This window comes from Argiope bruennichi, chromosome X1, assembly GCF_947563725.1.
Source record: "Argiope bruennichi chromosome X1, qqArgBrue1.1, whole genome shotgun sequence".
Lineage (NCBI taxonomy): Eukaryota > Metazoa > Arthropoda > Arachnida > Araneae > Araneidae > Argiope > Argiope bruennichi.
This window is the reverse complement of record NC_079162.1, coordinates 23207546-24333417: the sequence shown is the minus strand read 5'-3', so window position 1 is coordinate 24333417 and position 1125872 is coordinate 23207546. Positions and strand designations below refer to the sequence as shown.

At 29.5% G+C, this 1125872-nt stretch overlaps 4 protein-coding genes across 9 annotated transcripts; 2 read left to right on the top strand and 2 right to left on the bottom strand.

Moving 5' to 3' along the window:
• Positions 1 to 19785: 19785 nt before the first annotated feature.
• On the bottom strand, positions 19786 to 48050 carry LOC129958678 (uncharacterized). Of its 2 annotated transcripts, none has more exons than XM_056071321.1 (6): positions 47944 to 48050; positions 45537 to 45717; positions 34956 to 35183; positions 32573 to 33480; positions 23672 to 23725; positions 19786 to 21724 (listed from the first exon to the last, which is right to left on the bottom strand). In XM_056071321.1, exons 2-5 carry the CDS (start codon positions 45710 to 45712, stop codon positions 23718 to 23720), a joined length of 1320 nt encoding a protein of 439 aa, XP_055927296.1. In that variant the 5' UTR covers positions 45713 to 45717; positions 47944 to 48050; the 3' UTR covers positions 19786 to 21724; positions 23672 to 23717. The 2 variants fall into 2 exon arrangements, with proteins under 2 accessions (XP_055927296.1, XP_055927295.1); XM_056071320.1 differs by having other exon boundaries at positions 47902 to 48049.
• Positions 48051 to 405878: 357828 nt separating this feature from the next.
• LOC129958043 (uncharacterized) lies at positions 405879 to 422627 on the bottom strand. Of its 2 annotated transcripts, none has more exons than XM_056070196.1 (3): positions 422496 to 422627; positions 415964 to 416090; positions 405879 to 406154 (listed from the first exon to the last, which is right to left on the bottom strand). In XM_056070196.1, the coding sequence occupies exons 1-3, from the start codon at positions 422559 to 422561 to the stop codon at positions 405904 to 405906; spliced, it is 444 nt and encodes a 147-aa protein (XP_055926171.1). In that variant the 5' UTR covers positions 422562 to 422627; the 3' UTR covers positions 405879 to 405903. The 2 variants fall into 2 exon arrangements, with proteins under 2 accessions (XP_055926171.1, XP_055926172.1); XM_056070197.1 differs by lacking the exon at positions 422496 to 422627 and adding an exon at positions 418788 to 419059.
• A 20134-nt stretch (positions 422628 to 442761) lies between these two features.
• On the top strand, positions 442762 to 451219 carry LOC129959036 (adipocyte plasma membrane-associated protein-like). Its single transcript, XM_056071811.1, has 9 exons — positions 442762 to 442989; positions 443877 to 443981; positions 446421 to 446533; positions 446647 to 446736; positions 447679 to 447795; positions 448712 to 448883; positions 448981 to 449115; positions 449780 to 450053; positions 450576 to 451219. Exons 2-9 carry the CDS (start codon positions 443878 to 443880, stop codon positions 450771 to 450773), a joined length of 1203 nt encoding a protein of 400 aa, XP_055927786.1. The 5' UTR covers positions 442762 to 442989; position 443877; the 3' UTR covers positions 450774 to 451219.
• A 60851-nt stretch (positions 451220 to 512070) lies between these two features.
• Positions 512071 to 1115613, top strand: LOC129958200 (small conductance calcium-activated potassium channel protein 1-like). 4 transcript variants are annotated; one of them, XM_056070471.1, is made up of 17 exons: positions 512071 to 512215; positions 573944 to 574024; positions 606014 to 606044; positions 646356 to 646426; positions 662965 to 663009; positions 696067 to 696126; positions 816571 to 816615; positions 868953 to 870878; positions 873478 to 873579; positions 895136 to 895731; positions 1025176 to 1025271; positions 1069178 to 1069599; positions 1094148 to 1094283; positions 1108715 to 1108825; positions 1109770 to 1109897; positions 1110849 to 1110918; positions 1113563 to 1115613. In XM_056070471.1, the coding sequence occupies exons 8-17, from the start codon at positions 870449 to 870451 to the stop codon at positions 1113929 to 1113931; spliced, it is 2460 nt and encodes an 819-aa protein (XP_055926446.1). In that variant the 5' UTR covers positions 512071 to 512215; positions 573944 to 574024; positions 606014 to 606044; positions 646356 to 646426; positions 662965 to 663009; positions 696067 to 696126; positions 816571 to 816615; positions 868953 to 870448; the 3' UTR covers positions 1113932 to 1115613. The 4 variants fall into 4 exon arrangements, with proteins under 4 accessions (XP_055926446.1, XP_055926448.1, XP_055926449.1 ...); XM_056070473.1 differs by lacking the exon at positions 662965 to 663009; XM_056070474.1 differs by lacking the exon at positions 873478 to 873579.
• The last annotated feature ends 10259 nt before the right edge of the window (positions 1115614 to 1125872 follow it).

Here is a 1125872-nt window from a genome sequence, read left to right as displayed (position 1 = left end):
TTTAAAATTAAATTAGTATAACTTTAAAAATATTATTATTGTCCTACATTTATCTTTTCTGCACTTAATATTATGGCCTGTATAGTATATAAATGAAAGTATTTCTGCTTCAACTGATGCATTTTCATTTGGCATCAGTGTTTTAATTTTCCAATTACATAAATTAATATCTCATTGGTAAAACATTAGATATATTTCATTTTTAGACATATTCATTCCCAGTTTAAAAATTTCTGTCGATTTGTATTTAATATCTTTTTTTCCCATTTGAAATTTAATTAATGATAAAAATTACTGATATTAAAGGTCATATTTAGAACTGTTAAATATATACAATGCAAGCAGGATTCCCTCTTTTAAACTGACGTACACTTATTGCTCATATATCCGATTTTTATAAATAAAAAAGAGCCCTCTTAACAATCAATGCGCAATTTATTGGGTAATACTTATATATTTTTAAATGGAAAGTATTGAATAGCTCTACAATACGCAGGATTTGTTGCATTTGTAGTATACCATCTGCAACTAACATAAAATTACACGCGTGAGATCAAGACTGCATAAAAATACATGCTAGAAGGGTTCATAATGATATCGAGATACACCAACATTGGAGGTACATCAACTGATTACAATGCCTTTCAAGCATTATTTATCAGAACTGTGATGCTGGATCGTTAGAGATCACAGATACCGATCAAATGCAAATTTTTCTGTTGTTTTCTGTAGATTAAAAAAAGTACAAAAAAAAAATATATATAATTCAAACACCGTTTTTCACGCCAAAGTGTCAGAATGCTTTATAATGTAGTAAATATGAAACGCACCTGGCAGTTCTCTTCAAAAAAGATCGCTAATGTGATATTTGCGATTTTCCAACATTTTTGGCTCTTATAACTTTAATTCTTTTTAATCTTTTTCTAACCTTGAATTATGTATGTAGAAAGTCCAGTCAAGAAGGTACATCAAGGACTGATGATCAATATTTACAGTTCCATGCAAAGAAGTAAAACACTAAGCAATTTAGACCTTGTTTTGCTAGAGAATGGCATAAATGTTTATTGCGTACAGAAAGCTTCATGAAAGTAATCTGCATATGAACTTGCTAGTTTGTATACTTTACATCTTACATCTCAAGAAGTAACATTTGAGTTGGCTTGTACAAATGTCCACTGGACTGTAGTTCAATCGGCTCATAGATAAGTCCAGTTTGAATTGAATGTCTAGTTTTTATGTCCAGTACGCCTTTTTTTTTTTTTTTTTTTTTTTTTTTTTTGTTCTGTTCAACCCATGTAACTCCTTTAATTGCTGAGATAGTAAAATTCCTGTGAAATGCTTTTACATGTTATACTTTTTTTTAATTATTTATTTAATTCCATTAACTATATGTTTTGCTTGAATTACATTTTATCATAAATCCATAAATTTTAACTATTGTTTACTTCCATTTTTGAACTGTTTTTTCTTCGCATATGTGGATCATGCATGATTTTAAACAATTTTGCAACAACTGTTTGTTTTTAACATATGTGTGGAGCAACAAGGCCAAAAATAGCTCTTGTGCAAAAAAAGGAGAAAAAAAATCAATGTTTGAATGGCTTTTTCTTTCTGTTCACCACTAAAACGCATAGTCAAAGTTAACATGTTTTATTAGAAAGGTTCTGTTCGTTACTTTAATTTTCCACAATTGCATTAGTTTTCAAAGTTCAATTAAAAAAAAATTATTTCTGGCAACATTATAATAGGATGTCTTTTGGAGCATTTGAAAGATTGCAATTGATTTTTGTACATTTTGGCAGTGTGACTAGTTCTCAGACAAATAAAGCATATCATCATGCCTTCCTAGTAAAAAAATTTCTTGCCTCGATTAAAATTTTCTCGAAAGACTTGCAATCTTCTACATTATGTTTATGTTCACAGAAAATAAATTAATTTTTCTTTTCTTCAAATTTTTCTATGATCATTTGAAAGCTCAACAGCCGGAGGAATAGTGCTCTTTATAAAATTTATTTTCTTTTGCTTCTCGAAGCCAAAACCCATTTTTAAAAATGGGAATTTTATGGGAACGATACGCTTATAAGGACTGTATATAAAATTTTGATTAATTTCTAAAATTTCAGCATTTATAATATCTTGACATGACTAAAGCTGCTACAGATAAACAGTGGTGGGTTTAGGCATTTTGTGGCCCTAGGCAGGGTGCATTATGAGGCGCATTTTTTTTAATATGCTGGTCAATTTAATTTCACATTTCAGCGCAATTTTAACATGTTAATTTTCTATTTTAGTTTAATCTTTTTATTTTATTAATTTAATGAAAAATGTATTTTTTATTTTATTTATCTACTATTCTATACTGCCGAGCTTCCACGTTTGTACTTTTAATATTATTGAGGTAGACGCTTGGTGTCTAAATATTTTAATACTAAGTGAACGAAATGAAACATAACAGAACCTGACCAATTACATTTCATAAACTGTTCACATTATTATAATATTTTATGATTTGTAGAATTTGTATTTTTACAAATTTATTTATTTTGCATTTAAGAAAATAAAATTCATTAACTGTTTGCTGCACCCATTCAGCTTTGCGACCCTAGACCTGGTAAGTTATATAACTTTTTTTTATTTTGTTATGCCTTTTATAAACTATGTTCTAATGGAATGGAAATTAATAAGAGAATATCTCACTGTTCTAACAAATATGCCCTTGAAAATGAGTAATGGCTGATTTTGCATAGATTTTTATTTGTAAGAACCAACTGTTATTTTCAAATTAAGCTTCCACTGAACTAACACTTTCTGCTAAAATATTTTAACGTTATAAGATATAAGAGAATTTTTCAACAGTATTCTTTTTTTTTTACCTATTCAATTAATCAATGTGAAAAATTTAAAAATAATAACACGACATTAATGAAAAGAGACAATTGTGGAACAAAGAAGATCCCATTTTTTATTTAATTAAAACACATATTTACACATACTTCCATTTATGTATTAACAAATCTCATCCAACTTACAACAAATCCATCCACAAGAATGCAATTTATTTGTTTCAAAACTTTTGCATGACTTGATGAGCAAGAGGAGAAAAAAAAAAATTTTATTTACAGATACACACATTTGAATAACACAGCACATTTTAACTCTGTTCCTTTACGGTTGAGTTTGAACATGACTTGACATAAATGATATTACATGATATATATATAGATAGATATATATTCATAACAACATGTTAACAATATTGAAGAATTGTAATATGAAGAAGTATACAGGAATCGATAATCATAATTAAATCATCAATATACAACAACTTTGTATTCAAGCATCTATAAGAAAGAATTGTGAACCTGATTCGATTTAAATACAAAACGGTTCCCATTTTAAATATTGTTGCATAATTTGAAAAATTTCCCATCTTTACAAGAAATTAAGAAAAGTATGAAGCATCTATTTAAAAAAATCGGGTTTTACAGAAAACTTCAGTATCAATTTTTATTTTACTTTACTAACAGATACAATAGATATGCAGGAAACGGGGGGGGGGGGATAAAACTTATTTGTAGATACTGTACTTAAGAATAAAATATTATCACAATTCATAATAATTATATTTTCTTTCTTTTAATCTAAAAAATACACTTTCTAAAGGAGAAAAATTCATATTACATTATTATTATAACTAAAATTATATAAATATGAGTCAGAAGACTTATACCGAGTTTCTTTTCGTAATTGAGATAATGGAATTTAAGATCATTTAGAAAGGTTTTCTTAATCTTACAGCTGACTTAATCTTTGGTTCCCATTCGCAGGGTGACCAGCCGATCGGGAAATAGAGAACTCCGAGAGATCGGGAAGTCAGGAAAAGGAAAATCTTATAACTTATAACTTTAAATCTTATAACAATTTTTGTATATACATTAATTTATTTCGTGCATCTCGGGAACGATTTGGATCAAATTTTATATTTAGATAAGGTTTTGCTTTTTAAGATTATCTATATAGGTGTCTTTCCAGGGAAAAAAAACACCCCTCGGTGTAACACACACACACACAAAGAAAAAAACATTTTTTTTTTATAACTAAATATTGACATGTGGCTATACATGACCAGCAAATGCGTATCAGAGATGGAGTAGTGGTTAGAGCTTCGGACTCCCATGCATTTTTCTTATGTACGATCCCGCGTTTGCAATTCAATTAATTTCGCGTATAAATTTAAACGAGCCATAGAATAGGATTTTATTTGCAATTTTACAAAAACTGCCGACCGAAGCTTGGTCTCCAGGTACTTTATTCTAAAATTGGAACTCTTTAAAAAAAAATGTTAATAATTGTTATCGTAGTCGACGGTTCGTTATGTCTTTTTTCATAAGTAAAACGAAACAACGTTGGCAATCGGTGAAAATCAGCCATTTATTGAAGTTAAAACGGTGTCCATCCGAGTTTCTGTGCACACATTAGGAGGCGGGATGACATTTACCGAAATGTTGGCTATGTAGGATCGTAAGCTCAGTAAGTGCCTGCAATTCTGAAGTACATGTATCTAGTTATGATAGTTTCTGCTGACTGTTGAAACAACTAACTTGTTCATTACTTGTTTCATTATATCCTATACATTTTACACATTTATTAATATATGTTGATAAGTGTGTGAAATGTCAATCAAATTGACTACTTTACCACGAGTTCTAGCATAATTTATGATATTACAATGATAACTGGATGGTATTATAATTTTTTAATTCATCGTATTTAGATCGAATAACGATTGAGGCTCCGAGCCATTCGTGCTCTTTGTCAAAATTTAGGAACAGTAAAATTGGTTACATTAACATTCGGAATGGCAGTGGAGACGAAAAACAAGAAAATTAGTTACTATAACTAATTCATTAAATATGTAATATTTTCTCTGAAAGATTTCATTTTTTCAGAATGTCAAGTTGCGAAATACATTATGATAATAGTATCAGTAAAGAATGTAGTCTTGCTTTTGTATACAATGGAAAATGCAACGTAACTAAGATCATATCACATTACTGTTATGATTTTTCAGTTTTCCTTTTTTATTCATTTTTTTTTAACTTTCTCGTATACAAAGAAACAATGAAAAATTTCAATTCAAGGTTTTGACAAAACTATGTTTTAGACATACGTGAGTTCGAAAAACTCAATTTTGGAATTATGTCTGTCTGTGAACACGTTAATATTAAAAAAAAAAAAAAAAAAAGCTTTGCTCTGAATGGATGACATGTGGTCTTTACGCTACATCTGTAAATTTCTATCAAATTTTGAACAAAACACATTCTTAGAAAGGCTGCCTGAGAATATGTGAACACGATAACTAAACAAAGGAAAAGGCTAGGTGGATAGAATCTGATAAGGTGATTTAGCATTGAAAGGGTAGATAAGTATCAAATTTTGAATCTAATCCGTCAAGGGATTGACCGTTAGTCGGTACTTTCGCATGCATGCAAACATAACTCAAAAACACAGCGACTTATATAAATGAAATTTTGGACCTAGCTTCAGCAGCAACCAAAGCGAAAATATGCATCAAATTTTTAAATTAAATCCATTAAAAGGCTGACCGTTCTGTTGTTGTGTACATTCTCATGCATGTAAATATTATAACTGAAAAATGCAACGACTTAGATAAATGAAATTGGGTATATCATCTTGTTACTAAAATCGTAGTTATGTATCAAATTGTAGTTTCATTAGCCGTAAAAAGGATTCAAAAATGCAGATTTTTTCCCTCCACTATACTATAAAGCCCAGAAAACTTATGCGTGGGACTCAGAAACTAAAAATTTGAACACTCGTTACCATCACGTGGGTGGAGGGATTACACCTCTTTTTTAAGAAATAAGCGAGAAAGTTTTGGGAGACCCCTGCCGCTAATTTCGCCTTCGAAATCGAATCTATTGTACTACGTGTTTCGAAAGTATGAATTTTCTGTTATTAATAATTCAAGTTATTTTAAACTAAATCTAATATGTTATCTAGCCAAATAATTTAGGGCAAATTTATTGTAAATAAATATTTGATACAAGAATTAATTTACTTTTTTATTTCTCGAAGATCTTTTTGTTGAAGTAGAAGCATCGGACATTATTGCTTATATCTTCTCTGTAATAGATTCGCTGCCATGATTCATTCCTATGATTCGGATCACTATCTAATAAGTTCTGACTCCTTTGCTTCTTGTAAAGAAGCAGAGCTTGTATTAGAGACGATAGTATCTAATTAGATAATAAATGTGAATCACAGGCGATTCACAAAGCGAACAATGTGTTAGAACAAGGATATATAAACTCAGCATAGGCATGTTCTACTCGCATCAAATTCTATACGGAATAACTTTTGCTGTCATCAGAATTTGAGTAACACAGCAGTCAACAAGTTTTTTTTTTTTTTTTTTGTGTGTGTGTGTGTGTGTGTGTGTGTGTTCTTATTTTTTTTCCCCCGAGTATACTGCGTTTGGTTAGACCTTGGCTTTTGTTCTATCAGATGTGTTTTCTGCACTTCTTTTCTCCATCTTGTCTTTCTGATCGTACAATTTTGTATATTGTTCGTTTAGCTACTTCAATTTTGCAGTTGTTATGCTTCCTAATTCCGCTAACAATCAGGGTTTACTGTGTTCTTAATTAAAATGTAAACATCTCTTCCATCTTTCACCTCATTCCTGTTTTGAAAAAATCAACAGCTCCAGGCATTTGCGCGATGGGTTTCCTTAGAATAGAGAGTATACTATTGGCAACAACGTATTTAGACCTATGTTCCTCTAAACATAGGCTGTATTTTGAATGGGTAAATGTTGCTGATATTCTGAATTCTTTTAGCAATGTTTATTGCTTTATTTCTATTTTTGAAGCTTTCAACCATTCATAATATTCATTTTTGAAAGCTCATTTTGAATTAAATAAATTTTCCCAGCATATTGCACAAAAATAACTTAAAGTTAAAACAAATAATTTACTAATAATAATGCTAAATACAATAAACAAATGCTCTATAAAGAAATAACTACAAACAGAAAAGCAACAACAAGCTGAAGTCACTTAAAACGCCATTTCCGAGAATATATAAAATTAATCCTGAAAAGAAACGATTGTTTTTTCTTTTACTAGATAAGGAAAAGAATATGAAAGAAGAGTTAATTCAATGAAAGAAATATATTTCTCCCACGCGATTAGTGTTTTCCTTAACCAAGGGAAAGTCTTATGTTAACCTGAACTCACTGGCATTACGCCAGAATTGAACGATCAGACATTGCAAAGAAAATTCATTCATACAATTCGGCAGAATCTAGTGCGGAGAAAATTCCTTTCTTTTAATTTTTTTTTTATGATTATTATCTTCAGAAAGAAAAGTAAATATCTAGATTGAAAAAAAAATGTAATTTTAAGACTCTTTATAAAAGGATCACAATATATATATATATATATATATATATATATATATATATATATATATATATATATATATATATATATATATATATATATATTAATTGATATAAAAGGTGCTTTTGACAATGCATGGTGGCCTTGCATTCAGAATCTCCTTAAAAAAGCGGATATTCCGATTAACATTTTTTCACTTGTTGCTGACTTTTTAAATGCCAGAACGGCCAAAATGCAACTGGGTTCAACTTCAGCAATCCGTCGTCTTGAAAGGGGTTGCCCTCAGGGATCAGTATCTGGACCTATTTTTTGGAATATTATTATCAATGATCTCCTATCTAAACTTAAAAATCTGGCCTGCTGTGACATCATAGCTTTTGCTGATGACATCCTAATTTGTTTTCAAGGTAGGGATCTTCCAGCGACTTTCCTACACGCACAGGAAACTTTGAACCTCGCTTCCGAATGGTCAAAAGGTTTTAAATTAGAATTTAATCCTGAAAAAACCAGAGTCATGGCTATTGAAAAACGAAACGTTTGCTATGATGCATTTCAGCTTTATCTCGACGGAGCTCCCTTGGTTATGGTAAAGCAAATTAAATATCTTGGGGTTCTTGATAGTAAATTTTCGTGGAAGCAACACTTAATTTACGTATCAGAGAAATGAGACAAACTGCAGCGTGGATTAAATCGGATTGCACGCAACACGTTTGGTATTAATTCCAACGTATATTCGCTCATTTATAAACAAGGAATCGAATCCTTCATAATGTATGGTTCTAGAGTTTGGGGTGCAGCGCTTAAAAGGAAGGTGAATTCTAAATATCTGCGACGCATACAAAGAAGGATACTTTTGCGGGTCATACGCGGATATCGTACCATAAGTTACGAGTCTGTTTATGCAATTTCTGGCTTCCCTCTAATTGATATTGTTATTCTTCATAATATTGCCTATGAGGAAAATCTCTCTGCTTCTTACATCTCTAATTATGATTATATTTTGTCTCCATCTTTTCACCCTCAGCCCTCAGAGAGAACCGCTATCAATATTGTTCAATTTAGTGATAAAACCAAGGATGTTTTTCCTGTTATTTGCTATACTGATGGCAGTAAAATTGATGGTAGAGTTGGTTTCGCATTTTTTGTTTTCAGGGGTGGTATTGAATCCGAGCACTTTCAATTCAGAATTCGTGATGAATGCACAGTTTTTGTAGCTGAACTCTTATGCTTAAACTTCGCCATCAAATGGATCGCTGAACAAAATAGTGTAATCTCAGAATATCTTATTTGTACCGATTCTCTATCATCCTTGGATTCTCTGAAGTGTATTTATTCGTCTAATCGTTGAAATCCAAAAGCAAATTAAAAGCCTGAAAATAAAATATCTCAATTGTCTGAAAGATAAAAATATCTCAATTGTTTTTGCATTTGTCCGTGGACACACGGGCATTTATGGAAATGAGCGGGTCGATTGGCTTGCAAAAGCTGCCACTAAGAACAAAATCGACATTGACGTTAATATTCCTAAATCCTTTTACAAGAAGATTACGAGAGCAAAAATGGTGGAGTCTTGGAATCAAGAATACCTCCTTTCAAATAAAGGGAGCTTAACAAAGAAATTTTTTCCATCCATTAATAAGAGACTATCATGCCATCATTTTTATACTAATTACAAAATAACCCAATTTCTAACGGGTCATGGTAACTTTAAAAGTTATTTGTACAAATTTAATTTGTTTCCGTCATCTTCCTGCGATTGTAATATTGGTGGGGAGGAAAATGTTGAACATGTGCTCCTTCTATGTTCCAAGTTTGTCAAAGAAAGACAGATCCTAAGACTGGCTCTCAAGCATATGAATATAAATTGGCCTACAGAGTTTCACCAACTTATTTCCACTAGAAGTACTTATCAAAATTTCTGTAAATTTATTGTTGACATCTGTAATCCTTCATAACTGTTAAATTTTCTTCTTTTTCTTTTTGTTATGTGTTATATACTTACTTCTGTAAGCCCCGTGTGATACTTTGTGGTGCACGGGGTTTTTATAAATGTTCAATAAAAAAAAATATCTTTATTGTTAATGACAACTATCAATCTTGATTTATGTTCAGTTACATGAATGTAGAAACGGTTGTGACAGTCTCAACGAGATGGCGCAGGCGGCGCCAGAGAGAACGCTAACTCAAGTGAATATTGAATAAGACTTGAGGGCGGGTGCTGGACTGTTCGGGTTGAATGGCTGTGAACTGCGGTAGCACGATGAGGTGCCTACATTGTAATATGTATCAAAATTGTAAATATGTACAACAGAACCTATATTCAACCCTAGACACCGTTTTGTAGTGAGTTCTTTCAGAGGATGGACACATTCGCTCCCACAACTTGGGGATTCGGCCGGGATTGAAACCGCAACTAATCGGTGAGCCGAAAAAACAAACAAACAAACAAAAAAAACAAAACAACGGTGAGTTAAAATTTATTTTTGTGGGCTTAAAAACGCCGAAGATTTAATTGGAACAAACGGCAATGGGTGCCGCAGCTCGAAGAAAATCATCTTCCAAAACTAGACTACCTGTTTAGAAGGATTGTGCTAGAGGCAAGCGGATAATACAAAGGTAGGAACTTTTCAATTATAAGCATAGTTAGTTTAAACAAAGCAAAGAAAGACCTTTTTAATTTGGCCCAGGAATTAAACTTTGAGGTGCCGGAATCTGTCACTATATGAACATTTAAAGCGCTAATAGAAAACTGTGACATTCATAAAAATGATTCCGAGTACGTGAAAGATTTACTAAATACTGTAATAGAGGAGAAAATTGAGGAAGAAAAACGGAGCGAAAGTAATTTGATTGAGTTACAGAAGATTAAACCTAGTAGAATTCAAGCCGAATTGGAATTTCAAAACGCGTGAAATGCTAACACTAGTAATGGAAAGTCGGAGTCAGAGTCAAGTGGGCTCCCAGACCTGGAAAGCTTAATAAAATCAGTTAAAACTTTAGCACTAGCAGTTCCTTCAAGGCCAGAGAATTCTGCATTATTTTTCAAATTGCTCGAACGAGCATTTAAAACAAAAAAATGTGCCGGAAAATTTGAAGTACTAAATATTGATTGCAATTCTTGAAGAAAAAGCCAATAATGCGCTGCCGTATATAGGCGAAGAGGAGTTACAGGATTATGAGAAATTAAAATCTCTGATTTTGCGTGAATTCCAACTTCCTCCAAAGGAATGTTTGCAAAATTTCCGACATGCAAAACGAAAGTCCGATGCAACACATGTCCAATTTCAAACAAGAATAAGATCTAATTTTGAGTATTATCTAAAACCGCGAAATGTCAGCGAGTTTAAATCGCTTTGTGATTTGATTATTTCTGATAAAATATTCGAATCCCTAGATAAAGAAAGATACTGCCGCTCATATTGTTATTCGTCAATCAGATTCGTGGTTTGAGCCATTAAAGCTCGCAAAAGAGTGCGACCTATATTTTTCTTCTAAAGAAAAATCGTTGCATGAAACGAAAGTGCCATATTCAGGCCCTACAAGTTCGCAAAATTGGCAAATAAATCGTCAGTCAAAATCGAACTATCGTGAACCTAATCATAATGATAACTCTCGGCATTCCGAAAAAAAAAGTCCGGATGTTTCATTTGCGGACAGACTTCCCATTTCGCAAAGTTTTGCGATAAACGCTTTAAATCAAACGAAGTCAAACGGCGAGAAAACGTTACGGAAGAGACTGCTTTCCATTGCCAATTGTTGATGATGTATTAGATCTATTGCAAAGAGTTACCGTTTTTTCAACCACACACCTAAGAAATGGGTTTTTCCATGTAAAAGTCCATCTGGGCAGTAGGAAGTACACAGCCTTTGTCACAAGCACAGGACCAGGGCCGGCCATTTGGGGGGGGGGGGTGTGCGGTGGATGCTATGCACCGATTGAGGGGCCCCAACATGATCAAGAACAAAAAGTTCTGAACGGTAATATCAAGATGGAAAGAAGAAAGGAAGACATTATTTAACTTGAACAATAGGTGGATTTTGAAACATACAAAGTTTACAGATACATCACAGTTTAGTATAAGTGTGCAACATATTATAGACAAAAAGTACGGTCGTTTGCCTCTTCTACTAGGTTAAATTACATATACTACTTTGATAATTCATAATATAAAATGTTTTATGTTGTTAGATCTAATCATGTCTATGCAAAGGAAGTATTCCTCTTGGTGTCAAGATTCAATTTCAAAAAAGAAACTTAGCTGAAAAGAAAAAAAAGAAAAAGCGAAATTTCAAGAAATCATGAGTATATCTGTTTTATTATTAACGAATTAATTCTGGCAATGAAATTGCTTCGACGTCAAAAGTTATAATTCAAGCTTCAACTGGCAAAGAAAGTTCCGCACAAATTGCACAATCTTGCAATAAAAGTGTAGAAACTGTGAAAATCTTTGAAGAACCACACATGTATACAAATATGATTGAATCAGAAAATAACGACCAAAATGATAATAACAAATGTGATCAAGTGCATATAAGTGATTCAGGTTAATGATCAAGCAGCATTATATAACAGATTAGTTTTAAATGTTTTGTGTTAAAAACAAACTTGCACAACACAAAGGAGTTTTTGCTAAGAATGCTGAAGGTAGATCATTTTCCACTACTTACTACATTTTTTTCTTCTTTAAAGTGCTAAATGGTGAAATTTCGCAGCTGGTTGATTTATTCAAAAACGCAAGACTCGATGTTTTGTTTGTGCTGTACATTATTTTCTAGAGAAATGAAAACTCTACACGATTTATAGGTGTCTATAATAACTGGAGAAAGTTATCAGCTGTAATTCAAGATAACGAGTGTTCCATTTGTCATTTAATTCATTTACTGCTTGGAAAGAATATGAATTATAACGGAAAGAATTTATGTTTGATTATTGATTAAACAAATCAAGTTAACATAAATAAGGAAACGAAAAGACTTAAATTACTATTTCATAGAATTGTAAATATGATTCTATTTTTAGCATCTAATAATCTTCCACTTTGAGGAAACCATGAAATAATAGGAACACCTAATAATGGAAATTTTTGAAGTTTAATCGAATTATTAAGTAAATACGACTCTGAACTTATGAATCATATAAACATAATTAAAAAAAATTCCAAAAATGGAATTGTGCAGGATTTAGCACATATATCACAAGAACAAATTATTCTTAACAAAATTAAAGCTGATACAGAAGTAGCCACGTATTACAGTATCTAAATGGATTCTACTTCTAATATTTCCCATGAAAAATAAACTTAAGTTATCATTAGCTTTGTAAATTTTGAATAGAAAAGATTAAGTATAAATAAGTCATTTATAGGGTTTATTGAAGTAATTAATGGGGCTGGAGAAGGACTAGCAAAATCTCTATTGGAAATATTAAGTGACTTTGATTTAGACATTATGGAATGTAGTGGACAGGCGTACGACAATAGTTGCAACTTGAGAGGGTAATATAAACGTGTAATATATAGAAAAATTGCTCTAAACTCTCATGCAATTTATGTGCCTTGCCTTTGACACTCTTTTAATTTATTAATCTGTGATGCTGCTTTCACAGTACATACAATATTTTTTTTTTTGGATATTGCAACGTTTATATTGCTTATTTTCTGCACCTACAAAAAGATGGGAAATTCTACAAAAGCATTAAATATTACTCTTAAATCATTATGCGATACTCGTTGGGAAGCTAAAATTGATATGGTGAAAGCAGTGAATATACAGTTTGAACAACTTTGTAATGTCTTAGAAGAATTTATTGATGCAAATAACAATAATACAAAGGTATACGAAGCTAAAATTCTATTAGATTCGATACAAGAAACGACATTTATTTTATATTTAATACCATGGTTTACATTATTGTCCAAAATTAGCACTATCAATAAACTATTTCAAATGAAAAACAGTTATTCGAACAGACGAAGCAAAAGCGATAGCATACTATTGAATCGGAACATTTTTCTGAAAAACGAATTCTAAAAAAAGAGAAAAATTATATTTCGAAACAGCAGAGAATGAAATAGGAAACACGGTTGAGGAATTTAGATGTTATGTTTTTTAACTCTGTAACTGGTACTGTTATTGCACAGATAGAAGATACATTAAAAAATATTTCAAATTAATAACTGATATAAAAACTTTAGAAAAACAACAATTAGAAAAATGTTCCAAAAACTTTGTAACGTTTTATAATAACGATGTAGATGAAAACCTAATCCAAATAATTGTTTTCCTGCGGGATTTTATTTTGAACGAAAGGGATGCAAATAACGCTCAACACATATTACAACATACTTATACTAATTAATAGTTAAAATGATTTATTTCCAAATGCATTAACTCTGTTAAAACTTTTCTTTATATTGCCAGATACTTAAATAAATGCTGAGCGCTCTTTCAGCGAATTAAAATTAATAAAGAATTGTCATCAGTCAAGCATGTGTACATAACGCTTAAATGCACTTGCTATACTAAGCATCAAAAAGGAAATTGCTAAAGGCCGTACTTTTCCTGTAGTAATTAATAGCAAAAACAAAATCACGCATTAAATAAACATGCAATAGTAATATGTGTTCGTATATATATATATATATATATATATATATATATATATATATTGAAGTAGAATACAGGTTCGAAACAGTGAAGAGACTTATTTTTAATTTCGTTTTATTCTATTCCGAGTGGCAGGCATGATTATATACAAGAAAACGCAGCGTGGCACAAAGCAGAAGTAAGAAGAGCGAAAAAAGGGACGAACAGATGATGACTAGCCTTATATAACATAGGATTTCCGGCCACACGCCGAGGGAATGACCTCTGACACCTTTTCAAGGGTACCGAAGTATCACTCTCATTTGAAACTAGTTCTGATGGCACATTATTTTTACAAAGGGATTAATTAAACCGAAAGTGGAATAGGATCACGAAATAAGAGAATATTTTAGAATAAAGTTAGGAAGGGCTAAATTAAGGTAAAGTTTTGTAAATTATTTTGGATTAAATTAAGAGTTTAAAATATCATTACATATAACATATTCTGATTGTAGTAGAAAGCAGGTTCGAAACAGTGAACAGACTTGGTATTTTTAATTTTCCACAAATCAGTTGTTATTTTCTTGACAAATTTTATTGAAATATCCCAACCATAAATCCATTTTCATCCCGATTTCGGAATCAAAAGGGATTATAGAGGGTTCTATTTATCATTTTCTTCTTTATCAATTTTATTTTCTGAATTTTGAGGCTCAGACACAATTGTTTTATCTTGGTCAGTCATTTTTCTAGATCTTAACAACATTAAAATACTTTTCACATAAAAAGCATTATTAATTTATGCATACAATTTTAAAAATAGACTCGATAAAAGACTAAAAATTCAATATTTTAAATAATACTATAAAATAATTTGCAATAATAATAAAATCAAAATATGAAAATTAAAAGAAAATCAAACAATAAAAATCTTCATCTTCACCCATTGACCCATGAAGCACGAATCGCCTTTTTAAGAAATCCCAAAAGGTAATTTTGAACACTGATTAACTGGAACTTTCCCATGATGACAAGGAGCACAAAGACACCATGGTATTGAGCCGAAGTGTCGGTTGATGTCACAGGTTAATGCGGCAGGAGTAACGATGATGCGGTAACAGCAACGGAAGTAGAATTTCACTTCGTGGTCGGATCTGAAGACGCTATGCCACGGGAGGCAACTCAGCAAGCGCCAGCACGGAACTATCTTCAGATTACCGGCGAATCAAGGAGCCGTACCGTAACATCAAACTGCCTCTCATTCCGGGGATTTAATTCTTTTCATTCATTTGAACATTTTTTTCACAGGAAACTATCCTGTCGACTCAATAATATGTAATATATTTTGACTGTAGTAGAAAGCAGGTTCGAAACAGTAAAGAGACTTGGTATTTTTAATTACGTTTTATTCTATTCCGAGTGGCAGGCATGATTATATACAAGAAAACGCAGCGCGGCACACACAGAAGCAAGAAAAGGGAAAAAAGGCATGAACAGATGATGACTTGCCTTATATAACATAGGATTTCCGGCCACGCGCCGCTGGAGTGACCTTAGACAAGGGCAAAAGTATCACTTTCATTTGATACGTAGTACTGATGGCGCATTATTTTTACAAAGGGATTAACTAAACCGAAAGTGGAATTGGATCACGAAATAAGAGAATATTTTAGAATGAAGTTACTATGGGCTAAATTAAGATAGAATCTTGGAAATTAATTAAATTGAAATTAGAATTAAAATATCATTACATATATATAATAATTTAGGGCCCCAAATAGTTTTTTGCACCCGGGCCCCTTCTTAGAGAAGGCCAGCTCTGTACAGGACAATACGAATTTTTAAAAGTCCCGTTTGGCTTAGCTAACAGTCCATGTGTATTTCAGAAATTTATTTAAACTGTATTCCGTGATTTAATTAATGAAGATATATTAGTGAGATACATGGATGACATAATCATCCCAGCAAACAGTAAATTTGAAGGCATACAACGTTTTGAAAAAGTGCTAAAGACTGCCTCAGAGTATGGGTTAGACATTAATTTCAAAAAATGTCAATTTCTTAAAACTACAGTTGAATTTTAGGCCATGTCACTCACAACAGAACTATAACCCCCTCACTAGAGAAAACTAAGGCTGTATAATAATTTACAGAACCTAAAAATATCAAACAAGTTCAAAGTTTCTTGGGGCTTACAGATTATTTCAGAAAATTTATTCAGGGCTATACTAGTATAGCAAAACCCTTGAGTGACTCGCTGCGCAATAATAATAACTTTAAATTTGGCGAGGAACAAAAACAAGCTTTTAAAAACCTCAAGGACATTCTCTCCACTAAACCAGTCCTTCATATTTTTAAACAGGGAGCAAAAACGGAATTGCACACTGATGCATCCAAATTTGGATATGGTGCAATTTTATTGCAGGAATCGGATGACAGGAAGCTTCCCCCTGTACACTTTATGAGCCGCAAAACATCGATTCAAGAGGAAAAGTATTCCAGCTATGAATTGGAGGTCCTGGCAATAATTCAGGCATTAAAAAAATAAAAAAAATCGCGGTTATCTATTAGGGAACAAACTCAAAATTATCACAGACTGTTCGGTATTTCAAAAAACCATGGGTAAAAAAAGAAATAACTCCCAAAATTACTAGATGGGCTCTTGCTCTTGAGGAATTCGAGTATGAAATCATTCATTGTTCAGGGACTCAAATGCATCATGTCGATGCATTAAGTCATGACCCAGTAACCATGCTCGACTGTGATGAAGTAACACCAAAAATTGTGGCTGCTTAATTAAAAGATGAATATATCAAAACTATTAAGGAACTCCTTGAATCTGGTAAAGCTGAAAATTACTCACTTAAAAATAATGTACTCTATAAAATCGAAGAGGATAGAGAAAAATTAGTAGTCCCTAGAGCTATGTAAGTAGAAATTGTCAAACAATGTGATGAATTAGGGCATTATGTTATAGGAAAAACTGAAAATTTAGTAAAAAAGGCTTACTTCTTCCCTAAAATTAGAAAATGTGTCGAGGAAGTCGTGTCTAATTGTGTTAAATGTCTTTTAATAAACAGAAAAAAGGGAAAAGGAGAAGGGTTTTTAAATCCCATTCCTAAAGAGAATGTTCCGCTTGCAACAAATCATATATATTTTATCAGACCATTACCTTCCACTAATAAGAATTACAAGCATATTTTCACTGTGGTAGATGCATTCACTAAATTTGTGTGGTTTTACCCGGTTAAGTCTACATCAGCTATAGAAGCAATACAAAAATTGAATCAACAGCAAATTTGTTTTGGGAACCTGTCTCGGATCTTTACAGATAAAAGTTCGGCATTTACGCCTAGTGAATTCGAAGAATATTGTAAAAATGAGAAAATCGAACATTTAGGCATTACAACGGGTATACCCAGAGAAAATGGACAAATAGAAAGGATGCACGAAACCTTGATCAGTATTCTCTCCAAACTATCAATCGAAGATCCAACCAAGTGGTTTAAATGGATAGGTGTTATGCAAAAGAGTATGAACTCTATGACTTCAAGAAGCACAAAATTTTCTCCGTTCAATCGGCTGACTGGTGTGGAAATGACCAAGGATGAGCAACGAATCCTCGAAATTCTGGAAGTGGTGTACACCAACAACCTCATGAACTGTCGTGAAATGCTTCGAGATGAAGCGAAGGGCAACATCTGGCAAATCCAAGAAGAGAACAAAAGGGTGTATAATAAGAAAAGAAAAAAAAGCTCATACATACAAGAAAGGTGACCTGGTGGCTATTCAGACGACACAGTATGGAACTGATATGAAACTGAGAGCCAAATTCTACGGTCCAAATCTCACTTCAACCTCATCTGATCACATGAAGAGATGGAGCAGTAACTCCTAAACATAATCTGTAGGCTGCATATTCAAAACTGTAAACTAGAAACTGTATATAACTTATATTGTGTAAAGTACTGTTTTGTGTTTCCCCCCCTCTCTTTTTCAGAATTCTTCTATTCCATGTATGGTGATGTCTCTGTGGACCACCAAGGATGGCCGAGCTATAGAAGCGGTTGTGATAGTCTTCATGAGATGGTGCTGGCGGCGCCAGGGAGAACGCTAACTCGAGTGAATATTGAATGAGACTAAAGGGCGGGTGCTGCACTGTTCGGGTTGGATGGCTGTGAACCGTGGTAGCACGATGAGGTGCCTACACTTTAATAAGTACCAAAATTGTAAATATATACAACAGAACCTATATTGAATCCTAGACGCCGTTTTGTAGTAAATTCTTTCCGAGGATGGACACAGTCGCTCCCACATGAATTATGCATAATTTTTTAATCTTAAGCATTTCTATTAGGACTAAATTTTTTTTAATGGGTTTGTCTGTAAAAAAACCTGGGGGGGGGAGGTTATATTTTAATGAAAAATTGAATTATTAATGTTCGTTTATTCAGAAAAGGACAGAGCAGAACAATCGGTATCTGAAGCTGTTAAGAATAAATACCACAATCAACGTAGATTTTATTTGGACAAATCAAATGAAATATCTACATGCACAGCTCTTGAATGAAATTTATAAAAGCTATGAATAAGATGTGAGTAGAGTGCATGTCAACAGTTTAAACTCAGTAATAATTTTGAAATGAAACCATAAATATTCAGTTTATATTAACATTATATAAAGATGCATTTTTAAAATTATATGAAATACTTCTATCATATTAAACCATAACAATAGTTGCAGTGTTAAAAGTTGAAGCACAGAGCTGCCTACTGAAATTGGGCTAGCAGATGCGTACACGTATGCCATCTAAGCGTATCAATAAAATTTGACAACTGATTTGACACAAGTTCAAAATGGGCAGATATACAGAACTTTCATAGAAGAAGTATCAAAAATTTGATATATGATAGTAAAACATATTCTTTTCTGAAGTTGAATTAAAAAAGATCTAAATGTGATATTTATCAAACTTTGATTGGGTGAAGACATTAAAATGAAAATTTTGTTAAGGAAGGCCACGAATTGGTGGCCTCCGCAACAATAATTTCAGAAGCTTGGCTACAACTGGGAATTGTTTTCTTTCTTAAATTAAAATTGCTGTTCGAAGACAAATGTATAACATTTTAGAATCAGGACATCTGAAAAAACTGTTTTTCCACGTTTAAAACTCACTATACAGAAGCTCGATTGCAGTGAAACAAAAAGTACAAAACGTTTTGTAATAAGTGGCTTAATGTAAAATTTAGCGGGGGTGGGTGGAAGTGTTATAGATTTTGGACGGTCCTAATCGGTCTTCACGTTATTGACATGAGCTTTGGAAAGGGTCAAGGAACATGTTTAGTAGCTAAGATAGGGGTGACCATTGATAGGGAAAGACTTTTTCAATGGTCAGACATACCTAGTCTATCTCAGTAGTCGACAAAAATCAGAAAATGACTCGCCGATTACTTTCCAACATTTGCTTCCTTTCGGTGAAAGTTTGGGTGGAAAAGATTGGACTTTTCAACAAAACAAACTTCAGTTCACGTCTCCAAATAAACGTCACAGAGGTCCAGTATGATGTTAAGTTTTCACAAACCAACTGTAAGTATTGATTAGATCCATATATAAAAATGAATTGAAATCGGATAGTGAGGATGCCTGGTTTAAACTAAAGCCAGAAATTAGTATTTTCATGGAAAACTGTTTTAACTAATTAAATCTAAAGGTTTTTATGTTATTTTTACTTGAATGTAAAATAAATAAATAAATAAAAAACATGTCTTGTGGGTTTGAATTTTTGACATACTCATTTTTATATTTTTTATAAATTGGATAATTAAAAATAAAATTTGCGATGGAATGAAGATCATTATGATCCGTGTAGTGGAAGCAATAGGGCGTATGTTTTCGAGAGCAATTCTTTAATAATCACATTTCACGCTAAACAAACACAAAGAAAAGACGACATTCACGCGCACAGCTTAAAAGAACAGCATATCATCTCATTTTCATTACAATCGCATTGCATTATGGGATGCGTAGGAGGATGTGTAGGAGGGACACATATAGCTCTGCTTATCTGCTTATTTCATGATTATATTGCACGATCAACAGCACTTGCTTTAGTTTTGATTAAATTAATAAGCTGTTGTTGCTTTTACAAAGCAAAATTTATTTATATTCTTAATGTTAACCTACGCCGCAATATATATATTTTCTTACTTATTGCTAATGGCAATAAATGATAAATAAATTTCTTCAAAGAATAATTATAAAGAAGTTATAATGTATATAAGAATTCTTGATAACATTCGAAAAACTTTCTAGCTGAAATCTCTTTTTGTTCCAAGGTGAAAAATTTGCAAATAGATAAAAATACAACCTGCACAGCTCATTACTTAATCTCTACAAACATTCTTCACAATAATCATATGCAAATAATTACCCAGAGCATTACCCATTACTCATATCACCATATTTTTCCCTAAAAATGGACTGTCAAAGAAATAAACTGAACTTAAGAGAAAAAAAAATCATTTCGAGAGACTTATGGTACAAATATTTAACTTAATCACAGTACAGTACTTTCAAATAACCTCATCCTTAAATTAATTTATTACAACTTTTATGCATTACATTTTCTTGAGGAAGATAGCAATAAAGACATCAACATTTGGCCAGTCTCAAAATCCCGTAGTGACACAAGAGATAAATCTTTAAAAGCTGAATATTACTCTTCCACAAATGTATTGTCAGCTATTATTTTTTACAAAATTTCTTGCATTTGATGGCAGATACTTGATTTTTTAAATATTTGAATGGTACTAAATAAGCATCACTTAATATCTGTATAATCATTAACAAGCGCAATTGATTTACATGCGCCTGTTAAAGAATCTTTACAAGATTCTTTAACAAGTGCATGTAAATCAATGGATTAATTTGCAATTATATCGGAGGTCCGATTATTATAAACAACCTAAAATAGGCATTTCATTTGACTATTCGGTTAAAAAAAGAAATTATCCATCTTAATAACACATATTAAACTGAAAATATTTCCCTTTCCTCAAATATTATAGCTAGATGATAAAAATGTACTAGGAAGAAAATTATTTTTGATAGGGAAACAAAAAATAAGCAAAAACTGCACCAAATGCAGAATTTCTTTATGATTCAAGCTAGTGTTGTAGGCTCCATGGCTCTCTAACTAACCCTTTCCCTACTTAATGGATATGCACTGTGTGAATTTTAAGTGCACAATCAAGACGTTTATTAGTAGCCCAAGATTTTAATTTTCCCCTACAATGTACTTGATAAAGAGACATGTTTCCACTATCTCAACTGCGATTGTAGGATATGACTAAAAAGCAACTTCAAATATTTGTATAAGATTGTTAACTCTCAATGAAGAATATTCGATAAATATAGCGAAATGTACAAATAAACTTTTTAATTTAAGATCGGGATGGGAGAGAACTGTAACACTTAATTTGCCATTGACATATCTATTTCAATTGTAATACTTTTCATCATATAATGGAATAAAAGATTAAAGTATGAAATTTAAGGGAAGTTGAAAATCTGTGATTAATGAATTGATAACGTAAAGTGGGCATTTTCAGAGTATTTTTGTCGCAATTCAGCTTTCAAAAACTTGAGAGTATCATATTCATGCTTCAAAACATGTGACAAAGACAAACTGTAGCTAGTAGTTAGTCCACAAGATCTGTAAAAGAATTCGAAAATTAAGAGGTCCTCTTTTTCAGTGTCTATTATTACATTTCTCCATTCTAAGAAATAAAAGTAAGCATATACTAAATCGCATATAAGAAGCATATACTAATCTACAGATAGACAATAACAAATCAGGTATATACAGTTTTGGATCACCAGCCTGAAATACATTGTTTGAAATCCTTTCTTAAGTGAAACACATCTTTATTAAACAGAAAAAGTTTTTATCGTTATATCTAAGGGATAATTGTTTTTAATGTAAAGGTAGTTTTACTCTTTTGAGAAAATATTCTTTTTCACTCACCCCCCACCCTCTAAAAAAATATATTAAAAAAAAAAAGGTAAATAAGAAAACAATATGTGATATTTGTATAGTATGATATCAATTGCAAACGAGAATGATAACATCAGGTTTTATTTCTGATAATTTATGGATTGATTACACTAACACTTGATATATAAACTCACTTGAGAAAATGTCCAACAGGTTGAAGACTAGAAACATAGAGTTCCATGAAACAGAACTATATATCAGTTGCTTAACCCTTTAAAAGGCCATTTTTTTCTAGTCATGGTATATTAAAATATTTTTAGGATTGAGATTGACTTAAGAAAAGTGATTCGTTTAGCTTATTAGATAAATTTAATTTGATTAATTAATTAATTTGGTTAATTAATAACTAATTAACAAATAAAGGCAGATAATTTTGTGTGAGATAAGAAACTGAAGCATCTAGGACTTTGTCTTTTTGAAAAAATTGTGAGAACTTATGTCAACCTACATAACTTCATTCAAAGGTTGATAAATTTGGTGGGAAGCATACATCCCACGGCTCTAGAAAGGGTTAAATCAGACAACAGAAAAGAATGCTGAACATTTGTCGATCAACTGACATTCAGTTTCATACATCTCTGGAATTATATTTTGCATATGCATCTTCACAGACTAACCAAGATTTATGGCAATACAATCCATTTCCACTTTTGTTTATGTTTTGTTCTCATGACGTCTGCTAATAACCCTACGAGTTTTGAATTACATGTAAGATAATACTCTGCGTCAGTTAAACAGACTACTACAATGCTGACCCCAGATTAGCAGAATATCCACTGAAATACATGTCACAGGCTCGGATCTTATGTATTGAAGATTAAATTCCATTACATTACCACTTGTTACCTGCACTAGAAAGCTGCATAATAGTTATCTAAGCAATAGCATATATTGAAGTTTCTCACCAGATTTCAGATAATATGCTAACACGGAAGGGGGGGGATGGATAAAATATCAAATCAAAATAAATGGTTAACATTTATTTTCACAACAAAGTATCATGGCAGTAGGCTTTGATTTCATTTATCAGTTTAATGTCTTATTTTCGAGAAAGACTTAACTATTTACAATGGACCTCAGTATACTTGAATCAATATTGGGTAAAAAAAATGTCTGGTAGAAAAAAAGTTTATTCACTGATATCTTGTGTAACTAACTAGTTTATTTTTTATTGTTCGCAAAAGACTTATTTATTAAAATATCTTATGTTTGAAAGTATCTCTCTTTTTTTTTTGTCAGGACTAATAGCATTAAACATTAATAAGGGAACTTTCACTCACTCTGTTTAAAAAGAAAAAAATCTCAAAATATTATGGATTCCATAATGATTACGATACCAATCATGTAATGCTTTCATGTTCATGTTCTGGCTAGAGTTGCAGACGGAAAATACTGCCTTAAAATTAACATACCAAAAGGTAGGTAGGTACTAATGCCATCTACAGTCACTTCAAAAATACCACGGCAGAAGCAATTATATAAAAAAAAGTGTCAATTTGCAATTTTGTGAAGTATTTCAATACATTATCTTCACAATTACAATTTTTTAATTGGTTAATAATTAAATGATAAAAAATAAATAAAAATAAAATACTATATACTTACATTTATAGGAACTTTAAAATTCTCTTTCATTAAATGAAATGAGAGTTCATTTTCCTGAAAGAAAAAAAAAGACAAAAAATTAAAAATATGATTTCAGAATGTGACATCTGTGTAACTCAACAATTAAAAGAGCAAATTAAATATTTGATTATTAGCGAGTTTCACCTACTATTTTCATTTCATTAGAACCACTTATAAGAAAAGTTTTAAAAACTGAACATTTTAAATCAAAGATTTAGTCTAGAGATATTGGGTACATTAAGAGGATTATGCTTCTCTAATACAATCACAACAAAGGAAATATTTTTAGCAATCTTCTTAACGAAGTTTAATGCATTACAATAACAAATAACTTTTTAGCATCATTTAATGTTATGACATATGGAATCGCACCAATAGCACCGATTCATAATGAAACTAAAGCTTTGTATGCTTTTCCTTTATCAAGGGATAAGAAAATGAATATTTTCATGTTACAAAATAATGATTCAAAAGTAGTTTCCGAGCATCGCGAAAACCGTTTTCAAAATATGATGATCATCATTCAAGCAATTTCTAAGTTTTGTTTTTGGAACTGAGCTCACAATGTCTTTTTCTCGAGGCGGATCGGGCTGTCAAAAGAAATGGACTACGACGGGGGGGGGATAACGTGCATACCTTTCCATGAGCCTTAGAATTCTGAACAACAATTTTGCGAGTGCTAAAGTTTCAAAATATTGTTTCTGCTTAGAGAATGAAAAATTGATCCATTAAGTTCAACCAATCAAAGAAATACGTTTAACTTCAAAACTTAATGTTAAAGTCTCCGCATCAACTAATCTAATTATTACTGATGTGACATCTACGCAAAAAATTGCTGAACGGAAAAAAAAGGGGGGGGGGGGAATCTATAGAAGAGAATACGAACACTAAAGAACTTCAGAGTTAGAAACGAAAACGAACGCTAATTTTTTTTAATTGCATCTAAAAAGCAAAACTCATTGAAGTTATGTCTTTTTGTGATGAGCGACATAAATGTTTATCCATCATTATTTGAAAAACAGATCATTCGAGTTGATATTCCAAAAGAAGATTAGGTAACGCATTTATTCCAATTACTCCCATTAGTACACTCATGTCCATAAATTAAGAATATTTCAGTATCACACTGAAATGAACTCTAAAGTGAAAACTTCATCTGTAGAATTATCATACACATCTTCAAGAATAATATGCAAATTACAAGGTGCCACCAGATAACCCCGATAGTAGGTCACAATGACGAGAGCACAAGAAAGGGGTATATAAGAAATGGTGGCAAAGAAGTAAAATTGTTCACAAGCATTCTGTAAGCCGCTCAGTGCCATAACCGAAAAGTTAAGACAGAGAGGAAGCATGTGGATGAATTTTTTTACGTGTTAGAATTATCAGTCATCTGAAATGAGTATTCAGATGGATGTATCTGAGGAACTTGGAATCGCCCAAAAGTGGCATCTCTAGGCTTTGGCAACGATTCCAAGATGATAGAAATGTCAGTAGACAATACAGTTCAGGTCATCCCGAGTTACAACGCCGAATGACGACAGGTATTCGACAGTAATTGCTAATAGAAGCAGACAGAACACAGCATCAAACCTCTCTCGTCGGCTATCTTTAGCCACGGATACGACAGTTTCAAGGCAAACAGTGTACAGACGTTTGGGACATTGGGTCTATATACTCGCAGATCTGTTCAGATATGTTCCGCTAGCGGTCAGCCTGGAGTAGAGGACTTACATCGTCACAGTGATAATGCGCCGTAATTTGTGTGATGTTAGAAGGAACACTTCCCCGCGAACCTCTTAAGAGCCAACAAGATTATTTCTACAAATCAAAGAGAATTTAATTTTGTGCCAATTGATTTTTCTTCCACTGTTTTCTATTAAATTATGCAGATATTAATTAATAGAAATACTGCACATTCAACACCTATTTCGTTTCCAACGAAGAATAATAATATTATATATAAGATAAGTTTTATACAATCCATTTGTAACTGTTATTCAACTGTGTTTTATACATATAACTATCCGCCTTAGGCGATTAACTTATTAACTAGGAATATTGATCTTACTGGCTCTTGAATTATTGATTGGAATGCATAAATATTTAAAATTTCATCTTTGTTGTTTGATATAATTGAAAAATATGAAATATAAACTGAAATTTATATGACAGAGAATTGCTTTTTTATACCTGCTTTCGAAATAAGACACTTTAATATTAAAAGTTACGTTTTAAATATTAGTACATGGACTAATTTAACAGCAAAAAATAACAAACGAGAAAATAATCAAAATACTTACATCATTAAATATATTGAATGAAAAAATAAGATGATGAATTTAAAACTGAACGAAATAATGTAAAAAAAGAGACTCACTTTCTAAAAATAACATTATGAAAACTATTAAAAATATCATTTAAAACGAAATGACGGTCAGAATTTTTTAAGTAATGCATTTTGTGAAGATTAAAAGGTTCTTTTTATTTTCTCTCAGTCAAAATGTCTAAAATAAAAGAAATTTGAATTATATCTATTATGAAATTAAAATGAAAATGAAAATTTTTTTAAAAAATTATCTCAGTAGAAAAACATATTTTAAAACGCGTAAGCGGATATCAAACCGCAGGCAAGTAAAAGTTTACTTTGAAATTAATGTTTCAAAGAATGCAATATTTAAAAACCATGGATTTAACAATGGGAAATGATTATGTGATTAGATGAAACAATAAAATTAGTTTAATTTTTTTAAAGGATTTGCAAAAATATTTTTCATGATTTTATAAAAATCAAAAATTAAAAATATGGAAAATTTTTTAAGATAAATAAATTGATGTTATAAAAGGATAATTTTTACAATTTTAAAATGGTTTATAAATAATATTTTTTGTTCAATAATAGTAATATTATCAGAAGAATTTATGGAATCAAATAATTTTCTTGCGTATAGCCACTATTGCATGTACCGACGACTGACATGCGATGAATGATAGTTTATTATTAAAATGAAATGGATTGATGCTGAAAATAATTTCTCCGAATCGGGAAACGTTTGATTCCTAATTAAAAGGAGACGGTGGGAATGTTGCTGCTTCATTTTCAGTTAATGATACTCAGTGATGAATTTTCAACTAAAAAAATTGGCAGTAGCTTAGGGCCGCTATGCTGATGGGGGCAACAGGCCAGTTGATAATATGATACTATTAGCCAAGTTGTTAAATAAATAAATTTAAAATTCTACGCATTCTCAAATATTAACATTTTGTCAAGTATAATTAGTCCGGTTCCTATAGGTTTCATGGCATTCATTCAGTTATTACAATAAACATCATATTGTGCATAATAATCACATTGTGTACAAACGTGGATGCCAGGTAGTCCTGCATCTCAAATAAATTTTTAAAAAATTACATTATTCATAAAACCTTTAAAATTAAAACAACAACAAAAACCTAAAATGAATCATGTTAAAAATGTGTTGAAATGCCAAATGTGTTTGAAATGTTTAAGTACTATTACTAAATTTATCAATGCATCAAGTAAGGGTCTTCATAATATGAACTGCTTAGGGTAGCAAAATATCAAAATCTATCACTGCAAATACTAAAGGTTATTTAAGAGAGTGATACTGTCTGTTTACACAGCACTATCTCCCTCTCTATTTTTGTGGAAAGGGTTTTCTAGCAAAATTTAAAATAGGTTTAAATAAAATTTAAAAAAAAAATCATTTTTACAATTTTCAGACATTTTGATTATACTTTATGCACAAAACATTTTTTATGCATGTTAAAATGAAAATAATATTTAGTTTATATATATTTAGTCATGTTTCAAATTATATATAACGAGCTTATCTTTCAACAAATTCGATTAGAATATCGCCAATAGAACGGAACAGATAATAGAACATTAAATAGCTTTTTACCCATTTCAATGTTAGATTTTATAAATATATAAACACTTTCTGATTGCCCATGATTATATTTTAAATAACGTCTAACAGTTAGTATTAAGAGATTATTGAAGTTTTATATTTAAAAAATCATTCCTTCCATTTTATGAAATTTTAACTTGCAATTAACTTAATTAAAATGCATTTTAAAATTACTTCAATAATGTAGTAAGAAATTCAAACCAATATTTAATAATTAGTAGCTAATAATTCTGGACTTTCTTGAACTGTAAATAACTAATTCATTTACATTCTAGAAAGTCAGCATATATATATATATAATTCTGTCAACATCAGATTCGATTTACAAGCAAATTTTGAATTAATGATTTACGTCATTTTAGACGAATCTGCATTTCATTTTTGATTATGGAACTAATTATTTCATCGCAAAAATTTAACTAAAGATTCTTTATTTTTTTCAAAATATTTTATTAAGTTTACGACATTCATTCATTTGACTCTCAGTTTTATCTACCACCTTTCTCAAAAATACTGTTAATTATGATCAGAAATTACTTTTTTGGGGGGGATAGCTTTAATTTCAAATTAATAATATGAAATACAACAATAAAAACAACTACTTTAAACAAATTGGACAGTTAAAATTCTTTTGATATAATTGGAACATTGGAAGAAATAACATAGAAGCAACATCTAATTGCAGAATTAAAATGCTAAATATTAAAAAAATTATATGTATTAACCATAAATTTAGTCATTAGAAAATATAGAATTACAGAAGGCAAATATGTAAGGAATGACAATAACAGCTTTTTAAGGTTTTAAATAGATTTTTATATGTGAAAGTATAAAAGAAATATAAACAAGAAACTACCCAAACTTATTTTGAGACAAAGCAGCAAATAATTCATTAGCTAACAACAATTTTGGAAAGAAGGCACAACAAGGCTTCCTGGGAGATGGAAGAAGGTAATAGAGCAAAAGGGTTCTAATATAACAAAATAAATAATACCTTAAACAGTAAATATGTATTCATTTCATATTAGAAATAGAGAAGACACTTTAATATTTCAAGAAAAATTCAAAATAAAGATGTTTATATAATATTCCATTTTTCAGCAAACCTAAGTGCTATTTCTCGGCAGGCCTTATATTTTAAATTATGGGAAGATAATATGAATTATATTTAATTTAGAAATCCTCTCTAGATTTCTGCATCATACCAGAAAAAGGATATTTGACCCTCAATGTCAGATTTAACATCACAAAATCCACATACATGATGAATCCTTAGTGAAAACTAGTTCCTCCAATCCCAAAATCCCTTGTGGCAAACACCTTTGAATGCTTTGTTTTTATATTTGTGTTTAAACGATGGCAAAGTTTCTTGACAGCAGAATGGAAAAAAAAAATGTAATTAAAATGAATCTAGTTATTGTCTCTTCCACACTGCAAAACTACATAATGTAATTTATTCTTCTGCTATTATTATATGTTTATTTTTTTTCACGACTACTGAGAAGTCACTAAAAGATATCTCTTAATTAAAATTAATATGCATTTTACACCAGTAACCTAGATGTGATCAGTACACTGCATGTTCATATCTGGGTTTCTGTAGTAAATCACTTGACCATTTGTTGCTCCTTTTCACTGTTATTATTTTTTTTCTTTTCTCTCTCTCTGCCTATTGGAGATATTCCTCCACGAGCTAATTTAGGCATCCAGCTTTATTTTTGTACACTTCGGACTACTTTACCACTAGAATGATCAACATCCTCAAAAATATGAAAGAATCATGTAATAAAAGTATAATATTTAATTGCAGATGGCAATTCTTTTATACTAGTAATCTAACTTGTATATATTATTGTGATTTTTTCATCCAGTATAAAACAACAAAACCTCCAAAACAAATAACATACCTTACGAGTTTCAAATAAGAGTGGTCCAAACTGGACTTTTTGAACTAAGCTGTCTATCAACATTGTGCGTATAACTTATCCATCTCATTATCCTTTAAAAAATGTGCCATTTATAATTTCTGTACTTTATATAATTACACAGTATTAGATTTCACTAAAATTTTGTAAGATAAAACTGCCACTAATGCTCAGTGAAAGCTCGAATCCATCACTGCGATTCATTCTCAGAACAAAAAAAAAAAAAAATAAAGTTGCTGTGTGGGTAAATTCTTCTTTTTTCATGTTGCAATTAAGTACAGATTTTATTCATCAGCTTCAGAAGTACCACTTTAAATAGAAACATAACGCAGTATTTAAAATTATATATGGCTAAAAAATTTATGGGAAGCAAAATTATCTGAAAAAATAAACTAGCAATTCTTTCAAAATATTATAATGAGATAGAGGTACATTAAAAATTTCAATAACTAAAAAAATTAATTTTAAAAAATGTAAAGATTTACATTTAGTGATAAAAATTAAATTATAATATAGAAATGTAACAAATTTTAATTTACATACAAAATAAATATCTCCCCCCCACACATGATATACAATTGTCAGGAATTTTTTGAAATTATTACAATATGCACATTAAATATTTTATTATGTGGAACATTTAGACGTTTCATATCCTATGTAAATATTTTCCATAGAATAATTATTGCCTCTACAGACATACTTTTGCCTCTATTAAACCATTAAATCTTGAATTTGATATATTTTATATTCTTCTGTCTCGGAAAGAAAAATTTATAGTTAGTGCACACATTCGGAACTATGTAGTTCTAACAAAGAAACTGGACACAAAAGCTTGCAAATGAACTTAAAGCATATCTAATAAAAATTTATACAAATTTTTGAATGAAAAAATGCTGTTCAAATGGCAATAAATCTAAAAAGCGTTTTTGAATATATATTATTAACTCATTTTTATATTTTATTGTTGCTTACAATGCTTTTTATTAGTATACTCAGATTAGGTTTAAGTGATGATTAATGCAAATGGTTTCCCATATTACTTATTATTTATTCATTTGCAAGCTTTTGTGTCCAATTTCTTTTCAATAGCTTACACCATTTTTCCTTTGGTAAATTTAAGAAATCCTATTTTGTTTTAATTCTATTAATTGATTTAAAAAGAGCTTCTTTGCAGCAATTATTTACTATGCTTTCATTTTTTTTCTCTAAAAAGCAAAAAGAATTTCGGCATCAAAGAAGTCAAAATTTTAAAATTGCTCTTAAGATTTATTACTTAAATTTCAACTGTTCTGACATTTAAAATATAGAAACATTCAGCTATTTATAAACAATTTTCTGCAATAATAAAACAAAAGCAAGTTTACAAAAAAAAAAAAAGCATTGAAAGTAGGATAGAATTTTGCATCAAAGGTAAATGCCTTCCAGCATATAGAATTATTTTTTTTTACACTTTCAACATATTTGATATTAAAAAGTGGCAATAAACATACTAATGTTTTATCACCATCACACCCTACAAGATTGGCACCTGGGACATTTATATGCACCCATGCCCCTTGATCATTATAGCACTGATCGAATTATATTAAATGTCATACAAAATGGATCAATCAGAACACTCTTCCTATTTTTTTTTTTTTTTTTCAAAATGGTATAATTTCACAGCTAACAGCAACAGAATCTTAAATTAAACAAATGCTTACATTTTGAAACTGATGAAATGATACAATTTTAGTAAGAATCATGAGTTCTGGTAAAATAAAAAACTTATTTAAGAATCTTCTTTAATGTTGAAAAAATTCTTTAAATTTTGAATGCAGTTCATTAATTCAGTCTTTTGATTTTCCTCCCCCCTTTTGATATTTGGCATTTTGTCTAATTCAAACTCTTTTTACTTTAATTCCATTACCTGGATGTTCTTTTCATTCCAAATTTTGTTTAGTTTTAATTTGCTGTGTGAGGTTACATATGTATAAAAATAATGATACAAAAGACTCATAAAAAAAGAAACCTTATTAATAAATAATTTTAGAAGCTGAGGAATACAGGAAGTTGCTATGATATAAAAAAGAATGGAAAGAAAAATATAAGCCTAACTACATGTTCTGAATTAACTAAAATAATGATTAGCACTAAAAGCGATGCATTTCCAAACTTCTCACAAAGGAAGAACCAAATGCTTTTAATCAAGGAATGCTCAAAGGTCAATTCTCAATTAGTATTATCTCAGACAGAAAGCGAAGGGAAAAACTATATGAAATTTAGTAATTTTTGGTTTGAAAATAGATTTCTATTGTGGAGAATGTTGAATATTCATATTCAAAATAAAATTTTATTCAAACTACCTTTAAAATACAGTAAGATTTTTTCAGAACTATTTAGCTGAGAAGAATGATACATTTTGTAGCATTTACTGCATTGACAAGCTAAGCTATCTTAAATCATAGACTTCATGTATTTTTAAAAAATCGCATGAAACAAATATGATAGTACATATGTGCTTGAAGTTAACATGCAATGAATTAAATATTTGTTTTATGACTTCCAAGAAAAAAATATGGCATATGGTACAGATTGAATTTATTGGTGCATCGCACATTATGTAAAAATAGATGTCTCAATTCAAAAACTGCAATTGATTTGGCAATTTGCACTTACATCAAGCAAGCGCATAACAAGAATTGGCTGCCAAATACGCAGAGTTCATGGATTTAAGCAGGCAACAGGGAGATCTTCTTCTATCAGATCCTTTTTAGACAATATTTTTCAGAAAATTTTCAGTCTCTATTTTTTCCTTCTATTAAGTCACTTCTTCACAATGATTTAGAAATGTCTCAGAATAGTATGCTTTGGCAAAAACAAACATACTGACCATGTCTCATTGAATAGTTTAATAGCTAGCTTTAAATATTAATATATTGTACTTTAAATTTAAATTTTTAAAAAACCACCCTTTTTAAAACATACTAAAAACTTTAAACCATTTTTCAAAATCTCACAAATGTCAACTTACTTACCAGTACATAATGGCAAAGAATATCCAAGAACAACTGCAGAATCCTCATCAGAATTTTTTTGCTCTTGTGGTTCTAATCCAGACAATTCTTCTGATTTGATATTTATTATGTTTTCAGATTGGACTTCTTCCTTAACAGTTAATTTTTTTGAAATAGTAGAAATATCTCCTTGTAAAACATTGATTGCATCACCCTCAACAGGCTCCTGTTTGTGTGTTTCAGTTTCATGACTAACATTAAAATCTGCAATAGTTTTAGAACACAATTCATCATGAGAAGCCCATTGTTCTTTAGTACTGTTATAGAAATTAAAATTCAAAATTTGCTGTTTTTTGAAATGAAATGATTCTAGAACTGACTCTTTAGGTTTGAGGGACAGTAATTTAGAATTGATGTTTTCAGGAAATACAGCTTGAGTGTTTCGCATTTCAACGGGATTATCAACGTCAACAGGATCCAAACTATGTTTTGATGCTTGGTTTTCTGCGACTAAACTAATATTAGGATTTGTTTTATTTTTATCAACATCAACTGTGGAATAAGAGCCGTTATTTTGACGTTTAATACAAAGCCGTATTTGATCATCTTTTGTTTTAAATGAAGGATCTAATCTTTTCACATGCAGTCTTGACTTCTGTTGTTCCCTTTCTCTTTCTCGGAATCCTGGATCACTTCTTTTCAATTTCATTCGTTCACGCTGTCGCTCTCTTTCTTGAGAACGAAAAACGGGGTCTAATCGTTTTAAGCGCATTCGATAACGTCCTTTCTCACGCTCTGCCGCCCTAAACCTTGGATCTTGACGTTTAAGACGCATAACTGTTCTTTGACGGACTCTTTCTTGAGATCTATAATATGGATCCATTCGTCTTTGTTTAGTTTTTAATTTGTTCCGTGTCTTGTAATCAAATCTGAAAAAAAAAAAAAAAAAAAAAAAAAAAAAACGTGTTGGATATTTTGAACTAAAATCAAGCAATGAAGATTTTTCTACAACTAAACCCAACTTTTAATACCAGAAATGATAAAAAAAAAAAAAAAAAAAATCAACAGAATATCTATATATACGATTTTGAATACGCACCATCAAAGATGAAAAAAAAAAAAAAATTAATATCAAATACATATTAAAAAAATTTAATCACAAATTTATTACTGATTGAGCATTACTTCTCACAGAAAACTCTGTTTTATAAAAATGTTGCATCAAGAATTTTAAAAATACGATCATGAGAAGGGTATTTTCGTATATCAAAAACTTAACACAGCAAAATGTCTCATTATTCAATAAAAAATTGCTAAGATACTTGTTGCACATGCCAAAGAAAGCAGTCAACAGAGTGATTTTTTTTACTTAGAGAACAGAATATTTGCTATGATTTTATAAATGCCTTAAATGATGTCACTTAACTATAAATGCTGAGGTATATGAACCTTTGTAAATAGTGCCCTTACTACCTAAGTTGCAAGATTTTTTTTACTATTGCAAAGATTTCACATAGAATTAATGGTCAAGGGAAAAGCCTCCAAGAATTTTTGGACAAAATAAATTCTCAGTAAATGTAAAGTTTAAAAGAAATATTAAATTACATATTTAGTTTTTTTTTTTTAGTTAAAACCCGTCATTTGAATACACTGATCTCTCATTATTCCCATACAACACGAATTCGTATAAGGCAAGAAAGATTACTTGATTAATTAATTCTAGTATTAAAAAGTTTCATAATATGAGAAAGATAAATTTAATTTTTTTGTAGGCTTAAAAAAAAATCGTTTAGAAAAATAAATGTGTACTCTGATTTGTTGTTTATATATGAACAATGATGCTGACAGTTTAAAAAAAGTAATATCTCACCAGTAAAATGTTCTCAGACTCACTAGTACAATTTAGATATATAATTGAACTTGTATAAAATTATTCCAATAACGCATATTCCTTAATGTTGTGCCAAAGTTCACAGTAATTGTCTCTAACAAGTACGCTTTGCATATAATTTAACATATATGTGCTAGGTTCCTTCATTTAAACTAAGGAGTAGATGAATTATTATCCATTAATTATATATTATTTCCCATTTTTAAGCATATTCTTCCGCAGACAAGAATCAGGAGCATATGGAAATATGTTTATTGAATTTCGATAAAATCAAGACCTCCTGATGACAAAATTTACACTGAAAGTTGGATTTTATTAATAATATGCAGCAAGAGATATTTTTTGGAGATAGTCCGACATTTTGATACATGCAGTTGTAAGGTGGAGATAAATACTTTCTGGTTTCCATTTAAAAATATCCGATGTTTTCTTTTGATATATATACAAATCAATATTCTAAATATAAGTTTTTTTTTTTTTTTTTTTTTTTTTAACAAAATGCTTTTAACTTACTGCAGAAAAAACTTTTCATCAATAGGCAATGGTTGTATATTACAAGAAAACTGCTGAGAAAAATGCGTAGGAAGTAACATTTTCGGGTCTGGAGATTGATTTGATTCTGAGTGGGATGGCCATCCTTTCATTACCATAGCTACTTCATTAGCATTTTTTTCACCAAGCAGAATGTTATCTGAACTAACTACTGCCATTCCTGCATCATTTTTGTCATTCAGAGGTGGGCTGAAAATAAGAAAATTAATTTAATTTTCATGATTCTTCTTTTTCAATAAGTAAAATGTACTACATTAATATAGACATCTCGAAGTTTAGAAATATAAATTTGAAAATAATACAATACTTAAAGACAAATAAAAGTATTTAAAATAATAAGAACAATGGTAACAAAACATCAGTTCATCAAATCGTTAATATAAAATATTTCAAAAATATTTAAGAGAATCAAAAACATGCATAATTTAAAATTTTCGTTTCAACAAAAATGATGACATTAGGTAAATCAGAATTTTCATTGCATATACTATCTATTAGAGAGCATGAAATTTTAATTTCGCAAAGAAGTGAATTCCCTTTAACAGTACTTTTTTTCTTTCCCCCCTTCAACAACAACAACAACAACAACAACAACAAAAAAAAAAAAAAAAAAAAAAAAAAACCAAGCGTTTTTAGTAAGTTTATAAATTTTTCAAAAATATCATCAGGTTTAAATTTATGTTAGCAAAAAAATTTTTAACTATCAATTTTTTAAAGTTGTTCAGTTACACATAAATACATTTAAAATAACATGGAAGATTGAAGTTAGTTCTTAATATTTGCCAGATTATTTATTAAACTCTTATGAAAGAACAGAATACACATCTTTAAAATATTTTACTTATTGTACTAAAATTCTAAGTATCTGTACAGGGACAGTTTCAGAATTGTCCAACCTGTTCTATGGCCCAAGGGAGCGAGCATGTAAAGGTGTCAATTCCTAATCATTAATTTAGAAATTCGCACGTTAACTGTAGAATCAGATATCGATGGGAATGAATTGTTTTGAATTAATCAGCATCGAATATTTTTTACAAAACATGACAAGAGGAGTGTTCTTGAAATGTTGTGCATTATATATATACAGATTTTACTGAAAATTCTTCTAACCAAGCCAGTTTCTGTTTCCAATGGCAAAAGAAATTTTTCCAAATTAAAACTCATCGAAACATTTTCAGATCATTTATAGGACAAGGCAATTTAAGTGCATTAATCACTGTCTCAATAAAAAAACGAAGTAGCTCATGACCCAGATTTTTCAGAATGCCTGAAAAAATCTCCAAATGAAAAAGCAAAAAGAGTATACATCGCTTAAATTAGGGCTGCACTACGACTGAATAGTGGTAAATATAATTGTTTCAAATATGTTTCCTAATACATAAAACCATTGAGAAAAAAATGAAGTAGTATTGTTTATTGCTTTCATAGCACAGTTAAATCTTTTATTCATCTTAGGCAACTGTAAGAAAATTAAAACAAATTATATTTGTGCAGATATATTCCATACAGTGTTTAGCTGAAAATATGTATGGCATTTAATTTTAAATATTCCAAAAATGGTTCTAAACCTTAAAAAGAAACATGGATTTCACAGATTTCTTATTTTTAATTTAGGCATTTTATTTCTTAAAATCTGACAAACTCAAGTGATATGAAACTGCATTATGCTATCGCCACTTTTATTTTCTATTGCGTTATAAATTAAGCACAAGTACTAATGGAAATTCATATAAAGAGAATGGGGAACAATTTCATATTAGGTGCCGGATATTCCGGAACCAGTCCCGTGTATATATTAAGTTTTTTTTTTTTTTTTTTTTTTTTTTTTTTTTTTTTAAGACCAAGTTAAGTTCTCATATATCTTAAAGAAAAATGAAAGTTAGTAAAAGAAATATATGAAAAGAAAGAAAAGTCTCATGGCAGTTTCATAAAAACTATTTCTTGATTATTATATAGAACAAAACAATTCACTGATAGGCTAAAAGTCTTATCTATGTGTAGCTGAATATTTCTGAATGATGCAAGCAGTAGTGTTTAGGAGTGATGCCTAATCAGAGGCAAATTTGGTAATTTTATTTCATTTGGATATTGCAAGTTAATTCTCATGCCAAATTATTCATTCTTATAAAGCTAAACAGAATCATTACTTTTAAGTTGATGGAATTCAGTTGGGTTTTACACAGATTTCAGAATAATAAGTCTGTGCTAATTTTACCATGTAAAAAATTTGCTTTTCATTATCCTGGCTACATGTGGCAATATTGTTTAATAGAATCAAACCACGTTTTTAAATATTGATTGATAATAAAAATAACATTTCTAATTTATCAATATATTTACAAACTGTTTATTAATATATTTACAAACTGTTGCCCTGATGTCCCACCCCTAAAGGGGGAAACAAAAGATGGAAAACTAAGATGGAACATTTATTGTCATGTCAAAATTGATTTTAGATAAATATGCTTTAAAAAGTCACTTAAGAATTTTTCGTTTAAATAAATAGAACAGAAACGTAGCTTAAAAATCGCCTGAAGTACCGATAAAGTTATACCTAAAATTTATTAGAACATTTCTGACTCATACAAATTACTTCATTATTTTCATTTATTATTATTATTTTGCAATAATCCATGCATGGAGAAACCGAATCTCAGTACCAAGTCTAAAATTATACAACAGCGACACATTTTGCACTGACATTCAATTAATATCGTCCCATCTTAAAAAGGATTATTCTTAAAATTCTATTTCATTTTCTGAAAACAAAATAACTTTTCTAAACTGGCATTAAGATACCAGCCATAGCAAACAGAAACCAGTAATTGAAATACCTGAAAGACGAGATATCTCGTCTGTAGCATTGAATGTGTTAAGCAGAAAATGTGCATGCGCCAGACTAATGAAATTTAATATGATGTTAAATTTATATACAATATGCAATTGTCAAAATTTGAGTTCTTAATTTGAATTTTTATACCTAATATATTTAATAGAGAAGCTACAGGTTTCATTAGGAAATGTAAAGTAATTTTGACTTTAAAAGAAAATAAACTAATAGTGATTTGTAAAATATACGATTCATTTTACATACGCAAATGAAATTATTATAAGCATTTTTAGGAAAACGATTAAACAACGAAAGAGCTAATACATGGTGGTCAGGATTTTTACTGTTTGATTTTCTCTTACTTTTCCCTGTTATTTCCAGGTTTAAAAAAATTCCCTGACTTTTTTTCAGACACATCTAAAATCCTTAGAATAATTCTGTTTTATTTTCGTTCGGTTATGTATTGCGTAGTTTGATAACATGCGAGAAGTAGTGTTCTACTCTCTTTTACAAAAATCAATGTATAATAAAAAATTTAATATTTATAAAGCAAAAATTTATATATATATATTCGATCACAAGGTTTCAGATAAGCATATTTTGTAAACATTTTTCCAATTTTTACAAACATATTAATCAACATATACAATATACTAGAATATGTGTGCTCTTTCAGACGGGCTCTTCTCAGAGCTGATTATCTAAATTTATTCATGAAAGATGCAATACAAAATCACATGCAAATTAGCAGAGTACTTAAGAATGAAATAATCTATTTCCCTTCAGAGTAATCTTCCCTATTTATATTGTTTACTAACACCCAAATGAAGACTTAATAATAATACACCACTAACAGAAAAGTTATCACTTACGAGCACAAAATAAAAAAAGAGCTAAAGAAAATATTGGCAACAATAGTATTCATACTTTTATATTTAGATACGCATACTTTTAAACTGAAAGGAGGTGGTATTGCATCACAATAAAATTATTCAGTGACAAGTAGAGTAAAATAATCACCAAATCGCCAAACATAGTAAAAAAAATCACCTGCACATAGGCAGAATAATTAACCAATTTATATTATAATAAGGAAAGTGGAAATTTGGTTCTTATCACTAAAGTTTTTTTTATTAAATAAAAGAATTATTTCCATTAAAAAGTTTTAAAAAATGGAATGAATAAATTCTATAAATTTTTATCAGTTTCATATATTCTCTATTTTCAAATACAGAAAACCTTCGCGCTAATATCCATGCGACATTAGGCATTCATTTTACTTAAATAGGGAAGAAATGAAAGATGGGAAAGAAGATACTTACATTCTATTTAACAATATAGTATATTTCGATTATCAATGGTATTAGGAAGAGTAGCAACCGCGGATAAAGCGCAAAAATGAACTAGCCAAACTAAGAATAAATACTCAGGTTTCAAACTAAAACAGTGCGGATCAAAACGACAAAGGATAAAAAAAAAAAAAAAAAAAAAAAAAACAATCAAAAAGTGATAGTTTTAAAATCTCTCAAGTCTCTTCATCAAAAAGTGATAGTCTCGGGTTTCTGAAACGACCAATATATCAAACCGTATTAGAAAAATGTTAATGTCTCTTCTATAATTTTGAAAAAATGAGAAATATTGAAGAAATATATTTGTATAATAAATCAAATAAGAAACTTAAATTAATGTGTTTAGTATTATTTTAATTTCAGAACAGTTTTACTTAATGAAGGAAGCCTTTTAGATACGCATAATAATAATAATAATAATAATAAATAAGAAAATGGAAGAAAACATCAGCATAACTTTGAAGATCCCTTATTTAACAAATGATTTGTATTGATTTCCAATACTCAGAGAAACAAAGCACAAACAAACAAAGATGATTAAAGAAAATATAAGCAATACCTCCGATACTTCCTAATAAATTGGCTGAGAAATGGAAAAATAAATCGATTGTTGTATCAAATATATTTATTTACAACAATTTAGTCCTAGATTATAATAAAGGGCAATATTTTATATCAAGTTAAAAATAACTTTGGATATTATCAACACAAAAATTCATATTTTCACTGCGCATAGTACAATCGACATCACAATGGAAGAAACTAGCTGGTCCAATCTCTAGAAACTTACTAATATACTCCTTAAAAAAGTGTCCCTCCTCCATGAATGCCACGAATGGTCAAAGTCCTGGCTGCATATAAGCATTCTGTGTGTCGTAGTACAGAGGAGAAAACGGATATGTGTTTTAGGCACGTTTTTTCGACCGAATAAAATCAAAATATGATGCATAACTGCTTTCTCGATTATGCCTCGAAAACGTATATAACTGTGATTGTAACAGAAGGTTTTCCCCACAATATTTTGATGAATGACATTTTTTGAAAGCTTCAAAACAAAGTTGACCACTAGCTTTTTATCAGAAAAATCAGCCCTTTCTCCTTGTTCCCTTTTTTAAAGAATTTTATAAAGATTCGAAATAGGATTTTTTTTATCGGTAAATGAACAATTCAGTTCAAACAAAGAAATTAGATTAAAATTCTTGCTAAAGATAGAATTTAGATAAAAGCATTATTTTTAAAAAAAGCTCCCTAGTCATAAATTATCCTATGAAGAAAAGTTATGTAGACTTTCATCCTTGAATACATTTAGTAACTGAAATACATTATACACAACAGGGCATGGCTTGGGAAATAGGGAGCAAAGCAATAAGAAATGATAAATTGAATGGGAAACTAAGAAAAATTCCAAATAAATGTAAGGCATTTAATTGACAAAGAAAAGAACGAAAAGCTAATTACTTGGTTTTGCATGAGGATTAGTTATAATATATATATTGTATCAGTAGCTCTGTTTAAAATAAATTCTGATAAGGCATTTTTTTAAAATATGCCAGTGCTTTTAAAGAATTATTTCTTTTTCTAGTTAAATATTTTTGCTTTACTATGCTATGAAACACACATACTATTTTCAATGTACAAGTATAATTATAAAAAAAATAATTCTACTAATTATAGTATCTCAAATAAAGTTATTAATACTGGTAATTTATATGAAAATTATAAAAATTAGCTTGTATAAATAGTTACCTAAACTAATAATAACAGTACAAAACTAAAAGAAACGGATCCACAACTTTCTGTTATGGCCCCTACTGAACAACAAACCTTAGATGCTTAGTAGAAGCTTTATCCCCAAACTTTCAATTGTAATAATTGACAAGGAAATTACAAATTTGATAACTGAGTTGGTTTTCATTATATTAAAGGAATTTTAAAAATATATCTTTCGCATTGAGCTTTTACTGCAAAATTCCTTTTCTTGAGTTTCAAATAAAAAATAATTTCACCAACAGAAAAGGCACATATTAAAATTTTTAGACAATATAATAAATTTTTAATGGTACTGGAATTTTTTTAATTATAAAACATTCAAATGATTTTTGGTGAACTGATTAGAAAAAAATAAAATAGAAAAGAATAAAAAATATTAAAAAAAATTCTACGAAAGGTCGGACAGATGCACTCCCACTGCCCCTCAAAGGGTTAAATAATTATAAAGACAACTTTAATAGTGATAAGTAACAACTTTAATTACTATTATTTGAATTATTATTACTACAGTTATTAAAAATTTTAAATTAATGGATTAAAATGGTTAAAACATTTTATTTTAAAAAGTTGCAAGTTTTGACAATATGAGGCAACAGGCACTAAATTACTTTGAGGTCCTTTCTAAATAAAATCTATTCATTACATGAGAGAAACTTATTTGCACTTTTAGCTTCACATTTAAGCTTATTTTCTAATATTCATTATTTCATTTAAAAGCAATTCTTATATCGTAATTTGCTGCCGCTAAATTATTTATTTTCAATTATTTGTACAGAGAATATATTTTATTATGGACAAAGTTTATATATAGTGCCCTTTTGTAAAAATGATTACCTTATATTTTATAAATTTGGGGGGGGGAGGGGGAATTTACTCTTATGACAAATGCTTCTCAAAAAAATGTTTGTGGGCATAACGGATCCTGAGATCTTGAAAAATGCCTTTTCACCACTTTCTTACAAAAAAAAAAAAAAATCTAAAAGAAACTATTTGAAATTTTAAAACAGCAACACTAAAATATGATTCTATGATATGAATAGAAAAATCTGAGTCACTTTTCAACAAGCCCTTTTATTCCCCTGAAATAGTTGAATTTTTCATAAAATATTGAGGATATTGATATGAAATTAAAAAAAATATTCCCTTCTGTTTATCGTGTGCCAAATTTCATACTTCCAACTCTTCGTGTTCACAAACATGTGTTACTGGACACAGTATGATCTAAAATGCAAGTTAAAATTGCAGGAAGAATTTCTTGAGATGTTAAGTTTCAACAGCTTATATATTCAAGACACACAACAAGGAGTGAGCATGCTTTGTGGTTAAATGTTGTTTGACTATATCTTTGAAGGAGAACTCAAATATTGAGAAGCAAATGTAAAAACAATTTTGAATGAGATTATGATTGTTATTTTTTAATTTGTGGTGGATTTAAGTAATTAGACTCTAGGTAGTACACATTATGTGATTTTTCTTTAATAAACTGGTCAAGCTAATTTAACAAAGTAACAAGCACATTTTAAACTTTTATCATCATGTTAAGATTTATTTCAGGTTAATTTTTTATTTCTGGATTTTTGTGAAAATGCATGTTTCTATTTATTATGGTTCATGGCAGTGTGGAATCCACATCTAAACAAAGTTTTATTTAAGCATACTCGTGTCTCAAAATACTATAGTAAGAAAATGAACACAATAAAATAGAGAGAAACCTACCGTTGTGAAGAAAAATGCTTTTTGTAAGTGAGTGGCACTGCATGCCACCAAGTTTGTATAAATGTAATTGAGACGTTGCTGTGTGACATCCGTATGTACTTGTAAATAGAGTGAAGCGATCACGAGTGTAGGCTCGATGGTTGCTCTGAATAAATATGTTTTACTTCATTATTTGAAGATTGAATTTCTTCCAACAGTACCCAGCATCTTGTAGAATTTATATTTGATTTTTTTCCTTAAACCTAATAAATTATTGAGATTATGCTAATATTTTATAAATCACAGAATTTGTATTGTAAAAAAATTATTTATCTGGAATATAACATTATTTTTAATTGACCTATCCATCCTCCCCAGACCAACAGTGCTAGGTACCCAATAGCAGAAAATGCCCAACTGCAAAGATATAAAATCTTCAAGATATTGTCCAGCATTCAGAATACTCGACAATACTTTGTACAACATTTTGTACTACTAAGGTAATTGTTTAGTTGGAAATCCATCATTGTTTTGATTCAGAATAGCTTCATGAAATCATAAAAGAAATTTCAAATATCCTTTTAAGATGTGCATCTGACTCAAGAACCAGGAAGGTCAGGGAATGATCCTCATTTTCTAAGTCATTAAAAGAACAAGTTTGTAATTGCTTTTATTAAATCATAAGATGTATTTTCCTTTTGTTTGCAGTAATAATGTATTATAATTGGTAGAACAAACAGTGAATTTCAATGTAATATAAACAGAAGTATACCATAACATAAGCTGGTAACTTAAATTTAGTCTATTTACATACTTTCTGAGAAAGAAAGTAAAATTATATAAACATTTTTTTAACAATAACGATAGATAGTATTGAGCTAAATAATGAAAAAAGAATATTTGAAATCTCAGAGGGGCACAAAAGTAAATATTAGGTAGCATTAAAATGATAATAAACAGAATATAAACAAAAATGAAAGAGGACTAGGATAAAAAGAGATATTAAAAGACTGACAGAAAAAATAACTTTTCTTACTTTTAACTGGGAGAACTTGCCTACAATATTTTCATAGTCTAATTTTCGCATTACATTATTTTCAATAAGTAAGAGTACAATTATGCTATACACATAACATTCAACCATAGTTCTTAATTGTTTTAGAGCAGAAAATGACTATCTTCACTTGCAATACAAATTGACATGGATTTCTGCAAGATATCAGTTTTAAGGAAACTAAACAAAATATGATTAAAAATATTTTATTTATATATTAAAATACCATTTGTAATTTACTGTATTTAAGATATTTCACTGATTTAGAAAAAATGTACAAACTTAAATGATCTTACATTATTAAAAAGTAAATGATTTGCATGGCAATGGCAGCTTTAAAGCAAAAAAGATTCCCTCTAAAATATGGCAATGCTGTTTTATGGGAAAAAAAAAATCCCCCTATGATTGTTGTATGTTGTTGAGTTTGATTTCACCCAAATTTATCCCTTTCATAAAATAAGCAAGAGACTAATTGTAATTGTTTATAAGCTTTTAGAGAAAGGATACAGTTGATTTAACAATATTCTTATATATATTTTTAATCATTTTCATATCTGAAAAATTCTTTATGGTTGCTTAAAAAAATAATTATTCTACCACTCTTTTGAAATTATTTATTGATTTGATCTTTTCTCTCCATTACTTATCCCCACCACCTTTCTTTGGCTCTTTTCATTTATTAATTTTTTTAAAGCTCTAACTGCAAGGGGAAAAAATTTCAATGAGCAGGGTAACAATGAAGAAAATTCATCATTAGCCTAGCACTGTGATAAACATCAAACAGCTTTTGAGGCTCCCTTATTCTCAAGGCAATCACCTAAAACACCTGTATGAAATCTGCCACTGATTCTAAATACATGGAAAAGTTGGAATAGCATATGGAATTGAGAGCAATCTTACTTGAATATAAAGGTAGGTGGTTCAAAATTCAAAGCTTTTTCCCAACAGAGCTCTTAAAGGAAAGTACTCTCATGAACAAATATGGAATATACCAAAATTTATTTTTGCTTCCAACATTTTTATGATAATTATGATTTTTGCTCCTGTATGTTAAGAAAAATTGGCCAATGCAATGTATTTTTTCTAAAATTTACAAAGTAAAAAGCAAATTTTTTTCATCTTGAGAATAACTACACTTTATCATTAAATTTAAAAATAATTACTCTATTTAAAAATTAAATTTTACCTCTGATTCAAATATCATATGAATAAGCAGTTATTTTGTGGGTTAAGAATGGTTAAAATTTCACTGAAAATTTTTAAAATTGTTATTAATTAAAATTATCCATGCAGGATTGAAGCTGGATCACTGCTGACCAAATGGAAAAATTTCCTAGAATATGAACTATATCAAAATTTTGAATGCTATTTTCTGTTAATTAGCTGATTATTGCACTTAATATACCATATCTCATAATAAACTGAGTCTCCCCACCTATGACTTCCCCTTGTAAACTCTAGAAAATAAACATTTTACATACATATATAAATTAAGTGATGTAAACTTTAATTTTACTTTATTATTAAAATTCTATACTATGTGATGATATTTAAATAATTTATTGAGGGTGTAGAGAAGAAGGGCTTGGTTGCAAAAATGTGGAATAGATAAAAGGAAAGAGAAAAGAAAGAACTACAGGCTTTTTTTGTTAAATAAAAGAGCAAAGAGAGATTTGCTGCTTTAAGTTCAGTTTTATAGCTTGATCTATTTACTGATCAGGCTGTAAAGCTACACTGACAAAATAATCCTTCATAAAAAATAATATAAATGTAATAAATATTATAATCAATTTCTTTATACTTTGTTTAATTACAAATAAATCTTATAAATAAAAGATACTTACAGATCATAAGATTTAGAATCAGGCGATTCAATTTCCCAATCGCACTGAGTGCCTATGGAGACATAATTAGTAGAAGGTAAAGGAATTGGCTGTTCAAGTTTTACATTTTCTGCAAGTAACAATTCACTTTCATCCACCTTTAAAATTGTTTCAACCGGCAAGTATGCAGAAGCCATACTACCTATATTTGTATATTATATACATATAAGTGAAGAGAATTAATAAATGACAACATACTAAAATAAGAGACAATATAATACATTTTTCCCAGTAAAAAATTTAGATAAAAATCTGAAGTTAGGTTTTACAAAAATTTTAATTTTTGAAATTACTTTACCTTGGGATTTATTTTGACAAAGTAAACCATAATAATATTATTTGTAGATAAAATTGTTCTTCTAATTGCACATAATTATTAAAAAGAAAAATGATTCAATAGGTAGAATAAATCATTTTATTCAATAAAACTGGACATTTTATAATTGGTTCAATTAATTTGGAAGTCTTAATTTCTGAAGTAAAGAAATTAATAATTAAACAGAGCATATATTTGAAATGATGCATTATTTATAAGAAAATATACTTTAAAACCAAAGTTAAAACTGCATTTTAAACTGGAAAATAAATTATATGATAAGCAGATAGTTTTCCCACAATTTTATATGATCTTTTATTTATTGGAAAAGAGATACAGAAAGGAAATGTGAAGAATATTCCAAGTTTATTATATATACTTCAATTTTTTCCTTACATGACCAAAACCACAAATTTTGAGATTTTTATTTTCTATAAATTTAAGCTTTTTGTTGAATTGAAAAAGTTAATTTTCTCATAAAAAAATTGTAAAACCTACTGAAAAAAGTGTAAACCTTATTGAGTATTAATACTGCATTTAACTTGCTTCTTTCCACACCTGGATAATTTATAAATGGAGCAATCTACACTGTTGTACTGGATGATATTCATTTAAGATAAATCATACCATGCATCCTATATTTCGGGATGTCATGGATAATTCAAATGAATCCCGGTATATCACTTGTCCCCTGCTTTATTTATAAGTCAAAACTCAAATTTAAGAGAGATACACATCCAAATTAAAAAATTTACCTTTGAATAAGTCTTTTATTTAATTTTTATAATATTCAGAATATAGCCAACCTAACAGGACAAATATGATGAATTAATCTGAAGGAGAGAAAATAAAACTAATAGAAAAATATTATGTAAACATCTATATCTCTTCCATCTGAAAGAAATTTATTAATTCCTTATTTCTCAACTTCAATTCAAACATTATTTCCTGATTTTATCAAACTCCTTACTAAACTACAAATATCCCAAATTGTGCAATGAGCAGAAGTTCAAGAATTTAGCCATTTTAGCTATCCAGAAAAATCCTGGCTGATATTTAGGTTTTAAGTCATAAACAGTATTCATTATTAAAAAGCTATATTTGAATAAAACTGTTTCAGAAATAAAATTAATATTTTTCAATTAATATGTTTTTATTTCAAATAATGAATTATCAAATTATATTTTGGCAACAAAATAAATTTACTACTTCATGAGCTTACTTCAAAAACCTGTAGGATTATCAATGTTTAGAAGAAAATATTTTAGTTGGTTATTTATATTAGTCCCAGTCTTCACAATATTACTATGGCACCTTCATAATAATAATTTACATTTAATATATCAATACTTTGAATATCATAACATATAAAAACATTTAGAATATCAATAATATTTTTTTAAAAAAACATCATATAATTTGACTAATATTTGTATATACTGTTGCTCAATAATCAACAGGTTAAAACTTAAAAAGATATAAATAAACAATAATAAGGGGAAAAAAATTGTTCAGTACTATTATGGATACACATACATAATAATAACAGTGACACAATTAACATAAACCTAATTTGTGTAAGGATATCTAAATATTATGATTATATAGAAATATTATGTAAATATTAAAATAATTAACATAGCAATTAAAATACTTCTACACTCAAATAATTACAAATAAGAGAAGACATGAAAGAAAATAATTACTCGACATGAATTATTCAGTGAAGTTTAAGTTAAAATAAATTAATCTAGTTTAAAAGATAACTATTTATAAAATTTGAAACAGTGGACTGAAAATTTGAAGTGAACTTTAAAACGAAGTTTAATTTCCCTTCAAAACCATACGCTAGCTTAACTATTAAAGTATATTTGACATATATATATAAACAGGACAAATAATTTTTTAAAGAAATGATTTTGAATTTCAGAAAAGAAATTGATTGAAATTTAGTTCTTGGTTGGAAAAGAAAACAATAATAAGTAATGAATTTCGTGTAAACTGACTTACGTAATACGACCAAAAAATACAGAAAAACACATTCATACTAACTGCAATTGGTTCATCTATGTTCCGTCACATACATCGAATATACAGTATGAATATTCACATTAATTTCAACACCGAAACTATTCTGCTATTTGTATACAAATACATTCAATCAGTTGTCACCGTGTATTGCCAACTGCTTTTTTCTAAAAATGGAAACCGTTTACATATCGCATTGATGTAAGCTGAATCATACGAGAGCTCTGAAATTATTCATGGAGTTGATTTGATTCAGACTTAAAGGTTCTGGAAATAATAATAAAAAATTATCTAAATCGGAGACACTGAATTGCATAGTCTGCTACATTTTTACGCTTCTATGATAATTATATCTGATTTAAGTAAGCAGGGGTGACGTGACCCATATGCAATGCACATCTAGAAGGAGCTATTCTCTTCCAAACTTTTAAAACCAAATATATTTTCATTTTTTTCGATTTAATCAATATATTTTTAAGTAAAAAAATTTCATAAGACGAAATAATAAAACGTTTAGTTGCAAATCAATTTTTAAGAAGCTGGTTGCAGTATATCATGCATAAAATATGTACATCTGAAACTTAAACAAAATAGCAAAAAGAAAGAATGAAAAAAAAAAAAAAAGATAAAAACTTTTTATAACAGAATTTGAATAATATTTAATAACAGGAACGGGATTTTATAAAATGATAAAGCGTCTCATTTCTTTTAGAATTATAAAATTACATAATATAAAGCTTGCAAATAATATTTAATATTAACATAACAACATATTTAATAATAACATAACAACATATTTAATAATAACATAATATAAAACTTGAAAATGATAATAGAGTAATGATATTATTAGAATAATGTTTTGAACTTAAAAAAGCAATATTTTATTTTAATTTGAATAAATTCGATTGCATATGGTCTTAACTACTGAATAACAGCACAATATTAAATAACTTTCAAAATACCACGAAAAAAAATCTCGAGGCCCCTAGGCAAGTACTTAATTTGCCTAGTCATAGTTCAGTCTTAGATCTAATATAGTCATTTAATATTTTGTTATCAATTTCTGGCTATTAATAATTTTTTATGCCATCTAAATTAGTTTCAAATATTTTTTCCTCCCATGAACCTAAAACAATGTTTTCTCATTTCGAAACTTTTTGGAACTCGCTTTTTTTATTGCAGGCACATGAGAATGGTTCATTTCACAAGCTATGGTTTGATGAGTGTAATTTGGTTTAATGCAGTGACAATACTATGGAATTCTTTTCATACTGTCATTATTATTGTTAATTTATTTACTAGCGTCTCAACTGTCACTCTTAATTAGTATTTACAAAAAAAAAAAAAAAAACCCTGCTATTATGTGCAATTGTTATCTCTCTACTGTCGACCCGCAATTGTCCTATGTAGGACAACGTTGAGGGAAACTGGGAAACTGTAAATAATTGACAGTAGAGACAATGTTATAGGGACAATGGAAAATAGGTGTCCTGACTCGACAGTTATTTGCCACTATCTCTTTATTATCACATAATCATCAAGAGGTAGGCATGTCCTTGTATTCCGCACAATAGTTAGCCTCGTCTAAAAGCTTTTTAACTGTTATTCTGACTGCCTCTTTCTCACAAACGGTCTTATGTGCAAAAAGTGTTGCTTCCGAAAGACTCGCCCATCCAGTGGGGATAAGCGTGACAGTCAAACAGCTAGTATTTTAGTCAAATTAATCTGCAGGTGTGTAAATGGTCCATGTTACAAGTATCATTAATGAAATTTGTTGGTTATTTTAAGAAATATAAATACTTATATATCTTCATTTTTCATCGTTATGGCATTATACCTGTGATTTCTCAGCAGCAAATAAATAATAACTGCATTTAGGACATTCCCATTAGTACAAAACGTCCAACAATAATACTTCCTGCGATATGTTTACGATATTGTACGGTATTTGGAATATAAAAAAGCATCGTAAACTCCTATCTTGTATTAATAGGTATTGAATGTTTTCATTTCCATTCTATGCATATGATCGATTCAAGCGACCAAGTTACACCAAAGCTATTCGTAATGGGTCTCCCTCTGATTATGATGAAGACTTTGAGGTATTATTATCGTTAATTATTATCTCTGAAGAAAATCACTAAAACTAAGAAAGGCATTTAGTATGTTAAATAAATTAGCCGTATAAAAATTCCTAAGCCTTATCTAATTCTAAAGTGCGTTAATCCTGAACTGGGGACGTGCGGTCTGTGAGACCGCTAGCGATGGATTTTCTGTCACCCCTATTCTATTTTTAGCTCAATTGAATGGATTGTCCCTGTTTCTTCATGTTTTATGACCTTGAATACACGTACACTTTTTCAATCGATTTCAGCAGATGCTTTTAAAAATAATTCAGCTATTTTTTCGAGCGCAGTCTCTAAGACCCCATCTCCCTGTTAGTGTCCCAGTGATAAACTTAGCAGATGGCGCTGAAACTTGGGCCCCGAAATATCATCCAATTTACTGATCCTATTATGAAGCAGTGCTCCAGACACTTTTAAATGAAAAATAAAGGGATTTTAGTGATAAGGATAATTGAACAAAAGAGTTTTTTGATGAAAGTTCGCATTCAACTGATTTTGATATGTATGTTCAAACATAATTAATTTTTATAGTGATAATGTATTTTGAAAAATTTATAAAATATATTAATATACCAAGAGATATATATACAGAATTTATAGGTTGATTTTTATACTAGTTCTTAACCTGTATATTTAAAATGCTCTAGAAAACAGTGCTATGAAAGTCACACAATCCGATAAAAATAGGGCCAATTTTACCTAATGTCATTTTTTTTTTCATATAATCGTTGTATTTTACATTATGTCTTCTATGTACTTTCATATACTGTAAAAATAAATACGATTTAAAAAGTAAAAAGTAATATGCTTTTTTAAGAATATTATTTATTGTAACACGTAATTTGAGAAGAAAATGTATGTTCCAACGCATTTACTTTTTTCAATGATAATATATTTTGGAAAATTTCTAAAACATATCTATATATCAAGAAAAATATCTGCAAAATATATTGGCAGTTTTTCATACTAATACATTCATTAGAAAATTTAATTTGAGTGTAAACGAAATGCGGTCTCGTAGACCGCACCTCCCCAGTTAAGTCCTAAAATTTCACCTCCCCAGTTAGGGGTTAAAGTACGATGTTAAAAGTAAAGTACAATGTTAAAGTGAATTCAATATCGTAATACAGAGATAGATTATTTTAAAGCTCGAATCATAATTTCTGAATTTCCTAACGTTTCATCATATAGCAATGTTTCCGTTTCATTTCTTTTCAATTTGAATAAATTAAAAAGTTGAGAGCCTGAATATGTATTACCTTTCAGACCCGAAGCTTAATTATTAAATAGCTCTAATGGATTCTTTCGGTTTGAACAATGTATTTATATTTATATAGATGCTTGCATTTGATTTTATGTTAAAATTAAGAATAATAAAAGTGTGGCATTAATTCTCTTATTATTGAAAATTATGTATGGCCAGTTATTTAGATTATTAAACACTTTCGAAAGATAATTAAATCATCTAATATATTGCATGAAACCTTATCCTTTTAGTTAGTAATCATGGCTGTCAATGTTAGCAAAATTAACTATCATGTTTTTATCCTAAATAAGTATGTACCACTGTTAATAAATTGAATTAAGCTTTGTGAAATACGTTTAATACAAATTATGATATTATATTGTTAGAAGTTGAATGAAAAAAAAATATTTCTGAAAAATTTGCCTTTGTCATTTTTATTTATTTATGATTAGTAAGCTTATCATTTCTTTTTATGGTTTCCTTAATAATACTTTTATTTTTGTTCTTCTTGCTCAAATTCAAATCAAGGCCTGACGCGCTATTCACTGTAGGAGCATTTAAGAATCGACAGTGCATTTATAAATATACTTTGTGAAATAACAATCATGTAAAAGAAAATGCAACTGATATTTGATTTCATTTGGACATGAGAGTATAGATGTACGCGTTCTGAGTATTTCGGCCAGTTGCTAGACCCAAACCATGTCCCAAGTGTTATTACATGGCAAGTTATCACTTGAAAAAAAATTAAGTTTGGTGCACGCATTTGGTTCTCAAATACAAATCTTGTTTCCTTCAGTGACACACCATGCTGACCTAGTCACCAAGCACCGTAAACCGAAGGCATCTCAATGGTCAAAAATTCTTTTAACGACTATCTAATCCAATTTTTAAATACGGTGAGAAACTGGTAAAAAAAGCACAATGCTAAGAATATAAATGAATTCTGCGCTTGTGCGTGAACTTGACTCTGAAAATTTGTATTAAATATAGGAATATTTTGGAATTAAATTTTATTTTTTAAGTACATGATGTAGAGTAATTCATAGTAACAATAGGAATAATTTAGAAAAATCTTCTTAAATAAAATTAAAAAATAAAGAATAAAATATATAAATGTTAGTCGTTTTCCAGACTCGAACTGAAGACCTGCAAAAAACAGTGGCACACCCTGCCGACATAGCCACCAAGCACCGTACACGGAGAGCATCTGAATGGTCTAAAATTCTTATTACGACTACCTAATTCAATGTATAAATACGTTGACAATCTGGTCTAAAATGCACAATGCTAAGAATAGGAATGAATTGTGCGCATGTGCGTGAACTTGACTCTCAAAATTTCGATTAAATATAGGAATATTTTGGAATTAAATTTTATTTTTGAAGTACATGATTTAGAATAATTCATAGTAACTATAGGAATAATTTAGGAAAAACTTCTTAAATAAAATTAGAAAATAAAGAATAAAATATATAAATGTTAGTCGTTTTCCAGACTCGAACTAAAGACCTGCAAAAATCAGTGACACACCATGCCGACCTAGCCACCAAGCACCGTACACGGAGAGCATCTGAATGGTCGAAAATTCTTATTACGACTACCTAATTCAATTTATAAATACGGTGACAATCTGGTCTAAAATGCACAATGCTAAAAATAGGAATGAATTCTGCGGACTCTCAAAATTTCGATTAAATATAGGAATATTTAGGAATTAAATTTTATTTTTGAAGTACATGATTTAGAATAATTCATAGTAACTATAGGAATAATTTAGAAAAAACTTCTTAAATAAAATTAAAAAATAAAGAATAAAATATATAAATGTTAGTCGTTTTTCAGACTCGAACTGAGTACCTGCAAAAATCAGTGACACACCCTGCCGACCTAGCCACCAAGCACCGTACACGGAGAGCATCTGAATGGTCTAAAATTCTTATTACGACTACCTAATTCAATTTATAAATACGGTGACAATCTGGTCTAAAAGGCACAATGCTAAGAATAGGAACGAATTGTGCGCATGTGCGTGAACTTGACTCTCAAAATTTCGATTAAATATAGGAATATTTTGGAATTAAATTTTATTTTTGAAGTACATGATTTAGAATAATTCATAGTAACTATAGGAATAATTTAGAAAAAACTTCTTAAATAAAATTAGAAAATAAAGAATAAAATATATAAATGTTAGTCGTTTTCCAGACTCGAACTGAAGACCTGCAAAAATCAGTGACACACCCTGCCGACCTAGCCACCAAGCACCGTACACGGAGAGCATCTGAATGGTCGAAAATTCTTATTACGACTACCTAATTCAATTTATAAATACGGTGACAATCTGGTCTAAAAGGCACAATGCTAAGAATAGGAACGAATTCTGTGCATGTGCGTGAACTTGACTCTCAAAATTTCGATTAAGTATAGGAATATTTTGGAATTAAATTTTATTTTTGAAGTACATGATTTAGAATAATCCATAGTAACTATAGGAATAATTTAGAAAAAACTTCTTAAATAAAATTAAAAAATAAAGAATAAAATATATAAATGTTAGTCGTTTTTCTGACTCGAACTGAAGACCTGTGAAAATCAGTGACACACCCTGCCGACCTAGCCACCAAGCACCGTACACGGAGAGCATCTGAATGGTCTAAAATTCTTATTACGACTACCTAATTCAATGTATAAATACGTTGACAATCTGGTCTAAAATGCACAATGCTAAGAATAGGAATGAATTGTGCGCATGTGCGTGAACTTGACTCTCCAAATTTCGATTAAATATAGGAATATTTTGGAATTAAATTTTATTTTTGAAGTACATGATTTAGAATAATTCATAGTAACTATAGGAATAATTTAGGAAAAACTTCTTAAATAAAATTAGAAAATAAAGAATAAAATATATAAATGTTAGTCGTTTTCCAGACTCGAACTGAAGACCTGCAAAAATCAGTGACACTCCCTGCCGACCTAGCCACCAAGCACCGTACACGGAGAGCATCTGAATGGTCGAAAATTCTTATTACGACTACCTAATTCAATTTATAAATACGGTGAAAATCTGGTCTAAAATGCACAATGCTAAGAATAGGAATGAATTCTGCGCATGTGCGGGAACTTGACTCTCAAAATTTCGATTAAATATAGGAATATTTTGGAATTAAATTTTATTTTTGAAGTGCATGATTTAGAATAATTCATAGTAACTATAGGAATAATTTAGGAAAAACTTCTTAAATAAAATTAGAAAATAAAGAATAAAATATATAAATGTTAATCGTTTTCGAGACTCGAACTGAAGACCTGCAAAAATCAGTGACACACCCTGCCGACCTAGCCACCAAGCACCGTACACGGAGAGCATCTGAATGGTCGAAAATTCTTATTACGACTACCTAATTCAATGTATAAATATGTTGACAATCTGGTCTAAAATGCACAATGCTAAGAATAGGAATGAATTGTGCGCATGTGCGTGAACTTGACTCTCAAAATTTCGATTAAATATAGGAATATTTAGGAATTAAATTTTATTTTTGAAGTACATGATTTAGAATAATTCATAGTAACTATAGGAATAATTTAGGAAAAACTTCTTAAATAAAATTAGAAAATAAAGAATAAAATATATAAATGTTAGTCGTTTTCCAGACTCGAACTGAAGACCTGCAAAAATCAGTGACACACCATGCCGACCTAGCCACCAAGCACCGTACACAGAGAGCATCTGAATGGTCGAAAATTCTTATTACGACTACCTAATTCAATTTATAAATACGGTGACAATCTGGTCTAAAATGCACAATGCTAAGAATAGGAACGAATTCTGTGCATGTGCGTGAACTTGACTCTCAAAATTTCGATTAAATATAGGAATATTTTGGAATTAAATTTTATTTTTGAAGTACATGATTTAGAATAATCCATAGTAACTATAGGAATAATTTAGAAAAAACTTCTTAAATAAAATTAAAAAATAAAGAATAAAATATATAAATGTTAGTCGTTTTTCTGACTCGAACTGAAGACCTGCGAAAATCAGTGACACACCCTGCCAACCTAGCCACCAAGCACCGGACACGGAGAGCATCTGAATGGTCTAAAATTCTAATTACGACTACCTAATTCAATGTATAAATACGTTGACAATCTGGTCTAAAATGCACAATGCTAAGAATAGGAATGAATTGTGCGCATGTGCGTGAATTTGACTCTCAAAATTTCGATTAAATATAGGAATATTTTGGAATTAAATTTTATTTTTGAAGTACATGATTTAGAATAATTCATAGTAACTATAGGAATAATTTAGGAAAAACTTCTTAAATAAAATTAGAAAATAAAGAATAAAATATATAAATGTTAGTCGTTTTCCAGACTCAAACTGAAGACCTGCAAAAATCAGTGACACACCCTGCCGACCTAGCCACCAAGCACCGTACACGGAGAGCATCTGAATGGTGGAAAATTCTTATTACGACTACCTAATTCAATTTATAAATACGGTGACAATCTGGTCTAAAATGCACAATGCTAAAAATAGGAATGAATTGTGCGCATGTGCGTGAACTTGACTCTCAAAATTTCGATTAAATATAGGAATATTTTGGAATTAAATTTTATTTATGAAGTACATGATTTAGAATAATTCATAGTAACTATAGGAATAATTTAGGAAAAACTTCTTAAATAAAATTAGAAAATAAAGAATAAAATATATAAATGTTAGTCGTTTTCCAGACTCGAACTGAAGACCTGCAAAAATCAGTGACACACCCTGCCGACCTAGCCACCAAGCACCGTACACGGAGAGCATCTGAATGGTGGAAAATTCTTATTACGACTACCTAATTCAATTTATAAATACGGTGACAATCTGGTCTAAAATGCACAATGCTAAAAATAGGAATGAATTGTGCGCATGTGCGTGAACTTGACTCTCAAAATTTCGATTAAATATAGGAATATTTTGGAATTAAATTTTATTTATGAAGTACATGATTTAGAATAATTCATAGTAACTATAGGAATAATTTAGGAAAAACTTCTTAAATAAAATTAGAAAATAAAGAATAAAATATATAAATGTTAGTCGTTTTCCAGACTCGAACTGAAGACCTGCAAAAATCAGTGACACTCCCTGCCGACCTAGCCACCAAGCACCGTACACGGAGAGCATCTGAATGGTCTAAAATTCTTATTACGACTACCTAATTCAATTAATAAATACGGTGACAATCTGGTCTAAAATGCACAATGCTAAGAATAGGAATGAATTCTGCGCATGTGCGGGAACTTGACTCTCAAAATTTCGATTAAATATAGGAATATTTTGGAATTAAATTTTATTTTTGAAGTACAGGATTTAGAATAATTCATAGTAACTATAGGAATAATTTAGGAAAAACTTCTTAAATAAAATTAGAAAATAAAGAATAAAATATATAAATGTTAATCGTTTTCGAGACTCGAACTGAAGACCTGCAAAAATCAGTGACACACCCTGCCGACCTAGCCACCAAGCACCGTACACGGTGAGCATCTGAATGGTCGAAAATTCTTATTACGACTACCTGATTCAATGTATAAATATGTTGACAATCTGGTCTAAAATGCACAATGCTAAGAATAGGAATGAATTGTGCGCATGTGCGTGAACTTGACTCTCAAAATTTCGATTAAATATAGGAATATTTTGGAATTAAATTTTATTTTTGAAGTACATGATTTAGAATAATTCATAGTAACTATAGGAATAATTTAGGAAAAACTTCTTAAATAAAATTAGAAAATAAAGAATAAAATATATAAATGTTAGTCGTTTTCCAGACTCGAACTGAAGACCTGCAAAAATCAGTGACACACCATGCCGACCTAGCCACCAAGCACCGTACACAGAGAGCATCTGAATGGTCGAAAATTCTTATTACGACTATCTAATTCAATTTATAAATACGGTGACAATCTGGTCTAAAATGCACAATGCTAAAAATAGGAATGAATTCTGCGCATGTGCGTGAACTTGACTCTCAAAATTTCGATTAAATATAGGAATATTTAGGAATTAAATTTTATTTTTGAAGTACATGATTTAGAATAATTCATAGTAACTATAGGAATAATTTAGAAAAAACTTCTTAAATAAAATTAAAAAATAAAGAATAAAATATATAAATGTTAGTCGTTTTTCAGACTCGAACTGAAGACCTGCAAAAATCAGTGACACACCCTGCCGACCTAGCCACCAAGCACCGTACACGGAGAGCATCTGAATGGTCGAAAATTCTTATTACGACTACCTAATTCAATTTATAAATACGGTGACAATCTGGTCTAAAAGGCACAATGCTAAGAATAGGAACGAATTCTGTGCATGTGCGTGAACTTGACTCTCAAAATTTCGATTAAATATAGGAATATTTTGGAATTAAATTTTATTTTTGAAGTACATGATTTAGAATAATCCATAGTAACTATAGGAATAATTTAGAAAAAACTTCTTAAATAAAATTAGAAAATAAAGAATAAAATATATAAATGTTAGTCGTTTTCCAGACTCGAACTGAAGACCTGCAAAAATCAGTGACACACCCTGCCGACCTAGCCACCAAGCACCGTACACGGAGAGCATCTGAATGGTGGAAAATTCTTATTACGACTACCTAATTCAATTTATAAATACGGTGACAATCTGGTCTAAAATGCACAATGCTAAAAATAGGAATGAATTGTGCGCATGTGCGTGAACTTGACTCTCAAAATTTCGATTAAATATAGGAATATTTTGGAATTAAATTTTATTTATGAAGTACATGATTTAGAATAATTCATAGTAACTATAGGAATAATTTAGGAAAAACTTCTTAAATAAAATTAGAAAATAAAGAATAAAATATATAAATGTTAGTCGTTTTCCAGACTCGAACTGAAGACCTGCAAAAATCAGTGACACTCCCTGCCGACCTAGCCACCAAGCACCGTACACGGAGAGCATCTGAATGGTCGAAAATTCTTATTACGACTACCTAATTCAATTAATAAATACGGTGACAATCTGGTCTAAAATGCACAATGCTAAGAATAGGAACGAATTGTGCGCATGTGCGTGAACTTGACTCTCAAAATTTCGATTAAATATAGGAATATTTTGGAATTAAATTTTATTTTTGAAGTACATGATTTAGAATAATTCATAGTAATTATAGGAATAATTTAGAAAAAACTTCTTAAATAAAATCAGAAAATAAAGAATAAAATATATAAATGTTAGTCGTTTTCCAGACTCGAACTGAAAACCTGCAAAAATCAGTGACACACCCTGCCGACCTAGCCACCAAGCACCGTACACGGAGAGCATCTGAATGGTCGAAAATTCTTATTACGACTACCTAATTCAATTTATAAATACGGTGACAATCTGGTCTAAAAGGCACAATGCTAAGAATAGGAACGAATTCTGTGCATGTGCGTGAACTTGACTCTCAAAATTTCGATTAAATATAGGAATATTTTGGAATTAAATTTTATTTTTGAAGTACATGATTTAGAATAATCCATAGTAACTATAGGAATAATTTAGAAAAAACTTCTTAAATAAAATTAAAAAATAAAGAATAAAATATATAAATGTTAGTCGTTTTCCAGACTCGAACTGAAGACCTGCAAAAATCAGTGACACACCCTGCCGACCTAGCCACCAAGCACCGTACACGGAGAGCATCTGAATGGTCTAAAATTCTTATTACGACTACCTAATTCAATGTATAAATACGTTGACAATCTGGTCTAAAATGCACAATGCTAAGAATAGGAATGAATTGTGCGCATGTGCGTGAATTTGACTCTCCAAATTTCGATTAAATATAGGAATATTTTGGAATTAAATTTTATTTTTGAAGTACATGATTTAGAATAATTCATAGTAACTATAGGAATAATTTAGGAAAAACTTCTTAAATAAAATTAGAAAATAAAGAATAAAATATATAAATGTTAGTCGTTTTCCAGACTCGAACTGAAGACCTGCAAAAATCAGTGACACACCCTGCCGACCTAGCCACCAAGCACCGTACACGGAGAGCATCTGAATGGTGGAAAATTCTTATTACGACTACCTAATTCAATTTATAAATACGGTGACAATCTGGTCTAAAATGCACAATGCTAAAATTAGGAATGAATTGTGCGCATGTGCGTGAACTTGACTCTCAAAATTTCGATTAAATATAGGAATATTTTGGAATTAAATTTTATTTTTGAAGTACATGATTTAGAATAATTCATAGTAACTATAGGAATAATTTAGGAAAACTTCTTAAATAAAATTAGAAAATAAAGAATAAAATATATAAATGTTAGTCGTTTTCCAGACTCGAACTGAAGACCTGCAAAAATCAGTGACACTCCCTGCCGACCTAGCCACCAAGCACCGTACACGGAGAGCATCTGAATGGTCGAAAATTCTTATTACGACTACCTAATTCAATTTATAAATACGGTGACAATCTGGTCTAAAATGCACAATGCTAAGAATAGGAATGAATTCTGCGCATGTGCGGGAACTTGACTCTCAAAATTTCGATTAAATATAGGAATATTTTGGAATTAAATTTTATTTTTGAAGTACATGATTTAGAATAATTCATAGTAACTATAGGAATAATTTAGGAAAAACTTCTTAAATAAAATTAGAAAATAAAGAATAAAATATATAAATGTTAATCGTTTTCGAGACTCGAACTGAAGACCTGCAAAAATCAGTGACACACCCTGCCGACCTAGCCACCAAGCACCGTACACGGAGAGCATCTGAATGGTCGAAAATTCTTATTACGACTACCTAATTCAATGTATAAATATGTTGACAATCTGGTCTAAAATGCACAATGCTAAGAATAGGAATGAATTGTGCGCATGTGCGTGAACTTGACTCTCAAAATTTCGATTAAATATAGGAATATTTTGGAATTAAATTTTATTTTTGAAGTACATGATTTAGAATAATTCAATGTAACTATAGGAATAATTTAGGAAAAACTTCTTAAATAAAATTAGAAAATAAAGAATAAAATATATAAATGTTAGTCGTTTTCCAGACTCGAACTGAAGACCTGCAAAAATCAGTGACACACCCTGCCGACCTAGCCACCAAGCACCGTACACGGAGAGCATCTGAATGGTCGAAAATTCTTATTACGACTACCTATTCAATTTATAAATACGGTGACAATCTGGTCTAAAATGCACAATGATAAGAATAGGAATGAATTCTGCGCATGTGCGGGAACGTGACTCTCAAAATTTCGATTAAATATAGGAATATTTTGGAATTAAATTTTATTTTTTAAGTACATGATTTAGAATAATTCATAGTAACTATAGGAATAATTTAGGAAAAACTTCTTAAATAAAATTAGAAAATAAAGAATAAAATATATAAATGCTAGTCGTTTTCCAGACTCGAACTGAAGACCTGCAAAAATCAGTGACACACCCTGCCGACCTAGCCACCAAGCACCGTACACGGAGAGCATCTGAATGGTCGAAAATTCTTATTACGACTACCTAATTCAATTTATAAATACGGTGACAATCTGGTCTAAAATGCACAATGCTAAAAATAGGAATGAATTCTGCGCATGTGCGTGAACTTGACTCTCAAAATTTCGATTAAATATAGGAATATTTAGGAATTAAATTTTATTTTTGAAGTACATGATTTAGAATAATTCATAGTAACTATAGGAATAATTTAGAAAAAACTTCTTAAATAAAATTAAAAAATAAAGAATAAAATATATAAATGTTAGTCGTTTTTCAGACTCGAACTGAATACCTGCAAAAATCAGTGACACACCCTGCCGACCTAGCCACCAAGCACCGTACACGGAGAGCATCTGAATGGTCTAAAATTCTTATTACGACTACCTAATTCAATTTATAAATACGGTGACAATCTAGTCTAAAAGGCACAATGCTAAGAATAGGAACGAATTGTGCGCATGTGCGTGAACTTGACTCTCAAAATTTCGATTAAATATAGGAATATTTTGGAATTAAATTTTATTTTTGAAGTACATGATTTAGAATAATTCATAGTAACTATAGGAATAATTTAGAAAAAACTTCTTAAATAAAATTAGAAAATAAAGAATAAAATATATAAATGTTAGTCGTTTTCCAGACTCGAACTGAAGACCTGCAAAAATCAGTGACACACCCTGCCGACCTAGCCACCAAGCACCGTACACGGAGAGCATCTGAATGGTCGAAAATTCTTATTACGACTACCTAATTCAATTTATAAATACGGTGACAATCTGGTCTAAAAGGCACAATGCTAAGAATAGGAACGAATTCTGTGCATGTGCGTGAACTTGACTCTCAAAATTTCGATTAAATATAGGAATATTTTGGAATTAAATTTTATTTTTGAAGTACATGATTTAGAATAATCCATAGTAACTATAGGAATAATTTAGAAAAAACTTCTTAAATAAAATTAAAAAATAAAGAATAAAATATATAAATGTTAGTCGTTTTTCTGACTCGAACTGAAGACCTGCGAAAATCAGTGACACACCCTGCCGACCTAGCCACCAAGCACCGTACACGGAGAGCATCTGAATGGTCGAAAATTCTTATTACGACTACCTAATTCAATTTATAAATACGGTGACAATCTGGTCTAAAATGCACAATGCTAAAAATAGGAATGAATTGTGCGCATGTGCGTGAACTTGACTCTCAAAATTTCGATTAAATATAGGAATATTTTGGAATTAAATTTTATTTTTGAAGTACATGATTTAGAATAATTCATAGTAACTATAGGAATAATTTAGGAAAAACTTCTTAAATAAAATTAGAAAATAAAGAATAAAATATATAAATGTTAGTCGTTTTCCAGACTCGAACTGAAGACCTGCAAAATTCAGTGACACACCCTGTCGACCTAGCCACCAAGCACCGTACACGGAGAGCATCTGAATGGTCTAAAATTCTTATTACGACTACCTAATTCAATTTATAAATACGGTGACAATCTGGTCTAAAAGGCACAATGCTAAGAATAGGAACGAATTCTGTGCATGTGCGTGAACTTGACTCTCAAAATTTCGATTAAATATAGGAATATTTTGGAATTAAATTTTATTTTTGAAGTACATGATTTAGAATAATTCATAGTAACTATAGGAATAATTTATGAAAAACTTCTTAAATAAAATTAAAAAATAAAGAATAAAATAAATACATGTAAGTCGTTTTCCAGACTCGAACTGAAGACCTGCAAAAATCAGTGACACACCCTGCCGACCTAGCCACCAGGCACCGTACCCGGAGAGCATCTGAATGGTCTAAAATTCTTATTACGACTACCTAATTCAATTTATAAATACGGTGACAATCTGGTCTAAAAGGCACAATGCTAAGAATAGGAACGAATTCTGTGCATGTGCGTGAACTTGACTCTCAAAATTTCGATTAAATATAGGAATATTTTGGAATTAAATTTTATTCTTGAAGTACATGATTTAGAATAATTCATAGTAACTATAGGAATAATTTAGGAAAAACTTCTTAAATAAAATTAGAAAATAAAGAATAAAATATATAAATGTTAGTCGTTTTCCAGACTCGAACTGAAGACCTGCAAAAATCAGTGACACACCCTGCCCACTTAGCCACCAAGCACCGTACACGGAGAGCATCTGAATGGTCGAAAATTCTTATTACGACTACCTAATTCAATTTGTAAAAACGGTGACAATCTGGTCTAAAAGGCACAATGCTAAGAATAGGAACGAATTCTGTGCATGTGCGTGAACTTGACTCTCAAAATTTCGATTAAATATAGGAATATTTAGGAATTAAATTTTATTTTTGAAGTACATGATTTAGAATAATTCATAGTAACTATAGGAATAATTTAGAAAAAACTTCTTAAATAAAATTAAAAAATAAAGAATAAAATATATAAATGTTAGTCGTTTTTCAGACTCGAACTGAATACCTGCAAAAATCAGTGACACACCCTGCCGACCTAGACACCAAGCACCGTACACGGAGAGCATCTGAATGGTCTAAAATTCTTATTACGACTACCTAATTCAATTTATAAATACGGTGACAATCTGGTCTAAAAGGCACAATGCTAAGAATAGGAACGAATTGTGCGCATGTGCGTGAACTTGACTCTCAAAATTTCGATTAAATATAGGAATATTTTGGAATTAAATTTTATTTTTGAAGTACATGATTTAGAATAATTCATAGTAATTATAGGAATAATTTAGAAAAAACTTCTTAAATAAAATTAGAAAATAAAGAATAAAATATATAAATGTTAGTCGTTTTCCAGACTCGAACTGAAAACCTGCAAAAATCAGTGACACACCCTGCCGACCTAGCCACCAAGCACCGTACACGGAGAGCATCTGAATGGTCGAAAATTCTTATTACGACTACCTAATTCAATTTATAAATACGGTGACAATCTGGTCTAAAAGGCACAATGCTAAGAATAGGAACGAATTCTGTGCATGTGCGTGAACTTGACTCTCAAAATTTCGATTAAATATAGGAATATTTTGGAATTAAATTTTATTTTTGAAGTACATGATTTAGAATAATCCATAGTAACTATAGGAATAATTTAGAAAAAACTTCTTAAATAAAATTAAAAAATAAAGAATAAAATATATAAATGTTAGTCGTTTTCCAGACTCGAACTGAAGACCTGCAAAAATCAGTGACACACCCTGCCGACCTAGCCACCAAGCACCGTACACGGAGAGCATCTGAATGGTCTAAAATTCTTATTACGACTACCTAATTCAATGTATAAATACGTTGACAATCTGGTCTTAAAAACACAATGCTAAGAATAGGAATGAATTGTGCGCATGTGCGTGAATTTGACTCTCCAAATTTCGATTAAATATAGGAATATTTTGGAATTAAATTTTATTTTTGAAGTACATGATTTAGAATAATTCATAGTAACTATAGGAATAATTTAGGAAAACTTCTTAAATAAAATTAGAAAATAAAGAATAAAATATATAAATGTTAGTCGTTTTCCAGACTCGAACTGAAGACCTGCAAAAATCAGTGACACTCCCTGCCGACCTAGCCACCAAGCACCGTACACGGAGAGCATCTGAATGGTCGAAAATTCTTATTACGACTACCTAATTCAATTTATAAATACGGTGACAATCTGGTCTAAAATGCACAATGCTAAGAATAGGAATGAATTCTGCGCATGTGCGGGAACTTGACTCTCAAAATTTCGATTAAATATAGGAATATTTTGGAATTAAATTTTATTTTTGAAGTACATGATTTAGAATAATTCATAGTAACTATAGGAATAATTTAGGAAAAACTTCTTAAATAAAATTAGAAAATAAAGAATAAAATATATAAATGTTAATCGTTTTCGAGACTCGAACTGAAGACCTGCAAAAATCAGTGACACACCCTGCCGACCTAGCCACCAAGCACCGTACACGGAGAGCATCTGAATGGTCGAAAATTCTTATTACGACTACCTAATTCAATGTATAAATATGTTGACAATCTGGTCTAAAATGCACAATGCTAAGAATAGGAATGAATTGTGCGCATGTGCGTGAACTTGACTCTCAAAATTTCGATTAAATATAGGAATATTTTGGAATTAAATTTTATTTTTGAAGTACATGATTTAGAATAATTCAATGTAACTATAGGAATAATTTAGGAAAAACTTCTTAAATAAAATTAGAAAATAAAGAATAAAATATATAAATGTTAGTCGTTTTCCAGACTCGAACTGAAGACCTGCAAAAATCAGTGACACACCCTGCCGACCTAGCCACCAAGCACCGTACACGGAGAGCATCTGAATGGTCGAAAATTCTTATTACGACTACCTATTCAATTTATAAATACGGTGACAATCTGGTCTAAAATGCACAATGATAAGAATAGGAATGAATTCTGCGCATGTGCGGGAACGTGACTCTCAAAATTTCGATTAAATATAGGAATATTTTGGAATTAAATTTTATTTTTGAAGTACATGATTTAGAATAATTCATAGTAACTATAGGAATAATTTAGGAAAAACTTCTTAAATAAAATTAGAAAATAAAGAATAAAATATATAAATGCTAGTCGTTTTCCAGACTCGAACTGAAGACCTGCAAAAATCAGTGACACACCCTGCCGACCTAGCCACCAAGCACCGTACACGGAGAGCATCTGAATGGTCGAAAATTCTTATTACGACTACCTAATTCAATTTATAAATACGGTGACAATCTGGTCTAAAATGCACAATGCTAAAAATAGGAATGAATTCTGCGCATGTGCGTGAACTTGACTCTCAAAATTTCGATTAAATATAGGAATATTTAGGAATTAAATTTTATTTTTGAAGTACATGATTTAGAATAATTCATAGTAACTATAGGAATAATTTAGAAAAAACTTCTTAAATAAAATTAAAAAATAAAGAATAAAATATATAAATGTTAGTCGTTTTTCAGACTCGAACTGAATACCTGCAAAAATCAGTGACACACCCTGCCGACCTAGCCACCAAGCACCGTACACGGAGAGCATCTGAATGGTCTAAAATTCTTATTACGACTACCTAATTCAATTTATAAATACGGTGACAATCTAGTCTAAAAGGCACAATGCTAAGAATAGGAACGAATTGTGCGCATGTGCGTGAACTTGACTCTCAAAATTTCGATTAAATATAGGAATATTTTGGAATTAAATTTTATTTTTGAAGTACATGATTTAGAATAATCCATAGTAACTATAGGAATAATTTAGAAAAAACTTCTTAAATAAAATTAAAAAATAAAGAATAAAATATATAAATGTTAGTCGTTTTTCTGACTCGAACTGAAGACCTGCGAAAATCAGTGACACACCCTGCCGACCTAGCCACCAAGCACCGTACACGGAGAGCATCTGAATGGTCGAAAATTCTTATTACGACTACCTAATTCAATTTATAAATACGGTGACAATCTGGTCTAAAATGCACAATGCTAAAAATAGGAATGAATTGTGCGCATGTGCGTGAACTTGACTCTCAAAATTTCGATTAAATATAGGAATATTTTGGAATAAAATTTTATTTTTGAAGTACATGATTTAGAATAATTCATAGTAACTATAGGAATAATTTAGGAAAAACTTCTTAAATAAAATTAGAAAATAAAGAATAAAATATATAAATGTTAGTCGTTTTCCAGACTCGAACTGAAGACCTGCAAAATTCAGTGACACACCCTGTCGACCTAGCCACCAAGCACCGTACACGGAGAGCATCTGAATGGTCTAAAATTCTTATTACGACTACCTAATTCAATTTATAAATACGGTGACAATCTGGTCTAAAAGGCACAATGCTAAGAATAGGAACGAATTCTGTGCATGTGCGTGAACTTGACTCTCAAAATTTCGATTAAATAAAGGAATATTTTGGAATTAAATTTTATTTTTGAAGTACATGATTTAGAATAATTCATAGTAACTATAGGAATAATTTAGGAAAAACTTCTTAAATAAAATTAGAAAATAAAGAATAAAATAAATACATGTAAGTCGTTTTCCAGACTCGAACTGAAGACCTGCAAAAATCAGTGACACACCCTGCCCACTTAGCCACCAAGCACCGTACACGGAGAGCATCTGAATGGTCGAAAATTCTTATTACGACTACCTAATTCAATTTGTAAAAACGGTGACAATCTGGTCTAAAAGGTACAATGCTAAGAATAGGAACGAATTCTGTGCATGTGCGTGAACTTGACTCTCAAAATTTCGATTAAATTTAGGAATATTTAGGAATTAAATTTTATTTTTGAAGTACATGATTTAGAATAATTCATAGTAACTATAGGAATAATTTAGGAAAAACTTCTTAAATAAAATTAGAAAATAAAGAATAAAATATGTAAATGTTAGTCGTTTTCCAGACTCGAACTGAAGACCTGCAAAAATCAGTGACACACCCTGCCGACCTAGCCACCAAGCACCGTACACGAAGAGCATCTGAATGGTCGAAAATTCTTATTACGACTACCTAATTCAATTTATAAATACGGTGACAATCTGGTCTAAAATGCACAATGCTAAGAATAGGAATGAATTCTGCGCATGTGCGGGAACTTGACTCTCAAAATTTCGATTAAATATAGGAATATTTTGGAATTAAATTTTATTTTCGAAGTACATTATTTAGAATAATTCATAGTAACTATAGGAATAATTTAGGAAAAACTTCTTAAATACAATTAAAAAATAAAGAATAAAATAAATAAATGTAAGTCGTTTTCCAGACTCGAACTGAAGACCTGCAAAAATCAGTGACACACCCTGCCGACCTAGCCACCAAGCACCGTACCCGAAGAGCATCTGAATGGTGGAAAATTCTTATTACGACTACCTAATTCAATTTATAAATACGGTGACAATCTGGTCTAAAAGGCACAATGCTAAGAATAGGAACGAATTCTGTGCATGTGCGTGAACTTGACTCTCAAAATTTCGATTAAATATAGGAATATTTTGGAATTAAATTTTATTTTTGAAGTACATGATTTAGAATAATCCATAGTAACTATAGGAATAATTTAGAAAAAACTTCTTAAATAAAATTAGAAAATAAAGAATAAAATATATAAATGTTAGTCGTTTTCCAGACTCGAACTGAAGACCTGCAAAAATCAGTGACACACCCTGCCCACTTAGCCACCAAGCACCGTACACGGAGAGCATCTGAATGGTCGAAAATTCTTATTACGACTACCTAATTCAATTTGTAAAAACGGTGACAATCTGGTCTAAAAGGTACAATGCTAAGAATAGGAACGAATTCTGTGCATGTGCGTGAACTTGACTCTCAAAATTTCGATTAAATTTAGGAATATTTAGGAATTAAATTTTATTTTTGAAGTACATGATTTAGAATAATTCATAGTAACTATAGGAATAATTTAGGAAAAACTTCTTAAATAAAATTAGAAAATAAAGAATAAAATATGTAAATGTTAGTCGTTTTCCAGACTCGAACTGAAGACCTGCAAAAATCAGTGACACACCCTGCCGACCTAGCCACCAAGCACCGTACACGAAGAGCATCTGAATGGTCGAAAATTCTTATTACGACTACCTAATTCAATTTATAAATACGGTGACAATCTGGTCTAAAATGCACAATGCTAAGAATAGGAATGAATTCTGCGCATGTGCGGGAACTTGACTCTCAAAATTTCGATTAAATATAGGAATATTTTGGAATTAAATTTTATTTTCGAAGTACATTATTTAGAATAATTCATAGTAACTATAGGAATAATTTAGGAAAAACTTCTTAAATACAATTAAAAAATAAAGAATAAAATAAATAAATGTAAGTCGTTTTCCAGACTCGAACTGAAGACCTGCAAAAATCAGTGACACACCCTGCCGACCTAGCCACCAAGCACCGTACCCGAAGAGCATCTGAATGGTGGAAAATTCTTATTACGACTACCTAATTCAATTTATAAATACGGTGACAATCTGGTCTAAAAGGCACAATGCTAAGAATAGGAACGAATTCTGTGCATGTGCGTGAACTTGACTCTCAAAATTTCGATTAAATATAGGAATATTTTGGAATTAAATTTTATTTTTGAAGTACATGATTTAGAATAATCCATAGTAACTATAGGAATAATTTAGAAAAAACTTCTTAAATAAAATTAAAAAATAAAGAATAAAATATATAAATGTTAGTCGTTTTTCTGACTCGAACTGAAGACCTGCGAAAATCAGTGACACACCCTGCCGACCTAGCCACCAAGCACCGTACACGGAGAGCATCTGAATGGTCTAAAATTCTTATTAAGACTACCTAATTCAATGTATAAATACGTTGACAATCTGGTCTAAAATGCACAATGCTAAGAATAGGAATGAATTCTGCGCATGTGCGTGAACTTGACTCTCAAAATTTCGATTAAATATAGGAATATTTTGGAATTAAATTTTATTTTTGAAGTACATGGTTTAGAATAATTCATAGTAACTATAGGAATAATTTAGGAAAAACTTCTTAAATAAAATTAGAAAATAAAGAATAAAATATATAAATGTTAGTCGTTTTCCAGACTCGAACTGAAGACCTGCAAAAATCAGTGACACACCCTGCCGACCTAGCCACCAAGCACCGTACACGGAGAGCATCTGAATGGTCGAAAATTCTTATTACGACTACCTAATTCAATTTATAAATACGGTGACAATCTGGTCTAAAATGCACAATGATAAGAATAGGAATGAATTCTGCGCATGTGCGGGAACGTGACTCTCAAAATTTCGATTAAATATCGGAATATTTTGGAATTAAATTTTATTTTTGAAGTACATGATTTAGAATAATTCATAGTAACTATAGGAATAATTTAGGAAAAACTTCTTAAATAAAATTAGAAAATAAAGAATAAAATAAATAAATGTTAGTCGTTTTCCAGACTCGAACTGAAGACCTGCAAAAATCAGTGACACACCCTGCCCACTTAGCCACCAAGCACCGTACACGGAGAGCATCTGAATGGTCGAAAATTCTTATTACGACTACCTAATTCAATTTATAAATACGGTGACAATCTGGTCTAAAAGGCACAATGCTAAGAATAGGAACGAATTCTGTGCATGTGCGTGAACTTGACTCTCAAAATTTCGATTAAATATAGGAATATTTAGGAATTAAATTTTATTTTTGAAGTACATGATTTAGAATAATTCATAGTAACTATAGGAATAATTTAGGAAAAACTTCTTAAATAAAATTAGAAAATAAAGAATAAATATATAAATTTTAGTCGTTTTCCAGACTCGAACTGAAGACCTGCAAAAATCAGTGACACACCCTGCCGACCTAGCCACCAAGCACCGTACACGAAGAGCATCTGAATGGTCGAAAATTCTTATTACGACTACCTAATTCAATTTATAAATACGGTGACAATCTGGTCTAAAATGCACAATGCTAAGAATAGGAATGAATTCTGCGCATGTGCGGGAACTTGACTCTCAAAATTTCGATTAAGTATAGGAATATTTTGGAATTAAATTTTATTTTCGAAGTACATTATTTAGAATAATTCATAGTAACTATAGGAATAATTTAGGAAAAACTTCTTAAATACAATTAAAAAATGAAGAATAAAATAAATAAATGTAAGTTGTTTTCCAGACTCGAACTGAAGACCTGCAAAAATCAGTGACACACCCTGCCGACCTAGCCACCAAGCACCGTACCCGAAGAGCATCTGAATGGTGGAAAATTCTTATTACGACTACCTAATTCAATTTATAAATACGGTGACAATCTGGTCTAAAAGGCACAATGCTAAGAATAGGAACGAATTCTGTGCATGTGCGTGAACTTGACTCTCAAAATTTCGATTAAATATAGGAATATTTTGGAATTAAATTTTATTTTTGAAGTACATGATTTAGAATAATCCATAGTAACTATAGGAATAATTTAGAAAAAACTTCTTAAATAAAATTAAAAAATAAAGAATAAAATATATAAATGTTAGTCGTTTTTCTGACTCGAACTGAAGACCTGCGAAAATCAGTGACACACCCTGCCGACCTAGCCACCAAGCACCGTACACGGAGAGCATCTGAATGGTCTAAAATTCTTATTAAGACTACCTAATTCAATGTATAAATACGTTGACAATCTGGTCTAAAATGCACAATGCTAAGAATAGGAATGAATTCTGCGCATGTGCGTGAACTTGACTCTCAAAATTTCGATTAAATATAGGAATATTTTGGAATTAAATTTTATTTTTGAAGTACATGGTTTAGAATAATTCATAGTAACTATAGGAATAATTTAGGAAAAACTTCTTAAATAATATTATAAAATAAAGAATAAAATATATAAATGTTAGTCGTTTTCCAGACTCGAACTGAAGACCTGCAAAAATCAGTGACACACCCTGCCGACCTAGCCACCAAGCACCGTACACGGAGAGCATCTGAATGGTCGAAAATTCTTATTACGACTACCTAATTCAATTTATAAATACGGTGACAATCTGGTCTAAAATGCACAATGATAAGAATAGGAATGAATTCTGCGCATGTGCGGGAACGTGACTCTCAAAATTTCGATTAAATATAGGAATATTTTGGAATTAAATTTTATTTTTGAAGTACATGATTTAGAATAATTCATAGTAACTATAGGAATAATTTAGGAAAAACTTCTTAAATAAAATTAGAAAATAAAGAATAAAATATATAAATGTTAGTCGTTTTCCAGACTCGAACTGAAGACCTGCAAAATTCAGTAACACACCCTGTCGACCTAGCCACCAAGCACCGTACACGGAGAGCATCTGAATGGTCTAAAATTCTTATTACGACTACCTCATTCAATTTATAAATACGGTGACAATCTGGTCTAAAAGGCACAATGCTAAGAATAGGAACGAATTCTGTGCATGTGCGTGAACTTGACTCTCAAAATTTCGATTAAATATAGGGATATTTTGGAATTAAATTTTATTCTTGAAGTACATGATTTAGAATAATTCATAGTAACTATAGGAATAATTTAGGAAAAACTTCTTAAATAAAATTAGAAAATAAAGAATAAAATATATAAATGTTAGTCGTTTTCCAGACTCGAACTGAAGACCTGCAAAAATCAGTGACACACCCTGCCCACTTAGCCACCAAGCACCGTACACGGAGAGCATCTGAATGGTCGAAAATTCTTATTACGACTACCTAATTCAATTTATAAATACGGTGACAATCTGGTCTAAAAGGCACAATGCTAAGAATAGGAACGAATTCTGTGCATGTGCGTGAACTTGACTCTCAAAATTTCGATTAAATATAGGAATATTTAGGAATTAAATTTTATTTTTGAAGTACATGATTTAGAATAATTCATAGTAACTATAGGAATAATTTATTAAAAACTTCTTAAATACAATTAAAAAATAAAGAATGAAATAAATAAATGTAAGTCGTTTTCCAGACTCGAACTGAAGACCTGCAAAAATCAGTGACACACCCTGCCGACCTAGCCACCAAGCACCGTACCCGAAGAGCATCTGAATGGTGGAAAATTCTTATTACGACTACCTAATTCAATTTATAAATACGGTGACAATCTGGTCTAAAAGGCACAATGCTAAGAATAGGAACGAATTCTGTGCATGTGCGTGAACTTGACTCTCAAAATTTCTATTAAATATAGGAATATTTTGGAATTAAATTTTATTTTTGAAGTACATGATTTAGAATAATCCATAGTAACTATAGGAATAATTTAGAAAAAACTTCTTAAATAAAATTAAAAAATAAAGAATAAAATATATAAATGTTAGTCGTTTTTCTGACTCGAACTGAAGACCTGCGAAAATCAGTGACACACCCTGCCGACCTAGCCACCAAGCACCGTACACGGAGAGCATCTGAATGGTCTAAAATTCTTATTACGACTACCTAATTCAATGTATAAATACGTTGACAATCTGGTCTAAAATGCACAATGCTAAGAATAGGAATGAATTGTGCGCATGTGCGTGAACTTGACTCTAAAAATTTCGATTAAATATAGGAATATTTTGGAATTAAATTTTATTTTTGAAGTACATGATTTAGAATAATTCATAGTAACTATAGGAATAATTTAGGAAAAACTTCTTAAATAAAATTAGAAAATAAAGAATAAAATATATAAATGTTAGTCGTTTTCCAGACTCGAACTGAAGACCTGCGAAAATCAGTGACACACCCTGCCGACCTAGCCACCAAGCACCGTACACGGAGAGCAACTGAATGGTCGAAAATTCTTATTACGACTACCTAATTCAATTTATAAATACGGTGACAATCTGGTCTAAAATGCACAATGCTAAAAATAGGAATGAATTCTGCGCATGTGCGTGAACTTGACTCTCAAAACTTCGATTAAATATAGGAATATTTTGGAATTAAATTTTATTTTTGAAGTACATGATTTAGAATAATTCATAGTAACTATAGGAATAATTTAGGAAAAACTTCTTAAATAAAATTAGAAAATAAAGAATAAAATATATAAATGTTAGTCGTTTTCCAGACTCGAACTGAAGACCTGCAAAAATCAGTGACACACCCTGCCGACCTAGCCACCAAGCACCGTACACGACGAGCATCTGAATGGTCGAAAATTCTTATTACGACTACCTAATTCAATTTATAAATACGGTGACAATCTGGTCTAAAATGCACAATGCTAAGAATAGGAATGAATTCTGCGCATGTGCGGGAACTTGACTCTCAAAATTTCGATTAAATATAGGAATATTTTGGAATTAAATTTTATTTTCGAAGTACATTATTTAGAATAATTCATAGTAACTATAGGAATAATTTAGAAAAAACTTCTTAAATAAAATTAAAAAATAAAGAATAAAATATATAAATGTTAGTCGTTTTTCTGACTCGAACTGAAGACCTGCGAAAATCAGTGACACACCCTGCCCACTTAGCCACCAAGCACCGTACAAGGAGAGCATCTGAATGGTCGAAAATTCTTATTACGACTACCTAATTCAATTTATAAATACGGTGACAATCTGGTCTAAAAGGCACAATGCTAAGAATAGGAACGAATTCTGTGCATGTGCGTGAACTTGACTCTCAAAATTTCGATTAAATATAGGAATATTTAGGAATTAAATTTTATTTTTGAAGTACATGATTTAGAATAATTCATAGTAACTATAGGAATAATTTATTAAAAACTTCTTAAATACAATTAAAAAATAAAGAATAAAATAAATAAATGTAAGTCGTTTTCCAGACTCGAACTGAAGACCTGCAAAAATCAGTGACACACCCTGCCGACCTAGCCACCAAGCACCGTACCCGAAGAGCATCTGAATGGTGGAAAATTCTTATTACGACTACCTAATTCAATTTATAAATACGGTGACAATCTGGTCTAAAAGGCACAATGCTAAGAATAGGAACGAATTCTGTGCATGTGCGTGAACTTGACTCTCAAAATTTCTATTAAATATAGGAATATTTTGGAATTAAATTTTATTTTTGAAGTACATGATTTAGAATAATCCATAGTAACTATAGGAATAATTTAGAAAAAACTTCTTAAATAAAATTAAAAAATAAAGAATAAAATATATAAATGTTAGTCGTTTTTCTGACTCGAACTGAAGACCGGCGAAAATCAGTGACACACCCTGCCGACCTAGCCACCAAGCACCGTACACGGAGAGCATCTGAATGGTCTAAAATTCTTATTACGACTACCTAATTCAATGTATAAATACGTTGACAATCTGGTCTAAAATGCACAATGCTAAGAATAGGAATGAATTGTGCGCATGTGCGTGAACTTGACTCTCAAAATTTCGATTAAATATAGGAATATTTTGGAATTAAATTTTATTTTTGAAGTACATGATTTAGAATAATTCATAGTAACTATAGGAATAATTTAGGAAAAACTTCTTAAATAAAATTAGAAAATAAAGAATAAAATATATAAATGTTAGTCGTTTTCCAGACTCGAACTGAAGACCTGCAAAAATCAGTGACACACCCTGCCGACCTAGCCACCAAGCACCGTACACGACGAGCATCTGAATGGTCGAAAATTCTTATTACGACTACCTAATTCAATTTATAAATACGGTGACAATCTGGTCTAAAATGCACAATGCTAAGAATAGGAATGAATTCTGCGCATGTGCGGGAACTTGACTCTCAAAATTTCGATTAAATATAGGAATATTTAGGAATTAAATTTTATTTTTGAAGTACATGATTTAGAATAATTCATAGTAACTATAGGAATAATTTAGAAAAAACTTCTTAAATAAAATTAAAAAATAAAGAATAAAATATATAAATGTTAGTCGTTTTTCTGACTCGAACTGAAGACCTGCGAAAATCAGTGACACACCCTGCCGACCTAGCCACCAAGCACCGTACACGGAGAGCATCTGAATGGTCTAAAATTCTTATTAAGACTACCTAATTCAATGTATAAATACGTTGACAATCTGGTCTAAAATGCACAATGCTAAGAATAGGAATGAATTGTGCGCATGTGCGTGAACTTGACTCTCAAAACTTCGATTAAATATAGGAATATTTTGGAATTAAATTTTATTTTTGAAGTACATGATTTAGAATAATTCATAGTAACTATAGGAATAATTTAGGAAAAACTTCTTAAATAAAATTAGAAAATAAAGAATAAAATATATAAATGTTAGTCGTTTTCCAGACTCGAACTGAAGACCTGCAAAAATCAGTGACACACCCTGCCCACTTAGCCACCAAGCACCGTACAAGGAGAGCATCTGAATGGTCGAAAATTCTTATTACGACTACCTAATTCAATTTATAAATACGGTGACAATCTGGTCTAAAAGGCACAATGCTAAGAATAGGAACGAATTCTGTGCATGTGCGTGAACTTGACTCTCAAAATTTCGATTAAATATAGGAATATTTAGGAATTAAATTTTATTTTTGAAGTACATGATTTAGAATAATTCATAGTAACTATAGGAATAATTTATTAAAAACTTCTTAAATACAATTAAAAAATAAAGAATAAAATAAATAAATGTAAGTCGTTTTCCAGACTCGAACTGAAGACCTGCAAAAATCAGTGACACACCCTGCCGACCTAGCCACCAAGCACCGTACCCGAAGAGCATCTGAATGGTGGAAAATTCTTATTACGACTACCTAATTCAATTTATAAATACGGTGACAATCTGGTCTAAAAGGCACAATGCTAAGAATAGGAACGAATTCTGTGCATGTGCGTGAACTTGACTCTCAAAATTTCTATTAAATATAGGAATATTTTGGAATTAAATTTTATTTTTGAAGTACATGATTTAGAATAATCCATAGTAACTATAGGAATAATTTAGAAAAAACTTCTTAAATAAAATTAAAAAATAAAGAATAAAATATATAAATGTTAGTCGTTTTTCTGACTCGAACTGAAGACCTGCGAAAATCAGTGACACACCCTGCCGACCTAGCCACCAAGCACCGTACACGGAGAGCATCTGAATGGTCTAAAATTCTTATTACGACTACCTAATTCAATGTATAAATACGTTGACAATCTGGTCTAAAATGCACAATGCTAAGAATAGGAATGAATTGTGCGCATGTGCGTGAACTTGAATCTCAAAATTTCGATTAAATATAGGAATATTTTGGAATTAAATTTTATTTTTGAAGTACATGATTTAGAATAATTCATAGTAACTATAGGAATAATTTAGGAAAAACTTCTTAAATAAAATTAGAAAATAAAGAATAAAATATATAAATGTTAGTCGTTTTCCAGACTCGAACTGAAGACCCGCAAAAATCAGTGACACACCCTGCCGACCTAGCCACCAAGCACCGTACACGACGAGCATCTGAATAGTCGAAAATTCTTATTACGACTACCTAATTCAATTTATAAATACGGTGACAATCTGGTCTAAAATGCACAATGCTAAGAATAGGAATGAATTCTGCGCATGTGCGGGAACTTGACTCTCAAAATTTCGATTAAATATAGGAATATTTTGGAATTAAATTTTATTTTCGAAGTACATTATTTAGAATAATTCATAGTAACTATAGGAATAATTTAGAAAAAACTTCTTAAATAAAATTAAAAAATAAAGAATAAAATATATAAATGTTAGTCGTTTTTCTGACTCGAACTGAAGACCTGCGAAAATCAGTGACACACCCTGCCGACCTAGCCACCAAGCACCGTACACGGAGAGCATCTGAATGGTCTAAAATTCTTATTAAGACTACCTAATTCAATGTATAAATACGTTGACAATCTGGTCTAAAATGCACAATGCTAAGAATAGGAATGAATTGTGCGCATGTGCGTGAACTTGACTCTCAAAACTTCGATTAAATATAGGAATATTTTGGAATTAAATTTTATTTTTGAAGTACATGATTTAGAATAATTCATAGTAACTATAGGAATAATTTAGGAAAAACTTCTTAAATAAAATTAGAAAATAAAGAATAAAATATATAAATGTTAGTCGTTTTCCAGACTCGAACTGAAGACCTGCAAAAATCAGTGACACACCCTGCCCACTTAGCCGCCAAGCACCGTACAAGGAGAGCATCTGAATGGTCGAAAATTCTTATTACGACTACCTAATTCAATTTATAAATACGGTGACAATCTGGTCTAAAAGGCACAATGCTAAGAATAGGAACGAATTCTGTGCATGTGCGTGAACTTGACTCTCAAAATTTCGATTAAATATAGGAATATTTAGGAATTAAATTTTATTTTTGAAGTACATGATTTAGAATAATTCATAGTAACTATAGGAATAATTTATTAAAAACTTCTTAAATACAATTAAAAAATAAAGAATAAAATAAATAAATGTAAGTCGTTTTCCAGACTCGAACTGAAGACCTGCAAAAATCAGTGACACACCCTGCCGACCTAGCCACCAAGCACCGTACCCGAAGAGCATCTGAATGGTGGAAAATTCTTATTACGACTACCTAATTCAATTTATAAATACGGTGACAATCTGGTCTAAAAGGCACAATGCTAAGAATAGGAACGAATTCTGTGCATGTGCGTGAACTTGACTCTCAAAATTTCTATTAAATATAGGAATATTTTGGAATTAAATTTTATTTTTGAAGTACATGATTTAGAATAATCCATAGTAACTATAGGAATAATTTAGAAAAAACTTCTTAAATAAAATTAAAAAATAAAGAATAAAATATATAAATGTTAGTCGTTTTTCTGACTCGAACTGAAGACCTGCGAAAATCAGTGACACACCCTGCCGACCTAGCCACCAAGCACCGTACACGGAGAGCATCTGAATGGTCTAAAATTCTTATTACGACTACCTAATTCAATGTATAAATACGTTGACAATCTGGTCTAAAATGCACAATGCTAAGAATAGGAATGAATTGTGCGCATGTGCGTGAACTTGAATCTCAAAATTTCGATTAAATATAGGAATATTTTGGAATTAAATTTTATTTTTGAAGTACATGATTTAGAATAATTCATAGTAACTATAGGAATAATTTAGGAAAAACTTCTTAAATAAAATTAGAAAATAAAGAATAAAATATATAAATGTTAGTCGTTTTCCAGACTCGAACTGAAGACCTGCAAAAATCAGTGACACACCCTGCCGACCTAGCCACCAAGCACCGTACACGACGAGCATCTGAATGGTCGAAAATTCTTATTACGACTACCTAATTCAATTTATAAATACGGTGACAATCTGGTCTAAAATGCACAATGCTAAGAATAGGAATGAATTCTGCGCATGTGCGGGAACTTGACTCTCAAAATTTCGATTAAATATAGGAATATTTTGGAATTAAATTTTATTTTCGAAGTACATTATTTAGAATAATTCATAGTAACTATAGGAATAATTTAGAAAAAACTTCTTAAATAAAATTAAAAAATAAAGAATAAAATATATAAATGTTAGTCGTTTTTCTGACTCGAACTGAAGACCTGCGAAAATCAGTGACACACCCTGCCGACCTAGCCACCAAGCACCGTACACGGAGAGCATCTGAATGGTCTAAAATTCTTATTAAGACTACCTAATTCAATGTATAAATACGTTGACAATCTGGTCTAAAATGCACAATGCTAAGAATAGGAATGAATTCTGCGCATGTGCGTGAACTTGACTCTCAAAACTTCGATTAAATATAGGAATATTTTGGAATTAAATTTTATTTTTGAAGTACATGATTTAGAATAATTCATAGTAACTATAGGAATAATTTAGGAAAAACTTCTTAAATAAAATTAGAAAATAAAGAATAAAATATATAAATGTTAGTCGTTTTCCAGACTCGAACTGAAGACCTGCAAAAATCAGTGACACACCCTGCCCACTTAGCCACCAAGCACCGTACAAGGAGAGCATCTGAATGGTCGAAAATTCTTATTACGACTACCTAATTCAGTTTATAAATACGGTGACAATCTGGTCTAAAAGGCACAATGCTAAGAATAGGAACGAATTCTGTGCATGTGCGTGAACTTGACTCTCAAAATTTCGATTAAATATAGGAATATTTAGGAATTAAATTTTATTTTTGAAGTACATGATTTAGAATAATTCATAGTAACTATAGGAATAATTTATTAAAAACTTCTTAAATACAATTAAAAAATAAAGAATAAAATAAATAAATGTAAGTCGTTTTCCAGACTCGAACTGAAGACCTGCAAAAATCAGTGACACACCCTGCCGACCTAGCCACCAAGCACCGTACCCGAAGAGCATCTGAATGGTGGAAAATTCTTATTACGACTACCTAATTCAATTTATAAATACGGTGACAATCTGGTCTAAAAGGCACAATGCTAAGAATAGGAACGAATTCTGTGCATGTGCGTGAACTTGACTCTCAAAATTTCTATTAAATATAGGAATATTTTGGAATTAAATTTTATTTTTGAAGTACATGATTTAGAATAATCCATAGTAACTATAGGAATAATTTAGAAAAAACTTCTTAAATAAAATTAAAAAATAAAGAATAAAATATATAAATGTTAGTCGTTTTTCTGACTCGAACTGAAGACCTGCGAAAATCAGTGACACACCCTGCCGACCTAGCCACCAAGCACCGTACACGGAGAGCATCTGAATGGTCTAAAATTCTTATTACGACTACCTAATTCAATGTATAAATACGTTGACAATCTGGTCTAAAATGCACAATGCTAAGAATAGGAATGAATTGTGCGCATGTGCGTGAACTTGACTCTCAAAATTTCGATTAAATATAGGAATATTTTGGAATTAAATTTTATTTTTGAAGTACATGATTTAGAATAATTCATAGTAACTATAGGAATAATTTAGGAAAAACTTCTTAAATAAAATTAGAAAATAAAGAATAAAATATATAAATGTTAGTCGTTTTCCAGACTCGAACTGAAGACCTGCAAAAATCAGTGACACACCCTGCCGACCTAGCCACCAAGCACCGTACACGAAGAGCATCTGAATGGTCGAAAATTCTTATTACGACTACCTAATTCAATTTATAAATACGGTGACAATCTGGTCTAAAATGCACAATGCTAAGAATAGGAATGAATTCTGCGCATGTGCGGGAACTTGACTCTCAAAATTTCGATTAAATATAGGAATATTTTGGAATTAAATTTTATTTTCGAAGTACATTATTTAGAATAATTCATAGTAACTATAGGAATAATTTAGAAAAAACTTCTTAAATAAAATTAAAAAATAAAGAATAAAATATATAAATGTTAGTCGTTTTCCAGACTCGAACTGAAGACCTGCAAAAATCAGTGACACACCCTGCCCACTTAGCCACCAAGCACCGTACAAGGAGAGCATCTGAATGGTCGAAAATTCTTATTACGACTACCTAATTCAATGTATAAATACGTTGACAATCTGGTCTAAAATGCACAATGCTAAGAATAGGAATGAATTGTGCGCATGTGCGTGAACTTGACTCTCAAAACTTCGATTAAATATAGGAATATTTTGGAATTAAATTTTATTTTTGAAGTACATGATTTAGAATAATTCATAGTAACTATAGGAATAATTTAGGAAAAACTTCTTAAATAAAATTAGAAAATAAAGAATAAAATATATAAATGTTAGTCGTTTTCCAGACTCGAACTGAAGACCTGCAAAAATCAGTGACACACCCTGCCCACTTAGCCGCCAAGCACCGTACAAGGAGAGCATCTGAATGGTCGAAAATTCTTATTACGACTACCTAATTCAATTTATAAATACGGTGACAATCTGGTCTAAAAGGCACAATGCTAAGAATAGGAACGAATTCTGTGCATGTGCGTGAACTTGACTCTCAAAATTTCGATTAAATATAGGAATATTTAGGAATTAAATTTTATTTTTGAAGTACATGATTTAGAATAATTCATAGTAACTATAGGAATAATTTATTAAAAACTTCTTAAATACAATTAAAAAATAAAGAATAAAATAAATAAATGTAAGTCGTTTTCCAGACTCGAACTGAAGACCTGCAAAAATCAGTGACACACCCTGCCGACCTAGCCACCAAGCACCGTACCCGAAGAGCATCTGAATGGTGGAAAATTCTTATTACGACTACCTAATTCAATTTATAAATACGGTGACAATCTGGTCTAAAAGGCACAATGCTAAGAATAGGAACGAATTCTGTGCATGTGCGTGAACTTGACTCTCAAAATTTCTATTAAATATAGGAATATTTTGGAATTAAATTTTATTTTTGAAGTACATGATTTAGAATAATCCATAGTAACTATAGGAATAATTTAGAAAAAACTTCTTAAATAAAATTAAAAAATAAAGAATAAAATATATAAATGTTAGTCGTTTTTCTGACTCGAACTGAAGACCTGCGAAAATCAGTGACACACCCTGCCGACCTAGCCACCAAGCACCGTACACGGAGAGCATCTGAATGGTCTAAAATTCTTATTACGACTACCTAATTCAATGTATAAATACGTTGACAATCTGGTCTAAAATGCACAATGCTAAGAATAGGAATGAATTGTGCGCATGTGCGTGAACTTGAATCTCAAAATTTCGATTAAATATAGGAATATTTTGGAATTAAATTTTATTTTTGAAGTACATGATTTAGAATAATTCATAGTAACTATAGGAATAATTTAGGAAAAACTTCTTAAATAAAATTAGAAAATAAAGAATAAAATATATAAATGTTAGTCGTTTTCCAGACTCGAACTGAAGACCTGCAAAAATCAGTGACACACCCTGCCGACCTAGCCACCAAGCACCGTACACGACGAGCATCTGAATGGTCGAAAATTCTTATTACGACTACCTAATTCAATTTATAAATACGGTGACAATCTGGTCTAAAATGCACAATGCTAAGAATAGGAATGAATTCTGCGCATGTGCGGGAACTTGACTCTCAAAATTTCGATTAAATATAGGAATATTTTGGAATTAAATTTTATTTTCGAAGTACATTATTTAGAATAATTCATAGTAACTATAGGAATAATTTAGAAAAAACTTCTTAAATAAAATTAAAAAATAAAGAATAAAATATATAAATGTTAGTCGTTTTTCTGACTCGAACTGAAGACCTGCGAAAATCAGTGACACACCCTGCCGACCTAGCCACCAAGCACCGTACACGGAGAGCATCTGAATGGTCTAAAATTCTTATTAAGACTACCTAATTCAATGTATAAATACGTTGACAATCTGGTCTAAAATGCACAATGCTAAGAATAGGAATGAATTCTGCGCATGTGCGTGAACTTGACTCTCAAAACTTCGATTAAATATAGGAATATTTTGGAATTAAATTTTATTTTTGAAGTACATGATTTAGAATAATTCATAGTAACTATAGGAATAATTTAGGAAAAACTTCTTAAATAAAATTAGAAAATAAAGAATAAAATATATAAATGTTAGTCGTTTTCCAGACTCGAACTGAAGACCTGCAAAAATCAGTGACACACCCTGCCCACTTAGCCACCAAGCACCGTACAAGGAGAGCATCTGAATGGTCGAAAATTCTTATTACGACTACCTAATTCAATTTATAAATACGGTGACAATCTGGTCTAAAAGGCACAATGCTAAGAATAGGAACGAATTCTGTGCATGTGCGTGAACTTGACTCTCAAAATTTCGATTAAATATAGGAATATTTAGGAATTAAATTTTATTTTTGAAGTACATGATTTAGAATAATTCATAGTAACTATAGGAATAATTTATTAAAAACTTCTTAAATACAATTAAAAAATAAAGAATAAAATAAATAAATGTAAGTCGTTTTCCAGACTCGAACTGAAGACCTGCAAAAATCAGTGACACACCCTGCCGACCTAGCCACCAAGCACCGTACCCGAAGAGCATCTGAATGGTGGAAAATTCTTATTACGACTACCTAATTCAATTTATAAATACGGTGACAATCTGGTCTAAAAGGCACAATGCTAAGAATAGGAACGAATTCTGTGCATGTGCGTGAACTTGACTCTCAAAATTTCTATTAAATATAGGAATATTTTGGAATTAAATTTTATTTTTGAAGTACATGATTTAGAATAATCCATAGTAACTATAGGAATAATTTAGAAAAAACTTCTTAAATAAAATTAAAAAATAAAGAATAAAATATATAAATGTTAGTCGTTTTTCTGACTCGAACTGAAGACCTGCGAAAATCAGTGACACACCCTGCCGACCTAGCCACCAAGCACCGTACACGGAGAGCATCTGAATGGTCTAAAATTCTTATTACGACTACCTAATTCAATGTATAAATACGTTGACAATCTGGTCTAAAATGCACAATGCTAAGAATAGGAATGAATTGTGCGCATGTGCGTGAACTTGACTCTCAAAATTTCGATTAAATATAGGAATATTTTGGAATTAAATTTTATTTTTGAAGTACATGATTTAGAATAATTCATAGTAACTATAGGAATAATTTAGGAAAAACTTCTTAAATAAAATTAGAAAATAAAGAATAAAATATATAAATGTTAGTCGTTTTCCAGACTCGAACTGAAGACCTGCAAAAATCAGTGACACACCCTGCCGACCTAGCCACCAAGCACCGTACACGAAGAGCATCTGAATGGTCGAAAATTCTTATTACGACTACCTAATTCAATTTATAAATACGGTGACAATCTGGTCTAAAATGCACAATGCTAGGAATGAATTCTGCGCATGTGCGGGAACTTGACTCTCAAAATTTCGATTAAATATAGGAATATTTTGGAATTAAATTTTATTTTCGAAGTACATTATTTAGAATAATTCATAGTAACTATAGGAATAATTTAGAAAAAACTTCTTAAATAAAATTAAAAAATAAAGAATAAAATATATAAATGTTAGTCGTTTTCCAGACTCGAACTGAAGACCTGCAAAAATCAGTGACACACCCTGCCCACTTAGCCACCAAGCACCGTACAAGGAGAGCATCTGAATGGTCGAAAATTCTTATTACGACTACCTAATTCAATTTATAAATACGGTGACAATCTGGTCTAAAAGGCACAATGCTAAGAATAGGAACGAATTCTGTGCATGTGCGTGAACTTGACTCTCAAAATTTCGATTAAATATAGGAATATTTAGGAATTAAATTTTATTTTTGAAGTACATGATTTAGAATAATTCATAGTAACTATAGGAATAATTTATTAAAAACTTCTTAAATACAATTAAAAAATAAAGAATAAAATAAATAAATGTAAGTCGTTTTCCAGACTCGAACTGAAGACCTGCAAAAATCAGTGACACACCCTGCCGACCTAGCCACCAAGCACCGTACCCGAAGAGCATCTGAATGGTGGAAAATTCTTATTACGACTACCTAATTCAATTTATAAATACGGTGATAATCTGGTCTAAAAGGCACAATGCTAAGAATAGGAACGAATTCTGTGCATGTGCGTGAACTTGACTCTCAAAATTTCTATTAAATATAGGAATATTTTGGAATTAAATTTTATTTTTGAAGTACATGATTTAGAATAATCCATAGTAACTATAGGAATAATTTAGAAAAAACTTCTTAAATAAAATTAAAAAATAAAGAATAAAATATATAAATGTTAGTCGTTTTTCTGACTCGAACTGAAGACCTGCGAAAATCAGTGACACACCCTGCCGACCTAGCCACCAAGCACCGTACACGGAGAGCATCTGAATGGTCTAAAATTCTTATTACGACTACCTAATTCAATGTATAAATACGTTGACAATCTGGTCTAAAATGCACAATGCTAAGAATAGGAATGAATTGTGCGCATGTGCGTGAACTTGACTCTCAAAATTTCGATTAAATATAGGAATATTTTGGAATTAAATTTTATTTTTGAAGTACATGATTTAGAATAATTCATAGTAACTATAGGAATAATTTAGGAAAAACTTCTTAAATAAAATTAGAAAATAAAGAATAAAATATATAAATGTTAGTCGTTTTCCAGACTCGAACTGAAGACCTGCAAAAATCAGTGACACACCCTGCCGACCTAGCCACCAAGCACCGTACACGAAGAGCATCTGAATGGTCGAAAATTCTTATTACGACTACCTAATTCAATTTATAAATACGGTGACAATCTGGTCTAAAATGCACAATGCTAAGAATAGGAATGAATTCTGCGCATGTGCGGGAACTTGACTCTCAAAATTTCGATTAAATATAGGAATATTTTGGAATTAAATTTTATTTTCGAAGTACATTATTTAGAATAATTCATAGTAACTATAGGAATAATTTAGAAAAAACTTCTTAAATAAAATTAAAAAATAAAGAATAAAATATATAAATGTTAGTCGTTTTCCAGACTCGAACTGAAGACCTGCAAAAATCAACGACACACCCTGCCCACTTAGCCACCAAGCACCGTACAAGGAGAGCATCTGAATGGTCGAAAATTCTTATTACGACTACCTAATTCAATTTATAAATACGGTGACAATCTGGTCTAAAAGGCACAATGCTAAGAATAGGAACGAATTCTGTGCATGTGCGTGAACTTGACTCTCAAAATTTCGATTAAATATAGGAATATTTAGGAATTAAATTTTATTTTTGAAGTACATGATTTAGAATAATTCATAGTAACTATAGGAATAATTTATTAAAAACTTCTTAAATACAATTAAAAAATAAAGAATAAAATAAATAAATGTAAGTCGTTTTCCAGACTCGAACTGAAGACCTGCAAAAATCAGTGACACACCCTGCCGACCTAGCCACCAAGCACCGTACCCGAAGAGCATCTGAATGGTGGAAAATTCTTATTACGACTACCTAATTCAATTTATAAATACGGTGACAATCTGGTCTAAAAGGCACAATGCTAAGAATAGGAACGAATTCTGTGCATGTGCGTGAACTTGACTCTCAAAATTTCTATTAAATATAGGAATATTTTGGAATTAAATTTTATTTTTGAAGTACATGATTTAGAATAATCCATAGTAACTATAGGAATAATTTAGAAAAAACTTCTTAAATAAAATTAAAAAATAAAGAATAAAATATATAAATGTTAGTCGTTTTTCTGACTCGAACTGAAGACCTGCGAAAATCAGTGACACACCCTGCCGACCTAGCCACCAAGCACCGTACACGGAGAGCATCTGAATGGTCTAAAATTCTTATTACGACTACCTAATTCAATGTATAAATACGTTGACAATCTGGTCTAAAATGCACAATGCTAAGAATAGGAATGAATTGTGCGCATGTGCGTGAACTTGACTCTCAAAATTTCGATTAAATATAGGAATATTTTGGAATTAAATTTTATTTTTGAAGTACATGATTTAGAATAATTCATAGTAACTATAGGAATAATTTAGGAAAAACTTCTTAAATAAAATGAGAAAATAAAGAATAAAATATATAAATGTTAGTCGTTTTCCAGACTCGAACTGAAGACCTGCAAAAATCAGTGACACACCCTGCCGACCTAGCCACCAAGCACCGTACACGGAGAGCATCTGAATGGTCGAAAATTCTTATTACGACTACCTAATTCAATTTATAAATACGGTGACAATCTGGTCTAAAATGCACAATGCTGAAAATAGGAATGAATTCTGCGCATGTGCGTGAACTTGACTCTCAAAACTTCGATTAAATATAGGAATATTTTGGAATTAAATTTTATTTTTGAAGTACATGATTTAGAATAATTCATAGTAACTATAGGAATAATTTAGGAAAAACTTCTTAAATAAAATTAGAAAATAAAGAATAAAATATATAAATGTTAGTCGTTTTCCAGACTCGAACTGAAGACCTGCAAAAATCAGTGACACACCCTGCCGACCTAGCCACCAAGCACCGTACACGAAGAGCATCTGAATGGTCGAAAATTCTTATTACGACTACCTAATTCAATTTATAAATACGGTGACAATCTGGTCTAAAATGCACAATGCTAAGAATAGGAATGAATTCTGCGCATGTGCGGGAACTTGACTCTCAAAATTTCGATTAAATATAGGAATATTTTGGAATTAAATTTTATTTTCGAAGTACATTATTTAGAATAATTCATAGTAACTATAGGAATAATTTAGAAAAAACTTCTTAAATAAAATTAAAAAATAAAGAATAGAATATATAAATGTTAGTCGTTTTTCTGACTCGAACTGAAGACCTGCGAAAATCAGTGACACACCCTGCCGACCTAGCCACCAAGCACCGTACACGGAGAGCATCTGAATGGTCTAAAATTCTTATTAAGACTACCTAATTCAATGTATAAATACGTTGACAATCTGGTCTAAAATGCACAATGCTAAGAATAGGAATGAATTCTGCGCATGTGCGTGAACTTGACTCTCAAAACTTCGATTAAATATAGGAATATTTTGGAATTAAATTTTATTTTTGAAGTACATGATTTAGAATAATTCATAGTAACTATAGGAATAATTTAGGAAAAACTTCTTAAATAAAATTAGAAAATAAAGAATAAAATATATAAATGTTAGTCGTTTTCCAGTCTCGAACTGAAGACCTGCAAAAATCAGTGACACACCTTGCCGACCTAGCCACCAAGCACCGTACACGGAGAGCATCTGAATGGTCGAAAATTCTTATTACGACTACCTAATTCAATGTATAAATACGTTGACAATCTGGTCTAAAATGCACAATGCTAAGAATAGGAATGAATTCTGCGCATGTGCGTGAACTTGACTCTCAAAACTTCGATTAAATATAGGAATATTTTGGAATTAAATTTTATTTTCGAAGTACATTATTTAGAATAATTCATAGTAACTATAGGAATAATTTAGGAAAAACTTCTTAAATAAAATTAGAAAATAAAGAATAAAATATATAAATGTTAGTCGTTTTCCAGTCTCGAACTGAAGACCTGCAAAAATCAGTGACACACCTTGCAGACCTAGCCACCAAGCACCGTACACGGAGAGCATCTGAATGGTCGAAAATTCTTATTACGACTACCTAATTCAATTTATAAATACGGTGACAATCTGGTCTAAAAGGCACAACGCTAAGAATAGGAACGAATTCTGTGCATGTGCGTGAACTTGACTCTCAAAATTTCGATTAAATATAGGAATATTTTGGAATTAAATTTTATTTTCGAAGTACATTATTTAGAATAATTCATAGTAACTATAGGAATAATTTAGGAAAAACTTCTTAAATACAATTAAAAAATAAAGAATAAAATAAATAAATGTAAGTCGTTTTCCAGACTCGAACTGAAGACCTGCAAAAATCAGTGACACACCCTGCCGACCTAGCCACCAAGCACCGTACCCGAAGAGCATCTGAATGGTGGAAAATTCTTATTACGACTACCTAATTCAATTTATAAATACGGTGACAATCTGGTCTAAAATGCACAATGCTAAAAATAGGAATGAATTCTGCGCATGTGCGTGAACTTGACTCTCAAAATTTCGATTAAATATAGGAATATTTTGGAATTAAATTTTATTTTTGAAGTACATGATTTAGAATAATCCATAGTAACTATAGGAATAATTTAGAAAAAACTTCTTAAATAAAATTAAAAAATAAAGAATAAAATATATAAATGTTAGTCGTTTTTCTGACTCGAACTGAAGACCTGCGAAAATCAGTGACACACCCTGGCGACCTAGCCACCAAGCACCGTACACGGAGAGCATCTGAATGGTCTAAAATTCTTATTACGACTACCTAATTCAATGTATAAATACGTTGACAATCTGGTCTAAAATGCACAATGCTAAGAATAGGAATGAATTCTGCGCATGTGCGTGAACTTGACTCTCAAAATTTCGATTAAATATAGGAATATTTTGGAATTAAATTTTAGCTTTGAAGTACATTATTTAGAATAATTCATAGTAACTATAGGAATAATTTAGGAAAAACTTCTTAAATACAATTAAAAAATAAAGAATAAAATAAATAAATGTAAGTCGTTTTCCAGACTCGAACTGAAGACCTGCAAAAATCAGTGACACACCCTGCCGACCTAGCCACCAAGCACCGTACCCGAAGAGCATCTGAATGGTGGAAAATTCTTATTACGACTACCTAATTCAATTTATAAATACGGTGACAATCTGGTCTAAAATGCACAATGCTAAAAATAGGAATGAATTCTGCGCATGTGCGTGAACTTGACTCTCAAAATTTCGATTAAATATAGGAATATTTTGGAATTAAATTTTATTTTTGAAGTACATGATTTAGAATAATCCATAGTAACTATAGGAATAATTTAGAAAAAACTTCTTAAATAAAATTAAAAAATAAAGAATAAAATATATAAATGTTAGTCGTTTTTCTGACTCGAACTGAAGACCTGCGAAAATCAGTGACACACCCTGGCGACCTAGCCACCAAGCACCGTACACGGAGAGCATCTGAATGGTCTAAAATTCTTATTACGACTACCTAATTCAATGTATAAATACGTTGACAATCTGGTCTAAAATGCACAATGCTAAGAATAGGAATGAATTCTGCGCATGTGCGTGAACTTGACTCTCAAAATTTCGATTAAATATAGGAATATTTTGGAATTAAATTTTATTTTTGAAGTACATTATTTAGAATAATTCATAGTAACTATAGGAATAATTTAGGAAAAACTTCTTAAATACAATTAAAAAATAATTAATAAAATAAATAAATGTAAGTCGTTTTCCAGACTCGAACTGAAGACCTGCAAAAATCAGTGACACACCCTGCCGACCTAGCCACCAAGCACCGTACCCGAAGAGCATCTGAATGGTGGAAAATTCTTATTACGACTACCTTATTCAATTTATAAATACGGTGACAATCTGGTCTAAAAGGCACAATGCTAAGAATAGGAACGAATTCTGTGCATGTGCGTGAACTTGACTCTCAAAATTTCGATTAAATATAGGAATATTTTGGAATTAAATTTTATTTTTGAAGTACATGATTTAGAATAATCCATAGTGTCTATAGGAATAATTTAGAAAAAACTTCTTAAATAAAATTAAAAAATAAAGAATAAAATATATAAATGTTAGTCGTTTTTCTGACTCGAACTGAAGACCTGCGAAAATCAGTGACACACCCTGCGGACCTAGCCACCAAGCACCGTACACGGAGAGCATCTGAATGGTCTAAAATTCTTATTACGACTACCTAATTCAATGTATAAATACGTTGACAATCTGGTCTAAAATGCACAATGCTAAGAATAGGAATGAATTGTGCGCATGTGCGTGAACTTGACTCTCAAAATTTCGATTAAATATAGGAATATTTTGGAATTAAATTTTATTTTTGAAGTACATTATTTAGAATAATTCATAGTAACTATAGGAATAATTTAGGAAAAACTTCTTAAATAAAATTAGAAAATAAAGAATAAAATATATAAATGTTAATCGTTTTCCAGACTCGAACTGAAGACCTGCAAAAATCAGTGACACACCCTTTCGACCTAGCCACCAAGCACCGTACACGGAGAGCATCTGAATGGTCGAAAATTCTTATTACGACTACCTAATTCAATTTATAAATACGGTGACAATCTGGTCTAAAATGCACAATGGTAAGAATAGGAATGAATTCTGCGCATGTGCGGGAACTTGACTCTCAAAATTTCGATTAAATATAGGAATATTTTGGAATTAAATTTTATTTTTGAAGTACATGATTTAGAATAATTCATAGTAACTATAGGAATAATTTAGGAAAAACTTCTTAAATAAAATTAGAAAATAAAGAATAAAATATATAAATGTTAGTCGTTTTCCAGACTCGAACTGAAGACCTGCAAAAACCAGTGACACACCCTGCCGACCTAGCCACCAAGCACCGTACACGGAGAGCATCTGAATGGTCGAAAATTCTTATTACGACTACCTAATTCAATTTATAAATACGGTGACAATCTGGTCTAAAATGCACAATGCTAAGAATAGGAATGAATTCTGCGCATGTGCGCGAACTTTACTCTCAAAATTTCGATTAAATATAGGAATATTTTGGAATTAAATTTTATTTTTGAAGTACATGATTTAGAATAATTTATATTAACTATAGGAATAATTTAGGAAAAACTTCTTAAATAAAATTGGAAAATAAAGAATAAAATATATAAATGTTAGTCGTTTTCCAGACTCGAACTGATGACCTGCAAAATTCAGTGACACACCCTGTCGACCTAGCCACCAAGCACCGTACACGGAGAGCATCTGAATGGTCGAAAATTCTTATTACGACTACCTAATTCAATGTATAAATACGTTGACAATGTGGTCTAAAATGCACAATGCTAAGAATAGGAACGAATTCTGTGCATGTGCGTGAACTTGACTCTCAAAATTTCGATTAAATATAGGAATATTTTGGAATTAAATTTTATTTTTGAAGTACATAATTTAGAATAATCCATAGTAACTATAGGAATAATTTAGAAAAAACTTCTTAAATAAAATTAAAAAATAAAGAATAAAATATATAAATGTTAGTCGTTTTTCTGACTCGAACTGAAGACCTGCGAAAATCAGTGACACACCCTGCGGACCTAGCCACCAAGCACCGTACACGGACAGCATCTGAATGGTCTAAAAGTCTTATTACGACTACCTAATTCAATGTATAAATACGTTGACAATCTGGTCTAAAATGCACAATGCTAAGAATAGGAATGAATTGTGCGCATGTGCGTGAACTTGACTCTCAAAATTTCGATTAAATATAGGAATATTTTGGAATTAAATTTTATTTTTGAAGTACATTATTTAGAATAATTCATAGTAACTATAGGAATTATTTAGGAAAAACTTCTTAAATACAATTAAAAAATAAAGAATAAAATAAATAAATGTAAGTCGTTTTCCAGACTCGAACTGAAGACCTGCAAAAATCAGTGACACACCCTGCCGACCTAGCCACCAAGCACCGCACCCGAAGAGCATCTGAATGGTGGAAAATTCTTATTACGACTACCTAATTCAATTTATAAATACGTTGACAATCTGGTCTAAAATGCACAATGCTAAGAATAGGAACGAATTCTGTGCATGTGCGTGAACTTGACTCTCAAAATTTCGATTAAATATAGGAATATTTTGGAATTAAATTTTATTTTTGAAGTACATGATTTAGAATAATCCATAGTAACTATAGGAATAATTTAGAAAAAACTTCTTAAATAAAAGTAAAAAATAAAGAATAAAATATATAAATGTTAGTCGTTTTTCTGACTCGAACTGAAGACCTGCGAAAATCAGTGACACACCCTGCCGACCTAGCCACCAAGCACCGTACACGGAGAGCATCTGAATGGTCGAAAATTCTTATTACGATTACCTAATTCAATTTATAAATACGGTGACAATCTGGTCTAAAATGCACAATGCTAAGAATAGGAAGCAATTCTGCGCATGTGCGGGAACTTGACTCTCAAAATTTCGATTAAATATAGGAATATTTTGGAATTAAATTTTATTTTCGAAGTAAATTATTTAGAATAATTCATAGTAACTATAGGAATAATTTAGGAAAAACTTCTTAAATACAATTAAAAAATAAAGAATAAAATAAATAAATGTTAGTCGTTTTTCTGACTCGAACTGAAGACCTGCAAAAATCAGTGACACACCCTGCCGACCTAGCCACCAAGCACCGTACACGGAGAGCATCTGAATGGTCGAAAATTCTTATTACGACTACCTAATTCAATTTATAAATACGGTGACAATCTGGTCTAAAATGCACAATGCTAAAAATAGGAATGAATTCTGCGCATGTGCGTGAACTTGACTCTCAAAATTTCGATTAAATATAGGAATATTTTGGATTTAAATTTTATTTTTGAAGTACATGATTTAGAATAATCCATAGTAACTATAGGAATAATTTAGAAAAAACTTCTTAAATAAAATTAAAAAATAAAGAATAAAATATATAAATGTTAGTCGTTTTTCTGACTCGAACTGAAGACCTGCGAAAATCAGTGACACACCCTGGCGACCTAGCCACCAAGCACCGTACACGGAGAGCATCTGAATGGTCTAAAATTCTTATTACGACTACCTAATTCAATTTATAAATACGGTGACAATCTGGTCTAAAAGGCACAATGCTAAGAATAGGAACGAATTCTGTGCATGTGCGTGAACTTGACTCTCAAAATTTCGATTAAATATAGGAATATTTTGGAATTAAATTTTATTTTTGAAGTACATGATTTAGAATAATCCATAGTAACTATAGGAATAATTTAGAAAAAACTTCTTAAATAAAAGTAAAAAATAAAGAATAAAATATATAAATGTTAGTCGTTTTTCTGACTCGAACTGAAGACCTGCGAAAATCAGTGACACACCCTGCCGACCTAGCCACCAAGCACCGTACACGGAGAGCATCTGAATGGTGTAAAATTCTTATTACGACTAGCTAATTCAATGTATAAATACGTTGACAATCTGGTCTAAAATGCACAATGCTAAGAATAGGAATGAATTGTGCGCATGTGCGTGAACTTGACTCTCAAAATTTCGATTAAATATAGGAATATTTTGGAATTAAATTTTATTTTTGAAGTACATTATTTAGAATAATTCATAGTAACTATAGGAATAATTTAGGAAAAACTTCTTAAATACAATTAAAAAATAATTAATAAAATAAATAAATGTAAGTCGTTTTCCAGACTCGAACTGAAGACCTGCAAAAATCAGTGACACACCCTGCCGACCTAGCCACCAAGCACCGTACCCGAAGAGCATCTGAATGGTGGAAAATTCTTATTACGACTACCTAATTCAATTTATAAATACGGTGACAATCTGGTCTAAAAGGCACAATGCTAAGAATAGGAACGAATTCTGTGCATGTGCGTGAACTTGACTCTCAAAATTTCGATTAAATATAGGAATATTTTGGAATTAAATTTTATTTTTGAAGTACATGATTTAGAATAATCCATAGTGTCTATAGGAATAATTTAGAAAAAACTTCTTAAATAAAATTAAAAAATAAAGAATAAAATATATAAATGTTAGTCGTTTTTCTGACTCGAACTGAAGACCTGCGAAAATCAGTGACACACCCTGCGGACCTAGCCACCAAGCACCGTACACGGAGAGCTTCTGAATGGTCGAAAATTCTTATTACGACTACCTAATTCAATTTATAAATACGGTGACAATCTGGTCTAAAATGCACAATGCTAAGAATAGGAATGAATTCTGCGCATGTGCGCGAACTTTACTCTCAAAATTTCGATTAAATATAGGAATATTTTGGAATTAAATTTTATTTTTGAAGTACATGATTTAGAATAATTTATATTAACTATAGGAATAATTTAGGAAAAACTTCTTAAATAAAATTGGAAAATAAAGAATAAAATATATAAATGTTAGTCGTTTTCCAGACTCGAACTGATGACCTGCAAAAATCAGTGACACACCCTGTCGACCTAGCCATCAAGCACCGTACACGGAGAGCATCTGAATGGTCGAAAATTCTTATTACGACTACCTAATTCAATGTATAAATACGTTGACAATGTGGTCTAAAATGCACAATGCTGAGAATAGGAATGAATTGTGCGCATGTGCGTGAACTTGACTCTCAAAATTTCGATTAAATATAGGAATATTTTGGAATTAAATTTTATTTTTGAAGTACATTATTTAGAATAATTCATAGTAACTATAGGAATAATTTAGGAAAAACTTCTTAAATACAATTAAAAAATAAAGAATAAAATAAATAAATGTAAATCGTTTTCCAGACTCGAACTGAAGACCTGCAAAAATCAGTGACACACCCTGCCGACCTAGCCACCAAGCACCGTACCCGAAGAGCATCTGAATGGTGGAAAATTCTTATTACGACTACCTAATTCAATTTATAAATACGGTGACAATCTGGTCTAAAAGGCACAATGCTAAGAATAGGAACGAATTCTGTGCATGTGCGTGAACTTGACTCTCAAAATTTCGATTAAATATAGGAATATTTTGGAATTAAATTTTATTTTTGAAGTACATAATTTAGAATAATCCATAGTAACTATAGGAATAATTTAGAAAAAACTTCTTAAATAAAATTAAAAAATAAAGAATAAAATATATAAATGTTAGTCGTTTTTCTGACTCGAACTGAAGACCTGCGAAAATCAGTGACACACCCTGCGGACCTAGCCACCAAGCACCGTACACGGAGAGCATCTGAATGGTCTAAAAGTCTTATTACGACTACCTAATTCAATGTATAAATACGTTGACAATCTGGTCTAAAATGCACAATGCTAAGAATAGGAATGAATTGTGCGCATGTGCGTGAACTTGACTCTCAAAATTTCGATTAAATATAGGAATATTTTGGAATTAAATTTTATTTTTGAAGTACATTATTTAGAATAATTCATAGTAACTATAGGAATAATTTAGGAAAAACTTCTTAAATACAATTAAAAAATAAAGAATAAAATAAATAAATGTAAGTCGTTTTCCAGACTCGAACTGAAGAAATGCAAAAATCAGTGACACACCCTGCCGACCTAGCCACCAAGCACCGTACCCGAAGAGCATCTGAATGGTGGAAAATTCTTATTACGACTACCTAATTCAATTTATAAATACGGTGACAATCTGGTCTAAAAGGCACAATGCTAAGAATAGGAACGAATTCTGTGCATGTGCGTGAACTTGACTCTCAAAATTTCGATTAAATATAGGAATATTTTGGAATTAAATTTTATTTTTGAAGTACATGATTTAGAATAATTCATAGTAACTATAGGAATAATTTAGGAAAAACTTCTTAAATAAAATTAGAAAATAAAGAATAAAATATATAAATGTTAGTCGTTTTCCAGACTCGAACTGAAGACCTGCAAAAACCAGTGACACACCCTGCCGACCTAGCCACTAAGCACCGTACACGGAGAGCATCTGAATGGTCGAAAATTCTTATTACGACTACCTAATTCAATTTATAAATACGGTGACAATCTGGTCTAAAATGCACAATGCTAAGAATAGGAATGAATTCTGCGCATGTGCGCGAACTTTACTCTCAAAATTTCGATTAAATATAGGAATATTTTGGAATTAAATTTTATTTTTGAAGTACATTATTTAGAATAATTTATATTAACTATAGGAATAATTTAGGAAAAACTTCTTAAATAAAATTGGAAAATAAAGAATAAAATATATAAATGTTAGTCGTTTTCCAGACTCGAACTGATGACCTGCAAAAATCAGTGACACACCCTGTCGACCTAGCCATCAAGCACCGTACACGGAGAGCATCTGAATGGTCGAAAATTCTTATTACGACTACCTAATTCAATGTATAAATACGTTGACAATGTGGTCTAAAATGCACAATGCTGAGAATAGGAATGAATTGTGCGCATGTGCGTGAACTTGACTCTCAAAATTTCGATTAAATATAGGAATATTTTGGAATTAAATTTTATTTTTGAAGTACATTATTTAGAATAATTCATAGTAACTATAGGAATAATTTAGGAAAAACTTCTTAAATACAATTAAAAAATAAAGAATAAAATAAATAAATGTAAATCGTTTTCCAGACTCGAACTGAAGACCTGCAAAAATCAGTGACACACCCTGCCGACCTAGCCACCAAGCACCGTACCCGAAGAGCATCTGAATGGTGGAAAATTCTTATTACGACTACCTAATTCAATTTATAAATACGGTGACAATCTGGTCTAAAAGGCACAATGCTAAGAATAGGAACGAATTCTGTGCATGTGCGTGAACTTGACTCTCAAAATTTCGATTAAATATAGGAATATTTTGGAATTAAATTTTATTTTTGAAGTACATAATTTAGAATAATCCATAGTAACTATAGGAATAATTTAGAAAAAACTTCTTAAATAAAATTAAAAAATAAAGAATAAAATATATAAATGTTAGTCGTTTTTCTGACTCGAACTGAAGACCTGCGAAAATCAGTGACACACCCTGCGGACCTAGCCACCAAGCACCGTACACGGAGAGCATCTGAATGGTCTAAAAGTCTTATTACGACTACCTAATTCAATGTATAAATACGTTGACAATCTGGTCTAAAATGCACAATGCTAAGAATAGGAATGAATTGTGCGCATGTGCGTGAACTTGACTCTCAAAATTTCGATTAAATATAGGAATATTTTGGAATTAAATTTTATTTTTGAAGTACATTATTTAGAATAATTCATAGTAACTATAGGAATAATTTAGGAAAAACTTCTTAAATACAATTAAAAAATAAAGAATAAAATAAATAAATGTAAGTCGTTTTCCAGACTCGAACTGAAGACCTGCAAAAATCAGTGACACACCCTGCCGACCTAGCCACCAAGCACCGTACCCGAAGAGCATCTGAATGGTGGAAAATTCTTATTACGACTACCTAATTCAATTTATAAATACGGTGACAATCTGGTCTAAAAGGCACAATGCTAAGAATAGGAACGAATTCTGTGCATGTGCGTGAACTTGACTCTCAAAATTTCGATTAAATATAGGAATATTTTGGAATTAAATTTTATTTTTGAAGTACATGATTTAGAATAATTCATAGTAACTATAGGAATAATTTAGGAAAAACTTCTTAAATAAAATTAGAAAATAAAGAATAAAATATATAAATGTTAGTCGTTTTCCAGACTCGAACTGAAGACCTGCAAAAACCAGTGACACACCCTGCCGACCTAGCCACTAAGCACCGTACACGGAGAGCATCTGAATGGTCGAAAATTCTTATTACGACTACCTAATTCAATTTATAAATACGGTGACAATCTGGTCTAAAATGCACAATGCTAAGAATAGGAATGAATTCTGCGCATGTGCGCGAACTTTACTCTAAAAATTTCGATTAAATATAGGAATATTTTGGAATTAAATTTTATTTTTGAAGTACATGATTTAGAATAATTTATATTAACTATAGGAATAATTTAGGAAAAACTTCTTAAATAAAATTGGAAAATAAAGAATAAAATATATAAATGTTAGTCGTTTTCCAGACTCGAACTGATGACCTGCAAAAATCAGTGACACACCCTGTCGACCTAGCCACCAAGCACCGTACACGGAGAGCATCTGAATGGTCGAAAATTCTTATTACGACTACCTAATTCAATGTATAAATACGTTGACAATGTGGTCTAAAATGCACAATGCTGAGAATAGGAATGAATTGTGCGCATGTGCGTGAACTTGACTCTCAAAATTTCGATTAAATATAGGAATATTTTGGAATTAAATTTTATTTTTGAAGTACATTATTTAGAATAATTCATAGTAACTATAGGAATAATTTAGGAAAAACTTCTTAAATACAATTAAAAAATAAAGAATAAAATAAATAAATGTAAATCGTTTTCCAGACTCGAACTGAAGACCTGCAAAAATCAGTGACACACCCTGCCGACCTAGCCACCAAGCACCGTACCCGAAGAGCATCTGAATGGTGGAAAATTCTTATTACGACTACCTAATTCAATTTATAAATACGGTGACAATCTGGTCTAAAAGGCACAATGCTAAGAATAGGAACGAATTCTGTGCATGTGCGTGAATTTGACTCTCAAAATTTCGATTAAATATAGGAATATTTTGGAATTAAATTTTATTTTTGAAGTACATGATTTAGAATAATTCATAGTAACTATAGGAATAATTTAGGAAAAACTTCTTAAATAAAATTAGAAAATAAAGAATAAAATATATAAATGTTAGTCGTTTTCCAGACTCGAACTGAAGACCTGCAAAAACCAGTGACACACCCTGCGGACCTAGCCACCAAGCACCGTACACGGAGAGCATCTGAATGGTCTAAAATTCTTATTACGACTACCTAATTCAATGTATAAATACGTTGACAATCTGGTCTAAAATGCACAATGCTAAGAATAGGAATGAATTGTGCGCATGTGCGTGAACTTGACTCTCAAAATTTCGATTAAATATAGGAATATTTTGGAATTAAATTTTATTTTTGAAGTACATTATTTAGAATAATTCATAGTAACTATAGGAATAATTTAGGAAAAACTTCTTAAATACAATTAAAAAATAAAGAATAAAATAAATAAATGTAAGTCGTTTTCCAGACTCGAACTGAAGACCTGCAAAAATCAGTGACACACCCTGCCGACCTAGCCACCAAGCACCGTACCCGAAGAGCATCTGAATGGTGGAAAATTCTTATTACGACTACCTAATTCAATTTATAAATACGGTGACAATCTGGTCTAAAAGGCACAATGCTAAGAATAGGAACGAATTCTGTGCATGTGCGTGAACTTGACTCTCAAAATTTCGATTAAATATAGGAATATTTTGGAATTAAATTTTATTTTTGAAGTACATGATTTAGAATAATCCATAGTAACTATAGGAATAATTTAGAAAAAACTTCTTAAATAAAATTAAAAAATAAAGAATAAAATATATAAATGTTAGTCGTTTTTCTGACTCGAACTGAAGACCTGCGAAAATCAGTGACACACCCTGCGGACCTAGCCACCAAGCACCGTACACGGAGAGCATCTGAATGGTCTAAAATTCTTATTACGACTACCTAATTCAATGTATAAATACGTTGACAATCTGGTCTAAAATGCACAATGCTAAGAATAGGAATGAATTGTGCGCATGTGCGTGAACTTGACTCTCAAAATTTCGATTAAATATAGGAATATTTTGGAATTAAATTTTATTTTTGAAGTACATTATTTAGAATAATTCATAGTAACTATAGGAAAAATTTAGGAAAACCTTCTTAAATACAATTAAAAAATAAAGAATAAAATAAATAAATGTAAGTCGTTTTCCAGACTCGAACTGAAGACCTGCAAAAATCAGTGACACACCCTGCCGACCTAGCCACCAAGCACCGTACCCGAAGAGCATCTGAATGGTGGAAAATTCTTATTACGACTACCTAATTCAATTTATAAATACGGTGACAATCTGGTCTAAAAGGCACAATGCTAAGAATAGGAACGAATTCTGTTCATGTGCGTGAACTTGACTCTCAAAATTTCGATTAAATATAGGAATATTTTGGAATTAAATTTTATTTTTGAAGTACATGATTTAGAATAATCCATAGTAACTATAGGAATAATTTAGAAAAAACTTCTTAAATAAAATTAAAAAATAAAGAATAAAATATATAAATGTTAGTCGTTTTTCTGACTCGAACTGAAGACCTGCGAAAATCAGTGACACACCCTGCGGACCTAGCCACCAAGCACCGTACACGGAGAGCATCTGAATGGTCTAAAATTCTTATTACGACTACCTAATTCAATGTATAAATACGTTGACAATCTGGTCTAAAATGCACAATGCTAAGAATAGGAATGAATTGTGAGCATGTGCGTGAACTTGACTCTCAAAATTTCGATTAAATATAGGAATATTTTGGAATTAAATTTTATTTTTGAAGTACATTATTTAGAATAATTCATAGTAACTATAGGAATAATTTAGGAAAAACTTCTTAAATAAAATTAGAAAATAAAGAATAAAATATATAAATGTTAATCGTTTTCCAGACTCGAACTGAAGACCTGCAAAAATCAGTGACACACCCTGCCGACCTAGCCACCAAGCACCGTACACGGAGAGCATCTGAATGGTCGAAAATTCTTATTACGACTACCTAATTCAATTTATAAATACGGTGACAATCTGGTCTAAAATGCACAATGCTAAGAATAGGAATGAATTCTGCGCATGTGCGGGAACTTGACTCTCAAAATTTCGATTAAATATAGGAATATTTTGGAATTAAATTTTATTTTCGAAGTACATGATTTAGAATAATTCATAGTATATATAGGAATAATTTAGGAAAAACTTCTTAAATAAAATTAGAAAATAAAGAATAAAATATATAAATGTTAGTCGTTTTCCAGACTCGAACTGAAGACCTGCAAAAACCAGTGACACACCCTGCCGACCTAGCCACCAAGCACCGTACACGGAGAGCATCTGAATGGTCGAAAATTCTTATTACGACTACCTAATTCAATTTATAAATACGGTGACAATCTGGTCTAAAAGGCACAACGCTAAGAATAGGAACGAATACTGTGCATGTGCGTGAACTTGACTCTCAAAATTTCGATTAAATATAGGAATATTTTGGAATTAAATTTTATTTTTAAGTACATTATTTAGAATAATTCATAGTAACTATAGGAATAATTTAGGAAAAACTTCTTAAATACAATTAAAAAATAAGGAATAAAATAAATAAATGTAAGTCGTTTTCCAGACTCGAACTGAAGACTTGCAAAAATCAGTGACACACCCTGCCGACCTAGCCACCAAGCACCGTACCCGAAGAGCATCTGAATGGTGGAAAATTCTTATTACGACTACCTAATTCGATTTATAAATACGGTGACAATCTGGTCTAAAAGGCACAATGCTAAGAATAGGAACGAATTCTATGCATGTGCGTGAACTTGACTCTCAAAATTTCGATTAAATATAGGAATATTTTGGAATTAAATTTTATTTTTGAAGTACATGATTTAGAATAATCCATAGTAACTATAGGAATAATTTAGAAAAAACTTCTTAAATAAAATTAAAAAATAAAGAATAAAATATATAAATGTTAGTCGTTTTTCTGACTCGAACTGAAGACCTGCGAAAATCAGTGACACACCCTGCGGACCTAGCCACCAAGCACCGTACACGGAGAGCATCTGAATGGTCTAAAATTCTTATTACGACTACCTAATTCAATGTATAAATACGTTGACAATCTGGTCTAAAATGCACAATGCTAAGAATAGGAATGAATTGTGAGCATGTGCGTGAACTTGACTCTCAAAATTTCGATTAAATATAGGAATATTTTGGAATTAAATTTTATTTTTGAAGTACATTATTTAGAATAATTCATAGTAACTATAGGAATAATTTAGGAAAAACTTCTTAAATAAAATTAGAAAATAAAGAATAAAATATATAAATGTTAATCGTTTTCCAGACTCGAACTGAAGACCTGCAAAAATCAGTGACACACCCTGCCGACCTAGCCACCAAGCACCGTACACGGAGAGCATCTGAATGGTCGAAAATTCTTATTACGACTACCTAATTCAATTTATAAATACGGTGACAATCTGGTCTAAAATGCACAATGCTAAGAATAGGAATGAATTCTGCGCATGTGCGGGAACTTGACTCTCAAAATTTCGATTAAATATAGGAATATTTTGGAATTAAATTTTATTTTCGAAGTACATGATTTAGAATAATTCATAGTATATATAGGAATAATTTAGGAAAAACTTCTTAAATAAAATTAGAAAATAAAGAATAAAATATATAAATGTTAGTCGTTTTCCAGACTCGAACTGAAGACCTGCAAAAACCAGTGACACACCCTGCCGACCTAGCCACCAAGCACCGTACACGGAGAGCATCTGAATGGTCGAAAATTCTTATTACGACTACCTAATTCAATTTATAAATACGGTGACAATCTGGTCTAAAAGGCACAACGCTAAGAATAGGAACGAATACTGTGCATGTGCGTGAACTTGACTCTCAAAATTTCGATTAAATATAGGAATATTTTGGAATTAAATTTTATTTTTAAGTACATTATTTAGAATAATTCATAGTAACTATAGGAATAATTTAGGAAAAACTTCTTAAATACAATTAAAAAATAAGGAATAAAATAAATAAATGTAAGTCGTTTTCCAGACTCGAACTGAAGACTTGCAAAAATCAGTGACACACCCTGCCGACCTAGCCACCAAGCACCGTACCCGAAGAGCATCTGAATGGTGGAAAATTCTTATTACGACTACCTAATTCGATTTATAAATACGGTGACAATCTGGTCTAAAAGGCACAATGCTAAGAATAGGAACGAATTCTATGCATGTGCGTGAACTTGACTCTCAAAATTTCGATTAAATATAGGAATATTTTGGAATTAAATTTTATTTTTGAAGTACATGATTTAGAATAATCCATAGTAACTATAGGAATAATTTAGAAAAAACTTCTTAAATAAAATTCAAAAATAAAGAATAAAATATATAAATGTTAGTCGTTTTTCTGATTCGAACTGAAGACCTGCGAAAATCAGTGACACAACCTGCCGACCTAGCCACCAAGCACCGTACACGGAGAGCATCTGAATGGTCTAAAATTCTTATTACGACTACCTAAATCAATGTATAAATACGTTGACAATCTGGTCTAAAATGCACAATGCTAAGAATAGGAATGAATTGTGCGCATGTGCGTGAACTTGACTCTCAAAATTTCGATTAAATATAGGAATATTTTGGAATTAAATTTTATTTTTGAAGTACATGATTTAGAATAATTCATAGTAACTATAGGAATAATTTAGGAAAAACTTCTTAAATAAAATTAGAAAATAAAGAATAAAATATATAAATGTTAGTCGTTTTCCAGACTCGAACTGAAGACCTGCAAAAATCAGTGACACACCCTGCCGACCTAGCCACCAAGCACCGTACACGGAGAGCATCTGAATGGTCGAAAATTCTTATTACGACTACCTAATTCAATTTATAAATACGGTGACAATCTGGTCTAAAATGCACAATGCTAAGAATAGGAATGAATTCTGCGCATGTGCGCGAACTTTACTCTCAAAATTTCGATTAAATATAGGAATATTTTGGAATTAAATTTTATTTTTGAAGTACATGATTTAGAATAATTTATATTAACTATAGGAATAATTTAGGAAAAACTTCTTAAATAAAATTGGAAAATAAAGAATAAAATATATAAATGTTAGTCGTTTTTCTGATTCGAACTGAAGACCTGCGAAAATCAGTGACACAACCTGCCGACCTAGCCACCAAGCACCGTACACGGAGAGCATCTGAATGGTCTAAAATTCTTATTACGACTACCTAAATCAATGTATAAATACGTTGACAATCTGGTCTAAAATGCACAATGCTAAGAATAGGAATGAATTGTGCGCATGTGCGTGAACTTGACTCTCAAAATTTCGATTAAATATAGGAATATTTTGGAATTAAATTTTATTTTTGAAGTACATGATTTAGAATAATTCATAGTAACTATAGGAATAATTTAGGAAAAACTTCTTAAATAAAATTAGAAAATAAAGAATAAAATATATAAATGTTAGTCGTTTTCCAGACTCGAACTGAAGACCTGCAAAAATCAGTGACACACCCTGCCGACCTAGCCACCAAGCACCGTACACGGAGAGCATCTGAATGGTCGAAAATTCTTATTACGACTACCTAATTCAATTTATAAATACGGTGACAATCTGGTCTAAAATGCACAATGCTAAGAATAGGAATGAATTCTGCGCATGTGCGCGAACTTTACTCTCAAAATTTCGATTAAATATAGGAATATTTTGGAATTAAATTTTATTTTTGAAGTACATGATTTAGAATAATTTATATTAACTATAGGAATAATTTAGGAAAAACTTCTTAAATAAAATTGGAAAATAAAGAATAAAATATATAAATGTTAGTCGTTTTCCAGACTCGAACTGATTACCTGCAAAAATCAGTGACACACCCTGCCGACCTAGCCACCAAGCACCGTACACGGAGAGCATCTGAATGGTCGAAAATTCTTATTACGACTACCTAATTCAATGTATAAATACGTTGACAATGTGGTCTAAAATGCACAATGCTGAGAATAGGAATGAATTGTGCGCATGTGCGTGAACTTTACTCTCAAAATTTCGATTAAATATAGGAATATTTTGGAATTAAATTTTATTTTTGAATACATGATTTAGAATAATTCATAGTAACTATAGGAATAATTTAGAAAACACTTCTTAAATAAAATTAGAAAATAAAGAATAAAATATATAAATGTTAGTCGTTTTCCAGACTCGAACTGAAGACCTGCAAAAATCAGTGACACACCCTGCCGACCTAGCCACCAAGCACCGTACACGGAGAGCATCTGAATGGTCGAAAATTCTTATTACGACTACCTAATTCAATTTATAAATACGGTGACAATCTGGTCTAAAAGGCACAACGCTAAGAATAGGAACGAATTCTGTGCATGTGCGTGAACTTGACTCTCAAAATTTCGATTAAATATAGGAATATTTTGGAATTAAATTTTATTTTTAAGTACATTATTTAGAATAATTCATAGTAACTATAGGAATAATTTAGGAAAAACTTCTTAAATACAATTAAAAAATAAGGAATAAAATAAATAAATGTAAGTCGTTTTCCAGACTCGAACTGAAGACTTGCAAAAATCAGTGACACACCCTGCCGACCTAGCCACCAAGCACCGTACCCGAAGAGCATCTGAATGGTGGAAAATTCTTATTACGACTACCTAATTCGATTTATAAATACGGTGACAATCTGGTCTAAAAGGCACAATGCTAAGAATAGGAACGAATTCTATGCATGTGCGTGAACTTGACTCTCAAAATTTCGATTAAATATAGGAATATTTTGGAATTAAATTTTATTTTTGAAGTACATGATTTAGAATAATCCATAGTAACTATAGGAATAATTTAGGAAAAACTTCTTAAATAAAATTAGAAAATAAAGAATAAAATATATAAATGTTAGTCGTTTTCCAGACTCGAACTGAAGACCTGCGAAAATCAGTGACACACCCTGCCGACCTAGCCACCAAGCACCGTACACGGAGAGCATCTGAATGGTCGAAAATTCTTATTACGACTACCTAATTCAATTTATAAATACGGTGACAATCTGGTCTAAAATGCACAATGCTAAAAATAGGAATGAATTGTGCGCATGTGCGTGAACTTGACTCTCAAAATTTCGATTAAATATAGGAATATTTTGGAATTAAATTTTATTTTTGAAGTACATGATTTAGAATAATTCATAGTAACTATAGGAATAATTTAGAAAAAACTTCTTAAATAAAATTAAAAAATAAAGAATAAAATATATAAATGTAAGTCGTTTTCCAGACTCGAACTGAAGACCTGCAAAAATCAGTGACACACCCTGCCGACCTAGCCACCAAGCACCGTACCCGAAGAGCATCTGAATGGTGGAAAATTCTTATTACGACTACCTAATTCAATTTATAAATACGGTGACAATCTGGTCTAAAAGGCACAATGCTAAGAATAGGAACGAATTCTGTTCATGTGCGTGAACTTGACTCTCAAAATTTCGATTAAATATAGGAATATTTTGGAATTAAATTTTATTTTTGAAGTACATGATTTAGAATAATCCATAGTAACTATAGGAATAATTTAGAAAAAACTTCTTAAATAAAATTAAAAAATAAAGAATAAAATATATAAATGTTAGTCGTTTTTCTGACTCGAACTGAAGACCTGCGAAAATCAGTGACACACCCTGCGGACCTAGCCACCAAGCACCGTACACGGAGAGCATCTGAATGGTCTAAAATTCTTATTACGACTACCTAATTCAATGTATAAATACGTTGACAATCTGGTCTAAAATGCACAATGCTAAGAATAGGAATGAATTGTGAGCATGTGCGTGAACTTGACTCTCAAAATTTCGATTAAATATAGGAATATTTTGGAATTAAATTTTATTTTTGAAGTACATTATTTAGAATAATTCATAGTAACTATAGGAATAATTTAGGAAAAACTTCTTAAATAAAATTAGAAAATAAAGAATAAAATATATAAATGTTAATCGTTTTCCAGACTCGAACTGAAGACCTGCAAAAATCAGTGACACACCCTGCCGACCTAGCCACCAAGCACCGTACACGGAGAGCATCTGAATGGTCGAAAATTCTTATTACGACTACCTAATTCAATTTATAAATACGGTGACAATCTGGTCTAAAATGCACAATGCTAAGAATAGGAATGAATTCTGCGCATGTGCGGGAACTTGACTCTCAAAATTTCGATTAAATATAGGAATATTTTGGAATTAAATTTTATTTTCGAAGTACATGATTTAGAATAATTCATAGTATATATAGGAATAATTTAGGAAAAACTTCTTAAATAAAATTAGAAAATAAAGAATAAAATATATAAATGTTAGTCGTTTTCCAGACTCGAACTGAAGACCTGCAAAAACCAGTGACACACCCTGCCGACCTAGCCACCAAGCACCGTACACGGAGAGCATCTGAATGGTCGAAAATACTTATTACGACTACCTAATTCAATTTATAAATACGGTGACAATCTGGTCTAAAAGGCACAACGCTAAGAATAGGAACGAATTCTGTGCATGTGCGTGAACTTGACTCTCAAAATTTCGATTAAATATAGGAATATTTTGGAAATAAATTTTATTTTTAAGTACATTATTTAGAATAATTCATAGTAACTATAGGAATAATTTAGGAAAAACTTCTTAAATACAATTAAAAAATAAGGAATAAAATAAATAAATGTAAGTCGTTTTCCAGACTCGAACTGAAGACTTGCAAAAATCAGTGACACACCCTGCCGACCTAGCCACCAAGCGCCGTACCCGAAGAGCATCTGAATGGTGGAAAATTCTTATTACGACTACCTAATTCGATTTATAAATACGGTGACAATCTGGTCTAAAAGGCACAATGCTAAGAATAGGAACGAATTCTATGCATGTGCGTGAACTTGACTCTCAAAATTTCGATTAAATATAGGAATATTTTGGAATTAAATTTTATTTTTGAAGTACATGATTTAGAATAATTTATATTAACTATAGGAATAATTTAGGAAAAACTTCTTAAATAAAATTGGAAAATAAAGAATAAAATATATAAATGTTAGTCGTTTTCCAGACTCGAACTGATTACCTGCAAAAATCAGTGACACACCCTGCCGACCTAGCCACCAAGCACCGTACACGGAGAGCATCTGAATGGTCGAAAATTCTTATTACGACTACCTAATTCAATGTATAAATACGTTGACAATGTGGTCTAAAATGCACAATGCTGAGAATAGGAATGAATTGTGCGCATGTGCGTGAACTTTACTCTCAAAATTTCGATTAAATATAGGAATATTTTGGAATTAAATTTTATTTTTGAATACATGATTTAGAATAATTCATAGTAACTATAGGAATAATTTAGAAAACACTTCTTAAATAAAATTAGAAAATAAAGAATAAAATATATAAATGTTAGTCGTTTTCCAGACTCGAACTGAAGACCTGCAAAAATCAGTGACACACCCTGCCGACCTAGCCACCAAGCACCGTACACGGAGAGCATCTGAATGGTCGAAAATTCTTATTACGCCTACCTAATTCAATTTATAAATACGGTGACAATCTGGTCTAAAAGGCACAACGCTAAGAATAGGAACGAATTCTGTGCATGTGCGTGAACTTGACTCTCAAAATTTCGATTAAATATAGGAATATTTTGGAATTAAATTTTATTTTTAAGTACATTATTTAGAATAATTCATAGTAACTATAGGAATAATTTAGGAAAAACTTCTTAAATACAATTAAAAAATAAGGAATAAAATAAATAAATGTAAGTCGTTTTCCAGACTCGAACTGAAGACTTGCAAAAATCAGTGACACACCCTGCCGACCTAGCCACCAAGCACCGTACCCGAAGAGCATCTGAATGGTGGAAAATTCTTATTACGACTACCTAATTCGATTTATAAATACGGTGACAATCTGGTCTAAAAGGCACAATGCTAAGAATAGGAACGAATTCTATGCATGTGCGTGAACTTGACTCTCAAAATTTCGATTAAATATAGGAATATTTTGGAATTAAATTTTATTTTTGAAGTACATGATTTAGAATAATCCATAGTAACTATAGGAATAATTTAGGAAAAACTTCTTAAATAAAATTAGAAAATAAAGAATAAAATATATAAATGTTAGTCGTTTTCCAGACTCGAACTGAAGACCTGCGAAAATCAGTGACACACCCTGCCGACCTAGCCACCAAGCACCGTACACGGAGAGCATCTGAATGGTCGAAAATTCTTATTACGACTACCTAATTCAATTTATAAATACGGTGAATATCTGGTCTAAAATGCACAATGCTAAAAATAGGAATGAATTGTGCGCATGTGCGTGAACTTGACTCTCAAAATTTCGATTAAATATAGGAATATTTTGGAATTAAATTTTATTTTTGAAGTACATGATTTAGAATAATTCATAGTAACTATAGGAATAATTTAGAAAAAACTTCTTAAATAAAATTAAAAAATAAAGAATAAAATATATAAATGTAAGTCGTTTTCCAGACTCGAACTGAAGACCTGCAAAAATCAGTGACACACCCTGCCGACCTAGCCACCAAGCACCGTACACGGAGAGCATCTGAATGGTCTAAAATTCTTATTACGACTACCTAATTCAATGTATAAATACGTTGACAATCTGGTCTAAAATGCACAATGCTGAGAATAGGAATGAATTGTGCGCATGTGCGTGAACTTGACTCTCAAAATTTCGATTAAATATAGGAATATTTTGGAATTAAATTTTATTTTTGAAGTACATGATTTAGAATAATCCATAGTAACTATAGGAATAATTTAGAAAAAACTTCTTAAATAAAATTAAAAAATAAAGAATAAAATATATAAATGTTAGTCGTTTTTTTGACTCGAACTGAAGACCTGCAAAAATCAGTGACACACCCTGCCGACCTAGCCACCAAGCACCGTACACGGAGAGCATCTGAATGGTCGAAAATTCTTATTACGACTACCTAATTCAATGTATAAATACGTTGACAATGTGGTCTAAAATGCACAATGCTGAGAATAGGAATGAATTGTGCGCATGTGCGTGAACTTTACTCTCAAAATTTCGATTAAATATAGGAATATTTTGGAATTAAATTTTATTTTTGAAGTACATGATTTAGAATAATTCATAGTAACTATAGGAATAATTTAGAAAACACTTCTTAAATAAAATTAGAAAATAAAGAATAAAATATATAAATGTTAGTCGTTTTCCAGACTCGAACTGAAGACCTGCAAAAATCATTGACACACCCTGCCGACCTAGCCACCAAGCACCGTACACGGAGAGCATCTGAATGGTCGAAAATTCTTATTACGACTACCTAATTCAATTTATAAATACGGTGACAATCTGGTCTAAAAGGCACAACGCTAAGAATAGGAACGAATTCTGTGCATGTGCGTGAACTTGACTCTCAAAATTTCGATTAAATATAGGAATATTTTGGAATTAAATTTTATTTTTAAGTACATTATTTAGAATAATTCATAGTAACTATAGGAATAATTTAGGAAAAACTTCTTAAATACAATTAAAAAATAAGGAATAAAATAAATAAATGTAAGTCGTTTTCCAGACTCGAACTGAAGACTTGCAAAAATCAGTGACACACCCTGCCGACCTAGCCACCAAGCACCGTACCCGAAGAGCATCTGAATGGTGGAAAATTCTTATTACGACTACCTAATTCGATTTATAAATACGGTGACAATCTGGTCTAAAAGGCACAATGCTAAGAATAGGAACGAATTCTATGCATGTGCGTGAACTTGACTCTCAAAATTTCGATTAAATATAGGAATATTTTGGAATTAAATTTTATTTTTGAAGTACATGATTTAGAATAATCCATAGTAACTATAGGAATAATTTAGGAAAAACTTCTTAAATAAAATTAGAAAATAAAGAATAAAATATATAAATGTTAGTCGTTTTCCAGACTCGAACTGAAGACCTGCAAAAATCAGTGACACACCCTGCCGACCTAGCCACCAAGCACCGTACACGGAGAGCATCTGAATGGTCGAAAATTCTTATTACGACTACCTAATTCAATTTATAAATACGGTGACAATCTGGTCTAAAATGCACAATGCTAAAAATAGGAATGAATTGTGCGCATGTGCGTGAACTTGACTCTCAAAATTTCGATTAAATATAGGAATATTTTGGAATTAAATTTTATTTTTGAAGTACATGATTTAGAATAATTCATAGTAACTATAGGAATAATTTAGAAAAAACTTCTTAAATAAAATTAAAAAATAAAGAATAAAATATATAAATGTAAGTCGTTTTCCAGACTCGAACTGAAGACCTGCAAAAATCAGTGACACACCCTGCCGACCTAGCCACCAAGCACCGTACACGGAGAGCATCTGAATGGTCTAAAATTCTTATTACGACTACCTAATTCAATGTATAAATACGTTGACAATCTGGTCTAAAATGCACAATGCTGAGAATAGGAATGAATTGTGCGCATGTGCGTGAACTTGACTCTCAAAATTTCGATTAAATATAGGAATATTTTGGAATTAAATTTTATTTTTGAAGTACATGATTTAGAATAATCCATAGTAACTATAGGAATAATTTAGAAAAAACTTCTTAAATAAAATTAAAAAATAAAGAATAAAATATATAAATGTTAGTCGTTTTTTTGACTCGAACTGAAGACCTGCAAAAATCAGTGACACACCCTGCCGACCTAGCCACCAAGCACCGTACACGGAGAGCATCTGAATGGTCGAAAATTCTTATTACGACTACCTAATTCAATGTATAAATACGTTGACAATGTGGTCTAAAATGCACAATGCTGAGAATAGGAATGAATTGTGCGCATGAGCGTGAACTTTACTCTCAAAATTTCGATTAAATATAGGAATATTTTGGAATTAAATTTTATTTTTGAAGTACATGATTTAGAATAATTCATAGTAACTATAGGAATAATTTAGAAAACACTTCTTAAATAAAATTAGAAAATAAAGAATAAAATATATAAATGTTAGTCGTTTTCCAGACTCGAACTGAAGACCTGCAAAAATCAGTGACACACCCTGCCGACCTAGCCACCAAGCACCGTACACGGAGAGCATCTGAATGGTCGAAAATTCTTATTACGACTACCTAATTCAATTTATAAATACGGTGACAATCTGGTCTAAAAGGCACAACGCTAAGAATAGGAACGAATTCTGTGCATGTGCGTGAACTTGACTCTCAAAATTTCGATTAAATATAGGAATATTTTGGAATTAAATTTTATTTTTAAGTACATTATTTAGAATAATTCATAGTAACTATAGGAATAATTTAGGAAAAACTTCTTAAATACAATTAAAAAATAAGGAATAAAATAAATAAATGTAAGTCGTTTTCCAGACTCGAACTGAAGACTTGCAAAAATCAGTGACACACCCTGCCGACCTAGCCACCAAGCACCGTACCCGAAGAGCATCTGAATGGTGGAAAATTCTTATTACGACTACCTAATTCGATTTATAAATACGGTGACAATCTGGTCTAAAAGGCACAATGCTAAGAATAGGAACGAATTCTATGCATGTGCGTGAACTTGACTCTCAAAATTTCGATTAAATATAGGAATATTTTGGAATTAAATTTTATTTTTGAAGTACATGATTTAGAATAATCCATAGTAACTATAGGAATAATTTAGGAAAAACTTCTTAAATAAAATTAGAAAATAAAGAATAAAATATATAAATGTTAGTCGTTTTCCAGACTCGAACTGAAGACCTGCAAAAATCAGTGACACACCCTACCGACCTAGCAACCAAGCACCGTACACGGAGAGCATCTGAATGGTGGAAAATTCTTATTACGACTACCTAATTCAATTTATAAATACGGTGACAATCTGGTCTAAAATGCACAATGCTAAAAATAGGAATGATTTGTGCGCATGTGCGTGAACTTGACTCTCAAAATTTCGATTAAATATAGGAATATTTTGGAATTAAATTTTATTTTTGAAGTACATGATTTAGAATAATTCATAGTAACTATAGGAATAATTTAGAAAACACTTCTTAAATAAAATTAGAAAATAAAGAATAAAATATATAAATGTTAGTCGTTTTCCAGACTCGAACTGAAGACCTGCAAAAATCATTGACACAAACTGCCGACCTAGCCACCAAGCACCGTACACGGAGAGCATCTGAATGGTCGAAAATTCTTATTACGACTACCTAATTCAATTTATAAATACGGTGACAATCTGGTCTAAAAGGCACAACGCTAAGAATAGGAACGAATTCTGTGCATGTGCGTGAACTTGACTCTCAAAATTTCGATTAAATATAGGAATATTTTGGAATTAAATTTTATTTTTAAGTACATTATTTAGAATAATTCATAGTAACTATAGGAATAATTTAGGAAAAACTTCTTAAATACAATTAAAAAATAAGGAATAAAATAAATAAATGTAAGTCGTTTTCCAGACTCGAACTGAAGACTTGCAAAAATCAGTGACACACCCTGCCGACCTAGCCACCAAGCACCGTACCCGAAGAGCATCTGAATGGTGGAAAATTCTTATTACGACTACCTAATTCGATTTATAAATACGGTGACAATCTGGTCTAAAAGGCACAATGCTAAGAATAGGAACGAATTCTATGCATGTGCGTGAACTTGACTCTCAAAATTTCGATTAAATATAGGAATATTTTGGAATTAAATTTTATTTTTGAAGTACATGATTTAGAATAATCCATAGTAACTATAGGAATAATTTAGGAAAAACTTCTTAAATAAAATTAGAAAATAAAGAATAAAATATATAAATGTTAGTCGTTTTTCTGACTCGAACTGAAGACCTGCGAAAATCAGTGACACACCCTGCCGACCTAGCCACCAAGCACCGTACACGGAGAGCATCTGAATGGTCGAAAATTCTTATTACGATTACCTAATTCAATTTATAAATACGGTGACAATCTGGTCTAAAATGCACAATGCTAAGAATAGGAAGCAATTCTGCGCATGTGCGGGAACTTGACTCTCAAAATTTCGATTAAATATAGGAATATTTTGGAATTAAATTTTATTTTCGAAGTAAATTATTTAGAATAATTCATAGTAACTATAGGAATAATTTAGGAAAAACTTCTTAAATACAATTAAAAAATAAAGAATAAAATAAATAAATGTTAGTCGTTTTTCTGACTCGAACTGAAGACCTGCAAAAATCAGTGACACACCCTGCCGACCTAGCCACCAAGCACCGTACACGGAGAGCATCTGAATGGTCGAAAATTCTTATTACGACTACCTAATTCAATTTATAAATACGGTGACAATCTGGTCTAAAATGCACAATGCTAAAAATAGGAATGAATTCTGCGCATGTGCGTGAACTTGACTCTCAAAATTTCGATTAAATATAGGAATATTTTGGAATTAAATTTTATTTTTGAAGTACATGATTTAGAATAATTCATAGTAACTATAGGAATAATTTAGAAAACACTTCTTAAATAAAATTAGAAAATAAAGAATAAAATATATAAATGTTAGTCGTTTTCCAGACTCGAACTGAAGACCTGCAAAAATCAGTGACACACCCTGCCGACCTAGCCACCAAGCACCGTACACGGAGAGCATCTGAATGGTCGAAAATTCTTATTACGACTACCTAATTCAATTTATAAATACGGTGACAATCTGGTCTAAAAGGCACAACGCTAAAAATAGGAACGAATTCTGTGCATGTGCGTGAACTTGACTCTCAAAATTTCGATTAAATATAGGAATATTTTGGAATTAAATTTTATTTTTAAGTACATTATTTAGAATAATTCATAGTAACTATAGGAATAATTTAGGAAAAACTTCTTAAATACAATTAAAAAATAAGGAATAAAATAAATAAATGTAAGTCGTTTTCCAGACTCGAACTGAAGACTTGCAAAAATCAGTGACACACCCTGCCGACCTAGCCACCAAGCACCGTACCCGAAGAGCATCTGAATGGTGGAAAATTCTTATTACGACTACCTAATTCGATTTATAAATACGGTGACAATCTGGTCTAAAAGGCACAATGCTAAGAATAGGAACGAATTCTATGCATGTGCGTGAACTTGACTCTCAAAATTTCGATTAAATATAGGAATATTTTGGAATTAAATTTTATTTTTGAAGTACATGATTTAGAATAATCCATAGTAACTATAGGAATAATTTAGGAAAAACTTCTTAAATAAAATTAGAAAATAAAGAATAAAATATATAAATGTTAGTCGTTTTCCAGACTCGAACTGAAGACCTGCAAAAATCAGTGACACACCCTACCGACCTAGCAACCAAGCACCGTACACGGAGAGCATCTGAATGGTCGAAAATTCTTATTACGACTACCTAATTCAATTTATAAATACGGTGACAATCTGGTCTAAAATGCACAATGCTAAAAATAGGAATGAATTGTGCGCATGTGCGTGAACTTGACTCTCAAAATTTCGATTAAATATAGGAATATTTTGGAATTAAATTTTATTTTTGAAGTACATGATTTAGAATAATTCATAGTAACTATAGGAATAATTTAGAAAACACTTCTTAAATAAAATTAGAAAATAAAGAATAAAATATATAAATGTTAGTCGTTTTCCAGACTCGAACTGAAGACCTGCAAAAATCATTGACACACCCTGCCGACCTAGCCACCAAGCACCGTACACGGAGAGCATCTGAATGGTCGAAAATTCTTATTACGACTACCTAATTCAATTTATAAATACGGTGACAATCTGGTCTAAAAGGCACAACGCTAAGAATAGGAACGAATTCTGTGCATGTGCGTGAACTTGACTCTCAAAATTTCGATTAAATATAGGAATATTTTGGAATTAAATTTTATTTTTAAGTACATTATTTAGAATAATTCATAGTAACTATAGGAATAATTTAGGAAAAACTTCTTAAATACAATTAAAAAATAAGGAATAAAATAAATAAATGTAAGTCGTTTTCCAGACTCGAACTGAAGACTTGCAAAAATCAGTGACACACCCTGCCGACCTAGCCACCAAGCACCGTACCCGAAGAGCATCTGAATGGTGGAAAATTCTTATTACGACTACCTAATTCGATTTATAAATACGGTGACAATCTGGTCTAAAAGGCACAATGCTAAGAATAGGAACGAATTCTATGCATGTGCGTGAACTTGACTCTCAAAATTTCGATTAAATATAGGAATATTTTGGAATTAAATTTTATTTTTGAAGTACATGATTTAGAATAATCCATAGTAACTATAGGAATAATTTAGGAAAAACTTCTTAAATAAAATTAGAAAATAAAGAATAAAATATATAAATGTTAGTCGTTTTCCAGACTCGAACTGAAGACCTGCAAAAATCAGTGACACACCCTGCCGACCTAGCCACCAAGCACCGTACACGGAGAGCATCTGAATGGTCGAAAATTCTTATTACGCCTACCTAATTCAATTTATAAATACGGTGACAATCTGGTCTAAAAGGCACAACGCTAAGAATAGGAACGAATTCTGTGCATGTGCGTGAACTTGACTCTCAAAATTTCGATTAAATATAGGAATATTTTGGAATTAAATTTTATTTTTAAGTACATTATTTAGAATAATTCATAGTAACTATAGGAATAATTTAGGAAAAACTTCTTAAATACAATTAAAAAATAAGGAATAAAATAAATAAATGTAAGTCGTTTTCCAGACTCGAACTGAAGACTTGCAAAAATCAGTGACACACCCTGCCGACCTAGCCACCAAGCACCGTACCCGAAGAGCATCTGAATGGTGGAAAATTCTTATTACGACTACCTAATTCGATTTATAAATACGGTGACAATCTGGTCTAAAAGGCACAATGCTAAGAATAGGAACGAATTCTATGCATGTGCGTGAACTTGACTCTCAAAATTTCGATTAAATATAGGAATATTTTGGAATTAAATTTTATTTTTGAAGTACATGATTTAGAATAATCCATAGTAACTATAGGAATAATTTAGGAAAAACTTCTTAAATAAAATTAGAAAATAAAGAATAAAATATATAAATGTTAGTCGTTTTCCAGACTCGAACTGAAGACCTGCAAAAATCAGTGACACACCCTGCCGACCTAGCCACCAAGCACCGTACACGGAGAGCATCTGAATGGTCGAAAATTCTTATTACGACTACCTAATTCAATTTATAAATACGGTGACAATCTGGTCTAAAATGCACAATGCTAAAAATAGGAATGAATTGTGCGCATGTGCGTGAACTTGACTCTCAAAATTTCGATTAAATATAGGAATATTTTGGAATTAAATTTTATTTTTGAAGTACATGATTTAGAATAATTCATAGTAACTATAGGAATAATTTAGGAAAAACTTCTTAAATAAAATTAAAAAATAAAGAATAAAATATATAAATGTTAGTCGTTTTTTTGACTCGAACTGAAGACCTGCAAAAATCAGTGACACACCCTGCCGACCTAGCCACCAAGCACCGTACACGGAGAGCATCTGAATGGTCGAAAATTCTTATTACGACTACCTAATTCAATGTATAAATACGTTGACAATGTGGTCTAAAATGCACAATGCTGAGAATAGGAATGAATTGTGCGCATGAGCGTGAACTTTACTCTCAAAATTTCGATTAAATATAGGAATATTTTGGAATTAAATTTTATTTTTGAAGTACATGATTTAGAATAATTCATAGTAACTATAGGAATAATTTAGAAAACACTTCTTAAATAAAATTAGAAAATAAAGAATAAAATATATAAATGTTAGTCGTTTTCCAGACTCGAACTGAAGACCTGCAAAAATCAGTGACACACCCTGCCGACCTAGCCACCAAGCACCGTACACGGAGAGCATCTGAATGGTCGAAAATTCTTATTACGACTACCTAATTCAATTTATAAATACGGTGACAATCTGGTCTAAAAGGCACAACGCTAAGAATAGGAACGAATTCTGTGCATGTGCGTGAACTTGACTCTCAAAATTTCGATTAAATATAGGAATATTTTGGAATTAAATTTTATTTTTAAGTACATTATTTAGAATAATTCATAGTAACTATAGGAATAATTTAGGAAAAACTTCTTAAATACAATTAAAAAATAAGGAATAAAATAAATAAATGTAAGTCGTTTTCCAGACTCGAACTGAAGACTTGCAAAAATCAGTGACACACCCTGCCGACCTAGCCACCAAGCACCGTACCCGAAGAGCATCTGAATGGTGGAAAATTCTTATTACGACTACCTAATTCGATTTATAAATACGGTGACAATCTGGTCTAAAAGGCACAATGCTAAGAATAGGAACGAATTCTATGCATGTGCGTGAACTTGACTCTCAAAATTTCGATTAAATATAGGAATATTTTGGAATTAAATTTTATTTTTGAAGTACATGATTTAGAATAATCCATAGTAACTATAGGAATAATTTAGGAAAAACTTCTTAAATAAAATTAGAAAATAAAGAATAAAATATATAAATGTTAGTCGTTTTCCAGACTCGAACTGAAGACCTGCAAAAATCAGTGACACACCCTACCGACCTAGCAACCAAGCACCGTACACGGAGAGCATCTGAATGGTCGAAAATTCTTATTACGACTACCTAATTCAATTTATAAATACGGTGACAATCTGGTCTAAAATGCACAATGCTAAAAATAGGAATGAATTGTGCGCATGTGCGTGAACTTGACTCTCAAAATTTCGATTAAATATAGGAATATTTTGGAATTAAATTTTATTTTTGAAGTACATGATTTAGAATAATTCATAGTAACTATAGGAATAATTTAGAAAAAACTTCTTAAATAAAATTAAAAAATAAAGAATAAAATATATAAATGTAAGTCGTTTTCCAGACTCGAACTGAAGACCTGCAAAAATCAGTGACACACCCTGCCGACCTAGCCACCAAGCACCGTACACGGAGAGCATCTGAATGGTCTAAAATTCTTATTACGACTACCTAATTCAATGTATAAATACGTTGACAATCTGGTCTAAAATGCACAATGCTGAGAATAGGAATGAATTGTGCGCATGTGCGTGAACTTGACTCTCAAAATTTCGATTAAATATAGGAATATTTTGGAATTAAATTTTATTTTTGAAGTACATGATTTAGAATAATCCATAGTAACTATAGGAATAATTTAGAAAAAAATTCTTAAATAAAATTAAAAAATAAAGAATAAAATATATAAATGTTAGTCGTTTTTTTGACTCGAACTGAAGACCTGCAAAAATCAGTGACACACCCTGCCGACCTAGCCACCAAGCACCGTACACGGAGAGCATCTGAATGGTCGAAAATTCTTATTACGACTACCTAATTCAATTTATAAATACGGTGACAATCTGGTCTAAAATGCACAATGCTAAAAATAGGAATGAATTCTGCGCATGTGCGTGAACTTGACTCTCAAAATTTCGATTAAATATAGGAATATTTTGGAATTAAATTTTATTTTTGAAGTACATTATTTAGAATAATTCATAGTAACTATAGGAATAATTTAGGAAAACCTTCTTAAATACAATTAAAAAATAAAGAATAAAATAAATAAATGTAAGTCGTTTTCCAGACTCGAACTGAAGACCTGCAAAAATAAGTGACACACCCTGCCGACATAGCCACCAAGCACCGTACCCGAAGAGCATCTGAATGGTGGAAAATTCTTATTACGACTACCTAATTCAATTTATAAATACGGTGACAATCTGGTCTAAAAGGCACAATGCTAAGAATAGGAACGAATTCTGTGCATGTGCGTGAACTTGACTCTCAAAATTTCGATTAAATATAGGAATATTTTGGAATTAAATTTTATTTTTGAAGTACATGATTTAGAATAATCCATAGTAACTATAGGAATAATTTAGAAAAAACTTCTTAAATAAAATTAGAAAATAAAGAATAAAATATATAAATGTTAGTCGTTTTCCAGACTCGAACTGAAGACCTGCAAAAATCAGTGACACACCCTGCCGACCTAGCCACCAAGCACCGTACACGGAGAGCATCTGAATGGTCGAAAATTCTTATTACGACTACCTAATTCAATTTATAAATACGGTGACAATCTGGTCTAAAATGCACAATGCTAAAAATAGGAATGAATTCTGCGCATGTGCGTGAACTTGACTCTCAAAATTTCGATTAAATATAGGAATATTTTGGAATTAAATTTTATTTTTGAAGTACATTATTTAGAATAATTCATAGTAACTAAAGGAATAATTTAGGAAAAACTTCTTAAATAAAATTAAAAAATAAAGAATAAAATATATAAATGTAAGTCGTTTCCAAGACTCGAACTGAAGACCTGCAAAAATCAGTGACACACCCTGCCGACCTACCCACCAAGCACCGTACACGGAGAGCATATGAATGGTCTAAAATTCTTATTACGACTACCTAATTCAATTTATAAATACGGTGACAATCTGGTCTAAAAGGCACAATGCTAAGAATAGGAACGAATTCTGTGCATGTGCGTGAACTTGACTCTCAAAATTTCGATTAAATATAGGAATATTTTGGAATTAAATTTTAGCTTTGAAGTACATGATTTAGAATAATTCATAGTAACTATAGGAATAATTTAGAAAAAACTTCTTAAATAAAATTAAAAAATAAAGAATAAAATATATAAATGTTAGTCGTTTTCCAGACTCGAACTGAAGACCTGCAAAAATCAGTGACACACCCTGTCGACCTAGCCACCAAGCGTCGTACACGAAGAGCATCTGAATGGTCTAAAATTCTTATTACGACTACCTAATTCAATGTATAAATACGTTGACAATCTGGTCTAAAATGCACAATGCTGAGAATAGGAATGAATTGTGCGCATGTGCGTGAACTTGACTCTCAAAATTTCGATTAAATATAGGAATATTTTGGAATTAAATTTTAGTTTTGAAGTACATGATTTAGAATAATTCATAGTAACTATAGGAATAATTTAGAAAAAACTTCTTAAATAAAATTAAAAAATAAAGAATAAAATATATAAATGTTAGTCGTTTTTCAGACTCGAACTGAAGACCTGCAAAAATCAGTGACACACCCTGCCGACCTAGCCACCAAGCACCGTACACGGAGAGCATCTGAATGGTCTAAAATTCTTATTACGACTACCTAATTCAATTTATAAATACGGTGACAATCTGGTCTAAAAGGCACAATGCTAAGAATAGGAACGAATTCTGTGCATGTGCGTGAACTTGACTCTCAAAATTTCGATTAAATATAGGAATATTTTGGAATTAAATTTTATTTTTGAAGTACATTATTTAGAATAATTCATAGTAACTATAGGAATAATTTAGGAAAAACTTCTTAAATAAAATTAAAAAATAAAGAATAAAATATATAAATGTAAGTCGTCTTCCAGACCCGAACTGAAGACCTGCAAAAATCAGTGACACACCCTGCCGACCTAGCCACCAAGCACCGTACACGGTGAGCATATGAATGGTCTAAAATTTTTATTACGACTACCTAATTCAATTTATAAATACGGTGACAATCTGGTCTAAAAGGCACAATGCTAAGAATAGGAACGAATTCTGTGCATGTGCGTGAACTTGACTCTCAAAATTTCGATTAAATATAGGAATATTTTGGAATTAAATTTTAGTTTTGAAGTACATGATTTAGAATAATTCATAGTAACTATAGGAATAATTTAGAAAAAACTTCTTAAATAAAATTAAAAAATAAAGAATAAAATATATAAATGTTAGTCGTTTTTCAGACTCGAACTGAAGACCTGCAAAAATCAGTGACACACCCTGCCGACCTAGCCACCATGCACCGTACACGGAGAGCATCAGAATGGTTTAAAATTTTTATTACGACTACCTAATTCATTATAAATACGTTGATAATCTGGTCTAAAATGCACAATGCTAAGAATAGGAATGAATTGTGCGCATGTGCGTGAACTTGACTCTCAAAATTTCGATTAAATATAGGAATATTTTGGAATTAAATTTTATTTTTGAAGTACATGATTTAGAATAATTCATAGTAACTATAGGAATAATTTAGGAAAAACTTCTTTAATAAAATTAGAAAATAAAGAATAAAATATATAAATGTTAGTCGTTTTCCAGACTCGAACTGAAGACCTGCAAAAATCAGTGACACACCCTGTCGACCTAGCCACCAAGCGTCGTACACGAAGAGCATCTGAATGGTCTAAAATTCTTATTACGACTACGTAATTCAATGTATAAATACGTTGACAATCTGGTCTAAAATGCACAATGCTGAGAATAGGAATGAATTGTGCGCATGTGCGTGAACTTGACTCTCAAAATTTCGATTAAATATAGGAATATTTTGGAATTAAATTTTAGTTTTGAAGTACATGATTTAGAATAATTCATAGTAACTATAGGAATAATTTAGAAAAAACTTCTTAAATAAAATTAAAAAATAAAGAATAAAATATATAAATGTTAGTCGTTTTTCAGACTCGAACTGAAGACCTGCAAAAATCAGTGACACACCCTGCCGACCTAGCCACCAAGCACCGTTCACGGAGAGCATCTGAATGGTCTAAAATTTTTATTACGACTACCTAATTCATTATAAATACGTTGATAATCTGGTCTAAAATGCACAATGCTAAGAATAGGAATGAATTGTGCGCATGTGCGTGAACTTGACTCTCAAAATTTCGATTAAATATAGGAATATTTTGGAATTAAATTTTATTTTGGAAGTACATGATTTAGAATAATTCATAGTAACTATAGGAATAATTTAGGAAAAACTTCTTTAATAAAATTAGAAAATAAAGAATAAAATATATAAATGTTAGTCGTTTTCCAGACTCGAACTGAAGACCTGCAAAAATCAGTGACACACCCTGCCGACCTAGCCACCAAGCGCCGTACACGAAGAGCATCTGAATGGTCTAAAATTCTTATTACGACTACCTAATTCAAAGTATAAATACGTTGACAATCTGGTCTAAAATGCACAATGCTGAGAATAGGAATGAATTGTGCGCATGTGCGTGAACTTGACTCTCAAAATTTCGATTAAATATAGGATTATTTTGGAATTAAATTTTATTTTTGAAGTACATGATTTAGAATAATTCATAGTAACTATAGGAATAATTTAGAAAAAACTTCTTAAATAAAATTAGAAAATAAAGAATAAAATATATAAATGTTAGTCGTTTTCCAGACTCGAACTGAAGACCTGCAAAAATCAGTGACACACCCTGCCGACCTAGCCACCAAGCACCGTACCCGAAGAGCATCTGAATGGTGGAAAATTCTTATTACGACTACCTAATTCAAAGTATAAATACGTTGACAATCTGGTCTAAAAGGCACAATGCTAAGAATAGGAACGAATTCTGTGCATGTGCGTGAACTTGACTCTCAAAATTTCGATTAAATATAGGAATATTTTGGAATTAAATTTTATTTTTGAAGTACATGATTTAGAATAATCCATAGTAACTATAGGAATAATTTAGAAAAAACTTCTTAAATAAAATTAGAAAATAAAGAATAAAATATATAAATGTTAGTCGTTTTCCAGACTCGAACTGAAGACCTGCAAAAATCAGTGACACACCCTGCCGACCTAGCCACCAAGCACCGTACACGGAGAGCATCTGAATGGTCGAAAATTCTTATTACGACTACCTAATTCAATTTATAAATACGGTGACAATCTGGTCTAAAATGCACAATGCTAAAAATAGGAATGAATTCTGCGCATGTGCGTGAACTTGACTCTCAAAATTTCGATTAAATATAGGAATATTTTGGAATTAAATTTTATTTTTGAAGTACATTATTTAGAATAATTCATAGTAACTAAAGGAATAATTTAGGAAAAACTTCTTAAATAAAATTAAAAAATAAAGAATAAAATATATAAATGTAAGTCGTTTCCAAGACTCGAACTGAAGACCTGCAAAAATCAGTGACACACCCTGCCGACCTACCCACCAAGCACCGTACACGGAGAGCATATGAATGGTCTAAAATTCTTATTACGACTACCTAATTCAATTTATAAATACGGTGACAATCTGGTCTAAAAGGCACAATGCTAAGAATAGGAACGAATTCTGTGCATGTGCGTGAACTTGACTCTCAAAATTTCGATTAAATATAGGAATATTTTGGAATTAAATTTTAGCTTTGAAGTACATGATTTAGAATAATTCATAGTAACTATAGGAATAATTTAGAAAAAACTTCTTAAATAAAATTAAAAAATAAAGAATAAAATATATAAATGTTAGTCGTTTTCCAGACTCGAACTGAAGACCTGCAAAAATCAGTGACACACCCTGTCGACCTAGCCACCAAGCGTCGTACACGAAGAGCATCTGAATGGTCTAAAATTCTTATTACGACTACCTAATTCAATGTATAAATACGTTGACAATCTGGTCTAAAATGCACAATGCTGAGAATAGGAATGAATTGTGCGCATGTGCGTGAACTTGACTCTCAAAATTTCGATTAAATATAGGAATATTTTGGAATTAAATTTTAGTTTTGAAGTACATGATTTAGAATAATTCATAGTAACTATAGGAATAATTTAGAAAAAACTTCTTAAATAAAATTAAAAAATAAAGAATAAAATATATAAATGTTAGTCGTTTTTCAGACTCGAACTGAAGACCTGCAAAAATCAGTGACACACCCTGCCGACCTAGCCACCAAGCACCGTACACGGAGAGCATCTGAATGGTCTAAAATTCTTATTACGACTACCTAATTCAATTTATAAATACGGTGACAATCTGGTCTAAAAGGCACAATGCTAAGAATAGGAACGAATTCTGTGCATGTGCGTGAACTTGACTCTCAAAATTTCGATTAAATATAGGAATATTTTGGAATTAAATTTTATTTTTGAAGTACATTATTTAGAATAATTCATAGTAACTATAGGAATAATTTAGGAAAAACTTCTTAAATAAAATTAAAAAATAAAGAATAAAATATATAAATGTAAGTCGTCTTCCAGACCCGAACTGAAGACCTGCAAAAATCAGTGACACACCCTGCCGACCTAGCCACCAAGCACCGTACACGGTGAGCATATGAATGGTCTAAAATTTTTATTACGACTACCTAATTCAATTTATAAATACGGTGACAATCTGGTCTAAAAGGCACAATGCTAAGAATAGGAACGAATTCTGTGCATGTGCGTGAACTTGACTCTCAAAATTTCGATTAAATATAGGAATATTTTGGAATTAAATTTTAGTTTTGAAGTACATGATTTAGAATAATTCATAGTAACTATAGGAATAATTTAGAAAAAACTTCTTAAATAAAATTAAAAAATAAAGAATAAAATATATAAATGTTAGTCGTTTTTCAGACTCGAACTGAAGACCTGCAAAAATCAGTGACACACCCTGCCGACCTAGCCACCATGCACCGTACACGGAGAGCATCAGAATGGTTTAAAATTTTTATTACGACTACCTAATTCATTATAAATACGTTGATAATCTGGTCTAAAATGCACAATGCTAAGAATAGGAATGAATTGTGCGCATGTGCGTGAACTTGACTCTCAAAATTTCGATTAAATATAGGAATATTTTGGAATTAAATTTTATTTTTGAAGTACATGATTTAGAATAATTCATAGTAACTATAGGAATAATTTAGGAAAAACTTCTTTAATAAAATTAGAAAATAAAGAATAAAATATATAAATGTTAGTCGTTTTCCAGACTCGAACTGAAGACCTGCAAAAATCAGTGACACACCCTGTCGACCTAGCCACCAAGCGTCGTACACGAAGAGCATCTGAATGGTCTAAAATTCTTATTACGACTACGTAATTCAATGTATAAATACGTTGACAATCTGGTCTAAAATGCACAATGCTGAGAATAGGAATGAATTGTGCGCATGTGCGTGAACTTGACTCTCAAAATTTCGATTAAATATAGGAATATTTTGGAATTAAATTTTAGTTTTGAAGTACATGATTTAGAATAATTCATAGTAACTATAGGAATAATTTAGAAAAAACTTCTTAAATAAAATTAAAAAATAAAGAATAAAATATATAAATGTTAGTCGTTTTTCAGACTCGAACTGAAGACCTGCAAAAATCAGTGACACACCCTGCCGACCTAGCCACCAAGCACCGTTCACGGAGAGCATCTGAATGGTCTAAAATTTTTATTACGACTACCTAATTCATTATAAATACGTTGATAATCTGGTCTAAAATGCACAATGCTAAGAATAGGAATGAATTGTGCGCATGTGCGTGAACTTGACTCTCAAAATTTCGATTAAATATAGGAATATTTTGGAATTAAATTTTATTTTGGAAGTACATGATTTAGAATAATTCATAGTAACTATAGGAATAATTTAGGAAAAACTTCTTTAATAAAATTAGAAAATAAAGAATAAAATATATAAATGTTAGTCGTTTTCCAGACTCGAACTGAAGACCTGCAAAAATCAGTGACACACCCTGCCGACCTAGCCACCAAGCGCCGTACACGAAGAGCATCTGAATGGTCTAAAATTCTTATTACGACTACCTAATTCAAAGTATAAATACGTTGACAATCTGGTCTAAAATGCACAATGCTGAGAATAGGAATGAATTGTGCGCATGTGCGTGAACTTGACTCTCAAAATTTCGATTAAATATAGGATTATTTTGGAATTAAATTTTATTTTTGAAGTACATGATTTAGAATAATTCATAGTAACTATAGGAATAATTTAGAAAAAACTTCTTAAATAAAATTAGAAAATAAAGAATAAAATATATAAATGTTAGTCGTTTTCCAGACTCGAACTGAAGACCTGCAAAAATCAGTGACACACCCTGCCGACCTAGCCACCAAGCACCGTACACGGAGAGCATCTGAATGGTCGAAAATTCTTATTACGACTACCTAATTCAATTTATAAATACGGTGACAATCTGGTCTAAAAGGCACAACGCTAAGAATAGGAACGAATTCTGTGCATGTGCGTGAACTTGACTCTCAAAATTTCGATTAAATATAGGAATATTTTGGAATTAAATTTTATTTTTGAAGTACATTATTTAGAATAATTCATAGTAACTATAGGAATAATTTAGAAAAAACTTCTTAAATAAAATTAAAAAATAAAGAATAAAATATATAAATGTTAGTCGTTTTCCAGACTCGAACTGAAGACCTGCAAAAATTAGTGACACACGCCGCCGACCTAGCCACCAAGCACCGTACACGGAGAGCATCTGAATGGCCTAAAAGTCTTATTACGACTGTCTAATTGAATTTTTAAATACGGTGTCAATCTGGTCAAAAAAGCACAATGCTAAGAATATAAATGAATTCTGCGCATGTGCGTGAACTTGACTCTCCAAATTTCGAATAAATGTATTAATATTTTGGAATTAAATTTTATTTTTGAAGTGCATGATTTAGAATAATTCACAGTAACTAGAGGAATAATTTAGAAAAAACTTCTTCAATAAAATTAAAAAATAAAGAATAAAATATATAAATGTTAGTCGTTTTCCAGACCCGAACTCAAGACCTGCAAAAATCAGTGACAAACCCTGCCGACCTAGCCAACAAGCACGGTACACGGAGAGCATCTGAATGGCCTAAAATTCTTATTACGACTACCTAATTCAATTTATAAACACAGTGACAATCTGGTCTAAAATGCACAATGCTAAAAATAGGAATGAATTCTGCGCATGTGCGTGAACTCTCAAAATTTCTATTAAATATAGGAATATTTTGGAATTAAATTTTATTTTTGAAGTACATGATTTAGAATAATTCATAGTAATTATAGGAATAATTTAGAAAAAACTTCTTAAATAAAATTAAAAAATAAAGAATAAAATATATAGATGTTAGTCTTTTTCCAGACTCGAACAGAAGACCTGCAAAAATCAGTGACACACCCTGCCGACCTAGCCACCAAGCACCGTACACGGAGAGCATCTGAATGACCTAAAATTCTTATTACGACTACCTAATTCAATTTATAAACACGGTGACAATCTGGTCTAAAATGCACAATGCTAAGAATAGGAATGAATTCTGCGCATGTGCGTGAACATGACTCTCCAAATTTCGAATAAATATAGGAATATTTTGGAATTAAATTTTATTTTTGAAGTACATGATTTAGTAACTATAGAAATAATTTAGAAAAAGCTTGTTAAATAAAATTAAAAAATAAAGAAAAAAATATATAAATGTTAGTCGTTTTCCAGACTCGAACTGAAGACCTGCAAAAATCAGAGACACACCCTGCCGACCTACCCACCGTGCACCGTACACGGAGAGCATCTGAATGGTCTAAAATTCTTATTACGACTACCTAATTCAATTTATAAATACGGTGAAAATCTGGTCTAAAAAGCACAATGCTAAGAATATAAATGAATTCTGCGCATGTTCGTGAACTTGACTCTCAAAATTTCGATTAAATATAGGAATATTTTGGAATTAAATTTTATTTTTCAAGTACATGATTTAGAATAATTCATAGTAACTATAGGAATAATTTAGAAAAAAATGGTTAAATAAAATTAAAAAATAAAGAATAAAATATATAAATGTTAGTCGTTTTCCAGACTCGAACTGAAGACCTGCAAGAATCAGCGACACACCCTGCCGACCTAGCCACCAAGCACCGTACACGGAGAGCATCTGAATGGCCTAAAAGTCTTATTACGACTGTCAAATTGAATTTTTAAATACGGTGTCTATCTGGTCAAAAAAGCACAATGCTAAGAATATAAATGAATTCTGCGCATTAGCGTGAATTTGACTCTCAAAATTTCGATTAAATATAGGAATATTTTGGAATTAAATTTTATTTTTCAAGTACATGATTTAGAATAATTCATAGTGACTATAGGAATAATTTAGAAAAAACTTCTTAAATAAAATTAAAAAATAAAGAATAAAATATATAAATGTTAGTCGTTTTCCAGACTCGAACTGAAGACCTGCAAAAATCAGTGACACACCCGTCCGACATAGCCACCGTACACCGTACACGGAGAGAATCTGAATGGTCTAAAATTCTTATTACGAGTACCTAATTCAATTTATAAATACGGTGACAATCTAGTCTAAAATGCACAATGCTAAAAATATAAATGAATTCTGCGCATGTGCGTGAACTTGACTCTCCAAATTTCGAATAAATGTATTAATATTTTGGAATTAAATTTTATTTTTGAAGTACATGATTTAGAATAATTCATAGTAACTATAGGAATAATTTAGAAAAATGGTTAAATAAAATTAAAAAATAAAGAATAAAATATATAAATGTTAGTCGTTTTCCAGACTCGAACTCAAGACCTGCAAAAATCAGTGACAAACCCTGCCGACCTAGCCACCAAGCACGGTACACGGAGAGCATCTGAATGGCCTAAAATTCTTATTACGACTACCTAATTCGATTTATAAACACAGTGACAATCTGGTCTAAAATGCACAATGCTAAGAATAGGAATGAATTCTGTTCATGTGCGTGAACTCTCAAAATTTCTATTAAATATAGGAATATTTTGGAATTAAATTTTATTTTTGAAGTACATGATTTAGAATAATTCATAGTAATTATAGGAATAATTTAGAAAAAACTTCTTAAATAAAATTAAAAAATAAAGAATAAAATATATAGATGTTAGTCTTTTTCCAGACTCGAACAGAAGACCTGCAAAAATCAGTGACACACCCTGCCGACCTAGCCACCAAGCACCGTACACGGAGAGCATCTGAATGGCCTAAAATTCTTATTACGACTACCTAATTCAATTTATAAACACGGTGACAATCTGGTCTAAAATGCACAATGCTAAGAATAGGAATGAATTCTGCGCATGTGCGTGAACATGACTCTCCAAATTTCGAATAAATATAGGAATATTTTGGAATTAAATTTTATTTTTGAAGTACATGATTTAGAATAATTCATAGTAACTATAGAAATAATTTAGAAAAAGCTTGTTAAATAAAATTAAAAAATAAAGAAAAAAATATATAAATGTTAGTCGTTTTCCAGACTCGAACTGAAGACCTGCAAAAATCAGAGACACACCCTGCCGACCTACCCACCGTGCACCGTACACGGAGAGCATCTGAATGGTCTAAAATTCTTATTACGACTACCTAATTCAATTTATAAATACGGTGAAAATCTGGTCTAAAAAGCACAATGCTAAGAATATAAATGAATTCTGCGCATGTTCGTGAACTTGACTCTCAAAATTTCGATTAAATATAGGAATATTTTGGAATTAAATTTTATTTTTCAAGTACATGATTTAGAATAATTCATAGTAACTATAGGAATAATTTAGAAAAAAATGGTTAAATAAAATTAAAAAATAAAGAATAAAATATATAAATGTTAGTCGTTTTCCAGACTCGAACTGAAGACCTGCAAGAATCAGCGACACACCCTGCCGACCTAGCCACCAAGCACCGTACACGGAGAGCATCTGAATGGCCTAAAAGTCTTATTACGACTGTCAAATTGAATTTTTAAATACGGTGTCTATCTGGTCAAAAAAGCACAATGCTAAGAATATAAATGAATTCTGCGCATTAGCGTGAATTTGACTCTCAAAATTTCGATTAAATATAGGAATATTTTGGAATTAAATTTTATTTTTCAAGTACATGATTTAGAATAATTCATAGTGACTATAGGAATAATTTAGAAAAAACTTCTTAAATAAAATTAAAAAATAAAGAATAAAATATATAAATGTTAGTCGTTTTCCAGACTCGAACTGAAGACCTGCAAAAATCAGTGACACACCCGTCCGACATAGCCACCGTACACCGTACACGGAGAGCATCTGAATGGTCTAAAATTCTTATTACGAGTACCTAATTCAATTTATAAATACGGTGACAATCTGGTCTAAAATGCACAATGCTAAAAATATAAATGAATTCTGCGCATGTGCGTGAACTTGACTCTCCAAATTTCGAATAAATGTATTAATATTTTGGAATTAAATTTTATTTTTGAAGTACATGATTTAGAATAATTCATAGTAACTATAGGAATAATTTAGAAAAATGGTTAAATAAAATTAAAAAATAAAGAATAAAATATATAAATGTTAGTCGTTTTCCAGACTCGAACTCAAGACCTGCAAAAATCAGTGACAAACCCTGCCGACCTAGCCACCAAGCACGGTACACGGAGAGCATCTGAATGGCCTAAAATTCTTATTACGACTACCTAATTCGATTTATAAACACAGTGACAATCTGGTCTAAAATGCACAATGCTAAGAATAGGAATGAATTCTGCGCATGTGCGTGAACTCTCAAAATTTCTATTAAATATAGGAATATTTTGGAATTAAATTTTATTTTTGAAGTACATGATTTAGAATAATTCATAGTAATTATAGGAATAATTTAGAAAAAACTTCTTAAATAAAATTAAAAAATAAAGAATAAAATATATAGATGTTAGTCTTTTTCCAGACTCGAACAGAAGACCTGCAAAAATCAGTGACACACCCTGCCGACCTAGCCACCAAGCACCGTACACGGAGAGCATCTGAAAGGTCTAAAATTCTTATTACGACTACCTAATTCAATTTATAAATACGGTGAAAATCTGGTCTAAAAAGCACAATGCTAAGAATATAAATGAATTCTGCGCATGTTCGTGAACTTGACTCTCAAAATTTCGATTAAATATAGGAATATTTTGGAATTAAATTTTATTTTTCAAGTACATGATTTAGAATAATTCATAGTAACTATAGGAATAATTTAGAAAAAAATGGTTAAATAAAATTAAAAAATAAAGAATAAAATATATAAATGTTAGTCGTTTTCCAGACTCGAACTGAAGACCTGCAAGAATCAGCGACACACCCTGCCGACCTGGCCACCAAGCACCGTACACGGAGAGCATCTGAATGGCCTAAAAGTCTTATTACGACTGTCAAATTGAATTTTTAAATACGGTGTCTATCTGGTCAAAAAAGCACAATGCTAAGAATATAAATGAATTCTGCGCATTAGCGTGAATTTGACTCTCAAAATTTCGATTAAATATAGGAATATTTTGGAATTAAATTTTATTTTTCAAGTACATGATTTAGAATAATTCATAGTGACTATAGGAATAATTTAGAAAAAACTTCTTAAATAAAATTAAAAAATAAAGAATAAAATATATAAATGTTAGTCGTTTTCCAGACTCGAACTGAAGACCTGCAAAAATCAGTGACACACCCGTCCGACATAGACACCGTACACCGTACACGGAGAGCATCTGAATGGTCTAAAATTCTTATTACGAGTACCTAATTCAATTTATAAATACGGTGACAATCTGGTCTAAAATGCACAATGCTAAAAATATAAATGAATTCTGCGCATGTGCGTGAACTTGACTCTCCAAATTTCGAATAAATGTATTAATATTTTGGAATTAAATTTTATTTTTGAAGTACATGATTTAGAATAATTCATAGTAACTATAGGAATAATTTAGAAAAATGGTTAAATAAAATTAAAAAATAAAGAATAAAATATATAAATGTTAGTCGTTTTCCAGACTCGAACTCAAGACCTGCAAAAATCAGTGACAAACCCTGCCGACCTAGCCACCAAGCACGGTACACGGAGAGCATCTGAATGGCCTAAAATTCTTATTACGACTACCTAATTCGATTTATAAACACAGTGACAATCTGGTCTAAAATGCACAATGCTAAGAATAGGAATGAATTCTGCGCATGTGCGTGAACTTGACTCTCCAAATTTCGAATAAATGTATTAATATTTTGGAATTAAATTTTATTTTTGAAGTACATGATTTAGAATAATTCATAGTAACTAGAGGAATAATTTAGAAAAAACTTCTTAAATAAAATTAAAAAATAAAGAATAAAATATATAAATGTTAGTCGTTTTCCAGACTCGAACTCAAGACCTGCAAAAATCAGTGACACACCCTGCCGACCTACCCACCGTGCACCGTACACGGAGAGCATCTGAATGGTCTAAAATTCTTATTACGACTACCTAATTCAATTTAGAAATACGGTGAAAATCTGGTCTAAAAAGCACAATGCTAAGAATATAAATGAATTCTGCGCATGTTCGTGAACTTGACTCTCAAAATTTCGATTAAATATAGGAATATTTTGGAATTAAATTTTATTTTTCAAGTACATGATTTAGAATAATTCATAGTAACTATAGGAATAATTTAGAAAAATGGTTAAATAAAATTAAAAAATAAAGAATAAAATATATAAATGTTAGTCGTTTTCCAGACTCGAACTGAAGACCCGCAAAAATTAGTGACACACCCTGCCGACCTAGCCACCAAGCACCGTACACGGAGAGCATCTGAATGCTCTAAAATTCTTATTAAGACTACCTAATTCAATTTATAAATACGGTAAAAATCTGGTCTAAAAAGCACAATGCTAAGAATATAAATGAATTCTGCGCATGTTCGTGAACTTGACTCTCAAAATTTCGATTAAATATAGGAATATTTTGGAATTAAATTTTATTTTTCAAGTACATGATTTAGAATAATTCATAGTAACTATAGGAATAATTTAGAAAAAACTTGTTAAATAAAATTAAAAAATAAAGAATAAAATATATAAATGTTAGTCGTTTTCCAGACTCGAACTGAAGACCTGCAAAAATCAGTGACACACCCGTCCGACATAGCCACCGTACACCGTACACGGAGAGCATCTGAATGGTCTAAAATTCTTATTACGAGTACCTAATTCAATTTATAAATACGGAGACAATCTGGTCTAAAATGCACAATGCTAAGAATATAAATGAATTCTGCGCATGTGCGTGAACTTGACTCTCCAAATTTCGAATAAATGTATTAATATTTTGGAATTAAATTTTATTTTTGAAGTACATGATTTAGAATAATTCATAATAACTAGAGGAATAATTTAGAAAAAACTTCTTAAATAAAATTAAAAAATAAAGAATAAAATATATAAATGTTAGTCGTTTTCCAGACTCGAACTCAAGACTTGCAAAAATCAGTGACAAACCCTGCCGACCTAGCCACCAAGCACGGTACACGGAGAGCATCTGAATGGCCTAAAATTCTTATTACGACTACCTAATTCAATTTATAAACACAGTGACAATCTGGTCTAAAATGCACAATGCTAAGAATAGGAATGAATTCTGCGCATGTGCGTGAACTTGACTCTTCAAATTTCGACTAAATGTATTAATATTTTGGAATTAAATTTTATTTTTGAATTACATGATTTAGAATAATTCATAGTAACTAGAGGAATAATTTAGAAAAAACTTCTTACATAAAATTAAAAAATAAAGAATAAAATATATAAATGTTAGTCGTTTTCCAGACTCGAACTCAAGACCTGCAAAAATCAGTGACACACCCTGCCGACCTACCCAGCGTGCACCGTACACGGAGAGCATCTGAATGGTCTAAAATTCTTATTACGACTACCTAATTCAATTTATAAATACGGTGAAAATCTGGTCTAAAAAGCACAACGCTAAGAATATAAATGAATTCTGCGCATGTTCGTGAACTTGACTCTCAAAATTTCGATTAAATATAGGAATATTTTGGAATTAAATTTTATTTTTCAAGTACATGATTTAGAATAATTCATAGTAACTATAGGAATAATTTAGAAAAAACTTGTTAAATAAAATTAAAAAATAAAAAATAAAATATATAAATGTTAGTCGTTTTCCAGACTCGAACTAAAGACCTGCAAGAATCAGCGACACACCTTGCCGACCTAGCCACCAAGCACCGTACACGGAGAGCATCTGAATGGCCTAAAATTCTTATTACGACTACCTAATTCAATTTATAAACACAGTGACAATCTGGTCTAAAATGCACAATGCTAAGAATAGGAATGAATTCTGCGCATGTACGTGAACTTGACTCTTCAAATTTCGACTAAATGTATTAATATTTTGGAATTAAATTTTATTTTTGAATTACATGATTTAGAATAATTCATAGTAACTAGAGGAATAATTTAGAAAAAACTTCTTACATAAAATTAAAAAATAAAGAATAAAATATATAAATGTTAGTCGTTTTCCAGACTCGAACTCAAGACCTGCAAAAATCAGTGACACACCCTGCCGACCTACCCAGCGTGCACCGTACACGGAGAGCATCTGAATGGTCTAAAATTCTTATTACGACTACCTAATTCAATTTATAAATACGGTGAAAATCTGGTCTAAAAAGCACAATGCTAAGAATATAAATGAATTCTGCGCATGTTCGTGAACTTGACTCTCAAAATTTCGATTAAATATAGGAATATTTTGGAATTAAATTTTATTTTTCAAGTACATGATTTAGAATAATTCATAGTAACTATAGGAATAATTTAGAAAAATGGTTAAATAAAATTAAAAAATAAAGAATAAAATATATAAATGTTAGTCGTTTTCCAGACTCGAACTGAAGACCCGCAAAAATTAGTGACACACCCTGCCGACCTAGCCAACAAGCACCGTACACGGAGAGCATCTGAATGCTCTAAAATTCTTATTACGACTACCTAATTCAATTTATAAATACGGTAAAAATCTGGTCTAAAAAGCACAATGCTAAGAATATAAATGAATTCAGCGCATGTTCGTGAACTTGACTCTCAAAATTTCGATTAAATATAGGAATATTTTGGAATTAAATTTTATTTTTCAAGTACATGATTTAGAATAATTCATAGTAACTATAGGAATAATTTAGAAAAAACTTGTTAAATAAAATTAAAAAATAAAAAATAAAATATATAAATGTTAGTCGTTTTCCAGACTCGAACTGAAGACCTGCAAGAATCAGCGACACACCTTGCCGACCTAGCCACCAAGCACCGTACACGGAGAGCATCTGAATGGCCTAAAAGTCTTATTACGACTGTCTAATTGAATTTTTAAATACGTGTCAATCTGGTCAAAAAAGCACAATGCTAAGAATATAAATGAATTCTGCGCATTAGCGTGAATTTGACTCTCAAAATTTCGATTAAATATAGGAATATTTTGGAATTAAATTTTATTTTTGAAGTACATGATTTAGAATAATTCATAGTGACTAGAGGAATAATTTAGAAAAAACTTCTTAAATAAAATTAAAAAATAAAGAATAAAATATATAAATGTTAGTCGTTTTCCAGACTCGAACTGAAGACCCGCAAAAATTAGTGACACACCCTGCCGACCTAGCCACCAAGCACCGTACACGGAGAGCATCTGAATGCTCTAAAATTCTTATTACGACTACCTAATTCAATTTATAAACACGGTGACAATCTGGTCTAAAATGCACAATGCTAAGAATAGGAATGAATTCTTCGCATGTGCGTGAACATGACTCTCCAAATTTCGAATAAATATAGGAATATTTTGGAATTAAATTTTATTTTTGAAGTACATGATTTAGAATAATTCATAGTAACTATAGGAATAATTTAGAAAAAACTTGTTAAATAAAATTAAAAAATAAAGAATAAAATATATAAATGTTAGTGGTTTTTCAGACTCGAACTGAAGACCTGCAAAAATCAGTGACACACCCGTCCGACATAGCCACCGTGCACCGTACACGGAGAGCATCTGAATGCTCTAAAATTCTTATTACGACTACCTAATTCAATTTATAAATACGGTGAAAATCTGGTCTAAAAAGCACAATGCTAAGAATATAAATGAATTCTGCGCATGTTCGTGAACTAGACTCTCAAAATTTCGATTAAATATAGGAATATTTTGGAATTAAATTTTATTTTTCAAGTACATGATTTAGAATAATTCATAGTAACTATAGGAATAATTTAGACAAAACTTGTTAAATAAAATTAAAAAATAATAAATAAAATATATAAATGTTAGTCGTTTTCCAGACTCGAACTGAAGACCTGCAAGTATCAGCGACACACCCTGCCGACCTAGCCACCAAGCACCGTACACGGAGAGCATCTGAATGGCCTAAAAGTCTTATTACGACTACCTAATTCAATTTATAAACACAGTGACAATCTGGTCTAAAATGCACAATGCTAAGAATAGGAATGAATTCTTCGCATGTGCGTGAACTTGACTCTTCAAATTTCGAATAAATGTATTAATATTTTGGAATTAAATTTTATTTTTGAAGTACATGATTTAGAATAATTCATAGTAACTAGAGGAATAATTTAGAAAAAACTTCTTACATAAAATTAAAAAATAAAGAATAAAATATATAAATGTTAGTCGTTTCCAGACTCGAACTCAAGACCTGCAAAAATCAGTGACACACCCTGCCGACCTACCCAGCGTGCACCGTACACGGAGAGCATCTGAATGGTCTAAAATTCTTATTACGACTACCTAATTCAATTTATAAATACGGTGAAAATCTGGTCTAAAAAGCACAATGCTAAGAATATAAATGAATTCTGCGCATGTTCGTGAACTTGACTCTCAAAATTTCGATTAAATATAGGAATATTTTGGAATTAAATTTTATTTTTCAAGTACATGATTTAGAATAATTCATAGTAACTATAGGAATAATTTAGAAAAATGGTTAAATAAAATTAAAAAATAAAGAATAAAATATATAAATGTTAGTCGTTTTCCAGACTCGAACTGAAGACCCGCAAAAATTAGTGACACACCCTGCCGACCTAGCCACCAAGCACCGTACACGGAGAGCATCTGAATGCTCTAAAATTCTTATTACGACTACCTAATTCAATTTATAAACACGGTGACAATCTGGTCTAAAATGCACAATGCTAAGAATAGGAATGAATTCTTCGCATGTGCGTGAACATGACTCTCCAAATTTCGAATAAATATAGGAATATTTTGGAATTAAATTTTATTTTTGAAGTACATGATTTAGAATAATTCATAGTAACTATAGGAATAATTTAGAAAAAACTTCTTACATAAAATTAAAAAATAAAGAATAAAATATATAAATGTTAGTCGTTTTCCAGACTCGAACTCAAGACCTGCAAAAATCAGTGACACACCCTGCCGACCTACCCACCGTGCACCGTGCACGGAGAGCATCTGAATGGTCTAAAATTCTTATTACGACTACCTAATTCAATTTATAAATACGGTGAAAATCTGGTCTAAAAAGCACAATGCTAAGAATATAAATGAATTCTGCGCATGTTCGTGAACTTGACTCTCAAAATTTCGATTAAATATAGGAATATTTTGGAATTAAATTTTATTTTTCAAGTACATGATTTAGAATAATTCATAGTAACTATAGGGATAATTTAGAAAAATGGTTAAATAAAATTAAAAAATAAAGAATAAAATATATAAATGTTAGTCTTTTTCCAGACTCGAACTGAAGACCCGCAAAAATTAGTGACACACCCTGCCGACCTAGCCACCAAGCACCGTACACGGAGAGCATCTGAATGCTCTAAAATTCTTATTACGACTACCTAATTCAATTTATAAATACGGTGAAAATCTGGTCTAAAAAGCACAATGCTAAGAATATAAATGAATTCTGCGCATGTTCGTGAACTTGACTCTGAAAATTTCGATTAAATATAGGAATATTTTGGAATTAAATTTTATTTTTCAAGTACATGATTTAGAATAATTCATAGTAATTATAGGAATAATTTAGAAAAAACTTGTTAAATAAAATTAAAAAATAATAAATAAAATATATAAATGTTAGTCGTTTTCCAGACTCGAACTGAAGACCTGCAAGAATCAGCGACACACCCTGCCGACCTAGCCACCAAGCACCGTACACGGAGAGCATCTGAATGGCCTAAAAGTCTTATTACGACTGTCTAATTGAATTTTTAAATACGGTGTCAATCTGGTCAAAAAAGCACAATGCTAAGAATATAAATGAATTCTGCGCATGTGCGTGAACATGACTCTCCAAATTTCGAATAAATATAGGAATATTTTGGAATTAAATTTTATTTTTGAAGTACATGATTTAGAATAATTCATAGTAACTATAGGAATAATTTAGAAAAAACTTGTTAAATAAAATTAAAAAAAATAAAGAATAAAATATATAAATGTTAGTCGTTTTCCAGACTCGAACTGAAGACCCGCAAAAATTAGTGACACACCCTGCCGACCTAGCCAAGAAGCACCGTACACGGAGAGCATCTGAATGGAATAAAATTCTTATTACGACTACCTAATTCAATTTATAAACACGGTGACAATCTGGTCTAAAATGCACAATGCTAAGAATAGGAATGAATTCTTCGCATGTGCGTGAACATGACTCTCCAAATTTCGAATAAATATAGGAATATTTTGGAATTAAATTTTATTTTTGAAGTACATGATTTAGAATAATTCATAGTAACTATAGGAATAATTTAGAAAAAACTTGTTAAATAAAATTAAAAAATAAAGAATAAAATATATAAATGTTAGTGGTTTTTCAGACTCGAACTGAAGACCTGCAAAAATCAGTGACACACCCGTCCGACATAGCCACCGTGCACCGTACACGGAGAGCATCTGAATGGTCTAAAATTCTTATTACGACTACCTAATTCAATTTATAAATACGGTGAAAATCTGGTCTAAAAAGCACAATGCTAAGAATATAAATGAATTCTGCGCATGTTCGTGAACTTGACTCTCAAAATTTCGATTAAATATAGGAATATTTTGGAATTAAATTTTATTTTTCAAGTACATGATTTAGAATAATTCATAGTAACTATAGGAATAATTTAGAAAAAACTTGTTAAATAAAATTAAAAAATAAAGAATAAAATATATAAATGTTAGTCGTTTTCCAGACTCGAACTGAAGACCTGCAAAAATCAGTGACACACCCGTCCGACATAGATACCGTACACCGTACACGGAGAGCATCTGAATGGTCTAAAATTCTTATTACGAGTACCTAATTCAATTTATAAATACGGTGACAATCTGGTCTAAAATGCACAATGCTAAGAATATAAATGAATTCTGCGCATGTGCGTGAACTTGACTCTCCAAATTTCGAATAAATGTATTAATATTTTGGAATTAAATTTTATTTTTGAAGTACATGATTTAGAATAATTCATAGTAACTAGAGGAATAATTTAGAAAAAACTTCTTACATAAAATTAAAAAATAAAGAATAAAATATATAAATGTTAGTCGTTTTCCAGACTCGAACTCAAGACCTGCAAAAATCAGTGACACACCCTGCCGACCTACCCACCGTGCACCGTACACGGAGAGCATCTGAATGGTCTAAAATTCTTATTACGACTACCTAATTCAATTTATAAATACGGTGAAAATCTGGTCTAAAAAGCACAATGCTAAAAAAATAAATGAATTCTGCGCATGTTCGTGAACTTGACTCTCAAAATTTCGATTAAATATAGGAATATTTTGGAATTAAATTTTATTTTTCAAGTACATGATTTAGAATAATTCATAGTAACTATAGGGATAATTTAGAAAAATGGTTAAATAAAATTAAAAAATAAAGAATAAAATATATAAATGTTAGTCGTTTTCCAGACTCGAACTCAAGACCTGCAAAAATCAGTGACAAACCCTGCCGACCTAGCCACCAAGCATGGTACACGGAGAGCATCTGAATGGCCTAAAATTCTTATTACGACTACCTAATTCAATTTATAAACACAGTGACAATCTGGTCTAAAATGCACAATGCTAAGAATAGGAATGAATTCTGCGCATGTGCGTGAACATGACTCTCCTAATTTCGAATAAATATAGGAATATTTTGGAATTAAATTTTATTTTTGAAGTACATGATTTAGAATAATTCATAGTAACTATAGGAATAATTTAGAAAAAACTTGTTAAATAAAATTAAAAAAATAAAGAATAAAATATATAAATGTTAGTCGTTTTCCAGACTCGAACTGAAGACCCGCAAAAATTAGTGACACACCCTGCCGACCTAGCCAAGAAGCACCGTACACGGAGAGCATCTGAATGGAATAAAATTCTTATTACGACTACCTAATTCAATTTATAAACACGGTGACAATCTGGTCTAAAATGCACAATGCTAAGAATAGGAATGAATTCTTCGCATGTGCGTGAACATGACTCTCCAAATTTCGAATAAATGTATTAATATTTTGGAATTAAATTTTATTTTTAAAGTACATGATTTAGAATAATTCATAGTAACTAGAGGAATAATTTAGAAAAAACTTCTTAAATAAAATTAAAAAATAAAGAATAAAATATATAAATGTTAGTCGTTTTCCAGACTCGAACTCAAGACCTGCAAAAATCAGTGACACACCCTGCCGACCTACCCACCGTGCACCGTACACGGAGAGCATCTGAATGGTCTAAAATTCTTATTACGACTACCTAATTCAATTTATAAATACGGTGAAAATCTGGCCTAAAAAGCACAATGCTAAGAATATAAATGAATTCTGCGCATGTTCGTGAACTTGACTCTCAAAATTTCGATTAAATATAGGAATATTTTGGAATTAAATTTTATTTTTCAAGTACATGATTTAGAATAATTCATAGTAACTATAGGAATAATTTAGAAAAAACTTGTTAAATAAAATTAAAAAATAAAAAATAAAATATATAAATGTTAGTTGTTTTCCAGACTCGAACTGAAGACCTGCAAAAATCAGTGACACACCCTGCCGACCTAGCCACAAAGCGCCGTACACGGAGAGCATCTGAATGGCCTAAAAGTCTTATTACGACTGTCTAATTGAATTTTTAAATACGGTGTCAATCTGGTCAAAAAAGCACAATGCTAAGAATATAAATGAATTCTGCGCATTAGCGTGAATTTGACTCTCAAAATTTCGATTAAATATAGGAATATTTTGGAATTAAATTTTATTTTTCAAGTACATGATTTAGAATAATTCATAGTGACTATAGGAATAATTTAGAAAAAAATTCTTAAATAAAATTAAAAAATAAAGAATAAAATATATAAATGTTAGTCGTTTTCCAGACTCGAACTGAAGACCTGCAAAAATCAGTGACACACCCGTCCGACATAGCCACCGTACACCGTACACGGAGAGCATCTGAATGGCCTAAAATTCTTATTACGACTACCTAATTCAATTTATAAACACAGTGACAATCTGGTCTAAAATGCACAATGCTAAGAATAGGAATGAATTCTGCGCATGTGCGTGAACTTGACTCTCCAAATTTCGAATAAATGTATTAATATTTTGGAATTAAATTTTATTTTTGAAGTACATGATTTAGAATAATTCATAGTAACTAGAGGAATAATTTAGAAAAAACTTCTTAAATAAAATTAAAAAATAAAGAATAAAATATATAAATGTTAGTCGTTTTCCAGACTCGAACTGAAGACCCGCAAAAATTAGTGACACACCCTGCCGTTCTAGCCACCAAGCACCGTACACGGAGAGCATCTGAATGGCCTAGAATTCTTATTACGACTACCTAATTCAATTTATAAACACGGTGACAATCTGGTCTAAAATGTACAATGCTAAGAATAGGAATGAATTTTGCGCATGTGCGTGAACTTGACTCTCAAAATTTCTATTAAATATAGGAATATTTTGGAATTAAATTTTATTTTTGAAGTACATGATATAGAATAATTCATATTAACTATAGGAATAATTTAGAGAAATGGTTAAATAAAATTAAAAAATAAAGAATAAAATATATAAATGTTAGTCGTTTTCCAGACTCGAACTGAAGACCCGCAAAAATTAGTGACACACCCTGCCGTTCTAGCCACCAAGCACCGTACACGGAGAGCATCTGAATGGCCTAAAATTCTTATTACGACTACCTAATTCAATTTATAAACACGGTGACAATCTGGTCTAAAATGTACAATGCTAAGAATAGGAATGAATTTTGCGCATGTGCGTGAACTTGACTCTCAAAATTTCTATTAAATATAGGAATATTTTGGAATTAAATTTTATTTTTGAAGTACATGATATAGAATAATTCAGAGTAACTATAGGAATAATTTAGAAAAAACTTGTTAAATAAAATTAAAAAATAAAAAATAAAATATATAAATGTTAGTCGTTTTCCAGACTTGAACTGAAGACCTGCAAAAATCAGTAACACACCATGCCGACCTAGCCACCAAGCACCGTACACGGAGAGCATCTGAATGGTCTAAAATTCTTATTACGACAACCTAATTCAATTTATAAATACGGTGAAAATCTGGTCTAAAAAGCACAATGCTAAGAATATAAATGAATTCTGCGCATGTTCGTGAACTTGACTCTCAAAATTTCTATTAAATATAGGAATATTTTGGAATTAAATTTTATTTTTGAAGTACATGATTTAGAATAATTCATAATAATTATAGGAATAATTTAGAAAAAACTTCTTAAATAAAATTAAAAAATAAAGAATAAAATACCTAGATGTTAGTCGTTTTCCAGACTCGAACAGAAGACCTGCAAAAATCAGTGACACACCCTGCCGACCTAGCCACCAAGCACCTTACACTTAGAGCATCTGAATGGCCTAAAATTCTTATTACGACTACCTAATTCAATTTATAAACACGGTGACAATCTGGTCTAAAATGCACAATGCTAAGAATAGGAATGAATTCTGCGCATGTGCGTGAACATGACTCTCCAAATTTCGAATAAATATAGGAATATTTTGGAATTAAATTTTATTTTTGAAGTACATGATTTAGAATAATTCATAGGAACTATAGGAATAATTTAGAAAAAACTTGTTAAATAAAATTAAAAAATAAAGAATAAAATATATAAATGTTAGTCGTTTTCCAGACTCGAACTGAAGACCCGCAAAAATTAGTGACGCACCCTGCCGACCTAGCCAAGAAGCACCGTACACGGAGAGCATCTGAATGGCCTAAAATTCTTATTACGACTACCTAATTCAATTTATAAACACGGTGACAATCTGGTCTAAAATGCACAATTCTAAGAATAGGAATGAATTTTGCGCATGTGCGTGAACTTGACTCTCCAAATTTCGAATAAATATAGGAATATTTTGGAATTACATTTTATTTTTGAAGTACATGATTTAAAATAATTCATAGTAACTATAGGAATAATTTAGAAAAAACTTGTTAAATAAAATTAAAAAATAAAGAATAAAATATATAAATGTTAGTCGTTTTTCAGACTCGAACTGAAGACCCGCAAAAATTAGTGACACACCCTACCGACCTAGCCACCAAGCACCGTTCACGGAGAGCATCTGAATAGCCTAAAATTCTTATTACGACTACATAATTCAATTTATAAACACGGTGACAATCTGGTCTAAAATGCACAATGCTAAGAATAGGAATGAATTCTGCGCATGTGCGTGAACTTGACTCTCAAAATTTCGATTAAATATAGGAATATTTTGGAATTAAATTTTATTTTTCAAGTACATGATTTAGAATAATTCATAGTAACTATAGGAATAATTTAGAAAAAAACTTGTTAAATAAAATTAAAAAATAAAAAATAAAATATATAAATGTTAGTCGTTTTCCAGACTCGAACTGAAGACCTGCAAGAATCAGCGACACACCCTGCCGACCTCGCCACCAAGCACCGTACACGGAGAGCATCTGAATGGCCTAAAAGTCTTATTACGACTGTCTAATTGAATTTTTAAATACGGTGTCAATCTGGTCAAAAAAGCACAATGCTAAGAATATAAATGAATTCTGCGCATTAGCGTGAATTTGACTCTCAAAATTTCGATTAAATATAGGAATATTTTGGAATTAAATTTTATTTTTCAAGTACATGATTTAGAATAATTCATAGTGACTATAGGAATAATTTAGAAAAAACTTCTTAAATAAAATTAAAAAATAAAGAATAAAATATATAAATGTTAGTCGTTTTCCAGACTCGAACTCAAGACCTGCAAAAATCAGTGACAAACCCTGCCGACCTAGCCACCAAGCACCGTACGCGGAGAGCATCTGAATGGCCTAAAATTCTTATTACGACTACCTAATTCAATTTATAAACACAGTGACAATCTGGTCTAAAATGCACAATGCTAAGAATAGGAATGAATTCTGCGCATGTGCGTGAACTTGACTCTCCAAATTTCGAATAAATATAGGAATATTTTGGAATTACATTTTATTTTTGAAGTACATGATTTAAAATAATTCATAGTAACTATAGGAATAATTTAGAAAAAACTTGTTAAATAAAATTAAAAAATAAAGAATAAAATATATAAATGTTAGTCGTTTTCCAGACTCGAACTGAAGACCCGCAAAAACTAGTGACACACCCTGCCGACCTAGCCAAGAAGCACCGTACACGGAGAGCATCTGAATGGCCTAAAATTCTTATTACGACTACCTAATTCAATTTATAAACACGGTGACAATCTGGTCTAAAATGCACAATGCTCAGAATAGGAATGAATTCTGCGCATGTGCGTGAACTTGACTCTCCAAATTTCGAATAAATATAGGAATATTTTGGAATTACATTTTATTTTTGAAGTACATGATTTAAAATAATTCATAGTAACTATAGGAATAATTTAGAAAAAACTTGTTAAATAAAATTAAAAAATAAAGAATAAAATATATAAATGTTAGTCGTTTTCCAGACTCGAACTGAAGACCCGCAAAAATTAGTGACACACCCTGCCGACCTAGCCACCAAGCACCGTACACGGAGAGCATCTGAATGGCCTAAAATTCTTATTACGACTACCGAATTCGATTTATAAACACGGTGACAATCTGGTCTAAAATGCACAATGCTAAGAATAGGAATGAATTCTGCGCATGTGCGTGAACTTGACTCTCCAAATTTCGAATAAATATAGGAATATTTTGGAATTACATTTTATTTTTGAAGTACATGATTTAAAATAATTCATAGTAACTATAGGAATAATTTAGAAAAAACTTGTTAAATAAAATTAAAAAATAAAGAATAAAATATATAAATGTTAGTCGTTTTCCAGACTCGAACTGAAGACCCGCAAAAATTATTGACACACCCTGCCGACCTAGCCACCAAGCACCGTACACGGAGAGCATCTGAATGGCCTAAAATTCTTATTACGACTACCTAATTCGATTTATAAACACGGTGACAATCTGGTCTAAAATGCACAATGCTAAGAATAGGAATGAATTCTGCGCATGTGCGTGAACTTGACTTTCCAAATTTCGAATAAATATAGGAATATTTTGGAATTACATTTTATTTTTGAAGTACATGATTTAAAATAATTCATAGTAACTATAGGAATAATTTAGAAAAAACTTGTTAAATAAAATTAAAAAATAAAGAATAAAATATATAAATGTTAGTCGTTTTTCAGACTCGAACTGAAGACCCGCAAAAATTAGTGACACACCCTGCCGACATAGCCACCAAGCACCGTACACGGAGAGCATCTGAATGGCCTAAAATTCTTATTACGACTACATAATTCAATTTATAAACACGGTGACAATCTGGTCTAAAATGCACAATGCTAAGAATAGGAATGAATTCTGCGCATGTGCGTGAACTTGACTCTCAAAATTTCGATTAAATATAGGAATATTTTGGAATTAAATTTTATTTTTGAAGTACATGATTTAGAATAATTCATAGTAACTATAGGAATAATTTAGAAAAAACTTGTTAAATAAAATTAAAAAATAAAGAATAAAATATATAAATGTTAGTCGTTTTTCAGACTCGAACTGAAGACCCGCAAAAATTAGTGACACACCCTGCCGACCTAGCCACCAAGCACCGTACACGGAGAGCATCTGAATGGTCTAAAATTCTTATTACCACTACCTAATTCAATTTATAAACACGGTGACAATCTGGTCTAAAATGCACAATGCTAAGAATAGGAATGAATTCTGCGCATGTGCGTGAACTTGACTCTCAAAATTTCGATTAAATATAGGAATATTTTGGAATTAAATTTTATTTTTGAAGTACATGATTTAGAATAATTCATAGTAACTATAGGAATAATTTAGAAAAAACTTGTTAAATAAAATTAAAAAATAAAGAATAAAATATATAAATGTTAGTCGTTTTCCAGACTCGAACTGAAGACCCGCAAAAATTAGTGACACACCCTGCCGACCTAGCCACCAAGCACCGTACACGGAGAGCATCTGAATGGCCTAAAATTCTTATTACGACTACCTAATTCGATTTATAAACACGGTGACAATCTGGTCTAAAATGCACAATGCTAAGAATAGGAATGAATTCTGCGCATGTGCGTGAACTTGACTCTCCAAATTTCGAATAAATATAGGAATATTTTGGAATTACATTTTATTTTTGAAGTACATGATTTAAAATAATTCATAGTAACTATAGGAATAATTTAGAAAAAACTTGTTAAATAAAATTAAAAAATAAAGAATAAAATATATAAATGTTAGTCGTTTTCCAGACTCGAACTGAAGACCCGCAAAAATTATTGACACACCCTGCCGACCTAGCCACCAAGCACCGTACACGGAGAGCATCTGAATGGCCTAAAATTCTTATTACGACTACCTAATTCGATTTATAAACACGGTGACAATCTGGTCTAAAATGCACAATGCTAAGAATAGGAATGAATTCTGCGCATGTGCGTGAACTTGACTCTCCAAATTTCGAATAAATATAGGAATATTTTGGAATTACATTTTATTTTTGAAGTACATGATTTAAAATAATTCATAGTAACTATAGGAATAATTTAGAAAAAACTTGTTAAATAAAATTAAAAAATAAAGAATAAAATATATAAATGTTAGTCGTTTTTCAGAGTCGAACTGAAGACCCGCAAAAATTAGTGACACACCCTGCCGACCTAGCCACCAAGCACCGTACACGGAGAGCATCTGAATGGCCTAAAATTCTTATTACGACTACATAATTCAATTTATAAACACGGTGACAATCTGGTCTAAAATGCACAATGCTAAGAATAGGAATGAATTCTGCGCATGTGCGTGAACTTGACTCTCCAAATTTCGAATAAATATAGGAATATTTTGGAATTACATTTTATTTTTGAAGTACATGATTTAGAATAATTCATAGTAACTATAGGAATAATTTAGAAAAAACTTGTTAAATAAAATTAAAAAATAAAGAATAAAATATATAAATGTTAGTCGTTTTCCAGACTCGAACTGAAGACCCGCAAAAATTAGTGACACACCCTGCCGACCTAGCCACCAAGCACCGTACACGGAGAGCATCTGAATGGAATAAAATTCTTATTACGACTACCTAGTTCGATTTATAAACACGGTGACAATCTGGTCTAAAATGCACAATGCTAAGAATAGGAATGAATTCTGCGCATGTGCGTGAACTTGACTCTCAAAATTTCGATTAAATATAGGAATATTTTGGAATTAAATTTTATTTTTGAAGTACATGATTTAGAATAATTCATAGTAACTATAGGAATAATTTAGAAAAAACTTGTTAAATAAAATTAAAAAATAAAGAATAAAATATATAAATGTTAGTCGTTTTTCAGACTCGAACTGAAGACCCGCAAAAATTAGTGACACACCCTGCCGACCTAGCCACCAAGCACCGTACACGGAGAGCATCTGAATGGTCTAAAATTCTTATTACCACTACCTAATTCAATTTATAAACACGGTGACAATCTGGTCTAAAATGCACAATGCTAAGAATAGGAATGAATTCTGCGCATGTGCGTGAACTTGACTCTCAAAATTTCGATTAAATATAGGAATATTTTGGAATTAAATTTTATTTTTGAAGTACATGATTTAGAATAATTCATAGTAACTATAGGAATAATTTAGAAAAAACTTGTTAAATAAAATTAAAAAATAAAGAATAAAATATATAAATGTTAGTCGTTTTCCAGACTCGAACTGAAGACCCGCAAAAATTAGTGACACACCCTGCCGACCTAGCCACCAAGCACCGTACACGGAGAGCATCTGAATGGCCTAAAATTCTTATTACGACTACCTAATTCGTTTTATAAACACGGTGACAATCTGGTCTAAAATGCACAATGCTAAGAATAGGAATGAATTCTGCGCATGTGCGTGAACTTGACTCTCCAAATTTCGAATAAATATAGGAATATTTTGGAATTACATTTTATTTTTGAAGTACATGATTTAAAATAATTCATAGTAACTATAGGAATAATTTAGAAAAAACTTGTTAAATAAAATTAAAAAATAAAGAATAAAATATATAAATGTTAGTCGTTTTTCAGACTCGAACTGAAGACCCGCAAAAATTAGTGACACACCCTGCCGACCTAGCCAAGTAGCACCGTACACGGAGAGCATCTGAATGGCCTAAAATTCTTATTACGACTACCAAATTCATTTATAAACACGGTGACAATCTGGTCTAAAATGCACAATGCTAAGAATAGGAATGAATTCTGCGCATGTGCGTGAACTTGACTCTCCAAATTTCAAATAAATATAGGAATATTTTGGAATTACATTTTATTTTTGAAGTACATGATTTAAAATAATTCATAGTAACTATAGGAATAATTTAGAAAAAACTTGTTAAATAAAATTAAAAAATAAAGAATAAAATATATAAATGTTAGTCGTTTTTCAGACTCGAACTGAAGACCCGCAAAAGTTAGTGACACACCCTGCCGACCTAGCCACCAAGCACCGTACACAGAGAGCATCTGAATGGCCTAAAATTCTTATTACGACTACATAATTCAATTTATAAACACGGTGACAATCTGGTCTAAAATGCACAATGCTAAGAATAGGAATGAATTCTGCGCATGTGCGTGAACTTGACTCTCAAAATTTCGATTAAATATAGGAATATTTTGGAATTAAATTTTATTTTTGAAGTACATGATTTAGAATAATTCATAGTAACTATAGGAATAATTTAGAAAAAACTTGTTAAATAAAATTAAAAAATAAAAAATAAAATATATAAATGTTAGTCGTTTTCCAGACTCGAACTGAAGACCTGCAAGAATCAGCGACACACCCTGCCGACCTCGCCACCAAGCACCGTACACGGAGAGCATCTGAATGGCCTAAAAGTCTTATTACGACTGTCTAATTGAATTTTTAAATACGGTGTCAATCTGGTCAAAAAAGCGCAATGCTAAGAATATAAATGAATTCTGCGCATTAGCGTGAATTTGACTCTCAAAATTTCGATTAAATATAGGAATATTTTGGAATTAAATTTTATTTTTCAAGTACATGATTTAGAATAATTCATAGTGACTATAGGAATAATTTAGAAAAAACTTCTTAAATAAAATTAAAAAATAAAGAATAAAATATATAAATGTTAGTCGTTTTCCAGACTCGAACTCAAGACCTGCAAAAATCAGTGACAAACCCTGCCGACCTAGCCACCAAGCACCGTACGCGGAGAGCATCTGAATGGCCTAAAATTCTTATTACGACTACCTAATTCAATTTATAAACACAGTGACAATCTGGTCTAAAATGCACAATGCTAAGAATAGGAATGAATTCTGCGCATGTGCGTGAACTCTCACAATTTCTATTAAATATAGGAATATTTTGGAATTAAATTTTATTTTTGAAGTACATGATTTAGAATAATTCATAATAATTATAGGAATAATTTAGAAAAAACTTCTTAAATAAAATTAAAAAATAAAGAATAAAATACCTAGATGTTAGTCGTTTTCCAGACTCGAACAGAAGACCTGCAAAAATCAGTGACATACCCTGCCGACCTAGCCACCAAGCACCGTACACTGAGAGCATCTGAATGGCCTAAAATTCTTATTACGACTACATAATTCAATTTATAAACACGGTGACAATCTGGTCTAAAATGCACAATGCTAAGAATAGGAATGAATTCTGCGCATGTGCGTGAACTTGACTCTCAAAATTTCGATTAAATATAGGAATATTTTGGAATTAAATTTTATTTTTGAAGTACATGATTTAGAATAATTCATAGTAACTATAGGAATAATTTAGAAAAAACTTGTTAAATAAAATTAAAAAATAAAGAATAAAATATATAAATGTTAGTCGTTTTCCAGACTCGAACTGAAGACCCGCAAAAATTAGTGACACACCCTGCCGACCTAGCCACCAAGCACCGTACACGAAGAGCATCTGAATGGTCTAAAATTCTTATTACCACTACCTAATTCAATTTATAAACACGGTGACAATCTGGTCTAAAATGCACAATGCTAAGAATAGGAATGAATTCTGCGCATGTGCGTGAACTTGACTCTCAAAATTTCGATTAAATATAGGAATATTTTGGAATTAAATTTTATTTTTCAAGTACATGATTTAGAATAATTCATAGTAACTATAGGAATAATTTAGAAAAAACTTGTTAAATAAAATTAAAAAATAAAGAATAAAATACCTAGATGTTAGTCGTTTTCCAGACTCGAACAGAAGACCTGCAAGAATCAGCGACACACCCTGCCGACCTCGCCACCAAGCACCGTACACGGAGAGCATCTGAATGGCCTAAAAGTCTTATTACGACTGTCTAATTGAATTTTTAAATACGGTGTCAATCTGGTCAAAAAAGCACAATGCTAAGAATATAAATGAATTCTGCGCATTAGCGTGAATTTGACTCTCAAAATTTCGATTAAATATAGGAATATTTTGGAATTAAATTTTATTTTTCAAGTACATGATTTAGAATAATTCATAGTGACTATAGGAATAATTTAGAAAAAACTTCTTAAATAAAATTAAAAAATAAAGAATAAAATATATAAATGTTAGTCGTTTTCCAGACTCGAACTCAAGACCTGCAAAAATCAGTGACAAACCCTGCCGACCTAGCCACCAAGCACCGTACGCGGAGAGCATCTGAATGGCCTAAAATTCTTATTACGACTACCTAATTCAATTTATAAACACAGTGACAATCTGGTCTAAAATGCACAATGCTAAGAATAGGAATGAATTCTGCGCATGTGCGTGAACTCTCACAATTTCTATTAAATATAGGAATATTTTGGAATTAAATTTTATTTTTGAAGTACATGATTTAGAATAATTCATAATAATTATAGGAATAATTTAGAAAAAACTTCTTAAATAAAATTAAAAAATAAAGAATAAAATACCTAGATGTTAGTCGTTTTCCAGACTCGAACAGAAGACCTGCAAAAATCAGTGACATACCCTGCCGACCTAGCCACCAAGCACCGTACACTGAGAGCATCTGAATGGCCTAAAATTCTTATTACGACTACCTAATTCAATTTATAAACACGGTGACAATCTGGTCTAAAATGCACAATGCTAAGAATAGGAATGAATTCTGCGCATGTGCGTGAACTTGACTCTCCAAATTTCGAATAAATATAGGAATATTTTGGAATTACATTTTATTTTTGAAGTACATGATTTAAAATAATTCATAGTAACTATAGGAATAATTTAGAAAAAACTTGTTAAATGAAATTAAAAAATAAAGAATAAAATATATAAATGTTAGTCGTTTTCCAGACTCGAACTGAAGACCCGCAAAAATTAGTGACACACCCTGCCGACCTAGCCACCAAGCACCGTACACGGAGAGCATCTGAATGGCCTAAAATTCTTATTACGACTACCTAATTCGATTTATAAACACGGTGACAATCTGGTCTAAAATGCACAATGCTAAGAATAGGAATGAATTCTGCGCATGTGCGTGAACTTGACTCTCCAAATTTCGAATAAATATAGGAATATTTTGGTATTACATTTTATTTTTGAAGTACATGATTTAAAATAATTCATAGTAACTATAGGAATAATTTAGAAAAAACTTGTTAAATAAAATTAAAAAATAAAGAATAAAATATATAAATGTTAGTCGTTTTTCAGACTCGAACTGAAGACCCGCAAAAATTAGTGACACACCCTGCCGACCTAGCCACCAAGCACCGTACACGGAGAGCATCTGAATGGCCTAAAATTCTTATTACGACTACCTAATTCGATTTATAAACACGGTGACAATCTGGTCTAAAATGCACAATGCTAAGAATAGGAATGAATTCTGCGCATGTGCGTGAACTTGACTCTCCAAATTTCGAATAAATATAGGAATATTTTGGAATTACATTTTATTTTTGAAGTACATGATTTAAAATAATTCATAGTAACTATAGGAATAATTTAGAAAAAACTTGTTAAATAAAATTAAAAAATAAAGAATAAAATATATAAATGTTAGTCGTTTTCCAGACTCGAACTGAAGACCCGCAAAAATTAGTGACACACCCTGCCGACCTAGCCACCAAGCACCGTACATTGAGAGCATCTGAATGGCCTAAAATTCTTATTACGACTACATAATTCAATTTATAAACACGGTGACAATCTGGTCTAAAATGCACAATGCTAAGAATAGGAATGAATTCTGCGCATGTGCGTGAACTTGACTCTCCAAATTTCGAATAAATATAGGAATATTTTGGAATTACATTTTATTTTTGAAGTACATGATTTAGAATAATTCATAGTAACTATAGGAATAATTTAGAAAAAACTTGTTAAATAAAATTAAAAAATAAAGAATAAAATATATAAATGTTAGTCGTTTTCCAGACTCGAACTGAAGACCCGCAAAAATTAGTAACACACCCTGCCGACCTAGCCACCAAGCACCGTACACGGAGAGCATCTGAATGGCCTAAAATTCTTATTACGACTACCTAATTCAATTTATAAACACGGTGACAATCTGGTGTAAAATGCACAATGCTAAGAATAGGAATGAATTCTGCGCATGTGCGTGAACTTGACTCTCCAAATTTCGAATAAATATAGGAATATTTTGGAATTACTTTTTATTTTTGAAGTACATGATTTAAAATAATTCATAGTAACTATAGGAATAATTTAGAAAAAACTTGTTAAATAAAATTAAAAAATAAAGAATAAAATATATAAATGTTAGTCGTTTTCCAGACTCGAACTGAAGACCCGCAAAAATTAGTGACAAACCCTGCCGACCTAGCCACCAAGCACCGTACACGGAGAGCATCTTAATGGCCTAAAATTCTTATTACGACTACCTAATTCGATTTATAAACACGGTGACAATCTGGTCTAAAATGCACAATGCTAAGAATAGGAATGAATTCTGCGCATGTGCGTGAACTTGACTCTCCAAATTTCGAATAAATATAGGAATATTTTGGAATTACATTTTATTTTTGAAGTACATGATTTAAAATAATTCATAGTAACTATAGGAATAATTTAGAAAAAACTTGTTAAATAAAATTAAAAAATAAAGAATAAAATATATAAATGTTAGTCGTTTTCCAGACTCGAACTGAAGACCCGCAAAAATTAGTGACACACCCTGCCGACCTAGCCACCAAGCACCGTACACGGACAGCATCTGAATGAACTAAAATTCTTATTACGACTACCTAATTCGATTTATAAACACGGTGACAATCTGGTCTAAAATGCACAATGCTAAGAATAGGAATGAATTCTGCGCATGTGCGTGAACTTGACTCTCCAAATTTCGAATAAATATAGGAATATTTTGGAATTACATTTTATTTTTGAAGTACATGATTTAAAATAATTCATAGTAACTATAGGAATAATTTAGAAAAAACTTGTTAAATAAAATTAAAAAATAAAGAATAAAATACATAAATGTTAGTCGTTTTCCAGACTCGAACTGAAGACCCGCAAAAATTAGTGACACACCCTGCCGACCTAGCCACCAAGCACCGTACACGGAGAGCATCTGAATGGCCTAAAATTCTTATTACGACTACCTAATTCAATTTATAAACACGGTGACAATCTGGTCTAAAATGCACAATGCTAAGAATAGGAATGAATTCTGCGCATGTGCGTGAACTTGACTCTCCAAATTTCGAATAAATATAGGAATATTTTGGAATTACTTTTTATTTTTGAAGTACATGATTTAAAATAATTCATAGTAACTATAGGAATAATTTAGAAAAAACTTGTTAAATAAAACTAAAAAATAAAGAATAAAATATATAAATGTTAGTCGTTTTCCAGACTCGAACTAAAGACCCGCAAAAATTAGTGACACACCCTGCCGACCTAGCCACCAAGCACCGTACACGGAGAGCATCTGAATGGCCTAAAATTCTTATTACGACTACCTAATTCAATTTATAAACACGGTGACAATCTGGTCTAAAATGCACAATGCTAAGAATAGGAATGAATTCTGCGCATGTGCGTGAACTTGACTCTCCAAATTTCGAATAAATATAGGAATATTTTGGAATTACATTTTATTTTTGAAGTACATGATTTAAAATAATTCATAGTAACTATAGGAATAATTTAGAAAAAACTTGTTAAATAAAATTAAAAAATAAAGAATAAAATATATAAATGTTAGTCGTTTTCCAGACTCGAACTGAAGACCCGCAAAAATTAGGGACACACCCTGCCGACCTAGCCACCAAGCACCGTACACGGAGAGCATCTGAATGGCCTAAAATTCTTATTACGACTACCTAATTCGATTTATAAACACGGTGACAATCTGGTCTAAAAGGCACAATGCTAAGAATAGGAATGAATTCTGCGCATGTGCGTGAACTTGACTCTCAAAATTTCGATTAAATATAGGAATATTTTGGAATTAAATTTTATTTTTGAAGTACATGATTTAGAATAATTCATAGTAACTATAGGAATAATTTAGAAAAAACTTGTTAAATAAAATTAAAAAATAAAGAATAAAATATATAAATGTTAGTCGTTTTCCAGACTCGAACTGAAGACCCGCAAAAATTAGCGACACACCCTGCCGACCTAGCCACCAAGCACCGTACACGGAGAGCATCTGAATGGTCTAAAATTCTTATTACCACTACCTAATTCAATTTATAAATACGGTGACAATCTGGTCTAAAATGCACAATGCTAAGAATAGGAATGAATTCTGCGCATGTGCATGAACTTGACTCTCAAAATTTCGATTAAATATAGGAATATTTTGGAATTAAATTTTATTTTTGAAGTACATGATTTAGAATAATTCATAGTAACTATAGGAATAATTTAGAAAAAACTTGTTAAATAAAATTAAAAAATAAAGAATAAAATATATAAATGTTAGTCGTTTTCCAGACTCGAACTGAAGACCCGCAAAAATTAGTGACACACCCTGCCGACCTAGCCACCAAGCACCGTACACGGAGAGCATCTGAATGGCCTAAAATTCTTATTACGACTACCTAATTCGATTTATAAACACGGTGACAATCTGGTCTAAAATGCACAATGCTAAGAATAGGAATGAATTCTGCGCATGTGCGTGAACTTGACTCTCCAAATTTCGAATAAATATAGGAATATTTTGGAATTACATTTTATTTTTGAAGTACATGATTTAAAATAATTCATAGTAACTATAGGAATAATTTAGAAAAAACTTGTTAAATAAAATTAAAAAATAAAGAATAAAATATATAAATGTTAGTCGTTTTTCAGACTCGAACTGAAGACCCGCAAAAATTAGTGACACACCCTGCCGACCTAGCCACCAAGCACTGTACACGGAGAGCATCTGAATGGCCTAAAATTCTTATTACGACTACCTAATTCAATTTATAAACACGGTGACAATCTGGTCTAAAATGCACAATGCTCAGAATAGGAATGAATTCTGCGCATGTGCGTGAACTTGACTCTCCAAATTTCGAATAAATATAGGAATATTTTGGAATTACATTTTATTTTTGAAGTACATGATTTAAAATAATTCATAGTAACTATAGGAATAATTTAGAAAAAACTTGTTAAATAAAATTAAAAAATAAAGAATAAAATATATAAATGTTAGTCGTTTTCCAGACTCGAACTGAAGACCCGCAAAAATTAGTGACACACCCTGCCGACCTAGCCACCAAGCACCGTACACGGAGAGCATCTGAATGGCCTAAAATTCTTATTACGACTACCTAATTCGATTTATAAACACGGTGACAATCTGGTCTAAAATGCACAATGCTAAGAATAGGAATGAATTCTGCGCATGTGCGTGAACTTGACTCTCCAAATTTCGAATAAATATAGGAATATTTTGGAATTACATTTTATTTTTGAAGTACATGATTTAGAATAATTCATAGTAACTATAGGAATAATTTAGAAAAAACTTGTTAAATAAAATTAAAAAATAAAGAATAAAATATATAAATGTTAGTCGTTTTCCAGACTCGAACTGAAGACCCGCAAAAATTAGTGACACACCCTGCCGACCTAGCCACCAAGCACCGTACACGGAGAGCATCTGAATGGCCTAAAATTCTTATTACGACTACCTAGTTCGATTTATAAACACGGTGACAATCTGGTCTAAAATGCACAATGCTAAGAATAGGAATGAATTCTGCGCATGTGCGTGAACTTGACTCTCAAAATTTCGATTAAATATAGGAATATTTTGGAATTAAATTTTATTTTTGAAGTACATGATTTAGAATAATTCATAGTAACTATAGGAATAATTTAGAAAAAACTTGTTAAATAAAATTAAAAAATAAAGAATAAAATATATAAATGTTAGTCGTTTTTCAGACTCGAACTGAAGACCCGCAAAAATTAGTGACACACCCTGCCGACCTAGCCACCAAGCACGGTACACGGAGAGCATCTGAATGGTCTAAAATTCTTATTACCACTACCTAATTCAATTTATAAACACGGTGACAATCTGGTCTAAAATGCACAATGCTAAGAATAGGAATGAATTCTGCGCATGTGCGTGAACTTGACTCTCCAAATTTCGAATAAATATAGGAATATTTTGGAATTACTTTTTATTTTTGAAGTACATGATTTAAAATAATTCATAGTAACTATAGGAATAATTTAGAAAAAACTTGTTAAATAAAATTAAAAAATAAAGAATAAAATATATAAATGTTAGTCGTTTTCCAGACTCGAACTGAAGACCCGCAAAAATTAGTGACACACCCTGCCGACCTAGCCACCAAGCACCGTACACGGAGAGCATCTGAATGGCCTAAAATTCTTATTACGACTACCTAATTCGATTTATAAACACGGTGACAATCTGGTCTAAAATGCACAATGCTAAGAATAGGAATGAATTCTGCGCATGTGCGTGAACTTGACTCTCAAAATTTCGATTAAATATAGGAATATTTTGGAATTAAATTTTATTTTTGAAGTACATGATTTAGAATAATTCATAGTAACTATAGGAATAATTTAGAAAAAACTTGTTTAATAAAATTAAAAAATAAAGAATAAAATATATAAATGTTAGTCGTTTTTCAGACTCGAACTGAAGACCCGCAAAAATTAGTGACACACCCTGCCGACCTAGCCACCAAGCACCGTACACGGAGAGCATCTGAATGGTCTAAAATTCTTATTACCACTACCTAATTCAATTTATAAACACGGTGACAATCTGGTCTAAAATGCACAATGCTAAGAATAGGAATGAATTCTGCGCATGTGCGTGAACTTGACTCTCCAAATTTCGAATAAATATAGGAATATTTTGGAATTACATTTTATTTTTGAAGTACATGATTTAAAATAATTCATAGTAACTATAGGAATAATTTAGAAAAAACTTGTTAAATAAAATTAAAAAATAAAGAATAAAATATATAAATGTTAGTCGTTTTCCAGACTCGAACTGAAGACCCGCAAAAATTAGTGACACACCCTGCCGACCTAGCCACCAAGCACCGTACACGGAGAGCATCTGAATGAACTAAAATTCTTATTACGACTACCTAATTCGATTTATAAACACGGTGACAATCTGGTCTAAAATGCACAATGCTAAGAATAGGAATGAATTCTGCGCATGTGCGTGAACTTGACTCTCCAAATTTCGAATAAATATAGGAATATTTTGGAATTACTTTTTATTTTTGAAGTACATGATTTAAAATAATTCATAGTAACTATAGGAATAATTTAGAAAAAACTTGTTAAATAAAACTAAAAAATAAAGAATAAAATATATAAATGTTAGTCGTTTTCCAGACTCGAACTAAAGACCCGCAAAAATTAGTGACACACCCTGCCGACCTAGCCACCAAGCACCGTACACGGAGAGCATCTGAATGGCCTAAAATTCTTATTACGACTACCTAATTCAATTTATAAACACGGTGACAATCTGGTCTAAAATGCACAATGCTAAGAATAGGAATGAATTCTGCGCATGTGCGTGAACTTGACTCTCCAAATTTCGAATAAATATAGGAATATTTTGGAATTACATTTTATTTTTGAAGTACATGATTTAAAATAATTCATAGTAACTATAGGAATAATTTAGAAAAAACTTGTTAAATAAAATTAAAAAATAAAGAATAAAATATATAAATGTTAGTCGTTTTCCAGACTCGAACTGAAGACCCGCAAAAATTAGTGACACACCCTGCCGACCTAGCCACCAAGCACCGTACACGGAGAGCATCTGAATGGCCTAAAATTCTTATTACGACTACCTAATTCGATTTATAAACACGGTGACAATCTGGTCTAAAATGCACAATGCTAAGAATAGGAATGAATTCTGCGCATGTGCGTGAACTTGACTCTCAAAATTTCGATTAAATATAGGAATATTTTGGAATTAAATTTTATTTTTGAAGTACATGATTTAGAATAATTCATAGTAACTATAGGAATAATTTAGAAAAAACTTGTTTAATAAAATTAAAAAATAAAGAATAAAATATATAAATGTTAGTCGTTTTTCAGACTCGAACTGAAGACCCGCAAAAATTAGTGACACACCCTGCCGACCTAGCCACCAAGCACCGTACACGGAGAGCATCTGAATGGTCTAAAATTCTTATTACCACTACCTAATTCAATTTATAAACACGGTGACAATCTGGTCTAAAATGCACAATGCTAAGAATAGGAATGAATTCTGCGCATGTGCGTGAACTTGACTCTCCAAATTTCGAATAAATATAGGAATATTTTGGAATTACATTTTATTTTTGAAGTACATGATTTAAAATAATTCATAGTAACTATAGGAATAATTTAGAAAAAACTTGTTAAATAAAATTAAAAAATAAAGAATAAAATATATAAATGTTAGTCGTTTTCCAGACTCGAACTGAAGACCCGCAAAAATTAGTGACACACCCTGCCGACCTAGCCACCAAGCACCGTACACGGAGAGCATCTGAATGAACTAAAATTCTTATTACGACTACCTAATTCGATTTATAAACACGGTGACAATCTGGTCTAAAATGCACAATGCTAAGAATAGGAATGAATTCTGCGCATGTGCGTGAACTTGACTCTCCAAATTTCGAATAAATATAGGAATATTTTGGAATTACTTTTTATTTTTGAAGTACATGATTTAAAATAATTCATAGTAACTATAGGAATAATTTAGAAAAAACTTGTTAAATAAAACTAAAAAATAAAGAATAAAATATATAAATGTTAGTCGTTTTCCAGACTCGAACTAAAGACCCGCAAAAATTAGTGACACACCCTGCCGACCTAGCCACCAAGCACCGTACACGGAGAGCATCTGAATGGCCTAAAATTCTTATTACGACTACCTAATTCAATTTATAAACACGGTGACAATCTGGTCTAAAATGCACAATGCTAAGAATAGGAATGAATTCTGCGCATGTGCGTGAACTTGACTCTCCAAATTTCGAATAAATATAGGAATATTTTGGAATTACATTTTATTTTTGAAGTACATGATTTAAAATAATTCATAGTAACTATAGGAATAATTTAGAAAAAACTTGTTAAATAAAATTAAAAAATAAAGAATAAAATATATAAATGTTAGTCGTTTTCCAGACTCGAACTGAAGACCCGCAAAAATTAGGGACACACCCTGCCGACCTAGCCACCAAGCACCGTACACGGAGAGCATCTGAATGGCCTAAAATTCTTATTACGACTACCTAATTCGATTTATAAACACGGTGACAATCTGGTCTAAAAGGCACAATGCTAAGAATAGGAATGAATTCTGCGCATGTGCGTGAACTTGACTCTCAAAATTTCGATTAAATATAGGAATATTTTGGAATTAAATTTTATTTTTGAAGTACATGATTTAGAATAATTCATAGTAACTATAGGAATAATTTAGAAAAAACTTGTTAAATAAAATTAAAAAATAAAGAATAAAATATATAAATGTTAGTCGTTTTCCAGACTCGAACTGAAGACCCGCAAAAATTAGCGACACACCCTGCCGACCTAGCCACCAAGCACCGTACACGGAGAGCATCTGAATGGTCTAAAATTCTTATTACCACTACCTAATTCAATTTATAAATACGGTGACAATCTGGTCTAAAATGCACAATGCTAAGAATAGGAATGAATTCTGCGCATGTGCATGAACTTGACTCTCAAAATTTCGATTAAATATAGGAATATTTTGGAATTAAATTTTATTTTTGAAGTACATGATTTAGAATAATTCATAGTAACTATAGGAATAATTTAGAAAAAACTTGTTAAATAAAATTAAAAAATAAAGAATAAAATATATAAATGTTAGTCGTTTTCCAGACTCGAACTGAAGACCCGCAAAAATTAGTGACACACCCTGCCGACCTAGCCACCAAGCACCGTACACGGAGAGCATCTGAATGGCCTAAAATTCTTATTACGACTACCTAATTCGATTTATAAACACGGTGACAATCTGGTCTAAAATGCACAATGCTAAGAATAGGAATGAATTCTGCGCATGTGCGTGAACTTGACTCTCCAAATTTCGAATAAATATAGGAATATTTTGGAATTACATTTTATTTTTGAAGTACAAGATTTAAAATAATTCATAGTAACTATAGGAATAATTTAGAAAAAACTTGTTAAATAAAATTAAAAAATAAAGAATAAAATATATAAATGTTAGTCGTTTTTCAGACTCGAACTGAAGACCCGCAAAAATTAGTGACACACCCTGCCGACCTAGCCACCAAGCACTGTACACGGAGAGCATCTGAATGGCCTAAAATTCTTATTACGACTACCTAATTCAATTTATAAACACGGTGACAATCTGGTCTAAAATGCACAATGCTCAGAATAGGAATGAATTCTGCGCATGTGCGTGAACTTGACTCTCCAAATTTCGAATAAATATAGGAATATTTTGGAATTACATTTTATTTTTGAAGTACATGATTTAAAATAATTCATAGTAACTATAGGAATAATTTAGAAAAAACTTGTTAAATAAAATTAAAAAATAAAGAATAAAATATATAAATGTTAGTCGTTTTCCAGACTCGAACTGAAGACCCGCAAAAATTAGTGACACACCCTGCCGACCTAGCCACCAAGCACCGTACACGGAGAGCATCTGAATGGCCTAAAATTCTTATTACGACTACCTAATTCGATTTATAAACACGGTGACAATCTGGTCTAAAATGCACAATGCTAAGAATAGGAATGAATTCTGCGCATGTGTGTGAACTTGACTCTCCAAATTTCGAATAAATATAGGAATATTTTGGAATTACATTTTATTTTTGAAGTACATGATTTAAAATAATTCATAGTAACTATAGGAATAATTTAGAAAAAACTTGTTAAATAAAATTAAAAAATAAAGAATAAAATATATAAATGTTAGTCGTTTTCCAGACTCGAACTGAAGACCCGCAAAAATTAGTGACACACCCTGCCGACCTAGCCACCAAGCACCGTACACGGAGAGCATCTGAATGGCCTAAAATTCTTATTACGACTACCGAATTCGATTTATAAACACGGTGACAATCTGGTCTAAAATGCACAATGCTAAGAATAGGAATGAATTCTGCGCATGTGCGTGAACTTGACTCTCCAAATTTCGAATAAATATAGGAATATTTTGGAATTACATTTTATTTTTGAAGTACATGATTTAAAATAATTCATAGTAACTATAGGAATAATTTAGAAAAAACTTGTTAAATAAAATTAAAAAATAAAGAATAAAATATATAAATGTTAGTCGTTTTCCAGACTCGAACTGAAGACCCGCAAAAATTATTGACACACCCTGCCGACCTAGCCACCAAGCACCGTACACGGAGAGCATCTGAATGGCCTAAAATTCTTATTACGACTACCTAATTCGATTTATAAACACGGTGACAATCTGGTCTAAAATGCACAATGCTAAGAATAGGAATGAATTCTGCGCATGTGCGTGAACTTGACTCTCCAAATTTCGAATAAATATAGGAATATTTTGGAATTACATTTTATTTTTGAAGTACATGATTTAAAATAATTCATAGTAACTATAGGAATAATTTAGAAAAAACTTGTTAAATAAAATTAAAAAATAAAGAATAAAATATATAAATGTTAGTCGTTTTTCAGACTCGAACTGAAGACCCGCAAAAATTAGGGACACACCCTGCCGACCTAGCCACCAAGCACCGTACACGGAGAGCATCTGAATGGCCTAAAATTCTTATTACGACTACATAATTCAATTTATAAACACGGTGACAATCTGGTCTAAAATGCACAATGCTAAGAATAGGAATGAATTCTGCGCATGTGCGTGAACTTGACTCTCCAAATTTCGAATAAATATAGGAATATTTTGGAATTACATTTTATTTTTGAAGTACATGATTTAGAATAATTCATAGTAACTATAGGAATAATTTAGAAAAAACTTGTTAAATAAAATTAAAAAATAAAGAATAAAATATATAAATGTTAGTCGTTTTCCAGACTCGAACTGAAGACCCGCAAAAATTAGTGACACACCCTGCCGACCTAGCCACCAAGCACCGTACACGGAGAGCATCTGAATGGCCTAAAATTCTTATTACGACTACCTAGTTCGATTTATAAACACGGTGACAATCTGGTCTAAAATGCACAATGCTAAGAATAGGAATGAATTCTGCGCATGTGCGTGAACTTGACTCTCAAAATTTCGATTAAATATAGGAATATTTTGGAATTAAATTTTATTTTTGAAGTACATGATTTAGAATAATTCATAGTAACTATAGGAATAATTTAGAAAAAACTTGTTAAATAAAATTAAAAAATAAAGAATAAAATATATAAATGTTAGTCGTTTTTCAGACTCGAACTGAAGACCCGCAAAAATTAGTGACACACCCTGCCGACCTAGCCACCAAGCACGGTACACGGAGAGCATCTGAATGGTCTAAAATTCTTATTACCACTACCTAATTCAATTTATAAACACGGTGACAATCTGGTCTAAAATGCACAATGCTAAGAATAGGAATGAATTCTGCGCATGTGCGTGAACTTGACTCTCAAAATTTCGATTAAATATAGGAATATTTTGGAATTAAATTTTATTTTTGAAGTACATGATTTAGAATAATTCATAGTAACTATAGGAATAATTTAGAAAAAACTTGTTAAATAAAATTAAAAAATAAAGAATAAAATATATAAATGTTAGTCGTTTTCCAGACTCGAACTGAAGACCCGCAAAAATTAGTAACACACCCTGCCGACCTAGCCACCAAGCACCGTACACGGAGAGCATCTGAATGGCCTAAAATTCTTATTACGACTACCTAATTCAATTTATAAACAGGGTGACAATCTGGTCTAAAATGCACAATGCTAAGAATAGGAATGAATTCTGCGCATGTGCGTGAACTTGACTCTCCAAATTTCGAATAAATATAGGAATATTTTGGAATTACATTTTATTTTTGAAGTACATGATTTAGAATAATTCATAGTAACTATAGGAATAATTTAGAAAAAACTTGTTAAATAAAATTAAAAAATAAAGAATAAAATATATAAATGTTAGTCGTTTTCCAGACTCGAACTGAAGACCCGCAAAAATTAGTGACACACCCTGCCGACCTAGCCACCAAGCACCGTACACGGAGAGCATCTGAATGGCCTAAAATTCTTATTACGACTACCTAGTTCGATTTATAAACACGGTGACAATCTGGTCTAAAATGCACAATGCTAAGAATAGGAATGAATTCTGCGCATGTGCGTGAACTTGACTCTCAAAATTTCGATTAAATATAGGAATATTTTGGAATTAAATTTTATTTTTGAAGTACATGATTTAGAATAATTCATAGTAACTATAGGAATAATTTAGAAAAAACTTGTTAAATAAAATTAAAAAATAAAGAATAAAATATATAAATGTTAGTCGTTTTTCAGACTCGAACTGAAGACCCGCAAAAATTAGTGACACACCCTGCCGACCTAGCCACCAAGCACGGTACACGGAGAGCATCTGAATGGTCTAAAATTCTTATTACCACTACCTAATTCAATTTATAAACACGGTGACAATCTGGTCTAAAATGCACAATGCTAAGAATAGGAATGAATTCTGCGCATGTGCGTGAACTTGACTCTCAAAATTTCGATTAAATATAGGAATATTTTGGAATTAAATTTTATTTTTGAAGTACATGATTTAGAATAATTCATAGTAACTATAGGAATAATTTAGAAAAAACTTGTTAAATAAAATTAAAAAATAAAGAATAAAATATATAAATGTTAGTCGTTTTCCAGACTCGAACTGAAGACCCGCAAAAATTAGTAACACACCCTGCCGACCTAGCCACCAAGCACCGTACACGGAGAGCATCTGAATGGCCTAAAATTCTTATTACGACTACCTAATTCAATTTATAAACAGGGTGACAATCTGGTGTAAAATGCACAATGCTAAGAATAGGAATGAATTCTGCGCATGTGCGTGAACTTGACTCTCCAAATTTCGAATAAATATAGGAATATTTTGGAATTACTTTTTATTTTTGAAGTACATGATTTAAAATAATTCATAGTAACTATAGGAATAATTTAGAAAAAACTTGTTAAATAAAATTAAAAAATAAAGAATAAAATATATAAATGTTAGTCGTTTTCCAGACTCGAACTGAAGACCCGCAAAAATTAGTGACACACCCTGCCGACCTAGCCACCAAGCACCGTACACGGAGAGCATCTGAATGGCCTAAAATTCTTATTACGACTACCTAATTCGATTTATAAACACGGTGACAATCTGGTCTAAAATGCACAATGCTAAGAATAGGAATGAATTCTGCGCATGTGCGTGAACTTGACTCTCAAAATTTCGATTAAATATAGGAATATTTTGGAATTAAATTTTATTTTTGAAGTACATGATTTAGAATAATTCATAGTAACTATAGGAATAATTTAGAAAAAACTTGTTAAATAAAATTAAAAAATAAAGAATAAAATATATAAATGTTAGTCGTTTTTCAGACTCGAACTGAAGACCCGCAAAAATTAGTGACACACCCTGCCGACCTAGCCACCAAGCACGGTACACGGAGAGCATCTGAATGGTCTAAAATTCTTATTACCACTACCTAATTCAATTTATAAACACGGTGACAATCTGGTCTAAAATGCACAATGCTAAGAATAGGAATGAATTCTGCGCATGTGCGTGAACTTGACTCTCAAAATTTCGATTAAATATAGGAATATTTTGGAATTAAATTTTATTTTTGAAGTACATGATTTAGAATAATTCATAGTAACTATAGGAATAATTTAGAAAAAACTTGTTAAATAAAATTAAAAAATAAAGAATAAAATATATAAATGTTAGTCGTTTTCCAGACTCGAACTGAAGACCCGCAAAAATTAGTAACACACCCTGCCGACCTAGCCACCAAGCACCGTACACGGAGAGCATCTGAATGGCCTAAAATTCTTATTACGACTACCTAATTCAATTTATAAACAGGGTGACAATCTGGTCTAAAATGCACAATGCTAAGAATAGGAATGAATTCTGCGCATGTGCGTGAACTTGACTCTCCAAATTTCGAATAAATATAGGAATATTTTGGAATTACATTTTATTTTTGAAGTACATGATTTAGAATAATTCATAGTAACTATAGGAATAATTTAGAAAAAACTTGTTAAATAAAATTAAAAAATAAAGAATAAAATATATAAATGTTAGTCGTTTTCCAGACTCGAACTGAAGACCCGCAAAAATTAGTGACACACCCTGCCGACCTAGCCACCAAGCACCGTACACGGAGAGCATCTGAATGGCCTAAAATTCTTATTACGACTACCTAGTTCGATTTATAAACACGGTGACAATCTGGTCTAAAATGCACAATGCTAAGAATAGGAATGAATTCTGCGCATGTGCGTGAACTTGACTCTCAAAATTTCGATTAAATATAGGAATATTTTGGAATTAAATTTTATTTTTGAAGTACATGATTTAGAATAATTCATAGTAACTATAGGAATAATTTAGAAAAAACTTGTTAAATAAAATTAAAAAATAAAGAATAAAATATATAAATGTTAGTCGTTTTTCAGACTCGAACTGAAGACCCGCAAAAATTAGTGACACACCCTGCCGACCTAGCCACCAAGCACGGTACACGGAGAGCATCTGAATGGTCTAAAATTCTTATTACCACTACCTAATTCAATTTATAAACACGGTGACAATCTGGTCTAAAATGCACAATGCTAAGAATAGGAATGAATTCTGCGCATGTGCGTGAACTTGACTCTCAAAATTTCGATTAAATATAGGAATATTTTGGAATTAAATTTTATTTTTGAAGTACATGATTTAGAATAATTCATAGTAACTATAGGAATAATTTAGAAAAAACTTGTTAAATAAAATTAAAAAATAAAGAATAAAATATATAAATGTTAGTCGTTTTCCAGACTCGAACTGAAGACCCGCAAAAATTAGTGACACACCCTGCCGACCTAGCCACCAAGCACCGTACACGGAGAGCATCTGAATGGCCTAAAATTCTTATTACGACTACCTAATTCGATTTATAAACACGGTGACAATCTGGTCTAAAATGCACAATGCTAAGAATAGGAATGAATTCTGCGCATGTGCGTGAACTTGACTCTCAAAATTTCGATTAAATATAGGAATATTTTGGAATTAAATTTTATTTTTGAAGTACATGATTTAGAATAATTCATAGTAACTATAGGAATAATTTAGAAAAAACTTGTTAAATAAAATTAAAAAATAAAGAATAAAATATATAAATGTTAGTCGTTTTTCAGACTCGAACTGAAGACCCGCAAAAATTAGTGACACACCCTGCCGACCTAGCCACCAAGCACGGTACACGGAGAGCATCTGAATGGTCTAAAATTCTTATTACCACTACCTAATTCAATTTATAAACACGGTGACAATCTGGTCTAAAATGCACAATGCTAAGAATAGGAATGAATTCTGCGCATGTGCGTGAACTTGACTCTCAAAATTTCGATTAAATATAGGAATATTTTGGAATTAAATTTTATTTTTGAAGTACATGATTTAGAATAATTCATAGTAACTATAGGAATAATTTAGAAAAAACTTGTTAAATAAAATTAAAAAATAAAGAATAAAATATATAAATGTTAGTCGTTTTCCAGACTCGAACTGAAGACCCGCAAAAATTAGTAACACACCCTGCCGACCTAGCCACCAAGCACCGTACACGGAGAGCATCTGAATGGCCTAAAATTCTTATTACGACTACCTAATTCAATTTATAAACAGGGTGACAATCTGGTCTAAAATGCACAATGCTAAGAATAGGAATGAATTCTGCGCATGTGCGTGAACTTGACTCTCCAAATTTCGAATAAATATAGGAATATTTTGGAATTACATTTTATTTTTGAAGTACATGATTTAGAATAATTCATAGTAACTATAGGAATAATTTAGAAAAAACTTGTTAAATAAAATTAAAAAATAAAGAATAAAATATATAAATGTTAGTCGTTTTCCAGACTCGAACTGAAGACCCGCAAAAATTAGTGACACACCCTGCCGACCTAGCCACCAAGCACCGTACACGGAGAGCATCTGAATGGCCTAAAATTCTTATTACGACTACCTAGTTCGATTTATAAACACGGTGACAATCTGGTCTAAAATGCACAATGCTAAGAATAGGAATGAATTCTGCGCATGTGCGTGAACTTGACTCTCAAAATTTCGATTAAATATAGGAATATTTTGGAATTAAATTTTATTTTTGAAGTACATGATTTAGAATAATTCATAGTAACTATAGGAATAATTTAGAAAAAACTTGTTAAATAAAATTAAAAAATAAAGAATAAAATATATAAATGTTAGTCGTTTTTCAGACTCGAACTGAAGACCCGCAAAAATTAGTGACACACCCTGCCGACCTAGCCACCAAGCACGGTACACGGAGAGCATCTGAATGGTCTAAAATTCTTATTACCACTACCTAATTCAATTTATAAACACGGTGACAATCTGGTCTAAAATGCACAATGCTAAGAATAGGAATGAATTCTGCGCATGTGCGTGAACTTGACTCTCAAAATTTCGATTAAATATAGGAATATTTTGGAATTAAATTTTATTTTTGAAGTACATGATTTAGAATAATTCATAGTAACTATAGGAATAATTTAGAAAAAACTTGTTAAATAAAATTAAAAAATAAAGAATAAAATATATAAATGTTAGTCGTTTTCCAGACTCGAACTGAAGACCCGCAAAAATTAGTAACACACCCTGCCGACCTAGCCACCAAGCACCGTACACGGAGAGCATCTGAATGGCCTAAAATTCTTATTACGACTACCTAATTCAATTTATAAACACGGTGACAATCTGGTGTAAAATGCACAATGCTAAGAATAGGAATGAATTCTGCGCATGTGCGTGAACTTGACTCTCCAAATTTCGAATAAATATAGGAATATTTTGGAATTACTTTTTATTTTTGAAGTACATGATTTAAAATAATTCATAGTAACTATAGGAATAATTTAGAAAAAACTTGTTAAATAAAATTAAAAAATAAAGAATAAAATATATAAATGTTAGTCGTTTTCCAGACTCGAACTGAAGACCCGCAAAAATTAGTGACACACCCTGCCGACCTAGCCACCAAGCACCGTACACGGAGAGCATCTGAATGGCCTAAAATTCTTATTACGACTACCTAATTCGATTTATAAACACGGTGACAATCTGGTCTAAAATGCACAATGCTAAGAATAGGAATGAATTCTGCGCATGTGCGTGAACTTGACTCTCAAAATTTCGATTAAATATAGGAATATTTTGGAATTAAATTTTATTTTTGAAGTACATGATTTAGAATAATTCATAGTAACTATAGGAATAATTTAGAAAAAACTTGTTAAATAAAATTAAAAAATAAAGAATAAAATATATAAATGTTAGTCGTTTTTCAGACTCGAACTGAAGACCCGCAAAAATTAGTGACACACCCTGCCGACCTAGCCACCAAGCACCGTACACGGAGAGCATCTGAATGGTCTAAAATTCTTATTACCACTACCTAATTCAATTTATAAACACGGTGACAATCTGGTCTAAAATGCACAATGCTAAGAATAGGAATGAATTCTGCGCATGTGCGTGAACTTGACTCTCAAAATTTCGATTAAATATAGGAATATTTTGGAATTAAATTTTATTTTTGAAGTACATGATTTAGAATAATTCATAGTAACTATAGGAATAATTTAGAAAAACTTGTTAAATAAAATTAAAAAATAAAGAATAAAATATATAAATGTTAGTCGTTTTCCAGACTCGAACTGAAGACCCGCAAAAATTAGTAACACACCCTGCCGACCTAGCCACCAAGCACCGTACACGGAGAGCATCTGAATGGCCTAAAATTCTTATTACGACTACCTAATTCAATTTATAAACACGGTGACAATCTGGTGTAAAATGCACAATGCTAAGAATAGGAATGAATTCTGCGCATGTGCGTGAACTTGACTCTCCAAATTTCGAATAAATATAGGAATATTTTGGAATTACTTTTTATTTTTGAAGTACATGATTTAAAATAATTCATAGTAACTATAGGAATAATTTAGAAAAAACTTGTTAAATAAAATTAAAAAATAAAGAATAAAATATATAAATGTTAGTCGTTTTCCAGACTCGAACTGAAGACCCGCAAAAATTAGTGACACACCCTGCCGACCTAGCCACCAAGCACCGTACACGGAGAGCATCTGAATGGCCTAAAATTCTTATTACGACTACCTAATTCGATTTATAAACACGGTGACAATCTGGTCTAAAATGCACAATGCTAAGAATAGGAATGAATTCTGCGCATGTGCGTGAACTTGACTCTCAAAATTTCGATTAAATATAGGAATATTTTGGAATTAAATTTTATTTTTGAAGTACATGATTTAGAATAATTCATAGTAACTATAGGAATAATTTAGAAAAAACTTGTTAAATAAAATTAAAAAATAAAGAATAAAATATATAAATGTTAGTCGTTTTCCAGACTCGAACTGAAGACCCGCAAAAATTAGCGACACACCCTGCCGACCTAGCCACCAAGCACCGTACACGGAGAGCATCTGAATGGTCTAAAATTCTTATTACCACTACCTAATTCAATTTATAAATACGGTGACAATCTGGTCTAAAATGCACAATGCTAAGAATAGGAATGAATTCTGCGCATGTGCATGAACTTGACTCTCAAAATTTCGATTAAATATAGGAATATTTTGGAATTAAATTTTATTTTTGAAGTACATGATTTAGAATAATTCATAGTAACTATAGGAATAATTTAGAAAAAACTTGTTAAATAAATTTAAAAAATAAAGAATAAAATATATAAATGTTAGTCGTTTTCCAGACTCGAACTGAAGACCCGCAAAAATTAGTGACACACCCTGCCGACCTAGCCACCAAGCACCGTACACGGAGAGCATCTGAATGGCCTAAAATTCATATTACGACTACCTAATTCGATTTATAAACACGGTGACAATCTGGTCTAAAATGCACAATGCTAAGAATAGGAATGAATTCTGCGCATGTGCGTGAACTTGACTCTCCAAATTTCGAATAAATATAGGAATATTTTGGAATTACATTTTATTTTTGAAGTACATGATTTAAAATAATTCATAGTAACTATAGGAATAATTTAGAAAAAACTTGTTAAATAAAATTAAAAAATAAAGAATAAAATATATAAATGTTAGTCGTTTTCCAGACTCGAACTGAAGACCCGCAAAAATTAGTGACACACCCTGCCGACCTAGCCACCAAGCACCGTACACGGAGAGCATCTGAATGGCCTAAAATTCTTATTACGACTACCTAATTCGATTTATAAACACGGTGACAATCTGGTCTAAAATGCACAATGCTAAGAATAGGAATGAATTCTGCGCATGTGCGTGAACTTGACTCTCCAAATTTCGAATAAATATAGGAATATTTTGGAATTACATTTTATTTTTGAAGTACATGATTTAAAATAATTCATAGTAACTATAGGAATAATTTAGAAAAAACTTGTTAAATAAAATTAAAAAATAAAGAATAAAATATATAAATGTTAGTCGTTTTCCAGACTCGAACTGAAGACCCGCAAAAATTAGTGACACACCCTGCCGACCTAGCCACCAAGCACCGTACACGGAGAGCATCTGAATGGCCTAAAATTCATATTACGACTACCTAATTCGATTTATAAACACGGTGACAATCTGGTCTAAAATGCACAATGCTAAGAATAGGAATGAATTCTGCGCATGTGCGTGAACTTGACTCTCCAAATTTCGAATAAATATAGGAATATTTTGGAATTACATTTTATTTTTGAAGTACATGATTTAAAATAATTCATAGTAACTATAGGAATAATTTAGAAAAAACTTGTTAAATAAAATTAAAAAATAAAGAATAAAATATATAAATGTTAGTCGTTTTCCAGACTCGAACTGAAGACCCGCAAAAATTAGTGACACACCCTGCCGACCTAGCCACCAAGCACCGTACACGGAGAGCATCTGAATGGCCTAAAATTCTTATTACGACTACCTAATTCGATTTATAAACACGGTGACAATCTGGTCTAAAATGCACAATGCTAAGAATAGGAATGAATTCTGCGCATGTGCGTGAACTTGACTCTCCAAATTTCGAATAAATATAGGAATATTTTGGAATTACTTTTTATTTTTGAAGTACATGATTTAAAATAATTCATAGTAACTATAGGAATAATTTAGAAAAAACTTGTTAAATAAAACTAAAAAATAAAGAATAAAATATACAAATGTTAGTCGTTTTCCAGACTCGAACTGAAGACCCGCAAAAATTAGTGACACACCCTGCCGACCTAGCCACCAAGCACCGTACACGGAGAGCATCTGAATGGTCTAAAATTCTTATTACCACTACCTAATTCAATTTATAAACACGGTGACAATCTGGTCTAAAATGCACAATGCTAAGAATAGGAATGAATTCTGCGCATGTGCGTGAACTTGACTCTCAAAATTTCGATTAAATATAGGAATATTTTGGAATTAAATTTTATTTTTGAAGTACATGATTTAGAATAATTCATAGTAACTATAGGAATAATTTAGAAAAAACTTGTTAAATAAAATTAAAAAATAAAGAATAAAATATATAAATGTTAGTCGTTTTCCAGACTCGAACTGAAGACCCGCAAAAATTAGTGACACACCCTGCCGACCTAGCCAACAAGCACCGTACACGGAGAGCATCTGAATGGCCTAAAATTCTTATTACGACTACCTAATTCGATTTATAAACACGGTGACAATCTGGTCTAAAATGCACAATGCTAAGAATAGGAATGAATTCTGCGCATGTGCGTGAACTTGACTCTCAAAATTTCGATTAAATATAGGAATATTTTGGAATTAAATTTTATTTTTGAAGTACATGATTTAGAATAATTCATAGTAACTATAGGAATAATTTAGAAAAAACTTGTTAAATAAAATTAAAAAATAAAGAATAAAATATATAAATGTTAGTCGTTTTACAGACTCGAACTGAAGACCCGCAAAAATTAGTGACACACCCTGCCGACCTAGCCACCAAGCACCGTACACGGAGAGCATCTGAATGGCCTAAAATTCATATTACGACTACCTAATTCGATTTATAAACACGGTGACAATCTGGTCTAAAATGCACAATGCTAAGAATAGGAATGAATTCTGCGCATGTGCGTGAACTTGACTCTCCAAATTTCGAATAAATATAGGAATATTTTGGAATTACATTTTATTTTTGAAGTACATGATTTAAAATAATTCATAGTAACTATAGGAATAATTTAGAAAAAACTTGTTAAATAAAATTAAAAAATAAAGAATAAAATATATAAATGTTAGTCGTTTTCCAGACTCGAACTGAAGACCCGCAAAAATTAGTGACACACCCTGCCGACCTAGCCACCAAGCACCGTACACGGAGAGCATCTGAATGGCCTAAAATTCTTATTACGACTACCTAATTCGATTTATAAACACGGTGACAATCTGGTCTAAAATGCACAATGCTAAGAATAGGAATGAATTCTGCGCATGTGCGTGAACTTGACTCTCCAAATTTCGAATAAATATAGGAATATTTTGGAATTAAATTTTATTTTTGAAGTACATGATTTAGAATAATTCATAGTAACTATAGGAATAATTTAGAAAAAACTTGTTAAATAAAATTAAAAAATAAAGAATAAAATATATAAATGTTAGTCGTTTTACAGACTCGAACTGAAGACCCGCAAAAATTAGTAACACACCCTGCCGACCTAGCCACCAAGCACCGTACACGGAGAGCATCTGAATGGCCTAAAATTCTTATTACGACTACCTAATTCAATTTATAAACACGGTGACAATCTGGTCTAAAATGCACAATGCTAAGAATAGGAATGAATTCTGCGCATGTGCGTGAACTTGACTCTCAAAATTTCGATTAAATATAGGAATATTTTGGAATTAAATTTTATTTTTGAAGTACATGATTTAGAATAATTCATAGTAACTATAGGAATAATTTAGAAAAAACTTGTTAAATAAAATTAAAAAATAAAGAATAAAATATATAAATGTTAGTCGTTTTACAGACTCGAACTGAAGACCCGCAAAAATTAGTAACACACCCTGCCGACCTAGCCACCAAGCACCGTACACGGAGAGCATCTGAATGGCCTAAAATTCTTATTACGACTACCTAATTCAATTTATAAACACGGTGACAATCTGGTCTAAAATGCACAATGCTAAGAATAGGAATGAATTCTGCGCATGTGCGTGAACTTGACTCTCCAAATTTCGAATAAATATAGGAATATTTTGGAATTACTTTTTATTTTTGAAGTACATGATTTAAAATAATTCATAGTAACTATAGGAATAATTTAGAAAAAACTTGTTAAATAAATTTAAAAAATAAAGAATAAAATATATAAATGTTAGTCGTTTTCCAGACTCGAACTGAAGACCCGCAAAAATTAGTGACACACCCTGCCGACCTAGCCACCAAGCACCGTACACGGAGAGCATCTGAATGGCCTAAAATTCATATTACGACTACCTAATTCGATTTATAAACACGGTGACAATCTGGTCTAAAATGCACAATGCTAAGAATAGGAATGAATTCTGCGCATGTGCGTGAACTTGACTCTCCAAATTTCGAATAAATATAGGAATATTTTGGAATTACATTTTATTTTTGAAGTACATGATTTAAAATAATTCATAGTAACTATAGGAATAATTTAGAAAAAACTTGTTAAATAAATTTAAAAAATAAAGAATAAAATATATAAATGTTAGTCGTTTTCCAGACTCGAACTGAAGACCCGCAAAAATTAGTGACACACCCTGCCGACCTAGCCACCAAGCACCGTACACGGAGAGCATCTGAATGGCCTAAAATTCATATTACGACTACCTAATTCGATTTATAAACACGGTGACAATCTGGTCTAAAATGCACAATGCTAAGAATAGGAATGAATTCTGCGCATGTGCGTGAACTTGACTCTCCAAATTTCGAATAAATATAGGAATATTTTGGAATTACATTTTATTTTTGAAGTACATGATTTAAAATAATTCATAGTAACTATAGGAATAATTTAGAAAAAACTTGTTAAATAAAATTAAAAAATAAAGAATAAAATATATAAATGTTAGTCGTTTTCCAGACTCGAACTGAAGACCCGCAAAAATTAGTGACACACCCTGCCGACCTAGCCACCAAGCACCGTACACGGAGAGCATCTGAATGGCCTAAAATTCTTATTACGACTACCTAATTCGATTTATAAACACGGTGACAATCTGGTCTAAAATGCACAATGCTAAGAATAGGAATGAATTCTGCGCATGTGCGTGAACTTGACTCTCCAAATTTCGAATAAATATAGGAATATTTTGGAATTACTTTTTATTTTTGAAGTACATGATTTAAAATAATTCATAGTAACTATAGGAATAATTTAGAAAAAACTTGTTAAATAAATTTAAAAAATAAAGAATAAAATATATAAATGTTAGTCGTTTTCCAGACTCGAACTGAAGACCCGCAAAAATTAGTGACACACCCTGCCGACCTAGCCACCAAGCACCGTACACGGAGAGCATCTGAATGGCCTAAAATTCATATTACGACTACCTAATTCGATTTATAAACACGGTGACAATCTGGTCTAAAATGCACAATGCTAAGAATAGGAATGAATTCTGCGCATGTGCGTGAACTTGACTCTCCAAATTTCGAATAAATATAGGAATATTTTGGAACTACATTTTATTTTTGAAGTACATGATTTAAAATAATTCATAGTAACTATAGGAATAATTTAGAAAAAACTTGTTAAATAAAATTAAAAAATAAAGAATAAAATATATAAATGTTAGTCGTTTTCCAGACTCGAACTGAAGACCCGCAAAAATTAGTGACACACCCTGCCGACCTAGCCACCAAGCACCGTACACGGAGAGCATCTGAATGGCCTAAAATTCTTATTACGACTACCTAATTCGATTTATAAACACGGTGACAATCTGGTCTAAAATGCACAATGCTAAGAATAGGAATGAATTCTGCGCATGTGCGTGAACTTGACTCTCCAAATTTCGAATAAATATAGGAATATTTTGGAATTACTTTTTATTTTTGAAGTACATGATTTAAAATAATTCATAGTAACTATAGGAATAATTTAGAAAAAACTTGTTAAATAAAACTAAAAAATAAAGAATAAAATATATAAATGTTAGTCGTTTTCCAGACTCGAACTGAAGACCCGCAAAAATTAGTGACACACCCTGCCGACCTAGCCACCAAGCACCGTACACGGAGAGCATCTGAATGGTCTAAAATTCTTATTACCACTACCTAATTCAATTTATAAACACGGTGACAATCTGGTCTAAAATGCACAATGCTAAGAATAGGAATGAATTCTGCGCATGTGCGTGAACTTGACTCTCAAAATTTCGATTAAATATAGGAATATTTTGGAATTAAATTTTATTTTTGAAGTACATGATTTAGAATAATTCATAGTAACTATAGGAATAATTTAGAAAAAACTTGTTAAATAAAATTAAAAAATAAAGAATAAAATATATAAATGTTAGTCGTTTTACAGACTCGAACTGAAGACCCGCAAAAATTAGTAACACACCCTGCCGACCTAGCCACCAAGCACCGTACACGGAGAGCATCTGAATGGCCTAAAATTCTTATTACGACTACCTAATTCAATTTATAAACACGGTGACAATCTGGTCTAAAATGCACAATGCTAAGAATAGGAATGAATTCTGCGCATGTGCGTGAACTTGACTCTCCAAATTTCGAATAAATATAGGAATATTTTGGAATTACTTTTTATTTTTGAAGTACATGATTTAAAATAATTCATAGTAACTATAGGAATAATTTAGAAAAAACTTGTTAAATAAATTTAAAAAATAAAGAATAAAATATATAAATGTTAGTCGTTTTCCAGACTCGAACTGAAGACCCGCAAAAATTAGTGACACACCCTGCCGACCTAGCCACCAAGCACCGTACACGGAGAGCATCTGAATGGCCTAAAATTCATATTACGACTACCTAATTCGATTTATAAACACGGTGACAATCTGGTCTAAAATGCACAATGCTAAGAATAGGAATGAATTCTGCGCATGTGCGTGAACTTGACTCTCCAAATTTCGAATAAATATAGGAATATTTTGGAATTACATTTTATTTTTGAAGTACATGATTTAAAATAATTCATAGTAACTATAGGAATAATTTAGAAAAAACTTGTTAAATAAAATTAAAAAATAAAGAATAAAATATATAAATGTTAGTCGTTTTCCAGACTCGAACTGAAGACCCGCAAAAATTAGTGACACACCCTGCCGACCTAGCCACCAAGCACCGTACACGGAGAGCATCTGAATGGCCTAAAATTCTTATTACGACTACCTAATTCGATTTATAAACACGGTGACAATCTGGTCTAAAATGCACAATGCTAAGAATAGGAATGAATTCTGCGCATGTGCGTGAACTTGACTCTCCAAATTTCGAATAAATATAGGAATATTTTGGAATTAAATTTTATTTTTGAAGTACATGATTTAGAATAATTCATAGTAACTATAGGAATAATTTAGAAAAAACTTGTTAAATAAAATTAAAAAATAAAGAATAAAATATATAAATGTTAGTCGTTTTACAGACTCGAACTGAAGACCCGCAAAAATTAGTAACACACCCTGCCGACCTAGCCACCAAGCACCGTACACGGAGAGCATCTGAATGGCCTAAAATTCTTATTACGACTACCTAATTCAATTTATAAACACGGTGACAATCTGGTCTAAAATGCACAATGCTAAGAATAGGAATGAATTCTGCGCATGTGCGTGAACTTGACTCTCCAAATTTCGAATAAATATAGGAATATTTTGGAATTACTTTTTATTTTTGAAGTACATGATTTAAAATAATTCATAGTAACTATAGGAATAATTTAGAAAAAACTTGTTAAATAAATTTAAAAAATAAAGAATAAAATATATAAATGTTAGTCGTTTTCCAGACTCGAACTGAAGACCCGCAAAAATTAGTGACACACCCTGCCGACCTAGCCACCAAGCACCGTACACGGAGAGCATCTGAATGGCCTAAAATTCATATTACGACTACCTAATTCGATTTATAAACACGGTGACAATCTGGTCTAAAATGCACAATGCTAAGAATAGGAATGAATTCTGCGCATGTGCGTGAACTTGACTCTCCAAATTTCGAATAAATATAGGAATATTTTGGAATTACATTTTATTTTTGAAGTACATGATTTAAAATAATTCATAGTAACTATAGGAATAATTTAGAAAAAACTTGTTAAATAAAATTAAAAAATAAAGAATAAAATATATAAATGTTAGTCGTTTTCCAGACTCGAACTGAAGACCCGCAAAAATTAGTGACACACCCTGCCGACCTAGCCACCAAGCACCGTACACGGAGAGCATCTGAATGGCCTAAAATTCTTATTACGACTACCTAATTCGATTTATAAACACGGTGACAATCTGGTCTAAAATGCACAATGCTAAGAATAGGAATGAATTCTGCGCATGTGCGTGAACTTGACTCTCCAAATTTCGAATAAATATAGGAATATTTTGGAATTACTTTTTATTTTTGAAGTACATGATTTAAAATAATTCATAGTAACTATAGGAATAATTTAGAAAAAACTTGTTAAATAAAACTAAAAAATAAAGAATAAAATATATAAATGTTAGTCGTTTTCCAGACTCGAACTGAAGACCCGCAAAAATTAGTGACACACCCTGCCGACCTAGCCACCAAGCACCGTACACGGAGAGCATCTGAATGGTCTAAAATTCTTATTACCACTACCTAATTCAATTTATAAACACGGTGACAATCTGGTCTAAAATGCACAATGCTAAGAATAGGAATGAATTCTGCGCATGTGCGTGAACTTGACTCTCAAAATTTCGATTAAATATAGGAATATTTTGGAATTAAATTTTATTTTTGAAGTACATGATTTAGAATAATTCATAGTAACTATAGGAATAATTTAGAAAAAACTTGTTAAATAAAATTAAAAAATAAAGAATAAAATATATAAATGTTAGTCGTTTTCCAGACTCGAACTGAAGACCCGCAAAAATTAGTGACACACCCTGCCGACCTAGCCAACAAGCACCGTACACGGAGAGCATCTGAATGGCCTAAAATTCTTATTACGACTACCTAATTCGATTTATAAACACGGTGACAATCTGGTCTAAAATGCACAATGCTAAGAATAGGAATGAATTCTGCGCATGTGCGTGAACTTGACTCTCAAAATTTCGATTAAATATAGGAATATTTTGGAATTAAATTTTATTTTTGAAGTACATGATTTAGAATAATTCATAGTAACTATAGGAATAATTTAGAAAAAACTTGTTAAATAAAATTAAAAAATAAAGAATAAAATATATAAATGTTAGTCGTTTTACAGACTCGAACTGAAGACCCGCAAAAATTAGTAACACACCCTGCCGACCTAGCCACCAAGCACCGTACACGGAGAGCATCTGAATGGCCTAAAATTCTTATTACGACTACCTAATTCAATTTATAAACACGGTGACAATCTGGTCTAAAATGCACAATGCTAAGAATAGGAATGAATTCTGCGCATGTGCGTGAACTTGACTCTCCAAATTTCGAATAAATATAGGAATATTTTGGAATTACTTTTTATTTTTGAAGTACATGATTTAAAATAATTCATAGTAACTATAGGAATAATTTAGAAAAAACTTGTTAAATAAATTTAAAAAATAAAGAATAAAATATATAAATGTTAGTCGTTTTCCAGACTCGAACTGAAGACCCGCAAAAATTAGTGACACACCCTGCCGACCTAGCCACCAAGCACCGTACACGGAGAGCATCTGAATGGCCTAAAATTCATATTACGACTACCTAATTCGATTTATAAACACGGTGACAATCTGGTCTAAAATGCACAATGCTAAGAATAGGAATGAATTCTGCGCATGTGCGTGAACTTGACTCTCCAAATTTCGAATAAATATAGGAATATTTTGGAATTACATTTTATTTTTGAAGTACATGATTTAAAATAATTCATAGTAACTATAGGAATAATTTAGAAAAAACTTGTTAAATAAAATTAAAAAATAAAGAATAAAATATATAAATGTTAGTCGTTTTCCAGACTCGAACTGAAGACCCGCAAAAATTAGTGACACACCCTGCCGACCTAGCCACCAAGCACCGTACACGGAGAGCATCTGAATGGCCTAAAATTCTTATTACGACTACCTAATTCGATTTATAAACACGGTGACAATCTGGTCTAAAATGCACAATGCTAAGAATAGGAATGAATTCTGCGCATGTGCGTGAACTTGACTCTCCAAATTTCGAATAAATATAGGAATATTTTGGAATTAAATTTTATTTTTGAAGTACATGATTTAGAATAATTCATAGTAACTATAGGAATAATTTAGAAAAAACTTGTTAAATAAAATTAAAAAATAAAGAATAAAATATATAAATGTTAGTCGTTTTACAGACTCGAACTGAAGACCCGCAAAAATTAGTGACACACCCTGCCGACCTAGCCACCAAGCACCGTACACGGAGAGCATCTGAATGGCCTAAAATTCATATTACGACTACCTAATTCGATTTATAAACACGGTGACAATCTGGTCTAAAATGCACAATGCTAAGAATAGGAATGAATTCTGCGCATGTGCGTGAACTTGACTCTCCAAATTTCGAATAAATATAGGAATATTTTGGAATTACATTTTATTTTTGAAGTACATGATTTAAAATAATTCATAGTAACTATAGGAATAATTTAGAAAAAACTTGTTAAATAAAATTAAAAAATAAAGAATAAAATATATAAATGTTAGTCGTTTTCCAGACTCGAACTGAAGACCCGCAAAAATTAGTGACACACCCTGCCGACCTAGCCACCAAGCACCGTACACGGAGAGCATCTGAATGGTCTAAAATTCTTATTACCACTACCTAATTCAATTTATAAACACGGTGACAATCTGGTCTAAAATGCACAATGCTAAGAATAGGAATGAATTCTGCGCATGTGCGTGAACTTGACTCTCAAAATTTCGATTAAATATAGGAATATTTTGGAATTAAATTTTATTTTTGAAGTACATGATTTAGAATAATTCATAGTAACTATAGGAATAATTTAGAAAAAACTTGTTAAATAAAATTAAAAAATAAATAATAAAATATATAAATGTTAGTCGTTTTCCAGACTCGAACTGAAGACCCGCAAAAATTAGTGACACACCCTGCCGACCTAGCCAACAAGCACCGTACACGGAGAGCATCTGAATGGCCTAAAATTCTTATTACGACTACCTAATTCGATTTATAAACACGGTGACAATCTGGTCTAAAATGCACAATGCTAAGAATAGGAATGAATTCTGCGCATGTGCGTGAACTTGACTCTCCAAATTTCGAATAAATATAGGAATATTTTGGAATTACTTTTTATTTTTGAAGTACATGATTTAAAATAATTCATAGTAACTATAGGAATAATTTAGAAAAAACTTGTTAAATAAATTTAAAAAATAAAGAATAAAATATATAAATGTTAGTCGTTTTCCAGACTCGAACTGAAGACCCGCAAAAATTAGTGACACACCCTGCCGACCTAGCCACCAAGCACCGTACACGGAGAGCATCTGAATGGCCTAAAATTCTTATTACGACTACCTAATTCGATTTATAAACACGGTGACAATCTGGTCTAAAATGCACAATGCTAAGAATAGGAATGAATTCTGCGCATGTGCGTGAAATTGACTCTCCAAATTTCGAATAAATATAGGAATATTTTGGAATTACATTTTATTTTTGAAGTACATGATTTAAAATAATTCATAGTAACTATAGGAATAATTTAGAAAAAACTTGTTAAATAAAATTAAAAAATAAAGAATAAAATATATAAATGTTAGTCGTTTTCCAGACTCGAACTGAAGACCCGCAAAAATTAGTGACACACCCTGCCGACCTAGCCACCAAGCACCGTACACGGAGAGCATCTGAATGGCCTAAAATTCTTATTACGACTACCTAATTCGATTTATAAACACGGTGACAATCTGGTCTAAAATGCACAATGCTAAGAATAGGAATGAATTCTGCGCATGTGCGTGAACTTGACTCTCCAAATTTCGAATAAATATAGGAATATTTTGGAATTACTTTTTATTTTTGAAGTACATGATTTAAAATAATTCATAGTAACTATAGGAATAATTTAGAAAAAACTTGTTAAATAAAACTAAAAAATAAAGAATAAAATATATAAATGTTAGTCGTTTTCCAGACTCGAACTGAAGACCCGCAAAAATTAGTGACACACCCTGCCGACCTAGCCACCAAGCACCGTACACGGAGAGCATCTGAATGGCCTAAAATTCTTATTACGACTACCTAATTCGATTTATAAACACGGTGACAATCTGGTCTAAAATGCACAATGCTAAGAATAGGAATGAATTCTGCGCATGTGCGTGAACTTGACTCTCCAAATTTCGAATAAATATAGGAATATTTTGGAATTACATTTTATTTTTGAAGTACATGATTTAAAATAATTCATAGTAACTATAGGAATAATTTAGAAAAAACTTGTTAAATAAAATTAAAAAATAAAGAATAAAAGATATAAATGTTAGTCGTTTTCCAGACTCGAACTGAAGACCCGCAAAAATTAGTGACACACCCTGCCGACCTAGCCACCAAGCACCGTACACGGAGAGCATCTGAATGGCCTAAAATTCTTATTACGACTACCTAATTCGATTTATAAACACGGTGACAATCTGGTCTAAAATGCACAATGCTAAGAATAGGAATGAATTCTGCGCATGTGCGTGAACTCTCAAAATTTCTATTAAATATAGGAATATTTTGGAATTACATTTTATTTTTGAAGTACATGATTTAAAATAATTCATAGTAACTATAGGAATAATTTAGAAAAAACTTGTTAAATAAAATTAAAAAATAAAGAATAAAATATATAAATGTTAGTCGTTTTCCAGACTCGAACTGAAGAACCGCAAAAATTAGTGACACACCCTGCCGACCTAGCCACCAAGCACCGTACACGGAGAGCATCTGAATGGCCTAAAATTCTTATTACGACTACCTAATTCAATTTATAAACACGGTGACAATCTGGTCTAAAATGCACAATGCTAAGAATAGGAATGAATTCTGCGCATGTGCGTGAACTTGACTCTCAAAATTTCGATTAAATATAGGAATATTTTGGAATTAAATTTTATTTTTGAAGTACATGATTTAGAATAATTCATAGTAACTATAGGAATAATTTAGAAAAAACTTGTTAAATAAAATTAAAAAATAAAGAATAAAATATATAAATGTTAGTCGTTTTCCAGACTCGAACTGAAGACCCGCAAAAAGTAGTGACACACCCTGCCGACCTAGCCACCAAGCACCGTACACGGAGAGCATCTGAATGGCCTAAAATTCTTATTACGACTACCTAATTCAATTTATAAACACAGTGACAATCTGGTCTAAAATGCACAATGCTAAGAATAGGAATGAATTCTGCGCATGTGCGTGAACTTGACTCTCAAAATTTCGATTAAATATAGGAATATTTTGGAATTAAATTTTATTTTTGAAGTACATGATTTAGAATAATTCATAGTAACTATAGGAATAATTTAGAAAAAACTTGTTAAATAAAATTAAAAAATAAAGAATAAAATATATAAATGTTAGTCGTTTTCCAGACTCGAACTGAAGACCCGCAAAAATTAGTGACACACCCTGCCGACCTAGCCACCAAGCACCGTACACGGAGAGCATCTGAATGGCCTAAAATTCTTATTACGACTACCTAATTCAATTTATAAACACGGTGACAATCTGGTCTAAAATGCACAATGCTAAGAATAGGAATGAATTCTGCGCATGTGCGTGAACTTGACTCTCCAAATTTCGAATAAATATAGGAATATTTTGGAATTAAATTTTATTTTTGAAGTACATGATTTAGAATAATTCATAGTAACTATAGGAATAATTTAGAAAAAACTTGTTAAATAAAATTAAAAAATAAAGAAAAAAATATATAAATGTTAGTCGTTTTCCAGACACGAACTGAAGACCCGCAAAAACTAGCGACACACCCTGCCGACCTAGCCACCGAGCACGGTACACGGAGAGCATCTGAATGGACTAAAATTCTTTTTAAGACTACCTAATTCAATTTATAAACACGGTGACAATCTGGTCTAAAATGCACAATGCTAAGAATAGGAATGAATTCTGCGCATGTGCGTGAACTTGACTCTCAAAATTTCGATTAAATATAGGAATATTTTGGAATTAAATTTTATTTTTGAAGTACATGATTTAGAATAATTCATAGTAACTATAGGAATAATTTAGAAAAAACTTGTTAAATAAAATTAAAAAATAAAGAATAAAATATATAAATGTTAGTCGTTTTCCAGACTCGAACTGAAGACCCGCAAAAAGTAGTGACACACCCTGCCGACCTAGCCACCAAGCACCGTACACGGAGAGCATCTGAATGGCCTAAAATTCTTATTACGACTACCTAATTCAATTTATAAACACAGTGACAATCTGGTCTAAAATGCACAATGCTAAGAATAGGAATGAATTCTGCGCATGTGCGTGAACTTGACTCTCAAAATTTCGATTAAATATAGGAATATTTTGGAATTAAATTTTATTTTTGAAGTACATGATTTAGAATAATTCATAGTAACTATAGGAATAATTTAGAAAAAACTTGTTAAATAAAATTAAAAAATAAAGAATAAAATATATAAATGTTAGTCGTTTTCCAGACTCGAACTGAAGACCCGCAAAAATTAGTGACACACCCTGCCGACCTAGCCACCAAGCACCGTACACGGAGAGCATCTGAATGGCCTAAAATTCTTATTATGACTACCTAATTCAATTTATAAACACGGTGACAATCTGGTCTAAAATGCACAATGCTAAGAATAGGAATGAATTCTGCGCATGTGCGTGAACTTGACTCTCCAAATTTCGAATAAATATAGGAATATTTTGGAATTAAATTTTATTTTTGAAGTACATGATTTAGAATAATTCATAGTAACTATAGGAATAATTTAGAAAAAACTTGTTAAATAAAATTAAAAAATAAAGAAAAAAATATATAAATGTTAGTCGTTTTCCAGACACGAACTGAAGACCCGCAAAAACTAGCGACACACCCTGCCGACCTAGCCACCAAGCACGGTACACGGAGAGCATCTGAATGGACTAAAATTCTTTTTAAGACTACCTAATTCAATTTATAAACACGGTGACAATCTGGTCTAAAATGCACAATGCTAAGAATAGGAATGAATTCTGCGCATGTGCGTGAACTTGACTCTCAAAATTTCGATTAAATATAGGAATATTTTGGAATTAAATTTTATTTTTGAAGTACATGATTTAGAATAATTCATAGTAACTATAGGAATAATTTAGAAAAAACTTGTTAAATAAAATTAAAAAATAAAGAATAAAATATATAAATGTTAGTCGTTTTCCAGACTCGAACTGAAGACCCGCAAAAATTAGTGACACACCCTGCCGACCTAGCCACCAAGCACCGTACACGGAGAGCATCTGAATGGACTAAAATTCTTATTACGACTACCAAATTCAATTTATAAACACGGTGACAATCTGGTCTAAAATGCACAATGCTAAGAATAGGAATGAATTCTGCGCATGTGCGTGAACTTGACTCTCAAAATTTCGATTAAATATAGGAATATTTTGGAATTAAATTTTATTTTTGAAGTACATGATTTAGAATAATTCATAGTAACTATAGGAATAATTTAGAAAAAACTTGTTAAATAAAATTAAAAATAAAGAATAAAATATATAAATGTTAGTCGTTTTCCAGACTCGAACTGAAGACCCGCAAAAAGTAGTGACACACCCTGCCGACCTAGCCACCAAGCACCGTACACGGAGAGCATCTGAATGGCCTAAAATTCTTATTACGACTACCTAATTCAATTTATAAACACAGTGACAATCTGGTCTAAAATGCACAATGCTAAGAATAGGAATGAATTCTGCGCATGTGCGTGAACTTGACTCTCAAAATTTCGATTAAATATAGGAATATTTTGGAATTAAATTTTATTTTTGAAGTACATGATTTAGAATAATTCATAGTAACTATAGGAATAATTTAGAAAAAACTTGTTAAATAAAATTAAAAAATAAAGAATAAAATATATAAATGTTAGTCGTTTTCCAGACTCGAACTGAAGACCCGCAAAAATTAGTGACACACCCTGCCGACCTAGCCACCAAGCACCGTACACGGAGAGCATCTGAATGGCCTAAAATTCTTATTATGACTACCTAATTCAATTTATAAACACGGTGACAATCTGGTCTAAAATGCACAATGCTAAGAATAGGAATGAATTCTGCGCATGTGCGTGAACTTGACTCTCCAAATTTCGAATAAATATAGGAATATTTTGGAATTAAATTTTATTTTTGAAGTACATGATTTAGAATAATTCATAGTAACTATAGGAATAATTTAGAAAAAACTTGTTAAATAAAATTAAAAAATAAAGAAAAAAATATATAAATGTTAGTCGTTTTCCAGACACGAACTGAAGACCCGCAAAAACTAGCGACACACCCTGCCGACCTAGCCACCAAGCACGGTACACGGAGAGCATCTGAATGGACTAAAATTCTTTTTAAGACTACCTAATTCAATTTATAAACACGGTGACAATCTGGTCTAAAATGCACAATGCTAAGAATAGGAATGAATTCTGCGCATGTGCGTGAACTTGACTCTCAAAATTTCGATTAAATATAGGAATATTTTGGAATTAAATTTTATTTTTGAAGTACATGATTTAGAATAATTCATAGTAACTATAGGAATAATTTAGAAAAAACTTGTTAAATAAAATTAAAAAATAAAGAATAAAATATATAAATGTTAGTCGTTTTCCAGACTCGAACTGAAGACCCGCAAAAATTAGTGACACACCCTGCCGACCTAGCCACCAAGCACCGTACACGGAGAGCATCTGAATGGACTAAAATTCTTATTACGACTACCAAATTCAATTTATAAACACGGTGACAATCTGGTCTAAAATGCACAATGCTAAGAATAGGAATGAATTCTGCGCATGTGCGTGAACTTGACCTTCCAAATTTCGAATAAATATAGGAATATTTTGGAATTACATTTTATTTTTGAAGTACATGATTTAAAATAATTCATAGTAACTATAGGAATAATTTAGAAAAAACTTGTTAAATAAAATTAAAAAATAAAGAATAAAATATATAAATGTTAGTCGTTTTCCAGACTCGAACTGAAGACCCGCAAAAATTAGTGACACACCCTGCCGACCTAGCCACCAAGAACCGTACACGGAGAGCATCTGAATGGCCTAAAATTCTTATTACGACTACCTAATTCAATTTATAAACACGGTGACAATCTGGTCTAAAATGCACAATGCTAAGAATAGGAATGAATTCTGCGCATGTGCGTGAACTTGACTCTCAAAATTTCGATTAAATATAGGAATATTTTGGAATTACATTTTATTTTTGAAGTACATGATTTAAAATAATTCATAGTAACTATAGGAATAATTTAGAAAAAACTTGTTAAATAAAATTAAAAAATAAAGAATAAAATATATAAATGTTAGTCGTTTTCCAGACTCGAACTGAAGACCCGCAAAAATTAGTGACACACCCTGCCGACCTAGAAAACAAGCACCGTACACGGACAGCATCTGAATGGTCTAAAATTCTTATTACCACTACCTAATTCAATTTATAAACACGGTGACAATCTGGTCTAAAATGCACAATGCTAAGAATAGGAATGAATTCTGCGCATGTGCCTGAACTTGACTCTCCAAATTTCGAATAAATATAGGAATATTTTGGAATTACATTTTATTTTTGAAGTACATGATTTAAAATAATTCATAGTAACTATAGGAATAATTTAGAAAAAACTTGTTAAATAAAATTAAAAAATAAAGAATAAAATATATAAATGTTAGTCGTTTTCCAGACTCGAACTGAAGAACCGCAAAAATTAGTGACACACCCTGCCGACCTAGCCACCAAGCACCGTACACGGAGAGCATCTGAATGGCCTAAAATTCTTATTACGACTACCTAATTCAATTTATAAACACGGTGACAATCTGGTCTAAAATGCACAATGCTAAGAATAGGAATGAATTCTGCGCATGTGCGTGAACTTGACTCTCAAAATTTCGATTAAATATAGGAATATTTTGGAATTAAATTTTATTTTTGAAGTACATGATTTAGAATAATTCATAGTAACTATAGGAATAATTTAGAAAAAACTTGTTAAATAAAATTAAAAAATAAAGAATAAAATATATAAATGTTAGTCGTTTTCCAGACTCGAACTGAAGACCCGCAAAAAGTACTGACACACCCTGCCGACCTAGCCACCAAGCACCGTACACGGAGAGCATCTGAATGGCCTAAAATTCTTATTACGACTACCTAATTCAATTTATAAACACAGTGACAATCTGGTCTAAAATGCACAATGCTAAGAATAGGAATGAATTCTGCGCATGTGCGTGAACTTGACTCTCAAAATTTCGATTAAATATAGGAATATTTTGGAATTAAATTTTATTTTTGAAGTACATGATTTAGAATAATTCATAGTAACTATAGGAATAATTTAGAAAAAACTTGTTAAATAAAATTAAAAAATAAAGAATAAAATATATAAATGTTAGTCGTTTTCCAGACTCGAACTGAAGACCCGCAAAAATTAGTGACACACCCTGCCGACCTAGCCACCAAGCACCGTACACGGAGAGCATCTGAATGGCCTAAAATTCTTATTACGACTACCTAATTCAATTTATAAACACGGTGACAATCTGGTCTAAAATGCACAATGCTAAGAATAGGAATGAATTCTGCGCATGTGCGTGAACTTGACTCTCCAAATTTCGAATAAATATAGGAATATTTTGGAATTAAATTTTATTTTTGAAGTACATGATTTAGAATAATTCATAGTAACTATAGGAATAATTTAGAAAAAACTTGTTAAATAAAATTAAAAAATAAAGAAAAAAATATATAAATGTTAGTCGTTTTCCAGACACGAACTGAAGACCCGCAAAAACTAGCGACACACCCTGCCGACCTAGCCACCAAGCACGGTACACGGAGAGCATCTGAATGGACTAAAATTCTTTTTACGACTACCTAATTCAATTTATAAACACGGTGACAATCTGGTCTAAAATGCACAATGCTAAGAATAGGAATGAATTCTGCGCATGTGCGTGAACTTGACTCTCCAAATTTCGAATAAATATAGGAATATTTTGGAATTATATTTTATTTTTGAAGTACATGATTTAAAATAATTCATAGTAACTATAGGAATAATTTAGAAAAAACTTGTTAAATAAAATTAAAAAAATAAAGAATAAAATATATAAATGTTAGTCGATTTCCAGACTCGAACTGAAGACCCGCAAAAATTAGTGACACACACTGCCGACCTAGCCACCAAGCACCGTACACGGAGAGCATCTGAATGGCCTAAAATTCTTATTACGACTACCTAATTCAATTTATAAACACGGTGACAATCTAGTCTAAAATGCACAATGCTAAGAATAGGAATGAATTCTGCGCATGTGCGTGAACTTGACTCTCGAAATTTCGAATAAATATAGGAATATTTTGGAATTACATTTTACTTTTGAAGTACATGATTTAAAATAATTCATAGTAACTATAGGAATAATTTAGAAAAAACTTGTTAAATAAAATTAAAAAATAAAGAATAAAATATATAAATGTTAGTCGTTTTCCAGACTCGAACTGAAGAACCGAAAAAATTAGTGACACACCCTGCCGACCTAGCCACCAAGCACCGTACACGGAGAGCATCTGAATGGCCTAAAATTCTTATTACGACTACCTAATTCAATTTATAAACACGGTGACAATCTGGTCTAAAATGCACAATGCTAAGAATAGGAATGAATTCTGCGCATGTGCGTGAACTTGACTCTCCAAATTTCGAATAAATATAGGAATATTTTGGAATTAAATTTTATTTTTGAAGTACATGATTTAGAATAATTCATAGTAACTATAGGAATAATTTAGAAAAAACTTGTTAAATAAAATTAAAAAATAAAGAAAAAAATATATAAATGTTAGTCGTTTTCCAGACACGAACTGAAGACCCGCAAAAACTAGCGACACACCCTGCCGACCTAGCCACCAAGCACGGTACACGGAGAGCATCTGAATGGACTAAAATTCTTTTTAAGACTACCTAATTCAATTTATAAACACGGTGACAATCTGGTCTAAAATGCACAATGCTAAGAATAGGAATGAATTCTGCGCATGTGCGTGAACTTGACTCTCAAAATTTCGATTAAATATAGGAATATTTTGGAATTAAATTTTATTTTTGAAGTACATGATTTAGAATAATTCATAGTAACTATAGGAATAATTTAGAAAAAACTTGTTAAATAAAATTAAAAAATAAAGAATAAAATATATAAATGTTAGTCGTTTTCCAGACTCGAACTGAAGACCCGCAAAAATTAGTGACACACCCTGCCGACCTAGCCACCAAGCACCGTACACGGAGAGCATCTGAATGGACTAAAATTCTTATTACGACTACCAAATTCAATTTATAAACACGGTGACAATCTGGTCTAAAATGCACAATGCTAAGAATAGGAATGAATTCTGCGCATGTGCGTGAACTTGACCTTCCAAATTTCGAATAAATATAGGAATATTTTGGAATTACATTTTATTTTTGAAGTACATGATTTAAAATAATTCATAGTAACTATAGGAATAATTTAGAAAAAACTTGTTAAATAAAATTAAAAAATAAAGAATAAAATATATAAATGTTAGTCGTTTTCCAGACTCGAACTGAAGAACCGCAAAAATTAGTGACACACCCTGCCGACCTAGCCACCAAGCACCGTACACGGAGAGCATCTGAATGGCCTAAAATTCTTATTACGACTACCTAATTCAATTTATAAACACGGTGACAATCTGGTCTAAAATGCACAATGCTAAGAATAGGAATGAATTCTGCGCATGTGCGTGAACTTGACTCTCAAAATTTCGATTAAATATAGGAATATTTTGGAATTAAATTTTATTTTTGAAGTACATGATTTAGAATAATTCATAGTAACTATAGGAATAATTTAGAAAAAACTTGTTAAATAAAATTAAAAAATAAAGAATAAAATATATAAATGTTAGTCGTTTTCCAGACTCGAACTGAAGACCCGCAAAAAGTAGTGACACACCCTGCCGACCTAGCCACCAAGCACCGTACACGGAGAGCATCTGAATGGCCTAAAATTCTTATTACGACTACCTAATTCAATTTATAAACACAGTGACAATCTGGTCTAAAATGCACAATGCTAAGAATAGGAATGAATTCTGCGCATGTGCGTGAACTTGACTCTCAAAATTTCGATTAAATATAGGAATATTTTGGAATTAAATTTTATTTTTGAAGTACATGATTTAGAATAATTCATAGTAAGTATAGGAATAATTTAGAAAAAACTTGTTAAATAAAATTAAAAAATAAAGAATAAAATATATAAATGTTAGTCGTTTTCCAGACTCGAACTGAAGACCCGCAAAAATTAGTGACACACCTGCCGACCTAGCCACCAAGCACCGTACACGGAGAGCATCTGAATGGCCTAAAATTCTTATTACGACTACCTAATTCAATTTATAAACACGGTGACAATCTGGTCTAAAATGCACAATGCTAAGAATAGGAATGAATTCTGCGCATGTGCGTGAACTTGACTCTCAAAATTTCGATTAAATATAGGAATATTTTGGAATTAAATTTTATTTTTGAAGTACATGATTTAGAATAATTCATAGTAACTATAGGAATAATTTAGAAAAAACTTGTTAAATAAAATTAAAAAATAAAGAATAAAATATATAAATGTTAGTCGTTTTCCAGACTCGAACTGAAGACCCGCAAAAAGTAGTGACACACCCTGCCGACCTAGCCACCAAGCACCGTACACGGAGAGCATCTGAATGGCCTAAAATTCTTATTACGACTACCTAATTCAATTTATAAACACAGTGACAATCTGGTCTAAAATGCACAATGCTAAGAATAGGAATGAATTCTGCGCATGTGCGTGAACTTGACTCTCAAAATTTCGATTAAATATAGGAATATTTTGGAATTAAATTTTATTTTTGAAGTACATGATTTAGAATAATTCATAGTAACTATAGGAATAATTTAGAAAAAACTTGTTAAATAAAATTAAAAAATAAAGAATAAAATATATAAATGTTAGTCGTTTTCCAGACTCGAACTGAAGACCCGCAAAAATTAGTGACACACCCTGCCGACCTAGCCACCAAGCACCGTACACGGAGAGCATCTGAATGGCCTAAAATTCTTATTACGACTACCTAATTCAATTTATAAACACGGTGACAATCTGGTCTAAAATGCACAATGCTAAGAATAGGAATGAATTCTGCGCATGTGCGTGAACTTGACTCTCCAAATTTCGAATAAATATAGGAATATTTTGGAATTAAATTTTATTTTTGAAGTACATGATTTAGAATAATTCATAGTAACTATAGGAATAATTTAGAAAAAACTTGTTAAATAAAATTAAAAAATAAAGAAAAAAATATATAAATGTTAGTCGTTTTCCAGACACGAACTGAAGACCCGCAAAAACTAGCGACACACCCTGCCGACCTAGCCACCAAGCACGGTACACGGAGAGCATCTGAATGGACTAAAATTCTTTTTACGACTACCTAATTCAATTTATAAACACGGTGACAATCTGGTCTAAAATGCACAATGCTAAGAATAGGAATGAATTCTGCGCATGTGCGTGAACTTGACTCTCCAAATTTCGAATAAATATAGGAATATTTTGGAATTACATTTTATTTTTGAAGTACATGATTTAAAATAATTCATAGTAACTATAGGAATAATTTAGAAAAAACTTGTTAAATAAAATTAAAAAAATAAAGAATAAAATATATAAATGTTAGTCGATTTCCAGACTCGAACTGAAGACCCGCAAAAATTAGTGACACACACTGCCGACCTAGCCACCAAGCACCGTACACGGAGAGCATCTGAATGGCCTAAAATTCTTATTACGACTACCTAATTCAATTTATAAACACGGTGACAATCTAGTCTAAAATGCACAATGCTAAGAATAGGAATGAATTCTGCGCATGTGCGTGAACTTGACTCTCCAAATTTCGAATAAATATAGGAATATTTTGGAATTACATTTTACTTTTGAAGTACATGATTTAAAATAATTCATAGTAACTATAGGAATAATTTAGAAAAAACTTGTTAAATAAAATTAAAAAATAAAGAATAAAATATATAAATGTTAGTCGTTTTCCAGACTCGAACTGAAGACCCGCAAAAATTAGTGACACACCCTGCCGACCTAGCCACCAAGAACCGTACACGGAGAGCATCTGAATGGCCTAAAATTCTTATTACGACTACCTAATTCAATTTATAAACACGGTGACAATCTGGTCTAAAATGCACAATGCTAAGAATAGGAATGAATTCTGCGCATGTGCGTGAACTTGACTCTCAAAATTTCGATTAAATATAGGAATATTTTGGAATTAAATTTTATTTTTGAAGTACATGATTTAGAATAATTCATAGTAACTATAGGAATAATTTAGAAAAAACTTGTTAAATAAAATTAAAAAATAAAGAATAAAATATATAAATGTTAGTCGTTTTCCAGACTCGAACTGAAGACCCGCAAAAATTAGTGACACACCCTGCCGACCTAGCCACCAAGCACCGTACACGGAGAGCATCTGAATGGACTAAAATTCTTATTACGACTACCAAATTCAATTTATAAACACGGTGACAATCTGGTCTAAAATGCACAATGCTAAGAATAGGAATGAATTCTGCGCATGTGCGTGAACTTGACTCTCCAAATTTCGAATAAATATAGGAATATTTTGGAATTACATTTTATTTTTGAAGTACATGATTTAAAATAATTCATAGTAACTATAGGAATAATTTAGAAAAAACTTGTTAAATAAAATTAAAAAAATAAAGAATAAAATATATAAATGTTAGTCGATTTCCAGACACGAACTGAAGACCCGCAAAAATTAGTGACACACACTGCCGACCTAGCCACCAAGCACCGTACACGGAGAGCATCTGAATGGAGTAAAATTCTTATTACGACTACCTAATTCAATTTATAAACACGGTGACAATCTAGTCTAAAATGCACAATGCTAAGAATAGGAATGAATTCTGCGCATGTGCGTGAACTTGACTCTCCAAATTTCGAATAAATATAGGAATATTTTGGAATTACATTTTACTTTTGAAGTACATGATTTAAAATAATTCATAGTAACTATAGGAATAATTTAGAAAAAACTTGTTAAATAAAATTAAAAAATAAAGAATAAAATATATAAATGTTAGTCGTTTTCCAGACTCGAACTGAAGACCCGCAAAAATTAGTGACACACCCTGCCGACCTAGCCACCAAGAACCGTACACGGCGAGCATCTGAATGGCCTAAAATTCTTATTACGACTACCTAATTCAATTTATAAACACGGTGACAATCTGGTCTAAAATGCACAATGCTAAGAATAGGAATGAATTCTGCGCATGTGCGTGAACTTGACTCTCAAAATTTCGATTAAATATAGGAATATTTTGGAATTAAATTTTATTTTTGAAGTACATGATTTAGAATAATTCATAGTAACTATAGGAATAATTTAGAAAAAACTTGTTAAATAAAATTAAAAAATAAAGAATAAAATATATAAATGTTAGTCGTTTTCCAGACACGAACTGAAGACCCGCAAAAACTAGCGACACACCCTGCCGACCTAGCCACCAAGCACGGTACACGGAGAGCATCTGAATGGACTAAAATTCTTTTTACGACTACCTAATTCAATTTATAAACACGGTGACAATCTGGTCTAAAATGCACAATGCTAAGAATAGGAATGAATTCTGCGCATGTGCGTGAACTTGACTCTCCAAATTTCGAATAAATATAGGAATATTTTGGAATTACATTTTATTTTTGAAGTACATGATTTAAAATAATTCATAGTAACTATAGGAATAATTTAGAAAAAACTTGTTAAATAAAATTAAAAAAATAAAGAATAAAATATATAAATGTTAGTCGATTTCCAGACTCGAACTGAAGACCCGCAAAAATTAGTGACACACACTGCCGACCTAGCCACCAAGCACCGTACACGGAGAGCATCTGAATGGCCTAAAATTCTTATTACGACTACCTAATTCAATTTATAAACACGGTGACAATCTAGTCTAAAATGCACAATGCTAAGAATAGGAATGAATTCTGCGCATGTGCGTGAACTTGACTCTCCAAATTTCGAATAAATATAGGAATATTTTGGAATTACATTTTACTTTTGAAGTACATGATTTAAAATAATTCATAGTAACTATAGGAATAATTTAGAAAAAACTTGTTAAATAAAATTAAAAAATAAAGAATAAAATATATAAATGTTAGTCGTTTTCCAGACTCGAACTGAAGACCCGCAAAAATTAGTGACACACCCTGCCGACCTAGCCACCAAGAACCGTACACGGAGAGCATCTGAATGGCCTAAAATTCTTATTACGACTACCTAATTCAATTTATAAACACGGTGACAATCTGGTCTAAAATGCACAATGCTAAGAATAGGAATGAATTCTGCGCATGTGCGTGAACTTGACTCTCAAAATTTCGATTAAATATAGGAATATTTTGGAATTAAATTTTATTTTTGAAGTACATGATTTAGAATAATTCATAGTAACTATAGGAATAATTTAGAAAAAACTTGTTAAATAAAATTAAAAAATAAAGAATAAAATATATAAATGTTAGTCGTTTTCCAGACTCGAACTGAAGACCCGCAAAAATTAGTGACACACCCTGCCGACCTAGCCACCAAGCACCGTACACGGAGAGCATCTGAATGGACTAAAATTCTTATTACGACTACCAAATTCAATTTATAAACACGGTGACAATCTGGTCTAAAATGCACAATGCTAAGAATAGGAATGAATTCTGCGCATGTGCGTGAACTTGACTCTCCAAATTTCGAATAAATATAGGAATATTTTGGAATTACATTTTATTTTTGAAGTACATGATTTAAAATAATTCATAGTAACTATAGGAATAATTTAGAAAAAACTTGTTAAATAAAATTAAAAAAATAAAGAATAAAATATATAAATGTTAGTCGATTTCCAGACTCGAACTGAAGACCCGCAAAAATTAGTGACACACACTGCCGACCTAGCCACCAAGCACCGTACACGGAGAGCATCTGAATGGAGTAAAATTCTTATTACGACTACCTAATTCAATTTATAAACACGGTGACAATCTAGTCTAAAATGCACAATGCTAAGAATAGGAATGAATTCTGCGCATGTGCGTGAACTTGACTCTCCAAATTTCGAATAAATATAGGAATATTTTGGAATTACATTTTACTTTTGAAGTACATGATTTAAAATAATTCATAGTAACTATAGGAATAATTTAGAAAAAACTTGTTAAATAAAATTAAAAAATAAAGAATAAAATATATAAATGTTAGTCGTTTTCCAGACTCGAACTGAAGACCCGCAAAAATTAGTGACACACCCTGCCGACCTAGCCACCAAGAACCGTACACGGAGAGCATCTGAATGGCCTAAAATTCTTATTACGACTACCTAATTCAATTTATAAACACGGTGACAATCTGGTCTAAAATGCACAATGCTAAGAATAGGAATGAATTCTGCGCATGTGCGTGAACTTGACTCTCAAAATTTCGATTAAATATAGGAATATTTTGGAATTACATTTTATTTTTGAAGTACATGATTTAAAATAATTCATAGTAACTATAGGAATAATTTAGAAAAAACTTGTTAAATAAAATTAAAAAATAAAGAATAAAATATATAAATGTTAGTCGTTTTCCAGACTCGAACTGAAGACCCGCAAAAATTAGTGACACACCCTGCCGACCTAGAAAACAAGCACCGTACACGGACAGCATCTGAATGGTCTAAAATTCTTATTACCACTACCTAATTCAATTTATAAACACGGTGACAATCTGGTCTAAAATGCACAATGCTAAGAATAGGAATGAATTCTGCGCATGTGCCTGAACTTGACTCTCCAAATTTCGAATAAATATAGGAATATTTTGGAATTACATTTTATTTTTGAAGTACATGATTTAAAATAATTCATAGTAACTATAGGAATAATTTAGAAAAAACTTGTTAAATAAAATTAAAAAATAAAGAATAAAATATATAAATGTTAGTCGTTTTCCAGACTCGAACTGAAGACCCGCAAAAATTAGTGACACACCCTGCCGACCTAGCCACCAAGCACCGTACACGGAGAACATCTGAATGGCCTAAAATTCTTATTACGACTACCTAATTCAATTTATAAACACGGTGACAATCTAGTCTAAAATGCACAATGCTAAGAATAGGAATGAATTCTGCGCATGTGCGTGAACTTGACTCTCCAAATTTCGAATAAATATAGGAATATTTTGGAATTACATTTTATTTTTGAAGTACATGATTTAAAATAATTATAGTAACTATAGGAATAATTTAGAAAAAACTTGTTAAATAAAATTAAAAAATAAAGAATAAAATATATAAATGTTAGTCGTTTTCCAGACTCGAACTGAAGACCCGCAAAAATTAGTGACACACCCTGCCGACCTAGCCACCAAGCACCGTACACGGAGAGAATCTGAATGGCCTAAAATTCTTATTACGACTACCTAATTCAATTTATAAACACGGTGACAATCTGGTCTAAAATGCACAATGCTAAGAATAGGAATGAATTCTGCGCATGTGCGTGAACTTGACTCTCCAAATTTCGAATAAATATAGGAATATTTTGGAATTAAATTTTATTTTTGAAGTACATGATTTAGAATAATTCATAGTAACTATAGGAATAATTTAGAAAAAACTTGTTAAATAAAATTAAAGAATAAAGAATAAAATATATAAATGTTAGTCGTTTTCCAGACTCGAACTGAAGACCCGCAAAAATTAGTGACACACCCTGCCGACCTAGCCACCAAGCACCGTACACGGAGAACATCTGAATGGCCTAAAATTCTTATTACGACTACCTAATTCAATTTATAAACACGGTGACAATCTAGTCTAAAATGCACAATGCTAAGAATAGGAATGAATTCTGCGCATGTGCGTGAACTTGACTCTCCAAATTTCGAATAAATATAGGAATATTTTGGAATTACATTTTATTTTTGAAGTACATGATTTAAAATAATTATAGTAACTATAGGAATAATTTAGAAAAAACTTGTTAAATAAAATTAAAAAATAAAGAATAAAATATATAAATGTTAGTCGTTTTCCAGACTCGAACTGAAGACCCGCAAAAGTTAGTGACACACCCTGCCGACCTAGCCACCAAGCACCGTACACGGAGAGAATCTGAATGGCTTAAAATTCTTATTACGACTACCTAATTCAATTTATAAACACGGTGACAATCTGGTCTAAAATGCACAATGCTAAGAATAGGAATGAATTCTGCGCATGTGCGTGAACTTGACTCTCCAAATTTCGAATAAATATAGGAATATTTTGGAATTAAATTTTATTTTTGAAGTACATGATTTAGAATAATTCATAGTAACTATAGGAATAATTTAGAAAAAACTTGTTAAATAAAATTAAAGAATAAAGAATAAAATATATAAATGTTAGTCGTTTTCCAGACTCGAACTGAAGACCCGCAAAAATTAGTGACACACCCTGCCGACCTAGCCACCAAGCACCGTACACGGAGAGCATCTGAATGGCCTAAAATTCTTATTACGACTACCTAATTCAATTTATAAACACGGTGACAATCTGGTCTAAAATGCACAATGCTAAGAATAGGAATGAATTCTGCGCATGTGCGTGAACTTGACTCTCCAAATTTCGAATAAATATAGGAATATTTTGGAATTACTTTTTATTTTTGAAGTACATGATTTAAAATAATTCATAGTAACTATAGGAATAATTTAGAAAAAACTTGTTAAATAAAATTAAAAAATAAAGAATAAAATATATAAATGTTAGTCGTTTTCCAGAATCGAACTGAAGACCCGCAAAAATTAGTGACACACCCTGCCGACCTAGCCACCACGCACCGTACACGGAGAGCATCTGAATGGCCTAAAATTCTTATTACGACTACCTAATTCAATTTATAAACACGGTGACAATCTGGTCTAAAATGCACAATGCTAAGAATAGGAATGAATTCTGCGCATGTGCGTGAACTTGACTCTCAAAATTTCGATTAAATATAGGAATATTTTGGAATTAAATTTTATTTTTGAAGTACATGATTTAGAATAATTCATAGTAACTATAGGAATAATTTAGAAAAAACTTGTTAAATAAAATTAAAAAATAAAGAATAAAATATATAAATGTTAGTCGATTTCCAGACTCGAACTGAAGACCCGCAAAAATTAGTGACACACACTGCCGACCTAGCCACCAAGCACCGTACACGGAGAGCATCTGAATGGCCTAAAATTCTTATTACGACTACCTAATTCAATTTATAAACACGGTGACAATCTAGTCTAAAATGCACAATGCTAAGAATAGGAATGAATTCTGCGCATGTGCGTGAACTTGACTCTCCAAATTTCGAATAAATATAGGAATATTTTGGAATTACATTTTACTTTTGAAGTACATGATTTAAAATAATTCATAGTAACTATAGGAATAATTTAGAAAAAACTTGTTAAATAAAATTAAAAAATAAAGAATAAAATATATAAATGTTAGTCGTTTTCCAGACTCGAACTGAAGACCCGCAAAAATTAGTGACACACCCTGCCGACCTAGCCACCAAGAACCGTACACGGAGAGCATCTGAATGGCCTAAAATTCTTATTACGACTACCTAATTCAATTTATAAACACGGTGACAATCTGGTCTAAAATGCACAATGCTAAGAATAGGAATGAATTCTGCGCATGTGCGTGAACTTGACTCTCAAAATTTCGATTAAATATAGGAATATTTTGGAATTACATTTTATTTTTGAAGTACATGATTTAAAATAATTCATAGTAACTATAGGAATAATTTAGAAAAAACTTGTTAAATAAAATTAAAAAATAAAGAATAAAATATATAAATGTTAGTCGTTTTCCAGACTCGAACTGAAGACCCGCAAAAATTAGTGACACACCCTGCCGACCTAGAAAACAAGCACCGTACACGGACAGCATCTGAATGGTCTAAAATTCTTATTACCACTACCTAATTCAATTTATAAACACGGTGACAATCTGGTCTAAAATGCACAATGCTAAGAATAGGAATGAATTCTGCGCATGTGCCTGAACTTGACTCTCCAAATTTCGAATAAATATAGGAATATTTTGGAATTACATTTTATTTTTGAAGTACATGATTTAAAATAATTCATAGTAACTATAGGAATAATTTAGAAAAAACTTGTTAAATAAAATTAAAAAATAAAGAATAAAATATATAAATGTTAGTCGTTTTCCAGACTCGAACTGAAGACCCGCAAAAATTAGTGACACACCCTGCCGACCTAGCCACCAAGCACCGTACACGGAGAACATCTGAATGGCCTAAAATTCTTATTACGACTACCTAATTCAATTTATAAACACGGTGACAATCTAGTCTAAAATGCACAATGCTAAGAATAGGAATGAATGCTGCGCATGTGCGTGAACTTGACTCTCCAAATTTCGAATAAATATAGGAATATTTTGGAATTACATTTTATTTTTGAAGTACATGATTTAAAATAATTATAGTAACTATAGGAATAATTTAGAAAAAACTTGTTAAATAAAATTAAAAAATAAAGAATAAAATATATAAATGTTAGTCGTTTTCCAGACTCGAACTGAAGACCCGCAAAAATTAGTGACACACCCTGCCGACCTAGCCACCAAGCACTGTACACGGAGAACATCTGAATGGCCTAAAATTCTTATCACGACTACCTAATTCAATTTATAAACACGGTGACAATCTGGTCTAAAATGCACAATGCTAAGAATAGGAATGAATTCTGCGCATGTGCGTGAACTTGACTCTCCAAATTTCGAATAAATATAGGAATATTTTGGAATTAAATTTTATTTTTGAAGTACATGATTTAGAATAATTCATAGTAACTATAGGAATAATTTAGAAAAAACTTGTTAAATAAAATTAAAGAATAAAGAATAAAATATATAAATGTTAGTCGTTTTCCAGACTCGAACTGAAGACCCGCAAAAATTAGTGACACACCCTGCCGACCTAGCCACCAAGCACCGTACACGGAGAGCATCTGAATGGCCTAAAATTCTTATTACGACTACCTAATTCAATTTATAAACACGGTGACAATCTGGTCTAAAATGCACAATGCTAAGAATAGGAATGAATTCTGCGCATGTGCGTGAACTTGACTCTCCAAATTTCGAATAAATATAGGAATATTTTGGAATTACTTTTTATTTTTGAAGTACATGATTTAAAATAATTCATAGTAACTATAGGAATAATTTAGCAAAAAACTTGTTAAATAAAATTAAAAAATAAAGAATAAAATATATAAATGTTAGTCGTTTTCCAGAATCGAACTGAAGACCCGCAAAAATTAGTGACACACCCTGCTGACCTAGCCACCAAGCACCGTACACGGAGAGCATCTGAATGGCCTAAAATTCTTATTACGACTACCTAATTCAATTTATAAACACGGTGACAATCTGGTCTAAAATGCACAATGCTAAGAATAGGAATGAATTCTGCGCATGTGCCTGAACTTGACTCTCCAAATTTCGAATAAATATAGGAATATTTTGGAATTACATTTTATTTTTGAAGTACATGATTTAAAATAATTCATAGTAACTATAGGAATAATTTAGAAAAAACTTGTTAAATAAAATTAAAAAATAAAGAATAAAATATATAAATGTTAGTCGTTTTCCAGACTCGAACTGAAGACCCGCAAAAATTAGTGACACACCCTGCCGACCTAGCCACCAAGCACCGTACACGGAGAACATCTGAATGGCCTAAAATTCTTATTACGACTACCTAATTCAATTTATAAACACGGTGACAATCTAGTCTAAAATGCACAATGCTAAGAATAGGAATGAATGCTGCGCATGTGCGTGAACTTGACTCTCCAAATTTCGAATAAATATAGGAATATTTTGGAATTACATTTTATTTTTGAAGTACATGATTTAAAATAATTATAGTAACTATAGGAATAATTTAGAAAAAACTTGTTAAATAAAATTAAAAAATAAAGAATAAAATATATAAATGTTAGTCGTTTTCCAGACTCGAACTGAAGACCCGCAAAAATTAGTGACACACCCTGCCGACCTAGCCACCAAGCACTGTACACGGAGAACATCTGAATGGCCTAAAATTCTTATCACGACTACCTAATTCAATTTATAAACACGGTGACAATCTGGTCTAAAATGCACAATGCTAAGAATAGGAATGAATTCTGCGCATGTGCGTGAACTTGACTCTCCAAATTTCGAATAAATATAGGAATATTTTGGAATTAAATTTTATTTTTGAAGTACATGATTTAGAATAATTCATAGTAACTATAGGAATAATTTAGAAAAAACTTGTTAAATAAAATTAAAGAATAAAGAATAAAATATATAAATGTTAGTCGTTTTCCAGACTCGAACTGAAGACCCGCAAAAATTAGTGACACACCCTGCCGACCTAGCCACCAAGCACCGTACACGGAGAGCATCTGAATGGCCTAAAATTCTTATTACGACTACCTAATTCAATTTATAAACACGGTGACAATCTGGTCTAAAATGCACAATGCTAAGAATAGGAATGAATTCTGCGCATGTGCGTGAACTTGACTCTCCAAATTTCGAATAAATATAGGAATATTTTGGAATTACTTTTTATTTTTGAAGTACATGATTTAAAATAATTCATAGTAACTATAGGAATAATTTAGCAAAAAACTTGTTAAATAAAATTAAAAAATAAAGAATAAAATATATAAATGTTAGTCGTTTTCCAGAATCGAACTGAAGACCCGCAAAAATTAGTGACACACCCTGCTGACCTAGCCACCAAGCACCGTACACGGAGAGCATCTGAATGGCCTAAAATTCTTATTACGACTACCTAATTCAATTTATAAACACGGTGACAATCTGGTCTAAAATGCACAATGCTAAGAATAGGAATGAATTCTGCGCATGTGCGTGAACTTGACTCTCAAAATTTCGATTAAATATAGGAATATTTTGGAATTAAATTTTATTTTTGAAGTACATGATTTAGAATAATTCATAGTAACTATAGGAATAATTTAGAAAAAACTTGTTAAATAAAATTAAAAAATAAAGAATAAAATATATAAATGTTAGTCGTTTTCCAGACTCGAACTGAAGACCCGCAAAAATTAGTGACACACCCTGCCGACCTAGCCACCAAGCACCGTACACGGAGAGCATCTGAATGGCCTAAAATTTTTATTACGACTACCTAATTCAATTTATAAACACGGTGACAATCTGGTCTAAAATGCACAATGCTAAGAATAGGAATGAATTCTGCGCATGTGCGTGAACTTGACTCTCCAAATTTCGAATAAATATAGGAATATTTTGGAATTACATTTTATTTTTGAAGTACATGATTTAAAATAATTCATAGTAACTATAGGAATAATTTAGAAAAAACTTGTTAAATAAAATTAAAAAATAAAGAATAAAATATATAAATGTTAGTCGTTTTCCAGACTCGAACTGAAGACCCGCAAAAATTAGTGACACACCCTGCCGACCTAGCCACCAAGCACCGTACACGGAGAACATCTGAATGGCCTAAAATTCTTATTACGACTACCTAATTCAATTTATAAACACGGTGAGAATCTAGTCTAAAATGCACAATGCTAAGAATAGGAATGAATTCTGCGCATGTGCGTGAACTTGACTCTCCAAATTTCGAATAAATATAGGAATATTTTGGAATTACATTTTATTTTTGAAGTACATGATTTAAAATAATTATAGTAACTATAGGAATAATTTAGAAAAAACTTGTTAAATAAAATTAAAAAATAAAGAATAAAATATATAAATGTTAGTCGTTTTCCAGACTCGAACTGAAGACCCGCAAAAATTAGTGACACACCCTGCCGACCTAGCCACCAAGCACCGTACACGGAGAGAATCTGAATGGCCTAAAATTCTTATTACGACTACCTAATTCAATTTATAAACACGGTGACAATCTGGTCTAAAATGCACAATGCTAAGAATAGGAATGAATTCTGCGCATGTGCGTGAACTTGACTCTCCAAATTTCGAATAAATATAGGAATATTTTGGAATTAAATTTTATTTTTGAAGTACATGATTTAGAATAATTCATAGTAACTATAGGAATAATTTAGAAAAAACTTGTTAAATAAAATTAAAAAATAAAGAATAAAATATATAAATGTTAGTCGTTTTCCAGACTCGAACTGAAGACCCGCAAAAATTAGTGACACACCCTGCCGACCTAGCCACCAAGCACCGTACACGGAGAGCATCTGAATGGTCTAAAATTCTTATTACCACTACCTAATTCAATTTATAAACACGGTGACAATCTGGTCTAAAATGCACAATGCTAAGAATAGGAATGAATTCTGCGCATGTGCGTGAACTTGACTCTCCAAATTTCGAATAAATATAGGAATATTTTGGAATTAAATTTTATTTTTGAAGTACATGATTTAGAATAATTCATAGTAACTATAGGAATAATTTAGAAAAAACTTGTTAAATAAAATTAAAGAATAAAGAATAAAATATATAAATGTTAGTCGTTTTCCAGACTCCAACTGAAGACCCGCAAAAATTAGTGACACACCCTGCCGACCTAGCCACCAAGCACCGTACACGGAGAGCAACTGAATGGCCTAAAATTCTTATTACGACTACCTAATTCAATTTATAAACACGGTGACAATCTGGTCTAAAATGCACAATGCTAAGAATAGGAATGAATTCTGCGCATGTGCGTGAACTTGACTCTCCAAATTTCGAATAAATATAGGAATATTTTGGAATTACATTTTATTTTTGAAGTACATGATTTAAAATAATTATAGTAACTATAGGAATAATTTAGAAAAAACTTGTTAAATAAAATTAAAAAATAAAGAATATAATATATAAATGTTAGTCGTTTTTCAGACTCGAACTGAAGACCCGCAAAAATTAGTGACACACCCTGCCGACCTAGCCACCAAGCACCGTACACGGAGAGAATCTGAATGGCCTAAAATTCTTATTACGACTACCTAATTCAATTTATAAACACGGTGACAATCTGGTCTAAAATGCACAATGCTAAGAATAGGAATGAATTCTGCGCATGTGCGTGAACTTGACTCTCCAAATTTCGAATAAATATAGGAATATTTTGGAATTAAATTTTATTTTTGAAGTACATGATTTAGAATAATTCATAGTAACTATAGGAATAATTTAGAAAAAACTTGTTAAATAAAATTAAAAAATAAAGAATAAAATATATAAATGTTAGTCGTTTTCCAGACTCGAACTGAAGACCCGCAAAAATTAGTGACACACCCTGCCGACCTAGCCACCAAGCACCGTACACGGAGAGCATCTGAATGGCCTAAAATTCTTATTACGACTACCTAATTCAATTTATAAACACGGTGACAATCTGGTCTAAAATGCACAATGCTAAGAATAGGAATGAATTCTGCGCATGTGCGTGAACTTGACTCTCCAAATTTCGAATAAATATAGGAATATTTTGGAATTACTTTTTATTTTTGAAGTACATGATTTAAAATAATTCATAGTAACTATAGGAATAATTTAGAAAAAACTTGTTAAATAAAATTAAAAAATAAAGAATAAAATATATAAATGTTAGTCGTTTTCCAGAATCGAACTGAAGACCCGCAAAAATTAGTGACACACCCTGCCGACCTAGCCACCAAGCACCGTACACGGAGAGCATCTGAATGGCCTAAAATTCTTATTACGACTACCTAATTCAATTTATAAACACGGTGACAATCTGGTCTAAAATGCACAATGCTAAGAATAGGAATGAATTCTGCGCATGTGCGTGAACTTGACTCTCCAAATTTCGAATAAATATAGGAATATTTTGGAATTACATTTTATTTTTGAAGTACATGATTTAAAATAATTCATAGTAACTATAGGAATAATTTAGAAAAAACTTGTTAAATAAAATTAAAAAATAAAGAATAAAATATATAAATGTTAGTCGTTTTCCAGACTCGAACTGAAGACCCGCAAAAATTAGTGACACACCCTGCCGACCTAGCCACCAAGCACCGTACACGGAGAACATCTGAATGGCCTAAAATTCTTATTACGACTACCTAATTCAATTTATAAACACGGTGAGAATCTAGTCTAAAATGCACAATGCTAAGAATAGGAATGAATTCTGCGCATGTGCGTGAACTTGACTCTCCAAATTTCGAATAAATATAGGAATATTTTGGAATTACATTTTATTTTTGAAGTACATGATTTAAAATAATTATAGTAACTATAGGAATAATTTAGAAAAAACTTGTTAAATAAAATTAAAAAATAAAGAATAAAATATATAAATGTTAGTCGTTTTCCAGACTCGAACTGAAGACCCGCAAAAATTAGTGACACACCCTGCCGACCTAGCCACCAAGCACCGTACACGGAGAGAATCTGAATGGCCTAAAATTCTTATTACGACTACCTAATTCAATTTATAAACACGGTGACAATCTGGTCTAAAATGCACAATGCTAAGAATAGGAATGAATTCTGCGCATGTGCGTGAACTTGACTCTCCAAATTTCGAATAAATATAGGAATATTTTGGAATTAAATTTTATTTTTGAAGTACATGATTTAGAATAATTCATAGTAACTATAGGAATAATTTAGAAAAAACTTGTTAAATAAAATTAAAGAATAAAGAATAAAATATATAAATGTTAGTCGTTTTCCAGACTCGAACTGAAGACCCGCAAAAATTAGTGACACACCCTGCCGACCTAGCCACCAAGCACCGTACACGGAGAGCATCTGAATGGTCTAAAATTCTTATTACCACTACCTAATTCAATTTATAAACACGGTGACAATCTGGTCTAAAATGCACAATGCTAAGAATAGGAATGAATTCTGCGCATGTGCGTGAACTTGACTCTCCAAATTTCGAATAAATATAGGAATATTTTGGAATTAAATTTTATTTTTGAAGTACATGATTTAGAATAATTCATAGTAACTATAGGAATAATTTAGAAAAAACTTGTTAAATAAAATTAAAGAATAAAGAATAAAATATATAAATGTTAGTCGTTTTCCAGACTCCAACTGAAGACCCGCAAAAATTAGTGACACACCCTGCCGACCTAGCCACCAAGCACCGTACACGGAGAGCAACTGAATGGCCTAAAATTCTTATTACGACTACCTAATTCAATTTATAAACACGGTGACAATCTGGTCTAAAATGCACAATGCTAAGAATAGGAATGAATTCTGCGCATGTGCGTGAACTTGACTCTCCAAATTTCGAATAAATATAGGAATATTTTGGAATTACGTTTTATTTTTGAAGTACATGATTTAAAATAATTATAGTAACTATAGGAATAATTTAGAAAAAACTTGTTAAATAAAATTAAAAAATAAAGAATATAATATATAAATGTTAGTCGTTTTTCAGACTCGAACTGAAGACCCGCAAAAATTAGTGACACACCCTGCCGACCTAGCCACCAAGCACCGTACACGGAGAGAATCTGAATGGCCTAAAATTCTTATTACGACTACCTAATTCAATTTATAAACACGGTGACAATCTGGTCTAAAATGCACAATGCTAAGAATAGGAATGAATTCTGCGCATGTGCGTGAACTTGACTCTCCAAATTTCGAATAAATATAGGAATATTTTGGAATTAAATTTTATTTTTGAAGTACATGATTTAGAATAATTCATAGTAACTATAGGAATAATTTAGAAAAAACTTGTTAAATAAAATTAAAAAATAAAGAATAAAATATATAAATGTTAGTCGTTTTCCAGACTCGAACTGAAGACCCGCAAAAATTAGTGACACACCCTGCCGACCTAGCCACCAAGCACCGTACACGGAGAGCATCTGAATGGCCTAAAATTCTTATTACGACTACCTAATTCAATTTATAAACACGGTGACAATCTGGTCTAAAATGCACAATGCTAAGAATAGGAATGAATTCTGCGCATGTGCGTGAACTTGACTCTCCAAATTTCGAATAAATATAGGAATATTTTGGAATTACTTTTTATTTTTGAAGTACATGATTTAAAATAATTCATAGTAACTATAGGAATAATTTAGAAAAAACTTGTTAAATAAAATTAAAAAATAAAGAATAAAATATATAAATGTTAGTCGTTTTCCAGAATCGAACTGAAGACCCGCAAAAATTAGTGACACACCCTGCCGACCTAGCCACCAAGCACCGTACACGGAGAGCATCTGAATGGCCTAAAATTCTTATTACGACTACCTAATTCAATTTATAAACACGGTGACAATCTGGTCTAAAATGCACAATGCTAAGAATAGGAATGAATTCTGCGCATGTGCGTGAACTTGACTCTCAAAATTTCAATTAAATATAGGAATATTTTGGAATTAAATTTTATTTTTGAAGTACATGATTTAGAATAATTCATAGTAACTATAGGAATAATTTAGAAAAAACTTGTTAAATAAAATTAAAAAATAAAGAATAAAATATATAAATGTTAGTCGTTTTCCAGACTCGAACTGAAGACCCGCAAAAATTAGTGACACACCCTGCAGACCTAGCCACCAAGCACCGTACACGGAGAGCATCTGAATGGCCTAAAATTTTTATTACGACTACCTAATTCAATTTATAAACACGGTGACAATCTGGTCTAAAATGCACAATGCTAAGAATAGGAATGAATTCTGCGCATGTGCGTGAACTTGACTCTCCAAATTTCGAATAAATATAGGAATATTTTGGAATTACATTTTATTTTTGAAGTACATGATTTAAAATAATTCATAGTAACTATAGGAATAATTTAGAAAAAACTTGTTAAATAAAATTAAAAAATAAAGAATAAAATATATAAATGTTAGTCGTTTTCCAGACTCGAACTGAAGACCCGCAAAAATTAGTGGCACACCCTGCCGACCTATCCACCAAGCACCGTACACGGAGAGCATCTGAATGGCCTAAAATTCTTATTACGACTACCTAATTCAATTTATAAACACAGTGACAATCTGGTATAAAATGCACAATGCTAAGAATAGGAATGAATTCTGCGCATGTGCGTGAACTCTCAAAATTTCTATGAAATATAGGAATATTTTGGAATTAAATTTTATTTTTGAAGTACATGATTTAGAATAATTCATAGTAACTATAGGAATAATTTAGAAAAAACTTGTTAAATAAAATTAAAAAATAAAAAATAAAATATATAAATGTTAGTCGTTTTCCAGACTCGAACTGAAGACCTGCAAAAATCAGTGACACACCCTTCCGACCTAGCCACTAAGCACCGTACACGCAGAGCATCTGAATGGCCTAAAATTCTTATTACGACTACCTAATTCAATTTATAAACACGGTGACAATCTGGTCTAAAATGCACAATGCTAAGAATAGGAATGAATTCTGCGCATGTGCGTGAACTCTCAAAATTTCTATTAAATATAGGAATATTTTGGAATTAAATTTTATTTTTCAAGTACATGATTTAGAATAATTCATAGTAACTATAGAAATAATTTAGAAAAAACTTGTTAAATAAAATTAAAAAATAAAGAATAAAATATATAAATGTTAGTCGTTTTCCAGACTCGAACTGAAGACCCGCAAAAATTAGTGGCACACCCTGCCGACCTAGCCACCAAGCACCGTACACGGAGAGCATCTGAATGGCCTAAAATTCTTATTACGACTACCTAATTCAATTTATAAACACAGTGACAATCTGGTTTAAAATGCACAATGCTAAGAATAGGAATGAATTCTGCGCATGTGCGTGAACTTGACTCTCCAAATTTCGAATAAATATAGGAATATTTTGGAATTACATTTTATTTTTGAAGTACATGATTTAAAATAATTCATAGTAACTATAGGAATAATTTAGAAAAAACTTGTTAAATAAAATTAAAAAATAAAGAATAAAATATATAAATGTTAGTCGTTTTTCAGACTCGAACTGAAGACCCGCAAAAATTAGTGGCACACCCTGCCGACCTAGCCACCAAGCACCGTACACGGAGAGCATCTGAATGGCCTAAAATTCTTATTACGACTACCTAATTCAATTTATAAACACAGTGACAATCTGGTATAAAATGCACAATGCTAAGAATAGGAATGAATTCTGCGCATGTGCGTGAACTCTCAAAATTTCTATGAAATATAGGAATATTTTGGAATTAAATTTTATTTTTGAAGTACATGATTTAGAATAATTCATAGTAACTATAGGAATAATTTAGAAAAAACTTGTTAAATAAAATTAAAAAATAAAAAATAAAATATATAAATGTTAGTCGTTTTCCAGACTCGAACTGAAGACCTGCCAAAATCAGTGACACACCCTTCCGACCTAGCCACCAAGCACCGTACACGCAGAGCATCTGAATGGCCTAAAATTCTTATTACGACTACCTAATTCAATTTATAAACACGGTGACAATCTGGTCTAAAATGCACAATGCTAAGAATAGGAATGAATTCTGCGCATGTGCGTGAACTCTCAAAATTTCTATTAAATATAGGAATATTTTGGAATTAAATTTTATTTTTCAAGTACATGATTTAGAATAATTCATAGTAACTATAGAAATAATTTAGAAAAAACTTGTTAAATAAAATTAAAAAATAAAGAATAAAATATATAAATGTTAGTCGTTTTCCAGACTCGAACTGAAGACCCGCAAAAATTAGTGGCACACCCTGCCGACCTAGCCACCAAGCACCGTACACGGAGAGCATCTGAATGGCCTAAAATTCTTATTACGACTACCTAATTCAATTTATAAACACAGTGACAATCTGGTCTAAAATGCACAATGCTAAGAATAGGAATGAATTCTGCGCATGTGCGTGAACTTGACTCTCCAAATTTCGAATAATTATAGGAATATTTTGGAATTAAATTTTATTTTTGAAGTACATGATTTAGAATAATTCATAGTAACTATAGGAATAATTTAGAAAAAACTTGTTAAATAAAATTAAAAAATAAAGAATAAAATATATAAATGTTAGTCGTTTTCCAGACTCGAACTGAAGACCCGCAAAAATTAGTGACACACCCTGCCGACCTAGCCACCAAGCACCGTACACGGAGAGCATCTGAATGGCCTAAAATTTTTATTACGACTACCTAATTCAATTTATAAACACGGTGACAATCTGGTCTAAAATGCACAATGCTAAGAATAGGAATGAATTCTGCGCATGTGCGTGAACTTGACTCTCCAAATTTCGAATAAATATAGGAATATTTTGGAATTACATTTTATTTTTGAAGTACATGATTTAAAATAATTCATAGTAACTATAGGAATAATTTAGAAAAAACTTGTTAAATAAAATTAAAAAATAAAGAATAAAATATATAAATGTTAGTCGTTTTCCAGACTCGAACTGAAGACCCGCAAAAATTAGTGGCACACCCTGCCGACCTAGCCACCAAGCACCGTACACGGAGAGCATCTGAATGGCCTAAAATTCTTATTACGACTACCTAATTCAATTTATAAACACAGTGACAATCTGGTATAAAATGCACAATGCTAAGAATAGGAATGAATTCTGCGCATGTGCGTGAACTCTCAAAATTTCTATGAAATATAGGAATATTTTGGAATTAAATTTTATTTTTGAAGTACATGATTTAGAATAATTCATAGTAACTATAGGAATAATTTAGAAAAAACTTGTTAAATAAAATTAAAAAATAAAAAATAAAATATATAAATGTTAGTCGTTTTCCAGACTCGAACTGAAGACCTGCAAAAATCAGTGACACACCCTTCCGACCTAGCCACCAAGCACCGTACACGCAGAGCATCTGAATGGCCTAAAATTCTTATTACGACTACCTAATTCAATTTATAAACACGGTGACAATCTGGTCTAAAATGCACAATGCTAAGAATAGGAATGAATTCTGCGCATGTGCGTGAACTCTCGAAATTTCTATTAAATATAGGAATATTTTGGAATTAAATTTTATTTTTCAAGTACATGATTTAGAATAATTCATAGTAACTATAGGAATAATTTAGAAAAAAACTTGTTAAATAAAATTAAAAAATAAAGAATAAAATATATAAATGTTAGTCGTTTTCCAGACTCGAACTGAAGACCCGCAAAAATTAGTGGCACACCCTGCCGACCTAGCCACCAAGCACCGTACACGGAGAGCATCTGAATGGCCTAAAATTCTTATTACGACTACCTAATTCAATTTATAAACACAGTGACAATCTGGTCTAAAATGCACAATGCTAAGAATAGGAATGAATTCTGCGCATGTGCGTGAACTTGACTCTCCAAATTTCGAATAATTATAGGAATATTTTGGAATTAAATTTTATTTTTGAAGTACATGATTTAGAATAATTCATAGTAACCAGAGGAATAATTTAGAAAAAACTTGTTAAATAAAATTAAAAAATAAAGAATAAAATATATAAATGTTAGTCGTTTTCCAGACTCGAACTGAAGACCCGCAAAAATTAGTGACACACCCTGCAGACCTAGCCACCAAGCACCGTACACGGAGGGCATCTGAATGGCCTAAAATTCTTATTACGACTACCTAATTCAACTTATAAACACAGTGACAATCTGGTCTAAAATGCACAATGCTAAGAATAGGAATGAATTCTGCGCATGTGCGTGAACTCTCAAAATTTCTATGAAATATAGGAATATTTTGGAATTAAATTTTATTTTTGAAGTACATGATTTAGAATAATTCATAGTAACTATAGGAATAATTTAGAAAAAACTTGTTAAATAAAATTAAAAAATAAAAAATAAAATATATAAATGTTAGTCGTTTTCCAGACTCGAACTGAAGACCCGCAAAAATTAGTGGCACACCCTGCCGACCTAGCCACCAAGCACCGTACACGGAGAGCATCTGAATGGCCTAAAATTCTTATTACGACTACCTAATTCAATTTATAAACACGGTGACAATCTGGTCTAAAATGCACAATGCTAAGAATAGGAATGAATTCTGCGCATGTGCGTGAACTTGACTCTCCAAATTTCGAATAAATATAGGAATATTTTGGAATTACTTTTTATTTTTGAAGTACATGATTTAAAATAATTCATAGTAACTATAGGAATAATTTAGAAAAAACTTGTTAAATAAAATTAAAAAATAAAAAATAAAATATATAAATGTTAGTCGTTTTCCAGACTCGAACTGAAGACCTGCAAAAATCAGTGACACACCCTTCCGACCTAGCCACCAAGCACCGTACACGCAGAGCATCTGAATGGCCTAAAATTCTTATTACGACTACCTAATTCAATTTATAAACACGGTGACAATCTGGTCTAAAATGCACAATGCTAAGAATAGGAATGAATTCTGCGCATGTGCGTGAACTCTCGAAATTTCTATTAAATATAGGAATATTTTGGAATTAAATTTTATTTTTCAAGTACATGATTTAGAATAATTCATAGTAACTATAGGAATAATTTAGAAAAAAACTTGTTAAATAAAATTAAAAAATAAAGAATAAAATATATAAATGTTAGTCGTTTTCCAGACTCGAACTGAAGACCCGCAAAAATTAGTGGCACACCCTGCCGACCTAGCCACCAAGCACCGTACACGGAGAGCATCTGAATGGCCTAAAATTCTTATTACGACTACCTAATTCAATTTATAAACACAGTGACAATCTGGTCTAAAATGCACAATGCAAGAATGGGAATGAATTCTGCGCATGTGCGTGAACTTGACTCTCCAAATTTCGAATAATTATAGGAATATTTTGGAATTAAATTTTATTTTTGAAGTACATGATTTAGAATAATTCATAGTAACTATAGGAATAATTTAGAAAAAACTTGTTAAATAAAATTAAAAAATAAAGAATAAAATATATAAATGTTAGTCGTTTTCCAGACTCGAACTGAAGACCCGCAAAAATTAGTGACACACCCTGCAGACCTAGCCACCAAGCACCGTACACGGAGGGCATCTGAATGGCCTAAAATTCTTATTACGACTACCTAATTCAATTTATAAACACAGTGACAATCTGGTCTAAAATGCACAATGCTAAGAATAGGAATGAATTCTGCGCATGTGCGTGAACTCTCAAAATTTCTATGAAATATAGGAATATTTTGGAATTAAATTTTATTTTTGAAGTACATGATTTAGAATAATTCATAGTAACTATAGGAATAATTTAGAAAAAACTTGTTAAATAAAATTAAAAAATAAAAAATAAAATATATAAATGTTAGTCGTTTTCCAGACTCGAACTGAAGACCCGCAAAAATTAGTGGCACACCCTGCCGACCTAGCCACCAAGCACCGTACACGGAGAGCATCTGAATGGCCTAAAATTCTTATTACGACTACCTAATTCAATTTATAAACACGGTGACAATCTGGTCTAAAATGCACAATGCTAAGAATAGGAATGAATTCTGCGCATGTGCGTGAACTTGACTCTCCAAATTTCGAATAAATATAGGAATATTTTGGAATTACTTTTTATTTTTGAAGTACATGATTTAAAATAATTCATAGTAACTATAGGAATAATTTAGAAAAAACTTGTTAAATAAAATTAAAAAATAAAAAATAAAATATATAAATGTTAGTCGTTTTCCAGAATCGAACTGAAGACCTGCAAAAATCAGTGACACACCTTTCCGACCTAGCCACCAAGCACCGTACACGCAGAGCATCTGAATGGCCTAAAATTCTTATTACGACTACCTAATTCAATTTATAAACACGGTGACAATCTGGTCTAAAATGCACAATGCTAAGAATAGGAATGAATTCTGCGCATGTGCGTGAACTTGACTCTCCAAATTTCGAATAAATATAGGAATATTTTGGAATTACTTTTTATTTTTGAAGTACATGATTTAAAATAATTCATAGTAACTATAGGAATAATTTAGAAAAAACTTGTTAAATAAAATTAAAAAATAAAAAATAAAATATATAAATGTTAGTCGTTTTCCAGACTCGAACTGAAGACCTGCAAAAATCAGTGACACACCCTTCCGACTTAGCCACCAAGCACCGTACACGCAGAGCATCTGAATGGCCTAAAATTCTTATTACGACTACCTAATTCAATTTATAAACACGGTGACAATCTGGTCTAAAATGCACAATGCTAAGAATAGGAATGAATTCTGCGCATGTGCGTGAACTCTCGAAATTTCTATTAAATATAGGAATATTTTGGAATTAAATTTGATTTTTCAAGTACATGATTTAGAATAATTCATAGTAACTATAGGAATAATTTAGAAAAAAACTTGTTAAATAAAATTAAAAAATAAAGAATAAAATATATAAATGTTAGTCGTTTTCCAGACTCGAACTGAAGACCCGCAAAAATTAGTGGCACACCCTGCCGACCTAGCCACCAAGCACCGTACACGGAGAGCATCTGAATGGCCTAAAATTCTTATTACGACTACCTAATTCAATTTATAAACACAGTGACAATCTGGTCTAAAATGCACAATGCTAAGAATAGGAATGAATTCTGCGCATGTGCGTGAACTTGACTCTCCAAATTTCGAATAATTATAGGAATATTTTGGAATTAAATTTTATTTTTGAAGTACATGATTTAGAATAATTCATAGTAACCAGAGGAATAATTTAGAAAAAACTTGTTAGATAAAATTAAAAAATAAAGAATAAAATATATAAATGTTAGTCGTTTTCCAGACTCGAACTGAAGACCCGCAAAAATTAGTGACACACCCTGCAGACCTAGCCACCAAGCACCGTACACGGAGGGCATCTGAATGGCCTAAAATTCTTATTACGACTACCTAATTCAATTTATAAACACAGTGACAATCTGGTCTAAAATGCACAATGCTAAGAATAGGAATGAATTCTGCGCATGTGCGTGAACTCTCAAAATTTCTATGAAATATAGGAATATTTTGGAATTAAATTTTATTTTTGAAGTACATGATTTAGAATAATTCATAGTAACTATAGGAATAATTTAGAAAAAACTTGTTAAATAAAATTAAAAAATAAAAAATAAAATATATAAATGTTAGTCGTTTTCCAGACTCGAACTGAAGACCCGCAAAAATTAGTGGCACACCCTGCCGACCTAGCCACCAAGCACCGTACACGGAGAGCATCTGAATGGCCTAAAATTCTTATTACGACTACCTAATTCAATTTATAAACACGGTGACAATCTGGTCTAAAATGCACAATGCTAAGAATAGGAATGAATTCTGCGCATGTGCGTGAACTTGACTCTCCAAATTTCGAATAAATATAGGAATATTTTGGAATTACTTTTTATTTTTGAAGTACATGATTTAAAATAATTCATAGTAACTATAGGAATAATTTAGAAAAAACTTGTTAAATAAAATTAAAAAATAAAAAATAAAATATATAAATGTTAGTCGTTTTCCAGACTCGAACTGAAGACCTGCAAAAATCAGTGACACACCTTTCCGACCTAGCCACCAAGCACCGTACACGGCGAGCATCTGAATGGCCTAAAATTCTTATTACGACTACCTAATTCAATTTATAAACACGGTGACAATCTGGTCTAAAATGCACAATGCTAAGAATAGGAATGAATTCTGCGCATGTGCGTGAACTTGACTCTCCAAATTTCGAATAAATATAGGAATATTTTGGAATTACTTTTTATTTTTGAAGTACATGATTTAAAATAATTCATAGTAACTATAGGAATAATTTAGAAAAAACTTGTTAAATAAAATTAAAAAATAAAAAATAAAATATATAAATGTTAGTCGTTTTCCAGACTCGAACTGAAGACCTGCAAAAATCAGTGACACACCCTTCCGACCTAGCCACCAAGCACCGTACACGCAGAGCATCTGAATGGCCTAAAATTCTTATTACGACTACCTAATTCAATTTATAAACACGGTGACAATCTGGTCTAAAATGCACAATGCTAAGAATAGGAATGAATTCTGCGCATGTGCGTGAACTCTCGAAATTTCTATTAAATATAGGAATATTTTGGAATTAAATTTTATTTTTCAAGTACATGATTTAGAATAATTCATAGTAACTATAGGAATAATTTAGAAAAAAACTTGTTAAATAAAATTAAAAAATAAAGAATAAAATATATAAATGTTAGTCGTTTTCCAGACTCGAACTGAAGACCCGCAAAAATTAGTGGCACACCCTGCCGACCTAGCCACCAAGCACCGTACACGGAGAGCATCTGAATGGCCTAAAATTCTTATTACGACTACCTAATTCAATTTATAAACACAGTGACAATCTGGTCTAAAATGCACAATGCTAAGAATAGGAATGAATTCTGCGCATGTGCGTGAACTTGACTCTCCAAATTTCGAATAATTATAGGAATATTTTGGAATTAAATTTTATTTTTGAAGTACATGATTTAGAATAATTCATAGTAACCAGAGGAATAATTTAGAAAAAACTTGTTAAATAAAATTAAAAAATAAAGAATAAAATATATAAATGTTAGTCGTTTTCCAGACTCGAACTGAAGACCCGCAAAAATTAGTGACACACCCTGCCGACCTAGCCACCAAGCACCGTACACGGAGAGCATCTGAATGGTCTAAAATTCTTAATACGACTACCTAATTCAATTTATAAACACGGTGGCAATCTGGTCTAAAATGCACAATGCTAAGAATAGGAATGAATTGTGCGCATGTGCGTGAACTTGACTCTCCAAATTTCGAATAAATATAGAAATATTTTGGAATTACATTTTATTTTTGAAGTACATGATTTAAAATAATTCATAGTAACTATAGGAATAATTTAGAAAAAACTTGTTAAATAAAATTAAAAAATAAAAAATAAAATATATAAATGTTAGTCGTTTTCCAGACTCGAACTGAAGACCCGCAAAAATTAGTGACACACCCTGCCGACCTAGCCACCAAGCACCGTACATGAAGAGCATCTGAATGGCCTAAAATTCTTATTACGACTACCTAATCCAATTTATAAACACGGTGACAATCTGGTCTAAAATGCACAATGCTAAGAATAGGAATGAATTCTGCGCATGTGCGTAAACTTGACTCTCAAAATTTCGATTAAATATAGGAATATTTTGGAATTAAATTTTATTTTTCTTGTACATGATTTAGAATAATTCATAGTAACTATAGGAATAATTTAGAAAAAACTTGTTAAATAAAATTAAAAAATAAAGAATAAAATATATAAATGTTAGTCGTTTTCCAGACTCGAACTGAAGACCCGCAAAAATTAGTGACACACCCTGCCGACCTAGCCACCAAGCACCGTACACGGAGAGCATCTGAATGGCCTAAAATTCTTATTACGACTACCTAATTCAATTTATAAACACGGTGACAATCTGGTCTAAAATGCACAATGCTAAGAATAGGAATGAATTCTGCGCATGTGCCTGAACTCTCAAAATTTCTATTAAATATAGGAATATTTTGGAATTAAATTTTCTTTTTGAAGTACATGATTTAGAATAATTCATAGTAACTATAGGAATAATTTAGAAAAAACTTGTAAGGAAAATTAAAAAATAAAGAATAAAATATATAAATGTTAGTCGTTTTCCAGACTCGAACTGAAGACCCGCAAAAATTAGTGACACACCCTGCCGACCTAGCCACCAAGCACCGTACACGGAGAGCATCTGAATGGTCTAAAATTCTTATTACGACTACCTAATTCAATTTATAAACACGGTGACAATCTGGTCTAAAATGCGCAATGCTAAGAATAGGAATGAATTCTGCGCATGTGCGTGAACTTGACTCTCCGAATTTCGAATAAATATAGGAATATTTTGGAATTAAATTTTATTTTTGAAGTACATGATTTAGAATAATTCATAGTAATTATAGGAATAATTTAGAAAAAGCTTGTTAAATAAAATTAAAAAATAAAGAAAAAAATATATAAATGTTAGTCGTTTTCCAGACTCGAAGTTAAGACCCGCAAAAATCAGTGACACACCCTGCCGACCTAGCCACCAAGCACCGTACACGTAGAGCCTCTGAATGGTCTAAAATTCTTATTACGACTACCTAATTCAATTTATAAACACGGTGACAATCTGGTCTAAAATGCACAATGCTAAGAATAGGAATGAATTCTGCGCATGTGCGTTAACTTGAGTCTCCAAATTTCGAATAAATATAGGAATATTTTGGAATTAAATTTTATTTTTGAAGTACATGATTTAGAATAATTCATAGTAACTATAGGAATAATTTAGAAAAAGCTTGTTAAATAAAATTAAAAAATAAAGAAAAAAATATATAAATGTTAGTCATTTTCCAGACTCGAACTGAAGACCTGCAAAAATCAGTGACACACCCTGCCGACCTAGCCACCAAGCACCGTACACGGAGAGCATCTGAATGGTCTAAAATTCTTAATACGACTACCTAATTCAATTTATAAACACGGTGGCAATCTGGTCTAAAATGCACAATGCTAAGAATAGGAATGAATTCTGCGCATGTGCGTGAACTTGACTCTCCAAATTTCGAATAAATATAGAAATATTTTGGAATTACATTTTATTTTTGAAGTACATGATTTAAAATAATTCATAGTAACTATAGGAATAATTTAGAAAAAACTTGTTAAATAAAATTAAAAAATAAAAAATAAAATATATAAATGTTAGTCGTTTTCCAGACTCGAACTGAAGACCCGCAAAAATTAGTGACACACCCTGCCGACCTAGCCACCAAGCACCGTACATGAAGAGCATCTGAATGGCCTAAAATTCTTATTACGACTACCTAATCCAATTTATAAACACGGTGACAATCTGGTCTAAAATGCACAATGCTAAGAATAGGAATGAATTCTGCGCATGTGCGTAAACTTGACTCTCAAAATTTCGATTAAATATAGGAATATTTTGGAATTAAATTTTATTTTTCTTGTACATGATTTAGAATAATTCATAGTAACTATAGGAATAATTTAGAAAAAACTTGTTAAATAAAATTAAAAAATAAAGAATAAAATATATAAATGTTAGTCGTTTTCCAGACTCGAACTGAAGACCCGCAAAAATTAGTGACACACCCTGCCGACCTAGCCACCAAGCACCGTACACGGAGAGCATCTGAATGGCCTAAAATTCTTATTACGACTACCTAATTCAATTTATAAACACGGTGACAATCTGGTCTAAAATGCACAATGCTAAGAATAGGAATGAATTCTGCGCATGTGCCTGAACTCTCAAAATTTCTATTAAATATAGGAATATTTTAGAATTAAATTTTCTTTTTGAAGTACATGATTTAGAATAATTCATAGTAACTATAGGAATAATTTAGAAAAAACTTGTAAGGAAAATTAAAAAATAAAGAATAAAATATATAAATGTTAGTCGTTTTCCAGACTCGAACTGAAGACCCGCAAAAATTAGTGACACACCCTGCCGACCTAGCCACCAAGCACCGTACACGGAGAGCATCTGAATGGTCTAAAATTCTTATTACGACTACCTAATTCAATTTATAAACACGGTGACAATCTGGTCTAAAATGCGCAATGCTAAGAATAGGAATGAATTCTGCGCATGTGCGTGAACTTGACTCTCCGAATTTCGAATAAATATAGGAATATTTTGGAATTAAATTTTATTTTTGAAGTACATGATTTAGAATAATTCATAGTAATTATAGGAATAATTTAGAAAAAGCTTGTTAAATAAAATTAAAAAATAAAGAAAAAAATATATAAATGTTAGTCGTTTTCCAGACTCGAAGTTAAGACCTGCAAAAATCAGTGACACACCCTGCCGACCTAGCCACCAAGCACCGTACACGTAGAGCCTCTGAATGGTCTAAAATTCTTATTACGACTACCTAATTCAATTTATAAACACGGTGACAATCTGGTCTAAAATGCACAATGCTAAGAATAGGAATGAATTCTGCGCATGTGCGTTAACTTGAGTCTCCAAATTTCGAATAAATATAGGAATATTTTGGAATTAAATTTTATTTTTGAAGTACATGATTTAAAATAATTCATAGTAACTATAGGAATAATTTAGAAAAAACTTGTTAAATAAAATTAAAAAATAAAAAATAAAATATATAAATGTTAGTCGTTTTCCAGACTCGAACTGAAGACCCGCAAAAATTAGTGACACACCCTGCCGACCTAGCCACCAAGCACCGTACATGAAGAGCATCTGAATGGCCTAAAATTCTTATTACGACTACCTAATTCAATTTATAAATACGGTGAAAATCTGGTTTAAAAAGCACAATGCTAAGAATATAAATGAATTCTGCGCATGTTCGTGAACTTGACTCTCAAAATTTCGATTAAATATAGGAATATTTTGGAATTAAATTTTATTTTTCTTGTACATGATTTAGAATAATTCATAGTAACTATAGGAATAATTTAGAAAAAGCTTGTTAAATAAAATTAAAAAATAAAGAAAAAAATATATAAATGTTAGTCATTTTCCAGACTCGAACTGAAGACCTGCAAAAATCAGTGACACACCCTGCCGACCTAGCCACCAAGCACCGTACACGGAGAGCATCTGAATGGTCTAAAATTCTTATTACGACTACCTAATCCAATTTATAAACACGGTGACAATCTGGTCTAAAATGCACAATGCTAAGAATAGGAATGAATTCTGCGCATGTGCGTGAACTTGACTCTCAAAATTTCGATTAAATATAGGAATATTTTGGAATTAAATTTTATTTTTCTTGTACATGATTTAGAATAATTCATAGTAACTATAGGAATAATTTAGAAAAAGCTTGTTAAATAAAATTAAAAAATAAAGAAAAAATTATATAAATGTTAGTCGTTTTCCAGACTCGAACTGAAGACCTGCAAAAATTAGTGACACACCCTGCCGACCTAGCCACCAAGCACCGAACACGGAGAGCATCTGAATGGTATAAAATTCTTATTACGACTACCTAATTCAATTTATAAATACGGTGAAAATCTGGTTTAAAAAGCACAATGCTAAGAATATAAATGAATTCTGCGCATGTTCGTGAACTTGACTCTCAAAATTTCGATTAAATATAGGAATATTTTGGAATTAAATTTTATTTTTCTTGTACATGATTTAGAATAATTCATAGTAACTATAGGAATAATTTAGAAAAAACTTGTTAAATAAAATTAAAAAATAAAGAATAAAATATATAAATGTTAGTCGTTTTCCAGACTCGAACTGAAGACCCGCAAAAATTAGTGACACACCCTGCCGACCTAGCCACCAAGCACCGTACACGGAGAGCATCTGAATGGCCTAAAATTCTTATTACGACTACCTAATTCAATTTATAAACACGGTGACAATCTGGTCTAAAATGCACAATGCTAAGAATAGGAATGAATTCTGCGCATGTGCCTGAACTCTCAAAATTTCTATTAAATATAGGAATATTTTGGAATTAAATTTTTTTTTGAAGTACATGATTTAGAATAATTCATAGTAACTATAGGAATAATTTAGAAAAAACTTGTTAAATAAAATTAAAAAATAAAGAATAAAATATATAAATGTTAGTCGTTTTCCAGACTCGAACTGAAGACCCGCAAAAATTAGTGACACACCCTGCCGACCTAGCCACCAAGCACCGAACACGGAGAGCATCTGAATGGTCTAAAATTCTTATTACGACTACCTAATTCAATTTATAAACACGGTGACAATCTGGTCTAAAATGCGCAATGCTAAGAATAGGAATGAATTCTGCGCATGTGCGTGAACTTGACTCTCCAAATTTCGAATAAATATAGGAATATTTTGGAATTAAATTTTATTTTTGAAGTACATGATTTAGAATAATTCATAGTAACTATAGGAATAATTTAGAAAAAGCTTGTTAAATAAAATTAAAAAATAAAGAAAAAAATATATAAATGTTAGTCGTTTTCCAGACTCGAAGTTAAGACCTGCAAAAATCAGTGACACACCCTGCCGACCTAGCCACCAAGCACCGTACACGTAGAGCATCTGAATGGTCTAAAATTCTTATTACGACTACCTAATTCAATTTATAAACACGGTGACAATCTGGTCTAAAATGCACAATGCTAAGAATAGGAATGAATTCTGCGCATGTGCGTTAACTTGAGTCTCCAAATTTCGAATAAATATAGGAATATTTTGGAATTAAATTTTATTTTTGAAGTACATGATTTAGAATAATTCATAGTAACTATAGGAATAATTTAGAAAAAGCTTGTTAAATAAAATTAAAAAATAAAGAATAAAATATATAAATGTTAGTCATTTTCCAGACTCGAACTGAAGACCTGCAAAAATCAGTGACACACCCTGCCGACCTAGCCACCAAGCACCGTACACGGAGAGCATCTGAATGGTATAAAATTCTTATTACGACTACCTAATTCAATTTATAAATACGGTGAAAATCTGGTTTAAAAAGCACAATGCTAAGAATATAAATGAATTCTGCGCATGTTCGTGAACTTGACTCTCAAAATTTCGATTAAATATAGGAATATTTTGGAATTAAATTTTATTTTTCTTGTACATGATTTAGAATAATTCATAGTAACTATAGGAATAATTTAGAAAAAACTTGTTAAATAAAATTAAAAAATAAAGAATAAAATATATAAATGTTAGTCGTTTTCCAGACTCGAACTGAAGACCCGCAAAAATTAGTGACACACCCTGCCGACCTAGCCACCAAGCACCGTACACGGAGAGCATCTGAATGGCCTAAAATTCTTATTACGACTACCTAATTCAATTTATAAACACGGTGACAATCTGGTCTAAAATGCACAATGCTAAGAATAGGAATGAATTCTGCGCATGTGCCTGAACTCTCAAAATTTCTATTAAATATAGGAATATTTTGGAATTAAATTTTCTTTTTGAAGTACATGATTTAGAATAATTCATAGTAACTATAGGAATAATTTAGAAAAAACTTGTTAAATAAAATTAAAAAATAAAGAATAAAATATAAAAATGTTAGTCGTTTTCCAGACTCGAACTGAAGACCTGCAAAAATTAGTGACACACCCTGCCGACCTAGCCACCAAGCACCGTACACGGAGAGCATGTGAATGGTATAAAATTCTTATTACGACTACCTAATTCAATTTATAAATACGGTGAAAATCTGGTTTAAAAAGCACAATGCTAAGAATATAAATGAATTCTGCGCATGTTCGTGAACTTGACTCTCAAAATTTCGATTAAATATAGGAATATTTTGGAATTAAATTTTATTTTTCTTGTACATGATTTAGAATAATTCATAATTACTATAGGAATAATTTAGAAAAAACTTGTTAAATAAAATTAAAAAATAAAGAATAAAATATATAAATGTTAGTCGTTTTCCAGACTCGAACTGAAGACCCGCAAAAATTAGTGACACACCCTGCCGACCTAGCCACCAAGCACCGTACACGGAGAGCATCTGAATGGCCTAAAATTCTTATTACGACTACCTAATTCAATTTATAAACACGGTGACAATCTGGTCTAAAATGCGCAATGCTAAGAATAGGAATGAATTCTGCGCATGTTCGTGAACTTGACTCTCAAAATTTCGATTAAATATAGGAATATTTTGGAATTAAATTTTATTTTTCAAGTACATGATTTAGAATAATTCATAGTAACTATAGGAATAATTTAGAAAAAACTTGTTAAATAAAATTAAAAAATAAAGAATAAAAAATATAAATGTTAGTCGTTTTCCAGACTCGAACTGAAGACCCGCAAAAATTAGTGACACACCCTGCCGACCTAGCCACCAAGCACCGTACACGGAGAGCATCTGAATGGCCTAAAATTCTTATTACAACTACATAATTCAATTTATAAACACGGTGAAAATCTGGTCTAAAATGCACAATGCTAAGAATAGGAATGAATTCTGCGCATGTGCGTGAACTTGACTCTCAAAATTTCGATTAAATATAGGAATATTTTGGAATTAAATTTTATTTTTGAAGTACATGATTTAGAATAATTCATAGTAACTATAGGAATAATTTAGAAAAAGCTTGTTAAATAAAATTAAAAAATAAAGAAAAAATTATATAAATGTTAGTCGTTTTCCAGACTCGAACTGAAGACCCTCAAAAATTAGTGACACACCCTACCGACCTAGCCACCAAGCACCGTACACGGAGAGCATCTGAATGGCCTAAAATTCTTATTACGACTACCTAATTCAATTTATAAACACGGTGACAATCTGGTCTAAAATGCGCAATGCTAAGAATAGGAATGAATTCTGCGCATGTTCGTGAACTTGACTCTCAAAATTTCGATTAAATATAGGAATATTTTGGAATTAAATTTTATTTTTCAAGTACATGATTTAGAATAATTCATAGTAACTATAGGAATAATTTAGAAAAAACTTGTTAAATAAAATTAAAAAATAAAGAATAAAATATATAAATGTTAGTCGTTTTCCAGACTCGAACTGAAGACCCGCAAAAATTAGTGACACACCCTGCCGACCTAGCCACCAAGCACCGTACACGGAGAGCATCTGAATGGCCTAAAATTCTTATTACAACTACATAATTCAATTTATAAACACGGTGACAATCTGGTCTAAAATGCGCAATGCTAAGAATAGGAATGAATTCTGCGCATGTTCGTGAACTTGACTCTCAAAATTTCGATTAAATATAGGAATATTTTGGAATTAAATTTTATTTTTCAAGTACATGATTTAGAATAATTCATAGTAACTATAGGAATAATTTAGAAAAAACTTGTTAAATAAAATTAAAAAATAAAGAATAAAATATATAAATGTTAGTCGTTTTCCAGACTCGAACTGAAGACCCGCGAAAATTAGTGACACACCCTGCCGACCTAGCCACCAAGCACCGTACACGGAGAGCATCTGAATGGCCTAAAATTCTTATTACAACTACATAATTCAATTTATAAACACGGTGAAAATCTGGTCTAAAATGCACAATGCTAAGAATAGGAATGAATTCTGCGCATGTGCGTGAACTTGACTCTCAAAATTTCGATTAAATATAGGAATATTTTGGAATTAAATTTTATTTTTGAAGTACATGATTTAGAATAATTCATAGTAACTATAGGAATAATTTAGAAAAAGCTTGTTAAATAAAATTAAAAAATAAAGAAAAAATTATATAAATGTTAGTCGTTTTCCAGACTCGAACTGAAGACCTGCAAAAATTAGTGACACACCCTGCCGACCTAGCCACCAAGCACCGTACACGGAGAGCATCTGAATGGTATAAAATTCTTATTACGACTACCTAATTCAATTTATAAATACGGTGAAAATCTGGTTTAAAAAGCACAATGCTAAGAATATAAATGAATTCTGCGCATGTTCGTGAACTTGACTCTCAAAATTTCGATTAAATATAGGAATATTTTGGAATTAAATTTTATTTTTCTTGTACATGATTTAGAATAATTCATAGTTACTATAGGAATAATTTAGAAAAAACTTGTTAAATAAAATTAAAAAATAAAGAATAAAATATATAAATGTTAGTCGTTTTCCAGACTCGAACTGAAGACCCGCAAAAATTAGTGACACACCCTGCCGACCTAGCCACCAAGCACCGTACACGGAGAGCATCTGAATGGCCTAAAATTCTTATTACGACTACCTAATTCAATTTATAAACACGGTGACAATCTGGTCTAAAATGCGCAATGCTAAGAATAGGAATGAATTCTGCGCATGTTCGTGAACTTGACTCTCAAAATTTCGATTAAATATAGGAATATTTTGGAATTAAATTTTATTTTTCAAGTACATGATTTAGAATAATTCATAGTAACTATAGGAATAATTTAGAAAAAACTTGTTAAATAAAATTAAAAAATAAAGAATAAAATATATAAATGTTAGTCGTTTTCCAGACTCGAACTGAAGACCCGCAAAAATTAGTGACACACCCTGCCGACCTAGCCACCAAGCACCGTACACGGAGAGCATCTGAATGGCCTAAAATTCTTATTACAACTACATAATTCAATTTATAAACACGGTGAAACTCTGGTCTAAAATGCACAATGCTAAGAATAGGAATGAATTCTGCGCATGTGCGTGAACTTGACTCTCAAAATTTCGATTAAATATAGGTATAATTTGGAATTAAATTTTATTTTTCAAGTACATGATTTAGAATAATTCATAGTAACTATAGGAATAATTTAGAAAAAACTTTTTAAATAAAATTAAAAAATAAAGAATAAAATATATAAATGTTAGTCGTTTTCCAGACTCGAACTGAAGACCCGCAAAAATTAGTGACACACCCTGCCGAACTAGCCACCAAGCACCGTACACGGAGAGCATCTGAATGGTCTAAAATTCTTATTACGACTACCTAATTCAATTTATAAACACGGTGACAATCTGGTCTAAAATGCACAATGCTAAGAATAGGAATGAATTCTGCGCATGTGCGTGAACTTGACTCTCCAAATTTCGAATAAATATAGGAATATTTTGGAATTAAATTTTATTTTTGAAGTACATGATTTAGAATAATTCATAGTAACTATAGGAATAATTTAGAAAAAGCTTGTTAAATAAAATTAAAAAATAAAGAAAAAAAATATATAAATGTTAGTCATTTTCCAGACTCTAACTGAAGACCTGCAAAAATCAGTGACACACCCTGCCGACCTAGCCACCAAGCACCGTACACGGAGAGCATCTGAATGGTCTAAAATTCTTAATACGACTACCTAATTCAATTTATAAATACGGTGAAAATCTGGTTTAAACGCACAATGCTAAGAATATAAATGAATTCTGCGCATGTTCGTGAACTTGACTCTCAAAATTTCGATTAAATATAGGAATATTTTGGAATTAAATTTTATTTTTCTTGTACATGATTTAGAATAATTCATAGTAACTATAGGAATAATTTAGAAAAAGCTTATTAAATAAAATTAAAAAATAAAGAAAAAAATATATAAATGTTAGTCGTTTTCCAGACTCGAACTGAAGACCTGCAAAAATCAGTGACACACCCTGCCGACCTAGCCACCAAGCACCGTACACGTAGAGCATCTGAATGGTCTAAAATTCTTATTACGACTACCTAATTCAATTAATAAATACGGTGAAAATCTGGTTTAAAAAGCACAATGCTAAGAATATAAATGAATTCTGCGCATGTTCGTGAACTTGACTCTCAAAATTTCGATTAAATATAGGAATATTTTGGAATTAAATTTTATTTTTCTTGTACATGATTTAGAATAATTCATAGTAACTATAGGAATAATTTAGAAAAAACTTGGTTAATAAAATTAAAAAATAAAAAATAAAATATATAAATGTTATTCGTTTTCCAGACTCGAACTGAAGACCCGCAAAAATTAGTGGCACACCCTGCCGACCTAGCCACCAAGCACCGTACACGGAGAGCATCTGAATGGCCTAAAATTCTTATTACGACTACCTAATTCAATTTATAAACACGGTGACAATCTGGTCTAAAATGCACAATGCTAAGAATAGGAATGAATTCTGCGCATGTGCGTGAACTCTCAAAATTTCTATTAAATATAGGAATATTTTGGAATTAAATTTTATTTTTGAAGTACATGATTTAGAATAATTCATAGTAACTATAGGAATAATTTAGAAAAAACTTGTTAAATAAAATTAAAAAATAAAGAATAAAATATATAAATGTTAGTCGTTTTCCAGACTCGAACTGTAGACCCGCAAAAATTAGTGACACACCCTGCCGACCTAGCCACCAAGCACCGTACACGGAGAGCATCTGAATGGCCTATAATTCTTATTACGAATACCTAATTCAATTTATAAACACGGTGACAATCTGGTCTAAAATGCACAATGCTAAGAATAGGAATGATTCTGCGCATGTGCGTGAACTTGACTCTCAAAATTTCGATTAAATATAGGAATATTTTGGAATTAAATTTTATTTTTCAAGTACATGATTTAGAATAATTCATAGTAACTATAGGAATAATTTAGAAAAAACTTGTTAAATAAAATTAAAAAATAAAGAATAAAATATATAAATGTTAGTCGTTTTCCAGACTCGAACTGAAGACCCGCAAAAATTAGCGACACACCCTGCCGACCTAGCCACCAAGCACCGTACACGGAGAGCATCTGAATGGCCTAAAATTCTTATTACAACTACATAATTCAATTTATAAACACGGTGAAAATCTGGTCTAAAATGCACAATGCTAAGAATAGGAATGAATTCTGCGCATGTGCGTGAACTTGACTCTCCAAATTTCGAATAAATATAGGAATATTTTGGAATTAAATTTTATTTTTGAAGTACATGATTTAGAATAATTCATAGTAACTATAGGAATAATTTAGAAAAAACTTGTTAAATAAAATTAAAAAATAAAGAATAAAATATATAAATGTTAGTCGTTTTCCAGACTCGAACTGCAGACCCGCAAAAATTAGTGACACACCCTGCCGACCTAGCCACCAAGCACCGTACACGGAGAACATCTGAATGGCCTATAATTCTTATTACGAATACCTAATTCAATTTATAAACACGGTGACAATCTGGTCTAAAATGCACAATGCTAAGAATAGGAATGATTCTGCGCATGTGCGTGAACTTGACTCTCAAAATTTCGATTAAATATAGGAATATTTTGGAATTAAATTTTATTTTTCAAGTACATGATTTAGAATAATTCATAGTAACTATAGGAATAATTTAGAAAAAACTTGTTAAATAAAATTAAAAAATAAAGAATAAAATATATAAATGTTAGTCGTTTTCCAGACTCGAACTGAAGACCCGCAAAAATTAGCGACACACCCTGCCGACCTAGCCACCAAGCACCGTACACGGAGAGCATCTGAATGGCCTAAAATTCTTATTACAACTACATAATTCAATTTATAAACACGGTGAAAATCTGGTCTAAAATGCACAATGCTAAGAATAGGAATGAATTCTGCGCATGTGCGTGAACTTGACTCTCCAAATTTCGAATAAATATAGGAATATTTTGGAATTAAATTTTATTTTTGAAGTACATGATTTAGAATAATTCATAGTAACTATAGGAATAATTTAGAAAAAACTTGTTAAATAAAATTAAAAAATAAAGAATAAAATATATAAATGTTAGTCGTTTTCCAGACTCGAACTGCAGACCCGCAAAAATTAGTGACACACCCTGCCGACCTAGCCACCAAACACCGTACACGGAGAGCATCTGAATGGCCTAAAATTCTTATTACGACTACCTAATTCAATTTATAAACACGGTGACAATCTGGTCTAAAATGCACAATGCTAAGAATAGGAATGATTCTGCGCATGTGCGTGAACTTGACTCTCAAAATTTCGATTAAATATAGGAATATTTTGGAATTAAATTTTATTTTTCAAGTACATGATTTAGAATAATTCATAGTAACTATAGGAATAATTTAGAAAAAATTTGTTAAATAATATTAAAAAATAAAGAATAAAATATATAAATGTTAGTCGTTTTCCAGACTCGAAATTCAGACCCGCAAAAATTAGTGACACACCCTGCCGACCTAGCCACCAAGCACCGTACACGGAGAGCATCTGAATGGCCTAAAATTCTTATTACAACTACATAATTCAATTTATAAACACGGTGAAAATCTGGTCTAAAATGCACAATGCTAAGAATAGGAATGATTCTGCGCATGTGCGTGAACTTGACTCTCAAAATTTCGATTAAATATAGGAATATTTTGGAATTAAATTTTATTTTTCAAGTACATGATTTAGAATAATTCATAGTAACTATAGGAATAATTTAGAAAAAATTTGTTAAATAATATTAAAAAATAAAGAATAAAATATATAAATGTTAGTCGTTTTCCAGACTCGAACTTCAGACCCGCAAAAATTAGTGACACACTCTGCCGACCTAGCCACCAAGCACCGTACACGGAGAGCATCTGAATGGCCTAAAATTCTTATTACAACTACATAATTCAATTTATAAACACGGTGAAAATCTGGTCTAAAATGCACAATGCTAAGAATAGGAATGAATTCTGCGCATGTGTGTGAACTTGACTCTCCAAATTTCGAATAAATATAGGAATATTTTGGAATTAAATTTTATTTTTGAAGTACATGATTTAGAATAATTCATATTAACTATAGGAATAATTTAGAAAAAGCTTGTTAAATAAAATTAAAAAATAAAGAAAAAAATATATAAATGTTAGTCATTTTCCAGACTCGAACTGAAGACCTGCAAAAATCAGTGACACACCCTGCCGACCTAGCCACCAAGCACCGTACACGGAGAGCATCTGAATGGTCTAAAATTCTTAATACGACTACCTAATTCAATTTATAAATACGGTGAAAATCTGGTTTAAACGCACAATGCTAAGAATATAAATGAATTCTGCGCATGTTCGTGAACTTGACTCTCAAAATTTCTATTAAATATAGGAATATTTTGGAATTAAATTTTATTTTTGAAGTACATGATTTAGAATAATTCATAGTAACTATAGGAATAATTTAGAAAAAACTTGTTAAATAAAATTAAAAAATAAAGAATAAAATATATAAATGTTAGTCGTTTTCCAGACTCGAACTGCAGACCCGCAAAAATTAGTGACACACCCTGCCGACCTAGCCACCAAACACCGTACACGGAGAGCATCTGAATAGCCTAAAATTCTTATTACGACTACCTAATTCAATTTATAAACACGGTGACAATCTGGTCTAAAATGCACAATGCTAAGAATAGGAATGATTCTGCGCATGTGCGTGAACTTGACTCTCAAAATTTCGATTAAATATAGGAATATTTTGGAATTAAATTTTATTTTTCAAGTACATGATTTAGAATAATTCATAGTAACTATAGGAATAATTTAGAAAAAATTTGTTAAATAATATTAAAAAATAAAGAATGAAATATATAAATGTTAGTCGTTTTCCAGACTCGAACTTCAGACCCGCAAAAATTAGTGACACACCCTGCCGACCTAGCCACCAAGCACCGTACACGGAGAGCATCTGAATGGCCTAAAATTCTTATTACAACTACATAATTCAATTTATAAACACGGTGAAAATCTGGTCTAAAATGCACAATGCTAAGAATAGGAATGATTCTGCGCATGTGCGTGAACTTGACTCTCAAAATTTCTATTAAATATAGGAATATTTTGGAATTAAATTTTATTTTTCAAGTACATGATTTAGAATAATTCATAGTAACTATAGGAATAATTTAGAAAAAATTTGTTAAATAATATTAAAAAATAAAGAATAAAATATATAAATGTTAGTCGTTTTCCAGACTCGAACTTCAGACCCGCAAAAATTAGTGACACACTCTGCCGACCTAGCCACCAAGCACCGTACACGGAGAGCATCTGAATGGCCTAAAATTCTTATTACAACTACATAATTCAATTTATAAACACGGTGACAATCTGGTCTAAAATGCACAATGCTAAGAATAGGAATGAATTCTGCGCATGTGCGTGAACTCTCAAAATTTCTATTAAATATAGGAATATTTTGGAATTAAATTTTATTTTTGAAGTACATGATTTAGAATAATTCATAGTAACTATAGGAATAATTTAGAAAAAACTTGTTAAATAAAATTAAAAAATAAAGAATAAAATATATAAATGTTAGTCGTTTTCCAGACTCGAACTGTAGACCCGCAAAAATTAGTGACACACCCTGCCGACCTAGCCACCAAGCACCGTACACGGAGAGCATCTGAATGGCCTATAATTCTTATTACGACTACCTAATTCAATTTATAAACACGGTGACAATCTGGTCTAAAATGCACAATGCTAAGAATATGAATGATTCTGCGCATGTGCGTGAACTTGACTCTCAAAATTTCGATTAAATATAGGAATATTTTGGAATTAAATTTTATTTTTCAAGTACATGATTTAGAATAATTCATAGTAACTATAGGAATAATTTAGAAAAAACTTGTTAAATAAAATTAAAAAATAAAGAATAAAATATATAAATGTTAGTCGTTTTCCAGACTCGAACTGAAGACCCGCAAAAATTAGCGACACACCCTGCCGACCTAGCCACCAAGCACCGTACACGGAGAGCATCTGAATGGCCTAAAATTCTTATTACAACTACATAATTCAATTTATAAACACGGTGAAAATCTGGTCTAAAATGCACAATGCTAAGAATAGGAATGAATTCTGCGCATGTGCGTGAACTTGACTCTCCAAATTTCGAATAAATATAGGAATATTTTGGAATTAAATTTTATTTTTGAAGTACATGATTTAGAATAATTCATAGTAACTATAGGAATAATTTAGAAAAAACTTGTTAAATAAAATTAAAAAATAAAGAATAAAATATATAAATGTTAGTCGTTTTCCAGACTCGAACTGAAGACCCGCAAAAATTAGCGGCACACCCTGCCGACCTAGCCACCAAGCACCGTACGCGGAGAGCATCTGAATGGCCTAAAATTCTTATTACGACTACCTAATTCAATTTATAAACACGGTGACAATCTGGTCTAAAATGCACAATGCTAAGAATAGGAATGAATTCTGCGCATGTGCGTGAACTCTCAAAATTTCTATTAAATATAGGAATATTTTGGAATTAAATTTTATTTTTGAAGTACATGATTTAGAATAATTCATAGTAACTATAGGAATAATTTAGAAAAAACTTGTTAAATAAAATTAAAAAATAAAGAATAAAATATATAAATGTTAGTCGTTTTCCAGACTCGAACTGCAGACCCGCAAAAATTAGTGACACACCCTGCCGACCTAGCCACCAAACACCGTACACGGAGAGCATCTGAATGGCCTAAAATTCTTATTACGACTACCTAATTCAATTTATAAACACGGTGACAATCTGGTCTAAAATGCACAATGCTAAGAATAGGAATGATTCTGCGCATGTGCGTGAACTTGACTCTCAAAATTTCGATTAAATATAGGAATATTTTGGAATTAAATTTTATTTTTCAAGTACATGATTTAGAATAATTCATAGTAACTATAGGAATAATTTAGAAAAAATTTGTTAAATAATATTAAAAAATAAAGAATAAAATATATAAATGTTAGTCGTTTTCCAGACTCGAACTTCAGACCCGCAAAAATTAGTGACACACCCTGCCGACCTAGCCACCAAGCACCGTACACGGAGAGCATCTGAATGGCCTAAAATTCTTATTACAACTACATAATTCAATTTATAAACACGGTGAAAATCTGGTCTAAAATGCACAATGCTAAGAATAGGAATGATTCTGCGCATGTGCGTGAACTTGACTCTCAAAATTTCGATTAAATATAGGAATATTTTGGAATTAAATTTTATTTTTCAAGTACATGATTTAGAATAATTCATAGTAACTATAGGAATAATTTAGAAAAAATTTGTTAAATAATATTAAAAAATAAAGAATAAAATATATAAATGTTAGTCGTTTTCCAGACTCGAACTTCAGACCCGCAAAAATTAGTGACACACTCTGCCGACCTAGCCACCAAGCACCGTACACGGAGAGCATCTGAATGGCCTAAAATTCTTATTACAACTACATAATTCAATTTATAAACACGGTTAAAATCTGGTCTAAAATGCATAATGCTAAGAATAGGAATGAATTCTGCGCATGTGCGTGAACTTGACTCTCAAAATTTCGATTAAATATAGGAATATTTTGGAATTAAATTTTATTTTTCAAGTACATGATTTAGAATAATTCATAGTAACTATAGGAATAATTTAGAAAAAACTTTTTAAATAAAATTAAAAAATAAAGAATAAAATATATAAATGTTAGTCGTTTTCCAGACTCGAACTGAAGACCCGCAAAAATTAGTGACACACCCTGCCGACCTAGCCACCAAGCACCGTACACGGAGAGCATCTGAATGGTCTAAAATTCTTAATACGACTACCTAATTCAATTTATAAATACGGTGAAAATCTGGTTTAAACGCACAATGCTAAGAATATAAATGAATTCTGCGCATGTTCGTGAACTTGACTCTCAAAATTTCGATTAAATATAGGAATATTTTGGAATTAAATTTTATTTTTCTTGTACATGATTTAGAATAATTCATAGTAACTATAGGAATAATTTAGAAAAAGCTTATTAAATAAAATTAAAAAATAAAGAAAAAAATATATAAATGTTAGTCGTTTTCCAGACTCGAACTGAAGACCTGCAAAAATCAGTGGCACACCCTGCCGACCTAGCCACCAAGCACCGTACACGTAGAGCATCTGAATGGTCTAAAATTCTTATTACGACTACCTAATTCAATTAATAAATACGGTGAAAATCTGGTTTAAAAAGCACAATGCTAAGAATATAAATGAATTCTGCGCATGTTCGTGAACTTGACTCTCAAAATTTCGATTAAATATAGGAATATTTTGGAATTAAATTTTATTTTTCTTGTACATGATTTAGAATAATTCATAGTAACTATAGGAATAATTTTGAAAAAACTTGTTAAATAAAATTAAAAAATAAAAAATAAAATATATAAATGTTAGTCGTTTTCCAGACTCGAACTGAAGACCCGCAAAAATTAGTGGCACACCCTGCCGACCTAGCCACCAAGCACCGTACACGGAGAGCATCTGAATGGCCTAAAATTCTTATTACGACTACCTAATTCAATTTATAAACACGGTGACAATCTGGTCTAAAATGCACAATGCTAAGAATAGGAATGAATTCTGCGCATGTGCATGAACTCTCAAAATTTCTATTAAATATAGGAATATTTTGGAATTAAATTTTATTTTTGAAGTACATGATTTAGAATAATTCATAGTAACTATAGGAATAATTTAGAAAAAACTTGTTAAATAAAATTAAAAAATAAAGAATAAAATATATAAATGTTAGTCGTTTTCCAGACTCGAACTGAAGACCCGCAAAAATTAGCGACACACCCTGCCGACCTAGCCACCAAGCACCGTACACGGAGAGCATCTGAATGGCCTAAAATTCTTATTACAACTACATAATTCAATTTATAAACACGGTGAAAATCTGGTCTAAAATGCACAATGCTAAGAATAGGAATGAATTCTGCGCATGTGCGTGAACTTGACTCTCCAAATTTCGAAAAAATATAGGAATATTTTGGAATTAAATTTTATTTTTGAAGTACATGATTTAGAATAATTCATAGTAACTATAGGAATAATTTAGAAAAAACTTGTTAAATAAAATTAAAAAATAAAGAATAAAATATATAAATGTTAGTCGTTTTCCAGACTCGAACTGAAGACCCGCAAAAATTAGTGGCACACCCTGCCGACCTAGCCACCAAACACCGTACACGGAGAGCATCTGAATGGCCTAAAATTCTTATTACGACTACCTAATTCAATTTATAAACACGGTGACAATCTGGTCTAAAATGCACAATGCTAAGAATAGGAATGATTCTGCGCATGTGCGTGAACTTGACTCTCAAAATTTCGATTAAATATAGGAATATTTTGGAATTAAATTTTATTTTTCAAGTACATGATTTAGAATAATTCATAGTAACTATAGGAATAATTTAGAAAAAATTTGTTAAATAATATTAAAAAATAAAGAATAAAATATATAAATGTTAGTCGTTTTCCAGACTCGAACTTCAGACCCGCAAAAATTAGTGACACACCCTGCCGACCTAGCCACCAAGCACCGTACACGGAGAGCATCTGAATGGCCTAAAATTCTTATTACGACTACCTAATTCAATTTATAAACACGGTGACAATCTGGTCTAAAATGCACAATGCTAAGAATAGGAATGAATTCTGCGCATGTGCATGAACTCTCAAAATTTCTATTAAATATAGGAATATTTTGGAATTAAATTTTATTTTTGAAGTACATGATTTAGAATAATTCATAGTAACTATAGGAATAATTTAGAAAAAACTTGTTAAATAAAATTAAAAAATAAAGAATAAAATATATAAATGTTAGTCGTTTTCCAGACTCGAACTGAAGACCCGCAAAAATTAGCGACACACCCTGCCGACCTAGCCACCAAGCACCGTACACGGAGAGCATCTGAATGGCCTAAAATTCTTATTACAACTACATAATTCAATTTATAAACACGGTGAAAATCTGGTCTAAAATGCACAATGCTAAGAATAGGAATGAATTCTGCGCATGTGCGTGAACTTGACTCTCCAAATTTCGAAAAAATATAGGAATATTTTGGAATTAAATTTTATTTTTGAAGTACATGATTTAGAATAATTCATAGTAACTATAGGAATAATTTAGAAAAAACTTGTTAAATAAAATTAAAAAATAAAGAATAAAATATATAAATGTTAGTCGTTTTCCAGACTCGAACTGAAGACCCGCAAAAATTAGTGGCACACCCTGCCGACCTAGCCACCAAACACCGTACACGGAGAGCATCTGAATGGCCTAAAATTCTTATTACGACTACCTAATTCAATTTATAAACACGGTGACAATCTGGTCTAAAATGCACAATGCTAAGAATAGGAATGATTCTGCGCATGTGCGTGAACTTGACTCTCAAAATTTCGATTAAATATAGGAATATTTTGGAATTAAATTTTATTTTTCAAGTACATGATTTAGAATAATTCATAGTAACTATAGGAATAATTTAGAAAAAATTTGTTAAATAATATTAAAAAATAAAGAATAAAATATATAAATGTTAGTCGTTTTCCAGACTCGAACTTCAGACCCGCAAAAATTAGTGACACACTCTGCCGACCTAGCCACCAAGCACCGTACACGGAGAGCATCTGAATGGCCTAAAATTCTTATTACAACTACATAATTCAATTTATAAACACGGTTAAAATCTGGTCTAAAATGCATAATGCTAAGAATAGGAATGAATTCTGCGCATGTGCGTGAACTTGACTCTCAAAATTTCGATTAAATATAGGAATATTTTGGAATTAAATTTTATTTTTCAAGTACATGATTTAGAATAATTCATAGTAACTATAGGAATAATTTAGAAAAAACTTTTTAAATAAAATTAAAAAATAAAGAATAAAATATATAAATGTTAGTCGTTTTCCAGACTCGAACTGAAGACCCGCAAAAATTAGTGACACACCCTGCCGACCTAGCCACCAAGCACCGTACACGGAGAGCATCTGAATGGTCTAAAATTCTTAATACGACTACCTAATTCAATTTATAAATACGGTGAAAATCTGGTTTAAACGCACAATGCTAAGAATATAAATGAATTCTGCGCATGTTCGTGAACTTGACTCTCAAAATTTCGATTAAATATAGGAATATTTTGGAATTAAATTTTATTTTTCTTGTACATGATTTAGAATAATTCATAGTAACTATAGGAATAATTTAGAAAAAGCTTATTAAATAAAATTAAAAAATAAAGAAAAAAATATATAAATGTTAGTCGTTTTCCAGACTCGAACTGAAGACCTGCAAAAATCAGTGGCACACCCTGCCGACCTAGCCACCAAGCACCGTACACGTAGAGCATCTGAATGGTCTAAAATTCTTATTACGACTACCTAATTCAATTAATAAATACGGTGAAAATCTGGTTTAAAAAGCACAATGCTAAGAATATAAATGAATTCTGCGCATGTTCGTGAACTTGACTCTCAAAATTTCGATTAAATATAGGAATATTTTGGAATTAAATTTTATTTTTCTTGTACATGATTTAGAATAATTCATAGTAACTATAGGAATAATTTTGAAAAAACTTGTTAAATAAAATTAAAAAATAAAAAATAAAATATATAAATGTTAGTCGTTTTCCAGACTCGAACTGAAGACCCGCAAAAATTAGTGGCACACCCTGCCGACCTAGCCACCAAGCACCGTACACGGAGAGCATCTGAATGGCCTAAAATTCTTATTACGACTACCTAATTCAATTTATAAACACGGTGACAATCTGGTCTAAAATGCACAATGCTAAGAATAGGAATGAATTCTGCGCATGTGCATGAACTCTCAAAATTTCTATTAAATATAGGAATATTTTGGAATTAAATTTTATTTTTGAAGTACATGATTTAGAATAATTCATAGTAACTATAGGAATAATTTAGAAAAAACTTGTTAAATAAAATTAAAAAATAAAGAATAAAATATATAAATGTTAGTCGTTTTCCAGACTCGAACTGAAGACCCGCAAAAATTAGCGACACACCCTGCCGACCTAGCCACCAAGCACCGTACACGGAGAGCATCTGAATGGCCTAAAATTCTTATTACAACTACATAATTCAATTTATAAACACGGTGAAAATCTGGTCTAAAATGCACAATGCTAAGAATAGGAATGAATTCTGCGCATGTGCGTGAACTTGACTCTCCAAATTTCGAAAAAATATAGGAATATTTTGGAATTAAATTTTATTTTTGAAGTACATGATTTAGAATAATTCATAGTAACTATAGGAATAATTTAGAAAAAACTTGTTAAATAAAATTAAAAAATAAAGAATAAAATATATAAATGTTAGTCGTTTTCCAGACTCGAACTGAAGACCCGCAAAAATTAGTGGCACACCCTGCCGACCTAGCCACCAAACACCGTACACGGAGAGCATCTGAATGGCCTAAAATTCTTATTACGACTACCTAATTCAATTTATAAACACGGTGACAATCTGGTCTAAAATGCACAATGCTAAGAATAGGAATGATTCTGCGCATGTGCGTGAACTTGACTCTCAAAATTTCGATTAAATATAGGAATATTTTGGAATTAAATTTTATTTTTCAAGTACATGATTTAGAATAATTCATAGTAACTATAGGAATAATTTAGAAAAAATTTGTTAAATAATATTAAAAAATAAAGAATAAAATATATAAATGTTAGTCGTTTTCCAGACTCGAACTTCAGACCCGCAAAAATTAGTGACACACCCTGCCGACCTAGCCACCAAGCACCGTACACGGAGAGCATCTGAATGGCCTAAAATTCTTATTACAACTACATAATTCAATTTATAAACACGGTGAAAATCTGGTCTAAAATGCACAATGCTAAGAATAGGAATGATTCTGCGCATGTGCGTGAACTTGACTCTCAAAATTTCGATTAAATATAGGAATATTTTGGAATTAAATTTTATTTTTCAAGTACATGATTTAGAATAATTCATAGTAACTATAGGAATAATTTAGAAAAAATTTGTTAAATAATATTAAAAAATAAAGAATAAAATATATAAATGTTAGTCGTTTTCCAGACTCGAACTTCAGACCCGCAAAAATTAGTGACACACTCTGCCGACCTAGCCACCAAACACCGTACACGGAGAGCATCTGAATGGCCTAAAATTCTTATTACAACTACATAATTCAATTTATAAACACGGTGAAAATCTGGTCTAAAATGCACAATGCTAAGAATAGGAATGAATTCTGCGCATGTGCGTGAACTTGACTCTCAAAATTTCGATTAAATATAGGAATATTTTGGAATTAAATTTTATTTTTCAAGTACATGATTTAGAATAATTCATAGTAACTATAGGAATAATTTAGAAAAAACTTTTTAAATAAAATTAAAAAATAAAGAATAAAATATATAAATGTTAGTCGTTTTCCAGACTCGAACTGCAGACCCGCAAAAATTAGTGACACACCCTGCCGACCTAGCCACCAAACACCGTACACGGAGAGCATCTGAATGGCCTAAAATTCTTATTACGACTACCTAATTCAATTTATAAACACGGTGACAATCTGGTCTAAAATGCACAATGCTAGGAATAGGAATGATTCTGCGCATGTGCGTGAACTTGACTCTCAAAATTTCGATTAAATATAGGAATATTTTGGAATTAAATTTTATTTTTCAAGTACATGATTTTGAATAATTCATAGTAACTATAGGAATAATTTAGAAAAAATTTGTTAAATAATATTAAAAAATAAAGAATAAAATATATAAATGTTAGTCGTTTTCCAGACTCGAACTTCAGACCCGCAAAAATTAGTGACACACCCTGCCGACCTAGCCACCAAGCACCGTACACGGAGAGCATCTGAATGGCCTAAAATTCTTATTACAACTACATAATTCAATTTATAAACACGGTGAAAATCTGGTCTAAAATGCACAATGCTAAGAATAGGAATGATTCTGCGCATGTGCGTGAACTTGACTCTCAAAATTTCGATTAAATATAGGAATATTTTGGAATTAAATTTTATTTTTCAAGTACATGATTTAGAATAATTCATAGTAACTATAGGAATAATTTAGAAAAAATTTGTTAAATAATATTAAAAAATAAAGAATAAAATATATAAATGTTAGTCGTTTTCCAGACTCGAACTTCAGACCCGCAAAAATTAGTGACACACTCTGCCGACCTAGCCACCAAACACCGTACACGGAGAGCATCTGAATGGCCTAAAATTCTTATTACAACTACATAATTCAATTTATAAACACGGTGAAAATCTGGTCTAAAATGCACAATGCTAAGAATAGGAATGAATTCTGCGCATGTGCGTGAACTTGACTCTCAAAATTTCGATTAAATATAGGAATATTTTGGAATTAAATTTTATTTTTCAAGTACATGATTTAGAATAATTCATAGTAACTATAGGAATAATTTAGAAAAAACTTTTTAAATAAAATTAAAAAATAAAGAATAAAATATATAAATGTTAGTCGTTTTCCAGACTCGAACTGAAGACCCGCAAAAATTAGTGACACACCCTGCCGACCTAGCCACCAAGCACCGTACACGGAGAGCATCTGAATGGTCTAAAATTCTTATTACGACTACCTAATTCAATTTATAAACACGGTGACAATCTGGTCTAAAATGCACAATGCTAAGAATAGGAATGAATTCTGCGCATGTGTGTGAACTTCACTCTCCAAATTTCGAATAAATATAGGAATATTTTGGAATTAAATTTTATTTTTGAAGTACATGATTTATAATAATTCATAGTAACTATAGGAATAATTTAGAAAAAACTTTTTAAATAAAATTAAAAAATAAAGAATAAAATATATAAATATTAGTCGTTTTCCAGACTCGAACTGAAGACCCGCAAAAATTAGTGACACACCCTGCCGACCTAGCCACCAAGCACCGTACACGGAGAGCATCTGAATGGCCTAAAATTCTTATTACGACTACCTTATTCAATTTATAAACACGGTGACAATCTGGTCTAAAATACACAATGCTATGAATAGGAATGAATTCTGCGCATGTGCTTGAACTTGACTCTCCAAATTTCGAATAAATATAGGAATATTTTGGAATTAAATTTTATTTTTGAAGTACATGATTTAGAATAATTCATAGTAACTATAGGAATAATTTAGAAAAAACTTTTTAAATAAAATTAAAAAATAAAGAATAAAATATATAAATATTAGTCGTTTTCCAGACTCGAACTGAAGACCCGCAAAAATTAGTGACACACCCTGCCGACCTAGCCACCAAGCACCGTACACGGAGAGCATCTGAATGGCCTAAAATTCTTATTACGACTACCTAATTCAATTTATAAACACGGTGACAATCTGGTCTAAAATGCACAATGCTAAGAATAGGAATGAATTCTGCGCATGTGTGTGAACTTGACTCTCCAAATTTCGAATAAATATAGGAATATTTTGGAATTAAATTTTATTTTTGAAGTACATGATTTAGAATAATTCATAGTAACTATAGGAATAATTTAGAAAAAACTTGTTAAATAAAATTAAAAAATAAAGAATAAAATATATAAATGTTAGTCGTTTTCCAGACTCGAACTGTAGACCCGCAAAAATTAGTGACACACCCTGCCGACCTAGCCACCAAGCACCGTACACGGAGAGCATCTGAATGGCCTATAATTCTTATTACGACTACCTAATTCAATTTATAAACACGGTGACAATCTGGTCTAAAATGCACAATGCTAAGAATAGGAATGATTCTGCGCATGTGCGTGAACTTGACTCTCAAAATTTCGATTAAATATAGGAATATTTTGGAATTAAATTTTATTTTTCAAGTACATGATTTAGAATAATTCATAGTAACTATAGGAATAATTTAGAAAAAACTTGTTAAATAAAATTAAAAAATAAAGAATAAAATATATAAATGTTAGTCGTTTTCCAGACTCGAACTGAAGACCCGCAAAAATTAGCGACACACCCTGCCGACCTAGCCACCAAGCACCGTACACGGAGAGCATCTGAATGGCCTAAAATTCTTATTACAACTACATAATTCAATTTATAAACACGGTGAAAATCTGGTCTAAAATGCACAATGCTAAGAATAGGAATGAATTCTGCGCATGTGCGTGAACTTGACTCTCCAAATTTCGAATAAATATAGGAATATTTTGGAATTAAATTTTATTTTTGAAGTACATGATTTAGAATAATTCATAGTAACTATAGGAATAATTTAGAAAAAACTTGTTAAATAAAATTAAAAAATAAAGAATAAAATATATAAATGTTAGTCGTTTTCCAGACTCGAACTGAAGACCCGCAAAAATTAGTGGCACACCCTGCCGACCTAGCCACCAAGCACCGTACGCGGAGAGCATCTGAATGGCCTAAAATTCTTATTACGACTACCTAATTCAATTTATAAACACGGTGACAATCTGGTCTAAAATGCACAATGCTAAGAATAGGAATGAATTCTGCGCATGTGCGTGAACTCTCAAAATTTCTATTAAATATAGGAATATTTTGGAATTAAATTTTATTTTTGAAGTACATGATTTAGAATAATTCATAGTAACTATAGGAATAATTTAGAAAAAACTTGTTAAATAAAATTAAAAAATAAAGAATAAAATATATAAATGTTAGTCGTTTTCCAGACTCGAACTGCAGACCCGCAAAAATTAGTGACACACCCTGCCGACCTAGCCACCAAACACCGTACACGGAGAGCATCTGAATGGCCTAAAATTCTTATTACGACTACCTAATTCAATTTATAAACACGGTGACAATCTGGTCTAAAATGCACAATGCTAAGAATAGGAATGATTCTGCGCATGTGCGTGAACTTGACTCTCAAAATTTCGATTAAATATAGGAATATTTTGGAATTAAATTTTATTTTTCAAGTACATGATTTAGAATAATTCATAGTAACTATAGGAATAATTTAGAAAAAATTTGTTAAATAATATTAAAAAATAAAGAATAAAATATATAAATGTTAGTCGTTTTCCAGACTCGAACTTCAGACCCGCAAAAATTAGTGACACACCCTGCCGACCTAGCCACCAAGCACCGTACACGGAGAGCATCTGAATGGCCTAAAATTCTTATTACAACTACATAATTCAATTTATAAACACGGTGAAAATCTGGTCTAAAATGCACAATGCTAAGAATAGGAATGATTCTGCGCATGTGCGTGAACTTGACTCTCAAAATTTCGATTAAATATAGGAATATTTTGGAATTAAATTTTATTTTTCAAGTACATGATTTAGAATAATTCATAGTAACTATAGGAATAATTTAGAAAAAATTTGTTAAATAATATTAAAAAATAAAGAATAAAATATATAAATGTTAGTCGTTTTCCAGACTCGAACTTCAGACCCGCAAAAATTAGTGACACACTCTGCCGACCTAGCCACCAAGCACCGTACACGGAGAGCATCTGAATGGCCTAAAATTCTTATTACAACTACATAATTCAATTTATAAACACGGTTAAAATCTGGTCTAAAATGCATAATGCTAAAAATAGGAATGAATTCTGCGCATGTGCGTGAACTTGACTCTCAAAATTTCGATTAAATATAGGAATATTTTGGAATTAAATTTTATTTTTCAAGTACATGATTTAGAATAATTCATAGTAACTATAGGAATAATTTAGAAAAAACTTTTTAAATAAAATTAAAAAATAAAGAATAAAATATATAAATGTTAGTCGTTTTCCAGACTCGAACTGAAGACCCGCAAAAATTAGTGACACACCCTGCCGACCTAGCCACCAAGCACCGTACACGGAGAGCATCTGAATGGTCTAAAATTCTTATTACGACTACCTAATTCAATTTATAAACACGGTGACAATCTGGTCTAAAATGCACAATGCTAAGAATAGGAATGAATTCTGCGCATGTGTGTGAACTTGACTCTCCAAATTTCGAATAAATATAGGAATATTTTGGAATTAAATTTTATTTTTGAAGTACATGATTTAGAATAATTCATAGTAACTATAGGAATAATTTAGAAAAAATTTGTTAAATAATATTAAAAAATAAAGAATAAAATATATAAATGTTAGTCGTTTTCCAGACTCGAACTTCAGACCCGCAAAAATTAGTGACACACTCTGCCGACCTAGCCACCAAACACCGTACACGGAGAGCATCTGAATGGCCTAAAATTCTTATTACAACTACATAATTCAATTTATAAACACGGTGAAAATCTGGTCTAAAATGCACAATGCTAAGAATAGGAATGAATTCTGCGCATGTGCGTGAACTTGACTCTCAAAATTTCGATTAAATATAGGAATATTTTGGAATTAAATTTTATTTTTCAAGTACATGATTTAGAATAATTCATAGTAACTATAGGAATAATTTAGAAAAAACTTTTTAAATAAAATTAAAAAATAAAGAATAAAATATATAAATGTTAGTCGTTTTCCAGACTCGAACTGAAGACCCGCAAAAATTAGTGACACACCCTGCCGACCTAGCCACCAAGCACCGTACACGGAGAGCATCTGAATGGTCTAAAATTCTTATTACGACTACCTAATTCAATTTATAAACACGGTGACAATCTGGTCTAAAATGCACAATGCTAAGAATAGGAATGAATTCTGCGCATGTGTGTGAACTTCACTCTCCAAATTTCGAATAAATATAGGAATATTTTGGAATTAAATTTTATTTTTGAAGTACATGATTTATAATAATTCATAGTAACTATAGGAATAATTTAGAAAAAACTTTTTAAATAAAATTAAAAAATAAAGAATAAAATATATAAATATTAGTCGTTTTCCAGACTCGAACTGAAGACCCGCAAAAATTAGTGACACACCCTGCCGACCTAGCCACCAAGCACCGTACACGGAGAGCATCTGAATGGCCTAAAATTCTTATTACGACTACCTTATTCAATTTATAAACACGGTGACAATCTGGTCTAAAATACACAATGCTATGAATAGGAATGAATTCTGCGCATGTGCTTGAACTTGACTCTCCAAATTTCGAATAAATATAGGAATATTTTGGAATTAAATTTTATTTTTGAAGTACATGATTTAGAATAATTCATAGTAACTATAGGAATAATTTAGAAAAAACTTTTTAAATAAAATTAAAAAATAAAGAATAAAATATATAAATATTAGTCGTTTTCCAGACTCGAACTGAAGACCCGCAAAAATTAGTGACACACCCTGCCGACCTAGCCACCAAGCACCGTACACGGAGAGCATCTGAATGGCCTAAAATTCTTATTACGACTACCTAATTCAATTTATAAACACGGTGACAATCTGGTCTAAAATGCACAATGCTAAGAATAGGAATGAATTCTGCGCATGTGTGTGAACTTGACTCTCCAAATTTCGAATAAATATAGGAATATTTTGGAATTAAATTTTATTTTTGAAGTACATGATTTAGAATAATTCATAGTAACTATAGGAATAATTTAGAAAAAACTTGTTAAATAAAATTAAAAAATAAAGAATAAAATATATAAATGTTAGTCGTTTTCCAGACTCGAACTGTAGACCCGCAAAAATTAGTGACACACCCTGCCGACCTAGCCACCAAGCACCGTACACGGAGAGCATCTGAATGGCCTATAATTCTTATTACGACTACCTAATTCAATTTATAAACACGGTGACAATCTGGTCTAAAATGCACAATGCTAAGAATAGGAATGATTCTGCGCATGTGCGTGAACTTGACTCTCAAAATTTCGATTAAATATAGGAATATTTTGGAATTAAATTTTATTTTTCAAGTACATGATTTAGAATAATTCATAGTAACTATAGGAATAATTTAGAAAAAACTTGTTAAATAAAATTAAAAAATAAAGAATAAAATATATAAATGTTAGTCGTTTTCCAGACTCGAACTGAAGACCCGCAAAAATTAGCGACACACCCTGCCGACCTAGCCACCAAGCACCGTACACGGAGAGCATCTGAATGGCCTAAAATTCTTATTACAACTACATAATTCAATTTATAAACACGGTGAAAATCTGGTCTAAAATGCACAATGCTAAGAATAGGAATGAATTCTGCGCATGTGCGTGAACTTGACTCTCCAAATTTCGAATAAATATAGGAATATTTTGGAATTAAATTTTATTTTTGAAGTACATGATTTAGAATAATTCATAGTAACTATAGGAATAATTTAGAAAAAACTTGTTAAATAAAATTAAAAAATAAAGAATAAAATATATAAATGTTAGTCGTTTTCCAGACTCGAACTGAAGACCCGCAAAAATTAGTGGCACACCCTGCCGACCTAGCCACCAAGCACCGTACGCGGAGAGCATCTGAATGGCCTAAAATTCTTATTACGACTACCTAATTCAATTTATAAACACGGTGACAATCTGGTCTAAAATGCACAATGCTAAGAATAGGAATGAATTCTGCGCATGTGCGTGAACTCTCAAAATTTCTATTAAATATAGGAATATTTTGGAATTAAATTTTATTTTTGAAGTACATGATTTAGAATAATTCATAGTAACTATAGGAATAATTTAGAAAAAACTTGTTAAATAAAATTAAAAAATAAAGAATAAAATATATAAATGTTAGTCGTTTTCCAGACTCGAACTGCAGACCCGCAAAAATTAGTGACACACCCTGCCGACCTAGCCACCAAACACCGTACACGGAGAGCATCTGAATGGCCTAAAATTCTTATTACGACTACCTAATTCAATTTATAAACACGGTGACAATCTGGTCTAAAATGCACAATGCTAAGAATAGGAATGATTCTGCGCATGTGCGTGAACTTGACTCTCAAAATTTCGATTAAATATAGGAATATTTTGGAATTAAATTTTATTTTTCAAGTACATGATTTAGAATAATTCATAGTAACTATAGGAATAATTTAGAAAAAATTTGTTAAATAATATTAAAAAATAAAGAATAAAATATATAAATGTTAGTCGTTTTCCAGACTCGAACTTCAGACCCGCAAAAATTAGTGACACACCCTGCCGACCTAGCCACCAAGCACCGTACACGGAGAGCATCTGAATGGCCTAAAATTCTTATTACAACTACATAATTCAATTTATAAACACGGTGAAAATCTGGTCTAAAATGCACAATGCTAAGAATAGGAATGATTCTGCGCATGTGCGTGAACTTGACTCTCAAAATTTCGATTAAATATAGGAATATTTTGGAATTAAATTTTATTTTTCAAGTACATGATTTAGAATAATTCATAGTAACTATAGGAATAATTTAGAAAAAATTTGTTAAATAATATTAAAAAATAAAGAATAAAATATATAAATGTTAGTCGTTTTCCAGACTCGAACTTCAGACCCGCAAAAATTAGTGACACACTCTGCCGACCTAGCCACCAAGCACCGTACACGGAGAGCATCTGAATGGCCTAAAATTCTTATTACAACTACATAATTCAATTTATAAACACGGTTAAAATCTGGTCTAAAATGCATAATGCTAAGAATAGGAATGAATTCTGCGCATGTGCGTGAACTTGACTCTCAAAATTTCGATTAAATATAGGAATATTTTGGAATTAAATTTTATTTTTCAAGTACATGATTTAGAATAATTCATAGTAACTATAGGAATAATTTAGAAAAAACTTTTTAAATAAAATTAAAAAATAAAGAATAAAATATATAAATGTTAGTCGTTTTCCAGACTCGAACTGAAGACCCGCAAAAATTAGTGACACACCCTGCCGACCTAGCCACCAAGCACCGTACACGGAGAGCATCTGAATGGTCTAAAATTCTTATTACGACTACCTAATTCAATTTATAAACACGGTGACAATCTGGTCTAAAATGCACAATGCTAAGAATAGGAATGAATTCTGCGCATGTGTGTGAACTTGACTCTCCAAATTTCGAATAAATATAGGAATATTTTGGAATTAAATTTTATTTTTGAAGTACATGATTTAGAATAATTCATAGTAACTATAGGAATAATTTAGAAAAAATTTGTTAAATAATATTAAAAAATAAAGAATAAAATATATAAATGTTAGTCGTTTTCCAGACTCGAACTTCAGACCCGCAAAAATTAGTGACACACTCTGCCGACCTAGCCACCAAGCACCGTACACGGAGAGCATCTGAATGGCCTAAAATTCTTATTACAACTACATAATTCAATTTATAAACATGGTGAAAATCTGGTCTAAAATGCATAATGCTAAGAATAGGAATGAATTCTGCGCATGTGCGTGAACTTGACTCTCAAAATTTCGATTAAATATAGGAATATTTTGGAATTAAATTTTATTTTTCAAGTACATGATTTAGAATAATTCATAGTAACTATAGGAATAATTTAGAAAAAACTTTTTAAATAAAATTAAAAAATAAAGAATAAAATATATAAATGTTAGTCGTTTTCCAGACTCGAACTGAAGACCCGCAAAAATTAGTGACACACCCTGCCGACCTAGCCACCAAGCACCGTACACGGAGAGCATCTGAATGGTCTAAAATTCTTAATACGACTACCTAATTCAATTTATAAATACGGTGAAAATCTGGTTTAAACGCACAATGCTAAGAATATAAATGAATTCTGCGCATGTTCGTGAACTTGACTCTCAAAATTTCGATTAAATATAGGAATATTTTGGAATTAAATTTTATTTTTCTTGTACATGATTTAGAATAATTCATAGTAACTATAGGAATAATTTAGAAAAAGCTTATTAAATAAAATTAAAAAATAAAGAAAAAAATATATAAATGTTAGTCGTTTTCCAGACTCGAACTGAAGACCTGCAAAAATCAGTGGCACACCCTGCCGACCTAGCCACCAAGCACCGTACACGTAGAGCATCTGAATGGTCTAAAATTCTTATTACGACTACCTAATTCAATTAATAAATACGGTGAAAATCTGGTTTAAAAAGCACAATGCTAAGAATATAAATGAATTCTGCGCATGTTCGTGAACTTGACTCTCAAAATTTCGATTAAATATAGGAATATTTTGGAATTAAATTTTATTTTTCTTGTACATGATTTAGAATAATTCATATTAACTATAGGAATAATTTAGAAAAAACTTGTTAAATAAAATTAAAAAATAAAAAATAAAATATATAAATGTTAGTCGTTTTCCAGACTCGAACTGAAGACCCGCAAAAATTAGTGGCACACCCTGCCGACCTAGCCACCAAGCACCGTACACGGAGAGCATCTGAATGGCCTAAAATTCTTATTACGACTACCTAATTCAATTTATAAACACGGTGACAATCTGGTCTAAAATGCACAATGCTAAGAATAGGAATGAATTCTGCGCATGTGCATGAACTCTCAAAATTTCTATTAAATATAGGAATATTTTGGAATTAAATTTTATTTTTGAAGTACATGATTTAGAATAATTCATAGTAACTATAGGAATAATTTAGAAAAAACTTGTTAAATAAAATTAAAAAATAAAGAATAAAATATATAAATGTTAGTCGTTTTCCAGACTCGAACTGAAGACCCGCAAAAATTAGCGACACACCCTGCCGACCTAGCCACCAAGCACCGTACACGGAGAGCATCTGAATGGCCTAAAATTCTTATTACAACTACATAATTCAATTTATAAACACGGTGAAAATCTGGTCTAAAATGCACAATGCTAAGAATAGGAATGAATTCTGCGCATGTGCGTGAACTTGACTCTCCAAATTTCGAAAAAATATAGGAATATTTTGGAATTAAATTTTATTTTTGAAGTACATGATTTAGAATAATTCATAGTAACTATAGGAATAATTTAGAAAAAACTTGTTAAATAAAATTAAAAAATAAAGAATAAAATATATAAATGTTAGTCGTTTTCCAGACTCGAACTGCAGACCCGCAAAAATTAGTGACACACCCTGCCGACCTAGCCACCAAACACCGTACACGGAGAGCATCTGAATGGCCTAAAATTCTTATTACGACTACCTAATTCAATTTATAAACACGGTGACAATCTGGTCTAAAATGCACAATGCTAAGAATAGGAATGATTCTGCGCATGTGCGTGAACTTGACTCTCAAAATTTCGATTAAATATAGGAATATTTTGGAATTAAATTTTATTTTTCAAGTACATGATTTAGAATAATTCATAGTAACTATAGGAATAATTTAGAAAAAACTTTTTAAATAAAATTAAAAAATAAAGAATAAAATATATAAATGTTAGTCGTTTTCCAGACTCGAACTGAAGACCCGCAAAAATTAGTGACACACCCTGCCGACCTAGCCACCAAGCACCGTACACGGAGAGCATCTGAATGGTCTAAAATTCTTATTACGACTACCTAATTCAATTTATAAACACGGTGACAATCTGGTCTAAAATGCACAATGCTAAGAATAGGAATGAATTCTGCGCATGTGTGTGAACTTGACTCTCCAAATTTCGAATAAATATAGGAATATTTTGGAATTAAATTTTATTTTTGAAGTACATGATTTAGAATAATTCATAGTAACTATAGGAATAATTTAGAAAAAATTTGTTAAATAATATTAAAAAATAAAGAATAAAATATATAAATGTTAGTCGTTTTCCAGACTCGAACTTCAGACCCGCAAAAATTAGTGACACACTCTGCCGACCTAGCCACCAAGCACCGTACACGGAGAGCATCTGAATGGCCTAAAATTCTTATTACAACTACATAATTCAATTTATAAACATGGTGAAAATCTGGTCTAAAATGCATAATGCTAAGAATAGGAATGAATTCTGCGCATGTGCGTGAACTTGACTCTCAAAATTTCGATTAAATATAGGAATATTTTGGAATTAAATTTTATTTTTCAAGTACATGATTTAGAATAATTCATAGTAACTATAGGAATAATTTAGAAAAAACTTTTTAAATAAAATTAAAAAATAAAGAATAAAATATATAAATGTTAGTCGTTTTCCAGACTCGAACTGAAGACCCGCAAAAATTAGTGACACACCCTGCCGACCTAGCCACCAAGCACCGTACACGGAGAGCATCTGAATGGTCTAAAATTCTTAATACGACTACCTAATTCAATTTATAAATACGGTGAAAATCTGGTTTAAACGCACAATGCTAAGAATATAAATGAATTCTGCGCATGTTCGTGAACTTGACTCTCAAAATTTCGATTAAATATAGGAATATTTTGGAATTAAATTTTATTTTTCTTGTACATGATTTAGAATAATTCATAGTAACTATAGGAATAATTTAGAAAAAGCTTATTAAATAAAATTAAAAAATAAAGAAAAAAATATATAAATGTTAGTCGTTTTCCAGACTCGAACTGAAGACCTGCAAAAATCAGTGGCACACCCTGCCGACCTAGCCACCAAGCACCGTACACGTAGAGCATCTGAATGGTCTAAAATTCTTATTACGACTACCTAATTCAATTAATAAATACGGTGAAAATCTGGTTTAAAAAGCACAATGCTAAGAATATAAATGAATTCTGCGCATGTTCGTGAACTTGACTCTCAAAATTTCGATTAAATATAGGAATATTTTGGAATTAAATTTTATTTTTCTTGTACATGATTTAGAATAATTCATATTAACTATAGGAATAATTTAGAAAAAACTTGTTAAATAAAATTAAAAAATAAAAAATAAAATATATAAATGTTAGTCGTTTTCCAGACTCGAACTGAAGACCCGCAAAAATTAGTGGCACACCCTGCCGACCTAGCCACCAAGCACCGTACACGGAGAGCATCTGAATGGCCTAAAATTCTTATTACGACTACCTAATTCAATTTATAAACACGGTGACAATCTGGTCTAAAATGCACAATGCTAAGAATAGGAATGAATTCTGCGCATGTGCATGAACTCTCAAAATTTCTATTAAATATAGGAATATTTTGGAATTAAATTTTATTTTTGAAGTACATGATTTAGAATAATTCATAGTAACTATAGGAATAATTTAGAAAAAACTTGTTAAATAAAATTAAAAAATAAAGAATAAAATATATAAATGTTAGTCGTTTTCCAGACTCGAACTGAAGACCCGCAAAAATTAGCGACACACCCTGCCGACCTAGCCACCAAGCACCGTACACGGAGAGCATCTGAATGGCCTAAAATTCTTATTACAACTACATAATTCAATTTATAAACACGGTGAAAATCTGGTCTAAAATGCACAATGCTAAGAATAGGAATGAATTCTGCGCATGTGCGTGAACTTGACTCTCCAAATTTCGAAAAAATATAGGAATATTTTGGAATTAAATTTTATTTTTGAAGTACATGATTTAGAATAATTCATAGTAACTATAGGAATAATTTAGAAAAAACTTGTTAAATAAAATTAAAAAATAAAGAATAAAATATATAAATGTTAGTCGTTTTCCAGACTCGAACTGCAGACCCGCAAAAATTAGTGACACACCCTGCCGACCTAGCCACCAAACACCGTACACGGAGAGCATCTGAATGGCCTAAAATTCTTATTACGACTACCTAATTCAATTTATAAACACGGTGACAATCTGGTCTAAAATGCACAATGCTAAGAATAGGAATGATTCTGCGCATGTGCGTGAACTTGACTCTCAAAATTTCGATTAAATATAGGAATATTTTGGAATTAAATTTTATTTTTCAAGTACATGATTTAGAATAATTCATAGTAACTATAGGAATAATTTAGAAAAAATTTGTTAAATAATATTAAAAAATAAAGAATAAAATATATAAATGTTAGTCGTTTTCCAGACTCGAACTTCAGACCCGCAAAAATTAGTGACACACTCTGCCGACCTAGCCACCAAACACCGTACACGGAGAGCATCTGAATGGCCTAAAATTCTTATTACAACTACATAATTCAATTTATAAACACGGTGAAAATCTGGTCTAAAATGCACAATGCTAAGAATAGGAATGAATTCTGCGCATGTGCGTGAACTTGACTCTCAAAATTTCGATTAAATATAGGAATATTTTGGAATTAAATTTTATTTTTCAAGTACATGATTTAGAATAATTCATAGTAACTATAGGAATAATTTAGAAAAAACTTTTTAAATAAAATTAAAAAATAAAAAATAAAATATATAAATGTTAGTCGTTTTCCAGACTCGAACTGCAGACCCGCAAAAATTAGTGACACACCCTGCCGACCTAGCCACCAAACACCGTACACGGAGAGCATCTGAATGGCCTAAAATTCTTATTACGACTACCTAATTCAATTTATAAACACGATGACAATCTGGTCTAAAATGCACAATGCTAGGAATAGGAATGATTCTGCGCATGTGCGTGAACTTGACTCTCAAAATTTCGATTAAATATAGGAATATTTTGGAATTAAATTTTATTTTTCAAGTACATGATTTTGAATAATTCATAGTAACTATAGGAATAATTTAGAAAAAATTTGTTAAATAATATTAAAAAATAAAGAATAAAATATATAAATGTTAGTCGTTTTCCAGACTCGAACTTCAGACCCGCAAAAATTAGTGACACACCCTGCCGACCTAGCCACCAAGCACCGTACACGGAGAGCATCTGAATGGCCTAAAATTCTTATTACAACTACATAATTCAATTTATAAACACGGTGAAAATCTGGTCTAAAATGCACAATGCTAAGAATAGGAATGATTCTGCGCATGTGCGTGAACTTGACTCTCAAAATTTCGATTAAATATAGGAATATTTTGGAATTAAATTTTATTTTTCAAGTACATGATTTAGAATAATTCATAGTAACTATAGGAATAATTTAGAAAAAATTTGTTAAATAATATTAAAAAATAAAGAATAAAATATATAAATGTTAGTCGTTTTCCAGACTCGAACTTCAGACCCGCAAAAATTAGTGACACACTCTGCCGACCTAGCCACCAAACACCGTACACGGAGAGCATCTGAATGGCCTAAAATTCTTATTACAACTACATAATTCAATTTATAAACACGGTGAAAATCTGGTCTAAAATGCACAATGCTAAGAATAGGAATGAATTCTGCGCATGTGCGTGAACTTGACTCTCAAAATTTCGATTAAATATAGGAATATTTTGGAATTAAATTTTATTTTTCAAGTACATGATTTAGAATAATTCATAGTAACTATAGGAATAATTTAGAAAAAACTTTTTAAATAAAATTAAAAAATAAAGAATAAAATATATAAATGTTAGTCGTTTTCCAGACTCGAACTGAAGACCCGCAAAAATTAGTGACACACCCTGCCGACCTAGCCACCAAGCACCGTACACGGAGAGCATCTGAATGGTCTAAAATTCTTATTACGACTACCTAATTCAATTTATAAACACGGTGACAATCTGGTCTAAAATGCACAATGCTAAGAATAGGAATGAATTCTGCGCATGTGTGTGAACTTCACTCTCCAAATTTCGAATAAATATAGGAATATTTTGGAATTAAATTTTATTTTTGAAGTACATGATTTATAATAATTCATAGTAACTATAGGAATAATTTAGAAAAAACTTTTTAAATAAAATTAAAAAATAAAGAATAAAATATATAAATATTAGTCGTTTTCCAGACTCGAACTGAAGACCCGCAAAAATTAGTGACACACCCTGCCGACCTAGCCACCAAGCACCGTACACGGAGAGCATCTGAATGGCCTAAAATTCTTATTACGACTACCTTATTCAATTTATAAACACGGTGACAATCTGGTCTAAAATACACAATGCTATGAATAGGAATGAATTCTGCGCATGTGCTTGAACTTGACTCTCCAAATTTCGAATAAATATAGGAATATTTTGGAATTAAATTTTATTTTTGAAGTACATGATTTAGAATAATTCATAGTAACTATAGGAATAATTTAGAAAAAACTTTTTAAATAAAATTAAAAAATAAAGAATAAAATATATAAATATTAGTCGTTTTCCAGACTCGAACTGAAGACCCGCAAAAATTAGTGACACACCCTGCCGACCTAGCCACCAAGCACCGTACACGGAGAGCATCTGAATGGCCTAAAATTCTTATTACGACTACCTAATTCAATTTATAAACACGGTGACAATCTGGTCTAAAATGCACATACTAAGAATAGGAATGAATTCTGCGCATGTGTGTGAACTTGACTCTCCAAATTTCGAATAAATATAGGAATATTTTTTAATTACTTTTTATTTTTGAAGTACATGATTTAAAATAATTCATAGTAACTATAGGAATAATTTAGAAAAACTTGTTAAATAAAATTAAAAAATAAAGAATAAAATATATAAATGTTAGTCGTTTTCCAGACTCGAACTGAAGACCCGCAAAAATTAGTGACACACCCTGCCGACCTAGCCACCAAGCACCGTACACGGAGAGCATCTGAATGGCCTAAAATTCTTATTACGACTACCTAATTCAATTTATAAACACGGTGACAATCTGGTCTAAAATGCACAATGCTAAGAATAGGAATGAATTCTGCGCATGTGCGTGAACTTGACTCTCCAAATTTCGAATAAATATAGGAATATTTTGGAATTAAATTTTATTTTTCAAGTACATGATTTAGAATAATTCATAGTAACTATAGGAATTTTTTTGGAAAAAACTTGTTAAATAAAATTAAAAAATAAAGAATAAAATATATAAATGTTAGTCGTTTTCCAGACTCGAACTGAAGACCCGAAAAATCAGTGACACACCCTGCCGACCTAGCCACCAAGCACCGTACACGGATAACATCTGAATGGCCTAAAATTCTTATTACGACTACCTAATTCAATTTATAAACACCGTGACAATCAGGTCTAAAATGCACAATGCTAAGAATAGGAATGAATTCTGCACATAAGCGTGAACTTGACTCTCAAAATTTCGAATAAATATAGGAATATTTTGGAATTACATTTTATTTTTGAAGTACATGATTTAAAATAATTCATAGTAACTATAGGAATAATTTAGAAAAAACTTGTTAAATAAAATTAAAAAATAAAGAATAAAATATATAAATGTTAGTCGTTTTCCAGACTCGAACTGAAGACCCGCAAAAATTAGTGACACACCCTGCCGACCTAGCCACCAAGCACCGTACACGAAGAGCATCTGAATGGCCAAAAATTCTTATTACGACTACCTAATTCAATTTATAAACACCGTGACAATCTGGTCTAAAATGCACAATGCTAAGAATAGAAATGAATTCTGCGCATGTGCGTGAACTTGACTCTCCAAATTTCTATTAAATATAGGAATATTTTGGAATTAAATTTTATTTTTGAATTACATGATTTAGAATAATTCATAGTAATTATAGGATTAATTTAGAAAAAACTTCTTAAATAAAATTAAAAAATAAAGAATAAAATATATAGATGTTAGTCGTTTTCCAGACTCGAACTGAAGACCTGCAAAAATCAGTGACACACCCTGCCGACCTTGCCACCAAGCACCGTACACGAAGAGCATCTGAATGGCCAAAAATTCTTATTACGACTACCTAATTCAATTTATAAACACCGTGACAATCTGGTCTAAAATGCACAATGCTAAGAATAGGAATGAATTCTGCACATGTACGTGAAATTGACTCTCAAAATTTCGAATAAATATAGGAATATTTTGGAATTACATTTTATTTTTGAAGTACATGATTTAAAATAATTCATAGTAACTATAGGAATAATTTAGAAAAAAACTTTTTAAATAATATTAAAAAATAAAGAATAAAATATATAAATGTTAGTCGTTTTCCAGACTCGAACTGAAGACCCGCAAAAATTAGTGACACACCCTGCCGACCTAGCCACCAAGCACCGTACACGGAGAGCATCTGAATGGCCTAAAATTCTTATTACGACTACCTAATTCAATTTATAAACACGGTGACAATCTGGTCTAAAATGCACAATGCTAAGAATAGGAATGAATTCTGCGCATGTGCGTGAACTTGACTCTCCAAATTTCGAATAAATATAGGAATATTTTGGAATTAAATTTTATTTTTGAAGTACATGATTTAGAATAATTCATAGTAACTATAGGAATAATTTAGAAAAAGCTTGTTAAATAAAATTAAAAAATAAAGAAAAAAATATATAAATGTTAGTCGTTTTCCAGACTCGAACTGAAGACCCGCAAAAATTAGTGACACACCCTGCCGACCTAGCCACCAAGCACCGTACACGGAGAGCATCTGAATGGCCTAAAATTCTTATTACGACTACCTAATTCAATTTATAAACACAGTGACAATCTGGTCTAAAATGCACAATGCTAAGAATAGGAATGAATTCTGCGCATGTGCGTGAACTCTCAAAATTTCTATTAAATATAGGAATATTTTGGAATTAAATTTTATTTTTGAATTACATGATTTAGAATAAGTCATAGTAATTATAGGATTAATTTAGAAAAAACTTCTTAAATAAAATTAAAAAATAAAGAATAAAATATATAGATGTTAGTCGTTTTCCAGACTCGAACTGAAGACCTGCAAAAATCAGTGACACACCCTGCCGACCTAGCCACCAAGCACCGTACACGACGAGCATCTGAATGGCCTAAAATTCTTATTACGACTACCTAATTCAATTTATAAACACGGTGACAATCTGGTCTAAAAGGCACAATGCTAAGAATAGGAATGAATTCTGCGCATGTGCGTGAACTCTCAAAATTTCTATTAAATATAGGAATATTTTGGAATTAAATTTTATTTTTGAATTACATGATTTAGAATAAGTCATAGTAATTATAGGATTAATTTAGAAAAAACTTCTTAAATAAAATTAAAAAATAAAGAATAAAATATATAGATGTTAGTCGTTTTCCAGACTCGAACTGAAGACCTGCAAAAATCAGTGACACACCCTGCCGACCTAGCCACCAAGCACCGTACACGACGAGCATCTGAATGGCCTAAAATTCTTATTACGACTACCTAATTCAATTTATAAACACCGTGACAATCTGGTCTAAAATGCACAATGCTAAGAATAGGAATGAATTCTGCGCATGTGCGTGAACTTGACTCTCAAAATTTCGAATAAATATAGGAATATTTTTGAATTACATTTTATTTTTGAAGTACATGATTTAAAATAATTCATAGTAACTATAGGAATAATTTAGAAAAAGCTTGTTAAATAAAATTAAAAAATAAAGAAAAAAATATATAAATGTTAGTCGTTTTCCAGACTCGAACTGAAGACCTGCAAAAAACAGTGACACATCCTGCCAACCTAGCCACCAAGCACCGTACACGGAGAGCATCTGAATGGCCTAAAATTCTTATTACGACTACCTAATTCAATTTATAAACACGGTGACAATCTGGTCTAAAAGGCACAATGCTAAGAATAGGAATGAATTCAGCGCATGTGCGTGAACTCTCAAAATTTCTATTAAATATAGGAATATTTTGGAATTAAATTTTATTTTTCAAGTACATGATTTAGAATAATTCATAGTAACTATAGGAATAATTTAGAAAAAACTTGTTAAATAAAATTAAAAAATAAAGAATAAAATATATAAATGTTAGTCGTTTTCCAGACTCGAACTGAAGACCCGCAAAAATTAGTGACACACCCTGCCGACCTAGCCACCAAGCACCGTACACGGTTAACATCTGAATGGCCTAAAATTCTTATTACGACTACCTAATTCAATTTATAAACACGGTGACAATCTGGTCTAAAAAGCACAATGCTAAGAATATAAATGAATTCTGCGCATTTTCGTGAACTTGACTCTCCAAATTTCCAATAAATATAGGAATATTTTGGAATTAAATTTTATTTTTGAAGTACATGATTTAGAATAATTCATAGTAACTATAGGAATAATTTAGAAAAAGCTTGTTAAATAAAATTAAAAAATAAAGAAAAAAATATATAAATGTTAGTCGTTTTCTAGACTCGAACTGAAGACCTGCAAAAATCAGTGACACATCCTGCCAACCTAGCCACCAAGCACCGTACACGGAGAGCATCTGAATGGCCTAAAATTCTTATTACGACTACCTAATTCAATTTATAAACACGGTGACAATCTGGTCTAAAAGGCACAATGCTAAGAATAGGAATGAATTCTGCGCATGTGCGTGAACTCGCAAAATTTCTATTAAATATAGGAATATTTTGGAATTAAATTTTATTTTTCAAGTACATGATTTAGAATAATTCATAGTAACTATAGGAATAATTTAGAAAAAACTTGTTAAATAAAATTAAAAAATAAAGAATAAAATATATAAATGTTAGTCGTTTTCCAGACTCGAACTGAAGCCCCGCAAAAATTAGTGACGCACCCTGCCGACCTAGCCACCAAGCACCGTACACGGATAACATCTGAATGGCCTAAAATTCTTATTACGACTACCTAATTCAATTTATAAACACGGTGAAAATCTGGTCTAAAAAGCACAATGCTAAGAATATAAATGAATTCTGCGCATTTTCGTGAACTTGACTCTCAAAATTTCGATTTAATATAGGAATATTTTGGATCTAAATTTTATTTTTCAAGTACATGATTTAGAATTATTCATAGTAACTATAGGAATAATTTAGAAAAAACTTGTTAAATAAAATTAAAAAATAAAGAATAAAATATATAAATGTTAGTCGTTTTCCAGACTCGAACTGAAGACCCGCAAAAATTAGTGACACACCCTGCCGACCTAGCCACCAAGCACCGTACACTGAGAGCATCTGAATGGCATAAAATTCTTATTACGACTACCTAATTCAATTTATAAACACAGTGACAATCTGGTCTAAAAGGCACAATGCTAAGAATAGGAATGAATTCTGCGCATGTGCGTGAACTCTCAAAATTTCTATTAAATATAGGAATATTTTGGAATTAAATTTTATTTTTGAATTACATGATTTAGAATAAGTCATAGTAATTATAGGATTAATTTAGAAAAAACTTCTTAAATAAAATTAAAAAATAAAGAATAAAATATATAGATGTTAGTCGTTTTCCAGACTCGAACTGAAGACCTGCAAAAATCAGTGACACACCCTGCCGACCTAGCCACCAAGCACCGTACACGGAGAGCATCTGAATGGCCTAAAATTCTTATTACGACTACCTAATTCAATTTATAAACACGGTGACAATCTGGTCTAAAAGGCACAATGCTAAGAATAGGAATGAATTCTGCGCATGTGCGTGAACTTGACTCAACAAATTTCGAATAAATATAGAAATATTTTGGAATTAAATTTTATTTTTGAAGTACATGATTTAGAATAATTCATAGTAACTATAGGAATAATTTAGAAAAAGCTTGTTAAATAAAATTAAAAAATAAAGAAAAAAATATATAAATGTGAGTCGTTTTCCAGACTCGAACTGAAGACCTGCAAAAATCAGTGACACACCCTGCCAACCTAGCCACCAAGCACCGTACACGGAGAGCATCTGAATGGCGTAAAATTCTTATTACTGCTACCTAATTCAATTTATAAACACGGTGACAATCTGGTCTAAAAGGCACAATGCTAAGAATAGGAATGAATTCTGCGCATGTGCGTGAACTCTCAAAATTTCTATTAAATATAGGAATATTTTGGAATTAAATTTTATTTTTCAAGTACATGATTTAGAATAATTCATAGTAACTATAGGAATAATTTAGAAAAAACTTGTTAAATAAAAATAAAAAATAAAATATATAAATGTTAGTCGTTTTCCAGACTCGAACTGAAGACCTGCAAAAATCAGTGACACACCCTGCCGACCTAGCCACCAAGCACCGTACACGAAGAGCATCTGAATGGCCTAAAATTCTTATTACGACTACCTAATTCAATTTATAAACACCGTGACAATCTGGTCTAAAATGCACAATGCTAAGAATAGGAATGAATTCTGCGCATGTGCGTGAACTTGACTCAACAAATTTCGAATAAATATAGGAATATTTTGGAATTAAATTTTATTTTTGAAGTACATGATTTAGAATAATTCATAGTAACTATAGGAATAATTTAGAATAAACTTGTTAAATAAAATTAAAAAATAAAGAATAAAATATATAGATGTTAGTCGTTTTCCAGACTCGAACTGAAGACCTGCAAAAATCAGTGACACACCCTGCCGACCTAGCCACCAAGCACCGTACACTGAGAGCATCTGAATGGCCTAAAATTCTTATTACGACTACCTAATTCAATTTATAAACACAGTGACAATCTGGTCTAAAATGCACAATGCTAAGAATAGGAATGAATTCTGCGCATGTGCGTGAACTCTCAAAATTTCTATTAAATATAGGAATATTTTGGAATTAAATTTTATTTTTGAATTACATGATTTAGAATAATTCATAGTAATTATAGGATTAATTTAGAAAAAACTTCTTAAATAAAATTAAAAAATAAAGAATAAAATATATAGATGTTAGTCGTTTTCCAGACTCGAACTGAAGACCTGCAAAAATCAGTGACACACCCTGCCGACCTAGCCACCAAGCACCGTACACGAAGAGCATCTGAATGGCCTAAAATTCTTATTACGACTACCTAATTCAATTTATAAACACGGTTACAATCTGGTCTAAAATGCACAATGCTAAGAATAGGAATGAATTCTGCGCATGTGCGTGAACTTGACTCTCCAAATTTCAAATAAATATAGGAATATTTTGGAATTAAATTTTAATTTTCTTGTACATGATTTAGAATAATTCATAGTAACTATAGGAATAATTTAGAAAAAACTTGTTAAATAAATTTAAAAAATAAAGAATAAAATATATAAATGTTAGTCGTTTTCCAGACTCGAACTGAAGACCCGCAAAAATTAGTGAAACACCCTGCCGACCTAGCCACCAAGCACCGTACACGGAGAGCATCTGAATGGTCTAAAATTCTTATTACGACTACCTAATTCAATTTATAAACACGGTGACAATCTGGTCTAAAATGCACAATGCTAAGAATAGGAATGAATTCTGCGCATGTGCGTGAACTTGACTCTCAAAATTTCGATTAAATTTAGGAATATTTTGGAATTAAATTTTATTTTTGAAGTACATGATTTAGAATAATTCATAGTAACTATAGGAATAATTTAGAAAAAACTTGTTAAATAAAATTAAAAAATAAAGAATAAAATATATAAATGTTCGTCGTTTTCCAGACTCGAACTGAAGACCGGCAAAAATTATTGACACGCCCTGCCGACCTAGCCACCAAGCACCGTACACTGAGAGCATCTGAATGGCCTAAAATTCTTATTACGACTACCTAATTCAATTTATAAACACAGTGACAATCTGGTCTAAAATGCACAATGCTAAGAATAGGAATGAATTCTGCGCATGTGCGTGAACTCTCAAAATTTCTATTAAATATAGGAATATTTTGGAATTAAATTTTATTTTTGAATTACATGATTTAGAATAATTCATAGTAATTATAGGATTAATTTAGAAAAAACTTCTTAAATAAAATTAAAAAATAAAGAATAAAATATATAGATGTTAGTCGTTTTCCAGACTCGAACTGAAGACCTGCAAAAATCAGTGACACACCCTGCCGACCTAGCCACCAAGCACCGTACACGAAGAGCAGCTGAATGGCCTAAAATTCTTATTACGACTACCTAATTCAATTTATAAATACGGTGAAAATCTGGTTTAAAAAGCACAATGCTAAGAATATAAATGAATTCTGCGCATGTTCGTGAACTTGACTCTCAAAATTTCGATAAAATATAGGAATATTTTGGAATTAAATTTTATTTTTCTTGTACATGATATAGAATAATTCATAGTAACTATAGGAATAATTTAGAAAAAGCTTTTTAAATAAAATTAAAAAATAAAGAATAAAATATATAAATGTTAGTCGTTTTCCAGACTCGAACTGACGACCTGCAAAAATCAGTGACACACCAAGCCGACCTAGCCACCAAGCACCGTACACGTAGAGCATCTGAATGGTCTAAAATTTTTATTACGACTACCTAATTCAATTTATAAATACGGTGAAAATCTGGTTTAAAAAGCACAATGCTAAGAATATAAATGAATTCTGCGCATGTTCGTGAACTTGACTCTCAAAATTTCGATAAAATATAGGAATATTTTGGAATTAAATTTTATTTTTCTTGTACATGATTTAGAATAATTCATAGTAACTATAGGAATAATTTAGAAAAAACTTGTTAAATAAATTTAAAAAATAAAGAATAAAATATATAAATGTTAGTCGTTTTCCAGACTCGAACTGAAGACCCGCAAAAATTAGTGAAACACCCTGCCGACCTACCAACCAAGCACCGTACACGGAGAGCATCTGAATGGTCTAAAATTCTTATTACGACTACCTAATTCAATTTATAAACACGGTGACAATCTGGTCTAAAATGCACAATGCTAAGAATAGGAATGAATTCTGCGCATGTGCGTGAACTTGACTCTCAAAATTTCGATTAAATTTAGGAATATTTTGGAATTAAATTTTATTTTTGAAGTACATGATTTAGAATAATTCATAGTAACTATAGGAATAATTTAGAAAAAACTTGTTAAATAAATTTAAAAAATAAAGAATAAAATATATAAATGTTAGTCGTTTTCCAGACTCGAACTGAAGACCCGCAAAAATTAGTGAAACACCCTGCCGACCTAGCCACCAAGCACCGTACACGTAGAGCATCTGAATGGTCTAAAATTTTTATTACGACTACCTAATTCAATTTATAAATACGGTGAAAATCTGGTTTAAAAAGCACAATGCTAAGAATATAAATGAATTCTGCGCATGTTCGTGAACTTGACTCTCAAAATTTCGATAAAATATAGGAATATTTTGGAATTAAATTTTATTTTTCTTGTACATGATTTAGAATAATTCATAGTAACTATAGGAATAATTTAGAAAAAACTTGTTAAATAAATTTAAAAAATAAAGAATAAAATATATAAATGTTAGTCGTTTTCCAGACTCGAACTGAAGACCCGCAAAAATTAGTGAAACACCCTGCCGACCTAGCCACCAAGCACCGTACACGGAGAGCATCTGAATGGTCTAAAATTCTTATTACGACTACCTAATTCAATTTATAAACACGGTGACAATCTGGTCTAAAATGCACAATGCTAAGAATAGGAATGAATTCTGCGCATGTGCGTGAACTTGACTCTCAAAATTTCGATTAAATTTAGGAATATTTTGGAATTAAATTTTATTTTTGAAGTACATGATTTAGAATAATTCATAGTAACTATAGGAATAATTTAGAAAAAACTTGTTAAATAAATTTAAAAAATAAAGAATAAAATATATAAATGTTAGTCGTTTTCCAGACTCGAACTGAAGACCCGCAAAAATTAGTGAAACACCCTGCCGACCTAGCCACCAAGCACCGTACGCGGAGAGCATCTGAATGGTCTAAAATTCTTATTACGACTACCTAATTCAATTTATAAACACGGTGACAATCTGGTCTAAAATGCACAATGCTAAGAATAGGAATGAATTCTGCGCATGTGCCTGAACTTGACTCTCAAAATTTCGATTAAATTTAGGAATATTTTGGAATTAAATTTTATTTTTGAAGTACATGATTTAGAATAATTCATAGTAACTATAGGAATAATTTAGAAAAAGCTTTTTAAATAAAATTAAAAAATAAAGAATAAAATATATAAATGTTAGTCGTTTTCCAGACTCGAACTGAAGACCTGCAAAAATCAGTGACACACCAAGCCGACCTAGCCACCAAACACCGTACACGGAGAGCATCTGAATGGTCTAAAATTCTTATTACGACTACCTAATTCAATTTATAAATACGGTGAAAATCTGGTTTAAAAAGCACAATGCTAAGAATATAAATGAATTTTGCGCATGTTCGTGAACTTGACTCTCAAAATTTCGATAAAATATAGGAATATTTTGGAATTAAATTTTATTTTTCAAGTACATGATTTAGAATTATTCATAGTAACTATAGGAATAATTTAGAAAAAGCTGGTTAAATAAAATTAAAAAATAAAGAAAAAAATATATAAATGTTAGTCGTTTTCCAGACTCGAACTGAAGACCCGCAAAAATTAGTGAAACACCCTGCCGACCTAGCCACCAAGCACCGTACACAGAGAGCATCTGAATGGTCTAAAATTCTTATTACGACTACCTAATTCAATTTATAAACACGGTGACAATCTGGTCTAAAATGCACAATGCTAAGAATAGGAATGAATTCTGCGCATGTGCGTGAACTTGACTCTCAAAATTTCGATTAAATTTAGGAATATTTTGGAATTAAATTTTATTTTTGAAGTACATGATTTAGAATAATTCATAGTAACTATAGGATTAATTTAGAAAAAACTTCTTAAATAAAATTAAAAAATAAAGAATAAAATATATAGATGTTAGTCGTTTTCCAGACTCGAACTGAAGACCTGCAAAAATCAGTGACACACCCTGCCGACCTAGCCACCAAGCAGCGTACACGAAGAGCATCTGAATGGCCTAAAATTCTTATTACGACTACCTATTTCAATTTATAAACACGGTGACAATCTGGTCTAAAATGCACAATGCTAAGAATAGGAATGAATTCTGCGCATGTGCGTGAACTTGACTCTCCAAATTTCAAATAAATATAGGAATATTTTGGAATTAAATTTTAATTTTCTTGTACATGATTTAGAATAATTCATAGTAACTATAGGAATAATTTAGAAAAAACTTGTTAAATAAAATTAAAAAATAAAGAATAAAATATATAAATGTTAGTCGTTTTCCAGACTCGAACTGAAGACCGGCAAAAATTATTGACACGCCCTGCCGACCTAGCCACCAAGCACCGTACACTGAGAGCATCTGAATGGCCTAAAATTCTTATTACGACTACCTAATTCAATTTATAAACACAGTGACAATCTGGTCTAAAATGCACAATGCTAAGAATAGGAATGAATTCTGCGCATGTGCGTGAACTCTCAAAATTTCTATTAAATATAGGAATATTTTGGAATTAAATTTTATTTTTGAATTACATGATTTAGAATAATTCATAGTAATTATAGGATTAATTTAGAAAAAACTTCTTAAATAAAATTAAAAAATAAAGAATAAAATATATAGATGTTAGTCGTTTTCCAGACTCGAACTGAAGACCTGCAAAAATCAGTGACACACCCTGCCGACCTAGCCACCAAGCACCGTACACGAAGAGCATCTGAATGGCCTAAAATTCTTATTACGACTACCTAATTCAATTTATAAATACGGTGAAAATCTGGTTTAAAAAGCACAATGCTAAGAATATAAATGAATTCTGCGCATGTTCGTGAACTTGACTCTCAAAATTTCGATAAAATTTAGGAATATTTTGGAATTAAATTTTATTTTTGAAGTACATGATTTAGAATAATTCATAGTAACTATAGGATTAATTTAAAAAAACTTCTTAAATAAAATTAAAAAATAAAGAATAAAATATATAGATGTTAGTCGTTTTCCAGACTCGAACTGAAGACCTGCAAAAATCAGGGACACACCCTGCCGACCTACCCACCAAGCAGCGTACACGAAGAGCATCTGAATGGCCTAAAATTCTTATTACGACTACCTATTTCAATTTATAAACACGGTGACAATCTGGTCTAAAATGCACAATGCTAAGAATAGGAATGAATTCTGCGCATGTGCGTGAACTTGACTCTCCAAATTTCAAATAAATATAGGAATATTTTGGAATAAAATTTTAATTTTCTTGTACATGATTTAGAATAATTCATAGTAACTATAGGAATAATTTAGAAAAAACTTGTTAAATAAAATTAAAAAATAAAGAATAAAATATATAAATGTTAGTCGTTTTCCAGACTCGAACTGAAGACCGGCAAAAATTATTGACACGCCCTGCCGACCTAGCCACCAAGCACCGTACACTGAGAGCATCTGAATGGCCTAAAATTCTTATTACGACTACCTAATTCAATTTATAAACACAGTGACAATCTGGTCTAAAATGCACAATGCTAAGAATAGGAATGAATTCTGCGCATGTGCGTGAACTCTCAAAATTTCTATTAAATATAGGAATATTTTGGAATTAAATTTTATTTTTGAATTACATGATTTAGAATAATTCATAGTAATTATAGGATTAATTTAGAAAAAACTTCTTAAATAAAATTAAAAAATAAAGAATAAAATATATAGATGTTAGTCGTTTTCCAGACTCGAACTGAAGACCTGCAAAAATCAGTGACACACCCTGCCGACCTAGCCACCAAGCACCGTACACGAAGAGCATCTGAATGGCCTAAAATTCTTATTACGACTACCTAATTCAATTTATAAATACGGTGAAAATCTGGTTTAAAAAGCACAATGCTAAGAATATAAATGAATTCTGCGCATGTTCGTGAACTTGACTCTCAAAATTTCGATAAAATATAGGAATATTTTGGAATTAAATTTTATTTTTCTTGTACATGATTTAGAATAATTCATAGTAACTATAGGAATAATTTAGAAAAAACTTGTTAAATAAATTTAAAAAATAAAGAATAAAATATATAAATGTTAGTCGTTTTCCAGACTCGAACTGAAGACCCGCAAAAATTAGTGAAACACCCTGCCGACCTAGCCACCAAGCACCGTACACGGAGAGCATCTGAATGGTCTAAAATTCTTATTACGACTACCTAATTCAATTTATAAACACGGTGACAATCTGGTCTAAAATGCACAATGCTAAGAATAGGAATGAATTCTGCGCATGTGCCTGAACTTGACTCTCAAAATTTCGATTAAATTTAGGAATATTTTGGAATTAAATTTTATTTTTGAAGTACATGATTTAGAATAATTCATAGTAACTATAGGAATAATTTAGAAAAAGCTTTTTAAATAAAATTAAAAAATAAAGAATAAAATATATAAATGTTAGTCGTTTTCCAGACTCGAACTGAAGACCTGCAAAAATCAGTGACACACCAAGCCGACCTAGCCACCAAGCACCGTACACGGAGAGCATCTGAATGGTCTAAAATTCTTATTACGACTACCTAATTCAATTTATAAATACGGTGAAAATCTGGTTTAAAAAGCACAATGCTAAGAATATAAATGAATTCTGCGCATGTGCCTGAACTTGACTCTCAAAATTTCGATTAAATTTAGGAATATTTTGGAATTACATTTTATTTTTGAAGTACATGATTTAAAATAATTCATAGTAACTATAGGAATAATTTAGAAAAAACTTGTTAAATAAAATTAAAAAATAAAAAATAAAATATATAAATGTTAGTCGTTTTCCAGACTCGAACTGAAGACCCGCAAAAAATTAGTGAAACACCCTGCCGACCTAGCCACCAAGCACCGTACACGGAGAGCATCTGAATGGTTTAAAATTCTTATTACGACTACCTAATTCAATTTATAAACACGGTGACAATCTGGTCTAAAATGCACAATGCTAAGAATAGGAATGAATTCTGCGCATGTGCGTGAACTTGACTCTCAAAATTTCGATTAAATTTAGGAATATTTTGGAATTAAATTTTATTTTTGAAGTACATGATTTAGAATAATTCATAGTAACTATAGGAATAATTTAGAAAAAACTTGTTAAATAAAATTAAAAAATAAAGAATAAAATATATAAATGTTAGTCGTTTTCCAGACTCGAACTGAAGACCGGCAAAAATTATTGACACGCCCTGCCGACCTAGCCACCAAGCACCGAACACGAAGAGCATCTGAATGGCCTAAAATTCTTATTACGACTACCTAATTCAATTTATAAATACGGTGAAAATCTGGTTTAAAAAGCACAATGCTAAGAATATAAATGAATTCTGCGCATGTTCGTGAACTTGACTCTCAAAATTTCGATAAAATATAGGAATATTTTGGAATTAAATTTTATTTTTCTTGTACATGATTTAGAATAATTCATAGTAACTATAGGAATAATTTAGAAAAAACTTGTTAAATAAATTTAAAAAATAAAGAATAAAATATATAAATGTTAGTCGTTTTCCAGACTCGAACTGAAGACCCGCAAAAATTAGTGAAACACCCTGCCGACCTAGCCACCAAGCACCGTACACGGAGAGCATCTGAATGGTCTAAAATTCTTATTACGACTACCTAATTCAATTTATAAACACGGTGACAATCTGGTCTAAAATGCACAATGCTAAGAATAGGAATGAATTCTGCGCATGTGCCTGAACTTGACTCTCAAAATTTCGATTAAATTTAGGAATATTTTGGAATTAAATTTTATTTTTGAAGTACATGATTTAGAATAATTCATAGTAACTATAGGAATAATTTAGAAAAAGCTTTTTAAATAAAATTAAAAAATAAAGAATAAAATATATAAATGTTAGTCGTTTTCCAGACTCGAACTGAAGACCTGCAAAAATCAGTGACACACCAAGCCGACCTAGCCACCAAGCACCGTACACGGAGAGCATCTGAATGGTCTAAAATTCTTATTACGACTACCTAATTCAATTTATAAATACGGTGAAAATCTGGTTTAAAAAGCACAATGCTAAGAATATAAATGAATTCTGCGCATGTGCCTGAACTTGACTCTCAAAATTTCGATTAAATTTAGGAATATTTTGGAATTACATTTTATTTTTGAAGTACATGATTTAAAATAATTCATAGTAACTATAGGAATAATTTAGAAAAAACTTGTTAAATAAAATTAAAAAATAAAAAATAAAATATATAAATGTTAGTCGTTTTCCAGACTCGAACTGAAGACCCGCAAAAAATTAGTGAAACACCCTGCCGACCTAGCCACCAAGCACCGTACACGGAGAGCATCTGAATGGTCTAAAATTCTTATTACGACTACCTAATTCAATTTATAAACACGGTGACAATCTGGTCTAAAATGCACAATGCTAAGAATAGGAATGAATTCTGCGCATGTGCGTGAACTTGACTCTCAAAATTTCGATTAAATTTAGGAATATTTTGGAATTAAATTTTATTTTTGAAGTACATGATTTAGAATAATTCATAGTAACTATAGGAATAATTTAGAAAAAACTTGTTAAATAAAATTAAAAAATAAAGAATAAAATATATAAATGTTAGTCGTTTTCCAGACTCGAACTGAAGACCGGCAAAAATTATTGACACGCCCTGCCGACCTAGCCACCAAGCACCGAACACGAAGAGCATCTGAATGGCCTAAAATTCTTATTACGACTACCTAATTCAATTTATAAATACGGTGAAAATCTGGTTTAAAAAGCACAATGCTAAGAATATAAATGAATTCTGCGCATGTTCGTGAACTTGACTCTCAAAATTTCGATAAAATATAGGAATATTTTGGAATTAAATTTTATTTTTCTTGTACATGATTTAGAATAATTCATAGTAACTATAGGAATAATTTAGAAAAAACTTGTTAAATAAATTTAAAAAATAAAGAATAAAATATATAAATGTTAGTCGTTTTCCAGACTCGAACTGAAGACCCGCAAAAATTAGTGAAACACCCTGCCGACCTAGCCACCAAGCACCGTACACGGAGAGCATCTGAATGGTCTAAAATTCTTATTACGACTACCTAATTCAATTTATAAACACGGTGACAATCTGGTCTAAAATGCACAATGCTAAGAATAGGAATGAATTCTGCGCATGTGCCTGAACTTGACTCTCAAAATTTCGATTAAATTTAGGAATATTTTGGAATTAAATTTTATTTTTGAAGTACATGATTTAGAATAATTCATAGTAACTATAGGAATAATTTAGAAAAAGCTTTTTAAATAAAATTAAAAAATAAAGAATAAAATATATAAATGTTAGTCGTTTTCCAGACTCGAACTGAAGACCTGCAAAAATCAGTGACACACCAAGCCGACCTAGCCACCAAGCACCGTACACGGAGAGCATCTGAATGGTCTAAAATTCTTATTACGACTACCTAATTCAATTTATAAATACGGTGAAAATCTGGTTTAAAAAGCACAATGCTAAGAATATAAATGAATTCTGCGCATGTTCGTGAACTTGACTCTCAAAATTTCGATAAAATATAGGAATATTTTGGAATTAAATTTTATTTTTCTTGTACATGATTTAGAATAATTCATAGTAACTATAGGAATAATTTAGAAAAAACTTGTTAAATAAATTTAAAAAATAAAGAATAAAATATATAAATGTTAGTCGTTTTCCAGACTCGAACTGAAGACCCGCAAAAATTAGTGAAACACCCTGCCGACCTAGCCACCAAGCACCGTACACGGAGAGCATCTGAATGGTCTAAAATTCTTATTACGACTACCTAATTCAATTTATAAACACGGTGACAATCTGGTCTAAAATGCACAATGCTAAGAATAGGAATGAATTCTGCGCATGTGCGTGAACTTGACTCTCAAAATTTCGATTAAATTTAGGAATATTTTGGAATTAAATTTTATTTTTGAAGTACATGATTTAGAATAATTCATAGTAACTATAGGAATAATTTAGAAAAAACTTGTTAAATAAAATTAAAAAATAAAGAATAAAATATATAAATGTTAGTCGTTTTCCAGACTCGAACTGAAGACCGGCAAAAATTATTGACACGCCCTGCCGACCTAGCCACCAAGCACCGTACACTGAGAGCATCTGAATGGCCTAAAATTCTTATTACGACTACCTAATTCAATTTATAAACACAGTGACAATCTGGTCTAAATTGCACAATGCTAAGAATAGGAATGAATTCTGCGCATGTGCGTGAACTCTCAAAATTTCTATTAAATATAGGAATATTTTGGAATTAAATTTTATTTTTGAATTACATGATTTAGAATAATTCATAGTAATTATAGGATTAATTTAGAAAAAACTTCTTAAATAAAATTAAAAAATAAAGAATAAAATATATAGATGTTAGTCGTTTTCCAGACTCGAACTGAAGACCTGCAAAAATCAGTGACACACCCTGCCGACCTAGCCACCAAGCACCGCACACGAAGAGCATCTGAATGGCCTAAAATTCTTATTACGACTACCTAATTCAATTTATAAATACGGTGAAAATCTGGTTTAAAAAGCACAATGCTAAGAATATAAATGAATTCTGCGCATGTTCGTGAACTTGACTCTCAAAATTTCGATAAAATATAGGAATATTTTGGAATTAAATTTTATTTTTCTTGTACATGATTTAGAATAATTCATAGTAACTATAGGAATAATTTAGAAAAAACTTGTTAAATAAATTTAAAAAATAAAGAATAAAATATATAAATGTTAGTCGTTTTCCAGACTCGAACTGAAGACCCGCAAAAATTAGTGAAACACCCTGCCGACCTAGCCACCAAGCACCGTACACGGAGAGCATCTGAATGGTCTAAAATTCTTATTACGACTACCTAATTCAATTTATAAATACGGTGAAAATCTGGTTTAAAAAGCACAATGCTAAGAATATAAATGAATTCTGCGCATGTTCGTGAACTTGACTCTCAAAATTTCGATAAAATATAGGAATATTTTGGAATTAAATTTTATTTTTCTTGTACATGATTTAGAATAATTCATAGTAACTATAGGAATAATTTAGAAAAAACTTGTTAAATAAATTTAAAAAATAAAGAATAAAATATATAAATGTTAGTCGTTTTCCAGACTCGAACTGAAGACCCGCAAAAATTAGTGAAACACCCTGCCGACCTAGCCACCAAGCACCGTACACGGAGAGCATCTGAATGGTCTAAAATTCTTATTACGACTACCTAATTCAATTTATAAACACGGTGACAATCTGGTCTAAAATGCACAATGCTAAGAATAGGAATGAATTCTGCGCATGTGCGTGAACTTGACTCTCAAAATTTCGATTAAATTTAGGAATATTTTGGAATTAAATTTTATTTTTGAAGTACATTTAGAATAATTCATAGTAACTATAGGAATAATTTAGAAAAAACTTGTTAAATAAATTTAAAAAATAAAGAATAAAATATATAAATGTTAGTCGTTTTCCAGACTCGAACTGAAGACCCGCAAAAATAAGTGAAACACCCTGCCGACCTAGCCACCAAGCACCGTACACGTAGAGCATCTGAATGGTCTAAAATTCTTATTACGACTACCTAATTCAATTTATAAACACGGTGACAATCTGGTCTAAAATGCACAATGCTAAGAATAGGAATGAATTCTGCGCATGTGCCTGAACTTGACTCTAAAAATTTCGATTAAATTTAGGAATATTTTGGAATTAAATTTTATTTTTGAAGTACATGATTTAGAATAATTCATAGTAACTATAGGAATAATTTAGAAAAAACTTGTTAAATAAATTTAAAAAATAAAGAATAAAATATATAAATGTTAGTCGTTTTCCAGACTCGAACTGAAGACCCGCAAAAATTAGTGAAACACCCTGCCGACCTAGCCACCAAGCACCGTACACGGAGAGCATCTGAATGGTCTAAAATTCTTATTACGACTACCTAATTCAATTTATAAACACGGTGACAATCTGGTCTAAAATGCACAATGCTAAGAATAGGAATGAATTCTGCGCATGTGCGTGAACTTGACTCTCAAAATTTCGATTAAATTTAGGAATATTTTGGAATTAAATTTTATTTTTGAAGTACATGATTTAGAATAATTCATAGTAACTATAGGAATAATTTAGAAAAAACTTGTTAAATAAATTTAAAAAATAAAGAATAAAATATATAAATGTTAGTCGTTTTCCAGACTCGAACTGAAGACCGGCAAAAATTATTGACACGGCCTGCCGACCTAGCCACCAAGCACCGTACACGGAGAGCATCTGAATGGTCTAAAATTCTTATTACGACTACCTAATTCAATTTATAAACACGGTGACAATCTGGTCTAAAATGCACAATGCTAAGAATAGGAATGAATTCTGCGCATGTGCCTGAACTTGACTCTCAAAATTTCGATTAAATTTAGGAATATTTTGGAATTAAATTTTATTTTTGAAGTACATGATTTAGAATAATTCATAGTAACTATAGGAATAATTTAGAAAAAGCTTTTTAAATAAAATTAAAAAATAAAGAATAAAATATATAAATGTTAGTCGTTTTCCAGACTCGAACTGAAGACCTGCAAAAATCAGTGACACACCAAGCGGACCTAGCCACCAAGCACCGTACACGGAGAGCATCTGAATGGTCTAAAATTCTTATTACGACTACCTAATTCAATTTATAAATACGGTGAAAATCTGGTTTAAAAAGCACAATGCTAAGAATATAAATGAATTCTGCGCATGTTCGTGAACTTGACTCTCAAAATTTCGATAAAATATAGGAATATTTTGGAATTAAATTTTATTTTTCTTGTACATGATTTAGAATAATTCATAGTAACTATAGGAATAATTTAGAAAAAACTTGTTAAATAAATTTAAAAAATAAAGAATAAAATATATAAATGTTAGTCGTTTTCCAGACTCGAACTGAAGACCCGCAAAAATTAGTGAAACACCCTGCCGACCTAGCCACCAAGCACCGTACACGGAGAGCATCTGAATGGTCTAAAATTCTTATTACGACTACCTAATTCAATTTATAAACACGGTGACAATCTGGTCTAAAATGCACAATGCTAAGAATAGGAATGAATTCTGCGCATGTGCGTGAACTTGACTCTCAAAATTTCGATTAAATTTAGGAATATTTTGGAATTAAATTTTATTTTTGAAGTACATGATTTAGAATAATTCATAGTAACTATAGGAATAATTTAGAAAAAACTTGTTAAATAAAATTAAAAAATAAAGAATAAAATATATAAATGTTAGTCGTTTTCCAGACTCGAACCGAAGACCCGCTAAAATTAGTGACACACCCTGCCGACCTAGCCACCAAGCACCGTACACGGATAACATCTGAATGGCCTAAAATTTTTATTACGACTACCTAATTCAATTTATAAACACGGTGACAATCTGGTCTAAAATGCACAATGCTAAGAATAGGAATGAATTCTGCGCATGTGCGTGAACTTGACTCTCAAAATTTCGAATAAATATAGGAATATTTTGGAATTACATTTTATTTTTGAAGTACATGATTTAGAATAATTCATAGTAACTATAGGAATAATTTAGAAAAAGCTTGTTAAATAAAATTAAAAAATAAAGAATAAAATATATAAATGTTAGTCGTTTTCCAGACTCGAACTGAAGACCGGCAAAAATTATTGACACGGCCTGCCGACCTAGCCACCAAGCACCGTACACTGAGAGCATCTGAATGGCCTAAAATTCTTATTACGACTACCTAATTCAATTTATAAACACAGTGACAATCTGGTCTAAAATGCACAATGCTAAGAATAGGAATGAATTCTGCGCATGTGCGTGAACTTGACTCTCAAAATTTCGATTAAATTTAGGAATATTTTGGAATTAAATTTTATTTTTGAAGTACATGATTTAGAATAATTCATAGTAACTATAGGAATAATTTAGAAAAAGCTTTTTAAATAAAATTAAAAAATAAAGAATAAAATATATAAATGTTAGTCGTTTTCCAGACTCGAACTGAAGACCTGCAAAAATCAGTGACACACCAAGCCGACCTAGCCACCAAGCACCGTACACGGAGAGCATCTGAATGGTCTAAAATTCTTATTACGACTACCTAATACAATTTATAAATACGGTGAAAATCTGGTTTAAAAAGCACAATGCTAAGAATATAAATGAATTCTGCGCATGTGCGTGAACTTGACTCTCAAAATTTCGATTAAATTTAGGAATATTTTGGAATTAAATTTTATTTTTGAAGTACATGATTTAGAATAATTCATAGTAACTATAGGAATAATTTAGAAAAAACTTGTTAAATAAAATTAAAAAATAAAGAATAAAATATATAAATGTTAGTCGTTTTCCAGACTCGAACTGAAGACCGGCAAAAATTATTGACACGCCCTGCCGACCTAGCCACCAAGCACCGTACACGGAGAGCATCTGAATGGCCTAAAATTCTTATTACGACTACCTAATTCAATTTATAAACACGGTGACAATCTGGTCTAAAATGCACAATGCTAAGAATAGGAATGAATTCTGCGCATGGGCGTGAACTTGACTCTCCAAATTTCGAATAAATATAGGAATATTTTTTAATTACATTTTATTTTTGAAGTCCATGATTTAAAATAATTCATATTAACTATAGGAATAATTTAGAAAAAACTTGTTAAATAAAATTAAAAAATAAAGAATAAAATATATAAATGTTAGTCGTTTTCCAGACTCGAACCGAAGACCCGCAAAAATTAGTGACACACCCTGCCGACCTAGCCACCAAGCACCGTACACGGATAACATCTGAATGGCCTAAAATTTTTATTACGACTACCTAATTCAATTTATAAACACGGTGACAATCTGGTCTAAAAAGCACAATGCTAAGAATACGAATAAATTCTGCGCATTTTCGTGAACTTGACTCTCAAAATTTCGATTAAATATAGGAATATTTCGGAATTAAATTTTATTTTTCAAGTACATGATTTAGAATAATTCATAGTAACTATAGGAATAATTTAGAATAAACTTGTTAAATAAAATTAAAAAATAAAGAATAAAATATATAAATGTTAGTCGTTTTCCAGACTCGAACTGAAGACCGGCAAAAATTATTGACACGGCCTGCCGACCTAGCCACCAAGCACCGTACACTGAGAGCATCTGAATGGCCTAAAATTTTTATTACGACTACCTAATTCAATTTATAAACACGGTGACAATCTGGTCTAAAATGCACAATGCTAAGAATAGGAATGAATTCTGCGCATGTGCGTGAACTTGACTCTCAAAATTTCGAATAAATATAGGAATATTTTGGAATTACATTTTATTTTTGAAGTACATGATTTAGAATAATTCATAGTAACTATAGGAATAATTTAGAAAAAGCTTGTTAAATAAAATTAAAAAATAAAGAATAAAATATATAAATGTTAGTCGTTTTCCAGACTCGAACTGAAGACCGGCAAAAATTATTGACACGGCCTGCCGACCTAGCCACCAAGCACCGTACACTGAGAGCATCTGAATGGCCTAAAATTCTTATTACGACTACCTAATTCAATTTATAAACACAGTGACAATCTGGTCTAAAATGCACAATGCTAAGAATAGGAATGAATTCTGCGCATGTGCGTGAACTTGACTCTCAAAATTTCGATTAAATTTAGGAATATTTTGGAATTAAATTTTATTTTTGAAGTACATGATTTAGAATAATTCATAGTAACTATAGGAATAATTTAGAAAAAGCTTTTTAAATAAAATTAAAAAATAAAGAATAAAATATATAAATGTTAGTCGTTTTCCAGACTCGAACTGAAGACCTGCAAAAATCAGTGACACACCAAGCCGACCTAGCCACCAAGCACCGTACACGGAGAGCATCTGAATGGTCTAAAATTCTTATTACGACTACCTAATACAATTTATAAATACGGTGAAAATCTGGTTTAAAAAGCACAATGCTAAGAATATAAATGAATTCTGCGCATGTGCGTGAACTTGACTCTCAAAATTTCGATTAAATTTAGGAATATTTTGGAATTAAATTTTATTTTTGAAGTACATGATTTAGAATAATTCATAGTAACTATAGGAATAATTTAGAAAAAACTTGTTAAATAAAATTAAAAAATAAAGAATAAAATATATAAATGTTAGTCGTTTTCCAGACTCGAACTGAAGACCGGCAAAAATTATTGACACGCCCTGCCGACCTAGCCACCAAGCACCGTACACGGAGAGCATCTGAATGGCCTAAAATTCTTATTACGACTACCTAATTCAATTTATAAACACGGTGACAATCTGGTCTAAAATGCACAATGCTAAGAATAGGAATGAATTCTGCGCATGGGCGTGAACTTGACTCTCCAAATTTCGAATAAATATAGGAATATTTTTTAATTACATTTTATTTTTGAAGTCCATGATTTAAAATAATTCATATTAACTATAGGAATAATTTAGAAAAAACTTGTTAAATAAAATTAAAAAATAAAGAATAAAATATATAAATGTTAGTCGTTTTCCAGACTCGAACCGAAGACCCGCAAAAATTAGTGACACACCCTGCCGACCTAGCCACCAAGCACCGTACACGGATAACATCTGAATGGCCTAAAATTTTTATTACGACTACCTAATTCAATTTATAAACACGGTGACAATCTGGTCTAAAAAGCACAATGCTAAGAATACGAATAAATTCTGCGCATTTTCGTGAACTTGACTCTCAAAATTTCGATTAAATATAGGAATATTTCGGAATTAAATTTTATTTTTCAAGTACATGATTTAGAATAATTCATAGTAACTATAGGAATAATTTAGAATAAACTTGTTAAATAAAATTAAAAAATAAAGAATAAAATATATAAATGTTAGTCGTTTTCCAGACTCGAACTGAAGACCCGCAAAAATCAGTGACACACCCTGCCGACCTAGCCACCAAGCACCGTACACTGAGAGCATCTGAATGGCCTAAAATTCTTATTACAAATACCTAATTCAATTTATAAACACCGTGACAATCTGGTCTAAAATGCACAATGCTAAGAATAGGAATGAATTCTGCGCATGTGCGTGAACTTGACTCTCAAAATTTCGAATAAATATAGGAATATTTTGGAATTACATTTTATTTTTGAAGTACATGATTTAGAATAATTCATAGTAACTATAGGAATAATTTAAAAAAGCTTGTTAAATAAAATTAAAAAATAAAGAATAAAATATATAAATGTTAGTCGTTTTCCAGACTCGAACTGAAGACCTGCAAAAATCAGTGACACACCCTGCCGACCTAGCCACCAAGCACCGCACACGAAGAGCATCTGAATGGCCTAAAATTCTTATTACGACTACCTAATTCAATTTATAAACACAGTGACAATCTGGTCTAAAATTCACAATGCTAAGAATAGGAATGAATTCTGCGCATGTGCGTGAACTTGACTCTCCAAATTTCAAATAAATATAGGAATATTTTGGAATTAAATTTTATTTTTGAAGTACATGATTTAGAATAATTCATAGTAACTATAGGAATAATTTAGAAAAAGCTTTTTAAATAAAATTAAAAAATAAAGAATAAAATATATAAATGTTAGTCGTTTTCCAGACTCGAACTGAAGACCTGCAAAAATCAGTGACACACCAAGCCGACCTAGCCACCAAGCACCGTACACGGAGAGCATCTGAATGGTCTAAAATTCTTATTACGACTACCTAATTCAATTTATAAATACGGTGAAAATCTGGTTTAAAAAGCACAATGCTAAGAATATAAATGAATTCTGCGCATGTTCGTGAACTTGACTCTCAAAATTTCGATAAAATATAGGAATATTTTGGAATTAAATTTTATTTTTCTTGTACATGATTTAGAATAATTCATAGTAACTATAGGAATAATTTAGAAAAAACTTGTTAAATAAATTTAAAAAATAAAGAATAAAATATATAAATGTTAGTTGTTTTCCAGACTCGAACTGAAGACCCGCAAAAATTAGTGAAACACCCTGCCGACCTAGCCACCAAGCACCGTACACGGAGAGCATCTGAATGGTCTAAAATTCTTATTACGATTACCTAATTCAATTTATAAACACGGTGACAATCTGGTCTAAAATGCACAATGCTAAGAATAGGAATGAATTCTGCGCATGTGCGTGAACTTCACTCTCAAAATTTCGATTAAATTTAGGAATATTTTGGAATTAAATTTTATTTTTGAAGTACATGATTTAGAATAATTCATAGTAACTATAGGAATAATTTAGAAAAAACTTGTTAAATAAAATTAAAAAATAAAGAATAAAATATATAAATGTTAGTCGTTTTCCAGACTCGAACTGAAGACCGGCAAAAATTATTGACACGCCCTGCCGACCTAGCCACCAAGCACCGTACACGGAGAGCATCTGAATGGCCTAAAATTCTTATTACGACTACCTAATTCAATTTATAAACACGGTGACAATCTGGTCTAAAATGCACAATGCTAAGAATAGGAATGAATTCTGCGCATGGGCGTGAACTTGAATCTCCAAATTTCGAATAAATATAGGAATATTTTTTAATTACATTTTATTTTTGAAGTCCATGATTTAAAATAATTCATATTAACTATAGGAATAATTTAGAAAAAACTTGTTAAATAAAATTAAAAAATAAAGAATAAAATATATAAATGTTAGTCGTTTTCCAGACTCGAACCGAAGACCCGCAAAAATTAGTGACACACCCTGCCGACCTAGCCACCAAGCACCGTACACGGATAACATCTGAATGGCCTAAAATTTTTATTACGACTACCTAATTCAATTTATAAACACGGTGACAATCTGGTCTAAAAGGCACAATGCTAAGAATACGAATGAATTCTGCGCATTTTCGTGAACTTGACTCTCAAAATTTCGATTAAATATAGGAATATTTCGGAATTAAATTTTATTTTTCAAGTACATGATTTAGAATAATTCATAGTAACTATAGGAATAATTTAGAATAAACTTGTTAAATAAAATTAAAAAATAAAGAAAAAAATATATAAATGTTAGTCGTTTTCCAGACTCGAACTGAAGACCTGCAAAAATCAGTGACACACCCTGCCAACCTAGCCACCAAGCACCGTACACGGAGAGCACCTGAATGGCCTAAAATTCTTATTACGACTACCTAATTCAATTTATAAACACCGTGACAATCTGGTCTAAAAGGCACAATGCTAAGAATAGGAATGAATTCTGCGCATGTGCGTGAACTTGACTCAACAAATTTGGAATAAATATAGGAATATTTTGGAATTAAATTTTATTTTTGAAGTACATGATTTAGAATAATTCATAGTAACTATAGGAATAATTTAGAAAAAGCTTGTTAAATAAAATTAAAAAATAAAGAAAAAAATATATAAATGTGAGTCGTTTTCCAGACTGGAACTGAAGACCTGCAAAAATCAGTGACACACCCTGCCAACCTAGCCACCAAGCACCGTACACGGAGAGCATCTGAATGGCGTAAAATTCTTATTACGACTACCTATTTCAATTTATAAACACGGTGACAATCTGGTCTAAAAGGCACAATGCTAAGAATAGGAATGAATTCTGCGCATGTGCGTGAACTTGACTCTCAAAATTTCGATTAAATATAGGAATATTTCGGAATTAAATTTTATTTTTCAAGTACATGATTTAGAATAATTCATAGTAACTATAGGAATAATTTAGAAAAAGCGTGTGTAAATAAAATTAAAAAATAAAGAATAAAATATATAAATGTTAGTCGTTTTCCAGACTCGAACTGAAGACCTGCAAAAATCAGTGACACACCCTGCCGACCTAGCCACCAAGCACCGCACACGAAGAGCATCTGAATGGCCTAAAATTCTTATTACGACTACCTAATTCAATTTATAAACACAGTGACAATCTGGTCTAAAATGCACAATGCTAAGAATAGGAATGAATTCTGCGCATGTGCGTGAACTTGACTCTCCAAATTTCAAATAAATATAGGAATATTTTGGAATTAAATTTTATTTTTGAAGTACATGATTTAGAATAATTCATAGTAACTATAGGAATAATTTAGAAAAAGCTTTTTAAATAAAATTAAAAAATAAAGAATAAAATATATAAATGTTAGTCGTTTTCCAGACTCGAACTGAAGACCTGCAAAAATCAGTGACACACCAAGCCGACCTAGCCACCAAGCACCGTACACGGAGAGCATCTGAATGGTCTAAAATTCTTATTACGACTACCTAATTCAATTTATAAATACGGTGAAAATCTGGTTTAAAAAGCACAATGCTAAGAATATAAATGAATTCTGCGCATGTTCGTGAACTTGACTCTCAAAATTTCGATAAAATATAGGAATATTTTGGAATTAAATTTTATTTTTCTTGTACATGATTTAGAATAATTCATAGTAACTATAGGAATAATTTAGAAAAAACTTGTTAAATAAATTTAAAAAATAAAGAATAAAATATATAAATGTTAGTTGTTTTCCAGACTCGAACTGAAGACCCGCAAAAATTAGTGAAACACCCTGCCGACCTAGCCACCAAGCACCGTACACGGAGAGCATCTGAATGGTCTAAAATTCTTATTACGATTACCTAATTCAATTTATAAACACGGTGACAATCTGGTCTAAAATGCACAATGCTAAGAATAGGAATGAATTCTGCGCATGTGCGTGAACTTCACTCTCAAAATTTCGATTAAATTTAGGAATATTTTGGAATTAAATTTTATTTTTGAAGTACATGATTTAGAATAATTCATAGTAACTATAGGAATAATTTAGAAAAAACTTGTTAAATAAAATTAAAAAATAAAGAATAAAATATATAAATGTTAGTCGTTTTCCAGACTCGAACTGAAGACCGGCAAAAATTATTGACATGCCCTGCCGACCTAGCCACCAAGCACCGTACACGGAGAGCATCTGAATGGCCTAAAATTCTTATTACGACTACCTAATTCAATTTATAAACACGGTGACAATCTGGTCTAAAATGCAAAATGCTAAGAATAGGAATGAATTCTGCGCATGGGCGTGAACTTGAATCTCCAAATTTCGAATAAATATAGGAATATTTTTTAATTACATTTTATTTTTGAAGTCCATGATTTAAAATAATTCATATTAACTATAGGAATAATTTAGAAAAAACTTGTTAAATAAAATTAAAAAATAAAGAAAAAAATATATAAATGTTAGTCGTTTTCCAGACTCGAACTGAAGACCTGCAAAAATCAGTGACACACCCAGCCGACCTAGCCACCAAGCACCGTACACGGAGAGCATCTGAATGGTCTAAAATTCTTATTACGACTACCTAATTCAATTTATAAATACGGTGAAAATCTGGTTTAAAAAGCACAATGCTAAGAATATAAATGAATTCTGCGCATGTTCGTGAACTTGACTCTCAAAATTTCGATAAAATATAGGAATATTTTGGAATTAAATTTTATTTTTCTTGTACATGATTTAGAATAATTCATTGTAACTATAGGAATAATTTAGAAAAAACTTGTTAAATAAATTTAAAAAATAAAGAATAAAATATATAAATGTTAGTCGTTTTCCAGACTCGAACTGAAGACAAGCAAAAATTAGTGACACACCCTGCCGACCTAGCCACCAAGCACCGTACACGGATAACATCTGAATGGCCTAAAATTCTTATTACGACTACCTAATTCAATTTATAAACACGGTGACAATCTGGTCTAAAAAGCACAATGCTAAGAATATAAATGAATTCTGCGCATTTTCGTGAACTTGACTCTCAAAATTTCGATTAAATATAGGAATATTTTGGAATTAAATTTTATTTTTGAATTACATGATTTAGAATAATTCATAGTAATTATAGGATTAATTTAGAAAAAACTTCTTAAATAAAATTAAAAAATAAAAAATAAAATATATAGATGTTAGTCGTTTTCCAGACTCGAACTGAAGACCTGCAAAAATCAGTGACACACCCTTCCGACCTAGCCACCAAGCACCGTACACGAAGAGCATCTGAATGGCCTAAAATTCTTATTACGACTACCTAATTCAATTTATAAACACGGTGACAATCTGGTCTAAAATGCACAATGCTAAGAATAGGAATGAATTCTGCGCATGTGCGTGAACTTGACTCTCCAAATTTCAAATAAATATAGGAATATTTTGGAATTAAATTTTATTTTTGAAGTACATGATTTAGAATAATTCATAGTAACTATAGGAATAATTTAGAAAAAGCTTTTTAAATAAAATTAAAAAATAAAGAAAAAAATATATAAATGTTAGTCGTTTTCCAGACTCGAACTGAAGACCTGCAAAAATCAGTGACACACCCAGCCGACCTAGCCACCAAGCACCGTACACGGAGAGCATCTGAATGGTCTAAAATTCTTATTACGACTACCTAATTCAATTTATAAATACGGTGAAAATCTGGTTTAAAAAGCACAATGCTAAGAATATAAATGAATTCTGTGCATGTTCGTGAACTTGACTCTCAAAATTTCGATAAAATATAGGAATATTTTGGAATTAAATTTTATTTTTCTTGTACATGATTTAGAATAATTCATAGTAACTATAGGAATAATTTAGAAAAAAACTTGTTAAATAAATTTAAAAAATAAAGAATAAAATATATAAATGTTAGTCCTTTTCCAGACTCGAACTGAAGACCCGCAAAAATTAGTGAAACACCCTGCCGACCTAGCCACCAAGCACCGTACACGGAGAGCATCTGAATGGTCTAAAATTCTTATTACGACTACCTAATTCAATTTATAAACACGGTGACAATCTGGTCTAAAATGCACAATGCTAAGAATAGGAATGAATTCTGCGCATGTGCGTGAACTTGACTCTCAAAATTTCGATTAAATTTAGGAATATTTTGGAATTAAATTTTATTTTTGAAGTACATGATTTAGAATAATTCATAGTAACTATAGGAATAATTTAGAAAACACTTGTTAAATAAAATTAAAAAATAAAGAATAAAATATATAAATGTTAGTCGTTTTCCAGACTCGAACTGAAGACCGGCAAAAATTATTGACACGCCCTGCCGACCTAGCCACCAAGCACCGTACACTGAGAGCATCTGAATGGCCTAAAATTCTTATTACGACTACCTAATTCAATTTATAAACACGGTGACAATCTGGTCTAAAATGCACAATGCTAAGAATAGGAATGAATTCTGCGCATGTGCGTGAACTCTCAAAATTTCTATTAAATATAGGAATATTTTGGAATTAAATTTTATTTTTGAAGTACATGATTTAGAATAATTCATAGTAACTATAGGAATAATTTAGAAAAAACTTCTTAAATAAAATTAAAAAATAAAGAATAAAATATATAAATGTTAGTCGTTTTCCAGACTCGAACTGAAGACCCGCAAAAATTAGTGACACACCCTGCCGACCTAGCCACCAAGCACCGTACACGGAGAGCATCTGAATGGCCTAAAATTCTTATTACGACTACATAATTCAATTTATAAACACGGTGACAATCTGGTCTAAAATGCACAATGCTAAGAATAGGAATGAATTCTGCGCATGTGCGTGAACTTGACTCTCAAAATTTCGATTAAATATAGGAATATTTTGGAATTAAATTTTATTTTTCAAGTACATGATTTAGAATAATTCATAGTAACTATAGGAATAATTTAGAAAAAACTTGTTAAATAAAATTAAAAAATAAAGAATAAAATATATAAATGTTAGTCGTTTTCCAGACTCGAACTGAAGACCCGCAAAAATTAGTGACACACCCTGCCGACCTAGCCACCAAGCACCGTACACGGAGAGCATCTGAATGGTCTAAAATTCTTATTACGACTACCTAATTCAATTTATAAACACGGTGACAATCTGGTCTAAAATGCACAATGCTAAGAATAGGAATGAATTCCGCGCATGTGCGTGAACTTGACTCTCAAAATTTCAATTAAATATAGGAATATTTTGGAATTAAATTTTATTTTTGAAGTACATGATTTAGAATAATTCATAGTAACTATAGGAATAATTTAGAAAAAACTTGTTAAATAAAATTAAAAAATAAAGAATAAAATATATAAATGTTAGTCGTTTTCCAGACTCGAACTGAAGACCGGCAAAAATTATTGACACACCCTGCCGACCTAGCCACCAAGCACCGTACACGGAGAGCATCTGAATGGCCTAAAATTCTTATTACGACTACCTAATTCAATTTATAAACACGGTGACAATCTGGTCTAAAATGCACAATGCTAAGAATAGGAATGAATTCTGCGCATGTGCGTGAACTTGACTCTCCAAATTTCGAATAAATATAGGAATATTTTTTAATTACATTTTATTTTTGAAGTACATGATTTAAAATAATTCATAGTAACTATAGGAATAAGTTAGAAAAAACTTGTTAAATAAAATTAAAAAATAAAGAATAAAATATATAAATGTTAGTCGTTTTCCAGACTCGAACTGAAGACCCGCAAAAGTTAGTGACACACTCTGCCGACCTAGCCAAGAAGCACCGTACACGGAGAGCATCTGAATGGCATAAAATTCTTATTACGACTACATAATTCAATTTATAAACACGGTGACAATTTGGTCTAAAATGCACAATGCTAATAATAGGAATGAATTCTGCGCATGTGCGTGAACTTGACTCTCAAAATTTCGATTAAATATAGGAATATTTTGGAATTAAATTTTATTTTTCAAGTACATGATTTAGAATAATTCATAGTAACTATAGGAATAATTTAGAAAAAACTTGTTAAATAAAATTAAAAAATAAAGAATAAAATATATAAATGTTAGTCGTTTTCCAGACTCGAACTGAAGACCCGCAAAAATTAGTGACACACCCTGCCGACCTAGCCACCAAGCACCGTACACGGAGAGCATCTGAATGGTCTAAAATTCTTATTACGACTACCTAATTCAATTTATAAACACGGTGACAATCTGGTCTAAAATGCACAATGCTAAGAATAGGAATGAATTCTGCGCATGTGCGTGAACTTGACTCTCAAAATTTCGATTAAATATAGGAATATTTTGGAATTAAATTTTATTTTTGAAGTACATGATTTAGAATAATTCATAGTAACTATAGGAATAATTTAGAAAAAACTTGTTAAATAAAATTAAAAAATAAAGAATAAAATATATAAATGTTAGTCGTTTTCCAGACTCGAACTGAAGACCGGCAAAAATTATTGACACACCCTGCCGACCTAGCCACCAAGCACCGTACACGGAGAGCATCTGAATGGCCTAAAATTCTTATTACGACTACCTAATTCAATTTATAAACACGGTGACAATCTGGTCTAAAATGCACAATGCTAAGAATAGGAATGAATTCTGCGCATGTGCGTGAACTTGACTCTCCAAATTTCGAATAAATATAGGAATATTTTGGAATTAAATTTTATTTTTCAAGTACATGATTTAGAATAATTCATAGTAACTATAGGAATAATTTAGAAAAAACTTGTTAAATAAAATTAAAAAATAAAGAATAAAATATATAAATGTTAGTCGTTTTCCAGACTCGAACTGAAGACCCGCAAAAATTAGTGACACACCCTGCCGACCTAGCCACCAAGCACCGTACACGGAGAGCATCTGAATGGTCTAAAATTCTTATTACGACTACCTAATTCAATTTATAAACACGGTGACAATCTGGTCTAAAATGCACAATGCTAAGAATAGGAATGAATTCTGCGCATGTGCGTGAACTTGACTCTCCAAATTTCGAATAAATATAGGAATATTTTGGAATTAAATTTTATTTTTCAAGTACATGATTTAGAATAATTCATAGTAACTATAGGAATAATTTAGAAAAAACTTGTTAAATAAAATTAAAAAATAAAGAATAAAATATATAAATGTTAGTCGTTTTCCAGACTCGAACTGAAGACCCGCAAAAATTAGTGACACACCCTGCCGACCTAGCCACCAAGCACCGTACACGGAGAGCATCTGAATGGTCTAAAATTCTTATTACGACTACCTAATTCAATTTATAAACACGGTGACAATCTGGTCTAAAATGCACAATGCTAAGAATAGGAATGAATTCTGCGCATGTGCGTGAACTTGACTCTCCAAATTTCGAATAAATATAGGAATATTTTTTAATTACATTTTATTTTTGAAGTACATGATTTAAAATAATTCATAGTAACTATAGGAATAAGTTAGAAAAAACTTGTTAAATAAAATTAAAAAATAAAGAATAAAATATATAAATGTTAGTCGTTTTCCAGACTCGAACTGAAGACCCGCAAAAGTTAGTGACACACTCTGCCGACCTAGCCAAGAAGCACCGTACACGGAGAGCATCTGAATGGCATAAAATTCTTATTACGACTACATAATTCAATTTATAAACACGGTGACAATTTGGTCTAAAATGCACAATGCTAATAATAGGAATGAATTCTGCGCATGTGCGTGAACTTGACTCTCAAAATTTCGATTAAATATAGGAATATTTTGGAATTAAATTTTATTTTTCAAGTACATGATTTAGAATAATTCATAGTAACTATAGGAATAATTTAGAAAAAACTTGTTAAATAAAATTAAAAAATAAAGAATAAAATATATAAATGTTAGTCGTTTTCCAGACTCGAACTGAAGACCCGCAAAAATTAGTGACACACCCTGCCGACCTAGCCACCAAGCACCGTACACGGAGAGCATCTGAATGGTCTAAAATTCTTATTACGACTACCTAATTCAATTTATAAACACGGTGACAATCTGGTCTAAAATGCACAATGCTAAGAATAGGAATGAATTCTGCGCATGTGCGTGAACTTGACTCTCAAAATTTCGATTAAATATAGGAATATTTTGGAATTAAATTTTATTTTTGAAGTACATGATTTAGAATAATTCATAGTAACTATAGGAATAATTTAGAAAAAACTTGTTAAATAAAATTAAAAAATAAAGAATAAAATATATAAATGTTAGTCGTTTTCCAGACTCGAACTGAAGACCGGCAAAAATTATTGACACACCCTGCCGACCTAGCCACCAAGCACCGTACACGGAGAGCATCTGAATGGCCTAAAATTCTTATTACGACTACCTAATTCAATTTATAAACACGGTGACAATCTGGTCTAAAATGCACAATGCTAAGAATAGGAATGAATTCTGCGCATGTGCGTGAACTTGACTCTCCAAATTTCGAATAAATATAGGAATATTTTGGAATTAAATTTTATTTTTCAAGTACATGATTTAGAATAATTCATAGTAACTATAGGAATAATTTAGAAAAAACTTGTTAAATAAAATTAAAAAATAAAGAATAAAATATATAAATGTTAGTCGTTTTCCAGACTCGAACTGAAGACCCGCAAAAATTAGTGACACACCCTGCCGACCTAGCCACCAAGCACCGTACACGGAGAGCATCTGAATGGTCTAAAATTCTTATTACGACTACCTAATTCAATTTATAAACACGGTGACAATCTGGTCTAAAATGCACAATGCTAAGAATAGGAATGAATTCTGCGCATGTGCGTGAACTTGACTCTCCAAATTTCGATTAAATATAGGAATATTTTGGAATTAAATTTTATTTTTGAAGTACATGATTTAGAATAATTCATAGTAACTATAGGAATAATTTAGAAAAAACTTGTTAAATAAAATTAAAAAATAAAGAATAAAATATATAAATGTTAGTCGTTTTCCAGACTCGAACTGAAGACCGGCAAAAATTATTGACACACCCTGCCGACCTAGCCACCAAGCACCGTACACGGAGAGCATCTGAATGGCATAAAATTCTTATTACGACTACATAATTTAATTTATAAACACGGTGACAATTTGGTCTAAAATGCACAATGCTAATAATAGGAATGAATTCTGCGCATGTGCGTGAACTTGACTCTCAAAATTTCGATTAAATATAGGAATATTTTGGAATTAAATTTTATTTTTCAATTACATGATTTAGAATAATTCATAGTAACTATAGGAATAATTTAGAAAAAAACTTGTTAAATAAAATTAAAAAATAAAGAATAAAATATATAAATGTTAGTCGTTTTCCAGACTCGAACTCAAGACCTGCAAATATCAGTGACACACCCTGCCGACCTAGCCACCAAGCACCGTACACGGAGAGCATCTGAATGGCCTAAAATTCTTATTACGACTACCTAATTCAATTTATAAACACGGTGACAATCTGGTCTAAAATGCACAATGCTAAGAATAGGAATGAATTCTGCGCATGTGCGTGAACTTGACTCTCCAAATTTCGAATAAATATAGGAATATTTTGGAATTAAATTTTATTTTTCAAGTACATGATTTAGAATAATTCATAGTAACTATAGGAATAATTTAGAAAAAACTTGTTAAATAAAATTAAAAAATAAAGAATAAAATATATAAATGTTAGTCGTTTTCCAGACTCGAACTGAAGACCCGCAAAAATTAGTGACACACCCTGCCGACCTAGCCACCAAGCACCGTACACGGAGAGCAACTGAATGGTCTAAAATTCTTATTACGATTACCTAATTCAATTTATAAACACGGTGACAATCTGGTCTAAAATGCACAATGCTAAGAATAGGAATGAATTCTGCGCATGTGCGTGAACTTGACTCTCCAAATTTCGATTAAATATAGGAATATTTTGGAATTAAATTTTATTTTTGAAGTACATGATTTAGAATAATTCATAGTAACTATAGGAATAATTTAGAAAAAACTTGTTAAATAAAATTAAAAAATAAAGAATAAAATATATAAATGTTAGTCGTTTTCCAGACTCGAACTGAAGACCGGCAAAAATTATTGACACACCCTGCCGACCTAGCCACCAAGCACCGTACACGGAGAGCATCTGAATGGCATAAAATTCTTATTACGACTACATAATTTAATTTATAAACACGGTGACAATTTGGTCTAAAATGCACAATGCTAATAATAGGAATGAATTCTGCGCATGTGCGTGAACTTGACTCTCAAAATTTCGATTAAATATAGGAATATTTTGGAATTAAATTTTATTTTTCAAGTACATGATTTAGAATAATTCATAGTAACTATAGGAATAATTTAGAAAAAACTTCTTAAATAAAATTAAAAAATAAAGAATAAAATATATAGATGTTAGTCGTTTTCCAGACTCGAACTCAAGACCTGCAAATATCAGTGACACACCCTGCCGACCTAGCCACCAAGCACCGTACACTGAGAGCATCTGAATGGCCTAAAATTCTTATTACGACTACATAATTCAATTTATAAACACGGTGACAATCTGGTCTAAAATGCACAATGCTAAGAATAGGAATGAATTCTGCGCATGTGCGTGAACTTGACTCTCAAAATTTCGATTAAATATAGGAATATTTTGGAATTAAATTTTATTTTTCAAGTACATGATTTAGAATAATTCATAGTAACTATAGGAATAATTTAGAAAAAACTTCTTAAATAAAATTTAAAAATAAAGAATAAAATATATAGATGTTAGTCGTTTTCCAGACTCGAACTCAAGACCTGCAAAAATCAGTGACACACCCTGCCGACCTAGCCACCAAGCACCGCACACGGAGAGCATCTGAATGGCCTAAAATTCTTATTACGACTACCTAATTCAATTTATAAACACGGTGACAATCTGGTCTAAAAGGCACAATGCTAAGAATAGGAATGAATTCTGCGCATGTGCGTGAACTCTCAAAATTTCTATTAAATATAGGAATATTTTGGAATTAAAATTTATTTTTCAAGTACATGATTTAGAATAATTCATAGTAACTATAGGAATAATTTAGAAAAAACTTGTTAAATAAAATTAAAAAATAAAGAAAAAAGTATATAAATGTTAGTCGTTTTCCAGACTCGAACTGAAGACCCGCATAAATTAGTGACACACCCTGCCGACCTAGCCACCAAGCACCGTACACTGAGAGCATCTGAATGGCCTAAAATTCTTATTACGACTACATAATTCAATTTATAAACACGGTGACAATCTGGTCTAAAATGCACAATGCTAAGAATAGGAATGAATTCTGCGCATGTGCGTGAACTTGACTCTCAAAATTTCGATTAAATATAGGAATATTTTGGAATTAAATTTTATTTTTCAAGTACATGATTTAGAATAATTCATAGTAACTATAGGAATAATTTAGAAAAAACTTCTTAAATAAAATTAAAAAATAAAGAATAAAATATATAGATGTTATTCGTTTTAAAGACTCGAACACAAGACCTACAAAAATCAGTGACACACCCTGCCGACCTAGCCACCAAGCACCGTACACGGAGAGCATCTGAATGGCCTAAAATTCTTATTACGACTACCTAATTCAATTTATAAACACGGTGACAATCTGGTCTAAAAGGCACAATGCTACGAATAGGAATGAATTCTGCGCATGTGCGTGAACTTGACTCTCCAAATTTCGAATGAATATAGGAATATTTTGGAATTAAATTTTATTTTTGAAGTACATGATTTAGAATAATTCATAGTAACTATAGGAATAATTTAGAAAAAACTTGTTAAATAAAATTAAAAAATAAAGAATAAAATATATAAATGTTAGTCGTTTTCCAGACTCGAACTGAAGACCCGCAAAAATTAGTGACACACCCTGCCGACCTAGCCACCAAGCACCGTACATTGAGAGCATCTGAATGGCCTAAAATTCTTATTACGACTACCTAATTCAATTTATAAACACAGTGACAATCTGGTCTAATATGCACAATGCTAAGAATAGGAATGAATTCCGCGCATGTGCGTGAACTCTCAAAATTTCTATTAAACATAGGAATATTTTGGAATTAAATTTTATTTTTGAATTACATGATTTAGAATAATTCATAATAATTATAGGATTAATTTAGAAAAAACTTCTTAAATAAAATTGAAAAATAAAGAATAAAATATATAGATGTTAGTCGTTTTCCAGACTCGAACTGAAGACCTGCAAAAATCAGTGACACACCCTGCCGACCTAGCCACCAAGCACCGTACACGAAGAGCATCTGAATGGCCTAAAATTCTTATTACGACTACCTAATTCAATTTATAAACACGGTGACAATCTGGTCTAAAATGCACAATGCTAAGAATAGGAATGAATTCTGCGCATGTGCGTGAACTTGACTCTCCAAATTTCAAATAAATATAGGAATATTTTGGAATTAAATTTTATTTTTGAAGTACATGATTTAGAATAATTCATAGTAACTATAGGAATAATTTAGAAAAAACTTGTTAAATAAAATTAAAAAATAAAGAAAAAAATATATAAATGTTAGTCGTTTTCCAGACTCGAACTGATAGACCCGCAAAAAGTAGTGACACACCCTGCCGACCTAGCCACTAAGCACCGTACACTGAGAGCATCTGAATGGCCTAAAATTCTTATTACGACTACATAATTCAATTTATAAACACGGTGACAATCTGGTCTAAAATGCACAATGCTAAGAATAGGAATGAATTCTGCGCATGTGCGTGAACTTGACTCTCAAAATTTCGATTAAATATAGGAATATTTTGGAATTAAATTTTATTTTTCAAGTACATGATTTAGAATAATTCATAGTAACTATAGGAATAATTTAGAAAAAACTTCTTAAATAAAATTAAAAAATAAAGAATAAAATATATAGATGTTAGTCGTTTTCCAGACTCGAACTCAAGACCTGCAAAAATCAGTGACACACCCTGCCAACCTAGCCACCAAGCACCGTACACGGATAACATCTGAATGGCCTAAAATTCTTATTACGACTACCTAATTCAATTTATAAACACGGTGACAATCTGGTCTAAAAAGCACAATGCTAAGAATATAAATGAATTCTGCGCATTTTCGTGAACTTAACTCTCAAAATTTCGATTAAATATAGGAATATTTTGGAATTAAATTTTATTTTTCAAGTACATGATTTAGAATAATTCATAGTAACTATAGGAATAATTTAGAAAAAACTTGTTAAATAAAATTAAAAAATAAAGAATAAAATATATAAATGTTAGTCGTTTTCCAGACTCGAACTGAAGACCCGCAAAATTTAGTGACACACCCTGCCGACCTAGCCACCAAGCACCGTACATTGAGAGCATCTGAATGGCCTAAAATTCTTATTACGACTACCTAATTCAATTTATAAACACAGTGACAATCTGGTCTAAAATGCACAATGCTAAGAATAGGAATGAATTCTGCGCATGTGCGTGAACTCTCAAAATTTCTATTAAATATAGGAATATTTTGGAATTAAATTTTGTTTTTGAATTACATGATTTAGAATAATTCATAGTAATTATAGGATTAATTTAGAAAAAACTTCTTAAATAAAATTAAAAAATAAAGAATAAAATATATAGATGTTAGTCGTTTTCCAGACTCGAACTGAAGACCTGCAAAAATCAGTGACACACCCTGCCGACCTAGCCACCAAGCAACGTACACGAAGAGCATCTGAATGGCCTAAAATTCTTATTACGACTACCTAATTCAATTTATAAAAACGGTGACAATCTGGTCTAAAATGCACAATGCTAAGAATAGGAATGAATTCTGCGCATGTGCGTGAACTCTCAAAATTTCTATTAAATATAGGAATATTTTGGAATTAAATTTTATTTTTGAAGTACATGATTTAGAATAATTCATAGTAACTATAGGAATAATTTAGAAAAAACTTCTTAAATAAAATTAAAAAATAAAGTATAAAATATATAAATGTTAGTCGTTTTCCAGACTCGAACTGAAGACCCGCAAAAATTAGTGACACACCCTGCCGACCTAGCCACCAAGCACCGTACACGGAGAGCATCTGAATGGTCTAAAATTCTTATTACGACTACCTAATTCAATTTATAAACACGGTGACAATCTGGTCTAAAATGCACAATGCTAAGAATAGGAATGAATTCTGCGCATGTGCGTGAACTTGACTCTCAAAATTTCGATTAAATATAGGAATATTTTGGAATTAAATTTTATTTTTGAAGTACATGATTTAGAATAATTCATAGTAACTATAGGAATAATTTAGAAAAAACTTGTTAAATAAAATTAAAAAATAAAGAATAAAATATATAAATGTTAGTCGTTTTCCAGACTCGAACTGAAGACCCGCAAAAGTTAGTGACACACTCTGCCGACCTAGCCACCAAGCACCGTACACGGAGAGCATCTGAATGGCATAAAATTCTTATTACGACTACATAATTCAATTTATAAACACGGTGACAATTTGGTCTAAAATGCACAATGCTAATAATAGGAATGAATTCTGCGCATGTGCGTGAACTTGACTCTCAAAATTTCGATTAAATGTAGGAATATTTTGGAATTAAATTTTATTTTTCAAGTACATGATTTAGAATAATTCATAGTAACTATAGGAATAATTTAGAAAAAACTTCTTAAATAAAATTAAAAAATAAAGAATAAAATATATAGATGTTAGTCGTTTTCCTGACGGGAACTCAAGACCTGCAAAAATCAGTGACACACCCTGCCGACCTAGCCACCAAGCACCGTACACGGAGAGCATCTGAATGGCCTAAAATTCTTATTACGACTACCTAATTCAATTTATAAACACGGTGACAATCTGGTCTAAAATGCACAATGCTAAGAATAGGAATGAATTCTGCGCATGTGCGTGAACTTGACTCTCCAAATTTCGAATAAATATAGGAATATTTTGGAATTAAATTTTATTTTTCAAGTACATGATTTAGAATAATTCATAGTAACTATAGGAATAATTTAGAAAAAACTTGTTAAATAAAATTAAAAAATAAAGAATAAAATATATAAATGTTAGTCGTTTTCCAGACTCGAACTGAAGACCCGCAAAAATTAGTGACACACCCTGCCGACCTAGCCACCAAGCACCGTACACGGAGAGCATCTGAATGGTCTAAAATTCTTATTACGACTACCTAATTCAATTTATAAACACGGTGACAATCTGGTCTAAAATGCACAATGCTAAGAATAGGAATGAATTCTGCGCATGTGCGTGAACTTGACTCTCAAAATTTCGATTAAATATAGGAATATTTTGGAATTAAATTTTATTTTTGAAGTACATGATTTAGAATAATTCATAGTAACTATAGGAATAATTTAGAAAAAACTTGTTAAATAAAATTAAAAAATAAAGAATAAAATATATAAATGTTAGTCGTTTTCCAGACTCGAACTGAAGACCGGCAAAAATTATTGACACACCCTGCCGACCTAGCCACCAAGCACCGTACACGGAGAGCATCTGAATGGCCTAAAATTCTTATTACGACTACCTAATTCAATTTATAAACACGGTGACAATCTGGTCTAAAATGCACAATGCTAAGAATAGGAATGAATTCTGCGCATGTGCGTGAACTTGACTCTCCAAATTTCGAATAAATATAGGAATATTTTTTAATTACATTTTATTTTTGAAGTACATGATTTAAAATAATTCATAGTAACTATAGGAATAATTTAGAAAAAACTTGTTAAATAAAATTAAAAAATAAAGAATAAAATATATAAATGTTAGTCGTTTTCCAGACTCGAACTGAAGACCCGCAAAAGTTAGTGACACACTCTGCCGACCTAGCCAAGAAGCACCGTACACGGAGAGCATCTGAATGGCATAAAATTCTTATTACGACTACATAATTCAATTTATAAACACGGTGACAATTTGGTCTAAAATGCACAATGCTAATAATAGGAATGAATTCTGCGCATGTGCGTGAACTTGACTCTCAAAATTTCGATTAAATATAGGAATATTTTGGAATTAAATTTTCTTTTTCAAGTACATGATTTAGAATAATTCATAGTAACTATAGGAATAATTTAGAAAAAACTTCTTAAATAAAATTAAAAAATAAAGAATAAAATATATAGATGTTAGTCGTTTTCCAGACTCGAACTCAAGACCTGCAAAAATCAGTGACACACCCTGCCGACCTAGCCACCAAGCACCGTACACGGAGAGCATCTGAATGGCCTAAAATTCTTATTACGACTACCTAATTCAATTTATAAACACGGTGACAATCTGGTCTAAAATGCACAATGCTAAGAATAGGAATGAATTCTGCGCATGTGCGTGAACTTGACTCTCCAAATTTCGAATAAATATAGGAATATTTTGGAATTAAATTTTATTTTTGAAGTACATGATTTAGAATAATTCATAGTAACTATAGGAATAATTTAGAAAAAGCTTGTTAAATAAAATTAAAAAATAAAGAAAAAAATATATAAATGTTAGTCGTTTTCCAGACTCGAACTGAAGACCTGCAAAAATCAGTGACACACCCTGCCAACCTAGCTACCAAGCACCGTACACGGTGAGCATCTGAATGGCCTAAAATTCTTATTACGACTACCTAATTCAATTTATAAACACGGTGACAATCTGGTCTAAAAGGCACAATGCTAAGAATAGGAATGAATTCTGCGCATGTGCGTGAACTCTCAAAATTTCTATTAAATATAGGAATATTTTGGAATTAAAATTTATTTTTCAAGTACATGATTTAGAATAATTCATAGTAACTATAGGAATAATTTAGAAAAAACTTGTTAAATAAAATTAAAAAATAAAGAAAAAAGTATATAAATGTTAGTCGTTTTCCAGACTCGAACTGAAGACCCGCAAAAATTAGTGACACACCCTGCCGACCTAGCCACCAAGCACCGTACACTGAGAGCATCTGAATGGCCTAAAATTCTTATTACGACTACATAATTCAATTTATAAACACGGTGACAATCTGGTCTAAAATGCACAATGCTAAGAATAGGAATGAATTCTGCGCATGTGCGTGAACTTGACTCTCCAAATTTCGAATAAATATAGGAATATTTTTTAATTACATTTTATTTTTGAAGTACATGATTTAAAATAATTCATAGTAACTATAGGAATAATTTAGAAAAAACTTGTTAAATAAAATTAAAAAATAAAGAATAAAATATATAAATGTTAGTCGTTTTCCAGACTCGAACTGAAGACCCGCAAAAGTTAGTGACACACTCTGCCGACCTAGCCAAGAAGCACCGTACACGGAGAGCATCTGAATGGCATAAAATTCTTATTACGACTACATAATTCAATTTATAAACACGGTGACAATTTGGTCTAAAATGCACAATGCTAATAATAGGAATGAATTCTGCGCATGTGCGTGAACTTGACTCTCAAAATTTCGATTAAATATAGGAATATTTTGGAATTAAATTTTCTTTTTCAAGTACATGATTTAGAATAATTCATAGTAACTATAGGAATAATTTAGAAAAAACTTCTTAAATAAAATTAAAAAATAAAGAATAAAATATATAGATGTTAGTCGTTTTCCAGACTCGAACTCAAGACCTGCAAAAATCAGTGACACACCCTGCCGACCTAGCCACCAAGCACCGTACACGGAGAGCATCTGAATGGCCTAAAATTCTTATTACGACTACCTAATTCAATTTATAAACACGGTGACAATCTGGTCTAAAATGCACAATGCTAAGAATAGGAATGAATTCTGCGCATGTGCGTGAACTTGACTCTCCAAATTTTGAATAAATATAGGAATATTTTGGAATTAAATTTTATTTTTGAAGTACATGATTTAGAATAATTCATAGTAACTATAGGAATAATTTAGAAAAAGCTTGTTAAATAAAATTAAAAAATAAAGAAAAAAATATATAAATGTTAGTCGTTTTCCAGACTCGAACTGAAGACCTGCAAAAATCAGTGACACACCCTGCCAACCTAGCCACCAAGCACCGTACACGGTGAGCATCTGAATGGCCTAAAATTCTTATTACGACTACCTAATTCAATTTATAAACACGGTGACAATCTGGTCTAAAAGGCACAATGCTAAGAATAGGAATGAATTCTGCGCATGTGCGTGAACTCTCAAAATTTCTATTAAATATAGGAATATTTTGGAATTAAAATTTATTTTTCAAGTACATGATTTAGAATAATTCATAGTAACTATAGGAATAATTTAGAAAAAACTTGTTAAATAAAATTAAAAAATAAAGAAAAAAGTATATAAATGTTAGTCGTTTTCCAGACTCGAACTGAAGACCCGCAAAAATTAGTGACACACCCTGCCGACCTAGCCACCAAGCACCGTACACTGAGAGCATCTGAATGGCCTAAAATTCTTATTACGACTACATAATTCAATTTATAAACACGGTGACAATCTGGTCTAAAATGCACAATGCTAAGAATAGGAATGAATTCTGCGCATGTGCGTGAACTTGACTCTCCAAATTTCGAATAAATATAGGAATATTTTTTAATTACATTTTATTTTTGAAGTACATGATTTAAAATAATTCATAGTAACTATAGGAATAATTTAGAAAAAACTTGTTAAATAAAATTAAAAAATAAAGAATAAAATATATAAATGTTAGTCGTTTTCCAGACTCGAACTGAAGACCCGCAAAAGTTAGTGACACACTCTGCCGACCTAGCCAAGAAGCACCGTACACGGAGAGCATCTGAATGGCATAAAATTCTTATTACGACTACATAATTCAATTTATAAACACGGTGACAATTTGGTCTAAAATGCACAATGCTAATAATAGGAATGAATTCTGCGCATGTGCGTGAACTTGACTCTCAAAATTTCGATTAAATATAGGAATATTTTGGAATTAAATTTTCTTTTTCAAGTACATGATTTAGAATAATTCATAGTAACTATAGGAATAATTTAGAAAAAACTTCTTAAATAAAATTAAAAAATAAAGAATAAAATATATAGATGTTAGTCGTTTTCCAGACTCGAACTCAAGACCTGCAAAAATCAGTGACACACCCTGCCGACCTAGCCACCAAGCACCGTACACGGAGAGCATCTGAATGGCCTAAAATTCTTATTACGACTACCTAATTCAATTTATAAACACGGTGACAATCTGGTCTAAAATGCACAATGCTAAGAATAGGAATGAATTCTGCGCATGTGCGTGAACTTGACTCTCCAAATTTCGAATAAATATAGGAATATTTTGGAATTAAATTTTATTTTTGAAGTACATGATTTAGAATAATTCATAGTAACTATAGGAATAATTTAGAAAAAGCTTGTTAAATAAAATTAAAAAATAAAGAAAAAAATATATAAATGTTAGTCGTTTTCCAGACTCGAACTGAAGACCTGCAAAAATCAGTGACACACCCTGCCAACCTAGCCACCAAGCACCGTACACGGTGAGCATCTGAATGGCCTAAAATTCTTATTACGACTACCTAATTCAATTTATAAACACGGTGACAATCTGGTCTAAAAGGCACAATGCTAAGAATAGGAATGAATTCTGCGCATGTGCGTGAACTCTCAAAATTTCTATTAAATATAGGAATATTTTGGAATTAAAATTTATTTTTCAAGTACATGATTTAGAATAATTCATAGTAACTATAGGAATAATTTAGAAAAAACTTGTTAAATAAAATTAAAAAATAAAGAAAAAAGTATATAAATGTTAGTCGTTTTCCAGACTCGAACTGAAGACCCGCAAAAATTAGTGACACACCCTGCCGACCTAGCCACCAAGCACCGTACACTGAGAGCATCTGAATGGCCTAAAATTCTTATTACGACTACATAATTCAATTTATAAACACGGTGACAATCTGGTCTAAAATGCACAATGCTAAGAATAGGAATGAATTCTGCGCATGTGCGTGAACTTGACTCTCAAAATTTCGATTAAATATAGGAATATTTTGGAATTAAATTTTATTTTTCAAGTACATGATTTAGAATAATTCATAGTAACTATAGGAATAATTTAGAAAAAACTTCTTAAATAAAATTAAAAAATAAAGAATAAAATATATAGATGTTAGTCGTTTTCCAGACTCGAACTCAAGACCTGCAAAAATCAGTGACACACCCTGCCGACCTAGCCACCAAGCACCGTACACGGAGAGCATCTGAATGGCCTAAAATTCTTATTACGACTACCTAATTCAATTTATAAACACGGTGACAATCTGGTCTAAAAGGCACAATGCTAAGAATAGGAATGAATTCTGCGCATGTGCGTGAACTTGACTCTCCAAATTTCGAATGAATATAGGAATATTTTGGAATTAAATTTTATTTTTGAAGTACATGATTTAGAATAATTCATAGTAACTATAGGAATAATTTAGAAAAAACTTGTTAAATAAAATTAAAAAATAAAGAATAAAATATATAAATGTTAGTCGTTTTCCAGACTCGAACTGAAGACCCGCAAAAATTAGTGACACACCCTGCCGACCTAACCACCAAGCACCGTACATTGAGAGCATCTGAATGGCCTAAAATTCTTATTACGACTACCTAATTCAATTTATAAACACAGTGACAATCTGGTCTAAAATGCACAATGCTAAGAATAGGAATGAATTCTGCGCATGTGCGTGAACTCTCAAAATTTCTATTAAACATAGGAATATTTTGGAATTAAATTTTATTTTTGAATTACATGATTTAGAATAATTCATAATAATTATAGGATTAATTTAGAAAAAACTTCTTAAATAAAATTGAAAAATAAAGAATAAAATATATAGATGTTAGTCGTTTTCCAGACTCGAACTGAAGACCCGCAAAAATTAGTGACACACCCTGCCGACCTAGCCACCAAGCACCGTACACGGAGAGCATCTGAATGGTCTAAAATTCTTATTACGACTACCTAATTCAATTTATAAACACGGTGACAATCTGGTCTAAAATGCACAATGCTAAGAATAGGAATGAATTCTGCGCATGTGCGTGAACTTGACTCTCCAAATTTCGAATGAATATAGGAATATTTTGGAATTAAATTTTATTTTTGAAGTACATGATTTAGAATAATTCATAGTAACTATAGGAATAATTTAGAAAAAACTTGTTAAATAAAATTAAAAAATAAAGAATAAAATATATAAATGTTAGTCGTTTTCCAGACTCGAACTGAAGACCCGCAAAAATTAGTGACACACCCTGCCGACCTAGCCACCAAGCACCGTACATTGAGAGCATCTGAATGGCCTAAAATTCTTATTACGACTACCTAATTCAATTTATAAACACAGTGACAATCTGGTCTAAAATGCACAATGCTAAGAATAGGAATGAATTCTGCGCATGTGCGTGAACTCTCAAAATTTCTATTAAACATAGGAATATTTTGGAATTAAATTTTATTTTTGAATTACATGATTTAGAATAATTCATAATAATTATAGGATTAATTTAGAAAAAACTTCTTAAATAAAATTGAAAAATAAAGAATAAAATATATAGATGTTAGTCGTTTTCCAGACTCGAACTGAAGACCCGCAAAAATTAGTGACACACCCTGCCGACCTAGCCACCAAGCACCGTACACGGAGAGCATCTGAATGGTCTAAAATTCTTATTACGACTACCTAATTCAATTTATAAACACGGTGACAATCTGGTCTAAAATGCACAATGCTAAGAATAGGAATGAATTCTGCGCATGTGCGTGAACTTCACTCTCAAAATTTCGATTAAATATAGGAATATTTTGGAATTAAATTTTATTTTTGAAGTACATGATTTAGAATAATTCATAGTAACTATAGGAATAATTTAGAAAAAACTTGTTAAATAAAATTAAAAAATAAAGAATAAAATATATAAATGTTAGTCGTTTTCCAGACTCGAACTGAAGACCGGCAAAAATAATTGGCACACCCTGCCGACCTAGCCACCAAGCACCGTACACGGAGAGCATCTGAATGGCCTAAAATTCTTATTACGACTACCTAATTCAATTTATAAACACGGTGACAATCTGGTCTAAAATGCACAATGCTAAGAATAGGAATGAATTCTGCGCATGTGCGTGAACTTGACTCTCCAAATTTCGAATAAATATAGGAATATTTTTTAATTACATTTTATTTTTGAAGTACATGATTTAAAATAATTCATAGTAACTATAGGAATAATTTAGAAAAAACTTGTTAAATAAAATTAAAAAATAAAGAATAAAATATATAAATGTTAGTCGTTTTCCAGACTCGAACTGAAGACCCGCAAAAGTTAGTGACACACTCTGCCGACCTAGCCAAGAAGCACCGTACACGGAGAGCATCTGAATGGCATAAAATTCTTATTACGACTACATAATTCAATTTATAAACACGGTGACAATTTGGTCTAAAATGCACAATGCTAATAATAGGAATGAATTCTGCGCATGTGCGTGAACTTGACTCTCAAAATTTCGATTAAATATAGGAATATTTTGGAATTAAATTTTCTTTTTCAAGTACATGATTTAGAATAATTCTTAGTAACTATAGGAATAATTTAGAAAAAACTTCTTAAATAAAATTAAAAAATAAAGAATAAAATATATAGATGTTAGTCGTTTTCCAGACTCGAACTCAAGACCTGCAAAAATCAGTGACACACCCTGCCGACCTAGCCACCAAGCACCGTACACGGAGAGCATCTGAATGGCCTAAAATTCTTATTACGACTACCTAATTCAAATTATAAACACGGTGACAATCTGGTCTAAAATGCACAATGCTAAGAATAGGAATGAATTCTGCGCATGTGCGTGAACTTGACTCTCCAAATTTCGAATAAATATAGGAATATTTTGGAATTAAAATTTATTTTTCAAGTACATGATTTAGAATAATTCATAGTAACTATAGGAATAATTTAGAAAAAACTTGTTAAATAAAATTAAAAAATAAAGAAAAAAGTATATAAATGTTAGTCGTTTTCCAGACTCGAACTGAAGACCCGCAAAAATTAGTGACACACCCTGCCGACCTAGCCACCAAGCACCGTACACTGAGAGCATCTGAATGGCCTAAAATTCTTATTACGACTACATAATTCAATTTATAAACACGGTGACAATCTGGTCTAAAATGCACAATGCTAAGAATAGGAATGAATTCTGCGCATGTGCGTGAACTTGACTCTCCAAATTTCGAATGAATATAGGAATATTTTGGAATTAAATTTTATTTTTGAAGTACATGATTTAGAATAATTCATAGTAACTATAGGAATAATTTAGAAAAAGCTTGTTAAATAAAATTAAAAAATAAAGAAAAAAATATATAAATGTTAGTCGTTTTCCAGACTCGAACTGAAGACCTGCAAAAATCAGTGACACACCCTGCCAACCTAGCCACCAAGCACCGTTCACGGTGAGCATCTGAATGGCCTAAAATTCTTATTACGACTACCTAATTCAATTTATAAACACGGTGACAATCTGGTCTAAAAGGCACAATGCTAAGAATAGGAATGAATTCTGCGCATGTGCGTGAACTCTCCAAATTTCGAATAAATATAGGAATATTTTGGAATTAAATTTTATTTTTCAAGTACATGATTTAGAATAATTCATAGTAACTATAGGAATAATTTAGAAAAAACTTGTTAAATAAAATTAAAAAATAAAGAATAAAATATATAAATGTTAGTCGTTTTCCAGACTCGAACTGAAGACCCGCAAAAATTAGTGACACACCCTGCCGACCTAGCCACCAAGCACCGTACACGGAGAACATCTGAATGGTCTAAAATTCTTATTACGACTACCTAATTCAATTTATAAACACGGTGACAATCTGGTCTAAAATGCACAATGCTAAGAATAGGAATGAATTCTGCGCATGTGCGTGAACTTGACTCTCAAAATTTCGATTAAATATAGGAATATTTTGGAATTAAATTTTATTTTTGAAGTACATGATTTAGAATAATTCATAGTAACTATAGGAATAATTTAGAAAAAACTTGTTAAATAAAATTAAAAAATAAAGAATAAAATATATAAATGTTAGTCGTTTTCCAGACTCGAACTGAAGACCCTCAAAAATTAGTGACACACCCTGCCGACCTAGCCACCAAGCACCGTACACGGAGAGCATCTGAATGGTCTAAAATTCTTATTACGACTACCTAATTCAATTTATAAACACGGTGACAATCTGGTCTAAAATGCACAATGCTAAGAATAGGAATGAATTCTGCGCATGTGCGTGAACTTGACTCTCAAAATTTCGATTAAATATAGGAATATTTTGGAATTAAATTTTATTTTTGAAGTACATGATTTAGAATAATTCATAGTAACTATAGGAATAATTTAGAAAAAACTTGTTAAATAAAATTAAAAAATAAAGAATAAAATATATAAATGTTAGTCGTTTTCCAGACTCGAACTGAAGACCGTCAAAAATTATTGACACACCCTGCCGACCTAGCCACCAAGCACCGTACACGGAGAGCATCTGAATGGCCTAAAATTCTTATTACGACTACCTAATTCAATTTATAAACACGGTGACAATCTGGTCTAAAATGCACAATGCTAAGAATAGGAATGAATTCTGCGCATGTGCGTGAACTTGACTCTCCAAATTTCGAATAAATATAGGAATATTTTTTAATTACATTTTATTTTTGAAGTACATGATTTAAAATAATTCATAGTAACTATAGGAATAATTTAGAAAAAACTTGTTAAATAAAATTAAAAAATAAAGAATAAAATATATAAATGTTAGTCGTTTTCCAGACTCGAACTGAAGACCCGCAAAAGTTAGTGACACACTCTGCCGACCTAGCCAAGAAGCACCGTACACGGAGAGCATCTGAATGGCATAAAATTCTTATTACGACTACATAATTCAATTTATAAACACGGTGACAATTTGGTCTAAAATGCACAATGCTAATAATAGGAATGAATTCTGCGCATGTGCGTGAACTTGACTCTCAAAATTTCGATTAAATATAGGAATATTTTGGAATTAAATTTTCTTTTTCAAGTACATGATTTAGAATAATTCTTAGTAACTATAGGAATAATTTAGAAAAAACTTCTTAAATAAAATTAAAAAATAAAGAATAAAATATATAGATGTTAGTCGTTTTCCAGACTCGAACTCAAGACCTGCAAAAATCAGTGACACACCCTGCCGACCTAGCCACCAAGCACCGTACACGGAGAGCATCTGAATGGCCTAAAATTCTTATTACGACTACCTAATTCAAATTATAAACACGGTGACAATCTGGTCTAAAATGCACAATGCTAAGAATAGGAATGAATTCTGCGCATGTGCGTGAACTTGACTCTCCAAATTTCGAATAAATATAGGAATATTTTGGAATTAAATTTTATTTTTGAAGTACATGATTTAGAATAATTCATAGTAACTATAGGAATAATTTAGAAAAAGCTTGTTAAATAAAATTAAAAAATAAAGAAAAAAATATATAAATGTTAGTCGTTTTCCAGACTCGAACTGAAGACCTGCAAAAATCAGTGACACACCCTGCCAACCTAGCCACCAAGCACCGTACACGGTGAGCATCTGAATGGCCTAAAATTCTTATTACGACTACCTAATTCAATTTATAAACACGGTGACAATCTGGTCTAAAAGGCACAAAGCTAAGAATAGGAATGAATTCTGCGCATGTGCGTGAACTCTCAAAATTTCTATTAAGTATAGGAATATTTTGGAATTAAAATTTATTTTTCAAGTACATGATTTAGAATAATTCATAGTAACTATAGGAATAATTTAGAAAAAACTTGTTAAATAAAATTAAAAAATAAAGAAAAAAGTATATAAATGTTAGTCGTTTTCCAGACTCGAACTGAAGACCCGCAAAAATTAGTGACACACCCTGCCGACCTAGCCACCAAGCACCGTACACTGAGAGCATCTGAATGGCCTAAAATTCTTATTACGACTACATAATTCAATTTATAAACACGGTGACAATCTGGTCTAAAATGCACAATGCTAAGAATAGGAATGAATTCTGCGCATGTGCGTGAACTTGACTCTCAAAATTTCGATTAAATATAGGAATATTTTGGAATTAAATTTTATTTTTCAAGTACATGATTTAGAATAATTCATAGTAACTATAGGAATAATTTAGAAAAAACTTCTTAAATAAAATTAAAAAATGAAGAATAAAATATATAGATGTTAGTCGTTTTCCAGACTCGAACTCAAGACCTGCAAAAATCAGTGACACACCCTGCCGACCTAGCCACCAAGCACCGTACACGGAGAGCATCTGAATGGCCTAAAATTCTTATTACGACTACCTAATTCAATTTATAAACACGGTGACAATCTGGTCTAAAAGGCACAATGCTAAGAATAGGAATGAATTCTGCGCATGTGCGTGAACTTGACTCTCCAAATTTCGAATGAATATAGGAATATTTTGGAATTAAATTTTATTTTTGAATTACATGATTTAGAATAATTCATAATAATTATAGGATTAATTTAAAAAAAACTTCTTAAATAAAATTGAAAAATAAAGAATAAAATATATAGATGTTAGTCGTTTTCCAGACTCGAACTGAAGACCCGCAAAAATTAGTGACACACCCTGCCGACCTAGCCACCAAGCACCGTACACGGAGAGCATCTGAATGGTCTAAAATTCTTATTACGACTACCTAATTCAATTTATAAACACGGTGACAATCTGGTCTAAAATGCACAATGCTAAGAATAGGAATGAATTCTGCGCATGTGCGTGAACTTCACTCTCAAAATTTCGATTAAATATAGGAATATTTTGGAATTAAATTTTATTTTTGAAGTACATGATTTAGAATAATTCATAGTAACTATAGGAATAATTTAGAAAAAACTTGTTAAATAAAATTAAAAAATAAAGAATAAAATATATAAATGTTAGTCGTTTTCCAGACTCGAACTGAAGACCGGCAAAAATTATTGACACACCCTGCCGACCTAGCCACCAAGCACCGTACACGGAGAGCATCTGAATGGCCTAAAATTCTTATTACGACTACCTAATTCAATTTATAAACACGGTGACAATCTGGTCTAAAATGCACAATGCTAAGAATAGGAATGAATTCTGCGCATGTGCGTGAACTTGACTCTCCAAATTTCGAATAAATATAGGAATATTTTTTAATTACATTTTATTTTTGAAGTACATGATTTAGAATAATTCTTAGTAACTATAGGAATGATTTAGAAAAAACTTCTTAAATAAAATTAAAAAATAAAGAATAAAATATATAGATGTTAGTCGTTTTCCAGACTCGAACTCAAGACCTGCAAAAATCAGTGACACACCCTGCCGACCTAGCCACCAAGCACCGTACACGGAGAGCATCTGAATGGCCTAAAATTCTTATTACGACTACCTAATTCAAATTATAAACACGGTGACAATCTGGTCTAAAATGCACAATGCTAAGAATAGGAATGAATTCTGCGCATGTGCGTGAACTTGACTCTCAAAATTTCGATTAAATATAGGAATATTTTGGAATTAAATTTTATTTTTGAAGTACATGATTTAGAATAATTCAATGTAACTATAGGAATAATTTAGGAAAAACTTCTTAAATAAAATTAGAAAATAAAGAATAAAATATATAAATGTTAGTCGTTTTCCAGACTCGAACTGAAGACCGGCAAAAATTATTGACACACCCTGCCGACCTAGCCACCAAGCACCGTACACGGAGAGCATCTGAATGGCCTAAAATTCTTATTACGACTACCTAATTCAATTTATAAACACGGTGACAATCTGGTCTAAAATGCACAATGCTAAGAATAGGAATGAATTCTGCGCATGTGCGTGAACTTGACTCTCCAAATTTCGAATAAATATAGGAATATTTTTTAATTACATTTTATTTTTGAAGTACATGATTTAGAATAATTCTTAGTAACTATAGGAATAATTTAGAAAAAACTTCTTAAATAAAATTAAAAAATAAAGAATAAAATATATAGATGTTAGTCGTTTTCCAGACTCGAACTCAAGACCTGCAAAAATCAGTGACACACCCTGCCGACCTAGCCACCAAGCACCGTACACGGAGAGCATCTGAATGGCCTAAAATTCTTATTACGACTACCTAATTCAAATTATAAACACGGTGACAATCTGGTCTAAAATGCACAATGCTAAGAATAGGAATGAATTCTGCGCATGTGCGTGAACTTGACTCTCCAAATTTCGAATAAATATAGGAATATTTTGGAATTAAATTTTATTTTTGAAGTACATGATTTAGAATAATTCATAGTAACTATAGGAATAATTTAGAAAAAGCTTGTTAAATAAAATTAAAAAATAAAGAAAAAAATATATAAATGTTAGTCGTTTTCCAGACTCGAACTGAAGACCTGCAAAAATCAGTGACACACCCTGCCAACCTAGCCACCAAGCACCGTACACGGTGAGCATCTGAATGGCCTAAAATTCTTATTACGACTACCTAATTCAATTTATAAACACGGTGACAATCTGGTCTAAAAGGCACAATGCTAAGAATAGGAATGAATTCTGCGCATGTGCGTGAACTCTCAAAATTTCTATTAAACATAGGAATATTTTGGAATTAAATTTTATTTTTGAATTACATGATTTAGAATAATTCATAATAATTATAGGATTAATTTAGAAAAAACTTCTTAAATAAAATTGAAAAATAAAGAATAAAATATATAGATGTTAGTCGTTTTCCAGACTCGAACTGAAGACCCGCAAAAATTAGTGACACACCCTGCCGACCTAGCCACCAAGCACCGTACACGGAGAGCATCTGAATGGTCTAAAATTCTTATTACGACTACCTAATTCAATTTATAAACACGGTGACAATCTGGTCTAAAATGCACAATGCTAAGAATAGGAATGAATTCTGCGCATGTGCGTGAACTTCACTCTCAAAATTTCGATTAAATATAGGAATATTTTGGAATTAAATTTTATTTTTGAAGTACATGATTTAGAATAATTCATAGTAACTATAGGAATAATTTAGAAAAAACTTGTTAAATAAAATTAAAAAATAAAGAATAAAATATATAAATGTTAGTCGTTTTCCAGACTCGAACTGAAGACCCGCAAAAGTTAGTGACACACTCTGCCGACCTAGCCAAGAAGCACCGTACACGGAGAGCATCTGAATGGCATAAAATTCTTATTACGACTACATAATTCAATTTATAAACACGGTGACAATTTGGTCTAAAATGCACAATGCTAATAATAGGAATGAATTCTGCGCATGTGCGTGAACTTGACTCTCAAAATTTCGATTAAATATAGGAATATTTTGGAATTAAATTTTCTTTTTCAAGTACATGATTTAGAATAATTCTTAGTAACTATAGGAATAATTTAGAAAAAACTTCTTAAATAAAATTAAAAAATAAAGAATAAAATATATAGATGTTAGTCGTTTTCCAGACTCGAACTCAAGACCTGCAAAAATCAGTGACACACCCTGCCGACCTAGCCACCAAGCACCGTACACGGAGAGCATCTGAATGGCCTAAAATTCTTATTACGACTACCTAATTCAAATTATAAACACGGTGACAATCTGGTCTAAAATGCACAATGCTAAGAATAGGAATGAATTCTGCGCATGTGCGTGAACTTGACTCTCCAAATTTCGAATAAATATAGGAATATTTTGGAATTAAATTTTATTTTTGAAGTACATGATTTAGAATAATTCATAGTAACTATAGGAATAATTTAGAAAAAGCTTGTTAAATAAAATTAAAAAATAAAGAAAAAAATATATAAATGTTAGTCGTTTTCCAGACTCGAACTGAAGACCTGCAAAAATCAGTGACACACCCTGCCAACCTAGCCACCAAGCACCGTACACGGTGAGCATCTGAATGGCCTAAAATTCTTATTACGACTACCTAATTCAATTTATAAACACGGTGACAATCTGGTCTAAAAGGCACAAAGCTAAGAATAGGAATGAATTCTGCGCATGTGCGTGAACTCTCAAAATTTCTATTAAATATAGGAATATTTTGGAATTAAAATTTATTTTTCAAGTACATGATTTAGAATAATTCATAGTAACTATAGGAATAATTTAGAAAAAACTTGTTAAATAAAATTAAAAAATAAAGAAAAAAGTATATAAATGTTAGTCGTTTTCCAGACTCGAACTGAAGACCCGCAAAAATTAGTGACACACCCTGCCGACCTAGCCACCAAGCACCGTACACTGAGAGCATCTGAATGGCCTAAAATTCTTATTACGACTACATAATTCAATTTATAAACACGGTGACAATCTGGTCTAAAATGCACAATGCTAAGAATAGGAATGAATTCTGCGCATGTGCGTGAACTTGACTCTCAAAATTTCGATTAAATATAGGAATATTTTGGAATTAAATTTTATTTTTCAAGTACATGATTTAGAATAATTCATAGTAACTATAGGAATAATTTAGAAAAAACTTGTTAAATAAAATTAAAAAATAAAGAAAAAAGTATATAAATGTTAGTCGTTTTCCAGACTCGAACTGAAGACCCGCAAAAATTAGTGACACACCCTGCCGACCTAGCCACCAAGCACCGTACACTGAGAGCATCTGAATGGCCTAAAATTCTTATTACGACTACATAATTCAATTTATAAACACGGTGACAATCTGGTCTAAAATGCACAATGCTAAGAATAGGAATGAATTCTGCGCATGTGCGTGAACTTGACTCTCAAAATTTCGATTAAATATAGGAATATTTTGGAATTAAATTTTATTTTTCAAGTACATGATTTAGAATAATTCATAGTAACTATAGGAATAATTTAGAAAAAACTTCTTAAATAAAATTAAAAAATGAAGAATAAAATATATAGATGTTAGTCGTTTTCCAGACTCGAACTCAAGACCTGCAAAAATCAGTGACACACCCTGCCGACCTAGCCACCAAGCACCGTACACGGAGAGCATCTGAATGGCCTAAAATTCTTATTACGACTACCTAATTCAATTTATAAACACGGTGACAATCTGGTCTAAAAGGCACAATGCTAAGAATAGGAATGAATTCTGCGCATGTGCGTGAACTTGACTCTCCAAATTTCGAATGAATATAGGAATATTTTGGAATTAAATTTTATTTTTGAAGTACATGATTTAGAATAATTCATAGTAACTATAGGAATAATTTAGAAAAAGCTTGTTAAATAAAATTAAAAAATAAAGAAAAAAATATATAAATGTTAGTCGTTTTCCAGACTCGAACTGAAGACCTGCAAAAATCAGTGACACACCCTGCCAACCTAGCCACCAAGCACCGTACACGGTGAGCATCTGAATGGCCTAAAATTCTTATTACGACTACCTAATTCAATTTATAAACACGGTGACAATCTGGTCTAAAAGGCACAATGCTAAGAATAGGAATGAATTCTGCGCATGTGCGTGAACTCTCAAAATTTCTATTAAATATAGGAATATTTTGGAATTAAAATTTATTTTTCAAGTACATGATTTAGAATAATTCATAGTAACTATAGGAATAATTTAGAAAAAACTTGTTAAATAAAATTAAAAAATAAAGAAAAAAGTATATAAATGTTAGTCGTTTTCCAGACTCGAACTGAAGACCCGCAAAAATTAGTGACACACCCTGCCGACCTAGCCACCAAGCACCGTACACTGAGAGCATCTGAATGGCCTAAAATTCTTATTACGACTACCTAATTCAAATTATAAACACGGTGACAATCTGGTCTAAAATGCACAATGCTAAGAATAGGAATGAATTCTGCGCATGTGCGTGAACTTGACTCTCCAAATTTCGAATAAATATAGGAATATTTTGGAATTAAATTTTATTTTTGAAGTACATGATTTAGAATAATTCATAGTAACTATAGGAATAATTTAGAAAAAGCTTGTTAAATAAAATTAAAAAATAAAGAAAAAAATATATAAATGTTAGTCGTTTTCCAGACTCGAACTGAAGACCTGCAAAAATCAGTGACACACCCTGCCAACCTAGCCACCAAGCACCGTACACGGTGAGCATCTGAATGGCCTAAAATTCTTATTACGACTACCTAATTCAATTTATAAACACGGTGACAATCTGGTCTAAAAGGCACAATGCTAAGAATAGGAATGAATTCTGCGCATGTGCGTGAACTCTCAAAATTTCTATTAAACATAGGAATATTTTGGAATTAAATTTTATTTTTGAATTACATGATTTAGAATAATTCATAATAATTATAGGATTAATTTAGAAAAAACTTCTTAAATAAAATTGAAAAATAAAGAATAAAATATATAGATGTTAGTCGTTTTCCAGACTCGAACTGAAGACCCGCAAAAATTAGTGACACACCCTGCCGACCTAGCCACCAAGCACCGTACACGGAGAGCATCTGAATGGTCTAAAATTCTTATTACGACTACCTAATTCAATTTATAAACACGGTGACAATCTGGTCTAAAATGCACAATGCTAAGAATAGGAATGAATTCTGCGCATGTGCGTGAACTTCACTCTCAAAATTTCGATTAAATATAGGAATATTTTGGAATTAAATTTTATTTTTGAAGTACATGATTTAGAATAATTCATAGTAACTATAGGAATAATTTAGAAAAAACTTGTTAAATAAAATTAAAAAATAAAGAATAAAATATATAAATGTTAGTCGTTTTCCAGACTCGAACTGAAGACCCGCAAAAGTTAGTGACACACTCTGCCGACCTAGCCAAGAAGCACCGTACACGGAGAGCATCTGAATGGCATAAAATTCTTATTACGACTACATAATTCAATTTATAAACACGGTGACAATTTGGTCTAAAATGCACAATGCTAATAATAGGAATGAATTCTGCGCATGTGCGTGAACTTGACTCTCAAAATTTCGATTAAATATAGGAATATTTTGGAATTAAATTTTCTTTTTCAAGTACATGATTTAGAATAATTCTTAGTAACTATAGGAATAATTTAGAAAAAACTTCTTAAATAAAATTAAAAAATAAAGAATAAAATATATAGATGTTAGTCGTTTTCCAGACTCGAACTCAAGACCTGCAAAAATCAGTGACACACCCTGCCGACCTAGCCACCAAGCACCGTACACGGAGAGCATCTGAATGGCCTAAAATTCTTATTACGACTACCTAATTCAAATTATAAACACGGTGACAATCTGGTCTAAAATGCACAATGCTAAGAATAGGAATGAATTCTGCGCATGTGCGTGAACTTGACTCTCCAAATTTCGAATAAATATAGGAATATTTTGGAATTAAATTTTATTTTTGAAGTACATGATTTAGAATAATTCATAGTAACTATAGGAATAATTTAGAAAAAGCTTGTTAAATAAAATTAAAAAATAAAGAAAAAAATATATAAATGTTAGTCGTTTTCCAGACTCGAACTGAAGACCTGCAAAAATCAGTGACACACCCTGCCAACCTAGCCACCAAGCACCGTACACGGTGAGCATCTGAATGGCCTAAAATTCTTATTACGACTACCTAATTCAATTTATAAACACGGTGACAATCTGGTCTAAAAGGCACAAAGCTAAGAATAGGAATGAATTCTGCGCATGTGCGTGAACTCTCAAAATTTCTATTAAATATAGGAATATTTTGGAATTAAAATTTATTTTTCAAGTACATGATTTAGAATAATTCATAGTAACTATAGGAATAATTTAGAAAAAACTTGTTAAATAAAATTAAAAAATAAAGAAAAAAGTATATAAATGTTAGTCGTTTTCCAGACTCGAACTGAAGACCCGCAAAAATTAGTGACACACCCTGCCGACCTAGCCACCAAGCACCGTACACTGAGAGCATCTGAATGGCCTAAAATTCTTATTACGACTACATAATTCAATTTATAAACACGGTGACAATCTGGTCTAAAATGCACAATGCTAAGAATAGGAATGAATTCTGCGCATGTGCGTGAACTTGACTCTCAAAATTTCGATTAAATATAGGAATATTTTGGAATTAAATTTTATTTTTCAAGTACATGATTTAGAATAATTCATAGTAACTATAGGAATAATTTAGAAAAAACTTGTTAAATAAAATTAAAAAATAAAGAAAAAAGTATATAAATGTTAGTCGTTTTCCAGACTCGAACTGAAGACCCGCAAAAATTAGTGACACACCCTGCCGACCTAGCCACCAAGCACCGTACACTGAGAGCATCTGAATGGCCTAAAATTCTTATTACGACTACATAATTCAATTTATAAACACGGTGACAATCTGGTCTAAAATGCACAATGCTAAGAATAGGAATGAATTCTGCGCATGTGCGTGAACTTGACTCTCAAAATTTCGATTAAATATAGGAATATTTTGGAATTAAATTTTATTTTTCAAGTACATGATTTAGAATAATTCATAGTAACTATAGGAATAATTTAGAAAAAACTTCTTAAATAAAATTAAAAAATGAAGAATAAAATATATAGATGTTAGTCGTTTTCCAGACTCGAACTCAAGACCTGCAAAAATCAGTGACACACCCTGCCGACCTAGCCACCAAGCACCGTACACGGAGAGCATCTGAATGGCCTAAAATTCTTATTACGACTACCTAATTCAATTTATAAACACGGTGACAATCTGGTCTAAAAGGCACAATGCTAAGAATAGGAATGAATTCTGCGCATGTGCGTGAACTTGACTCTCCAAATTTCGAATGAATATAGGAATATTTTGGAATTAAATTTTATTTTTGAAGTACATGATTTAGAATAATTCATAGTAACTATAGGAATAATTTAGAAAAAGCTTGTTAAATAAAATTAAAAAATAAAGAAAAAAATATATAAATGTTAGTCGTTTTCCAGACTCGAACTGAAGACCTGCAAAAATCAGTGACACACCCTGCCAACCTAGCCACCAAGCACCGTACACGGTGAGCATCTGAATGGCCTAAAATTCTTATTACGACTACCTAATTCAATTTATAAACACGGTGACAATCTGGTCTAAAAGGCACAATGCTAAGAATAGGAATGAATTCTGCGCATGTGCGTGAACTCTCAAAATTTCTATTAAATATAGGAATATTTTGGAATTAAAATTTATTTTTCAAGTACATGATTTAGAATAATTCATAGTAACTATAGGAATAATTTAGAAAAAACTTGTTAAATAAAATTAAAAAATAAAGAAAAAAGTATATAAATGTTAGTCGTTTTCCAGACTCGAACTGAAGACCCGCAAAAATTAGTGACACACCCTGCCGACCTAGCCACCAAGCACCGTACACTGAGAGCATCTGAATGGCCTAAAATTCTTATTACGACTACCTAATTCAATTTATAAACACGGTGACAATCTGGTCTAAAAGGCACAATGCTAAGAATAGGAATGAATTCTGCGCATGTGCGTGAACTTGACTCTCCAAATTTCGAATGAATATAGGAATATTTTGGAATTAAATTTTATTTTTGAAGTACATGATTTAGAATAATTCATAGTAACTATAGGAATAATTTAGAAAAAACTTGTTAAATAAAATTAAAAAATAAAGAATAAAATATATAAATGTTAGTCGTTTTCCAGACTCGAACTGAAGACCCGCAAAAATTAGTGACACACCCTGCCGACCAAGCCACCAAGCACCGTACATTGAGAGCATCTGAATGGCCTAAAATTCTTATTACGACTACCTAATTCAATTTATAAACACAGTGACAATCTGGTCTAAAATGCACAATGCTAAGAATAGGAATGAATTCTGCGCATGTGCGTGAAATCTCAAAATTTCTATTAAATTTAGGAATATTTTGGAATTAAATTTTATTTTTGAATTACATGATTTAGAATAATTCATAATAATTATAGGATTAATTTAGAAAAAACTTCTTAAATAAAATTGAAAAATAAAGAATAAAATTTATAGATGTTTGTCGTTTTCCAGACTCGAACTGAAGACCTGCAAAAATCAGTGACACACCCTGCCGACCTAGCCACCAAGCACCGTACACGGAGAGCATCTGAATGGCCTAAAATTCTTATTACGACTACCTAATTCAATTTATAAACACGGTGACAATCTGGTCTAAAAGGCACAATGCTAAGAATAGGAATGAATTCTGCGCATGTGCGTGAACTTGACTCTCCAAATTTCGAATGAATATAGGAATATTTTGGAATTAAATTTTATTTTTGAAGTACATGATTTAGAATAATTCATAGTAACTATAGGAATAATTTAGAAAAAACTTGTTAAATAAAATTAAAAAATAAAGAATAAAATATATAAATGTTAGTCGTTTTCCAGACTCGAACTGAAGACCCGCAAAAATTAGTGACACACCCTGCCGACCAAGCCACCAAGCACCGTACATTGAGAGCATCTGAATGGCCTAAAATTCTTATTACGACTACCTAATTCAATTTATAAACACAGTGACAATCTGGTCTAAAATGCACAATGCTAAGAATAGGAATGAATTCTGCGCATGTGCGTGAACTCTCAAAATTTCTATTAAATTTAGGAATATTTTGGAATTAAATTTTATTTTTGAATTACATGATTTAGAATAATTCATAATAATTATAGGATTAATTTAGAAAAAACTTCTTAAATAAAATTGAAAAATAAAGAATAAAATATATAGATGTTTGTCGTTTTCCAGACTCGAACTGAAGACCTGCAAAAATCAGTGACACACCCTGCCGACCTAGCCACCAAGCACCGCACACGAAGAGCATCTGAATGGCCTAAAATTCTTATTACGACTACCTAATTCAATTTATAAACACGGTGACAATCTGGTCTAAAATGCACAATGCTAAGAATAGGAATGAATTCTGCGCATGTGCGTGAACTTGACTCTCCAAATTTCAAAAAAATATAGGAATATTTTGGAATTAAATTTTATTTTTGAAGTACATGATTTAGAATAATTCATAGTAACTATAGGAATAATTTAGAAAAAACTTGTTAAATAAAATTAAAAAATAAAGAAAAAAATATATAAATGTTAGTCGTTTTCCAGACTCGAACTGATAGACCCGCAAAAATTAGTGACACACCCTGCCGACCTAGCCACTAAGCACCGTACACTGAGAGCATCTGAATGGCCTAAAATTCTTATTACGACTACATAATTCAATTTATAAACACGGTGACAATCTGGTCTAAAATGCACAATGCTAAGAATAGGAATGAATTCTGCGCATGTGCGTGAACTTGACTCTCAAAATTTCGATTAAATATAGGAATATTTTGGAATTAAATTTTATTTTTCAAGTACATGATTTAGAATAATTCATAGTAACTATAGGAATAATTTAGAAAAAACTTCTTAAATAAAATTAAAAAATAAAGAATAAAATATATAGATGTTAGTCGTTTTCCAGACTCGAACTCAAGACCTGCAAAAATCAGTGACACACCCTGCCGACCTAGCCACCAAGCACCGTACACGGAGAGCATCTGAATGGCCTAAAATTCTTATTACGACTACCTAATTCAAATTATAAACACGGTGACAATCTGGTCTAAAATGCACAATGCTAAGAATAGGAATGAATTCTGCGCATGTGCGTGAACTTGACTCTCCAAATTTCGAATAAATATAGGAATATTTTGGAATTAAATTTTATTTTTGAAGTACATGATTTAGAATAATTCATAGTAACTATAGGAATAATTTAGAAAAAGCTTGTTAAATAAAATTAAAAAATAAAGAAAAAAATATATAAATGTTAGTCGTTTTCCAGACTCGAACTGAAGACCTGCAAAAATCAGTGACACACCCTGCCAACCTAGCCACCAAGCACCGTACACGGTGAGCATCTGAATGGCCTAAAATTCTTATTACGACTACCTAATTCAATTTATAAACACGGTGACAATCTGGTCTAAAAGGCACAAAGCTAAGAATAGGAATGAATTCTGCGCATGTGCGTGAACTCTCAAAATTTCTATTAAATATAGGAATATTTTGGAATTAAAATTTATTTTTCAAGTACATGATTTAGAATAATTCATAGTAACTATAGGAATAATTTAGAAAAAACTTGTTAAATAAAATTAAAAAATAAAGAAAAAAGTATATATATGTTAGTCGTTTTCCAGACTCGAACTGAAGACCCGCAAAAATTAGTGACACACCCTGCCGACCTAGCCACCAAGCACCGTACACTGAGAGCATCTGAATGGCCTAAAATTCTTATTACGACTACATAATTCAATTTATAAACACGGTGACAATCTGGTCTAAAATGCACAATGCTAAGAATAGGAATGAATTCTGCGCATGTGCGTGAACTTGACTCTCAAAATTTCGATTAAATATAGGAATATTTTGGAATTAAATTTTATTTTTCAAGTACATGATTTAGAATAATTCATAGTAACTATAGGAATAATTTAGAAAAAACTTCTTAAATAAAATTAAAAAATGAAGAATAAAATATATAGATGTTAGTCGTTTTCCAGACTCGAACTCAAGACCTGCAAAAATCAGTGACACACCCTGCCGACCTAGCCACCAAGCACCGTACACGGAGAGCATCTGAATGGCCTAAAATTCTTATTACGACTACCTAATTCAATTTATAAACACGGTGACAATCTGGTCTAAAAGGCACAATGCTAAGAATAGGAATGAATTCTGCGCATGTGCGTGAACTTGACTCTCCAAATTTCGAATGAATATAGGAATATTTTGGAATTAAATTTTATTTTTGAAGTACATGATTTAGAATAATTCATAGTAACTATAGGAATAATTTAGAAAAAGCTTGTTAAATAAAATTAAAAAATAAAGAAAAAAATATATAAATGTTAGTCGTTTTCCAGACTCGAACTGAAGACCTGCAAAAATCAGTGACACACCCTGCCAACCTAGCCACCAAGCACCGTACACGGTGAGCATCTGAATGGCCTAAAATTCTTATTACGACTACCTAATTCAATTTATAAACACGGTGACAATCTGGTCTAAAAGGCACAATGCTAAGAATAGGAATGAATTCTGCGCATGTGCGTGAACTCTCAAAATTTCTATTAAATATAGGAATATTTTGGAATTAAAATTTATTTTTCAAGTACATGATTTAGAATAATTCATAGTAACTATAGGAATAATTTAGAAAAAACTTGTTAAATAAAATTAAAAAATAAAGAAAAAAGTATATAAATGTTAGTCGTTTTCCAGACTCGAACTGAAGACCCGCAAAAATTAGTGACACACCCTGCCGACCTAGCCACCAAGCACCGTACACTGAGAGCATCTGAATGGCCTAAAATTCTTATTACGACTACCTAATTCAATTTATAAACACGGTGACAATCTGGTCTAAAAGGCACAATGCTAAGAATAGGAATGAATTCTGCGCATGTGCGTGAACTTGACTCTCCAAATTTCGAATGAATATAGGAATATTTTGGAATTAAATTTTATTTTTGAAGTACATGATTTAGAATAATTCATAGTAACTATAGGAATAATTTAGAAAAAACTTGTTAAATAAAATTAAAAAATAAAGAATAAAATATATAAATGTTAGTCGTTTTCCAGACTCGAACTGAAGACCCGCAAAAATTAGTGACACACCCTGCCGACCAAGCCACCAAGCACCGTACATTGAGAGCATCTGAATGGCCTAAAATTCTTATTACGACTACCTAATTCAATTTATAAACACAGTGACAATCTGGTCTAAAATGCACAATGCTAAGAATAGGAATGAATTCTGCGCATGTGCGTGAAATCTCAAAATTTCTATTAAATTTAGGAATATTTTGGAATTAAATTTTATTTTTGAATTACATGATTTAGAATAATTCATAATAATTATAGGATTAATTTAGAAAAAACTTCTTAAATAAAATTGAAAAATAAAGAATAAAATTTATAGATGTTTGTCGTTTTCCAGACTCGAACTGAAGACCTGCAAAAATCAGTGACACACCCTGCCGACCTAGCCACCAAGCACCGTACACGGAGAGCATCTGAATGGCCTAAAATTCTTATTACGACTACCTAATTCAATTTATAAACACGGTGACAATCTGGTCTAAAAGGCACAATGCTAAGAATAGGAATGAATTCTGCGCATGTGCGTGAACTTGACTCTCCAAATTTCGAATGAATATAGGAATATTTTGGAATTAAATTTTATTTTTGAAGTACATGATTTAGAATAATTCATAGTAACTATAGGAATAATTTAGAAAAAACTTGTTAAATAAAATTAAAAAATAAAGAATAAAATATATAAATGTTAGTCGTTTTCCAGACTCGAACTGAAGACCCGCAAAAATTAGTGACACACCCTGCCGACCAAGCCACCAAGCACCGTACATTGAGAGCATCTGAATGGCCTAAAATTCTTATTACGACTACCTAATTCAATTTATAAACACAGTGACAATCTGGTCTAAAATGCACAATGCTAAGAATAGGAATGAATTCTGCGCATGTGCGTGAACTCTCAAAATTTCTATTAAATTTAGGAATATTTTGGAATTAAATTTTATTTTTGAATTACATGATTTAGAATAATTCATAATAATTATAGGATTAATTTAGAAAAAACTTCTTAAATAAAATTGAAAAATAAAGAATAAAATATATAGATGTTTGTCGTTTTCCAGACTCGAACTGAAGACCTGCAAAAATCAGTGACACACCCTGCCGACCTAGCCACCAAGCACCGCACACGAAGAGCATCTGAATGGCCTAAAATTCTTATTACGACTACCTAATTCAATTTATAAACACGGTGACAATCTGGTCTAAAATGCACAATGCTAAGAATAGGAATGAATTCTGCGCATGTGCGTGAACTTGACTCTCCAAATTTCAAAAAAATATAGGAATATTTTGGAATTAAATTTTATTTTTGAAGTACATGATTTAGAATAATTCATAGTAACTATAGGAATAATTTAGAAAAAACTTGTTAAATAAAATTAAAAAATAAAGAAAAAAATATATAAATGTTAGTCGTTTTCCAGACTCGAACTGATAGACCCGCAAAAATTAGTGACACACCCTGCCGACCTAGCCACTAAGCACCGTACACTGAGAGCATCTGAATGGCCTAAAATTCTTATTACGACTACATAATTCAATTTATAAACACGGTGACAATCTGGTCTAAAATGCACAATGCTAAGAATAGGAATGAATTCTGCGCATGTGCGTGAACTTGACTCTCAAAATTTCGATTAAATATAGGAATATTTTGGAATTAAATTTTATTTTTCAAGTACATGATTTAGAATAATTCATAGTAACTATAGGAATAATTTAGAAAAAACTTCTTAAATAAAATTAAAAAATAAAGAATAAAATATATAGATGTTAGTCGTTTTCCAGACTCGAACTCAAGACCTGCAAAAATCAGTGACACACACTGCCGACCTAGCCACCAAGCACCGTACACGGAGAGCATCTGAATGGCCTAAAATTCTTATTACGACTACCTAATTCAATTTATAAACACGGTGACAATCTGGTCTAAAATGCACAATGCTAAGAATAGGAATGAATTCTGCGCATGTGCGTGAACTTGACTCTCCAAATTTCAAATAAATATAGGAATATTTTGGAATTAAATTTTATTTTTGAAGTACATGATTTAGAATAATTCATAGTAACTATAGGAATAATTTAGAAAAAACTTGTTAAATAAAATTAAAAAATAAAGAAAAAAATATATAAATGTTAGTCGTTTTCCAGACTCGAACTGATAGACCCGCAAAAATTAGTGACACACCCTGCCGACCTAGCCACTAAGCACCGTACACTGAGAGCATCTGAATGGCCTAAAATTCTTATTACGACTACATAATTCAATTTATAAACACGGTGACAATCTGGTCTAAAATGCACAATGCTAAGAATAGGAATGAATTCTGCGCATGTGCGTGAACTTGACTCTCAAAATTTCGATTAAATATAGGAATATTTTGGAATTAAATTTTATTTTTCAAGTACATGATTTAGAATAATTCATAGTAACTATAGGAATAATTTAGAAAAAACTTCTTAAATAAAATTAAAAAATGAAGAATAAAATATATAGATGTTAGTCGTTTTCCAGACTCGAACTCAAGACCTGCAAAAATCAGTGACACACCCTGCCGACCTAGCCACCAAGCACCGTACACGGAGAGCATCTGAATGGCCTAAAATTCTTATTACGACTACCTAATTCAATTTATAAACACGGTGACAATCTGGTCTAAAATGCACAATGCTAAGAATAGGAATGAATTCTGCGCATGTGCGTGAACTTGACTCTCCAAATTTCAAATAAATATAGGAATATTTTGGAATTAAATTTTATTTTTGAAGTACATGATTTAGAATAATTCATAGTAACTATAGGAATAATTTAGAAAAAACTTGTTAAATAAAATTAAAAAATAAAGAAAAAAATATATAAATGTTAGTCGTTTTCCAGACTCGAACTGATAGACCCGCAAAAATTAGTGACACACCCTGCCGACCTAGCCACTAACCACCGTACACTGAGAGCATCTGAATGGCCTAAAATTCTTATTACGACTACATAATTCAATTTATAAACACGGTGACAATCTGGTCTAAAATGCACAATGCTAAGAATAGGAATGAATTCTGCGCATGTGCGTGAACTTGACTCTCCAAATTATGAATAAATATAGGAATATTTTGGAATTAAATTTTATTTTTGAAGTACATGATTTAGAATAATTCATAGTAACTATAGGAATAATTTAGAAAAAGCTTGTTAAATAAAATTAAAAAATAAAGAAAAAAATATATAAATGTTAGTCGTTTTCCAGACTCGAACTGAAGACCTGCAAAAATCAGTGACACACCCTGCCAACCTAGCCACCAAGCACCGTACACGGAGAGCATCTGAATGGCCTAAAATTCTTATTACGACTACCTAATTCAATTTATAAACACGGTGACAATCTGGTCTAAAAGGCACAATGCTAAGAATAGGAATGAATTCTGCGCATGTGCGTGAACTCTCAAAATTTCTATTAAATATAGGAATATTTTGGAATTAAATTTTATTTTTCAAGTACATGATTTAGAATAATTCATAGTAACTATAGGAATAATTTAGAAAAAACTTGTTAAATAAAATTAAAAATTAAAGAATAAAATATATAAATGTTAGTCGTTTTCCAGACTCGAACTGAAGACCCGCAAAAATTAGTGACACACCCTGACGATCTAGCCACCAAGCACCGTACACGGATAACATCTGAATGGCCTAAAATTCTTATTACGACTACCTAATTCAATTTATAAACACGGTGACAATCTGGTCTAAAAAGCACAATGCTAAGAATATAAATGAATTCTGCGCATTTTCGTGAACTTAACTCTCAAAATTTCGATTAAATATAGGAATATTTTGGAATTAAATTTTATTTTTCAAGTACATGATTTAGAATAATTCATAGTAACTATAGGAATAATTTAGAAAAAACTTGTTAAATAAAATTAAAAAATAAAGAATAAAATATATAAATGTTAGTCGTTTTCCAGACTCGAACTGAAGACCCGCAAAATTTAGTGACACACCCTGCCGACCTAGCCACCAAGCACCGTACATTGAGAGCATCTGAATGGCCTAAAATTCTTATTACGACTACCTAATTCAATTTATAAACACAGTGACAATCTGGTCTAAAATTGCACAATGCTAAGAATAGGAATGAATTCTGCGCATGTGCGTGAACTCTCAAAATTTCTATTAAATATAGGAATATTTTGGAATTAAATTTTGTTTTTGAATTACATGATTTAGAATAATTCATAGTAATTATAGGATTAATTTAGAAAAAACTTCTTAAATAAAATTAAAAAATAAAGAATAAAATATATAGATGTTAGTCGTTTTCCAGACTCGAACTGAAGACCTGCAAAAATCAGTAACACACCCTGCCGACCTAGCCAACAAGCACCGTACACGAAGAGCATCTGAATGGCCTAAAATTCTTATTACGACTACCTAATTCAATTTATAAACACGGTGACAATCTGGTCTAAAATGCACAATGCTAAGAATAGGAATGAATTCTGCGCATGTGCGTGAACTTGACTCTACAAATTTCAAATAAATATAGGAATATTTTGGAATTAAATTTTATTTTTGAAGTACATGATTTAGAATAATTCATAGTAACTATAGGAATAATTTAGAAAAACCTTTTTAAATAAAATTAAAAAATAAAGAAAAAATATATAAATGTTAATCGTTTTCCAGACTCGAACTGAAGACCTGCAAAAATCAGTGACACACCCTGCCGACCAAGCCACCAAGCACCGTACACGGAGAGCATCTGAATGGTCTAAAATTCTTATTACGACTACCTAATTCAATTTATAAATACGGTGAAAATCTGGTTTAAAAAGCACAATGCTAAGAATATAAATGAATTCTGCGCATTTTCGTGAACTTGACTCTCAAAATTTCGATTAAATATAGGAATATTTTGGAATTAAATTTTATTTTTCTTGTACATGATTTAGAATAATTCATAGTAACTATAGGAATAATTTAGAAAAAGCTTTTTAAATAAAATTAAAAAATAAAGAATAAAATATATAGATGTTAGTCGTTTTCCAGACTCGAACTGAAGACCTGCAAAAATCAGTGACACACCCTGCCGACCTAGCCACCAAGCACCGTACACGAAGAGCATCTGAATGGCCTAAAATTCTTATTACGACTACCTAATTCAATTTATAAACACGGTGACATTCTGGTCTAAAATGCACAATGCTAAGAATAGGAATGAATTCTGCGCATGTGCGTGAACTTGACTCTACAAATTTCAAATAAATATAGGAATATTTTGGAATTAAATTTTATTTTTGAAGTACATGATTTAGAATAATTCATAGTAACTATAGGAATAATTTAGAAAAAGCTTTTTAAATAAAATTAAAAAATAAAGAAAAAAATATATAAATGTTAATCGTTTTCCAGACTCGAACTGAAGACCTGCAAAAATCAGTGACACACCCTGCCGACCTAGCCACCAATCACCGTACACGGAGAGCATCTGAATGGTCTAAAATTCTTATTACGACTACCTAATTCAATTTATAAATACGGTGACAATCTGGTTTAAAAAGCACAATGCTAAGAATATAAATGAACTCTGCGCATTTTCGTGAACTTGACTCTCAAAATTTCGATTAAATATAGGAATATTTTGGAATTAAATTTTATTTTTCTTGTACATGATTTAGAATAATTCATAGTAACTATAGGAATAATTTAGAAAAAACTTGTTAAATAAAATTAAAAAATAAAGAATAAAATATATAAATGTTAGTCGTTTTCCAGACTCGAACTGAAGACCCGCAAAAATTAGTGACACACCCTGCCGACCTAGCCACCAAGCACCGTACACGGAGAGCATCTGAATGGTCTAAAATTCTTATTACGACTACCTAATTCAATTTATAAACACGGTGACAATCTGGTCTAAAATGCACAATGCTAAGAATAGGAATGAATTCTGCGCATGTGCGTGAACTTGACTCTCAAAATTTCGATTAAATATAGGAATATTTTGGAATTAAATTTTATTTTTGAAGTACATGATTTAGAATAATTCATAGTAACTATAGGAATAATTTAGAAAAAACTTGTTAAATAAAATTAAAAAATAAAGAATAAAATATATAAATGTTAGTCGTTTTCAAGACTTGAACTGCAGACCCGCAAAAATTAGTGACACACCCTGCCGACCTAGCCACCAAGCACCGTACACGGAGAGCATCTGAATGGCCTAAAATTCTTATTACGACTACCTAATTCAATTTATAAACACGGTGACAATCTGGTCTAAAATGCACAATGCTAAGAATAGGAATGAATTCTGCGCATGTGCGTGAACTTGACTCTCCAAATTTCGAATAAATATAGGAATATTTTTTAATTACATTTTATTTTTGAAGTACATGATTTAAAATAATTCATAGTAACTATAGGAATAATTTAGAAAAAACTTGTTAAATAAAATTAAAAAATAAAGAAAAAAATATATAAATGTTAATCGTTTTCCAGACTTGAACTGAAGACCTGCAAAAATCAGTGACACACCCTGCCGACCTAGCCACCAAGCACCGCACACGGAGAGCATCTGAATGGTCTAAAATTCTTATTACGACTACCTAATTCAATTTATAAATACGGTGAAAATCTGGTTTAAAAAGCACAATGCTAAGAATATAAATGAATTCTGCGCATGTTCGTGAACTTGACTCTCAAAATTTCGATTAAATATAGGAATATTTTGGAATTAAATTTTATTTTTGAATTACATGATTTAGAATAATTCATAGTAATTATAGGATTAATTTAGAAAAAACTTCTTAAATAAAATTAAAAAATAAAGAATAAAATATATAGATGTTAGTCGTTTTCCAGACTCGAACTGAAGACCTGCAAAAATCAGTGACACACCCTGCCGACCTAGCCACCAAGCACCGTACACGAAGAGCATCTGAATGGCCTAAAATTCTTATTACGACTACCTAATTCAATTTATAAACACGGTGACAATCTGGTCTAAAATGCACAATGCTAAGAATAGGAATGAATTCTGCGCATGTGCGTGAACTTGACTCTCCAAATTTCAAATAAATATAGGAATATTTTGGAATTAAATTTTATTTTTGAAGTACATGATTTAGAATAATTCATAGTAACTATAGGAATAATTTAGAAAAAGCTTTTTAAATAAAATTAAAAAATAAAGAAAAAAATATATAAATGTTAATCGTTTTCCAGACTCGAACTGAAGACCTGCAAAAAACAGTGACACACCCTGCCGACCTAGCCACCAAGCACCGTACACGGAGAGCATCTGAATGGTCTAAAATTCTTATTACGACTACCTAATTCAATTTATAAATACGGTGAAAATCTGGTTTAAAAAGCACAATGCTAAGAATATAAATGAATTCTGCGCATGTTCGTGAACTTGACTCTCAAAATTTCGATTAAATATAGGAATATTTTGGAATTAAATTTTATTTTTCTTGTACATGATTTAGAATAATTCATAGTAACTATAGGAATAATCTAGAAAAAACTTGTTAAATAAAATTAAAAAATAAAGAATAAAATATATAAATGTTAGTCGTTTTCCAGACTCGAACTGAAGACCCGCAAAAATTAGTGACACACCCTGCCGACCTAGCCACCAAGCACCGTACACGGAGAGCATCTGAAAGGCCTAAAATTCTTATTACGACTACATAATTCAATTTATAAACACGGTGACAATCTGGTCTAAAATGCACAATACTAAGAATAGGAATGAATTCTGCGCATGTGCGTGAACTTGACTCTCAAAATTTCGATTAAATATAGGAATATTTTGGAATTAAATTTTATTTTTCAAGTACATGATTTAGAATAATTCAGAGTAACTATAGGAATAATTTAGAAAAAACTTTTTAAATAAAATTAAAAAATAAAGAATAAAATATATAAATGTTAGTCGTTTTCCAGACTCGAACTGAACACCCGCAAAAATTAGTGACACACCCTGCCGACCTAGCCACCAAGCACCGTACAGGGCGAGCATCTGAATGGTCTAAAATTCTTATTACGACTACCTAATTCAATTTATAAACACGGCGACAATCTGGTCTAAAATGCACAATGCTAAGAATAGGAATGAATTCTGCGCATGTGCGTGAACTTGACTCTCAAAATTTCGAATAAATATAGGAATATTTTGGAATTAAATTTTATTTTTGAAGTACATGATTTAGAATAATTCATAGTAACTATAGGAATAATTTAGAAAAAGCTTGTTAAATAAAATAAAAAAATAAAGAAAAAAATATATAAATGTTAGTCGTTTTCCAGACTCGAACTGAAGACCTGCAAAAATCAGTGACACACCCTGCCAACCTAGCCACCAAGCACCGTACACGGAGAGCATCTGAATGGTCTAAAATTCTTATTACGACTAAATAATTCAATTTATAAATACGGTGAAAATCTGGCTTAAAAACCACAATGCTAAGAATATAAATGAATTCTGCGCATGTTCGTGAACTTGACTCTCAAAATTTCGATTAAATATAGGAATATTTTGGAATTAAATTTTATTTTTCTTGTTCATGATTTAGAATAATTCATAGTAACTATAGGAATAATTTAGAAAAAACTTCTTAAATAAAATTAAAAAATAAAGAATAAAATATATAAATGTTAGTCGTTTTCCAGACTCGAACTGCAGACCCGCAACAATTAGTGACACACCCTGCCGACCTAGCCACCAAGCACCGTACACGGAGAGCATCTGAATGGCCTAAAATTCTTATTACAACTTCCTAATTCAATTTATAAACACGGTGACAATCTGGTCTAAAATGCACAATGCTAAGAATAGGAATGAATTCTGCGCATGTGCGTGAACTTGACTCTCCAAATTTCGAATAAATATAGGAATATTTTGGAATTAAATTTTATTTTTGAATTACATGATTTAGAATAATTCATAGTAACTATAGGAATAATTTAGAAAAAGCTTGTTAAATAAAATTAAAAAATAAAGAAAAAATATATAAATGTTAGTCGTTTTCCAGACTCGAACTGAAGACCTGCAAAAATCAGTGACACACCCTGCCGACCTAGCCAAGAAGCACCGTACACGGAGAGCATCTGAATGGCCTAAAATTCTTATTACGACTGTCTAATTGAATTTTTAAACACGGTGACAATCTGGTCTAAAATGCACAATGCTAAGAATAGGAATGATTCTGCGCATGTGCGTGAACTTGACTCTCAAAATTTCGATTAAATATAGGAATATTTTGGAATTAAATTTTATTTTTCAAGTACATGATTTAGAATAATTCTTAGTAACTATAGGAATAATTTAGAAAAAACTTGTTAAATAAAATTAAAAAATAAAGAATAAAATATATAAATGTTAGTCGTTTTCCAGACTCGAACTGAAGACCCGCAAAAATTAGTGACACACCCTGCCGACCTAGCCACCAAGCACCGTACAGGGCGAGCATCTGAATGGCCTAAAATTCTTATTACGACTACCTAATTCAATTTATAAACACGGTGACAATCTGGTCTAAAATGCACAATGCTAAGAATAGGAATGAATTCTGCGCATGTGCGTGAACTTGACTCTCCAAATTTCGAATGAATATAGGAATATTTTGGAATTAAATTTTATTTTTGAAGTACATGATTTAGAATAATTCATAGTAACTATAGGAATAATTTAGAAAAAGCTTGTTAAATAAAATTAAAAAATAAAGAAAAAAATATATAAATGTTAGTCGTTTTCCAGACTCGAACTGAAGACCTGCAAAAATCAGTGACACACCCTGCCAACCTAGCCACCAAGCACCGTACACGGAGAGCATCTGAATGGTCTAAAATTCTTATTACGACTAAATAATTCAATTTATAAATACGGTGAAAATCTGGTTTAAAAACCACAATGCTAAGAATATAAATGAATTCTGCGCATGTTCGTGAACTTGACTCTCAAAATTTCGATTAAATATAGGAATATTTTGGAATTAAATTTTATTTTTCTTGTTCATGATTTAGAATAATTCATAGTAACTATAGGAATAATTTAGAAAAAACTTCTTAAATAAAATTAAAAAATAAAGAATAAAATATATAAATGTTAGTCGTTTTCCAGACTCGAACTGCAGACCCGCAACAATTAGTGACACACCCTGCCGACCTAGCCACCAAGCACCGTACACGGAGAGCATCTGAATGGCCTAAAATTCTTATTACAACTTCCTAATTCAATTTATAAACACGGTGACAATCTGGTCTAAAATGCACAATGCTAAGAATAGGAATGAATTCTGCGCATGTGCGTGAACTTGACTCTCCAAATTTCGAATAAATATAGGAATATTTTGGAATTAAATTTTATTTTTGAATTACATGATTTAGAATAATTCATAGTAACTATAGGAATAATTTAGAAAAAGCTTGTTAAATAAAATTAAAAAATAAAGAAAAAATATATAAATGTTAGTCGTTTTCCAGACTCGAACTGAAGACCTGCAAAAATCAGTGACACACCCTGCCGACCTAGCCAAGAAGCACCGTACACGGAGAGCATCTGAATGGCCTAAAATTCTTATTACGACTGTCTAATTGAATTTTTAAACACGGTGACAATCTGGTCTAAAATGCACAATGCTAAGAATAGGAATGATTCTGCGCATGTGCGTGAACTTGACTCTCAAAATTTCGATTAAATATAGGAATATTTTGGAATTAAATTTTATTTTTCAAGTACATGATTTAGAATAATTCTTAGTAACTATAGGAATAATTTAGAAAAAACTTGTTAAATAAAATTAAAAAATAAAGAATAAAATATATAAATGTTAGTCGTTTTCCAGACTCGAACTGAAGACCCGCAAAAATTAGTGACACACCCTGCCGACCTAGCCACCAAGCACCGTACACGGATAACATCTGAATGGCCTAAAATTCTTATTACGACTACCTAATTCAATTTATAAACACTCTGACAATCTGGTCTAAAAAGCACAATGCTAAGAATATAAATGAATTCTGCGCAATTTCGTGAACTTGACTCTCAAAATTTTGATTAAATATAATAATATTTTGGAATTAAATTTTATTTTTGAATTACATGATTTAGAATAATTCATAGTAATTATAGGAATAATTTAGAAAAAGCTTGTTAAATAAAATTAAAAAATAAAGAATAAAATATATAGATGTTAGTCGTTTTCCAGACTCGAACTGAAGACCTGCAAAAATCAGTGACACACCCTGCCGACCTAGCCACCAAGCACCGTACACGGAGAGCATCTGAATGGCCTAAAATTCTTATTACGACTACCTAATTCAATTTATAAACACGGTGACAATCTGGTCTAAAATGCACAATGCTAAAAATAGGAATGAATTCTGTGCATGTGCGTGAACTTGACTCTCCAAATTTCGAATAAATATAGGAATATTTTTTAATTACATTTTATTTTTGAAGTACATGATTTAAAATAATTCATAATAACTATAGGAATAATTTAGAAAAAACTTGTTAAATAAAATTAAAAAATAAAGAATAAAATATATAAATGTTAGCCGTTTTCCAGACTCGAACTGCAGACCCGCAAAAATTAGTGACACACCCTGCCGACCTAGCCAAGAAGCACCGTACACGGAGAGCATCTGAATGGCCTAAAATTCTTATTACGCCTGTATAATTGAATTTTTAAACACGGTGACAATCTGGTCTAAAATGCACAATGCTAAGAATAGGAATGATTCTGCGCATGTGCGTGAACTTGACTCTCAAAATTTCGATTAAATATAGGAATATTTTGGAATTAAATTTTATTTTTCAAGTACATGATTTAGAATAATTCATAGTAATTATAGGAATAATTTAGAAAAAACTTGTTAAATAAAATTAAAAAAATAAAGAATAAAATATATAGATGTTAGTCGTTTTCCAGACTCGAACTGAAGACCTGCAAAAATCAGTGACACACCCTGCCGACCTAGCCACCAAGCACCGTACACGGAGAGCATCTGAATGGCCTAAAATTCTTATTACGACTACCTAATTCAATTTATAAACACTCTGACAATCTGGTCTAAAAAGCACAATGCTAAGAATATAAATGAATTCTGCGCAATTTCGTGAACTTGACTTTCAAAATTTCGATTAAATATAGGAATATTTTGGAATTAAATTTTATTTTTGAATTACATGATTTAGAATAATTCATAGTAATTATAGGAATAATTTAGAAAAAACTTCTTAAATAAAATTAAAAGATAAAGAATAAAATATATAGATGTTAGTCGTTTTCCAGACTCGAATTGAAGACCTGCAAAAATCAGTGACACACCCTGCCGACCTAGCCAACAAGCACCGTACACGGAGAGCATCTGAATGGCCTAAAATTCTTATTACGACTACCTAATTCAATTTATAAACACGGTGACAATCTGGTCTAAAATGCACAATGCTAAAAATAGGAATGAATTCTGCGCATGTGCGTGAACTTGACTCTCCAAATTTCTATTAAATATAGGAATATTTTGGAATTAAATTTTATTTTTGAAGTACATGATTTAGAATAATTCATAGTAACTATAGGAATAATTTAGAAAAAACTTGTTAAATAAAATTAAAAAATAAAGAATAAAATATATAAATGTTAGTCGTTTTCCAAACTCGAACTGCAGACCCGCAAAAATCAGTGACACACCCTGCCGACCTAGCCACCAAGCACCGTACACGAAGAGCATCTGAATGGCCTAAAATTCTTATTACGACTACCTAATTCAATTTATAAACACGGTGACAATCTGGTCTAAAATGCACAATGCTAAGAATAGGAATGAATTCTGCGCATGTGCGTGAACTTGACTCTCAAAATTTCGATTAAATATAGGAATATTTTGGAATTAAATTTTATTTTTCAAGTACATGATTTAGAATAATTCTTAGTAACTATAGGAATAATTTAGAAAAAACTTGTTAAATAAAATTAAAAAATAAAGAATAAAATATATAAATGTTAGTCGTTTTCCAGACTCGAACTGAAGACCTGCAAAAATCAGTGACACACCCTGCCGACCTAGCCACCAAGCACCGTACACGGAGAGCATCTGAATGGTCTAAAATTCTTATTACGACTACCTAATTCAATTAATAAATACGGTGAAAATCTGGTTTAAAAAGCACAATGCTAAGAATAGGAATGAATTCTGCGCATGTGCGTGAACTTGACTCTCAAAATTTCGATTAAATATAGGAATATTTTGGAATTAAATTTTATTTTTGAATTACATGATTTAGAATAATTCATAGTAATTATAGGAATAATTTAGAAAAAACTTGTTAAATAAAATTAAAAAAATAAAGAATAAAATATATAGATGTTAGTCGTTTTCCAGACTCGAACTGAAGACCCGCAAAAATTAGTGACACACCCTGCCGACCTAGCCACCAAGCACCGTACATGGAGAGCATCTGAATGGTCTAAAATTCTTATTACGACTACCTAATTCAATTTATAAACACGGTGACAATCTGGTCTAAAATGCACAGTGCTAAGAATAGGAATGAATTCTGCGCATGTGCGTGAACTTGACTCTCCAAATTTCGAATAAATATAGGAATATTTTGGAATTAAATTTTATTTTTGAAGTACATGATTTAGAATAATTCATAGTAACTATAGGAATAATTTAGAAAAAGCTTGTTAAATAAAATTAAAAAATAAAGAAAAAAATATATAAATGTTAGTCATTTTCCAGAATCGAACTGAAGACCTGCAAAAATCAGTGACACACACTGCCGACCTAGCCAGCAAGCACCGTACACGGAGAGCATCTGAATGGTCTAAAATTCTTAATACGACTACCTAATTCAATTTATAAATACGGTGAAAATCTGGTTTAAACGCACAATGCTAAGAATATAAATGAATTCTGCGCATGTTCGTGAACTTGACTCTCAAAATTTCGATTAAATATAGGAATATTTTGGAATTAAATTTTATTTTTCTTGTGCATGATTTAGAATAATTCATAGTAACTACAGGAATAAATTAGAAAAAGCTTGTTAAATAAAATTAAAAAATAAAGAATAATATATATAAATGTTAATCGTTTTCCAGACTCGAACTGAAGACTCGCAAAAATTAGTGACACACCCTGCCGACCTAGCCACCAAGCACCGTACACGGATAACATCTGAATGGCCTAAAATTCTTATTACGACTACCTAATTCAATTTATAAACACGGTGACAATCTGGTCTAAAATGCCCAATGCTAAGAATAGGAATGAATTCTGCGCATTTTCGTGAACTTGACTCTCAAAATTTCGATTAAATATAGGAATATTTAGGAATTAAATTTTATTTTTGAAGTACATGATTTAGAATAATTCATAGTAACTATAGGAATAATTTAGAAAAAGCTTGTTAAATAAAATTAAAAAATAAAGAAAAAAATAAATAAATGTTAGTCGTTTTCCAGACTCGTACTGAAGACCTGCAAAAATCAGTGACACACCCTGCCGACCTAGCCACCAAGCACCGTACACGGAGAGCATCTGAATGGTCTAAAATTCTTAATTACGACTACCTAATTCAATTTATAAATACGGTGAGAATCTGGTTTAAAAAGCACAATGCTAAGAATATAAATGAATTCTGCGCATGTTCGTGAACTTGACTCTCAAAATTTCGATTAAATATAGGAATATTTTGGAATTAAATTTTATTTTTCTTGTACATGATTTAGAATAATTCATAGTAACTATAGGAATAATTTAGAAAAAACTTGTTAAATAAAATTAAAAAATAAAGAATAAAATATATAAATGTTAGTCGTTTTCCAGACTCGAACTGAAGACCCGCAAAAATTAGTGACACACCCTGCCGACCTAGCCACCAAGCACCGTACACGGAGAGCATCTGAATGGCCTAAAATTCTTATTACGATTACCTAATTCAATTTATAAACACAGTGACAATCTGGTCTAAAAGGCACAATGCTAAGAATAGGAATGAATTCTGCGCATGTGCGTGAACTTGACTCTCCAAATTTCGAATAAATATAGGAATATTTTGGAATTACATTTTATTTTTGAAGTACATGATTTAAAATAATTCATAGTAACTATAGAAATAATTTAGAAAAAACTTGTTAATAAAATTAAAAAATAAAGAATAAAATATATAAATGTTAGTCGTTTTTCAGACTCGAACTGAAGACCCGCAAAAATTAGTGACACACCCTGCCGACCTAGCCACCAAGCACCGTACACGGAGAGCATCTGAATGGCCTAAAATTCTTATTACGACTACCTAATTCAATTTATAAACACGGTGACAATCTGGTCTAAAAGGCACAATGCTAAGAATAGGAATGAATTCTGCGCATGTGCGTGAACTCTCAAAATTTCTATTAAATATAGGAATATTTTGGAATTAAATTTTATTTTTCAAGTACATGATTTAGAATAATTTATAGTAACTATAGGAATAATTTAGAAAAAACTTGTTAAATAAAATTAAAAAATAAAGAATAAAATATATAAATGTTAGTCGTTTTCCAGACTCGAACTGAAGACTCGCAAAAATTAGTGACACACCCTGCCGACCTAGCCACCAAGCACCGTACACGGATAACATCTGAATGGCCTAAAATTCTTATTACGACTACCTAATTCAATTTATAAACACGGTGACAATCTGATCTAAAAAGCACAATGCTAAGAATAGGAATGAATTCTGCGCATGTGCGTGAACTCTCAAAATTTCTATTAAATATAGGAATATTTTGGAATTAAATTTTATTTTTGAATTACATGATTTAGAATAATTCATAGTAATTATAGGAATAATTTAGAAAAAACTTCTTAAATAAAATTAAAAAATAAAGAATAAAATATATAGATGTTAGTCGTTTTCCAGACTCGAACTGAAGACCTGCAAAAATCAGTGACACACCCTGCCGACCTAGCCACCAAGCACCGTACACGAAGAGCATCTGAATGGCCTGAAATTCTTATTACGACTACCTAATTCAATTTATAAACACGGTGACAATCTGGTCTAAAATGCACAATGCTAAGAATAGGAATGAATTCTGCGCATGTGCGTGAACTTGACTCTCCAAATTTCAAATAAATATAGGAATATTTTGGAATTAAATTTTATTTTTGAAGTACATGATTTAGAATAATTCATAGTAACTATAGGAATAATTTAGAAAAAGCTTGTTAAATAAAATTAAAAAATAAAGAAAAAAATATATAAATGTTAGTCGTTTTCCAGACTCGAAATGAAGACCTGCAAAAATCAGTGACACACCCTGCCGACCTAGCCACCAAGCACCATACACGGAGAGCATCTGAATGGTCTAAAATTCTTATTACGACTACCTAATTCAATTTATAAATACGGTGAAAATCTGGTTTAAAAAGCACAATGCTAAGAATATAAATGAATTCTGAGCATGTTCGTGAACTTGACTCTCAAAATTTCGATTAAATATAGGAATATTTTGGAATTAAATTTTATTTTTCTTGTACATGATTTAGAATAATTCATAGTAACTATAGGAATAATTTAGAAAAAACTTGTTAAATAAAATTAAAAAATAAAGAATAAAATATATAAATGTTAGTCGTTTTCCAGACTCGAACTGAAGACCCGCAAAAATTAGTGACACACCCTGCCGACCTAGCCACCAAGCACCGTACACGGAGAGCATCTGAATGGCATAAAATTCTTATTACGACTACCTAATTCAATTTATAAACACGGTGACAATCTGGTCTAAAAAGCACAATGCTAAGAATATAAATGAATTCTGCGCATGTTCGTGAACTTGACTCTCAAAATTTCGATTAAATATAGGAATATTTTGGAATTAAATTTTATTTTTGAAGTACATGATTTAGAATAATTCATAGTAATTATAGGAATAATTTAGAAAAAACTTCTTAAATAAAATTAAAAAATAAAGAATAAAATATATAGATGTTAGTCGTTTTCCAGACTCGAACTGAAGACCTGCAAAAATCAGTGACACACACTGCCGACCTAGCCACCAAGCACCGTACACGAAGAGCATCTGAATGACCAGAAATTCTTATTACGACTACCTAATTCAATTTATAAACACGGTGACAATCTGGTCTAAAATGCACAATGCTAAGAATAGGAATGAATTCTGCGCATGTGCGTGAACTCTCAAAATTTCTATTATATATAGGAATATTTTGGAATTAAATTTTATTTTTCAAGTACATGATTTAGAATAATTCATAGTAACTATAGGAATAATTTAGAAGAAACTTGTTAAATAAAATTAAAAAATAAAGAATAAAATATATAAATGTTAGTCGTTTTCCAGACTCGAACTAAAGACCCGCAAAAATTAGTGACACACCCTGCCGACCTAGCCACCAAGCACCGTGCACGGATAACATCTGAATGGCCTAAAATTCTTATTACGACTACCTAATTCAATTTATAAACACGGTGACAATCTGGTCTAAAAAGCACAATGCTAAGAATATAAATGAATTCTGCGCATTTTCGTGAACTTGACTCTCAAAATTTCGATTAAATATAGGAATATTTTGGAATTAAATTTTATTTTTCTTGTACATGATTTAGAATAATACATAGTAACTATAGGAATAATTTAGAAAAAACTTGTTAAATAAAATTAAAAAATAAAGAATAAAATATATAAATGTTAGTCGTTTTCCAGACTCGAACTGAAGACCCGCAAAAATTAGTGACACACCCTGCCGACCTAGCCACCATGCACCGTACACGGAGAGCATCTGAATGGCCTAAAATTCTTATTACGACTACCTAATTCAATTTATAAACACAGTGACAATCTGGTCTAAAATGCACAATGCTAAGAATAGGAATTAATTCTGCGCATGTGCGTGAACTCTCAAAATTTCTATTAAATATAGGAATATTTTGGAATTAAATTTTATTTTTGAATTACATGATTTAGAATAATTCATAGTAATTATAGGATTAATTTAGAAAAAACTTCTTAAATAAAATTAAAAAATAAAGAATAAAATATATAGATGTTAGTCGTTTTCCAGACTCGAACTGAAGACCTGCAAAAATCAGTGACACACCCTGCCGACCTAGCCACCAAGCACCGTACACGAAGAGCATCTGAATGGCCTGAAATTCTTATTACGACTACCTAATTCAATTTATAAACACGGTGACAATCTGGTCTAAAATGCACAATGCTAAGAATAGGAATGAATTCTGCGCATGTGCGTGAACTTGACTCTCCAAATTTCAAATAAATATAGGAATATTTTGGAATTAAATTTTATTTTTGAAGTACATGATTTAGAATAATTCATAGTAACTATAGGAATAATTTAGAAAAAGCTTGTTAAATAAAATTAAAAAATAAAGAAAAAAATATATAAATGTTAGTCGTTTTCCAGACTCGAACTGAAGACCTGCAAAAATCAGTGACACACCCTGCCGACCTAGCCACCAAGCACCATACACGGAGAGCATCTGAATGGTCTAAAATTCTTATTACGACTACCTAATTCAATTTATAAATACGGTGAAAATCTGGTTTAAAAAGCACAATGCTAAGAATATAAATGAATTCTGCGCATGTTCGTGAACTTGACTCTCAATATTTCGATTAAATATAGGAATATTTTGGAATTAAATTTTATTTTTGAAGTACATGATTTAGAATAATTCATAGTAACTATAGGAATAATTTAGAAAAAACTTGTTAAATAAAATTAAAAAATAAAGAATAAAATATATAAATGTTAGTCGTTTTCCAGACTCGAACTGAAGACCCGCAAAAATTAGTGACACACCCTGCCGACCGAGCCACCAAGCACCGTACACGGAGAGCATCTGAATGGCCTAAAATTCTTATTACGACTACCTAATTCAATTTATAAACACGGTGACAATCTGGTCTAAAATGCACAATGCTAAGAATAGGAATGAATTCTGCGCATGTGCGTGAACTCTCAAAATTTCTATTAAATATAGGAATATTTTGGAATTAAATTTTATTTTTGAAGTACATGATTTAGAATAATTCATGGTAACTATAGGAATAATTTAGAAAAAACTTGTTAAATAAAATTAAAAAATAATGAATAAAATATATAAATGTTAGTCGTTTCCCAGACTCGAACTGAAGACCCGCAAAAATTAGTGACACACCCTGCCGATCTAGCCACCAAGCACCGTACACGGAGAGCATCTGAATGGCCTAAAATTCTTATTACGACTACCTAATTCAATTTATAAACACGGTGACAATCTGGTCTAAAATGCACAATGCTAAGAATATAAATGAATTCTGCGCGTGTTCGTGAACTTGACTCTCAAAATTTCGATTAAATATAGGAATATTTTGGAATTAAATTTTATTTTTCAAGTACATGATTTAGAATAATTCATAGTAACTATAGGAATAATTTAGAAAAAGCTTGTTAAATAAAATTAAAAAATAAAGAAAAAAATATATAAATGTTAGTCGTTTTCCAGACTCGAACTGAAGACCTGCAAAAATCAGTGACACACCCTGCGGACCTAGCCACCAAGCACCGTACACGGAGAGCATCTGAATGGATCTAAAATTCTTATTACGACTACCTAATTCATTTTATAAATACGGTGAAAATCTGGTTTAAAAAGCACAATGCTAAGAATATAAATGAATTCTGCGCATGTTCGTGAACTTGACTCTCCAAATTTCGATTAAATATAGGAATATTTTGGAATTAAATTTTATTTTTCTTGTACATGATTTAGAATAATTCATAGTAACTATAGGAATAATTTAGAAAAAACTTGTTAAATAAAATTAAAAAATAAAGAATAAAATATATAAATGTTAGTCGTTTTCCAGACTCGAACTGAAGACCCGCAAAAATTAGTGACACACCCTGCCGACCTAGCCACCAAGCACCGTACACGGAGAGCATCTGAATGGCCTAAAATTCTTATTACGACTACCTAATTGAATTTATAAACACGGTGACAATCTGGTCTAAAAAGCACAATGCTAAGAATATAAATGAATTCTGCGCATGTTCGTGAACTTGACTCTCAAAATTTCAATTAAATATAGGAATATTTTGGAATTAAATTTTATTTTTCAAGTACATGATTTAGAATAATTCATAGTAACTATAGGAATAATTTAGAAAAAACTTCTTAAATAAAATTAAACAATAAAAAATAAAATATATAGATGTTAGTCGTTTTCCAGACTCGAACTGAAGACCCGCAAAAATTAGTGACACACCCTGCCGACCTAGCCACCAAGCACCGTACACGGAGAGCATCTGAATGGCCTAAAATTCTTATTACGACTACCTAATTGAATTTATAAACACGGTGACAATCTGGTCTAAAAAGCACAATGCTAAGAATATAAATGAATTCTGCGCATGTTCGTGAACTTGACTCTCAAAATTTCAATTAAATATAGGAATATTTTGGAATTAAATTTTATTTTTCAAGTACATGATTTAGAATAATTCATAGTAACTATAGGAATAATTTAGAAAAAACTTCTTAAATAAAATTAAACAATAAAAAATAAAATATATAGATGTTAGTCGTTTTCCAGACTCGAACTGAAGACCCGCAAAAATTAGTGACACACCCTGCCGACAAAGCCAGCAAGCACCGTACACGGAGAGCATCTGAATGGCCTAAAATTCTTATTACGACTACCTAATTAAATTTATAAACACGGTGACAATCTGGTCTAAAAAGCACAATGCTAAGAATATAAATGAATTCTGCGCATGTTCGTGAACTTGACTCTCAAAATTTCGATTAAATATAGGAATATTTTGGAATTAAATTTTATTTTTGAAGTACATGATTTAGAATAATTCATAGTAACTATAGGAATAATTTAGAAAAAACTTGTTAAATAAAATTAAAAAATAAAAAATAAAATATATAAATGTTAGTCGTTTCCCAGACTCGAACTGAAGACCCGCAAAAATTAGTGACACACCCTGCCGACCGAGCCACCTAGCACCGTACACGGAGAGCATCTGAATGGCCTAAAATTCTTATTACGACTACCTAATTCAATTTATAAACACAGTGACAATCTGGTCTAAAATGCACAATGCTAAGAATAGGAATGAATTCTGCGCATGTGCGTGAACTCTCAAAATTTCTATTAAATATAGGAATATTTTGGAATTAAATTTTATTTTTGAAGTACATGATTTAGAATAATTCATAGTAACTATAGGAATAATTTAGAAAAATCTTGTTAAATAAAATTAAAAAATAAAGAATAAAATACATAAATGTTAGTCGTTTTCCAGACTCGAACTGAAGACCTGCAAAAATCAGTGACACACCCTGCCGACCTAGCCACCAAGCACCGTACACGGAGAGCATCTGAATGGCCTAAAATTCTTATTACGACTACCTAATTAAATTTATAAACACGGTGACAATCTGGTCTAAAATGCACAATGCTAAGAATATAAATGAATTCTGCGCATGTTCGTGAACTTGACTCTCAAAATTTCGATTAAATATAGGAATATTTTGGAATTAAATTTTATTTTTCAAGTACATGATTTAGAATAATTCATAGTAACTATAGGAATAATTTAGAAAAATCTTGTTAAATAAAATTAAAAAATAAAGAATAAAATACATAAATGTTAGTCGTTTTCCAGACTCGAACTGAAGACCTGCAAAAATCAGTGACACACCCTGCCGACCTAGCCACCAAGCACCGTACACGGAGAGCATCTGAATGGCCTAAAATTCTTATTACGACTACCTAATTAAATTTATAAACACGGTGACAATCTGGTCTAAAATGCACAATGCTAAGAATATAAATGAATTCTGCGCATGTTCGTGAACTTGACTCTCAAAATTTCGATTAAATATAGGAATATTTTGGAATTAAATTTTATTTTTCAAGTACATGATTTAGAATAATTCATAGTAACTATAGGAATAATTTAGAAAAAACTTGTTTAATAAAATTAAAAAATAAAGAATAAAATATATAAATGTTTGTCGTTTTCCAGACTCGAACTGAAGACCCGCAAAAATTAGTGACACACCCTGCCGACAAAGCCACCAAGCACCGTACACGGAGAGCATCTGAATGGCCTAAAATTCTTATTACGACTACCTAATTAAATTTATAAACACGGTGACAATCTGGTCTAAAATGCACAATGCTAAGAATATAAATGAATTCTGCGCATGTTCGTGAACTTGACTCTCAAAATTTCGATTAAATATAGGAATATTTTGGAATTAAATTTTATTTTTCAAGTACATGATTTAGAATAATTCATAGTAACTATAGGAATAATTTAGAAAAAGCTTGTTAAATAAAATTAAAAAATAAAGAAAAAAATATATAAATGTTAGTCGTTTTCCAGACTCGAACTGAAGACCTGCAAAAATCAGTGACACACCCTGCGGACCTAGCCACCAAGCACCGTACACGGAGAGCATCTGAATGGTCTAAAATTCTTATTACGACTACCTAATTCATTTTATAAATACGGTGAAAATCTGGTTTAAAAAGCACAATGCTAAGAATATAAATGAATTCTGCGCATGTTCGTGAACTTGACTCTCCAAATTTCGATTAAATATAGGAATATTTTGGAATTAAATTTTATTTTTCTTGTACATGATTTAGAATAATTCATAGTAACTATAGGAATAATTTAGAAAAAACTTGTTAAATAAAATTAAAAAATAAAGAATAAAATATATAAATGTTAGTCGTTTTCCAGACTCGAACTGAAGACCCGCAAAAATTAGTGACACACCCTGCCGACCTAGCCACCAAGCACCGTACACGGAGAGCATCTGAATGGCCTAAAATTCTTATTACGACTACCTAATTGAATTTATAAACACGGTGACAATCTGGTCTAAAAAGCACAATGCTAAGAATATAAATGAATTCTGCGCATGTTCGTGAACTTGACTCTCAAAATTTCAATTAAATATAGGAATATTTTGGAATTAAATTTTATTTTTCAAGTACATGATTTAGAATAATTCATAGTAACTATAGGAATAATTTAGAAAAAACTTCTTAAATAAAATTAAACAATAAAAAATAAAATATATAGATGTTAGTCGTTTTCCAGACTCGAACTGAAGACCCGCAAAAATTAGTGACACACCCTGCCGACAAAGCCACCAAGCACCGTACACGGAGAGCATCTGAATGGCCTAAAATTCTTATTACGACTACCTAATTAAATTTATAAACACGGTGACAATCTGGTCTAACATGCACAATGCTAAGAATATAAATGAATTCTGCGCATGTTCGTGAACTTGACTCTCAAAATTTCGATTAAATATAGGAATATTTTGGAATTAAATTTTATTTTTCAAGTACATGATTTAGAATAATTCATAGTAACTATAGGAATAATTTAGAAAAAACTTGTTAAATAAAATTAAAAAATAAAGAATAAAATATATAAAGGTTTGTCGTTTTCCAGACTCGAACTGAAGACCCGCAAAAATTAGTGACACACCCTGCCGACCTAGCCACCAAGCACCGTACACGGAGAGCATCTGAATGGCCTAAAATTCTTATTACGACTACCTAATTCAATTTATAAACACGGTGACAATCTGGTCTAAAATGCACAATGCTAAGAATAGGAATGAATTCTGCGCATGTGCGTGAACTTTCAAAATTTCGATTAAATATAGGAATATTTTGGAATTAAATTTTATTTTTGAAGTACATGATTTAGAATAATTGATAGTAACTATAGGAATAATTTAGAAAAAACTTGTTAAATAAAATTAAAAAATAATGAATAAAATATATAAATGTTAGTCGTTTCCCAGACTCGAACTGAAGACCCGCAAAAATTAGTGACACACCCTGCCGACCGAGCCACCAAGCACCGTACACGGAGAGCATCTGAATGGCCTAAAATTCTTATTACGACTACCTAATTCAATTTATAAACACAGTGACAATCTGGTCTAAAATGCACAATGCTAAGAATAGGAATGAATTCTGCGCATGTGCGTGAACTCTCAAAATTTCTATTAAATATAGGAATATTTTGGAATTAAATTTTATTTTTGAAGTACATGATTTAGAATAATTCATAGTAACTATAGGAATAATTTAGAAAAATCTTGTTAAATAAAATTAAAAAATAAAGAATAAAATACATAAATGTTAGTCGTTTTCCAGACTCGAACTGAAGACCTGCAAAAATCAGTGACACACCCTGCCGACCTAGCCACCAAGCACCGTACACGGAGAGCATCTGAATGGCCTAAAATTCTTATTACGACTACCTAATTAAATTTATAAACACGGTGACAATCTGGTCTAAAATGCACAATGCTAAGAATATAAATGAATTCTGCGCATGTTCGTGAACTTGACTCTCAAAATTTCGATTAAATATAGGAATATTTTGGAATTAAATTTTATTTTTCAAGTACATGATTTAGAATAATTCATAGTAACTATAGGAATAATTTAGAAAAAACTTGTTAAATAAAATTAAAAAATAATGAATAAAATATATAAATGTTAGTCGTTTCCCAGACTCGAACTGAAGACCCGCAAAACTTAGTGACACACCCTGCCGACCGAGCCACCAAGCACCGTACACGGAGAGCATCTGAATGGCCTAAAATTCTTATTACGACTACCTAATTCAATTTATAAACACAGTGACAATCTGGTCTAAAATGCACAATGCTAAGAATAGGAATGAATTCTGCGCATGTGCGTGAACTCTCAAAATTTCTATTAAATATAGGAATATTTTGGAATTAAATTTTATTTTTGAAGTACATGATTTAGAATAATTCATAGTAACTATAGGAATAATTTAGAAAAAACTTGTTAAATAAAATTAAAAAATAAAGAATAAAATACATAAATGTTAGTCGTTTTCCAGACTCGAACTGAAGACCCACAAAAATTAGTGACACACCCTGCCGATCTAGCCACCAAGCACCGTACACGGACAGCGTCTGAATGGCCTAAAATTCTTATTACGACTACCTAATTCAATTTATAAACACGGTGACAATCTGGTCTAAAAAGCACAATGCTAAGAATATAAATGAATTCTGCGCATGTTCGTGAACTTGACTCTCAAAATTTCGATTAAATATAGGAATATTTTGGAATTAAATTTTATTTTTGAAGTACATGATTTAGAATAATTCATAGTAACTATAGGAATAATTTAGAAAAAACTTATTAAATAAAATTAAAAAATAAAGAATAAAATACATAAATGTTAATCGTTTTCCAGACTCGAACTGAAGACCCGCAAAAATTAGTGACACACCCTGCCGATCTAGCCACCAAGCACCGTACACGGAGAGCATCTGAATGGCCTAAAATTCTTATTACGACTACCTAATTAAATTTATAAACACGGTGACAATCTGGTCTAAAATGCACAATGCTAAGAATATAAATGAATTCTGCGCATGTTCGTGAACTTGACTCTCAAAATTTCGATTAAATATAGGAATATTTTGGAATTAAATTTTATTTTTCAAGTACATGATTTAGAATAATTCATAGTAACTATAGGAATAATTTAGAAAAAACTTGTTAAATAAAATTAAAAAATAAAGAATAAAATATATAAATGTTTGTCGTTTTCCAGACTCGAACTGAAGACCCGCAAAAATTAGTGACACACCCTGCCGACAAAGCCACCAAGCACCGTACACGGAGAGCATCTGAATGGCCTAAAATTCTTATTACGACTACCTAATTAAATTTATAAACACGGTGACAATCTGGTCTAAAATGCACAATGCTAAGAATATAAATGAATTCTGCGCATGTTCGTGAACTTGACTCTCAAAATTTCGATTAAAAATAGGAATATTTTGGAATTAAATTTTATTTTTCAAGTACATGATTTAGAATAATTCATAGTAACTATAGGAATAATTTAGAAAAAGCTTGTTAAATAAAATTAAAAAATTAAGAAAAAAATATATAAATGTTAGTCGTTTTCCAGACTCGAACTGAAGACCTGCAAAAATCAGTGACACACCCTGCGGACCTAGCCACCAAGCACCGTACACGGAGAGCATCTGAATGGTCTAAAATTCTTATTACGACTACCTAATTCATTTTATAAATACGGTGAAAATCTGGTTTAAAAAGCACAATGCTAAGAATATAAATGAATTCTGCGCATGTTCGTGAACTTGACTCTCAAAATTTCAATTAAATATAGGAATATTTTGGAATTAAATTTTATTTTTCAAGTACATGATTTAGAATAATTCATAGTAACTATAGGAATAATTTAGAAAAAACTTCTTAAATAAAATTAAACAATAAAAAATAAAATATATAGATGTTAGTCGTTTTCCAGACTCGAACTGAAGACCCGCAAAAATTAGTGACACACCCTGCCGACAAAGCCACCAAGCACCGTACACGGAGAGCATCTGAATGGCCTAAAATTCTTATTACGACTACCTAATTAAATTTATAAACACGGTGACAATCTGGTCTAACATGCACAATGCTAAGAATATAAATGAATTCTGCGCATGTTCGTGAACTTGACTCTCAAAATTTCGATTAAATATAGGAATATTTTGGAATTAAATTTTATTTTTCAAGTACATGATTTAGAATAATTCATAGTAATTATAGGAATAATTTAGAAAAAACTTGTTAAATAAAATTAAAAAATAAAGAATAAAATATATAAAGGTTTGTCGTTTTCCAGACTCGAACTGAAGACCCGCAAAAATTAGTGACACACCCTGCCGACCTAGCCACCAAGCACCGTACACGGAGAGCATCTGAATGGCCTAAAATTCTTATTACGACTACCTAATTCAATTTATAAACACGGTGACAATCTGGTCTAAAATGCACAATGCTAAGAATAGGAATGAATTCTGCGCATGTGCGTGAACTTTCAAAATTTCGATTAAATATAGGAATATTTTGGAATTAAATTTTATTTTTGAAGTACATGATTTAGAATAATTCATAGTAACTATAGGAATAATTTAGAAAAAACTTGTTAAATAAAATTAAAAAATAATGAATAAAATATATAAATGTTAGTCGTTTCCCAGACTCGAACTGAAGACCCGCAAAAATTAGTGACACACCCTGCCGACCGAGCCACCAAGCACCGTACACGGAGAGCATCTGAATGGCCTAAAATTCTTATTACGACTACCTAATTCAATTTATAAACACAGTGACAATCTGGTCTAAAATGCACAATGCTAAGAATAGGAATGAATTCTGCGCATGTGCGTGAACTCTCAAAATTTCTATTAAATATAGGAATATTTTGGAATTAAATTTTATTTTTGAAGTACATGATTTAGAATAATTCATAGTAACTATAGGAATAATTTAGAAAAATCTTGTTAAATAAAATTAAAAAATAAAGAATAAAATACATAAATGTTAGTCGTTTTCCAGACTCGAACTGAAGACCTGCAAAAATCAGTGACACACCCTGCCGACCTAGCCACCAAGCACCGTACACGGAGAGCATCTGAATGGCCTAAAATTCTTATTACGACTACCTAATTAAATTTATAAACACGGTGACAATCTGGTCTAAAATGCACAATGCTAAGAATATAAATGAATTCTGCGCATGTTCGTGAACTTGACTCTCAAAATTTCGATTAAATATAGGAATATTTTGGAATTAAATTTTATTTTTCAAGTACATGATTTAGAATAATTCATAGTAACTATAGGAATAATTTAGAAAAAACTTGTTAAATAAAATTAAAAAATAATGAATAAAATATATAAATGTTAGTCGTTTCCCAGACTCGAACTGAAGACCCGCAAAACTTAGTGACACACCCTGCCGACCGAGCCACCAAGCACCGTACACGGAGAGCATCTGAATGGCCTAAAATTCTTATTACGACTACCTAATTCAATTTATAAACACAGTGACAATCTGGTCTAAAATGCACAATGCTAAGAATAGGAATGAATTCTGCGCATGTGCGTGAACTCTCAAAATTTCTATTAAATATAGGAATATTTTGGAATTAAATTTTATTTTTGAAGTACATGATTTAGAATAATTCATAGTAACTATAGGAATAATTTAGAAAAAACTTGTTAAATAAAATTAAAAAATAAAGAATAAAATACATAAATGTTAGTCGTTTTCCAGACTCGAACTGAAGACCCACAAAAATTAGTGACACACCCTGCCGATCTAGCCACCAAGCACCGTACACGGACAGCGTCTGAATGGCCTAAAATTCTTATTACGACTACCTAATTCAATTTATAAACACGGTGACAATCTGGTCTAAAAAGCACAATGCTAAGAATATAAATGAATTCTGCGCATGTTCGTGAACTTGACTCTCAAAATTTCGATTAAATATAGGAATATTTTGGAATTAAATTTTATTTTTGAAGTACATGATTTAGAATAATTCATAGTAACTATAGGAATAATTTAGAAAAAACTTGTTAAATAAAATTAAAAAATAAAAAATAAAATATATAAATGTTAGTCGTTTTCCAGACTCGAACTGAAGATCCGCAAAAATTAGTGACACACCCTGCCGACCTAGCCACCAAGCACCGTACACGGAGAGCATCTGAATGGCCTAAAATTCTTATTACGACTACTTAATTCAATTTATATACACGGTGACAATCTGGTCTAAAATGCACAATGCTAAGAATAGGAATGAATTCTGCGCATGTGCGTGAACTCTCAAAATTTCTATTAAATATAGGAATATTTTGGAATTAAATTTTATTTTTGAAGTACATGATTTAGAATAATTCATAGTAACTATAGGAATAATTTAGAAAAAACTTGTTAAATAAAATTAAAAAATAAAGAATAAAATACATAAATGTTAGTCGTTTTCCAGACTCGAACTGAAGACCCGCAAAAATTAGTGACACACCCTGCCGATCTAGCCACCAAGCACCGTACACGGAGAGCATCTGAATGGCCTAAAATTCTTATTACGACTACCTAATTCAATTTATAAACACGGTGACAATCTGGTCTAAAATGCACAATGCTAAGAATATAAATGAATTCTGCGCATGTTCGTGAACTTGACTCTCAAAATTTCGATTAAATATAGGAATATTTTGGAATTAAATTTTATTTTTCAAGTACATGATTTAGAATAATTCATAGTAACTATAGGAATAATTTAGAAAAAGCTTGTTAAATAAAATTAAAAAATAAAGAAAAAAATATATAAATGTTAGTCGTTTTCCAGACTCGAACTGAAGACCTGCAAAAATCAGTGACACACCCTGCGGACCTAGCCACCAAGCACCGTACACGGAGAGCATCTGAATGGTCTAAAATTCTTATTACGACTACCTAATTCATTTTATAAATACGGTGAAAATCTGGTTTAAAAAGCACAATGCTAAGAATATAAATGAATTCTGCGCATGTTCGTGAACTTGACTCTCCAAATTTCGATTAAATATAGGAATATTTTGGAATTAAATTTTATTTTTCAAGTACATGATTTAGAATAATTCATAGTAACTATAGGAATAATTTAGAAAAAACTTGTTAAATAAAATTAAAAAATAAAAAATAAAATATATAAATGTTAGTCTTTTTCCAGACTCGAACTGAAGACCCGCAAAAATTAGTGACACACCCTGCCGACAAAGCCACCAAGCACCGTACACGGAGAGCATCTGAATGGCCTAAAATTCTTATTACGACTACCTAATTAAATTTATAAACACGGTGACAATCTGGTCTAAAATGCACAATGCTAAGAATAGGAATGAATTCTGCGCATGTGCGTGAACTTGACTCTCAAAATTTCGATTAAATATAGGAATATTTTGGAATTAAATTTTATTTTTGAAGTACATGATTTAGAATAATTCATAGTAACTATAGGAATAATTTGGAAACGACTTGTTAAATAAAATTAAAAAATAAAGAATAAAATATATAAATGTTAGTCGTTTTCCAGACTCGAACTGAAGACCCGCAAAAATTAGTGACACACCCTGCCGACCTAGCCACCAAACACCGTACACGGAGAGCATCTGAATGGCCTAAAATTCTTATTACGACTACCTAATTCAATTTATAAACATGGTAACAATCTGGTCTAAAATGCACAATGCTAAGAATATAAATGAATTCTGCGCATGTTCGTGAACTTGACTCTCAAAATTTCGATTAAATATAGGAATATTTTGGAATTAAATTTTATTTTTCTTGTACATGATTTAGAATAATTCATAGTAACTATAGGAATAATTTAGAAAAAACTTGTAAAATAAAATTAAAAAATAAAGAATAAAATATATAAATGTTAGTCGATTTCCAGACTCGAACTGAAGACCCGCAAAAATTAGTGACACACCCTGCCGACCTAGCCACCAAGCACCGTACACGGAGAGCATCTGAATGGCCTAAAATTCTTATTACGACTACCTAATTGAATTTATAAACACGGTGACAATCTGGTCTAAAAAGCACAATGCTAAGAATATAAATGAATTCTGCGCATGTTCGTGAACTTGACTCTCAAAATTTAAATTAAATATAGGAATATTTTGGAATTAAATTTTATTTTTCAAGTACATGATTTAGAATAATTCATAGTAACTATAGGAATAATTTAGAAAAAACTTGTTAAATAAAATTAAAAAATAAAAAATAAAATATATAAATGTTAGTCTTTTTCCAGACTCGAACTGAAGACCCGCAAAAATTAGTGACACACCCTGCCGACAAAGCCACCAAGCACCGTACACGGAGAGCATCTGAATGGCCTAAAATTCTTATTACGACTACCTAATTAAATTTATAAACACGGTGACAATCTGGTCTAAAATGCACAATGCTAAGAATAGGAATGAATTCTGCGCATGTGCGTGAACTTGACTCTCAAAATTTCGATTAAATATAGGAATATTTTGGAATTAAATTTTATTTTTGAAGTACATGATTTAGAATAATTCATAGTAACTATAGGAATAATTTGGAAACGACTTGTTAAATAAAATTAAAAAATAAAGAATAAAATATATAAATGTTAGTCGTTTTCCAGACTCGAACTGAAGACCCGCAAAAATTAGTGACACACCCTGCCGACCTAGCCACCAAACACCGTACACGGAGAGCATCTGAATGGCCTAAAATTCTTATTACGACTACCTAATTCAATTTATAAACATGGTAACAATCTGGTCTAAAATGCACAATGCTAAGAATATAAATGAATTCTGCGCATGTTCGTGAACTTGACTCTCAAAATTTCGATTAAATATAGGAATATTTTGGAATTAAATTTTATTTTTCAAGTACATGATTTAGAATAATTCATAGTAACTATAGGAATAATTTAGAAAAAACTTGTTAAATAAAATTAAAAAATAAAAAATAAAATATATAAATGTTAGTCGTTTTCCAGACTCGAACTGAAGACCCGCAAATTTAGTGACACACCCTGCCGACCTAGCCACCAAGCACAGTACACGGAGAGCGTCTGAATGGCCTAAAATTCTTATTACGACTACCTAATTAAATTTATAAACACGGTGACAATCTGGTCTAAAATGCACAATGCTAAGAATAGGAATGAATTCTGCGCATGTGCGTGGACTCTCAAAATTTCTATTAAATATAGGAATATTTTGGAATTAAATTTTATTTTTGAATTACATGATTTAGAATAATTCATTGTAATTATAGGAATAATTTAGAAAAAACTTCTTAAATAAAATTAAAAAATAAAGAATAAAATATATAGATGTTAGTCGTTTTCCAGACTCGAACTGAAGACCTGCAAAAATCAGTGACACACCCTGCCGACCTAGCCACCAAGCACCGTACACGGAGAGCATCTGAATGGCCCAAAATTCTTATTACGACTACCTAATTCAATTTATAAACACGGTGACAATCTGGTCTAAAATGCACAATGCTAAGAATAGGAATGAATTCTGCGCATGTTCGTGAACTTGACTCTCAAAATTTCGATTAAATATAGGAATATTTTGGAATTAAATTTTATTTTTCAAGTACATGATTTAGAATAATTCATAGTAACTATAGGAATAATTTAGAAAAAACTTGTTAAATAAAATTAAAAAATAAAAAATAAAATATATAAATGTTAGTCTTTTTCCAGACTCGAACTGAAGACCCGCAAAAATTAGTGACACACCCTGCCGACAAAGCCACCAAGCACCGTACACGGAGAGCATCTGAATGGCCTAAAATTCTTATTACGACTACCTAATTAAATTTATAAACACGGTGACAATCTGGTCTAAAATGCACAATGCTAAGAATAGGAATGAATTCTGCGCATGTGCGTGAACTTGACTCTCAAAATTTCGATTAAATATAGGAATATTTTGGAATTAAATTTTATTTTTGAAGTACATGATTTAGAATAATTCATGGTAACTATAGGAATAATTTAGAAAAAACTTGTTAAATAAAATTAAAAAATAATGAATAAAATATATAAATGTTAGTCGTTTTCCAGACTCGAACTGAAGACCCGCAAAAATTAGTGACACACCCTGCCGACCTAGCCACCAAACACCGTACACGGAGAGCATCTGAATGGCCTAAAATTCTTATTACGACTACCTAATTCAATTTATAAACATGGTAACAATCTGGTCTAAAATGCACAATGCTAAGAATATAAATGAATTCTGCGCATGTTCGTGAACTTGACTCTCAAAATTTCGATTAAATATAGGAATATTTTGGAATTAAATTTTATTTTTCAAGTACATGATTTAGAATAATTCATAGTAACTATAGGAATAATTTAGAAAAAACTTGTTAAATAAAATTAAAAAATAAAAAATAAAATATATAAATGTTAGTCGTTTTCCAGACTCGAACTGAAGACCCGCAAATTTAGTGACACACCCTGCCGACCTAGCCACCAAGCACAGTACACGGAGAGCGTCTGAATGGCCTAAAATTCTTATTACGACTACCTAATTAAATTTATAAACACGGTGACAATCTGGTCTAAAATGCACAATGCTAAGAATAGGAATGAATTCTGCGCATGTGCGTGGACTCTCAAAATTTCTATTAAATATAGGAATATTTTGGAATTAAATTTTATTTTTGAATTACATGATTTAGAATAATTCATTGTAATTATAGGAATAATTTAGAAAAAACTTCTTAAATAAAATTAAAAAATAAAGAATAAAATATATAGATGTTAGTCGTTTTCCAGACTCGAACTGAAGACCTGCAAAAATCAGTGACACACCCTGCCGACCTAGCCACCAAGCACCGTACACGGAGAGCATCTGAATGGCCCAAAATTCTTATTACGACTACCTAATTCAATTTATAAACACGGTGACAATCTGGTCTAAAATGCACAATGCTAAGAATAGGAATGAATTCTGCGCATGTTCGTGAACTTGACTCTCAAAATTTCGATTAAATATAGGAATATTTTGGAATTAAATTTTATTTTTCAAGTACATGATTTAGAATAATTCATAGTAACTATAGGAATAATTTAGAAAAAACTTGTTAAATAAAATTAAAAAATAAAAAATAAAATATATAAATGTTAGTCTTTTTCCAGACTCGAACTGAAGACCCGCAAAAATTAGTGACACACCCTGCCGACAAAGCCACCAAGCACCGTACACGGAGAGCATCTGAATGGCCTAAAATTCTTATTACGACTACCTAATTAAATTTATAAACACGGTGACAATCTGGTCTAAAATGCACAATGCTAAGAATAGGAATGAATTCTGCGCATGTGCGTGAACTTGACTCTCAAAATTTCGATTAAATATAGGAATATTTTGGAATTAAATTTTATTTTTGAAGTACATGATTTAGAATAATTCATGGTAACTATAGGAATAATTTAGAAAAAACTTGTTAAATAAAATTAAAAAATAATGAATAAAATATATAAATGTTAGTCGTTTTCCAGACTCGAACTGAAGACCCGCAAAAATTAGTGACACACCCTGCCGACCTAGCCACCAAACACCGTACACGGAGAGCATCTGAATGGCCTAAAATTCTTATTACGACTACCTAATTCAATTTATAAACATGGTAACAATCTGGTCTAAAATGCACAATGCTAAGAATATAAATGAATTCTGCGCATGTTCGTGAACTTGACTCTCAAAATTTCGATTAAATATAGGAATATTTTGGAATTAAATTTTATTTTTCAAGTACATGATTTAGAATAATTCATAGTAACTATAGGAATAATTTAGAAAAAACTTGTTAAATAAAATTAAAAAATAAAAAATAAAATATATAAATGTTAGTCGTTTTCCAGACTCGAACTGAAGACCCGCAAAAATTAGTGACACACCCTGCCGACCTAGCCACCAAGCACAGTACACGGAGAGCGTCTGAATGGCCTAAAATTCTTATTACGACTACCTAATTAAATTTATAAACACGGTGACAATCTGGTCTAAAATGCACAATGCTAAGAATAGGAATGAATTCTGCGCATGTGCGTGGACTCTCAAAATTTCTATTAAATATAGGAATATTTTGGAATTAAATTTTATTTTTGAATTACATGATTTAGAATAATTCATTGTAATTATAGGAATAATTTAGAAAAAACTTCTTAAATAAAATTAAAAAATAAAGAATAAAATATATAGATGTTAGTCGTTTTCCAGACTCGAACTGAAGACCTGCAAAAATCAGTGACACACCCTGCCGACCTAGCCACCAAGCACCGTACACGGAGAGCATCTGAATGGCCCAAAATTCTTATTACGACTACCTAATTCAATTTATAAACACGGTGACAATCTGGTCTAAAATGCACAATGCTAAGAATAGGAATGAATTCTGCGCATGTTCGTGAACTTGACTCTCAAAATTTCGATTAAATATAGGAATATTTTGGAATTAAATTTTATTTTTCAAGTACATGATTTAGAATAATTCATAGTAACTATAGGAATAATTTAGAAAAAACTTGTTAAATAAAATTAAAAAATAAAAAATAAAATATATAAATGTTAGTCGTTTTCCAGACTCGAACTGAAGACCCGCAAAAATTAGTGACACACCCTGCCGACCTAGCCACCAAGCACAGTACACGGAGAGCGTCTGAATGGCCTAAAATTCTTATTACGACTACCTAATTAAATTTATAAACACGGTGACAATCTGGTCTAAAATGCACAATGCTAAGAATAGGAATGAATTCTGCGCATGTGCGTGAACTCTCAAAATTTCTATTAAATATAGGAATATTTTGGAATTAAATTTTATTTTTGAATTACATGATTTAGAATAATTCATTGTAATTATAGGAAAAATTTAGAAAAAACTTCTTAAATAAAATTAAAAAATAAAGAATAAAATATATAGATGTTAGTCGTTTTCCAGACTCGAACTGAAGACCTGCAAAAATCAGTGACACACCCTGCCGACCTAGCCACCAAGCACCGTACACGGAGAGCATCTGAATGGCTCAAAATTCTTATTACGACTACCTAATTCAATTTATAAACACGGTGACAATCTGGTCTAAAATGCACAATGCTAAGAATAGGAATGGATTCTGCGCATGTGCGTGAACTTGACTCTCAAAATTTCGAATAAATATAGGAATATTTAGGAATTAAATTTTATTTTTGAAGTACATGATTTAGAATAATTCATAGTAACTATAGGAATAATTTAGAAAAAGCTTGTTAAATAAAATTAAAAAATAAAGAAAAAAATACATAAATGTTAGTCGTTTTCCAGACTCGAACTGAAGACCTGCAAAAATCAGGGACAAACCCTGCCGACCTAGCCACCAAGCACCGTACACGGAGAGCATCTGAATGGTCTAAAATTCTTATTACGACTACCTAATTCAATTTATAAATACGGTGAAAGTCTGGTTTAAAAAGCACAATGCTAAGAATATAAATGAATTCTGCGCATGTTCGTGAACTTGACTCTCAAAATTTCTATTAAATATAGGAATATTTTGGAATTAAATTTTATTTTTGAATTACATGATTTAGAATAATTCATTGTAATTATAGGAATAATTTAGAAAAAAACTTCTTAAATAAAATTAAAAAATAAAGAATAAAATATATAGATGTTAGTCGTTTTCCAGACTCGAACTGAAGACCTGCAAAAATCAGTGACACACCCTGCCGACCTAGCCACCAAGCACCGTACACGGAGAGCATCTGAATGGCCCAAAATTCTTATTACGACTACCTAATTCAATTTATAAACACGGTGACAATCTGGTCTAAAATGCACAATGCTAAGAATAGGAATGAATTCTGCGCATGTGCGTGAACTTGACTCTCAAAATTTCGAATAAATATAGGAATATTTTGGAATTAAATTTTATTTTTGAATTACATGATTTAGAATAATTCATTGTAATTATAGGAATAATTTAGAAAAAAACTTCTTAAATAAAATTAAAAAATAAAGAATAAAATATATAGATGTTAGTCGTTTTCCAGACTCGAACTGAAGACCTGCAAAAATCAGTGACACACCCTGCCGACCTAGCCACCAAGCACCGTACACGGAGAGCATCTGAATGGCCCAAAATTCTTATTACGACTACCTAATTCAATTTATAAACACGGTGACAATCTGGTCTAAAATGCACAATGCTAAGAATAGGAATGAATTCTGCGCATGTGCGTGAACTTGACTCTCAAAATTTCGAATAAATATAGGAATATTTTGGAATTAAATTTTATTTTTGAAGTGCATGATTTAGAATAATTCATAGTAACTATAGGAATAATTTAGAAAAAGCTTGTTAAATAAAATTAAAAAATAAAGAAAAAAATACATAAATGTTAGTCGTTTTCCAGACTCGAACTGAAGACCTGCAAAAATCAGGGACAAACCCTGCCGACCTAGCCACCAAGCACCGTACACGGAGAGCATCTGAATGGTCTAAAATTCTTATTACGACTACCTAATTCAATTTATAAATACGGTGAAAGTCTGGTTTAAAAAGCACAATGCTAAGAATATAAATGAATTCTGCGCATGTTCGTGAACTTGACTCTCAAAATTTCTATTAAATATAGGAATATTTTGGAATTAAATTTTATTTTTGAATTACATGATTTAGAATAATTCATTGTAATTATAGGAATAATTTAGAAAAAACTTCTTAAACAAAATTAAAAAATAAAGAATAAAATATATAGATGTTAGTCGTTTTCCAGACTCGAACTGAAGACCTGCAAAAATCAGTGACACACCCTGCCGACCTAGCCACCAAGCACCGTACACGGAGAGCATCTGAATGGCCCAAAATTCTTATTACGACTACCTAATTCAATTTATAAATACGGTGAAAGTCTGGTTTAAAAAGCACAATGCTAAGAATATAAATGAATTCTGCGCATGTTCGTGAACTTGACTCTCAAAATTTCTATTAAATATAGGAATATTTTGGAATTAAATTTTATTTTTGAATTACATGATTTAGAATAATTCATTGTAATTATAGGAATAATTTAGAAAAAAACTTCTTAAATAAAATTAAAAAATAAAGAATAAAATATATAGATGTTAGTCGTTTTCCAGACTCGAACTGAAGACCTGCAAAAATCAGTGACACACCCTGCCGACCTCGCCACCAAGCACCGTACACGGAGTGCATCTGAATGGCCCAAAATTCTTATTACGACTACCTAATTCAATTTATAAACACGGTGACAATCTGGTCTAAAATGCACAATGCTAAGAATAGGAATGAATTCTGCGCATGTGCGTGAACTTGACTCTCAAAATTTCGAATAAATATAGGAATATTTTGGAATTAAATTTTATTTTTCAAGTACATGATTTAGAATAATTCATAGTAACTATAGGAATAATTTAGAAAAAACTTGTTAAATAAAATTAAAAAATAAAAAATAAAATATATAAATGTTAGTCGTTTTCCAGACTCGAACTGAAGACCCGCAAAAATTAGTGACACACCCTGCCGACCTAGCCACCAAGCACAGTACACGGAGAGCGTCTGAATGGCCTAAAATTCTTATTACGACTACCTAATTAAATTTATAAACACGGTGACAATCTGGTCTAAAATGCACAATGCTAAGAATAGGAATGAATTCTGCGCATGTGCGTGAACTCTCAAAATTTCTATTAAATATAGGAATATTTTGGAATTAAATTTTATTTTTGAATTACATGATTTAGAATAATTCATTGTAATTATAGGAAAAATTTAGAAAAAACTTCTTAAATAAAATTAAAAAATAAAGAATAAAATATATAGATGTTAGTCGTTTTCCAGACTCGAACTGAAGACCTGCAAAAATCAGTGACACACCCTGCCGACCTAGCCACCAAGCACCGTACACGGAGAGCATCTGAATGGCCCAAAATTCTTATTACGACTACCTAATTCAATTTATAAACACGGTGACAATCTGGTCTAAAATGCACAATGCTAAGAATAGGAATGAATTCTGCGCATGTGCGTGAACTTGACTCTCAAAATTTCGAATAAATATAGGAATATTTAGGAATTAAATTTTATTTTTGAAGTACATGATTTAGAATAATTCATAGTAACTATAGGAATAATTTAGAAAAAGCTTGTTAAATAAAATTAAAAAATAAAGAAAAAAATACATAAATGTTAGTCGTTTTCCAGACTCGAACTGAAGACCTGCAAAAATCAGGGACAAACCCTGCCGACCTAGCCACCAAGCACCGTACACGGAGAGCATCTGAATGGTCTAAAATTCTTATTACGACTACCTAATTCAATTTATAAATACGGTGAAAGTCTGGTTTAAAAAGCACAATGCTAAGAATATAAATGAATTCTGCGCATGTTCGTGAACTTGACTCTCAAAATTTCTATTAAATATAGGAATATTTTGGAATTAAATTTTATTTTTGAATTACATGATTTAGAATAATTCATTGTAATTATAGGAATAATTTAGAAAAAAACTTCTTAAATAAAATTAAAAAATAAAGAATAAAATATATAGATGTTAGTCGTTTTCCAGACTCGAACTGAAGACCTGCAAAAATCAGTGACACACCCTGCCGACCTAGCCACCAAGCACCGTACACGGAGAGCATCTGAATGGCCCAAAATTCTTATTACGACTACCTAATTCAATTTATAAACACGGTGACAATCTGGTCTAAAATGCACAATGCTAAGAATAGGAATGAATTCTGCGCATGTGCGTGAACTTGACTCTCAAAATTTCGAATAAATATAGGAATATTTTGGAATTAAATTTTATTTTTGAATTACATGATTTAGAATAATTCATTGTAATTATAGGAATAATTTAGAAAAAAACTTCTTAAATAAAATTAAAAAATAAAGAATAAAATATATAGATGTTAGTCGTTTTCCAGACTCGAACTGAAGACCTGCAAAAATCAGTGACACACCCTGCCGACCTAGCCACCAAGCACCGTACACGGAGAGCATCTGAATGGCCCAAAATTCTTATTACGACTACCTAATTCAATTTATAAACACGGTGACAATCTGGTCTAAAATGCACAATGCTAAGAATAGGAATGAATTCTGCGCATGTGCGTGAACTTGACTCTCAAAATTTCGAATAAATATAGGAATATTTTGGAATTAAATTTTATTTTTGAAGTGCATGATTTAGAATAATTCATAGTAACTATAGGAATAATTTAGAAAAAGCTTGTTAAATAAAATTAAAAAATAAAGAAAAAAATACATAAATGTTAGTCGTTTTCCAGACTCGAACTGAAGACCTGCAAAAATCAGGGACAAACCCTGCCGACCTAGCCACCAAGCACCGTACACGGAGAGCATCTGAATGGTCTAAAATTCTTATTACGACTACCTAATTCAATTTATAAATACGGTGAAAGTCTGGTTTAAAAAGCACAATGCTAAGAATATAAATGAATTCTGCGCATGTTCGTGAACTTGACTCTCAAAATTTCTATTAAATATAGGAATATTTTGGAATTAAATTTTATTTTTGAATTACATGATTTAGAATAATTCATTGTAATTATAGGAATAATTTAGAAAAAACTTCTTAAATAAAATTAAAAAATAAAGAATAAAATATATAGATGTTAGTCGTTTTCCAGACTCGAACTGAAGACCTGCAAAAATCAGTGACACACCCTGCCGACCTAGCCACCAAGCACCGTACACGGAGAGCATCTGAATGGCCCAAAATTCTTATTACGACTACCTAATTCAATTTATAAATACGGTGAAAGTCTGGTTTAAAAAGCACAATGCTAAGAATATAAATGAATTCTGCGCATGTTCGTGAACTTGACTCTCAAAATTTCTATTAAATATAGGAATATTTTGGAATTAAATTTTATTTTTGAATTACATGATTTAGAATAATTCATTGTAATTATAGGAATAATTTAGAAAAAAACTTCTTAAATAAAATTAAAAAATAAAGAATAAAATATATAGATGTTAGTCGTTTTCCAGACTCGAACTGAAGACCTGCAAAAATCAGTGACACACCCTGCCGACCTAGCCACCAAGCACCGTACACGGAGAGCATCTGAATGGCCCAAAATTCTTATTACGACTACCTAATTCAATTTATAAACACGGTGACAATCTGGTCTAAAATGCACAATGCTAAGAATAGGAATGAATTCTGCGCATGTGCGTGAACTTGACTCTCAAAATTTCGAATAAATATAGGAATATTTTGGAATTAAATTTTATTTTTGAAGTGCATGATTTAGAATAATTCATAGTAACTATAGGAATAATTTAGAAAAAGCTTGTTAAATAAAATTAAAAAATAAAGAAAAAAATACATAAATGTTAGTCGTTTTCCAGACTCGAACTGAAGACCTGCAAAAATCAGGGACAAACCCTGCCGACCTAGCCACCAAGCACCGTACACGGAGAGCATCTGAATGGTCTAAAATTCTTATTACGACTACCTAATTCAATTTATAAATACGGTGAAAGTCTGGTTTAAAAAGCACAATGCTAAGAATATAAATGAATTCTGCGCATGTTCGTGAACTTGACTCTCAAAATTTCTATTAAATATAGGAATATTTTGGAATTAAATTTTATTTTTGAATTACATGATTTAGAATAATTCATTGTAATTATAGGAATAATTTAGAAAAAACTTCTTAAATAAAATTAAAAAATAAAGAATAAAATATATAGATGTTAGTCGTTTTCCAGACTCGAACTGAAGACCTGCAAAAATCAGTGACACACCCTGCCGACCTAGCCACCAAGCACCGTACACGGAGAGCATCTGAATGGCCCAAAATTCTTATTACGACTACCTAATTCAATTTATAAACACGGTGACAATCTGGTCTAAAATGCACAATGCTAAGAATAGGAATGAATTCTGCGCATGTGCGTGAACTTGACTCTCAAAATTTCGAATAAATATAGGAATATTTAGGAATTAAATTTTATTTTTGAAGTACATGATTTAGAATAATTCATAGTAACTATAGGAATAATTTAGAAAAAGCTTGTTAAATAAAATTAAAAAATAAAGAAAAAAATACATAAATGTTAGTCGTTTTCCAGACTCGAACTGAAGACCTGCAAAAATCAGGGACAAACCCTGCCGACCTAGCCACCAAGCACCGTACACGGAGAGCATCTGAATGGTCTAAAATTCTTATTACGACTACCTAATTCAATTTATAAATACGGTGAAAGTCTGGTTTAAAAAGCACAATGCTAAGAATATAAATGAATTCTGCGCATGTTCGTGAACTTGACTCTCAAAATTTCTATTAAATATAGGAATATTTTGGAATTAAATTTTATTTTTGAATTACATGATTTAGAATAATTCATTGTAATTATAGGAATAATTTAGAAAAAAACTTCTTAAATAAAATTAAAAAATAAAGAATAAAATATATAGATGTTAGTCGTTTTCCAGACTCGAACTGAAGACCTGCAAAAATCAGTGACACACCCTGCCGACCTAGCCACCAAGCACCGTACACGGAGAGCATCTGAATGGCCCAAAATTCTTATTACGACTACCTAATTCAATTTATAAACACGGTGACAATCTGGTCTAAAATGCACAATGCTAAGAATAGGAATGAATTCTGCGCATGTGCGTGAACTTGACTCTCAAAATTTCGAATAAATATAGGAATATTTTGGAATTAAATTTTATTTTTGAAGTGCATGATTTAGAATAATTCATAGTAACTATAGGAATAATTTAGAAAAAGCTTGTTAAATAAAATTAAAAAATAAAGAAAAAAATACATAAATGTTAGTCGTTTTCCAGACTCGAACTGAAGACCTGCAAAAATCAGTTACAAACCCTGCCGACCTAGCCACCAAGCACCGTACACGGAGAGCATCTGAATGGTCTAAAATTCTTATTACGACTACCTAATTCAATTTATAAATACGGTGAAAGTCTGGTTTAAAAAGCACAATGCTAAGAATATAAATGAATTCTGCGCATGTTCGTGAACTTGACTCTCAAAATTTCTATTAAATATAGGAATATTTTGGAATTAAATTTTATTTTTGAATTACATGATTTAGAATAATTCATTGTAATTATAGGAATAATTTAGAAAAAAACTTCTTAAATAAAATTAAAAAATAAAGAATAAAATATATAGATGTTAGTCGTTTTCCAGACTCGAACTGAAGACCTGCAAAAATCAGTGACACACCCTGCCGACCTAGCCACCAAGCACCGTACACGGAGAGCATCTGAATGGCCCAAAATTCTTATTACGACTACCTAATTCAATTTATAAACACGGTGACAATCTGGTCTAAAATGCACAATGCTAAGAATAGGAATGAATTCTGCGCATGTGCGTGAACTTGACTCTCAAAATTTCGAATAAATATAGGAATATTTTGGAATTAAATTTTATTTTTGAAGTACATGATTTAGAATAATTCATAGTAACTATAGGAATAATTTAGAAAAAGCTTGTTAAATAAAATTAAAAAATAAAGAAAAAAATACATAAATGTTAGTCGTTTTCCAGACTCGAACTGAAGACCTGCAAAAATCAGGGACAAACCCTGCCGACCTAGCCACCAAGCACCGTACACGGAGAGCATCTGAATGGTCTAAAATTCTTATTACGACTACCTAATTCAATTTATAAATACGGTGAAAGTCTGGTTTAAAAAGCACAATGCTAAGAATATAAATGAATTCTGCGCATGTTCGTGAACTTGACTCTCAAAATTTCTATTAAATATAGGAATATTTTGGAATTAAATTTTATTTTTGAATTACATGATTTAGAATAATTCATTGTAATTATAGGAATAATTTAGAAAAAACTTCTTAAATAAAATTAAAAAATAAAGAATAAAATATATAGATGTTAGTCGTTTTCCAGACTCGAACTGAAGACCTGCAAAAATCAGTGACACACCCTGCCGACCTAGCCACCAAGCACCGTACACGGAGAGCATCTGAATGGCCCAAAATTCTTATTACGACTACCTAATTCAATTTATAAATACGGTGAAAGTCTGGTTTAAAAAGCACAATGCTAAGAATATAAATGAATTCTGCGCATGTTCGTGAACTTGACTCTCAAAATTTCTATTAAATATAGGAATATTTTGGAATTAAATTTTATTTTTGAATTACATGATTTAGAATAATTCATTGTAATTATAGGAATAATTTAGAAAAAAACTTCTTAAATAAAATTAAAAAATAAAGAATAAAATATATAGATGTTAGTCGTTTTCCAGACTCGAACTGAAGACCTGCAAAAATCAGTGACACACCCTGCCGACCTAGCCACCAAGCACCGTACACGGAGAGCATCTGAATGGCCCAAAATTCTTATTACGACTACCTAATTCAATTTATAAATACGGTGAAAGTCTGGTTTAAAAAGCACAATGCTAAGAATATAAATGAATTCTGCGCATGTTCGTGAACTTGACTCTCAAAATTTCTATTAAATATAGGAATATTTTGGAATTAAATTTTATTTTTGAATTACATGATTTAGAATAATTCATTGTAATTATAGGAATAATTTAGAAAAAAACTTCTTAAATAAAATTAAAAAATAAAGAATAAAATATATAGATGTTAGTCGTTTTCCAGACTCGAACTGAAGACCTGCAAAAATCAGTGACACACCCTGCCGACCTAGCCACCAAGCACCGTACACGGAGAGCATCTGAATGGCCCAAAATTCTTATTACGACTACCTAATTCAATTTATAAACACGGTGACAATCTGGTCTAAAATGCACAATGCTAAGAATAGGAATGAATTCTGCGCATGTGCGTGAACTTGACTCTCAAAATTTCGAATAAATATAGGAATATTTTGGAATTAAATTTTATTTTTGAAGTGCATGATTTAGAATAATTCATAGTAACTATAGGAATAATTTAGAAAAAGCTTGTTAAATAAAATTAAAAAATAAAGAAAAAAATACATAAATGTTAGTCGTTTTCCAGACTCGAACTGAAGACCTGCAAAAATCAGGGACAAACCCTGCCGACCTAGCCACCAAGCACCGTACACGGAGAGCATCTGAATGGTCTAAAATTCTTATTACGACTACCTAATTCAATTTATAAATACGGTGAAAGTCTGGTTTAAAAAGCACAATGCTAAGAATATAAATGAATTCTGCGCATGTTCGTGAACTTGACTCTCAAAATTTCTATTAAATATAGGAATATTTTGGAATTAAATTTTATTTTTGAATTACATGATTTAGAATAATTCATTGTAATTATAGGAATAATTTAGAAAAAACTTCTTAAATAAAATTAAAAAATAAAGAATAAAATATATAGATGTTAGTCGTTTTCCAGACTCGAACTGAAGACCTGCAAAAATCAGTGACACACCCTGCCGACCTAGCCACCAAGCACCGTACACGGAGAGCATCTGAATGGCCCAAAATTCTTATTACGACTACCTAATTCAATTTATAAACACGGTGACAATCTGGTCTAAAATGCACAATGCTAAGAATAGGAATGAATTCTGCGCATGTGCGTGAACTTGACTCTCAAAATTTCGAATAAATATAGGAATATTTAGGAATTAAATTTTATTTTTGAAGTACATGATTTAGAATAATTCATAGTAACTATAGGAATAATTTAGAAAAAGCTTGTTAAATAAAATTAAAAAATAAAGAAAAAAATACATAAATGTTAGTCGTTTTCCAGACTCGAACTGAAGACCTGCAAAAATCAGGGACAAACCCTGCCGACCTAGCCACCAAGCACCGTACACGGAGAGCATCTGAATGGTCTAAAATTCTTATTACGACTACCTAATTCAATTTATAAATACGGTGAAAGTCTGGTTTAAAAAGCACAATGCTAAGAATATAAATGAATTCTGCGCATGTTCGTGAACTTGACTCTCAAAATTTCTATTAAATATAGGAATATTTTGGAATTAAATTTTATTTTTGAATTACATGATTTAGAATAATTCATTGTAATTATAGGAATAATTTAGAAAAAAACTTCTTAAATAAAATTAAAAAATAAAGAATAAAATATATAGATGTTAGTCGTTTTCCAGACTCGAACTGAAGACCTGCAAAAATCAGTGACACACCCTGCCGACCTAGCCACCAAGCACCGTACACGGAGAGCATCTGAATGGCCCAAAATTCTTATTACGACTACCTAATTCAATTTATAAACACGGTGACAATCTGGTCTAAAATGCACAATGCTAAGAATAGGAATGAATTCTGCGCATGTGCGTGAACTTGACTCTCAAAATTTCGAATAAATATAGGAATATTTTGGAATTAAATTTTATTTTTGAAGTACATGATTTAGAATAATTCATAGTAACTATAGGAATAATTTAGAAAAAGCTTGTTAAATAAAATTAAAAAATAAAGAAAAAAATACATAAATGTTAGTCGTTTTCCAGACTCGAACTGAAGACCTGCAAAAATCAGTGACACACCCTGCCGACCTAGCCACCAAGCACCGTACACGGAGAGCATCTGAATGGTCTAAAATTCTTATTACGACTACCTAATTCAATTTATAAATACGGTGAAAGTCTGGTTTAAAAAGCACAATGCTAAGAATATAAATGAATTCTGCGCATGTTCGTGAACTTGACTCTCAAAATTTCTATTAAATATAGGAATATTTTGGAATTAAATTTTATTTTTGAAGTACATGATTTAGAATAATTCATAGTAACTATAGGAATAATTTAGAAAAAACTTGTTAAATAAAATTAAAAAATAAAGAATAAAATATATAAATGTTAGTCGTTTTCCAGAATCGAACTGAAGACCCGCAAAAATTAGTGACACACCCTGCCGACCTAGCCACCAAGAACCGTACACGGAGAGCATCTGAATGGCCTAAAATTCTTATTACGACTACCTAATTCAATTTATAAACACGGTGACAATCTGGTCTAAAATGCACAATGCTAAGAATAGGAATGAATTCTGCGCATGTGCGTGAACTTGACTCTCAAAATTTCGATTAAATATAGGAATATTTTGGAATTAAATTTTATTTTTGAAGTACATGATTTAGAATAATTCATAGTAATTATACGAATAATTTAGAAAAAACCTGTTAAATAAAATTAAAAAATAAAGAATAAAATATATAGATGTTAGTCGTTTTCCAGACTCGAACTGAAGACCTGCAAAAATCAGTGACACACCCTGCCGACCTAGCCACCAAGCACCGTACACGGAGAGCATCTGAATGGCCTAAAATTCTTATTACGACTACCTAATTCAATTTATAAACACGGTGACAATCTGGTCTAAAAAGCACAATGCTAAGAATATAAATGAATTCTGCGCATGTTCGTGAACTTGACTCTCAAAATTTCGATTAAATATAGGAATATTTTGAAATTAAATTTTATTTTTCAAGTACATGATTTAGAATAATTCATAGTAACTATAGGAATAATTTAGAAAAAACTTGTTAAATAAAATTAAAAAATAAAGAATAAAATATAAAAATGTTAGTCGTTTTCCAGACTCGAACTGAAGACCCGCAAAATTTAGTGACACACCCTGCCGACGTAGCCACCAAGCACCGTACACGGAGAGCATCTGAATGGCCTAAAATTCTTATTACGACTACCTAATTCAATTTATAAACACTGTGACAATCTGGTCTAAAATGCACAATGCTAAGAATAGGAATGAATTTTGCGCATGTGCGTGAACTCTCAAAATTTCTATTAAATATAGGAATATTTTGGAATTAAATTTTATTTTTGAAGTACATGATTTAGAATAATTCATAGTAATTATAGGAATAATTTAGAAAAAACTTCTTAAATAAAATTAAAAAATAAAGAATAAAATATATAGATGTTAGTCGTTTTCCAGACTCGAACTGAAGACCTGCAAAAATCAGTGACACACCCTGCCGACCTAGCCACCAAGCACCGTACACGAAGAGCATCTGAATGGCCTAAAATTCTTATAACGACTACCTAATTCAATTTATAAACACGGTGACAATCTGGTCTAAAATGCACAATGCTAAGAATAGAAATGAATTCTGCGCATGTGCGTGAACTTGACTCTACCAAATTTCTATTAAATATAGGAATATTTTGGAATTAAATTTTATTTTTGAAGTACATGATTTAGAATAATTCATAGTAACTATAGGAATAATTTAGAAAAAACTTGTTAAATAAAATTAAAAAATAAAGAATAAAATACATAAATGTTAGTCGTTTTCCAGACTCGAACTGAAGACCCGCAAAAATTATTGACACACCCTGCCGACCTAGCCACAAAGCACCGTACACGGAGAGCATCTGAATGGCCTAAAATTCTTATTACGACTACCTAATTCAATTTATAAACACGGTGACAATCTGGTCTAAAATGCACAATGCTAAGAATAGGAATGAATTCTGCGCATGTGCGTGAACTTGACTCTCAAAATTTCGATTAAATATAGGAATATTTTGGAATTAAATTTTATTTTTGAAGTACATGATTTAGAATAATTCATAGTAATTATAGGAATAATTTAGAAAAAACTTCTTAAATAAAATTAAAAAATAAAGAATAAAATATATAGATGTTAGTCGTTTTCCAGACTCGAACTGAAGACCCGCAAAAATTAGTGACACACCCTGCCGACCTAGCCACCAAACACCGTACACGTAGAGCATCTGAATGGCCTAAAATTCTTATTACGACTACCTAATTCAATTTATAAACACGGTGAAAGTCTGGTTTAAAAAGCACAATGCTAAGAATATAAATGAATTCTGCGCATGTGCGTGAACTTGACTCTCAAAATTTCGAATAAATATAGGAATATTTTGGAATTAAATTTTATTTTTGAAGTACATGATTTAGAATAATTCATAGTAACTATAGGAATAATTTAGAAAAAGCTTGTTAAATAAAATTAAAAAATAAAGAAAAAATACATAAATGTTAGTCGTTTTCCAGACTCGAACTGAAGACCTGCAAAAATCAGTGACACACCCTGCCGACCTAGCCACCAAGCACCGTACACGGAGAGCATCTGAATGGTCTAAAATTCTTATTACGACTACCTAATTCAATTTATAAATACGGTGAAAGTCTGGTTTAAAAAGCACAATGCTAAGAATATAAATGAATTCTGCGCATGTTCGTGAACTTGACTCTCAAAATTTCTATTAAATATAGGAATATTTTGGAATTAAATTTTATTTTTGAAGTACATGATTTAGAATAATTCATAGTAACTATAGGAATAATTTAGAAAAAACTTGTTAAATAAAATTAAAAAATAAAGAAAAAAAATATATAAATGTTAGTCGTTTTCCAGACTCGAACTGAAGACCTGCAAAAATCACTGACACACCCTGCCGACCTAGCCTCCAAGCAGCGTACACGGAGAGCATCTGAATGGTCTAAAATTCTTATTACGACTACCTAATTCAATTTATAAACACGGTGACAATCTGGTCTAAAATGCACAATGCTAAGAATAGGAATGAATTCTGCGCATGTGCGTGAACTTGACTCTCAAAATTTCGATTAAATATAGGAATATTTTGGAATTAAATTTTATTTTTGAAGTACATGATTTAGAATAATTCATAGTAACTATAGGAATAATTTAGAAAAAACTTGTTAAATAAAATTAAAAAATAAAAAATAAAATATATAAATGTTAGTCGTTTTCCAGACTCGAACTGAAGACCTGCAAAAATCAGTGACACACCCTGCCGACTTAGCCACCAAGCACCGTACACGGAGAGCATCTGAATGGCCTAAAATTCTTATTACGACTACCTAATTCAATTTATAAACACGGTGACAATCTGGTCTAAAAAGCACAATGCTAAGAATAGAAATGAATTCTGCGCATGTTCGTGAACTTGACTCTCAAAATTTCTATTAAATATAGGAATATTTTGGAATTAAATTTTATTTTTGAAGTACATGACTTAGAATAATTCATAGTAACTATAGGAATAGTTTAGAAAAGACTTGTTAAATAAAATTAAAAAATAAAGAATAAAATATATAAATGTTAGTCGTTTTCCAGACTCGAACTGAAGACCCGCAAAAATTAGTGACACACCCTGCCGACCTAGCCACCAAGCACCGTACACGGAGAGCATCTGAATGGCCTAAAATTCTTATTACGACTACCTAATTCAATTTATAAACACGGTGACAATCTGGTCTAAAATGCACAATGCTAAGAATAGGAATGAATTCTGCGCAAGTGCGTGAACTTGACTCTCAAAATTTCGATTAAATATAGGAATATTTTGGAATTAAATTTTATTTTTGAAGTACAAGATTTAGAATAATTCATAGTAACTATAGGAATAATTTAGAAAAGACTTGTGAAATAAAATTAAAAAATAAAGAATAAAATATATAAATGTTAGTCGTTTTCCAGACTCGAACTGAAGACCCGCAAAAATTAGTGATACACCCTGCCGACCTAGCCACCAAGCACCGTAGACGGAGAGCATCTGAATGGCCTAAAATTCTTATTACGACTACCTAATTCAATTTATAAACACAGTGACAATCTGGTCTAAAATGCACAATGCTAAGAATAGGAATGAATTCTGCGCATGTACGTGAACTCTCAAAATTTCTATTAAATATAGGAATATTTTGGAATTAAATTTTATTTTTGAAGTACATGATTTAGAATAATTCATAGTAATTATAGGAATAATTTAGAAAAAACTTCTTAAATAAAATTAAAAAATAAAGAATAAAATATATAGATGTTAGTCGTTTTCCAGACTCGAACTGAAGACCTGCAAAAATCAGTGACACACCCTGGCGACCTAGCAACCAAGCACCGTACACGGAGAGCATCTGAATGGCCTAAAATTCTTATAACGACTACCTAATTCAATTTATAAACACAGTGACAATCTGGTCTAAAATGCACAATGCTAAGAATAGAAATGAATTCTGCGCATGTGCGTGAACTTGACTCTACCAAATTTCGAATAAATATAGGAATATTTTGGAATTAAATTTTATTTTTGAAGTACATGATTTAGAATAATTCATAGTAACTATAGGAATAATTTAGAAAAAGCTTGTTAAATAAAATTAAAAAATAAAGAAAAAAAATATATAAATGTTAGTCGTTTTCCAGACTCGAACTGAAGACCTGCAAAAATCACTGACACACCCTGCCGACCTAGCCTCCAAGCAGCGTACACGGAGAGCATCTGAATGGTCTAAAATTCTTATTACGACTACCTAATTCAATTTATAAACACGGTGACAATCTGGTCTAAAATGCACAATGCTAAGAATAGGAATGAATTCTGCGCATGTGCGTGAACTTGACTCTCAAAATTTCGATTAAATATAGGAATATTTTGGAATTAAATTTTATTTTTGAAGTACATGATTTAGAATAATTCATAGTAACTATAGGAATAATTTAGAAAAAACTTGTTAAATAAAATTAAAAAATAAAAAATAAAATATATAAATGTTAGTCGTTTTCCAGACTCGAACTGAAGACCTGCAAAAATCAGTGACACACCCTGCCGACTTAGCCACCAAGCACCGTACACGGAGAGCATCTGAATGGCCTAAAATTCTTATTACGACTACCTAATTCAATTTATAAACACGGTGACAATCTGGTCTAAAAAGCACAATGCTAAGAATAGAAATGAATTCTGCGCATGTTCGTGAACTTGACTCTCAAAATTTCTATTAAATATAGGAATATTTTGGAATTAAATTTTATTTTTGAAGTACATGACTTAGAATAATTCATAGTAACTATAGGAATAGTTTAGAAAAGACTTGTTAAATAAAATTAAAAAATAAAGAATAAAATATATAAATGTTAGTCGTTTTCCAGACTCGAACTGAAGACCCGCAAAAATTAGTGACACACCCTGCCGACCTAGCCACCAAGCACCGTACACGGAGAGCATCTGAATGGCCTAAAATTCTTATTACGACTACCTAATTCAATTTATAAACACGGTGACAATCTGGTCTAAAATGCACAATGCTAAGAATAGGAATGAATTCTGCGCAAGTGCGTGAACTTGACTCTCAAAATTTCGATTAAATATAGGAATATTTTGGAATTAAATTTTATTTTTGAAGTACAAGATTTAGAATAATTCATAGTAACTATAGGAATAATTTAGAAAAGACTTGTGAAATAAAATTAAAAAATAAAGAATAAAATATATAAATGTTAGTCGTTTTCCAGACTCGAACTGAAGACCCGCAAAAATTAGTGATACACCCTGCCGACCTAGCCACCAAGCACCGTAGACGGAGAGCATCTGAATGGCCTAAAATTCTTATTACGACTACCTAATTCAATTTATAAACACAGTGACAATCTGGTCTAAAATGCACAATGCTAAGAATAGGAATGAATTCTGCGCATGTACGTGAACTCTCAAAATTTCTATTAAATATAGGAATATTTTGGAATTAAATTTTATTTTTGAAGTACATGATTTAGAATAATTCATAGTAATTATAGGAATAATTTAGAAAAAACTTCTTAAATAAAATTAAAAAATAAAGAATAAAATATATAGATGTTAGTCGTTTTCCAGACTCGAACTGAAGACCTGCAAAAATCAGTGACACACCCTGGCGACCTAGCAACCAAGCACCGTACACGGAGAGCATCTGAATGGCCTAAAATTCTTATAACGACTACCTAATTCAATTTATAAACACAGTGACAATCTGGTCTAAAATGCACAATGCTAAGAATAGAAATGAATTCTGCGCATGTGCGTGAACTTGACTCTACCAAATTTCGAATAAATATAGGAATATTTTGGAATTAAATTTTATTTTTGAAGTACATGATTTAGAATAATTCATAGTAACTATAGGAATAATTTAGAAAAAGCTTGTTAAATAAAATTAAAAAATAAAGAAAAAAATATATAAATGTTAGTCGTTTTCCAGACTCGACCTGAAGACCTGCAAAAATCAGTGACACACCCTGCCGACCTAGCCACCAAGCACCGCAGACGGAGGGCATCTGAATGGTCTAAAATTCTTATTACGACTACCTAATTCAATTTATAAATACGGTGAAAATCTGGTTTGAAATGCACAATGCTAAGAATAGGAATGAATTCTGCGCATGTGCGTGAACTTTCAAAATTTCTATTAAATATAGGATAATTTTGGAATTAAATTTTATTTTTGAATTACATGATTTAGAATAATTCATAGTAATTATAGGAATAATTTAGAAAAAACTTCTTAAATAAAATTAAAAAATAAAGAATAAAATATATAGATGTTAGTCGTTTTCCAGACTCGAACTGAAGACCTGCAAAAATCAGTGACACACCCTGCCGACCTAGCCACCAAGCACCGTACACGGAGGGCATCTGAATGGCCTAAAATTCTTATTACGACTACCTAATTCAATTTATAAACACGGTGACAATCTGGTCTAAAAAGCACAATGCTAAGAATAGGAATGAATTCTGCGCATGTGCGTGAACTTGACTCTCAAAATTTCGATTAAATATAGGAATATTTTGGAATTAAATTTTATTTTTGAAGTACATGATTTAGAATAATTCATAGTAACTATAGGAATAATTTAGAAAAGACTTGTTAAATAAAATTAAAAAATAAAGAATAAAATATATAAATGTTAGTCGTTTTCCACACTCGAACTGAAGACCCCCAAAAATTAGTGACACACCCTGCCGACCTAGCCACCAAGCACCGTACACGGAGAGCATCTGAATGGCCTAAAATTCTTATTACGACTACCTAATTCAATTTATAAACACGGTGACAATCTGGTCTAAAATGCACAATGCTAAGAATAGGAATGAATTCTGCGCATGTGCGTGAACTTGACTCTACCAAATTTCGAATAAATATAGGAATATTTTGGAATTAAATTTTATTTTTGAAGTACATGATTTAGAATAATTCATAGTAACTATAGGAATAATTTAGAAAAAGCTTGTTAAATAAAATTAAAAAATAAAGAAAAAAATATATAAATGTTAGTCGTTTTCCAGACTCGACCTGAAGACCTGCAAAAATCAGTGACACACCCTGCCGACCTAGCCACCAAGCACCGCAGACGGAGGGCATCTGAATGGTCTAAAATTCTTATTACGACTACCTAATTCAATTTATAAATACGGTGAAAATCTGGTTTGAAATGCACAATGCTAAGAATAGGAATGAATTCGGCGCATGTGCGTGAACTTTCAAAATTTCTATTAAATATAGGATAATTTTGGAATTAAATTTTATTTTTGAAGTACATGATTTAGAATAATTCATAGTAACTATAGGAATAATTTAGAAAAAACTTGTTAAATAAAATTAAAAAATAAAGAATAAAATACATAAATGTTAGTCGTTTTCCAGACTCGAACTGAAGACCCGCAAAAGTTAGTGACACACCCTGCCGACCTAGCCACCAAGCACCGTACACGGAGAGCATCTGAATGGCCTAAAATTCTTATTACGACTACCTAATTCATTTTATAAACACGGTGACAATCTGGTCTAAAATGCACAATGCTAAGAATAGGAATGAATTCTGCGCATGTGCGTGAACTTGACTCTCAAAATTTCGATTAAATATAGGAATATTTTGGAATTAAATTTTATTTTTCTTGTACATGATTTAGAATAATTCATAGTAACTATAGGAATAATTTAGAAAAAACTTGTTAAATAAAATTAAAAAATAAAGAATAAAATATATAAATGTTAGTCGTTTTCCAGACTCGAACTGAAGACCCGCAAAAATTAGTGACACACCCTGCCGACCTAGCCACCAAGCACCGTACACGGAGAGCATCTGAATGGCCTAAAATTCTTATTACGACTACCTAATTCAATTTATAAACACGGTGACAATCTGGTCTAAAATGCACAATGCTAAGAATAGGAATGAATTCTGCGCATGTGCGTGAACTTGACTCTCAAAATTTCGAATAAATATAGGAATATTTTGGAATTAAATTTTATTTTTGAAGTACATGATTTAGAATAATTCATAGTAACTATAGGAATAATTTAGAAAAAACTTGTTAAATAAAATTAAAAAATAAAAAATAAAATATATAAATGTTAGTCGTTTTCCAGACTCGAACTGAAGACCCGCGAAAATTAGTCACACACCTTGCCGACCTAGCCACCAAGCACCGTACACGGAGAGCATCTGAATGGCCTAAAATTCTTATTACGACTACCTAATTCGATTTATAAACACGGTGACAATCTGGTCTAAAATGCACAATGCTAAGAATAGGAATGAATTCTGCGCATGTGCGTGAACTTGACTCTCAAAATTTCGATTAAATATAGGAATATTTTGGAATTAAATTTTATTTTTCTTGTACATGATTTAGAATAATTCATAGTAACTATAGGAATAATTTAGAAAAAAACTTGTTAAATAAAATTAAAAAATAAAGAATAAAATATATAAATGTTAGTCGTTTTCCAGACTCGAACTGAAGACCCGCAAAAATTAGTGACACACCCTGCCGACCTAGCCACCAAGCACCGTACACGGAGAGCATCTGAATGGCCTAAAATTCTTATTACGACTACCTAATTCAATTTATAAACACGTTGACAATCTGGTCAAAAAACACAATGCTAAGAATATAAATGAATTCTGCGCATGTTCGTGAACTTGACTCTCAAAATTTCGATTAAATATACGAATATTTTGGAATTAAATTTTATTTTTGAAGTACATGATTTAGAATAATTCATAGTAACTATAGGAATAATTTAGAAAAAACTTGTTAAATAAAATTAAAAAATAAAAAATAAAATATATAAATGTTAGTCGTTTTCCAGACTCGAACTGAAGACCCGCAAAAATTAGTGACACACCCTGCCGACCTAGCCACCAAGCACCGTACACGGAGAGCATCTGAATGGCCCAAAATTCTTATTACGACTACCTAATTCAATTTATAAACACGGTGACAATCTGGTCTAAAATGCACAATGCTAAGAATAGGAATGAATTCTGCGCATGTGCGTGAACTTGACTCTCAAAATTTCGAATAAATATAGGAATATTTTGGAATTAAATTTTATTTTTGAAGTACATGATTTAGAATAATTCATAGTAACTATAGGAATAATTTAGAAAAAACTTGTTAAATAAAATTAAAAAATAAAAAATAAAATATATAAATGTTAGTCGTTTTCCAGACTCGAACTGAAGACCCGCGAAAATTAGTGACACACCTTGCCGACCTAGCCACCAAGCACCGTACACGGAGAGCATCTGAATGGCCTAAAATTCTTATTACGACTACCTAATTCAATTTATAAACACGGTGACAATCTGGTCTAAAATGCACAATGCTAAGAATAGGAATGAATTCTGCGCATGTGCGTGAACTCTCAAAATTTCTATTAAATATAAGAATATTTTGGAATTAAATTTTATTTTTGAATTACATGATTTAGAATAATTCATAGTAATTATAGGAATAATTTAGAAAAAACTTCTTAAATAAAATTAAAAAATAAAGAATAAAATATATAGATGTTAGTCGTTTTCCAGACTCGAACTGAAGACCTGCAAAAATCAGTGACACACCCTGCCGACCTAGCCACCAAGCACCGTACACGGAGGGCATCTGAATGGCCTAAAATTCTTATTACGACTACCTAATTCAATTTATAAACACGGTGACAATCTGGTCTAAAAAGCACAATGCTAAGAATAGGAATGAATTCTGCGCATGTGCGTGAACTTGACTCTCAAAATTTCGATTAAATATAGGAATATTTTGGAATTAAATTTTATTTTTCTTGTACATGATTTAGAATAATTCATAGTAACTATAGGAATAATTTAGAAAAAACTTGTTAAATAAAATTAAAAAATAAAGAATAAAATATATAGATGTTAGTCGTTTTCCAGACTAGAACTGAAGAACTGCAAGAATCAGTGACACACCCTGTCGACCTAGCCACCAAGCACCGTACACGGAGAGCATCTGAATGGCCTAAAATTCTTATAACGACTGCCTAATTCAATTTATAAACACGGTGACAATCTGGTCTAAAATGCACAATGCTAAGAATAGAAATGAATTCTGCGCATGTGCGTGAACTTGACTCTCCAAATTTCGAATAAATATAGGAATATTTTGGAATTAAATTTTATTTTTGATGTACATGATTTAGAATAATTCATAGTAACTATAAGAATAATTTAGAAAAAGCTTGTTAAATAAAATTAAAAAATAAAGAAAAAAATATATAAATGTTAGTCGTTTTCCAGACTCGACCTGAAGACCTGCAAAAATCAGTGACACACCCTGCCGACCTAGCCACCAAGCACCGTACGCGGAGAGCATCTGAATGGTCTAAAATTCTTATTACGACTACCTAATTCAATTTATAAATACGGTGAAAATCTGGTTTAAAATGCACAATGCTAAGAATAGGAATGAATTCTGCGCATGTGCGTGAACTCTCAAAATTTCTATTAAATATAGGAATATTTTGGAATTAAATTTTATTTTTGAAGTACATGATTTAGAATAATTCATAGTAACTATAGGAATAATTTAGAAAAGACTTGTTAAATAAAATTAAAAAATAAAGAATAAAATATATAAATGTTAGTCGTTTTCCAGACTCGAACTGAAGACCCGCAAAAATTAGTGACACACCCTGCCGACCTAGCCAAAAAGCACCGTACACGGAGAGCATCTGAATGGCCTAAAATTCTTATTACGACTACCTAATTCAATTTATAAACACGTTGACAATCTGGTCTAAAAAGCACAATGCTAAGAATATAAATGAATTCTGCGCATGTTCGTGAACTTGACTCTCAAAATTTCGATTAAATATAGGAATATTTTGGAATTAAATTTTATTTTTGAAGTACATGATTTAGAATAATTCATAGTAACTATAGGAATAATTTAGAAAAAACTTCTTAAATAAAATTAAAAAATAAAGAATAAAATATATAGATGTTAGTCGTTTTCCAGACTCGAACTGAAGACCCGCAAAAATTAGTGACAAACCCTGCCGACCTAGCCACCAAGCACCGTACACGGAGAGCATCTGAATGGCCCAAAATTCTTATTACGACTACCTAATTAAATTTATAAACACGGTGACAATCTGGTCTAAAATGCACAATGCTAAGAATAGGAATGAATTCTGCGCATGTGCGTGAACTCTCAAAATTTCTATTAAATATAAGAATATTTTGGAATTAAATTTTATTTTTGAATTACATGATTTAGAATAATTCATAGTAATTATAGGAATAATTTAGAAAAAACTTCTTAAATAAAATTAAAAAATAAAGAATAGAATATATAGATGTTAGTCGTTTTCCAGACTCGAACTGAAGACCTGCAAAAATCAGTGACACACCCTGCCGACCTAGCCACCAAGCACCGTACACGGAGGGCATCTGAATGGCCTAAAATTCTTATTACGACTACCTAATTCAATTTATAAACACGGTGACAATCTGGTCTAAAAAGCACAATGCTAAGAATAGGAATGAATTCTGCGCATGTGCGTGAACTTGACTCTCAAAATTTCGATTAAATATAGGAATATTTTGGAATTAAATTTTATTTTTCTTGTACATGATTTAGAATAATTCATAGTAACTATAGGAATAATTTAGAAAAAACTTGTTAAATAAAATTAAAAAATAAAGAATAAAATATATAGATGTTAGTCGTTTTCCAGACTCGAACTGAAGAACTGCAAGAATCAGTGACACACCCTGTCGACCTAGCCACCAAGCACCGTACACGGAGAGCATCTGAATGGCCTAAAATTCTTATAACGACTGCCTAATTCAATTTATAAACACGGTGACAATCTGGTCTAAAATGCACAATGCTAAGAATAGAAATGAATTCTGCGCATGTGCGTGAACTCTCAAAATTTCTATTAAATATAAGAATATTTTGGAATTAAATTTTATTTTTGAAGTACATGATTTAGAATAATTCATAGTAACTATAGGAATAATTTAGAAAAGACTTGTTAAATAAAATTAAAAAATAAAGAATAAAATATATAAATGTTAGTCGTTTTCCAGACTCGAACTGAAGACCCGCAAAAATTAGTGACACACCCTGCCGACCTAGCCAAAAAGCACCGTACACGGAGAGCATCTGAATGGCCTAAAATTCTTATTACGACTACCTAATTCAATTTATAAACACGTTGACAATCTGGTATAAAAAGCACAATGCTAAGAATATAAATGAATTCTGCGCATGTTCGTGAACTTGACTCTCAAAATTTCGATTAAATATAGGAATATTTTGGAATTAAATTTTATTTTTGAAGTACATGATTTAGAATAATTCATAGTAACTATAGGAATAATTTAGAAAAAACTTCTTAAATAAAATTAAAAAATAAAGAATAAAATATATAGATGTTAGTCGTTTTCCAGACTCGAACTGAAGACCCGCAAAAATTAGTGACACACCCTGCCGACCTAGCCACCAAGCACCGTACACGGAGAGCATCTGAATGGCCCAAAATTCTTATTACGACTACCTAATTAAATTTATAAACACGGTGACAATCTGGTCTAAAATGCACAATGCTAAGAATAGGAATGAATTCTGCGCATGTGCGTGAACTTGACTCTCAAAATTTCGATTAAATATAGGAATATTTTGGAATTAAATTTTATTTTTGAAGTACATGATTTAGAATAATTCATAGTAACTATAGGAATAATTTAGAAAAGACTTGCTAAATAAAATTAAAAAATAAAGAATAAAATATATAAATGTTAGTCGTTTTCCAGACTCGAACTGAAGACCCGCAAAAATTTGTGACACGCCCTGCCGACCTAGCCACCAAGCACCGTACACGGAGAGCATCTGAATGGCCTAAAATTCTTATTACGACTACCTAATTCAATTTATAAACACGGTGACAATCTGGTCTAAAATGCACAATGCTGAGAATAGGAATGAATTCTGCGCATGTGCGTGAACTTGACTCTCAAAATTTCGATTAAATATAGGAATATTTTGGAATTAAATTTTATTTTTCTTGTACATGATTTAGAATAATTCATAGTAACTATAGGAATAATTTAGAAAAAACTTGTTAAATAAAATTAAAAAATAAAGAATAAAATATATAGATGTTAGTCGTTTTCCAGACTCGAACTGAAGAACTGCAAGAATCAGTGACACACCCTGTCGACCTAGCCACCAAGCACCGTACACGGAGAGCATCTGAATGGCCTAAAATTCTTATAACGACTGCCTAATTCAATTTATAAACACGGTGACAATCTGGTCTAAAATGCACAATGCTAAGAATATAAATGAATTCTGCGCATGTTCGTGAACTTGACTCTCAAAATTTCGATTAAATATAGGAATATTTTGGAATTAAATTTTATTTTTGAAGTACATGATTTAGAATAATTCATAGTAACTATAGGAATAATTTAGAAAAAACTTCTTAAATAAAATTAAAAAATAAAGAATAAAATATATAGATGTTAGTCGTTTTCCAGACTCGAACTGAAGACCTGCAAAAATCAGTGACACACCCTGCCGACCTAGCCACCAAGCACCGTACACGGAGAGCATCTGAATGGCCTAAAATTCTTATAACGACTACCTAATTCAATTTATAAACACGGTGACAATCTGGTCTAAAATGCACAATGCTAAGAATAGGAATGAATTCTGCGCATGTGCGTGAACTTGACTCTCAAAATTTCGATTAAATATAGGAATATTTTGGAATTAAATTTTATTTTTGAAGTACATGATTTAGAATAATTCATAGTAACTATAGGAATAATTTAGAAAAGACTTGTTAAATAAAATTAAAAAATAAAGAATAAAATATATAAATGTTAGTCGTTTTCCAGACTCGAACTGAAGACCCGCAAAAATTAGTGACACACCCTGCCGACCTAGCCACCAAGCACCGTACACGGAGAGCATCTGAATGGCCTAAAATTCTTATTACGACTACCTAATTCAATTTATAAACACGGTGACAATCTGGTCTAAAATGCACAATGCTGAGAATAGGAATGAATTCTGCGCATGTGCGTGAACTTGACTCTCAAAATTTCGATTAAATATAGGAATATTTTGGAATTAAATTTTATTTTTCTTGTACATGATTTAGAATAATTCATAGTAACTATAGGAATAATTTAGAAAAAACTTGTTAAATAAAATTAAAAAAATAAAGAATAAAATATATAAATGTTAGTCGTTTTCCAGACTCGAACTGAAGACCCGCAAAAATTAGTGACACACCCTGCCGACCTAGCCAAAAAGCACCGTACACGGAGAGCATCTGAATGGCCTAAAATTCTTATTACGACTACCTAATTCAATTTATAAACACGTTGACAATCTGGTCTAAAAAGCACAATGCTAAGAATATAAATGAATTCTGCGCATGTTCGTGAACTTGACTCTCAAAATTTCGATTAAATATAGGAATATTTTGGAATTAAATTTTATTTTTGAAGTACATGATTTAGAATGATTCATAGTAACTATAGGAATAATTTAGAAAAAACTTGTTAAATAAAATTAAAAAATAAAAAATAAAATATATAAATGTTAGTCGTTTTCCAGACTCGAACTGAAGACCCGCAAAAATTAGTGACACACCCTGCCGACCTAGCCACCAAGCACCGTACACGGAGAGCATCTGAATGGCCCAAAATTCTTATTACGACTACCTAATTCAATTTATAAACACGGTGACAATCTGGTCTAAAATGCACAATGCTAAGAATAGGAATGAATTCTGCGCATGTGCGTGAACTTGACTCTCCAAATTTCGAATAAATATAGGAATATTTTGGAATTAAATTTTATTTTTGAAGTACATGATATAGAATAATTCATAGTAACTATAGGAATAATTTAGAAAAAACTTGTTAAATAAAATTAAAAAATAAAAAATAAAATACATAAATGTTAGTCGTTTTCCAGACTCGAACTGAAGACCCGCGAAAATTAGTGACACACCTTGCCGACCTAGCCTCCAAGCACCGTACACGGAGAGCATCTGAATGGCCTAAAATTCTTATTACGACTACCTAATTCAATTTATAAACACGGTGACAATCTGGTCTAAAATGCACAATGCTAAGAATAAGAATGAATTCTGCGCATGTGCGTGAACTCTCAAAATTTCTATTAAATATAAGAATATTTTGGAATTAAATTTTATTTTTGAATTACATGATTTAGAATAATTCATAGTAATTATAGGAATAATTTAGGAAAAACTTCTTAAATAAAATTAAAAAATAAAGAATAAAATATATAGATGTTAGTCGTTTTCCAGACTCGAACTGAAGACCTGCAAAAATCAGTGACACACCCTGCCGACCTAGCCACCAAGCACCGTACACGGAGGGCATCTGAATGGCCTAAAATTCTTATTACGACTACCTAATTCAATTTATAAACACGGTGACAATCTGGTCTAAAAGGCACAATGCTAAGAATAGGAATGAATTCTGCGCATGTTCGTGAACTTGACTCTCAAAATTTCGATTAAATATAGGAATATTTTGGAATTAAATTTTATTTTTCTTGTACATGATTTAGAATAATTCATAGTAACTATAGGAATAATTTAGAAAAAACTTGTTAAATAAAATTAAAAAATAAAGAATAAAATATATAAATGTTAGTCGTTTTCCAGACTCGAACTGAAGACCCGCAAAAATTAGTGACACACCCTGCCGACCTAGCCAAAAAGCACCGTACACGGAGAGCATCTGAATGGCCTAAAATTCTTATTACGACTACCTAATTCAATTTATAAACACGTTGACAATCTGGTCTAAAAAGCACAATGCTAAGAATATAAATGAATTCTGCGCATGTTCGTGAACTTGACTCTCAAAATTTCGATTAAATATAGGAATATTTTGGAATTAAATTTTATTTTTGAAGTACATGATTTAGAATGATTCATAGTAACTATAGGAATAATTTAGAAAAAACTTGTTAAATAAAATTAAAAAATAAAAAATAAAATATATAAATGTTAGTCGTTTTCCAGACTCGAACTGAAGACCCGCAAAAATTAGTGACACACCCTGCCGACCTAGCCACCAAGCACCGTACACGGAGAGCATCTGAATGGCCCAAAATTCTTATTACGACTACCTAATTCAATTTATAAACACGGTGACAATCTGGTCTAAAATGCACAATGCTAAGAATAGGAATGAATTCTGCGCATGTGCGTGAACTTGACTCTCAAAATTTCGAATAAATATAGGAATATTTTGGAATTAAATTTTATTTTTGAAGTACATGATATAGAATAATTCATAGTAACTATAGGAATAATTTAGAAAAAACTTGTTAAATAAAATTAAAAAATAAAAAATAAAATACATAAATGTTAGTCGTTTTCCAGACTCGAACTGAAGACCCGCGAAAATTAGTGACACACCTTGCCGACCTAGCCACCAAGCACCGTACACGGAGAGCATCTGAATGGCCTAAAATTCTTATAACGACTACCTAATTCAATTTATAAACACGGTGACAATCTGGTCTAAAAAGCACAATGCTAAGAATAGGAATGAATTCTGCGCATGTGCGTGAACTTGACTCTCAAAATTTCGATTAAATATAGGAATATTTTGGAATTAAATTTTATTTTTGAATTACATGATTTAGAATAATTCATAGTAATTATAGGAATAATTTAGAAAAAACTTCTTAAATAAAATTAAAAAATAAAGAATGAAATATATAGATGTTAGTCGTTTTCCAGACTCGAACTGAAGAACTGCAAAAATCAGTGACACACCCTGCCGACCTAGCCACCAAACACCGTACACGGAGAGCATCTGAATGGCCCAAAATTCTTATTACGACTACCTAATTCAATTTATAAACACGGTGACAATCTGGTCTAAAATGCACAATGCAAAGAATAGGAATGAATTCTGCGCATGTGCGTGAACTTGACTCTCAAAATTTCGAATAAATATAGGAATATTTTGGAATTAAATTTTATTTTTGAAGTACATGATTTAGAATAATTCATAGTAACTATAGGAATAATTTAGAAAAAACTTGTTAAATAAAATTAAAAAATAAAGAATAAAATATATAAATGTTAGTCGTTTTCCAGACTCGAACTGAAGACCCGCAAAAATTAGTGACACACCCTGCCGACCTAGCCACCAAGCACCGTACACGGAGAGCATCTGAATGGCCTAAAATTCTTATTACGACTACCTAATTCAATTTATAAACACGGTGACAATCTAAAAAGCACAATGCTAAGAATATAAATGAATTCTGCGCATGTTCGTGAACTTGACTCTCAAAATTTCTATTAAATATAGGAATATTTTGGAATTAAATTTTATTTTTGAATTACATGATTTAGAATAATTCATAGTAATTATAGGAATAATTTAGAAAAAACTTCTTAAATAAAATTAAAAAATAAAGAATAAAATATATAGATGTTAGTCGTTTTCCAGACTCGAACTGAAGACCTGCAAAAATCAGTGACACACCCTGCCGACCTAGCCACCAAGCACCGTACACGGAGGGCATCTGAATGGCCTGAAATTCTTATTACGACTACCTAATTCAATTTATTAACACGGTGACAATCTGGTCTAAAAAGCACAATGCTAAGAATATAAATGAATTCTGCGCATGTTCGTAAACTTGACTCTCAAAATTTCGATTAAATATAGGAATATTTTGAAATTAAATTTTATTTTTCAATACATGATTTAGAATAATTCATAGTAACTATAGGAATAATTTAGAAAAAACTTCTTAAATAAAATTAAAAAATAAAGAATGAAATATATAGATGTTAGTCGTTTTCCAGACTCGAACTGAAGAACTGCAAAAATCAGTGACACACCCTTCCGACCTAGCCACCAAACACCGTACACGGAGAGCATCTGAATGGCCCAAAATTCTTATTACGACTACCTAATTCAATTTATAAACACGGTGACAATCTGGTCTAAAATGCACAATGCAAAGAATAGGAATGAATTCTGCGCATGTGCGTGAACTTGACTCTCAAAATTTCGAATAAATATAGGAATATTTTGGAATTAAATTTTATTTTTGAAGTACATGATTTAGAATAATTCATAGTAACTATAGGAATAATTTAGAAAAAACTTGTTAAATAAAATTAAAAAATAAAGAATAAAATATATAAATGTTAGTCGTTTTCCAGACTCGAACTGAAGACCCGCAAAAATTAGTGACACACCCTGCCGACCTAGCCACCAAGCACCGTACACGGAGAGCATCTGAATGGCCTAAAATTCTTATTACGACTACCTAATTCAATTTATAAACACGGTGACAATCTAAAAAGCACAATGCTAAGAATATAAATGAATTCTGCGCATGTTCGTGAACTTGACTCTCAAAATTTCTATTAAATATAGGAATATTTTGGAATTAAATTTTATTTTTGAATTACATGATTTAGAATAATTCATAGTAATTATAGGAATAATTTAGAAAAAACTTCTTAAATAAAATTAAAAAATAAAGAATAAAATATATAGATGTTAGTCGTTTTCCAGACTCGAACTGAAGACCTGCAAAAATCAGTGACACACCCTGCCGACCCAGCCACCAAGCACCGTACACGGAGGGCATCTGAATGGCTTGAAATTCTTATTACGACTACCTAATTCAATTTATTAACACGGTGACAATCTGGTCTAAAAAGCACAATGCTAAGAATATAAATGAATTCTGCGCATGTTCGTAAACTTGACTCTCAAAATTTCGATTAAATATAGGAATATTTTGAAATTAAATTTTATTTTTCAATACATGATTTAGAATAATTCATAGTAACTATAGGAATAATTTAGAAAAAACTTGTTAAATAAAATTAAAAAATAAAAAATAAAATATATAAATGTTAGTCGTTTTCCAGACTCGAACTGAAGACCCGCAAAAATTAGTGATACACACTGCCGACCTAGCCTCCAAGCACCGTAGACGGAGAGCATCTGAATGGCCTAAAATTCTTATTACGACTACCTAATTCAATTTATAAACACGGTGACAATCTGGTCTACCATGCACAATGCTAAGAATAGGAATGAATTCTGCGCATGTGCGTGAACTTGACTCTCAAAATTTCGATTAAATATAGGAATATTTTGGAATTAAATTTTATTTTTCTTGTACATGATTTAGAATAATTCATAGTAACTATAGGAATAATTTAGAAAAGACTTGTTAAATAAAATTAAAAAATAAAGAATAAAATATATAAATGTTAGTCGTTTTCCAGACTCGAACTGAAGACCCGCAAAAATTAGTGACACACCCTGCCGACATAGCCACCAAGCACCGTACACGGAGAGCATCTGAATGGCCTAAAATTCTTATTACGACTACCTAATTCAATTTATAAACACAGTGACAATCTGGTCTAAAATGCACAATGCTAAGAATAATAATGAATTCTGCGCATGTGCGTGAACTCTCAAAATTTCTATTAAATATAGGAATATTTTGGAATTAAATTTTATTTTTGAAGTACATGATTTAGAATAATTCATAGTAATTATAGGAATAATTTAGAAAAAACTTCTTAAATATAATTAAAAAATAAAGAATAAAATATATAGATGTTAGTCGTTTTCCAGACTCGAACTGAAGACCTGCAAAAATCAGTGACACACCCTGCCGACCTAGCCACCAAGCACCGTACACGGAGAGCATCTGAATGGCCTAAAATTCTTATAACGACTACCTAATTCAATTTATAAACACGGTGACAATCTGGTCTAAAATGCACAATGCTAAGAATAGAAATGAATTCTGCGCATGTGCGTGAACTCTCAAAATTTCTATTAAATATAGGAATATTTTGGAATTAAATTTTATTTTTGAATTACATGATTTAGAATAATTCATAGTAATTATAGGAATAATTTAGAAAAAACTTCTTAAATAAAATTAAAAAATAAAGAATAAAATATATAGATGTTAGTCGTTTTCCAGACTCGAACTGAAGAACTGCAAAAATCAGTGACACACCCTGCCGACCTAGCCACCAAGCACCGTACACGGAGAGCATCTGAATGGCCCAAAATTCTTATTACGACTACCTAATTCAATTTATAAACACGGTGACAATCTGGTCTAAAATGCACAATGCTAAGAATAGGAATGAATTCTGCGCATGTGCGTGAACTTGACTCTCAAAATTTCGATTAAATATAGGAATATTTTGGAATTAAATTTTATTTTTCTTGTACATGATTTAGAATAATTCATAGTAACTATAGGAATAATTTAGAAAAAACTTGTTAAATAAAATTAAAAAATAAAGAATAAAATATATAGATGTTAGTCGTTTTCCAGACTCGAACTGAAGAACTGCAAAAATCAGTGACACACCCTGTCGACCTAGCCACCAAGCACCGTACACGGAGAGCATCTGAATGGCCTAAAATTCTTATAACGACTACCTAATTCAATTTATAAACACGGTGACAATCTGGTCTAAAATGCACAATGCTAAGAATAGAAATGAATTCTGCGCATGTGCGTGAACTTGACTCTCCAAATTTCGAATAAATATAGGAATATTTTGGAATTAAATTTTATTTTTGAATTACATGATTTAGAATAATTCATAGTAATTATAGGAATAATTTATAAAAAACTTCTTAAATAAAATTAAAAAATAAAGAATAAAATATATAGATGTTAGTCGTTTTCCAGACTCGAACTGAAGAACTGCAAAAATCAGTGACACACCCTGCCGACCTAGCCACCAAGCACCGTACACGGAGAGCATCTTAATGGCCCAAAATTCTTATTACGACTACCTAATTCAATTTATAAACACGGTGACAATCTGGTCTAAAATGCACAATGCAAAGAATAGGAATGAATTCTGCGCATGTGCGTGAACTTGACTCTCAAAATTTCGAATAAATATAGGAATATTTTGGAATTAAATTTTATTTTTGAAGTACATGATTTAGAATAATTCATAGTAATTATAGGAATAATTTAGAAAAAACTTCTTAAATATAATTAAAAAATAAAGAATAAAATATATAGATGTTAGTCGTTTTCCAGACTCGAACTGAAGACCTGCAAAAATCAGTGACACACCCTGCCGACCTAGCCACCAAGCACCGTACACGGAGAGCATCTGAATGGCCTAAAATTCTTATAACGACTACCTAATTCAATTTATAAACACGGTGACAATCTGGTCTAAAATGCACAATGCTAAGAATAGAAATGAATTCTGCGCATGTGCGTGAACTCTCAAAATTTCTATTAAATATAGGAATATTTTGGAATTAAATTTTATTTTTGAATTACATGATTTAGAATAATTCATAGTAATTATAGGAATAATTTAGAAAAAACTTCTTAAATAAAATTAAAAAATAAAGAATAAAATATATAGATGTTAGTCGTTTTCCAGACTCGAACTGAAGAACTGCAAAAATCAGTGACACACCCTGCCGACCTAGCCACCAAGCACCGTACACGGAGAGCATCTGAATGGCCCAAAATTCTTATTACGACTACCTAATTCAATTTATAAACACGGTGACAATCTGGTCTAAACTGCACAATGCTAAGAATAGGAATGAATTCTGCGCATGTGCGTGAACTTGACTCTCAAAATTTCGATTAAATATAGGAATATTTTGGAATTAAATTTTATTTTTCTTGTACATGATTTAGAATAATTCATAGTAACTATAGGAATAATTTAGAAAAAACTTGTTAAATAAAATTAAAAAATAAAGAATAAAATATATAGATGTTAGTCGTTTTCCAGACTCGAACTGAAGAACTGCAAAAATCAGTGACACACCCTGTCGACCTAGCCACCAAGCAACGTACACGGAGAGCATCTGAATGGCCTAAAATTCTTATAACGACTACCTAATTCAATTTATAAACACGGTGACAATCTGGTCTAAAATGCACAATGCTAAGAATAGAAATGAATTCTGCGCATGTGCGTGAACTTGACTCTCCAAATTTCGAATAAATATAGGAATATTTTGGAATTAAATTTTATTTTTGAATTACATGATTTAGAATAATTCATAGTAATTATAGGAATAATTTATAAAAAACTTCTTAAATAAAATTAAAAAATAAAGAATAAAATATATAGATGTTAGTCGTTTTCCAGACTCGAAATGAAGAACTGCAAAAATCAGTGACACACCCTGCCGACCTAGCCACCAAGCACCGTACACGGAGAGCATCTTAATGGCCCAAAATTCTTATTACGACTACCTAATTCAATTTATAAACACGGTGACAATCTGGTCTAAAATGCACAATGCAAAGAATAGGAATGAATTCTGCGCATGTGCGTGAACTTGACTCTCAAAATTTCGAATAAATATAGGAATATTTTGGAATTAAATTTTATTTTTGAAGTACATGATTTAGAATAATTCATAGTAACTATAGGAATAATTTAGAAAAAACTTGTTAAATAAAATTAAAAAATAAAGAATAAAATATATAGATGTTAGTCGTTTTCCAGACTCGAACTGAAGAACTGCAAAAATCAGTGACACACCCTGCCGACCTAGCCACCAAACACCGTACACGGAGAGCATCTGAATGGCCCAAAATTCTTATTACGACTACCTAATTCAATTTATAAACACGGTGACAATCTGGTCTAAAATGCACAATGCAAAGAATAGGAATGAATTCTGCGCATGTGCGTGAACTTGACTCTCAAAATTTCGAATAAATATAGGAATATTTTGGAATTAAATTTTATTTTTGAAGTACATGATTTAGAATAATTCATAGTAACTATAGGAATAATTTAGAAAAAACTTGTTAAATAAAATTAAAAAATAAAGAATAAAATATATAAATGTTAGTCGTTTTCCAGACTCGAACTGAAGACCCGCAAAAATTAGTGACACACCCTGCCGACCTAGCCACCAAGCACCGTACACGGAGAGCATCTGAATGGCCTAAAATTCTTATTACGACTACCTAATTCAATTTATAAACACGGTGACAATCTAAAAAGCACAATGCTAAGAATATAAATGAATTCTGCGCATGTTCGTGAACTTGACTCTCAAAATTTCTATTAAATATAGGAATATTTTGGAATTAAATTTTATTTTTGAATTACATGATTTAGAATAATTCATAGTAATTATAGGAATAATTTAGAAAAAACTTCTTAAAAAAAATTAAAAAATAAAGAATAAAATATATAGATGTTAGTCGTTTTCCAGACTCGAACTGAAGACCTGCAAAAATCAGTGACACACCCTGCCGACCTAGCCACCAAGCACCGTACACGGAGGGCATCTGAATGGCCTGAAATTCTTATTACGACTACCTAATTCAATTTATTAACACGGTGACAATCTGGTCTAAAAAGCACAATGCTAAGAATATAAATGAATTCTGCGCATGTTCGTAAACTTGACTCTCAAAATTTCGATTAAATATAGGAATATTTTGAAATTAAATTTTATTTTTCAATACATGATTTAGAATAATTCATAGTAACTATAGGAATAATTTAGAAAAAACTTCTTAAATAAAATTAAAAAATAAAGAATGAAATATATAGATGTTAGTCGTTTTCCAGTCTCGAACTGAAGAACTGCAAAAATCAGTGACACACCCTGCCGACCTAGCCACCAAACACCGTACACGGAGAGCATCTGAATGGCCCAAAATTCTTATTACGACTACCTAATTCAATTTATAAACACGGTGACAATCTGGTCTAAAATGCACAATGCAAAGAATAGGAATGAATTCTGCGCATGTGCGTGAACTTGACTCTCAAAATTTCGAATAAATATAGGAATATTTTGGAATTAAATTTTATTTTTGAAGTACATGATTTAGAATAATTCATAGTAACTATAGGAATAATTTAGAAAAAGCTTGTTAAATAAAATTAAAAAATAAAGAAAAAAATATATAAATGTTAGTCGTTTTCCAAACTCGAACTGAAGACCTGCAAAAATCAGTGACACACCCTGCCGACCTAGCCACCAAGCACCGTACACGGACAGCATCTGAATGGCCTAAAAGTCTTATTACAACTGTCTAATTGAATTTTTAAATACGGTGTTAATCTGGTCAAAAAAGCACAATGCTAAGAATATAAATGAATTCTGCGCATGTGCGTGAACTGGACTCTCAAAATTTCGATTAAATATAGGAATATTTTGGAATTAAATTTTATTTTTCAAGTACATGATTTAGAATAATTCATAGTAACTATAGGAATAATTTAGAAAAAGCTTGTTAAATAAAATTAAAAAATAAAGAAAAAAATATATAAATGTTAGTCGTTTTCCAAACTCGAACTGAAGACCTGCAAAAATCAGTGACACACCCTGCCGACCTAGCCACCAAGCACCGTACACGGACAGCATCTGAATGGCCTAAAAGTCTTATTACAACTGTCTAATTGAATTTTTAAATACGGTGTCAATCTGGTCAAAAAAGCACAATGCTAAGAATAGGAATGAATTCTGCGCATGTGCGTGAATTTGACTCTCAAAATTTTTATTAAATATAGGAATAGACTGGAATTCAATTTTATTTTTGAATTACATGATTTAGAATAATTCATAGTAACTATAGGAATAATTTAGAAAAAGCTTGTTAAATAAAATTAAAAAATAAAGAAAAAAATATATAAATGTTAGTCGTTTTCGAGACCAGAACTGAAGACCCGCAAAAATCAGTGACACACCCTGCCGACCTAGCCACCAAGCACCGTACACGGAGAGCATCTGAATGGCCTAAAATTATTATTACGACTACCTAATTCAATTTATAAACACGGTGACAATCTGGTCTAAAATGCACAATGCTAAGAATAGGAATGAATTCTGCGCATGTGCGTGAACTTGACTCTCAAAATTTCGATTAAATATAGGAATATTTTGGAATTAAATTTTATTTTTGAAGTACATGATTTAGAATAATTCATAGTAACTATAGGAATAATTTAGAAAAAACTTGTTGAATAAAAATAAAAAATAAAGAATAAAATATATAAATGTTAGTCGTTTTCCAGACTCGAACTGAAGACCTGCAAAAATCAGGGACACACCCTGCCGACCTAGCCACCAAGCACCGTACACGGAGAGCATCTGAATGGCCTAAAAGTCTTATTACAACTGTCTAATTGAATTTTTAAATACGGTGTCAATCTGGTCAAAAAAGCACAATGCTAAGAATATAAATGAATTCTGCGCATGTGCGTGAATTTGACTCTCAAAATTTTTATTAAATATAGGAATATACTGGAATTCAATTTTATTTTTGAATTACATGATTTAGAATAATTCATAGTAACTATAGGAATAATTTAGAAAAAGCTTGTTAAATAAAATTAAAAAATAAAGAAAAAAATATATAAATGTTAGTCGTTTTCCAGACCAGAACTGAAGACCCGCAAAAATCAGTGACACACCCTGCCGACCTAGCCACCAAGCACCGTACACGGAGAGCATCTGAATGGCCTAAAATTATTATTACGACTACCTAATTCAATTTATAAACACGGTGACAATCTGGTCTAAAATGCACAATGCTAAGAATAGGAATGAATTCTGCGCATGTGCGTGAACTTGACTCTCAAAATTTCGATTAAATATAGGAATATTTTGGAATTAAATTTTATTTTTGAAGTACATGATTTAGAATAATTCATAGTAACTATAGGAATAATTTAGAAAAAACTCGTTGAATAAAATTAAAAAATAAAGAATAAAATATATAAATGTTAGTCGTTTTCCAGACTCGAACTGAAGACCCGCAAAAATTAGTGACACACCCTTCCGACCTAGCCACCAAGCACCGTACACGGAGAGCATCTGAATGGTCTAAAATTCTTATTACGACTACCTAATTCAATTTATAAATACGGTGAAAATCTGGTCTAAAAAGCACAATGCTAAGAATATAAATGAATTCTGCGCATGTTCGTGAACTTGACTCTCAAAATTTCGATTACATATAGGAATATTTTGGAATTAAATTTTATTTTTGAAGTACATGACTTAGAATAATTCATAGTAACTATAGGAATAATTTAGAAAAAACTTGTTCAATAAAATTAAAAAATAAAGAATAAAATATATAAATGTTAGTCGTTTTCCAGACTCGAACTGAAGACCCGCAAAAATTAGTGACTCACCCTGCCGACCTAGCCACTAAGCACCGTACACGGAGAGCATCTGAATGGCCTAAAATTCTTATTACGACTACCTAATTCAATTTATAAACACGGTGACAATCTGGTCTAAAATGCACAATGCTAAGAATAGGAATGAATTCTGCGCATGTGCGTGAACTTGACTCTCAAAATTTCGATTAAATATAGGAATATTTTGGAATTAAATTTTATTTTTGAAGTACATGATTTAGAATAATTCATAGTAACTATAGGAATAATTTAGAAAAAGCTTGTTAAATAAAATTAAAAAATAAAGAAAAAAATATATAAATGTTAGTCTTTTTCCAGACTCGAACTGAAGACATGAAAAAAATCAATGACACACCCGTTTGACCTAGCCACCCAGCACCGTAAACGGAGAGCATCTGAATAGTCTAAAATTCTTATTACGACTACCTAATTCAATTTATAAATACGGTGTCAATCTGGTCCAAAATGCACAATGCTAAGAATAGGAATGAATTCTGCGCATGTGCGTGAATTTGACTCTCAAAATTTTTATTAAATATAGGAATATACTGGAATTCAATTTTATTTTTGAAGTACATGATTTAGAATAATTCATAGTAACTATAGGAATAATTTAGAAAAAGCTTGTTAAATAAAATTAAAAAATAAAGAAAAAAATATATAAATGTTAGTCGTTTTCCAGACCAGAACTGAAGACCCGCAAAAATCAGTGACACACCCTGCCGACCTAGCCACCAAGCACCGTACACGGAGAGCATCTGAATGGCCTAAAATTATTATTACGACTACCTAATTCAATTTATAAACACGGTGACAATCTGGTCTAAAATGCACAATGCTAAGAATAGGAATGAATTCTGCGCATGTGCGTGAACATGACTCTCAAAATTTCGATTAAATATAGGAATATTTTGGAATTAAATTTTATTTTTGAAGTACATGATTTAGAATAATTCATAGTAACTATAGGAATAATTTAGAAAAAACTTGTTAAATAAAATTAAAAAATAAAGAATAAAATATATAAATGTTAGTCGTTTTCCAGACTCGAACTGAAGACCCGCAAAAATTAGTGACACACCCTGCCGACCTAGCCACCAAGCACCGTACACGGAGAGCATCTGAATGGCCTAAAATTCTTATTACGACTACCTAATTCTATTTATAAATACGGTGAAAATCTGGTCTAAAAAGCACAATGCTAAGAATATAAATGAATTCTGCGCATGTTCGTGAACTGGACTCTCAAAATTTCGATTAAATATAGGAATATTTTGGAATTAAATTTTATTTTTGAAGTACATGATTTAGAATAATTCATAGTAACTATAGGAATATTTTAGAAAAAACTTGTTAAATAAATTTAAAAAATAAAGAAAAAAATATATAAATGTTAGTCGTTTTCCAGACTCGAAATGAAGACCTGCAAAAATCAGTGACCCACCCTGCCGACCTAGCCACCAAGCACCGTACACGGAGAGCACCTGAATGGTCTAAAATTCTTATTACGACTACCTAATTCAATTTATAAATACGATGAAAATCTGGTCTAAAAAGCACAATGCTAAGAATATAAATGAATTCTGCGCATGTTCGTGAACTTGACTCTCAAAATTTCGATTAAATATAGGAATATTTTGGAATTAAATTTTATTTTTGAAGTACATGATTTAGAATAATTCATAGTAACTATAGGAATAATTTAGAAAAAACTTGTTAAATAAAAATAAAAAATAAAGAATAAAATATATAAATGTTAGTCGTTTTCCAGACTCGAACTGAAGACCTGCAAAAATCAGGGACACACCCTGCCGACCTAGCCACCAAGCACCGTACACGGAGAGCATCTGAATGGCCTAAAATTCTTATTACGACTACCTAATTTAATTTATAAACACGGTGACAATTTGGTCTAAAAAGCACAATGCTAAGAATATAAATGAATTCTGCGCATGTGCGTGAACTGGACTCTCAAAATTTCGATTAAATATAGGAATATTTTGGAATTAAATTTTATTTTTGAAGTACATGATTTAGAATAATTCATAGTAACTATAGGAATAATTTAGAAAAAACTTGTTAAATAAATTTAAAAAATAAAGAAAAAAAAATATATAAATGTTAGTCGTTTTCCAGACTCGAAATGAAGACCTGCAAAAATCAGTGACCCACAATGCCGACCTAGCCACCAAGCACCGTACACGGATAGCATCTGAATGGTCTAAAATTCTTATTACGACTACCTAATTCAATTTATAAATACGGTGAAATTCTGGTCTAAAACGCACAATGCTAAGATAATAAATGAATTCTACGCATGTTCGTGAACTTGACTCTCAAAATTTCGATTAAATATAGGAATATTTTGGAATTAAATTTTATTTTTGAAGTACATGATTTAGAATAATTCATAGTAACTATAGGAATAATTTAGAAAAAACTTGTTAAATAAAAATAAAAAATAAAGAATAAAATATATAAATGTTAGTCGTTTTCCAGACTCGAACTGAAGACCTGCAAAAATCAGGGACACACCCTGCCGACCTAGCCACCAAGCACCGTACACGGAGAGCATCTGAATGGCCTAAAATTCTTATTACGACTACCTAATTCAATTTATAAACACGGTGACAATTTGGTCTAAAATGCACAATGCTAAGAATATAAATGAATTCTGCGCTTGTGCGTGAACTTGACTCTCAAAATTTCGAATAAATATAGGAATATTTTGGAATTAAATTTTATTTTTGAAGTACATGATTTAGAATAATTCATAGTAACTATGGGAATAATTTAGAAAAAGCTTGTTAAATAAAATTAAAAAAAAAAGAATAAAATATTTAAATGTTAGACGTTTTCCAAACTCGAACTGAAGACCTGCAAAAATCAGTGACACATCCTGCCGACCTAGCCACCAAGCACCGTACACGGAGAGCATCTGAATGGTCTAAAATTCTTATTACGACTACCTAATTCAATTTATAAATACGGTGAAAATCTGGTCTAAAAAGCACAATGCTAAGAATATAAATGAATTCTGCGCATGTTCGTGAACTTGACTCTCAAAATTTCGATTAAATATAGGAATATTTTGGAATTAAATTTTATTTTTGAAGTACATGATTTAGAATAATTCATAGTAACTATAGGAATAATTTAGAAAAAGCTTGTTAAATAAAATTAAAAAAAAAAAGAAAAAAATATTTAAATGTTAGTCGTTTTCCAAACTCGAACTGAAGACCTGCGAAAATCAGTGACACATCCTGCCGACCTAGCCACCAAGCACCGTACACGGAGAGCATCTGAATGGTCTAAAATTCTTATTACGAGTACCTAATTCAATTTATAAATACGGTGACAATCTGGTCAAAAATGCACAATGCTAAGAATATAAATGAATTCTGCGCATGAGCGTGAACTTGACTCTCCAAATTTCGAATAAATATAGGAATATTTTGGAATTAAATTTTATTTTTGAAGTACATGATTTAGAATAATTCATAGTAACTAGAGGAATAATTTAGAAAAAACTTCTTAAATAAAATTAAAAAATAAAGAATAAAATATATAAATGTTAGTCGTTTTCCAGACTCGAACCGAAGACCTGCAAAAATCAGTGACACACCCTGGCCACCTAGCCACCAAGCACCTTACACGGAGAGCATCTGAATGGTCTAAAATTCTTATTACGACTACCTAATTCAATTTATAAACACGGTGACAATCTGGTCTAAAAAGCACAATGCTAAGATTATAAATGAATTCTGCGCATGTGCGTGAACTTCACTCTCAAAATTTCGATTAAATATAGGAATATTTTAGAATTAAATTTTATTTTTGAAGTACATGATTTAGAATAATTCATATTAACTATAGGAATAATTTAGAAAAAATTTCTTAAATAAAAATAAAAAATAAAGAATAAAATATATAAATGTTAGTCCTTTTCCAGACTCGAACTGAAGACCTGCTAAAAACAGTGACACACCCTGCCGACCTAGCCACCAAGCACCGTACACAGAGAGCATCTGAATGTTCTAAAATTCTTATTAGGACTACCTAATTCAATTTATAAATACGGTGACAATCTGGTCTAAAAAGCACAATGCTAAGAATATAAATGAATTCTGCGCATGTTCGTGAACTTGACTCTCAAAATTTCGATTAAATATAGGAATATTTTGGAATTAAATTTTATTTTTCAAGTACATGATTTAGAATAATTCATAGTAACTATAGGAATAATTTAGAAAAAACTTGTTAAATAAAATTAAAAAATAAAGAATAAAATATATAAATGTTAGTCGTTTTCCAGACTCGAACTGAAGACCCGCAAAAATCAGTGACACACCCTGCCGACCTAGCCACCAAGCTCCGTACACGGAGAGCATCTGAATAGTCTAAAATTCTTATTACGACTACCTAATTCAATTTATAAACACGGTGACAATCTGGTCTAAAATGTACAATGCTAAGAATAGGAATGAATTCTGCGCATGTGCGTGAACTTGACTCTCAAAATTTCGATTAAATATAGGAATATTTTGGAATTAAATTTAATTTTTGAAGTACATGATTTAGAATAATTCATAGTAACTATAGGAATAATTTAGAAAAAACTTGTTAAATAAAGTTAAAAAATAAAGAATAAAATATATAAAATTTAGTCGTTTTCGAGACTCGAACTGAAGACCTGCAAAAATCAGTGACACACCCTGCCGACCTAGCCACCAAGCATCGTACACAGAGAGCATCTGAATGTTCTAAAATTCTTATTAGGACTACCTAATTCAATTTATAAATACGGTGACAATCTGGTCTAAAAAGCACAATGCTAAGAATATAAATGAATTCTGCGCATGTTCGTGAACTGGACTCTCAAAATTTCGATTAAATATAGGAATATTTTGGAATTAAATTTTATTTTTCAAGTACATGATTTAGAATAATTCATAGTAACTATAGGAATAATTTAGAAAAAGCTGCTCAAATAAAATTAAAAATAAATAAATAAAAAATAAATATAAATGTTTGTCGTTTTCCAGACTCGAACTGAAGACCTGCAAATATCAGTGACACACCCTGCCAACGTAGCCACCAAGCACAGTTCACGGAGTGCATCTGAATGGCCTAAAATTCTTATTACGACTGTCTAACTGAATTTTTAAATACGGTGTCAATCTGGTCAAAAAAGCACAATGCTAAGAATAGGAATGAATTCTTCGCATGTGCCTGAACTTGACTCTGTACACAGCGATAATAAACTATGCACAGTTATGAGAAAATTTTAAACTCTGTACGCAGTTATAATAAAATTTTAAAAAAAATCTTAAAAATCTTTACTGTCGTTATCGAGAATCGAAGTGGAGACCTGCGAAAAGCAGGCATACGTCTTGCTGGCCTAGCCACCAAGCGTCTTATTCCGAGAGCATCTGAAATGTCTAAGATTCTCCTTAGGACTATTCAATTCAAGTTTTAAATATGGTATCAATCTGCTCTGAAGGCACAATGCTATGAGTAGGAATGAATTCTGCGCATGTGCTTGAACTAGACTCTGTGCACAGCGATAAAATTTAGAACTATTTTGAAATTGAATTTTTTTTTGAAGTATATAATTTGAAATAATTCATAGTAACTATAGGAATAGCGGAGAAATATAATAAAAATAAAATTTAAAAAAAAATCTATAAAACTATTTATCTTTATCGAGATTCGAAGCGAAGACCTGCGATCTTAGGCATACGTCCTGCCGGCCTAGCCACCAAGCGCATTATTCCGAGAGCGTCTGAAATGTCTAAGATTCTTCTTTGGACAACCCAATTAAAGCTTTAAATACGGTGTCATTCTGGTGTAAAAGCACAATGTTAAGAATATGAATGAATTGTGCGCATGTGCGTGAATTTGACTCGTAGAATTTCGATTAAATAAAGAAATATTTTGGAATCAAATTTTATTTTTGAAGTATATAATTTTTAATAATTCATAGTAACTATAGGAATAATTGATAAAAATTGCAAACATATATATATATATATTAAAAAAACATTTGTCGTTTTCGAGACTCAAACTGAAGACCTGCTAAAATCACCGACACACCCCGCGAGCTAGCCACTGAGCGCCGTGACCCGTAGGGTCTAATATTTTCCTTAAGACTATGCAATTCATGTTTTAAATACGGTATCAATCTCGTATGGTGTAAATACGGTGTTAATCTCTCAATACTTCAGTAGCTTTTTTGAATGCAGGGGTTGTGTTTCAGTTTTCAGATATAATACATTTCTCGGATGTAGCTGCTTTGATGTTTATTGTCTTCCAAAAGAAAAAAATATTTCACATAACTCCTCAAGATGTTTTAGCACAATTTAGCATCAGCTGTACAGTTTAAGGAAGACTCATGGGTATCTCTATCAAAAATTCTTCAAGTTTGCTGACTTGAGGTTTACTACGGTTAGCTTTCTAAAATCTGACAAGTTCAGCATTTTGAAATATTGGATATAGGAAGCTCAGTTGGATAGGTCATTTCTGTTTGAGTCATATTGTTCTGAACAATAATGTTGTAACCTCTACCAAGGTTGTTGCCCTCATCTTGGTCGAAGTGAAATGATTTCAGTATCCCTGAAGTGTTTAACTTTTATCTGTTAGCCGCATGTTGTCTGAAGATATTACGCAACTGTTTCAAGTGTATGCCTTTAAAAATCAAATTTAGTTTAAAGGGTTAAGTCCCGAGATAAATCAATTCCGCCAAATTGCCGGAGATCTTCCGGAAGCCCACACTCAGATAGATAGGTAATTATCAATCATAATAAATCACTCAAAATAGGGATGGCATATTCAACATATAAAATGCACTTGCTCAGCCAGTCAACAGCGAAGATGTTATCGCATTTGCTTGTGAAAGGTGGCAACGTTTTCATTATTCTTATAAAATAGCTTTGAATACCCAGCATAATTCATGCAATGCATGTTTCTCAGTGACAGTCAAATGTTTCCACAAAATTTTAAATCGTTTTTATGGAAAACTGTATTGAAATAATTTACGTAAAGCAGCATATTCCTTTACTGATGCTCTATAAGGCATTTGCAAAACGCATAAAAAAAACTCATCTTTATTATGGTACATGATGGTCGCTAATATTACTTGTGATTTGTAATAAACATGTGTCAAGTTTCTGAGCCTAGTTGATTTAGTAATATTTTTGATATTAAATGTTTGTAGCATCCCGTTAAAATTTAGATTATTTTTATATTATTCGTTTTCTCTTAATGACACGAGGTTAGGTGTGCTTTCAACCATTGTTTTTGTTTACGATGCTCCGAACAAAAATATTTTAATTCTTACATCCCAATACATCTAATAGATTCTTCAATTTCATTATTTTTATACTTTTATAAGTATTTTCTATAAGATACATTCTGACAACATTTCTGTTTTTCAAAAATTGCGCAGAATGTAAAAATCTGTTAAAGTATAAAGAAAATGTAAAGCGATTTAACGTAAATCATATTCGAGTACTGAATATCTACTCCATGGTTGAGGTAAAAAAATAAATAAATAAATTACGAATGTTTTATTTATTTTTGTAGCATCAAGTCCTTCTGATAATCATACACTCATTTCAACAACTAGAATCATTTCATTTATGGATATGCTGACAAATATTGCCCTTATCTGTTTTGAAGAGATTAGGAGCTGTTTATGTCTAACCTCTTTTGTGACAGCATATCTTTTTATCTTAAATTTTTTTATTTTTGTGGAAAAGTGACTAATTATTTTTACCAAGTCACAGTTTTCGCAAATTAGATGCTTCCAATATTCCTAAATGTGTTGTCTAATGTTGTTTCAGTCATTTTTATTTTTAAGGAATTCAAGTATTTTATTTCTTTCTGATTATTTAATATATTTAAAGATACTGGTCGTTTTAAGCGCCACTTTCGTTCTGCCAAATGTCAAAAAGTTCACATTTTCGATTTTTAAAAGGCTAATTAAAAATATGAGGTGAATTGTAGCATGAAAATTAAATAATTATATGGGAAAATTCGTGAATTAAAATTTTGTTTTATGGATTTTTTTCTCGACATTTTTCATTGAAAAATGCACCCTTCTTTCAAAACTTAACGCAATGATTCATAGAAACTCTATGTCTTATAAATTTGAAAATATATCTAAAACAAAACCATAAGTTGATATCTGCTGCTTACATTTACTACAGTTTCAAATTGAAATGAAGAAAAAATAAGGCTTCCTCATATCAAGATTTTAAAAGTCTTTGTTGGCCAATCTGAAAGAACAATTTTTTTTTCTCTTAAAACAGAAGTTTTTCATTTTTATTGACCTGAATGTGGTAATAGACTATGAAAAGACATAAATATATATTTCGTTACGTTTCATAAAAGAGGCTGATGCAAACACTTAGAGGATGACACGAAAGCAAATACAAAATACAATCATGATTCCTATTTCAGAAGGATCAAAACTACCACCTTTTCACCATTATTAAACGCCTAATTTAAATTTATATTACTTTATTCATAAAAATTATAACATGTGTTTTTATTAGCCATTAATTTGCCATACATAAACTGGATTGGCATGCATAGTTATCAGAAACGAGATTACAAATTACATAGAAAGTGTTTTTGTTTCGGAAGGCAAATTTTGCAATACTCGATACTGTAACACATATGCAAAAAATTCGATAGTATTAGTGATGTGTTATGCAAACGATAAGATTATTTATTAGTAATTTGAAAGTAACAAATCAGCAAATTTGTTGACTGATTGATTAGAGTTTATTCTTGCAATAGCCAGGTTTATTCGTGCTGCTCCAAATACTTGGTAGCCGCAACATGACCATCAGAAAGATCTCGATATTTAAAGATAAGAAAAGATCGTAACTAAGTCAATTTTCAGCTGAACTAGATTACAACTTTTATTTATACGTTTGATGATTAAAATGAAAATCAAACAAATATAGCCATGGCAAAAAATAAAAAGCATCTTTAACTTTTTTAGTTACAAATATCAGAATGGTGTCTTTACATTTATAAGAACTCTAAAATCTTTACCCTTTCAAATACAATGAATTCATTTAAACTGATTTTTAGCAAAGAAATTTTTCATTCATTTCTTCAGATTTCCTTAAGTATGAATATAGTACAATAAAATTGAATGTAATTTACATTAATGCTAATGATTCAAATGTGCAGTCATTCTAATTCAATAATTTTCTATGACAATATTATTTCAAATTAGAATTAATGAATTCTTCACATATCAAATTATCTAATAGTAATTTTTACCTTACTGTCCTCAAAAGGAAGTATATATTTTACGATTATATTTTAAAACTATTAATCTATTTTCCATTAAGATGTTTAAAATGAATGTCTTTATAAAATAAAGAATTATTTTCTTTATTACCATGAAAAACAAACGCTAATTTAATTATTAAATTAGAGAATACAGTTTGAAGTATTTTTTTTTTTTACTACATAAGTAGATCTTCCTTTATGTAACTGTGATCAAGTTGGTCTTTCTTTGTGTGAAATTATATTAGAATAAATCAAGCATCACAAGTGCAGTTGAAGAAAAGGTATGCTACTCCAGGGTACCATTTGTCGCAATCCATTGTGAGGGGTTCTTCGTCACCTGTGACAGAATTCAGCCAGCACGCCCCTTGGCTGTTAATATAATCTGCGGATCTGCATCCTTGTGTGTCCCAACAGAAAGACATACATTCTTGTTGACTTGCTACCTTCTGATATCCTGCGTTGAATAGATAGATGCATGCATTTTCTACTTGTCCGAAGTGTACTGAAATGAAATGGGAATTAATAAATGTAAATTCAAAATAGAAGAATTTTCAAAATGTATTATTTTTCAGAAAGTAATGGAATTTAGAGAATACTTTGAAAGTGAAACTGTAGCTGGGAGTGTGTATTTAAGCCAAGGAAAGATGCTTTCTTGTCTTTTTCTTATTTATTTTTGCACACACACACATATAACAACACACATGGGCGATGATCACATATATATAAGGAAACGCATAATACTATATACATTTAAAGTAGAAAATGCCGCTAACAAAGAGTGAACGAATACTTCTTTTTACCGCTAACAAAAGAGCGAACGGTGCCTTTTTTCACCAGTTTTACCCCAACTCTCAGGGAGAAGTGTTTACAAAAAACAAGCGCTTCCCCCACATTCAAAACATACATATGGTTTAGCACATACTGCGCCATCTATGTTCAGTATTAATCTTTACTGTATGAATAAATATACAAAGAATAAAAAATATTAATAAAATAATTAAATAAAAACGAAATATTATAAATAATAAAATCACATAAACAGAAACCTTTTGAGAATAATAAAATTGAAATTGCTAATATTAGCATGAGATTAAATGAGTCAGTCGAATTAATGTAAAAATGTATTGGATATATAAAGAGAAATATGTGATAAAACGCTGAAAAACAAAACTCCAAAATTTCATAAACCAACTATTTTTTGAAAAGAATTATTGGATGCTAGCTGAAATGAAACATATGAAGCATATTTATAATAAAAGGTACCCATTTTTCTTTACGTCAAAATTTATCAGTTAAAATGAAACGCATCCCTTAGAAATAACTAAGAAATAGAACCGGCAAAAGGTTTCGGCATGGTAAATGTCGATACGACATATCATAGAATCATAAAAAAATGTTTTGAACTGAAAAAACTGAATTTGGATGCAGACGATTTATTTAGAATTATCAGAACAAGATTAAATCAAGGATTGAATATTAAATGAATTTTATGGCATATCAAAGTAATATATGAGGAAGAGATTTGTCCCATCCCTCACAACAAGCCATTTGGACAACTAGTGCTTCAACTATTTGACTATTTATTTCGTTTTCAGATTACTTTGAAAAAGTAAACAATTAAAATTGCTGAATGGATATTGGGGAGCTGGCTAGAATTCCTGTATTTCTGTTAATTTAATCCTTTTTTATATTATTCCACTTTAATTGATATAGAAGTCTATCTTTGAAAGTGTCTTCCAGTGAGCGTTTTAGCTCATTTCGAATTTTATCCGGAATTATGGATAGACTAAAAATTGTAACATGTTATAAACTTGTAATAATAAAAGAGAGGAATTCTTCCCAACTCTAACTCGAATTTAGTAGCACTTTTTAAATATTTCTTTAAGATCGTCAAGCAGAAAATTAAAAATTCATATTTACCATTATTTGCACTTGATATACTTAAATTTTTTTTCTAGAGAATTAAACAGACAGATTACGGTTTTGAATCCTGCCGATAGGAGATTAATCTATATCTCTATAATTTTATATCTATATCTCTAGAATTTGTGTTTCGTCTGGTTCTTCTTTTATATGAATGTGGTTTGAACCAACAAAGCTTATTTCGTAACACAGGCGAACAGACACATTTCACCCTTAACATACTTACATTTTAGGTTTTTAAAAAATTCATTTTATGTGCTCATTGCGTGTGCTGAAAGTAGATCTAACTTTCCTTTTTGATCACCACCTCTTGTTTGTAACATATTACATTAGCATTATTCATGTTAACATATTAAATTAGGATCATGGTACAGGCGTTAAATTAATAACGGAAAAATGGTTATTAAACCATTTTTCTTAATAATTTTATGAGACATTTTTAGTACTGAAGAAACACAACAGCACCCCTGTTAATCGTGAACAACTTAATTAAAAATTGGAAATGAGAGGAATCAAATCAAAAAAGAAGTAAAAGTTATTTTGTTCCAAACCGAAAATTTCTTTTGTCTGGTATTCAAGAATGAATTTCGTTTACACAGTGTCTTTGCAGATTCCAGCAAAAATCTGCCATGATATGAGTACACCATCTCTCTTAATATGAGTCTATCATTGACTTTATGACTTGCTAAGTTTGTTGAACTTGTTCATCACTAGAATTGTTTAGATTTTCAGAAAAATTGTTGAAATGGCTGTGGAGGTAATGAGCTTTTATGTTCATATTTTTTGCTTTTATGTTCAATTCTCAGATTTATGATTGCTTTAAATGCATCGATGCAATCTGCCTGATCTTTTACCTTATACTATTCAGCATACTCATTCTGAGCAGAAGTACATCGTTGTGCTGATGTTCTAAAAGTAATGTAATATCTGTGTGGTTGCCAGGAAAGCAAATGAGATCACGGATTTCGCTTTGTTTTATTCTTGGAATCCACGAAATGAGGATTGTTGTATGGGAATAATGAGCAATTCCATCTTTGAGTTTTCCTGTACTTATTCCAGATTATTTTACTTTCTCATATATGAAGGGAATAACAAAGATAAAGTATGGTAATCGTAAAAAAAAAAAAAAAAAATCGTACTGGAGTTTATTCCGAATCTTCACATTTCAGGCCTCCTTGAGTATAAAAAACACATTTTTGGTTATATCTATCGGTGGACATAATAACACATGGAATTAGACGGATAAAATTTGGTATGTAATGTTTACACCAAATTAGTAAATTTCTTTCAAATTGTGAACGAAATATATTATGAGAAAACAGGCTGTCCGAGAGAACAATTACTATAAAACGGAAAGGGTTAGAACAATAAAATTTGATTCACAGATTTAGCATCCGAAGTGTAGATTTGTATCGAATTTTGAATCAAATCAAGTCAAGAGGGTAACCGTTGATAATCTGTACCTTTGAATGTCTGTAAATACGATAACTCAAAAGTAGAGATAAGGGGGTAACTCAGATTTAGATACATAAAATTTAACACATGATCGTGTTATTAAAGTTATAGAAAAAAAATTAATACTTGATATTTATTAACACCTACTCAAATACTTGAGAATTGCTCTCATTTACTATCATTTAAAAAATATTTTTTAGAATTTCAATGTATGAAGTGAAGTGTTTCCAAAGACCAATAATTTGTCAGGTTTTACTGAAAGGGGTGGACTAGGTACTAGAAGCAATAAAAAGGAATAAAATCAAAGTTATTTAATCGATTTCCAAATGACAAAGAATATTTATTTTATTTTCAATTTTTAATCAACTAAATTTCGCAATCATCTAGAAATTTAAAGCTTTTTATTCATTGCCAGATATAAAGTTGATTAATTGATATATCAACTGAAACCTTCTTATAAAAATGCACTGAACATTTACATTCGTTAAACTGGCACAGAATGCACTAATTAATACCGCATTACTACGATAAAAGGCACTGAAGGAAAACAACAAATTGGTACGGCAGTTACTGAAACTGTCTCTTTTAGTTTCGGAGGACCTAAAAGGGGATTGTTGATTAAGATAAAAAACTAGTTTTATACGATTAATCATTCCACTGTTTCCGTCATTAAGCTTGTTCTTTTTTAGAGAGAATATTTTCCATTATATACCGTTGTATGCGGAAGTGTATTTTAAAATTTTGCAAATCTGTATTTTAATTGTGTTATTTGCTAGTCTAGTCAAATTTATACTTCGATTACCTTAATATGATTAATATGTTGTATTTGATTTACACGCGGGTACTTCTGGTGATTAATTTTTTATTAGAAGTATTTCCTGAATAATAATCGTTAATGTAACCTATTTTAAGTCTATGACTATCTCTGATTATCTATCATAAAGAATAAATATGCATGGTTTAATTTACGTCCACATTTGGAATTACTAACGTATGAAAAATTTGCCATATGCTTGAATTTTTACAAAATTTAATGTGTGACACTTTGATCATAAAGCATTACAAATGAAGTAGAGCTTTAAAAAAATAAAAATCAGAATTAACAGCTTGGAAATGAATAATTTAATAATTTTTACAATAAGGAAGCAATTTTCACGATACATTCATTTGAAAACCCAAGTAATAAAAGATGCTTTACAATAAGGCAATGATACTGCATATTATAGCGAATACTAGACACATACGTTAACATGCTGTACAATAATACGTTTGTGCTATTAGGAAATTAGAAAAATATATGGAAAATGCTCAGTATGTAATAGTTTAAAATGATCATCTGACTTCCTTTTAACGTTAATGCTTTTTATAGTTTTTCTCTTTTTTACGTGAAAATCATTTATTTCTAGTTTTTCATTTATTTTCTTTTATTTCTTTTCGTGATGGCTCCGATCTCCTGGCAAATTTTTTAAAAAGCAACATCATCTTTCAAAGTTTAACTTTTGCTGATACACAAATATTCAATTTTATACAAGGAAAGTTTTAGCAGCGTTGTTTTTCGTTTTTGAAATGATAATGTTTGAAGAACCTTTTGTTTATATATCTCCCCCAGCCCCCGAAAAAAGTTTACTGAGAAGTAAAACAAAGATTTTATTTCTTGTTTTGTAGATGGCGCCACTACTTAAAAAAGTAGTATGGGTATCTTCAGTAAAATAAAATGACTGATCATTTGCTAGCTAACGAACACAACTGATTTGCATTTCCTTCTCTAAATTCTATCGCTCACCAATATGAGGACATAAATTTCTGTTCTGTAAGGTAAACATAGAAACATCAGTCTACTTATTTACTAATATATGTTATTAATAATTTTAAAACTAGCAAATTTAATAAATTTTATAGCTAAGGTCCGGATGATTACGTTTAGTTTGTTTAATTGTTCTCTGTAATTATATTGTATTACTTTCTTGTTATGAGACCAACCGAGAACTGTTTTGGGGCGGAAATCGATTTTTGAATATTGGCCATATAACGACATACAAGTTACCACATGATTCTCTATATACAGATTTGTATTTAATTATTTTTGTATTTAATCCGCATGATAAATATCATTCTTATGTGCAAGTATATGAGAATATTAAACGTAAAACCTACTTCTTATAAACTAACATTAAACTTGATATTTTTTCTAAATTGTTTTAAGCATCATTATCAGCATTATTGTGAACTTTAGTTCATACTTAACTGATAAGCATAAGATGTCCTTAATAACTGAAATCTTTTTGTGTATCAGCAGTACTTCTTTTTTAACAAGAAGTGATTTCTTAGAAATGAACATATATAATAATGTCTGAAAGCCACTCCTTTAAAAAATAAAAATTTCTATTTCATACTTCTTATTTCAAAATAGCATTTTATTATTTTTTTAAAGAATATTGTCTTAGTGTATAAAATAATTAAGAGCTGGCTGTACACGTCTATGCTGATTTTCTCACTATTACTAAAATTTCCAATGATTTGTTCCTGAAACAAATATCTAAGTTACCACGATGAGAACTACAATCTTTCAAAGTGACTGCTACGATTACACTTCAGTTATTAGAAGATATGCCCATCTGGATGGACTATTAACTTGTTACAATCCATCAATATCTCAAATCTGATCGTCACAGATTAACTAACGAAAGTTGTAGCAGAACATTTCATACACATTGGCAGTGTTTAAGAAAAAATATATTATTTCCAGAATACTTTAGATGTAAATATATAATAACATTCAAAGTGACAAAGAGATTTTTTCTATCCATAATGTTTGCGAACATCGAAATCAAAACAAATTAATAAAATTGGTTTGAAACAAAGAGTTTTTCACTAGCAGAAAGAAGTCAGACATGACACAGGCTTGTAACAAAAACTGAACTTCACAAAATGATGATTTCTGCCAAACATAAACACAGAGCGGTGAAATAAGTATGATCCAATGAATAATAAAATGAATAAACTTATACAAGCAATGCTTGAGATATTAAAAATATTGCATAATTATCACATAAAGAAAAATTATTCTATTTCAATAATGATAAAATTCGATTCCGAAAAGCTTCAACTTCTCGTTTCTCCGAAGTGCAATGCAAAATACAAAACAAAAATAATGTTGAAAGATAATATTAGCAGACCCCAGCTCATTAACCCTTTCTGCAATCCAGCATGCAAAATTAAATAAAATGTGAAGTTTGGGCTACCAAAACTACATGTTACATATGTTCAGGAACCATCAAATTTAAAATAATCACTAAAATCGGATTGAAACAAACATCGAAATGCCTTGCCAAATACAAAAGTTAAAAAAAAAAAAAAAAAAAATTCTTGAATAAAAAAAAAAGAACTCGGAGGTTTATTCGCGTTCACGAATACTTCTGGGTTCTAAATGTGTATTTAACATTTTATTATGTTCAAGTTAACATAATAAAAACTAATTATTATTCACGCTAGCATTCATTATTCGCTCACATTAAGAAAAAAAAAAAAAAAAAAAAAAAAAAAAAAAAAAAACAGTCGTCGAAACAGAAATTGATTAGATCTCTAAACAGCGTTACTGTGTCCTGTGAGAGAATGTATTACAAATAGATAATGCAGATACGCTTGCTTATTCGTTGCGACTTATATAGGCAAATGCCGAGAGATCTAAATAAAGCAATGCTCATTAAACAACAATTAGGATTTTTTAAGGGAAAAGTATGAATTTCAAAAATTAGATCCTTAGCTCTCTTAAGAATATTTTAGTTCAATATTTGTAATTTTCTGTTTAATGATTTTAATTTACTTTTTTTCATTTCAACTTAAAGAAGATGTTTTCACCTTATTGAATCTGTTATAGTTTAGACAATCAGTATGCTGTTGGAAAATTGTAATATTTTAAGAAAGCTTGCCAAAGGAAACATCTTCTAATGTTCATTGAAAATGACTCATATTGTTGAGTTCTATGGATTAAAGAGATAATATTTGATTTCTTAATGGCATTACCACTCCTATAATAATTGTAACGAAATTGTGATTAGGACTAATATTTGAAGGAAGAAAATTATGAAACGCTGTTCGAGCAAGTAATAAAGTCTACAAATAAACAAGAATATAGAAAAAAAAAGTTAGAAAAATACATTGCAGTTCTTTAGGTCTTAATCATCTGTTCATGATTCCAAAGTATAATGCACTTTTTAAAGGTCGTTAAGGTTAATTTAATCCAATAATTTACTGTAGCTTTACTCTTACCGCACCTAGGAAAAAATTGTTTTATTCATAGTAATAAAAAAAATTAACTGTACATTAGATGAATTATTATCTCAATATATAATTGTTATTGCAGTCATCATGAAATTAATTAAGTAGCATTAAATTTCTAAAGTTAAAATGTTCAAATTATGTACTCATTTTTGATTCAGACAATTCAGTTTTTTCTTGGTTTTAAACTTATTTTATTTGCCATAAATTCGCCATTGATTTTCAATATAATATGCTGGATTCATTCATTCATTTTAACATTCTTGTATGAGACAGCATCGCAGTCGCCCAAAATTTCGATTGCTGAAGTTTGAAATATAACATCACCCGGTAAGAAAAAAGCTTTTGAATTTATTTTTTGTGCGTCTGATCGTGTGAATGCGAACTTTATTACTCAATGGAGCGAGTTAGATAAATAAAATTTGCCATATGGTTACTACGCAATCACCTATTATTCTAAACATATGTGAACAGAATAACTAAAAATTCACGAGCTAAAGAATTGATATATGGCATATACAAATGTAAAGGTTTGAATCAAATTTTAGACCAAGAAGAGAAAGATTGTCTATCCTCCAGTGTATGTACATGTGAATACGAAATATATTAAAAAAAAAATTAGATGGATGAAATTTTGTATATTTTTTGTATTATAATTGAGAATTGTAACAAATTTTGTACCCACTTCGACATGTAGACTGTATATACATATGTATACGAACATAGCAACTTAGAATGCAATATTGAAATTTGTGCATGGTTTTTGTAGCGAAAAAAGTCTCTATCTAATTTTTATTCAAACAGTTAAAGGCGCAATAATTTTTAGTCACACACTAACCTTATGTATTTGGAAATGTACCACGAGAAAATCAAGGAGAAAGCACTCGTGCAATAGCTAAATGGATTGAAACACTAATAAAGGACAGTGAATTATTTTTTAATGACAACCTGTATAAAAATTTTAATAGATCTTCCTAACTACAAATTATTTTGATTGAAATCATGTTCAAATCATTGCAAACGCTTAAAATATAAAATTACCTGTAGTGACATAATATCTCACCTTCAAATTTTTGTGACTAACCTATGATAAAAATAAAAGAAAGTTAAAACGTGGTTTAAATATATAAATATTGCACAATCGCTTTAATATTTCATTCAAGGGGCCGCTCCAAACAACGTATGTAATCTTGTTTCAAAATGCGAGGAAAACTACTTACTTAAGCTATAAAATATAATGGTATAGATGTAATGTTTAATAAGATTAAGTGATAATTTTAGATAATAAATTGGCTTATAATGCCAAACAGTATTATTAAGTGTTGAAATAAGATTAAATTTTCAAAAATTCAAGTTTACAAATAATTCAGCGACACGTAACGATAATTGCAGCATTTTGATTGCAATAAACCTTTTTGCGCAAACCATATATAGGAATTTCTCCAAGAATTTTAACTACAAAATATAATTCTTATTGGATTTATTGAGACAATTTTGATTAGTTTATTACAATAAACAGATATTAAAGCGTTTATCTTCATTGTAATATTTTTTTCTGATTTTTAGAAAAATTCACAAGTCTATGTGTACATCACAATTACATTAAAAAGTTCTGTTAATTTTGACAGACAGTTTTCAGCCAGTAGGAAGATGACAAAAAATTATACAATGTTTCGATGTCTTTTGATATGTAGTTCTGAGGAAAAGATAGAAGAGTCCTCATAGTGATTTTGAGCTTAGAAAGAGTTCTTTCCAAAACTCCGAGCCACAATAATCCATAGGTGAAGCGTCTGGAGACTTTATTTGTCTTGCCCAATCCTTGTTTGATTTGTTCTATCTTTGTTTGATTAATGTCAACTAAGAAAAGTTTAAATAAGAGTAATTCAAAGTCAGATTATACGATTTAAAGGATTTAACCTATAGGATATATTACGATGTTTAATTTTTTTATCACCCATTTCTACAACTGATTAAAGAAAGAAAGGAATAGATAACCCTATCAGTGGTTTGAAAGTACTAACGACCTTATCATCAAATAAGTTGGAAAGAGAAAAACCTCCTCCCTTTTTCTCTGCTAAAATCTCCGGTTTAAGAGAAATGCTCAACGTTATTTTAATTTCTAATTTTTTCACTTGGCATTTGCTTGATTAATATTTTCGCATGGCATGAAAAGCTATTGTTTTTGTAATATTCGTCACTCGCTGAAAAAAAAAGATTTACGAAAAAAAAAAAGTTTTTATTCATTTATTTCAAAGATAGGAGAAGTCAACTTTACATGATTTGCTCTATCGTTGTTTGATTAGCGTCAACGAGGATAAGTTTAAATAAGAATAATTCAAAGTTAAATAATGCGATTAGAATGATTTAACTTATAGGATATATTACGATGTTAATTTTTTTAACACCCATTTCTATAGTTGATTAAAGAGCGTATTAAGAAAAGAAAGGAATAGATAATACTATCAGTGGTCAAAAAGTACCAAAATCTTCTCATCAAATGAGTTGGAAAGAGAAAAACCTCTTCCCTTTTTCTCTGCTAAAATAACCGTTTTAAGAGAGGCTCTTAAATTCTGCAAAGCCGTCGTTTAAAAATTAAAATGTAAGAAAAAAAATGTTGCAAAATGTTTGGCCCAGAGATGTGCCATGAAAACTTACACTTCTCACAATTCGGTCCACAACGTCCGCAAGGACAAGTACATCTGTAACCTCTTATATCATATACAGATGTAGGTTCATCCTGGCAGGTCCCTCCATGCAAGCACGGCTGGTCAATACATGTAATCTGTTAAATGAGTAGGAAAAAACATGTGCTATTAGAAATTCTGAATATATAATAAGAGAAAAACAGAAATAATTAAAGCAAGAAGAAGCTATCTGTAAGTTTGGGCAATTGAAAATTTGAATAAGTCTTCTTAATGCACACTTCTTTAATTTAATATTATGATATGAACTTGTGAAAGGTTTCTTAAATATAATTTAATTAGATAAACTTATTGTTTTGAATCTTTTAAAAGTCTATATGTTTAGTAATTTTTAAATTGATGTTAGGAGGAGAGGGCAATACCTGAGACCACATCTCTTTAAGCCTTCACGCCAAAACAACGTGGATACGTTTGAGCTTACAGCAGACTAAATTGCAACAAAATTACGCACACATAGAATCTTTAGTGGAATCGAGTTTTCATTAATCCCGAATACGAGACTATTAATATGCCATTGTGGCTCCTACACAATATCGTCAAACTTTTTGCTTTTTATAAATTGTTAAAATATAATGATAATTTAATCATAAATTTTGTAAAAATTAGTATAATTCATTTATTATTTTTATGCTTCATCACCTTGCCGTTCCCGATAGGAAGAAACAGAATTCAGAAAAATGTAGAAGTCTGATCATTCAGAATTACCATAATTACTCATTATCGCTATTTTGGTGTCATTGAATTTCTGGTCATTCTTGAAGTAAGGAACTCCACAAAAAACTGAAGATGGCCGTGATTACTAAGAAAGGGCCTGTCATTAAATATGTGTCATAAATTGGATTGCTCTGAACTTATGACACATCGTCGTATCTTTTCTTGCCATTTGGTAAAGATGGTCATCTTACATCCCTCCATGTAAGTAAGTAGATGCATCGAGAAGGTAAGAAATGTAATAAAAAATCGAGAATTCAGTATTTTTTTTAACTTTCCTTTTTTTTTTAACTAACTGCCTGGTTGCCTGTTCTATCTTTTTAAACTAAAAGGAAATATACGTCTACGTCGAAATCTAGTTGCCAAATGGTATTTATTGTTCGAAAATAACACGCGTTGCAGACCGCTCTTTTGGGATACACTATGTTTTCAAAAGTTTAGTTCATTTTCCTCAAAAAATATTCACAACAGTTAAAGAAATATTATACGTTGTTTGAAATAACTGTATGAAAATGTTAGATGTGTTCTTTGAATAAAATTAAAACAATGCATTTTAACCTACAGATATTTTGCTTGGTCGAATCCTTTGAATAAGTACATTTCAAAAAATGACTTAATGGGTGCTCTGAAATCTCTATCCGACAATTCTTTTAAGCACAAGTTACACTGAAGACTGACAGTGCCATTAAAAACATTTTATGGTATGCATATATGTTATTTATCCGAAATAAGTTGGCTGATTTATTAAATTAGAATTCCTCTTTAAAATGAAACAGGAGAGTTTAGAAGAAACGAATCTCACTGCATTGAACCTAAATTTGATCGGGAGGATGGCACTTCAGCAAACATTTTCCTGTCATAATTTCCACACCACACCAACGGAAAGGCACAATCTAAGTAGGAAACTCAATATCAATTTCTCTTAGTACTATTCATATAAGATCAAAGACAACAGTTTCATGATGGCAACATTTGTTTATTTCCCATGTAATTTTTTTCTTTGGATTCTAAATGTGCATAAATAGGAAAGAAATTTTTTATAAAGTTTATGGTCTGTTAATTTATTTAGGAAGAAATTTAAAAAAGGGTACTAATTTCAGGCTTTTGTTACTCAGTTTTTAAAAGTATTTAGAACTGTTTATATTCGATTAAAATTAAAACTTCCAGATATTGGTAAATCCAAAACGTTCCTTTTGAAAAAATATTTCTTTTTTGTTTTTTTATGTTTTTTTAACTCATATTACTATTTATAATGCTATCAAGGGACTTTTCGGAATAATTCTGTAATTAGTTGCAAAACTTAGCAACTAATATCTCGTTACAAAATGAAAAAATGCGATTTGGAAAAAAAAAATTAGTAAATTTTTAGTAACATTTTTGACACTTGAATGTTAAAATCTCAATGAAGTATTGACTTGTGCTACTCAAAGCGAAAGTTGCATTTTCTTTTCACTTCAAAACATTCCTCTTGTAGATAATATTGAAGAAAATACAAAATAAAATTTTGGATTCTTCATGATCAATTTTTAACAGACTTAATTCGTTGGATTCTTGATTTTGACTCCATATGGGAAGAGCCAGATTTTGCCATTCTTCATTAAATGAAAGATGGAAATGGAAACTAGATTTTAAGAAGTTTCGTGACAGAATAAGACGAAAAATTAAAAATTTCAAATAATAGCTAGTTTAATAAAAGGTCGAATAATTTGAAATTGCTATTATTAATCTGATTATTTTGATTAAAGTTTTTACATTCAGATCTTAATTTGATTCCAATATTAGATATCTAGAGAGATCACAGCCTTTGATTCAATATCAAATTTTTAAGGAATATTTCAAAAGATAAAATTCTGACATGCATTTTCACTTGAAAATAAATCATCAAAAAATTGAGTATTTAACAAAAAAAAAATGTCTTAATTAAATCAGTTTCCGACTATTTAATCAGTTCGAAATAGTTAATTTTAGAAAATGAAATTAAAGTTTATCTATTATTTCATTTAATAATTAAGTTATTTCAGCTTAGATAGGATTCAAGTATAATTGGCAGAGTTTTTGCACTTTACCTTTTTTCTTATTATTTGGAAGTCATCATCTGGTTCGGCTGTAGATAGATCAGATGTTGCCATTAGTTGGCATGTGCCATTTTCATGCTTGTAATTATAAGCTAAGCACTCATTTAGCCTTACACACTCATTAGCGCAAAAGAACGTCGATTGTGTGTATTTAGTTCTCAGTTCAGCACCAGTCAAACGAAAGCCAACTGTTGGTAAAGTGAAAGCATCTTGCTTTACAGTTATTGGCACAACATGAAATAGACGGACCAGAATCAAAAAAGCCAGAAACAACATATTGCTTTCGATGTCTTTGAGTGAATATGAGCCAAATTGTCCTGCGCTCTTAATCGCGTGCTGTGGAAGTAATTAAATCCCTTAATGGCTACGATTTTCTTTTGGGAGACATCGCTCAATTTGGTCTCATAAGGACATGCATAATGGGACCAAATAACTCAATTTCGCAGTCTAAAGCAGGTTTACATTATGGAAGGAAATAAATATCTAATCGTATTTTGATTAATTAATTTAGTGACGAGAACTAACTCTTTCATAAGCTTTATTTATTTAAATGGGCAACTATTTACGAGTTAATTGGAACAATTTCATCATTCGTTGAGCACACTTTGCAATGAGAAAGAGAATGCAAATTAGAAATGGGGCTGAGAATAAAGTACATAAATTTAGGATTTGATGCATGAAGATTAATAATAGACGATACGCTCATCGACTAAAATATTAGAAGATATATCATTAAAAATGATTAGCATATTTCTGAATAATTTCTATGAAGTTAAACACTTACACAGAAAACACGAGAATCAGATTTTATCAAACAACTGGAAATAATTTATAAATATCGAAGACTGTGATTTCTCAGCATTTTGGTATTAAAATTTTTTTTATTATTATTATTCTGCCCTTTTATTTATCTGGACTTGTTTATTATTTGTAATAAAGGAATTTTGTAATATATCTTTGCCTTGCATCTTGATGTCTGAAATTTTTAAATTTACGTGTGACCGATGATAATATGATATTTTAATATTTTCAGTATTTAATTATCATGTAACCCATTAAATTTTATCAAATTTTGATTCCGTATGATTAGCGCTATGTGGTAAAGAATTTGAAAAAAAAAATGATTTTAAAATTTTGTAATACTTATTATAATGGACTATGAAAAATATATGACTAAAAAGAAGAAAACTATAAGAGTGGAAAGAATTTGAAAAATACATTTTTAAATTTTTATTAACGTAAAAGTTAAAAATTTTTTAAATAAAAAAAAACTGAGCATGAAAATAACACCATTACAGACTACACTACAGTTACAGCTACAGACTACAGTTTTGAAAACTAAACTACAAAGAAACTAAGCCTCAAGGAATAGCATAGGGAAAAAACTCTTAATATTTTATATAAATTAAAATATAAAAAGTTTTAAATTCCAACTTATATACAGTATTTTCATCAACACCTCACGTTTCCATATCTATGTTTTTGATAAAAAAAAAATATTTTCCTCATCTTAAAGTACACTAACAAAAACAAGCTTTTAGAATAAAATATTTTATTTTGGAGATATATTTAGCAATTTTAAACGCAAAATTTTGCGCAGGAAAACTAATTTCTTTTTAAATATTGGGTATTTTGATTCAAGAAATGTTGGTTCATGTAGACTGAATTGCAATGCATTTTCTTAAAAGTAAACCTTTCTTTGTTTAGCAACACATGAAATCAAAATATCCTGCATAGACAACTAAATTCAGAAAGTCTTGTATCATCAATATTACACTACAATTCATTTCACTAAAAAAAGGTAAGCAAATACTTTTCATAGAATGTTAAATACATAAACATTTCTACTATTAGTTGCAGCTGCTCGTATACCACGTCGGAATTACTCCCTCCCTGTCTAAGCATTCGGAGTAAACTGAATGAATAACGTCACGAAAGCGGTAACAATGGTTAATTTCTAAAGACCACCCCCGACTACGATTCAGCCCCTCGTAGGAAATATGTACTGTCATTGGATCAGAAATAGACTTAACACCTCGATATTACTTTACCCATCAAGGAAATAACTTGTCTATTTATGTAACAGCTTCTTATTCATCTACTCATGATGCCACCCATTGTGGAAAAGGGTCTGAAAATATATGGAATTACTCTGAAAAACTTCTTGGAGTGATCATAAACTTCATGATAAAACATTTTCCAGCAGAACACATAGTCGCAGATGCAATGGTTGATCGCTGCAGAGGCTTCTTTGACAATGAACTAAATAAAAGAAAAGGACATGATGGAATAAAATTTACAATTACACAAAAATAAAGTTGTTTGAATAACAGCAAGCGAAGCGGATATGACTTCCAATGACAAGCTTTTCAAACTCTTAATTGCACTTCATTTTTCTTTTATTATTTATAGGGCGTCCTCTTTCTATCGTATAACTTTTGATGTTATTACTCATACAACGGCTGTGGTGTCTCGTAATTTCAAAATACAATAGAGCTGCAGTTAGAATAGAGTTACATATTCAGATCTTAAGACACATTTTGTATTTAAAACTTCACTGCATATTGAAAAGAAATGAGTATGCATTTTAAACTTCTTCCCCTAAACACATCCGGTCCAGAATTTACAGTTCATATCAAATTTCATTCATCCTGTTTCTAGTGTTTGGAATTACCTTGTACGTATTGAACGTATTACATGAAGGTATTGCATTATTTACATTATAATAGAATTAAATAAGCAATATTTTACACATAGGCAATCTATCTATATAGGAAAGTAGTTTAAAATTAGAATGACATATAAAATTTTGGTGTAAAGATGGTATACTAAAATTCACTCATCCAGCGTCTTGTGAGTTTGAATTATCGCTTTCACTTATAAATGAAAAGATAGATTGACAGACAATGAACCGTCTGTCTATACAAATGTAAAAGTCTAGTATTAAAATTTTAAGCTGAATTTCATCGATCTAGCTCATTGCGTTTTGAGAGTTATCGTGCTCTTATGGATGCTTATGGACAAACAGACAGATAGACTTTTCACAAATTTCGGTTAAAATTACTTAGAAACCTATATTTTTTGCATCCATAAGAGCACGATTAAAGGAGTAAAAGCCGCATACTGACTTTAACCCCTTTACTTTTTAACGTTTCTGAGTTATCGTGCCCATGGGCAGAGATAATTCCAAAATGTTTGTTGAGACCCAGTAAGGTGAATGATCACTGAAACTTCGAGGTCGAACTTTTTGACGATTCAAAAATGTCCTCTTTATGAGCAATTAAGTAAAAATCCATGCTAAGTTTCATTCAATAAACATTTTAAAATTCCGTGAAAGGTATTGCATTTTTTACATTTTCATAGAATTAAATAAGCAATATTTAATGTTTTTTACAATGTAGTTAAAATAGAAAATTGTATTTAACCGAGGGCGTCAAAAAGACAATTTCAAAAGTATATATAAATCGTTATCCTTATTTTCAATTAAGAATACCCCCCCCCCTCCAAAATGCAATTATGTTCCTCTCATAAATAAAACATTGTTAAATGTGCAATTATTGATTGCAGAGGAATAAAGAAAAACATTTTATTGCAACACGCGCTAAGCCAAAAGTATTTCCTTCTCTCAAATATTAAAGTGAGTTAATAAAATATCTGGAGAAATAAGGTAGGTAGGAAAAAAGAATGAAAATAAGAAACCTCGTTTGTGATTTTTCCCCATGATGAAGAATGTTTCCCCACTACTCCAAGAGCAAATAACACCATTTCCTCCTAGTTTTTCATCGCTTTTGCAGCGAGGAGCTTTGTAGAATAAAGACCCATTATTCGCACGTCTGCAGGACTGATGAAGTAAAGGTAGAGGAATGGAATACAAATTTGGCTAAATCAAAACTTGTTTTGATGGGGAATGACCAGCTTGAGATTTCAGAGTGTGATAAAATCCATACTCCCAGATCTGATTGTAAAAGTAAACAGTAGGAAGGAAGTACAAATGTGACTTCAGGCATGTAAATGTTCAAGGAAAAATGAACTAAATAGTAAACAAAAGATTTTATTTGAAGTGGAAGTTCTACTTTCTTCTATTAAATTAAATTAATAATTTTTATTAATGTTGATACGCATTTCTAAATCCTAAAATATTTTTTCAGTGTTTCATAATGTTCAGCAGTTTCCCTTCCCTTTCATTTAACAGCTGAGTAATTATAATTTACTCTAAATTATATGAATTAAATAATTATGATAATTTATATGCAATATTTTATGAAAGAGAATTTTTTTCTCCTTCTGAAAAATATTAAAAAGCTGGGAACAGGCAGTAAAGTCGAAACCGTATACAATTTAATCATTTCTATTATATCGACTGTTATATCGATATTATTTCTATTATATCGATATTTCTATTATATCGTTGTTTCTATTCTGTTATTTCTATTATATCGTTATTTCTATTCTGTTATTTCTATTATATCATTATTTCTATTCTGTTATTTCTATTATATCGTTATTTCTATTCTGTTATTTCTATTATATCGTTATTTCTATTCTGTTATTTCTATTATATCGTTATTTCTATTCTGTTATTTCTATTATATCGATATATATTATTCGTTACTGTTACCAAAATCCGAACACACGTTCTCAATTACTCCATAGTTTCTGAAGAAATTGGAAGTACACCGGGGTAAATGGAAACGTTTTAAAAAGCTGTGTAGATAATTAATGTGTAGATAATTTATTAATAAATTATTTTGAAAAAAAAAGGCTTTGCTTAGCCCCTTAATGTTCTTACACATGAATATCAGAATAGCTGAAATTATGCCATTCAGCGACACATTAAATGGTTATTATTTTTGAAAATCTTATTTCTAAAATGTTTAGCCCAATAATTAATCTATGCAGGTTCTGAGGGAAATGAAGCGAGCAAAGTCCCCGGTTTTGGAAATTATTTTATTCTGTTATTTGATATATACCAAATCTGAAACGCTCTATCAATATTTTGCCAAACAGATAGTGCATTATCTTTTGCCTACCATCCATAAACGTTTTTAAAAAGATTTTTTAGTAAAAAGATTGATTTAAAATTAACAAAAATGTTTTTTTCAAATCAGCTTTAAAGATTAAAGAAAATTCAAGAATAACATACAAGGAAAACATTTCAGCATATTATTTTTTAATGAAGTGTGGCCGTCCGTCGTTCAACATCACAGCAAACGTTTATTACTAGAAATGGACTTCAATCAAATCAAACGCATATACCTGTTATGTCCTTCTCCAGGATGCGAATTGGAATGAATAATCGTTTTTGCAATATGAATTCATTCGCATTTACATTCTTTTAGCTCACGAACAAATTTTAATTCAATTATTTATTGTGTTTTTCAAAATTATTTCAACATTCAAAATATGCTGTCAAGTAACAACATTTTTGGAAATTGCATCTCTCTATTTTATTTGTTTATTTATCCTTAAAAGATTTACAGGGTTTCCCCAAAAAGTGGGACAAGCTTTTATTTCTATTGCAATTAGACACGCATTTCTATTTTCATTTCTAAAATAAATACTTTCATCTGACTATCTGATTAATCTCTCTAAAATTAAAAATAAGCACGTATCTGCAAATTCTGCAGACACTTTATTTATGATTAGATGAATGTTAGATATATTTTACTAATTGTTACTTTTGCAGACGTATAAAAATTTTATTTGTTTAACTTTTTACTATCAACATCCATAGAACTCAAAGTGTTTTATTAAACTGCCCAGTTTATTTAATGAAACTTCGCAATCGGAAATATATATATATTTGCAATATTTAGGGCAGTAAAAGCTTGAACTACTTTTTGGAGATACTGCCTGTATATTCATTGTTGAACAGTATCCTGTTGAAACATGATAAAAGAAAATTATTATTCCTAAAAGGGAATTATTTTATTTAAGCTCTTTTTGTTTCTTTATAATCTCATTCTAAGTAAATCATTGCTCTATGTTGAATTAGCCTCATACTTGATTCAAATTAATCGAACATCCCTTTTAAAAATTAAATTTTCTATGGCAATAGGATATTTTTTCAATTGTTAACATCAACGAACAAATTAATTAGTGGTTTTCCTCTCATCCATTACATATTCTTGATAATTTCTTCTGATAAATTTACTGAATTTATTCACTAAAATAAAAGTCATTATGACTATGTATGTAATGTTTATACGGAGTGTCATTGCAAACACAAGCGCTGGAGCAAATGCTTATTTCCTTAAATATTGTACATAGACGTATACTTCTAGCTACAAAATTTCATTCACTAAGGTTGGAAATTGTATGATGACACTTTGGCTTCTGTGGAGTTTGATAATAAAGAGTTTAAAAAATTGATATTTTATACATTTCTCATGATGTAGAAAAAGCAATTCGTAAAACGTTTCTCTTTATTAATCTATGCACACATACAAGGTGTCTACTTTTTATCTATAAAATTTTCAGAGATATTTAAAAAAAAAACATTATTGACTTTAACCCTTTTTTCATATCTCAAACTAGTGTTTCAACGAGTTTTTCGTACTACGTTTTAAGCATAATTTACATGCTACAAAAACTGTTATCAAAAGGGCCAAGTTATACATTGTTTGCAAAACTTCTTCAAAATAAATATCTTCGATATATACGTAAAGTTGCATTTTTCTGACAATGCATGCATGCACGAGCAGCTGCATTATGATTATTTATAACATAAATCATGAGCTTTCCAAAACGTTCCTCATTACTGAAATACGCAATTTTTAAGGAAAGCTTAATATCACAAACAGAACAATGAGCAATGAAAATTCATTTTCTTGATAGGAATTGCACTACTTTTCTGAAGTACGTTAAATGCTAACTTATTTCAAGTTCCTTTTCCCTTTACTGAATTTAAGTTGCAATTGTTGACCAAACACGCGATTAGCAAATTTTTTGAAAGTCGTGATGATTGGATGATAGTCTAGTTGACAAATATTTGCATATAACAAATTTTTCTATATTGAATAAGTCTACATTTCTACAGAAATTGCTTTTCATCTAAATTTGTGGCAAGTTCCTCTAAATTTTTAACTAAGCATATTTTTGTAACTTTTTGCATATCTCTGTGTATTCACTACCTAAACATATCTTTGTATAAACATCGATGAATGTAAGAAAAAACATTTGATTGATTGACAGGTTTACATTATGAGGGCCATATAAATATTTTTTTTTAACTTCTTATTAGTAGCCTTCATAGAAACTACAGTATTTTCATGCAATTGCCGATCTAATTTAAGGAAGCTTCATAACTGGAAGTACACATTTAGGAACAATGTTTAGGAAAATAAAGGCTATTCCCATCTGTATATGTGTGTGTGTATGTCACACATTTCCTAAATTGAATTCAACCAAATTTTCCACACTTATTAATTAAAACAAAAGAAAGAGTTCTGTTAACTTTTAAAAGTATACATATTAATTAAATATTCAATTAATTAAAAATTAACCAAAATTTTACATTCTCTCCAACAGTAGCTCACACAGTATATTATTCTAATAAAGTATTTTACACTATCTTAAAAAATAACTTTTTCACTTTTTTCAATTTTATTTCCGTACAGTTTTTCCTTCAATTATTATTAGTTCCTTAAAATTTAACTGACACTATTCTGAAATAAAGAAATATATATGTACTTCTATACTAGACAACCGAAAGATTTTGAACGAGTTTGCCATTGTTGTTTTAAATTTCTCTTTTATTTTAATACGTATCTTTTGAAATGTTTTATTGGTCTTAAACCAAACCTCAAAGCAAGCCATTGCTCAAAGGAAGGTAAGGAAAATAAAGCTTCTGAGAGCAGATGAAGTATTTATTATTGATGAAGAATCTGAATACACACAAAGATCAATTGTTAGAACACATCAGCAGAGTTATAAATGGAAGCTTTAAAAGCAAGGGTTTAACAATTTGTATCAAAAGTTATTTTTTAAGTTACTAATTGATGAAAAATTAATTATTCAATTAATTGTTTCAAAATGTTCTTTAAAACCTTTCTTATCTTTCAACATTTGTGAACAAAATGTTCAGAATTGATATAACACATGTTAATAACCTATGGAGAAAATTAGATATTGAGGTTTTTAAAAAACGCCTGGTTCAAAAGCTGTTCTCATTTTAGTTTAAATGGGTTTCAGGCCAGAATTGGATTTTATATATACAAATGTAGTTTATGATTATACGAATGATAATAATGCGAAATGTATAGTGATACGAAAGATCTTTTACGGTAAAAATATTAAACATGAAAGGCCAGCAGGAGAATTCTCTTGCGAATTAGGAGCATTAAGAATGACTCTCTTACGATAACTGATGCACTTCACACAAATGTATACAACAAAAGAAAATAATTACGAAACCAATACCATTCTTTTGCGTCGAATTCTTTAAATTATATTTCAATTTTAAAAAATAATTTAACAAATTAATTGTAAGAAATTTAATACACCAATAAAAAAATTCGAATTAAAAGGGGTTCAATAAGTTAAGTTACATTTATACATTTATTTGAAAGCTACAACACATTCCAACTCAGTTAGATGAAGAAGATACTTGGAATGCAATTCACTATCCAAATTGCAGTAAAATCTAATTTCAGATCCACAATTTACAGATTTTGAAGGCAAAGTTCTGACACATTCAATTATAAAAATGATTGAATTCATTATAAGATGCAAAGATTTTACAGGAATATATAGCTTGAGTATCTGACTTATGACATGCGTACCGACTTAGAATTTATTGCAATAACAGTATAGCTAGAAACTGAAACCATATATAATAATTCCTGATTTCGTCTGATATTTATTTGTTAATAAAAATTTCCAGAATATTTTAATCCTAAACTATGGAACCTTTCAGCTTAATAGAAATTTTACTATCTTTTCGTTTTCTATTTAGATGCCAAACGATAATAATTATTTTCTGAGTTAGGCGAAGAAAACCGCTTTAATATGTTTTCCCTTGTTACTGTAGTAACAAGATTCTTTAGTACCAGCTGTGAAATAAGTATAAAAAAGAGAATCTAATCTTGAAAATTACCCTGGCCCGATATCGTAAAGTTTCAAAGACCATCTTAAATACTGAATGATCTTAAGACTGTTTTTATTGCACTCGAAACGGAAATAAAACTTTCTTTTGCCACAAATAAATTCAATATTAATTATTTGAGATTAATTACGTCATCTTTTTAAATTTCTGAAATTAAGAACGTAAAAGAAATTATTTTTATTAATTTATTTTTAGATTTTTAAGAGTGAATTGTAAAATGGGTTAAATTCATATTTATGGGATGCTTCGCACTTTTAACTTAATTCAGAAATTCACTGAAGTTCATCCTTGCTGAAGGAAAAAGGATGTCACTGCGAATGATGGCACGTCTTATGAATTCTGGGAGAAAAATATTACTTTCAGGATCAATTTTTTCTCACTTGCATGAAATTAAAGTTATATATTAAATCACAAATAAGCATTTTTTTTCAATTCACGTTTGATATACGCCACAAAATGGTACACAAGTCATTATGAAATACATTTATAGTGTCCTGAACTAGCGATAACTTAAGGAAACAGAGCATTTTATTGCATGAAACAAACATTTTTCATTGTAATGAGAGTGGGATTCTTTTACCACTGGTAATCGTATTAAAAGGGATGTGATCCAGAATCATCCAAGTAATAATTTGTTGTTCATATTATTAGTTTAAGGGTTGAATATCATTATTCTTCAAGATTTTCGCTCTTCACCAACATGAGGAAACTTGATGTAGATGAGGAAGTAGGTATAGCTATATAGCCTCTAAGCATCTGGACTTGTTCTTCGATCAAATCGGAACTATGGAACTCGGATTCTTCGAAAACCGGACTCAACCACTAGGTCAAAGAGGCCCTATTTTCAGGGAAAGGGTAAGTGGGGGTAATTCCGTGAGAAAATAAAACAAAAATCTTGACATAAGGTTTTATAGATGATTCTTCAGAGAATTTAAGAAGACTTTTTTTCTATTTTCATAATTATGAATGGTTCAAATAATTTCAGAATTGATTCATCAGGTGTAACATTTGGGTACTTATACATTTAATAATTGTTATTATTATTTAATAATATTTTATCATTATTATTTTACATTTACTTTAAACCTCTACACGATTATCGATACCTTGAACAGTTGATGAATGATAGGACTACAAAACAACAAAGGATGGAACAGAAAAGATCTGTTACTGGACAATTAGGAAAAGCATTTCGTTGATGTGATAAGTTAAAGAAATATTCATATAATAGGATGTGAACATATTATGATTAAAAGGTAAATTTTAGTTACCAGTCGAATTTGTTTTCTTACTCATGAGCGAAATCTATTCAAAAGTTTTAATCTATGCATAATTCTGTTTTATTAGTTGAGAATATCCAAATCTCTCACGCATTTCAGGTATGCAGTTCGATTTATCAATAAAAAATTATTCTTAATTACTTTAGGAGTAATCTTTTGTTTCATGATTTGCAGTTAGTATTTCGAATATTTTACAAAACCTTGATTCTAATATAAAAGGTGAAATAATTAATGCGTTTTATCCATAAAGGAAAAGAATAAATGGAATTGAAACCTTTCCAATTCCCTGGATGCTCGAAATAAGCAGGAGTACGTCTTCGTATCGCGGCAAGGTTAGCAATTTAATTCAATTTCCTCCCTGATGCTTGAACTTGCGCATTAGCTATTCTATTTTTATTAGAAAGACGGGTGCCTTGCACATCTATTTTGAATTAGATTTTGACTGGGAGTTGACACTTAAATGGCCAAGCACTGAAGCTTGAAACATTTTCTAGTAGACAGTATAGAAGATATATAAAAATTCGATTTCCACTCTAACGAAATGCCCTGTAGGGATTTGAACTCTTTTACTACAATTTGTTCTACTTAACTGTTAGCAGAAAAGAAATGTGATGATCAGTTTTTACTTGATTTCTGATAATATTATATCACAATGAAAATAATGATATATTAATTTTAAAATTCCTCTAGGTGACTCTTTTGAGATCTTTAAAGCATAAGTGAATGTGCTAAATGAATTCTGCAGAGAACCTCTGGCTTCTAGATTTACTATCGGTACCAATTCATTAAAAAGGTATTCACATATATAACTGGATATAACAATGTCCTGATACCAAAATACTCATATGCTTTGTGAGCCAAGAAAATAGGTACAGAGGATATATGTTGTTGAGGGTACAGCAGCACAAATTACAAAGCACAATAATAATTATACAATTCCTAATCGTCATTTCAGATAATATATGTTATTGCAGGTACAACGAATACAGCACATTATTTCAAATTCGGGTAATACGGCAAAAGTGGTGGTTTATTTTTGTTTAGGGTAGAATTTACATATATTCGAAGTATACTCGATGTGCACCCCGGTGAAACCACATCTTCATTTTGGGGCAGTCGATGTATTATTTTTTGTCTAATAAAAATGAAATCTTATCAGTTTTATTAAGATATTTCGCAAAATTTGCTATGCAACCATTTATATTGCGTTAAACGTGTACGTGTGTCTTGACTATAAAAAGAAGGACTTTAAAAATAAATTCCGCAGTTAATTGGTTAATTCTGCATAGCACCAACGCAAAAAGGGTAAAAATTGGCAACAAAAAAAGAATATCACTCCATACTCCTGCTCCCGGAATCAAGGTTATTGATTCCTAAGTGGTTGGTTAAGAATGGAGCGTCTTTTTTACTTTCTCGTGTACGAATATAGAGGAAGTATTGTAGTCGTCAAAAAATTTGAACTCAAGATTTTGACGAATCTGCACGTTTTAGATCTCCCTGAAACCGAAAAGCTCATTTTTAGCATTATGTCTATTTGTCCATCTGTAACAAAGATAAATCAAAAACTCTTTGCCTGAATACAGTATTAACAACAAATTTGTAGATTTTTGAGCAAATTCCGTTCAGTGGAAGTCTGCCTGTCCGGCTGTTCGAATATAAGATAACACGATAATTATAAACCGAAGACAGCTAGATGGGTAAAATATAGAATACAGATTTAACATCTGTATTGTAGATATCTATAAAATGCTGAATCAAATCTAACAAAGGGGTTGGCAATCGGTCGGTCTGTGCTTTCAGAAGCTTGTAAACGCCATTAATCAAAAAATGATGTAAATATATCAAATTTGGCATGTCATTTTATGACTACAAGTGTAGTTCTGGGACAAATTTGGGTTTCAATCGGATGGGAAAAATGCATCTAAAATACAAATTCAATTTTTGGATACTGTTAACCTCGTGTGAGGGATTAATTGCTAAAAGTCCCCCCCCCCGAGAAGGATTACATAACATATTTAGCAAAGAATCTTAATTCACGTCAAACTTTAATATTTGGTAGCTGTTGCACGCCAATGCCGTGCAAACCGTTGTCTGGGATAACACCTTTATTAGAGAGTATACGAAAAAGTTGTGGGCAGACTTTCATTAATTAATTCTTTTTGCATTAAAGAGCATTGCAAATATAGTATGAGAAAAAAGGACACCACTAAATAAAATTTGTACTAGACAGATGAACGGGCATGAAAATGATATTCGAGGTAACCATAAATATTATCTGCCATTCATTCAAATTTTGGGTTAATTTAAAAAATTTCAGTTCAAAAAAAGTTCATTGATGCGTGGCGCTCACCCAAGAGTTCATGTTTCGTAAGTAGACATTGAAACTCAATTTCGTGTGTCCAAAGCTGAGTGTAATTTAACGCACTGCTTATTAAGCGTTAGGGTTAGATAATCTGGTGATAAGTAGGATTTTTTTTTTTGTGGTTGATTAGATGGAGAATCGTTAAGTCGTTGACATAATGAAATTAGCATTTTGATGAGTAAACTTACGCACTAACAGGGAAATAACGATCCAGAACAGAATTTTGATTATAGAATTTTTGATATTTTAATCTGTATTTAAGTTAAAACAAAAATTAATCTAAAAGACGAAAATCTTTTTGAAAGCTTTTCATTTTTATATGAATGAAAAAAATAATAAATGTGCAAAATAAAATATTTCATTTAAGTAGGGAGTTTAATAGAGTAAGTACGATTTAGGAGATTAGTTAATGATGAACAAGCAAACCAAGTCATAAATTGCGGAGTAATTAAGCGAAGCCATTATATTAAAATACTGATTTAATTATCTACAAATTATTATTGCTTGATTTTCTTTTCTTTAAATTTCGTATGGATTCTATTTAGAACTCTGTTTTCCTGACTATAGTATTTGTTTTCGAGAGCATAGTTAAAAGGTGAGTATTTTGTTTGTTTCATTCATTTCTATTAATGTTATACTCTTTATATTAATATATATTAATAAGTAATATATTAAATACGTACTTTCTGTATGAAACAGACGAGAATTTTGCAAATAATCTTAAGATAGAATACACTTTTACTGATGACACCTAAACATAGGAAAATAACTAGTTTCACAAATTATATTACGTGTTGGTAAACCAGCTGGAATGGTCTCTTCAAAACTTTCTCGATACTCCCTAATAAAGGTGTTTTCCCCCATCCCCCCACAAAAATTTGTGGACGTTGGATAAGACAAAGAACACCTTGCACGGCATTGGCATACAATAGTAATAAAATATTAATCTTTGGCTGAAATTAGAATTTTTACTGAATCTATTATGTAATCCTCGGGACGTTTTTTTAGATTAATTCCTGGCATATGGTTAGCAGTATCCGATAATCAAATTTGTCTTTTAGATGCCTTGCCAATTTGTCTTTTGAAGCCAAAATTTGATACAAAATACAATTGTTGGCAAAAAAAAATCACATGCCAGACTTAATATATTTAAGTTATTGCATTTTTGAGATATCGTGATTACATGCTTCTGAAATTATAGACTAACAGATGGTCAACCTCTTGTTGGATGTGGATCAAAATTTGATACTTGTATTTACTACAGATGTTAAATCTATGTTCTGAATTTTAACAATCTTGCTCTCTTCGTTTTATATATTTCTTATTAACTTAGATTAAAACAGTGGGAGAGATAGACATAACACCAAAAATCTGTCTTTCGAACTCAGGGTGCTCTAAAACTTGGATATACGTCAAAATCTCGAGTTTGAATTTTTTGATGATTATAATAATTTCTCTGCACTTCGTATATGAGGAAGTAAAAAAGTAATCACATATATTTTCTGTAAAAGGTGTATGTTTTTTAAAGAATTAATTTACTTGATCTACTGATGTTAATATAAAAACGATTGCTGATAACCAGATTGTCAACGTGAGCTAAAGTGAAATCGAGAATAGGAAGCCACCAGTCCAGTGTCATTGCTTGTTTCTCTAATTTTTGGAATTTATATTTATGTCAAATATTTATATTTATACCAAAAATTTTCTTGCAGACATCACAAGAGAAAGTTTAATATTTTCTAAAATATAATTGATACAACAACCGTTGGCCTTCCTTCTTTTAGAGTCACCTAATGCTTTTAAAAATGTGTCCTTGCTTTTTCAAGTGGAAATGAAACTAATTGGAATATTGGAAGCGGATCCAAAGAATTCAAGAAAGTTTTCTCAGTCATTAAATTCAATTTAAATTCAGTTGTTAAATTAGAGCAAAATTTAATATTTGCCATTTCGTCGACTGAAAGTAAGAGGACGAATTTGATACTGTTTTCTAAAACATTGCTTGAGATTACTCTTCAGAACTTAACTAACATTGTTGACTTATAAGATAATTTCGTGTTACATCCCAATTTGTAGCCCCTAGGGGGTTATTTTATGACAGATCTTGTAATTTTAAACTGTAGTTAAGAGAGAAAAGCGACATCTGAAGCGTTAATTCTCTCACCATACTTCTATATACCTCAAGTGAAAGGATGTTTGACCCTAAAATTTGAACGTGCAAATGCTCACAGTAAATCATTGACGGAAGCAGAATTTTAAACCTCTGCGCACTTTGTATCAATAGTAACAATTAGATTGTGTTTGAGGAAAGCTGACTTCTCAATCCATGGCCGTTTCCACCTATATTTTTAAGTGTTTTCTTTCGTTAAACATCAATGGAGAGAAAATGATAGTAGATGACTTTTTAAAAATGTTTCGCATGACTGATAGGCTCATTTCCAAATGATTTGTTATTTTTGAATTTAGAAATCTTTTGTTAATGTGGAATGATGGTAACTAATTGCATAATGTACATAATCAGTAATTTTACCTGTTTTATAATTAGTATACTCATGAAAAAAGAAATAACTTACACTTTGATATTTTATTGTGCAAAATTTCCCTTTTTTTTGCATCTGATGTGCAGTTGCTTTCTGAATAATAATAATAATTTTTATTTTTTAATTTATGTTCCTTATAACTTTATACTATATATATTTGATTTCTGCTTTAAATTTTATTCTTTTATGAGAAGAAGGTATAGCATAAGACTATTTGGGTAGCTTTATGCTATTTCTGCTTATTTATCCCCTTTAGGACTAGAGAGCTGAAGGTGACGCGAAGTGACGGGACCGAATGCTCCGAAATTGAGTCACCACGGGCCGAAATTTTCACGGTTAAATCTAATTGCACAAAAGAAAAAAATAATATTAAATCAGTATTTTAATATAACGGCTTCGCTTAAGTAAGTATTTAATAGATTACTTATTAATATATATTAATATAAAGAGTATAACATTAATAGAAATGAAAGAAACAAACAAAATACTCACCTTTTAACTATGCTCTCGAAAACAAATACTATAGTCAGGAAAACAAAGTTCTAAATAGAATCCATACGAAATTTAAAGAAAAGAAAATCAAGCAATAATAATTTGTAGATAATTAAATTCCAATTTAAAGATTCCCAGTCTCACCAGTTCTCAATGAATATTCATCTTCGGTTTTATATTTTATTTCAAAAGAGCAACCAGCTGCAGGCTCAGATAAAGTATTTAATGGATGTTATAATTATAATCTTTTATGTCTGAGGAAAATGAAACATTCATTTTCCTCAGTCCTCATGTCCATAAATTAAGGATAATTCAGAGTCACGCGGAAATCTAACTCTAACATTCATATATGACCCATAAAATGGCTACACACATCTTCAAAAATCATATGCAAATTGCAGGAAGCCACCAGATGACACCGATAATACGTCACAATGACAAAAGTGTAAGAAAGTGATGTATAAGGAATACAGGCAAAGAAGTAAAATTGTTCGCAAGTGCTTTATAAGCCTTTCAGTGCATAGTTATGACACGAAGGACGCATTTGGATGATTTTTTACGTGATAGAATTATTGGACTTCTGGAATGTGGGCGTACCCAGCTGGAAGTATCCGAGGAACTTGGAATCTCCCAGAGTGTCATCTCCAGGCTTTGGCAACGATTTCAAGATGATAGTAATGTGAGTAGACGTTACAGCACAGGTCGCCCCCGAGTTACAACGCCGAATGAGGACCAGTATTTAGCAGTTACTACCAAAAGAAACATACGGAGCACAGCATCAGACCTGTCTCGTCAGCTCTCTTCAACCACTGGTACGACAGTTTATAGGGCAGACCGTGTACAGACACTTAGGGCAGATTGGTCTATATGCTCGTAGGCCTGTCAGATGTGTTTCACTTACTGCAACTCACTGTCGTCTGCCTTTAGCCTGGAGTAGAGAGCATGCGTTGTGGACACTCAACAGTAGGCTTGTGTGATGTTTTCCGACGAGTCCAGGTTTAGCTTATAGTCTGATTCTCGCCGGACTTTCATATGGAGAGCGCCAGGTACCCGTTACCAGGATTGCTCGTTTGGAGAGGAATTATTCTGGGTTTCAGAACTGGCCTGCATGTTCAAATTGGAACTATGACAGGCCAAATATATCGGGACATCATTCTAGAACAACATGTACGTTTGTTTCGGGGCGCCATGGGCGCAGAATTCGTGTTTATGGATGACAACGCCCGTCTTCACCGTGCAAACATCGTAAACGAATGTCTTCGAACGGATGATATCACTCGTATGGACTGGCCAGCATTCTCACCCGACTTGAATCCAGTAGAGCATGTGTGGGACATGCTTGGCCGACGAGTTGCAACCTGTCAACCACCTCCTGCATGTTCTACCGGAACTTCGGAGAGCATTGCTTGATGAGTTGTGTAATATTCTCCAAGATTAGATCGATTATTTGATACTCAGTATGCCTAGGCGTTGTACGGACTGTATTACATCGTCTGGGAGACATACCATGTATTAACCATCATACCAACCATGTAATATTGGTTTTGTAAATAAGTTTTTTTTTTTTTTTGTAATTTGCTCCAGGGAGAAAAAAATCGCTATTTTTATTAATGATATCAAACATATAGCATCTTTTTTGCTCTTTACCTTTTGTTTAATAAATAGGCTTTACAAATAAGTAGCATTTGTTTTGCTTCTGACTCTTTCTTTTCCTGAACTTGCATTATTCTTAATTTATGGACATGAGTGTATTTGCTGGTATTATTAAATTCCCTATCATTTCATTTATCTTAATCTTATGACTAACAAATTGCAGCTTAATATAATTTCAAGACTTTTACTAAACACATCTAGAAACATTTCACTCCAACTCTCTGCAACAGTCTGCTGAAAGCACGTCCCCGTATTCTTCTAACTAAAAAACCAAAGCAATCAACAAGAAGGCCAAAGTCCCTTAAAACCACACATACACTTTTGAAGAACCGTATGTACCAATAAATCTATCAAATTTAGAAGCGCAGAACAGAAACTAATGCCCATACATGAAGGACAAATATCATACGATTCGATTATTAAATATTTCATTTTTTTCGTCATGGTGACTAAAATAAATCTGATTCAAAGCATACAAAATACTGTATTTCAAACCCTAAACTGTAAACGACAAATATGCCCCACATAAACCAATAAGAATTCCACCCTTTTCTCACTCTGTCAAAATATAAGCATAAGCCTAGAGTGAAGTAAATCACTGCTCTTTCAATGCCCAATCCTATGCAAAAAGCAGAATACGTGCACGTATTTACATGTTTAAATACTCCGAATCAATAAAAAAAAAATACAAACTCGGACCCTAAAGCGCATATTGAAGTTCATCGCTCTATGAGACATTATTTGAACTTATAACGGACTTCAATCGTCATCTAATGTCGTTAAAAAAATTAAATAAAACGTTTCAAATTGAAATCAAGTCCGTGTGATTATGAGTCGTCTCGCATATATATGATATCGTGGGCCGTGAAGGGAGAATTGCATCATCACGGTCTTGAACGGTCTTATTACCACCCTAAACTATATTTTTAAATTGTTTCTTTTTTCTATTAGCTATATTTCATTTTTCTATTATTTATTCTTTTTTCTTGTATTATTTCTGTTATTATTATTGTTTTAAGACGATTGTTTATTTTCCTCATTTTAATAAATATTTTTCTGCCATATAATTTTACTTCATAATTAAAATTAAAATCTAAAGCAGTGTGAAAATCACCGAAAAAAATTACAGAACAAAAGAAGTGATTTTACAAAATGGATATTTTTTAACTTTCAAGTTTCATAAAAAACATTTTCTTTGGATAGGAGTTTCCGTATTTAACGATTGAAAATATCAAAATTACGAAATTGATTAAAAACAATAATACGCTACTAGCGGAAAGGCAATTTTGTACAGATTTTAAAAGATTTTTATTGAAACCAGTTTAGAACATTTGATTGCGTAACATGTGGAGATAACAAGTTTTGACAGCCCATTTTAAATGGTTTTTTGATGTAGAAGTACAGAGAAGGAAGGTCAAGAGGAAAAGATTTCATTTTTTTTCACTCATCATTTTAATCTTACATATTTTTACATTCTAACGTACCGCATATTTATTTCGCGGATAACTTTTCCTTTTAGAAGCTACTGATGTTTATCGTTAATTGTTATTTTATAAAAGAATCCGAGCTTATACAAGTTATAAGAAACCTTCAAAAGTTTAATATTCAAATAAATTCATTTATCCCCAAGTGATTTTAAGTTTTTCATTTGACAAATTGACAACTTTGAAAAACAACTGATGTATCTTTATTGTTAAAATGAAATATTTCATAGAGACTGTAAAGACAACAGTAAAAAGGTGTTACAAAATATAGACATGTATAAAATGTTTCTTTGAAATTTGGAAAAAATTCTATCTTTGATAATTGTCACCTTACGGAAGTAGAAAACTGGAGTACCTTAACTTATCTCTACGAATTTGCAGTGTTTTCTTTTTTATCTTTCTGTTATTAGTCTTCGACTTTCTTATTCATGCTACACATATCTCGCTTAAAGATGAAGATTTTAAGTGCAGAATAAAACCACACAATTTTGCCATTAATTATCTAGATTTTGTGATAAGAAGAGTTTTATCAAACGTACTCCTTTTTATCTATTTAGGACAATCAAAAGATATTTCATTGCCCGTAAAGAACATTCAAAGGCAAAAATAATTCAGCTTTTTAATTGTTATTAAAAAGATTTCGTTTCTAATTTGAAAAAAAAAAAAAAAAACTTGCTTCAGTTTTCTGTGTGATGATATTTTAGATAGTTTCACTCAAAACTGTCATCTTAAATTTGTTTTAATGTCTGTAAATTGTTGAGAAAAAGTATTTTTTATCATTTTTAAGATAATAATAACTGTTTTATATGCATAAAGAATGCTTTTATTATTGGCTCGATTTATTCATTAAATAAGCTACCTACATTTCCTCGAACGTGAGCGTACAGATAATGGTGACTAAGTAAATGGGTAGAGGGAGGGGCCGCAATTAAAAAGACGTTAATAAACAATTTGCTAAAGACGTAAATTTGTAAAAAAATGCAAATGCTTCGAATAAAAATAATATTAGGATAATATCAACGATGAGTTGGGATAAATGAATAAATAAAAAATTTTACATTATCCCAAAGTTATTGAAATAAAACATTAACCAAAAATAGATCATTAACACATTAAGTTAAAAAATGTATTGATATATGAGTCAAAATTGGATAGTTTGTTAAACGAGGAGCTTTATAATGTGAGCACTGCCTAGGATATAACGCTACCTGCAGGGTGATCTTAAAATCATGGTATAAACTTTAAGGGTATGTCAGGTATGCAGACATAAGTAATTTTTTGCTATAGAACATGGAGTACCAAACCTAAATTGCAAGTGATATACTTCAGAAGATTTTTTTTCCAGTGAATTAAGTAAAAGATATATAAAAAAGATGATAACGCAAGTGAATCTAAATTGTAAGATAACCTTTTAAGAGTGGCACAGGTTATCACAACAAGCATTTTTTTGCATAGGTATTAAGGGGGGGGGGTTATTTTAGCTACATTAATGTCACGTTTTAAAACAACACTAGATCTCTTTAAGGAAGGACTTCTTAATTTTGAACCACGTTCAGATGACGAGAGCGACACTGAATTGGTACTCCGACATTGGTATTCTAAACTTTCAGACGAATTCATTAAACTTCAGCAGTTGAACGAATGAGATAAATTTCAAAATTTTTACCATATTTAAAATTATATATTAAACTGTGTCATACTTCAGAAATGTGAAAACACATGCAAAAGTCTTAAATATATAAAGAAAATTATACTTCAAGTATTTTATTGGTTAAATTCAAACTTACTGTGTTTATTTATTAAAAAGACTGCTTTCGCAAAATAAAAGGAATAAAGATTATCCAAATTTCGAAATGCTTCAACTTTTTTTAAAAGTCTTTTAAATTTTAAGTAAGTACATATAAACTTACGAAGAAGAGATTTTGACACACATTTAAAAGTTATTTTGATATTAAGGTATATATATATATATATATATATTCTGATCAAATATTGAATAATTCCCATAATCAATATGTGTTCATTTTGATGTTCGCTTCTGAAACACAAAATATAGCCCCAATATTTGTTTGAAAAGAGTTAGAATAATTAATGAAATATTTGAATGATTTCGAGTTATTTTAGACTACATGGAACATTTATCACGTAACTTATTAATTGTTATTAAATATTATTTTTATATCCATACCTTAAAAATATATAAACATATTATAATAAAATTTTGCATTCTATTTTTTATGATGTTCTACCTAATGACTGAAAATTTTCAAAATGGTAAACTGAAAATTTAAAAAAAATTATTTTAAAGAACCTTTCTTGCCTTAAAAAAGCAAAAATGTGGAATTAAAAATTGTTGACATTTTTTCTGCTATGCGATTCCCCTACTCAATCCTCCTATTATTGAAAAGAAGAATTGTCACCCCATAATTCAACAATCCATAATTATCATTCTTTTACCATAACTATCATTCTTTTATTGGAAAAAATAAAGTAGAAATATATTTCTTTTCTTTCCTGCTTAAAATTAAAAGAAAATTAATAACTTACCTACATTCTACCCGAATTTTAAAAAAATGGAGCCCATTTAATCTTATACGAAAATTGGCAATTTCATTAAATTTTGGTGTCTATTGTGGTGCCTATAGAAGAAAGTTAAAGGATATAACCTCATAATATAACTTTTGTTGAGTCGATTATTTAATATTTTTTAGAGTTAATAGAAGAGGTTCCTTTGCTTCTTTGATATAGATTACAACACAAGTTAATTTACGAGACTGTTGAGAATCATTAAAAATGCTATGATTAATATAAAAAAAAGAGCATCATTGTCTCCCTGAATCGAGCATTAACATATTTCTTTCCTTCTAAAAATAAGCTACATAGATTTAAAAAAATGAATAAATGAACTTTCTATAAATTCCTGATGTATTATTATCAAAAAATGAAATGTCTAAAATATCCATATTAAAAATTCAAATCCCATGCAGGTATTGAATCTTAAATTCTAGTCAAAATCATGCTCTTTTCGTTCGAATATAAAGACCTTAAAATCTCACTAATGAAGCACAGCCGGTTTCTTGAATATCAGGAAGTTGAACGACAACTTCCCCGAGGAAATGTTTCACCGTAGATGAATCGTTCTTCTTGAATCGCCATCATGACCTCATGACCCATATTTACATGGCTTTTCACAATTCTGTTACATCGTCTCCCAGTTCTGACTATTTCGTTCACTTTCTTACATCGTAGTTTGACATTGCTCTCCTTACTGTTGTTATATGGGATTTAACTTTATGTATTATATATCAATCACAAATTCAATAGGAAAAGAAATATTAGCAGAGAGGAGGAAAAATATAGATTAATAAAATGCATTTGTAAAATTTTTTTTATTTAGTTTTATGTTCGAGATTGTATTGATATAAAAAAAGAGATTGATTAGCTCAGATAAAGGTGAAAGCTATTTTTAATTGCTATTTATAAGCAAATTCTTAAGAGCACAATATTTTGTAATTCAGTGCTATAATAGTAAAGATTCTGCAAGTGCCAAATATTCTGTCTTTTAAAGATAAAATGGAAGTAAATTTTATTTTATCTGTTAAAGAAAAACTGATAAACAAAAAACCTCAAAAGAAACTTTAAGGGCTCTAAAATCATTTATGGGCCGCTATTAAAACGAAACACTAACCCCAATTATGGAAAGCTTGAGAATCATTAACTTCATTAAAAATATTCCACAAAAGTAGCTCCCACTCTACTCTAGAAATTTTCATACCACGCCAACGTGAGGACATTTTACTCAACACGTATTTAGTGTATAGACATAAATGCAAGGACATCTTGGTTGGGATTGAATGTCAAATCCTATCGATCGAGACAATATGCTGTTGCATATCACTGTCATGAGCTCTACAAGTAATTTCATACCTATATAAGATATAGACATCATTTTGATAATTTGGTATATACAAGAAAAGTTTCGAGGAGAAGTGAGTAATTTAATTCATTAAATTGATGCTCTGTAAGTTAAAAATCGGCTATTATTATCTGATTGATTGCTTTTATCAAATAAAGTCTCATTTTGGATCTTCACATGGATTATATTAAAGGTCGAACAAATATTTTTAAAAAATGATTAAATAACAAGAATAAAGTCCAAGCCCAGGCTGTAATCTCTTAACTTTCGAGCCACGCCAACGATAGAACATTAGATTTAATATGCATGGAAATCATAGGTTAGAACTTAAAGCGGCGATCCTCCTTTCCCGAAATCGAGATTCTGCTGCCATGGAAGAGGGAAACTACGCAGTAATTTACAAGATTCGAATGGATGCCTTTAGATAGGAATTTTCCTAAGTGAGCGATTGAATGTCGTGAAACAATCAATTTGCAAATCGTCAGTCAGTTCATTTTTGATTGGGTTCGAATATAGGATGTAATCTTTGTTCTATGGAAAACACGAGAACTTAATAAAATAATTTTAAACGTTCCTACTCTCCCTTTCAGCTAAGGATCCATACCTACGTAGAAACTAAACGCCTATTCCATACAGTTATATTTTATTATTAATAAAAGAAGGGACTTTCCAAAAAAACTAACAAATTTTTAATTTAAAGTGACTTTTAAATTATGCTAAAATGTACAAAATACTATTTCTAATTTTCGTCAGAATATTAATCAAGATTAATTTGTTAAACCTCAGAATAAAAAGTTCATAAAATAAACAAAATTATTGCTTGAGATGAATTAAAGGGAAAAAAATTAATGAAACGATAAGAATTAAAAAAAGAAAAAAAAACATTAAGTGAGAAGAACTACGCTGTACAAAGCCATTAAAATTGAACAAAAGGAAATCAAAATATGATTTTTAAATAGATAAAATGAATTATCTTTGGAGCACAAGATTTGTGATATGCAAAACTAGAGATAATTATTTATTTTAATCATAATACTCTCAGATTTTATATTCGTTTGAGTTAAATGTAATAAAATAGCGAGATGATTTTCATGTGAATTTTTGAGAGGAAATAAATTATCGATCGCTTTTCTCCAGGGGTTCATAGGGAAAACAGCTTCGCAGCTTCGTAGGCCTCTTACATCATGCTCAGTAGCGCTGCGCAGAAGTTACCTGGGGTATCTCGGCGATAGCGAGCAGCTCTCGCTCACCTTTATAATGTCGCATCAGCGACTACCAGTCAGTCGTAAGCGTTCTAATTCGCTTGTTTAAATTCATTCTTTTATTTCCTATTGTTTTGACGAGGAAGAAAGTGTATTTTAATGTGAGTATGCATTGCTATTTCTATGTTCTAGCTATTTATTATTCTGAATATTGACTTGTTTTTATAGAGATTATTTTTAGGATTATGTTTACTGCCGGTATGTCTGTTGTTTACCTTTTTGTTTTTCATCTGGATAACTCTTGTTTAGTTATCTAAGTTTATTCCTTTCGCGGCTTCGATACAACTTCTCTATGAATTCCTTCAGAACGCATAAGCTTCCGTAGATTAAATTTAAAAAAAAAATCCGAACTTCCATTTAATTTTAAGTTGCTGAACCCCTTCCTATCTTAATCATCATAAATCTAAGGGCTACCTATTTCCAATTTAAAATATGTAACGACGAAAGATTTTATTTTCCGTACTAAACTCATTATTTATTGTTTCTTATTACTGAATTTTTAATAAACGATCTGAAAACTAACACTAATCCTTCGTGTATGATTCTTACTACATGTATCGGACTAGTGGGGGCTTGTGAGGCAACGTTTGATGGGTTGAGTGAGCCAGGTGGTGGCGGGGAAACTTCATTCCATGTTGGTGTAATCGGAGTTCTTTAAACTCCTTAAATCGTTAAGTGGAATAAGAACCAGTCCTTGATTAATGGCGGCAATTACTAGTTCCATACGCTTGCGTAAAATGACTGGCTAGGGATGCTCGCTTGGTTTCGAAAACTCCTATTCTGGAATTTTTCCGTACGTCTAAATAAGGAGTCGTATGTTGGAAAAATGTTCACATCATTTATGGAACTTTACACTAAGGTCGGAACTACTTGAATAACATTGTCCTCTTTCACCCCACCCCACCCAATCTTGAACAATACGATGCTATCATTGCAGTGAACAAGTCTCTTGTTCAATCCAGGTGCATAATTTTATTTTCTTTTTCAGCATGATGAAGACTTGGATTAGAGCAACATTCCTCTCCATAGGTCTCTTCTACTTGTTTTTTATGCATTCCCCATTTCTCCTGGATGTGCGGGTCAATCCTTACAGGTAACTTCTTTTCTAACCCCCTGAAAATGTATTAAACTAGTTTAGCAGTATCTTTACTCTCCGCATTCTTCCCTTTAGAGACAATCTCCTTTTCGAGCTTTTTTTTTTTTTTTTCCTTTAAACTAGAGTTGAGAAATTCTATCGTCTGCTTTTTACAATAATGGTTATTATATAACCCTCTTCAGTTTGGTGTAAACAATGACTTTGTGTTCCGGATGAAACGATCAAAACGGAAGGCCTAGTAAAACTTTTAATTGTACTGGTTAAAGAGTTGATTGTAACAACTAAACACAATGGAGTAGCAAGGTCGGGATTTATCGGGCTTATGCAAGTGGGTCCGTAGTCGAGAAGTGGGAAAGTTAAGGCATTGGTGGCATTTTGAAAGCGGAATTTTCCTTAGTAGTACAAACGAACCTTGTTCCAATGAAGGAAAATGTCGTATAGAATATAATTCATCCCCCATTTCTTTTTTTTTTCTTTTATTGTCACTTGGAAACTGATTTAATTTGGGTTTTCTAGAGCTCTTTCTGAAACACTGAAGCCTCTTTCCTGCAATGCAGTTACGGGTGATAAATTGCATACCCTTAAAAAAAAAATGCTAGATTTCTCTGTGTATATGGGGCTGAGGCCTTATACTTGCCATATTAATACCGGTTACATATCCTCTTCTGAAATTCATTCCCTTGACAATCCAAGTGTGGCGCAGGTTAGCTAAAGATGGCTATTTTCCCCCGTAAAACTCTTCTAAAAAAATTTTACGGCAAATTGGAATGAAATATCACTTATTTACAATGAACGCGGAGTATTAGGGTTTCATGAAGAGTTTAAAGAATGTCGGTGTGAAGTTACTAATAGTTTTCAAACTCATTTTTCTATCGAACGGATGTTTCTGGTGTTTTAGCGGAATCGACTCGTTAGATTTCCAATTCTTCCTAAGTGAAAATATTATCGAAGTGAGTCTAAATCTTCCAAATTTTATACGGTCTACTGTTTGAGCAAAGTTGACAGTTTCAAATGTAAACGAGTGCAATAGAAGCCGAATTATTTGAATACAAACACAACAATACATTTACACACCTGCTCTAGCTGGTGGATGTTAAGTCAAAGCGATTACGTCTGAACTTTAAATTTGAATTTCTGTAGACATTTCAATTACGAGTTTCCAATTACCTTAATGATTCGATTCCCCCACCCCTTCAGTTAAATTTTAAGCTCCAGTTGACACTGTCGAAATCTTCAAATCCTCGGTTTAGATTTTCTCCCTCTAGTATTCAAATCTTAAATTAAATGTTTGTTTACTTCAAACAATTTTACACCCCCCCAAAGCTGTTAAATCGGGTGTTTAATTGGATGGTACACTTTCTGAAAGGGTCTGCAGTTGTTAATTTTACGTATGCGATGTAACAAGATCTCTGCTTCAATTGACGCACGCTACTTCTGTGTCTGAAATTCATCCGTTAAAACTGATACTCCATTGCCAATGTAATCTCTCTAGCCTATTCTTCAGCTTTATCAATGCAATTATGAACATATGACGGTATAGCTCGGTGTAGCATCTTCTATATAAAATTGGTGCTGTAATCTTCTAAATACATGTAGTTTTACATTTCGCAAATTTTCTCAATTAGAAAAAATGTCTGGGAAATTTTTGTTCCTTATTTCTGTGTATCTTAAGTTGGGTTACAATTTGTTGGATTGGTATTCAAATATTCCGTAAATGGAAATTATTCCCGTCTTATTAGAAGCATCTAGATCGTTATCGCTGATTTTAGAATATTTTCGTACATCGAAATTTCGTTCAAATGGTTCCGTTGTGTTCCAACTTTTTGTTCTTTGCCGCAATTAATGCTATAAATTAACTCATTCGGTTTAAGACGACGAAACTGTCTTATCTGTAAAATACTAATAAAATTGGTTCGGAAAATATTTAGGAATCTTGGGTTTCATTGTAGCTCTATTCCTCGATCTTCCTTGTTACTCGCCCTTTCTGTAATTATACATGTGGATTAAAAAGGGGACATTGTCTTTATCAGCTCTGGACACCATTCACTACGACCCTGTAGTTATTTGCGAAGATAGTGTTCACCATAAGTCGTACAGTTTCGGTGTTCTCGAATGTCTACATCAGTACCGCAATATATCACGATATGACTTTTGTTTCATAAATTTAATCTGCGTTCTCCATATTACAGTTGTATTTTATTCTCTATATAGCTATGAAGTCTTGACTTGTTTACAAAACTTCATTCTTTGACTTTTTAACGAGATTTTGCAGTAAATTGGACCTCCTGCAATGGACTACATGACTTTTAGTCCAAACCATAACTTCTGAAAAAAGTGATAGTACAGATACATCCTGCAAGTGTACATTTTGTCACTAGGGTAGAATCTAAATGTAAAAAAAAGATCGAAGCAATCTGATTTACTTCTCCTTTCTAGTAATCCGTTCCGGAACTTCACTGGACCTCTCGCAGTGAATAATGAACTCGGCGAAGCCGAAAAACTCTTTGAAGACGTACTTTCAGGTCCGGAATCTATCGTGTTTCATGAAGGTAAGAACTTGAATAATTTTATATTGGATTTAATCTTGGTGGGGCTCGTGAATAAATGTCATGTAGTATGATGTATAAAATCTATCCAAATATCGTACGATTCGTTATTTTAGGTTTCCTGTACACTGGACTAGAGGATGGACGGATTGTGAAAATCAAAGATGAAAAAATAACTACTGTTGCTCGCACGGGAAAAGCCTGTGGTATGTGGTTCTTTTTCTAAGTATCTTTAAATATACTTGATGTAAGACCTGGTCGAATCGTGAAATTGAAAACTCTGGCAATTCAGTTGACTCTGTATCGACTTTCAGGCGAAACGCTTTAGTTGGAATTGGTATGTCCATTTTAAGCATCGATGACATGCGGATCTTTTATACCTCAACAGCCTTAAATTTATTGAAAATGAACATCGTATTCCGCGTACTTCATACTTGAGTAGGTTGAAAGGTGAAACTCCTGTTTGGTGAAGCTTTAAATAACATTTTCTTTTGCGGGAAAAAATGCTGCTTTTGAACATGCCCAACACGTATCGATGTCATTCAGAATCAACTGAAGATTTCTTAATCATCAGCTCTCGAGAGCTATGGAAAAACTTTATCGAACTTTTTCTTCCACGTACGATAGCTTATTTTTCCTAATCGAAAGGGTGTGTGTGGGGGGGGGGAGGAGGGTCTCGCGGAATACTTTTAAATTGCATCTTTCCTTGGCATTTGCGTAAAAATTAATTTCCTCCCTTGAGTGAATCTTGTATCGAATCTGTTTTAAATGTTTAACCTTTAAGGGCTCAATCGTCGTGAAAACTTCCCACCTTTTAAGGGAAGTCTAACTATTCAATGATAACTTTGCTGTTGTAACGTAGTCTGATTCGGGGGAGGGGGATCCATTAAAATAGCGATTGAAAATGATCTATAGACTGGCTTGTGTTTTTATTGTATCGTGTGTTAACTATTTCTCTATCGCTATTCTCGGTAGAGCATAGTGTCATAATGGCAAGGATCTGAAAATTGGTGAAAGGGGACATCTGCCATTTGAAACGTTAGACTGTAGCTCTCGGTTGCATTACGGGGGCCAACTATAAGCGTATGATTGAAGTTAAACAATTCCCGACACGAAGTGTTCATATGTTTCCTGTTCTCTATTTTCAGAAATGCCATATGAAGAACGCGAGTGTGGAAGGCCACTAGGCATGAGGAAAGGAAAAGATGGTCTCCTGTACTTCTGCGATGCCTATTATGGGATATTTACAATGAACTTCACAACAAGTAAGCATTTTCGGTAGTTCACTTGCTTAGGTCAAAACTTCATGGCAGTTTTCAATATTGTATTTTCGTATGTAGCATTTAAAATTAACTAATGATGAAACGTGGAAGGAAACTATCTATTAAGAGCAAATCATGGCTTTAATATCCATGACTACTTTCAACATCGGATGTAGTATTGAGCTTCGTATAATGCGCAATTTTGCTAAGCAAAATTGTTTCCGTCTCGGGTGCAGGTATCTGTTCACTGGAAACTTGGATTTCAACCATTCAAACTGCAAGTTTAACATGCATTTATTGCCAAGTCTCGCTCGTGTCATCGGACAATGCGAAACGAATGACAACGTATAAATGCGGAAAAGATTGTTTTAAATGCGTTAGTTTTTCGATGACTGTGACGCGATTTCTAAAAGTCTTATCTCGAATGCTTGAACCGTATTCAAAGTGTTAGATCTGAATTCTTAGTGCCGCATAAATTTTAGTTTACAAATTGTAACGTATTTCTAAATGTCGACTGGAAAATGAGTCTTAATATCTAAAGACGAGTCTGCTAGAAGAGACTTGTTCAACTTCTGTTTCCCTAACTTCATAGAAATCTGACGAATGGCAAATTTTTGGCTTCTTGGCTAACCCTTTCTAAGGCCGTGGGAAGTATGCTTCCCACCAAACTTATCAATCTTTGTATGAAATTATGTAGGTTGGCATAAGTTCTGATTTTTTTTTTTTTTAAAGCAAGTCAGAAACTTAAATGCTTCAGTTCTTTATCTCGGACAAAATGATGTTTTTAATTTACCAAATTAAATTTATCTAAGCTAAATGAATCCCTTTTCTTATGTTAATTTCAAGCCTAAAAATATTAACATAATACGACTAGAGAAAAAATGGCTCTTTTTAAAGGGTTAATGTTTCTGTTTTGCAGATGCTTTGACTAATATACTTCCTAGCAGCAAGTATATCGATGGCCAACCACTTAAATTTCCCGACGATTTGGATATTGATGATGAAGGGAATATTTACTTCACCGACGCTTCGTCAAAATGGGACCTGTCGCAAATTTTGTACCTAATGTTCGAAAACGAAGCTGGCGGACGGTAAGTAGTATTAATTTAACCCCCTATTTAATGCGTGTAATATTCAAACACTGTAGAACTTAAATTAATTTGGTTTTTTTTTTTTTTTTTTTTTTAGTGTAATTCGCTACAATATACATTCGGGCGAGACTGAAATTTTGGCTAAAGGACTGCATTTCCCGAATGGTGTGCAGCTGTCGAACGACGGAAGTTTTCTACTTGTTTGCGAAATCATGAACCGTAGAATTTTAAGGCAAGTATAGTCGTAATCTTAAGGGCATTTACTTGTTTTTTTTCAGATACTTTCAGCAATCAATCGTTCATTGGTCGAAATGGATGCTCCTAAACTGTGATTTTGCCTCGATTCCGACGAAACGAACGGAAGCCAGAATTTTAACGAATACAATTCAAGGCAACTGAACTTTCTATTGAATTCTTGCATTTGATTAGTGGTAAACGAGTACTTTAAATTTTATTAATCTATAGCATATTTCAAATCGGTGGCAACAACGACCATCGGGTACATTTGACATATCGGAAAGTTCCGAATTTGTTTAAATGTATCCTCTTGAATTCTAACTGGCTCAAGTTATTTCGGTATCAGACAGCATGTTCCGAAGAATAACAAACGAAATCTTACGTAAAGGATATTGCCTTCGTATGTTCAAGAATTAAATGTATAGTCAAAATATTAATCGAATTACAGTGTTTGGTGGAGGGGAGGCTACACGCATGTGAATACCTTGCTTCTCCGAGAACGAATAGATGCCATTGGTACTACTGCCACAAAGTTTCCATAGTACAGATACTGTTAAAAACAACTCGCTTTCCTCACGTTAATGTGTTTTTCGTCCTCAAGCAAATGAAAAGCGAAACGTGTTAGCTGTTGAATATAACTATTGTCACTTTATTTTCAGGCTCTTTATAAAGGGTGAAAAGAAAGGTAAAATAGAAATCTTTGCTGATGCTCTACCAGCTGAACCCGATAATATTAGAAAGAGCTCGGGTGGAGGTTATTGGGTTGGATTTACTTCAGCTAGGAATTCTACCAACCCTCTGCTACCAGATCGTCTCTCCCTGTATCCGAACCTGAAGAGATTTTATGGACGAATTCACACATTCTTCTGTAGTCTGCTGGTCAAGCTTTCGGAGATCATCGACAATTGTTCTTTCAGATCCGTGGCCTACAAGGTAATCAACATTTTTGATATATCAACTGAATTTCAATCTTGCTTTGAATAAACGTTACTGCATTCGACGGCTATAACAATCAAACTAATAGCAGCAAATGAACCGCATGGCATCCTGCACAATTTCTGGAATGAGTGCATTTCGGGCCAAGATTTTAAAAACGGTAGGAGGTCCCGTATTAACGAAAGGGATCACTAATTTGCATCTTGACCTACTTTATTGGTCAAGATGCAAACTTTATTGGACCTACTCATTTCTTTCATGTTTATAAATAGCATTTAGAGATGCATTTTTACCCAATTCTTGATGTACTTGAGAATTTCTCTAGCTTGCGTGCCCTCGATGAATAACCGTTTATAGCCCAACTGCTCATTAAAAGTTTGCTCCGGTGCAAGTTGTCTTGTGAATTCTGGCATTTATTACAAGTTACTTGCATAAATTTAAATTGTGTGTTGGAGGAAATGGGCTTCTTAAACAGTCTCTGAGTGCTAAATTTTTAATTTTTTTTTTTTCTTTCTCTAGCTAAACAGAGGAGACTACATCCTTTCAATGTTCCCTCGTCACGGTATTGTCATAGAGTTTAGCGAAAATGGCCAGATCCTGCGTAGTTTCCATTCCCCTGATGGAAGGATTTCTGATCTGTCGGAAGTTCAAGAGCACGAAGGATATCTTTATCTTGGTTCCTTTGTGAATCGTTATTTGGGACGTTTACGACTGTAAATGACGTCAATCTGATACATTTGTTGCAGGACGAGGACGAAAGTCCAAGCGGAAATTTTGACATGGCAAGATCGTAGCAGTTCATTTAAAATGGTGCATACGACCTTGTTAACTTTCTTCCTGGAGAAGAAATGACTTATTTTTAACGATATTTATTCATTGACGTTAAAGAGCTTGATGTTCTTTCTAAATCATTTTAGTATTCACTATTGTATGCAAAAAGGCAACGAAGCTTGTACATAAAAATGTGTCTTGCCTCTCCTTGACCGTGGAAACCCTGCATGAAATGTTACTTTCCATTGAATATTTTATCTCCCCTTTATTGTGAAACCTCACCATGGAATATTTTACTTCTTAACTGTGAAACGTTTAGAGTTAAGTCGCAAGCACTGATTGCAGCATCAATTGTATATCAATGTAAATGATCAATAAACTTTTAAAACTTATACCGTCTCCTATTTTTGTGTCGAATTTATGTAACGCTTTAAAGTCTCAAACGAGGCTAAAAGTAAATTGCAGTTTAATTTCATTTTTCTGAAACTTTGGGAGGAGTATTACTTTAGCTTATTTAGTTTTCTATAGTGAACTACTGGTATTAATCTACACGTAGCTACCTTTTACGCCACTTCTAAGCAGCGAAGTTGACTTATAGTCTTGCAATTAACCGTATGTATTCAACGACTGAATGCACGCCACTACAGAAGTAGAAATGTCAGAACTCGAACTTTATCTGCCTGCCTCTAGTAGTTCTCCAGCCTACGTAAACTGGCATCTGCATGAAGTAATTTTAGAAAGATGTTTTAGTCGAAATATATGACAGTTAAGATGGAGAAGGAAAATCAGTTCGTACCTTTTTGTATACAGTTTTAATAGGGATGAAGTACTTTCCATAAAGCATTGGGAAAATCTTTAATTTGGTCAACACTTTACTCGTGAGTAGCTAATTGCTGGCCGTCCTTGAATTTCTCGGATTATCGCCTCCAATATGTACTTGGAAGGAGAGAGTTCTGGATCTTGATTTGGGAATTATCTGTGAGCTTCATTTGATTAATGCTTCGAACCACTTTTGCGGCCATAGCGAATAATAAGATGTACAGTATTCGGCTATGAAGCGGCTACAGCAGTTCAAATAAGATTGGCATTCTAATTGATTTTTTTTTTTTTAACAATTTCGGTGAAGGAATGCAATTTCCACTTGCATATCGTAAAGCTGTGTCTATTCTTGTCACTTAATCTGGTAAGTATTTACAGATGGCTATAGGCCAACTGCCTTAAAGAGTTGGCTATGAAACCTTATGGGGGGAAAAATGGTTAATTCTCTTTTATGAAAGGGGGCGGGATTTTATCAGTTTTAAAGTGAGGTAAATAGATGTGGCAGGACTGACTGTAAATTTAAGTTAGAAAAGGCTATTAAAGATTCTTTTGTGGCAATGAATTTTTTTTCCTATAAGGACGAAGTTCATGATAAGCAGCCACAGGATCAAACCCTTCAATAACTAATTTAACTGAACAATTTACTCCATCCTCGCTGTGATAATCTTATGAGCAAATCGTAATTGAACTTCCTAATGATCCAGATAAGATCGAAGGAGCTTTTTTTCTCTCTGATCGCACCTTTTTAAAGCACGTGACTTCAAATCTTCCACCGTTATTACCACATAAGGGGGAAATATTAAGAGGTATAGATGGAAATTTCTTCCTTACACTTTGTGGTATTTAAGTGAAAAATACGCTTTTTATGTTAAAAAGAGGAAAGGGGGGAAAAATAAAATAAGATGACGAAAACGACAGATGGAACAGACTGAAGTTATCAAGATTAAATGGTTAAAAAAAAAACTATTTACTATCTCGACTTCTAATATTTTGAGTCTGAAGGAGCAATTCATTCATCTTAAGTTTCTGGTGTTGTGATGACGGTCTGATCTGGATCAAAGAACATGAATAGTAAAAAAAAAAAAAAAATACATTATCTGTTGTGGGGAAGGGAAAACAGAATTGCGGTTCTTAAGTTCTTCGCACAGTCTATGGATCCATTCCACTTATACAACCTGGGTTGAAGTCCAAGTACATATCGGCCACGATGAAGCAATTTTTGTAAGTGATTTCGCTTCTTAATATTTTAATATAAAATTTCGACTTCATTTGTTTGATGCAGTATCATCTTTAATTTCATTTCATTAGTTTTTTGTTAGGTGCCATTTCTTATCAAGTTATCTGAAAGTATTAAATAGTTATTTGATAATATGATATTGAATGAAACTTTTGTCTCGGTTCATCTTTCACGTAAATTTGGGTAATATGAGGAAAACCATTTCACTTTCTGAAATAAAATTTTTGAGCCTCAAACTTGAACAATTTAAAAAAAATATATCATTTTAGCCCTATCACTGCCAATGACACATACATGTCACGCTCATATTTTATACCCATTCATTGAAAATCCGTAGTCAAAAGGTTCAACTAAAGTGTGCTAAGATTTTACCTGAATAGCAGTCATCTTGTATTGAATATTAAGGTAAGGAAAATTCGCCATAATTTAAATTCAAACAACTTACCCAACACGACATTTCCTTATTTTCGTAGTGTTGAACTGTGCTCTTATTCTGAACCCTTTTCAATACACAAGCTCCATTTTCGTATAAAAGTAAAATTTTTCTGACGGAAATGGCGTAGCAAAAAATATTTCTGTTCAAAAAGAGGCCACGAAAGGGAAGAAACAAGTTCTGATCTTAACTAAAACTATTCAAATGAAATAACAATGAGAAGATAATAGAAAAATATAATATAAAAAAGCATAAAAAATAAACGGTAATCTATTTTCGGCTATAAATACATAAATGTAGATTTTTTTTTTCTTCAAGAAAGGTAATTTTTTTTATTAAAAAAAATGTGACTTACAAATAATATTCTTAAATTTTATTCATTCATATTTAGACAGTTTTCTGAGGTTAGCTTCGTTGGTACCTCAAACAATTAAGGACACACTTCGCTTTTTTGCGTAAAATAACACTTTGCATGCCAAATAATGCTCAAAAATTATAATTATAACCAAACATTTTGCAGAGACATTTTATTATGGACATTTTAATTTGTATATACATACACAAAAAATAATTCATTACAAATCATATTATTTATATGGCTTGGAAACTTTATTAGGAAAATTTTACAGTAAAAAAAAATTGAAAATAGACTTATGAAAAATATGTTTTGCTACCCATACATACTTTCTATTTGGCTGCTATCTTAATCTAATTTTGCGTAGTTTGGTAGAGGAACTTTAAGTCAAAGATGACTTCTTCAAGAGAGGGAAAAGAACCCAGAATAGATGAAAGGAGATTGGTAATAAGATTATTTAAAAACAGAAAATCTTATCGTGATTGATAAAATTGTTCAAATAAACCACCTATGTGACCAGAAAAACATTGGAACATTTAAAAGTGATGAATTGATTGAAAATAAAAGTGTAAGAAGAAGGAATGGTATTCTGAGTCACGTCTGAAAAAAGAAAATTATGAAAGAAATCAAGATTGATCCTAAATTAAGTACAGTCAAATTTGCTGCACAAACTTCTCAGAACATTCTCAGAAGTGCTGAAACTGTGTGAAATGTAATCAGGCAAGCTGAATATAAAAGTCGAATTGAAAGAAACCTTTCATAAGCTTTCAAAATTAAAAATAAAAGCATTTGGAGTTGAAGACTAAAAACATTAGAAGAAAGTTATATTTAGTGATGAAAGTAAATTCAACATTTTCGGCAGTGGCGGCCATCGCACTTTATTGAGTAAACTCAATACCGCATTGGATTAAAAAAATCTGCATCCTACAGTTAAACATGATAGTAGCTCCCTCATGGTTTGGGATTGTATGACTTCAATTGGAGTAGGAAATCAAGTTTTTATAGATTGCATTATGAATCATATGGTTAGCTTTGATATTCGCAGCAATCTAAAAGAAAGTGCAAAAACTTGAGTTTAGATAGAAATTTCATATTCCAACGACCCGAAATACATGGCACGTAACGTCAAAATGTGGTGTCTTTCTCAATGTAAAAAGCAGTTTCACACACCACCACAGTCCCCTGACAGCGTGTCATAGAAAATATACCGACTACACTCGAAACAGCGGTCCAAAAACACAAAATTATATACAAAGCCCATTTAAAACAAGTATTTAAGAATAATAGGAGAAAAATCTCTTCAGATACCACCAAAAATTTGTCCAAATTGATGCCACGATGTTTAGAGGACAATATTAAAGCCCATTGATATGTAACTATTGACATTCTGTATGGCAGATATTACAAAAATTTCATTAGTGTATTTTAAAATTTTTTTTATATAAAAATATGTATATATTTATTTAAAATGCTTTTGAATCATTTTTAAGGTTTTCTATTGATTATTCTTTATTTTTAGTTTAAATGAAACCATTTGTTATGAGTAAAAAAACATGTTCACATTTTTTGAAATTTGTTATTTATATTAAAAATTGGATTTATCAAGTAAAAGTAAATTGTATTCTGAATTGTTTGAGCCCCTATATCTACTTAAATTTGAGAATAGTTAATCTTTTCCTGAGAAAAGACAAAATCTTTTCAATTTTTCTTGGACATTTATGTATTTTTTTATTGTTTGTTCTGAAGAAAGTAATAGAATTGCATTCAATTCTGACGTAATTAGCCTGGTAAACGTCCTTGGCCTAACATTATAAGCTAATTTGAACTTTATTAGATAAATTTCTAAATACAAGATAGCAATTTTGGTGCGGGTTCATAATTTTAAAATATAGTCATATGACGAGGATAACAAAGACAGAACTTTTCCAAATTACCATATGGCATTGGCTCTAACATAAAAGATGTGATAAATATAACATGCGTCAATATTGCGTATACAAAGGATCTTTGAAGGAATAATATTTCAAATTCTTGAATTTTTAGTCTCTAAATCGATACTTAGTGCTGTATGAATTATCGTTGAATTTTGTGCCATTAAATCTAAACTAAAGACTTTACCACCAGGAATATCCACAGAGTAATGTTTAAAGCCAGTTATATTGACATTGAGTCAAACATCATTATATATGAGATAGTTTGATTTTGTAAACAGCATGAGATATAGCGACAAAAGTTATCCTCAAGAAACAGTTTCTTTACAGTAATAATACTGTCACCTAGAAAGGAAATGGAGAACAACATTTAACTACTAGTACCTATTAGAATAGTTATTCCCAACGGATGGTTAGAATTGATAGTTGCGAAATCTCATTGAAATGATCATTTAAAAAAGTTTCATTTGATATACCCAACGAATTATATTCCCCTATAATTTAAAGAAGTTCATTTTCTCGATATTTCTGATTTTAAGTTTCCAATTTATTTTTGTTATATTATTTATTTTTAGCTGTTATTTATATGCAGTTCCTCCGAATAAGGCCGAATAAAATTGTTGCAGCCAAATAAATTCCTGGAAGTGAATTTCAATCTCAATAAAAAATTGTAATAGTATAATGGGATGGAGTGCAATAATACTGTGATTAAATTCATTTAAAACAATGAATATTTTCATAGCCTTCAAAATTGTATTAACTAACTAAATTCAGATTTTTATACAGCCCGACACAAGGAGATGAAGAAATGAATTATAAAGTCAATACTGAAAATTCTGATTTCTAATTTGTGGTAAGAAAAATTTGCCGTGATTTTCTCACAAACGAGCACAAATCCTACAACAACAATCAAATGAGAAATGTCAGAAAGTCCGTGTTTCTTAAGTTAGTAGAAATGCTTTTAAATTTTTAAAAATAATTTGCTAATTTAGCTTGTTAATGTGAGGTTTTATAATTGATTGATAGATAAGCAAACTTCCGATATATATTTTTAATACAAATAAAAATTATTCTGATAATCAAAGTGGGGCGACTTAAAAAAATATTGCATTCTGATCCATTTATAATTTTTTATTGAAAGCGAATATCGGGCTCACTTTTTCAATAAAAAATCAATTATTCCTTGTTTTATTGGCATGATTTAATTTGCATTAAAGAAACTCAATAAAATGGTACTTAATATAGCTAGAAGTTTTATAACTTTTCATTTGGGTCTTCTTTAAATTCAGCAAGTATAACATATAATGTCAAATAACTGAATTTTAATCCCAGATTATGCCAAAAATTTCAAGAAGAATTCGTGTTTCTCTTCAAAGTTCCTCAAAATTGAAAACAATTTAATGGAAGAGAACAGTTTAGAAAAAGTTCGATTGTGAAGAATACACGAGAGTAAGAATATTCACATCGCATGAATGTAAGATGAAGTACACAAATAATTTTTTGTATAAGATTTTTTTTGTAAATTTCACCAAGAGAAAATAAAGAAAATTAACAGGACAAAACTGTTAAAAGCAAAGTGAAAAAAGTTCAAGAGTTATCACTGTCTGTTCAAAGTTCCTCACACACACACACACACACACACACACACACACACACACACACACACACACACACACACACACACACACACACACACACACACACACACACACAGACACACACACACACACACACACACAGACACACACACACACACACACACACACACACACACACACACACACACACACACACACACACACACACACACACCAAGCTGTAACATGTCATTTTCAACACCTTAGTTTTTCTTGTCACTGATTATGGAATGGATATTTAAAGAACTATGTTCCTAAACTCGAAAGAACTCGAAATCCTAAGAAGAAATTGAAAAAACTTATCATTCAGATTCAATAATGATTTTTGTAGAAGAGTACCTGAAATAAGAATAATATATTAATGTTTGAGTAGAATAAAACATTCTGTAATATTTTCAAATACAATAAACAATTAGAAGAAATTCCCATATAGTATTTTCTGTATCTGAAACGCTTCTATTTTCCCATAATAATATATTAATCGTTAATAAATATTGCTGCTTCTCTCTCCCATAGGTTTAACATTGTTTTTTGGACAATGACTAATAATTTTTTTAATTATCACCGAGTAACAAACAAGAACCACAGGTCTCGAGTGTAAAAGACGGAAAAAAAAAGATTCTGACAAAAATGATTCTGATATAAAGTTTATAAGTTCACTTTTCAGTTAAAGGTCTTTCAATCACAATGTAAATAAAACACTCAGATATTTCCGATGCTCTCTTTTTTGCTTCCATATTAGATGTTAATACACGCATTCTTTTTTCTCTAAGTTTCTCATATTCACTTCGCTGAAGATGGCGAATTTTACCCAGAGCAAAGTATTTTCTTGCTTAAAATGCTTATTGTTCTAAATAATCTTTTAGGTCAAAAGGATAAAATAGGGCGATACTGATAATTTTTCTACTCCTTCCGCTGAAATTTATGCTCCTTATAAAAAATCCCCAAATTTCAAATATTTAAGAAAATTAATTTTTCTTGTTTACTAGAAAAAGTTTAGGATGTAAAGGGATGAAATTAAGTAAGAAATAAAGTATCAAGGCAGTACCCTCATATATTCGTTGCTATGTTTTATGCATATGATTCGGATAATATATTTGATGATTCATTCTTTGTTGTCTTGTAACTGTATTAGAGGAGGCTCCATCTAATTAAATAGTAGATATGAACAAACTGGATAGCAGATGTCAATCACAAAAAGACTTAGGCAGCAGCGAACTTGTTAAATAAAAAGAACTTATATTTCTTTAACAAAGGTATCCGTCAGAACACGAAATGTGGTTATTTACAAGGATTTGTCAAGTGTTTTTAGAAAATCAGAAAAAATTTATCTGCTGGAAGCTGATAAATCTGTTATTTTATAATTGAGACTCAATTAACAAAAAACAAAGAAAAAAGTATTTATCAGTAAATAAAAAGAAAACGCACTTTTAATTAGGATTAATATTTTTCTTCTGTTGTTTAAAATTGCGTGGGCTGGATGGAATACTAAAAATACTTTTTGAAGTGGGCGGGCAATAACATAGAAAAGCATCTTTGTTTGGAGACTCAAGAATCTAAGTTTCAATTAAAAAATGGATTGGTGACGACTTAAATTTTAATAACGCAATTAAATTAATCGAAGTCAAATTTGCACGTAACATCCGGATTCTCTTACGCTTTTTCATAACGAAAATATTCGTATATAAATCTACAAATATTCATTACTTTTTATACATAAAACATTATTGATAGTTTGTAATAGATTCGCTTTACACTTAATCAAGCAAATGGAGTATTTTTTGAAAACAGAATTAACATTTTATCTCCTACATTTTTCGCAAACTTCATTCGATATGCAATCTGTATGAATATGGAGGTTATGACATTATATTCACCAGAGGGCACCTCAAAAATGTCAAATAGAAGCAAATAGAAGGTTGATTTTCGCCAGCTTGGTGAGTACAGGAATGGAGTAAAGTTGGCCTTCTACCGATGACGGGAAGTGCCTTCTACGGGAGAGGTTGTATTGTGTCCGGTGATGACCCTTAGGATTCAGCCATAGTTCTCACCAATGCGGTCACCGTTATACGATCGTTCAGATTTATACGAATGCCTTCAGTCGGGGCTGAGTAACGACTTGTGATTATCCCCATGGTGGGAACTATGGCCCTGTGAACTTTGAGACACCCTGTGGAATTAGTCGATATATTATCTTCCTTTTTCTAAAAAAAAAAACAAAACAAACATATGAGGATGAGGAAGTATACTTTTCATCAGTGAGATACGCATCTTTGAAAGAACTTTGACGAAATGTTTCTCTCACAAAGGAGGCTTTTGACCATCCAGTTCTTGTAACATAAGATTATTTGTAATTAGAAGTCTAGATTGAACTGTTTCCCAAGTAGTTAAAATGATTGCATCCGATTTGTTTCCCCATTCTTGGTTGGATTCATTTGTATTTTTTAGAATCTGGAGGATTAGATAAAAAAAGTGCTTTTTTCTTCTTCACTTTTCTTCACTTTTGCGCTTCCTGGTGATGGCATCCAAGGTACTTGCCCTGTTTGCCCCAACATTGTAACGCCGCTTAAGCAGAGTGAGAAATTTCATCAGAATATAAAATGCATGACACAAGGAAAAGTAAAATAAATTTGCCTAATTTTTAGAATCTAATTTCTTTTTAGATATATGTATAATATTATTATTATTCATTTGATTTTTCTGTACGTGTCTTTTGTACGTGAGTTTTATTAAAGTAATGAATATTTTGTAAACTGTATATACGAATATTTAAAAAAAAAATCTCCATTTCAAAATTTTGAGATTCAGAGGCGTAAAAAAAAATCTTTATGCGATACAGAAAGTTTGAATATTATTTTTGAAGCCGTCGTGACAGTAATAAATGCAGCTTTCTTATACCAGCAACAAAATTTTTTTAAAAAAATGAAAATCCTGGTTATATATTAAAATGTGCAGTTCTTCAAAAATTCCTTTTTTTAGAGATGATGTTAGGTTATCTTATGAGTCATTATATAAAAAAAAACAGCAAAATGTTACGCGATATTAACATGACATAACGCGATATTAATTATATACATTTTTGAATATAGCTTCGTCTTACATAGGAACGAATTTATTATACATTTTAAACATCTTTCCTTTTACCGAATGAATTTAAAATTTGATATAGATGTATAATTGTATCGTCAAGACGATAAACCGAATTTTATTAACCCAGATGTTTGGTTTATTGCGTAATCGTACTCTTATATACACGAATAGGTTGAGATACTGGTTGAGATAGACACTCAACCAGCTGACTGATTTTGTCCAACGTTTGATATAGATCTACAATTTAGATGTGGAGATCATATACAATACTTCATTTTCCTACATCCTTCCGTTTGTGAATTAATTTGTTCGCAGTCCACAGCCCATCCACCTGTTCCTTTTTATTCACAGATTAACAGTATGACATATTCCAAAATTTATTTTTTCGATCTTAGGGACAGACATTCAATAAAACCTCCCATGATTTCTTGAATTTCTTGACATTACAAATCTTTTTGTTAGGAAGTTCCGTACTAAAAGAATATCTAAATTGTGCTGCCATCTAGGGAGCATTCTAAAAAGTTTCTTCTATAACTCATTATAGATAGTATAATTTGAAATAGATGAACGCTGCCCTTGCACCCGTTTCATTTAATTCTCAGATAAACAACCTGGAATATTGAAAAATTTATTTTTTTATATTCCAGGAACAACAATTCTCCCTCCCCTTAATACAAATTCTTTGACAATTACAAAACTTTCTATTTTCACATTACAAACAAGAAAAAATATGCTTGAATCGTGCTGCCATCTAGGTAGCAATTTAAGAAATTTTTTCTATAACTCATTATATGCAATATAGTTATAGTCAGTTAGTTTTGCACACAGACAGACAAAATAATTCAAACAATATTTTTCCATCTCATTTTTTCTATCTAGCTATATATCTTTTATTTATTATTTCTATTTAGAGAAATCTAACTGTTATAGTTTAATCGAAATCTAAAAATCAAATTTTTGAAGGAATGAAAAACTTTTTCTTAGTATAATCTTTATATAAAGTAGTTAAACAAATTACTAAGAATTTCTTGAAATCTTAAATTCAAATTTATCACTATCTGTTAAAAACCTTTTTTAGTCCTATCCGAAACATTTATAGCATTATAATGTTTTAGACTTGATTTGTTTGGCTTCATTGCGCCAACCATTGCATCTTATGCGTAGATTTTTACATCACGCAATTTACAGAAAGATGGTCTGTGCACATTTGTTTCACCGTCAGTCCTTCCGTTCTTATAGAAACTCTTTGTAGTATTGGTTTTTTAGAATAGTTTTATAAGACAAATTACAGATTATATTCCAATCTTAAAATATTATCCTTTGAAAGCGCATTAACATATTTTAATCAAAACTTTCATTACTTACATTTTACCTTACTTCACTTTCATAAGCATTACATTTATTAATTATTGAAGCCGGGGTCCTTGCATAGGGGTAGCGCATTCTCCCCGTGATCTGGTTCGGGCATGGTTGTTCTTCGTCTGTGTTCTATCTGTGAGGTGTGTGAATGTGCCCCCCTGTAAAAAGGGGTTGTGCAAGCGAATGTATGTTTCACCTTCATATGAGCTAGAAGTCATACTTCTGCCCTCGGGTGGCAGGGGTCTTTACCCTAAGAAGCTACTGCACCCCCTTTCCGTGGTAACGCGGGCACGACCTCATCATTAATTATTGAAAATGATGTTTAATTTTAAATAATTAACAAATACTGTTGTTGTCATTTAAATAAAGAATCAGTTCAGTCAATAAAACTAATCTATTTCGGAATAGCTATCATTTATTTAGAAGCTATTTCGAACTATTAGAAATAGAAATCAATAATTTCCGATTTCTATTTATTTCCTGTTCCCATCGAATGTATTGAAATGTATCGAATTTTTAGTTAATTTTTCCAATTGAATTGTTAAATTACTAAAATTTTAATTTGTTTCTCAAAGAAATCAACCTTTTTTCTTCTAATTTTCAAGAGTCAGAATCTCCCATTAAAATAGGTTTATTTAAAATTACCATTACAACAATCCGTTTCATTATCTTATTTGATTTTAGACGCTTGCCAAGCCATAAATGGATGTCTTAGTTTAAATTCTGTTGAAACTTTTAAATAGCTTTTATTTATATTGGCTATTTCATTTTTTACGAAGATTAAATTTTATGATTAATTTTTTAATCGCTTCCTGGTTGCTAGGGATTTGAAACTTGAGCAGTTGTGTTTTCTCGTTGATACTACACAATTTTAATGTTTTCATATCTTAATTATCAGTTAATAAATAAATTAAATTTTGATTCTACGTCAATAGCGCCCCTGATAGTATATTTCAGGAAAAAAAATTGATTTCAAAATATAATATTGTTTCGAATCCGTAATACCGTTTCCCCTCTTTCTTTGTGAATTATTATTTATCTCTGTAGTTGGAAAGATAGATTTACAGGCATTCTTAATTGTTGCATAATGAATGATTCATTGATCCCCAATCTTGGCGATCATTTGAGTCACGAATTCTGCGGCTTTGGAAACAAAAATGACGATTTTAGAAAACGCAAGAATTATGGTCTTATCTATATTAATAACCTACGTCTGTAGATTTTTCTGGAGAATTCCACGTGACTTCGAGCCGTATTGGGAGACGATAAAACGCGAGGCCTCACACGGAAAATAAATATTTCTCTGGAATTGAGTTTGCAGAGCGGTTGCTGTGCTGTATCGATGTTTTATAATTAGAGATTTTTTTCTGATTTTGCTATTAGTGTCTAAACTGCTCTTTGTACACAACTTGGTAGCGTTTTTGTTATCATAATCTGAAATATTCATGGAATAAAACGCCATTTTCCATTACTCAGCTTAATTCACCGAACACTCGTCGAATGATTTTTGTAACACAATTCATGAAAATGAATTATATAAATAAATAAAATAAACAATTTCAATAAAAATAATTTAAATAATTAAAAAAAAATTTTTTAGTACATATATAAGTGTTCTTTAATTTTTTTTAAAAAAATTCGTAAATAAAATAACAAATGTTGATTTTGTTTACATTTTGCTATTGGTTTTGAATCTCTTTTTACAATAAATGTCCACTTCACTTTTAAAGTTATTTTTAATTGCCTTTGTACCTTGAAATTATAAATATAGTTTTTTTATGACGCATTTCAATTGTATTTACTTATCTTTTTCTCCATATATCGTGATGTAAGTTAACAATACAATTGCCACAAATTACTAATTATAATTGTTTATATGTAAAGAAATGCGTAAAACTTCTTTTGAGAAAATGGTGAATCTGTTCACACATTTTTTGAATGATTCTTATATATTAATCAGAAATCAGGAATTTACATAGAATTCTTGCTTTTTACTTGCCTTAGTACAATACAATAACATTTCTCTAATCCTCTTCCAAATTATACATTAAAAATTTTAGGTCTATGATTGTTAAATGTTTCGAACAGCATGACCAGGGCTCACTTACGAGGTGCGAGGCCCAAGGGGAAAAATTTTGGATATCCCCAAATCCCAAGGAATGTACGCGAAGGTTTGCAGAATAGTAAGAACATTAAATTAAATTAAAACGGGTTTTAACAACCACCTTTTATTAATATGCTATAACCTTTTATTAATAAGCTTACTTTTTTCTATTATAATAATGATGCTACTGAAATGAGTTAAATCATATTTTTTAGGCTGTCGAAATTCCAGAATGAAACCAAATAGATTGATTTCGATATTCAGAAAAATTGCTCCGGAATTCAACTCGAACTGAATTTCCATTCATTATTATGCTCACTAGGGTTTATACAAAACCCGACTTTTTGAAAAACCGGTTTTCAAATGCAATATTTCCCAAAAAACGGTTTTAGCCGGTTTTCGAATTTCTGTCAAAAAAAATTAGAATAGGAAAAAATATTTAATTTAATTGCATAAAATTACGAAAACCGAAATCAATATCAAAGTCAAAATATATATATAAAATATTACGGATTACATATACATATTTTTTACACAAAATAATGAAAACTAAAACAAAAATTTCAAATAATACTTATATTATTTTCATTAATTTTAATTTCCCCTAAGAAAATAGGATTTAAAAAAACATAAAATATCACTTGAACAATGACTAAGTCTTGTTCTTATTTTGGACACAATATTGCCAGCAATTAAAAATACTCGTTCACTAGCTACTGAGCTTGGTTTTATAATTTTCATGCCATCAAATAACAAATCTAAGTTTTTAGTTTTTTTTATTCGTTACCTCAAATAATGAAAATTCAGCTTTCATTGCCTTTGGATTTGTAAGTTTTTCTTCAGGGTCTTCAAGAAATTTATGAATTGATTTTTCCATGCCTTCTTTTAAAAAAGCATTACTCTGATGAGTAATTTCTTCGATTTGCTCTTCATCAGAATCGGTTTCCACATAAGAATTTGGAAATCTTCTAGACAATATATTTCCAGATAACTTAATAATTTCGGTTTTTGAAGCTAAAGAAAGTACACTCTAGATTTCTTCGTTGAACTAGAAATGTTTTGTGGATTTTGCAAATAGAACAAAAGAGTTGCTAATTCTACTTGTCTTCTTTCTTGAATTCGTTCTTCTAAAGCATATAAAAATTTCAAATTTATTTCAGTGTATAAATATTTTATTTCATTTAACAGAAATTCAAATATACTTTCACTAGCTAATAAATTGGCATCTAGTCACCCTAACCCTTCAGCTGCTAGACAAATAGGTCCCAAGACCGGTTTTCTTAATTTAAAAACCAGTTTTCAAATGTGACAAATTTACTTTAAAAAATCGTTTCTTTAAAATCGGGTTTTAAAAACTGTCAAACCCTAATGCTCAGAACATTAAAAAGGAACAAATATTCTTATTCGTAATCTAAATCGTTAAAACAATATTTTTTATTTTATCGAGAACATCCCTTGGGTAAATTTACATGTGCATACTTTCCAGAACATTTTTGGATGTTTTTAAAAATAAATCATGTTTTGGTAAGCAAAGGCAGGAGCTTGGCTAGTTCTAAACAGATGGCGCCGCTAGAGAGTTCGATTTATCCAAAAATTTGAGTAACGAAAACTCTCATTTTCGGTTAATGCGCTTATTTAACAATATTTTTTAAAATGAAGATGGCATTGCATGATTTATTCTTATCATTTAACAGTTTTAATAAATTATACATAATGAATAAATACGAAAAGTATTGAATTTTAATAATTATCAGAACTTTTAATATAAAAATATTTATCTACTTTAGACATAAATTTAGAAAACTAAAGCATTTTTATCGTTTTTTTAGAGTGCATTGTAGAAAAGTTATCAAATGAATGAAGATCTGAAAAGTTATTTCTACATGTGCACTGAGGTCATAAAGTACGAATTAATTAACTAATGAAAGCAATTTAGAAATATGAACGAAAATGGCAATTTTTATTTGTGATTTCGAACTAAGGAAAAAAAAAGAAGTACAGACGATATTTTAAAGTTATGTTTATAGGAAATTAAAGGGGCCACATATAATTTCGAATTAAAAAACGTCCAAATTAGTCAGGATCCACTGTAATAATGATTTAAATCAGATTTCCCAAAGCAGGTTTTGTGTAGAAATTATAAAATAAATTCCAGTATTCTTTTTCAAAGTCACATCACTGTCTACATTGAAAAAAAAAATTCTTACCTTTTACTAGTTTTTGTTTTTGACCTAGGTGAGCAGTTCGAGATATTCGTCCCTCGGAAATTAGGGGTTTCTTTCATAATCATTGCATCGAAATCTATTATATTCTTTCTACTTTCAGTCCCCTTTCTCACAGATATTGCAATCCAAAGGCATAATCAAATTACATGATTTCTGCAGGTAAATGTTTCTAGCTGGAATTACGTAAGAATTACCAAATTACGAATAATTTCCCTATAAAGAGAAAAACGCTATTTTTTTGTTGCTTTAGTTACTTAGTTCCAATGTTTTTAAACATAATTACGCTAATTTTATAAGAGGAATGTTCAGATTTTACTTAGAAAAGAAATTATCCCCAAAGCTAGATATAGATATATTTTTCTAGCATTTAACACAGCAAAGAATAAACAAATAAATAAAAATAAAACGATACAATGAAATGAAACAAAACTATGTTAAATAAAATAAAACGATGTTACAGTAGATAAATACTATAAAAAATAAATAAAAATAAAAAATAAAACGATGTTACAGTAGAAATAGAAGAAATACATTTCCTCAAAATTGTTTTACCTTCCTGCTTAAAGATACTTTTTTTCAATAAATTTTATTAGTATCTTTTCTAAACATCAAATATTTATGAAAATCAAAAATTACGCCATCTTTAAAGATAAAAAAAATCGTCAAAAATTTTATCTCAAGGAATCTATTATGAATTGAGCGGCATAAAATTTGGATAGCTCATAAAATTCCTTAAATAATTCATGCTTCGAATAATGTAATTATTAACATTTAATAATTTACGCATTTAAAATTAAAAAGAATTGATTCATTCAAATGAATACAACAGACAAAAAAATAATAAAATAAAATGTGCAGCTTTCAAATGTTATTAATCTGTTTATAATATATTTGGGTAACAGCATAATTAAGTAAATGTTCAGTTGATATAAATGTAAGAAACTCCTCTTTCTTTCTATGTATATAAGCTCTTCTGTTGTGTAATATATTGAATAATGTATCCTCGTAGTTTTGCTGTCAAATAAATAAAATATTTATATAAAAAAAAACGAATTGTTTTCAGAATGTATATCACGATGAAAATTTATAGACGAAACGTTTCTTGTATCTCCAGAGGTATATTTTATATATGCATTTTTATAATTTCCATTCTAATAGATTCCATTATTAGAGAAATATTCCATTTTAAGAGTGGAAAATAATTCCGGTATGATTCATAAAATTTGCCTTCTGTTTTAAAATACAAAAACGATATACAAAATAAGCCAAAAATCATTGGTGTAGTAAAAAATTAGTGTTGTATCAGTAACAGAATGATTTGACCTGAATGGTATTGTTGAATAAAGGAGTAAAGGACAAATGGAGCGGGTAATATTAAGGATAAGCAAGGCAAAAAATAAAAACGCTAGCTTTAAATGTTTATCGCCCAATTGCAGCGTTAAAAAAATTTCGTACAGGAACTATTGCTGTAGCAATGCTCACAATAAATTAATTCACTCTCTGAAAGAAGCAAAAAATGCTTTGTCTACGAATGTAGAAACCGCAGAAATAAATAATTCGCAATCGGGGAGGGGGAAATTCGGATCAAGGCTGTTTTCCCCAATGAGTGAAGACTATCTTTCGTTGGAACTATTCCGATCGAAAATAAAAATATAGTTTTGTCTACTGTAAAATGTTTAATAAAAGATACATGTTCGCAATGACAAGAAGCGAGGTGACTCTTTGATAACGGTTCACAGTGTTCTCTCATGAGTCAGAATTGTATGCAGAGGCTACAACTCAAAAGTGAAAAAATAAGTCAATCTATTTCGTGCATCAATAATGCCTCGCTAGTAGTTAATAGAAGACTTACAACAGCTGTGGCTAATAAAAATAAAGAGTTTAGAAAGATGATGTTAGTGATTTCGATGTTAGTGATATCAAAAATAACGGGTTTAATACCAAATAAGATGATCGATACGCTAGTACGATAAGATAAGATCGATATGATAAGATTTCAGAATCAGATGACCTCGTGGATCCTAATTTTAATATTCTGGGGAAAATAGATATTTTAATTAGTACTGAATACTTTTATGGCATAATAAAGCTGGGAAAATTAAATACAAAAAATGAGAATCTGACGTTGCTGGACTCTGTATGTCATTATATTGTAGGAAGTAGCGTTTCGAGTTCAGATAAATTAAATTCTAACTATTGCGGTTTAATATGTGGGACAGAAGAATTAAATTCAAACCTAAGAAAATTTTGGGAGATTGAGGAAATAGGTAACGAATTACCTAAAAGTAAAGAGAATTCTATTTGTGAGGAACATTATGCGCGAACACACAGAAGAGATGAGGGGGGAAACTATACTGTGCCGATGCCATTTAATAAGCACTGGTCATGTCTAGGGGATTCAAGGAACATTTCTCTAAAACGACTGAAATCGCTGTCTAAAGTCCCAAAATATCTAAATTTGTATTCTGACTTTCTGAATGAGTATGAGGAGTTAGGACACATGAGAGAGATACAAGAAGAAAACGTTGAACCTGAAGTAACATATTATATGCCTCAACATAGCATCTGTAGGCCTAAAAAAACTCAACTATATTACGTACCGTGTTTAATGCGTCCACCTTGATTACTAGTGGAAAATAGCTTAACTCAATTCAGTAAAACGGTGGAGTGATAGAAGATGGTCTATTTACATTGTTAGTTAGATTCAGAAAGCATATATTTGCATTTACTGCAGATATTCGTCAGATACACCATATGATTAATATAGATGAGAGTCAAAGAAATATCCAAAGAATTTTATGGAAAGAAGGAGTTAATGAACCCGTTAAAATGTATCAGCTAAATATCGTTATCTACAGAAAGGTCAATGCTCCTTATCTAGCCGTGAGAACACAGACAAATTTCCACTGACCAGGGAAAAAAACTTTCTAAGTGCTGCATCAGTCTTGTGTCATGACTTTTATATGGACGACGTTTTAAATGGAGCGAGTACATTGGAAGAGGAAAAGACTTTGCAACATCAACTTGTTGACATTCTAAAAACCATCCAGATATCATTACACAAATGATGTGGGAATGCTTCTGAGCTTATCCCAACCACGGAGAAAGAGTATGAATTCTCATCTACGGATGAAGTTAAGACTTTAGGAATTACCTGAAAGGCTAAAACTGACTGCCTTAGCTTTAAAGTAGATGTAGAGCAAAATGCCCATTCTACCAAAAGGTCGGTCTTATCCATTATCGCCAGACTTTTTGATCCACTTGGGTTACTTGACCCAGTGTTCCCTAAGGCAAAAATCTTCATGCATCAATTGTGGTTGCTCAAGATTGATTGGGGTGAGATGCTTCCCGAGAAAGGAGCTGATGAATGGCAAAAGTTTGTGACATCTTGAACAAACTCACCCGATTAAGAATTGGTCAAAGATACAGCTGTTCTAAAGAGGTATCTTGCAATTTTTCTTATTTGTTTCGTGGTGAAAAAGAAACGATACCGGAAAATTGTTTCATCGCATTCAGTCTCCCCTACACCCCTGTCAACAGTGGGTATGAAATGGTGATAATAGCATTGTGAAGCAAATATTTATCTCTAATAAATTTAAAGGAGCTCTTCCAATCTGAGTCAATATTTGCTTTTGTGTTGTGTAATGAATAGCATCCTTGTGGTTTTTATATCAAACTAATACATTTTTCATTAAAAATTTGTTTTTGAATTATGCATTTTGCCGAAAACTAATAAGTGAAATGATTTTTTTTGTATAAAATTATTCATATCTTCTTAAATGTAGGTTTTGATGAGTAACACGTTAAGAGAAACAAATAATTATACGGATGTTCTTTTTTAAGTATAGAAAATAATTTTAAAACAATTGATAAATTTCTTCGCAGTATAAAAGTATAAAAACTATATATAGAATAAATTGACGGTAAAAATCAAAAGTGGAACAGATATATATTTTTTTTAATTATTACTATTTTTCAAAAGTTCTGAATATGTAAACACAGTATTACTGAGTTTTCTCTATATAATCTGAAATAAAAATATAATAGAGACATGTTAGATGAGAATTACATTTTGCGCCTCAGCAACTCACTCTCCAGAAGCTGGGCATCCTCAGACATTCAATATAAAAACAAAAAGCTGTCAAATTTTAAGAGAGTCAAGAGTAGTCACGATTACTTGACTTGCTTTCTATATGCTTCTACTTTTAAGCAGGAAACGAAAATACTCGGAGATTCCACAAAACAATATGATGTCCTTGATATAAGGTTAGCGAGTGATTATCAGGTCCATGCCTTTTTTTACGTGTAAAAAAGATAAATCTTAGTAATTCAAGCCTAGTTTGTCTCATTTTACTGTTTTTTTTTTTTTTTTTTTTTTTTTTTTTGGCAGAAGGGTAAGTTTGTTGAAGAACAATGGTTTGAAATTAAAATGATACTTTATTTTAAGTTGCATAAGTACGATTATATTCATTGCAATACCTTAGCACAAGGTCCCTTAGATGCGTGGCGCTATTGGGAGCAATTAGCCTAATCGTCTTGAGTACGGCCCTAGTTTATTGAGTTCATTAATAAATAATATACAAAACTATATAATAAATCATAATTTATATATTTGTAGATCTTTTTATATAGATAAAATGTAGTATTTTGATTGATCGATCAAATGTTTCCAAATTTAAAGGAAATTAGTTTTTGAAGACAATAGTTTGAAAATTTCGAGTGATACCGAGCTTGCAATTATCGTGCAATTACTTTTTCTTTTAGGCATCCCTAAAGAAAGAAATTCAGTATATTCGAGAACCTAATGCTGAAAGTAAAAGTTTGAGGTATTTTTTTTTTTTTTAATTAAAAGGTCAAAATGGACTATCGAAATGCTAAAGATAACTCTTGCGATACTGATTAAAACCCCTTCACTCATAAAGTTACTTTGATATTTTCTTCTTTTTAGGTATATCTTAAGAATTAAAATCGGTACAAACAAAGGCGTAGTTACAAGAAGGAATGGGAAGGTGTATAGATGGCTCAGATGCCAGCCTAGCGGGGGCACTGCTCAAACAAAACATTAGATCCCTTCTTTCCCCTTCTGACGTCGTATATGCCGGGGGGTGGGGGATTTTATGGCCTGGATCTCCCTCAACCTTGTTATAACTTTGAATATAATCGAATCGGAGGATTGTTGTAGAATTACCAGCAAATCACAAAAAAATTAACAAAAATGCCATTTTTTTCTTTAAAAATGTTGAGATTTTGACAAAAATAAATTTGAAAACTATATTTAAATAAAACTTTTCAATCCACAATTAATTAGTTCTGAATTTGAAAAATTGGATATGCACGTATAAAAGATAAAGATTATTGCAAATGCTGTTTGCTGCTGTTTTCAGATATTTTTACTTTTACTTGTAGTTTTTTCTGGAATTGCCTTATATTTCGATCTTTTTCTCAAGAGTTAATCATTTTTGCCATTCTGATTAGTGCTGAAGATCCCTACCTCTTAATCGAGCTTTGAAGCATTCAACTTTTTGAATTCTAAACTGATAAGAATCATTTTCAGATTGATGTCTGCTTGGTTTGAGTAAACTCACTTCTATATAACAAACTGTAAGCAATCTACTGACTTCAGGAGGATTATATATATCAGGAGGAATCGAAAAGAAAGTATGAAATAATATGCAACGGAACTGAAACAATATATTAAAGTAATTAAAATGTTATTAACATCTTATGATTACGATGATTATAGAGTAATAGTAACTTTCGTAGCATACAAGAGCAAGAATTAATGTAAAAAACTGCAGATTTCTTTACAAATCAAATTGTACAAAATAAGTCTTTTTTGGGGGCAGTCATTGAAATGGTTAAAAATCGTCTAAAACTGTGATATTCAAAATTTAATATCCCAGTCACTTTTCATTTCATAAATTTCTCAGAAGGTTTTTTTTTTTTTTTTTTTTTTTCTATTGACAATTTAATTCTTCGGGTCATTAGAACATTTTTTTCAGCTGAATTTACATTTCTATCACTAATTGGTTAGAAATTATGGAACATCTCAGATATCATGCCTTTATATCCGAAAAATTCCAAATGAAAAGTGCAAAAATGTTGTTATAAAGTAAATTGGTTAAACATATAATTATTGGAGTGTTAAATATTAAAAAAAAATATAGAGATAATGTTAATTACAGCCATGACTTTATTTGATTAATTCAATTTTTTAAGAAACTTTTGCTTTTAGCTACTTTTTACATAAATAAAAATTAGAAAGTGATTTGTTATAGAAAACTACAAAACATCAATTGGAAAAATTCAGAATTTCCCTATGAATATCTGAGAGGTTAGTATTATAGTTGACTGCAATAACCCTATACAAATTAATCATAGCAATTTCTATTCAAATCAATCATAAAAAAATCCTATAGTCCTGGAAATTCGTCAGCTAAAATCTTTTTTTCCAAATGATGACTATCGCTATCTCCTCAAATTCTATTTCTAATTTAAATGCATAGGTTAGACCATTTAGAGACATTCTGCTTGATATCTGAAAAACTTGAAATCAAATAGCATTTTTATTTTTTGAAATTACCCTATTCTATCTTGTATTTCCCAAATGAGAATATTTTTTTTATTCAAATAAATTTTCCAAGCCCATAATTTAGTTAATTTTTATTTAATACTGAACTTTTATAGGAAAGAAATCTATATTATTTATATCAAAAAGGTGTTAGGAATTTTTAAAAATTCCTTAGACCCAAATTTTATTTAAGAATTCAAATCTCTTGCATGAATATTTTAAATTCCAGGCGTTATTTTTTGAGAGAGTTGTTTCGAAAACTGAACTCCATCATTTTACTCCATGTATGATTTTGAAATTGCCCTATACAGTTTCTTTCATTGCTAAGTTTCTGTGGATGTTTATGCCCAAATATTTTCAATATTTATATAAACAACAAACTTTTATATTAAGGAAATAAATTCTTGATACGCCAAAAGAGAGCACAAAGAAAATACAGCTTTTTTAGCCTTCACGGTATGAAAGAATATTTTCTTTTATTTTTGTAAAGCAGTTATGCTTCGCTGGGGCTAGTGAAATATTCGAAACAAATAAATAGATATTTTCTCTATTATATCGGTAAGAAATATAACCGGTTTATGGCTGATTTTTTTAAATAAAGCTTTTATAAAAGCACTGTATCTTTATAACCACATTGTTTCCCCTTAATTTGTCGCTATAAAATACTAATAAAAAAAACCCAAATTTTTTGCATTTAAAAAAAAAGGTTAAAAAAAGCAGAAAAGAAATGCTCCATGCAATCAATAAGCAAAGGTAATAAAAATTATTTAAAAAAAATTATGATCCATTTGTATCTGCTTATTAAATTTATGCAACAAATTTAATTTAAACAATTTTTCAGTTTTTAGTTCCAGTTTTATTTCCGAAATGGGGCATCCCTTTTCTGAGCTATTAAAATGCAGCTAACTTCCTCTTTCATCTTCTGAACCTAAAGTAGTCATTGCACAGATTAATTATAAGAAATATCTTCATCTTATATCGAAAGATGTTTTTTTATTGAAAAATATATGCTAATTTATAAATTTTTTAGAAGGATACTAAGTGAATAACTGAAGAGGAAACTTTTCATATAAATGAACATGCTCAATTTACAGTATGTTTTCCTAAGCTGTAAATCGCAACTATATATGGAATGGTGGAAAATAGGTAAAAGTCTCAAAAATTTTCATAGCCTTTTTATTTCAGATTTTTTATGTCTGTAAGCAAACGAAGTGAAAAGAATCGTCTAAAAATATTACCGTGTAGAATTTCGAGGAGCAGTTATATTAAATTGAATTACTTTTAATAAATGGTAATTAATTTTCAATTTTCTTTCTGACAACAATAATAAATGATAAATATAACCATAAAATAAGAACAGCCATCTAATGTTATTGTTAATAACAATAAGGATTTTTTTTTCCAATACTAGTATTTAAATTGGCATTTAGATCATTCACTTAAGAATACGCATCTTACATTGAGGAGCACAATTTAAAGGTACTTTCTCCCTAATTCAGTACATGTCGTAGTTTTAAAATGAATGTTTGTCTGAAAGTATTCTGTAAATTTAATGGTATTTTGACTGCTACTATTTCAAAATGTTACGTTAACGATTGAATTATATTATTATCATTGCAGGGTTTTTGTATACTGAATTTGGAATGAAAAATAAAACTGATCTTACAATTTTATCACTGGGGACATAAAAGTGTAAGAAAATCAAACGTATAACGACTAGAGACTGAATATTTTCCTATTGAAACCGGGAGGACTCTGAAAAAGGAGAAATCACCTAGTATAAAAGTTTAGACAAATCGGTTGAAAACAACTGGAGATACACAAGAAAAATTACTGAGGAATTGTTTCAATATATGAAAACGTAGAAAATATGTTTCTCCACAAATACATCCCTTCTTTCAAAGTTTCACTTCAGTCATTAATACAGTAACGTTGCTCTAAAAAATGTAATATATATTTTTTTGAAGTTCACAGATTTGAAGGATAAAACATGACAATGAAAAATCGAAATTCATTCTTTTATTTATTTATTCTTAGTTATAAATAAATAAACAAATGATAATTAATTAGTATTCTCAAGGCATATCGTTTAAAATAATCAAAATTTCTGAATCAGTTCAACAATAAAAATTAATGGAATAGGCCTAAATTAAAAAAAAGTTTTTAGAATAGATAAAGAAATAAAAGATAGATGCTTAATAGATGAAGTATTCCTTTATATTTGAAACAGAAACAGCGAAATGCTGTAGTTTCGCATGCTCCACAAAATGATATTTTAAATAATTTTTTTTAGAATCTTTTATACTTAATCCCTTTTTTTCCATCAGAAAAATATTAAATAGGAATAATTAATTTACCAAAACATTTCTAAGCTGTTGTTTCATTTTTTTAAAAAAGGTATTTTGCCAAATTATGGTAACGGTGAATTATCTACACAGAATTAATTGCTTTAGTATTTTATTAAATGATGTTTTATTCATTCATACACTTAACACTATATAGATTCGTACTTAATACGTAATTATGAGTTTGTAAATTTTCTATAATCATAGATCTTGCAGTTCTATAGCTGTAATCAGTTCCCATTTATCCCAAACAAACTTTCGCTTAAAATGTAAGAGGAGTAGAAACTGTTACAGGTATCGATTTTTTTTTATTTTTTTTGTCTCACCATCATATTTATTTCAAAATAATACATATCTTAATCTGAAGCAACGTTGAAAGGCATGCTTTGTTTTCAATTCCATTTTAGGGATTTTTTTATCCATGCCAAAGAATCCTTTTGTTAAGTTGAGATGCCCCCCCCCCCTAAAAAAAAGAAAGCGAAAATTGTGCTGTTCTGAGAACTTTCATTTGCTACATAATTGAAAAACTATTTGACGGAAATGAATAAAATTTAGAGCAGAGAACTTTCAAAACTTGCTCCTTTGATTGGCGCTAACATTTTTTAGTGTTTTTATTCAAAACATTTTTAGTTGTAAATTTAAAAATTATTAAAAAATATAAAATATAAATTTACAATTTTAAAAATGAGTAACTTTTGTCTTTTTTATGAAGCATTTTCAGTACAAAAAAGAATTATTGTGAAAGATCCCTCGTCTTGAAATATGTTGAAAAAACGATGATTTTCATTTAATATTCAGAGTTGAAATGTTTAATTGCTTATAGCTCATCAACAGTTTATTCAAAATTACAAAATGTTATATGTATTCAAGTTATTCCGATCTGTAAAATTAGAACGTGCATTTGAAATTGGGTTAGAAAAAATTTGAGGTTAGAAAAAATTGTGCAAATCTAGATATGAATATGAAAAAATATTTCATACACTTATAGAAAACATAATTCTACAGTAAAACAGTAACAAGGTATTACTGTTTTACTGTTCGATAATTAGTTTTGGAATAATAAGCAATGCCGTTATATTGTTTTGACGAACTATATTAAGCCGATAACTCTCTACAACTTTATGACTGACTTTTTCCTCCCTCTACCATGCTGCTTTCGAGACGGGAAAGCTAATTGCAGAAAGTTTTCCACTACCTGATACTACAAGTAATGTTATTGCACAGCGCAGAGCTATTTTATTCCATCTAGATACTACTTTAATGATTATAACTGTTGTCGTTCTGAAGTTAAAGAGGATGTAAGGGATTGAAATGGGCACCCTGTATATAACGAAGTTTATCAATATAATCCAGAAGACAAATTCAAACCGGTGTTCTGAAATATTAATCATAAGATCAAACATTATGCAGCATCTGGTGTTAATTTATTGTTACTCATTTTTTATTCTGTGCAAATGACATTATTAAAGTAAAAGCCTGTTTCAAAGCATTGTGTAATTTCAAAGGAGTTTTAACTGGAAATGGCCGGAAAGAATTCTACCGAATATACATATAATTTGATTAATCATAGTTTTCTATATTGAACTCGAAATAAAGTAAGCAAAATAGCACTGATCTTACAGTCATGCTTATGGATAAAAAGTGCAGCAAAAACTATAACACAAATTGACACTTTCTATTAAACAAGGACTGGATATTAAAACTGGCATTCAAAGCATGAACGCTTTCAGCCCTAATTGAAGAAGACTGCATATGACACATTTAATTGCGCAATTTCAAGTTTGTTGTTTCGTAGTCATTCACTGAAACTTTCTCTGAAAGTATTGTGTAATTTCATATAACACACACACACACACACACACACACACACACACACACACACACACACACACACACACACACACACACACACACACACACACACACACACACACACGCACAATAAAGTGATAAAGTGTTATACATATAAAAATACATTATAAATTATTTAATTATTATAATATATTATGCATACTAATAAAGCGCTTGGAAGCAGGGCTTTAGTCTGTCAAATTTAACCGACGAAGTTGCTTGCATGAAATAATAAAATGCGGTTATAATGAAAAAGATGGTTAATTTTCATTATGAAAAAGATCACTTTTAAGTCATAATAAGTAGTCGCAGCAATCGTCATGTGACTTTCTCTCCCCCGTGTTACGACGATTGAAGCATAATCGAATAACATACGAAAAAATAGCCTTTAAAATGTTTTTATATAGACAATGAATGAAAAAAAAATTATTGAAAAAATTATTCTCACCAATAGTCTAATAGGTTAAAGCAAGACTGTTAAATTTGAATTGGAGGAAAAAAATTTAGATTCATTGATTATGTCCTGTCTATATGGTTAATAAGCGTTGCTGTTAGCCTGTTCGATAGGTCAAGAGAACTCTCTGAAGGGCTTCCTGATTGACAGTTGTGGGCCAGTTTCTCCAAAAAGTCCTCCGAGAAAACAACCAAACTCCATACAATGTAGCATAAGTCAGACTTCTACCTCAAGAAATATCTAGATACACCAATGTCGCTTTGATAAACAGAAGGAGTCGTACTTCCCATTTATCTTGATATATGGACTTAATTGTTTGCGCTGTATCAAGCGGAATTAGGCAATAGAATCAGACGAATTTCAGAAACTAACGTATTTAGAATTTGTCTTGATCATTTTGAATAATACAGAATTATTGTCCTTATATTTGAAATAATAATTTGATGAAAAGCGATTGATTAGCTTTTAACTATAATATAAGGATGGTAATAAGCGATTCAAACCATTTCTGTGATGTAACAATGTTATCATCTTCTCAGTTTGTTCTGGCTTTAAGTATTAAAAATTACAGCATTAAAGAATAAATAGAAACTCGCATATATATTTTAGTTGCAAAAATTTAGAATATTTTAGAATGTAAAATGGGTCTAATTTAAATACGGAACGGTGTTGGGTGCTAAATAAATTCCAACGTATCCTAGAAACGATTTTGTAATAGCGCCTTAGCTAAAAACATGCAATGAAAACTACTTTGTTTAAGTGCTATTAATTTAATATCAAGGTAGGCAAATTTTATTGCTTTTTTTCAGAAGAAATAGGGTACAGCTTTTTACCTTCATCACATTCTTTTTTCTTTTGTTGGTTCAATTTATGAGTATTCGCATTTAAAAAATTGCTTTTCACTAATGAGGTTTTAAGTCACGATTGTTATTTTTAACTTTACTTTCATTTAGCAAAATCTTCCAAAAGAAATTAGGAAGAGGAAGACTACATGGGAAATGACTTTTCAACTTCACTCAGTTGTGGTGAAAATTCTTTGGCAATAAAAAAAAGTATCACGAATAACATATTTCTGCAAGTTTTCGGAAAATGTTCAGTTTTATTTCTTCTGCATTAATTATAGAAGCTACTATATAAATTAATTTCATAAACTTTGAAGACAATTCTTATCAGACAAAAAAAAGAAAAAAAGAAAGGAATTGATTTTTTGATATACAGGCACTTGTAAATAAAACAAGTCTTTGAAGTTATTATTTAAAGTCAACTGTTAATGCATTAATCATAAAAGTTTGAAACATAAAGTAACATAAGATCGCATTCAGGACATTAGTTTTTTAATGTTTTAAAAATATTGTTAAGTCGGGTTTATATGCTACTGTTTTGTGAATTCATGAAATTTTTGGAAGAGACTTACAAATTTTGATCTCTTTCTAAGTGATTAGGATACCTGAAAAGGCTCTTCATCCTCTAAGTATTTATGTAACAATCATGTTACGAAGATAAGTCCAAGGAGATAAATTTAATGCGTATCAAGCCTGTATACATGATGAAATTATGGTGGAATTTTATCTTGAATTTTTACTTCTATTATCCTCCAAGACTTAACTTTACCACAAAGCCAGCGTAGACTAAAGGATAATGTTCTTTCCTCTAAGATGTATATTCCCCCAAAAATTAAGAAATATCCTGTTTAATGACTCTCTTTAATAAAAAATGAAAAAAAAAAACCCGCAATAAATTCGAATTATATGAAGAACTGTCATATTTATTATATTATTTGTAAGAAATATAAAGTCATCAATTTTTCTGTAAGAAATAAATCCGTCACATCTTCAGTTATATATTTTTTTGGTCTTCAATATTGCTATGAAATCGCTTTTTCTTATTCCAGGAGAAATCGTTTACCCGATTCGGAAAAGTTGAGGGCTGTCGGGAAAATGGAAATGAACTTATTAGAAGCTAATATTGTCAATATAAAGGTGTCAATACGTCTCTCGCAGTGCATGCCACAAATTTTGGAATGGGTCTAAAAAGAAAATTAAATTACGAGGAAACTTTTCTCAGGTCATTTGTGCATAGCATCTCCATCTGAAGATCGTTACCTGTTTCTTTTAATCCAAGGAACAAGAAACACGACTATTACTCACATCGTGTTTGATCATTCTTCATCAACAGGGACAAGAATATCGTCTTCGTGGTACAAAGACATTTTCATGACGGAAAAATATATGTATGAAGACAATTTCTGTGTGTTTCTTATAACCGACTGAAGAGATGTGGCCTATTATGTTGTAGAGAGCACCCCACTCAGGCTAAGGGGTAGTACTCTTCATAAGGGATGAGTGTGGCCATACTACGATTTCGGAAGATTAGAGGATTAAGTACAATCAATCTCCAGTTCGAAATAGAAACAATTATAGATTAAGAGTATCTTTTTGGGTGCCACATAGAACTTTATGGGCTTGATGAAAGAATTCTGACTTGATGGAAATGTCGAGATGAGAGTTTTGATCCATACGTAAGATCGTATGATGGTTCTAACGCTAATGGCTTCATATAATGGATGATAATACTCCTTGTGCTATTTTTTCAACGATTATCTAGAGAGACAGGACTGGAAAGAATATATTGTCCAGCTCCATCTCCTTCTCTATCAAGTGCATTTGAGCCTACTTAACGTGGCAGCTGGCTGCTCAAAGTCCTCAATTTGGAATTGTAAATCAATTTGAAGAAGGCTTACAACTGGTATTGTTTTCTCTTCCCATTCAGCTGACACACAAATTAATTCTAAGCATAGGAAGGCGATGCCAAGAGTGTATTTTAGCCTGTGGAAAGCGTATTTCTTAAAAGAATATCTTTTATACAATCCTTCGTTCAGAAAATTTTTCTTTTCTTTCTTTTATTTATTGATGGACTTTTGTGGAGCACTGAAGTTAAGAATTTATTATCTATACCTTATTTAAAAGGTTGTACATTTTGGTCATAAATTATTCATAAGTAATTCAACCAATAGAAATTTGGTTTGAAGTTAGATCTAAAAACAAGATAGGCAGAAAATAATTCCGTAGATTTTGGTTGAGCTTGTATTATATTATTCTATTAAAGGATCCCAGTAAGTAATTTTACTATCCTGTATGATATTACCTGCTCTATAAAATGTTTCTTATTAGATGTTATAATATTTTTCAGAAGTGAGGGTCTGTAAAACGTTATTATTTTGCCCTGTAGATAATCTTCTACATCTACTCAACGTTTTGAAGACTTACGAATTCGATAATTTTCTCTTATATGATCTTTTCTTAAATAAAAATTAATGAACAAATCACATTTTTCAGTGCATAATATGACTCTTTGATGATTATTTCTAAGTATTAGTGAAATATTACTTGAACTGTTTCAGGGCATTTTTGAAACATATGTTTATTCAAAATATTTTAAATGGAATATTAATCTACTTTGATTGCAAGCTGCAGATTCTGTATTTCAAAGGGAGCTTTCAAATATCGCATACATTTTCCTCAGAAAACAACATCACGGTTACAAGATATTTTTTGCTCAGATATTTAAAAATACTCTGTTTGAGATTAGTGCAAATTCAGGTTCTTTTTAGAAGCTCATTGGCCATTTTCTGACTTCAGCGCAAATTCTGCGCAGCATTTTTTTTTCTTTTTGCACACTAATTAATACAATGATAATTGTCATATCATTGGGTTGTAAGAGTTTCAGTTTGCTGGCGTATTTTATAAGCCTATAGGCAACTTTATTCCTTTTCCTTATACTTTATTCACTTTCTTTTCTTAACTTCAGAAGTGAGGTTTATTTCTGATATTGATGGAAGACAAGAATAGATGACACCACGGTCAGTCGAAAGAGAATTTCAAATGATTTCAAAGGAGATTTTTCATTTTTCGGCATTAAAATCTGTCTTTTTTTTAAAGATGATATAAGAGTGTCTGTTTATCTCATCATTAATGTTAAAATTTATACATTTTCTTCCCTTTTGTGACCATTATTCTGCAAAAGAAGTATGCCTTAAAATGCGCATAAATTTTACAATACAATTAATTAACATGCACATAAGTTGCATCTAAAAGACAAGTTTAAATTTTAGTAAATTTGCCAAACCATTACGCATTTAAAAGAACCAACTTAAACATATTCTGATAACGACAAAATGAGATTGATTCTCTTATTAAATTTTTTGCATGAATTTCGAAGCCAAAATATAATTTTGAATTCGATTCATTCTATAGATTTACTTTTTAGAATTTACTAAGTTATTTAGTTTCAGAATACAACAAAGACAATTTAACTTTGTGAAGCTTTTAAAAGAAAATGCTTACATTTTATTGAATTCAAAATCATTCAAGTTATTTTTAACCCTATTCTATGAAATAAGCCTTCTTAACAATATAGAAAACTTGAATTCCCCACAAAATTGAAGTGCTTTCAAACAATAATCGCAACTTCTTTGAGTCGGATTTAAAAAGATATTTATTCTAAAGGAATCTATGAATATATCCTTTTTTATCAGAAAATATAATAGAATATCTGGTCCCCTTTTAAAAGGATTTCAATTCGTTTGATTCAACATTATGAATCCTTCTATTGTATGTTGCTGAAAGAGAAGCGAAGCGTCATGGGGATTCGTCTTTCAGGAAACGATTTAGATGCGTCAGCATTAGATGTCAGGTCTCTGCGTAGCTGTAGTTTCAAATTACAGGTTATTGGATATTTCATTGCATGGACAGATGGTAATGTCATCCATTGGGAATCAATTTAATAACATATTGTAAAACTTACCAAACTTTACTGATTAGTATGATTTGAATGCACTGATATATCGCTTGCAGACTAAGCGTGACAAACTTTTCATTTGATATACAGGGTTGCCACCTCTAATTGTATCCGAATAACTAATTTCGTAATATTAGAGATAGATAGATATTCTAATTGGAAGAATGCTTTAAATAATGTAAAAAATCATATTTTATATGTTTGGAGTCATTAAATGTACTGATTAAAAATTAAAAAAAATAATTATTTAAAAAAAGCATTATCTCGCTCCATATTTCCTTCATAATTTCCAAAAATTCAATGCTAAAAATATTAAAACTGGTAGGACAAAAGTGCAATGTTCATCTTACGTAGAAATGTATTAATGCATAAATTTTGCCTTTTACTATTCAAGTTAAGGAAATTAAAAAGAAAAATATGCAATTATTTCAAAACTTTATCTAACCTTTTATTATGAAAATATAAATATAGCGTGAAATGAATAATAATTCTATAAATCTAGCATAAACCAGTTCAAAGAAATGAAGTATAAGAGTAACTATTACTAGATTCCGTTGGTTATTTTACTAAATGACTCTAAATGATAAAATCCGAATTCAAGAACTATCACAATGAGGGTATTAAATAATAAGATAATTTTTCCAAAAATAATATTGAAATCTTTTTGTATTCCAAAAAACCTTCTATTTTGTATGTAACGCGGTATCGAATAATAAGTAACAATTTTTTAGTTTATTCTTTTATTTTAATTTTTTAAAATAAAAGAATTTTTTACTTTGATTGGCAGAAAACAGAAAAAAAAATGGAAATGAATGAATGAATGAAATGGAATGAATGGAATGAATTTACATGATGGGGTTTATATGCGACTGTGATGTGGTTTATATCGCCATTCATGTTATCAATTTGTATGTTGACGTACTCTGTGGTTTGATGCTATAGAGTAACTAATAAATATAAGATAAACGATGAATTCAATTGAGAAAGAAGGTTTTCCATGTATCATGTGAGCATACATTGTCCTGATTTAGCACCAACGATGAAATTGTTTACCAATTTTCTATAACAAAGTTCAGTATCTGTAAAATAATCGAACTGTTTATAATACTAATCCTGTTGAATTGTTAAAAAAAGTGTCAAAATTTGGAAAAAATCATGACAATAATTTGATTGGTGTAAATTATTAGGTTGATAATCTGAAACAGGCTATAAGTTTTCCTACTGTCGGATAAGGGAGGGAGGAAATGGGAAAGCTGCAATATTGGTTTTCGAGTTTAAGTAAAAGACTATTCATCTGAGAGGAAAATTTTAAATACGAAAGCTGCAGGTATTAAAAAGATGTACACTTGTGAAGCGTCTAACGTTAATACAGGTTAACTAGGCCATGAGTATTTTTTAAAGCAATAATTTGGCAAAATATTAATTTTTTTTCTATTTGAGCGAAGTTTTTATAATTCCATCTAAGTATGTGCAACATAGCAAAAAATATCTTTTAAAAAACCAGGCCGATATCTGCTTCAGTTTTTAAAAACCACTTTGTCAAAAAAAAAAAGAAAAAAAAAGGGAATATTTGAAAAATGATTGTAAATACTTTATTATCTGACCGAATCCGCAGATAAAAAAAAAATTCGATTCTGAAAATGTTGTTTTATGATTTCAAATGATATTACAATGGGCAAATTTCAAATATAGAGATTTGTCTTGGATAGCCAAAACAGCAACTTAAACCAATAAATTGATGTTATGTATTTTTCAATGTCAAAGTACAATTTGACTGGTAACGCGATATTACTATTCAAATTTGGGAAATTCAGGGCAAAATTTCTTCGCTGATGTAACAAGAGTATAAAATGAAATCTTAGCTTGAAGACAAGTTTAGGGAGGGCCCGAAAGATTTATAGAGGGTCAACTAATTTTAATGAAGTCCATGCCGTAGTTGTTCAATTTCTCCCAGTGATTTGGCATCAGATGTATTACGTTCTTGAAAGCCAAACAATCAATTAACCACTATCACAGGTGTCCTTATTACTCTATGTAAATGGGTGCGGAGAAAGTGGCATGACCTGATGAAAAATGAAAGCAGGCTTCTTCCCCAGGGGAATTCAGCGTGATCAAAGGTGTTTTTGGTCAAGCAGAGGATTTTCATCTTAAAACATCAAAGATATTCCCTGCTTTCTCTCCGCGTAATTTTCTTTTATTCCTATGTGAAAATCAGCTCTACAAGAAAGTAAACGCAGTGAAACAAAGGCTACTACACACATGATGACGCTTTCAGAAAATAAGCAAAAAACATGCACTCCTTCAAACAGTGAAAAGTCCTTTCATTGGTGTGGTGAGGAAATTTGGAAAGGGGGGTGCCAGCTCAGGCGTCACCCTCATCATTTGACCGGATACAAAATTACGCTCCAAAAAACCCAAACAACCTAGTGCTACTTTGAAATAGGACGTTAATATAATTAAACTAAACTCAAACAGCGAAAAATTCGCATTAGTGATGTAGCAATGGTGGTGAAGTGTATAGTGAAGGTGATAAAATTTAAATTATAAAAAATAAAAATAAAAATGTATTTTCTAGTTACATTTTGTATTTTGCTGAATTTTTATTTTGATTATTTAACTACTAAAATATATATTGATACGAAATACTAATTTTTCCAACTTTTATAAAAAAAGTAAAAAATAAAAAAAATTTTAAAAATTCGAAGCAAATGCCAGAGTCAGTGTAATTGATGTTTCTGCTATGCGATTTTTTTGAATATTTTTTCCATCTTGGCAGATACTTTTCAGATAAATTCTTAATTGCAGATAAATCTCTGAAATTGCATGAAAAAATTGTTTGAACTATGAAGAAAGCATTGCTATTAGTAATCTAAGACATTTTGGAGACAGAACTGAACAAGAGACTTAACTGAATAACGCTGAAATTTTCTAATCAGAATGCGATTTTTAAAATTTGACAATCAAATTTATAAAAAGAAACTTCGTATCACATTGAATTACCTCTTAAGGTGCTAAGCGATCGCACAAAGTTATTTATTTGTGTTATAAGTTATATTACTTCCAAAGTGATTGCAATTTTCCTCTAATTTTTAGAGTAACATATTTATTTAAACACTTTGTGTCATTGTAGATTTCACATTTTATTCTTTTTAATTTATTTTAATGATTTTCACGATATTTCTGAATGTGTAAGTACTAAATAAAATAACTGGTCAGACTCCATTCATTTGGCCCTATTGAAATAGATATGTAAAAGCAGTCATTCTCTACAATTTTTGCATAATCTGACTCTATTTTTATTGAACTAGCAAAAAATATAATATAATTTTTTTACTTCCTTCAAATATTTAAGTTCTACATCCATATGTAATGTAAAATGAAAACCCATCTCTTTCAAAATATCATCATATTTCGATATATGTTTGTCAGGACATTTCAGAAAAATGATCTGCAAGGCTATCAAAATCAAGTGATCACAAAAGGAAATAAAATGTAAGAAAACTAAGTTAAATTGTCAAAACTATAACTAAACATGTTCCTAAAATAAAGTTACATATAACGGCAGAATAAAATAAGAAAATTCGCTTAATTCTAGAGCTAGACTTTCAATTTACGAAAAAGAGTAATTTCTAGAAAACTAGTTTTGTTTAAATTAATATTAAATGTATTCTGTTTTTATTGTCACTGATTATTTAGAAGCAAAATCATAAGAAATGCTTAAATAAAAAATTGGAACATATTTGGCAAAATATGAACATACTGAACCCAAATATAAGAATTATATTTGAGTTAAACAGATAACAAATAAAGAAACTAAGTGATTCAACAGAATAACTCTTTTATATAGAAATACCTGTCATATAGAAGCTATAAAATCTATCCATAATTCCTGGACAGTATCTGTAGAATTTCTTATCTATAATTAAAACTGTATACTTTTATAAAATTGTACAAATTTTTTATATAATGAACACTCATGCTTAAAAGAGGAAGTCGAAAAATTTAAATATATTTTAATTAAAATCTGATGTTCGTCAAATGCATTATCATAAAGACGTTTTTTATCCATATTATAAAGAAATCTTTTAGAGTATATATATATATATATATATATATATATATATATATATATATCTTGGTATATCTCTTGGGCCTAATTTCAGGGGATTTTCGCATCACGAGGAATCATTATTTGACTTTTTAGTCCGCATTTCTTCACAGAAAAATCCCTTCTTTTGAATCCCTGCCTGAGGGTGATCCTTGAACAAGTCTTCAGGCCGGATTCTTTTTTTATTTGGTTTAATTTGAATTTCCTATTAACTTGATTTTTATTACTTTTGTCTCAATTCATCAGTGTTTTTTTCAGATATAGCTGCATTTGCGCTCTCTAAATACTATGTTTTTCTTGTTCCATTTTTGGTTTTAGTTTGAATAAGAAATAATATATATATATATATATATATATATATATATATATATATATATATATATATATATATATATATATATATATATATATATAATTTTATCTAACGCTTGCCTACTTGCCTATATTGTCTTATGAACAGGATAACTAGAGTAATTTTGTTTGGATTTTAACTGTCTTGGAATATGTTGTTAGAAATGTAAAAATTTCAAAAGTGCCCCATCTAGTTCAAAGGGGGTGGAAATGGTGGAGGATTGAAATTTTCATTTTGCTATAGCTTTTTCAATATTGAATATAGAAAAATAAATCCATTAACCAAATTAGCGCCTTACTAAGACGAACAACTTTTGTATTTAAAGTTAACTGCGATAACTGCAATAACTTAGAAGTTAGGAGCTGAAAAGTGATTTTCATGCTCTAATTTTAACATCAACAATTGTAAGGATGTAAAGGAATGTACATTTGCTGAGCTGGCAGAGATGATTTTTTAATTTCTTTGTAAATGAGCCATTTATAATATTTTAGTAATCAGAAAGTCATATATTTTGAAGTCTTTGTTAGCATATGTAAATGGCATTTATTTCCCTCTATTTATTTTAATTGAAAACTTAAAGGTAAGATCAAATCTTCAGAGGCAAATGGAAAATCGAATGTAATTTTTGTATAAAAATTGATTGGTACTGTGATCAAATACGGAACATATAAGCTTTCGTTGAAAAAGGCGCCATATTTATTGCCAATTGCAATATCGGTAATAACCATAACAAATGCCATTCACTAAAAGCAATGCCAAAAGGATACGAAATATCAAATGTTGATTTTGAGAAAAAACGTATCACAATAAAGGTGAGCTTTGCTAATATTTAGTTTAAATTAATTGTTATTGTTTGGTATTTTTAAGCTGTAAAAAAGTTCAAATAAAGTAGTTGCTTGTTGAAATCCTCACGGCTTTAAAAAAATGTTCCCATATTTATCATGTTCAAAAGAGAGAGAAATTTTCATCAATTTTTAATCAGTGGATCTAACTCTATAAATTTTAAATTTGCTTCATTTGAGATTTTAAATCTTTAAATATTTTTAAACAATTTATTTATTTATCCGAATATGCTCATGTAAAAGTCTTTTTTTAAATTTTACATGTCATGGCTCACCAAATTTATTAAAAATCCGTAGTAATCAGAAGTTATTATAATATTGCCATTCAATAGTTGGATGCATGTATACTATTGAAAGGATGATAAAAATACTAGAAGTGTTGATGTTTTCATTTGTTAGTTTAGTTTAAAAACACTGTGTGATTTTAATTGATATTTTCTGATACGAAGGAAAAAAAACCCCAATTGAGTCTTAAAATGTTTTCAATGCATGGTTAAATGGTTTACTTTCGAAAAGCTTAAAATTTGAATGACATCAATCGAAGTGTTTTTAATGCTAAATTTGAATTTAATTCTGAAAACTTTTAATAGTTTTTTTCATTTTAAAGCAAACTTTTTAAGAATTTAGATGTCAAATTTTTGAAAATACTAGCTTTTTATTTGAATATCTAAACCTAATAGCTGAGTAAATTTGAGTCCAAATCAGGTCGATATAATAAAAATTCATAATTAAATGCAGTTTTCAGGAGGGATTTTGTTATTTGTAGAGCGAATTCTAAAAATTTCTTAAATTTTTCATAAAGGCTTCCATCCAAACTGACGGCCGCCAGCTAATTTTTGTATTAAATGATGTTTTCTCCCAAATTCCAATGGAAAATCGTCATATTTCAATTCTGGAAAAACTTACGTACGTTACAAGGATGAATCTTCCGATTCATGTCTAGGTTTCAACAGTAAAAAATTTCAGATGAATTGTTAAATGATATTTTAGACACGAAAATGCGAACTCTTCCTCGTCGAAAATTCAAGGTTAATCTGTTTTGCCTCATAAATTTGAAACTATTGACAAATTTTAAAACTGTTTGGAAAGTTTCTTAAAATCCCAAATGGAAGGATCGTTTAGAAACTTTTTTTTGTGAATTCGTTGATAAACCTTTAAGATATTTTATTTTGACAGAATAGATTGTTGTGATCTCAAAGTTGAAAGAGCCTGATAAGTAACTATGATTGCTTTTAAACTATGCTTTCATATGGTAGTTTTGATTGAGGAAGCTTTTTACACTATAAAAATGAAACGAAATTCTAAAAATATTCCATCCACCCACACCTATTTTATCCCATGGAACGCTCCCCATCTTCAAGTTCCTACCGAAGAAATACTCATCTCTTCACAAAAACTTCCTCTTTTTATCGTATCTTATATTTATTGAGGATCTTCCTTCAAAAAGACAGAAAGCAAGGGGAAGAAAGATATAGTTATGACGATACATAAAAAAAGTATTGAAGATCTTCCAGGAAATAAAAGGCATTAAAAAACCTATCGACATTGTTGAAATAGGCTAGAAAATGGAAGGTTTTCGAGAACTGTCATGTTGTGGTTGCAGTACGTGGAGTAGATCAGAATTATCCTACATTTAAAGATACATTTGTTATATATTTAAGAATATCAAATTGGGGTTTGAAAAGTAATTTGATATTGTATTGCATCAAACTAAACTGATAGAAATCAATGATGTCTTGTTTTTAAGCAGTAGATCTTATTTTTTAGACCGAACGTGGCCATTTATATGCTCAGCAATTGGAAGAATTGAAAAGAAAAATGGTCACGAGTAAATTTAAATAATTTATTGAAGATTATCATACTGTTAGCTGGAAAGACATTGGATTGTAGTGGCATTTATCATGATAATATAATAATGTTTTGTGGGAGGAGGCGTAACCCAAAGCTGAAGAACAGCATATTTTTTAAAATCAAATTGTGTTTCTTCCTACTCTATAAAGATGAGTGTATCAGGAGCCTTGGAAAACTTTTTTGTAAAAAGTTTTATATCCTCATCAAGCATGTTGAATTTTTTTCTTAAAAATTCACACGAGATAATTCTGAGTTATCAGATATCCAATTGGCTACTGCATCGTGATCTTTTTAATGACAGTTCTTCTAAGCACTTAATTAATAATATAGCTAGTGAAGTGGTTAAAGAGGAAAAAAAAAACAAATTATGACAATGGAAAAGATGATGGAAAAATTATTGTCCTCGATTACAAAAGGTTATTTTGGAGAAGTTTAATTTCAATGAAATAAAAAGTTATATCAATATCTTCCACAAACAATACATTGATAATGAGGCATGAAAATGTGATAATCAATTACCTGCACTTGTTTAACAAGATTGCTGCTATGCTCAAAACAAAACAAAAATATTTACGAAATTATTTTAATTGCGCATAAGCCTCTAAAATGCCTCGTTGTTTGATGAAGGTGTAGAAAGAATGCAAAATGAATTTCAACTGCACTCATTGCATTTCCTTAGTCTTGTGCTAAACTACTATCAATCTACTCGCCTAATGTAGATAGAGAAATTCACGCATTGACCTGGGTTAGGTTTATACCGAAACGCGTCTCACCACCTAACATAAAGGATTTTAGTAGATGCATGCACGCTTTATCAACTAAAAGTGTGGAGAGACAAACAAGGGCAAGTGCTTGCAACAATTGCCTTCGACAAAAATGTGATTAAAATAATTTAACTAGCTATTTTTTTGAGGAACTACGAGGACAAAATATGATTAATCTAACTCATAATGGACTCCTTCTAATATGAATAAATAATTGTTATTAAAACGAATGGGGGTCTAAATACACTAATCTACTCAATAATAATAAATGCATGCCAGACCATTGTTTGATCAATTGCAGTAATAGATAGTGATACAGACCTGACTACAATTCAAACTGTGCGGGACATCTTAGGAATATCATTACTTTATACGCATTTTAAAAGCTGTGTTTTAAATCTGTCTTTTAAAGAAGATGCTGCAAAATACCAAGCACCAATTAAAGAAGTTATTGGACCAATAAAAAATGCCTTCCTCGCAGTCACCGAATGTGCAAGACATCTGCAATATTTCAGAAAGGGGAAATCTGCAATTTTCAAATTGATAACACAAAATTTCGAACTGCGGTCTTTGAGTTCACAGTTCAGCAGTCTTCAATTTGACCTTCAAAAATTCATTCAAATCTTAGAAGTATTTTTAAAGCATATTTTTTGAGCAAAATTAATTAATTCTTTAGATGACCTGCGTTACATTCACTAAGGTTCAGGAGTTACCAAATTCCTCTCTATAAAATTGAACTTGCTACTCTCCCAGCAATATGTGAAAACTTTTCACTTTGAGTTTGTCTTCAAGTCCAGAAGTGGCTGGGGAACAGCTACAGTTTATTGAATGGAATTAGTTAATGATTGAAGGTAGATTGAGCGTAATATATTTAATGCTTTCCGCAACTAATGTGACTATAAAATAATCACAACAATAGACAGTCAATCAATGCCTATGCGAGAAATCAGATCTCCATTCTTTGAAGATATGTATGTACTTCTAACTTTGGAATGGCGTGTAAAAATTAATCTCCCCTTGTTAATGATGATGATGTTGAATGACATGCCAATATTTTGTTTCTTTATTAACTGCAGAATAAGTTTTGTTTTAATCCTTACGAATATTAACACTATCATTATAGTATATTTGTTACATCTCAGTTTTTTTTTATAATAATAAACGTAATAAGGTGCTGTTAAATTTGTTTGTGTTTTTGTTATTTCATTTCAATTTTTTTACAAACACTCCTCACTTTCTTTCTTACTCAATTTAAAAAAAAACAGCTATTAAAAAAAGTTGATAAGTTTTTGTGTTTTTGATGAGGTTTAACAAGTACAAGAACAAAGAACTTACACTCCAAAGCAAAAAGTTGGATTGCTCAAGAAAAATAGAATGTTAAGAATTATTCTTTTTCTGAAAGAGGGCGCTGCGACGCCTCCCATACAAACGCGATTTTTAAGAATTTATTATTGAGTATGTGTGTGTGCGTCAGTGATGACTCAAATAAAATCGTTTGTGGAATTGCTGTTTCCTGTCCTTCCTTCAGTAGCTGTTGGGGTGAGTTTTGATTTCGTATAACTTAATTGCAAACATTTATTTTGGTGTCAGAGGTGGGATGTTGAGTGTGGCGTTTTTTCGATTGTTTGCATTTGAGTTTTGAGCTTATTGTGGTATAATTTGTTGTTTTAGTTTGTGAATTTTAATTGTTTTTAGAGGGTTTGCTGGTCAAAATTATGTGGTGATATTTTGATTGTCTAGATGTCGGGTAAATCTTAGCGATTTTATTGATAATATGTTTGTGTAATAAGTGTAGAAAATGTTTGGTAATTTGAGGAAGGACGAGTTGAGGTTAGTTGCGGACAAGATGGGTTTGGATGTTACGGACGACCTAAAATTAATTGATTTGAAAAAATTAATCGAAAAGAGCGAGATATTTAAGAAAGAACCAGATTTTGTACAGGGCGTAATTGATAATATAATCGAGGATAAAAAATGAATGAAGGAAAAGGAGATAAAAGAAAATGAGGTAAGACGGTTGGAAATGGAACGGGTAAAATTGGCACAATTGGAAGGACAGTTGGAGTTGCAAAATGGATTGAATGGTTCAGGCCAAGTGATTAGGATGCATCAAATCAAAGTGTTGAGAATTTTGACAAAATGTATCAAAACGTTGACCATTCCTGTACCTATTAGAACAGAGTCCTCTAATTTGTTCTTCCAGTCGTTGGGAAAAAGCATTTACGAGCCAGACTGTTTGAAAGCGGAGAACTTGTTAAATAAGTTAGGAGAAAGGATTTCAAATTTAATGGTTTATGTAACTGAGGAAGACATCACGAATTATGATAAATTTAAAGCTATCGTTTTGATTGTATTTCGCCCCCCCCCCCAGGAATGTTTGGATCAGTTTCGCAACTCGAAAAAATTTTGAATATTACTGCAGTTTGAGAGCAGTTGGGGATTTTAAATCATTATGCTAATTGAGTTTCTGATAAACTATATAGTGAACTATTCGCGAGTTAAGAAATCATATGGCAGTAAAGCGGAGAGGGACATGGTTTAGAACTCGGGTTTTAGGCAGGGAATGTGATATATTTATTTGGCTTCAAAAGGTAGACAAAAAGTAGTCTACGTCTACGAGACCATATTTAGGTGTTGGATTTGGGGGAAGTGAAGTGTCTTTGGCTAATAAACACCGTAATTCTAACAACAAAACTGTACCTAATGTGTATCTATCTAGTGCGAGGAATATGAAATGTGGAATTCGTAACACTAGGACCCATTTGTTATCTAATTGCATCGGGTTTAAAAGACTCTCATTGAACGATAAAGTAAGCTTTGTGTAAAGTAATAATTTGTGCTTCAAGTGTTTTTCTTCGAAATGTTGTGCGAGAACTTGCAAATCGAGAAATTGTTTTTGTGGTGGTCCGCATTTCATGCTTATTCATTGTAAAAGAGATGGTAATGAGGGTAAAAGTATGCAGCCTGATACTGCAACAAGTACGCAGTGCAATTCATCTGTAACTAGTACAGGTATACCTACAGTTTTTTTGCTTACATGCAGTGTTTATGCTAGTAATTAGGAATTAATTTGAGTAAAAGGATAAGAATTTTGTGTGATAATGGCAGGGAAAGAAGTTCTTGTACGAGATCATTGGCTAATAGCTTAAAATTGAAATCGATTCGGAAAGAAAGACTGTCTGTTTTTTTCCTTTGGTTCTGTTGAGCCTGTGGAGAGAACATATGACGTCGGGGTAATAACCCTCATCAGCCGATACGACCCTGATCAGCTAATTTCTGTAGAAGTACCAATAGCCGATGCAATCACTACAGCTCCTGTGGCTATTCCCAACACAGATATCCGGAAAGGTATGCAGTCGCGAGGCTTAAATTTTGCCGACACGTGTGAAAGCAAGGCAAAATTGAGATTTTGATTGGAGATGTCTTTTGGCGGATAATAGATGCATCTCATGTTGAGAAATGAAACAATAATTACCTGTGTTCCTACTATTTTTGGGTTCGCATTACAGGATACTCAGAGGAAGCAGTGGCCCTTGTTCAGCATATTTCTGATATTTTCCTGTGAATAATATTTCGGAATTTTTTGAATTTCGGATATTGAATAATGTTTTGGAAATTCCCAACGAGAAACCCACTTCTTTATAAAACCTTTTTCCTCGATGTATTAATGTTCTAATTTATAAGTTCTGCTACAAACTTAGCTGATGAAAAAATGCGGTTTAGACATCAAACAGAAAATTAATATGAACTGATTTGAAATCTTTAATTAGTTATTTTTTTTGGAATACATCGAAACAGTAATTTTTGTTGAATACACAAGATTTTTGAGAATTGAAAAATGTTCATTTTTAACTTAAATATGAAGAAAAATGCCGATCAAAGCAAAAAGCACTTTAAAAACATTTTTGTTCTACCATTTTCGATTGAAGTTTACGTTAAATTTTACGGGGCTTTTCAGAATACATTCCACCAACAAAGATAAGCTAATCCTGAATTTTACAGCTAATTGGGAGCAACTAATCTAATTAAGCATTATCATTAGATAATTAAGAATTTTATGTTAACATTTCTGCTTAAAATGAGGTATGGTAATAATGAAAAATTTTAAATTATAATTATGAAATATATATTGTTTAATTTAACAATTTGCAAAATGGGACTCAAAGTATCAAAATTTCTCATAAATGTCCAATAACTGTCAGTCAATTTTCCCCAGAGTATTTGCAATTTTAAATTTTTAATCTACTACCTTCTGATCAAAAATATTAATGAAAGCATATATTCAAAGTCCGCACATTTCGTTCGTTTACCAAAAATCATATCAATATTTTTGAATAAAATTTTTTTAATGTATTATAAGATTTCCAGAAATTGTTCTAATGCCAAGTATTTGTCTTTCTTATTTAAAATTTTGCTAGCATGTTGACTTAAAATGTGAAGCAAGCATTTTGAACTTAACTAATTAATTAGCAAAGTATTATAAGCTCTTAATACTGTCCAAGTGCGTCAACCGATTCAAATTCTTTTTAAAAAGAAGCCTAACTTTAAATTGCTTAATGGAACATTAAGTTCACCGTCTAAATGCTTTGATGAGAAATGCATTAAGCACAAAAATTTTCTCCTAATTTCTTTTAAGATTCTTTGAAATGTGAGGTGTTTAAAGAATTAACTGCATTTTTCGACTCTTAATGAATTAATTTAAAAGAGTAAATCTCCATACTTCTTATTCTACCTGGAGTTATAGAATAATGAAGTGTTTTCTTAGATATTGTGCCGATACAAAAAAAAATCTTTATAACTCTGAGAATATCCCTATTGTTACATTTATCAAGTAAAAAAAGAATTTTTTTGAGATAAAAAAATTAATAGCATTTTAAAGTGTTTTTTCTTCCCATTAAATCTAAAAATAGGAATAAACTCAGGAAAAATAGAAAACTGAGATACTCTAATTTCTATTTTTTATCTATGTATTTAACCATATTATCTAAAAAAAGTTTAAAGCTTCAAAATTTTAATTGAAATGAGCTCCTTTCTTAAATTGTTTCCCTAATTCATAAAATTTGAAATTTTGAATGATTTAGGAATTATATTTTTCATATATTATTGATTAAAGTTTGTCATAAAATAGAAAACAGTATAAATGTCTTGAAAATTTAAAAAAAGCGTCGATTTTTGCTTGAACGATATATAAAAAAAAATGTGATTTTGTTTCATGTGAAGTTAACAGCAGTGCTCTTTTAATCCTTAAATGAAAGTATTTTCAATAAATAACTGAAAGTGAGAAATTTATTTTGAAATAAAATTAAGCTCAAAGCGCCAAAACACTATATATTCAATATTCAAATTAAAAACCCATTCTCAGGATACGTGTACATGCTCTGATAAAATGTGTTTTTAAGTGACTTAATTCAAACATTAATTACTTTTTTTATGACTTCTAAAATATGCACAGATGAAAGCGTATCGCAATGCATGTTATACACAGCAATTCCGATGTTTATTGCATGTTATGTCCGAGCAATGCATGTTATGTACGATAATTCAAGATATAAAAGAAACAAACTACCTTTATTATTTCCTTGTGTATGAAATATACAAAGAGAAAATATTGTAACTATCAAGAAATTCGAACTTGAGATTTTCACGAATCTCTAAGATTTCTTTGAGTAACGGATAACATATTTTTGGTATTATGACTGCGTGTTTGTCTGTGAACATAACTCGAAGTCCCTTTGAGTTGTCACGTTTGAGTTACGCGGATGGAATTTGATATGTTGTCTCCACGCCAAGTTTGTACCTTTTTATTAAATTTTGAGTCGTTTTCTATTAAGTTTGAATTGAATTCTGCCTCTTTGTCTGTCCGAATACAAGCGAACATGACAGCTGCAAGGATTTAAATAAACATATTGTTTATTTAAATCCTTGCAGCTGTCATGCAGCGCAGGATTAGGCTTGCACAGTTTTAGGCATTTGAGGTATATATCTGTATCAAATCTGAATTGAATCTTTCAAAAAGCAGTCTGTCTGTCGTTTTGTACTTTTGTATGCATGTAAATGCGATAATTCAAAAACAAAATGGCTTAGATAAATAAAATTTGGTATGTGATCTTGTTAGTAAAATTGTAGTTCTGTGTTAAATTGTCATTTCAGTATATCTTCAGAAAGGCACCAAAATGCATTCTAGGTTTTTCCCCACTATACTATGAAATACAAAACGCTCATTACGGGATTCTGAAAGTAAAATTCTTTAACACTTGTGGTTTTCACGTGGGAGAAGGGATAAAACCTTTGTTAAAGAGCATCGCAAAAAATCTTCAGGGAAACCACTCCTACTAATTATTTTTATTTATTTAACAAAAAGTTAAATGAAAGATTATGTGAAATTACATTTTCGTCCAAAAAATTTTTAAATGTTAATGATATATTGGTGATTAAAGAAAAATTAGTGTTCTTCCATCATAATAAAAGAATGGTAGTGGTGACCAGACGGGAATCCGAATCACGATTTCATGGAAGTTTTACGTGTACAAAGTTTAGCGCATATTAAATCAAAGTTTTGAATGTTCTCTCGATTGTGTGCAGCCGAACATATCGGTTCGGGTGTCAAGCATAGAGGAATGGAACTAAGTATTTAATGGTAAGACTAAGAGTACTGCTTGTAAATCGTCAGTACAACACATAAGAAAAAAAAGGTAAAGCAAGCCTTCTTTCTTCTTCTAATCTCCTGAATTAGCATTCAGAAAAATCTTACGAAAAGGACAAATGCTACCCACAATCGAAGTCTGCTTGAATTGTCTGATGTGACAAAATTTTGACATCTTGTCAAATGATCTTCAAATTTGCAACTAGCTTTTGAATAATAAGACTGTAATAAACTAAGTACATCAGTAACGAGGAATACATTCATTCTGGAAAGTCAATGATACAATTTTACTGAATGAAGAGCATTAGTGGATGAATTTTAATCGGGGTTGAGAACATCAAATTTGTGTTTAGTAACAAAGGGGGCCTTATCGGCGATGACACAGCATTCAGTTTGATGCCCGAAGGCGCCTAGAGTTATGCGTTTGAGAAGGCCAGGTGCCAAGAATTTTCAATTAATATTATGGCGTATGACCATTCCAGTGACAGGGATTATTCTGAAGATTGGAAGGCAGGATAATCAATAGATAAAATTCCGTGTGTAGGTTCGATTGATACCATGTGAAGGACCAGATATATTCAAATGTTTATTATTTATATCGATATTTTATTTTTGTCTTATTAAAAGCTTTTACATTTATTCTCAGGTTTCACGTCTGCAGGGTTGTAATATCGATTATTTATACATTTCTACATATACTTAAGCTCGGAAATTTTTTTCGAGTTATTAGATCCTGATCCTTAGTTATTGGATGATTGATCCTAATTTTACGAATTTAAATTTATTATTATTATTTTTTTTTTGCATTTTGTCTCTTTTTATTATTTCTCCCGCTCATTTATCTTCAAAGAAAAATACAAGGGTGAAAAGATCCTTTAATTTGATTCATTGATTTTAATTTACCAACATTTTTTATACACTGTTGGCAAATTCTGCATTTAGATATAGAAACTTATTGGAAAATCGCAGAGAAAAATCTTTAAGCATAAATTTAAGCCAATTGTATTTGAAGTGCAAGGAATCATTTTATAAAATATCTTATTTATTTTCTTTGAACAACTTAATATTTTTACATGCAATTTTCTTTATGTAAAAATTCAGTTCGTTTTGAAAAGTTATATTAAACTTAATAATATTTAACTTTACGTTTTCTGCGTGGTTATGTTGCTATGTGCTCCTATTATTTAAAGTAACTGAGTTATATTGAATAATCTTGGAAAAAAATCAATCTATTTGTTTGTGCGATGATAACATTTGATTTTTACATTTGATTGTCTTTGGAGTTTATTATCCTCGTTTAACTTTTCACGCCATATTTCTTTATCGTGATTTCTGAAAAAAATAGTATTTTCTATTTTTTTTTTGATTACATTGATCAAAGTAATTATAAGCCTTCGTTATTAAATATATTTTTGAAGTGTTTTCTGTCCAATTAACATAGCGATTTCGAAAAAAAAATATATACGTTCAAGATATATATAATATACACATTTGGACAAAAACATGCATATGAAATCCACTGAAAATGCTTAAAAATGTACGCCATATTTATCTTCAAATGGGTTGTTTTCCTCCAAATAAACATTTTCCATTTACATGAATAATGACATTGCATGACAAGATATGAAAACTATCACGAATAGAATTCTTGGTTAAAAAATAATGATGTCGCCGGACAACCTTGCAGTTTTCATTCTCTTAATGAAGTTGCCATTAATAAATAATTTTGCGAAAACACGATGTTTACTTGATATGATAGAACACATGGACGAATTTTCGACTTCAATTTGTGAGCCTTGGATAACATAAATATTTATAAGGAGACGTAAAGGTGTCGTTAAAATATTTAGAATAAACTAGTTAATAGAATAAATTGTATTACGGTAGAATTAGACTTATTTATGCTTTTATAAGCACAAGTTTTTCAGATGGCAGGTAGCAACTAATAATATAGTAATAAATAATTTCGACGATAAAAAAATACCCGAGTTTCAGTTTATTCAAAAGAAACTTTTTAAAAGAAATAAATTGGGAGTCATTCTTTCTCTCTATAAGACAATATTTATATAATTCAACTTTTATGAGAACCATATCAAAATAAGAAAATTTCTAAAAATAAGTTTTAATTAGTGGGATATGAAGCATGAATATTTTTTTTTATAAAAAAAAAATCCGGAGATCAAAGCGAAAATTGTGAAAAACACGAGGCGCTGATAGAAATATTCAAAATAAATTGGAATTTTAATCGTATTCAAAATATGTAAATTTTTCGTGGAGTCTAAGAAATAACGGTATTTTTATTTTCTTGCATATTTTTTTGTTGCACAGTGTGGAATTATTCCCTAATCGTACTGTTATTGACTTTCATATTTTAAAGAATTTTCTTTGATCTCCAGAATGGCGATAAAAATGAACTTATTTTCCGCTTTATAGTTCACTAACTTGTGTCTTTTTGAAAACTTTTTCTATTTTTATTGTTTACTATTTTTTGGCCTTTAATATAGTTCTTAATTATTATGGAATCTTGTTATCGTTTTTTTTTCTCTATTCATCAAAAGATGGCTTATCTCATGCGAAATAAAATGTAAATTATTATTTGGAGATTAAATGATAATCGAGCTCTGGAAATATTAATTTTTTTTTGTCATCGTCAAGATCAAACATGACCTTGTCATCAGTTTCTTTCTCATCGTCAGAATATCTCATTTCGAGCACACAACGAAGTGAATGGAAAATAAATTTTAAAATCTCATTTTGAAACATGGAGCAAGTGAAATGAAATGTAAATTCACGAAAAGAAAATATATTTAAAATTAAACACAATCAATGCAATGAAGACCAATCGCTGAATTGTTTTTGATTTATCAGACAGAATTATTATGACTCTAGTAGATCGATCTCGAAAGTAGAACAGCTATAGTCTCAGTTATGATAATAGTTGTAGTCTAGAGAGTTGTGAGTTTGAAACGCGTCTCTACCCCAGTTGCGATAGATAAGTTTGGTTTGAGGTATAGTTTTCAGTATCTCCCGAAGGTAAGATAAGAAAATTTAGAGGACATGTATCGGCACAGATGTCATCCTCAGCATCTGAACATGGTTCAAAATGACCAGGTCGATCCTATCGTGTAACTTCAAAACGGGATGTAGATCTAAAAAATTGCTTCAAATGAAACAAAGCTAAAATTAAATTAAGCTTGATTAAATATTGGTTTTACCATCAATGGTCTAGTGAGTTAAGACATGGTATAGCAAGGAAATAGAAACTGGAGGAAGAATATTTCAGATTCTATGCATTGAACCAGAATCATTAAAAAACTGTAGATTGACGCGCCTATTAACAATGAATTGCTCCCTGCAATCAGGCAGGCTGCTGGATTAACTCCCGATTTTCCTCTAAGCGGAACACAAATTTGAGCTATTTTCTCTGATCACTAGATAACTTAATTCTATATATGGGAAGTCAGATTTCTACCGAAAGTGCTCTAAGGTCGCTTTGATGAATAGAAACTACCACACTTCCTTTCTTCAGGACTCTTGACTCATGAATTTGCCTAGATATCCTGAATTAAATTAGTAAAAATCAAAGAGATACAAGACTTTAATTAAATATTATGTATTCAAAATGAAATGGTTAATCGTTATCGGACATAAATTAGACATCGTTATAAATTTAGACAAATTTTGCAATTAAGTACAATTTAGTTAACTACATCGATATGATTTAAAAAATATATCCTTATCTGATTATGGTTTGAAATAATGAGTTCTGTTCCGAAACAGTCTTCGTTTAGGTTCAAATTGAGTCAAAGTATACTACGAAGGAATTATATGCTATTTCTACACTAAAACAATGGTTAAGGATAAATCACACAGACTATAACAATCGGTTAGCAGAGGAGAAAATTTCTAATAAGAAATCTATTCAAGAAGCAATATGGGGCATAAAAACCGATTAGATTTTGAACTTAGTTCAGGTTTATTTAGTTTTTAAAATTATTTAATCTAGTTTCAAATACATCTGGATATTGTTATTATTTAATGTTTTAAATTAATAAAAAGATAAAGGACCTTTTGATATATCGCTTTAACTGAGTCTCCGAAGAAATAATATGCTTTTTCTGCAGTATAAAAAACGGTTAAGGTTATATCAAATGGATAGCAAACAGCAAAAAGCTATGAAAATTTCAACTTAAAATCAATTTTGAAACAAATATCTTTTCTACTTTGTCACGAATTATTTGATGTTTCAAAACATAATTTAGTTTTCAACCTATTTTTTATTGTATTTATTTTAGCATTAAATGTATTAAATGATAAACAACTTTTCGATATATCGTTTGAACTAAATCTTCAAAGGAATAGGATGGTATTTCTAAAATAAGATGGTTATTGATAAATCTCATAGATGAAAACAAGTCAGACTAAAATCGAAGAAAATCCAATCTCCAATCAAATAACAATATAAAAACAAGCAACTTTTATTTCTTTTTTAGCTATTATTTAATGTTTTAAATTCTTTATTGTAATGTTTGTGGTTTCATTGCCTTTATTCTTCCTATTTAAGTATTAAATGATCAACTATTTTTCATTAGAATTTTCCCTCGCTTTCATTAAAGTTTCAAACAGATTTCGATTAAAATTAATGAAAATTGTAAACGAATATTAGAATTAAAAAGCAATATAGAAAAAAACCTTTTTGTACTTAGTCAGATGCTATTTTAATTTTTAAATTCCATTATGTAACATCAGTCAATTTTGCAGACAATTTTTCCTGTTCTTGTTTACGCAATAAAAGCACTAAAAGATTCATCGTTTTCCGTTGTATTACTCTTCTTTCCAGTCTCAAAAACGTCATAAAAAAAAAAGCAGTTTTATTATCTGAATCACCCCATCTATGAATATCTTACGAACGGACTTAAGTGTTCATTTAAATTTTCACAGTTCTAAAAATAACTTTTATAAGCTAAAGTAAAGAAAAACATGGAGATATGAGTATAAATGTAAGAAAATAACAAAGTAACTGAAGAAGGGGATGAAGGGACATTGATTTTTCTTTCCTCCAAGTCAGGAAGCAAATCCTTGTAAAAGTTAAGAGATAGCAACAAAGAAAAGCAATACAGCGAAGAGAAACCTTTCGCTATAACTTCCAAGTCGTGATTTGAAGAGGTATTGCACCGAAACTATGAAAGAGCTAAAATATCTTTCCCGCAACAGAAAGACAAAGTTTTTACGTCCCATGTAGAGAAAAAAGTGAATAATGGATCAAACAAATGTGCGCGAAAACTCACAAAGTCGTTTTTATCCTCGTGCAAAAAGAAAGAAGGCAGGAGTTCTATTTAGAAGAAAGGGTTTTGCTATTAGAAGCACGGATCCATGTTTGATTCTTGGCGAGAAAGATCTCAAATCGCCGTTTATATACTTCAATGAAATTCGCTACTGCATCCGGAGTTGTTTCTTCCAACACATTATAGCAAATATTGGATCCTACTTTATTCAATAAACTAAAACATTTTTTTCAAATTCTTCTTTTAAAATACAAAGAAAAGCAAGCGTATTTTTCATTAATATTACCCTGGACCTATTTACTCTATTTTATACGAAGTATAAAGAAAATTTTGCAATCGTCAAAAAATTCAAACTTGTGATTTCAACGGATTTCCAAATTTCGGATTCAGGTTCGTGTCCCGATTCCAGCGAAGAACCGTCGTGTAAGGGAGTCTGTTGCACATTAAATTCGTCATTACCAAACGTCCTCCCGCTGGTGTGGCGTGGTGTGGAGAGGGGGTGCCAGCTCAGGTGTCGTCCTCGTCATCTGGCCGAGGTTCAAAATTACGAAGTCCGTCCCAAAACAGCCCTAGTGTTGCTTTAAAACGGGACGTTAATATAACTAAACTAAACCAAGTTTCAGACCTCGATGAGTTCGAAAACAAATTTTTCTGTCCGACCGTCTGTGAACATAAGAACTCAAAAAGGCTTTGAACTAGGCAGATGAAATTTGGTATATGGACTTTTTTGGTATTTGGATTTTTATAACATTTTGGACTGGGAGAAGAGGTCTGCCTTATTGTTCTAGTCCAAATGTACTCGATAACTACAAAATGGAAAGAACTAGATAGATAAAATTTGGCACACATGTTTAGAATCTAAAATGTAGATTTTTATTATTGAATTCTGAACCAAGTTTGTCCAGGACCTGACCATCTGTGAGTATATACTTTCTCAAATGAATGAAATTCGGAATGTGATCTTCTGATTATCATTGTAGTTCCATGTCAAATTTTTACTTGAATTGTTCGGAAGAAAGATGCCCAAATTACATATTCGCTCGACAGACAGTAAAAATGTAAGATTCGCGCCAAAATCTTTATTTCGTAATTACTATTCGCCAATGTATTGTAAGATGCTCGTGGATCTTTAGTGGAGAATGTACGAGAAAGTTTTGGGAAGATCACTCCAGCTGGTTTATAAATGCATTTTTCCCTTACAGGCATCACAGATGCCATTCAAGAAGATTTTTTACTTTGAGTATGGATCGGCTCAACCGTCATACTAATAATTCATTAGGGGACGTAATCCTTGTGACAATCGAATCACATCGTAGATCATGCTACTTCCCCCATCCTATCTAACACCATTTCACCAATGGATCGATTTATTGCTAGTGATGAAAGGCAAGAATGAGTGCCACAATTCTTGTCGGTAGAAGAACCAGAGCATGTCTTGCAAAGACTTAAAAAGAGAGGAAGCGATTCCGATTAAAAAATATATCTTTTAAGAATCTACTTTTCTGAATTCTTTAGGTTAATCAGAAAGGAAATTGCCCCTCATACGTATTGAATGTATATTAGAAAATTAAGTTTACACAGAAAAAAAAGTATACGTCTTAAAATGAAAGCCTCAAAAATACGTATGTATTGTGAAGATTTAATGTTAATCACTTTCTGATTTGAAAACTTTGTAGTTGATAAATATTTGATTGAATTCCTTTTAAATAAATTTGAAAAAAAGTATTAAGAGATATTTCTTAATTGCAATAGTTTTTAAATTTAAATTGGATAATTTTCAACAGTAAAATTTTGTGATTGAATTAAAAAAAATTCGAGTTTGGATATTAAGCAGACAATGTTTGAAGTATTAGCTGTTTCCCTTTTCATTCTTAGCTTTTTTCCATTCTCATTTTGTAAATTCTGTATTAGGTGGTTAAGTGCTTTTTTTTAATTTCTTTGTACTTGAGAAACTATTATCATTGTAAAAAAATATCCAGCAAAGGAAATTCTATGCCGTTTCTTTTTCATTTCTCAATAATGAAAAACAATGGGTAGTAATTGAATTGCAGTGATTTAGCAAATATTTAATCAGCTGATACGAAAGAAGTATCCGACATTTCTGTTAAAAATCAATAAATTGAAAACCATTGCTTAAAAGATGATTAAAAAAACGTAAAGTTAATTCATGAAAACCGCATTATAATTCGTATGCACCTCAATGGCGATTACGTTTTTTCTTAACTCAAATTATTCAAGCAAATAAAGTATCTGATCGCAAAAATAATGAATAAAATTGACAAAAAGTGCAAACGATTCTTATCTAACGTTATAAAATTTTATTGAAATCTTTTTCGTTTTGTACCAAATTTACATTACGCCACATTTAACCCTATAACGACAGTTCGGGCAGTTTAAAGCAGTTGTGTTCTTATTATTTAATGGGGGCGAAATCCATTTCGTGGTGAAGGATTGAATGATGCTGGGTAAAAAAGTCAAAAGTTTTGCATTCTTCATTTTTTGTTATAAAATTTTCGATCAACTAATAATTTAGCAAACAATCTAGGCGTGATTGAACAAAACAGCACAAGCGGTAGAGATGGTTAACGTAAATGCAACGCTCAATTTATTTAATGTAAATATAATCGAGAAACTTTTGCATATATGCCTCTGACTATTTTGCCTGAGGTAGTTTTATGGGAAATCTACAATCCCAAAGCTATCTTTCAACAAATCTATCTTTAATATTTCAAAAAGTCTATATATTTACCTCTTTCCACGAATATTTATGCAATTCAGTATTCACAAATTAAAAATTCATTCGTATGACCTATTACATCAGGCAAATGTATTTTCGCAAACTTATTAATAGTAATTTTATTAAGAAATAAAAATATCTCTATATTATTATATGGACTTATAGAAAATACTTTGTATACAATAACTTAAAATTAAATAAATCTTACATTTTATTACATTTCAAAAAGTATGAAAGCTTATACAATGATAGATTTTTAAACACCTCCTAATAAAGCACACAAAAAATATTGACTTCTCAAAAGTTGTTAAGATTTGATTTATCGAAATGCATGGTAATATAAATAAAAAAAAAGACTGTTAGGTTGAATTTCATGAATTCAATTGAAGTTTGAAATACATTTCCAAATTCAGTTGAGTTTTTGAACAAAGAAATTAAAAAAAATATATATTTTTTTTCTAAAATCAAGTCTTAATTAGTTCACTAAAAAGAAGAAAATAATTTTATATCAGATATCTGAAGTTCAAAATAAAAGCCATTGAAACATTAGAGGTCGATAAAAAATATTCTAAACAAATGGAAATTTCAGACACACCCATAGAATATTTTTTTTTATTTTTAATGAATGTTTGTGAATTTTTATAGTAGTTAGATTTTATTACCGTATTGTTTTCAACGGCCTACATTTTTTTAAGGTTTTTGTTTTGATCTCCAGATTTTCATTTATATTGAATATCCCGATAAATTTTTAGACATTTGAAGGATTGAGAAAATATCACGTATGACTATCTGAACGCCTTTCCAAGAAACCCATTAAGATTAATTCGTAATCCAAGTCCGATAAATTGTTACTTAGTTGCTGTATATGAGCTGTTCTTTCTCTCTCTAATACTTCATCAAGATTCCTATTAAATAGCGTCAATTAACTGGGGTATTTCACTTTATTTCTTTTCTGAAATCGGCAACATTAGGTTTGTTTTGATAATGGATTTCGCATAATAGCCTTATGGAGAATCTTTATTACAAGTGTTATTTTAAGATACGATTCTTGGAACTTCTTAAAAAAAATCAGATATCGATTCTATGGAAATCTACTGAATCCTACCATTGCTATCATTATTTCTATATTGTTTATCCAACCTACTTATGTTTATTTCATTAATTAAAACATTCATCATTTCATCTCATTAATTAAAAAATGTAAAATTTAAAACTGCTCAATAAGGCCATAATAAACCACGTGCTTTCATTACCAAACAAAGCAATTTAAACTTTTATTGGGTAAAATGAATTTTAATATTTTCTTTCATATAGTATATGAATATCTTTTTGTTAGTCATTTTTAATGAGAATCGATTCGTTAAAATAATTGATTCTTGTCTTTTAGAAATTTAAGTAATAAAAACATTTAACTGCATGTCATGCCATTGTGGCATCACGATCTCCAATAAGGGCAAAGGACTTCGAATCTAGTCTTCGAGTCACGCGAATTATCACCAAGAAAAAAATTAGATGCATCTATAGTTATTTATTTTAATAATTATAAGTAGAAATACATGTTCTGATAATTATTTAATCATATTATAATTTTCAAAAAACGTGCAGTGTTTTTAAAAATATTTAGTTTTATTACATTTAGGTCTCTTCTTGAAATTACACAAGGACTATTTTAGAATTAATCTATTAATTTTTAGCTCTGATCAACAATGAGATCAAAACCTATGCCGACTCTACTTTTCTAAGCTGTTTACCACAGCAGGATAAGAATATTTCGCCCAAGACGGCAAATTTATCATGCATTAGATTTATATGCAAGGAAGATCTTCAATACTTAAACAGAACTTGTTTTCTAAAGAACTTGTTTTATCACTTTTTTTAATGAAAAAATAGCTTTAAAATAGATTAAATATAAGCTTTTTAATAAGAGAAATATATGAATGATGAAAAAATTAAGAAATGAAAACTTATATCAAAGAAGTTTTGTTTTTTTTAAAGCCAAGAGCAAAATGCATCAGGTATGCAAATTGTTCTATTTAAAATCTATCGCATATTGGAATAATTGTATTTTTTTATGAATTAAAAAAAAGAAGTACCAGTTTATTACACGCATGAAAGCATACTCCCCCTTCTAATTTCATGAAAAAAGGAATAAATTAAATTGAAAATGTATCAATAATTCACTTCTTTCGAAACATGATACAAACTAATTGAAAATTAATAATTGAGAAAATGCGATTTTTTTTATTGCCGAAATCGTATAAGCAATAAAAATTTTACATATTTTAATGTTTTGCAATTCTATTACAGTTATAACAAATACGAAAGATTTAGAACTTGATTGTCTATCTAAAGGCGTTCGTGCAAGCAAATTTGACAATTTTTTGGTCCTGAAACGTTTAGCTTATAAAGCATACTTATTTATCAGAAGAAACATGTAGGTAACATGCATTTTTTATTTCATTAAAACAATTATCTCTTTCATATCTTATTTAGAGAAACTGAACGGATTATACCCTCTTCCCGCCAAGAAGAACTTAGAAAATGATTCGGTTATTATTATGTTTATGAAATATTAAATATTTACGAACGTGATTTTTACGTCCAGGCAAAAAGTTCTTCGAGAAAAAATGATTGGTTATACAACAAACTTATTCAGTTGCTTGTTGCGTGTTAGGAATACTTTTACCAAATATATTTAGCAGTTACGCAATTGTACAAAAAGTTTTCAGCGTCTTCGTGCACATTTATCAGTAGGGAATAAAATAAAATTAAAAAAAAAAAGTAAATTGTTAAAAATAAAATTCTAGGGAAAAACAGTTTTGTTCAAAACAATTAATGCGATTTTCTGTTTCAAAAAGGGAAACTTCGTTATTTTTTGGTATCTTATAATAATGCTAATTAGCTGTATTTGTGCGCATTTTACATCATATTAAGGAGAGGGGAAAAAAAGGGATAAAAGAAAGAAAACGCAGTATTATTGACATATTTGACTTATCTACACAGTAATTTTTATTTATTGGAAATGCTCTTCTAATGCTTTCAGTGAGATGCGAATTTTTATTTATAGCATATGAAAAAAGGGTGTCAAACCTGGCGATCCGCCATGTTTAACACCCTTGATCAAAATTTTTTTAATAAAAATTTCTAATTATTAATAACAAGCTACAGCATTTACTAATGACCAATTACTGGTAATGTTACATTAACGCACCATTTTTCTCTCCAACAGCATGAAATATTTTAAAGCCGATATTAAATTAATAATAATTGCGCAATTAGTATGCAGCTATCATCATTACGTTATTAGTATTCAGAAACTAGAATTTTACAAATATTTTGCTGTCAAGTTTTACAAATATTTTACTAAAAACTTTCAAAAACTGAAATAGAAAATTTTTTGCATGTTTCAAAGTACTTATTAAGTAGATAATTATTTTCGCTTAACTAACGAAACTAATTTTATAGTCTCTGTGAATTATATCATCAAGTGGCAGAGAAGAGATGACAAGCGTGAGGAAAAACATTTAAATTTTCCATTGTCCTGGTTCTTTATAATTTTATATTTTTGAAACTTGCGTTTCTGTAAAATAATATTTTTTGCGGTTCGCAGAATTCGTTTATTTGGTCATTTGAATTCGATATCTTTGATACCGCATAAACAAAATTCGGATACTTCCATTCCTTCGTATCATAAAAAAAAGGAAAAATTAAAAGAATACAAATCATTAAATCAGATCACAATAAATAGATCAAGAAACCACTTTCCATCGAATAACAACTGGGAAAATAACAGCCCTTTGAAAAATGAGTAAATAACTATCTTTTTTTAAAAAAAGAGTTGAATGCATTAATTATATCAAATCTTTTTAAGGGTTTTCACAACAATCATGAGCTTTAAACAAAGAACGTGTTTGCTCTTTTAAGGAAAAACAAAAGCATTCTTTAGTAATGCCCATTAAGATCACCACCCAGAGTACCTACTTAATCAACGCATTGATAGCTTTATGTTTATTCGAATACATCGCCACTAAACTTGACAAGTAAACTCAAAGATTACGAAAGGAATCCCGTGATTGATTGCACCGCGTGTGTGAATGCTTTATAGGGATGCGTGGCTGTTTGTAGTGCCAACTACCTGTAGTTCAGATGAGTTGTTAATAGATATGATTAAATAACTTCCCTGCAACATAATGGCTTATTTGAACCACTCATCTTCGAAGAAAAACATCAACGTCAGGTGCTTTCTTTAATTCATTGAAGTTCGATACTTATCAAAATGATTCGGAATTTTAGAAATAAATTTAAAATATATCGGTAGAAACCTAGTTAAATAAATATGAATTACACGCGAACACTTCTGTGATTGGTTGTACCTCATGCATGATGATTGAAGAAATAGAAGGAATCCACGTTTAATACAGCATAAACGTTAGTATTTATTGAAGTTGCTAAATATAATTAAAAAGCATGTCGCTGTAGAGCGAAATGGATGAAAATATTTATACATATGGCAGTACTAACTGATTTTAATGGTACCAACGTTTTAAGGAAATTTCAGTACGAGATGACACAAAATTCAATATAAAAACAGTCAAGGCAGAGAAAGAAAGATAAAAATAAGCTAAAATCACTAAAGAAAGTTTTGGCATTTTATTAAGAATATATATATATATATATATATATATATATTATATATATATATATTTTATATATTCCTAATTTGACAAGATTTTCTTTCATCTTTGAAGAAGCATCTTTAAATCGAACTGACTAAAACAAGTAGAAATTTGTCATATTTTTTTCGAAATATATGCTGTTTCTTAAGCAGTTCGAGTACTGTATTGAAATGAAAGTATTACGTGGCTGAAAGAATATATTATATCCATTAAGTTACTGTTCAAAAGTTAATTAAGCGCTTATACGTTTAAAATATTAACTATTAGCAATCATATTAACTTTCTATAGAAAGGACGTAGAATTATGCGATTGTTCGAGGTCATAAAAAAACTATAAATATAACATGGGTCTTATAATATTTTTTACATATTTGATGTTAACAACGTGGTATATGTTTCATTAACTTTCAACGGCTTGAATTTTTTGCTTTGTTTATAAAACATTCAAAATTTATTTAAATGAACAATATATTTGAGAAATCAGAAGAAAAAATAATAAATTATATTCACATCAAGTGAATTAATTCGCACAATATTACACTCACGTGATATATATTACATCTAAAATATAACTGCACTTTGTTCGCTGTGATGTAATATTACAAGCAGCATATGCAATATGTGCAATGGATTTCAAAATTCCATTTATCTGATATTTTAAAGTAATTTACTCTCTCGGGTAATAATTATTAAATTAGAATTACAACAATTTAAAAAAAAATTATGAGCGAATTCATTCATTTATATGTTTAAAAATTTCTCCATGATATGATTAAAATCTGAGTAATTTTTCCTGTAATTAGTATATTCATCATGATTTTTTTTTACAAACTTATTATCAAATGAAAATTTAAAAACCACCAGAAAAAGTAAGATAAATTTATCTTAAAAATATTTTTTTAAAATGATTTTCGAAATTTGAAAATAATATATACTTATTTAATTAACTGTTTTATACAATAACTTGTTTTCTGTGCATAAATGTATTTATCTCAAAGCTTTTAAAGACAAAGTTTTAGTATAAAATAATTTTGTTTGATAGGTAATTCTAATTCTTAAATATGCATGCAATATTAATTGCCTATATTATTCATTAATTAAAAATATAAAATGCATTTTTCATTCTATTCTACTTTTTGTACACTTTTTTTAATCAAATATTTTTTAACAATCTTCGTAAAAAAAGTCACAATGTTACACATCGTTTGTTCTACGATCGTTTTAAGCCCTACCCTCTGGGTATGGCAGTGGAATTTATTTGCATTGTAAAAAACAATCTACATACTTGATCACAGCTCATTTCTTTTTGGACATAAAATATTAAAATGCTGAAGAAATGAGCAAAGAAAAATCGTAAATATCTGATCAACCCGGGGCTTTTCTTTAATAAAATATTAAGTTACTGAAAAAAATGAAAAATTTCGAAGTTTTATCTTTTTATTTAAATGAAATTAATTTAAATATATTTATCAAGCTTTATTAAGAGAAAAACGTACACTTGTAACAAGTTACTGGCTGTAAAAATCAATTAAAAAAAACATGCTCAGAATGTACAAGCCAAAGACATTTTCTTGTTTTATTTTAATAAAAAAACACCTTTTGAAAACACGCTTTTATTAGTATACTGATAATAGAAATGATATTATTTATAAAAAAGCTGGGAATCAAGGTGAATTCACAAAAGCGCAAAGTATTGTTAGGAAATTCATATTTTTTTAATTCGTAATAAATGTTTAGGAATTTTCTTTCGTTTAGCTTAATTTCTTTATTATATTGCATTGATACTGTACTGTATTCGACTATATTTTCGTTTTGTATTCAACTCATCATGCGTTTATGAATTTTAATAAAAATATTATGTTCTATATTTAAATATATTAATAAAATTGTGCTTTAAAAATATTTTTCATTTTTTTTTCTCATTTTCTACTATTTAATCTTCAACATATTTCGCCATTCATAAATTCTATTTAAGATTCCATATTAATATTATGGAATCTTTATTTTTTTTAAAAAAATTAACTATCAATTGGCACCACTTATATGGAATGAAAATTTAATTAAAATCAATCAACTAACATTTAATTTCAGAAAGTATTAAAATATTGTATTGTAGCCAGGAACATACAATATTTACAAATTACGGAGCTCCAGCACTTTAGGAAACGAGTTAAAAAATAATCTATAATTAAATTACGTCTGTGCAAGCATGAAACACGTTAAAAATGCATATAAAAATTATCTGCATGTTTTATAAATATTAAATGAAATTATGTTACTTGAAACATGACAATTATCGTAATCGCACATAAATAACTTTTCAACACTAGATTTTATTTCAACAATTATTTATGTGTAACATCTGCTCTAAATTTTTTCTTCAGCAAGTGTATTACTATTTATAATTAATGCTTTATTATTATAATGTAATTCAGTTCTGTTATAGTAAAACAATAGCCAATGTAATGAATCTGTAATAATGTACTCCCTCACCTCAAAAATAACTTCTACCTGATATTTACTTCCCCTGACTCAAGAGGATTCATTTGACTCTTTTCAGAAACTAACATTAAAAGTATGCAGTTTTGTTATTTCGCCATTTTTCTTTGGTTCAAACAACATAATGGTAACTTTTTGAATTAAAACACGCTAAGTTTGGAAGTTCTGCCCACTTCGACAAGTTTGCTTGGCGACATGCGCTGGCGAAAGAATTGCTCGCCAACCGCTGTTTGAGAGGAAAACGTCGGATCCCGAAAACATTGGGTGATTTAGCAGAGATGGAAGCGCAAGCTGATTTTTCGGGCTGACAACCTTTAGTTTATTGGGTAGTAGCCAAATATCCACATGGTTAAAACGCTTCTTATTTATTTCTTTAAATCTAATTTGCAAATTTAAACAACTGTTGTCTTCAGCATTTCTATGGTAAGTAAATTTCAAGTGCAAACTTTGAAAACATTTAAAAATTATTATAATTGCCCTTAGCCACTTAGCTCACAAGTTTAAAATAGATTTGTTTCGAAAGAAAAACTTAGGAAGAGACTTAAATGAAAGTTATTTCCCATGTACTGAGTTTTAAAATGTTTTCTTAGTTTTTTTTTTTTTCTTTTAAAATGATTTTAGAAGGATGCACAATACAATGTATTGTGAGACTTTTAGTTGCCAACTCTTTGTGCGTAATACGTGCTGATTTGCAGGTGCGCTCTGTAAGTTTTGACAGATATTACTTACACATGCACAGTTTAGATTAAAAAAAAGAATCATGTCAAAAGAAAAGTAATGTTGCGTAATATGAGGTGATTTCAGGTGCGTTACAAAAGTTTTAGCAGATATTTATACATACATGGTTTAAAAAATCTAAGGTGCAATAAAAAATTAAAATAAAAAAAAACTGTTATTTTTTTTCTATTTATATGAATATATGCGAACACTACTAATTTGAAGTATTTTGCTTAATATATTAACTATCGGCAAACATAAGTACATGAAATGATCGTGTTTTAAACTTGTGAGTTATAATTGTCTTGTATAGACGTAATAATATGTTGAAAGGATTGGATAGAAGCTATTAACACTTCGAGTGCTTCACGAACTTTAGTTGAATAAATACAACAGTTTTCTAAAACAGAAAATATCAATTGCATCTAAATATTGAAGGGTTAAAACCATTAGAAAAGTCGTTTCTTTGAATAATATAATGAAACTATACGAAATATATGGGCATTTGCTTTGAATATACACTTCTTCAGAGTTTTATTTAAAAGTCATAAATAAAATAAAGTGAGAAAATATTTATTTAGCAAGATTCCAAAGATGTTACTTAGATTATCGCCACAGTATTATTTTATATCGAACTGATTAGAGATTAAAATCGCCTTATGATATAAAATATGTGTAATTATTTACAAAAAAACTAGCATCCTGAAATAGTTCTACTCATATTTTTTAAATAATGTAAAAACAAATATTGCTTGCATGTCTGCACTTATAAAATATTTTTACTCAAGTAAAACTTGAATTTATCGCATTTCAGTCAAAAAAATCTGAGATTTTCGTATCATCAACAGAATTTTGTTCAAATTATATAAAGAAAGATAAAGCGAATCCAAAAAGAGTTATTAAAGTATTGACATTTAGGCAGCTTTAAAACTATGAAACTGTAGAAGTGTGATAAAATGTTGATGTGAAAAAGTAATGAGATGCAGTTAAAAGAACTGATAAATGTTTATTCGTCAATAATAATTGAATCAAGCGGTTTAAACGCATTTATTAATAAACTGAATAAAAAGTTGCTAAGAATACGATTTTGTTATGCATAATTCATTACATTGTGAAAATCTATGAAAATGACATTTATTTGAACCAACTTTTCTTATTTACGATATGTTATCCAATTTTTGCTCTGAATATTTCTTAAAGTATAATATGCCATTAAAAGTAATTAAGTTTTCAACATTAAATTTTCCGACGTTATATTTATTCTTCTGAAAGAAATTTGCAATTTCGTTGAAAAAAAACAATTTTGGTTAAGTCACTAATCAGTAGGTCCCTATATTTTATTGCTATTAAGTGTTTTTCTGGCAGTAATGGCTGTTTTTATATTAGAATTTTAAAAACTCCTTCATATTAAAAGCAATTCTATACCTAAAATTGTTTATTATCTTTATAATCATCTCTTCGCTGTTCTTGTACTTTTTTTCTAATAACATTTACTATTTTATTTGTTCACAATTTTGAAAAGTGTCATTTTTATATATTTTAGTTGTTTATAACTTGAGATTTATGTAATTGAAAAATTGCTTTGGTTTTGATATTAAAGCTTCTTTTCTCTGCATTAAATATCCTAATCGGTAGCATTATAAAAAAACCACAATTTCTTTAAAATAAAAAAGTAGCTTGGATAATGTTGATTAATGTGTTTTGAAATAAGAAACAAAATCGATAACGAGAATAATTAATGAAAGAAATTCATTAGGTGAGAAAAATAATTAACACGAATAATTTGAGTTTATTATCAGAGCAAATAATAAATTCTCTTTTGTATCCCTACTCATACCAAATGCGACTTCCGGAAGCAATTCAAGATTTTTTAAAAACAGTTCTTTCTTCATAAACATCAAACTAGGTTAGTCGGAAGGATTGTAAAATAAGCCCCCATTCCTTGGCAGTAATGAGGTGACTCGAATAAAGTTAATTCCTTCATTAAATCGCCCGTAGTCTTTTATCGCTGAATGACTCACGCTGTGAGCATGATGGTCAAATACTGATTTTGGATAGAAAATACTAGTAGAAAAAGTAATCTTTTTATAAACAAACATGTTTTGTATATTATGTCCAGACGTGCTAATTAATTTGCGCCATTTTGATGTTGTGTTGGTAGAAAGTGCTCAGCACCATGAATGAGTAACAAATGGTTCTCTCGTTATTTCCCCCCTCTTGTAAACCTAGTATTGAAAGCATTGCAATAGTCAAAAAAATTCAACGAACCTGAACATTTCAGCCATTTTCATTCAAGGAAAAAATTCATTTTTGAAAGTGTATATCTAAATTTAGTATCGCAAAAAAAATTAAAAAAAAAAAATTTAAAAAAATCGGCATTAGTTTAGCAGACCGAAATTCTCTATGATCGTAGCATCGAGATTGTCGATATCTATCTAATCTTGAATGTAATCCTTTAGAAAAGAAACCTATCTATTTATGTGCATGTAAGAATTATAACTTAATGCAATAGATTAGGTATATAAAATGTAACATATGGCACCAACATCCGAATTGTGAATATTTAGGAACCGTTGTTCTAAATTCATGATGGAATAACTATCTATATTTACATGTATGTTGATGTTAAAAAAAAAAGTAGGCAAGTAGTATGTCATTTTTGCACCAAAATTGGTGACTTAATAAATTTTTGAGAAAGCAAAAAACATACTTTATTATTTTCTTTCTTTGAAGAAGGGAAGCAGAAATGTACGCCGTATTCTAGTCATATACGAGAGAGAGAACACTTTCGCTGCTTTGAAAATTCTCTTTTACGTTAAAATAATTATTGGCGTTAAAAACGTTAAGTGCATATTTATTTGAAATTGAGAAAATAATAAATCGACGAAAGGGATATTTAATTTGAAAGAGTATGATAATTTTGTATTAAAAGAACATTTGTATGATAATGATTTAGTCATTCTTCTGTTGAGATCAAAATCGAGATTAATACTGATTGACAGCATATTTTTCCGATATTTTTTTTCTCCTATATTCGGCAGATTATTGGAGCTGGACAGACCATCAAGAGTTAATGAACGAAATTAGATTATATTATCGATATTGCTATTCTATAAGTAGAATTTCTTATAGAATTAGATGCAGAATTCAATAGTTTAGAATGTGCGCCTTGCATTTCTCATTGTATTACGTTTTAACACAGCATGCGTAATGCTATGAAGTTAACTGATTTAATTGTGATGCAATGTGAATTCAAAACCATTAACATTTTATGCTAACATTTCCTACAAACAAAAAAAAACTATTTTTAGAGTCAATTGTATTCAAATTTAATTGGAAAAAAATGGAATAAAGCGTAATTCACGGTGCAATGTAGGGTTAATTAAAAACTTATATAACTATTCCCATGACACTGAATTTTATATCGAAATCTCTCGTATTCCAGACATTTAGTTTAATTTACGGTTAATTACTAATGGTAATGATTAATTAAATTGACAAAGAAGCATAACAAAGAACAGTTAGCTAGGAATGCCGAAAGATTCGACTTGTTACCAGCTGTAACCAATATACTGTCTAAATCAACTTTACAAAAAAAAATCAGAGGAAAACTTCAGCTAATATTTAGAGGTATTCTGATTTTGGCATTGTTAAAAATAAATGACTTTTAACATAGCGTCAGTAAAAGCGAGAGCAATTTTAAGAGTAGCTCATTAACATTTGATTAATAAGTCTTTTTAAGTCTTTTTTCCGACTGTGGATGTAACAGAAAGGGCAAGGACTTTTAAGACTCTGCTTGCAAGAAGTAACTAAGCATAAAGCGTGTAGTTGATACACTGATTAGTAAAGAAAGTTATGGAATATCATATGCTGAGATGAAAAGAATTTGTAGAATTTTTACATGTCCGCTATAATGACTCCTTCCTGTGATTCCTCCTGTCTATCTAATTAGATGGCCCTTTCTTTGCTCTTTTAACAGTCGTAGAGAAGTAACTATTTACTTAGATATGTGTGAATCCCAGGTGAGTCACGCTGCAGCCAATATGTTAAGATTGCATCAATTTAAAATTCAAGTGGTTATTTCGATTGTTGTTCAATTGTTTTGTTAGGAACTTATCTTTAAAATTTGATCATACTTCCTTTTTCAAAATTAATTTTTAAAAAATTTGAAAAAGGCAGTGTGATCATAAACACAAGAATTTTAAATAATAATCAAAGCATTTGCAAAGCAAGTTTTATTTACAAGTTGCTTTATTTACAAGTTGCAAAAATATTACTCTCAGGAGTAATATTTTTGAAATAACAAAATACAATTTATTTAGGTATTACTACAAGTTTTTCAAACTTTTTCCTTTCTTGCTTATCTTTCTCTTACATAGAAGGCGTAAGTTAAAACAATGATGAAAAATGCTATATAATATGTAATGCAAAGTTTAGTTATATATAAATTTGCCGTTTAAGTCATCGGCTTATGAAACACTGGATATTACTAGACAATAGATTGAGAAATATAAATTAAAAATCTCAATAAAAACTTTAGTAATCACTCAATATATTAATAAGTAGACTAATCAATGATCAAATCAGAATTAGATAGATGGATCAAACATTCAAAAGGTCATCTTTCAAATATTTCGGAGCATTAAACTGGGCAGATCATTTTTCAAATCTGAAAACCAAACTATTAGAACATACCGGAAATAGCTAATGTTAATTGTGAAATCAAAGAACTTAGGAAACTCCTCTACAGAACGCAAGATCCTGCACGGAACAGTGTGTAAAGTAAGTTTATCCACTTTCTTGCAGACAATCTTTGCAACTGGACTCGATTCAAAGACTGCGCGAACTAAACATTTCAGAAGCCGACTCAACTATTCCAACTGTAGTTCTCTAGAACACAGGACTCCTCTCCTGTATAAGCAATGTAAGAGTAGAAGTTATGACTAGTCTGGGTCGGGAAAGCCAGACATCTAAACTATCAGGATTTCGACCCCGTTGAATATAAAGAAGAGATTTCGTCAACAATTCATCTTGACTATTTCAATTTTGAGGACCAATTCTTATTTTTATCCCAATTTTACCTCTGAAATCATTATCTACAGAGCCGATTCGAAACAGGAAAAGCAGATAGTTAATTCTACGTCTGTAAAAATTACCCCACGGCTTAATGAAGGACATGACCAAGATACTAAACATTTTTTCAAGGAGAGTTATTTGTTATCAAGGAAGCATGCACCAATGTAAACCAATACCGTTAATTACAATTTTGGTAGATACTTAAGCCTCCTTTCCATCTCTTCCCTCAAACTAAATAGCCCATTTGCCCAGACATCTAAAATATCTTTCACCTCCCAAATATCATAGTAGGTTGTATAAAACTCCCGTGGGATACAAAGCAGATATTCTTGCCTAGAAATCACAGTGAAAGGTATTCCCACTCAACATCTAGCACCCAGAAGTATTCTCAAAAAGAAATTTTATAATGTCTCATTCTTTCTGCCAGAGTTGAACGAGTATAACTTTGACACTGAGAAGAATATCAGTCTCATCTTCCTTAAAATGAAATTTCTCCTCTACCGGGGCAAAAACCAGGAATCAAATTTGCCATAAGGCACCCCCAATTCCTAAATTATTTTAGGAAACTTAACTGCAGAACAAGTGACCCCTGAGGCTGTGGTAAGATGGGGAAGCTCCCTGCACTTCGAGATCAGTTACTCTCTAACAAGGTCAATTCATTTAACGAAATCCTCAAGCAAATTAGAAAAACTTTGGTGGGAAAGAGTCCTCTCAAACAAAACCTCAAGGGCCAAGATCAGAAAATTGATAAAAGTTTTTCTGAAAAACTAAGACTTTTTTTCTCACTAAATTAACATCCAAGTTTAAAGGATTGAAACCATAATTTCCTCCGTAACAATGGATTCCATTATTTTTTATTACTTTTTTAGTCTTTTTTTAATATCCATTCTTTTTTATGCTAGTTTTGAGTTTAGTTTAAAATTATCAATTCTCCCCCTACCTCTATTTGTTTTCATTAGTAAGTGTTACTATTTGTATTTTCTTCTTATTAAATGTTTTGTGGTGTATTGTTTTTATAATACTGTCAATCATATCTCCAATTCTTGCAACCATCAATACTTCCCTTAAGTCTTATAAATTCAAAAGGTCTTGCACGTATTCAATCCTCATCCAAGAAAGGTCTTCAAGGTCCTCTGTGCGCGCGCACGCACGCCACGCGCACACACACACACACACACACACACACACACACACACACACACACACACACACACACACACACACACACACACACACACACACACACACACGCGCGCGCGCGCGCGCGACCATCTGTTCACTGGTTGACGACTCAATAGCACTTAGGAAACATCATGCACAAATCATGTCTTCTTTTGGGGGTATGGTCTGCAGCTGTTTATATATATGCCTACCTAAACTAACAGAGAACCCTTAGAAATCTGAGCTCGGGGGTATATAGTAAAGTTAATGTTTGTGAAGCTCTTTTACAAAACGAAATCTTTACGCATGATTCATATGAATTTTATTTATTCCGACTGATTTCAAAAACATTGAGAAATGCCTTCAAAGTTATTAAACTTTTTTTCACATATCTCTATTAATTATGAAAGCAGATGCATGTCTGTTGGAACTCTATAGGTCAAACTATTAGACTTAGTGAACCGTACTTGGCACATACATATTTTATATGCAAAAGTATGTATGTAAAAATATCTTTAATTTCAGTAATTTTAATTAAAAAATTTTGAAACATTTTGGCAGTTTACGACTTTCGGAAATACCACACAAAATTGATTTTTCATCCATTATAAAATACTAAAAGCTGTCTTTTTGATAATTTCAATTTAGTTACCCTCGAAAGGTTTAGAAAATTTTCAAAAATGTTTTGTGCATATTTTATGAAGTTTCAATAAAATTCATATAGCTTTCATTATTCATAAATATATTTAACTGCGCAATTCGCTTCTATTGTTGAAATCTAAGATAATATCCTAATGGATTTTACTTTTATTTCAACCATTTTTCTGAGAAATATGTAGACAAAGGCTTCTAATATTAAACTTGAGTTATAATATTTATTAAGCGTAATTAATATGGTTGACAACCTTTCAATTTTTTTTATATATCTTATTCACTTCAAGCTTCTGAATGTTGAAATAAAATGCTTTCTTTAAAGAGGAGTAAGAAAGAGAACCTGAAACCGAGAACGCGGAATTAGATAACATGGGCAAAGACTTCATTTTTTAAAGACGTTCACGTAGACAAAGAACAAAACGGGTAAAATACTATTAAAAACATCTACTACAATTCGGCGCTTAAAATTACTTTGAAAAAGCCCTGAACATCAAATCATAAGAGAACAAATTGGAATCAAACAAAATCGGTAATATTCCACAAACAAGCAGAATAAACAGATTTTGATACAGCTGGTCTCCAAAGGTGGTTATAATTGAATAACTTGAAAATAACAAGACGTTTTAATATTAAGAGCTTGTTGAAATCTATTTTACAAATCCTTCTAAATAATTTAAGTGAATTTTATTTCTGCACAATTACTGAACGAATTTTTATTTGTGTATAAGTTGTGAATAAATATCCATTCTAAATACTGAGCTGATTAAAAAAAAACATACTTTAATTTAGCTTTTCATAACAATGACAATCTCGAAAAGATAAATCGGCTGTATGATGTGAGTTTTGTGATTTAAATGCATATCCTTATTAATAACATTAATGCAATGCGTATGCAATGAACAATTCTTTATATAAAGCAAATTATTAATAATATGAACATTTTGTGAAAAAATAAGCAGTAATTTGAACAGGGTGAAAGCAATATAAAAGTTCTTTTTTCAAAAAATTCATTAATATACGTATAATAATTCAAGTCCAGATTATATAAGAAATATTCCTAAATAAATATTCTTTTTATTAACCATGCTACTCAAAAACAACACTGTTGTAACTTGGTGCGAATATCTTATTAAAGGGGTTCTTTCTTTTGAAAAAGATTGCTTGTCTTGTGGCATTAAGTAGAAAATTTAAGTGAAAAAACTTCAAGAAGTAACAATTGCTATTATTCCATATTCTTATTTAAGATGGTCAAAATATACTTGTACTGTCATTTTTTAAGGGAATTCCCTTTTATTCTTTGAACGTACTTAAAAATAAAATGTTTGGAGAAAGGAATTATTATTTTCTAAAGCGGCCTTTTTAATTCTTTTCTGAGCTATATCTGAAACCTTTCTAGACTAACTTTTTTTAGGTAAATTAAACTACACTTATAAGTATAGCATAGTTTCTGAATTAATGTATATCTTTGTATGGAACAATTTTGTGAACATTTTAAACGGTTCTTCCAGAATTATTCGATAGTGATAAACACAGAATAAGCACTGATAAAATATCATAGATTTTAAGTAGACTCGAAAGAAAATAAATAATAATAATAATAAAAAAAGTTGATTTTAGAAAATTAGTGTTATCGCCGATTGTTAAAATCGGACGCTCTCCAGTTCTTAAAAACACATTAATGTAAGGATGTTTGTGTTGCGAAGATGTATTAGCAGAACAAACATGTCGCTCTTCAGCAGGATGGAATGATTCCAGTCATTCGATTAGTCTGTGCTACCAAGCCATCATGCTCCATACTGATGCCAATTGCTATTGCTGGTACATAGTTTGGTAATTTTTACTTGTATAGTCATGCCACTGATAGTTTAACGACAGTCTCAGCTTTAAAGGTAGAGAGGCTCGAATTCGAAATTCATATTCCAGCCAGTTTTGAAATCAATAATGCTCATCAACAGTCAGGCGAGCCAGTTCAGGTGTTATCCGTATCTAATCTGCCCTGTCAGGTGTTGCAATGTGGCCGAAAAAGAAAAGGCCAATCCCAAAATAACCAACATATAAGTTCAAATAGGAACATTAATCTATTGGAATAACTATATTGCTTCCCGGCTATACCATATTGTTGGAAACAGGAAGATGAAAGTACTGCATGGCAGTGTTCTTGATAATTTTCTTGGAATTTGCTGAGCTAAAATATGAAATCAACTTTTCATTTATTATCTATTTCAATGTAGTGTATTTATACTTAAAAGCTATAAATAAATAAATGAAATGCAAATAAAATGTTTTGCCTAAGTACTTCTTGTACAGTTTGCAAAAGATTTTGGTTTCACTTTTTAAGAGGTTCCAGACATTAAATCATTTTATTCATCGTAACTTTCAATACCTTGACGTAATTCGTAGTGTTTAAATAACTAACGATTTTCAGCAAAGTTTTATGACTTTTCTTACCTTTTTAAAATAAAAAGACATTAGAGGTATCATTTTTGGAGTTTTTAGTTTTGTTCATAAGTCGTTAAGCCCTTTTTTCTTTTGCGAAGATCTCTCTTCTTTTAAAATGATTGATTTTAGCTTTGACGCCATGCTTCATTTGACTACTATTTTGTCCGACATTTATTTTTGAAATGCCTTTTTTAATGATAGAACATGTTGTAATATATAGTATAGAAGTTTAATTGCAACTGAAAGCAAAACTGTAGTCTCGGTAATTTTTATGAGCGAATATTTGACTCGTTTGTTATAAAATTTTTTTGTAAAATATATTTGAATATTGAATCGTAAAAGCCTCTCCTTAACTATTGTTTTTTTCACAATCTAATTAGATGATGCCTCCCATTCTGGAATTGGCTTTCTTACTGACTCAAGAACGCATAGAAATACTTGTTTGTAGATTATGTATATTTTTCATTAAATTATTTCATTTGAATGATTTAAATTTGGTTCACAATTTTGAGAAGCGATAAATCGATTTCCGATTCGACATTTCTTGAGTGGTATTTTGAATAGATAAATTAAATGGTCTTGGTTAGATGTCAAGATTTCCATTTAGAAGGCACTCTCTCTTAACTTCCAAGCCACATCAATGTGAGGAAATCTGATTCACAGCGATGTATCTAACATTAAAAAAAAACCCATGTGCACGGCATGTCTGTTGAAAGTTTTATGAAGCCCTTTATGTATTTAAATTCACTCAAACTCAGAATACTGACTGTAGTATTAAAATACCATTTAACAAACATTAAAATGTCAGTTATCTTTTAGTATGCGGTACTTTTTTTTTTACTTTATTATTTTTTAGTGTTATTTTCTTAAAATGTTCTTCCATTTTTGAAATTTTTTTTTTGTTTGAAATCGTAATTGAATAAATGATATATTTGTCATAACATGGTTAAAATTATTTGATTGGATATTTTTGAATCAGTAGAAGAAATAAGTAGGGCAATTCATCTTATTTTAAATCGCTATTAGGTTTTTCTAATATCGCAATTTATTCTGATCTGCAGTCAGTCATTTGAAGATAGTTTGGTTCTGGCTTCAAACCAATCAGTATATGAATTAAAACATAAATTCAATGTTGACGTAAAAAGTTAAATATATTAACGTTGAGAAATTAAATCTGTGACAAATTTCAGAAAAAAATTTTAAATATTTTTATACACTATATAATGAATAGATTAATATCAACTGTTTTTTTCCTATCTAAATAGATGATATCTCCATTTCATTAATAGGCAGTCCTATTGATTCAATTAATATCCGTCGAATATTTGAGGTATTCGTAGATATATGTAATTTCTGTATTGTATTGTAACATATTTAATTGGTTTAATATTAGCTTATTAATTTAAAAGGCTGTAATTCGATGCTAGTATAGTGCATGGGCACGACGTTTAAGAGTTTGAAAAATAAGGTAAATAAAAAGGTGTTCTTTTATAATATTTGTTCCCAGTTTCATGAATAAATATTGCGGCCGTTTGCAAAGACATAATTGTAAACTGATTAACAGTGGAAATTGGCTAATTAACAAATCTGGATATAGAAATGATAACAGCGAGAGAAAATTTTAGACTAAAAGTGGCAGTAAATATTGAAAAGTTAAGTTTTAATAAATAGCACATACTAATAAAGAGTAACATAAATAAAATTATTACAATTAAGTTCCAATAATTTTGAAAACAACTTCAATAAACGGGCATTTATGAACTTTTACGTTCTACGACTATTGAATACAATAATCGTAGAACCTCTCCCCCTCTTCTAAATAACATTACAATTCGCATTTAATATTTTCAAAGTTTATGAAGTGAATTTTTTATTGCTTGTTTCACTGAATACATTTTAATGCAGTGAGGTCTTCAACTAAAGACCTTAACGATTCTTCTTTAAATATAAAAAGTGCACAAAAGAATTAAGAAATACACTTTTTTGTTTTGACTTTGAATAAACCGAATAATTTAATTATAAGCAAAATTTAAAGGCCATGTTAATAGGGAAACTCAAGGGACATGAGAAAATCTAATTATCCAAGAATTCGAATTAAGAAACGTACGAATTAGCCTTGTGCACCTGTATTTTAAGAATTTTTTAACTGAATGAATGACTATCGAATTTAGAATAAAAACATTTTAAAACTTTAATGAAGGCATTGATGGAAAATGAATATATTCAACACCAAGCATCACTATTGATGATATTCAATAGTTTATTTACCAAAATTTGCCAAATATTGAAAGAAAAGATTTTAGAAAAGATAAAACTCGTATATCAGTTTCGTATGCTCCTTACAAGTTACGTTAAACAAAATAGATTAAAACTAACTTTAAAAAAAGTTTTTGAATAAATGGATAATAAAGCGTTCTGAAATTTATTTTAGAGAATTACTAATTTATTTACAAACATTTTAACAGAAGTTTAGACAATTGCATGTAAAGTAATTAGTAATTATATGAGTATAAATATGCAAAGTAAATGGTACATTAACGAATAATTTTCTTACGAAATTCTATAATATAACATTGACTAGTACAGAATTTTTCAAATGTTATTGAGAATATTATACTTCTTAAATATTGCAAAATATTAAGAGTTTATTTTATTATTAACAACATAAAATCTAATTTTTCCCTCTATGATAAGCTGATAAAATTGTTTACGCGGAATCTATTTACCTCTCAAAGTATTTGGTGAATAAGATGTTAAAGGTTTCAAAAGCTAAGAAAGGATGAGAATTGGAAACCAATTATTGCATACAAAGAATTTTAATCTTTTATGATCTTTCAGAAATCAACTTTTGTTTTCAAGCCATTTCAAATATATTGCAAAACATACCAAATATATACCGAATTAAAATCAATATCTGATCTTATGGATTGAATAAGATAATTTAATAAAAAGTAAAAAATATAGGCATTCTTTTTGTATTGTATACTTCGAAGATAAAGACGTCAAATATTTATTCATCATTATCTACCTGTTGATAATTGAAATTAGTATTTAAATTAATTTAATTATTGACAAAACCTCATGATTATTACAAGATTATTGAAGTATACTTAATCCCTTAAATATTACCTTTTGAATTAGAAAAGAGCAATAATTTAGTAGTTTCTTCTTTCAACAGAAAATAATTTATATTTTGAGAAATAAATAAAATTGCATGTGTTGATTTCAGAATACTAAAATTTTTAAAAGAATGAAATAAAACATATTTTAAATCGATTTGCAAAATGCATTTACAAATATCTTTTTTCACGTGTTTCAATTCAGATCATTAAAGGAAATATTAACCAAATATTGGAAAAACAATATACAGAATATTTCCAAATCTTATTCCATAATTTAAGATAAAGAATTTCTATTAAATAAAAACAGATTAAGTATGTTGATTAAAAACAAATGAAGAGAAAGACACAAATGTCTTTGATAGTGTTTCCAAATTTCATTGTAATTATTTTAAATTCAATCATTTCATGTTCTAAAAATCTAACGAGATTTTTGTTTTAAGAGTTTTGTTTTATTGCCGTTGTTTATAAACTTTTAAAAAATATATTTGGGAAAGTAAGTTGTATATATGTAATATAACTTGCACTGGTGGAATATTGAAAACTGTACCTAACTTTAAAAAATTGCTAGTAAATAATTTAATAAAATTTATTTCCAAAATGCTAGTTTTGCTGATTTAGGAAACGGGGAGTTAAATTCATTACTTTGATGTGTAGTTTTTCCGCTGCTGCATTAGTACGAAATATGAGAACTGCTGGTTAGAAAGTTTGTTAAAATACTTATCTGGAAAATTATGCTCTGTAGTGCTTATCTTTTAATGCACTATAATGCCAAATTATCGCTTAAACTATGTTTTGTGTTATGCTTAATTGTATTAAATATAACATTCATTCCAACTTTTGTTATAACTTAATTTCAATCGAAATGATTAAAGCAATTTATATTCAGGCTCCCTTTCCAAACTGTACGAGTTAAAACCCTGTACTGCCAAATAATTTATATTTTTCTTTTAAATAAAAATTAGCAATAAAAATTTTAAAAAATAATAAAATTAGTTAGTATTCTTTTGATTTGAAAAAGTTTTTGAAGAATAAAAAACAATGAATTTTTAATGGAAAATTGAAATATTTAGTTTCTCTTTCTCATTAAAAAATCTACTTCATTTTTTCGTAACATAATTTCTGCAATATAGATCTAAAATTCATCTGAAGATTTCCACATCATTTTGTATAACATATAACGATATTTAAGGTTATCTATATTAAAAATCCTAAGGTATTTTTCTAGATATTTTTTTACTAACTAAGCCCCCAAATGTCTAATTTCTTAGCCTGTAAATGTGCATAATCATTTTATTGTAATCGTTGCAATCTTTATCATTCTCAGATGAACTATTGTATTAGAATTATTCAATTTTGTATTGATGAATAAATCCGGGTGCTTTTGTTATAAAAAATGAAAAATAGGCTTTCGAATGTCTTTTTTTCTTCGGTATGAACATTTAAATTTAAATAATTTTGAAAATAAGTTAAAGAATTCAGTAACATAAAAATTAAATTGTTTTTTAAAATTAATTTAATTTACGTAGAAACCAAGTTTAAAACTGATATAATAAAATTTATGCTGCGAATATTGGTTGCAAAAGCAAATAAATGAATTAGAAGTAAAAAATTGAACCTTCTTCAGTCACATTTTTTCTACCACAAAACTTTGAAAAATTATAATCATTATATATAAATGGGCATAGTTTAGTTTTACTAAGGTATATGAAGCCCTCAATTATAGAGAATTATTAAAGCATAAATTCATTTATATATATATGTGTGTGTGTGTGTGTGTGTGTGTGTGTGTGTGTGTGTGTGTGTGTGTGTGTGTGTGTGTGTGTGTGTGTGTGTGTGTGTGTGTGTGTGTGTGTGTGTGTGTGTGTGTGTGTGTGTGTGGTTAAAGGATATGCTCAGCATACATTATTTTTTAGTAGTCTTAACTTACGAGTATTGTAATAGGCGATATTTTAAACCCTTTTAATAGACTTTAAAGAAAGAAAGGATTATATTTCCCTTATTTCTTAAGAGTAAAAATATCCCTATTATTGAATGCAAAACAAGAAATTTCTATAGTCAAATAATTCTTTTATTCGACTTTTTAGAAATTAGAGGATTCAATATAGGTTAACAAACGCGAACCAATTTAAACTCCAGCGATAAATTTTTTGATTTCTATACAGGGTGGTTATAATTAAACTTCCCCTATAAACGGTGGTAAGGTCTCGGTTTCAGAACCAAAAGATTTCAGGTTCGAGGCTCGATTCCACCGAAGAACTGTCGCATAAGCGGACCTGGTGCACGCTAAATCCGTGAGACCAAACATCTTCCCGCTGGTGCGAAGCTTGGAGGGTGGTGTGCCAGTTGAAGTGTCATCTTCGTCATTTGACAGCGGCTAATAATTACGAGGTCCATCCCAAAATAGCCCTAAAGTTGCTGTAAAACGGGACGTTAATAAACTTATATGAATGAATATTATTATACTAAATTAAACTCGGAGTTAGTGTTTAAAAGGTTTTATATATCGTGCTTGCATGAAAAAAAAAGCATACCATCACAGCATAATTTCAGAAATCATGCAGTTAAATTATAAGTATAGTGCAGAATAATGTTTTTAGGCCGCAGTGGCCTGGTGGTAAGGTCTCGGCTTGTGAGCCGTAGTTTCAGGTTCGAGACCTGATTCCACCTAAGAACCGTCGTGTAAGGGGGTCTGTTGCACGTTAAATCCGTCATGCCAAACGTCCTCCCGCTGGTGTGGTGTGGTGTGGAGAGGGGAGTGCCAGCTCAGGGGTCGACGTCGTCATCTGACTGTGGTTCAAAATTGCGAAGAACGGCCCAAAATAGCCCTAGTGTTGCTTTACAACGGGACGTTAATATAACTAAACAAACAAAAAAAATACCCTATAAACAGCATCCTAAAACGCAAATGGATGATCGGATTGCAGCGAAATTTGGTATATAGACTATACACGAGATGCGCTTACGAAATTATGAAAAAAGAAATAGTTCCAAAATACATACATTCCAAATTAGAAACAATATTAACATTTATTGACTAGTTTCTGATCACCTTGTCATCGAACCACATTAAGTAAAGGAAAGGAAAAAATAACAGTACGCTGTTTCAGGGAGGGAAAAAAAACAGTTCAGTTTGCAGAAACAAGAACAGATTAAGACGATCGTGTTGTTCATCGTGTCCAGGATGATGAAGGGAAAAGTGCTCCATGTGACCACTCTCATTCACCCACAAAATTTCAAGTTGATGGACAGTATGTTAACAGCAAATCGTAACTGATCAGTAGTGAGCTTCACACATGAAGCGTTATGGAATTCTTTGTCATTCAGTGTTGCAATACCGTCATCATTACAGCTGGAAACATCGACATAAAACATGACAACGACTGCAAACGTTTCTTACCCTATCCTGTTTTGCATAAAGGCTTCCTCTTCTTCGCAAACATGCAAATCTCGACATTTTTTCCCTAGAATTGGCAGCTTTTCCCGGTTTTACATTTTATTACTCATAATTCTTGTTTTGGATTATTAATGTTGTTTCTGTATTCCGTTTTGGAAGTTTATTGTGTTAAATTTAATGTTTCCTCGGAAAAGGCGCCTTTTGGTGAACATTTTGGAATTAAATCTTTTTTTCGAAATTCCGTGAGCGCATCTCGTGTATAGTTTATATACCAAATTACGTAGCAATACGTTCATCCGTTTACGTTGTATAATGCTGTTTATATAGGGGAAGTTTAATCATAACCACCCTGTATATCACTTAAAAACGTTAAATTACAGTTGGGCGAAATCTGAAATTCTTAAAATGAAGATTTTGGAATAGAAACAGAAAACTAGTTTATCTTTAAATATCTGTATCCCCATCTTATGCCTTCAACTTTGCAGATGATATAAACTTACATGTATATAGATAGAGGTAAAAAAGCAGTTAAAGAAATCGCTTTCAGATTTAATTGTACTCCCTATTGAAATGAAAGACACAATAGAGTTTTAGTGATGATTGCAATCTGGCATTGAAATTATCTTTTGCTAAAAGTGTTTGATGAAATTAATTATTTGAAAATTGGACTTGTATTGCAGAATACATTGCATACTAATTAGTGCATTGAAAACTCCATTAAAAATTGAACACGTATTCAAAATACACGATCAACACTTAAATAAGAGAGAAAGATAAAAGAAAATGTCATTTCATATCCAGTCATATTCTACTTCAGAACTTTTACGTAGGAAAATGAATCCTCCAGCCACTCTCCATCTCTAGCTTTACTGAAGTGTTTTGCTTTTCTGAATAGCTTCATTAAAAGCGTAATGATCCACATTTAATAGAGAGAATTTCTCTAATAAGGAACTAATTACAAGCGTAATTACTTGTTTATGAACACAAGGTGAGCTGTACCTAGGTAATTTTTAGATATCACCATGGTAACAATAGATAAACTTTAAACTGTGCAGGCTTATATATATATATATATATATATATATATATATATATAATATATCATTGAATTAAACTATTAGAATATATGTTTAGTTAGAACTGACTTTTTTTCATAAGAATTTTAACACCTGTATTAATTTTCGTCCCAAAACCTGCAAAACTTTGATGTACTTGAAAATTAGCTCATATGCTGTTGAATGTATTTTGGTGGAGTTGAGTGAGTTTTGAGTCTTTCCTTCCACCTAACAAACTGTTTCAAAAACGTTTTTTAACGTTTAGTTTATACTTTTAAATAACTATTATTCTTTATCAAAAACAAATCTTATTTCCATTTTGAATAAGTGAAAATATTTTTATTTAGAACGGATAACCATTAAAAATAAAAATTCTGTTTTATAAAATATGCAAATATGATAATGGGCTTTGGGAATCAACGAACTAAAATAAACTTTATGAATTACAATAACATTATTAATATTGTTATTAAAATGGGAGGTAAGTATAAGAAATGATTGCCAATGAACATCATCCGTAACTATAGAAATCTGCAATTGGCACCGATATGACTTGTATGAAATAATTTCCTATTGCTTGTAAATATATAATAAAAAATATATTGTCTTGGACACTGTATCTAAAAAATATTTCATCTTTGTCATGTTTCTAATTCTATGTTGCGCCAAGTTTAACACCTACGGTCAACTATTTAAACCAACGTTTAGTATCTACGAATGCCTCAGTTTTTTTCCCTTCCAAACTAAGTTTAAATCTTACTTGAAGTAAGATCATGGAGTAGGATCATTTAAAGACAAACATTGCTGATTCAGCTCAATACATAAATATATTAGAAATATACTTGTTCTATGAGTTTATTATTTTTTTGCAACTTAATCTCTTAGCCTTTCCCTCCCCAACAAGAACGTTTGTACAAAATCACTTTTTGTTAAGGAATATTTATGTAAGGCTCATTCTTGATTCGGAAACAGATCATTTTTAAGAATGAAATAAAAATGTCTTTTGGATTTTGTAAACATTCGGATTGTTCTTTATGAAAAATCATAATCAATTTTCTTGTAATGCTTTGACTATAATGAAATCACAACATTCCTTTTCTCTACAATTTTAAATGTCTTATATATTTTATTTACTATAAATATTGCCTTAGAATTATAAAATTTTATTTGAAAATCCTGTCATAAGCATTTTTAAAGCTTTTACCGTACTAAGTACAGATCTTATAACACGCATGTTGATTTCATAAATTATACTTTACGATATTCGGTATGATACGAAGAACAGGCAAGAAAAATTCGAAAAATTAAAAAAATAAATAAATAAAATCATTCAAGCAATTTTCATTAAAAGAATTTTAGCGGTTATTAAATATTTTCTTCGCAAGGAAATACTTTTAACTTCTTTCCTGTCACAAATGGATTTTTCCCTCATTTTCTTATGTTTTAAAGGTTTGAAGTTTTGCAGTATTTTGCATTTTGGGCAAAAATACGTTTTAATATTTTTGGAACTTAATTACTTATCAATCATTAACAGAATTTTGATTCCACACCAGTGCCGCCACCTTCTAGCGAACTTGAGAAACAAAGAATTGAAGGTTTAAAAAGCAAGCAAACAAACAAATAAATAAATAAAATAAAAATAAATGAAAGTACAAAAATAGAAATATCCGCTTTATTATATTGATAACTTTATAGTAAAATTTATTTGAAATTGCACTTACTATAACTATGTACTATTTACCGTCTTCAATATTATCCGAGCTTCTATTCTGTACTTTTTGGAAAGAAAGCGTAAGTTATTTAAGTTACTCTTAGCTTGCTCTTGTAAAGATTTTATTATAGGTTGTTAAATTCCTGTATAGTTCTCTTAAACTCAATGCTGTTTAGAATGGAAGAATCCACTTTCAAAAAATAGTTCTCTAAGCGGATAACTCTTAAACCTTCTTAGTTTTACGCCTTTCTAAGTCAAAAATTCAAATTCTTTCACTTGTGCTATTTTCCCCTGATTTGCATTACTGCTTTCCAGAGGTCATCTCTATCAAATTTGTTTCAAATTTGGCATTACATCTGTTTATGGCATAAATAACTCAAGAACACTTGTAGCTAGAAGAATGAAATTTGTTATATGATCTTTATACCAAATTTAACGATTTCTATCAAATTTTGAACAAACTCCATTCAGAAGAAATCTATCTTCTCGGCTGTTCGATTTTTAATTCACACGGTAACAAAGTAGAGCTAGATCGATAAAATTTCGTACACAAATTAAGCACACACAGTGTAAACATCTATCAAAGTTTGAGCTACATTTATCCATGGATTGACTGTCTGTCGGTCTATATTTTCAGAAGCAAGCAAACGCGATTACTCAATGCCATGTCTTAAATACATCAGATTTGGTATGTGATATTGTGACTATAATTGGAGTCACGCATCAAATTTTGGTCTCAATCGGTTAGGAAAAACGCGTCTAAAACAAAAATTCAGCTTTATACGAGAAAGTTTTGGGGAAACTACTCCTGCTTTGTAAATAAAATGATTGCAAGTTTTCCAGCATTTAATCCCGCACCTGATAAACGTTGAAATGATGCCACTCTTCAATAAAGGAATTATTTTTGTCAATTACAAAAAAAAAAAAAAAATGTAGGTTTTAAATTTCTAATAAAGTACTGGTTCAATGAAACTCTCTATAATCATTGCTTTTGAGCATAAAATTCAAGAAATCTCTATTTGTATCAATAATAGTTTAAATGAATTTTTAAACATCAGAAACATATTAAACTTATGTGCTGAAAAGAGTTTTGGAAACATTTTTTTTTGTTTCCTTAATAAAAATTACATCTTGATTAAAAAGAGACTAATACAGTTCGCAATCTTTTCCTTTTCTAAAAATTATTTAAAAATGAACTTTCTCGGGCAATTGAAACAGACGTCCTTATAATCAAGAACGAATAAATAAGAAAGTAATCAACTTCATTTCAACAGTAAAGATAAATGTATAATTCAAGTAGTATATCCGCTTCAATAAAGACTTTCATTTTCATCCAAATATCTTTTATGGATTTAAAATTTTCTTCTAAACAGAAATGGATATTTTTCAGTTTGTGTGCAATGAAAAATATTCTGTTTGTTCAAATTACCAAAGGGTTTTAGTCCACTGAAATCTTTGATAACTCAGATGCTTTTAATTATTTTTGATATTTTCTTGAGCGAGTTAAAATAAATGAAACAGACATTTACAAATTAATAAAAATATTTTATGAAGTATTCTTTAATTAGAATTAATATATGTTTACCATTGTATAAAAATTGATCTTAAGAATATTTCTTGTACTAATTGAGTCAGTCAATTTCAAAATCCATCGAACAAGTATTGATATGGATATCAGCGTTTTAAATCAGTATAAATTATAAAAGCTCTCTTTAACTTGGATACGCTCTAGAATTAATCTTAATTTTTTTTATAAAAATTTTAATATAGCGAGAAATGATGTAGTGCTACTGGAAATGGAGATGATACAAATCTGAACTTGTGACAATCTTTCTTAACAAAAACAGTATATCCATTTTAAAAAGTTTGAAATAAGCATCAACGAATTTATTTCTAAGAAAGAAAAAGCTACAAAACCTAAAATGATGTAGAAATATAAATTTTGTTTATGCCAAATTTTAGTTAGTCTCTTAAAATCTGGTATTTCGATGGAAAACATCATAAAAGATTTCACTTTTTTGAACATTGAGTTCCAAAGAATAGTTTAAAAAGAACAACTGAAGATGTAATTTTTGGGAGAAGGCGAAACTTTGACCTTTATAGGATAAATGTAGCTATAAAGTTTATAAATAAATCATTTGAAACAGCTTATCTTGCTGTCTAGGAAAAAGAAACACTGGAAAGCCATATCAACTAACATGGAAGAAAAAAATATATATAAATTAGAAAGGGATTCTTTTAATTGATCTCTCGTTACTAGTTTCAAAGGCTTTTTAAATTAAGTATTTCTTACCAATAAGAAAGGTAAAATATAACAAGAAAAGAACTTTGGCTTTTATGGGGCTCATAATGCTCTTCAAGATAAAAATAGCTTGTATCGGTTTACCTTGCTGATGAGGAAAATATAGAAATTTTGGATCAAAGTAATATCAGAGTAAATGAATTAAATTAGCTTGGGTTTCATTTCTACGTTTCGTTTTAATAAATTTTCGAAAAATGATAATTTAGCGCACGAAAAAAAATCTCGTGCAAACTAAGCAAAACCTAAATTTTTGTGGGAAAGAACAATCGGTTTCTAAGTAAGGTTTAAGAATTATATCTGTTCTCTAAATTTTCCCTTTTTATAAGAAAAGTTGGAAAATATCACATTTCTTTGATTCTAAGGAGTTTAAGTCAATGGGAAGGATAATTCTGCAAATATAAACAAACATTGACCTTTATGAATACGAAGAGAATTTTGGTGCGTTAAAACAGATTTTAGAATCATTATTGTTTTATAATAATAGAATTGAATAAGAATTATAGAATAATAGCTACCTTAATACCAAAATAAAATATCTTTCATTCCTTGATATATAGTACAAACAAAATTTAGAACTTCCAACTGGCATTTTGTTTTTGCATTTTTCACTTTATGAAAATTAATTAGTCATATATATTTTGGACATTAATAAGCCATATAAATCGAATACTGTCGATGATACTACATCGAAATATCAAGCGTCTTATATCATTTTTATGACAAATATGAGATTATAAATGTGACATTATGAACATGTATTACGTTGTTTAAGCCTATAATTTTGCGAGTATCTGCTTAAAAATGGAACAATTTGCTTCACCTCCATTTTAAATATAAATAGTTGAATATTAACGAAAATCGATTTTATTTTAACTGAACTAATGTTTGAAATTGCGCAGCATTTTAAATTCCAATTTTATCTCTGCTAAATTTTCTATCAATAATAAGGTTTCAAAAAAATTTTTTTTATAAGAAAGTTATATTTCCTCTACAACGCATTTTCAGGATGTAAAGTCATATCTTATTAGAAAATTAAATACTGCTAAGGCATTTGATTGAGGTATCTGATGTTATCTTGATCCTTTTTGGATTTAGAAACGATAAATTGTTAATAGTAATTTTTTACTTCTACTTGAATTAGCAGATGAATTCAGTTCTTATATTTCAAATTACAAAATCATTTGTGATATTTTTTAATGCACTATCAAATGATAATGATGTTAGAGATCTTAAATATATGAATTACTTGAATATTTGTTTTTTTTTTTCGCTTATCGTTCTATTATAAAAAAAAAATACTGATTTAACCTTAAAAGTAATTTTAACCGCATTTTTTATATCACACTATATATCCATAATATGAACAAATAGTTTAATCTGTTTTCTTAATTAGTTAAATTAACGAATTTTATTGAATTTTTCTAGTATTTTGTATAAAATGGAATGTTTAGTTACAAAAATTTTGAGAATTTAATGATCTTTAGAAGTTATTTTGAGTTATTTTAAAAAGTATAAACTATTTATAAAATCATCGTTTTATAAACTTTATTTAGCCATTATGTCAGTCAGCTAAAATAATTTTTTAAAAATACGCAAATAAATTTTTTAAATAGATTGCATTTAAAACCCCTTTAATAAATCGAATATTTAAAAAAAAATTTCTACAGTGTTTTACTACGATATTTTAAGCAGTAAAACTTTTGTTCATTTTTTATTATGAGAATTAGTTATAATAAATGCAGGTCTGCTCATTTATCGCTTGCATACCTTTAGGAATTACATTTTTTATGGAATAATATTTTAAAATAGTTTCAATTAACTTTGTCACTCCTTTTTTATGCCGCGTCCTAAGAAAGTGTTTTATAAAAATACAAATTACAAGTTTGCTATGTTCTATTATGTCCATCTCGTTAAAAACAGTAAGATACTATCTTTGTTCAACAAATCTAGCTTGTCAATAACAGTAGACTGCCTCCAGATTATAAGGCAACCACTAAATGTTACTTGCGTGATTGGTTTCATTAGCAGCTGCTAATTTTACGGAACGTTTTATAATGAGGTTTATCTTCTTTACTAAGAAATGGCCCTAAGGTAGTGTTGGGAAAAATTTATGCCACTTGTGGTATAGAATGAATCTGTGTAATATGTTTAAATAATCAAAAATAAACTTTTTAATATGTTAATTGTATTCATACGTCACTGTGTCTATTATAAAAATAAGAATCTGTATGGGTTCTGTATTATTGTATTACTATAAATTGAATATATTTGTTTTTCTCTTAAATTTCACACCTTTCCTAAGATTTAATTTTCATCATAATTTTGTCCACAAATGAATTTTAAATGAGTGTTAATTTTCTTTTGTTGATTGAGAAAATTTGCGATTACATAAGCCTTTGGTGAAAGCGAAGACAAGATGTATAATAAAATAAATCTTTTCACTTTGAATTACAAATTCTAAAACAATAGGAGTAAATAAAAGAAATAATTTTGCAATCCATTTTTCAGCTATGAAATGCTAGCTTTTAAACAAGAATTCTTGTTAAAATAGCAACAAAGTCTTCTTGGAACCACTGGAATCTTTCTGCACCTCTTAGAAAAGATACTCTAATTATAACCAGCAGCTGCTTCTTAAACTTTATTAATTTAAAATTCTTTTCCAAATAGACTGGAAACCCTTGAAGAAATACGCTTGCCTAAAATATAAAATGATTCTTTAAGACTTATTGAGAAAGGTTTTTCAAATATTTCTACTAGATGACAGATGCAATACTTTTTTTAGGACCAAGGTAAGCCTCGAGCATCATTTTCGATGGATCAATCTCTCGCTCTTCACTTTAGTATGTTTCTCTAGAAAAGACAGGTGATTTAAGACAGGTCAGCTTGTTCGATTTTTGTCTGGGTTTCTACTTCTCACGGGCGATTTTTTTTTTCTCCTTCGTTTTGTTACGAATCGATGCTCTTTCAAAATCGTGTCTCCTTCGAGCATTTTAGGTGTCAGAGCTCGGAAAAATGATGGGTGAGATCCATTTCCCCCGCAGAAGAAAATGTTGAATGAAAATTAGTTGTAATTATTTAAATTTTAATAGTACAGTATCTATGAATAAAATATAACTCGGTATCTTATAATACAGCGTGGCTATAATTAATGTGACCCTAATCAGAATTAAATAAAAGACCATTCTGCTTGAGAATTTTGTTGAAATTCGGTAGATGCGTAATTTGGACAATGGGAGAAGTAAATATACAATAAAAATTAATTTAATTCGACCACCAGGTAAAAAATAGTACGGCTCATAAAGAACTGTATAAAAATTTGAAACGCATCATTGGTTCAATGTGCATTCCATTTTCGTCAGTCACGTGTTCAAAACTTTTCATAATCATGATCATAATCATGATCAACAGCAGTGTAAATGTTTTGTGAAGAATTTCAGCAACATAGCATGGTAGTCTTGCATTCATTTCAGAGTCTGTATCATTTTTACATAGACGGGTCTTTCAGGAATTCATAGAAATAGAAATCATAGAAATTCAAGTCTGCAGAAAGAGGGGGGGGGTAGGAAATCAGAAAATATCTCAAAATTACCCAGTGGTCTCCAAATTGGGCACCGTGCACATCCTTCCTTTTTCAGCTGAATGGAGCATTGCTTCATCTTGCATGAAGACAGAAGTAGCCATAAAATTGTCGTTATTGTAAGGCAGGAATGTCTTAATGTTGTAGAAGTTTGCAATAATGGGCACACGTGACGGCACATCTTTTTAATCCACGAGAAATGTTTTTCTAGAAGATAAAGAAACCAAAAAGGAAACCAGCAGTGAATCCACACCAAACAGTGAAGTAATCAAGATGAAGTGGCTGTTCATGCACAGCGTTTGGACCTGCAGCCCTCCATATATGCTAGTTCTGGGTCTCACTGCTCCATCTAGGGTAAAATGCGCCTAATCTGATAACAAAATGTTCCAAAGTCATGTACTATCAACGGCAATTTTGTGCAGAAATCAAGAAATCAAAATCAACTCTCTGTTCCAGGTTTTCAGATGCAGCTTAATCACCACGTGAGTATGGTATTGATATAATTTTAAAATAAATCGGAATTCCCTTCATAAGGGAGAACCAAGTCACATGACATCGTTCGAGCTCTTGTCGAAGAATACAAGAAATTGGATGCTCTTTCAATCACAGCAATATCAATTTCTTCCACGCTTTCTTTTGGAATCCGTTTCCATCTTTCCAAAACAGCCCTTTAAATTTAGTAGCAATCGTCCTTTTCAACCTGTTCTTTGATATACGTTCTTTTCGCAAACCTTTCAAGTGTTCTATATACACGCTGTTAGCTAAATGCATGGTAAACGGAATGTAAAGGTCAATATTTAAACTACTATAATAATAATTTTTTTTGTCGTTTTCTTCTCCCCATGGCATATAAAAGGCATAAACCAAGTTTCAATCAGATTTTAACCAGGGCGGGCTCTACACTAGGATACGCAGGGTTACTCTAATCACCCTCAATATTTCCTCATTAATATGGATGCTATAGGTGTTTCTTTTATGTCAAAGAATTGAAGAAATAAATGATTGTAAATGAACAATAAAACAGAATAAGAAAAGTGATATTTCTTGGACTTACATTTAGCAAACTCGTTCTATAAAATATAGCATTGCTTGCATTTCTTCAGATTAGGACTTAGGCATTTTGAGGCCCTAAGTAGTATGCATTATGAGGTCTTTCTTTTAATAAATTGGTCAATTTACTCTAAAATTTAAATGCATTTTAACTTAATATTATGTTATGGATATACTCGAGGTTATTTTTTGTTCTTGTAGTTAAATGAAAATTCATATGCTATTATTTCTTTTGTTTTAAATCATTTTGTGTGCTATCCATGTTCCCAGATTACTATGTAAGTAGGCACCCTGTGTTTATAAATGCGTCATAGAACTTGATGAAACTGAAAGAGCCAAACCAATTATACTTGATAAAATGTTAATATTACCGTAATATCTTGTAATAAACACAAATGCAATGAATTATAAGTCCATCTGGCAACCAAGCTAATATATAAATTTAAATCGAGCTGCCTGCTTCCCCACTTCCAATTCTGCGGTTCTAGGCAGCTGCTCAGATGGATATACATCAATGTGTTTTTTCAAGAAAAAGGTCTTTACATTTTTTTTAAATGTGAGTTTAGTGTTAAATTCGATTAAGCTGAATTTGAGCAAATGTTTCAAATATTTTACTTGCTTTAGAACGCGTCGAAAGCATTCTCAATTGGCCAATACATTTGTTTAGAGCTATGAAACTTTCCATAAAACACTTTTTAAACACTTTTGAACACAACGAAACGCAAATGCATTCTTTTGATTAAATGTAAAAAATTATCATTTTTAAATATTACTAATAGTTAAAATATATATTATAAAATATGATGCATCGGGCTTTGAATGGATAAATTTTTTTTCTATTTAGTCGCATTATATAGGCGGATAAATTTAATTAAAAAAACCGATGATTTAAAAAAAAGTTTTGATCAGCTTTTTGTAAGAACATTAATAAAACTGCAATATCTAAGAAGTGTTCTTTGATCAGATAAGAAGTGTATCGGAAATATTTGAACCTAATATATTTGAGGTAAAAAAAAAGCTACTTCCCTTTTTTTTATATCCTACCACTAAAGATTATTTTTTGCTCGTAGTTATGAATTCGCGAGTTTTTTTTTCTGAATTCTATTAGCATTCTGAGGGTAGCTAATGACTAATAATAATCGATCAATGTAATAACCATAATTTTGTTCGATAATCTTCCACTTCAAGGTTTCCAATATTTAGGGCTCACTTCTTTGGGAATTCTATAAAAAAAAATGCTTTAGGACATATACCTAACATATCTTCATAAGAGCAGTATTGTTGAAAGAAATTTTAGTCAATAATTGTTAACGAGTCAAATTTCAAGAGGCTGAGTTAATCCAATTTTCTGCAAGTGGATTTCAAGGCTTTCATATGTAATATAAATGCTAGTAAAATAAACACACACACGCGCGCTTCTTTTAACTTTTACCGATAACCTATTCTTATTATCACTGTTTGAGGTTTTTAATTTAATAGCTTTCTTTGGTATTGCAATAATTTACTTTAATTGATAAACTTCGAACATAGAAGTAAAATGTGTTTCCTTAATAAAAGGAAAGGGAAGCTTATTTGCTTGGAATTGAATGCTTAATAGTTATTTTTATAAAACTGAGAATCCCACTAAAATAGGGAATTAAAATTGCATTGCTCGTATTTAGTTTGTAAATGAATGCCTCGAATTATATGGCCTTAGTTACTGAAGTAATATATCATTTAAATCTGTTGCTCTGTTTGAATTTGCTATACGAATGTAACATCCAGATTAATATGGCCCTGCTTTTAGGAAAATGTTTTGAAATAAATAAGGACTGTTTCAATGGAATAAATAAGATATAAATGAAAATTAATACAAAAATATCTAAATATAAGGTTTATTTATCTAAAAGAAAGAAATAATAATTTTTACCTAATTTTTATTTTATAATTGGCTAAAAATATGATTCATGGATCTTGATGTTTATTATTCTTGCACAGTTTATTTCATTTATTATCATTTTTTGATGGATACTACCCGAAGGCGCACGTTTATTATTCAGTAATAAATTAATAATGGAAATCGATTATAAATAATTTTGTCTTTTCCCTTGTAATCTCTCTAATATATTACACAGTGTTTCATTTCTGGGGTGAAATTGTCTTATACGAATTTTGATTCGCCTAATTTTTCTAGAAGCTGCTTTCTTGGTCAGTTTTTCTTTTTACAAGTGTATGTGTTCAAAAGTGGTAATATACAACTCCTTTACCTGGTGTTTTAATCTAATATCATATTTTGGATTTAGTATGTATTGTAACTATTTGATTCATAATGATATATTGTATTCGTAGGGCTGTCATTCTTAGTTTTTTTGGACTGTAATTCACAACAGTTGTATCATTTATAAAGTAAACATCTTAAGCTATGTATTTTTGTGTGTCATTCAAGAAGTTCTGGTTTATTTTGCCTTATAGTACCAGACATATTGGTATTTTGTTTTAGAAATTAACACATTTTGTAGGAAGTGGCGTTATCGCATGATTTATAGTGATTTCTAAGCGAATATGTAGATCACTTACAGTTCGTATGTCATGATTTATTTCTTGTTTTGACTTAGAATCTTTTTCAGCATAAATAAGTACCTTTAGAAGAAATGAAGTTTGAATATTACATAAAGAAACTATTTTAATGTTTTATGAAGTATGTTCTGTTCACCACCCATGAAAATAATTAATTGTTCTTCTTTTGCGAAGTCTTCATACAGATAAAAAAAAGACATTTCCCAAATAGGAGAAAATTCAACCGTGACACTTGATTCCTGAGGAATGGTTTTATTATCGGAGCGAATACTTTGCAAAAATTTATTTGTATTCTTTCTATTAGAATGAGTAATGTACATGCAAATTTTTAAGTATAGTTAAGAGAAAACACTGTAGGGTTGCATTGATCCGAACGGTATATTAATGCAATTGTTTAAAATTTATAGATATATCAATATATTTTATTATAATATATCAATAAAAATGAATCCTTTTCAAAGAAATAACATAACATCTTCACAAGTCACGAAATACCTTTAAAATAACTTCATACCGTCATTTTTCATAAGCAGCTCGAATAGAACAGCAGGCAATCTTCGAAATCTTTTTTTTCTTACGTTAAAGAAAATATGCAAGATTGTTCATTACTTGCCAAAAGAAATGAAAAAGAGACGTATGATATTTTTTCCCGTTTGGGATATCGATCTGCTGATCAGGACTGATGTATCGTGTCTTATAACTTATGGTTAGGTAATCCGCTGAAAATCAGTTAGGGTTAACTTCATCGCTTAGACTTATTTAAGCGCAAAGAAGTATTGTGCATTATAGCATAACAAAGATGATAGATACCCTTCTAAACATTGCGTGTTCTTTCTCACGCAACGTGATTGCCATGAAAAAGAAAATGCTTAGTTAAGAATTTTTTTGTAGTTGGAATATGCGTTTCACCTTAGTGAAACATTTGAAACTGTTTATTGATTACTGTTGTTTAATTTATAGGGTATGTGAACTCGATTCATGGGGCAATAACTAATTTTTAAGCTGTTAGAGATAGGTCTACACTTGTAGCTGGAAGCAAAATGTTTTAAATCTTAATATATAATGAAATTATATATTAAGATTTGACTAATGTACTGACATTGTAGTAATATATTGACAAGATGTAATATCGAACACAAAAAATTACGAAATCCAAATTTTTCTATTTCCGGTCTTATTGGTCATACTTGGTAAAAGCATTTTAAAGCTCTAATACATGTGACAAAAGCAGTTATATTCTTTTATAATCAAAACTGACCAAGAAACCACTATTTAAAATAAATGGCGATGGTATACAAAATTATTTTAAGGAACAATGATCACATTTGAAAAAACCTTTGATGAACCTTTGAAAAAAATAAAATGTTTGGGTGAAATAAAAATATCATCGCAACGTTTTTATGGGGTTAAATATTCGTGAAAAATAGAAAATTCAGCTCGTTCGCAAAAAATAAGTGAAGAATGATATAACTTGTGCAGCAAACATGATAAAAAGAACTAAATAATTTCAATACAGAATGAAATATTCCAAATTCATAAAAAATATTTCTCATAATAAGTCACTTAACCGTTATATTTGCTCGTAATGACTTCATCTGAATTGTAAAAGCTCACTACCAAAAAGAATTCTTGTACTTCATGGGAGATTGTTATAATTTTATGTCATTATAATTCGTTTATCAAATATTCTATATTCGTGAATTCTCTTTCTTAACTTTATATTTTAAGTAACCCCTAAAGTTATGGCCGTAAATCTGGTGATGTGATATACAAGATTCCTCGCATCCAATGCTATTATTTCCTTGTGTATTGTTAAGAAAAGTACGTGAATGAAAAGATTTGTAAGAGCCTCCATGATGCTGAGACCACATAGGACAGACTCTTTCAAATAATAATGGTTTAGATAAAATGGTAGTATTTTCAGCAGATCAGAAAACATCATGAAAGAAGAGTGGCCCAATTAAAGTGTTATTCAAAATTTCCTATCCGAGATTCACAGATCAACGAATTGACCTTTACGAGAATCTTCTGACTACCAAAAGTGACATTGTCGGCCATTAAATTGCAATTCACGAATATTTTCTCTGTAAAAAGATTTGTTTTGGATTTCTCTTACTTGAATTACTTTTAGATTTACTTTTCCGAGTAGATTATCTGCAGTTTTAATTTAAGATATCCTCCTTAGTTGAAAATCCATTTTTGATCGAAAATCACATCTAAAAAAAAATACTTTATCAGTAAACCTGTTCGTTTATCTTCTCAAAGCCATTTTATTTTATGTCTACTTTAATTAGAAATGAATTTAAAAATTAAAAATTGAACTATAAACAATACCATAAATAACCGCTTTACATTATTTTTGAGATTATTTACATATTTTTTTTTATGAATTCAAACTTCTACCACATACTGGATATTATTTTGGAATATTTTCAGTATGAAGTTCTTTATTTTTGATTATATTGTTGCTCTATCCTCTAATTTCTGACAATAAACGATGGGCAAGTATCCAAATATACTTACGACAATGAATTTATTAATTTAAAATTTCAAACTAAAAATTGAAGTATCAAAATCTGTAGATTCCAAAGTAAATTGAAATAAATATTAAAATGAGCGGAGAAAATTGCAAAGCTTGAAAATTTAAAGAAATGAATTGCTTTCAAGGAAAAGGAGGAATAATCTATCAATCCGGGAAGTTAAAAAAAAAAATGCTTTTCTCATCTCATTGAAAATTAAGAATAAATTTTAAAAGCATTTTTTTTTCAAATATATTTTTTTTCAGAAGTTTCATTTTTTAAACATGGTTACTAAAATATTATTAAAAATATCAGTTTGATATTTGACATACATTTATTTTGTGATAATGTCTAGAGATTGAACTAAAATGTAAGGGCAATAATGAACCACCGTAAAATGATGCACCTTTTAAACTTTGAAAAACTATTAAAATTTAACAATTTATGATTTTACACTAAAATTGTAAGTTGTAAGAATTTTGAGTTTAGAAATAACTTTTGCTTCAGTTCTTAGCCAATTTAGCAATGAATATAAACACCGAAGTTTATACCATTCTGGTCATTTGCTTTTAATTGAGAGTTTGAAATAAAAGCGAAATTAGTAGGAAAAAATTCTACTTTCTCAAATATTAAAAAAAAAATTAAATTATAAGATACTTTCCTACGATATTTGAAGTGTTTTTACATAAATGCCATTTCAAGATAGAAAAATATTACTTCAAATATCATTATTTAAAAAATGTGCCTTCGAACGTAATCAAATTCTTTAATTTTATTAACTGGAATCCGACAAATATTGCTGGTGCAATAAGAACTTTCTGAAATTCAAGATCATCCGATTAATAATTTTGTTCAATTTTCGACTTCATTTTCAGCATTTGCAATCTTTAATTTTTCAGTTTGATTTGTTTCTCAAATAGAGATATGAGAATTTATTTAACTTAAAATTGGTTACATCTTTTCTTTTGTAATGTAATGATTCGTGTAGCTTTTACCATTAAATGTAAAAGGGAATGCAAAATTAAGTTTAATTAAACATTTACTTTTTTACAATTCCTTACGGTTACATTGTTTTGTGCTCAAAAATGCCAAATTGTTCTGACTTTCCTAAAATTGAAAAAGTATTCTGACTATTGAATATATTTCATCCTTAATCCTTTGTAATATACTTACCATTTCCGGTTTGTTCTGAATGATAGATGGTTAGCACATTTATCCCTTCTAATTTCTAACTATAGATGATTAATAAAATTTTGCTGTTTTCGATTTGACAAGTTTGTCAAAATGAAACTTCAAAAGATTTTTGAAGATACGAGAGGTGAGAACATTATAAAGAGTCAAATAAGCAGATGAAAAATAAGGCATTAAATTAAATCTCTTTTAAGCAAATAATTAAATACTAAAGTCTTTCTGAAGCATGCAGTTGTCGCAAAACTTATTTATTTTCTTTAGACTTATTATTTCAGAATAGCCTGATTTACCAATTTTTCTTGCCCCTGGTTATACTTTTTCTGAAGAGTTTACAGTTTTGACCAGAATACGGCTATTCAGATTGCATTTTATATGGTTTAAAGTCAGTTACTTATCTTTCCGAGCTTAAAATGGATAAAACATTTTTAATTAAAAATGAACAAAATCGTTTTAATATACATTTGGAAAATGGCCCTAGTTCGCTATCATTTGTACAAGTTTTCTTAAGTTAAAAATTTCTGCTCTTTCCATGTTTTGTTATTACTTTGCCATCCTCTTTTTCATATTTTTACGAATCATACAAAATTCACTAAGAGGATTCGCTTTAGAGAAGAATGTAAAATTTGGACAATTGAAGGCACTGAATCGTTCTTTGCAAGGAGAGCAGAGCATTGTCGGAAGCTTTAACTAAAATGATTCTTTAACTTTTATATTGCACTGGAATGAAATCTGGTATTATCCTTTATAATATATATTCTGTCGGAGAAACTAGAAAGACCTTTTCCCTTTTATAAACCAAGCAAAGATACATAATCCATTTGATGATCGGTGGGGCAACCTACTCTTGCCTTGCTTTGTCTTATTCGTAATAAATCTAAGAAGCTTACATGAGTGATAGAGAGGGATATGGGAAAGAAACTAGCTACAGGACCATTAATAGATAAATAGACTAATTCCATTGGTGGGATAAAATCTTTGATTTATCACCAATGTATTAGTACCAGTTAGCATTATTTAAATCACTTTTAAATAGTTAATTGGTTCAATCGCTTCTCAAAATTCTTTCAGCACGAAATTATCTATACAGGATATCATAAATATTTCCTTTTGTATAAAAACTGGAGCATTAGATTCTCAATTGTTTGTGATCTAGACTTTATAATCTTTAAGTAATATCTCGTGTCAAAAGTTTGATTCTGAAAACTAAATTAGAAAATTCAGACATTCCATCAATAGAAAAAGACCATCCTTCACTTGAGAGTTTACTCCTAATTGTCTCGGAGAATTTTGTTTTCCTAATTTAAGCAATGATCTTGGAAAGCTCAATTGAATTGGAATTTTACAATACTCGAAGAATAAATAAACATGTTTAGAGCTAAGTTTTAAAGTTTTAATTCAAAGAGAAAACTATTAAAAAAAATTCCTGTTGTGATAAGAATGAAAGTTAGATACAAAAATTCTGAGAAGGTACTAAGAAAGGTGAAGGTTCCCAGTCAGTGAGGATGATAAAAGTGTGAGAAAAAGTGAGTCGTACTTGTTTGAGAAGGCATTCAAAACAAAGAACAAACAAAAAAATATTAAAAAACGCATGATTGATTCTTTCTATAAAAAGATACTGGGCCTTCAGGCAATTCTTGGTTACAATAAGAACTCAAACGTATAACAGGTACTAGAATAATAATAAAACTGAAACACAACAAAAAGTGTGAACAAAAGACTGAATATAAATAATACAAGGAACGGAAGAAACAAAGAAGCAAAATAACTACCAAAGACAACATGCTAGCAAAAATGGGTGACAGGATGAAAAATGAAAATATTTTGTGAATTTAGCCTCCGAAAAATTCGAGGAAATGTCGGAATGAAAGTGCAAAATGTAAGATGGCATGGTTTTTTAATATTGGAATATAAATACAAAACAGTCGCGCATAAAGCCAAGAGTCCCAGAGAAATGTCAGGGAGATTTTTTTGTATTCCCTTTTAATGAAGTTATATGTGAATATGTTGAATGTTGCTGTGTTGTATTGCTGAATGTGTTGTTGTTGCTATATGTTGAATTCATGCTGAGAAGCTTTTCATTCTTATAGATAAATCTCCTGAGTATTTGGAAATTAATCTCAGCAATGTTCTTAGCAAAATATCTCTTCCACTAAGTAGTTTCACAGTTTTTAACTGAGTATTAATATGTTTCCCGAGAATAAAAGGGTAAATGTCTGTAAGAATATCCATAAAACTGCCGAGAAGTAATTAAATATTTGACCCAGAGCGGATGTAAAGTAATCACCTAGCAAGAAAGATTTGAGAAAAAATAGTAACACTTCTTTACCTGGGAACAAGAAAATAAGTTAATTTAAATTTTGAAACAGACATAGAAGAATTGGAATTAATGCACAACATAATTTTCTTTGAAAAATTTAAAAGCAAAAAAGCATTAATGAGCCATATTTTTAAAAATTTTCTTTACAAATACAAGTTTTATTTTTTGTATTTTTGTAACTACTTTTCATTTTTCTATTTCAAAAGTAATTTATTCTTTATATGCTTTATATGCAATTCGAATGCAGCTTTTCTTTAGAATTTTTTCGGGGATTTATATTTGCGAAGAACAACATACATCTGGATTGGGTTTAATTCGTGAAGGTTTTTTCAATGGAAGTGAAGGATTTCAAATTGTCTTTCTAGTGCGATTTCTTCATTTTTTGAAAAACGATACAAGTTCAGCTCAAAAGAGTAAAATATATGGATAATTTGTTTTCTTCCGAATGAGAGCGTTATTTTTGTACAGTTCTTTTCGAGTAAGACAATTTACCAGCTACTATAAATATTTTTTTGATTTTAAATTTAAAGAATTTTTCAGTACTCAATAAAAACCACTGACAGCGGAAAGGTTCATAAAAATCTTACAAATAAGGGCTATCCCCAGGAGAATATTATTCATAAAAATCTGACAAATAAGGGCTATCCTCAGGAGAATATTATTCATAAAAATCTGGATATGTAAGAAATTAGTATGTAATGTTCTAAGTAATGCACATTAAAGTAAACGTAATTCTGGAAACAAATCTTATGTCTAGTGCCGAGTCAAAAAGATGGTTATATTTACAACTTTTTTTCGTTTAACTTTGAATAAATTAGTGTTTTTCCAGTAATTTGCCATGGTGAATAACTTAGTAACAATGACTTTGATGAACTGTGTTTGAAAAATATGTGAGCAAGTGAAGCAAGTGTTTCATGTTGGACTACCTGGACTAAAACATTTAAGCAGATCGAGCGAAATGTACGTGATTCAACCACGAATGAACCTGTTTTTGTTATTTATTTGAATTCGTATTCTATAATCACAGTAAAGAGCAAAGTAATACAGCATGAACTTGTTTATACCATAAATTTTAATACATAATTTTATATATTTTTAAAGAAATATAGTAAGTGACGAGAATAAATATTAAAGTTTCTACAAATTATTGATCGTTTTATCATCCAATGAAGACGATGGTCAATTCGAAACTTCCAAGGATGAATACGAGCTCGAATTGGACGATTCGTCTTCAAATAACTCAGCAGGTAGCAATGAGCTGTCATTAAAAAGGCAGAAAATGTGTCATAAACATGACGCGAACCAGCTTATTTTGTTCGGTAGGCAAAGCTTTATCAGTTATGCATTAATATGACCAGTGTAAATCATCCCCGAGCAAAGAATGGAAAAGATTTTGAACTAAGTATATATGATTCATGCGGTATGGATAAATACATTAATTACCAGTCGGTTACATTTGCTTCACGTAGCGATTAACGAGTCAAATAATATAATTTGAAGACATTACGAAATAATTGCAAAAAAAGCAAATATTATTTATAAGTGAAAAGAAATAAATATTTTCACTTTTATTTTTATTTCAAAATTAATATTAAGGTCATAAATTTTATGAATGATTGTCTTATTTATTTTTACCCTAATCGCCATTATAATCGCTTGCCTTAGGAATAAAATCTTCTCTAAATATGTTTATTTTAAACACTATGCATTCCAATATTTTTCTTTTCTCGCTAAATTTTCTTAGTCTTCGAAATTAAGAAAAACTACTGACAAATTTCAAAATTTCGATAAGAGCATATAATAACTTTAGACTAAAATCAATATTCTTTTGTTCACCAGTTTTTTTATTTAAATGATCTATCCAAATATGTACAGAAGACTCACTATTAATTTTCATGCTCGTTATACAAACTTTGAATTATTGTAGATTAATGTATTTAAAAGAAAAAGTTTCAAATTTTAAAGGAGAAAAAAAAGGGAAATACGTTAATGGTAAGTTAGATATCTATAAAAAAAGTTTCTTTGATAAATACACTAATGGCTAGTTAAATATCCGCAAATCATGTATGTTGGCCAATTTTGGAAAGGCAGTCAGGTGTCTAAATTGTACAGATCTAGCAATAAATTGGATTTTAACTTTTTTTTTTTAAATTCAAGATTTTGAGCAAGTCATTCTTTGATATAGCGGCATGTTTTTATTTTCCAGTCTTTCAACACTTTGTTATAATTACAGAAATGAACAAAAAAAAATATTCAATATTCTGAATGTGAATAATATTTAAGAGTATGTTATGAATATACGAATGTCAGCGTCTGAATACTCAATAGAAAGTTGCATTTAAAATAATACAAATTGTAAGTCTTAATGAAATATTTGGATATTAAACAGATCAACTACTGTAACCATCTTTTTCATGTATGGTGGCTTAATGAAAATTATTTGCATTATAAAATTAATGTATAGAAATAATTTAAACAAAACTATAAAATACGTTTTTTATAGAATACAAACATGTCGTATATTTTTATTAAGCGCTCAAATAAATTTCTAGGATAAAAATGATTCCAAATGAGATCAAATGCCGTCAGCTTATTTCTATCTGCTATAGAAAAAAATTCTTGAATTTATTTTTTTTCCCCAAAAATTTTGTGACATCGTTTTCGTTCATCTCTTTAAAGCATAAAAAAAGAAAAAAAAATTACAGAAGCGTAATCTAGTTATTAAAAATTTTCCAAGTAGTAAAAAAAGAAACAAAGGTATTTTTCAGATGTTATTTCTTTTAAAAAAAAGCAATCACTCTCTGGCAATAATTTCAAAACCTTCTGTAATTTCCCTCTTTTATTCCCATTAAATTCAGGTGCTTAAATATAAATCCATTATCATAATTCTGGCTTTTTCTTTCGAGATATCCGCGTTCCTCTACGAAGCACTCAGTATAATTTAAGTAAGCACTTTATAGCAGTTGAAGACTTATTGCTAGTGAGACGAAAGATGCTTAAATGTATTATGTGCTGGATTTTGTTGAAAAATATCTGTTCAATTTTTCGGAAAATGACTAGAGGAATGAAATTGTCTATTGTTTTTGGGTAAATGTTTTAAAATAACTACCCGCGTGAAAGCTATGCAAGGAAACGCTTGTGGTGATATTCGCTTGGTTTCGAGATTCAAAAGGTAACTTGACAATTAGGGAAAGTAATTGTTGTTTGTAATAATGGAATAGAATTGTGAATCGTTCGTGTTATTTTTGTTTGATCCATTATGGAGAGAAAATGTATGAAACATCATTTTCGTAAGTGCTACTGTAAGTTGATGACCTTTCAGCTTAAAATTGGCACTTATCATAATTTTTTCTGGTCGCCTATTATGATATTTTAAGAACTATATTTTTGTCAACTGCCATATTAAACGGCAGAAAAAGACTAGCCCTATTATAATTGAATTAGAATAAGCCTATAAATGGAATGGCTTCTGAATATTAAGATAACAGGAAAGCAACTGTGTCGACAAGAAACCCTTTATTTTGAAGGGAAACTGTTCTATTTGGTACTTTTGTTCTCAATTTTCTGTTCAAGACTCACATTAGCTGAAAAACTAAATTGAAAACTTATATTTTCGGCACAAATTAAGAATTAAATGGTATTTTGTTTTGAAATCTAGATTCATTTTTTTGGTTATAAAATTTGAAGTAAGAAAGTGTAAATTGGATTCGTACTATAATATATAAAATTCTGAATTTATACCAGAAAATCTTCCTAAAATAGAGCCATACCACCATGGCTGAGAGCTTATACTACATTTACACTATTCAAAGTATAGCACACTATTTAAAGAAACTACAAACATTATTTTAGTTCCTTTGAATAGTTTATATTATGCAATAAAGAGCGGGTTTTTATATGGTAATTTTTTGGCAGAATAAATCTGTCAACATACTTGGTGCTACAAAACAAGATTATAGCGTAGTTAAATTCGGCAAATGGAAAACTTAAGGACTATTATGGGCATAATAATACTAAAATGTGATGAACAGTCAGAAGCTAATTAAACAATAAAACAGATAACACTCAATGATTTAAAAACTGAGATGAAATTTAAAAAAAAAAAGATTGCGGATCTGTTTCATAAATTTTGGAATAGCCATTTCTTTTCTAAATCATGCTGATGTGAAATGGGTTTTCTAACAGAGTTTAAAAGGAAGGAAAATTAAAGAATAAAAAAAAGTCTTCTAAATAAGAATTTTAATTTTGGCAAATAATCATTCATATATAACGCAGCTTACATAATCAGGTAAATTATATATAAAAATGAACAAAAAAAAAATTATCTAAAATTTTAATAATCATCGACTATCAAAAATAATTCTCATTACATTACATACTTTCCAATAACGGACCAGTTACTTACTCCACGATATAGTTTAATCAGTAATCATGTGACGGCAACGTTTTTTTTTCTCATTAATGAGACGGGGGAGATGTTTTGCATCTTTCAGATGTAATTTTATTATATTTAATTTTTTAAAATGCCTTAAAAATTTAAAATATAATTTTTATGTAGTGGTTTCGATAAAGAAACCACACAGTCTTTTCTCCTTCGCAAGTCACAATACAATAGATAAATATTCGCAGTAGATAAATATTCCATTTTTAGCAATTATTCTAACTATTATTCATGAAGTCATACAACAGATCTGGGTATAAAAAAAGAGCTTACAGTGTGACTAGAGATCGTGTAAGTTAAACACATGGAAAGTGAAATTCATGTTTTGTTATAATAATTATGTCAATTTGCACATTAAAGGGCAAAATATACTGATACAGCATTTGTTTTCCCCCAATAATAAGATGTTAGATACAAACTAGTAATAAAACTTTTACAAAATGTAAATGTTGACTAACAAAAAGAAAAAAATTTTTTTTTAATTTTTTGTGTATCGCAAGGTTCATAAAAAGATTCTCATATATATATATTTTTTTTTTTACATCCCTTTTGGTCATATTAAAGTATGTCGTTTCATTTTTATTTTTTATATTTCAAGCTGAATTGGAAAATTGTCTTGGCAAACATATGCATTTCGATAAATAAGGAAACCAAAATCTTCTAAGCATGTAAAATGATCCTAATCAATGTATTATATTGTTAAATTTAATCAAGATCGTATTTTCGTTCCATGATCATACGATATTAAATTTAAAATATAGCCTAGAATGATCAAGAGCGCCACTCGCAATACTTAAAACGTCGTATGTGCTTCTTAATTTTAAGTTGCAAGTTTAAACCAGTTTTTAAATTTTGATTTATTTTCAGCCATTGAAAATAATTTGTATTAGAAAATCAAAATGAATCATCAATTTAGAATGAAATTTTCTGTTTGCACTGAGAAGTACAATGACTGCTATTTTCATTTAAAGATATGAAATTTTCATTTAAAATGTGACAGGACAACAAATAAGGATAACGAATTTCTTTTGAATTCCTTTGTAAGAGAAAGTTCATGACATTTGAAGGAAATGTTTGGAAATTCCACAATTTCAAAAGGCCGAATGGAAAGTGCATTTTTTAATATGTATTCAAATACAGAAGTGCATATATATATAATATATATTTCAATTGAAATATTTTTAGACATTATCGAGTAAGCAATAAATATTTAATAATAAAATTTCAATTCAAATATTTCTGCATTGTAAAATAAAATGGGAAGCTATGGTGTTAGTATATCATCATATGTAGATAGTTCAAAAAAAGTTACTAGATTAACACGGGCTTATTTGTACTTGGATTTAATTTCTTTAATTTTTTTCATGTTTATAATTTGCAAAAAACAAACTGGAGCATGATTTCACCCCTCCCCCCCCCAAAAAAAAATCTGTCAAAAAATAGAAGCTAAGTGAAGCAAAGTTCTAGTCAATTTTTTTCTTCTGACTTTATAAAATCAATCAATTATATTAAATGCATAAAAAAAAGTTAAAGTAATGCTCTTATCCTTTACTCTGATAATAAATATTTCTTTAAATACTGAGGAGCTATTAATTTAAAGCCGTAAATTGATATAGTTCGAATAGAAAAAAAAATTGCATAATCTGTTCTTCGAAAAATAATCCAAGGTTTTTTCTACACTTTTACTGTGTGTTAAAGTTTTAAATAAAAAGAAGTAACTAAATTTTCTTCAGGGTGATAGAAAGAGTTCCTAAGCCTTTTTTTAATTAAAGCAAAAGATCAATGTTGTCAAATAAAACTGATGAAGCTTTTGTCAAAATAATCCTTTCGGAGTATAAAACATTTTTTCCAAGGTATTTAAAAATGTTCTGGTACGCTGTTCTAGTATGTAACGATGGAAACTTCATTAAATCCTTCTACCTGTACTATTCATTGATCGTTAACCTTTAAATTCATTATTATATTGCAATATATTTAAGCATAAATCAGTACATAAAAGAAAAGAAACTTTGTTTTAGAAGTATATTAATATTTTTAACAAAGTTTACATTTTTATGGTTTAAAGCGAATAAAGTTTTAATAAAAAATTAATGAGTTAAAAATATTCATAATTTTTTTAGAAATGCATCTCTGTTGTGGCATAACTCAGTATAAAAAAATATCGAATTTTCATTCTACAATCAAAGACATTCCTCCATGCTTACTTAAGTTCAGTGCAACGTTTTGAGTTTAGAATTCATTGCACATTTCTAAGAAGTAAAAACGTGTAGTCACAGAGCAGAGTAAGACAACATGTAAGTTATATGCCAGATAATAAACATAGTTACGTTTGCCATTTTTTTTTTTTTTTGCAATGAACTCGAGAGAGCACATTCCATCAGTTTCGTGTATTATAATAGCGCACGTTAAATGCAAGGCTATTTAAAACATTTGCACCGATAGCAAATGGTTGTAACTTCCCTGTAAACAATGAAAAGAATGACAAATTTCCACACAGATTATAAAAGGGGAAGTTAAAAATCTTTTTTCTTGAATACTTAAGGACGTTGCAAAGAGCAGTTATTTGGTCACATGGGCAATATCCATACGGTAATCCTATTTCACTACAATTCAAGACATTGTCTACATTCAATTCCTTCATTGTTGCGTATAAAAGAGTGTTAAGACAGAGTCTACGTCAAATTCCAATGAAAAGAGACAAAAGAAATAACTTCAGTATATTTAGTTGACAATAAGAAGATCGTACATGTGGCTGTCGTATACTCACCAATGATTTCGCATTGAAAAGGATTATCGCATGCATGTTGGCCGTGTGTTCAATATAAGTCACATAGGAAATTATTTCAAATTAATCAAGACTTAAACCTTCCTTCAGTATCGTATTCACTCCCACTTCATATTGTTGCTTACAAGGATTGCTGTAGACATCTGTAACTAATTTAAATTACCCCATATTAACACGAGACAAGAGCGTAATTGCACTTGATTTTCATAGTTTCTGAGAGAAGGATGGGAAAAATGTTAAAATACGATGATCTAAGGTTATAAAATAGTTTCCCTTGTTTTTAGGTAACTGTAGCTAAAACTAATAAAATTGCTTATGCAGACTGGAAAAAATTTGGAGGTGAATTTCGGAAAAAAAATGTACCAAAAGTCATTGGTGTAATATCTTCTACACAGAGAAATTCAGCTTATTGAAAATATTGTTCTAGGGAGGCACTTATGTGAAAAAGGAAATATTATTTTCAGTGAATTTCATACTATAAGTCACTCATTTCCACAAGTGCATTATTTACCATATAAACATTACTGAAATTTTACACAATCCAATGTCTTTGAATTCATTGAGGTCCTTTTCCATTCCAACAGCTCCGAAATCTTCCTATCTATGACTTATGTCATTAAATGCTCTTAGCAGAATGCATTTTCTCACGCTGTACACATTCTATACGGGAAATTTGATTTCATTTCCTTAATTAGTTTTTGCTGCAAGTGCCTCCAAACGGGGAAAATAATTTTATGGCCATCCTGTATTTTAGCCTAATTTTAATGCTGCTTAATTACAAAATAATGTAGTTGCGAGTAAATATAAATCCATTAAATCGAAAGAGCTAGTGCAACATCGCAGAATATCAGAGTATTAAGAAAAACAGCTTGCTGTGCAAAATTAATTTCTTGTTTACATTCAGTTATTTTTATGTATGTATTTACAGATGAAGTAATTATGCTTTTGTAGTTAATAGATTACTTTATAGTGTGCTATTGACATCATTTCTCGATAGCTTTTTGCGTTGAATAATGCATTGCTACTTTTATTTCTGATTACATTACTAGTAAATGAATGTTAACGAACATCACCTTTCTGGGAATTAGATGTTTAAGCTTATTTGATGCAATGTTGTTATTCTGCATGGGAGGTGTATCCTATTAACACCTTTTCATTCCGTTCTATGCATTAATCACATTAATTTTTAATATTTCAGACACTTAGGATAATGTGAAAAGAGAAATGAGGGCATAGTTGTTTTAGTATTTAGTGAAATAACAAGAAGTTATGATATAATTATTTGACGTGCTTGGATAGTTTTATTATGATGAAGTAAAATACATTTCAAGTGACAAATTCCATACTTCTATTTGGTTCCCTTACTTTTTAAATTACAATATTTAAATTATCTATTTAACCTCATATAAATATTCATTAACTTTTACGATATAAAGCCTTTGTACCAATACATTATAATGGTATAAATATCGCAAAATTCTACTGCTAATTGAAAAAAAATTTCTTTTAGTTTGTTGACAAATCACTTTTTTTATAAGACTATTAATCAATTATGACTTCAAGTGTTAGAATAAGCAGTATTTAAAAAGAAATAAACATTATAACACGGTAAACATTTTTGTTTTTAATAATGAATAGCATATGAACTTAATTTTATAAGCAACTGGCTTAGTATATTTGAGATAGCAAATTGTTTTCTGAAATTTGATGGCATGAATTTGGCATAATGTATTTTTACTTTCATTAAATTCACTAAAATTACTAACTATTCTTTATTTAACATGATATATATTTCTAAATGCTTATTCTGTTTGCTGCTAATCATGCGCAAGTGGGTAATCTGAGACTCTTGTTCATACAACCACTTGGATCAGCAACAAATAATTATTATTAAGCATTAAAATTAATGCAGTCGATATCTAATATCGACAGAGTAGTTTTGAAAGAACATTGAAAATGGGCATTCAAACTGTCCTCGGTATTCATTTTCATACTGTGTCTGAGACATTATGATTCCATAAATGTAGAGTTCTCATATTATCACTTTAAAATATAGACGAAACCACGGTTTGTCTCTAGTAAAAAAGTTTTCTACTACAGATTTTCAGCATAAGTTTATTTTATGAGTATTGGATGAGATTTAAATTTTAAATCATTTATTATAACTGATGACAACGAAAAAAAAAGCTTTTAAAATCAGGCTTTTATTATTGGTTTTAAATGTAGAAAACATTTGACAAAAAAAAGCAAGGGAATACCAAAACCATTAAAAGATGAAATAAATACTCTAATTCGAATTTTAAACACATTTGTAAAGTATTTCAAATTCAAAACAGTGCTTTTTCTTTTGGTATTCATTGTGATTTAATTAATTAATTTTATTTTCAGGACTTCGCGCTTTTATTCCTTTTGCTTTGCCAACCTAGCTTTTATAAATATTTTCTTCTTTAATTAAAGATATAACTACAACAAAAATGTGTTTCAGAAACCTTTTTAATCTTATTGTTTTCTACACTTTAATCTTTAATATATTTATAATTTTTTACTAAAAGATGCCGTAATAATGATAATAATCTTCTTAAATCATCTTGATTATTATTTTGGAATCATTTAATAATCTTTTTAACTCGTATGTATCAGGAAGTGAGCCAAACATCAGCTACAAAATTCCATATTTACGAATAGTAAATAAATCAAATTAAATTGTGAAAATTAAAATACTTATTGGGGAAAAAAAACAATGATTTCTTAAAATATTGAAAATGCAATTAATGCTAGTTCAGTTATTCATTTAGAATTTTTAAAAGCAAAACTGAATGCATTCGGGGTATTTTTGCGTGAAATTCTTTTAAATATCGTTTAGGAAACGCATTATTATACTTGTCATAAACATCACATAATATAATTTTTGCTTCTTAAACATTATGAAGGTATCCGTTAGAGTTGCATTCTTTTGTTCAAGTTAAAATTTTTAAATTTAATTAATCTTTTAAGATAAAAATATGCAGTGTCTTGTAATAGTGAAATCATTAAAGTTTTGGTGAAAAACAATGTCTTGGGATTTTAAATGAATTTCTGAATTTTAAGTTTAGACTATAAATGTAAATGAAGACCAAAAATAACAAAGCTATTTTATAAATTTTTTTTAAACACTAAACTTTGCTAATTTTTCTTTAACTACGATTGCAAAACTGTACAAATAAGTAGGCATTGTAGCAAAAAGAATTTTAAGAAATTTGAAAAGCTTTTAATTAAATATAATTTCTCCGTTAATCGTAATATCAAATATATAAGAATGCAACTTATATCTATTATGTTTTACGCATAACAATTTGAATTTCTTTTTAACAAAATACTCATGTGTAATATTTTAAGAGCAATTATAATTGTATGCTCATCACTATTTAATTATTTTTATTATAGATTTCATAACAAAAAGATACATTACGAGTATGGTGGAATGAAGCTGACTGCTACTAACAAACAATTAAAATAAATTATTACTGTTTACTTGAAATTTAAAAAAACTGCCTGCTTGTAGATGAAAATATAATATATATGAAAAATTATTCAAAATAAATAATTAAAACTATAAAAATGTAAACGAAGCAAATATTTATCACTGTGCAATGACGTGTTATGTGCGATTATGATAAGATATTGTTTCGGAACTAAAAGCAAATGAATATACAGTATTATAAAGAAACATGAAAACTTTACACATACACAATAAACAGCTGAAATAGACAAAGGATATTATATTTAGTAGTTGCCTCACTCTTTAATAAAAGCTAAACCTTATATTCCGAACAATTATATTTTCATTTGCAGCTCTTATTGAGTTAGGAAAGAGGATCTTTTTACAGCAAGTAGAAAGAATATGGGTTCAGCTCCGTATAAAATTTTTATTGCATTTATAGTCAGACATATGAGAAGATTATCAGTAAATTTGATTTCAAAGGAACAAGGATACTTCTAAGATTTCTGGCGAGTAAGGGGATTAGATAAGCGGTTGAGTTTTATATTGGATTGCCATTTGTCAAGTTTAAATCTTGGGTAAGTAATATTCCCGATATTGCGCCATAGAATTCACGTGCTAACGAAACAAAGTGATATTTGGCCTTACTTTTTAATCTGCAATAAGAAATGTTATGATTTTTAATCAAAACTGAGTTGATTTTAATGAGGAGCGAATGAAGTTATAATGTAATGCGGCAAACAATTTCTGGAAAGAATCAGTTATAAACTATTACATGAAATTCCGAGTGAAACTCATTTTGAACAGCACAAATTAAAAAAAAAATTATATTAAATATAAATTAAAATTAAAATATAATTTTATAGTAATTTCATTTGAAGGGGGGAAAACTTCACAATTTACAGCTGAAAATTTCAGACATCCAGTATATTATATATTCTACAATTATTGACAAAATATCTGCGTTTAATGTGCATTATGGCAAAAAAGGGGGGAATGATTGATAAAACTGATGCATACGTAAATTTAGCTCACTTAATATCTGGGAATCCGAGTTCACTCGGCAGTGTTTTGTAAAATCTTGTTTTTTTCATAAAAATATTAAAATATGAATCGCATACTGATTATATATGAATATTTTTCAAACTTACCTCATCTCGTATCCATCGGTCCCATCTTACAATCCTTATCATCCTATGGTAACAATGCAAGTACCACAAAAATTTACGAGATGGCACAATATGACACTCAGCATGACAGCAGATAAAAAGGACTCTAATAGTTATAAAAAGTTTTTTCAGGAAAGACACCTATATTGATAAACTTAAAAAGCATTATCTAAATATAAAATTTGATCCAAATCGTTAGAGCCGTTTAGGAATATATATATATATATATATATATATATATATATATAATATACGTACAAGAGTTACTCCTTTAAAGTTTTTAAAGTTATGAAAAGTAATAAAAGAAGTAAATTGATATACATTTTTCGCATTCATGTGGAACAAATGTAATTTTGGATTAAAAATTTTTCTTGTGTAAGATAGATTCTTAAAAGAAAGTATTAAATTTAATTTCTTTTAATTTACTCTCTTAAGCGATTTTATATTTATTTAGATCAATAATTCTTAATTTTTGCATAATAATCTTTACTATTAATTTACTACAATTTGATATATTCAATTCGTTATTTAAAATTGCAAAATATCGCATTATATTATGTATGTTTAAAAACAAATGTTTATTTATCCTAAACTGAATGATACTTTGATTTCAGTATTTTTTCAGTTGTAAAATTGGCTATTAATTGAAAATAACTTTAAAATTTTACGATGACCGCAATGTTAAAGCATATTTTCATAAATTACGCGTATATTAGAAATATTACATTTTATTTCAAGAGAAATAAGGCATCAACAGTTTCTTTTAAGATCAAAAGAAATAAATATTTAGCCTTGCAGAAGGACAATGGTATATGAAGCATCAAATGTGCTACATTCCTCTGCAAAATATATTTTTAAGTCGATGTCAGGATTTGCCGTTTCGGTATCAAATTTGAAATGTTTTTGTGAGGCCTATAAAATATATTGTACATAGAAAAGAACAACTGACCATGAACAAATTGTAGGTTTTTCTTTTGTAGATTTGTTACAGATAAAGTTAAAAAGATAGATAAAATCTGTTGGAAAATGTGTAAAAAATAGATTGTATTTTATGGAACCGAGAGTTATTGGGTTTATAATTATTTGGTTTAAATAATGAATGAATTCTAAAATCTATTACGTGCAATTTTTAACATGTGAGCACGATTTGACATTCACAAAAATTCGAGAAAGAATATTTTTTGATTTTGGAATAAAAAATAAACGCTAGGTTAAAAAAACCGTAATAAATATAAATTATAATAAAATAAATAAATATCAAGTCTGGAAAAACTATCTAAATAAATGTAAAATTTATCATATTAAAGCTAATGAAGTACAAAAAAAAAAGAATTTGAAATTTAATATAAAAAATTTAACTGAATTTCTTTTTTGTTTCTTGTGCTTCATTATTTTTGTTAATACTTTAATTGCACCGCATTTTTCAAAATGTAATGTATAAATAAAATAAAAATTGGTTTACTTATATAAGTTAATAACATTCTTGATTTAATTTTGCTTTAGAGAAACAACCCATTGTTTCAGACCTAATGGATGTTGTACTTGCATAACTTAAAATATTTCTAATATAATCGTGCTAGATTTATAAAGCTGAAACACTTGTTTTAATTCAAATTTTCTGTTTTAAGAAGAATAACTTAGTCATTGAGTTCTTTTCTGCCTACAAGATGATTAGTATTGCCCATTATAGAAAAAAAATGATTCAATGCAAAAAGAAAAATAAATTGCTGGACTTTTTAATCGAAAATTGTTGTACGATGTTCACTTATAAAAGGACTTATTTTTAATAATATATCATCATTTGTGTTTGACACGATGAATGAGTTATACTTATCAGTTTTAATCCGGATTCAAAAGATTATGCCGTGCATTGCGTTAATGTCGAACAGCTCTAAAACTAAAAAATGAATTAATAATAAAAAAAAAGGTTTTTTGAAAGTTTAGAAGTTGCAAGTTATTTCGATTACTTTGCATTTTGTGGCCTATCTCTAGCTATTATAAAAGGAGTCTTGCATTTTAATTACCAGAATAAAAGTTATTAAATATTGTATCTACTAAACCAAATCCGTCTACAACATACGGTTTTAAGATAATAATATTCCCATATGCTGGCAGAAGGAAATAAAAAAAATTCTCCAATCGTTAGTAGTAAAGGAATATTTTTGACGTACCGTCCCCTTTGCACGCGGATTCTTCACTCAAGAAAAAAAATGGTCGAGAAATTTTATCTTGAAAGTTTGATTTAATTTCCGGATCAGAAAGATAAAAATTCTTTGATGTGGTCAAGAAAATGAATTTTCAGCATTTTATCTTTACCCTACAGGCTTTAAGAATGAGTAATCAGCCATTTCGGCAGAGATCATAAGAGGTCGGACAAAAGTAACGAGTTCGTTTGATCTGAAGATAATCTCGGAACCATGCTTCGTACTTTCTAATGGTATTCAAATAAAGTTCAAGGACAAAATCGAAAAATTGCTTTATTTTTAAGTTGCAATTTTTTAAATCCTTCATTTTGTATATTTCATTTGTTCTAATTGAAAACTGAAAATTTTAATCTGAATTAGTGATATTATATTACTTTCTTATAACATTATTCAGCCTACTTTTTATTCGTGATGAGCAATCCTATGTTTCTAATTCTGCTGGTAAAGCTCAAGATTTCTATGAAATTTGATTTCATATCATAGGTCTCAGATTTGATTCAAAAAGCTCTATGAAGTTTCAAAACGGATTTCCATAGGCACAGACGTATGCAAACGAATAACAAAGTTGAAAGCTTTTATTTGGATACATCTTAATGTAACCGAAAAATAAACTCGCTGAAAACTAATGTCAATGTCACAAATAACCCTTCAGTCTTTTTCCATAAAGTGCCATCATTTTAACTCGAAAATTATATATTTATTTAAATATAAATTAATTAATAATGAAAGCAAAACATAACTGAATCCAAAATTGTAATCTACAGACTACTATAGTGTAAATATAATTTTTCAACATAAATTTGTACTGAAATCATAATATTTAATTCTCACCTTCTTAACATATGAAAAAATATTATGTAATAAAACATAAAACATACAAGATATATGTAAACATTTAGAAAAATTAAGAAAATAATCACAAAATAAAGCAAACAAGCACAACAAGAAACTAAACTAGTCACTAAAACTAAAATATAAGAGATTTACAATAAAAACGACAACAATTACCAAATAAGAATATTAAAATATTAAGTATAATATAAATATGTATGAAAAAGATAAATAAAACAATCACACTCTAAAATTCCAGAGTTACAAGATCGTAAAGAACTATCTTCAAAAAGTTTTGAAAACTAGATACAAAAAAAATTTCAACGGAACCTTTCAATCCAATCGAAGGGCAATTTTTTCCAATTTTTTTCCCTGTTTGATTGTTGAACAAATAAAAATTCTTTATAAAAGAATCTCTTCTGTTATGTTTTAAAGTTTCTATATCCAGTTATAATAAAATCCTGTTCAAGGAAAAGTCGTCTTTTAATGTCTTTAGATCACTGTATAAACAAATTCTACTAACTTTACCTTTTATAAATCGCAGCGTTATATGAAGTAGAACTTGAACAAAGGAGTGTTTCACGTATATTAAAGCAAACGAAGTTTGAATTATTATGTTCATAAATATAGATGTCTATTAAGGATTCTTGATTTCTCATTCCATTCCATTCCATTTCTTTTTCTTCACATTCCACAACTTGATATTTTACATCGCAAATTCTTTCCTATCATGTAAAGTTTAAGCTACCATTAAAATTTAATAATAGTTTAATTGTTGAAGATATTTATTAAAAGACTATTCTTCTAAATATACAATGTGAATAGTATAATGAGTAATATATTTTCTTTGTTCACATTACAAGCGTTGAAATAAAAATTCCATGTCATAATATTGCTTAAAAAGCCAAGATTAAACTTATTATATTATTTTAGAAGCACAAGAAAATATTTCCAATATAATTTTTTTAATGTAAACTTATTGCAGATCCTTATAATTTGTTTATTTCTGAATCTGACGTGTCCAAACAAAAATAAGAACTTATTTATTTTTCTCTTCAAGAGATTTTTACCTATTGGCTGAAAATTTCTTTGGTGTACTTTCAAGAATGGATGACACTTATTTGATGTGGATCATCTTTCATCTGCAATTTCAACAAAATATGAACAGATATAATCGATAAAACCCTAAAGATTCTTATTTATTCGGATTTATGAAAATTTTCAGCAAATTTAATTCCGATTATATAGTTATTTTACTCTGGTGTGATGTGAGAAGGTTGGCGTTGTTTGACTTTCCTCATGCTGAGCCTAGCTGCTGAAAGAAGTTTAAATTCAAAAAGGTACACAGAAATCGGACAAACTTTGAAACCTTTCTGAAGATGCTGGGGGCTGGCTATTTTATGCCATTGCCTTGAAATAGGACTATTCTTCATTGTATTTGTAGCTGAGTATTACAGAAGGATTAAATTACTCGTAATGTGAAAGATTAAGTTTCACTTTAAGTGTATGATGCATATATATTCATGAGAAGAAGAATTTTACACGCGCAGCTAATATATAAAAATTGGCATCAACAAATACATAAAAATTATGCGCATAACAAAGCTTGAATTTTATGCTAAGGATGATAAATATTTATTAATCAGTGTTGAATTTCAAGAAAAATATTTTAAAATTTTGATGGCCATTTTTTTTATGAACATTATTTTTACCAATATATAAAATAAATGTGTATTTAATTCAGAAGTTATTACACAAAACACTAATAATTCGCAAATTTTACTCTTTAGGGATTCTTACTAACAAATGTAACGAAAGCTAACATTCAATACTTTCATTAATGCATCAAAACGATTGAATTAATATCTCATCTTTAGTTAGTATCGTAATTATTTTAATCATCAAATAATAGTGTAATTGTGGATGATGTGTTCAATACTGAAACAGTTATGTAACATCTTTTAATCCGTTTTCCCCGCATCTACGTTTAAAAAAAATGCACTGAAGTTTGTACTTATTTTCTGAACTTGACCTTGTTTCTAAATAAAACTTGAAAATTGACAATGACATTGTTTGTTTGAGAACCCCATGTATCTTATTATATCTTGTTAAAGAACAAGACCCTGTTATATAAATTCACAGAATTTACGCTTTTCTTTCATCAGACTTGAGTTATTTCAGAATGGAATCGAAAATGATACCAGTTGCGCAATTGAAATTAATCTGAAATTCAAGGTCAGACTTTAAATTATATCTGTTTTTACATTGTATTCAATTTTGACAGTTTTAGAGAATATTTTGTCTTATCATATGCCGGATAAATCGACTCACTAGAAACGCCAAGCTCATAAAAAAACTCTTTTAAAATATGAGTACTTGAATTTAACATTATTACAATTAATAGGCGCACTTGGATTAAGCGAATACTTGTTTTAAAATTTCAGCTAATACGTTACATTAAGTTGTTCCCAATAGATTTAAATTAAAGAGTTCAAAAAAGAAATATCTAATAACAGCATATGTAGTGCAAAATTTTTTTCTATACATTATTGCTTTTAATCTAATCTATTTCTTGCTTATATAATTAAATCCAAGCGCATTTTAGAAAATATTCTCACTTTCTATGTCTTCACTTGCTATAAATTATTCTATATATACTTTAAGGATTCGAAAAAGAAACAAAAATGGAAAAATCAATCCTTTGCTGAAATTTCAAATAATGAATAAAAATAAAGTGGTTCATTTAATGAATAAATAAGAAAATATTTTCAGCTTTTCCTCATAGGTAGTTGAGAAATTTTCAAATTAGATAAATCTTATCGTTTTTAACTTCAAAGAAACTATTGTAATTATTCAACTTCATATCCCTGTAGGCAGTTTCAAAATCGTAATCTAAGAAAACGTGAAAAAAAAAATCAAATCGATGTGCATTCATTATGCTTAGTTTTAAGAATGTTAAGAATGATTCTCTTTGATCGAATTTAATTAAAGTAAAATAACAGATCCCAGTGATTTAATTGGAGTGTTTAAGTATTCTATATCAAAATAGCAAATAACATCTTAAATTTCTTTTGTTTTCATCAGATCCAAATATGCCTATAAAATTTATTTATCGTAAAAGGAATTGATATGTAAATGGGACACAGTAAGATGAAAAGGTAAAATAACAATGTACACTTTAAAATCGAATTTACTAACAGAAATTTAAGTAAAGAAATTTCTCACCATTATGCATCATTAATAATCAAATAATTGTGAAACACGAACTTCTATTAGGACTTCTTATATTTACTGGACAATTGATACTCAATAAAATTTTGCCAAAAAGATATAACATTTAATAACTTTCACATTCATGTTAATCCAATTTTAGAAGTGTATGACCTATTAATAAAATCAAAAGTTTATTAAAATTAATAGTTTTTTACAAATTCTGTCTTAAGGAATTTTATTACAATTTAGCGTAACTTTCATTGTTAAATAAAACTTCCACCAATTATGATTTTTCTGTTTCCAATTTATTCTTAAAATTCATTAAAAAAACCAGAAAATAAACTCTTTTAAATTTTTGATACTGACATACAAATTTGGGCAAACATCAGATGTTTGCTTTTGATGACAAACAACTTTTTTGTAATGTTTAGAGCTTAGTTTATCTGCCATATTAACCCTCCAGCTGCGTATCCCGCGACTTCTGCAGGTTGGCAATCAATCCATTTTCTGTTGCATTCCGCGTTTTCAGCAGTTTAGAGTGTATTTTTACGATTACAGATTTTTATTTTATTATTATCGTGTAACATATAGTATCATTTCACTTTCTTTGAAAGATATTTGAACTTATTTGTAAACATCGCATCTAAATAATGATTTTAAAGAATTACGCAGCCAGAGAGTTAATCATCCATAATAAACATCTAGCATTCAATTTGCAATTTTACTTTTGCCTTTATAACAAATTATTTCCAAATTTCTGATTCAAGATTAGGAACGATAATAACCATTTTTGTCTCAAATAAATCTTGAGACTATAGAACTTTAAAGTAGAAATGAAATGTATTGTTATCACAAATAAACTAGGAACTCAGTACGTATTTTTCCATGAGAAATCAGATATCCTCTTAATATACAAGAATTTTTTTTTTAAATTTATGTTTATAACTTCAAGGAACAATAATTTCTATTGTTATTCAAAATCGTACGTTGTTCAACAAAGACGGTCTAGAAAATAACAGAAAAGACAAAACGAAAATCCATTCCAATATTGCTTCTCGTATAGATAAATATTTGCGGTTATTTTTAATATATGGAGAAGCAACGAAACTCCTGCAGTTTTATATTTTAATTCTCAATTCACAATTTATTTTCATTTTTTTTTCTACAAGAAAGTAAACATGTTTTTGAAAAAGGCAGAGAGGCATTTTTTCCCCTTGAAAAATGTTCCCTTATTTCTCGTTCTTTATTCGAATCCATTTTTACATGACAAAGCATTCTGCCAGAATAAGTTAGAGGTTGAAGGAGAGAACAAATTTTCATCTGTTCGAAAGAGAAATTAATTTTTATTTGTTGAAAGGAGACAGATTTGGTTCTTGGAAGATTTCTATCTAGCTTTGGGGAGGCAGGTGTTTTCTCAACGAATGTTTTCCGCAAATTCGAATTTCCTTTGTTATGCAGGTGAATTCTCTCTAGTTATTCAGTTTTCTTTCTAATTTTTTGTTTTGAATATTTTGAGTCCAGTTATTCCATTCCAGTTTTTCTGCGTTTGAAATAGATATATTTTTATTATGTCTTTCTTTAGCATGTAAAATAGTCATATAAGATCTGATTTCAGGAAATTTGCTGTTTACAATCTTCTTAAAAATAAAATGCCAAGAATATTGTTGAAAACATAACTTGAAATAACCCAAAGATCAGTGATTTAAAATGACAAAGGATGAATTTTCATGTTAAATTCGCCTATGAATATTGTTTTAAAAAGCGCAGTTGTGTTTAACCGATACACATTTCAATTTAATCAATTAAGCATAATTTTTCAATAGAATTTGAGGGATTATTATATAAAATCCAGATTTTGGAATTCATTATATATCAATATTTTTCAAATGAATGTTTCAAATAGTTTTGAATAAGTAATAGCCAGACTTTTCATAAAAATATTGATGATTCAGCTTCTGAAATTAAATGCTTTTTAACTTTTTTCCACTTGTTGACTTCAATATTTATTAATAAATATCATGGCTAGATTTTGATTCCCTGATTTCTAATGAAACTCTAGAAATTAAAAATGTTAGGAGTTGGTTTGATTTTTTTTGACAGTACCTATTGAAGTTGTGAAGTGTAAATGTTTAATTTTAAGCATTTGTTATATAGTTCTTAGTAAACGGTCAAATTGAATATTTTTCTAATTATTTAAATTGAATCGAAATTCATCTACGAAATCTAAAATATATTAAAACTTTTTTCAAAATGTATATATTTAATTTAAATTTTCTCTTCTCGAAAGTATTTTGGTACCTATTGAAAAATGTTTCAGTTCCGGGACATTTTGATTTTATTGATTACCAACACTTCTCTTTTTCATGTCAGTACCAACAGCAAAAGTTTTTACCCGATATTTATAATGTAATTTACAGAACAGAAGGTATTAATTTTCTGACTATTTCAATATTAATAGCAGTAATATTATGCTTATATACTTCAAACCATTCAGTTTTTTAAAGTCTGAAAATTTATAATACAGCCAATTCACATGGCATCCTAATAGCGCATTGAAAGCAACAAAACATTAATATTCGAATTGTGCATTTTGTCACTCAGTAGTAATATGATGTCGTACTCTTGCTAAATATCGCTACTAAAGCGAATTTAATGCGTTTAATTTGCGCAAAATTTTTTATCCTAATCCAGTGTTGATTTAAGTTTATTCTTAAAAATATTGCAGTAGTTAATAGCTTCTTAAGTTAAATATAGCTCTTAATGAAATTTAAAAGAGAATATGTACTTAATGTATATGAATATGTATTTAATGTATAAGAGAATATGTATTTGATGTATTTAATTAATGTTTTTATTTTGTGATTGATGCAAAACAAACTCCTTAATAAGGATAAGTTTGCTAAAAGCTTAGTTAGTTTAATACATACAATAGTTATAATTTAATACATAGAGTATCTTCTCAAGTATAAATGAAATATTGAAGCAAAACAGTACGACGATTGTGAACTTTTAAAATACGTTTTTAAAATGAAAATCTCCCTTATTCTTATCTCTTATTTCACATATAAATAAAATAAGCCTCTCTAATGGTCTGTTTATATTATTAAGACTGCCCAGTTCGAGATGTGTTAATTTCAGATTAGCTCTTTAGAAGTATTATTGCCTAAGCATATAATACTGGCTTATATAATGCGCTGTAATAGATATTGGATAAGATAGAATGAAAGTCGTGTGAAGTAGTCGTAGATATCACCTAAGAAATTTCATTAAAACTACCTTGGCTGCAATTCGATTGTTAATTCTTGTAGGAAAGGTTTATGTGTAACGTTCACCTTTAATCAAGTTAATTGAGAGCACCTGAGAGTGCTTCGATTCCTTTGGTGACAGTAAGTTGAAACTGTTGATGAAATTAAAACACTTTGTTATTAGAAAGTTAAGAGAAGAATGGAGGGATTTGTTGTTTCTTGAAAGAAAATTCAAATTTTGTTGAAAAAAAAATTAAATTATAACTGATCTCATTAGTGAAATAATGTCAAATTTCGTAGTCTTTTCTCATATATATCTCGGATAAATAAATTTATCAGAATTTTAAAAATTTCAAATTGAAGAGTATCTTAGTTTTTGTATTTAACAGTGCGCCGTCATAGATTGTCTAATGTTTGAATAAAAACTTTGTTCTTGTTTATGAATTTCTACTTATTAATTAAAGTGATTAATTTAAATTTCAAAATGACAAGTAATGGGCTGTTTATATTTTCCCACTACATACTTTAGTTCTGAGATATACCAGTATGAAAAACTGCAGAAATGTCTTGATTCGAAATATGCATGCATAAAGAAAAGATTTAAAGATTTTGGAGGCAATATATTTTTCATTTATATTTATTTATCTTTGAACCGTACCAAAATAAATGAATCTAAAAATGAATTTTCAGAAATACATTGCAATGGAATTAAGAAAATGATTTTGTAACCTGGAATTTACAAGTGTAGAAATTTAATAAAAAAAAAAGAACCGTTTTTTGATTAAAACGGGGTTAAATTAAAACAAACGTGAAATAAAAATTAAAAATTTTCATCTAAAAGAAAATAAGAATTCGAAAAACTGAAACACTACACTATAAAACGATATAAAAAAAACACTTTATAAAATCTTCTCTACATCCCCCCCTACCTTTATTTACTCTATACTGAAACATATTTTTAAAAATGAAATCAAGATGAATCAAATACCAAATAAACACGTCATACTAAATTAAAAATAACACGAATAAAATTATTTAAATGAAAGAAAAACATATTTTATCCATTTGTTCTCCTTCAAGGAAATCGAATTTATTTAATGTTATCTACAATTTTTCATTTCCACTGTTTTATTTTGTATAGAAAACCAAAAGCAGTGAAGGGAAAAAATTTTTTCATCTGATGGCTTTTGAAGCTATTGTTTTCTTTTTAAAAGGATTCTTTCAGCAAAATAAGTTAACGGAAATGAAAGTATTCGCAAAAAGAAAGAGCTATTTAAATTTAATAATCGAATCGCATGAAGCGTTTTCTTCTCGTAAACTGTCGCTTTTGAGTGTTGAATTTAAACACACGATAAAGACCATCACTGTATTCTCTATAATACACTTTTTATCCGTCTAAAACTTGCTTTCATGATGATTTTTCTCCCAAAATGCTTTGGGGATTTTTATTTTCAAGTTTTTGCTGCAAGGAAAGACATGCATAGTTAAAGGATGATACATTCTTACTTTTTGGCTTAAATTTTCATATCACTTTAAAACACTCTTGTTGATATTATTTCTGTATTTTTCATTTTGTTTTAATTATGTGGCATTTTCAGTAAAAAAAATGCTGCATTGTTTTTATGAAATTTAATTAAACATTTGCGTTAGTCAATGATTTTTTGATTCTGGTTTCAGTTAATTTCTTGAATAGAGCTGCTATTTTGATTATTATAGCAGCGAAAAAGTATTGGAACGATATTAATTTTCATATAAAGAATTAAATCCATAATTGTTACAGTATTTAAACATTGATCAATCGAAAAAAAAAATGTATAGTTTTATGCTGCTTTTATAAGCATTTAACTCTGCTGAAAGCAAATGTTTCAGTTATTACACATAAGATACTCATAAAAATTGGCATCTGTTTGCGGTTACTTGCAATTTTAAGTTTTCCTGTAGACAAATTTTGCTAAGAAAAGTTAGGCAAATGATTACCAGAAGGAATACTTATAGAAAATGATTAAAATAGTGAGAGCTTTTCGTATGTAAACCAATGAGGCTAATTGAGACCATTAGGTTCCCTTTTAGTACACATAAAACAGCAGTATATAGCCTTATAGAAGAAGTTTACAGATACATTAAGTGCTCTTGGCAATTTCAAGTCAGTTCATGCTGTAGGCAGTAATAAATGAAATGAAGTAGAGGAATCGTTTTGTTTTTGTTAATAATAGAGTTAAAATAAAGTGCACTGTAGAAAGTTGTTCGTATTTGCTCTTGTTCTACTTTTTATGGTAAAAATCAGTGTATTTCAAGTAAATTCCTTTTAAAAAATATTTTTTTATTTCTACTGGCGCATAAACAAAAGCTGAACTGTAAAGTACCTGTTTAAAGCATTTAGATTTAAAATACGATTGATGCTTTCTCTGTTCTTGCTCCAATATATGTATGCATTTTTCCCATTTTTGATTTACAAATCAAAATTTAAGTAACTTTAGTAAGTTTCCATGCGCAAACATGTTTCTATCACTGGAGTACGTTTGAATTGAAAACGGTGCCATTTTAAAAGGTACTGCATTGCAATTTTTCCATACATGCGTCTTGTGATGTAGTTTTGTTTAATTTTAGAATGCAAAACAGCAGTATAAAAGATCTGAATAATTTTTAGTTTATATGCTTGTCTTTATAATATGGCATAATTATGCAAACAATTTTAATATTTGCAATGCCATAAATTTTAAAATTTTTTTTGAAAATACACATATATATACACCGTGAATTAATGTTCATATATATGATTTGATATTTAAGATTAAATATTTGAATTGTGTGAGATTAAAGAAATCTTCGATTTTTATTTAAGTCAAATATCATTCAAATTGATTACACTTGGAATGTAAAGAGATTGTCTAAGGTTTCTAGGACTTAAAGATAATTTTGGAAGTTGTTACAGCATGTATGGTGAATAAATGAGGTTTCTAGGAAAAACTTCATTTATTTTAATACTCAACAACACTATTAATATTTAAAAATCATTTTTAGAAACCAGTAGGGCCATCTTTTCAAAGAATTAGAATATTAATTGAAATAGTTATTTTTATTAGCGTGCAAATGAAAAGAAACATTACAAAAGTGCAGTACTTATATTGGTTTTAGCTAGCATTTGACATGAAAAATATTTGTATTTTGCGCATAATGTAACGTTTTTTTTCTATTACATTTACTCTAATAAGCCAGGCTTCCTTTTTTAAGTTATTTTTACTGTATATAAGATGGTTTCTAATATTCACTGAAACTATATTTCGGAAGGGAATTAGACGCAATCTGTAATCTATAAATTACACCTGTAAGCTTTAATGTCTGGAAATAGAAATTTTATTAAAAGGCTGTCACAGTTATGATTCATTAATTTATACCTATTTTCTATATTTGATATGTATGTTTAAACATTAGATGGCAAATCTTTATGAGAAAATGTTATCTATCTGTCTATCCAGTAGGATTTAAAAGAAAACATTTGTTGTGAAGATTTTGTATTCTGTCAATTTTATTTATAGCGCTATTTTTGTTCAAAAAATATAAATAGCTTAGAGACAAATAATAATTTCCGGTTTACAAATGAATTTTTTGAAATAAATTATTTCAGAAAAATTAATTTTGTTAGAAAATTTACTCAGAAAATATCCTGCACACTGGTTTTTCGGAAGCAAAGTTTAATTTTGTGACTTAAAATTCTTTTAACTGCAGGAAATTGTAAACAGAATTCTTTTATTCATCTATTTTTGTTAGGGTTTTGCAAGTTCTCTGTAGGTCACAACAACTAGTACGTTTCATCTAAGCAAATATGAATGAAGCCATGAAAATATTACCAGTATCTGACAGAAATTCTGCATATTTTTACAATTAATTTTTCGAATATTTTCATTTACAAGCATTCATTGTAAGATTAGATAAGTATTTTCATTCGGATGTAATTATTTCTATTTACATGGAAGAAAAACAATTTAAAGTTTCAAGTGAAATGCATTTCTATTAATCTCATCTTTTTCTCTTGAAACAAGCAAAATTCTTAATTTTCTTTCGTAAAATCTTTAATTTTTACGTGTATTTGTAGAGATTTCTTTTGTACCTCTGCATGACATTTATTTGATGACTTTCTTTATATATAAAACTTCTCTAATTCACGGTTAGTACTTTCATTACTCCCTACATTCCCTTTTGTTTGATAGCCGATGATTTCTCTCTAGATAATCCAACTTTTATAATAAACTCTTTTGCTCTTTATAGTTAAGATAAAGGATTACAGATAGTTTAGATGAAATGTATTAAGCTATTAATTGGCTCAGATTACATGGTAAGATAACAGCTGAAATGCCCTCCGATATTTTAGTGTTTCTTAACAGAAGAAAGGCAATTATAGGAAAAAAAGATTTCTCATAAAGCTCTCATTTCATCTCAGTTGTACAAGCTCGAACGGTACAAATATTTTGAAATATAAAAATCATTGTTCCTTATTACTTTTATTCAAAGATTTATTACAAGAACTAGTTGCCATTGGTGAGTAGTTCATTTGCTGGAAATATGGGTTGATTTAATTTCAATTAAATATTTTTATAGATCTTCTTCATGTTCTTAATTCCCTCAAAATAAATTTAAGCATCAAATTTTGACAAATATTAAAGCCGTTAATTTTCACAGCTTTAAATCTGTTAATCTTAAATCCATTTCTAGAGAGTCTTTTCTTTCTTTTGCGGTAATTTTATTTCAATTTTTGTTTCCTCGTGTAATTAGGTAATTAGGAGAATCTTTCTTTCTTAGCTTTCAACAATGGACGAAAATCACTCATTTAAATTAATAATGAAAATGGTTTGAATTTCATTCGAACAATAATATCTATTATAGAGAATTATGTAATTTTTTAAAAAAAAATCGGAAGTTAGAAAAAAGCCGAATAGGAACTAAATCTGTATCATTAAAGAGATAAAATTTCAAATTGTGACATGGTGTAAAAATTTCTGTCAAAATATTTTTACAAGTTATAAAGGGGAAAACTTTAAAAATTTCGCTAAATTTACAATAGAAATTTGAATTGAAATTTCGAAAATCGCTTCGATTTGCACATTCCCATTCTCTAAAACATATTTCTGCCAAACTCCGAAGCTCTTGGTAAAGCACGTATGCATGCATGCTCTCTTTTATAGTTAGAAGATATTTGGATTAAATTTGTTATTGATTGTAATCTAGACTGAAGATCCTGTTTTATTCAGGCATAGTTCTTGAATATTTAAGATAATTAATGGAAAAGGTGCATTTTATTATGATAAATATTTTGCAGTTAAATCTATAGAGTATACGTAAATATATAAAGATTTCGACATTATATTATTAGGCGATCCTGCATTTTAAAGGCATGCAACTAAAAATTAGTGAGAAAAAAAAATAAGACCCAAATAGTGAAATTGCATTGCCGGATACACAAATTCTCCCAAGCATGAAAACAACATACATATTTCCAACTAAATCTGGGAGGCTTAACACAAAAATGATTGCAAAATTTCGTTCTTGCTTGGGAGATACATAAATAGTCGGAAGTTTGTTTGTACAGAAGTAGTTTCAGCAGCTTATGGTTCTCTCAGTTGGAGGAAAAAAACTGAACTTTGAAGAAGAACTTTGAACTGATGAAAACGTAAACATTAGAAATAGGGTTCTCAAGACTTTAAATTTTTACTCCTAATATAGAGTAAAAAACCTTAAGTGTCAGTCTATAGCAGACAATACTATTATAAAAAAAGTTGTGTTAACTATTAATTGTAAATGGGATTTGAAAAAGAAGTGCTTGTAGGAATTCGGATTATATTTCTTAGAGATGTGAAGACTCGTAAGTGCATTAATTATGGCAATAACTTTCATTATAGATATAGAAATGTAAGTTCATAAATCATAACACATTCTGTCTCTCCTTTAGTGAAAGAGGCGAGGCAAATCATCAGCTTGAAATTGGGGGACGGCCCTGTCCATCCATGGTCAAGTCCTGGGACATACACATGTAAGTAATTCTTCTAAGAAACTTTTTATGTTACTGCGGGGCAAAAAGAAAATGGTAATCCGTTTGCTTCTCCAATGATTTGGAGGGAACAAAGTGATCACATAAATGACTATTACTTCCTCATGGTCTATGCTCTTCAAGGATTAATCTGAAGGAAAAAAAATGTGGACAGAGTATTATTCGAATATACCATCTGCTAAGCAATCAATTCCCTATGGCGTAGGGTTTTCTATTCCGAAAACTCCAAATGAATTTTTTATTGATCCAAAGGAAGATCAAGAATCAATTCCGTACAATGCTTCAGTCCTCTACGTCTACTGATGAATGTAATGATGATTTATACCTACATCGCACATTCTATCTCAATAAAAACTGAATAACTTTTTGGAAATCTATAGCTGCCCAAAACTAAATCAGAGTTATTTGCATCGAGACTCAGAAAATTATTCCTGGACAATATTCAAATAATTTCATTTTGCAGTTTTGAAAATTTCTACTTTATCTGCCTTTGTATTCTAACAACATTGGCAAATGATGGATCACCAAATATAATATGACCTTTCACATTGACTAATATGTATCAATTCATCCAAAACAAATTCCAAGGTGTCATGGAAACTGCTTTCATGCATTCCATTTGGACACACTATATGAAAGGAACCTAAAAGAATTTGAATGCGAATGCGAGAATTTTTGTTGCGATTTGATGACTCATTTCATGGATCTTCAATTAGGACATACGAAGTAGAACCTGTGATAATGTGAATAGGAAAGTAGAGCTAAAACTTTGCAATATTAAAAAATGATTTGCTAGAAAAACATATAATATTAGAGAGAAGAATGCACAAAATCCTATATTAGAAGAAGCAAATAATTTTGATGGAAATATAAAACTTGGCCTAATGAAAAATTATGTAAAGCCATAGACAAGAGTGAACCAACTTTCAAGATTGAAATAATAAATTCCCTACAATTAATGAAGCTAAATAGAATGGGAATTTTCTGTAATCTACAGATTCATCAACTCTTTAAAGATTAAAATTTTGATGGGGGCTCTAATGATTATAAGAAATTAGTATCATTTCAATGTTTTCAAATTTCACGCATGAAGGACAGAATGAAATGGGTGATCAATTTATGGAAAAAGGAAATATCAGGCCACTTGAATAAATAGATCGTAAGAAAGCGCAATTCGCCTTTTCGCTTGTTGTTTGCCACGTAATGAGCAAAATAGCAACTTTAGGTAAATATTGCTTGCGCTGCATCTAATAATGTATTTTCTATGATATAATTTGAACTTCTTTCCTAAACATTGTAACCAGATTAGCAATAAGCAGGACGAGCATTTTCACAAGACAACGAAACTAGAAAAAGATAAGACGGAAGCTGGTACACGACTTTGTTGCACAATTTTTAAATATTTCTCGCAGTAAACGTATTATTGACTTCATATCTTGGAGCTTGCCATTGATAATACATTGCTTCTTATTAAAAATATCAATTTAAAAATTTTAGGAATGAAAACCGATTATAAATTTTCATATTTGTGTTCACCAATACAAATAGTAAAATATTATTTCAGTCACAGAGAAGGCTTTCACTGAAATGTTTTGCTCTGTGTTTATAATGACACTAATTATACGTTTTCGTAAGAGCTCAGTACAATTGGCAAAGAAAATGTTCTTTCAATTAAGGTATTTTTTTCCAGAAAGGTTTTCTAACCTTGGATTTGATACTATACTTAAAGTCTGATTGTTGATTTTATTTGAAAAATATTTATAAAATTTAGCTACATTGTGCTCAGCATTTTCAAAGTTCTTATATCTTGTACCTCATTTCAAAGATAAATTTATGTATAAGAAATATTAAACCAATTGTCCAGATAAGTCCAAGCCTTTCGCATTTTAAAGTCAATTACCTAATTTCCTTGAATTATGTTTGTTGTTTCCAATTAAATGTATTTTGCTCTAAAAGTTTTATTACGTTCCTTTTTATACGGTGATTTCTAATTCTTAAATCATCTTGGAGTGAAATCATGATGTTTGAAGATTTTATTGAATTTATTAGAGCCAGATCATGCTGACTTATTTTTTGCGCATATGTCATGATGAATATTTAATCTCTGTAAACGTTTTTCTGTTTTTCTGATGGAATTGAACGGAGTTACACTTGTTTCCATTATAGAATTTTATAAAAGAAAAAACAAAAGTGGATTAATCCTAACTAAGAAAATAATACATGTTCATCTTGTGTCCTTAATTTTTTCACTAAAAGACATATTAAATTTTTAACTGAAAAACATAATGTAGCTAAGATAGGAAGGACAGATATAAATCAGGCTTGAACTGAGAAAATTTAATAGAACGCAGCACTTGAGTGAGAACGTAAGTTTTAATATACTTGTTATTCAGTAAAATGCCAGTTTGTATTGATAATTCTAATAATAATTCCCTCAATTACGACTAATTATTTTAACCAATGCACTGGACACCAGAAATTAGGGATAACCTAGATTAGCATTCCGGTTTAAAGTTACACTTTGTAATACAAGAGACAAATGCTCAATTTCCTGTAGAAATTGAATGATGAACGTTATTCTCAAAATTAGATACTAATCTTCTTGATATTATACTTAAAACTACTATATTCTCTTGAACTTAGAATAAAAGTTATGAATCAAAAGCTGTGTATATTGCATGATATTCGATTCTCAAGATCACAGTAATTCGACAATAGCGGTGAATCAATCCGAAAATAGGATTATAATCTAATATCGGAAATTTTATTTAAAAAACTATTTCTTAATACGATTTCTACCCATAGATCAGACAATTTACATTTTAATGATTTCGTATACAATAAAAAAATCACTTATGAAAAAGAGAAGTATTCTCAACATACAGAAATAGGAATGCTGTTAAAATAGCCAGACCTTGTCGCATGAAAATCAAATTTAAGATTAAACTCCAAGTTCTTTTCAAAACCAATTCCTTCCAAAATTTTTATCATCTAAATAAATCACTCTTTTCATGTGGTTTTGGTATTGAGTGGCCCAAATGCCAGGAAAATCTATAATACAAATTGCAATTTTATTGGAGAATTTATAATACCATTCAGCTCCAAATATTTCATTGTGTAGATTTATACAATTTCATTTCAAAGCCCACAATAGCACAAAGCACATAATATAACAATATATGAATGTTTTGAAAGAATTTTAAATGACATTTGTCATAAAAATGATATTCAATAGAACATTTTAAAAGTTCATGATATTAAAAATGTCATCAGCATTCAATAAAGTTCTTTTATTTTGACCTCAAATCATGGAAAAAGCAATTAAATTACATAAATGTAGCTTACTCAAGTTGAATAAATTTATATAATTTAATAGGAAACGCATAACTTTATTTGATGCTTTACCTAATTCATTAAACTATTTAAAAGACTTGAGAGACTTCAAAAAGCGTTTCGACGTGTAAGCGTCTAAACCGGAAACGTGTTTTTAAAGCGAACTTGCATTTTTTTCAAATTACTCGAATTATACAAAATTTAATTTCAAGTTATTTAATATACTTTCAACATGAAGATGTGGAGTGAATTTCGCAACATACGATAACAAGAATACAAAACATGTTTGATTTGAATTTTTCGGATGTATAACAAAACTTATAAGAAAAAAAAAAGCACAATCTGTTCATTTTTTAAAAAACTTCCGCATGTGTTCGCCATTTTTAAAATTCTTCACAGAAGTATCACCGAAAACGAATTATTTGACGAATTCTACACAGATCATCTACTGTCTTGAAAAAGAAATTTAAATTATTGGCGCTTCAAAATTATCAGTGCAGAAGCATGCAATTGAGAAACATGCAATCATGCGTAGAATGTAGAGGAAGGAAATCTACAAATGGCACTATCTGAATTCCCTCTTCACTTGAACTTCCTCTTCTCTTTCTTCTTAAAACTTCAAAAATCTTCTTCGATCTTATTTAAGTGATATTTCCAGATATATGGTATTTAGATATACATTCCCAGATATATGGTACATATTTCCCAGATATATGGTATTCAGAAATGTCGGTTATTTTTTATTTGGGGAATTCTTTATTCAATAATATTTATTTGAATAATTCCTTAGATTTTTTTTGCTGAATTTTTTATAGTTACATATTTTTTTTTTTTTTTTGTAGAGGCGCTTGTTGTTAAACTATTACCAAGACGTAATATTTTCTTGGAACATCACAGCGATCTTTTTGTCCGCTGATGTGAATGAAACACGCCCCTCATGATGCTAAAGCTTCATCACGAATTTAATATCTTCTGGGTATTTTTAAGTATCAAATTTAATTAAAGAAAATTTAATCAAAATATTTTAACACCAAAGAAATATGGCGAAGAACCGTATGTTATGTGCATTAAAAATTCTTGTCATTTCAAGAAACCGTAGGCTTTAAAAGAGAATCGGTTTTGGAAATGTTGACATAGGAAGATATCATCAAATCTCCTTCCCCCAAACGCCACTTGAGCTTTGTTTTAACAAAACAATTTCATATTTGCAAATCAAAATAATGACGACATTATTCTTTATTTATTAACTGAAACTCTCAACTATAAGCCATAAAATAATTAATAGTATCATTTTGTAAATTGGAGTACTCTATGTAACATCCACAAAAATGTAAATAGTTCCCGAGTTTAATTTAGGAATTGAGTTATGATATATATTTAAAAGTTTGAGACATGATTATTTCTACTACCATTTCAGATCATCGGAGCATTAAAGTGATAATTTCACGAAATGAACGCAAAGATGAAACTTTATTTTGTTTCTGAGAATTAGAGTGTAATACATGAATAAAAGAAAATAATTTAGTAGCTGTCTGTCCTGAAAATGCATATTATTATAGAGAAGCTGAAATATTTATTAAGGGATTTTACTGTTAAATGTTTAAAATTTCAAAATCAAAATAATGTAATATAATAAATTGCATAGGGTAATTCAGGTAATGCGCGGACTTTCAGGAAAGTAACTAAATTTATTCAGTGAATATTTTAGATTATTTGTGATATCTTCTGATAAAATTCCGCTTCAAATTCTGTGAATCTTTTCCGGTGCGAATATTTTGTGTTTGAAAATTCCATTAGTTTATTTGCTTTCCTAGAAGATGAAACTGATAGCAACGGGATTTCTCAAATCGATTTTCGACTTAATACATTTGAATAGCGGATTCGACTTAAGATGGAAGTTGAATTATAACTGAGACAATTGATTAACGATCGCAAAACTGGTTATTTACTCTTTTATTGAAGAAATATTCGTTGTTTATTGCTGTTATGAATCAATAAAGAATAAAATTCTCTTGTTTTACTTACTTTGTATGTTTCTAGTAGCTTTATTCTTAGTTCTCTATTCTCTAGTTTCTTTATTCTCTAGTTTCTAGTAACTTGTAGTAGCTTATTTCTGAATTATCAAGACGAAAATAGAATCCAATAGATATTGATTTTTTCAGGTACAATTTGCTGATTAAATCTCGTTGTAATTAATATCCTCGGATAATTTTTTGAATCTTTTTAAATATTACTTATATTCCGAACCTTGTGAATAAGATATTATCTAAAATACATTTGTGTTAAGTTATTTGATATTCCTTCTATCACACTTAAGAGGAAGCCATTTTGATATAATATCCGTATTGAAAGCGTAAGATTAACTGTTTAAGGTAGTGTCCTCGTATAATACATTTATTTCGTTTAATGCTAAATCGAAACTTTATTCTAGCAGATGTACCAGAATTCTATATTATACGAAAGCAGTCTCTATTTTTGCATCGATTTGCATGGATACGTGTTGTTGGAATAGCCTGTTGCGAAAAGGCTTGAAGCAAATTCATACCGTTTCCCGCAAAAATCGCGCTATCAGAATGCTCTTTTGCAAAAAAAAGTCCATTTAACTTTTAGTATAAACATCAAGAATAAAAATTTCCTGTCCTGTACTTTATCCCTTATATCTTGAACAATGTGTAAACTTTCCTCTTCGTTAAATGATATGCATCTGATGGCTTTTATATTGTTAAACTATTAGACGTAGTTAAGTTTCATTTATTTTTTCTTCAGTTATTTTAAAACATAATATATATATATATTCTTTATTATTATTTTTTAAAACTTCCTTATATTATCCCTTTACTCATAATATAAACACTGCATTTATTATCATACTAGTATTTGCTATGTAAGTATACAAACCTAAGAATAGTTATGGGAATCTTACAGCCTCTTGCAAAATTTGTGATGTGTAAGGTACAAGAGAAAACGAACTAGAGAACTTATCTTTTTAAGAATTAGTTTGTCATATCTCTAAAGCATTGTTTCATGTCGCCACTCACTGCACTTTTTTTATGTAATTAAAACTTCATTTACGCGCAGCATGTATGTAGGACTTGAAAATATGAGCGAGTGCTATTATGCATGCAGAAAAAATTAAATTCTGAATGTATATATAATTTTTGTTCAGTATTTAAAGATAAAATGATGGTAATTTTTAAAATAAAAGAAAATTAGTTCCAATTTTAATTTTAAAAAAATTAAGTTTTTCCCTCTATTCTTATTCTTGAAGCATGTACGTATATTTTTGAATCTATATATAATCAAGATTTTGTGCAATGGAAATGTTCCTTAAACGACTTTGTTTATTTTTTATGAAGCAGTTTATCTACCTTTATTAAGATCGACAAATATCATAAAAGGAAAAATATTTGCTCACCATTCCCCTACGGATTCTATCTTGTGTTTATAGTCTTTTTGATATAAAAAAGAAAATATACCCTTCCGCATAAATCAAGGATCTTAAATGAAATAGAATAACACTTTATAGCATCTCCTTTATCACTTTCGTACAAATACAATCATTGACCTGAAGGTATAACTGGACCCCTTTTATTTCAAGTTCCCTGATTTATTATAGATTTTCTTAATAAAAGAAATATCCTTTACTTTAGCACATTAGTTTACTTTATTAACATTTAGAGTAGATAGATAAGCATTAAATCTTGTTAAATTATACTGTTTCTTTGCACATGAAGTGTTTTTTGCATTAAAATACTTCTAAAACAATATTGAAGAAGTTTATCTTAAAGTACAAAATCAAATTTATAAGTAACCCTGTTTTTAATGGATCAGATAATTTGTTACTAGTGTGCAAACATTCAAGGTTTTCTTGTTGCATGTTTACCATGCTTTGGGAGGGATATATTAATTTCTAATTAGAAAATAAAATAAAAATCTACGAATTATTTTCAGTAATTTAACATCGTTTTCGATAATTTTTAAATAGTTTCAAAATTCTTGCAAATGAATTAGAAAAAGAAAGTTACTAATTTCACTGAGGATGATTTAGAAACTAATGGGAGTAAGCCTTGTACAATGCGAAAATTCATACTGTTGTACATCTTCCTGGAGAATAGAAAATTTGACAATTTAGACACAATCAAATTTTATAATCCTGTTTGATGCAGATTCAGTCTACTTTATTCTACACATTACAATTAAAAAAAAAAAAATTAAAGCTTATTATCGAAGATGACATCCTGATGCCGCTAAAAGTACTAAATAAGAATATGAAAGGTAATTTCTTTGAGGTACATAGGCAGGGCAAACTTAAGATTCAAAACAATACCCTTTGATTGTAGTCTACAAAGTAAAAAATCATAATTTAACAGCAAAAATAATTATTTCACTGATTTTGAATGTTAAAGTCACGTGAAAAAATATTTGATGAAATAAAATATTTCATCGAACATCACTTTTATTAATTAAATAATCTGACTAGCGCAATTTTAGATAATTTTTTTAAAAATTCATTAAATCATATGAAATCTCTATATTGAAACTTCTTGTTCTCTGAAAAAGTCATCAAAAATGAAATAAACTTTTTTATGATAGAGGAAATTCTAACAAAAAAATAATTAAAATTTCGGTAAAGAATCTTTATTTTTTTTCTGAGGAAATACGTCATAACTCTTTAAAAGGTAAAGTAGAAAAAATTCCCATGTGTTTTGGAAAACAGCTTGTCTCAGCATATGAAAAAATGTTGGAAAGAATTTTTCTATATTGAAATGATTGTGATGGATGGCTCTTCTATCCCGAATAAAATTTGTTTTCAACAGTAAAGCTCATTTTTTCTATTTTTAGATGTTTTCGTCATGCAATTTTCCCATGAATCTACTTTCCATAAAAATATTGAAGCAAATAGTATTTTTATGAGAAATAACTTTTTCTGATATTCGTTTTTTATAAACTGAATTTTTCGCGTATTTTTATATTTATATGTATATCAATAGTCATATATCTCCCCAAAAGTAATCGAAAACATCTTATTTTATTATCGCCTCTGTCCGGGAAAATGTAGAATTATTGTCTGCCGTATTTAATTCCTTGTTCTAGTTAAATATTATTAGGAATGAAATGCTAATGCCTTCAGATAGAGAATGAAGTTCTTATCTCACCGTGGTTAATAAAACAATGTCAGCTTTTGTTAATTGTCATGTATCTTTAAAACAAACAGTAAATTAATCTATCAAACGACAAATCCTCGCATTATCTTCAACCAAATATGCAAAATTTTCTTCAGGATAGGTGGTTCAAGACTAGATTAAAAGTAATTTATTCTTGTATGTGGACTTGTGGCATTTAATTCTTTTTTAATTAGCTTGTCCTTAAAGAGATACTAATCTCAGCAATTAGTAATTCTGAAGACCGCCTGAATATGAATGCAGATTGATGATGATTTTCTAAGATGCAGATTGATTTAAATTAAAAAGAAAAAAAAATACTATGATTGGTGAAGGACCTACACTAAACCTGGAATATACCACCAACTGTTAAAAGGAGTCAGCTTTGTTTAAGAAAAGGAAAACGGCTTTTTCAAAATCAAGGTTCATGCATATGTTTAAATTGCACAATCTTAATTACAAACTTATGCGAAACTTCATAAGTTTGTAATTAATATTCACACTATTTCTTGATTAATAAAAACACATTAAAATATCAATAATATTAAGATACATCAATAATATAATGAATATTATTAGGAATGAATGCACATTCAAAAAGAGGTTGATGTTCTTACTATGGTTAAAAAAAGGCTAGGTCTTGTTAATTGTCATGCAGCTTAATTGTCATTTCTTGCTTAATAAAAATGCATAAAAATATCAATAATAGTAAAAGAAAATGAAAAGCTAGAAAATAGCACAGAGTAATATAATAAAACAGATATAAAAATTGAAGCTAGCATACAAGAACTAATGACATAAGTGAAAATATAGCAAGAAATGATAGCAATATAAGAAATCAGCAGTAAGCATTCATGAACAAAGATAGAATGCCAATTCGTTTCATTTAAATATCCTTACTTTGCCATGAGAAAGAAACCGAGGAATCAGTTTAGCTTTATTTATATCAGATGTTCAAAATACGTCTCAGTAATGCCCTTTTAAAATTAACCCTGACTTATTATCGAATGACTTTTTTATTTTCGTTCGAAAATTCAATTTTTAAGCGTTATTTTCATTTCAAATTAGTTTTATGGAAGGTTTTATCAAAACAGAAAATATTAGCCAATCATTACCTCTTCCAAATCCCTCTTATCTCCTTGCATTGTTGAAGCCTTTATGAAAGTGACGAAATGTGTATTCTTAAACTAAAGGTTTATGTTTTAAAATGAATTGGAGTTAATAAAATCAGTTTTAATGGTATTAAATCAGATTTCTGTCATCTGAATTGCCCGCATGTGTCTGCTTTATGCAGTATGAAAAAAATTATTGAAGTTTGCTTCTTTCCTGTAATTTTCTTTTGATATTTAAAACACATTTTTCTGTTGTCCTTTCATGCCAACATTAGATTACGTCATTACTTTTCTTTCATTTTTTCCATCTTGTTTGTTATTCTTATATCTTCCATGAGTATTTATTTTACTATTTATTGATATTTGTGCAACATGCAAAGCGACAGGTACATTTTAGAAAACAATTGATTGTGATTTATAAACTAAAATAAAATAGAAAGCAGTATATATATATACATATGTTTTTTGACTGAACTCCTAAAAAATAAGCAAAAAGGCGGATTTACTTATCAAATGATAAATCTGTAATTAAAAACTTTGAATGTGCTTGTCAGGTACGATTTCTTAAGAAAATCTCGCTAAACTGCACAATTGTTTTTATTAAATTCACAAATATTCCTTAATATATCAAAACAACTAAGCCCAAATTTCCATTTTTAGTCTTAATTGTTTTATTCTTTAGTAAGTTAAAATTCCTATTCATTGAACAATATAAATCGATTTTAAAATATGCACGTCATAAGTGCATTCATTTCTACGTACAATCTGCAGATTTATGGGCTTTACTCAAGCAGTCAGAAAAAACGCTTTTACAGTCTAGGATATAAAAAGAGTGTGTGTTAGTTGTTAACATAATATTCTCCATGATTTACTTCCTCAAAAGTAATTAGTATATAAAAAGTTTTTTTCTCCTAAATTGTAAATTTAAAAAAAAAACAAAAAAAAACATATAACAATAAAATTGCGTATATTGTGAAATAAGAAACAATTTAGAAATATTCAAGTATTTATTTTCTTAAATTAATTTTAGGGTAAAATTTATGAAGAGATAAATTCAACAGGACGATTGAAATGGTATGAATTCAATAACTGAGATTCAACATTGCAGAAATCTGCAGGCTATTAAAAGTAATAGAAGCTAATTAAAATGGTACATAATTATAATACAAAGTTTAAAGTTTCATATTTAGTTTGCAGTGCGTTTACTAAGAAAAATTAAGATAAAGCTTAGCTTAATTATTTAAAAATTGTGTATTTAAATAAGGCTCAATTCTAGTCGTGAAGCCACTCTCGCAATCTCTAATACATAGGTTCTCAAACGTTTAAAATTTTAGGCCTCATAATATTGTATGTACTCTCTCCAAAACGGTTTTTGATTAAAATTTAATGCGTTCTAAATAGTGTTTGCAATCAAAAAATAAAACTCTTTTTAAAATTTATTATTCAATTACATTCGTAAATGAAATTTTTATCTGAGAATAAAATATAAATATCCTATATATTGCGATAAATGATGGCTAGTAATACATAATAGCTAATATTATTATTGAGTATTATTTCATCAAATAAACTGTTGTATTGTATTCATCTTCAGTGTGTCCAGTTTTATCTTTATTCATTCAAGCAATAAGTCTAGTTCAAGTCGAAAATGCGTCGCATATTTATTTTAACTAGCCAACTGCAAATTTAGCAGTTAGACTTAACAGTTACAAATGTTGAGATAGCAGGCAAGCTGATCTCATATCAGCAGTTTCTGCCACCGCTACAAATTTCCACGGAATGCCAGATATTTTAGAAAAGTTTGCTTTCCCTGTATAGCTACAGTGAAATGTGCATAATTCTCCGTGGTAAGGGCTTTGAACACATGTTGTAAAACAGAAGTATGCATTCTATTATTTAAATGTAAATTTTCACTAATTTTAGTCATTACTGGTTTGTAATTTCTATACTGTCCACTGTATTCTAACTTGTAGGGATGGCGTTTTCGATCCTACCTTTCTGTGCTATTCTAAAAAGATTTTGCTCTTTCAATCTCCTCTAAAACTTATTATTACAAATTTCAATAAAAACTTAAATATTAAGACAACCAACTGAATATATAAATGCATTGTCTGTATTGATGTAGCTAAAACTCACATCTCCCAGAAACGGCACTTGAAGCTAGATATGTAGATAATTCGTTTGTATTACTGACAAGTAACAGCAGAGAGCTAGAACAAGTTTAGACGAGGTTCTGGTTGACTGATTTAAGGTAGCATGGACTAGAGAATATAAGCTTTGTTATTAAATTCCTTGAAGAAAGTTTTCTTGATAAAGCATTGCAAGTTGTTTATGAATTCATGACGACTATATAAAACAAATGTTCCGTAGTCAACAGCTATTATACACGTTTGGTTTCAACTCTGTTAGAATAGTGAAATATAATAGGAATGCGATGTGTACATTTATTTCTACTTAAACATGAGAAAAGAAAAAAAATTTATACACCAAACAAAATGAATTTCTTAAAAGTGAAACACACTAAAAAATAACAATACGCTTCACATTTTATTTTTCTCGTTATGAATTTGAACGACGATTGTTGAACTGAAGACATTTTTTTAACTTCATATAGGAGTTTTCTCTCTTTTTGGAATTGATTTTCCACATTTCTTTGGAAAGGTCTTTGAAAATAAAATCTTTGCAGCTATTCTGTTTTTATGATTCCGACTGCAATCGGACTTCTTTCTATGCAATTTTAAATATTATTTCCGATAAACAGAGTAAATTTCGTTTCCTCGGTATGACGAAATATACTTTGGATCTGTATCTTCCTCTGTATTTTTAGTGTGCGAATAGGATTGAGTTGTCTTGGCAATGGGTCTTGGAAGGAAGATAGGTCTTGAATATGAACGAGTTCTATCACTCAGGTTCGATCTGTGTGCTAGGAATTCATCAATTCTCAACACGTAATCTTTATCTACATTGATGGAATGGATGTTTTCGAAATAGAATCGTTTCTTCGGAAGTTTCTGCGTTATGCAAAGTGAAAGGAGAAAAACTCTTGGTAAACCAAGATGGATATTTCAAGATTACTTTAATATTTTAAAGGGAGTAAAGGACTCTGATTTAAAGCGACAACTTTTCGTTTCGTCTTGTAGCTCTGAGTATTCGGTCATTTTTATTTCAAGAATAACGTGCAAAGGTTGAAAATCCTGATAAATGTGAATGTTTGTTTTCGAAGAATATTTTAATATTGGAAATACTGCTGATGAACATAGTATTTTTTTATGCAAAAACTTTTTCAGAAATTTAAAGTTCGTGTAAAATAAAGAATAAATAATGGATGCAGGTTTTATATTTTTCTATCTGTTCTATCTGTTTTTCTGCTGAGCAAAGGAATAATAAATCAGGATTCTAAACCCTGGTTTGCATATTATTTCATAGGTGCTAGTTACGTCATACTTTGTGATTTCTCTTATTCCACTTTATTTTTATTTCTGTTTATCTAGTTCGATATATTGGTTGGTATGTATAATATATGTATGTGCGCTAGTTTCATTTTTTGCATTTTGTGCAATTAAAACTTTTGCGTTCCACTTCATTTTAATCACATATATAATGTATAAAATTCTACTTCTGCTATTAGCTTCCAAACTCGATAATTCCAGTTAAGAAAAGTTTTTTTTTTTTGACGATCTGCTTGTCATTCGATAAAGATTGCGGCTAACGATTATCATAATTTTCTAAAAATAGCTGCAAATGGATCTTATTTGTTGGCAAAAGGATTGGTAAATAGAAAAGGAAATCATATAATTGGAAATAGATACTAAATTGACGAGTTGTTCTTTTCTGAAATATTTTATTGTTAGGTTAGAGTGGATCTTAGATGGAAAAATTAGAGTCATCGTCAAATCAGATAAACCTATTGTTAAAACTGACAAATTTCGTATCATTTGCGATAGTTACCTATAGTCGTGACTTTAGAAGCACTTAAACTCCAGGCAGCAAAAGAGGCATTTTTTTCAGGTATTTTGTTATATATAGTGAGAATTTAGTATATTGTTTATATAGAGAGGAAAGGAATATAGGCTTAAGATTTTTCTTCTTGAATAGATATTTTACCAAGAATAGTCGGTATTTAAATTTTAATAAAAGTCATTTTAAAATTCCAACTATGCATTATGTATATATACATAGATAATTTTATATTCGCTGTAATTTATAGATAAAAGGCTATTTATAAATTTTGCTGCAATAAGAAACTTTATTATGCATGTTCATTTTTAAATTTCACGAAATGGATGTAAATTTTTGAATAAATGTTAGATAAAGCAGTGTTTTCTCTTTTTGCAATGCATATCATTTAACAAAAATTGAAATTAATGTCACTGAACTTTGGTAGATTCTTCTGTTTTAAGAAATTAAAAAAAAGTAATGGCGTGCGCTTTTGATAAATATGATATATTAATTTCCTGTAGGCTATTATTACAACTACGAAAATGCTTTCAATCTAGAAACAAAAGCTTAGTCACGACAATAATAAAAAACGTCCTTTCTTCCTTTAATGAAAATGTTAGTAATATTTCAGAACTTCGTTCATGTTTTATCTTTAATTAATTGCTCCAAAACCCATTAATTTATGTAAGAAACTATAATTACTTGGAAATTTAGGACGAGAATCCTACAGGGATTCCTTCAAACCTTTCACTTTTGTGATATATCGCGAACAATCTACTTTTTTAGGTAGCTTAATGGGGTTTTTTTCAGTGGGAAGGAGAACTACAGCTAAAATGTTTTAGAAAATAAAACTATCAATTTTATTTTGTGATCGTGAATTCTCCTCATTTTGTCTTTAGCTTTATGTAAGCAAATGGATTTTTTGATGCTGTTTAATTGGCTTGTCTTTAAAATGAATGTGTGATAAAAATAGAAAAGATTAAAAAATGCTTGTAATATATTAAAATTTGCCTTTGGCATAAACAGGTGGAATGAAATTAACTCTTCAATTTATACTTATTAAAATAATGAGATCTTTTATTCCACGATATTGAAAGCTCAAAATGTGTTCTAACCAGTTTTCTCTTTATCAACACTGCTTAAAGCTACAGTGCTGTGTCAGAATAATTTTGAAATAGCTTATGATTATTTCCAAGATTTGTAGTGTTTTTCTCTTGGCGATTGCCGTCAAACTTTTTGTACGTATGACTTTTTCTTCTCTCGCCTCTCCCACCATGTAATCGCGTTCCTCCGTTGGCTAAATCAAATATTTTTTTGAAAGTTTAAACAAATGGTGTTTTTCTAAGTCGTTGATTCTTGCATGCATGTTAAATAATTTGTATTTTTAAACCTAAATAATTTTTATTTGATCTATTACAAATATATTGAAAAAATATGCATAAATAAAAATGATTGTATATACCTAAATATAAAATAAAAATAATCAGAATTTTTACAATGAAGTATATTAAAATTTTCTTATTTATATTCTTTCAAGGAAATTATTTTTTTCATTGAAGTATATTCTTTCTAGGAAATTATTTATAAATTTATAATTCTAGTCATGGTGTTCATGATCTAATTGTGAACATTTATATCCGGAACACCATGATAACAATAACAAAAAATGGCTAGTCAGTAATGTGTAATTCCAGTTGAGAAATGATTACAGTTTTAAGATTTATAGGGAAAAATCGTCTATATTTTTATAACAAATGCGTTGGAATATCGGAAAAAGCTGTTTAGAACTACATTACTGCCTTTCGTTAATTATATTAATAATTATTCCGCGAATTTATCTTCATCTATATATGATATTTGTTGCGAAAAGAATGCCGAAGAAGAATTATATGACACAAAAATGTAAAGTAATTAAACAAATAACATAAATGAGATCTCTTGTGTGAAGAGCGCTCACGTACAACAAATAAATGAAACAGACCCTATTTGAAAATCAAAAGTAATAGTTCCGTACCCCATTCATTTTGGGAAATTGTTAAAATATAAAAATCATAATAAAACCGCATGTAAGTGATAAAAATATTTATTTAACGCAGTTTGTTCAATATTGAATCAGCTTTGTACTTTTCACTTCAAGTTTCATTTTTAAATTCACCAGATCTTGCTGTTTTGAATATTTTTTCTGTAAGGTTTACAAAGTTGTATTGTCCAGATTGTGGTGGTCCCTACCGTCGAGGAATCTTTATTTTTTTCCATTTTCCTCTACTGAGATCTAGAGGGTGTTGTTTAACTTAAAATAAATTGAACAATCTTGTCATTTTTTTATTTAAAGATTTTATTTAAAGATATAACTAAAACTAGAGCGAATTGTGCAATAAGGTTGAGAAAATAGATGCAATCTTCACCTTTTTGTATTCTAGATAAAAATTGATTTATCTCGCCTGATATACTCTTAAAGCTTGTTGGAACGCTTTCAAACAAAATATAAATAATGTATCTAAGAGTTTCAAATTCGGCTTTCATTCATTAAATCATTATTTTTCTTCAATGGGGATAAATTTCTGTTTAGAGATATTTTTATGCGATAAGTAAAAACGGGTAAAAGCGAACTTTGTTATATCTGGCGAAGCGATTAATTGTAGTAAAGCGAATCCCATGTTTTATTGTCGTGTACCACTTCCGTTATTAAATATTTACTTTTGGGTTGGAAGAAAATTACATTTCGCTCATAGGCATCTTTTTATACACAAATTACGTGTTCATCCAGATATTCCAACTGCAGCTTTTAGCGAAAATATGTCATTAACTACTACAGTACACAAATAATCAATTAAGCACCCAGAAGGATGGTTGAAAGCAAAACATTATGCATTTCCTGCTCTAATTTTATCTTAATAAACGTTTAATATGTTTCCTTATGCTATTTGCTTTCGAAGGTTATTTTATTTGGTGAGCAGATTACTTCAACTCTTCAGTTTTTGAAACAAGCATAAATATGTGAAGTAAAGAGTTTCCAGGGATTAATTGAGAAAATAAATAACGGATATAATTTTATTAAGTTCACGTTTAAATACTATTTTTATCCTTAAAGTATATTATATATAATGTAATTCCAAACTTAATAAATTAAAATCGACATTTGAAAGGAAATATGCAATGAATAATATCTCAAATATCGTTTCAGATGCTTTCTACTTCAAACTAAACAATTTTGTCAACTGCTCTCAAATAAAGCAATAAAAATGAGTGTAAGGAATCTTATTAAAATAATCAAGCTCATATTTCAATAGATCTTTAATAAAAATAACTTTTAGAAATTGAAATTGTGCTTACATTTTTGCATTAAGACCTTTCTGGCTGTAAACCAAAATCCTAAGTAATATTATATTTACATATTAAAAAGTGAAATTTCAAATAATGTAGTTTACGAAATTAAACTAAATGCTTTCAATAAAGCAAAAATAGAAGCTACATTTAATTAAAATTCAGATTAATTTAAAATTTTAAACCTTAGATAAAAACACTCAATATAGGCAAATTGAAATATTTGAAATTCTCCAATTAAAATGTAGATACTAATTTTGCTGCAGCATAATTTTTTTTCATCTAGCAAATAAAGTTTGAAAGGAAATTTAAATTGACTGACATATAAAATAAAAAAGTAAGAAATTATTTTATACCTAGATTACTGGAAACTGCCTGACCTGAAAATGATGGAGTCAAGGGTATGAAATTGTTATAATAAATTGCATTTGTATTTTAATACAAATTAATACCAGTGAATATAGCTGACAGATTTCAATATTGAGTTATATCGTGAACAGTATATCGAAATACATTTTTAAACAAGGGATTTTTTGAGGAAACGGGAATTTCTCAATAATAATAAATGATGCATGTTGCATGAAAATATTACAAGAAATAACTATTTATACACTTTTTAGAATTTCCCGCAAATTAAATTTTTGGAGATAAGATATCTTAATGAGCTATGAGGAAGAAACTTTTGCCATTGTCCATGTGAAGGGAGAGCATTCTGCAAGATTATCTGCTCTTGAAGCAAATATTAAAGCAATGCGTTTCCAAATTTCATTCTTCTTGTACAATTGTCTTCACTTGAAGTGATTTTTTTTCATTATATACTATTAGTTTAAAGGAAATATTTAATATTTTTAGATTTTAAAAAATATTCACCTTTTATTGGATTTATATTTAATTTCTTTAAATTTCCATTAGACGTTAAAAATTTGTCATTTGGTTTGATAAATAAATTATCACTCGTGTTTTTGAAAGGTATACTTAAGGTAATATATTTCGAAACAAATTCACCGAAATAAGTCTTGAATAAATCATAACATTAAAAATAATTATAAGGATCATAAAAATTTATTTCAAATTGCATATATTCTTTAACAGACAGTACAAAGAGAATTTTTTTAAGTATTTGGTTTAGACTCGTTTTTTACGAAGAAACTGGAGCTTATTGAACACATGGTTTTAAAGAAGTCTTCCGCTTTGTTTTTAATTTTTTTTCCGGAAATTCATTTGGAAGATGGCTATTGTGAATTCGTTCAAAAAATTTTAATTTATGATTGGTTTTTGAAAAACAGTGAAATGTAAAACGCCTACAAACTTAGCTTATAATTCCCTTACTTGAATAAGTTGTTAGTGTGCGTCACATCTCATTGGAGCTCAAATGTTAGTATTTAAAAAAAGATGGAACAATTTTTTAAATGCCTAGCTATTGTAAAAATGCTCATTTACATTAAATAAAGTCTTGTGCCTTAGAGCTATGAAAATCTGAACAATGATGAGAATATCCGAAAATTATTCTTCGACAAATTTCGTAAAATATTAATTGGTGTCTTTTGTTTCTTAAAAGTACATTAGGAGGGGAAAGTATTTTAATACAATGAAAAAGGCGGAATTTTTCTTCTTTTTTTCCGGAAGAAACGAATTGTATAGTCTTATATAAGATATTTTTAATAATTTTAGCCATTCAGTTTTTAATTAGTCAAATTTTAGCTTTGGCATTTTGTCAAGTTATAAATAAGTTTAATGTTCCTTAGCCAAAATGTAAGAAAAAAAATGGTTAGCAACATTTTTTTTTCCGGATAATTTGAGTATTCATCCGAGATTTTTAAGATTGATTTTTCTTATTTTAGTGAATCTATTCTCTTCCCCATTGATTTTTTAAAAAACTCGGATACTTAAATTTACACCAAAAATTAATCAAACGAACATTAACTATTTTTGATTAATAAAATTCTTTTTAAGCATGGCTATGGTTAAAATTAAGAATAGTTCTGGATTCTTTCGCTTTTATGAAAAAAATATTTCACATGCATATTTTCATGGGGTTGCTTTTATAGAGAAGCTAAAAATTTGCTTTTATTGCAAACTTTTAAATCCCAATAAACGTGTGGAAAAAAAAGGTCAAAGCAAAAATATATTTTTGAAAAACTTCGAATCCTTCGAACTATAAATATTAAATCGTATCCGATTACTATCTTCACTTTTGCTGCGGCATAAAATTGTTTATTTAATGTAAGATATTTATTTCTATAAAAAATATTTATTAACCTTTTAGCTATAAAAAGTTTTTATTCTAAAAAAAACAGTATCTAAATAACAGAATACTCTGAAAATTCTATATGTAATGTTATTAAGATTCATGCTGAAATATAATCTAATAGAATATTTCAATAACAAAAGAGATTTTTGAATGTGGCGTATTTTAAAATTTATTTTTAAATGGGATATTATTAGACACTGAGAAATTCTAACCGCCACCATTGTATGATTGGGTTACTGTTTTGATTATATATTTTTTCCAAATACATTTGAAATATTTTGTGCATTTTATGAGCAACATGAGCTTGAAAATGTGCATATCAGAAAAATTAAGTATAAAATTTGCATAGATAAAAGAAACTTTATGCCTTTTTGGGTTTTATTTATTTATATAGAATATGTATATAAATTCAATGCATTTACATAAATTTTATTATTGTTATATAATTATTTAAAAACATATTAAAAGCCTTTTTCAGTTTGTATAAGTGATAAATATTTTATGAGAATTCATTTATGCGAAGGGAAAAGGGAAATCTGCATAAAAATATAGATATCTGGTATGTATTCATTTTTAATTTGTGGAATAAGCTAAGTTAGTTTTCTCTTATATACTGGCAGAGAAAGAATTGAAAGAACTGATTGAAAGTATAATAGCACGGCTTTGATGATTCTGTTTGGTTAATGCTTACTGAATTTACGATATACTAGATTGGAGCAACAGACGGAAATTTACAAATTTCTTAACCTTACATTTTAAGCATAAATTATCAGTGATAACCTAAAAGAAAAATAATACACAAAATTCATTTCAACTCTTATAATAAGAATTAATGTCTGTATCTAACTGAAGATTGCTTGTAAAGTTTAAAAGGAAAAATTTAAATTTATTAGGTTAATATTCCGCAGTCTGTGTTCTTTATTCTCTACAGAGTTTTGCTCGTATTTTCCATTTCTAAATCAACTATCATATATATGTATATATAACGTATATGTATGATAGTTTAAAATATAATTTAAACTTAATTAATTTCCTAATTTTTAGGTTAATTTAGCCCATATTAACTTCATTTTAAAGTGTTCTCTTATTTCCTGATCCCATTCCACCATTTTTATTTAATTAATTCAACAGAAGCGCTATAAAATGCCTAAATCAGCAGTTCACACGCTCCGAGTGAAGAAATAAAAAGCTGTCCAGCCAAGCACATTTTTTAAAAGATCCCTATAATTCCTTTACTTAATTCGACACGCGTAAAGAAATCCCTATCAAAATCTCATAGTATATAAAACTGGGAAAAATATTTTCTCTCCTTTGCCTCTTTTAATACTTCCTCTGCTCTTGTATCGCTGGTGAACGGACGCTAGAACGGAACTATCCCTGGTGAACAGAATCTCACGCCAATGCTGTTTTGATATCCAGGTTTTTTATAGAAGAAAATTAAAGTAAAAAATTAGGAACATTATAAAAAGAGGAACGCATTGTTCTAACAACATAGTTAAAAAATAACACTAATGCAAAATACAATATTTACTATTCCAATAAAATTTTAAAGGGATATAGTCTTCTTATGTTAAATTTAGAATACTTAGAATTAATTGGAAGTAATTTTGTCACCGATGAAATTTTTTTGACTTTTTAAATGTAAACTTCATAAAAGTCGACCGATATAGTATAGAGGTTTCCGTATGTGGCGTTCAATTACCGAATAAAACTTAAGGTTTTACTCCTTTAAAAAAATGCGTTTCTGATTTCAGTTTGTTTAACAATACTATTTCCCGTCATACTTTTATGTTTTATGTTTGATCTCCAGATTTTTAATTTTTAAAAGAATTGATGAGAAAAAATATTTAAAAAATTTTACGTTAATTCAGTGTCTGGCTTTTATCTTTATTGAATTCATTGTATTTAGTAATTTAAAAATATTATATAATGTCAAAACATGTTAAAGACAAATAATATGAAGGAATTATTCTTTGTAGATACATTCTGCAACTCATTTTGCGAATGTAATCAAATAGACGCAGAAGTCTCTTTCCTGACGCTCGTCCAGAAAATATATATTTACTTTTATAACATATTTATAATTATTTATATGTTTATACTGTTAATAATGTTAATTTATATGCTTTAGTGATTAAATTGTATTATCTTAAAATATGTGACTACATTGAGGGGGGAATTGTATGAAAAATGTTATATTTTTATTTTTAAATAGATTAGATTTAAAAAGCCACTATGAAAAAAAGCAAATACAGATCGCGTTTTGTAAATTGGGAGAAATATGATTTTTTAATGGTTCCCAGTAGTTACTAAGCAAAATTATTTGATCAACATTTTGGATATGACTTTAAAAATGTTAACTGGTTTCTGAACTAAAAAATAAACTTTATTTCTATCTCTAATACTAAGCTTCGATTGATAAATTGCATGGAACTTATAATTTTCCCCATTTTGAAACTTTAAAATGATTGTAAAGTCTTTTTAAATGGAACAGATAGCTATTCTGCAGCTCAAGAATTTCTGAATATACTTAAGTGTTATTATTCTAAATATGAACAAAAGGCAAGAATTAGATTTTTATTTTTGAGATTTTTCGTAAGTTCATAAATTTTTTATATTACAAATTTTACCAAAATTTTAATTTCATAATATAGCATTAAAACGTAAATTATGTAGCTATACATTTAAATGTAATTTCTGGAAGAATGAACGTAGAAATAAAATTCAAAAGGTTCTATAAAGAAGATTACCCTAGAATTAGAATATTGACAATTTCGATATTTCCCCAAAGAATCGTTTTTCCTACTTAGTTCTTAAAAGATCATATAACAATCTAAATTAAGAAAAAATAACTAATTTGCGAGTCCGAGCTGGGAAAAATGTATAGATTCCAGGTAAGTTATAGACTAAAAATTTGAGAAGAAAATTTAAAATATATGGTATATACATAACGTATTTCTTTAAGTCTACCGAACCATCGAGAATCATCCATCATCCTTACTTTATTGTTTCCTACAAGCAGCGCACAAAATACTTCCCAACTTCGTCTAAAAAGGTATAATACTTTCCCATCTTCTGAGTAGAAACTTACATTATAGTTATGAAATATAAAGAAATTTCAAATTTATTCATTATTCAGTTTCTTTATATGCCTGGATTTTTAGTGCTCGAAAACAAGATTGAATGTATTAAATTAGTAACGTTTCGTTAAGATTGGAGGATATTAGATGTGAAATTGTTGAATATTATTCACGAATATTCTGAATAAATGTTAAGCATTTTGAATATGAATAACTATTAAGATAGATACAAAAAGCATATTTTGTAAATGGTATAGACGTATATAGATGTAGAATTAATAGAGAAATATATTTTGTTAAAGATATCGCATACTCTTCTGTTTTCTCAAATGTCGCATATTAAAATTATACTTTTCAATACTAATGATCCTAAAGATAAAAATGCGAACGAAATAATTTGATATGAAGCTACATGTGCATTATTTCTCTATACATTTTTTCCATTCATTTATATTACATCTCAATAATTGTACTTTAATGACTGAAGGAAATTTGGAAGCGAATCTTTTGCATATGAACCTGCATTCCTGATATTTTTATGTAAATTTAGTTTATCTCATTATGCTTTTTTAAACTCATTATGCTTATTTTATAAAACTCATTATGCTTTTTTAAAGGACTGTATTCATGATTGTGAAAGCAAATAACAAGATGCTAAATGAGATTTTTAATTTTAGATTGTTTAGTCAGATTACAATGAGATTTTGAGAAATAAAGTGAAAGCGGTCATTATACCTAAAAGAATCCCAGATTCTCAAAAGGAAAGTGAATTTAGCGATGGTTTTTATTGTTAAAATTTCCTCATTAAGGAACCTAAAACTTGTTTACAAAATTTACTGAATTTAAAAGTAAAGCATGCTGTTATTAAAGGTAAAAGGAAAAAAAAATTCTTCCCATTATTATTTATTAATCGTTATTTACTTCAAGCTTACCTTTTTAGAATATTCTGAATCAAATTAACTTAATATTTGGTTGAAATACAACTCCAAAATAATTTGATTTCTATTCACTTTTTAAAACTGTTACGTTTATCTCATGCATATTTGAATGTTTTCAGAGAAAGTTAAAAAAAATATTTGTAATTTAATGCTTAAATCAAGCTACTTTACTGTTATCTTTATCATAACTTTAAAGTGCAAAAACCATTGTATTGTTTATTTGTAAGCCATAATAGCCATAATTTAATTTGAAAAATAAAAATATTAGAAAGTAATAATTCAATAATTATGATTAAAACTCAGGTACAACTTTATATTTATCCTTGTAAGATTAACTATTTAAAATAATGTTTTGAGAATATGTTGCACAAACAATCTTAATGAAATGAAAGAAAACTTAACATCTAGTTATCTAAAAGGTATTTAAATAAAATATTCTTAAAAGAAAGATAATATCGGTACATAGGAGTAATAATTCCTATTGAATTATTACTCCGATATTCATTACTATCCTTCCTCAAGCACAATATTAATTCGTTCAGAAAGGAATTAATTCATGCTTACAGGATAACAGTCGTGACAGTTTGATTCAGGAATGTTTTTATCTTGCAGGAGCGTAAAACAACGTGACATCATAGCATAAAGCGCAATTAACTGTTAAGATGCCATGTTCTGTTATACTTGTCATGTTATTAAGTTGTTGTATTGATTATTTTTTCCATTTAAACTTGCTGCCTTATTTCATAAATATTATGTAACTAAAAGTGGAAAACAAGTAGCTTTATTTGATTACTGTTCATATGCGAAATTCTTATCTTCCTTTTTTGATGATTTTACTCTGCAAAGATGTGACGAGCAGTGAATCATAAGGGTGCTTTTTGTTCCTTGCTGGGCGCGTTTTACTTTCAGCTATTCTTTCAACGACTTCAATTTCTATATCAAATCATACTGGCATGTTTCAATTCGAAACTTATGAAGTATTTTAATATAATACTTTTATAAAAAATGAACTTAACTTCATTATCTTTCATCTCCCCCCTATTTTGATGAAATCAAATCCAGATGGTGTATGTGCAAAAGCGAAAACAGGATCTAAAATTTCAATCGTATTTAATATTCGCTTGTTTCCATGTGAAATGCCATGCAGATGCAATTGGAACTTTTCCTTATTTTATAGAAATACCCCTATCTACAAAGTTTGCTTTTTATGCTACCAAAAAAGGAGAAAATTTTACATATATATGATAATTAGAAATTATTATTTTAAGGAACTTTTCTTTTTAACTCGTTCTATTAAGGCATTTTTTTCCCTTTATGAATTTCTTTTAGGATATATAAAATAATCTTAACGAAATTTCTTTGCACTTTTTTGTGGGAGACTGATCTGAACCGTCTGTTTTGTTTTGTTCATTGAAATAATGAAATTCTGAAAAGAAATATCTTGTATGTGAAAAAATGTCGCGGGTACTTCTAAATCTGGATTAGATTCTTGATACTTAAGAGGAAGGTGGGAAATAAAGTAAGATTCGTTGTCTTATATTTCGCTCAGATTATAGTCATATTTTATGTAATCATTTCTCCAATGCTTCTTAAGTGCCTTTCTCTGTTTATTTGTCAAATAAGTCAGATTTTGTCTTGAGATATCAGGATGCTTTTATTTCGTTAGCTTCATTGTTTATTCTTTCATCGCATTCATTCATTTCAAGACATTTTGACTCAAAATTAATTAAAAACGTCTGTTTGAAAATTGTATTTCAGATTTTGTACTGAGGAATTCAAATCTTTTAATTATCATTAAGTTTTAGTTTATTCATGAGAAAATTGAGAAATTGAGAAATTTATATTAGATCAATCACGAAAATTAATGTAAAATTTAAATAAAAATGATTTTGAAAAAAGTTGTTAGTTTGTTAGGTTTTTGCATTGATATCGCACATAAAATATAGATATAAAAGACATTTTATTCGACTTATGGAATTAAAAGCTATACTAAAAGCAATAAAAATTCTAAAAATTTGAATTGAACTATGAGGAATTTCATTCAAAATTAATCTTTTCCCCACTATAAGCATACCATCATAATGCTCATTGTCTATTTAAAATTAAAGTTTCTAAGAGTTCTATGTGAATTTATTGAATTTGGAATTTTCTCTAAATTCTGTTTTCGTAGAAGTTGATTATATAGTTTTTTTTATATCAATGATTTTAAATCTGAAAGTTAATCCGTTATTTTAATTTACTGTAATTTTTGAATTTGATAAAATGTATACATTAGAAAAATGTTAACATGCATTTAACTTTATTACGAATTCTTACAACTAAGAACATGTTAATCAATTTTTGAATAGAAAATAACTATAATATAAAAAGATTGCTGCTTTTCTTTTTGATTATTCAATATAAAATAAGATGTTTAAAGTGGCAGGTTCCTCCTTATATCTGAAAAAGATATTTGCCTGTTTTGAAGCTTGTGAGAATTGAAGTATTCCATAATTTAAAGGAACAAAACTGATTTGGACTCTTAAGTCAACTATACTTTAAACTATACTAACTTAACTTAATAATACTAACTTAACTTTAAAATGGATTACATCACAGCTGAATAATGCATCTTTTTCTGTACGTTTTGACGCTATTTTAAAAAAATCCATATAAAAAAAGGCGCTCATTAGACATATTATCGATTACAGTTGTTGAAAATCTGAATTCTGTGAAAGTATATTGAATACTTTTAACATTTTGAATTATTTACGTGCTGGTCATGATATACTAATTAAATGCCACTGTACAGTGAAACTGAATTATGAGGGCTATAACTGAAACAAGATATGTCAACAATTCCATAATATTGAGAAAAAGGAATAAATATAAAGGCTTATCACTGCTTAAAAAATAGCTGAAAATATTGTATTTAGAATAATAGTTCTAAAACGTTTATTAAAGATACAGATTTTAATCAATAGATTATAATTTGTCAATAAATCCAAAATATGAATTGGAAGTAAAAATATAACTTTAAAAAGGGAATCTCGCATATCATATTCGTTTTTGAAAGCCAATGACAACTAATACTAAATTGTTTCAAAAATCGAAAGTGTGGCTTACCCTAAAGATTTTTTACAGAAATTTAGATATTGAATAAACTTTTAAATCTTAATTTTTTCAGTGCCATGAAACTTTTTTTAATTTGTTCTATAATTAGGCATTTATATAACTTATCTTGAATGTAAAGATGGAATTTCGTCATAGATTTTTCCACTAATTTTTTAATCTACGAGAATTTTGAGATTTTTTCACTTCACTGTTCTCGAAGACAGCTCAATATTTTATTTGAGTTTTCAGGTGTCTCAGTTAATTTTAAATAGATCTGATTGCACATGAGTGACGTTATCTGCCAACCATTTCCTGAAAATCGATTTTAAAATTTCATTACATAAGCAATTATAAATAAGGAACTACAAAAAAGAATAAAGATTTTTTTTTAATTAAAATGGGCATAAAAAGTGCAATACATCTATATCAATATGAAAAGAAATCCAGAGAATTAATCCACAGAGGAAATCAAAGAAAAGAATATTCCTTAAAAACTAAATTATTTTATGAATGTGATTAAAATTACTATTTACTTAAGAGTTCTATCAACTCTTTTCATTTTCCCAATTTGGTTTTGATATCTATATTTTTGATAAAATATTTATATTTAAATTTTTACAATATTTAAAAAAATGTTTTGGCTTATTTTATTATTCTTCGTAATGTGTTTGTATACAGGAGATGAAAAGTGCTTGACTGTAAAGCAAAAATAGACGAATGAGATTTGAGCAAATACTAATCAGTAGAACACAAAAATATAAGCTAAAGTATTTCCAGAGCTACATGAAACTTTTGCACTAAAACGGAAAGATTGCATGGCATCGTAATTAGAGAACTTGCTGGTTTATTAGTACATATTTTCTATCTTTAGTCTTCAATATAGATCAGTCAAGGGCTCATACAATCTGTGGAAGTCTCAAGTGGGAAATCTGCTGTTATTTTTCTTCAATATAACTGATATATATTTGGAAAGAGCATGATTGGTTGGAGACTTTCTTTCAAAGATGAAATTGATCTAAAACTTTCTCCGGAATTATATAAAAAGAATAAAAATTCCAAATAAAGCAATGTTATTTCAGAATCCAAAACTCATCGAGCCTTTATGGTATAAATTCTTGAGAAAATCGAAGAAAAACAAAATTTTATGGGAAATACAAACTTACAAAAATACAAACTTACAAAAATGTTATGGGAAAGTTGTTTGTGAGATAAGTATGTACATTTCATGACTTAAAGTGTCTCGGAACGCAATAATACTCATTTTTATACATCTTTCAATATATTTTCTTGAATTGGTTTTGGATATTCTTTACTTTTAACTGGTTTCAAAGCTTGAATAGTAAAATGTGAACTTTGTAACATTCTTATGACCAAAATAATGTTATTCATCAAATATATTCCCTTAAGTTTCTTCATATTTTATTTCACACATTTTAATATATAGTTGTCTTTCCAATTTTGATTTTTCAATGATTTTGTTGTTTAAAAATGCGCGAAGGTGTTGACCCTTTTTTTATTATTTGCAGCACCATTAGAGAGAGCTTATTTCAGAAAATAAAAATAATTCATGTTTTATAGCATCGCGTTTTGAAGTTGCATACATACTTAGTTTTCAAAAGTAGTTTAGTTTCTTTTAATTTCTTTAAACAATTGAAGTCAGTTTTTTATCATAGCGGTGAAGAGTTAAGTTTTTATTTGATAAAAATAGGGCTTTATAGGGGACAGGGTATTTTTATTTAGATAGCAACTTCTCATTTGAACCTTCACAAACTTAAATTAGAATCTGAAATAGTGATGGAGACGAGAAACTGCTAAAAGGAGGATAGTAATTCAAGGAACATAAAAAGTTTAGATTAATTATCCAAATATATAATAAAATTTCCCTAAAATATATACAATAGGTTGTTAAAAGGATTCTCTGATTTCCAAAGTCTTATATATTTTGTTTAACATTTTTTATTTCATACTTCTATGTAATCAATGATATTGATAACTAGAGAATGTTTTAGGTTCTATCTTAATATACAAGTCATGAATCTTTGAAAGTTGTCTAAAACGATGTTGAGTATATATTTCACAAATCTGGGAAGTCTCAGTTTGAGAAATCAAGAAATCCTCTGGAATTATGCCTAGATTGGGACCACAAACACCTTTGAAGCAGATTGCTATTGTTGGTAGGATTTTATTATACACATTTTTTAACTTGGCACATGATAATGTATCTAAGCTGAGACTCGGACTTGATACAGAAATGTTAGAGCAATAAGAATAATTGTCATTCTTTTCTCTGAATATCTTCATGTTTAACTTTCTGTGAATTTTCTTCCTTTTTTTAAGAATCTTCTTATTTCTGCTGAGTTCTTTTGTTTTGAAATAATTTCAGGTCTTTGAACATCTTCGAAAAAACATGTCTTTGGAATTTCTGAAACCTTATCCAAGAAAACTATTAATAACAAATTTGATATTTTAAAACACCATTAAATATAAGTTATTCGTCAACTGCATTTTATGCAACTGTTTCTCAAGGCCGCAGTGGCTTGGTGGAAATGTCTCGGGCTCGGAACTGGAGAGCTCCAGGTTCGATATCCGATTCCACCGAAGAACCGTCGTTTAAGTGAGTCTGGTGCACATTAAATCCGTCGGGGCCAAACGTCCGGCAGCTGGTGTGGTGTGGTGTGGTGTGGAAGTCTGGAGAGAGGATGCCAATTCAGATGTCGTCCTTGTCATTTGACCGTGGTTCAAAATACTAGGTCCGTCCTAAAATAGCCCTAGTGTTGCTTTAAAAACAGGACGTTAATATATCTAAACTAAATTAAGCAACTCTTTCTCAAATGCTTCTTCAAAATTCCACATATCTGTATTCAATATACTGAGAAATTTCTATTTATTCCTCCTGAAATAGGTTACAACATTTTTTATTCTCGTTTATTTTCCATTTGTTTTCATGTTGAAGATTTAATTTTGTAATTAATCTTTCACTCACTTACTTATATGCTAGAATTTTGAATTTTTGTGTACTTGCATTTTATCGTATACTTGCATTTTTTATATATACTTTTTATACATTTATATACTTTTCTATACTTGCATTGCATTTTTTTAATACATTACTAATCTCCGATGGGGTACATTGTTAAATTCATTACAATAAAACATGAGAAATATATTTATCTAATTTGTCGAAACCGACACATCTAATTGATTAGTTAATATTATTATTTCTATTACCATGAGCAATAAGTATGCTTAATTATTAAAGGAAATAGTGCACAATATATTCAAAATGTTGTATGCTAAATTAAAGTTCAATGAATAGTTTTATCATCGATAAGAATTAAGGCTTTTATAATCATTTCTATTTATATATATATATTAGAAAAATATAAATAATGAAATTGTTGAATGTTGTGCTTGTTTTATCTTCTACTTAGATCAAATTCGACATGTATTTGTTTTTTAACTATGAAATTTTAAGTAACATATATATTAAGAGAGTTAAAATATTTTGTTTAAAGATTTTGAAAGTTGGATATGTTGTGATAAACTCAAGTCTAAAATTTTAAATTCTTAAAACGATATTTTATTTCTGCCCTGGCTAATAAATATACGCTTAATATACTAAAGTTGAAATACCATCATCACGTATAACAAAAATAATTTTTTATTAACTTCTGAAAAAGAATTTTCGTTAATATAAATTTCAAAATTAAAACCTTGTCCCTTTTTTTATTATCATATCATTTTTTCATAAAAAATATTATCGTAAGTTTTACATGTTTTCTTTCTTAGCAATCAGGTTACTTTGTTTAAAAGTTAAGTTTCTTAATTATACAGGTAACACCTGTTCAAAAATTCTTTGCCGTTTTAAAACTGTTTACCACTAACACAAAACAGTTTGTGAAAGTAAAGCAGTGTTTTTATTAAAGTTTTAAACTCGAGCATAAAGTTTTATGGAAGATGTTCTTAATATTTTGGCATCCCGAGTTTTATATGGATATAATTATAATGCTAATGTAATTTAAAAGTTAGAATAAGTTTATAATATGCCATGAAACGCAGTTTATGTACAAATTTAATTAAGCTATTGTTATTTCTGTGGGTTTTACTTGTGTTCATTATTTATACAAGCGGGCCCCTAAATATTATACACTAGTTTTAAAATCTCTATCCATAAATTTCTTAGTATGTAATTGTTTTTGTATCAAAAGTATTGCATTGTTTACTTGCTATGAATATTGTTAAACATGATTTCCGAAAGTTGAATTTCCCCTTAATCAGTGATATAGAAATGTCTTATTAGCACCAAGGCAATTAGTTTCGGAAAGAGAAAACGAATCTTTTCTCCCATCGTGAAAGGATGTTTTGGCTATCGAAGCTTAATGACTATGACTTATAAAGCTTTCCAGGGTTGTTTATTCTTCATAATTGAAATCATAGGATTAACATTTGATGACACAACCGTATTGCTAATGAATAATCACAATAGAGAGTGAAGGATCGTTTATTTCCTGTGCTATTCTCTTTCCCTATTCAATGTTGAGGTATTGCCTTGAAAAGAACGTAATGAAAATCGATGATATAGAGTATTTTGATATAGGAGAATTTGAGGTATAATTCATGTCATTATGGGATACAAGGCTCAGGTTGCTACTATTAGCATTACATACAATATAACTTTTGTAGATAGTTAATAATTTACTTCAGAAAGGATGAGAAGTACTATTATTCATTGGATAGTTATTTACTCTTGTAGTAACCATGTTTTTTATAAAAACATATTAATGTATATATGTCTAAAACTTTTCAGATTCTACAATATGTAGGTAATTACTTCTAATATCTCTTTGGATTAGTCAGATGAAGTTAGCTAATATATCCTAAATATTGGATGTCAAAATTGTGGGTGTGTTTCGAAATATTCCTTTTCTGCAAAATTATTCTTTTTTAAAAAATTATTTTGAAGAAATGTTAGCCTTATTTAATATTTTTGCATGAAGCATTCGACATGGTTGATAATATAATTTTTAAAAGCCCGATATTTACTTTACCTTGTAAAGTTTCAAGTAAAAATGATCCCAATCGCAATTTATTTCACCATGAAAATTCGTGATAATATCTCCCACTGAATAAATGAAACCATTATACCACTTTTACACAATATAATTGTAATTACTCTCTGATTTAATTTCTACAAAGCTATACCCAGAGAGGCGTTTACATAAACGCATTGACAAGTATTGTCTATACAATTTTTGATGTAATTTGTTTTTTATTTAATCCTTCCATGTCATTTAACGCGGAACTCTAATCGTCCAGAGATAGAGGGTTTACAGCGGATAAAAGAAAAGTAATATCCCATTTAAGAGAAAGATTTGCTTTCCAATTTACCCAATTGTAAAGAATTTTTAATATTAATTGCTAACGCAAAAAAAAAAAAAAAATCTATGTTTCTGAAAGAAAAAAAAATATCACAAAGCATAAATTAAGACCCTAGTTTCCTGTCATGGTTTGAACTTTTACCATGATAGTGTTGGTAATCAGTATTAAAATGAAGTATTTTTATTTTTTGTCAGTCAGTGACATTGGCATATAATCAAGAACTAATTTTTAACAGGAATGTTAACAGCATTTTTATCATTAGCTAATGATATTTTTAGTCAGCATACAGAAGTATTCATTTAAATTTTTCAAAGCAATTCAACTGAAGCTACATTACTAATTTCTTTCTCTTTATTGCAGGTTTCTGAACACGATCAAGAATCAGATACCGGTAAGTCAAACATATATTGCATCATTGATAGTAAATATCTTATATTAGTATTAATAAGTATTACAATTTTTATAGAACTGAGAAAGTCAATAATTTGCGCATCGTACAATTGTTTCATTTTTTTAGATGACAAAAAGTTAGCATTTAATTAATTTCTTTAAAAACATATGTTTGTTTGGAAATTAGCAGAAAATGTTTAAACATGCTACGATTATAATTTTTAATAAGTTACATATAGTCTATAAAGATCAGTTAATTTAGATATTTAAAAACATATCTAGTTGAAGAATAGATTTAAATTCATTTGCACAGTAATATCAAATGAAAATCTTACAACAAAGAAAAATGGAAATATGCCGGAAAAAAACAACGAATGGATGTGGTGTCCCAAATACATTATAGTATAAATTAGTTTTCTAGAAACATTGTTTTTTTTTTTCAAAAATACTTAACTATTATTCTAAGAATTCCCTTTTTACTGGCACATTCAAAGCATAACATCGATATGCAAAGTACTGAAAATATTAAACCTATCATATTCAGTTTTTCTTTGTTCATATATACTCAGCGTATCAACAACATATAAAATGAATTTTTTACCTCTCCAGAATAAAGCTTAAATCTTGAGCACTCGAAATTTTTGTTGAATAAAGAATAAAATATCATTCGAGATTCCGGTTTTGATCATAATCATTAGTAATTCATGTCTAACGACAAAATATGCGATCGTGATTACACCCAGGAGTTGAAAATCGCCCAAGCCGTGATTCTCGCACCATACTTTTGCCAGTTTCGCTGAAGTTACTTTCATTTCCGCCTCAGAGGAGGGAAATAGTCGGTGAGAGACGCATATGTGTCCTGCGAAAATATTTATGTTGGCTAAGTTAACCATAGTTTCAGTGGGTACATCATGCTGTCAGAAGCACGGAATACACGTATTGCTTTTTTAGTTGAAAGCTTTTTCGTTTTGCATAGCTCTTTGTGATACGTGAGGGGAATTTAAAGTTCGAAGGTACCGTAGAATGCAAAACGAGGACTTTCGGTTCTTAGTATAAAATAGCTGATTTTAGCGAACACGTAATGATATATTTCATTTATTTATAATGATTAATGTATTTTAATATTAACTTTTTAATAATTTTAGCGATTTAGAAATAAATAAATCTTGTTTGAAAGTTTCATGGTAAGTATAATTGACAAAATTTCTTTTGAAACATCTTTATTAGAGTTATGATAATTTTAAATTTTTGATAGATAAGATACAGAGGATAGTAAAGTTTGACGATATTGTAGGATGCAAGATGAGAGTATTAGGTTTAAACGTGGCCAATGTGAATTAAATTTTATTTCTGGGCCTTTATGATTTTTCAGTATTGGTCAGAATAAGTGATTTAAATTTATATTCACTTTATACTTAAATATCCACTTTATATCCAGAATATAGGAAAATAAAAAAAATCTAATCTTAATATTATGGAATTTTCAAAAGAAAGATAATAAAGGTAAATCTAATAATAAAATTTGCTAACCTATAAGTGCTATGTTTGCTTTAATACTATCTTTTATAACGCATTTATCATTAATAGCTCCTAAATGGAAACATAACTAATAATGCACAGTGTTAATAATAAATTCATGCAATTTATTTCCTTTTTCATTATCTAAATATTGTGGCCATAAAATTAATTGCCCTGTACCTATTGAATAAAATATCACTGAAATTAACCATTCAAAGACCATTTATAAAATTATATTTATCAACAGCTAGTCATATTTTAAGTAGTTAAGTCATTTAGATTATATAAATTATCAAGTGAGAAGTCAAATTTCAAGTTTGTTTTGTATCAGATGCTCCTCAGCCATTTGGAACTTAATAAACTAAGTGAAATTTACGACTCGTAATAACTTCTTAATTCTCTTATTTGAAAGAAGTATTTTATCAAATGAAATTTAATTTCTAAATAGGAACACAGGAAAGCAAGTCGTTATATTTTTAAAATATTGGCAATATATCCACTAAATTTGATCAAATGCATCATCAATTATTTAATTTTTTCCATAAATTTATTAAAGTTCCATATAATATACATACTAATATAGGAAACATAAAAAAAAACTTTTATTCAAAAAATGCGGCTTAAATTGAAATCGAAAGATTTGTTAATTTTTGCAAAATGCATATGAATTAAACCCTGTTCGCAATTAAAGAATTTATAAAAAGATTTACTCTATCATAATTTTCTTTCTTTTTTTATTTATTTTAAAAAGTATGTATTCAATAAATGTCGATACATAAAATGATAAATTATTTTTGCCATTAAATTTTATATTAGCTGCGAATAATGAGCTTTTTATACTTTTGAAAACATAAAATGTATTTTCAAATTAACTAAGATAAATTTGTTCTCTATCTGTGATGATTACTGATCTAAATTAAATATTATTAATATTTATCTAAAAGGATTATTTCAGTGTAAGTTAGACTTGGACTTTAAGAATTTTGAATCAAATATAAATATTTCTATATATACATGCAAGTTTGTGATTATTGCTCTTTCAAAATTTATATTTGTGGTCAGAATTGTTTTTTCAAAATAATTTTCCCGATGCTTTATCAACTCTGATATATGTTAAAATGAAATAAAAACATTATCTTCAAAATTTTAGAAATAACTGTGAAAGAAAAGTATAGATTATTAGTTAGTAAAGCATTGCAATATATATATATATATATATATATATATATATATATATATATATATATATATATATATATATATATATATATATATATATATAATATACCTGTATTATTTCTAATATGTTATTAACTGTATTGAACAAAATTAATAAAAATTCACTCAATATTTGTTATCAATATATTATGTAAACATCAGACTAGTATATTATATTTACAAGAACATAACTTTTCATCATATATTTTTCATAAGCTAGATATTGCCATTACAAGATTTTAAATCATTATAATTGCTGTAAGAATTTCGATAAGAATGAAAAGAAAACTCGATCACAATGCTATTGTTGTGACTGTATTGTAACATTCCTTGCTTTGCAAAGAAAGAAAAATTGGTTTAAATAAATCGCTACTACCACGAATTGCGGAAAACGTAAAATACCAAGTTGAGTAAATGAATTTTTACTCTGGATGTAGTGGTAATATATTTAATTCATGAATCATTCTCGGTGCTTCAAGTATTGTAACTGTGCAAATGATTATCCAATAAATCAACCTGATAGGGAAGATTTAATTGAGTACTGTGGATCTAGCATTACTTGGGAAGCACGTTTTTTTTTTCATCGATCGAATTTTCATTCATTATACAAAAATCCTATTCGAGTTCATTGCTATGTTCATAAAAGATACATCCATAGGGATTGTACTCAAATTGAATATATATTTTTACGACAGCAAAGGAGTTTAATTAAAACGATTTCTGCATAAAATAAAAAAAGGAAATAATATTTGAAATAGTTATGGTGAGAGACAACTGAAATTCCAAAAATGCTTATGAAAACAATATGTATCATAATTAATTTTGATGTTCGTAATGTTTTTTTTTAAATTTAATTTTTAAGAATAAAATAATTAAAATTTTCGAAATAAGATTCACTAATCTCATTTAGGATTTCACTAATTTCTTTCTAATTTAGTAATGTATTAATTGACGTGTCTTCTTTTTTGGAATTTAATGTCCAGAATTAATTTAATATTCGGAACGTCCATTAACTTTGTATGTAGGCATTTGAAATTTATTTTTCCCTAGTAAGGAACATACTATCATGTTTTTAATTTTTAACAACTTTTATTTGTAATAGAAGCATAATTATTCATAAATAAGGCTTCTTAAACTTACAGGCAAATTTTATCGTAAATGTAAAAAATACGTTCGAAACTAAGATTTTCTTTTAGTTATCACATGTAAAATATATCAAATTTACATTATCTCACCTTACTTTATTTAACCTGTCTAATTATCTTTATCTGGTAAATGGATGAAATACAAAACCAAAGGAAAATAAAAGAAATATTAACGTATTTTTAACCCATTAAACGCCAAAACTCAAAATCATTATTTGTTTTCGATGCAAACAATACAAGTTATTATATTGACCACTTATAAGAGTAATTTAATGTAAAAATAAGGAATTTGCATTTACCTTTAAAAATATAGGGTGTTGTGTTGGCGCAACGTCAGCGGAAAAGAAGTGCGAATGTTGATCGTTATCACCGAGCACAACGCAGCATTATCTTCAGATTTTAAAAACTAGAAATTTTTGTGAGCTTATTAAATGGTGTAAAATAGTCAAAACACTTCTTTGAAAACTTTAATTTATTAAAAACTAACAAATAAATGTAGTTGACAAGCTTTTTATGTAAGAATAAGGTGATATAAATTTCAAGTATGATATTCTTCACTGCAATTGTGGTGTAAAGCAACTTCACAAATATTGCAGCGATAAATAGTTTGGCTGTGGCAATACGGTGCAATACTTGCAACGTAATCGTCTACTGTCTGTAGACTTAACAATAAAATGTCCTTCGGATATTGGTTTTGTAAGGCTGAATTTGCTCGGACGTCCTGTAGCTGATCTTTTCTTATTTATCTCACTATCCAAGGGCGTCTGTAACAGATGAATCCCACCATCTCGTCTAAAATTCAACAATGACTTTTTACTTCCTCCTTCAGAAAATCTTGATATTCTCCAAGCATTTGTTAGTGCAACATCGATTAAATTTGAAAATATCGGCCACCACCATCTTTTGCCACGGACCCTAATTGTGTAATTGGAAACAAAATTGCCACACAAAACTGCACCACCTATTTTCTGATTATATTAAAAATGCAGTGAGTTTGGGCTACTAATATTTTCTTCTGATTTTTAGAGTATCGTAAAACTTTTTTTAGTGGTTCAATTTTTCCAAACGTTGACCCTATTGTCACAACAGAGTTGTTGTTCCATAGAACAGCAAGTGTCTTTTTGTTTTTTTCATATAGAAAAAATTAAAAAAATGGAAAATATCTGCACTAGTTTTATCTTCTATGATTTGTTTGATACGATCAATTGAAGCTTTTTCTTCATTTTTTGGTTGAGGCCTATCAATTGTTTCCTTTCTTGTCCATTGTAATTCTTCCTTTTTCCGTTTTTTTGTTTTTTTAGCAGAACTTTTGGGAGGATCTAACTACTTCTTTACATGAACTTCAACTTCCACTGTAGTATCTCTTGGTAAAACTTCATTATCGTTATTTAAAATATTTTCATTACCTTCATCACTAGCATCTGCTGTTTCTGGAGGTATGACAACAATATCGGTCTCATTTGCATCTTCGTCATTGGGAGTTTGTTCGAAAATTTTTTCCAATCTTCTTTAAACGTAAGATACCTTGTTCTACGCATATTAAACCACAGAATATAAAAAAGTTGCCACCAATAAGACGCACAGTACTGAAATGAAATCTTTCAAGAAGGATAACAGTCTACCCCCTTTCCGCTGATGTTGCGCGAACGCAACACCTTTTTTTACTTTCCCCTCCTCCCCCACAGAAACGCCTGTTTTGTGGAATGTACTGATCTTGGCTAATGTATTTCACAACCAAACCCCAATTTGTTTTTAATTTTTATTTTTTCTAAGAAAAAATGAGTTTGCAAATTTGAACAAAAAAAATGCTTAAAGTAAAACATCAATTATTAGGTGTAAAATAATTTATTTAAGTTAATTTTTTCACGGATTTGTTAGTAGTGCTATTCTTTAACATAAAACTGTAATTTATTCAAAAATTTGTTTAATCGTTATTTTTTTATATTTATTTATATTGACCGTTTCGTCAACGCAACACCAGCGGTTAATGGGTTAAGAAAGTTAAATTTATCAAAATAATGAATCCGATATACAATTTAAAGAATGCTAAGAATAAATATGTAATAACGGTGATCATAGAAATAGCTTTTTATTTTTTTAAGAAGACAATACAATTTTTTGAAGTAGAAAACTGGAGAGATTTCAATGATTTAGAGTATCATTGAAAAAGCTTTTAGAATAAAACACAATACAGTCAGTTTACATGATGCTGATAACCTGATAAATGCCAATAACGGGTATGTAATCATGCCCGCCATGCTATAATTGCAATCATTTTATCTAATGATTGCCTTTTTACTCTCTATCATTATATCACCTCGTGTAAAATGTGCAAAAATTCCGAAATTTAATTGATTAAATGTATTCAACGTGCGTCATGTGATAATGAATCGATTTCGTTAAGATTTAGATAAATGAAAAAGTAAATGTATAAAAATAAATATAATGCCGATGAAATAAATTATTAGAAGCATTCTAAATATTAAATGATGTTGTATTTTCTTTAGATATATTGATTTTAGTTCAATATCTTAAATAGAAGTTCAAAATGAAATAAATGTTCAAAAAGCAATCAATAAGTTTCGCTTGCATCCAGCTTTAGTTGTGTGCTGTTTCTTTGGTCATAAAATCTCACACAAGGATGAAACTGCTTACAATTCAAATAAATTCTTCGGATTCTCTTCTCTAGATTAATTGGAAAAATTATTGTATTTCTTCGAGTAAGATATAAATAATCGAAGTTCGAAACTTAGCAAATAAAATATTCATGATTTACTTCAAATACTGATCGAAATGGTTGAAACATGTACGTTGTAAACACACTGGTTTATAAATGAGGTTCAATTGTATCTTTTCTAACTTAAAATGCATCTCTTTTTATGTATGCCCTGTTGATGAAGTGTTAAATAGCAACCAATAAGATTTCTCTTACTATTCAAGGAAATTTCTCTAAATGGCTTGAATGGGTTTTTTCATTGGAGCTTTCATACGCTCTCGAAAACAATAAAATGAACTCGGTTCTTAGGACACCGAAGAAAAGATCGAACAAAGCATCCATGATTCCTTTCTTCCTAATTTTTTGAATAAAAGCATGTCGAAAATGCTCCTTTCCCGAAGGACTTTAGGTCAAGTGAAAAAAATTGGGAAAAAAGTGCTTTTTTTTTTACTGTAGCCTCATAAAGTATATGCTAAAATAAGACATGGTATATTAAGTGTGAAACTATTTAAATTTAGAGTTAATATTAATTCTCGAATACAGCGTTTCTTAATTATAAATGAACAAATTAACATTATATGGGGGGAAGAAAATACATATTACAATGAAACAAAATCATAAAACATAATCATATTTTTATCGAGAAAATTAGTTAAAACAATGAAACACATGAAACTATACAAAAATGAATAAAAATATTTAACAATCAAATAAATGACTATCCATATATAATGTAAAGAAGCAGCTCTTTCTTTTATTTCAAAAAATGAATTTCTGGATTTCGACAGTAGAATCTTATTTTTTAGTGAAGAGCGTGAATTAGTTCCAATTATTTTTTCAAATAATCTTGAAGTACTTCTGTATTGAGTACATTTTTCTCAACGGAATTTGTTTACAGAAATATATTGCCATCTGAGCATGATAAATAAATGTATGATCTTATGATACTATTTAAATTATTTCACAGTATTAGGATATAAGGACAAGCTAATATTTTAATATTCGATGTTAAACTAAGGGCTAATATGTGTAGAAAACAATTAAAAACATAAAATTCATTTAATCTGATTCACCCTCAAACGAATTTTAATTGAATTAATTTAGGCATTTGCTTTGAACTCTAGTTGGATAATGAAATACATTGTCTATAGAATTTTTAATTTGATTTTTTGCCTGTAAAGATTGGAATTGTATAAAAAATATTTTACTCCTTTCAAGATGTACTATTGTGTGTTCATACATTATCTTAATATGTTCAGAATCTAAATATGAATTAATTGATTTATTTAATAAAATCTTCATTACGTACAAGTGGCAGCACCTGGTATTGTATCTGAGGAAAAAAACAGATTCGAAGATATCTTAATTATTATAATATGAATTGTAAATTAGATTTATTAGACGAAAGCACTTAAATTAAAAGAAATAATCTATTTTTAGTGCACTTAAAGTATGTATTTATAAGCTTTTTTTTTTAATGATCTATATCTGAAGAAAAGAGTTCTTCTAATTCCATGCAAATTTTACTTCTTTTTGTATGATGGAATTGCTTTTCTATGCTTCTGTATGAAGATATTTATTACAGGAGAGTATAATTTCGAGGAAAAAAATTCTTCCATTTGACCAACGTTTACCAAAGAGAAATTTTTCCACCCTGTGGTAGAAAAGAGGCGGACTTCATCCTTAAAAGCATGTTTGGTGTATTTTGCACCCTTTAGAGTTTATTCCAGCTATTATCTAAATTCCGAGTACGCGTTGGCATGTAATAGTGCTATTATTTTACTCTTGTGACGTGCATTCGTTGAACTAGCTCTATGCCAAATACAGTCCAGTGTTATTCTAAAATAAGTTGTTTCCTCTATTAAGAGGCTATGTTTGTTTGAAGAGCGTATGCTTTAGTTAACATCATTCGTGAAGTATTCGACGAATGCGATAAAGCAATTTGTTTTTCAATATAATAACGTTTTTCTTTATTGTATGTCATAATATACAATGACGATAATATTTACATTTAAATAATTTAGAAATGCAGCATGTTTGAGTTATACTTAACGAAACTGTTCATATTCTTTAATGCAGAAGACAAACTTGCAAAATAGACGTTTGAGTAAAGATCTTTTAGCTTTTGGACCAGCCAGGTTGATAGCGGTTTGTAACTAACAGATATTATAGTAAGATGTGATTCATAATAAAATGAGATTTTAAAATTATAGTAGTAAATTTAGTTCATGGTTGTGAAATAGAAATTTTTTTTCTGAAAGTAGATGAGAATTTTTGTTTCATAACTTATTACATCGGTTCTGATTATAAATGTAATCTAGCCTTCTTGAAATGTGACACTTTTGACGTTCAGTTACTATAAATGTTTTGTTCAATCATATTCATTACTAAACAAAAGAATATTTCTAAAAACTTAGTTTTTTTCAGTGAAAAAGTAATGTGATAATAATTTCAAGACATAATAATTTATTGTCGTCTTTAATTCTTAATATATAATTTTAACACCAACAGCAAGCCTTATTTCTCAAAGGTGCTTTTTTATATTTATTGTATAATATGTCATAAACCTTTATATGTAATCGGCGCATTCAGATTATTATGTTATTCAGATAAGATTTTGAGTTTATATTAGAAAATTAAAAATACATTTAATAAGAAATATTCTGAAATATTATAATATTAAATCAAATAAGAAATATTCATTTCGCAGAATTCTCTGTCAATTGCACTTTGTGAAAATAGTAATGAAAAAACTGTAATAAGCAATGAAATACATTAATTTAATCAAATCTTATTTTATAAATATATATGGAAAAAAACTATTTTTTTATTTGCATATTTTATTAACTTTAAATTCTTAGAATTATTGATTGTCTAATACTAAAATTAAATTAAAGCCCAATTTTTACAGAGAAAAACGAGTGTATTCATTTTAATAATGCATATTGATTTTGTGTAAATGATAATTAGAAGATGGTTTATTAAATTACTCCTATTTAAGGTTGGATTCAAGCCTGTTAAAAGGTTGTAAATTTTTTTTCTGTTTATCGATCATACTCAAAAAAGATGAAAGTAATTACTTATAACGATGCTAACGTAATAGAAATGAAGCTCTGGACTTATAAAAAAATTGTGATTTATTGCCTAGTTAATGATGCGAACTGCATTCGAATGTTTTACACTGATTGGCATTATCATTAAGATGAGCTGGAGAGACTGAGAAAGTAATTTAAAGATGTTTGGTGAACACTTAATGCCTCATTTTGGGTTTATTTTTCTTTGTTTGAAGACACTAAAAAAAGAGAACGTTGTTTTACGTTTATCGTCAATCAAGATTCTTTAAACTGTCTCCTTCCACTATTTTGGATAAAACAAACACTTTACGTCACTTATCTCTGTGAATTGTGATTGTGCTACCTTCAGAAATGAGTTTTATTGTAATTTGAAATTGTTTGTTTTAATTTTCCTACGAAATGACACGAAATAAATTACTTTGTTAGCTTAAAAGCTGAAGATGTAGATAAGGATCATAATGCATATTTTGCAGCGATTGATGTTTCATTTATTTGAAAAAGGTTGGCAGAAGCAGCACAGATTTAAAAATGGCACTCTCATTTAGGGGATAAAAAAGACAAGAGAACTTGGAAAATATTTATGGTAGGAACTTTATTTATTTATCAGAAGAGAATATGTAATTATAAGGGCATTCAATTTTTACTGACTGTAAATTAAGACGCACGTGCTGCAAAAAATTATTCAAAACGCTCTACAGAGCAGATTACAAAACTGTAAATGTAGTTTCTTCCTGGGAGTAGATACTCACTAAAAAGTTTTTCTGAATTTTTTAATTAAGATAATCGAAATGTTAATAAATTTGTATACCTTTAATAAGGGTTTACATGAAGAATTTACCTTTTTGTTAGGAAAATGATCGTATTCTGTATAATGAAACTTGATGTTTAAAACTAACGTTGTTTTGTTTCATGCAGTTTTATATAAATTCCTAGGATGCATCGAAATACGAATGAATTATTTAATGTTTTTTCCTAGCAATTTTCTATTTTGAGTTAGCTTGAGTTTTATTTGAATCTATAACATGGCTGTCTGTTCCAGGGAGAGGATGGCTAATTAGCCCTTCATTTTCTCGAGGACGAATTATAACCACTTCGAGATTACTTTTATGGTTACTATTATATTTAATATTAATACCTAAGATATTTCTCGAAGGAAGAATAAAAAGAATAGGAAGTAATTAAGAATGGAAATTTATTCTTTATAACTATAAGCAGTCAGGAGTTTTCGTTTTTTTTAAATAAAACGGTTTTTTGTCTAGATGCTTCTAGATGGGAAAAGACATAGAGTAAGAGATAAAAAGTCATAATTTTATTTTAATTGTTTCATTGCAAAAGCCTTGTTTCATCGGTACATTAACCTTGAGGTTTCTTTGACTATTAAATGTGCTCTATATAACGTGAACAAAGTAATCACTCCTAAATACGTTTTTAAAAAATTAAAGCTATTCTTCACATACCTGTATTTCTATAGAGATGTTTGAGACTCGGTAGTTGTCTGCTATATAAACCAAGGAGAAGTAGTAAAGAAATAAATGGTAAAAACATTGTGATACCATCACTCATAATTTAGGCAATACATGATCAGTAGATTATTAATCCTTTTTATTCGTATCAACTTATGCAGTAGTTGTTATGTAGTGTAGAATGTTTTATATTTTAAATCCTCACAATTTTTCTAATTCTTGAAGAGAATAGATTCGATTTTTTTTTCATTCATATAAAAAGACGCCGTGTGACCTTTGAAAATAAAAAGAAGACTTTTTGGTAAAAAATGCCCCTTTATAAGTCCAGATTACTATAGACTTTGGAATTAAGATTGCATTCGAAAAGAAAGACACGGCTTTCAAAAATTTCTTGACTGGTCGGAAGGGGTGACTAGTTCTTAGTAAAGATCCAGTCATGCATATAACTTACTTCGGACGGTGAAAATACAGGCTCGAACGAAGATTTTCTTTTCTGCATTTTTTTAAAAAGTACCTTCCTTTCTTACTGATCATAGTGATGTGGATGAATATTTAAAAAGGCTTCATTGAAAGACCGGTGGTATGTGTAACTGTTTTTTAAATGAAATTCTGCAGGTGGAGCATATTTTTTTTGTAAGTGCCTGAATGTACAGGATTACCAGAAGATTTTAAACTATAACTTGGCATATCAGGGAAAGACTATTTTGTTTCTCTTATTTCTTTGGCTAATACACAGTAATCTTTTTCTTATCTTCAGTAGAAATTGCTCAAACCTGTAAAAATAAACGGGTCTTTAATTATACAGTAATATTAATTATACATTAATACTAATAATTATTATATCTATTCATTTAATGTAAATCAGTATTGTTCAGTATTATTACTTTTGCTTTGTCTTTGTTTTTTACTAACTCGTTGATTTTTCCTCCTCTTTTATTTTCTTTCTAAATACACGCACATTATTCATTTCTTCTGACAATTTTACTTTAAAACTATATTTGCTTTTGTAAAATGTTGACAAAAATTTTGTCAATTCCTGTTGGAATTTTGCAATCAATAGTATATGTATATGTTTGCGAATATATATATAATATTATAATGATTTGTGTGTATATTTGTAAACATGTCGATTTGTTTTGTTATTTTTGTCCAATTCTTTAATTATTTAACTTTTAATTATCCTTTAATTTTTTTAAGTAATTGTTTTGAACTTTGTTTGAATTATGCGGTTTAATTTACTTCTGTAAGCTTCGTATTGTATATTTTCAATACGCAGCTTTCAGCTTATTTTCACGCAGAATGAAGAATATTTAATTTTCACTTAATAGTTGGTTCTACATATAATAGATTTTCATAGTTTATAAATGAATTAAAATTTCGTTTTCACATCTTAACTCGTCGATTCCTTTGCTGACTTCGGTACATGAGATATATTCTGCAACTAACGTGAATATTAAATATCTGTATACACTCCTTCCAATTTTCTCAATTTGAATTTTTTTAAAATTTGGATTAGTTTATATTAAACTTGAATGTGAAGCAAAGAATTTCATACTGTGCATCTGAGAAATTTCAAGTTTAACACAAAACTGAGAGCAGCACATACAACTTAATAAGAGAAGGCACTGGGTGGGAAATTTAGTTCGGGATGAGACTTGGTTTTTATGGTTTACTCATTAAAATATCAAAGCGCAATAACCAGCCAATTTCTAAGGAATTACCTTACAATTTTTGATATAGCTGATGTACTAGTAGGTTGTTACTGTTTTATAGCTGCCAGTCAGTGTAGCTGACTGTGTTCTCGACTTCTAACCGCGAGGTTAGGATTCGATCCTACATGCGTCTTAAAAATTCTTTTAAAGAATTATTTTCAAACTAAGTAAACAATTTAGATATATTTTAATTAATATCTTGCTCCTTCTTCACGCAGAAAATAAAGTTCACTCGTATGATACTTGAATTATAGATAAAGGTTTTTAATTAAAAATTCAAATAATACTTAATATAATTGTAATGATGATAAATAACATCATTTATTATTATCTTTAAGTCATCAAAGGTTTTCAAATATCGGATTTCTATAGATATAAATTATTCCTTCCAACAATGTAAAACACTTTTTATCCCAGAATAATAGAAAACAGATGATAATTTATTAAATACTGAGGAAGATGGCTCCGATTTTATAGATCAAAAAGAAATAAAGAGAGCAGATGTTACGTTACTGAGCTTGTCCAAACTCGTAATGTTACTTTTATAGACAGGTAAGAAACCTTGATCGCGTTCAGAATTCTGCTTATTTTATCAAACCGATTGAGAAACTTCTGCGAAAAATGTAATACAGTCAATTGTCATCGACATTTTTTATAAAATGATGCGATATGTTTGACACGCTACCCGAATTTCTCATGAAAGAGCTATTTCTGACAATAAATGAATATATTTCCCAATAGATCTGCTAAAGAGATGTTGCTCTTGCGAACAATCCTCCTTTATGCATTATGCGCATGATGTCAAAATACTTTGATTCCAATTATTTTATGATAGTTATCATTCTGGTTCTTGCTTATTATTAAACGTTAATAAATATAGAATAAATTTTTAGAATTAATAAGAAAATTTTTTCTGATGCGCGTAAACTTAATTAATATTCTCATAATTAAAGTTGCATTTTTAATTATTTCACAGTTTAAAAATTAAATTTTAATTAATTCAAGAACTAAATGAATGGACATTTATCTTTTACACAAAAATGAGTAATATATTAATTAAAAAAAATTGAAAGTTGTTAATTTAATTTGAAATATTTTTTTAAAAAAAAGAATCGAACCGAATTAATAGCATCGAACCCTGACCTCTTGACTCGTAACTGTGTAAACTACTATCCGTGCTATTTCATTGTAAATCAACACTGACAAGTTACGAATATAAAAATATGCCGTTTTTTGGTGTGTTTTTCTCTTGGGCTGTAATATTTTGATTAATGGACATCATAAAGATATATTATTAAATCTAGAGATCTGAATTCCTAATCCGTAACCTCGCCTGAAAGTATTAAAAAATTTATTGATCCGAAATGTAAGTCAATTCTTTTTCGTCAAAAATTAACAGACCGCTTTCGAAATATATAAAAAAAATAGATTAAAAAGTTAGACTTTCTAAAAGTTCAAAAACAGAAAAGCAAAATATTCTATAATAGCAAAATATAGCCGATTTTCATATCAAAAATTAAAAGTGCAACATAATTGTACAGAAGACTTATAGAAAAATTAAGACATCTATATGTTTACTTAAAAAATACTGATACCGGAATTTACTAATCTTTATAATTTGAATTTATTATTTTACTTTACATTAACCCTTATGTTCATTTTGTATAGTATACCACACATACAATTTTATAAAAATATACTTCCACTATAAAATAAAAGTATATATAAAATATAAAAATATATATATATATAAAATATAAAAATATATATATATATAAAATATAAAAATATATATATATATAAAATATAAAATAAGCTACCTATATATTTTTTTTGCTTTTCTTCAAAAAAGCAATCTTGCCACGATAAGGGTTAACAGGTAATCTTCAGATTGATTCTTTAAAATTTGTGATGTGAAATATATTTGGAATATTTTCTTTTTATTTGTGATATTGTACTCATGACAAATTTTGGAAAAAAATTTAAAAATAATTACAATTACATTTTTTATACAGAATTTTCTTCTTTCAAAATTTTCTATTGAATTATTTATTAATTAATCAAAGTAATACATAAATAGATATAAATAAATAATAATAAATTCTTTTTAATCAAATTTTCTGTTTCACTCTTCTTTTGGATCAACATATTTTCCAGAAACCTACTTGCTTTCAATAACCTACTTACAACATCAAAACAGAATGGTATGAATTATATATTTATCCAAACAAAAGTAATTATCAATTCCTCTCGATGATTTTAAGTCGGTTAAGCAAATAACTTGCATTTCATGAGAATTTTTAAGTGTCCACTTTGTAATAAGTCGTCTTCTGATTAATTTCACATCAAGTTGATATAAATTTGGATTTTGAATCTACAAAGATTTGATGTTATGTCACAAAACATTTCTTGATATAAATATGTTAATCCGAAGAATCCCAACTAAATTGATTTTACTTCTAATTCAACTGATTCAACTAATTTTACTTCTGCGCAGTTCGAGATGCATTTCATTTGAGTTCTTTTTACTACGACTTTCAGAATCGGCTTTGCTGTCTTGGAATTCCTTAAAGTGAATGGAGTTTTTAAACATTTATACGGAAAAAATACTTTCGAAAAAGTAAAGTAAAAAAAAACAAACATTGTTACCTTTGGAAACAACTTATGGATAATCATACATTAACTTATTTTTCTTATAAGAAACCTTGTGGGGACATAAAACGAAGCAATACTATATTTCATCACTTAACGAATTATCAATTGATGACAACATATGATAGCTTCTGATGATTAACATAATTTATTGGGTATAATATAATTTAATTGGGATAAAGCAATATTTGAATTGTGTTTCGCGGATTTCACTGATAATTATCGTGTCATTTTTTTTAAATGACACATCGCGAATTTTTTAATGAGGGAAAACTACTCGTTGAAATTTATGATGACAGTTTGACTGTCTAAACCATATCTGTTCTGTTATTCAAGTGATAATTTTTCTGAATATAATTCTGATTTAGATGATATGAATATGAAACAGACAAAACGATAGAAAATTTTGGTGATGCGTTATGACTCTGAAAACAAAGGCAATGCTAAAAAGGGCATAGAAAATTCTTTTTTCAAAGAAAAGTGGATTGAAAACAAAATTTTACAAAACTTTGAAAACTTTACATTTCAAAGTTACCCCAGGCAGGTTTGTAATAATCCGCAAAGTGTTAATGAGGTAGCAAAATTAATTTTTAGAAGCGATCGTACTCATAATTATACCAATATTTTTTTCTTTGTCAATTTTAGGAAAAATTGCCTGCTTCGCGCATCAGTTTCTACAAAAAAGGTTTTAATCATTAAGCCTTTATTTACCGAATTATTTAACTATCCATTTTTCAATTTTATTTTTGCATCATTAGACAAGTTTTGGTACTGAATAACCACAGGAAAAATCTTTTAAAATTAAAATAACTTAATTAATTAAAGATTTTTAATTTCTACCTTTAGTTGATATCTATTTCTTGCTCTCGGAGCTATGCTTTTCTTATTCTTTTGAATACCTTAAAAATAATAATATTAACAAAATATCAGCATAATTTAGATTCCTTTTTTAAATAACGTTGATATATTAAGGGGTTAATATGTCGTATTTTCGACATTCTTTTCTTATCGGATATGAAAATGTAGTTTCAGGTTTATATCAGAGGTGAAGAAAAAGAACTATTTGAAACTAACTTACTGTGATTTTTTTTCTATTGTAAAATTTGGACTTGTAAATAACTAATGAAATCATTCTGCTGGATAATGGTGTTTAAAGAAAAAAAAAATCCATTAAGTTCCAAAAGGATAAACATAGTTAAGTATCGTGTCTTATTTTAGTTAAAACTCCATTGAGTCATGAAATTTAAATATGAAATGAGAGATTTTATTCTAGCATATTTACTTAAGACTAATAAAGATATTTAAAAATAATTTAATAAATTACTAAAAATATAATAATTAAGCTTTTTTTTTCTGTGTATGACTACATCATCTGTAAAGATCAACATAAATTCATTCGATGAAATCAAGATTTCAATATTCATTTATATTTCATTCTTTGTTTTTTTTTTCTGAATCCTTTTCACAATAATCACGTTTAAGAAAAATTTCATCATTAAACAATTTATATTTAGAAGTAATTCTTCTGAATCCAAAATTTTCCATTCCATTATAAACTAATATATAATGGATTCCCGTACAAAGTTCTTCATATCGTAATTCATGTCATACAGAAAAGGCATTATCAGACAAATTTATGTATGTTCAATACTCATTATATTTTAAGTAGAATATTACTTTTTAAAACTGCCAGCTTTATTGTTTATATAAAAACAGTTTAGTATGCATTTGTCTTTTTTTAATCAAAAAAAGCAAAATTCATGAAAAAGCTAAATTTACTTTATGCATAATGCGAGACCTTTTGCCGTCGTCCTCCATGAGAAGTAGCCACTTTTCGTTGGATTCGCATAATGTATTAAAGTTTTCATTTTTTATTGTATATATATTCCCACAGTATTTTGGATGCATATAAATTATTTTATGCGGTAATGAAAAGCCGTTTTTAAAATTTCATTTTTTCCTTTTTTCGTAAAGTGAAATTAATTTTTATAATATTTAAATCAGTAAAAGAGTGAAATTTGTGATAATATCAAAATTATGAATTAGATTCATTTTCAAAATTTTTTGATACGATGAAATATCAACCCTTGCCGTTCGAAAAGTACAAATTTGGAAAGCGAAAAGATTTTCCACATTTTTTTCCCATCTAAATTCAACTTATTTATCACAAACTCATACTGATGTGATTATTTAAAAAAAGAAAGTCAGAATCTGAGAAAGCAATTTAATTTGTTTTTGCCTATGCTTCAACTATTTCTTTCAAGTTCATGACTTCTAGCATTACGGATAAATACATTCGATGTTGAAAAATGGTTGCATCTAAATACATCAAGCTCTAAAATCAATTTTTCAGGGTACCAGTTTTGGAAAAATTGCTTTAAGCGATGAAAATGTAGTTTTCTCTAGAATACATTAGCACATCGTAAAAGAATGCTAAAATAATGGCAGATATTTTTTTTGTGCGTGTGTGAATGAAAACAGAAAATCTAAAGAAATAAAAGTATATTCAAAGAATCGAGTTTAAGCGCTTGAACAACTCTTGAAAGCATTAACTGATTATTGCAACTGTTTTAATTTATAAAGCTAAGGATGTTATGGGATTCTATATTCTTACTACTTGAGTGTGATAATTTTAGAGAAGAATTCCGGAATAGATTCTAATTATTGCCAGGAAATTCTTAATGAATATTATATAGTGTATAAAACGATCGCAACCCAAAAACAAGTCTCACAAAAAATCCAGTAGATTACGAATTTAAGAAAATTTGAACTCTAAAATCTTAAAAAATACGATGCTTTTAAAATCACTTTAAAATACCAGAAAAATGGTATAAAAATCGTGACTATTTTTATTGATTCTTGTCAAAATAATCGAGTTATCATTAGGAAATGAAAAAATTTCGACACTGAGCTAATTTTTGGAAATTTAACTGAAATATTAATTTTTATCACGAACCGACTGCTCTTCTTAAAAAATGAAGAAATATTTCTTGCAACTATGTGGATGATTTTGGTTTTCGAATCTATCGCTAAATCAACTCATCTATGATTATTACAATGATATTATTGATGGTTCAAATATTTTTTTAAAAAAAATGAATTCTATTTCAGGCTTTTTTTATGTATCTGTGTGTGTTGTAAAAATTTATCGCATATTGATCAGGAAAAATGTTTTCGAGTTAAGATTTTACAAAAGTTTCTTTAAGGGAAGTTTTAACTCTGAAATAATAAATTTTATTTTTTCATACTTGTATCAATCAAAAATTCATATAATTATTCATATTCATTCGTATTATTCATATAATTTTTACGAATAATCTTAGATTTGAACTGCCGTGCAATATACAATAGATAAAACTGGTACCAATACAAAGATAAAACTGCTCCGTACAACTCATAGGGAGTAGAAATGGTTGGGGATTGATATTTATTATAACTAATAAATAATTGACGATAGAAAGATTATTCAAATCATGCGCATTATAGCCTAAATTGACCATTATTAGATAACTCATTTTACCATTATTGCCTTTTGATAATCGACAACTTTTATCTTGAAAATTGTTCTTTAGTTTTAATTGTTTTGCAATTAAGGGTTAAAAATCACATTTTAGTCTCTATCTTTGACAGCATCATCAAGAGAATGGAATAGAAACAACCTTTAAAGAGCTTTATTATAATATATATTTAATTACCATTTTACAAAAGAATATTAAGGCTTACATCAGAGTAGAAAAATATGAAATAACTGTAATATAAAACATAAATTCGATGGTTGAAATATATTGATTCTGAAATTGTCAACAACCGATTGATATAATAAATTATATTTGTTGAAAGTTATATGAATGTCTCTTAATTCTGAAACCTAGTCAGATGGCTTCGATGGCATCTAAGACATTATTTCTTTCTTTGAATATTTACACCAATAAATTTAATTCTCGTTATTAACCTGTACAGGAATGTATATATGCCTCAGAATCAAAGAAGCCTGAAGTCTTTTAAGTTTCTTTAAAGTCTATCATAGAGATTACGTAAGTTTTGACTAATTGCATAATGCACATGAAAAGCTTAGTCAATCTCATACGCTTTCAAAATACTTCAGTGAAGCATCCAATTATTTGCACCCACTTATTTCTTTTAATCCATAATTACGAATCATCCGCAGAGACATACCTTCTATAAGCGAGACGAGACATAGTCTCGTCACAAGAGCAACATCAGAAGTGGCATGAAGACCTATTATGCAATTCAACCTTCACTAAACCCCTACAAATTGACTATTACTTGTTTACCCCTAAACCCCTATACTTGTTTTGCTCATTCTGGCGAAAGTTATCGGTAGAGAGTTGGCTTATTGGATGTATATAGTGCTTTATGAACATTACTTGTTAGCTCTCAAATACTTACATTTCTGAAAGCTATGTATGGTTAAATTCTCTTAAATTGATCATTCTCATCCAAAATTTTCACATATTTTTAAGGTACAAAAAGGTACTTATGTGATGCTAATATTTTCGATATTTCTCATAAAATAGAAAAAAGAAACTTAGAATAATATATGCAGCAGTTTTATATCACCATATATTTCAGAATTATTGGATAATATTTATTCAAATTAAAGGGGAGCAACATTATTTTAATATACTTCCCATCGATATTGCTAATGAACGAAGCCCTTAAATCTATTTTTAAGGGCTATTCAAATTATCTATATTGAATTAATAAAATATTTTAAAAAAATATTTATTTTGCGAATATGCTTCTGTCGAATTTCTTCCTATTAATATTTATGTATTTATGTTATTCTCTTTTCTTATAAGATTTTTCGTCTCTATTTACTTCCGGAAAATATAGATTTGAAATTGAAATTTTGACTTTTCATTTCTAGCCGGGAATTCGAAAACATATGATATGTATTTAGTTCTTTGACTTTTATCCACTAAAAATTTCGTCGTTTTCGTTATATATTTAACTTTTAATTAAGGAATTGTTTTTTTTACGTATTAATTTCTTTTTATACTTACTACTGAAATCCTTAAATTATACATTTATAGTGTACAATAAATAGCTAATTTTCAATTATAATATATGTTTCTGATATTAATTTTATGAAGTAATTTTTTCAACTAATATAGAATATATTGCTTTAATACACATAGTATGGTATTTATAAGAATAAATGTTAATTAATTACTGGAAAGAAATTCATTTTATAATGGCACATTGTCTGATTAGAGGAAGCATTCGAAAATTCTATAACCAAACCATTAAGTAGATACTTTTAGTATAACGCGTTAAGCCAAGTGAAACGTTAAAGAGACTTCCAGTAACAGTCAGATAGCAAAGCCCATGAATGTATAAATTTTGTTTAGAAATTACCTCTTCTATAAAAAGTAGCTTGACGATAAATATTTGCAAAGAGATGTACCTTTCTTCAAAGGAATTATGTGTTCTGAAATAATTACATTTAAAGAAAAAAATGGCGAAACTTTCTATTCTAACCAGCTCTATTTTTTTAAATCAATTGATATGCATTGCTGCATATATTTTAAGTCGAGCGAAGTTTTGTTGGATTAAAAAATGTTATCAAAATTTAATTTTCTTATACATTACTCACTAGCTTTCAGTCTTTTTAATTTAACTGCCTTTAATTTGATAATGAGTAGCGTTTTAATTTAAAATTCATATTCACCCTTTCAAAAAATATAGAATTTTGAAATACAAAAATTTTTATTTCGAAATTAATTTATTTCTCGAAAAAAATCATACTTAAAAATATAACATATCTTTTTTATATTTTTCTTGTAAGATGAGAATATTTGAATACATAAAATTGCATCTTGCTAATTACTTGAAAGAAATTAATATATTAGTCTGTTCTTTATGGCACTGCAAACCATTTGAATAGTATAGTAGTATATTTCAGATGTATTGTAATCGGCAAACTTAGAAAAGAAGAAGATATATTTCAGTTCTGTATGTGATGAATATGTATCATTTTCTGACTTTCGAACAATCGAGTAAAGGATTAAGTTTTAGAGAGAGGTCCCTTTTACAGGTATGGCATTATTAACATCATCATTCTGAAGGAAATTTAAAATGTTAAATTGCAGTATTTTTTATGCGTGACTTATTTATATTTTTTAATACATGGATTGTTAGTATCTACATTAATATTAATAAGATTTATTATTATGCGGTGACAAACACGGGCATAAATACGAGTAAATTACTATACCATGTTCTTGCATTCGATATCAATACATTTCTGTTTAACTAGATTAAAATAAATTATCATAATATTAATATCATCAAACAAACCTATAATTATAGAAAACTTCTTTATAAAAAATAAAACTATATATTTTTTATAAATTTAGAGGAAAAATTCTGAATGCATTTCGCAACAAATATAATAAATTTTTAGAAAAGCAAGTTATTCAAAAAATAATAGCACTTCACTTACTTTTACCATAATATGTAAAATTCTTAGTTAAATGTTTATTTCGGAATGCTGATCCTTACTAGAGTATAACGAGATAATCTGAAATGGTTTATGCCATTTGCATTTTGAACACTGCGTTTTGTTGCTTACTCGTATCAATTTTTCACATTTTTTTTCATGCATGTGAACTGTAGTTCATGTAGGGAGGTATCCATCATCAGATTTTTTCCCATTCCCATGTTTCCATTAATGGAAGTTCAGAATGTTTTTGGAAATGGTGCTTTTAGGTTAATGCTTGCAATGTTCAGAAACAACGCATTTTCAGTTAGTTGTATGTGCTTAATGGTTCTATTTTTCTTGGCAAATAAAAAAAAGTTGACAGTTATTGACAGCATTTAATTGTAATGTTGTGTCATAAAGAACAACAACTACTTTCTGGACACTTAGTATTAGCGAATCTTCTGGAGAGTTGCCAGTCAATTTCGCAACAAAACTGTTGTTTATGTCAGGAAAGTTCATAATAGTTTTTTTTTTACATATACTACAAAATATCGAGACAATATCATATCTTGTAATTGAAAGAAATATTAGCAGATTATCGTATATTTTACGTGATAACTGAAAGACATATATCATAAACAACAGTTGATTTTCAGTATTTTCCCTTGCTCAAGTCAATCCAAAGTTCTTAAATACGAAATATTTCAGAAAATAATTACCCAAATAACATATTTGAATTTCTGTGCATACGCTCATATTGTCATGACCGACTGTATTTGCATTCTTTAAGTTAAAGAGAATGTGGGCATTTGCTTCTTTATGTAATGCCAAAAATTATGAATGTACGTCTTAAAATTATTATAGTAATTTAGAAATGGTATATATAAATTGAATGCTACTGCGCCTTCCTGTACAGCTTTAGTAATGTTTTGGTGCCTGTACTTATTCAATTACTTTTATTCCTTTTTAAGATACTTTTCTAAACTGTTGAATAGATAAGTTTTGACTAAAAAGCATTTTCATCTTTCGTTATCAGATTTGGATGGTTGGAAACACAATTAATTTTCATGCGCAAAAAATGCTTCGATATCTTTCATTCGATTTTGAGCCTAAAAAAGATTAAGACTGAAATCTTTATGCAGTGCTCTTATTTTTTTTCATTTTCTTTCACATCTTTTTTTACTGAAACATGGAAGATATCTAAAATAACTTTTTCCCTGAAAATGGCACCTAAATAATACTAAATTCGAAAACAACTTATCATCTGACCATTTTGATGAGTCTTAACTGAACAACGCTATTAAAAATAAAGTACGAATTCCCTATTGTATTCTAAATTGCTCAATCCAACATCTTGGATCAGATAATAATTGTATCGGAATATAGTAATAATAATTATAGTAGGTTTCAATATAGATAATAATTATATTAGATTTTGATTATTTATCCATAATAGAATATAGGGCAAATAATTGAAAACAAAAATAAAATTTTGAAGGGAAAAGTCATAATTTTGATGACGTCATTACTAGCCAACGAGATCTTTAAAACTTGGGATCTCGAGTGCTTTACATGCAGTAAGTGCTATAATAATTATATTTCAAAAATATGTTTTCTATCAGAAATGAATTTTTTCTCTTTTCCAACCATATTAATGTCATCTCTTAATGCACTGTTTCTGATGCAGAATATTGATAAAGAAACATAAAAGAGCAAGTTTATGAAGTAACATTGAGCAATGCGATGCACCTAATAGTTATTTTTTATAATGAAAATAAGCCTTCAGAAAATATTTGTATTCTTTCCAAATCAGCATTCTAAAGTAAATTATTTAGCAGTAACGTACTGAAAATAAAACTATTCTAATTTATCAAAAAAAAATCTAAATTGTAAAACAAAATAGACTTAAAAAGTAGAATGTTTCGTTTGTCATTGGCTCAAATTGTAATTTAAAAGTGTTTTTAAAAGTTTGTATAAAAAAATGTAGAAGCAAAGTCGCGTAAAAATCTGCAAAGAGTTTTTTAATTAAAGTGACGACCGAAATTGAATATGAGTAAAAAGGTAAATGAGACACGCAACGATATCAAATAACAAAAATCTCAAATAAACAAGGAAAAATTTAATTAGATTGTTGTTCCTTATGGAGTAAATTTAAATTAAAACTAAAATAAAAGGTCATTCCAAATATCATTGCATCTACTGAGAGAATCCAATTGCAGTAAATTTTAGCAAAAAAGATCTAGCTTATCTGAGGAATAATACATAACGCAACTCGCATAATACCACAATGCAGAATAAAATGCTTCAAAATGTTTTGGTTCCAAAATGAAAAAAAAAAGTTACAAACATTATTTCCATTTTCTTTGTAAAGAAGTTAAATACGGCTTTGTATTAAATAAAGTTTCCATTTTAATGGAAAGCATCTTTTCTTCTATTCTAACTAAGAACGCTAGAAGTTATGAGCTCGTTTATTGTTATTTTTTAAACCCATCAATATTCATTCTCTTCTGTATATTAGCTTGTATGAAATTTAACTAGAATTAAAAAAATAAGGATATAGCTGCAACAACATCTAGTACTAACTGTTTTACTAACTAGATTCGGAAGAAATAAATTACGTATATGAAAAGGGTTTTTTTTGTATTATTTCTGTTAATTTTTAAAAGCAGTATTTGATGTAACATTTTTTATAACAATGAAACAAGGTGGCAGTACTTGCTGAAATCATGTTAAACATATAAAATGTGTGTTTCAGAAAAATCGAATGTTTTGTAATGCCACGGACATATTTTTGAAAAATTCATATCCTGTTTTTTTGTCTAAAATACCTGCTGTTATGATATTATTAATTTGCCATAACAATCAATTTCGAAACTTGGATTTTTTTGGGTATTATAGTATTTTTAATGACAGGAATATTTTACCATTGATAGACTCTTTGAATTAAAGATAAATAATCGCATAATGATCAAGAAAAGAGTCTAGCTATTTTGGGGGAAGTGGAAAACCTCCTGATTAAACGTGAAAGCTGACTTGATTCGAAATTGTTCTAAGGTTTAGAAGACTGATGAATTCTCGTTCGATCTTTCAGATATTATAGAATTTATAATAATATGGAGGCCTTCCTTTTCCAATTTTAGGCAACATTAAATTTTATACAAGTTATATAACTGAAATGAAAATGATCTAGATTAAGAAAATTCCGAGGAATAAATGCTTTGGTAATAGTTTTCTTTTGAAGATGGTTAGTGATTCTTCATATCACCTTATGAATTCATTTTTGCAAATATTTGAAAGTCAATTGTGTGAATTATTAAAATAGAATTATAAACTTTCGAACTGGAGTTTGACTTCAGTTTCCTACAATAATGCGCCAGGGTACTGCACAACATTTCTTCTTGCAAAATTATTTCTTAACAGTTGTTTTGAGTGAACTAAAATGATTTATTATTCAAGTTAGCATTAGTTTCAAAAGAACAAGCAACCCTACTTAAATATCAATCATGGACAAAAGTAGTAATCCTCCTTTTTTTATAGCTAATTACCATCGGTTTACTGAACAGTTTGTCATAACAACGTTATGTGTGTGCCTTTGATGATATACTGAGCAAATGATTGGTCCGGTATATCATCTAGGGTTAGGAAAAAATGTGTCACTCAAGTACAGTAGTAAAAGACTTATTATTGCAAACAATTATTTATATTTTTATACTTGAATAATTCAGCCTTGAAATAATTGTCTTCATTCAATATGTCATTTGCAGCCTTGATATTTTTCTTGCTTAGGCGGATGGTAGAAAGATATATAATGATGGAGGACAGAAACAACAAAATGATTCTTCATTTGGGAATATTATTCCCGACAAAATATCTTTTGTTGGTTTTCAGAATTCAGAATCCTAATGAAGCTGATTCGTACTTCATTCGGAAACACTTATTATGTCCATTTAATTAGGCGTTAAAACGCTGGTTTTGAATCCAACGCGTACTTCACAAAAGGCAGAAGAATCTGATATCACATCTTAATGTAAAACAGCGTGCAGTTATGTTTGTCATCATGTCAATTAACTCCATTTGCGGAACTAAAAAGAAAAATATTAAAATAGTTTTTATGTTGATTATTTGTATTCACTTGTTTATAATAGTGACATTTTATATTTGTAATTTTGGAATAGATCTCTTGTTATATAATATCAATAAAGACAACAAGAATTTTTTTAGCATTATTTGATTTTTATTCGTATCTTGGCATATTTCTCCTTTTGTTTAAGACATCCATCCATAAAAGATTTGAGGTCATTTTTTAAGCATTCTAAATGAGAAAAATCATAGATTTTTCTATTAATTTGGATTTATAATTGAAAAGGTGCGAATAGAATCTGGAAGCTTCAAAAAGATTCAGTAATGACTTACATTTTTGGAATAATAGCTCATTAATTCTTTTTCTTTTTGTCCAAGTAATATTTAAAATATCCTGTTCTTGGAGTAATAAAAAATTAAATTATAATTTCTTTCTATTAATTCCCAAAGGAACTTGACTGTAATAATATCTCCCAAACACTGATCAGAAAAAAAATCATATTATAAAATATTACTTGTTATTAGAGAGATTTCGATTTTTATGAATATTATAATATTACTCTTGAATTTTTAATATTTAAAAATTGAAACATTTGCAATTTTTTCGATATGAAATCTATAGCCTGAAAAACTGTTATAACATCTAATTTCAACTCCCAAAATTAAAGATGATTTATAAAAATTCTCCATATATATATATATATATATATAATATTGCTTTATTTGACCACTTTAATCTATGATATTCGTAGATCCAAAATTCGACGAAACACCGGACATATTGTGTTAGGAACTGCAGCTAAAATTGACATAAAAATATAACCAGGAAATAAAGAATTGTTAGAAATCTTGATTTCATAATCTGAAAGCACAAGTGTATTTCTCAATTATTCTAGTATTTATTTCCGAGGCCGGAAAGCAACTAAAGGACGCTCACATTAATCATTTCAAAGCTAACTGATGAACACTCGTGTATACCTTGGGTATGGATATGTATTATGGAAATTGTTAACCCCGTATCATTAATTCTGGTCTAGAGGGAGAGTAGGTAATAATATTCTTGTCAAAACACTACAGTACAGCAATATTTCCTGGCACAAAATTGAGAACATAGCTTGTTTATTTGCTGATAGAGTTGGGAATTCATATTCGCTGAAATCTTAAGCACTGTCGGGCTTGTCTGATGTATTCACAATTTCTCACATCAATGAAATGAAGCTTATAATATTATTTCCTTACAGTTATTTTACAGGGATTTTTAACTAATCCGATTTAAATGCACAATCTATTAAAGTTCGAAATAAATGAGAAAAGATCTGTTTTCCTAAAATTATTTTTCAACGAAAATGTGATTAGTTTTAAGTATATATAACTGAGTTATTCTGTAATCATTTCATAAGAGAAAATCTTGCGTAATTAAAACATTGTAACTGATTTAAGTTAAATCAGCGCTTCTTTCCGAAATAACACTATTATTTCACACACAAAAATTTCCCGCTCTTGACTCTTTTGATTGATAAAAGTTCTTGACTCAGAGGATGGAAAATAAGATTTACAAGAAGACAATAAAATAAAAATGTGAGTTTAGATGATTTTAGAAATATCGTTATTTATTGTATTTTTATAGAATTTTTAGAGTCAAGGTGGGTGGTATACATGAAACTCAATTAGATCATGCATCTATTGTCATTTAGTAATTTATGAAATTAATAAGTAATTTAAGTAGTGAAAATACTATCAATTTCTTTACAATTCCAGTGATTCAAATAAAGTTATTTTACTATTTATACATAACTTATTGTATTTGGTTTGAATGATCTAAAAATATGGTACATGTAAAAAAATAGATTGAAATTTTGAAATTATAAATAAGCCAATTTTTATGAAATTAATATGTTTAAAGAAAGCAAATGTTTTTTACGTTATCAATGAACTCGTACTATTTTAATGAAAACTAACTGAAAGAGTGTATTTTCAAAGTAAAAACTAACTAAGTAATTATAGCATAAATATTGAAAGTAATATAAGGGTGAATATTTTTAGGTAAGAAAGATTTTAGAAATAAAAGAAAAGGCAACAACTAGAAAAGTGTAGTAGTTATAGCTTACAGTAAAATATTCACAAGAGAAATGATTCATACATGACGGCTGTCAATTATCACTAACCGCTGTCGTCGTTTGCGGATTATTCAGTTATACGGAAGCAGGAGAGCTCCTACATTGCTAAAGCGAATGTGTTATAGTAGCAATGCAATATTTGTAATAAATATTTATATGATTAATTTTAATAATTTTTTCATAGGCCCTCAATTAATACTACATGTTTACTATACGTATAAAGAAACTATTTCAACACTCAAACGGTTAAGACAAGAGTAAAACTCTACAAAATCATTTGGAGTGATCACTAAATGAATGCTAAAAGAAAAATGTATATGAATAGATATTTTTGCAAGATACATTAATTTTGCATAATAAATCTGTTTATTTTAAACGTTTTATAAACTCGAGTAGTTTAACGATTATTAAACATTTGTAAGAAATCGTGAACAAAGCATAATTTTCCGCTTGCAAGAAAGATAATATTTTTATGAAATATTGGGAAACATGAATCTTTTCTTCAGTCAAACAATTGATAAACATTATCATTCATAGATTTCAGTCACTATATCTTCTAAAAGCAGTGTTAATGAACTCAGAACTGATTTAACACTGTAATACTTAAGGTTTCTGACTTCTCACAAATTATAAATCATTCCAACGCTAGTATTATATGGGAGAATAATCATGTAACAAGACAAAAAAATTTTGCTGTTAATTCTGTAATCTCACTTAAAAAAATTTTGTATACTTATATTGGAGCAATTATTTTTACTTATATTTTGATTTTAAACATTCGTAAAATTTCATTTGAATTATATTGTGTGGCCAGTTATTTACAACTATTTAGTTGTGATTCAAGTACTCTCAATCAGAGATTCGTGAAAGTTTTTTAAACTTATATTAAAATTTTGTATATGGGGCATTTTAAAAGTCAGTTAATACACATTCTAGTCGAAACTTACACCAGCTAACATTATAGAAATCAATTAGTTCATTTTCTTTTACTATATCCTGCACATTAGGAAGCGAAACTACGAAACTACTTAATGTTTTATTTGAGATTGCTTTTTCCTCCGAACTGTAATTAGTTCAATGTTAATCGGAAAAATTCTGAAAATCAACCATGCTTTGGTTGATAAATATTATTAGATTTTATCCAACAGCAGCACTTTCTTGTTGTATTATTAGAAAGATTATGGTAACTTGGGCAGTCTTTTGTCGTGACCACTCCTTCAAATCTTAAATAATCTTCATATATCGTTATAATTGTGATTATAATTTTAAAAAATAGCTTGGACTAACTTATTTTAGTTGGTTTATTGGTCTCTATTTATTCTACGAAATTGATCTTAAACTTGGTTTTGAAAAATAACTTGGACTTGGATACCATTACAGAATTATGTAAAGTATGTTAATTTCGAAACTCTAGATATTTGACTAATGCCTTATGTTTCAGTGGGTGTTCTCAAAAAGAGAAATTATGGTCAAAGATAGCTTTTATAAATTTAACAAAAGGGAAATGCACATATAATGAATACGAATAATCCTATTATTCGACTCTCCTGGAAAACAGGTTACGCACGTAACAGGCATTGTTTTCTTTGAAGTGAAAGCGATTATCTTGTGTTTCAAGTAGGGTGACCTTTCTAAAGAATCCTTTCTTAAGACATTTAATTCTTGAATATTGTTCTTTATGTATCACTTTTGCAAAGGAGGAGATAATCAGTTCCTGTAATAACAGGATCTAGAATCCATGCTAACTTTCGTGATGAAGAGAATAATATCTAGATTTGCAAATCAGTGGTAATCAATAAGAAATTTAACCTGTTTAAGCACTTACGTTAGCTAAAGATTCATGGATGCACGTGCCAAAACAGTCCATTATAACTCGCAGTGAGGCCACACAAATTATCCGATACCTTAAGGAAATTTAAAAAAAAGATTTATATCTCCTAAATGAAATAATTTTCAATATAAAACTGCGCTGCTGTAAACTTTTCTCCAGCTAGTAATCTCAGTCGACGGGTCGCGAACATCATTTTTACTTTCTTCTGTGATAATTTCCTGCCTACGTTAACAACACAATGGCGAATTTGTGACAAAAGCATTTCAACTTGTGTGGCGCGTCTTTTCAGTGTAAATGGTAAAAGGCTCTATGGTAATGCAGTCTTACTTAACTACTTAATAATTTTTTAAATTACTAATTGCACAAACGATAGCAAATTTCTAGAATGAAACATGCACCACACATTTTCAGCCAAAAGCGTGAATAACATTAAGAAGAAAGTTAATGTTTTATCTCATGAAGGGAAATAATTCAAGTATTTCAATTAAATATTTCATAAGGGTAATTTTTGCTCGTATTTCCCACAGCATGGCCAAACACTGCAATCGATAGAAGATTAGAGGTCAGTAACTCTCTCTCATTAATAAAACATTTTTGAAAGTAGACTTAGTTCGTTAATTATGGTTCACGTCACGCGTCCATAGTTCAGTCTTGCAGTATTCTCTGAGGTCAAGATTCTGCGTTAGGCGAAACAAATGAGTTTTCGTGTTCCTTGTAAAATGACATTAGCATGAACGCCGTTCATCGATTGATCTAGATAATAAGCTCTTAAAGCTCCGGAAGAGTCGAAACCATCGGAAAAGAAATAAAGTGAACTTGAGACAAATAATTAGGGAATCGCGTGATAATGTGAAAAAAAGATGACTCACTAGAGAGCTAAGGTGAGGCAAGAACACTTTTAACTTCACTTTCGGCTATTGAAAGAGGTTGTTTCCAATTATTTCTCGCTGCTTTGCCCTATGTACGTAGCAACTGAACAAATTTGTTCACAATTGTGCCATTTAGAAAACTCTTTATTGCTTGCTCGTCAGCACATTAAGAGGTTTATCAGTATTTAATATATTTCGAAGGAAGAACTGAACAACAAATGTATTAAAACTTTCAGCATGTATTTTTCTCACGGAAGTCTTAACTTAAACAAAAAACAAGTTATGAGAAACGAGCACGCCTTTTCGAAGTGCTAAAGGTAATGAAAATTACCTGATTTCAGTGGAAAAATATATTATTTTCGTCTGGAAATTAACACAATACTGAAGAGGAATGCACAAACCTAGGCAAAAGTATCCAAGACAAATCTCTCTAAAACTACAAGAACTCATTGTCACTTTTCTTGAGTGAAAAAGTGTTGAACAATAAAATCTAGGAAATCTTATCATACACATGATAGTAATAATTATTTTAAGGGATGGGATGTACTGTGATCTGATGGTCATTTGAACTCAACCTTAAATACCGCCTCCGTGATGTCACAAGCCGATTATTTAAATTATCCCAGATACTTAAGCAAGCCAGCGATAACTCTGATGTGATATCAAGTCTGGAACATGTTACAAAATTGCAGACTAAGGAAATAATTGTATTATATATTTTTTCAAACTGTATCTTTGCATATCATATTTACTTTTACATTAAATTCCTACGATTAAATTCTAAAGATATTTTTGGCTGATTGGAATTTACCATTCTAACGTTATAAGCAAAAGCACCTATCTAGTGATATGTTTTGTTGAGTTGCAAGGAGATAGCTATTTTTTTATTGATTCTTTAATGAGGTTATTCTGAAAGTAGGAGTAGTTATGCCAATTTGCATTTGTGTAAAAGTAAATTTATTTTTATGTAATTTTTCTAAAACATAAGTAGTGTGGATTTGCAATGCGTTTTCTTTCACATTTAAACTTAATACCTGATAGAATTTCTTTTATTTTAAATTCTTAAGAAAATTTAGTTACTCTTAAACTGTATCTTCTTTTTTTATTACCATAACAACGTTACTTTGCTTCATGAAATGGATCATTAAAATCGTTTTGTAGAAAATAAGCACATAGAACATCTAATTCGTTTTGTTACTGTTTGCTTTCAGATCCAATTGTTCCATTCATTTTAATAGCTTTTTAAGCTAACCTATCTTAAAAATCAAATTTAAAATATTTTGGTGGTAGCTATTTAAAAGTTAGGTGTTATAAAAAGTATTCAGTTGGAAACTTAGTTGTACAAAATTTATCAACTACACATAATGAAATTTCTGCGCAAACGTTTGAGAAGATGCATTTAACGTATGACTGATATACTGAAATATAACAATAATTCTCAAATATTCCTTTTGTTTTATTCGCTTTGAATGAACCTTTGAGAAAGCATTACCGGATAAGGTAATTTTTATAAGTGTTTAGAATTTTCAGGAAGCTATTGAAGATATTGTGACTGCCCTTTTGTCTATGTAACTGTATGTATCTAAAAAAATTTACAGTATTCTTTTGAATAATTATGGACTTTGTATAAAATGAAATAATGGAGACTTCACGATACAAGACGTTGTGGAAAAGCTATAAAGAACATTTCAGTTAAAACACGTACTATTCAATTGGCTCTTGAAGATTCTATGATGTGTGCATGAAAGTAATTGTAAATTCTTGACCTAATTAACAGATTGTTTATAAAAGACTACCTATATTATTCTGATTTATTTTAAGATGGAATATCTAAATTCCTTATAAGAAGAAATAGATAAACTTTTTTTTGACTTAATAGATTGAAGTTGGGAAATGAAAGAAAAAGGTGTCTTTTTTTTCCAGAATAAAAAGCAAGATTTCTCCCGCAACATTGCAGTTCACCAGATAATCTCTGCACAAACCTTTGTTGAAATAGCCGTGCTACTCACATATGAAAACTTATTTCCGAATCCGTTGTAGAGCACTACATTCGACTTCTCTACCAGTTTGAATATTTTATTGAAACCTACAGCATCCCGCTGACATCTACGGAATCTCGAGTTAGGCCTAAAATACGTGCTGACTTTCAAGAAAGTAGTCGCACTCTATTCAATTTTTAACCTGATGTCGAAAAACGAGATAGAGAATCCCAAACAAATAAAATGGTGCACAACCAAGTTTGAGGAAGAGAAGAAGATAGCAGAGGTTTATTTTTTTTGTGTGTATGTGAGTGGTAAAAAAAGAGTTTCTTATATATCGGATTATATGGATGCAACTGCTGGTTTCAAGTTCTATTCACTTATAACGGCTTCAAGCATTTTTGTTAGCAACACGTTTGGTTATTACTTAATTCAAATATATGCACTGTCGGAAAATATTTATCTTCTACTATCTTCTCAAGAATAATTATACTTATGTGTGCGTCAAATATAAAAATATAGGAGTAATTTAGAGTAACTACGATTCTGCCATTACCCTACTGATGGGCTTAGGAAGATTTTCAATTTTACTATCAAACAAGAATATCTAAAGTGTGGGAAAATACATGCTAATATTTTAGAGTATATGAAAAATAGGTAGTTCAAATTATAATGCCTTCACTTGTAATTTTAGTGAAATCCAAATATATTTTTGTAATTTTAGTGAAATATTAAAGAATAATTTTTCAAAAATTTAAAATTTGAAGTAATTTGCTGAGATTTAAAAGATATAGCTCAATTTCTTAAAAAAACACTTATGGTTTGTATTGGCATTTTTTATAATCGGAGTTAGTGATAGCTGTTTATAAGTAAATTTCTTTAAAAAAAATAAGATTTTCTTTTAAAAAAAACCTAAAAAATCCTAATTAATTTTTGTAATTCATGTCTAAACAAGTTACATCGATTTGAATGATTTATGGAATAATATAATGGTATGAAGAATTGTAAAAGTTTTCAAAAATTACTTACAATTATTTATTTATAACCAATCCTTTCGTTTCTCATCTATCTTATATAAATTTTGGGCGTTACTTATTATATAGCCGTAAAGAAAACTCTCGCCCTGCCATTGTATCCGGGTTGACTCAAAGACCAGACATCATGACGAATGAGATCTTGCACTGTGGTCGACCCATACTAGTCCCAATTTCAGGCAGCACATGAAATTCAACCCCTCATAGAGAGGTATGATCCGTCATCAGTGATGTTGCCAGGAAGTATTCATTACCATCTCTAAACTCACCAGAGAATCCAGAACTGCTTACTTATATGGCAACTTCTCATAACCATATCTCAAGAGTCTCTCGGTGGGATATTAATTGTTTTACCATTATAGAGCTACCCCAGCTCTCTCTTAGATTATGGAATGATCGGAACGATGCTGTTATAAAGGGTGCTGTGATGAATAGTCTTTCATTACGACATGGCCCATGCGTCCATTTCTCACTTAAGAGATACAGCCCGTCATCAAAGTGGAGGCAAATTAACCTTACATTATTATTGTATAATTACCCTCACATTACAAGGAAGTCGGAACCTGCTAACTTATATAGCAAGCAGGTTTTCATCCCCATATCTGAGATATTATCAGATAGGAATATTAATTGAGTAACGAGATTTCGGTTTTTAAACAAACTTGTTTCACTGGCATAAAAAAAAAAGATTAAGTGCAATTCATTTTTTTTAAAGCAAAGCCATTTACCTAATAAATAAACGCAAACTAGTAATAAATAGGACTTGCTATTTCCATTCAACCTACGGTAGGGTTGTATCATGGCTAATGAGGGCCATTAATACTTAACCGTAGTTGCCGCTAGAATGCTGTTGTAACTATGGTTTTCATTCAGTAAACCACAGAGGCAGGAGTAGCTCTTTTGTAGTCACCTAGCAAGACGTATAATGTGTAAGAACGGGAATTATCATTTTCATTAAGAGCTATAATATTTTAACCAGCAATGGAAATAATTTTAATCAACAATCCAATTATATTTCTTCATGCGTAATTAATACGTTTCTTATTATTGTAGAAGAGCGAGCAGATAACCCACGGACAATACATATGATTCATTCATAGTTGCTTATATTTTCAAGGAAAATAAACCTTTGTTTATTTTTAATTCCATGATTTTTTTTCTTGAAGCATTTATGAAGTATACGAAGTTTTACTTTTCAACTAGCATTGAAAATAATCCTGCTTTCATATTCAATTTCTATTAAATGGTATTTCAGATGTACATTGAAAGGAATTAAAAATCTTGAAGGGCAATTTCACTCCTATTGGAAGTTTTCAATACAAAATGTTGACAGTCGTTTTATCCAACAGAGCAAATGTGCTGTATTTTAAAGATGCTGCAGCTTCAACACGAATTAAATTTTATCGAGAATGACAAATACGTAAAGGGATCTTTAATATGCTGAGTAATCAAACGACGTCGGTATTCATGATCCTTAGCATCTTAGGAATTTGCCAGGTGATTGAATTTGAGAATTTTAAGCATATAAACTCCGCATCACACCTACATCATTCTATCCGACAGGATTTTTGGAAATGTTTAGGCAGCGTTTATTTCGATTGCATGAAAAAGGTCTGAAAGGGAAAGACTTAAGTGATTATTATTTTTTAGTAACATTCTTCTATGGTTTTCCTGCGAGTTTGTGATGAAATGACTTAATGTTTTGAATCTGAAATATAAATATATTTATCACGCAGCTAATTTATCTGCAGTTGAAATCATTTGAAACATTTTCTTGTTCACAAGTCTTGTTTAGATGCCTGTGGAAATGGCAACTGCCGCAAACGTTGTTTTTTTTTAAAGAACAGTCGTTTACTTAATTTCAATAAATCAGCTTTTGGAGGGAAAAAAATAAAAAATGAAGCGCAAAGTGGTAAAGTTCATAATAATGCCCGAAAAAATGTTTCTTCATAAAATTCCGGTGAAATTCATCTCAGTTTCAGTTGAACTGAGAACTCAGTTAAAAATTAGGGTAAATATTTCTTTACTTTTTCGATTAGAAGAAGAAATAGCAAGAACACTTATTTTTAAAACAGGATTTTGGTAAAAGACCTTTCTTTCCTCTCCAAGTCATTAGAACATAAAATATGAGTCCCTTTTTATCATTTTTAGGGTAATCTAGTTTTTGTTTAGCAATAAAATTGGATATAATACATATTGTAATAGGATAAGAGGATTCATATGCAATAAGAGTAACTTACAATCGTCTCAATGATACTTCGGTTAGTTGCACCTGGGAAGCGAAATCCTGATATTTTGGAGATAAGTTTGACTCTCTATATGAAGATAGGGGACCCCAATATGTTATTACTAATGTTAATTTGTTTAGCGAAGCGTTTAAGAGTACGACTAGTCAAAATTCAAAGATTGTTCACATATTTCCTCGATAGAGAAAAATTAATTTTACTTCTGCAAGTAGTATGGTATACATTTATTATTTGTGCTTGGAATTTTTACGCTTCTAAAGCTTGGCAAGAGAAGGACACGTAAAAAGTGCAAAATCTTACAAATTCCGAGAAAATGACATCCAAATTATCGTCATGGATTTTATATTAGTAAGTTGCTGAGTTTGTCCAGAGTTAAAGCAGCTTGATAATGTCGTAAGTGCCTAAACACCTTGAAGTCAGGTTTCGATTGGCGAAGCAAGTTTTTTCTATATTTTTCAAAATTATTTCAAATTAAGAAGCTGCAAATACTTTCAATAAAAATATTAGTAATTTCTGTGAATAGAATAACTATTAAAATATAATGCTTTAATTATAGCTAAAAGTTAATTTTTGATTAAATTTGCTAAATGATGTTAAATAATTCTTTGACAGTAGTAAATAATAATTTATATTACCATGTTCATCCTAATTTCATTAAAAGGCTTTTAATAGCTATGTATTCTTCTTTCTAAATCTAAAAAACTGTTTTCCTCATGGAAATTACATAGAGTAGCTGATTACTTATTAAACATGTAAGCAGATGGTCCTATGTTTAACGATCGAAAGAAAATAATAGAGAGCAGGTGTTCAGTTTTTTTTTTCTTGTTTAACCTTGTGATACTTTTATAGGCAAGTAAAAAATTGTATAAAGCGTTATGTATGATTCTGCTAGTTTCATTGAACATGACAAATTACCGTTAAGATCGTATTAAAATACAATCAATAGTTCATCACTGTGTATTATCAATTTTTAATTAGATTAATTGATATGCTTGGTATACTTCCGAACTTCTTGATGAAAGAAAAATATATTGAATGTAAATGGAATTAGTTTCCCAACAGATCTAAACAGACTTTGATCTTAGGAACAATACACTTATTAATAGTACAAAATGTGAAAACCTATTTTGTTTCTAATATTTTTATCACGATTATTTTTCTCTTTCTTGTAAGCATCTAAGAATTAATAAATGAAGAATACTTTTCTAAAATTCACGAATAAGAGTTCTTTGTAATACGAATAATTACTGTTAAGACTTATTTTTATTTAAGTTATTTTTATAATTACGTTACTGTTAAAAATTGTAATTATAACTCAGGTATCAGATGAATAAAAATTTAATTTTGCATAAAAACAATATATTAGTTAAAATATTTGAAAATTGTTGATTAAATTTGAAATTAAAAAAAAAAAAAATTGCACCCAATACTTACCACTACGATTTGCTCAACAATTGCGTACGCTGCATTAAGTTTCTTTTGTTCTGGAAAATAGTGAGAATTTACTGGTTGATAAGCTAGGTTGGAAGTTTAGAGGTTTTCTAGGAACTGTCCACCCATTGCCTTTTAATATTTTAATGAATGAACGCTTTAATGGTATATTAGCTATATTCCAAATCTCATTTCGAACTCAATTTCCCAATTTGTGCATTTTCCTTATGAGATTTATTTCAATTGTTAATATTTAGAAAAAAATTATATATCATTTTAATTTTACTTTTTATTATAATTGCATTCACATAACAAAATACTTTATTACATTTAAAGATAGAAATAAATTTTGTCCACAAATATTTCGGAGGAGATAAACAAATGCACAACTAAAGAGAATACATGCAAAGGAAAAACAAGGTATACATTCTGAAAATACATATTAATATTCTAGTTCTATACTCGACTCAAATAATTTAATCCCACTATTTCTCGCAATAATTCACCCCGAGTTCAATGCGTAACAAACGCAATTATCTAAGTCAATGATGTAGCAGATTTTCTGATTAATTCAGCAGTTTTCGTAATTGCAGCTCGAATTTCTAACTTCTCATCATGATTTCTCTCACGATTCATGTCCCCTGACGATTGAAAAGTCGTAAAATTATATAAGAAATAAATGGATAAAACTTGAGCTTAATTTGTCTTCGCATTTGCGGATGATTTTACATAAAAATGAATAAAATAAATAAAGCAATGATATAATTGTATGAAGGTAAAAATTCAGCGGTAATAATGAAGGGTTTTGGTTCTTAAAATGTGTTCACATACAAAATATGCGGATAACTCATGGTATGTATTGGCTAAGTATTTTTTCAGTATTATCTAGATAAAATTAAACAGACATATTTCCTATATTAAAAAAAATAGTATTCAAAAAAAATGGAATAAATTTCACTTAAAACATTATGAACGACTCGAATTTTCATTGTGCACTTAGATGGAGGTAACTGGAAAATATAGTAAAAGTTTTGTAAAAGTTTATTTTCCCACAATGAATTTTGGCCTAATAATCTTTAATATTCATCTAATAATCCCTACAATTAATAAATTATTTCGCACCTAAATATTATTTCATAAATTTTTAATAATGCATAATTATTAATTCGAATTAAATGAAACACGTAAAAAAGAATTATAAGCTGTTAAATTAAGTTCGAATCATGGTTTTCAAATTTTAAATTTCTGAAGTATGGGGGGGGGTCTTGTTTTTCTAAATTAATGTATAAAGTGGAAACTAAAGCGCTTGCAAGAAATTTATTGCTTGGAATGAAGGATAGATCAAGAGTAAGAAATGTATTCATTGAAATAATTCCCATCTTCATCTGACAATCTCAATTCTAGTCTCTTCAGAAGAATTTAAATTGTTCTTATTCTCAAACCATTAATGAAAGTCAGTGTAAGGAAGATTAGGAAAATATGAAAGGCAAGTTTAGTAGAAGCCCAGAAGTTTACTCGTAAATATTATTTACTCTTAGAATAAATTATAAGAATTATGTTCAAAATTAATAGCTTGTGAATGTATGGGGAATTAAAAAAAATATTTCATTTCCAAAATTATTTAACATTTTTTTAAATTTTATTTTACCTTAATATTGATTCAAATTTAAATTTAATAAAGTTGTCTGCAAAAAAAAGAGTTGTTTATCAAAGTTCTTGACAGTTTGCCTGAACATGATATTTCTGGTATGTGTTATTTATAATAAAAGTTAATCAAAGAATTTTTTTAAAGCAAAATTGTTTATATCTATACATCATAATTTTTATTTTACTTCTTTTAATTTCCTTTATTTACTTTTCATTGTCTGCAATTAATTTATTTTGCTTTAAATAAATAAAGGGTAAACTTAGAGATCTTACTAATAATAGGATTATTTTTAAGTCAGTAAGAAAAACCGGAACCAGTATATATAATATAGAAAATGCATCCAGGATCACTTCGGGTAAAACACATAAAAATGAATTACCTTTGTAGTGTAATATTAAATACGTAATTTACAGTAGTATCTTCACAGCGCTAAAAAATGTAGAATTACATTAATTTTCAAAATATTAAATTACATCGCTCTTGTATTACAAATTAAATACAAGTGCAATATAATTAATTTTCAAAATATCGTTCAATGTAAAATTTTCAATATTGTTTTCACAATTTTGTATAATATTTGGCTTTTAATGAAAAACTGACCCTTTTGCTTTTTTGGAATAAAATCTCAAATGACTTGTTAAGCTACAGCTAATATTTTTGAGCCAGAATTTTACTGTATCGCTGCTTTTAGATATATCAATGCCTTTCAAATATTGTCTTTTATCGTACAATAATGGTATGCGGGATTCCTCTGGATTCTGAATGTTGTACAATATTGTGGTACTGTTGAAGATTTGAACACCTTTTTAAATTTTTAAAATGATTGCGATTATGTAAATTTGGTTATAAATAAGACATCTGCTGCTTTTCTGGCGTCATCTAACATTTCTGGCAAAAGCTTTGTTCTCCATCTTAAGGATTGGAATGTAATGCAATTGAAAATAATCCGTAGTTAGTGTGCTCTCAAGCTCAAATTCAGTACTTTTAAAACATTGGAATTCTACTTACATTCACCAAATGTGCCCGCAATTTTTTTAGTAAAATTTTCATCTTCGGTAAAACTTCTAGAATTGATTACTATTAGTTGCTATAATTATTCAATTCTAATCTATTTCTATTTTCCTCTTTCAGAGAAATGATGCCAGATGTCCGGAAAAACAATTTTATTGCAACATATTTTAAGTACTGGTTGACTTTTTAAAGTAAGTTTATATTAAAATATGTTCAATATGTTCCTTTTCTTCGATGGCGAAAAAACTCTTAGATTTTGCTTATATAGTTCATACTAGTCTTTAACATATTTCTTTTATATGAACTGCATAGTTCTATTATCCATTGTAATCAGATTTTCAATGTAGTTTTAAAATTGTTTTGAAATATATAATTTTTTCATATATTTGTTAATCAAAAGAGCATAATTTAGATATTTTTCCCAATACATAATTCTACCTTACGATATAATTTTTAGTTCAATTAAGATTATTTTACATAAATATGCTAATTAAGAAATCAGACAAGTATCTCAAATTTTACTGCAAAATGAACATTTTGAATTGGCTCTCTCAGCTTGGAGCATAATCAATTGAAAAGGGTAAATAATTAAAAAAATTAGTAGAAATTAATTCAAATTAGAGAAACTATATGCACTAAACAAAGCAATGTTTGTTATAATTTTCTCTTACTAGTTGAGCAATTCGCAAATTTCCGAGATTAGTAAACTAAAATCGGCGAGATTCATCCTTCTGATGTTAAATAAGCGTTAATATAATCTTGGTTCATTTGTATAGCTATTCTAAGTAAACGATTATAAAGCTTTCCATTGTCGGAAATCCCATGGTAGTTTCAGCATTATAGATAAAGAACAAGCATGACATAAATGTCTTACACTTAAAAGTCTAAGAAATTTCTTAGTACTTTTAAAGAAATGAACTTTTTCATTCTAATTAAAGAATTTATTTGAAATGACTCAAGTGAATAATAATAAATTATTTTTATATTAAACTTTCCTTTAAATGTTTATTATAAATTTCAAATAGCTAATCTTGTACATGCCCAAAAAAAATATAAATTTTTATTTTCTAAACTGCGTTTTTTTAGAATGAAATTGCAACAAAATGCGTGATGAATAAAAATTATTTTAAGAAAAAGCAAAGGGAAAAAATGTAAATGTTTTAGCTGGCATCAAAATCAATCTTATTCCAAAATATTTAATTACATAACTTCAAACCTTTCTCTTTTCTCTATACTACAGATTAAATTGTATACGAAATATATTGTTTTTAGACATTAAATTTATTTTCTAATCTTTTATGTGCTTTAAAAATTGCAAAATAGGGAGAAAATAAGTAATTTCAAATAAATAATCGCATTTTCTAATAATAATAAACAAATATCCTAATTCTACTTTGGTATTTAGAGTGAGATGTAGATGGAAATGTTAATTTCAGCTCAAAATTAAAAGATACATGCTCAGAAGCGCTACAACAGTATAAAAAAAATGGAACATACATTTAACGAAAATGAATGTATAAATATCTGAAGCGAGAAGAGCGTAAAAAAAATAGCGAGCATTTTCAATAAACATAATAATAATGCAAGAAAGAAATATAATGTAATATTATAATCTTTAACACAATTAATTTACTAAATCGGAGTTTTCCGATTCCATTTAAATTGCCATTAATAAACATAGTTATCACAAAATGTAAGCAATAAATATTTCAATAACATAGCTATAAAAGATAAGACAGTAATCTTACAAACCTTCAATTTTTTTTTCCTTGATCGAATTCCTCAAAATCATTTACAACAGATTTACGGCGTTAATTTTTTTCATAATTTGATTCATTTTAACCAGCATATCAATAAATCTCTTCTTTCAATTCAAACTGTTATCTGAATAAAAGATTTCATCGCCTTCATTGTAAGAAATCTTCCGTTAGCTCGGACAATACTAGGAGCCTAAATCAATGACGCAGACATTAAACATCGACTATAAAACTTAACAATAACTTTATTTTTGATAGCAAAAAGACCATAAACAAGCAAAAACTTATGAAACGTAAACAATGAGAATTTCTGTGATAAACCCGTGTCCCGGCAGTTAAAAAGCGGATATCCGGAGAAAAACGGGAAGCGACTGAAACGGGAGTTCACTTCGAATAGACTTCCGGATAATCCAGAGAAGTTGGATGTTATGTTGGAGGGTTATGGTTATCTTCAGTTTTCCACAAGCGTAACCATCATTTCTATGCCCTCAGGTGCACATATAATATGCGGGTCATGTTTCATCGGAAACGACGCAAGTTTCGATATTTTTCTTGTATACTAGGGTCGAAATTGGGAAGAAAGTTCGAGATATCCAATAGTTAGTTTTAGTTTTTTTTTCTTTTGAAGGATTGTAAAACTGCATTGAAAAATAATATCCCGAAGAACTTTTGAGCTTTATAACAAAACTATAGATGGAGGCTTAGGGTTACTCTAGTGATTAAGAAATATCAAGAGAAAAATCAATCAGTTAATTTGAATATTTTATACATGACTGAAGGTGATAAATGGAAGCTATATAGAATGGAAGCTATATAGTGACGGATAAAGGTATTTAAATGTAATAACATAAAGTGTTAAAGTTGAAATTAAATTTTATAAGATGGAATTTTCATATGTAAAACATTTCAGCGTATAATAATTTATTATGAAATTTAGAATAAAATTTCAAATTTGGAGGGGGCAATAATCTGAACATTAAGAAAGTCTTCAAAATGAGTTTATAGATTGGAATAAAAATGCAAACATGTGATGAAAAATGGCTTCTTTTCTGAAAGAGTAAAAGCAAAGTAGTCAAAATTATGATGTGACATCATATAAAAACAGGGAGAAATTTTATCTAACATTTATTGATTTTTACCCGATTTAGAAATATAGTTTTAAATATTTCGTCTTCAACATTACGTAACAAAATGGTGTAAAAATGCAATTGCTCAATAAAAAAGATTTTTTAGCATTTAATATATTATAAGGGCTTTTAACATATTCTAAAATCAGAAAATGAATCAGGGAAATAGGAATCTCTCCCTCAAACCTCGAATCGTTTCATTGATATTTTTAAAGATCCTATTTACCTCTACGTTTGCACTGCAGTATTGTCGTTCAAATTATGAGTGGATTTCACATCAGACGATTAGACAGGTGTTTTAAGGTTGGGCGATGACCAGATTTCCTAATCAAATTATATCGTTTAAAATAAATAAATATTTTTGGGTTTCGATGAATCGATGTTTTGAGGAAGATTGGAATATTTCTGATATTCATACCTTCCCAATATAAAAACTATAAAGACTGTCTTCTTCTGTCATTAGTTTCCATTAGACCTCTCGCAGTACATTTGACATTGAAATCATCATCATTGATCATTAGTTTACTTTTTTAATACTTTTCAAGAATTTTTTTCAGTAATCTCAGCAATTAATCCAATAGTGCCTTTTAGGATACAGTATATGCGAATTAGAATTATTTGAAGACTTTTTTATCTAATATTGAGGGCGATTGTAATCTCGGTTAACCATTATTGGCATTAATTTCAGTTTACTCAATTTCAGATTTGGGATTACCTTCTTTAAGTATAAGCAAAATGTGGAATGGAATTTCGGCAGAGTGATTCTTCAGCAAAGAAAATATTGTCCAATTTGTTGCAAATTGCTTTTTGCGGAAGTGAGGATACACATGCATGATTAATATTACTGCACTTTTCTGTCGATTTAATATCACAGATTTTTATTTTTGGTGTCCTTCTACTCATTTCTTTTTCTTAAGGAATCGGCCTTTCTTCGATATGTCTCATACCATGATTAGAATCGATGTTAGAAGTAAATTTCTATTTAAAATGTGTGCAAATGAGGCGGCATTTGTTTTGCCGCAGTCAAGAACCTCATGTTTATCCTCTCCACAACATATTCATTTTATGATGCAGGATTTAGGACAATTTTTGACTTTTTGCTTGAATTTATAATATTGAAAACCCAGTTGTGACTTAATTCACTTCCTGATTTTGAGTCGAAACCAGATCGTGTTTATTTTATCTTCTTTAAACATCTTTTTAAAGGATGATGGGCCCATTGAAACAAATAATTTTTTTCTTCTATAGGTGGTCTATAAGAAATGATATTATGCGTTCTCTTCTTTAATTTCTTTGTTTTATTTTTGTATTTGATCATGGAATTCTTAATTTTTGCATCATTCTCAACCCCACCGACAATTTTCAGTTTGTTTCGCCAGTCATTGAAATTCCATGTTTTCTGGCAGGAGAACATCTGTTTCTTTCCGTGTAACTAACTACCCGAGGTTTAATCGCAAAGAATTAACCCCGCTTTCCAAGATTCTCGGGGTGAGCTGAATGCCCGAGCTTCCCCCAAACATATAATCAAGCATAATAAGTCCCAGTACGAGCAGCACACACTCATCATCGGCAATAGTCCCAAAGACCAATACTACCGAAAAAGCGGGAACCAACTACCGTGCAGAAAATTTCCCTTCCCCCATTTCAGACGTGTCCTCCGGATGTGATTAATAAAGGGTCATTAAATATTTTGACTTTTCAGTTTAAAAAAATGAGTTTTAGTATTGTACATTTGAGGTATGCATTTATAAATAAATTTCCTATTAGCGTTTGCACCAAAAATATTTGAAAATGTATTTATGAAAGGGTGTCGCTAATGTATTCAATTTTTAATCTATAGCTACAAAATGTCTCCCCATATGTCATTTTTTTATTTATTGACAATAAATTGTTAATACACCGTTTCTTCAGTTGCTGCATATCTTAATAATTCAAATCTTTATGCGAATACAAAATTTATTAAATGCAAACTATATGTTTAAATATTTAGTAAGATATATCTTTCTTTACATGGTTCATATAAATATATGTAAGATTTTTTAATTATCTCAAACTTCTAAAAATATTATCAAATTAATAGTTGTGATAAAGAATGTTTGAGAGAAATAATTTCAAAGAATTTTGCATATCATAAAATATTAAACCTTTAGAATGAAATTTATATGACAGGAAATATGCTATAAAGTAAAACGTTTAGCTGTAAAATATGCGTTTTAGATATAAATATTTCAAAAGACATATAACTTTTTTATATGGCTCATATATATATAACAAAAAAAAAATAATACGAAAAAAAGATTCATTTTCGTCGAAAATTTAATAAAGCATTTTAAACTTCCTGAAATATTAATTTTAATTTTCAAATTTCGAAAACAGATTTAGCTCAGTTAAATATGCAATTGAAATCTATATTATTAAAATCTAATTATTATTCATGTTGACTATGTATATTTGCTTCGAGATTCAATCTCATTCAATTATCTTAGTAAATCATTTTACGCGGATAAATTATTTTATTAAAAAAATTGATACCATTCCCACCTGAAGTGAAAATAAATTCTATTAAAATAATTTTAAAAATAAAGTAATTTTAATAACTATTAATCAAGTGAAAATGTTATTGTATAGAAAATTAGCCTCTTTCGATTTTCATGTGGAAAATTGAAAAGAGCAATTCATTTTTGTTAAGCATTTGATCGCACGATATTTTTAATGAAATTTTATGAACTAATACAAGAATACATTTTCTTTTCATAGTTAGAAAATTTTCAGTCAGAAGTAAATTGTTTTTAATTCACATTATATAAAATAAATAGGAGACATCTGTTTTATTTACATGAATTTTAAGTAAATGCACATCAAGTATTCTTCCGAAATTAATGGCAATCAAAATTTTTTCCGCAACTGATATTCACTTTAAAAGGGAGACAGCGACGAGCGTTTATTCGAAATTTTATCATATTAGGTTTCTGTCTTAGGGTATTACCAGAAAATAATTTCTCCGCACTGGATTTCCATTAGTATTTTATTTCAAAAAATTGCTATGATGAAATGTGACAATATATTTCTAATTTTAACGCATAATTCAAGACTTTATATTCCGATATTGTAGCAGTGGGGAAAAACCTGAGAAGATAAATTCTGCATTAAATTAAACAGCAGGGAGTAATCTAATTTTGAAGAAATGTAAAATTAGCATCTTTAACTTAAAAAAAACTACGTGGTTTATTTTTTATTTATTTATTTATTTATTATTATTATTATTATCATTTTGCTTTTTAATAAATAAAGATATTGATTAAAAAAATAACGAAAAAAAAAATAGAAAAGCTTCTCAAAATTGTATTGATTTCATTGAAGGAAGTAAATGCATTTTATAAAATATCAGTAATTGTATTTGCAATTCCTTTACGGCTAATGATGTTTTAATTTGCCATTATCTTTCGCAATAGATATTATAAAATTTTAGTTTTTTCACATGAGCGCGATTCCTCCATTAAGGTTACAAAGCTGAGCACCTCCCAATAATTTTTGAAAAGCATGTTTTTACGTTTTTGGTTGTGTTTGGTTATTTATTCCTCATTTAGAGCTCGATGAATAAAAAAAAAATAAGTAATATAAAAAAGACAGAAAATGAATGAAGATACACAAGTTCGGACTGATCAATCATTAATTCAAGAAAACAATAAAATTTACATACTGCGTACTAGCGGAAGGCAAAAACCAAAGATTCCTTCCATTGAGTTTGGCACACGATTGGCTAAACAATGCTTCTTTTTTTTTATCCCTGTCACGATAAATTTGCCTTTATCTCCTGATTGGTTAATCTTTTGTTAGTTATTGGTTAAACGCTATTTTGTTAGTTATCACACGAAACTGGTTTCTCTTTCACTTTGCCTAGACCGAAACTCATCTGCTTTAACACTGTTTTGTTTTCTTTCTTTAAAACTTGTTGTCTATAATTTTTTTAAACAAAATTCAGATAAATAGAATTACAAACTTGCGTAGAAACAAATCTGCTTTTTAAAAATCTGCATTTCAGTTATATTTTGTTATAAAATTTTTTTCGGACCATTGCTTGTTTCTGAACTGACGAATCACTACTATTTCTCATGCTACAGCGTTACCCGAAACAGCTTAGAGAAGTCAGTATTTTAACAAGTTAATGCTGAACTAAATTTAAAGCATTGATTTAAAAATTATCCTTGCCTTAAATCATTTTAAAGTATGTTAAATGCATAGTGATTTAGATAATTGTGAAATAAAATTGAATGCTGATTTTTTTAATTATCTAGGTATTTATAAAAAGTAATTTTAAAAACTTTTTTTAAGATATATAGTAAAATTTTTAAATTGTTGTGAAATATTAAAAAAAGATTTTTTAAAAGTACTATTGATTATCCTGAAAATAAAGTGAAAGAAAAATTGACACTTAGACTTCAGAATAAAGTTAATAGGTGACGTTTGATTTAGAATTGAAAGTGAAATATAGTTGCCGTACAAGAGGAAGGTCGGCCTTAACAAATTAGAAGAATCCTTTCAAAATTTTTAGTAATTTAAATTCGTTATTTACAAAAAGATTCGTTTTCATCTCTCTGTAAAGTGAAAAAAAACTTTTATTGCATCTTTGTTTTTATCATTTTTGTATTTATTTCTGCTTTTGAATGCAAGGAAAATATGTAAATAAATTTTTATTCGCATGAAAGCTTTTATACAAATATTTATTTATCAATTTACTGTTTCATTCTTTTCATATTAAATTCGGTATACGATGGGTAAAAAAGGAAATTCAATAAAAAAAAAACTATATAAACCCGTACTTTAAATGCATTGAGCCTTAATTTTCAACATTCGAAGAATATTGTAGTAAAAACCAGTGTTTAGTTATTGCAATTTTAATGAAAATAGTTGGCTGTTCTAAATTCCCTAACTGTTACCAATACTGCTATGTTTTTAAACTACACATTATTGTGAAATAATTATTAATCTTTCTTTCAGAATGTTCATTCTCGAATTTAATCAGGTTCCGGTAAAATCTGAAACACTTAAGATTCAAATCCCTTACACTCAAATTGTTATATAACTGATTATATAAAATTAGAAATTATTCGAGGCGGAGAAAAGAGCGCAAGCATTTACAATTTTATTCCATGATTACGAAAGTATGTAAATATTTTTACACTTGAGAATTAAATTTAAATTTATTCATAAATGCATAAATTTATGGACATCGTTAAAATTTAACTATTTCTTTAGTCAAATCTTTAAATATAATAATATTGATTTTTAAAATTATTACATAGTATTTTAAACACTGGGGAAGACATCCGAAGATCAAAATAAATGATTTTAAAAATTGTTCTTCAAAACGCATTCAATACAATTTTTAGTTATTTTATCTTGTATTTAAATATCAATTTTGTTAAAACAATAGACATTTTCATCATACTTATTTGTAACAGAATAGTGAATTTCGGTATAATTAATCATTTTATTTACATAGTATCGACAAGAAAGTCAACTGCTTTAATATATCTTTACTTTCAAAAGAATTTCGAATGCAAATAATAAAGCAACACGAAAGGTTAATGAATTGCCTGAATCGAAGTGTATTTGAATAAAACTGGTTTCTGTTCACTTCTAAATATACCTATTTCATGATCAATGCCATCCGATACTGTTTTCTTTGCAAATAATTTTTATCTTGTATTTAATTCATTTACCTGGATGAATGGATTAAGATTATTTACATGTTTCGTTGGCGAATTTTATTTGTCGATTTTTTTTGTTTGCTTTTTCCCACTAAACAAATATTTAGAAGAAAACGAATATCTCTAAGATCTTTCGCCTACATTACTTTGCGCATGTGTCTATTTGAAAAACTACTGTTAATGATAAGTTTGTGTATACATTTAACTGTAGAGCCTCCAGACGGTTTTAATGGGTCTTTTGGAAGAAATAAGTATTTTCTCTAACTCTATGGCGCCTAAGATTAAATGCGTCTCTGTTTATGCAGTTATTATTTATTCTGGTCTTTTTATCATTCAGTTTACCTTTATTAGCTAAAATATTGACCTACATTTCAAAGCTAACCTTGTAATTCATCTTAAATAAGAACATGCTATATGCTTTTGTAATTGTTATATACATTTAAATAAATTACTTCAACAGTTATTTGTATATAACCATAAAAAAAACTTTCTTTTGTACATTTATCTTAATAATTTTTTTCCAATGATAAAATTAGTGCCTGATTTTCTAACAATATCTTGAAATAAATTCAAAACTGAGTTTCTTAATCTATTTTTGAAAATTTGTATTTCAACAAACAAATTAAAATCTAAATGGTTGCTTAAAATATTTTTTAAATGGATCTTTTAAATGTTTTTAAGGATCTTCATGTTATTATGAAAAAGCAAATTTCAACTGTCCTTCTGCGTTGAAACGAATGTAAATCCTCTGAGAAAATATTCTATTAACGTTATTCTCTTTTGAAGTGAATTTAATAATTTATGTGCATATTCAAGGATGCTTAAATTTGTTTCGCACTTTCTTGGTTCAGCATATATTTGAATAGCAAAGTTGTACAAAAGAAGAGCATGAATTTGAAATTTTAGAACCTAATTAACTTTTTAATAATTATTAGAAACACGATCATATGAACCGGTGTTATACTCATTACTGTATATGTTTTGAACTTAAATTTTGTCTTCCGTTGGAGAAGAGAATGCTGATTCAGATGTGATATTCTTTATTTCATTGTAGTACAAAATGAATAGTATCCTCTTAAAATATACATATATATTTTGAAATCGGGATAGTGTTAAAAAAAAAGAAACCAATTTCAAGTTATTCTTATTATCCATAGCACTATTTTTGCGACATGGAAGTAAGTTTCGAAAAAATGCAAACATTGGATATTATGAATCTCGATTTTAATGTGAATTTGGTTAGTCATATGAACGATGTAATGAACGATAATGACTTGCGAATGTCCGAGTTGCATCATTCATGTAGTTGCTTCGAATAATATGCCTTTATTTTCCTATCTGGTTAATACTTCTTAGCATTTAAGAGACAAAGATGTAATACCATATTTTTATAATATATATAGTTTTTATATAATTGTAAATTTGGTAGAATGCCTCGGAAAAAAAGAAATATCCCTAGGTATGAATGGTAATTTTTTTTAAAAAGCCGACATCTAAATCGAGCCGGGTTTTTTTAAGAAACTATAACGATGATTGTTGTCGTCACTTTCTGAAAATAAGTATATTTTTAATTATCTAACTATTAATTGTTTTTATAGATAATAATGAAGACCATTTATAAGTTTTGTTCAAAACAAAGAAATAGACATTTCTTCTACTTTGTCCACTAAACGTATATGTCCATAAAACCATGAGACTGCACCATAGATCTGATTTTAAAGGTTTTGAGAAGATGTATTTTTCAATTAATAATTATGATAATGTCTTTTTATTTTTCGTCAATATATGAAAAATCCGAAAGTTTGTTTAAAAAATCACGAAAAGACACTATACAAACTTATAACACTTAAATTATAAAAAGACTTAACACAAAATCATGTAAAAGAGAAGCAAAGTCCAAAAATTTTTTCTAAAGATATGTGGAAGATGGCATAAAATGTTTTTTGATACAATTATAACCAAATAGAATTGATCCTTCTTAGAACATGCATATAAACATTAATAATAATAATAATATACATTGCTTGTCAGAATTTTAAAAAATATATTGAAAGAAATTGATTTTTAAAAAAATACATCTTTAAGTATATGAAATGACACTCCCCCTAAGCTTCCAGATTGCTATTTTATTAATCTGAAAATGATCTCGCTACTTTTGCTTAAATCCTTCTTTAATGAGGTGTCTAACCCCTTTCCATAGAAATACAGACCTCACATCTTGATTTCAGTGAATTTTTAAAGTCATAGAGCAGGTTTATTGAATTCCATCCCCCTCTCCTTTTTATTCTGAAAATGCACATCTCAGCTGCTGGAGCATTCGAGAGAACATTTGATGAACATCATTTCTACTGATGAAGTGCATTTCGCACATTCTCATACGATTCAAATTTGATGAATAAGAGAGCTAATTCATTCGAATGATATCTTACATTTTTATATAATCCAACCTTAGAGACTTGACGAGGAAGAGCATTATTGTCTATGAGCAAAAATATTGGCCTGTGTGTTAACTAAAGAATTTCCTTTATTTGCAGTGTTCATAAGTAATTGATTCTATCATATGATTTCAGCTTTGTAGGTAGCGTTTTACTGTCTTTGAAAAAAACATGATTATAAATAATTTATTTGATCAATTATATAATTGCTGTATAATCTGACTCTAGGATACGATTCATAGCACCTTGACAATGAATGTATCGGAATGAAAATGTCACAGATCCAAACAATCCAAATCCTGACTTGGGATCATTAGGCCATTATTGAACTTTTACACCTTCCAAATCCAGATATTGAAAGCACATGACATTAGTATTACTGAGACTTCCATACCCAATTTTTTATTCATATATATTGTTTAATGTCATCGTTCTTTTTACGGACTCCTTGATATTTTGAAATCTAAAGATATCAATATTATCTCTTTCAAAAATTAAGAATTTATGAATCTAATTTTGGGAGGCAATATAATAAAAAACATTGTATTTTATGATATGAAATCATCATTTAAAAAATACTGGCCCATCTAGTAACAATCAAATTGAGTTTGAAGTCCCGGAATAAAATATAAAATAATACCAAAAAATCATCAGTTTTTATAAATATTTTCAAATAATAAAGGTTTCTAATATTTTCAAACGTCTTTCATGTTTTAATATATTACGCTTCATGTGCTGGGTGGAAATATTTGTTGAATAAAAGAAGAAAAAAAATTCTAACCTGCATTATAAGCACGTACTGATCGTTACTTCCATGAATTATTACTTAATATCCTTAAGAATTTTTTATGATGTTATTTGATTATGATTAGTCACGGAATCCTGATTTCATACGGGAGCGAAATCAGAATTCTTCTACTCCGAATTATGCAGTAAATCAGATTTGTTTTAACGCTTAAATGCTTTGAGAATCAGTTGTAATTATAGAAATATGTTTTATGCCACTCTCTGAAAAATGAATAGAAGATGAATTAAACTAATCAAAGTTTGAAAATATTTGCTTTTAATTAGGAATTTGATTTAGGAATTTCATGACAGAAATTGAAAAAAGTCATTTTTTGCCAGTTGAATGGGTCACAACCTATTCAACCACAACATATAAATTTAGTTTAAGAGATGATAATGAAGGGATGGTATCATGAGTGTTTGCAATTGAAATGGGAAATTTATTATGTAATTGGAGGGAAGAGCCCAGTTAATAGATTCTCTGATAACACCCTGAAGCTAAATAGCCTATCTGAAGAAACATTGAATGTGAATACTGTTTCTCTCTTGTACCAAAACTAAATTAAGGAAAAAATCAGTGCTGTCTCATCAGCTGTTCGTTGAAATACCAACTTACTTGATCGACAGTGACTCAGAACAATATATTCAGCTAAACAGTTTATCTTATTGCATTCCATAAACTCGCTTCGGCAGTGGAATCATGAAGCATAGAAAGCCCAAAATCTCATGGCAGTTGAGTAATGTCGGTTGTCTTTGAATTAGATGTTATTTCTTTTTTAGAATATGGAAAATATTGAAATTTTTACGAATGCATTTTTCTTTCTTATCGCTCTGAACATTTTCGTAATCCTTATCAGCAACACTTACTCAGCACGTCCATCATCACGCAATTTAAATTTTTTGTCGCAGAAATGAGATACTTCACTTGATTTCGATATGCAACGATGCATTTGGTGTATTTGTTTACTTTTTTTAAGTCAAAAACAAATTTTCGCCTTATTGCACAGTTTATAATCAATTTTTTGAGTCTGCAATATTATGAAACAAAGATTTTGAAAAATGTAATCACATCTCTTAGTGATTTTCAATGTATATAAAACAAGTAGCATAATACTGCTTTATACCTCACTACAATACTTTACAAATACCTCTTGGAATTCGGGGTCATTAATCTCGGATCATTTAGATTTATAAGCGATTGCTTTTGAATTACTAGAAAAACTAGAATAATAATAAAAGAAGTAACGAGGATGGGTAAAGCTATTTGTATATTGCATAATGCAATCTCATACATAAAATTATATATCTGTTAAATTATTTTTTGCAAGATAATCAACTTTTCAGCCGCGATAGATTTATTAAAAGTTTCTTTCCATTCGTCTGGCAATCTTCCTACATGATTTTTTTGCAGTTTATTTCACTTATAACTTTTGCTTCATAAAAATGTTTTTAAGTGCAGGGAGTATGTAAAATATCATCGCAAATTAAGCATTTAAAGAGAAATGTGTCAAAATAAATACTCTTAATATAGCTAAATTCTCAGTTTCAGGAATAAAGTAATTCGAGTTGAAAGGCAATTCTTCATATCTGGATGCATTAGATTTCAACTGGAGATTGGAGGCTCTATTTAAATTCTAAGATAAATCTTAGGATTACATATTGTAAACATTTAACTTGATGAGAATTGTTCAGACAATGCTTCACGGTTCAGATATTTAATGCATTAACCAATCATTAATTAGTTAAGTTACAAACTTATTCCCCAACTTATTAATATGCATTCTATTTATTTGCTACGATAAATTCGGAGATAATTATTCAAATGCTTATTAATTCCTCAATCAGATTTTAAATTATTAGCTTTCTGCATGTTTCATTCATTTTGACAAAACTTTTTATCTAATAAAAATACACTATTCGAATTTCGAAAATTCAAAAATTAATAAATATTTTTTATTTCATTGCTTCAGTGCAGTTCTAATCAAATGCCACACGTAATTAACGTTTGTTGCATGTATTATTTTGAGAAGAAGAGTGTTTTAATATTAATTAACTACTATGTAAAGGCTTTTCATACAAATAAACTGTTTTTTAAGTTTAATATCTCTTGCAATAATGCGTTAAAATTATGGTTATAGGAAAACTATTTAGATCTGTTAAAGAAACGTATGAAGAAATTAATACTATCAAATATTTGCATTTTCAAAGTTCTAGTAACAGTTATTGAATTTTCAGAAGTTTAGCGAAAAAAAATCAAATGCTGAAAATCTGCTGTTTTCTGTTTTGTTCATACGCTAAAAAAACGCGTTTCTATTGGATTAAGTGATGATTTAATATTGTAATTTATTTTTCATGTAATATCTAAAATATTTGAGGTAACACATCATTGCAATATGAAATACTCCCCTCCCCCTTGAGAATACACTATACAATTGCCAAAATCATGGAAAAATGTTGCAAATAATACCATTTTAAGGTTTAAAGACCCTCATTACCACGTTTTATCAAAAACTACTAAAAGATTATTTAGAGCAACAATGAATAATTTAATAATCATTCTAAATATTTATCATCCTATCATCGATAAAAAGTTGCAGCTAATAAGCCAGAATATTCTGAGAAAATTGATTTGATCTAGTTTTTGTTCATTCGAATTCAATCAATGTGCATTAGTATTTAGTTAGTCTATCTTGACTAGCTAGATTATCAGTCTTTTTAGAGAATTAATTCATTAATGCTCTAAATTGGAGTAGCAAAAATTACATTTCTCAAAATTTATATTCCTATGAGACTGCTATTAAGATTTTTTAAAAGTTTCGTTTTTTTTTTTTTTTTTTTTTTTTTTTTTTTTACAGTTATATTTCCTTCTGAATATTTTTAAATACTTTAACACCTAGTAAGCTAGCAATGTAAATTGCTTACATTTCGCAAGAAAAGGCTTCAATGATTAATATATTTAAAATAATATTTGGTTGGAAATTTATCGTTAGATAGCATTTCTGATATTTTTAAAATTGTTTTGTATAGATTCAATTTGTATAAACTCAGGTCACAGAGAATTTCTGTAATTCAATTATTTGTTTTAAAAATTACCCAATTAAAAAATACTAATGCGGGAGTACTGTGAATCTTGATTTGAGTGTTTGATTTCTTCGTTATAACTGCCTTTGTAGTTAAACTCACCGAACATGTATTGAATTGCATATATTTTCCATTAATACAAACTCTTATACGTTAAAAGACAAGATCTCTAAAATTCAGAATCATTACTTTTCCAAATGACAGCAAAATTTCAACTATATTGCTTACTAGTCTAGGCAGGTTTTTATACTATATTACTTCATTGTATTATCCTCGTCAATAAGATATTTCTAACAGTTTTAAATTAAAAATTCATTAAATTTAACACCAATAATATATTTTAACATAATGAATGAAAGAAACAAGCTTCCTGCTGAGCATGAATCTTTTATAAAAATATTTAAAAAAAATTGTATTTGCTTCCTCACAAAAGAAGTTTTTAAAAATACAGCTTTTAGAAATTAAGATATATAATTTCAATTTTAGATATATATTTTTAAATACATTGAAAACAATATGATTTAAATAGGGCCGCATTTTCATACATTCTATAAAATAATGTCAAAGAATGCGCCTTATATGTCAAAAAATAGCAAACTGAATAAGGTATTTTGAGATTGAATGAATGACTAAAATCTTTGAATGAACGAAATATTTATGCTTTTATTAGAATTGGGTCAATTATTTTTATTTAATAAAATAACAAAGACTATAAAAACACTATGAATTTATCAAATGGCTTAAAAATGCTAAAAATTAGATTACTTCTAAGAAAGTTGCAAGTTACAACTTCTCTAAAAGTTATTAAATCAACAAAAATCAAGCATTAAATATTTAGCCTTTAAACTCGAATTTTTTGTTGCCACATGATTATTTTGTGCTGCTTGAAATCCTATTCTACCTTTACGCATTTTGAAACTCTGAAAAAACGACAATCTAAGATTAGATAAGCTAACAATTTTTAGCATATGTTGAATTCTGATAAGCATTAGCGTGGCTCCAGCTATTAAACAAATATTGCTGTACTTGATTCAAAAGAGGGTGTATAGGAAAAACTTGTTTTCGTAGCAGAAAAGAAACACAGCAAACGTATCCCATTCACCTCTAGAATGGAGCTTTTATGGAGTAGAGCTCCTCTAAAAACGTCTCTACATGCTCTACAAGCAACGAGACTACCTTTCTAAATGCAGGCTATTTGTTACCTTTACGGTGTGTTGTGCAGCTCTTTACTGCGTTCCTACCGACAGATAATTCGTTATTTGCTTTCGGTATAGACTTTCATTCCCATTCTTTCTTTCTCTTAGTGCTCGGTTTCAGCGCTCTGTCTCATTCTGCTTGCAACTTGCCGGCAAAACAAAAATAACTTACAATCAAACCTCGATCGATGTCAATTTTAGGATTAAAAAATAATCTATTTCGGTTTTATTTCTAAATGTGAAAATTGAGAAATAACTTTGCAGGAAAGATTTTAAATATAATATTCTCTCTGTGGTATTATAATTATTAAATTACAACATGCTAATTAAAAACATAAATTAAATTTAACTAAGAAATTTCTTTTGCATCGAATTATATATCATAATGATTAATAACTAAGCTATAAATTCACTATAGATTGTATTAGTGTTTAGAATCGTGTGGTTAGCCTCTCCCATTAGTTTCTTAATAGAAACATAGAATAAAAATTGAACAAACTTTCTATAACTGCTGAAATTTTAAAGTTGGTTAAGAAAAATTCGTAGTGTGATATAACATAAATTGAGTTATTTTTGTGTAAATAACTTAAACCTAAAATTGCTTATTAAAAATTTCATTCATACTTATTATTTTAGATGCTGTTATTTATATGGAAAGCATCCATCCCAAATGGCAGTAAGGTTAGTACAAACTATAATCTTAATGTAAAATTGATGGATTGGCTAGGGTGAAATGATACAATATTTTCATTAGACTGAGTTAAGGATTCAGAGGCATTTAAATATCATGAACTTATTTCGCCATGTTTTGTAATCATGTAAATTTTTTATTAATTCTGTAAAAACACTCTCATGATTAATTAATTATCGTAATTTAGTTTTAAGAAAAGCAAGAATACGATAAAATAATTATAATTAATTTTTCAAAAGATAAACACTCTTATATTCGTCTTGCCTTGAGCAGTAGCTATTGATATTTGGCTGAGGGAATGTGAAGAAAATTTCGTCAGTATTTTTATAGCTCATTTTTAAATATGACAGATGCAAATATTTCTCATTATTCAAATTCTTTATTTAAAACATTACAATAAAAAAACAAATTTAACGAAGAAAAATTAAAAAAAGGAATTTGCATAAAATATGAAATTTTATTGTTCCCATTTGAAGATGCGTTTGAGATATTAAAAATTGTGAAACATTTTAAACAGCTATAACAGTCATCTCAAACAATTAAGAACGAACAAACAGACATTAAACAATAACTAACGTAGTCTTTAAAAAATTGTTCTTGAAAAGTTAACTACAAATTGCTTTCAAATGAGCTCCATAATTGTAATGACGTTCTTTAATTTCTAACAAAATAATTTTTTGAAAATTATCATAAACGAGTGTATTATAGGGTGTTTACGTTCGAAACTTATCTTTTAATCGCAAATCATAATGTATTTTTTGTACTGCGCAATCTGAAAATTTCTTTACGTTTCAAAATTGTTTTTAATTTACTTTTACGAGTTCAGAAGGATGATTAGAATCTTCATAATTGAAACTGAAATTGTAAACCATATGACAGACAGATAATTCTTAATGTTTTAGTAAGAAAATCAATATTGATTGTTTATTTTTTATTTAATATTATTTAACATTTACGAAATATCATTTTGGAGTATTTCCCTACTGGATTAATATTTTGTTTGTGCCTTTATTACAAATTTTGTTAATATTTGATCATCGCTATGTACTGATTTTCCATTGTCAATTATGGACAATAAACTCAAGAACAGTTTTAATCATCTCTCCATTTGTCCCTTTATATATGACATCGGGCCAGTTAACATATGTAAAAGTTAAAAGAAGATATATTCAAATCACTCGATGATTATTGAACGGTGGATCAAAAACACTAAAATCAAGAAATCATAGAAGAAAATTTTTTCTTGTAATTAATATTTAAAATATTTAAATTATATTAAACAAAAAGAATTGCGCACAAAACAGAGATTTGTGTGAGAGAGAAAATTTACCCTTTTTTGGGCTTAGTGTAAACCGTGAGGGAAAACTTCATTTTCGCTTTTCTCGAAATGCAATATTTCAACAATTTTCTTTTCCAAAATATAATAACTAAAATTCTTTTCAAAATATTATGCTAATAGATGAAGCTGATTACTTATATGATCGGTATTGTCATGGTCGATCTGTTGTCCCTGTTGAGGTTGTTGAAGAAGTATACGAAGTGACAGACAAAATTCGCATTGCATATGCGCGTGGAATTTCAGACATGCTGAGTATGCCGAATTTTGTGGTCTGGAAAATTCTGTTCTATACTCTTCAGAAGTTCCCAGATAGGATTCAGTGTATTCAGAGGTTTCTAAAGATAATCACCAGTTATGGTTGGATTTTGATAAAAAATTAGTGATCCCGTATACTTTCTGATAACAGATGACCAATGGATAGACGAGGCCTATTCGATTCGTAACGTTGATTCAAAGAACTGTATACCCTGGGCAGATTTAAATCTCCATGACACGGTCACACTTTCATTACACGATGCAAAAATCACAATGTAAAGCTCGATAATAAGCAACTTCATGCTTGGTCTTTATTTTTTGAAGATTACTGCCCAAAGTCTACAAATGCGTTTGGTAACTGACACTCAGTATGAATCTATATTGCAATGGCGTAGTCAATCAGCAGAGAAATTTTCTATATAACATCTTGTGTATATCAGTTGCTTCTGCCCGACATAAGGTATTCTAGACAACATTTGTCGACGCAACATTTGATGACAGAATCTACCGCCATTTGATATTATATTCACCGTCAAGTGAAGGGAATTCATTCACCTCTACCATTTCACTCCAATAGATTTCTGAGAATACCTGAACTTCAAAGTGTATGCTATAGATCCACAAACTTTCTCTGATTTAAAAAAACGCCGATCAGTATGAGATTGACCACATTTTAATTTACTTGATGCAGAATGCCGTAGCACATACCATCTCCCGCACTTGAAGTATCATTGTATGTGAAGGTGGACACCCCGAAGATTTGTAAAATATGAAAATTCTCGTTTTACTATTCTTCTCTGCCTTTTAGTGATCATTATAGCTTTTTTTTTCTTCGTTTATTCAAAATTTTATTTCTTTCCTGCGCTTGGCATAATCGGTAGAGAATCATGTAACCACCCTATTCAAAAAGAATATATGATTCTGGTTTTACAATTCATTTGAAAAAATTTTAATCGAAGAAATGATTTATCGGTTTTAATATAAATTAGATTTAAGAACAAAATATTTGGTTCAAATATGATTTTTATAAAAAAATATTTTTGAAAGTAGAAAAATGCAACATTGGGATTTCATTCATTTTATACAGGAATAAATTTGACGGCAGAAGTCACTCGACAAAAATATACAGGACTTTTAAAATGCCCTAAGTAAGTCAGTATTTCGAAGAGAAAAATAATGTTCTTACCTTAGACAAACTATTTGCTCGATGCATACAACTTTCTTATAACATGCTATTTCAAAAAGCAAACCTTCACTTTAACATAGTTTGAATGAAGGATAATTTGATACAATACGTTTTCTTAAATTATGATTTTATTTTAATAGTATAGCAATGCAAATCTTCGAACTACATGGTGACTAAAAAGACCAATAAATATGCCATTTGAAAATTGGAAATTCCTAGATAACATGTGATTAAAAGTTTCAAGAACATAAGACATTCTACTTTTGCTGCGGCAGCCATCAGATTGAGATTTATACCTGGCACACTGAATTTTACATTTCTTTATCCATATTAATACATCTTATTTCAGTTTTTACATATTTTTGTATAAATTCTAATTATATATATATAAATTTAATAATGGGTTTGTTACAAATTGAAAGAAATTTTAGCAAAATTTTAAAAATTACAAAGAATAAATAGTTATCAGGAAATAAAAAAACATCTACACAATGCTTAAATTTTATATAAAATAGGTTATTGTGCTTTAAATTTCAACTTTATCAAAAAACTTTTATCTAAAAAGTAGTATCACATCTTTAATTACCTTCTCCAGTTTTATCTGAAATTAATTTTTTTCCCGAAAATTTTATGTTCAAAAGATCGCATTTATAAGAAAACATTTTAAATAAATTAACTCGCTTTAAGAAATTCTCTTGTATACATTTTTTCTGTTTTAGAAACAACCCTATGTATCATAAACAAATGTAGCATTTAAAATCTCATTAAAAATTCTATTTTTCTGCCAGCGTAATTTGCAAATGTGTTTACACCTTGTGAAAAATAAAAATAAAAATTTAATAAATTACTCTCCCAATTCTTTATGATGTATCATAAAAACAAAGATTGCAGAAAACCGAGAAGAAAATTGCTTTTTTGTTGAATAAAACTATTTAATAACTGTGCAGGTTCAGTCATTACTTGATATACATCTCGATAAATATCTCTGAATCATTTTTAAATTACCAAAACGAATAAATACTGTATTTCAGAACTATGCATTATGTAATTAGAAGCAATTTACGCGTATTCTTTTCAGGAGATTAATTTAATCAAAAATATTTTTTCATCTTTTTTCGAAGAAACGTTCTCGCTCCTCATGCAATTTAAGTCCAACTTTTAGTCGATTTATTTTTAAAGGAGAAATTTTTTGAATTGTTATGGATTGCACTATAAAAATGCTAAAATATTTAAATATTAGAATTTTGTTAATAAAATAATTTTTAAAGTGAGAAACTCAGTATAAATTCTTATAAACATTTGCTCTTATAATCCCATTACATAAAAAAAACATTTTGCTGTAGATTTCCAACAAATATTGTAGAAAGCTCCAAAGTTTCAAAATAAATAAGAAAATGTTTAGTGAAGGACTTAAAATTTGAAATAGTTTTACTAAGAAATTTTAAAGATTTTTTTGATGTGATATATAGATATGATATATTTTTTGATATGATATGATAACACAAATGCACATATTCCGGAATAATACATATTAAATACAGGTATAAAGAAAGTATAATTATTCAAAAACGAATTATCGATTATTCAATTATTTGACAAAAAAATAAAGCTAATGTTTATTTATCTCTATTTTACGTTACGCGAGTTTAAAGAAAACGATTCTATAGCAGATTGCATTGTAATTAGTTTTAAAAACTATCGGAAATGTATAAAGATAAAAACACGATTTCTGCGCTTATAATTTTCTTTATATAATTACCTGAGAACCTATACTCAAACCATAGAATAAGAAGAATTTTGTGCAATTTATAACATTACAAATAATCCAATAGTCAGAATTCAGCTCTAATTTGCATTTTCTTGTTAAATTTTAAGAATGCAGAATTCTCGGGACATAAATGTCACAAGGAAGACATAACGGTGCATATTGTTAAATATCTACCTGCATGTTTTCCCCCGTTGTGCATCAACAGCCGCGTACTTTAGGTAAATTTAATTTGAAGTCTAATTATTGAAGTGGTTCTTATGACATGACTAACAGAACATTTCTGCTTAACTTCTCAGACCATCTCATACTCATTTAAAAACTATATGTGCATAACACTTCTCCATGTTATCGAGTAAAAATGATAAATAAAATAATTTTGATTATATCTAAACCGGTGAAGGATTTGTTGTAGGAAAGGTGCAAGTTTGGAGAGATCGTAGATTTGTGAAACAGTTAAAATAGGAAGGAAATGGTAGCCGGTTTGAAATTATTTCCCTGTGATTGCTTAACTATTGAAGATGGAAAGGTTATTCAAATTAAAGGAATAATTGCCACAACATAATAAATGATTTTTGAACTAAAAGTTTTTTTGTAGCTACTATGTTTAAAAAATTTACAATCGGCAATTTTATTCGTAGATAAGAGAGCCAAATTAGATCTGCGTATAAGTTTTCCAATTCATTATTCCCCGTAGACATAGTAATCTCGTGGTACAGTCCCGGTTTATGAGAATCGACTGCATGGACGAAATGTCGTATATACGAGAAATATACTTACATTTAACCGAGACATAGCGCCAGACATTAATATTTTACTTTTGCGAAATCCATAAAAGTTTCCATATATTATGCTAACACATCTCATTTGACATTTTATAAATTAACTCCTGTAATTTTTCAGGAGTGTTTAATTTATTAGTCATAGATACCTTAATAAATTTTTGTTCAGATTCATGAAATAAACTGTATAAAAATTTAAAAATTTCAAGAAAAACAATTAAAAAATAACGAAATAATACAGAATAATTCATTATTTTGATCTAAACGCATAAATGCAACTATTTGCTCGCAGTTTCACATGAAATTGCTATTAAATAAAAAAATTATGATAGTTCAGTCGAAAAAATTCTATAGATGTAAGGTAAAGGCACGCAAGAATGAAGAAAAGCTGTTTTAATAAATGGCATACGGCTACTATAAATGTCACCGTTAAGAACACATGTAAGAAAAGAGCAGAAAAATGACTTGGTTCCTCCTAATATCTCGATTCCCGTAGAAAGAATACCATTACCAGAGAAGTCGGGCAGACCGCCTGAGTAGTCAATAGTCTATTTATCAGTGCCAAATACCGGATCCTCCTAAAAAGATCTTTACCCATTTATCATAACTCAAAAATAGGCTAATCCTAAATGGGTTCTATCCCAGGACACTTGAACTGACATTTGTTATCCTTCATAGGAGGTTTTTGATGCTATTGTGTCTGATGATTAAGTTTCCTTCATGAAAAGAGACATTGAAATGGATTCAAGTGTTTGAGAATGGAAGCAAAATGTTCAAAGTATTTCTGACTAAAATAAATGAAATTCAGGGCTGAAAAGGCAGCACACTTTCAGTTAAATAGATGGTTGGAATTTTTGAAATTACAGAATTGGCCATGCATAAGATGTATATGGAAACTGAAAATGAGCAAGCGGGAGTATGGTCTCCTGAACTTCTTTGTATATGCACTTATAATCGCCGAATCCTTTTTCTTGTACAGAAAGGAAAATGGAGTATGTATTTGGGAATCTAAAATTTGATGAATTGGATTTAAAATTTGATACTCGTCTACATTTATGATGCCAAGGTTGTTATCATAGAATTATAACTGTCATTTATCTAGAATTTCCGAATTTCAGTCATCTAAACTGTTTTGAGCAATCACATTAACATATCAACGAATAGGCTGACACAGTCAACATACGGATAAATTTGTTTCAAAATTTAATACAAATTTACAATTTTGATGATTAAACTATATACTAAAAATCATTAATCTAACTCGACACGTTTTAGATTTAGCAAGTTTATATGCATTCGGATGGTCAGTTTTTCTATGGACGGATTTTGTCTGATACATAATAAAAAATTATGTTTTGAGGATCATATACCAAATTTTATTGTTTTAGCTTGTTGTGTTTTTGAATTATCGTTTTCACAGGCAGACAGATATTATATCAAAAACACATTTTGTAGTTTCGGGAAAATCTAAAATGTGTGCGCTCATTAAAATATCGAGGTCAAATGTTTTTGCAGAAAACAAATATTTCTCTGTTTCGTATACCAAAAAGTAAAAGATACTATGCGAGAATAATGCGCGATGATAAATTCTATGTTAAAAATTCCATGCTAGAGTTAAAATCAATGACCTGAAATTTGAATTAAAATTTTAAAACATAAAAGCACCGGTAAAATCCAAATAAAGAAGTAAGATCAGGTATAAAAAGAAAGATGCAAGTAAAATGTGCAAGATACTCAAACCGACGCTGAAAAAGATCATAAATTGTTTGACAAATACTCCAAATTAATAATGAATCGCATAAAACATCAAAATCTGCAAAAGACTACTCAACAGCAATATTACATTCTTTCATATGTAATTGTGCAATAAATGGCCTTTTCTCGTATAAGGAATTGTTTTGATCAATTTTATATTTTGCTAAAATGAATTGCGGTTTCAATAATATATATCTAACATAATTTTGCAGACGAGAGGCCGAAAAGGAGACAAATTGGGAATTTTAATTTCAATTTGTTTTTCCAAGAATGGCATACTTTATGCACAGGAAGAAGCGATGAAATGCTTCTGTTTACATCGAGACAGAAGAGTGAAATTGTGAAATATTTTCCCCTTACCGCTTTTACTAAGAGATTCTTATAGGGACTTTTTTAACATATTTTGATTTAGGAAAAGAAAACTTGGGTATCTTTGTAAATTATATCACGTGCATTAGGGATTTGTATCCCTTCTCTCGAAGCTTGAGAATTCTAGACCCAGTAATATTTTTAGAGCCCGCATTAGAAATAATTAATAAAAAAATAGGACTTGTTTCAGGAAATAAAAGATAATTTTAGAATAAAGTAACACGAGCTAATTTACGATAAATTAGCTAGGATATAAATTAAGAAGCATCATGACATATATATCTATTTCATATTACAATATCTTCAATAAGAAATTAGGCATTTTAAAATTAATTTCGTTTTGGTTATTACTGCAAATTATTAGCACAACCTAATAGCACAAAATACCCAACAATACTGTTAAGATATCATCACAATATTTTATGAAATTCAAAATATTGAATATACTGTGGAAATATCGTCCATTATCATCTGCCAATGAGGGTGACTAACTCAAAATATGTTTTGCTGTCACTGATATATATATAGCAAAAGAGACTGAAATGACGCTCAAAAATCATGTGAAACTCTAGCTGAAAATGCATCATTTGGTATAATTTTCTTCATCAACACATTTTTGAAATGAAGGCCACAAAAATATATTAAATGCTTTCTTTCCGTAAGGAAGATCAAAACTAAAAGGCTAAAGCTAAAATTGAATCGCATTTAATTTTAAAACTTAACAGATGGGAAAATGAAAAATCTATCTTAATACGTCGCCATCGTTTTAAATCAAAATGCATTCCATTATTTCACGAGATTTCATGAATGCGATGAAAATATTTTGAAATAAAATGAGGTGTATCGACATAAATATCTGCCGAGACAATGGGATTTTTTCTATGAAATGTTGATGCGCTTCAATAAACTCTTTCTCTAGGCAAACTCTCTTCTGCGAATGTATATCAGCAACAATTGCGAGGAAGATCGACATTGCTTACTTATTTTTCGTATCGGAAATAATCTCTCAGGAAATATCTTGATGCATCTATCTCATTTGATAAGTAAGTGAATGTTCAGATCACTGAGTGAACGAATATCACAAATAAATTGTTGAAATAAAAGGCATAAATATTTCTTACCGGATCAGAATTTATTAGGGCTGTTTCATGATAAGACTAGCATTAAGGAACGATTGTGCGATACATTAATTTAAAAGATTGTGAAGCGTCATGGAAATTAAATTTAGCCCTCAAATTTGATTTGTCCAATGTGCAGATTTTTAAATTCACATTTCATTAAGAGGAATAGATTTACTGTATTCTGATGAAAATGCGGAAGACTTATTTAAATTTATTATAAACGCTTAATATTCCAAATTTTAATTATTTTTTTTAATTTGAGAGTTTTGCACATTTTAAATTGTTACTACCATGATACTTCCAAATGCTCTATATTGTCATTAACCTTCATAAAATTAATAAATGAAATAGAAATGCAAAACTATTTATTATAAACTGGATTAAATTTATTCATATATATTATGAAATTTAGAATCCATTGAGTCTGTAATTTCCAGTTTACATTATAAGCAAATAATAATAATGAACTTCCAATGAAATTTCATAATTTCTGTTTTTAATGACTTTTAACTTTTAAGATGAACAGATTCAACGATGTTTTAAATGAAGATGAATTAATCTATTTAAGTGTGAATAAGCTAACTGTTGAAGTATATACATACCTGAAGTATTCAGTATATATTTTCCATTAGCGACATTTCATACTAAATGTCATATATTAACTTACTTTAAAAGGGAATATAACATTTCTTGTTTCATAAAGCATTAGCAACATATAATAACCATTAACATTACAATTTTCTTTAAAGCATTAAATTTTTAAAAAGTTATCGAAAAGTATTCAGCATTTGGAGTCCTTTCAAAAACACCCATTCGTGTTATTCTGTAGTTGCATAAAAATATTTTTAAAAAATTTTAATATGTTCTCGTTACAAGACAATTCTAAATATTAATGTATTGTAATTTCTCTAAAATCAAGTCTTCAAACAAAATTAGTTTTAATTCAATATATTTTGGTAATTAGTGCGTTTAATTATTCAGCTTAACACCATAGGTAGATTATTATTTTTCACTTGCAGCTCTGTAAATTAATGCAAATAAAGGTCGCGTTATAGGGAAATGTTTTTAAATTAAATTTTTTTTATTGGATCTGTTAATTTAAAAATATTATCATTGAGTCAAACTTTTAAATAAAAAAAAATTATCTTTCAGAAATGAAAAATGAAAGAATCAAATTATTCTATTTATTTATGATTAAATTATTCACGACGAATTAATAACTTCCAAATATATAAGCAATGCTTATATGAATTAATATTAATTGTAAGCTTAAATACAGCTTCCTTAATCAAAACGAAATAAATCAGACGCATAATAATTTGATAAATAAAAATACATTTTTACTTTGCTCCACTGAATTAAATTGATGGGAACCGATTTTCACTAAATGAATGAAAACATTGTTAAAATTTTATTTTTGCTAATAAGGCATTTAAAAGAAACATTATGGAAAATCCAAAGCCGAATCGATGAGTGCATAATATTTTTATATTGGATACGATGATAACATTCATGTCTTATTCGAGTTTCTGTAAAGTTCCATCAAATATTTCCTCCAAACTTCTAAATTAAGATAACAGATTGTTTCCAAATTCAAGAATTGATATGAATGATAATTTAATGGTATGAACTGTTTCTGGAGAATTTTGTGTGTTGCATTCAGTTCTATTAGATATTTGGATATGAAGTTGAATTACTCTTGCAATAAAATTCATTCATAATAGTATAAACTGATAGTTTCATGGCTAACTTTAAAATTAATTCATGTTGTAAAGTATTTGTCATTTTAAACTTTAAGCATATTAACAAAGACTTTTAATGCCTGCAGTGGTATCAATTTATTTAATATTATCAAATAATTAAAAATATAAAGGTATTTTATGATTCTAAATTTTAATTTGTGGATTCTGTTTCAAAGCGATTTATCAAAATATATGTTTGAATGCTGAATGTTAGCTAATCTAATATCTAAAATTACTGTCATTTTTTTTAAAAAAATGAAATACAGTTTTATACTTTAGAACTAATTTACTATTCAATTAATAACGATTTTTAAATTGTTTTATATTTTCTCTGCTTGAAAGCTACAAAATATTTTTCTCGTAATGGAGTTAATTCCAGTGATGTAACAGTTTCATGAAAAACAATTGCGCTTAAAATCTAACTTCATGCAGAGTTACATTTACCGATGGTATCACATCGTTTTCCCCTAGTAGTAATGGATTCCAAAATTAAAGCAGCGTACTTTATTTATATCATGTGAATATGAATTATGTACGTTATGAATTTAGTCAAAAACAATTGCATCTTTTAAATTTTTACAACACAACTATGCGAATGTATTTGATCCCCGAGAGATTATACCATTAATTCTATTTGCATACATGGGAAAAATGGGTTACATTACATACATTGCAATTTGAACTAAGTACAAGCCATTCAAAGCTGTCTTATCACCAAGAGCAAATTTCACCCAAAATAAAATTGATTTTTTTTAAAAAAAAATTACCTTTAGTTCTTTTAAATCATTTTTTTAAAATCGTTATTTCGTAGTTTCAAGTTTTCTAAACTATTTCAAGAAGTTCATTATATACATAGAATAACTCATGACAACATGGCATACATTCTTATGAGTCTAATGAATTTTATCTTATTCTAATTCCTTCATTTCTTGAAAAAATGTGTATTCTATTATTAAAATAATACCTTTGGGCTGAATTTGGTATGATATTTTTCGGTTGATGTACTGCTATGATTAAAATTCAATTGAGATCAGATGAGTATAAATTTTGAATTCATAAAACTAAATAATTATAAAATATATTTCGGTAATTTCTCAAAAACAGGCCGATAGTATATTATCTATTTTGACATTTTTTTAATATTAAAATACAGCAACATGAATATACATTTTCTTTGTAAAACCATCAAGATAAATTTTAATTTTGTGATCGAAATTAAATAATGCATTAAAGCAATTGGAATATTTTAAATTATTATTCTGAAATATTCTTTTGCACTGAAAGCACAATTTTTATTTAGAAACTGATGAGTATAGGAAGAACTCAGTTTATAATAGAATAATTCTGGGGATGTGTTGAAAAATGTCCAACAATTATTCTTAAACCAACAAATTTTTCGGAATGAAACGTGCACAGCTTGAATCTCTCAGCTTTTATGATCTTGTGTAATTAAATTGTTTGTTTAAATGTTAGTTGTTAGTGTAATCAAGTCAGGGCAGAAGAGTTAAGAAGAATTCTTACCTTCTTCGCCTTGAGCCGAGAAATACATAAGCAATTTCTCTTTTTACAGAGCCTATTTATTCCAAAGATTCCTTGTAATGGAGTTTCTTGAGAAAATTTAACACCTGGAAGAACTGTTTCTTTTCATTACTAAGGTCGTTTTAGATTGATAATTTTATTCAGCTCTTTTGTACCACATAACAAGAATGAATTTTGTTTATTTTTGTTTCAATTAATTTTTGAAACTATTAAATTAAAGTATATTAAGAAAAGCTTAGAAAGTGATATGATTTGCATGCATATAAAGATAAACAATAATGCTATCAGTAAAATTTGACATTTGTATTTAGAGGATACTGAATACAACCAAATGGGAAAAAATAACAAATTACAAGGAAACATAAAAGAACGGCAATAACAGTTGAAAAATTGTCTTTTTACAGTTATTTAAATTTGATTCTTTAATGAATAAGTACTTTTCGAATATTTGTACAAAATGTTGAATAGCATATGATGAATCACACATTACCATGCGATGTGCTACCAAATATAATCACATACATTTTGAGCCCGGAGATTCTGCCATAGAGAAAAATATCTTCTATTTCGAGCAAACCATTAACATGATATGTCTTGCTTTTATAGATATTAGTGTTTATGAATACGATCGCTCAGCGCAATTTCTGTATCTAGCAATGCACAACCTCATTTGTGCACCGTATACTATCAAAGATATTACCATATAATATATGTAGGGGGTTGTTGTCATTTATCATGATACCCTTCTCATACTGGTAGAATATTCTCTGCAAAGGTGTCTCAAGACATTTGATTCGTTGGATTGTGTTCTCGATCATTCCTAGATGAACTAGAGATGACTTTCATATTACAGGATGAACACTGGCCTATTTATTTGTAATTTTATCAGTTACAACAATTTTTTATGACGCATTGTTTTAATGATTTCAAACATTAATATAGTATAACCTGTTTAATATAGTTGATATAGTGTAACCTGTAAAGTGCTTCAAAAAGTATGCGTAACAGAATAAAAATTGACATTTCTTATAAAATTCTAAAAGAAAAAGAGTTTAAAACCTTTTTTTTCCATCTATGGGTGCTAATCAAAGAATGGTTTCATAAGAATTTTGATAATTTTCCTCTATTGAATTTCGAGGTCGAAAATAAATATTTCTTTGTTTTGCATTTCAAGGTATAATTACGTAAAATTAAATTCACTTCACGAAAGTTTAAAAGAAACATGGAAAAAATCATTAGAATATGGGAAAATATGTCATAATTATGGAATATTCTTTAAAATATTTTCCTCTTTAAAAGCTTATAAAGAAAGTATGTTTTGATAAATGAGCAAAAGCTACATTTCCTTTTTTAGTTTATCATAAACTAAAGATTAAATTTCTTTCTTGGCTTTTATCATTGTATGGTGGATACTAGTTAAAAATTGTCAGTTTTTAGTAAAGGGCAATCTAATTCGAGATTTTTCAACGAAGACATACAATGTACATCATTCGCTTGTTTAGATTTCAAATGTATAGTTTTCCTGTATATTTCTGCATTCTAGAGTTAATTTCGAAATAAGAAGTTCCGATTGTCTTCTTTTTTTTAAACCCCCAAACTTGTTTTAAAAATTTAACACTTTTCACAAATGTCAAATTTCATGCAAAGTATTTTAGGTTTGAAGTTTTAAGATTTCCTTACACGAAACGTCAAATCCATCTTCCTTCCAATTTCTGGCACGGGAAATGCCTTCATTTCCGTAGAATTTCTCTAAAATATTCCCAGGTGTTTGATGGATGAGGACGCATTCGCTAATTTCTCTTCACGAATTGGAACTCGGATAGAGAACAGATTTGTAGTAAATTTCCCCGTGTAAACTTTGCGTTTATTAGGTTACAGTAGATTTATTGCTAATTTAAATTGTCGTATGCATGAATAACAATGAGGAAGGCAGAGCAGAGAAGGAACTCAGACTGTTTATACGCATTAGCAATACTGCATGTCCTTGCGAGCAGAATGAAAAAGAATATGACGATGCGTTGGAGGAATCGCAAGATGTGGCCATTACCCGTCTGAAGGTAAATGAGAAAAATGAACCCAAATTAAAAACTATATTATGTTAGCTATATAGGAAATTGGAATAAATATCATCAGGAACAAAGGGGAGTTCTCTGCAATATAAACCATGAATTTCTACGAAATTCATCTTAATGAAATATGGCATACCAAAAAAAAAAAAAAAAAAAAAAAAAAAGGTATCTTATTTATCTCAAAATTAAAACTACACAATTTTTATCCAGAAAATGCACCAGGCAGACACTTTTTTTTGCCTGGAAACTCTTTAATACGTATAAACCTTTTTGAAAAGGAAATACATCAGTTGATATGACAATAGTATGCTCAAGAATCGGAATTGATTGTTTAAATGGAACTTTATATACTTCTAAGAGAAAAATCAAAATTGTAAATGGTATACTTGGCTGAATAGAGGAAGATAAATTAAAAAAATAAATAGGACAAAAATATTTAAAATTTTTTATATGTAAGATTTTAATATATTTTATGAGAACATTTGATGAGAGAAATTATACAAAATAGCTTTAGATCTGTGAAACAAAATTAATATAGTTATACTATTTAATTATTCAATTGATTCCGTATTCTTAATTCTTCGTTAATACATATTTTTTGATTAAAATAATCTAAAAATAAATTGTATTAAGAAATATGTAATTTTTCAAAAAGTATGTAAATAGTTTATGTCCTCATGTAATGACCAGATGAAGTTTCTTTTTTAAAAAACTACGCTTGAAGATATTATCAAAATATTTTCAAGAAAGATATTTATTTCTTTGTTTTATTCGTGTTCTGGGGAAGAAAGTTTGGATTAGTCTGCTTAATTTTTCACTTGTATGTAAAGATACTTGTAAATTTCATTCCTGATAGTTTGATCTGATGTAAATCGACTTCGTTTTTCTTTTTTTACAAAGGGCCTCTGTGGCCTGGAGGTAAGGTCTTGGCTTCGGAACCGGAGGGTTTCAGGTTCGTGACAAGATTCCACCGAAGAACCATCGTGTAAGCTGCTTTGGTGCACGTTAAATCCGTCCGGGCCAAACGTCCTCCCGCTGGTGTGGCGTAGTGTGGAGAGGGGGTGCCAGCTCAGGTGCCATCCTGGTCATCTGACCGCGGCTCAAAATTACGAGGTCCGTCCCAAAATATCCCTAGTGTTGCTTTAAAACGGGACGTTAATATAGAAAATACTAATATATATTAAATTAGTGTTCTTTTACAAAGTCAATTTCGTACACATTTCGAATACAAATTGATGAAAGTAATCTCATCTCCACAGCTAATTTGAGTACAAAAATGGCGACAGAAAAATAATTATATAATTCTATTCTTTTATTTGTTTTCTTTTCATGTGTTTAACGTTCATATTGAATATTATCAGAAATTTAAGAATTTAGAGAATAAATTTTAATTAAGTCTTGATTCCAAGTGGGAAGCTCTATTTGTCAAGAAATTTGAGAAAAAAAAATTAATAGAAGATTCCAAGGTCCAGATGCCTTTTCAACGAATAAATAGGAATTCCGATTTCAGCACGCATCATTCACGCCAATTCCGGTTTAATTATGGAACCAGGAAAGTTGCAGCAAAGTAAAATAGAGCAAGAAAACATACAATTGGTTGTTGGATGGCAGGTTTAGTTTAGTTATATTAACGTTCCATTTTAACGTAACGCTTGGCAGTTGGATGGCAGGGGGAGTTACTTTTGTTATACTAATGTGACGTGATTTGAGGCCATTGCAGTTTATATGCAATACTCTATTAAAATCAACCTCCAAATTATACGAATTCATTCAAATACAATTTTTACGATGTTAAAAGTAAGTAGGCTAATTTATATTAATAAATAGGCTTGATAAATTACCGATATTTATTTTACATTCAACTTGTTATTGCACTTATATTTTAATATATTGTGCATTGGGTTCTATCTTATTACAATATTACTTCAGATTTCATAATTTGGTCCTGTACGGACGAATCAAACTCATAACAAATATGTCTCGGTAGAAAATTAATTCATTTTCTGAATTCAAGAATCATTGCATTTAATATCATCAATATCTTTAAGTCAAAATGTTTTGCATCTCTCAACAAAGTCGTAAATGTAATGAAGCAACAGCGCATCAAAAGCGAATTCCTCAATAATCAAACAATGCACTAATATTAAATAAATTCCTCTACATTTTGGCATCGTTTTCTACTTAACTTTGATTCGATTATCTATAGAATTTTCAAAACCTGGCTTAATGCGTTTCGAACCATAATGTGATACACTTGCGCTTTTCTTATGGTAATTGAATTTCTACATATTCGTTTTGAACTTAGTCAAATAATTAGATTTTCTCTACGCAAAGGTGCTAAAAATTTCAAGGGAAAGAGATTCAATGGCTTTAATGGCAAGGTTTAGGTAATTGTGCTTCTCGATTGACTAAAATCGATGTCCTTGAAGCTCCAAAAAGAATCTCCTCGACACTGCTAAGTGTCTCGAGCAATTGTCTTGTTTTCACTGTTCTGGCCTCCTTTCAAGAATTTCCCCATTGTTTCTACCATTAAGGCTTCCCCTGAGTTTAAAAAAGCAATATTTAAAGCCGAGAAAATATTTGTTTAAGCTGTTAAGGCTGAATTGCCAAACGAACCATGTCATTTCGCTCTTCTTTTAGGAATTGAAGTTGTCGCATTTAGAAACCGAATAGCTACGAATTGCTTAAAGATTCGATAATACTGATTTTAGCTAGAATAATCAATTATGAGGCTGCCTATTTTAAATGATGCTGAGTTAGATTGATGGATAAATAATGAAAATGCGCAGTGTTTTGGTTTGAATGAAATTTAAATTGATAAAATAAAATAAAAAATTTTTAACATCCTTGAAGTTATAATTTAATTTCTTTTTCGTAGTTTTATGTTCTATGAAAGGAGTTAGGGAAAAATGAATTATCTTTTGTATTTATTTTTAGGATTTTTTTTCAATTCTGTAACATATTTGATTCGTAATGACAAATATTATCTGAATATATGTAAATGCAATTGTGGCTATGTGTGCTATGTGTGCCATGTGTGGCTATGTGTGCTATGTGTGCCATGTGTGGCTATGTGTGCCATGTGTGGCTATGTGTGCCATTGTGGCTTTCTAAACAAATTGGGCTGAATTCAACCAAATTTTGCGCATTTATTTAAGAAAAGAAATTACAGTCAAATTATCAAGGTACAATAATTAAATATTCAATTAATTTGAAATTTTTAAAAAGTCGCTTTTTCATCAATGTAATTTCATAGACAGTTATTCTAAAGAAATATTTTTACACCATCTTAAAATTCAAAATTTTGCATTGTCAATGTTATCGATTTCATTTCTGTGCAATATTTTTCTTTACTTGGTATGAATTGTAAAAAATCAACTCAGATTATTTTGAAATAAGGAAATATATAGGTACTTCTTTTTTAGGCAGAGGCAAGACTTTGAAATACTCTACAACTATTTTTCTCAATTTCTCCTTTAATTTAATTCACATCATTTGATAACATCCGTGAGTGGTTTTAAATTAATGGTTTAATCGTCTAAAAATGTTCTTAAAATTTATTCTTAAATTCAGTATTTATGAGGAAAATTTGCAATACTAATCTAATAATTTATGGAGAAAATTAATTACCTTATTTGTGTCCCTTTAAATTCGCCGAGAGATATTCTGATTTTCACTAAAAACATTTCAAATGATGAAAGGAATTTGTGTATAATAATATTTAATACAGTAGATTTTAGCGTAAAAATATGATGTGTGAAATGTTTATAATTAACAGCAACGTAGGGTATATAAACTAGTAGAATAGGATAATACTATAGAATAATTTGTGTATCTGAAGATTAACAAATTCAAATAACGTTTAACAATGTTAAGCTGAAATGCATTTCTTTATATGCATACTATAAAAAATATATATTCCTTAGTATAATTTTCCAAGTTTTTGCGAAATGTCATAATAGTTACGCTTTAAAGCAAATTTGTATTAAATGAGATCCTGCGGGTTTGTAGGAAATGTTATGTTTTTTATCATTTTTCCCCATTTTTTTTAATTAGTAGTTTTTGCATAGTCACAAAAGAAAAACAGAAATGCCACCCCTTGAGGTAACTTGTCATTGTAGTTTATGCTCGTTTTAAAATCAGTATCCTATATGTCTAAAACCGGAGCATTTTATAAATTTCTGAATTTCCGTCGGATTATTTTCTTTTATGAAAACATTGTTAAAAAAACGTTTTTAATTTCATTGACTTTACTTTACTTTTGTTATAAATTTGGATGAGGAACCACTCTTTTCTAATTTATCATTTCATTTTATCTTTTATCTATAAAATATTTACTTTATCTGGAATATAAATATTTTAATACTATTATTTTCCTTCCTGATTTCAATTTCTTCATCACATTCTTGGCACATAATGGCCAAAACTGGTTTATGTGCCATTAAACATAACTACCGCCAACAAAGGCTTTTGATATTATAGATCTGCATCAAAATGAATAAAAACACAATAGTTTTCATTTAAATACAGCAATAAATATAGAAAGGAATATAGTAATCTCTACTCTGCATATATATACCGATAGATTTTATTTTTGGTTATTGTTCAGATAATACATGTTTCACTATTAATCATGTGTTTCCAACTGCGCAAAATTCCTTTAATCTAAATTATAATCAGCGTTTCTCAGATGTTCTATTATAGAAACGTTGCCTTGATTCTAAACACAATATCCAGACTCATCTCAGACTGTATAATAATTTATTAACTCCACGAACAATTTTTTAGCAATGTGCCTATTGTCTGCAATCACGCTAAAATTTCGCCAGTGGGAAAATCTGAGTTCTAAACCATTCGTTTGATTAACATTCCTTAGAGTAAAAAAATAAATAAATTTTGATTTGTAAAGGTGTCAATATATAACACTTTTTTATTAATTCTGCCAACTTCTGTTTAGTAAAAACTGGAAGTTCATCTCCAAGATATGGAAAAGGACAGAAAACAGAAAGAATCGCTGTTTTTTTTTTCTTTTTTTTTTTTTCTTTCCTAGACAGACGGTTTTCCTTAGAAAAGGTTGGACCAAAATAGTCACAATTTATTTTCTCCCCATCATAACCTACTTTCCCTCTTGATTATGGCCATGCCTATTTTCACTATAATAAATGGTGTTGATTGAATTACTTCCGTGTATGAATCTGTGTTATAGAACTTCGATTACAATTTCTCTGGTACGAGTTATAAGTCTTCATTCCATTTATTTTTGTCTTAATGTTCAGAAATAATTTTCTTCATTAACTTTCATTTATTTCCATAACCTTTTCGGATATTTTTTCCACGTGTGTAAAGTTGATATGGTAGATTATGTTCCTGGATTTGTTAATAATGAATCTTTCATTTATTGTTGTCCTTATACTCTTGGCTGTTCTATATACATCTTATTCAATTATATCTGTTAAAGCCGTCATTTGTGAAAATTTTAAATTTGGAATTAGAAATATCTAGAAGAAACCAACAATGATTTACGATACTCTCCATCATATGTTATTCGACTAATATTTTCGCATGAGCAGAATGACATAATTTGTATTAGCTGTTTTATTAATTAAGTGGGTAAATGTACTATTTTGGTGCCGCATAGCAAGTATATTCTTGCATAATCTTTACATTACGGGTGGATGAAAACTCTACATAACCTTTTAAATTGGATAAAAGCTAATGCTTTATCGGACTGATACCTTTCAACAGCACATGGCCCTTACTTATTCACGATTTTCCTCTACAGAAATAAATATAAAAATAAAATGTGGTCTGAAACTACAAGGAGGTCTCTGGAGAAAATGAAAACTTAGTGTTTTAATTACTACACTTATTGAAGGGTAAAAGTTACACTGCTTCTTCTCTTCCTTTTGCATTCATTTTTTTAATATTTTGAAATTTTACTTTTTCAAAGATATCATTTGAAATAAACTTGAAAAATGAAAATTTTTGTGCTTGTAATAGAATGATCTGTATCACGTCTAAAATAGATTTAACTCAATGTACAACGCTGCTGGTTACATTAAAACATGGGTTCCAAAGAATATAATTAAACTGAAATATAAGTTTTAGGGGATTGACAACTCAATATCCCTTAAATGTTTTAAAGTCATTGCTAAAGTTTTCATAAACCATGTTACAATTAGGAAATTGTAAATTGCAAAAGAAAAAGCATTCCTATGTGTAACCTTTTTAAAATATTTAAAAGCTGACAAAAATAATAGAGAATTCCAATTTATTTCCTTGTTTCTTCCAACTGTTGAATAAATAGGGTAGTTCCAAAAGATAGGTCAATTCAGGCTATAAATATCTCATTTTAGAAAATAAAATCTAGAGTCATCAGTTGTAGCGAATAAGAGGAAAATGCGCATAATTTGTTGTTTCTTGCTACTAGAATCAAAAATTAATATTTTGCTGATAGACAATTAAAAGATTTCTAAACAAATAACCGTATCTCGAATCATTTGTAGCAGGAAAAAAAAGCAACTATATTTGCTTTTGTATTCTGCTAGAATCAAAATAATAATAATTTTGATGATCAGTATTCTCTAAAGGTACTAAACAAATAAACATTAAATAGGTAACGAATGCTTCTTGTAGATGAAAAATGGGGGGGGGAGGGTTGAAAAATTTAGTCAATATATAATAACATTAATATGAAGTCCAAAATTTTTTTCCCATTTCTTTCCTGAATGGTAAAAAGCTTAATATCATTATCCAAAATATCAAATGGGATGCCGTATTCAATTGTTTATGGGTGTGGACGTCTAATCAAAATAATCTGTTACCCCAAAAATTGCTTTCATTTTTAAATTATCACCGTGTTTGCGGATTTATTGTAGAATCCTAAATTAATGTTTGATTGTTTATTTTCTTACGTGAAGGAACCAGAATATTGATTGGAGAACTTTTAAGTTGCTTTCTTTTACATTATTTTATGATTTAAAGCAAATAACGAAAATAGCTAATCAGACTTATAAACAGCTCAACTTAAGCCGCCACAATTAGATAAAAAAAATGCACATTATCCATAACCGCCTCAAATATTCAAAGGATACAGTTAAATTAGTAAGACAGCACATTTCCTTAACTAATGGTATCATATAAAAAGATAGTTGAAAAAATAGTTAAGGGTTTAGATGATACTAACAGAATTAAAAAAAAACATTTGTTTTTAAAAGAAATACATTTTTCCCCAAACTGTATGAAAAATATATTAATACAAATATAAATAATAAAAGAGAATATGTGTGCGTGTCTAATGATACTCTACAATTGGACCAAGCAAAGAAATTTAGCTGAAATATTCTGGAAGCTAAGAATACAATTCTTGGAGCATTGCTTTGAAATTTTAATTAAAATTTTTATCCATTAAAAATAAGGCTAATTATATTTTACTTTGAAAATTTATAAAACTCCAATCTTACAAAAATGAATTTTCCAACTATCTATTCTTTAAATCACAAATTGCCACTAGAAAAATACCATTTCACCTGGCGCAGTCTGAATAGGATTTAAATTCTCTTTTTACTTATACCAATATCATTGAAATACAATTTTTTCTCTAACTGTAACATATATTTAGAATTATTTTCCATGTAATTTGCAATAATACTTTGCATTGCCGTAGCTGTAAATCATATGCAGCAAGTCAAACACGGCAAAGAAAAAAAGGGTGCAGTAACAATAATAAAACTTTTGCAGTATTTAATAAATGTTAAAAGGACTTGTCACCGGAAGCGGTACACGCTTTTCAGGCTATTGCTCATTGAACAGGGCTGCTGTAGTATTGTAAAGTCATATTCCATTAAACCTGCATTGTACTCTTTATCTGGTGTATTCTTTTCCTTTGTTTACTCAGAAATAGCCACTTAGAACCCCCCCCCCCATTACGTTCCAGTTTCATATTGTATTGAAAAAATTACTTGATTTGGTATGTTTGCCCTACCTTTAAAGCTTATAAATGACTTTTTAGAATATATAATTAATAAAAGGCTTTATGTTTCTTACCCAAGAAAATTGTTTTCAAACATATACAAACCTAAAGGGAGAAATAAAAGTCGTTTTAAGAGAAAAAAACAATTTAAATCTAATGAGCTTTATAGTAAATTCTATTGCTTTCCACGACAATTTTCTTTTGTTCACTGAAGCATTTTTCTTCATACAAGAAAGAAAAAACACATTTAGAGCATTTGAAAAATGAAAATTTGTTTCTTTATCTGATAAAAAATTTATAGAAAAGCTTATTGGAAGGAGCATAAGACATTCTCGTATTTATTTTCCTCTAAAAGGAGTTTAGTAGAAAAGACAAAGGTCTTTCAGTCTAGTGATACATAGAATAGACTTAAATTCCTCCTTTTGTCAGATGATACGTGATGCACAAACAGAAACAACTGAGGCTGTTATTTAGTTTCTAGATAATTGTGAAATTTTGCTGTACAAAAAGATAAAATCAACTTCGGGAAAAAACCTGACAGAGACATTTCGATTCTATGTCATAATTTTTATAGCTGTATTTATTATATAAAAATTATTTTTATTTCCTTTTGGTCCTCCAAACACACACATTTACCATCCTTAAATATCAATAAGTTTTTCTTTTAAGAAATAGAATTATGAATTGAATTTTCTCTCTCTCTCTCTCTCTCTCTCTCTCTCTGTGTGTGTTTCATATATAATATCGTTTCGCTGTGCAAAAGGAATAACATTTTCTAACAAGATATGACTGATGCTCATCAAAAGAACCATTTCGATTTCATATTATTTATCTGAGCAGCTATATTTGTTATATAAAATATTTTGCTTGTTGCTTCGCAACACTCATTTTTCCTCTGTTACAGGAGATTGCTTTTGATAAAGAAATAATGAAAGGTATTATTTTTTATTCTTCGGAAAATGTGAATTCGTGCAGTAAAAGGAAACCATAAAAAATATGAACACATCATATGACAAAAGAACACAGACGGAAACATTTCGACTCTGCACTAAGCAACAGAATAAGGACTTTTCATAGATAAAATTTTAACATTTTTTTGTTACTCCAAAACAGATGTTCTCTCTAAAAGTATCCTCAATTTATCTTGATAAAGGTATGATGAGCTGTATTTTTAATATTTATTCTTGTAAGTATATATAATCAGATACGGGATATATATATATATATAATATATATATAAACGAGATCCCATAGAACCTTTTGGAAACATTTTCCTCTCTTGCCATTTGTTTGACATATCATGAGCAAATACGGCTTCTAATCTAATACGTGAAATTCAACGTATTAGATTAGTATAATTTTTTTGTTGTTGTTAATCTTTGTTGATCTTCTGGCGACATTTTCTTCCTTGTGAAAAATTCTAAAGCCTCTATGAAATAAAGGAGGCCTATTATGTAACATCAATGTGTATTTATTTGTGAATGCAAAGATTTACTTTCTATTTTCATCAGAATAGCAGGCAAAATATATAGGCCATTTTTCTACATTATTGTCATGCATATTCGAATATCATGAATATCAAAGGAAGGTTACCTTTCTGCATTGCATTGTCATTCAGAGAACTTGAATTTTCTTTGCTTTAAATATTTAGTTGCGATAGTTTCTGTAATTCATTAGATGGAATCGAAGCTAGAATCAATATCACTCAACACACCGCTTAGGATAAATACACATTAATTTCTAAACAATCAATGTTACGGCACATATTACTGGAGAGAACGCCATGGAAGAAGGAAAAAAATCCGTATCAAAAAAAGTTTAGTTTAAATCTCTTATTTTAGTTCGTTACATTATGCTAGCTTATAACCTGAAATTTATAAAATACTGTAGCATAGATTGATTATGTCGAAGAAGTCATGTCATAGTTGTAAGCTCATTCAGTTCTGAACATAGGGGCCGAATTCAAACGAGTTATTTTACGGAAGAATGTCAATGTCTTATAAATACATACATAGAGTGTCCGAAATCTTGACAGTTTTAAATGATTATTAAAAAAGAAAATATATTCACCTGCAGTGCTTTTTGTATCCAATAAAATATAATTCATTTTACAATGTTCAAAACATTTCAAAATGCACGAAAAATTCAAAGCAGCCTGAGCTTTTGCAACAGCCGCCAGATTTAGGTTTTGGCTACCTGTCGACATCAATCTGCTACTCTATTCATAAACTGTCGACTTCATGATTTTGATTGAATGTAGTTCGAAATTTAGGCGATTCTGTATTGCAGAGTGAATTTCTATAAATCGCACAAAAGTGTTGTCCAAAACGAGAATGACAATATCAATGGTCTGTTCCCATTCTGTATACACGTCAAAGAAAAATTTTGATTTAATAATTGAATTGAAAAATCATGAGTATTCATATTTTCTAGTTTTTTTTTGTGATATTTTTTAAAGTGAAAAGATACTTTTCTTCCACCCTATATATCTTTGTACTTGGGTTTAAAAAATTTTTAGTTCAAAAATTAATTTTTCAATTATGTTTTGAATATATACTGCGATTGTAAAATATGAAAATTATTTGAATTAATATTTTATTTTTTGAATAAAAATCTGTTTTTGCGGATGGTCATTTTCTTTCTTTCTCCTTCTGCTTTTGTATTTCCAAAAGAATTTGAAAGCATATTTTCCAGATGCGTTTCTCTTTTTTTCATTTACGAGAGAGAAAAAAACCGTGTATTGATCAAATCAAACCGCATTGCCGCTCATTACATACGAAAAGACACTTTTGAAAAATTAAATGATCAAGAATTTCTATGAAAAAAATTACTAAAAATTGAATCTCGAAATCATTAATTCATATGAAACGGTAGGAAATTCCAAAGACTTTTAAGGAAGATTGTACTGCGACTTTAAATTTTTTCATACATGAGAAGCATATAATTAGTAGATATTTACAATTATCGTAAAATTCAACCCTTTTTAGATTCTGAACCCGTCCCTCAATATAAGGATTTTTGAAATGTGCTTTTGTTTGTTCGTATCTGAAAACGATATATAACCAGTTGGAGTGACCTCCGCGATACTCACTTTGGTTCTTTCTCATAAAATTGGAAACCTCGGGCAAGGTCGCGAATACCTTGTATGGCATTAATGAACGATAATTATGAAATAACGATCTTCGGCCTCAATCTAGTAATTTTACTGAATCTATCGTGAGAATATGCGTTTTGAATTCTTTTTGCTGGACGATTGACAACAAAATTTGACAAGAAATTACAATTGTAATCACAAGTTGACATACCGAATTTCATTGATTTAGTCGTGTGTTTATAAGTTATTGCATTTATATGCATGCGAAAGTAAAGACTGACTGACGGTCAATTGTTTGATGTATTTGGTTCAAAATATAATAACTATCTACATTTTAGATGCATGTTAAACCTATGTACCAAATCTTATCGACATAGCTCTTTATGTGTTGCAGTTATCAATTTCACTTGTGCACGAATAGCTAGACAGACTTCCTACAAATTAATTTTGTTCAAAATTTGTCAGATATTTAAGAATTTGGCCGCAACGATATATACCAAATTTTAGCCGTCTAGCTCTATGCTTTTCCCAGATATCCTACTCACAGACAGACAGAGAGACAGACAGATATATATACATACATACGTACATAATACCAAAAAAGCGTTTTTCAACGGAAGAATTTTTCTGAGGGAAGTCTGAAATATAGATTCGCCAAAATCTTGAGTATGAATTTAAATTTACTTAATATAGAGCCCCCCCCCACCTTTTTTTTCCGGAAAAATATTTCTTTGCTTCACATGATTCATATAATTTTTTTATTATCTATTTAATTGATAAAGGGACGTGATATTCTTTCTTTGCATGATTTTTCATAAATTTGAATAGACGTGTTTTAAATATATTTTCTGTGTTCTGATATCGAAAACTTTGAAAATTCCATTTTTTATGTGGAAAAAAGGCCAAATAAGTAAATTACACAGCTGATGATCTAACTTTTTTCTTAAAATGAAATAAATTTTGAAAACAGTACAGCTTAAATAACCTTTTATGGGAAAATCAAAATTTTGAGAGGTGTTTTGGCATCGTAATTAAAACAAAAATCATTTTGAATTGAAAGATGATATTGTTAAAAATGAACAGAGCCTTTATAAAAAAATGTCACTCAAGTGATCAAATTAAATTAATAAATAAAACATAATTAGAAATTAAATTCCATGAATGGATTTAACAATAATACTGTTTTTCGAATCTGATAAAATTTGGAGTTTAATTTACCTCTTCCAAGGCACAACGAAATATACGTACCAACAAATTAAATAGTAAATGTCCATTGTCGGCTATTTTATCATCCCTTCTAAAAGCTCCCTGCTATCTCTTCATAATTAAAAAAAAAAAAAAAAAAAAAAAAACTTCAGAAATTAGCAATAAATTGTTTCACAACATATCGCCTTCGCATTTAAATGACGCTGATAATTTTGAGATAGTTACGTGTTAAAATCTTAAGTTAAAAAGAAAGTTGGTATAAATTTTTAGCAAATGTTTGATGAAGCAATTATTTATCAATTTCTTATTTCAAACAAGTACGAAGTATTATAATTGGTTAATTAAAAATTCACTAATCTATTTAATAATTCATTAATTTGATCTAATACGCTGTTTTCCTAAATTATTTTCTTAAATCAATCTCTTTTCCAACAGTTTCGTAATATCCCATTACTAAGAAAGAATGGCTATTTTAAAGCAAGTTACTTTTAGATAGAAATCAGAGAAAGACGTGGTAACGTCATTAAGAAAATGAACTCATATAATTGGTATTATATTACGCTAACTTTTATTCAATATAGTTTCATGAAGTTGGTCGATAATGATGTGTTTCATGGTATTAAATTTGAAACCCTGTTCTCTATTTTGGATGAAAATTAATATCTTGTTTTTGAAGAAATAATGATCTGCATCTACTGTTACTTTACGAGCTCATTTCTTGGAAGAGTTTCTTATAAGATACAAAATATATTTATAAGTATAAAATGAGCTTATAACCTACTTTGTATCATTATAATGATACAAAGTATCTTTTTACAAAGATAATTTGTATCATTAATTGCTTTCCAGCTAAGTTTTGTATTTCTGTATTTGACGTCAATTTTCAGTTGCCTAATCTCATTTACTCATAACAACATCGATATATAAAACGAGTTCAAATTTCTGAAGAAAAAACAGAAATTTTGTTAAGTTGCATAGGCTTAGTAACAACACAGGGTGAAAATTTTGTTGGCTTCAGAATGTACTTAAGTTGATTTAATATTTTTTTTCAAAGAGAGGCTGGTCCACATCTATGTTGCATGAATTTAAATACTCCATACGTCCAACTTTAGCAACAATGCGAAGTTTTCTTTCCTTTTCCTTTTTTTTACAATAAAAAATAAAGTCCAGGTCGACACTCTTTTAAAGTCCGTAGTCTGCTGGTGTCCTCGGTAGTAGCTATATGGGGGAGACTTGATCATCAGGCAAAGGCGAGGTTCACAGGTTAAAAACTGTGTTTTTCCTAAATGGTGTCATTTACAACGGCCAGGTGCAAAATAAATTCATTGGGAGTCGACATCATCCTGTTGGTGAGGAGTTATTTTAAAAAGGGATTTTTGCGTCAAGAGCAATGCATTAATCACAGCCTAGAAGGTTTAAAAGGACGTAATGAAGCTTCCTACCGGGATCTATATTCGTAGCATTTATGAATATGTATGCAGTTCTTTTAAGCAAGATTCGTAATTGTTGATATGCAGACTAGAATGAAGATTGAACATTGAGTCTAGGGTAAAATATTATTTCAGAGACGAAGAGAATAACCCACTGAAGTACTGCCACCAATATTTTAACGATCTATTTGTCTGTGTTATATCACATTGCAATTAAGTATTGATAAGTATCGAATCTTATCTAACTTTATTTCTTAGTCAAATCTGAAATATATATTTTAATAAAATCATTTAGATATAAATTTGATTATCTATATCGGAGATAATATTATATTGGTTTTTACTTATTATAAAACAACCAGAAGTGGTTTCCCCAAAACTTCTTCGCGTGCTTTCTAATAACAGTATTAGCCGCGATAGCGCCTTGCATGGCATTGGCGTACAATAGTTATGAAATACTAGTCTTTGACGTGAATTTAGCAATTTTACTGAATCTATCATGTGACCCTAGGTGAGGATTTTGGTGATTCATCCCTGGCATGCGATTAATAGTTTTCGAAAATCGAATCTGTATGTTGTATTGATTTTTCCCAATCGATTGCAATTAAAAATTAACACAGAATTACACTTGTAGACATCAAATCACATGCTAAATTTTATATATTTAAGTCATCGCAATTACGAGTAATCGCGTTTGCATGTTTCTGAAAGTACAGAAAGACAGATAGACGATCCAAATCCTTGGCACAAAATTTGACAGCTGTCTACAATAATAGATGTTAAATCTGTGTTATGAATTTTATCCATTTCTTCGTTTTGTAATTATCGTGTCAATTTATATTCCAACAGCCGGATTGACAGACTTCATCTGAACGCAATTTGCACAGAATTTGATAGAAATCTTCACATTTCGTGTAAAATCCGTATACAAAATTTCACCTGTCTGGCACAAAACGTTTCTGAGTTATCTGTCACAGACTGACGGACAAAATGCTAAAAATGTGTGTTTCGAACTCAAGGAGATATAAAACATGGGGATTCACCAAAATTTCGAGTTCGGATTTTTTGACGATTCCAATACTTTCTCTATATTTCGTTTGAGAAAGTCAAAATTGTGAAGTCAATGCAGATGAAGTTTCATATGTAACCCTTTTAATTGAAAAAAAGCTTGAAATATTCGAATAAATTTGTCAATGAGGGAAAGCAAATGGGGTGAATAAAATCTGGCATAGGGATTTTATTTTTTGGATACATTCCATGAATGAGAAGAGGTACTTTACCAAATGCGTAATTAATACTCTTCATTTTACAACGAAGCTAGACGGAAACGCAACCCTATTAATGATGTTTCTACCTGTCGTATGAAACTTGTGTCTTTAGAAAAAGCTCCATATAACTTTAATTAATTTGCCTTCGGGTCTCGTCCCTATTCATTAAAAATATTATTCAAATTTTCATTTATTTTCACACTCCAAATTATTACATCTTGTGGATATATTAAATAGATTTATTTGTCTGAACATAAATGTCGCAAAAATTAGAAAATAATTTTCAGAAATAGTAAATCCACGCAAATGAAATAATTATTGAAAGCTTGATTTTTTAAATTTTTAAATGGTTTAAACATCATGTCTTGAGTATGAAGATTATGTTTAAACAATAAACCACATTGAACTTACCAACTAAATCGCAAAACCATAGAAAATCCCGTGCCAGAAATGTATCTGGCACGGCATATTTACTGGCATATTTACTGAAGTCAGTCTAGATCATTTCGTCGCAAAACTCATGTTCCCAAACATTTCTTATAAGTGACTTTTAGACGTACATTATAAGTGTTTTCTTATGAGGAAAAATATACAAGAAAGACGAGTGCAGTAGATTGAATATTTTTTCTTTTGGAATTCTTAATAATTCTGCCATCACTTTTTAAATGTAGGTGACAAGAAAATATTATATTTGATCATGTTTGTAAGACAGATAGAGAAATTGTAAACAATCTTAATTATGAAATATGGTTTTGAAATTATACGTTTTATTGTAATGGACCCTATTTGGGCTTTGATAAAATCTAATTTTTTATAATTTTCTCACCTAACCCCAAGAAAAGTAGATGTTTGAAATCTTTTTGAAAGAATATAGAAAGAGAACTCTGCTCGACATTCCCATTGGCTGATTCCGAGCAAACTATTCGTCTTAAGACAATTGCAGAAATAAATGTGTCATACACATTTGGAATGTTTTTTTAAATCCATGAAAAGATAATGTGAACCTTGTTACGTTGGTGCTGAATTGTTATGCTGAAATATTGGATGGGTTCGTTAGAAAACACATTATGAATTGTCATATTGTCAGTTGGAGAAGTTCAACAAATACGCATGTCCAGAAATGTGAAAAGACGGAGTAGCAAAAGGACGTTATCCAATTTGCATTTCTATGCTCATTATCCCATAAGATTATGTAACTGTGTGTCCTTAATATTAGCTTTTAACTTTATTTCTTTTTTACGATTGATGTCAGTTATTGGTCAAGTATAAGCACAGCTGTAATATCATTCGCTTGAATATCTGATGAGAAAACACTATTATTATTATGCTCTTATTACTATTACGGCTCTTATTACTCTTATTATTATTATGCTTAATTTCTCCTTATTTTAATTTCGCTACTTCAGTCATTACTTGTCACTAGAAGCTTGAATGTTGTATTTCCAAGCACATGTTCGACGACAAAATTTCTTTTGATTTTCTTTCTCGCTTTTTCCATTTGGGCTATAAATGTTCTGGGTATCTTGTACAATATAGATATTAGAAAAAATTATGAATTGCTGATATATTTGTGAATAACACAATGTTTCCCGAAATGTAAATATTTTAATTCACAAAGTTTTTAATTTTCTAAACAAAAATTGAAATGTTTTGACGAAACACAATCTATTTTGGTATATTTCTTTAAATGGACAAAACTTGTTATTTGGGCTACATTAATGTTACATTTAATTTTAAAAAAAATGAAACAAAATGAAAAGTAAAAAAAGCCATGAATTACTTTTTTAAATATACAACTATTAAAATTATCGATTTAATTAAAAACACAATTCTTTGCTTCAAAATATTATATTTCTTTACATTAGCGACAGCACATATTAAACCCAGAACATATCTTTCTTTTTATTAAAATTCTTAACTCACTGCCTTTAGTTTCCATGATAATAATTTGCAATATTCTAATAAAGAGGAAACCTTGAATCTTTATGCTCCCATTTTATTCTAAATCTTCTTTTATTAAAGTGAGACATGTCGATTAGCTTTCCTCGGAAGGTATAGATACGCTAATGAATAATTGGTGTTGTCACAAGTGAGGATCTATCATTTTTCAAAAAGGCTTATTGTCGTTCCTATTTATAATGAAGTGATGCGTCTTAAAAGATTTTAAAATATTCAAAAGCCCCATAAGAAAATTAGTTGGGTTTAAAGGTCGTATTCAAGCGCATTTCTAAAGAATTCGGTTTCCAAAGCAGATTACATTATCTTAATGGATTGAAAATTTAAAGCTGTGTTTCAAAATGGTCTATTTGATTATTGAAGATTTTTACCTGATAAAATAATTCATTTTTGACAGCAAAATGAGTATTATGCATAGGTGACTCAAAAAGAAACGTTTGAAGTACTCTAAGAGAAAAGGTTTATTTGGTAAATTCAAAGAGATTGGCAATGGTAGAAAGGGTACTGGTATATATGGTCACCCTGATTTTTGAAACTTTTTTGTTATTGTTAAACCAAAGTATGGAAGAAATCAGGGTTCAGGTTGTGGAGTCACATAAAGACTGCTCTCTGAACTTCACCGTCGGTTCCAAAATAATGACAAATCAGATGTTTCTTCAACTATCCCAAGACAGGAAAATCACTTGGTGCGAGGTAAGGGCTGAAGAGAGGGTGTTCCTAGTACAAACCACCGGAAACGCTGTTCAAATTACTTCTAACCGAAGCCCTGTGTGGTAAGCATTACCATAAAATAACACGCCACCTTTCGATAGTCGCCACCACCATCTAACAGAAATTCGGAGTACTATGGCAGAACTATCTTGATCTACCGGTGGCTTTGAATGTAGAAATCATTTATTCTATATACGCATACATTTTAATTCTCTCGTGGAAATTATGCACTATTCAAAGCTTTAGTAATTATTTTTTGTAACTAAACTTTCTTTTTGAACTACCTAGGTAGATATCACTGCTCATTTAGGAGTTTCTGAAATACATGTTAATTTTCTCAGAATTTTAAATGTTAACTTTACGATTATTACAAATGCTGCTAGTAGGCAGCTGTCATGTATTAGGATTTCCGCCACCGGTGAAATATTATAATCACCATAATGCCGCTTTCTGTTGTTTATAACATGAATAATGAGTTGTTTTAGAGCTTGTAACGCATGCAAAAATAGGTAAATTTCCGAGAGGAAAAATACAGATCTTATTTTCCAAGAACTTGAAAAAGGATACTTCTTCTTTTTATAAAAATACTCTTAAGTTTATATGCTTAATCGCGTTGCAAGATTTATTTTGATGTTTTGCTTACTTGTAATGCGCAGATGAATTATATACCTCGGTTTTACTTACATCCTTACTTGAAAATTAAGTCTTAATGTATTCTTTTATGCATGTTTAACTTTCCTGGCCATTGACTTAAAAATTTAATCATTATCTAATTATTGATTATAAGTAAAGTTAATTACCAAACTACGTTTATCTGTATCCTGTGAATTTATCTATGATGACAGAAGTTTCACCGGTCAATCAGATGCACTTGATTGCCAAGTGTTTGAAAGGGATTATTTATTTACAGATTATACTTAAAGCTCAAGTTTTAGTTTACACTGCCAGTTTAGTTTGGCTATATTTTTCTCGTTTAGTAAAACTTGAAAAATGTAGCCAAACACCATTTTAAGATGGGTAAATTCATGCCGAGCACAAATGAAAAGGCTGGCTTCACTAAGCTTTTACACCACATCAAAGCGATTACGTTTACTCCTCGACATATGTAACAATCAGCAGGCTCAAACGAATGGCGGTTCTTAATTGCAAGCGTGCCTTGAATCTGGTACCTTCAAATTTCGAAGTCGGAAGACTGTCGCCTGATCACTGCTGTCAGTATTTAGAACAAATAACCTTTCGTTGGCACTAATTCCGCTATTGAAAAACTAGTGCGAAGCAGACACTTAGATATATTTATTAGGAACGTGACTATATTTGTCTTTCCATCTTTAATTTACGCTTCCAATTATTGGAACTAAAAAGAAGAGAGATTACTAATCGGAGAACATTGTCCAAAATAGGAGATACTTTTTCCATGTCTACTTAGTTGTGAATATTTGATGCACAGAGCGTAAGTTGTGTTACTCTAACGGCTTTCTTTTCTTTCAGGTTCTTTGGGCGAGGAAACAGATTTCTTTCATTGCCTTCAATGCAACCGAATTCCTACATGTAAGTACAACTGACTCTTCTAATAGGAAGCTGTAATTTCCTTTCCAAAAAATGTGGAACGTGTTGAGAAAACATTTCGTGTAAAGGAAAGAGGAGAAAGAAACACAAAGGTTATTTTAATCATAAAATAGCCAAGCCTTTCAACTAAATAAACGAAAGAAACTTCTCTTATTACTGACAGGATTCCGAGAATAGGTTGAACCTTAATTTGACAATAATAAAGTTCCCTTATGGTTAATTGTATCGAAAGAATGTGCAAAATCGTCCAATGAAGAGCACAATATTAAGGAAAACTGATTAAGATAAGCATTCGGAATGGCCTCAAGGGATGCAAAACAGGAAATTATAATAAGTTATGTGTTTGTAGAATCGGTGAATTGAGATAGTTTCTTATGAACGTATCTTAGAAATTACTTATTAGTTCTTTAATATTAAGAAATTCTAATGCTGTTATTTTTGATGCAGAAAATCTTATCTTTATACTGCTGTGAATTTAAGGAGAGTTAAAAATTATTCTGTCATAAAACCAGCTCCTATTTAAAAATTTACAGTGATTTATAGTTTATGAGAAATTTATTTTCATTTACCGCACATGGTTTATATACTTTATAAGGAAGTTTGCTTGTTTAGTATGCCTTGAATATTTTTTCTACAACAGTGTCTCAGCGATATAATTAGAATACATGATTCTAATGTCTGGACATTTTATTGTATAGACTGATTGAAACAAATTCTTTATCCATTCTATCGTTTAGTTTTTACGATAATTTGTTTTTGTTTTCAGTGGAATTTCTTAGCATGTTTCTTTTAGATATTCAGGACTCATACTTAAATTAGAGAATAAGAATTACAACTGAGTCATGTATCTATATAAACTCTGAATACAGCTGGAAGCCACAGTGAAAAACAAACTACTACTACACAACAGACAAAAAACTACACTATTTATTACAAACTAACATTTATATAAAAGTAAAACTTTCTGTGGTGTAACTGGTTTTATTTTTACTGTCTTGATGTTATATAAATTACTGTAAAAATCATTTATCTTACTTTCAAGTTTACAGTGAAATTTATTTTTATTTCAAATGTTCAAGCCTCAAGATTTGGTAGTTTTCTTAAACGTGATGGATGACATACATGGTGAAGAAATATTCAAGATTTTGCTTATCTTATTTTGCTTTATATACGAGACATTTGCTAAAATATAACATTACAGAATTTTTCTTTGTTATACAATTTATTTTTGTAATATTTTGTTAGTGCATAATCTTTAATTACTTTAAGAAATCATTATATTTTACATATTTAATTTATATATGCTTATGTTCCTTATATGTTTAAGAAAGTTTAGTCAATCCGGCTTTGTTTACGGACTTGAATTTCGGACGAATTTGCTGCTTTTTATTTCATAATCTATTTTGTCCACCTTAAGTTTGCTCTTTATTATAATTCTTTTTAAAAATGCGAAAACTTAACTGAAAGGAAGTGAATTTAAATTGATCTGAAAATAATTATATCTTTATTGACTTCTGTCAATGGCAATTCATGTTGAAAGAGATAGGAAAGGATAACTATAACAAAAACAGATTTTAAAATATACTTTTATTTGTGTTTTGAAAAGCAGATTTTATTTTAAATATTTCCTGTTTTTAGTATTATTTTCCTGTTTTTAGTCTTTTGTAACTGTCTCAGATGTAAACACGACTACTTAACCCTGGAACAAGATAGACATATGAAACTAAAAGTTTGATATATGTAGCAAAATTACAAATCAGTATCGCATTTTGGATAAAATCCCTTTAGTGGGTGGCTATCTATTAGTGTGAACCAGAACATAACTCAAGCTTGCAACAAGCTAAATAAACTTAATTAGATTCATGAATATCTCAATTAATTTAATTTGATGAATTGATATGATGTTTTAAACAAAAGATGTATTGTATTTTACCCTAAAAAAATGTAAATCTGTATAAAATTTTGATCTAAATCGGTCAATGAGAAGAAGATTTCTTTCAAAATGCATTTTTTAATCGACGAAACTAAGCACGAAATGCGTTGTATTGTGGAAATATAAAAGAAAGACGAGGGGACAGTACAAACCGTTTTTCACATCCTCGTTTTCCAAGTTTTGTATTCCTCTCACAATAGTCGTGCGATTGTTTCATTTCCTAAAGTGAAAGAACTCATCCGAGTAATGAGATATCTTTGTTCGTCGGTACACCGACATAAATTGACCGAAAGGAAGCCGAACTGCAGAAAGTATGCAGCGATTCACCTATAGTGCTTAATAAAAGGTAATAAACATAATATATATCATATTAATGTGTTTCGTCTCAGAAAAGAACCATTTGTTCATCTGTATATTTTTTTGCATAAGTGTAGGGTGTCCACTGTAATGGTGGACCAACATTTGATATCAGAACCGTTACAGATAAGCATATATTTCCAATTGGGAAGATGCTTTAAATGAAGCAAAGAATTTTATTTTATAATAGATGAATGAATAAATGTTAAACTGAAGAAATTACGAAATCTAAATATTTATACAAGCAACGAGCTCTATTAGTCATTTATATATATAAAAAAAAAATCTTGATACCCTAATAAATGCAATAAAAAATTTATCATTTTTTAAAAGACAGAGTAATAGTTTTTTTAATATAATTAATGGATATTATATAAAAAATATTTTGCAGATTTATCAGATTTAAGATAATGAAATATTAGGACAAAATTTAAAATACTGCAATTTTTTAATTTGCTTAATTATTGAACAGAAAGGCTTAAAACAGATACTTAAATGGTATGTAAAAAATAATGATAAAATGATAAAGTTTGTGCAGTAAAAGATATGTAAAAAAGATAAAATCATTTTATTACAAAATGATAATCTTTAAAATATTATTATAATAAACATTTTTTATAAATTTGAAATGAAAATCATTTTACCGTGGTCTTTGCTTTTCCTTTGACTGAAATACAGAAGCACATCCATGAAGCAATTTCTTGTATTATGCAGCATTGTTTGCGCAACCGATAATCATGCCATGATAATAAGGTTTATTAACTATGTTCTCATAATTTCTCTTATTGACAAATTTTTTTAGACGTTCCGGAGTTATGCCCCAAATGCGGTTCAATGAAATGCAAATAAGACATATTAAATGTATTTTCAATTATTAAAGCCTGAGTGCCTTTTTAAGCAGAAATAATACCTTCTCCTATCAGATAATTGAAAGAAATATAAATTTAATGAAAAGTGAATGCTTAATTTCCATTTGAATATGACACTTAAAAGTGGTTACAGTAATTTTCACACACTGGCATTTTAAAGTATTAACAAGCTTATTTTATTTAATGATTCAAATAACATAAAAATATATTCATTTAGAACATTTTTTCGATTAGAAATATGTGCTAGTTCAGTTTAGTTACATTAACGCTCCGTTTGAAAGCAACACTTGGGCTATTTTAGGACGGATCTTTTAATTCTGAATCGCAATCTCATGACGAGGACGACATCTGTGCTGGCACTCTCTCCAAAATTCTACACTATACCAACGCGTGGATATCTGGTCCACGGCGTTCGATTTAACGTGCATCAGGCCGGCATACACAGAGTATCTTTAGTAGAATCGGATTTTTCGAACTAGGAATCCTCCGGAATTGAAGCCGAGATCTTACCACAAGGCATCTGCAGCCCGTGTAATAAGCCCATATCTTAGTTTAGAAATCAGCTATTGGGTCCTGATTAGAGTGGATACCCAGTGTAAAAATCACATACAGAAAAAAGAAAAGAAAGCACGTGTGTTTCTAAGATTATTTTTCATTTTAATAAATTTTCGGAATGACATTCATTTTTTAAACATTTATAAAGCATTTTGGTAGTACTAATGTATCACGAGTTCAGGGATGTGATGCAGCAAATGCAGGCAAAATCATATTTTCATGTATCACGGAATTGTGGTATTTTTGGATAGCTGTTACGTAAACTTCTTAGTAATATTCTGTTCACTATTTTTTCTTTTTCTTTTCTTTTCTTTCTTTCTTTTCTTTTTTTGCAATGATTCTTTCTCTCAACGTCTATTGGAAACCTCATGCTCATATGTATATTTTTTTTAAATTACGTGAAATGTGCTTAATTGCTGAAATTACGTATTCTTCTTAGATTCTAGACATTTGGAAAATACAAATAGTTCATTCTATTACTTTTTAAAGTTACAATTTTTATTGTATCAAAATAATCGATATATTAGAGAGTAGAACACTTGCTAACTGTACTGTTATTTGCACAATTTTCTTTCCCTTCTATTTTTTTTTTTTTTTTCTTTACGATGATTCCACTCAAACATATTTTCATAAAGCAACATTTTCATTGAGATAGGAAAAGTCGGTCCTTAAACACAACTACACAGCAATGTCAGCAACTTTGATTAGATGAATATCGTGTTAAAAGTACTGAACATCGAATAAGTGAAGTAAAAAAAGATAACTTGTTATCTTCTGTGACCGTTTGTTCATTCCATCAATCTAATCACGTGAACCAACTTTGATGAACCGATACTATCAAAAAAAATAATTATTTTAAATTATAGTTGCTTAATAATCAGAGTTCATTCTGAGTGGTTAACTATGCTTGCGAAGTAATTAGCGAAATCGGTCCAGTTGTTGAGTTTGGGGCTTTGTTAAAGTTTTATTTTATGATATTTCTCGAAAATGGAGTGCACAAGCAGATTATGTATCGAACTGGTGATGCATCTAAACGGTCTTGAAAATCATATAAAATAAAAATTGACAAGATCAGATAAATGCATTGCGCTGGAGACTAATTATTTGGCTTTTACGATTATTTTAAACATATAAATAACAAAAAAAAATATTTTATGTCATCCAACATATATGGAAAAAATATGTGAACAGGTTCACATATGTAGACGCGACTATATGATTAATGCACATAATTCTAATAAACTATAGTTAATGTGTTTCCGAAATTAATGAAAGCTGATTAGTAGTAAGAGAAGGTGTAGTGCTTCCGTAATACGTGCTGCAAAACTCTCTTGCCGTAACTTCATATTTAGCATTCTAATGGCGTCGGTAGCTACCAGGATATTGAGTTGGATGCATACTTTAAGCTTAAAATACATATGATGTATTTTTTTTATTTAAACAACATAGACTTTTACTAAGATCGCAAATGCTAATTTTGGTTGATAATCAATGTAATTGCATTGTCTTTCAAGGAATTTAATCGGCGAATGCAATCAGCAAAGTTAGTCTAATTACTTTTTGAATGGCAAAGGAGCGTTAAAGCTTAATTAATGAAGAACGAATCAATACACATATTTAAAGAAAGTTTGTTGTGCTTTCGTATTAAATTTCTTTTGTCAATCATACTGCGCATATAAATCACTCATTTATAAAGTTTTATAAAGGGTCTGTGTACTCGTATTTCTATAAGAAAAGATCAGAAAAATAAAAACAATACGGCTGAAATTAATACCTCATCTTTAGCTTTCAGTCAGTCATGATCAAAATGTAAATATAGGCACTTAGGAAAAATAATTCATAAATGTAAAAAATGATTTTTGGAAGAAAATATTCAATTTTTAAAAATTATTCTTCAGCCATTTAATTGTTCTTAAAATTTAAATATCTGTAATATTATGTTGTACATAGTTGAAAAGGAGACAGAAGTGCATATTCAAAGATTGCTCATATAATAATATAATAAATTAATATAAACTTAATTTAGATTTAGCAGGTTTTGTTTAATTTCTAGCTTTTAATTCGAATTAATTCCTTTAACTTGTGGTTGCCACTGAAACATTTGAAGTTATGATCAAACCTCTTACAATTTTTCAAATAAAATTTCTTCTCTCTTATACCAATAAGGACCTGAGGCATCCAGTGTGAGGTTGGTGAAATTTAGTAAACTTTTTCTCATTATTCTAATAAAATAATACAACGGCAAATAAATCCTAACTCTATCCCATATGCGATGAACAGGAGCAAGTCATTATAAAACATTCAACAAATTGATAGATTCAACAGAATTTTGTTGATGTATTTTATACTGAGCTATTTCAATGAATGCGGGACTGTTCCTTAATGAGTTACTAAAAATATTGTAGGATCAACTTATAAATTATTTTATGAATATTTTAACAATATTCAGTCCATAAAATAATACGAGTGACACGTTATATTATTTATATAATAATATTGCAATTTCTTGATTCCATAAGAGGTTTTAATTAGTAAAAAGGTATAGCTAAGTACTTCGATGGTAGCAAACTAAATTATTAAAATCATCAGATACCAAAAAATTATAATCGCTCACATAAAAAAAATTATTATTGATTCGTCTAAAAGGAATGATTTAATAAATCGTATCTTTCGCTTTCTTCATTTCGCAGCAATTTCGAATTCACCGACCTTTCGTGTCTTTCATATCTTTACACGAGGAATGAAGCAACATCAATCAAAATGTCAAGTGTGCCTTATCACTGTGCCCACAGATTCATTGAATTCGTTATTATAGGCGTTATACGCAGAGGTATAAGTGCTTTAAATTTCCAAACATTTTTCATGCAATTTAGCATATTTTTTCTACCTCTGATATTAAATTCTCATTTTAAATTTAATATTTCGTGCAAAATTGATGAATGTAAATGAAGAACATCCACAGATTTCAGTGGTTAATACATTTTATCAACAGAACAGATTGACTTTAAGAATGTAACCTATTCTAAAAATAGAAGCATTTAAATAATGTCTCCATTATCTATTACATAAGAAAAGTTATTTCCTAGTTAAAATCATTTTATAATTTTAACTAGTATTTTATATGTTACTTATTTTCTTCATCTAATTGCTAACACTACATTCAGGAACGCGTCATTATCATTATTTCTTGATGAATTATCATATCCCTTGTAAGAAAAAATTAATCCCTGTTTTTGTTACTAGCAGTATCTTAAAAAGAAACAGAAAATACTTATCCATTATTTTTTTCCCTCGATTAATTCTTACATTATGTAAATGCAGTGCATGTAATATGCTCAGAATTGAATTACTGTGAATTTAATTGAACGTGCCGAAGCAATTTAGTTGTTAACCACTTTCAATCATTTACACCTTAGAGGCAGAAGGGCCACTTAGAAAAAATGAGTCATAATTATCACAAGGGAGTTTTGGAATAAAAAAAGATATTTCAGCAACCCATGATTAAATAAGAATTAATTGGAAAATTACAACCCAGAGAGTGATTAAAAAATACCGTTATTAATGGAAGTTTTAGACTAAATGTAAGCTGAAGATAAATTAATTTATCTTCCCATTTTAAGTTCGTGACAGGAATTAGAAGCAAAAAAGAATTATAATAATTTCCCTAAACTACGATGTGCATTTACCAGACTACGTATCTATTAAAAGTATTATTGGCGAAAATAAATTATTTTGACAATAACCTTTTATTACAATATTCGTTTAATTTTTTTTTCTAAAATTTAATTTACCAATATATTTAATTACTATTACTATATACTTAACTACTATAACTAATACTATTAACTTTCTATATACTTAAAATTTTGCCTGCATAACATTTCATATTGTTTAATTCGATAAGGAAAAATAAGTTAAACATTTTTACTGTTCTTAGAACTCTTTAAAGTGATCCCTGTTTACAGATGTGAATTTTTAAAATTTATGGAAAACATAAATCTTTATCAATTGCTACTTTAATGTACTGTAAATTATAATAACTTAAAATGTCAGTGAATTTCAAGACGTCATAAAATTAATATATATTTAATATTTATCAAAATTTTATATCCATAACTCATTTGACTTGAAATATTTTTATGACTCATATCTGAAAGTCTAGTGTTGATTTGCCTAAACACAAAATTATTTTGTACCATTTAACCGCAACCAATCAGGAATCAGTTCTAAACTGTACTAGAAATATATTTTAAAGTGAAATTAAAAAAAAAAATATGGAGACAGGGTCCATTAATGATCAAAGGAATTGGCAATCGTACCGACCATCAGTCTCTTAGGGCTCACTGGAATATGAGAATTAACTCTGACCGATTGTGTCTTTTTACTTTCCGCGGAAGGACGTGAAGCTCCAATGCCCACAACCCTGAATAATCTTCAGGGACGCACCGTACTTCAGCAACTGTCGACTCCATCACATCGGATACGCTTCACAAGCTGGGGTTGGAGTTGGATTTCCGTCTCGATATTTTTCGAGTAACAAGTGGAGCGCAAATTGAGTTTCTGTAATACAATTCAAGTCAAAAACAAGAGTTTATGCAATTGCTGTGAACTTTTGAAAATAGTAGCATTTTTGTACTAAAAATATACCTTTTCGAAAATATGGTATTTTTTGTGCTCTCCCTTATATATAATAGTTTAAAATAAATTAGTTTTGAAAAGTCATGAAATGAGGAATTTAGGACCGCCTGAATGGCCGTTCTTTGGTTTTAACATCAATTTAAGCTTTTATCCAAAAAAGGTTCGATTGTCTTGAAAAAGTATCTAAAAGGATACTGCAGCAATTTATCAAGCAGAATAAGTTTGGTAATCGGTCCTGTAGATGAAGAAATCAGTGATTTGCTTCAGGACTAGTCATTTTTATTTTGATTTCCAAAGTTTGCCCTTTTTCACCTAGTATTGAATTGAAGAAATGTAATGACCTATGGAATCGAACAAGCTTTTTAATGCCTTTTTTAATATGTGTTGAATTTTCTCGAAATAGTTATGTTCTTGCGTAAATCGCAAGAGATTTCATACACTTAGCCGAAGTGAAATAAGACCATTAATATCCATAGTACTGGCATACCGTTATTACTTTTTAATTCAATAACTTTTTATTTAAATCCTTATTCTTTCCTATTTTATATATTTCCTGATGATGGTTGCAATCATTTTCACAGTTTGAAATTTTTGACAACATTTTGGAGTTATTTTTTCATAAAATAATGAATCTTAACGATGCTTATTTCATTAAATGAAATCAATACTTTGAAATGAAACGTTATTTATTACGCAAAAATAGAAAAATGTCCGAAATTATCTTCACTGATCATATTACCTTCAAAGAAAAATATGACGGAAATAAAATTCAAAAGTGTAAACAAAAAATTCTTTTTAAAACTTACAGGATAGATAGCATTAATACCCACCTGTTTTTCCATTTTCACATTATTATTATAACCATCAAAATTTTAATTTGAAATAAAAGTGGTTGAAATAACTTCAGGTACCTTACATTATTAATTCGTTATTTCATTTATGTGAATAGCGTTAGTGTTTTAGTGAGAAGAATATCATTACTAAAGCTGATGTGATTATATCGACATTGAATTACTTTAAAATATTAAAAGAACATTAAAAGGGTATCCAACAGAGAATTGCTTAAATTATTCCAGTATAAAGGAAAAATAAATTAGTTCATGCTATTGGTGACAACTTGAGATAAACGTGAACAAATATCTATTAGCACATCTAAAATAAATTATTAGGCTTGTTTACTATTACTTTCATTCAACACGTAAAGATAACACATGATTATTATAATTGATTAATTTAACTAAGTATTATGTAACTTTTTCCTCAGGTTTTTTCAGTAATCAGTTCCATGAACTCCAGAAATAAATTTTAAAAGAAAGGTAGGTTCAGGTAAGGTAATTGAGAGCAAAGAGTAATCGGAAACGATGATTGCGCAGCACACTAGAGAAGCTTTAATGAACCTGAAAGCTTATATTACATGAACACACTTTATGGGAAGAAAACACTTTCCTCTTTTAGCAGTGTTATCTGATAACGTTTGTGGATTTGAGCTGCAATTATGTTCAGAAGAAATGAAACCAAAGTTTTCTTTGTAGGTTTCCTCATTTTTTCTCTACTTCAATTATAATTATGATAAATTGCTAAATTATATATTTATTGAATCTATTGGATATAACGGTTACAAGAAGCGTTCTCAGTTACCTCTTATAATTATTATCAAGAGGTAATTTTTTTTTTATGTATATGGAATCAACTATATATTAGGAAATAATTTTAAACATAGAAAAGTTGCAGCTTTCCGTCCCACCCTCAATGTTTGTTTTATATGGCAAATTAACAAGTGACATTTAAAAACATATAACCGTTAGTCTATATAAATTAACACATGTGATAGTTTGTTATTAATAATTCAAAACTTTTTGTAGTCAAAAGTGAAAGAAAACAAGTAAACCGATGAAAGAAGATTTTGCCTTTTTTCAGCAAGAAATAAAGTTTCAAAGATAGAGGAAGTAACTTAGCTTTTGTAATCCATGTCTGACTTTTCAACAAATTTTTTAATTGAAAACGTTTGTCATTGTTCATACACGAATAGAAATAAATAAGTAAAGGGTTGTGAACTCGACATGGCAGGTTTATGGAGCATCACTTTTTATAGATTCGATTTGTTTTGGCGATCAGTTTCCTATTTCCTCGAATCAGAAGAAAGCTATAGCATTGAAGTAGATATAATTAAAGAATTATATTTTTTTCAGGTAGAATAAATGATGTAGAGAATCTGGATTTATTTTATCGAGTAGCTAGAAAGCTCTATAAAATGAATTTTTATATATCACTTTAAAGAGGCTCAAACATTTTTTCAGCTCATAATTAATTCATGAACATCACACAAGATGAAAATTCTAATTAGTTTGTCTGAAAATAGATTTTGAATTATCAGTCAAGTTCTACACAATATTTTTGTCATTCAATTTGTAAAGATTTAATCATTCATACTATGAGTTAATAATTGAAATATTTTACTCATCGTATGCTTCTCTCTTGTTAAAGCTAGCTAGATAGCTTTTTAATTTGGCGTTATATCTGAAAGTTAAAATGCAATTTTATTTTGTTTCGTATTTCCTATACAATAGAAAATAAATTTCAAGGTATAAAGATTTTTTTGATCATCCAACTTTTTTACAATTTTGAATCAGAACTTTTATTTTATCCCACCATTCTTTTCGGCTACTTATTACGATTTCTTTGTTGGTGATAAGGATAGATACTTGTAGATATGTACATTTGGCACGATTAAGTATCTTTTAAATGGACGGTATTTGTCTCTGCAAAGCTTTTTAGATTCCTATCCTGTTTTGACCAATACAAATGCTGTATACACCATCACTTTCATTTATCTGCAAATTAGTACAATTTTTGTACCCTAAAGCAGTGTCGATTTATATACCAAATAGTGTTACTTAAGTACCCTTTCACGGGCATTACCTTCAGACGCTTTCTTTATCACATAGCATATAATTTCTATTTATCAACCAAGTTCTCGGAGTAAATCTTTTTATCAATGAGTAAATTTAAAATAAATGTGGCGTCTTAGAATAATTTAAAGAAGAAAAAAAAACATTTTTCTATTTCTCCGTCTAAACAGCACTGTAAAAGAATTACTGTATGAGATGCAATAATATTTTGAAAAAGGTTATGAGTGACTGACATTGCTATTTGTTAATTGTTCGGTGAAATCGGAGCTTTTAGTGGTATTAAAGGAAAAGAGAGATGTTAATGCATTTCTCGATGTAAACTCAATTTTAAATAATGATTTAATTAAGGTACTGTATTAACCCTTAGTATTCGGAAAAGTAATTCGATGCATTATTAATCACTTAATACCAGGGCTTATTTATTGCTCCAAAAATAAATATATAATTGTTTTAAGTTGAATTTTCAAAAAAATTAATCTACTTCTTTTTACCATTCTGTAGGCATTTTTAACAATCAAAATTGAAGAATAAATAAATAAAGGGTCAAAATGATGCACCATCTTGATTGATGCCTGAGAGGAACCATTCGATTGCAAGGGGTTAAATGTTAAATGTTAATATGGCATCTTAATTCCGTGTTACAACATGTTAAATATTAATTACAAATAAGTTTTTATCTTTGTAACAGTTAATTTTTGGATATAAAAAGTGGTATGATTTTTTTGACATGAATTTTAAAAAAACTCATAATTTAATTAATTTTGAAAATAAATACGATACCACAATCTATAGATATATTTTATCTTCAATATTTAAAGCACTAAACTTCGAAATTCCATTGTTGATCCGTTCGCTTTTGTCACGCGATTTCAAAAATAAAATTTCCAATATTTCCCCAGACATGCATTTCATTAAATGAATGACAAAAATTATTATTCACTGTGTTTGGCGAAATATTTCAACATAAGGCTGAAACAAACGCACGGTGCATGACACGTTAAAGCTTTTAAATTTGCCGTTACAAATTCTGTTTTAACGAAATAAATTTTCCCATTTGGTTTGGTGCAGATGTTGTACCAGAAGGATATTAGAACATTTTTTCTCCAACGGTCTATTCTCTATTTCTCTAGTATGAATTGAAACTACTGATGATAAAGGTTACTCCTTATGATTTTGAAGATGACAACAAATCTTGTCTTCTAATGATTTTAAAAGGTAGGAAAAGATATTGAATACTATTATCAAATTTTCATTTTTAAAAATCATCTTGAGTTAAATTAAATTTGTACGAAACTTTTTACCCCCAAAAAACTGTTTTCATAATGCATGAAACATCTGTATCAGAATTAAATCTTAGATTCAAGCAATGAATATATTTCAACTTTTTAATGGAATATTTAGGAGTAAATTTAATATATTAATATAATTTTTCTCTCTTATGCTAGAAACTATTTGTCCTGATTTTTCATTAATTTGGACGGAAACAACTGAATCAAAATCATCCTTTCAAAAAAGCATGGTTTTCAAATCCTTTCAAGAGCCTAATAAACGTTGAAAGAGTCTAAATTTCTTTCACTTTTTTGCCACTTGAATTTTTAACAAATGGAATTCAAGCAGAATATTCTGATATTTCACCCAGGGTAGTGGGAACGTTACTTTTGCCCCCGTTTCTTAAAATTATTTTAAGTGTAAACTCAAGTTTTTTCGAAATTCTCGCATGACAACGATTGTTTTGTTATTATCTTTCAAAGGAATCAGTTCATTTGGTGTCACATGATAAGGGTAGTTGTATATCATCTGACATTAACAATACTCTAATCAGAACTGTGGCGTTTTAAAGATGCGTTGTGTAGTCCACAGCGACATAGAATTAGCACAACTCAGATTTAATACATGAGAGCGAAATAAATGAATAAATCTCAAAATATAGTTCAATACCTTCTTGAATAAACAACACTGTATATAATTTCAATGATGTATGATTAATTTCCAATGCTTATAGTTTAATGAAAATGCTATTGAAGAATAAAATGTATAAAACGGCATGTTTAAATTAACTGAACTTATGCTTAAATATTATTAACTTAATTGAAAAATTAATTGTATCAATACTTTCTTGATTTTTAGTTGAAGAATTTACATCTAAGTGAAAATTTTATTTTCTATAAAGCTTTGGCTTTCTTTTCAAAATTATTCACTTTCTATTCCAGTTTGGTTCAAAGAATTTTTTTCGCCATCTCGAGAATGGAAAGCAAAGAAATGAAACAGTAATGAATTCAAATGAATTAAAATTAATTGTAAAATGCTATTAAGATTTTTAAAGTCATGTTTTTTCTAGTTCAGAAGACTTTTTGGTTATGTTTGAAAAGAAGCACTGAAAAAATTTGGTAAAAAAACAGGTAACAGCACTATGGATCATGGTCATACTTTAAAAAATTATTCTGAAGTATCTGGAAGGAGATTTTATTTCTTCCCTTGAAATAAGTAATATTTTTCTTAGTCTATTCAGGATATGTATTATGTGTTGTCTTTTTCATTCATTATCACCTGTTCTGATTGAAACGGTCTAAGTACTTCATTAAACAATGATAGATCTCTGAACTGAATATGTTATTAGCAATCAGCAGCAGAGATCGGAATTGCCAATATTTGTGTACAGAGCATTACTGGCAAGCTACCGAAAATTATTTATCTAAACAATTTTTCTCTGAGAAATCTCCTAAGGCTTCATTGGTGTATTTCTGATAATAAGGAGATTTATTTCTTTAGGCAAGAGTATATATATATATATATATATATATATATATATATATATATGCTAACACAAACGAGAAAGTCTGCCTATTTTGGAAGAATATAGGAATAATTATGATAACTGTGAAAAGAATTTGCAGAAGCGCATTTTTTCAAGTTAAATTAATAAAATGTGATTAGGAAGATTTTTTTCAGAAAAATTATCATGTTCTATATTAGGTTCATTGCTCAATGCCCTTCTTTCTTAAATAATTTATTAATTAATCAGCTTCCTTTCAAGGAGATATCCAAATTGCCGTATATTCGAAGGTTATTGGAAGTATATGCTTTGGCTCTTTATTACTGAAACGAATTTATTTAATGAGAATATGTTTGAACTGATGAGAAATACTGTACATTCATTCAGTTTGCATTTAACGACTTATGCCCAATTTCTCCAATGTTTTTTTTTTTTATTTTTTACCATTTTTTATCAATGGTATATTCTATTTCATGGAATATGAAATATAAACTATCGTAACTATTTAATACTTTCAATTTGGAGTATTTTATAATCCTAACATCTAACATTTCATCTGGAAAAGTTCGAAGATGAAACTTTAAAAGAAATGACTGAATATTATGACACATGAAGAGAAAATATTTAAGATTTGGAAATATCCATTAAAATTTGTGAAAAGAGTAGTAGTTCAATTAGCAGTAAAATGCACAGCTTGCATTTCAAGTAGAAGGCCGACTTGAAATGCAATCCTCTCTTCAGCTAAGTTTTCTTTGACATTTACTGTACTATAAAAATAAAAAATCTCAGGTTCTTAAAACAGATTGGCGATTTCTCTAATTTAAGAATTTCACTGACTTTTCTGATTTAATTGGAGGTCAATTAAAGAGAATTGGATGCTAAGTTAATATATTTCCAAAACGTATATATTTTCTCTTTATTAAATTCTGCTTTATAAACTCGTTTAAGTGGCCTGTTTTTTCAACTCATGTAAATGAATGAAAGATAACATGCAAAAAGAAACTAGAAAAGTAACATGTACTATAAAGCATGCTTTAAATGATTTGCCAAATGAAAAACAATTTTCAACGAAATTTTGTACTTATTTGCAATGACGTGAATTCTTGGCTTTCATAACTTTCAATAATTTTTTTAATGTCTTTGGAATGTTTCAGCTGCAATATTATTTTGAAAAAACTATCTAAGAGAGCATTGTATATTGAACATTAATTTTTCGCTTTACAAATAATTAAAAATATAGTATAATAATGCTTTATGATAATTAGTACTAGGGCCAGATAATAAATAAATTAGGCGTGAGATTCTTGTTTCTTACAATAAAACTCAAAGCATAAATATGGTTCCAAAATCATTGATAGGTGACGCTTGCGGACGCCTATCTGTTATAATTTGTCAATAATATATTAATACCAGCATTCTAACTAGCTTTTGCAATAGAAATGAATTTCTTTCAAAATTTTAAATCAATATAATTAAAAGTTAGTAAGATTTATGTTTGGTGCCTCAAAAATGGATATCAAATTTAAAGATGAAATAGTTTAAAGATACAAATGTATTAAATTCCGCCATACTTTCAACTAAAAAATTTTATTCAGCTATATAATTTAAAGAACCGATTTCCTTGCATTATGAATTGATTGAGTATATACTAATTACCATGCTTATATAAACTTTACTAAAGACTAGAGATGAAAATTTTTTATTAAGGCTAGAGATGAAATTGCATGATTTGATATATATTTATTTAAATTAAAATAAATATGTTCGAGATTGAATCAATTTTATTATAGCTAGGTGAGAAACTCATGTAATATTTGATTACCTCTTAAAATTTAAAAACAATTTCCATATTTTAAAATAATATTAAACAACTAACAAAAAATAGATATAGATGTTTTCAATGTTTTTTCAAATGTACTACTAGCATAAAATTGCCTCAAATGCAACTGGGAATTACAAGCTTAAATGGATAGAAGCTCTTTTTATAAAATTATTTTTAAATGAAGAGAATATTTGGCTATTTATAGGAGCCTTATTTAAACATTGTGTTGACATTGATAAAATAATTCTAGATTACAACGTACCTTTTGCATAAAGTATTCATATATACCTTTTGGGACTCAACCATATTATTAAATAGAATTTAGATGGAAGAAATCGGAATAAATATGAAACAAATTCGAATTTCAGTGACTTGATTTATAATCAAGTCACTGAAATTCAAGTGATTTGATTTATAATCTTAAATAAATGTTAGCCGAAAATTCTTAATTTCTGTTTTATATTATATCACACTATGGAAGATGATTCGAGACACACATCTTCACAAAAGAAAAAGATGCATGTATAAAACAATATTTGAAACTGGCTGCGATGTGAAATGGATGGAATTATTTATATTAAATGTGTTGTAGAAATTTAATCGTATTACCGGACTAGACAACACAAGATAGTTTAAGAATTCGAGCAGTATGAATTTAGATAGTATGACAGTTACATCCGTCATGCAACTGTGGTATGGCATGAATTGATGCCATTAGAACTGCAAATATATATGCTTAATGAGATTCAAAATTAAAGTGAAAGTTCTCTAATGAGTTCTAACAATTTACAATTAATTGTGTGAGATGTAATTCATATTAAATGAGCCGTCTAACTTAGGGGTAATTTTAATCACTATTCACATACCGGCCTCTCGAAAAAGCATTTTACCAAAAACTATCAAAAATTTAAATAAAAAAGCGAATAGTTATTATAGGATAATAATACATTATAAAAGGATTGCATACCTCATTTATATAACAATGCTTTCACTCTTGAAACCGCACAGAAAAATCGAGATCCGATATCTATTTTCCGACTCAAGAAAGTTAAAACGTTAGTATGACGTAATCAGTACCTCAGACGAGTTTAATTTTGCTCATATTGAGTTTGCATCTTAAAGTATTTTGAGTTTATTTATATAATAAAAGAGCATTCATGGGAATTTAATGTATTATATTAATCTATTTTCGCCTGATTTTTAAAACGAAAGAAAAAGAAAGCGAATGAATCCCATTATTTTTATATCAACACAGATGTTAATTTTTTCTAGATGCTCAGGCATATGAGATTAAAATAGGGGGAAATCGAGACTATCAAAAATTCTGAAGGAGATATATTAAACAACTTTTAAAGTACAAAAAAAAACCCATCTGATGTTAGTTGTTAGTTTCTCTTTGTCTATCTCTCCTTCCCTCTCTCTCTTTCTCTAAAAAAATTAAAAAAAAAAAAAAAACATAATATTTTTCCAACACTCACGAAACGCAACTGCATGTTCCAAGTAAACGGAGCCATTTATGTTGTTTTTAGTGAGTATAATTTCCTTTTTCTAAGCTTGTCAAAAATATGTCCGCCTTTCAACGAGATGGGAAAAAAAAAACTTGCTTACAAGAGACATCATGTTGGGTTCTGTTTCTTAAAGAACGCGCCTTGGGGTCTTAGCAAAGCCTTTCCGATGAAGTGAGGTAACCATAGCAACGGGACTCATTGTGTGTAGTTGTCTTCTTTCTTCAGAAAAGGAAGTGGTCGGCGTAGCGAATATTGGCGTGCGTGTGTTATTACTTGCGGGTTATAAGAGGAAATGAAAGTAATTGAACAATAAATTGTTCACTCTAAATTTGCATTTCTATATATTGGTAATTATACGTTTGTTTATAAGGATCAAACTATATTTGTCATTTACGGGGTGCGTCGGCAAAATAGGTGGATTTGTATTCAGGAACATATGCTTTAAAAAAATAATAAGGAATAAATATAACAATAGGGTTTCAGTTTGAAAGGCGAGTAGATCTGTTTTATGAGCCTTTCATCCAGAATCTTTTACAACCTTCCTTGTGATTTTGTTAGGATTATTTCCAAGAAAGTTGCGCGAGAGATTCTTTTGGCACTTATGGTATAAGTATTTAAACAACATTTTGTTTTATGCCTTATGGTTTGATCTTATATAATTTTGCAAGTGTCCCAAGAAATTTAGGGTCCCCTGTATGTTTAGCAAAATATCCAATTGTGATCTTTTAATAACGAAATTCTTTTAAATGTACTACTCAGATCGCACTTTATATGAGCATGTGTGCAGTCAGTGTTGACTTTAACATCATGTAGAATTGCGTTTAAATTTCAGTTCATGCTGAATAACAATTTGAGCTTCTAAACCCCTGGTAGTTTCATTGGTGAAAACATTTCGTCTATTTTATGTAGTTCTGAAGTACATGTGCACATAATTAAATAAAATGAAAGAAAAAAAATCTTTACTGACAAATAGTATTTTGTTTAAAATGCATTTAATCTAATTTTGAAAAAAAAAAATATAGCAAGAGAGCATTTACGTTTTTCCCCGCAGACACAAGTCCATTCTAAACGTTTTATGCAAATATAAAAGTTTATATGACTCCTAATATAATAATTTTCAAGGTGAAATCAAGATTTTTTGGAACTTAAAAATTATCTAAAATTCTTGTATTGTGAACAATAATAATTTTATTCATTAAAAATAAGAAATTATTTTTCTCTCGATAATCCAGTAACTTAGTATATCTGGTACTCTTGCTTCTTTTATCACAATTAAAAAAAAAAAAAAAACTGCAAAAATCATTTTCAGAAAGCTGGGATGGCAGATGAAACATCATTAATCAATTTTTAAAGAAATGGTAGAATTATTTACACTAATCCAGGTAAAGATTGACATTCTATCCACAAAATTATTCTTAGCTCCTTCTCTATTCATTCATAACACAATAGAGTGGTTTCTTAAAGGTCATAGCTTCACTCAAGTTACAGCTCATTTAATGATCCTGAAGGAGGATACTGCCTAACTATTTATCTTCCTTAGTATCCCCAGATATTCTAATTAGTTTTACAGTTGGCTGGTTTGCTCGTTCATGCAGCGTCATAATTTTCAAGATTGTTTTCTACAGAAAGGCATACATTTTATGTTTCGTATTGAAAAATTCTTGGATTTGTTTATTGTAATCAATACTTATTTTGTTAATAATTATTCAAAGTGCTTTGAAATCTATGGGCATATACATGAAAGTTGCACTCCAAAATTATCAACTCCAGATAGCTTCGTTGGTTCTCAAAAATAAAATGTCCAAGAAGTCTCAGACACATTAGGAAATTGTTTTCCTTTTATATATTTTTTAAAAATACAATTTCACTAATTTACAATAAAACGACTTAAGTTGATAAAGATTTATCACCCTTAGTTGCGCTTAGTATGTCCAAGTGATACTCGATTTCTAGCCATGTATTTGCAAGCACCTGAGGATTTATAGATTGAAATAAGTTATGATATATTATTTCGGTGCCTGAAAGTTGGTACAAGGGCAGTTGTGCATATAATCTTTCACACAACTTACATGAAAAAAATCCAAGGGGATTAAATCAAGAAACTGAATGGCACGCCTACTAATTGAAAATAACAATACACATCAATCAACTGGCCACAGTTAGCGTCCTCTATTGGATTTTGGGAATAAATAACGCTTTCAAACAAAACTTGAGCCGAGTAATACGTGACATAGGAAAAAAAACCCTTTTTAATAGGTTTTTTTTTCCTTCTTATAATTTTGTCATGCGTCCAAGACATTTCGAAAACACGCGGTTTCACAAGACTGCCTTCCTATAGATTATAAATCTCGAATATGGTACTTGCAGTTAGAATCAAATGGAATCTAGTTGTCCAACAGGAATGAAAATGAGGGATCAGGTGTAGTGAAATTTACTTTTGTGAGAGAGCAGCTATGATTGCCAAAACTCTTGCCATTCTTGTTTACCTAATGGATTTGATTAACTGAAACCCATTAGGGGAAATACTTATGGCGGAAGCCGGTTATTTCGTGAGAGTTGCTGAGTTCTAAATAGGCCATTTCGAACTGCTCCCTTTTCGCAAGTATCCTATTAAGAGTGGCGACATTTACCTCCCGATTCATGAATGATTAGTGAATTACTCTTTGTAAGTATTTTACCGTGTTTTATTATCTCCCAATAAGTGCATAAGGTACTGGTTAGATTACAAATGCAAAAATATAAAATAAGCACAATTTTTTTCAAAAGTAATCAGTGAGTGATGTTTTAGCACAATGTTAATGAAATGAAATAAGGATAGAAATATGCAACGTATAATTATATGTAAATTTCTATTTTTATGAAATGAAGAATACTTCAATACGAATAACTTATTTAAAACAAACATGTGCAGTAAATTTAATATATTAGTTCAAGTGCTGAAAAATGTAATTGTGAAATTATCATCTTTATACGAGCTTTATAAAAAATTGTGTTTCGATGTTCCCGAGCTGTAAAAGAAATGAAACAATCCAAGCAGTATTTATAAAGACTTCCAAAACATAAAACTGATGGCTACTCATTTGCTTAAATGAAGCAGCTCAGATTTCATTACTGTAAGTCAAGAACGTATTATTTTTAAATTATTTATAAATGTATTAAGTAATCAGGCCTCTTTTATAAGTTTCGATTTTCAGTTTTGTTTAAGTATATCTCTTTATTATGCTTAAGCTGATTTCACGATAATATGTGGACAAACAAATTACGTGTTTTTTAGGAAGATGGTACATGCATTCGTAAAATATATCTTACTTTTAATTCAAAGATAAATGCATAAAATTATATAAGTGCCTTTTCATTGTTTGGAAAAATCTTGCACTATTTTAATCTTCTACTAATTACTTTTTACTACTACTACTACTATTACTAATTACTTTTTTAATTTTATCATTACAGAATCTATAAGAATTTATTCAAAGATTTTTTAGGAGATTTCAATTTCACTATAAGAAAACCTTTTTCACTTCTTGCCCAGGATTTAATTTTCTTACCTCCAAAGTACTTTTCTTCTTCCTTTTATTATATCCTTATAAAGAAACTCCACCCTGATGTTGTCAGAATTCTTTCCTATTAGAATAATGCGAGTTTTATGTTGATTGCAAATAACTGCAATTAGCAAAGATGTCCTCTTGAGGAAAGAACCCAGGTCTCTTTAGAAATGAAAGTAGAGTTTCATCCTCGAAAACACTGATTTGAGTCCTATCAATTTTACGGCATTGTACATGGATTGAATTATTGCGTTATACACTCCCGGTATAACGCAATGATGAGGCTTTCGGTTAGAAGCTGTAAAGAATTCAAGTCATTGAATGGATATGTGAATGACAGTTTCCCTTAATAAATTGGAAGGACTTAAAGGAATGAAAGAAACGACTTTCTCGGTTAAGTCACATTTACTATTAAGTAATTGGAAGTCATATTCACTCAGCAGATATTACATGATTTATTTTTGATATCATTAACATTTTTCTCTTTTTTAAATTAATCTTGTATACTTTATTAATTAAATTTTTTCGCTATATTTTTACCATGTAGTAAGGAAGTTATTTACAAATAAAATTTTAATCAAGCAATAATGCTTTAAAAAATGAATTTTTAATTAAAATTCAAATTAAAGTCAGATTATTTAGAAAATAAAAAAACTTATTTAAATATATTAGCGTAAAACTCCTTGAAATATGAAAAATAATAAAGTGTATTTAGACTTAAATAGGAATATAATCTATTAAATTTCAATTAAATTGGATTCAATCAAATTTGACCTCAATTCAATTAACCTCAATTCAATTAAACCTCTATTGTTGAACCTCAATTCAATTGAATTTGAGTCAGAAATTTTTTTTAAATATACTGCTTCCAATTTCATTTATATAATATTTAAGAAATGTTTAAAACGTCTGATAGCTTTAATATTCTTATAAATTAGAAGTGGCAAGATCACTATACAAAGTGTGATTCAAACTTGAATTTATAAAATAATTTGTTTCAATATTTTTTACAAATACCTTTTTCAATAATATTAGTTGTAGAATAGTATTAACTTAACATTCTACTATAAAAACTTAATACTTTACTCTATACTTTCATGATTCCCAAATATATTTTTAAACAGCTATGTCAAAAACTATTTTACGGTCGAAAATCCCTGAAAGTTTGTCTCCAAGACTGAAGGTCATTGACTTGATATCCTTTAAGATTCTTTGTATATCTCTCTTTCCAACCATAAAACTAACTGGGCAGGGAAATGGTATTATATATCCGCTCTATTATATTCCTGTATACCGACTTCGAATATTTTCGGCATAAAATTGAGGATTTACTAATTTCTAAAGGGTTGAAGTTGCAACAGCCTTAATAAGGCTTTTAAAAGCTATATGTAAGCTTCAAAGAAGCTTACATATTTGGAGTTCTTCAAGTGGCGTTTCACGATCTTGAAAAATATTTCAAGCAAGAGTTGCAATTCGAATTTTTCTATTATTCGATAAATAAAAGTCGAAGCGATATTATACAATCAATGTTAAATTCTTAAAAAATTATTTTTGATTCTATTCAACATCACTGTAGCTTTCTAACTATTTTATAAAAATTTTCAGCCTTTCAAAATCATATTTTTATCTATGCAAGACGTGCATTGAATTAGCCACTTTAATCGATTTATAAAATTCGTTTAACTTCAGGATCTATGTTTGAATGATGTCATTTTTTTTTATTATTAATCTTACATTTTCTTATGAAATGTTCAGCTGCCTGTTATGTTTTATTTATAATTTTAAACGTAATTCAAGTAAAAAAAATGTTTTTATTAGACAATTATTATCATACAATAAGGGAGATAATCAAAAATCCTTTGGAAATGCTATTATTTTATAGTCTAGAATTGCAGATTGCATTAATTAAAAGCACTGCATCGATACTGTATTTCAAGTTGAAAGAATCTTTTAATATCAGATAGTTGGTGAATAGTATTAGCAACAATGCAATCCAACTAATGCAAGTTTGGATGACGAAAGATGCACAAAACAAAAGAAAGAATGTGACAGAAAAGAATATGATGGAACAGAATTAGTGATAATTTTTGAATTTGATCTTACTTCCATCTTTTGCGATGTCGGAAGTGTAATGAAGGGGGAATGTGAAAGGCTACAAGAATCGGTAGCGATTTCTCCAGACGAATATGAGAACCGAAATTGAAAACGAGAAATATTTTAATTTAAAATTAATTACTTATTATATTAAACTTAAGATTTAAATTTATCACCAGCTGTCTAAAGCAGTTTTTTCAAAAGTGTTTAATATTAAGCAACTATTAATCTTAATATATTGTTTGATGAAGGAAAAATAACAGAGTCTTTATTTTATTACCAGATTACTTTGCTGGAATTACGACGCGCAGAAATATTTTCTCTTCAGGCATTGCAAAAACATATTCTGCTTTTTTTTCCTTCTCTACAGGCAATGTTAATTGAAGGGGATGGCACTGTCAACCGTAAAGTTTCTCCTTTGGGATTTCTCTGTTGCCAGAACTTTATCCGCTCCTGACTTCTTTTCGGGAGAAAATATTTGTTACTATTAAGGATAAATAAGAGAAATAAAGGTTAATAGGTGCCAAATAACAGCTCACTCAATTAATAGGACCACTAACAATTTCAAATTCTAGAGTATACTATTGTGAAAAGAATATGGAAGGGAGGATTTTATTTTTTATACTACTGTGACAAATATTAAATAATATGCAACAAATAATTTTCGATTTTGATAATTTGTAAGGGGATTTGGTACCCTAAAATTGATAAAAAGGCCGAAAAATGTTTAAAATTATCTCTGTACCTGTGTTTATATTCTCTGATAATTTCAAAAGTATCGACAAATATTTTGCGAGATATGAAGTCATTTTGATGGATGCAATATCAAGAATCACGCCTTATTCCACTTTCTATTGTTTCATTGGTAAGCCGTCAAATTTTTTACTTTGAAGTAAAGTAAACAACTTCTCTGAAAACATTTATTCAATATTTGTTTGTTAAATTTGATGCTTTCATTAGTCTTTCTGTGTTAATATCTGCCCATCAAGTTTAGATCATTTTTGAAAAAAAAAAAAAAAAATCAGCTTTTTCAAAATTGCAACATAACTTATTACTTACTTTTTTCTGATAGATTTAGAAATGCCACGAGTTAACAGAAATAAGCATTATATTATTATAAGTGGAAAGAAGTAAAGATCATGTAAATCAGATTTCTCCAATAAAACAGTTTCGTTATTTGTCTATCAAATTCATTTGTGACATCGAAATTAAAAACTGTGTGTGCTACTAAACCATTTTAATTTCAACAAGGTCAAATTTACAACTGTTTTTTATGTAAAAAATAGTGATTATAAAAATTTGTATAGATTTATTTAAACCCACTCATATTTAATTCGTCTTTCTAAAAGATTTACTTGTTTCAAATGCTTTTTTAGAAATTTATAATTTATTTAAATGGTTTACTATTATTATTAAGAACTAATAAGCAATTGCGAGATAAATATTAAGAAGGATTTCCTAAATAAACTGATTATAAAACATTAAAATAAATTATTTTAAAAAAATTTCAAATGTTTTTTTCTAATTATAACTAAGTTAAACCAGAGCAATTATTAACTATGAAATCAATAACATCTTATAAAATCGATACTTTCTTGATTAAAAATGTTTGGTTATTGTTCAGAAAAATAACTGGTTTAATGTAAACTGGTTAAGTTATAATATTACTATAATGAATTGTTAAACCCGTTTTTATCAGTTTACTTTTTCTGAAATCATATCTACTTTAAAATGCTAAATTTAAATATATTTCATTCAAGCTATTTGAAACTGTTTCTATGTATTCAAAAGTATCAACTCAATAGAATTAGACATTGATTTTTTTAAATATTGATTTGAAATTTTTTCTAAATAGTGGAAGTGAAAAAATCTGATTTAAAAAAATTAGAGTAAACATTTTTTTTCTTCAAAAGTAATTTAGGTATCCTAAATCAGATTCTCCAAAAAATTGTTCACAAACAAGGAAAACTGAATGAATAGATTCATTTAAAAAAGTGGTAAAGAAAATTTAAAAAAAATTAAACTATTCAGGAAAAATATTTTAAAAATTTAAATTTTGGAACAGTTTGATTTTAATTAAAACAAAAGAAAGCAGATTTTTTTGGAAACTATAGCAAAACGTTTTATTTTTAAATTTAATTTAAAATTATATATCTGATTCATGCTTCAATGCATTTTATCAGATTGCATTTGCTGATTTTATTGACAATGATATTCTAGAGATTTTATGGAAACTTCGTAATGTTTTCTTTAATCTGGTATCCTTTTTTAAAGATTATCTAAAGTTTTTGATATATTGACATTTCTGTACTAATATACAAATAGCACTAAGACTATCCTACGTGCAAATTAAGATTAAAATTAAATCAATTCTGCTTAATCCTAAAGAGTGATTAATATATAAATCAATGCCGAAATCTCTGAAATGTAAATCGAAGAATAAAATTTGAAATAACATTAATAAATGATCTAAATTTGACAGGTCAAGTTTTGGTATAAAATCGTTTTCTTCTTCAGAAAGCAGCTGTGATGTTGAATAGCTTACTTCATATTCATTTCCACAATTAAATTTAGAGGTCAATGTATTTTCAACTCAAGAAGAAATATTGGGCAATGATAATGAAATGAATAAAATAGATAATGGTATATCGATAAAAATTGAAATTAGCCGCATATAAAAACTATTGAAACGTTGAGAATACACATTATTTAAAAAGAAACTAAGATCTATTTCTCAAAAATAACCTCAATTTTGAAATCAGCAGTCTTAAGATACCTCGAAACAATTGAACCTTCACAAATAATATATATATATTTATTATAATTTGTGGTTTTATGCTGTAAATCATGCGAGATGTGTCACCAAATTTCAGTCACGTATTTAATTAAATAATTTGAAAATGCTTTGCAAATACGATCATAAAACCAGATTTAATTTAATGCAAACACCGATGCTTTTCACATCTTTAAGGATCCTTAATATGTGCTTGGAATTTTTTATATTGAAAGTAAGTTTCTTAAGTTTCTTCGTTATTTATTGAAATAGTAATTATCAATACACATAACCATACTAATAGGAATCGTAGTTAGCAAAGCTTGAACTAACTTTGATTTACTGGCAGCTATTAATTCTGAAATTCTTGAATTTGCTAGTAAGCTATCTCATGCTTTTATCGTAACTTCTCTTTCGAATAATCAAATTATTCTCACATCTTTAATAAAGACGTTTTCTAATTTTCCAGTATTCCTTAAAAGACTGATTCGTATGAATAGAATAAACCCTTAAGATGTTTAAAATGAAGAATTATGGTTAATAGTAAAAATTCATGAATTAGCAAAATCGTTAAAAGACTGAAAACTTCGCCTATATTTTTAGACGCCGGAATATCGGAAAACGTATTTAGACTAATGGATGTTTTAAAATGTTTCATTAACGTTGCTTTAAATGGAGATAAGGTTCGATTTATTAGGATTTTCTTCTGCGACATAAAATATTTTATCACATTTCATTTATTTCGAATATCTGGCAAAGTATTTTGTATGAATTATTAAAGTAAATTGAGCGTTTCGTTCAAAACAAGAAGCGAATGAATATAGATGATAATGATACTTTTTTAATTTCTTTAATTAATTTATTAATAATTAATAATAAAATATAAAATTGTGAAGAATTTTAATGAAGTATATAAAAAAAGTAATGCATATAAGTTTTCAAAGCATATATTATCCTGAAAATCGTTTTCATCTATATTTATTACAAGAAATTTACCTTCCCGTGCACAAGTTTTCAAAAACAACAATATGCAATTAAATAAATGAATGAAAATAAACAATGTAACTATTTCATATAATTTGCTGGATTAATTCCCTATTTTTTGACTTCAAAGATGCAGGGAACATATGTCATTTTCATTCGTCGTTAAATTCCGAGGACGGCATCTGTGCAGAAGCTTTATCTTCCACACTTTTGAATAACAAAAATAGGACGACAAGTCAGCTACAACATCAGATCTAACCAGCGCCAATTCAACTCACTTGGCGGAATTTTAATAAATTCAGGCTTCGGGACGCGATTTTTCTTTTCTGAAGCCTAAATTCTGTCGCCGTTACGCTGCATATGAATAACTAACAGGGATTTCCTACAGGTCTTCGTATTTTTTACGAGAATTTAAAATAAAGATTGAATAACTTCTTCAGATTCTTATTTATGGTAATTCCAGCCTCGTATATTTTATTTGATATAATGTTAAAAACTTCTCATTTTCTACTCATTAAATTAAAAGAATAAATAAAATAAATCGCTTTTTTATTTTCCCTTTCCACTCACATCCATCCCAAACTGATTAAGAGCGATCCACGGTCTAGGAAAGGGGATGTGATGTGGATTTGAATTAGTAGTAGTCCTTGCTTCTTTCTTGAAAAATATCAACTGCATATTATTGTGCTCTTTTGTAATAAAACCCATAAGTATTTTATAAAATTATTAGTTCTTTTAACAGTACTCATTAAAATGTTTCTAATAATCTGCCTTTAAGTTTTTAATTTTCTATATAAATAATAAGGAATTGAAAACAGAACAACAGAAACTGTGTCGAATTCGAATGTGAGACGAATAAATTTTTATTCTTTAAAATGAGAATTAAACTATAGAAATATGTCTAAAATATAGGAAACAATCAATCCATAAATAAACAATGTGCAAAAACACCTATATAATTTTTCTGAATCTATATAATAATATATAAAATATACATTGTATTTAGAGAGCGCTAATGCTGCTACAACTAAAACACAAATGAACTTAACCAAACTTAGAAATAAATATAAAGTTAATAGCCAAAGAATCAAAAAGAAAGATTAACTGAATCCGGCCCGAAGACTTTCTGAAGGGTCACCCTCAGGCACGGATTCAAACCAGGGATTTTTTCTGTGAGGGGTCTGACTTTCGTCCAACAAACTGACCCCTAGTGACCCGAAAATCCCAGAAAATTGAGGTTTTAGAGATAAATTAGTATCACAAGATTAAAACAAGTAAAAACACTAGCAAAAAACAATCCAAATAATACCACAGCAAATCAAACCACAAAATACATGAAAATAGAACCAAAAAAGTAATATAAACACAAGGCAAAATACTTACAAATTGAAAGCACAATTCTGAAGAAAACTACTTGAGGTTAAAACGTGCTATTGTAGATGCATTTCGTTAAACTAAACTAAAATTTAATTTTTCCACGTTTACAGCTATATCCGCCTCCCACGTTTCGTCATAATGCATCGTCATCAAACTTGAAGCGCCATCTATTGAATTAAACTCAAAGCTAACAAACCGGAGGAAGTCAGAAATTAAACAGACCTTCTCTTATCAAAACTTCTATATTGCAAAAGTTTTTGGGAAATTCGTTAATAGTTAAATTTTTAATGAGATTGTTTGTTGCTAAGATATAAGAGCTTTTATTATTGCAAATTTTTTTAATCCTGTTAAATTGTGAAAATATCAAATTTTTGAAAATTTTACAGTTTAAATTAGAATTGTAGTTACTAAGTTTAATTATTTTAAAGTTAAATTCATCCCTTTTATCATAAATACCTATCAAAGTTTTTCCATTATCAATTTCTATATTTAAATCTAAATAATTAGCTTTAAGTTGATTTTTGTTTGTTTGAGTTAAAACTAATTCTTTTGGGTAACAATTAATAATATCATTAGGATTATCCACATTTAACAAAATTAAGTCATCAATATATCTCCAGCCTATTATTAAGTTAAGTTTAATTATTTCTTTTTCATAATAATGTAGGAAAATATTGGCTAACGCACTTGAAAAAGCTGTTCAAATTGGAATTCCTTTTTCTTGTTTATAAAAATTTATTCCGTTAAAAACATAGTTTTCTTTAATATTAAATTTACATAACTCTAACCAATTAGTTTTTGTAATAATATCTCTGTTTAAATATTCTTCATATATATTAGTACAAACATCTATTAACTTTTCATGAGGTAGATTAGTGTATAAATTTTCAAAATCATAAGTATTAAGCTTATTAATATTGTTATTTTTTAGGAAGTCCAAAATATCTTTGTTACTATTGATAATAAAATTATCTTCCTCTTTAATTTTATTCAGTACAATTTTTAAGTATTTAAAGAAATGTTTTCCCGTATAGTAATTGTAACTGCCGGTGCTACAAGTTACGAATCTAAAATTTATTGGTTTTTTATGAAATTTTATTGTTGGGAAGAGGTAAGGATAGTTTAAAGAGCAAGTTTTGATTTTAATTTCTTTAGCAAAAGCTAGCATCCTTTTATCCAATTCTTTTTTCCCGGTGTTAATTAATTTGTAAGTTGAATTAGAGTTATATTCATTAGTTAGAAGTTCTTTATAATAATATTTACAAATTAAACCGAAATTATTTGCCGATTTATCTATTACTGTAATAACAAACCTCTCTTTTAAATTTTTTATTTCTTTTTTCAAAGCTTTGTTGAAATAAATTCCTCGTTCTTTAGTTCTAACGTTGTCTGCATTAAATTTTGTTTTAATGTCTTCTAAGATCCTTACTTTCCATTCTCTGAAACCTTCTGGAGGCCAATGGTATTTCCTAGATAATTTGGAAATAAAAATATCCAAATCTTGTCCGATAGAAATTAAGATTTTTTTAATGTTAACTTTTTCTCTTAATCTAAATTTCGTACCCCTTTCCATCAAATCTCTTAAAGAGTTAGAATCTATAATTTTCAAATCCCCTTTATAATATGTCCTTTGTCAGCATCTATATAATCTTTATAAATATCTTTGTTACAGTTACAGTCTGTCTTGTCTATTTTATTTAAATTTTTGCTATAGTAATTATAGTTACAGATTCTTTTTCTTAAAGTTGCTAGAAAAAATCCCTGGTTTGAATCCTTGCCTGAGGGTGACCCTTGAGAAAGTCTTCGGGCCGGATTCAGTTAATCTTTCTTTTTGATTCTTTGGCTATTAACTTAATATTTATTTCTAAAATATAGGTGTTTTTTCTTAGTCGACATGACAGAATAGATGAATGCAGCAATAGTGAATAAATTCTGCTTGCTTAATAGCTTTTATTACGATATCAATAAAGTATCTGATGTATGAAGCTATAAATCTATTAAAAATATCACATTTGCATTTCGAATTCTGGTGCTTTGTATCTTTCATCATTCTAGCCTGCGATTTAAGTCCTCTTTATCGGCCATTCAAAATCTCAATTATATTCTTTAAATTGATTTTATTTTTCAGGTATGAATTATATTTCGAAACAGAGTTCTCTTATGAAATTCATTTATACAATAAGATTAATCGACATGCTTTCAGGGTTTTTAATACAACGTGAGCGCTAGAATGATTTAGAAAAGTGAATAAAGGATTAAAAAATTAAACAAAATAATGTAGGTACATAAGATCAGAAACGGGATTATTACGAAAAGAAATGATCATACACAACTAAGCAATTATATGTTCTATTAATGTCCTTGATATACAGGCGAAATGCACAGACATCATAAAAGCAATTGCTAGGTGAGTCTACAAACTAATAATGCTTCATTATCATCTTCAGATAGAATAGCGAACATACTTAAAGGATCCCGGCGTTAACTGAACGGCCCTTACAGCTAAGGAAATATATACAAAAGTATCTCCAGCATTGATCACAGTGCCAACTACCAACAGCAGTCGGCCGCAACAAATCATGTCGATACTGCTACGTTCAGTGGTGGTGGGGTGGTAGGCAGTACACAAGAAGTGCCAACTACCAAAACGGTGATGTGACGTCAAAAAAAATAACAATGGCAGGAAAATTTTTTGATTATGCATAAATGCAGGATTCCAATTTGACCTCAAGCCTACTATCTCCTCAAGAGGTATCCAAAAGATGCAATAAAACAGTTTGGGCATATATTCTACTTTGTATAAATAAATAAAAAATATTTAACAGACGACGCTGTAACGGATAAAAAAAAACTTCGGGTAAATAAATTTTGACGCTAGATTTCTACTGTGACATAATGCCACTAAAGGAACCCAACTGCAATTTTGTGATTGCGTAAACTAATTAGAATACCATTGCAAAAATTTCTCCTTTCCTTTTTTTCTTCGTTTTTTCACTCTGCATGAAGAACTTTTAGACCAGAACACTTGCTTTCATAATTATTAAAAATTTGAACATATTATTAATTTTTGATTTACTCCAATTATTGTGAAAACTCTAAAATCAACTTCCAAATTGAATTGTTCTCGAAGTTTTTATAAGAGCCTTCAGGTTCTTTGCGATTCTGTCAAAAGTTCTCAGCAGTAAGGCGATAGTGGAAGAAAACCAAAATTTATTTGCGAAAGTTTTTTTCTAAGTGAAACAAAAATCCTTGTCTGGCATCATTAAAGGAAGGCAGCAAAGCAATCTCTGAAGCTGACAATCAATATTTTCTTCAAGTAAAACACTGCTTCCGGGTCTTTCTGTGGGAAAAATTCTTTTGAAGTGAATTTTATTCTTTAAGTTTCATTGTGATATCTTGACTGAAATGCTTTTTATTATGCTTTGTTTATTCGAACTTTCAATCAAAATAAAGTGAAAGCAAACAATGAATAGTAAATCTATAAAAATGATATTTAATTTTGGAAAGATTTAATTTAACAAATTGTTAGATATTGTTTTTAGATTTACTGGGCTTTATATATTTGAATATTCAAACAAAATAAAGGGTATTCTCGAATGATTGAGGCATTGGAATATCGATTCCAAAACGGGTCTGATACAACTTTTTGGTAAATGTGGTGTAAAAGGTAAGAAATAACTTAATAACGGAAAGAATAAAACACACTTGCAACATATTTCTATATATATGGTGGTAAAGCGAACATGGCATTGGTTTTATTCACAAAATAATGGCGACATTATTTTTATGGCTATATGATTTTTATTAGTAATAAAACTGTTTTATCCGTTTTATTTATTTGTACCAAAAAAAAAATTATTTTTAAGTTCAATTTTTTTGAAGAAACGCAACATCATATTTCAACATAGAGGCATCGTTGCCTTAATGATAACCTTTACCGTATATTAACAGAACTGTAATCTCTGTTTAACCCAAGATATATTTTTTTAAAAAGATTTTGAATTTGTGTGATTGATAGTAAAATAAATGTGAAGTCATAAGATATTTTTTGATGTTATCCAAGCTTCCTACATTGACACGAAACAGCTAAATCAATCGCAGTTGCAAATTTTTTGAAAGTAATCGTACCATATGTAAGCTATGAATGCAACAATATTAAATATATTTATCACATATCTCATTTCTTTGTTTTGCTGTATTACAGCTTTCTGATCGTAACTCATAAGGATCGTTGTGACCTTGTAGCTGAGTCTTGGATCTATGCATTTGAGACTCAATTGCAAGGGATATCTGTAATTTGTTCGGCTGTGACGCATGTTAATTCTTTGACTAAACGTCCCCTTGTTGATTTAGCCTAAAAATTTGAGGAGAGGGCACAGATTCGTCTGTGTTTATCGCGGTATAAAATAACATTGCCAGTTAGTTCCAAAATATCCCTGACGTAAACTACTAAAATGGTGCGTTAATCTAACTAAAACTAATTCTCCATAGCACATGTGCAATCAAACTGAAGTATATAATACAACTTTTTCTCAGCAGTGAAAAATTAGGCAAAAGTAATGCAATGATTTTTAAAATTTCCGATTCTTATTAAATGTATAAAGGATTTAATTAGAATAGAAATGTTTTCAGCAAAAACTTATTTAAGATAATGTGCTAGAATAAAATATGTAGCATTATTCCTAAAAAGCATTAAAAAATGTATGTAAAAGAAACAATTGATTTCTGAAAAATGATTGTTCCATGTTTCAAAATAATAACAAATTCTCTGATGACAAAACGCTTCCCATGGCTTTCTTTGAAAATGTTAAAAGTACATATAAAATTTTATAAATTGCTTAACTAAATCTGTATCGACATTCCTAAAAACATACTACGCCAATATATTTGAGTTCTTTATTTATTCATTTAACCATTTCTCATTTTTTTTGTTTAAATTCAATCACTTCAAATGATTCGTAGCATGGAGATTAAAATATCAATCGTACTGTGCTGAAAACTATCAACTTGATCATTACAAGGCGCTAACATTAAAAGTGGATATTCACAACAAAAAAAATGAGTCGGAGCTGAATTCTTCATCTGTGAAAAATTCGATAAAAAATGACCTAATGGGTTGAGTCAAAGAGCGGTAATCATAGAATTAAGTCACGACTGGCTGATTAATTGATCGCCTGGCTTAGGAAAGGTTTGAAGTACAAAAATAGCCATGACATGCGACAAAAATATCCCAACCGGAAATTCAGATATATAATTTAGAAATAAGGACAAAATACAAGCACGTGTCGGGAACAAATGTTCTGTTGGATAATAAAATACTGCATTCAAATTCATTTTATTCAGAGTAAATTTGTAACTCGACTTTTTTCTGTATTGTTAAAAATTAGAGCGAGAAAATAGTATCAAATGTCATAATTGTTTTGCTAAATAATCTAATTATATAATAAATAATAACTAGCGGTTTATTAATTATATATAAAATAGACAAAGTAGAATATTTAAGCTTAAATCAAATTTAATTAGATAATTATCACGTTCGCTCCACTAAAAAATTTCATAGAATACCCAAGCTGTGACGGTCTAGTGATAAGGTCTCAGTTTCAGAGATGAAGGGTTCCAGGTTCGAAACACGATTCTACTTAAAATCTGTCGTGCCTGTGTGATTAGAGTATATCAAATCCGACGCTGTTGGTAATATGCCATCTTGTTGGTACGTGCGGAATCTAGGAGAGAGTGTTGCAATTAAGTGTCGTCCTCTTAATCTGATCAGGATTCAAAATTAGCAGGTCCGTCTTAAAATAACCATGGTGTTGTTTCCAGACATCCAGGGCATTAATATAACTAAATTCTATTCCATACTCGAGATTAGTCTTTCTACCCTGACAGTTTTAATTTCCGCATACACGGCTGATCTTAGGAATTGAATTACTTGGGCATCAATCTCCGCCGATCTAAAATTTCCACTCTTTTAATAATTCAAATAATTCTTATCGTCAGTTAGCTATCAGATTTGTGGTTTAAATGTTTTGAAGATTCATTCAAATCTTTCGGTAATTCGTTCAGTTACAGTTTTTTTATGCAGCTAGCTATGAAAGAATGTGGTGAGAATCAAAAATACGCTTCTTAAAATCCTCTGAAGAATTTTAAATCATTTTTTTTCGCAAATTAAAAAAGTGTGTTTTGTGGGAATATTTCGGATGTCAACAAGTAATCAATTGAATCTCTTGAAGCATGTTACTTCTTTAGAAAACAACTGTTTCGCTATAGATAGTTGAAATAAAGCTAAATGGAGTCAACACATATAACGCCACCATCGCATGGCACATGAAGTTTGGACACGTCCTTATCAAATGCATCCAGATCATTTAGTCCGAATGAGTCTGGTATTATCATCTTATGCTATTTTTGACTCCAATAATGTGAAAGAGAAAACCAGTTGCCGTATGAAAACTTTTTACATTTGCCACTTCAAGTCCTAAGTTACTACAGACTGTGAAATCTCGAAGAGGAGTTCATAAACCTACAATTGAGTGAATCGGGCTATTTTGGGATTTAAATAATAAACTTGACGGGTACACAAATACACATGGTTATTTATGAGCTTGTAAAAATAAAAACTAGTCGGTTAATTTATGTGAACTAATTAATTATAATAAAACAATTAATATTGTTTAAATTAGACTGCTATAATAATGAGCAGGGAATAAATCAGTAAAACTTGAACGGAAAGTTATCACGAAAATAAGAAAATGTTTGAAGACTAATAAATGATCGTATTATTTAAATTTGAATGATAGTCTGTCATTTTAAATAGTCTGTCAAACGAAATAAACTGTTTTCTTTATATTTAAAAGAAAATTTTGATTTTAATTCCACCTTTAAGAACTCAACTGGGAGAATTTGTGATCCAAATTTGTGCAACCCAAATGCAAACATGCGGCTTATTTTTTAATTAAGAAATATTAAGACATGCCATGAAAGTACAGAAAATTCATTAATGCATTGTCAATGCAGAATTCGAAAGTCTTTTTCTTATTTTTTGACTTTGTTTCCAATTCTTGATATATCAATTTCTAATTTAATATATGATTTCCTATAATTTTTAATAATAATCTGGCTATTCTAAAAATAGAGGTATGCAATATTTTTTATGTAGTTTCAGTAAAAGAAAAAAATAATAATTGACCAATTTTGTCTACGAAGATGGTGTAGATTTTGTCTAAGTATTTATTCTTATAACCAACGAGGCTGGAACACTGAAAATGCTTCTCAGTCTCATGTGATGTGTTCGCGTGCACGAAGTGAAATTCTGTTAAGTCATATTTTAAGAGTATGCGTGTGGTAGGTAATATGTGTTAAAAAGAGATAGGGTATTTCCAAAACATATCACAATATGATGGTTATAAAATGGCTTGATGTAAATTTATGTAAATATAAAATTATTTTTATTTTTAAAGACTAAATTTTTTAAATCTTTAGAAAGTTAGAAGAAAGATAGTTTTTTTTCTTCGCTGTACAATTTTCTGTAACAGTTTAGAACATTTATGTAGATTTATCGAAATTCTATCGATTAGGCAATGGGAAATTCGTATAGTGTGGGAATGCCATCGTCAGCACGCTCAATCCAAGATTAGAACCAATAGACCGATTGCTTTTTTAAATTCATATTCGAAAGAAATCATCAATAATAAATATAAAAAATTGACAGCAATCAGATTTCTTATAATAAATATTTTTTAAAAAAATTCAAATTTTATCATAAAAAGAAAAAAATATATCAAAAATCTGGAGTCCAAAACAAAAATCATAAACGTATGACGTGCAGATATAGTTTTACAATTAATTTCGTTAGGAGGAGGAAAAAAAACGCCTTCTATAAAATTTTCAATTTCCAGCAGTTCCAATTTAAACTTTTTCAATCCGCTCCTGACGCTTTTACAATTTTATTTTTTTACTCTAGATTTTATATATTTTTTTCTTTTAATATATTGATTTAAAAAAAGATAATTAAAGAAAAGATTTTAAATACTTATTTTCGAAAATTTCTTTCGAATATCCAATTAAAAATCCATTGGTAGATGTACAGAACAAAATTTCAACGACTGCCTTTGCTGCATAGAGGGTTCACATGTTGTATCTTTTCGTTTCTAGAGTATAGCAAATAAAAAAAAAAAGAAAGAAAGAAAAAGACATTGTGCCGAGCTTAAAGCAGGTTCAAATGCTCCAAGCGTGACTAGGATCTCTCTTTATTCGATGTGGTGCGAGGAAACACTACAAAGTGGGTGTCCGCCAACATAAGTTACAGATGATATCATTCAATATATTCCTTGTTACGGATACTCCTTCCTTCAGGGTAAGGGATTTAGGCGACAATCCACCATTTCCGTTATCGCCTAATCTAATGCATAACGGAATGCTTAAAGAGATGGTTTTCGCTTTTATTTTAAATTAAAAATGGAAAAAAGTGTTTTCAATTGCAAAAGAAAAAAAATGTAAAAACGTAAGCACATAAGCAATCCTGTTGTTTTGATGGCCGTGTGATTAGATTGCAACAATTTTCAGGAATTAATCCAGGGGAGGGAAAGTCATAATTTCCTTAGCAAAACTACATTTTTCTCCCAGCATTTATAAATGCATCGTAGTTACTTATTAAAATGTAATTAGTTACATCTGTCCTTCAAAATTTATCTGAAATACTGGATTATGCGAAACAAGAAAGACAGCACAAGTAGTGTTATCAGAAGCTTACTTTTCAGTTAAAAAGCATTGCTATTTCAATGATGGAATTTGCAGTAAAATGCTGCTTTTATACAGTAATGTTCTGCTTTTATACTTGAAGACAAATTTCAGATATATTATTTTTGACTCTTTTTTTTTATATTTCTTCATTTAACAACTTTTTCTTTTGTAATTCTGCTTTAATAGATTGTTAATATTAAAAGAATTCACTTTTCCTGCTGTTTTTGAATTCCAATATATGTGTTATTAGTAATTATTTTAGACTTTTCATATAAAAGAATTTTATATTATCGAACGACATTTTTATGCTTCACATACCACATTTATCATCATAAAAATATTATTTAATTTGAGTTTTTTATTAATTTTGGAAATAGCATATTGAAATTGTTTGAATAAATTATAAAATATGTAAATATTTATTGAATCAAATGCACCAAACTGGAATCATCAATAAATTGTGAAAAAGAAATTTTTTTTTAATGCTGATCTCTTTTTAGTCGTATTTCTACGATCATATATCATGCGTATATGGAGAAATATGGAAGGAGGAGTTCAGTTTTTCTATTTATTTTACAGTTAAATGTAATATTAAATTCAATTTTCGTTTTCAAGTTATAGTTAAAGCGATTTTGGATATTATTATTTAATTTTAGTATGGTACTATTCCTATGCTATTAAATATTTAACGCGGAGTCAAATTAAAACACCTTGGGGGCTCTTGAGAATCTCGAGACCCTCTGTTCCCCCTCTCTTTCACACATCAGTACATTTTTAATTGCTTTAAATAAATTGCTTGCTGATAAACTGACAAAACATTTAATTATGGATCCTATTATCCTAAACATCTCTCTATTAGAGAGAGATGTTTTCAGTATTTCGCATAAATATAAAAAAAATTAGTTTTAAAATAAACAGTAAAGAAAAAAACTTTTCAATTGAACATAAATGCTAATTAATTATAGAATTTGACATTTCTTTTAAAATGTAAAGTAATAATATAAAATTTGTTAATGGGAATTAATTAGTATTACTACAATATTATTATAATATTTAAACCATTGTTCCTGGATTTTAATTTGAATAAGTTGGAGTGCAATCCCCTTGTAAACTAAATGAAAGCATACAATTAATATATTTAGAAAATACCGCAAATTTATCGAAACTTTTGAGTATCAAGTGTTGTGGGCGCCTTAAGCATTTGCCTATTTCATAACCCGGCCCTATATGCCATACTTATGAAAAACCTTTCAAACAGTCAGAATGTTATAAAGATACGCATGAATTTTTTACCATATGAATATTTCATGTTGTTCGATTTAAAAGAATTTAATTTTTAGAAGATTTTAAGAAACGTAATTTTAAAGAAAAATAGTTTTAATTTGACAATACAAACAATTACTTCTGTGTACAAATGGTTAATTTGACGCAAAATTTGATTTTAAATATGTCTTCAATATTTGTTTTGATTGATTTCATTATATATGCTATCCATCACATTAGAGTACGTTTCATTCATATAGAGTAAAATATCATTCAATAACCAAGATTAATAAAAATTTAATAATCATTTTATCTCGTTTTGATTAGTATTTCATTTTGTTGGAGAATTTAAATAATATGGAAATTTGTTTCCAATACCAGTACGATAAGTGTTATTTTCTATAGATTAATGCTCTAATTCTTCATTTTCTAAAATTGATTGTTCCTTTATTTTCACTGCCCCAGAATCATATAACTACTTCATTATCCCAAATAATTATTATAATTGATTCAACCTATTAATAATTATCTTTAATTAATAGTATTTTTGCAATTAGAAGACGATCCTCTGCACTTTACTCATTCCAATGTATATAAAAAATCGATCCACCGAGATTTAAAGTTTTAGAAAATTTTGAAAACGTTCTAGGGTTAGAAAGTTAAACTTTTCATTTTAAATTATTGCTTTCATTTACTTTGGTCGAGTTCACCACATTCAACTTGTTCATACGAAGCAAAAGTTGCTCCATTATCGAATATACAAGTTCGGAATACATAACTTAATATGCCATCCTGAAAGCTTTTTGCGCTTTTCGATTTTACAATAAACCTGTTTTCTCTCTCCTAGGTATTGAAGTGGATCATCATTTAAAAAACTATCGTTTTTTTCTTCTTATATTCGATTTTCTTCGAAAAAATTGAATTTATTTTGAAAATTTCAAGAGCATTTTCATTATGCTTTCGCTAAATGGAAAATTTAATCAGGAAAGAAAAATTTATTCTAGATGAAAGAATCTTCTATTTTTATTTGTCTGGTGTTTTCGAAAATATCGGTTTCCACTAATGTAGGAAATAAACAGTGACTGAATATAAAGAGACTGACTGAAGTGTTTTTTCTCGAATTTCTAGTTTGCAAACCGTTCGCACTTTTAGTGCAAATTTTAATTAAATCTTTGTTTGATGTTGGAAGTTGGATGAGTTGATAATACTTTACTAGTTAGTTTCCTTTTAATGTGTTTCATTATAACAGAGTATTGAAATCCTTGAGATTGGAGCTGATGCATCAGCTAATTAATATGTTTAGATCAATATATTGGCCAATTTATCTGTTTGGATTTGCTGTATATGATTTGGATCACGAAATAAAATTGAATAAGTTGATTTCAGATAACCAGTTGCACTGCAAACTCTGTTCCATTAACCCTTATTATTATTTGTTAGCAATAAATAAATTTAAAAAAATAAAGTGAAATAAAAATAGGAAAAGCAATTTTATATTTAAAATGATTCATTATTAAAATATTTTAAATATAAAATGTATGCCTTCAATTATTCCTTATTACTGTTTAAATAAAAAAAAATATGTTCATTTTATTCCTCATCAAAGAATAATGACCTGGAGATTATGTTGCTTGATATTGCTGCCATGAAGATGGTCCTGAATTGTATTATAATGTTTCAAATATGCTAAATTAGATATTTTAAAAAATTTTTGAGAGTGATATATTTTAGAGATGAACGTTACCATATAACCCCATATTTAAATTCAAGAAAGAAGTTGCTTTTTGTGCGAATAACTGAATGTTTTTCAAAAATTAAAACATACTTTATTTTGTGTGATTTTCATGTGAAACATGATTAATTGATAATTACAATCTGTGGTTTGAAATTTAATCATTAATAATAAAAATTTAATCTTTTGGGAACAGCTTTCCGTGTACATTATTATGAATGCAACGTTCTTGTCTAATAAATCGGAAGTTATTCATTTATTTACAACTTCCTCTTAATTTTGAAAACAATGAATGTTATTACAAAATGAAGTTAAAATATTATATAAGAAGAAAATCAGTAACACTGATTAAATTTTCATTATATACTGCAAACAATTTTCTCTAAAATTATAGTTTTAATAAAAGTTGCCCGGAGATATTTTCATAAACCTAGGGGGAAAACATTTTGAGAATATTGTTTAACATTTATAAAATTTAGGATTGGAAATTAAGTATTCATCTTTCAATTACTGCATTTTGCATAATTGAATAATTTTAAGATAGAATTTTATTCATAAATATTTATTTTAAAAATTCATTACTCAGATATGGCTCGTGTTCGCTCTTTCCAAAAGGTGCTTCGGAAAATAGGATTTCGTCAAATTTGGGTTGAAAGTCTGTTGAGATGATATCAAATAAAAATGTGAATTATAAAAATAATAAAATATTTCCTTTTTTTTAATGAAGCTATAGGGGACTAGTATTAGAATTAAAGGATCGAAATAAATTCCAATGAGGGTCTGCCGCTATTGTGTGAATTCTGCAAATTCAATGTATTATCCTGTATCGAAAGGCTGAACGTTGATGTTGCGTGGAAATTTAAAGCTCAAATGCTAACTTAGCATCTTAGTTCCCTGACCACGACTTACAATTAAAAGGTTTGATGGATTTAACACTGACTACATTTGCCCACTTGTAGTCAGTTTTAGTTTCTTTATTTGAACCGTATGAGCAACGATGAACATTTCGCATCTGTTTTTTAGAGCTGTGTGCTCGCGTTTTATATGGTTTTTGGGTATGCTAGCCGATTATTCACCCCCAGGGCCTTTCATATCATTATATAGACTAAGCGGATGAAAAAAAAATTATTGTTGTCATTTTTTTTTTTTTTTTTTGCAAAACTTTAGGCGGGAAAAAAAAAGATGATTCATGCAGTAAAATTACTTTATTTATTTAACAAAATACGAAAGGAAGTGTGAATTAAAAGAAATTATTTTACTCTAACTTTAATGAACTAATTACAAAAAAATAAAAATAAAAATGATTTCATATATTGAGTTTCAATAAAAGTAAAATATTACTGAGAACCAATACTCAATGCCCAAGATTGTTATTTTATCTTTTGTAAAAATACATCTCACAATATAAAAAATATTTTCTATAACTCTAAAAACAGGATTTCATATTCTGATATAATATGAAATAATTCTGAATCAAATGGACATAACTATCTAGTTCGATTCTTGCTTATAGAATCATGAAGTTAATGGTGGTAATTTACCTGTCTGATAAAACGTGTTAGCTTTTTTGGGGGGGGGGGGATTTTGAGCAAATACAATATTTAAAAAAAAACTTTCCAATAAACACTAGAATATGAAAGTGTGAAAGCAAATGTGTTTCTTTTACCAATCACAAGTTACCATTTTCTAACAAGACTTACCATTTATCAACTCTTATAACCTTTTACCATTTACCAACAAGATTGATCAGTGAAACATTTGTCGTCACTAAAATAATTTGACTTTATCTTACGAACCTGCATTCGAATTATCAGTGTTCGATAAAACGTCTGTCATTGATGAAGTCGTCTGAAAATCCTATATTGAATGAATTCAATCGATTATTTAAATTCTTATACAAGATTATCTCTTAAAATCTTCAGTAATTAGTATTTCCATAAGTATAATTTTCTTTATATAAAATATTTTTGAAATGTATCTCTGGATAAAAGACATTAGATACGTTAAAATATTCATAAGTTTAAGGCAGGCATATCTTTATATCTTTACAAAAAAATTTATGGAAATAATTTTATTTCCTCTTCTGCATATTTGCGTACTTTAATATTTCATAAAGTCTTTACTATTATATTTTTTACAAGATATAAAATTCAAAAATATCTGAAGTTTCGTTTAAATTTTTACATCAAAATTCCACGTAATAAAAATGTTATTGAATAACTCACAAAATATAAGTAATTGCTCTTCTTCATATAGCAAAAAAGAAAAAAAGAAACTACGTAAGCATATAAATTACAAAAACGTAGATTTCTTCATTTCTCTTATGCTAAATGCCACTCACTATTTCGCGGGTTTGTCACGTTTTAGTGGTATTTCATAACCCCCCGAAATGAAAACTTACAGCCTCATTTATCTAACCCATTCACTCCAACACGGTCTGTTTGGCAGTATCGGTTGTGAAGTGCATGTAGAAATCGTTCTTACGCTGATTAGTGGTTGTGTTACCATGGCAACAGATGGCGTTCCTCACGGCTAGAAGGATATCAGCTGCCTTAGCCGATACTGCTGAGTGTAGTGACGGAGAATCCTTTTAAAAGTGCGTTGTTTCTCCGCAGAAACTGATGGAAACTCCACTGAAATGAATCATTCTGCTGCATTACATAAAAGAGAATTACATTAAAAAGTCCAGATACATTTTTATAATCGCTTTAATTAGAAAACGAATTTCTTAACTCGAATATCGAAGAATTATTTGAAAGAAGAATGCAAAGTTCTAAAAATTTGGTATCATTCCAAAAGTGGAATGAGTTATTTTAGAGGGTTTTTTTTTTTTCGTACCCATTTGACCAAGTAAAGGTACAATCTTTAGTTTTATGGGTGAGAAAATATAAGTTCGAAAGGTTTAATTTTTTGCCTGAAAATATTTTATAGCTGAATCTAAAATTGATATGGACGAGATGAATGCCGAGATAAATGTCTGCAAAAGAATGTAATAAAATTTGCCTTTTTAATCAACTAAACTGATTGATTGAATTTTGCATAAATCTCCGAATCCGTAAACATGAATTTACCATTAGTTAGTTTTAATTCTTTTAGTTCATAAAGTTTTTGTAATATCTCTTAAGTTTACTAAATTTTTTAAACTTTATTTTCTTCTTAGTTCAGGAATTTTTTTAACTTCTTTTCAGCAAATTCATATAAATTCCTACATCAAAGATACAGCCTATTTGGGACGCATATTATCATGACATTTGAAATACATAATTCAAGTAATTTTTGTCTTTTAAATTATTTGCCACTTCGATTTATAGATGAGGACTTAAATATCCGCAATTCGATTCGTGATTAAAACATTTCCTTGCCTGGTAAGGGGTTAAGTGGGATTTAAAGTATTTTTCATAATGTTATGCTTATGACATTAATTTTTAGTTTTGAAAACTTAAATAAAATTTATTTTTAGAAGGAAGCTTAGACCAAATAAAAAATTGTAAATATTGAATAAACAATAAAAAATAGATTGAAAATTAGATAAAATAAAAAAATGCGTCTAAAATTTCTCAATTGCATATTCCATTTATCAATGAAATAGAAAATTTTGCCATTACTGTTCTGCTTCATAGATTATTTTAAGTATATATCAATTCAAAATTTACTGGGATGTTTGAACTATCATCACAAGCTGTCTAATTTTTCGGTAAAATTAAAAATCATAGACGCGATCTCTGTTTACCCTTGTGGAACTGTTGAAATTCTCCATTGGTTCCGTATAGTCAGCTGAAAGGCAGAAAATATAACAGCATCCATCCATATTTTCCATCCCCAATTCAAAATTATGAGCCTGGCAGTAGAAAATACAGGATGATTATAATTAAAGAGTGCACATTCAAAAGGTTTAACAAAAAGGACTGGTCAGAATGATCTGATATTACATTTCAATATTTATCAAGCAATGGAAATTTGCTTTTGAGCGAGAAAATTTTCAAAAGTTGACTGATAGATGGCTTTGTGCCTGTCATAAGAGGCTAATTAAAAGACATGTTGTTGTGACCCTCTTTGTTTAAAGCATATCTACCACGAAAAATTGATGCCACTGAGGATAGGGAAAAAATTGGTTTTCGGCTCTCCCTTGTCAAAAACCATAGAAAAGGCAAATACTGAATTAGTTTTTTTTTTATTTTTATTGTCCCTAGGCCAAAAACCTCAGAAAAACAAAAATGTATCTATTTTTAATTTTCCCTATATCATAAAATGTAGAAAAAGCTAAAGCTGATGGAAACGTCAAGAAAAGGAAGTCTCCGATGACTTGCTTACGAAATGTTTAACATGCTATTCACTATTTTCTTCTGAAGATGAAAGTGCAAAAAATCCTGTTCTATGGTAGGTCATAGTGTTTCAGTGGTGATATTGTTAATGGGTTGGGTAATGAATGCTTTTAATTTACATAAGTTCGCAATTTACTTAAGTTTTAATTTACCTGATTTCGAAAGGATTCAAGTTAGGTGATCGCGGCGGCCAGGCCTTTCAGAAATGGGAATTGACAATTATGTCATTTCCAAACTGCATATTTAATAATTATTCCATTGGCATTGCTATGTGTGAAGAAGCGCCATCGTGCATAAAAATTGTGCTATCTACTCATCTGCGTTGTTGCCATGCTAGAATAAGCTGGTTGTGCAAAAGAAATTCGTATTGAGTTCCAGTGACGGCACAGTTTACGAATTTCTCTTCGAATAAGAAAGGGCCAACGATAAATTCTGTCCTAATCTCTCATACACAGTGCCCTTTTGATAATGAGGATTCCATTCATGTTTCGCCAGGCTTTTATGGTTTTTTTAGAAGATTCAAACGTGCGGTATGTGCAAATGTTTACTTTGAAAATGAGACACTTATATAACTTGAGTATTTAATATTGCATCTTCACAAAACTGGTGGAAATTACTCGAGGCGACAGTTTTGCTCAAATCTATAATACTGATTAACCGAACTAATTAAAATAGTCTATTGCTGTTTTCATTAAATCGGTCCAGCACGCATTTTATATATTCATCAAATTTTCGTTACACAATTCACACTAATTCTTGTGATAAAATCAGTTTTGTTTCCTAAAACCTCCTTCTAAATAGAGTCAACCCATTAGAAATACTATATTTAATAAATCTCAGACTTTTAATTCCAAAAAAGGCTTTTCTTTCTTTTTTTCACAGAAATTACTAATTAAGCGTGGACAGAAAGCATTAATAACCGCGTACTTTTCCTTTTTCAACAATACTACAAACCATTTACAATTATTATTTGAAATTAGAGTGGCAGTATTGCCTTCAGGTTCTCTCAATCCCATGAAAATGATATCATAAACCAAAGGCGATTTCAATTTTAAATAAAAGAACTGCCATCTGAAAGAGATTGATGTTGTTTTCTCCAACTCTGCCGATATCCTTTCTTCTCGAAACACCTGGTAGGTGTACAGGACTTCAAACGATAGAAGAGAACTTGAATGTTTTTTTTTCTTTTGTATTGGAAGAAAAATCGATGCATCAGAATAGATTTGTTTGCACAAGGATATTTCAAGAAGTCATCTCACATTTAAATAAATAATGAGATCTTTTAATACCACCTACTGAATAGCTTAAGGAGCATTGAGCTTCAAGATCTGTGGAAATTTTCGAATGAACGTTTATATTGGGTGTAATTTTGGTTGGTTTAAAAATTGCGTTTTTTAACAAAGCTATTTAATAAAATGTGTCACTGCTTACTGAACAGATGCTAAAATGGATGTCTTGTTATTACCTCTATAAAAAGAAGCGTTCTTATGGCCTTGCTTTTGCCTGATGGCAGGATCTCATTTTCGAGAACATAGGGTTCTAGATTGTTTCAAACTTGATCTGACGAAAGATCCACCGTGTCTGTTTGACTGATGACGTTATGCATCAAATGTCTTTTCACAAAATTTTGAAATGCCGGTATGGCAAGGAAATTTTTATGAAGGATTGCTCAACTATCCTTTCATTCCTGCTAACATGATTCAAAATCGCAACAACTGTTCTCAAAAGCTTTCGTTTTGTAAAATGGGATAACTAAAACTTTAATTAGCAAAGCAATTTCAGGTATTTGAATTTTTTATATTATGAGCAAAGTTTTAAGGATGGAGGTAGCCTTGCGGAGGAGTCACGGATTCGATATAGAATACCTTTGATTAAAAATTTATTTCCACTGAAAATTCTCTCCTCATCGGGTGTCAACTCAAAAGGTGTCCTTATCATCTGACCAAAACGAGTAGATTTTTCTCCCAAAAGTTCCTGTGCGATTTCAAACCTGCACGAAATTCTAGTCCAATTAATCTGTCTATATTAATGCGTCAAACAGTTGTTAATATGGCGAAACTGACAAAATTTGTATAATCTGTCAATTTTTCTGATCTGTATTCTTAATATAATATTACAGGAATTCACCTAATTTACGGATAAATTTTTATTATAAATATTAAAAATTAATATTGATTATTTTATTTTAAATAATAATGTAACTAGTAAAAGTTATTTTCAGTATATGTATAAAGCAAATGTTTTACACAGTTTTTATTTTGTTAAATTAATTCCTTGCTCAACAATGACGAAACGGACTTTTTATGAGCTTTTAATGACGAATTGCGGATTGATGAACTATACTCGTCATATAATTAAAAACATAACTTGTACATATAAACATGAACCTAATTTTACAATATCGAAAATTTTCGATATAAGTTGTCCAGTGGGCGTAATGCAAATTAAATGGTGCTTTATTGCAAACACTTTTTTATGTCAAATCGAAGCGCAAGGGTTTAATCTGTCCGCTTTCTTTCTCTCTGTCTCTTTGGCATTCTATAAAAAGAGATACATAATTTAATTAATGAATGTTAACTATAATATATTTAAAACGAAGTATATAAGTTTATTATGTAAAAAAATATTACTTTAAAATTTTAAAATTATCTTAGATTCCATTCAGTCCTACAGAAGAGAAACGAAAAATGAACATAAATTACACTGTTGCGCATTTTATATGTAATCGACACATTATGTAAAAATGCAATATTCATGAATTCTTTTATCTCGGTGGTATTAAACAAAAGCATTATAAAGAAATACCGCTTTATAAAAGTATTTATAATTTTTATGTTATTCAAATTGTTTCCTGAATTTTAAAAAGCTATGTTCTTGAAACTATGGGGCAATTTTCATAATTGTTTTTAGATGGATTATGGAGAAACTCAATATTTAAGAAAGAAGCCTTCATTTTAAGGCATGAGATGTAAATTGAATAAGCATTCAACGAAATGCAAATATGATGCAAATTTTTCCTTTGGTGAATTGAACTAGGAGTGATGCAGTGCTCGTTTTATTAATGGACATTAGCGTTCAAAAAATAAGTTACAAACTAATTTTTCGCAATTATTCAAAAATGCTATTCCGTATATTTTAAAAATGGATGTCATTTATAATTTGAAAAACTGTCAATGCAATGTAAATATTTACATAATATTTTGCATATTTTAAGTGTTTAATAGGTTATGTGTTTTTTAAGAAAACGTGAAACTAACAGATATCTTATTTGCGAGTTTGATTTTGATTGTTTGATGAGCATTTGCGGCAGAAGTGTGGTTTTTAGCAGAAAATTCTCAACTGAATAATAACACTAAAAAGGCGTTCCCAAAATCATTTAGGGGATGGATTCAGACGGAGAATACCATTAGCTTAAAGCTGATTAGTTTTAAGCTGATGTTTCTCGATGCCGCTGCTGTGACTTCGGAAAAATATAAAGTTGAGATTTTTGAAAGTTATGTGAGGCTTTCCGGGAAGATGTTTAAGGCGATTTTATTTTAATAGACGATAACGGGAAACCCCAGAGAGCTCTATCTGATGGAGATTTTGTGGTGAGAAAAATGTTTCGAACGAATGGTGTAGCCAATCAAATCACTGGGTGACAGTCCCACGCATGTTTTAAATGATCTAGGGAAAGCCATTACACAAGCAACAACCTCATTCAGGATTTAAAATTCTTGATATCCGAAGAATGAGATTTGTTGCTGCAAGTTATGAGTAACAACCTCATTTCAAGCATGAAGGTTCGCTATTATGACTTGTAAAGATTTGAGGGGAAGCCACACTCTTTAACATAGAATCATAATCTCATAACTCTGAATAGTTATGAGACTATCGGATCTCACGTTTTGTCCAAGATTAGTCGCATATGCGAAACATTTTTAAGCCATTTTATTATTTATTTTACTATTAGATGTTTCGGAGTATTCGACATGTATATGAAACATTTCATTTAATAGACCAATTAATATTCGAGGTATTGCATGTTCCATGTTTGTAACCTACCTGTTGGACACTGGGGTATTTAGGGTATTTTCATTTTTATTCGAACACATTGATTATAATATTGTAATGAAAAGACATTTAAGAAAGGTTAATCAAATATTTAGGATGAGTAAGCAACTAAGAGATAATCTTTTCATCACACCGCCATTTCCGAATAGCTTAAACAGTCTAAGCACGAAAATTCTTAAAATTACTTATTTCTTATTTAGTTATTGTGACATTATTTGGCTTTCTAGACTGACTTCCTGTTTATAAGTAATATTTTGACAAATGAGAATTAATATCTTAATTTTTTAACATAATTGGATGGCGAGAATATTAAATGAAGGCAACCCACTAGCCAAACTTTTACGATAAATCATTATAAAGAATTTTGCCTTCAAATCTTAGGTTCCACTTGTACTTTGTCAGCAGGTGTTCTTGACTCTTGACTATTGTGATGTTATTAACTAGGAAAATTAAAACTATTTTTTTTAAATACGAGTATCTATGAAATGTGCTTGAATAGAAATGGGCTATATCAAGGCTCGTTTCTTTTCAAGTATAATACAAACATGAATCATGTTTCTTTTAACAGTTCTCATAACTTTCATCTATTGTAGTTCCCAAAAATCTACTACCGATGATTAATCTAAGTGATAAATTTAAAAATGATAGACCATAAAATTATATTTAAATGTAGCAGGTCAAAAATTATAATAAATAGGAATTTGATATAACCTATTTTTCAAAAGCAAGTTTATACGATGAATTAATCCTTTTTGATAAGATTTAATAATAGTAAATTGGGCATGTAGTAACTATTTCACTTTTATTTAAAAAACTAGTTTTATTCTATAATTCTTACATACTTTTAATTAAAATTATATTATTGCTATGGATATAATTTTAATTCTTAAGTTCACATTCAACACTTTTTGAAAAGCCTCTAATGACTTCGGATTAGTCCGTAGTTTTCGCAAAATCAGAGAGTTTATTTCAGGTACTCCGGTAAGTTTCTTTTTTTCAGGCACATTACTTATTTCCTTCTAAATACATTCTTCTGATGAAATGTCTACGGCTCCAGAGCATTTATTATAATCACTTATAAGTAGCCTAGCACGATTCCGTCTTCTTTGTAATATTTCATTATCGTTAGTTTCATTATCAGTAAATGTATGTCTTTTCTTCCGATTCTTCAAAATCACTCCAATCATCTTGATCTTCCTCATCTGCATTACTCTTATCCATTCAGGTGTTTTTTTCACAACTTGTTTTTCCTTTAGTAAAAATATATAATGACCAGACTGATTCACACAATATGAATGAAATCGATGTATGATATCAGCATAATAAAGATGATGCCGGATTTAGTACACTAGAAATGTAGTACATGTCACGCCAGATTTAGTACATGTTAAAACAAATTTATCATCATATTTAACATTTAATCGCTTGACGAGTATAACTAGTCATTGTGCTGTATGCTATGAAAAACTAATGATCCGGTAAAATGACGAGCTATATTAGTTATTTTACCGGAAGGGGTTAAATAGAATATAGGAAAGTCTTCTGGAAAAATAGAACACAGCAATGAACATTTTCAAACCACAATTCATTCTAACTTGATCATTTCAGTCATTCATTGTATTTTATTTTAATCAAAGACAGATTTTTATCACAAATAAGTCAGATAGGGTTTTTCTTTAGATTAATCATGAAACTTAACATTTAGTTTAAATGGACAGTTCTTGAATAATGTACTACTGAAAGTGAAGTTGTTTGGTTTCTTGAAATTAAATTTAAAGTGTCTGCACGTAATGGCTTTCAATCTCAATTTCAGGAAGCCTTCATATTTAATATTTCATGTCCCTAAAATAATTAATTTTTAATGAAGAAGCGAATTAAATTTAAGGTCGCTGGTAAAGAAGTTGTAATGAATTTTGACAAGAACTGTGAAAGAAGCAGGAAAACGTTATGTAGAAAGTCGGAACCGCTGAAATATGCGAGCATGAATTTTCGTAATTAAATTTGGTTTTGAATAATATATATAAAACTCTCTTAGGTAAATACAAAATGTTGATAAATTGGTTTATAATCTACTATATAATATTATTTTTAATAATACGTTGTTCTTAATAATTTATTTATGTTGTTTTTAATAATATGGATTCAAGAACAAAAAATACTTTAATCGACCTCCATTATTAAAACAGCAAAAACCAATGCATGTTTGAAGTTATTAAAAAATGAATAATAATTTTTTGTATGTTTTAAATTTTTTTTTAACAAAGGGCGAAATATATATTAATTCTGAAATGAAATTCATAGGCGTTTGTATTAAAGTAAAAAGCTATGAAACTGTGAAAATTGACAAAAAAAGTTGTAAAAGAATAATATTTATGGCTACAATTGCAACTTCGAGAGCTATTCCTTCAGCCCCTTTTTCTTGATACTGCAAAATCAAATTCGATACATAAAGTACTTCTATATTCTTTAGCTCAGCTGTAAAAAAGAAGTAAAATTTATTACGAAATCTTGACATTAAACAGTGGCCACGTGACTTCCTGGTTCCCATAGTTACTCTGAAACTTCTTTTTGCATCACGTTTCTTTTTCTGAAAGATAAGAAATCTTTCACATTTTACCCGAATGATTTTGTATATTACTTTTTTTTTATTGCTTATATTTCTCTAAATCTCTTCGAATGTTTGGACTCATATTTGTAGATTTGCGTATGATGAGACATAATGGTAAGCTGTGATGAAAATACTCAGCTGTGAACCCATATCTTAAAATTTTCATATGACTCTGGAGAGATGAATGTGGTACATCGGGGTTTTATACCAGGACCGCGTACACAATAAGCCTCAGGAAAATTTGGGTAATTGCATCCTTAATGGAGATTATCATTGCCATGGCATTAGAGCTTCAATCTTTTTGTCTCGAAAACTATATTCAAGTAAAAATTTTAATAACAATGTACCTATTTATATGAATATATATACCACTTAAATTTTAGATATTAGATAAGGTTTAATATACTCTATTCAACAGTGGAAGTAAGAAATATGTTTTAAAAATTATCGTTGCAAATAAAGCTCGAACAAGAAAGAGAAAAAGATTTAGTGCTATTCTTCCCAACTCTTATCATTTACGAATCGCCATCGTAAGCTCATCGATCGCTGTACGCAGCACAAATACGTTTTTTGTGCTTATTCAACCATAATTAAAAGAGCGAGAGTATCAGGTTCAGAGTACTGTGAGCTGAAACTTGCTGAATCGGGTATATCATTAGTTTCCTTGTTTAGCTTCAAGCGTCGTTTTACTCATTACTCATCTTTATATGATTTTCCAAGAACTCAACTTACAATCATTTAATTGGATTTTTGATAACGAAGGTAATAACAGAATTTGTAATGCTAGATGGATTCAAGCCAAAACCGATAAATTACATATGATGCTTCTTTAGCCTTTCAGGAAAAGTCGTATGTTCCGATCTTATTTATTATTAAGAATTGCCATTAGTTCATAAGCAATATGAAACTCAAAGATAGTTTTTCCTTACCTTATTATTGCGACAGTTTCCCATCTCAGTAAATTGGTATGAAACTCGAAGATAGTTTTTTCTTACCTTATTATTGCGACAGTTTCCCATTTCAATAAATTAGAAGGCTTTTTCTTAACTTAGCGATAAAACTCGTTAATACACAGTTTTATTTCGAATTCATCAGCATATGCGTTATACGCAAATTTGTAGAACAATTTAATAACGTAACGTATTTCTCACAGCGGTTACTATAATCATATTTTGAAATTTATAAACTAAAATTTGTTAAATCAGAAACGTTATGATTCGATACAAAAATTACATAAATTTCATGAAAATCTTTAATTTCTTTCAAAATTTATTTCTTTGAATTCTCTAATTTCTTTTCAAATGAAACAAAAGAACTCACTTCCAAAACGATGCGCCATTAATTAATTATATAGAGTTTGGATAAAGCATTTGTAATTCATATATGTTTGCAGGATGTACGGACGAATGTTTGTAAGTATGTTACAGAAAACAAAACAAAACAAAATCTTGTTAGACTGAAGTGAATAGTCACAATCTTTAATTGCGGGTAATATTTATATATTTGGTGCATGCCTTTCACAACTCCTTTTACTCCTGTGATAAAATTTGGTGTAAAGTGAAAAAAATATGTGACTTTTTAACTTTAATTATTTTAGCCAATGGTAACTCTGCATAGGAACTGCAACATCCTACTCATTACATTTATTAAATTTTATTTCTTCTTTATTATTTCTTAATGTTTCCATATTGAGAGTTCGCTGACCAAAGGAGATAAAAATAGAGAAAGAAAAAAAATTGAAAATAAAATAACGTAAAAGTAAAAGTAACGTATCAGTAAAAAAAATTGAGTGGAAATGGAGTGCAAGAAAACTGGCACCAGCAAGCATCAAAAGTTGCTTTATGCCCATGGGAAAATTATGTATTATTGGATCGAAAGTGACATTTACAACCTCAAAATTTGCGCTGAAAAAGATGGAATTGGAGCAGTTCAGTGTTGCGGCATGGCTAACTGACACGCTTGTTTGTTTTCATATTCTCCCTCACCTTTTATTTATTTTTCGGAATAATTTTCTTTAATTTTTTTTTTATTTTTATTATTTTGAAGGGCGCATTTATGATTTAATGTAGACTGCTTCCTTCATTTTTCTTCAATTGTTTAGCAACAAAATGTGAGACGATAATTCTTATAAAATTAATTCAGATAAGGATTATCTTACATAAAAATAAATCATATTTAATTGTAAATGCATCGAAGGAAGAAAATATGTAAAATTTAATATATTTTAGTAAATTATTAGAAATTTCTTTATATGAATCATATATTTTTTCGACTAGCTGTATCGGATTTTATTCAAGAGTTGTGAAATTTATGTTTGAATAATGACCATATCAATTATCCTCCAGAGTAAATTTTTAATGCATCTAGCTACTGGTGATTCAAAATATCTCAAAATTTCTCGCATAGAATTTTGAATGTAAGAGAAGTTGAGGTACCATTTCTTAATGTATACTTTAACCCTTGAGAAATACTCTTTACAGTACTATCTAAGGAGGTTTTTATCTCTTTGGAGATTACTGAATGCAGCAATAATTGCATGGCTAGACTTATTTGATAAGGTAGAATGAAATTTAATTTATGTTATAGTAATTTTGATTTCATTATAAAGCTCAATATTTATTAAATTTAAAAAATGTATTACTCATTGAATATTTGCTTCTTAAATAAAAGAAACAGCGTTTTTTGTTGGACCTTTTAGTTCTGGACTTATTTAAACATTCTAAAATGAATATTGGTAAATTGTAAAGCATGAAACTTTCCCACTTTTTAAATATAATACACAATTTTGTTATATAGAATTTGTGTATGAGAAAGCTGTTGATGCAGATTTTGGTAAATTTTAGATTTATTTTAAGTTGCAAGTTTATATTCTAGTAAATCAAAGCGTGCTATCTATGAACAAGGTAGGTCTGTAACATTTGTAATAATATTTCAGAGTAATAATTTTAGTTGATAAATAAGATTTGAGGATAAATGGAGAATAACTATTTCGGTTTTAATTTGAATTAAAATTTATTATTTTTGTTAAAATAAATCGATATAAAGAGGCATTTTTCATGATTTTTTGTGCTTCTCAAATGTTAATACTTCCGTGTTGTAATACCATTCTCGCCTTTTGAGAAAATTATTATTTTTATTTTATGAAATTGCAAGCGAATTGAAACAATTTCATCTTCTCATAATTGTTAAAGAAATTTAGAATAGGTTAACATTTCTTGTTTCGTTTTTAATTTAAAATTTAGTACTCATATTGTATGTAATTTAAAATTTCTTGTTTATTTACCTTTTCTTTCCATTTAAGATAATTTTTATTTTATATTAAATGTGATATATTTCATCTGAAGCGTTATGTATTGAATGCATTATAGATGCGTGAAAGCGTTTTATAGAATTTTTTTTTACGAAGGAAATAAATTCATGCTTATAATTCTTAAAAATAAATATAATAAAATATTAAAAATAATAATATAATAAAGGACTATAAGAAATATTGATATAATTGCTGCATGAACCATGTAACATACGACATTTTGTGATAATATGCACCAATCGCATATCGCATGCAACAGTTTGAGAGCATACTGGGATGAAATTCTATGCAGCAGATGTTCAAGACGCAATTTATTCCCTCCCCCCTTTATTCTCCATCGATTTATTTTTGTGAGGTCATTAGAAACATAATGGCTTTTGCTTATGAACAAAGACATTATACGAAATGGGAACAGATATTGAAAATGCATGCACCCTTATAAAAACTGATATTCTGAGAGACTTTTGTGTTTTTTCTGTAGGAGTCATCAGCATTGGCTAAAAAATAACTGTCAAAAATTTGCGTACTTCCATGATCAACAAGATTTTACTTATATATTGATAAATTTGTGTTATGAGACTTAGATGCATTTTATTAATTGTTTGAGCCATATTTACTACGCAACAAAATTTTTCGTATATATTTGGAGACTGTATTAACTAATAAATACTGAACAAAAATTTAAAGACTGATGGGATCATAGAAAAATCTCTCCTCCCTCACACACTCAAATACTTGAGAAAATTGAAATCATCTCATCTTTATTCACGCAACAGCAGCCAAGGAAAACATCTTAATGCCTTATAAATTTTAAAGCAGCTTTTGAAATACCCTAGGGAATTCTTGTTCAATCTGCAACTTCTCAATTGTTTATGCAAAGGAAGTGGCTTGGAAAGCCTCCTTCCAAGAGAAAAAAAGATTAAAGTGTTGAACCAAAAATAATGCACAAGGAAAAGAAATTTATGATATGATAAAGAGCATTAGTCAAGCTATTAAACAATTATGTTTGTGATGAAAATATGGAAATGAAGTGCAAAATATGATTCCTGGGAAGAAAAGGGAATCATTAGTTTAAAAAAAATTAATTAAGAGAAGAATAAGAATAATTATATTCGATTCTAAAAGATTTTTAGAGGCTTTAACAGAATCAGTAACGAAATAAATCGATGCAATAATTTTCTTTCAAGCGAGGCATTTACCATCAGATTATGTATACTATTTAAAAAATAATAGAATACTTATTTATTGAAAACTTAAAAAAAAAAAAATTCTGGAGACTTCTTTATTCATCCTTCTCTTCAAATTCATCTTTTTGTTTTTCTCCTTCTGTTCGGGTTTTCTTTCTTATTCTCATCTTCTATATCCAAGAATGATTCAGCTTTGCTTTATCTGTATAAATAACTGCACTAACTTTTAGTGTTTTGCATTGCTTACCAAATGTTCAAACAATGTGTAGAGTTTACTGCTATTATTTTGAATGCTGAAGTTTTCTTAAAGTTATCAATAGCCATTATATAAGAATAATTTCCTTATAAGTAAAGAAGAATTTGAATTTAAATTGTTTAGTTAGTTAAAACGTGGGCTTGATTTCTACATTTTTGCACAGCTTCCCTTAAGTAGAAAATGACACTTAGTAGTTTTATTAGAAAGAACCAAATATCTCCTGTTTCTTTTACATTTCAATAAAATTGTAGGCAGATTCGTTTTTCGATTGCCACAATAGTTTTTTTTACATAAACTGACAGGATGGTTTGGTAAGTCACTCGAAATTTTCGACCTCGCTGATTTCTTAGAAACACGATATCACTTCGCTACTGTACTCGTAATGCTATGCAAATATCTGAGTAAAACTCTTATTGTGTTTAGAATGATCCGTGTAATTAATAAAGACATTTAAACTCTTTCGCTCATTTCCTTCCTCATTTTCTATAGAACTTTGCATTTAATCAGTATTCTATTTTCATGCAAGGATAACTTTAAAGAAACTTCGCTCATCAATCATTAATGGGTGTTATACTTGTCAAGGACCCATATGAAGTAAACAGTCCCTGCTCCCTTACTTAACGATCCGTATGATATTGCACCTTAAAATATGTAAAGATTTTCATTCAAAATATGTGATTTTATTGTATTTTAAATAAAACTAACCTTTATATAAATGTGTTTAAATTATAATATACTTAAAATCTCCTGAACTTTTCGCATAATAAAATAAATTTTAACATGTTTTATTTCGTCCTCCAAATAATTTGCTGTTTCATTACATTTCCTTTTTCAATCTACATTAAGGCTATTTAAAGAATGATTTCATAATTTTCCTCAATGATTAGATGCTGAAAATAGTACTTTAGCTAGTATTCTTTTTCTGAGCTTCTATACAACACCACTAGAAAGACATTTCCAGCCAATGCATCTGACGAACAACAGAATTACATACGAGCCCGAATTTTCGTTAATTTGATTTTATTTCATTCATTTACATGAACGGCTTATGAAGTGTTATTCCATTCTGAAGGCTTCAGAAGAAAAAGAACAGAAAACGATGAAAGAATTTAGTTCATGTCCTAGAATGCTGAGGCTTGTTCAAAGATTTGTAGAAATATATCGTTTTGAAGGAACGTCCACGAAGTTGCAGATCTTACTTTACTGAGGGAATGTTACTGCCGTTTTGTATTAAGGAGGATATGACATTTGAGTCATGTTTAAAACGTTACAATGCTCATAAGTGTGATTGCATTTCTTGAATCATCGGCTCGCTGTATCTGTCATAGGATTTGCATGTACACCCGAGACTCATTTGCAGTTTGAGCTCTGCTAAAAAGTGACCAAATATCACAGTGGTTATTTAACATCTTGTGATCTGAGAAGGCCTAGTTTGCGCAGCATGTAAATGGCAAAACCTAAAACACTTGCATTTGATGAATATGATATCTTATGTACAAGACCAGATTGTTGTATTAATCTCCATTTAATTGTTTACGAGCAATTTCGTTGCGTATTTCATTTTCTTCCCTTTCCTTTTTGTAAAGCGTTAGCCTGATCCTGGCTGTAAAATTTGTAGAATGATTGTAGAATTATATCTCACTATTTTATGTTAATACCGAGTAAATTTTGTAAATTTGTTTGCGTGCTGCTTTCCAGGATTGAGGCTAGAGGTGCCTAGTCCCATTTTTCAAAATCCGGGAGAACATACTTTTTTTTGTATACTTTTGGTGTTGATATGATAAGTCAAGAATGTGCAAGAACAAATGGTTACCACAATTACCAGACTTCACTCCAGCAGTTTTAGCTGTGTCATAATTTGCATGACAGAATAAATAATTTTTCAACTTTTTACTTTCTGGCGACCTCTTACTATTTGAAATTTAAAATATTTTGTGTTATTAAAAAAGGATCTGATTATTTTCTGTACCTATCCAAGAGAATCGTTAGTATTTAGGAGAATATATTTTAACGAATGTTTAAAGTCTTAGTGAATTCATAATGTGCACTTTTTTTTTATTTTACACACCGACTTACCTTGCCCATAGAATGTAAATTTGGCAGGATCCGCTGGGTAGAAAAATCAGCAGATACAAACTATACCCATCAAAAGTGGAAGAAAATGTGGAATAATATATAATATGCAATGAAAAGGGAATAATTCAAATAAAAAGAGAACAAAAATATTTATATACTAGGAAGGAAGGAAAGTATGTTCTTTGGCGTATGCTCCAGAATCATTGTTCTTAGGTTTTGCCGGGTTAACAATAATCAAAATTCATGAATACCACAAGATTTATATACTAGGAATGAATAAACTTGCATGCAGGTAAATAAAGTAACAAATAAAGTTTTTAAATACATGAAGAGTTTATAAGCACATATAATAAGAAATCAGCCCTTTGCACTCCGATGTCTCTTCTCAGGTACCAATCAAGACGGTGCGCAATTTTGATGTTTTATTTATTATTATTTTTTAGAATTTCGGTTGTTAAAACTCCCTACTGAAGATGACGTAGATTAATTTTTTAGATCAATTCAATTAAAAGTAATTATGTTTTTTTTCGGAGTAATAAACAAGTCCCTGTATTAAGTGATTAATTAGGCATCAAATTACTTTACGTAATACAAAGACTTAACAAACCTAACTGAGCAAGGGCAATGACAAATCAGGTACGAAGTATTCCCAGATAAACATCCGAAGTGTATACATATTATGATATTTCTTTTAATTTTGAGTTTGATAGTAAACCGAGATGTCAATTTCTTCTCTTCTCGTCAATTCGGCCTACAGCAAATATCTCGTCACAGTTCTGAGCAAAATTAATTGATACCAAATCGATTGTGAAAACTAAATTGAAATAATCAAATAAATAAATTATGATATGTCTTGTATCATTTCCCCTGATTGTGAGATTCGAACAGTAAATACACTTGGGGGAACAGATAATTCAACATTAAGGAAAGATCCGCGATCGCGCTATAAACATTCCGAAACAATTTATTCTCCCTTAATCAGCCTCTTAAGCTTTTTAAAAAAATTACTAGCTAATTTGCTTTCATGTTTCTGACACCTCATATGAACTTTTGAAGCAACTGGAAAGAGATTACCATTTTGGATTTATTGCTTCGTGATAAAAGGATTTTTCTGGACTGAAAAATTCACACAAGTTTTATTCAGTTTCGTGAGCCTCAAGAGGGAACAATGGGAGAAGAGATGTGCTTACCAGCTGATGAATAATTTATAAGGGGGGGGGAGGTTCTATTCAAATAAGAATTCTTGAAATCAGTTGAAATTATTATTCTCCTAGGAAATAGCTTGTATTTGTGATGTGAATTGTAGAGACTGAAAAAGGATTTATGTTTTTTAAGAAAAAATGAAGTTATTTAAAATTAATTCTTTTACATGAAGCTTATACGTTCTATATTTTATTCAAGTGTTATTTAATGTCATTACCAACTGTTTCTTATATTGTGATTGAATTAACATGTTTTTTAAATATTACGTCTACCTGTGCAATTTTTTTTTATTAATACCTTGGCAAAATTGAATCCAGAGAGATGCACTTAACTAATTGATTTTATTCGATAATGCGACAAAATTCTTCTTCGTCATTTTTTCCCCTCAGCTGTTGTTTTCTTAAAAGATTATGCGTTTTGTAAGATTCGCAAAATCTTGAAGGGAAAAGACATGAAATTCACCTGAGGCCAATAATTAAATTATACTTTAAATTAAGATGTCACAAAGGAAAATGTGAAGATTAATTTTTCTGCATAACATTTTAATAAAACATTTTTTATAATTTATTTGCATAGTGGGATTATTCGTAAAAGGATTATTTTATAATGTAATCAGGATTTTGGAGAGATAGAATATTACGAATCTTGATAAAATTAAAATTTCATTTTATTGTCAAGTAATGGTTTAAAGATATCAACATAATATTTGGTTTTCACATTTAATTATTTTAAATCTTTGTTGTCTTATAATTTCAATTTTATTTTAATACTTAAGTTGATGGATAAGATTAATGCTTAAATAGGCAGTATATTATTAAATTGTATAAATTTTATAAAAAATGTCATGTATGAGTAATGAATTAATTATTATATAATATACTAATTCATTATTCATTAACTTTTATTTCGAAAGTAAATAATGATGAAATTGTCGAAGTTTATTGGTTGTGAATGCAAGGGAACATTCTACCAGAATTATTTCAGTATCTGCTCATAATCTCGCCTGTTTCAATGGAAGTTTTATCTTACATCGCGAAATGAAGGTAAGGTTTATCATTTAACATTGATTTATTGCCTTAAGAATATTATTTACAGGCTTATCGTTGCACAGGCAGATGAAAATGTCATTTCTACTGGCATTCTAACTTATGTGACATGCCTTATAAAAAAACTCAGGGAAAAAGTTAAGAAGCACAGAAAACATTAATGCAACAATCAGGGATTTGAGTTGAAATAAACTATAAACTATTAAGGCTATTAATTATTTTGCCCATATACTTCTCCTTCAATTTTTTGCCAAGAAATGTATTGTTTCTTAAAAGTAAAGTGCGTTGTTACCCAATTCTTTGAAACTCAACAATATCTTTCACTTACAAATGAAATCGGAAATTTCATTTATTTTGAAAAATTTTGCAAAAGGTATTAATTACAGTTTGGAAAACATATCCAGCTTTGGTCAGTTAATAAAATAAAAATGTGTTTCGAATTTATAATGTAATCCTATTTACCAGAAAATTTTTATTTTTATGAAGAATGAGTATATTTGTAGCCATTTTACAGTCTACCGCGTTCTATTATCTGTGGTGTCTTATTATTTCATCTTTTGAGTGAAATGTAAGGAATTCTTAGATTGAACAGTAGAAAAGTTTATGAGACTTACTAGCTATTGAATTTTTTTATTAACATTTTTTTTTTTTTACTATTTTGCAAGAATACCATTCTCATTGGATCAGCTTAGTATTTTTGTACTTTCCAAAATAGCTTTAAATCATTCGGAGTAATCATTGCCAAGAGTCTTAAATTCATTTAATGAACTCATACAAGAATCTTATTAAAGTATGTATAGTTTCCATCGAAAATATTATAAAACAAGTCTAATTTATGTTAATTCTGTAGACCTGAATTCTTTATATTGTTCTGTAGTGAAAGTCTGTAAAAGTTGAATACTGTGGGAGTCATCTTTTATTGAAAATAACTGAAGATGATAAAAAAATGACTTATATTAACTGTTAGGGTCTGCCACTTAACAGCTAAAATGAATTTAAATGTAGGAGACTTCTCTTAAAGTTTTATACATCTTTATATATATTTAAGTCTATTTTTTAAGTTAAAAAATATTTGTGGCTACGTCATCGATACAAATATAAACTAGTGAAAATGAAATATATATATATATATATATATATATATATATATATATTTCTTAAGGATTGATGCGTATGGTGGTAATATCATGAATCTTATTTACCTTTACAAGCTACAGAAATAGCCGTTGGAAATTATCGAAAGCATGTAGCTTATTATTGACGTTATATGGTAAAATTTCGAAAAATTGCATGTATTTAACAGTTTCTATTATATATTCGGTGCAGTTACGCCATAATGTCATTAAAAGTATTAGTATCATTTTCAACGATGTGTAACTAGCTTACTGATACTTTAAATTAAATAATTTTATTACTATTCTTAAAGTATCGTTTTTTAATAACTTAAGAAAGCCCTATTGATTCTTGAATCTTTTATTACCGTACATTATAGGTTTATACTAAAGCAGTTTACTATTTTTTGTTTTATTTTATGTTTTGATTAAAGTTGGATTTCCTTCATGAAATGTACTATTATTATTTTCAAAATCAATCAGTTATTGTGTCTTTCAGATTTCACGTTCGTATACTGGATTTTTTTTTTCTCTGGTAAAATTTAGTAGCTGTTTATTTTATGTACTTTATCAAAATAAAAATGACATTAAGAATTATTTCATTTACAATATTCCAATTAAGTCTTTCAGAATTCGCAACCTGTTAAAAACACAAGAGGACAAATGTTACATTCCCTCCCTCCCAAGTAATTTTAAACTCGTCTTCACAGATATTGTAAAAAATGAACTACTTCAATTTTTCCACTTAGATCCATACCAAATTGACCAAGTATAAAATACAGCCTAAGAAGGATATGACTAGGCGTAGTTGCCGGCATGTATTAATCATTTCTGATTTATGTCTACTCATCCAGCACATAAAAAAACCATACTGATCTTATACTAACATCCACAAGCTTCAGAGATGCATAGAATTTGAAATAACCTTTTTAAAATTTTATTATTATTATCTTATTAAAAAAAGGAAAATGGCTTTAGTTACGTATTTTCACTTCTTAAAATATTTTTTAAAGTAATACTCTAAAATGGTAAAAAGAAGTGTACTGTAAAATATAAAGTAACGATGTTGAATTTGATTTTGACTCTTTGGACACTGGCTTTGATACAGAAAGTGATAGTGGTTGTTTTGAAAACATTTATATCAGTGATTCTGAAATTGCCGTAGTTCCCATAAACGAGAGTAAAGCCATTAACTGTTAGAAAATTTTGCTAATTAAAGTAAGATCTGTGGAAAGCAATTTTTGAAATAGAATGAACTTTGTGAAATAATTTATACTGATGTATATCAGTTAATAAAAAAAACAATGGTGAATTTCCTTACACGCACACGCATGCGCTCTGAAAAATCTTGGCGTTACAAATGAAACCCATTCTTAAAGCACTTCTCTATAGCTCCCACTTGAGATTCTATTCTACACAAAGCAAAAAACGTAAATCGATGCAGAGTCGAATAAAATCGATATTTTTTTAAAGTATCGAAACTTCGTAAGAATTAATAATACTTTAAAAATGAAAGCCGGAAACTGAACAGGGCTTTAAAAATGTGCTTCAACTTCACCTTCTTTTCACTGTGAGGAGTTGAAGAGAGAAAGATAGAGAACTGAAGATCAGTTCTTTAGTTTTTTAACCAAAGCAAAATTGCTTTTGTCGAATTCTTCCTTACTGAAGCACTTCATTTATTTTTAGATAAATACCCACTTAGAAATGTGTCAAGGAAAGTTTTTTTCCTGTATGAAACCGAAAGAAGTTTTCTCGAAGTCATTCGGTATTTTTTTCTGATTTCTGATAAATGATTCCTCACCTTTCCCTAATTAGGAATCGGAGAAGGAAAGATTTCATGAAATGTGAAGAGGTAGAGTGTTTAAAATTCCTTTTAAAAAGTTCGCTCGGAATGTGGATAATGAAGAATACGTTTAATTAAATTATCAGTTCTCATCTGTTTTGATCCACTTCAAGATATCTTTTATTTTTCGTCATTGGTATTGATAATATATGCAATTCTCCAAATGAGATTTTTAAAAAGCATTCAATTAAATTCGGTACTGACGGAAAAGAATTGTTTAAATTTAGTTTCGTATTCTTATTTTGACATGACTTCATGATTTAGCATGTGAGTTAAACACATCTAGATACTTCAAATTTATATCTTTTATTTGTCATGTGATGCTTTTATAATTGAAAAACAGTATTTCGAAATAATATTATTTAAAATACAGCATTATCTCTTGTTTTTCAGTCAATGTTTCAATATTCAGTTAATTTAGGTACCTAAATTGTACCACTTAAGGCTTGCTAAACAATAATCTGACAAACTTGTTACTGTTGTCGCAGATGCTTACATTATTTGGGAAAGATTATTATTTCGAGATTAGCCCTCCAAAGCTTCAAAACAAGAGAGTAATGAATTAAACTAAACTGAAAATTAAGTATATTTTTTTTTCTTTTTAAAAAGCCATAGTAAAGATGATTTCTCAACTGCAAATGAGAATATTAGACAATAAGTTTAGTGTTAATTTTATATTCACAGAATACTGAATTTGAAAAACGATTTCTTTAAATGTTTTGCAGAAATCCTAGAAATTTCTGAAAGGTCAATCTGCAGTCACTAATTAAACATTTTCACGATCAGATAATTAATAGATAAGTAATGCGGCTCTTGTTCTTCGTCGTCATTTATGCATAATCTAGTTGCAAAAGCATCTTCAACGTCATCATATCTTAAAAAATTTCTAGCATTATGTAGCTTCTATACATGGAGTTAGTACTATTGGATAGAATTTATGACAAAGCAGTTAAATGTTTGACAAACTTAAGAGCAAATGCATGCAAATAAAATGTAAAATAAATAAGTCTTCAGAAATGTATATATAGTTGTATTTATAATCATTTCTTGTATTTAAATATGATGCTAGAATATTTATAAGTTAACCATAATATTGAATTTCAGACAACTATATATGTGAGTAACATCTCAATTTTTTCGAGATGCAAAAATGGTTCTAATTTCACTCACGAACAATTTGAAGAAAATTATTGCAATTATAAGTTATGCTTTCACTATTTGAATGATCAGTGAAAAGGAATCTAAATTAGTTTCTTTGTTGATTCCATTGGAAAACCTCTAGAACTGAAAAAGAATAATTAAGGTCCTAAAATAGTATTCCTTTATCTATTAAAATATATTGTTTATCTATTAAAATATATTGTGAAAGCTGTTATTAAATGAAATTATTATTGGAAAGAAAGCTGAGATGAAATGGAAACACATGAACTAAAATTAATTTGTTATAAATTAAATAGAAAATTTAGTAAATTGAAAAGAATGAGCATCAATTTTTTCACCTCGACATATATGGCTTCGTGAAAAGAACTGAGAATGCATTTGAATTTCTCTCCAATGACAAGTTCAGACCGGTGGGGGGAGGGCAAAACTTCTGGTATTGTGGTTGGTTCTCTTTCCCATTTTGAATAAAATGCTAGTTTAAGGCCAAGTTACCACCACTTCAATGACGAAACGTACCTAAGTGTAAGGAGTGAGCCACGCCGTAATGGGGTATGCATTTAGCAGTTCAATTAAATTTTCGTGTTGGCTCTGTCGTTCAGATTACACCGGATGCTAAAGCAGAGCCAGAGCACTTCCGTTGTGGTTGTGGTTTGAGTTGGAACACTGGATCCCTAATTTTATATATTTTTTTTTTAGTACAGTACATAACAAATTTTATTCATCTATCTCATTTCGATCTTGAAATATGATATTTTTATCCTCACGAATAAGCATACCAATACATATTAGCTAGTAAATTGATTTGATCCAAAATATGATAATATCTAAAGTGTTGGCCATTCAATTGTAAATCTTATTTCCACTATCTAATTTTCAAATTTTTGTCTTTGCATAATAACAATTTGATGGACAAACAAGTAACCCAGTGGACGAATTTTTACTAAAAAATTTACAGAAAGATACAAGTTTAGTATATAGATAGCGTTGCAGTTTTTCGTCTTATAGCTCATTGCGTTTTGTAACCATCATGTTAACAGACATAATTTTGATAATGGTTTCTTCGGACATGCAGATGTCTGAAATGCAAAGAATCTCTTCTTACTATTCTTTTTCTGTTCTTTTAATTGGATGTAGAAATTTCTCCGAAAAGACAACATGTTAAATAATTTATCATATTATCCGCAAAATCTTATTTCAAACAAAAGAAAATATCAGAATTATAAAAAACATTTTTTTATATGTTATCAAATTATTTAAATAAGAGTAGAAAAATCATGACTTTCCAAATGATTTTGTGATCTATTTCAATTCATTGAGATAAATCGTTTCTTTTTTATGATTTTTATTTAATAATTTTTAAACAAATTTTGGTTTCTTTAACTTGTGTATTAATTAACTGAAACGTATATATTACTCTTATTTTATGCGTTGCACCATGGTACAAGACTGGGAGTCATATTTCACATTTTCAAGTGTGTCATATTTATTTTAATCATGTATTATGTTTTTAAGTACTATGTTCACTCTTATGCTTATGTTCATTCTCCTTATTAGAAATGCAGAGTATTAAACTTTTCGCTTCTTGTTTGAGACAAAAAAGTGCTTGCAATTATACGATAAAGTAGTTTGAAATTCGAAATATTTTCGTTCCAAGAATTGTTGACCAAGACAAGTTCTATTTTTTGTTAAATTCTCAGTGTTTTTAGTGGAATTTTTAAAATATGCAACAGCTAAAGCTTTTACTAGACGATAAGTGGGGCATTTTTGTTTTAAAAATACTTCATATTTAGATATATGGATGGGTTTTAGATGTTTTTAATGAAATATCATGTCTGCAATATAAATTTGAGAATTGCAAAGATTTCAATTGTATGCATGTCGCCCTCATTTTCTATGAACTTATAAATTGAAACATAAAAAGTAAGTTGTTTTTTGCACTCTTTTTTCCCCATTATCTTATTCCTTTTTTGTCTGTATTATAGTTAAAAAAAATATGATCCGAGTGATGTAAAAAAAAAGATGCTCAAATGCATTCAAACACGTTTTCCTCATACAAAAAGTAATGTCTGTATTTCATTCGAAGTTAAAAAAAAAAGTTAAACATTATGATTCAGAATTTTTATGTCCCATAAAAGAAAACTCTAATCAGAAGAAAGGAAATCATGAAAGCTCATACGCTGACAATATAAATATAAGCAAGGTGGTACTGTCTCTTATTGAATGAAATTGGTTTGCAAGAGTATACTTCAAATAAAAAAAAGATGTTAACGATTCTGTCTTCTTTCTTTTATAACTCTAAAAGTCTCTAGATAAATGTTCTTAAGACGTTTTGTTTTCGGATGATTTTTTTTTCTATCTCTTTTCACTTCTAAGCCCTCTTTAACAGAAAAAAGAAACTTCATTCTTGTGCAACTTCTGCATCCTTAAGCACGTTCTGCAAAGGACGCTTGTTTTTTCATAGATAATTTAGATTTTGTTCATAGTTTGAATGACTGTAATTTCAACACTGATTGATTGATTGAACATTTCTGGCTTAAGAACCAGCTCTGGTCAATCTGCCCCAAACAGAAGTTATTTTCTTTGAAGCATGTATCTCATTTTTTATTACTTTAATGTCAAGGGAAAGGTAAAGAAATAATAATAAAGAGGATTAACATAATAATATTTAATCAAATAAAATAACCAAATCTAGTTCCAGCTATAAAATGAAATTATTTTTACTTTCTCGTATAAGAAATATAGAGAAATTTAAAGTACGAAGAATTCAAAGAAAATGTATTGTTATCGTCAAAAAATTCGCACTCGAGATTTTGACGAATCTCCATGATTCCGGCCTCCCCGAATTCGGCAAACACATTTTTGACACTATACCTGTCCATTTGTTTGTAAACATTATGATTCAAAAGACCTTTGAGCTAGACGAATGTTATTTGGTATATGGGCTTTAGACCAAATTTGTAATTTTCTATCAAATTTTGGATAAAATCCAATAAGAGGAATCTTTCTGTCTGGCTCTTTGAGTGCAAGTAAACTAGATAAGTGCAAAACGTAATGGGCTAAATAGATAAAATTTTGTACATAGGTTTAGCATAAAAATTGTAGATTATTATAAATTTTGAAATAAATCTACCAAAGGGCCTGATCATCAATCGATCTGCATTTTCGCATGCATGTAAACGTAAAAACTCATAAACAAAATGACTTATATAAATGAAATTCGGTATGCGATCTTGTACTAAAACTGAAATGTCGTGTCAAAATTTAGATTCAATCTGTATAGAAAAAAGGCACCCAGTGTACATATTTATATATATATCTGCACGATAGATTCAGTAAAAATGCTAGATTCGCACCAAATATTTATATTCTACTATCCGCCAATATCATACAAGGGATTTGCGACCTTACACAAATTTATGCTGGTGGAGAGGGGATAACTCCTTTATTGGAGAGCATGAGAGAAAGAATCATGGAGATCATTCCCGCTAATTTTTTCGAAATATGGTTCACTCTATTAAGCTAATATCCGCTCTGTTGATATATTTCCTTCTTAAAATTAGCGTATTCTGCTAAACTATGTCTTAGAGATAAAAACTTTTTATTTGATATGTATATCGGTGGCTGTTCGAACTTCAGTAATTATTGACATATTAAATGTATGTAATTAATTTCATATCAATTTTACAATCGCTTTACGATTTAAAAAAATTCTGGAAAACAACTAATTGTTGTAAACTGAGATTTACTGATAATAATGCTTTTTAAATGCTATTTGCGTACTGTATTGATGTGTATGGCAAAAGAATAATGTAAAATAAACTGAGATGAGTGTTGAAGATTTCTATAAAAAATCAGTTACATTAATAGTATTTATTGTCCTAGGAGGAGTTTCGTTCTTTTTGTAAAATTTTCTGAAGGTGATCCTTAAATATATTGAAATATTGTAATAAGGATTACATTCTTTGTGCGTTTGAGAGAGTATATGAAGATTTAATTTCATAAAATAACACCCCCTTCCCAAAAAGAGATGAGAATCTTGTCGTATATTAGTAATTCACTGTTGTGAGTTGTCTAAATATTTAAACATATTTCAGAGAATATTTTCTTATTATTATTTGTACACATTTTGTTTTGTAAATGACATACAATAAAATATAGAGAAGAGACATTTAGAAACTCTAAATGAAAGCCTAGACTTTAAATGATGCTCAGGATCCATTATCTGAAGTACTCTTTGAAAGAAGATTCATTTACTATGTAGCCATAATATAATTTTGAAAGAAAAAAAAAAAAGAACGTATATTTTTAGAAGTGATTGAAAATCTGCTCCCTAAGTAATATTCGTTAAATTTTAAGAAAATTTAATAAATTGACACATTCTTATAATAAATTTAAAACTTGAGATTTAAACGTCATTTTTGTCAGGTAATTGCAAGCAATTTAGTATCTGATACTGCAGGAAATTTGAATAATTGTATAAGAAAAATTTGAGAAAGAGGAGAATGCCATGGATTCTACAAAAGTGAATGCAGGTCGTTTTTAGATTTGATAAAATAAGCCAATTCTTATCAGTTCGTTTAATAATATCTCTTAATGCCGTTATATTCGATAAAGTTATTATTGACATCTGAGCAATAAATTTAATTAATTTATATATTGTGAACTGTATACATCCTGCCGTAATTATTGAATAATACCATTTAATTTGATGATCAATATAGTTAGACTTCAGACACATCCATGTGGAACAGTCATCACATTATTGAGTTACCCAATGAAAAATCATTATACGAACTTGAAATGTTCTAGTCAGAAGAAAGAATTTTTTTGTCAAAATTCATAAGCTTCCTAAGAAACCTACAGTTATATAAAGTCTTTTAAAATGCCAAAGCGTCATACCCTATGACAAACTTTGTTGACTGGTTAAAATTAAAAAAAAAAAAAAAAATCGAAGCAGTATGCTTTTTTGGCGCCAAAAAGTTCAATCAAGTTTCTAACATCGTAGGTTTCTCGCATGTGCCTCATCCGTATCGAAATGCATTTCGAAATTCAATCGAATTGAATTTCGAATGAATTTAGTGCAGTCAATGAGAACTAACCATTTTTCCATTAGCTAACAAAAGCAATTTGTTAAGGATACTGTCCTATAACTGGTAAGAATCTGTGTACAGTTGTCAGATTTATGAAAAGTAATAATCGTCAATTTGAGCTTGCATTGGAATATATTCTTCCAACAAAATTCTGTTAAAAATATTTAAAAAGTAAGTAAAGAATTTGGATGAATTTTTGGAGTATTATAATGAATCTTAACTGGACTTCGTCATATTGAGTGCAATTTGCTTAAAACGTTAACTAATATTTATAACAAAAAGAATTTTATGCACTGCCTTTTGTTCGGCTTTTTTTTTTTTTTTTTTTTTGCCTTATTTATCGAATTATTTTCAACTTTCATTATCGGAATAAGAATCAATAAACTGTTTGAATCTTCGGAAGTTTTCAATCTTTGTCATAAATAAGAAAGAGCCATTTTCTACTTTTTAAATCTACTTTTTTTTTCTATATTTTTAAATATTTAATTCTAGCTTTCGAAATTAGATTATTAAATTTTCCTACACGCAATTATCATGCATCTTTTTCAAAAGGAAAAATAACTTTTTCATTTCTTAGCAAAATAATATCTTAAATTATTTTGGAATTTTTCCTGGAAGAGATATGAAGAGGTTTCACATAAAGTATTAAACATAGCTTTGCAAATAAAATACAAATTTAAAAAAAAACTATGAATGTTCTATTTAATTTATTTTTTCATCGATTTGAACTATGTAAGAATTCGGAAGAAAAAGGGAAACGAATTCGTAATTAACTACTTAAAAAAATCAGCTTGATTGAAAACGAAATTAACCGCACTTGATGTTCCTCTAATAGAAAATTTTTACATCATGACTGAACCTTCTTTTGCACTGCCCGAGGGAATTTTAATTAATATTTTTTTTTCCACTTTTTAAGAAACAGCTGTTATTACCAATTTAAAAAATATATTTTTTAGACTTTTAGAAAAATGCCTTTGAATTAATTTTGGATGTTTACATACTAATCATATTGAAAATTATCTTACAAAGAAATAAAAATAAGAAGAAAATTGCACCATTCTTCAAATTATTTCTAACGATTTTATAAATCGTTTCTAAAATTAATTTATTAAATGTTCTTTTGTTCACAATCTGGTCTATAATTAAATTTTTCTAACATAGTCGCAGTCTCTTCTTAAAAATGACAAGAAATGAAAAATTTCTTAGAAAATGAACTGTTGTAGTTTAATAATCTTTTCGTTAGAAGCAATGTAAAATATATCTTCATTCGTGAAGGGTAAATATTTGTAAGAGAAAAGTTGTTTTTAATATAGAAGACTTATTTTTAATGTATGAATCACAACTTCTTTTAAGAAACGAGTATTAAAAAAAAGGACACGAGGCTTCAAACCGAATTAATCAATATGAATTTCATGGCATATCATTTTCACATTCATATGACAATAGTGATTAAATATTTAAAAACAGAAAAAATACTCATCGAATTTACTTTTTGAAGGGAAAAGTAAATTTTTCTTAGACATACGAAATACATTTAACATGACTTTCCCAAAAAAGGCTTTTTAGTGGAATTTAATGAAGAAATGTCTCCTTAATGTACTTAAATTAAAATGCTTGCATTTTATAAATAAGGTCTTTTTCTTTAACAAATATTCTATAAAATATTAATTTCTTTTTAAATTCATAGTTTTCATTTTAAATCACTTCATTTTTTTCAATTTTTGCAAAATAATACATTTAATAAATGTCATTCAAATACTATGTTTATTCATTATTCAAATGAAATAAGATAACAAGAGAAATTTAAAAAAAATCTTTAAAATAAATTGTGATTTTTTTATGAAATATATTTAATTTCTTCATAAATATAACTATGACTATAACTGCACTGAGTAACCCATTGTTCAATTTTTTTCATACATAGTGTTAAACCCCCGGGGAGGCACCTCGAAATGAGGATGAGATGCTTCCGGCAAGGTAGTTGGATCTCGCCACCCTGGAGGGTACACTAATAGGTGGGGGATCTGACTCCTCCCATCGATGACGGGACGTACTTCCTTCGGGGAGGGTTCGTGGCAGGTGATGGCCCTTAGGACTCAACCACAGTTCCCGCCATTGTTGCTGTTGCGGCGGTCCGGTCATTCAGTTTTATGGTTTAAATTCGTGTGCCTTCGTGGCGAGAGTCGGAAATATGACTATGACTATACATAGTGTCTCTTGGACCAAATATTTGATACATGTTATGAATAAATTTTAATATAAATCTGACTAAAATATTTTAAAAGTCAAAATATCAAATATTTCTAATATTAACTAAATTTTTAAGGCTTGAAATTCCATTTCTGCTTCAAATGCTTCATTGAGAGTCATTTTAAGTTGGAATTTTTCTTTCCTTATAACAGTTTAAATTCTCTTTTTATGCTGAATTACTGTTTCTTAGAAATTTCAGAATATTTTCTCTTTATTTCTGTGCCTTGAAGACGCATGTTTTAGAACTACAAATGCATCATCTAATTTTTAAGAGTGCAATTTTAAGCAACGTTTAACTAGAAAAATGAAACTTACTTCTAAAATCAGATTGGGAAAATAGCAAATTTTTACTATCAATTATAAGTATACATTTTTTAAGCTAGTTCCCACTCAACATTTCTGATTAAAAATCTGTAGAAATATTTCTTTAAAGTTTTTAAATGTATTGTAAACTGTAAAAAATCTTTTATGTTGATTTGAAAATTTTATAGTGATTTTGGGTGATAAGGATAATGTAGAAATATTGTTAAATACGTTTCTGAATTTGAAATATAGTTTATTTCAACCGAACATAACATTCTTTGCAGTTACTGTACCTATCAATAAAACATTATTTGCTAGCTCTGCACGCTAACAAATCACAACTGTTCAGTGGTCCGTATTTGAAATGATTGTAATTTGGAAACATTGCATACTATCGGTACAATTTTTTTTGAGTCTTTGAATTAAGGACTTGGCGTACTGAGCTAGATAACATAATAATGGATAACATATACAGAACTTGCGGATAAAACTATATTCGCAAGTTAGGATAAATAATGGAGGTGTCTTGATTTTCCTCTCTTAATTTTAAAACTGAATTTTGAATATTATTTTAACTACAATTTAAATGTTTTCCTTATATTGAAGCCATTTCTATTATTTCCTTAGAGAAGATTTTAAAAATATTTTATAGTTTATTCTCAATTTATTTTTAAAAACCATGATAAGGGAATGACAATCAAAAGAGATGCATATATGTTTTTCATCTCAAATAATCGTAAGTAATAGAAGAAAACTAATATGAAGATACTAGAATTAGAATGTAATATGAAGAAAACTAGAATTAGAATAGAGCATAACTGATAAAAAACTAAATTTATTTCATAAAGTTAACTGAACTAAATTTTTTTAAGTTTTAAAGTTTCTAAACTTAATTTTGAAAAGGCGCAAAATCGAGTAAAACACTAAACAACATTCACCCTTTCAAATAATTAATATAGAGTTTATAACTGCTTTATATATTTCAAAGAAATGTCTATAATTCTATCTTAATTGGCTGAATTCGTTACCATAACTTATACAATGAATTCAAAGGCAAGTTGTATAGTATATAGAATAATTATAGTATAGATAACTATTCCTTCCAAGAGTAGCAAATATTGAAAGTGTAAAAGCTACAGCATACCTACCAATTTTAAATACTATATTATTGTTAGATTTAAAATCTCCTCCGGTCCCGCAGTTAAGTCAATAAAAGAAGAGCGCAAAACTTTCAATATCGTAGTTCAATAAAATTTGCCATTTCTGAAAAAAATGATAAAGTAGACATATATATACTTCAGATTAATGATGAATAAACTTTTACTATATAAAGTGTTTAAAGGTTTAAATTTGATACAAGAAGATTTGAAATCTTTCACTCATTTTCATCTCATGTATATTGGCATACCATAAATATACCAATAACGAATCAATATCTTTAAAAGAATTTCAGATATATTTATATTTTGAGCACAAAATCCGGAATGGTAAAAAGATTTTATTTGAGCCATATGATAGAATATAGCGTCATAATGAAATGCTTCCTTCCGTTTTACTGATCATAAAGACATCTGAATGGAACAAATGTCAATAAGACTTTCATCGGACTCTTATTAAAGAATTTTTGGGTGTGAATAACCCTTTGAAGAAATTTTAAATATAATTGATCCAAGAAAAATATTTGAAGATCTGTTGCTAACGGAAACAAACACAACAATGTAATTGTTACGTCCAGATATGTGTACAGTCCAATCAACTCGTTGCCAAGGGGTTGAGAAGCCAATCTGAATGCCAGCATGTTTATAAATGACACACAAATAAACGGGTTCGTATATAAAATCGTTCATTTCCAATAATGGATTCTTTCAACTCCTTCCTTTTCTCCATGGCCCTTTCCGCTCGCGTGGATTTCTTTTACCTTGAAAGCTCGTAAAGCAAATAGAGACTCGATTTTATGACTCTTTTTCGAAAAATCACTGCCCCAACGCTCTATTAAATTCACGCAATTACTCTTGTCTTTCATAGATGTTTTTTATTCACAGTTTTTATGCTTTTCTTCTTTAATTTGCTATAGGAGTACCGGAGCATTTCAGAGGTATATGTCAGCCTTTTAAAATGTTATGTAAATGAAGTGCTTTAAGCCTGATGCAGCATATAATGAAGATAAACTAATACAACACGATATTTACTTTACCTTATGACTCGCTTAAAAATATATATTAAAATTATTCACAAATTTGCATTTTTGCTTAAGGTAATATAACGAATGAGAAAAAACATTTTAAATGTTTTGTGATGGTCTTGACTACCAACTACACTCGTTTTGATATGTCAACTAATTCCCTGCGTAAAAACAGAACTTACATAGGAGAAAAATATTGCGCAATTATAATGTTCGGAATGAATTGCTTGTTAGAGTCGTCGTGTAGTGTAAGTAATCGTAAAATAACGTGATGAAAAATTTTGTTGAACTGATAAACCAATAAAAGCTTGTACTATCGAAATAAATTAATTTAAGCTGAGTTTTTACTCCTTTATTACAACTCACTAGAGCAGTGAATGATTTAGTTCTTTAAAATAGTAAGAAATTTTTTTTACAGTTTAATAGTTTTAGTTCGATTCCTATTAAAGCTTATGGAACCAAATAAGACAATAAAAATTCTTGAGACAAGACTTTCGCGTGATTAAAATTTTAAATCCCAGTACAAATGTATCTTTCTACAATAACTTATGTAAAGATAAATTTTATTTATCCAATAAAGGATGGGTCTGATCTCCGGGGCGTATATGCTCATTAGGGTTGACAGGATTATTTTTTGTAGTTAAATAAATTTTTCGTGAGAAGCAGTATACAATTTTGTGCTCCTTCGAGTAGAATAAAATTTGTAAAAAAATTGTTATTACAGAATATTTTTATATATCCCCTGTAAAATACTTATAAGTAGTAAAAAAGAGTCATAAGGCTTAAAATATTTTCAATAAAAATTTTGCGGCATGCCATTTCCATATTCGCACAAAAACAGTAACTTAGGTTTCAAGGATAGAAAAAAAAGGAATCTGAAATTTCCTTTCTCAGATCAAGAGAAATAATCTTTTGTTTTTATTACAGGACTTTTATAAAATGCATTTAATGGGCTTTCTTAAAGATATAAGTTTTCTGAATGGAATTTTACTAAGCTATTTTACTTTTCACAATACATAAAATTGAAATGTCTGAATATAATCTATTTTGACATTTCAGAAGGCGAGTTCCTAAGCATTTATTCATGTAGATGTAATGTTGTTGCATCTGGAGATTCGGTGGGCTATCGATAAATATTCGTAACTATATATAAAACGGGGATTCTATTTTCGTGACCGCATTCCATCAATCAATTCCGACATCAAAAATCCTTGAAGCTAATTTTCGAAGCTGCTCTCTTCAACTCTGCTCTCACCATGTTCAAAATTACAAGTTTCGACTCAAAATAAACTTCGTGTTGCTTCAATACAGGACGTTTACCCAGAAGATAATTTTGATATTTATTAAAATGCGTGAGTATTTTAAAGAAATACGTCAGCCTTTTATAAAACCAAATGAGATGTTATGAAAACGAAAAGTTTCAGTCCTTTTTGAGTCAGAAAAGATACGACACAAAAACTTCAATGAAGTATTTGATAATTTTTTTATTTTCATTTTTATGATTGATGCTATTCCCTGACGAAAACACATTCGTTTCTTCGATGAGAAAAGTACTTTTTTAAATATATAATTAGAATTACTGAGGGTTGTTGATAGTATCTTAAGGTTGAAATAAGAATTTGTGGATTACCCTATTTTGGCATAATTCCTAGTATTTCAATGAATTCAGTTGTTCCATTTTAATCGGATGCCATTTCAACCATTTTAATCAGCTATATTTCATAACTACAGGGTCAAAATCTGTATACTCGTAGCAAGTTTTGAGTGGGAGTGAGAGATTATATTATAAAGATTGGGATTTCAAGAGATCAAGGAAAATAAGGAAGCAATTTTCCAAATCTTACATACACTACTTAATAAAAGTATCCGAAAGCTTAAAAAATTAGAAATTTTTTGGAATTTATGCAAAAAGAAAGTATCCGAACATTTAAAGAATAAGAAAATTTTTTTGGTATTTCTGAAAAAAGAAGCATAAACTGTCTTTGAACTTCGGCTGTGTAAAAAATATACTTGAACTTGCATTTTTTAACGAAAAATAATGAAGACAATTAGGGGACCGGCCAAATTTTTTTGTAAAACATAATGATGATTTAGGCTCATCCTATTCCACAAAAACGTCATAGCAAGTTTAATCAAAGAATTTGATTGTAATGTGCAATACTTATGCGCATTTTCGTAAAAAAAAAAAGCAGATATATTTGGAAAAATATAATTTTAAAAAAATTAAAAATTTTCCTTCAAGCTCTTTTGCTTTTAACTTTAGAATTTTCCAGCAAGTTATACTAAATATATAGGCTAAAATGTACAAATTAACGAAATATGAAGGAAACAATTATACAAACATAAAATGCAAGGAAATATGAGTGTTTTTTAAAAATAATTTTTAACTGCACATGTGCAACATATAACATTTTTTCGTTCGCAGTTTCGAATTTGGATATATGAGATAGTTAATATAAAAATTTCAGTTGAATACTGTTAAGACTGCACAACGAGATATAAACTCCGTCAGTGCCAAACATTGTTTATAGTGATGCAAAATTCCGTAACAATAAAATCTATAGTAATGACATAAGAATGCATAGATCTAAGAATCCCTTTATTTAATCTTTACGAAATTCAAAATTGTTCGTAGTTGCAAGTTTTAAAAAACTCAGTTAATGGAAAACATCTAATCATTTAGCGTTTCATAAAGTTCAATTGAAATTTTGCTAGCTGCTATTTTTCAGATTATTAAGGTATTCATTTGGAATTTTTATATAAACTATTTTATGTAACTGACTTAGCATATTTTTTCTTTCAAAATTTCAAAGTTTTTCCTACAAGCATTTTAAAATTTCCTCTAAATAAACATATTTCTCGATTATTCAAATTATTTAATTTTAATTTTAATATATTAGACTTCGTCGGAATATTATCTTTATTCTGTAAATGTCGTTTAATATCGTTAAAAGGGTTTGAAAATTCTACGTATTATAATGAAAAAGCAGGCAGAAAAATTTGAGATTTTTCTTAACACTTTTTTCTTGGGATATAGTGCCGATTTTACGAAAACATTAAATTTTGCGCACAGCAATCAAAATCATTGATGAAAATTGCACATCATTGTCAGTTTTTGTGAAATCTGCCGATGATATAAAATATTTCAATCTTATAGCATTTGATTTGACTACAGAAAAAAACACATATAAATTTTTAAATCACAACGATATTTTTTGAAATAATATACATACTTTTTAATATGTTTATTGCGTTTAACGTTTCCTAATGATTGTGAAAGATATCGCTTTATGAATTGAGATTGCTTATGATAGTAAATAAACGTAGATACAAATTTTGTATCATAAATATATTAAGACTGTGAATTCTGAGAGCTTTTTTGCCATTTCTCTCTTTCTACATTACATGCTTTTTTCCATTTGTCGTTCATTTATAAGAAAAATATTTTTATTACTATGCAAGAAGCGTTTCTAAATATTCTTTTCCTTAGTAGATGCAAAGAATGTTGCCCATAGACATAAACACTATTAAGGTGTTATTTATGTGACACTTTTCTCCTTTTTCGATTACATGTAAAGTGGCTCTTTAACTCGACCCCCTAAGGCTAAGCTTCACTGCTAGATTTGGCGTATAGAAATGCTGCATCAGCATCGAAATGTCGCAGAATTTGAAGATTTAACGTAACAGAGATGCATTCCGTTTTATTCGGACAAAACTTGCTTCTAAAATTCAACGAAAAACGTATTCGGTAGAAATACTTCATATCTAAAAGTAATATAAACATTTTCAATCCCCCCATGTCTTTGAAAAGCACGAACGCAAAACAGGCGGGTAAATTATTGAATAGTAACTGAAAATTGTCAGATGTTTCTACTTTTGTATATCAAAGTTTAAAATTTTTTTCTGATAGGTTTATATATGTGTTGAATATTCTAAATAATTTAGATTTATGAATGAAAAGGTGAAACTTTTTCTTTTATATTTACACATAAAATTCGAGTAAGATAATAAGTAAGAAGTAAATCTTGATATAATTAGAATAATTAATTTTGATTATTGTCTTAGTAAAAACTAAATAACATTTTATTCAAATTATTTTTAAAATAGTTTAGCGTTTTGATATTTGCCTTTTGATATGAGTGCATGCTAGCAATTCAATGCAGATATTTGTTATGAAGCAATTGCATCATGACTTAATTTTATCATATTACTTTTATGTCTCTGATATGCATACTCATTTGTTACATTATTTCAGTGTAACAGAAATTACATCGTTGCAGACGGAAAAAATATAATTAGTAATAATATAATAATAGTGATAATGGTACAGAAATAATTATAGATTTATTTTTGAAAAAATAAATGGGAATAAATAATAAAAGTCAAGTGGTTATTGTAAGTTTTGCTTCAGGAGATTGCTTATTTATATAATTTTTCTACATCATTCCTTAAATTTTGTGCAGCTTTATTTTAAATGGATTTCAGTTTAAGTTATATCTCGGAAATTAAGAGTTATTTTTAGATACATGAATTCTGTGCAAATATTTTGGATCCATGCATATCCATGACGTTAATCCTTAATTGCATATCCATGAAGTTAAACAGAACTGTCTAACAAATTCGACCAACATTTCTTGTCAACTACGATTTGAAGTATGGTAAACATTTCATTCCATTTAATTAAAATAGCTACGTCATCCTTGTGGTTCAGTATTAAAACATTAAAGCAAGTCAAGCTGATTTTTTTCGATAGTGAAAAGTAAATGGATTCAGGCAAATATTATGGTAACTAAGCCGCATCAATTTGACAAGTTGGTTTAGAAGAGATAATAGCTGTCAAGTGAATATCAACTGGCTTATAATAAAGCAGGTTTAAAGTTCGTTGAGATAAGTTTCCTTCGCGGCCTTTTACCGCTATAGTAAAAAATTTATAGATTCTTAAGTCAGTTAATTAAATCAGAAATGTTTTGGAAATTAAAAGAATGTAAATATCAATATTTTAGTTTTTAAATGGAAACCTAAAAGGCTCTATGAATACTGATACGTTTTTTTTAAATAAATTTATCTATTTATAATGGACAAACTGAACTGAAAAAATGAATTTTAAAGGATTTTTTAAATCAGAATTCATGTTATTGAGACTTCTCGAGATAATTTTGTGTATCATATTTTGATCTCTAACTTTAAAATATCTTTTTGTATGTATGAAATTTATCATTCGTCATAACATGTGATTCGTCAAAACATATTACTAAATATATAAATAAAGAATATGTACATGTTTGATCAAAGAATAGATTTTTAAGCGTTCTTAGTATGTTATAACCTGTGCTGAGAATATTATTCGCTTCATTTTTTGGTTATTTTTATTAGTTAGAAATGTGACATAATACCAATAAGTACTTATGTATTTTTATAGTAAAGTTTGGTAAAGTTCTAGAACTATTCCAGAATGAGATCGAATTCACTGAAAAAATGTAAAAATTTATTTTAATCATTTTTTGAATTTTTACCTTATTTGTATTAAATTAATATTCTCTTGTAAAAAATGATTATCAACACATTTCTCTGACGTTAAAAGTTTATTAGGTTTCTGAATTTCCTAATGCCTCTAACGTTTCCGTAATGACTAAATGTTTAATTCTTTCAATACATTTCTGATTATAATAAAAATATACTTTCTTCAATTGTAATTATATTTTCATATATTCATTCACAAATGAAAACTATTATTTTGTTAAAATTTGTCCATATCCTTTAACCTGGACCAGAAATTTACCATACACATTTGCACACAATTTGCGCAGTGGTTTCTTTTTTCAAAGTATCGCAATTATTTATTACACACTTTCTTAGTCTCTGTTTAACTTTCATATCGTTCATATACAAACCTACCTAATGTTCATATTTTTATACAATATCTAAACTTAGCGTACCCTTCTCGTAAAACGGAATATAAGAAAAAAATTGATATCCATATATCTGCACTGTTTTAAATTTAAACATTGAACACACATTTCATTTAATCAAGAAAAGCAGGGTATGTCCAGAGGCAAATGCCTTCAACATTGCTGGAAACTGTCCAGCATATTTTCAGTTACACGGAAGGACTTGAATGCTCTCCGTTAGTTGCAAATTAGCGCCTGCTGACGTACGCTTTTCATTTCTCATTAGCTTCCAAAGAAAAAATTAGATAGATATGCATTCGAAACGCCATCTAACAATTTTTAACGCACTTTACACAGATTATTCAAATAATTTTTCTTCTTCACAATCATATGCGAATTAGAATTACAAATATTTTACGTATTTCATTAAAATCTGTAGTAGAGAAATACGATTATTTTTCAACAGCAGGTAATGTTCTCCATTCACAAAAACAGACTTCGTATTCATCCTTCTGATAAATACCCAAATTATTCATAAATGGAATTTCAATAAACTATGCATTCAAACAAGGTAACAAAATAATTTAACAATTAAGAAAGTTGTTAAATTAGCAATTGATATATTTAAGGAACACTGTTTTATTCTTTTCTTAATCTCAAATTATCTTGTCATTAAAAGTGTGTATTTATTAGTATTTCAACTGTCGGCTTTTGAATTCGACGTATAAATAAAAAAAATATTTAATATCATAATAAAAGGTAGAGATAATAAAGCATAGATATTTATAATGAAAAAAAATGGGCAAATCAATTGATTCAATTATTCTTCAAAATACTTTAAAAACCTGTTATTATTCTGAAAAATAGATATCAGATAATAAATAATAAAGATTTCTATAAAGAATGTTTTTAAATTTATTTAACTAAAAAAAGTTAAAAAATATTTTTTTTAAATTAAAAAAAAACTTAACAGATGAACTTTTATGTCTTTCAATGAAAAATTGTTATTCAATTTTACCATTTCTCAAAACTATTCTGAAAGTAATTTACATACACCTAGTAACTGTACAATTTTCACTATATGTTAAAATATTTTCATGAAAATGAAATCTGTGTCTGAAAAAAAAAATCCTTCTTAAAATTTAAAAGATAACTCGGTATATTTCTTAATAAAACGTAAATAATAATCTTTATTGAAATCATAACCAAATAAATTTGGTTATGATTTCTATTTGGAATTTTACAGTCATGTCTAACAATACAAGACGTATCTTCTAAAGTGGGTTAAAATGACGTCAATTGTCAGGAACACTCCAAATATAACATTTTGTTTGTTACTTAAGCTTATAACTAAGCTTTTTCTATGAGAAAATGTTTTCAGATATTTTTCATTAAATATATATTTTTAGTGGTATAATTCTATTTTCTATTATGTAGTTTTTAAAATTATATGTATTCTATGAAATAACTTTTGGAAATATTATATATCCATAATGGTTAAATAATTACATAAATTTTGTAATACTTTCATTTTAGACCAAAAAGTCTTAATTCACCATTAATTTCACAAAAATTTATAAACCGCAATGGAAATTCACACATTAATTAATTTCACATAAATTTAAAATAAACATTCTTTTCTCCTGTATGCTTTGAAAACTTGCACGTTCTGGCAAATTAGTTGTGTCAGAACTATAACCAATAATAAAACTGAAATGCGTTTCAAAATAATATTTCGAAATTATTGCTGTGCACTTTAAAGAACTTCATATTAATCAGATTACTATTATAAACTTAAAATTCCATTTGAGTACAGCCATAGTTGTTTTCAATAAAAAAAATATTTAAAGGTTTAAATAAACTAATCGGAAAACTTTACTTTATATTCTTTATTTTATACAGCCTGCAGAATTTTAAAAAAGTTAATTCGCTTAGTTATTAACCTAGGTATGAATATTTAATTGATAATTGAAAAAAACATTCAGCTATTTTTATTAACTTAGATGAAGTTGAATTTTTTAAACAAAACCTGTTTTAAAAATGCGGAGAAAGAATTTGAAATGCAGCATTTAATGAAAATATTCATGGAGAAATGCATTTATTTTTCTGATAATAAAAAATAAAACCCATTGAATTAAATTGGGGTACTTTAAATCTCCAAAAAATAATTTAAAATTTGACAACTTAACAATAGTTTGCTTTAATTTAATCAAAAAATGTTTAACCCAGTTATTCACTGTTTCTGTTACACTTTCTACATTACAAAAACGAATCGAACAATTAATAGACTTTTTTTCATTTGATGCTAAAAAACTGAATGAAATGAGGTTTTTATTAGAAAAAAATATTATGGGTTTTGATAAATAGCTAATTTATTGAATAATTTATAAATAAGGATTATATGAGAAACAGTAAATAATAGTGTAAATTACTGGAATGCAAATCTAAACGAACACAGAACTTCTTTCACATCTTACAACATCCTTTAAATATTATGTATGTTCTTAATCATGTATAATTCTCTAATCCCGTATAGTTTCCATCTGTAGAATTTTTTAACAAATCTTCAGGAACACTATCCAGCATTGATGTTACTGCCAGTGATATTCGAATGATTTTAGGGTAATTTCGTGGGAAAATATCGAATATATCATTGTTTTTGCAAGATTGACCCTAATTTTTTTAATTAAAGCAATGCAATATCTACTCAAATCCAAATGAAATATCTCACATGTAAATAACTAATAAAGATTTAATAATTGCAATAAATGAACTTAATATTAATGGCTGCCTAATATATAAATTAAAAAAAACACAGAAATCACAAAAAAAAAAAATCTTTTAAATAGGAATTAAAGAATAAGATTTAAAACTTTTTATGTCTACAGGAAGTTTCGTGTTGGAGGCTTCAGAACTCACCGTGTCCCACCGGCCTTGATATATTTGTTCCTTTCTTCCATTCCATTTCTTTGATATAATTATAGAATTTCGCTCCTTGTTCCTTACTAAAATATCCAAGATTGTCTAAAAAATTTTCCATGTGGAAAACATGCCTTTGAGTGCCCATGATGTTAGCATCTAATTTTTCAAAACATTTAAGCCTATTTTGAAGTAGTTCTTTCTGTTTCACGGTTAATCCAAAATTCTTAATAACTATGATGAAAACTAAACAAATAAATCAAAATAGACATTTATTGGTTTATTCCAAATGTTAAAAATTCCGAATCTTGCTTCGATAAAGCAAGTTTCTGAAGATTTGATTAATATCATGTGTATTGCGTTCTGTCATTAAATAAAATAATAAAATAAATAAATTAAACAAATAAAAAATGAAAAAAAATATATTCATCAGCCTATGTCGGTGGTTGCAGACGCAACAGAAATGCTGAAAATATTGCTTCATTTTAAAAACCAGAACCAATTCAGCAACATTGATTTGAGAATCAATGATATTCATATACTCAAGAACGTTAAAATTACCTATAAGAACTGAGCAGTTTTATTGAATAGTGTTATCAATCACATTTCAAAGACAGCTCGGTTTCTTCAAGGAGCGTACTACTTCTAGTATATATTTCTCAGAGAATAATATATTCCTAGCTATACTTTTACATTTATATTACTCTAGAAGTTGCTTTGCCTTCTTAACCATGGTCTTGCTCAGAAAGTTAAGCTGAATGATTGACACAAATTTAAACTGATTACATTTTACAGTCAGACTTTCTTAGATTAAAAAATACAAGTATAGTAGAGCCACACTAAGGAATCGAAATTGGAAATGTTTAGACAGATGGATAATCATCAGAATGCCTATCTTAATTTACTAACTCTAGTTTCCATTCAACATTAACGCTATTCTATATCCACGAGTTCGGAATCGGAACGATTCCCTGATGTTTCAGCAAATATACGTTGAAGGATGAATAGACCATGCTCCCAAAGGAAGACGTGATTTGTCCATCACATGCCCTCACTGACATCAAATTGTCTTATAGCCTACTTTTTCTCATTCACTAAGCTCTTAAAGTAAATAGAACATTTGGATGCCACAATCTTGCCTTTCTATTAAAATTTAAGTAACATACATTATCTGTAAATGTCGTGTATTCACTTATGATGCAGCGATGTAAATAATTTATATAACTTTTAATCATTTTTCTATAGAAAATTCGATGTTTAATCCCTTGCTTGAAAAGACACGCCCTTGGAGACCTTAAATTTAACAGTTCTTCTAATTTTCCCTTATATTTATCAAGTTAAAAATATCTAAAGCAACATTAGAATGTGTCATTATTTTCGAATATAGATACGCAATTTATCTAACTACAGTCAAAATCGGAACAGTTAAGAGTTTTGTTTTAAGCACAATACGCAATTATAAAAATTTTTCTAAATAAGTATAAACCATAAGCACAAAGGTAATACGAACCATATATGAAAATAAAAAATTAGAGAATGACTTAGAGTTTTAAAAGTTAAAATCGTCAGGAAACATTTATTTATGCACATATTTTTTTTTCTATTTTCTTCTAATGAATATATATTTACAAATTACTTTTTTGTTATTTTTTCATGTGAATTCTTAGTTCCTTTAAAGTGTATAAAATCTATGATTTACATTAAAAGATAAAAAAATAATACTATAATTTAAAATAAATGCTGTGAAACATATGTTGTATCAATATCTGATGTTCGAAATCTCCAGCTTTCTTAATCAGAGACGTGCCCTTCCTTTTAAATTTAAACAGTACTAGTTTTATCAGCTATGTACTTAACTCGTGCAGATAACAGCTAAATATGGCAGGCATAAGAAAGAATCTAATAGAAACAAATGTAACAGAGAGCAATTATTTAAAATCATTTATTATATATTTTTTTAAATTGGCCCTATCCCAGATTAGTAATTAGAGCCATTTAATTATGGTAACTCATTTTCAGCAACATGGTTTGTAAATGAACCATACATGCACCTAGTTAGCTATTTAAATAGTACGATAGCACCATCGATTCATTATATTTATAGTTAATGTTATCTCATTAAAAATCTATATATATTTCTACTGTGCTGAGAAGATATACACACTAAAAAAATGCTGTACTGCATCGAATAACGTGTCTATTATAAAATAGCCGAGAATCTTTCCTGTAATCCTGACTTTACCAAAGGAAATTGCTTTTTAAAAAATATAAAAAAACTCATACCCGTAAAGTGCTATACTCTTCAGCAAGTAACTTCAGTAAAAATATGTTTCAAATGATTTTTCTTAAAAAATCTTCACTTTTCGTTAGAAGCCAAGAGTGGGTCTTAGCACGCAAAAAAGACATTTGCAGTCTTTGTCATAGAAACTTATTTGAAAACTCTTTATTTTAATGCAGTGTTTTGATTATTTTCTGACCATAAATTTACTTCATCGATTGTCTGTTAGCTCTTTTCATGTATATGTCATATATAGTTATTTTTAAACAGCCTTTCCTTTTCTGGAATGTTGTACTATTTCCGATTTTCAACAATAGTAACTTCCTTCTCAGATAGATCTTTATTTTTCTTATCGAACGATTTATGTTACACTTGTAGTTTGAAGACTATCTAAAAGTAAGATATTTTTCTTAGGGTGATCAAACAAAAAAAGGTTATTTATAGTAATTACAATCGATAAATGTTTATCTTAAAGCATTGCCAATATTTATAAAAAGGATCCAACCTTCATTATTCGTACTTTATAAAAGATTATTTTGTGAAATAAATAAGAATATTACGAAAATAAATACATTATTAATTTCCATCCAACAGATAATATTCATCAGTGTAAGGAATATGGAAAACACAAATTGAAAAATACATTTTGACCTTCAATTTTTATTTAATACTAATTAGAAACTAATTTTTTAAAATTTAAATTGCTTTTGAAGATTTTCAAATCTATGCTAAAAATGAAATAATTATTTATTCAATTTTTAAATATTTATTTTAAAACAGGAACAAATGTCAAGAATTACGAATTTTTTCTATGCAAAATTTTGAAAATTTTTTCTTATTCAAATTATTAAATGAAATATTTCATTTTTCAAAAATGTATGATGTATTTTACAACTATAAAAATATTCAAATAATTAAAACAAAAACTTTAAAAAATGTAATTCAGTACTCAACTTTAAAATTTCTCATTGGTTTTACTCCTAAATTGTTTAAATTCAAAAGTAACAAAGTAAGCGATTTTTATAACATTTTGTCAACCTTTGTCTGACATCGAAGAAATGAAAATCCAACTTTTCGTTCGAGAGTTTTTACTTAAAGGTTAAACTTTTTTCCGACACGGCTACTTTGTCAGCAAGATTAATGAATACTTTCCATAGGTGGGTATTTTCTGATAAGCGGTGTTTTCCTCATCTAGCTAAGCGATATTTGCCATTTTTTTACGGAAAAAAAAGAAAAGCTAGCATTATGTTGGAAGTTAAAAACGGCTCCATGGTATTTGATACATTTTTACATATAATTTTAATCCATTATGAAAGAAAACTTACCGTAAAAAGAATTTAGGAATTGTTCCCGAATGCATATCATGTTCTGTGGAAACTTTGCTTCAGATATTTATAAGCAATGTACTTTCTATTAATAAACATGTTTTATATATAAAAGTTTTATATATAAAACTAACAGTCTTTGTCGACCAACTAGTTTATAAAGAGAATGGTTGCATTTAACTTCAATTAAATGTTTTATTCATAGTATTATATTGTTCTAAATAAACAATTTCCTTCATGCACAACGTACATTTAAGTTAGCCTTGAGATACCTCGTTAATTGAAGCAGTACTTATGGAAAATATTGAATGAAACTTGCGCAATGAATGTGGAGCATTCTATTTGGTAAACAATGCTTGAAAAGTGGCGAAATCAGTTTAGTTGTTTAGGGTGGGGGACTTTGTGAAAGTTTTATTTTATAATATATTTAAAAAATGCTGCTCGGTGGGGAACATGCGACCATTGATGTCATATGTAGGAGCTATATGCTTACATACGAAATAAAAAGTGGCGAAGTCTGTAGAGTGTTTAAGTCTGGGGGGGGGGGTGTCTATGCCTTCTTCCTCATAAAGAATATGCAGTGAAATATAATTTTTATTATTCCTCTTGAAAATAGAGGATGGTAAGGGATAGTTGATAACTGATAGCATATTTAGGAGTTCTGATTTTTCATTTAAAAAAAATGGAGAAATCTGTAGAATAGTTGGGACTAGGATGCGGGTTCTTTGATTTTACTAATTATTTTTAGCATACAGATAACAAAATTATTATTACAGTAAATAAATAACGAAGCATAGGTTATTTCATACAATATTTTACAGAAATTCAAAAGTATTGTTCACAATTGTTTAATCACTATTCCATTGTGAGACTAATCGCAACATGATGCTCGCAAAAAGCCTTTGGTTGCTGTTGAACCAATGATGTGGAAATTACAGAGCAGAATTTTACTATAGAGAGGGTGACTACGGCTTACCATATGAACACCTGTAGAAGTTCTTATGTTATCTCAACTGTGAGTGATCTAGCGTTGTTGTGCAAAAATGACACCACAAGAAAGTTTATTGAGATGTTTTGATTTGATTGCGTTTCGGAGCTCTGTTAACGTTTTGGAATACCGCTGAGCATTAACTCCAGTTCCATTCTTCAGGAAATCGACTTCTTTATGATCAAAGAAATACGGAAGCGTTACATTGCCAGCACTAGCGTGCAGGGGTTCCACATCAAACTTGTTTCGATTCGGGCTAAAAGTTGTGGCACCAACTTTCGTCATCGGCGACATTTTCTGAAAGAAAATTGTTCTCACCTTCACTCTACCTTGCAGATACACGGAGACTTCTTGATTTGGTGTCAAGTTGAGGATGACCTATCGCACACACACTTCATGGAATTTCAGTGTTTCCAGGATAACTGCTTGAACTGTACGCCCTGCTGCTACAGAAATGTCTACTGTTACTGGATGGTCTTTCTTGATGAGCTCACCCACTTTCCCAACTTGTTGATCTGTCATACGCTTTGATGCTCCACTTCTCGTTCCCTTCTCATGTTACACGCATCCTTGATTTGACTGGCTTTCGGTTATCATAGTTTTATCTTTTCTTGCATGACACGTACCGCCACCTACCGGGTGAAAGATGCGGAAATCTTTTCATATCACCAGCAACTACACTTCAGGATCGTCTACATTTTTCGAAATACCTGTTTGGGCTTAATGACTCATTGTTAAATATTTTCACTTCAAATAACAATCTTTAAGAAATCTGAATTATGAGAATAAGCAATTTTTATCATTAGCAAAAAAAAATTTCGTTTCGATTAAAAATCGACATTTTATTCTAAATTGAAGTCGAACGAATTGCCTGTATAAAAATTAATTAATGCTTAAAATCACGAAATTTATTTACTAGTAAATATTGCAACACGGCACTAAGTATTACAGAAAAAATGCAGTTTCATATTTTCTATAATTTCTTTCTTTTTGAATACTAATCATATTTAATTATTAGCCTTTAGTTATTCCTCTCTATTTTTCCCTAAATATACGCTTATCAGTGATAATATTAATATTTCATTTCAAGGAATGGCATTTTTATATTTTGGTTTTATTCCTTTTTTAAATGAATATTAACTGATGTATGCGTATTAAACTTTAATATTACATTCAAAATAGAATTGTGTTTGGTTTATAAATGATAGATTTAGCACAGCAAATTATAGAGCAAGCATGCTAGTTGGCTGACACTATCATATAGTCCCCGAATATTTCGAAGTAGCATTAATATCTTATCATCGCTAGATATTTTGCAATGTTATCACGATTTTGAACAATATTGTAAATATTGAACTATATCGTCAAAACACAGTGCCAAGAAAGTAAAATTTAGCACCGAACAAGAGGACGGGCTCATCAACATAAAAGACCATTCCTCTGACTCGGATTTCTCACAAACTATGGGTTCGTTGTTAATACGTTTGATTAATTTTTTAGCAATAATTGCGTTGAAACATTACTCTTCCCAATGTACTATTTCAAACTATAATATGTGACAGAATATGTTTCTTCAGACTGAATATATATGATTTTAGCGGAAACAAATTTCTAAATAAGTCGTATCTCCACTTCTCGTGCTTTATGAAAAACAGATTAATGGAAATTTCAACTATTAATGTGCAATAACCAACGCACATTGTACTTCCTTGATAAAGCCTTATGCCTTTTATATGGAAAAAAAGGTTGAGTATTACATAAATGCACTTGAAGCCATTTTTATTCAAGGTATACTTTAAATATTAAAAATCTTCATTTTTCTTTAAAATCATATATGTGTGTTACGTACATAATTTTTTCTAAAATAATAGTGAGAAAGGGTTATTTTGTTAAACATTTTTTATCAATCTTTATAAAATATGCCGTTTATAGATTTCAAGAATTTATTAACTTCAGGCCTGAGCTATTTGTCGTCATTGAAAGATGCACAATTAGCTCTGAGGGTCTAAACTTTTCATTTGGGTAAAACTAATTTTTGCTTACAAAAATTAGTTTAAATTCTATAAATAAAAATTTATATAATTTATGCTAATAGATCCCCCTTTAATGATATTTAACTACGAATTCGCCATATGTATTCTTTTTTATGACCAAAATATCATTGTTAATAAAATTATTACATATTTTTATATTTATTTTTGCCCTTGTTGCAAATTATATGTTTACGTTTTTTAAACGAAAGCTTTTGTACAAGGAACAAAACAACAGGGGGGAAAAATGAAAATAATCACTAAAAATATTTCATTTTATTATTAATTATTGAGATATTTGTACCTAATAAAATGTAGTATGTACAAATCATAATTGCCAATTTAAATAATTTTATCGGAGAGTCATTCCTTCATAGTGAACATTTATATAATTAAAGATTTTAAGAAATCGCTCTTCAAACTATATATGCACTAAATTTATTAATTCTAGGTCAAACGATCTGGCCTACAGCGAGCCAACAGATACGCATTCCTTTTTAATATTAGTAAAGATTAGCAAACATATATGTATAGTCATCTATATTTTGCCGTTGGAACAAAAAAAAAAAAAAAATATCTAAATATGCAAAGTTGAAAAAAAGGGGTGTGGTGGTATGTGGATTATTATGATCCAAGCAGGAAGCAACAGGACGAATGTTTTTAGGAACATTTCTTTTAATAATCACATTCACACACTAAACAAACTCAAAGACAAGACATTCACGCTCGCGGCTTCACAGTTCAGCGTCACATCTCATTCTAATTACAATCGCAATGCACTATGGGATGACATATGGGATGGCCTAATCAGGCATCGCCATCTAGTATCCAAAAGAGAAGATAAGAGTAATGCAACTGTTACAGGGGCCAATTAGCACTGATGATTATTTATAGACAGAAAAAGGTTAAGAAATTCCAACAATTATTTGCATATAAAAAATCATATCCTGAGCAATAGAAAACATTCATTCTAAGATAGATCTCTTTTTCTCTCAGTATGGAATTTTTTTCTTTAGTTATTCTTTTTGAAAACTTATTATAAAAGTTTTCCTTTCATTTTACTTTTTGCAAATAGTGAAACAGCATTCATTCAATGTAAATGAAGACAGAGAAAAAGTATCACTGCTTCTTTCTAAGTGAATAAAAACTGTCATATTCAGGATTTTAATTTTATCATTTTATTTTTTAATTTATCACACATGACCGACTTTTGTTATTGAATATTAAACAGAAAAAAGTGCGTTGATAAAAAGAATTATCGCCACTATATAAAATACAGTTTATCTGAAAGAAGTGATTAATAATTTAATCAAACAAACTTATTCGCGCAAGTAAACATTTCCCTTGAGGGTATACTAATGGTTTCTTCCCACTTATTGGCAGAAGAGTAAGACCGTAGAAAGGCTGAAATCGATATAGTTAATTGCTTCCCCAATGCATTACGTTATATTCATTTACTTTTCTATTCTCTTATGGTGAGTAAAGAGCGCACAAACCAACCAAAGTGGAAAAAAAACTTGTTTTGTCAGGAGTGGATGCATATGAGCGAAGAAAAGCTTTTCGGTAAACTACGGGTGCTAGGCTTTTGATTTCCGATAAAAACTAAGAACATTCAGAGGAATTGTATTGAGATGTGCCGAAAAACAAGACAACTCTTAGAAAACATTTCGTTTCGTTTACCGATTTTTCCTATTAAATCGAGATAGTAGAGTTAAACTGATATTTAAAAAAAGTCTTTAGAAAAGAATCTTTAAATTAATTGCCAAAATGAATGAAAATTTAGTGAAAAGTATAGAAATGGCATTAATTCGAAATGAAATGTTCCAAGAACTAATAGAAATCTCTTAAGAAATAGCTTTTTTTGTGGTTGGGTTCATTTAAAGTTAAAACATTTACATTTGTAACTGAAAGCATACATTTTATCTATCTTCAAAAGAGAAGAAATTTTGTCAGAAATTTTTTTAAACTCCACGCTATTGGTTTGAGTCTTTTTCTTAAATTAATAGCACATTTTCTTTCTTGCAAGTTTTTGTATTTTATTTCGTTAAGATCATATTTTAAAATTTTAATGCCGAAATTCAAAATTTTTATCCTTTGAAGTATATTAGTGTATCTTTCATACTACCATTTTCTTTGCCTTTTTTTCCGATGACAAATTTCATATACCGCTTTAACCCTACAAATTTTGTATACCGCTTTAACCATATACTTAAAAGATGCTATGTACTCCCAGTCTGTATTTAACTGAATATATTGCACTTTTAAGGATTAAGCAGTGGTAAACTTACCTTAGCTTTAGAACTACACCTATAAGAAGACATCACATTTCATTTATACAAGACAGAACATTTCAGAAACGGAATATGGAAGAGACTAATATGATGATAAAAATTATTCAGGAAGTCAGTAGTAAAAAAACTGAGATATTTCACAATTTATTACAAATTAAAAAATAAAACTAAGTAATACGTTGTTCACATTCTCTGTGATGGTCTGTTGTTAGTCACGGCTTTATGACTGGAAACTTTCAGTCTAATATCAAAATCACTAAAATTCTGCTTGTGTATGAATTGGAGCTCTTGAAATTAACTCTAATTTGAAGACTGTCGCAAGTCATATGTTCTGTAAATCCAAACATGGATTGTTATCCTTTCCCCTTAAAAATAGTTTAAAATTATTTTCCAATAGTCCTAGTATAGTTTCAAGATGTCTACCTTTTTCATTAGAAAGCAGTTAAATACCATTAAAATAAATATAAATGTCCGAAAACAGCTAAATGTCACCTTAGCCCGCATCTAAAGGTATGACGAAAGAAGATTAAAAAATCTATTAGTTTTGCTCTAATTAATAAAGAAAGCATCATTTGTTTAAAAAAATCTATTAACTAAATTCAGGAAAAGATACATATGCTGTACAATCTAATTTTTTTCATCCGCTTTATGGTATTTTTCAGTAGAAAACTAAGTTGAAGATTGATGAACTCCTTTATTAGTCTAGTGTTTGAGTCTTGGCTCTACGTTTAAAAATTTTCACAATCGAGTCCAAGATATGTATGAGAGATCTCAAATCCCTGTACGGAATGATTCGCAATAAATATTTGTGCTTAAATTATTTTGCTTTCGCGTATTGGGAGTGTTAATAGTACATATACGTATAAGCAAGAAAGAAAGGTGTAATTCAGTATAATTTTGAAGATGATTGCTATGATATAGCATGCATATTCGAAGATTAGGATATAGGCTCTGGTCCTCGTCCTTGATAATGGTTCAAAATGACGTCAATAGTTGTAGAGCAAATTCGAAAATCTTGCGTCAGTAATCTCACGACATGAGAAATGCACTTATACACACGAAGACAGTGCAGAAGAATAGTCCGTCAAAAAAGTTTCTGGACACTGCTCTTCATTTTGAAACTAATTACTGCATGATAAACCTGTTAAAGTCTACCGTTGTAGAAATATCGTTAAGTGTATGAAACATTTTTGATGCAAAGGGTCATCTCCATGTATAGATTTATTTAAACTCAATTTTTTTTTAATGGAAACACCTGCTTTCAATACAATTCTGAATTTCCTTGCTTAAAATAACTCAAATTCATATCATATATATATTTTTTTAAATTTTGAGTAAAAGGTTGACTTATAAGCAATTGAAAATTTAAATTCCTAATGTTAAATGAGAGTCATCGTTTTTTCAATATATTTTAAGATATAATAACAATAATAAAATAATTATAATAATAAATAATATTAAGACATAATAATAAATAATATTAAGACATAATAATAAATAATATTAAGACATAATAATAAATAATATTAAGATACAATAATAAATATGACAATATACAGTATTATATCTTAAAATATTCAATAAAAAACAAAAGTTATGCATTTTAGAAGTCTGAAATAATATTTTATATTTTTAGTTAATTTTTGAATCGAAGCTCACAAAAGTTTTGATGCCAATCAAAGGAGCAACACCTAAAACATCACTTTTCTAAATTTAATTTTTTTCGGACAAATAGTTTTAACCAATCACATTCAGAACAGTTATGATTTTCGCAGTTTTTGGGACGCATCTCAAACTCTAAAAAGGATTTTCAGGCAGAAATAAAAAAATTGTTAAAATGAAACAGGAAACAAAACGTATCTTTGAAAGTTCCTTTAGAATAAGGTATTTTATTTCTTTAAAAAATAATTGCAATAGTGAGGGTGGGGGAGGGAAATCGATACATGTAGCACGTTCCATTACAGTTACATTTCAAGAAATATTTGAATTTTGGTCAAATGGATGCCGTTTAAAATTATAAGATCTTAAATTAATGAAAAAATACAGTAGAAAAATTATATGAAGAAAATGAAACTATTAAAATGTTCACTGTTGTATAGCGGATGTGAGATTTGTAAATTTTGTGCATAGAAAGGTTACAGAAGATTTGAAATAAATTTATACTTTTAATTGGAAACTACAGATTATTTGTTAAGTTGTCAGTATGCATGTCATCTTTAAGAAAATGTTATTTATAATAAAAGCACTTCTGGAAAAATGACAAAACACATATTTGGATAAAAATAGTTTTGTAAAATAATACCATATGGTTAAGGATTATTTAAATAATTAGGATTCTGTGGTCTAAGTGATTATTTGAGGTTGATTAAACCCTAAGCATATTAACTACATATCAATAATATGTTATAAACGCATAAGGTTTGGGAAATGATAATTTTAATGAAATTAAAATATTTTTCCAATAAGAAGTTCAGCTATCATTAATACTCTCCCATGCATACAATATTTTTTTGCATATCACATGCTCCTATTAAATAGCATGTAGTTGAAAAACATGACAATTTTAATAAACTCCGACATGAACTTAATTAGTCGTTTCAGAAATATTACCCTCCTTATGATATTATAAAAAATGCATGAACCAATTTCATTTCATATTTTTTTCATTAAAAGCGAAGCAGAAATATTGTTATATTGGAAAACCATTACAAAAAAACCCCCTGATATACTGATTTCATTTCAAATAGCACAATAAATTCAGCTTTCTCATTCCTGTTATTCACAGTTACAAAAGTCAAAATAAAATGGTCATTATTGTACTTTTATATGGAATTACGCTCTAAGCCAGAAGATATAACTTGATATACCATATTTTGATACTGCATTGCCTTAAGAAATAAACAACTCAGAAGTTTCATGCTCAAAACATTACTTCCTTCACATTTAAGAACTAAGAGCTTTACAACTAAGCTTACATCTTCTCCCTCCAGGCTTGTACTTTAATATCACAGCAGAAGAAAATATGAATCCACAGGGGCTCCAAAATGTTCATTCTGTCAAATGTGGAGAGTAATATAAAGATCGATTCCAACATCAACACTTTTTGTCAGTTCCTCTCTTTCAAAGTTTAAGATTGGAAGCATTACTTAAATCATTTTCACAGCTTAACGCATAAATTTTGTTGATGAGCAGGTATTTTTGAATTGCCCTGCTCAGTTATTAATATTTGCTGGATGCAGAACCCATGGGTATACTTTCGTCATGCACAGGAGATTTATTGCCTGGCTAACTTTATGGCAGTTATTTGTTTTATCGCGTAAAGTTATAACGTCTGGAAAACCAATAAACGTCTATATGCGTTACACTTTATATGTATGCAGTACAATGGTAATTATAAATTATAATTACATTTTCATGTGATTTCATGCTATTAGGAATTATAATTAAGCTAGCATAATGCAACAAGGAAAGCAACTTTAAGAACAGCTCTAATGGATGCTAAACGGATGCCAGATCAATGGCCTCTGGCCTTGGTGACGAATTTGACAACTTTGGCAATACAATCGAAGATTCTCGGAACGACAGGAATTTTAGTGACAAGTCCAATAGATGCGAATTATGATGATCTTCTAGAACATTGTTTGCACTGTCACGGAAACTATAAAAAGTCCAGTATTCTGCCTAATCCTTTTCTTCTCCAAAAATTTGTTTATGCAACATTCTTCTTGCCTCTGTACCTCCTATACTCCACGGAACTTATAATGGGGCTTTTTAAGCATCTGTATTGCTGAGCTATTGTAAATTAGTATTCCCTTAAACTTACGTGGCACATTTTTTCCAGAGCATCCAAGACAAACGCCTTTTGATTGATTCCTGAAAAAAAAATGTTGCAGACCCATTTTACATTTACAATTCTATGTTCTGTTTGTAGACGTTATTTCTCTCTACATGTTTGATCTACCCTTGAAGTTTGTGTAATGATCTTTGAAACTAGCACTCTCTTCTCGCATTCAAGAGTTTTTTTTTATTTTTTATGACAGCTTTTTAATGTCCTTCTAATAGCTATATGCAACAATATTTCTGATCTGATAGTTCAAATGTCATGGTAAAAACTACTACTATTCACCGCAGATATTTCGGCAACACTTTAGCAACAAGAAATGATACTCTTATTATTTACAATGATCGGGATATAAAATATAAGAAAAAACGAAACACAACTTTTCCATGCAAGTGATTTTGCTTTCCTCTCCTTTCATTTCATTTCGATTTTTTGTTGTTGTTGTTGCTGTATTCTAAACAATTCAAAATTTTCTTCGAAATTAATTTTTTTCAATATTTTTAGTGGAATAATCATCGAGAATAATTCAATTTTAATCATATTTCAAAACGGATTGTATCTACTCATCGCTCAATGATTCTCTCGGTCGAAGAGATTTTTTCGCTCAACAAATGATATCCTCAAACAAAGTCTGTTTTTCCGAAATAATCTATATGATCATAAAATATATTTTCTACTTCTTGGTGCCACAATAAACGCTCTCCTTTGTTTTCAGATATCATTATCTTCCAAATTCAACCTTTTAATCAACTATATAGGGTAAATAAAACAATTAAGATTTTTAACTTTATTAAATTACCTCACTGGATGTTTACATTTTTAAAGCGCATTTCAGCTAAAATTGTTTCTACAACTGAAGGAAATTTCCCTGCCTTTAATTAAGGACAGTATTCTGACATGAGAATTCAATTTTTCTAAAATTTCGAATAAAGAATGTCAGTAGATATCTATGGATATTCAATAACTGTCTAGTTTGTGCAATTATTTGAAAGTTTCATTATAAATTGTTGTTGTTGATTTCCAAAAAGGATAGATAGACCAAAGTCTGAAGAAAAATTTCAACGATTCCAGGACAAATTTTGATTAGCATACTTTGCTTTCAATGTATAAGTAAAACAAAAATTTGTGACATAATCTTTCGTTACCCATTTATATTTTTCTCATGGGAATCGCCTGAAAATCAAACAAATCATCCTGTCTTCGAAGATTAAAATCTTTGGGCTTTTTATTAAAAATTATTAATATTCTTGGTTACGGTATGACAGATTATTTTCTCTGATCCTATTTAGAATTTTCAATCAATAGTATTACAGTTTTCATTTTAACAACTTGCAAATGTCAGAAATAGCATTTCTTGTTTCATTGTTGTCTAATGATAGCAATAACTTCAGAAAAATTGTTTGTTGTACAGTTTTTAAGTAACCTTTTTCTAAGTTAAATACCTGATTACCATTAAACTTCTAAATATCTAAAACGAAAGAAATGAATCTTGAAAGAATTTGCTTCTTTTATTTGATAATGAAATGAATAAATTTATGACTTATCGCAACAAGTCTAGAAATCCTAGATTCAAATTAGCTTTAAGATTTATTTACTGATTGTAGTAAGCTTAAGAAATACCAGTCTAATTGAAAGTGCTAAATAGTTACGAATTAGCTTGGCTCATTGAAAAATGTCGCCAATGTTTGCTAAAGATCGAATTTTTAAATTCATCTACAGCATATGTGTAATTATGACCTAGTTGACAGTGGATACACAGCTGAAAAAAATATATCACACTTCTGGTTTTTCAGCTCTATTTTCTGCATAATTATGAGTATTTATTTCTTTGTATTATTGCTTATTTATGCAACCCAAAAAAAGAAGCAGCTTTATTCCATAAAGAGAGCCTGACATAGAAGAGAGGGGCAGGAGGGAAATTGTTTTTAGAGAGGAACTCTCGGCAAGAATAGCACGACCGTAGATTTGTTATTTCAAAAGCAGAAAACAGCGTGACGTGTAGATCTCTCACTTCTGCTCTTCAATCCGATTTCGCAATCGATATGAAGGTATGTAAATGATGTTGGGAATAAATTTTGGCTGGTATGTATTAAACTGCGATTATTAGAAATTCGTCATATATAAAAATTATCGATATTCAGACGAGGTTTTAATAGATAGAGAAAGCTTTCATCCCCAAATCTTATTTCTAGTTTTAATGTATTAATTTTCGTGCTTTATTTCATTCTTGTTTTTTCATTAAATATTTTCATTATAAATATTGTTTTTTTTCCCGAGAAAATGCAAGTCAAATACTTTGGTTTCTGTAATCCGGTTATTTATTTTATTCTTGACGAGTGTTATTTTATAATCAGTCGGGAACTCGACGAAAATAAAATGGTGACATTACTATTACATCACTTTAGTTTTTGGAAATTGTTTGTTTCCTAATTTTGAACACCAGAAAGTGTAATTTAAAATTTACAAATGAAGAAACACATGAGAAAACCTAAAAATTCATGAACTTTGAAGTAACGTAGCATTCGCAAATAATAAAGCTCTATTTTAATATTTATTTCCTTTACACTTTTTTCTTTATGTGTGTTTTAAAATTCTAATAACGAATAATTAGATATACTCAATAAAATTAAGATAAATTGTCAGTAGATATGGTATGCAATTAGTTATATAATAACTATTCGTTTACATTATCAGTATTTTATTTCGCTGTATATTATTTGTAATCATGAATTGCTAATTTTATTAAGATTGAAACGGAGGAAAAAAATAAAAATATATGAAGTTTTAAACATAGTTTTATAAATGTAGTAAAAATTAGTAAATAACAATTTTTTACATTAATTCAAGAAATATTTTAAAGAAATTAATACCAAATGTAAGCATAATAAAGGAATTAATGGATATGCATTGAAAGTGTGTTACAAATGTGATTCAAATTCCAATTTATTTAATGTATTTCTGCGAGAATCTCGTACTTTTACTGCTTTTACATCTGTATTTTTGATAAAACAAATTAATTGAAGTAAGAAATTACATCATATGTAAATAATTAAAAGAGTGCATTCTTAGAAAATAGATATTACTAAGAGAAATAGGATATTAACTATTCTAATTGAATAGTAACTATGTAGATTAATGGGTAAATTAAAATTGTAATTCTTAGATATCTGAAATATTAATAGAAGGCAATTTTATTCACAGTAAAATTTTATAAGACTGTTTAGAATATATACGCCAACTTAAAGAAATCTGGCTGCTCTTATACGAAAGTTTTCATACGAAGTTGAAATGCCGACACGACTTCGCTCATTACCTAGACAGGGCTTAGTATTTTGCCTCATTTTAAAACCGCAATAAATATAACAAAAAAATTAAGATTAAAATTCCAGGGAAGAATAAATCTAAAAAAACTTTTTTTAAAATTCCTTTATCAATGTACTAAAAAGAAAAATAATATTTAATAAAAAAAATTGGAAGAAATAACAAAAATAATAAAACCATCAAGAGCAGGAAAAAATAAAATGCTATTAAATAGCAGTAAATATAATAAAGAAAAACATTCATTTTTGATGAAAAAAATTATTTTTCATTTTTAATATACTGAAAAAACACTTAGCGTTTTATATTTGCTGGTTCAATGAAAGCCTGTTTAAGATATTGATTAAGGCATATCTTTATATCTGATGTCATCAGCTTAATATACACTATTTAGGTTAGGTATTTTGAGTTCGAATTTAAAGTCATGACAGTCCGATAATTTAAATTCACTATAAATTCTTTTATTTCATTGTGTATCTAAATATTTTTAAGAAAAACAAATGAGGGACATACAAATGATTAAATTTATTTTATAAAAGGTTTAGATATCAGGAGTTCATACTAGTCGAAATACTGGTAAGTAATAAATTCATTACTGTCAACTCCCAAAGTTTTGAACCAATTATTTTTGAAATATTTATAGATTTTCAAAAATAAATAAGAAATAATCAAAAAAGAAACCTTAAATTCACATACGATTTTGTAAATAACCTTTTGAAGATTAAATTCATTCTTAAATATAGAAACATTTTTACACGAAGAATGTTCGAGGACAAATGTGAAATAAAATATTGCAGCACAGACACCGCATTTTTTTATAAGTAACACCTGCCATAAAATACTTACCTTTCACATTTCTCGTGATCAGAAGTTTTACATTTCTGTCAATTTTCGTTGAATTTTTCTGACAGGTCTTCGTCTAAACTTGTCAAATATACTGACACTTCACTTCGTCTGAATATTTAAGCGACTTGCTTTCCTCGGTGACAGCCGTATTTATTTTCAAAGAACTTTGTTTACATTTTCAGTTTTCGTGGAACCTAATTGCTGCCAAGAATTCATTAATTTTGGGTTAAAGATTATTCTAAGAAACAAGTTTCGCGTTTCTGCTCTTTTGAACTGCTGAATTTTTTTGTTATCTTTGAGGGTTTTATTCTGTCAGACTGTGAGTTTAATTGCAGATGTTTGCTAAACTATATTTTTTAGACATGCGATGTTTAAAATAATCGATGAATGTAGTTAACATGATATTTTAAAACAATTAAATACATTTCGTTTAAAGAGCAATAATTAAACTCTTTAATAGACTTTTAGAAAATAAGTTACGAAGTAGTGCAGCGTTATATTATTTTAAATATCATTTAGAAATAAAAAAATCACATTACAATTATCAAAATTGCCAACCTGTATTGTTTTTAAATTTTTGGAAATACGTTCAATAAAAGCAGTGCTCTGTGTAAGGTAAGAGGGAAAAACCGTAAAGCATAGAAAAAAAGATCTACTGATGCAAATGTATCTAAATTCCGACCATTGATTGATGGCTTCATACAAATTCAAAGTGAATAAAAAATTTAGAATTTCTCAAAAAATTGCGCCTTAAACCATCGTTGATCCGTATCTCTATTCCAAATGTTACTCTTGCTGGGCTTTCCATTTGAAGTCTTCTCAGAATACTTTATACAGAATACTCATTTATACTTTAGTTGAATATTTTTGTATTGTTATAAAGTTGAAATGCATTGAATCAATGAAAACAATCTGTAGTTTAAATACTATTTGCCATTCATTTTGTTTCAATTAAGAATTAAGATTGTTGAGGAAATAAATGCCTAATATCAAAATAGACTTCCAAAATACTCTATATGTTTTATTATATGCTATAAAAATTATTTTTTAAATGTGCAAATAGAATTTTTTTATGCACTTGAGTTAAACTTGATTTTTTTCATGCTCGTAAAAAACTATATGATGAATTATTTGTAACTAAAATTATAAACTAATTGTAAACTTTATGATTAATTTTATATTCGCTTCCTGATATGCTGAAGGTCTAAAATTTTGTGCACTTAGATTTAAATTTGAAAAATACATTTGACTAGCCCGTAATGTTAACATTATTTTAAATTAAAGATCAAAAATTAAAAATATATATTCGAAATAAAAATAATTTTTACTTTTAATTGCACTCATAAAAATGTTTTAAAAATTATTTTGATTTAATTTACTTAGATATATTTCATATTGAAATACTTCAAGAACTTGAATAAATACATATTAAATACATATTAATGATTTAAGGTATACAAAGGTACATTTTTTCAGAATTCTAATTTTTAGAATTTAAGTGTTTTAAGTTAAAAAGTAATTATCGAATTTAAGTGATAATTTAAATAACTTAAATCCGATTAATACTTTACTGCTTTAATTTAAAAGTCAAAAAGTATTAATTGTTAATGATATTTATAAAAATTTGTAATTAACTGATACTAAGCTTCTTTTTATTAACAACTACTCAACTATATAAAAAATAAAAAGTTGATTGATACCTTCAGGTACAACATTTTTACCAGATTAGTAGAGTGAAACAATTTTCATCAAATGAAATTTTCCTCCAATTTTTTTTAATTAATATCGTTGCTCCAATTTTGATCAAACATTCATGGCAGAAGCTACAGAATTTCAAATTTGTTTATTTTTAAATATGTATTTAAAGAGAAATTAATTATTATTTGAATGAATTCGTGAAAACTTTGGGTCAAAATTTTGAACGATTCCATTTTAAAAATTGAATTTCTTTTACACACATGCTTATGATTTCAATTAAAATTATTTTGCATAATTTTATTCTTCTAAAATAAAGCGATATCAGATATTTTATTTCTTATTTTTTGAAGCATTTTTTTAAACGAAAGATACATGTTTTTTTTTGTTTGTTTTTTTGCTTTAATATACAAATGGCGACAACAGACAATAAATTTTTATCTTATATTGACGTAGAAGCTACATCATATTCTACTTGGTTTAATGAATTTCAGAAATAAAAAAAGTCTTTCTCTTTTTAGTTCTTATGAAAAATGGCTCAAAATAGCTCTTTTATTTATTGGTTCATCTTTATAGTCAGTATTTAATAAAATATCTTAAAAGTGTGATTTTTTTTTTCGTTTGCTGCATATCTGTGTTCTGGTAAAAATCAATGGACTGGATTAAAGAATAAAATAAAATTTTAACTTGAAGTTATTTATCTTTAGGGAATATACAATTATGTCACAAGCAAAAATTTTCCTTTAGTGTTTTCACTCAGGTTACAATTAGACAAATCAGGAAATTGAAACAATTAGAAGAGTGGCTGATCTTTATTATTGATTATTAATGATTTTCCATGCACGTAAGTTCACAAACCAAATGAAGAATATAAATATTTATGTATTACCAAATATCATGCAATTTGAACAGTGTAAATACGATAACATATCTGAAAACTGAAAATGGGCTGTATCTACTATAATGCGTTTCGATTACTTTCATATCATTATTTGATTTATCAATCCTGATGCCTTTCAAATTCGTTAAAACTGTATTATTTCATTCATGAAAAAAAATGTTAATATTATAACCGTGATATTATCTAATTATTTAATAACATTAATTAAAATTCTATTTTGAGAAATTCATCAGTTAAGGCTTATTTTCATTCGTTTATTGAATTATATTTATTATTGAATAATACTTAATTACGAATGATATGAATTTAAAAAAATGTTTGTAAGTATGACGAAATGAGAATTTTATTCCTTCGAGCTCATTATCCTAATATCCATCTTGATATCTCCCAAATTTATTTAAACTCTAAAAAAATTTAAAATTAATCCCAAATTAAAGTATCATTATTTAAAGGGAATCTTCAAAGAAATTCTCAAATCAGCTTAGATTGTCAGTATTAATTTCAAGTTTATTTTTTGAAATGAACTTCATTTCAGTTCATTTTAGTATTAGACTAATTCAGATAATCGATTTTTTGCAGAAAAAGCTGTCTAGACTGTTGTTATTCACTCCCGTTCAGTTATTAGCCTAAGTTGCTTTAGTGAACTGATGGCTGCAGCAGCTGTTGCTCAGATATTTCCGAGTCTGCTGCAATTAATCCTTAATCTTCCTCTGAAAGGCCTGTATATGACAAAGCTGGATTGACCGACAGGAGGGCCCATGTCTTATCTCCCACGGCTTGCGGTTCTAGTTCAAAAGAAAAGGCTCGGAAGGGATGGTGATGACGTGTGGGCCTCTTGTTCCTTTTCCCCTGTAATCCTAGTCGTTGCATTGAATCGAGCCTCTTGGGGTTGGTAGAAGTACAACTTTATCCAAAACAAGAAGGTAATCCCCACCAGCGTATCTTATCGTCAGACCTTAGATGGAAAAAAATTCTATCAAAAACATGTTGTTATGTAATCCTTTTTTCGCTCCACGGATGATAAATGACTGTATATATAAAAACAGTTTATCTTCTTAATAGAAAAACTGTCAAAATATAACAACTATTCTTAATTTCCAAGTAATTCTGTCATACTATTTGAAAATTCAATTAAGAGTTCAACTTCTGTATTTTCAACAATTTTATATTTTCGGGGATAAATATGTATGAGAAGTTGTCTTGAAATGAAAATGAAATAATAAAGCTAAGTAGTCATAAAAAAATAAAGCTGATTGATTGCAGCTTAATATACTTCAAAATTATTGAAAATTGTTGTCATTTTTTAGCTTTCAGTAATTCTGTACGTGTTCACGGTCAAAAGGGTATTTTAACTAAAGCAGAAATGCGTGGTAGAAGAAAATATATTTTAATAGCGTATATTATAGTTAATTGTATAAAAATGGTACGAAATTAAGGATTTTTTATTGAAATGTAAAAAAATATAATTAAAAAATTTTTTTATTCAGATACCTTCTCATTGCAGAATTGTTCTTTTCGTAAATGACGCAAAAACATAAAAACATTTTTTTTTTCCTAGCTAAAAGCATTTTTTTTTTCGTCTATGGAACAATTGCGGATTCTATTTTTAATGTGATAAATTGGCTATAGAAGTTTCTTGAAAACTTATTTTAACTTACATTTTTGCATTTTTAGCAATTAAGTTTAGAGTTATCAATATACGAAATATGGTACGTGACTAAGATATTAATATTTAAGACTTGATAGATGACAATTTTAGGCATTCATTGTTATTGTGTGGAAATTCAATGATATTTCTTTGAAAATCCACCTACAGCCTTTTACCTGTTTATTTCATTTTATATTCTCAGAATGTTGCACCTTTCAGTACCCTGATTGCATGGAATAAAAAGTTGTTTGATAATGCATAAAAAAAAGATAGATCTAAAATTGAACACAATAAGCTAGAGTTTGGAATATAAAACTTGAAAAGATAAGCTCTGTCACTGGGTGTTGATGAAGAGTTTTGAGAAATATAAGTTTCTATATTTGAATAATTGCACACAATATAAGAAATTTATTTTTCATAAAAAATAATAAAAATCGTATTCTGAAACGATGTTTACCAAAAATTTTAAAGAGTACTAATTAGGCTATCTTTAATGCACTTCATATTAATTGACATATAATCTTAATTTAAACTGAATTATGCTCTTAATTCTGTAAGAAATAACTTAATTTTGATGAGAAATTTAAGAATACATTTTTTTCCTACTTAATTTTAAAGTTCTTATAGTGAATTTTCACAAATTACATCAAATAGACTGCTCTTTTCTATGCTCTAAAATATACTTTTGAGCATAGTTTTAGCAAAGCTTTTTTATTGCTTAATAATTTGTTAAAATACTGAATGTCTTCTAATCATTATATTGGGAAATGCAATAGAATAAAATAAGCAATATTTAACCTTCATTGCTGAATTACATTGCAAACAAAGTTTTGAAAATTCGACTGATAAATATGTATAATTACTTGTATTGGATGTGTATTTGGATGTATCACTTTGAAAAATTGTTTATTAATACTTAATCTAAACTAAGGTTAAAGCATTTCATTGAAAATAACTCTTTCATGTTAAAATCTTGAAAACACATTTAGGAAAAGAAAAAAACAACGGAAATATCTTAATCAGTTTAAGAGAAAAGAAGCAAATCTAAAATCAGAAACAACTTCCAACTATAGAAAAACTACAACATCAAATGATTTTCTCAAGTTTGTGAAATAATGAAAATAGATCTACCACAAAAAAGTAAAATATATAAACCGAAAGCAGTCAAATAAAAGAGAAACCTGACTTTCCTTTTGGTTGTTAGGCTGAAAAAACCAATCTAATTTCGATACTCATTTCTTTGACTGGCTAAAAGACTTTCATATGAGTTGGCTCAAATTGAAGATGAACGTAATATTCTGCAAGTCGGAGCAAAGGCGGAAGATAAGAGAGACAAGAGTTTCTTTTTAGTGACTAGGGTCGATACGTGGAATCCAACATAAGTACATTTTTCTAATAGTAGTGAATAGATTGGAGAACATTTAAAATTTTTTCTTAAAAAAAATTCAATTTTTTTAATGATTTCCTATTCCTTTCTTAAATTAGAAAATTCAAAAAGTTCTTTCCTGTTGAAAAGGAAAATATTCCTTTCGATCTAACAACCAATGAATGATATGTTTGATGACGTTCAAGCGAGTACGGCTTGTAATAGATATTGCCCTTATACTAGAATTCAGTAGTAAATTTGGAAATACGTATCGCATAAATAATCCGTACAAAGCTTTGTATATATATATTTACCTATAGAAGCATTGTCTTGTTAAATTTAAGTTTAAAATAGCTTGCTTTTTTAAAAATCATTATCAGTCTATCATTCCCTTTACTGAAGAAAAGTACAGAAAATACTTAATTCTCTTTATTTCCTTAAAATTAAAAATTCTTTTATGCAATTTGTATTTCTTTCTTGTTTATTTAAGGTTTTCTTAAAATTCTTAGATTAACTGACTGGCTTCAAAAGCCTTCTTTAACAGTAAGAACGCAAAAAAAAAAACCTGAATATGTGAGTTAACAGCGAATATTTTGGCAGCTATATAACTTTTAAGATAAGTTTTGAAAAAGTAAAATTTTTAATAATAAAAATAAAGTTGATATGCATCAAACTTTTCAACATTTTAAAAGAATTTTCCTTTCACATATATTTAAAAAAGTTAAATCTATTTTATATCATTATTAATATTTACGGACATTCCATGTAAGAGCACATTATTTAAGATGCCGCTTTATTTTCTTTTTTCTCAGGGATGTTCCTTGATTCAAAATGTGCAGAAACTCTAGAAAGTTTACGATGTAGGGAAAAAAAGGGTGGTAATCAAATATAAGCAGAAGAAAAAAGAAATGTTGGTGCGCTTCTCTATTGACACAACTTTACGATTGCAATTTAATCACCGAGGAGTTTCATGTTACACTACGATTAAATTTTGGGGCATGTAGAGTTTTTCTATTCTTTTTATACTTACCATGATGAAATATTCTTTTGAAAATTAAGTTCCATGCTTACATATGCGAAGTTTTGTAACTGTGAAAGAAAACATAAAAATTTCCAGCACAATAAAAAGAATCCATTTTTAATTTTTAACAAAAACAACAAATGTTTAATTTCATGTCGAGAGCCGGGAAGAAAAAACGACGTCTAATAAAATGGCAATCTTTTTTTGCAGATTTAATAATACATTTAGTCTTTATAAATGGGTATTAAAATCTTGATTAACTGAGGGTTTTTTGTTTTTTTTTTTCAATTTTCTACGAAATATTATCATTGCCATTGCAGAAATCTTTTTAAGTATCTGTAAAAGATATATTCATAGGCTAATTATTTAACTTAACTCAAACTATACTAATAATTTACTATATTAATTTTTACTTTAGCAAACTTATGATACCGTTATGTTATTTTCATTTCCCAAAAGAAATTCCGTTAGGATTCTACAGGAAGGGGAATAAAAATGAACCTCTCATAAGTAAAGGCTAACCTTCCCTATTTCCACCGAAGGTCCTCCATACATGTGACCTTGCCTCAAGTTAATCATACTTTGAAAATCAAACGTCCCTTTGTTGGTATAGCATCAAATTCAGGCGAGGGGCCTGCTAACTTTGATATCGGTTTTGACTACCTTTCAAAATTAAGAGGTACGCCCCAAATTTAACCTCGTATTGTTTAAACACAAAACATTAAAATAAAGCAACTAAGTTAATCTAAATCAAATGAATGTCTGCGTCCCAGTCAACAATCCCGAATTTCCCCATATAGTCTCCAACGTACTTTTTAATTAATTAGTTAAATGCAAAAAAAAAAAAAATATTTTACATTTTTCGAATAGCTTTGAAAATCAATGAGTATGAAAACAATTATACAGAAGAATGGTGAAAAAAGGGAACATATGAATAAGAGAAAAACGAAAAAGCATAAATCTTGTTCATAAAGGAAATACTTAACTTTATATTATCTAATTTTCTTTCAAGAAAAATGAAAAGCAAGTATAGAGAGTTATAAATATCTCTTTGTTAATTAATAGGCCTCAAATTTTTCTTATTAAAACCATGCTGAATGGAAGAAAAGCAACAATTTCATGTAAACAAAATCCTTTTTTGATATTATTTTTGATAACGACTAATAAGAAATTTTTGAATCGCATTTCATCAAAATCATTCTAGCTATTCTCTACACACATCCGTACACGCTTTGGGATGTTTACACAGAGCAGGTTGATTAGAAAAGATTCAATGCCACAGAATTCTTGACTGAGATTGAAAAATATTAATCAATTTTCATGTCAATCGATTCAAGGTCTAGTGATTTAAAAACTCAATGGTTTTGAAATAATTTCAACATTTAAAGAAGAATTTAAAACACAATCAGTATTTCGTAGTTTTTTAAATATAATACTTTATAGATTACTTTTTATATTTAAAAAATCTTTTTAAAACATATAGTTCAAGGATCAGAATTGGGAAAGTATTTTGAAGTATTAAAAAACAAAACAAGCGTTCCACAAGACAGCAACATAAAGACAGGTTTCTTTGCGATGTTAAGAGATGTTTTAATTGCCAGTTTTTCAAAAATGAAATAAAGGATTTTTTAAATAATAAATATGAATTTAATTTCGTTTCAATGTATGAAACGCAACTTTTTACATATCAGAAAATCTTTTTAAATTCTTAAGATTCGAGTATCAGAAAGGAAAGAAAGAAAACAATTAGAAATTCATTAGAACAAACTGTTAAAAATAAATTCAGGAAGTTTCCACAAGATTTCACCTCAAATTAAATTTCTTTGAAACCAGAAGTTTTAAATGCATTATCATTTTTTTTTTTTGAATCAGCATATCTTTTAATTTCTATCTGTCAAACCAGGCTGAAAAGATAATACTTTGGTCTTTCCAAAATGAAATTCTATCTCTAAAAGGAACCTAGAATGGTTGCTAGTTCTATTCTTAAAATTCTCAATTTGAAACTTAGTAGCCAAAAATTCAATTAAAATTTAAAGAGAAGCGGGCGCTTCGTGCGAGATGAAATTTCTACATATCAGAAGCATTTCATTTTCAAAGCCTCTCTCTCGAAATTAAATCTTTTATATTAAAACACGGCAGTTTCTCTTTTAGAAATGTATTATACTCAATTGTATTGATTTCGTCTCTTTGATCATTCTCTCTCGTCGTTTTCTATATGCAGTAATCTACCCTGTTATTCAACAATGTTTATTTATAAGTCTTCACTAGACATATATGGGTAGAAAATACAACAAACAATGTTTTTGATTCTCTCAACTACCACTTCAGAAATTGTGTAAAATAATATTCTTTAAAAAAATTAAGCGACAGTTTGAAATTTAAAAAAGTTGGAAATCTCAAAAAATTGAATTGTTTATACTTAAGAAATGATTTTTCCAATTTCATGGAGCTAACGCAGATTCACTTTTTCATCATGTAAATTCTATCTGGCCTCTTAATCCTATAACTGCTGGAAATTACTAAGACCTTTTTAAAGTAGACTTCGTGGAGCTTCAAATTGGAGCGTTAAGGACTAAACTTACTTTTTTGGTAAATTTATCTGTGCTTTGGCTTAGAACAAATATGGGCAGCAAACACAGCTCAAAATATTATAAATGCCCTCAGTATTTCGAGTCACAGATTGAAATGCAATTTTTTAAAGAAATATTATGCGATTTTGAATGAATTATCAATCAATTCTTAAACTAATTTCATTAAATAAAGTTGCCGAATTAATGAATTATAAATATCTCGTTCTCAATGCAGTAATGAGCTAATTAATTTTGGTATCAGAAATAAATATCATTTTGATATTCAGAACTGATTGATTATAGGTGAAAGAAGGCATCGACGTATTTTTATCTCAACTTTAGCAATAAAAGATTTTTATAAATTAAAAAAAAAAATCATCTTTTCCCCAAGAGATTTTTTCATGCAAAAAAAAAAAAAAAATCCAAAATTTTCTCTGAGAGTTTCGTGCAAAGAACTCCTTTTATCATATGGGTTTATAACAACTATTTCCTTATTTAATGAATGATTTTAAGTCTGATATTATGCAAATTTCATAATCATTTCAGTGTCATTTTATAAATTCAATTTTAAATTAATTAATTAGGATTAACCGAATTGTTTATTGATTTCGAAGAAGGAAACATTTTACAGACGAAATTTTATTTCATTGGTTAATATTTTAATTTACCAATTTGAATGAAGAATTAAGCTCAAAATTAAATTTTAAACTTCCTTTCTGCTTTCTTTACTTTCATTTATATAGAAATGCATCGTTGCCAGTAAAATTTTAAATATCATGTAGTATGGGAGTTAAATCACAAAATTCATGCAATGTTTAAAGTTCATTAAAATAATCATTTTTAATGTATTTAAATATCATTTTTTAAAATCGTTTTATTTTTATATTATTGTTTTAATATTTAAAAATCGTCAATCAAAAAGTATATTCTTATCATATGTGTATTTAAAAAATATATGATATTTTACTCTATGATGTTTCTTTGGTCGGAGTATCATACACCAGTCACAATGTTTTATTTCTTTCTGTGTCATCTCCTACATTAAATCATATAAGTCAGTTGAAAATTTCGTGTAATAAATATCTTCTTAAATTCGCATATCAATAATTTAATATAGCAAATCCCTCCTTAGTCCTATAAAGGAATTACCAATTAAATTTTTCTGTACTAATTCGGAATTTTCAATTCAAAAGCAGATTTTCTGCATAGAATTCATCAAACTATTTTTTAAGATTACTATATTTTGTCTTTAGAAAATGAGCTTAACGATATATATTTTATCAAAAAATCGTTACCTTCTATATTCTGTTAAAATAATTATAATTATTTTAACAGAATATAGAATATTTAAATAATGATATTTAAATATTCTTTGTTCGCATATGTTTAAATAATTATTTATTTAAACATAAATCATTTCCATAAAATCCTTTGTTTGGCAGAAAATAATTAATCATATTCTGCAACGTGCTTTACTATATTCACATTGTTTTCCTTTAACCTTCTCGCCTCGGATTTCGTAGAAATCCATCTCAATTATTTTACAAACTTTAACGGTCTGCGCTATTGTAGCGCTGCGTATAAATAATAAAAATAAATATAAAATATGTTAATTTTTGTTAATAGTGAGGAAATTTTGATGCAGGCTTTCATAAACAAAACGGGTATTCATTTTTGATTTTATTTCAAAAACGTCTCTTTTTCCGTTTTAATTTTTTTAAATGATTCGAAAATGAAAGTTTTATTTCTTTTTTAATGCCCCTTGTTTTATGAAATCTAAAAGCAATAGCACATCGAAATACCCAAAATTATTATTAATAGTCCTGCAGCACATCGATACACGGTATTGTACGATTTTATGAATATTTTCATTCATTGATATACAATGCTATGAAGCGTTTTATGCAAATATTATGGGGTATTGTAAATCTTGCTTTGCTAGGATCTTGCAGCTCAAAATAAGTAGATTTTATTTGAAAGTAAATTTCGTTTTCAAATTATAAATAAATAAATAAAATTAAAGTTATTATGAGAAGAAGAAAAATTGGCGAGAAACGTAAGATTTAAGAACATATTTAGTTAATCTGAATTAATCTGCCGAAATAATCTGTCTGGACAACAGATTATTTTCGCCAGAGATTGCATTATATGGGATCGATGAGTTCAATACCCATCCAGTGTTTTGAAATGATAGTCTGTGGTTAAGGGTTATCTCACCCACATCGCCGTTTCCTTTCTTGTGATAGGCCCGTTCATCAACCAATGAAATTGAGAGAAACTTTATTCTGACGCAACAGATACTATATAAATCGGAAACTCTCTTCTTGACTCATTTGTAATCGAAATTTCCTCTCTATTCTTGTCGGTGAGTCTCTTTTTATGTTATATGTAATGATTTTTATAAATATGTATATGTATAATAAGCTGAAATATGTATAATAAGCTTTGCATGCATTTTTAATTCTAGGAAATGATGAAAGATTTTAATTGATAATTATATCAAAATATCAGTTAAAAAATCTGAATCAAAATTAACTCGTTTTCTTGAATTATTAAAATTCGTTTTATTTTTCGTCATTACTGAATATGTCTACATCATCATGTTATACGTATCTTAGTTTCAGAATTCAGTGAAACATTAAACGATTTTAGCGTCTATAAAAGGGGCTTTCAGTTAATTCGAATGTGTTTCACTTTGAATTCTAAATAATATTTTAAAAAAAATAGACGCTTATCGTTTTGGAATTGAAATTCCGGAAGCTGTCTATGAAAAGTGTTGATACTTTTCCTTCATTATAAAAAAAATATGATAATTAATATGGAAAATGAGTAAAAATGCGATGGGTTCAAAATCAAGTCTGGATTTTCAAAAAAATATCACGCTTTGAATGGTAATTAGTTTCAAATCAACTATCTGAAGACCATCACAGCATTCACAAATCTGAATAAAATTGATTTTTTAAAAATGAAATAAAAATCTGTTCACTTTTTAAAAAGCAACTCAATGCTAAACGCAGCATAATCTCATATTAACACTATTAGTGAACTTTGCATATTATAAGTTTGTTAGGATGAGACTTTGTAAATGATTTTTCACTTACTTCCAATGTATAAGAGTTATGAAAAAATAATTTTTAGCTATCAATTCCTGATGGCGATAGAAAATTTAAAAAATGTTGGGACTCTTGATTATCAATTAACACAATAATTTCACAGATGAGATCCCGTCTAGAAATCAATTTGAGAGTTAATTTATTTTTAGATTCCATATTTGTGAAAATGAATTAGGAAAATATTAAAGATTAAAAAGCAGCAAATAAAAAAATAAAAAGGTATTAATAATCATTTTATTAGTGTAGAAAAATGTAGGAAATAGTAATTTTTCATCCAGAATCTAGCTATATTATAAAGAAATTAAAATGCAATGTGAACATATGAAAGAAGCTCTTAGACATTCATTAAATGTTAAAATGTATTATAAAAGTTATGATTTAATTTGTGTATTTATATCAGAATCTTGTGCTTCTTGGGTTTGTTTTGACATCCGTATTTTTTGATAAAATCAATTAAAGTAATAAATTAAGATTATAAGAAAATTAAATTTATTCTTAGAATAGGAATATAATATTTACTATTCTAGCACTATTTCAAATGTATGTGGATTATGAATAATTTAGAATAACAAATTCTTCACGGTGAAATTTATGATTGTTTAAAGTATGGATGTAAACTCAAAACATGCTGGTGTAATAGTTTACGTGCAGCTTTACAGCTCCCTTATGCCCGTGTTCGATTCCCGGATTATACTGGGTGTTTCACATCTTTGAAAAAACCACAATGAATGTCAAAAGAAATAAAAGCTAAAAACCTATAGATAAAAAATGATATATAAAAAAGTTTTGATAAAACGTTCTCATCAATAAATTAGAAGGAAAATATAATTTTTTTTAATGAAAAACCTGTCACTGAAGCAAAAATAATAATAATAATGGGGGACGCAGAAAAATTAATAGAAGATAATAAATCCGCTATAAATATCATAAGGAACATAAAATTCTCAAATTTATTTATTATATGAAAGCTAAAATACATTACTCATATGATTACGATTCCAATTTACTTAAAACTTTCTATTTAAAGTCAATATTTGTTTTGACCGCAGGATTTTAGATAATTTCTTTTCCCTTTTTAATATAAGAGCAAAGAAGGGTTTTATTATTCTGTTTACGAAAGCACATATTTCTTTCCAATTTTACATTAAGATATTGCAGGTACATTTACAGCAATTTGTAAATAACACATATAAAAATTTCTCTTTTCACCATTTATCCTAAAACAGTGAAATGGAATTAAATAATTTTTTCAAGCTCTAATCCATAATTTTATCTTCTTATAATTACACTGATATCACATATAAATAGATTTTTAAATAACCTATGCAAATCATAAATTCAAGAAACTGGAGTTTATAAATTTCTTATTTAATTGCAAAAGTTTTCCTTCAACCATTTTTGAAGAAAACTACCTTTCTTTAAAAGGTAATGTAGAATAAGATGACAATTTTATTTCAATCTTTTTTGACTTTTTAAAAGTTTCTTCCATTTAAGTTAAAAATATGATTAGGGATATTTACCTTTCATATTTGAAGTTTCATAATTTTTTATTTCCATCGCAATTCATCTTTTACAAGTGGAAAAATAATATTTTTCGGGAATATATCCTAATTCGATTCAAAATTATTTTAACAATTATTTTTATTTTTTTCAACGGCGATTTAATTTATCCGTTTTTTTTTTTTTGTTTTTGTTTTTTTTTTCAACTCACGAAAATAAACAGTTTGCCGAAAATGTGTGAAAATGGATGCCTCAAAGCTAAAAATATTCGCGTGTTTTTCTAATTTCTGCGAATAACGAAAAAAAAAAAATACACTGGAAGTTCAAATATTTCTTCCAAATGATGAAATCTCGCGCTATTCATCGAATTTTCGGTCGAGAAAAATTTTGAACAGAATTCGAATATCTTCCGAGAATAAGAAATCCAGAACTTGCATAGAATTCCTTTTATACTAAGAAAGGTTTTTCTCTTAAATCTTACGTGAGTGAATTTTTTTCGGGGTGAAAGCAACAGAAACTTATTTCTACGTATAAACAAGTAGCACTTTTCATTCATTGATTTCATGGAGCAAATGTATCCTCATTGAAATTGCGGTTTCTAAGATGCGATATATTTGAGTAAGTGTTCTCTGGATTTGCATGCTACAGGGCGCAATTCTATGTATACGTGAAAACATAATAAAGTATCGCATAGACTAAAGGACAACTATCGGCAGTATAAATTTTTGATTTTGAAAAGGAAATGGCATTTATTTCTGGCGCTTAAGAAATGGCGTAACCCACAGATGGAGTGACAGTTGAAATACCTTCCATCGTTTACACAGAAATATATGTTGCACCACTGATCCAAAGGATTTCTCTTGCTCTTTAGAAGTAAGTTGTCACTTCTTGTCCTACAGTAAGGCTTTAACTGTAATGCTTAAATTTACTGCAGATGACAGAGCAAGATTAGATAACTCGATGGGTGAACGAAAGTGACGGCACCATCAATTTTTCTGTACCTGAGAAAAAGATTGAAAGTTCTTTTGTATCTTTGCTAGAATCCCTGATTTCATAGAATGCTTAGAGTTTTCACTAATTTGTAATATAAGGGTATTTTGCAATATAAGGGGTAATTCCACAACAACAAAATATTGTATTTTGTTGTTGTGGAATTCAGGTCCTTTTAAGTATTTGCAATGATAGCAATCTCAAATCCATTTCTGGAGGCTTACATTGTGTCAAATTTGTAAATTATATTTCTAAAAATTGCTAGATTAATTGAAATGTTAAAAATATAAATGGCAGTGGTTCAGTTGTTCAGCCATTCTTTGAAAGTGATTATATTGATTGATAATTAAAATGTTTATACCTATCTCTTAACATCGAAGATACAATAACGATCTTCGATTAACAATATAAGGAACGTTTTTTATGAAAGCTCATTAATTTTTTATTCATTCTAACATCTGGAATCTTGGAATTTTAAGATTATCATCTGGTTAAGATATAACATCTGGAATCTTGGAATTTTAAGATATCGAAAATTTCCATAAGCAAAAATATTAAGCAAAAATATGTTAAAATAAATCTAACAATAAATCATTTTACCTGTCTCCTCTGAAGCACCTCTTATTAAATTACCTACCTAACAGACTGTCTATTTAAACATTATATCATACAAAAAATTCAGGCTATCATTTAATATTTCTGAAATTTAATGCATGTTTAAGACCTCTCTTTCATTGGTACCTTTCATAAAAGAAACTTTATTTTCCTTCTGAAGGTTTATTTAATTATTTAAAAGTGAAATATTTCTCAACATTCTTTGTTTGCAAATTAAATAAAGATTAGTGGATGAAAGATCGATTACAGAGCTGACAGAAATTTCTAAGATATTAATTTCATATTTCCTTCTCCAGACATTAAAAATTTCACTCTTCTCAAAGGCAAAAAATTCTGTGCTTTCTGAAGTGCATAAACACAGTACCATAAAATTACTGTTAAGACTGCGCATTTTTTGCGACATAAAAATTGTAAATCTTCAATTTAAACATCTTTATTTAACATTACTTATTTCTTGTTCATATGGATGAAATTTCGCAGTCGTTTCTTCATCTTGCTTTCTGACTTCTAGAGATTTGTAATTTTGTGTACTTGTTAATTAGCATGAACAATTCATCATTATTATATTTTCAAACCTTCTATGTGTATCAAATTAAACTTTGAATTCAAACCAATGGCATCACCTCGTAAAGATTAGGAAAAATAAATATCAAGTTCAATAAGTATAAAAGCATTAAAATTAATAAAGTAATTACATTTAGCATAATAATATAACTGCACTTTAAAAACTAGTTTTAATTAAATTTAATTATTCAAAATTTCATCCGTACCAAAAAAATCTCATTCTAGCGTTTTTGTTTAGTAACCTTTAGAGTTAAAAAATATGAATTATATACAGTGACTACTTAAATAGGAACCATATTAAAAAATCTCTTCAAGACAGTACTCAAAAGAAATATAGAATATAAAAAAATATTAAAATCAAGATTGAGTAAGTGTGATGTATCAATATCAAATCATTTGTCAACAATGCAAGCACTTAGGAACTTCCGATATATTTTGAGCTTTTACAAATACCTTAATACAAATAATTAAAGAATTTTCACTTCAGAACAACAATAATAATTCCTTGATAATTTATGGACGGCACTGTTTCAAATAGAAATATGAGAATACGATCGAAAGCACAATCTTCTCAATTTCGAGATATACAATTTCAAAGTATTTTCTTTTCTCGTTAGAACATTAAATTCTTCTGTTAATCTTGAACTATCCATTTTAGTGAGATGAAAATATTTCGCTGAAATCAAATTTCATTTAATAGTACTCACATTTTGATTCTAATTTGTAAAATTATGATAATTCTATAGATTTAAGATGAATGAGACCTCAAAATATTCTTTATGAAACCATTTAAGTGGCAGAGAAAAAGCCTCAGGTTTTAAATGATTGCAAGATGAGGTTTGTGCTGAAATTTAACAACCGAAAGAGTTAATTATTCTTGTCATCCCTCATTTAGCAATAAAACCATCCAATCCATACGGGGTTGATTGTAAAGGTGTAGGAAGTAAATTGATCGTACATGATAATTAGAGAACAGATTGATTAGTTTTGCTTTTTGAATCCTAATGGATAAGTGCACCGCATTTGCTCAAACCATTCACGCACACAAAAAAAGTTTTTCTTGTACAGCTAATAATTAAAAGATTAATGAAACTATGTTTCTATTAAGATCACGTTGAAGATTAAATGACGATGACATTGCATATACAAGCATATATATAAATTTATATGGAAATCAATCGATTTTAACATCTGTTATACATCTTATTGGTATTTGGAATGCCAATCAATCATCAATTAATCAATTATGGGTTGAATATCATTCCTTGTATCTTTTCTTAATGACAAATGCACGCCGTATTAGTAGGCAAACTAAACACTCATTATACCATTTCTCCACAAAGTTGAATCAAGATTTCTACAAATTATTAATTATCAGGAACTTTCGATTATTAGTAAGAATTAACTATTCAAGACTGGTATCAATCATTCAGAACACGTTAACCGTGTCTAATTAGTTAGAAGCATTGCTTTTCTTTAACGGACGGCAGTATGATAATATTCTAAAGTTTCAGTTAATAACATCCATGATAATAATACGATTAGTAGCATTAATGTAATCAATTAGTTTGAGAAATGAAATGTTTTGCTTCCATTCAAATTAAATAACTATTTCGTTCAATGTAAAATTTGAAAATTCCTTTAAAATTATTGAAATAAGAGGTACAAATATTGAATATTAATTTGTTTCCAAAATGGGAAGAATTTTCTAAGTAATTAATTGAAGTCATTAAAACTAATAAAATATTTACTGTAAATATTAGAATATCGGGTCGTATTTGAGTTTAATTACAATTAATGGTCTCATCCAAACGAATGTAAGCACTGATCTGACTGATTATCTTCCAAAGTACATTCTTCTGATATAGTTTGTGGAGAGTAATGTAATATTTGCTTAGTGGAGGAATAATTGAAAAGTTCAATTCGTGATAAATTAGACTGATATAATTCTAATGCTTCTAAATACACTTAGAGAATTTTACAAAATATTAATTAGATTTAATTAAAATTGATAGATTAGCTTTAGATTTAAAAACTTTTAGTGATTGCTTTTCAGTCTGTTTGACTAGCTTGTTGTATATGTTGCTAGCTGCATTTCCCCGAGTTCGTGGGTTCTATCTTCTGTCAATTTCAATAAAATCTTAGTATTACAAGAATCGTTTCCAACTGCCTAGCATAAACACGTCTCAACTGAATATGGTTGCGTATTACTTATTTTCAACAGAATTGTGTTCTTAGCACAAATTTTGCCTCATGAAGATGCTATTAATTAAGATGAATAAGTCGTATATCGAAATTTGACAATGATAACCGCTGATTCTGAAAACTGGTGAATGGTTGTCAATTCTATGAAAGTGTGGCGTTTTCAGAATATTTGAAATAAAAAGTTTTAAATTATATAAATATCATTTTTATGGCCTATATAAGAGAAAAATTCAATTAATACCATTCAGTGATGTTCCAACCGCTTGTAGTTGTCAAGCTTTTTAAAGAATTACAAGTGAAAAAACAGACTCAAAAGATTCTTTTGTTTTTGAAATTCTTCAAAAAAAAATTATATTTTTACAAATCATTCTTTTTTATAAAGTTATATTAAATGCATAAATATTAGTTCCAAATGCTCATTCACAAGTAGTAAATCCTTTTCTACAGTTAAATAAACCTTTTTGTTTTGAACTAAGTACAATTGGCAACTGGTATTATCCGATAAGGAACCGTAATTTATTAATATTATTTTTGAAACCTGATTATAAGTAGATATAAAATTGTACCTGCACAAATAATTTTATTGTTCTTTACAAAAATATTACTGTTTTTCTATGGTAGAGAATGTGATGTAGAACAAGCTTAATGTATGACACACAGAATGTAGGGAGAGAAAAATTTATACTTTCCCATATTTCAGATGGGAAAAAGTAGGTCGAGGAGAACTATTTCTTACTTTTGCTTCTAAAATATATTTGGAACAATGTATGTTCCATGCAGTCGTAAAAACATACGTTTTTTTCTGATTTCTAAACACAATAAGGATTCCTAGGGGAGAAATTGGGATTTTGCAATGCTTAAGATTTCGCTATTTCCACTAGAGGGAATGTAAGTAATATCATATAGACGATCCTTAAACATTAGAGATGTATTTATTTGAATTAAGTCTTTTCCATTATAATTTTTTTTAATATCCGGTTATATTCTTTAACACAACATTTTTTTTTCTTTGCATCATTTTTTTCTTGAAATCTTATTATCTGATTCTAAAGGGCAAACTTTTTATTTATTATCATAGACCTCACTTTCTTAACTTCCTTGGATTTTCGAAAAAGGATTGCTTCTTTACTCAGAATTAACAGAAATAGATAGCAATTAAAATAATTTAAATGCAATGTGTTTTTGCAAATTCAAGAAAAGTTATAAAAATATTTAACTCAAAGTTTGTTCAAAATCCAATGCATCAAATACCAATGGAATATTATATTATTTTGGTGTTTCTTTTTTACACAAAATACTAATAATTGTTCAAAATAAATATTAATGGTTTTTTAAATGAAATGTTAAATTTAATTACTGAAATATCTATAATAAACAGGATTATCAGTAAAGTCATTTGCATTGTTTGGTGCTGATTGGGTTAAAAACTCTTCCACATTTTGCTTAAATTCTCTGCATGTTGGAATATATGTTAACCCACATCGAAAAGTTAATCAAAGTCATACAGTTTTCTATTCTATTTAAAATTTTTTTATTCAGTTGGCAATACTTAATAATAGAAAAAAATAACAGAAATAATAGAAAATATTTAATAAATAATAGAAAAATAATAGAATAGAAAATAGTAGAAAAATAATAGAAATAATAGAATAATAATAATAGAAAAAATAATAGAAATAATAATAATAGAAATAGAAAAAATAATAGAAAATAGAAAAATAGAAAGAAATAATAGAAAATATAGAAAATAGAAAAATAGAAAGAAATAATAGAAAATATAGAAAATAGAAAAATAGAAAGAAATAATAGAAAATATAGAAAATAGAAGAAATAATAGAAAAAACTTAAATTATAGAAAAAATTTATATAAATCAAAACGCATCAGTGTGTGTGTGTGTGTGTGTGTGTGTGTGTGTGTGTGTGTGTGTGTGTGTGTGTGTGTGTGTGTGTGTGTGTGTGTGTGTGTGTGTGTGTGTGTGTGTGTGTGTGTGTGTGTGTGTGTGTGTGTGTGTGTGTGTGTGTGTGTGTGTGTGTTACTTCATATGTAGCATATTTGATTTGCTATGATGTGAAAATGATATTAAATAATAAAATTAAATTATATAAATTTAAAATATTTTTTTTTCTCTTTTTATAAACACTGTATTTAAAAAGTGTCGATTTTTAAACGTAAAATACTTTTATTATGGAACACATTTTTTATTAACATTTATGTATTAATTATTTTGTCATTTATTCACAAAATTTTAGAAGTTTGAAAATCCCTTGTTAATTGTCCGTTGTTATTGTTATTTAACATATACTTTCACTGTATGTATTTATTTGTAGAATCAAAAGTTATAAAAGTTTTAATAATAAAAATTGAATAATAATTTAAATAAAATAATCTAAGAAATTTAATAATAAATTTTTTATCTATTAATCACTGTATTCAGAAAAATGTATCTCAGATATAGTAACATACAGCTTAAAAATTAGGTTATAATCTTTTATTTTAAAATTAAAAAATCGCGCTTACTTGTTTTATGAAATTCTTATATTTTAGTTTGTATTTTATTCCTCTAAATAAAATTCAAAAATAAATTATTTATTGATTCCATTCTGTCATTGCCACATATTAATTCAATTTAATTTTTTTCAGAACTTCTGAGCAAGTTGGAGCTTTCACTTAACTAATTTTTATGAGGTAAGAGTCATGAACTTCTACAGTATTTATAAATTTTATTTTTTGATATACAATAAGTATGATATTTGTTGCATTAAACACATTACATTTTAACACTAGGCAGAGAATATGTGCGTTTAATTATTTTTTCTTCAAATAATCATTTCAGAAATAAAATGTGCATAGATGGAAAGGAAACTTTAAAAAATGACATTAATAATGGTACACGATACAAATAAAAAAAATTCTCATTGAATACATAAAAGCATATTTTTTGAAAGGGAAATAAATTGAAATTACTTATTAAAACATGAAATAAGCCCTTTCTAAAGGGGATAAATGACATTTATCCCTTTTAGAGAGAAAATTCCTAGATCATAAAATATTAAAATATTGTTTTGTAAATCGTAATTCCACTGTTGTTAGAAATACATGGAAAAAAAGTAAAGCTCACTATAACACTCCCTTATGTAGACAATATATTTATTTTAATCGTTATTCATTTGTGTCATTAAATTCTAATCAAAATCCGCATGTATTTTCTCTGTTATATCAAAATGTCTTATATTAAAAATCACACACCAAATGCATACGAAATTTTGAGACAGCGAGACCATTAGTGACATAAAGCGTATTGTGACAACATACAACTGTCATACCTGAGTTTAAGATCAAAATTTTAAAAGAATAATCACCTATAATTTGTGTATACACCAATTAGCATAAGGTGTACGGCATTACATGAAGCTGATCGCAATAATCTTGCATAGAACAAGCTGTTTAAATAACGAATAATATATTTTCTAATAAGCCTTGTATATATCAGGTTGATTGCATAGCACTGGAGGATATTCTAATTATATGCAAGATGATGGCGATCCTTGCGATAAGCGGAGTTCGTCATTTAATCTAAGGCATTTACAAGGGAGAGACAACATACTTGAATTATTTTTAATTTTATAGTATTCAATTTAATAATATAATTTGAAGAAAAATCTTCTATAAGATTTAATAACACGCACATAAAAATTCACATTTTTTCATAATTTTCCTATTATTTGATATGAAAGGATAATTTTTTTTGCTGGGAAAACAAATATTTGTTCTGAACTTGTTAAATGCCAAAGAAATTTTTTCGCCTGCATAATATCTGTTATCAAATTGTACGAAAATAATTTTTTAAAACGAATTGAATATTGCTCAATTTCATTTTTAATGAACAGTATATTTCATTTCACCACATGCACCTATAGATATTCACAGTTTGTCTCGTAATTAATTTTATAAAAAATATATATATTTCAAAAGATAAACCTTCTGAAAACAAAAAAGGCATTTAAAATATTTATTAAAGTAAAAAGATTTTTTTTTCAGAATATGAAAAAGAATCTCCTCACATTTATGGGAAAAGTATAATGAAAACAACCTCTAAAATACCTAAAATACATTTATAAATCTACTGCGATTAAAATCCAATTAAAATATTTCTATATACATTTGTCTTTCTATAAAGCTTTTCTTCTATCAAAAATATTGATTAGTGTCAGTATATGCAGTATATTCTCTCGAATCGCTGCCAATAGCTTATTTCTAAACCATTAGAAATAGACGTATGCTTTAAATTAAAAAGTATTTTAAATAAGGTAAATAATTATTTCATACTGTTTGAGTTACAAAATGTAACGTTGAAAAATTAGGAAATCTAAATTTTTAAATTGTTCTTCGGGTCTATAGATCGTTTTTAATAAAATATTTTTGTATATTAACATTTCAGATAAACTAAGTTCTACTTTTTTACAATTTAAACTGACCTAGGTACGAAAGTTTGAAAATAAATATTTTGGATGAATAACATTTTATATTAAAACTATGCTTATTTTCTCTGTCTGTTTTTTCAAATATTAATTATTGAGATAAAGTGACCCCAGGATATTATTTGGACTATTAGACCTGAGGGTCGCAGATTCGAGAACTAGATTCCATCAATGAATTTCCTTAGCTAGGATCGGGTGTACATTTTTTGGGAAAGGAGATGCTCCTTCAGGTGACCCTGATTCAAGATTACGAGACTCGTCCCAAAACGTTGTGTTAATCTAACTAAACAAGCAAATATCTGAATCTTATCCATAAATGATGAAAAAGATTTTATCACATATTTAATGCATCACGATGCCATATTAGCTCTGAATGATTATATGGTTTTTAAACGTAATTGATATCTATGAAGAGAATTAATTTTATTTGAATATGTGTTAAATTGTAAATTATTTAATCTGGAAATAAGATGCAGTATGGTGAGAGTTTTATAGCTGAATAATACAATTCAAAGTCTTGCAACTTTTTCTAGATAAACAGATATATAATATCGATACTTATTTTTATCACTATACCGTTTTTGACATTCTTATCTAGGCTACATATTATGAAGCTCAATTATAATTATTATTAAGACATCACCGAAAATATTATGAATATTCTTTCATTCATGATAATTTTTAATCGTATTATATATTCTTTTGAAAATATTATCAATTTTGGTATATAGTTGCTTCCATTGAAGTTCTATAGAATTTCCATTCATTATTTCATTTGATTAAGTTTATTTTTCCGTCACGAGTTAAGCATTTTGATGCTAAACAGGATTTGGCATTTACTCTTGAGACGAATTACCGCATGGTTTTTTTAATCTAACAACAATAAACTGACATATTAAAGGACAATAATTTTAAGACTGACAAATTATATTTTTTTCCTAGATTGACACTATTGAATATTTTACATTGAAAAAAATGAAGACGAATGACTGTCTATGCAAAACTATCATTCGTCCTAAATTTTTTTTATCCCTGTGTTATTTTATCCTGCTAAGTTCTTTAAAGCCATTCATTTTTCAGTTTCAACCTGACATTTGACTTTGAAACATCAATCAAAACACTCTGAAATACAAATGTCTAAAGACTGCTGGCATTGCTATTTGTCTGAATTACCTTCTCAAAAAAATTTTTATTTGGAAAGAAAGAAATGAATAACTTTTTATTACTATGTTGCTTCTTTGTCAAAAATCTTAAATGCATACTGTTGATGAACTTATGGTCTGAAAACTAAGAATTTAATTCATAGGAATATTTAATCATACGGTTATATAATGAAGAAAGCGTGCATTTTACTTTTTAATATTTGCAATGTTATAGCTAAAATAAAGTTTTTAAAACATTAATTATTTTTTACTAAAATGCAGAACTATATTTCTTCTGTAATCAAATGCGGTTTCATGTGAAATGCAATAATAAGAAAAAATGCAAGACGAAATTTTAAGCATTTAACAAATTTTTTTACATTAACTTTTTTTTTGACATGGATAATGCAATATGGTGAATTTGTATGGCATGTAATTACCATTTATTTGACTTATTTTGTGTTTTGCTTAGCTATGAAAAATTAATTAGCATTCAGATAAAATTCACCACCCTTTAATTTTTCCTATGTTTTATAACCTAAATTTTAATTTAAAAAAATTTATACAATTCCGTATATAATTTTAAGAATTTGAAACAATTAATTGATAATTTCTTTCTTCAGATTAAATCATTAGTGGTCTTATTTTTATATTTCGAATCTTTCATCCTTAAAATATTTACATACGTTTTGGCTTAAAAGAAACAGATTACATTAACTGATAGTATGTAAAGATCTTTAAGTTATTTTCATTGTTTTTCGTAACAGCTTTCAATATTTTAGTAATGAAATTATAAAAACAGGAAATTATATTTATTTTAACATCACCATTGAAATACCCTCGTGGAAAAGCGAAATGATCTGGGCTGTTTTAAATAAATTATTAAGAATATGAGTGAGAAAATATTAATAACATTTGTTCACTTAATTTTTTATGCTAGCTCATTAAAAATGTTGAAATTCAAAATGAAAACTGAAATTTTTATTTAATGTCACGAAAATATAATCTTTTTCATTTTAGCCTTGAAAAATAAAGCAATTTAAAAGAAAAAAAACTACATTTCTCATTAGGAATATTTTAATATATATTTTTGGGAGTTTAACTAACTCTTTAGGACTAAAACTCATCACTCACGTTGGTGAAAATTAATGAAAGGCAGCTGTAATTGACTGCTTCTAGTGTGCAAATATTAATTTTTAGATCTTTTGTTCTTATTCATGAGCAGAAAGTTTAGATTAATGACGAAAATTATTGGCCGTTTTTCTTTCTCATGGAAAGAATGCAATTGATATCTTTAATAAATTACTCGATTATTTAAATCATAATCTTGACTATTTTTGCTTGATTGTAAACCTCTATCTATAATTCCTGTTATTGAAGAACTTATTTTCACAGTAATTACAGTTTGCCTTTTATTAAATCGTCAAGGTACCTATAACAGGCATACAATGCATCAAATAAAGTTGATAAACGATAGCAAATAATTAATTTTTTTCTAAAATGTTAACATATGTGAGTTTTATTTAAGCGATAGTACCACCTTATATTTAATTAAAAATACTGTATATTGAGCAAATTTATTTCCTGTTATTTTATTTTTTTACTGCAACATTTCAAATATTTTTGATTCTGTAATGCATTTTACCTGAAATTTTTATCTTCTCAAACAAATTAAGAGAGTAATCAGAATTGCAATTTATGCATCTTTTTATATCAATTAAATTCAAATACCTATTTCATATTACATTAAAATATCCTTAATTAAGTCAGCATATAGATAAAAATTTAATAACAAAATAAAATAAAATATTCTATTCAAATAAAATTTCTTAAATGATAATTAATAAGAAAATCTGGAATCCAAATTTTGCTAAAGAATATTAATTTAATCTAAAAATAAATGGTTAAAACTTAATATAAGATGAACATCTTACGAAATTAAAGCTGAAAAGAAATTGAAATGCAGTTTCCAATTAAATTAACAAGAAACAGATTTTCAGAGCTTAAACTTATCAAATCTAATAGCCGTCATTAGTATAATATCAAAATTCGAATATAAGTATTTAAATTTTGAAAAGAAGGCAAAATAAATGAGTGAAATCTTAAATATGCTACTTGAAATCTTGCAGATGTCACGAGAAAAAAATCAAATTATTTTTTTAAAAAACTGAGAATTATGGAAAATAATTATAAAAATTAAACATTTTTTTTTTTAATATTCGCACATATTTTCACACGTTGATATTGCTTTTAAATACCTTATATTGTGTAACTCGGAGAGCATACTAAAAATATCCTTCATTTATTGTTATGCTCCGTCAGTGGTTTTTAATAAGACCTCTCATTATTTAGGACGATGTAACATGCAATATGACTTCCTCAGGATAGTTGAGTCGTTAATGGTATTGTCAGTTCTGAAAAATGCTTCTAAGCTCGCATCGGATGAGTAAAGTGAAGCATTAAAGACTTTTCTAACGCCCTACTTTGATCGCATTTTAGAAACAGAATGAAAAGCTGGAATCAACCAATTTACTATACCCAATAACCATTAAATATTTATTTCTTCCATGATGGAGCAATAGCAGAACAAATATCTTCTGAGCAAGCAATGAAACAATTTTGCCCATTATTCTTTATTTATTTAACCTCTGATTTCGAATGCCGCCATTGTTGGTTGAGGCTTAGTTTCTTGAATGTATCTTTTATCGTAATTCTATCAGTTATAAAAAAATTTAAATAAAGGTTATCGGAAACTACTTTCGTACTACATTTGAGCAACTATTCAACTTATGAAATTAAAAATAATATGTACATCAGAAATTGTTTTGTTTAAAGTGTTTCATCAATTATTTATCTCTGAATCTAGGGAAAAAAAGATAGTGGAAACGTTTTTGGTCAGAACCTTCGAGGACTCTCCATATTTCTTGTTTCCTGTCAAATTGTTGAGAACCCAATTTCTCAAAATTCAGCTTACCAATTTCTTGAGCTGCTTTTAATCTAACACAAATAACTATTTTTTTTAATTTCAAAAATTAAATAGCTGCTGAAATGTTGTACCAAAGAAGTTTCGAATATTTTTTTAAAAATTTTGCATTAAAGAAATTTAGAAATTTTTACTTTCCTGGTACTTTAAGCAATCATCGTTGTTTACTGTTGTTTTATTCTCTGTAATTTACTTTTTGGTAATTTTTTTTCTATATATTCAAGAAACTGGGTGTTTCACGTCTGGGAGCCATTTAAATTTAGAAAAGAAATAAATATTTGCAATATCTAATGAGATATTTTCAGAAACTCCTCTAAATTTTTTAATATTTCTTGCTCAGACATTTTTTTTTTAAATTTATAAATGAAATAAATCATTGTTATAAAATATGACATTTGCTTGGCAGCCAGATCGTACAATTAAAAAAATCCTTTCGTCATGAAAATTTCAATGAATTGTCATATTTTGAATTATGACGGCTAAAAATTTCATTGAATTTGTCATATTTTTAATATGACGACTCCTTCTATTCGTGAGCGAGCTATGTGTTAGGTTGGGATATGTTAAATCATATTCTGAACTAAATGTCATTTCGCTGACACATGCATGTTTTGGAAGTGATTGCTTAGTTGACACATTGGCCCAAGTTCAAAACTTGAAAATATTTTCCCCCACATCTGTCTGTAGCTTTAAAATCATATGCTAATTTTGGGCATATTTATTTGAATTTAAATCTTAATAAAAATTGTTTTAGTCAGAAACAAATAGCACTCCGAAAAATAAAGTTTCAAACATATCCTCCAAATTTCTAAAGTTATTTGAGGATATCATTGAAAAAAGGACTTAAAAATTGTAGCAAATGCGAATGGAAAGCAATAAATACGTTAGAAAAACGTATTTATTCGGCTTAGTATATTTGCCTATGGCAACGAAGAAATCCATTCTGACATTCATTACAGTTGGCGATATTATAGCATTACATTAATATATATATATATATATATATATATATATATATATATATATATATATATATATATATATATATATATATATATGATGGATTGATTGCAAAAATTCTGATCTTCACATAAGCATTAGATATAAATAGAAACTATAAACAGTCAAGAATTTTTTACAAAGAAACCTTTTTCTGATTTAGGAAGGTTAATGTAATGACATTGATATCCTCTTGCCCATATAATTTATTTTTAGAAAATAAAAATAAAAGATTTTAAAACTTTTGAACAGTTTCACGTCAAGATTCCGTGAATTTATAAAATAAAATTCTTTAATTTTTTTTCTCTTATAAAAAAGCAGCATATCGTGTATTCGACCTACGACGACTCTAAAGCAATAAATGTACTTACACTGAAAAAATTCGACATGCTGCTATTGAAATATCACTGCAAGGCATGCCATAAGCATCGAAGAAACTGCAAGGATAGTTCAATGCTAGTTTAAGAATAAAGTTTTGGATATAACTTGTTTATTCAAAAGGAATGGAAAAGAATATAGCAGTTATAAAGACAGGAAAAGACCACATATTTCCTGAAATAAACATATATACTTTAAAGAAAATGTATTTCCTATTTGCGTTAAATAACCGTTTTAGTTATTTCCCGCAAATATCGTGTTTGTGTGTCATAGGTGCTTGGAATTACCGGCTGTCAAACTTATAACTAAAATCAGTCTAAGGCGCTATAATTCTATGCAAAAATTATATAGTTTATATATTCTATATAATGTAGTTTTCTATGGATTTTTATTTTCAACAATAGGGCAGCGTTTTCCAGAAACAGATGGTGTCACTTAACTAGCTATAAAAAATCAATTTACAGTTTAAGCGTCTCTCAGAGTTTTAATTTAAAAAATTCTTTTTGTTTTATATTTCTTTGGTTTTTTGTAAAGATTTTAGTTGGTTTTATTTCATTTATTCAATTTTTATCCAGTTTCATGGAAAATTTTTAATCTTTTTAATATAAAAGTTAAGATAATTGAATTATTTTAGCATTTTCCTTTCATCGGTTTTTCATGTTTCCGTAAAAAGTCTTAATGAACTGTTTATTTGGATATTAAAATAATCTCCCACTTTTATCAATCTACGTGATTTTAATTTTTAAATCTACCACGCATCTTGCAGGAGAAGAACGTGTGTTACTTTACATTACAGCTATTGCCGTTTGAGTCTTATCTAAATTTTATTTGCATTTAAATGCTAAATAACAGGCTCAGTTATGTTTGTCATACGTTTGCCACCATTTAAATAACCCTAAATAATTTTGTAGTTTGTTGGCAATTTTCGAATCGTTTAGAATGGACCATTGGTGAATATGCAGCTTTTAAATCACTAAATATTTTAGCTAAACATAATAAAATGTCGCATTTCGATAAAAAATAGCAAATTATTGGTGTCAATAAACTATAGTTGAAAATTTTATTCTAGCCCATTCCAATTGCGATTGACAGCCCTGTAAATGAGAAGACATTCAGGTAGGAAATCGCACATACATTTATGCGGAATAACAATTTTTGTGAATAAATTTGAATCTACTTGATTTCTCGTTTTCATAATTCAATAAAAATACTCTTATATTCGTGATAAAAAGAAATAACACATTTATACTGTATTTTAGAAACCCAGATTTAAAAAAAAATTGTGCAACCTTTCAATACAGACCGTTTTTATTCATATTATTGTTAGCATGTTGATTAAAATGTCAGCAAATACTTATGGACAATAAACCACGTTTTTTGTTGATGAAACTCTTTGGTACGAATTAATGAATCGATGAAAAAAGTCTTAACTTTAATTAACGTTGGAGCTTTAAAGAAATCGAGACTTTCTTTAAATACGTGATGAAGCCATGAAGATTTATCAAATGGATATTATTTCTCCGATAGAATCCTAATATTCGTAAGCTTTTATAAGATGCATCCTTTTATTGCTGTTTCATTTTCCTGCACAAAGTAATGCTAGCAACCCCATAAAATTAATCATATCGTAAAGATCTTATCGCTGATATTACGTTAATCGCATACTCTTTTCTAAAAGTGCCTAAATAGGATGATGCTAATATTTCATTTAAATTCGCGTTCGAAATACTTATAAATATCATAAATATGAGTCATAACATAAAAGATTTAAAGAAAATGGGATCCGCATTGACTTCTCATAAAATATCATAAATATGTTAGAAGTTGTATAAATAGGAGGTACAGGAAATTATGCTGTAAAAGTTTTTTCTCGTAAATCTATTAATCTGTGTTTAGTGACCAATTCCTGTGTAAATTATGAAGAGCTACTTTATGCCAGGTAGATGAAAATAAATGATAGCCCCCAATTTGTCTGGCCATTCGAGAGCTAAATGATAAGGCTTCTGCAATAATAATCTGAGGACTGTGATTAGTTACAAAAAGGCCATCGCTGACCCATGCATTAGCCCCTATCGAAAGAAATACGTTATCCTCCTAGAAATTGAGAGCCAGCTTATTTATCCGGCCTCTTCTCCTATCTATATTCGGGATTTTTGCCTTGAGGATTTCATCAGGTAGATAACCAATAAAGAGTTGTCCCGGACTGCCTAAGCGTTTGGGATAATTTTTTACAAATTAGCTACTTGATGTATGAATTGAATGATCTCGTTTTGACAGACAGGGACTGAAAGTCTTAAAGGCCGTTTTTAGAGTCATAAGGGCCATTACCTCCCTCAGGGTGTACTTCCTTTCTTCGGAATGAAGGTATCTTGACCCCAAACTTATACTGTATCTCCCAGGAAAAGCAGGAAACTGGTTACTTATCCGGCGACTTCTATTCTTAGTGCTCTTGGTTCTCCCCTCCCCCCTCCCCCGTGAAGAACGTCAGGTTGAGAGCTCGGAATATGTCTCTAAATTATTAGCACTATTAACTAAATTATTGGCATTTAAAAACGATTAATATATATGAGAAGAAATTTAGTCTTCAATAGTAATAATCGTTATTTTTTACAATAAATCTCTATACTTAAACTGAAAATTTTATCACATATATCTTCCTACATCCCCAGATATATAGAAAAACGTATTAGTTATTCAGAAGTCATGCGGATACTTGCAAATTTCTACATACGATCAAATTCACTTACTATTAACTATAAAGTAGCCTTCTTGCGGAAAATATTCGAAGTTGAAATCTTTCATTCTTTGGAGAACAACTTGTAATTTTTATACAAGATGCCAATGCTATTACAATTTAAAATGTTATTTACATATCAATAAAAAATTTATTTTACAAAATTAAAAAACAATTAATGTAACACTCATCAGACGTAAAACTCACCTGACTCATTTTATTGATCAAGAAATATTAAAGTTGAATTTAAAAAGATTTTACTCAGCCAACTTGCATTCTCGCATCAAAAGCATTATACTAAAAATCATATTAAGAGTATTATAAGGAGAAAAATGGATATAGATCGGAAAATATTTTGGCAATCTAAGGAAAATACATACCTTTTTGTTATGAATTAACTAACTTATCTAATATACAAAAGTTTCTCTTTTTGCATTGTATATCATTAAAGAAAATCATAATTGATTTGAGCTAAAAATTTAAATATATATATATATATATATATATATATATATATATATATATATATATATATATATATATATATATATAGAAACATTTTTTGAAGTAGCGCTTGGAAAAGGAATGAGCGTTAATGTAGAAATAAAAATATTTTGATTGGTATTAAATGAATTGCAGTGGTTATTAAAATGTTAAATATGGAATAAATTTTTAAATTAAAATAAATAAAATTCAAGATCTTATAAATATTGAAATGGCTATTGTTTCAGGAAAATGGATTTCAGCCATTGAACAAGCACATTAGCTGACATAAAGTTGTAACAGTCTTCTGATTTTTGCTAGATTTTCCTTACAGCATGTTTTATCTCTTACCCATTAAATCGACGTGTTTTTTTTTTTAATTTTGAATTGTTCAAATATATATAAAAAGCAAAAATAAATTTTAAACTTAAATTTGCACTGAATATAAATAAATTATATTACTTTATGTCAAGAGGCGAATTGTTATATTAATTAACTATTAAAGCTAACTAACTAACTATTGAAGCTTAAATTTAGAATGCTACGCATGAAAATATGCACCGTTACTTTCTTTAGGGCATTAGACTGGATTCAGATCATAAAATAAAATATTCAAAATATTTTATTTTATTTTATCAAAATAGTTAGATATAAGAATTTTTTGAAGCTTTTTCTAAAATAAATACAAGTATTTTACTATTGCACAGTAGAAGACTTTTCTTCGTATGATGAGGTGTTTTGTGTCCTCGAAAATTTATCTCAAATGGAAACTGTTCCAGAGACAAAGTCTGATTAATGAAATTTTAGATTTCTAGTCTTTTAGCTTCACAATCCACTCCTTTCCGGTCAAGATTAAATGAAACGGAAGTTCATTGTTCTGCAAGGAAGCTCAACAAGATAAATCGCAGTTCTTCAGATCGAAACTGAACTAAGAGTAAAAAAAAAAAAAACTTAAAATTATATCAACGGAAATTCGCTCTTTGTTCTTTAGATCCAAATTGAGCATCTTTATAATTTGATAGGTATTAAAACATTAAGCTGTACCGAGGTATGGGAGGAGCAAACAGTTAATGGAAATTTAGCTTAAAAATATGCAGTTGTTTGTTATTAGATGTTAAACAAAGGCTTGCTATACATTCCACATTCCAAGTAGACATAAATTAACTTCAGAGCTTTAGTACTGTTTTGCTTAAATTTGGGAACGTTAACTGAATTGAGGACTGAAAGCGAGAAATGTTTTGTCAAAAACATAAAAGTTATTAAATCGTGGGAAAATGCTCGAAGTAACCGTTGAAGTATTTTAGTAATAGGCAATTTTAAATTACTTAAAAGTATTACACGGCTCTTTTCATGTTTTTCAAATGTTCGATGGCTTATAATATGATATTTTAATGTGATAAACGGTATTTATTTTTTTATTATCACTTCATTGTTTATCAGGTTTAATCTTCAGTTCAATGCGTGTTCACGTCAGAATTTAGAATTGAATTTAGAAATTCATCCTGCATTTAGTAGGGAAAAAATAGCAAGATAACATGCAATTAAATATTAGTTGATATTCACAGTTATATTTGTCATGTGATTAAGATCACCTGAACTGATTTCATTATGAATTCATATGTTAATAAAATCTGTACTGAAATATAAAAATGATGTCATTTCAGTTATCAATACAGAATTTAGCAGAAAGGTTGATTAAAAAAAATTAAGGCAAATAATTTAACAATTAGAGGTGACTGCAATGCTTGTTAATTTCAATTTAAGATAACCAGTGAATTATGCAAAGCTTATTACTGGCAGTTAATTATGAGTTAGCTAACATTTACTAATTACGTAAATAATGCATTAGATTTCATTACTCCAAAAATAATTCATAATATGATGATCATTAGTAAAATGCAAATTATTTTGATTATGAAGATCTATACAATAGGGTCATTTATGTGATAAGAATGTGACATTAATAATTTATCTATAATCGCCGATCGTTTCGTATCCATTCAAAAAGTTTATTAACAATGATTATTTTTTGTGCGCATGAACAATATTATTTACTTAAATTCATCGTTGCGATGAATTTTGATGACAGTATGTTTTTAAATAAATAGATATAAATATTTATTAAATCCTTGGGGACATAGAAAAGAAATTAGAAAAAAGCTCAACTAGCTTTTCCAAATTCATTTGAATGCACTTAAATTCAGCAATGTTATCAAACATGAAAAATGAGCTCTAACCTAGAATCAGAAAATTCAGAATGAATCCTTTTCTTTCTTCAGCATCCAAAGTGTTCTTTCTGAGATAATCTATTCGACAAATCCTAGCTCCTCTGCATACTGGGCACCAAAACGTGCCTATTCCGTTTCAGTTCATCTAGTACCGCTCAATCCCGCAAGTGCTTTTTTTTAAAAAATTAGACATGATAAGTAACCGTCTGTGTTCCCGGCCTCCAAACCCGCTCTTATACGATTATAATACCAAAATACTTCATTCACATACAGAAAAAAATCAAGATCAAATATTTATAGACGCATATCAATGAAAAATTTTCACGTTCACTAAAATCATTACTAACTCAGGCTTATAAACTTTGAATATAAAACACAGGTTTATAATTTTAAGACAACTTCTATCAGGAAATTTCAGGAAATCAGCCAACTTTAAATAAAACGCATTAGTTTAGATCTTACTTTGCATGAATAGAATCCCGTTTAGTAGAGTAAGTGACAGACATATGTTTATGCATGAATAACGGAGGAAAAATATATGACCGCGTGTCATTTAAAATATTTTTGGCATGTAAAATACGGCTCATTCGCTTGCAGATATTTTTGATATTTATTTCAAAAATTAGATCTCAGTCTCTTTTGCAGTTGTATTGATTTCAGAAACATAAGTTTGTGCCTTTCTTCTAATCTACTTTGACATTCGATTGAATGTATGGCACTTATTTAAACGGATAAGAGTTAACAAACATTTAAATAAAAGCGTTTTACGTCATATTTGGAAACTGTGAACTAATTTATTTCGGGGAAAAAATCATCAGATTTTTAGAAAGTAAAATGTTAGGAATTTTTTTTAATGAAATTGTAATTTTTTTATTAGTTTAAGCAATCAACAAAAAAACATGAACCAGATACCAAAAATAAAATGAAAGTAATGCATCTTCTGCAATAAATAAAGTCGTGAGTAGAATTAATTTATCTCATTACAAAATGAAATATAATTTAAAATACGATTATGATAAACTAATTTATAAAAAAATAACCACTTTCGCGCAATATTTGCATTAAATGACTACCCGTGTCCGAAATGCAGAAATGCAATCGCGAAGTAAATTCTTCTCCCTCATTATGAACCACTGTGGTTGTAGCAAATTTAGATGCCATAAATATGGTTTATCAAATCGGCTTCATTCGTGTATTCTTTTTCGAAGATTATATATTTTTATATAGCCCTAATGGATTTAATCGAATGTATTGAAATCTGAAGAGTACAAGTATCACTTGCAAGGATCTCCGTATTCAATGTTTTATTTTGAAATGTGTTGGTAAAGAAAATTAAAAGATTTTTTATCTGGAGCCCATGATGCTAAAAAAAAAATTGTTTTTGACACACACAACCTTTCCAGCGATACATTTTTCTCCATTATCTCGTGATTTAAATAAAATAACAGGTTATTTAACTAATTGTAAAGCATCAACAATGTAGAAAAAGTCCAATCAAATAATTATTTCAATCCAAGTATTCGCAGCCGAACGAACTTGGCGTCTGTTTGGTCCTGTTTAAAAATCATGTTTTAGCAATCAAAAGTAATTGATGTGAAAATTAGCTCTTAAACCTTGACAGATCTGTTAAATTGACACTTATCCGAGGAAAAAATTTCATTCAAGAAATATGACTTTTCATCTTGCTTATTTATAGTAAAATTGCAAAAATCAATCCTCGTCTTATCTTCTCCAAATATTGGGTGATATTAATATGCCCCATATTTGTTTAAATTTTTCCATCCTGGAGATATTCAATAAGCGTAAGATCAAACAGACTTGTTTCTCAAACCAAAAAAAAAAAAAAAAAGAATACAACAAATTTTACGAAATACATAAAAAAATTTTTTAATTAATATAAATTTTAATGGTTGTGTTATTTATTTACTTTTTCGTACACTAAGTATGCAGAAAAATCTGACGAATTCACGCATCATACCTCCCTGAGCCCGTAAAACCCAATTTTGAATTATATCTGTTTGAACACGATCTCAAACACGTTGTGAGCGAAAATAAGAAAATTTGATGTGATTTGATGACACTAAATTTGCATATTTCTATCAAATTTTGTATGAAATCCATTTATAGGAAGGAAGTTTGACTGTCAGAGAGTCAGTGAATACGGTGATTTTAAAACAGAAATAAATAAATAGATCGATGAAATTTGATACACACTTTTAAACTCTAAGTCCGTATTGAATTTCGAACGAAATTCGTCAATGAACAGATTTCCAGTTTTCGCTTAACAGTAATTAATGAACGCAAATTGTATATGTATAGCATAAGGGAGACATCACGTTATTTAATAAATATGGCAAATCCTTCAAATTACTTCAAACAAAAAATATTACTATCTAAATAATATTTTTTAATTATTTTTATAGTAAATTTTAATCCAACTTTAGGCTGAGAAAATCGTTTTAAATTTTTTTTCAATGAATTTAGAGTTTTAGAGATCGAATCATCTGAGATTTATTATGGCAGTTTCACTGAAATAAAGTGATAATAGATGGTCTTGTTAAAAAGAATGTTACTTCCAAAAATTTGACAGATAAACTTCTTGTTGGCTAAATGCGAATTAATATCTATATATTTTTCTTATAAAAACAAATAAATGCTCTGCATGATGCTTAAATTTTAAGAAATAATGCTTTCAGATATTTTTGGTGCGAATCTATTTATTTAATGTGCCAATAGATGGCAGCAAGAATTTAGGGAAGAATGAATGCTTTAAAATATTTCTAGTGCGAAACTGTTTACTTAATATGCCAATAGATGGCAGCAAGGAATTTGCAGATTTCGGATGATCACATTCGCTTTGATTATTTAAAAAATTGCTTATTTCTCATAATCATCCAATGTAATCTTTTAAATTTTAAAACTTATATAAAATTCCTTATTTTAATAATATTTTGCAAACACTGCCCGTTTTATTTAAAATAATTCACAGTAAATAATTAAATGATAAATAAATTTTATTAAATGGAGCAATAGTTTTTAGATTATTTTGTTCAACTTTAAATGTCTTTTTACAAAAATTGATCTTTGGTCTTCTTTTAGTTTTATTAATTTAATCATTTTTTTTTTCAAGTTTTCAAAATTACAGAGCAGCATTTGCGAATGCATATTGAACTTAAAATATAAGAATCAATATTTTTCTCTAAATCTACGTATGATACAGTGAATTATTTTTGGTACTTTGCTATTAATAAGCCATAAATACGTTAATAAATTACACATTATAAATGAAGTTGCTGATCAAAAACTGAAATTTGGCAATACAATTATGAAAAAAAAATAATAATAATTTATCAGTGTGCACCAAAAAGGAATATTTTTCTATTAATATGCTTTTTAATTTGATGGATTTGGTAGTCCCGAAACATCAATCAGAATAATCAAAAAATCATACTGTAAATTAAAATTAGAAGATCAAGGGAAAATTTAGTAAAAATTGCTATTCTCGTCATTATTCATGAATTGTATTTGCTTAATTATTTGCATGAAATCTTTATATTTTTATGATATTCATTTTCATATTAAATTTCTGTTTAGGCTTTTTTTTTCTATTCAGGTAGTAAATGTATAGCACAGTGTTTAAGAATAAATAAACAGTAATATTCTTAAATAATTTATAATAACATTAGTAATATTTCTTAAATTCTGATGCTACTGTGAAAGATTTTTAAACCCTCTTATAATCAATTATTCTGAATTTTCTAAAGAGAAGGAAAAAGAGAAGGGGAACGTTGTGAAAGAAAGATTTATTTATTTACTAATTATATCATGCTTTCTCAATTGTATCATGCGTACCATGGCGCCATCTATGAGAATAAAATGTATCCTTTTCTGATAGTTTTCTCTGTCTTCAATAGATGGCGTAAGCAAATATGAAAATTGTGTTGGATCGGAAAACTTATCTTAATGTTCAAGAACAAATTAAATAAAAATAAAATTAATTAAAAACTTACAACGTATTGAAAAAAATTATTGAATAAAAAAAAATTTTCAAATTCTTCGTTGCATAATTATTTTTTCAATAAGTTTTATATGAAATAATCAAATCTGACTTTTAAAAGAAATTTTTATTTGTCGGAGAAAAACAACTCTCCAGAAGTATTATTTCTAGGAGGAAAAAAATCGTCAACTTAAGGAAAAAATTATCAGTACATTAACTAGTCTGCTCCTAACAGCATCTATATACATATGAAATGAAATTTTAAACTTTAGAAGATGAATGGGAAAAATAAATAACATGCTAAAGTTAATTCCCCAATTAAAATGAATTTTATTAATTTGTTTTTATAGATGAAATTTTATTTATTTATTTTATTTTATTAAATTTTAATCTTCAATATTAACCCCTTTATTTTTCACTTTGAATACACATCTCCGTAGATAAACGTGTTTACAAAACAACATATATTTCTGTATTCTGCATTGTTATTAATACAAAATTCGATGCACTGATATTCCATAGACTGATAAACGTTTTGAAATGCAGATATATAGCAAAAAGGAAATCTGAGCAAGAATCAATTTCTTTATTCAAGTGTAGTGGCAGCTTGCAATCTAAGAGGAACTATTTCAAAAAAAAAAATTATTCAAGAATAAAATTTTGGTAATGTAATGTAATATATATTAAATGAATATTCTTTAATGCATATTTTGTATTTGAATTACAAAATATTTTTTTAAAAACTGCAGTTTTAAATTTAAAGTTTGCAGAATTTCTAGAATTCTAATGGAGAGAGAGAGTTAAGTGAGTGAAAAGAAAGTGAGAGTTAATACATTCGTTCAATTGTATGGCAGCAATAACGGATAATCGTTTTAGGTTCACATTTTATAATTTCCAGAAAAATTTCTCGTCTTCTTCTCCTTAAAAATAATTCTAAATCTATTTTTGTGAAAAGAAGGATAAAAGGGAAAGAAGAATTATTCATCCACAATCCCGATTTCTACTACCCTTGCTTTATTCAACATAGAATATTAGTTTCGGTAGTAATAATGGATATGTATTATCAATAATTTGCTGACTTGGAGAAAACTCACTGCGATCACTCACAGTAGCTAATGAATTTGAAGTTCGCAATATCTAATGAATTTGAAGCTATTTCACTTCTGATCCTCTGTTTGTAAAATACTGGTTGATAATGCTTATATTTCCACTTGAATAAAATGTGAGACTGATTAGCTTATACAGGCTGTGCCAAAAAAGAAGAATAAACATTTATTTTTTTTCAACTGTTACAATTAAACATATACTTCTAATCACAAAATTTCATCAAATAAGGTATCCAAATGCATGAAAACACTTTGATTTATGTGGAAATTGATAATAGAAAATTATCAAAATTAAATTTTATGTGGTCCTCATAGAGAAAAAATGTCAGTGAATAAAATGTGTTTCCTACATTCAACAATAAGCACACACATTTTTTTTCCTTTTGCATTACAAAACTTGATAAAATATTAAAAGACAAATCTCTCGACTTAGATAATTTTTCTATACCTCAGACTTTTCTATACTAGACTCTTTCTCTTTCTTGTAATAGACGCATCACAAACGATTATTAAAAGATTGACATCATAATGCATTTCTATAATGATGTATTTGTTGACTTCCATTAAATTTTGAAAAATGATAAAAAAATTTAATGGAAGTTAAACTAACAAACAATAATACGCATTTTAATTATATAATATATTAATTAAAATGCGTAAAAACTTTCAAAATGAACGCCTTCGACTCTTACAAAAATTGGATTCTTCTAATAGTACTTATGCACATGAGGTCCAATTCGCTCATTGTGACATCAAAATAGGCTTTCTGAATTCGTTGGCAAGATATACTGGGTCTACAAAAAATGTGTTATACATAGAAGAACGCTAGCAGTTCCATAAATAAGGCAGCACAAGTCCATGAATCAGGCTTCGTCCTCCCCAGAAAATAAGAATCCTATAATTTGGAATCGTTAAACTTTTCTGTAAATACTCTTTCTAGAAGGATACTGGAATCTCGGAAAACGATATTAGTATTCTTCTGCAATTAAGTCGCCTTTAGATGACACACAAAATAAACTATTAAATTTTTTTAACATTCCTCGTTACTGTAACAGATCATTTTTGTACTGTAATCAGATCATTAGAGTGACTGTAACAGAAAGCTTAATATTACGCATATAATTGCAAGCAAAGGATTTTCTTTTCTTTTCGGTATTCCATCACTTCTCTCAGATATCTTAAAATTTGAATTTCACAAATTTCGATTTAATGAATATTTATAACGAAATTTGAATGTAATAAATGTTTCTATTTAAATTTGTGATAAGCACCTCTAAATTTGAAAATCAGTATATCTCTGCAAATTTTATGGATAGATATATAAAACTGTGTGTGCAGATAGATGAATATATGAGAAATATTTTACCAATTAATGCTTTTACACGATGCAGGTCGTGTAAAAATTAAATTTTTAAAACATTTTAATATCAATCTTCACAGAACCCAAAATATTTTCATACTATTGTCTACTACATTTAATGAAACTTTGCCATAGAAGTATCTGTCTAATTACCATAGTTAAGGAAATAACACTTGTTAAAAGTTTTTGGAGCACACTATATAGCAAGATATTAGGAATCTCATCTGTAAAATACCCTCTACCGTTTTCGGATAGAACTGTTAATCTTATATGATACTTTCTTTAAATATTATTCTCCTAATTCTCGGAAGCTTCTGAATCGATCGTTTAGGTCTTAACTTGTTGAAAATCCTTATTTTGTTATGATTTTTATCGCTTTTATTAGTCCAGTATAACACCAAAGAATATAATTATCAATTTATCTATTTATTTCAATGAACATTTTTTATGTTTATTTGAAAATAAAGAAATAAATTGTAAGTTTTTTTTTTAAACTAATTACTAATGATTAAAAATTTGTAATGTCATTTAATTTTTGTAATTTATGCAATGGACTATTTTTATAATTTGAACATGGATAAAATATCCTGTAGTTTGAGTAGTATGTATTTTCCACAACGAAGTGTACAATCAAAGTGCTGTTAAATCTTGGATAAAACAAATATGTTATCAAATTTGAACAGCTACGTATTAGATTTCTTACATTACAAAGAAAATATTATAGAATAAAATTATGACAAAGGAAATATTTTTTATTTAAGCAAGAAAATTTTTGATTGGAAAAGTTGATTATTATTATACTAAATGTGCACTCTTATTTACTTAATTTTTAAATACCGTACTCTTAGCATGTGTCTTTAAATGCCATTACGAATTATGCAACTTATAAATGGGCCAGTCACATTTTGAATGAAATTGTACATATCGTTTTTTTTTCTTTAAATTACTGAAATGAAATCATGATATGTGTTGTAATTTTACTTTTAAGTATGTAATTAGAAGAATTAATTTGTATATGCCAGGAATAATGTACAATGATATCCTTTGTGAAACTTTCTGTTACTTAAAAGATGAAAACAGCTAAAAAACACTTTAAGAAATGAAAAGAACTTCTAATATATAGGAATTATTAACTTACGCAAATAAGAGCATTGCAAAATTCATAGAACGGTAGATATTTATTAAGGCTAAATATTTGGTGCGATAATTTTTCTGTTTCGGAGATTCTAAAATTATAAAAAATAGAAGTTATTCGGACTTTATTCTACAATGTTCACATATTTATAATTTTATCGCAAAAGAATAACTTTATTAAATTAATATCCGTTATATTTAAAAGAAATTACTTCTTTTCTCTTCAACTGAAAGAGAAAAAAAAATTACCGTTTCAAATAACCCGCGAATGTTTGCTACATTTTCGTATCACAAAATATTTCATTCTGCTTCCTCAAAATCCTATAAGTCAAGCACTGATTTTATCTTTCAAATAGTATTCCCCTTTTGACATCAATGTAATCGGCTGGATGCGCCAAATATGCTTATAATTTAAATAACTGTAACATAAAATTATTTAGTTACATAGTAATATTTCATTCAACAATTTTTTTAAACTCAAATTAACAAATACTAATGTAGAATTTTGTTAGTTGTCACAAGTTTTTAATTTGAATGAATAAATAGGAGCTTTTATTTTTTATTACATTTTCTGTAACTAAAGCATTACTTTTTTATTAACAATGGCTGATTAAATCATTGATTTTAGTTACACGCAAATAATAATTCTTGTTCATTAATCATCATTGGGAAATTTTGCATGAACTTACTAGGTGTTAGAAAGTTGCAAGCCTGCTGTTAAAGTGGAACTATTTTCCTTGAAAATGACTTTTGGTATTTATCAGAATTTATGTCTGGAATACATTACACTAAGTATCCAAGAGATAAAAACACTTTAAGAATAAAAAATGGTATTTTCATCATGATGGAGCATCTCTGCAATACTATGGTGGCTTGAGGGTCTATCTAAATATAATTTTGGTGAACATAAATGGTTAAGATGAAAAAGTTACACTGATGTTTTCTCGCCACACGGGTCTCTGATCTCTCTCAAATCAGTTTATTTTTAGAGAGGGATACATGAAACACATTATTTTTAGCTTAAGAACAACCAGAACAAATCAGCTGAGAGTATTTATTAAAAGAAAATCTGCGTCTTTATCAGTCAGTTATTTCAATAGTGCCTAGATAATAAAAATCAATAACGCAAGCGCTTTTAATAGCTGAAAAATTCAAAATTTGTGCAAATTATTTTGATTTATGTATGAAATCAATATTTTTATAATATTTTTTTGAAATTATGTATACATTTGAATTAATAGTGCGGAACAGAACAGTATGAAAGGTAAAATTCGCTTATATTCCATACATAATCATAATATTCTTCTGTTTGTCTCAAAATGTGAGGAGCATATATCAGTGAATTCCAAATAAATTTATCAACTCTGATTTCATGCTAACAGTCAACTTCAGAGAATAAATTTTCCTAACTCGTGAATTGGACTAAAAATTACTTGTATTTTAATTTAACAACGAAAGGTAGAATCTGTAGAAGAGGAATCATTATATAACCCTTGATATTTTTAGCGGGTAAATACGATGGGTTTTCCCCCTCCTTTGAATTGCTACTTTTGGTTCAGAGAATGCAATTAAAAACAATAGGTTAAATTTGGAAGAGCATTGTTTATACTATGCGTTAAGTTATTGTTATGTTTGAAATTGCTGACACATAAAATGCCATACATGTGTTGAAATTAAATATTATTGTTGAATTTTTAAAAGGCTTACAAACATGAATATGAATCTGACAAAAATATTTTTAAATGCGAATGTGTTGAATGAATGTACCTCTATATATTCATCAAGCAGTCAACAGAAGTATTTTAATTGTATGGCTCGAGTTGCTCTTTATATCTTCACTATTAATAAGACTTTTTCTTTCTTTTAAGCAGCGTTTGTTTACTTAACCCTTTAAAGGGCCATTTTTTTCTAGTCATATTATGTTAAAATATTTTGAGGCTTGAAATTAGAATAAGAAAAGGGATTCCTTTAGCTTATGAGATAAATTTAATTTGATTTATTAATTCATTTGGTTAATTAATAATTAAGTAATAAATCAAGACACGTCATTCTGTGTGAGATAAAGAACTGAAACATCTAAGTCTCTGTCTGTCTAAAAAAATTTGTCAGAACTTATGCTAACCTACATAATTTCATACAAAGATTGATACATTTGGTGGGAAGCATACTTCCCACGGCCCTAGAAAGGGTTAAAAAAAGTATTTAATCACTGAATGTTAAATTTAGACCAAACAGTGTTAATTACGTACATAAATTTCGTTTTAAGATAGAAAATGCTAAGTCGCAGACAGTTTCCTTGCTGGATAGTAATTAAATATTAATTCTGAACTTTTAAGAAAGACATAAATGACTCGGAGGGGAATCTAGTGTACATAAATCAATTTAATGCAAATCCTCTTCTGTAGAAAAAGTACGTCTATTTTGGTGAGAAACAAAACAAAAAAAATTCTATTCGATTTACTATCGCCACTTCCCTGCAAAGGGAAGTCTTTTTCTTCTTCCTTTGAACGGCAGTTTTAGTTACAGAAAGCGTAATTAATCGCAAGCGTAATTTGGAAAAAGCAATGAAATAGCTCGCATACATTAGCTTTGAGAACAGAATTTTCTGACTCGCGGGAAGTTCTTGTGTATTGACAATCGTACATCTATAGACCTTCTATTATTTATTATTATTTTTTTTTCAATTTACCTTTATTGACACTACTGGCCTTCCTGAATCGGATATGCACTTCAATTTTTTTAATGATTTTAAGATTTTTCAGGTAGAAATAAATGACCCTGCCCCGGTTGGTTCCCATGAATGAGCTTCGAATAAAAATTCTTGATCCGTAAAAATTTTATAAAAAATGCTATTGGATACTTAAATACAAAACTTATTATTTTAATGACTTATTTCATTAAAAAAATGAATGCTTGCACTCACACCTTTTGTTTCTCACAAGAATTACTTCTTCTCTATAATATTCTGCATTTATTTTTCCAGCAATGACAAAGATTTACGCGAAAACAAAATTTCGGGGAAATAGGATCAATTTTCTACTAAAACTTAAAATCAAAAATTTATAACCAGTGAATGAAACTAGGCAAAAAATGATTACTGATTACTGAAGTCAATTATAATCACCATTGTAAAAGGTATGAAATTAAATAATATAAAGTCAAAAAAATGTTACCTGAGATGACAGAATATTTAGTTACATACCCTAAGGCAACGCAATATTTTATATTTAATGCTTTTGCCTAAAGGCAACTAAAAATTAAGTCTCACCTATTCCATTTACCAGATTACGCTTTTATTTCATTGCCTGTAAATACAACTCGCTTCATTTATAAATTATTAAAATCAGAAGTATTAAATATAAATAGGAATTAAATGCATGGATAAGTGAAGATTTTTCTTCGCAAATGGTTCGGATATAGGATAAATAGAGAAATATCCTGCTATTTTTCCAAAAGAAAAAAATCCCTTGAGGCGTAAGACGAAATATAACGAGAAAGCCAATATTCAAAGTACGATGCATGTGTTCATTTATAATTTTAAGTTCTCAACTCCTCATGTTTATTGTTATCAAACACAATCGAATAAAATGGTAATTTTCACTAACACCATTTATAAACGTAACATGCTTATTTCTAAAACATTATATATTTACTGAAAAACATAATTGACACTACGTCATTTTGACAACTGCAAGAATTAAAAAAAATTATTCTGTGATTTTGTAACATAAATTATCCCTTTTTTCACATATTACCTATCATCATTTACATTTTTACATTTATTAAAAAATGCTTCTTTGTTCTTTTTAAAGATTTTTTCAACTAAGTAAAATGTCTCGATAAGTTTATAAAATTATTTCCCATTTGTGCTGACATTCCATGTTATAAATGCGAAATATGTTCATTCTATGTGTCAAATGCATTATGTAATTGAAGAAAAATTTACAATGCAATCGACCATTGAGGATATAAATCAGAGCAAAAGAAACTACATAATAGATTTCTCTTAACTGTCGAATCCAAAATAAGAAATTTTTCCTCTAATTAGTAGATATTCAACCTATCAAGGCACAAAATATTGTATAATCATTTCTGATAACTGCAATTAGTATTGGAAAGAGGATTTTTCCTGAGAATTTATTTTTCATTCACATTCCATATATTTCTCATTATTTGGAAATACAACGAATTACTTTAATGCCTTTCATCATAATTAAGCGTAATTGCTCGAAAAAACATAATATATGAGAGAAATAATGAGAATCCGCCTTTTCGCATAGTTCTCTGCCATAAACTGGGAAAATTATCGAGAATCCGACAATATAGAATATTTTATGTAAATGTATAAATAAAACGCTTTACCAAGTTTAAAGTTATGTGAGTGTGAGATAAAGTGATGACTTGTTAACATTAACATTAACATTATATTGACCTTAACCCAAAAAATGTCAATTTTGTATTAATTTGGAACCAACTTTTCATTTTAACCTTTTTTAACTCTGCACCTCTAAATCTGTGAACCCGATAACTTAAAAATGAATCGATTAAGGTAAATGAAATTTATAAGACGAATGGAATTATACGAAAATTAAATTAATTACTCCTTTGCTCCATACGCTCATTGATTCCTGAGAATCACATTGTGATTCTTTTGAGATCACTCTGTGACCCAATTCGTTCACCATATAGATAACCCTTTTTACTAGTGATGAGAAATTATAAATACATTCATTGCTAAACTTAAATTTATATTATTTTAGACTGTGCGAATTGTTGACATTAGTTTTTCATCAATTTTAAAAGCTAAATCATTGATTTCTAAAATTAAAATTCCCATGCATGTAAATGTTAGAAAAAAATATGTAATTCTAAAATTTTAGAAAACCAAAATTGAATTTACTTCTTTATTCTTGTTCTAATAAGGAGTATTTGATCAAAACTTTTAGTCATAATAACAACACTGATATAATCGCTGAAGGTGGCAAGTATTAATAAAAATGTTTTAGAACACTCCGAATAAGCGAGATTTGCCAAATGATGTTTAACAAACCCGACCTGCTTTTGATTTCACATAAGCGTTTTATATACATAGATTGTAGACGTGTTTAAAAGGTGGAAAAAAAAGCAGTCACCCAGACGACTAATTATTAATCCAACATTAGCACGTGAACACTATAGCTTTGAAGTTAGAAAAAATCTGAAATTTGGTGTATGCAGATCTGTACCTGTTATGAAAATAAGTCGAAGAAAAAATATCTATAATGCATATAGGATATTCTTTACTTTGTTTCCAAACTCTATACTCCAATATAATCTCTAATGTGTAATATATTGTGTAAGAACATTAGAAAACTAAAGGAGTGAAACTGCCTCTATGTATGATTCGTAAGTTTATAGGCTGAGAAGAGGGAAACGATATATTAATAGAATTATAGGTTTTCTTCTGATTAGAATCAAACACCCGTAGTGAGTCACGGTGTCTGAAGTCAAAGTCTTGTATTAAGAATCAGAAGATAACGAATTCCAAACAAAGATCCGCTATGTACGCTCTGATGGTGAGTATTAACTCCATCAAGGCCAAACATCCTTTATTTGGTGTGGTGTGAAAGTTTAGAGAGGAGACAAACAGCTGAAATGTTGTTCTTGCCATCTGACGACGACTTGAATAAATACATTTTTTTAAAAAGTATCCTTCATATAGCTCCAAAATTAACTTTTATTAAATTAATCTATATACGTTTAACATATAAATATTGGCCCATTTGCTACAAAAATAAAGCCCCTAGAAAGAAAAAAAAAATTACATTAATAAAAAGTTTACATTCATGAAACAAAAGATATGCTTAATGGTAGCATTTGAAATTTCCGGAAGTGAGTAGACGGTATACTGTCAATTTAAAAAGCAAATAATAAGAACTTCGTTACTCTTCTTTTATTCCTGTTTTGATTTAACACTTGCGAGCCACCTGCTAACAACGGAATTACATTCGTTTATAGAGCTTTTACATTTTTAAAAAGATTCAGAGTAAATGTTATGTCATTTTCTGAATTTTTAAAGCAAAATAATTATATACAATAAGAAACGAAACATTATATGTCTAGAAGCTATTCTAACCATTTAAAGATGGTGATATTTTTTATTATATTGCTGCATTTACGCTGTCTCATCCCTTTTGACTCCGATGAATCATCATTTTATTTAAGGCGCCATATTTATCCTGTTCACATCAAGGACGGATTATCAAAATTTGATTGCATTTATGAAACATGATAATTTTCATTCTGCGTTCCTCTTCTACATTTGTGGCTAGGAAGATCCTGAAGCCAAAGAAATTTCGCACAGAAAGCTCATTTGAAAATCTTATTATCTTCATTTTAGAAATTATTTCTGATAAGAGAAATGATTTAATGTCAAAAATAAGATTATCAATTGCGATGTTTAGATTGTAAATAATTTTTCGTATATATATATAGATGTGTTATTGCTTATTTTTATTTACATAAAGTAGGCTCTATATTTATAACACCGACGATACCTAGTCATATCTACACAACAATAGAAATTATAAAACAAAAATATAATAATCTATGTTATACCATTTCTTGTTTCCCAGATTAGGGGAGTTAGTGAAATCGAGACACATTTGCTCTTTTTACTATTTAAATTGAGTAATTATGTTTCGGACGGTCTTTATTAAACCACAAAATCTTTAAAATTTGAAATTAAAACCAGAAATTTCGGATAATTTAACTATTCATTTCTTTTATTAAAAGTTACAATTAATGAAATGGTTAGTTGCATATTATTATACAAATCTGTGAAACATACAAAGATTGTTTCCGAAAAATCAGTTTTCCTTCTATGATAAAATTGATTGTAACCATCGAAAATTAGTTCAATTAGTTTTTAGCAAAAAAAATCGTTAAAAAACCTATTTTCTTCTAAAACATTTCCCTGAATAAAACTTAAAATTATTTTTATTTAATTTCATTTATTAATAGAATCAATATTTTAAATTCTATTTCTTTTATATAAAAGTATATCTTTAAGACTAACGATGATTCAAAACATTCACAATCACAAATGATGAGAAATCGAAATAAAAAACTACATCTCTATGGAATAAAATACTATAAATTCATGCTGAGCTTAAAATGTTTCTTAAATTAATCGTCTTCTACATTCTATTTGAAGCATACAGAGCATCGTCTAACAGATTTCAGTTGAATCAATCTTTCATCCACTCCTATAAAACCATTTCTCGGAGAGTCAATTTAGTACACATACTTCGTTTCACTACGACGAATCATAGCAAAACATTAAAGTGAAACAGACGGGAGGTCGAATGCAATCTTTCGAAAGAAAATCTTCGATACCTATTCGCTAGACGATGATGCAAGCTATTACTTGCTTCATCGCGTCGAATCAATCATTGGAGGAATGTGTCTCTGAGGGACCGTCGAAAAGCACAAACTATGTTTTCCTAAGTTATTTTCACTGTATCAAACTAAGTGGTGCATTTAAAAAAAAGCTGCTAAGTGACATCAAAGAACTCAGTGTTTTAACTTCTGCGGATGCATTGCATTAATACAGGATTCTTGCTTTGCTTGTCGTTAATTTTGTTTATTAATTTGAACTCTTTTTTCATAGTTTAATCACTACAGGCCTAAAAACGCCTTATTAAAATAATTTAAGTATTAATACCAAATGTATCTCACTGCAAAAGTACAATGTATCTTATTTCTGTCATTAAATTGCGAATATAATTAAAATGACGGAATGTGAAAAAGGCAATTCCGTTTCTTTCAACTTACAGACAAATTTTAAATTTGTTCACTTGTTGTAAAGAAACGAAGCAAAAAATACACACTTTCTACTACACACAATATTGACTGATATATTAGGTTGTCTCATAAGTTTCTTTCCTATTTCTAATATGAAATGAATACACAATATTTATTGTTTAATATATTATTTATTTTGTTATATAAGAATCATTTGCTCTATTACCTTCTTCCATCTCTCATTATGCTTTCTTTCCAAAATTGCTGTGTTTTGGACAAGAAATAATCCTCGAGGTGCACTTTTATATCGCTGATGGATTTAAAGCGCTTATCGCAAAGAGAATTTTTTAAGGACAAAAAGAAGTAATAATCAGATGGAGAGAGATCTGGAGAGTATGCAGGGTGCGGTAAAGCATCCCAATCAAATTGTAAGAGCTTCTCTCTTACGACTAATGCAATATGTGGACTCGCGTTGTCATGATGAAAAACAACGCCTCGTCGGTTCGTTAATTCTGGCCGTTTTTTTTTTTTTTTTTTTTTTTTTTTTTTTTTTTTTGCTATGGCATCTTTCAATTGATCCAATTGGTGACAGTATTTCGTAGAATTTATTGTTTCCCCTTGAGGACGGAGATTTGTATTTATTGTCTTTTAAGAAGAATATTTCAAAAAACTTACTTTATCTAAAAGTAATCTTTTGTGGTAGCTAACATGATGAATGAATAAGAAGAGTGTTAAAAGAATGTGTCCTGAAACTGTACTTTTTCTGTGCGAACGAGTGGTGTATTGTTTTTAGAAAGTCATGGACTTCAACATCAATATCAATTACATTTTACATATTTGTGATCTATCAACTTGAGCTCTGGGCTATATTTCAAAAATTCAGAAATTAATGTAAATTTAGATTATATACCTCTTAAACTGGAAATCGAGAAACTAAATTTGCTGAAGTTTTAAACAAGTTAATGCTAATACCTCGACATTAGCAAACTGTTAAAAGTGCTCATTTTTCCAATTAATACCTCAATCTGCATATTTTGGTAGTTATATTAGTTAGTTTCATTAGAGAAACTAGTTAATTTCAATATCCGGTTTCGTTAGAGAAGTTCGATCGCTTCAATTTCATTTGAAGTAGAATAATTTTGCTAGAAACATTTGCTAATGAATCCTACCATTTCACTACAGCTTAGCCAAGTCAACTTAGTTTCACTTACTTCGGAGAATTATTTAATGTTACTGTCATTTATTGTAAAACGTTCGCTATAATGATTTATCATTCATTATCATTATATGCTTAAAATAATTTTTCTTTGTCATTCTTATATTTGAATTCATTGTACCAAAACAATTGTACTTTAACCATAAATTTTTATATTTGCGATTATTAATTAGTTCTTTGAAATGAAAAACATAGCAAACAAAGTGAATGTAAGATTCCCTATTTTAACAAAAATATAAGAACACTTTCGAATTTGCGCATTCTTTCGAATTTATTCAGAAAAAATAGATGAACTGCCTTTGAAATTCGATCATGCAAAGAATACGCGTGAATTCACTTTTTTTTCAGTGAAAATTTGGTAGCGAGAGCTCACCCCGTTTCAGAGTTATCTGCTAATGATTTAGAACTTCCATCAATGGTTTTATATACTGATAGAAATATTTACATGAATTTCCATTAAAATACAATGTATATTCGATATTATATATTAAAGTTTTAAAATCCTTTTATTTGGCTTTGTTTATAACATGTAGTTTTGTATCAAATTATACGAAACTTGTAGAATTATACGAACTTGTCAATGCTAGCTTATCGTTAGGGTAAAATTTATAGTAATTGCTTTGAAAAAATTGAAGAAATCAGGATTTGTAATTTAATAATTTTAAATTTCGCAGTTCCAAAAAATAATATATTGTTCTTTCCATAGTTTTGAAGAAAGTCTCCAGGTTAATTTATATAAGAATTCATTTGAATATCCTTGAAATATTACGTCATTGCAGTGAGCTGAATTTCAATACATCTGAGAAAAGCTAAATGATGAGCGTTTTCCCCCAAATTTGCATTTTTAAACTTGAATCTTCGAATAGTTTTAGTGACTTTTATAAAAGTTTTGGAATGAAGGAAATATGAATTACACCAGCATAGATATAGATTAAGTTCATAATTTAAATTGCAGATAATTAAGCTTAATAAATGACAATTAATAGTATTGCCTTATTCACAATCCTTGTATAAATTTTAAAATTATAACATTTAACTTGATAGGCATTATATGATTAAAAGTATTCCAGGCATTTTTATATTTTACTTATCATGCAGATGCGTGAATAACTAATATGAAATTATTTGTTCGACTGTAAATTTCGGCAGAGGAAATATGATGGTTTGGAACTGCTTCACATTGTTGGGAATTGGCTACCTGGTTCGCGTGGAGCAAATGATGAAGACAGTAATCAGTCATTTGAACAATTCCATGCTGCCTACAATGGAATAAATCTGGGGTGGATCCGTTTCTTGTTTTACTTCCACATTGCAGGAACAGTGCAGAGCCGGACTGCTGACATGAATTTTGAGGAAATTGTATAGCCTGCTGAAGGTCTGGATTTCAATCGTTTAAAATACCTGCTGGAACATCGTATTTGAACTGGGTCATAATAATCTCACATCAGAAATAGAGATTACCAATTCTTTTTTGCAAGAATGACGTGGAATTCTTGTTGTAACATTCAAAATCATACGCATAATCATCCTCATAAAATAGTAGCAGTCATTGCAGAAAAATGTGATCATACTTCCAACTATTCATTGGCATATCTATAGAATAAGCAAAACATTAAGATTTTCGGATGCTTCTAATTATATAGCATATCGAAAGTTACAAGATTTTATGATTCTAATTTTTTATGCAAATAAAGTAAATAATGCAATAACAATAAATTTTATTTTATCATTCTACCCATTATATTGTAAATTATATACTTAATTTATAAATATGCAGGAGATATTTTTCATATTTCTAGTCAGAATCTAATTCAATATAACTATTCGACAATTGAAGTTTAAAAAAATATCTATTTTTAGAAAAATCTCTATCATTTAGCTTGTACTGAAAAGCAACTAAAGTTTAGCTAACTGAAGCTTACATATCTTTCTAAAACTTAACGATGTTCAACTGGAATTTTTTAGAAGCTTTTCCACATACCTGAATTCGAAATTATGAAAGAAAATCATACTATATATCGCACATGTGTTATTAAAAATTATTTATCACGTATACTAATATATTCTCAAATATTCAAATTATTATAAGGCTTCTCTTGCATATTCTCCGCGTTCGACAAGTTTTGGTTAAAAGCTGCATGTTGTAAGCAAAAAACATGCATAAAAATGGGAAACGTTTTTGAAACAGAACTTATATCTTCCAGAATACAGCGTTATTTTTATGAAACCACGTGTATGTATTACGTGTAGTAATCAAAAACATTTCTGCCAGTCATTGTCCAAAACTAATCATTATCAGCTGTCTCTGAAACGGGTCGAGCCCAAATCATTTCTTCCTTCATCCATTTCTGGTCCGTTCTCTTAATGCCCCATAGATTGGATTTTCACTGAAAGATCTGAGTTGAAATATTTCTTTACATAGTTGAAAATTTTCTTAGTTCATGGAATCCTAATAGTCATACTTGAAAATTTTCTTATTCGTATAGAGTGGAAATATTTCTTAGTTCATTTAGTCTTCATGGAAAAATTCGAAAAAATGTATAAATCCAGAAGCATCTGGATATTTATCATCATATATGGAATCTCCCAAGGATAGTAAGCACAATATAAGAGTAATTATCTCTTACTTTAATTTTAATTTTTTTAAAATTATTTAAAAAAATAATTTTAGCGTAATAATTTTGACAAGTTTTATTAAATATTACATATTACAATTATTAAATATAATATTAAATATTATATATTACAATTATTAAATATAAAATTAAATATTATATATTACAATTATTAAATATAAAACTAAATATTATATATTGCAATTATTAAATATTATATATTACAATTATTAAATATAAAATTAAATATTATATATTACAATTATTAAATATAAAATTAAATATTATATATTACAATTATTAAATATAAAATTAAATATTATATATTGCAATTATTAAATATTATATATTACAATTATTAAATATTACATATTGCAATTATTAAATATAATATTAAATATTAATAATATATTAAATATAAGTTAAATTAAATAATAAAATCAGTATTTAAAAAATGTTTAAATATTGTTAAATGTAAATTCATAAACCATAATAAATACTTTAACAATTGGGCTAATATTTCTACTTTGTCTTTGCCCTCCTGATTTCAATGAAGTCTGATACATACCTATACATTTGAATCCATTGAAAGCATATGTAAATTCGAAACCCAATCGAGTGTGAGTGCATTTATTTGACAGTTTGCGCTTCCTATTCCCCTGATCATAAATATATATTAATGGATTTAGTTCGGTTTCACATCAAATGCTCAGCTCCAACTTTATTTTGAGGTCCATTGCGCATCTCGCTGAAAAAAATATTGATTGATATCTCAACACAGCAAAAGCTGAATATTTTATGGCATGAACATTTGCGTCTATCGTACGATAAATATTAATTTGATATAATTAAAAAAAAGTAGGGTGTATAAAAATCCTAATCGTATAACGTAAATTGCATCTACTATGAATAAATGATAATAAATGACAGTATATGAACTAATTTGCTTCAAATTTCTATGCATTTTATTGATAGCTAATCGATTCAACTTATCGCTCATATTGGAATTATGCAGCTTGTCGTCTTTATTATTAAGAGAAATATTCTATGCGCTCAAGGTGATGAATGAAATGAAGAATAATTAAGCATATCAGCGACGCTTTCACACATCAACACGCAATGAATCGATTAACTGATATACAAAGATCTCAACGATTGAGACCTGAATTGAAGTGGAGAGAAAATAGTTGCATTATTTTCTAAAAAAAAGAAAAAGAAAGAAAGAAAAGAAGTCTTTTTGAAGAATACAGCACAATTGAGAGTTTAATAAATTATTCAAAATATGTTGTATTTTAAAATGCATAAAATTACAAATTGCTTTGGCTTTTGATAATTTAATTTTTTTTCTGTTGTATTTCTGAGCTGTAGAGAGAAAGAGCGTTATATTAATGCACTTAATATTATTTTCAAATTTTAATTTTTCCTTCACTTTCTACTTTCAACTTAAAAGTAATTTCAGAAAAGATTCCGCCAATAAAAGTTTATTTAAATCTATATAAATTTTATATATTTATTTATTGGTATTTAATTATCAATCGGACTGAGAACAAAACGAACAACAAACCCTACGTAAAAGACTGTGCATATTTCTCTCTTACAACGGGAAAAATGTCTGATTAAACAACTGTAGAATTGAAGTTATATTTAAATAATATTGTTAAACAAGTATGTTCTGTAATTTATTTGTGAAAATTTGCTTATTGAATTTTTAAAAAATTCCTAAAAAATCCATGATAAATCAATGAAAAGTTAAAAAAAAATTGGATGCCAGCAATGTTTAAGGATGGATTATGTAAGACCATCATCTAGAGTCTTTATCAGAAGTTTTATCTGAGTTGTTTCATGTTTGTAAATAGGGTTTATACAAAAACTGACATTTTGAAAAACCGGTTTTCAAATTCGCTATTTCCAAAAAAACCGGTTTTAACCGATTTTCGAATTTTTGTCAAAAAAAAAAAATTGAATAGGGAAAAATAAAATATTTTTCCCTATTCTATTTTTTTCATTTTATTTTAATTTATATAAAATAACAAAAAACGAAATCAATATCAAAGTCAAAATATAAAAAACAAAATTAAAGATTACATATACATAATACTTACACAAAATAACGAAAACTCAAACAAAAATTTTAAATAATATTTATGTTATTTTCACTAATTTTAATTTCTCCTAAGAAAATAGGATTTTAAAAAACGTAAAATATTCACTGAACGGTGGCTAAATCTCGTTCTTATTTTGAACACAATATTGCCTGAAATTGAAAATACTCGTTCACTAGTTACTGAGTTTGGCATCAAATTACAAATCTAAGTTTTTTGTTCTTTTATTCGTTTGTTCAAATAATGGAAATTCAGCTTCCAGTGTCTTTAGATTTGTAAGTTTTTCTTCAGGGTCTTCAAGAAACTAAACAATTATATTATTTCCGACAATTATTTTATGAACTGCTTTCAAATGATTATGTAGATTGCTCGGAGATGATCCCTTGCAACTCAACATTTTATTACTATGATTTCAGATTGGCTTGTCTATCCCGAACTTTTTGAAAACTATCCCAAACTTCCAACTTACTCATTTTTATCTAAAAAGGAAATTAAAGTTTTTGAATAAATATTTTTGACGTTTATTTTACAATTTTATTATTTTAACTATCAATATTAATGCAATTTAAAATAATCTAATCAACACATTTTCTAGGAATTTTGAAAAAAAAAAAAAAAAGCTTCTTAATCTAATTCCGATGCTTGCTAAAGACATAATTTATGTTAAAACGTTGCGAAAGAAAATATGGAATATTTTAACACCTTGTGTTTTATTTAAAATTCCATTAAACAGAAGCCAGAACTTCTTATTTTACACTAATTTTTGATAGAAGAAATTTATATAATAAAATTTAAATTTTAAAATGTAAAATAGAAAATATAAACATAAAAATTAAACATACTTAATATTTACATTATTTTTACCAAATATATTTTTGTTTCCAGTTTTCACCTTCACAATATTAAACAAACCTGTCGTGACGCGAGACGGATCGGATACTGAGACCACATTTCGACAATTCCATTTCATTAAGGGGTGGGACGCGGAACGATGAGCACATTTGATTTGGATTTCTCTCATTAGATACTTTTTTAGTTCTATTTTTTTTCACGTGTATGTGAGTGTTATGTCATTTCTGACAGCATTTTATTTTAACTGAATATTTCGTATTGATATGGCTAGTCCAAGTGGTGTAAAAAAGCATTCAGGAGTGGTGTGAAGAATATATGATATCATTAAATACTGCGATCAAGAAGCAGAAAACGGGGAATTATTTATTCCTTTCACACGTTCTTCGAAACGAGCCAGTCAAATTGCTGACGTTTCTGTTAGCATCGACTTCATACCGATAGACAAAACATCCGACGAGAAGCAAGAGATGAACTTTATCAAACTTTTGTTTCACCTTGGAAAAAAGGTGAAAAGCGATGTTCATGAAAAACATAAATTGACGAATTCGAGGCGCAACTATGCAGTGCACAAGCACTGGCCAACGCAACTTGCAATGTTGAAAAAATGTGTTTGCTGCCCGCTGCATAGAATGAATAGCAAATCAAATAAGTTCAAAATTAATTTTTACATAATAATATGAATTCTTAAAACCGGTTTTCTTAATTTAAAAACCGGTTTTCGAATGTGACAAATTTACTTTAAAAAACCGGTTTTGAAAACCGTCAAACCCTATTTGTAAAGATGGAATTTTGCAATCACTTTACCGTTCAACTTTTTTTCACTTACTGCTTTATGTGTAAAAGCTTTAAAATTTGAAATAATCGGGTTTTCTTGTTGGCAGTTCCATATTTTAAGAAAGTAATTATTATTTAATCGATTGCTTTTAAATCCGTTTGTATGGCATCCTTTGATAATGAATTACGAAAAAATCGATATTAAAATTCTTTAGTGATAATTAATAATTAATTACTGACTAATATTAAATTATGATACATATTAAAGGCTAAAATGTAAAAAAATATTTAAAAAAAGTTTTTTAGAAAGATGCTTTTATTAGTACACTAAAGAATAAAATGCATTTTTTTTTATAAAAATACGGAAGTATGAAGAAATTTATTTTCAGTCCATTAATAAAAAAACGTTAATGCAAAACTTTTTTTGTGATTATATATTTATGCAACAATCTTTAATATTGCTACAAAAAGCTTAAGTTATATATTAAAAATAATTTATTTTGATACCGCTAAATTGCTGTACATAAAATTCGAGCTTAAATTTTATGATCTTTATTTTGGGTTAGCTCCTGATGTGGTCATTGTCTCGATCAGATAATTAAAACAATGTTCTCAGACATTTATTCATAAACGTTTTAAAATTTCCACCTCATAATATTTCAATCAACACCTGATAAAACTTTAATTTATTTTTAAATCTTGTTTTCCAAACCATTATGTTAGGGGGCGTATTATTCTCAGATTCAAAATAAAAGTTCGTGTAAAGCTTCTGAAACTTTTATCAAACTGATTAATGTCTTTAAAGCAGAGATAAGACAAAGCAGACTAGAAGTTTTAATTTCTTCCAAAGTTAAACGTAGTAAATAATTAATTGAATTTCAGTTTAAAAGTTTTATGCATAGAGTTTAGTTACTGAACTTACGAAAAGCTGAAGCGAATTTTAATGGGCAATTTAAGCTTTTTAAAACTTCGCATTTTCAGAGAGTGCATTGTTCCTGATTTCGATAGCATAAATAAATATCTGATCTTCATTATAAGAAAATCATTTATCAAATTGAAAATAAATTGAAAAATGTAAAGCATTTTCTTTTGAAATGTATTTAATATTTTCCCTTTTTTGCCGAAGATATCCATAACCAATGTAATCTATACCAATTAATGTAAATATTATTTACACGTGTATTTTATTCTCTGCTTTACAAAGAAATAAAAAGCCTTTTGAATCTTAGGCCAAATAATTAGATATATTTTTATTCGTCTTGAAAAAATATCATGCCATACGAAAAGCAATCGTTACATTAGAAATAAAGTATCCTATTCTAAAGCACTGTATGTGAAAAATTAATTATAAGAATGCATATTAGCGACATTGGAGTAAAAAAGTTTCTATACTGGTGCAATAACTGTAAGAGAGTTGTGATTTCATGGCCATTAACATACGATTCAGAACATGATTCCTTAGATCATTCTCTCCATCGATATTCTTGCAAGACGTTCATGTAGCGCTCCAAATATTGATAAAGTTGAGCAAAGAATTTGTTGAATAGAAGAATAAAGTTGAATAGAACATTTTGATACTAAAAAGAATAGAAGATTAGATAATAATAAAGGCAGTATAACTAGAACTTCGCGGGTAATCTATAGCGAAAAGAAAGTATAACCAGAATTAAACGGTTAAGGTTTCGAACTGAGTGTTTGTCAGAAAATTAAGTTCCCCAGCCGCTTACAAACAATAGAATACTGAACACGAAGGCCAGCCTGAAATATTTAGGACGTGTCTTAAGAATACGACATTTGGCACTTACCGAACCTCTGTCATTTGTTATAGGTGTAGCTATTTAAAAATTACTTAGTTCCTTACATATACTTTATTCGCCAATTGTAATGATAGATCGGCCATACAGTTTGCGGGGCGTAATGAGCAAGCAGTGAATGCAATTAATTTTTCGAAGGATGTCAAAACATCCACAGTGAGGGGCGTAATAGGGGCTTTCCTTTTGGTTCAGAAACATTAATCAAAAAATTTATGTTTCTCGGAAAAATTTAAAGCCAACGTTGTTTTCTATTTCACGGAAAATTTTATATATATGTCTCTAAAAATGGAATCTCAAAAGTTCTCCACATTTTGCTGTATACTTCCTATGTTTTGTAGGGGTAGGCAAAACTGCATCTTAGCAGTTCGCCAGTGACAGCACAGTTTAAATAGAAAAATATTTATGGCTATTAACCAATTTCTGTGAATTTCGATATAATTTTGCTTGGGATTGCTTTCACTTTCTAGATATCATAATTGTATATTAAGTATTCATAAAGTAAGAAAATACGAGAAAAATAAGAATAAAATAATGAAATTACAAAACAAGAATTCGTTTCTTCAGCGTTGACCAAGACCTCTTCCTCAATTAATTGAAGCATCTGTTTTTGATATGATCATTGTTTTCTTGTAATAACCTTTTATAAGAGCTTCAGAAAGAGCGTTAATGCATGCATGTCCTGTACAGTTTAGATAATTCATTGAGCAATGAAGTTTTGATTTTCTGTATCAAAATATGAATGCAAGTGAACACTTCTTGGGACATTAGCAGAAAGTAAACTCTAAATGAAACTTTCTAGACCATATATGATAGTTTATCAACCTCAGTTTATCTCTTTACCTAAACACATTTAAACTTCAGATAGTTCAATGCTTCAGCTTCAATGATACAGCTTCCGACGTTTGGAAGTAGCAAAACAAATTTGATATTGGTTTTTCAAGTGAAAACTTTAACTGTTCAAGGTATCATTATTTTTGCCTTCTATTCAACAATTTCATAAGTTTATGCCCTGCATACCTAATATTGTCCTTCGGGCATATTTACTCTGGAAAACTTGAGTAATTTGAGAAAATACTTGACAACAAAGGATCAACAAACTTCTTCTTTCCTAGCCCGTAAATTGAAAACCTCGTATTACAATCACTGATAGCGTGAATGAATAGAAGAGCATTTTACATGCTTCGGAAACTTTTAAAACTTCTGATAGAGGTTCCGTGATTTTCCTTTCCCTAGTTTCAGGATAAAATATTTGTAGATGGTAAATACGTTATTGTGATAAGAAGATGCGCTCCTTTCTCTATTAATGTAGCACATCTATTTCTTAAGCAGCAGCAATGCCACAGGTAACAACCAAGTGGCCTATGTCCTCCATATTTTGCCCAATTAAAAAATGTAGCATAAGAGTGAGCATTAAGAGTGTAGCATTAAAATGAGCAGTTAAAAAAATTATAAGACTTCCATTGTTACAACAATTCGAAAAGAATTAAGATTTTTCTTAAAACACAATCATTATTGTCATCAACTCATTGAATATTACCTTACAATGTAGAGTATCTTTTTGACGTTTATAGACTTTAAAAGTTTCAGTAGTAGATCTTATAGGTATCTATCAAAAGCAATAATAGATCTATCTAATATTTTTTTCTGTATACAAATAATTTCTGTAGAACTGCTGAAAAAGTACTAACATTTGCTTTCAAATTACAAAGTGTGTGAGGAATTCTGCCTTGATAATGTAGGATACACCACGTAATGGATTTTGCCCTATATCGGGACGAATAAACCGAAAAAAAATTATTACTTTTTCTCATGTTACATTAATTGAAGATTGAAGATAAGGTGATAATTCATACATTAAGTAATTCTGTTGCCATTTATCTGATTTCTTCAGGAGAGCGATTCTACATAAAAGAGTTTCCGAATTCACAGAAATTGATTCATGAATTTCACTTCGGATTCGAATCCTTGGGACAAATTTTTTTCTAATACTTCTCTAATGTTTATAAATTACTTTGTTGACGTTTGATATTCAATTAAAATGACCAATGGCGGCAAAGTTTCATGTGTGACAACTTCATCTTTTAATCTTTCCTTTCCTTTTAATTCAATTGGAAAATAGATGTGAATTTGCTAAGTTTGACTAAATACTCGTTTAACCCTTTGCACTAGGCAAAGTAATTCGATGCATAATTATTCAAATAATGCAAAGATTTGCTTATTGCTCCGAAAAATAAATGTATATAATTGTTTTAAGTTGAATTCTCCTGTTTAATTAATTTGCACCTTCTTACTACTCTACAGATATTTTTAACAATCAAAATTAAATAAATAAATGAAACTTCAAAATGATGCAAAGGGTAATAAAGTTGGATTAATATTCCATTTAGAAGTTACATAAAAAATATTTTTGCATGAATCCTAATTTCCAGCAATAAACAATTATATGGGGCAGTATCTTGGCTGAAATGCTTTCACCAAACTTTCCCACCACACTATTGGTGGTATTGGTGTATCATAATACTTACGGCAATATAAAAATAAATATTTTGCATACATTATTTACTTAAATTATTACTTTCACTGTTTGTGTCGTCTTTCGAATTAAATGCTTTTTTTTTTCTTTTTTTTTTTTTTTTTTTGAAAAAAGAAAATCATCAGAACTAATATTCATACTTCTACAACAAAATATAAAATATTATTTTATTCATTTTGCACAAAATTTTATAGTCAATACATTTGAGCAAATAACTCTTAAAATTGAAGGAGTTGTTTTTAAGTAATCTAGGAAAAACTGAAAAAGCATTTCACTTTTTTCCGCTTAATAGACAAAGATCACTTCGCCGGAAGGTGTAAAATGGTTCAGTCATATTGAACCCTAATTGAAATCAAAGCAACAAATCTTAACCATAAATGCACTGATTGCAAAGATGCAACTTTTGCACACATTATGGGAGACGTACAGCAGATGAAAAATATCAGAGATTTCTGAGACGTTTTTATAAACGCAAAAATAACATCTATGAGAAGAAAAAAATGGCATGGAATTTTCCACAGAAAAATACTGAAGTTACTGAGCTATTCTTCATGGCGACCATGCGAATGTGTTAATGCAATGCAATGTAGAAACCATTTTCTGCAGATATCCAGATATTTGTAACATGAAATTGTTGTTTTTTATTCCTGAAGTTTCTGGTAGGGGGATATCGAAGAACCTGGTATCCAAAAACGCACTTGCTTTTAAATCATGAAGCAGATTTCCATGATATCAGAAAATAAATGCCGTATGGTAAGTGTATAGATTTCACTGATGATTATAGTGAAAAGTGCTTCAATTAGTGTATTAGCTATTGAAATAAATCTATTCGTTGAATTATGCTTTCATATTTTTCATCATATCAAAGTGATCGTACTTTCCGGATAGGCCTTGCAATTTAAATACCGTCTAAAAGAATGCTAATTGTGGATGGTAATTGGTATAGCAGTGCAACAGGTAATAACTAGGAAGAAACTGAAATATTTATTTAATTCATTCATTTTAAGTAAAAGAATGATTCATTTCCCCAAATGTATGTTTCATCTATTTGTATTAAAATATTTTGGAACTCGCTTAAACCAGACTGTTTGTTTGTACATATTAAATTTAGCAAAATAAAGTCTGGCCAATTTTCTATTTGTTATATCTGAAATTTTGCGCACACCCATATATATAGTGAAAATCAGATAGCCAGAAGAATTTTTTAATTAGTTTATTCTTGAGTATTTTTAATTGTGCGAATTCTTTAAAATTACATTGCCATGTCTACAATAATCCAGATTTCACTCCTTGTAATGGTAATGGCTTGGTTTTTAATATATTTTGGAAATCGAAACCTACCTGTTCGCATGATAAAATGTAATATATAGTAAATAAATATAGTACTTTATATAGTAAAAAAAGTGCATAAAATAAACATTTATTTGAATTTTTTTTACTTGTTCATTTAAGCTTTTAAATGACATTTTAGGAAAAGTTATTTAATGCATTTCATTGCTTTCAATTAAGCTTTGTTTGAAGACTTTTGCAAAAGCACACATTATTTCACAATTTTAATTTTCAGAAACCGAAATCATATATGTAAAATGTATTATAATCGAAACCCAGGTATGTTTTTCTACAGTACTCTAAAAAAATAATAAGGATATTAATAAGGATCTAACCATTGTGTATTCTATCAATAATCTAATTATTCAAAATCAAAATCACCAATAAACAATTAAATAATTCTTCTGTATTTGAATATGCTTACTAGTATTTAAATTCGTAAGGAAGCTATATTGAATATACTTCATTCGTTTTCTTTTGACAACTTTCTAATGGAAGCAATATTTTGAAAATAAAATGCTAAGGAAAATCTCGATTCTTCGATCGCTATAAAATGACACTGCGACTGTAAATTTTGTTAGCAAGGAAATTTATGCTGGCAGATAATGATACTACTAGAGTAAAGAGATGACATTCCTGACATCAATTAACTGGTTGGAAGTAAATCAGGGTAATTGATGTCTTTGGCTACTAAAAATAATTGCAAATATTGCTCAAAATAAATTTTGATTGCTTTTAGGGGGAAAAAATATGGGATTGGTAAATTCTGTGTAAATGAAAAGCGATTTTTCATCGAAAAGATGCTTTATTAAATAATATATTGCGCATTTTTTTCGAATCTCATTTGCTTTCTTTTTAGTCCTTTCATTTTTCTACACTTATTGAAGTTCTTATCTTTATCGCCATTATGATTTTATAAAAATTTGATATACACATTCATAGTAACGATTTCATCATTCCCTTTATCTTACTAAAAGAGGGACAATGAGTAATTGGATCATCATAATTTGGAAGATATTATGTATATGGTAATACATTTCGTCCTTTACTGCATCAATTTTCAAAGCAGTCGAATTAATAATCCCATGGGCTATTTGTATTATTGTATGCACAATGTTTATTGTATATGGCTATTTGATTTATTCAAACAATAACTTTACATAAACGAATTATTGGTTTGCTACCTTGTAATTGATCTAAAATACTCAATAGTTTTAAAAATCACTATCTCTCTAATTCACATTTTTTTTTCTTCATTTTGATGGTATATTAAAGATTCATTCCTTATAATCAATCCAAAGTCTTTAATATTACTGAATCCCCCAAGTAAGTATTTGATAAAATATAGCATATTATTTTTAGTAAAAAAAAATAATATGCTTATATTTACTTTTTTAATAAACTTTGCTATTTATGAAGAACAGACAAATAATTTGTGATTATATCTCATTAAAAAAAATATGTAATGAATATTTTTTGTCGAGTGGTTAGATAGCATGTTCAAGTGCTTCCGTGATTTTAATAAACCTTGGCAAATTGAAAGTTTGAAATCTCTCTAATTTTTCCATTTCTTTCTTTTATACATTCTATGGAATAGTGATGTCTACATATTTCGTTATTCTTTGAAAATAAGACCAGAAATGTTAATATCAGAAACCGCTAAGTATTTGTAAAAAAAGTGGTCTTCATTGCTTTTATTAAAGAACTCATAATTTGAATGAGATGAGAATTTCAAATGACTGTAGAATAGATCCATATTTTAAAAGTTTTACTTTTTACTTTATATTTAACTAAAATTACTGCTTATAAAATATACTAACAGCATTCCTTTTATTATGCTGCATTTATGAAACTTAATATTATACTATAGATTCTAATTATATCGACAATTCGAACAGCATTGGCCACAGATAGGGTCAAAATATTGAAGATAAAAGTTTATTGTGCGAAACAACTATTTAAAACTTTAGTATACTTTAGTATACAGATAAAAAAAAGTTAACTAGTTAGAAATTGCAAGGCTAACTATTTTTTCTAAACAAAATATCATATAACTTATCAATTGAATTTAAAATTACTAAGTAATGAACTCTTCACCAATTTTTGAGTAAAATATAATACACATGAATAAATTAAATTATTTTAATTCACAAATATTCAGAGTATTTTACATTCTTTAATAATTTATGATTCATTTCACTTCCAAGACAATATATATCTATCAACGATTTAATTAAATAATTTTCTTGTGCATTAGTAGATTAGATAATAAATTTTTTACTGTTATATATATATATATATATATATATATATATATATATATATATAAATGATATTGAGGTTAAGACTCATTTTCCGTGATTTCATTCACTTGTTTTCATTGACTGCGTTATATTTCCAAAATCCTAAGCAAAGAAAACTATTTCTCTCAGTTCTTTTATCACTCGAAGTAATTCATTTGCTGCTTATATTTCTGATGAAAGCCATCCATCAAAAGCATATCCAATAACACACATCAGTTTATTATTTCTGACTAAAAACGTTCTGTTTTCCAAGGCGATAATTCTGTTCAACGCTATAAGAATTCTTTCTCATTATTATTAATTCATCATTCATTGTTTTATTTGTATTGACAATTGTAAAAATTGTATTATTTACAATTTTTAGATGCTTAGTTTCATAATATTCTAACGGATCTAATCTTTTGTTTAGAAAAATAATATTAAAAAAATTATCTTAAGATCTTGAAGATTATCTAGCCAATACTTAATTGAAACATCAGATTATCCATTTAGTTTTAAATATATGTTTTAAAAATTGTGAGAACTTGAAAAAAAATTAAATTATGTATTACATTAGCTTAATGAATAATGAATAAAAATTACATTAGCTTAATGAATAAATTGACGCAGCAGCATAATTTACATAGAGAAAAACAATAAGGAAAATGAAATTGTAAGGATGTGAATGATAAACAAATTAAATACAATAAAATTCAACCATTTATCTGATCAATCCGTCAGTGTTCTTGAAGATAAAATTGCTTGCAAATGGGTTTGAGATATTGTTTATAAAAAACGCTAATTGTGTCTAATAAAAAAAATTAAACTAAGAAGAATGAGTCTTAAATTTTTCTAAAAATTCAAGTACCATACTATATAACTATAAACTATAAATGACATAAAATTGGAAGTTAAAATAATATGGCAGGAATGGTGTGCATTTACAGCACTGGAAAATACAATTAAATGGCAAAAGCGTTATTTATATGAAATGAGTTGACGTTGACAATTTTTCAATATAGAAAGCGTCGTTGAAAAAAAAATTTAAAGTTTTTTTATTATTATTATTACAGCTTGAACATGTTTTTTTAAAAGATTTCAAGACATTGTATTTTTTTAAATCAAGTCTTAGCAAATTACAGTTCAAGACCATTTTGGAATATTTTGATCTGCATTGTACATTTATCAGTATATGTGATATAGTAGAAAAATTGCTTCAAATTAATGATGGGAATTTTTATAGCTTTGAAAGCCCTTAAGCTGAAATACAATCGAATAGATAATAAGTCGTCAGTTTTATATTTTGAAGAAGTTTCGAAAATAAATGTCACCTGACGACCGATTTAAGATAATGAAAGCAAGTCGCAGTAATTTTACTTTGAAAAAAAGCTTTATAAAAGCAATATTACGTGAGTAGTGTGGGAGTAGATATTCTGTTGTAAAACATTTTCATTTAAGTACTTCATCTATCCATGAAGTCTGTATTAGAGTATTAGAAGTGTGCATCTGAAGAAATCACAACTGAACAATTCTATTCATATGAGACACTGCTATAATACATATTTCACTAGCTTAAAGATTCCATAAGAGTGTGTTTATATTATAATAGTCCCTTTGTCTAAAAACAATTAGAAGCAGGGTTCCAGTCTAAAATTAGATAAATACTCCGACAGTTTAGATAGGTATTCTATGTTTTACAAGCTATTGATTAAAAAATTGTTCAGCTAATTAGTAGTTCTTAAAATAAAAACTGATGACATTATGAAATGACTCATATCAAAGCAATTTTAATTACATTTTTGTAACACATTGAACTGAAAATTTTTATATTCCTATCAATATTTTTTTTGAAATTGGTATATAATATTTCAGAAGAATTTTAGTAAAATTTGTAAAATAAATTTTCCAAATAATGGAGCGCAAATATTAATAAAATAAATATTTTTGAGAGCGATTATATTTGACTTTCCTGTTATAATTAAGCGGTACGTTTCGCCCTAAGTTTTCTAATTTGCTATAATTAGTTAAAATATCCTAACATATGCATTCAACCTTATAAATGTAATTTCTGGTTTCAAAACTGTTTAAAGAGAAACTAAAAAAAAAAAAAAAAGTTTTCTACTAATGAAAAATAAATTACCCCCATGAAACCTGGGGTTAAGTAGTAGTCTTAAAATTAATGCTGCACGCGAAAAACCGTGAAGAGCAGATGACTTTCAATAATAAAAAGACGCTTTCGTGCCTCGCGAAAGGGTAATGGTAATGGAATTTTTTAGTTGTTGGAGTTGCTGAACACAGGTTTCCTTCTCAACAAATATGTAGAAATATTAGCTTGTTTAGCACGAATGTATAAATTAGTCAGTGGACGTCCATGTTTTGACATTCTCAATTACTCTAACATTCCGTGTTTTAAAGCTTAACGAGCGTACAGCCTGTGTGAAAATAATCAATAGACTTCCTTTTCACTCTATGAGGTGCCTAATAAGCTTTTATACACAAAAAATACTGGATAACACTTCAGGAAATTGAGAAATGTCTTCATTGAAAATCATTAGAGGTTGCTCATGAATAGGATAATTAATTAGAAACCATCAAGATCAATAAAGATTTCCAGCAAAAAATATAATGGAGAGCTAATCCTTAGACGATACTGCAGGATCTGAATGATCTTACAAAAAAAAATTATTTAATTTCAAGAATGGATGAATTGCAGAATGGAAGTTATTTTAGAGGCTACATATCTACTTCATGTTTCATGCGTATAACAAACATATTAAATCCTATTTTTATTTAACCAATAAAACAATGGAATCTTTGTATTAATAGCCAACTGAACTCATTTAAGCTCACAATAAGAATATGATTTACTTGATACAATTTTAAAGCGATTATACATAGGATAGATATGATATACATTAAACCATACATGATACTTCTATCATAGTTGTTTTCCCGTATTTTGAACTAAGATGCTTAAAGAAGCGGCGTTTCAAATTTAATTTGAGGAGTTTTATTGAAATACATCATAGAAATCTCATTCGAGGTTTTTCAGTTTCTTAAATACGTACGAGTTTGCTCACAAATACAGAGCGTTCTTTTGTATTATTCTGTTTAAAAACAGCATGGACCATTATTTTTAATTCTTTTTATATATCCCAAGAATACTCATAGCCAATCCATTTGAAATCACTATTTTACTGAGCGAAGTTCATTAAATGGTTTTTGGGTTTCTGTAATGTGAAAGAAACGAAAGTTTATTTATCGCAAATCTACTCCCACTGGAGGACACCTCGAAAACGAGGATGAGAAGCTTCAGGTATGGGGGCTTGCTCTCGCCAGTCTGGTGGATATGGAGAATGGTGGGGGGTTGGTTACCTCCCATCGATGACGGGACTAACTTCCCACGGTAAAGATTATACAATAGCCAGTGTTGGCCCTTAGGACTCAACACAGTTCCCTCCAGTGTTTCTGTCGCGGTGCTCCGGTTATTCAGTTTTATCCATGTGTCTTAAGGTAGGTCGGAGTAGTCATTTGTAGTTATTGAAAATCGAGTAGTCATTTGTAGTTAAGAAACAGTTTTCATAGAGTTCTAATAAGAGAAGAAAATACTGAAAATGAATTTTATTTATTTGAAAAGTATTGTTATTATTATTTTTTTTTTTTTTCATTTTCTGCCCAATGCAAAATGAAAATAGTTAACCCTAGATTTAATTATATTGAAACTATAAAGTAGAACCACAGCATAAATAACAATCACTGATCATTATCCATTCAACCGTGGATTGCAAAATTTTAAAAATGTCAATATTTAGTATGTTTTGAATCTGATAGTTTATATAATTCTTCATCTTGTTCAATAACAGAATTATTGTTATTCACTTATGAGTATTTAAAAGATGGTTCTAATTGCCTATTCCGTGACGGATTATTTTGTATGATAAACAACTTATTCGATACCCATTTACTTTTTTCCCATATTTCTAACCCAAGTTTCTATTTCGTAATTTCTGCTTGGATAATTATCAGGTAAGCAATTTAATCTGATCATGGTGCAATATTATTAAGCGAGTCATGTGGCGCTTTAATTGAAGCTAAATCAAATTACTGAGAGAAGCCTTGTGTACTAAAACAGATAAAATCATTTCAGTTCGAGTGATTTACGAATCCTATTGCTTTAGGCGATTGAATTGGTTGAAATCAATAAGAGTGCACAATTTGTTAGGGCAGTAACACGAAGAGTTTACGGTAGCTATTTTCCGAAGATTAGTATGCAATCTGGCCTGTTTGTTTTGTTAAAAAAGGAAGTTAACCAATGGAATAGGATTTTTTCTGTGTTGTTTCTTGAAAAGATTCTTATCTAATCAGTCACTTGTAATACAGATTACATTCTTTTAGTCGAGTATCACCTAAAATCTTATATTTTATTCTAGTTGAATTTTCTAAGAAGTGTTTGAGCTAGTAACTGGTTTTGCAACAAAGTTTCAATTCTGGCATTGTTAACTTATCCGTTCACTCTACTTTAATAATAAATTAATAAGATTGCGAGATTTACGAGAAATTCTTGCAAATATTTCTAATATTTTACTAAAAATTTCAAGAAAATATCGCTATAAGATCTTCTTTCTCTTTCCTTAGCGGTGAACTTATAATAACGGTGCTTTTAATTGCATATATAAAGCCAGAACCAGAACATCAGAAATGCATTACAAAATGTTCTTATTATTTGATAACTAGTTGATATACACGGCCTTTCTCGGGATTAAAATCCTCTTACTTATATTTTAAACGTGGAAATTACTTTTGGTGAAATATTGTCACATACAAGATGATTTTCAAGACACGTATTGAAATAAAAGAGAAACTTAAAAAAAACAGTGGAGTAGCTCAAACTTTTAACATTTCCCAGCAAACGAGTACCTATAAATTTCCTTATTTCAAAAAATCATATCATTAAATTTCCTAATGAATAAATAAAGATTGAAAGAAAAATTGATCAAAATTGAATTTGTAATCGTTGAAAAGGCAAACGTTTTAATTTTAAGATGGTGTAAATTTTTTCGATATAATTTCCTCCGAAATCTCTGAGAAAAAATGGCAAAATATTGGTTAATTTCTCTTAGCCTGGAGCCGCTATTGTCGTCGTTTATTTTCTAGCAGGAGTTTTATTTTTCTTACCTCCGTTTGAGAGATTTACTTATTATCGCTTATAAGCATTGTTAAATCACTAATTTGAAGCAAATGAAAACTTGTAAAAAATATAAGTATTTAAAAAAATATTGATACAGTAATTAAAGTCAACATTAATTTTAATGCTATTAAATTTTGTAAAAATTGTAACAATTAAAAGAAATATTGTGCAAAAATGAAACTAACAAGTAAGCTTCGAAACGCTTGAGTTGGAATAATTTCCACAGAAATTACGGTGGAAAAAGACAAAATATTGGTTAATTTCTAATTAATTGAGCACTTAATTACTTTTTGAACTATGAAAAATCGACGGAATTTTTGCTCTTGTCTTAAATAATAAGTATTCTAAATTTATTTCAATTGGGCTCAGCTGTTATGAAGAGACGTGGAACACACACACACAATTATTTTTATTTATATATAGATGTCGATTATACAATCTTATTCATGCCATATGACTACGTACATTCATAAAACAACAATAAAGGTACAATTAAATGTGTTTATTTTAATGCAGTGCAATCAAAATAAAATACTTTGATCTTAAAATATAATTTTTAATTAATTTTTTATTTGATCTGAGACTGAGCCATTCTGTTCCAAATAAGTTGATATAACATTAAAATCTATATAGTTTTAATTTGATTGCTTTTGACTGGTAATCATTTGTAAAAAATTTATATACTTGTAAAATAACTTTTGAATTTAAAATATAATTTGCATTAATATTCTACCTTAAATAGAATCCCTCTAGTGCAATCAAAATTGACTGTGGAGCATACTAATATCACTGCAAACTAAAGTATTAAAAATGCTGAAATTATATTTATAAAAGAAAGTGATATTTTGGAGCTATATGAAAACAAAGTACGGTACTATCTATTGTTTTATCTAGCATGGAATGAATGAAATAAATATTTCTAAAATAAATTTAGATATCAAAGCAACAAATGCCATAATGCAATACAGCGGATAACAACTTCAGGCTAATATGAAATAAACTAAAGTATTTCAACGCAGCGATGCCACTGTCCGTCTTAAACCCATTGAGGTTAAAAAAAGAAATCCGATCATGCGGTGCAGAGAGAAACTGTTTTACGCTGATAAACGGAGAGTGAAAGTGAAATAGCACGGCTAATAAGGAATAAATATGCATGATGGAGCAGGAACTAAGGTAATAAAGTAAGTAATAAAGAGGGCAAAGTACCTCATTTAAAATAAAAACCGTAGAATGATTTACCACTCTTGGGTACCAACATGCTATTCACATTCGTGTAACGTAATACTTCAGAACAGGTATGGCGTTCATTTCAATTGATAGGAGAAAGTTTTTGATAGAATATCTGAATCTATGTAAATTGTCTCGCATAGTATGAGAGGAACATTTGTGGAGTTTTAAGATGTGAAAAAATCTGATCTTTCGAGATTTATTAATGCTGTTGGGTGTCCATATATAAACCATGTAAATACGTGTAAAGTAAGGAAAAAAATAGACCGTAAAACAGAGAATTGATCAGATCATCAGAAACTTAGTTTTGCTCTAGTACACTGTAATATATTGATCGGTAAAGTCTTTTTAAACTCTTTATATTCAAAACAACTTCTCATATAGCTAGGAAAGTAACTTATAGTGAAGTAACTATGATGAATTTAGGATCAAAGTGAAGATGATACAGCGCTCTCAGCGGGGAAAAAACAAACTCAAATTAGTTACAAAAAAATAACTAAAAAAATAAAGGAAATGGACCAAAAAGTTGAATTAGAAAAATGTATGTTTTAGTATGATAAAAAACACAGGTAAAGGTTTCATGGAGTTAAGTGTAAAATGTGCGGAGTTATTTGCCATTAAAATTATGAATTTTCCTTGACTTGAATAAAGGAAGATTCTGAAATTGAAGAATGTAATCTCCGGCATCGTTATACAGTTTTTTCGAGCTAAGCAAATGCAAAGTGAAATTTAAGTAAAGAAGAAAGTAAATAAAAGTGATAATAAAAAAAATTGAAAAACGCACTTGGGGCGGGCAATCTGTGGATACATTTTTAAATTTTAGACGAACTTCTATTACTATTTAATTATTTCTGCTTTCTGACTAGACGATATTTTCTTTTTCTGAGATATATTAACACTGGTTCAACTAAGAGTCCAAAGAACATTTAAGAAATATCTAGACTCCATGTAATTTCACATTAAAATGCAACTTCTATGAATGACTTAATTCTCGCTTAAAAGTTTAAAATGCGATAAGTGCATGCACGTTTGATACAAAATTCAAAAATTAATAATCTTCTAACATTTCAGGTACAATGTTTTTGCTGATTACAAAACAACTGTCATTCAGGAATTAGTTCATCAAAATAATGTCATAAAACTTAAAACGACATTTTAAAAAGGATATTTTTAAATGGTATTTTTGAATAATATTGATAATCAAGTGATCAAAAGTAAATTTAAAAAAAATCAAGAAATAAGAGAGAGAAGTAATATTGTTGATCTGTAAAATAATAGATGTAGTGTGTCACAAAAAAAGAGACAAAATGACATTTTCAGAAATTCTGCTTAGTGACAGTTGAAATTTTCTTCCTGTGAATTTTTAGGGATTAGTGGGAACCTTATTATAAATGATTTCTATCTTTAAGAAAATTATAATCGTCCAAATTCTCTTGTTATTCCTTGCACAAAAAAATAAATAAATCTCATATACATTAAAAATCTGGTGATTTTTAGCATGATAATAGCCTTAGTATAACACTGTTTTTATATTCTCAATTATTTAACCAGTTACGTAATATTTATTGCTTGCATTAGTTGCCGTTAATAAAATACTACTTCCTTAATTTTACAATAAACGATTGATAAATGCATAAAAAATGCGTCAAATTTGGAATAGTTCAATTTTGAATCAAATCTTTAAAAGTCCTATGTCATATACTTTTACTCAGTGGCTTAAGTTTCTACTTAAAAATGTTTAGTTATTTTCATGATGAATATTGTATTAAAATATATCCTGCTATACATTTTCAAAAATATTTAAAACCTTGTCAGCCTTTGAAAAGTTTATAGCAAAATACAAAAGAAATAAAGAACTGTTTTAATTAGGCCTTTTCTATTTTTTTATAAAACGTTTTTCTGCATTTTTTTTTTTTTTTTGATAAATTTCGGCGATACTTTCTCTAAATGTTACAGTTTGAGAATGTAAACATGATATAAACGAGCAAAACTAATTTTTTATAAATAAATGTTAAATGATTCTAAAGAATAAAAAATTAAAATAAATAATCTAATGTAAAATAGGTTGCATATAAATATATTCACAACTAACAAGTTAAAAATTTACGGAAATTCTTATTAATTCTTCAAATACAATTTATCGTGGTTTGAGTTCAACATATTTTTAATATGATCGTCTCTTTTTCTAAAATGTAATTATTTCTGTTTTATGAAAATTGTGATAACATGAGTTTCAGCTGTCAACTAATTTAATCTAAATTAAAATATTCTTTTTCTTTTCAGATTCCCATCTGCTGTATAGAAGCCCCCATTGGAAAGCTAGTTCATCCTTTCTCATGTTGAAGAAACACAAAATAATAATGCATACATATTTTTCTCTGAAAGAAACTTCAGAAACAATCAAATCTTTTTTACCAGGGAAAATCGCTTTTTATAAAAAACAAAACTAATACTTTAACAAGGCTTGTCTTTTGTACGTTCTGGAAAAATATTTGAATACCCGAGAGAAAATCATTTTTAACTGAATAAAAACTGGAATCCGCTTCATCCCGCCTTCTCTTTCTCACACAGCTGGCTTTGAAAAATCATAAATTAATAATAAAAAAAAAAAACCTGAACGTTTCTGGCTAGAAATGAGGTCAGACTTTTAAGGCAGTAGGTTCGCAGGATTTCACAAAAGTGTTTATTCATGCAAATCGGGATTGAAAATTTGTAAGAAGTCAAGGTGGAAGTAAAAAAGAAATTCTGCATCTGTTTTCAACAATGATTAAGTATGTGTGATGCATTTTTCAAATTTTTAAGGGTTGACAATAAGAAAGTCTTGCAGAATTAAAAAAACGGTGCGGCAATTTCTGAACTAGAAGATTCTGTACATGTTTTTCTGACTATTATTTTTGACCTTGACATCTAAACGAAATATTGATGATACATACGACTAGATGATCCAATTTCTCTCGATCGAAAATATAGGTTTTCATAGATTATCTATATCATTTCACTCCAAGTAGAGTATAACATCAAAACGCCATTACGGCTCAGCATAATCACAGTCTTTTTCTATGCGGGACACTCAATTGAGAATAAAATTGCATAGTATTTCGATTCCTCTTGGACCAAAATAACTCCAAGTATAGTGATTTTTGGCTTCTTCAGGAAAAGAACTTCGCAATTCTTTGCCACAAGAATAAATGTGATACATGTGCTGTGCGTGAATACAACTTGTATCAGTATAAATCTGACTCTACATATATATATATATATATAGATAGATAGATAGATAACTGGAAAAAAATTATATATCTAAGTAGTTGAAATAAGTTGTAACTAGAGAATCATCATGTAAGTGAATGATATAGATGTGAAGAAATCAGTTTCGTAATGTCATTATAAATTCAATAGTTAAGAAGAGATTCAGGTAGAAATGCAGGTTCGTGATTAGATAGTTTTGTAAGGGAAGGAAAAGTTTTTTTTTACTTTTACTTTCCGTAGATCTAGATATTATGTTGTTGTATGAAAAGTAGTTTGAATTGTAATAAAACTTTGAGGGAAAGTTTTCATTAGGTCCTGTTTAACGCTTATGACTTTATATATGACAAAAAAAGAGATATAACCAAATTTTGATTTTAACTTTCTCCTAGACCATTTTTACAACTGATACAAGATGAGGGATTTCTAAAAAATGACTATATTTATGTAAAATAATATTAGGTTTGTCAGTTTGTTACCATTCACAACTGTTTAGTACATTGAAAATCTCAGCTTCTGAAACGAGTTGCGATATGTCCTTGGTTATGGTGACCCCTGCTCCCGATGAGTCCGGTGCGGACATCAGCACCGAGCCACAAACTGCATCTAGAGAGGGGTCTTTACCTCCTCCTTTATTACCTAGCCTCAGCATAAGTGAGTCTGATAACGACAACGAGCACTATTTGTTTGAAATGGGGAAACAACAGTCAGTGGATTCGTCGATTTTGTTTCCACCGGTATACAACAACAAAAATGCTCTTCACTTTGGACGAATGCACTCGGAGCCGGAAAGACCCTTACCATTAGTTGAGTTCCAGCCCTTAGAACAGCAAAATTCGACTGATTCAACAGAGCTAAACAACGTAACAGGATCCCCTCAGGCCAATTACAGGTCTTGTCCTGAAATCAGACCAGAGATTCAAGTGCAGCCGGCAGCCTTACAGAGGGAAATTCTTTATGAACGTAAGTAGCCGAATTTTATATCTGTTATCAACTGGTTTCATCAGGATTATATATTAAACTGTCACATTTTATCGTATTTTTCAATTATTTTAATGATTTAATAATTAATTAGTAAAATGATTTACGCTATATTCTGTATTTGATGTAGAAATTAATTTAATCAGATAATCACATCTTTTCATTATTATAATTTATTTGAAATTTAAATTCAAAATCAGCCAGTAAGATATTTTTTAAGTCCCTTTCACATGTCAAAAGAGATTTAGAAAAATAAAATTCAAAATTTTAAAAAATCGTAAAATATAAAGTCAACACAAATAATTACCTCGTCCGCTATAATTGTCCGATGGAAACGGGACTGGCCTTCCGTATCTTCAACATAGACTCTATACCTGACGAAATCGGCCTCATTGCGGCAAGTCATATACAGTGAACTCGCCTGTCATAGCGTGATAAGAGCCGTCATAGTAGCAGGACTGCTAAAGATTTAAATATCTCTAACTATGCCACCAAAGGAGCGAAAAGTTTATCGTGCATATGCCGCAATAGCACGGTCTCGCACTCGAGCTCACAACAGCAAGATACAGAGCAAAGCTCTAAGTCAAGATATCGCATACAATAGAGTTAAAAGGAATTGTCACGATTATTAAAATTGCAATAATTTATTTAAATTCCTAAATTTTGTTTTCGTTGCTTAATTACTTCGGTTTTCAGCATTAATTTGCTTATTAACCATTTTGTATTTAAAACTTCGTCGAGAACACGAAAACTTGGTCTTGGTTTTTTAACCCTTCTTTCTTTCACATTACCATATTTTATTTAATATTCTACGTTATTTAAATTGCGAGAGTTGAGCGACGAGACAGACGATTTGTGTCTTTCAGAGTAGAATTATACCTTTCCCAAGAGGTTTACTTTTATTTCAATGCACACATAAATTAAAACATTTGCTAGAAAGCAATTATAGTCCGTAGTTGGCTGATGGCAGAATTTTCCATAGGGCATAAAGAGAATGCAAAAAATTTAATTTGTATTTTAAATATTTTATGAATTTATTTGCCCAGTAAAATTTTAGTTATAAATAATAAATTGCAAAAAAAAAAAAAAATTCAGGAGGATTTCTACTTACCAGTTAAATCTATAAAAATTATATTGATCATATATAATATATTATTATATTGATCATAATAATTTTATGCTTGCTTTAATATATCTGTATGAAAGGTTTTGCGCGAATGAAATAACCCATCTGAAATTTTATCTCCGGAACTTAATTTAAATTAAGATTAATAGAAATATCTTTGGTCTGATTATTCAGCTAGATTTTCACTATTATAGGATTTCGGATCTAAACGCAGATGAATTTTAAAATCTAATCGTTCTCTATATAGCGCCATGAGATTATTTGATCAACACTTAAATGATCTAATCTATTATAAATATCTTATTTTAAAAAGTTAAATGGTTATAAATATATAACGCGGGATGAAAAACTGGAAATAGTCAGTAAAAACTATTTTTTTCATTTATGAAATATTAACAAGTTGGGTGTTGTATAAATCGCATGTGATTCACACCAACTTTCTCATTAGAAGTCACGTTTTTCTGCTACAGTTAAGAGATAATAAAACAGAGGTCATTAATTAGATAAGTAATAATTAGATAATCTAAATCACAAACTTGAGTCGTGGCAGCAAACCTGTTAAAAATTGTTTCCCAAGTTATGGCGCTTTCTCCTATTTCATAACTATCACAACATTTCGGAACAATAAGGCCGATTCCTTGCATTCATTTCAGTAGATACCATCGGAACGGAACTTCTTACCAAATTAAAGATATCTCAATCTATAAATAGTTCAAAACATGAATATTCATTTAAAGTATTCAGCATTTCTGTTGCTAAACTTGCTCAGTCTTCGAACATAACTCCATTAAATGTAAAATTAGGAGGAATTTACTTTGATAGGCTTTGTGTTAAGAGGGGTTACTGCCTCCGGGAATGATTATGAGATTGTCGGTTCGGGATATGATCTAGGTTAATGCTGAGGCCGGAGTTATCCAAAGCCGATAATTGCTTTCCCATGTTGATGTTTCCATCAAACGAATTTCTGTAAATGTCAAAGGGGTATGAAGCCTTATCTGTTTATTGAATAATACATTGATTCAAATTTTTTGACATTTAATCATTTTCTAATTTCTTTATATGCATAAACAATTAGCATAAAAAGGAAATTTTAATGGTGTTCCAACATTGTTTAAAATTCAAAATGCCATTTTTGCTACTTTATATCCCCGAATATACTTCAATAGGATCAAAATTTATTCTCCAAAACAAAATAAGCAATTTCTGATAGTTCATTTTGGGTAACACTTTTAGCTACATTTAATTCGATGCCACTTTGATTGCATCCAAAGGAGTTTCTTCCTGTGTGAATGTTTATAATAAAAAACTACTAAAGAGTCAAATAGTCTGAAAGGGACCCATATACATTACATCACGATAGGCAAAGACAGTTAGCTCTAAACCTAACTGCCATTAAGTTCCGGAAGTTACCTAAGTGTATTAAAATTTCTTAACATTACTGCTTCTTTCATTTAGGCCATATATTCCCAACTCTCTCCATTGATTCAAGTACCAGCGCTTCGGATTCGGCTGTGAGGAGGTCTAACATCGCAGTACCCCTTGTCCATCTGCAAAAAAGTATGAGAAATGCACTTTCACGGATGCACCCCTTTTTTCTGCACAAAAGCACGAAAATAAATTTAAAAGCACAAAAATAAATAATAAAAAAAATCCAACGATTAACTCCTTTTGGCTGGAGTTTTTCCACCGTTTTTTCTAATTCTTTCACCGTCTTCTGTGATTTACATCTTTAATTCTTTAAGAATATGAGTTTTAAGGATAAAGAAGCTTGGAAAAGAATGCAACTCATGAAAACTTTCTAATGAGTTGACGCATGCTCAGATTAAAAAGCAAACAAAATTAGAGATTGAAAATCATTTTTCAATCCATAATTTCTTATTTATTGTAGCTGTAGAAAATTTTTTAATATAAAAGTTGTTTATTATGATAAAGTGATAATCCATATGTGTAGAATGATTTACAAAGGGAAACGGAACATTTCATATCCTATTGCCTGTTTTTTGAGGGAATGAACTATTCATGCGCTCACATAGATTTTTATCTCCAATATCCAATATATCCAAAGCCGGTATAAATCCAGTCAAAATTATTTTAGAAGTCCTATGATATTTTGTTTAACCTTGCTTACGATTATGCATGGTAACACAGACAAAGCTTTATACATATAAAGTGGTTCGAAAGTCCTGAAATAAACTTAAAGGGTAAGTCAAGAACTCAAAAAATTACAATAAAACATGGAGTCACAACTCTGAAGGGCGAACGCTACTGGGGGCCCCTTGCCAGTCAATTAAGTAAAAGTAAAGGATACGCCATTTAAAGTGCAAACCATTGGTTTAATAGAAGGCAGATTTAAAATAGCACAATAACACATCATTATTAGTATCATCATTACAGATCGTCTCAGTATGATGGATACAAACAGAAGTAAGGTGCATTATCAACAATGAAGCTTTTGAGTGCTTCGCATGTTAATAATGAAACTATGTTATTGAGCCGTTGCAGTATTCAAATAAACTGGTGTTGTACTCTTTATATTCTTTTATTTTACTTAATTATCGCCTTTTACGCTTGCGACCCAATGTTCAATCATGAAAAGGGCGTGTTGCCATACACCTTGTCTGCCCTTGAATCTTGTTCCATGATTTATAAGTTATGGTTATTCATGAAATGGGTTATTTTAAAAACAGCTACATAATTTTATCTTTAAATGGAGGTTTTTAAACTCATTTTTCTGCTTTAAAATCTCCTTCAAACACGTTTCCCAAGATTATATTTAAAACTAACAAAATATGAATTTTAATTCACCTTAATTAATTTAAGAGAAAGCGTTTGTTATTTACCTAATTCTGTTAATCGTATTAAAAATATCGTCAAGACTTTTGTACCAGAAATTTGACATCAAGATTTTATAAGAGTTTTGCTTGAAAACTGATTGCTAAACTTTTGATAATGTACTTTTTAAGCTTGTGTTAAGCGCCTAAATCGGTTGCATTCTTCTAAAGTAGTGGTAAAATCTCGGCTTCGGAGCCTGGAGTCATCTGCCATAGTAAAGAAGAGCAGACGTTGAGCAGTCCTAGTGGACACTAAATACGCTAGAGCCAAATGTCCTCCTGCTGGTCGAGTGCAAAAGTTGGGCGAGAAGTTATCAACTCATTTCCGTCCTTGTCATCTAATAGCAGTAAAAATATCAAGATCGGACCCAAAAAGGTGTCAAGTTACTTCAAAATCTAGTGTTAATATAACTAGTGCAGCATTCTTTCTTTAGAAATGATGAACAATGATTCGATTGATCAAGAATTAATTTAAAAAGAAATCCTGAATTTTTCAAATTAACATATTTGACTCGAAAAACATAAGGCCATTTTAAAGCATTGACATTAAAACAAAAATTGTTTTAACTTCCCATGGCACAATATTTTATATCTCGTTCTCATTTGTGTAGATCAAAATACAAAAGCATAAAGGAAAAATCAGTAAGAACATTAATAAATTAAAACTGGGATTGAAAGTTTTATTAATGTTGGTAAATAAAATAATTTTAATGCTTGTAATTAATTTTTTTATGAAAGTTACCAATTCCAAATAAAAAATGCAGTAATACTTTTGTTTGTTTTCTGATTGTTAAATTATTATTTTATAAACATATAAAAATTATTGTACAAACGTATTACTTATAAGTGATATAAAAATCAATCGCAATAAAAAGTTTAGTATTCAAGTTTTTCACTTACTTAAAGACATATTCGTCTTCAAGCATAAAATAGTAAAAGTTGTTCAGTCATTTTACGGCCTTTTATTCAAAAGAAACATTTATGCCATCTGCTATAAAAAGGTTAATATTTTCATTTCGTAATAGGTCATACAATTTCAAGCTCAGAAGAATTTGAACATCAATCAAATGAATGGGTTATTTTTTTAACACATATTGTCCTTGGACTTATTTAGCTTAAACATTCATGTTTTCCGTATAAGCTTTCTTGTTATCTATAACTCCTTTGTGAATATTTTATAATTTTTTTTATCTTTGTTTAAAACCTAATAATTTAGAATTCAATGAATAAAAAAAAATATCCGTCACGCTTTTGTAATGGAATGGAAGCGTTTTTAAGGATTTTTTAATAAAATTATGAAATTCTCTAATCAGTAATTTTGAATAAATATCTATGTTATTTAAGTTACTTATGCAACTTTTTTACATTCTCTACACATATTTATCATTTAAAATTTCTTTAAGTTATACATTATTTTAAAATATTTAAGAAAAAATGAGCAAAATATTTCATTTCTACATGACGGGATAAAGACTGGGGATGGAAACTTCAACCAGTTTCAATTACACTTTTGAAAATAAAAAATATCTCTTAAAAAAATCTTGATTTCTTTCTTCGGAAATCCGTCATGCATTTTTCCTTTTAAAAAAATTCAGAACGTTTTGTGCCATTTTGAACACATCAAAAGCGGTTCCAAGTGAATGTCCATTTTTTTCAAATTCTGAAAAATTTTGGAGATGCAAAATAGAATGAATTTGAAAAATATATTATCTTTTCTTTCAAAAACTCCGGTTCCATTTTAACATATCTCTTACATAAATATTTCTTTTCAAATTATTACAATAGAGCTATGTATCAATTTTTTAAAAAGAGAATTGGTATTTGAGATGCATCCTCCATTTTCTCAAAAACAATAATTTTGGGAAGCGTAATAAATTAATCTTCAGTTTTTCTGATCATTCAATTCAGCAGAACTTCTCAGCTTAATAGCATTTTTAAATTAAAGAAAACAGCTATTGTTATTTTCTTCGACAATCGAGAAGTTTTAAAAATGTAACAAATTCATTTCCATTTCCAAATTCAAATAATTAAAAAAGCTCCGGTTTTATTCAATTGATGGTAAACTTTTCTCCTAAGAAAAATTTATCGGAATGTGTTGTATCATTTTTTTAAAATATGTTTCAGGCGCAGCTCCCATGTTTTTACTTCTTTTGAATGAATAGAACACGGGCTTCGATGTTTCCGTGGTTTCCAAACACATATTTATGCCATCCGGGTTGTATTTCCATAACATTAGCTTTTCAAAAAGGACATCGATTGGTGTCCACCTGTCCCCTATAGGAGTTTAGATATTCTGGGAAAGGATTGCATAATGTCCTAGAGATATGCATAAATCATTGATATAGCAGTTTCGCCTTTTAGTTTTCGATATATCCCATTTTGACAGCTGTCAGGAATAGAAAGCAGTAGCTTCCGTTAGCAAAATAATATTTTCTTTGTTGAACGATATGTATGATACATTGTGACATATTCTTCGTTAGAAGTTAATTTTCGCTAAAGATTATCTTAAAATTTTATCTTAAATGATATATAATATAATATCAGAATCCTGATATTTTAAAGTCCAGCAATTCTTTTGGGCTTGAAATATTTAAAATCCTTAATCCGAAAATTGGGATTTCGAACTTATAATTACAAAAAAAGATGACATGATAAAATTACTAAAACATTTTAGACATTGCTTGAAAAATATAGTTGTATTACATAAATATTTATTGCTCATTCATTGCTAAATGCTAAAATTAATTCCGTATGTTAAAATCAACAGAGGAATAAAACTAAAAAAAGTAACTTCAAATTTTAAACTGAACTTTCCTTTAAAATGAAAGGAAATGTTGCAACTTTCAGTAAATATAATTCAGTAAAAAATAAAATACATATTAAAGAAATGTAATGCTGAAATTGTTTTATTCTCTTTTTTGCTATATTGATGCCAAAATATGGTATTTTGAATTATGGGTCCCAAATTCGAATTATTGTATTTTCAAGTCTCGAAAACATCTGTTTTGACTGCTTTTTACAGCTGAATATTATAATAATAATTCACATAAATATTATTTTACTTTGAAGAATTAAAATGTTATAAATAAACTCACTTAAATAAGAGTTTTTTGTCCACATATGATACATTATTATTTCATTTTACTATTTTTTTTTATTTATTTACGTTATTGAAGGGGTTCATACATATATGAGGAGCTCAGAATATTTTTGTAGTCTAAATAGCTAACCGAAAATTTGGATGCCCTGCCTTTGAAGCAGAAAAGATGATAACTACTACGCCATTCTTGCTTCCATTTCACCATTCATTGCCAGCTCCGAGACATCTCGTAGTATGAATGTAGATAGGTTATGAAATATCTCGTAGTTTGAGTTACTAATGAGATTCTACTGCTTTTTTCTACAGCTGTATGATGGGAAGAAAAGGACAGAGAATATAAAGCAACTTTAACAAAATTTTTAGAATATTAGGAATTCTCCAGTGTCTGTGTTTAAGAGTTATTTTATTTCAAAGCTAAATTGCGGATCGTGAAAATTATCGTAGTATTCTATTCTTACATATTTTCTTAATAGTTGTAAGCAAAAAAAGTTAATAAAACATTTCAAATCAAGATGATTTATTTAAAATTTTCGTCATAATTATTGTAGATTTAACTTCCTTTTAGTTATCATTAATTATTGTTTCGTTTTCAGATTTAATATGTAATTTTTTGATAGAGGAAAAGTTTTGAGTGTGGAGAAAGTTTAAGAAACTCTGATTTACTTTAGTTACACTAATGTCCCATTTTGAAGCTACACTCAATTTTTAAATTGATTTAGTAAGTTATCAGATGAATCTCTTTTAAATCACTGAGAGAATATTTATTTAATCGGGAATCAGGCCTTCAGACACGGCAAAACTTTGAAAGAATCGGATATAAAACCTGGAATTTTTTTATCCTGAAAGGAGGCTTTACATCAGCACATAATGTCCCTGGTATTCAAAACTGAAAGATAGGCAGAGAAACATTTGCTTTGGAAGTCAAGATTATGGAAGACTTAGATTTTCATCATTTAGAACCCATGCGTTGGATGATGTACAATCCAGTCAGTGCAGTTTGCATATCATTCAAAATGGCCTATGGAAATTCATTAATTACCCTAAAAAGGATTCACTCATTCCGATGATTTACTCCTACTTATAACGTTGATGTCACATTTAAATATTTGGCAAGATTTTTTATTATTTTATAGCTTTTATTTCAAGCTAGTATGTTCAAAGTAAGCTTTTAATTTTTTTTTTTAATCTCAAAAATACTTTTGGCAATATTCGTTTTTTGCACGCAAACAATAAAAAATATTTCATGATTGAAAATTTAACATTTTCATTTATTTCAATTAATGAAAAATTGAACATTTCAAAATTTCATTTTGAAAAAACATTTCATTTATTTCAATTAAATTAATTCCTTTTCTTTCACAAAATGAAGATAATTATGCCTTTCGGATATGAACAATTATCTCAATAAATAAAGCAAGATACATTTTCGATGTTTATGATTCTTTTCATAAATCTTGATAAAATCCAAATAATCTAATTAATGATTTTAGTTTGAGTCTTTTTGTACAGCCGCGATTGGCCTTTTCGGCCATCATTAACGTAGCTATTTTCGTTCGTAATTACGTTGAGCGGACTCGTGTAGCTGGGAGTTAAACTTTGTAACTCTGAGGAAGTTCGGTGAATTAAACACGAGGAAGCAATTCCAATTCGTTCCACTGATTTTGTTCTTAATGTCATATTTTAATCCAGATCGGGGAAGTTCTCTGATAGCTTCGCTATTTTATTAGGACTGCTCAATAAATAAAGTCTAGAGTTAAAATAACGGAAAACGCTTTTCAGGGAATTTTATACTAACATTAAATTGCCACTGTCATTCGAGCATACATCCTTCCGCGTCACCAGCAGTTTTTTAATGGCAGAGTTAAAACGGTTGGGAATTGGGTGTAAATTTTCATTTGGCGATTCTTGCACAGACACGAGCGGATTTGTAATTCGGTAAGTGTTCCTATCTAAAGAGAGGTAATAGCTTTATTTTGTAAATGAAAGCGAATTTTCTCTAAAGTAGCTTGAATTAAGCTACTCTGAACTTTCTTTCAATCCTTATAAGTTAAAAAAATTCATTTTCATCTCCATCGTTTAATCTTCCAAATTCAAGTGATTTTTATTTACTGTTTTTGTACAAAAATGTAATATTAATCCCGATTTATATGCAATGCTTAAACAATTTAAATAGCTACGTATATAACAATAATATAGCATACAAATAATAATATTACAAGCAACAATAATGTATATTTATACAACGGTCCATTAAGGATAGCCGACAAATTGTATCAGATAAGTGAGACGCACTTTCTCAGATTTCTATGATAAGAGGTGTGATTTTAATTTGTATATGTTTAAACTTTAACAAAAACAAGTTTGCTCATCAATATTGACTAATTCCTACGAATACTATAGTCGAATTCAATTTTAAAAAAATCCGTTACTTCTAAATTAATAATCTTTTTTAGCCTTAATATTTCTTCTGTTTAATTGCTTTAATGACTGTTGGCTACATTATATTTTTATTCACAAGAAAAAGTCAAACTCTACTGCTATCTATTCACAACGTCTGTAATATTATTTTCGCAACATATTCGAAGTTAAAAAGTCAATTTTCCCCCTCCAATGTCTGCATTGTTATCCATCCGTAAAGTATGTAATGTTGTTTTCCTCACATGCTCGAAATTGAAATCAATTTTCCTTCCCATTAAAATTTTCTTTCCTTGTTTCAGTTTAGTTGAATTTTCGCCATTGATAATTATCATACTAAATATTTCTTTGAATTGATATGAAACAGAGTTGTAAAGATAATTGATGGAACTACTGTATAATATATGTTATAGTTAATATGTATATGATGTAATATGCATCAAATCAAATATTGAATAATATTAATACATTTCTATCCATATAATTAAAAAGATTTTTTAATTTGTTGAAGGGCAAAAGTAAATTTAATATTCGATTAAATAATTGGAGAACATTGCTAGTGATATTATCAATCAGCCACATATCCAATTATTCATTATTTCAATTATATTACATAAGTTTATAATTGAATTTTGTTTATATAACAACGCATAAAATGAAGTTTACAGATTAAATGAAATTATGTCTTCATAAAAAAAAACATTCACTTAATTGCAGTATGAAATATGGGTTACATCTTACATTTACTGCACACAAGTGCACGGAATAATATATTAACGTTTAGTAGAATATTTAAAAAAAACATTTGCTTTAAACGTATTTGAAGTTTTGATTAAATGTTAGAATTTCTTCACATAATATGATTTTTTTTCAATTTAAAGTATTCAAAAAGTTAATTTCAAAATGTAACCAATATTGAAAAATAGTTTATTTTAAAAAGTAATTTGCATTTTTTGAAGATATAGGTATATATTTCCTCCTATAACTCCCAATTTTCTTCAAAATTGAAAAAGATAAACTAATACAAATGCAATTTATTTCAATTCAATTTTCCCTTTCCAATTCCTTTTGATATGACTCAGGTTTAAATTTCAAGAATAATAGTTAAAAGCTATGAAGAAAATTGCTGGAACTAATTGCAAATTAGTTTTTTCACATAAAGGTAAAAAAAATGTGTGTCTGTATTATTGACTCCATAAAGCGAAACAGAAATTTAAAAAAAATCAATTGCATTTTTTGCTTACTATAATAATACAAACAGTTTTCTCATGTCTAACTTTCTAAAAATTGTGTAAATTTTAATTTTGGAAACCAAATGAAAATAATTTTTACAACCTTTCTTTTCTAAAACCCTTTGCCATGATATCATGAAATTCTTAAGCAAATGTGAAATAAAACTGAAATTTTACTTATATACCGGATAATGTTTAAAAAAATTTTAACACAAATGTAGGTATTTCCAGCTTGCCTCTTTTTTAACCATCCATTATTCGTAATTATTTTCATTACGAAATAGTTGTAATATACTTCATGGATATAAAATCTGCTCCACGATATATTGATCCAATTTGGGAAATTTTCTCTTTACAACTATTCTTAGTTCTAATAAGAATGTAAATGAGTATTCAGAAAACAAATAATATTCTTTTGTGTTAAAAGTAGTATAAAAATAATATAAAGTTAAAAGTAGAATAAAATATTTCTAGTAGTTGAAAGTAGATACGAGTTGCAAATTATTTTGATCCTGTATTGCTATTATTACGCAATTACAATCTTATCAATTTTCCTTTTTATTCTTTTGTAGCATTTGGATATTAAATTGTTTTTTTACATGAAAATATACAATTATATTTTAAATAAATTTGGTCAGAAATTTATACTTAAGAATAAAAACTTCACCCTCCTTTTTAATAAATGTACTGTATAAGAGATATTACCTATCTAAATTAGAAAATGAAGTGAAAACGAATTAGTTTCAATCTTGTTTTTTAAATTTATTTATTGGATTAGCATTATTTCGACTTTTCCTCAATTATACTTTTTTATGAGAAAATATTTTATTGATGAATATGCTATAATAGAAAAAAACTTATCATGTATTTTATATTTACTTTATAGTATATATTATTAAATGATTGTAGGAACATTTTTTTCTGAGGTTTAATAGGTTAACCAACGCAAAATGCTAAATATTTCTAGTTTAGTTTCTATTTCAGTTTTTCTCAACTTCTGGAGTAATTCTAACTATTCTAACTTCAAACATTAATAAGTGTTTATTAAATCAATTAGAAAAAAAATACTAAAAAAAAGGTGATCCAATGATGCGATAAAAAAAAACATTTTTGCTAAAAGCTTCTCATCTTACTCATTCTTTTTTATTTCATTCTTTTTAAGACAGCAACAGATCAATAATAATAGTTCCCTTTAAGCCTTGTATTTTTCACGTCATTTTAACCTGCTGCCTGAAATAGTTTTTATTGAACAAAAATCTGAATTGAAATCGTCAAGGTCAAATTTATCGTGTCTAAAAAGGGTTTACTTTCAGTTAATGCTTTTGCGTGACAAAATTGTTTATCAAAATAGTTTATGGTTTTCGGGATGCCAAGCAACAAATGAAAATTTTAGTATTGAATACAACAAACGAACAATTTCCATACAAAGAACTTCTATTCGTGAAAAGAAAATTCCTGCAACTGATTTTTTTTCTTTTAAATAAGAGAATTCCAAATTTAGAATACAGAATACAAATCTATGGAAAGATGTGAATTTTAAGTCTTCATGATTTTCAATCAGAATAATGTTAATCATTTTTTGTTGTTTTTCATTTTAATGGGATGAAATTCAACTAGTATTTCTAATAAGCACTTACTGCCATGCATGTTATTCATTATAAATATAGTTTATTTGGATATATTCTGATATCATATGAGAATGTTAGAATCACACTGTTATTCTATCCTTAAACCTCTCCTAATTTTTTTTTAAAAATATTTTCTTTTAACTTGAAAATCTTCTGTTTATCATCCCAGAATCAAACATTCTCAGATCTAATGTATTTTCGTGCAACTAACTCCAAATGAAAAGAAACTGCATTAAACATTAGCTTAATTTGCATAATAAAGTAATAGAACAGTAACTAAGGAATATATATTTCGATGGATATTGTTTTATGGTATGTGAAACAGAAAGCCGCGCATTTTCAGATCAAAGTAATAGTTCTTAAAGTGTTTCTACAACTCTAAATGTTTTTTTCCTTGCAACTTCTATATTTGTAAATAAAATTTTTAACTTGAAAAGATGCCAGAAAATTCTACTACATAATTTAGTGGGAGGTTGGAGGGAGAAGTGTTTAGACAACTTTTTACTAGCAACAAATAAGAAATCAATTTTTTATGTATCATAATCCATCATCAGCAAATATATTTTAAAAGCTGTTATAAGCCAAACAATGACCAAAACAGTTTGGGATGGGAAAGAAGCATGAATCAGAAAAAAAATGTTAAGGGAAATGTTAAGGTTAAAAAATGTTATCTCCTGTACTCAGCAGGTTTAGATAGGATTTAAACTTTTCAAATTTTGCTAACAAATACTATGAGCATAAAGAAAGTTTTAGTGAAGCTTCCGTGACAATTAATGAAATGTTTATTTTTTGTGAGTCAAAAATAATATTTCCATGCAAAAATCAGAATTATTTTGTGCTGTTTCTAGCTGAATAAAAATATTGCAAATATTTTTAATCATTTTATTCATCTATCTCCCAGATGCCAATAATATCATATTTTGTCACCATTCATATCATATTTTATTCATCATATTTATTCATTATCATATTCTGTGTCATTCTTTAAATATTATTTATAACTTATGCAAAAAACAGTTTAGGCAGATTTTAGTTAGTTCGATCAACGTCCCGTTTTTAAAGCAACATTAAGTCTCTTTTGGGACGAACTTCATAATTTTGAATCGCGGTCAGATGAGGGAAATGACACATGATATCGCATCCTTTCACCAAACTTCCGCACCACACTAGTGAGGACATTTGGCCCCGACGGTCTTAACGTGCACCAAACCCATTTACTCTACCGTTCTTCGACTCTCCATTATAAATCGAAAAGTTTTTAATGCGTATTGATTAAAAATTAATATTAACCCTTTAATCACTAATGAGACATACACACTCCCCTAGTCTTTTAAAATTAGTTTAAATAATTTGATATCATCATGCCGTACTTACTGGCTTACAAATATTTTTTTTTAAACATTGAACAAATTTGTATAATAAGAATATATTCCCTTCACTTGTGCAGAATATAAAGGGAAAAGACTTAAAAATACATTGTGAAAAGGTTAAAAGAAATAATATTCAACAACAACAAAAAAAATCAAATATACAAACGTAAAAATAAAAAAGAGAATCTTTAAAAAAATTATAAAAAGCTACTGAGCAAATAACTATAAATTAAACGTATAAATATTTCTGACATTTGTAATAAGGATGATTATATTTATATATGTGAAGGAATTTTGAAAATAGAGAAAATAGTGTTTAATGTCACGAAACAGCATGTACACAGGCCACTTCTTTCTTATAATACCACGATTTTCCAATGAATTTTCTGCTCTCTTGTACATATAGGAACTAAAAAATGTATTCTGAATAGTTGTGTGGACTCGTATAATTTGATCGATTCGTTATTTATCACAAAGAAATCTGTCAAATGAAGTGAAACTCACTTCATATTGAAATACAGTGCGTAATAAATGGAATATTGCAATCTTGGAAGCCAACCAAAGCATTTATCTGATTCGATGATTTGAACACTCATCCATAATGGGTATGAGTTCAGTACTAGAAGTATCCTGTTTGAACTGCTATAACGTGACAGTAAACATGCATTGTATCAATTCAGTTGATGATGGAGAATTTTATGTTAGTGCTATATTTCCAGAATTTGAATTTTCTGTCAGTGTGCTAATGTTTCATTTTTTCTCAGTTCTAATAAACTGGAATTTCTTCTCAATTCGAATAGTCTAGAATTTTTTCTCAATTCTAATTCTCTGGATGCAATCATTTCTTGTATTCATGCCATAATCAATGAGGAGGAAAATCGAAAATGCATACAAGGCTATGATGGACAGAATAATATATGTACACATTCAAACGTATATATAAAAATTATGGGGAAAAAATTTCAAGAAAATAAATAGGTTTTAATTTAATGTAGAATTTAATGACAAATATTTCCGCTAGCTAAAATTTAAAAGTGAATTCTTTTCAAACATACCAGTCATTTAAAATACAATGAAATCACATTTTAAATATTTAACTGAATACAGTGATAAAAACCGTAGATATTGCAATACCGTCAAATCTAACTGTAATCGACTATAAAGAATCAATCAAAAATATCAAATTTACTATTCGAACTATTATATATTCTATATTTATTTTTGCATTTCCATACAAAAAGAAATAACTTTGTTTAAATCTTTGATTCCTTAGAAAAAATGCTGTGTCTTTCTCAAAACTGCATTCATTATTAATAAAAGCCATCAACAGCATTTCTAACTTATTCTTATGGCCAGTACAGATTCTGTATAGATAAGAGCTTTTCTTTTAGAATTTCACTTTCCATTTTGGAGTGTATCTAATCCCACTCGATCTCGTAGATATAGATATGTACATGTCTTTGGCCTTATCTTGATGAAGTATGGCCTTTTCTCTTAGTTAATTAGACTTTTTAACACCTAGATATCTTCATCTAGTATCTATTAAGATCTACTTATCAAGGTAGAAAAATCTGATTTAACTGATATATGGAGAAAAAATAACCAATTATTTGCTTCAATTAGAGAAAAACTAAAAAACTACCAACAGCCAACCCTTCAAAGCCTGCAATTCATGGCTTAAGCAAACATTGGTCTACAGTATTTGAATAATATTGGTGCAGAGTACAAACAAAGAAATTTTTTCTACCAATTCATGTTCCTCAAATATGCTATGCATTATCACAAAAATCTCCTGGAGCTATGCCTTTCATCAGGAAATAGATCCTTCTCCCTTTCAGTGATCTTTTAGGTAATTTGACTTTCATGTATTAAGGATAATGATAGAGGACAAGCGGTTGTAAGAGGAGAGAAACGCTCTTAATCAGAGGATAGTATAATATTGGAATGATTTCAAGTAAGATTCCATATTGATTAAGTTAGTTTTTATATATTCTTGATTTCTGAAAGATCCACGTGGTTTAATCATTTTTAATCTGAATAGTCCTGTAAGATTTCCTGGTTTACAGGTTTACTTGTTTTCTATTGATCTTATTACATAAATATCGTTGTCATAAATGTAAAATAAATTCGCATTATCGTTTTACTTGATATATGATATTTCCAAAACAGTGCAAGGTGTCTACTATATACTATACCACTCCAGAAAATAAGAATTAATTTTAATCGTTTGGTAAAACAATTTATCTTCTTTATCTGCAATTGACAGCTTTTTGTCTGTGAAAATGATTTTTTTTTTTTTTTTTTTTTTTTTTTTTATGAAGCGGAAGTTTTGCATTATTTTAAAGATGGAAGTCCAATGAATATTAGTCAAGATCATATATTTTCTATAGGTTGAATCTTTAAAAAGTTAAAATTGTTCGATGTTAATGAGATATTTATTTAAAAAACCGTAAACTGATTATTTAATAGCTGTAAAGAACGATTGAGACCTGATGGTCCACATTCAATTCATACAAAAAGGCGCATCGATAAATTTGTGAAAATATTTCTACTTAAAAATGACTGTAGAAGAAAATGTTAACTATGGAAGTTACTATGAAGAAAATGCTGGGATTTTGGATTAGCAGAAAACTGTTCACCATTTGGCTGCCACACAAATATTAAAAATATGCGAGAAATTATTAAACTAAACAGGCATGGTAGCAAAAGTGCTGACAGAGTAATATTTTCTCGTGAGAAGCTATTTTGCCATAAACATTGTTATAAGGTCAAAAATGATGTTGTATATCAGCCAGATTGGAGGATATACCTGAGAGCATCACAGAACAAGAATTTTGCAATGGTTTGAGCTACAATCAATGGCAAACAAAGAAATTGCCGTGAAATTCATCGTTAAAGAGATAAAAATGCTAATATATACTATATAATGATATATTGGTTACACAGTTATTGATAGGTGCTGTTATTTTGTATCCAAATAAGAACTGGATATTTCAACAGAATTCTGCATTATCGCGACGAGCTAAATCAATGTAGGCTTGGCTCCATATTAATTGTCTAAACTTTACGTAACAAAATATATGTCCACCTTTAGAGGCTAAAATAAATGTCAAACAGCACAGAAATTTGAACTGTTTCAAAAGTTAAATATTGCGTGAATTGGAAAGATTATCTTTTAAAATGATTCGTGCCGCAATCGGACAATGGCGTAAGCGATTATCTTTGGACATCGATTATGGCGGTCGATTCGAATAAAATTATTTCAAGATAAACTTTCATTTATACTATTCACAATACTGGCGTATTTATTATTTCCTATTTTCTATCTGTAAAATAAAATAGAATAGTATTTTTAACATTATTTAGTAGTTACCCTATATTATGGATTACAATATAAAAAGTAATGATTTTTATACTATAAATATGATTATAAAAAATTCTATAAATTTTATAATAATATGTATAGTATAAAATATATATATGTTATAAATTAACTAAAACAGTTGTGTGATATAAAGAATACGAATATACGTGTTTTGATAATTTATTTGATATATATATGACGCAAGTCTAAATTTTGGTTATGTCGCCCAAAACATAAATAAATATTCCTGGAAAGATGGGTAGATCGCTGTGCATTCGATCATTTTTCCCTATTAATATCTTATCAAAATCCTTTCCGTAGACAGTTAAGATGTTATGAATGCCCATCTTATCTCTGCTTAATTTTGCATTTAGTATATAAAATTAAAATATTCAATATTAACACTTTTAAATATTTTTAAATGCTTACGCAATAGTCATTAGAACAACATAGTGTTCTACCATTAGCCATCAGGTGTTGTACATTTGACGTGAACTTACTCAAAAATTAAACCTATATGAGAAATTATTTCACTCATAGAAAATGATAAGATAGTTATTTTTGATTAAGTATTAAGTTTTTATACAAAAAAACAAGTTATTAACAAGAGTTCGTAGTAATTAAACGGTTCGTTCCTTTTAAAATATATTCATTATGCTACCATATAATGAATGAAGAAAATCTTTAATGAACTTTACAATTTGAAAAAAAAAATGTATCACTAATTTCAAAATTCCTCTTTCTCTGAACATTTTTTCTTGAATCATCCTTTTTTTATGAATCTCTTTATAATTTCTTTTCTTTTCTTTCTTTTTTTTTAATTTGGGGGAATCATTTGGCTTGAATACCTGAAAAAGGTAGGTTTTCAAGATTATCTGTGATGAATTTTTATTGAATTTATGGTTTTTCTTTACTCGTTCCTATTCTTTGCTGAACCTTAGAAAAAGGTCTCATATTTTCAGAGAATCTAACTGAGTTTTTCAATGATATATTTAGACTAATAGGACGTTGGGTCAGATTCTGTAGTGACGAACTTGCAATGGTTTTGTCACGCATGAAATCTGGATGAATTATCGGTTTATCATTTATAGATGAAAACAGAAACTCATCATCGATAAAAATATTCTTATTATAAGGAACAAAATTTATAATATTGAAACTTTTCCATGATATCATTCAGAGTCATAGATTTAATAAGCCAATTTATACACATAATATATGGCAACTGGTTTACCCTTATTAAATAATTTAAAAATCTAGTTGTTCAATGGTTGGTTTTGGTAAGTTTTGAATGTATCAATCGGATGCATTCGATGACTTTTGTGAGGATAAAAGGTCTTGATAATCATGCCAGTTTCCTCCAGGAATAGTTAAATGAATTTCATGGTTATCAAGAAGTAACTGTGCAGGTTTTTCAGAACTTAGTTGGATTTGATTGATAAAGTACTTCGATCATTGAAGAAAAGTACTCTTGTAAAGTAATCTAAAAACCGAAAATTAAACTAAAAGTCGAAAAGTTATCTAGGAGGAAAAGAATGTTTAACAAAAATAATCTAAAGCTTGAAACCTCTTAGAATTATGTTATTGCACAATATCGTGTTTAAAATTATATTGTAGTAAGCTTATAATTCAGAAATATTTTCATTAATCTGTATGTCAAGAGTAAACTTCCAATCCGCAGAGACGTTAAAGCAGAAAGTTTACTTCGGGCTCCTAAAGCATATTTACATTCTCATCATTATAATGGCTTTTAAAATTGGAATGAAAATCTCTTGCGATAGGGCATACCATCAAGGGGCAAATAGAAACGGTATACATAAATTGCCCTCTTCCTCATAATCTGACAAAATAATTTTGGATGAAGCATTCCTAGTTTCCTCTTAATAAAAATTCATGGTGGTAAAAGGTAAAAAATAAGTAAAATTTCATATTTAAAATCTCTACAGCTCATTTTTGAGTTTTAAAATGTTTGAGTAAGATTAATAAATTAGTCCGGCGATAGTATTCACATACTAATATCATTTCTTATTTATATAAAAAAATGCTATAAAGTAAAACGTTATATTTTTAAAACTTACTTTTTAATAGTGAAATTCAACAAATATTATTATTCATCAATGTAAGTATTTATTTAAAATTGCAGCAAGATTAATTATATAACCTCAAACTTTATACTAAGCACGAAAACATTGAAATTATGTTTTCTTTTACTAACACAGCGATTGATCAAAGCAACAGTACACCCCTCCCCCCAAAACACACACACACACACTATAACTTGATATGATTAGAAAGATAGGTAAAAGGATAAAGAAAAGGTCTGAAATTCTTTTATAAAGGTAAAATTAAAATAATTTTTTGAAATTATTTATAGAAATAGTTTTGATTTGATTAAAATCATGAAGTTCATTTCATAAAAAAAATTTATAAACTAAAGGTCTTTAAAACTTCTAAAGGATACACATGAGAACATGCATTTTAAACCAATTTAAAATCATCTTATTAAGATCAAATCAAGCAAATTTACAAAGAATTTTACTTTAATTCTTTAATATTTCATAAAAAGGGTGATTTTAAAACAATATTCGCAAGTTCTCTCAGTGTACAAAGTAAAAATAAATTTTCATCAATTAGTTTGCTCAGTTTTTAAAAATGCAATTAATTTATTTTTTAAATTAGAAACATGTTGCCACATCATAGCTAGATGATGAAGGCGACATTTGAGTTGGCAACCTATTTCTATTCGTTTTGGCTCAGAACGAAATTAAACATTCTCCCGACTGAAAGGATCTTCGGTAAAATCAGAATAGTAACCTGCTGCCTTTTGCAGTTTTAAAAGGGGATAATTTTTGGAAGATTCCAAAGTTAATCTTTTTTCTAGGAATCGAACATTTTATAAACATTACATGTATAATTTTATTCTTATAAAAGCATAATATTCATCTGTCAGCAGAAATATGCGCAAATTTGATCAAAATCAGTGATATATAAATGAATGTACTCCTTGAGATTCATAAAAGGATTTCTGTAGTATTTGTCATAAATTTCATAGAAATGCTAAATAGTTATCTCCGTACACAATTTTTTATCCACTTATGCAACGCGTGTTTCATTATACAATGTGATGATACAAAACAAAGCAGAAACATAAAGTTACTTAGATTCTAAAGGTATTACTTGAAGAAAGGCTATGTTATGCATATATTTTTATTCAAAACTTATTTTGTTGCAGTTTTTTATTATTATCGCGAATGATTATTGTCTAATAATTGATATTATAAATTAGCTTATTTATTCAAAATATATTTTTTGCTTTGCTATTTACCTATTTATACGCGTGACCTCACCATATAACTTTACATGTTATTAAGCCTCCCTGCATCCGATTGTTCTTTATTATTTACTTGAATAAATGTTATCAGGAGAATAAAAGCAACTTCATTTGATATTTTCTCAGAAAAATGATACATAGGAATATTAGTTATAATTCATGTCTAAATTGATGCAAATGTTTTGAAAATTTTTCAGTTTGAAATTTTTAAATGTAGTCCAGTACGAAATAATATTATTCTAATATTTTTCATAGAGCATTTGTGTTTTTTTTAATTATTGAATCTACCTTTTCTTAAACTTAATTAAATAAAAATAGTTAGCAAATAGTTAAACATAGTTAGCAAACTTCTAAAAGTATAACCCTTTTTAAACCCCTTTCTTGACGAATAACTGTTTCATGACCCCAAATATACATGAAAATCCTTTTCCTGGCACCATGCGCATATTTATGTGTAAAAATAAAATAGCCCAATGTTACTTAAGAATTTATTGAAAAAGAGAATTTTGGTTAAAGATATTTATGTGTACAACATTCTAAATGAAATATTTAATTGGAAACGTATTCTTAATTTTTTTTTTACTGCAAGCCTGGTGGTAAAGTCTCGTGACCGAAGGGCTTCAAATTCAAAACAATATTCCTCCAAAAATCCGCCTTATATACAAATCTAATGCAAGTTTAGCTGATGGTCGAATGTCAAATATCATACAATTGGTGATATGAGGGAAAGCGAGCTCGTGTATTGTTCTTTGATCAAAATCAGGAGATTTATTTCGAAATAACCTTCGTACTGCTTCGAAACCACACAATGGCATAATTAAACTAAATTGAAATCGCTCACTTACTAACAAAGAAAACTCAGACAGCAACTGATACTGAAAATATTTTCGCGAAACCAAACTCCATGGATCAGATTGAGACCCATAATTTTAGGAGCCTGATATATATTGTTTCTGCAGATTTATGCTCAAGAATAAATATCAATTTTTAAAATTAAAATGTTAAACCTTTTTAAATAATGGCTTATTCAAGCTGTTTGTTATATAAACGAATACTAGATTATTTTGGTATTATCATTCTACTTCTTTTCGATCACAATCTCGTGAAGAAGAATTTCTTCTATTTCAGAAATTCAAAAATTACCCTATTTCAGAAAAACGATCGAATGCATTAAGCAACTCCGCCCCTTATTTTTAAATCTCTTCTTCGTTACCGCTAATTTTTTTTTTCATTTAAAGTTATGTGTCTAAAATGGCAAAATATATTTAAAAACCTTCAACTTTTACTGCAAAAACCGTAATGGTTTTATTTCAAGATGTATGTAAAGCCTGTTTATAATTTTGTATGTCAATTTTTCATCTACTTCTATGAAGTGAAAGAATTTTAAAATTTTGTACACTTACGTAGAATTTGGGGTTAAGAATTTTCGATTTGATTATCTTTCCGGATGACACAGATTCCCTGGAAATCGTGAGATGTTTCTACTTTTTGTATTCCCGGGCAACTATTTTTCGCAAATAAAATCAGTAACGGCATTAATTGGTGTTAAAGAAAAAAATGATAGAATGTAGAATTTGGGACTCTGACTGCAGGTTTCTAGCAGGTTTGAAGCTAGTAAAAACTGGTCAAGAAAAACTATACAATAAAACAAGCATTAGCTCACTGCCAAAAGAATATGATTCCATAATTAAAAAGCTCAACATACTCATAATTTGCTATGAATATGAAAAATTTTCTGATTCAAAGAATTAGTGAGTGATATAATGTTAGTTTAGTTGGGTTAATGCAGTATCTAAATTTTGGAACAAAGCATGATGCTGTTGATTACAACTGATATCTCATTTCACGTAATCCCGAGAAAATAAATTTAAAAAACTCTTATTCAACAAGCTAAAATAATAACGACAAAGCATTTTTGCCAGGAAGATGAATCAGTATCTAACGCTTATCTTTCAGAAGAAGAGAGCATGGAAAATTTGAAAGAAAAATTTTAAGCGTTAGAAGAAAAATTAGAAAAAGCGATCTACTTAATAGGGATAGTTAATTTAATTTAAAAATTCTACACTGCTCAAGTATCAAAAGTACTTTCTTGAGCAAGATAATGAGGCAAGAAATACAGTTATTTGACACAATAGAAAAGTTATCAAATATTACAAAAGTAGATGAGGCGTTGGGTTCAAAACCATGCCCTCACAGCTAAAGACGAGAGGGCATTTTCAAATGCCGGGCTCTTTATAACAACGCTATGCTAAGTGTTAAAAACATAGATTGTTTATGCTTTTCTTATCTTTATAATGAATGATTACGATATTTAATTAGCATTTTATAGCTCAATATATAAAGAAACATAAATTTTATAATTTATGAATATCCCTGTTTTAAATAATTACTGTTGATATCAATTAAAGATAATTAATTATTATATTTTTGAAATTTTGAAACTTTTTTGCACCTCTGGAATGGTCATTATATTCCCGATATTTCCAGGAAAGAAAAAAAGAGCTAGGACTCAGAAATTCTACTCTCGATGCTAGATTTCTGAAACAATAATCTTTACAGATTTTGATGGCAATACACAAATTGAATTCTATCAGAACTTTCGTAATCAGCCAATAGATTAATTTAATTAAATATTGATTTCGTTCCCAAGGCGCCACTGGTGACGAAATTAAAAAAAAAATCAATTTCACTAGTCTATAATATTTATACTAATGAATAATAATTTGAGGAATAAAAATAAAAGATAAATGAAATAAAAAGACATTTCTCTTTTTAATACATTAATACCAATCGATTTTTGGAAATTGCTTTTTATTCAATTTATTATTTAATAAAAATAATTGTTGAATTTTTGTTTCTTGATATTTAATATACTATGGTAATTTTCATTAAATTAATTCGAAAGATTTAGTTTTCCTACAAAAATGCATCTTTACATGTAAAAGATTTATCCCAGCTAGCATCTTTGCTTTTTAAAGCTCCCAATGCATCTTTACATTTTAAAGATTTATCCCAGTCTTATTTAATAAATATGCTAAAAAAATGGTTTTGTTAAAATGCTATCTAAACCAAGTGTTTTCTTTTTTCCATTATTGACGCTTTCTTAGGTTAAACTTATGACTCTTTTTCAAATTTGCAAATCCATTTCCGTAAGAACAAAATTTATGACGACATCAAATTACAAATGAAAAAAAAATGACAAATAATTAAAAGGAAGTGAAATAAAAAAATAATAATGTTTTTAAAAAAATTAGGTACAATTTTGAAGGGTCGTATAATTTTCTCTTGATTTTTTTGACTTACAAAGGATGAAAAATCTGAATAAAGAAGCTTTCCAAAGATTGTCATGTTCCAAAGTTTAAAAAGCTGTATACGGCAGAATGAAATGCTATCCTGATTACCTTTACCATCTTTAGAAACAATAAGCAATTAAAAAGTTCGCATTGTTTATTTAAAGTTAATTTGAGTGTGGATTAGTTCTGACAGATGTATGCTCATTTAGGATCATAAGCCTTTAAAATCAAAAAATTATTATTATTATTATTATTTGAAAAAACTGTTATTCAGCAAATGTATAACTGAATAAAAATCTAAATTTTTCTTCTTGTCTTTATTATAATTCTGTTTATTAATTTAGAATTTTAAAAAATCAGAGCCCACGTCGATTATGTAAAAGAATGAATATGCATTAACCCTAAACATTAAATTTATTTATGAGCTTTGAAACCAAAAAATTAAATAATAAACACTAGCTTATTGAACTTTCTAGTGAGTTGTTTATTTGAAAATGTAATAGATGCACCCTTTCCCTCGTGTTAACTGAGTGCGGTGTGTTGTTGCAGAGCCGGAGCGAAGACTGCTGAGGCAACCGCCGATAGGGGGCTTGGCGAGCGGCGGCGGGCGCGTCTCGTCGGCCGGCAGAAGTCACCTGTGGCCGCCTCACGCGAGGCTTGGCCTCAGCTCCCGTCTCGAGCACTCCTTCCTCACTAAGACTGTGTCGCGGGAGAGCGTGGCCGCCTCCCTCCGACAACTATACCGGGAGCCGCCAAGCCAGGGCAACGAGTTCGCGGAGATCGCCGCCGATTCCATGCGGGTCAATGGGGCCATTCGCCAGTTCAAGCAGCTCCGCAAGCCCGTCACTTCGTACTCCTCCACCATGTCCATCGAGTGCTCGATGAAAGGCCAGAACTCCACGGACAGTGAGACGGCGGCCATCGCCTTGGTCGGCGTAACACCCGAGCAGCCCTTACCTGAGGATGGCCGCAAGAAGCAGGCGTCCGGCTTCCACAAGCCCAGTGTCGGCTACCGGCTCGGACGACGGAAGGCTCTCTTCGAGAAGCGCAAGAGAATCTCCGACTATGCCCTCGTTATGGCCCTGTTCGGCATCGTCATGATGGTGATCGAAAATGAACTCTCTGCTGCCTTAGTTTACAATAAGGTAAGTCAATATTGCCATTTATCACTATTATTTATGCTCTAATATAACTATGTTTCTCACATATTCAGACGAAAAATATTTTTCTTTCATTTCGCATTCCTATTTAGACTGAAATGTACCAGTTGTCAATAATTTTGGACTTCGCTGCATTCTACAATTTTCTTCCTACTTTATATTCATCCCATCACGTCATAAATAAACAATCACGATGCAGTAGCATTCTTCTAGAAGTCGAAATATCAAATCATTTTTCCTTTTGCCAATGTTTACCTTTCATGCTTAGAATGGATGCAAACAATATAGGTATGCAAACAGCGAACTATTAAAGAACAATTGATGACTTCAAACTATATTTCTCTCGCATATTCTCCTGATACGCAAGCAATTATTTTGATCTCTGTTAGTCTACAAAACGAAATATAAGATGTCTTTACCTTTTGGTTGTTGACATCGCTTTAAATGCATTAAGTGCGCTTTAATATCATATCAATAGTCTGGAATTTGTCTAAAAATGAGTTAATGTGGATTCATCTCACCTGGAATTCTCATATGTAAAACATTTTGTCCAAAATTCTTTATTAAGAATCAATCTCCTTTTTTTTTTTTTTTTCGCGGATTGAGTTAGAATTTCAATTATTTTAAGTCTAAGATTAATTATTTGAAAACCGGATATTTGCATATATTTATAATATATAAACTTCACAAATTTTTTCAGTCAAACGACATCGTTTAACGCAATTGCGAACTTCTGTTATGCAAACAATTATATTGTATTCGGATAGATATTTTTCTATCAAAATGCAATATATTTCCTTCATTTGCAATAAAAAGTGCGTCTTCGAATCAGACACGCATAATTGTTTAATTACTTAGCATAATGCGCCATATACTGGTGATATAGTATACATATCTAGTACATAGGCTGTAAAATGACGCATTATGGAATTTATAAATTTAACCATTTCAAGAAATTATTTTCTAATATGGAAAAATATTTTCCCTTCAAAAAACAATGGAAAAACCCTTTTCCAAGTTTTTGTTTGAAACTACTTTGATGCTAATTTATTTTTAAAATATGTTTTTATTTCAAGTTATTTTTAAATTTGAATATAGTTTGTTTGCTTCTAAAGTATATGGAACATTTTAGGGCATATATCAACTAGTATTTCACTCCATAAATAGCTAAAACCTAATTAAAAATAAAAAATATATAAATTACTCAGTTTTTTTTACTGTCAAGGATGGAAAAAATAACAGATCAATTTTAATTAGTAAATATTACGGAATGAAATTTATTCAAGAATTTTTTTATTATTATTTCGACCTGTTTAAATAAATTTAATTTTTGAAAGCCTACATATTAATATATATAGCGCAAAATAATGGCGGTTTAAAGTGAATAGTTAAAACAACCAATAAGTGAAGGGCATGTTGTAAAATTCTGATTTCTTTATTTATGATGTTTGATATATATAAAATATTTGATTAATTACATACCTTTTTTTATTTCGAATAAAATTTAGATGAAATATCCAATAAACAGAAAAACTCGTTTAATGAAAAATATGATTATTGAAAACCATTTTTAAATCCCTAAGAAACATTAAGAATGTATTAAGATGTATTTTGATGCAAATGTACATTGTACTTTGCGCGTACATCTCCATTTCCAAAAATAAACACGGATGCACTTTTCTTTATTTTACTTGTACATTTCAGGGAAATAGAATGTATAATTCTCTTTGATGTTTTCTAAATTGCGAGTTAGATTTTCTTTGTAATATGAATTCTTTTATTTCATCTTTTTGGTTTATAAAAAAGTTGTCTTTAATATTTGATTCATTGTGAATTCTTGTTTTAAAAAATGATAATCCTATTTAATTACTCGAACAATAAGAAAGAGGTTTGCACTGAATAATGTGGTTTATAAATATTACTCTTCGCCTAATTCAATATTTACTTATTTTTTTAGTTTGATGCATTATGTACAAGATTTGTGCTTATATTTTTCACGTTCAAAATAATCATCTCTTTTTTTCTAAAATGGAAAAATTCATAAATAATGGAGTAAAATTCAAAATATTTATGAAGGTGCTTATATGCCTGCGCTGTTATCGAAGCAAGTGTAAAAAGAAAAATATATATATATATATATTTGAATGCAATTTCTGGTTTTAACTGTATATAAGCAGAACATTTAAATTATATAATTTCTTAATACTAAGTAGTGCACTTTTGAAAAGCTCATTAACCCACTATTAAAAAAGGCAAAATATTACACGAATGAAATTAGTTTTGCTAAAATTAAATTTCAAAAAGAAAAATTATAATGAAATAAATAAAAAAAATTATGACCAAAATTTAACATTAAACGGAAATTTCTATTAAAAAATGTTAAAACTATTCAAAATAATAATAATAACTACTTATGCAATTAAATATATATTTTATACATTTTAATAAATAAAATATACATTATAATAAATAAAATTGACATTGTTTTAGAAAAATTTAGTTTTCTTGGATTTTCCCATGTAATCGATATATTCATAACTATTTACAACGAAAAATATCGATAAGAAATTATTTTAAATAAATTCGCGCTTTTTCATTTAACTAAGAATTATATTCCGAGTTTAGCACAATTATGCTTTTAAAATGAAAGTAACTTTTTTAGAAGATAACTTAAGGCTATATTTTATAATTCAATTCTTGTATCATCATTGAAAATAAATAAAATATTGAATTTATTAAGCATAATAAAAATTAAAAACTCTTGGTGAAAAGAATATTAGTTTATTCAGGTTCTGAAATTGTAATAGCATAAGTCAATTGAATATTGAAGCATTTCTTGAACTAACCAAACTGAGGTTGCTGGGAAAAGGTATTGAAATCTAGTAAAGTTTGACAATGCTTGTTATATTCGAATTCATAAAAATATAAAAAATAAATCTATTAAATTATTTGACGTAAAAAGTTATTTTTGAAACTTGTTGAATAACTTTTTTTCAAATGAATTTCATTTTACATGTTGACTTTAATGTGACAATTTTTATCTTAATTGCAACAAAAATTGTTGAATAAAATTGGGGAACTCTTTCTTTTATTCTCACAAAAAATGACTAGTATGAATATAAAACCAATATATTTTATTACAAATTGTACGATATATTATACATAAAAATAAATTTGAAGAAACGAGAATGATTTAAGTTAGAATTAAAAATGAAAAGTGTTAGCTTAAAAGTACATAAATAAATGAACGTAGAAGTGAGGGAATATAAACATTTTGGAGATCTGGTAATTGAGTTTCCACTAAACGGTTTTCTGAAATACTTGTACTTCTGTGTTGGCTGTTAGAGCTGAAACCCGATATCTGGCACAATTGTCCCTTAATGTCGCGCAGTTATTGCCAAATATCGGCCTTAGCGAATGGTTGTGACTTTAGGCTGACCAGTATTGGTCGTCAGTTAACATTTCCCGCAATTTGCTGCAGTCTCGAGATCACACACTGAAGCACATTCAATATTCGACATATTTTGATATATGATCGTCCGAATTTGAGTATTTCGGCGATTGTTCCTTTCGTAAATACTTTCAGTCATCGTTTTTGTGCCATAATTCGTTCCGTTTAATCGTTAACAAAGTTCCTTCCCACCTGAAAATCAGTCTGCGCTGCTTATGCCGAGTACGTCGGTTTATCCGCCTTTCGAGGTGCCCAGGTGTTTTGCGCAAGAAGACGTCAACTTAAATGTGGTGTATGAAAACACATTTTCACCTTCAATTGATTCTCTACAAATTATTTCTAACAAATTCACCATTATTTATTCACAGTTTTCGTATTATGCATAACGACACCAAATTATGTATGTGTGTATGTTCCACTCCTCCTGTAAATAATTGACCGGAACTCGACTAAAATATGCGTGCATTATTTAAGAAAAGAGAAAAAATGCTTTTAACTTTTCAAAATACAGAAATTAATTAAATGTGCAGTTAATTAGAAATTAACCAAAATGTTATCCTTTTTCTTTAAGAGCTTTCGTAGAAAGTTTTCTAGAAAAAAAATATTTTTACACAATTTTAAAATTTAAAATTTCAGCCTTTCATCAATACTGATTTAATATTTGTGCAACTATTCCTCCAATCGTTATTAGTTTCTTTAATAAAATTTTCTGAAGAAAATTTTCACATAACGAAATATATAGGTGCGCCTTTGTTAGGCAACGGTAAAACTGATTTATTCTACAGCTATTTTTTAACCCCATTTTTATTTTATTCATTTCTTTTGACTAGATTTTTAATCGCATTAAATTAGTTATCTGACAAGTAATTAGTTTTTTGTCTGAAAAGCAATCATAAGTCAATCACTCAGATGAAGGAAAGAAAAGTAAAGCTTTTGCCAGCAAATGAAACAGATGTTCAGCAACTATTGCAGCTTCAGTTTATGGGAAATTAACCAAAATTTTGCCTTTTTATCCGTAATAACTTTGGAGAAAAGTATTACAGAAAAAAATATACGTTTGAATTTTAAAAGGTTATTATTATAGCATCTTCAGTTATCATTATTTTTTTAAATATAGCGTTGACAATTCTGAAGTAATGAAATTTATAGGTACTCCTTTACTATACAACGTTAAGAATTTTAACTACTGTACCACTATTCTTTTAAATTTCTCTTTTATTTAATACCTATCCGTTGATAATGTTTTATGTCCAAATGTAGTGATTTAACGTAGTTAAAAAATACATAAGTGCATTGCTTAAATTAAAACGTAAGGAAGTAAATCTTTTATGAGAAAATGATTTTTTTTTCATTGCGCGACTCATGCAAATTATGCGCGAAGAGCTGCTGCTAGAGCACATGAGTAAAATTTTAAGAGAAAAAATAAAAAGCAAACGATTTATAATTTGCATCAAGCAACTGATTGCTTTATTTTAATTTAATGGTTGTTTTATCTATGAAAAATTAAGTATTTAATTAATTGTCCTAAATTGTTCTTTAAACCTTTATAAATTTTAAAATCAGTGAAAAAATGGGCATTATTTTATAACAAATACTGCTATGGATAAAATCAGCTATCGATAATTTTTAAAATAGTCTTTTTCAATTGATATTATAATTTTAATTAAAAAGACATTTCAGAGACAATAAAAAGATTTTGAATAATATATACAAAAGTCATTTTTATGTTTAAGAAGTACACATGAAAGGGTTTAAACTCCATGCAGCGCTAGTTGATAATCCAGTTGAATGATAAATCGAAATTTTTAACATTTTTTGCATTTGTTCTGATATCGTGTTTACGCTGTATTTCGAAATTATAATTATTTATGTAAATGACTATTTTTTTATGCAAAAAGGAAATTCTTGCATTGCACATTCACAAGTTCTGAAGGTTGAAATATATAATAAAGTAAATGTAATGCTTTTTTTCACAGTCATAATTAGTAGAAATTGTAACGGTAATATGCTTTATGTGTTATGAAGGTATTTAGAAAAGCAATAATTTTTATTATAAATTATTAAACTATCAGAAATATTTTTTTCTAATTTTCATAGTATTAATTTGCATAAGTCAACAGTGACGTATTAAGCAATAAAAATGCACGTTCTTTCTATAAAAATTTACTTTCTTAATTATGAAAAATTAACACCTGCATACAATTTTGCATATGAAATTGTCCAACATCACAAAATATTTTTGCAGTTTTAAAGATGGTCTTATGTATGATAGAGTTTTTACGATTGTCTAGATGCATTTTTTCAAAGACAAATTTCTATTGAATGTACTATCAAGATATTGTCAATAACAGGAACTTAAAAAAAACCCATAAATTTGTATTATTAACACTTAATTTCCTAACTACATAGAGTCTGCAAGAGTGACTAAAAATTTACTCTCTAACTAAATCATGCTGCTCTAAAAATATTGATAACAAATGTTATTAACAATGTTTATAAATTGCAACAAAACAATGGTTTGTATTAAAAATTTGTCATGAATTTTAATAGAATAATAAACTTTTTCGCGTTATAGACTACATTTTTTAATTTTTACAAGATTTCTTAATTTTTAAATAAGATTTGAAATTTTCTTGAAATTTCTTGAAATGAATCATTTGCATGTGCAATATAAAACAAAAATTACAAAACAGAACAATTTCAGAAAGAGTTAATTATTTTATTCTCTCCTGTGCACGTGAATTACGATTACTACTGCATAATTTTATTCACTACTGCACACCTACAGCTGAAAACATTTGGCGTTATTGGAATTTATCGATTTATCTCTGATGTCGAAATAATGAGCTCGAAGAATAAAGGCTTATTTCAAACATTTGGCAGGCACGTCAAACCTCCACTTATTTTTCAAGATCGCTCATACACCTTTCCTTCGTTGATAACTAGGTGCCAAATGCGTGGCAATACAACATGGAGACGTTCCAGGTTTTCTTGCTTTAAATACGTACATTTTCGTTCACAAGAATTCTACTTCAAAGAACAGCTGCTTCATAAAAAGAAAGATATTTAAAAAGCTATGCTGATGGCAAATCTTTTTTGCTGAACTCAGCAATTTAATTGGACATCATATTCGAAAGGGTTCAGGAGCCATTTCTGGCTGGGAGAGAGCATGAATAATGTGAAGGAGATTCCGTTCGGTAGGACTGATTTCTATAAATTATGTAATATTATAATGGCTACTTCGGTTGACATCCAAATTTGAAACTGTAGAAGAGATTTTTGGGGATAGACGTCATAATTTTAATTCATAATTAGATTATTATGACACCCGAGATAGTAGGCTCTTCCTAAATTACACTCTGGAACGGATTTGACGTGAACCAAACCCATGCGCACGTCGGATACTTAGTGGTAAAATTGTACTTTCTAGGCTCTAGCCTCAACAACTTGATTATGCTACTGGGCTACTTTGGCCATATTATATCACTGCATAATATTTGCGTAGTATTTAAAAAGAAAATTATGTTTGAATATCACTATAGTTTACAAATGAATTATTGTTTTCAACTATCCTCTGTTAAACTTTCGATTTAATTAAAAGTTTAGGGTGTGGTAGGGTGTTTGTACGGAAGAAAATATAATGAAGGATAATCACAATTCTTATTGGGCGGTGGGATATCTTTTTCTTGGCTAACGCTATCTGTATAGTTATATATTCTCAATATACTATTTTAATAATTTTAGAATAAGATTATAGGGTAATTTTCAATTCAATAAAATTTTGATTCCATAGGAGTGTCTCCACCTGGTTGTGAATTTGAGAATATCATGACTTCAGAATTCCATGTTTATAATAATTAAATTAAAGAGAAAAAAAAATAGAAAATAATTTAAATATCCCTTAAACAGGCCGAAAAACCTTTTTAAAAATAAATTTTTATACAGTCATATTTTAATCAATAATTTCAAATGAAGTCACAATTTTTAATGAATTATTTTAAATTTGTTTTAGATAACATTTTCCCTTCTTTCTCTCATCTATTTTCAAGAACAGCTATTAAAAAGTCTTATGAAATAACCAATTTATGATCACTAAATGCACATCCAATTATCACAGTAATTAATGCTGGCTGGTTGGGAGTGGTCATATTTTTGCAAGTTGCGCCAAAATTTATGCTGAATCCATTGTGCATGTTGCAGAAAAGAAAATTGGAATACTGATTACATTCAAATTTCAGAGGGAATATACAATTATGATGGTTACGCGGCTTTTCATGAATTATTTCTTTGAAAAAAGTCAATCCAGATATTTAATAAAAACTCCACACCGAGGGTTATTTTTGTGAAGATAATAAAAAAAAAAATCGATATACTGGATAAATGAATTCATTAATCTAAAATTCTATTGTTCATGAATCAAAAAATTAAGAGCTTGATCAATTGCTTGTAATTGCTCAATATCGTTATCCAATTCACCCATTCTTTGACCTCGTTATGAAGAATGCGCAATTTATCACAGAAACGCTTATCAAATAATAATAGAAATGCTACTATTGTATCATGTCCAGTTTGTGCTTTTTCCGACATCTACTCAAATTAAATTTGCATAATGTTTTCACTTATGTGAAAAATTAAATCTGAGATAAAAAATTATCTAATTATCAGCCTACCTTTAAAATGTCTTCTGTTAAACCCCCGTTGTGATGGAAAATATTTTATTAGTAAGCTTCATTTAATCAATTGTCCACATTTTCTCTTTAGAGTACATCTCTGGAATTTGGAAACAAAAATTATTTTCTAACCGGAATTTCAAATTTTATTTCCCTTTTTCTTTCTTAGAGTAGCGTAATATTTTCTTTGGGAGTCTTTAAAATGTAAATTAGGTAATTAATTATCATTAAAACTTTTAAAAATAGTACTAGGAAGGCATGGTGTAAAAGAAGATAGTTCCAGGGGAAAAACATTATAAGAAACTATCAAAAATAATTTGTTAATAATTAATTATCATTCTTTATGATATGCTGAAGACTAATAAATTTATGTAAGTGTAACGTAAATGTAAGAATATTTACAATATGACAAAATCGAAATTGAAATTTCACATAATAAATTATGCCCTGTAATAATTTAATATCAGTCAACATAGGTTGTAGGGATATTCGATCACTTGTAATAATTATTATTACATTTCATCAAAATTCATGAAAAATATATTCAACGAGGCAATGAAATTTATATTAAACTCTTTCAATATGTATTCAGTTTTCATAAGAAATAACAAGTAGAAATCGACATTTAAAAAAAACCTTTTATAAGAATTTTTTTTATATAAATTCACTAGCAGTAGCCCCATAGAATGCTATGATAATTTCGTTAAAATCTCTATATAACTAATAATGAGATCTGAAATATTTTAACGTAGTTATGTCATTGAGAATACTTAAATGTACAAAAGTTCAAAGCTTTAGATCATCTGAAAGTTAACTACAAAACAACTATGAAATCCCATCTTTTGATTTGACAATTCTCCACTTTTCAGACCTGCATGAATCCAAAAAACAGATTTTTGGAATTATGTCTGTCTGTGATCACGATAATTCCAAATTATTTTGAGCTAGTTCGATAAAATTTGATATATGTTCTTTACACGAAATTTCTAGATTTCTATCGAATTTTGAAAAAAATCCATTCAGAGAAAGTCAATAGAAAATAGATAGAGGAATAGAGAAAGAATAGGTTCAAAACAAATAGTTTCATAGATTAAATTCGGCTTACAGATTTAGCATCTAAATTGTAGATCTATATCAAATTTTTTAAAAAAGTCTGTCAAGAGGTTGATCCTCTGTTCGGTCTGTTTCTCGTGTAAACTCGATACTTCAAAAGCTTTGTAATTTAGGTAACAGACATTTGATTCCCAATCTCATCATTAGCAGATCTATTACAAATTTTGAACTTAATCTGCACAAAGGTTAACTGTCTATTGATCTGTACTTTCGAAAGCACGTAAAAGATATAACTCAAATTAGCAAGGACTTATATAAACGAAATTTGTTATGTGATCCTGTGACTACATGTGTAGTTCTGTGTAAAATTTTGATTTTAAAATAGCGAAAAATAGGCGCCCCAAAAATAGAGTTTTGAGTACATGTACGTATATTAATCGTATGTAAGGAATTAATCTCCAGAAAAAAAATCCCCAATTTTACACGACAGATTCAGTAAAAACACTAGATTAACGCTAAAGATATGCATTTCGTAACTATAGTTCGTCAATGCATGGAAGACATTTGCAGCATTGCCCAAGATTCATAATTTTATGCTGGGAGGGGAGCGATAACACCCTTAATAAAGAAAATTTGGGGAGGACTATTGCCGTTGATTTCTTTCTAACATCTAGCATTATATCTTCTGAATTATTCACTGCACGGTGCTAAGAACAGAATTCATGGTAAATTGTCATAATATCTGAATTGAAGACATTTTTATTCTTCTTACAGTCCTTTCAATCGCAGTTTCTTTTTCATTCACAGTTTTGGTTAATCTGTCTCAAAAAAGATTAAAAAATGCTGAGACTAGTGTCTTTCAGTCAGACATTAACACAGTCTTACAATGTTATTTTTCCGAATTCATGCTTCTAAATAGATTATATGCATGTGCAAAGTATCCAAAAAGTGCAGATCTAGTAGTAGTTACGAAGTAGTATGATCCAGTGTCTTAGGCAAGTTCAAATTATTATAAAGGATATTATTACTGTATCATGTTATCGCATATCAAATCAATAATTTCTTCATTGAGCGTCAAATATATATTAATATAACTCCACTATTATTTTTCCATATTTAACCCTTGAGTAAAATGCAGATTATATAATCCTTATTTTCACACCATGAATACATTCAATTTGAATTCTCATTTCCAGATCTTATAAAAACTAAATTTTTACTTCTGTTTTATATTATTTTATATTATTTATATTCTGTTTTATATTTTTTATTATTTACTTCTGTTTGATTATAATTGCCAAACAAAATGTGATAATAAAAATAGTGACCACCCAGGTATCATTTTGATAAAGTCAATATATTTTCTTCAGAGCTGTATAAGTATTAGGAATTTTACATATTAATGCAGGCCTATTTTAAATATATTTATACTGTCTATAAGCAGGTTTGTGATTTCGCATTTGATTAGAATAAGAATTGTTTTTTATTCGCTTATTTTTTGTTTCTTCATTAGAAAATTATGGAAATATAATTTAAACATAATGTTGAATGCACTACAAGACTTTCAGTAGTGAATTTAAAAAACTAGAGGTCCGATTTCAAAGTTTCTGTTATACCTGTTACAAAGTAAATAAAAAAAATTGAAACGAAACGCGTCGATGTTTTGATAAAACGATCGATGCAGGAAGAAATTCTTCATTTCAATGCACTTCCAGGAGGGAAAATAAATATCACCTAAACTTTAAACAGTGAAAAAAAAGAAGACCCTCTATTACGCGATATTATCGTTGAATTCATCGTATCTTACGTTCAAAAAATTCTAGATAAACTCCAGCTTGGATTATTTTAGTTGACTTACACCATTTTATCGCTGTTGACGTCGACAACAACTATTTACAATCTTGCAGTTAAGCAGAAAGGTTTCAGTGTTTTCAGTGTCACTAAAAGGAATCTCACGTCTTCTGGATTAGAGATGAGGGAATAGGATTTTCAAATCCAGTAAATTCAGTTTTCTTTCCTTCTTTCTTTCTTTCTTTTTTTATGTCAAACTGTTTCAAAACGGGCCTTTAAATGAAAAAATATATATACGTTTTTAAAATATTGAGCATTAAATTTTATGAAAATTGTATTTTGAAAGTAGAACTGGATTCTTCTCCATGTTTTGTATCCCGAATTACTCATTATGAGTTTTTATGGAATGCTTAAATATTTCATATAAAATGTTTTACAATATTTTACTTTAATATTATTTCTTTGCTTTGCTTCTTTGCGATTTTTCTATAACTATATAGGAATTAGAAATTTTCTTTAATTAAGAAAGTGCTATATGATTATGAAAATGTTAAGTTGTTATTTAATCCTTTGAGTGCTGACTTTTTATCCGTATAATTATAATAAACTATTTTCCTTTTCTTTCGAGACACATGTCCCGAGTAAAAAGACTATTTAAAAGCTTATTCTCCATTCATAAGTTCCAAAACTCATTAAAGGTACTAAATATTCTTATCCTCATCAGTCGCATTCCACCTTTCAAATTGTATTTATAATTTTTAAATTTTCAAACATTGAGATAATGCTCAATATTTTGTTGAATAAAGTGTCTCTTATTAGCATTCAGAGCGTTAAAATCTCATAAATACTAAGTCGGTGATACATTTGTGTATACTACGCATACTTAATATCTGATTGAATTGCAGGGATACGAAGAGAAATTAAAATTATTAATCCAATTACAGATTAACTCAGCATGCAGATTAAATCAGTATAAATGAAACGAATCTGTCAAAAGGACTCTTCTACTGTACAGGATGTTTATAAATGAAGAGATTGCAGAGCTGTTAATAGAAAAAAAAAAAACAAGGTATCTGCTCATCGAAAATAACTCATCCCATACTCTTTCATCATCTCTGATGTGATCCTTTGAAAACCAGCAGATATGCATGCCTTAAGTTTGTCAACGTAAGTTGGTAGCGGTGGAACAGACATCTACTGTTTGATGTAGTCCCAGAGAAAAATCAAATACTGACATACACGCATACATGCATCCTTTAAAAGCTTCATATCAGGCATGAACAAATTGTGGGATGAGTTATAGTACTGCATCGATATTCCTCGTATTTCTGGAGGAGCTCACATTGCATCTTTATAACTGTACTAAAATATAACTTCCAACTGTTTTTGATTACTGATGAACAGCAAGGCTGTGCTTATTCTGCTTCTTTTTAATAGACTACAAAATTGGAATATTAAATTATAAAATCCTGTGCTGTATTTGAAATGTTTGCTTGTCAAAAGACTGCAATTTTTTACATATAATTTACTTTAATAAAAGCATAATATAAATCTCTCATCTCGTTTGCTTTTGAACAAATGGCAATTTGTCTTTAAATAGGAGACAATCTCTTATAATATTTCGCTTGATATTTTAAGCTTTATGTTCAGTGATTTGTCATGTTGACTTTCAGCTTAAAGTTGTGGATGTCTCATTACGCTCTGTTAAATGATGCGGAAATTATTGAATTAATGAGTGCTAGATGATGCATTAAAAAAGACATTTAAGTATTGAAACATATCACCCATTTTATTTTAAGCAGTTATCTAGTCTTTCACAGTAACTGGTATTCTGTGAAGTGAATTCGACAAAAGCTGTCTTAAAACACTTCTTAGAGTCATTTATTATTCAAAACATCCGACTAAAATATTGCTGGATCGATAAAAGTGTCGATTGATCAGTTATTGATAGACCTGATTGCATGATAACTATGCAAAGAAAGAAGCAGAAATTTTATATTTTATTTTATTTAAAATACAGAAATCTTACCATACAGATTTATCATTGACGGTTTCATCACATTCCATTTCTTCACTGAAGTATCGTACTTCTGCAAATGTCAATAAAGAATGTTTTTGTTTGTCGAAATCTGGAATTTTCCTTGAAATACAGGCACACATTTCTATGACACTAATTCGCTCTGTTTTAACCATTTGGTAATACCAGTTTTCCTAAATCCTATGCAGGTCGATATCTATAGACAAGCAATATTAATACCATCAATGTTGGAAGTGATAAAAAAATCATTATTATAAGCTTGCCCAGAAATGAAATCTCTTTACTTTTTCAAACTTATCAATTTTTATCTCTTTGTTTGTTTATGCTACTTCGCAGCTATACGTCTATATCGTTTATATAACATTGCTTGAAAATGCAAGTGCCGCTGGTAGTAATTTTGGGGCACTTTTTGTATATTTAAAATGATTTCATGAAATTACATTTCGTGAAATTTCATGCATTAAAATTTCATTTTAATTTCATGAAAACTCTTTTTAAGACGTGAAACGCATAGAAGTACATATTATCGAATTTTTAAGCGCTTATTAAGTAAAAAGAAGATATTTTTCTTACACATATTCATCTTCATTTATCATAGATGAGAGACTTGATGAAATTAAATGGTATCTCCCAGAAATTAGGAAATTATTTGAGTTTTGCCTCCAGATATTTCTGACAATCTCTTAACATTCGATGAAAAAAAAACATTATTTGAATAAAATTATATAAAAAAAAATAATTTTAGACTGTAAATAATTTCTTAACCTTTCTCAAAAAAATGCATAAATATTAAACTAGTTGGATACTCACTGATATTACCGTGTTGAAAGAGATTAAATTGGAAGTGAAAAAAAATGTTTTAGCCAAGGCGCAAGTGAAAATGCAAATTGTGCTGCATAAGCTGTACAAAAAGATAATACTGTTTTCTTAACTAATTTATCATAATACATCTGACTTATATATCGCAAAGATGATAAATTCTTTTTCTTAATATCACAATTTAATATTCCATTTATGATCAATTACGTTTCTCTTTGTCTGTCACTTTAAAGTAAACAAACTGTCTGCAAATAGTCAAAATATTTTCAACAAATTTCAGTTTTACCTACTTTGCCATTTTAACTTCATTAGAGATAAGTTGCTCCATATTGATTTTTTTTCCTAGTATCAAATCTCCCCATTTTCGCTTCGACCATATCATAGAGAAAAACGCTTTAAATTGTGAGAATGGGATTTTTTTTTAAATGATTTTGAAATTCGAATATACCTGCAATGCAAATTATGAAAACTTAACCTCAATTTTAATGTAACAACGTTTCATATTAATACCATGCAATGTAGTATTATGACTGAAAACGAAATTTACAAAAATTTTATAGTTTCGTTTAGCTTTATTTAGTTACATTAATGCCCCATTTTGAAGCTGTGAAAGAGTCTGTGCTTCTTAAGTTTAAACTATCATCATATGACGAGAAAGATATTCGAAACAGCGGCCCTCTTTTTTAACAGGTAAGGTAAAATAATCGGTGCAAAATTATACAATCAGAATTATTCCTTTCAAGCTAGAATTCAAAACCACTTGCAAAAATAAGAGTGTATTTTTTTTTTAACTTTTGAATTAAAGAATAAGAATAGAATATTAAAATATTCTAATAAAAATGGTTAATCCAAGACAAATGAAGGAATAAACACTTCATTTTCACGGCTAATAATTTTACTTAAGCGCTTAATTTCTTAGTCTACGACCTGTTTTCCAGCTATTATTTTCAAATAGCAACCACTTTGCCACATCCAAAGAAAAATTGGCGACTAACACCTCTGCCTTTACCTCACCCCATTCCTATTGTTCCTTTGGGTGTCTTTATATAAGACAAACAGCTTGAACTAAAGAAGGAGATTGTGTTAAAACTAAAGTAAGTCACAATACAACGCATATACAAGTTCATTGTTAGGAATTTGGAAGTCATATATAGATACTTAACGCTCATAGCAGAATTAGAATACTGACCTTTTCAAATTTCTTCTTGGGAATTTTCTTTATGACAGGATAAATTGCTGTGAGAAAAATCAAAATACTTTTACTGCAGGGTTTTAAACATGTCTTTCTGAAAATGCCATTGTTGTATTTTATCATGCATTTTTTTCTCAACTCATGTTTCTAAGGATGTTAAATGTTTATAAGGGGGGGAAATTATAATTAATTTTTCACTAACTTCCTTATGCTCTAAAATTATTGGATTCTGATGATTATAAAATAATTATCAGATATATATCAACAATTATTTGTGCTCTTAGTTACCAATCAATATATTAATTTGGTTAAAAACTGGTTAAAAGGAAGCGGGTCAATTTAGAAATTATTTTGAGAAATATTATTTTTTTTTAATTTTTAAGTATAGAAGGACACAATTGTAAATTCCTGTAATTAAAGTAAATCTATAAAAATGCGTGGTAATTAAGACATTGCATACATATCAGTTTCAGCAAACATGGAAGTTTTTTACTACCAGAAACATTGCACTGGTTGCTAATGGATAAGTAGGAATAGGAATAGGAAAGATTGCATCAGGAGTTATTTAAATATATAATAAGTATAAGTAGTAAATCTTTATAGCTCATGAGATTGCAGTCACTTATAATTATAGTTGTCATTTCTCGAGTATATAAACGCTAAAAAAAGTTTCTTTCTGCTTCAGTGTCCTGTGCATTTTCCGTTCTGTAAAAAGATATAATCCTCTTAGATCCAACATCAGAAACATTTAGAAGCATTTAGACTAATAATCTCCTCTTCTGGTCCTATACAGCGATGAAAACCAGAATTCGTAAAAACCTAGTGAGTCAAAAATAAAGGGACAAAATATCGGTCGGATATTCGACGAGTTCCTGCAAGGATGAATCATTTGTTTTTTCTCTAAAATTTCATGTCATACTGGGTATTTTTGATGTACTGATAAAATAACTTGATTGCATTAGACGCATTTTGGTTCACGATGATATGTTAATTGCCAGCTGAAAATCGCACATTCCTCTTTCCTAGATAATTAAGAGTCACATTCTGCCTCCGTATATCTCAGATTATTCCTCAGTTCTATATCATTTCTTATACGTGCTGACTAATTCAAATAGTTATACAGTCTTTTGATGACCTGATGGGAGATTATATTCTCCCCATCAGTATACATTTCCTTATAGTAAAGTGAGGAGTACACATCGTTGCAATCTGAGCCATGAATTGTCTACACAAACAGTCGCCAAACCATTTATTTGGTGAAACTCGTCCGACCATGTTAGAGTTTCAAGCGGATTAGGGCATATCCTTTTGAAGCGAATGCCAATAATGCTTAATGCTCTATTCTCCATACATTGGGAGAGCATTCTCATATTTACTAAATCTATGCAGTGTATTATAAAACAGGGCATTATTGTTAAATAAATCCTCTCTCTCTTCATTAAAATTTTATATAGACTATTTCACAATAATAGGAACTTTTCATAAGTTCTATATGGTATTATTGTTTCTCAGTAAGCCAATTTCGGTAGTAATATTAACCTATATAAATTTAGCATTTTTTTCATTCAGTATGATTTTGTTCATAATAATAGTTAGAAAATAAATTATGGATTAAGATTAAAATTCTCATTTTTGCAATTTTCAAATACATTCACTGCTTAAAAAAAAGAATTGAATATAATATTAAAAATGCATTAATATATAGAATGAATTATATTGCTCTAAAAACCTCTTTTATTTTTCAAGTATTATAAAGGAAACAAGAGTGATGTAACAAAAAATAGTATAAAATTGTTTATTGCTAATTACGTGGACCAAAAATATAAATTTGATAAAACATTGCACTCATTATTTGCTTCGAAAAAATCTTACAATAAGAAACTCAAAACAAACTTAAGCAAATAAATAAAAACAATCTTTTTTTTTGTTGTTGTTCGTTTAATCATTCCAAAAAAGAAAAATTAGCTCTTGAATCGGTATTATGTGCATTCTTCTTTACAGTAACGATAACATTAGGCTATTTTACAATCATTAATTTTGTCTATTAATAGAGGGAAGCGATATAATGCGTTTAAAGAGCATTATTCGAATAACTCTTGAGTATTTATTCGCCTGGAAATTAACGTAGGAAGATGATACTCTTCTGAAAGAAATCCCAAAGGGTATCTTTATGAGAAACCAAATAGGCAGAAAATTTAAATTCTTTATTGTTGCGAAGCAAAACTCAGAAAGATCGATTGAGCGAAAGAATAGATGCTTTACCATCTTTTCATTAACAGAGGATTAAAGGAATAGAGTAGTAGGAAGCTAATTAAATTGGAAACTCTTCTTTGTTGAAAGAGAAAATTATTATATCTTGATGGGTGCTTTTGAATAGAAAATGTATCTAACATTATTTAAAATTGTTAAGATTTTGTTGAAGTAAACATTAAACAATTTAATTTTTTAAAAATCCTGTTTCAAAATGTATAAAGATTAAATAATCTCTAATATTCCATTTTATCATGTATGAATGATCAGTAACAAATTGAATTTCAAAATAACTAAATATTTAATGCTTATGTACGTTTGGCATGTTTTGCGGTCAAATCAAATTGTATGTCCAAATCTAGATAGGGTTTATTATAACAATTTTTATACCTTCATTGAATAGCAATAAAATTAATTTGTTTGTGCTCTAATATATTATTAAAAAATTTACACTGATTTGAATACTTTCAATAAAATTAACCAAAGGAATATATTCTTTTAATATATCGATGATTAATTTCTCATCCGCCCTTTAATTACAGACAATTTACCTCGCAACATAGTCACGTAACTATATTTGTTGAGCTGTATTGAAGTACACCGTCATTTTCCTCCTGCCAATTGCGTAACGAGTAGCAAAAATAAATAAAACGCACCATCCTTGATGTGACTTCATTTCTTCCACATAAATGCAATCAAATTTTCTGAAGATAATTCTGTTCCACAATTTGAATAAAAACCTAAATTTATTAAAAAGTATGATGTAATGAGTATATAACCATAATAATAAACTTTCTCACAGAATCTTGTATTCGTAGAAGATGGAAAAGCAGTGAGCTGACGAGTTCTTTGTTTATTGCTGCTGTAACTTGAAAAAAAAATTATCGTATTTATTAATAAATGAAATTCTAAGAGGTGCTTTTTTTTCAACTTGTTTGTGTATCCCAATCAATCCTTAATTATATGATAAATGTTATCAAACATAATTTATATAAACCTAGGAGAGAGAAAAAAACTATATTATCGATGACATTATATTATATCATAAGGTTTTTAAATTCCTTTCCTGTTTAATTTTTTTGTTTTTTCTTGTTTCATGTTTTATCCGATTAAAAGTTACATTCAATGGCAAGTCAAGTTGATATTATAGAGATAGCTGTTTAAGAATCAGTACACTCAGTTATATAATTCTGAATATGATAGAAATGAATTTAATAATAAATCATATATTGGAAATATTAAATTGTTGTTTTAATAAGAATTTGTCTTTTAAATGAGATTTTCTTAGCTTCATTAAACTTTTTCTATAGACCTAAGACGTGTAGAAAGACATATTACTACATACACATAAATAATAAGCATAAAAATACATCTATACTTATATAAAGCTCAATGTGTGTGTGTGTGTGTTGGCGCTCTACAGGCCAGACCGTTTGACTTTAAGCTACCAAATTTGGTACATGTATGCCTTGGAGGTCGGAAATGTGCACCTGGGGTCCTTTTTTTTGAATTTTTAATTAGAAATTTAATTATTAATTAAAAACTAACTTTTCCGCCAAAAAAAATCTTCATTTCCTCACCGTCGAATGAGTAAGGCTTCAGTTTTTTCCCCACGATAGTGAGGCTAGGCTTAACATATTTTCAACCGATTATTTCAAACGATTCTGTTTATTTTCTAAATGTTTGATGCATTTAAAATTAAACATTGTTAATTAATCGATCTTTCAAATTCATTCTGAAGTACTTTTGAATTAAAATAAATCAGAATAAAGGAAATTAAAATTTTCTAATCTGCGTAGCGTTACCCCAACTGGCGTAGAAAATTCACGCATTTGCTTTACCATAACTGGCGTTGAAAATTTACGCCTGAGCATTGCGTTCTGATTGTTGACAACTATTTTCAACAGATTCGGACTTGATTTAAATTATTTTTAGGTTAGATGTGTGCTTTTGTAATCAAATTGTTATATAAATTTTGTATATGCTTATAGTTCAATGTACATAATTTTTTTAAGTAGTTTTTTTTAACCTGTCTTAGACTGATTATTTTAAACGATTCTGTTTATTTTTTTAGTGTTTGATGCATTTGAAATTAAACACTGTTAATTAATAGATCTGCTCTTGATGAATCTGAGAAAATTTTGTTGAAAAAGTCTTGAGATATTACATAAATTAAGAAAGATATTCTTTAGTGCCCATAAAGTTTAAATGTTCAGTGACTGTTTTCAGTAATCATATTAGAAAAAAATGCTTTGTTTCAGTAAAAAATATTATTATATTAATTGCAGTTTAATCATTTCCACTTTAATTTAAAGCATAAATTCTACGGGAGCTAACAGAAAATTCGAGAGATAATATTACATTATGGCTGAAGGCCTTTATAATATTATGAGGGAATTATATGATTGTCAAAATTTGAAGTTTTAAAATATTTTGGCGAAGAAGCTATTAAAATAGGAGTTACATAAAATATTTAATTATTAAAATTTTAACGAGCATTAAAATTGGCGAAACGGCTGATCGCCAAAGGCGGCTAGTATTCAATATTGAAAATCGTTGATGTTGTCGCTCGCGAATTTCCATTGACAATAAAATAGGATTCTCATTAGCTATAGTTATTGATTTCTATAATTATCATATTATATTATCTTTATCTTTATTTAGAGAGTTCATTCGCTTTAACTATGCTCTCGCTGTAAGAAAGTATTCCACCAACTTTTGAAATGTACTCATATCTAACTAAGAATGCAAAATCTCATCTTGAGTAGAAAGCTTATTTTGAAAACCAAAATTTTCTATAATCAAAGAACTTGAGGGCAAAAGAATTATATACATATATTTCTTTTAGATTTACTAAACTTTCATCAACTTTAGTAATTACATTTCGCATCAATATAATTTCTTAAACTGATAGTTTTTATTTTATTCTACGTATGCTAATTTATAAACATCGAAAATAAGATAAATTTATAAAGGAAATCCTTTCCAATTTACTTAAAAATCAAAATCGTTTGAACTTTCTGGTTATGACAGAACGATTTCTGATTAACAACGTTAAGGAAACTGGCGGGTGTTTTAAGCATTTCAATTAATTGCTAAACATTCCAAGAAGTTGTTTTGCATATAAACTACATAAAATGTTCCGAAATGCTGCTTAAATTAGCTTTCAGCTTATCGGCAATTTGCAGTTGATCCAATTTCATCAATATCTCCCCCGCAAAGATAATTAAAATTTTCTTCAAGTAAATTCGAGAGCATCTTCAGAGAGATCGTTCATTTACAATGTATATGAAAGAATTCAAGGAAATTAAATTCAATGATAAACTAATTTTACATCTGTAACATTCTTTCCTCCAAATTGAGTTTCACCTCGATTCGATATCTATTTTGTACATTTGTCTGCGCTTTTTTCTTTTCTTTTTTTTTTATTTATCTCATCAACTTTATATAAACCAAAATCTTTTCCAATCTTATACTTTTAGATGTCATATAAAGATAATGCTAAAGATGTTTAATTAAATTTTTTTCAATATCATGAAAAGAAAAAATAATTGTTTTTTATTAATATATTTACTGTACTTGTTAAACGCTAATTTACATTTTTTAAAGAAAACGTAAAATGGTGTTATATTGTAAAATAAATTCTTTAAATTCTCAACATTGTCTTCAGCAGTGCTTAAAATTTAATAAAAAATAAAAGAAATTATTTATTCATGGGAAAATGTTATTCAATAGTGTTTTCAAAAAGAAAATCCTTACTTGCACCTAAGAAAAGGAAGTAATAAATATTTTAATTGATACTATTTCACTGATTTGTTCAAATGATTACATTATAATATAAAACTATAGGATACTCAAAAAAGATTTTCTTTAATTTTAAGCATTGTCTTTAGTTGTATTTAAAATCTGGTATCAAAAAGACAATATTTATAGTTGGTGGGAACTGTCAATCAATAAAGTGTCTTAACGAAAGTTTAGGGCCGCGGTGGTCTGATGGTAAGGTCTCGACTTCGGAATCGGAGGATTTCAGATTCGAGATCCGATTCTACAAAAAACCGTCGCTTAAGCGAATCTGGTGCATTCTAAATGGGTCGGCACCTAACGCCCTCCCACTGGTGTGGTGCGGAAGTTTGAAGAAGGGTGTGCCAGCTCAGATATCATTTTCGTTATCTGACCAAGGCTCAAATTACGAAGTCCGTCCCAACATAGCCCTAGTATTGCTTTAAAACGGGACGTTAATATAACTAAACTAAAATTAACGAAAGTTTACTCCTCACGATTATAAGAAATAAATATCTCAAAGGGCGCGTTTTTCCATTATGTTTATCTCTACTATAATAAATATTGTCTGATCTCTCATGTTTCGGGTCTTTAAAAATTGAATAGCAGTTAATAAGAAGGTATTTGACAAGCTTCTATGACAGAACTTCAGCCAAATTTTAGCTGGGAAGAAGTCCTTAGAGTGAAACCATAGTAAAGTTATCATTTAATTGAGTATTGAATTTTTAATTTTCTCTAAAATTAAGGAATGTAATTTTTAAAAAAAAGAAAATATTTTTTGGACGCAATTTTCAAAAACGTTTAGTGATAAAGGCTTAGTAAGAAATAAATTATGGAGTACGAGAAAATCAGTTAGATTTTAACATAATTTTACATTAGTTCATTTTATATTATCCCATCCCATAATGTAATAAAATTTCTATTACTCAAATTATCTGATTTAATGCAATAATTAAGAAAGCAGTAAATAATATTGTTAATAATTCATCGATTTACGAAATTAAAAATAGGAACATTTGATTTGTCATGAAAATCTTGCATGCTGAAGGTACTTTCTTTAAACAATGCATTATAAAATCTCACATTAATTAGTATAAAATACTTCGGATATAATCAGTAAATATTATAATATATTTATAAAAAACAAATTACATGAATTAATAGAACAATCTGTGTGTAAAGTAAAATATTTTATGTTTCAAAAAAATTAAAATATATATTTTGAAATTGATAAATTATAAATACTCACATCTTTTTCATAAAACCACTTAGTTAACATATTGGTAGGCTAATGCAATTCATATGCATGCAGACGACGACTGACTCTCCCAACGTATATATATATCATATTTCCCTCAGAAGTTTGTAAATTTAGATGTTAAAAAATATCCCTTTCATAGTAAAGGCTTAAGAAAACAAAGGCCTTTTTTAAATTCTTTTCATCAATCGACAGAAATCTTATTTAAATTTTGTTTTGAGGTACACTGGCGTGCGTCCAATACCATGCGAGTATAATATACGAGAATATACGAAATAATATACGAGAATACAATTGCTGTCTTCAACACTCGCAGAAGGACATATCTTCGAGCTACCTGCATGGTAATATTCTTCTAGTTTTTGGCTGTCAAATTCTCTGAGTTATTTAATGCATAATTTAAAAGATTCTAATCAATGATTTTACAAGGGTCTAATTTACTTAATGACGCATTTATTAAAATATCCAGAAAAAAATATTTTACTCTTTATATATTGATGTCTATTTTATTAAAACCCATTTAATCGTCTTCGATGCATTAAAATATAACACATATATTTATGAAAGAATATATATTTGCGAAGTATGAATTACGAAATCCAACTAAGTTTTATCTATAATTTCTTGAATCATTTTTATGCAATGAATGCACTATCGGTTACTTAAGCGTGGACACAGAACATTTCTAAAATCGATAAGTATTCGCTAAAAGGATTTTGATGTACAAATAAGTAAGAATGGTAATATTTCTACGTTGGTAGAACTATACTAGATCACGATAATTAAAATCTAACTATCAGCAATAAAATCGATTTAAAAACATAAAAGTAATTTCATGGATTAGTCTAAAGTAGTGCTCTTGAACAGAGGGTTAATTCTCCATTTGTATTTGATCAATATATAAGTATCTAATGTAATAAGATAAAACTCTAATAAAAGGGGATAAAATCTATAAATTGTTATAAGAAACATAATATTGAGAACAGTATGGTCATTAGAAACTTAAGAAATCTACGTGAAACCTAACTCTTCTTAGGTGAATGACTCAATCTGTGTTTCTAAAGTTTGAGCTACAGAAAACGCTTCACGATTTTTTTTAATGATGCTTATAATATCAATATTTTGGGCTAAAAGCTTTATTCTTTTCAAATGTATCAATAACTTCTGAATATATTTAATCTTATTCTTCACATTTTAACTTGGTGCAATCATGCGTCACATAGCTTTCTCCAACACACTATCTATGGAAAAAGTCAAATTTTATAAATGTAATTTCAATAAAATAAAATATGTTATGCTAAAATAAAGTGCAGCAAAAAATAATGAAATTATGGAAGATACTTAGAAGAAGAATAACAAAAGATATTACTGCTAAAGCAAGATATTGATGTTCGATATCCTTTAAGGCCTAAGTGGTGAAATCTCGACTTGGAGACAGAGAATTCTAAATTCGAAACCCGCTCCACTTAGTATAAATCATAATAGAGGGAAGGATGTCGAATTTTTGCTGATGGAATAGCATGGGAGCTTGGTGTGGGATGCTAATTCAAGTATCGTACTCGTCATCTAACCATGGCACAAACGAACATAGTTTATTCCCTCGCGCTGCTTCAGAACGGAACGTTAATATGACAAACTAATATAATAGCCGGAAGCAAAATTTATTGGGTTGTTTTATTTTTCAATATGGTAGATTCTCTGTTTAAATTAATAATTTACGTTTGTATTATTCTATAACTTCAGCTGAAGTATTAATTTTCGATTATTCGATAGATGATTTTCATCTTCAAGACCGGAGTATAACATTTTTAAATATGCTGATTCTCCTGTGCTTCTAGACGTCATGTTTGTATCTGCAATCAAACTGTCTTATAATTTTGGTTCTATCTTATCGTTGAAAGATTGCTTTTGCACAAAATATTAATTTTTAATAAAAGATATTCGAAAAGTTTCAGTATTCCAATTATTTTGTATATTTTAGTAACTTTAATTTGATCGCTGAAAAGAATTTTTTTATTTCTGAAAACTGCTTTATTTCGGTCTCAATTCCTTAAAGAATATTTTAAAACTTAGACTAAAACATGTGTCATGTTGAACCATGAAAATTTGAACATTTCTAATATCCATAACTGTATATATTGAATGCAAACGTTCTAAAACATAATTTAGTACCCGAAAATATTCCGTGCTACACAAATAAAAATATGAGGTATAAATTTGTTTTTTAAATTTTCTCTCAATACCTTGAATAAACTAATTGCAATTATTAACAGCATCCCTGTTTTTGCTATTCTTAGCAGATCATTATCAGTGCTTGCATGAAAAGATAAGATTCAAGTGGTTTAGAAACAACTTTGTAGTGTTTCTGGAACACGAGATAAAAAGAAGTCACCACAAAAATAATATCAAAACATTAAACATTTTGAAACTCTCAAGTATAAGCTAGTTTTACAAATCAAGAAAATATCTGTGTGAAAAATATTGCCAACATTTATTTATAAAAGAAGCAATTAGTCTTTTTTAAATCTTGGCTTGTACCATTGTAGTCCTAATTACTTCAAGAATGCACAAGGCTGGCAAAAATGAATTACTTTTCATCGTTCTAGGTTATTTTATTACTATTTTCCCGTTTGACAAAGATTAATGGATTTAACTTTCAAAAGTTAAGCTCTGATGAACAAAAACGCAGTTACTGCGTTCCTTGATATTTTTCCTATATTGTTATAGACAAAAGAGTTTGAATATTTTAAGACGAATTGTCAGATAATGTCTCGCTAATGTTCATCGGTTAAAATTTCAGGGATTTGATCCAGAGAAGAAAAAGAAATTAACAAATTTCGTGTTACCTGGCCTTTAGAATTTGAAAAGAAATTTGACTTATTTCCAAGGGAAAACATCCGAGATTTGATTCAGTTCCAAGAATGAGGAATAAATTTAAGTTGAAATATAGCAGTAACTACACTGAAATCAAAGTATTAAATTGCTTTGAAAATTTCAACCTCAACAGATATATAAAAAAGAACGTTAATTTATAAAAATGAAATTAAAAGACCATGTACTTCGATAGCCATTCTTTTTTCTCATATTTTGGAAATGCATTAGACCTATTTTATGAGATGAAAATGATCCAAATCTTCTTCCTGTCAGTAAATTTAGTTCTTACAAATCGTTTTATTTATTTTAAAATAAAAATTATTATTTATTTTTTAATAAAAATTTTAAAATTTTAAATAATAAATTTTATTCATTTTTAAATACAAATTTGATATAAGTTTGTATTAATTTATAAATACTTAGATTGACAGTAGCCTGATATATTTTTTTTAATTTTCAGTTACATAATTGCAGTAGTATTTAAAAAATGATACTAGGACAGCAAATTCTGCATAATTAAAGTTTAATGGTCAATATATTTTTATTATTCGATAGCTTGCTCAAAACTGCTTCATCGAGCTGATTTTTTTAAAAATTTTTCTTCCAGAAATATTTGTTAAATTTATAATATTCCTGTATATGAAGTAACTATAAAATTAGCAGAAGTAGTACTACCTTAATTATATTTTTCTGATGTTATAGTTTATTGGAATTTCTTCCTGTATCAGATTTTTTTTCTTTGTATCTACTGGTATCCACTCTAATGGTGGTCAAATACATAATTTCTAAGCAGCTAGAAATCGCCAAATAGGTCCAATTAGAAAAATATTTTTTATGAAGTATATTTTATGATGTTTGTGACAGTAAATATATTGCAGAAAACATATACAGTTTCTTATATGTATCTTTATACATTCTCCCGGTTCTATTAGTCATATTTTGTAAATAACTCACCATGTCCTAACATATATAATAAGAAATATTCTATTGTTTTGTGTATAAAACTGACCAAGTCATAGCTGTTTAAAGTAAATGAGAGCGGTATACAAGTTTATTTTTGGCAACAATAATTAGTGTTTAAAAATGAAATATTTGTATTAAATCAAAAAGGCTATTACAAATTTCTTTATTCGTTTAAAATTTCAACAAAAAAGGCATAAAGTTCATATTGAACTTCCTCACAAAATCTAATACGGATTGTACAGTAAACATCGCGATAAAGAGAGTTAAATCATTTCTTTACAAAATTAAGTATTATTTATAGTACTATTTTAATAAACAATTTTATTAAATTAGAATAAATTTCACTTTGCCATGATATTTGCTCGCAATTATTTCCTTCGACTTAAATACAGAATCGCAAAAAATCGTTAAAAAAAGAAGAAAACGATTTTCTTGAATACTATGCAGTATTGTTGGTATATCGTATTTACATCCTAATTCGTGCATTTCCTTCCGTAAACTTTATTTTTGAATAAACCTAAAGGAAAAATTCTGCTAATCTGGCAATCACGTTGACCACTCACCAAGATATCCGTATCCAAAATGCATCGGCCATGAAAGTGCGTGGTTGACAAAATTTATGAATTAGATATTCATCAGGCTGAACCCATATTCTTGATAAATCATATAACCGAACAAATTCTTTCAAGTAAACAGATAAAGGTCCAGATAAAACAGCCGTAGGTTACAACATGAGTAAGAAAGAATTAGCCAATCAAAGGGCTTTTTTTTTACATTTTCGCACCAAATATTTTCTAACCAACGCTTTTGTTTCCATTTGGGCTTATCTTTTGAGAATTTTCTAGCTCCTTAAAAAAAACTTTTCTTTGCCTTTAAATTTCAGTTTGTGAAAATTATGTTAAAAATATGTTTAGGTTTCCCCTCTCAAAATTCTGGAAATCACAGTCTAAAGAAATTGGGATTACGTTTTTGCTTAAATCAATTTTAGACTGTTATATACGAGATATTTTGGATGAAACAAACTCTACTGAAGAGGATATAATTAATGCATAACATTTTAGATATGAATCATATTTTAAAAGGTACGAGTCCATTTATGTAGGGAAAGTTGACAATGTTCATTCGTTATAATAGCTTAATTAACCACTGAACAGCCAATTTTTCTTTACAATCTAATTAAATTATACCTTTAGGAGTGGATTTTACTTTTGTTTTAAGGAAGACTCCAGAAGTTTTTGAGATATTTATGGTTTCCAAATAGTTTTATACTGAAATATAATATTTGTTAAGAATTAATTTAAAAATGCAACAGCTTGAATCTAGAGAGACATACAGATGAATTAGTTAAGTGATTAATGATGCAAAATATACCCCATAAATTAGTTAATATAATTTAAATATAAAGTACTTTTGCATTTTCCCTTTATTATACATTTATAATAATGAATAATACGAATAACTTGATCATTAATTATTAGATTAATTATTACATTAATTATTTTTTCAATTCACAGGTATTCCTTTTTTTTCTATAATTGAAAGTGGTTTAAATCCATTTATAACTGAAAAAACACTTACTTCCGTTTTCGACTTAATTAGTTTTTACCAAATGATAAAAATTAACAATATGGTTTCAAAAACGTTGCCGAATTTGTTTCCCTTTTTAAATACTTTTAATAATTTTAAATATATGTATTAATGAGTTTCATTATATAAAATATATGAAATGTAATTAAATTTCTTAATTATTCACTCATTGTTTTCGCTCAGCTATATTTCTTGTTATCCAGAATCATATGCAATAACTAATTTATTAATGTATTCTAAGGCATTAGGAATATGAAATAAGTATATTTTTAATGATATAAATATTAATAAACATAATAAATATGTAGAAACTTATTTTAAGTGATAATGTAAAATAAACATACTTTAAATTATAAACAATAAAATAAAATTTTAAAAAATTTCAATTTGCCAAATTTAAACAAATCTAGATTTTTTTTCAACTTTTATCTATGAAATAACAGAATAAAGAAGAAATGAAATATGCATTTCTATAAAAAAACACTCTTTATTGAATGTGTATTTATATTTGGATCATCACCATATTCATCATTTTAATCACTTTTTCGTATAATTTAAAAACTATTAATAAAGTTATTAGTTAATTTTATTTTTACTTGGAAACGCTGTATTTTTAATATAAAATATTTCATTGAACAGTTACTGTGTGAATTTAATATATGTTAAATATCGTAGTATTATGTATAGTCCAAAATTAAATCATTCGTTGATTTTTTTATATTGATTTCTACACTTTCTTTTATATTAATTTTCACAACTTTTATTCAAAAGCAGAAACAAAGGAAATTGGATGACCGTATTCACGAAATCGAATCATAAATATTATAAAAGAAACCTTTATTACCTAAATTATGATTACCACTTTTGTCATCCATTTGAATTTTCCCTTTGTTTTGAATGGTGTTTGAAAGAGAGTGTCCTCCATTAAAAGTAATTTAGAGTTTCGTATTGTACGAAGTAATTTCTCTAAGTGTATATGGAATCCCCTTTCTATGAAAAAAACAAGTTATTACGTTCACAAAAGTCTGTTTATCCCCAAACCGAAGTTTCAATGAGTTGAGTGTCTTTCACATAAGCCACAGATTAGTACTTCCCAATCTGCTTGGTTGCATTATTGTATTAGCTAAAGCAGTTAGTTTCCATGGTGCAGTATTCTAGGAAGTAATTTGGAATCCACATTGAACCTTAATAATCTCATAATATTTTGAATCCACTGCAAATATTGCGTTTAGTAACTTTTATTGATTAAGCATTTTTTTTTCTAATCAATACATTGAATTTTCAATCGACATTTTCCATTCTTTGCCCTTTCGTTTTCTTTTCATATCGATTAAACACCCTTCGAACCATTTTTTTAAAAACTTTTACATATAATTACTTTCAATGTGATTAATTTGATAGACAATTAGAACTTCTGATGATAATTAAACTTTTATAATTTAATAAACTATGCCTTTATATTTTACTGATATTTGATTTAAAAACTTCATTGCCATTGGGAAATATTCCGCCATAATATAAAGACATTATAAAATAATAACATAAAGCTTCACTGTAATTAATGTTTAATATTTGATACAATCTTAATTTATGAAGAGCGAATTCGTTTCATTTCGAAATAGTATTGTAAGCTCGTAGCTGTTACCAAGAACGCCATGATGTTACGATTCTGTAATATCACTTCCCTGCGCAATCAGTTTCCTGGTGGAGAAGATTGAGTAATGGCACCAAAATAAATGCCGAGTCATTGAACCCCGACCATAGCGATAAATTTGATAACATCGACTAAAAACATGAAGGATCTTGAATATTCGAGAATCATGGCGCAAGCACCGATAGGATTCTAGCATTCGATCGAATGTTTTGAAATATCGAATTATATAGAACATTTTGTCTGCCTTAGGCTATAAAAACCTGACAGAGTTAAGGGACTCAATAGTATTTTAGTTGAGCGCAAGTAGGTAATTGAGCGAAACCCTTCTTTGGAGTGTTGATCTCCTACAAGCAAGCTTCTATTCTTGAGTACACGTCGGCTGTATTTTGCTACTAAGTATTCGTGTTTACGTGCAGAAAAAATTGTCTTTAACTATTACTGAGCCTCCTGTCAGATGGATTTTGGATTTTTCCTCAATACTATCAATTTTTGTACTCCTTTATATATCCATCATTTCATTTCTATAACTTCAGTCGCATCAAACGAGTTAATTTTTTTAAAATCAAGCACAATGGCACATGATATACAGAAATTTGTTCTCACAGGAATTTAAAATATATATAATTTAAAATAGCTTCTGATATGCAAAGTGAAACACGTATGGCATAGGTAAACATTTAATTTGTTTAAGGATATTAACGAGGTTATAAAAGCTGTGGCAACAATTAGGAAAGCGAGGATGCGCTACATAATGAGAACATTTCATGTGCCGTTTGCGTTGAAATGTGAAGTTTAGCGATCTTGCCTCGAAAATTATTCTATATATGGGGGGGGGGAGAGAATCAATATGAAAATTGCTCAAAGATTTCTTTTTAATAGTAAATGACACTCATTTGAAGGAATAGCATCAACAAATGGTATCGACTCGTTGCACTGATTGTCGATACAGATGTTATTTTGTTCAAGGGAAGTGTGCAATATTAAATCGTTCACTCCTGTCAATGCATTATAACATTTTAAAATCTATTATTTTAGCATTTATTATCTTTCATTTTTTTTGTCTCTATAATTTAAATATAAAAATTGCATTAATAACCTTATTACGTGCATCCTTAATTTATTTTTAAATTTCATACTCTCTCTTATAATTTCAATGAAATTTCTCGACATTTCTGTTTTATTTATTTTCATGATTTCGATAATAAATTCTTAAATTAATTTTGGTCTTATAATAGTTAGTTTTGTTACTCCAAGCTATAATTATACACAGATACTTCTTTATATAATTAAGTTTTCTGCTGAGCAATTAAATTCCCACCCATTTTTTTGTCTCTTTAATTTTACATTTATAGCTGCATTAAAAAGCTACTTGAATGAATTTTATTATAGCTCAATTATATTTAGTTTAATAAATTCATGTAGCAATATTCAGACGCAAATACTAACAAGTTTTACCCTTTGCGGTCATATGTCTCAGCCGCCAAAAACATTTTTTAACATTCCAGCAATATGCCTATTCTGAGTCATCACTGTCATCATAATCATACAACCACGCTGATTTTATACTATAAGTCGACAAGCTTCGCAGATACATAGAATTCGAAATAAAATTTTCAAAATTGAATTTAGATGTAACTATGCATTTCTGCTTTTTAAAATATTTTTAATAATACTCTAAAATGGCAAAATGAAAGTTACCAAAAGAAACTTACAATGAAACTAAAAGTAGCGAAGAAATGATTTTGACACTTTGAACACTGACTTTGATGTAGAAAGTGATAATGATTGTTTTGAAAATATTTATACTTGTGATTCTTGTAGTAACGTATTTCAAGTACAGAGACGAGTAACGCAGTTAGACATTATGTTGATGAACTTATGTTTTAATTTAATATAACCACAAATAGTTAACCTCTAAGGCGATTCCTAAATGCTTAGCTATTTATTTTATATTCAAAGTAAAGATAAAAATTACGTAAATGAACTCTTTATATTCCTATTAATAATAAGTTTTTAAATTCCAGATAAAAATAAATATTATAAAATTATCTCTTTTTTACGGAATTAAATTCCTCCCACTTTCTAAAATTCGCTCTTGTAATTATTTTAATGGCTTCAATAAGGAATTATCGGAGTGGGTTTCATGTATGTGTTTATTAATAAGTTCTCAAATTCCATGGCATAGTAGTGGTAATAAACATTTTCTCGTTAATACGCAATTAATGCCTCTCTAACTGCGAATTCTCTTTCGAGGACGAAATTCCCATGTAGCAATGATTGCTACACTCCCTTTGGCACGACTTTCGGAATATTATTAGCGGCAGATACTGAAAATGTTTTGCTGCCTCAAGAAACAAATAGTTTGCAAGTCTTCCCTTTTCTCTACCTTACTGTCCCTGAAGGTCTGCGAACCGAACGAATTGTGTCTGTTCTCTCAGCGAAATTCCGGCATTTTTTTATGTGCCTTAGGCTGTGAATTCCGCTACGTAAATAATAACATAATGTTTTTTTCTTTTGTACCTTAGGATCAATTTTTGTCGTTCCACTCACTTTTCATTAGCATTTTAATAAATCATCCACTTGGAGATGGAATATTGAAAATTCTAGCAAAAGGAGAGAGTAATTTTGTTCTAAATGATGGCATATATTCAGAGAGCTACATAAAACCAGGAATATTTGATAAATATTTCTTCTTTTTAATAGATGCTTACATTTCTTTCTTCCTCTACGCTTCAAGTTTCATTTGGTTGTTACAAACTGTCTGCTTCAATATACGCTTTTCTTTTACTCTAGTTATCTTTTCTTAACAAACCTTACAGATGCTTTTGTAGCAGGATTTTTTCTTTGCTTTCTTGGATGGTAAAGTTATTATATCACTATATGATTAAGCTTTATACTACCTGTGGAACTAAACTGCCTCTCCTTTAACCATCCGACAGATAGTCATCCTATTTGTGAGAGATAAATTTATCGCTTATGAAGGGAAACAAGAATAAAAAGCACAGAAAATGTCAAAAGGAGAACAATTCTTATCTACTAATACTTTGAAAGACAGAGAAGTAAGCTTCTTCTTCACCAAAATAGCCGCTCTATGCGATTTCGTCTAACTCATTAGAATTTGATAAGTGTTTTAAGTATTGGCTGGCCCAAATTATTTATATTATATACCCTGAGAAAAAAATGCGATCTTTCATAACTCTTCCGAAATTTTGGCTACAGGTAAAGGAAAGTCAAACGTCCTCCTGCTTCTGTGATTCGGAAAACGCTTTCGTTATGTGGCTGGATTTCAAAATTATGCATAGAGCTCTAGTTCAACTACAAAATGAATAATTAAATCATTGAAATATTCATACATATTTTGAATATTGTGCTGTTTTCTTCTGCACTATAGTTTATTCATTATAGTTTCTGCTGCAATAGTTTATTGGAATGTGTGCAAAAAAAAAAAAAAAAAAAAAAAAAAAAAAAAAAACCGGAGGAAATGCTTTTACCTTAAAATATTGCTTATTAGAACTTAGAGAAGAATAAAGAGCCATAAAAGCTATCAGTGATTTAAAAATAATAGTTAAATAAAAATTAAGAAAGTTCAATTAAAGTTTTAAGTTGTTAAAGAAGAATCGGCAGTTTAACAAAATTAAATTATACGTTTCAAACAAAAACTGCTAATGGAAAAGTAATTCATTAATGATTTTAAAAGCAAATTTGATTGAAAATAATTTGTAGCCTTTACCCACTTCAAAAATTTTTTAGAAAACCGTAAGAATATTGTTAAAATCAAGATAAAAACAGTGGAAGGGAAAGAAAATTAAAGTTGGAAAAAAAACACTCATTTCTCAAAATTTCTTTGTGAAAAATAACCACCATCAAGTCAAAAAATTCAATTACAATTTTTTAATTATTAAATATTTAACTGTTCAAAATAAACTTAAACAACAATTTAACTTAAGCCTAAATCTTCACTACACATTGTAAGATTTTAGGCTACAATGACCCTTGGGTGATTTGCCACAAGTCATCATTACATATATTGCTACTACATCTTGATTAAATATTAACTACCGTTACTCATTTCCTTTTAGTTTTATCGAATACCAAGGTTTCTATAAATTTTATATAACTTTTTGTAAATGGTCTAATGTTGCAGTTTAGAAATTAATTGCTACATTCTGTTAGTTTTCATTCATGCTAGTGTCAGTGTTTATTAATAAACTGGTGCTTTTATCAACCTTTTATATGGAAATTTCCATTAATGCAGCTTCGATACACTATTTATCTTCAGAATCCTTTGAAACGCTCTTTGCAAAGGGAATTTCCATCCCTATGCTCCTTCATTCACATCTGAACCTTCACACTTAAATAGTTGTTAACTGTTTATGGTAATTTCTACCAACAATGCAGCTAACGGCTTCATTTGACAGGGGCTTAATTTATTACTCCCAAATTAATTGAATAGCCTTAATTAACATTCTGCAGTATACATCAGTACTAAATAATAATTATAAATATTTAAAAGTCGCAACATTAAATTTGAAGCTGCATAGTTAAATATTTTTTTAAAGATTAATTAGAGTTTTGTGTGATTTTCCTTTTTATACAAAATTACTAAATATCTAACTTCTGTATTTATTTTTTATATACCATATGATATTCACGATTAAATATAAATAGTTTCCAATATTATTTGTTCCATTAAAAAATAATACGATAAGTACAACTGCATTAAAATAACAATCAAAAATTAAATCTTGTGAATGTATTCTTAATAACTACAAATTTTATATCAATATCATTCAAGTAATATTGTTTGATTAAAATTCTAGAAATTATAAAAAATAATTAACTCTATGCTTTAAAAAATCCATAGAAATATGGAGCTTTGTATGATTTATAAATCCCTGCTTTTAATTATTTTTTATTCTTATATTTTTTTCCCAAATGCATTAATTGCATCAAAAGTTTCCATTCACATTTTTTTGAATATCACATGCGAAAGAAAAAAGAATAACGAAAGGAATCTTTATTATATTATTAAAATATTGCTTATTAAACAAAAAATTTTGAATTGAATAATTAAGGTGTAGAAGAAATTTAACAAAACTTGTAATTTTATAAATTAATCTCATTTGTTGACAATAAATACTTATTTTCTTCGCAATTATGTCTTATATATTTTTTGCTATTTTTGCGAAACGAGGTTTCTTTTTTAGATAAAAAATTAATTAAAAGATTCGATTAAAGACCTGATATTTTCTGACCTAATTATTTATTATCTATTTTCTAGTAAGAATTTTTTTCTTCATGTCATCAGAATTCAAAACTTATTTAAATAGAATTACTTAAAATTAGAAAGATGCGTATATATAAGCAAGAACTGAAAAAGCAATACAAAAATATCGAAAACAAAAAAAAAGAAAAATCTAAATGCTATGCTATAAATAGAAAAAAAAATTAGAAATTTTGAAATTTTTTTTATTGAATATTGTTTGTTAAAAGGAAAAATATACCAATGATAATTTTAAAACATGCTCTTCCCGCTTTTTAAAGACCAGCAAATAAAAGCTAAATGAAGGTCACTACACTCTCAAATTTAGAAAACCATAAACAATCCAAAATTAAAAATAACAGATTTGTACAAATACACGCACACATATATACACACACAAAGTTTGACGTACGAGAGAACAGAGAACAACAACTGCTTTCATGACTATTCTTTTATGGTCTGATTGAAAAAAATTATTGTGGTTCGAGCAACTAAATGAGTCTCATATTTTTACATTTATTTATATATCCTTACAACATTTTTTTTTTGTCTTTTCTATTTTAAATTGAACTACTTATATTAACCGGGAATTCTATGTCAATTCCATATAATAGGATTTTTCATAAAATCTGTATGTCCAAAACATCTAAAAATTTTTAACCATTTTGAACCATCGCATTTAATTTCATCAATAAGTTATCTCATAGAATTAATTGATAAAATAAGGTTTCGTTTTTTTTTCATCTATGTCTTTTCCGAGTATTCTTTTAAAAATACTTATTTGCATGAAATGAAAGCACCCAATATATGTCATTTGCTGTTATATATTATTTTTAATTTACACTTATGCTTGTACACACTAAATTTGTTTATTCTAAGAATTCCATAATTGAATAAGTTTCATGTAATCTTATAACAATTGTATCGGTTTTTTAAACCTTAAAATTGATTAGAAAGCATTTTTGCTGTTTGATTCAAACTTGAAAATTTATTATTACTTCGAAGCATTTTCAGCTCAGTATTGTAACTATGTTATACTTGACTTTTAGCTGCAATGACATTCATGGATAAATTTCGATTCTTTTCGTTTTTTAGGTTTCTCTTAAATTTCAAATACTTAAAATAAATTTTATTTGTAATTCAAATATTTTATCCTTCATAGGAATTATTTTCTTTATCATTCAAAAGCTGCTTTTAAACATATATATGGTTCATTCTTTTGAACCTAGCAAAATTTCTTTTTGCATGTCTCCATCACGCGTAAGTGTCATTCTTATACCCTGCAATACGCATTATACATTGGGTTTTTTTATTGATATCATCACGTTTCTTTTTAATATTCGAGAAACTTGTATCCACCAGTCACTTTTTGAATAACGTGGAAGTCGAAAACCAGTTTTATCAAGGGTACAAGTTTTTTTTTTTTTTTTTTTTTTCAAAAATTCAATTTTTACAATCCTTGCGAAAGCGTGCAAGGAGACAATCTCTTTGATCGTTATCATATTTCATTTTACAGACTTCGCTAACAATGCATCACGTTTAAGGAAAAATGTCTTTGTAAGATCATCCAATTTGAACTTTTCAATAACTGTCAAGAAATATCGCTTTCATTTTCGTTTATTGCTCTTAGCGTTGTTATTTCTGAAGCATGGTATCTTATCTATTAATATAATTGAAGTCCATTAATATTGTTTATGAACTGCATGGGTTGCATTAAAACTACTTTGAATATCTTTATTATTAGCGAATTTTTTTTACTACTGAAATTATCGATGTTTTTGTCGATAAAGCGTTTCCCTTTATTGTTAGTGCTTAAGATAAGATATTTAGCAAAAATAATATAAATGCAGTATGAATCGATTACAAAGTTTTAAAAACTACCTTTTTATAGCAATCAAGTGCAACATCATTACTACTGTTTTGGATTTTATCTTCCTTTTCATTTTATCGGATGAATACATTTCAAATATTTTATTTTACCTTTATTTCTTTTCTTGGTTTTTATTGGTTTATCAGTAAATTAACATTCATTTATACTTCAAGCATAATTGCTACTCACATTTTTACATTTGTTTCGAGGAAAAATAAATTATATTCTTTTATGTAAGGATAAAATATAATTGTATATAGATATATAATTAATTATGCAAAATATAAGTTTCATTAATTCTCCGTTATATCTCCATGCTTAAATTATTTGTAGATTTCTAAATCCGCCAAAAAATGTTTTCATTCAATCAAAATATGTATCACTTCTAGTAAAGAGATTTTTTTAACAGATTCTGATTTATAAGGCTAAGAAAATGTGATAAATATAGATCTTATTTATCTGAAACAGCCTGATATCTTAGCCAAAAACATTACAACGCAAGTTATATTAAATTAACTCCTCCTTATTTTGGCATGTTGAGAAAATACTGAAAGTAATAAAAACAGAAGTCAAACAAAATGTGAGCATTATGTCATCGTGAATTTATACTAATAAAAATCTAGAAAATACTATTTTCTGAGACTTTCTTTGTTGTCTAAAATAATTTCAACTTTTTTTATTGAAAAAAGAGAATACTTCAGTTCTTTTCCGACCGACTACACACATTGCATCTGGGGTTCGCTGAGTATGTTAAATATTGTATAATTGAGATTGTGGTTTGAATTAAAATGTCCTGTTTAGAGCACGGTAGAAAAAAACTTAATGAAATGTATTTTAGAACATGGAAATTCAAATGGTACAGGAAAACAAAATTAAAAGTGATTAAAAGGGAAAGGGAGTAAATAGTTCATATGAATAATTCGAGCGTTATCGTGTAATGATTAATCATAGTCGTAATATTTACTGTGAAGTATATACGATCTAGAAAAGCCGTAGATGCTAGTAATCATTCCAAACGCCAAATGTCAAAATAATAATTACATATATTATAAAGTAAACAGTCTGAAGGCAAAAAATTGTTTATTTTTGTCAGATATTTTCTTTTTTGCGTCATTCGTTTACACTGATTCTCGACCCTCACTATGAAATGAATGCAATCGAAACTTGCAATTTTTTTTTTCAATTCTGATTTCTACAGAATTCTCAATGTGAATACTTTATTTTTAGCATATTCAGGAGAATAAGAAAATAAAATACTTCACTAATTTATATTAACTTTCAGAACTGAACAAAACGTGATAATAAGCCTATTTGAATTCATGAAAAGGGCACAGTAATATATTCATAATATCGCACTGATCATTTATTTAAGCAATATTTCATTCGACATTCTCTTTCTGTATATTTTAGAGTAAGATAGTCAGTTTCTGAAGCAACATCGTTTCTACTAAAATTGATTCGGTTTATTTTGTATCCACACTGTATGACGGAATATAAAGGAAAGAAAAGCTCTCAAGTTCTATTAAGATCAGAATAAACAAAGAAAGAAAGACGCTTCCTTGAATGCTCCTCTTATTCCGAATCTGTTGAGGCTAGAACATGTCACAATTGCTATCTTTTCCTCTCAATCCATGTGACATTCAGTTACCGGAGATCAAGATATATAGTAACTTGATCAGGAAGACAGCAAAACTATCTTGGAATCATCCCATTCTATGGCATGAATAAATGCTTGCTTTTTCATAACCGATCTCTAGGTTGTGATTTTCGCCTAAGACAATAAATTTGGCTTTTACAGAAATGCATGAAAATCACTGAATAAAATGCATATAAAACTATAAATGAATCAAGGAGAATTTTTATTTTTATTTAAAAATAGATTTGAGAACTGATTGTCATTTAATCCACCGACTTTGGGCAATTTTTTTCTTTTCCTGTATAGTCTTGGGATATTTTTAAAATCAGTATATATATTTTCATTTCTCTGAAATAATTTTAATAATTTCTTAACACATTTAATCGCTATGAATCTACAATGCAAAAATAGCTTTGCACGATATATTGTATAGAATTATAAATAAATAATTTTAACATGGACTGAGGCAAGACGCATAAGACAGTTTTTCATTTGTTAATTTACTTAATATTAAAGGAAGTTTATTGAAATTTTTATTGAAAAGTATAGTTCTATGACTCTGTTTTATGTTCACTTTTTCTTAAATTATATAGAAATGTTATTTACATAACGCAATAAAAATAATTACATGATTTACTTTTGTAAAAGAGCACGACTAGATTGTATTTAAAAGAAAACAAATAAGTAATAATAAATTCCATATTTCCTTAACTGATTTATTTGTGAAAATAGAAAGTCTTGACAATGGAATAACAATACTATTAAACCTAGCATCTTTAAAGTAAGAGAATCACAATATGTTTTAGGGTATTTTATGTTTATTGAGCACAATTCGTTAAAAATTTAAATAGCTGAAAATAAATAATTTTTTAAAAAAATATTACTTTAGCTGTCCTTCAATGCAATAAAAAAACATTAATCATTCATTACTCTTTCTTAATACCAGACAGTTTGAAATGACTCCTTTAACGATCTTAATTATGTCTAAAATATTAAGCATTGTACATTAAATAAACACTGAATATTTTATTAAATAAATGAACGCAAAATGCTAATCAATTTCTTTACAAAATTTTCGAATTCCTAATATTTCATATCCATTTGGTTATTCTATTTACATTCTATTACTTTATTTAGCCAGACATTGCTGAATTAGGTATCTTTGAAAATACAGCGTACACATTAATTGCATGATTTAACACGAAGAGGCATAAACGATTGAGAAGACATGCAATTAGCATCCAACAATCCACATTATGATGCCTTTAGAGAATATATTATCTATTTTGCTTTAAAGAGCAAAAATTTGAATCCATCCTTATTTATAATTTGAGTCATATGACTAAGGGATCTATAATTGAGTGAATGTAAATTTAAGAAGATAAAAATGAATGAGAAACGAAATATTTTAACTCATTCGCATGTATGGCTATTGCAACATTTTCTTGTATGTTTCCATTTAGCACAGATAGATAACTCAATTTAGAAGACAGGCATCATTTGTTTGAAGGGCTTTAAACGTCAATTATTAAAGAAAATAAATATATCTGTACCGAAATATTTTGAAGTTGTTATCATTAGCAATAGTTATTATTATTATTAAAATTATTATTGGAAAATTATTTATTAAGTTCATCTAAATGAATTTTTACCATAAACCTTTGACTTAAATTTAGAAAAATTAAGAGAATGCCAGGGAATCACGTTAAAATACATTTATTTTATTATTACTAACCCAGTACCATACTCTCCTCTCTACGGGCGATACACACTGTACCGTAATCGAAGAACTTTTTCTCTGCATATAAACTGTGCAGCTATAATCTGCTTTTAAATGAATAGGAATTCATTCCCTTCCTAGATCTAATCTGTTCCTTTTCTAATCACTAGGCAGATAGTTTTACTACTATCCAGTCTCCACTAAATATTACACTATGGTTGATGGAACACTATGGGTCTAACTATGGGTCTATGTGTCTAAACTATGGGTCTACACTATGGGTCTAAATGAGAAGGAAAAATATGTTAAATGTCTTCTATTCTAAAGCGTGAAAATGTAGGAACCTATAATTTCTTGTAAATGTGTATTTTGACGTTTGAAATTGAACTTGGTTCATTTATTTACGTTACTCTCATATTGCCTTAAATCAAATACTCTCTTCGTAACCCGTGTTTAGTATTTATTTTATTAATTTTTTATCCTCTAGTAAACAAAGCTTAAAGATTCAACACTATCCTGGTGTGAAATTAACAATTTTTATTGTGTTCAAAAACTCCTTTCATTATAATCTTATCAGTATAATATGCATTTGCCTTCTATAAAATAAGTGTTTTTTTAAAGCATCATCAATTAAATCGAAAATGGAAGGTATTGATTTTCATTATAAAAATTGGCCATCAATATGGAATATTTTTCCTTATTCATTATCTATTCATGTTTCCTTTTTTTTTTTAACTCAGCAAACTTATTACAAATATTTGCTTATTTGTATATTTGCGATCTGAATATTATAAAGCATTTTAAGAGTTATTATTAGATTAGATTTAAAAAAAACACACATTTCAACTATCAAATACCTCCTTGTCCAACTACAATCTTCTCCAACTTTAAATTCAATTGATCAATTTAATTTTATCAATAAATTAGTTTTAACAATTTCAAAAGTGATTGTTATGGTGGCTAACATTTTTCAGTTAGCAGGGAAGAACTAGAAGTGAATGAAAAGTTCAATACTCCGCTACACTACAAAGGAACCTCACAATATCAATTCATAATTCATGTAACAAAACTCCTAATCAATGACGATATTTTATAACTCGGCAATGACAGCGCGCTTTGAAAGATATCTTAGCTGTCTTCTTAGAAAATTTACGAAGTCGATTATCAAAGTTCTAGCGGTCTTAATAAGGATTTGTCGTAAATAACTTTCATTCATAATTTCATGTGAGAAAATCATCTATACTTCTTTCATGCAAGATAAAATTTTTTTACAAATAGAGATATGATGCGTTTTGTTTTATATCAGTAGTATTTTTTTTAAAAAAACGAATGAACGAAAAAACGAAAAAAAAAACGAATGTGAATTTCGAAATATGGTAGATTTTTTATATAAAAAGCAAACATTTCTCACAGTGAAAATGCTACAAAAAAGGTTTTATTTTTAATTATGAAACCGCATAAGGCTGTTTTTATTTATCCTAAAATGAATTATCTTGCTTTCATTCTAAATAAAAAATACATCGAAAATTTATTACAGAAAGGAGAGCAATACTTGTAATGTATAAAAAATAATAATGAGAGAAATAATCCCGTTGAAAAAAAAAAAATTATGAACATCTTGAATGGATGCAAAGAATGGGGAGTTTCTCAGTCTCAGTCAAAAATTCGAGAATCCCTTTTCAGAACAAAACTTAAAAAATTCCGATTATTTGTTTTTATCCAAAATTGCATCATTTCTTCCAATAAATCTGTCAGTGTTCGTTCGGAGTTGCAAGCATCGCTGTGTAACTCATAAGCTGACAATAGAGTGGTTTGCGAAGAATTCGAGGGGAAAAAATTATAGGGAGCAAAAGTTTCAAAAAGTTATATAAATTCAACTATACCGATTTATTTCACAAGTAAATTTACAACAGTTATTTCGCTATCATTGTCAACATCTTTATACTACTCGGAGCACTGATTTGCGCTTTTCACAGCGGCATGCATTCTTACCATTTGATAAGCATAGCTTTCTAAATTCTTTTTCAGTTACGCTTTTAAAGATAGCTACGGATATTAGCATCAGTTGCAAACTTCCAACCAGACAGTTCTTTCTTTATTGTCGAGAGCAGCCAGAAACGAACTTTGAATGTTCGCTGATTTTTATATTTATATTCACAACTCGGAAAACCTGGAGGGTAAAAATCATCACGCTTTATTTCCCAGACAGCTGAGAGATATACTAGTAAATGAAACACATTTCACACTATGTTACGGTTATATTACAAAGAGTGAATTTACACGCTTATATCATCGCCGGTTCATTGATGGCGGTTTTCGGAAAATACAAACTCTGCTGACAGTTGTTTTTCAACAACTGTTGCCCATATATGCCTTCTGTTTTTTCCCTTTTAAATATTTTAATTTTATTAATAATTTCTTTTTTACAAATACTACCATATAAATTGCTATTATTAGGATTTTAATACCTTTTTATTATAAATTTAATTTAATTTAAAAAATCATAACTACAAAAAAAGTATTAAAATTGTTATTGTAATATTATATTGAGTATTAATAATTAATAAATTGATAAATGATATTCTGTTGGTCAAAACCTCATCTTCCTTTACGCACAACAATGCGTAGGGATTATTTTAAAAAAAAAAGCTTAAAGAGTATTAAAATTTCAATTGTGCAATCTTCTTTCATATTCCCCAGTATTTTCAAATAAAAAATATTTTAAGAAAATTATCTTAATTTGAAATTTTACTGAAATTTATTAAAACTCGGTTTTAAATTGAATTTCTATTTATTAATTATTCAATACTATTGAATATTTCAAATAGATTTTTATGAAAACTGTATGACGACATTAAAAATAATCCAAAAAACTTATATGATTCATTATTTTGATTTTACAACACGAAATCGATGTAAGTATTAAAAAAATATTGAAGGCAACCTAAATGACATAATGAATATCAGGCTTAAAAAATCCCATTTAGGATAAAAGATTCATTTAAATACAAATTAGTTATCATTCTTAAAATACGTGTATTCCTCAATATTTTTGACAAGATTCAAGCTCTGCAGACTTCGTATTTCAGAACAGCTTTGTTTTTTTTTTCCATAACGTTTCAGTTTATTTAAACAACCAATGATAATTCTAATCATTTCGCTAGGATGTTTCATACAACTGGTATTTATAAAAATCCGATGAAACTACTATATATATATATATATATATATATATATATATATATATATATATATATATATTCTATTTTTAACTTTTTAAAAAGCATCTGCTTCTTGTTGCTCTATTGCAAACTACAAAAAAATAAACTGTAATAATTCCACTAACATGCATATCAAAGTTATAGTGGACACAGAAAAGCGCGGAATAACCAACCAGTTTGGAGATACCTGACGATCTTTCTCAGTTTTGGTTACAAAATAAAAATAAGTGTTTCGAATAAAATTTGTATAACTGCATATGTAACAGTTGCAAAGTCGGGTAGTTTGTTAATAAAATATCTAAAGGGCTTAAAATCTTGAACCGAAGGTCAAAAGGCAATGGCTGGGCAGTCCATTTGGATCTGTACAGGATCCTTGCAATCAGCAGTATTAATAATATTTTATTTTAAACGCTAAATAGGGTGTTCGTGAATGCGAAACTGCAAAATAAATCATCGCACTCTCGCTTTCTCAGAAGTTAAGTAACAGCTCGGAGATGAATTACATCTATTCCGATGGCAAGGTGTACTTCCTGCGGGAAGGGTTGGGCTGTAGTCGGTGATGGTCCTGAGGACTCCCATCTTTAATTCGCTCTTTACAATTGGAATAATCAAAATTCTATTAATCCCTAGATCCCGAGGCAGGAGGGGAGTCGCTATTTGCAAGTTAATGGTTTAACATGTATTAATTTTTATTATGTTCAAGAATATACTTTTTATTAAGTATTTGTGAAAATTCTTTTTTTTTTTCTAAATTCCTCGTTTTTCGAATATATCTTTTAATTGAACCTTTTCTTTGCAAACAGAAGAAACAAGAAGACAATATATTTTTGTGATTTTATTTTTCAATATAGTGCGTTTTTATTTGAATACTTTGGATAGGGATGTTGAATTGGAAAAAAAATAAGCATTTCTTTTTCAACAAGTATAAAAAATTAAGTGACAACGTGTTATTTTCGTATGAAGAAGCCAGATAACTCTTTCCATAACTCTGCATAAATCATCCCAAAAGTCTAGATTCACTTACACATGAAATTCCCAAAAGTTCAAGCACATTAACTTCGTCCATTCAAGCTTCCATCCCTTGGGAACAGCTAACGGAAAGTTAATCGGCTCCTTTTAACTTCTGATTTCTCTCAAATGTTTGACACCAAGGGAATAGCTGAAGAACAAAATATGGAGATTAACAGGTGTAATTTTTTCACCCGTTTCTGAAAATCGATTTTACCTTTTCTTTATCGATCGCTTTAACGAATTTTTCATTTCTTGCTTTAAATGCAGTTAAAATACACCTTTTTACCCTGAAAATGTTTTGATACCAAAAAGGTAAATTAATATCCCATCAATAGTTAGAAGGTTGGGAGCAATATGTTCTATTTCATTCTTTTAATTATATTTAATATTAATTGAGATGTTTGATATTCTTCGCATTTTATCTTTTTTTTTTATTTTAATATTCAAATTTACTCTATAAATTTATATTCTAATACTCGGTACAATATGTTGTGATAATTTTATAGGAAATATTTTAGAACTGAAAAAAAATTTGAAATTTATTAATATGATATAAAAAAATTAACACTTCTATATGGAAAACTTTTCACCAAAAACTATTTTAAAAGAACTATCTACATATGACTAATAATAATTCTATTATGGCCAATAGACTTTGATTCATTAATTCGGCTATACGGAAATTCTTTAAATTATTGAATATTACTATTACGTTAGTATAAAAGATAATTGCATATTCCTTCTTAAACTTAAAACAAGTAATGAAATTTTATCAGTAACATATATTTAATTTTATTTAGAATTTTAATTTCGCATTTTAACGTCTTTTCTTCAGTTTCATTATGTCAGATTCTTATAAAGAAAAAACTGAACCAAATAATATATCATTGTTTCATTATTATTATGATATTTATCATTCAAAGAGATCTGTGATAATTTGAATGCACGAAGTCCAGTTCCAGTCCATGTTAGATGGAATATCACGCCTCAAATGAATGCCAATAATTTATCTGATTCACTAAAAATGCATATGATCTTCTGTTGTTATAGAGAAACCAGATTCTTAACCGATTCACTAAATCAGAACACTTACGTTTGATTAATTTATCTAATTTCACTTATTTTTAACAATATACATTGGAATCAACTAAAAATTCATAATATATTTGTAATTTCTAACAAATAATTGCATTATCTTAAATGAAGAATTTCAGCATTTGATCTCGTTGTATTGGCTTCTCGTGATTTCTCCAAGATCCTTTCAATTGATATTATGGTAAATTATTTTCCATCGCCATTTATTATTCGTTTTAAAATGAATATTTGAAATACATTTGGAGTGTAAGCTACAGATTTGATTCAGGTAATGGTTTCATTCGTCCTTGGTAATTACCAACAGAGTATTGACAAATAGATTACTTATTTAATTACATTCTTTAATAGTTAAAATTGATTAATTACCAAGGAAGTTTTAAGGGTTTTAGTGTAGCTTCAGGCTGTTAATTTAAAAACTGATGTTACTGTTACTGTATGACTCAAATTTTTAAATGATGCATATTCTTAATAATACAATGGTTTCTGAAGCCACCAATATATGCTGTTGATTTTAATTTATATATTTTTATTCCTTTCGCTATTTTATATATTTAATATTGCAATAGATATCGTATGAATCTGTAATTTATTACCAGAATTTGACTTGTCAAAGCAAGGTTCACAATTTTTAACATTTAGATTAAAATGAAAAATGTCTCAAGCCCAATATTAAAATTCCCCTTACAAAATTTTTAAGAAGGTAATTCTTCCATAGAATAGTTTAGTCAAGTTAGAGATCTTGTATATTGCAATAACATTCCTCATCTTCTTTTTCATATGAATAGAGGCTTTTAATAGAAAATTAGACCTGAAATTCGAAATGCATATTATTGCACAACGGCTATCACCATCCTACCTTAATAACTGCTCACTCTTTAAAACTTAAATAAGAATATTAAAATGTTAAAATGGCCTTTTCGAAAGGAATGGCCAACAGACATTTGATCTAAAGATAGTCAGCTTTCTACTCGGGCAGAAAGCGAATATGCTTTATCTGCTTCTGGTACACGGACTGAAACTAGTAAAATGGCCTTTCAGAGGAATACTGACTGCAGATTCAATAAGAGAACTATTATTGATAGAAATATTATCATTCTTCCACTAGTTCATATAAAACTTGGTTGGATGAAACAATTCCCTAGGGCACTCAGTAAAAATAATGACTTATTCATATGCATTTGCGAAATGCTTCCTATACTGAGCAATTTAAGATGCAAATGGGAATTTTTGATGGTCCTCCAATTCATAAGCTCGTTAAAGATTCAAAATTTTCAGCATCTATGACAGATTTTTGTCTTCTGCTGGGTCATATTTTTTCTATGTTATTAAAATTTTCTAAAGTAGTCACAAATCAAAGAACTATAACTAATTGATGCAAAATATACTTAAAAGTTTTTTTAAAAAATTGTCGAGAATAAAGGTGAATTTTTTAAACGGCGTAATTTCCAATCAATCAGGATAATTTTATTGAGGAATAATACAAGAGATTCCATCAGAATTTCATAATAATGAAATAAAGGTATCAAAGCAGGTGGGACATGCTTACAAAATCAACTTATTGCTGAAATCTCCACACGAAACTTCCACAGCACATAAAAGGCTACTATGTAAGAAGTGACTTTGCATGTATTAACTGAACTAAATAATTCGGGTTTCATTTTATAGGACTTATTGCAACATCATATATTTTTTAAGATTCCACTTCTATTGTAGCATACCATTACTATTTGTCTATTTTGATATTTTAAAATTTCTTCCCTTATTCCCTTCATTAATATTGCTTCAAATTTTATTCTGTTGCTTACATTTGGCTTGAATTTCAAAGGATTCCTGCATTCATTTATCTACTGATTTTCTTACTAATTACTTATATAATAATTTATTTTTATTATTGATTTTCATTTGAGAAAGTTCAATGTGATTTGAGTATTGCTCACATGTTATTACTAATATTTAATTTCCACATTTTCTCAAAAATTATAGTTACTCTTACAAACTTAATATCATATTTGAAATTCACAGCATGAAATTATCCTAAAATTGCTGTATTTTCATTGGCAATAAAACTATATGGGCAGTGTTAAATTCTTCGTAATTGCTTTCACTTGGAAAACTTATTCATGTGTAACAGTTAATTAAAAAAATTATAAAATTGTTCAGTCCTCTTTACATTGTTTATATTCAGAATATAATTGAATCCCATATGTTTTTATTACAAAATAAAAGAATCATATGCAATGATATATTATCATGAATTTTAATTTAATATTCTTGAATTAAGAATACCAGATAATTTACATCTTAATTGGATTTCTTTGAAAATTTAACCGAATTTCCGTTAATATTCGGCAAATTTGTAATAACTAATACTCTTGTATGGCATTAAAGTTTGGAGAGTCTGGTATTATTCTCGTCTTCAAGCTATGGATCAAATTCAAGATTCCCATCCTAATTATTCGAAAATGAATGCCTCGATCAATTTATCATGGTTCCCATTTAATTAGATAAATGGCCCTTCAAACTAACTAAATTAAAATACTAACTGTTAGGTTCAATTTATATGATGTTTTTGTATGCTATGCATGTTTATTGTATAAAAATATTTGAATATTGTATACAATTGCAGAATTTTATCAAACCTATTAAATATATGACTTCACATATTAACATGTTTACTAAAGTTGAAAATCAAGCTGATGCGTTTCAAAATCAAAATTCATCCGTAAGAAATTAGATTATATTAGATGTAATTTATATACGTGAAAGAGATTGGGGCTTTGATGGTGCAAAAAAATAATTTCATGAATAATTAGTTTCATGAAATGTGTTAAGCAAATGATTATAAATAAAAAATGTATGAGATCAGAATGAAGTTAAAATGCAATGAAAGTCATGATATGAATCTACAAGAGATCTATTATAAAACAGGCATCATTAATTTGATCAAATGATGTAACCATCACCACTCTCCATACTTTAACACGACATCAACATGAGACCACAGATCTTATTTAACATGCAACAGTCAACTAATGCAGTGATTTTTTTCGTGAAATCGGATTTCGAATTTTTGATCTTTCGACTTCGAAGACGAAAATATCATTGGACATTGGATACTGAAAAGAAATTTCCATATATCAATCTAAATTGTTTACATAAAATGTAATAATTTTAAGCATTTTTTTTTGAAAAATTCTTCTGTCAACTGCCTGTTATAATAACTTTTTTTCGTTTCAGAATGCACATTTATGTAATCATTGTTATTTACACACTTATTAAATTGAGATGTAGGGTAATTAATCAGTTCGCGAAGTTCTATAATGCAACCAATTGTACTTCTAAAAAACTAGAAAAAATCATCTACAAACAACATCCAATTACTTAGAGTTCTCTAGTTCTTAGTTATATTTTTCGTTAAAATTAGAAAAGCGCTTAAATAGCAGCCAGTTATAAAGCTCTGCAAAAATTATTAGAAAAGTTCTTCAAACTTTTCTGATACTAATTTCGCTGAAAACGGTTTTGCTCGCGGAGTGGTATTATTTGAATGTCATCCAACTCCCTAGGTTTTTATTAATTTTTTTACGACAGTGGCAGCTGTGTAGTCTACTCCTTTTGTACTACGGTTCACTTAACATATTGCTTCTACTACCTCAGATTCGTTTAGATACTCTAGTTTGGGTTAGCTCTTTCTCAAGTTGCAAAAAAGGGTTTTTGTTTTTTTATTCTTTGTTTATATGATAAATATAGTGTTGTCAACACTAAATTTAGAGAATATATTTTTATCTTTTCAAAACTATCAGAGGTACGTTGAGTCATTAATTAATCACTCAAAATTAACTCTTTTATTAAAAAAAACACATTCGTTTTGCATTGAAGATCAAATTTAATTTTTGGAGGGAAGGGGGAGGGGTGAAAATGAGTTTTGTTTAACTATGGATTGAAATTGATATATTGTTTGTAATGGCTTAGGTTGCTTTGGAGTCTATTTCTTCTTATTTGAAAGCTATTACTTGCTAAACAGAATAAAATGTTTATTTTATTTCCTTTTGTGATATTATACACATTGTGATGAAATATAATGAGAGAAGATATTTTATTTCTTTTAAAACCAAATCAGTTGGTAACATTATTTTTAAACTCTTAAAGTTCGAGTTGTACAGAATATATATTTCCTTAGATTTATTCCTTGATTAAAATGAGTTTACAAACTTGGATTTAATAGAGGTAAAACTTTACAGCGCCTTAGTAACAGTGTATTGGCTACAAAAACGGAGTATATTTCATGTTCTGGCAAATTTTTGTGAGTAAGTAATGCTCAAAAGCAATTTTTTGCAGCTGTGTTCAATCCATTGCAAAAATCTTTGTCAAATTGATATGGATAATGAAAAATTGAACACGACTTTCATAACTATTCTTAGAATTCTTTTTCGTTTTTTATATGTTAAATTACAAACAGTTTGATTTTGTTGAGAATAATTTTTTATTTAATAACTCGTCTTAATTTTTTTAATAATTATTTCTCAAAAGTTCTAATTGTGTAACTACTGGGATTCTCTTCTAAAAGTGAGAATTAAAAAAAATAATAATAACTATGTTAATTAATATACGCAAAGAACACTATCATTTCATGATATTTTTTTTATTTAAAAAATAACTTAAATGTTTTTTATTATTAATTCAAAACATGAAGCATCTACGTTTAATCCAATGAATACTAAATAATTAATTCATTATTTTGGCTGAAATAGAAGAAAAAAACCATTCGCTTTCGTTTAGATTTTATCTTAAAATTTTCCTGCTAGTTTGAACCATTGCTAAATAAATAATCTTTATTCTCGTAAGAATCACTAATTTTTTAGGTTCTTCTTCCTCTTCAAAATAATTTATCACGTATTACTTTCGCATTAATTTCTTAATAAAATCAATTAATCACATAAGTAGGTAAGCTCTAAATACCTAAAACGATTACTTTTCATTTTTATAGAATAAAATATTTTCCCTCAAAACTCTGTTTACTGCTTCCTTCTGATCTATAAACTTAAAACATAAAATGAAGTTTCTTTTTACGAGGTTAATAAAATATAATTGACCTACTGATAAAATGGAATTTTAAAAAATTAACAAATTCTTCTTAAGATAATCGAACCCTAAATGTAACTTATATTCTCCATAATATCGATGCTTGGTGAGCTGTAGGGTTATTTTTTTCTTTCTAAATAGAATAGAATCTCTAGATTCTAAATTTGATTAAATCTTTTTCTGCTTTTTTGTCTACCGAAAAGTGTCTGAGGCGAAATTAAAATGTTTCTTGCCGTTTCAAAATTTTAAATGAGATTTTCTAGGTTTAAAGTTAGTTTTATTTTCCACTATTCTGAAGATATTTATTTCCTTGACGTACTCTAAGCATGCAGCTAATAACGAAAAACATACTATTATTATAAAAATATAAGTGATTAATAATATTAATTTACAAATATAAAATTCTGTATCAAAATCTATCGGGAAATTTTATAAATTATTTTCGAAACATTCTAAAAATTTTCCAACAGCATTGAAGCTTTAAAAATATTTTTTGTTTCATTAGGTAAAATAAGATTTTTCAAATTAAAATTATGTTTAAAGTTTTATTGTAGCTCTTTTAAAACAAAACTTTATAAGCATTTATTTTTGCCAGTTTAAAATATATTTATTGCTATCTCAAATTTTAAATACTTCCATTTTGTATTCCTAAAGATTATTGCAATCTATTTGCTTAGCTTTTAAGAAATTCTAAAACAATCCTCAGCATTAAAAAGATTATTATGTCATTTTTCCCTTAAAACGAATTTATATTACTTCAAAATAGAGGGTCCAATAAGCGTGTTTTGCTTTTCATTTTTTTAAATGAGCATCAGTTGTTTGGAAAAGGATTAAAATAATGCGCAGAAATAATTACTTTTATACTTAAAGCATAATTAATTATACAGAAATATTAAATAATATGAATGCTATTCCATATCTGAGGTTTTCAAATAAAAAAAATCAATAAAAGTTTGTTTTATTTAAATAATACAAGTAACAAAAAGCTATTTAATTTATACCGCATTATAGTATTATTTTATTGATATATTAAGTTTCATTATATTCAGTTTTAATTAATGAATTTGTATATAATAGTTGCTGAACTTATTTTTCTTAAAAAGTACGAAAAAGTTTAAAATTTTTTTAGCTTTATTTTTAATCTTTAATAAAATTAAAACTTCAGTTTCGTGCTGAATAAGCTTACTTGCAATAATTTTACATATTTTTAATAAGGAGCCATTTTCATGTATGTCTCGTCTACTTAATTTGTCTGACAGTCGAAGTTTGCCTTCAGAGCTTCCATTTTCTAACAACCAATACAGATGTTTCGTAGGACGTAGAGTGCTCTATAAAATTCTTTATTTTTTCTTTATTTTATTATTCCTCTATTATAATAAAAATAAAACAAAAGTTCTATATAAAAAGTTCTTTCAGAACTTTTTTATATGATGAGAAATAATTTTGTTTAGTTTAAGCATTCATCAAAAAGAAATTGAGTTACAATATTCTTTTACTTTTCCAATACTAACAGGGACTTAAGATGTCAAAATGAATAATTCAATGAATAGTAAATCACATTTTATTCCTTTTATATTTTTATCTTATTTACATAGTTAACATGGCTTCAAGTTCAGAAACAGGTGAGCTTTCTAAATATTCCAAAGCTGGTGAACCGAAATATAATAAATGTCTGCTGTATTTCAAACACAGTGGCGAAATTTTTTTGAAATCTTAAAGCGTCACACTTAATAAAATGCACTTATCTTGAAGAACACCTTTCCATTTTATTCCCTTTTGCATTGTTTTTATACGTTTGTATCAATAATAATATTTTTAAACAGAAAAATACTGTATGTTTGGATCTTTGAGTTAAATCTTAGGCTGCGAGAAAAATTTTTAATCTTTGAAGTAAATTTCCTCTACCATAACTTCCTGCCCTCCTTTTTTCTCCATTTCTTTGTTTCAAAAACTAGTATTTTTTGTTCAGATCTAACCAATTTAAAAATAAAAAATCGCGTAGCAATTTAATATAAAAATAGCAACGAGATTTTCTTCTGCATCGAAGAAAATCTTTTTCACCTCTAAAGCATTTTCCTGTTCAAGAGAAAATTAAAGTTCTATTTAAGTTGTTTCTCACCTTTGTCTCGAGGAAGCAAAGAAAAACAATTCTTTCCCATGACTATCTTTTACGAATGATGTCTACTTAAAGCTTCGTTTCTAGAATATTCAAACCTAGTGATCAAGCTTAAATAAAGGATCTGGTAACCTTTGACATTTTGCAGACTAATGAAAAGCACGCCCCATTTTAATCTCTTCTATTTATTTTAGCTGTAATTGATTCTTTTGTCTAAATTAAATATTTCTAATAGGCATGCATCATAAACAGATGGAAAAAAGTTTATGAGATGCCATGACTTCTCTTAACTAAGATTTTTCTCATTAACTTCCAGAATAATAAATTTCATATTTTAATTATCAAAAGCAAATTTTTTTAGCGAGAAAATACTTTGCGAAAAGAGGATGACATTAGTTTTGTATGAAAGCAATCCCTTTGCTTCAAATAATTCGTAAAGCAATTATTTTTAGTTGCAGACATTATCGTTTATTTTGAAAAAGTCGGAATATTGTTTGTCTAAATAAAAGACTGAAAGTAAAAATGTACTCCCAAAATAAACAACTAATAAAATAAAAAAATACGAAATATAAGAAATTTTGGTGTAAATATTTTGTGTGTGTGTGTGAAAAGTCGAAAAACAAAAGAATCTTTTTTAAGCAATCGATTAGTGCTCTTCGTTTCACTTTTTCAAAGATCGCAGTCACGACTCACTATCTAGTTATAAAACCCCTTCTGTACTATCTGTTAACTGAAATACAGAATTAGAACATAGGTGTGAATCACAGACGATTCATGCGGCAGCTGACATGCTAAAATTTACACTGGGATGTTTCATTAATTGTTAGTGAATATTTTTTGTTTAAATAAAAGATTTGATACCATTTTATTTTATTTCCTATTTCTTCTTAGGAACAGACAAATGCATAATTAATTTATCTGAATTCCAGAATGAATTTTGCATTGTTTTCATTAACAACTTTAAAGTTCCTATACCAAATGAGATAATAGAAATGAATATGAATTATTATGGAATAATGAATTTCTTTCTTTGTATCTCAAAGCTGAAGAAATCTCAGTCTTTTCAAAAATTATTTGAAATGAATTGGCTCATTCTTCTATTAATTTATTTTTAATATAAAATATAGTTGTCATAAAAAAGTTTTCATTACCACGTAAACTTTTGAAAATGTACTATCTCTATATTAAAGTATATTTTCTCTCTTCCAAGCTCTTTTGAAACACATTGATGTAGTAGTAGTAAAATATAACTCATCTCTATCGTATAGAATTGGTGAAGCACTCTTTCTACAAACCCCGAAGCAAAATGTTTAGTAAGGATCCGGTGATAAAAATATACCATATAACGTAAGGAATATTATTCAAAAAAAATTGTTTCTGTTATTTTTTTTTTTTTTTTGTACTTTTTCGTAACTTACAAAGCTGATGTAAGAAATAAAATTAGCTAATGATAAATTCTTTTCATTTCAAGTTAGTAGTATTTGTTTATATTTGATATGAGGAACTGTAACGAACATATTTCTCTTTTATGGTATATTATTCATTGAAATGCAGAAATTAATGTAAAAATTCTGCAGCAATATAATTATTAGCCTTATTAGCTTTTCGTAATAGAAATTCTAATTTATTTTTATTATAAAAATTATTTAAATAAGCCCTCGAAGCACAAATTAAGAAAAGTGTTCTTGCCTATGTTAAAAATATTTTACTTTGTTATAGGACCAGCAAATACTTCTCATACAAAAAAAAATCTTGCAATTAAAAATCCCAACTTGAATGACTATTTAAAAAAATGGACAGAAATAGATTTTAGAATTTATTTCTATTTAATAAAATGTGTTAAATCATTTCACCTTTACTAACATTCTTGTATTCATATGAGTTCTAAAAAGATCACTTACGAACTTTTCAATTTCCTTAATTATACAGATTATTATTTTTCAGATATAATCTCAATCAACCAAATTATTTGTTATTTTAAATTAAAAGAATGACTTAAATTGAGTTAAATTAATAAATCTGAGTTATAATTATTTAATATTTGCTCAAGAGATAATTTCACTGTCATTATTCTGGTTATCAAAATCTTTTTATTAATTAATTAAATAATTTTTATTATTTTAGACTCAAAGATTTATTAGAGTCTCTTTAAAAATACTTCAATTCTTGATTATGGACTTCCATAAACAACACAGATAAAATATTTTATTGAAAAAAATTAAAGTGCAACTGATATCGATGTAACATTAAAATTGTTCAATGCTTCTTACAGATATGTTCACTAAATTTCACAAATATTTATAAGCTAAAAAAGTGCAGTTAATATGTAAAAGTTATTGCTTTTTAATTATCATTCTCACATTTATACATGATTAAAAATTTTCAGATTCAAATGGAAAAAAAATAATTAATGCACTAGAATAATTATGTTTACATTTTTAACAGTAAAATATTTCAGGAAAAGTTACGTGACAGTATTTTTAATCAATTTTTTAATGGGAAAACGTATATAAAATTTTATTAGACATTTAATGCTTTTTTAAAATTCTATACTTCTATAAACTATGAAAATTTGATTATTATTATTATTGATTATATTATTCATCAATTCTTCTGTTTAAACTTTTTTTTTGAAAATTTTGTTTACCGTATTAATAATTTTTTAAAGTGACAAAACCACACTGTCATTACATTTCAGTGATAGTTCGTTACACTTCAGCATTTGGAAAACACTATTTGAAATCAATTAAACGGCGAACAACAGTCAATAGAATTAACAAAGACACTTCCGGAATAAAAGAAAAGTGGGAAACATTTAATTAACATTTAACTTTTTAACCTTTAGGTCATGAAAATGTTTGCGCTTTCCACTGATAGTCTTTATAAAACTAAGCTTCTTTAATCATTCTTAAGTCTTCACTAAATTCTCCAAGAAGTAATTAACGATGATTTCTTGATTGATGAAGCTAATTATTCAAGTTAACTGATGTCGAGTAAACAATGCTAAAGCTTTTAATTGTCAAGAAATCCGGCATTCCTCTTAGTTACCGTGATCATCCCATTGACGACGGATTCTTATCCAACTTGCCGAGAATGTCCCCTCATTGTTGCCGTGGCACAATTTGGCGCAATCACAATGGCCTATCTCAGAAAGTCGTTCCTTTACTATTCCAGGTCTTTTTTTATTGCTTCGTCTTCGAAATGAATGGAAGAGGGCTTAATGGAAATGTCTTTGCTTAATTTCTCGGGGGCCATTCCCCCAAAAATGCCCTTATCACTCAAAGGGGTTTCACTCTGTGGATTTCATTTAAAAGAAATTTCGTCGCATTTGGGGAGCAAGGATTCTACAGTGGCGGATTCTAAAGAATCATTTTTTAAAGAACTCTATAATAGAAAACTGTGAATAGTTTTCTAAAACTTCAGAGGAAATATTCTGGAATTAAATTAGGTCTTTTCTAGAAGTGACGAAATTATTTCAAACTGGGATGTAATTTTCGAAAGTTCTTTAGAACTTCGGCAATAGGTTAATTCACACAAAGAGACACATGGAACTTTATTGCACTCATTCAACGAAATCGAAATCCGATCAATCTTCTATCGTACCTGTTCTAGGAAACTAATTTCCTCAACTGGCTGGAATATATGTGACAGGAAAATTAATTTTTCTTTGTGAAAGGTACATTAAATTTGCCCAGTTGTGTTCTTACTTAATTTTTTTTTAGAGGAATCTGAAATTCTGTTTATTTTATTGAAATTTCTATATCTGAAGAATGTTTTCACGGAATCTAAATCTGTTACTTCAAAAAAAAATTGTTTTTTCATCGATCATCTTCACATTTACATTTCCGATTTAAACTTTGATTATTAAGGGTGAAACGCTAATGTACAGTTAAAATAGATGGCAATTTAATTTTACAAAACATTTTACCATTAACTAACGTAACTGCATAGTTATACTATTAACTATAACAACATGAAATAGAAATGTTTGAAAATATAAAAAGTTATAAACGAAAAGTTCCAAAAATATAATTAATTTTAAATGGCTTTCTTTGGAATTTACATAAGTCTAAAAAAATTATAGTTTTTGTTTTTCTTCTCAGAAATCAGTCGTTGTGGGAAATTAAGTTTGTGACTATTCTATTCCTATAGGGAGTTCCAAAGATATTTTCGAAGTTCTTTTATTCTCCTCAGAATTAGAAGAGCAGATTGCAGATATTGTGTTTTTCGTAAAGAAATATGTGACACATCTCCCCACACATTATATTCAAAGCCTGGTTTTAGCTTATAGCGACGCAGCGATTTTTTTTTTTTCGTTCCAAGTTATTATTGAGGAAGAATCAAATAATTTATCTAAAATATCATCCCAATGAGACCGTAAAGGACATTAATTCAGCAATTCTTGATATTAGTTAAACCAGATGCTAAGAGCAAAGGTCTAAAAATTATTGTTGTCTTATTTACCAACAGGAACACACTTAAAATATTTATAATATAGAATTAATAAATGAATTCATTTGTTCTTTTGATCCAGTCTCTCAATGCAGTCCACTACAACGTTAAAACTAAAGAATAATTCTCAATCTCAGAACCCTTTTTTAAACACCGTTTATTGTAACTCTCTTATCTGCACACAGTTAATGTTTATCCTTTATAGTTCCTTTAAAATAATATAGTTTCGATTTTGTTAATTCATATTTTTAAAAACGAGTGTTTATCTAAAACAACAAGAAAAGAAATATAAACTGGATGAATTATCGCTATTTCAAATACTTTTCCTTTGTAATTTCAGAATTACCTTGTGGATGAAAGAATATAGTGAAATATTTATAGATAAAATATCGAATGAATATTACAATTTAAAATAAAAAAAATCTAAAGCATATTTTAATGCAGAAACGTTTATTTATCATTGTCTGTTACTAAAATGATGATAAAACAAGTATATTGACAATGCTATTTTTAGTGCGCATTTAAGAATAGCATCACATCTTGCTCATTTCAGTAATTAATTACTTATACTACACTTTAATTTTCAAATTCTATTCAATAAAATTTTAATATATTTAAAAATGAAGTGTTTAACATGAATATTTGCAAATGGTTTTACATGACCACTTCGTATGATTTATTATAAATACTAATATTATCATTTCGCATAAATTATTTTTATAGTAATTGTGTATTTCTTCAGATTTTTATCATTTTTCTGCTTTGTTTTTCTGCTTTTCCATTCTATGGAAATGTTCATACAACGGAACATGATACTGTCTATCAAAAAAGTATCAATCCTTTGCTGATTACACAGAAGCTATTTATTGTATTTCTGTACTCCTAGAAAAATGATATCTAAAAAAAATGTTTGTAATTTTTATTTGTGCAGGGGGTTGTCTCCATTTTGAAATTTCTTAATAACTTAACTTTTTCAAATTTCTAAATGCCAAATGTAGAATGTTAACTCACATTTTCCAGATTAAATTAGTTTGAATACGTATAAAAGTTGTTCATTTCAATGAAGCAGATGTTGAATTCTTAGCAGCTGAAATTCAGGATTCCTAATACTAAATGAAGTTTACTGGGGTTCTTTGTTGTTGTTGTTGTTGTTGCTATTGTTTATCTCTATAGGTATAAACGATTGTTTAAAGTCATTCTTTATTTCCACTAAACTGCTACTTATTGCATATATAAACAGAGCGGTTTTTTTAAATTTTAAGTAATATTTTAGAATGTTAATTAATTTTTAAACAAAAATCTCAAAAATTACTGAATTGAAGCACAAAAAAAGAAATTTTTACCACTCGTGTTTCGTAAATGATACTGAAACTGCATCATGAAAATTATATTACATTCATAAAGAACATTTTCATAACAACCATCTGGTTATCATATTTCTGTTACTCTCGCAATGATTCTGATGAAATATTTGCATATTTCATAAACTGTGTATTTGTACATTTCAAGATATTCGATTTCTTCTTATAAAATCTAAACTACATAAAAGACACGACACAATGAAATATCGAATCATTTGATCTTTTTAAATCTGCTTTTATACGTAAACATAAAGAAGTGATCTTCAAATGGATATGTCAAAGGTTATTGATGAATAAGAAAATGAAAATAAAGATGAGAATATGTAATTTTGGATTCATAGCTCGATAAATGTGCGGATTGCACCATTCTTTACAAAGGTTTTTTAAGACAGCTTAAAAGATCCAGTATTTAATGATCGAATCCACTAATAAAATATATAAATAAAGAAAAGAGTTACAAAACTGATCTATTTTCTGCATTTCTGTATATTAAGACGGTACCATAGGTCTTTATATATATATATATATATATATATATATATATATATATATATATATATATATATATATATATATATATATATATATATATATATATCCTGTTGTTTTGAGCTCAAATTGCGTGAAATTTCATATTCCAAAGGATTTTAATGTGAGAAATCATTTAAGGAAAGGAAACTGAAGGTTCATCTTAAAATCTAAAGATGATATGAAAATAAATATGAAGGCGACCCCTTAGGTAAACACGATTTACATTTATTTAAAAAGGACAGACGCATTGATAAATCAAATAGTATATTTTCTTGATTTTAACATTTTTAGATAACAAGCAATAAGAAGTGTTCGGATACATTTTTGATGGACTGTACCACCCCTTGAGTTTCATTCGGGAAGATATCATTGATCATGATATATTTTCTGCAGTAACTTAACTAAAATCATTCCTTGCGGCAAGTTATCTGAAATTTAATACCAGGATGGAAGTATTTCGTCCATAAATTTTAAGCAATATCGCTCGACAGTTTCTTCTACTAAGCTTTATCAGTTAGCCCTGACCTACCCTTCACAGTAATAATTTTTCATCGCATTTCAAATAACATATCAAGCATTAGTATTGCTCAAGGCAATGTGCCAAGTGCCCCTATAACGCTGCATCCACGTGTAAGCTGTGAGACAGCGGGCATCGTGAAAGCTGCTTGCATAGCAACCAGGATGCTGCGTTGCTATGGCAACCGTTATCCATCTCTTCTTTTTAAGGAGTACATGTTTGCTGGCAATGGACCTTTGGGGAAAATACTCAATGAATTTTCGGGTCTTTAGTCGAGGTCCTATCTTTTCAACACTACGCACGAATGCAAAAGCAGTTTGTTTGGAAATTTCTTTATTCTCTAGCTAAACGGTTTCTGTATGAGTTTATGCTAAACATTAGTCTTAGGATAGACGCCTTTTCACTGAGTAAAAGTGCCTATAAAATAAATTTTACAGTCCTCGGAAGTTTGGAGAGAAAAAATAGTTGTACGTGAGAAGGAGATGTTATTTTGTGTTTTTATTTATTTATTTGTATTTTTTTGTCTTTTTCTACGACCTAAACAGAAATTCAGTCGTTTTTCGGGTCATTTAAGAAGTATACGTTTTATTGTTTTTGTGAAGAAACTAGAGTGAAAGAGCAGAATGTTTCGAACTGTATTCTATGCATGGACATCTGCTAAATAATGTTTTCATCTTTATTTTGATCATTCGACCGTTTCTTTTGGGGAAAAATATTTGCATAAGTAATGCTTATGATATGTAACAGAGTGCTAAATTTTTTAAGAAATGTAGATTGAGAAATTTTACTCACATGTTTTGAAATATTTTTCTTTTGTAAACGATTCATGTTTAATGTGACTTCGCTTTAATTTTGCATGACCCGGAAGAATGTTTTCATTGTTTTATTATTATTTTATTGATTATTCTCTGAAACTATTGACTAACAGAAATTTATTACCTTACGTTTTAAGATGAATCTAATTCTTTTCAGTTTTCCTCTCTGCAGGTGCACATACAAACTGGAATAAGACTGACTCTACTATTGTTATTGTTTCAAATAATCAGTATAATGTATATTCAAATAAATTTTAAAACAGGATTATTTCCTATAAAAAATAAAAGGAGATTTAAGCATAGAATTGGATTATTACATTATTCATAAAAAATTAAAAATTAATTTCGCTACCGCTTTTTGATTCATTGCACTAAATTCTGATAAAGGGGGAAATAACGAATGAGATCTTAATCATATATAAAAAAAAAAGTTATGATATGAGCGACTTTCGAAAAAAGTATTAAATGTTCTAATTTATTTTCGCAAATTCAGCAGTTAACATAGTTCATTGGTATGTAAAAGTTTTGACTTAATTTGTTATATAAATCCTTAAATGTAAAATTTAATAGGATCTAGTAATTTTCAACTTCGGGCCAGGTGTCAAAACTAAATCTCCCTGAATTCATTATTTTGTTCAGACTTCCATATTTTACGTAAATTGTCCATATACATCGCAGATCTTTAGTGAAGCCATATTCTAGCCTTTGTCTTTATGACTATTAAGTCGCTATTTAATTACGAGGAATATTTGTTGAGGAGATTCATCATTTAATTTTCTTTCTCAATTAATAATTAATATTTAATAATGTATTAATTAAATTATCTACTTAGTATGATTTTTAAAGGAGGAATATTTATAACAAAGATATTCTGATTAAACAATTATAATTTCTAATTAATTACTAGTAATTATATATTGAAAGTCGAAATTAAAATTTCAAATAATTGCTCCTGCATTTTTTAAAATCCCTCATATAAATTTAATAGAATTTAATAAAAATTAATAAACTCATTTAATATATAAAAATTGTATTTACAAAATCTATTATTAACAAGATTACTACAACTATAAGACAAAGAAAGCTTTAAAAAGGAATGTTGATCTGTACTAAATCATTATTTATGTTGTTTTTTATCGTTTCAAGTCAAGCTTTCTTTTGGACTAAATTGTAGGATGTTTCCTAAATTATCAACCAAAATTATCATATTATCAAAAACAAAAACAAAAAACCCATTTCATATTATAGATGCTATCAAAAGTTCATAGTTTTAAACCAATGAATATTTACTGTTCTTTTAAGCGGAGCGGGGCATAAATGAAAACACCTTTGCAAAATGTCTGAAATTGTGTGTTAATTGTCTAACTAAAAGTTAAAAATGGCAAAAGATAAAGAAACACGTTCTAGTTTCGAGTAATTTTCAAAAATGATTCTTCTTCTAAGATGAAGTATTCCAAAGAGCTCTTCATGAAAATGACACTTTTTTTACAATTTTGATCATTATTTAAATATTAAAGTCAAAGCACTCAACACTAGAATGACATTTTAATTCCCTTTACCAGACACTCAAAATCACAATTGTTTGAATAAAACGAAGAGAATAGCAGGAGAAAAATGCATTTCAAGATGAAATATCCAAGTATTGTTCTAAAAATTCCTGAGTATACTCCTTGAAGTATAATACAAGACGTTACGACACTTGCAGGATGAAAAACGCTTACGTCGTCAATAACAAATATATCCAGGGATAACCGCAGTCCTTTACATTGCCAAGACTTTGATGATTCTTTTTTTCTTACTCTGTCAGTTTAAATGACTATGAGATACGAGACATTTTTATGACTTTAAATGACTGTTCTTTCTAGAAAGGTCAAACGAAATTTAAAGTCTGTTTTAACAGACAAAATGGAAGTTTGAATTTAATAATTAGGTGTTTTGGTTGTGTTTTATTAAAATGTGCCTAATTTTATACTTTATCTTCATCCCACTTTTAAATTACGGCATGGGAGAAAGGATAACTCGAAATATTTATAATTTTTTTTTGTCTGAAATGCTTCACATTTTTGTAGCTGTATCTCCTTCACTAAATCATTATTCTCAGTAGTTAGTATGTTAGTCATTAGTTCTTCTGAAAATGAGGCCATAATATAAATCAAATGAAACAAGCATCAAAAGCACCTCGCCAATTTAATTATAGAATCCAAATAGCATTTCACAGCCTTTGTCACATCACAGCATAAGATAAAAAGCGGTTAGATGTTAGATAACATGCGCAGTAAATGTCACCTCATTGGAACTGAGTTTTTAAGGACGATAAATACCGAAACTCCTATTCATCTATGTATAAATATATTATGATTGTAAAATGCCATCTTCGTGAAATAAAGATTCCCAAGTTCGATCCCAGGTTAACTCTTTTTATGTGCATCTTTTTTCTGAATTCGAAACCACATGCAAGCTCATCATCCTGACATGACCATTGCCCATATAGCGAATTGCTCAAAATTTGAATTCTACAATTTTTTCAAATATAGCTTAAGTTCTACGCTTATTTTATTTATTTATTTTTTTTTGCTTTAAAAATCTTTTTTTTTTTGCATCATGCTTATATTTTATTTTCTTACACTTTTGATTTAAAAACATTTTTATATTATGCTTATATTTTATTCTGAAGGCAATATTAACAGTCAAATAGTAGATAGCATATATAAAAAAAGAATCAAGAAAAATCAAGTTTATCGCTTTAAAGTCTCTTTCTTATTGCTATTTTAAGATTTATTAATGTATTTTATCTTTGGATGGTCACTGTGGCTTGTCAATGAAATTTTGTAAATAGGAATCTTTCCAAAAAACAAAACTTTTCGTATACAGATAACGTTATTCTCCACGTTAAAAAAAAGAACAGTGTTAAACACTGTGAATAACAAAAAAATATATTTATGCCGTAAACATTCATGTGACAGTCAACTCATAAATACAGTTCATTATGGGCCATGTGCCAACGCATGACACAAAGGTCACTAATACTTATTTTCTTTCTGACAAGTGCAGTTTTCAATGCAATTGTGCAAAAGCAGTAAAATTTTCTTTTAATAAGTTGAATACGTTTGATGATTCAGATCTGAAATGCGTTTCCGACGTAAACACTCTCTTTGAGGTTTTTTTTTTCTTTAATTCATTTTGTTTTTGATTGGTTGGATTGCTTCCCATACCCTTCAGTGTAGGAAATGTTTTAAACATTGTCATGTTGAACTTTGACACATTTCACTCTAAGTATCACTTCAATTTAAATGATACTGCATGAGCATTTTTTGAATCGTATTTGAAAAGACTGGCGAGCTTTCTACTTGTGAATGTTTCACTTAAATCTGTATTTTGCAGAAATTAAATAGCTAAGTTTAATTTAATTATGAAAATTTTCCTTTTATAAATTTTTAAATGTAGACTGCAAATTACTTCGGATAACGCTCATAATTTTAAGAAATGTGAAACGGCATTGGAAACTTTTTAAGGTGTCAATATGATAAAGCAGTTTTATAATCCGTATAATGTGTAATATCTTAGTAAAAGTTATAAATAATAATTTCAGGTCACTCAAGGTGAGATTCCTCGATGAACTATGATTGAAGTTTAGCAGAACAGCTATTATCGTATAGTTTTTTCTGATATACAACAAGACATTTTTTTTCCATTTAAAGAGAGAAAAAAGGCCGAAATAAAAAATAATATCTATTAAATTATGAGAAGATTAACTAAGGTAAAGGATTATTTGGTTGTTCAGCAGCCTTTGAAAACGGCTTTTATCCGCATTTGAAAATTCAATACCTCATTTAGATTACAAAAAAAAATGCAATCCACTTGAAACTACTCACACATTTTATTTTAAAGTACTTATCAAACCTTAAAAATCCGAGCAAAAATTCTACCATTTCATTCCCAATGTTACTTTTAACGACAGTAAGAATAACATTTCTATTTAAGTATTATATATTTAAAAATTCGTATAAAGTTTCTATTCCCGCTATATTTCCCGAGTACAACTCAGTATAATATTTTGAATTGAGTTTAAAATTCTGAATTTCCCATATTTATTTATAACGATCGCTTGAATTTAGAGTTCGATAAATTGATTTTTGATGTGTGAGAGATTACACGTACATAATATTTTATCGAATAGTTAATGATATTCAGTTGTCAAGTATTTTCTTACGAATCTTACAATTGTTTCAATCTATGACAAATGGTTTGGATTTCGTATCGACTGAATACAAAAAGAAAAATGTTTTACAATTGTCCTTTGAATTATCATAAAACAGCTTATGAGTTAATAATTTAACATTAAATCACAAAAGATAAAATATTAGCTTTTAAATGGCCAAATATACATCTCAGGAGTGAACATTTCCTTCAATTCATATTTGAAATTTATAGTTATCAGTTTTCAATAAATGTAGTCTTCGTGTTCCAACCCATATATATTATGCGATTTATAATACATGCACATACGTGCTTTAAACATTTGTTCACTTTAATGTGTTCAAGAACGACAAAATACGTTGCAAAGAGTGTTAAAATTTCACATTTTGTATATGTTGACCGTCGCTTTTTATCAGATCCGAGTGTAGTGATGCGGAACCAGATACACGAACAACGTGAGTTTAAAAATCATTAGGATTAGGACAATGAAAGATGTAAAATATCTGTAAACGAGTTGAAGGACAATGGTATTCAGCGACTGTTTTAAAATTTATGATTTTACGTTAGTGATAATAAAATCGAAACACATACAAAAAAAAATATCTCAGGCTGTATATAAATCGTATAATGTTTGACTTTCATGTAGGATCAAGAAATAGAATCAACAGTACTTCATTCTATTAAGAGGGATTTGATAACTTAAAAAAGATACTTCAAAAAGAAATCTACTTCTCCCATTTGAAAATTCTCAGGTTTTTAGAATAATATCGCACGATTTATTGTGTTTTGATAAAGTATATTAAGTGAGACTTGGGCATCGAGCCAGCTCTGTGTTCAAACGCATTTTTCAGGTTTTTCTTCGTGATAAGAATTAATCTTACGAGGAGTGAAGATATATTTCCTCGACAGGAAATGATTTCTTGAAAAGCAAAAAATATATATAATTTTTATTTTTAAAAAATTCTGGCCTCATGTAGTGTTTTGTTTCATACATTTGTTTCATATTTGCTCATAATTATTATACGAATCTTTTTGAGTATAATTATTTAAAATTCAATTAATATTTAGTTTTCAAAAAATGTACGAGAGATTTGGAAGCTTTTAACATTAACATTAATCTGAAATGCCATCTCTGGCTTTTTCACTTTCATTATTAAAAAATTTCAAATAAGCTTCTTTTGACTACGTGAAAGTCTTTCTTATTAATGAAAATGTAAATTGAGAGATTATGACCGAAGCCATTCGATAAAACCGTTGAACCATTGCGAAGCAAATACTCCTAAGACAAGGGCACCAAAGCCTATTAACCTGAAATCCATTTGATTGTTTTGTTTTTCAAAGAACTGTCAATCAAAAGTGCTTTTTTTTATTTGGAATTTTATATTTCCTTACAAGTTTCTTGTAATTTCCCACCATTTAATAGAACTGAAAGCTTTTGGATATCCAGAGATATCATGCAGACGATCTTGTTTTCTCCTTTTGCTTAGATGTTAAATTCTAATATTTTTTCCAATGCAGAAACAATGTTTTACTGTTACGGAGACCGAAATGCTTGTCACTTAGAAGGTTGTTTTTCTTCCAAATATTGTGTTAACCGACTTGTTCCCAGATGGGAAGAAAACTGATTGGTCTGTAAGAGGCAACATCGAGGAGATTTTTTTCCCCTTTGGAATAAATATTGCATAAGCTACTTTCCAATTTTCCGGAGAATACATCTGCATTCAAGCAGAAATCCATACTGAATAAAGACCAATTTTTATCACTGTGGTCTATCTCATCCTAGAATTCTAGTGACCAGCCGTCAAATCATGGTGTTCTTTTTCCCTTCACTGTTTTCTTGCAGGGAGCGATTTCTTCTGTTTTAAAATCTTTTACTCAATATTTGGAAATTCTTCGTCAGCTGTATTATCTGTTTATAAGAGCTACCGTTTTAAAATAAAGTCGACATTTTCTTCCAAGTTTTCCTTGAATTCGCCATAATGCATTTTAATGTTTACCATTAATTCTTCTTCTAATAATAATTTTTATTTGATATTTTTGAATTTCAAATGCAATCAAAAGTTTTGATAAATTACAACATATTTTAATCAAGTTTTTACTCTTTTTTTATAAATAAATGTCTTTTATTTTGTGTTGCATTTTAAACAAAACTAGTTTTAAAATGCAAATATTCCCCTTGTATTACAGAAAAATCAAGATTAAATTATATAACTGCTTATTTATCTGTGTTCCACAATAGCATAGATGTTTTATTTAAATTATAAAGATTTTGCTGAGACACTTAACATAACATAAGTGATTTCTTTAATAAAATGAAATTTGTAACATATTTTTCATTAAAAAATGCATGTAACATTTATTTGAAATAAGCTTCCAAATTATGAACATGAAAATTTCCCAATAATCTCTAAGGCGATGTGCATTTGATAGCATAAAAATTCTATTATTTCGTGTAAAAACAATATGATATTTCACGACACACAATGGGCTGCATTTATTTAAAAAAACATATGTATAATAAAATTGGAATTTGCGTAAAATTGCTAGTTTGAGTGGCAAAATATAGAATTTATCCATTTATTTGATCTCAAACAAATATTTGTTGGTTTAATGAAAAATAATAAGCTTTTTCGAAGGATTAAAACTTACATGTACTATATTCATGGGTACCATGCATACTTGCCGTAATTTTCGATGCATATCTTTTTTCTTGGAAATACTTTTCACGTTCATTTTGACAGTGGATACTCTCTACAATGATCTATAATCAAATAAAATATCTCTATTTGATATTTTATTTTATTTAAATTAATGATGCATAAGCAAAAAAACAAAAACTTGAAAGCAGGATATTCCCCAATTTTGTTCACCCTTTCATACATCTATACAGACAGGAGATTAAAGTAACTGGAAAAGTTTACTTGACTGGGAAATAGATGATTTTATAATTTATCTTATCAGGATTTCAGAGTTAGAAATACTGTTGCTCTCTTGCTTTCTCTCTCTCTCTCTCTCTCTTCTCTTCTCTTCTCTCTCTCTGTCCCTCTCTCACTCTTTTTTTTTTTTTTGGCCATTCAGGAGTGGAGAGAAAAATGGTGTCATTTAAGCTTCCGTAGCATGATGTCATTTAATTTTATTCTCCAGGAATGGGAAAATTTATTTGTTGGTTAACAAATTACAAGTATTTCGTCCAACACTGCACAATGATATATGCATCATTCGCTATTTGTATTGCTCTAAGCTAAGAATTAAGTTCTATTTATAAATAAGAATAATTTTAATTAATGGATATGATTTTGAAATAGATAGTGAATCGTTTTGATAATTATTATATTTTAACCATGTACTTCTCGTATGTTTAGTTTCGAATCTGGTAAAGGTGGCTTGTAAAAGTATATAGTACATATATATTCATCATATGATTTTAATACTTGTATAATAAAAATTTACATAAATCAGCCATGAATTGTTTTATGAAAGAAAAGTTTAAAAATTCATAACGATTTCCCTGTATTCTTTAAATTATTTTTATACAATTACATAGTTAATAATCAGAAAAAATATTGTTTGCGTATTATTAAATTCGAATGATATAATCTAAGCATTCCAAAATTAATTACTCTAATTTAGATAGTTTTAAAAGATATGGAATATAAATCTGACTTTAATCTAGAAATATATTTTAGCTATAACTGAGTAATTCTAAAAATGAAGGTTGCTTTTAAATAAATGCTTTCAAATTAAATTTCTCATTTCGATTATGCATTTCACCAAAAATGATTTTAAACAAATTTTTTTTAAGTATTTTTTCAAGAAAGAAACAATTCTTATTAAGACTAAACTATATGGGGAAATTATGAGTCTTGTAAGTGTTCTGAAGTTCGAATAAGGCGAGTTAATTTGTAATCATATCTTCTAGAATGCTGGAGATTTCAAAAGTAAATACCGAACTGCCTTTACCAATTTTCTGTAAATGTAAAAACTTTCGTAGAAAAATTCATCATTCTGAAATCAAAATTCTTTTTATTCCTGCTTGCATTAATTCTTTCCAGCTTCGTTTCTGAGTATTGCATTAGAAAGTAATTCAACGAAAATTGCTTACTTTTCTTTTTATTTTATCTGTAATTCTTTTTCTTATCAGGATAGAATTTTTTTCGCATTAACCGATTCTTTGAGTAAGATTTAATAGATTCACGAAGTCTTAATGATCTAATACTTCTTCGTTCACTCCCGGGACACATTTTTCTACTAGTACGAGATAAGAAAGCTGTAATTTTGTCAGTGGGCAAATGATACAAAATGTTTCAACTGTAATTTCTTTCTCAGCTAAATTTTTCATTTCTTCTATTGATTATTTATTACGAACTTAGCTTGAGTACTTAGGAAAAGGGGTCATAGTTCTATCATCAAGATAAAATAAATTTAAGGAAAGTACTTGCTGTTCTTACATCAGAATAAAACAAAAATGATGAAGATGTTAGATGTGATATGTCATTCAAAGTGAATCACCTTATCAGTACCAAACTTTTCATAATATATTTCGAAATCTTCCAAACGAAAGCGCATAAATTTTTAATTATAGTATCTACAGTTATACAAAACTCGCAAAATAACTATAGGTTCCAGATACAAATTGATGTTAAAAATTCTTTTCTTTCTATTTATGTATATCCTATATATGTGGACCACTTCCATTGATGAATATCTTCAAGAAAATATATGCATATGATAGCAGTCATACGGTAAAAATTGTCATCATCCCGTTCCTTAACTTACCTACCAGCACAAATTGATAAGGCATGTTTATTATTATTAAAATGTCTAGCGAATTCAAATTCAATATGATTTCTTGAACTTTCAAATGTCTGCCACATTAGCAAATGCTACGAATTACACATTCAATTTTAAAGGCTGTATTCTGCAACAAATGAAAATCATAATCATAGCCTCTAAGTGAATTAACTGCCGTCAAGAATCATAAGGTGGGTATAAAGCAATTTGCAAAACGGGAGTAATTTCGTCTTAGCAGATAAAGACTCGTTCATCTCTTTATATATTCCTATTGATCGAAAAACCAGCTTTAAACGGTTTATTTCATATCTCTGGATCCACTCTTGAAAACTGATTGCAAAGTCGCGGCTTCAGGTGCAAAATGTCATAACTTCGAAATCGAATTCCACCACCATATATGCGGCTTAGTGTGCGTTCTGTTTGTCGTCATAGATTGAATGGCTTCACTTTGGCTATAGAAGTTTGAAAAATGGTGATGGTATGTGTCTTTATCTTTCTTGAACCCAGTTTGAAACTCCAACCCTTTTCAGTAGTCCAATTGTTGATTTAAAACGAGATATTAATCTAATATTATAGCAAAATCCGATATTTTATATTGGTACGTATTGGGCATATTTACATATCAGTACCAATGTTTTGGATAGAAACAACAATTATGATTTCGATTAAACAGCTGAGCAGGAAGTAATGTGAGATGAATGTTCGCAGTAAATAAATCCTTTATAGTAGTTGTACACATAAATGTCAGCAATATTCAAAGGAGAAACAGGGATATCCAAAGCAGTTGATTTTCTTTATAGCATTATCATCTTTTGTATTCAGTCCAAATGAAATTTATTTACTTTTGTCAAATTCTGGAACTTAAAAGACGTACATCTAATTTTAAGAATTAACCTCTCTCAACAATCGGAGAAAATGACAGTATTTATTTATCGCATTAACATTAATCTAATTTTTAATTAACAGATTATTTAAACATTTAACTGTGCTGTGTGATATGGATAAACAAAAAAGTAGAAATAATAAATGATCAACACGTAAAGATTTATAATTTTACTGTGATAAGGAGATCACATTTATTATTAGCATAATCATTACTAATAATCATATATAGTACAAATTCTCTGCATTAGTAATAGTAATAATAGCAATAGTAAAATCATTCTCCGTCATTATTTCATATCTTTGAAAAATTTTAGGAGGATTTTCTCAAATTATTTCTTAAAAATTTCAAAATTTGAAATTTTTTTGTCAAAAATTTAATTAATGGATACAGATTTAATTAGTATAAACTAGTATTTCCCAAGTATAATGAAACATTATGAAGATATAAAAGTTCTAAATTGCTATAAATCTATTTCTAAGCAACTGAACACTCACCCTGGCTAAAGAATCGAAATGAACCAATTTGCTTGCTGTGCACGGATTCTCAGAAGCAGTGATACTGTTTATTGGAATTGTTTCTATTTGTATAGCATATATTTGTTGCGACCCATTTATGCATGATGCTTATTCTGTAGGCGTGAGTAATCTAATAAGGTATGAGATCACAATTCGTGAGAAAGCAGGCAGAGGATTTCCAAATGTTTGTTGCGTTAAATAAATTAAGTGAAGACAGAACAGATTCCTCTTCACAACATTTCATTCCTAAACCTCAGTGGTGCAGAATTTATTTGATTACCCAAGTATTAAATAGATTGCATGACCGCATGTCCCATGTTTTTCATCAATACTTTGCCGAAAAGTGGAAAATAAAAATAATTAGAGAAATAAATATGGCTACATATTAAGAGCTACTCGTAATATATAACTTCAGAAATATTTGTTCAAAGCTCTGCTCTCTTTTAATTAATGTTGTGTTAAATATTACTGACATACTTTCCTGGAAATGAAGACTTAATTTAAAACAAAAGATGGATTATTTCATTTATTTGCTTAATAAATTTTAATAAATATTTCTTAGTTAGCTATTTGCAGTTTTTCAAATGTATCATACATGAATTTTGATATATATACAGTAAAAATGAAAAATGATTTTTCAAAAGAAAAGAATAAACATATTATAGTTTCTTATACTCATTTTTATATAGAAATACGCGTATCACGGTAAAAAAAAAATTAAATATCATGAAGTGTAGTATTAAACATAATTTCAGAAGCTCCACATTAGGATCTTTTGAAGGGTTTCTTTTCCAACCTAGTTACCTTTCAAAAGCAAAATGGAGGGGTTTTTTTTCTTTCTTTCTTTTTTTTCAAATATTGATTGATATATGAGTCGTTTAGGCGGAGTAAAGCTCTTTTAACTCTGTCGTTCACGCCTCCCTTTTCTCAGTATACTGTTTCATTAGCCAGTCAAATTTCCTGTGTTCTCTTCTGACCTGCCCATTAACAAGTCTTGCTCTGATTTTTCCTCCAACTCGTGAAGGCAAAAAGAAAATGGATCATAACATGTACATGGGAAATTTTAGTTGTTTAAAAATGCTAGAAACTTACAAATACTTAATAAAAACACAGAGTGCAGACATTACTTAATGATAATGCTTTATAGGAAGGGATTTTTTTGCCAAAAAATAAGTTTTAAGCGAAGGTGTCTTACAACATGTGACCGAACAATACACAATATAACCACGTGTGAATAAAAATAATTGATTTCATTTTATTTCCCTTATATGTGATCAATTTTAATTTAAGATAAAGCTTTGTGTGCAAGAATTCCTTTTTAACCTACACAGCACTTTGATTAAAATAAGAATAGTTTATAGTTTCCTCTTTTTCCAATTAATTCTGAATAATTAAATAGTTTGCATATTTCGTTTTCAGTGTAAAATTTTTCACAAATAATTTTTAACTAAATAACTATAGGCTTTTAACTAATATATTTTTATTATAAATTTAAGCATATAATGAATATTTTAACTATAATTTCCCTACCTCTTACGGATAATTATTTATATTTACCCATTGAATATATGCGGCTGAAAAATTTTTTAAAAATGAATAAATCAAATTCAGCCAGTTTTGCTCAGACTAATTGAATCAAAAATTTGGATCAAATGAATTTATGATATCTTTTGATGGTTGAAATAAAATTTATCAAGGCAGCGAGAATGTAGACGGAAAAGAAGAAAAAGGACACAATTGCTTAAACTTTTTGATAACAATTTAAATAAATTTTCGGCATATGACATATTTTAATACTACATTTTGCATTTTTCTATACACTATTTTGAAAGTAAATCTACCACTGTTATTACCATATCACTTACAAAAAAAGTGAATTTCTATATAGAAAATTTTTAAAGCTCTGAAATTATGAAAAGAGTAGGGATTTCTTTAGAAACATTTTATTCGTAGTAATATTTTGTAACCTGTAATCCTAATGTAGTGCATAGCTATTCTGTAGCTGAGGATTTTTTTCTAAACCACACTTTATAAGTATAGATAATTTTTAATTATGCATTTCTTATATTACACAGCGTGATTTTCGGTTACAAAGTACGCTTTGAGCATAACAATTTTCTTAGAGATGAATGTTGAATGTACAACTTAACCTATAACAGATATTAGTTTCTAAATTTTCCAAAATCATGAAGTCTAAATCTTGAACACCAAAATTGATAAGCAATGACACGGGCAGTTAATATTTTCCGAAAATATTCAGCGAAATATTTCTGATTAATAGAGCATATTACTTATATTACCATCTTGTCCAAGAAATGATAAATATCTTCTGCTTGGCCTCTGCAGAATATATATTTTACTGGACACATAGGCATTTTTATTTATAATGAGATTGCACAAATATAAGCCAAATTAAGTAGTACACTCTTAATCCTAATTTTTGTTGTGAATATTTGAAATTTTCAATATTCACGAATAGTTTCTGCTACCCATTGTATGATAGAGCATGATGCACTTTCAATAGTAATTCTAAGTTAATCCTGACAAAAAATTTCTGGTCGTTCCAGTAAGCTTGCATGATTTTCTTAAATTCACAAGAATACTCTCATTTTCTGAACTGATTTTTACTTGCTGATATGTCACTGATTTTTTGTGAAATACGCTAACCTTTTTTATCATGTAATGTGTAACCATTATGTTCATCAACGATATTTAAAGAACAAGAATAATAGCTCATCTGAAAATTTTCGGTCGGTGTGAAACCCCAAAGTTAACCGCAGAACATTTATAAGCACCCATCTTATACATAAAAATAGCGCGCAAGGCTCTCTAATCGTAGTTAATTTCTAAACCGGTATATACTTCTATTTGGAAAAACTCTCTAAATGATGAACATAATTACATTTTTTATTAATAAAAACACTGCAGACAAATTACGGAATCTACATTTTTATATGAGCAATGGGTCCTATTAGTTATACTCATTAAAATATTCTCGATTATTAGCATTTTAAATAAATAAGTTTTACTCCTTTGCGACTAAAATTGACTGAATTATGGAGAGTTGAATCTCATTATTTCAGATTTAACCATGCATTGATTCGTAGCCTCCTTGAAGTAGCTATTGAAATTATCCCAATTCGAGTAAAATAGTGATGTTCAAAGCTTCATGATTTGGTCATTTTTAATTGTAAAAGATAATGGAACTTTTTTTGCTTATAAAAAACACATCTGGAGAAAATTTTGTCAGAGTAAAGCGGTTAATTTACACGACAGCGAGTTCAAAAAGTGTATATGGGTAAATGAGATTTATTTCACATTATAAACTCAAATGCTATTTGAAACACGTGCCTCGTGTTGTTGAATCGTCCTCTTTGATAAGGACAACACTCAACCCTCAAAATTTTCATTGGCTAACATCAAAACATTTGGCTCATTAGGACATATAAGCCAGGTCTAAATAAACGACAGTATGCCGATTAGAGCTCCCAAATTTTGTCTTTACCATACGACGACTGTAGCCCCACAAAGGGTAAAAGACCAGCAACTAAGCCTTGTTTAAATGCAATCGAGAAGTTATTAAACGCTATATCAAAAGTTTATCAGAAAATTTAATTAATTCATCTCTAAACGAGCTTAAAATTTACTGACAGAAATAAGCTATCATATAATGCAAACTTTGTTTTATGTTTTCGCAATTTTAAGATAAGTCTCAAAAATCTGTATGACTGTCGAAAATTTTCAATTTATTAATAAAAGTTAATTAAGTATAACAACTGAGAAAAATAATTAGCTTTTCAATGTTAAAAAAAAAAAATGTCTCTAAATTAATTAATATAATATTTTTTTGCGAAACAAAATATGAGGTTTCTAATTATTTTCATTAAAAGGCATGCAAAAACAGCATAACGATAAAGAATTTAATGTGCTAATTCAGAAACGAAAGAATTAATTTGCTAATTCAGAAATTATAATGTCCCAAGTCGAGAATGAATGAAAATTTGTAATATTCAAAGAAATCAGCATAGCTGTTATACTCTAAATCAGAATAACTACAATCGATGTATGGCAAAGGTTTGATAAGCAAATTTTTCAGAATTAATGGCTGTAATTAATTTCAGCTAATTAGTTGCAGAGTATTTCTTAGTGGAATTATTTGAGTTGAAATAAAAGACAGTAAAATCCGGGATATTTATTAGATTCGAAATAAATACTTCTAAACCGAAACAATTTTAGTTAATCAAGGATATCTGCTCACTTTCCTTCTAAGCACAACATTTTTCCTTCCTTCAGCAGTTCTTCATCTTTCGTAAGATCGAAAAATAATAATAAACGGGAGTTTCCCATCCACGCCCTTTGTATAATAAAACAGCCTGTGTTTACAGAAAAGGATACCATTACACGCGTGTTTTTATCTATTGGCACTTGTTTGTCATGGTTAAAATATAAGTGAGATGGTGAACAATGGTCGACATTTGTTCCATATTTCGTTGACGTCACACCCTATCTGGGGATGATTTACGGAACTAGCGCTGCACTCATACGAAGATCGAAGGGGTTTTTATTCACTGTGATATTTTCCGCCTAATGACATTATTTAATTTTCGAAGGGTCCGCTCCAATTTGCTGTTATCTTTCGGCATGTTGCTTTTGCGAAGAAAGATCATAAGTTTATCTGTCATTTCGGAAGGATGTTTTCGAAGGAACCAGAAAAACATTATGTTGTTTCAACCTCTACTGTATTTAACCTTAGGAAAGTTTCAAATTTCTTCACTGACTACTATTATGTAAACGATTGAAGATGGGATACACATTCTGAAACAAAAATTGAACAAATTACACAATTTTCACATCATTTATTTGCAATTATTGTGGCATACTTTTCCAAATAACGCCATCAAGGAATCAGTAGCAATGTTTTCTATTCGACGCCTAGCCATAATAAAGCACCAGACGTTTTACTTAATAATTTACGTTAGCAAACTTACAAATAACCAATATTAATTTTCACACTCCAGATTTTCAAAATGTAAGTAAAAATGTAAAAACCATCATACAACTCAGGACAACAACTGATATCTGTCACGTCTCGACTATAAAGAAAGAATTTAGTAGTCGGAAATGTGTTACAGATGATAAGGTTTGGAATTGCGGTGCAGTCTTTCTTTAAAAGTATATTCCAAGATGAATTTAGGAAGGCTGTGCTTAAACATATGTCAAGAATAGTAATTAGTAGCTTATGTGAAAATTTCCTGTCCGTATTAGCGGACGACATAGAAAAACTTATTAATGCATGGTATTACTGCCAAATAATTGCTGTAAATTTTCTTCATAGAATAAATATGCAGGGCTAAATTTTTATTATTTTTTCAAATTTCATTTCTGTGTCTGAACAACCTTGAAGCCCATTCAGTATAGAACTAATCAACTGAGTTATAGGTCAACATCAGTACCTGGTCATCTTACAGCATTGCTGGGAAATATAATCAATCGCTAGTTGTTTTCGGACAACCTTTATTTATAAAAACTATATATAAAAATAAACAAAGGATATTGCATGACCAAAAGGAAGTGGGCATTTGCATTGTGTGTAATATTCTGTTAAATAAAGGTAACGAATTAATGTCATGTTATCTTTGGTGTAGGAATTTATCAGCTTTTATATTAGATTTATTTTCGAATTTATCTTAGATCCTTAGGAATAATGCCACGAAATATTTTCCCTTTTTTTTTCTTCGTCCTACGCATAATATTTGAGAGCAAGGGAAATGGAAACACTAATTCAAAACATACGTACACATTTTGTATAGTAGAGCAATATATAAGACCTTAAAAAGCTACATTTTGTTTCTCACGATTCTAAAAAAAGAGTCTTTAACCGACAGCTATCAGATTGTGGATGTGATATAGTTTCAATGTTCTAAGTCACACTTTCATTATTTTCCAGAAATAAGAATATAACGGAAAAGGTGTAACGGAAACAAAAATGTTAAGATCTGAAAATGATCTCCCAAAAAAGACAAGTCCTCGAAACCGTTTCAAAAACGGATAAGTGACAAATTAATTTCCGATCATTTGGGAGGTAGTTTTAACAGAAATGTCAATAACTCACGTATATTGTCTTTTAAGCAACTTTTCTTAAAAACAAGTGCTAAATAAAAATATATATATAATTCTAATAACAACTTATATTAAAACTCGAAATAATATTGATCTAAATATCATTGTGTATGAAAATAATTGATACACGTTATTTTTTTCTTTGAAAATGCGAAAAAACTGCGCGGCATTCAAGCAACTCTAGCTCAGCAAATATATAATAAATCTTTTGTTTCCTAAATATCCAGCAACTCTTTTATTTATCCGGTTTATATTTTTTAAAGCCGCATTCAGTTCCTTCAAAACTAAGCCCATTGTTCAGGGTTATAAATATAACTTTAAACTTGTTTCCTAAGCTCCAAAAAAAAAAATTTCGGTTTACATCATTATGGTATAAATTGGTGTATCCAAAACCTTAAACTGTTGTCAGTTCCACTTCAGTGATATTTTTTGAAAAGCAAACAAAAGGCCTACCAAATGTCAGTGTTGAGGCCATCAACGATAAGTTTCCTTTTCACATCAATGACAGAAAATCGATGGATGTCTTTACCACATTTCCCCGGGATGTACCATTCTTATCCATTTTTCCTTCCGATGCTTTATTACTTTTCACACGCCTTTATAATATTTTCTTTCATTTTCAACTTAGGAATAGCTATAAAAAATATGATTTATTTTCATTCTAAAGTTTCCTATTTTTACCCTGAAAAATATTGAGAAGTCATCTTTTAACTCAACAATGACCTGCTTTCCGGTATATTTAAGATCAACTTAGCATTATTCGTACCTCTTCAATGAGAAAAAAGAGTTTTCATTGAAGCATTCGATTTTAAATCCCGTCATATTTCTTCTCCTTTTAAACTTCCGTTTCGGTATCGTAATTCTTTTGAGGTTGACTTAATGGCCTTCAATCGAGGATTTATTTTTTCACATATGCTAACCTATTTTGTGATTTTTTTTTCCATTGAAGCAGGTGATTAAAATTTATTTGGTTCTGCAATCTTTGGCTGATGGCAGTAAAAATGCTTTTCAAAGAACGTTTGCAAATGATTGAATTGAAAATTCTATAAGAGAAAATATAACTTATGCACAATTTCCTCCAATGAAAAAAATACACATTATAATTGGTCTTAGTGAGTTTCTTCTTTAAAAATATTAATCTTTCCAAAGGACTCCAGTACAGGTAAAGAAATTTTATTTAAAAGAAACTTAAAATCATTCGATATTTTTTTATATACTAGCATTTATAAATCTTTATACGTTTGTATGTTCTTTACTTTATACGTTAGTTTTTCAAAAGAGTACCCATTAATGGTGAATGTCTATTCAAAGTATTGTGGGAAATTCAAATTTCTATGGTATTCATCACAAAAAAATAGGGAAACAAATGGAGCAAAAAGTGCCAAAGTGCCAATATGGAATGATAGTGGAAGAGAAGTGAACATTTCTTAGGCTACACACAGTTCATTCCTAGTATAATAATGTTACCACATTCGTAATTCATACTGTTATTTAGAACAGAATAAAAACATTTACGGACAATTTTCATAATCATCTGTATTTAAATTAATAGAGTGTATATAGCAATAAGATACCTAAAGTTAAAAAAATTAAGTATCATTTTTACCATGTCCCCCCTTCAATTTTATCTTTTATTCTGACATTGGTTTTCCCATGTTTTAAAATCTATATCATCGAGAATTTTTGTTATGTTTATTATTTTTCCTTAACAGTGTTCTGAATAAAGATATTTTAATTCCAAAAGTTTTGTTTTCTAATTTAGCATCTTAAGAAGTTATTAAAAAATATTTTTGATACAACGTTCCATAAATTAATTAATTAATTTATCCTCGATTATTATATTGAATCCGCCTATAAAATGTAAAGTTTAAGTATTATTTTTAGGTGGCATGCATTAGTAAGTTCTCATGTGGTCGCATCCATGATTTAGCGATAGAAATCAGTTTGCCTATGTCACTTACGATAAACCTTCATATATATCTTACTTTTCTGATATCTCTTTTAGTACAACTTCTTTTTCTTTCTCAGTTGTCTTAAAGAAATTCTCAGACTCATTCTTGTCATTTTTTTAATATATCTTTCATTTCTTCATTTGACTCACAATTTTTAAATCTGTCCTTGCCTATATCAAATTTATGATGGCAATCGATGGTGCATCAATCAATCTCACATTATCTAAGGGAATACTTGTAATTCTTCATAGCAAATTTTGTTATACAATGAAAAAATGTTTCTTAACGAGTTCATTTATTAGATTCACGCCCATTCCACACAAAAGGAGAATCACTGGAGATGAATGTCGAAATTTCGAACAATAATCAGTTGACGAGGATAACTTCTAAGAAGCACTCAGCTCTCCTGTTTCAATGAAACAATGAATGGCAGGCAACACTACAACATCGTAGTTTGAATTCCTACAAGTATGATAGAAAATTGTTGTATGATTCATGATTCTATGAATACCACTGATTCGGAAATATATTTTTATTTAATCTTTACTATAGCCACAATATTAGTTACTCCTCATGAAACAGTCAAGATAAAACAATGGTAGAAGAGGATTTTCATCTTTTTCTAAACAATTTTTTTTTAAAAAAAGCCATTTTAGGACTTTTCACTAAAAGTATTTCAATCAGTCATCAAAATAAGGTATCCTTGAAATATCTTTGCATATGAGAAATGGCTGAAATAAAGAACAGTAACAGCAATCCAACTACAAATCAAATCATTATTTGCAACATTTTCTAATTCACTTATAGAAAAATAATAGCTTTTCCTTAATAATGCAAAACACACCATAATAATAATATTAAAGCGTCAAAATAAGAACTATTTTTTATAAAATAAAACAACTAGTTCTGATCTTCTATTTCTTTCTGTTTTTGCATGGCATATTTGTATTTCGAAACACAGCAAGACATTTTTAATAGTCAATTTCTTATATTCTAATAAATTTCTTATTATTTATTGTTAGTCAATTTCTTATTATTTTAATAAAACTTAAAATAATTTATTTGCATCTATAATTGTATTCAGGTATCTCTAAATTTCCTTTCCAATTTGTAATATGTACATTTCAAAAATCATTATCATCCAAATACAGAAGGCAAAACCATTTTAATTTGCGAACTATGAATATTGTGCCGACAATAAATTATAAAAGTAAACTTCATATTACCTGCAGAAAAAATTTTCTATATTCTAATACGTTTTATGATTTAATCTCTAATTAATTAATCGGTAATCTTATAATGAATAAGCAGCTTTGAAAAAAGGTCTTGAAGTAACGAACCGATATTTGACTTTCCAACTCGCTACTTAATGAAAGCTGCATTGATCGTGGTCTTCACTTCTTTAAATTAGTTCTTGTTAAATAAAACAACTGAAAAAGTTACTATCAATAAAGTATTTTGAATATTCATATTGTAACATGGGCAGAAATAGAAGGCAGTAGCTTGAGAAAATTAGATATTATATTAAGATATCTATAACAAAACGTAATTAACTTAACAACCTGCCTTCATAAAGTTTTTTCCGAGCTGCAGACATAAAATTTTTCTGGTAATCTCATTTTATGAGTCGTAAGTTCTTTATTATTGAAACATTAAATTGATATGAACTTCATTACATTAAAAAATACCGCGTGATGAGTATTTTTATCCACGTGATTGTGATTAAAACATTATGAACATCTCATATTTTTTCGTGTTACAGTCAATAAACAGAAAATTTCAAAAGGTAACGGATGTACGTAAAATGTTTTCAGAAAATCATGAATAAATTTATATAAGATTGTTGCTCTAAAATTAAAACATGTTTTTTCATGAATTACTTTAGAAGCATACTACTTTTATAAGAAAATATTTCTAATATAACTTTATTGTGGCTTTCAAACAGACTTACATCTCCTCTGTTTACAATATTCTCATTGTATTTAGGATTCAATATAATAAGTAAACTGTATCCATCCATAAGCAGCATAATATTCCATTAATGCAGTCTTTTGCAACTAAATAATGATATTGTTTTTATAATACAATCTTGCAAGCATTTAAACAAGCATCATTGGTGTCAACTCATGGGCAATTAATCAATGACTGAGATGCTATGCTGAGATATGTTGTCCTTCTTTATCATGCGAAATGTGCAATGGATTACAAAATTAAATTAATGCGCCACATAATTCTATTATATACTTCAAATTCTCCTGAGATTTTACAAACAATGTCTTGGCAAATTAGCTTTTATTTTGAGTTTGTTAAATGAGGTGATGGCTAAAGAACTTCGGCATTGCAAAAGAATCTCAAACTGGTCATGACAACCTCACTTTAGAAAGATAAGTTATAGTCATTTTGGTACATTAATTGACGAAAACTTCATCAAATTGCTCTGCGAGACTGTGGTTAACTTCTACTTTTGCAACATGTATCTTGGTCAGTTTCTTTAAATACCTTTTTCCCTTACGTGAATAAATGTGATGAAGTCATTCTTCAAGTCTTTCTAATAATGTTCATGCTCTCAACCTCTGTCTGAGCCAAAATGCACAAGAGTTGATTAATAAGCGGTGCGTTCATGTTCAAAAAGTCAAATAATTCGGTGTGTACATTTGTAGAAAGCTCACAGTCTTCCAAAAGAGGGAATTGTTAATGCATAATAGCTAAGAAATCTACGAAATTATTCGCATACTTTCATCAAATTAGGAAGTGATATTTAATTGCATTACTTCAGAAATGCAAAAAAGCATACAACTTAAACAATAAAAAAATAATTTTTTCAAAACTGCTCAACTGATCATTCATGATTTTAAGCGTTTATTCATTTAATAAATTATTGTAGTTCCGACTGTAAGCTATTAATTCACTATCGGTGACTAATTCAACAGAAATTCTTTCGAGTCATGACTATTTTGGCCATAAGACAATTTTTAAACTGCAACACACTTTCCTTAAGCTATTTTATGCTTGTAATATCTTGAACAAACGCTTATTCTTTGGGTGAAGTTTCTAGATTGTTTTCCTTGTCACTTTTGTTTCTGAAAGCGAAATTCTAAGTGGAAGTGCTGGCAAGTTTGGAATCTTGAAATCGCTTTGATCCCATTCACACTGTCAGTTAAATAAAAACTTCACTCTAGAGAGTGCCTTGAGGTACCAGATATTTTTAGTTCACTTGCACTTTTTTTTGACAAAGTCTTCGTCGCAGAAAAAGAAAAGTATTGAACTCAAGCTTGTTTACTTCCAAGCAACATTTTAGAGTTTACTTTCTTATTATCTACTTATTAGATTATTTGTATATTCAGTTTTCTTTACCTAAGACTTGTGACTTACAAATCAATTCAAGTTAACTATTTTCAAGGAAAGAATTTATATCTGAAATAAGTCTAGCAATTCAAATTTTCTAATTTAAATTTTTATTACATAATTGTTGAATATATCATTGCATGCGCGATTCTTAATTTAAGTCTTTCGATTTTGAATTTATTAATCAGGTGTGTTGTTTTCAAATCTGCATTTCCATATCCTGATTTAGACAGCGTTTTAGACAAAACTATATTCTTTTAGGTTACAGACTGGTTATGTTGTTATTTTAAATAGCAAATCAAGTAAGCAATCCAATTTCAGAACTAATTCAATTAAAGTTAGCTTAAACTTTGTTATTACATGTTCAATTTAAATTTTGTGCTTTGCGTACTTGTTTCCAATGAGTTTAAAATTAGAAATATAAGCTAGTAATGTTTAAATTCATATAGTTCTTGGCTGAAATTAGAATTTTCATACCTTGTAACTATAGCGCATGGAATTTCATTATTACGACGAATTAGACGACGTCGCTTTTGGTAGCTGGGAATTTCGGATTGAGTTGCAAATTCGGGAGTCGTCCTCGTCTCCTAAAAAAATACTCACTCTGTCTCAAAAAGTCTTTGTGTAACTTGGAGAATATTCATTTATCAATTAAATCAGTCATCTTATGAAGTCTTACTCCACAAGATTAATTATTATTCTCAAAATCAGGCAAATGTGTTTTATATAAACAGAGGCGTTTAATTTCCTTGTTAAAATCCTAAGAAGAAAAGAATTCAAATAAAATATTAAAAAAATAAGTCATAATTCATGTTTTATAATAAGTCATAAATGTTTTGCTTTTTGTCCAAGTATTTATTAACATCATTTCTATGTGCAATATTGCTACTGTCATATGTGACACATTTACTAAACCAGTTTTGCACAAAATAAATATTTTGGCTTCTAACAAAGTTGTACAATTTATCTTGACACCGCAGCATAATGAGCCCAGCGGAAGTAAAATTAAAATGTTAGAACACCTTCAAAACTTTTAGTTTCAAAGCAAACAGAAACTCAAAATTTGTCAGACTAAAGTTATTTGAAGTTTGCATTATTTTGGGCTCTAGCAAATTTAATCAACTTTTCAAAACTTCAAAGGATTTTCCATGGAATCCAACTTATCTTTGTATTTTTATTTCTTTTTAATATTATACACAAAAGAATATATTAAATCAACTGAAGTAATTTTTAAGTTATTACTATAAATTGAAAGCTATTTCAAAATATCACGAAATTGTAAAAAGAGGCTAAGTAGTTGAATTTATTACGAAGAAGCTAAAATGTTTTGATATTACAGGGTGCAGATGGGTAATAACCGCTCGATCTAATTGATGCTAAATCGTTTTTAGTGTTTAAGCATCGTCATGTTGATCATACATGGAAGTTCGAAAAGTCGGATAAAGACTGCGGCATTGTTTTCGTCATTGAAAAACAACCAACGTACAGCTTTAAGACGAAATAAAATAAACTACAAAAAAATTTTATATGCAAAAAAAAAATCTTTTTTTTTTCAATATACGTTTGATATTAGCAGCATTTGTACATTTTAAGATCATATAGATTCTATTAAAGTAAATTTATTTGTTCGACATTTGCGAATACGAAATAAATTTTATAAATTTAAATTTTTTTTCTTTGAGAAAAATTTTGTATGTTCTCTTATGCACATCAGGCTACATGTAGAATTTTGCTTTATTAACATTAAAGTTTGAGCCATCTCTTACAATATTATTATTCTGATTAAAAAATTTCAGTTTCAAGCATTTTGTATTCTATGCATACTTAGAATTATAAAATGAGGTTCCTCATTATTTCAAGTAACATTCCTTTCAGTCACTCGCTTTTGAAGATTCATTTCGTCAAGAATATCATTTGCACCGGTTTTCAACTCGGAATGAATGAAACTCACCGGAAGAATAGTTTTTCTAGTTTAATTTGTAATAAATCTGAGAATTATGCCTACTTAGTTTCAACTTTGAAGCACGAAGTCACAACGAAAATGGTAGAAAATCTTAAATTCCAAAATAATTCCTCGTTACTTCGTTGTACATTCGCAGAATTGTTGGTGAGCTACTAAAGAAAAAAATCTTCTACTATGCAGTGCAGAAAACATTTTGCGAGATCTGAGAGGAAGACTTCGGTCTATAGCAGAGATATTATAGACTGTGAAAATGTTACTCTGGCATAATATTTATGGACAGCATCATGAAAGCGTCGTTGCTCATAACTCTTAGAGTTTTGGACAAGAAAAGTTTAAAGTGGATAAAATTTCCTGAAATAGGCTCATGCATCGCTTTTGTTCAGTTGTAATAGCTAGTTAAATCTGGAGGATAGTAACATAACTTTTCTGAAATTCTTTCTTACGTATCATAAAATTCTTTAAGTGTTTTCGACAGTGATACTTTTTACTTTGGGCGGAATAATATTCAACTAACAGTTATCTCTTGTTAAAAATGTGTAAACGGTTCATATGCGCTTTTATGAATACAATATTCCTTTATTACATCAAAATAAACTTTTAGAAAATGTCCAATTTTCTGAAGTCTAACTTTTATCTTTCTACTGCTTCTTGCATAATTAAAATTCCAAGTTTTATGGAAGTGTTATTAATATTTAAAACATTAGTTTAATAGAGATCTATTTATAAAAATATCCATTTGAGTGATGACTGAAGGCGTCTCTTTCCTTTTTCCAATTTTGATTTTTAAAAAATTTAAATGTCATTTTGAATTAAATGGAATTTTCCACGTGTGTATTATAAATGCATATTTATTCATAAATGGTGCCATTTTTTTTTAAAAAAAGGGGGAAATACTCTTTAACATAAGAAAAATTAAATAAAGTTTAATACGAAAAAAATATTAATAATTGTTTTATTAACTGAATTGTAAATTCCTATAACAACCTTTTTAGCATGGAATTTTGTCAGTTACTATTAAAGATTTAAATTTTGACAATGGTTGTACTGTGTCTGTCTTGACAAAACTTATGCATTACTCAGCAACTAACTCGTTAATACTGGTGCAATATTTTCCGATCTCTTTTTCAATTCTTATACAAACTGATGCTTGAGGGGTTTTAAAATACATATTTCATAAAAATTTCCATTTGATTATAAATATATGACTATAAATACTGTAAAACTGTTTTAAACAACGAATGTTTAAATATTAATAAAATTTATCTTAATATTTACATATTAAAAAATATTTAATCTTATAATTTCTAAATTATCAAATACAGAAATATTTATTCTAAAACTCTTAAGACTCTAATGTACTTTCTTATTCCAGATGAGAACAGTTTCTTGTTTTTAGCCTTGTAATAAATTCTCGCAAACTGAATTCCTTGATCAATGTATAATTTTTTAATGTGACTTGAATTTATATTAGGATGTAACTAAATTCCTCTTTTTCAGTTTAAGATATATAATTTGTCAGCTCCAATTAATTATTTCAAAAGTACCACTTGAAGATTTCTGATCAATTTGAAAGTTTATGATTAATTTTAAAAGTAATACATTTCTGACATTTGTGCAGAAATAATAACGGGAAAAAAATATTTTTTCTTATCACTTTTTAAAATTTGCTTTCCTGCATTTCTCTAAAACAATGTAAAGTTTCAAGAAAAGCATTTCTAACATGAATGGACAAAATAATTTTTAAACTGATCTTTTGATGAATGAACTTGTTCTCTACGAGCAAAAAATCAATTATTTTTTCTACAGAAAAAGTGTACACAAGATTTTATTATATATAAAGAAAGGTACGTGATCAGCATTAATATATTTTCTTCGTATTATACAATATGAACTTGGTTCGGTCTGAATGGTCTTCTAAGAAATTGAAAGCAAGAATATTTTATAAATTCTGCGAATTCCGAAAACAAAACTGAGCATCTAATAAATCAGGAAAGAAATCTTTAGAATTTATTTAGGAAAAGTACATTATCACAAATAATAGATAAAAAATCAAAAAAGGAAGATAAGTATATATTTTAAAGATTACCCGAAAGTTATGTTTAGTGTTATAACAAGTACCAAAAAAAGAAAACTATGAACAAAATACTCCTAGCATTTTAATGCATTAGCATTGTTTTACAATTTAAATATTCCTATTTATATTACATTCTTCTAAGAAGCGATTTTTTAACATAATCAACAGTGTTATTTACTACACAATATTAATTTTATTTGTAATTAATAAAATTCTAAAAATAAACAAACACTTGAAGCAAGAGAGACTTTATTTTTAATCAGAATATTTTTAAGAAAAGTGGTTTGAAAATATTTATCACGAATATCTCAAGAGCAAATAGTTGCATTTATCTATAATATTATCTATAGAAAAATAGTTAGAAATCTGAATTTATGTATTTTAAGACTTTTATGGTCCCTGGAAAATCAATGTCAAACATACATATACACATACTTTTTAACAGCCTGTATAAATCTAAAATTGGCAAATTTAAAATTGTAATTGGCAAAAAGAGTATAAAGCAATTCTTTAAAGTTAAAAGTAAATTATTTTTTTTTCTGTATTTCAAACTGTTGTGACCGAATTTCATTCTAGTCATCAAAAAAAGCTTGGGTAATGAAATAGAAATATTTTTTCCCATTCTGTCAAGAGAAAGATCGTAAATTGAAAAGACATAAAAATAAAGGGAAGAACTGACAGAAATAGCATTTCTACAGGAAATGAATTTCCCATTAAGAAAGAAAGGGATCCTGAATCTCACTGAAGTAGAGTAAAATCTATTTCAAAAGGAAGCTTCTTTAATTTTTGCCACTAAAGAAAATAACTGCTTGCTGATGATGTGTGTATAACTGGTACATAATTAAAGATTATCTATTCAGAGTTCTATACATCCGTAACTATTCAACTGAAAATTATTAATAAATTTAATAAAAAATAGTCATAAGTAGAAACAACTGTTTATATAGTAATTTTCCAAGGAAACTATATATTTCCTGTTTATTTTTCATGAGGCATCTCATTCATGTTCATGCTATAAATTTTGGCTTGAATCCATGCAATTTGTTTTATTAAAAATAATTAAATAATATTGATAAGTTTCTCCTAGAATAATTGTTCTTAAGAATTTCTGATCACCATAAAGAATTAATTACAGGATACCTTATTATTATTGTTATGGAAGCGCCACTTGAGGTCATAGTTGAATTTTTAACCTTTTATTCGAAATTTATTTTCATTGAAATATTCTGTTCAAAATTAATATCCGATGATTTAAAAATCTAAAATATTTATTTGAATAAAAAGCATAGAAACTTTTTTTAAATGTTGTCATAAGTGTATTGAAAAGGGAAAAAAATATTAAACAAATGGAGGTCAAAATAAAAATCGTAAGAGCGTCTGGCATCTGATGAAAAAGTTTAAGGAATCGTAATTACATTTATAATTTTTTTAAATTTTATATAATGAATTTTTAAGGTTTTTCTTTCTCAATATATTTATTGAGGCTTTATAGGCTTATCCTGTTGTTTTTTGCGTTTCACACTTTTAGGAAGTTTATTTTGAACTCCACATATATAATAAAATGGAGAACAAATCGATCTGTCTTTAAGTTACCTTTCTAATGTACAGAAAATAACGTTTCTTAAAACTTCTTAGACTAAATAATAATAAATATATAAAAATAATAAATATATCTTATTTTATAATTTTTATGTGGAGCTGCAAAATCTTTCGCAAGCCACTACATCAAATAGGCCTGTCCTTCTTTAAACTTGCATCCGTTTCCGAAGCAATCAAATAAAATTTCAGCGGTAAAAAATATGCAGTCTATTAATATTTTAGATTTCTAAGAAAAATATTATATTTTCTACATTATCTATATATTTAATATTCTACTTGCATAGTGAATATTGTATATAGTACCGCCAATACCTCTATCTGTTCATTTAAAATGATAAAAAAAAATATCACATTATATATGTTGTAAGTTATTTTATATATGTTATTTTATTATATAAATCATTTAATACAGAAAAAGATTTCAAATAATGCAAGGTAAGAGACACTGTACTTCTTTAAAAATTTTCTTTTGAATGCTTATTTTTACCGTTTCCGTTCTCATCTCTATCGCTGTTTCACATTATAAGAAATACAGCAACTTTAGAAATATTCTTTTTGTGCTTTGAGACTTAAGTAATAGTTTAGATTCCCTTACAAATCATGTAGATTTATATTATTTTCAAAAAGAAACCAGAATATGTATTTGATATTTCTGGAAAGCTCTATTACTAAAAGGTTCAACTATAACAGAAGACAGAAATTGGGTTTTTACTAATAATAAAACAAAAGAACAAATATTTGGAAAATCAGAGAGCAACTCATTGGATTTCAAAACAGTTTGAGGTTAAGTATTAAAGTATAATTATCAAAATACCGCATACTTTTAGAAAAGAAAAAAAAATTACATTTTAACGTTTCTTCCATAAATAAAACGTCTGCTTAAAAATTGCCGCAAATTAAAAATATTCTAAATTTTTAAATATCATGAAACTGGAGCAATTTATTATTTACTTGAACATTAAAAAAAATTCTGAGACTAAGAAAATATATTACCGAAATGATTCATTAGTTAGCTGGTTAAAAAACATTTTTCCAGTGATTAAAAAAAAACTATATAAAACTGGAACGATTTATTAGCCTGATGGAAATAACTTATTAAGTGTTGCGCAAACTTTAAACTTATTTTCTTTCGTTTTTATTTTCGCAACTCTCTAAGATTATATATACGCAATGAAGATCGCATTAAAAGAGAAAAAATAAACTTTATAGTAGTATTTGCTGTCTGAAAATGTAATTGCAAAAATATAATTTGGTAAAGTTTCCTTCAGATTTCAGTTACGAATATTAATTGAATATTTTTGAATCTAATAGGGAATTTTGAAAATTAATTAATAAATGCAACTTTAATTATGATTAAATTTGAAAAATAAAAACACTTTTCAAACTAGTTTAAAAATATAACTTTCTGCTATTAAATATTTCTCTCAAATTACACTACACAATAAATAATTAATTTAATTTAATTCTGGAATATATTTTCAAATATATATAAGAATTTTTAAACATTTCTTCCGCGAAAATCGAAAAAAAAATTATTACTCATTAAAATGAAGTTCATCGCTGATTTTATACGCTTGATTGTTTTTATGTTAATTACCACTAAAACTACTTTTTCTTACTAAGGATAATAATCCGGAATTATTTTCTTCTAATTTACTTGTCTGTTCAATTTTTTTAAAAATTCAAACTTGCATTTTATTCATGTTTTCATCGTTTAAAATCCTTAGTTAATAATCCTATCACGTATTATCTTACCTGACTTCTCTTGGCTTAATTTACAACTTTTATGTAAATTAATAATAACTTAGATAAATGATTTTGTAAATTGTTTTTTTTCAATCAGTTATAACCTTTTGGTTTAATTAGTGGTCTCTAATCATCAGATTAACTGCACAAAACTTTTTCTAACACTGGATAATTAATCTTAACTAGAATACAAACTCTTTAAGCAGTATAATCATTGTTAGTTTTATTGTTAACTACATTGCCGCATGGGACCAATACAAAGATGAGAAATTAATGGATTAGTGATAGGTTTTCGGTTCCGAGAGGGTTGAATGCTTAATGGTCCTTTTGTAGTTAATGAGTCGTATAGTGGAGAGTTTCCTTCGTAGGGAATAGAGCCTATTTCAAGGAAACACAGAATCCGCCTTAGTGATGCATGGTGGCCGGATGTTCATGTGATACACATCATGATCTTTTGCCTGATTGTACTTGATTTTTGTCAGCTATAGTTAAACGTATTTAACGAATTTCATAAGGATATAGACATTAAGTTTTCTAAATACAATATTTATAATGTTTCTAAGGCTGATTTATAATGATACAATATATAGAATATTTATTCCTGAAATTTTTTGTCGTTCATTGATGATTTATAAAATGAGATTGGTGATGTAAAAGCATATAACTTTTAGTTTACAAAATGCATAATTTTTGCTAAATAAATAATTATGTTACAAAGAAATTTACATTTTCATTTACATTTTTTAAGGAATCTAGGTTTTTGTGATCGCTGAAATTACATGTTTATATTTTGCTAGGACGTCAAATTTATTCCTCTCTTCATTTTTTCTAGAAATAAAATTTCCTTATGAATCATGCATAATTCTTGATAATCAATATAATGATAAAAGTTTTTTTAATCAATTTATTTATTTAATTTACATTTAGACACAAGAAAAAGTAAAGAAACTTGATAATTTATAGCTAAGGAAAGCACCGAATACGTAAGAAAAATAACTATTATTTCGATATTTTTCTGAGAAGGGAATGTTTCATTCTAATAAAAAGATTCATGGGTTTTCAAATAATAAGCCAATCTAATAAGAGATTCTTTGTTAAAATCGTGAACTCCCATATATGGAGACACTAATAGACATATAAGGAGAGATATTCATGTAAAAATATTAATATTTAATTTTAATACTAAAACAACAACAAAATCCGAAATATCTTAGGCCTATGCTATCGTAAATGATTCGCCATTTTTCTTAAAAGATATCTTTTTTACGTACATTCCTCAACAAAAATAATATGACATCTCTATAACTTCGTAATCTATTGTTACAACTTCACATAATTGGTGTTGACGGAAATTACTCTTGCAGATAAGTTTATTTAGATCGAAAAAATGATTAATAGAAATAATTAATATAGTTAATTAATTAATACTTACAAATTTCTCATTGCGAAAATCGAGACTGTTTTATAATTCGATCCAGTATATCTTTTTCTATATGTGTTCCGAAATTCGTTGTAATTCTTGAGATATAATTAATTTTACTTTTTTAAAACTCCACCTAAAAACAGCAAATCAACCAAACAATTTAATTAAGTGAATTTCAGATTGATAAAAGCAAAAAAATGCATTTTTTTCGTTTTATTTTACTGAGATTCCCCTCGAAAAACTAACCAAACGTGATTCATATTGATTTTTAACATGATCATTCGTTTTCAAATTCCAACTAATATTTGTTTTTTATTAGGAATTTAAAATTAATTTCATTACTTTTCAAAATATTTTCGAATTTGCCTTTACGGTTGATCATGCCCAGAGATTTTTATTATGAATGAAATACATTGATACCACTGTTTTTAAGTGAAATTTTACTTCATTGGTAAAATACTAATTCGCATAATGACGTTTTAAGCCATTCAATTTATCACCTTTATTTTAAGGAGGAAATTTTATGTTCTAGTCGAAGCGACTGCTAATCAGGAAATTCAATAAGTTGAGAGGGGCTTTTTATTTACTATAAAAATATTACTCTTTGGTTTTAAACAGATTTCAACAATATTTTATTCGGATGAATAGAGCAAGAAAGCTTAGGATTTTAAATGACTGAAATAAAGGATTCGCAGTAGAAAATTCAATTGACGTCATGAAGTTAAAATAATTGCATTCAACACCAGAATCAACATTTTTTTGTCTTTATTTCACTGGAAATAAATTTTTATTTTTTAGCATAGCATAAAATCAAAACATAGTAATCGCTTTACAACTTGACACCCTGAATTTACTGAAATTTCATGCTTTAGATATCTTTGAAGAAAAACAGAAAACTGAACTGGAATTATGTCCAAATAAAAATGAAAACTCAAGAATGGAACGAGTATGATCAATGCAATTGTTTAAGTGGTTTTTACACTAAAAATTTAATATCCTATTATGTTTTGACTAAATCAAACGAAAGTAAAATTATTATGTATGTTTATTCTACAACAGGCACGCTAACACGATAGCTAAAAAAAGACTAGATGGATGAAATAAAGTATAAAATTTTATCATAAGATCTATACCAAATTTGGAGCCAGCTCTGTTAAGTGGTTTGACTGCTTATTAATATAAGATTTCTGACCGTTGAAACGAGTTTACTCAAAGATGCAACAACCTATATATATGAAATTTGCTATATAATTTTGACACTAAAACTATAGTGTGATGTTGAATTTTTGATTCAGTTAGTTAAAACATGAGCGCTTACGAAAGCATACGTTTTTAATCGTATAAATTAATTAAAACATCATTTTCCTTTTTGAATATTTTCAATATTAGTATTCATCTGAAATACAAATACAGTATATATGAGCCAAAGTAAAAATGCATTAACAAAAGGATCAAGCGATCATTAATTTTAATAAGAATTTTAAAATATTACGACTTTCCATTCGTATCCAGTTACATTAAAAACTACAGAAAGAAGCTTGAGAATGCAATTACTAGGATTGTACCAAGTACGAACTATGAATATACATCGGTCTTTTTTAAATATATTTTTCTGTTAAGGCTATATAACTTTCGACATTTTAAAATTTTATTTAAGTATCTTCATGCAATAAAGTTATGCGATGAGAGCAAGATGATGAGATGCCTTAATAAGAACTGTTCATTTATTTCGCAGAAGTTCTAAAAAATGTTCAGAGTGTTTTAAGACGAAGTTTATAAATGTTTTTTGAGGTAGGAAACAAAGAGAAATATTTTTATCTTTTTATTTCATGAAAATGATGAAATATTGAATTTTATATTTTAACTGAATGGTTCATCTCCAAATATTCTTACCAAAAGATGAGATATAATAGCTAGCCGTATTTTGAAGTGGCAATTTTCATCGAGAGCTGAAATAACTTTCCGTCGAATATCTAGGAATTCTCAAAAAAGAAATCAAATCTTTTTTCGGGAAATGATTTCTTCTCATATTTCTTTGCCTCTGTGTTTCTTTGTTTATTTACGGTAAATCCGATCGAAACTCAAATACCTTAACTTGCAGAAGTTGCGCAAGGGTTTTCTTTTAAAACATGAATTTGATTCATGATTGCGAAAGATCAATAGTCGCCGTTTTTTTTAAACCTCCAAAAAATCTTCTTAAAAAATCGGTATATATATATATATATCGATTGAAATGTCTCTGAAAATTATACATACACAATGCGTAGAGAAAAGTATTTTAATAAATGCTAAGCAAAAGAGCGAAAATTCAAACAGACTGCAAAATGTCATTACCGAGTTTTATTAATTAAATAATTTAATTGCCATTCTATTAAATATTGCACTTTTATCTAATTTCACGTTTGAAATTATTATTTCTCCTGGAATGCCGTTGGATAACTAAACAGTGCATGTTTTCACTCTTAAAATTTTATTGATACGGCTTCTATGTAATAATTATCGATTTTTTTTAAATCAATTTGTTTTGGGGTGCATTGCATTGATAATCTAAACATTTTTATTAACATTAAGAAGTTCTGCTCCAAATATATGATATTTGTTATAAGGACAGGAAAAATTTCATTGATAGGAACTGGGAATAATCCTTATAACCAATTTGAGCAATATCGAAAACATCTTTAAAATCAATTTTCTTTACTTTGTTAATACCTATTATTCTCTCACAAAGAAGTTCGTGATTTATCAATCAATTTGATTGATAAATCAATAGAAGAATCAATAAATAGATAAATCAATAGAAGAATCAATAAATAGATAAATCAATAGAAGAATCAATTGATTCTTCTATTGATTGATAAATCAATAGAAGAATAAGAGGAATTTTTATTGCATTATTGGTTTTCCAGCTCGAATAACACTAATACTTTGTTTGGAACTCTAACTTTAAAATTTTACGCACTTTTTCCTAGCCAACTTGAATAATCGGCTATGAAAAAAATCGATCGATTTCTATTACAATTAATATATAATTTCTATTACAAGAATCGATATCTATTTACAAATTAAATTTTTCATAAACTCAGAATTCTTCAATTTTTCCCTGCTCACATTATGCACGCAGTATCAGTAGATATTCTTTCTACCTTTAATCAAATAATATTTCTCTCCTCCTCCCTCTACGAAGCTCATCTATATATATTCGCATTACCTTGTAAATAATTTTACTTCTCTGTCCTTTTCATCACTTCATTCCATTTCTTACAATTATATGTATTGCCAATTAGCAAACGGAGAAGTTGATACATCCGTGGGAAATCAGAAGATGCCTTTTTATCTTCTAATGTCTTCAAAAAGTCTTTGAAAGAATTTTCTAGTTTTTTCATGAAAGTCCCCAATTTTAAAGCGCATTTTGAAATTTCATACACCTATACTCCGAAGGTTGATTTGAGGGTGCATCCTCAATGAGCGCAAAATAACAAAATGGGGACTTGAACACATGAAGATAAAGCTAAAACTTACTTATTTAAACTGAATTAATGGACGATATAGATTGTTCGTAATATAATAAAGTGCAACTATTTAAATAAAATATATTCAAATTCTTTAAAAAGGAAAGCAAAATTCAAAACTTTTTAGACGGGGGAAAGTTTAAAATTAACGTGGAATATGAAGTTATAGGTATTATAAGTCTTAGAAAAGCTACATGAGAATCTTTATAATCACCTCGAGTACTGCGAAATCTGTAACAAGTAGTTTCGCGTGCACTGTATTTTTTTTCTTTGTTATTGTTGTTACACGTTGTACTCAAAAAAGCGTATTAAAGCTTGCATTTAAGTATCTTTCATTAAATTTTCAGATTATAATTCATTAAAGGAAACAAGGTTTTCATCTTAAATTCGCATTTTATATTTAATTTCTAAAATACCTATGAAACATTTGAGACAAATAAAATAATAAAGTTTTAAACAATTTGATAAATATTACTGACATTCGTACTTTTATTTATTCAATTATACATGAGATTCTTATGGTTCTTTAACTTGCCAAAAGGTTTTAACTTTATCTAAAAGATTAATTAATTGCAACTAACTTTTAGTCTTAGAAATAATGTGTTTTTATAAAAATGATTTTTCTTTTCTTTTCACTACATTTTTACTATGAAAAAAGTTTGAAATAAAAGTAAATATTCTTCCAGATCCACCACTTTTTTTATCTACTTTCAAATAAATTCTCTTGGAAATCGCTTTAATGCGTGAACCTCTATAGATAACTAAACAGTTAGAAGGGTTTTACTTCTTTTTATTCAATTCTAATTTTTATCATACCCCTAAAGTACATGTTTATAAGAATTCGGAATTGTCAAACACACAAAAAAAGAATGAAAATCACAAAGATTTCAGCTCATCCTGTTCTTTAACATTAACTGCATGGTAGGAGTTGGATGCTTAATAGAATGAAAACAGTCTTCATCTATCTATCGATCTTAAAAAATCGAAGTTGTGGCATTTGAGGCGTTAAGTGATAGGACCCGCAAATAAACTTCTGGTTCGCAAGAAAAGGGGAAAGAGAAACTTTTTTTTTTATTCTGAAACGCTCGAAACTTGATATTTTGCTTTACTTTTCTTAAGAGACTTTTAACTGGAGGGATTTTTTTTTCCTCTCTTTTCTATTTCTCTCTCTTTGTTCAGCAGACAAGGCTTAGAATTTTTAGAGAATTGTGAAACGAAATCGAATGAAAATAAACTTTGATTGACCTGATTATTGCACCGAAAAATTCCGACTGTCTTAGAAATTTTACGCTTAGTGGAATTCTAAAATACCAGGAATCGAAATGTTTGCATTAAAAAGGATTTTCTTTTCATCAAATATATACTTTGGTAAAGAAAAATCAGTAATCCTTTGAATAAATTCTGCACGGGATGTACGCTTTACAAAGCTTGAGAATTTTTTTTTTTTAAAAAAAGAAAGATTTACCTGCTTTTTTTATTTGTTTTTTGACTTTGTGATACTGAAATCCGTCCATTTTCAGTTTCTCTTTAGTAACTAGGTTTATTCATGCTAATCAAGACTCAGAAATAAAGAAAGATGAAACAACTATCCTCAGAACGTATACGTTATAAGTTAATCCATACAATTAACACAATATAGCCAAAAATGGCTGATATTCCTAAAAGACACAATTAAACTCAATCCATGTTATCTATTTCAAATTAAGATGGTGCAACAACGAACTGATAGTAGATACTCTGCCTGAATATCAGATAATCGCGAATTCGCTACCAAGCCCCCCCCCTCCCTCCATATCCACAATATGAGCATGTACAAGTTAAATATCACTCTAAGATGACGTGAAGTTAAGAGAGTAGGGTGACGTTGTAAGCATTATTCACATCATTATCAGGCCTATTTTATTAATAGTCGTATTTATTCAAACTTGAAAGGACATTTTAGTATAATGAAGTAATTTGTAATTCTGCTGCTCGGGGAATCTATTTTTAATCTACAACAAGTTTGAAATTTAAAAAGGATTTATATAATTTAATATCCATCAATCTTATTCTTAACTTGTTTATTGTTCAACCTTATGTGAGGAAGAACTATGTGAGAAGACACTGCACATGGGCGGAGAAGTAAAAATTATTTAATTTCGTTAGATATGAATATTCCTTTTGTAAAAAATAATGTTGATCTTTTAAGCGATTTTTCAGTTTTCTTCCATAGAGATATTTTTTTTTATTCTTTATTTTCTAGTTACGTTATCATCACGAAAAATTTCCCAATAAATATTATAGAATTGTATCAATATGTTGTCTAAAGAAATAAAAAAAAATTAAAATTCATGAAAATAGTTAGTTATTAAAATGAAAAAGGTATTATTTTACATTATGAGAATGACTTAAGCAGCTTTATAATATAAAAGAGTTTGATTTAAAAAAAATCCCGTTTTGTGCAAATTTGTTTTAAAAACAGATGTTTGCTACAAAATATTGTTTTTGTAAAAAAAAAAAAAAAAAGATGTACTTTGTTTATTGAAACAGGGCTGACGTGCTAGATTATCACTCCGCCTTCTTTTATAAACTTTTGTCGACCATATTAAAAAAGCATATTGTTGTTTTGAAGATGATCAAAATCTTCTAAACTGGTCTCCCATCTTCCGTTCTAACCAACAGCAATTTGATTCTCGGCATGCAAAAGGCCGATGCACATATATGGAGATCTTGGTAGTAACACTGGGTGGAGGCCGTATCCCCGCCATCTCAAAATTTTCATTTAGCCCTCGTTTATTAAAAAATTGGATGTTTATTCAATCTCTAAATCAGTAATGCAATAATGTTTTCTAGGTGCGAGCAAAGTTTTGAACTCTTAGTTTCTTTATCCTTCGAAAGTGATCTTAATCAGTCATGTACTATGAAATATATACATTTGATTGCCTTTTTGCTTTGAAAAAGAGTCAAAACATGGCGCAGCACATTTTCTGCACATAATGAAATAAACAATTAAAGAATGCTTCCAAAGAGAATGAATGAAATATCTTTATCACAATCAAATCTTACATTGTTGTGACAGTATCGTCACTGGTTCTCGCGCGACGTGATAGATTATTCAATCCTGTGTAACATGAGCCACCGATTGATAAATCGTCTACATTTAGATGAAATTAACATCACTGATTTACTTTACACGACTGAAGTATTCTTATCTTTACAGATGACGAATGCTCACATAAAGCAAGTCTTTGTCACTGTCATTAAGTGATAAACTGTGACACAGTGATAAACTGCACTGTTTCAGATTTACACACTACATGAAAGTGATATTTATAGAACCTACTGATAAATTGTTCCTATCTAGAAGCTGTTTACATCATTAATTCCCAATACATAATGAAATTTAAGTATTTTTATCCAAAAGTATAGGAAAAAAAACATATTATTCTCATTTCATTGACTGTTTCACCATTTTATTAGAACTGAAATGAAGAATCTTATCATTTCCTTTCTTAACTCAGTCAATTGTCAATTGTTCTATTACAGGGAGCAACCGTCTTCATAAAAAGCCCATTTTTTCAACAAACTGAATTAGAGGTCGTTTCACTGACTTCGTTTATTTACTTTACAAACTTCTTGTTTGGCAGAAGACCAAGAAGCGAAAGTAGGAGACATTTCTTTTACATGCATTCTAAGAAGATATACTAAAACATTTTTACACCGATGTAAGTCCATTTAATAAAATTCTATATACAGGACCCACTAATATTACGTGCATGGACATTAGACTGTAATTACCGACCACAAAGCTGAACAAACACGCACAAAGCGTAAATGCGCCATGGTTCATTAAATATTAAAGACATTATAGAGGCTCTAAACATATTAATGCATCAACGCCATCGCTTTCCAATAACAAAATAAAGATATGGGTAAACAAAGTCGATAACAGATGAATGTTGTAAGGTATAAAAGAAGGTACAAATTTAAGTTCGCCTTGCTTTTATAGTACAGAAGAGTCATTTTAGGCTGCTTTCATTTTTATTCACCTTTTAAGAGATAATGATTTTCAGTATATCTAAAATTATAAATTCTGCCTTGAAAAAAATTCGGAATGGAATTTGGTATGTAATTTAAAAGAATACAAACAAAAAAATAGCTTCGATTACGAAGCTAGTTTTCACTGCAAATGGAAAAGCTCTTTCTTCCATATTTGCATCGTTTTTTATCGAACTTTACTCGATAAAAATACTTTAGATCTGAAAGAAGCTCCATTAAGATAATAGTTTGGCAAAGAAAAAATGATAATGATCCAAATATAAGACAGGGTCAGCTTTCATTCTTTGTAATGAATGAAAACGCGTAAAAACCAATGAAGATTAATACTGAGACATTATTTGGTGACATCGGAATTTCATAATTAAGTCATGTATGATTCTTTTGTTTGAGATAAAATAATTATACAATATAAATTTTTTCATCTTTTAACATAAAAATTATATTTATAATTTATAGCTATGATAGGCTTAAATTTTTAAATTGCTAATTATCTTTTTATTAAATTTTTAAAAATACCTCTATTTTTTCTTGTATTCAGAGTAGTCAAAAGTACACAGTAATTAAAAATATTTTAAATAATACGCAAAAATGTTTATATTCTGTTTTCTATTGATTTCCCTCTCCTAATGTAAAAAAATATTTTTAAATTATTTGAAAATAAATAAATTTTGAATGTATTTACACAAATAATTCGTTATTTCTAGAATATTTCTGATGAATTCAAAAAGTAATAGCCATAAATTTTTTCCAAATTTTGAAGGTCTCTTAAGAAAATAACAAAATAAAAAGACGATTATGCCTTAATTTATACAAAAACAGAGAAAGAAAATAATTGTAGTAATAACTAGCTTTAAATAGCATCCAAATTTTATGGCGCAAATGTAAAATAACTCTCGTGAAACTTTTAATAAGTCTATGAAGAATACATTTTCAGTGGAATCCTGAGTTTTTGTCAACATCGGAATGTGTAATTTGAATATTATATTTTGTTTGTAAAATTCTAATGTATAGGACTCATTATAAAATAAATTAAATATTTCTGAGTTAAATTTAAATAAAGCGCCATAAGTGTAAGTATATATAACACTGAAATGCAACATATTTCATGAAAAGATCATACCAAATAAATGTTTCCGACTTTCAGAAAATGTCCTTACATTTCTACTTTATATAGTAATGAGATATATACCAACAAAATAGAATAACGAGGTGATAGTTTTTCAGTATATGGAGAGTTCTTTTGTAATTTAAGTATGTTTAAATGTTATTCATGATTTTAAATATATATATATATATATATATATATATATATATATATATATATATATATATATATATATATATATATATATATATATATATATATATATATATATATATATTGTCATTGTAGATGAAAGAGGCATTACCTCTACCTTTATCCCTGCCATAGATTTAGAGTGTCTGAGATATTTTAAGTTGGCTTACAATAAGAAAGTTTTATAATCTTGTGTTATGCTTTTTTTAATTATGCTACGTGCATCTACAAATGTGTGTTTGTGTGTAAAACATTGTGAAATGCAAAAAAGTTTTCATTGTGATTTCAATAAAAAGCATATTTATTGGAAATCACTATTAACATACTACATTACTTTCAAAAATCTTAAATATAATTCGTAATGTACGTTAAGTCAATATTTCTTACAAAATTATTAACGCATCCATAAATGATTTTTTTTAGCTAAATTAAAAAGAAAATGTTTAAAATGGCTTATTATGACTTTAATATTAAGTTAAAAAGAAAATAAGACTTTATACTCGAATATTGGGCAATACAATACAGAACTAATTTATTCTAAACAAATTAAAAATTACCACTATTTGGAATATTTTACTGTTTATAAGTTTCGAGTTAACAATTTTTGTAATAAAAATAACTAAGGAACATTATACGTTTACTGGATTATACTGGGAGCCAGAACTCCATGTTAGCTGCTGCCGAGACCTCCGGGCCTCAATAATCTCTGAAATTCCTTGAACAATCTCAGTTCACTGAACTTATGAAAATCATAAAGATTTTAGAAACGCCGCCATATCTTTGACATGTTTAACATGACATTCACCGTAAATGTTGAAGTTTTTGACAGTAATGCGCTGAAAGCTGAGGTAATCAAAATAAATTAATTTGCAAGTACAAGTGAAATGAATATTAAAGCATTAATTTAACTTCCCTGATGTCCGAAGTATACTGTAAAAATTGTTCTTATCATAGATTGCGTTGGAATCCTTTATACTTCTGACTCTATAAATAGCAAAACTTTAATTGACATTTTATTTTCCGGGGATCTTTCTAGAAAGATCTATAACTTATGTTATAGATCCTACTTTTTCTTCGAAAAATTGACATTAGTGTGGAACCTACTCCTAAGGTTCGTTTACTTTGGTACAAATTATAAAAACATAATTTACAAGCACAAACTCTATTTTAGTGTTTTCTCTCCTCATAAAAAATATCTTTAACTTAACTGTCATTTTTTTAAAAAAAATAGTTGTCTTAAAATAAATTCTCAAGTTCAGTTCCCCAATTAATTTTCAATTTCTGACATCTAGACTAGCGATTTACGTAAATTCTGTTTGCATGTCATCATATTTTTTGTTCCACACTTTCATTAAGAAATATAGCTGTTACAAATGATCAGCTGGTAAATTCTTTTCTTTCTTTTTTTCCATTCAGCATTAGAATTTATTGGAAATATCTATAATAAAATCTATATATTAAGTATTGCTAAAAGAAAACATTTATTCGATATAAGTTTCCAAATAATTTTCTTTTCTGTACGAACAATAAATCTCAGTTTAAGCTTCTTAGGGTTATTTCGATAGGGAATTGAATTGGATTCAAGTTTTAAATAATCTTGTTTGACGATGAAGCTTTCTAGATATCTATTTCGTTTCCCAATGTTCTATTTAATAAGTTCCTTAAATTAAAGCATGGTATTAGATCAATTTTCCCTCGGGAAGTAGTTTTTTGTTTAAATCAAGCAAAATATAGACTTTAATTATAAGCGGTAAAGACTAAATATAGACTTTAATTATAAGCGGCCTTTGGCACGTTTAAGTTATTCTTAAGTTTCTCACTTTTTAAAAAGATTTGGTAAACTTTCTGAACGTGTTTTACATTATAAATAAATTGTCTCATCTAAATAAATGAAATAATAAATGTATTAAAATAATAAACAATTTTATAAAAACTTAATGTTTAATTTTGAATAGCGAGAAAATATTTGCAGTATTCTTTTCTATAAACAAAATTTCTCTTGACTTAAATGTTAAATGCTACATTTACATTATAACACATTTTACAATTTCATCTTTATAGCTAGTTTCAGATAGGATTGTTTGATTTTATTAAACAAATTTCAGATTTGATCACTTTTGAGGCAGCGTTATTGTTCTTGCATTTATATTACTTAAATTTATCCTAATGTTGGCTTCCTTCCAAAAAAATTATAATGTTCGCTTTCTTATTTAATGAAAAAAATCTCCTTTCAAAAACTATTTTAACTTCTTCCCCTACAAATTAGAGAATTTTTGGAATTTAAGTCAAGAATAATTTTAAAAAAATAAAATCTCTTTAATATATTTAAGTCTTTTTCGTGTTTTTATATCTATAGAAATAACTAAAAGTGTAAAATATTACGATGTGCCATCTAATCATGAAGTTAAAAGAATTCTTAAGTAAAAAGTTAACTGAAAGTTAAATATAATTGGAGGATTGCTCGTTCGAGCTTCTATTAAAATTAGAATACAGCATATGTACAAACAAAGAAAGCAAAAATTGCAATCTTATGTCATACACTCATAACATTTTATATATTTTGGCTTGATATGATGGATGATTGATCCTTTGTTTGCTAGACTTGTCGCAGTTAAGAGCTACGAAATTTTTATTTTCAATCAACTACTATGGTTCGGATGCATCAATTTAAAAATCAATCAGATAGCACAGAAAGAAAATTAATATCAAAAAGGAAACGCAGTTATTAAACTAGCGCGTTTCAGAAAATCATAATTGAGTCTTGATTTTGACAATAAAAATATTTATGAAGTATTAAAACTATATTGATTTTCACATTTTCTTTCTCAGCATCATCTGTGTTTTATAATTGATATTAGAAAAATAATAAATTGCCACATTTACAAAAAGATGAATTATTTTAATAATAAATCTCAGCGATTAAAAGGTAGTAAAATGTCCTTTTAAATACTCCGTGCAAAAGCTTCAGACACGGAAGAAAGGATTTCGATACAGAAACAAAATTATCATATACAATAATTTGCAGAAGCAATCTCCGTTTCCCTGTCCGATCTAAGTACTTATATTTAGACGCATTTACGTGAGGTATATTTCATTTGACGAGGCATGACTGGAATATTTAATAGCAATCTCTCATTGTATGCGATGCAAAACAAGTTGATTCTTTTGAAGGAAAGTAATAATATATTAATGGATTTAATTCATATCTTGGTCTTAGAATCACAAATTGCACTCATGCTTCAGCTGAATTTAATAGAAAAACTTGTGTAGATGACTTGCGTGTGTAAAATAAAGTTGTGTATGACTTTATTTCTTGAGAGCCTTTTCACGAGCACGTAAGAATCTCATTACTACTTAAGTTAGTCAAGTCGTCTTTGATGTCCATTTTCTAGGGACGAGATGTTCAGCAGGAAAATAATTTATTAAATATTAATGACATATATTCGTACTAGTGCTCAAAACACGTATTTCTTATCTAACGATAATAAAAACGATAACATTAGTCTTCAATACGGCATATCCATTTCAAGTAGGAGCAATTGTCTCTATACTTGATGAATGATAAATGAATTCATTAATATTAAAAGCACAATAATTTTTACCAAATCTTCTTTTAATCGTGTGGAAAACAGCTGAAAGTTTATAATTTAATTTTATTAGAATTTATAGGAATTGGAGATTGGTGCACTCATTGAACAATTAAATCTTCAATAGAAATAAATCGGTTTAATTTTTAACCCATTATGTATCTTGTATAAGGAATAAAAGATAACACTGGATTGGATTTAGATGATTATATATATTCTGACTTGCCTAACCTGGGTGCTAAAGTTGAGGAATAGAGCTGATGATAATGAGGATAGGCACAGATATTGTAAAAAAAATTACATTAAAAATTTATAGCTATTTTTTCTAGATATTTAAAACATGAAATTTTAGAATATCGATAATGGAGCATCTCAGATTTTTCCGTTATTCTTTCTAGAAGGCTATCCTGACCCCGCGTATAATAACTGCACTCTAGTGTCAATCTGTTCTTCGAAATTTATGTTATATATACAACCATCACAGTAGTAAAAATACAGATATGGGTTTCAGTGTCATTTATATGTTTAAATCTACTTCACGTACCCAAAAATTATTAAATACATATTCTGTGAATTGTTTAAAAAACACAACGTTCTCTGGCTCATCTGGTTGCTTCATTTCTAATTAATCCTTTGAATTATTTCATCCAAGATTTCAATCGCAAGCTGTTTTCTCATCCATAAAGAAATAATCTACGTCGTGATTTCTCAGTTTTTGTAAGAGAAAAATTGTTTTACACCAGAACGAATATAGAGACAAGTTATTCATGATAATTTATGTCGAGGAGGAAGAGACTATCGGTAAAATGGAAACAAACCAATAATTGCCGCTAGTAAAAAGTATAGTATAGTATAGTAAGTTCTTTATAGACAGATTTACTTTGGATTAAACTTGAAAATGATGAGTATTACAGTACAAAACATGCATATAAGGAATATATTAATTTCAATTATATTAAAATAACAGATCCTAAGGTAAAATTACAACACTCTTAAGTATAATACGGCGTCTCTGACAGAAGAAGGATTTGTAGAGAGGATTCAGAGCGGATCCCAGAGAAGGGTTGTAATAAGTAGGATTATGTTGAACTCGGTGCATGTTTTCTCCTACTTCTCTACACAACGTTGTTGGCGAATTTGGTGTCACGAAAGAGAAAATGCTGCCGTATCAGGCTAACTTCGATTCATGACTTTTTCCTCTCTTACCAAAATAAGTTCTTATATCATATTGCTCTTACATTCACATCCACCAGAACTAGACAATAATATAGAAAAAAATTATTGGTTTTCATAATTAAAATATAAAATGCATTGAAATGTAAGCATTTTGAGTGTTTTTGTTCCTTTTCACCATACTTGCAGGGTCTTATTGCTTTTACTAATTTCAATGATCACTAATATTTTCAACGTAAGCATATGACAAAGATTAAATTGTTTTGAGGAAATATCTTATGGATTTTGTGGTACATTTCGAACTAAACAATAAGTAAGTAAAATCCCGTAACAGACTTCCATCACATTCCGACTCCGCTATTCAGTTTATAAATTTATATAACTATTAATATTTTCTGATAGGATCTTTGAATTTGGAAAATGAAAGGCTTGAATTTCTTTTTGATTTAGCAAATCTAATTCGTTCAAGACAGAAAATATTATGGTGTAACGCACTGAAAAAATGTCTAATATATTCTCGAATATGACAGAGATACTACCGTATGTAAGAGTATGGTCAATTGTCCTTTAGTAAATCAATGACAGATTTGAAATGCAATGAATTTTCAACGCTTAAAAAATATATAGGATCATGCATAACATAGTAAATATCAAAATGCTTCAAAATTGTTAGAGTTAATTTTTTTAAAAATTTTGAAAAAGCTACCGAAACGTTACATTATAAACTGCGCCAAGTACTAAAACCAAAACTTCTTTCTATGTAAAATTCCATTCTAAAGCTATAAAAGTTTAAAATACTTTCACGCTGTCTCTTTTTCCGGCTTCGTATTCGGTCTACACCTGTATCTGATCATGGTTCTAACATAGAATTTTTCTAACACAACTTAATAATGGAAGTCTTTCCTCAATTATGATTAAAAGGAATGAAAATTTGATTTCCTTTTTACCACGTCTGTTCTCCTTTCCCAAAGAAAAAAACAATTTATCTCTCTATATAGTATATAATAGAACGCTTTAACACAAAACTAGTCAATATACTCTTCAATGTATTGAAATTTCCTTCAAGAATAAGGCCATCTTTCTTAATAACATTTAATAAGGATTTCAATTCTCCCTCTCCCGCCTAAGGCTTAATTTTAAAACACCCAATTGCTAGCAAAATTAATTTTAAGCTGAATTGTCGCTTGCCATGAGATGATGCACATCCATTTCGATAATTGATCTAGATGAATTAACATCCTAATGTCCTAGGCTAATCCCAAATTGCTGCTTCCTCACAAATAAGACAAGCTCAATAATCCTAGTCAATACGCATAATTGATTTTAATCCAATAATATCTACATCCTGAATTATTATAGGATTTCGCTTGTCTAAAATTCTAGGCTGCATTTCAATTATTCATTATTTAGCATGTTTATTGTTTGCTTATATTTATTACATGTATAAAGTATTTTCTAACCAAAGAGGCCTTATAGCATTTTAATTACTGTCATTGATTAAAAGATCCTTTGATTAAGATGAATTATTAAGTTCAATTACATTAAATTTATTTCAATTATAATGGCTTGAGGTATTACTAAGAATTATCTTTCATGGGCTGAATTTTAAACAATCAGAAAAATGATGTTCCTGTCCCTCTATTGGAAAGCTGACTTGCCTTTCACTCTATAGCCTGTATAAGTCCTTCGAATCGGAGGAAACACGTTGTAAAATAAATTTCTCATTACAAGCTGATAGAGCAAAAAGGATAAAATTTATGTATTCTATCTAAGATATATATTGTTCCACTATCTATTTGCTTTTTTTTCAATTGATTTGAGCAATTCATTAATTAACAAATTAAGAACATTTTTAATTAATTAAATCACATCTTATCTAAATTATTTATTACAATTTTGTTTGGGAAAAAGGAAAAAAAATTAAACTTTGAAAGTTTTTCAAATAATCCATATCTTTATTTATTATAAATTGATATTGAAAAATTATTTTAAAGTTAATTTTTACAGTTATTTTACTGCCTTCAGTTACAAAGATTAGTTCAGATTCCTTTGAAAAATGAAGGAAAAAATCATACAATCTAGAATTAGCTCAAATTTCCTTCTTGAAATTATAAAGTAATTGAGCAAATACTTTTGACGCTAATTCAAAATGAAGCGCTTCATGCTGTTTATTTGTATATTTTTTTAATTATATATTATAGTTTTTTCTAAATCTAAAGGAATATTTTTGTACCATCGTCACGTCATAATTTGTAATTCTTAGTTTCGTATTTACCCAAAAGTACTGTTCTCTTCAGAGTAAGCAGTAAAACATAAATACACCACATTTACATCTGCATCCTAAATATATGAACATAGTACTCCTCCTCTATTCAGTATATATATATATATATATTCTTACAGTGGTTTGAACAAAAATACTTTGAAACCAAAATAATTTATTTGTATATTTAAAACCAGTGAAAGGGGTCTTCCCGAAACTTTCTCGCATACTTTCTCATGAAGGTGCCATCGCTTCTCATGAAACTGTAGAAATGGAATTTGGGAAGGTCGAGCTCAGAATTTTATTTTTATAGTTTCACACATGAGAGTAGTACAGTAAATAAAACTGACATCTGTGTATTAACTGCATGCTATTGGCGAGAAATGATTAAGAAAGTTTCATCTTTGGCGTGAATTTAGCATTTTTTTTTTTTTTTTTTTTTTTTTTTTTTTTTTTTTTTGTATGTGGCATGCGATCTTTGACGATTTATCGTTGGTATGCTCTTAATACATATGTATCATCATTTTGGACTTCTTTTTCTCAATCGATGGAGACCAAAATTTGACACTTGTAGCCACAAGATAACATTTCCGAATTTTATTTATTTAAATTACTATGTTTTTGAATTATCTCGTTTATAGGCATGCGAAAGTGTTTAGACCAACAGACGGTCAGCACTTAAACAAATTAAATTCAAAATTTTTTCAGATTTACATTTTAGATGCTAAAAATGTGATTTACGTTTTTTGTTTCTTTTTTACCTAAATTGTTGCGTTTTTTAATTATCGCGATTACAAAGAAACAGGTCGATGTACAATCAATTCCTTGATGGATTTGGTGTGAAATTTGATACGAATCTACAATTTAGATGCTTGTTAAACCTGTGTACCAAGTTTTAGCTATCTAGTTCTTTGTTCGTTCAAGATTTCGTTCAAAGTTTGATAGAAATCTACAAATTTGGTATAAAGAATATATACCGAATTTCATCCTTCTAACTCAAAACATTTTTGAGTTACAGGCATGACAGGTTTTTGAGTTACAGTTGATTACAGGCATGTTGACAAATAATTCCAAAAAATGGCTTTTTCAGATTCAGGGAAGTCTGAATCGCGGAGATTCGTCAAACTCTCGAATTCGGATTTTTTGACGATTACAATACTTTCTGTTTGTACACTTCGTATATCATAAAATAAGAATAATCTTCCAATTTAACATTTTATTCATATGAGGAACTTTATAAAAAATAATGAGGGAATATCGCTTTTTTTTTAGTTAGCTTCTAACCAAAGGCACAAAACAAATCCAGTTTCGCCCTTTTAACTAAATCTCGAAACGCAACAGGAAACAATTTTCGGAGACCCATTTGAGAAAACCCTCAAACAGTGCATTATCTCTTTAGTCTCAAACACTTTGGCAGATTTCTGAATGGTGAACATCTTCGCCGCAATGCATTTAGCTTTTCGTACACCAAACAAATCCCATGCCTTCCACAATGACTAAGAATGAGTTTGTGTAGGTTGTGGATATCTTCCGAATCTATGCTCCTATTCCCTTTTGTTTCTTGGCAGGCAGCCCGCACGTGAATAGTTTCTTTTTTTACTTCTTTCAAAACCTTGGCTCTTTTCTTTCCCAAACTCCTTCCCTGCCCCCCTGCCCTATATGTCTACGTCTTGGTTTTCTCACAACCTTTTATTCCCCTCGTGCTGATGTCTTCGGTAGGACCAGAGCTCACCCATTCCAATTGTCGCTCTCCATTTCCATGCCGAATTTTTGTCGCTGTTTCTTTCACAGACATCCTCATTGCTTTCTCGTTCGGACAATCATTCGAAACATTAATCTAATCGATAGGTATTAAAGCGTCACTAATGTTCTTTCTACATAGCGGGAACGACTCTTGAGAAATATATCTTTGTTGTAACGGATGTTTTGGGAAAAAATCATTTTTATGTACTGTTGGCAAACGTAACAATTTAAAAAATTTTATCACTGTATTTCGTGCGTTCATTCACATTTAAAAAGGATTAAATTTCTTCTTTTCTAATTGAAAAATATATATGTATTTTAATACAATTTCAATTTTTCTATGGTTTGAAAAGTTTTATTAAAAATGTTTAAATTTCTCCTTTTCTAATTGGGAAATATATTTGTATTTTAATATAATTTCATTTTTTCTATGATTTGAAAAAATTTTATTAGCTCAGTAGAGCCCGATAAAATTGACATAAGTACTTAGGAACAACTTTTTGTCTGAATTAAGAACAATTAATTTACATTTGAAGAGGTTTGGATTGCAAATATTTTTATTTCAGTTTAAATAAAACTTCTAAAATTGAATGCTTTATTAAATACATTTTATCACGTTTATTTGACAGATCTTCAAGATCCAAGATAAGATAATTAATTATTAATAATTTAAAATTATTAAATGTTAACCGTTTCAAAAAATTATGCATAATCATTTGCAGGTTTTAGTTTCTTTGACGCTGGTGCACTAGCCAGCCAGCTTCAAAAAAAAGAAATACTATCTGAAAACTAGCTTTGCTTGAAGAGGATTTTCTGCAGTTTCAATTAATTCAAAACAACTGCTAATTAACAGATTTAAAGCCTTCTTGTTACAAAAAAAAATCTTTTTTCCTGAGATCACAGTGGGAAAAAACTTTAATTCATTTTACATTAATACCTGTTTTACATATAAATGTAGATAGATTTTGGGGCGTAATAGAAATTCCAGAATTCTAGAAATAAACTGAAAATTTTTTCTTCCCTATGTTTGAAATCTGAACAGTTTCTGTGCGCCAGTAATATATCATTTAGCTTCAGCAATTCAATGAGTCATAAATTATTTCTTAAACTCATTCTTTAAAATTTCAGAATATGCTTTGGAATATCTGCAAAAATATGCTATAAAATGCTATAATTGTTAATGCTATAAAATGATTGATCAGATATCAATTTCAGAAAGTCTTGTGTGCAATCCATCATGTTACTGATTCAAATATTGGATTAGATTTCTATGGAGTTTTTATGGTATTTAAATTCAAACAAAATGAGCAGAATGGTTTTTCAATTTCTCATAAATATTCTATTATGTTTCATTTCCAAACCAACTGACAGCATCAAAAATATTCTGAAATGAATTTTCCTATTGTAACTTTGAGCATAAATTTGTTATATATTTGGTATTTTTCAAACTTTCCTTCTCCTCAAAGTCATATCCAATAGATTTCCTTAATGTATTATGTTTTTGTCTCATTCCAATGTCATTTCATTTGCATAACAATAAAGAAAATAATATTTATTGCTCCGAATGGCAGTCATGGCAGAAATTTCACTAGGTCATTTATGTGAACTTATTATTATTTTTTTTATGTAGATTAAGTAGTATCTGAACAGGCTAAGGTTAAATCGATGGTATTGTGAAGCTTGTGTTTAAAATAAATGTTTTAATTTTCCATTGCTCATTAACAGTTACTGAGATATTTTATTAAATTTTATTACATTTACGATGTAGTATTTTGATATTTTTCTGAAACATTTATTTAGCAATTTATTGAATCCAATACTTTTTCTAGAACTTTAATTACAAGTAAAATTTTCACGATCAATCGAAATTGATTAGATCATGAACGACCCTCTTTTAATTGTATAAACAATGCTTCAGTTTTACATAAATTTTGGGCAAAATTTTTCTTTAATAAAAAAAGTTATTCTAGAACATGAAAAAAGAAATTTAAAATGCAAATTTATTTTAGGTGAAATGTTTCACCTAAAAGCTATCATCTCTCAGAATAGTAATTTTTTTTTTATCTGTGTGTCAAAAACTATAAGCAGCGTGATTAAAATTTCAGAAGAATGTAGTTATATTAAACTCTGCTGTACTAAAGTAGAATGTTAATAAGGAGAAACAATTTCAGGAAAATTTCCCAAATTGAAGTTTTTTATTCTGGTTATTTATTTTTTAATTTTACATGTATGAACTCATATTGTAAGTATAGATTTCTGATGGAAAGTATAATCGCAATAGCTTTTGCTACTTGAGAAAAACTTTAATTCCTTAGATGGGGGAATTAAACCCATTAAATTATCATATTTTCAGATAGATTTCAATCATTCATAAATATTATGATTCGATACAAGAAATTTAACGTATCTTAAATAATTTACGAACTCTTACCTGTATCAGCACAATACAGTCTCAACACAGAAGGTATAAACTTAATAGACGATAGAGATAGCTTCACAATTAAGGGTTAAAGAAGCCTCGTTTAAACAGGGGAAATTGTACTGTGATATTACTATTCTACCAGTTTGATAGGCATAGCAGACAACAACAAACACTGGCTGACTTAATTATGAGATACAAATATGACATATTCAATAATTATAGATAGCATTTCTAACACAAACTTTTACTCGAAAAAGATTATCTAAATGGCGACAAATGATACCACAGATTACAAGAAAATACATCGAAATACAAAAATAAACATCATAAATGCTTCCGACAAAAGTGGCATCAACAAGAGAAATGCTTCTTCAAAATTAATGAAAACCAAATAATTTTAGAGATCCCGAAACCACGACGGACAAAGTTTCAACCGGAAATCCATTAGGTGATTACAGTTTACTTCAAACAGACTTGATAAAATGTGCCTTTCTGTACTTAAGCCTTAAATAAATAATTTGTTTGTGCAAACGATGATTGTCAATAGGGACTTTTCGTAAGAAAGATCTCTGAAATTAAATTTGGAACTGACGGCTGTATAGGCACAGAAGTATTTAAATACCTAATAGTCAGGTTCAAAGGTCATTAAGATGTAACTTAAACCAAATGAATAAATGATAACACAATTATCCTCGGTGAAATTAAGTTAATTTAACGACCAATGAGAATAGTGTCCTTTATCCACTCAACCAAGACAAGCATAAAGTACTCAGACAAATTGAATATTCTTTGTTTAATCACGGATGCTCTAATTTCAATATGTTTCTCTCCCAATAATGGAAATTTAAAGTAGGCATCTTATTATTTATGGAATATTGTCAAAATGAATGAAGAAATAATGTGACATTTCAAATTTCATTTTATTAATAACTCGTACTAAATTACGTCTTCTTTAGATACTCCCTGAATTAATGCACATCACTTCATATTTACAATACCTCTATATTTGAGAATATTCGATAAATGCAAACAATATTATTTAAACAGCGATAAACCGTCGCCACAATTATAGAAATCTTAGTAGAAAGCTGTTTTTCAGATATAAACGCATGTATATTTGCATTTTGATGTAATTTAATTGGAGAAATATTTCTGATAGTACTTTCTGTATTATTTTTAATTTATCAAACCTTGATAAAATCCTCTCTACTTTCATGATATCGATATCGATAGTGTTGCGTTCTTAGCAAACAAAAATTTAATAAATTTTGTCTGAACTGTTTTATAGATGTTGAAACACTTTGATTATGTTTCGTATAGTAAGTATCTTTAAAAAAAAGTTTCATAATAATTTGTTTATTTCAACTTTTTATAAAGCATTTTACACACCTCGCCCAAATTGTATCTTCTTCTCAAAATAAACATTCTTTATATAGGATATAACAGTATCTGGGTATTTTGGCTTGAATTAAGGATAGATAAATAATATGAGAAAATATGTCTATCGAAAGTAAATAATTAAAATGTTAAAAAGTTTATTTCTTACTTCCCTATATACTTATTCAATCACTCAGATCCCACATCTAAATCTGACTCAGAAAAGACCGTCGTTAGGAGTTAATCATGCTTTCTTTAAAGTAAGTGGAATTAGCCGTCTACGCTAATTTAATTACGAAATTCGTAGTGCAACTTGCCGGAATCGAAATGACTTGACGTTACACCACAATTTAACACGAAGTGTAATGAGATGATATGCACTATTGCTTTTGTCATGAAAATCTGCAACAAATCCATTAAAAACATTAACGATTTAATCATGCTTATAATTAAAAATGTATCATCCTTCCAGCTTCCCTCGTCAGCATAGATGATTTACATATTTTAATTCTGCTTTATACATTAAATATAAAATTGAGTTATCTTTCAAATGATATGTAATCATTGGTTTTACCTTAAAAATAATAATCTGTTATTAAAAAATGTATCGTTTTAAGAAAAGAATTGTGACATTAAACAATTATCTCTAGCTGTTTACACGATTATATTTTTCAAGTATACTATTTCTTACTTAATGTTTACCTCATATTAATGACTGGTGATTTTTATTACGCAAACGTTTTTATTTTAAAGATTTTATTTCTTATTCTCATGTAATCTGGAATATTGTGCAAATTTTCGTAATCATATATCAACATGATTACTCAGCTGTAAAATGGTTTTCATAGTCCCAAGTTGTATTTTTAAAAATCCAAATGCAATAAAAATGAAGCATGTTGGCGGAAAAAGATCAATTGACTGCCTTCTTCCGTAGAATATATGGATAAAAGTTTTCCTTTTGAGTATGTATCTATTTTCATTTCAATATTTCCTCATATCTCCACTCTTCCCCAGTGTAAAAATTCTTTCGGAATCATCGATTCAATAAACCTGAGCGTACATTCGTGAAACAAAAAGTGTTGTCAAGAAAGACCGCCTAAAAATGAAGAAATATATTGAAAACAAAATTACATCGAATCTGCAAAGTAGCGCGAAAATTTCAAAGCGGCGGAGGGACCAGATAAATCTGTAACCATGGCAACCACCTACCCATCAAATTTAAGATATTTATTTTATCCATGCTATGCACGTTCATTTGAACAAGCTGGGAGTTGGATCAGAAAATAGGTAGAAAGCGTGAGATCTGGTTTTTAACATCACTTTGGCTGGAAATGCATAAAAGCTTTTTTTCCTTCTTTCTATGAACAACGGTCCTTAGTTCTCCGAACAACACAGATTTTTTCAAAATCAGCTCTTTTATTACAGAGATCTATCAGAACAGATTTTATTCCAGAAATTATAGCATCTTTGTTTAGTATATTGCAGATGGAATGATAAATTATTGAGCAGTTGTTGAATCAAAAAACTTTTAAAACAAAATTAACATTTAATTTCCTCCAAAGCATGTATCATTCTCATAGCCATATGTATGGCGCAGTTTAGCTAAGATAGGCTCTTGTGCCATTAAACCTCATAAACCAAACCAAACCAAACCGTTTCACTCTCATTACTTTTAATTCGACTCATTTTTCTAATTATATGCCTTATATTACGAAACTACTTAATTTACACTGTTATCAAAACTCTGATTTCCATACCTGTAACAGAAATACTTCTTAGTATTTCCGATATATTTTACACAATGATTACTATGATTACTTATCAAAAGCTTTTATCAAGATCAATGGAAACTAATGACAATATCGCAAAATTTCAATATGCTAAAAACCAAGATTCTCTACTGAATAATTCGAACCCGAAAAAACAAAAACCATCTAAGGAAGAAAAGCATAATACAGCGCAGTGAACAATTCGTTCACAGCTGTTTTCGGTAGTAAAAAGTGCGAGAAAGGGTTTTTGACCACCTGCTTAGATGGTGGTAGAGAAATGTTTTAAAATTAGATCCTTCTTTTCTTGTTTTCTTTATATCATTCTTGCATATTGAAAGAAACAAACAGTTTCCTTTTACTTTCGGGCATCTAGTTTTAAGGTAAGATTCTTTTTTAAGCAATAAACACAACTTCCATCTACATTTATTGTAAGATTCAGCAATTTCTAATACAATCGGTCATTTTTTAAAATTAATTTAGCAAATTTTAATTGAAACAATATCTATTTAATGAATAAATTCTGCGTGGTATAATCCACTCAATATGATAAATGGTATGCGATATTACTCAGTATCAAAATAAATCAGCGGTATTGCTCCGAATTAGAATAAGTGTGCAGTACTTTAAAGATGTTTCGGAGTTATACACGAAGTACTAATAAAGGATTTCGGAGCCAAGCTCAACTAAAAGTAGCTATTGAAGCTGTTTTATAGAGAGGCCGGAAAATCAGAAACGTAGGGAGATCTTTTGGAATTCCGTGAATCTACCTTATTCGAGACCCATTTTTGCAATCTAATCTTTCGGAAAATCACTTTAGAAGGAAGCCGGTTTCTCAGTTTCCCAAGAACAAGAACTCTCGGAACAAATTCTGCAGTTAACCAGACTATTTTATGGGCATGGTATACAATTCTGCTGAACCCAACCAACTCAAACTGATTTCCATATATTGATAAAAATGGTCGGTTTGGATTGGTTCGCGATATTTCTTAACACTTTGAACTCAGAAAAGTAATTCGATGCATAATTATCCACCTAATATAAAGATTTGTTTATTGCTCTGAAAACTAAATATAGAAAATTATTTCAAGTCGAATTTCTTTGAAAAATTAATCTACATCGTTTTACCATTCTGTAGGCGCTTTTAACAGTCAAAAATGAAAAATAAATAAATAAAATGATGCACCATCTTAAATGCTGAGTGAGAGGCACCATCCGAATGCAAAGGGTTAAACGCACGTTGTCCATGTCATAAAAAAACCGACTACTTAAACTGTATCAATTATTTTAACAAGGAAAAAGTCAAAACTTACTTTAAAAATTTACAGTTTTTTGAAAATACAAATGAACCGAAACACGAATCTGCAATTTATGCAAAACCGAATAACAACAATGCAAAAGGCTGTTTTTTGTCAAAAAGGCACGAAAATACTACGCTTCAGAAACCTGAAAAAGTGTAAATAATGCCACAGTCAGTTTCTTATTTCAATGCTGCGGGTGCCTAAGGTTTGAAAATTGCTAAGATGGTATTTAGTTTAGTTATTCATTTTCCTCAGACGGAACTCATAAATATGAAACTCATAATGAAATCTGTGTGAATAATTTTATCTTAAAGTAGTTTAATAATATTCGTTATTCTAATAAGTTATTCCTTATTTTCAGTAAAATTTTCGAATTTTAGATCAAACTGAGTTAATGTTTATACTTATATTTCAAGAATTCATAAGAAATAGTGCTTTTCTTCGTAATTCGTAAAATTTCAGCTCAGAATCACATGATCTGTATTCCCTCCCTCAATGTCTGTCATAGGAGATGAATGAATGGCATAAGTGAACTTTTTAAAAAAATTAATTATTTAAAAAATACATAAATTAAAATTGTTCAATAAAAAATCATTACTAAATTTATTATTATAAAACTCCTTTAGATACACTGAATTCTGCCTATTTTTTTTTTTTTCAATTCACTTTATTTTGGTGAAGTAAACGCCTCCTGGTGCATGCGCAAAAGCGTGGGAGTTTTCTATATCTAAGAATTGATTATACATAGATTACTTTTGGATGTCTTTAACCAGGAAACCTATAACTGAAAGTAAGCGTCAAAAACATTTTTTTTATTTTAACCACCCTGAATTAATCATACTTGTTTTCAATTAATTAACAAGTGTAATTAATTTAAAAGCTATATAAATAATTTGGATTTTCATCTTAAAATAAATATATATAAAATATTAATAGTTATCAAGATATTGTTAATGTTTTTAAAATAGAACATATTTTTAATTTCTATTAAAATTATATTTTCAGTAAAGGAAATCAGATATATTTCCTTTTCTTTTAGAAATGTCCTATGTTAAAATCTATGCGATGAATAGAATATTTAAACTCTGTGGTTATGTTACACTCTGAAATAAAGCTATTGTATTCGATACTTTAATTTTGTTCCATTTGAGTTAACTAAATGTTTCTTAGTTGATAATGATGTAGAGATCCATTGTACATTCTTTCTATTAAAATTCAAAAATTCGTGAAAGAATTTGTGTGAACGATACTCAATCCTAGACACAAAGATATTCAGTGAAAAGATTCACAGTTCTTGTCTATTTTGCTTGTCACTATATCTACTTAGACTGCAGACTACGAAATGCTCTGCAATATTGAAGAAAAATTGAAGTGGATGCTCTTATACCTACAAATAATTCAAACCTTATCTACCTCGGCAAACTTATATATTCAGCTATGCCATTTCAGTGGTAAATAATCGTTCATTTTATCTTGCATATTTATATTTTGTTGAAACACGTTCGCATAAAATTGAAGCTTCACTATGATCACGTCTTAAAAGAAAAGACTTAATATCCTTTCAATCATAATATTTCGCGTTAAAAATTCTGAAAACAATTCGCCATCTGATCATCACAATGTAATATCATGATGAAATCGCAAATTAATGTTGTGACACCTAAAGAATTGAATATTCATCATTATCGTGATGTCATTTTGTGAAGCCTGTATAAGAGATTAAAAAATGTGATATTTTAATGATTTTGAATCAGTGCGACGAAAGATTTTCGTAATTGGTTAATTTCAGTTCTTGATATGCATTTTGCACCAATAATATCTATTAAATTATATGGAAAAATTTCGGTTCCCTTTTCCTGTAATCTTTTATTGCTACTTTATTTTCAGAAATGCAACATCAGTTTGGGACCACTAAAAAAAAAAGATGTTTAAAATTATATTCGGCAGACACTGAAACTTAAAACTCACCTTAACTATAATTTCGAATCACCACTTTAAGCATGTGTAATGCAATACATACTATATGCTAAACAGATGCTTAACCACAACCTCTGAGATGCTAGTTCGTGGCATATTACAAATGCCAAAAACCAGAGTCTTTTTTTTAACGACAACACATAACTGCAACAAATTGTGAAATGTAGTTATTGGCTTATCAATACTTGTTATAAATCTTGCTACACTACTAAATACACAAAAAAAACAGATTTCATAATGTTTCTCTTTATTGAGGCATTTTTTAAAGAATTTTAATATTATTTCACGAACATGTTACAAATGTAAAGTAACAAAATGAAATTTTGGCATTATTAAGCTAGGGTAACATAATAAATATTTTCATCACTTGGTTTACATCTTGGAGCATCTGTGGTGCGTGATGGTGTTCTAAACCACCAGCGAATTTCGGATTGAACTTTCCTATTCTTAGAAATGTGATGCCAATTTGAGTCATGTCATAGATGTGTCCCGAGTCCCATTTTGTATTCCTAAAGAGTGGCTAAATTACATTTTAAAGTTTACAAATAACATACTTTTCGGGATTACGTAATCTGGTAAGCAGACATATCACAAATGTGAAGTCACAAAAAAACACATCTGGCGATAATTGCAAAGAGTAGTCAAGGCTTAGAGTCAACATTTCGCTTACATCTAGTAGCATTAATAATAGTAGAAAAACAATAACAGCTCAAAAGGTCATCACTAGTTCCATGCCGAGTTTTTCCATCTTCCTTTATTGCTGCTATTTCTGGAAATACTGGATCCGTTTTCTTCTTTTACACTAGCTTTTACTCCACGTCCATCTGACTGTCCTCTTTTCTCATCCGGAGTACTTTGTGTCGTCTTTCTCCTCGTGGATTCGGATCGACAATCGACTCTGCTACTGGAGCAGTTTCGCTTTCGTAGACTTCACCATGAACTTCCTTCTCTTTTGGCTCCCAAAAAGAATGTGGAAGAAGCGACGAGAGGTGGTAAAATGGAAAAGGAGGCCAATTAAACGAACGTTGAGGTACCACTGGGTCAAGGTCAACCGTTGAGTGTCGTTTCTACTGCTTAACTGCAGCTGCGGTATCGTTGCCATAGCGACCCCATCTTCCACCTTTTTTTTTTTATGCATCCTTCGCGGGGTGACGCCATTAATTCCTTAATCTCCGTCGACCTCTTCTCATCGGACATTCCGACGCATTATTTATTTTAATTTAGAATGCAATACATCAAGCCTCCCTCCTTAGATATTAGACGGGTTGCCTTAAATTGCAGGCCATCGGGTTCGGTTTTTAAAAATTTGATTTTTAAAAACGTTCATTAATTAGTTATTTTCGATCTTTTTCTCTGAAATTTCATCAATGGAAACCAAAAAGTTACAGCTCAGGAATGCAGAAGCAAGATATTAAAATTAGACATGAGTTTACCTTTCTTTTTTACTGGCATTTGAAGGATGTGGAATGCATATCTGCATAAAAGGCATTCAATGCATTTGAATTCGGATGCATATCTGCGCATACGATATATTACAAATATTTTCACATTTGGGAGGATTTATAAAGTAATAGTGAGTTTTAAAAAGGTGTGTGATGTAAATGATTAGTGTGCTCGTCGCGTTTGCGCTTTGGTTAAAGTGGGAGATACACTGAAATGAATTCATTTCGATGTTAGGTTAAAATTAAATCACTTAGATTTATTTTCCTAAAAATAGCTCTTATTTCCAAGCTTTACCGCGAAGTTGATCCTTTTCCGAAACTATTTTTTGAAAGAATGAAATGCATGCAGCAATAAAATATTCTCTTTGCATATACTAGATAATGTCCCTTTAATGTGCTGGAAATTTTGATTTTTCAAAGCGGTTGTTAATAAAACATTTTTATTTATTTCTGAAGAAATTTTGACAGTATAAAAATTAGAAATGAAGACATAATGAATACTTTACGCATCCGTATATACGGTACACTGCAAAATGTTCAGATTTTCGTGATTTCAGGGGGAGTGGGGAACTAATGGAAATGTAGCGTTTGAGATTTTTTTAAAAGAATCTGTAAGTTTAAAGAAGTTTTCTTACTTAATTCTAGCTGGGAACTGTTTTCAGAAATAGTTGGGTTGAAATTCCGTCTTTTCATATTTTTAACGCTTTATTTTTTTTATAGATTCATTTCATTTCTTGCTCTATTCTGATGTAAGTCTTCTGAGAATAGCTATATTGCTGGGGGTATCAGATATAAGCATTTGTCATAAAGATATATGTTGTTTATTACTTGAAATCGTCGTTGGTGAATATCATAAAATTTGAAATTAATCTTAAAAGAAATTGAGATGATTTATTCTTTACAAAAATTGAATCCGTTCAAGATATAGTATATTGTTTTATTAATTTTATTTCACTATCCAAGTCAGAAAAACGACCTTAAAATTATTTATCTCTATTCACTAAAAGCTGCAATACTGTGCTCTCTTGAAAAATGATACTGAAGAAATATTCAATTTGTAAGCAACTAAAATGATCGCATAAATTATGAGAATATTGTGAATTTAAGGGAATATGAGTGTAAATCTGTCTAATGAGATAAAAACGTATAATCATATCGGTCTTAGATTTGTAATTTCAGTGTTACCTCTTACTATCATACTATGGCTGTAAATTTCGATAGGAAATTGATCGCATTTTTTATTTGTCTTTTATACTGATACAATAACATAATGAGCCATGTATTAGTATCTTTTCCTTTCCTATTACATTTAATTAAATTTATCCGGAAAAAATTAATGCTTACATCATATTTATTTAATTAAAACTTAAGCTTAGCTTATTATTAATTAAAGCTTATAATCGTATTTCAAGAAGTTGAGCAAAGATCATTTATTGTTAAATACTAAGTCCTAACTTCTGCTTGAAAAATTGAGCTGAAATTTGCCGAGCGATGTCTTAGTGCTAATCTGGTTTTATGCTCAAAAGTCCAGAGTCGCGTGATAGCAATTTTTAAGTACGTGAAGAAACTTCAAAAGCCACATTTACGAATTTTTATTTTAGTAATGTTTGTTTCATAACTTTGAAATTCAGACGAATCGATTGTGAATGAAATTCCTGCACTGGTTGCTATTGCATATTGCATAGGTATAACACATATTGCATAGGTATGATTATGCCTCGGCACATTTTTCCTGTGCATTGAAAAAATGCTACGTAACAGTGGAATGGAGCTCCCTTTGGCGTCCACGTTCGATGTCGTACAATGTGTTGGACTTCTTTCTCTAAATCACATTAAGAACTCGTTCAGGACAAACATCGGAATATCCACACCTCTGTGGCAGAAATTACACTGTATACGCTGTGTAGTAGATAATCCAAGTATCTTACATGGTTGGTAATTAATAATAGTTAATATATTATTAACGTTTTTTATATCAAAGTATGTGCATTGTTTTAATAATAATGTTTTTAAACATGATAAAAATGAAATTTTGTCCTTTCCACATATCGCCAGGTCTTGGACACGCATTTTCGCGAATAAACATCAGTTGCGACACCATGTCACATAAGAATTTTTGTTTCGATTGGTGTTTATTTAAAATTCTGCTTATCTAAATATTCTGTATATTACCGAATAATTTTGGAGAAGATATATAACTTAAAATTAGTTAGCATCTTCCTTCTTTCGTGGCCTTCTTTATACCAAGTTTATATACAATTTGCATCTATATATTCATGTTTGCTGGTTTCTTGCATTCCATTTTTCTCAATTTTCATAAATATAGACAATAAAGCATAATTTTTATTGTTTCTCTGGATAATTTCAATTTTAACAAGAAACTTCCTTAAAAAAATAAGAACTTTTTTCATGCTATTTTTAATATATTTGTCTCTGTGTTACATTTTGCTTCAAATAATATGGGATGTTTTTTTGTTTTTTTTATTGAGAGAAGGTTATTCCGTCGTTAGGTTCCAGCGACCATTTCACAGATTTTTTTCCCCCTGGAACTAATTTTAGCTTAATAGCTGGGTCGAATTTTCGTCCCGGTGCTCATCCGCTCCATGGCGAGTCACTTTCACTTTACGATTAGAGCAACACTTGCAGGTTTGTGACGGGAATTCATTTTCTGATAAGTTAATCGTTTCACAAAGTCTCCGCAGCATTTTTTCTAGATTAAAATATCTCCTATTAGTGGCGATTTCATCGCTAGAAATGTGTAACAGCATCCATAATTTTTATCTTTCGTATACGAGTTTAAGCATCGTAATATTGGAAGAGACATTAGCTTTCTCGTACATATACAAATACATGTTATTTATTATTTTACAGATATTCATGACTGCATTTAAGAACCGAATGGCCCATTACAATGCAATTTAATATACTATTAAAAGAAAAGTGATTTTCAAATGAACTTTTCTTGTTGCTGGTTCATTTTTTTATATAATATTGAGCGTTCACATTAAGACTAAGTCTTCTTACCAGAGCACAAATAAATGATTTTTTTTAATAATATAGGCTAAAACTGAATTTAAATAAGGAATTCATACAGTGGCCTTTAAAAAATTCAACTGCTAAATTTTGGCAAAAAATATTTACATTTTGGAACTCTTTCTAACTGTGAACTAAGGCAATAATTATTTATTTACCTTATATAATTTATTATTTATTCTTATATTGTTCTCACATAATCATTTTGATGAATGCTTTAATGCTATATAAACAATTTGAAGCAGAGGGATATTCTTCTGGATAATTTCTTGTCAAAAACTGACCCACGTTGTCGTTTTTCATGAAAGAAAACCAGAAGTAGCACACATAATCTGATTGGTAACAGAATTATGTTGCTAATTAACGAAAAGAACTAATAGCTAAACGACAGAAAGCAACAATTCTGGATTTTTCTTCCGTGAATGAATAAACATTCTTGTTAAAAACTTTAATGTTTTGAAATTAATCCAATGAAATATTTTAATATCTTTATACTATAGCATTAAAAGAATCAATGCACGATGGAAGTCATTGGTCACGTTATGGAACGTCATGGAAGCTAATTTAATTTGGTAATTTATAGTACATCTTGTAGGTGGAAATAGAATGAGATACATTTATTATGCGATTCATTCATTCTTGTTGATTCATTTTTGTCTGTCTACTTATTAACAAAGAGTGTGCTTCAAATACAAGTAAAATAAGCGGTGAATATTTTTAACAAACCATTGTTTGTTAACCTATGCTTCATTTTGTAGCATTTTTTCAAACATATTAATAATTATATATATTTATGAAAAAATAATTCATTTATTCAACATTCAAGATTAATAGGAAATTTTTTTTAAGTGAGTTGCATCGCTTTCGTTTCAAAATGTTTCTAAAAGGATCAAAAAGATTATATGGGAACAAAATAAGAGTTCGAAATTAAATGTGTTAGAAATAATGCATTAGGAAAATATTTGTTATCTTTCTTTTTTATTCCTTTGAACGACGGTGATCTGGTCGTAAGGTCTCTATATCGGGATCAAAAGATTTCAGGTTTCCCCCGATTCCCCCTAAAAACCACCGTATAAGCGGGACTGGTGCACAATAAATTTTCGGAGGGTTTCTAAGAGCCGTCGCCTCAAGTGTCATCCTCGTCATCTGCCTATGGTTCAAAATTACGAGTTTCATTCTCATAAATTTGATGAACCCAATAGGTTAGCCATCCCGTTGCCTCAAAACAGAACGCAAATATAACTAAACTAAAATTACTTATTTATCCTTTTATGCATCTATAGTGATTTACAATTCATTGGGGTGGGTAATAATTAATGATATTGATCCAGAAGAATAAATAAATAACTAAATTATACCGCTTGTATCTGTAAACGGAATAATCCACGCACGACGACTAATAATAATTACCAGCCGCATAATAATATGCTGACGACGGTGTTTTCTTTTTATCTCGTGTATGGTGCAGTAAATTAATGTTTCATTCTCAAATCTCGGGAGACCGGCTGTATATACCGCAAGGATGACACAAATCCAAATTTTTATTACTACATTGAATTTAATAAGTCAAATTAAGTTCACTAGACCCAAATGGTATATTAAAAAAGGTCAATGTAAGTATGAAGTCTAAGAGTTTTTCTTTGATTAGAAATCGTTCTGAATGGCATTTAAGCCCTTTATTTTCTCCAGAAAAAAAAATGTGTTTTATTTATTTCATGAGAAAAATATTTTCTGATAACCGGAGGCATTTAATTACTTCCGCCTGAGACCGACGTCTGTCTCTTTTATGTATAATTACCATCTATTATTTATGACGAGAAATTGCGGGGTTTGAAATTTTAATGCGGCAGATGCTTAGTTTTTCTAATCTAAAAAAAGCTGCTTTCTAGGCGTAAAAAAAAGACTACTTTGCCATGCATATTAAATTACTCATATCAAGTTAAATATTTCGAATGACTCCTTATTAAAAAGATGCTCTTTATCCTTTCACATTTTGAATGTATTTAGAGACATGGAATAAAATCGCACAACAAACAGGATAACCATTAGAAGTAAAATACATCTTGACCATACAATATAATTCTAAAACGTTTGCATTATTTTTTAGTACATCGGTTTACAAATTTCCAGTTTACACACATTATTGGTTACAGTCATTATTACAGCGATATTCTTAAAATAGCTTCCCATGAATTTCCTATTTTTCTCGTGTATTCAAAATATTTCACAAACTCTCTTTATAACTTTTATTATTTAATAACAATACTACATTAAATCAAAATTCTATTTAGAAATTCTTCTTTCTGTAATTAACACTTCCAAAAATTATCAAGTCTGTATGAAGTGCTTATTAGTTAAATTTTATTCTTAGGCGGGGCTATTTAAATAAAACCTCAATTTCGGAATTTTAACTGTACATTGCATATCTTACAATGAAGCATGAAACAGAATTTCGGAAGCATTTGTATATTTAACACCTTAATTTGCATAGTTTTGAGGGAATTAGCTTTTCATTTCGTGTCAATTATTTCCTTTAAGGTTTGTAATTTTTTTTTAAATTCCATACGCATTTCCATACGCATCAAAATGTTCTATTCTACATTCGAGAAGATGTTAAAAAACTTTTAACACGTTACTTATAACTACAATAATAAAATTTATTGCAAATACTTTCATGATAAGGCAATTTCGATGCAAATTTCATGGCTCTTCTATTGCACAAACATTTATTGATGAAAAGCTTGTTTGTTATTTGTAGAAACTGTATTATAATTAATCCATAACGATTTAATATTCGTGTAACAATCATTACTTTGCGTAAGTTTAAAATCTTAACTAATTCGAGAAAATGAAAATTATCCATGAATATAAAACTGAGTTGTACAGTATTTTCTACACAGCCACCAGATTTATTTTCATATCCCGTTACTCAATTATAACTTCGATATTAATATACTTTATTATAATTACAACAAAGGAAACTTATTTCAGCATTGAATGATACAAACTTTTGATTTGTGCTGCATAACGTCGTTTTTATAGAACAAAAACTATTATTTTTTATAAGTAACATTGAATGAAAAAAATTCATTTGAAAATGATATTTTGTTTCTATTGGATTTTCATTAATTACATTCTTTTAAAATTTATGCAATGAAAGTTTCCTAAAGCAACTTATTTCAATTTAAAAATCAGAATTCTGAAAGAAATTATAAGAAATTCAGAATTTCATTACATTGATTTAAAAACAGATATTGCCTTTCCTTTTAGATAAACACCAAAAATCAGTCAAGTTCATTGTTTTGTAAATTTTCTTGTAGTTTGAAAGTCCAAAAGAAACATTAGAAATAACGTTAATTATAGGATTAGTTTCCTTTATAATCAAGCAGTGTGCGTGCGTGCGTGCGTGCCTTCAAAAGGGCTCAACAAGGTTCTGTTATGTTTGAAAGAATATCGCATTTATTTTATTTTATTTTTCAAGTTGAAACGCATTTTTGGGGATTTTTTTCAATACATTGTATTTTCGAATAAAAAAACGTCATCATTCCTGGTAATTTTCATAATCATTAAAATTATTTCATATTTGCTCTTCACTTTCCAAGTTAATCTAAATTCATGGTTTTAAACATAGGCGGAATTTTAATGCACCTGAACTCTACGTATTTTTAGAACAGACATGTCAATAAAAGTTTTCAAATTTCCTTTCATCATTAGTTTAAAATGCGAACGTCATACGTGAATCGGAAACCCAACATTTCTAGAATAATTATCCTATAAAAATAAATATATTTTTCACGCAATATCTTAGGAAAATAACATGCATTATTGACATATTTTCGGCTAATTTCTTTTTTTTTATTTGTTGGTTATTCATTTTTTTTGTTGTTGTTATTGTTGTTGTTAGTTGGCAAATAAATTTCTACCTTCTTTGAAAAGCGGAAATATACCTTTTTTTGGAATTATAAGGACTCTTTAAGCATGTGGATAAAAAATTGGGATGGCAAACATTCTAGATTACTTTAGCTTCTAGCAAAAATAGTTTTAAAAAACATCATGACTTAAGAGATTTCATTAAGAGTTGCTTAGTGGTTATTTTCAAACAAGTTTCCTTATATTTATTATAAACTAAATTTTCATTTTCTTATTCGTTTTGATCTTTTGGAATTGGACCGAATTTTTATGAGAAGGAAATGCGGTAGCGAAAATATTTATCGCCAAAAACGGAGTAAAAGAGTAAAAAAGTTTTGAGCAGACTTGGCTCAGAAAATCTAGATTTTTCCCTTGGGGGCTTTCAACAATTCAAAATTACTTAGTATTAGTATTCTTGGGCATCTAAATTCCTGTAACGTGAGTCTGAGCACAAACAACCTAATTTTGAAAATAAACAACTTTACTATTCCAAATTTCGTTCTTTAGAGCTCAATGATTTTTTTTAATTCTTAAGCTAATACTCAAAAGAGCATTCTATACATAATCCTCAAACTTAGCTTTTCTGTAATCCACCTTTAAATAAACCTTAGTTTGCAATTTATCTTCTTTATTGGTAATTAAGGAAATTCGAAACTACCTTTCAAAGATGAAATCTTCCATGAAAGATGTTATGGCCCATTGAGATATGATTTCGACTGACATGAAATGTGCGTGTTATCAAATGGATGCCTCTAGGTATGTTTCAAGAATATGTCTTCGACCGAAAGCATGTTCATATGACCAGTTCAAATTCTCAAAAGTTTTTATTTATATGAACTGTAAAATGATTTTATTGCTGTCAATTGATATTTCTTGCGCTACATGTTTTCAAAGTGTAACTGGGGTAAAACAAGATGGCACAGAGAAACATTTTATAATGTTTTTCCGATGCACATGTAATAATAACACTTTTTTCCAAATATTATGGTTATAGCTAATATAAAATTTCAAAAACAACTTTTCGTAATTAAAATTTAAATGTTTTTAAGCTTTTCATCCATAATATGTGAAAAATTCCCTACCGGATGGACTGAAATAAAAATAGCGTAACGCAAAGAGAAACCTGAAATGGTAATTGTATTCATATACTTTATTTATTTGAAATAAATATTCTACAGAGAATAACTCCATTTAAAGAGAGCATAATTATAAAGGTGGGAATATTTTGCGCAAAATTAATTAATTAGTTTAATTAAAAAAAACGAAATGTTTCTGTAAGCTGTTGTATATTATTTTAATGATTAATTTAAATCTAATTTTATATTTCTTATTTTTCAATCAATTTAAAATTAAATGTAAAAACATTTTTTTAAATAAAACAGAAAGCTGTGAACTGTAAAAAGCAATGACTAATTTATGTCCCCCCACAAAGAAGGCATTAAATTTTTATACTTAAAATAAGAACTTGAAATAATAAAGTATTGGAAGGACATACAAAAAAAATGATAATATTTGAAGAAAAATTACATCTGTGTATATTATCAAGGGGATTTTATTTTCTTTTTACAGAACAATTTACAACAACCTCTAAGTATTTAAATTCAAATAAGAGGAAACTTTTAATTCTACTTTACGGCATAATCAACTGATGTTACTCCTGTAAATCTTCTACTGAATTCCTCTCCTTAAAATGTTTCATTCGAATCTTTCATTTTTACCACAAACACCATTCTTCAGCTTTTATCAGAACCGCACAGAAAACCCGAAATAAGAAAGCGTCAAATGAGGTACTTGTGAGGAGGGACGGAAATAAAGAGGGGGGAGTGAAAGAGGAGACAGATAAATGCTGGTGTGGATAGTGAAAGAGCGCTTCGAAAATAAAGTTATACTTCTTTCGAAGCGCAGATATCATGGCTCTCTGAAACCGATACTTTCTTTTACTTTTAAATTACTGCTGCCTTCTTGTTTAATTGTACATAATGCACCCTTTTATTGTTGGCAAACAATTAATTTTATCAGTCTGTCGCTCCTCAAATAAGTTTTGTTTACTTTAAATGATTAATGAGTTGGAAATATCAGTGCAGAATGGCTTAGCTAGAAAAATTTTCCTTTTGCTTGAACTCTGATTTTATAAATTTAAAAAAGTATAATATAATTATTCTGTTTGTTAATAATATTGTGGCGTATATTGCAAAAAAATCGGTTTAAAGTCGTTTAAAAAAAGTTTTAGCGGGTACCTGAAAAATGAAGAAAAGATTATTTTTGCAATTTTCCTTAACCCTGAAATTTCAACTCTTTTAATGAGGCAAATAATATATTATGATGGGGGGGGGGCTTTATTTTAGTTCATTACCACTTCATGCATTGAAATGTATGCATTACATTTAAGTCTTACATCTTTGAAGAAGATTATTAAAGTTTAGGCTATAAAAATTTTTTTTTTAATTTCGAATTTTGACAGTAATTTCTGCTGCTGTATGTTATTATATATATTATGTTCTCTTAAAAACATCCATTTCAAAAGGGAATTCTCCCTTACTCTAAATGAAATAAGTCATAAATAAAATTAAGTTAAACAAGTAAAAAAAATCCGAGCATTAATAAAAACCTTTAAAAGGTAAATTTGCTTCTTAAACAGACAAAAAAAATTAACTTTTAAAATGAGGTGAATTCTCGGATTATTAATATTGCTTAGATAAAATGCAATACCATTAAATTCCTACATAAATTACCGTCAGGAAATCTTGGAAAGAAATTTCGACAAATGTAACCTTTCTTTTTTCACTAAAGTATCGCCTGTGTCCCATTCCAAATACGCATTAATGGTTGTTGCTTGAAAGCAATGTATAATCATTTATCAAAAAAAAATTAGTATAGTTTTCAGAATTAGTAATAAACTTCTTAAGATCAAAAGTTGAAATAAAAAGTATGTTATCAACTTTTTCTACTAAACTATAGTTTCTGATAAGAGAAATTAAGTTAGTCAAACAAAGAAAAAATGTTAACTCACAAAAACATTTCTTTGAAATTTGCATTTTCCACATCTTTTTTAATAAAAATAAATCATAAAAATTTTAACATCAGTTAAAATAAAATCTCAGTTAATCAATATTACTTAGGAAAAATAAAGTGTTCTTTAAATTAAAAAAGAAACTCTTGGGAAGAAAGTTTAAAATGTCAGCCAAATGCGTCGTTATCAAAAAAAATTGTTTGGTTTTAGGGCGGTAGTCTGAAATTAATAATTCAGTTTCAATCAAAGTGAAATATAAAAATATTAACATAGGATGCTAACATAAAATAGGTTATCAAATTATTTTATTGAAATACAGAAAAAAATAAAAATAAAAAATTATTTTTAAAAGATATATTTGCAATAAAGAAAGTTAAGCTGCCTTACGTAATAAAAAAATAGCAACTAATAAAAATTCATATTTCAAAGGTGATTTTTTTTTCTTCTGTGATTGATACATGTCGTAAAATCTTGAGTATAAGATGTTGAAATAAATTCTTGGTTAATCAGTATTGCTTACTTAATAGCTGTGCCATTAAAAACAAATTTGAATGTTGCCGAAGAATCTATTAGAAAGAAATTTTGAAATGTCAACCAATCGTTTCATTACCACAAGAGAAATGTTAAAAGTTTTAGCATAAGATATTCAATTAACGTCCGAGTTAATCAGTATCGCTTGCATAAAATTGAGTGTCGTTAAAATCAAGCTTCAATTGCCATCAGTTTCGTAAGAGAAACTCTTGGAAAGAAATTTTGAAATGTCAGCCAAGAGTTTTTTTATCACAAAAGAAATGTCTGTACCGTCAAACTAAATTTGCTTTGATGGCTCTCGCCTGAATATCTCATCAAATATCTTTCATTGCAGATTGTAATGACGCTAATAGCTGTTTCGTTTCTATTTCAGGCCTCTGTATTTTCTACTGCTGTAAAAACATTGATCTCCGTCTCTACGCTTATGCTATTAGGTCTCATAGTTGCCTATCATGCGCTTGAAGTACAGGTAAGAGTTATCAATTTTATCTCAGTACCAATTTAGAGTAATTTACTGCTCTAAAGAATGATAGAGCTGTCAGTATCGATTATGTTTGAACATTATGTTTTATATAAATTACAAGATATTTGTGCTTTCACAATTCTATGTCTTACTATAGTCATAATATTTTATTGGCGTATCAATCGAAAAAATAAATGAGGGCAAACCGCTTAGAAGAATTATATTTAATCGCACAATACAGTTACGCAATTTTGCGTTTTTTAATTTATTGAGAATGACTAAATAATTAACTTTTAATTCTTTTTATACTTTTTACTTGAAAAAAATGAAATATTTTAATAGGGCAATTTTCATTAAATAACTAGTGTTTTTAATTAAATTTTTATTTTTTAACTTTTTGGTCAAAATTAATTTTTTAATTATCTTTCTTGCATTCCTTATACTAATATATATAGACTGATAAACTTTTATTGATAATAATGAATCGTGCAGAGTAGAATTTAAAGAGATACAATTCTCTATTTAAAATTAATGCAAATGTTTCAGTAAAAATCAACGGGAATCTCTATGCATTCTTCTTTGGAGCATTAACTTGAATAACATGGATAACATAAAATACATTTTGATATCAATGAGCTAAAATGCCAAAAGTCATTCAATCGTCAATTACGACTAGAGTGATAGCTGCGAAATGCGCGAGTCAATTGAATTTTGCTATCCCTTGCGCATTTTTTTGGTAATAAAATCTCCATTACATCAAAAAACAGCGAAAAGCAACTGGCATTTAGATGTTCCGCGGCATGTACATTTGTATTTATCATGTAAATCTTACATCAAGAGAACTAACTTCATTGCTGGGCTGGGTAGGATTAAAACTGTCATGGAAGATTGAGACCAAAAATAAAAGACAATGAACCACTGATATAATCTTTAAAAGAAAAGTGGGGCAGAATGCTATGATTAATTCCATTGGTGTTGGCCACAATCCAATTAATCTCACACTTTCCAGCATATGATGGCAGATATGGTCGAATCAAATGTAACACCTCATCCAATAGCGATATATCTCCCCAAATTGTAGGACAATATTGTCTGAATGATAAATTTAGATTTATTATATGCCCGTTGTAGTATCCTATAACGTTTTCTTTGATCGACAACACATCGATGTCATTTTTGAAATTTACCATTACCGTTTTATTAGATTGAAGTCAGTTTGAGTGCAAAGGAAAAGTCCTAAAACGTTTTTAAAAATAACATTAGTGACTTTGACTAGTATTCAAGGTTATGAGACATGCATCTAGAAGAAAATAGACTTTAAAGTAAAAATTTAAAAAAAGATGAAATTAACATATCAACTATTTGTCGTTGTAGAAACACAGTTGACATATCATTCAATTGTTTAAGAAATAAAATTCACCATATAATAATTCCTAACTTCTTTATTTTCAAGAAAAATATTGAGATTTTACAATAGACATCAAAGTTTTTAATTCTATTATTATATCCAAATATATACGGTCCTAGAAGCGTTTTTAAGATTTTCATAATGTAACGCGCGAACAAATGGCATTTAGTTTTGAAAATATTTTTCTAAATATTCAATATTAGTATTTTGCTGCAAGGCTATCAACAAAGAAATATGAAACAGATACAATTGTCTTAAAAATTGAGCTGTTTATTTCTGTAAGTAAATAAGTATTTAATTCTGAAATTCGTATGAGCCGATTAAAGAAAAATGCTGTGCACCTGACGAACCAAATTTCAGTTGTATTTAAAATATGGTTCATTCTTTTATGATAGTTAAAAGGCTACAATATGAATTCTTCCTTTACTTTTAAAAAGGATAAGGAATCAACATATTTATTGAATACAAAAACGTAAAAAAAAAAGTAATTCCGTTTATTCAAATGACCGAAGCGAATTCTTGACAATTTTAACGTATAAAGATTAGCACAGTTTTCCGGAAACTGTGTTCGATAAATGACATCCATTCATGCGCGGCTATACCTTTAAATTTTCTATTGCCCTCATTACCGTGCCATTTGGCATTGAAGCTATTCGTAACGAATCTTCAGTTGTACGGAGGCTTTGATTCAAGATAACCGTGAGGAAATAATTACACGTCATCAATTCTAGGAAAACAGTCGCAAATCTTTTTCCATTCGCTTTAATTCAAGAGATTTAGAAAGAAATTATATAAAATCGACTGTTTATCTCTTCAAAGCGCAACTTAAACATTCAAATTTTGAATTTGCATGATGGTTAATGCATGGGTATATCTCAAATTATCTTTTATCTTTATGATGTTATGAAATAACCGACATCATGTATTTCAGAATGGTCATAAAATAACTTTCCTCGTTTGGAGGCATATGTGTTAAAACCAATGAGCGGAGGGAAATCAAATTCCATACTTAAATTGCGAAAGGATTGAGGAGAAAAAAATTAGAAACAAAAAATTAGAAGTCATTGCTAAGAGAAGTTTCTATCGGAATGAAAACGGATCAATAATTACAATAAACAGAAAATAGATTCTGCATAATTTCATCAACGTCCGAAAGATAAAGAATACGCATGCAGAAATGAATAAAATACAATATGAACTCGTCAAAATAATCTTTTAATTATCTCTTTCAAATGAAAACTTATTTTATTGCCGATAATCACGAATCCTTCAAATACATCTATATTAAGGTATCCGAACATATTGAAAAGGTCGCCAAGAGTGACATTTTTAAAAATATTTTTTTATTGGATAGACCAGTCTTGTGCTATCCAAAACAGTTTTACATTTATTTCTACATTAATTAGAAGTCAAGATATTAATATTTTCGTAAGATAGGTAAACTGGAAGTGGACATTTATATAACCGGAAGTACCAATTTAAAGGGCCAAAAACCTGTTAAAAAATTGTCTAAACACAAATTTAGTTTTAAATACGGAACATTTTTTGCACTGCAAAATGAAAAATGCCAATGAGAGTTTTAACGGTGTTTTGTGGAAATGTGTGCCTGAAGATTTCTTTGTTGACTTCCGAACCCACAGATAAGGTCATTTATGTCTTTAATACATTTTAACGAAGGTTTCATAGGATTACTGAATGTTCTTAAGCTTATTGGAGTGTATAATAGTGCAAATGCAGTGAGAGCATTTAGTGAGCTCGACAAAAACAGAATATACGAATCTTGGCGGCATTCACTTCCAAACACAAAAATTTCCAGAAAAAAATTATTAAAAAAGGGAAATTATTAAATGTTGAGAAGGAAGAAGGTATAACCTATAAATGTGGTGAATTTTAAGTATGTACACACATAATTTATTATTAAAACATGTTAGTGTATACTTTAAATGCATTTTTCTCAAAACTGATTTTTTCTTATTTTTTGCTGACTTCAAATCAAATAACTCAAAATATAATTATCATATTACTATGAAATTTGATGGACTTTGTCTTTATACTATTTTCTAGGGAATGAATTAAAAGAATTTAGATTGAGAGAATATTTTTTTAATTTACAGCCTATTGTTTGAACAATAACGTCAAAAATCTACTAAAAAATTCATGATAAATTCTTAGACTTTTTCTAAAATTTTTATTTATTATTATAACCATACGATTGTAGTTCCTTCCCTAGAGAAAACTATGTCGTTAATTTTGGTATAAGTTTTGTTCGAATGAGAGTAATAGTTTTTGGTGTAGCCAATTTGAAGTTTTTAAAGAATTTGCTTAAATTTATGCTATTAAATGCCAATTTTCAAACAGTTTTAATGTTTATTTCAAATATTGACATCCTATTACTAATTTTGAATACTCTTAAACTCATAAATATGGTTAAACACCATGTTTTTCTAAAAAAGTGCTCTGAACGTGTTCGGATACCTTAAATATTTAAACATGTGCTCCCACCTATTTTCCATAGATGATACATACAAAACACTACAAGTAAGCTACACACAACCTGCTAAATGCGTACGGGGTGATGTGAATGACCGGAACGCCGCGACAATTAAAACGGGCACGGGCATTTAGATGAAGGCAAAATAGCTCCCATTATACATACACTATGCATATACTTGAAATACGAAGGGAAATTGTACAAATAAATATAAGCTAATTTTTAAAATTTTGAGTAATATCTTATATGAATTTTTTTAATAATTGTAATCTATCATTCATAAATATTTGTAATTTTTTTGTTGTTGTTGTCGTTGTTCTAGGATTATCATGTACGAAACACATTTTATGAAAAAGTATTTCAATGAAATTGAGACATATTCAGATAAATCGATTTTTTTTAAAACTTTTTATATACTTTTCTAAACAAAAGTTCCTCGAGTTCAAAAACATTGCACATGGTTTTTCAAAAAGTTTCATCAAAAGATTAAACTTATATAAACTATTATATAAATCTTAATGACCTAGTAAAATTGATTTCATATTCAACTTAATAAATTGGTGTCATTTTAAATCCATTGGAATGTACTACGCCATGGAAAAATTCCATTGTAATTTTAAGTTTCACTTAAAATATAAAAAATATATGGTTGAAATTCAGTAAAATGCAAGCTAGTCAAATTTCATTTAAAAGTGATACCAAATATATCATCATCTAACAGTATTTATTAAAAATATTTTTTTCAGATAACTTTTTTAATTTTATGATTTATCAAGTACTAATTAGGAAAATTCTCATCAATACGTTAAGAACTTTTTTTTTATTTCAGTGTATATAAAATAGATAGTTCAAGTAAATGTTGAGAAAGAAGTAACGTGTCTTTGAATGTTTCAACAATTATTTGTCGAAATAAATAATTTATCAATTGGGTCAGATGTATATAGCATGTAAGGGGAAAATTCTGGTGCTGCAAATGATCTCTCCTTTGATGATAGATTTTTTAGGAACCGTTTTATTGGAAATAATATTGGAAAATTGCGAAGAATGAGAGAGAAACCAGAATAAAATATTTGGTCACAAAATTAGGTTGGAAAATTTCAATTTTAAGAGGCTAAGAACTCTGTTAAGTTTAAAGAGTATTATATTGAGCAAATAAGACAATCAAGTTAGTTTTTCTGGCCACCATATTACCATATTCGGCATTTCTATTAAGGAGGCATATAAAGGGTTAAAATTCGAGAAAGATCTCAACGTCAACTGTCAGGTTCCTCCTACATGATTTATAGGACTCGCAGTCAATTAGCTAAATTTTTAATCCGATTAACGTAATTTTGAAATACAGCCTAATGACAAGGCAACTTGCCCCTCCTTAAAAGTTTAAGCACACTTGTCTCGCAACGAGATTTAAAGTGTTTCAATACTTTAAGCCATTAATGGAATCAATTAAGGAACACAAAGCACGAATCTGAGATTCAATCAGTAATAGATCTTGCACCATAAAAATAAAGAGTACATATAATCAACTATTCTGTAGACGATTGAGGAATTCCTATATAACAAAAATGATAATAAAATAAACAAACTATGGGATTTTAATCAATTTCACAAAAGATTCAAAAATTTTCAGAAATTGCATTTTATTCAGAGTGGTGTATTTATTTTTTATTTTTATTTGTGAGCTTCACATAAAATTATTGAAAAACTATTTGTTGGAAAAAACAGATGAATGAATGTGTTTCTTTTATTTTTAAATTACTCAGTTTTATAATTATAGAGAATAAAAACGAAAAACGAGTTATAGTTTACTTCGTTGATCTTTTTTTTTTATGTATATAAACTTTTCTCACACTAATAATTTGATATTCCATGTCCACAATGATGACAAATTAGATTCAGTGCACTTGCTTAATTTATAATTTCTGTGACTTTTCACCTTTGAATAGAATGCAACCATTCATTATTGTACTGTGTCAGACAATAATTAAACCAATTTAGTTTCTGTTGTTCTTCTCTTTAAATGAGACCTATGCATCCTTTAGTTAAATTATCACAAATGTCTCCAACGATGCATTTCTCTTCAGGCGTTATTTCCTGTCTGTGGCCTAGAGGAAATTAACTTGTTAAGAAGGGATCCGTTTGGAATGTAATATATAATTTCAACTTAATCACTGGACTTAATTTTGATGTGCAGCGCGCGTGTATAAGTTTTTAATGTAACAACTCGTCAAATATAGAAATAATTTCATTTAGGGCATGAAGATAAATTTGTGAAATTTTCTATTTCAACTATATTTATTTTTTATAACACAATAATTGCACAAATATTATAATGCAATTAAAATAATAAACATATGTAAATTTTTGAAAGTACACTTTTATTGGTGTATTAAAATGTTGAAGATTTCTTTCATGAAAAATCATAAAACCGAGTGTCATAAATACTCTACAAAAATTTTAATTTTAAGCTTATTTATTATATATTTTAATTTTTAATTAATACTTAAAAATTAAATTAAGGTCTCCATCATACTCTTTTCAACGAATCATACATTTTGCTTTTGATTTGAACACTAGATTTCAGATTTTTAAAAAATATATATTTTACATTTCAATGTACTAAAAGTGCACCTTTAAAAAAACTTACTATTATTGCTTATTATTTAGATTTATACTATTTATACTTATTGCTAAACTAAATCTACAAATTATTACTAGTTTTTTCTATTATTTTCGACTCTTTTGTCTTTAATATAATTTATTATTATAATTTTAACCGAATCCGGTAATTTTCCTTAATTTTGTAACCAGATAGCACCTTTCGTATTGAATTCAACTCAAAAACATTAGTCGATTCATAGTTAAGCTCGGAAAATATTAAATTTTGCATTGATTTACGAAACACAAAGTTGTGAAAAATTGTTATAAAATTTCATAAGATCTCATTTCATATGCAAATAGAAAACCTGTTCAACAGAAGCACGTAAAAATGAAAATTATTGTCTTTTCAATGCTAATCTTGTTATTCAACCTATATTTAACAGTTTGGAACTGCATATTATGCACTTAAACAATTTTATAAATATGAATATTTGAAAGCTAAATGATAATCATATGGTCCAATAACAACCATTAATACAGATATAATAGTCAATGAGCTTACAATAAATAATACAAGAGGAATGTATGAAATGTGTTTAAAATTAATTAAGAATACAGTGCAAAAAATACCTTTCTTTCAACAATAAACTTAGAGAACAAAAGATCATATATATATGAATACTTTTTTATTATTTCTATGATCTATAGTTCTGTAAAATATAAATTTCAGTCTTAAAAATACCATCAAAATTTTGAGTTTGCTATCTAAAATTATTGCTTTAATTTTAATGAGTTTGTAGTAAAGAAATATGGGATAGAGGAAACATAAAAATTAAAGCTAATTACTTAGCCAAAAAGTTCAACAAAATTCAGCATTGCACATCCGGGATTATAAAAATTCCAGATTAAGCAACATTTTTTAATAAAACAATAAAGTTGTATGGCTGGTTGCAAAATTATTTCTTCTGGAAGATCTGAATGTTGACAACCAATTATTTCTTCATTCCTCATCTATATTTGTGATTAGATCAATTATTTCTGCATTCCTGATCTATATTTCTTATTATATCAATTGTTTCTTCATACCTGACCTATATTTCTGATTATATCAATTGTTTCTATTATCTTCTTAGAATGAAATTCATTCATACGCAACTGTGAATTTTCGAAACGATCAGAAAGATTATAAGGGAGGGGGGATAAAATATATCAAATCACAGCACGTTTTTCCTCCTTCCATCAAGTATCAGTCAGTTCCAAAAGGCTTAAAAGTCTACCTTTTAGATAAGTTGGCTTAAATAAGCACAAACATTATTTTTCCTCAAAACTAAGCTACTTTATTTTTTTAAGTTAATTATTTTTGATAATAATTGTGAAGATACAGCAACGTTTCGCGAAATAATGCTGCAAATCTGTGACAACTTCTGCACTTTTTATTACTAACTTCTTGATGATTTTAATGACGTTTCGGTATTAAATGTTTGGTTATCTGATATACAGATTAAACAATTTGATGATCAAAGCTTGTTATTTCAAGTTCATTTATAAAAATTGAAAAAAAAACTTATCTTGGCAGGATACAGTGACTAATATTTCCAAAGTGTCTTTAAAATTTCTTAATGCGCATGGCAAAATGGCTTGTAAATACAGACCCAAAGATAGTATTCCAAAGAAATCACAGATCATAAATCATATTATCATCATTTAGCTAATATGTATTCCCTCTTCTTTTAACTTATAATAATTTCTTCAATAATTTAACATGGTGGTTAAATTATTGAATATTGGTTAATCTTCGCTTTAACATTCGCTCGAAAAAAACATGTATCCTTTATATATATATATATATATATATATATATATATATATATATATATATATATATATATATTCACATTTGATGTTCCACAAAATAGATTTTTAGTTTTATTTATTTTTTGCTTTTCCATATTTAATGAATGTTTTATATAAATAATTTTTAAATATTTCCATATTTAAAAAAATACTGTTATGGAAACTTAGAATAAGCTTTTTTTTCAGATTTACTACCAGATGACGCCTATAGATTTCATTGAAAACTAAATTAAAATCGATTATATGATAATTAAGTTTTGTAAATATCGAAACAGATCATTTTAACCAGGAATAAACAACTGTACAAAATTTCAAAGCTCTACCCTATTAGGAAGTGAGGGATAAATCAATTACAGAATTCCATCTTTACAAACATGAAACAAGTCAAGTTAAATCAAAGAATGTAACAAAAGATGGATTATGCTTTTTTGTACGCGGATATTCATCACGTGAGAAACTTCTTTTCCACCCCCGAACAAAGAGGTCTCTGAATCAGTAAGTCAACTAGTCGCCCCTGGAGAATTCATTAAATCACTTTCCCAAAGTAATTACTGCTGCTTTATGATAAGAATATTTATGAACATTTATATATTTTCATAATGAGACAATAAGGCTAATTTAACGCGAATGAGCAAGGTAAGATTAATACATCCTTGTCCAACCTTAGAACGGAGTTGCGTTCTCTTGCGAGTTCTAAATGATAAATTCTTCATTTCATTCTTAGCATTCATCTCTTTTCCGTTTCGCAGTGATGCAGGTACGGCTTTTCAAGCAATTAATATCTGCTTCCTTATTTTTGCGGATGTAAAATGCTCGGAGTGGGGAAAGCGTTCTGTGTGATGAATGGCTTGAGGCGTTTTGATTGAGTGTTCAAAAAGATCTACTTCTTATCGCGCCAGGAATTTTCTTTATTGAAAATCTTGACCGAAAAAGCAAAAAAATAGTGGATAGCTTTCCTTCAGCCGAAGACTTTAAGTAGGTTATGAGCTAAAAATGCGAGTTTCTGCTTTCTATTGCGCACAAAAAAAAGGTATTTTTAAACACATTTAATATTGACACTTATGTGTTTCAAAAAATACTATTCAAGTTATGAATTGTCCAGTTATTTCGTGTGTTAAATACTTTTTCTCTTAAAAATTTAATTTTCCTTGGCATTATAATTTTTTTTTATCAAGAAATAGCATTCAAAGTGTGAAATGCTGTCCATGTATTATGCCAAACAAATTTTCTTTTGGTAAACAAATCTTGACACTTCTGAACTTTTGTTTCATTTTGAAGAAATACTGTTTAAAATATAAATTGTCCTGCTATGTAGTGAGTTAAATATAACTACTTTCAAAAAAAGAATTTTCAAAGCTACATTAAATCTTAACAGTTTCGTAATCCAGCAGTTAACATTCAAAATCTAGAACTATATATGTATTATGTGCCAAAAAAATATTTAAAAACTTTATTTCACTTAAATTTGATGTTTAAGATACAGATATTTGAAGATATTTTATTTGTTGAATTATTGAAAACGGCTACAGTGGCTTAATAAAAGTAACTTGGTTTGGTGGCTGGGATATCTCGGTTTCACTGAAAATTTCACATTATATCTACTTATTTTAAGTGTCCAAATTCCGGCAGCATCTGAATTTTAGTTACAATTTTTATATAATCGCTGCTAACCATGAGGCTCATGTATGAACTGTCACAGCGAATTGAATCACTTAACCGTAAACAGTTACTTCGACCCAAAGGCATACTGAAATATTGAATGATCTGAGCACCACAACAGTATAGGCGGGAACTGTGGTTGAGTCATATGGGCCATCACCAGCCACGGTACAACCCTTTCCGTAGGACGCACTTCCCGTCATCGGTAAGGGCACGCGATTAAATAAGAAATAGTGGTGCATTAATAAAGGGAAATACACAATATGAACTGAAAAGGCAAAATAACTGAACATTTCTGTTTTGTTGCTGTTAAAAGTTGGGTTGAACTTATGAAAGTTTGATTTTAAAAGCTTTTAAAATAGTGTTTTGAATAATTCTAATTTTCTCTGCCAGCACTGCCTCGCATTTTGACTAAAAATTATTCTACAAAATGATGCATTTTAAAGAAATCACCTTTGCAGAATATTGATTCAGGAGATGAAATGATAGTTATTATTATCTTTAATTGATTTCAAGATGTTTTTCCCACATATTAAAAATCTATTTGATGGAAAAGAAAACTAAACTTTGCATTTCTGTTCAAAAATCTTTTGAACTTTGATGAATAATCAGTTCAGTACTTAGTTTATTGCTATTCATCCATAATTGATATATTAATTTCTGCATTCATTAAACTTGTATAATAAAAGAAAAAAACAATTGTATGTATAACCATCTACACTTTTCCAAACTAAGAGGTTTTATGAAGAATTTTTCCGATAAAGTATATTCCTTCATAAAGCGAAAGAAAACTCATGAAAGCTTGGGATTAGAGCTAACTTATACGCGGATTTTATGCTAGTTACGGCTTCATTCAGCAACCAAATGATTTCCAGCCATAAATATAGCTTCTTTTATGTGCATGTTCCGAAAGTTATTTCTGAATATCCGTAGTTGAAATTGATAGTCTGTGTATCTCATCACTTTACCTTTTTCTTTTAATAGCTTTGGAAAGAGTTTTATGTCATGAGAATTTCAAAACCGTTTATAAGTTTATAGTATCCGAACAAAATAATGGTGGCAATAATAATAGTTAATAAAAATAGTGCAATCAGTGTAAGAGATATTTTAATATTGATAAATCTTATTTGTACAGTGAGAAATTCAAAACTACTGAAAAATCTTCAAAAAGAGGATTCTCGTTAGTTTACTATATCCAAGAACAATATAATCATGATGATATTCATAGTCAGTTATAATTATATAATTAGTGTGAGAGATTTAACGATGAATAATTTTTATTGTGAAGAGAGTTCAGAATTACTAAAATGCTTGTCCAACATTGAACTGAACCACCAAGAGAGTTCTTTATAAATAAAATATATTCATGAGAAACATAATGGTAACAGTAATAATAGTTAACACACACTATTTAAATTCGATAATATTTTTATTAATACCTTATTATGCAGTGAAGCACTTCATATAATATCGAAATTTTATTTTCAAATATTCTGGAATCTTCATTATCCCCAAACACTTTCCTACAGGCAGAAATACTCCTACCCAGAGACGGTTGGTCGGTCATGATCAGATAGGATGCCAGCACCTTCAAAAATTAATTCAAAGATTCTCTTAATACACGTAGTAAAAAATACTTTTTGTTATTTCGTAATTTTTGCCTTTAGTAATAGATATTAAACTTTGTACATTTGGACTGAATTAAATTTTAGCATCTGATACTCTTATAATCTTAAATAATTTTATTTAAGCCAAACCTCCATAGCAACTATAATTTTTTTTAAAAAACGTTCCGTTCATATATGTCCTCGCTTTTAGATCAAATCAGGTCGTAAACCCATTGCCTCAAAAATCCATCTAGTATGTGGAACTAGGACTCCAGTAGTACCGCTTTAGTTTAGTCGTATTACCGTCTCGTTTTAATAAAAACAATAAAGCTCTTTTGGAGCGGATCTTGTAATTTTAAAAGAAAATGAGATGACTAGGACGGTACCCGAACTGTTACCCTCCCTTCTCCAAACTTCCGTGCCACACCAGCGGAAGATACTTGGCCCCAACATATTTAAAGTGCATCAGACCCGCTTACCCGATAATTCTTCGGTGAAATCATGTGTCGAATCAGGAGCCCTCCAGTCCTGTAGCCGATACCTCACCTCCAGGCCACCACAGCCTCAGCGGTAGTGCTGCATAAATGTTAAGAGAGTAATGTTAAAAAAGAGTAGAGTGCTGACTCCACACTTGACGCCGTAATCTGAGCGTGTACTAAAAAATTTATGTGACCATTATTGTAAGGGTTATTACCATTATTGTAAAATTAATGGTAATGGCATGTTAATGTCAATGCAAATTAACAAATCAAACAGTCAACTCCCAAACAACAAACCTTGTAGTAGAATAAATCTAAAAAGACAATTTTTCTCTCAAAAAATTCTTATCTATCTTTGTCTGAACATTTTATTCATACCAACAGAAATAAAATAAACCTGCAACTCCCCTGAATAAGCTGCCACCGCTTCTAAAAGTATTTGAATTTCCAATTGTTTTAACTGCATCCAAATATTCTGTTTCAGAGGGTTTCAAATTATGGATTCCCAACCGAAACGTGATGGGGTTCTTTGATTTCGAGATCGTGAAAACGCTAACAGCCGAGATTCTTCTCTGTTATTTAAATATTTCATTTAAATTTGGTGAAATATTCATGATAGTATTTTTTGTTTATTACTGATTCAGAGAACTTCATTGTTTTCTATTTGTGACCACTTTTTCGATCGGAGATATTGAAATAATCTCATTTTCATGTGGAAAAATTTGTCAGGATTCCAAAAGAGAAAAAGAAATGAATGCATCCTTATTTAATGATAAATGAAAAATCTGAGCTAAAAATGAGCATCCTCGATGTTTTGTTTGACCTTACGATAAGAATTCTTACGAATTAACCCTTTTCATTCTGATGTCTCCTCTCAAGCACCCACCTCTGATGCACAATTCAAGGTGGGCATCATTTTTTTATTGTTAAAAAATCCTACAGAGTGATAAGAAGATGTAGATTTCGGGGAAATTCAACGTAAAACATTATACATATTTATTTTTCAGAGCAATAAACAAGCCCTTGTATTAGGTGAATAATTAAGCAAAGAATTACTTTTTCGAAAATAAAAGGTTAAATTCTTTAAAATATTCTCAATACTGCATCTAACTAACAGTAAAATTTACAAAATAGCTTTCATCTGATGTATTTAAAACAGATAAATAAATTGATTTATGATATATGATATTGGTATTTTTACAAACATATAGATGTGAACTGTGTCAAACTGAATGGATGTGTTTAGATTATTTGATTTTTATATTACTCAAATATAATGACCATTTTCTGAAGATCAGTCTGGACTAAGAACATTTTGAATTTCATCTTTTACAAATGTACGGAAATATATACTTATATTCCAATCTCCCAAATATTTAAATTCAATTCTCTTTTAATCTCCATAAATTATAAACGAATCAGAGCTTAATGAGCGGAAGGATACCAGGGAGTATAGTATTCCATCTTGGGAGAACCGTAAATTCAAAATATTCTAATAAATTCATGTCGGAAAGGTAACAAGAGAATCGAAAAAATAAATCATACCTGCAACGTCTTTTCTTTAGCTAATCGCCTAACTCGAAATTACCTTTTCATTGATTTCTCTGTATCCTTTCAAAACTCAAATTAGAGAGAGAAAATTTAATAGTAAATGAAAAATGTTACGCATCTATGAACAGTATTTACGGGATGATTCAAAAATCCTTAGACAATCTTTTAGATTAAGTCAGACATTCAAAAACGAACTATTTTTGCATAATAAATATCTTCTACGAGAAATAACCGACAGCTTCACCTGTCAAGTCATGTAGGCTGCAGGCAATGCATTGCAAACAACCTCCCAAAATGCCGTTTCTAATGGTATTTCTGAAGTATTCATGCATATCAAGCTGCCTTCTTAACTGTGGATTTTCAATCTTTCGCAGGTACATTACACATTTACTTATAGCATACTATGACTTCCTTCGGGAAACAAACCCGAGCATAAAAGCAACCTCCTCTAATTCATATTCCTATCCTTCTGTGAATATAACTTAGAAGTTTTTCAAAGGACTTTTAATTCACCTTATGTATAACAAAAAATTAAATCTAGTTATACAATTAACATATCCACGAATCTAATTTGGCATCAAAATTTATTAATCTTATCGCAAATTTTATAAAATTATTTAAAGAATGCGTCGCTTCAAATCCTACTTATCTAGTTTTAAGATCATAAACACGAATTCCTCTCAATATATATAATTGGCTTCCGTCGTTTTTAACACTGGGAGGAGTTAAAAATATCCACGCCCTTATGGTCTGCGACACTATCGGACGCGAAATCCCTACTTCTATTTCCACAATTGAAGCAGGTTTTTGCTTTTTTAATTGCCACATTTATCGGTATTTGAGGATAAACCGAAACATGAATCAATAGAAAAGGTCAATGAACTGAGGTCTGAATTAGTATTATTTTATGTTTAAATTGATTCATCATATTCTGCCTTCATTAACCAAATTGATGGTTAGTATAAATATTTTCTTTCAGTACTCTTTTTTATTTTAAATTCGGTATTTCATTTCCTTTTCTGTTCATTGATCCCTATTTATTTCAATCAGATTTGTGAAATTAGTTTTAATTTGAATGTCCGGGAACATTATGAATAGAGAAGATCCCATTGGAAGAAAACTAAAAATTTTATGTATTTACAACTAACGTGTATTGCAAATAATATATATTTTTTTTATTTCTTAAATATTCTGCCAATGTGCATGATATGTTCTATTGCAACTTTCGTTAGTTGATTTGTTGTCAGAGTGTAGCTATTGTTAACAGAATAACAGTCCGTTCAGACATGCACATCTTTTAGTCGTAAGAAGAAAAGAGTACCGTTTCGATTTAGTAACATGATTCATTGAAGTTCTTAGTTATCGCTAGAAACGAACTAAGGGTAGAATGTCTAACTTAAAAGCTTCCCAAAGAAAACTGAGCCGCGTTTGTGTTATATGGGATATAAACCTTCACATTTTAATTGTGAATAGAACCGAAATATTTCTTGTTAAAAAACGCGTTCAATCTACTAATTTTATGACATTAGTAAAGAAACGCAGTTAATTTCAAAACCGTAATTTTAACAATTCCGAAACTTTTCTTGTTAGGCTAAAAAATTCTTACACGTCTCTTAAGTATTTCTACAACAAAGTTTTATGGAAAATCAAACATTAAATTGACCCTGAACATCAATTGAAAAAGATCAGTATGATGTATCACCTTTAATAAAATATCCGAAAGCAAAGATTCTAGCTTATAGAATAATTTCGTTAGCTTTAACTTAATTTCTAATTTTGTCCTTAATTCTCTTTTTGAGATTCCTTCCCAAGAAAAATGTCACCTTCACTTACGTTGGGAATGTTGTACTTCTGACTTAAACTATTCCTTCTCAATCTGGGAATCTGAATAGATGTTGACACCTAATTGGTACAAGGCGAATTGAAATTTGATAGAAATAATTGTAGATAGTGTTCTACGGAAGAGCCAAAATTAGCTAATGCAATGGATTTTATAAGGACATTAAATCTTTTGAATGTGCATATTTCAGTATTTGAGAAATTCCTGTAGAATCATCATGAAAAAAAGCTTCTGCGTTTATAAGCTGATTAGTTTCCAGTAGTGAATTATTAAATTATTTTCCAAAAATAACTGCTGTTGCTTTATGATAAGAATGTACATTTATATATTTTGCATAATGAGACAATAAAGCTAATTTAACTCGTATGAGCAAGGTGAGATGAATACATTCTTACTCAACATTAAAACTGAGTTGTATTCTTTTGAGAATTCTAAATGATAAATTCCTCATTTCATTCATAGCATTCATCACTTCTCTTTCTCTTTTCCAAGAGATGCAGAAGCGGCATTTTCAAACAATTAATATCTGCTGCCTTGCTCTTGTGAATATCCCTTGGGGAGGGTAGAGTATACTTGTGATAAATGGCTTGAGACGTTTTGATTGAGTATTCAGAAAGATCCACCTCTTACGGCCGTAGGTATGTTCTTTATTGCAGATCTCGATAGAAAAAGAAAAATTGTGGAATAGCTTTCCTTCACAACACTTCACCCTTTGCATTAAGATGTTCCTCTCGAACATCATTCAAGACAGTGCATTGTTTTGGCATTTTATGTACTTATTTTTTAAATTTCGATATTAAAAATATTTGCATATTCATTAAGAAGATATAGATTAATTTTTCGGGGAAATTCAACTTAAAACAATTATATATTTTTATTTTTCAGATCAATAAACAAGTTCTTGTATTAAATGAATAATTATACAACGAATTAATTTTCGAAGTGCAAAAGATTCAAATAGATTATGAATTCTTTTTAGAAATTGAGTCTCTGTCTTCCTTTGTACTTACTTTCCTGTCCACAAAAAAAATAAGATTCTTAAAAATCCCAATGTTGATGATTTTACTCTTCAAGAAATACTCTTTTAGATGTGATTGTCTTATTTCGTTATGTGTTAAATGTTTTATCGTTATAAAAACCGATTTTCTTAGATATAATAAATACTGAAATTTCTTTATCAGTTTATAGAATTCAAAAGGCAATTTATATTTTCTTCTATATAATGTGTCAAATATTATATCTTAAAATTCATAATAATGTTAGTAGCATTATATCAGAAGAAAGATCAATGCTAGGGAACTTTAATTAAAAAGAAAATTTTAAAAACTTTAGAAAGTAAGATTTTCAAGAAGATATTCTGAAAATATTTCTTATTTAATTTGATATTCAAAGCAATCATAAAATGTTTTCAGCCAAATATAGATATTTCAGGAAACACAAATGCAATTAAAGTATAAATTGCAAACTTAGATTGAAAACTGGAATTAAATTCTTGTTTTTTATAATATGATTATAATATTAATACCTGTAAAAATGTTTCACAAATCACATGTTTTTTTATTACATCTATTGTTGAAAATTATGAGCAATCTTTTGCATATGTCACTAATATAAGAAAAACTGTGCTATAAATTGTTATCACTTCCAAGAATTTGTTATTGTTTATTTTCATTTCTCAAAATTGCACAGAAAATGTTAAAGTTTCATCCCTTTGAGACAAAATTCAGCTTTGCTAATTTTTCTCATATCCTGAAACATTTGGTTTATTTATGGAGGAAATAAGCTAAGTTTTCTCCTCTCAAACAACGTTAGAGAAGCCAATTTGATTGTCAGATAGGTGAATTAGCCCAATAGTGGATATTCGATTACTTGTACGGCTAGTGATTTCAAATTCAGCTATATTAAATCATCTAAACTGAAATCATTTTTTTTAGATTTAGTTTACCTCACATTTAGCAAACTTTAAAAAATACTCTAACTTCCCTATATGAATGAAATACAGAATAGATAAAAGGTCTTTATCTTTTCTTTTTGAAATAATTTTTTAAAGATATGGTTTATTCCAAAAGCATTGTTAGGATAATTTTGAAACGTGAAGGAAACAATTAAAATTGTAATTTAAAAAATAAATGATAGAGGATGTTAGCATGAGTTTATTAACATAATGTTGTGAAAATGAGGAATGAATTAATGTAAAAAACTGAGTACTCAATTGATAATTTATTCTTCTGACAAGTCATCTATAACATGTTACTGAACGAATGTTACTCATGAAGGACCTAGCTTTGTAAAGTAAATAATTTTATAAAAGACAAAGTAGAATAGATACTACATATATTGAAAACGTTTTATTGGCGCTTGATTTTCAACAAATACATTCCTACACAGAAGCTTAATTTTAAACATATTTCTACACAAATGCTTGATTTTCAACAAATACATTCCTACATACATTTCTGCGCAGGATATGAAGCAGTCTGGATGTGTGTGGCAACGAACAAAACTGAAGAGTACATATCTCCGGAGGGGTTTCCCATAGAAAAACTTCATTCAACTCCATTAATATTGAAGGACGTAACTGATACACTCTTGATTTCAAATTGGCCCAATGCAAATATTAACTGTTGTTAAATCTGGAGATCAACGTTCTTACGTACGCAGCATTCATTCAGTAATTTAGACTACGCAAAAAATTGATCATTCAGTAATTTAGACTACGCAACAAATTGATCATTCAGTAATTTAGACTACGCAACAAATTGATCATTCAATCGAATAAACGATCAAATATGTAATCAATCTTTTCATTTCAATCTTTATTTTTACAATTCCAGAAGAAGCAACCGTGCTAACGCTGTCTACCTGTAACCTCTGGAAACGCACAATCCTTTTAATTTTATTTGTTATTTCTTGTTACAAATTTTTTCTCTTCTATACAATGCTTTTTGTGCAAACCGCGCTTCAGTATCATTATTTATTCTTTATTTGCAAATTGTAAACGTTTTTATTGACTTTCTTACCAAGCAGTATGGTAAAATCCTATCGCGTGCACTTTGTATGTTAACGCTCTTAAAAATACTGGTTTGCCTCGAATGACGTTTCGCAAAAATATTTTTCATTGTTGCAAAAAAGCATCTCAACAACTTTCAATCGATTTTTTATTATTGCATTTCAAATATAAAATGTATGGATATTCAGTTTTATCGAGATGTACTTAATATCAGTTGTCTACTTTCTTTTTCGTTTTAATTAGATTGAATTAGCCCCGTTTAATGAATGTCTTGCATTCAATAATTGTTATTTTAAAGGATAATTTATATTCCAAAACTTAGAAAATGAACTCTTTTCACAAAAATGTTCATTTGGAGGGATTCTATCGACTAATGGCACTAGTTCTGATAGGAAAAAATATAGGTGTCCAAATAAAGATTTAAGTAATCAGAATTTAAGCTCTAGACACGGTACTTCTGCAGATTTGCTGTAAATAAGGGCTTGGTGTACGTTAAATCTGACCTTAAGGGTCAATATTTCTCAAACTGATTTGGAGTTTACATTTCGAGAGAGGAGAGTTGTCTTCGTCTACTACCCACTATTTAAAATTATGAAGCAGAGCCCTCATATAACTTCATTTCTGGTGGTAAAAAATCAAGTAATGAATCAAATAAATTGTCTACGTAATAGAAAATGAACAATTACTGCAGCGTTAGAAATTTAATTTTCATTGCATTGTATGAGAATGAAACCCATTTACCTTTTTTTTAAAAACAATCTGAATCTTTGTCTGCATTTTTTTTTTTTTTTTTTTGCTGTTGTTAACAACATTAAATGAAAATAATTCTAGCATGTATAAATATATGCAATCCTTTTATTAAGGCGATTTTTTAATTCCTCTTTTTTTTTTTTCTTTTTTTTTTTCGAATTTCATAAAATGAACTTATCGTGTCAACAGATTTTTAAGAATGTACTCTTTGTATTTCGTTTCTTAAAATCCATTAGAATTCTTCTAATAATAAAATTACAAGTAACTGATTTCCTTTACTTACCTTTTTTTCTGCTGTACCATTGGAAGACAATAGCTCAATTATAAATAGCACTTTTTTTTTGTAAATTCCGGTAAAGCTATTTTTCCGTTCTTCCCCAAAAGAATGGAACACATTTTACATTTTAAATACATTTTAAAAAGTCGCAAGCAAATTTCATCTAAAAGCTAAAAGTAGAAATGGATTCATTTAAAGCCTGTAACAAAAATAAGATTTTTGCATTTATTACGCATCATAAAAGTATTTAAAGGTTATGACCTCACAGTGCAATATAAAACAATGTGCTTTAGATATTGAACGATAAGCGTCATTATGATTCTCATTTTATTGTGATATCATATGAATGGGCTTCATTATTTGCTCTATCAGATTTTCAATATTTAACTCAAAATCAAAACTCGAGATTTTTTTCTATTTCATCCCCATATAATTATAGTTTTCAGGTGTCATTTTATTAACTTTCATCTGCCGTGCTAAGAATCAGCAATACATAATTATGTAACGAATTTTTGTAAAATTCTAAAATCTCTGTTTCTTCAACATGAAAAGAATTATTCCTCTCCATGAGAGAGCCAAAAACATTTTTTTTCATGCACATCTTCTATCTAATCACTACGAATCGTCCTTGAAATAAAAGAACCCCTCGAATAACTGATTTTCTTTTCTTATCTGCGAACAATAAAACGCAATTTCACATCTAGAAAAATAGGTCCAAAACTGGACACCCATTCACTTGCAGGAGTAGCGTGTCTTACTTTAATGAAATCGTCTGATGACGTGACAAGGATCGCTTGAGTCTCATGCCTACTGCCTAATTGCAGTACTGCTACGAATTTTGCTCTTCCCTAGTGAAGAGCTTAATTACTTTCCCGATTACTACTGCATACTCTTGAGTTTTAAGTTGAGATGAAAAGATACATGGAAAAAAAACTAAGAAAGGAAGACCCAGAGGTTTTGATTGTTTTTGTCTCTTCAGTTCTATTGTTTCGAGAACAAATTGTTGATATCGATTGCTAAAGACAATACAGCGCACATATTTTGATTAAATTAAGATCTGATTTTTAAGTAAGGACAGTTTCATCTTAATTATAACTTTCTCGTTTACGAAGAAAAAATATTGCAATCGTCAAAAAATTCTAATTCGAGATTTTGACGAATCCGCAAGTTTCAGACCACTCTAAGTACAAAACACACACACACAATTTTTTTTTTCGAATTTTGAATGAAATCCATTCAGAAGAAATCTATCTGTCTGGCTGACCGAATACAAGGGTACACGATAACAGCCGAACAGATTTAAATGAATAAAATTTGGTACGTAGATTTAGCATCTAAAGAGTACATCTGTATTAAATTTGGAACCAAATACGGCAGGGGGTTCGTTATCTGTTGATTTGTACTTTTCATACAAGTAAAGGCGATAAATCGAAATTTGGTGCATGATCCTGAATTTGGTGAAGAAGTAATCACCAAAGCTCACATTGTGAAGATTCTTTTTGTGCCAATTGTCCTCCAATGGCATGCAGTTAATAATACAATGTTCACAATTTTATGCTGGGGGAAGGAGAAGATAAGAGAGAGTATGGAATAAAGTTTGGGGGAGACCACTGCCACTTGTTAAATCCTGTAAGGAATATGGAATATACTAGTTTGGTTTGGTCGGAGTTTATGGCACAATGTGCATTATTGGCTATATTGCTTTACATAGGCCAGTAAGTGTCTAGTTGGGTGTTATAAAGTAACGCTTGTAAAATGAAGACTGAAAGTTTAATCCTGTATAGTTTAAAATGAACCAGGAATTAAACATATGGTTTGAATCCCGGAGTAAAATCAACTATATTTAAAGATTCCAAAAAGTGGGCATGAGGTGAGGGGTCATTTTTTGATGTTTAGATTAGACTGTAGCCATTCAGTTCAGCTGGTTTGTAACGTATTAGAAAATGACGTTACACACCAGCTGGGCATGATTTCTGAAACAGAAGGTGAAGATGATAAATCTTTCTTGCTCGTTATGAAATCTGGTCAAAATTGTATCAAGATTGGGATGGAAATTTTCTGAACTTTTTCTTCAATGACATTTCAGTAGATTTAATTTAAAATGATCAGTGAATATATCATTAATTAATAAAAACTAAAACGTATCAAAGCAAAAACCTGGAAAATAAATTCAAAATTTCATTTTTAAACGAAAAAAATAAATATTAAAATAAAATGAATACTAAAAAATTATAGCAATGTACTATTATTAATTTTATAAGAACTTTCCTATCCAAATTTCATTTTTTTTAATTTAGAAAAAAGTATTTCCTGGCAATCGAAGTATATTCAGGAATTCTCAGAATCGATTCGAAATTCTGAATTACGAACACTCTGTTGGACTAAAGTTCGAATTAATGAAGGATATTCTGTGGTATTGAACTAGCGATAAGCATAAACTAAACTATACTACACTTAGTAGAAAGTTTATTTTCAATATTTTCAAAAGTTTGAATGCGCTATTCTCCCTAATTTAGAGATTATTTTGAGATAAACTAGGCAATGAACCGTTCAATTAAAGTTTAGCCATTGAATCAATATATTTATTTTGATTACAGAAGCAGGCGATTCTGGGAAGAGGTAGTAAACGACTTCTCGCGGCTGCACAACAGTCTCATTATTTTCTAATTATATGGAACAAAACTGCGCAGACATATCAAATTTACTATTATTTACAGTACATTTGTTTCACAGAATAAATTCATAAAAAATAGTACATACTTAAATCAGCATCAGTTTCGAACTATTTAAGTGAGATTCTTGAGGTAGGCATCAGTTTCATGGGCATGAAAATATTATTGCCATCATTCAACCTGATTCTGAAGAAATATAAGCTTTATGGTCCTAATCAGGAACTTATGTTACCATGAATATTTACAAAATATTCAATTATTCAAAAAATGATAAAAGGAAATGCTACTGAATAATACTTACCTTCAGACTTGAAAATGTTGAGCCTTATTTTTTTAGTGTACCCCTCTTTTACTGCATTGCGTGTTTTAGGCAATTTACCAATGTCTCTATTTATACGCACATAAATTTCACTTTTCGGAAATGACATCAAATGTCATTTTAACATTATTTTATTTTATTTGTTTCACGTTTTTTTTATTTTATTTGTTTCACGTTTCACATTTGTTTCATTTTCTGTTATGTTGGAGTTTTGCACTTTTATATATTTGTGTTTATATACCAATTTTATTTAACAATACACAATCTTAGTGTTTTCCGAAATTAATTATTAGTTAATAGATTAATTTAATTAAATCCTGATTCGATGATCATGGCGCCTTTTACAAGGAAAGAATGGAAAAATTAAATTCAAATTTATATAATATTTACAATGCTGAATTTTAAAATTCAAAATAATAAATAAATTAAATTAAAAATGTCCTATTTTTAAAAACGCATTTGTATTTTTTTTTTAATTTATTGCTTATTCACTAAATCCAAAGCATACGAAAGCATAAGTAAGACAATTTCTCTGGTTTCAGAAATTGACAGTAAAGAACAGTATTGATGCATCGTCTTCTGACAAGGCTGCTCAGGGACAAAAGAATTGTTGCTTATTTTCGCCTTAAAATAAATCTACGACATGGTCAAGGCCTTCATCCCAACGGCGAATAACTATCAATTTCTGGTACTATAAAAGAAAAACAACATATTTTCTCAAATCACGCGATTTGTAGGTATTATTTACAACGTACGAAACTTGAATCTTTCGCAAGCCATAAAAAATATCTTCGTAATTCCAAAAACATCTTCCTCCAGGCTGCGCAATCTGTCAAACAACCCGATCAGTATCGTTTATTCCTACTGTCGATTTTTTGTTGTGTCTCTAAAATATATTTTCTTGGATGACAGGCCATAAATAATATCGATATCACAAAGGTACAGGATCTCGCCTCCAGCTAAGATTCAATTTGAAGGTGAAAAAGTGCCTATATCTTATGGCATCTTACAGAAAAGTTTATTCGCAAATACATATAACAAGTTCGATTTCTAAATTCTCTTCTGACACTTTTTTTCCTTTAAAAAGCATTTTTTTATCTCCCTAACCATTTGAACCTGCTTTAAATTCGAATTTTAAGCTCTTAATATTTTTTTCACAGGCTTATAATTCTTTCTTTTTTTCCTTTTGTGTAAGGAATGTTTAAATTGCTGTGCCTCTAACTCTTTAGGATTTCCTATGCCTTGTGAAACTATTCCCATGCTGTAAATTGTTTTAATACTCTGATTTTGTGTCATCTTGAATATTAAGCAGATTTATCGACAACTAGCTTTATTATCCGGCTTCACCCGATTATAGATTCAAAACTTAACTAACTAAACTAACAGGATTTATTGATCTAATTATTAAAAATTTATTTCAAAATTTAACTATCTATATACAATATTTCAAACCGAGGGATGAAGAACAAAGTTGATAGACCCTTTACTGAAAAATTTGTTTTAACATTCCCTTCCCCTTTATCTAAATATCTTGAGAAATTATTACTTTCTAAAATTTAATATAGAGAAGTTGACCTAGAAATATATCCCAGAACGATGTGCAAATTTAATATTGCCATCATTTACCATTTTAGATGACTTTTTTTAACAAACAAGTAGAGACAAATGTATTTTCTGTTTTATAATAAGAATGAGAAATGACAAGATTAGGTCTGGTGATAAGAAAAAATATAATACATTACTCAAATATTGTAATTGCATGTTTTCCATTTCGGGAGGACTCTTGTGACAAACAGAAGAGGACATGTATATTTTCTGTTCCATATTATTAATGAGAAAATACAAAAATATACAACTCAATGAGCAATAGAAAGGAAAAGCAGGATTTATTTTTCAAGCTTTTAGAAATGTACTTTCCCGTCTCTTTATATCTTAAGAAATATCTTAAGACTTAGAAATTAAACACTTCATTGGGATGTAAGGCGTCAAAGGTTTTCTGTGACTTCTGTGGATTAATTCATCTGAACTTATTTGAAATAATGCCACAAAAACCGTTCAAGATGCGGTATATATTAGAATGAAACTTTTATGAATGATTAAATAGTATTATCGAGAATTTAGATTTTAATTTAGGGCTTGTTTATAAATATTTGTGTTGTGAAATCCCATATTAACGTGCATCTGTTAGTAAATTTTTGCAGATCTCTCAAAGAGTAATATTCCATTTCGCAATATTAGATCTTTTTAAATTTTCTTACCAGTAAAAATAAATGACAAATTTAATGTATTCACTAAAAAATCTACAGTACATTTATGATTAAAAAATAAAATATTGTGCATCTTTTCTCAACTCATTTTTTTTTATTTATGTTCATTTCAATCAACATTTTTTATTTTCAAATAATACATATTAAATTGTATAAAATCGAAATATTGATTATGCATAAGATAGAAACGTTGCATGTTCCAGACACTTTTATCACTCAGATACAAGGTGTGGCCAAGAATTCATCACTAAATATTTTTATTGAAAGACTTTATTGATTTTTTTAGCACTGGCATGTGAAATAATTTTAGACATTCATGTAGACGCAGAATATTTTAATGCATTTTACTCCTCATAAAATGAACATAATGAAGAAGGAAATTGAAAGTTGAAATTGAATTGAAGTTTTGAAAGTTAAAATGTTGGTCTTGGGTCTTTATTACGTGATCTAAAAACGAAATATGGAAATGTCATTTTAATGATACTTGCTATGTTTGTTCTTGCTATTTGTTTAAAAATTAATTTTTAAGAGATTCCGAAATTGAAGATTCTTTATCCCCATTTGAAAAATCTTATCTAAATCTGTACAAGAATTAGAAATTAAAAAAAATATGAATTTATAAAAATATACAAAATTGATTCTGTTTTTGGAAACAGTTATCTGCTACTAGAATATAAGTTGTGTCTATAACTTAATTTCTTATAAAAAGTAAGTTACTTTCAGCACTCTTCTTTTCGATAAAAAATTTTTCTAATATACTTTAAATAATTTTTTTTTCCATTTTGAAATGCATTTTTTTAAATAAAATCTTTCTCAAGTATTTTCAGCTTTTATATTTAGGATTTTTCATTCATCATTCATCATCTTGGTATAGCATTAAAAGGTCACACAGCGCATATAACAAAATAAAATTTAAAATCATCTCATATTTTACCTCGAAATATCATAAAGTAACCACCACACATCAGTAGCAAATCTTAAAAAGGCAGGCTCTGGCAAGAAAAATCTCATTCTTGAAAAAAGCATTTTATGCTCATACTTTAAAACACAAATTCTATTATTCTCAATAAAACAGATTTTCAAAGAAATGCCATTTTCTCACATTTTGATCTTATAACTTAGCTTGAATTTAAAAAAAGGTTCGAAAAAAACTGACAAGCACTTTCCATTTATTTTTATCTTCTTTTAAGTTTAAAATACCTGCTAATATTTATAAAAACTTCTTAGTACAGCTGATAAAACATTTCGTTCTTGAAAGATGATATTCAGTTCGTGTAGCACCTCATTCACATGACTTACTATGCTGCTCACTTTGTTACTAATTGCATGTTGTTTTTCACTTAAGCTATAGTAAGCATCATGACCTCTGAGGGCGAAAGGTCGCGTGTTTGAAACTGGATTCCATGAAATACCCGCTATATGTAAAGGCCTAGTACATGTTATATTTGTAAAAAATCAAACATCCTGTTGTTAATGCGACATGGAAGTTGTAGAGAGAATGTCAACTCAAATATCTTCCTCGTCATCTTACCGAGTTCCGAAATTATGAAGCGTGTCCCAAAATAGCCATCATGTAACTTCAAAAAGGGAAAAACATTTTACTGAATCTGGTTTTTTATTTAATCTTATTTTAAATATGAATACCTCCTAATTTTTTGAAACACTATCGTTCAAACACCCCGCTAATGAAAGATAGAATGAAACCACTAAAACTTTCTGGGTGTATTAAGGAATGCAGTGTCTAAATTCTTCAACAGTATTTCATATTCATGAAATATATTCCAAAAATATATCACATTAAGGCTTTTTATGAAAAAAAAAGCAATCCTTAAGAAAATAGCACAGAAAATAAAGGTAAAAATAAAAGTATCCGAAGAAATCAGAAAAAATAACCATCAAAATAGAATGTTTTAGACATGAAAATATTAAATATTAGAATTATTCAAGACATAGTGTGGTGGGACTGACAACAATACATAATTTGTCGTATAACACCTATCACGAAATAAAAAAAAGAATATAACAGCCATACGCTGTAAGATATTTCTAACCATTTCTGAATTTTAATAAGACGTTGATTCCAAATAAATTGAAATGAAATTTAATCTTTTGCAATTGTTTTACATATTATAAAACGAAATTTTCTAGGTATGTTTCGGTTGTTCTCGTCGATATCTACCATCTAAAAAATTCTGGGAAAATGCTTTGCGCAGTCAAAAGAATGTCTCTCCAAAGACATTATTCTAGACATCTTGATGTTTTTCTATTTTTTTTTTCTTCGATGTTCACATCAGAGTTCAAGTATCTTTCCCTCCCTTCAAAATAAAGTAAGCTATTTGTCATAGTACAGTCCTGGGCGAAATCTCCAAGATACAAGAGAATTTCAATTTTTCAGTTAGAATTTGTTGGCGAACTCCCAAACAAAGAACTGTATTTTTAACCAACCCATACTGGTCAAAATTGTGCATCAGAATGCAAAACAGAGAAATCCCTATTGGGGAATAGTAGTGGTGTTTCTGATTTAACGTTGAAAAGAATCTTTTCATGTGATTTCTTCAGTTTTCTTTTAGATAAAAGAAGTTAAACAAGGAATAAAGTGAGACTGTAAACGCAAACAAAACCTTTCAACCATGGGAAATAACTTCAAATATTATTTCATTTTTGTAAGATCTGATTAATGGATTGCATTAAAAACCTTAATCTACGATCATAGAATTTTAAATTTTATCGGACCAAACTTTGGAAGTCAAATTTATTGAAGCATAAGACCATACTTTTTCTCTATTTGAGCGAAAATATTATGTCTCTTTTTTTTTTTAAGCAAATCAAATTTTTCCTGTCCATGTGGACGCATACCAGTATAAATTGAGGCCAATTTATGTCTTTTAAATAGAAAACTGATAAAAAAAATCACCATTTAAAAAGTCATAAAATGTACCTCATTTTCTTGAGTCACCTGATTGTCGACTTAAAAATTTTAGTTAATGGTAATTTTATAATTAGCTCCTAAGAAACTGATTTAGAAGTTATATACTTTTTTTATATATCCAAAGAATTATCATAGGTGATTGATTTGTAAAATAAACGCTCAATTTTTAAAATGTATGAGGGCTGCTTTATTATATCCTTTTTTAAATATTTATATAGAAAATATTAAGAGTTAAGTCGTTTAAATTTACTGCGAAGACAGTAACATATAAAATAGTTAATAATTCTTGTAATAATTCTATTTCCTTTGTAAAATCCCTATTTAAAGGTGTTCACCTATCAGTATTAAAAATGATGAAATTTTTGAGGAATTAAATTTTTCATTTCGGTATAAACAAAGTTAAAAAGGATGTTATGTTCTCATTTATATGTGTTTTAATTTATTTTGGAAAATTTCAAACTAAAGGATTTTTAAACCTACCAGTAAGATATATTAATACTCCTTTTTCTCCCTTTTCCTATTATAGTATTGATACAGTTATTTATCTCAATACAGATGGAACCCCCTCCCGTTCAACGGGTTTGGTGAAAATTGCTGTTAAGTTAATAAAAATTGCATGCTATCCTAATCCATTTTATACGATGTAAATAACTAATAAAATAAAATATGTTCCTAAAAGTTGAAAACATGTTTTGACCTTTTGAACACAATTATTTTTTTAAATAAAACGAAATAAATATCTTTATTAAAGCAATTTTCACCAAAAATATTACATATGAACCGTAATTTACGTGGGTTAAAAATTAGTCTATATTCTTCTACATATAAATACAGCGATTTCCACTGGCTAGGGTTATTTACTTCTTGCTATTATGGCTTTGAACAATATTGTTATACAATTACAGCTCTGTATATAAATAAATATTTACTTCATTTCAAAAGTATTCCAATATTGCATTTGAATGGTGATTTAAAAGGGGAGCAATTGGTAGGTGTGGGAATATAAATTAATATTTTCTTCATCATCACTTCTATGCAGCTTCCTAGCATTCTTCAGTAATATTTTGATTTATATTCTGATCTTATTATGAAAAAAATATATTATTTTAGATAGCTTGCTTTCAGCTGAGAAATATATATTTTTGGCTCTACATACTTGTGAAGTTCTTTAATAAATAAATAATTCCTATCTCAATGAAATAGTATTTATTTAGAAAATATAATTTCATTTAAGTACAATATTTCTTTAATCTCTTTAATACAAATTTTTCTTAACTTTTGTTCAAATAAATCAGAGGCAATCATAATGTATATCATATTCTAGAATTCCTTGTTATAGAAATGCTGTGTTATGTAAAGTTACTTGTAAGTCATTTGTAAAATATTAATCTATGAAAAGTTAAGATAAAAAACACATAAATATGTAATGCGTACTTTTACTCTAAGTGATATTCTGTATTAAGAAGCTGGTAAATTTAAAAACTCATCGCATCTTTAAATTTAAAAGCTGTTTCAGAAGAAGCTACAAAAAATACTTGTTTTAAAAAGTAAGGAAAGTGAAAACATTGTTGAGAAAGATTTAAACCAATGCTTTCTGCGATGCTTTTCCTTGAGTTTTAATGGGAATTTAAAACGAAATGCCAGGCACCAAATCTTTTTTCTCCTCTGATCTGGCTTATTGCCAAATATATCCGTTAATGTGCTCAGTGTCACTTTAAAATTCATCTCTTGTAGGTGCTAATGCGAACACCTGATAATATTTTTACTTCCCAGGTTAATTACCGGGTTCGAAACTTTTGTAACATGTTGATTGCTATCCGCCTATTATAAATAGTTAGAAACTGCAAAAATGAAAGAGGTGATAAATATTAAAATATATATGTTACAACTCATCTGTCAAAAATGATTAAATTATATCCGAGAACCAAACATAAAGGTAATAAAAAGCTGGGTTGTAAAACATAAATTTCAGATGATAATGAGTATATAATATAGAATAATGACATTAGAAAATGAACAATTATTCGATATTTAAATACAATAAATTTCCTCAAAAAGTGAAGGTGAAACATTATTTGTCACTCATATAAATCAATAACTCGTAATTGTATAGCGTCACACAAATTATATCTGTGGACATCTATTAGAATAAATGTGTCTAATATACCGATATGGAAACGTTTTTGCAATTGGAACAAGCATTCAAAAAAATTTTACTCGCTTACTTCTTCCAATTCAGTTATGCATTATAAATATGCATAGTAAATATTAAAAATAGTAATATGAATTGTTAGAAAATGCCTATAAATAGTAATATCTACTTTTATTTACTTATTTTGAAAAATGGCGTTTTTTTTTCATGTTCGAAGAATTTCTACTTATTTTGATTAAAATAATCCTGGTTTGGTTATAATAGTCCTCGAAAAATGTAGAAGAATTAAAAATTATTCAGATTATGAAACTATTAAAATTATTTAAATGTATTAAACTAATTTAAATTTTATTTTTTACCATCATTCCTTTTATTTTTATTATCATTAAAGAAAATGTATAAATTTTTTATACGAATTCAAATTACAGCAATATTACAAGAAAACTTTCAGGCTGACTCTGCAGTTAAAATGTAAAACAAATTTCTTCCCTACTACTCTTTTTAAATACTAATATTTTAGCACAATTCTTTTTAGATTTACTTATATTACTCAAGACTTAGCTTAATATTCAATAATATATTAATTCTTTTATTTAAATTCATAGTAAGAAAGGCTCATTTTAATAATAAACAAATTATGCCTTAAAATACAGTGTAAATATTCAATTGCAAAAAATTTAGATTTCTAGAACTTTTATCAGAAGAAACTCTGATTTCTTTTTGTTGTTCCATGAAGATTTCTTCATCCAAGTCTCTATTTACAAAACAAAATTTGATATCTAGTTAGGTGGTTTTCATCTATATAAGTAATTACAATTCGAATAGAATTTAATCTTACTGCACGTGAAAAATCTCAATAAATCTATTCCAAAGTTTTGAAAATAATCTTTTGTGACATTTCTTATTTTTAATGAATCGACAAATCCAGTTTTGAACTTAGTTTTAAAAATCCATTTTGATCCAATGGTCTTTTTATGATCAGACCTTGGAATCAATGTTCATGTACTTTTTCGATAATTAATGCTTCTTGTTCTTCTTTCGTTGCTTTCTCAAAGCTCAGTGAAAACTTCTTTAACGCTCGAGATTGATTCAAAACTATCAGAAATTATTTAAGTTTGTTCAATTTCAAATTAAATATCATATTCCATCTTCACTTCAACCTGGAGACACCTCAGACATGAGGATAGGAAGCTTCCGGTATGGTGACTGGTTCTCGCCACCCTAGCGGGTAATGAAATAGTATGGGGTCGCTGCTCCCTACCGAAGACGGGACGTGTCTCCTATGCGAGAGGTTATACCGTGGTCGGTGATGTTCCTTAGGATCCAACCTTAATTCCCGCCGATCACTAAGATTTTTCTGTGCCTTTCAGGCGAGTCGGTATAGCTGTTTGTGATATCCCATCTTCAGGCGTTCCTTTTTTCCTGTACGCAAAATTCTCGATTTTCCGAAACTGCGAAATGCGCATTATTTTTCTGGATTTCTTATCATAGTGTCCATGTGCTTTAAATTCTGTGGAATAGTCATCGAAGATATATGATCTTGATCGAAACTTGTCTTTCAAACTCGTAGTCAACACATAACCCTTTTGCTCCAAGACTTTGAAATGTGGCACACTTGGCTTGATTCCAAAAAAAGAAAAGATTTCGTACGGAGTGAATTCTCCTTGACGCTGTTGGGAGGTAAACGATTGCAAATGTAAATAGCACAGTTTATCGCTTCTGACCAGAAGTTAGAAAGAAATTCAGATTGGATTAAAGGACCATTTCGACTACTTTCCGATTAATTCTTACTGGCACTCCATTTTCTTGGGAAATTAAAACAGCAGACGTTTCTTAACGGATACCTTGTACCTGAAGAAAGGTTTCAAATTCAGCACCGTAGTATTTGAAGCAATAATCCGTTCGGAGTATTTTAGCCCACTTTCCAGTTTGATTCTTCAATAATGCTTTGTAATTTAAGAAGACTTTCTTTACTTCGTCTTTGGTTTTGAAGAATTTTTTTTACAACACATCGGATTTATCACTAGCGAAAGAAACAAAACAGTACAAACATGTAAGTGATAGACTTGCATAGTTCCACAAATGTGAGAATACCAAAGTTTCAAAAGTTCTAAATTTCGATTCTTTTGGAATAGAATTAACAGTCTGTTTTGACAGAATACGCATTTTACAGTCTTGAACTAAATTAACTTCTGTTCTATCAGTCTTAAATTTTTTTATATCACCTTCATTAAAATTCCTAATTTTGGATGGTATTATGAGACGATTGTTGCTGCTACATTTTCAAATATTACAAATTTGCTTTGCAGATTGTTATTTACCACAGTTTCATTATAATGAATTGAGCTTCTTTCTCGGAGAAAATAACTGATTGTTCATTGTTGCTTTTGATACTGATATCAAGTTGCATTTGAGTTCCAGTACACTCAACACATCCTTAAGAAGATTTGCTCTTTCTTTTTCCCATTTTTGAGGTGTAATACGAAAATCATTTGCCGGTTACTTCAACGCCTTTATCAACAGCAAATTTAACGGAACAGTCTGTTTTCTTGTTTATTTCGTACAACAGTTTCTAGTCGTCACACATGTGAGAGGTAGTTCTGCTTTCTGAATATCAGAAAGTCGTATTCTTTTCATTGTGACCACTATTGAAAGAAATTGAAGACGATGAGTTTTCTTGGTTTTACTCAAACTTTGGTGAATTATAATTTGAAGAAGCACGCTTTAGGTTCACAACTACTATTTTCTTTCGGCATTCCAATGCTTTACGACCGGGCTTTCAGCTGAAATTGCACTTTAGATTTCGAAATGACTTTCGGTTCGCTGTTTTGTTTTGGTTTGTATTCCAGCTATGAGAGTTCATTTTCGAAAGCTGCTAGTCCTTTTTGATGGAAGAGCATAAAGCACATTGTGATAAAGGATTTATTTTCCTTTTTCAAACTTCAAATTCTTCTAACAATTTTACTTTTAGTAATTCAGGATTTGGTAGTTCATTTTTGGATTCAATATTCCGTCTGAAGTTTCCGAAATAGTCCAGAATCCTATAAGGAAGAAAATAGATAAACGATTGTTTACGGTTTCGAACTGCTTTTGTTTCAGCTTGTGAACAATTTTGAAAAATTCTTTCAGATTATATGACATAATTTTGATATCATTTATTTTTTAAGCAGTATTTGTCTTAAATGCAAAGCTTTTTTAACAAAACATTTAGACTCGAAGGCAACTCTCTGCTTATTTCAAATATCATTTGATAACTTCGCGAACTTTTTGATCATTTCCAGACGACTTTTGCAATTCTTCTATGACGTCTGATGTGGCTACTGCTTTAGCATTTACTTGTTTACTAACATAGACGTTGTGGTAATGTTTTATCAAGACCGATTCAATCTGCAGATCTAAGAAATTAGAAGTCTGAAAGGTCAATGAAACGTATAGATCCCTTAAAATCTTGAAATAGAATTTTTTGGTGATTAAAAGACTAAAAAAGGAAGTAAGATTTGCTTTAAATTTTTATTGAATAAAAGTTCTTAAATTCAGCATAAGATATTGATATTTTTGCATTTTAACAGAATTAAAATAGCGGTAATTAATGTTCTTCCATTCAGTTGAATGCAAAAACTAAATTTAAGCGAACGACGCATCAAGCAAAATAAATACTCAAACTCATTTCATTCGTTATCCATGTTCTCAGTTAACAAAAATAGTTCAAAAAAGATTTATTTTCTCTTTTTATACAAACAATTCATTGCTCAACGAAAAACATCTTAATAAGAGACTGGTAGCATTTCCTTCACTAGAATATTAAAGCAAAATAAATAAAATTAATGGAAACAAGATAAATTGCTGTAAAAGGAGAAGATAAAAAGTACCAGTTTGTGATTTTCCTTGTGATTAGGGATGGGATGGTCCCAGCGCAGATCTAAGAAGAGCAATCCCTTCTACGGTTTCTATGAATTTACTTTTTGCCATTATTTCCAAAATTTAGGCCATTTGCACAAATTGAAGTTTGATAATTTTTTTTAATATTTTTCAGTTAAATGACATATAAATACGGAATATTTGTACACAAACAGCCGATTTTTTCGCTCCATCCTAATGAATTATTGCTATCTAATGTAGTTATTAATTTAAATATTACTTTTCTTTCTTGAGTACAGCCGACCACCCCGCCACCACGGAACGTACAATTTAAATATTATTGAATTCAATTAAGAATAAACTTCTAGTATACTTTGATTGGTTAAATGAACAGGCACCTCGATTTTTTTTCCTACTCACTGCTTAACTATCATCCCCGCCCTCCAAGGGAGTAAAATATAGGCTATTCTGGGCAGAAATTCAAAAAAATCTTTATTCGTGCATAATGGCTTTCCTGGAAAGTCTAAGTTCTACAAAATTTAAAGAAATTAAATCTACTGAGAAAATAAAATGTTTCTGTGAAACTCGGCAAAACAACACACATATTCATTAATTAGCATAGTTATAAAAAAACTGCTCACTTTTGCCTATTCCTATCCTCTTTCGTACTAATTTATCCCCCCTCAATGCTTTAAAAAAATGGTATAATAAAACAACATGCCTATGTTCATACACTGTGCTATATCTTACGTGATCCATTCGAATGAAAGAGTTGGAACAACGAATCGCTACCAGTTCCATTTATTTTAATTGAATTTGAAAGTGCGGAGTCATAGGAAATCCTATTCATACGATTTACAAGATCCAATACTCTTACTTCAAAAGTAATCACGTCCAGTACAGTTCAATATATTCTTAGATCAAATTTCACGGTGATTTATCAATAGCCGATTGCTTTCTAGGATGCCTTGGGCTAATTGAAAACACGCACGTGGGGAATCGTTTTTTAATGTACATTAGGGGGAAAATTTGACTTTCAGGAATTCAAAGCGATTGCTTCGCTGGGTGCATTTTAAATTATTCCTCGACATTAAAATTTAGCTATTTTTATCATTTATTACCAGTCGGTTTCCAACTTTTGCTTTCGTGAGGATTATCTCGGTGAAATTCATTTAGTTACTATTTTATCTTTATTGTAGTATTGCTAATAAAAATAAATATTCGATTTATACAAGTTTCATTGAATTGTTAAACAGAATTTAGACTTTTCTTTAAAGTATGATGAAAGATTGTTTTAATTATCTGACTTATAGCGTATTTTTATAAGTAAGGCATAAATTATTTAAATCATGTGTGATACGTTTTTTACATCAATAAAAAAATTAAAAATTTCTTAAAACATAAACCATTGCATAAAAACAATTCGATTTACCTGAAACGCCTTTAAACATTCCGTTATGCAAGCAGAGCTGAAGTGTTCCAGTAGATCATAATTTGGTCATAGAGTCTAAACTAATTCGAGCTGTCAAGAAAACATTAAAACTTTCGAGATATAAGGCCGAGATATTCGTGTGGTATGGAAGTTTAATAGTGAGGTGCTCTTTTAGATGTTGTCTTTGTCATATAACAACGGTTCAATATTACGGATATTCTTCTAAAATAACCTTAACCTAGTTTCGAAACATAATGACAGTTAATTTAAGCTAAATCCTCTTTGACAGCTTTTTAAATCTTGTGTTAAAATCAGAGTAATAAATATCCCGTCCGGTTGCTACCAGTGATTCGATAATTAATTAGACCAATTAAACTCGTCGCTAATGATTGAAATATATTGAATATTTTTATAAACTTTTGCTAAACAATAACCTCTAAGAACTCATCTTCTTAGATAAGAATGGTTGTCCCAATCCCTCGATATGAAGAGAGCTGTCTCCTTTCACATTTGCCCTTCTCTTGAGCTTCCACGTTTTTCTTCAATCTTTCCTTTCTTGGAAGGCATTTTAAGCAGCTCTCTAAGAAAAGTTATTTCAGATTTTTAGGCTTCTTGTTTCTCATGGATAGTTAAAAAATCTACATGTTAGCTTGAGCGACGTGACCCTTTAATCGGGTATTGCACCGCGATTCTAAATGCATCAGTTTGATTAATTTTCTAGGGATTAAACAAAGGGACCACCTACTGGAGCTTTGGATGAAGGGCAGCAAACGTTCCTGAAGGCGATCATTAGTGTTTGGATCTTGGCTAGTAGACAAGGTGTATACCGCAGCTGTAAGGTACCAAAGATGGCAATTTACTTTCCTTCTTGGATTTCGCTGTGGTTCGCGCCATTGGGACGCAGATTTTTTCCTGCCTTTAAAGGGATTTACAGATGTAACAGCTGATACTAAACTTCTAATTGCTAATTGATTACTTTCTGAGCATTTTACCGTCTTTCATTATTCCTTCTAAACAGGTTAATTTTATTCTATATTGGAGAAGTTAAAAATATCAAAAAATTAAAATTTTCAGGTGATTTGCTGATAGACTTATAAGACTTTCCAAACACTTTCTTTCAAAGAACTATTCAAGCTAAGTGATCCATCCATTAGCAAAACACCACAAACGGCTAAAACTTTTCCTCTGGTGTTATCCATGATCCGGTTTTAAAAGGTGTTTCAGAATTTGAATTCGTAAAGGAATTAATTATCAAATACTGAAATATTTTCAGCGCTTTGTATTAGTATAAAGCAAAGAGGTAGGTTGATCCTACATATTGTCCTGACATTCTATAGCTCTCAACTATTGTAAATTGCTCGTATTGTTTATTTCAATTTTAGAGGGGGAAATGATCTTTTGGAAAGTGTCAATCTTCTTATTTTCTTAAAGCGATTTATTTCAGTAGCTCAGATTCTCTATATATTCTCTATAGTGGATTGGACTTCATTTTCTATTTAAGACCACAGAAATGGTGAAAGGAGAAAATATCGGTGATGCGACTGATCTTGTTTTTGACACTTGGATAAAAGCAACAGATTTGGCTATAACATAATCAAGAAGCTGTCTTCTAAAGTGCTCGAAACCTAGGTGAAATCAAGAATGCTCAGAAGAGCATGACGCGATTAATTAGAGAGCAAAGTGACAAAGGTTCTGGGATGAAATTAATCTCTAATATTCTTTCATTTATTTTGGCGATTCAGTGGAACGAAAACTTGAGGGATTTATGCTAATATTTCTCTCTTATGTATAAAAATAAAAGCAGAGAAACTCGTAGCCTGTAGGAAATGGAAAAAGCTCTGGCTGAAGCTTTTAAGCAAATCTACAATACCAGCAATTATCCAGAGCTATTTCTTTGAATTAAAGGGTATCATATTACTCTATGCTCTCAAATATTAAAAAACAAATTAAATTCAGAAACCATCTTGATTTGCTGCAAACACTTTAAAATTTTTAACTTTTTCATCATCTTCGTTAGTTTATTTTGCTCTCTTGTTGCTCTCCTGTTAAATACATAGAAGATCGAAATAAGGGCACACAAAAGTTTTGTCCTTAAGATTGGGCGAATATCTCTGTAACCAAAAGGGAATCGAAAAACGGAAACTGTTTAAAACGTCTCTTAAAACTCTATTCTTTTTCTTCTTTAAAATACTTAAAACTATGATTAAACTTATATTTCAGTTACCTGAAAAACCTGAAGCAAATATAATATCTTAAGAATATAGGTTTCAAATGAAACAAATGTTTTGAAATTCATGCTGACTCAAAATTGTGGAGTGAATCCATATACACAAAACTAAGACGACAAGCTCCAATCGATTGGAGCGAAGCATTCATTCTGGCCTCTAGACTAAAGAATGGAAACAACATTATGACATGAAGAATTGGACGTTGGGAGTTTTCTCAGCGGGAAGAAGGTTGGATCATTATTGAAAGAAAAACGACTTTGTTTAGGATCTAAAGCAGTCTGCTCCTGATAAGGAGAAGCCCATTAAGTAAACATGTATTAGTTTGCCTAAAGGGCTGTGCTACTTGCATATAGTGCCAAAAGTAATAAGTAAGCTTTCAGCGCTTTTTATAGCATAGACTCGGAAAACAAAAATTTATAGTATTGTTGTTTTGATGGAAATACTTCTCCCGAAATAATAAGTACAATACCTTTGATAACAATATTACTAGGAGTTTGTAAACATTTCACATTATAATGATGTGGCCTAAGAACGAATCTTGTTGAATGTTTGGTAACAAGATATTAAATGTTATCTAAAGCAACTAATGCAAAAATGTAGGTAAATAAAGAAATATTTATCAAATAAATCTCCATGGTAAATTTCTTTCATTGCGCCTTATCGTTTAGTTATAACTTAAACATTTTAACATCATTTTTATAAGCATAATAGTTTTAAAAAACATTGTCATCATTAATAAAACATTTTAAAAGCCGGAAATCTGCAATATATACCTTTAAATTGAAAGTTTAGAACTAAAAATTTTGCCTATAATATATGAGTAACTGAGCAAACTAAAATCATAAAAAATGTAATTGTATGATGATAAAAATATTAACAAACACATTTCAAAATAAACTGATTTTCTGTTATACAAATTACACAGGCTGCATCAAAACAATTGTCAGTGTCTCTCGTATTTCAAAGCACACTATCTGGCAAACCATTAGTAAATTAGGCATTAAAATAATGAACAAATTAACTTACGGCGGAATGGACTGCGAGGTAGTTTAAGTAAAGAAATAGGATGAAGAAGAAAAATTAGACAACAGTAAGAAATTTTCAACTTTCAGGTTTATTTTACTAACCAGAATACAATAATTTTTCCCTATTTACTGTCAATATTATTTTATTTCTTACCTCCTTCCAAGTCCCGGCTTGTAAGAAGAAATTAGAAATAGCATAATAGCATATTTATCAAATGGTAAGAAAAGATGCAAGTGTGTGTTTAAAATATCAGATATGTACCTGGTAGAGGAGAGCAATTAACGTAAACTTACTCGTAAAATATATCTGTATAGTGGCAGCTTTTTTCTTTTTCCAAACTATGATTTTTGATTTTTTTTTTTATCTAAACTATCTCGTGGTTTATCTTATCGTTTGCAAATTATTTAAACGAAACACCCGCCAAATTTCTAGCCGTATTGTAGGTCGAACATCTTTTAACAATGGTTTTGGAAAAGCCTATGCAGTAATTTAATTTTATAAAATAATACACGTGACAATATTAACATGACTATAAACCATCACTCATTTGAAATTCGAAAAAATCTTAAGATTTTTAACTTCTGTTCTTTATTATTATTATAAATCCAACAAAATGTTCCACTATCTCTCTTTATATCTTTCAAACAAATAATACGTTATATTTTTATTATCTAAGTTATCAACGTAATAAAAAATTGGATATTTCAAGGGACTATACGTCGAGATACTGAATAAAAATCCTTTATATTTGTGACTTGAATTATAAAATAGGTGATATTTTACTATATATAATAATTTTTACCATCAATTCAACTCGACAATAAATCGAAAACTATGATTCTCCATAAGCAGTGATCCATATTTGTGTTAGCCTTATTCTAGATAGTTTCATGAAATTAAATATGTTTCGATTTAAACATAAATTTGTATTAAATATTCACTGCTGATGTTCAAAGAATCTTTTTTTGTTCAAGTATATTGTTTACTTCTATATGCATTAGGATCATACAAAAATTGTACAATCTACACTACATATTCCCTATCTGAGTTGTGGAAACAACATATTAAAAATACTATAAAATTTTATTATCTAAAAATCATCTAAAGTTTTTAAATTCTTAGTGTAATTTATCAGCTCAATATTAAATTCTTTCTGGTATCTTTTTTTTAGCCTATTATAATAAATTTGACATATCTGCAAAGCAAGGTGTCAAACTGTTCTACTCATAATAAAGATTTGTGCTGAATACAAAATTCTTGCAAACTAAAATGATAACAAATATTACAAAAAATATCAATAACCTACCATAAGAGTAAACATAGTATACTTTAGATCAAAAAATTAGAAAAATATATTTGAAAATAATTTTGGCGACGTGTAACCCAAGCAGTTAAGTGTTTGACGAGTTAAAAAATAAAAGTAGAATAAACAGTATACAAAGTCAATAAGAAAAAGAGTAATAAACAATATGAATTATGAGAAAGCAATTTCCGTATTAAATAATGAGTAAAACATCCTCAGCCTCAAAAAAGTATAAGAAGGAAGCAAAAAAAATTTTATAGTAACATGGCAATAGTTAAAACCATAACTTCTATAAAAAAGGGCAAATTTCTTTTTAAAAACTTTTTTAAGGAAATATCTGATTAGGAACTGGATAATCAAATACCAAGCTTTGTGTATGCTGCGTATAGCCTTTGTTCCCATTATTTCTGCTGTAAACCAAGTGTTCTCACCTTACATTGATATGAAAATTTGGAAAAATTGGGTGTCTACTGAGTTATATTAGATATCTGCTTAACTTTCAACACTGACAGATCCTTTCACAATAGCTATAAAGTTGTTCTAAACACTATATTAAAAAAGGAAATAAATAAAGGCGTGGTTTCTCGCATACTCTCCAATTGCGTTTAATGCCCTTCCCCCCGTTTCAAAAATTATGGACTTCGATAAGGCAGCAAAATTTTTGCATGGCATTAACGAACAGTACTTATGAAATATAGATTCATTCGTATGAATCAAACATTTTTACTCAATCTATCGTGTGAATATATATTTTGAACATATCTTTGACTATCCATCCCTTGACCGAATGGAACCAAAATTTGACACGGTACTACAGTTGTAGTTGCAAAATAACGTCCAGAATATCATTGATTTAAATCCTTCCGTTTATGAGTTATTGCGTTTACACGTATGCGAAAGTACAGACGGTCAACCCTTTGGCAGGTTTGCTTCAAAATTTGATAATAATCTATATTTAAATAATAAACATGTGCACCAAATTATATCTACTTAGCTCTTAGAATTCTAGAGTTACGAAATGTACTTGTCATCGAACAGTCAGACAGAAAGTTATCTCTACAGATTCGAAATCTACAGATTCGATCGTTAGTCCACATATCAAATTCCATCCACTTAATTTTACACGTTTTAACGTTATGTTCGCAGATAGACATGATGCCAAAATTGTGTTTTTCAAACTCATGAGGGTCTGAAATATAGAGATACGTCAAAATCTCATTTTTTGGCGGTTTCAATATTTCCTCTATATTTCGTATATGAAAAAGTAACAAGTAATCATGTTTTTTAGTATGATACAAAGCTAATATATAACTGTAATAATTATTTGTCAAAAAATTAGATGCAAAATAGTCAAAGTCAGGTTATACCTTCCCTAACTATTAAAACAATTTTATTATTCACTTGAGGGGGTTTTTTTTTTTTTTTTTTTTTTTTCGTTTGAGAGGGTTTGAAGATTCGTTGTAAAACACTTTTAGAACGTGTTTTGTTCAATCTTTCATCGCTTATTTTGACATAAAAGTAATGGAACTGTTGTGGCATCGTGCCAGCTGTCATAATCTGAAATGGAAATAAAAGTAAAGTCGCTTTTATTTCTCTCATTGAAAGCCACGTCATGATCAATATTTCATTCCTTAATATTATTTTTATTCTGATTTAATGTATTATTAATTCAGAATATTAGTCTTTTTCTTTCAATTTATATATATATCATTAATATTTTTATTTATTAAATGAAAAGTTTTGAGAAAAATTTTAAAATAAATCTCATAATTTTTGTTCAGTGTATCTTGAATTCTTTCTTTAATATTTGCTCTTAAAATCACACCTTATTAATAGATATTATTATAAACCTTAAATAACATTTGTTCTGTTTTTTAAATATTTGTAGTTAAGAGGCGGTTTGACTCTTAAATGTAACTCCTTAAAAAATTACTTTTTTTTTCTGTAAAAAAAAAAAATGTGTTTTTTTCTAAATACATAAATTAATTTCTTTACATTTGCTTAGAATAAAAGTAGGATTGAATTCAATTTCTAGATTTCTTCTACCTTTTTTTGTCGTTTGAAAGCATTGTTTTCTAATTTAAACTCATAATATCCAAGAGTACCATAACACTATTGTACACATACATTTAAAAATCCCTCTAACTCTGGTGTTTCGTAAAATTTGTAGTTGCATTCCATTCTCCAAAAATTTGAATTTCAATTTAAATGGAGAACATTAAAACTATTCAGTAATTATCAGTATTTTCCTTATTTGGTGTCAACTCTTGGAGTGATTTTTTAGAACTTTATAAATAAATCGCTGTTGTTGTTGTTTTTTTATTCAATTTATAAAACTACCATACATTCATTCCTATGAGTGCCATTTTCAAATTTACATTAAAGGAATTATCTATTTATTTTATTTTTCTTAATTATTTTTATTACCTTTTCGTCTACGACTTTACTTTGCGTCAGTTTCAATAAACAAATTTTTTTTCTATTACAGAGGTATTTTTCTAACTTGTGCTTTCTTAAATATATATTTCCTTTAAATCAAAAATATCTGTGCAAATGTCAAAAAAATATCAAATCAAAAAATATAAATGCAAACTTATTTATCCTGATATTAAAAGCTTTGTTCATTAAAGCAACCACGCAATAGACGTTTCACAATGAAACATGCCAATTTTAGCCAACCGGGACTTTTCAAAATCTCAGGGTTAAAATATACGTTACGTACAAGCGGATCAAAAGAACTTGTTTATTTTTGAGATTTCTTTTATCTGGAATTATAAAAAGCGTTAATCAGCTCCCAATTCACATGTGTATCCAATTTAAATCCAGACATTAAAACAGAATTTTCTCCCAGCATTCCCTTATAAATTTAGATCTAAAAAGAGAACAACACAAAGGGGATAAATGAAGGAGACTTCTTATCTTTAACGGTTCGAAAAGCAAGAAAAAGGCTGCATTCAAATGAAATGAGAACGAAACCTAAAAATACATGGTTTTTGCATAACTAACGTTAAAATCTAAAAGAGTACTCTTAATTTCTTTTCAACTGGCTTTCCTTTATATTTGGGCTTTGTATCGAGCAAATTAAAATTTTTAATAGTTCGGGGATTTTTGGCATGCTATCCTTAAATTTTGTAACTGAATACTTTCTTTTATTAAAATGTTAGCACGAAGTACTAAAATATTTTTTATTCGTTATGGCACTTTAAAATTCATCAAAAATTAGTTACTTCATAACGCTTTATTTTATAACTCAGAATGAATGTCATTCTGAGACTTTAAACATTTAATAAGGAACATTTTATTTATTAATTGAATATTCATATTAATTTATATGATAAGCTTGGAATAAATGGAAATAGCATATTTCCAGTGTATTGACACATTTCTCATTATAGCTGGCTCTTTTTATGACTTTTTTTAAATTATAAAAAGCGGTGTGTCCTCTCCCACTCTTCACACATGCCTTCCCTCGATTTCACGTTAATGAGAAATATATGTTCTATTTATTGTATTTTCAATTCTATTTTCATTAGTCGGAGATATAAATCATAACAAACAGCGACAAAAAGTAAGCACTTCAGAAGAGAGAAAAGCATGATATAAATATGTTTCGTGTATGCTTTCTGGTTCACAGCTCAAACGGTTATAGCAAAATATAATTACTAACGAAGGATACAATTACTATTCATGATTAAATCTTATTTTCAAATTTGTATAAAGGCATTAAAAACAATAGTAGTATATATCTAATTGTTTTTTCCACCATCGGAGGAGGTATAAAGCAAGTAGCATTCAACTTGGAAGTTTGGAGAGGGGAATGTCCAATTCAGATTCCGTCCTTGTCATTTGAGCATGGTTCAAAATTCTGAGTTGCGTTCCAAAATGATGTCGTTTTTAAACAAAACCTAAGCATTCTAATTATTAATATATGTTTTGATTTATATTTTCTGCATTTCAGATGCAATTTAAAAATTGTCAACTCGGCTGCGGTTAACACCTAAAATATATAAATAGAAGATAAAAATCAACTTCAAAGAAAATTCTCAATACCAAGCAGCATATATTATTATTATCTCCCTCCAATCGATTATTTATGTTAACAGACATTAATATTATTTTTCATGTAATTGTATGAGTACCAGTACACCATTTATATTTGTTTTTCCGATGTTTTCACCAATTTCTTCTTCTTTTTTTTTCAGTTGTTTATGATCGACAATTGCGCCGACGATTGGAGGATTGCGATGACACCCCAAAGGATCTCGCTTATCTTTCTGGAGTTGGCCATCTGTGCCGTCCACCCCATCCCTGGGGAATACTATTTTACGTGGACCACCAAACTGGCCAATCAGAACGGCATCGTTGAGTCGCGTAAGGTGCCCATCGACGTTACTCTGTCCTTGCCCATGTTCCTACGCCTATACCTCATCTGTCGGGTCATGCTACTGCATAGCAAGCTCTTCACGGACGCATCGTCCAGGAGCATCGGAGCCCTCAATCGCATCAATTTCAACACGAGGTTCGTCCTCAAGACGCTGATGACCATTTGTCCGGGGACGGTGCTGCTGGTCTTCATGGTATCCCTTTGGATCATAGCTTCCTGGACGCTTAGATTATGTGAAAGGTAATTTTTACTCTTTCTTTCATTATTTCATCTTTAATAGCACAAAATGTTGAAGTAACCAAACACAAATTTAAAAATTTCAGAGTATTTTTTGATGAATAGAGATTATCATGTTTGGTTAAAAGTGTAGTAAAGGCATTCCAAGGAAAATAAATTATTCATTATTTTTTTAATGTATGCGTTTCTTAAATTTGCATTCAATGAAATATTTGTGCCTTTTGCGGTTAATTTATACATAAATATTATAGTAAAAGTAAAGCTTAGGGCATGAATTCTTTAAATGTAGATCAGGTTTTTTCTTTATAAAAAAACTGATTCTGAAAGAAAAAATTCTTTTGAATTTAAAACAGAACATATTAATGGTGATGAATACGAAATGATGTTATCTATTTCAATGTCAAATTTCATTGCATTCATGAAGTATCTAAGATAATGCGTAATATCCAAGATAATTTTTTACTTTGTTTTCTATGATTATAATAATCTAGTTTTTTCTAGAAAACTATTGATTCCTAATTAGTGTAAGTATATATTTTTGCAATTAAATGAAAACATGTACCATTTAGAACTATGTACTATTTTTCTCCCATTTTTGAGGTAAGTGAGGATTTATTTATAATACATAGAGAATTCGTTCATAAGTATTAAAATTCAAAACACGCAATCTTGTATTAGGTGAGTAACAGTTTATAGCTAATTCGTTCGATTATTATTATGGTCACTGATAAAATTTGTGTATTATATTATTATTCTATAGTTCATAAGGAATCAGCATTAAATAATTATAAAGCATGAAGTTAAGCATGAAGCTCTCTTTGTAGATATGAAAGAAATCTTTCAGCATATTTGTTTTCATTAAATTTCAGGAAGTTCTAATGAATTTTGATATATTTGTTGTGTTTATGTGTAATGATTTTTATCAGTAGTAATTTATTTTAAAAAATCGTTGTTTATTTAATGAAAATCATTTCGTTTACTTTAATAATTCCATTAATTCTTGAATAAAACTTCATTCATTTAATATGATGTTAATATGTTAATTAAAAGTTTTCTATAATTTTCATGTATGACATTATGAAATAAATAAGCATATGCATAAAAATGTAATATTCATTTTATGTATTTATTTTTACTGAAATATGTTTTTCTGGTAGATGAAATTGCGATAAAAAAAACTGTTAGCTTATTTTAACTAATAGAATGGATGAGCTATTGGCTTACAAGGAGCTTATTGTAGTTTCGGAGACAAAGTTGCTGGTTAGAATACCAATCGTGAAGTTCCTGACTTGCACCATTTAGAAAGTCTCGATAGAACAGAAAAATTTGTTATATTAAGCGTAAGTTGACTGCATGAAAACTTTCTTCTGAGTGGAAGTTTCAAGAGCCAGATTTCCTTGAAAGACACATCCCCTTTCTTTACCTTTTGAAGATTATTCCTTCTTCTATATTTCTGATGCTCCAAGCCTATTCCAAACAGAAATATACCCTCTTTCTTCCTGATAATAAACTCATGAAGGAGAATAATATGAAAGTATTTTTCGAGAATTCTCGTCTATATATTCTTTGTTTTAACTCGGAGTAGGTATCAATGTCTCTAATTCTTTCATTCTTTCTATCCCTTGCTCTTTAATTCTTTCTACTTCAAAACAGCTAAAAGATAAGCAAACTACTCTAGACTGTGCTTTTCTGTTTCGGTTGCACCGAAAATTACTTTGCATTAATTAAAGATTCTAATAAATGCAGAACTATTTATGAACATAAAAGTGGGCTATTATAAAGAATATAATATTCTCTTTGTTCCTTCCATATTCTTTCTATGAACTTATTTTAGCTCTAGAGTGAGAGCGTTCCTAGTTTGTGAAGTGCGATCCCAAATGTATCGGAATGAAATTTTCAGGATAATTTGAAAATAAGATGACTACATCACATTTTATTGAATATCCTATTTAAGTAAATATTATTAAGAAAACCGCATTATTTCAGTCTTTTTATTAAAATTTTTCAAATTCATATATCTTAATTTATTTATTTATGATAATATTAGTTCATTTTAAATATCCTTTAACATCTACTTTTTGGATAGTTAGAAGATTTTCGCATGAAAATAGGACGGCAAAGACTATTTTAGATTACGCAGAGTCAAATGTAGATCTTGTGGGATATAATTATGTGGTTAATTATTTATTCAGTTATTTTTCCTTTACTATTATTTCTACTATTTCCGATTATTTTTACAATTTGTACATACTATGAAATTTTTGTTAAATATGCATCAAATTTTATATTCATATAAAACATTAACGGATCATTACGGTTTGTAATACTTATGGGAAAACTTTTCAGTCTTATCGATCAGATATTTTACCAATTCAAGAAGAGAACTCTTTCTTTTCTGAGACAAAAATTCTCTTGAACTTACAAAACAGATCACCAGAGATCTGAATAAATATAAGCTACATTAAATTATGAATCATGCAAATAGAGATTTGAAGAAGCTCACCCTATCCTTGTTAAGCAAACACGGTTCAAAATTATCAGATCTGATTCTAAAAATCACTGATAAGCTTTACTCAATCAATCAGCTAAAAACTAACATTTTTTAGTTCTTGGAGAGTGGTAACATATTCTCCTTCAATATTCTACTCTTTTTCAGTAAACTTTAATTTCAGATTAGGACCTGATTAATGATACTGTAAAAAAAAATTTATCGTGCAAAAGATAATCTTTTCTTTTTTACAAATATTTATTTTTTTATTTTACTAGATAAGTAAGCCGGAGTTTTCATGGCATTGTCATTATTATAATTATATAAAAATCGGGACCAAACTTTCAACAAATATGTACAAGAATTACACACTTATATAAACATTCTTGGTAAAAACAATTAGTTCAAAATCATTAATTGAAAGTTCTACAACTTGTTTCAACTTTTGATTGAATCTTTTTTTCTGCAATTTTAATTCAAAAATTCTTGTATTTCTGTAGGGGTTAAATGCCGTTACACGTCGAGAAAACACTAAGACATATCAAGTGTTCCAAATCTAAAACACAATGGCTGAATTTACCTTCCGATCTATTAAATATTATAGTGAATCACATTTTGCTTAAGAGGATCAAGTTTAAATTAAATTAAAATTTAATGTACCATCAATACCATAATGTGTGTTATTTTTGTTTTTATTTCTTTTTTCTTTTGAATGCTAACAAAAACTGTATTTTCATTATCTCCTGAAGAATTCTTTAATAGCCAATACTTACAGAAAAATATTCTTTGAAACATTCTTTTATTTGATTCTCGACTTATTAAAACATTGGGAAGCATTTATTCCTCATTTTTCCCTTATTTCATTTCCAAAGATCTGTATTAAATTTTGTCCTCACTTTTTAAGTTATTAATGCGAATTGAATCATTTTTAAAATAAATTTACAATAGCAATGCAAGAATCTTAGTTTAGTATAAAAGGATAAATATTTGTCATTCATGGGTTTTAATCATATTCATTCATTCTTTGTCATTCATGGGTTATAATTTTATTGTTCACATCTTTGCGGGCCTTTTATTTCAAAGTTGTTGTGTTTTTTTTCAAATTTAAGTAAATACCATTTTAAAGAATCTTTTTCATTTGTTTTAGATACGTCAAATCAAAAACAAAAATGTAAAGTAGTAAATCAAAATTTCCAGCATAATCACTACGCACCTTTTCTAATATGTATAAAACTGGTATCAACTGTTACATGAAAGAATTTGTCTTCTGCCTAAAAGGTCTATCTACATGACCTCTGAAATAAAAAAATGTACTTTCACTACTCTTAATTAAAGGATAAAGATGCGTTGTTCATAGAAAGGAGAAACAACGATGTATCATTTGATCATAGTTGTTCTCTCATTCAAGCTTGCCTCTTAACTCCCTGTGGAGGAAATAAACTTTCGTAAAACTAGAATTCCCCAACTTTGATCAATTAATCACCGGAGAAACCTTCTGGTTAAGCTCTACGTTGGATGGTTGAATGAAGAGATAATCTTGCTCTGCTGAATTAAGCTACTAAAATTCACAAGTTTTGAAGCTTGATAGAAACATATGGAGTGACAGAAAATTAGTGAACCGAACTCCACTCCTCATGTTAACTAAGATGTCATTAAGTATCCGATACAGTTTTTTTATACGGATCTTTGTTTCCTTATTATGCAGATCGTGTTAGATATTCAAAAGTGTTTCTTTAGAGTTCAATCCGAAAATATTGTTTTGATAACCTTTGGAGTAAGAATGTCAAACTACAAAGCCCATCTTTCAAATACATTCAACCTAGCAGAAAATAACAAAAAATTTTAAAGAAGTTTTTTTTTTTTAACTTATGGTTTTTAAGCTTTCAAATACAATGTATTTTTTAACCTTTAAAATTAAATTTCAATTTTTGTAAGAGAATTTGATAGATATAGAATCTGTTCCTTATCAGGAGTTTGTGATTATATGTATGGATAATAAGTTGTGTCCAAGTACCATCACATTGGGTAATACTAAGTTGGAAAGATGTCCGACCCCAAACAGTTCTTATGTTCGAAAATTCCTAAATACAATTATTCCTTATAATGTTATAATCATTTATCCTATAAGAAGTAGCATAAAATTATTCAGCTGTATCGCTTTTGAATAAATACTATCCGAACTACTGGAATAGACTTTGAAAATGGCAACCCATAGCCTGAGTATAATCCAACAGATTTTAAATAGAGGACCGAGGAGCCAACTACATCCTACAAAAGATATCCTATTTAAGTCATTCAAAACGGTAATTACACCATAAGGATGGGCGTTATTATCCATAAAGACAAAATCTGCGGTCATTTCAACTTTGAATAGCCGAACATGTTGAAAAATGAAATCCAACTAAATCCAGTCTACCATGTTTTTGCACTGAACTTGCATATATATTTTAGAAACTACGTTTATGGATTCCTAGATCCTGTAATACTCACATCTGCATCTTGCTATTCCAAACCAGCTGTCCAGAATCAGCATAATGGTGATATTCAGGTCAGACATTTTCTGGATTTTAATGGTACCTGATGTTTTCCAGGTGGAACGAGTTGAATGGAAAATTTAGCTCTGTCATAACACAACACTCAGGCCCACTGTTCTGGGATCCAGCTAAAAGGTTCATTGCTCGCGATTAACTGGCACTTATCTGCTATGAGTGCAACACATCTGATAAAATTGAGACAAATACACAATATATTTTAAACAATCAACTCAAAGTGTTTTTTTAAATTGTGTTACTAGTGGATGCTGACAGAAATCGGAACCGATCACCTGTAATATTTCTCCGATTTCTCTTGATAGTTTCAACAAAATGTCGCTTTTGAGATATTGCAACCCGGAGAGAATTTGTCTTGAAATGTCTACTTATTCTGCCATTCTCTTGTAACCATCGCTATATTCCAGATACAATACTTTGACGGATTCCTAGTCCCTGTAATAATTTCATCGGCATTTGTCCACATTATAACCAGTCGACTATTTTGCAATATAAAATATCGTTAAAATGGATCCTCTGAGTCGCAGCTACCCTTTTATAGTCATTTCAGGCTTGCACTTTGGTTTTGAACTATACTACACCATGGCAGCTATTCTTTTTAAGCACCCACCGACTGCTTTATCCCTTGCGAAATATTTTCCGCTCAATATAGTGTTTTTTTGTAAACTAGAAACGCAAACTCCAGAAGACGTGTGATCCCGTTTCATTGGACATTTTTGCTTTTGCGCCGCTGTCTCTTACCTAAGATTCTCAAATATCCTTAAAACATGGACATGGGAGAAGTTCATTAATGTATTTTTAAAATGTTGAAAATTTTCATCCTACTACTTAACTTCTTAATTCGAAAGATGAAACTTTTATTGTCTAATACTCAAGATGCGTTATCTAGAAGAACTTTTATTTTTGTTGAAGCAGAAAATATATAGATTATTATCATGAATATATAAATATACAAAATTCTTAATTTTAAGGTACATAACTTTGACCAATCATGTTTTAAACAATAATTAAACAGTCTTTTCAAGTTCTTCATGTATCATAGAATAGTGTTTTACTCTAGACAGCATAAATGAATAATCCTATGTTATCCATGAATAAAATTAAGAGAAAACCTGACCTAATTGTAGCTATAAAAGGTTTATGGTAGCTAAAAGTACTTTATACGTCACATCTAACTAAAAATTTGCATTTTGATTTAAAACCACAATAGGTCTGAAACAACGGAAACAAATACAAATGACTATGACTTTTAATGGGCTTCAAAAGCAAAGATCGCTAACAATAATTGTAATTTAAATTCCAAATATGATTCCTTTCAGGATTAAAATTAACTGATAAAACGCAAAAACGTACTTTATTGAGTTGTTTCTTTCAGGATAAAATATATTTGCCCAATTACACCAAACAGAAATTTCCTTGCTAACATGGAGAGAATTTGGTGGAAAATTAAAACAAAAGAAATGAAAAATAACAATTTTTGAGTTTTATATTCGTATTTTTTATGCGTAAGGACATAAAACTATACATGTTAAAATTGCAAATGTAATAAAGAACTCAAACAAAACGTATTCTCAGGAAGAAAAACATAGAAATCATCAAAAAATGAAATAGAAATGGCGTACAAAAATGAAATAGAATGGCGTACAAAATATCACAAAGTAATAAAAATAAATTCATTGTAAGAAATTTAACAATTCATAAATGACATTATACAGTTTCAAAATTGGTGCTGGAAGTTTCCTTCAAATTATAATGAAGACCAATTCATGTTAACACGGTAAAGATACAGCAACTGTAAATTAACCTTTTTAGAACCGTTTCCTCCCTCCTCTATATTTGCTACCAAAAATATTGCTGCATTGGATTCAAGGTGCAGCAGACTCTCTGACTCCTCAATTCTTGAACTTTTATATCTTCAACACAATAACTTGGACTAACTTTTGCATATATGATATTAGATTTCCTCTTCGGCATCAGGTGATTGTTTGTTTAGATCTCGGTTTTATCTAAGACCCTACTTTTTTGTGAGCCTATTGAAGGTTAAATTATTAATTAATGCGTGAATAATCAATAATCTGTAAACTGATATAATGTGGAAGTTGAGAAAGAAGAATTTGTTTTGTTCAGATTCTGCCCTATTTATCTGACTGCAATGCAAAATTTCTAAGTCAGTCTGCGAGTACCCTCTGTAACTTCAAACCCTGGCATTCATTTAATAAGTCAGCATATTTAGGGTGAAAGTGTCTCACATTTTGAGCTGAGATGTTCTCATATCAAAGGCAGTAGCTCATGTACTTTTCTTTGAATTAAAGCCAATCTCATTCAAAAACTCCCTTCCGATGGTGCTAATTCCGGACAATTAGTTAATGTTGCCAAAGTGTCACTTCTGCAGACAACTTTTGTTTTTTGACACATAGAAAAACTAATTTTTCATAAATGTTATGATTCCAAATAAAAATTGAATGGAATTTTCAAATTTCAATAAATTTCTATGTATTCTTTGCTGAATCTTTCACTTTACAATTTCCCAAAATGAAATGTCCCAACTATTTAAGGAGTAGGAAAAACTAAACTGTCAGGGGGGTGATCAAAATTTCTCGTTTATTATATGAAACTCATTCCTTCATTTAATTTTTAAATTCCATCTCATTTAAAATATATGTTTTAATAACCAAAAAAGTTCATTCTTTTTTTTAGTTTGTGTAGAATTTAATCACGCTATCTAACAGATAACCAATTACAATCGTATAGTTTGGTGTAGCAAGATCAAATCCAGCTCTTTCTTCTTTATAAGCCAAACTATTGGCTACTTTGTAAACATGGTAATTTTTTAATTTTTTAAAGTAAGTCTACTAGAATTAAATCTACAAAAATTAAAAATTTTAAAACTTCTAGAAAATTAAATCTATAGAAATATATTGTATTGGTTAATTTGATTATGTATGTATTTATTATTGGTTTGATTTGTTATCCTTAATCCTGTAATCTTAATGTTTTAAGTGCTTAGAATAAGCTTATTTTTAAAAAAAGCCTAAGACTTAATTTTACATTATCAATATAATGAATATACCATGTTAATAAAAAAATTTAAATAATGAAATAAATTCAGAAAAGTTACAAAATGTTCAAAAATTATTTAATTCACTTAAAATTATCATTCATTCTTGGTTATTCTAAATTTTCTAAACCATATTACAGAAATAAATGACTTTAAATTATGATTCTCAAATATCAAATTGAGTTAATAGACAAAAATATTTAACAAATTAATGTTACCAGTGATATATTTATTTTATATAATTTAGAAAGTTAAATCAATTATTATTTTAAAACTTGTTCAAATTTAAGAATTTAAAAAAATTAAATTTTGATATTTTTATTTTGATGAATACTTAATAGTCACCGTGAATTTATTTTATCACATAAACGCCCGTTTATAATAAGATCGTACGGCTCAATCAATCGAAATACCACTACGACCTGCACTTCGAATAGTAATTAAACTGTTAAAGTGATTTTCAATGATTAATTTGGATATGCTTAGATTCTTAGCAATCTCACTAGTCGATTAAATTCACTAAGTGCTTCTAATAAGGTCAACTGACTCATTATGAAACTGCAGGTCTGAATTTTCTACATTTAACACGAACAGAAGCACTATCAATTCTAATCCTTCGATAATCCTAAGGTATTGCCTTAGTTTTTGAGACCTTGTATAGCATATCTTTCTTTCTAGGAAGAATGAAATACAATATGACATCAAAATTATAAATGAAATCGTACACGAACATTTTGTTATTACTTTAACAATTAATTATCAAGACGTGTTAGCTAATTTGCTGTTTAACACTTCCAAGCGTGGAATTATATTTTCATACATTTATTTTATTAACACTATTTTCTTGATTATTCATTTTTTATGATATTCATTATTCATTTTTATGATAATTTTTTTCTTGTAATAAGTATTTTATGATTCTAAGGTCTGTTTTCAACCAAATGAACATGAGGAAATTAAAATTAGTTTTGTTTCAAACATTAATTATTCAGAAAAGCAATTATTTGTGGCCAATCTAACATTTTTACTTTTATTTACGGGCATTAATTTTAACAGTTTCTTAAATATCTCTGTATTCTTTAGACTAAATATTACTCATAGAGATACCCTTGCAAACATCCCATACAATATGATATTTTCTTCCAGTACAAATGAGGGGTTTTGTAGATATTCATGTAGATAAGCTGGTAATGAAACTACTAATGATTCTCTCTATTACTTTAAAGCAATTTTTTGAACCAAGCTGAAAATCCTTCTTGCCTCAAACAATAGATATATCTTGCATAATTATTCCCTTTAAAATGGCGGAGTGACCTATTCATAGTTGAATAAAATAGCAATTCAAAATGGCTTCATTTCGAAAATATTTAAGGCTTTTTCGGAAGCATTACATGTAAATAATAATTACAAATATCCCGAAGTTAGAAGGTTTAAAGAAAGATGAAACAGCAAGTCAGAATGGCTTCATTTCAAAAATATTTTGGCTTATTCGAAAGCATTGCATGTAAATAATAATTAAAAACATCCCGCAGTTAAAAGGTTTAAAAAAAGATAAAACATCAATTCAAAATGGCTTCATTTCAAAAGTATTTCGGCTTATTCAGAAGCTTTGCATGTAAATAATAATTAAAAACAACTTGCAGTTTGAAAGTTTAAAAAAATTATTTGTCATTGTATTCATATTGAAAGGCAAAAATTGATCCAAAATAAATAACATTCTATTGCACCTGTAATTAGTATTTGCTAAAATACCGAACTGACTAAAATGTACATTGGTCTCTCTGTCTCTCTCTTTCTCTCTCTATCTCTATCCTCACAGGCATCTTTTTGTGTGTGTGTGTGTGTGTGTGTGTGTGTGTGTGTGTGTGTGTGTGTGTGTGTGTGTGTGTGTGTGTGTGTGTGTGTGTGTGTGTGTGTGTGTGTGTGTGTGTGTGTGTGTGTGTGTGTGTGTGTGTGTGTGTGTGTGTGTGTGTGTGTGTGTGTGTGTGTGTGTGTGTGTGTGTGTGTGTGTGTGTGTGTGTGTGTGTGTGTGTGTGTGTGTGTGTGTGTGTGTGTGTGTGTGTGTGTGTGTGTGTGTGTGTGTGTGTGTGTGTGTGTGTGTGTGTGTGTGTGTGTGTGTGTGTGTGTGTGTGTGTGTGTGTGTGTGTGTGTGTGTGTGTGTGTGTGTGTGTGTGTGTGTGTGTGTGTGTGTGTGTGTGTGTGTGTGTGTGTGTGTGTGTGTGTGTGTGTGTGTGTGTGTGTGTGTGTGTGTGTGTGTGTGTGTGTGTGTGTGTGTGTGTGTGTGTGTGTGTGTGTGTGTGTGTGTGTGTGTGTGTGTGTGTGTGTGTGTGTGTGTGTGTGTGTGTGTGAGTGAGTGAGTGAGTGAGTGAGTGAGTGAGAGAGAGAGAGAGAGAACGAACTTAAGTGAACCCAGCAAACCATGATAAATTTACAGTTGTTCATATATTCCTGCTCATCGTATGAATTTTCATTCATTGTATGTAAATATGTAGTATAAAGTGGAAAAATTCTGCCCAAAGATTTCTCAATTTTCATAATTTACTGGTATCTATCCTTTTATACTACTTTGTTATTTTTAGATATTAATTATTATGATCATGTTCTTATTTCTTTTATCTCAGTAGCTTCATAAACAACTTCCAATATTCCCTTTATGCTTTAACATTCTCAAGAGTTAATTCACTAGCATTTTCCATAGAATAATCTATATTTATACACAAAATCAGTGGCGGCTTGTGAACTCAAAATCCATTAGAGCTAACTATAAAACATATTTCTCAAAGGTTGAAATATAACCTTGATCCAAACCAACTGGAATATAAAACCCTCGACTTTTCTCTTATATTTGCACCATAGGACTCATTTTGTGTTTAACTTTATACTGAACTGAAGAGAATTGAGTATGCATTTTGAGCCTCTACCCACCGACAAAAATTCATGGTTTGGTCTCAAGACCACATTTCAAAATTTATTTATATTAATTATTGTGTTTGAAGTACCACGATCACATACATATGGACAACCTATTCATTGATGCATGTTGACCAAATTTAGAAAGGGATCTAAAATTTTAGTGTAAAGATCATATACTGAAATTCCCTTATTTGGTTTCAAGTGATTTTTAGTTATTATGTTCAAATAAGAAATAATAGATAAATCAGCAAACAATCAACCCTTCGACAGATTTGGTATGAACTTTGATACGGATCTGAAATTCTAGTAGTAAAATAAAGCGGCGAATTTCATTTATCTAATTCGATGCGTTTTTAAGTTTTTGATACTTAACCTTGCACCATGCACCTTGAAGTGCCATCAGACGAATTTCCCTTTAATAAATTTCGATAAAATTTTGCTACAAGTCTACAGTTTTAATTTAGGTAGTGTATACAAAACTTCATCTGTCTAGCTTATTGCCTTTTTGAATAATCATATTCTTAGATAAGCATATATAACTCCAAAAATGTTTTTTTAAGAATCAAGATGGTTAATGAAATGTTCTGATTCATCAAAATGCCAAGGTCAAAATTTTTGACGATCGGAATATTTTTCTTTGTGCAACAAAACAAAAACTGCTATTACATTTTTTATTTTAATTTATAATTAGAGCAAGATTTTGATTTTATTTTCCATTTTAACAAAATTAAATAAGCAGTATTTAACGATTTTTCAATGAAGTTGAATTAAAACTATATTTAAACAATTGCATCGAAAAGACAATTTTATAACAGCGTGTAAATTGTTATTCTCCTTTTCAATTATCAAAAAAAAATTCCGAAATAAGTTGTTATGTATATCTTGTTCTGTAAAGTAGCTTTATTGGAATAACTGATTCCTGAAAGACATATAAAGAAAACATTTTAATAATTTTATGGCATGTTCTAAGCCGAAATTATTTCCCTTACCTGAATATCAAATTGAAGTAAATAAATTCAAAAGAAACCAGGTTAATAAGGAGAAAATAGGAAAATACAAGACACAATAGTGCCAGTTTAAAATTTTTCCCTTTGAATAAGAAAATGCTGGTCCAAGAGCAGCTCTGGAAACCCCATTTTTCGCCTTTTTGCCCATAATTTAAACGCAGATCAAGACACGCATTAAACAGTTTTAGGCATAAATAAGAGCTGTTAGGTATTGTGAATCAAAAAGCCCCTGATTTAAACTTATATCCGCGGTGATTCTATGAGGAAAAGCAATAGCTTTTCACATTTTAATTGGCAAATTAGCAAACAGTTTAACTTGCATTCGTTCATACTTATGAATTATCAGAAATAAAAATTAATAAAGGTTTCGAAATGTAAGATAAAAAATATGGTTTCAAATAATGTGGTTTTAGGTTTTAAGAAAAAAGTATGGTTTTCAAATAATGCTGGGATTGTCGCAGCTCTACAGCCCCGATAGACGAGCCGCCACTGCACAAAATGCAAGATTTGTTAAGAATTCTTTGTAAGAAAAAATTTATTTTAGGAAAAGAAAATTCCACTAAGTTAAAAGAATCCAGGAAACACCGGAAAACAAGAAGGTGATCCTAGATATAAGAATCAAGAATGAATGTTCTCGAAAAATGGCACTTCCCTATTGCAAACATTTTGCATAATTTAGTGCAACGAATTTTTTAACCAAAAGTTTTTACTACAAACATCAGCGTCTAAATGGTCAGTAAAAATTTTCTCGCCTACTTTTATTCACAGTTCTATTTTTCCCGTTTTATATGAATATGTTACGGTTGGGAACAATGTAAGTGAGTTTCAAGTCTATTTTTTAACCAACACTCACCAAAAAAAAAAAATACAAGTTTCCTTTCTGCGCCCAACAGAAAAGCCTATCACATTTAAACTTTTTATTTAATTTTTCCGCTTTTTTTTATGGAATTACTTTTTTTATCTTGAAGCTAAATAATTTGTTTCTGAAAAAGTTGTTTTTAGAAATAATCATTTTTTCATTTATCTTGGAATCAATTCGTACTCGAATGATACACAGCAAATTTGTAATACCAACTGAATTTTGTAGTTTCGCGTATCTTACTGGAAGAAAGGAGGAAAACGACATATTACAGCATAAAACAACGTGTGGTTATATTTGATAACGTACATAGGTTATGGTTGTCGTATGATTGTGACATCGCATGAATTCATTGCCTTGTAACAATAAATAGAAGAACTATCCCTCATTAATCCCTCATAATTATTATAACCAATAGGGGAAGCTAGAACATGCTTACTTCATTTTCTCGTATCCAAATATAATTGGATGGTATAACTGATTCTGATAATCTCCCCCATTATGTTGCTTTCTATTTGTTTGCAATTATTTATTAAATAAGTTTTTTCTCTCTTCCATCCTAAAAAATTTCTATGACTAAACTATTCCAAACTAAAATATTAAATTTCATAATTCACAAGAAATTGAAGGTTTTGACTTGTTTCATCCGGTTAAACAGGTATTACCTCCACGATTACGCTACTTTTTATTGCTAGTGTAAAATTTAAAATTATATATTAAATAAATAATAATTTTTTTTTTCTTCCGCTGTACAAATTTTGTAAAACAATACAAATCTGATTTTTCGTTCTTGAAAACGATCTTTGATTATTCTAACATTCGTAATTTAAACATAATTAAAAAAAACTATTAATCATTTTTCATTTGAAATGTCACATTCTTTATGTGTATTCGATTATGTCAATTTTTACTACCATTGAAAAAACTTTTATCTATTTGATAAATGTTTTTCTTCAACATTTATTCACACTTTTGTATTTATTTATAAAATAGAAAAATCCTGACGTTAAATAGCATATTTTTTTAAGTGATGTTTATTGCTGATTAAATTGCTTCTAGTTATCCATGCATATAACACAAAAGCTTTTATATATTTTTCTGTTTGAATCATTATAAATTTTATAATTTCCAATTATTTCTTTACTGCTTGTACAAAAATTCTTTATTAAATAATTTTTCATTACATATAAAAAATTATCTTTAATCCAGATAATTTGTACTTAATACCTATATTTCAAGAGAATTTAAAGAACGGTGCTGATGAGTTTGATACTTAATAATTCAATTATAATAATTTCATAATTCAAATACAAAACAAATAGCCTTAGTGAAAATTTTTGTTTGAATGGATGTAGGTTTCATGATTTCCTTTTTGTTTCTTGTTTTGCTTTGTTTCTTTTACTGCCAGATCAGCATAAAAATTACTCTTGAAACAGAATTCTACAGAACTTGAAACGAAACAATTAGCAAGTCAAATATTTTCTTCCTGAAAGCAGTTTTTGTTATTGATTAATTTTATGTTCATATTTCTGTGGAAGACTTAGCATATTTCTTGATTTTTTTTTTTTCGTTTGAATATATGTCTTTTTTATATAAATTCACACAGAATTACATAAATGTATTTGGAATTCAGAAAAGTATTAAAAATATGTTTAAAGGAAAGGTAGACTTATTTTATAAGTCTTAAAATAAGCTCATAAGTGAGAGAAAATTAAAATTTAAAGAATTCATTTAGTTTAGAAATTAAATTTTTTCTTTTATTCTTGTTATTCTTAAATATGTCATATCAAAAATATTGAACAAAAACGTATATCAAAGAATTTAATTTAACTCCAAACAAGAATCGAATGCTCTTAAAATACAGAATAGCGAGCCATCTAGTCTTGAAGATTTTGTTTATTCAACTTTTGAAACTAATAGAATGATATTTTACTTAAGGAAAAATAAAATTAATTGAATTGTAGATAAAAATCTTTGTTTAATTTAAAGAACTCTACGTTTTAAATGCCTGTCTTTCGGAAAAATCAATCAAATAGTTTCAGAACTATTTATCAGATGAAACACTAATAAATTTTGGAATCTCTTCCAGTGTTTGGTATGTGTTCTCGCACTCTTAGTAAAAACTGACGAATTTCATTCTACATTTTGCTGACTCATAATCGAATTTAACGATCAACTTACTTCAGGAAAAATATGTTTTTTTAATTCCTTTCCTTCTATGCAGTCAATACATTCTTCACCTTTGAATCTTTGAGCTGGAATTTTCAATCTTATGCATTCTTCCACTTCCGTAACATTCTTTTGTCAGAATTCATTTCTCTTTGTTTCTTTGCTCTATTGGAATTTCTATGAATTCATTTTCAAAATATCCTAAGGTTCTAATGCTTTGAATCAACATTTCGATTACAACTAAATGAATTGTACAATATTTATAAGGCATCTCTTATTCAGTACTTGGTTAGTTTTCGCAGAAGATAAATATAGCGAGGAAATTCAGAAATGTATCTCCTAGGCAATGGAATGGTAATCTTTAGAGAACCGAAATCTAGCTTTCATTTTACCGCTTAAGAACTTTCATATCTTTTTGTTATTAAAAAGGTATTCTTTTTTTTTCTCCTGATATTGTATTCTAATCCCCAAACTTTTAAAAGATATAATCGATAAACTAGAGATTATAATAGGAAAGATTTGTTATTTAAATATACTAATTAAGAAAAGGCAGCATTTTCTCTTCAGAGTAAAAAAGAAATAGCAACTTCTGAAAAAGTTTTTTTTTTAATTTAACAAAAAGCATAATATCCCTTTTTGCAATTTTTGCTCAGTTTGATTGTTTGTAAAAATGAAGTTATTTAATCGACTCGCTTCTTGATGCGTTAGAATTTAAATATTTTGTGGAGTTAAATGTTTTCAAAGACGATAAAGTATTTCGATAGTGTTAGAACTTAATTATATCATTCAATTAATTCTAATTAAATTTTGATTTTCTGAGAGAGGCTCCACCCGATAATGAATCTGAACAAAAATTCATAATATTAATAGTATTATAGTTCATTAAGTTACTAGAAATGGATTATGAAATATAATTAATTCTAAAACGTAAGAATTTAAACTCTCTTTTCTAAAAATTACAAATTAATCAAAATTATGAATATTAATATTAAATTATAAAAGCGTGGGGCTCTCCAAATGATATGGTAAGGAAATTAATTAATTAGTGTTAATGATTAATTCACCATTAATATCGTGAGGAAAAAATTTCTGTATATTCATTAAAAATTTTAAATATAATATTAATAAGGTTAAAATTCCAGTTTATTTATAATATTTCTAACAACTACTTATGATTTTAGGATTTTTTTTAATCTACATATTCTTAGAAAAACAACATTTTGCCTTTTTATTGCACTATTAAAAGCAAAAAAAGATCTAGTGCTTAATTTCTTAAAATAAAATAAAATTTTTAATTAAATAAGTCGAAATAAGTGTTCCGTTTAATTTAATTATTTAACTTTCAAATTACAAGAGAGCTACTTTAAAATATATTCAGTAATTTCATATTGTGACCATCCCAGCATTTCGTCTCCATACCAGTGCTATGCAAGTGCTTTTTGGGTCTCAATCCAATATTCTGCCATCAATCACAGTGACCTCAGGAAAATTGCTTCCATAACCAAGAACATTCATTTTATCTTAAATTCATTAAATAATTTGATTTTTTTTAAATTTATAATTATATTCAAAGGTTTTATTGGCATACTTGAATTTACAAGAATAATGCTTTCGTTTTAAACACAGCGCTCGCTCTCTTTGCTTTTGTCTGTAAAACCGAATTTCAAACAATTAAGTATTTGCATTATTTTTTACTTCATACATACTGGTTACAGCTACTGATTTCTCTGTTTACGATAATATATCTTCATAAAGTACGTTCATCTGAACATAAATAAAAACCATTATGTGCGTATACAGAATTCATTTCAATCTTCCTTTCTTTAGAGAGCTTCTGTATGATTTTCAAATATCGATATATATATATTCTCGCCAAAATTGTATTGCTTAAAAAATCAGTATCAGAAAAGCCTGAATGTGTTGGAAAATTCTTTCTTCGTTAAAATAAGTTCTTTTAAAGAAAGATCATGCCTACTAACCCTGTTTCATGTTTTAATATTCTTTTTAATTAAGACAACCAGCATAACATGCAGGCCCATTTCCTTTAACAAACAAATGAGTACTCGATTGTCTTTCGTGTGGATTATAAAAAAATTATCACACTAGAGTAATCTGTAATACAGAGAAATGAATTAACGAAACCATTCCAAAAGTTATTTTAATCCATATTGAGTTGATTTAATTACCAAAACTAAATTTTGGCTCTGCCTCTTTAAAAAGCAATTTATAAAATCTTAAAAAGTTATTTATGAAAACTTTCTACATTTTTAATATCTCTGATTAAATTGATTCTAGAAGAATGTTCGAGTTACTGTTGGAACAGTAGGAAAATATGCTAAAAATCTAAATAAACTACATTAAAAACTTTTAAACCTTAAAAAACGAATTAAGGCGGAATAAATATTAAATAGTTATATTAGTGCACATGTTAGTATTTTTTTGTAATTCCTTAAAAGATAAATGGTAAAATTTATAACTAAATTCAAGTGTAAAATAGAAAGCAAACTAATTTTTTTCTGGTGACAAGGAAAAAATATGTAATAAATGTAATTAGTGGAATAGTATCAAGTGTAATGACGTCATTGATTCGATCCATATTTTAATACTTTTGGGTGAAAATAGGCCAAGCATATTTTGCCATTATTTTAAATATTAATATTACCATTGACTGCTGTTTATTGTGTATAATGCAGACATGTTTTTGATATTCATTCTGTAACGTATGAGGTTTGACACATGAATTTCCAGGAGCTGTGAATACCTATTCTTTAATTATATTTAGCAGGAACTATTCTTTAATTATATTTATTTTTAAAAAAAGCCATTTTTTCATGCTTTTAATTACTTCTATGCAGTGAATTATCATTAGCTTTTCTTATAAATATATCAGCATTAAATCTTCGCATTAAATCTCGCCAATAATATATTACCAATGATGCAAAATATTTATACAAATTATTTGAAAGTAGTCTATAAAAATCTTCGAGATTCACACATTATCTTTCATTTTTAGTCCTTTCCATGGATATGAGAAGCTATAAATATTCAATTCCCAAAAATCTGTTTGCAAATATTGTCACTACGCAGTATCTGCATCAATTGGAAAACGATTTTATAATTTAACATTCTACAATTATGAAACTATCCTCAAATGTTTTAGGATCTTTAATGTGAATTGCTTTTCATTTAATATATTTGAAGGAATATGTAATTGTCTTAAAAACATGCTACCGGTTGAACTGAAAACAAATTGATCGGAACCCACCGAACGTTATCCAAGCTCTTGCTCATGACAGTTCGACTGTGCTGCCATCTAGATTCTGATTCTAGAGGTATTATCTAATATTTTTTAATCGAATTTAATTGTGACAATAAATCGCTTCAATTTATTTGGGTTCGTTGAAAAATATTTAGATTAAGTAATTAAAAAAATTTTATGATAGTATTATCTCATTACAGAATGAATATTTATTTAAACATCGCCGTTGTATCCAAAACACTTTATAGCATCTTTAAATTTGAAATACTCAGTATCTGATGTAGTATAAAATATTCTACAGTATTCTTATGATATTGTACAATACTTCGAATAGTCAAAAATATACTAAAATTAATGCCCAATAACAGTGTACTAAAACGACGTCAGTTTGACAAATTATATATATAATATATATATATATAATATGCACAAACAATAATATGCATTTATCTTCCTAATATAGAGATAATGGAACCAAAAAAAAGCAAAAATTTTAAAGCAATTTACAAAAAAAAAACGAAAGAAAGAAAAAAAAGAAAGAAAGAAAGTCTTTGTGAATTGCATTACATTCTGATCACTGATACTTCCGAAAACAATGATTTAGCAATAAATCCTTTGAAGCATATATCTAAGACATTTTTCTTTCTTTAGAAAAGAATATGAAATTTAAAGAAAGATTAACTGTATTAGGGAAAATATGTATTCTATTGAATAGAAAAATAGATTTCTTTAAGTAAAAAAAAAAAAGTAATTTTTTATATATACTTTTGACTTAAATATTCATTAATACTTATAAATATAGTTTTATCGAGCTTTATCAAACTGCTTTATTAAAGGCAGTTTTCATCTTCTGGAAGGCTTTCTTTGGTTCACTTAGTGTTAAAAGGTCCTTCAGATATCTTGCATTGTGTTCTAAAATTCTACACAAGGTTTTGTTGTTGTTGTTGTTGTTTGCTTCACTAAGGAGGTGATGCTCTTTTAACAAATATAATGTTTGTTATGCATTATGCATAACAAATAAATGTTTATAATATAAATAAATGTGCTGCAATAAATGTTTTTGCAGATGTTTCAATCTAATATATAAATAAATGTGTGTGTTATATAAATAAATGTGCTGCAATAAATGTTTTTGCAGATGTTTCAATCTAAAAAGCAATATTTTAAAAAAATGAAAAGTTGGTACTTTTTATGGGTAACTCAGACACTATACTGATACTTCAAATGATGTACTACTAAATTTCTGTAATTTCACTCCTCATCCATAGCTAATTTGTGAATATATTTTTTCTGTACTCAGCTATTAATATATCATTACAAATCTGAGAGCAAATTAGGGATGACTCTCTTCTTTCTCGTACTGTATGTACAATATATTATGTAGAGTAACGGAGTATAGGATGAAAATCCAGAAAGAAATTTGATCTCTTTACTTTGACCCATTACACCCAAAATTTAGTGCATATCTACAACTTAAATGTGAAGAACACATATCGAATTTTATTATCAGCTTTGTTACAGTTTGAGTAGACATATTTCCATATACATAGATAGATAAATCGATAAACAATGAATTGGTTGATCAACCAATAATAAACAATCAATTTCGACCAAAATCGAACATGGATCTAAAGGTTTAGTCATAAAATTATATGCCAAATTTCACTTATTTAATGTGTTGCGTTTTGAGTTATCGCACTTACAAGCGCACTGACGGACAGAAAAACTTCAACAAGCCGTAATCTAAAAATTGATAAAGAGACAAGGCATTTATGTTATTCTCTTTTAGAAAACAGAAAAAGCAGCTTATATCTCTGCAACACGCCAAATAAAAATACTTCATAAAATATCGAAACACCCTGCACACTAAACTGTTGGCAAAATTTACATTTCGTGAGACGTATTTAAAATATTCTTAGTGGCTCATTATAATTTATTATGCAATTGAGGCTTAAAGTTTACAGAAATATTTGATCTAACAGCACAGACGTGATCTTTTGAAGCATTAAATTTATTCAAGACAGGTCTCTAAGAATTATTCAGTTCACTTCAATCTCCATGCAAGAAGTACGAGGCATGACCCATCGTTGTTAATTTACTTTCACATATTTATGATTGGAGCCATTACGATTTTAATATACTTTGCGTGTTATCCGCACAGCGCATCATCCAGAAATACTCAATTATGTCATTTCCTCACTTGAATATTTAAATATTAAGCATTGTCACTGATGTTTCGATAATTAGATGGAACTCTAGCGTGTCATTTGCAACAGTGCGACTGAATTTCCGATAACGATCCAAATTGTCGCACAAATGAACAGTTTTCAGAGAATTAGTAATTACTGCGTTATTGATTGGATTTCACTTTTGCTTCATTTGAAGAATAATATGAAAAAAATATTTGCTCTGTCAAAGTATTTTTTTCAAAATATTTGATTTCGCTGTATTTTTTAAATGACTTGAGAATATGTACAATTCCTCCATGTTACTATTAAGAAAACTAGCTGCATTATTATATAAGCATTAATTTAGTGAGGCCAGTCAGCTTTCAAGCCTACAATTTATTTAATTTTTTTAAGTTGAATGCACGAAGAATACAAAGTAACAAGTCGGAAAATTAAAAAAAAAAGTGCACCGGCAAAGTATTTGTAACTGAGCTAAATTTTATTGCATATACAGAATTAAAGTGTACTGGATCTAAAGATATTATGATTTAGACTCTTACATTGCCCCGTTTAAAAATGAGTAAGGCAGAATGACTATAAATATACAATACATAAAATATTTTTTACTGTGGTCATACATAATTATCATTTAAATTACTGTAACGATGCATTATCTAGCTCATAATACAGAAATAAATTAACTAAAATGCATAAATTAATAGCATAATCTCTAGAAATGGTTATTTTGATATAGATGAAAAAAATTGCTTTAAGATAGTAACTAAAAAGTGAATTTATCATTACTAATAATTAAACCTACGTTTTATAACTACTTTTCATTTAAAAGAAAGAAAATTTTTAGTGATTTTTTGGGATATAAATTTAGTAAGATTAACGTAGAACTTTGAAAATTATTTTAAGGCAGATCTCGTCTTTCAGAACGTGATCAGATGAAAAGGTCAAATCTGAACTGTCACTCCCCTATCCAAATATGTTTCCCGTGCATCAGACAAATTTTGGGTGCAATGGAGTATCAAATTAGACTTTTCAGGTTAAAATAACTCAACGTATTTTCAATTAAACCTTTGTTTAACTAAAACGTAGAAAATCGTCCAAGCGAGTCTCTCTTATAATGACCCATACGTAGAATGCCGTTTTCGATTATTATCCTAAAATCGATTGAAACGTAAAAAATTATTTTCTGAAAATTGCCTTAATACTAGCTCCGATATCAAAAATTGCCAATGTTTACCCTTTTTTCAACAAAAGCCGTTTTACAAATATTACGATGGTGGACAATGAACGGTCAATGGGTTGAAATTAAAAATGGTAAATTTTACTAAGATTATAGTTTTCACGATAAACTTTACTAGCAAGGGATGTGTATTAGAAAAAAAATTGACTGAATTCACAATAAAATGAAAAGTAGAAGAATGCAAAAGAGTGGATAGATGATAAATTCCTTTGGATTCATATGCGTTAGAAAGTAACGCTTGGAGGAGCAACTGATGTTTATGGAGATTAGGCGGAAGTTGATGATAATGTTTACACATTATGTAATAAGATAATAGTTTAACATCTTATTTTAATAAACGTAGTAATTTATATTAAATAGTTAGTTAGTTTAATAAATTATTACAGCTTAGGTTAGTTTCGATAAATTTATTTTTTGCATTATCCTTTTTTACATAAATTAATTTTCTTTTTAACCATTCGTACATAAAAAATTAATCATAAATCTATGTATTTATTATAATAATACTGAAAAAGATTCATAACAAATAATACTGAAAAAGATTCATAACTGCTATAGAACTTTCTACTACTTCATCTATATAGTTACATGTGTGAGGCACAGTCTGTTTTTTTATGTACCGCTTTTTTATATTTTTTATATTTTGAACCAATATATGTAATCTTTAAAGAAGCACGACATTTTGAATTTTAGAAATACCAATTAGTTAGAATTAAAGGATCCTTATTCAGAGAAAAAACTGCAAATCATAAAAAAATCTGAATCTCAGCGATATATATTTCAGAATATGGAATACATATAAAAAAAATTCCAAAAATGATGCGTCTATACTGGGTACAATATAGAAATACCACACCGCATCGAGTTAAAGACAGATTTTTAAAATCACTTAAAAGATTTTTATACTGTCACAATGGTTGGCTTTCTGTTAAAATTAATGTCGTATACAACATAATTAAATAGACTCCGAAATTATGTTTCGGCTTTTCTTAATGTTTTTATTTTGACATTTTAAATGACGGACGATACGATCGCATGATGAGCGGCTTCATTATGACTCTCAGTGCAAAGAAATCCTACTGTACTGGCTGAATAATTAATTAACTGATTTAGGCCACTTTATTATTGTTTAGGAAATGATTCTTGGAAGCTTTAATCTTTTACTGATTCATCTTAGAATAATATTCCTCATTGAATTCTAATTTCCTTTTGACCTCCTACTATTAAGCAGATCTAAATTCGAGCATTATCTAATTACATTAAAATTACCTATTTATTCTTATAAAGTAGGTATTTAATTCTAATAAATTTATTTTTTATTAGAAAATAATAATCAAGAAAATCTTAGAAGTTAATGGAGTTAATTAGAAGTTAATTGAATTAATAAGAATTTCAATTTTTATTTATTGTATTACATTTCGCAGTAATGTACTAAATTGGTTTTTATTAGGTTTCATTGATTATCTTGGCAGGAGAATCCCGAGTTTGACTGTCGATTCCATGAAAGATCTGCTTGGACAGGTTGTACATTAAATCTGGTCGTGTCTTTAATTTGATGCGACGTAAAACTATGTAAAGGGGACGTAACATTCATGAACAGATATCATCGGAAATACAACTCAAAATGACGCGCGCTTACTCTAATCCCCTTTCTATAACTTCAAAAGAGGAATTTAATCATACAAATCAAATCAGTATCCCAAGAAATCTAAGGGATCATAGCATTTCTCTAGATGGTCTGTTTATGACAGGATTTCTGGATATATTGTCCATTCAGTATTTTTTCCCCCTTTTGCAAAATAAAATAGGATTCGAATTCTTTAATTTGGCATTAAAATGTAGTTTAATAACTAACCCTTTAGCAAATGAATTTATTTAGGCTCTGATGACTTGACAAATGTTATTTGGGATCAATCATTATATCATTATCAATTTCAATCATTATATGTATATCATCTGTTTCTTAAATGCATACCTTTGGCGTATCATTTATTTTTCTAAATTTATAAGTTTGAAGCCTAGTTATATTTCATTACAACGTTATAAATAAAATAAGTACTTTGTAAATACATAATGCATATTTTGTAATGAATAATGCGCGCAACAATATTATATTTTCAATAATCGAGTGTGCTGCAGATTTACTCTAAAACCTTAATCGCTTTTGCAATATTCTTTAACTCTACATTTATAGCTATCATTTTTTCATTGAAGAAAATTATATTAAAATGTATTTCATTAAAAATTGGGTATGATAATACAAGTTCTTGTTCTGTTTTTCAATTCATATTTATTCGGATGAAACTTTTTAAATAGTAAATAACTTTTTAAATGAATTAATTAATTGCAATTTTTACATTAACATATATCGATTTTTCTTTGCAATTCTTTAAATAGACATAAATCTTAATATGTATGTTGCAAATTAATGCAGATAAACAATTAATAATATTTATGGATTGATTATTTGCTTTAATTTTAAAATATACAATTAATAGCTTGACAGATTGTCCAAAAGAAATAAAGTGACTAAATGACTGCCTTCCAGAAATTAAATTTGTTTCAACTTATGCAAAAAACTTATAACATATGAAAATAGCATATGCTATTGCAAAAAAAAAATATATTGTGTGTCGGAATAGTAACAAAGGAGCTTATATTTTTGGGAATATAGGATTTTTTTTTTTTTTTTTTTTTTTGTTTAGCTTTTTACGAAAATGGAAATAAATTTGTTTCTTTGGTGACATTTTCAAATAATATTTTTGAATTTTCCTGTTTGTATATACCAAAAGGTATTGAAATTTGATTCTAGTCGTCATTTTTCAGGTATCACGATGAAGAGCATGCCAACTTGCTTAATACTATGTGGTTGACGGCCATTACTTTTCTATCAGTCGGTTACGGCGATATAGTGCCCAACACTTACTGTGGCCGCGGCATCTCTGTCAGCACGGGGCTTATGGTAAGTATTCAACAAATTTCTTCATCATATTCAAAGATAAAGTTTGGTCAATAAATAACTAAATTATAACTTCAGCAATTAAGCAATTCAACTCGTAATCTAATACAAAAAGCCACAATTGTGCATTTTGTCCGTGGATCTAAATTATTTCTAATTGGATTCTCTGTATTACTGAAAAAAACGGAAATGGCAACACGCAATTAACTTTTAAGAATGATCATCATTTTTATTGATGCATTCTTAAAACATGGGCAAAGATTTCAGAGTCAGGATTTCAAAAAAATTCAGGGATATAATGATATGAAATTAATTTTGTAATGAACCGGTCTCAAAAAGTCTTGGTTTTTTTAATTTGCGCTCTTCTATTTAATTAGCTTCATATGAAAAAGTGTCAATAGACTAATACAATAAAATTAAGATATTCTGCCAATGTGTCCTCAAAAATCGCCACGGAATAAAAATATTTATGTATTCTGGAAATGTGTTTGTGACAATTGCTTTGAAAAAGCTTCTATAGAAGATATGTGGTGTACTGATAGAAAATATTCCAATTCAACAGCCATTTTTCAGCTTTTAAGTGCCCTAGAATGCATTCCATTTGAAAAATTTCAGTCACAAAACTGGCAAACAAAAAATATCTGCTGAATATCAAAATAGTAATGGATAGATCGGAGGATTTATAATATATTCCATGAAAGCAAAAACAAAATTCTGCATCTCTCGGACAAGGCAATTTATTTATTTCTCTTTCCATCTAAATGCTTTTGGTAATCTTGTATGCATGTATTTATTTTAGACATTAAAATCAAATTACCTTTATTGATTTAAATATTGACTATCATTTGAAAATTATTATCAATAATAAGAACTGGAAGCATCTTATCTCGTTAAATATTAAAAATATTCTATAAACATATAATTGGATTGGAACTATTATTATTTTTCTAAGTCTTGTTTGAATGAGAGACAAGTTAATAGTTTAGGCAGTTTTTTATATCTTGTAATTAGCTAAACATTAAATGATAAACTTTTTTCCATAATAGAAGTCAACAATACAAGTTCTAGATTTATACACGTTAATTACTATACACATTTTTTTTTAAGTTTTAATGTGAATGCATAAAAGTATAGAATAATATATCAATAAAATATACCGCACTTTTTAAAAGTAACTTTGATTATCAATACTTTAAAATAGTAATTATATTTATTATTTAAGATGAATATTAATATTTATTGGTTAGTTTTACATCATTATGCATAATAAATATGCATTGCTGCATGGGTTTCAGTTAAACTAACATTCGTGTTTTCCCGATGTGATTGTATCACTTTATTTATTTTTTTTATAATTTCCTCTGTATATTTGTCAAAAAATTCTTTTCATTCAAGAATTCGCCTTTTGGAATTTTGTTTTTATTCTGTTATCTTGTTGAAATGTATGTTGTTTTGTAATGAAAAATTATTCTGTTGCATAAGTTAATATAGTTAAAGCAGGCATAAAAATTTTGTTTAAATTTTATTCTTTGTACATCCATAAATTTAACTAAAAAATATATAACACTTTATCTGAAAATATACATTTTTCAAATAGAATGTAACTTCTTTCATAAAAAAAATCAATCAACACAAGTTTCATAACTGTCCAATATACTTGCTAATTATTATCTCAACTTAAAATTCTAGTAAAAATAGTTTTCTATTATTTATGTTTAATCAGATTCTGAAAAAATACTTCACTGCATTTTTTCATATAACTTTTCAAATGTATCTTTCCTCAAAGGTATGTTGCAAATTCAAAATAGAGTTTGCTAATTATAATCAGATTTGAAATTTATTATTTAATATAAAATGAAGAAATCTATCCTTCATATAGGTAAGTTATATTTTTTAATTGTTATATACTCATAACAACTGAATTCAGGGTCATACTGTAGGTTTTAATTTTCCAAAGGTGAGTTAAATAAATAGTGCAAGAAGGTAAGTTCACTTCCTTGGTAACTTTAAAAGTTATTACATTTTCAAATGCAAATTATCATTTCGTGTATTTCTTAAACCAAGGAAAATCAGAAAAGGCTGAAAACTATACATATGTGGTAAATATGTTATAGGTGCTGTTATTCAATGCTCAACTTTCTGCTGATAGTCACGCTTTAGCTTTAGGGATTGAAAGAATTAACTTCATATTAGAAAATTGACAATAAGACAGAAACTCCATCGAATGCTTTACTGAATACTTTTGCCGCAATTCTCACAAATATTCTATCTATTTTCGAACATTCGTTTTTTAGAATAAAACAATAAAAAAGAAAAATTTAGCAAATACTATCTGAGTTTTCCTCATGCTTTGCTTTGGATAAACAGAGAATTCTCATTTCACTTGATTCATTTCAAGTACCTTATATACTTGTAATACGCTGGGCAAGCATTCCAGGTAGGTTCCCCATAAACATTTGGTCTTCGTGTTACTAAGAGTCTACGTAAAAGAATGGTATGTATTTTAACTGTCTATCTGTAAAGGTCATAGCTGGATCTTGAAATTAGTTTTGAGGAATGTAATTGAAACATGGGAAATTCTGATTTGAAACGGAAGTTACATATGATACAAAAATATTTATTTTGATTTCATCCCTCCTGTACTATAAAAAATAGGCATTGCTTAATTTTCTGCTAGTTGTTCTTAATTCCACTTAGTCAAATTACAGCTATTTAATGTTTCTACAAAGCAAGATTCGCATGTTAAGATAACATTTTTTATTACGCACTAATTTGCTTTGAATGATGCCGAGTAAAGAAGCTTGTCATGCCCTTGGAAAAAAGAGTAGGGAGGAATAGACTTCTTGAAACACTTTTTTCAGAGACCTAGCTTCCAATCATGTTTATAAGCAAAGGAAAATCACCGTGCAGACAGAATTTCAGCAATCTTTTTGAAAATAGTACGCGATTCGTCAGCTTTATAAATGACGCAGTAAAGAATAAATCCAGAATATATCTCGCAAATAATGCTTGAATAATTCTGCGATACTTCCCATCAAAATAACCTGACTTCTTTTTGGCATATGTGACCTAACAGGACAAATATGGAAGAGCATAAATTGTCTTAAAGATTTACTTGTAGCCTACTTAATATACATAGGTTAAAATTATTTTAAAATGCATTCGATGATTAGATTTATCTCAATTAAAAAAAATTATCTCTGAAAGGAAACAATTTTTTCTCCAAAAGATAGAAAACTATTCAATGAATGCAGAACTATAATGAATATTATTTGAGAATAAAATATCATTTTTTGCTTTTTTCTACAAAATCAGTGTATAATTAAAACTAGATTTCAACCTAGTCCTTGAAGCACAGTGACAAAGAATAATAATTCAAATCAGTTACTACTTAAGCCGTAACCAGCGTCGTTCCTTTCTTCTATTTCTCTTACTAGCCAGGAAAGATATAAAACGAGAACTACTTTCCACCTTCCAGTATAACCAGAAGAAATTAATGATTATTTTTCCATTGGCGGAAAGAAAAGAAGTCGTTACATCTAGCCTGTAATAGACGCACCGACGATCGCTGTTCTCTCCCCCACCCACTCTTCTTAGAAAGAAAAGATTTCTCCGACAGCATTCGAAAAAAATAATTAGAGCGTGTTTTAATGTCAATTCGGAAAGACATCCAGTTAATGAAAAAAAGAAGAGTCGTTAGTATTTCTCCGAAATTTTAATTTATTGGCCTGTTCTCAGAACATGAAGAGAAAAACAAGTGTCGGTGAGGTCTTTAGTATGAAAAATAATAGGGAAAAATTAACCTCTTAATTATCCTAACGGCAAAATAAAATAACACCACGACGTATCGATTTTTCGTGTTTTTGTGTATTAAGTAGAATTGATAGCCTTAAAAATGCATGACAGGTCTTTTTAAAACACACTTTCCCGTGTCAGCTTAGTTTTTAAGACTCTTGCTTCACTTTCAATAAACAGTAATTAAAATTTAAATGAAACTTTTTCTTTGTTCTTGAATGTCAAGCATTAAATTGTACCATCTAAGAAATTTTATCAAAAATATCGATTGGGACGTAAAAAGATAAGATAAACGAGACTTTAATGTCTTCAGTAAGAATCGAAACTAAATCCAATGCACCAATTATGTTAATTCCATATTCTTTTCAAACATCCACAATTTTATAGTTTTGCCTCGAAAAATTGTAACAAAAGCAGTTATAGTTTCTGAAATCATTAAATTCTCATCTTCAAAACCGTCAAAAATAGTAATGGCCCATCATTAGTTTGATTCTCGTATAACATTATAAGATATTTAGCTTAATGTTTTTATCCATACATCCGTTTTGAGTAAACTGTAAAAAACAATTTCTTTCAATTGCAGAGGCTGCAGGAAAAGAGTTTCAAAATTCAATTTTTTAATAAATTTAAATAGTCAAGTTATTATAAAATCTTTTTGGAATCAATAATATTTCTGCAATTGTCCAATTAGCTTTCTATGAGGTAATAATTACAACCATTTTTTTAATTGTCCGAAAGATTTCAAGATGTCATTATTTAGCGTCTGAAATCAAATGCTTTAATATTAAAAATAATTTTTTACGAAAGGATAATCCAACTACTCTTATAGTTCATATTATCTCCTGTTCTTTTTTATCGTTTCAAATTCTGTCTATGTATTCATTTTTTAATTCATTCTTAAATTTTTTGTATCTATTTTGTTCGTATAATAGCATACATAAGGAAGCTCATGCATTGTACTTCTAATATAAATTACGTAATAGCTCATGTTCAGTTCATACTCTGTCCTCAGAAAGTATGTGTGAGCAGGTAAAAAATGGGAGCAATGATATTTTATCTTTGCGTACACCATGGTGCACTTGGTCTTCCTGTTAGTTTGTCGCATTCTTCTTGATTTATAATCTGCGCTCTTTCTGTATTTGTTTTAAATGCAGAAAGATGAAAGCCCAAAAAATATTCATTATTATTAAGCATGCGGCTCATCAAATTGCTACGCAAAAAACAATCTAAGCGAATATACAGTTACATGCAATAATTTGAATATAGTTGAATATTTTTGTCATTATCTTCAACAATATAATCTTGATAATTCATAATAACCCAATCACAAACTAGAAAAAGTACAAAAATATTTGAAAGGAGTGTCATTCTAAGTAGGCAAATTCACTATTTCTTATTTTTTCAATCACAGATACTCTACAATCGAAAAAATAATCTTGTCTAAGTAACAGAAATAATTTGAAATAATCAAAAATTTTGATTTTGCATTTGAGTATGCGTTATAAAGTAATTTCATTATGTTATTTCATTACATTCTCTCTAACTAGTTAAAGCTAAATAAAAGAAAATCGTAAGACCTGAATATTTTCTCATATTATCTCATGTCCTTTCATTGCTCAAATCTAATTCGAAACTGGAGTGAAGTTAACGATTTTAAAGATATAATTATTTTCGCTAATTCGAAGAGTATTTGAACAATTATATATAACAAGCCGTATTGGTAATGCGGCTGTTCGATATTTAAATTCTACCTGATTTGATTTCAGTTTTCTTCCTGTTTTGTTTTGACTACACTAAGTGCAAGCACGCTAATAGAAAATAATCGCGAGCTCACTCTTTCGCGAATTCGTGATGCAGAAAACTAAACACAATAATGCGCTCCAAATAGTATTTTTTCCAAGAACAGCGATTCTCTTTCGATAGTAGCATAGTTAGTAAGATCGATAGTTTTTGTAAGATCAGTAAATGCGCGTATTTATTTTATATATGAATATTATATGTTATTATTGTATGTATATAGTCATCATGGTTGATTCTTAAATATATTTTTAATTGAAATATGGATTATTCTTAATTCAAATATCAGTGAAATGGAAATAACAAAATTCTAGACTCTCTTTATTTAAAATCCATTACCTCAAATATGTATTAATAAACATAGATATAAAGTATTCACTTTACATAAAATACTAAGCAATAGCTCTCATATTAAACATTGTTGAATGCACATAAAACAAAAAAAAATTTCACAAAAACCAATCTAGCATAATTATGTAGCTGTCGTATTCTAAAGTAAAATTCTCAAACGCTTGGACTTACTCTTGAGCCGCGTACGGCTACAGTTGACAATATTTATTATCATGATAAAACTCATTCATCATTTTATTTCGCCAAAAAAAATTGACTTTTTACATTTTTTTTAATCTTTCGTGCACTTTTAGCATTTTTTTCCGACTTTTCTTCCTATACGACTATTCAATTTTCTTCTCGCGTTCTACTTTTTATCAGAGCCCTATCACCTTCCCAATGATTTATGGGCAAAAAGTTATACTCCATAGTTATGGAAAGGTCGTACTTCTTAGATAAAAATAAAACATCCTTGAGCGTCATTAAAATTTAAATAGTTTTCCCAGAATAAAGTTTCGATCCACTGCATTAGTAAACAACTCATCCATTCTTCAAATAGGACGTCTGGATTTCCTTTGTTTAATCTTGATCCATCAATTTTCGATGGCGAATTAAACTCTCTCTTTCCACTGAAGTAAACAAATACGTTCATGCCATCTTTAATGTATGCATTTTATTTTCCTAAATGTGTTTCGTTTATTTAATTTAAAACAATACTTACTGATCTTATTTTATTTTCTGCAATATCAAACTTAAAGTATTATCTTCAAAAATGTCACTGAGATATTATGGGTATGGTAATTCCGGTTTTCGGGTGAGTTTGAGATTTTCTGCAAATTAAATCTGCCGCCATGCATCAAACATCCTTGCATTGGTTTAATGTGTATTGATATAACGAAGAAAACACTGAGCACAGCAGCCATTCAAATCTACGGCAAATGTATATATTTTACAAATTTACAAGGATATTATCTGCTAGTATGAATTCACCATATTCAGAGATTTGATTGCACAATTAGCTTCACGGTTGAGTGCCGGATGAACATACGTCTAAGAAGAGTTTCTGCTGGAATCAAAATGAAGTATCGAACGTCCAGGCATAGTTTTGACGAAGCGACAATCGCCTTGCAACCTTTCAGTGCGTCATAAACTACAATGGATCATTTGGCCACCAAATTCCGCCTGTACATTTGGGCAGCACCTGAAAATAATATGAGAAAGCAATCAGTATCCCTATCCCACCTACTGGGATCCGCTGTACATATGTAGTACAATGTGACGAGAAAGGCTGGCTGAGCTGCATTTTCTTTGCTTGGCCCTTCTCATAATAACTCCCATATAGATTCAAAAATAAACATTAATTGAAGAAATGAAATAAATAAAACATAAGAATATGAAATATACCATCATGCATTCCATAATAAATGTATTCAAAGGCTAAAAGAATGCAAATATTTGTAACGTGAACAAACATGAAATATGGCACACTAAATTCAGTATTCTAACTGAGCAAGACTTCGATTATTTCCATTTTCTAATAATTTAGTAACAGTTCTGTATTTATTTGAAGAATTCATAAGTATTTTATAAGCAAAAAATTGTGAACTTGGAAATTTGGTTTCTGATTGAGTTTCTTGGCATAACCATTACAGTTTTAAGAGATATTTTCAGCTTTTTTTTACACTATTCAGTTCCACTTGATAATGAATCATAAATCATTATCAAACATTTAAATCACCTTCATGCTTGACTAGTAATTAAGTGAAATCAAATTTAAAATATTGAATGTAGGGTATAGAATTTCTACTAAAATTTTTGTAACAATTTGCAATATTGTTTGGGACAAAAAATTATCTATGACAGAACAAAAGTTTAACATACTTTCATTAAAGTATATTTGTGAATCCGAAATTAAAATTTAAAAGCATCAAAAGTTTAAGTATTCAAGTAAAGTATTAAGATTCAAGAAAGTAAGTAACGTATGAAGTAAAAGTTTTAAGTATTCAAATTATTTCTAAGCAACCACAAATCGAAAATTACAATTATTTGTTATTTGCAACGAGCATAGTCATATACACCTAATGAAAAGAAAGCCCGAAATCATACAAACTAGGTAGAGATTAACCAATGACAGAAAAAAGCACCAAACTAACACTGAGTATGGCACACGATATATATATATATATATATATAGCCGAATATTCGTTCAGAAATGCTGTCTTCAAATCCATGACATAAGAATGCAAACTTTCTTTGAAGGATGAGGACAAAACCCAGTCTTAAAAGTGGGACACTGATGACTGAAGAAAAATATTTCAGTCTAATTAATTCCCTCATTTATAATAACGTGGGTGTCCAGACTACCTTTCTTTTCCTTTTAAAAATACCTTAACAGGCAATTGTCTGTTATTCCTTTTCAGGTAATTCGACTAAATCCAAAACATTATTTATCTCTATGAAATCATTTCTTCATCCATGGCAGTCTCCCAATTAGATTTTTCTTCTGGGAAAAATTTAATGTCATCATAAATTAAATATTCATATGCGGCAAAGCTTCATTAAATGAATATTTCATGGAGGTCTTCTTTCCTTTTGATTCAACTTCAAAATTCTCGATATATCTCATATATTTCTTTCCCAAATTCTTTTGATTTGATAACAGTTTCAATTTCTTTTATTTAACTTTCTCTTCCTCAAAATCAGAAGCGTCTTATTTTTCAAGATCCAGAGTTACTAATAATTTATCAATTTTTAATCATTTTCGGTTCCTTTTTCTTCACCAAGAAGCGTCTTTTTTGCTTTTCAAGTTCCGGAATCTCATAATTTATCAGTAATTATCTTCTTATTATCAAAGCTGACTTTTCTGGAAATGGTAACCCCTCTTGTCACAAAATCCAAGCCATTATATTCCCTACTTGAATATCCAAAGCAAATAATTTTCTTTGATTTTGTATCCCATTTTTTTATTTCAGCCATCAGCAACTTTGACATAAACAACAGATCCAAAAATTCATTTTTTACTTAAATCTGGTTTTATAGAATATTTCAGTTAGTCAGGAGCATAGTCATTGATACTAGTATTTAGAATTCCATTATATAAGAAAACAGATGCTTGGATCGAAATCGTACAACATAGCACTGGCTCAAAGGAGTTCTTATCGTTCTTTCTTCAATTCCATTTAACTTAGGAATATACATTGCTGGATAAAACTTTGGAGACCATTTAATACTAAAAAACTACAAATCATGTAAATATGTGCTCTTCGACTTAATTTAAAGGAACAATAAGAAGCAAATATGAGTATCAAAAACTGTTTAATACCTCCAAAATTAAAATATTTTACAGAAAATTCATGAAAATAGATCGGCAAAACGTTGGCTACTACCGAGTTAAATTGTCCGTAATATCATGGGATGATAGTGGTTCGAAGGTCATTAAGATATTTTAAGCTGTTATATTTACCTTCAACAGCCTTTATCACGAGATTACGAAAGCTGAAGATGGCACTTAAAGTCATGACACCGCCACCGCCCATTTTACTCTTCATTCGACACGGTGCGATGACAGTGTCATCTCTGTGTTCGACGTATGAATTGACGCTGTCAGATCTATAGAGGAAAATTCCTTTCTCCTCTGTGAAAACCACTTGCTTGAAGTCCATGTATTCGACAATAAGTTTGCGTACGAACTTGAGATGCTCTTCCCTGTGTTTCGGCGTTAACGGCAGTTATTTTTTGAGTCTTACATAGTTGAAATCTTGTTTAGCTTACATTCGATAAATAGTTCGGCGCGAGGCTTTACGATACGCTGAATACCAGTTCACCTTGTCCTATTAATTGGAGTGTCATGCTCCTAATATTCCTTTCAACACGGACAGACAAAGCTTCAGGACATCCGATCTTCCTCCTTGTTTTCCTGCTCCAAGTCTTGAGCACCCTGAGGACTGTATTCTTGGAAACATTTGCTTCGATGGCTATTTTCGTGAAACTTTTAAGCTGGTCATATAACCTTATAATTTCGGCACGTTTCTCTTTAGTGATCACCCTTAAAGTCTTTAAATTGCTGCACGTTTATTCCACCGCTAATCTATACAACTAATTATGGATCCCTTATATTTATATAAAATGTTTCCAAACCTCTTAATGGCAGCCAAAGTTTTGGCTATCCATTTTCATGTATTTTCTGTAAAATATTTTCATTTTGAGGTAATTAACATTTTTTTATATTTTTATTTACTTCTTATTGGCCCTTCAAGTTAGGGTGAGAAACGCATCCGTACATAATTTATAGGTGTTTTTCAGAATAAGGTTTGTCCAGTGTTGTACAATGAACATGTATCAATATCAACACTTACTTTCTTGCAACCTTCCATAACTCCCCTGACGCATACTCTTTCTCATTATCACATCGAATTCTTGTGACAGTATCATTTGATTTTAGAAATTTCTTCAATTTTATAACAATATAGCATTTTTTTCTTCACAAAAACAAGAATAATCGTCTTCCAAAGTAAAACCATAGCTCTTAGGTGCTAAAACTGCTTGTTCAACGGGCCCGCATAAGAGTGAATAAATCATTCTAGGGACCAAAGGACTGTTTAAAAATTTAGATCTCATGGTTTTTTATTGTTTATTGGCCAAAAGTGCAAGATGTTTTTTCCTAGCCACTTAAATTCAGAAATAAAAATACTTTTACATGAACTTCTCAGTTCTGCGGCTTTGCGGTATTTTTTTTTCATGCCTCAAGTGTCTAATTACAATAGTTATTTTACTGTAATTTTAAATGCCTAACATTGATTAGAAATGAAATCAAAAACTGAAAATCTAAAATCTAAAAAGATTGCATTTATATTAACAATATGTATATATTGCTCTTTCTACTATCTCAATAAGAACCCGTAAATTGTCTCTGAATGAATATCCGAGCATTTATGTTTCAATTCGTTCAAATACAAGGGAATAAGTTCTGATCTCTTTTCTTTAATCATTTAACAAAATAGTCAATTCATTTGGTTTCAGTCAAATGACAAACTTAACTACACATGTCATCTAACATCTAACTTTACATAATCTAACGCTAAATTGCCATGTCCTCTCCGTTCCTCCAAGATGTGTAATTATTCCAGAATTAAATTAGTGCATGGCACTTGATGTGAAACATGTAAATATAAATATACTCCATTATGTTTATTTCTGATTTCTACAAAATATTTAATCTCGATTAAACATAATAAAGATAAAATTTTTCTTTTTTTTTGGGGGGGGGAGGGATTGAATGCAATTTACTCTGCAAGTAAGAATACCGCTTCTTGCATAGACAAGCGACTTTCGTTTTAAAAAAGTGGAAAATGCATCCAAATTTACGTCCAAATAGTCAAAAACTTTACATAAATATAAATTATGCGATACGCTTCTTGATCTATTTGCTTTACAACTCACTTTTATTCTTGTTTCATAAAACTTTCAATCTTTAAAGAGAAAATTTAAGGACCATCAAAAGTCCCTGCTTGTAGCCTTTCACTGCTCTGCACAGATACGATTTACTTTAAAAAATAGTCTTCATCTTTATTGAGTGTTATGTTTCATTGGCAAAGTTTTATATAAAATGGTAGAAGAGTTATCTAAATTCTACTGACCAATGCTTCCCTAATAATATTCGTTGTATCTACAATCAGCATTTCTTCTAAAGGCCATTTCAGTTTTTTTCAGTGATCATGTGTCCTATTTAACCACAAGCAAATGATACAAGATTACTTCGTATATCTACTTTATTGCCCCAATCGGAAACTGACCATCTTTAGATAAACATAAATAGAATACTGATGCTTCTGATAGCAGATTGTGGGGCACACATCACCATACTGATTCAAAATCAATTAAGCGAATCAAGAAAAGTAATATTCTTATTTACTTTTCTTGTGATTATAAAAGCCTTTCATATTCACATGACAGAAAAAAAAACATTCAACATGACGATTGACAAGCTCTCTCCATATCACTAGCACACTAAATTGCCTTTTCTTTTGCCCTTTTTCTCGCTACTGTAAAAGCTCTACGAAACTTTTTCATATTCCACTAAAATGATGGACGCATGCATTACGCATTATTTCAGAAACAAGAGATAATTCTGAAAAGTAGCATCAGTTTGGAAATTAGCAGCCTTAAAATACTCTAAAACCGTCAAAACTTCCTTGACAAATGATTAAAAAAATATGTTTAGTGCAATTATCAATAAGCATTTAAAGTGAGCTTCTATCAGTATTAGTTAATTTCTCATCAGTATCTTTGAAATACTATCATTCTAGTTTAATTACTTGAATACAAAATGTAGCATCTTTTTGTAGCATAATGTAGATACATTAAATCTGCAATCATATCTATTATTTTTCTCATTAGCAATGCAATGTAAATTGATTGGCTTTTAATAATAGGATTTCGTGATGAATAATAATTTTGTGCCTACAAAATTCAAAATCATTTATGTCATTAGCATGATTAATATAATACACTTCATCATAATTTTGTAGACATCGTATTGAAATCGCTACTTCTGATGAGAAACTTTATCGTTATGAAACGAAGTGATACTTTTGTTTAAAAATTTGTACAAAATTTTAAAATTTTTCTATAGTTATGATTAAAATACAATAAATAACATATTACGTGGGTTGGAAATTTAATAATAGAAACCATATGATTACTTGCGATATGGTATTTGTATCAGTTTGAAACTTTATAAGCCTTCAATGAAGTTATCAGCATAATATGAAACTAGTTTCTAGAGATATATAAATCGTAAGAAACCAGTATCTGGTTAAATTAATGTTAAATCTGTTAATGATTAGAATGGAATGGCTTGTCTTTTAAGAATCTCTGAAAAATTTCGGTAACAACCCATGACTGATTTTCTTGTTTGTTGAAGCTAATAGTTATTGTATACAAATTTAAGTCCCTGTGATAATAATTTGTTTTCAAAACAGAAAGAAGCCCTTGGTGACATTAGCTATCGAACTGTTTTAAAGATTTTAAAACCAAAAAATCACTCCGTAAACAGTATTGGTACTCCTTAAAATGTTTTATGATTTCTACATCGTTGTAAACAAATTGTACACAATGATGATGACTTTGTTGAAAGAATACAAACGCTTCAAGTCAATGCCAATGTCGTATCGACTGTAATTATATGGTTGACACTATTAAATTTTTATCCTTCTTAAATTAGGTATAAAAATACTGTAGAATTCTATCTCTAACCTAATATGGCGAACGGGCAGGCCGGATAATAAAAACACTGGGTAAAAAGAATTCTATATAAGTTCACTTTCTATTCCATCCATACTATTAAAATCACAACTTTTATATCAAAATCCTCTATTATTTATATTTTAGATCTCTTAATATAGACCAAATTTTATAAAAAAAAAAGTAATGTATTAAAAATTTATTACAGAAAAGGGAAGTCCAAAGGAATAAAAAAATTAAATACGTTTTTAGGTAAATTTTATAATATCTAACTTAATTGTAAGAAAAATAAAATCGCATACACAGTTCAATAAGAATGCATACACTTTTAGAAAAAACAAAATATTAAATTGAAACAAAGGCTTAATTCTTCCATATATTGATGCGATTATGCTACATTAAAGTGAAAAAAGGGGTCTAAGATGGAAGAATGAAAATCGACTATTTTTAGTTTTGCAAAAAGTCTATGATTGGCAAATTTTCTCTCTTTTAACCATTTTGCTAATTTTAATAAGGAGAATTGTTTTATAACTTGAGACCGAATAGTACGGACTAGATGCGATCCAGATAATGGAGAGTCTACAGTATTTTATTTTCTTAAATAATAACAAAAATATTTAAACTTCGTTAATGATACTCAAGTTTTATATTTTTATCTGATTCTTGATATTGCTGATGAGTACAAATAACAAAAAAATGTCAAGCATTTAGGTAAAATTTATATTTTGTTCCTTTTATTTCAACCTTCATATAAATCATTAGAAGATGCCTGGTACAAAATTAGGTAATCTTTATAAAATAATTTACTGTAGATAGAATACAAGAGATTGATATAGTTTGCAGGTAATCTACAGAAGATCCAGCTATCAGGTCTGACCAAATTGATCATCATTGTCATAATCCAATTATTTCTATAAATCATATCAAATATATCAAAAAAGGCTTCTTTTTACGAAATTCTTTAACGTGCATTTTAAGAATGCAATAAATCTACATTTGTTTCGCATATGTAAATATGTATGCTAAGAATAGGATAGCTTCTGCAACAAAGACATCCCATGTAAAAAAAAATCTGCTATAGCGTTCAACTAATTTTGCATTGTATTTTTATTTAATATCTTTTTCAAAAGTTTATAAATGTATGCGCGTGAAAACTTTTAAGCGGCTATTAAACACACTGAGTGCATGAAAGGTTTTGAATCCATCATGTAATTAATTTTAATAAAAGTACAATGCTTGCATAACTTCTTAAAAGCTTTATTTTTTCCAGGGCGCCGGGTGCACGGCGTTAGTCGTTGCAGTCATCGCCCGAAAACTCGAGCTGAGCAGAGCAGAGAAGCACGTCCACAACTTCATGATGGACACTCAGCTGACCAAAAGGGTGAGAAAATATAATGACTATTCCCATTTTTATCCTTTATTAAAATCAATAGCGAGTAGACAAAGTAAAAAAAAAAAAAAAAAAAAATCTACTTTTCTTATACAGAACGACTCGAATGGTACAAATCGACAAGCATAAAAGATCCACTCAAATATACCAAATTAATTTAGTTGCATAGAAATATACAGGTGGAAACGCCACATATCCACTCGAGATGACGTTATTTGGCTTAAAGTGAATCGACCACTCCTTTCATTATTATTCCAATCTAAAGCGTATATAAAGTACTCTAAAATTACACAGTTCTGAGAAAACAGGCAGGCTGAAAATGAATAAACGATGTGTCATGTCCAAGATTTCCAAACAGCCCTTATACCAAGAACTGCTTAGGCATTAGCACCGGAAGTTATATCAACTGTCATCTTCTCTTATTGGGATTGTTGATTTAATTTCACATAATTTTCGTTAAAATGTGTAAACAATTCATGAGGGAACATGCTCTGTTTTAAAAAATTGTAACAATAAAAATCTCTCTCTCTTTCCCATTAGCTGTCACGCGAAGTAATTTTATGTTTTATGTAAAGACAATTGTCTAACTGCATCCTACATTTGTTAATCTTTGAATGGAACAATTATGACTGGATAGCCTATTTACCTTCAGATAAATCAATGCGCTGTTAGTTCACACGCGCATTATTAGTTAATACGCACATCCATCCCTATGCAGAAGTGATTTTTTTTAAATGTCTCACTTGCATTTAAAGTCTATTGATTTTTTTAATCACCCTATTTACGTATATATTACCTGCAAATGCGTCCCTACTCATCTCAAGCTTTCCGTCAAGAAAGGCATTTTTACATAAAACCATCACTTTAACATTTAACCTTAAACTTTAAATGAAAATCAGAAATGATAATGATTTTTATTTTTGTTTCCTTTAAAGTTAAGGAATGCTGCCGCCAACGTTCTCAGAGAAACATGGCTTATATACAAACACACAAAACTCGACAAGAGGGTAAACCAGTCGAAAGTTAGAGCTCATCAACGCAAATTCCTCCTAGCTATTTACTGGTAAGTTGATCTGTACTTCTTTATAGTAATATGTTTCTGTTGCTTGGGCGTGTGGGTGGGTGTTGATAATCAAAAATACTACCACTATTAACCTGCGTTTTAGCATACGTTTAGAAACCTAATACCATTCTCATGTCTTAAGTCTAATTTCACTCATGATCATTTCTCATTGTGATTTACATTTATAAACACCATCAATTGCTTAGAATGAGTGTGGTTGCAAAGAATTCAAATATTTTACTGAAAATTAGAAGACGTAATATTCAAACAATGTAACTATCAACATAATCTTACCATTTCTATAATGCAATACCTTTCCGGAGAGCTCGGCTTTGTATTGTGTTGCTAAGTCAACGATATTCATTTTTGTAATCCATTAAAAGTCTACACAAAATGAGGCTACTACACTCACTCCTTTGGATTATAAAATAAAAACCAAGCATTCATTTAAAACCAAGCATATGTTCAATACACATTATCAATCGGAACTTCAAGGAAGAACAAAAAACGATGAACAGAATTGATTTCGATTATTTCATTGCAAATTTCGATTATTTAATTGCAAAAAAACATTTAGCATTACGGAATAGCAAGTCTATACAATTACCATAATTATATAACAGATTTTTATTTTTTTCTGAAGTTGGTAAAGCCTTAAAAAATTCTGATTTAATCATTTAGTAAGTTACGTTAGCTCGTTTATAATTTCTGTTTCAATCATTTATTAATTTCAAATGATATTCAATACAGCAATGCTCTTTTACTCTCATATCATATTTTGATCTCAACAATGTAATTATGTAGCATAAATTCTAAATTTTCTGTCCTCGTAAAATTTCGAGTGTTTGGACTTTTTTCATGGACTCTACATTAATTTTTTTTTCCATAGACTAGATATTTACATCGATTGTCTGTATGTCTGACTAATGGGCATTAACATTATTTTTATAGTCTCAGGAAAGTGAAAATGGATCAAAGAAAACTTATGGATAATGCAAATACCATCACAGATATGGCAAAGGTAATATTTTGTGTGGATTTTTTTGCTTAATTATCATTATTTAATTACCTAGATTGTGTAATTAGAAATACTAAAATGCGCTCATACTTATATATTTCGTTAATCATACACCGTATCGAAGAGAAAGCCAGTAACAAAGATAGGAAAAATTATCATTTTCATTACCTTGGAACTAACACGTCTGAATACAAAAGCAATCTTTGCTTATATTTCAAAGCGTTGTTGATTATTTTTATTCCAAAATATTCCAGGTAATATCTTTATCTACATTCGTATTGAAAGCAGCAAAATTAACTTCGTTTTTAATTTGGATGGTCCAAATAATTTTCATTTGCAAGGAAAAAAACCTAAACCTTTATGCTATATAATTAATTTGGTAAAAATTCACAGGTACAGAAAATATGAAATGATATATTCAAGTAATAATTTCAATTTATGTGCGTTCTAAAAATCAATTCTTTTCTAATCATTCAAGTTCAGGCTTCACATTTTTTGAGTTCAGTAGGTTCTTATTTTCCTACGATGATCTCTAAATACTAAAAACCAAAAATTCTTTCTCTGCAAAATTCCTTTCTAATGCTGAATGAGTTCAAAATACAGAATGGTTATAATTAAAGTGATCCTATTCAAACTTATATAGAGACCGTCCTAGTCGACGTATTATGTTGAAACTTGTGCTTTATTATTTGGATCATGGAAAAAAATCTAAAAATTAATAATTCAATTTTCGACTACCAGTTGAAGAAGAGGCTCATAAAGGACAAAAAAAAATTTGAAATAAAGCTTTATTTAATCACATCACTTGTTAGTGTGCATTCCATTTACGTCAATCACGTATATCATGAAGTATTTTTTGAGAAATTGCAGCAGCATGTAATTCTTGCTTTCACTTCAGGCAGATTCTGTATGCTTTAATGAATCCCCAACAGCAGAAATCACAGGGATTCAAGTCTGGAAAACGAAGAGTCCAAACAGTCAGAAAATATTTCGAAATTACTGAATCATCTCCAAAGTAAACACAAAGCAATTCCTCTATTTATCGGACAATATGGGGTGTTACACCATTTTGCAAGAGCTCAGTGGTCGCAGAACACTCGAGTTTTTGTGAAGTAAGAATGAATTGCTGGCTGAAGAATGAAATCAGCTGTACAACTGTACCATACAGTAATGTAATCGGAATGCAGAGGCTGATAATGTACAACGTTAGGACCTTATATGCGACATTCTGAGAACTCACTGCTCCATCTAGGGTAAAATGCATCTCATATGACTATAAAGTGTGTGCCCAAGGTCATATATTGTCAACGACTATTCTGATTAAAAACCAGGAGGCAAAATCCATACGTTGTTCTGGGTCTGGGTCTTAATTTTTCTTATCTTAGACCAGAGGAGATGCAAACAAGTAACACAGCTTGAGCACTTGTCAAAGAATATTGGAAACAGGACACTCTTTCAACCTCAGAAATAACTAATTCTTCTACTCTTTCATTCGAAATCCGTTTCCATCCTTTTTCTGGTAGCACACCCTCTCTTCAAATTTAGTAATTATCTTTTACAATCCATTCTTCGTGATAGGAACTTTTCACAAGCCTTTGAAGCGTCGACATTCTCTTAATGCAGCTAAACCATTATTGCAATTCGGTTTAAAGACCAGTGAATTATGATTTTAGATACTGACTACTGACATTTTTTAAATGGCCCTAATTTACATGACGACCATTTTACACTGCATAAAAAGCACCATTTAGTGGTCAAATTTTAAACTATTATAATTTTTTTTTAGTTTTTTTTCCTCTGTGGTCCATACAATGCATAAATCAAGTTTCAAAGAAGTACGTCAATCGAGCTCTACGTAGATCTCTATAGGGTCACTTTTAATTATAACCATCCTTTGCTTACACACTGGCGCTGCTTCCTGTTTTCTACGTTCCTCTTCGGACTACGTCTTCTGCTGACCATAACTCTTACAAAGAAATAATAATACTATATAAAAATTGGAATATTTTTATAACATTATGAAATTATTTAAGGACGTCACTCTTAATTCTTCTTTAACCAAATAATGTTTTACTTACATATAATTTTAATACGACTCTTATTCATTTTGAGGAGTAATTCTAGCTTCTATATTTTCTTCGCTAAAAAATTCAGTTAAGGCAGCTCTTCAATAAAAGAAATAGTGTCAAATGATAATCCTTTTATCTTCAATGCTCAACAGACAGGATCTAAAAGAATTTTTATCTTTAATAAAATACCGACACCTTTATTGTAGCATCTTTTCTAATATCAAGAGGCATATATAGAAAATAAATTTTACTCAAAATATAGAATATATTTTTTATCTGCAAGAACCTCTTCTAGTAAGTCCTGCTTTAATTACTTTTGTTGCGTAAATGAAGCGTGATTAGCACTTCTGGAAACTATAAATTCTTTGAAGTTTCAAACTCCATTGCCATTAACATGAAGGACAGCGCTTTTTTGTGATAACTTAATGTAATATTCTATATTCTTTCTATAGTTATTTCTCATGTACATCTCTAAAGTTTTTCAAAAATAGGTCAAAGGATTTAAATTATTCTCAATGAAGTATATGTGTTAGTTATTTTTTCATAAGTGTTTCTATTTTTCTTATATTTTATCCTAGACTCAGAACTCTGTTTTTGAAATGGTATCTGAAATGAATCAACGGCATGAGGTATTAGAAGAAAGAGTGTTGTCCTTAGAAGATCGTCTCCAAGTTATTCAAGAACAGTTAGAAGCACTTCCGGATGTATTGACTAAAGCTTTGTCAGCACTTCCGTCAATGAATTCCACTGAAAGTCAACCAGCAGGTGGTACCCAACAGCGACAACCGTCATCGCAACAACCAAGTAGTCGGCATACATTTTTGCATCCTGATGATGCAGCGACATTGGCAAATCGACCCAATTGGACATCAGTGAATTTAGGAGGTAGTAACAGGACTCCTGTTCCACCAACTTTAGTGCCCCGCGCTTTATCTACTGAAAACTGAACGTTCTACTTCAATGAAGATTCAACATGAACATGAACGTGTTCATCAGAATTACTGAGTTAACTTATTTAAGAAAGCATATTGCTTTCTAACTCAGGACCACGATTAACAATGGATAAAGGTCCGAAATTTCAACTAGAAACTGTGAAATAGTGATCTTTATTTCATTTATTCCACAACATGTAAGTCATTAGACTCATCTCAATACAAGAAAAATTGCAGAACAAAAATCTTTATTTCATTTAAAGAAAAAAATAGCTCGAAACAAGGTTGATGAATTTTTTGCTGATTCAATTTGGGTCTTGAAAGTTCATTACGAGAGTGATGAATTTCATTGATAAGCATTAATGCAGCAAAAAACAGCAGATGTGGCCGTACAGAATGTTAAAACAAGCACGCACAATAATTAAATGCACTGACACTGAGATTTTTTATTTTTAATTCATAAAATTCATTGTTTATTGTGGAATAATCCAAAAAATAACTATCACGCTGATTGCAATTAAGTAATCACGCTCAAAACTACCATAAATCGAAAAAGATTTTGCTTATCTCTTTTAATCAGTACTTTATGGTAAGAATTTAAAATATTGTATTTTGTTCGAAAACTATTTAGTTTTATTCTAGTAATTATTTGTTTCCGCTTTTTGCTTCATAGATTAATAAAATTTTAATCAAAAATTGCCCAGAAACAGAATAAAAAAATCAACATTCTTAAAAATAGATAATCTATGGCAGAATGTGTGAACTTAGTATCTGAGAAACATACTCAAAATAAGATCGGTAAATACGGATTAAGAATTTAGAAATAAAAATAGCAAACAAAGTGTGCTTTTTAGTTTTATGAAGATTGAGTGGTTACGTTCTTTAGCAAGAATGCATTAAATTATAAGATCAATGATTTTGTCGTAAGTGAAAGAAAAGAAATTATCCAAAAATTAGCTCTGCTGAACAATTCCAAAGACAGTACTCTGAAAGAATCATCAAGATGTATCACACTGTCACTCAGCCTAACTTTTACAGCAGTAACGACGTCCACGGAATGAACTAACTTCCTGGTGCTTATATTCAGAGAACTCTGGAGCGAATCGCATAACTAAAGGCCTTATTTTGCTTAAAGAATTTCACACATTTAATACACGTTCGATCAAAAAATCAAGCCAGTTGACACTTGCTTTGTAAAGAAGTTATGTTGCGACTTTTTTGTGCTTTGCAGCAAGTTTCTGTTCATTGATGCGACCTGCAGAAGACCGTGTCGTATATATATAAATATATATATTATTGCCTTACGCTTAGACGTTTAATATATTTCACAGAGTAAGAGACTTAGCAAGCATTGTAGATCAAGACTCCTAATTTTTAATTCCAAGATTCATGTGAAAACTTGGAAATGGTTATTCGGAATACTAGTACCCTATGATTAGCTGTTTCAAATATTTATATAAAATATGGGATAGGAAAATCCTGTGTAAATATGTGAGTGAAGCTTAGCAAGTAAGATGATACTTACGTGCTCTGTTGTAAAATCACATAAAAGATGGTACAGTAGCAGAGCAGCAGGTAAATTTAAATGGACTGCAGAATGTATTTTTCGATATATTAATGTGATATGAAAGAGGTGCCGATTATATTGACCAAATATACCATTTGCAAGCACAATAAGTGATTTCATTTGCTTAAAATGTCTGACATATAAATACCATGTAATACTTTTGTTTTATAATGAACTTGCTTAAAATCAGCTGTAACTTCAGAGCTTTTTTTTTCTTTTTTTTTTTTCGTTATTTATAATTAACTAAATATTGAGGGTTCATGATGCGCAAAACAAATGCCACATTTTAAACATCAAAACATCTGAAGACAAGAATTGTCTTTAAAGTAGAATTTCTTTAATTACTTTGAGCAGAAGTGAAATACAAACATTTTATATAAAACTTATAAGCAAAGCTCTCGCTCATGTTGTAAACATTTTGAATTATAACACATTTTAAATTAAGCTATGCAATCTAAAACCATTTTTAGTTCTACTTTAAAGTAAAAGCACATTCTATCGGCGTTTTTTCACACACTAATCTTTGCATTTTTATGAACAAATAACACATGATATTAAATAAATGTTATTAGCTTAATTATTTCAAAAACATCAAATAGAAAATTTGTTCATCTTTTTTTTATTTCTTTTATGCAATGAAACACGTCTTTCATCGCGAAATAAAATATTTTAACTTCATAATGAAAGAAAAGGATATGCAAAAATGTTCTCATTATTTAATTCTTTTAATGAAACATCTGAATTTCCTAGTAAAACATTTTGCATGAAAGTAACCCTAAGAAGCTCAAAGAACAAGCTTTAAAATATGATGGTGTAATACTAGCGTTTGCCAAAAACTCGTACTTTCTATAATAAATAAACTTTTGAAAAAATGAGCAGTTTTAACTCTGCTTTAAATATTCAAATTTTGCTTTGTTAAAATATGCAACAATGCAAAAACAGTTCTAAATCTATGGAGCTTCGATAATGCAGGACTTTTCTCTTAGACAGTATAGGATCTTGTAGTAATATAAGAGTTTCACCGTTTTAATGCCTAAGGTTTCATTTGGAATCGGGTATTTTAGGTTTCCTTTTTGCAGCCAAGTCAGACCTATACACTTATTTGAAGATCTTAGCTTAAGAACTGCAAAAGGTATTTAAAAACTCGCTATTTTTATACATAATTTTAGCTGAGTTAATTCGCACTTAACAATGTAACTTATTAGCAGGACTTGAAAAGTAACAATTTATTCAGCGTAGTTTAATTATAAGCTATATTAAATCATCAATTTTTTAAAAATTGAAAAACTAAACATATTTGTTTCGGGCTCAAAAAGAGTTTATGAAATATTATTGACTCAAAAAGAGTTTATGAAATATTATTTTAAAAAATACCATCGTGACTGAAAACTCTTAATTAGAATTTTCAACAGGAAAATTCCTCTCTGCTCCATTCGATCTTTCATAATCATTTTCAGTCAAATTTTTATCAGTACTGTCAGCTTAAAATCTGATTACATCTAAAATGAATCACATTTACAAATGTGGAAATTTTGAAGTCTCTCTCTGAAGTTCTGATGAATAAACAAGAATTTTAAAATATATCCGTAAAGAACTTGACTTTGTTATATTTTTCATCATAGCAAAAATGATCATTATTTGAAAAGAGTGTAAGAATAATTATCATTTACTGTGAAGTTATCGAAACGCATTTTCGTATCAAAATGGATTGTACATGAAGAAAAATTAACTATCCTCTGCACTGTAAAATCACTACTCAATCCAATTTATTTGATATACTTATGATGTTTATATCTCTCGTAGTAGATACAAAAAAATTTATATTATATATTGCTTACCAAATGTATTTTAATCCTTTCACTGCTGAATATAAGTTTTTCCCAGTTTTGTCCTCACTGTAAAAAGGAATTTTATTTCAATATATTCCTGATATTATTGCATAACACAAAATTCTTATATTGCTCCATTATATTTTCAATCAGAAAATTTTATAGATTCTTTGCTTCGCACTATCCATACATTTATGATTTTATTGCGAATATATTCTTTTCTTTAGATATCTTATTACAATCCTAGCAGTGAAAGGTTTGAATTTCCTGTTTGTGTAAAACACATACATCTTTTCTGTGAAATATAAGTTGAATGTAAAGTGCTTTATACTTCGGGTAGATCAACAAAAGTTAGATATTTTAGAAAACTATGACACAAAAATTTAAGTGACTCCAAAAACAACAGGTATGAAAGTATCCTTGTATGAGAAAGAGTTACTTTCTTAGATCAACGTTGGTTTGTATTTTTTTTTCCTATTTTTTTCTGTTAAATAAGTCCCCGTTTATATTTTTTTTTATATTTATACTTTCAGGATTTCAGGCTTTTATTACCCAAATGGTTAATATTTTAAATTAAAATCCTTGAAAATATTATAAAATAAAATTATAATATTGTTATAGTATAAGTTTGGTGATGTTAAATGTGAAATTACTGCAAAAGTTTTAATAAAAATCGCCAATGAATCATCTTCTAATAAGAAAAATTAAATCACAAATTGTTAGGCTATTTCACATAAGTCAGTCCATATTACATGTATGTAAAAAAATAAGTCATGACATTGAGGCATACTTATTAAAAAAAATCCGTCGATAAACAAAAAAGTAGGTTAAATATATTTATTTGGAAAATTTTATTGAAGTATTGCAAATCAAGATAATTTTCTGGGGTATCTCTGCTAACCAGTGCTGAAGATTGATTTGTTGTTCAATATTTTTCAGACCTCGAAACTCATATATGCAATTTCATTTGTAGTATGTGCCCATCTCAGATAAAAGGACCTAAAATTACGGATAAACGGGAGACTAATATTTTTTTTTTCTTTCATTTAGTTCCATTTTTTTAAGAAATAAAAATTTTATTAATAATAAAATGAATAAATAAAAATTTTATTAATAATAGAATTAAATTTTTTTAATTAACTAAATTGAATTTTGAAAAATTAAATAAAGAATGAATTTCCTCAGATCATATTATTTAGAAAATAATGTCGGCTTAATTTAGTAAATAATTGTAGATAATCTTGTAGCTCATTTGAATATTACTGATTTCCTTGTAGGAATATGTTTCCATTTCCTCTGATAATATGGTAAAAGTTCCTGGTTAACTAAAAGTGTCAAGGGTTTTTAGCCTTTTTCCAGGTTTGACCTACAACCACCTAACATTTAAACTATCCCAGTGAAGTTTAGAAAATATGGCCACTTTATCTAAAAACGTTTCCCATAATTAAAAAAGAATGTGTAAATTATAATTCTTAGTCTTATCCATACGCAAAGCACGGAAAATTATTTCCTCTACAACTGCAGATTTCTGCCAGCACTATGAAAAAACTAATAATTGGAGAAACGTACAAAATCTTAAAATTACCTGCAATATCGAAGTTCTTTTTTATTCTAAATTATTAAACTGCAAAACAAGCTTAAAATGGTCAAATTATGATTTATTGTTTTTACAAAGCCTTGCTATCATGTTAAGATATTCAAAGAAAGAAAATTTTCAGTGTAATGATAAAATAATTTGAAATACAAAATAACTGTTTTGCTCTTTAGTATTTGGAGCATTTCAGAAGGCATGAAGTTTTCTGAAAATGATGTCAAACATTTTTCTTTAAAGATTCTGTTTATTTAAAAACCTTAACTCGCTAGAATTCAGTTTCTTAGTTTAAAGAATCTTCTTGAAATCATGACTGATTATAAAGTTGAAATAATAATCATGTTCATAAGCATTACATATCAATCCCCATGTCATTAAATAGAAATAAAGACGAGATTAGATAATATGTCAACTCATGTGAAAGCTGAAAATATTAATAGTATTAGATTACATAAATTAATGCTGTTATTTTTAATGCAGTAATTAAAAGTTATCTTCCAATATGAGGCAAGGCTTATAAAATATAGAAAATCGATTGTACCTTTTTTGTACGTTTTTGCCGAAATATATGATCAACGTTAATTAGCCCACCATTCATCTTCTGAATGTAGTTTTAAATTTATTAAAATGATTAATTGCATAGAATTTATTTCATTTTAATATAATAAACTAATTTTAATTCTTGATGAATTTGAGTTAGACCAACCTGTCGATTTCATTTAATATTGTTCAAAAAATTGCAGAGTAAGTATTTAATGCTATTAAAAGAATTTCTTCTAATATTTCTTAATTTAACTAAATTATTCGGCAGTTAAAAAACTGTCCAAATTTTCTGGCATTTTCTCAATTTTTGTTTATATAATTTTTTTTAATGTTTTTTAGCTGCTCAGAAAATTTTCTTAAAATTTGTATTTAGAAATTTATTAACAAAAGTATATTTGCCGCATTTTATTAACTGTATCAAAAATATTTTTCCACGAACTTGTATAAATCTTTCATTAATTTAAAAAGGAAAATAAAGCAATCTTCAGATTTTACGATTGCCTTTCAATGTTCATAATTAAATACACTACAAGATTCATAAAACGTGTATGTGTGTTTTTTTAATTTTTAATTTATTATTTTTAAAGTTTTATTTTAAAAGTAGTTGAATGGAAAACTTACATTAATGCATAAAGATATCCTTTTCTGTTTTAAAATTGTTTAAAAAATAGTATCGATAGTTAATCAAAATCATCCTCTGTATGTTAATATTAAAAAAGCAAGTATTTTCATTTGAATCGAATATCAGAATGGAATTTTCTAAGTGTAATCATTTTTATTCTTTATTTCCCAATTATTGCATTTGCAAATGAAAGACACAGTGAAAAATCATTAAAGTGATTTCTTACTATAACAATTACTGACTGGAAATTATCTTTTAATTGTACTTGTACAGTTCAAAATGATAAAGTTTCTAATTCATAAAATATTATATTACATGTTGATGCAATGTTAGACACTATCAATATATTTTTAATCAGAACTGAATAGTACCAGTATATGTATTGCGTAATAAATATAAAATGTAAACATCACAAATATATCAACTATTAGCATCTAATAATTTTCATATTGAGCTTTGAAGTGTTTTTAATTATTATTATAATGCCCCATTTAAAAACCTATGGCAATTGTTTTATCAAAGAAACAATGTATAAACTCCTGCGCATATTCTTAAAGGGAAGTCTATGATGTATCATATGGATAATAAACTATGGTAGATTATTTTCGAAAAAAAAATGTTATAACCACTTCAATGTACACTTCCCACTACTTATTATAAATACCAAAATATAGATTTCATTCTTTTTCAAAATACAAATGTCATTATTTCTTTTGAATGCTAATATAAGCTTGGATGTGGCCTTTGCATTATAAAGATCTCCAGCTGTGATTTTACAATTAATATAGTTATTTTGACTAAACTGTGAATATATTTAAGCTATATTATGTATCCCACAATTACTTTTGTTTACATACTTCAAAGGAATGGTAATATTAAGTTTTTGAGACTTGTGTATATTTATATCCTTATCTGATGTAATAATTCACACTGAATTCATGTATAAAATTATTTAAACTGTATTACAAACACAAATTTCGTAAAAATAAAATGTAGAAATATTGATTATAATTCTTTTTATTCGCAGATTGCATTCGTATATGTATGATTAAAATGCACTCAGACACATAGTATTTTACATAAATAAAAAATGTATCAAAAAACTTTTAAATGCATGTGTTTATTTTCCTGTCCTTATGGAAAGGGCAGGTGGCTTTCTTTTCTTAGTTAATCCAACATACTAAAGAAAAAATTGTCATTTTAAAGAAACTTGCGTTTATTGCATTTCACAATGTTTATAGATATTTTTAACCCTTTCGCGACGGGTATGTCATATAGGCATCACCTACGAACGTCTCTCCTAGCCGGGCGTACCATCCGTGCATTTCTGGAAATCGAACTCATGGAACAGTAATGCATATGTGCATTTTAAACTGGAACAATTTTTAATCGCCATTAACTCTATCCGTTTTCATGTAGTCCATCTAAGAGTGTTAATTCAACTACGAACTGTTGAACAGCACTTTGCAAAAAATACTGTCAATTATTTTCCTTACAAAATGTGTTAAAATAAAAATTGCATTTCAAGAAGTATGACCTTGAATGCCATAGAAAAAATTCGTAAAATTATGATGATATTTTTAAACTAAGTGGCAGTCTTCCGCAGATCAAAGCGTAAAATAAAGAATTAGAATTTGACACGCATCCCGGTATATTTCAGAATCTAGTTTTGATCACGCCAAATCACCACGAGCTAACAACTAAAAGCAGAAAGAAAAAACGTATTGATTTGGAAACAAATTTATTCTTATTTATTTTGCTGTGATATTTAAAATTTCTGATATTCTCAGAAAGTCTTTTTCAACCGAGTATAAATTAATAAAATCCCTGCAAGAATAAATTGTTTTCTGAATTTACAAAAATTCCTTTTTAAGCACATCATCTTTAGTTGTGGCGGGTTTAAAGTACCCTAAAAAGCTCCAAACTAACTTGATTTCCGATATCATGCTATCCACCCTCTCTCTCCTTCAGTAGTAGGCGAGGGGCTATCAATAAGAAATTGTTGCCATCCTGTTTACTTCTAACTTATGGACAGTTAAAAATCCCACCTTAATGATTACTTAGAAGGGTAGTGAACTGTAGGCCTTTATGTATCAGTTCGCTGGTAATCTATCCATTTAATTTATTATCCTGCTGGTGGCAAGCCTTTTAGTGTGCTAACCACCGAAAGTGATCAACTTTTTGAGTTCAGCAATAAGGATGGTTGACGTTCTAGGAAATTATATTTTTCTGCAAAACAACAACTAAATGACAGACTTTGGCAAACATCAGTACATAAAACACTCAATTTTTCACTTAGGCGAAACTGTTATCTCCTGAAAGAAGTGGGTGATTGAGATTAATAACATCAAAGGCTGTTATCCCCTGTTTCCAGATGAAGATAACAAAAATTTATATCCATAAATACAAGAGCACGCACATAAACAAAAACAAATTGAAGTTTCAGTCAGTTAACAGTTACAAAGCGATTTATATCATGCTCGAGATTCTGAATTTCCAGTGAAAAGAAGCGGTACAAAAAGATGGACAATCAGTTCCCGCAACACGAATTGGTGATACAGGAAAGAGACTCAAAAAGGTCACAACAGAACGTGGTCATAAAATTTAATGTATATTGAAGTGCTTCAGTGCTTGAAGAGAAACTTGTAGATTTCTTTTGTTTGCAGTTATTTTACCCAAAACATTTTTGCAGGAGATATCATGTTTATCTAATTGCAGAAAAGTCCACAACTTGTCTCTATAATATGAATACTTTTTGCTCAAGAGAATTATGTGTTCAATATCATTAGTACTATTACATTCGTGACAAAGGGGATCATTATGAAGGTTAAAACGATTCAACAGTTCTGGTGTTGTAATTGTTTTGCTGATTAGTCGGGCCAAAACAACATCTTCCCTCCGATTTTTGGACCAAGAAGATAGTGCTTCAATACTAGGGATGTCTCCTAAAGTGATGAAATATTCACTGTTTCTATAATTATTGACAGTGATTTGATGGACGCATTTTTGAGGCTTGAAATTATATCTTCAGGAGAGATCCATTCAATCCAAGGTGTATTTTCTGTAACTTCTTTGGCTAAGCGATCTACAAGCTCGTTCCAGATTATATTCGAGTGACCAGGTACCTACAGGATCTTTTGGTTTAGTATGGTTCAAGTTTCAACTTTGGTGGCTATACGTTGAATAATTTTTGGCGACTGTATGTAAATATTTTTCAACGATGTAAGCGCAGAGTAGCTATCTGTAAGAATCAGAAAAGCTTTTCCAGGAACAACGAGAACATCTAATGCTTCGGCAATGGCTAAACTTTCTGCAGTAAAAATGGAGTTGACAGGATGGACTCGAAACATGAACTTTTGGATGGAAGAAAAACCAGCAATTGAGGTGTGCTGGGGTGTTTTCGATACATCAGTAGCAATGATAAAATGATCAGGAAAGAAATTCCGAATGCATTCATTAAAATAGTTGTTAATTTCAATCAAAGAACGATTTTTATTTTGAAATTTAAAATCCGTAAGGAAAATTTCAAAGTGATTAGAGTTGATCGATGGTTTTTCAGGCAAGGTGATAATTTAGCTGGTAGAAACGTTTAAATTATTGAGTATAAACGAGATGGATTTTTTGTCTTTGATAGTTAATTGAATTTCCTGATTATTATGGTATTGCTCTGTTAAAAGTGGAGTATGTACACCATTGGCAATTTGCTTAATTAAAAACTGGGAAGCTAATCTCTTGATTTTTTTCAGAAAGAATTTCCTGAGAAGAAATTTTCAACAGGACAACATTCGGGATCCATTTTGGGAGGCCTAAAGCAATTCTCATGGCTATAGTTTGTATTGCGTTGTATGCTTTAAATTGAGTCTCGGAAAACCTGTTAATTACTGTGCAATAATAATAAAAAAATTCTGAAAATGCTATTATTTGTGATATTAATAATATCTTTAGTTCTGGGGCCATGGTTTTTTGATGCAAATATTTCTAGACCATTTATCTTTTTAAGTGCATGATTTCTAAGATTTTTGAAGATTACTGAGCTTTGATTCTTTTTAGAAAAATGAATTCTAAGAAATTTAATCGTTTCATTCCATTTTAAAGGGTAACCCGCGTAAGAAATGCGTGGGTAAGTTGTAATTTTTTTCTTGGACAGTTCAGCTATTGCACTTTTTTCTGGAGTAATTTCTAGTTTCCAATAATTGCACCATTTGTATATGTTTTCCATTGTGTTTTGAATTTTTTTATAATAATCTCCCAGGAGTGATGGCTACAAAAGACAAAGATATCATCCGCAAAGATAGTACATTCGACCCCTTCCTCTATGGTTTCGTGGAAGTCGTGCATAAAGATAACAAACAAAATTGGTGATAAAACATTGCACTGAGGTAACCCTATGTTCAGTGTTCTGTTACTAGAAAGGGAGTGCCTCCAGCGAATCTGGAAAGTTCTGGCTTACAGGAAGTTGAATAACCTCTTTGTTATGTTGCCTGTTATACCAAGCTGTAAGCATTTAAAAATAAGGCTGTCAATATGAACAGAATCATAAGCACTTTTGATATAAAGATTCACACCAACGAAGGTTCTTTTTGTTCGTGTGCTTCTGTGATTTTTTCCTGAATATTGTAAATTGCAGTTTGGTTATTTCTGAAGTGCATGAACCCATGTAAACTATTATGCAGCTTTTTGTTACAAGTTAGATAGTAAGTAATGCGTTGAGTGAGGATACGTTCAAAGACTTTTCAAAAAACTGAGGTTAGGGCAATGGGCCGATAAGAAGAAACTTTGGTTTTGTCTTTTTTTGGTTTTGAAGTCGGAATTATTAGAGCGTGTTTCCATTGTTTGGGTATGTTAGCCGACTCAAATTGGTGTTGAAATAGTTCCAAAATAATTTGAAGTTGATTGTTGTTGAGATGTTTGAGCCAGATGGCTGGGATGTTGTCAGCTCCAGGCGTAGAGTTTTTGGTTTTATGGATTGCTTTCTTAAGTTCCCAAATTTCGAATTTTCTGTTGAGGAAATAATTTATTCCAGAGAAATCTAAAGGAAAGGTTTAATATTTGCATTTTGATTAGAAAGGGTCTTTGCGAATAACTCGCTTTGATGTGCCTGATCGTAAATACAGCGGTTATTTTGTATTATAATACTATTGTGTAAGGTGTTCGGATTTGTGTGATTCGAAAGTTTATTTAGAATTTTAAAAAACATTTTTGGATTACGAGATATTAAGCAAATTTTTTCCCAATATTCTCTTTTCGCCTTTTTAACATAGAAACGAAACCAACTTGCAAATTTTTTGTATTTTATCCAATCTGTTTCAGAAATGTTTCTGATTGCTTTTTTCCGAAAGTACTTTATTGAGCTTTTCATATTTATGACAAGGAAGATAAGACTTATTCGACAATAATTTAAGTGAAGTATTTTGGGTTATTATCTCAGCTGCGTTCATCGTAATTCCTTCAATGGAATATTGGTTGGCATTATTAAAAAATTCGTGTGTTTGTTATATGATCCTCATTCAATTAATTGTTTTTAAGTTGCGGCTGACATTTTCTATAACCGACCAGGAAATAACTATCGAGTTGTGATCGCTATCGAAAGTTGAATCCATTACATAACAAGAAGTTTGGTTATAAATATCAGATGAACAGCGAGTAAGATCTAAGACAGATTGAGTTCTTAAGGAGCTGTGTGTAGGGATAGTTGTAATGAGAATTATGAACCGTGAATAAGTAAGCCAATCAACGAAATCGTTACTCAGAGCCGATGAACGGAATGCTCCCCAAAGAGTGTGGTGCAAATTAAAATCGCCAAA

Bases quoted from the DNA above. Each gene is read 5' to 3' on its own strand.
- LOC129959036 (XM_056071811.1), top strand. From the start codon at position 443,878: ATGATGAAGACTTGGATTAGAGCAACATTCCTCTCCATAGGTCTCTTC. The intron at 443,982-446,420 runs GTAACTTCTTTT...TCTCCTTTCTAG, and splicing joins GTGCGGGTCAATCCTTACAG to TAATCCGTTCCGGAACTTCA. The intron at 446,534-446,646 runs GTAAGAACTTGA...TCGTTATTTTAG, and splicing joins ATCTATCGTGTTTCATGAAG to GTTTCCTGTACACTGGACTA.
- LOC129958200 (XM_056070473.1), top strand. From the start codon at position 870,449: ATGTCCTTGGTTATGGTGACCCCTGCTCCCGATGAGTCCGGTGCGGAC. The intron at 870,879-873,477 runs GTAAGTAGCCGA...TCTTTCATTTAG, and splicing joins GAGGGAAATTCTTTATGAAC to GCCATATATTCCCAACTCTC. The intron at 1,110,919-1,113,562 runs GTAATATTTTGT...ATTTTATCCTAG, and splicing joins CCATCACAGATATGGCAAAG to ACTCAGAACTCTGTTTTTGA.
- LOC129958678 (XM_056071321.1), bottom strand. From the start codon at position 45,712: ATGGCTTCTGCATACTTGCCGGTTGAAACAATTTTAAAGGTGGATGAA. The intron at 35,184-45,536 runs GTAAGTATCTTT...TCTTATTTTCAG, and splicing joins GATTCTAAATCTTATGATCT to CCCACCTCTGAATGACAAAA. The intron at 33,481-34,955 runs GTAAGTTAAAAG...TTTTTTTTTCAG, and splicing joins GATGAAAAGTTTTTTCTGCA to ATTTGATTACAAGACACGGA.
- LOC129958043 (XM_056070196.1), bottom strand. From the start codon at position 422,561: ATGGTGTTATTTGCTCTTGGAGTAGTGGGGAAACATTCTTCATCATGG. The intron at 416,091-422,495 runs GTTTCTTATTTT...CTCATTTAACAG, and splicing joins GGGGAAAAATCACAAACGAG to ATTACATGTATTGACCAGCC. The intron at 406,155-415,963 runs GTAAGTTTTCAT...ATTTCATTTCAG, and splicing joins TGGACCGAATTGTGAGAAGT to TACACTTCGGACAAGTAGAA.